The sequence below is a fragment of the Cervus elaphus genome, chromosome 23 (assembly GCF_910594005.1).
Source record: "Cervus elaphus chromosome 23, mCerEla1.1, whole genome shotgun sequence".
Taxonomy (NCBI): domain Eukaryota; kingdom Metazoa; phylum Chordata; class Mammalia; order Artiodactyla; family Cervidae; genus Cervus; species Cervus elaphus.
The window spans coordinates 15,680,600-16,741,694 of record NC_057837.1 but is presented as its reverse complement, the minus strand read 5'-3'; the positions used below and the strand labels follow the sequence as shown (position 1 = coordinate 16,741,694).

At 43.3% G+C, this 1,061,095-nt stretch overlaps 6 protein-coding genes, 5 long non-coding RNA genes, 3 other non-coding genes and 2 pseudogenes across 35 annotated transcripts; 8 read left to right on the top strand and 8 right to left on the bottom strand.

Moving 5' to 3' along the window:
- Positions 1-29,313: 29,313 nt before the first annotated feature.
- PROSER2 (proline and serine rich 2) lies at positions 29,314-73,459 on the bottom strand. Of its 3 annotated transcripts, XM_043883343.1 has the most exons (5): positions 73,040-73,115; positions 58,540-58,705; positions 52,113-52,331; positions 33,876-34,128; positions 29,314-32,245 (listed from the first exon to the last, which is right to left on the bottom strand). In XM_043883343.1, the coding sequence occupies exons 3-5, from the start codon at positions 52,248-52,250 to the stop codon at positions 31,284-31,286; spliced, it is 1,353 nt and encodes a 450-aa protein (XP_043739278.1). In that variant the 5' UTR covers positions 52,251-52,331; positions 58,540-58,705; positions 73,040-73,115; the 3' UTR covers positions 29,314-31,283. The 3 variants fall into 3 exon arrangements, with proteins under 3 accessions (XP_043739278.1, XP_043739279.1, XP_043739277.1); XM_043883344.1 differs by lacking the exon at positions 58,540-58,705 and having other exon boundaries at positions 73,040-73,173; XM_043883342.1 differs by lacking the exons at positions 52,113-52,331; positions 58,540-58,705 and having other exon boundaries at positions 73,040-73,459.
- LOC122681350 lies at positions 70,591-107,818 on the top strand. Of its 2 annotated transcripts, none has more exons than XR_006336946.1 (4): positions 70,591-70,725; positions 77,525-77,578; positions 81,590-81,702; positions 107,287-107,818. It is a non-coding gene; the product is annotated as an uncharacterized LOC122681350 (long non-coding RNA). The 2 variants fall into 2 exon arrangements; XR_006336945.1 differs by lacking the exon at positions 107,287-107,818 and adding an exon at positions 84,789-85,018.
- Positions 92,065-126,530, bottom strand: ECHDC3 (enoyl-CoA hydratase domain containing 3). Of its 2 annotated transcripts, XM_043883347.1 has the most exons (5): positions 126,133-126,530; positions 120,712-120,826; positions 115,479-115,679; positions 98,862-98,914; positions 92,065-92,407 (listed from the first exon to the last, which is right to left on the bottom strand). In XM_043883347.1, exons 1-5 carry the CDS (start codon positions 126,300-126,302, stop codon positions 92,302-92,304), a joined length of 645 nt encoding a protein of 214 aa, XP_043739282.1. In that variant the 5' UTR covers positions 126,303-126,530; the 3' UTR covers positions 92,065-92,301. The 2 variants fall into 2 exon arrangements, with proteins under 2 accessions (XP_043739282.1, XP_043739281.1); XM_043883346.1 differs by lacking the exons at positions 92,065-92,407; positions 98,862-98,914 and adding an exon at positions 108,495-112,139.
- A 54,038-nt stretch (positions 126,531-180,568) lies between these two features.
- On the top strand, positions 180,569-180,641 carry TRNAK-CUU. Its single transcript has one exon. It is a non-coding gene; the product is annotated as a tRNA-Lys (tRNA).
- Positions 180,642-220,647: 40,006 nt separating this feature from the next.
- On the bottom strand, positions 220,648-222,178 carry LOC122681823 (translation initiation factor IF-2-like). The gene is made up of 2 exons (XM_043884304.1): positions 222,078-222,178; positions 220,648-221,902 (listed from the first exon to the last, which is right to left on the bottom strand). The coding sequence occupies exons 1-2, from the start codon at positions 222,176-222,178 to the stop codon at positions 220,648-220,650; spliced, it is 1,356 nt and encodes a 451-aa protein (XP_043740239.1).
- On the top strand, positions 221,224-359,580 carry USP6NL (USP6 N-terminal like). Of its 3 annotated transcripts, none has more exons than XM_043882917.1 (15): positions 221,224-221,437; positions 236,591-236,677; positions 304,059-304,126; positions 305,942-306,024; positions 314,070-314,109; positions 328,094-328,174; positions 333,824-333,931; positions 337,810-337,919; positions 339,955-340,003; positions 341,597-341,717; positions 344,848-344,942; positions 345,638-345,703; positions 345,797-345,896; positions 348,369-348,521; positions 354,044-359,580. In XM_043882917.1, exons 2-15 carry the CDS (start codon positions 236,674-236,676, stop codon positions 355,402-355,404), a joined length of 2,439 nt encoding a protein of 812 aa, XP_043738852.1. In that variant the 5' UTR covers positions 221,224-221,437; positions 236,591-236,673; the 3' UTR covers positions 355,405-359,580. The 3 variants fall into 3 exon arrangements, with proteins under 3 accessions (XP_043738852.1, XP_043738853.1, XP_043738851.1); XM_043882918.1 differs by lacking the exon at positions 221,224-221,437 and adding an exon at positions 234,374-234,524; XM_043882916.1 differs by lacking the exons at positions 221,224-221,437; positions 236,591-236,677 and adding an exon at positions 299,954-300,273.
- LOC122681178 lies at positions 292,214-294,379 on the bottom strand (annotated as a pseudogene). The gene has a single exon (XR_006336892.1). The product of XR_006336892.1 is annotated as a nuclear nucleic acid-binding protein C1D-like (transcript).
- On the bottom strand, positions 316,499-316,593 carry LOC122682306. The gene has a single exon (XR_006337322.1). It is a non-coding gene; the product is annotated as a small nucleolar RNA SNORD116 (small nucleolar RNA).
- LOC122681179 (protein phosphatase 1 regulatory subunit 14A-like) lies at positions 320,782-321,306 on the bottom strand. Its single transcript, XM_043882919.1, has one exon. It carries the CDS (start codon positions 321,288-321,290, stop codon positions 320,862-320,864), a length of 429 nt encoding a protein of 142 aa, XP_043738854.1. The 5' UTR covers positions 321,291-321,306; the 3' UTR covers positions 320,782-320,861.
- An 11,639-nt stretch (positions 359,581-371,219) lies between the features above and the next one.
- On the top strand, positions 371,220-386,623 carry LOC122681665. The gene is made up of 4 exons (XR_006337066.1): positions 371,220-374,499; positions 378,498-378,583; positions 384,911-385,030; positions 385,611-386,623. It is a non-coding gene; the product is annotated as an uncharacterized LOC122681665 (long non-coding RNA).
- Positions 386,624-394,499: 7,876 nt separating this feature from the next.
- On the bottom strand, positions 394,500-395,151 carry LOC122681664 (annotated as a pseudogene).
- A 51,693-nt stretch (positions 395,152-446,844) lies between these two features.
- Positions 446,845-994,987, bottom strand: CELF2 (CUGBP Elav-like family member 2). Of its 15 annotated transcripts, none has more exons than XM_043883963.1 (14): positions 994,680-994,987; positions 864,189-864,224; positions 610,194-610,390; positions 551,917-551,999; positions 517,773-517,821; positions 508,700-508,834; positions 500,086-500,165; positions 495,815-495,973; positions 492,049-492,112; positions 482,403-482,537; positions 467,022-467,153; positions 462,055-462,252; positions 457,453-457,596; positions 446,845-454,436 (listed from the first exon to the last, which is right to left on the bottom strand). In XM_043883963.1, exons 1-14 carry the CDS (start codon positions 994,730-994,732, stop codon positions 454,309-454,311), a joined length of 1,593 nt encoding a protein of 530 aa, XP_043739898.1. In that variant the 5' UTR covers positions 994,733-994,987; the 3' UTR covers positions 446,845-454,308. The 15 variants fall into 15 exon arrangements, with proteins under 15 accessions (XP_043739898.1, XP_043739897.1, XP_043739891.1 ...); XM_043883962.1 differs by lacking the exons at positions 864,189-864,224; positions 994,680-994,987 and adding an exon at positions 771,188-771,245 and having other exon boundaries at positions 446,845-452,888; positions 454,265-454,436; positions 467,034-467,153; XM_043883956.1 differs by lacking the exons at positions 864,189-864,224; positions 994,680-994,987 and adding an exon at positions 763,264-763,655 and having other exon boundaries at positions 446,845-452,888; positions 454,265-454,436.
- LOC122681668 lies at positions 458,465-466,798 on the top strand. Its single transcript, XR_006337069.1, has 3 exons — positions 458,465-458,534; positions 465,778-465,879; positions 466,718-466,798. It is a non-coding gene; the product is annotated as an uncharacterized LOC122681668 (long non-coding RNA).
- Positions 477,046-478,996, top strand: LOC122681667. Its single transcript, XR_006337068.1, has 3 exons — positions 477,046-477,176; positions 478,386-478,464; positions 478,856-478,996. It is a non-coding gene; the product is annotated as an uncharacterized LOC122681667 (long non-coding RNA).
- On the top strand, positions 668,470-668,578 carry LOC122682273. The gene has a single exon (XR_006337292.1). It is a non-coding gene; the product is annotated as a U6 spliceosomal RNA (small nuclear RNA).
- Positions 792,952-804,922, top strand: LOC122681666. Its single transcript, XR_006337067.1, has 3 exons — positions 792,952-793,082; positions 794,219-794,385; positions 804,762-804,922. It is a non-coding gene; the product is annotated as an uncharacterized LOC122681666 (long non-coding RNA).
- Positions 994,988-1,061,095: the final 66,108 nt, after the last annotated feature.

Here is a 1,061,095-nt window from a genome sequence, read left to right as displayed (position 1 = left end):
GGAGAATCATTCTGCTTTTAACCACGTACTATAAGAACTACAGAGAGCACCATATACTGACCCAATACCAGGGTCCTGAGAAGGGGGGAGGGTTGGGTGAAGGCAACTGGAGCTCCTTCCCAACACGATGGGTTGGGAGGAAGACGAGCTTACCGAGGTCAGGAAATCTGTGAGTCTGTCCTGACATCCCAGTGTGGGAACTGACAGCTGGAGAAGACAGCCTCAGCACTGCTGATGCTATTGCAAGCGCAGCTGTCCTTCCTTGACAAGGTCGACCTCCTCTCCCTCCCCACCATACCCATGACTGAGACAGACAGCCTCGAGGGGTCCTGTACCCCACAGATGGTGTCTCATGCCCCATCACTCCAGAGTTGGGGGCTGGAGCGGGGCAGGCAAACTGAGAGGCTCCCAAGTATTCCAGGGAAGAAAGGCAGGACCAGGCATGTGAAACTCTTGCCCCAGGACCCCTGGGGCAGCTGCCATCAGTGAGGATCCTGTGGACCTTCCTCCCCTGTTAGGAACCTTTCCTCCATTGATCCATTCACTTATCTAATGCATTTGTCTGATACCTGTTAGGTGCAAGGCATCTTTTGAGACATGATGTGGGATGAAATAGACTAACGAGGTCCTTACTCACCAGACAATTGTAGTTTACAACAGGGGGATGCATCTTAAATGCTTATACCTTAAGAACAATGTGAGCCCTGGGACAAGAGAAGCATAAACTAAGTGCTGTGGTTGTTCTGAGAAAGGAAACAGACACGTGCGTGTCTGTGTAGGGGTGTATGTGAGGGGGGTGTTGTTAGGCCAAGTGGGATGGGGGCTGTGAACAGTGGCGGGGGCTGTAGGCAAGCTGAACCCTAAATGATGTACAAGATTTTAACTGACGACTGGCAGGAGCTTTGCAGACACCGTGACTCTCAAACTCTCATGAGCGTGACTCACATGAGGTCTTGTTAAAAGTGCAGATTCTCTTTCCATGTGTCTGGGGAAAGACTTGAGAGTTCTGACAAGCTCTCAGGTGGGGCAGATGCGCAGGTCAGAGGGTCACCCTGAGTAGCAGGAGTGCAGAGATTGCTTAATGTGATTTGGCTGCAGAACAGTGGGAAAGGAGGAGAGCAGAACGGGAGAAGGAGGTGGGGGCCAGATTCCAGGCAGAGGAGTTTGAACTGTATTTGGCAAGCAGTGCACAACCTCTGAAGGTATTTGGGTCATGCCATGAGCCAAGCTGGACGTTAGGAAGATTAGCCTGGAAATTACTTAATGGAGAGACAGAACAGGCGAAACTAAAGGGACATCCATCCATGTGTCCACCCATCCCTCCATCTATCCACACATCTGTGTACCTACCTAACGTCTGTCCGCCATCCACTAACATTTGTTAGACACATATTATGCTCCAGGGCCTGGGGAAGGATGGAGAAGACCCAGTTCCCCGCCTCCTCGACCCCAGCCCAGGGATCCCAGAGCCCAGAGGGGACTGAAAGATCTACGCTTAAAGAAGTCTGGAAGCAGAAACACACTGCCAGAGGTGACATCAGAGACAGAGCTCCTGTGAGAATTTCTGGACAGACAAGGGTTTCCTACTGGGGTTCCAACCATCTTACTGACTCCAGGATGGCAGAGACAGAAGGGCCTGTCTGCCTGGGCTGCCATAACCAAGTTTCGCAGACATTTGTTTCTCTGGAGACTGGAAGTCCAAGGTCAAAGTGTCAGCAGGGAGACTTCCCTGGTAGTCCAATGGCTAAGATTCTGTGCTCCCAATGCAAGGGGGCTAGGTTCCATCCCTGATTGGGGAACCAGATCTCATATGCCTCAACTAAGAGTTTGCATGCCACAACTAAAGATCCTGCATGCCTCAACAAAGATCGGAGATTATGAGTGCCACAACTAAGACCTGGTGCAGCCAAATGAATTGATAAATAAATGATAGCAATACAGTGTTGGCAGGGCTGGACCCTGGAGAGGCCTCTCTCCTTGACTTGCAGCTCACTGCCCTCTCACGGACTGTCCTCTGTGCACTGGTGGGAGTGAGAAGGATGCCCTGATGTCTCTTCCTCTTCTTCCAGGGACCCCAGCACTAACCACCTCATTCAATCTTGGTCACCTCCCAAAAGGCCCTGTCTTCAAATATGGTCCCATCCGGGTTATTTGGGCCTTCAACACATGAGTTTGGGTGGACACACGTCTAAGAGATCCTCTAGTCCAGCCCTGTGACTTTACTGGTGAAGACATGGAGGCTCAAAGACGTTAGGGGATTTGCTCAAGGTCACACAACTGGCTGGCAGCACATCCAGAACAGGAAGTCAGGCCCATCGTCTCCCAAATGTGCTGGGAAAAGGACAGTGTCTTCCAGCTGTTGAGGCTTGTGCTGAGGCCTGCGGCGGCGTGCCCTCCAGCACCAGCCCTGAGTTTATGTGAGAGACAGGGCCGGAGGGGGATAGGCCCACCCCGAAACCAGAAGGATTTAGCTCAGACCTCAGAAAGGCTTTCTGTCCCTGCCAAATATGACCAGTGGTGGTTATGGGGCTTCTTCCTCTGAAAATGGCAGAAAGCTGGCCAAAGGGCCAGCGGCAGGACTTTACAACTGCTTCAGGCTCCTCCTAGACTTGGGGTTCTCTGATGACAATTAAAGACCTACTCAACAGAAACCACTTGAATCCAGAAGTCCTGCCAGGAGGAAATAAGTCACCGAAAAAAATCACCCCGTGCATACCTTTGGCCCAGCAGCCCAACCTTGAGGGTGAGGGCAGGGCCTGGGCCCTCGAAGGGCTGTTTACCTTGGTTAGGCAATGCAGATAAGTGGCCTTGTTTGTGTTTACAGATGGGGTCAGCATTTGCGTGGGCACAGTCTGGAGCAGTGGGAAGCCAGCCTTAGGTCAGGGGCTGTGTTGGGGCCTGGGGAGGGGAGGAGCAGCTGCAGCCCAGCCCAGAGGCCCGTCTCCACGCCCGCCTCCCCTCCCTGTCCACCCTTGCTCTCCCGGGCTGCTCTGTCCCTGCAGTACCCCCATCTCTCCACAACCCACCCCTGATAACAAAGTTCTGTACTGATCCTCGCCCAGAAGAATTTTTCTTTTTGAGAAAATGTTTTCATTGAAAATGAATTCAGGCAATCCCTTTCAGACCCACAAATGCCATTTTTAGGAAATTAGGAGCTCCTGAGACCCACCCTGTTGGGTCATAAAGAGGGTTTGCCTTTCTGAGCGCTGTCCCTCCTGATTTGTGGTGGGAGAACCCACTCCAGAGAGGCCTGCTCTCAGTCCAGTGTTTCCTGGCTCTGTGTAATAAAGGCATCACCCCCTGGGAGGGGGTCAGGAAGAACACCTATGGTGGAGGTGGGGATGGGGAGGACGGGAGTGCTGTCTGCTGCTGAGAACCCCACTTGCCCCCAAGCCTGTGCGGCCACAGCTATCTAAGCCACAGCCTCCCTGTAAAGAGATTCCGAAAGAGTTCTAGAACACACACACCTCTTGGAACCTGTGACTGCTCTGGGAGAGAGCCGTGCTCCATGGGGTGCCACGCTTCGCCACACCTCATGCCTTCCGTGGACCCGCTGGCCAGTGGAGGAGTGACCCAGGCTGGCGGGGCTTGCTCAGTTTATTTTGGCCAGGCCCACCCTTGGGGGAGAGGGGGAGTGGAGGGAAGGAGAGTCACGCCCAGTGATGGCGGGACCCAGGATTTGGTTCAGTCCTGGCTTCCAACACTTGGCTCCACAGTCTGCAGAGGCAGCCCCTGGTGGAGACTGTTGATTTGGGAAGTGTGGTCAGTGGGCACAGAGCCTTCTCAGCGCCTGGTTTACTGAAGAAATGAGTACATGTGAGACCAGAGTGGCCTCTGTGGACAGAGGAAGGCCCTGCTTCCTGCTGACGTGGCAGAATCTGTGCCCATCCTGGGACACTCCTTTATCCGGGGTCCCAGTGCCCCCTCGAGCAGGGTGTGACTTCGCCTGGGCCCTCAGGTTCTGCCCCGCAAGGATGGAGGTTGTAACCCCTTCTCATGACCTCTTCTAAGCCCTCCATTTACCAGTACATCTTCCTACGTCCACCAGCTGGGGACAGGATGTTGGATGGTGCCCCAGGCCTGGCTGATCGACCTCAGACATGGGGACGCTGCCTCACCGGCCTGGGTGTCCCTGGAGCACCCTCCTCCCACCCACAGGGGCTGGTTGTGGGGTCAGCCGGTATCAGAAGACAGGTTTTTCGTCCAGTGTCGCCTCGTCACTTGCTGGCTCTGTGACCTTGACCTTGGCCTCTCTTTCAGTTTCCTCATCCTTCAGCGGAGATGGTAAAGGAATGACTGGCAAGTCTATCACGAGAAGAAATTAAGGTGACCCAAGTCCAGCCCCGAGCATGAGACCTGGCCCAGAAATGCTAAACCCTGGGAGCTCCCACCGGTTATGGGTCATGAGCACGCTCACCCGAGGTGGGATCACACCCGAGATGCCCACTGCTTACTCGGCAGTGAAGACAGTGAGTCCCCACATAGACGTGAGGGGTCCAGCCTCACCCCGAACGGCACAGTCTCACCTCCCAGGAGTCTCATTGGCCCTAAACAATAAACTGAGCTCGAATAATCAGACTCTGCTCCCTACCCCTATCACAAACTCAGGCTAGGGGCGTCAGGGAGACCCCCTCCCATCCCAGCAGGCCCCAAATCATCCTCAGTTGAAAGGACCCCTGGGGTCCCAGAGATACACGAGACAGGCTGCTTTAATCTCAGATGGGCCAGCTCGAACCCCTTCGAGACCCCTGAGACCTGGGAGTGCAGCTGGCAGCAGCCAGAAGTGAAGACAGCACAGGGAACCTTCCAGCAACCTATCCTCTGGGCCCTGCAGGAAAATTCTCAAGGCCCGGAGCCATGATATCATTTCTGGCCCGACCTGTAAGTCACCTTTTGGGTGGGTCTGGCCACCCCAGATCAGGGCCTTCTGCTCCCCAAGGGCGGGACGGGCAGCCTAAAATCTGAGACTATGTGGAGCCAGAGGTGCCTAGAGATTGAAAGGATCTCCTGGGCTGATCAATACTGTGGCCTGAACTCCCAGCCAGGTCCCAGTGGGGCTTGGTCTCCCTGGGGCTTCCATGCAGCCCTCCCATGACAGGGGGCCTCAGAATGGAATGTTCTGGGGCTAGCAGGTGTGTAACAAATACTACAAATGCTTGCTCACTGATGTCAGAGCATCAGGGCTGGCCCTGAGCCAGACGCAGAGGTGAAGACTGACTTTGTTAATCCCAGCTTCCCTCTCTCTTTGTACCTTCTGCTGCCCTTACCTGTTCTGGGCCTCTTCCTTGCTCCTCTCTCCTGACCTTGAAAAGTCTCCTCAGGAAAGGGGAGGAGAATTTAGACTATAGTGTAAATGACTGATTGCTTTAAGTGTCTGATCCCTTTAAAGCTCTGCAGCCCCCCTTTCTATTTTTTTAACAAGCTAGACATGTCCTCAGTCTTGGGCTTCTGAAACAGGGATCATGAATCCCTGGGGATATCTGCTGATGTTCCAGGGAGCAGACAAAGCCACAGGATAACCCAGATAACCTGCTATACCTTCCTGGAACATTTTATTCAGTGAAAAGGAAAAAGTTGCCTGGATTTTAAAGACAAAACAAAGAGTCTACTCACCATTTACAATAGTTAAATTTGTTTCCACAAAGCTCAGAGGAGCATAGTTCCCACCTGATTATTCCCACCATGGACTGTAGAAACATCTGGTGATGACAGGACATCCCCTTCTGGTCACAGTCATTTATCATCTTGGTTGGTAGTGACCTGCTCTGCAGGACTTAATGCTTTTCTATAATCAATAATATTTTTGAAACAAAAATTAGACTTTGTATAAGTGTAAACCCACGTTGCACCATCTGGACCTTACACAAAGCTAAAAAGGGCATCTAGCAGATTGACCTGTGTTTCTGAGCACATGTTTACTTAAAGGTTTAAGAGTCTTAAGAAATACAAACATGACTGTTCCAGATGTAAAACTCTGAGAAATCACAGGTGGAAACTGTTCATGGAACCTTAGTGGAGAGTGCAGGCTACAAGTACAGAACAAGGTACAAGGAGCACACATATGGACTTGAGAATATGAATGAAAAAGGAGAAAGCTTGGACACCAGGTGAGAGGGCCATCACGAGGAGATCACAGAAGACCTGGACAGGAGAGTCAGGAGCTCTGGGCTCTGCAGTGCCCCAGACCCTGTCCTCCTCCTCCACTTACATCTGTACATACGTCCTGCAACTCTAAAAGGAGAAAGTTCCCTAGAGTCTAGCCGTCTCCAAGTCAAAGTCATGGTGTCTGACTTTTGACAGAATCTGATTCTGTTTCCAAAGCTTCTATTTGCTCTCTGATGACTTTTGCTGCAATGAGATTTCTCTCAATATTCCCAGTGTTATCATTAGTCAGTGGATGCTGGAGAAATGAGATGAATCATGTTGGTGGTGTGATGGGTGAATAAGGAAGTAGATGAGTTCATGTTTTGTTTAGGACTGCCTCCTGGAACTGGGCAAGGATGGACCCCACCCTCGGGGCACTGGGGTCACTCCTCAAAGTCCTCCTGTTTCCTCCTGAAGTACCCTGATGTTCTCCTGGTGTGCCTCTGTCCAGCGCCCCTCAGCCCCCGTGGGCTCCAGGGCTGATGGTGATAATGTTCTTTGTGATGCTTGAGGGGCTTCCCGGGCCATTGTCCCCCACCCCACACCCTTTGTCTCTAGTGAGCACTAGGCACCCTGTTTGCCTTCTTCTGTCCCTTGGGTCATGATGGGCCAGAGCACAGAAAAACAGGGCCCTTGCAGACCCATCTCTGGATTGAGAGCTGGTGTGAATTCTCTGGGCTTCCCAGTGGCTCAGTGGTAAAGAATCTGCCTGGAGTGCAGGAGATGCAGGTTCAATCCCTGGGTCAGGAAGAACCCCTGGAGGAGGGCATGGCAACCCCCTCCAGTATTCTTGCCTGGAGAATCCCATGGACTGAGAAGTCTGGCGGGCTACAGTCCATGGGATCACAAAGAGTCGGACACGACTAAAGTGAGTGAGCACACACACATGCATGTGAATCCTCTGGGGGGCAGGTGGGGGTAGTCATCTGCCTCCCTCTGATCTGTAGAGAAGCCAGACCCGGGAAAGCAGAGAAGAAAAAAGAAGGGGAACACGCACACACAGAAAACCTGCTAGAGTTGCAAGACACTCAGCCTCAGTGTCCCTTGCTGGGTGTGGGAACAGTTTCCTCGCTTACATGCTTGAGGAGTGGAGGCCCCAAGATGCTGAGGAGTAGGGGTGACCGGTGTCACCCAGGGCCTCATGACTCACCCACCCCATCCCGTAGGCACGGTGATCGCCGTTTTATGGATGGGAAACTCAGACGTAGAGATACCAGGTAACCCACCCACAGGTCAAGCTCATAAATGCTGGAGCCAGGACTGCAGTCTCAGGGTTCTGACTTGAATTTGTGTGTTTCACCATGGTGTTGTTCTGCCCTCCAGGCCTCAGGGCTTTTAAACGCTAGACTCTGAGTTCCCTTGTCTCTGGCCTCAGCCAAAGGGGTCCTGAATGCCGAGCGTCTGAGGCTACCTGGCACCTCCCTCAGTGCAGAAGGATGCTCCGAGTGGCTCAGTGGAGAAAGAAAGGCAAGGATGCGGCTGCCAGCACATGTACAGCGGGCCCCTCAGCCTGGCTTGAGGGCAGGTATCCCCGATCTCCCCAGGCATCTGCCACTGACTCTGGCCCACAGGTGGGTGAGGGTGGTTTCCACCTTTCCCCATCTGCCCAGAGGACCAGCTCTGGCTCCCACCCACAGCCTCAGCTGTCCTGAGAGCTGGTTGAGAAGTCACCCTTGGCCAAGATAGAGGCTCGGTTCCCCCGGGGCCACACCTCTGTTGTCCCTTTCCATGACCAGATGAGTCAGGTAGAGTCTTGGTGTACAGATGGAGGTACCCCAGCAGCTCTTCCTCCGCCGCCTTCCCCACGACAGAGTAGGAGCCCAGGGGCTGAGCCCAAAGCAGAAAAAGATGTGGAGACAACAGGGAGAGTGTAGGATATTAGGACAGATTCCCGAGAGAGACTGGGGGGTGGGTGGGTGACACTGACCGCTGTCTAGTGTGGCTCAGATCCTGCGTGCACTTCTGAGTACGCAATTCTGAGAAAATTGGTTCCAGTTTAGACCTGAAAGTGTCAGTTCTTGAGAAAAAGACTTTCCTGTTAATTCTGACCAGCTAAAATGCTTCACTTGTGTGACAAAATTGCTAGTTGATGCTCCAGTATACATTTGTTACATAGTACCATTATTATTACACATCACTTAGTGCTCGAGTTGCTAGGTTCTTAGCCTGGTTCTTAGCTAGCTGTGACCAGGAGACAACATCCTGGCTAATGGAATACGCATGAAAGTGAGATGTGTGTAAATTCTGAGTCATATCCTCAAAGGAGGTGGTGTGCCCTTGCCTTTCATCATGTTGCCTTCCTCATGGCTGGAATGTAAACACGATGGCAGGAATTGGAGCAGCCATTCTGGGCCACAGTATGCAAGCACATATTGAGGATGGTAGAGCAAAGAGTTGCAGAGTCCTGGATCCCTGATGGTTGAGGAGCCACCCTGATACTTCCACCTGTGTGTTTGAACTTCTACATGACAGAGGTAGAGATTTCCATCTTGTTTAAGCCAATATGACGTGGGTCTCTTTGTTATAGCAAGCAACTTGATTACTCACCAGTGCAGCTCAAAGATCAGACTCTGTAATTACCCTTTGGTTGTGAGGTTCTGTAATTCCTCAGGTAGATGAAACACCATGCTATAAGGCCCTGCATATGCCTCATGGGTGTAAATCATTGGCTGAGTTTGTAGGGAAATGGGCAGCCTCCTTCTCTGCTAACCCATGACTGCTTTCAGGCAGGCTGACAGGTCACTGCTTCTAGAACAATGGGACCAGCCTTGGCTCCATTTCATTAGACTGAGGTTCCCTTGATGGCAACAGTTGGCAAGGGAAGAAAAGCCATGGGGACATATGGGGGGAAGGCTGTGTTCTGATCCTGATGCTGTGTTACCAGTCCCTGCTGTGGCCCTGGACCAGTTTCTCCAGATGTGAAAATGGAAATGACCCTGACCACCATCCACAGGGCCTCGTCCCCATGATCTTTCCCCCAGGAGCCTGGGGAAAGTCTTGTCAAGCTTAGGACAGCTTGTTTTTTCTAAAGATGACTGCCCTCTTTGATTTGATGTCTCAAGTAGCTTGACTTCAGGGTACAAAGCTGTAGGAATCTCCAGCCTGGAGTCACATCTGTGTTTCTCGAGCCGGTCCTTCTATGCAGTCACACCCCAGCCACGAGACTTAACAGCTTTTCTTATTCCTCCTTTTAAATGACAAGCCCGTCACTAAAGGAAATCAACCCTAAATATTCATTGGAAGGACTGATGCTGAAACTGAAGCTCCAATACTTTGGTTACTTGATGCGAAGACTTGACTCATTAGAAAAGACCCTGAGGCTGGGAAAGACTGAAGGCAGGAGGAGAAGGGGATGACAGAGGATGGGATGGTTGGATGGCATCGCTGAATCAATGGACATGAGTTTGAGCAAGCTCTGTGAGACAGTGAAGGACAGGGAGGCCTGGCGTGCTTCAGTCCATGGGATCACAAAGAATCACACAAGACTAAGCGACTGAAAAACATCAGCCATCACGCCAGCATCCCGCTCCATCTGGGTCATATGCAGTGAGGGGAAGCTGGTCTCCTGCGGGCTGACCCCTCCAGGCACAGACAGGACTTTCTCTCATGGCCAAGGGGAAGAACGGCCGGTGCAACCTCTCCCGTCTCCAGGTCTGCTTCTCCCAGAGACGCTCTCCCTGAAATAGATGTCTGTGACTCCTTGTCCTTCCATAGGTAATACCCACCTTTCTCCTGGAGCAGGCTCTTCTTGAGAAATTCCTTCTCCCTGACCCTATGGGCTGCAGGGGCCCTGAATGGGCTGCAGCAGGACCTTTTCTTGCTGGGAGGACTTGAAAACAGGCAGAAGGTTCTCAGCCATCTAGGTTGAGCCCTGACCATCCATTCCTATTATTTTTTCTTTACTGCTTTCAATGTGGCAGTTTCCTGGTCAGGAAGGACTCCAGGGCGCAGTGCAGGGTCAGGGCAGAAGTGGGGCTCCAGGGAAAGGTACCTGGGTGCCCTGCTTTTCGGTTTGTGGTTCCCACCATCTCTTCCTCCAGTCTCATCCACTCATGAAATGAGAGCGTGAAGGCCCATCACTGCCTGCTCGGTCTCAACTGTCTCTTCTGAGAAATGGGGGGCAAGAAAACCCTTTACCCCTTCAGACAGGGGGCCAGACTGTCTGGTCTCTTGGGTTTTCTGCCATCTCTGAGACCTGCAGTTCTGCAAAAGACTGAGTCACTAGAAACAACTGAAATTCCTAGTGAAACCTGGTGAAAAAATATATTTTTTCCAGAAGCATTAAGCAATAAACTGCTGACATGGTGGCCATACCCCAAATACTTTGGCGTGTATTTTCTACACAAAAGAACATTCTCCACCAACACGACCATCAGATGAAGTCAGTCTGCCCTGTTCTACCATCCAGTCTTCCTAGTAATGTCCATTGTAAAGTGAAAGGGACACGGATCCTGTGTCCCATTTAGTTGTCACATCTCTTTGGTCTCCTTGCCTGGGAGGCATTTCTCAGTCTTTTATTAAAAAAAAAAGTTTTATTTCCTTATTAATTAATTAGTTTGTTTGTTTTTGGTTGAGCTGCATCTTCATTGCCGCACAGGGCTGTCTCTTGCTGGGGTGAATGGGGGGCTACTCTCTAATTGTGGTGCGTGGGCTGCTCATTGCTGTGGCTTCTCTTTTTGCCGCACACGAAGCTCTAGGGCACGGGGGCTCGGTAGCTGTGGCTCACAGGCTCCAGGGCCGGCTAATTCGCTTTAGTCGTGTCCAACTCTTTGTGACCCTATGGACTATAGCCCACCAGGCTCCTCTGCCCAAGGGATTCTCCAGGGAAGAATATTGGAGTGGATTGCCATGCCTTCCTCCAGGGGATCTTCTCAGCCCAGGGATTGAACCCACACCTCTTAGGTCTCCTGCACTGGCAGGCAGGTCCTTTACCACTAGCGTCACCTGGGAAGCCCCCTGGGTTCTAGAGCACAGGCTCGATAGTTGAGGCATGTGGGCTTAGTTGCTCCATGGAATGTGGAATCTTCCTGGAGCAGGGATCAAACCTGTGTTCCCCGAATTGGCAGGTGGGGTCTTTACCACTGAGCCATCAGAGAAGCCCCTTAGTCTTTTGTTGGCTTACACGATCCCAATACTTCTGAGCATCACAGTCACGATTTTTTATAGCATGTCCCTCAATTTGAGTTTTCTGGTGTTGCCTCGTGCTTAGATTCAGGGTCTGGATCTTGGTAGGAACAGAAGTGGTACCTGTTCTCACGGCGGCACGATGTTCTGTTTTCTCTGTCACTGATGGAGCTAATTCCTGAGTAAGGTCTGTCTGCCAAGTTTCTCCACTGATGGGAGTTTTTGTTTCTAATTAGTAAGTGTTTTGTGGAGAAATACTTTGAAACTATGTAAGTAACCAATTACGCATCAGATAATTATGGTTAATAATTAATTCTAAATATCCGGGTAAATTAATGAACACAATTAATCAATTAATATATGTGTGGACTTGTGGTTTTCTGTTTCATCCAGTGGATTATGATTCATTATTACCATTGTTTATCCTGATGCTCAGATCATCCCAGATCTGGTCTCTGGGAGCCCATTAAGGCCAGCCTCTGTGTCTTTTTGACACGTCCCCACCATTCTTTGAGTACTTCCTCCCTTTCTAGCACAAGCATGTGTTCTGGGCTCATCTTGTGGTTTCTGGTCCCAAGCTCTGGAATCAGCTGTTCCTCCCCAGAGCTCTGACTCTTTTTAGTGGAGAATGAATGGTGACAAGACTCTCTTTGATCTAACTTTAACCAGGCTCCTCTGGTTAGGGTTCGCTGGTCCTCGTCTCCCTCTGTGTGTTAGGCCACATGCATGGCCTTGGACGGGTTACGTTTTAACGATCCCATCAGCTTCAGGCCTGGGCAGGAAATTTTCCATAGCTTTCCCCCAGCTATTCATGCTTTTTGAAAGCCTGCCCAGTGCCAGCAGCTTCCAAGCCTGCGTGGCTCAAAGCAGCCTGCACTCAGGGCCCTACCCAAGGGGCCCGGATTCCAGCACTTGTCTCAGAAGAGGGCTGAGGGGGCATCGGGTGATTTGGGGGCTTCCTGTGGACCCCAGTATGGTTTCCCCTCCCAGGATATCATTCATCTTCCTAGAGAAGAGATATACAAGGTGCCAGTGGACAGAAAAATCCCAGAATCCCTTGCACAGGTACTCAGAGACTGACAGCCCCAGAGATCACCAGGGCAGAGGCTTGTTTACACGAAGCCAGCAGAGCTGGAAAGCCGGGGCTGTTCCTGGCCCACTGCTTCCAAAACCTGTATAATTAGTCATCATCGTGTTGTAGTCTGTGTGCCTTAAAGAGGGGCTCCTAAATTGTCTAACCTGCGGGCCCCACTGCCTGGCCTGCCCTGGGTCCAAGGTCACATACACCATGACTCCTGGCTCCTGTGAGCCCTAGAGGGTAAGAAATGACCAGTACAGGACCCTGTGTGGGGAAGTGGTCAGTGTTGTGGAGAGCAAGACAGCCTGGGCTTGAACCTCAGCTCTGATGACTACCAGCTGCGAGATTCCAGAAGTTACCTAGGTATGCTGTCCTCAACTTCCTCCAGTGGTACCTGCCTCACCCCACAGGGCTGATATGAGGAGTAAATATGTTCATCCATATATACGGACTCTATATATCTGTCTGTCTGTCTATTAATGTATCAAATATGACTTCCTATCTGTCTATGAACTCTATCCACCAACTCTGGATCTACCTACCTATCAACTCTATCTATATCAACTCGTAACAACTCTATCAATTCTGTCTATCTATCTATCATCTGTCTGGAAAGTCTGTTTTCATTCCAATCCCAAAGAAGGGCAATGCCAAAGAATGTTCAACTACTGCATAATTGCACTCATTTCACATGCTAGCTAGGGTAATGCTCAAAATCCTTCAGGCTAGGCTTCAACATTCTGTGAACTGAGAACTTGCAGATGTACAAGCTGGATTTAGAAAAGGTAGAGGAACCAGAGATCAAATTGCCAACATCCATTGGATCATAGAAAAAACAAGAGAACTCCAGAAAAACATCTAATTCTGCTTCATTGACTACCCTAAAACCTTTGACTGTGTGGATCACAACAAACTGTGGAAAATTCTCAAAGAGATGGACATACCAGACCACCTTACCTGTCTCCTGAGAAACCTGTATGTGGGTCAAGAAGCAACAGTTAGAACCAGACATGGAACAATGGACTGGTTCCAAATTGGGAAAGGAGTATGTCAAAGCTGTATATTGTCACCCTGCTTATTTAACTTATATGCAGAGTACATCATACTCTGCTGATATATGGAATCATCAAGCTAGAATCAAGACTGCTGGGAGAGATATCAGTAAACTCGGATATGCAGATTACACCAACCTTATAGCAGAAAGTGAAAAGGAACTAATGAGCCTGTTGATAAAAGTGAAAGAAGAGAGTGAAAAAAGCTGGCTTAAAACTCAACATTAAAAAAAACCACGACATTCAAAGAACTAAGATCATGGCATCCAGTCCCATCACTTCATGGCAAATAGATGGGGAAATGATGGAAACGGTGACAGACTTTATTTTGGTGGGCTCCAAAATCACTGCAGATGATAACTGCAGCCATGAAATTAAAAGACGCTTACTCCTTGGAAGAAAAGTTATGACAAACCTAGACAGTGTATTAAAAAACAGAGACATTACTTTGCTGACAAACGTCCATCTAGTCAAAGCTATGGTTTTTCCAGTAGTCATTTATGGATGTGAGAGTTGGATCATAAAGAAGGCTGAGCGCCAAAGAATTGATGCTTTTGTACTGTGGTGTTGGAGAAAACTCTTGAGAGTCCCTTGGACTGCAAGGAAATCAAACCAGTCAATCCTAAAGGAAATCAGTCCTGAATATTCATATGACTGATGCTGAAGCTGAAACTCCAATACTTTGGCCACCTGATATGAAGAGCCAACTCATTGGAAAAGACCCTGATGCTGGGAAAGATAGAAGGCAGGAGGAGAAGGGGACAACAGAGGACGAGATGGTTGGATGGCATCCTGACTCAATGAACATGAGTTTGAACAGGCTCCTGGAGATGGTGAAGGACAGGGAAGCCTGGTGTGCTGCAGTCCATGGGGGTGCAAAGAGTCAGACATTACTGAGCAACTGAGCAACAACAATCATCCGTCTATCTACATGTCTGTCTATTTATCTATCAACTCTGTCTCCCTCCTTGTCTATCTACTCTGTGTATCTATCAACTCTATCATCTATGTACACAGAGAGAGTCACAGAAAGAGTCCCCAGACAGCACTTCAATTCTGTCATTGAAAAAGAAGTACTTTTTTAATAAAAAGCTGCCATGAAAGTCATAAGTCCCATGTCCCAAAGCCTGAAGAGCCCTGATCCTCCCCTGTTGCTTCAAGGCCAAAGACGGTTCCCTGACTTCTTGGCCTTATTTAGGGGTGGGTTGAAAGACTCTACGGTTTCAGAGCATTTTGATTCGGGACCATCTGTCCTGGGCTGCTCACCCAGAGCGGTTTGGCCTGCTTCTTCCACACCCGGTGCTCACTGGCGGTGCGGGAGCCTCAGCCTCATCCTGTGCTGCCTCCTGGCTCTGTCCCCAGAGGAGGGCCAGCCACCCCCTGGCTCCACATGGGGAGAAAATGAGAGCCCAGGAGGGCTTGGGAGGGGTGAGGGTTTGGACACTTGGGAGGGTTGGTAGCTGGGAAGAAAGTGAGGTGGATGTTAACTGGCTTGTGGGAGAAAACCACAAAGGCAGCCTCAGAGGTGCTGCCCTGGGGATTCCAAACCACCTACAGAGGAGTAGCCATGTGGGAAATTTTCTCCCCTTTTGCCCACCATCCTGCCCACCTCTCCCTTGTTTCAGAAAGCTGGGGGCTCAAACGCTTGAATTTCACCTGCTTTTCCTTTCTTCTTCCTCAGCCGGCATGGGTGAGGCCAAGCTTGAGGCGCAGGCGTGCCGGCTCAGGGTCCCCTTTGGGAGGTTTGGGTTCAGCTCTTCCCCATCAGAGACCCTCCCCGGGTGCCAGCCCCGTGCCTTCCCTTGTCATCCCGGCTCCCCAGAATGTGTCCTCCACCACCATCTCCTCCCTCCTGCTTCCTCCTCTAACCTGGTTCCTCTTCCACCTTCCACTCTGACTCTTGTTCCAATCCGAGGTTCTGGGCATCACAGAACCAAACTTAGGTCCGCTTGCCTGCACCCAGCATAGCTAGTCTACTGACACCACGGTGTGGTGAAGGGAAGGGCAGTGCTTATTGCAGGTACCAAGCAGGGAGTGCAGGCAGCTAATGTTCAGAAGGCCCAGACTCCCTGACAGTCTTCAGGGAGCAGATCTGAAGACGGGGTGAGGGACTGGGTCCCAGGGTGCACAGCCAGCCCGTGGACATTCTTCTGACTGGTCGGTGGTAAGGGAATCAGGGGTCACCATCATCAGCCTTTTAGCTCTGTTCAGTCTGGGGTCTACGTGCTTGTGGTCAGCATACACTTCACTTCTTCCACCTGTGGGGGTTTCAGTATCTGCCAAGCTGCTCACAGGCTATGGCCCAGGATATTATCTGTAGCCCTTGAGGAAGAACTAAAGGCCATTGACTTTTGCTCAACTGTTATTATTTTGTCTTCCTTTATTTCTGAATTTTCTCACTTCTCAGATTAAATTTATTCTTTGGAACTTGGAGAAGGCCTAGGAGGCTAAACTTTTCCTCCAAACAAGAGGCATGGTGGGGTGGGGGGAGAGTATCTGTCCTGGGAAGGCCCCAAAGGGTCCTGCTTAGTTACCTGGGGACCCAAAGGGCTGCAGTTCTTCACCTGTTATCATTTTCATTCCAAACGAGACACTTTTGAAAATCAAAAGGGACAGTCCTAGTGACTGAAGCTATGGGTCAGCCTGCTCCACCACCATCTTATGTCTGCATGCTCAGCTGACACCCTGGCCGGGCCTGCACCTTCCTCCTTCCTTTTTCTGCTGAAATAATGGCAACATTTGCTTTCACTCCACTCAGACCTGTCTCCCCTAACCAGCTCCCTGTTGTGGGCTCCAGCCAGCTTCTCCTGGTTTGCTGAACTGATTGTTAGATTTTCAGGAATTTTTCAGGTCAGCTGTCGTCACCTTAAACTGGAAAGTTATAAACTTACAATTTAAGTTTATAAATTTAGAACAATTTAAGTTCTAAATCCATCAGTTGCTCATTATATTACTGTTTCCTATGCTTTTGATGATATATATATCATAGCTCAGTTGGTAAAGAATCTGCCTGAAATGTAGGAGACAAGGGTTCAATTCCTAGTTTGGGAAGAGCCTCTGGAAAAGGAAATGGCAACCCACTCCAGTATTCTCACCTGGAGAATCCCATGGACAGAGGAACCTGGCAAACTACAGTCTGTTAGATCACAAGTCTGACACAACTTAGCAACTAAACCACCACATGTCCATTTTATTTGTTTCATGGGAATACCATGGGCTCATTGATTGCTGCATTTCTGTTTCCAACTGTGTCTTCAGTGACATCAGAGGGGTAGCTAGGGATTGTCTACTGTGGGAGTAATTACACCATCCATTTTGGCAAGCACTATAATACCAGGGCAGGATGTATTGTCTTGTTGGTTGTCAATATTTTAGAAGAGTATCATAACAGCATATGTAAGAGGGAAAGTGTTAATAATGTAGATTGAACTTAAACGCTTACTGTGTCCGTATCCATGACACTTTTGATTAAAACAGAAAAAGGAGGGACCATCTCCTAGCATTTGAGAACAGTTATCTGATTCATCCAAGAAGCTACTCAGGTCAAAAAATATTTCAGTAGGGGACTTCCCCAGCGGTCCACTGATAAAAGACTCCACCTTCCAAAGCAGGGAGTATGGGTTTGATCCCTGGTTGAGGAACTAAGATCCCACTTGCTGTGCGGTATAATTAATAAATGTATCTCATATGAAAGTGAGGAATTGTTTATCTGATCACATATCAGACTTGAGGGCCATAACTTTATTGGGGAAAGAGCTGATGGGGGTGCAACTCCATTTGTCAAATCATGGTTGAGTGGAAGGGCTTAGCAAAATCAGTGAGCGTGTCGTATGAGAACCATCTGGCTGTGTGGGCCTTACGGTGTGGAGTATATGAAGAACTTGTTTTGTTGTGCTTTGCAGATATTGCCTTTTTTTTTTTTTTTTTCAAAGAATAAAGATTTGGGGCAACCCTGCATCAAGCAAGTCTATCAGTGCTATTTTTCCAACAGCATTTGCTCACTTCCTGTCTCTATGTCACAGTTTGGTAATTCTCATGATGTTTCAAGCTTTTTCATTATTATTATTATAGTATCTATCAGTGATCAGTGATCTTTGATCTCACTATTGCAGAAAGACTAAGACTTGCTGAAGACTCAGATAATGGTAACACTTTCTAGCAATACAGTATTTTTCAATAAAGGTATACGCATTCCCTAGTGGTTCAGTGGGAAAGAATCTACCTGTGATGCAGGAGACCTGGGTTCAATCCCTGGGTTGAGAAGATCCCTTGGAGAAGGGTATGGCTACCTACTCCAATATTCTTGCTTGGAGATTTCCATGGACAGAAGAGCCCAGCAGGCTATAGTTCATGGGATGGCAAAGAGATGGACACAACTGAGCGACTAACACTTTCACTTTACTATTGTTTGTTAGACATAACACTGTTGCATATTTAATAGACTACAGTGTAGTGTAAGCATAACTTTTATATGTGCCAGGAAACCAAAAAATCTCGTGATTCACTTTATTGCCATATGTGCTTTATTTTGGGGTCTGGAACCAAGCTCTTGATATCCTTGAGGTGAGCCTGTACTGTGCATTTTTAACGATTGTTTGTAAATCGTGTGTAACCCATCCTTACATCAGTTACATTCGTAAAAAAGGTAACCATGTATATGTTGGCAAACATGGTTTTTCAGAGTCGGTGTGGATGGCTTGCTTGCTCAAGGCTGCCCGCCCCGGCCCAGGCTGGGCGCAGTGCCTCTCTGCTGCCCCCACAGGACTGTAACACTGCACCACTTTGTACGTCGTCACACATCTGAACTTCACGAGGACAGGGACGTCTCTGTAGCTCTACATTCAGCATAATGCCTGGCACACGTTAGGGGCCCCTCCCGAAATGTGATGACTGACTCCATGGATTTAATGGCTGAGCGGCAAAGGACGCACCTCTGTGCGCTTCCTCCTCCTGGGGAGGGGCTGCATTCCCGGCCTCCATGGTGGCGTGCGGCCCACGATGAGTCCAGGCGGTGATGTGGCGGGGTAATGTCAGCCACTTTCAGACAAGATAGTCCAGGTACCTCTTTCTTCCCCACTCGTGGCCCATGGCGACCAGATGTCCCTGACTTTGTAGCCACGTGACAAGGAGGGATGCCTGCCCCACAAAGTGACTCTGAGTAAAGGAACTTTTATTTTGGTAAACCACTGAGATTTGCAGGGTGTGTTTGTTACCGCAGCACAGCCTGATCTATCCTGACTAATGCAATGAGGAGATAGAACCGTGGGAGTGGACTTGGCGGGTTGAACAGTTGCTTAGTGGTGGGGCCTGGCCAGGTTCAAACTTCATGTTCACTGTACACTGTGCCCACCTCCCACACCCAAGGGGTTTCTCCCCTCCCAAAAGCTTTTTCAGAAATACTGTGAATCTGAGGAGGTTTTGTTCAAAACCCTATTTCCAAGGAAGACCAGTTGGGACCCCCTCACAGGGAGGCTCCCAGAGGCGGCCAGCTTGCAGGCACACCTGCCAGACCTGCTTGTTCGTTAGAGGATCAGCAAGTTCAGCTGGTGTCTGGGATCCAGTAGCTGTCATTAGCCTGGCTGACCTTTCACCCGAAGCCTCCCTCCTGGCCTGGGACTTACCCCTCCCCTCTGAGTTATCTGGATGGATCTGGCTCTTGGACAGAGAGAGAAGCAGCTTTACAGGTGACTTTCTCAGGGCATAGAACTTGGGCCCTGTACTGGGACAAGCCTCAGTTCTTTTTACCTGTGTCCCCCTGAATCTCACACTGTCACCACCCTCAGCACATCTGACTCCAGATGTGTGTGGGGTGTTCTCCCATCAAGTGATTCTCTGCAACCCCAGCTGGGTGTCCTACAAGTCAACTCAATCCTGACACTATCTACCTGGAGAGTGAATCAGAGCCCAAAGTGTGAGGGCTGAGTCCCATCCCCTCTGCAAATGCCAATCACGAGTCATAGGTCCCCAGGTTACCCATGGTTTCTCTCTGATTTGGCTACAGATTGGAGCTTCCCGTGACCTCTTCCCCTTGGATTAGAGTATTTGCTAGAATAGCTCCCAGAACTCAGAACACTTACTTTACCAACTTCTTATATGATAAAGGATACGGATGAACAAGCAGTTTGATAGACACAGAGGGCAAGGTCTGGGAGGGTCCTGCGTGCAGGAGCTTCCATCCCTGTGAAGGTGGGGGGTGTTACGCTCACAGTACGTGGCTGTGCTCACCTACTTGGCAGCTCACCAGCACCACAGTGGGGTTTTATGGAGGCTTCTCACATAGGTATGAACGATCATTAACTCCATTTCCAGCCCCTCTCCCCTCCCTGGAGAATGGGGGAGGTGGGTATAGGGAAGGTGGTGCTGAAAATGTCAAGCTTCTAGTCATGGCCTGATCTTTCTGGTGACTGGTCTTCATCCAGGAGCCCACCTAGAGTCTCCTCATTAGAACAAAAGACATCCAGGAAATTCCATGGGTTTTAGGAATCAATATGCATGCGTGGTAAGTCGCTGAGTTGTTCCTGACTCTTTGCAACCTCATGGACTGTAGCCTGTCAGGCTGCTCTGTATGTGGGATTCTGCAGGCAAGAATACGAGTGGGTTGCCATGCCCTTCTCCAGGGGATCTTCCTGACCCAAGGATCGAACCCATGTCTCTTACAGCTTCTGCATCGGCAGGCAGGTTCTTTACCACTAATGCCACCTGGGAAGCCCAGGAAGCAATATAGCAGAAATCAATATAGGTTTCTTCTTATCTCACAGTCCCCAAAGGCCAAGAAGAAGAAATAAAGTTCCCCATTGTCTGCTGGAGAGGCATTAGCTCCCAAAAACATTTATTTAGTGTGGATTGTGTGCCAGGCATTAGGCTGTTTAGATAGTAGAGCATGCATGGTATAGTATGTGTAGGGTAATGGAGAATGTTTGGTATTGGCATGGTATTAGTGTAGTACTTGCTTCTTCTTGTTCCTCCTGTAAGAGCTTGGCGACTTCCTCTTTCTTTTAGTGCAAAGCAGGACTCTGGGACCACCTGGTTGAAGCCGGAGCCCTGAGTGGCAGGGGTGACATGAGGGCCGGGCGTGTTCCTGGCTGGTGATGTCAGCGCCTTCACCGTCCTCAGCCCCACTCCTCCGTCAGGCATCCTGCCCATCCTTGTGCTTACCTCTCTCGCAAGCACCATCCCTGGCTTTGTGTGATTTCCGTCTTCCCTCGAGCGAGGTCTATGCTGTCCATTGTTTCTGATCTGCTCTGTCCCCAGTGTCCGGAAAGGTGCTGGCATGTCTGCTGAATGACTGCTAGTCCACAGAGTTGTGTGGGCAGGGGCTCTGCAGTTCCACCTCACTCGAGGTTTCATCCCAGTGGCTGTGGACACTGACGGCCCCTCACCGTGCCCTCCCCTCCTAACCACTTTAGTCCTGATCTGCCTCTGCATCTTTGCACCAGCCGTGCCCTCAGCCTAGAACACCAGTCCTCTTGCAGTCCCACGAGCTCCTGTGTATGCTGCAAGTCTCAGCTTGGCTGCCTACCCCATCACTGCCCCCTCTTCTCTCCCCGGCCCTGGATTTCCTCCTTATAATACTGCCTTCTCGTAGTTACCTTGCTTCCTTGTCTCTCTTCCCTGGGCTGCCCCCCTGGGAGGATGGCACTGGGCGTGCCTGGCTCACGGCTGTCTCCTCAGTCCCTGGGACAGCACATAGTAGGTGCTCAAATACTTGTCAGATGAATCAGTGCATGGTGATCATGGCCAACATGTGACCACTTGATCCACTCGTGGGAGACCCCAAGGCTGTGTGGCGAAGATGTAGGAAGTGTGGCCTGGCCCCTCATCTAGGTGAGGGTTCCCACAGACTCTCTCCCCCAGGGCTGCTCTGGGTGGGGCCAAGATGGTGACCCGAGTCTACTAATCTGTCTCTGTCTCCCTCCCTCAAACAGGATTATCTATGCTTTTGAAAATTTAAAAGTAACATCCTCACTGGAAGACTTCAGAGCTCCCCTTGTCTTTTCAGTTCACACACCCATTCTATGTAAGAGCTGCTCACTGAACACCTTCGATGAACCAGATGCCACCTCAGGCACTGGGACGGTCCCCACCCTCCAGGATATCACAGTCCTGCATCTCTTCTGCATCTTTGCTCACTTCCCCATCTGCACACCTTAGAAGTTGGGGCCTGTTCTTTGTTTCTAGCCCAGGCCTCTGAATCACGGGGAGGGCTTGCTCAAACCAAACTCCTGGGGTCCCACCTCCAGAGTTCTTCATTCACTAGATCTGAGATGACTGCTAATTTGCCTGTCAAAAACGTTTCCTGGTGATGGTGATTCTGTCGGTTAGGGAACCACACTTTGAGAACCACTGCTTTTGACTATACTGCTAGTACTGTCTTGGGATGTTTTGCACACCCATTATCTCATTTGTTCATTCAGAATCTCTCACCTGAGTACCTTAAGTGCATGGAGCTGGTGAGAGCTGAAGTCTAATGTAAACCCAGGTCTTCCTATGGAAGACTGCCCTAGGTTAGAGGTATCAGGTGGCATCTGAAAATCTTCACCGTGTTGTGATGTCCCTGGTTAAAGCTCTGCCTTCTAATGCAAGGGGCATGGGTTCGACCCCTGATCAGGGAACTAAGATCCCACATGCCACAGGGTGTGGCCAAAAATTAAAAGAAAAAAAAAAGGAAGAAAATTCCACCACCTTAGGGGTGCTGAGAAGGTAATGATGGGTCTGGAGGGAGGAAGCGGGTTCAAGTTGTAGAGGAAGGGGCCAGGAGGACATTTCTTGGAGGGAGGGTCTACCACTCCATCCTGGAAGGAGACTGGCTGGGACAATAGGGGCTGAAAAACAGCTGAAGAAGGACTAAGGGCCCCGTCCACCTAGAATGTGGAGGAGGGCGGGGGCGATGCTGCAGAGGAAGGGGCCGTCCAGGGATCTAACTGGGGCAGGCTTAACTGGGGCCCGGGTCATCCTTGCTGCTTCGTGGGGGCTGCTCTGGAAGCTCTGGTGGCGACACCCTCCTTGGGGAATGGCTGGGAGTGTGCCAGGCAGGACGGAAAGTCTGAGGGCCCAGCCCGGCCAGCCGGCATCTCAGAACAAGCACTTCCTCCCCGGCAGCCCCGTGGTGGCCAAGGGGCTGGGGCCGCACAATCCCCCAGTGTTCCCTGGAGCCTCGCGGCGCTGGGCTGGGCTGGGCACTTCCTCCTCTGGGAGGAGGCCCTGGGGGGAGTGGGGCTGCGGGGGAGCCCAGCCCCCAGAGGAGCTCTGCGGACAGAGGACAGAAGACGTGGAAAAGTGTGAGCCTGGATGGGGAGTCCTCCCATGTGTATCTAAGCAGGAAGCCAGACCTGCCCAGCCCTGGAGAAGGAAAATAAACTCTGGAGACCTATTTTTAGAAAGTGGCAAAGCCCTATTTCTCAGTAGGCAGTGGAATTTAAATCTAAAACTCGCTTTGCTGAAGTAACCACCGGACTGCGCGTGGGATGGGACCGTGGTGAATGGTAGAGTCTGAACCAGGCTGTGAGGCTGGCACCTGCTCACCCCTCCATACTGCTGGGCTTGAACAGAGCCATTCTGGAAGGCTCTATAGGAATTCCCCTTTGGCCTTTGTGGTGGTGCTCTTGGTGATGGTGATGATGGTGATGATGATGATGGAGATGCTGCTGCTGATGACAGTAATGATGGTGATGATGGTGTGTGCCAGGCATACACTTGATGTATGTGGTTCTTAACATATGTGATCTCATTCAGTCCTTACAACAACCCAATTAGGTGATTATGGTTCACCCCTATTTTCTCAGATGAAGAAAGTGAGGCAGAGAGAGGGAGTTTAAGTCACAGAGCAATTGCAGGGCTGGGTCAGGTAAGGATAATGACAACTCTTGCGCTATATGAGCCTGTCATGAAATCTCAGAATTGCAAGGGGTGCCGCTGAGTGCAATTCCGGTCACCTTCCTCTGCAGAGCACTTGCCTGGTGTCTGCACACCTCCACAGAGATGGGCACTGACACTCCTGTGAACCGCTGTTTCCGTTTTCAGTCGGCTCTCAGTGCTATGAATTCCCAGTGTTCGTGGAAATCTCTCATGGTGTGATCTCTGGGGCCATACAGAACTGTACTGTGACAGCTCTTTGCCTCTGGGGTCACTCTCACAGGCTCTTTAGTTCTCTTCTATTTGCAAGAAGCCTAGATAGCATATTAAAAAGCAGAGACATTATTTTGTCAACAAAGGTCCATTTAGTCAAAGCTATGGTTTTTCCAGTAGTCATGTATGGATGTGAGAGTTGGACCATAAAGAAAGCTGAGCACCAAAGAATTGATGCTTTTGAACTGTGGTGTTGGAGAAGACTCTTGAGAGTACCTTGGACTGCAAGGAGTTCCAACCAGTCCATCCTAAAGAAAATCAGTCCTGAATATTCACTGAAAGGACTGATGCTGAAGCTGAAGCTCCAATACTTTGGCCACCTGATGTGAAGAGCTGACTTATTGAAAAAGACCCTAATGCTGGGAAACATTGAAGGCAGGAGGAGAAGGGGACTTCAGAGGATGGGATGGTTGGATGGCATTACCGACTCAATAGACATGAGTTTGAGTAGACTCCGGGAGTTGGTGATGGATAGGGCAGCCTGGTGTCCTGCAGTCCATGGGGTCACAAAGAGTCGGACACAACTGAGTGACTGAGCTCACTGAACTGATATTGCAAGACATGCTCAGTCCTGTCAGCTGTTTTTCCTCCTTATAAAGGGTGGCCTGAGTCAGTGTCGAATCTGAATGATACACTTAGAGCAAAATACACCTTTGAAGGTGGATCTGATTTTTAGAAACAGCAAATGGTCTTCTGGAATTAAGATTTTGTGAGGTGGATGATTGCAATGAGAAAAAAAATTTGGTTTCAAAGATCAAATCGAGTAATTATAAAATAGGGCCCAAACTGTCCCTGAAAGTATTTATTCCTAGAAGAAATTTACAAAAAATAATTTAAACAGTAGCAAAATTATTAGGTGATGTGTAGACCCTCCCAAGGCAAGGAGACAGTTCAATTCTCTGAGAGCGGGACTTTTCCTTAGAATGCAGATAGAAACTTCAACAATGCCGCTTTTAAATGTCAGCAGAAGTGTAAAAACTTGAGACATGATTGGAGAGGGACCACCTGCTCAATCTGCACTGCAGCTCTGTCCCCACTGCAGTGTGGCTGGGAGTTTACGATGCTGAAATAGCCCCACCTCAGCACTGCGGGGTCAGGGGGTCCTGGCGGGGGCCAGCCCCAGCGCAGGTGTGAGCGGCTACCCTGCCTTGCCCTGCCCAAGCGCTCCAGCTCCGTGGAGCCAGCTCCTGGATTTTCCACTGAAGCCTGGTTGCCTTTCCAGTAACAACCATGACTTCAAAGGGCTGCCAGCGAGCAGACTGGGCAGTTTCCCCAGTGAACTCACTGGGCTGCGTGCGTGGGTGTCCTGAGCACAAGGGTGTTGGAAACCACCCCCTGGCAATTCCAGGCTCCAGAACTGAGTCTGGAGGGAGGGTGGGGGAGGGATGCAGCCAAAGGATCTGCTCTGAACTGGATCCCCCAAGGCAGGGGTCACGACTGGTGATTCAAGTCACCCCTGTAGAGCTGGCAGGGAGGCAGGGAGGCCGGGGCCACCCTCTGCCTTACTTTTTCCTTTCAAGTCCCCTGCAGCTCACTGGCTCACTCTTTCCCCCCAGCCTAGCTTCCAAAGGCTTTACCTGTCTCTCTTTTCATCCCCAAAGACAAGCCCTGGCACTGTTGGCAGAAACATGAGGACAGTACAAATCAGAGATGAGAGCTGGGCACAGGAGGCAGGCTGGGGGTGAGGGGAGAAGCCCTGTAAGAGGGAAGGAGGACAGAAAGAAGAGTGGACGACACTGGCTGGCACGGCTTTCATGGCTTCACAGAAGGTTCAGGAAGCAGGGGGTGTGCAGCCAGTGGCCTCCACAAGGCCCTGTGAAAAGGAGAGGAGGAGCCCAAGGTTGGGAGGGCTAAGTGACGATACTTAGCATCCCCTGCTGTGCCTGTCACATTCAGGACCCCCTGGGGCAGCTCCTAAGCTTCACAAACAAAGCAAGTTCCAGACAACTCTTCACATTCTAAACATCTTCATTCGGTTCATTTGGCCTTTAAGGTAGAATGACTAAGCAAAGAGCTTTACAGAGTCTCAGGGAGCTTCCTGGTGGCGCTAGTGATAAAGATCCTGCCCTCAATACAGGAGACTCTGGTTCGATCCCTGGATTGGGAAGATCCCTTGAAGAAGGAAATGGCCACCCACTCCAGTATTCTTGCCTGTAGAGCCCCATGGATAGAGAAGCCTGGCGGGCTACAGTTAATGGGTTCACAAGGAGTTGGACACAACTGACTAACACACACACACACAGTTTCACAAACAGAGGGACCGTGAGCTGAGAAGAGCTCAGTCATACACACCCCGAACTGTGGGTCTGGGAACCAAGGAAATCCAAGCACTTTTTCAGCTACAACGCGCCCTGCAGACAAGCCTCCTCTTACCTTCCTGCTCTTTGAAATTGTCTTCACGAGGCAGAGGTTATTTCCCCCAAATTTAAAGTGCTTAGACACTGAATAAACAGTCCCGGAAATGGGTGTACAATAGAACTAGTTAGAAGCTGAAGAGAAGCTTGTAGCAGAGCCATCTCTGTGACTTATCAGGGATGTGGCCCCATGAGGAATTATGTAATGTCTTTAAGGGCCCCTGAGACCTGAACGCATCTTTAGTAATAAGAGCAGTCCTCTTACGCACATCGCAATGCTCAAAGGGAGTCTAACCACACAAAAATGTCAGAGGATGCCAAGGGCGGAAGCCAGCCAACCACCGAGAAGCCCGCGGGCACACACGTGCTCAGAGCTCCTGGCTCCCTGGATTTGCGGAGTCCCTGTTGACTCAGCCCCACCCCTTAAAGGTATTTCTAGAACTTGGGTTACTACTGCCCTTGGCAGCTCTGCTTCACACACAAATACTCAGAGGTTGAAGTTTACGAAGTGTGACCTGTTTATCAATGACTAAGTTCCATTAACCTCAGCTTCCAAATGTGAATTCTTACCTCTGGCCAGAGTCAGACGGTCTCAACTGCTGCCTGTGCTGAGGACAGGCAGGGCAGTGTGGGGTGGGGGCAGTCATGGAACCCTGAGCCTATCCCACCAGGCTAGGGGCTCCCACACCCAGAAAGTAAACCTGGGGCTTCTTCAAAACTAGGGTGGGTTTTCAAAATGCTCCTTGAACCTCAGCAGTCCTGTTCAGCTGGGGAAGTAGCTGGCCTCAAGGGTCCCGAAGAAGCCGTGAGAATCAGGAAAGCCTCCCAGGAGGCAGGGTGAGTCTTCCTGACTCAGGCCTCAGTGCCCTCAAAGCACGTGGGCTCATGGGGGATTATGGCAGACACACCTAAGGGGCTGCCAAGGACTCTGGGGGCAGAGAGCATCCCAGGGTCACCAAATTCCCTAGACACCCTCTGCTCCTCAGAGAGACGTATGGTGTTCCCAACCAAGGTCAGAGAATACTGGGTTTGTTTGTCATTGAGGCTTTTCGGGTCATTTCTGGAAACCACCATGTCACCCTTCGTTTAGCTTGTTGAACAAAAGGTTTGTGCAGTCTTGATGATAAGAAGCAAGGCCAAAGAGCATCATTCAGAGCCAGGTTTTTAACTAGCGGGGCAGTCTCACCTGGGGTCGTCAGTGCCCCCACTAGAAGGACAACAAGCAGGAGGGAGAGTGAGCCTACTGGTGATGGCAGTGATCGGCATTTCTGGAGTCTTATGAATTTGAAATGTGTAGGAAAGAGTTCTGTTCTATTTTTTTGAGTCAAGAGACAGTTTGAAAGGACTGGGAGATTCTTATGCTGAAAAGTGCCCTTCAGCCATCATCCAGTTGCCCAAACTTTGCTCGTGGACAGGTAGGTTTGTTCACTGACACCGATTTTTCTCTTAGAGAAGAAGGTGCTTCTGGCAGAGGAGGGCCAGCAGGAGAGCTGTCCACGGTCGGAGGTCAGTGAGCAGGAGATGCAGGGGCCTCTCTTCTCTGCGGGGCCAAGCAGGGCTCCGGCTTTCCCAGGCCACGGCTGCTGACAGCCCTGCCTTCTCTTTTCTCAGATATCTGAAAGCCAGGCTTGTCCAGCGAGTAGATTAGGAAAGGATATGGGGACTTGTTCCCCATACTTTGAAGCAGGGAAAAAGAGCCTTCTTGTGAAGAGAAGAAACAAAACCTGTTTGGTGACTTGTCATTTCAATGAAAACATAGCCTCTCACAGGTGAGGGTTCCCTTGCGCCTCCCCTTCCTCCTGGTTCACAGGCAGGGAATAAAACCCCAAAGCTCGCTCGGCTCCTTCAGAGAACGTGGGGACTCGCGGACAAACGTTTCAGGAAAAGTTTCTTGATAAGAGTAAATCGTTTTTATATTTATCTTGTTTTTCTCCATTCCTCTGGAATAAACAGAAAGAACTGATTTCTTAGATCACCTGCATTAAAAAAACACCACTATCACATACTCTGAAAGGTTACATTCCTCATAGCCAGAGCTGTGGGAATTCAGCAAAGAGAATACAGTTTGTTTTCTTTTTTTCTTTTCCATTATGGTTTCTCACAGGATACTGAATATAGTCCCCTGTGTCGTACACTAGGATATTGGTGTTTATTCTTTCTGTATATACTAGTTTGCATCTGCTAATCCCAAACTCCCAGTCCATCTCTCCTCCACCGTACCTTCCCCTTGGCAACCACAAATCTGTTCTCTATGTCTGTGAGTCTGTTCCTGTTTCATAGACGAGTTCATTTGTGTTGTGTTTTAGATTCTACATGCAAGTGATATCATACAGTATTTGTCTTTGTCTGACTTACTTAGTATGATAATCTCTAGGTCCATCTATGTTGCTGCAAATGGCATTTTTCAGAGGACAGTTCTAATTTTGTTTTTAAAACAAATAAAACATTCAATCAGTCTTCAGGGTTCCTTCCATAAGACCTGACTTATCAATTCTATGAAACTCTTGGGGAGCCTACATTGGAGGCCACCCAATAACTCTGAGTGAAGAAACCTGTTGATGTCAGTTTGAAGTCAGCTTGTGGGGGAGAGGGACGGGGAGAGAAAGAACGAAGCAGCTCCAACTCAGCCCCCTGGTCTTGAGAGACCTGAGACATGGGAGGGATACCCCCACCTCTGCCTTTTCTCCTCCACAAGCCTTATAAGAGGGGAATGACCCTGGGCAGACAAAAGCAAAGATCAACATTTCCACCAAATTTGTGAAGATAAGCCATGCACACTAGCCAATAGAGCTGGAGGAGGTGGAGGACGCTGGACTCTTACCCTGGAAACTGCAGGGTATTACCCTTTGCAGATGACTCTGGTTTGCCAGTTTGAACGTACCTGCCTAAAAGCAGAGAATCCCCCCTTCCCCGACTCCCTGCTTTTGACTATTAACTTACAGAGTTTCATCTTTATCTTAATACTTAAAATCAGTTAAAAAAAAAAAAAAAGTTTCATCTTTATCTTAATGGGGACTAAAATGGGGGTTGATTTACAAGGATCACTTGAAAAAAAACTGAGCACTTAGGATTCATATTTCCTTTTTGTTATGAGTTTGCTTTGACATATGGTCCTTAAAATTCCCTTGAAGATGACCTTTTAAGGATGTCCTATCACAGAGCTATGGGAAGGAAACAAATGACCCTCAGAAAAGGAATTGTTTTTGTTAAGGTGATACATACAAATACAGGTTAGTTCATTAGTGGCTAAAATTTGAGCCTTGTACAAAATATACGGCTTTAATTGCTAGGCTTTTGGGCACAAAGTGGCCAGAGTAAGCCAGGATAATTATGAATAAGTAGGTAGAAAACATTATGAATAAATAGAAGGAAAGAATATTTAAAAAACCATTTAAAAGAAAATACCTGAGAATAAGGGTAAAATTCAAAAACAAAGTTGCTTATACTTGAGACATCTCTAAATTTATTTTTCAAAAATACCATTATAAGAACAAATACACTAACATATAGACAAGTTCTAATCACAATGAAGTCACAGGACAAGAAAAAAAGAATCCTCAAATACAAGAGATTTTAAAAATGTAAGCCATTTAAAAATACTGTGTAACATGGCATCTTGCTTTATAAAAAGGAAATAACAGCCCCCAAGAATCCATTCAACAAATCCAACATAAACAGAAGTAAAATAAAAACTATTTTTAAAAACCTGTAAAATCAAAGCACCTATTTAAATTAAGACCATCGAGAATCTATGAGATTATTTTGGGAGGACAAGAGCTAGGCAAGTCACTAAATACTGTCATTCTAAAGAAAACATTACAATCATTTTATGTAATTTACAAGGCAAATTGATACTATGAAAAACACCCTTCACAGCACATTTAGAAGTTTGAGTTTAAATAATACTCAACAGGAAAGAAAGATTCTGTGACAGTGGCTGAGACATACAACAAAAGGGTGTGACTTTCAAGTGTGTGCCTTCCTGGTCTATTTTTAGAGGTTTTAGACTCCAGCCCGAAATAGTTTTGATAATAAAGCTGGTGGTTACAACTCAGCATGGGAGACATGGTATGGGAGAAAACCAGTTTCATGCTGTGTAACCTAGTTAGCTGCTTTTTCCCTTTTAAATTACTCCTGAGATCTTGCCCATGGAACATGGGGGCTGTTAAGACCCTTGTTTCCTTGTTTACCAGCCACCTTGGAACATGCAAAACTAAAATATGGTGATAAAATTAGGTTAAAATTAGGTGATACATGACATCTTTAAAAGTGTACTTCATACACACACAAAAAGTATATTTCACTAAAAAAAAAAAACTTTCACTAAAAAAATGAACTCTCATGCTTAGTAGGAAGCTTATTTGGATTATTACTTTAACTGGGAACAGAACACATTGTTGAAGAAAAAGCACTTTGGTTCACCGAAATGTTATGGAGATGTGTCCTTAAAAGACTTCTTGATTAGGAAGTAACAATTTCTGTGGCATCATCTCAACACTGAGATGATTTGTGTATCAAAAGAATAGGAAGTGATTGAATCCTGCAGTTATGCAACAGGGTTTTAAGAAGTTAATATATATGTAATAATGTGTGTGCATACCACCTATATCTGTATATATGTCCCTATAAACATACATTATGTACATGTATATACACAGTACATGATCACACACATATCTCCCAGTAACAAAGACTCTGTAGTTTGATAAGACTTTCTTAAAATTACCCCTTTTCCCAAACTGAACCCTTACATTCCATTCCCATAGCTCAACATTATAGCAAATCATACTCTAAAGGCTTTAATTTTCAATTAAAAAAAAAAACCATCCTGGGCAAACCAAATTTTATCAAGAAACAAAGGCATATCTCAGGCTAACATACTGTCTTTCACCTTTAAAAAACTAACAAAAGACCAAAACAGTACTTTAAGACACTATGAAAATTGAACAAGCACTTCTTTATTTTCTTGAAAAGGAGGGGAAGTTCCCTTTCTTAGGGAAATGAGTATGAGATCTACACTGGCTTTCCTCTCATGCATTCGGGGATTAAAGGTTAGATCAGAGGCTCAATAACAGAAAAAAAAAAAAAATCAGACCCAAATCCCCTTCCTCCTAGATCCAAAAAACATATGGCATTTACAAATCATAGAAACCTGTAGGTTTTCAAGGTTATTCTCTGAGCTCTTGGAAAAGGGAAGACAAGATGTGATGCGGGCCCTCTTACACGGAAGGATGTCCCAGCTCGGATGCAGAATGGAGGGCGGTTCATCTACTGACTCCCAGGCCCTCATCTCTAGTCGTCAACCCGGTACCCAGTCGGGGCTTTGCAGCTGTGCGCATGTGCACATCCATTTTTGGCTCTGCGCAGCAGGCCACCCTGCCTTCCCCGCCGTCCGCTCACTCTCCATCATAAGTTCTCCTTCAGGAGGCCGAGCTTCCGCAGGGCCTCCCGGCGGGCCTCTTCCGTGGAGCCCCGGCCCGAGAACTGGACAGTGATACCCTGGGGTCTGAACCCCACAGCCCTGGGGAGCGAGCCCGACCGCTTCCTGGCCGCCTGGCCGCAGTCCGGCTGCTGGGGTGCAAGTCTGCTGGGGAGGGCCGGGTCCGGACGGAAGGTCACCGTCTTCCCGGTGGAGACGAAGGGCCCGGCCTGGCTCTTGAGGACGTCGTGGATGCTCTGGAAGCCGTTGGCCAGCGGCAGGGGCTGTTCTGTCTGCACGCCTCTGGACTGCTGGGCGCCGCGGGCCCCAGCCCGCGTGGGGACAGCCTCCTGGGCCGGGCCTGGCTGGCTCTGCTCGGGAGAGACGCTTCTCTGCTCGATGGGCTCGCCCCTCTGGGCCCGGTCCTCCGTCTCCCCCACAGAGAGGAAGGAGACGCCGTTGATGTTGGCCAGGACCTGGGCTTTGCGCTCCTGCACGTTGACTGCGGCCTTGGAGATGGTCTTATTGAAGTCCTTCCCCGCACTGTTGGTCACACTGATGTTGCTCGGGAAGCGGTGGATCTTGGGCGCCGGCTGTCGGTGCCACGGTGAGTGGTCTCCGTGTCGAGGGGCCAGAGAAGCCAGCGTCCTCCACTCTGCAGGCCTGCCCTCTTTGGACGGAGATGTGGGCGAAAGCCCTTCGTTCCCTGCCAGCTTCTCAGACATCTGGGCGATGACGAGCGGAGTGGGGACCGAGCGGGGCAGTTTGGGGTGCTCTGCGGGGGGAGCGGGGGGCTCTCTCCTGGGGTGGGCCGGAGCTGCTACAGGTGAGGCAGGTAGGGAAGATGGCAGGGCCTCAGGCCCTGGGGGGTCTGACGGAGGAGACTTCTCTGCATCCTCTTTCTTGTGATCAAGGTCAGGGGCGTCTTCCTTTCCAAAAGGGCCAGCCCCTGAAAAGTAGTGAGAATCCTCATAAGCTACGACCACATGCAGAAATAAATGCATCACCTTTCCTTTCCACTGACTTTACAAAGGTCTCAAGGGATATAATACCAATTTTAACAGTAACTCCTGTACTAAACTCCTTCTACAGCCCCAGAACTAGAGAAAGAGTAGGCAGTATGATTCTCAGAATCACGGGATGAAAGAAGTACAAGCCAGAAGCAGTCAGTACCTGGGAAGCACAGGAGCCATCATCCTGAGACATGTGCCGGGAGGATACACCTTACCTTATAGGGGATTTTTACAAAGGCAAAGGAGGCGGGCTAGTCTGTGGTACCCACCAACCCCTCCCTCAGATCCTCTAGGTAAAGGATAGTTGGATGTGTCCCTCTCCTCCAGAAATAGAAATGTTTCCTGACAGCCTCTGATAGAGGTTACTACACCAGCCCTGTGAACCTTTACTATTAATATAGTCTAACATACCTGATCATAGATCACCTAACACTTTTCTGCACTTACACTCATGTCAGCTGCAAAATTGGGAGCCATGTGTTTATCTTTGTATCCTCAGAATCTCACACAATGCCTGCCACCGAATGGGTACTTAAAATTAGGATGAAAACATCATATTAGAGAATTGATGGGCAAATGGCTAACTTTCAAAAAGTGTTTTCCTTAGCATAATTATACAGTCTGACATGTTTTAAAGATCAGCTGGTTCAAATTTATTTTACGAATTATTCTTCAGGGAAGTGTGATAAAAATGGGAAATTCATATTTAAGTCTCTTCTTTGAAAACTGAGCCCCATATTTGGAACATAAAACCAACAGTGTGTGAAATTCTGTGTGATACACAGCCTTGCTTGCAAAAAATAAAGGGGGGGGGGGATATATTTCTAGAGGCATGTGACAAGTGGCAATATTTGCAGACAGCAGGGTAAACATATTTCCCCTCCTATTTTTCCCTCATCTTTTTTCAATCCTTAACCCCCTGCCCACATTTCCAATATTATTTCCAATCAAGGAAAAAAAATAAAAACTAGAAGAAAGTTTTCTCCTTGCCCGTGCCCCTGTTTTTGTCACAGGACTCAAGGGACAAAAAAACATAGCTCTCCTCTAATGCCACCCCGAGTTAAGCAAAATTAACAAAATAGATGCTGAGCTGAATTTTTGTTCTGATAGATTTTGTTTTCCTGAACCAGCTGACTTTTCAGTTCAAATACTTCCACCTTGGGATAGGGGTATAATCTTACACAAGAGTGGAGATTAAACCTCAAGTGCTAAAGTACTAGTCTTTTGTATGTTTTCTTTGTAGAACAGAATTGTTACCTGAAGCCATTTCCAGTTCCCTTTCTTTCTTTTATCCACACATGCAATCTGCTTGTTTGACTCTGATTGGTCTCATTCTTTATTCTCACCCTGTTGGAATTTCCCTTCCTGTGTTGTCATCCTAATATGCCATGAAAACACCTATTTGCTTAGTCAATCAAACTACAGAGAGGATGCTTCCACCCTACAAAAAAATCTGATCAGCCCCACAAGCTCTGTACTGGCTAGAAACACAGAGACCATGAGAGGAAGGAGGGCCTCTTGTCTAGTACCACATGACGAGCCACGTCGGGGTGCTCCTGTGCTCACCTGTGGTCTCCTTCACCTCCTCAAGGCTCTCAGGCTCCCCGGCTCCAGGGCCCAGCTGCACCAAGGCCACGACATCCTCTGGCTCGGAGGGAGCGGACGTGCTGTCTTCCAGAGACCTCGAAGAGTGCCACTGGGCGTCACCGTCACACAGGACCTGCCCCTCAAAGTCATCTTCTAGGGAATCAATCGTCTCTTCAAAAAACAGGAGGACGTCCTTTTCCTCGTGTGTGAGGTACTTCAGGCTCTCATCATCCTGTACAAAAGGTTCAGGCGTGAGGAATGAGATAAAGCCCACAGTGGCTTCACAGAAGGGGAAAATCCCACAACAACACAGGGATCAATACAGAAATCAGGGTGGAAATCGTTTCCCACCTGGGAAGTGAACACTTCCCTACCTGGAGAGTGTACCACCCAGGGAACCGCACTGGCACACCCCTGCCTGCGTGTCCCTCACCATTAGACCTGCATGAAAAAGGAGGCTGTCCAAAAGGTGTGGCAAATTATGGATCTTAGACAATTTTGTTCCTCGTGAGTCAATGACAAGAAAGCAATTCTTCAGTACCTCCAGAAGGGGCCTTTTCAACTCACCGCTAACAGATACGCTTGGTTTCCCCACAGTAACAGTGGGGGGAATCTCTGGTTAAAGATGGTGGAGTGAACTTACATATTTATCTCATCTCCCTCCAGAAACATTACTAAAACAAAAATGGGCTTTATTTTTTTTAAAGACAAGTCACAAAGACAACTATGATAGGAAAAGACGTGACAGCAATATTTGGGAAGGTAGACAGCAGAAAGAAAGGTGGGAACTGACGCAAAAGACCCAAGAAAGGGGAATTTTAGTCAGCAGCTGGGGGCAGGGGCAGAAACCAACCTCCTGTGGTCTGGGGCTCAGACTTCACAGGGGTCAGCACAGTGTGGGGGTGCTGGGAGGCTCTGGAAGTCTGGCTAAGATGACGTTGAAAAGAGCAGACTGGACGAGAGGCTCTTTCAGAGGCAACTAGGTCACCCAGGCAGAAAACTAGACGTTTATTCTTAAAGAAGGGGTGGGGGCATCAAGCTGAGTTTACGGTGAAGAACCATACTGATAAAGGGAAGTCAAGGAATCAAACTGACCCCCTCTGGACAGAGGATCAGAAGAACCTTCTCTGGGGAGCTGAAGGGTCCAAGTGCCAAGAGGCTCTGAAAGATCACTCTACCAGTGAAGTCACAATCAACCACCCCAGCACAGAATATTTATAATCAGTTTAATATCTCACTCTTAAGTGCGTGCATATAGCTAATGACCACCAAGCAGGTGAGAAAAACCTTTAACAAGAAAGACACATCAAAACAAGAAGGAAAAAAAGGCAACTTACAAGAAATAAACCATGTGGAATGCTGAAAATTCCAAGATCATGAACATTCTCAGAGAGATCAGAGGAGAGATTGAATCCATAAATAAGAATCTGATGCTACTTGAAAAAACTAGAAGAAAAGAGCTCTTAGATATTAAAATGACAGGAAAAAAAAAAAGAAATAAAAGTCTAGAGATAAACTAGAGTAACTGGAAAAGCACAACAAAAAAGTAAAAAAAAAAAATTTTTTTTAGAGCAGAAAATTAGAGAAGGGAGGGCCAACAACTGAATAAGAATTCCAGAAAAAGGAATCAGGAAAAACAGAGGGGAGGAAATGATCAAAGTAAACAGGCAAGATAATTCAAGGAAATGCCCTTAAACAGAAGGATGCAAGTTTCCAGATCAAAGGGTTATGAGAATGACCTGATAAACAAGAACAAACCAGTCCTACACCAAGGCCCATCTCCTGAAGTTTCAGCCACGGAAGATCAGTTATAAAGTTATAATTAAAATGGTATTTTATCAGTGTACAAAGGGAGAAGTAGACAAATGAACAGAAGAGAGAACCTGGAAACAGCCTGACCCATGCCCTGTCACCTGACTTACAACCAAGGAACCTGCAGTGGGAAAACACTGATCGCTTCAAGCAGTTGTGCTGGAAACAGTGAATTGTGACCTCACACCATACACAAAAGTTCGTTCTGATGAATTGTAATGGGCCTTCAATCTGTTTTAACAGACCCTCCAGGTAATACTGACGCAATAACATTTGATGTGCATTGATCTGGTTAATTTTCTCTCAATATTATCTTGTAGTTTCCAGTACACAGATTTTACACAGTTTTTGTTATCTCTCTTCTTAGGTATTTGCTGTTTTGTGATGCTATTAAAAATGGCATCACTTTAAAATATTTTTATTTATTTATTTGGCTGCACTGGGTCTCAGTGGGATCTACTTCCCTGACCAGGGATCGAACCTGGGTGGGAGCGGGAATCTTAGCCACTGGACCACTGGATCACACTCAGATATGGCATCACTTTTTAATGTCTTCTAATTGTTGCTGGTCTGTAGAAATACAAGATATACTGACTGAAATAAGTAAATTTAACAAATTTGCTGCACAATACTAACAGTTTATCTGTAGGTTCTTTTCAGTATTCTGCATATACTGTATTCTGGTGTCTGTAAATGAAAGACTTTTATTTCCTTCTTTCCATTCCTCACGTCTTTCATTTTTTTCATTTTGCCTTATTGTACCACCAGGGTCCTCCAGTTAGCTGAACAGGAGTGGCATTTTTGTCTTTTGCCCAATATTAGGGAGAACGTTTTCCATATTTCACCATTAAGCATAGTATTTGTTGTAGGTTTTTCAAAAAAGTGATATTCATCAGATTAAGAAAGCTCTTCCATTCCTAGCTTGCTAAGTGTGTTTGTCTTTAAAATAATGAATGGGTTTTAAACTCTGTCAAAGGCTTTTTTTCCTTTGTTGCAGTGGTTCTAAGCTAGGAGTGATTTTACCCTGCATGGGGCACTGGCAATGTCCAGAGACAATTTTGGTGTCACAATTTTCTCCTTAATTCTGTTAATGCACTGAAGTACAATGATTGATTTTCAGCTATTAAACCAACCTTGCATTCTTGTAATAAGTCCAACTTGGTTGTGATTCTATCCTTTTTATACATCACTGAATGTGATTTGCTAGTATTTTGTTTAGAATTTTTGCATATATATTAACAAGACAGATTATAATTTTCATTGTCATCAGGTTTTGTATGTATTTCCTTTTTCAACTTTAAACTTAGAAAACAGTGTGCTCTAAGATTTTAGTTCACAGAATATGTTTTTGCTCCACTTCTTTTTAAAAAATATTTATTTATTTATTTATTTGGCTGCACCGGGTCTTAGTTGTGGCGCTCGGGATCTTCGATCTTCATTGCAGCATGCAGGATCTTTAGTTGCATCATGTGAGCTCTTAGTTGCGGCATGTGGGATCTGGTTTCCTGACTAGGGATCAAACCTAGGCAGCCTGCACTGGGAGTGTGGAGTCTTAGCCACTAGACCACGAAGGAAGTCCTTTTGCTCCAGTTCTTTTGAGGCTGCGTGGGGTTGGGGAAGGAACAGACTGATTTTAAGAGCAATTTTTTTCCAGTTGAAATTGTAACAGTTTCATATTAACTAGATCTAAGTTTGTCAGCTTAGATACCTAACAGTTGTGTAGCCCCTAAAAACTATTTTCCTTCTAATAAGAGGGTCAGTCTGAAGCACATTAGAAGAGTAGCAGGATACTACAGGGGAAAATAGGCACAACGCATTCCTTATTTAATACTTTTTATTGAGTACTGAGAAGGCAATGGTAACCCACTCCAGTACTCTTGCCTGAAAAATCCCATGGACGGAGAAGCCTGGTAGGCTGCAGTCCATGGGGTCGCACAGAGTCGGACATGACTGAGCGACTTCACTTTCACTTTTCACTTTCATGCATTGGAGAAGGAAATGGCAACCCACTCCAGTGTTCTAGCCTGGAGAATCCCAGGGACGGGGGAGCCTGATGGGCTGCCGCCTATGGGGTCACACAGAGTCAGACACGACTGAAGTGACTTAGCAGCAGCAGCAGCAGCAGCATTGACCACTGAACCAAAGAAGAGAGGAGCAGATTTTAAAAGAACCAGTGTAATATCTTAGAAGTCTTCTGTGTCTACAGAATATATGACTAATGGGTTCACACTTTATTCTGAGAACTCCAGGATCTGGCCCTACCTACCTTTTATTTTTTTATTTATTTATTTATTTTTTTTTCCTACCTACCTTTTAAATGTCACTCCTACTTCTTTCCCCTTTCTACTCTATAGCAGGACTGATAAACTTTTTTTCGGTAAAGTGCCAGATAATAAACATTTTGGGCTTTGCAGTCTTAATGGTGGCAACTATTCCATTCTGTCAATGTGGTGTGAAAGCTACACGAGATATGTAAATGAATGAGCTTAGCTTTGTTACAATAAAACTTTATTTACAAAAACAGGCTGGGGCCAGATTTAGTCCACAGGCTGGGGTTTGCTAATTCTTGCCCTATAATCAAATCAAATCACTTGCTATTTCCTACACCTGTTTCTCTGTCAGCAATGCCCATGTCTACACAGCCACATCTACCTGTCCTTCCTGATCCAATTTAAATGTCACCACACCTCCAGCCTACTCCCATAGCATCCGCTGAATCATGCATTCAAATATTTGAGCATCTAGTAAGCATTGGGCAATGTAAATACAAGGGTGTAAATGATGTTCTTGCTGTCTGGTTTAGTCCCTTTAATGAGGGCTTCAGACAAGAAAATAAACACTTACTTTAGCGGGTGGAAAAGACTATGACAAGGTGACTATGGGGTGTTGGAGAAACACAGAATGGGCATCAATCCACACTTTTGGCACAAGGAGTCTGATATGGAAAAATTCTGGAGAAGAAATGATTGTCACTAATGTTGAAGAATTGGGTGAAAAGTAAGCAAAAAGAATCCAGGGATATGTATTTTGGAGAGATCCTGTTGGCCACAGTGTGGAAAACAGGAAAGAGTTCGGACAACTGAACACGGAAACAATTCAGACAAAAGTTAAAAGTCATCTAAAGAAGAGCCGTGGTGATGGGAGAAGGAGAGAGGAGATGGATATGAGGGATGTTTAACAGGAAGAATCAACTCTTTGTATAAAATTCTGTTTTTTACTGTAGTCATTCATCACCCATGGATTTCCCCTTTGCTAGACTTTACAGGAAAGACCCACATCTGAGGTATCCATGAACTCTGCACAGAGCTGTCGCGTGTCCAGGAGGCAGGCACTGGAACCGTGTGTCAGCTGCCTCCTCACCATGTAGGTCTGTCCTGGTGCTTTGGCCACCAGACACACAGCTTTCATAACAAACCCAGCAATGCTACTCAATATGTGATTTTTTTTAGATTTAGTGCATGTTGGTGGGATCATCTAGAGGGTCACAATGTATGGCACAGAGCTTCCTGTCCCCTCTTTCCTGTCTGCCTTAGTCTTGCTGGATTATCGTGCGTCCATCATTCAGCACACGCCACCCCCACCCTGCTCCTCCCAGAGTCACTATAAGACATTTCTCATTTTTCTTCTCTCCATGCAAAGCCAACACATTGCCAACATCTGTTGGATCATAGAAAAAGCAAGAGAATTCCAGATAAACTTCTGCTTCATTCACAGCCTTTGACTGTGTAGATCACAACAAACTGTGGAAAATTCTTAGAGATGGAAATACTAGACCACCTTACCTGCCTCCTGAGAAACCTGTATGCAGGTCAAGAAGCAACAGTTAGAACATGGAACAATGGACTAGTTCAAAATTGGGAAAGGAGTACGTCAAGGCTGTATATTATCACCCTGCTTACTTAAATTATATGCAGAGTACATCATGCGGAATGTTGGGCTGGATGAAGCACAAACTGGAGTCAAGATTGCCAGGAGAAATATCAATAACTTCAGATATGCAGATGACATCACCCTTATAGCAGAAAGTGAAGAGGAATTAACAGCCTCTTGATGAAGGTGAAAGGGGAGAGTGAAAAAATCTGGCTTAAAACTCAACATTCAAAAAACAAAGATCATGGCATCTGGTACCATCACTTCATGGCAAATAGATGGGGAAACAATGGAAACAGTGACAGACTTTATTTTGGTGGGCTCCAAAATCACTGCAGATGGTGACTGCAGCCATGAAATTAAAAGACGCTTGCTCCTTGGAAGAAAAGTTATGACAAACCTGGACAGCACATTAAAAAGCAGAGACACTACTTTGCCGACAAAGGTCCATCTAGTCAAAGCTATGGTTTTTCCAGCAGTCATGTATGGATGTGAGAGTTGGACGGTAAAGACGGCTGAGCATTGAAGAATTGATGCTTTTGACCTGTGGTGTTGGAGAAGAGTCTTGAGAGTCCTGTGGGGTGCAAGGAGATCAAATCAGTCAATCCTAAAGGAAATCAGTCCTGAATATTCATTGGAAGGACTGATACTGCAGCTCCAATACTTTGGCCACCTGATGTGAAGAGCCGACTCATTGGAAAAGATCCTGATGCTGGGAAAGACTGAAGGCAGGAGGAGAAGGGATGACAGAGGGTAAGATGGTTGGGTGGCAGACTCCATGAACATGAGTTTGAGCAAGCTCCTGGAGATGGTGAAGAACAGGGAAGCCTGATGTGCTGCAGTCCATGGGGTTGCAAAGAGTTGCACATGACTGAGCGACTGAACATGCAAAGCAGCTCAGCTCAGTGATTCAACAACAACAGAAAATGCTGCAAGTCTGAAAGGATCAGGGTTTTCAGCATGATGAAGACGTCCCTGGTGGCTCTTTACCAGTTGGTAAAGAATCTGCCTGCAATGCAGGAGACCCAGGTTCAATCTCTGGGTTGGGGAAATCCCCTGGAGAAGGAAATGGCAACCCACTCCAGTATTCTTGCCTGGAGAATTCCATAGACAGAGGAGCCTGGTGGGCTATAGTCCATGGGGTTGCAAAGAATCAGACACAACTGAATCAGAGCGACTTTCACTTTTAGCATGACAAATATCCCTCTAGTTAATAATTACAACCACCACCGATGTTGTTAGGGTGACATGAAAATGGTAACAACCGCGAACAAAGATAAACGTTAAGCCCAACTTTTCACTGCATCAAATGTCTTGGGAAATAAAACTACTGCTCTCTACCCTCTTCCTCCTACTTTGACTTTCCCAACTCCGTGTTTCTATTCCCTGGACTTTGAGATAACCTACTTTGGGTGGTACCATGATTTCTGTTTGGTTGGACAGACAGTAGAATTAAATAGGCAGCTGGGTTGGAAGAAACCAGCAGCTTAAGACACATGCCCATTTCACACATTAAGTGAGGAGCAGATGTGAGAATGGGGGACTTCCCTGGTGGTCCAGTGGTTAAGACTCTAGGCTGCCAATGCATGGGACCTGGGTTCAATCCCTAGTCAGGCAAACTAGATCCCATTTGCTGTGAAGCACAGCCAAAGATTTAAAAGAAAAAAGAACAAAAGTAAGAATCGGTTATATAAACCTGGCACGTCTAATCCAACCTCAGAGCAAGGAGTCCCAACATCAGATTTCATTTGGAGAGTAAACTTAGTGGGGGGAAGCTCCCATTCAACCATTTGATGTTGTGTAACAAACTGTGGGACTCGGGGGCTGAGGGAAGCAACTCAGAGAGCATGCAACCCATCCAGCTCCCTCCCTGAGGTATGCAAACTGGCTGCAGAGGCAGCGCTGTGACTTCCTAAGTCGCTCAAGTATTTCCCAGAGTGAGTGGCCAAGGCCCGAACTAGTTTTCTGCTTGCTCTCTGTGATCTCTAGTCATTTCCCTTTCTAATCACAAATGAACCCACGACCTGTGCTTGGATGCCTGGTGTTCTTGTACGTCTGATCCCGGAGTTCCTCAAGCTGATTTTCTGCCTCAGTGTTATGTAAAACACAAGACATGGATCATTTTTAATGGGGCAGGTCGGCAGTCAGAGCCCCTGGTCCTGGCAGACTCTGGTTCTTGCATCCTCCTCTATCCAGCCTCTCTCGCTTGAGTTAGAGTGTGGAGGACGGGCTGGGTGACTTGTTCCTGATCAGCCTGGCCTTGAGCCTTGACCAAGGGCCAAACACGCCATGGACTCAGTCTGTTGACGAATTCCCCAAACAAGCCGCTGCCCTCCACATGACCCTGCAGTCTGTGTGTACCCAGGAGAGTCAAGGAAGCAGGAACAGAGGGAAGCCCCAGCGCTGAGGGCCGGGGGTTCAGGGCCAGGAAACGGGCAGATGGCAGGCGGCCGAGAGAGTTCACGTCTGCGTCTTTGTCCCCAGGAGATGCTGTTGCTGCCTCTCTCGGGCAGGGATGTTAAAGAGGAAGACCTCGGCCTGGGGGAAGCCTGACAGGCAAGGCGGCAAGCACAGGCGCGTCTATGGAGCCAGGAAGTGGATGGGAGGCTGGCCAGGGCGGGGGGCGGCTGCAGGGCCGGGCAGTGACGGCTAGTGGGTTTGGGCTTTGTTTGGGGTGATGGAGATGTTCTAAACTTGGCCGTGATGATGGCTGCACATCTCTGTGAACCTACTAAAAACCACTGGACGGCATACTGTAATGGGTGAGCCACAGGGTCTGTGAATTATATGTCAGTACAGCTGTCATAATATGTTTAAGAAAAAAATGCAAGGCAGTGGCCCAGGGGCCCCACGAGAGGAAGAGAGCTGGCGTCCTGGTGGGGTGGCCCCTGCTTGACCGCTGGTGCTACTGGACAGGAGACGTGCTAACTCAGTCCCTGGGAAACTAAGCGGAGAGGGAATGAGGATAAAACACACAGCAGCTTTCTTGGGAAGGGTGACTGGGAGAGAATGTACGTTTGCCCCTGTCATTTGGAAGGTGGTAGGCTGACAGCAGAATTTTTTTTTTTAAACTCCCCTTCTATCAATGGAGTTTTTATTTTTAAAATGTTTTCCCTCATAATATTCATTTCATTTTTTTAAAAACTGGAGTATAGTTGCTTACAATGTTGTGTTGGTTTTCATACAACAATGTGAATCAGCCATATGTATCCATATATCCCTTCCCTCTTGAGCCTCCCACCCACCGCCATCAATGAAGTTTTTAAAGTGCACATTTGGGTTGTGGAGTAAACGGAAGTTCTTTATGGCTACAAGTCTCCAGATGCTAAAAGAAACGCTAAAGAAACCATCTAGAAAACCATCCCTCACCTGTGCTACCCCCTCCCACCACACTGCCTGCGGGTGGGGTCTACAAACCTCCCAGGGAAACACCACTTTGCTTCAAGAACTTGGGAGTACAGACATTTCTACCCTAATCTGTGTACTGTGACAGTGAAGAAATAATTTCTAATGTATTCAAACCAGAAAATTCAAAACGCCAAATCTACTACTGTAACTGGAACGCACAAGCTCAAGTCTCCGAGGAGGAGAAGGAGGACAGACTCCCGGTCTCGGCGAGGTCTCCCCTCTCCAGCAGCGTGAGCGTCCCTCTGGTCCCGGTAGGGCTCCGAGAGGAACATGCTCCCGGCCGGATGACAAACCCTTCCAGTGAATCCGACCAGTAGTGATAACAGTCAGCAATCCTAGACATCCTTATGGGAATTTTGGGGTGGGACAGGAGATGTGTTTGTAGGGAAATGGCAGAGAGGATAAAACCTTTCTATCGTTGAACAAAAAAGTCAAGAAGGCTTAAAAACACTCATACTATTAGTAGTGTTAGTTGCTCAGTTGTGTCCGACTCTTTGCAACCCCATGGACTGTAGCCCCCGCCAGGCTCCTCTGTCCATGGAATTCTCCAGGCAGGAATACTGGAGTGGGTTGCCATTTCCTCCTCCAGGAGATCTTCCGGACCCAGGGACTGAGCCTGGGTCTTTAGCATTTCAGGGAGATTCTTTATCATTTGAGCCACCAGAGAAGCCCAAAAACCCCCACTTTAAAAGGTCCTGAATTAATTCAGTTTTGAGGCTTCTTTTCTACCTTCGACTTCTTTTATTTTTTTTTATCTTTTGGCCACAATGCACAGCATATGGGATCTTAGCTCCGCAACCAGGGAGCCATCCTGCACCCTCTGCGTTAGAAGGGTGGAGTCTTAACCACTAGACCATCTGGGAAGTCCCGGGGCTTTTTTTCTTTTGTTTTGCTTTTCTGTTAAACAAAGAAATTGGGTTTAACGGCAGATTAAGACACAATGGTGATAACTCCCTGTGAGGGAGGGGCAAAAAATGAACCAGCAGAAATCATCTGTATCTTAAACCAAAAAGAAAGGAGGAGGGGTGGGGAAATAATGAAAGATTGTTGTTGTTCAGTTGCTAAATCCTGTCCAACTCTTTGCGACCCCATGGACCACACCATGCCAGGCTTCCCTGACCTTCACTATCTCCCAGGGTTTGCTCAAACTCATGTCCATTGAGTCAGTGATGCCATCCAACCATCTTATCTTCTGTTGCCCCCTTCTCCTCCTGCCCTCAATCTTTCCCAGCATCAAGGTCTTTTCCATTGAGTTGGCTCATCACATCAGGTGGCCAAAGTATTGGAGCTTCAGCATCAGTCCTTCCAATGAATATTCAGGGTTTATTTCCTTTAGGATTGACTGGTTTGATCTCCTTGCTGTCCAAGGGACTCTCAAGAGTCTTCACCAGCACCACAACTACGAAAGATTATGATGGCTAAAAAAATTTCTTGAGATGAACCCAGGTCTCTTAACCCCTACTCTCCTGGGTTAGGCCACCTTGGGTGTTTGTTTTGGCAGAATCTGAGTTGATGCTCACATTTTCTTTCTACAGACACCAAAATGATCTCCCTGACACCTGAGTAAGGCTTTACTAATTTAAAAACCCTAGTTGATGAGAGCTCCCCCCACCAACATACCAACTAGGAGCTGAAACTCAACACAGGGGCAGCAAGAAGAGAATAGGAATCAGTCTCTTCTGTGAATGCCATGCTTACTTTGGCAACCTCATAAGAAAGCCCATAAGTACATGTGGCCTTTCCCACGGTTTCATCATAGGGGTGTAATTATGGTGATTTTTAACTAGTCTCCATTGTAATTTTTCACTATGGTTAACGTAAACCTGTACTTCTGGCCGGAAAGAGACACAAACAAGTCAGTGGGGGATGAGATATGTGTGCAGTTTTGATTACAGATCGAAAGAGTTATGGCTTTGAGGGCTGCCTTGAACTTCCCTGAACTGGCAATGTTATAAAGCGGTCCTGACCGATACGGGAACGCCTTAAGTCCATGGCATCACGTGTGAGACCCCACATAAGCTTGTCACACGTCCCAGAGCTCCACGCGGCTGTTGGGTCACCACACTGTGAGGTCCTGAAAAGATTAAAATCGAGTTTTATTCCATCGCCTATCTGATCTGGTGTGTATCAGGCATTTACTACATGTTTACTGAATGGACCACTCATCAAAGCTATTTAGCTTTGTCTTAAAATAGCCGTCCTGTCCAGGAAGTTTTGGATTCAGTGTGGGGAAGGAGCCAGAGCTGAAAGGACAGTGGGGTTGCTACTGACCAGTCTCATCTCCTTTCCACACCTCTGTACTGTGTCTTCTCCTTGAAACTGTCTGGCAACCAGCGTGTCAGATTCTTAGTGTCCTGTTTAGACCTCAGGGGAGCCAGTGTGGAGACAGCCTCACCTCCACTTGTTTTACCTTCTTCTTCCACAACTGATGGGTGAGGCCAAACGACCTCAGAGGTTTTGGAGAAGGAAGGGGTGGTCAGGAGCTGACAACCGCTATCTGATCACAGCTTCATTCTGTGACTTGAGGGCCACAGCATTTGTCCACTGAGGGACCAGGGAGGGTTTCAAGACAGCTTAAAGGAAAAGGAAAGTGAAGTCGCTCAGTCGTGTCCGATTCTTTGCGACCCCATGGACTGTAGCCTACCAGGCTCCTCTGTCCATGGGATTTTCCAGGCAAGGGTACTGGAGTGGGTTGTCATTTCCTTCTCCAGGGGATCTTCCCAACCCAGGTCTCCCGGATCGAACGCGGGTCTCCCACATCGCAGGCAGACACTTAACCGTCTGAACCACCAGGGAAGCAGCTTACTGAGTATCAAAACTTCAAAAATGTAGCAATGAATTTGGGTCATAATTTTTGCCCAAGCTAGAGGTAAAAATGAATAGGAAGTATGCTTGGGGACTTGGGATGTTTCCAATCCACTCTCAAAGTGTCACACAAATTATGAAATTCCTTCATTCCTATAGTATTCAGAGGGTCCCGCTCTTTCCGGCTAGCCAAATCATATTCTTTCCTGGGCGAAGCTCCAGGGTGCCTGCAGGGCAGAACAGACTTCAGACTGTGTTCAGTGGAAGAACGTAGGGATCCTGGCATGGGGCAGCACTGGTCCCTGGCAGTGAACCCCAGAAGTTTGATCAGATGCATGAGTGTCTGAGATACTCTCCTTAAGAGGTTAAGAATATAGGTCACCCACACCCAAAGCTTCCTTTGTCACCCTGAAGAGCTGTCATTTATGAATGTCTCCAAATCCTTCCTGAACCTTTTGTTTTGAATCCCATCACCTCTCGAGGTCGTAAGTTCCAGAACCACCAGCACAACTCTGTACTGTACTGAAGCTGTCCTTACATTTCAGAGGAAAAAAAGATCCTCTTAGTCAAGTATACAAAGATTTGGTCAACTTGTTCTAGTTCTAGCTAGGCATTCTGCTAGAAAATGTTCAGAGGAAGAATTCTTTACAAAGAAAACAATATATGGACAAACCACAACTAGCCACTTGTAGGGCTGACTTTTTTTTGGCTGGGCTGGGTCTCCGTTGCCGCACACAGGCTTTCTCTAGCTGTGGTGAGTGGGGGCTGCCCTCCAGTTGTGATGCTTGGCCTTCTCCCTGCGGTGGCGTCTCTTGTTGCAGAGCACAAGCTCTAGAGCATTTGGGCTTCAGCAGCTGCGGCTCCTGGGCCCCAGAGCACAGACTCAGTAGTTGTGGCTCATGGGCTTAGTTGCCCTGTGGCATGTGAAATCTTCTGAGACCAGGGGATCAAACCCGTGTCCCCTGCACTGGCAGGCAGACTCTTTACCACTGGACCACCAGGGAAGTTCAACACAACTAACCTCTTGGGTGATAAAGAGTTCATATACTTCACCTTCCTAGAATAGCCTAGGTCATAACGGCAGCCATGTGGATGGCCACAACAATCCTACCTAAGCAGCTCTTTCAATTTTTTACTTGTTCTGGCTCAGCAGAAAGGTTTCTAAAGAACAAAGACCTGTTCTCTTCCAGGCAACACTTCAACAAGAGTTTAAAAGCTTCACGATACTCTCCTTTAACATTAGGCATTAATGTTTATCCCCTTCTTAAAATAACCTTTGCTCAAAAGAAATACCCACTTCTATAAATTGGAACCAGACTGTCTTCTATAAAAATTATTTATTTATGGTGAAACAGATCACCAGCCCAGGTTGGATGCATGAGACAAGTGCTCGGGCCTGGTGCACTGGGAAGACCCAGAGGGATCGGGTAGAGAGGGAGGTGGGAGGGGGGATCGGGATGGGGAATACATGTAAATCCATGGCTGATTCATGTCAATGTATGACAAAACCCACTACAATATTGTAAAGTAATTAGCCTCCAACTAATAAAAATAAATGAAAAAAAATTATTTATTTAGCCTCCCTGGGTCTTAGTTGCAGCACATAGGTCTAGTTTCCCGACCAGGGATTGAACCTGGGCCCCCTGCATTGGGAGTGCAGAGTCTGAGCTTCAGGGAAGTACCAGAACTTGACTATCTTTTACTTAAAGAGTCTTACAAGGGGTGCATTTAATCCCATACAATCTGGAGGCCTAAAAACACTATTGCTGATGAATCTTTTATGAGGTCAGAGAATAAAGAACAGGGAGTGTAGAAACTACTATGGTTGATTCATAGATCCTCCCCAAATTTAGACTTTTAGAAAGCAGAGTATAAGGGTAACAGATTTTTTTAAAACTTAGAGATTCTGTAGTGGTGTAGATAACTCATTCGTTCAAGGGAACCTGGCTGCTAATATGGTGTTTTGTAAAAGTTGAATGTTCCACAGGCATTTAGAAAACTCTAGTTGCCATTTAAAATCAAATGCCAGATTTTCTCAGTGTATCAGTTCTATCTAAGCAAGATACACAACTGTGAAATAAAAAGAGATGACAACTAAAGTTGGCCCGATGATTTTTCCATGAAGCAAAATGCTTGAAGCTGAAAAAGAGTCCACGGGTCTAAGTAGAAAGTGCTGGAATGGGATGGGAACACATCCTCCATCAGACAGTGAGAAACAGGTAGGCGAGTGGGGTATGGGCTGAATCAAGCAAACATAATGTGTCATAAGAATATAATTGAATGACATGCTTCATAAAAGTATAGATTCCGTAATGCTGTTTCCACGACTATTCTCTCTTACATAGAAGGATGAACATACAGATGAATCAAATATGTCACAGTGTTACTGTAAGATTTTACTGCATAGAAAAGAACTGTAGAGGGCAGGCATTCTTTAATTTAAATTCAAGGTAATGCCCCACAGTAAGATTGGTGAAATTATAAAATGGGTAGATATTGGGTGGGAGGAGGGAGAGTTTTCCTTTTACCATCTTTTCTTTACTGGTCAAAGAAAGATGTTCAGAAGGCTACTGATGAGAGACGGATAGAAGAGAAAGCACAGGCGCAAACAAGATGAAGAGGCAAGATGAAGTGGTGCTATTCTCCACCTGGGGCTAATAGGGCACTTGGAGAAGCTGGTACCAGCAGTTAGGAAGCACTGATTAGACACTGGGCATTTTCATCTCTATAGTAACCAGCTTACTGTTCCAGCTTACTTAACTTGAACCCAGGTATGTCTCCAATATCCTGTGTTTATTACTATTCTGAGCTACTTTTCAGGATACTGAGTAGCATCAGTAAAGAAGAAAGAGACTGGAAAAATGCATACAGATTTCTGGGAGGGCTTAAGAGGAATTATAAACACCTTGGGGAACGGCCTTCTGACCTATGCTCGGCTCCACTGTGAAGCCTACGTGCCCCAGCACTGAGGCCCACAAACGCCTTCCAGCACAGGCAGCTCAGAGCTTTAAGACTGCTCACCCTGCTTACCGTGACCCCTGGGGTTTACAAATGCAAGAGATCTACAGTCTTTCTCGTCTTTGAACCGAAAGGTATGTCTAATATTTTACCATAAATACATCCATGATAAAAGTTTCACAATAAACCATTTCTCCCTGTGACTGTGGAGCTGAAACTTAACAGACTTCCTTTCAAAGAAGAGCTTTGGTCTCTGAAGATGACTTCTGGGTCTGACGTCCTGCCTAAGAGTCAGCATCACACACATTCTCCAAATCTGCCAGATGAGGGGATGAAAGCCCCACCTGCCTAGACGGACACCGCATGAAGAGCTTTACATGGTGGTCTCTTACAAACTCCCCAAGTTCATTTCACAGTTTTGCTTCTTCTGATTCAAATATCTCATAGCTGCTCTGGTGACTTTGGTCCCTCTGAAGGGCTCTGTCCCTTTTCTCCTACACCTTCGTGGCTGAGCGTGTGATGCACCCTGGGGTGAAGGACCCCCCACCTGTTGGGCATGCTGCTGGTAGGCGGCCCTCAGCTGGCAGTCCCCTTGGGAACTGTCCTGTCAAGGTCGTGCCTCCCTCTACGGGTGCCCCATCCCAGGGCTGATGGCTGAGTAGTGGGTGTCCAGGCTCCATGCTCGGCCCACTGCGAGACAGCTGGAGGGCCTCCCGGCACCAGGGCTTCCTGAGGATCAGCTGAGGCCTTCGCTGGGCCTGCATCACAGCTTCTCTCTCTGCCCAAGTCCCGCTTCCTCTTCCTTCCAGATGCTGAGCCCAGGAACAGGCCTAAGAAGCGTCCTGCACTGTAACCTCCATCTCAGAATCTGCTGCCCAGGGGAGCAAATCTGCAGCCTATTCTGTCAGGATGGACCACAGCCACCAGAGTGCAGGCTTCACTGGCATCCTCACCTCCGAGAACATGCTTCAGGGTCTGAGCAAAGGGAGAAATCACACATGGGCTCCCCAGGTGGCGCCAGGGGTAAAGAACCCGCCTGCCAGTGCAGGAGACGTAAGAGAAACGAGTTCGATCCCTGGGTCAGAAAGATGCTCTGGAGAAGGGCATGGCTACCCACTCCAGTGTTCTTGCCTGGAGAATCCCATGAGCAGAGGAGCCTGGTGGGCTACAGTCCATGGGGTTGCAAAGAACTGGACACAACTACAGCAACTTAGCACACATGCATGCAAAAAATCACACACATAGAAGAGACGGAAGGCATCCTCCATGGACAGGTTTGCAGAGCTCCCTCAAGTCCTGTCTGTCTTTGAGTGTATGAGTGTGAGCCACCACAGAGGATGTGGTGGGAAGGGGCGTTATGCCTCATGTGAAGAAGGGACCACACAGGACCACAACAGAGATGGAAAAGTAGCAACTTGCCTGCCCCAGGTTCAGAGCCCTTGACACAGCTGGGGTCATGGTCTCTCCCAGGAGGAGACGGAAGGGATTATTTTAACTTTCTAGCAAAAGAGGCTAGGGAACAAAGGATGCTGAGAGATCTGCCTCAAGTTCAACAAGACAATGAATGTGAAAGACACAAAAATAATCCAAACACTGACTCATAATATACACTACACCCGTTTCCTGGGAGACAGAGACCATCTGACGACCATTCACAACATTATTCCGCCCCCAGGCTCACAGGGCCGCCCTTCAGACTATGTTCCTCAGTTAGCCACACCACATTCACATCAGAGCAGGGCTGCTTCCGAGCTGTGCTTTGGAGAACAGATTCCACCAGTGGCTGGAGTATTAATCTGTATGTCTTCTCTACCTAGTCTTTCAACGTGTCTTTTTAAAAAACAAGTTGTCTGTTTTTGGTTGTGCTGGGTCTTCGTGGCTGCGTGGCCTTTCTCTGACTGTGGTGAGCAGAGGCTACTCTCCCTTTTGGTGCCCGGCCTTCTCACCGAGGTGGCTTCTCTTGTTCAGAAGCACAGGTCTAGGGTGCGTGGGCTTCACTACTTGCTTAGTTGCCCTGCGGCATGTGGGATCTTCCCAGACCAGGGATTGAACCTGTGTCCCCCGAATTGGCAGGGGAATTCTCTACCACTGAGCCACCACGGAAGTCTCAACATGTCTTTTAATATAAAGATTTTTTAAATTAAAAAATTAGTCCCAAATTCTCCATTCTTAAGGATTTATAGGTTCTCAGATATTCAGAGAGTAATTTGTAACACATTTTTCCTTTGGTGACTCAATCAAATAAAATTTATTACATACTTACCAGGGTGGTTGAAAAAAAGAAAATATGCAAGAAAGAGTCTATAAGATTCTACTATTACTATTAACTATCCTCTATCCATTTCTTTCTTTATGCTCAGCAGGAAAAGTGAAAGTATTAGTTGCTTAGTTGTGTCTGACTCTTTGTGAACCCATGAACTGTAGCCCACCAGCTCCTTAGTCCATAGGATTCTCCAAGGATTATCCAAGAATACTTGAGTGGGTAGCCATTCCCTTCTCCCATCCCTTCTCCTTGGGTATCTGCCCAACCCAGGGATCAAACCTAGGTCTCCTGCATTGCAGGCAGATTCTTTACCATCTGAACCACCAGGTAAGCCCCTATGTTCAGCATGAAAGTGAAAGTATTAGTCGCTCAGTTGTGTCCGACTCTTTGCGACCCCAAGGACTGTAGCCCACCAGGCTCCTCTGTCCATGGAATTTTCCAGGCAAGGATACCAGAGTGGGTGTGTTCAGCACAGCTGAGGTTAATTTCAGGTCCACATATCTGAAGGAAATTCATGCTCCCGTTAGAAGACAGGCTGAGAGGAACAATGGACCATTTTTAGTAAGATTTAAGATGAACTTTCTCCTGTCCTTCCCTCTATGAATATGAAGGTCTCCATCCCTAATCCTGAGGGGTGGGGAGGGCCAAAAGGCCATCTCTTAACTTTAAAGACTTTTTTCTTTTTTTTTTTCACTCAAGTGGCCAAAGCTTGTTGACGCTCATTTAAAGGTCTGGATGTTGACAGAAAGGGATATGGAAGCATGTATACTTGTAAAGGGCTTAAACATCTGTTTTAAAGTGAATTTGATTTATCTTGTGAGGGGTTTCCCATCTTCCAGTCACTGGACCGTAAAGGCAGGTATCTGGGCTGGACTGGTGGCCACCTTCAGGCACGGTGTGCTCTGGGTCTCAGCAGCCAATTCTCTGCTCTGCATGTGTGCAAAACTTAAGATGATTAACATCAAAATGCCACTACAGAGAGAAAATATTCCAAAACATCAGGCCAGTTACCCCAAGAGGATGCTGTAAGATACTCCTGAGCGGGGGGCGAAGCCAGCCAACATTCAAGCACATAGAGCACCAGAGAGACAGCCACTCACCAGAGTGAGGCTTCGGGAACGAGAGCTGCTGGTCCGACTCTCCAAACTGCTCCCTCTGCTCAGGTCACCGAGCCTGCAGCCAGGTGATGAATCAGGGTCCATCTCCCAGGAGTCTGACTTCCGGTGATGGACAGGCATCCCCACAGTAACCCCGGCCCCTGGCTCACTCACAGGAGGTGGGGAAGGGGCCAGTGTCCCATGCCCAGGTGGTGGTCACCCCTGGAGGAGCAAGCACAAGGTGACAAGGGTTAGTTAGCACAGATGGTGAAGGCCTCACCCCCGCAAGACACATGGGCTTTGAGAGTTAAAGTCAGCTGGTCTACAGCTTGCACCGTTAAGTCAAGTAGGACCCCCCAGTGTCAACTTGTTTGGCGATGCTCATTTCCAGTTCTCCTTTATCTCCTTCTTCATTATGAAGATGTAAGGATTATTTTTTTTTGAAGTATAGTTGGCTTACAATGTTGTAATTTCTGCTGTATAGCAAAGAGATTCAGTTTTACATATAAATACACACATGCTTGTTTACATTCTTTTCTATTACATTTTTATCACAGGATATTGAATATAGTTCCCCGTGCTAAACAGTATGATCTTATTATCCATCTTAGATAATAGTTTGCATTTGCTAATTCCAAACTCTCAGTTCTCCCCTCCCCTGCCCCCTCCCCTTAGGCAATCACAAATCTGTTCTCTGTGTCAGTGACTCTGTTTCTATTTTGTAGGTAAGTTCATATATAGATTCCACATATAGGTGATGTCATACGATATTTGTCTTTCCCTGCCTGACTTACTTTACTTAGTATGAAATCTTGAGGTCCATCCATGTTCCTGAAAATGGTATTATTTTATTCTTGCTTTATGGCTGAAATTTAGTAATAAGTTTCTTTTTTTTTTTTTGGCTGTACAGCATGTGGGATCTTAGTTTCCCCATGGGGGACTGAACCTGGGCCCATGGCAGTGAAAGCGCCGAGTTCTAACCACTGGACTGTCACAGAATTCTCATAGTAAGAATTATTTTTATGGAAAGATGGGTATACTAAAAATTATTTTGGTGCTGAAAATTTGATGAAATCATATTCTGGCACCGTCCTCTGCTCTCTGGGTCTACTTCCACGCTCTGCACGCTCCATCACATTCAGGGTCTGGCTTCCCTGTGCTGCTCATAAATTCTAGCCTTTTCTGCCTCAGACACCACAACATAATGGTTCCTTTTCAGCCTCATTACAGTTCAGAGTGTAGGGGGAGTAACAAGACCTAATGAATTGCTAACAGAAGACTGACACTTGCGAGATCCTAGACTCTTTGGAGGCCGTGATGCTACTGCAATTTCTACATAAGATGCTAAAGCCCCATCAGTTAGTTAATGCCGCTGGGAAGCTCACGTTTTCACTTTCAGGGACAAAGACGCTGACACTGTCCCCACCCCCCAACCCAAGCCCCCAGTCTCGTACAGTCCTCTGGCTGTTCCTGCAGGAAATTCAGTTCAGCCCCTGAACAACAGACAACCGAGTTAAACAAAACTGTCTAGAAGACCAAAGCAGCCGAGCGTGGAATACGGGAAGACGCCTCCTGTGTGTTACACGTGACCTACATTACAGCAAGTGAAGACACGGCAAGTTACAGCAAGTTCTCCCTTCCCGAGGCTGAAGGCGCCGCTGGGAGGCCTTACAAGCCCCTGAAGATTCCCGAGGGGGCCATGAGCTAAACAGCCCGAGGTACTATCTGGGCTGTGTACAGGCACTAGTGTGTACATTACTTCTATTATTTCTTTCTTTGGCTGCAGCGCTTGGGATCGTCTATCTTCAATGTGGCATCTTTAGCTGTGGCAGGGGAACTCTTAGTTGCATCATGTGGGATCCAGTTCCCCGACCAGGGATTGAACCCAGGCCCCCTGCGTTGGCAGCACAGTCTCAGCCACTGGACCACCAGGGAAGTCCCAATGCATGTATTATTCTTGGAGAAAACTTAATCAGTATTGAACACCGTTAGGTGGACCTTGTCATTTAAGACATCCAGAACTACTGCGCAATCTCAGAGAAATCCTGAGATGTTAGAACAGATTAAAAAAGAAATTATTCTTCACCCCAATTTCTCTTCATTTCCCAGATCAGCACTAGTCAAATGCAATTTAGGAACGAGGCTAGGGAACAGAAAATTCTGAGCATATATACCCTTTTGTAAGTTGCTATTATGCCAAATGGTTAAAAAAAAAGAGAGAGAGAGAGAAATGTTAAAAGCTTTGCAACTTAATAAGAAAGCCTAAACAAATAAGTTTTTAAAAAAGAAGAAAAAGCCTAAACAAGTAAGTAATAAGAAAGCCTGAACTGTCCACACAGCCAATAAAATGCGACTCAGAAGTTCAGGTATCAGTGGTGAAGCTCCCAAGAGTATCACTCCAATGAGTTAAGTGCTTGCAGTGAGTTGAGCACGCACGCACGCACACACACACACACACACACACAGCAGACACACTCAGGTGTGAATGGCAGTGGCCGGTGACAGAGCTAGGTGAAGGCACACAGAGGCATCTCAGCTGCATCCTGGGGCCGCGTGGGAAGTGGGACAGGGATTCTTAGATTCCTTCTGCCCTGCAGATTCCTACCCCCTGACTCAGCATTGCCTCATCCTGAACTAAGTCATCACGGCTCAGAGAAAGGGGGGGTGGGCAGTGAGGCATCCCCTCAACAGCAAGAGGAAAGGCAGGAAATGAGGTACTGATTCACCTCCAGTGAGGGACCTGGGGGACCGCGTGCTGGTGGGGACAGGACCTGGCTTGTCCTGCCAAGTCCCTCGGCAGACTTGGCTCGGGGTCTGCGCAGAGTGCAGCGTGTGGGGCGGGGGCAGTAACTGGCCACACCAGCCGAGAGCAGGCCTTTCTCCTGTGCTTCTCTGACGGCTCAGCGGTAAACAATCGGCCTGCCGATTGATGCAGGAGGCGTGGGTTTGATCCCTGGGTCGGGAAGATCCCATGGAGGAGGAAATGGCAACCCACTCCAGTATTATTGCCTGGAGAATTCCATGAACAGAGGAGCCAGGCAGGCTAGAGTCCATGGGGTTGCAAACAGTCGGATATGACTGATGCATGTACACCTGCAGTTTAAAAGTTATTCTGATACTGTAAAACTGCAGTGCTTAGGCTTCTACAAACGATTCCCTTGAAAGAAGATGAGGAAACTAATCAGAATTCTCCAGAAGTCAGAGGTTGTGGGGGAGAAAGTGGAGACCTTGGCTCAATACCCTTCACAAGCTCACACAGTCAATCTTCTTTCATCTCTTAAGGAATCAAGAACGAGGGGCTGCTCCTGGTCCTCATTCTCCAGGGGCCAAAAATATAGAATTTCCCAGGAAAGCCATGGAGAAGGCGTATTTCTGAGCGGGAGGAGGACGGGTCTGCCCTGGCAAGGGGACAGCCAGAGATAAGGAAGCAGGAGCAGACCCATCTGACAGAGTGGCCAGAAGCTGAGGGTCTGTGAGGTCACGACCACCTCACAATGTCTCATCTCCTTGCCCAATCAAGGGCTCACGTTTTATGGCTGCAAATGTGCGCGTCATACAAAGGGAGACCAGGGTTGGTAAGAGGGCCCCAGAGATGAAAACCGACTTCTCCCCGGGAAGCAGAGCAGGCTAACACCATGGAGGGAACCACGAGCTGTGTGTGCACGTTCTCTGTTTTATTCGTTAGGCTTCCTATGATTGTTTCTCGGCATTTACTAGGAATATCCTTTTCTGGTGAGGGCCCGTGTATCGGGACAAGGTTGCAAGTGATCCACAGTCGTGGTAAATCTCCATCTGCCGAGTGCGGCCAGTCGTGGCCCTCGGGGCTGACGGTGCTGGTGGAGCTGACGGGGCTGTGGCTGGTGAGGCCAGTGCACGTCCAGTGAGGGCGTGGGAGCCAGAGAGGAAGGTGGCTTCCCCACCTCCTCTGTACGTTCCAGAAAGACCAAGAATGGCCTGGATGGAAGGCAGCGGCCCTCCTTCCACCATCACCCCCGTCCATCAGAGTTCCAACTGGCCACAGTCAGGTCTGCAGAGCAATCCAAGGATCTGGGTCTTTCCATCATTCACCAAACCCTAGAGCTGAGTCATCTTGTCAAAGACCCATCTCAGGCACAGCGGCTTTCAGCCTCGGCACACAAACAGCCTGGGGACATCACTGGCTCCTCCCTGTCCCTGCCACTCACAGCCAGCCAGCTGCCGGCCCTGCTGATTCTTCCTGCGCCATGTCAGCTGGGTCCACTTCCTTTCTGGGCCCATTCCCGAGTACAGGACCACATTTTACCACATTTGACTCTTCTCTTCACCTTTTCCACTCTTGACCATCCTGCTGGATTCATCTTGAAGCACCACGGTGATGTCACCCTTCTCCTAAAAGCAATCACCCACCCCCACCACCAGGCTGCAGAATCAAAGTTCGTCCTACCCATTGGGCTTCCCTGGTGGCTCAGATAGTAAAGAATCTGCCTGCAATGCAGGAGACCTGGGTTCGATCCTTGGGTTGGGAAGATCCCTTGGAAAAGGGAATGGCAACCCACTCCAGTATTCTTGCCTGGAGAATTCCACGGACAGAGAAGCCTGGCGGACTTGGGCTTCCCAGGTGGCTCAATAGGAAAGAATGTGCCTGCTAATGCAGGAGACATAAGAGACGAGAGTTTGAACCCTAGGTCAGGAAGATCCCCTGGAGGAGGGCATGGCAACCCACTCCAGTATTCTTGCCTGGAGAATCCTATGGACAGAGGAGCCTGGTGGGCTACAGTCCATAAGGTCGCAAAGAGTCAGACACAACGGAATCGACTTAGCACGCGCGCCTACCCATCACTCCATGCTTCCCTTTGCAATCCAACTTCCTTTCTAATCTCAACACATTCTTCTGATGTTTACCATTCTCCTACTTCACAAGGAGCAGATTCCAGGTACTAGAAAAAGACAGGCAGATGAATAAGAAGCATCTCCTCCTCAGGGGAACTTGCTCAAGGTATTGGTCCTCAATCTAGCAACGGGTCAGACCCACACCTACTGAATACATCTTCAGGGGTAACACCTGAGTGTGTGCATTTTTATTAAGTTCCTCAAGTAATTCTGCCACGTGGTGCCAACTCTAACGGAGGACGGACGCATCACTGTGTTCAGTGCCATGACACGGCACACGGATCAAGGGGAAGGTGCCCACTCTCCCTGGTAGGGCTCAGGGACTTTCAGAAAGGCCAGCGCTAGATGTTTGAGATTTCAGGAGACTGCTATTTAAGCAAACCGTGCTGGGCATTCGAAACAGAGAGTAAGCAAAGCTATGGAAACACATGGCCTGTTTGAAAAGCGGTGAGTGGTTGAGGTGAAGTGCTGAACTGGGCTAAAGCAAGGGAGGAAGTGCAAATAGATGTATGAGGAGTAGACCTGAACAAAGCAGGGCATGAATTTTGTTTAATTTAAAAAATTGTTAAAAAAATTCTGGGGGGGGCGGTCTTCACTGCGGTGCTCGGGCTTTTGCCGCCGCACACAGGCTTCTCCAGTTGCGGCACTCGGGCTCAGCTGGCCGGTTTCATGTGGGATGTTAGTTCCTCGACCAGGTTTCCTAGAGATTTGCGCAATAATGACTTATCAGATAATTTTATTGCCTGGGAAACTCTGAAAGGCCCAGTGTCTCAGGAGGTGATACAGGACAGATGAGTTTGGATTTAATGAGAGAAGCAGAGGAGACACCCACAGTCAAGAAACCCGGGGAGAGTTTAGAAAGGAAACAGTGAAGACAGCTTGGCTTTACTTGGAGGGAGTAACCCTGAATTTAAACTTTTCTTGGATCACAACCTAGCTCGAAATTAGCCAGGCAAAGGCTGACCAGATCCAGTTTACTGAAGAATCTAAACTGGAACAAACAGATGAGTTCCCTTCCATTCAACTACTAGGCTTTGTCCCACTGGAGTGGGGGGAGGGGACCAACTTCTTCTGAGACTTGATTCCCTGCAGACAAGCTAAACGGAATCACAAGGGTGATTATTGTCTTTGCAGTTCCAAACATGAAGGGGAAAATGATCCTCCTTAACCAAGTGATGTGGAACTAATTTTGCTTAGCACGACTGTGTGACAACTCTAAAATAAGAACCGCTCCGACTCACTGCCAAGGCGAACTCTTGACAAAAGATCCGGGTTGGGTCTTGGGGCTCTGAACCCCGTGGACTGTGATCCAGGTTTAGAGACCCCAACTCCTGTCCAGACCCCACTGTGAACCGCCAGAGCCGAGGTACAGTCTCGGCTGGGAAAGGGGGAGAAACGAGCTCCTTAAAAACACCCCCGCTTCCCAGGGCAGGCCATCCACGAAGGCCAGATCTATGTGCAAACCCACATCCCACTCCTTCATCATCTCATTCTCCACTCACAGGAATGTTGGGAAGTTTTGTTCCCAAACCTAGAAAAACAATCTGAAGACAGAAATTACCTTGAAGGCTATATCCTGAGAAATCCCAATATAACGATTTAACAGCCAAGTCGCTTCCAAAAAGATAAGTTCTTCTTGACCATCAGGGACATTAAAAATGCAGGAGCTTCCCAGTGGAAACTGTTTCTGAGTCACCGTAGATCATTACCAGGTATGGGCTTTTCCTCTGGTTAAGCAGTGGGTGCAAGTAAAGATAAGAGTCATATTACATGGAAGGTATACACTCTGAGATAAAATAATCTGAATATACACAATGGACATTGTTAGCCTTAATGCTGGCAGGTTTTTTGTTTTTTTAATATTTTTATTTTGGCTGCACCAAGTCTGAGTTGCAGCACGTGGCATCTTTAGTTGTGGCATGTGGGATCTAGTTCCCTGACCAGGGATCAAACCCGGATGCCCTGCACTGGAAGCACAGAGTCTTAGCTTCTGGACCAGGGTCTTCCCAATGCTGGCAGTTCTTAACAATCTTCGTTTGTCCTAACATGCTCTGAGTTACTCAAACAAAGATGACAGGAGTCCTATTTTATAGTTTCCTATAGTTTCTGTTTCTCTGCTCATTCCTAGTTTTATGGCGGTGATGTGCAGTAACAAAAACGAGTTTTACAATGAGAAATTACCTAGAAGACGAAGCTGTGATTGATATCAAGACTCCTTTATATTGTTTTATTAGCCCAGTCCATAAATTAAAAGGAAACAGAGTCCTGATATTCTTTATTTTCTACTATTCAACTTAATTTGGGCTTTAATAGAATTCTTAGGCTATAATCATCTCATTTCTCCCCCTAATAATTTACAGACACACTCCACAGAAACGATCATGCTCTGGTTATCACAACACAACTTATGATGCAACACAGCTCCATCCTGTCTCCCAATTCACACATAAAGGACAGTCTCTGCATACCGCACTTCCCCGCCACCATCCTCCATGGTACCAAAACTTCACATTTAGACACAAACATACAGAACTGACCTGGCAGGTTGGCCAAAGTACTTTTGGGGTCCTGAAATTCATTTTCCTCCAAGTTTTATGCTCTCAAAAATGTTGTTAAAAATAAAACAAAGCCTCAACATTCACCAGTGAGTTGCAAGGACCTAATTAAACTTTCTGAAATCCTGGATTCCTTTTGGCACCACAGGCCTGTCAAAGTTGGCACAGTTTTTGTTTTCCTAACCAATCCTGCCAAAGAGCTGACCTGTAAGAACCAGGGCTTTCAAGTGTCTCTGGAATTGGCCTAACTTTATCTCTTCAAACCTATTTTCCACGATATGAACCCTTTTATCCAGCCTGGTCTCCCTAACGCTCTGAGCCACGTTTGGACTGCCTCCTATCACTCTCCTCCCCATCTTCAGAGCCTGGCTCAGAAATGACGGCAAGCCTTGTCCACCCTTCCTTCCTTCTGCAAGTTGCTCGTCACCCCTCTCTCCACCTGCTCTTCCCACTGACTGCTCACCTCCCACCTCTTGTTAACCATGCGATGCCACCTCTGTCCCTTGGATACAACTCACACATCAGATCTCATTATGCGTGTAATTCTTCTTCCTCAGTTAGACTAGACTTGCGGGCAAAGTTCTCTCTCTCTCTTTTTAAACTATAGCTCGGGATTTTGGAAATATTTGTCCCAAACTATTGACTTAGCATTCATTATATAAACAAAATTTATATTTTATTTTTAAATTTTTTATGGAAGTATAGTTGCTTTACAGTATTGTGTCAGCTTCAAGTGTACAGCATAGTGATGCAGTATTTTGTGCAAATTATATTCCATTATAGGTTATTAAGGGCTTCCTTGATAGCTCAGCTGGTAAAGAATCTGCCTGCAATTCGGGAGACTTGGGTTCAATCCCTGGGTTGGGAAGATCCCCTGGAGGAGGGAATGGCTACCCACTCCAGTATTCTGGCCTGGAGAATCCCATACAGGTTATTATAAAATAAAGGCTATAATTCCCTGTGCTATACAGTATATCCTATAATGGTCTGTATCTATTAATCTCATACCTCTAATTTGTCCCTGCCCCCACCTTTGATAAACATAAGTTTGTTTTCTATGTCTGTGAGTCTGTTTCTGTATTTACAGGCATTTGTATTATTTTTTAGATTCCATGTATAAGTGATATATAGTATTTGTCTTATTTCACTAGGCAAAACTCTCTATGCCCATATCAGTTCAGATCAGTTGCTCAGTCATGTCCGCCTCTTTGTGACCCCATGAATCGCAGCACGCCAGACCTCCCTGTCCATCACCAACTCCCGGAATTTACTCAAACTCATGCCCATCAAGTCGGTGATGCCATCCAGCCATCTCATCCTCTGTCGTCCCCTTCTCCTCCCGCCCCCAATCCCTCCCAGCATCAGGGTCTTTTCCAATGAGTCAACTCTTCGCATCAGGTGGCCAAAGTATTGGAGTTTCAGCTTCAGCATCAGTCCTTCCAATGAACACCCAGGACTGATCTCCTTCAGGATGGACTGGTTGGATCTCCTTGCAGTCCAAGGGACTCTCAAGAGTCTTCTCCAACACCATAGTTCAAAAGCATCAATTTTTCGGTGCTCAGCTTTCTTCACAGTCCAACTCTCACATCCATACAGGACCACTGGAAAAACCATAGCCTTGACCAGACAGACCTTTGTTGGCAAAGTAATGTCTCTGCTTTTTAATATGCTATCTAGGTTGGTCATAACTTTCCTTCCAAGGAGTAAACGTCTTAATTTCATGGCTGCAGTCACCATCTGCAGTGATTTTGGAGCCCAAAAAAATAAAGTCTGACACTGTTTCCACTGTCTCCCCATCTATTTCCCATGAGGTGATGGGACCAGATGCCATGATCTTAGTTTTCTGAATGTTAAGCTTTAAGCCAACTTTTTCACTCTCCTCTTTCACTTTCATCAAGAGGCTTTTTAGCTCCTCTTCACTTTCTGCCATAAGGGTGGTGTCATCTGCATATCTGAGGTTATTGATATTTCTCCCGGCAATCTTGATTCCAGCTTGTGCTTCTTCCAGCCAAGTGTTTCTCATGATGTACTCTGCATATAAGTTAAATAAGCAGGGTGACAGTATACAGCCTTGACGTACTCCTTTTCCTATTTGGAACCAGTCTGTTGTTCCATGTCCAGTTATAACTGTTGCTTCCTGACCTGCATACAGGTTTCTCAGCACGCAGGTCAGGTGGTCTGGTATTCCCATCTCCTTCAGAATTTTCCACAGTTTATTGTGATCCACACAGTTGAAGCCTTTGGCATAGTCAATAAAGCAGAAATAGATGTTTTTCTGGAACTCTCTTGCTTTTTCGATGATCCAGCGGATATTGGCAATTTGATCTCTGGTTCCTATGTCCATTGACATTGCTGCAAATGGCAGTATTTCATTCTTTTTTTGTGGCTGAGTAATATTACATTGTTTATACATCACATCTTCTTAATGCAGTCATTCCCTGATGAGTACCTGGGTTGCTTCCATGTCTTGGCTATTGTAAATAGTACTGATATGAACACAGAATTTATATTTTAAAACTCTAAAACCATTAGAGTATCCTTAAAACAGACCTTTGACCTAAAGGAAATGTTAAATGTGTAAGTCATTTTAGACACGTTAACCTCGTTGCAGTAATCACCCTTTATCCCTCTGTCATATTCAGAGACCAAAGGCTTGAAATTTAGGAGAAGTTACTTCCAGTCAACCTAGAGATTTCAATCAAGGACAAATGCGGAGCAGGAGGGGAGAACTTTAAGCACGAATGATGATCTGTTAAAAACTTGACACCAATAACACCAGACATGGTATTAACATGTGACAAGTTATCAGGATGCATGCACCCATGCGTACATCCACAGGTGTAACCAGGACCAACAGGAAATTTCCAAATGGGCTGCCACAGAAACAAACAGCTGAAGCAAAATACGTATGTAGTAACTATTCTTTAGTAAGGGCTCTTTCTCCATGTCAAGATAACAAAAGCCTTGAAAAGAAAAGAATGCTTCCAAAAATACTCACTATGCAAACCAGCAAACTAGGACTAGATCCTAGCACAGAACATCAAAGGAAAATGTTTTTCAGGGAGAGACTGGTAAAAGTTGCTGGGAGAGCTGAGGGCAGAGGCTTAGTTCTGTCTGGAGTTTTAAATCATTGACGTGGCCAGTGGTTTAGCATCCTTTTCCTACAGTTTTGCTTTTTCTCTGAGTTGGGTTTTTTCCTTACTTCTGAAAATGTCTTCTGTAAGAACTTAGGACCTTAAACTCTTAACTAGCACTCAAGGGTATTAAAGACAATTAAATACTTCAAAGCCTGGCAGTTTTACTTCTCCAGAAGAATCTCCATGCTTTCATTTAGAGGGTTTTTTTTTTTTTTTCCAAATTAAAAAAAAAAAGCTCTTACTGAAAAATGTAGAAGAACAAGGTTGGTTTCAGATCGTCTCAGTTGTGAATAGTTTCAACTATTAATAGGAGGCAGTAATTAATTTACTTAAGGCCATACACCACATGAAAGTAATTGATTCACCTACATGTAAGCAAACACTTTCACACCAGAGGCCTCACCCAGGTAGGCTGGTTAACCTGCCCCAAGGGGAGAAGTCTTTCCACCCCAGTGTACTACCACTGAACAGAGGAGGCAGAAATCAGACCTACCCAACACAAATCCTCACCAGAAAGCAAAGTTAACCAGATTTGAGGTTCGCTACTGATAACAAAAAGTAATGACCTAGGAAGAAGCAAACATAAAAGAATAATCAACAGGAGGAAAATCTAGCTTCATCTGATGAAATGTCCGCAAAGGTAGACACTTCAATTTTTGATATTTTTAGCTCATTTTTAAAAAATGGAAAGAATCCACCTGCAGTGCTAGAGACTCAGGTTCAATCCCTGGGTCGGGAAGATCCCCTGGAGAAGGGAATGGCAACCCACTCCAGGATTCTTGTCTGGGAAATCCCATGGGCAAGAGAAGCCTGGCAGGTTGACAGTCCAAGAGGTCACAAAGAGTCACACACGACTGAGCAACTAAACATATGCCTACTGCGTTTCTGGATTGTTCGACAAATTAAAAAAAAAAAAAAGATTGAAGGAAAAATCCCAGCTTAGGTTGTTCTTTTTTTGTTAAACAAGCTGTGTGCTTTCTGTTTATCCAGCAAATGTCACCAGAGCAGCCACTGTGTGCTACTCCAAGGTGCTAAAACGAAGAACTTCTTACTTGGACAAAATAAGTATGCCTTATTGTTTCATAATGCTTTTTCTTTCTCCTGAGAAAGCTCAAAAAAAATTCTTGGCTGAGTTTTTCATTCCTCCTTGCAGCAAAAATAAAGCTGACCGAGAGCACGTTCATCCAGCTCTGGTATTTACAACACCTGGTGAGACCGGAAGCCAAGACCTGGTTTACATGTCTTATCTCAGGTTGAACAGATTTAAATCCAAACCGGAGGGGAGCAGAACTCCCGCAGGACCTCCTGCTGGGTCCATCCACTGCGTCCAGCTTTGAAGCCCGTCTTCTCCAGTCTCTCTGCAAGCCCTGTGCCTGCGTCTCCAGAGGCTTCCCCCTGCCCGCACTCTTCCTGGACAGCCCCTGCAATCCTGGAACAGAGTACTCAACTCCCTCCCTGTAAATCCAGGCCTGTGGGCACAGGCTCCTACCCCAGTTTTAACAGAGCGGAAAAGATAAGGGGCTTTCAGGACTTTTTCAAGAAATGAGGATAACCAATATGAAATAGGCTTCCCTGATGGCTCAGTGGTAAAAAATCTGTCTGCAATGCAGGAGTCTGTGAAAGTTGCTCAGTTGTGTCTGACTCTTTGGGACCCCATGGACTCTTCAGCCCATGGAATTCTCCAGGCCAGAATACTGAAGTGGGTTGCCATTCCCTTCTCCAGGGGATCGTCCCAACCCAGAGATCCAACCCAGATCTCCCGCATTGTGGGTGGATTCTTTACCAGCTGAGCCACCAGGGAAGCCCAAGAATATTGGAGTGGGTAACCTATCCCTTCTCCAGCGGATCTTCCCAACCCAGGAATCGAACAGGGGTCTCCTGCATGGCAGGCAGATTCTTTACCAACTGAGCATCAGGGAAGCAAAGCAGGAGACCTGGGTTCAGTCCCTGGGTAGGGAAGATCCTCTGGAGACGGGAATGGCTATCCACTCCAGTATTCCTGCCTGGAGAATTCCATGGACAGAGAAGCCTGGCCGGCTACAGTCCATGGGGTTGCAAAGAGTCTGACATGATGGAGTGACTAAACAACAACAAGAAATATAAAACAGATAATCAGCAAGGACCTGCTGTATGGCACAGGGAACTATACTTAATATTTTGTAGTAACATAAGGGACAAGAATCTGAAAAGAATAGATATATGTGTATGTAGGTATAACTGAATCACTTTGCTGTCCACCTGGACCTAACACAATATTGTAAATCAACTATTCGTGTGTGTGCTCAGTCGTGCCTGACTCTTTGTAAACCCATGGACTGTGGCCTGCCAGGCTCCTCTGTCCATGGAACTCTGCAGGTAAGAATATTGGAGTGGGTTGCCATTTCCTTCTCCAGGAGATCTTCCCGAAGCAGGGATTGAACCCTTGTTTCCTCTGTCTTCTGCCTTGCCAGGCAGATTCCTTACCACCAGTGCCACCTGAGTGCTTCAGTTAAAAAAAAACAAATCTGAAGAGAAAAAAAGGAAAGAAAACAGAAATGTGGACAACCAAATGTTTGTTGAAAATACTGGAGGACTCTAATGAACAGTCAAGGTGATACTGATGTCAGCATTTCAAGGACTGCTTATCAAACTCTCTGGGAAAAAACTTGGCACCTTGAATGAATCAGCACTGGAATTTGATAATTACTCAAATTACTCAAAATTTGACAAAGGCCTCTTGGCTGCTGAAGCTGTCAGGTTCCCCACCACTTTGGAAAACAAGACTGACATGAGAATTAGTTAGGAAATACAGTATTAAACACACTGTATTTTTATGTGAATTTTCAAGTTCTCCGAAAACATTCTTCCAGAGCTTGAGAAGGGAAGGGTCAGACGTCTGGCCCAGTTAGTGGATCAAATCACTGACGTAGGTCAGAAATAGCTGGGGCTTCCCAGTTGGCTCAGTGGTTAAGAATCCTCCTTGCAATGCAGGAGACAGGAGTTCAGTCTCTGGTCTGGGAGGATCCCTGGTGCAGCGGAGCAGCTAACCCGGTGTGATGCAACTACTGAAGCCTATGTGCCCTGGAGCCTGAGCTCCTCAACAGAAATGGCCACTGCGATGAGAAACCCGAGCGCTGCAATGAAGAGAAGCCCCCACTTTCCGCAACTAGAGAGAATCCTGGGCAGCAAGGAAGCCCCGGCACAGCCATAAATAAATCAATAAGAAAACAACACCATCAGTGATAACAAAAATATAGGTGAATACCCATGGTTAACGTAACGATTTTGGATCTGAACTGATAATTAACACTGTAAAAAAAGCAAAGTGTTCTTGAGATGCCGTTCTCATTGTAGTATGGCTTTAGCACCTGTTGATGATAAAATATTTTTCCTTTTAATTAACTTATTTTTAATTGGAGGATAACTGCTTTACAATATTGTGTTGGTTTCAGCCTTACATCAACATGCATCAGTCGCAGGCATACACGTGTCTCCTCCCACTTGAATCTCCCCCCACCTCCCGGCCCATCCCACCCTTCTAGGTGGTCGCAGGGCACAGGGTTTGAGCTCCCTGCGTCATATAGCAAATTCCCCCCGGCTGTCTACTTTACATGTGGTAGTGTGTATGTTTCAGCGCTACTCTCTTCATCCTGCAAATTGTGTGGAAGGGACTTAAAACAGTTCTCTGGCTTATAAGAAAAATGAGCCCGCAATTCCTGGCTCCTCAGAGTTCCATGTGGGAGCCCTGGTGTAAAATGATCTTTTACATGCCTGGTTGGAACTATGAGTTGTTTTTTTTTTTTTTTAAATAAATCTTTCTCCTCAGACAATACCTCTGAAATCACAACATTCATTCACAGTAAGAATGAACCGGGAGGGAAAAAAATACACAACAGATTCATGTCGCACACACTTTACAACCTGATTGATGAAGTGAAGCTCAGCCGGAGCTCAGTCAACAAATTCACTGGTTCTTGATGCGTGTGGGGGACAAATTACATGAGGAAACCGAGGTCAGAGAGAGCTGGATTTAGGTTTTAGCTTTCCACTCTAGAGGAATGCCTTTTCAGACTTTTTCTGCACCAGAACTTCTGCTCAACATCAGACGTTTCCAGCGCCATCCCCTTCTCTGTACCATCTTATCTCTTTCATCTTTCTAGCCTCCCTTCCTCAACCCTTGGCCACCCCGCCCAACTTCAGGTGACTGCCTCGGCTTACGTACAAACCTCTCCTCCACGGCAGAACCCGGCCACTCATGACCTTTCATGGTTCGTGCCCCCAAGCTCAAGGCTAAACTCTTCGGCGTGATGAGTAAAGCCATGGCTCACCATTCGGACAACCTCCTGTCCTGCCCTGTTGGCCTGGCTCCAACATTACCTCCTGAAAGGTCAGGGTATCTCTGACTTCTGCTTCCAAAAGATGCGTGGGCCTCTGAGATCGGCTTCCACTTGACACCTGTATCACTCTCACTAGGTCACAAGTTTCTCGAAGGCTGGGACCATATTCACTGACATCTATCTGCGTTCCCAGGTATGCCCAGCACAGAAGGAGCTTGAGTGTTCATGAAAGCGCTTCGAACCCTGGGGATCTTCACAGAAAATGCCAAATGTGCCATTGTGGAAAACAGCCACTGACCAAGCTCACCTGTTGAGTATACAAGAACAGAGCCATCTTTTGTCTTTCCATATAAGACAATTCCTTGAAGTGAGCTATACAAAAAGAACGACTTTACATACACTCAGAAAATTAGGTTTGTAGGGGAGAGCTGTGGTGAAACATGAGTGTATCATCTCCAGTTTCCAGGTCTGAGAGGGCCAGAGAAGTCACTTAGTCCTGCCCCCTGGTTTACAGACCAGGAAACTGAGGTCCACAAAGGGAAAGTGGTGAACCTGATGGTTACACAGCTATTTGGTGTTGAAACCTGTGGTGGAGAGAGTTAAGTACTGTTCTTTTTCCCTGTGCCAGGCTCTATTAATTGGTTAATTAAAAAAAATTACAAAAAAAAAATTACAGCAGAAACTAACACAATGTTGCAAAGCAACTATACTCCAATAAAAATTAATTGAAACAGTTTTTGGAACAAATGAAAAAAAGAAAGTAAAATAAAATGTAATCTGCAAACATCTAAAACAGAAGTGTATGAGGAGTGGTAGGTTTGTATCTCCAGGGACAATTCAGTGACCAGAACATGGCAGGTGCCCCAACAGCCTACAAATACTGCTGAATGAACAGACCAGGCCTTCATATAACTAGAATAGGTAGAAAGTTAAATATTTCAAAGCACCAGCTGGACAACTAGTCTTCTGGGAGATGCAGCAGAAGCTGAAAAGAGAAAACGGAAAAAGAAACGAAGCCAAACAACAGAATGAGGGTTTGAGAAGGAACATACTATACAAACCAAGTTTTATAAAAGTAAGTACTCTTGGGACTTCCCTGGTGGTTCAGTGGTTAAGAATCTGCCTCCCAATTCTGGGAACTTGTGCTGGATCCCTGGTCAGGGAACTAAGATCCCACATACCACAGGGCAACTAAGCCCATGCACCACAACTAGAGAGCCTGTATGCTACAATTAAGACTGACACAGCCAAATAAATAAACAGATAAATAAATATTAAAAAAAAAACCTACTCTTACTCACTTCAAAGATGCTGGTGATAGAAAAGTTAATACAAAAGAGAATCAAGTCCTTGAACAGAGTTTTCTCCAGAGAAAATCTCGAAGTGGTCACTAAGTCCATGAAAAGATACTCATCATTATTAGTCATTAGTGAAATGCAAATCAACACCACAATCAGACACCACTTCATGACCATTGGAGTGGCAATAAAAACAAAAACGCAGAAAACAACAAGTGTTGGTGAGGATGTGGAGAAACTGGAATCCTCAAACATTGCTAGTGGGAATGTTAAATGGTGCAGCTACCATGGAAAACAGTTTGGAGGTTCCTTGTAACTTCACTACTCACAAACCAAAAGGTAGAAACTACTCAAATGTCCATATGCTGATAACGAATAAGTAAACTATGATATATCCACTCAATGGACTATTACTCAGCCACAAAAAGGAATGAAGTAATGATTCATGCTATAAATGGATGAATCCTGAGAGCACTGTAAGTAAAAGAAGACAGACATACATTGTTTAAGGCTACTGGTATGAAATATCCCAAAAGGCAAATAAATCCACAGAGGCAGAAAGCAGATTAGTGGCTGCCAGGGGCTGAAACAGGGGAGGAAATAGAGACTGACCGCTTAACGGGTATGGATTTTCCTTCTGTGGCGATGAAAAAGTTCTGGAACTGGATAGTGGTGATGGTTGCAAAACATTGTGAATGTGCTACAGTTTACTGAATGTCAATTATACTGCAGTAAAGAATCTGCCTATCAATGCAGGAGACACAAGAGACCCAGGTTTGATCCCTGGGTTGGGAAGATCCCCTGGAGTAGGAAATGGCAACCCACACCAGTATTCTTGCCTGGAAAATTCCATGGACAGCGGAGCCTGGAGGGCTATAGTCCATGGAGTCAGACATGACTGAGCAACTGAGCACAAAGATACCTGAAAGAAAAATTTTAAAACAGGGAGATATATCAAGGAAATGCTAACAACAGTAACAATGAAAAGATCACTCTGGCTGTACTGCATCAGGGACTTCTCTGGTGGCTCAGACGGTAAGGAGTCTGCCTGCAATGCCGGAGACCCAAGTTCGATCCCTGGGTTGGGAAGATCCCCTGGAGAAGGAAATGATAACCCACTCCAGTATTCTTGTCTGGGAAATCCCACTGATGGAGGAACCTGGCGGGCTACAGTCCACAGAGTCACAAAGAGTCAGACACAACTAAGTGACTTCACTTTTCTTTCTTCCTATACCACATCAGACAAAATAGACTTTAGGGCAAAAATCCTCACTCGTGATAAAAGTAACTGCATGATAATAAAAATTCAATTCCTGTTAGACAGTGTATGTCTAACAATATAAATTTACAGATGCATAGTTAGAAATGAAAATAGAAAGTTGTATGTACACATAGTCTCAGAATATTTTTAAGCTCAAATATAAGGAGATATCAACAAAGACCTCATTATACTGGGATCTTTCAATACACCTCTCTCAACTATTGACATGCTAAGCACACACAAAGTTAGTGAGAAATGATGAAATTAATAAAGTTCATTTACTGGAGTAGGAAATGGCAACCCGCTCCAGAACTCTTGTTTGGAAAATCCCATGGCCAGAGAAGCCTGGCGGGCTACAGTTCATGGGGTCACAGAGTCAGACACGACTGAGCACGGCATGGCATTCAGTCATCACAACTGGAGGTGTTAACTAATATGAAGAGAGATGTATAACAAAGAAACGAGCAACAACAGCAAAAACAGGATTTCAATGAAGTTCATTTAACGGATATCTGTAGACCTCTATAGAACAAAATGAAAGAAAACACGCTTCGCAAATACATCTTATGTAAATGTACTTAATGTCATTGTTTTGTACACTCTAAAATGATAAATTCACTGTTCTATGTTTTTTACTACCAAAGGGAGAGAAAGAACCAAGTCTTGAGTGGTAGGTATTCGGAAACATCCAGTCTGAAGATACAAGTTTGTATGGAACAATCACATCGCTATTCAATAAGGCAGCATGTTCTGCCCCGCACATTTCTTTACCTTGGATCCAGACTGCATGGATTATAAACCCAGGACCTACTACCTCAAAACACGATTCAAGATTAATGCTGCAGGTTTGGGAGGGGGACAACAGCATTGCTGAGAAGTGCAGCTTCAGGGTGGTTCTCTACAGAGGCTGCTTTGGGGACTGCACGGTCCTGACGCCACTGTGCTAACGTGAACGGGAGCTGACCCACCCAGATTCAAGAGGGGACGGCTGCAGGGCCCCAGGGGTAGAGCTGCCCAGCCTGTCGTCCTGAGAACACGCAGGCAGCGGTGAAGCCACCAACACTGCCAGAGAGGGCAGTGGAAACTGAAAGGAAAAGCCGCCCTCTACCAGCAAAGGCTTAGGTTCTGGGATGCTCCTAGGATGGCCCGGTACCACCGGCAGCCGTCCACAACCGAGTGGGTAAGATGCACCTGAACTTTTGTTCCAGAGGATGCCCTGTTCTCAGCTCTGCGCCTCCTAAGCCTTTCCCCTCTCTCCCCCAGGCTTCAAGGCTCAGCTCTGTCTCTTGTAGTTATTTGAGATGATCTTGACAATCAACACAGGGTGCCAACCACAGGCTCCTAAGGTGTCTGAGAACTTTGGAACCAGGGCCAGGTGTATCTTCAGCTCCCGATGAAGGCTTTACTTGATCTGGCTTTAATCAGTTTGGGTCGAGTGGCTCTTATCTAGGTGTGTTGGTGTGTTCCATGACTAGTTCAGCGCTCAGCACATTGCAAGCTGTCAGACAAGCTTGCAAATATTGCTGAATTAATTTATGATCACCCGCTGTGTTAGTCGCTCAGTCGTGTCCAACTCTGAGACTCTATGGACTGTAGCCCGCCAGGCTCCTCTGTCCATGGGATTTCCCAGGCAAGAATACTGGAGTGGGCAGCCATTTGCTTCTCCAGGGGATCTTCTCAACCCAGGGATCGAACTCCGGTCTCCTGCATTGCAGGCAGAGTTTCTTTACCCTCTGAGCCACCAGGGAAGCCCCACAAATGACCAGGGCCTGGCACTAAAACAGGAAAATCCTGCCTACCGCCTCAAAGAGAGTCAATGTGGAGCCAAACACACTCATATTTTCTTAAAATCATTGTTCTTCTTTCCAGACTTCTCTAAATAATCTGATTTTGGCTTTCTGATTTCTACTAAAAGACAAAATGTGTTACTTTTAAATTATCAGCATCCAATATCTTGCCCCCTCCCAAATGTAAAAAAACCTCTGAAGTGCTGTTAGGAAGGCATATACTCAGTCCCTTAAAAATGGCCATCACAGGTCTGAGCAAGAAAATACACAAGATTCCATACATACACTGTCAGGTTTGGCAAGAGAGATTTTTGACAACTTCCACCCTTCCCACCCAATCCCAAGTAAATAGGGCACTTGTTTGTATTTCCACATTGGTCTCATAAACCAAAATACCTCCTCCACCTAGAAAAACAATCTAACATTCAGACACTGAGCTTTGAGGGCAGACTTTTTTCAGTGCATGCTACAGCAGTAAGAATGTAGTGCTTAAAGAAAAGCATCTTTAATAAACTTAGGTTCTCCTGTGACCTTACACTTATATCTGATTTGGTGTTTCTATAACTTCCAGAAATACAGATTTAAAAAAAAAAGTAGTTCTCAATGAAAATTAGAGCCAGAGGAACCTTCTCCTACAGTCTCCAGCAACAGACCTGAATGTTCTACTGTATTTAGCAGGGGGAAAGGCACAAAAATCATTTTCCTTTCCTGTGAGTTTTCATTTTGCACCAAGTGGGTCCTGGCAAAGAGTTAAATGTTTTCTGAGGTTAGTTTCTGCGGTTTAAAAAAAAAAAAAAAAAAGGCTAGATGCTTAAATTTAGACTCCGTAAAACAATACTGGGAAACTTTCAAAGCCTTGGAGAAATACTGGAGTTTGTTTTATTGCCTTTTGTTAAATTGCACCACATTAGCCACAAAGTCTTCTCTTTTTTAATCCCTCGCGCCCCGGCTCACGGGCAGTTCCTACCCGTTTCCCGCGTGACTCAGTTACCTGTTGGGGGTCAGGGTCTGGGGAGCGGGGGTGGGGACGGAAATCCACTGGTCACTTTGAGCAGGACCCAAGTTTAACAGGTGGCTTCGGCCACCTCCTGCCAATATGAGACTCTCGCCCTCCTGCCTGCGGCGGAAGGGACACAGTGCCCCGGGAGTTGGACAGCCGCTGCGGCTACTCCGAGGAGGGCAGAGAGGCCAGGGCAGGAGTGTTGGGACAACCCCGGACCGCTCTGCGAGCAAAATAAGAAACATGCCGCTGACCACCATGCGACCCCCCGCCCCCGCCAGGGCAGCCTCGGAGTCAGAAAGCCACGCGTACTCCCCACCGACCCCGAGCCGGGCGCACGCCTACCCCTGGGATCCCGAGGGAGGTCCCGAGTTTCCTGGGTGAGAGGCCACCGGGCCGACGACAGCCCCTCGGACGGCGCCAGAGTCCTTCCTAACTTCCAAGGGACGAGATGCGAAAGAACCGAAGAACTCACTTTAGAAGAGATCCCTGCCAGGACCGCACCGGCAGCGACACTCGGGAAGCCCAAGCCGGTGGCTCACTAGGAAAGGGGGTCGCCCTTCCCCCTAGGACCCCATCCGAACCCCGACTTCCAGCGATCGGCTCCAAACGCCACCGGGTTCACTGTCGTGCGGGGCGAAGGGATCCGCTGCCAGGACGCCCTCCCGCTCTCCCACCCTGTCTGGGATAAAGAAGTCCGCACTCACCTGGCAGGAGCGCCCTCCTCCTGCGGGGACCGCAGGAGCCCACCCTGACTGCGGACCGGGAGCCGAGCGCCCGCGCCGCCCGCTCGCTTCTCTGCTCGCGCGTACCTCGCGGACCATCCCGGGCCGCCCCGCCGCGCGCCCGCTCTTGCGCGCCCCCTGCCGCGCGCTCCCGGCGGGGCGCTCGCTCCTGCGCACACCCGGCTGCGCGCTCTGCGCCGCGCCGCCACGCGTGCTCGTACGCGGGGTCTTGGCTGTCCCGCTCCCCAAACTCACAGGGCGCGTGCCCGGGACATTTAAAGGGACCAGTCCCCGCGCCGGTGCTGCCAGGCAGCGGCCTCCGGCACGGGTCGTTGGTGTCGGTGCCAGGTGTGAATTGGTCCGATCTGAGTGAATCCCCAGCCCCATCTCTGAATTACACAGAGGAAACATAGGGATTTGCATTTGAAAGTCTGAACGAAACGAAACATTTTTTTCCTCCTCCTATAGTCAGCTTTGAAAGGTTATTTTGTATTTAGCGATAATAACTATCACGAATCAAATTCTTATTAGCCTCCGACAAGGCGTTTAATAGACACACATAATTTCATTAAATCCTTAGAAGAGCTGCTTGATTTCTCATCCGCATTTTACAGAGGAGGAAAACGGAGGTTCAGAGAGGCGAAGAAACGCGTCCAAGAGGTTTTGACCCCATTGCTCGATGTCGTTTCTCCTTTATCACCGTGGAAATGTCCACTGAGGTTATTAGCTGGTTGTGGAAGGCTTTTGTAAGTTGGTGGAAGTGAAATTAATGTTGGTGGAAGTTAATGGGGTGGGACAACCCTGTACGAAGGGAGAAAGCAAGAGTTATGGGGTTTTATTGCAGGGTTTGAGATATACTCAAATGGCAGATATGATAAAAACCCGTATTGCAGAGTGCTGCTGTGCTTATCCCCATTTTACAGAAAGCTAAGGAAGGAAGTGGTTGATGGCAAAGCATGACTGAGTCACTGGCGACACTTAGGGTGAGCCTTAATTCCTTAGGCCTGATATCATTTCTTTGCCCTTCCCAGGAGGAGGTACCTGATTAAAGGGAAGAAAACTTTTTCACTAATAACACATTGGCCTCATCTAAATCCCTGCATCTTTAATTAATGTTTACAAACACTTTAATCTACCCCACTTACTACTTAATTAGGCAAGTATTATTACCCCCTCTTTCTGAACCAAATCCAGAAGAGACTTAAGTCCTTAATCCTCCTTAAATAATGCACCTAAACTTTCTGTCCATGTTCTTTTTATTTCCTCTTTTGTACCATATTGTTAAACATTAATATATTTATCATGAATTGGCTTGGTAAAAAAAATATTAAATAGCCACGGGTGGGAGGTAATATAGGCAACCTCTTTCATAAATTCAGATTTTAAAAAGACATTATGATAAGTGCTTCCCAGAATTTTTCTTTTCCTCTTTACTGGTTGTTGTTTTTCTTAGCTTGGTTAAACTTTTATGATGCATATGCATATGCTTAGCTTAGTTATTATGAAGTACACACTATGTTGTGCATACAAATTAAATTTTACATGGTATCTTCTTCCAGGTGAAGAGGAAATATAAGGAGAAAGAAATTGAAGGATGATAGGATTAGGAAGGAAGAAAGGGAAAAGAAAAAGGCAAGCAAAAAAGGTGGGAAGGGGACAAAAAATGAACAGGGAGAAAATGAGACTGAGGTTTCAACCAAGGCAGTAGGGGATGAAGCCAGCCCTGCTAACTGGGAACTGAGCTTTGTGGGAATTTCAAGCAGGCTGCCGTGTTTGGGGCTGGTGCAGAACTGGCCAGGGACCAGTGTGAGAACCTGAGTCCTCTGCACCCCTGTCCACGCACCTCTGTGCCAACTGAACATACCCAAAGGCGTTAGAAGGTGAGAAAGGACACAAAGTGAAATAAGAAAGCAAAACATGGGTTAGAGGGGGAATTAAAAGATTCTATTCTTAAAAGTACTTTTTTTTTAAATTTAAAAGTACTTGGGTAACATCAGTGGAGAAAAGAGCAAAGAAACACCTGGAGGGTTATGGACCTGCAATTTTTACTACTTTAAAATCCATGATACTGACAAAACTTTGCTTTCTGTTCACTTGACTTTTTACTGAATTCCTTTGAGGCTGGTCTTTGCTAAGAAAATACCGTGATACAGGGCCCCAAATATTAGATGATTGTTCTTATTACCTTTGTATAAGTTAAAAACTTTTAAGTAAACTTTTAAAATGTAAGCTAATGATTTTTCGTATTAAAATGAGTACTGTGCGAATTGGCTTGAGAAACTGCAAAATCTGTAATGACCACTAGAGGGAGGTAGACAGGAAATGGGAAAGAACAGAAAATAAATCTCAAGAGTTTTCTTTACTAAAAAATTATAGTATTTTAGAGCTAAAAAGGGAGATATCAAAAGACATGATTCTCCCTTTCTCTCTCTCTCTCTCTTTTTTGGCTGCACTGTGCGGCTTGCAAGGATCATGTTTCTCTGACCAGGGATTGAACTCGGGCCTGGCAGTGGGAACACCGATTCCTAACAACTGGACCACCAGGGAATTCTCCAAAAGACATGGTTTTGATTTATGCTTCTTCCATTTAGAATATGTGTAAACTTGAACTACGTATTCCTTTTGAGACTCAGTTTCTTACTCGTATGATGAAGCTATTAAACCTACCTTAGGAGGCTAAAACAAAATTATTTTGAAGTTTACTTGAACAAGTAGCAGATGAAAAATGTTAAGAAAATAATGAAAGTGAAGAAAAATACAGGAAATTTCCCCACTTGTTAGTTAAACATAGTATAAATAATAAAGTGAATGTTAGCATATACAAATAGAATGTTAGTATATATTTAATGATATAGATGATAAAATGGAGTAGATAACTCAGAAAAAGACACTGGGCCAATATAGTAAAAAAGTCAGTATAGTGTAGATTTTAATATGTGATGGAGTCATCTAAAATAAATGAAAAAGGGACAGATTCTCAGTAAATGGACTTAAGAAACTAGTAATTTGAAAAAAAAATCAAGTTGAGCTCATACCTTTCATTATGTGTTAAAAGAAATTTCAGCTACATTAAAGAACTTTAAAACTAGAAAATTTAGGCAAATATTTATGTAACCTCAAGATGAGGAAATAAAAGAAATGAAAAAATCATAAAGGAAACGACCAATAGACTACATTACATAAAAGTTTTAAAATTCTGACAACTAACTAAAAATATTGTAAGCAAAATTTGAAAAGAAAAAAAAACTTACAGAACTATAGAAAACAAATCTGGCAGTTCATTTCATCCTCAATACAAGAGTACACACACATTGTTAAGAAAACTCTAATAATTCAATGGAAAATTTTTCTTAAAGAGGAAATAAAAATGATTAGTGTGTATGTGTCGATATATTTTTAATTTTAAAATTTATTTATTGATTTCGACCACACCATGAGGCTTGTGGGATCTTAGTTCACCAAACAGGGATCACAGCTGTGCCCTCAGCAATAAGGGCGTGGGGTCTTAGACACTGGACCACCAGGGAATTCCCATGTAATTATATTTTAAAGTGTTTTGATTATCCAGTAATTTAAAATTAAAATAGTAAGCTATATTCACATCTATTATATTAGAAAAAAATTTAATTCTAACATTTAGTAGTGGCAGGAGTGCAATGAAATGGAAAGTTTTATATACTATTGGTGGGACATAAGTCGATATAACTTTTACTGGAAAAATATTTGTATACTTTGGCCCTATAGTTCCATATCGAGGGATTCTATAGAAATAATCAGAGATGAGTGCAAAAATTTGTGCACTGTCTCCTTTTTAATAATGTCAAAAAATTATAAACCAAAAAAGTCCAAAATTAGGGGAAAGTCTCAGTCGTGTCTGACTCTTTGCGAGTATGCACACATGCTCCTTAAGTAAACTATTAAGCAGCTCTTAAAAATGAAGTATTTTTCATGAACACAAGAAAATACCTAAAGGGGAAAAAAGAACTTTACAAAATTGTGTGAAATTACTGTTTCAGCTATGGAAAATGCATGTATAAATTTAAAAAACTGAGTGAATATATCAAAAGGATGACATTCTTTCTGGTGGTGAGCATGTCATTCTTATTTTTAGTATTGTATATGTCCCAAATTTTCTGTTCTGGTTCTGCATTACTTTTATAAATCAATACATCTTTTTGAGACAATAAATGCCAATGTGCACAGCATAGAGCCTGGCTTATATCAAACAGTCATTAAATATTTGGTAGATGATAGAAGGAAGGAATTAAAAAGAGATTGATGTACTTCAAGGATGACTTGCTAGTGAAATTTCTTGATTTATAAAAAGAAATTATTCTGTCAATGAGGAAATTACAACCTGGAGGGCTTTTGGTGATGATTTTAAGAAAAACTTTAAAAGATGATAATAAAGTGGTCCCATACTTCCTGAAAGCAAATAGATCATGTGTTACCTTGTTTGTTTTCCAGGTCGATATTCTGAAGGAGAAATACATGTGGAAGGAACAAATACGGAAGAAAATGGTAAATAAATTACATCTAAATTCAATAAGAGTCTGAAAGAGAAGCAAGGTTCTAAAAAGATTCATGGTGAAGAAGTGCCGTTCATTAGAGCTTCAGGACCCGCCAAGTGACCGAGGTCCAAACAGGAAGAGAGGATGTATGGAGCCCATTCATTCTTCCTCCAAAAATAATTTGTGGTTTCTTATGTGCCAAGTGTTATGAAGGGTAAAGTCCAGGAGGTGCAACAGAGAGCAGCATGGATGAGTTCCCTGTCCAAGGGGAATTTATGGTCCAGGAGGGTTTGGGGGATACAGATGAGACTCCAATGAGAAACAAGTTGGTCACCATCTGTCTATTAATCCCCAAATAGAGTAGAAGTGATTCTGTAAATAAAACAATGGTAAGGTGAATGGTATCCACCGCCCCAGAGATAAGCCTGAGGACTCATGGTTGGTCTAAATTTGGCCAAGGACAACTTTGTTTGCTTCTCCTGTTATCTGGCTAGCTTTCGGTTTGCAGATGGAGTATGCAAAGCCAACACGGTTTTGGAAATGACTCCAGGAACCCGTGGGTGTCTGGGGAGCCGGGGGATAGGAGAGCCTTATAGAAGTTTCCTATGCAGTGTCTTTTAATCCTCTCCATCTCCCCTCAAACTTCACTAATGCCTCCACTCCTCAGGAATGCTTTTGGAGTGAACCTTATTCTCAGGAGATTTGAATATGGCTGAAACTGGCCTCGGGTGGGTCTCTGAGCCAGGACCCAGTGAGACCCGATCCTGTTTGTGTCAGGGACATTTGGAAGGAGAGATAAGTACCAGTGCATTGGAATACTTAACATTTGTAGCTTGTGTTACCTTCTGCTAAGTTGAATTCTCCTAAAACAATTTCAGTGAAAGGATTTCATTGCACCCAGTTTCTAAGTTTGAGGGCTGATGTATTTTTATACAATTCCACTGTGACCAAGCCATAACTTCTTCTTTGAAGTGACCCTTAACTTAAGGATGTTGATTCTCTGATTTCAAGGGAGCAAGATGTGCCTAGTGTTACAGTCAGAGAGTTAGAGGAATCACCAAGCAGGGTCGTTGACCACTTAGCCGGACAGTGCGGTCCAGGTCTGTCCCCAGCTTTACAGATTCAATAACTCGATTCCTTCAGGACCATCTGGATGTGACCAGGCGCTCCGACACTGGGTCTCAATTGTATTCCCAAGTGGCGATATTGGTGGAGGAAAGGATGGGGAAAATCAAACTGGCAGTTCTTTGATAAGCTTAAAAATATTTTACTTCAATTTCAAAATTGTTAAATAGGATTTAAAGTATTCTCTCTACAGAGAGTCACAATAGGAAGAGAAAAAGGAAATTACACCAAATGCTCCCATTCACTGTGTGATAAAATGTGAGATTTTTTTCCCCCTTTTGTCCTAAAATTGCCCTGAGAGCCAGAATACTTATTATCTCTTACACTCCCAGTTGAAGTCACTAGGAACTAAGCCCCTCCTGAAGACTTATTGACAATTGACGCTGCTGAACTGGCCCTTCTGACATCCACACTCTCAACCCCATTTCCAAACCAAGGGGCTTGCGGGTCCTAAGCTTTGTGGAGGTGCAGTTAGTATTCACTGTGGGAAGCTGGTCCCTGTCCCCCATAGGGGACTGGAGGCAGGGGCGGAATATATTCCCTCTCTGTCCTCCCCAGACCATCTCCTTTCTAATTCTCTCCACGTTGACTGATGAGGGACTTTACATCCACAGAATCCCTTTTGCCATAAAATGTGGCATAATCACAGAGGTGACATCCCAGCATATCTACAGGCTCCACTCATGCTTCAAGGGGCTGGAATCTTGGGGGCCAGTTTAGAATTCTGCCTGCCACAGAGAGGATGAGGGATGAGGTACCTTTAATCCCTGAAGCCAAGTCTGGGGAGAGTCTTAAGACAGTCACTTATGAAGACTGGAGTACAGCAAAACAGGGAAACTGGACTCTTGCTGGGGTGACCCTGTAGCTGTCCCCGGGCCACAAGATGCTTAGCAGGGTAAGAAGGTCTTAGCAAGCATTCTAGGAGCCCAGGAGCAAGGCACAGTGTGTCCTCACCTCTGAAGTTTGGGAGCAGCCATAAAAGGCTTGTTACTTGCCCAGGTGGAGATTTCAGGGTGGTCCTTTCCATCGGGATTAAAGGGCTGCATGAACAGTAGGCCGGAGGGAAGATGGGGAGCTCTAACCACCCCACTCTTCAAGTCCATCCAGGTTTTTGAAGGGGACCCCTCAGTTCCTGGGGCTCCATAAGAGGGAATACATTTACTGACGGGGCAGAACCAGCAAGCTGCTGGTGGGAAAAGCGGGCAAAGGGCCAGCAACTGAATTTCAGATGGAATGCCTAGGACTGAATCTTTTTTAAAAAATTTAAAACATTGTGGTAAGATGCACATAAAATTTACCGTTTTGATTGTGGTGGTGTACAGTTCAGTGCCATTAAGTACACTCACAATGTTGTGCAACCATCACCATTGTCCGTCTGCAGGACTTTTCCATCATCCCAGACGGGACCTCTGTCCCCATTAATCTTTCCCTCTCATTCCCCAGTCCACACCCCAGGCACCCAACACTCTGCTTGCTGCCTCTATGATTGTGATGACTCTAGGGACCTCACATAAATGAAATCACATAGTACCTGTCTTTTTGTGTCTGGCTTCTTTCATTTAACACATTTTCAAGTTCACACATGTCATAGCATGGACTAGAATTTCCTTCCTTTTTATCAGTTCAGTTTAGTTGCTCAGTCGTGTCTGACTCTTTGCGACCCTGTGAATCGCAACACGCCAGGCCTCCCTGTCCATCACAAACTCCCGGAGTTTACTCAAACTCATGCCCATCAAGTCGGTAATGCCATCCAGCCATCTCATCCTCTGTCGTCCCCTTCTCCTCCTGCCCCCAATCCCTCCCAGCATCAGGGTCCTTTCCAACGAGTCAACTTTTCACATGAGGTGGCCAAAGTATTGGAGTTTCAGCTTCAGCATCAGTCCTTCCAATGAACACCCAGGACTTATCTCCTTTATGATGGACTGGTTGGATCTCCTTGCAGTCCAAGGGACTCTCAAGAGTCTTCTCCAACACCATAGTTCAAAAGCATCAATTTTTCGGCGCTCAGCTTTCTTCACAGTCCAACTCTCACATCCATCCTTTTTACAGTTTGGTAATAATCCATTGTATGTATGTGTCTGACTCTTTTTGACCCCATAGACTGAAGCCCGCCAGGCTTCTCTATCCATGAAATTTCCCAGGCAAGATGGTGTGAGTGCCATTTCCTTCTCCAGGGCATCTTCCTGACCCAGGGATCGAACCTGAGTCTCCTGCATTAGCAGGAGAATACTGCCACTGTGACACCTGAGAAGCCCCACTGTGTGTATAGACTACACTTTTTTAAAATCCATCCTTCTGTGGGACATTCTTCTAGGGACTTCCCTAGTGACTCAGATGGTAAAGAATCCGTCTACAATGCGGGAGACCTGAGTTCGGTCCCTGGGTTGGGAAGATCCCCTGGAGAAGGGAATGGCAACCCACTCCAGTATTCTTGCCTGGAAAATCCCATGGATAGAGGAGCCTGGCCGGCTACAGTCCCTGGGGTCGCAAAGAGTCAGATGCGACTGAATGACTCTCACTTCACTTCTGTGGATGGATGCTTAGGTTGTTTTCACATTTGGGCTATTGTGAATAATGCTGCAGTGAACTTGGGTGCAAAAAATTGAGTTCCTGCTTTCAATGATTTGGGGTGTATACCCAGGAGTGGAATTTCTGAATGGTATGGTGTGTCCATGTTTACTTTTTCCTGGAGCCACTATACTGTTTTCCACAGTGTCTGCACTATTGTAGATTCTGACCCGCGATGTCTGTCTGAGGGTTTTAGTTTCTCCACATCTTCATCAACACCTGCTATTTTCTTTGTTGTCAACATTGTTTAATAATTAGAATTGAATCTTAAATACAAAAATGAGACTGGTCTAATAATCAAAAACATTAGGCAACTTTTCCAATCTAGCCAATCTGATCACCGATGTCCTGCTACTCTGTGGGAAATGGGAACTCAGCGGAGAGCAGCTGGGGACGGATGCTGATAACGATGGAACCATTCCATGCTCACACCCTAACAAGGTGAGAATCTTCTGTAAACAAGTTACAGGCATAGAGTTCTTTTTCTTAAAATGCTTACTAGCTTTGAAAATGATTCATGTAAGAATGCAGCAGCCCAAACATATTTACTGCCTTGTCCATTTCACCTCCATTTGCTTCCTAAACCCTGGCTGTCCGGGTTCTGTTGCCACGAATGTTTGGAAGCTGTCTTTTTGAGTTCTTATCCCAGCTTACAAGCATCTAGCAGCTTGGACCATCCATTAAATAGAAGTATTTTTTCCCAGAGTTGAGTCTGTAGCAGAGTTCACTCTTTTCTCTTTGGGCAAAGACAGTCATCACCCTGGCCTCAAATATGACTTCTGAGACCATGACTTGAACAGTCTTCACCTCTGGGCATTATCCACTTTGTTGAACAAGCTGGTGCCTCCTCTGTGTAGTCAGGAGTCATGTTTTGAGTTGTCTGTCAGGCATCTCATTAAACTTAAATTCATTCATTCATCTGTCATCCCTACTGGGTTGTGAAAGGTAAGGCTCTCTCCTTAGGATGCTTGAGTTGGGAGAAATATAGACCAAAAAAAAAGTTAAATCATTCTGCATGGTACAGAAACAGGAGTAATTCACTGGTATCTCAAGAAGGGAGTAGGGGTCTTGAAGAAAGAAATGTAAGAGTCTAGAGGAATGGGGTTGAGGAGTGCTAGCTATAAACATGGGAGAAAACCAGAGAGATGTGTATGTAGACATTCTGTATGTGGGAGGTGATGGAACTTAGGGGAGCAACATCCAACATTGAATCTGAAGTGTTTGCACGTCATGTGGTAATTCTCTCTGCTGCTCCCAAGCTGTGTAACATCGGCAGTGCTTTAGGGAAACAGAAGGGGTCATATTCCATGATTTCAGGACAGCAAGGATGGCTAAAGCAGGGCTGGGAGTAGTGGTGTCAGAGGACAGCAGGGAAGTTGGTGACTAGGAGAAAGAAGACCCCTGTGCTCTCAGATATTTTAGAGAAAAAGACAAAAATGTTCTAGATTCAGCTGTTGTGACTGCATTTCATTTTGATATTAAGTGAAACAGTGACCTCAAGAAGTTGGAGGCCAGGGAGATGCTTAGATTATAGAATCTTCATGAACAAGAATTGACCTGGGGCACGAAGTGCCTGTTCTTCATAGAAGCTAGCATCTTCATAGGACCAGCAACGTGTGTTTATCATGCCAAATGTTTGGCCCTTGTCTTTTGGGCTCATCATCTCTCAGATCCTGACCTTCTTTCTTAAACACTTTAAAAGACCTGGAGGGAATTCCTTGGTGGTCCAGCGGTTAGAACTCTGAGTTTCCACTACCAGGAGACCCAGGGAGCTAAGATCCTGCAAGCCGTGTGGCACGGCCAAAAAAAAAAAAAAAAAGGTCTGGAGCCTCTCTTGCTCTCATTTCAGGAGTGTAAATAATAATAACCCTTACATCCTTATACCATTTCATGGTTAACAAAACTCATTCACTCACATTCAATCTTTTTAGAAGGTGTGATTATTCCCATTTTATAGATGGGAATAACTGAGGCTCAGAAGCGTTCGGTGACTTTGTTCAATCTCACTCGAGTAGTAAGTGGCAAAGTGGCCATTCTAATCCACTGCTCTCTGCTTTGCACCAGAGCTGCTGTTCCTGAGTCTGTGTTGACTGGGTATAGCAGTACTTTTTCCATGTATTTTCTCTCTATAAAGCCAATTAAGGGATTTGTGCTCATACTGTTGACGATTTTCAAGGTTATTAAATTACTGTTGGGGGAAAATATAAACTTTTTTTAATAAGAGTTTCAGGAATAGTCATAGACTTTAGAAATGGGGAAATCTCATTAGAAATATAGAAATCTCATCTTATTAAATATTCATCTGAGTGGAATCAGCTGAGGAAATACTATGGGAAGGCTATGGGGATGGCAAAAAATAGAAATTGTGTTTCAACTAAAGGTTGAGAACTACATAAAAATCCATTATTTCGATGGAATGCACCAAAACATTTTCCCAAAGCATTCCACAATTACTGAATGCCAAGTACAAAGTACTACTACAGACTTGTGAAAAGATTCTGTGCTTTCACAAATCAAATAAATCTAAAACAATAATTCCATGAGTAAGGATAATGTACTTAAAGCAGCATCTCCTCCAACACAGACCAAAGTCTTCATTCAAGCAAAACCGCAGAAGCTACAAGGAGTTAAGGCTACGGACTTACCTGTAGACTTACCCACAATGTGCCTAGACTTCATTGTTTCAGCCATCATCACATCTTCCTTTGGTTTTATTTGGAATCCCTTAGCCCGACTGACAGGGGTCACAGAAACAGACTCAAGACCCTGTAGGTGAGGGGCAGAGCTGGTCATAGAGGAGACTCAGTCTACTTCCTACTGACCACCCCCCGCCCCAACCTGGGCAGGACAGATGGTCCACCCTGCAAGACCTGTATTATGGTAGGAGAATAATTACTCCCAACAGGGAATCTAGACATCCCCATTTTCCAACAGCTGTTTGAGAGTAGCAGGGTTAATTGATAACACAAATGTCTCCGTGATAGGTTTTGAGTTTTGTCTTCCATCAGCTCATTTCCCACATTTACTAAAAATACAGCAAAATTAACTTAATTTTCATTGACTTTCCCTTCCCTTCATCTCCTGGGACAATGTACTTATGAGCTCTGAAGAGGAACAGGCCTGCCTAGATTCATAAATTGAATCGTTGAAGCAATTGAGGTCTGACTCTAGAGCTAAATGCAATATACTCGTAAGGCTGTCTGATTTCATCAGCAGAGAGCATGACAGATAACAAGCCACTCTGATTCATATTGTATTAAAGTGTCCTATTAAGAAATTCCAAATGTCTGAGACATTTCTAAGAGGGCCACATAATTTTTCCTTTCATAAATGCATTTACTAAAAGATGTACTTAAATTGTAAGCTCCTCTGGTGCATTAAGAATATTCAAGTTACATATAAGACTATGTCTGCAGCTTAAGCTATATCTGCAGCTCTGGTCTTATAGCAGTTTTTATACCTCAACCTCAAAATACTTTTCAGATACCAATTCATTAATTAGATGACATTTTATATTCCATTTTCAGAAGAAGAAACTGAGGCTTCCAGAAAACCTGCAGAAGGATATGGTTTCTGCTCCCCCATCTGTAGTTTTCTTCAATAAAAGACCTTTGCAAATTCAGGGACACTGCCCAGCAGGTAGAGTGATTATAAAAGCAGGGTGTTTTTACAATAGGGGTAGCTCAGTGGTAAAGAATCTGCCTGCAATGCAGGAGACTCAGGTTCCATCCCTGGGTTGGGAAGATCCCCTGGAGAAAGAAATGGCAACCCACTCCAGTATTCTTGCCTGGAAAATCCCATAGACAGAGGAGCCTGGTGGGCTACAGTTCATGGGGTCACAAAGAGTCAGACATGACTAAGTGACTATATAACAAATTATTACAATAAGGCAGTAGTAGAAAAACACACTATGATTTTTGGCAAAATTGCTTTCAGACAGTTGAAGAAAGCCATAAGCATTGGAATAGAGGGATAAAAGGCTATTTAAATGTATTTTAAAAAATAAAGCATTTGTCCTCTGGCCCAGTGAAGGGTGGGAGTGGCATTGCCTGGACATCTTTAAATAAGTAAAAAAGTATCTAGTAACTAGAACTGCAGGATCCATGCGTGCCAAGGCTGTGTGTCATTTCAGCGCCAGCCTGTGGGCCCACCACCCCCTGGGGTCTGATCACTATCTCCTGGGCACGGTTTGCTATCTGAAGCCCTTCCATTTCACCAGGGCTTGCCTCCAGGAGCAGCGTACGCTGTCCTGCGGGGACAGAGCCTTCTTGGCAGCCAATTCAAGAATGTGAAGTGATGACCCAGTTCCCTTAAGAAACAAACTGGGAGGAGACCATGGATGAGGGGTGGAGGCGGAAGGCCTGGGGCTCATCAAATACCCCCAAACATCAGAGACCCACCCTTCTCCCCTGGTTTGGCTCATGAGGCACATGTCCACACATTTTTTTCACGGGAGATCAGAATGGCACCTGCCGCTCATGTCAAGATGTTGAGATCAGGGGCTTCCTTGATGGCTAAGTGGTAAAGAATCCACTGGCCATTGCAGGAGACACAGGTTCAATCCCTGGTCCAGGAAGATCCCACATGCCGTGGTACAGCTAAACCCATGTGCCACAACTACCGAGCCTGTGCTCTAGAACCCAGGAGCCATAACTACTGAGCCCATGTGCCACAACCACTGAAGCCCGAACACTCTAGAGACTGTGCTCCACAACAAGAGAAGCTGCTGCAATGAGAAGCTCATGCGCCAAAACTAGAGAGTAGCCCTTACTCTCTGCAACTAGAGAAAAGCCCTCACAGCAACAAAGACCTAGCATAGTCAAATAAATAAAGTCGTATTAAAAAAAAATGCTGAAGTCACTTACTCATTATGAAGCCATTGAATGGTCTCCTTTTTTCTTTTTTCACAAGTGGAACTGAACCACCAAGCTTGATGCAACAGAACTTGGGGATCTACTGTAATAATGACTCAGTTCTTTTGTGGCTAATAAGCAGACAAGTCTGAGTGAAGCCCCAGTTGGTGAGGTGTGACTGTTGCCGATAAAGGTTCCTGCTCACACATGCCAAGCTTAGGACTGCCTTCTCAGCTGCATTCCCAAATTCATCATCATATGCTTCCCGCCCCCAAATTCCCTCTTCACTGGATCCTTGCTGCTTCTGTGGCCTGAATTCTTCCTGACCTGCACCCCCATCTGCCAGTTTGCTCTCATCCTGGCTCCTTAAAGATCTTGCTGGTCCTTGAAGCTCACAGCTTGAGTGCTGCTTCTTCATGGAGATTTCCTGTGTGTCCCCCCAAAACTCCCATCTCCTCCTCTCTTTTTTGTTTTTGCCTTAAATATATATATTTCTTTCTTTAAATTGAAGTATAGTTGATATACAATATTTTGTTAGTTTCTGGTGTATAGCAAACTGATTTGGAGATCTGTATATATAAAACTAGAGAGTAGGATTGCTATATATACATATATTGGATTGATATATATACCAATCCTAAGGGAAATCAACACTGAATATTCATTGGAAGGACTGATGCTGAAGCTGAAGCTCCAATACTGTGGCCACCTGGTGCAAAGAACCAACTCATTGGAAAAGACCCTGATGCTGGGAAAGAGTGAGGGCAGGAAGAGAAGGGGACAAAAGAGGATGAGATGATAGGATGGCATCACCAATTCAATGGACATGAATTTGAGCAAACTCAAAGAGATAGTGAAGGAGAGGGAAGCCTGATGTGCTAACAGTCCATGGGGTCACCAAGAGTCGGACACGACTGAGTGACTGAATAGCAACAACAATATTATTTTTCAGATCATTTTCCAGTATAGTTTATTATAAGATATTGAATATAATTCCCTGTGCTATACAGTTGGTCCTTGTTTGTTTATCTGTTTTATGTATAGTACTGTGTATCTGTTAATCCCATACTCCTAATTTATCACCCCCCCCAAATTTTTGTAACTGTAAGCTTGTTTTCTGTGTCTGTGAGTCTGTTTCTGTCCTGTAAATTAGTTCATTTGCATCACAGTTTAGACTCTACATATAAGTGCTATCATATGATATTTGTTTTTCTCTGAGTTACTTCACTTAGTATGATGATCTCTAGGTCCAAATGGAAAATGGCATTATTTCTTTCTTTTTTATGGCTGAATAATATTCTATGGGTATATATACACCACATTTTCTTGATCCATTCATCTCTGGATGGACATTTAGGTTTGTTTCCATGTCTTGGCTATTGTAAACAGTGCTGCTCTGATCACTGGGATGCATGTATCTTTTCAAGTTATAGTTTTTCTTTTTTTTGGCTACATACCTAGGAGTGGGATTATTGGATCATATGGTAATTCTATTTTTTCTCTTTTTTTAAACAACTGCCATCTCTCTTTCTCTTTTTATAGTGCTTGAAACATTTTGTCTGGCGGCGTAGTTGTCTCTACATCAGCCTAACTGAGCAGGCACAAGGCCCAGGAGAGGGAGGCCCAGCCTGGAGCCTGAAGGACTGCTCTGAAATGACAAGAGCTAAAGTGCACTGTTCTAGATTAGGGAGGAAGGCTCTGGGGCTCAGGGGGTGGAGGAGAAGTGCAGACAATTGTAGGTCAGGCTGGATTAAGATAGTAGTAAACAACCCATTCAACCTCTGCTCCCAGCTTCAGCTCCCTCGCTCACCCATCCCTTGCACAACTGCCTAACTTGTTTCTCATGACTCAGGCCTTGACCACCCAGGGTCTTATCATGTCTCCCAGGAATATGTGCAATGTAGTGGGGGACCCCTGAAGATGGCACAATATCTGTTCCTCCCCCAGTGATCTCCATTGGTAGAATTTCATGACAACGGTGGAGAAAGCATTTGGAGTAAAGGCCTTTCCTAGGTGGCCTTCAGATTATATCACTTCAGGGACCGCCAGCTATTTCTACTCTTAAGGCTTCCCTGGATAAAGAAGGAAAAAATCAAAAAGAAATAAAGATATGGACTGTGGGATACAGAACTGAGTTAAAAAATTGAACAAAATCCTCAATGTGGCATCCCCAAGTGGAGTCCTATGTCTTACTCATTCTCAAATATTGATTCCTCTCTTTTTTTTTTACTTTAGTCCCTTAAAACAATCAACAGAGACTTCCTTGTGGTCCAGTGGCTAAGACTTCAAACTCCCAGTGCAGGTGGCCCAGGTTCAATCCCTGGTCAGGGAACTAGATTCCTCATGCCACCTCTAAAGAGGTCGAATGCCACAATTAAAGACTTCCCATGCCACAACTAAGACCTGCCAAATTAACTAATTAATTAAAAAGAAAAAACAACCAACATCAAAACATAACTGAACATGGGCCAGTATTGGAGGTTTTCCTGTTGAGTGGGCTCAATTCTTTCCCCAAAAGTGAGTTATTTCACTACTTAGTGCCTTGATTTTCCATGTGCAGAACTGTTGGTCATGCTAGCCATTGCCTCCTTGCTCAAAACGCCATCAGGGACATTCAAGCTGAAAAAAAGACTTAGGTTCTCAGTAAATATTTGTTAAATCTCTTGCTCCAACCTACTTACTAGAAGCGAGAAATACAGTGACCTGAGACCTAAGTTCCCCTTTTTAATTTTTCAACTTGGAGGAAACTACTTATTGTTTTTTTATGGAAAAAAATTCACTTGGTTCATTAAATTGTTATAATTTTCTTTTTAATAATAGGTCTGTAAGAGATAGAAATTTCCCCAAATTGTGGAAAGTATGACTTCTCATCACACTATAATTCTGATAATTATAGCTAACAGCTGCTCATTTAGTTGGTATCATTTGGGAGACCTGAGACTTACCTCTTTATTGTCCTCACTATTATAGTTCATGTTTTGATAGAATCTCTTCAAAATCCATTAAATATCCTTTTATCTTCCTAAACATTGTCCACTGGATATGTAGTACAGTGCTACCTAGTCATCTGGGTCGCTCTGCACCATCTCCCCCAACCCATTACCAGACAACAGCTGGGCAGTTTGGAGGCAGGCTGGGGGCGGGGCAGGGACCATTAGTAGTCCTGTCATTGGTCTGGCACCAGAGTGGGCCCCTCCCCCAAGCAACCAACTGTCAATGAGCGACCGTTAGTGGTCTCGCTCAGCCATTGGTCAGCACCGTAATGGCCCCTCCCCCAAGCAAGCAACAGTCAGTGAGCTACCGTGAGCGGTCCAGCTCAGCAAAGGGTCATTGGAGTGGTGGTCGGGGAAGTGGTGGTCATCAGGCGGAAGAGTGAGGTAAGAGGCGGATCCTGGGCCTCTCCCAGGGGCCCTCCAGCTCATCTGGCCTCAGGTCGGCAGATGAACTGAGGGGCCCAGGAAACAGGTTGGGGGCCGTGTCCCGCAGGCTCCAGAGCCCTCATCAGCTGCCACCCACTGGCCAGGCCCAGGCCTTGAGGTGACCCTCTCCCCCACCTCTGACGGCAGCGGCCGTCTGCCTGGGTCACCGTCTGCGGAACCTGCCCTTCCTTCACCTGCCTTACAGGCAGCCTGAGGAGCCTGAGCACTGGTTGCATCCCGCATGCCTGTTTTTTCTCAGGGATGATGGCTGGACCGGGTCTGGAGACCTGGCCCTGAGGGAGCCACCAGCTGAGATCTGCGCCTCTCAGCCAGGATTGGACCTCAGAGGGTGACGGTTCTTCCTGGGGACTGTGTCCTTTCTTGTCAGAACAGAGAATAATATTCACTTGGTGGAGGTTTGTAGGAGCATCATTCCTTGACCATGACCTGACCTCAGGAACACAGGCTCTGCCACCAAAATGTTTGCAACAACTCACTCGCCCCTCACTCCCCTTCCCTAGAAAAGGGCTTTGCTGAGAGTTCCCAGGGACTTTGGGGTTTGGGGGGGCTTGAGCCATCCATCTCCTTGTGTGGCCCTACAGTAAACCTTTCTCTGCTCCAAACTCTGACGCTTTGGTGTCGTTTGACCTCACTGTGCATTGGGTACACAGACTGGTGTTTCGGTAACAGATAGTTTAGAAGTGTCATTCCTTCAGGTTGTCATCCATTCCTGTCACACTGAGGTATAATCGGAGCGTCATTGGTGAGCCACTGTGTTGGCTCTGACCTACATGGGTCGGGAGCACTTTGGTGAAAGGGTACAGTGGACATTTGTGAACACCATCCCAGCTTGCATCACTGCCTTTCCAGTCCCTGAGTTCTTTTTTAAAAAAAATTTATTTTATTGAAGTACAGTTGATTTACAATGTTGTGTCAACTTCTGCTGTACAGCACAGTGATTCAGCTGTGCAAATATATATATACACACACACACACGCATATATATTCTTTTTCATATTCTTTTCTGTTATGGTTTATCACAGTATATTGACTATAGTTCCCTGTGCTATACAAGTAGAACCTGTTGTTTATTCATTCCACATACAATAGTTTGCTTCTACAAACCCCAGAAACCCAATCCATCCCTCCCCTATCCTCCCCTTCCTTGCCGCCCACGAGTTTTGTTCTCTATGTCTGTGAGTTCGTTTCTGCTTCATAGATGGGTTCATTTGTGTTATATTTTAGATCCCACATATAAGTGATATATCATATGGTATTTGTCTTTCTCTTTCTGACTTACTTCACTTTGCATAATAATCTCTAGGTTCAGCCATATGGCTGCAAATGGTGGTATTAGTTCATTCTTTTTTATGGCTGAGTAATATTCCATTGTATATATGTACCACATTTTCTTCATCCATTCTCTGTGGATGGACATTTACATTGCTTTCATGTCTTGTCTATTGTGAATAGTGCTGCTATGAACATCGGGGTACATGTATCTGTCTATGAATTTTTAAAATTGGGACTTTATATGATAAATTTCCTTATTGTTTAAGTCACTCTGAGTCAGCCTTTCTGCTATTTATGTCAAAGAGAATTCTAACTGACTGATAATGGAAAAGAATTTAGTACTTAAACTTGACAGAAAATCTATGTTGTCACTTTAGAAGATATCACTGGTACACTTCGTGGAAGCACATGGATGTGCACTTATTCTTTAAATTGTACATATGCATTATGTGCATTTTTGTATATATGACATTTCACTATCAAAAAGAAAATAGTTGATATCATTATCCACCCAAGCAGGCAGAATAACCAATAGCATTCATTCAAAAAATATTTATTGAATGTCTATTATTTGTCAGATACATTCTAAGTCTTAGGGATATGATTAGGGAACAAGAGAAAAATCCCCATTCAAACCCAGAGGATCTATAGGAATGTCAGGGAATGATGTGTGCTATGAAGGAAAGTAAAGAAGGTTAAGGGAGGCACAAAGAAGTGCTGTTATTTTAGGCAGTGTGGCTGGGAAGTCCTCTCTGATGAGGTAACATGAACAGAGACCTGAAGAAGTGAGGGTGAGCCTTGCAGATACTGGGGGATTCAGAAAGAGCTCTCTATGCATGGGAGCAGTGTGTGCAAAGGTCCTGAGGTAGGAGTGAGCTCAGAGCACTCTGGACACAGCATGGAGGCAGGTGGGCTGGGGTGCAGGGAGTAGAGAAGTGGGCATCAGAAAGGAATCCAGGGACTTCCCTGGTGGGCTAGTGGTAGCTGCTACTGCTGCTGCTGCTAAGTCACGTCAGTCGTGTCTGACTCTGTGCGACCCCATAGACGGCAGCCCAACAGGCTCCTCTGTCCCTGGGATTCTCCAGGCAAGAACACTGGAGTGGGTTGCCATTTTCTTCTCCAATGAATGAAAGTGAAAAGTGAAAATGAAGTTGCTCAGTCGTGTCTGACTCTTAGTGACCCCATGGACTGTAGCCTACCAGACTCCTCCGTCCATGGGATTCTCCAGGCAAGAGTACTGGAGTGGGTTGCCATTGCCTTCTCCAGGTCTAGTGGTTAGGACTCTGCAATTCCACTTCAGGGGAAAGGGGCTCGATCCCTGGTCAGAGAAATAAGATCTCGCATGCCATGTGGTATGCCTCCGCCTCCGCAAAAACAAAAGGCAGTCAGGAAATCCAGCAATGACAAGGACTTTGATTACCTCAGAGAGAGATGTGGTCTGTTGGGAGGATTATGAAGGAATATTAGGACCCGAATCAGTATTCAAAAAAATCACTGTTGGGATTTGAGGCAAACAGTCTGCAGAGACTAAGGACATGGGGGCTCTGGTGCTGCTTGCAAACGCTTGCAAAAAGCACTGACCTGAAAGAGAAGAACACACAGGTTATTGCATTTCATGTTTTGTCCCCAGAGTCATTCTGCAGGATGCCCTTCCCACTGATGACTAGGGAGCCTGTAAACACAGCCGGAGTGGTGCCTGTGACTTTGCAGAATGTGGGAGTGCCTGCCCTGGGTGTTGGGTAACCTCTGACCTGGAGGCATCCCTGGGAAGCCAAAGCAGCAGTGAGCATGAACCTCATGATCCTGCTGGACCCCCAGGCACTGCTTCTTCTCTTCTGTCCAACACATCTGTACTTTAGCCCATGGGCTGGTTCTATGTAACATGATTTCAAAATGAATATTTAACATAATGTTCTAGGAGTTGAAATTTAAAATGCTCACTTAACCTAACCAGATTTCTTCTATGTTTTCCAAAAGGGAGAGGGTAAAGAGAAGAGGTTTGAAAGACCATTAATAACTCTCCAGATGATCTCTGAATACTCTTTCTATGGAAGGATTAAAGGTTTCTTTGAGGCCACAGGCCAAAATGCCCCCCTGCGGTGTTGCATTCAAATTAACTAATGAGATAAGCCTCCTGTTTTAGTTTCCTGTCTTGGGTTATAATTGCTGCTGCAGCCTCACTCATCATTTCCTGCAGGTTTTCCTTCTCTGGCTGTGATAAATATTAATGCCTTTAATTTTTCATTCCTCCCTTGGGCCTGGAATTCTGTGAAAAGTGAGATTTTCTTGTTCTTGAAGCTTTTTCAGTGATGAGCAATTTTCATTTTCTGTAAAAGATTCTCTTAGGTTAGTTTTAAATTTAGACCTGCACTTTGGTTTTCTTTGACTGTTTTAAAAAGACTGAGAAGCCTATAGCAGCCAGAGCTGAATTCAAAGATTTGAAGTTCATCATAATTTCTTTTTCATTCTTTTCTCTTGAGAGTCCTTCACCTGGGTTGTCAGTTCCCTGTGATTCTAGACAGCATTCGGTGTGTATAGGAGCATGTCCTTTACTTTGCTCAGATACAAATGTCATATCTTTCATCAGGTTTTCAAAATATTCTTACTAAAATAAACTTAAAACATTCAGAATCCCTGCTTAATTAACCATTCTGGGGAGTATTGCTTTGGGCAAATCTAGTGACTAATCCTTGAGATACGTGGAAGCAAACATAATCATATCTTCTAGAGACTGTAGGGAAAGGCTCTCTCCTCCCTTAGATCCACAGGGCATTTGAATTAAAGATGATTTCCACTTCCCCACTCCTGCACTGCACAGATGCAGAAATGGATTTCTCAGATCTCACAGCTCTAAAGCAGCAGAGCTGGGATGTGGGATTCAGTTTATCATCATAAGCAAGGTGACACCCTAGCACTCCGCCTCCCAGACTCTTCTCTCTCTATTAGGACACACTAGTTTATTCCCTCCAATGTCGGCAATTTCATTCCAAGTACCTAAGTAACATTTAGTAATGGACAAGAAACCTAACAAACCACACAAAGGGTCTGAATGTCATAAACCTGAGAAATTATTTCTTTAAAATTTTTTTTTTATTTGGTCACACCGGATCTTAGTTGCAGCACTCGGCATCCTCAATCTTCACTGTGGTGTCATGATCTTTAGTTGTGGCATGTGAACTCTTAATTGCAGCGTAGGGCATCTAGTTTCCTGACCAGGGATTGAACCTGTCTGTGCTCCCTACAAAGGAAGCACTGAGTCTTAACCACTGGATTGCCAGGGAAGTCCTAGAAATCATTTCTTGTCCTTTGCAGCCTACAGAAAATAGCCCTGTGCTTATCATGGGCTCCAGCCATTGCATTGTTGGTTATCTCTTTGTATCCATGTTCCCCATCTCCCCTGGGATTTTGGGGGCCCTGAAGATAAGGACCTTATTATGAACGCTTTTCTGTCCAAGAGTATGTGGCACACAGGCCTGAGCACTATTTGTACATTCCATTGCACATTTAAGGCCTTGTTTAGGTTTTCAGGATCATTATTCTTAAGCTCAGTGCCTTCAAGGGTGGGGCAGATAATGAAGCACAAGTGTAGAACCACCCGGACCCTGGAAACAACAGAAAACCAGGACATTCTTGCTGCATCACAAACATTTGAGAAAATACTTCTGAGGCCAGACTTCCAGCTATTATGGCATGTAAAGGTCAGTAAATCCTCTCCTCCGCAAACAGCATGAAACTGGACAAAAAACTGAGAAGCATTTACTCATGAAAAATAAATAGAGCTTCAGGCAAGAACAGCAGGGTCTGCAGCCTCTGTGTCTGCCTCCATCCCAGCCCTCTTCCCAGTTCTGGTCAAAATTTTATCAGCAAGGGACTGACCAGAAAAAAAGATCAAGTTCACTGCCAAAGGGTCAAATCAACATTGGGCAATGGGTAGAAACCTGCAGCATTGACAATAACAGGAGAAATTGGCAGGAGACAAATGGGGAAAACTCCCATCTCTGCAAGTTTGAGAATGTCTCCTGATTGGGGTAGGTGGTGAGCCAGCTACAAATTTAAGAGAAAATCTTGGAAGGGGAGTGCCAAAGGGTTGAAACGGACTCCCCACCCATCCCTGCCGGCTGGGAACCTGTGCGTATGTGCAGGAGGGACATAGGAAGTGCCCCGTGCATCTCGAATCCATGAGTGCTCATTGCCATATGCAGTATAGCTGTGAGTTGCTATAATCGCTTTTCAGAACAATACAGGGTGTAAATAAATATATTAATTAAAAGCTGTATTATTAAATAATATATGTTGGGAGAGGGCTCAGGAGAAAAGAGCCGTTAAAGACGTGGGAGCAAATCCAGGGAGAAGCGATGGACATGGTAACAGACAAAGCATTTGCTTACCTGGAAAAGCTCTTTTCCTGACACCCTAAATATACAGGCCTGACTCTTGGTGCTTTTCTCAGTGCAGGCTGGCTCCTTCATGTTGCTTAAATCTTGCTTGGGAGGAAAAAAAATTAATGTGATGTGCTTAACACAGTGTTGCAATGAGAAAATTCAGTATAAGTGTGTGTTGTTAGGAATGGTATAATAAGGTCTTTTTTTTTATAATAAGGTCTTAAAGACATTCCTGCCTTGATCCAGATTTCATGGCTCTATATCATTTTGCCAGGAATGATGAAGACCCAAATGTTAAGACGCCTCCTCCATTGCCAGCTCTTGATCTGTGACTTCCCTAGGGAACACAATAAAGCCCAGTAGACCAGAGGTTTGCTCAGAATTTGGGGCTGATTCAGCCTGGTTCTTGGGCAGAAGACTGGTTTCATGTGTGCTCTGCTGCTTGGGGCTTGTGAGACCAAGAAAGGCCTTTTCTTGAGACTGGAACAGGGCCCAGAAATATGTGAACATTTGGGGGTGTTGGGCTGGCATGAGTGACTGATGACCCCCAAAGACACCCCACTTCCTTCCTCAGGGTACAGTGGCTTCTATTTACAAGGAGGCAATGAACCCCTAGGAGAAGAGACACCCAGCAAATATTTGGTGGAAAACATCCAGCTAAGTTCCTAAAGTGCCGTCCTCCCAGGGCCTTGCAGATATTGGGTGCCTCATCCTACCATTCTCAGGTTCCCAAGAGGTACCCCAGGAGGCCAGCAACACTATATTTGTACCCCCAGCCCTTTCAGTGAACCACCAAGATGCTTCTTGGACCTGAGCGGCTAGCCCCTTCCTTCTGAGGAGTGAGGTAATGTGGCGGGTGGTTACAGAGTAGCAGGGGTGTGTACAACAGTAAACCACCACTTGTGCCTTTGGGGAAGGTCCTCTCCCTGGAGCTTTCGTTTTGATTTTCTTCCACTGCTCTTGAAGTCTAGCCAGGGTCCAACCTCATGCCTCTGTACACAATTCTGAGTTTCAGATATCTAAAGTCAGGGACCTACCTCCTACAATGTTGTGCTCAGAAAGTGGAAAGGAGGGACTTTGCTGGAGATCCAGTGGTTAGGACTTCACACTTTCATTGCAGGAGGTATGGGTTCAGACCTTGTCACGAAACTAACATCTCACATGCCACATGGTGAGGCCAAAAAAAAAATAAATAAATAAAAATAAACTCAAGTAAGGATCTAAGAAAAAAGTGGAAGGGATAAGTAAAGAGGTCAACAGACACATTTTCTCACTGGCAGTAAAATTCTCTGAGAGGATGCCAAGGGCAATATAAACCCAGCCCGAGCAAGAAATCAAAGCATCATTTAAAAAGCAAACAAGCTTCATGGGCAAGGATTTCTACTCCCTTGTTAAAGGCAACTTTAGGACTAGACAAAACAAACAGCAGTGGAGGAGGGTTATTAAATGTGAATTTGTGTGTGCTGTACAGAAATATTTTCTACTTGATCACTCGGTCTGTCTCTTTCTCTCCCCCTCTTGATATTCTGTATAAGGATCAACGGAGGAACTTGTTAAAATTGCAAATACCTGCATTCCTCCAAACCCTGAGGTTCTGCTTCAGCAGGTCTGGTATGAAACATTCCAGGTGATTCTAATATGCATGGCCCTAGGAGGAAATTCTGACAATCATTGATGATTGTTTCTGAGCTACCAAGAGGCTCAGACCTACCGTCTGGTAGCTCAAATGGTAAAGCGTCTGCCTACATTGTGGGTAGACCTGGGTTCTATCCCTGTGTCGGGAAGATCCCCTGGAGAAGGAAATGGCAACCCACTACAGTATTCATGCCTGGAAAATCCCATGGACTGAGGAGCCTGGTGGGCTACAGTCCATAGGGTTGCAAAGAGTCGGACACGACTGAGCGACTTCACTTCACTTCACTTCACTTCTGAGTTACCAAAGTGAAGACAGTTTTAGTCCACTCTTGAACACTCTAACGAGTAGGACCCTCATACTTCTTTTGATTTCTTGCAGTGCCTCTCTCTACAAAATTTTATTAGGTGCATAGTCGTTCTCTAATAAAAAAAATATTTTGTTATACAGCATCATGTTATATAATGCTGACTCTAAACATGTTGAATCCAATGCCTTTTGCATGTAGCAATCTAGTTTTCCCAATTAGGCTTCCCTGGTGGCTCAAATGGTAAAGAATCTGCCTGCAATGCAGGAGACCTGGGTTCAATCCCTGGGTTGGGAAGATCCCACGGAGAAGGGAATGGCAACCCGCTCCAGTATTCTTGCCTGTAGAATTCCATGAACAGAGAGCCTGATGGGCTACAGTCTTCAGAGTCTCAAAAAATCAGACACAACTGAAGCGACTTAGCAGCAGCAGCATGCCAATACTATCCTGTTTTGATAGCTGTTGCTTGTAGTATAGTTTGAAGTCAAGAAGCATGATGCCTCCAGCTTTGTTCTTCTTTGTCAAGCTTGCTTTGGCGATTTGGAATCTTTCTTGGTTCTATACAAATTTTAGGATTATTTGTTCTATTTCTGTGAAAAATGCCATTGGAATTTTGATAAGGATTGTATTAAATCTCAAGGTGGCTTTGGGTAGTATTAACAATATTAGTTAATATGGGCATATTAACAATATTAGTTTTTCTAATCCGTGAGCATGGAATATCCTTCCATTTATTTGTATCATCTTCAGTTTCTTTCATCAGTATCTTCTAGTTTTCAGGGTAGAGGTCTTTCACCATCAAGGGGAAATCTCGAGTTCCCATGCTTCATCCTTGCTTCTCCGCCTCTTCATTCTCTCTCTTTCCCTGTTAAGAATTCTTTCTCCTTGACCTTTCTTCCTTTTGTAATCCTTTCACTAATTGTAAAGAGCTTTCCAAGCAAAGCCAGAAACTGCTGAACCAAGATAAGAAGCCTTCTCCTCCTTGCCAAGAGCTCACTCATTCATTTGTTAATTCCATAAATAATGGTTGAGTGCCTACTTTATGCCAGACATGTCCTCAAAATGAGAGGTGAAGAAGACAGGCAAGGTGCCTGCTCTCATGAAACTGATAATTGTAGTGGAAGAAAATAGACAAGAGAGGAAGTAAGAGCAGAGGAAAGAAAGAAAATCAGGGTTGTAACTGCTGAGAAGAGAATTAAAGTGAGATGGCGGATGGTGTGACCAGAAGACTCTAGACTGGGTGGTTAGGGAAAAGTAATCTCAGATTAAACATCTGAGAATCATCTCAACATCAAGCAATCATTATGCTAATATCAGAAAGATGTGCATTCAGCCAAGAGGGACTATGTGCTCAGGCAGTTTAAGATCAGACCAAATGAAATACAATTAATGGTATAATTTTGTGCCCCCACTAAGTACATTTTCAAAAAATCTTATTTCTCTTTTTCATATCTTTATTAAAATGGACTATTCAGAATCATAGCCAACAGTGGAGAAATGGAGCTTAGCAAGTAAGAGAGCCTACTGAGAAATGTTAGCCACTGAACAGAATAATCAGTTCTGATAGATTTTCTTTCCACAGTAATTAATTTGCCACCCTTCCTAGGTGGGAATCCTGCCTTTTCTTATTCTCAGAGTAGAAAAGAAGAAAAAACCCAGCCCAACCCAAAACATCCCATCTCACCCCATACAGAAATAATTGCTATCACTCACCAGCTCCAGCTGTGAAAGAAGGGCTTACCATCAGGGTACGAGGTCATTAAATTCTGTAGTGATTGGAGCAAAGAAACAGAGAAGAGGTGAAGTTTTTGGAAAGAATGCTCCAGGAACTATACCCTTCCTCCTTTGTTGTTTAGAGCAAACTTGCAATAAAATACTAAAGATATATGTTATAAATTGTTTGACCAATACAGCTGTGGACTGGATTGTCACTCCCAAATTCATGTGAAGTCCCAAACCCCTCATGTGACTGAATTGGAGATGGGGGCCTTCAAGGTGGTGATTGAGGTTAAAGCGGGTCATAAGAGTGGAGCCCTGATTCCATGGGCCTGGTGCCCTTATAAGCAGAGGAAGAAACACCAGAGATCTCTCTCTGCCACGCGAGGACTCAAGGAGAAGGCAGCCATCTGTAAGTCAGGAAGAAAAGCACTCGCCAGGACCGGACTGTGCTTGCTCCTTGACCTTGGACTTCCAGCCTCTAGAACTCTAAGAAAATAAATTTCTGTTGTTTAAGCGCCCTAGTCCATGGTATTGGGTTGGCAAAAAAGTTTGTTCGGGTTTTTCCATTATGGAAATACTTTGTTATGCTGCCTGAGCAGACTAAGACATCACTCATCTCCACTGGTATGGAGATGGTGCAGTAAAAGAGTGGAGGAGCATGATTCCCCCACCCCGGTCCAGGGCTGGAAAAGTATCTAATGAGATCACACTGCCTCAAATTAAAAAAAAAAAGAATCTCATTTTCATAACTTGTAACTAATGTAGTATTTAAAGTGAAAGTTTAATAATTTAAAACTGCCATATGACCCAGCAATCCCACTCCTGGGCATACACACTGAGCAAACCAGATCTGAAAGAGACACGTGCACCCCAATGTTCATCGCGGCACTGTTTATAATAGCCAGAACATGGAAGCAACCTAGATGCCCATCAGCAGAGGATAAGAAAGCTATGGTACATATACACAATGGAATATTACTCAGCCATTAAAAAGAATACATTTGACTCAGTTCTAATGAGGTGGATGAAACTGGAGCCCATTATACAGAGTGAAGTAAGCCAGAAAGATAAACACCAATACAGTATACTAACACATATATATGGAATTTAGAAAGATGGTAACGATAACCCTATATGCAAGACAGAAAAAGAGACACAGATGTACAGAACAGACTTTTGGACACTATGGGAGAAGGCAAGGGTGGGATGTTTCAAGAGAACAGCATCGAAACATGTATATTATCAACTGTGAAACAGATTGCCAGTCCAGGTTGGATGCATGAGACAAGTGCTCGGGGCTGGTGCACTGGGAAGACCCAGAGGGATGGGGTGGGGAGGGAGGCGGGAGGGGGGTTCAGGATGGGGGACACATGTAAATCCATGGCTGATTCATGTCAATGTATGGCAAAAACCACTACAGTATTGTAAAGTAATTAGCCTCCAACTAATAAAAATAAATGAAAAAAATTTAAAAATTAAAAAAAGTAAAATTTTAATTTTTTTTCATTTACAGCAAGCTATTTGAAATGTTTGTTGAGTGAATAAATAAATCTATGAAAATGATACCATAATATGACCCCACAATAGGTAAGAGCTGTACGTTTACATTTTTCTGTAAGTATTAAGGTCAGCTTTATGTTGGACCAAGACTGGACCTGTATTAAGCAGGTGTATATCAAGAGCAGAGCCCAATGTCGGGGTGCAGGATGACTTTAGGGGACCCCAAGAACTTTTGACTTGATGGGTTCCTTCCTCCATGAAAAAAATTTAAAGTTATGTTTAATGATGACATTCTTCTGATTTTAGAAGAAATGAACATGAAAACATTTTTGTGAGCTGGTGAAAGTATCGTGCACCCCGACAGAGGTTCCTTCTCTGCATCTGGAGTCTGAGTACTGTTTCCATCACTTCTTAGCTGTGAGATTTGGGAACAAGCCCTTGACATCCTTATCTATAAAAATGAGATGAAGGAAGGTGTAACAATATGGAGAAAAATCTTTGTTAGAAAGAAACTTGTTTGATGAAGGGGTTCTTGGATAAGGGTCTCAGGATGGGGTGCCCTGGAAGAGTCATGCTGCCTCATGAGGAGTGCGGAGTGAGCTAGAGCCAAAGACAGAAGCATCTGCCCTTCCCTCACCAGGCCTGGCCAAGGAACTTTGGGGTCAAAGGACAGAAACGTCAAAGCCAGAGTCTTTGGAAGAGGCTTTTCTTCATCTGCTCAGGTCATCCTCAACAATATTCCCATTTCCCTTTAACGCTTTCTGAGCACTGAATCTTTGTTGGGGGAGAGAATGGTGCTGAGCTTTGCTCTGAGGGCCTGGGTCTAGCACAGAAGCAGCCTCCCCCTTCCCCTGCCCTGAGTTATGTGGGGAGATCTTGGCCCAGTGCCTGAGAGCTCTCAGTACACACTGCCCTCCGATGTGAGCAGCCCAAGGCAGGCGTGAAAACACGGTTCTGGCCTCATTCGCAGCATCAGCGCTGTTTAGCTAATAAACTAACCGGCCGGATGATTGTCCAGGGCAGAGCTTCTCAATTCAGTTGGTGGTGATCTTGTCCCTCCCTTCTCCCCAGAAGACATCTGGCAAAGTCTGGACACAATTTTGGTTGTCACAGCTGGCCGGGGAGGGTGCTATGGGCATCTAGCAGACAGAAGCTGCATCGCACAGACAGCTCCATGACAAAGCCTCATCTGGCCCTGAATGTCCACAGTGCCGAGCTTGAGAACTCTGATATGGAGCCTTTCCTCTGATGACCACCCAGAATGAAAAATCAGAGAGCAGTCTTTAAAGCACACTATGAGGTTGGTTTTTTCATACTGTTCATGGGGTTCTCAAGGCAAGAATACTGAAGTGGTTTGCCATTCCCTTTTCCAGTGGACCACATTCTAGCAGACCTCTCCACCATGACCTGGCCATCTTGCATGGCCCCACACGGCATGGCTTGGTTTCATTGAGTTAGACAAGGCTGTGGTCCATCTCAGCAATGGCCACAGGCCTGGAGAAGGTCAGTTTTCATTCCAATCCCAAAGAAAGGCAATGCCAAAGAATGCTCAAACTACCGCACAATTGCACTCATCTCACACACTAGTAACGAAATGCTCGAAATTCTCCAAGCCAGGCTTCAGCAATACGTGAACTGTGAACTTCCAGATGTTCAAGCTGGTTTTAGAAAAGGCAGAGGAACCAGAGATCAAATTGCTAACAGCTGCTGGATCATTAAAAGCAAGAGAGTTCCAGAACAACATCTATTTCTGTTTTATTGACTATGCCAAATCCTTTGACTGTGTGGATCACAATAAACTGTGGAAAATTCTGAAAGAGATGGGAATACCAGACCACCTGATCTGCCTCTTGAGAAATCTGTATGCAGGTCAGGAAGCAACAGTTATAACTGGACATGGAACAACAGACTGGTTCCAAATAGGAAAAGGAGTATGTCAAGGCTGTATATTGTCACCCTGCTTATTTAACTTATATGCAGAGTACATCATGAGAAACGCTGGGCTGGAAGAAGCACAAGCTGGAATCCAGATTGCCAGGAGAAATATCAATAACCTCAGATATGCAGATGACACCACCCCTATGGTAGAAAGTGAAGAGGAACTATAGAGCCTCTTGATGAAAGTGAAAGAGGAGAGTGAAAAAGTTGGCTTAAAGCTCAACATTCAGAAAACTAAGATCATGGCATCCGGTCACTTCATGGCAATTAGATGGGAAAACAGTGGAACCAGTGGCTGACTTTCTTTTTTTGGGCTCCAAAATCACTGCAGATGGTGACTGCAGCCATGAAATTAAAAGATGCTTACTCCTTGGAAGGAAAGTTATGAGCGACCTAGACAACATAGTAAAAAGTAGAGACATTACTTTGTCAACAAAGGTCCGTCTAGTCAAGGCTATGGTTTTTCCAGTGGTCATGTATGGATGTGAGAGTTGGACTATAAAGAAAGCTGAGTGCCGAAGAATTGATGCTTTTGAACTGTGGTGTTGGAGAAGACTCTTGAGAGTCCCTTGAACTGCAAGGAGATCCAACCAGTCCATCCTGAAGGAGGTAAGTCCTGGGTGTTCATTGGAAGGACTGATGAAGCTGAAACTCCAATAGTTTGGCCACCTGATGGGAAGAGCTGACTCATTTGAAAAGACCCTGATGCTGGGAAAGATTGAGGGCAGGAGGAGAAGGGGATGACAGAGGATGAGATGGTTGGATGGCATCACCCACTCAATGGACATGAGTTTGGGTAAACTCTGGGGGTTGATGATGGACAGGGAGGCCTGGAGGGCTGTGGTTCATGGGGTTGCAAAGAGTTGGACATGACTGAGTGACTGAACTGAACTGATGAGGTCAGTTATATTATTTTTTATTTATATTTATGAGCTTTTTCCCTCCCCAATGCCTCATAACATCCAACAAACTTACTAGTATTGAACCTGCTAAATATACTTTTTATTCTCGGGATTTGAAAGCATATGTGGTTTTTCAGTCCAGGTAACCTGGCCCTGGAGAAGGAAAGGGCAGTCCACTCCAGTATTCTTGTCTGGGAAATCCCATAAACAGAGGAGCCTGGCAAGCTACAGTCTATGGGGTCAAAAGAGTGAAACACAATTTAGCAACTAAACAACAAACCTAGCTGCATTTCAATTCAGTTCAGTTCAGTTCGGTTGCTCAGTCCTGCCTGACTCGTTGCAACCCCATGGACTGCAGTACGCCAGGAGGCGTGCTGTCCATCACCAATTCCTGGAGGTTGCTCAAACTCAAGTCCATCAAGTCGGTGATGCCATACAACCATCTCATCCTCTATCATCCCCTTCTCCTCCTGCCTTCAATCTTTCCCAGCATCGGGGTCTTTTCCAATGAGTCTGCTCTTCATATCAGGTGGCCAAAGCATTGGAGCTTCAGTTTCAGCATCAGTCTTTCCAATGAATATTCAGAACTGATTTCCTTTAGGATTGACCGGTTTGATCTCCCTGCAGCCCAAGGGACTCTCTAGAGTCTTCTCCACACCACAATTCAAAAGCATCAATTCTTCAGCCTTCTTTATGGTCCAACTCTCACAACCACACACGACTACTGGCAAAACGATAGCTTAGACTAGACAGACCTTTGTCGGCAAAGTAATATTGCTGCTTTTTAATATGTTATCTAGGCTTGTTATAGCTTTTCTTCCAAGGAGCAAGCGTCTTTTAATTTCATGGCTGCCGTCACCATCTGCAGTGATTTTGGAGCCCACCAAAATAAAGTTTGTCACTGTTTCCACTGTTTTCCCATCTATTTGCCATGAAGTGATGGGACCAGATGCCATGATCTTTTCTGAATGTTGAGTTTTAAGCCAGCTCTTTCACTGTCCTCTTTCACTTTCATCAAGAGGCTCTTTAGGTCTTCTTTGCTTTCTCTCATAAGGGTGGTGTCATCTGCATATTTGAGGTTATTAATATTTCTCCCAGCAATCTTGATTCTAGCTTGTGAGTCATCCAGCCTGGCATTTCACATCATGTACTCTGCATATAAGTTGAATAAGCAGGGTGACAATATACAGCCTTGACGTACTCCTTTCTGAATTTGGAATCTGTCCATTGTTCCATGTCTGGTTCTAACTGTTGTTTCTTGACCTGTATACAGATTTCTCAGGAGGCAAGTAAGGCTCTAGGTCTGGCTCTAGGTGAGTGATCACCCATTGTGGTCATCTAGGTCATTAAGATCTTTTCTGTATAGTTCTTCTGTGTATTCCTGCCACCTCTTAATATCTTCTGCTTCTGTTAGGTCCATACCATTTCTGCCCTTTATTGTGCCTGTCTTTGCATGAAATTTCCCCTTGGTATCTCTAATTTTCTTGAAGAGATCTCTAGTCTTTCCTGTTCTATAGTTTTCATCTATTTCTTTGTACTGATTACTTAAGAAGGCTTTCTTATTTCTCATTGCTATTCTTTGGAACTCTGCATTCAGATGGGTATATCTTTCCTTTTCTCCTTTGCTTTTCACTTCTCTTCTTTTCTCTCCTATTTGTAAGGCCTCCTCAGACAACCATTTTGCCTTTTTGCATTTCTTTTTCTTGGCGATGGTCTTGATCACTGCCTCCTGTAAATGTCATGAACCTCCGTCCATAGTTCTTCAGGCACTGTCTATCAGATAGATCTAATCCCTTGAATCTATTTGTCACTCCCACTGTATAATCATAAGGGATTTGATTTAGGTCATACCTGAATGGTCTAGTGGTTTTCCCTACTTTCTTCAATTTAAGTCTGAACTTTGCAATAAGGAGTTCATGATCTGAGCCACAGACAGGTCCTGGTCTTGCTTTTGCTGACTGTATAGAGCTTCTCCATCTTTGGCTGCAAAGAATATAATCAATCTTATTTTGGTATTGACCATCTGGTGGTGTCCACATGTAGAGTCATCTCTTGTGTTGTTGGAAGAGGGTGTTTGCTATGACCAGTGAGGCATTCTCCTGGCAAAACTCTGTTAGCCTTTGCCCTGCTTCATTCTGTACTTCAAGGCCAAACTTGTCTGTTACTCCAGGTATCTCTTGACTTTCTACTTTTGCATTCCAGTCCCCTATGACGAAAAAAAAATCTTTTTTTTTTGGGTGTTAAGTTTTAGAAGGTCTTGTAGGTCTCCATAGAACTTCATGGCTGCACTTAGTCCACTGAGATTTCTATCTAGAGCTAAGCTACCACTGCCCTCTGCTGGAGACGTTTGGAACTGCTGCTTTAAGTGCTGAGACTAAGAGAGTAACTCAACAGAGGTCTTGTGCCAGGTGATCACACCAGGACTCATCCCTTTACTGGATTCTTGGAACTCTCTTCACCCCTCTCTTGGGCTGGCACCTCAGCCTGGGTTTTCTCGGAAAGCAGAGCCTGAGCCCAGGTCTGCATGGAGCTAGTTATTTTGGAAAGTGATCCCTTGGAACCTGAGGGAAAGGCATCCAAGGGGGTTGTTCTGAGATGAGAGAACATGTGCTTGCTTGTCATTGCCCACCCTGGCCCTGGTGCAGGGCTCCTGAGATTCTTGGAATATCCTGGGTGACAGCAGCATTTTCTGTTCTGAGGAGGTGACTCTGGGATCCACTTCAGCATAGTCAGGGGTTGGCTGGGAGGAGCAGGGATAGGGTGGGCAGCACAAGATTGGCCATAACGGCTATGAAAGCTGGGCCATGAGTACCAGGGTAGTTTATTACTCATCCTCTTGATTTTTCCTTATGTTTGAAATTGTTCATAATAATTTAAAAAATCCTTTTTTGGGGAAAAATAGTCATCCAGGCTAGATTCATGTATCTGGTGGTAGGGAATATGGAGGAGGTGTATGAAGGTTGACATCAATACTGATGAATGACAAGAGCCTCAGACGACCCCAGACGCTTTCCTGAAGCATTGCTGTGTGCAGACAGTGCATGTCAGGGGCAAGATAAACAGTCCGTTAAGGAAACCAGACACCTTGCACCAATACCTGCTGGTTCCAGACTTTTCCAAGGCCAGACTTGTCATTCATGGTGAGATCTTGTTGTCTCTGAGAAGTGAATCCTAGTGATCGTTTCACCAGCAAGTTCTCTGTAGTTCATTTTAAAAAGAAACAGAATCAGACCTGAAATATGTCTTTAAAGGGATAGGGAGTGCCACGCTGGAAGCTGGCTGGTTGTCTGAAGTCAGTGCCAGAGTCCCAGGGTGGCTGGCAGCCCAGGGAGTGTTTAAGTGGGATTATCTGAGCTCCTTGCTGCTGCAGGGTTGGATGTTTTCTAAGTGGAACCTCTTCTCCTCACAGTGATCAGGCGAGTCACCGAGTAAAATCGTGGTCACAAAGAACATCACCAGGCCCCTAATGAGAAGCTGTTGACAGAAAAATCGCTCTGACATTCATCAAAACGCCAGTAAATGTCACGGGAGGGACTAGAGACACCGCAGCTCATAAATTCTTTCTCCAGGGGCCTCTAGAGCAGAGTTTGGGGACGAAACACTTGCTCTGCCTTTCTCCTGAATGGTGCTAAGGAAACTTCCGGAAAGCTTGGAGCATTTATTGGGCAGTTCACCCTGACGGTCTGGTGGGGATGTCATTAGGAGGGGCACCCCAACTTTCAGTCAGAGCATCTTGTATTGGGTACCAAGACTGGCTAGGTCTGTATCTCTTTAGTCACTTAGACCTCGTCTGTGTGATGTCACAGTTTTAAGGTAGCTGGGTGCTGAGATCCCTCCTGACTTGAAACGCTAAAGCTTCACATAGAAGGATCCATCTGCTCACGAATAAGTCAGAATTTATTTTTCCTCTTGGTTCCTATTGTACTTACTGCCTATGCTGTTCATTTGGCAACTGGCCCGGTGGCCTCATTGTAAGATGTGTTCCATGGCTAAATCCTGTTTCTACTTTTTTTGTGAGGGGAGGGGGTGTTCTTTACCTCTTGCCAACCAACCATAAATTTTTTCTGTTTTATCACCAGAAATGTAAGCATTTGGAGGCCAAAACATGTGTCAGCTGTGCTTTAAAGAAAGCAAATGGACTTTTCGGAACCCCCTGGGTCTGATTTCATCCAATGTGACTCCTGAATACTAACCTACACAGAAACTCTATAAACTTTCCTGGACATACAGAGAAAACATGGATTTAATTCACGTTCTGTTCAACTGCTTAACTTTGCAAAACTGATTTAGAAAATATGGTCTGAGAATTTTAAAGAAATTTCTCATGTCTGTATCTTGAGCTTGGATGGGGTTGGGGGGAACTGTGCCCTGGCTACACTGAACTGGACCCGGCAAATCTCATGGGAGATCTGCTCCATGCTGGGCAGCGTCCAGGCTCTGAGAAATAAACAAGACTGATGTGGCCTGCAGTGTTGGAACACGGGGGTCATGATACACTAGACTGTGAGTTAAAATAATAATTCAGCATGCTTCCTGCACAACGGAAGTATCTAGGAAGTGATGGGATGTCGCCTTCACCTAAAAGCCTGTACAAGGGGTGGAACCCCTGGATTTCAGACTCAACCCTGCCCCCTACTGACTGTGTGATGACAGGCACGTCACCTAGTACCTTTGTGTTTTAGTTTCTTTTCTGTAGAATAGGGTTCATAAAGCCTAGTGCACAGAGATTTTGTGAGGATTTATGTATTTACATCCATAAAATGCTTCAATGGTGCCTGGCACAGAGCAATCACTACATCAATCAAAGCACTGGTAAGCTTTAAATCACACGACATTTTTGACCCACACAATCCCCCCCTCTTTCTAAATTCCTAGAAATTTCTTAAAGTGGTAAGTACCACCTCAATACAAAATTTGGTAAGGTATATATTGAAAACATAGAACATAAAAGCGAGAGACTTCTTAAATGTGTAGACAAATAACTGCAAATTGTTTTTTGGGTCAAAGCTGAGACATCATTATAAAATCAATGAGGACGTCAGGGTACATCCATGGTGGGAACATAAACCCCACAACACTGGACTCACCCAGCCCCTAGTCTTCCTCCCTGCCTTGCCTGTGGCAACAGCCATCTCCCTCTCCCCCAGGGAGCCAGAGAGGGCCAGGTCATTCCACCAAGACACCCTACAGGTCCAGGATGGCCTGCCAGTTTCTCAGGGGGCCTCTGTTTGGAAACTGAAAGATACATTTGGGGCTCCAGACCATGAAATGAAAACCCTTGCATGACTGAAATTTCACAAATTTATTAATGGTAACAGGTCAATTTCAACCAACTCTGGCCTCTTGATGACTGCAAGGAAAGAATACTCATTCATTAATCAAATATTTTAAAACAATTTAAAAGCTTAGTCCAGTGGGTTTGCAGAAAACAGAGAGGAAAGGGGGGCCCCTAGACAAAACTAGGCTTCCCTGGTGGATTAGTCAGTAAAGAATCTGCCTGCAATGTAGGAGACCCAGGTTCAATCCCTGGGTTGGGAAGATCCCCTGGAGAAGGAAATGGCAATCCACTCCAGTACTTTTCCCTGGGGAAATCTCATGGATACAGGACAGAGGAGGCTGGTCCATGCGGTTACAAGAGTCAGACACGATTTAGTGACTAGACCGCCACCAGAAAGAACTAGGGTGAGTGCCAGTTTCGATAAAGCTCTGCCCACCGTGCTAATTGGACACCTTTAAAAGGCTCAGGTGTGGCTACCAAGAACCGAGTATCTGTGATGGAGCTCTTGTTCTCCAGGGTAATCAGGTGTTTTCACTCTTCACCACTTCCAGGGAAAAATCCATCTTCTCCATTTGTAGAAGAGCATTTTCTTTGGGCAAAGCTACCTGTTTTCGGGTCTTGTGGCAAGTTTCCAATCCAGTGCTGCAGAATCCACAATGTCACAACCAGGAGGACAAAAGGGTCCACGCAGCATTTTTACAGAAGGGGACCTGGGCACTGAAAGAGGCCCCATCACCCGCACCGACACACGGCTGGTTCCTGGCAAACCTGGGACTTGAACCTGGTGTTCTTCGAGGTCAAATCTGTGCTTTCCTCATAATTCCCTTGGTAAGCAAAGCCGTGTTGCTGCGGCTTGACAGTTTCTGATTGGTTTCCTTTGAGTGCGTCGGTCGTCTGTCTCTCTTGGCTGGAACAGCGATCTTTGCGGGGAGAAAAGAAACACGTATGGTGTCAGGGGCAGGGGATCCACAGTCAGCTAGATGCTGGTTCGGGGGTGGCCACTGCCTTCACTTCTCTGAGCCTCTCAACTACCAGGGCAGCAGAGAGAGCTCCTTCCTAGGCTAGCCTGGCTCAGCGTATCTGCTGGGTCTCCGCACAGTCGCTGCAGGGAAATTAATCACGTATCCGCGCTGTTTTCTCGAGGGCCCAGGCCGGGCGGGAGCAGATGCCCCTTTCACTGACTTTCCAGCCCCGTCCCCTCCGGGCGCGGGGACCACTGAGCTCAGAGAAGCTCCCTGAGCAGCGGACGGTGCAGAAGGAAAGGTGAACACACGCTTTCCAAAAGCGGTCGTCCTGTGTGTCGACCAGAGAGCTTTTATTCACTGTCCCAGTGGAAGGAAGTAGAGATGCAAATTAACCCCCAATTTATATCTGCCTTGGGGATGAATTATGTGACACCGGTGGTTGGGTAGCAGGTTTTATTCCAGGATTATTTTCCGCTCCGACGATTATTAGGATTTATAGCGCGTCCCCCGAGGGCACTTCAGCTCACAGGCTGGGAAGCCAGCCTGGAGGCCTGAGAATTTCCTGGTTGGGAGCTATGGTTCAGCGCGTACCGAAACTGGAAAGGCAACTTTTGGTTTTCACTGGGACGTGGGAGAAGGTTTTGCTGACTTTCAACAGAAGCCCGGAGAGCATAATACCCTCTCCTCACTGTGGGGTCTGAGGTGGCCGCACAATGACCCCCACGGCGGGCAACCCGAAAGGGCCCCGCCGGCGGCGTTATTAGTGAGCAGATCATCATGGCCAGTCCTTCACAGCCTGGTCTGGAATATCAGCCCGTTGTTTGTCAGATTCCTAGTAAAACAACAAAACTGCACTGGTGGTTTGCCAATAGTCAAATCCCACGTCGCCGGTGAGCTTGTAAAGTCCTCCAGCAGGGGGCGCGCTCGGCCCAGCTCTGGGTTCTGAAAGGCTGCCCGGTGGCGGTCAGGTCTGCAGGCCGGCCTCACTGCAGCCCAGGTTCCCCCACAAGGTGGGCAGGCTGGGGAGGGCACTCACGGCTTTATCAGCATACAGAGCCTGGGACACTCACTCTACCCCGTCTCCCCCACTCGTCCGCAAGCTGGAGGTGATGGTGGCCCTGCTCGGCGGGGTGCTGGTGGGCAATGAATGAGGACTATGGGGGTGCTGGCATGTACTGGTGGCGGCTCTGATGATCTCTCTTCTGAGGAACATTCTTAATAACAAGCTTCTCCTTTCCAAGAAAACACTCCTTGTCACCCTTCTAGACTCTGGCAAGGAAAAAAAACCCAATCTCAACAGAAAGAGACTGTTGAGGAGACTGCCCTTCCAGGGGCTGATTGCTCTACTGGCTTAGAATGAGAACCAGTTAGTGAAGCCTCAAGGTTCCGTCTTTGGTACTAATTACATTTACAGCCACTCAACTGGTAGGTTAAAAAAAAAAAATCAGCCCCAGGCGTGACCAGAGGTCTAGGACATTTCTGGAGCCTAAATGGGCCAGAAGCCAGAAAGTAAGATGTTCAGGTCCTAAACAATCTTTGGGGAACTTGAACACTTGAAGTTAATCTGGACTCTTTACCGGAAGCTGAGCAGAGCTTGGGAATGCTTCCGGAGTAGATGATTCTTCATGGGCATAATGTGTGTTCTGTGTCCCTCCTTTTCTTCTGCAATACTTGAATTCTCAGTCCAGGGTCCAGGTTCCCAGTACCTGGGACCTTCATTAGAGAAGCACCAGGCACCTGCTAGATGTCCATTAGCACAGGCATCAAAGAAAGAGCTAACTGATTTTCTTCTTTTAAGCAGCTTGGGAAGTTGGGAAGATAAAATGATCAGTCTCACTAAATAGGTAATCTTTCAAAGACCCCAAAGATTATCCCAAAGCCATAGGTGTGATTATTTTTCAAAAGAACCAAGATTTTCAGAGTGAAGAGTACCTTGTGGAGATCTGAAATGCTTCACCTGACGAAGGCAAACAGCACCACGTCCACCTTGGGGGTACTTTCTGATAAGAGTCAGGTTGAAATCCTTCCTTCCTGCCTCAGTTTACAGCACCTTCTCCCCTGTGGGGCGTCTTCTCACCTAAGGTTCCAGAAGGAGCATCACAGGTGGGCTTTCTCACACAGCTGGCTCAGCTGAGGTGCACACGGCCCTTCTGCTGACATTGGTGCCCGACTCTCCAGGTCGCCCCTTCCCCAAGGAGTTGTGGCTCCTAACACAGAACGTGTGCACTGAGACCATTACCAATGCTGGAAGAGCAGGCTGACAGCTGCAGTCACAGGCAGCGGCGGTGGTTGGGGGTTTGAAGGCTGGGCGTGGGGTGGTGGGGTCCTGAGCACTGCCCACTGGGCTCACGTCCCCCGGCTCCTCTGATGAGGCCGCTCAGTGTGACCAGACGGGCTTCCTCTTCTGGAGAAAGGCCTTGACCCCCTCCTGGCCATCCGTCAGGCCCAGGTTGTTCACCGTGGTCTGGGAGGTGGGGTGGTAGGCAGTCCTGAGGTCCTGGGCCAGCTGCCAATAGAAGGCGGCTTTGCCCAGCGACAGCATCGGTCGGCTCAGTGAGGCCACCTTCCTCGCAATCCTCATGGTCTCCTCCTCCCGCCACTCCTCTGGCACCACCCTGCTCAGCAGCCCATGGAGCAGGGCCTCTTGGGCAGAGATGGGCTCCCCAGTGAAGAGCATCTCCAAGGCCACCTGCGGGAGGAGATGGGGCTGTTACTAAGTCTTCCTGCAACCTGGGCCCCACCTGCTCCTGTTCACTCTCCTGACAGCCTCGGCCCAGTTACCTCTTCCTCAGACACTATGTCGCCCATCACCTCTAAGGTCCTCCGTCCCCAGACTCTGGCCGGGATGGCATCTGCAAGTGCCCAGGAGAGGGGGACCCTCCTCGTCTCCTTCCGGTCACATGTCACTGCAAATCATACCCCAGCACCATTCCTCTTTCAGGCTGCATTTTCCTTCTTTGCACTTTCACCACTTACTATAGATTTTACATTTGTTTATTGTATTATCTCCTTTGTTGGCATGTGAACCTCTCTAGGTCAGAGACTTCTTTTTTTTTACTGCTCTGTTTATTTCTGTATCACCAGCACCTGAAGATGTACCTTGTACATAGTAGGCAGCTTATAGGATATTTATTGATGAGTGTTGTCCCCGCCCCCGCACTGTGCCAGGTCTTAGTTGCGGCATACTGGCTTTGGTTCCCTGACCGGGAACCTAATCCGGGCCCCCTGTATTGGGAGCTTGAAGTCTTAACCACTGGACCACCAGGGAAGTCTCTTGGTGAGTGAATTAAGGAATAGATGGATAGAGGCAAACAGAGAGGCGATGCTACAGTCCTTCAGAGGCCAGGCCAGAAGCGGACACAGCTTCCGCTGAGGCCCCATTCCCCATACTCTCTGGTGATTTGCACAGGGGCTGGGTAGCTAGGCTGTCACTTAACGCTCTCCAGCTTGCAGGTTCTGATTAACCAGACGGTTAGAACTCAGATTCCCCAGATACACAGAGCTCCTGTGGATAAACAGGGGGAAGCGAGTGTTCCCGCAGGGAGACGTGGCTGGTCTGGGAAGCGGGAGCTCTGGTCTTTCACCTCTCGGGGCATACGGCACCCACTACTTGAGGGGCTGGGCGAGGCCAGCTCTGGGGGAGGGAGCAGCCGCACCAGGAAGGTTGTTTATAAGGTGCAATGAGGATGCGTGTGGAAGTCACCCCGGGGGCGGGGGCACTTTGCACGTGGGGGAAATGATTCGCGCTCAGGTTCAGCCTGTTCGGTTCAGTCTGGTTGGCACACGAGAGCTCCTCGCCATGGTTGCTGGTCCAGTGGAGCTGGGCAGTTCCCGACGATGACCAGCAGAGGGCACTGGCGACACACGCCTGCTGCTGCAGCCGGAGTGAAAGGGGCGGAGCTTCCGGGCGGGGCCGGTGTGCAAAGGCACCCTCTACGTTTGCGAAGGTTTTGCGGTTTTGCTTCCCGGCAGATGTGCACGGGGATGCGGCCCCGTCACCCGTACAGTCGGTGGCCACTGTCCCAATATGTCCCCGAGGGGTGCAGGCAAGCATCGACCAGGCAGGTGTGTTTTGGTCAGGTTTAGATTTCTGTGACTCCCTCGTTTTCCTCTTAGAGGGGCCACGCCTCAGGTGAGGTTTAAGTCGCTTGGTTCTGGGAACTGGGTTCCCTGGGAATTAAAGGCCTGTTTCTGTCACATTCCCCCCCCCCCCCCCCCCGCCTTCTTTCTTCTGAAAAACTAATTTAAAGGTTGACACATATGATCAACCTGTAAGTTTCTAGGACTCAATTGCAAGCCTTGATTTTAAAAGTTTGTTTTGAGAAAGAATAGATTTTTAGCTTGGAGAATGAAAGGGCAACCCACTCTAGTATTCTTGCCTTGAGAAGTCCCATGGACAGAGGAGCCTGGCAGGCTACAGCCCATGGGGTCGTCAAAAGAGTTTGTTATGACTGAATACCTAAACAGTAGCAGATTCTTATCTGGACAGTAAGGGCTGATCTAAAGGTTTCAAAGGCTTCAACACAGAATCTTCCAGAATGTCAGGGGTTGGAACTGAGCAGTGGCAGGTTGGCCAAGCAGACAGCCACCACCTTTAATGTGCAAAAGGCCTGGAGATGAGATTTGATTTGCAATTATAGCAATTATAAAATTGTTCATAAGCTCCGACAATATCTTTGTGATGTGTTTTAATTTAAGGTGCTGGCGCTGAATAGGGACTTAAGTATTTATTGAATATATAACATTTAAGGTAAATGTGTATCCTGGTGGGATCTAGACACCCCCTGACTGAGGACACTGGAGCAAGCTGTTGTGTTCTGAGGGTCACCTTCTCTCACCCGGAGCCCATGTCCAGCTGGTTTTCATGGTGTGGGTGTTTGTAGGTACCTGTGATCAGAATTTTCTCACAAACATATTTCTGTAAAAGCTAATGAGGAGGCACATGGAAGGCAGGCGTGCACCCCTGAACTTGGACCCTCTGCCCAATTTCCCTTGCGCCTCATTTCTTTTATGCCTCAGGCTACGAGCAACTGCTGATTTTCCTAGTTGGTGCTAAAATGGACAATATATTCTAGAAAGCAGTTTAGGTTCCCCACCTGCTATGAATCTGCATGTATGCATGCTAAGTCAATTCAGTCATGTCTGACTATGCAATCCTACGGACTGTAGCCCGCCAGGCTCCTCTGTCCATGGAATTCTTCAGGAAAGAATACTGGAGTGGGTTGCCGTGCCCTCCTCTAGGGGATTTTTCCTGACCCAAGGATCAAACCCACATCTCTTAGATCTCCTGCATTGGCAGGCAGATTCTTTACCACTAGTGCCACCTGGGAAGCCCTATGAATCTGACCCTCCTTTAAAAACAGATTTTCAATTGAGAATGAGGATGTATTTTTCTAGAATGAGGAAACCACCAGTTTTTACTTGAGATGTTCAGTAAACACTCTCTTACAATGTTATAGGAAGGAGGAAAACTTTGTGAAGTGGACTTCACTCAGGGCAACGATGGCAGAAGAGCTCTGGGCACGTTCAACACACCATGTGCAGGACGTCCCTGCAGCCACCGCGAAAGTGACACATTCAATGTATCAGCTCCTTTCCAAGCATTCTGGAGCAAGACAGACTGTCAGCAAACAGAAAGCCAGCGACACAGTGTCCTAGCCGCTTACACTGGCACATGTCACCATGCTGTTACGGCTCATGGGCAGCCTTTCTGTGCCGTGAAACTGTGTCTCAGCTGCATTTCACATGAGTGCAAAAGATGTTTGCCTTCATGAAGACAAAGCAAATCTGGAAACTTAGCCAGCTGTACTGAGGGGCAGGCAAGAGTGAAAAACAATGATTTACAAACAGACAGCTAGAGGGATAACGTCCTGACACAGGACGTGAGTACATTAGCCAGCGCTGCTTTGGGCAGAATGTCCTGACTCACACTGTACTTTCAACAAGAAAGTTCTGGAGCTGACCCTCACAGGCACTCAAGGGTCACAGCTGGGGAGGGGCGGGGGGGGGGGGCACCGGGAGTCGTTACCTTTCTGGGCACTGCTCTCCCCAAGGCCGCTGCGGGGGCGGAACGGAAGAGCCCTCTGTTCACACCCGGCGTGGCAAAGGAGGACCTGTCACTTGCCACGGCAGTGTCACAGCTGGCAACCAGCTGACACCCAGCCGCGGTGTCTAGGCCATTCACCATGGCGATGATGGGGACTGGATGGTTCTGGATCAGCATCATGACCTGAGGAGCAAACACACCTGTTTCACTTCCATCCAAGAGTGAGGTGGACGTCAAAGCTTGTTATTTTATGTGATTTTACTGTTCAGAGCTCTTTTCAAATCCATAAGTGTATCAGATTCTATGACCAAGGAGAATAAGTTGCATGAAATCTCAACTGTGAATCAGACTGTATGATTTGGTCTCCTTGAGATCCAGGAGGAAGGATCCAGGACTCCAAGGCTCACCAGGCAAGTGACTCCCTAAGGCCATCAGACCCAAGAGTGAGGCTGTGGGGTCTGAGCCGTCTCTGTCTGACTCCAGGCCCCTAGTCTGACCCTGAGCATGACTTCAGTGAGGGCGCTGTCCCCTGGACCACTCCGCTCACAACCCCCCTAGAGAAGAGGGTTGAGTGACTGTGGGAAACAAGCTGCTCTGTTCCAGCGATGGCGGTGTGGGGCTCTCATGTTAAAAGCTGGGACACAGCTTCCTTACTGATTACTTCTCCAGTTGCCACCGTGATTCTCTCACTTCTACTAAGATGGGGGGAACACCCTGCTGTCATCAGAGTAAAACTCCAAAGTGCACAGAGAGGGGAGCCAGAAACTGGCTTGCGTGAGACCTCTGCCCTCAAATCTCCCGAATTTTAACTTATTTTTGCAGCTTATGAAATAACTTGGCTAATTTCTCCATCTTTTCCCTGACATGCTTAACGATTGTGTTGCTATGATAACTTCAGTGTCAAAATGTTTGCCCTTAGACCCTGGCTGGAGGAAGAGGAGGAGGGACTCTGGGTTGGCTTCCCAGAAGCCACTCCAAGGAAAATGACCTTCACGGGTTCCCAGGTTTTGCCTAAGGAACTCACCTTTTGTGTTCGTGAACATTTGGCACTTGTCAACTTTATTCTAAAATGACCAATTGTGCATTTAGGGATATGATATCATATTCTTGACTTCAAGGGGGTCACCTTTTCAGATTCTGGTAAATGCTAATGGCCCTCCTTCAGAGGAATGCACATATATACCCCCACCCCAAACTGCTGGTGGGTTTAGGGGGTTTGTGCCTATAGGTGCGGGTGGAGATGGTGGGGGCTATGGTAGCCAGGAGGCTGTGTAAGCTTCTGAGGTCTGAGGTCTGAGGTCGGACTGCAAAGACAGAGAAGGCTATTTCAGCTCTGAGTGTCATCTGTTGCCTGATCAACTGAGGGTGTGAAAAGTCCATTGGCTGTAACTTGGGCAGCATAGTCTGTCACCTGCCTTTCATCTAAGAAGGCCTGAGATTTCACATGAGCTGGTTGGGTGATACTTAGGCAATCCAGTAGATCACTAACATTAAAAATATCCTACCCTGATCAAGTGTTTCTTCTCCTTCTCATTTTGCCCCATTCTTGATGTGTAAGTAATTAACCCTCATGAGGCACTTGTGTTCAGTGACAAATCTACTATAAAATTCAGATGCCAAGCCAGTCCATGGATCTTCCTTCCTTTCCACCATCCCCTCTTCTTGTGCGTGCTTAGTCACTCAGTCGTGTCTGACTCTTTGCGACCCCATGGACTGTAGCCCACCAGGCTCCTCTGTCCATGGGGATTCTCCAGGCAAGAACACTGCAGTGGGTTGCCATGCCCTCCTCCAGGGGATCTTCCCGACCCAGAGATTGAGCCCAGGACTCCCACATTGCAGGTGGTTTCTTTACCGTCTGAGCCACAAGGGAAGCCCTCATTTCTTCTCATGCAGGAACAAAATGAGGAAGTATTGGCCTCATTCTGCTCCAATCTGCCTGCTGGTTACACCTGCAAACTGAAATCTTGCACAAGTTCATGGTGCTCAGACTTATCAGGACGATTTGATTTTCTTGAACAAGGTCTTAAAGAAGTCAATACACTTAAACCTCTCTTTTACTATGTCAGGACAAGGTCCTATCTGTGTCTTTTTCAGTAATCTGGGGGCATCCATATAGAAGCTTCCGAGAAACCTGGCCTTTGTCCTCTGAAGAAGCTTGGCTCCCCTGTGGCCCTTTGCTGACTGTTTAAGATCTCAGTTCATGAAAGTATCACAGCAAAGTGACAAAAGCAGGCCATTTAGGGGAAGATGGAAGGGCTCTGCTGGTTCTCTTTACTGAGTTTCTATTTGGCCAAACATATCAGTAGGAAATAACTTTTAAAAGCACCAAGTCCTAGCAAACAAACGGCAGAATGTCCCATAAACATCATTAAAGTGAAACGAAAGACCAGGTCTTGTCTCTGACTTGCTTCCATCTCTATGAAGTCAAGTCAATCACTTTTCAGGTTTGTCCCTCCACAAAATGAAAACTATGATCTCCTTAGGGGGTTCTGGAAGGACGAGGAAAACAAGAACGTATCCCAATCACCTTCCCCTTCCCCTCTCTGATGCTCACTTCTGTCTGGTCTACATTGAAGGTCTCCTCAAGTATTTGTTGCATCATTAATGACCAAAGAAATGAATGAATAAGTCAATGTATGAAGGAGAAATTAGGTGAAGTAATCCTAGGGTTATGAAACTGCTTTATACATCTTCTTTCTCAAGTTGATTTCCAGTTTTCAGGTCGGCTGGAAATTCTCTGTTTCTTCTGTTCCCTCAGTATCTTGCAAGTATGCATATAGCAGGTGCTCCGGAGATGCTCATTAAAAGAACAGTGTGTTACTTAAGGTGGATTCTATATTTTTGATTATCCGGTTGATGATACATGTATAAGTCATCCCCAATTTTGTGCTTCCTCCTATAGGTTGTTGATGTTGTTTAGTCACTAAGTCGTGTCTGACTCTTTGTGACCCCGTGGACTGTAGCCTGTCAGGCTCCTCTATCCATGGGATTTTCCAGGCAAGACTACTGGAATGGGTTGCCATTTCCTTCTCCAGGGCATCTTCCCCACCCAGGGTTTGAACCTGCATCTCTTGCATTGGCAGGCAGATTCTTTACCACTGAGCCACCAGGGAACCCCCTTCTTCCTCTATATCTGTTGTCAATTTCCCTTCTTAATGTGGTTAAAGAGACAGAAAAGGGAGAAGAGGAAAAATGAAGAGGTTCATTTTCCTACTTGGAGGCAGTGATTATAAAGGTTAATTGAAAGAAGGGTTTGGAAATAATTTTTTAAATCATTATTGTTATGAATGCTCTCTTTCCCATTGACAGAGTTGTTTTAGTCTAAAACTTTAAACATTTTAATAATCTTAGGTCCTTCTTTTCTAAAAAGCTACAGTTCCACTCTTTACTTCTTACTTAAGATGTGGATACCAAGATGTACCCCGTAAGGCAGGAATGGCAAATCTTAGTAGCAGTGTGTGTTTTTCTCTCTTTGGCCCATTGCATGATCAAATGCTAACCACAGTCACTTCTGAAAAGTTGAAACCAAATATTTGCTTGGATGAAGGGTTCACCAGTGACCACAGAGCTTTCAGTAGTTCTGCAGTGGTGACATATCATAGCTTAAATACTTATCTGTACACTAGAAGCCTAATTCAATATTTAATACAGTTATCACTCTCAGGCTTGCAGTGTTGACCATCACCCTGGCTTACCTCAGAACAAGTTCAAAATACTTCTGCATGATAATCTGGGCCTTGTTCATCTGTCAGTCCCTTTAAATCATGTCCAGGAGAAAATACAGGCCCTTCAGCTGCAACGTTTCCAGTTGAGAAAAGAAAAGACAAAGATGTAAACAGCCAGAGCTGAGACAGTCACTTACTTGTCTACTGAATAACTTCAGGGAGTGATCGAATTGATGCTCTGGACACTTAGAGAAAGCTGTTTCTTTTCTTTTTTTCTATTTCTTTCACTATGGAAACAGCCTTAGAGAAAGTTAGTGGCCTGATTTTGATAAGAATAATTCCAGTTAGCTGGAAGAGCTATAGCCAGTATTTTATGATGACAGCACAGGGTGAGGCTCTAAAAAGGTCCCTGGTGGAGACCAGTGAAAATACGCATTATGAAAGGGAGAAGGCTCAGTAACCAACTGAACTCAGCAACCAACTATCTTCGGAGTTGTCCCCTGGGTCTCAGCTTTTTTTTGAGACTTGGCCTGGCCTGAGTGTATCAACTCACCCAGGGCCATGTAAATCCATCAGAGCCTTTGGCAGCATCCCTGTCTGTTAGTCTACCCCAAGGGCTGGAATTAGGAAGGTCAGGGCGTGAAGAGAATCCCTTTATTGTAAAAACAAGGGACCGGAGGAGGTGGTTTAATTGTCATTGTTGTCATTAACAACAACAGCAAAATGTGATCCCATGATGAGCTGGTAACATTTTACATTTCCTCTGATCACGGCAGTTGTGACAGGAAGTACTGTTCCCTTTAAGCAAGCCAAGGAACAGTGTCATTTGGAAGTGACCTGCCTTCGATGTATCCAGGTTACAGCAGTCAGAGGACTGCTGATCTCTACCAGCTGTATTTCTTTTGTCTTCACCACATAAAACAGTTGAAAATGTATATTCAACTACTGATAAAAGGTCACATTCTCCAGAAACACTGATCCTTAATTAAAGAAATACAAAAGCATCACAGAGCAGTTTCCATATTACTCGTCTGCAACTACTTTAAAATACTGATGTTGCTATTATTTATACCATCATCATCATCACCAGCTCATTGGTAAAAATTCTTACTGGAAAAAAGAGCAAGGAAAGAACTGGGCAATATCTGGTACGTGTTCTGGCACCACTGAAGAAGGCTGCACATCTCAGCCGAGAGCCTGGTAAGAGTTGGAAGAGAAGCCCATTGTACGTCCTAACAGCCTGGTCCTAGCCAACCAGGCACTCTATCAAAAGTTCTGGCGATTAAACCCATTGCATAGAGCCCACAAGGGCGTCAGTTCTCAGCATAGCCTCGTGTTTCCACCAAAAATGGAAACACATGCTTTTACTGCACAGTAGTGTTTGCTATAATTTCCATAGCAGGTAGTGTCAGGACCAAGGTTCCTGCCATGTACAATTTAAGGAACTTCAAAATAATGCCCTAGTTAACTAAAGAAATTTGAGACACCTCTTCTGGGTTCTGCAGAATGCTGAGGATGGACATGTCATCAATCCCTGAAATGATAATGACCTTCAGATCCTGGCTTTCAGCTTCAGGAAGGATGTCGCTCTGGAGAGATTTCAGCATGGCCAATGACAGCGCATTTCGCGCGTTTCTTCTCTTTTGATCACTCAAGATGATGGTCCTGCAAAGAACATTTTATAATTACTGGGTTGTGTGCCAGTCAAAACAAATGAGGACCCCTGCAATTCCTTTCTAATTTGGGAACTGTTTGTTTGTTTTTAACTTTGTACTATGTATTGAGGTAGAGCCAGTTAACAAAGTTGTGAGTTTCAGGTGAACAGGGAAAGGACTCAGCCATACATATAAACGTATTCATTCTCCCCCAATCCGCCTCCCATCCAGGCTGCCACATAACACTGAGCAGAGTTCCATGTGCTATACAGTAGGTCCTTGCTGGTCATCCATTTTAAATATAGCAGTGTGTACATGCTCATCCCAAACTCCCTAACTATCCCTTCCCCCTAACAACCATAAGTTCATTTTCTAAGTCTGTGAGACTCTTTCTGTTTTGTAATTAAATTCTTTTGTATCATTTCCTTTTAGATTCCACATATAAGAGATGTCATATGATATTTCACCTTCTCTGTCTGATTTACTTCACTCAGTGTGACACTTTCTAGGTCCATCCATGTTGCTGCAAATGGCATTATTTCGTTCTTTTTAATGGCTGAGTAATATTCCATTATGTATATATAATGTATATATATATATGTATATGCCCCACATCTTCTTTACCATTCTTCTGTTGATGGACACTTAGGTTGCTTCCATGTCTTGGCTATTGTAAACAGTGCTGCAATGAACATTGGAGTGCATGTAACCTTTCAAATCGTGTTTTTCTCCAATATATGCCCAGGAGTGGGAATGCAGGTCATATGGTAGTTCTATTTTTAGTTTTCTAAGGAACCTCCATACTGTTTTCCATAGTGACTGCACCAATTTACATTCCCACCAACAATGTAGGAGGGTTTGGGGACCTATTTTTAAAACCCTGGAAAAGAGAGCTGTGGGCACTCAGAGTACATTGAGAGGGTTTGTCAACTCTCTGGAGTGACAGCTCAGTCAAAACAAGGGGACTACCTGAAATGTGGGGGCTTTTCTCCCCTTGCTCTCGAGTTGTTTCCCTTTTTTCCCACGTCTGTCTCGGACTGTTACCGCCACCTCCACAGAAAGGGTAATCACCACCCAGGCTGAGTGGCTGCATGGAGCGTAAGACAGGTGGGGGCTGGAGGAGTCCAACATGCAGCGCCACCTTCAACCTGCTTCTTCTCATTGTTCTTCAGAAAGAATGGGTAGAAAAGGAGCCAGGAATGAAAATACGCCCCTGAATCTCCTCCCACCCACACCATGGAAGAGGCAGCTGAGGTGCAGACGCCAGCAGGCACATGCATCTCCCCACCTTTCCTGTAGTGACACTGTGTAAGCCAGCAAAATCACTCCTGCTGTTTGAGAATGGGGTGCTACGTGCAGAACTGTTGCAGCAAGAGGGTCTCCCGGCCATGTTGTCCCTCAAAAACCAGCGTTCAAAGGCTTGCTTGCTGTTTTAAGGTACTCCATGAGCTGGTGGTGATAACCTGGGTTGTCACCTTGCTGCCTGCATGCAGAAATGTCTTGTTTGTGCTCTTATAAGGAACAGTCAACAAGCTAGATGCCTGGTGATTGCTGTGTGTTTTCTGGTTCCCAGCCGTCTCCGGCTATGTTTTTTCTGCCTTCCTCATTCTGCATCTGGTATTTCCACTGCTGTGTGTATCACCTTGCGTCTTCCTTAAATAGCCTCTGTGCCTCTGTTTTCTGGGAAACCCATTGATGACTGAATTTATTTCGGAGCATTAAGAATAACCATTTTCTCTGGAATGCCACTTTGGTTTTGCTGCCATCTTTAGGTGGTTGTGATAGTCATCATAGTCATCATTTGGCTTCTCATACTCTCTCCTAAGCACAAAAATGACTCATGGCTGATATGCTGACAGCCCCAGAAACCTATATTCTGGCAGTGGTGGAGAGAGACTGCTGATAAACCTTCCAGTGAAATAATTAGTGTGCTCACTGTGACAAACCTAAAAAGCTGCCCTCCTATCAGTGACACAGGCTTAAATTAAATCCTAAGGCCTTGGGCAAAATTGTGTAAAAAGATGCCAGCCCTCAGATGCCCTTGATTTGTTGTGTGTCCCATTATTCCTTTGGCCTGAGCGTCACACACCCTGTCAGAGTGCTCTGAATTGCGAGTTTGCTCTTCAGCCCTGTATCACCAGGCTTCTGTTCCTGCCATTCCACTGATGCTGTTGCCACCGAGAATCCCGACTGCCAGAACTAAACCCAACGCCGCTGTGATCCCACCCGCCTTCTGGAAGCACGTCCCTCCTCTCTCGTTTTTTTGGTGCTTCTCCGGCTGCTCCTTCTTGACTTTGGGGATGGGTTCCTCGCCTTCTGTTCACCTCTAGATGCCATGATCCTCAGGGTTTTCTCTTCTTGTTCCATACACTCCTCCCAGGCACCTTCCCCGTGGCCTTGGCATCAGCTACACCTCTGTGCTGACCATGCCCAATCTTTGCCTCAGTTCAAACCTCTGAGCTCCAGACCCACAAATTCACTAGCATGGCTTCTGGACTCTCCTGCCAAGGTGCCCCTTGAGCCTCCTTTTCTCAGTGACCAAACAGACCCCCTGTCTTTGCTTATCTCAGAAAGCCATCCTGGATTCCTGTTCAATGGGTTATTGAGACCTGATTGCTCCGTTCCGTGTCAAAGGTCATCAAACCCGGTGGAGAACACCTCCTGAGAATCTTGCAGGTCTGAATTCCCCAGTGGCTACCTTGTCTTGCACCTGGAGCTTTAACACCACCCCTTCTGAAAGGGGATCTCTTTAAGAGTGAGGTCACCACCAGGGCACCACCAGCTGATAAAAATGTACTTTTTAAAAATTTTTTATTTTATCACCACCAGGTGATAAAAATGTAAACTTTCCATTTACGAGGCAAGAGATGGTCCCTGTAGATGCCACAGTGAGCTGCCTGGAGTCCATCCCATTGCCATAAACCACCCACAGGTTTGTGGGGCAAGACACTGCCAGGCTCCCATGCGGAGGAGACACTTGACATGTATCTGTTGATTGGATTCATGACTAAAAGCAGCACTTCTATTTTGCAAGGCCAGTTCCACCAACCGCCGTGGATTTTCCCCTCGTCTAGTTTCCTGGCATCTCTTTTAAACCCAAGTGGAGAGCACCCTGGAATGGCTCAGCAAGAGTGGGGGCAGCTTTGGAGGCAGATTTGCCTTTCTCTCTCAGCCCCTCTGCCTCCTAGCTGTGTGGCCTCCAACAGGCCGTCCTCTGAGCTCGTTTCCTCACTGTCAAGCAGGGATGACATGACCTATAACGCCTGGTGGCTGCAGGGAGGGTTGGGGGTGAGGAGGGCGCAGCACCGAGGCCAGTCCCATGCTCAGCACTGGCCCTCACAGGAGGCAGCACAGGGGCGGCTGTTGAAAGGGACACGTCAGTGAGTTGCTGCAGCTTGCCCCTCAGCGCCTGATGTCATTCTGCTTTAGTGCTGGCTTGCCTTCCTTCCTACTAAACCATTCCTGACACCCTCCTTTCTTATTTATGTTTGTTTTACCTCTGGAGAATCAGGGAGCCTCCCCAGTGATTCACTGGTAAAGAAACCACCTGCAGTGCAGGAGACATCGGAGATGTGGGTTTGCTCCCTGGGTTGGCAAGATCCTGTGGAGGAGGAAATGGCAACCCACTCCAGTATTCTTGCCCGGAGAATCCCATGGACAGGGGAGCCTGATGGCCTACAGCCCATGGGGTCACAAAGAGTCGGACACGACTGAGCGACTGAAAACACACACACACTGGAGAATCAACAACACCTTCTGTCATCTGGCTGCCATGCCAAATGGGCCAGATTTGAAGAAACAGAGTTTTTAAAGGGCCCTTCTTTGCCCTTAAAAATGGGCCAGTAGGGCCCCTGCACTTTGGAGAACTCTGCTCCGACGGGCCCCCTTCCAGCAGTACCCCTCCTGGCGAGCAAGGAGTCCAGTGGGATGTTGAGATGTGTGCACCTGGAAATCACCACACCCTTCCACACCCCACTGCAGTCACCTGAAACCCTGGAATTCCATGGCTCTGCAGTGGGCACCCTGAGGCCTATGGGGTGGCTGTGAGCAGCTGAGTGTAGGAGGTGAAGGAGTAGACAGACTGTGGGCATGCTGCACATGATGTCTGGGACCTGTGTGCCAAGACCCCAGCAAAGCAGCAGGATGGAGTGGGAGAGAGGTGAGGGGGGCCAGGGCAGGGTGGGAAGAACAGAACAAAGCTGCAGGCCAAGAGTGCACTCCACTGCTTTGGGGGAGCTCCTCAGAGCCTGAGGACTCAAACAGCCTTCCAACTCTTGGGCTTTCCTGTTGGCTCAGCTGGTGAAAAAACCTTGCCTGCTAATGCAGGAGACACAGAGATGTGGGTTTGATCCCTGGGTAGGGAGGATCCCCTGGAGAAGGAAGTGGCAACCCACTCCAGTATTCTTGCCTGGAAAATTCTATGGACAGAGGAGCCTGCTGGGCTACAGTCCATGGGGTGGCAAAAAATCGGACACAACTGAGCACTCACACACACCAGATGTTAGGACTGCCTACTTGTCAGGAGAGAAGGAAATATATTGACCTATCTTGCAGTTTGCTTGATTTGTAAGGTCTAAATACTCAAGACATGTCAGGTAGGCCTCCCTCTGCACTCTTGCTTGGGCCAGGGAAACGTCAATGTGAGGCCAGGTTGGAGCAGAAGGCCTTCTGCCTTTACCACTCCACCGTCCAGTTTCAAGTGTGTGCCCAGGCACGTTTTTGTAAAAGGGGTTTAGGTTTGTGGAGCCAAAGGGCAGAGCTCAGTAGGTGTGTCCTTCCTCCTACTTATTTACCGCCCTCACGTGGGCACTTCTGGCTGCGGGCCAAGGAGCAGCTCGGCTAAGCCTGACGGTGCTTTGGAGCCACGTCAAGTTTGTGAGGCCCAGAGCCCTCTACTGAAGGGTTTTCTCAAAGGCACAGCCGCGGAGGGGCCTCCTACAAGGCTGCCCATGCTGAATCCAAGTGCGAGGTCGACTCGGTCTGGGGTTTACGGGCAGTGCTGGCGCCGTCGCAGGCGGCCCCACTTAAATCCTCGGTGTGAATCCTGCAGGGTGCCAGAGGCCATTGAACCCAGGCAAGGGACCTCTGTAAACGCCGCATCCGCGGATTCCTTTCACGTCGGACACTTCCGCCAGACAGATGGACTGCGATGGATAAACTGGGATCTGCGGCGGGCGGAGCTGACCACCTACGGGGCCGCTCTGGACTCTGCGTGGGGTGGCACGGTTGGCAGCCGGCCTCCTGCGCCCCTCTCTCTCCCTGGGTCCCGCCGGCCACCCCCAGGGGAACAGCCCCGCACCCAGGCGGGCCGCTGACCTGATGCCGTCCCGCTGCCGCGCGATGGTGGGTCGCGGCCCCGGCTCCGGCTGCCCGATCCCGGCCGGCTCCCCGCTGCAGAAGCCGGTGGTGAGCGGAGCCCACGGATCGCGCCGGAGCCAGCCTGACCCCTTAGCTCCCAAGGCCCGCAGGCCCGCGGCCGCGGCCATGGCGGCTAGAGACGCGCCGGAGTCGAACGCCGCTGAGCTCGACGCCGGGGCCCGCGGGCTCTGGGCGCTCCGATGGGCGCGGGTGCGGGCCGGGCCGCTGCGCTCCGATCGCTCCCGGCCGCGGGCAAAACTGGATCGGGGACCCCGGGCACAGGGTGGGACCTGACTCTTTTCCACAGGTCGTTCCCCTCCGTCCCGCCCCGCCCCGCCCTCCGCGGGGCCGCGAGTCCTCCCTCTGAGCCCCGAGGCTCCGCCCCCGTAACCCCGCCCCTGGCGCCGTGTCCACCCTTGCCCCGCCCCTTGCCTTTGGCGCCCCGCCCCCGAAATCCCTACATCGCCTCTGACCCCGCCCCTCGTGGCGCCCCGCCCCTCGTGGCGCCCCGCCCCCGGAGGACTTGAGAGGTCGGGCCTGGGGTGAACAACTCAAAAACCTTGCAGGCGTGCTCTGAGGTTTGTTTGCTTTAGCAAGCCCAGATGAAAGGGTTTAAAGGAGGCGAGGCGTGGGTTGGTTTGTTCCCTTTTGTTACAACACCAAGAACATGGTGGTTTGCCTAGATCTGAAGGAAAATGAGAGCCATAGGGAGCGAATGATGTGAGCTACGGGACGCTGCTGTTTTTTTTTTTGTTTTTTTTTTTTTACAAATTGCTTCATCCTACTCATCCTATCCCAGGCCTTGCAGGTGGCCCCAGGTCACTACAGGACCTGTGTCCCACTCAGGCACTGGCTTTTGAATGCTCTGTGTCTTCTCTTATCGAGAACCTGTGGGATCTAATTTGTATTGTGCATTTTTTCAGTGCACCAAGGAGGGTGCATTTCAATGCTTCTAGGCCTTTGGCTAACATCACGAGTAGTATGGGGGCTTCCCAGGTGACACAGGGGTAAAGAATCCGCCTGCCAATGCAGGAGAGACAGTAGACAGGTTGGATCCCTGGGTTGGGAGGAACCCCTGGAGGAGGGCACGGCAACCCACTCCAGTATTTTTGCCTGGAGACTCCCATGGACAGAGGAGCCTGGCAGGCTACAGTCCATAGGGTCGCAAACAGTCAGACATAAGTGAGCGAGGGAGCACACACACAAGGAAGGAGAGGGAGGCCCTTCCCAGGCTCCAGGTGGCTGGCACCAGACACTGGTCCTGTGGCTGGAAGCTCAGGTGTGATAAGGGTCCTGGTGTCACTTGCTATTTAACAGCTTCCTGTATTCATTTAATTCACAGAGTCTGGAGATTTGCATGACCCTTGGAAGGGAAGGTCTGGCCCTCAAGGCTCCTCCCTAGTCTGTAGGACGACCCCCCCCCCCCTCGCCTGCCCACCACAGCAACACACACATAAGGAGTTTTCACACTGAAATTTTGCAAGGATCACAATTATACAAAGGCATCCTCAAGCAGGGCTACTGAACTTGCACAGAGACAGGCTGGGTTCCTTTGAGTGAGGTTCCCTTCAATTCTCAGCTTCATGATTGCTCAGAACACTTCTGTACAGAATAATATTTTGAAATATCAACTGAGATCTCTACCAACACCACCCCCACTCCATTTCTTAGGTCCTTGCCCCATTCAGGCAGAACTCAGACACACAAGGGCAATTCTTGGCTTTTGATTTGTAAAAACCCAGCCCTTGGAAGTCGGAAAGAACAGGCATAATATTGATTGATTTGGGAGGCCACTGATGAATCAAAACAAGTCTCCAATCTGAGACCAGATTAAGATCCCCTAGGTTTGAGGGCAAGGATAGGGCAAGTAGGACTTGTAGGAAAAACCGGAAGATGGTAACTGGCTTTCTGTGGGGTTCTGAAAAGGGGTACACAAAAGCCTCCTGGAGAAGTGGGAAAAAGACTTTGAGAACTGTAAAAAGAAAAAAAAAAGGAAAGATAAGTTGTTTAAACATAGTAAGTCAACCATACTTCAATAAAATATATATGTTAAGATAAAAATTTTTTAATTTAATAACAGTCGCTCGATAGAAAGCCCTGATTCTGGGCCAGTACGTGCACTTGGTCCTCTACTTATGGCATCTCAAGATCACTTATGAGACAGGTACCATTAACCTAGTTCAGAGGTTTTGCAGCCCTACTTGCACTCAGCAGAGCAGTTACAAAGTTGGGACTGGGAGCTGGAGGTCACCTGAAGGATGGGCTGTGAGGGAGGTCTCTGTGCTTATCTAAATTCCTATGTCTGCTCTCCCATCCCTTTCAAGTCTCCTTCCTCCCCTCAAGTCTTTTGGAGCCTCTAGCCCTGGTTTTTGGGAAGTGGTGCTAGACAGCCATTGTGTTATTCATGCAGGAGTCGATATCACTTGCAGAAACGCTCGTCCATCCTTAAGCAGTGCAAGAATCTTTTCTGTCAGGCTGTTTCTCCAGGCCTCCTCTGCCTCTCATTAATTTTAGTAGGGGCTGCCTGTCTTTCTTCTCTCTTGTTCAGTGCCCTTCTAATCTATTTTTCTGCCCGGGCCTTCTCCCTGACACAATTTGATTTCCAGGCTGCTAGCGGGCTTCTTTCTGGCTTTGATTTATGTGCGCCGTGCCTGTGCTACATGTCTTTGCCGAACGGATGTGTCTTCGTTACCTTTTTACAGTCCCTTTAAAGACCCACCGGTGCTTGGCAGAACGTCGCAGAAATAATACAGAATAAAAGACAGTTCTGGGGAGCCTGGCTTCTCTGGCTTGATGTTGGAATGAGGGAAGATTTAGAACTCCTCAGGGTACAGGCAAAGAAAAGTGAAGGGCAGATTTTCAGCTGCCTAAGGAGCAGTTTTTGAACTTCTTTTTTTTATTGATTTCGGGCCCTTCGAAGATAGGCATGAACTGACATGGTTCAGAGTACAATGTGAAAAATATGGGGGCTTAGTTTCAGTGGAGATTCCTCTGGCACCTGACTTATCCCCTGCTCTAGCTTTTCTCCCTCATCCTCCCCCCATCTGTCCATCTTCCCCACCCCCAAAAAAGTCATGGGAGGATTAAGCACCCGCAAACCAGACACGTTTCAGACGTTCATCATTTCACACAGCTGCAGATGGTTTTCAGTGCCCCAGCTTTATTTTATATTTTATTTATAATCCACCAGTCATTATCCAAATGCCTTTTGCAAACCTAAAACTTCTTCACAGAGATCCATGCCCCAAGCTGGGTGAAAATTAATTTAGAAACGAAGTGGGGTGGGGAGCATGGATGAAATGAGCTTCCTTTATCCCCATTTAATTTAGTACAAATTCTTGAGTTTGCTCTGATGCCTTAACCCAATGAACTCAGTAACTGCAGGTAAAAGTTATGGAAAAGTGGTACAAGCAGACGAAGAGGGTGTGTGGATGATGTTTTGAGTGAGCTTGCCAAGTTAAAGGGTTCTAGTAGTTGACTTGATAGAGACCTTTTGGATGGCTAAGATTCACTTAGGAGGGGTACGTTGAATGTTTGCTCCACTGAATAGTGCAACAGAAAGAGCCATGCAGCCCAACACTGTTCCGGTCCCTGAACAGAGCATTGCAGGGGCGGGAGCCCCTGGTTCCTGTCTTTCCCACCTTCTGCAGCTGCATCACACCTCCCAGCAATTACAGTCCTGCAACGGCAGAGGAGGTTAAGAGGAGTCAGTACTTTAAAAAGAAAGGAAGAGCAGTGGATATCCTGGCATGGAACAGGTTAACCTTCGATCAGATGGAACATTCCACCGTGCAGAGTGGTCTACTGCCGGAAGATCCCAGATCGCCTCAACAGCAGTGACTTAATCGGGTGTTTAAGGGGCGGGAGGATGAAGGCAGGTTTGCTTGGCTGGGAGCGGAGCATCTCATTGAACCCCTCTATTTCTCCGCCTACTGAGTGCTGATAATAGCACCACCTACCTCACAAGTGGGTGAATACATGTGAAAAACTTACACCCCTATCTGGCATCTAGTGCCCTATACCTGTTTGCAGTTGTTCCCTTCCATGATACACATGCAATGTATGCGTGTACATATATGTGTAATATGAGCTGGCGCACTCAATGCTTAGCTGCTATTTATTTATTTTCAACAAAAATTTACTGAGGTAAAAGGCCAAGGTTGTAAACGAAAAAGATTCTAGTTCAGTTGTCCAGATGCTCCTAAAGTAGGAGGACATGAACCTAGAGACAAAATTTGCATATGATAATAGTACAAACTTAAGTGGATACTTATACAAATATGAGGGAGCCTATAGAAAGATCTGCATTTGAGGTTGTTAACGAAGGGTTTCCTGGAGGAGGGAGCTAAGCCTTAAAGATGAAGAATTGGGACTTCCCTGGTGGTCCAGTGGTTAAAGAATCTGCCTTGCAATTCAGGGGTTGCAAATTTGATCTCTGGGCGGGGAAGTAAGATCCCACATACCTTGGAGCTACTGAGCTCTCCGTGCACATGCTGCACCTAAGACCCAATGCAGCCAAACCAATAAATAAAAAATAGATTAAAATAAATAAAGATGAAGAATCAAAGCCCCAGAGAAGTGACTATGAAGCCACATGATTGAATAGTAGAAGATGCAGAAAGAAAACATTAGGATTGCAGAGCTTACAAAAGGTGTGGGAAGGCCAGCAGGTATAGCTGATTCCTTTGGGGTTTTTGCAGGGAGATTGGGTCCTTACAGAGTGAAAATATCAAGAGGGTGGATGTGAGCCAGCCCCCCATTTGGCAGCCTACTGAGTCTGTGTGCCTCTGGTAAGCCCTGTGCAGAGCTGAGCAGCTCTAAGGCCCTTGGTCTCTTTTTTTAATTGACATGTAACAGTATATTCATTTTAGATGTACAAAATAATGGTTCAATGTTTGTATATACTGCAAAAGGATCACCACAATAAGTCTAGTTAACATCCATCACCGCAAATAGTTACAGTTTTTTCTTGTGATGAGAACTTGAAGATTTACTCTCTTAGCAACTTTCAAATATATATTACTGCTAACTATACTCACCATGTTGCAGATTACATCCTCATGACTTATTAAGTTTATAACTGGAAGTTTGTACAGTTTGATCACCTGCACCCATTTCACCCACCCTCCAATCCCTGCCTCTGTAACCATCAATCTGCTCTTTGTGAGTTTATTTTTTGTTTTTTAAGATTTCAAACGTGAGATCATACAGCACTTGTCTTTTCTGTTTGACTTATTTCACTTAGCAGAATGCCCTCAAGGTCCTTCCATGTTGTTGCAAATGGCAAGATTTCCTACTTTTTATGGCCAGGTAATATTCCATGACATGTATGCACTGTATTTTCTTTATCCACTTATCTGGTGATGGACACATAGGTTGTTTCCTTGTTTTGGCTATTGTCAGTAATGCCTGAAACGCATGTAGGGTGTGCAGATATCTTTTAGATTTAGTACTTTCATTTCTGTTGGATAAATGCCTAAAATACAATTGCTGGATCATATGGTAATTCTATTTTTAATTTTTTGAGGGGACACAATTCTGTTTTCCATAGTGGTCACACCAATTTATTCTTTCACCAGTAGTGCACAAGCATTCGTTTTTCTCCACATTCTTGCCAACACTTGTTATTTCTTGTCTTTTTGATAATAGCCTTTCTAACAAGTGTGAAGCTGTGGTTTTGATTTGCATCTCCCTGATGGTTAGTGATGTTGAGCATCTTCTTGTGTATCTGTTGGCCATCTGTATGTCTTCTTTGGAAAAATGTCTGTTCATATCCTCGAATCATTTTTTAATTGAGCTTTTGTTTTGCTATTGAGTTGTATGACCTTTATATTTCGCATATTATCCCCTTATCAGATATATGGTTTGCACATATTCCCTCTTATTCAGTAGGTTGCCTTTTCATTTTGTTGGTGGTTTCATTTGCTGTGCAGAAGTTTTTCAGTTTGATGTAGTCCCACTTGTTTATTTTTGCTTTCATTGCTTTTGCTTTTGGTGTTAAATCCCCCAAATCGTTTGCCAAGACTGATGTCAGGAAGCTTACTGACTGCATTTTCTTTTAGGAGTTTTATGGTTTCAGGTCTTATGTTCAAGTCTTTAATCCATTTTGAGTTGTGGTTATTTTTATAGGCCACATGTAATTCTGTTTCAAAGTAGGTGAGAGTGATTTTCGGTAACTTAACGTGCATCTATTTCACTTTTAGGCAGAGCTGCCTTGGGCAGCTTTCTCTTCTCAAACCCCTCACCCTGCCCACAGTGATACCCTCACTGGTCCTCCTGCACCCTACACCCCGTCTGCCTCCCCCTCCCACATAGGGGCATCATCCCATGCTCCAAGTGAGACAGTTTGGTCAGCGGCTAGAGAATCACAATCTATCGTGAACCCACAGCTTCCGGCCTTATTTCTCACTCCTTTCTGTTCATCTCCCCAAAGTTGAGAGGCCCCAATCCAAACTCATCCTCTGCCCCGACTCCATCACACTTCTTCCCTTTATTCCTGCACAGATTCAAAGCTTTCGTGTCTCCTTGAAGGCTTTGAGTGCCTCCTTGCTTCTTTTTGGGCAGCCTGTGGGATCCTTGTTTTCTGACCAGGGATGGAACCTGTGCTCTCTGCATTGGAAACATTTGTCACTTTTTACCTCTTTTTTTCAGGTTTCTGTCTGTGAGTCTGATTTTCTTTATGAACCACGAGTCTCTTGAGGGCACGATCTGTGTTCTGATCATCTGTGTATATGCCTCCATGATATTTCAGTCTAAGTAAAATAAAAAAAATATTATGGATTATGAATCAAAGTGATTACGATTTTTCAGACCGTAAATGTTAGTTCCCTCTAGAGACACGTGGGGGCGCCTTAACCAAGCAAAATGACATGAACTCTTAAAGATGGATTCCTTTCTAAACTGTTTTCTATTTCTTTTTATTCAAGTATAGTTGATTTACAATGTTGTGTTAATCTCTGCTATAGAGCAAAGTGATTCAGATATATATGCACATATATTCCATAATCATTGGAAAAGACCGTGATGCTGGGAAAGATTGAAGGCAGGAGGAGAAGGGGATGACAGAGGATGAGATGGTTGGATGGCATCACGGACTTGATGGATATGACTTTGAGTAAGCTCTGGGAGTTGGTGATGGACAGGGAAAACTGGCGTGCTGCAGTTCATGGGGTCGCAAAGAGCTGGACACGACTCAGTGACTGAACTGATATGTACATATTCTTTTTTAAAAATATTCTTTTTCATTATGGCTTCTCATAGGATATTGGATATAGTTTTCTGTGTTATACAGTAGGGCCCTATTTATTTTTTTATTATCCATTCTCTAAATAATAGTTTGCATCTGCTAATTCCAAGCTCCCGGTCCATCCCACCACCACTACGCCTTGGCGACCACAAGTCTGTTCTCTGTACCCATAATTCGGTGTTTCTAAACTATTTGATTAAGAAAGTTGACTGCCGAAGAATTGATGCTTTTGAACTGTGGTGTTGGAGAAGCCTCTTGAGAGTCCCTTGGACTGCAAGGAGATCAAATCAGTCAATCCTAAAGGAAGTCAGTCCTGAATATTCATTGGAAGGACTGATGCTGAAACTCCAATTCTTTGGCCATTTGATGCGAAGAACTGACTCCTTGGAAAAGACCCTGATGCTGGGAAAGATTGAAGGCGGGAGGAGAAGGGGACGACAGAGGATGAGATAGTTGGATGGTATCACTGACTTGATGGACATGAGTTTGAGCAAGCTCCGGGAGTTGGTGGATATATTGGTAGAGTTCAAAGGTACAACTTAAGGTGGTTTTCAAGCTGAAATGGGGCTTTCCCAATGGCTCAGCAGGCAAAGAGTCTGCCTGTGATGCAGGAGACACAGTAGATTCAGGTTCGATCCCTGGGACAGGGAGGCCTGGCGTGCTGCAGTCCGTGGGGTTGCAAAAAGTCGGACACGACTGAGCGACTGAATTGAACTGAAACTATTTGATAGATGATGGAGCCCCTTCTGAATTCTGTCTCACTGATCATCATATTGACTGAGTGTGGATGACAAGAAAGAAATGTAAGAAATGATTTAGTGGGTAAAGCCAGAGAGTTAATAAATCAAATCCAAAGGTTGCGTCTGGTCAGAAAGACAAGGCAAAACATAGCACCTGCTTCTCTGCATGAGGGGCCCTATGATCACAGACTATGGATATGACATTGATATCATGGACCTCCAAGTAAAGAACGGCTGGGGGTTGTGTTATGGAATGAATTGCGCCCTCTGGAAATTCCTATGTTGAAGCCCCAACTCCCAGCGGGGTGGTATTAGGAAATGGGGAACTTCGAAGGTCTTAGGTTCACATGAGGTCACGAGGGAGGGGCCCTGTGGTGGGACCTTCGCCCTTAAAAGTAGAGAGACCAGAGCTGTCTCTCTGCAGTGTGTGGAGACAGTGAGAAGGTGGCCGTCTGCAAGATAGCTGGCCATGCTGGCCCACTGATCTCCAGCGTCCAGCCTCCAGAACTGTAGGAAAATAAGTCTGCTGTTTAACCCCCTAGTCTACAGTGTTTTGTAGGGCATCCCAGGCTGATGCAGGCAGACTGTGTGAATGGGAGGGGCTGCCTTTCAAGCTCTTTTTCTTGTCAAGGAAAGCTCAATAGATAAGAAAGTGTTGAAACATAAGTCAGGATTAAACAATGGGATTTCAAGCTCCTATCAGACCCTCTGATTTTATTTCCTTAAAGTATATGTGGTGTTTTGAATACTTATCTTGCTTGTCATACAAAAACACTGTTAGCCTTTGCTTTCCTAACAGGCATATTGGTGTCAAATCTCTTTCGTTAGTTTGTTTAAACCAGAATTTTATTTTGATTAATATTTTTGAATGTAATCCATCCCATTCTTTTTTTTTTGGTGGTGCCATGCATCTTATGGGATATTAGTTCTCCTACCAGGGATCAGACCCAGGCCACCTGCAGTGGAAGCATGGAGTTCTAACAACTGGACCACCAGGGAACTCCCAATGCTTTCCATCCTTAATGTTGAGACCTTATGTGGGAAATGGGCTCTGAGAGCTTTGTTACCCGTTTTCTTTCTTTCCTTTATTGCTATTGGTCTAAATGTGCAAAGCGTTAATTATAATTGATCAAGAGTTGTCGTACAACAATAGCCATAGAAACTGCCATCCAGGGCACTCACTGGACAGGCCTGGCTTTACATGTGTCAGACCATTGCTTTCCTGATTCCCCCTCACTATCCTGTGCTACTGTAAGACTTCACATTTTTTATATTTACATGTTTGTTTATTTGAATAAACTGAATTTGAATTAGATGGATATATTGGTAGAGTTCAAAGGTACAACTTAAGGTGGTTTTCAAGCTGAAATGGGGCTTTCCCAATGGCTCAGCAGGCAAAGAGTCTGCCTGTGATGCAGGAGACACAGTAGATTCAGGTTCGATCCCTGGGTCAGGAAGATCCCTTGAATATGGAAATGGCATCCCAGTCCAGTATTCTTCCCTGGAAAATCCCGTGGACGGAGGAGCCTGGCAGGCTACAATTCAAAGGGTAGCAAAGAGTCAGACACGACTGAGCAACTGAGCAGGCATAAGCTGAAATAGAAACCCTTCCTTTCTGTCCTCCAGCCCTCCTCCCCACTCCTTCCACCCTCCCCAATGGGCTGGCTATTGAGTGCCTGTCTCTGTGTGTGGGTATCTGTGTATAATTACACTCTGCACGAAGACGGGGCTGAGTTTCACATCTTGATCAACTGGGTGTAGCCATGATAACATAAATGTCTTCTCCCTCATCCTTCTCCTTGGGAATCGCAGGAATCTCAGGGAAGGCTCTGAACTTCCATATGCATAGACCTGCTGAGGGGGTATTGAACCCATTATCTTCAGAAGAAGAGAGGTCTCAGTTTATAGCTTCGTCACAGATCTTTTCTTAAACGTGTGTATTCATAACATATCATATAAACTTAGAATAATACAGTGTAATGTTTTACAACCTGCTTTCCCCCCTAATAAATTGTAAATACTTACATGATGCTGAATATTCTACAAATGATTTGAATGGCAGCATCCTATTTTATTCTATTTTTTAAAAGTTGCTGCTATAAGCCCATCTATTTATTTATTTGCTTGTTTATTTTATCAGGGGTACAGTTGTTTCTACAATGTTGTGTTAGGTTTTGCTGTCCAGCAAAGTCAGTCAGGTATTTGTAGACATACATCCCCTTCCTCTTGGACCTCCCTCCCATCCCCTGCTATCCCACCCCTCTAGTTCATCACAGAGCACCGAGTTGAGCTCCCTGCACTATATAGCGGCTTCCCACTAGCTGTTTTATACAACAGCATGCTATTTTATAATACTGCCTTACCATAATTTATTTAACCATTCAGCTCTTAACCGACATTTAAATTGTTCCTAATTTTTAATATGATAAGTAATATCACAATAAGCGACCTTTTGCATAAGTTTTTCTGCACAACTCTGGTATTTCTCTAGGATGACTTCCTAGAAGCAGAGTTGCTGGACTGAAGGATAAGAACATATATGATGGCCTCTGGTACTTGTTGCAAAATTGTCCTCCAAAAGTGTGGTTCCTCTGGTCTCAAGTATTTTAAAGAGAAAAGGTCTAGGACCTAGGATCAGACTTAGTAATCATCTACCGATATGGTTTCCCGTGTAGCTCAGCTGATAAAGAATCCGCCTGCAATGGAGGAGACCCCAGTTTGATTCCTGGGTCAGGAAGATCCCCGGGAGAAGGGATAGGCTACCTACTCCAGTATTCTTGGGCTTCCCTGGTGGCTCAGCTGGTAAAGAGTCTGACTGCAATGCGGGAGAGATCCCTGGGTTGGGAAGATCCCTTGGAGAAAGAAACGACTACCCACTTCAGTATTCTGGCCTAGAGAATTCCATGGATTCGCAAAGAGTCGGACATGACTGAGTGACTTTCACTTTCATCAATATGGTTAATTTTCTTCAGGGAGATTAAAATCCCCATTGGATGTCTCACATGGTATGTGTACATGCAGCTGTATCTGTTGAACAGTTTTTTGGATAAAGACTTCCTTTGCATTCATGACAATGGAGGGAAATGTGGCCGAGATGGGGCTGGGCAGAGGGTGCACTAGGAAATCTTAGAATCACTGCAACTTTGCTATGCTTCTTAACAGTTCCAGGCAGTTCGCAGATTGATTAGCAAAAACTCCAGAGAAAGACCCAAATGTTAAAACTTTTGAGTTTAGATTACCATTGATTTAAGAATCAGAAATTTACAAAACGCCTATTTCCATAAGTAGGCTATCTCAGTAAATCATGCCCCTTTGGAGCAAAAGTGGGGTGGTCCTCCTGGCCCACCGAGCATCCTCTCCCCTGTCCTCAACTCATGAGAAAGGAATCTCCTTCTCCTTGTCTGCACTGCCTTAGACACAAAGGAAATGCCTCTGACATCCTGCAGTCAGATATTGTTGTTTAGTCGCTCAGTTGTGTCTGACTCTTTGCAACCGCATGAACTGTACAGCTCGCCAGGCTCCTCTGTCCATGGGATTCTCTAGCAAGAATACTGAAATGGGTTGCCATTTCCTCTTGCAGGGGATCTTCCCGACCCAGGGATCAAACCTGCATCTCCTGCTTAGCAGGCAGATTCTTTATCACTGAGTCACTGGGAAGCCCTGCAGTCAGATAAGCCCCCTTGGTTTTCTTCTGTTTTGTAAGAAAGTTGCTCACACCCATCTGTTGCCTTTTGTCCTTATCCTCCCCTCCCCTTGCTGACTTGGCCGCCATCACCACTTCCATCACCCCATTATTGACGGCTCCCATTGTTTGCAGCCTGGTGTAAAAGGAAAGAACTGAGTCAGAAATCAAGACATCCAGGTTCTACTGATCCTTATCTACTCATCTATCAAATAAAAGCCTGAAGCAAATTAGGATTGTTTAAGAAAACCCAGAGCTAGACTGACTCTGGTTAAAGCAGCAAAACCATATTTTATTGAGGGTTATTGCAACAGAGAAGAAAGACCTGAATGTAGAACCAGACAAATCCAGCATTAGCAGTGGGAGTGGGTGAGGTAAGTGGATGGAAGATTCCTAAGAAAAAACACCAGGGGAAGGGGGGATTCTGACTAACCTGCCCCAACAGGATTCTTGCTGAGGGCAGGCCAGGGTGATCAAATATCGCCAGGGAGTGGTAGAGGATGAGGAACCTGATCAAATATTGAGGGTCATCAGATATGGAGGGTTGGGAGTCTAGCTAAACCAAATTAGCAGTATTTTTGCTAAAATCAGACAACCCAGAGATGAAGATGGAAGTCCTAAAAGTGAGGCCTGAAAAAGCTCAGGGAGCCTGCGTAGGGTCTTATCAAGAAGAGATCTTTGTCAGGATGTTTTCAAACAGTCCTGAGAAGCCCCAGGGGTCCTGAGGAGGGGCCTTAGGATTGTGGGTTGCAAGAGGGTGGGGCTGAAGGCCGGAGCAGACAGACCAGCCTCACCGCCAGCCCAGCAGTTCCGCTCTTACCTTGCTGATCTGTTGGGCTCTAGCCAAAATTCCTCTGTTTGTGTTGTCAGTAGAACCCTTTCTCCAAACTTAGAAGAACATTAAACCAGAAGGTGTGTGAAGACCCTTCCAGATACACATTTATAGGATTTGAAGTCAGCCTCCAGCCATTTAAGCACTTTTCTTCCTAACAGACATCTCAGGGAACTTTGCATGAAAGGAAGGGAGGCTTTTTATGAGTTACAGAAACTCACAATGCTCAGAGTGCCCCTTCCTTCTGTCAGCAGCATCTCCTTCAAGGACACACCCTTCTTAAGCACATTAATACAACCAGACCCAAAACATCTGAGCACGTCTCTCCCGCTTCCCAGAGATGAGTATTCTTCGTTGCTCCTGACTTGCATTTTAGGGCATCTGTCCTCTGTGGGAGGCCCTGATTATTCATCCATTTCCACAACACATGCTGTAGTATGATTAGAGCCTGTTCTGCAGAAGAGGAAACTGGGGCACAGAAGGAGTGAACAACTGACCTCAAATAGCACGGATTTTCTCTCAGGGGGAGAGAATCAGGGCTGGCGCTTCCCCAAATCAGTTCCCTTCCTGCTAAAGGCCGCCCTGTTCATTTCTCTTTTCTGATCTCTTGATGGCACCCAGAGTGCTTCTCTCTTTTGATTTTACTCGTCTGGGAAGCCAGCCCATCACAGTTTGGCTGCAGTACACAAGGAGACAGCCTCTAGGCTTGGAGGGCAGGGCTCAGAGCTGAAAGACACACCTCCCTGGCACGCTTGGGAGGGTGACAACACCTTTCCTGTGCGGTTGGGTCATAGGAGATGGTCAGTGGGGTCTGACCACGTTGCTCCACCTTTACCCCTTGTTTTTATTGCCATGGGGACAGTCATGGGCTGTGGTAAGAAGATATCACAGAATATTCTGGAGGTAACCTAGATGTTGATTGCATCTCAAATAACATTTAAACTCATCATCATCAGTCATGACCTAAAAGTCCAGTCATTTGCAAGATTTTTTTTTTTTAAGATAATAGATTTTGCAGTTCCAAAAGTTTAACTTTCAATCAAGAGGGAAAGCCCAAAGAACTCAACAAAGGTTTTATCATAAGAGCACCCCCAAAGGTTTTCATTTTGTGGCACACAGAGAAAACACTAATACCGTATTTGTACAGTATACTGGCAAAGCCACCGGCCACCAACTCAGGGTGACCACCTCAAGGTAGATCAACTCAGTCTACTTTGCAGTCCAACTGACCACCTAGAGGCTGAAGGGATCCACATCTAATCCCACCTGTAAAGAAAAGAATGTTGCCCGTCATTCAAATTCTATAAGGATCAAGCCATCAGCCACTGCAGGGCACCCTGGGAGGAATTGAGGATGGAAAAGCCCAGGAAGCATTCTGTGCTTGGGAGACACGTCCCTAGATGGAAAAGATGCATATCCAAGGAAAAATTTCAGTAACCGCGGATTCTTGCATCTTCCCATATAGAGAAAAGCACTAGAATCATTAACTTGAGATATCTCTGTGTGTGTGTGTGTGTGTGTGTACACGCACACACACAAGCATGCAATTAGCAGTTATCTTTTACCAGGATGTATGCTTGACTACACGTATTTCCCAGCCAGAAAAAAATTGAATACATGCTGGCTCCTCACCTATCTCTACAGAGCAGTTCTTCAGAGCTGTCTGAGAGGCTTGTCTCCTGGGCTATCAGTTCAGTCCCTCAGTCATGTTCGACTCTTTGCAGCCCCATGAATCGCAGCATGCCAGGCCTCCCTGTCCATCACCAACTCCTGGAGTTTACTCAAACTCATGTCCATTGAGTTGGTGACGCCATCCAGCCATCTCATCCTCTGTTGTCCCCTTCTCCTCCTGCCCCCAATCCCTCCCAGCAGGGTCTTTTCCAATGAGTCAACTCTTCGCATCAGGTGGCCAAAGGATTGGAGTTTCAGCTTCAGCATCAGTCCTTCCAATGAACACCCAGGACTGATCTCCTTTAGGATGGACTGGTTGAATCTCCTTGCAGTCCAAGGGACTCTCAAGAGTCTTCTCCAACACTGGTTCAAAAGCATCAATTTTTCGGTGCTAAGCTTTCTTCACAGTCCAACTCTCACATCCATACATGACCACTGGAAAAACCATAGCCTTGACTAGATGGACCTTTGTTGACAAAGTAATGTCTCTGCTTTTTAATATGCTGTCTAGGTTGATCACTTTCCTTCCAAGGAGTAAGAGTCTTTAATTTCATGGCTGCACTCACCATCTGCAGTGATTTTGGAGCCCCCCAAAATAAAGTCTGGACTGTTTCCACTATTTCCCCATCTATTTGCCATGAAGTGATGGGACCGGATGCCATGATCTTAGTTTTCTGAATGTTGAGTTTTAAGCCAACTTTTTCACTCTCCTCTTTCACTTTCATCAAGAGGCTCTTTATTTCCTCTTCACTTTCTGCTATAAGGGTGGTGTCATCTGCATATCTGAGGTTATTGATATTTCTCCCTGCAATCTGGATTCCAGCTTGTGCTTCCTCCAGCCCAGCGTTTCTCATGATGTACTCTGCATATAAGTAGCAGGGTGACAATATACAGCCTTGACGTACTCCTTTTCCTATTTGGAACCAGTCTATTGTTCCATGTCCAGTTCTAACTGTTGCTTCTTGACCTGCATATAGGTTTCTCAAGAGGCAGGTCAGGTCGTCTGGTATTCCCACCCCTTTCAAAATTTTCCACAGTTTATTGTGATCCATACAGTCAAAGGCTTTGGCATAGTCAATAAAGCAGAAATAGATGCTTTTCTGGAACTCTCTTGCTTTTCTGATGATCCAGCGGATGTTGGCAATTTGATCTCTGGTTCCTCTGCCTTTTCTAAAACCAGCTTGAACATCTGGAAGTTCACGATTCAAGAACTGTTGAAGCCTGGCTTGGAGAATTTTTAGCATTACTTTACTAGCGTGTGAGATGAGTGCAATTGCGTGGTAGTTTGAGCATTCTTTGGGATTGGAATGAAAACTGACCTTTTCCAGTCCTGTGGCCACTGATGAGTTTTCCAAATTTGCTGGCATATTGAGTGCAGCACTTTCACAGCAACATCTGTCAGGATTTGAAATAACTCAACTGGAATTCCATCTAGCTTTGTTCGTAGTGATGCTTTCTAAGGCCCACTTGACTTCACATTCCAGGATGTCCAGCTCTAGCTGAGTGATTACACCATCGTGATTATCTGGTTCATGAAGGTCTGTTTTGTACAGTTCTTCTGTATATTCTTGCCACCTCTTCTTAATATCTTCTGCTTCCGTTAGGTCCATACCATTTCTGTTCTTTATCGAACTCATCTTTGCATGACATGTTCCCTTGGTATCTCTAATTTTCTTGAAGAGATCTCTGGTCTTTCCCATTCTGTTGTTTTCCTCTATTTCTTTGCATTGATCGCTGAGAAAGGCTTTCTTATCTCTCCTGGCTATTCTTTGGAACTCTGCATTCAAATGGGAATATCTTTCCTTTTCTCCTTTGCTTTTTGCTTCTGTCTTTTCACAGATATAGTCCTCAGTAAAGTCCCCAAACAAAACTTAACTCACGACCTCTACACTGTGCATTTTTCTCTCAGTTGATGCACCATCCTGGTTACTACTCAGCATAGGGAAGGTCTGCAGATAAACAAGAGTTGGGGAAAATCACAATAATGTGACAGTAAATATTTCCCATAAAAATAGACATAAAAATAACATTGAGACAGCAAAGATGGGAGAGAGACCCTGATGTGGATACCCTGAATGGGGCTTTCTCTTTGGAGGGGGAATGGTCTTGAAGGTACTGGAAATAAATTTTTAAATCTTCAAGGTAGGACCATGGAGGGATACCACCCCACACCCACTAAGATGGCTACTATATAAAATAAAATAACAAGTGTTGATGAGAATGTGGAGATATTGGAACCACTGTGCACTGTTGGTGGGAATGTAAAATGATGCAACCAGTATGGAAAACAGTATGGAAGTTCCTCAAGAAGTTAACCTAGAACTACCCTATGATCCAGCAATTGTATTTCTGGAAGTACACCCAGAAGAATTGTGAGCAGAGACTTGAAGAGTTATTTGTACACCACATTCATAGCAGCATTATTCATAATAGCCAAAAGGTGGTAACAAACCAAGTGTCCTTTGGCAGATGAATAGATGAGCAAAATGTCTTATTTACATTCAGTGCAATATTATTCAGCCTTAAAAAGGAAAAAAAAATTCTAGCACATGCTATAATATGGATGGACACAATGTCCTCAAAAGGGCATTATGCAAAGTGAAATCAGCCAGTCCCTAAAAGACAAATACTGCACAATTCCACTTATAAGAGACACAAAGAGTAGTCAGATTCATAGAGACAGCAACTAGCATGAGGGTTGCCAGGGCTGGGGGAAGAGGGTGAGAGAACAAGTTGTTTAAAGGGTGTTGAGTTTCAATTTTGCAACAGGACAAGAGTTCTGGGATGGATAGTTTCAAAACAATATGTGCTTAATTCCATTGAGCTGTACACTTAGAAATGCTTAATAACCTTTTTCAAGAATATTCTTTTTTAATTTTAATTTTTTGGTTGTGTGGTATGTGGGATCCTAGTTCCCCAATCAGGGATCAAACTCATGCCCCCTGCATTGGAAGCACAGAGTCTTAACCGCTAGACCTCCAGGGAAGTCCCTAAGATAGTCAATTTTATGTTACATGTATTTCAGGACAACTTAAGGAAAAATCAACAAGTGGGATTAACAAAAAGAAAATCAAGATAGATTTTGGGAGGATCTCAAAGAGAAAGGGCTTGTGTCTTAATTTTCTAGAAAAGCACCAGAAGGCTATAAGCCTTGGAGAGGAGTCACTTTGCTAAAGCAAGTGACATGTCTGCAGAAGCTCGTAGGACAGAAGGTGGCCTCTCTCTATCCCCCTACATCTTCTGGCCAAAGGAGAAGCCGGGGAAGGAAACTTGATCTTACTGACTCAGAGTGACGGGGGTGTCATTGAATTGTCTCAGGCTGCTCCGAATTGACTGGATCAATTTCTGCTAGCAAGGACAAATCAGGTTATAGAAATATAGAGAGCACATCCTTCCACATTTGAGGTCATGACCCTAAAACTCACAATCTGAACAAAGAACAACATACACCACGAGAAAACGAGACAGCGGCTGGATTCGCCCCAGAGCCCTCGGTCATCTGGCCTTGACTTTAATGGTAACCGTCACTTCCTCTCCTTCACGGGGTCCTTCCCACATGAACTTCCTTAGTAGATGTGACTGGAGGCCCAAGGCAAGTTATCATTTGGGTCCCCCACGGGTACAGAACCCTTGCCCATTTTACAGAGTCCAAGAGTTTTAGCTGTGTCTGTGGTTGGTCCTGATAGAAAACTTTAGCTTTTGTGAACTGTCAGACTGTAGTAGCAAATTTTTTAAAGATTATGTTTGAATGTTTTATTGTAATCCGTGTGCCCTAAACATCCCCAGTAGATCAGGCCTCATATACATTCATGTCTGTACTACCACATGGCTGTGCTTTTATCTTGCCTACCTAGAAGAACTTCTTTCCTAGGGTTTCCTGCTGAAGCATTTTTGGGGCTTTCCAAGGACACTGACATGTTCTGTGAATCCATGCTGCTGCTCTCTGCCCGGGGGCCCGTGCAGAACTCTGAGCTGGGACCACCGCCACCAGGGCTCCCTCCTCTTTCTGTGCGAGTTTCTGAAACAAGGAATTCCCTCCAGCTCCCACCCAAGGTGGGCATGAGCTCTTCTCACGCCCCTTTCCTACAAAGTGAAAGCTCAAATCAGGTTGTCACTTTGGCAAGACTTTTATTTTATAAATTAATTTTTATTGGAGTATAGTTGCTTTACAATGTTGTTAGAAGGCTATTTTTAAGAAAGTATAACACAGAGGTTAATATCAGGATGGTGACAGGCACAGGGCCCTGAATAGATACTGGCCGAATAAATGAATTATGCTCACAGTCTATGAGGGTTCTAGGAGGCAGAAACCGACTTACCCTTGAACCAGTCTCGACAATGAAGACTGGGCCCAGCTTTCTCCTCCAAAGAACCTAAGGGAGAAACCTGATTCTCTCGTGCTCCTTCCCTCCTTATGCGTGGCTTCTAGCATGACAGGCAGAGGGCACACCCACCCTTTACTCATGGGAGTGGGGTCTTGCCCAGCAACAGCCCAAACCCAGCCCATTCCACATCTTCAATCTTGGACAACCTGGTGGTTTTCACAGCCTCTCCTTTCCCCATGTCCTTGCCCCACTAAGAATAAACAACTCACAAACACAACAACAACCAGAACACCCCATATTCCAACCAAAGAATAAGCAATGTTTCCTGCAAAACATCCTCTCAACCTATGAGCATTGCTTTCCAGTCATCATTTGTTGATTCCAACCACCCGCTTCCAAAACAGTTGGAAAAAAAAAAGTTATTCTTAGTATGCTTTCCCTTTTCTGGCCATCCTTTCCCACCTCCTTCCTCTCTCTCTCAGAGGTTGGACGTCGCTGTATCAAGTGGAGGCCTTGATGCCTCTTTTGTGTTGAAAGGGAGAGAGGGGGCCTTCCCTGGTTAAGACTCCACACTTTCACTGCAGGGGGCACAAGTTCGATCCCTGGTTGGGGAACCAAGGTCCTGCAAGCCCCACAGTATGACCAAAACAGAACAAAAACAGTAAGGAGAGAGAGTGGGCATCTCTGATTTCTGCTGTGGTGGTGGTTGGGTCAAGGCCCCAAGAGTCTTCTCCTTCGTCTCCTACTGGGTCAGCCTTGCTCTGAAGGGAGACAGTGGGGAGGTCTGATACAGGGGTGGCCCCTCAGACGGCTCTTGGGGGTGCCTGGAGTGCAGACTTCTCCTCCTGTTTCCAGCGCCAGCTGGGCCTCCATCCCTAGCTGCTGACATCCGGCCAAGCCAGAGCAGAGTGTCTGAGCCTTGGGTCCACTGCAAGCTCCCGGAGAGAATCCTCTTAGTGGAACTTTCCGAGGCTTCCTGCGTGATCGCAGTGTTGCAGATCCTCCTCGGCGCGTGTGTGGATGTTAGTGTGTGTGAACGCATGGGCAGCCTCTTGTCTGTGCTGCCAGACCACCCAGGCCTTCCTCCCACTAGTGTTTATACACTCAGAGGGGTAGGAGGCCAAACAAACTCACTCCCGCCGAGGCTTCATGCAAATGTCTCGTGTGCTCCCTGAGATGTCACACAAGAGCAGTGCCTCATCTGGCTCTCTGTACTTCGAGTTCTGGAAACACAGACACCTACACCACAGCAGGCTTCCCAGCGAGGGCTGCCAAGGGGAAAGCCGGAGCCGCTGGGTGTCTGTGGATGCCCCAAATAGCAGCTGTTTCTCACACAAATATTGCAAGGATTGTGTGATTTTTCTCAGAGGCCTTTTCATCAGGAAAGAAAACATAAGTTGATATTTCTACTGCTTGCATGATGAAGATGCTTCTGTCAGTTCAGTTCAGTTCAGTTGCTCAGTTGTGTCTGACTCTGCGACCCCATGGACTGCAGCACAGCAGGCCTCCCTGTCCATCACCAACTCCCAGAGTTTACTCAAACTGATGGTTGATGCCATCCAACCATCTCATCCTCTGTTGTCCCCTTCTCCTCCAACCTTCAATCTTTCCCAGCATCAGGGTCTTTTCCAATGAGTCAGTTCTTCCCATCAGGTGGCCAAAGTATTGGCGTTTCAGCTTCAACATCAGTCCTTCCAATGAACATTCAGGACCGATTTCCTTTAGGATGGACTGGTTGAATCTCCTTGCTGTCCAAGGGACTCTCAAGAGTCTTCTCCAACACCATAGTTCAAAAGCATCAATTCTTCAGCACTCAGCTTTCTTTATAGTCCAACTCTCACATCCATACATGACTACTGGAAAAGCCATAGCCTTGACTAGACAGACCTTTGTTGACAAAGTAATGTCTCTGCTCTTTACTATGCTGTTTAGGTTGATCATAACTTTTCTTTTAAGGAGTAAGCGTCTTTTAATTTCGTGGCTACAGTCTCCATCTGCAGTGATTTTGGAGCCCCCAAAAATAAACTCTGCCACTGTTTCCACTGTTTCCCCATCTATTTGCCATGAAGTGATGGGACCGGATGCCATGATCTTAGTTTTCTGAATGTTGAGTTTTAAGCCAACTTTTTCACTCTCCTCTTTCACTTTCATCAAGAGGCTTTTTAGTTCTTCTTCACATTCTGCCATAAGGGTGGTGTCATCTGCATATCTGAGGTTGTTGATATTTCTCCTGGCAATCTTGATTCCAGCTTGTGCTTCATCCAGCCTAGCATTTCCCATGATGTACTCTGCATATTAGTTAAATAAGCAGGGTGACAATATACAGCCTTGACGTACTCCTTTTCCTATTTGGAACCAGTCTGTTGTTCCATGTCCAGTTCTAACTGTTGCTTCCTGACTTGCGTACAGATTTCTCAAGAGGCAGGTCAGGTGGTCTGGTATTCCCATCTCTTTCAGAATTTTCCACAGTTGGTTGTTATCCACACAGTCAAAGGCTTTGGCATAGTCAGTAAAACAGAAATAGATGTTTTTTTCTGGAACTCTCTTGGTTTTTCAGTGGTCCAACGGATGTTGGCAATTGGAACTCTGGTTCCTCTGCCTTTTCTAAAACCAGCTTGAACATCTGGAAGTTCATGGTTCACGTACTGTTGAAGCCTGGCTTGGAGAATTTTGAGCATTTCTTTACTAATGTGTGAGATGAGTGCAATTGTGTGGTAGTTTGAGCATTCTCTGGCATTGCCTTTCTTTGGGACAGAAGCTTCTGTGCAAGCTGGTCACCTGATCTCCGAGCTCTACTGCCCCCTGGATTCCAGGTAGGGGAGAGCAAGACGGCTGAGGTCAGTAGGCCTATTCCTCTCCCTGGCTCCCCTCCTGTGAAGTCCCTCTATGCTAGTGGAGAGTCAGGCCCTTCCCTGGACTAGAATTCACAGTGGATGCTGATTTCACTTGCTTCTGAAAACACTTCAGCTTCTTTGGAAAATCTGTAGATCAAGAGGCGCTTTTACCACTGTAGCAGTGGTGGCAATGGTGATGCTTCTGGTTTTCAAAAGTTCTACATACTGAAAGTCTGACTTAAGAATGAAGACTTGGGGATGATGGCAATGTATTTATTTTTTCTGATGGCAAAAGAGACTGTCGACTTCGAAAAACACACAACGTGAAAGTTTTATTTGTGGCAAAATGAGGATAGTGGCCCAGAAGACAGCACCTCAGATAGCTCTGAGAGACTGCTCCAGAGAGGCAGGGGGGAAAGGATAGTATATAAGTGATTTTGGTGAAGAGGCAATACATGGAATCAGGCACATATTTTTCTGGAAGGTTTCTACTAGTTTTGTGGAGCTTTTGCGAGTCATGAGGAACAGTCGTCACCATGAAGGATTTTGGTGCTTTTCTAGATATGGAGAGACATAAGAATTGGGCTCAAAAAACTGGCTCCTGAAAATATCTAACTCTTTGAAGACCTGTCCTGTCAGTTTCTCCCTAAGCACAGAGTGACTCATTTCTCTCTCTACCCTGAACTCCATTCAGGGGGTGTTGAAGGTCAGCACATGATTTAATCCTTGTAGAGGTAGATGGTAAATGCCAATTTGTAGTTGACACCACTGTGAGTCAAACTTGTTTTCATCTCTAATGAAGAAATCATGTTTTGTTCTCCCGGGGACGGGATACAGGAGGCGTCAGAACCTTGTACACTCAGGGCAGTCTGTGTAGAGCAGCAGGCACTGTTCTTTCCCTTTGTTTTCTGGATGGCCTGCTTCCTCAGGGGCCATTTCTCAAGAGGAGGATTCCTGACTCAAGTTAGGTCTGGGAAATGCAAAACAAAAGCAAAGTTACACGGGCAGGTTTATAACAGAACTTCTGAGTCCTTCATTTGCTAAATCAGCCATCAAGTCAGCGCCTACCTCTCTACACCCAGTCTGGGTGATGTTGTAGGAGGTGCTGCAAACATGGGGATGAGAAGCTTGGTATGAACTTTATGTGCCAGCAGCAGCCAGACAGGAAATAACTACTTCTCCACTGAGAATGCCCTTTTGACCATCAATAAGCACCACACAGGGGAAAGCCCGCTGCTGTGAGAACCTACCACTAGGTCCTGATCAGCTCAGGGAATCCTGGAATGCCTTTTCTGGGAAGATGAGGCTCAAGATAAGCTCTGAAGAAGAAAAGGCTGTGGACCTGGAGGAAGAGGTCTGGGTGTAAACACCTCAGGCACAGGGTGATTTATGCAAATGTCTTGAGTAGGAAAGGGCTGGGCATCCGTGCGTGTTTTGGAAATAGATCTGGTTTCTGATCAGAGGACTCCTTCTCTACAGCCCACCTACCCTCCCATGTGTGGGATCAGCATTTACCTGGCTTTGATTTTATAGAAAGATCCCTGGCGGGGGTTCGGGAGACTCTGGCTGTGGTTGCCACCTGTCAGAAGTTGTTGGGGAGACTGTGCCCTAACATCTTTGAGCCTTGTCTTTCTTACCAAGAAAGCCAGGGGCAGACAGTATGATTCTGAAGATCCTTTCCAGCTGCAGCTTGCTGCAAGTTCATGGGACTGAGTCTCAGTTTCTCAGGGTGGAGAGAAAGGGGCAGTCGAGTTCATATTAAACAGAACTCATGTTAAAAAGCTCTGAGGCTAGGAGGGCTTCCCTGGTGGCTCAAACGGTAAAGAATCTGCCTGCAATGCACAAGACTCGGGTTCGATCCCTGGATAGGGAAAATCCCCTGGAGAAGGGAGTAGCCACCCACTCTAGTATTCTTGTCCGGAGAATTCCACAGACAGAGGAGCCTGGTGGGTTACAGTCTACGGGGTCGCAGAGTCAGAAGCGACTGAGCAATTAACACTTGAGGCTAAGAGCGAAATGGTTCCGTACTTCAGAGGCTGAGATAGAAAAATGCAGCATGTTGACCATCCTTAGGCCTGAGACAGGACGTTCTGTACTCCCTGGGGCCCCGTGTCACCGCGCAGTTATCATTTATCAAAAAGCTGCTCTTTCCCAAGTGCCCTGGGGGATGCGGGGCCTTGCTGTGAGTTAGGAGGGCAACCTGGGAGGGTGGGGGGTATTCACCCTGCATACTTTCTCCTCTCAAAGGCAGGATTTTCAGGGACGTGACACCTAAGGGGCTCTGTTGGGGACAAAGGGCTCTGCTCTACACTGCGCAGGCCAGAGGGCTGCCCAGGAGGGGCTGGCATCTCTTCCTGCCATCTAACCCCCGTTCCAGGAGACCCTGGAGCGGGAATCCCAGGGAACCCAGCAGGAGACTTTTAGAGGAGCATTTCTTTGGCAAAGTAACAGGTGCACTCAGAATGCCAACCAGTCCTGTTTTTCAAACTCCTGCAGGTCAGAAAAGAAGACACCCCCAGCACCAGCCTACAAATAAGGACTGAAAACCATGATCTCCCAGGATCCCTGTTTCTCTGTTTTTCCACTTTTAATTTCTCTCTCTCTCACTTTTTTCAGCTCCTGAGGGTCAGACACTTTGTTCCATCTATTCCTCCCTGTCCCAGAAAACAGACCCTGGTTTTTCTGCTGCTCTCAGATTACTTTGCTGGAAGAACTTGGTGTGAAAGGTTTTCTCCCTGCTCAGAGGGAATGGAAGTCCTATCTTTGAGCTGTGGCTTGAAACATTCTGGGCCCTGCCCCCAGGCCCGTGGAAGATAAACGTCCTGCAAAGGCCCTTCTTGCTGTGGGGCTGGTGTCTTTGTTCACTTTGCAGCTTAAGCAGCAGGCATTTATGATCTCGCAGTTCTGGAGGCTGCCAACCTGAGACCAAGGGGCTGGCAGTGAGGGGCGGTGAGGAGGGTCTGTTTCAGGCTCTCTTCTTGGCTTGTTGACGATGTGTGTCTCCTTCCTGTGTCTTTTCCATCATTTTCCACCGATGCAGGTTTCTGTGTTCCCATTTCCTCTTATAAAGACACCAGTCATGCGGGATTAGGGCACACCCCAAGGCCCTTGTTTTGACCTGATTACCTCTTTGAAAACCTTATCTCCAAGTAAGGTCCCATTCTGAGATCCTGGGAGCTGCAACTCTGACATATGAATCTTGGGGAGATGCAGTTCAACCCATAAGAGCCAATAAGTCTTAAAAAAAAAAATTCATTGGCATATAGCTGCTTTACAATGTTGTGCTACTTTCTGCTGTATAGCAAAGTGAATCAGCTCTAAGTATACATATCTTCCCTCTTTCCTGGATTTCCTTCCCATTTAGGTCACCCCAGAGCGCTGAGCAGAATTCCCTGTGTTCCACAGCAGGTTCTCACTAGTTATCTGTTTTATACAAAGTCTGTATGTCGGTTCCAATCTCCCAAGTCACACCACCCTACCTCTCCCACATTGGTGTCCATACGTTTGTTCTCTACACCTGTGTCTCTATTTCTGCCTTGCAATCAGGTTTATCTGTACCATTTTCTAGATTCCACATATGTGCATTAGTACACAATATTTGTTTTTCTCTCTCTGATGTGCTTCACTATGTATGACAATCTCTAGGTCCATCCATATCTCTTCAAATGGCACAATTTCATTTCTTTTTATGGTTGAGTGATATTCCATTGTATTTGTATACCACATCTTCTTTATCCATCATCTGTTGATGAACAGCAGCAAGGTAAGTCTTAAATGTCAGTGTATTTATGGCTTCCATCGGGGCTTATTAAAAACGGAAGTGCCGGTGACACTCCCACAGATTCTGACTTGATGGATCTGGGGTGGAGTTCAGGACTTTGTATTCTCATAGCCCCCGCCTGGGGAAGTGTGATGTGTCCCCTCTCCCCATAAAACCCTCCTAGATTTCAGACAACAAACCCAGCACCTTGCTTACTGAGGGCCTATAAGGGCGTTGGTCCGATCACCTCAAACTGCAAAGAAATGACTTTCTCTTGTATCTAGCTTTTCCTAAGTCCCCACTGCAGGGCCAGGCCCTGCTCACATGTCACTGTACACCCTCTTGAATTTTCCGGTCAGACCCTTGTCATGTCTGGAGGCTGCCAGGCCCACTTTGATAGTCATTGTCCTCTCTGACTGACAGGTGTATGGTGTGACTTGAGCTTGGGACTTTGGGGCCCACTCTACTGCTTTACTTGCTGGTTGACCTTGGACATATCGCTGGGCCTCTCTGAGGGTGAGTTCATATGCCTCTGCATTGACAAGCTTCCTTGCCCATCTCAGAGGACCCCTGCCCGGATTGAAGGAGGCAGTGTTTTCAAAAGGTGGGTTACCTGGTGTGTAAAGAGGACAGAGTGGACATTGGTTACTATTATAATCCTCTACCTGCCTCAGATGGCAAAACCAGATTTAGCTCATTTCTTTGCAGTTTGAGTGACTGGCACAGCAGAAGGAGGTGGGTTGGCCCACGTGGGGCCCAGAGCCCCCTGTCTGACCACTGCCTCTGAAACCACAAAAGAATAATTTCTGTTGTTTGAAGCCACCCAGTTGGTGGTCATTTGCTATAGCCCTGGGAGAACTCACATTTGGGGTCCTCCAGGCTAGATTTAGTCCCGGGGGAGTGGCTGACCTCCCCTCTAAGGGCCCAGGCCTCCTGTACTCAGCTCTGGCTGGGGGTGGACAGCTATGGCTGGTGGGATCAAGGAGAAACAGTTTCCAGCAGCAGCGCTGGATGGCCTCCAGGAACAAAGACATTGTAGACTAGATGCTTTTCTCTGCTCAGGTGGTGTGGATCACTTGGGGTGAAGAGGGGGAGATCCCTGAAGCAAGTAAATGAAATTCCTGATAGTTACACAGGGTCTGAGTATTAATGGTAAAACAAATAAAAGGGATGTGACCCTATGTGCACGCCATGGGAGCAGTTTTTACTGGTCACACAGGGCTGGACCTGCCTGGGTAGGTCTGCTCCGGGCGCTGCCTTTGAACATGGAGATTCCTCACGTCTGTTTCTGCGATCACATCTCAAACAAAGGGTATCACAGTGCCAGCATTCAGAAGTTTGAAAGAAGACAGTTACTATTAATTAAACTAGAAACAGCGCTGGACTACTGTGGGTGCCCTGCCCCTCCCCCACCCCGTGCTCTGTCTGAGCCAAATACCAGACCAGATGGCTCCCTGGCGATGCCAGGGGGAACCACTGCTTGTTATGGGAGCGTCTGTGGCCAGGAATCAGGTGAGGAATTCCCAGCAACTCTGGCAGGCATAGGGGTGGGTTTGCCAGATAGCGGCTCTGCTTCCTGCCAGATTCTTCCTGCTGGCCAGGAGCTGCACCCAGCTCGAGGTGTCTGGCGCTTCTCTCTCCGTTCAGCAGATTCTTCCTTGGTTTTATCTGTGCCCAGGCCCACTTCATACACCATGTGAAGGAAATCAGGTAAATTAAGGACATAGGTGATCACGTCCAGCGGGGGTAGGGGAACCTGGTATCGGGAGAGCCTGGAGCCCCACCCAAGGGCTTGGAGTCGACCAGGAGCCTCCCTGGGACAATGTGAAGCCCAGGTCAGGGCAGAGAGGCTGGGCTAACACCGGATGCCAAATTGTATAGGGTGCAGATTTTTAAAATAATGGCTTTTTGTTTGTTTGTTTTTGCCACATGACAGTGTGTGCTTAGTCGCTCAGTCATGTCCAGCTCTCTGCAACCCCAAGGACTGTAGCCCACCCGTCTCCTCTGTCCACGGGATTTCCCAGACAAAGATACTGGCCTGGGCTGCCATTTCCTCCTCCAGGGGATCTTCCCAACCCAGGGATTGAACCTGTGTCTCTTGTGTCTCCGATACTGGCAGGTGGGTTGTTTATCACTAGCGCCACCTGGGAAGCCACACGACAGGTGGGATCTTAGTTCCCTGACCAGGGATGGAACCCATGCCCCCTGCAGTGGAAGGTGGAGTCTTAACCAATGGACCACCAGGGAAGTCCTGAACAGATGGTTTTAGAAGACTATAAAGTCCTAAGCTGGTAACTCTTAAGGAAATGCCCTACCACATTCCTTGCCTCTCCCATCCGCACCTGAGGGCAGCTTCACGCTGGAGTGGCCAGGTGACCCCTATCCCTGTTTCAGCCTCGGTGGGCACCAGGGTTCAGGGAGGGAACTTTGTCTACGTAGGAGTCAATCTCCCCTCGCCATCTGGTATATGGTTGTTCCCTTGGCCTCAGAGTATTTTTCACATTCCAAGCATCAAGAGCCAGAATTGCTAGTTACCACCTTGGTGAAAGATGCTCCCTGGGGGGAAGACGGACTCCTGTGCCCCTGGAGAAGGACTGGATGGGGGGATCGGAGAAGTGGGTCCTTGACAAGGGCCCACCGAGGTGCCAGCCACAGGCGCCGTCTGCACGGGTGGAGTAGACAGATTAACTGTGAGGGTAGAGGCTCCTAACAGAAATGAAAGGCTTCCTTTTTCTCCGATGTCAGCTCAGTTGAAAACAGGTCCCTATGTTTCTGGCTCTGGCTGAGGCCATGAGGACATCTGTCTCCGGCAGGGGGACTAAGGGCTGACAGAGATATTGTGGGGATGTCACCGAGGCCACTGTCCCAGAGCTGGGAGATGGCGACCCCACAGCCTGGGTGCCTATTCTGTTCTCTGCCGCCCACACCCTGCTGGGTGGAACCCTGATCTCCAGTTTTATGGATCTGCATTTCCCCAGAATAAATGAAGTCAGACCACAACTCTCTCACTCCCCAAAGCTGAATGAGATCAGAAGACGGTTGTGTCCAGCCTCAAATCCCACTGTCAAACAGGGAAAAGGGTATGATCCCATGCTGTAACCTTTGAAACGTGGTCACTGAGAGAAGAAATTTGATACTCTAAGTGGCTCCTCATTCCACCTGCACCCCCACCAAAGTCCTACAAAAGCAAAATGTAAAAAGGACAGTTAATCAGTAAAATTAGGAACATTCTCTAGTGAATGAGGCAGCTTGACAAGTATTGATAAGGAAACTGTTGTTCAGTCACTCTTTGGACATGCAACCCCATGGACTCCAGCATGCCAGGCTTCCCTGTTCATCACCGTCTCCCAGAGTTTTATCAAACTCATGTCTATTGAGTTGGTGATGCCATCCAACCATCTTATCCTCTGTTGCCCCCTTCTCCTCCTGCCTTCAATTTTCCCCAGCATCAGGGTCTTTTCCAATGAGTCAGCTGTTTGTATCAGGTGGCCAAAGTATTGCAGCCTCAGCTTCACCATCAGTCCTTCCAATGAATACTCAGGGTTGATTTCCTTTAGGATTGACTGGTTTGATCTCTTTGCTGTCCACGGGATTCTTAAGAGTCTTCTCCAGCACCACAGTTCAAAAGCATCAATTCTTTGGTGCTTAACCTTCTTCATCATCCAACTCTCACATCCATACATGAGTACTGGAAAAACCATAGTTTTGACTATATGGACCTTTGTGGGCAAAGTGATGTCTCTGCTTTTTAACACACTGTCTTACAAAAGCAAAATGTAAAAAGGAAGGTTAATCAGTAAAATCAGGAACATTCTCTAGTGAATGAAGCAGCCCAATGACCATCCATAAAGAAACTGCTTGAGGATAAAATCTCTTACCCAGCCCCCTGGGGGTAAGCCGCCCCCCCCCCCCCCCAGGCTCTCAGGATCTCAGGCCCTTTCCAGAACTCCACAAAATCTGGAGGAATGACCCAAAGATCCAAGGGATCCATACAGTAGTTAGAAATACTTTCAATGAGGTAGAGTGAAATCTAGGACATTTCACAGGATCTCAGGAGAGAAGGCCAGATGCAGCATTGCCAGCAAAGTTTGCTCAGAACTCCACATAAACGCCCCTGTTCCCATCCTTGCCAAATAACTGGGTATAGAAGAATGACTATGAGTGCAAAACCCTCGTCAGAACTGTAGCTTGGAAGGAGGAACATAAAAATGATCTGATAAGGACTGAAGTATGTCTCTGAATGGACATTCAGCCACACTCTAGGAGAGAGAAACGGAAGCCTAGAACACCAAACGTGCAAAAATAATCAAGGAAGCAAAGGTGGGAAGAAATAAACATCTGTACAGATGATGAACTAAGAAACCAGTCTGTGAAAAAACCTCATCAAAGTAATAGAAGTAGACTGGAAGCCATTTTTCCGGCCGGAATAGATCCGGGTGGTTCCCCAGATTGCCTCTAACCTAGCAGGCTGTGTTGGCCACTGACTGCCCTTGGCTGCCCTTCTGCATTGCAGCATCCCCCCACCCGCCCTTGAGTCCCAGGCAGCTGGAAGGCAAGGCTGCCTCAGGGTGAAAGTCTGGCCCCTCGCCTTAGGTGGACCAGCCCCATGTTCAGTGCTGGCTTGTGGGGCTCACAACTCTACCCATCAATTTGTGGGCAGAGCTGGAGGTGTATATGGGGGAGACACTTCACACCCACTGAGACTCACGGGTCACCTATTTCTCAACAAGCACAGAAAGTCTTGCTCTTTCCCAAGAAAAAATAGTTCAAGGCCCTTGATGTGGCTGTAAAGGGAGGCTTTTCTGCCTAGGAACTAGGTTTCGCTGACGCTCTTCCTAGACCTGGCATCCGAGCCCAGCATCAGCAGGCTGTGAGCAGAGAGGAGCCGGTGTAACTGGTTCTCTGGGCGATGGCAGTAATGAGGTCACTGACAAACCATCCCTCCTGTGTGTTTCAATGGCACAAGCCCAGAATACCTGTATTCTTCCTGGGGACATACCTGGGGCCAGTCTGACTCTGCCAATACCTTTTTCTTTCCAGATACTTCCCTCAACCGTGTGTATGAAGCCCTTTTACAGGGAAGGTCTGCTTTCCTGGCAGTCAGAGTTTCTACCCCCCAGCATGGAGCACTGCCAGGCTGTGGGTCACTCTTATCCTCTGGTTAATTAGCTGATCAAAGGTGGTTTCTCCTGAACAACTGGTCTACCCCGTAACACCTGGCCTGGTCCTATGTATGGTTCACGTTGGTGATACCTCCTCCGTGTGACTTCAGAGATCCTCTGTGGCTTTCTCCCTACCCCTTGCCTTGTCCCATAGCTCCTCCTTCTGACATCTGAAATCCAGTTAAACCATATTCCTCTTTGTATTAGTCAGCTTCTCCAGAGAAACAGAACAAATAGGATATATATATAGACAGACAGATATACAAAGGAGATTTGTTGTGAGGGATTGGCTCATGTGATGTTGGAGGCTGAGAAGTCCTACAATCTGCCATTTGCAAGCTGGAGGTCCAGGAAAGCCGGTACTATGGTTCTGGTCCAAACCTGAAGGCCTGAGAACCAGGGTTCTACTGGGGTGAGTCCCAGTTCTGGTCTGGGAACCAGGAGTGCTATTGTCTGAGGGCAGGAGAAGATGGACGCCCCAGTTCAAGAAGAGAGAGCAAATTCATCTTTCCTATGCCTTTTTGTTCTATTCAGGCACCCCATGGATTGGATGATGCCCCCACCTATCAGAGAGGGAAATCTTTACACTCTCTAGATAAAAGCTAGTGTCTTCCGAAAACATCCTCCTAGGCACACCCAAAAACATTATTTAACCAGCTATTTGGGCATCACCTGGCCCAGTCAAGTGGACAGTTAAATTACCCATCACTTCAAGTTTTGTCAAGAACGCAGATGCTGTTCAGAGAGGCAATAGCTCAGCTGCTGAAGAGCAGCCATGGACATCTTGATGAAAGACCATCACATTTTCCCTTAAAGCCTAAGCTTTAGGAGTGCATAGGGCAGGACTGGGGCCTACAGGAAGAAGGAAAGGAGTGAGATGGACATTCGGGTGGGCAGGTAGAGGAAGCTGAAGATTCCTTTATCTACTTTACGGTTTGTCTCTGGGCTGGGCTAGCTTTGGACCAGGTATGGCAGAGAGGGACACGGGTACAGAGGTCCGCTGGGACCCTAAGTGCTTCTTCCCAGACCTCTGCCAAAGCTAACATTGCCTGAAAAATAAGGTCAATGCATCAGTGAGCTGCGGTGAGCTCTGAGGGCTGTGGAGGAACCCAGCCTGGCTACCCCAACTTGTCCACTTAAATCAAGGGGGAACCCGGGAGTGCAGCTGCCATGGGCTTCATACTCTGTGGATCTGCCTAATGACTAAGGACACCTTCTCTGAGTCAGGTTTGTTGAGTTTGGCTCCTGGAGTGCATTGTTTTCTTTCCTTTTTAAGACATGTGAAGTCCTTTGATGAGCTGATGTTTATATTTCATGTTTTCTCATGCCAAATGAGCACTTATTATTATCTACAATTACAAAAGCATTTGGTGTTTTCTGAGCTTAGCTAGCTTCAGATTCCAAGAATATTTTGCTTTTTATACAATAGAGGGGTTCTGAAGCAGTTGTATGTAAATTAGATTTCTGACAATTTAGTAATGCTTAAAATTCACTGGTGACCAAAAGGAAACTTCTGGTGGATTTTTTGGGTGAGAAATAAAATTAGCATTCTGTAATGATAATAGCTGCCTCTGTGTTAGACAAAGTGTCATAAGTTGAGATTTCGGGTTGGCGTTTTTTTTCATTAATTAATTAATGAGTTAATTTGTGTGTGGGGGGGGTCTTTGTTGCTGCGCGTGGGCTTTCTCTAGTTTCGAGGAGTGGAGGCTGCTCTCTAGTTGTGGTGTGTGGGCTTCTCATTGTGGTGTCTTTTCTTACTGCAGAGCATGTGCTCTAGGGTCGCACTGGCTCAGTAGTCGAGGCACACGGGCTTAGTTGCCCTGTGGCATGTGGAATCTTCCCAGACCAGGGATTGAATCCATGTCTCCTGCATTGGCAGGCGGATTCTTAACCACTAGACCACCAGGGAAGTCCTGGGTTGGTGTTTTTAGAGGAAGGCGTCCTGTGACATACATGCTTACTGGTCTTGTATCCTCTATGGAGTTCTGTCTTTTCTTCAAATTTTTTTTCCTCCTCCACTTTTATTTTAATTGGACTATGACTCACAGAACAAGTCAAGCATATTAAAAGCCAGACTGAGACATTCAGGGATAGTCCCCAGAACCCCCAGGGCTGGCAAACACCTTGGCTGCAGGGGAAGCCATCCGTTTCCTCAACTGGTCCAACTGGCAAAATGTATTAATAATTATAGTTTGCAGTGCTTGTTAAAGCAGCTGGTGGAGGGAGAGCAGGTTGAGCTGCCTTTTTCCTTGGTCTCCAAACAAATGAAACACCTCTTGTTCACCGCCCCATCCTAGGCACTGGTGCAAAGGCCTTCTCTGGATCTTTAGAAGTCGACCTTGAACATGGGTCCCCGCTGCCTCTGAATGCTCATAGGTGAGTCCCACCAGGAGGCAGGGGTGCATAGAGCCTGGCCTTCTCTAGACCTGACACTGGGCTTCTCCTGCTTCCCCACCCTGAACCGGAGTCCCAGAGTCCTGGTAATTGGTCAGGCTAACTGTGGTTTTAAGGTGTGGGGAGTCAGCTCCCGGGCTCCCGTAAATGAAATGCAGCCTTCTCTTCTTCCTTCCGAGAGGGAGCAGCAAGAACCCTGGTTCAACACGGGTTAGACAGGTACCAGAAAGAACAAAGAACTCTGGGCCTGCTGATCTGGTTTGAACGCTGCTTGTGCAAGCGGCCAGTGCAGGGCCACCCCCGTATTTCTCTGCCCAGCCCTCCTGCAGCCCAGCTGTCCTGAGGTGGCCATGTGTTCTGGTGTGAGGCCATTGGCCAGTAAGGGCGCACTTATCTCCACGATCAAGAGCAGGCCTGGAATCTAAAGGGCAGAATCTTGTCCTTCTTGTTCCAAATGTGTGTGTGTGTGTGTGTGTAAGGAATTGAGAGCGGGGGTGGGGGTGAGATGTGATGAGGGGAAAGAACAGCTTCTCCCACCCACAATGGGAGTGTCTCTGTCCTGTCTGTTTCACTCACATTGGAGCTGGGCAGTGCACGAGTCTGAAGTCAGTGCTACTCCACTAACAGAAAGAAGCTTTTCTATTAGTGGCTTCTTGGCTCAGGCCTTGGTGATGGGAGGCAGAGGTGTTGTTAATAAAGGGAGTGAGATAGTAAAGTTGCCCTGTTTCACGGGGCCCAGGGACCCGGGTCCAAATGGAAGGAAGATGAACACTTGGGAGCCGGATGGAAAGTGGAGACAGGATGACAGCAGATGGGACTTTGCAGCCTTGTGCCTTTTTAGGAGGTCAAGCTCTATCTGCTCAGTGCCTTCTCCAAGAAGCAGGCTGGGGAGAGCCGCTCAGATGACTGGATTGAGCACAGGATGGGGCGTGGAACCCTGGCAGCCTTTTGGGAGAAAGTCAGAACAAAAGCCAAGGCCAGGCCAGTCAAATAACAAGGGTTGTTTCACCTTGTTAAATCAACTCTGACCCCAGGACGCTGTGTTGAGAAGGATTCCGAGTCTCTATCGTAGCAATCTTTCATGTTCCACCAAGACTGTCAGGGGCACAGGAGGTCCTTAAGCAGCAGACCGCCCAGCTCATGAAGCTGTGCATCTTTTTTCATCTCTGACATGCATGTGACCCTGGTCACACAGAACTCTGATTCCTGGGATGGGATAGCCATTTTGCTATAGGGCAGCCATACCTGGGCTGGGAAACAGGGGCAGGCCAGGGCCTGGGAGGTTGAATCCAGATCTCTTCCTCGTCAATGGACAAAGAGCTGGTAGTTAAAAGTGGGGCCCCATCTCCGGAAACTCTGGCAAGTTGGGGCAGTTTTCTGACCATTGCCCTGGGGGTTAAGGTGGATGTGAGAGTTGGACTATAAAGAAAGCTGAGCGCCAAAGAATTGATACTTTTGAACTGTGGTGTTGGAGAAGACTCTTGAGCGTCCCTAGGACTGCAAGGAGATCTAACCAGTCCATCCTAAAGGAGATCAGTCCTGGGTGTTCATTAGAAGGACTGATGTTGAAGCTGAAACTCAAATCCTTTGGCCACCTGATGGGAAGAGCTGACTCATTTGAAAAGACCCTGATGCTGGGAAAGATTGAGGGCAGGAGGAGAAGGGGACGACAGAGGATGAGATGGCTGGATGGCATCACCGACTCAATGGACATGGGTTTGGATAAACTCTGGGAGTTGGTGATGGACAGGGAGGCCTGGCATGCTGCAGTTCATGGGGTCACAAAGAGTCGGACACGACCGAACAACTGAACTGAACTGAACTGGGGGCAGGTGCTTACACTGTGGTGTGTGCACTCCTCCCAGAAAGGCCAGAAGTCTAGAATGGAGGGTGGTCTCTGGACACCTGACCAGGTGCGGTTGCTGACTGCCTTGCACAGAACCTGGAGGATTTTGTTTGGGATTAAATGAACTGAAGCACATCAGTTATGGTGGAGCTGATACATGTTAGGTGCTCTATGAATATTAATTCACTTTCCCTTTCTTTTTAAGAAAAATCTGGCAAAAATATGCACAATGCGAAATTTACCATTTTAAACATTTTAAGTCTACAGTTGAGTGGACTTAAGAACATTCACATTGTTGTACAACCATTACCACTGTCTGTCTCCAGAACTTTTTTATTTTCCCCGATAAAAACTCTGTCTACATTAAACACTGCCTCCCCAGCCCCTGGAAACCTCCATTCTACTTTCTGTCCCTATGATTCTGACTCTTCCAGGAACTTCATGTAAGTAGAATCACACTATATGTCCTTCTATGACTGGTTTATTTCACATAGCATAGCATGTGGGCTCAGGTGAGTCCCACTAGGCGTCCACGCCCTCCCTGGTTGGACAGTTCTGTAAAGCTGAGGGTTAAGAGAAACACTGAGGGCTCTCCGAAAGGGAGAAGCCACTAAAGGACATGGTATAATTGGAAGTTGTATATGGAGCATAGTGGGGTGATGTGGCTCTGTATGGGTTTTGCATACAAATTTACATGCACAGATCAATGTGTGAATCTATATGTGTAGACCGAGCTCTATAGGAGTCTTGGTGTTTTCTCAGTAGCCGTGAACAACACTGCCTTCCTGACTTGTCCCCTGGTCCCCAAGGTCCCATGGCAGGGAATGGGGGAGGGGTCGGAGAACAAGGTTAAGCTTTGCTCTGTCCTGGGAAATATTGCTTTTTCCATCTAGGTTGTGACTTACATATTAATAACTGTTTCTTGCTGTCCTCAATCTGGTAGGTTGGTCCTCCCCCATGGGGTGCTTGCCCTACATGTAAGCACATTCTTCCTTGTTCTCCGGTTCAGACTTAAATACCACCCTTTGCAGAGAATGTGAATGCTAGGATGAGAAAGCACAGAGTTGTTGGTTATAACTAGTGATTACACCACTTTCTCAGAAATACCTGCCAACATTCAGCACCGTGTACATGTTATACCCCACATATGGGGGCTGCTTAAATCTCCTTGGTAGAGACAGACTTCAATGCAGCTGCACTGGTTTTAAAATCAGATCAGTTTAGTGTGTGAGAGCACATTTTGTCACCGGAAGCCAAAGTCATTGTGACACAGCTTGAACCACTTAACCTTTGAGTCATTGCAACAGGGGTTGAACCACTGAAACTTGGGGTCATGGCAGCATTTGTCTGATGGGTATTTTTCTGTTTTCAGTATATTTAAAAAAAAAAAAAAAAAAGGAAAGGAAAAAAAAGCCACACAAAGCCTTGTGTGAGGAGGACAAACCTTCCTTTCGGTTCATCCCTCTGTCCGAGGCTGGGAAGAGATAAGACGGAGCTCTCCAGAAGAGGCTTCCATGCGCAGGCCAGCTCTGCTGACCCATCCTGGCTGGGATTCCATTCCCAAGTTGGGGTCATCCCTCAATCTGTGGGATGTTGCAAGAGAATTTCCCACCAGCCTATATACAACCACCGTTCCCACAGTATTTCTTCCCTCCACTCTTTATTCTCCCCGGTCTCTGCCCTTAGGAAGTTTGTAGACACACAGGAGATCATTATGGTAATGGAGGAGATGATTGCAGGAATGCAGGAGAGCCAGACGGAGAGCCCAGCCCAGGGGAGGGGAGCAAGGCAGGCACTTAAAGGAGGTGACTGCCCGGGGATGAGGGGCACAATCGAGAACACTTCTCAACTCCTGATGCTTCCTACCAGGTAGAGGAAGCTTTGGTAGTATAACACTCCCAGTCTCCTTCTGCCATGTAGCTTAGAGGAAGAGGAACTGCTTACGTTTGGAAAGAGATACTGGGTTTGCAGGGTTCAGATATGTCCTCTCCTCTTCTAGAGAATCAGACTGTCTGCAGAAAATGCAGGTCTCCTCTGCCCTTCCCTGCTGTCAATATCCCAGGGGCAAGACCCCCACACGGGGAGTGCTCTGACATAACACAGCCTGTTACTGGTAGGGGCAGGTCTATTTGAACCTGGTGATAGTGTTCAGAAGCCACTTATTTGCAGATAACATAAACTACATTCTCCGAAATCTGTTTTATCTGTTGTGTAAAGGCAATATTTGGGTTTCCATCTGCTTGGCTCCTTTGACTTATTTCTTAATGACTCAGAGATGAGATAGAGAAGAAGGGTGCCACTTGGGGGGCCATGCTGAATTCTAGTAGTAACAGTTCAGCCCCAAATCCTGATCATTTAAAGAAAAAGAAGTTGAGCGCACGCTCTATGGTCAAAGGGGCTGTCTGTGAAGTATGTGGGGGCGCACTGTGTGGACATAAGGAGAAGGATTGGCATGCAAAGACTGGAATGTACCATTGTGGCTGAAACATTGTGACTGAGGAGGGAATAATTGAGCAAATGCTCGAAAAACTACCCGACCAGAGCACGCAGGCTTTGCAGGCTAAGAAAGAAGAGTTTGAATTTTATTCTAAAAGTGATGGTAAGTCAGTGAAAAGTCTTAACAGAACAATGATACAGTCCTATTTACACGTCAAGTCATTCTTTTGAATGGTCTGTGGGCTTGGTAATGACAATAGGAGAGTTGAGATGAATCCTAAATCTGGCTTGATGGGTGGATGGATGTGCCATTTACAGAGCTGGTGAAGACCAAGAGAAAATTATCCAGGAGGAGTATGGGGAAGGTAATTAAATTTCAGTTGTTCTGAGACTTCTCAGGGGCAATGTCAGATTAGCAATTGGATATGGGCTCTGTAACTCAGAGGATCTGGAGGAACCCAATATTTAGCGGGGTGTGTGTGTGTGTGTGTGTGCGTGTGTGTGTGTGTATACCTCACAACAGAGACAAATGAAAACATCCCTAGCCAAGCCATGTCATCCTGCCTGGACACTCACTGACAAGGAACACTAGCAAAACACCATTTTTTTTTTTTTTTAATTTAAGTTTTTGTTTTTATTTAGCAAGGTTTGGAGCTGAATAATACAAACAACATCCCTTGGAAAATTCTGTATAGAAAACCTAGCATTATAAAGAACTATCACATGATTTTATTTGGGGGAAATTTTCATAACTTCCAGGATATTTTTTTCTTCTCCACACAATAACTAGTTGTCAATCATTTTCCTGTTGAGGGCAAAGAATTCAGAAGACTTTTTATGCATTACAATTGATGTCTTTTGCAAAAGGACCCCTTAATTAATGTTTATATGGGGCACATAGATTTTTCAAAGACATCTGGCCCTTCCTAACGCACACAGCTGTGTTTGAGAGCCTGATTTTTCACCCAGCCGAAGGACCCCACAGAGATCCCCTATTCATCTCCAGCTCTGCCTCTCCACATTTTTCATAATGGAGCCACTTTCCTGCAATGCTCCTGCTGGCTGAAACCCATTCATCTCCATGAAAGGGGCTGCCGATATTTAAAGTTCGTTTCAGGAAGGTTTCATAATAAGAGCTGGGGAAAATAACATAATCTCATTTTAAAACATTTCCTTCCTCTGTTCTGCTGATGGAATCAAACAATTCAGAGTTCCCTCTGTCCTGTAACAGGTCCAGATTGCCTGATGTGGTTTTGAAGTTGTTTGTTTGCTTTGTTTCAGGGCACCTCTGGTGGGATTCCCTCCCCTCCTTGCTGTATTCAGACTGTGCCATTTGATCCTCGGATTTGCAATTCCAGGAGCACAAATAATGAGCCAGCATTGTAGGAAAATGTCACTCACCCCCAACATGGTCAGAATGCAGGGCTGGTGAGGGATGTCAGACTCTAAAAGGCAGAGTGGATTTTTGCTTAAATGAGCACTTTTATTTTCTCAAATTTTATTTATTTACTTTTGGCTGTGCTGGGTCTTTATTGCCGCGAGGGCTTTTCTCTAGTTGGGAAGAGTGGGGGCTAATCTTTAGCTGTGCACGAGCTTCTCGTTGCAGTGGCTTCTCTCGTGTGGAGCACAGGCTCTTGGCATGCGGGCTTCAGCAGTTGCGGCTCTTGAGCTCTAGAGCGCATGCTCAGAAGTTGCGCTGCACGGGCTTCGTTGCCCTGCAGCATGTGGGATCTCCCCGGATCAGGGTTCAAAACTACATCTCCTGCGTTAGCAGACAGATTCTTTACCACTGAGCTACCAGGGAAGCCCAGGGAACATTTTTTAAGTTAGCATAAAAACACACAAGCATCAAATAAGACAACAGCAATAATAATCCAAATGTGAGTCTATATGTAACATGCTAACAGGCTGCACGGTATGTTCATCTTTTTCCCTTCCCTAGGCCTCTGAACTACCAAGGCATTGTAAGGTACTGCAAGCCTCACAGAGAGACCCTTTTCTGATGCGAGCTCAGTCCTGGATGAAGGTGGGATGGGACTACCTTCTACAGCTTTGCCTAACTCTTCCTTTCTTGAGTTTCTGATTTGTCCATTCCCTTTAACCTTGAGGGCTGGCAAACCTTTTCTGTAAAGGGCTATGTCTTATTGGTTTAGGCAACTATAACAAAAATACCATAGACTGGTGATTTGTAAACAGAAATTTGCTTCTTACAATTCTGGTTACCAGGACATTCAAGATCAGGGCACCAGCAGATTCAGTGTCTGGTGAAGGCCCACTTCCTAGTCTGTGCCTTCTATTGTAACTTCACATAGTATAACAGAGGGGCAAGGGAGCTCTCTGGGGTCCCTTTCATAAGGGCACTAATCCCATTCATGAGAGCTCCACCCTCATGACCTATTCACCCCCAAAGGCTTCACATCCTAATACGATCACATTGGGTGTCAGGTTTCAACATAAAAACTTTGGAGAGATACAAGTATTCAGACCAACACAGGCCAGATGCTAAATATTTTAGGCCTTGCAGATCACACGTCTCTTTCACAATGACCCAGTTCTGTCTCATAGCATGAGAGCACCCCCAGTGAAGGGTGATCCAACAGGATTATTTATGGATGTTGAAATTAAAATTTCAGATATATTTCACATGTCATGAAATAGTATTCTTTTGATTTTTAGAAAACCATTTAAAAATGTAAAAGGCGTTTTTGGCCCACGGGTTGTACAAAAAACATGTACAGGCTGTGGGCAGGACAGATTTGACCTGTAGGCTGTGGTTTGCCAACTCCTATTCAAGATTGTTGCTTTTCTGCTAATATTCCTCCTGGCCACTGGGGCACATGACTTTCTCTTCACATTGATCAAAATTCCTTCTCTACAAAAGTAAGGATGAGAGAGTTTCTATCAGATTGGAGTTGAAATGTGGAAGGATCCTTCTTATTTTAATTTTTAACCCTCCTTTTTTACTCATTGTCCTCGGTGATGTGGTGAGCCTCACCCTATCAGTTCAAGGCCCAAATAGAACAAAAGGTTGATTTCCCCTGAGCTTGGAGACTTCCTCCTGCCTGAAAGTCTTTGGACTAGGACATTTGCTTTTTTTCTCTCTTTAGACTCAAACTAAATCTTTGACTCTTCCTGGGTCTTAAGTCTATTGGGCTTGAGACTGGACTACATCATCAGCTCCCCTGGGTCTCAGGCCTTCAGGCTGGGATTGGAGTTATACTCTCAGTTCTCCTGGGTTTCCAGCTTGCTGTATCATCCTTCAGGTATTAGGACTTACATGCCCCCAGAAACACATGAACCTATTCCTTATAATAAATCTCTCTCCATATATACACATCCTACTTGTTCTGTTTCTTTGGAGAACTGTAACTAATACAATCCCTTCCCATTCTAATTATCTGTAGCAATCTGATCTTTCAGTTCCTTGAAAGCACTGAGTCCCTTCCCTCTGTGAGGACCCTCCCTCCCTCCTTCATGTCCTGGCTAAGGCCTAATTCACCTCAGGCCTCAGCTTAAGCATTATATCCTTAAGAAAGCCTGACTCCTTGGCATCTTCACTCCCACTGCTAGACCAGCTCTCTCTAAACTTCTTTCCTAATACTTACCATTGTGTGAAGTGTTACTTGCTAAGTTGTGTCCAACTCTTTGCAACCCCTTGGACTGTAAACTGGCCAGGTTTCTCTGTCCTTGAATTTTCAGCAAGAATACTGAAGTGGGTTGCTATTTCCTTCTCTAGGAGAGCCTCCTGATGCAGGGATCGAACCCGAGTCTCCTGCATTGCAAGCAGATTCTTTACCATCTGAGCCACTAGGGAAGCCCAGTTCTTACCATAACTGTAATTTAAATGTTTGTGAATTTTCTTGTTTAATGTCTTGTGCCTTCCAGGACAGGGTACTTCCTAAGGGCAGGGACCATGCCTATTTTGCTCAACACTGTGGTCCTAGCACATGGACGTCGCCATGCACGAATTGATGAAATGATTGTGTGAACTCCTGTCCCCATGGCTAGTAGTGTTCCGGAACTGATTATGTTCTGCAGAAGACAACAAATGTGTCAGGGCAAGGTAAAGAAATAAACAACCTGCCTGCCTTCATCTGTATCAAGAAGTCTAGATCCTGAAGAGAAAGATGTTTTTTTCTTCTAGTTAGAAATATCACTATTGCTCAGTCAAAGTTAAGATGAAAATCAATCTTATTAAGGCAACAAGGGTATTTTCCAGCTGGATAATTTTATTTGTTGTGGTTTTTAAAGTGTGTGTGTATAGCTAGGTGATATACATGACTAAGAGTCAGGATAGATGAAATTTTAATGTTTGCTTCTTCAGTTTTATCCATCTTCCACTTTCTATAATGACTTCCGTGTGGGGATAAACATGAGTCATAACTCATGTTCTTAAGTTAAAAATGTATAAATTGTAGCTCCTCAGTCTGCCTCATTTGTTTCAGTTTACAGGGACTTCCTCTGAAACCAGGTTGTCCTTGATTACTGAGGCCTCCCTGGACAGAGGGCAAAAGGGATCTGAACTCCCTGAAGCTGAGCTTCCCACAGAAAGGCCTTGCAGTTCCCTCCTTCCATCTTTTCTGCCTACCTTCTTCCTCTCACACACCGACTTGACTGGTTTCCATCAGAGATTTGGAGTGGGATATTTCTTTTATTCCCTTACCGTGTGCTAAGTTCTATTTACAGTTTTCCAAAGGACATGCCATGAAATCAAAGGAAGAAAAAGTTCCCAAAATAGTGGTGAAGAATTTAATAATATTAAAAGTATGTACATATTAGTCACTCAGTTATGTCCAGCTCTTTGCAGACTCCATAGACTGTAGCCTTCCAGGCTCCTCTGCCCACGGAATTCTCCAGGCAATAATAATGGAGTGGGTTGCCATTCCCTTTTCCAGGGGATCTTCCCAACCCAAGGATTGAATCCAGGTCTCCTGCATTGCGGGCAGATTCTTTACCATTTGAGCCATCAGAGATATTTTGATAATATGAAAGGCCATTAAATAATAAATCAGTTAACAGACTTGATTTTGAAAAAAATTTTATTGAAGTAAGGTTGATTTACAATGTTGTGTTAATTTCTGTGGTACAACAAAGTGATTCAGTTATATATATCCTTTTTCCTATCCTTTTCCATTATGGTTTATCACAGAATATTAAATACACTTCCCTGTGCTATACAGTAGGACCTTGTTGTTTATCCATCCTATATATTAATATAATAATTTGCATCTGCTCATCCCAAACTCCCAATCCTTCCCCTGACCCCCTTGGCACCCACAAGCCTGTTCTCTATGGACAGACGTGTTTTTGAGTGTCTTCTTTGAGATCTGTTCTGTAGTAGGCAATCAAGAGATACAGAAGTACACAGTTATCTATTTGCTCCCTACCTAATATAGTATGCATTGGACATTTGCCTTAAGCAATGTGGAAGCTTTTGTTGGAGTGGCAAAGCTCCATGTGCTGACGTGGGGTGTGTCTGGAGGAAAGGAAAAGAGAAAGCCAGTTAAGAATCGTGTCCTCTGGTGTGAGTTGCTGAGTGCCCGAGTGCCCACACCTGAGAGGTGATACAACCTCACCAGGCTCATCCCCTGCTGGGTACCCTCTGCACGGCTGCCCTGAATGCTGTTTCTTTAAGTGTTTCATGGCCGACTCCCTCATCTTCTTCAAGCCCTTATGCAAATATCACTGTCTCAATGAAACCTCATTATTTGCTATATTCTGACTTTTGTATTTGGTGTCTCCCCCCAAATTATGTGGTGAAACCCTAATCTACAACTATGATAGTTTTAGGAGATGGGGACTTTGAGAAGTGATGAGGTCATGAGGGTGGGGCCCTCATAAGTGGGATTGTTGTTTAGTTGGCCAGTCATGTCCGACTCTTTTGCGACCCCATGGATTATAGCCTACCTGGCTCCTCTGTCCATGGGATTTCCCAGGCAAGAACATCTGGGGTGGGTGGCCATTCCCTCCTCCAGGGGATCTTCCCAACCCAGAGACTGAACCTGAGTCTCCTGCAGGACAGGTTGATTCTTTACCACTGAGCCACTGGGGAAAGCCCTATGAGTGGGATTATCACCCTTATAAAAGAGATATATATTTCCCTGCTCCCCACAGAATATCTGCTCTTTGAGGGCTTATCTGTATTATTCATTGATGTATCTTAAGTGCCCAGAAAAAGCACCTGCATAGATACTCCATCAGTTTGTGTTGAACAAACACACGGCAGGGTCACGTACTCTTAGCTAATTTGCTTTTGTGTTCCTGTAGAACATCACTGCATTGAAAGTGGTAAATAATTTACCTTCCAACACCTGTTAGTTGATGCTTGTTCTTTTCATCTCCTGGTTTCTAAGTAGCTGAGAGGGAATCACGGAGGTGGTAACTTCATTGAGAATGCAAATGCTCCATTTGCATGCTAGGAGCAAGTGGGTACTCTTTCCGGATGTATATGGTTTGGACTCCAGGTGCTAAAGACAAGGGATGAGTGGGGGCAGCAAGACGTAGGCTGGACTTGAATAGCTGGACCTTAGATCAGTCATAGGAAGCACCTTCCTGGCACGATGCCCAGGGGCAGAGATGCATAAGACAGAGCATTGGTGAGCAGACCAGCTCCTGGATGATGGACCCCAAGGAGAAGCAGGAGGGAGGGCTGGATGCTGAGAACAGGGAAAGCTGGGCAAAGAGATTTGACATTTTGTGATGAGCCACAAGGAGACAGGGAGTGGTCCAAAGACAGCTTATTTTAGAAGAGACATGGAGCTTCGTTACACAAGCTGGCCTTCAAAGTAGAGTCAGAGAAGGTCAGAGCCATCTGCCTCTAAGTTATTACACAAGAGAAAGTCAGAAAAAGGTGTAGTAGTACTGGGGTCACCTCAAAGAGATTTTGAAAGAAGCAACTGAATTTCTTCCAATTTTTATTATGAAAAAATTTCAAACATACAGAAACATTTGAAATATAGTGTATTATACATATATATGTATACACACATTGCCTGGACTCAGCAACTGAAGCAACACAATTAAAAAAAAATTTTTTTTGTTTTATTTTTAATTGAAGGATAATTACTTTACAATATTGTGATGATTTCTGCCATATATCAACGTGAATCATCCACAGGCATACACATATCCCCTCCCTCATAGACCTCCTTCCCACCTCCCTCCCCATCCCACCCCTCTAGGAAACAACAGAATTTTAAGTGGGTTTTATTTCATTTACCAAGAGCCAACGAATGGGTTACAGTAGGGACACTGTATACACAGAATAATATTTTTCCAATTGTTGCAATAAGACCTTCGGTTCAATATACGATCACATTGCCTCATTATAATTTCAATGCGTCAAGACTATAATACCACTTTTAGGAAACTTAGTTCTTGAATATGAACCTCTATGTGAAATCACAATTCATTAAATTAATGAGGAAGGCAATGTGATGTTGTTTGGTTCAGCGCATCTGTGATTGTAATCTCTGCCAGCAAAATATTTTTTAAATGTTCCTGTTAGCTGGGTTGAGATGGAAAATATTGTTTTGTTCCCCTCTAAAGAAAATAAAAGCTTGTGCAGTTATTTTTTATGCCAAACATTCTCTGAGGATAAAGGGCTCATTCATGCTTCAGTATTTTCACCTGTCATGTAGGAAAATGAAAAAGTAAAAGAATAAAGTATGAAGGTGAAAATACTGAGGAAAATGAGACTTAGCAACTTAACCTGGAGGGTTTTTTTGTGTGTGTTTGTTTTAAAATCAGGTTTCTTCCTTTCCCTAGTCTTCTGGTTTAGGTTGTTTTTGTTGCTGTTTATCTGTTTTTTTGTTTTGTTTTTTCCCCAGTCTTTTCATCTGAAAGGGTTACTTTCTGGGCCCGTCAATTCATAGGTCACCTTCGTCACCAGTTCTCTTGTGGGTGACTTGTTAAAGAGCCAATTCAGTACATTCGAACTAGTCTGGTGTATTTGTTCTAAAACCACAGATACTGCAGACTCACTGAGACTGAGGTTCTTTGAATTCTCTGTGTAATAAATCAAACTCCCTTGGAGGTGAGTCAAGGAAAACGGTCTGACGGTGAGTTCTCAAACTATCGAGTTACAGTGAGGACCTAGCAAGGAAGTTCCCACAGTGGTGGTTCTTAGTCCAGTGTCTTCCTCATTCTGTGGAGGGTGGGTCAGTGGTTTGGGGTACCACTGCTTCAGAATAGATTGCTGGGGCCACCTGGCTAATAGCGATGGATGGGACCATGTGTCAAACATCCAGTCAGTGCTGAGGGAGAGGGTGTAGGGCGAGAAGGACGTGGGTAATTTTGCCTCATTCCCTGGGAAGAAGCTCCATCCTTCTCAGCGATCAGCTCTATTTATTTGTCTGGCTCATGAAGACAGATGCTCTGTTCATTCCCCTCATTCTTTTTCTGCTTTTATTTTTTTAAAAATTTTATTGAAATTTTAGTTGACTTACAATGTTGTGTTAGTTTTAGGCGCACAGCAAAGTGATTCAGATAAATATATATGGATATATATTCTTTTTAAGATTCTTTTCCATTATAGGATATTACAAGATATTGATCATAGTTCCCTGTGCTACCCAGCAGGTCCTTGCTGGTTATTTATTTTATATAGAGCAGTGTGAATATTTTAATAAAAACTCCTAATTTATCCCTCCCCACCCTCTTTCCCCTTTGGTAACAAGTTTCTTTTTTGTTTCTTTTTAAAAAAGTTAATTAATTTTTGGCTGCCCTGGATCTTCACTGCGGCACACCGGCTTCTCTCTAGCCGTGGTGAGCAGAGGCTTCTCTCTAATTGTGGCTCATGGGCTTCTCATCGAGGTGGCTTCTCTTGTGGAGCGCGGGCTCTAGGGCATTGGCTGACTAGTTGTGGCTCAATAGCTTAGATGCCCTGACGCATGAGAATCTTTCCAGACCAGGCATCAAACCCATGTCCCCTGCATTGGCAGGCGGATTCTTAACCTCTGGACCACCAGGGAAGTCTGGTAACCATAAGGTTTTTTTTTTTTTTCCTCTATATTTGTAAGTTTATTTTTGTTTTGTGAGTTCATTTGCATTCCTCATTCTTTTAAAATCCATGTTTAACTTGCACAAGTAACCCGTGAAGTTGTAAGAGAAAGAATAAGAACTCATTGTAAGAGAAAATTCTATACAGATAAAGACAAAAATCCCTCTGAATTCCCCACTCCCCAACCTACTTCCTCACCTAGACGTAATTGCTAGTATCAGTTATGGTTTGGTATAAATGTCCAGACTTTCTTGTTTTCATTTGAGTGATCATATTTACATAGAGAAATATATAATTTAGTGTATGTATTTGCATGAACAATGTCATGTAGCCTTCTGCAACCCCAGATTGCAGTCAGTGATATATCTTTGAAATCTTGACATAAGGCTGTTGATGTGGTCTTTTCCATATGAATTTACTTTGTTTATTTAATTTTTTGCTGCTACAGTGTATTGCATGGATGTGCAAAGATTTAACTAGTATCTCTCATGATAGCTTTTATTTATTTATTTATTTTTCTTTTTATTTTATTTTTTTTTCATTTATTTTTATTAGTTGGAGGCTAATTACTTCACAACATTGCAGTGGGTTTTGTCATACATTGACATGAATCAGCCATGGAGTTACATGTGTTCCCCATCCCGATCCCCCCTCCCACCTCCCTCTCCACCCGATTCCTCTGGGTCTTCCCAGTGCACCAGGCCGGAGCACTTGTCTCATGCATCCCACCTGGGCTGGTGATCTGTTTCACTATTCTCATGATAGCTTTTAAAATTATTTCCTTTTTTTCCCCCCAAATTTTAGACACTGCTGTAATAAACATTCATTGCTTCTTTTGTGCATACTCTTGAATAACTCTCTAGAACAGATGGAAACTGGGACAGACATCCAGAAGTGAATTGCTGGCTGAAAGGCATGGACATTTCATAAAGATAGATTCTGTCAAATTCCCACCCCTTAAAGTGTTATCAGTAGACTGCCAGTGTATGGAAGAGAATCTATTTCTCTACCTTAGCTATGGACAATCTTGAATTTTTACCACTCTGTTTTGCAAATATGTAGTATCTCACTGTCATAATTGGTGTTTCATGAGAATTAGTGGCCACTGAACACATTTATTGGCTATATGCTCTCCATCTTCTTGTTCCCTCATTTAGATGCCTTAGATGTTTCTTTTAACATACGTTCATAATTATGGGAAGACATGTGTTATTTGAAGGGGTTGAAATGAGATGCTTCAATCTGGGACCCAGCCCCTCTCCACAGGTGCATTATCTGTGTGTGGGGTCTGGACTGTGGTGGTGGGACCAGGCTTCTACCTGTGACTAAAAGGTCTAAAAAGGTTTGGAGAGCTTGCAGTTATTAACTAGCAAATCTGATGACTTTTAAAGACAAAATTCTCTTTTCCTCTGGGGGCTTCGTGACACCAAGTCGGGTTTGATACTCACCCCTATCCTTTTACAAGGCCTGATTGTAAACTACAGTCAAGGGGTCAGCTGAGATGTTCTGGCCCCTGTTCATCCCATTCTGAGTGGTTTTCACTCATCTACAGAAATACCAAGGGCTTTGCTGGGGTCTGCTCATCCCTGAGAGCAGATTTAAAGATTCTCCTGATACATTTGATCCTGTTGCTTGTCAGGACTCCCTGTTTGTGCCCTTCACTCCTTGACTGCAATCCACATGTGTTAACCTCACGGGGATCCTCCTCTTCCCCACCCCCACCCGTCACAACCATCCTAGGATCTACCTGAGGTCCCTTAGCCCAGTGGAAGGCTTCAGAAACACCTTGGACTTAAAGGCATGGGTGGGGCCGCCAGCGACAGCTGTTCTGTTGTGTTCCCCTCACCTGTCCCTCTCTCTCTGCTTCGCTGACCTCTGCTGGCCACACCCTCACTGCTTGCCCTCTGCCCCCGCCTCCTCCAGTCCAGCTGTTTATCCACTTCCTCCCTCCTGGCAGCAGTCTCATCCAAAAGCCTGCTCTGCCGATTTCTTCCAAGAGACATGGGCAGCGTCTGCGATTGAACCCGAGGTCCCTGGGAAACTGGACAGCCACTCACCCCCGCATGCTTTCTCCTGACTCCCCACCCCGAAAATGCTCTGACTCGGAGTGGCTGAATGCTTCAGCGGCCAGCCACTGGCGTGTTTTCAAGTTCCCACCTGCTGTCATTTCGTCCTGAACCTGTTTATCCAGGTGAATTCTGCTTCCCCTAGAAGGTGAGGTCTTGAAAACAAGAGAGAGACCAGTTCTAGGCAATTCCCTCTGCACAGAGCTTCGTCCAGAACCACAAGCACTTAGGTATTTCACAAATGCTTCCTGGTGGTAGACTACTACAGGAAGTCTTTTCTTTAATTGTGTATATCTCGGGCTTTCTTGGACTTATGAATTAGGTGGAAAGGAGGTGGAGTAAGGGTGAGATGGTGGTGATTATGTTTTAAAACTTTTCCCAGGACTCAAACTTCTAATTTGCATATACATGATTGCATAGACATACATAGAATGTCTGATTTGACAGACATTCTGATTGCCTGGTTCTGGAAGAGTGAAGTGTATTCACTTTATGTCTTACATTTCAAATGTGAAGCATATTCGTGGGCTTCCCTGGTGGCTCAGTGGTAAAGAATCCGACTGCCAATGTAGGAGATTCAGGTTCAGTCCCTGGGTCAGGAAGATCCCCTGCAGAAGGAAAGGCAACCCACTCCAGTATTTTTGCCTGGAGTATCCCATGGACAGAGGAGCCTGGCGGGCTACAGTCTGTGGGGTTGCAAAGAGTCGGACACAACTGAGCACATACACACAAAACGTATTCAAAAAGCCAAGTCACATTTAGTCCCCAGACGAGCTGCCGTACACAAATCTGAACAAATGTGAGTGAAGTCACCCCATTCTTGGCCTCGAGTGGGTGTACTTCTGCTTTGGAGACTTGTTGTACCAAAACAAATAAAACAGGAAGGGCAGGCTGAGGAGGGAGGAGATGTACTATACTTATATATGATTCATTTACTGTGCGGCAGAAACCAACACCACATGGTAAAGCGGTTATACTCCAATTAAAAATAAATAAATTTACAAAATACAGAAAAAAGCCCCACGAAGGGCGAAGAGCATGTCCCCATCTCCACCCCCACCCCCCACCCCCAGACTGTCTTAGGCAGGCAGGACACCTTCCTTTATGTCCGATTTTTCATTTTTAAATAATAAACTTCTACAATTTAAAGAATTTTAAAAAATTTACACAATCTAGTTTTAACTGTGACTCATTTGTTGGGGAGGGATGTGGGTGTGTCTATCGTATTATTTGAAGACTAGATAAATTCGAGGAGGAAGAAAGCTGAGTCCCGAAAAATTGATGCTTTTGAGCTATAGTGTTGGAGAAGACTCTTGAGAGTCCCTTGGACTGCAAGGAGATCCAACCAGTCCATCCTGAAGGAGATAAGTACTGGGTGTTCATTGGAAGGACTGATGCTGAAGCTGAAACTCCAATACTTTGGCCACCTCATGTGAAGAGTTGACTCGTTGGAAAAGACCCTGATGCTGGGAAGGATTGGGGGCAGGGGGAGAAGGGGATGGCAGAGGATGAGATGGCTGGATGGCATCACTGACTCGATGGGCATGGGTTTGAGTAAACTCCAGGAGTTGGTGATGGACAGGGAGGCCTGGCGTGCTGCGATTCATGGGGTTGCAAAGAGTAGACACGACTGAGCGACTGAACTGAACTGAACTGAACTGAACTGATAGGGCTTGTGTTGCCCAGGAGGTGCTAGTGGCAGAACCCACCTGCCAATGCAGGAGAATTAAGAGATGTGGGTTTGATCCCTGGGTCAAGAAGATCCCCTGAAGGACTGCATGGCAACCCACTCCAGTATTCTTGCCTGGAGAATTCCATGGACAGAGGGTTCATGGGGTCGCAAAGAGTCAGACACGACTGAAGTGATGTAGCATGCACCCATAGGATTTGGAATCAAGAAAGCTAAGAGTTTTTGTTGTTTGTCTGTTCTAGTTTAGGCAACTTAACTTTTCTAAGTTTTGACTCTCTTACAATAAAACAGGTGTAATGTTTTTTAAAAAGCCTATGAGCAGACTATTATAATAGCTCTCATAGCTTTAAGTTTAAGGCATCAACAGAGTGTCACCCCAACAATTAACCTGGGCCTGTTTGATAAGACCTAGATCTGGTGCCTGATGCATTCTGATCTTGGCCTATCCCAGTGATTCACTATGTGACAAAGAGATGGTTGGTTTCCCCATTCAACTTTTAGAATTGTGAGATGGCAACCCTAACAGCGACCAGGTTACTGTCTGCCACCCTGATCTACTCAGAATAAAAAGCTGCTACATGCATGCAGCATAGAAAACGAGCTCTGTGTTGAAAGGACTTGCCCCCCGACCACATGTCACAGCTAAAAACAAGTGCTCAGGACTTCCTGCCTCATGGTCTAGTGCCCAGGCCAGATGTTTGGTGAGAGAGGAAGTACAACTGACCCACTCCAGAACTGTCTGCTCTCACAAGCTGCCAGTTGGCCTGGCATCAGGGGACTTTCCCGGTTACTCAGTGAAGATAGTTTCTGCTTGGCTCTATCCAGCCTCCTGGTGAGGGCCAGGGACACGGCTTCCCTGGTAGCTGGATGCTTGAGGGAGCTCGTGCCAGCCCCATAACCCTGCTCAGCCCCTATGTGTGTTCCCGAGGCCCCTGCTTTCCTGGGCTTGTCATCAGAGCAAGGCACAGCGCCCTCCAGGAGGGACTTCTTTGGCGGATGGGAAGGGGCAGGGTCCCACTTGAGCCTGTTGTGAACAGAGCTGGGATAGGAAATCTGCCTGGAAGACAAGGAGCGGGAGCAGAGAAGGCGGAGGGAGAAGGGTCTGTGTTGCAGAGGCCAGGAGAAAGAAAGTGTGCTCTCCTGTCTCTTTCGACTTAATTTTTATCTCAAAATTCTTTTCCTGTCTCTCTGTCCTGGGCTGTATTTTCCACTCTGCTTTCTGATGTCCTGACTCTCCGCTTTGGTGCATATTATCTGCTGTCAGCCTTGCGCTCTGTCTGTTTCCCACATTTGCCACATGGATTTGGGCTTCTCTCTCTCTTTCTCTCTCTCTGTTTTTGCCTTCCTGCAGTTTCCAGAACACAACTTTAGACACAGCAGTCTTCTCAGGTATTAGGTGAAATCCCTTTTCTGATTTTTTGTAAGAACATACTTTTTCCTTCCTCCTAGGAACTCTCTTGATCCCCCTCTGATTTTTCCCAACCTCACAGTTCATTTCCTTCTATGTTGACTTCTTCCTTTTCCTGCCTTCTCCTCATTGTCAGCTGTGTTTTGGTAACAGCCTTATGGAGATACAACTCATGTATCATACCATTCTCCCACTTAAAATGCATCATTCAGGGACTTGCCTGGTCATCCAGTGGTTAAAACTTTGCCTTCCAGGGCAGGGGGTGCAGGGTCGATCCCTGGTTGGGGAGCGAAGATCCCACATGCCTCCCAAAATGCCAAAACATAAAACAGAAGCAATACTGTAACAAATCCAATACAGACTAAAAATGCTCTACATAGAAAAATAAAATCTTAAAAAACAATGTACGATTCAGTGGCTTTTCATATAGTCACAGAACTGCAAACCCCTCACATCCCAGAGAAACCCTGCACTCATCAGCAACCACTCCCCACACCCCCCACCCCCAGCCCCTGGCAACCAGTATTCTGCTTTCTGTCTCTATGAATTTGCCTGTTCTGGATACTTCATATAAATAGAATCACCATATAATATTTCATCTTTTGTGACTGGCTTCTTTTGCTTAGCCTGGTGTTTCCAAGGTTCATGCATATCATAGCACCTGTCAGTTCTTGTTCTTCATTATTGCTGATACCCAGAGATTTCGTGCATCTATGTAGCATGGATAAGGCTGGGGCAAGTGTCAGATGTGATAAGAACAACATGCATTATGAGGAAAAGAATGCAAAGTGATAAGTTATTGAAATACAGTGTGGAGCTTTTGCTTAAAATAGTGCTAAAATCATGTTAAGGATCATCAAATAATCCTGGCAGAAGATATGACATATATCTCCATAATTCAAGAAGGCCCAGTCTAGAAAATTCCTTCCATGCACATCTCAAGGCTCCCAAACTCCCTCCTCTTGTCCCTTTCTTCTTTTTTAACTCTGCTCTGTCTGTGCGAAGCAGCAGCACCATCCTACTTGGAACAGCATGTCCATGAGGTTGTCCCCATGCCTGGGAACTTCAGTTCAGTCTTGGTCAAGAAAGAGGGACATGCTTTCTTTACTGGGAATTTGGAAGGGCTTGCATGAGAAAGCATCAGTCAGTAGAGAGGTTGAGTTGGCTTCTTATGGTAACAAAAGATGTTATTGACTCAGGAGGAGATGAAAATGGCCAAAGATATTGATAGTCAACAACTTAGAGACTAATTGGCATTGAGGTATGATGTCATAGCTAGTCACTCAAGAGCCAGCAGGCTCAGGATCAGGGAGTAAATGTTGGTAGGTATGGGTGGAGGGAATCGAGGAAATGGTGTCTTGAATTTTCTTCATTTTCAGGGCAGAGGTCGGAAACCATCCTTGCAGCCTCCAGTGCAGCTGTTGTAATGGGAACAGCCTGCGGTGCAACTGTGGTAAACAGGAAGAGCTGGCCACGTTTAAGGTTGAGGAGTAGATCCATTGGTGTTAATATGAACCAGAAGCTGAGAAGCTGAGAAAAGGATAGAGGAGCAGGATGGAAAAGTGCTCCTCTTGCAAAAATATCTCAGAAATTATATTAATCATAACAAAATCCAATCACTTTAAATTTCATGAACTTGATCCATGAGGCTCTAAAACATTAATATAGAAAAAGAGAGAAAGACCATTTTGAAGCTCTGAGATGGCTGACGTTAGGATATTTTGAGGTTGGATTGGAAAGAAAGCAGAAAAGTCAAGGTGTGTTATGCCATTTTCCATTGGCAGGTGATACTGCTGCTGTGAGCTCTGAAATCCTGAGACTCAAGCCCATCCCATAGGTCCTCATCCACCTGCCATGTTCTCTAAAGAGCCCAAGTGGTGTTGCTCATGCCCCACAGTTTGACAGAGTTCACAGCAACAGTTCTTTTATTTGTAGTTTCCTGTAAGCCCAGGACCCACGTATGCATCCCCAGAACTGGGCAGGAACAGGGGTGCTCCCCACCACCACACAGTGTTCTGAATCCCTTCACTCCCTTAAAGAGGGAATGGGCAGGTGTTAGTACTACTAACAGTGGGAGTCAGCTGGGTGGTGGGGGGACAGAGCCATGAATAAAATAATCATGGTCCGGCCTGTGAACTGAATGTGCCTCCCCCTCCCCTCTGCATTTTACATGTTGAAATCTTGACCTTCAGGGTGATGGTGTAGCCTCTGGGAGGTGATTAGGACAATGGATTAGTGTCTTTATAAAGAGACCCCAGAGAACTCCCTTACCCCTTCCACCTTGTGAAGACATAGCAAGCAGACAGCTGTCTATAAATAAGACAGTGAGTCCTTACTTACCACTGCCTTAACATTTTTTAATTTTCTATACAATTTTTAAAAGTTACTTTCCATTTACATTTATTACAACATATTAGCTATATTTCCCATGTTGTAGAATACATCCTTGAGTCTATCTTACACTCAGTAGTTTGTCTGTCCTACTCTCTCACCCTCATATTGCCGCTCCCCACCTTCCCAGTGATAACTACTAGTTTGTTGTCTATATCTGTGAGTTTGCTTCTTTTTTGTTATGTTCACTAGGTTGGTTTTGTTGTTTTTTTTTTTTTTTTGGTTCCACATATAAGTGATAGTATATGGTGGTAGTCTTTCTCCATCTGGCTTATTTCACTCAGCATAATGCCCTCTAAGGCCATCCATGTTGCTGCAAATGGCAAAATTTCATTTTTTTTTTTTTAAAGGCCGAGTAGTATTCATTGTGTATATGTACATACACATCTTCTTTTGGAGAAGAAAATGACAACCCACTCCAGTATTTTTGCATGGGAAAGCCCATGGACAGAGGAGCCTGGCGGGCTACAGTCTATGGGGTTGCAAAGAGTTAGACACAACTTAGTGATTAAACAGCAACAACACAGACATACTCTTTAACCACTCATTTGTTGATGGACACTTAGATTACTTCTGTACCTTGGCAATTGTAAATAATGTTGCTGTGAACATTGGGTCCATGTCTTTTAAAATTACTTTTGTTGTTTTTTGTTGTTTTTTTCAGATATATACCCAGGAGTAAAATTGCTGGGTCATATGGTCATCTGCTAGGGCTTCTCTGGTGGTTCCACTGGTTAAGAATCTGCCTGCAATGCAGGAGACCTGGGTTCGATCCCTGGGTTGGGAAGATCCCCTGGAGGAGGGAAAGGCTATCCACTCTAGTATTCTGGCCTGGAGAATTCCATGGGCTGTATAGTCCATGGGGTCGTAAAGAGTTGGACACAACTGAATGAATTTCACCTTAGCAGCTGCCTGGCTAGCTCAGTCAGTAGAGCATGAGACTCTTAATCTCAGGGTCATGGGTTCAAATCCCATTTTGGGCTTCCCTGGTGGCTCAGATAGTAAAGAATCTGCCTGAAATGCAGGCAACCCAAGTTCAATCCCTGGGTCTGGAAGAACCCCTGAAAGAAGAAACGGCAACCCACTCCAGTATTCTTGCCCGAAGAATTCCATGGACAGAGGAGCCTGGTGGGCTACAGTCCATGGTGTTGCAAAGAGTCAGATGTGACTGAGTGACTAACACTACTACATATGGTAGTTCTATTTTTAGTTTTTAAAGAAGTCTTCTTACTGTTTTCCACAGTGGCTGCTCCAATTTACATTTCCATCAAAAGTGTATGAGGGTTCCCTTTTCTCGCCAATATTTGTTATTTGTGTCCTTTTTGATAATAGCCATTCTGACAGATACGGACTAACATCTCATGTCTCATTGTGGTTTTGATTTGCATTTTCCTGATGATTAGCCATGTTGAGCATCTTTTCATGCGTCTGTTGGCCATCTGCATTTCCTCTTTAGGAAAATGTCTATTCAGTTCTGCCCATTAAAAATTTTTTTTGTGCCCATTTTTAAATTAAATTGTTTGGGATTTTTTTTATGTTGATTTATATGAACTGTTTATATATGTTTGATGAAAGTGAAAAGTGAAAGTATAGTCGCTCAGTCGTGTCTGACTCTTTGCGAACCCATGGACTGTAGCCCACCAGGCTCCTATGTTTGATATTGAATCACTTATCATTTGCAAATGTTTTCTTCCATCCAGTAGGTTGTCTTTTTGTTTTGTCAGTGGTTTCCTTTGCTGGGCAAGAGCTTTTAAGTTTAACTGGGTCCCATTGGCTTATTTTTGCTTTTATTTTCTAAAGTTCAGGAGATAGATCTTAAAAGATGTTGCTGTGATTTGTGTCAAGGAGCGTTCTGTCTGTGTTTTCTTCTAGGAGTTTTATAGTATCCAGCCTTACATTTTAGGTCTTTAATCCATTTTGAGTTTATTTTTGTGTATGGTGTTAGAGAGTGTTCTAATTTCATTCCTTTACATGCAGCTGTCCAGTTTTCCCAGTACCACTTATTGAAGAGATTCTTTTTTGCATGGTGTATTCTTGCCTCCTCGGTCATAGATTAGTTGACCGCAAGTGCATGGATTCATTTCTGGGCTCTCTACTCTCCTCCACTGATCCACGTGTCTCTTTTGTGCCAGTATCATACTATTTTGATGACTGTGGCTTTTGATATTACTGAAGTCAGGGAGTTTGTGAATTTGCAGATGTCTTGACCTTGGATTTCCCAGCCTCTAGAACTGTGAGAAGTAAATACCTGTTGTTTATAAGATCCCAGTTTATGGTGTTCTGTTACAGCAGCTGGCGTGGACTAAGACAGGTATGCTCACGCAGTTTGGAGTGTGTGGCAGCAACAGGCATTAAACACATCTTTCGCTGTAATTGCAGGAAGGGCTATAAAGACACTAAAAGGAAGAGTGTACTCAAAGACACTGAAGGGGAGAGTGTGCTCTATGGGCCCCTCCCTGAATTGGAAAATTGCTCTTCCCCTGTTCGGAGCCAGACTTTGTTTCTGGATCAGCTCCCTGGTGCCTGGGTCTTTCTTCCTTTTCAATGAGTTCCCAGTCCTCTCACAAATAAAATTCTTTCAGGCCACCCCAACATTTCCCCAAATCTGCCCAGGTATATCGCACCACAGGACAAGGTTACAGTCTGAACTCCAGCGGAGGTCCCTATTGTGTGACAGGAATTTTAAACGTTTTCTGTTTCTTTTATTTTTAAATTATGGTTTAAAAAATACATAACATGAAAGTTGTCATCTTAAGCATTTTTATACACATGGCTCAGTAGCATTCCCTGGGCTTCCCTGGTGGCTCAGCTGGTAGAGAATCCACCTGCAATTTGGGACACTTGGGTTCAATCCCTGGATTGGGAAGATCCCCTGGAGAAGGGAAAGCTAACCCACTCTAGTGTTCTGGCCTGGAGAATTCCATGGGCTATAGAGTCCATGGGTTGGCAAAGAGTTGAACATGACTGAGCAACTTTCACTTTCAGTAGCGTTAAGTACATTCATATTGTTGTCCAACCATCACCACCGTTTATTTCCAGAATTTTTCCATCATTTCAAGTGGAAACTCTGTGCTCATTCAGTAAAACTCCATATTCCTCTTCCCCCAGCCCCTGGTAACACCATTCTACTGTCTATCTCTATGCATTTGGCTATTCTAAGAAACTTATATAGTAAAGTCATATATATTTATCTTCCTGTGTCTGGCTTATTTCACTTGCCATAGTGTTTTCAAGGTTCATCTATGTTGTAGCATGTGTCAGAAGTGTGTGTGTGCATGTGTGTTTAACCCATCATGCCAAGGTTTTATTGTTCTTTGTAGCCTCTATTGCAGGCATTAAGTCTCACTTCAGTCTTATTCGACATACAGACTCAGAAGACTCATGGTAGGAAGGCTCTCTGGTGATGACAAAGCCCATAGAATAAATCCTCCACTCTCAGGCACCTGCAACAGGTACGTTTCTTTATGTCAGTTTCCACAGAGAATTGAGTTACTTTCAGGCATTGCTGGCAAGAGTTCAAAGCAGCTTAACAACTGAGGAGGAGGACTTTGTAACCTTTAATAAACATCAATGGGTCTCACTAAACTGAAATGAAAGTGTCAGAAGGTCTGCATTCCCTTTGATTCAGCAATTCAGCGTAGACTAATTTATTCTGAAGAAACAACCTCCCAGATGCAAAATGCCAAATGAAAAATGTTATTGATTTTGGAATTTTTTATAATAGCATAACACTGGAAAGCACAACCAAAGTTCTTGTCCGTAAGAGACTGGTTGAATCCGTCATGGAGCAGTCATGTTATGGAGTATTATGGCTATGAAAAAGAGTGACTGAATCTGTATGAACTGAAGTGTAAGGATTTATAACCTATATCATTAAGTGAAAAAGCAATGTGGAAAAGAATGTATAAAGCATGTTACCATTTATGTAAAAAATAAAAAGTTTGTGGGCAGATGAGTATGTGTGTGGTTGCTTGTTTCCACCAGAATCACAGGACAGGTAAACCAGAAACAAATGAAGATGATCACCTATAGAGCATAGGTGTGAGTGGAGTGGAAGGAATACAGATGAGAGTAATAGTTTTCACTTCTTTGAGGTTATAAGTATTTAAAAAATGAAATTAAATCTAAGAGGAGTTTTTTAAAAACCCTGGAAGCTGAATGTGAACAGAAATAAAAGGATCTGTGTGGTTAGCAAATTGATGGCGTAACAACACAGATAAGAACTACATGTAACTTTTGAACCTTGTGTTCTGATTTGTGCTCCTGCTCAGTGGCTCAGTCCTGTCTGGCTCTTTCTGACCCCAAGGGCTGTACACGGAATTCCCCAGGCAAGAATACTGGAGTGGGTTGCCATTTCCTTCGCCAGGGGACCTTCCAGACCCAGGTATCAAACTCATGTCTCCTGCATCGGCAGGTGGTTTTTTACCGCAGAGCCGCCAGGGAAGCCCCATGCTCTGACTAGTGCAATATATTCTACGGGGAGAAGACCTGAAAGAAGTTTATGAATTAGGCTAGTGATTAATATCGGGGTCATCATGTGAACCTCTCTTGTGCATGTTGTAGGATACAGCAAATGAGTCAATGTATTAATTGTGTGTGGGTGACCTAAGGCTCTCACTGTAGTGGGGGAGAAGTAACATAGAATGGAGGTAAATATGGAATGGTAATATGATCCTGAATGAGAAATGGAGGTATCAGTAGGCATTCATGGTGTTCCAGTTCGATCCACAGTTAAAGACAAAGGGGAATATTAGTTAGAGCTGTGAAAATATATTTTATTCAGTAACTACTGACTGTAGAAAAAGAACTGAGACTGTTTTATTTATTTATTTCTTTTTGGCTGTGCTGGGTCTTTGTTGTTGCACACATGCTTTCTCTAGTTACGGTGAGTGGGAGCTACTCTTCACTGCAGTGCTTGGCATTCCGTTGTGGTTCAGGTCAGTTCAGTTCAGTTCAGTCGCTCACTCATGTCCGACTCTTTGCGACCCCATGAACTGCAGCACACCAGGCCTCCCTGTCCATCACCAGCTCCTGAGTTCACCCAAACCCATGTCCATTGAGTCAGTGATGCCATCCAACCATCTCATCCTCTGTCGTCCCCTTCTCCTCCTGTCCTCAATCTTTCCCAACATCAGGGTCTTTTCAAATGAGTCAGCTCTTCGCATCAGGTGGCCAAAGTATTGGAGTTTTGGCTTCAGCATCAGTCCTTCCAATGAATATTCAGGACTGATTTCCTTTAGGATTGACTGGTTGGATATCCTTGGAGACCAAGGGACTCTCAAGAGTCTTCTCCAACACCTCAGTTCAAAAGCATCAGTTCTTTGGTGCTCAGCTTTCTTTATAGTCCAACTCTCACACCCATACAGGCCCACTGGAAAAACCATAGCCTTGACTAGACGGACCTTTGTTGGCAAAGTAATGTCTCTGCTTTTTAATGTGCTATCTAGACTGGCTATAACTTTCCTTCCAAGGAGCAAGCGTCTTTTAATTTCATGGCTGCAGTCACCATCTGCAGTGATTTTGGAGCCCCCCCAAAATAAAGTCAGCCACTGTTTCCACTGTTTCCCCATCTATTTGCCATGAAGTGATGGGACCGGATGCCATGATCTTAGTTTTCTGAATGTTGAGCTGTAAGCCAACTTTTTCACTCTCCTCTTTCACCGGTGGCTTCTCTTATTGTGGAGCACAGGCTCCAGGGTGGCAGGCCTCAGTCACTGTGGCACACAGGCCTAGTTACCCTGCTGCAAGTGGAATCTTCCCAGACAAGGGATCGAACCCATGTCCCCTATATTGGCAGGTGGATTCTTAACCACTGGACCACCAAAGAAGTCCAATGTCTTTGTTTTTAGAAGATACTAACATTAAAGGGTGAAATGCCCCAATGTCTGCAACTTATTTTCAAATAAAAGAGAGAGAGAAAGGGAAAGGGGAAGAGGAAGGAGGAGGGAGAAGAGGGAGGAGAGGGGGAGGGGTGAGGCGAGAGGGAGAGGGCAAATGTGGCAAAATGTTAACAACTGTTTGAATCTGGTGACAAGTATACAGCTATTCTTTTTTTCTTTTCTTTTTTCTTTTTTTTTTTTTATTTTTTCATGATAATAATGTAATAGTGTTAGTCGCTCAGTCATGTCTCTTTGCGACCCCATGGACTGTTGCCCACCAGGCTCCTCTGTCCATGGCATTCTCCAGGCAAGAATACTGGAATGGGTTGCCATTTCCTTCTCTAGGGGATCTTTCTGACCCAGGGATTGAACCCAGGTCTTTTGCATTGCAGGCAGATTCTTTACTATCTGAGCCACCAGGGAAGCCCATATAAAAGGAAGGGAAGTTGCATGATAGGAGATTTATTAGAACAAATTCCATGATAAATCATATAAAATAGCCATTTTTGAAAGACATCTATAAAGACCACCTGAGGACAGACTCACAGAGGTGCCTCCAAGAAGCCAGACAAATAAGTTACCAATCCCAAGGTGAAGGCTGGAGGAGAAAGGGGCACAAAGGGGTGAATAAAAAATTGTACGGTGATCATCATGGGGTGTGGGGGGGTAGATGGAGGTGATGTGGATGGACAGCCACTGCTTGTTTCTGAGGGACAGCTAAGTGGGGCATGGTCAGGGGGCAAGCACCTCCTCCATGTGGACACAGCACTCGAGGGTGGGGCTGGGCATATATAGCTATTCTTGTACTATTCTTTCACTTTGCTGTAGGAGAGATATTTTTAAAATAAAAACTTGGGAGAAAAAGTTTTCCTAGCAGAAGTCACCTATCAATGAGAAACACGGTAATACATCAAGGGCAGAAAGCCTCTCTAGGTTGACTGGCAGGACCCCGGAAGCTGCAGACATGCCCCCCTGGCACTTCAGCATCGTTCAGATTGTCTTCCAATCTGTGTGCCCAGCACAATTAGTCATGGTGACAGAGCAGAGCTGACAGCAGACAGGGATGTGAGATGGGCCCTTTCCCTATTGTGGGCTAACAAGATGAGCTGAGGCCAGATTGGTAGACCAGCTGGCCAAGGGCAGAGGTTCCTTCTGTACAGTGAGAAAGGGGGAAGTCAGGTGCCAGTTCAAGCTTGGACAACTTATTTGGGTCTTATTTGAAAACTGGGGAAAATATAGTCTCTTTATTTATGCAACAGAGATCAAATAAGATCTTGTACAAGGCAAAACAGTCTTCACAGGTTTTTCTTATTATCTTGTTTTGCAGATTATTTCATTTCATTTTATAGATTTTTAATTCTGGAAATATGATAGCTTTTTTCATATCTGGGTTGTTACAGATGTACTTGCTCTTTGTAGTTCTTTGTTGTTCTATTATAGTTTCTAGTACAGAATTTATGATCATTCTATTTCACATGATTCCCATCAAAAAAAAAAGAAGCACTATGTCTAAAAGGGTGTTTGCCATGTTGTTGAATCCTGCTAACTCTTTAGGAGTCATAAGCAGAGGCCTTCTTTTTTGACTGGGCTTCACTGAGAACTGATTGCATATTTCAAACTTGTTTCTCTTTCACTATTGGTACGCTTTCAGGGGCTGGTGCAGTAGGACACTTTCATATTAAGACAGGCTTTCTGAGTGAATCAGCCTAATGTATAGTAAGAAATATTCCTGGAAGCTATTCCTACACTAGGGGGGCTGATAACAACCATACACCCAAGTGATTGTGAACCACATGGGATCCCAACAAACCCAATAAGATGTATCCCTAAGTCAACTAACTTCCCCTTAGCTGGAATCCAAAACGCCATAGGTTTCCAATGTATCTGTGCAAGGGGAAGGAGGATGGAGAGGAACCCAAGAGGAAAGACATGATCTTAATTAATTATAGTTAAAATATCTTACTTTAAAGAGAGAAGGGGAGAGGTGGTCAGGGAGAATTTCTTAGTGTTACATTTAACAGGAGGTAGAGAGGTCCATCAGGTAGTCAGAATGTGGGTCTGAAGAGAGTGAATGGTAGCACAGAAGTTAAGGATATCATTTCACAATCATAGCTGCATGAATGGATGAATTCCCCAAATGAAAGAAAAGAGAACTGAGGACAGAATATTGGGCAGTGCCTAAGTTTCGTTGTGAGGTATAAGGGAAGAGATGGCTATAAAATCTTAGTCTAAGACACTGATTATGGACAAGATATGAAGAATGAAGATTGGTTGGTTTGGGTTTTTGTCATTTATAACAGAAAGACTTTTGATAATACATAATTGAAATATTTAAGATGAGCTATAAACCTATATTTATAGCTCTTCTACAATTATAAAATCAAAACATATTAAGTACAAGCAGAACTACAAAACTCAAAAGATAGACATTGGCATTATGTATGACAGATGGTATTGTTTTGCTGAAATAAAATTGCTGCTATTGGCGTTAATAGTAGAAAATCTATTTATATGGTTTAGATTTCTCTTGTTTTGTTATTTTGATTTTGAGCATACTTCCCATCATTTGGGTAATTGTCATGATTTCTCTGGTGATATTTTCCTTTTTAACAGAGTTTATTTTGTATTCTCTATCCATTATTTAGAAGAGACCGTCTAATGCTGCATCTCAGATATGATGGCAAAAGTATCAGATAACAACATTTATTCACTGAGTGTTCACTGTACCCACTAGTGGCTTCTCAGGTGGCTGACTGGGTTAAGAATCCTCCTGTAATGCAGGAGGTGAAGGACACGTGGGTTCAGTCCCTGGGTCAGGAAGATTCCCTGGAGGAGGGCATGGCAACCCACTTCAGTATTCTCGCCTGGAGAATCCCATGGACCAAGAGGTGCTTATAGGGCTTATAGGACAGAGAGGACTATAGGGCTATATAGTCCATGGTGTCACAAAGAGTTGGACATGACTTAGCAACTGAACAACAACAACTGTCAAAAAAAATGCCTGTGTCAAGCTTTCCACATCAAAGCCCTTATGCGAGTCAGTGTACAAGGAGTGTGGGTGTGGAAGTCAGACAATTTAGAAGCTGGTGACGCTCTCACTAGCTTTAACGTTGGGAAGTTATTCAATAACTTGCTTTTCTCATCTGTAGAGAAGTGTTATGATGGTTAAATGAGGTTATGTAGCTAAAATGCCTCAAGCTACCTGACACATAGTTGGTGTTTGGTAATAGCTGCTATTATCAGTTTTAGACATTTAGTAGGGCTAGGATAAATGTGGAACTCAAACTGCTGGTAGATTAGGTAAATAAGCCTCAGAGGTCTGATAGGTCTGCACCAACCAAACTAAGGTTGGGCGTTGGCACTTAGGATGATTCAGAGTCTGTATCCAGGTTATTGCTTGTTCCAAATTTTTGCAATGTGATGCCCTGCTGTGTTTGTGTCTAGATAATGCACCTGCCCCCCAGCTGTTCAAAAACCCAAAGTCACTTACTCATCACATCTTTTTGTAAATTTCATTATCAATTTGGGGGAAAGGCTTTGGTACACAATCCATTCCTGGGGGGTAAAGTGATTATTTCCTTCATCTTTGAGGATGATGATCCTTTTGGGTTTCTCTGGATTTTCTTCTTTTAGTCTTTCTTAAAGATCTAATTTCTATTCTTTTGTTGTTGTTGTTGTTGTTGTTGTCATTGTTAGTCTGAAGAGTTCAGTCCTAATCATGCAGGAGCAGAGATTAAATTCATGCAGACCTGATTTCATCCTGGGTCTGTCACTTCACTGTTGCTTGATCTTTCTGAGCATGAGTTTCCCCTGCTGGCAAATAAGGAACAACAAAGCTCACCTCCTGAATTGTTAGGAGGATCAAAGGAGAAATGGTGGTGAAACCCTGGACCCTTCAGCACTGTTCACATCTTCCAAAGTTCTCCCACCCCACTTAAAGAACTCTTTTTAAGATCAGCAGTTCTTTGGCATACAAAAAAAGCATTTTTAATTCCTGTTTGGAAAATATGAAAAACGATAGCACCAAGCTGAATTTTAACCACATATGAAAAAATTGGAGAGGAGTTTTAAATTGGAAGCTTACTTTATTCAGGATGAAGAAATACTGAAATCAAGGGGGGAAAATCTGCTGTTAACTTAAATACATAATTATTACCATAATTTCTTTATTTTTTTTTAACACTGAGGAGTACAACTAAAACACAAATGATTTCCAAAGATTGTCTGCAAATGCATTTAGCATGAGGCGGTACAAGGCAGGGGCCCTGCCACTAATGAGCTCTAGAGTCTCAGCAGGTCCCCCCCTCCCTCTCTCCTCAGTTTCCCACCATAAAATGAGTTGTTTGTGCTTAACTGGGAAGAGGAGCATGGCTTGGGTGTGTGTGGGATGTTTCTGTTCTCACGTGGGTGATAGGTATATGGTAACCAGCTTCCCAGTTAGCCCCCACTGACCCCTAGCTCTCTAGGCACCTCCTCCCCAATATTGCAGCAAGATCTGTGTGACCATCTTCAAAAGTGAGGGCCATTCATCTATCGGTGGACACTTAGGTTGCTTCCGTGTCCTGGTTGTTGTAAATAGGGCTGCAGTGGGCATTGGGGTACATGTGCCTTTTTGAATTATGGTTTCCTCAGGGTATATGCCCAGGAAAGGGTTGCTGCATCATAAGGTAGCTCTATTTTTAGTTCTTTAAGGAACCTGCAAACTGTTCTCCATAGCGGCTGTATCAACTGAGGTGGGAGGGGGTTCCAAGAGGGCAAAGATATATATATATATATATATATATATATATATATATATAACTGATTCACTTTTTGTCCAGAAGAAATTAGCACAACATTGTAAAGCAATTGTACTCCAATTTAAAAAAAAGTGAGGGCCAGTCATTCTGAGATAAGCTTAGGAAATGTACCATGGCCTCTGTCTTGAGCTTCCTCTCTCCTTCCTCTCCCTACCTTTCTATCTCTCTGTCTCTCTCTCCACTTGATCTGTGGAAACCCTACAGAGAGCAGCTCAGGGGAGAGGTTCACAAGACGAGGGGCTGAAGCCTCCTGCAAACCGGCCATGTGCGTGAACTTGGAAGCTGGCCCTCCAGATCGGTCAGCTCACACCTTGACTGCAGGCTCATGAGAGACCCTGAGCCTGGAGCAGCCAGCCAAGCTGCGCCCAGGTTCCTGAGCTACAGAATCTGTGTGATAACATCAGTAAGTGGATATTTGTTTTAGGATGCAAAGTTTGGAGTGATTGGTTTTTCAGCAATTGGAAACTGATATAGGATGCTGACGATGATCCAGTTGCTAAGTTGTATCCAACCCTTGGGACCCCATGGTCCGTAGCCTGCCAGGCTCATCCATCCATGGGATTCTCCAGGCAAGAATACTGGAGTGGGTTGCCATTTCCTTCTCCAATATAGGATGCTACTGGCTTTTAATTAGCAGAGTCAGGAATACAAAGTGTCCTGTGGTCTGTGGGACAGTCCTGCTCCCCAAATTTCTATATTGGAATCTAATCCACAAAGGTGATGGTATTTGAAGGTGGGGACTTTGGGAGGTGATTAGGTCATGAGAGTGGAGCCTACATCAGTGGGGTTAATGCTCTTATAAAGGGACCTCAGAGAGCTCTCACTCCTCCTGCCGTGGGAGGACACAGGGGGAAGACAGCTGTCTATGAGCCAGGAAGTGGGCCCTCACCAGACACTGAACCTGTCAGTGTCTTGACCTTGGGCTTTCAGCCTCCATAGCTGTCAGATGTAATTGTTTATTGTTTAAGTTGCACAGTCTATGTCTATTTTTGTTAAAGAAACACGAATGGACTAAGACACACCACCCAGTGTGGAAACCAGGCTTCTCCCAACACTGGCACGACCTCTCCCAGCTTGAAATATGTATGATTATCTTTGGTGAGTATGCAATAGCCCAGTGATTCTTTTTTTTCATCTATTCTAAGAAATCCTGGCAGATGTGAACAAAATTATGTGCAAGGATATCTATTGTCCCTTTATTTGCAAAACTCACTGAAAATAACCTAAATGTCCACTGACAGAGGATTGTAAGTTGTAGTACATCTGAAATATTATGCAACTCCTAACAAAAATGAAGTCAATCTGTCTGTAATGTCATAAAATGATCTCAAATGCCAAAGAATGCTCAAACTACCACACAATTGCACTCATCTAACATGCTAGTAAAGTTATGCTCAAAATTCTCCAAGCCAGGCTTCAACAGTATGTGAACCGTGAACTTCCAGATGTTCAAGCTGGATTTAGAAAAGGCAGAGGAACCAGAGATCAAATTGCCAACATCCATTGGATCATCAAAAAAGCAAGAGAGTTCCAGAAAAATATCTATTTCTGCTTTATTAAAAGTAAAGCCTTTTACTGTGTGGATCACATCAAACTGTGGAAAATTCTGAAAGGGATGGGAATACCAGACCACCTGACCTGCCTCTTGAGAAATCTGTATGCAGGTCAAGAAGTAACAGTTAGAATTGGAAGTGGAACAATAGACTGTTTCCAAATCAGGAAAGGAGTATGTTAAGGCTGTATATTGTCACTCTGCTCATTTAACTTATGTACAGAGTACATCATGAGAAATGTTGGGCTGGATGAAGCACAATCTGGAATCAAGATTGCTGGGAGAAATATCAATATCCTCAGATATGCAGATGACACCACCCTTAATGGCAGAAAGCAAAGAAGAACTAAAGAACCTCTTGATGAAAGTGAAAGAGAAGAGTGAAAAAGTTGGCTTAAAGCTCAACATTCAGAAAACTAAGATCATGGCATCTGGTTCCATCACTTCATGGCAAATAGATGGGGAAACAGCGGAAACAGTGACAGACTTTATTTTGGGGGGCTCCAAAATCACTGCAGATGGTGACTGCAGCATGAAATTAAAAGATGCTTGCACCTTGGAAGAAAAGTTATAACCAACCTAAACAGCATATTAAAAAGCAGAGATATTACTTTGCCAACAAAGGTCTGTCTCGTCAAAGATGTGGTTTTTCCAGTAGTCATATATGGATGTGAGAGTTGGAATATAAAGAAAGCTGAGCACCGAAGAATTGATGCTTTTGAACTATGGTGTTGGAGAAGACTCTTGAGAGTCCCTTGGACTTCAAGGAGATCCAACCAGTCAATCCTAAAGGAAATCAGTCCTGAATTTTCACTGGAAGCTGAAACTCCAATATTTTGGCCTCCTGAAGCGAAGAACTGACTTATTTGAAAAGACCCTGATGCTGGGAAAGATTGAGGGCAGGAGGAGAAGGGGACGACAGAGGATGAGATGGTTGGATGGCATCACCGACTCAATGGACATGAGTTTAAGTAAAATCCAGGAGTTGGCAATAGACAGGGAGACCTGGTATGCTGCACTCCTGGGGGTTGCAAAGAGTTGGGCATGACTGAGCGACTGAACTGAACGGAAAGTGAATTATTAAATGAAAAATCTAAATCACAGAGCACTATAAATGGTATACCATTTAGGTTTTTAAAAGCAATAGGCTGGTGTGTGTGTGCACATGTATGTAAATGCACATAAATAGATAAGATATGTATGATTCCCCTCACACCCTTAACAGTAAACTGCTATGCAGGAAGGAGCTGTGTTAAGCAGAACCTTGTCTTTCATTCTCCAAACCACTGTTCTGTTTGAATTTTTTACAAAAAAGCATTGCTTTGTCATTATAAAATGTTTTAAGTCATTATATTCAGTGACATTGGTAATGTCCTGTGTACTTTGGGTGCCACTGAGGTCGGCAGGGCAACAGAATTGAGGACATTGGTGTGGAGCATATTTCACACTTTGGCCACAGCCCCTTCAGCCCTGTGAATTCCCAGGTCCCTAAAGGACCCATTACTAGCTGATCTGTAAGCATTAGAAGCAGCTCCGCATCCGGAGATGGAACTGGGAACTCTTGGACTCAGAATGTCCTGGAGACCCTCCGTTTCCTCTTGGCTCATTTAAAATTGAAGCTGTGTTTCCACCAACACTTCCAATTTAAAAGTGGAGTCAAAGATTTCTGAAGTATGAAGTAAGAAGTATGACTTTACATGGGTTGGACTGGAGTGCGTCTACTCTGCTCACAGCTAGCCTCCCCCTGCTCATTGGCTGGCTGCATTCTTACCTCTGCAGGTCCTTGCCAGATAAAACATACAGTGATAGAGGAGACCTCACTCATTATCAACCAACGGAAGCTTGGTGTTATATATCCAAAGTCCAAAAATGTACAAACAGTGAGATGAAAATGAGAGTAATAAATATGACTAAGGAAACGCCAAGATAGATTTATGTGTGAAGATAAAACAACAAGGGGCTAGGGCTTCCCTCATAGTTCAGTTGGTAAAGAATCTGACTGTGATGCAGGAGACCTGGGTTCAATTCTTGGGCTGGGAAGATCCCCCAGAGAAGGAAATGGCAACCCACTGCAATCTTCTTGCCTGGAGAGTCCCCTTGGGCAGAGGATCTCGGCACGCTACAGTCCATGGGGTCCCAAGAGTTGGACACGACTTAGCGACTAAACCACCACCACAATAAAACAATAAAGATAAGTAGTATAGACATCTCAGATAATGATAAATAAGATCCAAAGATGAGAGGGGAACAACTATAGAAAAAAAGTACATTTTTGAAGACCTGGTTGATTACTGCTTGACAGTCATCTCAGAATAATGAAATCGTGTTTTCTAGGTTGAACAAAAATTCAAAGAACTCCCCTGAGGCCCTTTGGTTTGTTACAAACAACACTTGTTCAAGATGTGTGGAGCTGAAGATGTTGTTTTTCTCCACAATCCACAAAACCCTTACTCAGGACAGGAAATGTACATTCAGCGAATGACTGTGTTGAAAACACAATAAAAGAATGGGAAAACCTTACTTTTTTCCTTTGTATGGAATTAAACTGTTGGAAGGAAGCCAAGGAAATGACACATCTCACCTCTGTTCTGGCTAAACAACCATTTAATCATTGATAGTTGTTAATCAAATTGTTTAGGGTCTTAGAGACTGTGGGCTAATTTACTTATTTTCCAGTCAACCAATTTTAGTTTTTTTGTATTTCCATGAGGAAATGAGATATGGTGCTTTTATGTAAATTATAAATCTGTACTACTTTAAAAATGAAAACTAGTGGAAAATTATCCTTTGTATCATCTACTTGAGTAGTTGTTTGGTTATTTGTGCTGATTTTTGATATCTTTATTTAAGTAACTTCTCTCCAACCAAGTCAGTGTAGAGAATAAATCTTTCTTTTCCTTTGTGTTTTTCTGAATATATGGGGTTGGCCAAAAAGTCTTTTGGGTTTTCTGTACGATGTTAGGGAAAAACCCAAACGAACTTTTTGGCCAACCCAATACTTGACTTTTCACTTTACCTCTCAGTCTTAGTTTCCTTATCTGTACAGTATAAGTATTTACTGTATGAGTCACAGGTGTTCTTTATTTACTTTATACTATACACAAATGTCTGTAGATGAAAGCACTTTGGTTTTTTTTTGTTGTTGTTGTTTTTGTTTTTTGGTTTAGAAATACATTCTTTGTTTTCAGAAAAGAATTGTTTATTTATGTTTTTTTTTTTTTTTTTATTAGTTGGAGGCTAATTACTTCACAACATTTCAGTGGGTTTTGTCATACATTGATATGAATCAGCCATAGATTTACATGTATTCCCCATCCCGATCCCCCCTCCCACCTCCCTCCCCACCCGATTCCTCTGGGTCTTCCCAGTGCACCAGGCCCGAGCACTTGTCTCATGCATCCCACCTGGGCTGGTGATCTGTTTCACCATAGATAGTATACATGCTGTTCTTTTGAAACATCCCACCCTCACCTTCTCCCACAGAGTTCAAAAGTCTGTTCTGTATTTCTGTGTCTCTTTTCCTGTTTTGCATATAGGGTTATCGTTACCATCTTTCTAGATTCCATATATATGTGTTAGTATGCTGTAATGTTCTTTATCTTTCTGGCTTACTTCACTCTGTATAAGGGGCTCCAGTTTCATCCATCTCATTAGGACTGGTTCAAATGAATTCTTTTTAACGGCTGAGTAATATTCCATGGTGTATATGTACCACAGCTTCCTTATCCATTCATCTGCTGATGGGCATCTAGGTTGCTTCCATGTCCTGGCTATTATAAACAGTGCTGCGATGAACACTGGGGTGCACGTGTCTCTTTCAGATCTGGTTTCCTCAGTGTGTATGCCCAGAAGTGGGATTGCTGGGTCATATGGCAGTTCTATTTCCAGTTTTTTAAGAAATCTCCACACTGTTTTCCATAGTGGCTGTACTAGTTTGCATTCCCACCAACAGTGTAAGAGGGTTCCCTTTTCTCCACACCCTCTCCAGCATTTATTGCTTGTAGACTTTTGGATAGCAGCCATCCTGACTGGCGTGTAATGGTACCTCATTGTGGTTTTGATTTGCATTTCTCTAATAATGAGTGATGTTGAGCATCTTTTCATGTGTTTGTTAGCCATCTGTAAGTCTTCTTTGGAGAAATGTCTGTTTATTTCTTTGGCCCATTTTTTGATTGGGTCATTTATTTTTCTGGAATTGAGCTGCAGGAGTTGCTTGTATATTTTTGAGATTAATCCTTTGTCCGTTTCTTCATTTGCTATTATTTTCTCCCAATCTGAGGGCTGTCTTTTCACCTTACTTATAGTTTCCTTTGTAGTGCAAAAGCTTTTAAGTTTCATTAGGTCCCATTTGTTTAGTTTTGCTTTTATTTCCAATATTCTGGGAGGTGGGTCATAGAGGATCTTGCTGTGATTTATGTCGGAGAGTGTTTTGCCTATGTTCTCCTCTAGGAGTTTTATAGTTTCTGGTCTTACATTTAGATCTTTAATCCATTTTGAGTTTATTTTTGTGTATGGTGTTAGAAAGTGTTCTAGTTTCATTCTTTTACAAGTGGTTGACCAGTTTTCCCAGCACCACTTGTTAAAGAGGTTGTCTTTTTTCCATTGTATATCCTTGCCTCCTTTGTCAAAGATAAGGTGTCCATAGGTTCGTGGATTTATCTCTGGGCTTTCTATTCTGTTCCATTGATCTATATTTCTGTCTTTATGCCAGTACCATACTGTCTTGATGACTGTGGCTTTGTAGTAGAGTCTGAAGTCAGGCAGGTTGATTCCTCCAGTTCCATTCTTCTTTCTCAAGGTTACTTTGGCTATTCGAGGTTTTTTGTATTTCCATACAAATTGTGAAATTCTTTGGTCTAGTTCTGTGAAAAATACCGTTGGTAGCTTGATAGGGATTGCATTGAATCTATAGATTGCTTTGGGTAGAATAGCCATTTTGACAATATTGATTCTTCCAATCCTTGAACACGGTATGTTTCTCCATCTGTTTGTGTCCTCTTTGATTTCTTTCATCAGTGTTTTATAATTTTCTATGTATAGGTCTTTTGTTTCTTTAGGTAGATATACTCCTAAGTATTTTATTCTTTTTGTTGCAATGGTGAATGGTATTGTTTCCTTAATTTCTCTTTCTGTTTTTTCATTGTTAGTGTATAGGAATGCAAGGGATTTCTGTGTGTTAATTTTATATCCTGCAACTTTACTATATTCATCGATTAGCTCTAGTAATTTTCTGGTAGAGTCTTTAGGGTTTTCTATGTAGAGGATCATGTCATCTGCAAACAGTGAGAGTTTCACTTCTTCTTCTCCTATCTGGATTCCTTTTACTTCTTTTTCTGCTCTGATTGCTGTGGCCAAAACTTCCAACACTATGTTGAATAGTAGTGGTGAGAGTGGGCACCCTTGTCTTGTTCCTGATTTCAGGGGAAATGCTGAAAGCACTTTGTAAACAGTAAAGTGATAGAAAAATACTAACTACTTTGTTTCCTGTTCAGTTTATGGAATTGAATATTTTTTCATAATTCTTGGATAGGATATGTCTAGAGCCAGACATCCTGGAATACGAAGTAAGTGGGCCTTAGGAAGCATCACTATGAACAAAGCTGGTGGAAGTGATGGAATTCCAGTTGAGCTATTTCAAATCCTGAAAGATGAAGTTGTGAAAGTGCTGCACTCAATATGCCAGCAAATTTGGAAAACTCAGCAGTGGCCACAGGACTGGAAAAGGTCTGTTTTCATTCCAATCCCAAAGAAAGGCAATGCCAAAGAATGCTCAAACTACCACACAATTGCACTCATCTCACACTCTAGCAAAGTAATGTTCAAAATTCTCCAAGCCAGGTTTCAACAGTATGTGAACCATGATCTTCCAGATGTTCAAGCTGGTTTTAGAAAGGGCAGAGGAACCAGAGATCAAATTGCCAACATCTGTTGGATCATCGAAAAAGCAAGAGAGTTCCAGAAAAATATCTACTTCTGCTTTATTGACTATGCCAAAGCCTTTTACTATGTGGATCACAACAAACTGTGGATTACAACAAACATCTTCAAGAGATGGGAATACCAGGCCACCTGGCCTGCCTCTTGAGAAACCTGTATGCAGGTCAAGAAGCAACAGTTAGAACTGGACATGGAACAACAGACTGGTTCCAAATTGAGAAAGGAGTACGTCAAGGCTGTATATTGTCACCCTGCTTGTTTAACTTATATGCAGAGTACATCATGAGAAATGCTGGGCTGGATGAAGCACAAGCTGGAATCAAGATTGTCAGATAGTGGAGAAATATCAATAACCTCACATATGCAGATGACACCACTCTTATGGTAGAAAGCGAAGAAGAACTAAAGAGCTTCTTAATGAAAGTGAGAGGAGAGTGAAAAAGTTGGCTTAAAGCTCAACATTCAGAAAACTAAGATAATGGCATCTGGTCCCATCACTTCATGGCAAATAGATGGAGAAACAATGGAAACAGTGGCAGACTTTATTTTCTTGGGCTCCAAAATCACTGCAGATGGTGACTGCAGCCATGAAATTAAAAGACGCTTACTCCTTGAAAGGAAAGTTATGACCAACCCAGACAGCATATTAAAAAGCAGAGATATTACTTTGCCAACAAAGGTCTGTCTAGTCAAAGATATGGTTTTTCCAGTAGTCATGTGTGGATATGAGAGTTGGACTATAAAGAAAGCTGAGTGCCAAAGAATTGATGCTTTTGAACTATGGTGTTGGAGAAGACTCTTGAGTCCTTTAGACTGCAAGGAGATCCAACCAGTCAATCCTAAAGGAAATCAGTCCTGAGTATTCATTGGAAGGACTGATGCTGAAGCTGAAACTCCAATACTTTGGCCACCTGATGCGAAGAACTGACTTCTTGGAAAAGACCCTGATGCTGGGAAAGATTGAAGGCAGGAGGTGAAGGGGACGACAGAGGATGAGATGGTTGGATGGCATCACCGACTTGATGGGCATGAGTTTGAGTAAGCTTTGGGAGTTGGTGATGGATAGGGAAGCCTGGCATGTAGCAGTCCATGGGGTCACAAAGAGTTGGTCATGACTGAGCAACTGAACTGAACTGATACATATAAGAAAGCTAATCAAACCTAGTTGAAAAGTGAAGATATTGAAGAGCCAATTGAATATATGGTTTTTAGATGAAGGATAGGAGTCTGAGCTGAGAGGAGGCATTTGGCAGTTTTCAGCCTCTCTATGGCAGCTGAAGCTAAAGATGTGGCTGAGGTCACATAAGGAGAGTATACAGTGTTAGAGGAGATGAAGATATGGCTTGAGTCTGAACCCAAACTAACACTAGCGGTTTATGGCAGAGGTTTTTGTGACGTGTTAGTTGCTCCGTCATGACTGACTCTTTGCAATCACATGGACAGTAGTCCTCTAGGCTCCTCTGTTCATGGAATTCTCCAGACAAGAATACTGGAATGGGTAACCATTTCCTTCTCCAGGGGATTTTCCCAACCCAGGAACCAAACCTGCGTCTCCTGCATTGCAGGCAGATTCTTTACCATCTGAGTCACTAGGGAAGCCCATATCTTTTTTTTACGTCAGAGGGCTTTAAACTGGGATAAATTCATCCTAGTGAGGACTTTGTAAGAGATGCAGGAGTATGGATGTTTTAAGAGGACTCCATTTACACATCCCAAGCTTCCATTCCTAAATCTGTAACAGTGGTGGGGGCGGGGGGAGTGGTTGGTGAATGGGGGAGAGGGTCTTCTTTCTTATTTTTTCACAATTGCCTTTCTTCCACTTTCCAAAAGAAAGGCACAGTCTTTACCGCACCATGTTACATTACCCTGGAGGGTGAAAAACCTCAGGGGTATCAAACAAAAAGGCAGTTGGAAATACTGTTGACACTATTTCTGAGGAAGTGAATGACTCTACTAAGTAACAAACCCTCTGCCAGAAAAGTGGCCTCCAACCTTGTGTGTTAGCAGAATTGAAGTTGTCAACCTTACTGAGTAGTTAGCTGTTAAGCCATCACAAGTGATTTGTGATTATAGATCACTCTGCAATTTGGGGTACAACGAAAAAAGAGTTCAAAGATTTGAGAGACATTGCTATTAAAAAAACCCAAAAAACAGCTTTTCTTTTCCCATCCATTTATTTATGTGAAAAAGGTTTCTCAAAGCTTCCATCTCTAAAAGTGAAAAATAGGGATGAAATTAATGCTGAACCCTATCTCATTCTGGTGACAAGTCATATTTACCAACAGATGACTAAGATGACTACATACTAGATTAGGGGAGCAGGGCACAGAAATATATATCTCTGGTCGCATAAATTAAGAGATGACTTTCTGTCGTATTCTGTTCAGGCTGCTATAACAAAATACCACAGACTGGGTGCTTTATTAATAACAACTTTATTTTTCACAGTGTTGGAGGATGGGAAGTCTAAGATCGAGGTGTCAGCAGATTCTGGTCTGCTAAGAGCATAGTTTCTGGTCCATAAATGGTATTTACTATGTCCTTACAGGGTGGAAGGGTCAAGAGAGCTCTCTGGGGTATATTTTATAAGGGCACTATCCCCATCATTAGGGTTCCATCCTCATGATATAATCACCTCCCAAAGACCCCACTTTTTTTTTTTTTTAAATATTATACCCTGAAAGAGATCAACGCTGAATATTCACGGGAAGCACTGATACTGAATCTGAACCTCCAGTATCAGTGGCTACCTGATGAGAAGAGCTGACTCACTGGAAAATCCCTGATGCTGGGAAAGAGTGAAGGCAAAAGGAGAAGAGGAGGGCAGAGGATGAGATGGTTAGAGAGCATTACCGACTCAATGAACATGAATTTGAGCAAACTCCCAAAGAGTGGACAGGGAAGCCCAACATGTTGGAGTCCATGGGGTCTCAGAGAATTGGACATGACTTAGTGACTGAACATCAACATACCCATAAATTAGTTGCTGAGGTCTCTTTTGTTTTGATTTTTTAAAAATTTATTTATTTATTTATTTTGGCTGCACTGGGTCTTCACTGCTGCCTGAGGGCTTTCTGTATTTGCGGCAAGCAGGGGCTACTCTCTAGCTGTGGGGCCCGGCCTTGTCATTGTGCTGTCTTCTCTTGTTATGTTGCATGGTCCCTAGAGCACCGGCTTGGTAGTTGTGGCTCATGGGCTTGGTTGCCCTCAGGCATCTGGGGTCTTCCCAGAGCAGGGACTGAACCCATGTCCCCTACACTGGCAGGCGGATTCTTAATCACTGGACCACTAGGAAAGTCCAAGGCCCCATCTTTCAATACCATTATATGGGCATCAGGATTTCAAATGTTATCTCTGGATTGGCAGAGATAACAGCATTCAGACCATAGCAACTGGCAAAAATAGTCACAGAGAGCAGATTAGTGGCTGCCTAGGGTTAGGGGCAAGAGTTGGAGATTGTCTGCAAAGAGGAAAGAGGGAAATTTTGGAATTAAGAAAATGTTTTAGATTTTGATTTTGATTGTGGTGTTGGTTACATAATTGAACACAATAGTCTAAACTCATCAAAATGTACACTTAAAATGGACGAATCATTTTTGGATGAAAATTATACTTCAGTGAAATTGTGGGAAAAGTTTACTTTTCTATTAAATATCTATCAAGTTTATAATATTTTTATTGTTTTGATCAATTATGTACCAATAATTATTGTAAGGACAACTCAGCAAAGAAGTCTTTTTTCTTTTTTGCCTTTTTGGTTCTATTTATTTTATATTCACTCTAGATCTTAGTAAAAAAATAATTACACAAATTGTACTGTAAGCCAATATAACTATGCTTTTCCGTATTTTATCAAAGAACAATATACATACAAAAAAGTATATATTTCATAAAGTATTCACAGTCATACAATGAACTTGGACATAAATAGTGAAATAGTCCAAAGTATTCTTCAGTGAATATTAACTATTCAAAAGATCACACCTAATCTTCTATATCATTTATGATAGTAAATGCTACATAAGGCTAACAGACCCATTGAAATTGAACTGAACCTTCAGAATAGTTTATAATTTCATCCATTAAATTTATTAATATTATTCTTGGAAATCACTGCAACAAAGTCAATGAAATCACAAAAGAAATCTTTAACACTTAGAGGCTTGTGGCTATGGGAAACAGCTCAAATTTTAATTTATACTTTTTTTTCCCAGAGAAGTAAGAAAGTGATCAGTAAAAAGCTGTAAAGTATAAACTGTATTAAGGAAAAATTCTTTGGGAAGGGAAATGTGATATCAAAGGGGGGAAAAAGATAAAATACCATCTGTTAAAAAAGAGATTGTTCAAATATTTAAAAATATGATGATAGTGGGTTGTAATAAATCACCATATTTTTTAGATTTCATTAGATTTATTTAGAAGAATGATTATAACAGCTTCATTTGAAAACACTTGTATTTATGCTATATTAGAAAACTCATTCTTGCAGCTATTTAGAGTTGTTGTCGTTGTTTAGTCGCTAAGTGAAGTGAAGTGAAAGTCACTCAGTAGTGTCCAACTCTTGGGACCCCATGGACTGTAGCCCACCAGGCTCCTCTGTCCATGGGATCCTCCAGGCAAGAATTCTGGAGTGGGTTGCCATTCCTTCTCCAGGGGATCTTCCTGACCCAGGGATCGAACCAGCATCTCCCACATTGCAGCCAATTTCTTTACCACTGAGCCACCAGGGAAGCCCATTTAGACTTGAGATAACATGTTTTTAAATGTCAGCCTCAAAAGGTACAGAGATAGTGTATAATCTTTCAAAGTACTTTAGGAGAAAAAAAGGAAAAAAAACCTATTTATTTAGGGGTCGGTAGAACAAAGAGGACTAAGAAAGAATAGCCAGGAGAAAGAAGGAAAACTCAGGAAGCATGTTCACAGAATTCAAAGGAGGAGAGGCTTTGGAGGAGGGGAGATTGTTCTGGGCCTCAGAGAGCAAGCAAGCAAGCTCTAAGAGCTCATCTACTGAGTGTATAGGTCAATGGGACGTAGTTCACCTTTCCCCTGCTCCAGGGGCATTTGAGTTTGGAGATCAAGGATATCCTTGTCCCCTTAGGGGCTCAAAAGGAGTTGGCTTGTTTTAGAGCAGAGGAAGGGCTCCAAGGAGGCTGCAAAATTGAGAGTGGACCTGTTAGCGAGAAGATGGTGTCTTGAGGGGTGGAGAAATGAACTGAGGCCCATGGGCTTGAGAGCGGTGGGGCCCAAGGTCTCCCCACTTAGGACGAGTGGGCACATCTTAGGTGCAGTGTCCACCGAGGGGAAAATCAGCTTGTCTAGTCTAGATAGCACCCCCACACCCAGCCTAGAACAGAAGCAGGAGGGCATTCATCCCTGATGGAAGCGTGTGGGGTGGACAAAAAGCAGATCACTCCAGACTCTAGGGAGCCAAAGACCCCACCTTCAGTGTTGTGTGCTGTCTAAAACCCTCTGGAATCTTGCTGACCCAGGTCCCAGGAAGAGAACCTCAATAATGGCAGAAATTGGATTTCCTCCCTATCTGGTGGGAAAGGGAGCTTAGGTTAATTTTTAGAAAGGGAAACATAAATAGAACATTTCTTAAAGTCTGCCTGTTGTTACATATTCAAAGCTGCTCCGTAAGGAATGAAAAGCATTTGGTTGTATCTGACAGCTAGAAGGTCATAGGTGCAGTTTCAGCAGAGTTTGGGGGTGAGATCTAGATTTTATGGAATGAGGAATGAGTGGGAGGTGAGGAAGCAGAGGAAACACACGCAGATGGCTATTCCTAGAAACTTGGCTGTGAACAGAAGGCGAGATGAAGGATGCAAGCTTGAGAGGACGCAGAGGAGAGGGTTCTCCCGTGAGGCCCCCACAGCAGTGTTGGAACCTCATTCTTGCTGACTGTGTTCCTCCCATCCTGCTTCCTTGGGCATCTTTTTATTGTTTCCTTGGTATTTATAGAGGAATGTATAACAATAATAAAGATACTTAACAACAAGGTCCTACTGGATAGCTCAAGGAATTATATTCACTATCCTGTGATATGCCATGTTGGAAAAGAATATGAGAAGGAAGATTCAGTTCAGTTCAGTTGCTCAGTCTTGTCCGACTCTTTGCTACCCCATGGGCTGCATTACGCCAGGCTTCCCTGTCCATCACCAACTCCCGGAGCTTGCTCAAACTCATGTCCATCGAATCAGTGATGTCATCCAACCATCTCATCCTCTGTCATCCTCTTTTCCTTCCACCTTCAATCTTTCCCAGCATCATGATCTTTTCCAGTGAGTCAGTTCTTCGCATCAGGTGACCAAAGTATTGGAGTTTCAGCTTCAGCATCAGTCCTTCCAATGAATATTCAGGACTGATTTCCTTTAGGATTGACATATAAAGAATGTATACATATGTACAACTGAATCACTTTGCTGTACAGAAGAAATTAACACAGTATTTGTAAATCAACTATACTTAAATAAATTTTTTAAAAATCTAAAGAAAATAGAGATATACCAAATTCAACAACACCAATAATAACAAAGGTATTTATTGTTAAGTGAGCTGCTTCAAAAAATGAACCTCCAAGTCTCAGTGGCTTAACACAGTAAGGTTTTCTTTCTCATAAAGACAAAACCCTTTTGGGTTTTCCTGGTGGGACCCAAGCTTATTCCATCCATATCATCTTCCATACTTGCTTCCAAAGTTGCTCTGGAAAGGAAAAAGAGCATAGAGAATTGCCTCTGGGAGGGTTCAGTGGGCCATGACTGGAGGGGATGAACATGACTTCTGCACACTTTGAGCAGAGCTCAGTCATGTGACCACAGATAATCACAAAGGGGCTGGAATGAGTCTATAAGGAGATGAGGCTGATGAATGTGAACATGTCTCCACTACATTACTTACTCACTTACCACTATGACCCACTTTGCCTATATCTTAGCCTCTCAGGACCCTCAGGATCTTGAGTAGGGTGCTGCTCAGATCCCTGCCCTAATATTTGCAGCCTGATACATTCAAAGTCTCAGAGTTTCTCATTGAGACAGTAAGGGAAGAAGTTAAATCACAAAGCTCCTACATTCTGGGCTTGGGAAGTACCAGAGGGGAAGGTTGAGGGAACTGGGCAGCAGGATCAAACACCCTGTCCTCGAAACATGGGTATTTCACTTTCTCCTGGGGTTCTCTACTGTGATGACTACTGACACCACCGTGGCACAGATACTTTCCCAACAAAGAGACTTTACTACATTCTACTGCCACCTAAGTGAAGAGGTGACTCTTTGGGAAAGACCTTTATGCTGGGAAAGATTGGATTTCCCAGGTGGCACTAGTGGTAAAGAGCCTGCCTGCCAATGCAAGAGATGTAAGAGAAGCGGGTTTGATCCCTGGGTCGGGAAGATCCCCTGGAGGAGGGTATGGCAACCCACTCCAGTATTCTTGCCTGGACAATCCCATGGACAGAGGAGCCTGGTGGGCTATGGTACATGGGGTCTCAAAGAATCAGACATGACTGAATCGACTTAGCACACATGCACCCTGGAAAAGGTTGAGGGCCAAAGGAGAATGGAGACTCAGAGAATGAGATGGTTAGATAGCATCACCGACTCAATGAACATGAATTTGAGCAAACTCCAGGAGATAGAGGAGGACAGAGGAACCTTCTGCAGTTCATGGGGTCGCAAAGAGTTGGACAAAACTGAGTGACTGAGCAATAGCAATAAGGGATGACAAATGAACAAAGCTCCACCAGCTTTTCCTTGTAAGCATCCTGGTTAGCCTATTGTTTGCCTCCAGCTATTATCCTCCGTGTCAGGTAGCTGAAACATTAAAGACTTTGCCTTGCTTTGTAATCCAGGCTGCTGGGCAGCCAGCATCTGGAGCCTTGCTTTGCTCGCTGTCATCGCTTGTTGTCATTGTGACAGAGAGCTTTGGAGGGTCGCGTGCCAGCAATCACGTGTTTCACACAGAAGTTATCCATGCCACATTCTCTTCATAACTCATTAGCCAGAAGGACCCCACCCAACCCAAAGGGGCTAGGAAGCAGTTCTACCGAATGTCTGAGAGGCAGAGAGCCAGCAATATTTGTTGAACATCGCTAAGGACTGTCACACCCACTGAGCAAACCCCAAGGGGAAATGAAACTCAGGTGCAGAGGCAAGTTCTCCATTGTCAGCATCTTGTCCTCCTGAGGAGAGTCTCTCTCAGAGATAAGGGAGACAGAAATTCCTTATATTTGTGGGGTTTTTTTTAAATGTATATTTAAAAAATTATATTCCATGGGTTTTGCTTACCATGCCTTTTCAGATTATTTTTACTATTACTAATTTTTTGAGGAAGGATTGCAAGGACTCCAAGATTAAATACACAAGTTTCTCTACTCCTGAAGTAAGTGATGACATTCTTTTTAACCTCAACATAGTTAGGTCTTATTAATAGTTTTATTTGTATATGCCCTGTTTACTCAAAGACACTCACAGCTTATACCCAGTTAAGTACACAGTGTAGAAGTGAATCACTGGCCATTATCTATAGCAACAACTGCCATCTTGAGTCTGCCTACCAGAGCAAATTTCACTGTATTTTGGTCCATTGGTGTAATGAAAATGAAAAGGTGGTTCCATATTGATTTGCTTCCTAGATTTTGCAACATCGGAAAAGGTGGATCTAAACTTTTTTTTTTTTTGGTCAAAAAGAGTGTATTTGGTATTCTTTGAGATATGTCTTGATGCTGGTATCACACATATGTCCGTCATTAGACATTCTTCCACTGAACTGCATCTTTTTAGCTTCTTGAGGATAAAGTCATGTCAGAATCTTTATTGAAGAAAGATGCTGTAGATTATAGTTATGACTCCTTATCGGCATAGCCTCCACTTCATCCTAGAAGGAAATGAAATTGCACTTGCACAGTTTGCTCTGTTCAGAGCTCTCTTCTATTGTACTCTTCTCTGCCCCTCAATACTTATTTTTGTTGCTGTCCTTCCTTTTATTTGGCAATGAATTATTTCATAGTTATCTTAGTATCTCCTGGTAGCAAAGATGTAAATGTGTGATTTGTAATTCCAGGGTTGTCTTTTATTTTTCCACTTTCAAAGGGCCTCCCCCCTCCAGTTGTATGTAATACGGGCCTTATTGTCATGACCACATAATATACTCTAGGGTTCCCCTTGTACTTCTTGGTGAAGAGTGAAAAATGAACAAATAACGTGTTAAAAAAAACTTGGGAAGGGCATTAATGTACAAAGGACATCTGTTTTGAGTCTTTGCCTGGAGACCAGCAGGGATTAGGTTAGCCTAAGAAAGGATTATTAGCCCAAAGTGATCCCAGATGAGGAAAAGATTGACAATCTTGATCTAAGAGCAGTCATTCCTTTATTCAGTCAGCCTGTCAATCATTTACTGAGTGTTCACATGCACTTTGCTTTGAAGCTCTGAACTAGCAGCTAAGTGACACGGTCAGATTTAAACAACAGGAAAATCATGCTGTTAACAGTGTGAGCCATAGTTGTGTAGGACAGAGGGAGGAATAGACGGGAGATAAAGAGATTTGTAGTAATCCAAATGCAAAGTGATGAGAGACTGAATCAAAAGAGCGATGGTGGTGAGAACAGATGAGGAGGAAATAGATTCAGAAATTATCTGAAGATGGAACCTGTTGACTTGTTGGAAATGGGGATGGATGAGAAGGAATGGGAGAGAGAATGCCCTGGTGGCTGGCTTGGGCACTTAGGTGGATGGTGGTGCTAGTTATTGAATGTGAACATGAAAGGAAGAATTGGTGTGTGTGTGATGAAATTAGTAGTAGAGGAGTTCCTGGGAGGGATATGATGAGTTAATTATGTAGGTCTGCAGATCAGCAGAAAGTTTCATTTATTTAATAAATCACAACGGGCCTGGGCCTGGGCTCCAGCTACAAGTGGGGTAATCGGATCATTCTCATATAAAGTAAAAAAGTGTTGGTCGCTTAGCTGTGTCCGACTCTTTGTGACCCAATGGACTGTAGCCCACCAGGCTCCTCTGTCTGCGGATTTCTCCAGGCGAGAATACTGGAGTGGGTAGGCATTTCCTTCTCCAGGAGGTCTTCCTGACCTAGGGATCAAACCTGCATCTCCTGCATTGCAGGCAGATTTATTGTTTGAGCTACCTGGGAAGCCCCATTCCCATACAATGTGGTAGTTAAAAGTATGGTGTGGATGAAATTGCGCTAGACTGTGAGTGCAGTTAGAAGAGCCCCTTCTCCCCTGGACCTTCAACCTCTTTCCTGCTCCTGGATGCTTTTATCAGCAGTGAAACATGCTCTCAGGTTTCCCACCTTGAAGATCCTCTCTGGACCCCTCCTCCCTTCACCTCTGGTTTCACCCTCTCCTGAACTTGCTCTTTCTAAGGCATCTTCAGAACACTCCATTTTCTGCAGTGTCGTTGGAGCAATATCATTGCTCCATTTCTAGCAACGTGAGGATGATCCCACAGATCCTCACTGTTCTCTGGCTGCTCTGAATGTAGGAGAATGGCTCTTTGTCTTCCTCTGGGTGACCTGCCATGTGCCCTATCTGGGCACTGAAGTTAACACTGTTTGTGCCTCTTTGTCTCACAGTGTCCCCTGGGAAAACATCCCTTTTGGTCCTTGCTTACAACCTGTTTTGCCGTTAGGCTTGACTCTAGTCTGGGGGCCTGGGCTGCAGGTTAGACTGTGGCTGTCCCATTTCTCCAGCTTCTCCATACCCCCCATCTCCTGCCCATAGAGGCATCCCCAAACTGCTTTAGACACTTCCTTCAATGAAAATTCCCACGCAAATAGGTGTAATATGTTCGGATGTTTATTTCACAAAATGCAGAGTTTTAGAGGAGAAGAGATGTTTATAGTAATACAAGCTCACTGTAGAAGTTATTCAGAACATGTGAAGATGTATAAATACAAAAAAATTTCTAGTTATTATTATCCAGAAATGACCACTCTTAACATTTTCAATGGGCTTCCTTCCCTTCGCACTTTTGTCTATGTGTTTTATACATATTTTACTCACAATAAGATTCTACTATATATGTAGTTTTTAAAAAGTCAGTTCAAGGTATATTTCCATTGTTAATAAATACAGATGGACACAATTTTTTTTAAAAAATTGTTTTATTGAAGTATGGTCGATTTAGAGTGTTGTGTTAATTTCTGGTGTATAGCACAGTGACTCAGTTATATATATGTGTATTCTTTTTCATATTCTTTTCCATCATGGTTTATTACTGGATATTGAATATAGCTTCCTGTGCTATATGGTAGGAACTTGTTGTTTATCCATTCTATACATAATTGTTGGCATCTGCTAACCCCAAATTCCTAATCCATTCCTTCCCAACTACCCCTTCAGCTTGGCAACCATAAGTTTGTAGATGGACATAGTTTTTTTGGACATAATTTTTAATGGAATTGCATTCTGTTAGATGGGTTGCTCTATTTTATTTTATTTATTTATTTATTTTTTGGGGGGTTGCTCTATTTTAATCAGTTCTTTATTGGCATGCAGGTGGCTTCTGACTTTTTCATATTATAAACAAGGCTGTGATAAATGGCCTTGTTATACATAGATTTTTGTGGGGCCTTTCTGTGTGTGAGTTAGTTCCTTTAAAAATATGGCTAGAAAGTAAATTACTGGATCAAGGCATTTACGTTATAAAATCTAATACATACTGCAACATGCTTTTTCGTTAAAACCTACCAGTTTACTCTTCGGCCAGCAAGATATTCTCAACATATTCTGGGTGTTTTAAAATCTTGGCCAATATGATAGATGAGTAATTAACATTCTATTGGCCTCAATTTAGGTTTGATTACTTGAGAAACAGAACAGGTGGTTATTAATCATCTGTTTCTATTTCTTATGAATTTGCTTGCCGTGGACGTTGGTGGTTGCCCAGTTTGCCACCGGCACATCCGTATTGACTCTCACTACATCTAAACAGGGTAACAACAATGATTACTGTCATTATTTAGAGTAAAATTGACTGAATCTGATGAACACATTCATATAAGTTCTGCGAGGGCAGGAACCATATGTGTCCTGTTCATTTTTGATGTTATAATGTGTTTCACAGTACTTGGCATATCTAGGGAATTAATAAATATTGGTTGAATTAATATAACCCCCTTTTTTTTAATTGGTTTTAAAAAATAGACTTTATGTTTTAGAGTAGTTTCAGTTCACAGCAAAATTGAATGGAGGGAACAAATATTTCTCATATGCCATATATCTCCTGCTCCACCCCAATAGCCTCCCCCAATATCAGCATCCCTCACCAGATGATACATTTGTCACATCTGATGAACCCGCACTGACACAGCATCACCACCAAGAGTCCATAGTTCACATTAGGGTTCATGCCAAGCTGCTTCAGTCATGTCCATCTCCTTCTGACCCATGGAATGTAGCCTCCAGGCTCCCCTGTCCACGGGATTCTCCAGGCAAGAATACTGGAGTGGGTAGCCATGCCCGCCAGGGAATCTTTCTGATCCAGGGACGGAACCCACGTCTCCTAGGGCCTCTACATTGCAGGCAGATTCTTTATTGCCGAGCCACTGGGGGAACCCACTCTGATTTTAACGTGATAATATTTAGGTCATCAATGAGGCAAAGCAAAATTGAGGTAAAGAACTTCTTTAAGTGTACCTCGTGTCCTTTTATCCAATTAGGGCTGAAGAATGACCTCTCTGTAGTGAAGTATTAACCAGACTCAGAAAACTCATGATAGGAATGGATAAACTTGGCAAGGAACATGGAGGTCTTGAGAACCTTCTTGGTCTCTGAACTAACCCTGATCAGGTTTGTTGACCATAATTTAAATGCTTTCTTACCTTGCTTTCCACTGGCTATGAGTGGTTCAGTGGCTGTAATTCTCTTCTGGCCCGGAATTTAACCAACACTTTCCAAAGGCAGATGAAACATTAGAATCTGATGACATGATGAGTTCTTCATTGACTAATACCCTACCCAAAGGTGATGACAGTTCTTTTGCCACTGAATCACCAGCTCTTGCCATTACAGTGCACAGCATATATTAGGGATTCAATGAATATCTGTTGATTGAATGAGTGAATGAATGATTTTCTTTTTTTAATGAATGATTTTCCATAAATGATTAATATCAAATACCAAGTCCTTGCATTAAAATGAATTTTCCTAAATTCTTTCTTTTTTGATTTCACCTCAAGTCATGATATTAATTTCTTGATCTGGGATCAAACCCACACCTGCTATGGTGGAAGCATGGAGTCTTAACCACTGGATCACCAGGGAATTCCCCTTTAAATTAAAAAAAAAATTATTTTTATATTTTTAATAAATTCTTTCATTTCTATACAGTTTTAATTAAAGAAACCTCCCTGCTTCTTTTTCTTTTCATAGTTTTTTTTTAAAACCCCACCACCATTTTTGCTGCTATTTAGTTAATTAAGTTTAGTGAATTAAGTCTAAACTCATTAGTCAAGCATTTGAAGTCCTCCATAATGCTATGCTCTCAAACTATCCTCCTAGGATTACTAATTTTCATATGGGCTTCCCTGGTGGCTCAGATGGTAAAGAATCTGCCTGCAATGCAGGAGACCTGGGTTTGACCCCTGGGTCGGGAAGATCCCTGGAGAAGGAACTGGTAACCCACTCCAGTTTTCTTGCCTGGAGAATTCCATGGACAGAGGAGCCTGGCGGGCTACTGTCCATGGGTCTCAAAGAGTTGGACGTCACTGAGCAACTAACACTACTCCTACTCAAACTCTTTTGCTATTTGGCTCCCACTGACCAGGTCAAATCCCATCTCCTCTGTTACAATGCCTGTAGGATTACCTGTGGTGAATACTATGACAACCTCCCCCATAGCCATTCCTCTTTTCTTTGTCATCAGCCTAATTTTGCTTGTGAGAACCATGCCTTCCCCATGTGGGAAGAAGCCTAACTCCATTTTTGGTGCTAAACGGAGTTGAAAGCAATTAACACAATCCTATATTCTGGCCATGAATATTGATTCAGAAATGGGTTGTGATTCAGTTCACACCAGAGCCTGAAACAGACTAGGTTTGCTGGGAGTTGTTGGTTTTCTCTGAGATAAGTAGGCATGAAATTGTGGAAATTGTTGGCAGCCGTCTTGCTTGGGTGGAGCTGACATAATGGGAAGCTGAGAAAGAAGCTGGTCCTTGACAATATCATTAAGTCCGACAAAGCCCATCTTCTAGTAGATTTTCAGTGATATGAGTGAAGTGAAAGTGGCTCAGTCATGTCCGACTCTGCGACCCCATGAACCGTGTAGTCCACCAGGCTCCTCTGTCCATGGAACTCTCATGGGAATACTGCAGTGGGTAGCCATTCCCTTTTCTGGGGGATCTTCCCAACCCAGGGATTGAACCCAGGTCTCCCACATTGCAGGTAAATTCTTTACCAACTGAGCCACCAGGGAAGCCCCCAGTGACATGAGATGAGCCAATAATTCAGCTTTATTATTTAGCCTATTTAGAGTTGGGTTTTTTGTTGTTATTTGCAACTGTTCTACCTGCCTTCTCCTTAGTTCAATCCAGTCTCTTTCCTAAGCACTTTCTTCTAGTATTTTTTATATACTTCCTATTATTTTATATATATATATATACATAATTGTGTGTATATATATATATATATACACACACATATTTGTTGTTGTTGTTCATTCACTAAGTCATGTCTGATTCTGTGACCCCTTGGACTGAGGCACACCAGGCCTCCCTGTCCCCCACCAACTCTTGGAGTTTGCCCAAGTCCATGTCCATTCAATTGGTGTGGCTCAGATAGTAAAGAATCTGACTGTAATGCAGGAGACCCAGATATCTGGGTCAATCCCTGGGTAGGGAAGATCCCCTGGAGAAAGGAATGACAACGCACTCCAGTATTCTTGCCTGGGGAACCTGGAGAATTCCATGGACAGAGGAGCCTGGTGGGCTACAGTCCATGGGGTCACAAAGAGTCAGACACGACTGAGCAGCTAACACTAACAGTTATTATATAGCAAAATGTGCTGTTCTAATAAATATACTAACAAATATACATAGATATATGTATGTGTGGATTGAGTTCTATTGATGGCAGGTAAGATGGACAAGCCTTTAAATAGCATAGCCTTTCCTAGTGAGAAATTTAATTTCTTTTCAGTGACTTCAGTCACCTTTTAGTCCTTGTGAATTTATCAATGACAATCTCCACCTATTGCCAGGATGTTTAGTACTTTTAACATCTCTCATACATGCTAATCTCCCTTTTCAACAAAAAGAACGGGCTTCAGGCTCAGAACCCTCTAGGCAATGCTATCTAAGTGGTTTTAATATCATTGTTTTCAGTGTATTCATTTTTACTTTATCTTCTGTTTATGTCACATGACATCTCTTTTCTACTTCAGTAATTTGCATACTACTTTAGATAGTGATGCAAAATTTCCTCTTTAGATTGATCTGAGAAATGTGAATCAATAATAATATAAATGGTATGAAGATTTAAGGGATAAAGTAGAACTCAGATGATTAAATAGGACACTCTGGTGTAAAGACACACTCTCTAGATCTGGAGTACAGGACCAGAGTCTCTCCTTCCCCATGCAACTCCAGACATATCACTTAGCCCCTTGTGCTACAATTCCTGCCTATCTCACGGTGCTTTACAAATATAAATTATCCTTATCAAATTACTGTCTGTGTTGGGTATTGCCTGTGGCGCTAGCGGTAAAGAACCCGCCTGCCAATGCAGGAGACAAAAGAAATGTGGGTTCAATCCCAGGTCAGGAAGATCCCCTGGAGGAGGGCATGGCAACCCACTCCAGTATTCTTGCCTGGAGAATCCCATGGACAGAGGAGCCTGGTGGGCTACAGTCCATGGGGTCCCAAAAGAGTCAGACATTGCCTGTATCTCAGAGCTGTATTTCCCAAAGTCCTTTGCCAGCAGGTTCTGATAAGGTTTAGATTCTGCCAGTGAGATGCACTTGGGATTTGAACAGCACAAGGATTGTGTCATTCTCCCTCCTGCAGACACTCACACGATATAAATTTGTGCAGTGAAGCTAGATGCCAAAGACTGCTCCTGACAAGCACTAGCTTCTAAACTGCAGGGTGGCTGTGACATTCGCCATGGTTTCCTGTCATTTCCTGCAATTTCTGATCTCTGGGTGCAGTGACTTCCTGACATCAGGTCCACAGCTGATGCGGAATGACCTGAAAGTTACAGGGGATCCCTCTCTACCTTCACCCATCCACTCCTTCCAAAGCCCTTGTGTGCATCTGATTTCATGGGTTCAATATCTTTCTTCTGATAATACCTTGAGTTGTTTCTTTTTCCCTCACTGAATCCTGAGATGTTATTTGTTTTACTGAATTTATTAAAAAAAAAAATAACCACTTATGTTTAATAATAATACAATAAGAGTGAACAAAAAGTTATTATTAATACTCGTCACTTGGGCTAAGCATTTTGCAGGCATAACCTCCTTCTGTCCTCTTAAGAACCCATGAGGTAGTTTTTATTACTATCCTCATTCTGCAGAGGAGGAAACTAAGGCAGAGGCTTGCACACTAACCCAGGTCTCAGAGGTGGCCAGCGGTGGAGTTGGAGTTTGACCTTCGTCTGTGTGAATTCAGAGTCCTCAATGACTCTGCAGTAGACTGCCCTTCCCCTCGCAAGAAAGAGTTTACTTTAGGTCACCTATAAAGTCAACTTCGGGTCTGAAACCAGAAGTGTTTTTGAATTCACAAGTTTCCATTTTTAGGAGGGTGACACAGTACACATAGTGCACGTTACTTGTGGGGACAGCACAAGTGGGGTCTGGGATAGGACGCTGCAATCAAACATACTAATTCTGCAATGAAATGAGTGTTCATTTAAATAAGATAAAGCCTGTAATAAATAGTCATAGGGCATTTCAGTTGCTACCCAGTGAGTTTAAGTGGCAAATTATTTACAAAAAAATCTTTTTGTGAAAAGAATCTTTTCAGAGCTTTGTTGATTTCAAAATTACAGATCAGGAATTATGGACCTGAATTTGTTTTTTAATTTTTGTTTTTTGCCACCCCACATGGCATATGGATCTTAGTTGCCCGACTAGGGATCGAATCTGGGCCCTTGGCAGTGAGAAAGCAGAGCCCAAACTACTGGGCTTCCAGGAAGTTCCTTGGACCTGCATTTTAAATTAAGTATTAGCAAATAGAAAAGATCAGCTGAATAGATTAAAAAAATTTTTTTTTTCCATCTATTGTCTTATTTTTATTTTTTTTTAGTTCTACCACTTTATTGCTACCAACCCATCTCCCTCCACCCTCGTGCACACATGCTCAGTCATGTGATCCCATGGACTTCAGCCTGCCAGGCTCCTCTGTCCATGGACTTTTCCAGGCAAGAATACTGGAGTGGGTCATCTATTGTCTTAATTTAAGTGTGTCTTTGGTCTAGCTTCTTGTAACCACTCCTTCTTTCCTCTTTTAGCCAAAGCATGCAGGCAAAGACTTATTTCATATCTATTTATGTCGAATGTACTTAGAAGTATATTTACTTTATAGACACCAAAGGGTTGTCTGTCATGTTGTTTCACAATGCCCAGCATATCACTCTGCGTCAAAGGAAAGAACCAGACAGAAAATCAGCAACTTAGTAGTGAAAAGCATGCTTGAAATATGTTAGGTTCATCTTCTTCTAATACAACTTGACCTTCTTATATGGCATTTCTGTTAATCTTAAGTTATTTCTTCATTAAGGTCTTAGCTAAAATATAAGTATAGCTTTAACACTATGTTAATCAATATATTCCAGTTACTTGTAAATGGATAACAAACTGTCCTAAACTCAATGGCTTAAAATAATTTATTATTGCTCTCATGGTTCTGTGGGTCCCATGGGTTGACTGAGATGGCCTCATTTGGGGTTTCTCATGGGGTTGCACAGTTGGGGCTAAAGGCACAGTGAAGGTTTGACTGTGTAGAATGTCCAAGATGGCGCACGCATCTGGCTAGCAGTTGATACAAAGGCTCAGCCAGGGTTATCATTCAAGCCACCTGTGTGTGGCCTCTCTGGCTTGGGCTTCCTACAGCATGATGGCTGAGTTCTGGGAGACAGCCCACTAAAAATAAATATTCCAGAGACCCAGGTGGAAGCAGAAAGATTTCTTATGATCCAGCCTTAGAAATCACCTAACATCACTTCTACCTGATTCTTTTCATCAAAAGTGAGTCACAGGCCCAGCCCAAATTCAAGAGGAGGATGATATGAAAGGATGTGGATGTTGGAGGCATGGCTCATTGAGGGGTGGGGTCATCTTTGAAAACAACTCTCAGACAACATATATAGAGTTTAAAAGTAAATTAAAAAATCATATACACAGAGACAAAAGTTTTATTGCTCTGTAATAGAGACAAAAATGCCTTGAAATTGTACTTCAATTTTTTTTTCAATATCTTAGAACTTTTGTACACAGGCAAAAAACAAATAAATAGAATGACTGACATCTAAGAGGTAGTCAAATGTAGAGCCGAAGTAAGGAAACTCTGAATTGAGCAGACAGGAGAAATTCTCTAAAGCTATAAAAATATAAGGACAGGCTTTTCAAATGCTGTGACATTATTATAGGTCTCTGGCAAACCACGATAACCCTTCTGGTATATAATCAGGATCAGGTTGGCTTACGAACAAAAGACGGGAGGAGATAATGAGGTGGCCTCTGTAGTTGTAAACCAATCATTCCTACCTTTTTTTTTTCTTTTGAGTCACACACCCTATTGAACATATGAGAAAAGTTAGGAAATTTTTTTCCAAGAAAAAAAAATGTATTTTTAAAATTCAAGTAGAGTTGATATACAGTATTATACAGAAAAAATGTATATTTGTTTACTTTTGTTCCCTCCTCCATTCTTTTTTCCCTTGTTTCCTTCTCTCTTCCCTCCTTCTCTTCCTTCATATTCCTTCTACGATTATTTATAAAGCACTGATTCTGTATTTCAGACATTGATTTGGACCAAGGGATAGAGTAGGGAAGACAGATCCCTTCTCTAGTCTCACAGCATGTCCATTCTTATGATACAGAGACAGAAAAAACCCAAGTATACTAATAAGGCAACCCCAGAATGTTGTAAGGAACAAACTGTACACAACATCTTGCATACAATTTTATTGGGGTTCACAGTCATGCCCTTGACCCTCCTTCCTTGCTGTGCAATCAGTAACTTCTCTTTTAAACCAAAGGGTAAGTTTTCAATACAAGCAGTGTGGATATGGTTGTTGATTATCCGTTGCTTTGTCACTTATACATGGAACAACGGTGTTGACTGGCCCAAGTTGTTTTCAACAATGAGTAACAATTATATGAGTTGTCATTTGAGCTGATTTTCCTAATCAATGGAAAAGCACTGATGGCTTCTGATGACATTTCAGAAAGTACTACTGCTGGTGAGCACAAAAATGTGCATTGCAAGGCTTTCCATAGCTTTCAGTTCAGTTCAGTCGCTCAGTTGTTTCCGACTCTGTGATCCCACGGACTAAAGCATGCCAGGCTTCCCTGTCCGTCACCAACTCTCAGAGCTTACTCAAACTCATGTCCATCAAGTTGGTGATGCCAACCATCTCATCCTCTGTCATCCCTTCTCCTCCTGCCTTCAATCTTTCCCAGCATCAGAGTCTTTTCCAAGGAGTCAGTTCTTCGCATCAGGTGGCCAAAGTACTGCAGTTTCAGCTTCAACATCAGTCCTTCCAATGAATATTAAGGACTGATTTCCTTTAGGATGGACTGGTTGGATCTCCTTGCAGCCCACAGGACTGTCCAGAGTCTTCTCCAACACCACAGTTCAAAAGCATAAATTCTTTGGTGCTCAGTTTTCTTTTTAATCCAACTCTCACATCCATACATGACTACTGGCAAAAACCATAGCTTTGACTAGACAGACCATTGTTGGTAAAGTAATGTCTCTGCTTTTTAATATGCTGTCTAGGTTGGTCATAGCTTTTCTTCCAAGGAGCAAGTGTCTTTTAATTTCATAGCTGCAGTCACCATCTGCAGTGATTTTGGAACCCAAGGAAATAAAGTCTGTTACTGTTTCCATTGTTTCCCCATCTATTTGCCAGGAAGTGATGGGACCGGATGCCATGATCTTAGTTTTCTTTTTTTTTTTTAATCTTAGTTTTCTGAAAGCTGAGTTTTAAGCCAACTTTTTTCACTCTTCTCTATCACTTTCATCAAGAAGCTCTTTAGTTCTTCACTTTCTGCCATAATGTTTCCATAGCTTTACTAAAAACAAAAAACTGCCCCCTCTAGGGAGCTATCTGCTTCCCTTTATTAAAAAAACTAAATGAATCCATTAGCCTTGGGTTCACATTTCAAATTCTCATTTTATAGGAGACTTTAGGAACCCACCCTTTCATCCATATTCTGAAGATGATAGTGAAGGGTGTATGATTTGCTTTGGAGATTTTTTTGCCTTTATGTCCTATGTTCTTCTGTTCTCACCACAAATTGTGCTTCTGGCCTTGGTTATTATGACATCCTGTGAGCATTTAAACATATACTTTTACCTCTGGCAACATTTAAGTTTTTTTCATTAGCGTAACTTTTGCAAAAATGAAATGCAAATATCCATCTATCTTATTCCATCATAATATGTGAGACATAACTCTAAACTTTTTGTTATTTGAGAAATATTTTAGTTGGTAACATAAAACTGTTACTCCATGTTTTTTTCTACTTTTTGGTGATTTATGAATATCAAGCTTTTATGCTTTCTTCAGTTAAAGGGTATTTTAATATCTGGCATTTCATTGGAATGAATGTAAAACTGGAGTGAGTGAGTATAGTCCAGATATAATTATTTAAGGGATTGGTAAAATACATCCCTATGGGTCAGATCCACCTATTTTCATAATAAATTTCTAGTGGAATACAGGCACACTCATTCTTTTATATATTGTGTATGGCTGTTCTCATGTTTGCTCTTTCCCCTTTAAAAACAAGTTTGCCCATACCTGATTTAGAGGAAAAATGATTCTATTTCCTTGCTAATGATTGACACAAATTCCATATATTTATCATATGCCATAGATAAGTCAATTTACATGACTACTATGTGTCAAACACTATGCTGGGGATATAAAGACAAAAATTGTGTTTACAGTTTAACAATAGCTCTAAGATGATTAATTCAAAAAAAAAAATTATGGTAAGTCCCTAAAGTTATACCTTCCTATCATAGCTCAGTTGGTAAAGAATCCACCTGCAATGCAGGAGACCCCTTGGGAAGATCCCCTGGAGAAGGGAAAGGCTACCCACTCCAGTATTCTGGCCTGGAAAATTCCATGGACTGTATAGTCCAGGGGGTCGCAAAGAGTTGGAAACCACTGAGCGACTTTCACTTTCACTTTTCAAGAATGAATACAGGTTTTATACCGAGATGACACAATTCATTGGTGATACTTTGACTTGGGAGAAAATGTGGGTTTTTCTGAACTTTAATCACGCTATAATCGCAGTGTAAAGTTGAGTCAATGCTGCCCAGAATTAGGTCTAAAGTTTAAAAAATATTACCCATATAAATTTATGGAAAAAAACATATCTGAAATTTCCATTTCATTTTGCCAAGTGAGCCTGGGGCTGGGGTTGTTCATCCAAAATCCTATTAACTCATTATCTGGTGACTCCAGGTCCTCGTTTATGAAGTTCTCAAGGAAGTCCCTTGAGTAACATCTCCTGTGAGTCTGTGGTCCCCAAGGCCGCCTGAAATGAGAGCTCAACCACAAAAATGGTGATTTAATTCAATAAACTTTTATTGAGGGCCTACCATGTGGGAAGCAATCTACTGGTGCAGTGGGGGCTCCTGCCTTTTATAGATTCAAAAGATCTCAGTCTGCAGGATCCTAATGAAAGCATTCTATAACTTTTGGAGAAGTTTAGGTGTTGAAAAAATTACCCATGTCCTGCCAACTCCTGATCTATTTTTACCCCAATTCATTTCATGTATCAGACTGTTCATGGTTTTTGGCTGTTCCTTGAAGGATGTGGGATCTAATTTCCCCAAGCAGGGATCAAACCTGTCCTCCCTGCAGTGGAAACACTGAGTCCTAACTACTGGACTACCAGGGAAGTCCTGCTCTTGTTGGATCAGAATCATTAAACATTAGTCTTCACAAATCTGGCTTAAATGTATGAAGGCAGACCCAAAGGGAAGTATACAATTGTATTTTCTTACAGAGTGTATAAACAAGGTCACAACACTTGTGAGCTATAGAGAGAAGCCTAAAGGCTGTTTGAGACCTAACCAACAGTAGGCTCCGTTCTTGAAAAAAGAATCCTTTGGAAGAGCCCAGTGACCCTGCCTCCTCCTCCACCCCTCCTCTCCCAGAGCACCCAGTTTCTTGGTGTCAGTTTTCAGCAGCTGGAAAGAGAGATAATCGCAGCCATGCAGAGTTGCCAGCTTTAGTAACTTTAGTTCCTGGAATGAAGGACAGGAAGCCTTTAGATATCAGCACAGCCTAACTCTGCTAGCTCCTATTGCATAAATCATTTAGCTGTCAGCTAATTACAGTATTGGAAAGTTTACATCATTCATCTTTTTATGGAACCTCTTGATGGAGGATTCTGGAGACGAAAACTCTTGACAATTTCCACGATCTTAAAAAAGGAAGAACGCTGACCTAGAGAAAGATGGGACGAAAGATGAGCATCTGATAAGTTTCAAGCAGCAATGGGATCTTACACAGTAGCCTATTTAAAGTGGTGCGGATGAGCACTTAGATTAAGTTCTTGGGAAAAGAAATGTGACTTTTGTCAGACGCAATGCCATTTTATTGAAAGCATGGTTATTTTGCACTTACCGAAGTATCAATACTATGCACTTGCTTCCAGCTAACAACCCTATGAAGCAAGTATTAAAATGCCACTTTACAGATAAAGAAACTGAGGCATACAGAAAATTAAAGTGTCCAAGCTCTGACAGCTGGTGGGTTGTAGAGCCAGAAACGAAACACGAGGCAATCTGGCTGCAGAGCCCATGGCTCTCGGCCACTGCTCTGCTGACCTCACCCCTGGTCTCAGCCATTCCTCGACCTGCCAGTGGACACCAGCTGAAGCCTGTCGTTTTCGTGCAATTACTCGAAGCCCCGCTCCAGGTCCTAGCTCTCCAGTCCCTTCTGGGCCCTCTCTGTCTCTCTCCCTCCCTCGGGGTCCCGGGGGCTGCTCCTTCCCGGGGAGCGGCGCCAGCACCCTGCGGCCCTGGCAGCGCGCCCCCGCGGCCGGCGGGAACACGCGGGAGCGGCGCGCACGTGCCGCCGGGAAGGGGCCGCCCGGGCCGCGCCAAGATGGCGGCGGCTGCGGCCGCAGCGGCGACGGTTGGCGGCGGCCCGTGAGGCGGGCGGGGCCGGCGGCTCGGAGGCGGGGTCCCGGGCGAGCCGCTCTGGGAGGCGGGGGGCCGTTTCCATAGCGGCGGCAGGAGGTGTCGCGCCGGGGAACTTCCTGGTTCCCGGGCTCGGCTTTGCCGGGATCCTCTCGGAAGGGAAACAATGGGGCGGAGGGCACTGCGGTAGCCGCCGCCGCTGCGCCGGGACCTGCTCGGCCCCCCGGGACCCCCCGCCCTCAGCCTCCGTCGACGGGACCGTTCGGAGGTAAGTTCATTTTCCCCTTTCCCACTGCGAGGGGCTGGTGGCGGCTGAGCTCGGCGGGCTTCCCCCGGGCACGGACACGGAGGTGGCCCCGGGGAGGCGGACGCCGCCATTCGCGGCCCCGGGGTAGGTGGACGAGCGGCGCTCCCGGCCCCCGCCCTCGAGGGGGCCGGCTCCGGAAACGCGCGCGGCCGCTCGGCCCCCGCCCCCTGGAGCCCCGACGGCTGGGTGCTGCGGGTGTGATTGGCAGGTCGGCGGGCGCCGGGCGAGGGGCGCCGGGGGGCGTGCGGGCAGGATCTGGCTGGGACGGCGCGGGAGGGGGACCTGTCGACCAGTGAAGGGGACTCGTGGAAGGAGCGGGGGCCGGCCAGATTCCGGGGGAGGGGAGACCCGCTGCCTCTCCCCCCTCCCCCCCGGCAAGTTTCGGTCCCCGGGAGACGTGTCTCCCTTGCAAGTTTCAGTTGCGTCCTCCAGAGTCCAAGTGGGCAGGACTGAGGCAAACTTCGTTCTCTTAAAATTATTGCCTTCCTGCCGCGGAACTTCGTTTAGACTAGGCAAGGGGAGGATGGGAATGAATGAGGGCTTTGGAGAACCTGGAAATCTGTGCGCCTTTGCAAAGTTTGCAAAATACTTAGGAGCTCACTGCCGGGTGGTGGTGGTGCGGCAGTTGTGATGCGGGCGAACGGTTACTCGTAGGTATTTTAATTGAAATTGTGAGGGATCTGTGGATCCACGGGTGAACATTTCAATACATTGAAATGCCGCCCCCCCTCCCCCCGCCGCCCTTCATTTTAATCCCCAGATGCTTTTTAGTCGGTAGATTTCAACATGAGTTAAATGAATCGCTTATGGGACTGGGAAGGAGTTTTGGATTGGGGCAATAACAAGTCATGGAAATAATGTGACATATAGAAAAAAAGTGGGGACTCGGTTTTAAGTACTTTGCTGGAAGAAAGTGATTTCAATCGTGTATTAATCCATTTATAAATAGAAGTAAGTCTTTCGGATACGTAATATTTCGTAGCGCAGAGAGGTCGGACAAAACTTTAGATACCACCCTGGCCAACTCTCTCATATATTGAATCTATGGGAAGTTCTGTTCAGGAAAGTCAGGGTGCTTTTTTCTTTTGTGAAGTCATCTTAATAAGAATCAGATTAGGCAGCATTACATGGACGGTGCTTTATTTGCTTATATTTCTCACTCTGTCAGATCCTAAAGTTAAGAAAAAACGATACTGATCTTGCCCTTTTTTTTTTTAATAATAAAGTTTGTAAACATCATCTAGTTTATTACTTAAAATGGGTGTTGTTACTATGTTATGTTCTATATAGCCAATTGAAATATGTAAAATGTAAGAGAAAAGAAGCTACACGAATAAAAGTATAGATTAAAAAACCAGAACCTTAATTACCAGAACAGGTATTCTGAGTTAATAGAAATTCCTTTGCTGATTATGTCTTTAAAGAATCACTCAGGTGTTACAGGGGCATCAGAGAAGCATCCTTTCCCAAACATTAAGAACCTGGGCCCTAAGTCTTGCTGTTGGTGCCTACTTAATGTTTTTAACTAGCAAACCTGGCTCTCTGGGGTTAGGGTTATGTTTCTGATAATAGCCCATTACCAGTTATAACATTGTTTTGATACGAAATAGCTCCTTGGAAGGACAGCTGCCATTGGTTAAACAAGCCAGTAAGTACAAGTGTTGGCTTTGGCACCATCTGTTAATTGGCTGGTCATCCTTGGGAACTGAGACAACTTCCTGGTATGGCAGATGCAAGCTGGGCCCCAGTGCAAGGCAGAGGTTGCATGGTCAGTTCAGTTTTTGGTCAGTTCAGTCTTTGACCATGGTGTTCCCATCTATCTCAAGTTACTGTTACATTTTGTAACTGAAGGTGAGTGAAAAAGAGGCCAGTAAATTTAAGCTAGTGGCAAATTGAAAAGAAACAAAATAATTTTGATTGTAAATGCTAGGAATGTTAAGGCAGTTTGAAGTCTGCCTTAAAAACTTAGACACAATACCAGAACTTTTAAGAATTGCTGCTTCAGTTAGAAAGTGGCAAGTGATTACATTTTCTGGTTTATGCTTGCAATTTCACTTCAACCATTTTTGTTTTGTTTAGTGAAATAGTACTGTTACCAATAATACTCTGATCATTTATTACTAGATAAAGGTAATAGTTTGTCCCTTCAGTGTGATTTTTGAAAGGTGTATTGCCTTGCTAGATATGATTTGTTTATATTTAGTGTCTCATTTTTTCCTTTAGGAAGTGTCTCAATTTTTACAGTAAAAGTCAATACCAAAATAATAATCATTTGACAGAAATCTGACTTCTACAACACTTCTTTATAGTACATGGACATTAGAGCCTGAGAATTAATCACAAACACTTGAAGTCTTAACTGGTCTCTGCCATTTCCAGGTTATGGCATTTCATGAAAATAACTTAGTTTTTAAAAAGTTGTTTCTTTGTAAAATTGGGGAGAATTATAAATTCACATGTTTAGTCAACAAATATTTCTTGGGTGCATTTTTGTACCCACAGCTTTGTGTCATGTACCTTGTTTTGAACAACTAGAGCGATCAGTCCTTTGAAGTACAGTGCATGGAACTATAAAACCTGTCACCAGGGAACCTGACTTGATTGGGAGGGGCAGGGCAGGCTGTCCTGAGGAAGTGGCTGGTAAGACCTGAAGGATGAGGAAGAGATGGCAGGTGGGAGGGCGGGACACTGCGTGTGAGGGAGCGCGTGTAGAGAAGTGCTTGTGGGTGGGTGAGTGCTCGCTGTGGCTCCTGTCCCACCACTGTTGCTTGTGGAGGGAAGGCAGGCTCTTGGCCTCATGAACTGTCATTGTCTGAACCAGGTGGCTCAGCCTTTGTAGAAAGAGTCCATCCAGATGACTCTGACCTCACTAGACTGGAGATGACTCTTTGCACACTTCGGTGTCCACTACTATACAACTCTGGCACTGATTACTTGATAATTTCTATATCTGTAAAACTGGAATTAATTATTAAAAGGTTCTTTGATTTCCTTAGACTGTATAATATTGGTGTTTTTAAATTTTGAGAATGTTTTCCTTGGAAGAGCTTAGACTGCCTTATTTAAAATGTCTACTCACAAAATGCAAGTAGAAATTCACTGTAAGCTCTGGATTTTTCACATCTTGTTTGGTTAAGTATTTGGGGCTGTAAAAGGATTACTTAATTATCCTCTGACAGGGGTATACATTGCACCTGTGTCTTGATGACATTGATACTAGTGTAGAAGTTTTCATTTTATCCTGGAATTTTCCTTCACTGAATTAACAAGGGAATTAAAAAATATTAGAGTAATGCTTTTCATGAAATAAGTGAAAGATTATAATTTTAAGCTTCTTAATATATTAATTTTGGTTGTCCTGTGTGCTCAGTCATGTCTGACTCTTTGCAATCCCATGGACTGTAGCCTGCCAGGCTTCTCTGTCCATGGCATTTTTCAGACAGGAATACTGGAGTGGGTTGCTATTTCCTTCTCCAATGAGTGTGAACTCAGTGCAGAGTATGGAATTTTGCAGACAAGAATACTGAAGCGGGTTGCCATTTCCTACTCCAGGGAATTTTCCCCATGCAGGGATTGAACCAGCGTCTCCTGCATTGGCAGACAGATTCTTTACCACTAGCGCCACCTTAGAAGCCCCCACATGCCCTCTAAAAGGGTGGAAAATGTGTGAGACATATAGTATAGTTAAAATCCTAACGTACACGTAATTGTAGTGCCAGAGGAGAGGGAGAAGAGTAAGACAGATTCAGTATTTGAAGAAATATTTCACATAGAAGTATTCTAACTCTTAGACTATTTCAAAATGAAGCCACAGACTGAAGAATATCCATAAAACAACCGTCTTCCCCCAAATCTAAATACATCACAGTAATCTGGAGAAAAGAAAGACAAAGAGAATATCTTAAAAGTGAAACCATTTACCTCAGATTGGGACTTGAACCCAGCCAAAACCCAGTTTGGGACTCAAACTCATGTGGGTGGGACTCGAACCTAGCCAAAACCCTGCTTGGGACTTGAACCCACGTGGCTGGGACTCGATCCCAGCCAAAATCTTGTTTGGGACTCAAACCCAGCCAAAACCGTGGCTGGGACACAAACCCAGCCAAACCCCATGGTACCTGATTTAAGGACCTAGTGAAGCTCAGCTTCTTGATGCCTCATCGCATAAAGAATTCAGTGAGAGAAAAAGTGATAGGTGAGAAGATTTATTCAGACTCCGAGAGCAGCACACTGTACAGAGTGTGGGCCATTGCAGAGGGCGAGTGTGCCCTTAGTGATATTACATAGATCAGTAACGGCAGAGTAATGTTTTATTGTGGAATTAATGCAGCATTTGTAAGCCAGTTCTCTGGGGTTTTTTCCCCCCTCTTGTTTCTTTTTGTTTGTTTTCTTTTTGAATCTTTTAATGCTTGTTAGCATATCTGTTGGAGAAGGAAATGGCAACCCACTCCAGTGTTCTTGCCTGGGGAATCCCAGGGACAGTGGAGCCTGGTGGGCTGCGATCTATGGGGTCGCACAGAGTCGGACACGACTGACGTGACTTGGCAGCAGCAGCAGCATATCTGTCGTTAGAAAAGAAAAGGTGAAATAAGGCTTTGAAAACTGAGTGACACTGGAAATAAATGTGGAAAGTAAAATTTATAAAGGTTAGGTATGTGAATGGGAGATAGATATTTCTGTGTATTTTGCTGATGCCTGTTATAAAAAATGAATTGGCAGATAATAACAATATGAATGTTTAAAAATTAAGAGTAATGTATTTGTCTCACTTGTTCCATGTTCCTTTTTTCTGGATTTGTTTTGGATTGATTTAAAAAAAAATAATTATTCCATTTCCTCCTTTTTTTTATTACCTTGGGATTATATATTCTTTTACTCTTCTTTAGTATTTGCCTAAGAAATTCTAATCTTTTCTCTACTTATTAAAGTCTAATATTGAGACTTTCACCCTTTTTCCAGATAATATGTCTTTTAAAAACATGTAAGTCAATTTCCTTCCTTTTTTTAGTATTTCATTGTTAGTATGTTTTAAAATGTTTATGTTTTATACTCCCAAAGACCTATTTTTATTGTGTTGTACCATAATTATTCAATTAGGCTTACTGCCCTTCTTTTCTTCTTTCTTATGTTACTGACTTTCTGTCTGGAAAAATTTTCCATCTGCCTGCAGAATACCCTTTAGTATTTTCTTCAGAGTGGATTTAGTATTGACAAAATCTAAAACTTTTAGTTTGAGAATGTTTTTATTTCACCTACATTTTGCTAGGTATAGAATTATAGATTGGCAATATGCACATACATATATTTGTATATTCTTTGGAGAAGAGATTATTCTATAATATTTGTCTTTGTTGCTCTTGAGAAGGCAGCTGCTGTTTATCACTTCTTTGTTGATAATTTGTTACTTCCTTGGGCTATTTTTAAGATTTGCTTTTTGTCTTTCAGATTTGATTTCAAGTGATCTCTCCCTCGCCCCCCTTTTCTTTTCACAGCTGTTTATGCTGTGACCTGATGTCTGTCTTGGATAGTTCTCAGCTGTCATCTCTTCGAATATTGCTTCTCCCCATTTCTCCTGCTTAATCTTTCTGAGACTTCAGTTACCCAGTGTTAGGTCTCAGTAACTCCACTATGTTTCACCTGCCTTCTAGGTTTTACTTTTTCTTTTCTGGTCGTTCAGTTTACCTCTGGCCTTTCAGTTTAGTCTTCATCTCTAATTTGCTCTTAAATGTATTCATTTTCTGGATTCTTAATTTTTGTTACTGTATTTTTCATTCTAGAATTTCAGTTTGGTTCTTTAAAAAAATCTGCTATGCCACTTTTATAGTTTATAATTCCCTGTCAAAATGTGCAAGCTCTTCACGTGTCTCTGTGAACAGAGTAAGCAGGTAACTCTGTTTCAGAGTCCTGCAGATTTTTTCTTGTGGTCTGTTACTCTTTGAGGAGTGTCAGCTCCATGTATGCATGCTCACTGTGTACTGTTCATTGTGTTTGAAAGATTATTTCTAGAAGTAAATGTAGATTTAGATGAGGCATTTTCTGTTGCTTTTGCCAGGCACTTAGGATCACCTTGATTCAAACTGAGATTTATTTTAGTGTCTGTGCAAAGTCTGGCTTAGTTTGCCTTTTGTGTTATCCTTCCTTCTGGGATTCAGCTTTTTGAGGTCTTATTCCACACGGGGGTGTCGCTCCCTGAGTGGCTCTTGTGCTCTGATCTGCTGTCTTCTGAGCCCTCAAGGCTGCTTAGGTATAAATTAGCCCCTCAGGCACCTTCTTTGATTGGGTAAACATTTCCGGGAGGAAAGAAGCTCCAGGCTTCTTTGTATTACAATTATTTCTCCATTCTACTTTTAACAGATATTTGCATTATTTCCAATTTTGGGCTGTTAAAGCTGCTTATGAACATTCTTATATACGTATTTTGTTGAACATATGGACTCCTTTCTTTTGGAAATATCCCTAGAAATAGAATTGTTGAGTAAATATTTAACTCTTGTAGTTATTATCAGTTTTTCAAAGTGGTTGTACCAGTTTTTAACCCTTTGATATTTTTAATAATTAAAAAATACACTTTACATATATATATATTTAAGTCTAGGTTTTTGTCTTTAAGAATGTTGTGCGTTATGTGGCCTAGCTTTGTTGGAAATGCAGGCCCCTTATCTTGTCTTTTATGTAACTCCCGTGTGTTTGTGTTTTATCTCCCAGCTGATGCTTAGTTATTGGTAAATAGAGGCTTAATAGGATAATCTGGTTGTGAAGTAGTAGACTCATTTTGAAAGCAGTGTCTTAGAATCTGTACTCAAGTTAGTACTGAGTGTGGTTACCATTAGTAGACCGTATCAATTGCTGAAAGAGAAATTTCTCAAACTTCTTTTTAAAAGTTGCTTTTTAGAAATGTTGAATCCTGTTTGTCATCAATTTATATCACATTTTATTGTTAGTTTGAATTCTAAGCTCCTTCACCAGGCTTGCTTGGGAATATTTTTCTTTTACAAACACTGTTTCCTCCAGAGTCAGTGATTTCTCATCACTGAGGATTGCCAAAAGAATATCTTCTGGATTCCCCCTTCAAATTTAGGATTACCTTTGATTACTTCACTGTTAGTAGTCTTTTTGACTTCTTTCCAAGTTGTCCTTTGAATCTGCCCTTCTGTCCCCCTTTTTAAACATAACCAGCATTTCAGATCAGTTTGTTTTAGATCATACTTGGTTTATTGCAATAATTTATTAATTGATTCTACTTATAATGGCGAGGGATTAGGATCTTGCTTAGTTACCCATTGAATTGAAATTGATTTTTAGGTCACAAACCTTTTAATGCTCAAAAGAGAACTTAAAAATGGTTTCAACTCCTTTATTTTATAAGACCAAAAATGGACCTGTGCTAATCCACGTGCCAAATACATGAGATATTTAGTTTATGAGAGCATTTTTTTTTTTTTCTTATGCGTAATCCCTCGACTCCCATCTTTATTAGGGCTTTTGTCCTAACTGAGTTCTGTTAGCTGGGACCAGGTTTGTCTCTATTGCTGTATCTTGAGCCCTTTGAAAAGTTTTTACATGTTGCAGAGATGAATTAGCATTTATTGAATGGATGGATACATACTTGTGTTCAGAATCCAACTAGATGTAAATCCTTAATGTAGGGCCTGGAATCTTGCCTACTTTTCTTTGTAGTTCTCATGGTATCTGCTGTAGGGCTTACTATTACAGTTAGTTGTCTGGACTTTTTAACTGACTTTAAAATTTTATTTTTATTTATCTATTTTGGGCTGTACTGGGTCTTCTTTGCTGTGCATGGGCTTTCTCTGGTTGTCGTGCGCAGGGGTTACTCTCTCTGTTGCTTTGTGGGGCTTCTCTTGTTGAAGAGCATGGGCTCTAGAACCTGTAGACTGAGTAGCTATGGTGCAGGGGCTTAATTGCCCCGCAGCACATGGAATCTTCCTGGACTAAGGATTGAATCCGGTGTCTTGTATTGGTAGTTCAGTTCAGTCGCTCAGTCGTGTCCGACTCTTTGCGACCCCATGGACTGCAGCACGCCAGGCACGTTAGTCCATCCCTAACTCCCAGAGCTTATTCAGACTCACGTGCATCGAGTCGGTGAGGCCATCCAGCTGTCTCCTCCTGCCCTCGATCTTTGCCAGCTCCGTGTGTGCTGTGCTTAGTCGCTCAGTCATGTCTGACCCTTGTGACCCCATAGACTGTAGCCCGCCAGGCTCCTCTGTCCATGGGATTCTCCAGGCCAGATACTGGAGCGGGTTGCCATTTCCTTCTCCAGGGGATCTTCCCGACCCAGGAATCGAACCCAGGTCTTCTGCATTGCAGGCAGACTCTTTACTGACTGAGCTATCAAGGTCTTTTCCTATGAGTCAGTTCTTCACATCAGGTGGCCAAAGTATTGGAGCTTCAGCATCAGTCCTTCCGATGAATATTCAGGACTGATTTCCTTTACGATTGACTGGTTGGCTCTCCTTGCAGTCTAAGGGACTCTCAAGAGTCTTCTCCAACACCACAGTTCAGAAGCATCAATTCTTAAGCTCTCGGCTTTCTTTGTAGTCCAACTCTCACATCCATACTTGACTACTGAAAAAACCATGTATTGCCAGGCAGATTTCTTAATCATTGGACCACCAGGGAAGTCCTTAACTGACTTTTAATTTTTTTCTTAACTGACTTTCAAAATGAAGCCAGACCCCTGAAAATCAGAGATACTGTAGCCTTCATTTTAGCTTTTATCTGTAGACCTCAGGCATTATATATAGTTCTGATAGGATATATTAAGTGCATTAGGCAAACATAAGCTCGTTTGGAAAGACCTCTCTGTAACTGAGATAGGAAAGGAAGCCTTGGGAAGGACATTTGTTTTTCCTAAATACCTAGAAGTTGCCCAGTGTAAAGCTACTAGAATTTGATAAGTCTTTCTGGAAACCTAACTTAAATTCTACCTGCAGAAGGGGAAATCAGACCTCATTCTTATCAGCTGTTTCATTAACATACATGTGTAAACAAACCTAGGAAATCAGATGATTTCTCATTTTGCCCATCTCCTTCTCTGATCTTATTAGTAGGAAGTACTTTGTTAATTTAGTGAATGGGCTAAATAAACCTCCTTTTACTCTAGCTGTAGTAGAAGATTGGCTTTACTTCTCTTGAGCAGGGAAAACACAGAAAGCCTTGAAAATTTAGAATTGTGTTTCGGGGGTGTAAATTGCAGAAAGAATGAATATTCTTTATAAAGAGCTCAAGAATTGTGAAAGTACAGTGGTGAGACCATCCATGTCAATGAATGACTTTAATAGTCATCATTCATTGGACTACAGCCCTTCAGGCTCCTCTGCCCATGGAATTTTCCAGGCAAGATGGAGTGGGTTGCCATTTCCTTCTCCAGGGGATCTTCCCGACCTAGGGATCAAACCTGTGAGACTGTTAATCTCCTGCATTGGCAGGCAGTTTCTTTACCACTAGCACCACCTGGGAAGCCCACTTTAATATTAACTGAAGTTATTTCTTTATCTGGAGTGAGAAGATATTACCCTGGAATGCCCTGACATATTTATTTCAACTCATGAACTGCGCACCTGACTTAAGGGGAGGTACTAGAATTGCTGGGATGTGAGTTCATGCAGAAGGGGTCTTTGTTTTGTTTATGGCTGTGTCTGCAGAGCCTAGGACACTCCCTGGCTTGTAATAGCTGCTCAGTAAATATTATTGAATGAATAGTAAATTTATATATTATCTGTCTGTTTTAAATTTAAAAATTGAACATTAATCATTTTAGATTTTGGCTTATAAGCCTTTGGGGTATTACATTTAAATTGGCTGAGACATCATTTCTGATATTTCTTGTTGGTTACAAGAAGGCTGCATGAAGCACATTGGAGAGCATTCATTCACTTGTCATTAAATCTTTTTGAGATATTTTTTACGTGGATGCAGGAAACCCCATTCCATGTAAATTAACAATCATTCATTTACTCAGTTCCTTACTATTGCACATTTAAGTTTATAATTTTTTTTTTTTGCTCTTACCAGTAATGCTTCAAATAAGAAAATTTTCTTAAGCTTTTTCTTGGGATGGCCGTTCAGTACATAGCAATTTAGCAAAACAGGGTCTAGGAGTTTCTACTAAAAAATGAACTTGGGTTATACAGCTGTGAAGCTGAGATCAGAATCTCCAGTGATCAGAGAGCTGAGCAACGCAGCTCATTGAGAAGGCCAGCTTCTTCTGCATCTAGATAAAGGGTGATCACCAGTCTCTTCAGTCAGTGCTATCTTGCATTTTGTTGTGAACCTGGTTATCACTTGTATTTGTCTCTTTCTCTTAAAGAATAAGTGAGTCACTATGACTCTTTCTGCCTCTTAATTATGGCTTAAAGATTATAAATACGTTTACCTCTTTTATACATGTGGCTATATAAATTTCTTTTATAATCATTTCTGAATTTTGTTGGAAATTTTGCCTTTCATATTAAAATATAAAACATTCTGTTCATACAAAGGACTATATGTAGTAAGTGTGTTATATAATTCTAATAGAATGATGTATATATGTCCCTTGTCTCAGCTTAAGTGGTACAGTGTTAGCCCTACCCTCTTATATCTCCCTACAACTCCTCTTGTCTTACTTCTGTCCTTAGAAAACCATTAGCCTCAACTCTGCTTTTTTCTTTTGCTTTTCGAAGCGACTTAGCAGCAGCAGCGGTATAGTTACATATGTTCATGTATTGTTAATTTTATTTTTGAACTTTATATAAATAGTATCACTTCGTGTGTATGTATACATATATGTATTTGTGTGTATATACATATATTTGCCAACTTAGTAAAATTTTTTAGTTAAACTAAAACCCATGAATGTAATTTGCATATAAAGTTAGTATCTTTGCCTTTTGTATTAGTCATCTTTTGCTGTCATAATGCTGTGTAACAAGTCACTGTGAAACTTCAGTGACGTACAGTGACAGACATTTATTTCTAGCTCATAGGTTTGGCAGTCTCTGCTGGGTGTGGCTGGGTTTGGTTATGTGCTAGGTGTCTCCTCATTCTGGGACCAGCAGAGACTGGGGTGCAGGGTAGGAGTACAGGAGAATGCAGCGCAGCTCAGAGCTCGTCAAGTCTTCAGTTAGAACTGGTGCAGTTCTGCTCACGTTCCTATCTGTCATGTCCCCAGGCCCTCAAATCCACGAGGTGGGGAGTATCCCAGGATGACAAGTGATAGAAAGCATATGAACAAAAGATAGTGTCTGCTTCGTCTTCCTCCTAAAAAGCAGTATAAGAGACTTGGAATAGTTCCATTCCTGTTATGGTACCTTCCTCCTAGATTACATGCTGTTTTTGTTCAGCACTTCAGGTTTGTTTGCTTTTATAACTCATCATTTCAAAATTATACCACTAATATTTGCATGTACCCATTTTTACAGTTCTCTTTTCTCACCATTCTTTTCTGTATTTCAGACCTCTTTTTTTGGCATCATCTTCCATCTTTATGAACTACAGTTTTGGAAGCATCCTTAATGATGATCTGCTTATAGTATATTTCCTCAGCTTCCGTCTGAATTTTCTTTATTTTGCCCCTTTTCTTGAAAAAATAGTTTAGCTGAGTTGGTACCTAATTACAGCTTAAAGCTTATTTTCTCTTGGAACTTTGGTGATGCTGTTCCAGTGTCTTCTGGCTTCCATGGTTGCAGTTGATTAGTCAGAGTCTGATTGTTGCTTTGTACAGTCTGCTTTTCTTTCTGGTTGGATTTAAGAACTCTTTGTCATCGATGATTTGCAGTTTCACTGTGATATCTCTAGGTGTCCATTTCTTTCTTTTCTGTTTTAAGTTTATACCTCTTGGAATTTGCTGAACTTGAATCTGTACATTCACATTAATGTGCAACCATCACCATTCATCTCCAGAACTTCTTTAATCTTCCCTAAATGAAACTTCACCCATCAAGTACTAACTCCTCATTTTCTGTTCCTCCAACCCCTGGCAGCCATGATTCTTCTTTCTGTCTCTGTGGATTAGACTTCTCTAGGTCCCTCATATAAGTGGAATTATAGAGTACTTGTCCTGTTCTCCATGGCTGCTGCTCAGTCATGTCCAACTCTTTGAGACCCCATAGACTGTAGCCTACCAGGCTCCTCTGTCCATGGAATTTTCCTGGCAGGAATACTGGAGTGGGTTGCCATTTCCTACCCAGGAAATCTTCCCAACCTGGGGATCAAACCTGTGTCTCTCGTGTCTCCTGCATTGGCAGGCAGATTCTTTACCAGTGTGCCACCTGGGAGACCACTTTTCCTACTGTGACTTGTTTATTTCACTTGGCACAATATCTTCAAGATTAAATCTGATTTTTAAAAAATTATACTTTGTGATGAGATTAAAAATGAAGATTACATCAGCTTTTAGTGGATATTGGGATTTTTTGTGTCTTCTCTTTTTTAAGAAAAGTTATTGTACAATGAAATATTAATATTAATTTGAAGTTAATATTAATTTGATCTCTGGGAAGAATACTGTTAGAGACAGTAGTATGTGATCCTGTATGTTGTGATTTATAATTCTGTTAAATTTAAGTTTTAAGTGACCAAGAGTGATGGGAATTATTTTTAGGTCATGTTTGGTGCCTACAGTAAAGAAATGGGTATGGTGGAATTTCTTTCCTTTAACTAGAACCTGAGGTCCCTGAATATGGTATTGTCACAAAAGTTGGAGGAGTCACTTGAAAGTACCCCTGGCTCAAGTTCCTGTAAAATGCGTTGAAAGGCCAGCTTTTGCAGAAGTACCCCAATAATGCCTTTTATGTGAAACTGTGGATTTGAAGCAAAGTACTCTTTCCCTCTTAGATGGTGTGAAAAACAAGTAAGATTCTTCTTTCTCCTTTGTATGTCCAGGCGATAGCATTTACAGGAGGAGAAAGGAAATCTGAAAATGTTATCTCTTGTGCTACTAAACTGCCTCATTGCTGAAAAGAATTGGTAGTCCACCTATTTGTGCACGAAGGGTTTGCATTTCAAAGCTGTGATTGGCATTAAGAGTCTTGAATACGTGACTTCAGTTGTAAGTAATTTAAAAATATGTTTTCTAAGAACTACTCCATGACATTAATTCCAACTCATGCATCGTTGCATATTTGTCAAGTACATTTATCACCTCAGATGATAAGGTTATATATTCAGTGTTTATAAGTTTTACCATCCTGTTTCTTTTGAGGTTACTATTTTTGGTGCTGAGAAAACTCCTAGTGTCTGAGGAACCTCAGTCCTTAAATAAGTATTTATTGACAGTTCATAACTATGGGTAGGAAGGGTGCATGGCTTAGTACAAAGTGCTTTGATGTTGCCATTTAGGAATTTTAAATTTAAGATAAGAAACTTCGATATAAATATGAACAAAGAGAGCAGTCCTGAGCAGAGAGAGCAGTCCCGACAGGTGTGAGTGAGCTGTGTGTGAGCTCCCAGGTCCTCTGAGTGTGTGGTCTACTCTGTGTCACAGGGCTGAGCCCCGGCCACCCTGTGACACCAGGAGGCCTGGCCCACCTCCTAGTCTCCTGGGTGGGCTTGGTGAAGCGCCAGGAAGACAGTGTTTTCATGGTGAGACCCTATTGTCATGTGGATTATTTTAGACTTTTCCATACAGCTTCTCATTTTGGGGAGAATAATTGGGTTATCTGGAAATGGAAATCATTTCATAATATCCAGTGCGAGATGCAGGCCAGGCCATGTGGGAAGGGGGCCAGGTGATCATGCAGCGCTCCCTGCAGTGATAGGCCATGGCTGATGAGAGCAAGTGGACCCTGCTGGCGTCTAGGATTGGGCATCCTTCTGTAGGTTTATACTGCTTTCATATATTATATGGCGTGAGTCAAGATGAGTTAGAGATGGGGTGAGCATTATTTCTTCAAAAAATGTTTCTCGAACTGTAATCTGTTTCAGAAGCAGAGGTCCTTACTATTATTGTGCTGTTTTCTTAATTGACTTAGAACGTCATCACCCCTTCTTGTGATGCTGAGAGGTAGCTGATCAGCTTATGAGGGCAGCTCCACATGACTGAGCACAGGTGTACATTTTGTATAGAATCTGATGTTATCTGGTTTGTGGAAATGCATACGTTAGGTTCAGGGAGACACTTGTGCATCCATGGTTCCTTTGTGCCTCATTTTCTTTAATATATTATCAAAAAGGAAAGTGAAGTTGCTCAGTCGTGTCCAACTCTTTGTGACCCCGTGGACTGTAGCAGACAAGGCTCCTCAGTCCATGGGATTTTCCAGGCAAGGGTACTGGGGTGGGTTGCCATTTCCTTCTCCAGAGGATCTTCCCGACCCAGGGATCGAACCCGGGTCTCCCACATTGCAGGTAGATGCTTTACGGTCTGAGCCACCAGAGAAGCCATATTTTCAAGAGGAAGATTTATGATTACATCCTAACAAAGGGTTAACTTTATATTTATAATAATACAGGGTGATGCATTAAGTTTTGCTCAACTAAAAAGAACCAGATACAGAATTTTGTATGTAGTATTTATAAAAGTACACTTTAAAAATATATACAGAAAATTCCTGGAAAGGAGACATGTGAAAAATGATTGGGTAGATGTAGTGACATTGTACTATTGAGATAATTTTTTCTTTCTACTTATCTGTTTCCAATTTTTTAAAACAATGAAGCCATATTACTTAGTAATGAAGAAAAGGCCCATTATTAGAGAAAGTATAGTAGTAACTGGTAATTTTTATTTGATGGTGTATATAACTCATTTATGTGCAGTCAAAATACATTCAGCAGGTGTGATGTGTTTAATTTACCCAAAATGGGGTGCTTTCTTCCTATGACTTATTTATGTGGCGATGGAGGAGGGAACTGAAGAAAAAGTTTCTGTGGTAACAACTTTATACATATTATTTGCTTTTGAGGTAACTTCTTACAGAAAAAGGAAAATATGAACAGAATCGTGATGTTCCAAAGGCTGATTGGTAATTTTTTACATTTAGATGATGTCAGGGTTTGTTTTTTTTTTTTTTTTTGAAAATAGAAAATTTTTGTAAGTAAATTATTTTTATTTCCCTTTAGAAAATTTTAAGTACTGACCTTTAGAAAGTATAGTTTCTTTCTCTGTTTTCTTCCCAGGACATGTATTCCTCTGAGAAACACTGGACAGCAGATTTAGGTGTAGTGCCTGATCGGGACCACATACAGAGACATCTCCAGTCATGGGTAAGTGTCCTAGGTAAAGTGGAATTATGTCACTTCATCAGTGATTGAATATTCTGGTGTGGCCCAATACCGTGCCTTTGTCTCTATTTAAAAGAAGGTGGTACTGTTTGGTGTTTGATTAATTCTAAGAAGTTAAATGTGAGGCTCTCTGTGTCATTAGCTTTTGGCTGACGTAGTTTACCATCTAAACTTTTCTATTGACTATTCATTGGAAAGTGACTCTTAGAAATATGAAGAGGGAAGATGGGAATTGACTGTAAGTAGCAGAGATTTTATTATGTGACGTTTAATCATTGGGTAGCATGGGTTAATATTATTTAATCAAAGATATATCAGTGTCTTTGGATCAAGGAACCAACTCTATCTTATAGACTTATCTTTTGAAATAGATTTTATCTTCTCAGTTGTAAGGGGATAGAATATATAATATTTTCTGTCATTCCTTTCTACGTCTGTTCATGAACAGGAGAACTAGACTTTACTATTTTAACTGTTTACTTCTAGAGAGTGAGGAAAGAATTAAAGACTTTATCCTGATTGGAATCCTATGACAGTTTTGGTGTACTTTTAGAGTACAGCCTTTTTGGTAAGGGAAACTGGGATGAAGTGAATATTTTATTAGAATATAATAGCACAGAGTTTAAAATTTTTCACATACTGATTATGTATTTACCTTGATAGGAATACAGTAGCTTTTCTCATCAATTTGAATAATCAGGCAAAAGTTGGTAAGTGAAAATGAAGCTGTTGTTGTGAGATCTTTGAGTACTTTCTATTGAAAGTAATATTGCAAGCTATGGTCTTGGGTTTTGGAGACTTTTCAGTGGGGTGCTTTGAATAAATAAGGATAGTTGCCAGATGAGTTCAAATACAGATTAAGAAAGAAGCAGCTTTTGTTATTTCAGCTCCAGTCATGTGAAATTTGGTGAGAATGTTTCTCTCTTGTAGAGTGCCAACTCTGTAAAGATGGTAGCATGAGTTCATGAACACTAAGAGCATTTTAAGAAATGCTTGCTTTTTTTGAAATTTAAATTTTGTTCTACTTTGTAATCTTAGTGGTCTAGTAGTGTCACTTACAGATGGCAAGTTCTTTGAGGACAAACGAATACCCAGGTGTCTCATTTTTGAATCTTGGAGTCTGACACAGCTGTCCCCCAAAACTGTGAGCCTGAAGGTCTCACAGTCGAGGGAGCCTGAAGGTCGAGGGAGGGGTGGCTTACTAGGCATCTAATGATGAGTACTGGAACCACAAACAAATTTTTATTTATAAATTACTATGGTTGTACTTCATCTGCAAGATTTTTAATCGGTTCTTTTTTATATCCACTAGTTCATTTCTCATTTCTGCTTGTTTGTGTTTAAAATGTTTTCAGTTCTCTTGTTATTTATCTCTTTGAGGGTCTTTTACATGTTTACTTTAAAGTCTTTTTCAGGTCATTCAATGATTTGTTTTGTCTGCAGTGAATTTATGTTCTGGTTGTTGATATTATTGGTGTTGACATCATGTTCTGTAATTTTGCAGGGACGGGAGTTTTCTTTTTCCTGTCTCTCTCTCTGATTTCCCCTGCTGGTCTGGCAGTTTTGCCCTTGTCTCTGCCTGGCTTTAGAGTTCCCAGATCAGAATTAGGTCTTGTGTTAGTGGACCAGGCCCCGGCCCCAGTGACATTGGAGATATCACAGATTCGGTCACTGGGTCAGCTGGCGTGAGGTCAGCTGTTTCCTAAGCTGTGGCCTCGGTGCAGTTAGCAGAAATCTTTTTCAGTCTAGTTCCCCAAACAAGGCAGACTGCCACCCCAGTGCCTGGTTTTCAGCAACGCGCCTGCTGCTGACCCTAGTTCCCGTGGAGCCCTTGTTACCCCATCCGATCAACTCATAGTAATCCCTGAGGACCCACGGCCTGCCTGCTGCCTTTTCCTGTCTGGGGCCCAGAGCCCAGCAGACCTTCTGGCCCCGCCTAGGCTCACACTTTGTGTTCCTGTGAGATTTCTGGTCCGTGGAGATGTTTGACTTGTTAGGGGCATAGGTAATGTCCTTTTGGTCGTTTGTCTTTATATTTTATCGGTGATTTCTCAGTGTTTGTTGTGAAAACAGGGAGCTGCAAAGCATGAACAATGCCATTGGGGGTTTAACCACTGGGATTATAATGAAGTCTCATATCCTTATGTCACATTAAAAAAAAAAATCAGTTTCTGTTCAGTTCCCTGGATTCTAAAGCTCCTTTCCACCATCCATGCACCCCTTCACTCGCTGGAGGAGCCCCGGGGTGCTGCTTCTCCAGAGCACGCTGCCTGCCTCACTCTTGCAGCTGACGTCCTCTGGGAAAATCACTGGCCTGTTCACTCCAATCTTCATCTAATCTCTAAACTCCTTCAGGGTGAAGACTTATTCCTAGGGCTAAGCATGGTTCCTGGCACTGAGTAGATGCTCAATAAATAGTGCATGGATTTGAGTGTTCCTGTGTGACACCTTTACTGTGTGATAACTGTTCCATGTGTTATTGTTCTTAGGTGAAGTTTGAGCTGCTCCCATGAAGTGTGTGTGTGTTAATAGGATAAAGCATTCCAAGTAGGGGAGCACTGTGAGAAAGGCGTGAAGGTTTGGCCACAGGAGGGTGTTACTGAGGGGTGAACATCCTGGAGTGTAGAGCTGGGGAGGAGCTGGTGAGAGGTAAAGCTGGTGTAGATGAAATCAGGGTCCAGGTTGTACACATTTCGGGAGGTTTGGATCTAGGTTATCGTGCCCAGCTTAGGAACTGTTGAGGGACCTCAGTGGGGGGGAGTACTTAAGAGTTCATTCTGGAAAAATTACTCTGACAAAGAGACATTTTTGTTAGATATAAATTAAAAAGATGGGTTACAGGCAGTGTTTGCATTTCCTAGTTTTGTTCTTAGTTTTCAGCTCTTTCCTTGCTCCCTTTGAAATAACACTTTGAGTCTCTTTTTCTTGCCAAATGGATTTTCTCTAGTTGGAAATCATTCTTGAGTGGATGATTGGAACCATAGGTTAGGGAATGTTGTCATGGTCTTTGCTGTGCTGCAGTTGCCAGGAGCTTATAAGTTTTCATAAAGGTGGGAGGGAACTGAGTAAATCAGAGTTCCTGTTTTTGAAAAAAATATTGGAGAAGATATGGTAAAATATGGTACAGGTTAAAAAATAGGAAGATATGTCATTAAAATCTAGGTAGAATTTCCAAACCTAGATTTGGGTGAGATTGTTGGGTAACTAGAAATTTTGTCTGATTCTCTAGAGATTACAAGAAAGACTGGGTACTTACACATACCTCTGTAGCATTTCCTGACCCTTCCCACGTCATGAACCGTGTAGGACATGGTAATGGTCGTACGGCTTGTGGGATAAACTGATGGAGATGTTGGGGTCTTGGAGGCGGCCGGCTCTGACACTTCAGGCCAGGCCCGGAGATCAGTTTCTCTGTACATCCTGACACATGAATTGGGATGCCCCAATGTAAGACCCAGAGAATTTGTCAAATGCTTTAAGATGTTTTTTGGCTTTTAGTCTAGATTTTTATATATTCTGTCAAGTTCTGAGGCTGAATATGTATCTTGTGAAATTTGTTGTGTTGCTATGATGTGCATTTCATTGTGAATTGTTAGCTTTGTTACAATCGACAAAAAGCCTTTTGATTTTTCATTACTTAAATTTTTCTTAATTTTCTATATTTGCCATGTTTAGCCATGTTTAGCATTTACCAGATTCATTAAACATTTTATCAGATAGTGCCAAAGATGAAATAAAGCTGTTATATTTAAAGTCTGGCTATAATTTAAAATGGATTTTTTAGATCTTTGATGGAGATTGTAACAGTAAGAGTAGTTTGTGTAAAGATCAGTGCTTAATAATTTTTAGATGATTATTTTGATTAAATGTTTTTTTAAAAAAGCCAAAAAAGCAACAAAAACCAAAAGTGGTAATTTAGGGTACTACTTGTTTTTCTTTTCCCAATTTTCAAGTTAAAAAGATAAAGTTTATCCAGTCTGTTTTAAATTTTTAAATCTTTACTTCACTTTATTTGGAAAAGTTTTGCTCTGTGAGTAATTACATGACATGTTTCCTAAGAGAGTCTTTTTAGATGTTGACTGGGCAGTCCAGGAGTGAATCTATTGTGTTGGAGTGTTTGATTCTGCCCTTTGGCCTAAATAGTGGAGTGAGTTTTTTGAGTCACTTCTGAATATGAAATATTTCTCTTTTATCTGAAGAAAAAATAATGGTGGTGAATAATTTGGGATGTAGTGTATTTGTGTCTTTCTAGTAAGAGGAACAAATATCATCATTCATTGGCGCGTAGACTAAGATACAATGCTGAGGTGAAGAACACTTATAGTGTAACATTCATTAGAGCAGATAATTCTATAACTGTTGAGTAGGTTACTAAACCCCTGAGCGGTAGCATAAAGATTCTTCTGAGTTCTATTAAATAGAAAAATCATGCAGCAAGTAAGATAAGACTTTTCTTAAGTATTATCTTCTCTCTACAACAATAGTCTATCTGGATATATGTCCTATCTTATGAAATAGCTGTGTACCACAGAAGATAAAGAAAAGAAAATTTAAATTGACTTGCATTTTAAATACTGACATATCTGCATTTAACAAAATCTTGAAAGAACTCTCTTTGAAAAGGATGCTAATTTCAGAAAATAGAATTTGATTTTTGCAGTTTCTTGAATCCACTTTATTAGAACTGATGTAGTGGTTTGAAAATTTCATACATAAACTTATCTAAAGTGAATTTCTATATGAAAATATTATAGCTGTGACTTTCAGTATTTTTCATTTATCAAAAGATAAGTCAAATAGACATTTTCTATTAAAGGAATTGGAGCCTGTGAATGTATATGATGGATGTCATTGTATAGTTGTTCTCTCATTTCCCAGATGTGTGAAATTCGTATTAAAATTTCTCTAGCCTCTGTCTTTTTCCCTCAAAACTGGTCTAAAGTGGTATGTTGGTGTTACCTTTTTTCCCCTTTTTTGGAGATTAGAAAAGCGATTATGAAATAATTCTTTCTAGCCTCTCTTTAAAACCTTGGGCTGAGAGGGTCAAGAATAGAGTGAAAAGATTTCCCCAGGTTCCCTTACCCCCATCCCCAATTCCCACTTTAAGCACTGAGCATAGTTAGCTTTTTAAAACAGGAAATGTTGCATATGTTTCTGTCATTATTGTGGGCCAGAAGTTAGGAAGCCAAATGGGATTGGATGCTTCTTTCTTTTTTTAAATTTTAATTAAATTAATTAAGCTATGGCTGTGCTTGTTCTTTGTCTTTGCACAGGGTTTTCTCTAGCGGCGGCTACTCTTGGTTGCAGTGTGCAGGCTTCTCACTGTGGCGGCTCCTCTTGTTGTGGAGCGCAGGCTCTAGGGCGCGTGGACTTCAGCAGTTGTGGTTCCCGGACTCGAGAGCACAGGCTCGGTAGTTGTGGCTCACAGGCTTAGTTGCTCTGCGACTTGTGGGATCTTCCTAGACCAGGGATCAAACGTGTGTCGCCTGCGTTGGCAGGCGCATTCTTTACCTCTGAGCCACCAGGGAAGCCTGTGAACACTTCTTAAATGAGTTATCTCTTATTCAGGTTGGAAGATGGCATCATTGTGTAGGCAGATGGTAGTAGAGTGCTGTTTCCTGCCACCGCCCCCCAAGTTCAGAAGCTGACTTCTGCTGGCATTACCCAGGTACCCCTGGAGCTACAACAGTTTTCTTTGCACTTACACATTTGGAGCGGTCAGGTGGTAAGCTTTAAACAGTGGAATGTAGAAACATTACAGTTAAACATTAGTGTGCACTCGTATACATCTTATATTAAATTGTGGGGCATTTGGAATTGCAGTGTCTTTTAAAAACTGCCGTTGCCTGTTTTGGATTCTAAACGGGATAGAATGGAGTTTATTGGATGCATGGTAAAAACTTTTAACCTTGTAAAGTACTGTGTTTGATCTCACTGGTTAACCTTGTTACGTTCTCTAGTAAATGCAAAGTAGAACAAAATATGTTTGCTTGACTATAACTTAAAAAAATTCAAAAAGCAAAAGTGTATTAAGTTTTTTGTAAATAGTTGGTCTTTTCTATTTTCCCTTAATGACTTTCTGCTATTTCCTTATGTGATATGTAGATGTAGCTCAAGTGGGAAGTGTTATGTATCAGGAAAGGAGGAGCTAGGTATTATCATTCTTGGAAGAACTCTGCAAACTTGTTTGTGACAATTGTGGCACAAAAAATTTGAATTTCCAACTTGCTTGAATTTACTGAGTTGCATTCTCATGGACAGTAATGACCTCTAGGTCTTCAGGGCTGTCCTTCTCAAGTTATTTTTTTCTGTTTAAGTGTGTATCTGTTCTCAGCAGGTGAAATTCTATCCCTCTTTCCCACCTGGTCCAACTTTATTTTTCCCATGGGATCAGTTCTGTATTTTAAGTATCTGAATGTGTATTATTAAAAAATACATGTTACTGATTTTGGAACCATGTGAGAATAGGTTGCATATTATCATGCTTCATTTTGTATTTCAGTAGGTAGTCCTGAAGAACAAGGCTCTCTTAACGTGACCACAGTAAAACTAATTTACTAGACTGTGTTTATCTGGTCTACAGACCGTACTTCATTGTTTACGGTTTCCCCAGTAGCGGCGGCACTTCTGTCCCTGAGTGCAGGGTCCCGCTGAGTGTCATTCACGCCTGCGCTTGGGGTCCGTGGTCTTCAGTCTGCTCTAAGCTGGAAGATTCCTCAGATATTCTTTATCTCACATGATGTTGTGTTCTAGAAGAATACAGGCCAGTTCTTTCAGAGTGTCCCTCAGGTTAAGACTGTCGGAGGCTCCTCTGCCCGGATCCACCCTGGCCTGTGTGACAGGTTTGGGGGCATTCCTTCAGGAAGCCTTCTGGAAGGGATAGGGGACTGTGTAGTGATCTCTCCATTTCCTTCCCATTTGGTTCTTTCACAGAAAATTTTCCCGTTTCTTCTTTAATTGAAATAGAGTTCAAATCTCTTTCATAAAAACAGGATTTATTGTTCTGCTTTGCAAGTTTCTGTTTCACTTAATTATGAAGGTTTAGAAAAATGGTGATAAAATATTTCCTAGAATGTGAGATGACCTTGAAAGGAGACAACATTTGGCTTTCAAGAGAAATTCCTTTCTGTATGATTTCTGTTTTGAATTCTTGAGACAGAAATCTCAAGATGCTCTTGAACAGGTACTGTGAAGATATAAGGTATAGCACTGTTGAATTTAGTGGTTTTTTTTTTAAATAATAGTAAACCAGCTGCAGCTCTTCATCTGTTAACTGAATTTGCTTCACTAAAGATTAGCCCTTCCCATAACCTGGTGCTTCTTTGTCCTAATAAATTTTCTTTAGCTAAAATAGAATAAATGAACATATCAAGGCTCTGATTCCCATTTGGTTTTAGAGATTTATGGGTTATATTAAATTTAATGTGAAATGTCAGAGAATACTTACCATCTATAGTTATAACTCTTAAACGTTTAATAATTGAAAGGTATATTGGAAGCTAGAAAATTGATGGACTTGCAAAAGTATAAGAGATGCAAAATTTGTTTTTAGACAACAGTGAGACAGGTGATATAAATTAATTTCTTAAAATATTTTAAGAGTTGTAGTGTTCGAGTCTGATTTTAAAACAGATTTTGAGGAAGAGAATCCATGACTTGGAGTAAATGTTAATAATGCTTTTATTGAGTACTAACAAGTATTTAGTGAGCACCTCCCCATGCACTGTTGCTGTGTTGATCTTCGGGGATTTATTAATAGACAAGGACAAGACCAGCATCTCATGGAGCCCTTAACTAGTGGGGAAGACAGACACCCAGTGCTGGGAGTGCGGACAGGAGCCAGGAGCCTCTCCCCGGGGAGCACAGGAAGCCCGCCCTGGGGAAATCATCTTCCAGCTGAGGCTGGTTAAGTGGACAGCAGGGGGGAGAGGGTTCTAAACTGAAGAAATGACAAGTGTAAAAGTCTGTATTGAGAGACTGAGATTAAGAAATGGAGGCGAATTCAGCATTGGTAGAAATAGGTGTTTGGAGGGGATTAAAGTTGACAACTTTAGTTTAGATGAACACCTTCCTGTTGCCTCCATTTTGTACTAATTTTACCTAATATCATCTAGACTAATCTGTTTTCTTCATCTTCACTAATCCCCTTTCATTGTTGCTGTTTTAAAGTATAACCATAACATTAAAATAAGTCCATTTGGGAATGGGGAGAAAGTCATTGGTAACCCCATTCATTTGCTTTTTTGCATATGACCCTCTGGTATTGTCTCGCTATATATATTTTGATATAATTGGGCTCATAGTGTATATGCACTTTTATATTTGGATTTCTAACATTGATTTTAGACAGTTACCATATTTCCATAATTGTTTTTATAATTAGAATTCATAATTTTATTCCTTAAAGGCAATGGTGCATAATAACAATTTCCCTATTTTTTTTTTGTTTTTTAAGATGGTTCATTTAAAAAAAGGCTTGCAAAATGAATATTATTGGTGATTTTGCCTTATTTCTTTAAAAAAAACAAAAACAAAAACCTATAATTCCTTAGGCTAGATTTATAGTACTGGAATGTTTTTGCCTATATCTTCCTGTCTTTCTTAAAAAACTATATCGATTTATAGTGACTCTGGTAATCAATATACAGAATATCAGTTTCACCATGACTAGTTTAGTAGGCTCAAAACAACATGAAGTTGCTTTCAGTTGCATATTTGATTTTTAGATAGGATAACTTAAAAAAAAAATTGTGGTAAAATATCCAAAATGCAAAATTGGCCATCTTAACCACTTTTAACAGGACAGTTCAGTTGTTGTTCAGTCATTCAGTCGTGTCTGATTCTTTGCCACCCCCGTGGACTGCAGCATGCCAGGCTTCCCTGTCCTTCACCATCTTCTGGAGTAGCTCAAACTCACGGCCATTGAATCAGTGGTGGCATCCAACCATCTTTCGCTCTCCTTGTCCTTCTCCTCTTGCGTTCAATCTTTCCCAGCATCAGGGTCTTTTCTAATGAGTTGGCTCTTCAAATCAGGTGGCCAAAGTATTGGAGCTTCAGCTTCAACATCAGTCCTTCCAATGAGTATTTGGGATTGATTTCCTTTAGGATTGACTGGTTTGATCTCCTTGCAGTTCAAGGGACTCTCAAGAGACTTCTCCAACCCCAGAGTATCAATTCTTTGACGCTCAACCTCCTTTATGGTTCAATTCTCACATCCATACATGACTACTGGAAAAAACATGGCTTTGACTTTGTTGGCAAAGTAATGTCTCTGCTTTTTTTTTTTTTTTTTTGTCTCTGCTTTTTAATAAGCTTTCTAGATTGGTCATAGCTTTTCTCCCAAGGAGCAAGCATCTTTTAATTTCATGGCTGTAGTCATCATCTGCAGTGATTTTGGAGCCCAAGAAATAAAGTCTGTCACTGTTTCCATTGTTTCCCCATCTATTTGCCATGAAGTGATAGGACTGGATGCCATGATCTTAGTTTTTTGAATGTTGGGTTTTAAGCCAGCTTTTTCACTCTCCCCTTTCACTTTCATCTAGAGGCTCTTTAGTTCCTCTTTGCTTTCTGCCATAAGGGTGGCGTCATCTGCATATCTGAGGTTACTGATATTTCTTTAATATCTGGCAATCTCGATTCCAGCTTGTGCTTCATCCAGCCCTGCATTTTGCATGATGTACTCTGCATAGAAGTTAAATAAGGAGGGTGACAATATACAGCTTTGACGTACTCCTTTCCCAATTTTGAACCAGTCCGCTGTTCCATGTTCTACCTGCATACAGCTTTCTCAAGAGGCAGGGTAAGGTGGTCTGGTATTCCTATCTCTTTAAGAATTTTCCAGTTTGTTGTAATCTACACAGCCAAAGGCTTTGACGTAGTCAGTAAAGCAGAAGTAGATGTTTTTCTGGAACTCTCTTCCTTGTTTGATGATCCAACGAATGTTGGCAATTTGATCTCTGGTTTCTCCACCTTTTCTAAATACAGCTTGAACATCTGGAAGTTCTTGATTCACATACTGTTGAAGTCTAGCTTGGAGAAATTTGAGCATTTCTTTGCTAGCATAGTGTTGAATATATTCACATTATAGTGCAGCCAGTCTCCAGAACTCTGTGTCTTGCAAAACTGAAACTCTGTTCATTAAACAGCTTCATGTTCCCCTCCCCCAATCCTTAGCAACCACCATTCTGTGTTCTGTCTCTATGAATATGACTGCTCTGGGTACCTCTTGTAAGAGGGAGCAAATAGTATTTGTCTTTTTGTGACTGGCTTATTTCAGTTATCATACTGTCCTCAAAGTTCATCCATGTTGTAGCATGTATCAGAATTTCTTTCCTTTTTAAGGCTGAATAATATTCCACTGTATGGATTACATTTTGTTTATCTGTTCATCTGTTGATGGATACTTGGTTTGCTTCCACCTTTTGGTTTCTGTGAATTAATACTGTTTGTTCTTTTGAGTACATACCCAGAAATGGAATTGATGGATAATACGGCAGTCCTATGTTTAATTTTTTGAGAAATTGCCATACTGTTTTTTGTAGTGGCCACACCATTTTGAATTGTACATAAATTCCACCTTCTCCACAGCCTTGCTAACACTTGTTATTTTCTGTTTTTTGTATAGCAGCCATCCTAATGGTGTTGAGGTGGTGTATCATGGTTAGGATATCTTTTTTCATGTGCTCACTATTTACACTTTCTGTTGTATCATATCCTTCTAAAATAGTTTTCCAGAATTCTTACTGAAAAATCACAGATTTTTAACCTTGGATAATGCTTTTATGTCTCCAAAAATTTATTATGGAACAATACAGTTTTTGTATGTTTATTGGAGCTTTATTTGTTTCTTGTGGGACACGCATCATTTTTCAGTGATCAGAGGAGAGAGAACTCACAGTATACAGAAAAGGCAGAGGAAGAAGGTTTCAGAAAGAGAGGAAGAGGAGAGAATGATAGGATCAGTTTTGCTTAATATATTGTTCTGTCAGGGATGCCCTTGGTGGTTAATGTGCTATGATGATTACAGACTTTACATTGAAGAAACTCTGGAAAGATCTTTTTAAATGTTGAAGGGACTGCTGTGTTTACATACACAAGCACTTTGGTGAACTCTCTAGAAATACCTATGTCTTTATGTTTGTATGTTATATATATGTATATGTATGTCCACATATGAATATTTGATACTGTGTGATGAATTATGATTTGTTCCAAATTGAGTTGTGATTTAAGGGATAAACATAGATGTAAATGATTTTTAATACGTGTTTTTTTAATGGTAATGAATTTTTTAAAACTGCTTATGTTACTTTATAGTTTTGTTATAAGTAGGAGTAGGTCAGACTGCCTGGATGTTGTGTTTTCTTTGAATTCTTGATTTTGAAAATAAAGTCATATTTAAATTTCCTTATGATTAGCAAGCCTCTTTTCTTTCCATATCTGCATTCATCTACATGTAGCTTGGGAAGGTCAGAAGAGAGGTCGTTTCTGCACAGAAGGAAGCTTACTTTAAAAATTTGATATGTGGTAACTCAGAAATTGGAATATGTTCAGTTATAATGTACTAGGTATGGCCTTTAATTCACACTTTTTCCACTTCAGGACTCATGCTCAGTCACCTAGTAATTATTGACAGTAGTCAATTCAGTTGTCATTCAGTGATGAATTGTGTTAATTACTTGTTTAATGCCAGTTTCTCTTGGAAGAAGGGAAGGGTAGAAGGTTGATCACCCCTGTAATAACCAGCAGTTGATGTTGTTATCCACTCGATGCCTGCTAGGTATTGTGCATACATACTCGGTGCTTAATATTTTGTATGGATTAATAAGATTTTATTGCCTTTAACATCACTTATGGTATACAGACAGTACATTAAGAATTTGTGAAGTTCTATTGGGATAATATGTCTGTATTTCCCTTGTTTGTAAAGCATATTTTGTGCATATTTATGACAGTTTCCACTGAGCTACAGAGTTGAAAAGTTTCTTGGTTGCTTTTTATAAGTAAAATGGTTTGCCCTTTGGTAAAATATTTCTAAAAACTAGTTTTGAAAGAATCGCTAGCTTGATTACATTAATACAGGTACTTCATTCATAAGCAGTTACTGTATCTAATATTCTTGGAGATTATATATAAGAAGGATAGTGTTATCATCCATAAACACATGTTCTGTGGCTCATTCCACATCCTACAGTTTTAGGACATTTACCTTTATACCTATGAAGAAAATCAGTCAAGACAGGAGCTTTTGACGATGTTAATTTTTAAATGCTCATTATGAATTGTTACGAATGCTGGACAGAAAACAGTATAGTTTTAGGTATAGAAAGAATGTGCAACTTTTATTTTTTATAAGCAATATATATTGTATTTTATATTGATAAGTTTGTAGAGATTGATTTTCAAAATTCTAGAACAAAGTGATTCTATCTCATCCTTAAGGTGGAATGACAAAGAAGTGAAGTATATTAACTGGTTTATTAACCCAAGAGGAGACCAGTCATAGGTGGGTTTATAGCTTAATATTCAGTAGTGTTTTTCTATCTGCAGGCCGACTGACATCTTGAATATTTACAGATTATTTTTGTCATGAGAAGAGTAGCCTCTCACATTTTTTCTTCTCATTTATCTACATGTTCTGAAAAAAGAATGACAGTAGTTTAATTCTGAAATATATTTCCAGGAAAACCAAAGAAGTTTTCTGAAAATTGTGGAGAAAAAGAATCTGAATCTTTGCCAAGAATGAAAAGATGCTGGGCTGTTGTTCATTTGATCAAAAAATTTAGTGGACACAGCACAGTGCAAATAGCCTTGTCTTTGTTTATTTTATGAAAAAGATGTCAATGAAATATTCAGAATTGTGAAAATATATATTAGTTCCAAAAGAGTATGCATACTGTTACCTCATTTTTGTTAAATCAGCAAGCAGAAAGTACATGAGAAGTCTAAAAGGTTGTTAGCAGTGCTTATCTCTATACAGTGGGCCTGAGCAAGATTTTTATTTTCTTTTGACTTATTTTTGGATAATTTTTTTCTACAATAAGCGTGTATTCTTTTTGTAATAAAAACTGTTAAAGATGTAAATTGAAAAAAAGCAGAGATTTTGTTAAATTAGTTTGTAGCTCTTTAAGATTCTGAGGAGTTGGTTTGAAGTATCTATAACATTATTTGTTATGGATAGTAGTACAATTCTGCTTTAGAATATATGGATTCTCTTGTATTTCTTTTCACTTAGGGCCAAGAAAGATACTTCAGTGAACTTGTTCATGTTTTATTAAATGAGTGTGAGAAAGAATACAAATGAGATCAAATTCAATCTTGTTCTTTCTCTCTTCCTGTTTCTCTTATTGTTGTTGAATGAGGTATGGTGGGAAAAGATTTCTTTCCTCTCCCAGACTGTTTTTTCTTCACATCATTTGCTACGCAGTTCCTGTTTTTGATCCCCTTTCATCTGAAAGAAGTTGGTTTTTGCCTTTCATTCTCCTTTGGAGAAAGGAAAGTGGCACAGTTGAAATGTCCGCATAGAAGCAGATCGAGAGTGCTGTCTCTCCAGCCTGCTGGGTTTCTCTCTCTGTTGTCATCTTTCTCATTTGCTCATGGGTTTTCTCCCTTGGTTCTGCTCTGGGAATGCTGGATTTGGAAGTGATGGGAAGGAAAAGTAGATAAGCAGTGTTGGGGCTTGGCCCAAAGTTAGTGGTTTTGGAGGTGGCCATATATAACAAAAATTCAAATGTAGAACCCAAGATTGAGGTAAGAGTTTTTCTGTTAAAAAAAGAAGTAGCTTACAAGTGTTTGCAGGCAGCCCATCTCAAGGGCGATTATAATGTTCCTTGTCCTCCAGGCCACGTAGATCTCTCCTGTATGTAGGCAGTTTAGATTTTTGTGTTAAGCAGTCTCTCTCCTGTTAAATTCTGTACTCTTTGGATTTATCTTTGTGTTAAAGTCTGAAGAGTAGGATGCAGATTAAATATATATTAAGCATAGATTAATTCCTTGTAATTTTTTATAAAGAGTTTTGTTTTGTTGTTTTTTCCAGAAAAGCTTTAGGCTTACAGAAAATTTGCGTGGAAAGTACCAAGAGTTCCATTATACTGCTGCTGTTAACATCTTACACCGGTGTGGTACATTTACTGCAATTGATGAGCCAATATTGAAGAATATTGTTAATTAAAGTCCATAGTTTACTTTAGGGTTCCCTCTTTGAGTCATTTATTCTATGCGTCTTGACAAATGTATGACATGTTTCTGTCATTATAGTAATATGCAGAGTGGGTGCACTGCCCTAAAAATCCACATATTGATTCTTCTTTCCTTCTTCCCACATTCTTGGCAACTGCTGATCATTTTATTGTCTCCATAGTTTTGCCTTTTCCAGAATGTCAGATGGTTGGGATCATGTACTGTGTGGCTTATTTGAGATTGACTTCTTTGACTTAACAATATGCGTTGAAGATTCCTCTATGTCTTTTTGTGCTTGATAGCTCATTTCCTTGATGAATAATATTCCATTGCATGGATGTATCACAGTTTGTTTATTCAGAATTCACCTACTGAAGAATGTTTTAGTTGCTTTCAGGTGTTTGGCAATTATAAAAGTTTTTATGTGAATATAAGTTTTCAACTCATTTGGGTAAATACTAAGGAGCACAATTGGTAGATCATATTAGTATAGTATATTAGCATATTTAGTCTTGTAAGAAACTGCCGAATTGTCTTCCAAAGTGACTGTACTATTTTGCATTCTCATCAGCAGTTTATGAGAGTTCCTGTTGCTCCACATCCTTGCCAGCGTTGATGTTGTTAGCGTGTTGGAGTTTAGCCATTCTGATAGATGTGTATTGATATCTTGTTGTCTTAATTTGAAATTCTCTAATGACCAGATGTTGAGCCTCTTTTCCGATAGTTACTTGTGTTCTATATATATCTCTTTTGGTGAGATGATGCAGATTATTAAAAAAAAAAAAAGGCAAAGTATAATTCCTTAAAAAAAGATAGTAAAATGTGTTCTCTGTGGAAAAGTCTAGCAAAAGAAGACTAAAAGTTTACTTATAATGCCACCAGAGGAAAAATCATTGGTGTCATTTTGATATTTTTCTTCATACATCCAACTCTCTCTCCCCTCATGTATGTATAAAAAATGGTAATAGGGTGTTCATGACATTTTGTACTTTTTGTGTTCACTTTTTCACATATAGTTAGCTTTTCCCGTGTCATTCTTCTAGAATAGTGCTTCTTAACCTTGACTGAATGTTAAGATCATTTGGGGGAACTATTAATGTTTATGGTGCCCAGGCTGCACCCCAGGATAGTGAAGTCAAAATCCCTGTGGATGGACCTAGACATCATACTTTAAAAAATTTCCCAGGTAATTACAGTGTGTATTGAAGATTGAGATTCACTGGTCTAGAATGTAATAGAATTAACTTTTAAGAAAAAAGTATCTAATTCCCAAAACATCACATAAAATATGATGCCCTTTTTATAAAGTTCAGAGCAACCAAATAGCAACACTAGGATTTTGTCTGTGTGTGTGTGTGTGTGTGTGTGTGTTTGTGTAGTAACATAAAAAGAAAATCAGTGGAACGATAGCTACTGGATTCAGGGTGATTCTTATTTGAGTTGAAAGCAGGGGCTGATGAATTGGTGGTTGGAGGGACCACAGGTTACATGTAGATTATTGAGGTCCTAGTTTTTGTTTTGGTGGTTGCTTTGTGGCATTAAGAGAATAAATAAAAGTGGGTTAAGCATGACCCAATGATTAGAGCTAAAGACTGTGAATAAACCAATTCTTTGTACTAGAGGGCGAATAAGGAAACATGCTAAGTAGTTGAAAACTGTTAGATTCCTCTTGTAAGTTTATCCAGCAGGGTTTAAATATCACAGGGGTTTGATACCCAATTTTACCCATCTAAAAAAATTGACAGGCTATTCCTTGGTTGCTAGAGATTCTAGGTACTATCCTTTTTTCCCCCTGAAATACACATTCATTCCTCTTTCCTCCCAGAGTTTTATTCTAATACAGTTGGCTGAAACAACAAACATGATAAATTTTGATAATTATTCACTATAACCTAATATTTTATTAAAAACTCATATCTTAATGAGTTGAATGGGCTCATGTTACCTGTGTCTTGATCAGAGGAGCTGTTGAATTTTCTTTGTCCCCACCTCTCACGTTTTACCCTTTGGGGCTCTGCACTGTAGTAAGATGGGTGACGGTTGGCCTTTTTCTTAAGATGGGAGGAAGGAGACATCCTTCCTGATGTAAAGGACATCAGAGTGGAGGACCACTGCTGAAGGCGTCTCCTCCAGATTAGCTTTAGTGGTAAAACTAATTCTTTTGAGACTACCTGTGCCAGAGTAAGCCCAGAGGGTTGTGGGCCTTCAAAATTTGTGATCCAGGAGGGTTCAAAATGATTTCTGGGGTGAAGAAAGCAAACATGAAATTGCCCATGTATGTATTCCCATGTGGTGCTGGTAAAGAGCCCTCCCACCAATGCAGGAGACATAAGAGACAGAGATTTGATCCCTTGGTTGGGAAGATCCCTGGGGAAGGGCATGGCAATCCACTCCAGTGTTCTTGCCTGAGAATCCCATCAACAGAGGAGCCTGGCAGGCTCTAGTCCATAGGGTCCCAAAGGACATGACTGGAGCTACTTAGCATGCACAGATGCACGCCCACGTATGTATGTAAACATGTATATACATATAGAGTTAACTGAAACACAGCATATATACAAATGTGTAGTTCTTTTTACATTATCTCATTTAAAATTACTGCCCTTTATGATTCAAACATATTATAAACATGAGTACATACTTATCTTTTTTAAACAAATACATTTATTGTTCAGAATCTATTTTAAAATAGCTTCAGTCTTTGGAAAATGTTGGAAGAGTAACAAACAATTCTCATATATTCTCTCATCTGGATTTCCCAAATGTTAGTTACCATTTTATCTCATTTACTTTCTCATTCTAATAAATACTTTTTGACCGATTAAAGAGTAAGTTAATGTATTTACCCTTAAGTACTTCAGGGTATATTTCCTAACATCCAAGATATTCTGTTACATAACTGCCCTTGGAGTGGTCATAGTCAGGAGATTAACATTGATAATCTATAGATTGTATTCAAATTTTGCTAGCTGTCTCAAAATGTCACACATTTTCCTTCATCCCTTTCTGGTCCAGTATCTGGTCTGGGATCATGTGTTCCATTTAGTTATCCCGACTCTTCATTCTTCCTCTAATCTGTAAGTGTTCCTCAGTCTGTCATTGTATCCTGTGATCTTGGTATTTTAGAGTACAGCTCAGCTCCATATATTAGAATGTATGCTCAGATATTTTAAGTGATGCAGTGTGTGATAAAAACACAAGCGAATGAGAGAAACAAGGAAAAACTGTGGCTTGGCAAAGGTTGACAGTGGCGAACCAGTATGTTCAAACTGATTGTTGTATGATTTTCATTTACAAAATCAATACTGATATCAGTGAGGATAGGGAGTGATGATAATCAAAATTTATGCAAACACAAATACAGGTGTCCTTCTCTTCACTGGTCAGATATGGAGGACAGAGTTGACTGAGAGGATGATGTCCTATATGATGGAAAGAGAAGCAAAGCTACCAGAAAGTACTTTTCACAAACATCCTTTCTTTCCTAGGAAAGGTACTTTTTCAGGAGCTGGACTTGCAAAGGACTGGAAAATAAAGCCAGTAGATATTTAACACCCATTTCATGTTGAGGCTTCCCTGGTAGCTCAGATGGTAGAGCATCTGCCTGAAATGCAGGCGACCCAGGTTTGATCCCTGGGTCTGGAAGGTCCCCTGGAGGAGGAAATGGCAACCCACTCCAGTATTCTTGCCTGGAGAATTCCATGGACAGAGGAGCCTGGTGGGCTACCATCCACAGGGTCATGAAGAGTCGGACACGACTGAGCGACGATCACTACTGATACTTCATGTTCAGAACTGCCCTGGGAAATGGGGCAAGGGATGGAAAGAATGAGGGGAACTTTGGAAGGATTTGGCTCAAATGTTGATTTGCCTGTTTCGGGTCTTCAAAGGGATGCATTGAAAAGCACAGTTTTGATTTGAGGTTTAGAATTTGCTCTTTGACCCATTTGAACTCTTCTCTTGATTTGGTTTGCAAGTCCAGACAAGCTCTTTAATCGTTAGGATAACTGCTGGGTTTTGTCCTCCATCTGCCAATGTTTTCTGACTACCATGGGTTTGTAGCACTTGTGGGCTTCCCAGGTGGCACAGTGGTAAAGAATCCGCCTGCCAATGCAGGACACACGAGAGACTCGGGTCCTATCCCTGGGTCAGGAAGACCCCCTGAAGGGAATGGCTGCTCACTCCAGTGTTTGCCTGGGAAATCCCATGGACAGAGGAGCCTGGCTGGCTACGGTCCATGGCGTCACAGAGAGTCGGACAGGCTGAGCAACTGAGCACACACGTCTTCCGTTAACACCCAGATAGAGAATACATTATGGGCAGATGTATATGCACGCACTCTAGCACTTCTCTGAAGAGCTGAAAATTTTACCCTGAATTTCAGAACTGTGCATTTTTTCACAAGAGGCTTGGTGCCGTGGAAGGCAGAAGCCTTTGGGTTGGAGCCTCTGTGCTATACTTCAGCCGTGGCTGATTCACCGGGTACCTCAGTTGTCCAATTGGAAAATGGGAAAGTAACAAGCAAGCCTTTAACTGTGTGGAGGTAAAGGAAACTGCCTTTGATTTGCTCCAGGATGTATTATTTTATGATACATTAAGAATATCAGTAAATGGGAAGCAAAGAAAACTAGGCAAGGCGACAGTACAGTAGGAGGAACAAATTGCTGGTGAAGAATCACTTTAGTAAATGTAACATTTGACCATATTAACTAACCTAAAGCTTGTTTTTCTCTTTTAATTAACTCTGTAGGTTTACTGTGAAAGGGGTGCTGCGTGATGAATGGAACACGTGACAAAAGTATTAAATACTAATTGAGCACAGTTGCAGCTTGACTGTTAAAAATCATATGGCAGAAACAGTGGTTATACTTGATTTGAAATTCCCTGGCCCACGCCTCAGATGGTGAACCCAGTGAATTTACAACCATTCTGGGGGTTTCCAGTGTGCACTGGGACCAAGACCTCGCTGCAAGGGCTGGACTGTCAGTGGGGCGTGTATGAGGGGGAGGGCAGCGGGTTCTTAGGGCATTTTTTGAGGTACCATATCTTCTTTGCAGATCTGAAAGCTTGGAGTTAGCAAGATAAGAGTTGTATTTTTATCCACATTTTATTTTGTGTATTTCAAATAAGAGATTTTTGAGAAAATTGAAAAAAAAAATATCAGGGCTTTGACAGTGCAGGGTATTTTGGTTGACTGCTTCTGCGTGTGTTTTTAAAAACTTGCACACAGCATCTGTGATCCACTATGTGAGGATTTATAGTGTAGCACTTTATTTTTCCTGTCGTGACTTTTGTCAGAAAATGTTTGCACTGTGCTCAGTGCTTCACAGATTACTTATATTTTGTTTTGTATATAACTTGTTAATGCTCTGCAAAGTTAACACATTTTGGACTCTGAGGATGGTGGTTTTCACATGTGGCAAAAATCACTTTGAAGCCTTCATTTCAAGGAGATGCAGCCCATCCTCTCGTGTATCTTACTGACTGCTTCAGAGCCTTCAGGGAGAGCTGAGCAGAGCATGTATTCCTCTGGAGTTGAACTGTGCTTGTTCCGAGCTTCCTGAAAGCAGAGATGCAGTGAGCTCGCGCTGGTGAAACTTGTTGGATTCCTGGGGAATGCAGCCGGAGCCTTTGGCTTGTTCACTAGCAATGATTCAGGTCTTGCAGATTGTAAAGGAGCTGGTGACACCATCCAGGCAGAGAGCAGCCAGAGCGAAGGCAGGTAGGAACCGCAGCAGGAGGCACAGTCGGAGCACTTTAAGGCACTTGGAGATTTTTATGGGTATCGACTTAAGGAGCAGAAGCTATCAAAGAGGAGTTTGAGTTAGACTCTGTGCTTTTGTTCTTCTGATGTATTTTGGTATCTGAAGAGGATCAGGTAATGGCATAATTGTTAATGCACCTCATTATTGCTGTTTTGAAATCGCAAATAAGAAGCATATCATTTTATTACGAGGCCTGAAGAGAGAGGAGAGGTTGTGACATATCTGTTGCAGCCGTACTTTCCTGCTGTCGGCATCCTCTCACAATATTTATTTTGGGGGTGAGAAGAGTAACTTATATAATCCTCTTCTAATTTTCAAATATAATGTTTATGGCAGAAATCAGAAGAGAACAAGCTCGAATTCCGCCTATAGCAGAGCAGAAGGACTACTTGGTTCTTATTTGTGTGAATAAGTGATAAATAATAGTAATAATTGAATTTAGCCAGTGAAAGGTAGATCTTATTGCCTTTTTCAGTGAATAGTTGCTTTTTTCTGTTTATGATATATGCTTAATTCTGTTAAAATAGTCCAATATTTATAGTCTGTGACAGTTTAAGATATGCTGGAATACATTTTCAAAATTTTTTTTAATTGCATGCCTGACTTACAGATCTTAAAATAAACTATGCAGATAGATCTTTGAAGAAATATTAATACTTCTGTGTTTTGATTTTTGAGCATTTAAAATAGTTTAGTTAATCTCTTAAGTGACAGTTAGGAATTAATTTAAAATATATTGGCCTTCAGCAAAGTTTGTAATACTGGCAATTTAACTAATTTAATCTAGAGCTTAAAATCAGCCAGTTGATAAATTTATATGCCAGCTTTTTCATATGAAGGATATATCATTCTGTTTTTATATTATTAGAATAGCATAAGCATACCTCAGATGATATATAGAATATTTTGGATTAAAAACTTGATATGATCTGTGTTTAAAGTTAAGTTTATGAGATTCCGTCAAGTCCTATGTAAAATGATTTAGGGTGATATTAAATAATATTGTAACATATAATTTAATTAGTAATATACAGAATATTAGAGGTGAAAGCAACTATAGAAATTTTCTTGTCTGTTCTCATTTCATGAGAATGAGATATTCAAATGGACAAAAATATCTCACAAATCAAAGAAACTATTTTCATTATGAAAATGTGAAAGTATTATCTAGGCTGCTTCACAGTTATTTACCTTCTGTTTTCTCCTTCACTTTCTTCTGAAACAGAAGATTGTTTTTTATTTCTGAATAGCAGGATTCTAACAATTAGGCATTTTTTAAAAAAGCTTATTGCTTTTACTATTTCAGGAGAATATAAATTAATTAAATCCCAATCTGTTTGAAAATGTCAGATTCATACAGTTTGACCTTTACAGACAGAATTTTTTATTAACTAGTTTCTTCTAGTTTATGTATTTTCAGGCACAATCATTGTTACTTGGGATATATGTGGGGAAAGAATAATATTCTTCTTGCCTTTCATAATGCGTACACACATATACTTATAAATAATGTTATAATATTGACAGGAAATACCATATGAATATAGGAAACATAGTACTAAAAGATACTAAATACTAAAGTAGTAGAATGGTTTTTGCTTTTAGATTTTTTTTCACCTATATTTTCTGATAGAATTTTCCATGAAGCAGCTTACATATATAGACATTTTTCTTAGAAGCTTGTTTTTATCAAACCTGTTCTAATGGTGTTTTTAATCATTTAGCTAATATGTTTACTGTTAGTTTTATCTTTTTGCAAAGTAATGTTGTATTTTACCAATTTTTAATATTGGTAACTGCTTGAGAAAGGTAAAGTCCTACAGACAAATATAAAACAGTGACTCTTTGGAAGAGAGTTTTAAACTCAATTCTTTAACAGGTAGCATGAATTTGGATAGCTGCAGGGATTGCAACATTTCAAAGTATTGTGTTCACATTAATATTAGTAAATACAATGGGAAAATCGATTTGTGAGTGGAAGTATAAAAATTGGGAATGAAATAATTATGATAGATGCTTTGAGAAGTTTTCATCAATTAGTTTTCCTTGATATGAGCCAGTAAACAAACTTAACACGTTTTAAGTAAGATCCAAGGGTATGGCTAAGAATTACTTTGGAGGAGAGAAATTACAGAATATTCATGAATATTTTCTCTCAAATTTTTCAGAATATTTGCCACATCACTGCTTTGTCACTTAGTAGAAAAGCTAATCAAGTATCCCAGACTACCAAAATTTAGTGAAGTGTGGTGCTTAGAGTTCATGCCAATATTCTTTCAGGGATTTGGATTTTGCAGCAGTTAGCACTCTAAGAAAGGGAGAGAACTGGTGCTAGTACTATCTGAAGGATGACTTTCATGGAGCCGCACTCTGTTCTAATGATGCTGGGGGAACTGCTGGAAGGGATTGACATTTGTAAGATAGTTGACGTAGATAGGAATAGATGTTTTGTAGTATAGCCTTGGAAGACTAGGCAAAGGACAACTGGTCTTGAGGAAAGTATCTCTGCTTTATGGGAAGGAGGGTCAAATATGCATGTGTTATGTATTCATTTGTTCATCATTCTCTCATTCATTCTCCTTATCAGGTGTCCACTATTTGGAATACACTTTGCTAATCAATCACTGGGGATACAAAATAAGATGTGATCCCTGCCCACACCTGGGACAGCTATTTATTGAGTAAAGGAATGAGTGGAAGAATATGTTTGTTCATACAGCCTACTTGACAGGTTTTTGTATAGTCAGGGCAGTATTGTGAATTGTTTGTTTTCCCAAGAGGTCATCATGGGCAGGATTCAAGCAGTTTAGTCTTGTGGACCAGGGAAGGGAATGGAATAAATGATTCTATTCTAAGAGGAAAAATAAAGTATCACAGTTTTCCTCTCGAATGACCTGGTTAGCCTGCATCTCCAGGGCCAAGCTTGACTAGATTGGGAAGGAACCATGTCATAGAGTAGGCTGGAGGTAAAACCCTACAACCTATTCAGATGTACATCAGGCACAAATGTGGTCATTGTAGCTGTGTATTAGTAAGGAGCCTGGTTTTATTCTTTAAAGGCATCATGTTTATTTGAACAAAAATATTTTGAGATTACATATTTATCTATCTGGCTAAACAGAAGTATGCTAAATATATATCTTTTCTTAATGATTCAAGTTTGTTATTAAAAAAATTTTTTTTGTAGTTAGCAAAACCAGATGACCATGTTTATCAAAATTACTCTTAAAATCTGTAGATTGAGAGTGAAGCCCTGAAAATATCTCCTGCTAGTAAAACATATGAGCTTTTGCTTCTGTCTTAACGTTTTCATTCCCACTTTCATGCCTTAGCACCTCTCCTCCAGATTACTAAAGTAGCTTCCTTCTCTTATTTGATAAACATGCATTTAACACTCATCGTGTCTTAGATGCAAGGGTTCAATTCAGTTCAGTTCAGTCGCTCAGTAGTGTCCCAACTCTCTGCGACCCCATGAACTGCAGCACGCCAGGCCTCCCTGTCCATCACCAACTCCCGGAGTCCACCCAAACCCATGTCCATTGAGTCGGTGATGCCATCCAACCATCTCATCCTCTGTCGTCCCCTTCTCCTCCTGCCCTCATCTTTCCCAGCATCCGGGTCTTTTCCAGTGAGTCAGCTCTTCACATCAGGTGGCCAAAGTATTGGAGTTTCAGCTTCAACATCAGTCCTTCCAATGAACACCCAGGACTGATCTCCTGTAGGATGGACTAGTTGGATCTCCTTGCAGTCCAAGGGACTCTCAAGAGTCTTCTCCAACACCACAGTTCAAAAGCATCAATTCTTCAACACTCAGCTTTCTTTATAGTCCAACTCTCACATCTATACATGACCACTGGAAAAACCATAGCCTTGACTAGATGGACCTTTGTTGGCAAAGTAATGTCTCTGCTTTTTAATATGCTGTCTAGGTTGGTTATAACTTTCCTTCCAAGGAGTAAGCGTCTTTTAATTTCATAGCTGCAATCACCATCTGCAGTGATTTTGGAGCCCAGAAAATAAAGTCAGCCACCGTTTCCCCTGTTTCCCCATCTATCTGCCATGAAGGGATGGGACCTGATGCTTGATCTTAGTTTTCTGAATGTTGAGCTTTAAGCCAACTTTTTCACTCTCCTCTTTCACTTTCATCAAGAGGCTCTTTAGTTCATCCCTTTCTGCCATACGGGTGGTGTCATCTACATATCTGAGGTTATTGATATTTCTCCTGGCAATCTTGATTCCAGTGGTGCTTCCTCAAGCCCAGCATTTCTCATGATGTACTCTGCATATAACTTAAATAAGCAGGGTGATAATATACAGCCTTGACGTACTCCTTTTCCTATTTGGAACCAGTCTGTTGTTCCATGTCCAGTTCTAACTGTTGCTTCCTGACCTGCATAGAGGTTTCTCAAGAGGCAGGTCAGGTGGTCTGGTATTCCCATCTCTTTCAGAATTTTCCCCAGTTTATTGTGATCCACACAGTCAAAGGCTACAGATTTGTAAACTCAAGGAATTCATGTGCAGTTGGTAAGAGATGAAAGACAGTGATTATAATATTATGAGGAGTATTGTAATAGATGAGATGTCATGGGAACCCCAGGGGGGAACTGGCCCTGGTTTGGTAATTACGAGAGTGAAGGGATTAAACTCTTTGATAAAGTGACAGATACTCTTACTTGAGCTAAGTAGCAAAGGATATTTCCAGAAAAACATCTACTTCTGCTTTATTGACTACATCAAAGCCTTTGACTGTGTGGATCACAACAAACTGTGGAACATTCTTCAAGAGATGGGAATACCAGATCCCCTTACCTGCCTCCTGAGAAATCTGTATCCAGGTCAAGAAGCAACAGTTAGAACCGGACATGAAACAACAGACTAGTTCCAAATCTGGAGGGAGTACGTCAAGGCTGTATATTGTCACCCTGCTTATTTAACTTATATGCAGAGTATATCATGGGAAATGCCTGGCTGGATAACTCACAAGCTGGAATCAGGATTGCTGGGAGAAATATCAATAACCTCAGATATGCAGATGATACCACCCTTATGGCAGAAAGCAAAGAAGAACTAAAGAGCCTCTGATGAAAATGAAAGAGGAGAGTGAGAAAGTTGGCTTAAAACTCAACATTCAAAAAACTAAGATCATGGCATCTGGTCCTATCAATTTCATGGCAAATAAATGGGGAAACAATGAAAACAGTGAGAGACTTTATTTTCTTGAGCTCTAAAATCACTGCAGATGGTGACTGTGGCCGTGAAATTAAAAGATGCTTGCTCCTTGGAAGAAAAACTATGACAAACCTAGACAGCATATTAAAAAACAGAGACATTACTTTGCTGACAAAGGTCCATGTAGTCAAAGATGTGGTTTTTCCAGGAGCTATGGTTTTTCTCACATCATGTATGGATGTGAGAGTTGTACTATAAAGAAAGCTGAGCACTGAAGAATTGATGCTTTTGAACTGTGGTGGTGTTGTTAATCCTAAAGGAAATCAGTCCTTAATATTCATTGGAAGGACTGATGCTGAAGCTGAAGCTCCAGTACTTTGGCCTCCTGATGTGAAGAACTGACTCATTGGAAAAGACCCTGATGCTGGGAAAATTGAAGGCAGGAGGAGAAGGGGACAACAGAGAATGAGATGGTTGGATGGCATCACCGATTCAATGGACATGAGTTTGAGCAAGCTCTGGGAGTTGGTGATGGAAGGGAAGCCTGGCTTGCTGCAGTCTATGGGGTTGCAAAGAATTGGACACAATTGAGCAACTGAACTGAGCAAAGGATGCATAAAAGCATGGGGGCGGGGAAGGAGAATAGGCATCTCAAGCAAAATAAATAGTGGAAGAGAGCTCAGTGCCAAACATGAGCTTCTATCCCCTGTGAAAAAGTTTGGAAATATTCCTAAGGTGACAGTGGAAGAAAGTGAGAAGACTGATAGGTGTGTCTGGTCACCGAGCTTGTATTCCATCCTCCCATTGCTGTCTGAGCTCATTTTGTGAATCTGCCATAAAACCTGAAGTTGGGAATTAAACTGTATTTCTAGCCGTGATGGTCACTAGCTCTCCCCATGCACCCTCTGTCCCAGCAGCACCAGAATGCTTGCTGTTGCCCAGGTGTGCTGCTCCATCAGGATGGGAAGTCCTTCCCTTTCTTCTCCAGCTGCTTACAGTCCTTATCAAATCAGCCTCCAAGGCGCAAACGACATCCTTACCAGAAAGTGCTCCCTGATTTTTTTTCTCCTCTTGTCTTTCTGTGTCAGAGTTAATCATTTCTTTCTTTGTAATCTCATAGCATTTTACTTTTGCCTGTATTACCAGATCTTTAAAATTCTACTGTACCTTACGATTATGTTTATTAAATCGACCAGTAAATGTTAATTGAAATAATGTTTTGGCTTACTGAACATTTTAGTTTCCATTCTGATTTTTAGCTGTGTTTTAGATAGTTGAGATTGTCATAAACTCATCATTAGAAATATTAAGTGAAATATTATAGCTAATAACATAACAATGGACAGAGAAATGTGTGAGTTTCCCTTAAGATATTTTGTAATGGTTTGATAGGTAATGGTTTTCAGCTTATGTATGTTTATTTGTTGCTTTTTCCCTCTTATTTTCTCTTTAGCTTATGTTTAAACTGTATCCATATTTTGCTACATGTTGACTGCTTTAAGTTTGAGAAACTGAAGTCATAGCATATAGTGTGCTTTATTTCTTTGAAGGTCTCTGTGACTTATGGAGAGTTTCATTCTCTTAACCAGGAAAGAAGATACCGTGATAATTATTTCACGGGAAGCTGAGAAACAGCTGCTTGTAGCAAACACTGTTCACTGTCTGCCTAGTCTCCCTTCAATCTTTACTAACAATAGGGTCTTGATTTTGTTTGTAATGAGATTGTGCTCAGTTAAAAAACAAACCAGCAAATAAACTGTTTCCTGAGATTTAAGCAAAGGCCTGCTGGAGACTTCTGGGAAAGTTTTGCTTTTTGAGACAGTTGTCACCTCTGCTTCCTTGTTACATCTTTCTTTCTACCTGTTATGGGAATGTAATTCCTGGAGTTACAGCAGCCATTATGTGACCATGAGGACAAAAGCAGTATGGTGGAAGAGAAACATAAAAGTCTGGTCTCCAGTGAGACCAGTGAGCATTTGTGTCAGCCTTGACTTACCTGTAGACTTTTTAGTTTATTACTTGTAGTCAAAGCGTTCCTCACTAGTGTGGTATCCAATGTGGTTAGAAAAGTTAAAAAGCAAGTTGCATCTTTTAAATGCATTTCAAGCACTATTACACTGTACTTTGTTCAGTGCGGGGTTGGTCAGTCTTAGCAAGGAGTAGCATATATCCCAAGTTAAAACATAGATGTGGCCATTTTAATATGATGGGAGGGACACTGATGATTTGGGCGTCAGAAGACCTATGATCTCGTCGTACCACTGTGTGAGTTTACACAAGTCAGTGAATGTCTTTGTGTCACGCGGTTTTCCATCTGTTATATGAGTTGTCCCCTAAGATCTCATAGAGACCTGTCATTCATATTCTACTTCTTAATGCCATTTTTGTTTTCTGTGATAGCCTCTTACATTAAAATATCAAATTTATAAGGCCTGCCTGCCTACATTTGCTCTTTTAAACACACACAAACACATATACACAGTACATTGGGTTGTGTAATTGACTTAATGATGGAGAGCTTTTAGAGACTTCTCACGGTTTACTGCTCATGAATGACGGCAGCCCAGGGGAGGCCGGTTGAGAACATGGACTATAATCAGGCAGATTGGATCTCAGTCTTGGATTTACTACTCACTTATTAGCTGTGTGACCTTTGGCAAGTTACTTAACCTCCCGGTACATCAGACTCTCTATCTGAAAAGTAGGGATAATAATATGTATTTCGCAGGAGTGTTGTGAGGATTGAGATAAGCCATATGAAGCACAGTGGCTGGCACATAGTAAGGGCTAAATGTAAGCTGCCATTAATATTTTTGTTTGTTTTGGTATTTTTATCTTTGTTATTACTGTTGATGCTACATTTCTGATCACTTAGATGGCTGATAGCTTGTTTATAGGAGTTTATATCTGAGACAGAGTATAGGGTTCTGTGGACAATGATCTGATTCAGTGTAGTGATATTTGTTACTATTGTAGTGTTGGTTCATTTGTAGTTGGAAAACTTGAAGCAGTGAATTTCTTCTTTAGATTTGTAGTATTGGAAGTTGCAGTTGTATGTGTATCTTGTGGGCAAAGTAATTGATAAAAGTTTATCAGAACTTTGTTTTAGGGAAATATACTCCTGTGTACACATCTTATAACCTTGTTTTACTTTTATTTTTTTAGACTTTTTTTATATTGGGGTATAGCTAATTAACAATGTTGTGATAGTTTCAGGTGAACAGCAAAAGGGATTCAGCTGTACATACACATGTATCCATTCGCCCTCAAATTCCCTTCCCATCCAGGCTGCCATAGAACATTGAACAGAGTTCTCTGTGCAACACAGTAGGTCCTTGTTAGTTACCCATTTTAAATACAGCAGTGTGTACGTGACCACCCCAAACTATCGCTACCCCCCCACCCCCCAACAAATGTAAGTTCATTCTCTAATTCTGTGAGTCTCTTTCTGTTTTGTAAGTTCATCATTTCTTTTTAGATTCACATATGAGATGTCATATGATATTCTTCCTTCTCTGACTTCCTTCATTTGTTGCTGCAAATGGCATTATTTCATTTTTAATGGCTGAGTAATATATATATATATATGTACCATGTCTTCTTTATCCATTCCTCTGTTGATGGACAGTTAGGTTGCTTCCCTGTTTTGGCTATTGTAAACATTGCTGCAGTAAACTTAATAACTTTGTTTTAAATGTTATTTTAAAGAAAAATAGGTCAATTTTATTTAGCTCATTGGCCCAGTGTATCTTTGTCTTATCTTTGGTGAAGAATTTCAAGAATAAAGAGTGAATTTTACAATCACTTACTGCTTGAAGCTCAGTTATCAGGTTTTCTTTGAATTGTTTAAACTTTAAAATCGGATGCAGTGGTCTGGCTGGCCAGGTTTCCTCTCTTGCTTGTCGCTAAGGCAGTGCTCAGGTGAAACGAAGAGCAGAGTCTGAGCTCTTTCCAGCATGCTACGCTAGCCACTAATACGGGATTATTTAAGCTTAAATAGCTAAAATTAAGTAAAATAAAACATTCAGTTCCTCGGTCATCCTAGCTGTACCCTAAGTGCTTGTTCTGTTGGGTCACACTGGATAGATTGTATGGGCTTCCCAGGTGGCGCTAATGGTAACGAACCCACCTGCCAATGCAGGAGATGTGAGAGACTCGGAGTTGATCCTGGGTCAGGAAGATCCCCCGGAGGAGGGCATGACAACCCACTCTAGTATTCTTACCTAGAGAATCCCAGCCTAGCAGGTTCCATCCAGTCCATGAAGTCGCAAAGAGTCGGACATGGCTGGAGTGACTGAGCACTCACGCCTCATGCACGGATAGATTGCATAGCCAGACTGCTTGGGTTCATTTCCTGTATTCGCTACTTAATAGTCATGTGACCTTGGGCAAGTTAGTTTATTTTCCTGTGCCTCAGTCTTCTCATATGTAAACTTGGACAAAAGTTCTCCTGAGGTTGTTAATGTGGATTATGTGACTCAACATTTTTAAAGTGCTTAGAACAGCACTAGGCACGTTGTATGTGTTTGTGAAATAAACAAATACACATTGTGTTCAGATTTACTACGCTTCATAACTTGTGTAGTGATTATCTTTTTGTCCTTAATGTATCTTTTATTGCTCTTTTGAGAAAAAAATTTATATATACTGACCTGCTTGGATAATTTTTTGTATTTGAATTTTTATATTTGACTGCAGTTTAGAGTAATGTTTCTGTCACTGGCTTGAAAACTGCTCTGGGAATCCTCACTGCTTTCAAGGTGAAGCACAGTTGCCTTTGTCAGGCATTTTGGGAGTTCCAGCCTACCCCTCCCGACTCATTTTCACTGCCTTCCAGTTCTATCCCCTTGTTCCACTTTTCCGTTAATCACTGCCTTTGTTATTAAAAATATTTAATGGTGCTGGTTTTATCTCTTCAAGTGGTATGTAAGCTCTTCTAGAATGTGTAGTGTTGTTATTATTATTTGTGCCTTTAGTAAATGCTCAGGGTATGCTTGTTGAGTAAAAGAATCTTCTGTTTTTGAAATGCAGTCAGTATTTCTATTAATATCAAAACCACAGCTATTTGTCATCTCTGAAGTAAAGGGAATTCAAAACCCCTTTCACCATCTGTGATGTCAGTACCAGGAATGTGCTCCATTTCTTAATACCCTGCTACTTGGCTGTGCTTGTCGCAGTGGGGAGGGATCTGGACCACGATTCTGACCACTGTAGTCCCTACCCTGCAGCATGCTCATGACACGTAAAGCACCAATTGGTGACAAGTTTGGTGTTCTTCTTGGTTATGCATTCTGAAAGCATGGTGATTTTATCTTGATTTACTCATTTCTTTAGGTTATTTCCCATATTCTTTGGTTTGCTTTTTGTTGCTTCTTTCTGTGTTTTTCCTGATTATTGTTGTTGTTTAGTCACTAAGTTGTACCTGACCCTTTTGCAACTCCATGAACTGTAGCCCTCCAGGCTCCTTTGCCAATGGGATTTCCAGGCAAGAATGCTGCAGTGGGTTGCCATTTCCTTCTCCGGGAGATCTTCCCAACCCAGAGACCAAACCTGTGTCTTTTGCATTGGCAGGCAGATTCTTTACCACTGAGCCACCTGGAAACAAACGCTTATCGCATGAATATAACAAAGGAAAAAAGTCATTCAAAAGGAAAAATGTACCATCTATTCTAATGAGCAAAACTTAGTTTTCATGTTTCTATAGTAATGATACCTAGGTATTTTTAAGTATTTTACACTTTGAAGAAGTTATTTTCTCCATATGAGGAAAAAAGTGTAAAACCTCTGAACCTCTACTATAGAATGGTGTATGCCTGTGGTCTAAGGTCATACAGAATTCCCATTTGTTATTAAAAGTTGCTTAATATATAACAACATCAGTGGCAAGTCCATGATTTTCTGTGGATAGCTGCATTTTGGACTGCATATACTGTATTGCAATATATTGCATCTGTGTTGTGCAGGTTGCCTTGAGTTATGCTGGTGGAGAAGAGAGTGGATATTATAAAACCTGAATAAATGTGAATAAAATTTGAGTAATGTGAATAATAAAAGTTATGTGAATAAAATTCAGATGTAAATTGTCTTGGGTTGTAACCGGGGGTACGCAGACCTCATCTCTGAGACTTTGACTCAGTGTTGTAGTGTTGGGTGTTTGGAGGTGGCCTGGGGGCAATTGTGAACTGGAAGACAGAGGCACCAGGTTCTGCTCAGGAGTTCTGTAGAGTTGCCCTCTGCATGTATCCCTGCTGGTTGCCCTGTGACGTGATATTTACGGTCACTTTTCAAAGTGCTCTGCCTTCATTACTCTGTGAGCTTCTTGAGGGCAAGGACCACAGTTCATTCATCATTTTGGAGAAAAGTCAGTTCTGAGAAATGCAGTGGTTTGTGAGCTTGTCTGGTATTTGTTTCTCTCTAGCTTATCATCAAAGTGATGAATGCACGTGTGGGTAATAGGTAATTGGTATATTTAATCAGTTACCTAATTACTGAGAGGACTTAATTCTCACTTTATATTATTTTATTACTGAAACAGACTGCCCAGTAGATGTTATAAACATTCTCTAGAGAACAATTAGGTTTACAGTGACTTATTGTGCTTAGAATGCTACTTGGAATTAAATGTTTGTTTGAACCGTTATCTTGGTATAATTTAAATGTAATTTAGAAGTGCTGCAGTGTCTTGATTCAGATAACTTGCTACCCTTTAAAAATTGGCTGCTTGAGTATTGTTTCTCTCCCATTTGGCAGACACCAGATGCAGTGATTAATAAAGGTCATTATGCTACTTACTCATGGAGAGCCTTTAATGACTGTTACCTGAACATCTGCTGGTTTCATTGCTATAGTTACCCAGAACATCCAACATAATATAGATGCTATACTTGGAAAATTTGACTTAGGCTAATCTAAATTACTACTTTAGAACATTTTAATATTCCTTTACATGTTAAATAATTGTCAGAAAACACTGATTTTTCTATAAAGTGAACAATAAAAAGTATCAAGAAAAGAGTTTTGGAATGGTTGTTTTGGGTACTCCTGGAGTCCCATAGGCCGAATTCTCAGTGTCCAGTTGTCTGTGCACAGAATTGAGTGGGAGAAGCGGTGACTTTCTCATGCATTCTGTTATGTGAAGTCTTGACTGAAAACATGGGCTTGGAGTGGAATTGAAAGGAAGGAAAATGGTTACCCAGAGTCTGCTGGAAGAACACTGAAAATTGATGATGGGATTTTCGGAAATAGGAACAAAGACTTTTCAAATTTTGAAACAGGTTCAGTGCTTGCTTTGGCAGCACATATACTAAAATGGAAATTACTACAGATTCCCAGAAAGTTGCAAAACATGATACTGAGAGGTCCCATGTATCCTTCCCCCAACTTCCCCCAATGGTAGCACGTTACAGAATGATAGTTGAATATCAAAACCAAGATATTGACATTGATGCAACTCACAGACTATATTCAGATTTTACCAATTTTACATGCACTTGTGTGTGTGTGGGGGGGGGTAGTGTATAATTTATGTAGTTTTATCACACATAGAGGATCCTTATAACCATCACCACTAAGATACAGAACTGTTCTATCACCTTCAAAGCTACCCTTTTATAGTAACACCTCCTCCTTTCACCCTGCCTGCCCTTCCCTAACCCCCTGCAACCACTAATTTGCTTCTCATCTCTCTAATTTTGTCATTTTGGGAATATTATATAAGTGGAATAATATAATGTTACTTCCAGGAATTGGTTCCCCTCACCCCCAGTATCCATGCAAACTGTTTCATACATGAATCGCTAATTTAGTTTTATTGCTGAGTAGTATCCCATAGTATGAATATACCAGAGTTTAACCATTTACCCATTGAAGGATATTTGGAATTTTTTCAAGATTTTGATCAATACAAGTAAAGCTGTTACGGACATTCGTATCATATACAGTTTTTTGGGTGGATATAAGTTTTCATTTCTCTGAGATAAATATCCAAGAATATGATTGGTAGATTGAATAGTAAATAGATGTCTTGTTTTCCAGGAAACTACCAAAAGACCAATACTTTTATTTATCCAAAACTTAATTACTAATGCCTGATAAAACTGGGACACTGAGAAATTAGTCAGTTCCCATATGATTGTGTTATATAAAATTCCATGTCTGCAGGTCAAGAGACAACCAAATGGACATTTAGCTGATATAACAGATAAATTACAGAAGAAGTACATACGGCTAGTAACACATGAAGGGATTTTGAATGTTACTGAAAATCAGACAACTGTTTATTGCTGGACTTGTATTTAAATGTAAGTAATTTAAAAGGAGACGGAATGGCTGGAACAGTCCAGTGTGGGTAGTATGGCAGGTACATTGGGCAAGAAATGCCTTGGGCAACCCAGATATTTTAATTTTTCTCCTCGGTCACACTCAGTGTTTGTCCTTATATTTGCATGGTGGCTGCTGCATCCCCATCCTTGGGTCCAAGAACCAGTCAGAAGAAAGGAAAAGGGGGAAATCTACAGTGAGTGTCACCTGTAGAAAGAAAGCAGAAACTTTGCTTAAACCATCAGCTAGAATTGTGTCGTGTGCTACCAGAAGCTGCAAGGGTACCTGGGAAGCAAGTGTTGTTTTGTTTTTTTTTTAACTTGAAGCATTCTTGCTGAAGAGATATGGGGTGTTCTTAGTAAGGAAGATGTGAGAATCTTGGATAGGCAACTAGCAAACTTTGTTGGATAATGCAGATACGAAATGTCATGTGTGCTTAAGATTGGCTGATATTTAAAAATATGAATAACATAACGGTGTTATGTAAGAGGTTCTAACACATTGTTCATAAGAGAATAAGGTTTATGATGGGTGATATATTCTTTATCAGCATTAAGGGTTGTATTTCATCCGGTCCATCAGTACAGATTTCTGACTGTCCTATAGAAATACTGTCCCTTGCCTGCTCATGTGCAGAGAGATCTCCTTTATGTAGTTTTCATAATATCAGACCACTAGGAAGTATCTGAATGTCAGTGAGAGAAAAACTCTTACATCATGGTATATCCATACAGTGGAGTACAGGAAAGCCCACCAGTAAAAATAATACACTTGATTTATGAGATTAGATCTGGAAAACATCCATGAAATATATGTGAGTAGGAAAAAAATTTTTGTAGATTATGCAAAGTTCTACCACCTGCCCTCTACACATACGCATGCGTTCTCGCGCATGTGTGCAGGTCTGTATGTGTGTGGTATGATTACATCTTTTATGGCCTATTCAGAAGAGAAGGACTCTATAGAAGAACATCAAGAACGGTTAACTCTGGAAAGTGGGTTTGGGAAGGGAGAATGTGGAAAGAGATCTCACTTTTCTTTATATACATCTGTATTGCTTGAATAGTTTACAAGCTTGTAATAATTGTTCAGTTAGCAAATGCAGTTTTGTATAATATAAATTTTTGGATGCTTAAAAAGCACATACTTATAAGTTATTCTGGATGAAACTATGTAGCATATCATTTCACTATTTTATGCCATAGAGTGTACTAGATATTTTTTCTTAGTAAGGCAAAGAAAGTGTGAAGGCGGGAGGAGAAGGGGACGACAGAGGAATGAGATGGTTGGATGGCATCACCGATTCAATGGACATGAGTTTGAGTAGGCTCTGGGAGTTGGTGACGGACAGGGAAGCCTGGCGTGCTGCAGACCAAGGGGTGGCAAAGAGTCGGACACGACTGAGCGACTGAACTGAACTGAAGACAAGGCCTAATGAGATACTCAGGGCTGCTTAAATATACTCAAAAAAGATTAGATTAAATGTTTTTTAACGCTTTCTTATACATCTTAGTTTTGACTTCTTAGGCAGCCGTACCTTTTGTATTTTATCAGTGTTTCTACCTCTAACAGTTCTTCCTATTTCTAATTTCCTGCTTCAGTGTTCTTTGACTGGAGAATGAAACAACCAGTAACCTGGTTTTAATTGTGTTTGAAAATAGTTCTAAATAAAAACAGGATAGATTTGTTCTGAATGAAGGTTTTGAGAGACTCTGGGTAAAGTATGTGAATTTTAACTGCTATTTGAACACCCCCCTCCCCACACCTGGTTCAGGGCTGGTTTTTTCTTATTTACCTTTGTTCTCAGCTGTATTTTAGTTATCTGAAATGGCTTGATACATAAACTTTATGTATCAAACTTTGCTAAATCCAGGGATGTTTAAAAAACAGGTATCCCGTCAGTGTTCCTCTTTTAGAGAATCTTATTAAAGCAAGGAGAATAGAGTGTTTTAGGGCAGAGTTATATAAGAAAAAAGCCCCTGAACCTTCAGGTATTTGCATTTTCTTTCTGTTCCTTAATAGTAAAATGATTCTTGTCTTTGTTGACAAGTTAATAATTAACCTCGGGTAAGGTAGTGTGTGTGTGGAGCACACAGATCAGGCTGGAGTTTGAATCCTGATTCTGTCGTGTCCTTAGCTAAATGACCTTCCTGATCCTCCATTTTCTTACATTTAAAAGCTTGTTTTGCTTAATATTAGACATAGTTTGTATAAATGCCTAGGTGACCCATTCAGAGATTACTGTGAGCCCTGAGCAAAGACAGTGTGTCTGTGCTTCTGTAATGTATCTGCACACAGTATCCAAACAGTGAGTGCTATTAGGAAGGGTTATGTGAAATTTGAGATTTGTGTAAGATGCTGTACTTTTTTCTATAATAAAACATTGTAGTTTTTCCTTTTATTTTTACAGAATTATTATCCTGGTGGAGAAAACTTATACAATGCAGAACATCCAAGGGGAATTAAAAAAAAATCCTCTAATTTCCTTACTCAGGAAAGATCTCTATTAATATTTTATAGGCTGTCTCTCAGTTTTTTCCCGTGTGCAAATACTACCTGCTTTACAGACTGTGTTAAATCCTGCAGACAACTGTACACGGTATGGGGCTGTCCCAGTCTTCTCTTACTGGAAATGAGGCTCAGAGGTTAAGATCAAGTCGCTGATCAGTGGTGGAGCTGGTGTTCAGGATCAGGAGTGAGAAAGGGGCTCTCCTCCCCAACCAGTTGGAAGCAGTCATCTCTCTCCAAAATCAGTTTGCAACAGTCTGTGTTTATAAGATGTTTGATCAAGATTTAGGTTGTACTTTGTTTAAGAAAGCAAAGTAGATTTGGACTTAATGCATTATATGTCCATATATTATTGCAGTATAGTGTTACTTAGGTGATACAAATGTTTGGCGCTCCATAAATGTTAAACTCTAATAATTGAGGGCAAAATGAGACTTTGTATTACTCCATTGTGATCTTTAAGCTGTACTCTTTAAGCTGTAACAAGTCTTAACTGTGGTGCTTGGAATACACATGTTCACTTTGGATGTTGAATTTCTGAGTGGTCTGGAAATTGATCTTAAAGTTGCTGTTTTATTGTACTCAGAAAATGATTAAATCAGCCATATCCTTATTTTTATGTTTTTGATGTTGTAATTTCCATGATCATGTATTTTTAGGGTAAGAAGTTGTTATTTGAGTCAGTAAATATTGCCTTTAATATAAACATCCTAAAGCGTTTACAGATTTATTTAAAATCTTCAGAAACTCCCTGAGAAACTAGTTTGTGTATTGTACTGTAGATACTGCCTATATAGTACCTTTAGGTACACATACACACACACATACACATACACACACACAAATCTTTTTCTTATGAGAATTTTCCTTTATTACACTATTATACATGGACCAACTTCAGTATGTTGTAACCTTCTTCTTGATTGGGGTTAAGTGGCTGTAGTTTTTATAAAGTTAATGAGGTGACTTTAGATACCTGTAGAGGTGTGCAGTTGTTAAAGAGCTGGGTGTGTCTGAGGAAGAAGTACAGTGTGTTTTGACTATGGAGGTGTGTTTGGAATTCCACAACCACAGACGGGGCCAGACTGTCGAGGGTTGTTTTAGATACATTGGGATTTAGCCTGTAGATACCTAGTGTAGACTTCCAGAAAGCGTCAGGTAGTACAGGGTAGACAGAGGGACATGGATGCAGGATTCATCATTTGGGGAAAGGATATGATCACTCGTGGGAGAACTTGATGACAGAGGGCACGAAGACAAGGAGAGAAACCTCAGGGAGCCCTGCTGGTACAGGATACCGAGGCGGTGGTGTTCCTCTGGGCATGGGCATTGGTGCTTCTCCCGGTGGAAGAGGAATTCAGTGGAGAGCAGAGGGACAGGGGAGGAAGAGGCCAGGGCCTCAGAGTCTCTTTGGTGACTCTTGTGACGTGTGACTTCCCGACAGGCTCTGGCCGAATTGACACCCACTTTGCCTAAACCAGTGCAGCTAGATGGGGCTGGAGAATACACCACCTCTGACTACTTGTCCTGAGTTTTATGCTCCCTGTCAGTCATACTATATTACACTACCTCATTCGTGTCAGTGACTGTCTCATTTCCCCCAGGTTTCTCAAACCTTCAACCTCTCTTTGACATATCAATTCTCAGCTGATTATCTTGTCTTCCTTTGTAACTGAGAAACTTGAAGCTAATTACTTCGGTGGACTAGCGACTAACCCTGTCAGTCACCTCCATCAGCTGAACCCATGGACTCTGCCTGTTCCTGCCCGTGTGAGCTTGCTGCTCCCACGTAGTAAGGTAGCCTCTGCTCGAGTGCTAAATTCTCTGTCCTCATCTGCTCATAAACCCTGCTCACTCAGCTGTCTGTCCTTTCTCTTGTCCTCAGTTTCTTCCTCCAATTCTTCATTCCCATCTTTACTCCATGTGCCATTATTTCTCTTATCAAATTTAAAAAATACTTCATTACACTCTACTCTTCTTGCCAGCAACTGTTCCACTTCTCTGTTCCCTTTTGCAGTAAATCTCCTCCAAGGAGTTGTCTGTACTCACTGTCTTCAATTTATCCTTTTCCATTTTTCTTTTAAATTCACTTTGGTCAGACTTTTAGCCCCGTGACTTCGATTTAACGTTGGCAGAAAGTCAATTTAAAATTTGCTTTTAAAATCATAAGTCTCATTTGAAGTGGGATGTTATTCACACCACTTTAATCTCCTTTGCTAAATGTACTATATTTTGAGAAATGTGTAGACTTTACCATCCATCCATAGTTGCTATGGTTATATCATAAAGAGGTATTAAAAATGGTAATAAAATTTAACTGCTGTTGTATTATATTGAGTATCATACTTGCTGGCTTTGTAGTACTGGTCTCCATATGTCTTTTTTTTGGTGACTATTCCTTAATCTTAACTACTGTTAAGAAGTTACCTAGTTTTGACCAAGAAGATGATTTCAAGTTTCTCTAACATGTTGAATGAAGTTGTGAATGAATAACTGAGCTGAGTGAGCATGAAGGAAGCATGCAGGAACTTTGGTATAGAAGGACAACAAAATATTCAGCAGTGTTAATGAAATGATATCCATAATTGATAATGAGTTGTATGCTTCAGCTTTAGTAATCCATTAAAAGTTCTTTTGAGTATATGGAGTTGCTCTAGAATTCTTTTAAAATTCTCTAATTATGACCCCTAAGGCCTTCTTTCATGCAAGGATTATAAAAAAATCTAGGCTGTCAATTGGTGGTACTTCTAAAATTGAGAGCCAGATCAATTTACTCAAAAATACTGAATATGTTCAGTTAGATAAGAGAGGTCTAGAGAAATCTAAGACTATCTGACTTTTCTCTATATTAAAATTTTCTACTATGAGTTTGAATTGAAGAACCTTAAAATACTTTACCTGGTCTGTTTTTCCTTTTAATTTTATTGGTTTTTGTTTTATGTATTTTGAAGCATACTTAAGTTTTCCACATGGATTGATTCTTCTGATGCTGTGAAATGTAACTTTTTATCTCTGCTAATGATTCTTGTCTAAATCTACTTTGTCTAATCTAAATACAGTGATAACTTTTTTAGGTTTGTGTTTGCATGGTATGCCTTTTCCCATGTTTTGTTTGTTTTTTACTTTTGTGTCCTTATATTTAAGATATGTTTATTTTGTTTTTTACTTTTGTGTCCTTATATTTAAGATATGTTTATTCTAAGTAGTATATATCTGTATGTTTACATTTATTCTGATTATTTTTATCTTTTAACTGGAGTGTTCAGTCTATTTACATATATTACTGTCATATATGAGTGTAAATCTGCTTTTCTGTCTTACCACCTATTTAAAATTTTTTTCTGTCATTGCTTGACATCTTTTAGATTATTCAAATTTTTATTATCCATTGTCACATTTATTAGCTTGTTATAAATTCTTTTGCTGTTTCTTAGTGTTACCCTGGATTGCATTTTTCATCCTTGAGTTATTTAACTATATGATAAATTAGTGCTGTTACCCATTTCCCAGAAAAATCTTAAACTTTAAGAACCTTAAAATGTTTTACCTGCATTTATATCTTCCTGCCTTTAGGTATTATTCATATATGTTTTGAGTCTAGGTACATTTTGAGTCCCATATATTTAATATCCTTATATTTACTTTTTATATTGCTCTTTATTCCTTCCTTCATGTTTGTTCTTTCATTAAGGCTCGTATTCTTCTGCTTGAAGAACTTTTATTATTTCAGTGTATGTATGTGACCATTACATATCTCAGTTGTTGGTCTAGGAAATATCTCTATTTTTGGATTCAATTTTAAAGGATATTTAAAGAATTTCTTGAAAATTTGAATTACTGATTATTTTCTTTCAGCAATTTAAAGGTATTGTTTCATTGTCTTCTAACTTTCATAGTTTCTGTTTAGAAGTTTGCCATTAGTCATCTTTATTGCTGCTGCTTTGAAGGTTATCTGTCTTTTCCTCTGGCTGCTTTTAGGTTTTCTTCTTTAGATTTCAGAAGTTTTACTCTGATGTGTCCAGGAGGTTTTTTCTTTGTATTTATCCTGCTTGAGGTTTATGTTACCTCTTGAATCTGTGAGTTACCATTCTTGCTTATTGGCTCCTTAAAACTGCTTCTACAGTATTATATTTATCTTCCCTTTCCGAGTCTCCAGTTATATGTGTGTTATACTATTTCTTATGTCTCATATGTGCTTCATGTATTTTCTGTGTGTTTTTTTCTTTTTTTTGTCTCTCATTTCAATCTGTGTATTTTCTACTGATTTGTCTTTCTAGATCAGGAATCTTCTCGTTAGTTATATCTAATCTGCTGTTAAGGCTGTCTGTTGAGTTTTTAATTTCAGTGATTATATTTTTTAGTCCTAGAGTTTTCATATGCTTCTTTAAAAAAGGATGGGGATTCCAAGTCTTTGGTGAAATTACCTTGTCATTGATTTTCCTGAACATCTTAATTACAGAATTTTAAAAAATGTCTGATACTGTAATATTTGACTTACCTTGTGGGTCTCTGCTTTCTGTTTTTTTTTTCTTCGTACTGTTTCTTCCTATGCCTGATTTTTTTTTTTTTTTTAATAGTAGCTATTATGTGAAATATTTGTAGAGGTTTTGGGTAAACTTTTGCTTCTGGCAGGCAGTTAGAGATGAGACATGGTAACTTAGTTCACTGGGTTTGAACTTGAGTTGCAAGTCTGAGTATTAGGCTTCCCTGGAGGCTCAGAGGTTAAAGTGTCTGCCTGCAATGTGGGAGAACTGGGTTCGATCCCTTGGTTGGGAAGATCCCCTGGAGAAGGAAATGGCAACCCACTTCAGTATTCTTGCCTGGAGAATCCCATGGACGGAGGAGCCTGGTGGGTCCACGGGGTCGCAAAGAGTTGGACACAACTTCACTTTCACTTTCACTTTGTTTATTTCCAGTTCTCTGTTAATCCTAGTGTATTGTCATTCAGCGACCTCACCTGAAAGTCTGGGGCACCTACCGGTTTCTTTTCTGGCGGTGGATGTTGAGCTGCAGCTTCCGTCATTTCAGGGCTGTGAGGTCACCACAGGCTCTGCAGCTCTTTAACTGCTGTGCTGCTCTCCACTTGGCTTCTCAGACTGTGCTGCTCAGGAATGGGCAGATGCGCCACAGAGTTAAGCCGCTGAGGTTCTGACTGACCAGCTGCTCTTTGCTTTCTTCTGTGGGGTCTTGGCTTTGTTGTCGATGCTGTGAGCACCAGCGTTTGTCTTCCCAGCCCTGTGAGACTGTTGGATTTTCTGCCTCTTCGCAGGTTTTATCTGGGGTAGGTAGTGTTGTTACTCTTTTCCTTCTGTACACTCCTGCTTTCTCTTGCCATTTATCTTCCTTCATTTCTACTGACTGTAACACAAAGTGATGGTTGAAGATCCAGCAACCATTTTGGTCCATGAGGTGACTTTGAGGATGGACGTCTTGAGGGAGATACTGGAGAAGAAAGATTCTGGAATCCTGTTGACTCTAGAGTCTTCGTATCAGACCTAGATGACTTAGATCTGGATTTCCTTGGCATCCAGAGGGAAGTCAATATTTTCTTTCATTTCAGTTTTGCTATTTTAAGTTTTACGTTGTACGCAGGGATATCTAACACTAATTAATGGAGTGAGGGGGTTCAGTGAACTAGTGTAAGTATACACTCACATAGCATAGTAAGGGTCATTGATTTTTAGCCTTTTATATGTTTATAACATACATAACAAGAAACAGTCACTGGAGTGAAGAGTCTCATGGACAGCTTGTCTGTTATCTCTACTGTAGTTGCCCAAGTGCCATCATTTTATTTTCTGCACAAGGCAAGATGGATATCCAGGTTAGAGGAACTTTACTCTAGGCAAAGACTCATTCAAATATTATTATGCTTGACAAGTTGCTTACAACATACCTACCAAATGATCCCAATAGACTGCAGTTAGGAATTATTGGACATTGTCTTGGAGCAACATTTTCTTCCCATTCAGCAAATATAATTCCATGAAACAAAATATGGTTGTAGACTAATGTGGTAGTGGGGGAAATGAGAAAAGCAAGGGATGATTGAAAAAAAAATCAGAAATTAGTGAAAAGTTACATGTAGAAGAGTGAAAGAAAAAAAAATGTTAAAAATGACACTAAGCTTTTGAACTTAAGGTCTGGCATGGTGATACAATTGGTGGAGATAGGTAAATTTGGAAGCGTTTCTTGCAAGAAAAAAAAGCCACATTACTTAAAGTTAAGAATATGTTTAATTGATGTGCTTCCTCTTGGTGTGTATGAATTCTCTTTGTAACATGCGCTGTATTACACCAAGATAAAAGGGTTTCTTTATTTCATCTCCCCCGCCACCCCAAGGATATTACTGAACTTTACCAGACCTTTGGTTGGTTTTGTACCCTTATATATTCCATTATATATTCCCTGGCTGCCCCTATCCATAGATGGTATTTCAGGAACTAATCTTAAAACCATTTGCAATTCTAATGTAGGTGGCAAAACTATAACCCCATTGAAAACAGGCATTCAGCACAAAGCTACATTATGCCCTTATTTTGACAATGATTATAATTAGCATCTTAGGACCTGCGGTAGTATCTGTTCACATTTTTGAGGTACACACTTAAGGATGACTCACTATCCTGACTCACTTGTTCAAGTTCACTGTCATTCAGAAGCTCTTTTATTCTGCTGTTCTTTTTTTGGCTTTTAGTTTTTTTTCCTGATGAATAGAATTATTGTAGTAAGTCTCACTTTGCTGAATATAACCTTTGTTTTTTTCTTAATTGGTGTGTACATGCCACACCTCTAGGCATATTTGAGCCTTTTACTTATGATGGCTGGCATTTTGTTGTTTGGTCTTGGCAGGAAGTACAGTAGAGTGAGAGCTGATAGTGATAGGAGCCGTGAGACTGCAAGCTCTGTGGTTAATAGGGTAAGCGTACTTTAGTGAAAATACACACCTATTGTTAGGAATGTTCTGTACGTTTAGTCATACCCAATTAAAGCCTTTTCCAGGAAGTACCATGAGGCCTAGTAAATATTTCTGCTTAATAATTGAGCTGGCTCAATTATTTCAAAGAATATTTGGTCAAACAAAATTCCAGGGAAATAACCTGAATAGTCCTTGAGTTTGTGATAGGGTCTGACCCGTAGTTTAAGACCAGATGAATAGACCTCAACAGTCCATTGTAGAACCACTTACGGGCATTGACACAGTGAGGCGCAGAGGATTTGGAGATGGAGAGGCCTCGGTATGGTTTGTGGCTCCCCCACTGTGTCATGGCCGGTGTCCCCCCTCCAGGCCTCCAGTGGTCCCTGCGTCACTAGTGCTGTGATGAGGGTTAGATCAGGAAGCTCTTGTCTGTTCACGCAGTCATGCAGTGAGTTTAGTGAGCATCAATTTTGTGCCAGACACTGTTCTGGCACTGGTTTACAGTGGAAAATAAAACGACACAGACTAACCTGTGGGCTCAGTGGAGAAGACGAAAGAAAACAAATCGTTGACAGTTGTGGTGCTTTCACCATAAAGAGAACCCCTGAAGATGGTCCTGAAGAGGTAGCTCTTCTACTGACAAGGGAAGAGAGTCTGGAGTCAGCCGGTCAGCATGGAGAGGAGAGCGCCAGCTGAAGGGAACGGAATATTCGCTGGCCCTGACTCAGAAAAGCAGAAGGGACGAAGGGAGGGGGAGGTGCTCCTCGAACTGAAGTGAAGTCTGTGTGGGTGGGAGTGTCGTGGGTGAAGAGTAGGGTAAATAACCATGCGTGATCTCTGTGGCGCCTGCCTGGGGCAGAGGGGCCTGGGTGCGATTACTGTTAGTTGCTATCATTGTTCTTATTATAATAATCCTTTACTTTATTTAAAGATTATTTTATGGGCTGAAGGAAGCTAATAGCTTCCGAAGTAGATGCTATGAAGTCAGTGAATTAAACTCATGCATGCTGTTTAGAGAGGGCTCAGGCCCTCAGTCAGAGCTTGTTGGTGATTATTTTTCATACTGTTTGCATTAATTTAGTTATTTGATTTTTCTAGCAACCTAGACGTACATATAAGGGCATGAATCTAGAGGTTCTCCAAAAGACAGCAAGAAGTATTACACTTTATTACAGTGTAATAAAGACAAAATTTAAAGTGATTAGTGACTATTAAAAGTGTGAGATGACGAAATCTTTTCCCTCCGGATTTACTGAAGTATCATTTATGTACAGTGAAATGAATCCATTTGAAGCATAACTTGATGAATTTTCATAATTATATATAGTCACATAGCCACTCCCATGTCCTTATGTAGACAATTTCTATCAAGAATCCTAAAAATTCCTGTTTTCTTGTGTCTCTCTCCCTTGGCCATCAGACTTAAGCAGCCTCTAATCTGCTGTCACTATAGTTCTGTGTTTTCTGGAATTTCATGTAAATGGAGTTGTACGAGGTCTTTTGGTTTGACTTCTTTTATTCATAGTATTGCATGTGTTAGTAATGTGTTCCTTTGTATCATTTCATTGACTGAAAAAAATTGCACAACCTAAAAGCTGAGAATTATGTTTTATTCAGTGGACATACTGAGGACTTCAGCCCAGGAGACAGGCTCTCAGGTTGCCTCAGGTAAGGGAGGAGCCAGGATATGTGGAGCTTTTGCAAAAACAAACCAGGTAGTTGAACATCAAAAGATTGCAGCTAATTAAAAAACACATCTCAAGTTAATGAATTTAGTGTGTCTGGGCTTACTGAAATAATTTCTTTGATATGTACCTTAACTACCTAGGAACAGTCTCCTATTTTTCTCCATCTTTAATTCCCTGGGGTGTACAATTGTGGGCAGCTGCCATGGCTGATGGCTGGATGGCCACAACGCCCTTTGTTTACTGATAAGTCAGGATCCATTCATTTGAGTTGTTTTGGACAGTTTATGGACATTTTAGTTGTTTCTCATCTTTGATTATGGACATTTGAGTTGTTTCTCATCTTTGATTATGTTGAATAATATTTGTATGTACATTCACATAAAAATTTTTTTGACTATATGGTTTTGCTTTGGGTAAATACCTTTTGGGTAAATACCCAGGAATTGTATTACTGGGTTTCGTGGTAGAGTTCATGTTTAACTTTGTAAACTACTGAATGGTGTACCATTCTGTGCTCTTCCTAGCCCTGTGTGAGTGTTCTAGGTGCTTCACACCCTTGGCAAGCTCAGTATTGTCCATCTTTTTATCTCTGGTGGCTCTCAGTGTGGTTTTAATCTGTGTTTCTCTGATAACTAGTGATATTGAGCATCTTTTTATGTTTATTGTATCTTCTTTGTGAAGATACCTGCTTTGTATTTTAAGTGTCTGTAAAATCATTTGCCCATTTTAAAAAAATCTTATCTTCTGGACACAATCTCTTTGGCAGGTATTTTACAAATATTTTCTCTGTGGCTTGTATTTCATTTTCTTAACTGTATTTCTTGAAGTTAAGTTTTTAATTTTGTTGTTCTATTTTAATTTTGATGAGATCTATTTTATAAATATTTCTTTTATAGTTTGTGCTTATTTTAGTTAAAATAAATCTGTGTTTAACCCAATGTCACAAAGATTTTCTCCTGTGTTTTCATCTAGAAGATCCATAGTTCTTTCTTATACATATAGATCTGTGATTTATTTCAAGTTAATATTTGTGTACTGTTTGGGGTAAGGGTCAAAGTTTATTCACTTCTCCCCATATAGATTTCTGATTATTTCAGCACCATTTATTGAAAAGACCGTTTTTTTCCCCATTAAATTATTTTGACATCTTTAAGACTGAGACTTTGCTATCATTTGTAACCATCTTCTTTCACCGAGAATTTAAGCCTGACAACAGTGCTTATTCAAATGTAAATAAATCCATCTTGTATTCTTACTGGTAAGTATATATCTTAGGATGTTACAGGAACAATGAAGGGAACTACTTTTCAGGGCTAATTGAAGCACTTTCAGGTCTAATTCAAGCAAAGGAGGGGGTATTTGTTGGTAACATAGAAATGAGGGTAAGAGTTTGTCAGATTCTAAGGAAAAAGTCAGTACTTAGTGATGTATGATTGTTTTCAGGAAAGTAAGTTAGAAAAACATATTAGTATGAAGGTGAGCTTGCTTATATTCACAGACTCTAAAAGGAGACCTGGATCAGTGAAAGAAAGATCTCCAGTGGCTACTGATTCTAATGAGAAAGAAAGGATAAAGGAATTTGCATAAAATGAAGTAGCTTCTTAAGGTACTCTTTGAATTCAAGGTAGAAGAATGAAAGATAGAAGAAAAGATTTGTAACCAGTAATGAATGAAAAAGATTAGTAGGTACTTAAAACACCAGTGTCAGAAGGATCAAGCACAAATGAACTGATGTCTGTGAGCAGTGTGTGGAGCATGTTAAAAACATCTGAAGAAGCATAATTTGGATCCTGGAGATCCGTAATGACCAGGTAGGCCTGCTGTTCAGGGCAGGTCATGTCGTGTAAATGTGAGAGAGTGCTTCTGAGTCTTGACTCTTACTTCACCTGCCTTTTTTAAAAAGTGAAAAACAAAAACCAAAATTATCTTCAAAAAAGAGAAGGGAATGGACAGAAGTGAGAGGGAATTGGAGCCCAAGGTAGTTTAGGACATGGTAAGACCCTTTAAGTGAGGTCTTTAGGATAGGTTGAATAATATAGTTTTAGACTATTTGGAATAACTGTAAATAGTCTTTTAAGAGTAATAGAACATGGAGACGGTACCTGAAGACTGGACTCAGAAGAGGAGCAAGGGTCAACTCTGGTAATTAGAAACCATTGGGTTTCATGATCATTTGACTCAGAATTCTAGCTTCGTTTTATTAAATAATGGCTTATGGATGGTTTTAAAAGGAAGCGATTTTTAGGAATTTTTTTGGATATAATAAGAATAAACTAATGTTGTTGTCATTAGAATGACACCCTGAGGAAATGTTAGATATATTGGTTTTATTGATATTTGGGTGTTAGAAAATTATGTGATATGAACTCTTCTATGATGCCACCATTGACTAGAACTCATGTAGGGATGTTATAATTAATTGATGAATCATGTTTAAAGTAATTATGTCAGAGTGAAGGTCTCTGCCAGTGTGTCCTATGGTGTTAACTTATTCACAGCTTTTCAGCAGCTTGGATAAAAATTTGGTTATGGTCATTGGAATTATGATGGAAGGAGGAGGGTACAGAGTTGGCAGAGCTCATAAGATTATGAAATGGAGATTTACAAAGGCCTTTACAGACCAGAATATTGGACCAAAATGAAAAAAATTTGAAAATTATAAAATGTCAACTTCTACACTGAGGTTGCGACAGCTCCTAAGAGAAAGTTGAGAGCTTAAGTGAATGCTGATGGAGCCCACTATGCTGCCTTAGCGGCTGGTCTGGTTGCAGATCAAGGGAGTAACAGAGCTGCTGTTCTCCTCATCTCAGACCTTTTCTGGGCTATCATGTTGGATTTAGGTGTCGAATTTCAAATGAGAACTTTAATAAAATGTCATGTGTCACACATTGCGAATATATCAGTGATTTGTATTTGTAGATTGTCAGGTGGAAAAGCTCAATTTTGTTTAGAGCTAAAAGGAAAGAAGACTTCTAATAATAAGTAGAACATTTTAAGATGGAAAAGGCTGACTTGTGAGATTTCATCTCTGAAAGCACTGAAGGGCACTGATTTCAGGGACCACTTCTTAAGAATGTTATAGAGGGTAGGTAGAGCTAGATAGACATTGAGGTTCCCTCAATTCCTTTAACTTTTCTTTTTCATTTTAATTTTTACTTAGGTACCTACACAAACTTAGGTACCTACTTAATTTCTTCAATCTTGTCTTATGTTTATGTGGACTTAAAAGTTCTAGAATGTTTTTTATGAGCCTAATTAAGTAGGATGTTTGCAAGAACTTCACAGGTTGGACAGGAGATGTTTTAGAATTTTTAGAAGCAGTATCTTAACGATTTAGAGTCTGGCTTCTGGATTCCAGATGTTTTTGGACTCTGGCACTTGCTGTGAGACCTTTGGAAATTTCTGAATGTCTTCATTTTCCTCATCTCTAATCTGGTGACAATAATAGTGACTCCACCATAAGGTTGCTTGCGTTTACATTTGATCATATGCTTGAGAATATATGGCTAGGATATTACGCTCTGCTTAGAGCCATACCTGACACAGAGTAGACGCTGAGTAAATGTCAGCTAGCATGCTTGTTCTTAGCACCAGGTACCTCTTGTCCAGGTAAGGAGACTGATGCTCACACAGGTTGTGGCCCAAGTTTGTATTATCACTTAGTGATAGAGCAGTTATTAAGAATTCTGTTGAATTGGATTCAAAAAAACGAGTAAGATGACTGTATATGGACTAATTTGTGAAACAATATTGATTTCACTTAATTAAGACTTGTGAAACTGTTGATTGTAGCCTCACATTCCAGACATAATTCAGTAGGAAGGCCTTTTCTAAAGCATATTATAAATAATCACATTTTCCAGAAGACTTTTGGTGCTTGATAGTGTTTGAAAGGAAGTAGGCACTTCACTTTAGTTTCTGTCGGCATTCTAGCATACTTGCAAAGCAGTTGAGCTTCTGATTTCTAGATGAGCTTAGATTTCTCAAGGATCATTAAGTCAAACTGAAGACATCTCCTAGAAGAAAAATCCAAGTAGGCTCTCATGTGTAACATTGCAGTAAATAAAAGTGATCTCACTCAAAGTCTGTTCTGTCTTCAGGTGATCACCTCTTAGAATGAGTTCATAAAATGCTGCATAGTTTTCTGGTCACCTTAGAAACAATTTGGGTTGTGTGGCAACCTCCTTGTCCCCTGTAGAGGGTGTGCTGTTCTTTAAGCATTGTTACTTTTGCCTTGCTTCATTGCTGGTGAACACGTCTCTTACAGTAAGGATCCTTTTATTCATTTACAAGGTGTAAACATCTTGAGAGCAGATACTGTTTTAATATTCTGTGTTTCTCAGTACTTGCAAAGAGCTTCACACATTGTGAGTTTGTGAAATTGTCAAAGCATTGATGGCTTTATAGGAAACCAAGGAACTCATTAATCTGGCTGTATTAAAAATGGTCAATTAAAGTAACTTGCCATTCACAACAGATTACAAATGTAATCTATTTGTCAGCAAGTTTATTAAAGTTATGTTCTTGAAAAGGACCGCTATTGGTAAAACAGCAGTTGGCAAAATCAGTGTCATAAGGAAAATACAAGTATAAAGGGGAAAAAAAAAACAAAACCATGCTCTAGATGGCATTAAAGGCATTTCAGAAACATTATAAACCTAAGTCCTGTAAGACATCCATTTCTAAACAACCCAGATTTGTCAGTAATAAAAATCTCCTTTGGTCAGTGAATTGATCAGGAAAGTAGTGTGACCGCTCAGGCAGATTCTCTGTCAGTTTTGTTGTTTGGTTTGGGCTTATTTTTTTTAAGTATTTGAACCAGCCTCTAACAGTGTAAAATGTAATGTACTATCCTTTGTTTAATTTTTACAGTTCTCAGTACAGCTGATCTTTTCACAGATTATTACGGCGGATAAGGATAAGTTTCTCTGGGCCTCGTTTTCTATTCATTTATCCAGAGGGTAGAATATAGATGCTTAATCTCTTCCTGCGCTGACACAGGTCCCCTGCCTGCTTGGGCTGCTGGAGGTGAAAGTATTAATTGGTTTTCTTTTGGTCATTGGAAAGAGATAGTCCCCATCTCTTAGAATTTCTGTTTTTCCTTTCCTTCCTTTAGAGCAGTAAAGACAACTGGAAGGTGAGGCCATTCCATCAGGAAAAGCTGAGGTGGCCTTGCACTTGAGAGGGGTCTCTGGAGGCTAAAACAAGGGTTCATCTGCTTGTGCAGAAGCAGCTATGTTGGATAAACAGTCAATCTCAGCCTTTTCCTGAGGAAGGATTTTTCTCCTGCTCATTATCTTGACAGTTGTTAACACTTTCATGTGTAGGTTTTGATAAGGTGGCACATGTACATGGTAAACAGTTCAAGGGTATTGAAGGTTATCCAGTGAAAGATAAGTGTCCTTTCCACTCGTCTTCCCCAGACAACTGCCGTTAACTTTGTGTATTAATGTTCATCTCTGACCCCTGTCGTGTGTTACACACACTGTTGTGAACCTTGACATTTTCCCCCTCTACTTACAGTATATCTTTGAGATGAATCCAAGTCAAATCAGTACAGAATATTGCTTCATGATTTTTAATAGCTGAATTGAGGGACATTTTACATCATTTCCTATCATTTTGCTGCTTTGGGAAGTTGGCCATGTTTATTTACTCATAAAAGAGGAATTGCATTACTGTCCTAAATGCATTTTGTAATTTCGGATCGTTTACTCATTGAGTGGTTAATAGTGCTTTCTAAGAAATACTTCCTGCAATGAGAAGGATGGCAGGTCTTTAATATGAAGTGTGTTTTTGTAGTTAGTCTTCTGGAGTATGGTAATCTTTTATGTGGAAGTTCTCATAACTCATCATGCTGGAAGAGGCTGTCTCCCACTTAGTGACTTAAAAGAGTTTTATTGCTTGGCTGCTGTGTACAAAAAAAAAAAAATTGTTTAGAATCTGATTGAGCCTGTGTATAAGTTTTGAGGTAAATTGAGAGTGAGGCATTGGGGTGGGAATGGAATTTATAGGTTACTGACAAGAATACTAAATGTGAATTTTCAGGGTCTCCAGGCAAGTTGTTACCTGGAGCCCAGTGGCATCCCTTTCCCCTTTTCTTTCATCAGTCAGTTGCATTTAAGATTTTTGTCTTGTTTTTAAACCTCGAATGTAGTGGTGCAAGTTTCTTTGGAAATCTATACGCTATGACTGCTTTTTTTCTCAGGTATGTTATATACATTATCTGGAAGGTAATGTATACAACATTATATAGGCATTTCATAATATTAAAGGAATATATCTTTGGATGTGTTTAGACTTGTTTTTAAACTTTGTGACGGCATCTGGTCTTTCTTTAAATTGTGCACATTTGTGTTCCAAGGTAATACTCAGATTGCACTGTTGGACTGCTTTAGTGAGTAAATACTGTGAGAAACAGCTCTGCCTCCATTGGAACAAAGGTGTGAGAAACTCACTTCTCATTCCTTTAGCTTTGGTGAACAGTGTCTGTTTCGTTTTATTAAGGTGTCTTTGTCAGGGAAACTCTGGAATCTTTGTACAGTATTATTTATTACAAATAACCAATAGTAGATGTGTTGGGAATTTTTTTTTTTTAAGTCTGATATACTTTCGAGCTGATGAATCTTTACTCTGAAGAGCGATATGTGTTGTATATAGAAAGAAACGTGTGGTTGAAAGGTTTGGAAAAGAAGAAGTGTTGGATTGGGTTATGATGAACGGACAGTATGTAAGATGCCCTTGGTGGGGAGCCCTGCTCTCCTGTTTTCCTGCCCAGGGTCTGGCAGTTGATAACTAGTAAAGCATTTTTTTTTTTTAAAGCTTACTTGTATCTAGTTGTGTATGAAAACAATATTTAGCTGCCTCAATTTAAACTTTGAAAAAATTTGCTTCCTTGTTTATGATGCTGTGAAAATGCATTTTATATCCATAAAACTATGGCAGCTTTATAGTATCAGTGGAGGAAACCTTGGACACTTGGGTATCTGAAAGTGTAAGGAATAAGTAACTCTGGACAGTAATCAGTTTCAGATGTAGGAAGACTTCTCTTTATTAGAATAGGACACTCGCTGTGGAAATACAACCAGAACAGTAGTTCTGAGCACACTGGAGTTAACTAGCCCACTTTCTGGTGGCCCTGCACCAGTTTCTTGGTAGCATATACCTTATTAATTTAGACACACACATACACTTTCTGTCTCTAGCATAGTGGGCAGGTGGACACAGACTTTGGAGCCTTTCAGATGTGGGTTTGAGTTGAGCTCTGGTGATAATTTAGACTTGGACAAATCGCTTGACCTCTGCATTTTATTTTTGTCATCTGTAAAATGTAAAAGATTATAGAGCTGTTTGAATGAGATTTTCTGTGTACCTAGCATAGTGCTTAATGAGCTGTAAAAGTTCAACAAACAAGTGTGAGCTGTTAACAGGCAGACTAAACTGTTCTTCCTTCCTACGTGTGTGATAAGTCGTTTCAGTCGTGCCCAGCTCCTTGAGACTCTGGACTGAGGCCCGCCAGACTCCTCCATCCATGCCCTCCTCCAGGGAATCTTCCCGACCCGGGGATCGAACCCGGGTCTAATTATGTCTCCTGCACTGGCAGCTGGTGGTTTACCACTAGCACTGCCTGGGAAGCCCCTTCCTTCCTGAGTGGCCTTCATTTTCTCCACAGCTTTTCTGCTCTCTCTTCTTTTCAGAAACATGTTGACTTCCTGTTGACTGGAGAGCATTTCCTTGGCCTCTTGCCCTTGTTTAACACTGCTCTGTGCATTCCTGTTGACAGATCCACTTGATAAACCTTTGTTCATTTTCCTTTTTTATTTATTCAGAGACCATGTGGAGTGGTTAAGAGCACTCTGGAGCCACATTGCCTTGGTGTGAATGCCAATTCTGCAACTTCAAAGCTGTGTAATCCTTGCAAGTTCATTTACCTAATAATTTTCTTGTCTCTTAAATGAATGATAATGATACCTACTTCATAGTTTTGATGTGAAGACATTAAATGAAATAATATACATAAGACTTTTAGATTGTGCAGAGTAAGTGATAGCTACTACTTATGAGCCTGGCTCTTTGTTGGCACTTAATTCATCAGGACTCCTGATCAGTGACAGACCCTATTTGTATAGCATTTTGAAGTTTGTTATGCAAAATAAATCTTATCCTATACTGGTCACTCAAATACAACATTGTTAACACAGTTACAGTAACCATGTAAAGAAACATTTCATATTAAACACACATACACATGAGATATGTATAGATCACATCCTTAGGATTTGTTAGGTGAAGTTTGCTGTATGTTGTGAGAATTTTGTGGTATTGTGTTGGACTTTAGGGCTCTCTATCTTTTTTAATGAGCGAATGAATGGCAGCTTCAATATGATGTGAGCACGTAAAACATTTATCGTATCCCAAATTTCTGACTTTTGATGGGCTTTATGTCCCAATTTGAACCTAAGGGCCAGTTGGGGACCAAATACTTGCATAGTTCATACTTTCGCTTATGTGTTAATGCAGTTCTTCCTGTCTGCTACTCAGTTGTTCTGGGTAATACCTAGTTCTTATTTTCGTGTGCCATTTTGAGCACAATTTGGTTTTTACATATTTGCATCTTTGATTTAAAGAGTGGAAAAGTGACCTTTGGGTTGAGAATAAAGCTTGCCAAACTACCTGTGGGATTAGTTATTTGCTATTAGGATGAGCAGTCTGTGAATTCTCTGTCCTATATCTGGCCTTCAAGAATTTGCTGTAATTGCATTATTTCTTATTAAAATCCATTGGGCTGAATTCAGCACAAAGTTTTATTGTAGTTAATAAAACTATACATGCTTACAATTCTGAATGAGCTGAAAAGAATTGTGAAAGTTAAGTAAATGAAGTGAATTCAACAGACTTCTTTCTGCAATCATAGACATTAATCATGAAGGCATTTGATTATGTGATACTATGCATAGCAAATGCGTGGCAAATGTCTGGTACCTATTAAACCCTCACTAAGCAGGTTATAAAGCATCCACAAACAGAGAGTTGCTGCAGACCAATCTTGTGTCATCTGCTAATACAGTCATGCTCTTGTGCCACTGGAAGAACTGCTAAGGTATAATCCTGAGTTTGCCAGCAACTGTAGGCGGGTTGAAGTGAGTAAAATGACTCATGTGCTTGTCTTGGTTCTAAGGATCTGTTGTTGCAATTTTGTCATTCAACCCTGCCGCCAAGTGTGAGAATTAAACTCACATTCAACAAGTAATAATTATGTTTCTCACTAGTAGTAATGGTATTTAAGCATTGTTACATCACTTCACATCCTTGTTCTCTGTGAATCACCTTACACATAAACGTTGGAGTTACTAGTCTGATTTTGGGAGTTCTAGGGAAGCAGTCGGAGAAGGCAATGGCACCCCACTCCAGTACTCTTGCCTGGAAAATCCCATGGATGGAGGAGCCTTGTAGGCTGCAGTCCATGGGGTCGCTAAGAGTCGGACACGACTGAGTGACTTCACTTTCACTTTTCACTTTCATGCATTGGAGAAGGAAATGGCAACCCGCTCCAGTGTTCTTGCCTGGAGAATCCCAGGGACGGGGGGAGCCTGGTGGGCTGCCGTCTATGGGGTCGCACAGAGTCAGACACGACTGATACGACTTAGCAGCAGCAGCAGGGAAGCAGTAGTGATGCTCTTTGTCTCTGAGAAGTAGGGCAGGAGAGATGGACAGATGGAGAGCAAAATGCCTCCTGTGTTGGCTGATGGAGGACATGACATTAGATCTGAAGTGGAAAGGACTTACTAGCCTCTCTTGATTTAGATTTACCCACCGGGTGACTAGCACAGCCAAGCCAACCCCCAGCTTCTGAGAGGAGTAAGGGGAGAGAAGGGGGGGAGTTGGGAACATTGCTCTAGTGAAGGCCCTTCATGAAGTATGATGTGGGTACACAGCCAAGTGAGCAAGACCTTCCCATAAAGCAAGCAAGACAGTAATGGTCTGTGAGTAGGCTGGGGAGCTAGAAGAGGGGAAAATGTGAGGGGTATAGATGGGAACACAGATATAACAAGTCTCTGGTTTCTTCATCTTCCAGGAGCCACACATGTACATACGCACACTTATTCATGTATGTCTTCATTCGTTCCTTAATGAATATGTCTTGTAAATAATCCTAAGTGCTACTTAGATTGTGACTTCTCATGTCTGAGTCTTAATAAAATTTCAAGTGCTCCCTTGAAATAGTACTTTAAAAAAAAAAAACAATAAAATACATGAGAAAGCAAAGAATCTTTAGCAAGTTCAGTTCAGTTGCTCAGTTGTGTCTGTCTCTTTGCAACCCCATGGACTGCACCACACCAGGCTTCCCTGTCCATCACCAGCTCCCGGAGCCTACTCAAGCTCATGTCCATCGAGTCCGTGATGCCATCCAACTCTCTCATCCTCTCATCCTCTTCTCCTCCCGCCTTCAATCTTTCCCAGCATCAAGGTCTTTTCCAGTGAATCGGTTCTTCGTATCAGGTGGCCAGAGTATTGGAGCTTCAGCTTCAGCATCAGTCCTTCCAATGAACACCCAGGACTGATCTCCTTTAGGATGGACTGGTTGGATCTCCTTGCAGTCCAAGGGACTCTCAAGAGTCCTTTCCAGCACCACAGTTCAAAAGCATCAATTCTTCGGCGCTCAGCTTTCTTTATAGTCCAACTCTCACATCCATACATGACTACTGGGAAAAATATAACTTTGACTAGATGGACCTTTGTTGGCAAAGTAATGTTTCTGCTTTTTAATATGCTGTCTAGGTTTGTCATAGCTTTTCTTCCAAGGCACAAGCGAGCGTCTTTTAATTTCATGGCTACAGTCACCATCTGCAGTGATTTTGAAGCCCCCCCAAATAAAGTCTGTCACAGTTTCCATTGTTTCCCCATCTATTTGCCATGAAGTGATGGGACCGGATGCCATGATCTTAGTTTTCTGAATGTTGAGGTGTTTTTGTTTTTTTATCTTAATAACATTTATTTCTCTCATGAAGTTACTTTAAAAAAAAAACTGGAATTTAGAAGAGATAAAGGTAAAACAAGGAGTGAAATAACTATAAATGTTCTTCTACTTCAAAAATTGCCTGACATCTGAGCCAGAAGACTTTCTGCATCTATCAGTGATTTCTTCTTCATGTGTCATAGAAAGAGTTCAACATGCTTTACAAAATCCATTATATTTTAAGACCATTTCCAATATCTGCTATCATAAATCAAGAAATCCATTTATTCAAGGTTACTTATGGGGAATTAATCACATAGAAAATTTTAACAACTTCTTTTTCAAAAATTAAAGTACAAGTACTTTACTGTATTTGGCATTCCTATACATAATGATGTGAATTCAAAGACTGAAAGCATTAAGGGTATATAATTAAAATTCATAGGCTTAGACATTTTAAAAGTTTTAATATTTAGAATTGTCAGTAACAAATATTACAGAAAAACAAATCAGAATATAAATACAATGTACTCTTCTTCCAATTTCTCCTCTGATTAAGTGGCATTATATAACATACAAAATTGTTCCAAAATACTGGTACATACTTGTTATACCCTCATAAATATTTTAAAAAATCTGAAAAAATCAAGGCCAAGTTAACCATGGGCACTGTGTGCAAGGAACAGAAACTCATGGACTCCTCCACTTCTGAGGACTTCTAAAACCGACCTCCCTAATTCCAAGGGAAAATTTGCTCAAAAGAGAAAATTAAAAACAGGTCAGCCATGCATTAATAGCATTGATAGGGTATAGCTATTATGTCAAATTCAGCCATCAATATACAACCTCATTTCCCATCTAAAGTTAATGAGAATGTATTTTACTTTAAATGGGACATAGTGGCAAAGTGCCAAGAATTAAAGAATAACCTTAAAGTCTTAATTTCATACTTCAAATATCACAAAAAGCAGTAATTCCCAAAATCATGAAAGCATAATGAAATAACTACACAGAAAAAATGGACATTTAAGTCATTTCATTCTTTCATAATATCATATAGTGAGAACAGATGTATTTATAACTTCAGCATACTTCATAAAATCATTACTTATCGAAATAGACAAATGTTTACGAGGAACATTTAACTTAAACTGCATAGTTGCTTATAAAATGGCACTTGAAAGACTAACCTAAGCAAATAAGAGTCTGGTCAAGAGACAGTAAAGTATAAATATAAAATATACTACCGTGTTGCTTGGGATTACATGTACACACTGCTGTAAATGTATGCATAAACGTAAAATGCATAGCCAACAAGGACATACTGTGGAGCAAGTGGAACTCCGTTCGGTGTTATGCGGCACCCTGGATGGGAGAGGAGTTTGGGGGAGAATCGATACATGCATGTGTAGGGCTGAGTCCTTTGGCTATTCACCTGAAACTATGACATTATTAATCAGCTATACTCCCATACAAAGTAAAACATTTAAATATATATACACTACAGTGTTAAAAACCTCATAGTGTTCTATAGGGAAACCAATAAAGATAACAGTCTTTCTGGGGGAAAAAGTTTTTACCATTACAAATTTCAAATGCAAGTTTTATACATGAATTCAATAAGGAATACATTTAAACCTTACAGTGATACACATAATCATCGTCCATTTTGTGGAAAACAAAAAAAATTATGTACTTTTAAAATATGTGTACATCAAAACTGAAAGGTTAATTTTTACTTTTTCCTTTATTGGCAACTTTGGATGCATTTTTAGGTTTTGGTTCCCAGAGGGCATTTTTTACAAATCTTGAAGCCGCACCCCTGTCCAGCTTGCCAGCCTTTTTCTTGTCTGTTATTTCCTTGACTCTGTTCATGTATACTCTGATTCTCTCCAATTCCTGCTTTACTGGATGTTCCTTGGGATTGACTCCCTGAGTTGCCAAATAAACCCAAAACATTTAATTTAATGTGTAAGCAGAAACTAAATCCACTTTTGCCTGTTCAAGTGGGTCCAACTTCTGCAACAACTCATTTCTAGAAACAGACATCATGGTCTTGAGCATTTCATCCACAGCACAGCACAGCACAGCACAGCACAGCACAGCAATGGAATTCTCAAATGTTGATAAATATTCATGAATTTCTACTGGAAAGTCTTCATTAATTCCTTCACCTGCCATTACGATCAACTCGCGGGCCTTCCATGTCTGCCTTCTGGAAAGCAGTCGGCAGTGGTTGAATGTTGAGTTTTAAGCCAACTTTTTCACTCTCCTCTTTCACTTTCGTCAAGAGGCTCTTTAGTAAAGGTGATTTTGTTTTGTTTTGTTTTGTTTTTTGCAGTGAAGCTATATAGAAGTATTTAGTGAGCAGCTACTGTGTGCCAGGCACTGTGTTAGACACAAAAGATGCCAAGATGAGTGAGGTACAGTCTTTTGTTCATGGAGATTACAGTTTAATAGGAGTGACTTGGAAATAAGTATGTTCAGTAGATTGTTGTAGGTAAATAGATGGTAAAAGTACAGTGGACCTAAAGGAGCCATGACCAGTTCTACCTAAGTCTGTAGTCATGATTAAATTTGAGGGGAAAATATTATCCTCTCTGTTACAATAATGAAAGCTTGTTAGTAATTGTAGGACTTTAAAATGATTTTGTTTCTCATCCTCTGGAAATCAAGAAGCAAATAATAGAAGCATGCCTTGGAATTATTTTTGAGATTATGATTTAAAATATTTTATTAGTAACAGAAGTACTATAAAGAAAGCTGAGTGCTGAAGAATTGATGCTTTTGACCTGTGGTGTTGGAGAAGACTCTTGAGAGTCCCTTGGACTGCAAGGGGATCCAACCAGTCCATCCTAAAGGAAATCAGTCCTGGGTGTTCATTGGAGGGACTGATGCTGAAGCTGAAACTCCAATACTTTGGCCACCTGATGCGAAGAGCTGACTCATTTGAAAAGACCTTGATGCTGGGAAAGATTGAGGGCAGGAGAAGAAGGGGACAACAGAAGATGAGATGGTTGGATGGCATCACCAACACAATGGACATGGGTTTGGGTGGACTCCAGGAGTTGGTGATGGACAGGGAGGCCTGGCGTGCTGCAGTTCATGGGGTTGCAAAGAGTCGGACACGACTTGAGTGACTGAACTGAACTGAACTGAAATATCTCTCTGATGCTGGGTGCTCCATTTTAAAATATTGGAGATGTGTCCTATTCTTACAGCTCTTAAAATGTATATGCTTACAACTGAAACAGAGCATACAAATGACCTACTAGTTATAAACTGTTGATCCTTTTGTTGGTAAAAGGACCTGGAGAAGTGAAGGGACCCTGTGAAAGGAGGTTGTGATGGCAGTTGGGAAACTGTTGGAAGGAACTCAGTTGAGCAACAAGGTACAGACCTGCTCACAAGGAGGACTTTTACATCTCTCCTCAACCCCACTCACCCTCCTTGTTGAAAACTGGGCTTCTGTATAAGAATTTGAAGAAACGTGTTCTGCATATTTAATGAAAAGTTTTTAAATGAAAGCATGACATCATAGAAAATGTTGACATCATGCTGCTAGTGAGATAATAGAAATATTTTGAATGGAAAGGTACAAATCTTATTTATGCTGACAAATAAAAGCTAAAATTGAGGATTTAGGTTTGTTGTTTTGAACACTTTTATCGTATCAGACAATGCATATTACCAGAGGAGGAGTATGAAGATGTATGTGGAAGCTTGTATGGCTCTTCTGAAGTGGCAGTTGGGGCATTTCTGAGGACCTTTGGGTTTATGGCCTTGGTTCTTTCCTGTATTTGGCTTTTAGTCTTTGGCTGCCCCTTTCCTTGATCATGATTAGTTCTGCTATTTTTGTAATTGCAGCTATGATGAGAATCTTGTTGTTATGTTGTTTCCAAGTTAACATGGAAAGAGGGAAGGAAGCCAAATGATTTTTCTAAGATTATTGCTCTAGTGGGAGAAGGAAGAAGGAGAGAAATGGGTTCTTGAGGTTGTACTTTTTTTTTTTTTGATGAGATACTTGTTTAGTGTGGAGTTAACCAAGTTGTGAGAGGCGGAGGTGGGACTGTGCTGGAGGGCTCACAAGCAGCAGATCAGAGTTCGTCCCAGTGGAGGGGTAAAAGGACTGGAGGTTCTGGATCGTTCCTCACAGGACCACCAGGGGGAGCATTTGGCTAAAGACGTCAAGGTCTCCTGGGATGCCGCTCCAGAATAAATTTGGTTGCAGAGCAGGCATATATCACTTGAAGTGCCGTATCTAATTTCGTCTCTCACAGAATGACCATTTAAAATAAGTGGTGTTTCAGGTTTTCATGTGACTGGTGTGCCTTCCTTTATTTTGTTTGTTTTTAGTTGTATTTTGATGTTTCTAGTACTTCTCCTCTGAGCATTCCTTCCACTCTTGGATCTAGAGCATGGCAAGATAAATGCTGAAATTTTTAGCAGTGGTGCCTATTAAGGTTTTATTATTTTAAAAAACTTTATTATTGAGGTATCTTAGTTCATAATCTGACTCAGTGGACATGAATTTGAGCAATCTCTGGGAGATAGGGGGGGACGGGGAAGCCTGGCGTGCTCTAGTCCATAGGGTCGCGAAGAGTCAGACGTAACTTAGTGACTGAACAACTACAACACCAAAGTCTATAATATACTAAGAAGGTGATCACAAATAACTGAAACATTGTTTAGGCACCATTGATATTCTGGGCCTCTTCTGTTTGAAAGATGAGATGGCATTAAGGAACTCATAGAGATGGATAACTTACTCAGAGAATTTCAGGAAAAAAGCTCTTGTTGTGTGCATGCATTGCAGGGGAGAGGAAAGCCAGCAGCAGCAACTCAGGGACAGGCTTGTCTGTCTTAGTTTTAGGCTGAAAGGTCTGTATGATAGTGACTCTGCCACGCCCTGCGTACTGGGAGAGAGTAAAACGTTCCTCTCTGCAGCATCTTTTTCTCAGCTTGCTTGTGGTTTCTGCTTCCTCATTTTTCTGCTTGCCTTTGGTCACCGTAGCTGGTTAAGCTCTTTACCTCATAATGTTTCATCTTTAGCTCTCATTACAAATTGACTCTCTGCTTTATCCTAGTCACGTTCATAAGAGAGGACTGATTGAATAACTTATGTTAGTGCATTAGGAAACTTTACAGCTGTGAAAAAGGGTTGAGGGAGATCCACTGACTTATTGGAACCAACCTGATCTCTCTGTTCAGTGACATCACGTTGGTACCTTGGGAATTGGCCACTACGGTGGGAATCTTCACAGCATGGAAATTGGCAGATGCCCCAAACCAGAGCTCACAGCCTGTACTTCTTCCCTCCGGGAACTGGTTGCTAAGCTTTTACTGGCACACCACTGGGTAGGTGTTGATATGCATAAGCTTGAAGATGCACTGTTAAGCAAGAAAAGAGTAAGATCTAGAATTATATATAGAATGGTTCTAGTTTTTAAATAGAAAAGGGACATTTAAATATATGTGCATGTGCATACATACATGCAGATTCTTGTACAGTGTGGAGAAGAGTTTTGGGAGAGAATGGTGGCTGCTTCTAGGAGGGGGACTTAGGCTTGAAGTGGAGTGTATGCAGCCGTTCAGATCAGAATTCAGTTTTAGACACTGTGTGTGTAGTTGATTCTGAACTTTAAAAGCCAATAAAATTCTTATATAATCATAATGTCAGTAGTCAGTATGGTTTACTTCAGTGTTAAACATAATGATGAGGTGTGTAGGAAGGAAATATAATCCTGACACTGACAGTGTCATGGTCAGATGGATTCACTTTTCCGATATGTATCACATCCATAGTCACACCCCTTTGTGTATACTTCATATCAACATTTGACCATGACTTTTCATCTCTCCCTGCTTTCTTTGTTCTGAGATTTCTAACAGTCCTCTTAGCTCTTTTTGGTGTCTTTTATATGTAAGTGTTTACCATATTGCAATAATGCCGCGGTCTGTATGTTGCCTAGCATCCACTTTCTTCTTGAAGAAACTTTGTATTCCCTCTTCTAATGCAGTCTAGTAACTCTCTAGGCAGCTACCCAGTTGGTATCTGGAAATGTCCCATTTTAGCCTCTGGAGATTTCACAGATCTAGTGTCTGCTCCTCATTTTGATTCTGTTAAAGAAAAAAATTATTCTAACACTTACTACAACAATAAACAAGACTTTATTCAGGATGTTGCAAGGAGTGTCAAGAATATCACAATAGGGGAGAAGGATAGGGCTCAACTCCAAGTACAGTAAGGGATTTATCATTAATTCGCTAAGTGAGGGCTTTGGTGGATGGAAAGTTACTAAGAGGAGACCTCAGGGATGGGGGAATTTTGCTAAACCTGTGTAACAGGATTTTAGGTAGAGACAGGCCAGGGTTACTAGATGTCAAGGATGGAGGAGGAGAAATCTGACCAGATCGCAAAGGTGATGAGGTATCAAGGGTGGGGGAATTCCCTGATTTAGCAGGATGCTTGCTACAGCTGGGTGAGGCAGGCTGAAGACAGGATGGAGGCCAAGGTCAAGGCCTAGTAAAGAAGATGACTGAAGTTTGGACAAGGAGAGAGTCTTTGTCAAAGAAACATTGTTGAGGCAGTAAACTTTGAATCATTGTATTAGTTTCCTCTTGCTGCCTGTCACAAACCTGGTGGCTTAAAGCAACAAAATTGATCCTCCTACTATTCTGGAGGATGGAAGTATACAAACAACTGATTTAAGTATGAAGAAAAAATAAAAACATTTACAGATAGTACAAGGTGTGTTGAGCTGAAGATTGACTCCCCACAACATCCTGATCTCTGTTCACATCCTAATCTCTGGGAGGTGTGGATGTACCTAATATGTCAAAAGGGATTTGTGGATGTAATTAAATAAGGGTTTTTCAAATGGGAAGGTGATCCTGAATCATGAAGGTGGACACAGTGTCATCACAGGAATCTTATGAGAAGAGGACAAGAAGGTCAGAGGAGGGAGGAGATTTGAGGATGGAGGCAAGAGGTTGGAGTGATGTGAAGGAAGGGGCCAGGAGCCAAGGAAAGCAGGCAGCCTCAGAAGCTCAAAGAGACAAGGGGACACCCGCCACCCCGCACCCCCACATCCCGGTTTATGATTTGAACTTTTAACCCTTTCTCTGAGTTTCTGAGATGTTTTGCCTATGTTGAATATTACAATTGGCTTAAGCTTAAGTGTAAGTTAAGTTTGATTGTAAACGTGATTCATTAGTGTCCAGTTAAGTGTAATTAATGTGCATTAGGCATGCCTTTAACATGGCTGTCATGTTTGCAAAGTTGTTCCCATATTGTAGGTCCCAACCCATTTTCAAAAAGAGGAAGGACACGATGAAGGGAAGAAGGCGAGACTCAACAGAATAGAGGAGAGCACTTCCCAGTGCTGCCCTGCAGCAGTTACGCATGTTGTATCATGAAACTTTATTTCACTTGTAAATGTGTGCTGTGTGAAATATTTCCCAAACCCTCCAGAATTTAGTATGTATTTGCTTAGTGTCTGAAAGGGGCTGAAGCTTTCACATTAAAAAGTATCATTAAAATTGTTATAAAATGTACTTGAGAAGAGTATTCATACTTAGGTTTAGTTTGTTTTAAATAAAAATTTTCTTTGTTGCTCCAAGACAAGTTTTGTTAAAAGTAGTAAGAATGTGGCTAATTTTTGAAGCGCAAGATTAAGGCTTACTCAAAGCCCCTGTTTGTTACTAGCTGGAATGCTGGGTGTAGGCTGGTGGCTCATACTTGGGATGGAGCCTGAGAGGCATGTTTTTACCCTCAACAAACATCATCTTTGTTTGAGTATCTGTAGTCTGTGTAACCACAGCAAGGTCTTTTTTCTCCCTTAGAATATATCTCAAACCTTTTCTTTCTTGTGTTTGTTTCACAAATAGTTTAAAGTAGAGCTGCCTTCCACACTTGTGTTTCAGTTTGTTGCAGAATATGTGAGGGACCGCCTAACACTGTTGGTGTGCTTGCAACTGGAAAGCAGTAATGGAGTCTTGGTGTAGATAAATTTACTCTATGAGGACTGAAGCTGTTGTTAATTCCCAGGGCCAGACTGGTTATCTAACAAAGGGTAAAGTACTTTTTATGTTAAAATATATATTTATTTAACATTCATCTGTCAAAATGTATAATAGGAAAAATGGTCTGTCAATTTTGTGTCATTGGATTGAATTTAAAATTTAAAACCTTTGAATGAATTGTTCATTACAGTCTGGGGCTATTACAGTTCAAGTGGATGCTTTATTCTTAAAAGTTCTTATGTTTACATGGAATTAGAGGTGTTTGTAAAATGCTGTCGCTATTTTCTTCTGTACATTTGTGCCTTGAGATGTTTTATATATACTTGAGTTTTTAATCCAAATGTCTTTTGATCCTTCACTGCTTAAAATGTGCCTCTTATACTTTGAGACATTCTAATATTAGATGGAAAATCAGTTAAAATAATTGGATTGAGTTTGAGTTGAATGTTGCGATAGGCTTCTTGTCTGATGAGGTGCGGTTAAGTGCCCAGGCCTGCACTGGTGTTTAACGGTTGCCTGGAAGCCGGTGCGCAGTTGCACACACAGGACAGCTGCGATGCCCTCCGTGGTCAGTGTTTTTAGGGCAGATGCTTTGTTCTGCAGTGGAATTTCTAAATAAGCAATCAGAACAAAGCCATAGGGATTATTCTACTATAATTCTTAATAAACTTCTCAGCCATAGATAAGACAGTGTGAAGCATAATTTAATTACAGTGAATTCTGCATAAGGACACTACTTACTGGAAAGATGATTGCCTTAAATGATGTCTCTAAACTCAGTGTCGGGAAAGATTGGCATTTCATTTAGTCTCTTCAAAGAAGCAGGTTTGGCTATATTTTATAAGAGAGGTTGACTTTAAATCTGTTCTTTCTTACATTTATTAATAACACAGATTTTTCTCCTCATGGGGAAATAACAAGAGCTTTCTAAAGGAATTTAAGACTAGCACTTACTTGATTCAGAGTCAACTACGCTAATCATTTTAATCATTTTTATCTCATAACATTAGAGCACAGTTTCATCCAGTTCCAGTACAGCCTCTATAATTGGCTAGGTTTTCCTTTCTAGAAATTTCTAGACTGGAGATGGATCCATGTAAAGCATAGTATCTTGCAGTTTGCCACAAAGATTTTTTTTTTTTTTTAAGATGTTTTCTGGGGATGTTTTATATCTTCATTTCCCAGCTCTATACTGTTTCCAGTTCTTATCTTAATACTTTTATTAAACTTTTCATTGTTAGAAATATAGTTGAGATTCCTAGGACTAGTAGCAGAACTAAAGGACTGGTATAAAATACTTCAAGAAAGCCCTCATTTATTGAATTTTGCCCAGTCACCATAGAAATTCATGCTTAGCTGTTCTGATACTGGAAATGGAATTTATTGTGTGGTCAGGGTTCCTGAGTTTAATTTCTGTTCATTTGCTTCCCCTGCCCTTTTGGTAGGTGTATGAATGCTATGTGTTAAAACTGGGTAAAGGAAGAGGGGGAAAGGAGTTGAGGAGGGTCCCTAAGTCTAAAATAAGATAATTCGTATGTGTAATTGAGCTGAGTATCCCAGACTGCTGACTGCATCACGTGTGTGCCAAGTTGCTTCAGTCATAGCTAACTCTTTGTGACCCTATGGGCTGTAGCCCGCCAGGCTCCTCTGTCCATAGGATGTTCCAGGGAAGAATACTGGAGTGGGTTGCCATGCCCTCCTTCAGGGGATCTTCTTGACCCAGGGATGGAACCTGCATCTCTCATGTCTCCTGCGTTGGCAGGTGGACTCTTTGCCACTAGTGCCACCTGGGATGCATTATTTTACTGAAAATCTGAACGACTGATCTATATTTTTTGTTATTTTATCGGACCATTGTGTTATTCACATTTCCCTCAAAGGTTTGCAACTGACACTTTGAGAAAAGCAGTGGCATAAACACTTTTTCCCCCAAATAAGCTTTAAGAAATTGACAGATTTCCGTTGTGCTATTTTTACTATTATAAACAACCTTGTTATCTCCTTGTCATAAATTCCTAGAGGTGGAACTGTTGGGTAAAGGAGATGCCTGTTTTGCAGATTTTTGATATGTTTTATCAAGATGCTTTCCAGAAAGAGTTGATACATTTGTGAGTCCACCGACTGTCAGTAAGGGCACATCTCCCCACACTGTATGGAGATTGAGTAATATCAGTGCATTTTGGGGTCAGTCTGAGATAGGTGCAAAGTGGTATTTTAAAACTTGCATTTCTTTAGTTTCTGATGACTTGATTCCCCCTGCCCTGCATGTCTTGGCTTTTAAAATTAGCTTTTATTTTTGTCAGAACTTTACTTGGTATAAAGATTTAGGATCTGTAAAACTTATTCTGAAAAATAAGTTCACTTCCACACCCCTCCCCACCCGGCTGCCCACCCATAGAAGTAACTGCTCTCCAGTCCCAGCTGATTGATTTTCTATTTACTTCCAAAGCACTAGATAACATGCCTATGTTGCCACTTCCTGTTCTGCAGATTTAGTCATTATCTCATGATTTCCTGCTTTGGAGGTTGAGGATCAGGTTTGCTTCCTTGCACTCAGCCTCTTACATACACACATGCCTCCCTTCAACTCCTGGGAACTTGACTTCTTTAGTCAACTGCTTGTCTTCAGCCCCACCCTCACCTCTTCCCTGGAACCTCCATTGCTTTGCCACTGAGGGCAAGGAGTTAAAAAATCCCCATGTTGTCAGTTTAGGGGGGTTTTAGGAAGAATGAATATAAAAGTGTGTGTTCCATCTGCCATTTTTCACTGGACATCCTTTTTTGCGTCTTTTAGTGATCATTTAATAAAGTAATGGTTAAAATTATGGTCTAAATCCTACCATTGCTGTTTACTAGCTGTATGACCTTAGACAAGTTGGTTAAAATCTTTAAACCTTGTTTTTTCTTTTCCCATCTGTGTAATAGAATTAACAGGATAAGGCCCGGAATTAAGTGTGATAAGGCATGTAAGATCGCTGCTGGCAGGATCTTACTATCTGCCGGGCACTTCCTGAGAACAGGTTGTCTCTGCTGTTACTCCTGTGAATTTCTTGCTCATGACCTTTGCCCAGTTTCCACTGGGATGCTTGTCTTCCTTCTTGACCAGAGGTGCCTTTTATACAGCCAGTCATTGATCTTTTAATTTATGGGATTTGGGTGTGTAATCATATCCATACTGTTTCATGTTTTTATCTCTACTCATCGTCAGACTTACGTTTTTGAAGATAACATGATGGATAATAAGAAAGAAGGGTGTGTGTTGTGTTAAAACTGCACATTATGATAATAGTTGAGACAGTTGATAAGGGGGACCTCAGAGGCTAAATGTAAAGAAATGATTATATTCATCATGTCAGAGAAATATTTTTTTAAACCCTTAAACTCTATCTTGCACTAGTTTATTTTGTGAGTAAATTACCTAAATTTTTAAAAGCCTTCTTGAATGCTCTTCTCATCACCTACCCAGGTGGATTTCATCTGAAAATTTAGAACTCTCATTTCCAGTTTCTACTTTAATTCTTATTTTTATGAAATTAGATCCAAATATAACTCTTGAGGGATAACATTTACATATCCCTAAGTGAATGCTGTGTTAACAGATTTGCTTTCTTTTGAGGGTGGTATGTAATATTGAAATAGTAGATATGTAAATATTTCAAAGTTGTAGTTATGGATACTTAACTCACCCTTGTAAGTTTATTTGTTTTTTGCTGGTTTGTCATTTTAGGCAGCATCAATTTATTGTTTTATTTTCATTCATTTTGTCTTAGTTTTATGATTAATTAACTTTATAAATCTTTAAAAAACAGTTCACTGAAATTTGATCTCTCCACAGATTCAAACCAGGATGTAGCACTTAAACTTGCCCAGGAGCGAGCTGAAATAGTTGCTAAATATGACAGAGTAAGTATTCATCATTACTCTTTAAGTAATTTTTATTTTCAAAAATATAAATAGAAGTGGATTTGCTTTTTGGAGGGCTTAAATTGCAGCGGCAGTTTGTTTATTTTGCATGACTGTTGAAGTCATCTAATTTCTCTGACTTTGTCTCCGTAGTTTCTCTCCCTCCTCCCCTCTTCTCCAGCCATGCTGGCCGCTTATTATTCTTCCAGGCTTGCTCCGGTCTCAGGGCCTTCGCACAGGCTGTTTCTTCTGCCTGGAACACTTGTGTGCTGGATACCCTCATGCCCTTTGGCCTCCTCTTTTTCTTTGCCCTGATGCTCCTAGTGAACTCTTCTCTGATCACACTGTTGAATATCCCCCTCCATCCTCTGGCTTTCTCTGTCCCCTTTCTCTTCTTTATTTTTCACCATAGCTTTTAAAATGTCAGCATGCTTTATTACATTTTGTTGCCTGCTCTCCTTCCTAGAGTGTAAACTCTCCGAGGGTTAGAATTTCTCTTGTTTGATTTGCTCTTGTATCCTAAATACCTACAACAGTTCTGGCTTATACTAGGTATTCAATAAATGTTTTAATTACATTAGTATATAGAGTTAAATACCCACTTTATTTTAATTGAATATGTGATACTGAAAATTGAAAACATGGATCTGAAATTTGAATTGGTACATGATGTATAATCTCTAGCTTTTTATCCTTAAGTTAGTTGTGGAATCTGGTTTTTGATGCCCCAGAATATCACAATTGCTGACGATTTACATATGTCCTTATTAGTACCTTTTATCTCTTGAGATCTATAATGAGTTGTAGCTGTGATCTATAAATGTCATGTTTTATATTTATATTGGTTGCATGTAGTTTTGTATCTGTTATTTTTGATGATTTGTGAGAATAACAGGAACATGAAATTAGAGAAGGCCATCTGGACTGTGCCCTACAGGAACATGCAGGCAGGGCTCAACTTAACAATCTGTTCCCAGAGTTTGTTTTTAAGTTGCTTGTTTGAAACATCAGACACAGTTTCCTATTATTATGACTAGGTTTTAGCATATTCTGCAAGAAACCTAATCAATTTATTTAATTGCTTAACTAATTTAAAACCAATACAACCATCATTTATTCATGCTTGCGTGCATTATTTTCCTGCAGTTAACACTCAGTGACCAGGTCAGGTGTCATGCTAGGCCTTAGGGAGTCAGTGTACAAATATGAGTTACAGGAGTGCTTTGCCCACAAGGCTCTCCTGGCCTTCGTGGGGTAGAACGCGTGAGCTGACTGACTTGTAAATACCCTCAGGTGGAGGCTCCATGAAACAGTCAGGTACAGAGTGTGAAGTGTGAGGGATGGAATAGACCCTTCTGGGGCTCCTGCTCTCAGCAGTGCTGGTTCACCGCTCAGGAGGCGGGTGTGATGGGCAGTGGGCTGAGGACAGAGCGCTGGGCCCACCGGCACTCAGAAGGACCCACGAGGAAGCCAGCGCGGAAGAGCCGGGCAGGGACGGGAGAACCAGGACCCTGTGGTGTCGTGAGGTTGCGTGAGCAACACTGAGGAGCGCACCGGAACAGTTCACTCAGTGAGGGTGCTGGAGTGTCCATGGATCTGATGCTGGGAGGCCGTTGTGACCTTGGCAAGGATAGTATTAGGGCCAGTGGAGCAGGGGAGTGGGGAAGAAGAGAGGCAAAGTAGGTGGTCTGCTCTTCTGAGAAGTTAGGATGAAAAGGCGACATAGTTTTTTCTTCCCCTTGTTTTTTGGTCTTTTTAAGAAATTATTCAGTTTTATACATTCCCAGTAACACTCTTCTTTGTCCCCTTCTATAGGGACGAGAAGGTGCAGAGATTGAACCTTGGGAAGATGCTGATTACCTTGTTTACAAAGTCACGGATAGATTTGGCTTCTTACAGTAAGTTGCATAGTTTGAAAGCTGACTTTTAAAATTATGTTTCTATGGTCACCTATTGCATTGATTTTCTTTGTTTTTAACAGCATTGCTGTGATTAAGATTCCAGGATTAGTCCTGCAGCCTGCTTTTCTTTTTTTTTTAAGTTAAATTCCTGGCATTTTTTTAACCTCTATGATTAAAATTGAACTATAGCTAAGAATATAATCTTTAATATTCATTGTGTTTTAAGAAGAACATTAAGTGCAGTAAATGAATTGTATTAATAATTTAGCAGAATTAAATGGAAATCAATAACAACTTGTATTTAAAAAATAATTATAAGGCATTTTATTTTATATAAATGCATTTAAAAAATAATTAGCAGTCAGAACGTCAGTGTTATGCAGCCTAAAAATGAGCAGTGGCAAGAAATGCCATTGATCTTCCTTACGGTTGGAAGTGTATTTGTGTTATTGCTTCTCAAAATTAATTCCATTTATCCTGAATATGTTGTACAAAGAGTTGAGAAAGGTCTGGAGCACTGTAAAGTAGTTAGAGTGGTTTTGACCCTTGTCCTGCCCTGATAGGAGTCTGCGGGTTCTTGTTCCAGCTTTGTTTAAACAGATGACCCAGGCTGGGGGACTCTGCTACATCTCTATAGTTCGTTTGGTTCCATACAATTTAGTAATTACCTTTGCCGCTTATTCACATTTTCCCCAGTCTCACTTATTATGAAGAGGAAAAAGCCAGGGATTTTTATTTTATGACACATGATTACACTTTGAAGAAAGAATAAAATTTCTTAGGGGGTTCCTAGCAGTAACTTTGTAGTACTCAGACCTTCTTTTTCCTTTCCGTTCCGTTTTCTTGCATTTAGAAAATATTTTGTTGTATCATGTTTTTCTCAAGGTCTCTCAAGCAAACAGAAACAGTTCTGGGAGTTAGAGAATGTGTGCTGTTCTCCTGGCTTTGCTGGTCTCAGTTAACTATTTCACGCCTTATCTGTGAAACAGAAATCATTAACTGCTCTGCCTACTTAGGGCTACTTGAAGCTTTGAAGAAATAAAGTGACAGAATACTACCTACAGGTCTAGACAAACCTCAGGTGTTATTATGATACCTAATCATATCAGCATATCTTAAATGTTCTCCTGAGTAGTTGTAATTAGAAGACTTTGAATTTCAACAGACCAACAAGGGCAGTCTTTAACTATGACGAAAGTACTATTCTTAAAGGAAACCCCCACTTCCACTTTTTTATAAGTAAATCAGACTTGGCCACAATGTGGCAGGAGGTGATGTTTACCTTTGTGTGGGTTCATGTGCAGATCTGAGGTATGTGAATGCTGTTTGAAGGACACTTTGAGCATTTGGCACCTTCAAGATCAGTGGGTCCCCAAATTTCCTGCATGTTAGAATTAGCAGGAGAATGTTTGTTTAAATAGATTTCTGGGTTCTATCTCAGATTTTGATTCACAAGGTAGGCTACAACTCAGCTGATTTTTTACCTATCCAAGTATTTGTGATGGGAGTGAACCACTCTAATAAAAGATGTTTTTATCAAAAAATGGTCTAATACAGTACAAGATAACATGAAAAGGGCTTCCCTGCTGGCTCAGAAGGTAGAAGAATCTGCCTGCAATGCGGAAGACCTGGGTTTGATCCCTGGGCGGGGAAGATCCCCAGGAGAAGGGAATGGCAACTGTCTTGCTGTATCTCACTGTGCACACTGTTCGCTGAACCCAGGATAGGCAAGGCACAAGCTAAGAGGCTGGAAGAAGACTCTATGGAAGGAGCCGTAGGAACTGCAGACACATTTATTCTCTCCTGGCTGATGCAACAGACATGGCATAACCTAACACAACACAACCTCTCTCCTGGATGACGCAGCAGCCGTAGCAGCAGACGTGCTCTATTCTGACCCAACGGACACAGCCATGACGCAGAACTAAATGCTGCTGCCTCCTAGCTCACATATGCACACAGTACCTCCTGACGTGCATGTTCAGTGCCGTAAATGATCTCAGCCGTTACATAGTCATTATTTACAAAACATGGGGCAAGAGAACCTGAACATGCCGTCTTGGCTAATTTGCTCTCTCCCCACAGCAACCCAGTCCAGTATTCTTACCTGGAGAATTCCATGGACAGAGGAGACTGGCAGGCTACAGTCCATGGGGTCCCAAAGAGTTGGACGTGACTGAGCAATTAACACTAACATATGTGAAAACCTCTTACATTCCAAAAGGGCCTGGGAGTTAGCTAAATTCTCTTTCCTCATTGCTTATAACAACTAGGTTCTGGCCCAGAAGCCTAACCTGTATTTGGCAATCTAAAAATCACACTCAGTTATTCCACATTTGTTTTCACCTCTGTGCTCAGGTCCATTTGTCTCTAGTGGGAAATAGACCAGTGATTTACCTTAATAACATTAGCTCATATTTATTGAGCACTTACTGTGTGCTGGGCACTGTTCTAAGCTGTTTACATGGATTATTCCTTTCTAAACCTCTTAAACATAGGTACCCTTTTCATCTTTCTTAAGATGAACGGACGCACAGAGAGGTCAAACAGCTTGCCCAGGTTCTGCTTGCAGTAAATGTAACTCCAAGGAACTGACCTTGGCAGCTCACGGCAGAGCCTGAGTTGGGAACTTCTGCGTTCTACTGCCTGTTACTATTACTCCTCTGTAGTTTTAATAAGAGAAACATCACTGAAGCTCTTTGAAATGCCTGGAGGAAAATTAAAGGGGAAAAGAAGAGTGCCTAAGAAGGGGGCCTGTTTGAAATGATTCCTCTCCTGAGATGGATGCTTAGATAGTGGTGAGCTCACCCAGTCTTTGGAAACAAGGCCGAACCAGTTCTCAGGCCAGCCCACTGAATTTTTTATGTACTCTGTGATGCAAACCTAAAGCAGGCCCCACGAAGGAAAATGATGAACATAGAAACGGGGTTGAGTGTGATGTTGTGCTTTATGGAATTTCACACAAGTATTGATTTTTGTTACAGTGCCTCATTTCAGTGAGACACTTTGTTCCAAGGTTGCTGCCGGTGCCTCTGATCACTGGTCACTGTAGACTGGGGTTTTCTACGCTATTGAATAAAGTCATCTGGCGCAGGCATTCAGACCTTGCTCCCTGTCATACCTCGATCAAAAGAGCATTTCTTGCTGCTGTCTTAGTTCTTTGTAATTTTTGTTTGGTTCTATGGTAAACATGGATTTTAAGTGTCAATGTCAATAAAATGGTACAAAGTAACTTTGTAGCCTTCTCTGAAGGCTGCTGACTTCATGACAGTTTTTGTAACTTAAGTTACTTGTTATGTGAGGAAGGATGACCATAATTAACACGGCACAGGACTAACTTGGTTTTATAGCAGATTTCACAATAAATATAAAAACTGTTGGCAAACCAGCCTGGCTTGCTGGTGGAACAGGATCATCTTTGTTTAGTATGCAGAAATGGGGAACTGTCCCCAGCTATGTGCCTGTGATGGACTTGCATCTGGAGATTGGAGAAGTCCAGCTTATTTAAGAACTTAGAGAACTTTCAGTATTTGAACTTTCAACTTTTTTTTTTTTTTTTTCAAAAATAGTCACTGCTCAACAAAGAATGCTTGGTATTTGGATAATGATAGATAATGCTTTTAGGCCACGAGTTATTAATAGAAGAATTACAAGGAAACTTTTTCAAAAAAAGATAAAATTAACACCAAGCCTCAGATTTTCAACCACTTCTTAAAAACGTGTATACATTGTCTGAAGTTTAGAATAACTATATAAATACTTGAAAGCCAGAATAATGGCGTTTTTGTTAAAGAGTATCTGTTTTAATGACAGGGTCTTGAGAACTCACTCCTTCTACCCATCCAGTAATTTTGACTAATTTTGACTAGTGTTAATCTAAGACAAAATTTGCTACAAAATCTGAAGTGAAATTTAGTCAGTATATTGAGCTAACTGATTTTAACAAGTTAGCTAACTTTCATGTTTCCAAATGAAACTTTATCTCATAGTTGCAGAAATACTCCACCTGAGCTATTGATTGAAGAACCACAAGTACATATGATCTAATTAGTAGTTCCTTTAAGCTTACTGGCAGATTGAAAAAACCAATAGATCCAGGTAAGGTCCCATATTTCCAGCTATGACTGTAGTTGTTTTTACTTGGTGTATTTCTACGAGGCGTAGCTTCTTGCTGTCAGCGTAGTGTTTTCTTTAAGCAGTCTCTAGGTGCCTCTTTTCGTTAGAGGACCGACCTTTGTTTTCTAAAGCAGGGGTAGGCAGACATTTCCATGAAGACTAGATCTTAAGTACTTCTTGGCTTTGTGAACCGTATGGTCATTGTTACAGCTATTGAACTCTACCACGGTAGCATGAAAAAAATCATAGACAGTACATAAATGAGCATGGTGGTGTTCCATAACATCTTATGGAAAAACCTGAATGAGCTTTTTGGGCAACCCAAAGTGGCTTAAAGACTTGAACATAAGACCTGAAACTACTAAAAGAAAACTTGCATGGTACGCACTGACTCAATGGACGTGAGTTTGAATAAGCTCCAGGAATTGGTGATGGATAGGGAAGCCTGGTGTGCAAAGAGTCAGACACAACTGAGCAACTGAACTGAACTGAAGCTCCTTGTCATTGGTCTTGGTGATGATTTTTTGGATTTGATGCAAAAAGCAAAGTCAAACAAACAAAAAGCAAGTAGAACTACATCAAGGTAAAAACTTTCTGCATAGCAAAGTGAAAGTGAAGTCGCTCAGTCGTGTTTGACTCTTTGCGACCCCATGGACTGTAGCCTACCAGGCTCCTCCCTCCATGGGATTCTCCAGGCAAGAATACTGGAGTGGGTTGCCATTTCCTTAAGGAAACCATGAACAAAATGAAAAGGCAGTCTATTGAATGGGAGAAAAGACTTGCAAATCATGTATCTGATAAGGATTAATACCCAAAATATATAAAGAACTTGTATAACTCTAGCCAAAAAAATCCTCCAAACAATCCAAGAATGAGCAGAGGATCTGAATAGATACTTTCTATTCAGTAGATACATACTTGATGTACAGATGATGAACAAGTCCATGAAAGTGTGTTCAACATCACTAATCATGAGGCAAATGCCAAGTCAAATCACAGTGCAATATCATGTTGCTCCTGTTAGAATGGCTATCATCAAAGAGACAAGAAGTAAGTTTTGGCAAAGATGTAGAGAAAAGAGAACCCTTGCACACTATTGGTGGAAGTGTAAATTGATGCAGTTGCTATGAAAAATAGTATGGAGTTTTCTCAAAGAAATTGAAAATAGTACTGCCATATGATTCAGCAACTTTACTTTTGAATATGTATCTGAAGGAAATGAAAGCACTAACTCAAAAATATATCTGCATCCACCATGTTCATTGCAGCATTATTCTCAGTAGCCAAGACACAGAAAGAACCTAAATGTCCATCAACTGATGGACATTTAGTGGTGTTTATCTACAGTGGAATATTACTCACATATAGAAAAGAAGGAAATTCTACCATTAGCATCAATAGAGATAAACCCTGATGGAACTCTACTAAGTGAAATAAGTCAGAGAAAGACAAATGCTCACTTGTATGTGAAATCTAAAAACAGAAAAACCCAAACTCATCCATATAGAAAACATATTGGTGGTTGCCAGAGGTGGATTCATTCTACAGGATCTGCCTGACGCAGACCATGTAGCCTGAGCAGATGATTCCCATCTTTCCACAGACACATGCAATGCTTGGTTCTGGTTCAGTGTTGATAACAGGCACAGTTAGGCCTGTTAGTCTTGTCTAGTGAATGGGAGGGCGCTGAAGAACTTGACCTGTGGTGGCAGCCAGAGATGGCACTTCATTTGCAGTTAGGAATGTTTAGTGTTAGGTCAGGATATGCTCACATTAGCTACACAGAAGGTTGCTCTTGCCCAGGCAGCCCACTCACCCCAGAGGTACCACTCTTGGTGCACCCAGAAGTTGCCAGATGTTCTTATTCTTTCGAGATGTCCCTGCTGACCTCATCACTTAGCAGGTATGTCCCAGTGATGTCCACAGGCCTTCTGCTGCTAGTCAGTGAAGAATGGATGCTTGCCATTCATATATCACTGACCCCAGTGATCAGATCACAAATTAGCAGGGAAAGTCAAGACTAAGAGCATAACAAAGTCTATTTTAAAAAGGAAAAGAAACAGATGAGTAGTCACTTATAAAAAAGCAACTTCAAAATCTTCAAAATTTCTTTTCTTCTTGAGAATTGATTTCTTAGCCTGTTTTTCATACACTATTGCACAATCTGAGGATAGATACATATCTAAGTTTGAACCCACTGGGTTAGATAATGCTGAACATCTCTGTATTAGGGTAAGTGATGGTGACTGAGTGAAAATGTTAGTTTTCTTATCTGTGAAATGAGGGATTGTACTAGCTCTCTGAGATCTCTTTCAGCTCTTAACACTTTGTGGTAAGTTTTGTTGCTATAGCTTTATGCTTCACCTAAGAACTCTTCAGAGTAGCAAAAGAATGCTTTTGGAAACTTTGGACTCTTGTATACTAATGTATTGTGTTCTTAAAAGTGTTATTATCTGGTATGAAGAGAAAGGCAAAAATATGTATAGATCTTGTCAAAACCAGACTTCCCTGGTGGCTCAGATGGTAAAGGATCCGCCTGCAATGCGGGAGACCTGGGTTTGATCCCTGGGTTGGGAAGATCCCCTGGAGAAGGGAACAGCTACCCACTCCAGTGTTCTGGCCTGGAGAATTCCATGGACAGAGGAGCCTGGCAGGCTACAGTCCATGGGGTCATAAACAGTCGGACATGACCGAGTGACTTCCACTCGCTTGTCAAAACATCAATACCACTTATAGAGCAACTCAAAGCACATAACACTGTTTATGGATAGTACAGATAGTTGTTTTTACATTACTGACAGTTAATACAAGAGTTTCTGAATGTTTTATATTGAAGGTGATATCACAAAATTACTGTATCAGAGAAATGGATTTGATCTTCCATTGTACATTAAAAAGTTATTCTTTTTGAAGTTTTGACAAACGAGGCTTTGCCTGTTTACAGAGTAAAAGTTTAAGTTTCCTTTTTAATTCTTAAATCTGTGGGAGGCAGTTTTGTTTCCTTATACTAGTTGTTTTGAACACTCATTTGTTACGGGCTAGTTTGAGACAAAGAGTGGAGGTGATGGTCTTGGATAGAGGTTGGCAAATGATGGCCTCTGGGCCAAATCCAGCTCTCCACCTGTTTTTGTAAACGTTTTATGGGGATTAAGCCACACCTGGTTTACATGCTGTCAGCATCTGCTTTCACAGTATGACATCAGAGTTGAGTAATTATGAAAAAGACAACACTGTATGGTCCACGAAGCCTAAAATATTTGCTGTTTCAATATTTACCTTTGCAGGAATGGGTTGTTGACCCCTGGACTAGAGCAGTCTTGTCCAGTGGAACTTTCTGCAGCGTTCGTGGAGGTGTTGTCCCCTGTGGCCATACTGTTCAGTGTGGTAGCTGAGTTATGGCTTGGGAGGCTGATGGCTGAACTTCTACTTTAACTTCATTTTATTTTACATTTAAAATTAAACAGCCACCTGTGGCTAAAGATGACGAGATTGGGCAGAGCGGGTCTAGAGATTTGAAGACAGGAGATGTGGTTTCAGAATGTTGTTGTTTAAGTCTCTCAGTTGTATCCGACTCTTTTGCAGCCCCATGGAATTGTAGCACTCCAGGCTCCTCTGTCCATGGGACTCGCCAGGCAAAAATACTGGAGTGGGGTTGCCATTCCCTTCTCTAGGGGATCTTCCTGACCCAGGGATCAAACCTACGTCTCCTGCATTGGCAAGCAGATTCCTTAACACTGAGCCACCTGGGAAACCTGTTTACAGAATAGCTCATTGTTTTATGCTGAATGTGGTGGAATGGAAGCTTACATAACTCTTGTGATGACAGGTAGATGTTTGGACATCGTGTGTACCTAGAGATTTATAAATTTTTTTAAAAAATTTGCCCTGATTTCAACTATTTCACACTCATTGTTTTTCCTCTGCAGTGAGGAGGAGCTCCCATATCACAATGCAGCTATGGAACGGGTAAGTCCAGTTCTCTGTTCATTTTTCATTACTGGGGAATTCCGCTCCTCAGAGGAAGAAAAGTTGCCACTTTTGTGATTGAGGGTGCCCTTATTATCTGTCAGTGCTGCTGTCAGCATTAAAATTTGACCCTCCGAATATCACTGTAAGAAAATAGTTAGATTAATGGTGAAACAACTTTAGATTTTATGGAACTTCTGTAGGTACTTGGAAAAAAGGAGGGGTGGCCGTTAGCAGAGCCTGCACGGGGATGGTGGTTCTCCGGCGAGGCCGCCTCGGGACGTGGGCCTGGTGAGAGCACACGCTCAGGAGCCCAGGCCCCTAAGGTGTCATGTTGCCTGGGCACCTCTCCAGCACCACATGGCCCCTTCAGCTCTGGTCCAGACCAGCCACTCTTGGCAATACAACTGTGTCACAAGATTTCCTCCGCATCTCCTGCAGATGACTGCAGAAAGAGTTTGCTGTAGTCAAATAAGTATGTTTGCATTTTAGACTTAAGTCTTATATATAGTAAACCTGTCTGGTTTTGGTAACTGAGTGGTTCCCCTTTCTCATCGTGCTTGGCTGGGGCTTGGCTCCACAGCTGGGTGTGCTGACATGTAGGGACTGATCGTTCCGAGTCCCATGGAGTCCCCTCCGCGCCTCCCCATTTTTCTCATCTACCAAAAAATGAACTGTAGGAATTCATGAATGGAGAGGGAGACTGTTGATCAGGGACACTAGTCTGTTCATTTATGTTTATTGGGTAAACGAGGCTGAGTTTCACAAAATGGAGGTAAACTTGGTGCTGGAATTTGAAAAGCATTTTAGGGAATCTAAAATCAAAATCTTCTGAAAATTAATACTGTTGTATAACACTGGATAAAATTGCTACTTTACATATGCCATGTAGAGAACCCTGTAGGTATTTCCTGAGGTTGAATTCTCCAGTGACTGCCTGATTCTCTTTGTGTCATAACCTTGATGTTTGGGCAAAGGAATTTCTTTTAATAAAGCTGTATTACTGCTTAGCAACAATGTGTCAAGCGGGGGTCTAGAATCAAGGCAGTGGCCTGGAATATCAGGAAAACATGACGTAGTTTCTGTTTCTGTAATGCTAGCTGCTCGGCGGTGACTGGAGGCAGGCCAGGGGAGACAGTTGAGGGACGTAAACGTGGCTTTCGGGACCTGGTATTCATGTCATGCGAGGGCAGTGCTGCTGGAGGAGAAGGCTGGTCCCTGTGGCCCTGGGTTGCTGGAGAAGGAAATGATGGTGCAGCACCTTCTACCAGCTCTGCTCCTGGGGAGCTCCTACCGCTCCACTTGGACGTGGACACACACACAGGGTTTAGCTGGTGTCTCCCCTCTGGCCATCCTCTTTCTGTTAGTGCCCTGACTTGGCTTATCCTTGGACCCCCTGGATCCCATCACTGTTAGATCTTCAACCCCGTCTCTTCCCACCACAGGGCGGGACCTCCCCTGTCCTGCTTCTTCTGAGCTAACCTTCCTGCCCCTGCAGCGCCGGAGTGGCTGTATGCAACCGGGGAAGACTCCCAACCGGGATGAACGGCTTTACTTTGCATCCAGGATCTCAAACCTCAGCTGCACGTTTATGCTGCCTGGACTTCACGCCATGCCTTCCTGGTGAATTTCTGCTCCCACTTGAACTAGCGCCCTTTCCTCTTCCCTCTCAAGCCCCCAGTGCCGCCGCCTCCGGCCTCGCTCAGCTGATGCCCTCGCTCGTGCTTCTCACTTCTCCTCTGTACTGTTGCCCCAGGTCCTCAGCTCCCAGCTCCCTCCCACTGTGATGTGGTTAGTTGGCCTCTCACTCTCACACGTTCTCTTTTTTTTGATTAATAATTTATTTTAATTGGTGGCTAATTACTCTACAGTATTGTAGTGGTTTTTGCCATACATTGACATGAATCAGCCATGGGTGTACATGTGTCCCCCATCTTGAACCCTGCTCCCACCTTTCTCCCCATCCCCTCCCTCAGGGTTGTCCCAGTGTCCTGGGACAACTGGTGTTGAGTGCCCTGTTTCATGCATTGAACTTGGACTGGTGATCTATTTCACATGTGGTAATATACGTGTTTCAATGCTATTCTCTCAAATCATCCCACCCTCGCCTTCTCCCACAGAGTCCAAAAATCTGTTCTTTATATCTGTGTCTCTTTTGCTGTCTCGCACATAGGGTCATCATTACCATCTTTCTAAATTCCATATATATGCATTAATATACTGTGTTGGTGTTTTTCTTTCTGACTTACTTCACTCTATATAATAGGCTCCAGTTTCATTCACCTCATCAGAACTGATTCAAATATATTCTTTTTATAGCTGAGTAATATTCCACTGTGTATATGTACCACAGCTTTCTTTCTTTATTTATTTATTTTTTTAACGTGCTGGACCTCATTTTCGATGAGGAGACGGTAGTGAGTTCTCACTCATTTTGTTCAGATTTTCCAAGGAATGCATGTGGGCTTTCTTATACATTTGTCTGCCGATGGACATCTAGGTTGCTTCCATGTCCTGGCTGTTGTAAACAGTGCTGCAGTGAACATTGAAGTGCACGTGTCTCTTTCAATTCTGGTTTCCGCAGTGTGTATGCCCAGCAGTGGGATTTCTGGGTCGTATGGCAGTTCTATTTCCAGCTTTTTAAGGAATCTCACACTGTTCTCCGTAGTGGCTGTATTAGTTTGCATTCCCACCAACAGTGTAAGAGGGTTCCCTTTTCTCCACACATTCTCCAGCATTTATTGTTTGTAGACTTTTGGATAGCAGCCATTCTGACCAGTGTGAGATGGTACCTCATTGTGGTTTTGATTTGCATTTCTCTGATAATGATGTTGAGCATCTTTTCATGTGTTTGTTAGCCATCTGTATGTCTTCTTTGGAGAAATGTCTGTTTAGTTCTTTGGCCCATTTTTGATTGGGTCATTTATTTTTCTGGTATTGAGCTGCAGGAGCTGTTTGTATATTTTTTAGATTAATTCTTTGTCAGTTGCTTCATTTGCTCTTATTTTCTTCCATTCTGAAGGCTGTCTTTTCACCTTGCTTATAGTTTCCTTCATTGTGCTAAAGCTTTTTAAGTTTAATTAGGTCCCATTTGTTTATTTTAGCATTTATTTCCATTACTCTGGGAGGTGGGTCATAGAGGATCCTGCTGTGATTTATGTTAGAGAGTTTTGCCAGTGTTTTCCTCTAGAAGTTTTATAGTTTCTGCTCTTACGTTTAGATCTTTAATCCATTTTGAGTTTATTTTTGTGTATGGTGTTAGAAAGTGTTCTAGTTTCATTCTTTTACAGGTGGTTGACCAGTTTTCCCAGCACTACTTGTTAAAGAGATTGTCTTTTCTCCATTGTATAGTCTTGCCTCCTTTGTTGCAGATAAGGTGTCCATAGGTGTGTGGATATATCTCTGGGTTTTCTGTTTTTGTGCCAGTACCATACTGTCTTGATGACTGTAGCTTTGTAGTATAAAGTCAGGCAGGTTGATTGCTCCAGTTCCATTCTTTCTCAAGATTGCTTTGGCTATTTGAGGTTTTTTGTATTTCCATACAAATTGTGAAATTATTTGTTCTGTGAAAAATACCATTGGTAGCTTGATAGGGATTGCATTGAATCTATAGATTGCTTTGTGTCGTATACTCATTTTCACTATATTGATTCTTCCAATCCATGAATATGGTATATTTCTCCATCTATTTGTGTCCTCTTTGATTTCTTTCATCAGTGTTTTATAGTTTTCTATATATAGGCCTTTTGTTTCTTTAGGTAGATATATTCCTAAGTATTTTATTCTGTTCATTGCAATGGTGAATGGAATTATTTCCTTAATTTCTCTTTCTGTTTTCTCAGTGTATAGGAATGCAAGGGATTTCTGTGTGTTAATTTTATATCCTGCAACTTTACTATATTCATTGATTAGCTCTAGTAATTTTCTGGTGGTATCTTTAGGGTTTTCTCTGTAGAGGATCATGTCATCTGCAGTGAGTTTTACTTCTTTTTCAATCTGGATTCCTTTTTTTTCTTTTTCTTCTGATTGCTGTGGCTAAAACTTCCAAAATTAGGTTGAATAGTAGTGGTGAGAGTGGGCACCCTTGTCTTGTTTCTAACTTTAAGGGAAATGCTTTCAATTTTTCACTGTTGAGGATAATGTTTGCTGTGGGTTTATCATATATGGCTTTTATTATGTTCAGGTATATTTCTCCTATGCCTGCTTTTTGGAGGGTTTTTATCATAAACGGATGTTGAATTTTGTCAAAGGCTTTCTCTGCATCTATTGAGATAATCCTGTGGTTTTTATCTTTCAATTTGTTAATGTGGTGTATTACATTGATTGATCTGTGGATATTAAAGAATCCTTGCATTCCTGGGATAAAGCCCACTTGGTCATGATGTATGATCTTTTTAATATGTTGTTGGATTCTGTTTGCTAGAATTTTGTTGAGGATTTTTGCATCTATGTTCATCAGTGATATTGTCCTGTAGTTTTCTTTTTTTGTGGTATCTTTGTCTGGTTTTGGTATCAGGGTGGTGGTGGCCTCATAGAATGAGTTTGGAAGTTTACCTTCCTCTGCAATTTTCTGGAAGAAAATTTTAGGTAGAATTCACCTGTGGGTAAGATGGGGGGTTGGCATCACACTGCCCTCAGAAGTGACACAATCCCTCTTACTCTTCCAGTGAGCACACAGGCTGTGGGAAGAAGGAGGGGCGCACTGCAGAAGCAGGGAGCTGGAAGCTCCAGAAGAGGCTCCAGAAGTCATCTGGTCCTGGGCTTTTGTTTGTTGGAAGATTTTTTATTACAGTTTCGATTTCTGTGCTTGTGATGGGTCTGTTAAGATTTTCTATTTCTTCCTGGTTCAGTTTTGGAAGGTTATACTTTTTTAAGACCTCATCCATTTCTTCCAAGTTGTCCATTTTATTGTCATATGGTTGCTGATAGTAGTCTCTTATGATCCTTTGTATTTCTTTGTTGTCTGCTGTGATTTCTCCATTTCTCATTTCTAATTTTTTTAATTTTATTCTTCTCCCTTTTTTTGTTGATGAGTCTGGCTAATGGTTTTTCTATTTTATTTATCTTCTCAAAGAACCAACTTTTGGCTTTGTTGATTTTTACTGTAGTCTCCTTTGTTTCTTTTTCATTTACTACTGCCCTAATTTTTATGATTTCTTTTCTTCTACTAACCCTGGGGTTCTTAATTTCTTCTTTTTCCAGTTGCTTTAGGTATAAAGTTAGGTTATTTATTTGATTTTTCTCTTGTTTCTTGAGGTAAGCGTGTATTGTCTTGTCCTTCAGAACCCCTTATTGTTTCCTCTCCTGCTCTTCTTTCTTGGTTTCCTATGCTTGTTCCTTCTCGTCTCCTCCATCTTTATTCTTTCTACTATGCCCCGGGGCTCAGGCCTGGAACTTCTCTCTCTTCAAGGACATCTGTGAGCAGGCCAGTGGCAGCTCCACCCATCCAGTTTGCTGTCTAAAATCTCCCCGAGTTGTCTCTGATGTCCTCTTTCACCGCACACCTCCTCTGTTAGCTCAGCTCACCGTGAGTCCAGTCTGCCGCCTTCCCAGCATCTCCTCTTATGCTCCTGGTTCCCTGGAGCCTCTTCTGGAGCTTCCAGCTCCCTGCTTCTGCAGTGCGCCCCTCCTTCTTCCCACAGCCTGTGTGCTCACTGGAAGAGTAAGAGGGATTGTGTCACTTCTGAGGGCAGTGTGATGCCAACCCCCCATCTTACCCACAGCAGAAGGGAGAGGGTCCTCAGGACAGCCTCAGAGCTGCACGTGCCTGGTTTCTGCCTCTCCCCTCCTCCTGGCTCTTACTCTCCTGCAGGCCTCCTTAGTGCTCCCTGACTTGCCTGTCAGGTCCCTCCCCACAACCCCCCCACCCCCAAGAACTACAAGACTGGGCGCTCCTCCCCCACACATGCTAGCTACCCTCTGCATCCTTTATTTCTCTCTTAGCGCTAACACTGTCCAAGTTACTCAACATTTTACTTACATCTGTATTTTGTCTGTTTCCACACTAGGATGTAATCTCTCTGGAGGGGGTTTCCTCTGCTTTGTTCACTGTTGCAGCCACAGAACCCAGAGCAGGGCAGGTAGTATGTGCTCAGTAAATGGTGGCTGAGTGAATGACCAGGTGAACAGAAGGATGTGTTGTGTCATGAAACGCGGAGTTAAAGGCTGGCGGAGCTTGTCATTTCGAATGTGACAGTGTGCTTTATTTGAGAAATTAGAGAGAAAAGAGTTGGAAGGTGTCTTTCAACAAAATATGTCTATATTTGGGAGAATAAAAATCTGGCAACCCATTACAATACTGACTTTTCTCTCCAATGCCTCTTCTCTTCCCCTTTCAAAACGATTTCCTGGTCTAAAAAATTCAGAAGTATGGGAATCACTAGTATAGATGATTCAAAACATGTGACAGTGAAGGAAAGAAGAAATAAGAGACAAAACATTGTAGAGGATACATACATGCTTGGGGGAGGTTGGTTGTTTTTAATTTTTTTTTAAGAGATTTGCCTGTACAGTAAAAGACCTGTTTACCCAATGGCATTCAAGGTACAATTAATGGATTGTTTATAAAGAGTTTAATATACAAGGAAACCACTAAGAAATGACATGCATACCTTAACAGTTTAACACAAGACAGGTTTTTTCGTGTGTGTTGTTTTTTTTATTGTTACGGAACCATTAAATACAACTTATAAACAACCCAGGGCAGCGTTGGGTGGCGGGGAGACGGAGCAGGTCACGGAGGCCAGAGAGGGTCAGGGTGGCGCGGTCCGGGCTCGGTCCTGGCGGGGGCTCAGGCTGCCGTCGCCGGAGGGGTTGGGCCGACGGAGGCCTGGCTGCTTGTGGAGGCCTCGCAGCTTCGCCAGCAGCTCCTGCACGAAGTCCTCTGTGGGGTTCGCGCACGACTTTAGGAGCCCCTGGATCTTCCGGCTTCTCTCTTCTTCACTCTCTAATTCCAACAATTCATCGATGTCGACCTCATCGGGCATGTCTGCCTCCCTGCCGCGGTACAGTTCCTCCAAGCGCCCGTCAATCCACTTCTCCACGTCCAGTAGCCGCTGCAGCTCCCGCCGGTCATACTTGACGGTGACGCGCGCCTGCCGCTTCTGCAGCCGCCCAGGGCTGCCCCCCGGCCCCCGGGCCCTTGATGGAGCCTCCAGCTTGCCCAGCCGCTGCGCTTCCATCGTGGTCCTGGCCCCGGCCCTGGCGCTGTGCTGTGCGCTTTCGCCGGGCGCCCAGGGGCCCTCTTATGGGCCGGGGCGGGACCGGCTGGGGGCGGGGGCTCGGACTCTCGGCAGAGGCGGGGGCGGCCCCGCCCCGACCGCCCCAGGCCTCAGTTTCCCCGCCTGCAGCGCGAGGACTGGCCCGCGGCTGTTGCTGGTTCCAACACAAGACAGTTTTATATTCCCTGTCAATATCTCACTGGGAGAGGGGGTTCTGAAGCTGCTGACTGAGATTCCGTTCTACCCTCGTCCATAAACTGAGCTCACATTGTGTGACTTCCCTTTCACAGCTTTGGTTTCTTCAAAGTGGGATGAGAACTCTAGACACATGAAAAGCAGTCTGAGGCTGGAAACTTTTTAGTTTATCCAGATTTCCCCCAATTTTTCAGGTTTCATCTTAGTCCACGTGTTCTTCAGTGACTGCCTAGACCAAATGTTCAAGGTCTGCCATTTCTAGGAAACTAATAAAAATTTCTGCATATATTGCTGCATTGAATAAATCAGTGGAAATGATAGCCTTGCGGAAGCTATAAGTGTTTATTAGTCTTCAGGAAGCATCCACTTGCAGTGTGAACTTCCTGCCTGCCATATGAGAAGAAATGTACACTGATGCAGGGTAGTCTCAGGGCTTTAGTTCCAGCTTTGTGGTGGTGGTTTTTTTGTTTGTTTTTTTAACATAAGGCAATTCTCTGTTGAAAATAGGGGTAGTAGAAATCAGGCCTTCATAAGAGGATTGGTGTTGGTATTTGCAGAGTGCTTTGGATTCCCCCAAACAGACACATTAACAAATAAACACACTGATTATATTTACTCTGCAGAGAACACTATTAATAATGGATGATATTGTTTCTTTGAGCTTATTGATGCTTTTAATAAGGAGGAAAGGATATGTAAAACTATGAATTTTCTTGGATTCAGCTATTCGTTTTTGCAGTGTGATATTTTGCATAGCTTAATGGAATATTGGAGCCTATTCAGATTTTTAAAATTATATCTTAATTTTATGTGCTGTGAAATCTTACTCATAATACATGACTTTTCAATGTCATTCTTCTGTCAAAACACGTGTCTACTTCTTGCACTCCTTATCCTCTCCTGACCTCTGCTGGTGAGGTCGAGGAGTGCATGGCGTGGCTCAGCTGTCTAAAGTCACACATTCTAATATTCAAAAAAACATCTGAAGACTTGAACTTCTGTAAAGTTCTAAGATTTCTTATTCTAGAAGAGAAGACTGCTTAATATTCATCCACGCACTGTATATGTGGTTAGCCTTTACTGTGTAGGTTATTGATCATGTTAGGAGCAGGAGGAGTGTTGGACCCAATACAGGGTTACTTCATACTGGGTGGGTGATACAGCATTTGTTAAGTACTTCCTATTTAACTAGTCCTGCATGGGCTTAAAGTATAGTATCACTAGAGATTGAGGCAACAAAGAAGATATTGGTCCCATTTTTCATCCTTAAACCCTGCTTGCCCCACTGTGAGGGGCCAGTCTTGATTCAGAGGGGATACCAATTTAAGATGATCAGGTATCAAACTGCAAACTTCAGATGGAAGCTTTTCCTTTTGATATGTGTTGGCCTGACATTCTCAGGGGCATAGAATTTTCTTGTGCTGGGGTCTCCTGTGTGATTTTAGAAAACTGCAATGATGAGCACATCTAATAGCCATTCCCCCTGAAAAAGTACCCCTGTTTCTTTAAAGAAAATGGATGATCTAGGTCTAGGATAGAAAAAGTATAACGTGAACCTGAATTAATTTGCATCAGATCGGGCATGTCTAAAGGATCCACTTGAAGAGGGGAAATCTACAACCAGGTAAGAGGCAGTCCAACCAAATTTGGGATGACTTGAGCCTCAAAAGGAATAATGATGATAATAATGTATTATAACACATTGAATGAATAAAATAGTTCTTTACACCATCAGTTAAGTTCAGTCGCTTAGTCATGTCTGACTCTTTGTGACCCCATGGAATGCAGCACGCCAGGCCTCCCTGTCCATCACCAACTCCCGGAGTTGACTCAAACTTGTGTCCATTGAGTCAGTGATGCCATCCAGCCATCTCATCCTCTGTCATCCCCTTTTCCTTCTGCCTTCAATTTTTCCCAGCATCAGGGTCTTTTCAGATGAGTCAGTTCTTCGCATCAGTTGGCCAAAGTATTGGAATTTCAGCTTCAACATCAGTCCTTCCAATGAATATTCAGGACTGATTTCCTTTAGGATGGACTGATTGGATCTCCTTGCAGTCCAAGGGACTCTTAAGAGTCTTCTCCAGCACCACAGTTCAAAAGCATGAATTCTGTGGCACTCAGCTTTCGTTATAGTCCAACTCACATCCATACATGACTACTGGAAAAACCATAGCCTTGACTAGACTATCTTTACACCACAGTGATATTAAAAATTGGGAAGGACTCAGGAGGAAAAACATTTTAATAGAAAAATATCAGTTAGTAATGTAGAAAGAATGAGAAGGAAAAAACCCCACAAAAATGGTAAAAAAAAAAAAAAATTACCACACACACATGAAAAAGGTAAAAAACCATTTTACCACCATCAGAATCAGAATTGATTCAGGCAGAAATTATAGTGGATGAGAAGATCACTGAGCAGAGTTGTTAAGGAGCAGGATGTCCACGTTATCTTAAAGTGCACCACCCAGATTATGTATTAGATGCAAAAGGGAATGTCTCTGTTAACAGAGAAGTTGGGCAAATACCACTTGACCAAGGCACCAAAAGTTACATCACAGATAATGATACAGATCAGCATGAGCTGTCAGTGGATGCCATAAGGACACAAAGTCTGTTATGTAGTATTCCCACCAAAATCTCAGGGAAACAATTAGATGAAGTCAGATGGTGCAGACTAGACCCTTCAAAAATCAACATCATGAAAGACAAAAGCCAAGAGACTGTTCTAGAGTAAAGGGAACTAAAGAGATGTCTTCTCTCCACCCCACCTAAAGAAAAACAGCTTCACAGACACTTCTGAGACTAGTGGGGAGTTTGGTATATGGATGGTTTGTTACCAAATAATGAACCAATTTTAAATTTCTTGAAGGAGTGTGATAGTGGTGCTATGATTATATAGGATAATGTGTCTTATTCTTAGGTAAATATTTGGAGTGTTCATGATGTCTGTGATTTTCTAATAGCTCAGCACACCCCCCAATAAAAAAGCACCCCAATATAAATAGATTAAATCTGGCAAAATGTTAGTGATGGATTTTGCTGAAGCATATATAAGTATATGGTGCATTGGTCTTCCAACTTTCTGCAGGTTTGAAATGTTTCAGTAAAAATTAGAGAAAGTAAGATGTCGGTGTAGAAAGTCAACAGAGTTATTTAATAGCAGTTTTGTATAGATTCCTAACAGAGGCATGAAAATACATTGTGTGCTGGGGATGACAGATAGTTCAAGATGACCAGGTCATCAAAGTAGCAGAAAACTAGAAGGTGAGTTTGTGTCATCCTGTGTTAGAGCATTGAACTTTAATTGTAGATAATGGGTAGTCGTTGAAGGATTTTTTAAACTGGGACTCACTTATAAGGTCATAGCAGTGTGGAGGCTGGCTTGAGGCCACTCAGGGCTGCCTGTGAGTTCTTGCCCTTGTCTAGGGATGAGCATTGTCCCCCACCCCCCACCCCCCAGAACCGGCGGAGGACGCGATGGAAGCTGGAAGCAGGAGACATGGGTGGGACCAGCAGAGTGCAGTTTGGGTCTGGAAGGAAGATAAATGGAAGACAGAAAAGCTAAGCTTTTAGGCTGATTGACTTAGTGGCTGGTGGTGCTGTTAATTTACAGTAGGGAAGGGAGGGATGGTAGCACCATGTTTAGGGAAGCCCTTTTGGATGTGTGGAGTTGGACGTGTCTGCTGAACTTCTAGGTGTGGTTCTACCTTGCTGCTCTTGTTCTAGTGTCTTGGTGTCAGTGAGTCCATGGCAAGCCTGTTTTTCTAGAGCATTTAAGTTCATATTTGTCACATGTGTTTTCTGAATAAATTCTGGAGTTGCTAAGCTGTAGCATCTTTGCTGATAAAGTATATTTTATCCGCTTATTACAGATTCATGAGTGCATTCAAATCTGGTGTAGTTGATCTGACAGCATTACAGTTAACACTTAAGCCCTATGGAATACCAATGTATAATTTTATACTGGTGTATAATTTTGAAATCTTACAGCCTGGGAGCTTTACCCAAAGTTTTTCCTTTTTTTGCTGTAGGGGAAAGAAAAGCAACTTTAATAGTTCTTAAAATTGTGCGTGTGTGTTTTATGCTTGCATGTAAGAACGTGAAGCATTTAAAATAATCTCTCTGTATATATGATGAGCGTTAGAACACAAAAATGTGCCTTTTAAAAAAAAGGATAGCTGTTTCTTAAAGTGAGTTATTGACAATTTAATAGTCATAAAAAGGAAAGATAGCAGGAGACCTGCTAGATCTCAGCAGGGTTTTTCCTGGCAAAGTATATGTTATTAGGCTCTTGGGTTGGCTTGAATTATTTGGTGCTTTCCTGTTGGTGGAGAAAGGGATTGAGCTTTGAGGAAGTCAGGGGAGGAAGTGCAGAACAGTGAAGTGACTGAATGGCTCCTTAGATCAGTCTTAATTTTTCACAGCTTGGCCTTCTCTGAAGTCACATTTAGCAGAAACATTAATTAGATTTCAGTGCCCTGCTGAGGTTTAAAATTAAACATATTTCTGGAACCATCTGTAGCATTTTATCACTAATAATATAATGAAGAATATGCTTAATCTTTTGAAAAATGAGAATCATAACAGTATCTTTTGCTCACAAGTGATCATCTTTGGTTATGAAAAACCCATCAAAATTTTTAGCAGAGTAAAGAAGTAATTAGAGAGTTTTAAGGATATAATCCTCCCCCCAAAATTGCATAAAAGTATTCTGATTGGTGAGAATCTTTTCCTAAATTCAGGATTTTCTTTGGGATTTTATGCTTCTTTTGCATCTAAAAATATTGATGGTGGGCCTGTGCCATCTGCCTATTTGGGGCTGAATTCGTCCAAGAGCTGAGATTTCCCCCGAGGAGAGCCAGGACTGGGTGGAGGCAAGGGCCTAGGACACAGCGGCCCAGCGCACAGGTCCTGGGGCCAGACAGCCTGGCTTTGATCTGACCAGCGGGGAACGTGGAGAAGTCGGTTGGCTCCTTTGGGCCTCATGGGGTGTAGTGAGCATACATTTTTGAGCATAAAATGTCCTTCAGAACTGTTCTTTCCTGTGTGGTCTTGTTTCCTTCGCTCTTTAGATGCACTTAATGCACTTACAGAAGCCTTCAGGGGAGAACATGCTGCCATCCAGGAGAATTAACAGAACAGCAGCAGCTCGCTTGCTCCTAGGAATTCTGTTGTTTTGTTCTCATGAAAGCTGATCACTAGGTGTGGACCCTGCGGCCCTTTCCCAGGCAGTGAGAGACCACAGGCACCTTGGCCTTAGTGGGGGGAGGTGTCGTTGGGGGAAGGAGGTCAGGCGCGCAGCAGCGGGGGGCCGCCTGGACTGAGAAGAGACTTGCTTCAGCCTACCCGCATGCGCTTTCTGAGTGTAGGCTGGGCCCGCAAAGGGAAGAACAGAGGGCTGTACACCCAGGTCTTTTTTTCTGAATGTACCGACCAGGTAAGTCACTCTACCACCAAGAGAGTTAATAAGAGCTTGGAGGGCAGGCTGGCGGACTTAGAGAAAAATCCCTTCTTCTGGAAACCAGAGGGAGGGAGAAGCCTTTTCTCTACCATCTCCCCCGCTCCCTTAGCCCCCTCCACCCCTTCCACCCTGTTCCCAGCTTTGCCCAGAATCTTAATTTAGTGACAGTCGAGACCGCCGACCGTGTGTTCAGCCTCAGCTCTGGAAGCGTCCTTTTTTAGCCCCTGTGGTGCTGCATTGTCTGAGAAGTGTATCTGTCCGCGCTTCTCAGAATTTTGCACTTGATGAAAACCCTGACGGTCTTCCAGCTCTTCGCTCAGGCGTGCCTCCTCTGCCGTCCGGGGTGGGTATCATTGCTCCCGCCACAGGACTTGAGTCGCCCTCTCTGCCTCTAGGCCCAGCACTGCATGTTCCTTGTCAGGTGCCCTTGAGGAGATGGTGAGCTTTCCCAAGGGCAGCAACAGTTGCTTTGTACAGTTTTCACTAGCATAATGCTAGTTATGTAATGATCTCCCAATAATATCCAGTTCTTCTTTACAAAAACCACCTTTGTCACTGAAAGAATTAAAATGCCACAATTCAGTAAAATGTTAAAGAAGAGAATGGAATTTTGAAGTTGTGTTTTTTGTTGCTTCATAAAGATATTTCAAAATATTTTAAAATTTCCTTTTGGCTTAACTTTGTAAAATCCCAAGTACCTAGTCGCTCAGTCATGTCCGATTCTTTGCGACCCTATGGACTATAGCCTGCCAGGCTCCTCTGTCCACGGGGATTCTCCAGGCAAGAATACTGGAGTGGGTTGCCATGCTCTTCTCCAGGGAAAATACCCAGAGACAGATTAATTTGAAGTGTTAGAAAATATGAGTGACTCCTCTCTCTTTACCTGTCTCTCCTGTGTGTTTTAACTTAAGCAAGAGAGTACTGTTGATACAGGAGTAATCATGTGTCCAACTGGTTTTTTTAAAAAGTTATTTGCTGTCCAATGTTGCATAACTTTTTTTTGTAGTTCTTTTTTCAGCAGCATTTTCCTTGACATTTTTTGGTAATTTGTAAGTAAAAGAAGTCTGAAACAAACAATAACAGTGAATTTCAATTTTATTTTTAGCAAAAGCACCTGGAAATTGAAAGAACTACTAAATGGTTGAAAATGCTAAAAGGATGGGAAAAATACAAGAACACTGAAAAGGTAATTAAAAATTACTTACTTATGAAACTGTGCAAATTCAATGTGGATTTTCCCAGTAAAATTTCCTCTCTCATTATAAGAATATTACATGCATATTCTTTAAAAAAAATTTTAATTTTAATTTAATTGAGTGAGTGAAGTGAAAGTCACTCAGTTGTGTCTGACTCTTTGCAACCCCATGGACTGTAAAGTCCATGGAATTCTCCAGGCCAGAATACTGGAGTGGGTAGCCTTTCCCTTCCCCAGGGGATCTTCTCAATCCAGGGATCAAAGCCAGGTCTCCCACATTGCAGGTGGATTCTTTACCAGCTGAGCCACAGGGAAGCCCCAGAATACCGGAGTGGGTATCCTATCCATTCTCCAGCGGATCTTCCTGACCCAGGAATCGAACCGTGGTCTCCTGCCTTGTAAGCGGATTTTTTACCAGCTGAGTTATTGGGGAAGCTCCTAAGTGGAATGCCTTAAATTAGGAGTATCTGTGCTGTCACAGAATACCCAGTTTAGACTGGTTGCTGGAATTGAGAGGACGCGGTGGACAGCCCAGAGGTCAGCAGGCTTTCAGGGGTGACGGAATTCTGCTGCTTGGTTACATTGATGCTTGTGGTTTTGTTTCTTTCCATCTCCATTCTCTGCCTGCTGTGGTGTCAGCTTCCCGCTGAACGTGGCTTCCCTTTGGGGTCAGGATTATTGCAGTCACTCCAGGTTTGGTATCCATCTGTCTTCCTGCTCAGAAGGAGAGAAGTTTTGTTTTGAAAAGTGTTCGTGAACAGGAGCACGTCTTTGTCCTAAAGCATCTAGCAGATCTGCCTCCTAAATCTTTTTGCCCTGCATTGAGTTTGGGCTGTTCTAAATCAGTTTTTTTTTAATGCATACATCTATTAATATTCCTACTAATCTCATCAGAAAAGTCTTTAAATATTGTTAAGTTGTGAAGTTCCTAGTAGTTGAAGTTTTCCAAAATTCTAACTTTTGCTTGAAAGGGCAAAAGTTATCAGTGGCAAAAATACTGTCAGGTATTTTCCTTAAGGGCTTCCCAGGTGGTTCAGTGGTAAAGAATCTGCCTGCCAATGCCAGAGACTTGAGTTTGTCCCCTGGGTTGGGAAAATCCCTTGGAGAAGGAAATGGTGACCCACTCCAATATTCTTGCCTGGGAAATCCCTTGGAAAGAGGAGCCTGGTGGGCTACAGTCCATGGGGTCACAAACAAGTTGGACATGACTTAGAGACTATACAACAACAACAAATTTTCCTTAAAGTAACAGGCTTATTACTTCATTTATTTATTTTTTAACTTCATTTATTTTTGAGCAACTGTCTGCTAAACACATGTCTCAACAACCATGGTTAGTCAGTCATTTTTTCAGATTACTGTCCTTGACAAAAGCAGTTGGTTCAGATCGCAGTTCAGTTTCATTAATGCTCTTACTTGAGGCTGGCACTGTGCTCTCTGTGTCCTGCCTCATGACCCAGAATATTAATAAGATGTGTGTTCAGGATTGAGATTGAGTGAAATTAATAGTTTCCACTGCTTCATTAAGGGCATTGCTAAGTGCACTGACCTCTGTTTTAAGCTGTGATCAAAGAACACAGTGACTGCCCGCACAGTGCTTCTCTTGCCTTAGTTTGTGCCGAGGTGTCAGGAGCTTTGGCTTTTATGAGGAGCCATGAACCTAAGGTTTTTCTGCTCCCAGTGCCAAAGTCAGTGCAGGGAAAGAGGCCAGTAATGTTTTAGTGTCATTAAGAAAATAGTTTGCATGGCCCATGCCTTGAGAACTGCTGACTTTAGCTAAACCTCTGTTTCCTCATCTTTGAAATGGAGATAATAATACCCATTTCAAAGAGATGAAGATTTCATGATTTTATGCATGTAAGCCATTAGGCATTGTACCTCACATGTAGTAAGCATTCACTAGCAGTTTTTTGAAGGGAGGTTAGACAATTAAAAAAAAATTTTTTTTTAGGATAAAAAAAGAGATCTTCCATAATCCTACAACAAAACACTGAGTTAACTGTTCTGATTTTTGTCTGTTTCCTCACATTTTTTTCTGTGCAATATATATACATTTTCCTATTTACATAGATATAAATTGTTGTGTGTCAGCCTTTGCCAACAAGATTTCCAGGGAGCATCAATTCCTTGGGTTCTAACAGGTATTTTTACATAGAAGCAGTATTGCCTGCTGATTAAACAATAGACCATCCCAGGTTCAAACCCCAGCTCTGCCACGTTATTAGCCATGTGACTTGGGGGAAGGTATTTAACCTTTTTTCTGCCTTAGTTTGCTTGTCTGTAAAATGAGGGAAACCACAATACCTTCTTCACCAAGTTGTTTTGAGGATTAAATAAGATAATTCATGTAAAGCACAAAGAATAATGCCTGATACTTAATATGCAGTCAGTAAGTGTTACTTATTATTACATGAGAGAGAGGCTCTTCGGTTAAGTCACGTTGGGAAAATTAAAACTGAACAGAGGTAAGCAGGTTTCTTTACTACAGGATTCCTCAGCATCTTTAATATGTGGTAGAAATTTTCAAGAGGGACATTAAATTGTGTAACATTTATTCAACCTTGAAAATCTCTTTGTCACGGGGTATCTCCCAGGAATGACATCACTTTTCTTTTGGAGCATCCTAAATATCCCCATTTAAATTCCGTTAGACTGTTACTATTTTATTTTCATCAGGAGTAAGTTCATTTCTGGGTTGCTAATTTTATTAAAATGTTTCAAGAAGTATCCGTTCAGAGTAGAATATTGGTCATGATCTCTGTGCTTTGGTTTAACAAACACTCTGCTTCTCAGACTGACCTAAAGCTGACAACTCCTTCACCTGATGTCATTGTGGAAAGATCTTTCAAGTGCTAATTACAGAATCAATCTTGATGCATTGTACCTATGCTTTAATCTCAGCTTCAGCCCAATAAAATACTTGTAGAATTACAGGACTTTATGTCCTTCTCTAATATACATATGTCTGTGAAAGTATGTAAGCCTTTGTTAAAATGAGCGTTCTGCTAGGCTGTTATCCTGACAGCACCTCTGCTAATGTACTTCTCAGTGAGAGATTTTAATGGAGCTTTCTTTGATGTATCATTTTAAAGCACTTTCCCACAACTATAATGAATGCTAGAATTATTTGGTGATATATATGGTCCAATCTGGTATGAGGCAGAATGCACCTTCTAAAAGAATTGCTGCTCTCAGTTTATACCCAGTTTTAAATTACATTGAAGTTAAAAAATACTGTATATTTTTTTTTCTCTTCCAAAGGAAAGTATATGTTTTCTCTCAACAGAATCCTTACTTATGTGGTAGTAGTATAAAGAAATATCTATCAATATCTTGAAATAAAAATATATAGGTCTGATAGAGAATATTTGTATTTTTAGAGTATAAGCTTTAATGAAAAAAATTGCCATTAAGGTTGCCTGTGTTTGCACAATGACTACTCCCTATGTACAGTCACACTGTATTTTTTAAATATAATCTATTAAATGAAGAGATGAAGTTATCTCTGCTGGCAGAGACCATTCTGATTTAGCTAGTCGTGATATTATTGTGTCTGAGCTCTGTCATAACAGAGTTCCTACAATGGATATATATATATGGTGGTTTTTTTTTGGTCAAATAACTGAATGAACCTTTGTTGGTCAGGTAACTGACAGACCTGTATTAACCAATATTAGATTCTACTGATGGGAAAAGGGAGGCACGATGTATAGAAATAAATTTCTGAAGGCCATTTTTAACAATAAGCAAGAGATGGTATGTCCAGATGCCAGGGCTTGCTTATTGTCTGTTTGCTTAGCAGTCCCTTTTGGTGTGTGTCAGTTAAAGGCCAGAAGGAAATAGAATGTGGTTGTTAAGAAGCAGGGGGCCTCATGGATGGTTTAAAACTCTCAGATCCAGACTCAGGAGACTTGTGCCTATTTGGAGTCAGTAATTTATATATAATTGTTTGAATACAGAATTGAACAAAAACAATAAATAATGTCTAAAGTCTTTGTGAGTGATGCAGTATAAGAAATGCATGTGGTTCTTATGTTACTTATGGAAAAACATCTGTCTAATGGACATGCAAGTATGTCCATCAGAGTTGATCTGTTTATTTGCCATCATTGCTTACAGTTTAACATCTTTACTCTGGAAATTCAGGAGAGAATTTGAAGTTGCTTTTAGTGTATTATATTCCTTTAAAAAGTGTATTATAAATTTGAAATGAATATAGGTGATAAACTTTCTTCGGAAAATAAATCTTAAAGTCACTTAAAAAAAAAACCACACACACTCAATTTGCAAATTTAATGGTGTTAAATGTTTAGCACACGGGAAATGCTAAAGCAGAATGGAATTTACACACAGCCTTTCTGTACATATTCTTCCAGTTACATCTACCACCTGAGTTAATGCTTTGGTGTTTGTAGTCACTGTCTGCCGAAATTTCAAATTTGAGACTGTACTGTGTTTTACCAAAGGAACAAAACTGAAATTATGTATGTGATTATTTAATTGAGTAACCTCACAGTATGCACTGTTTCACAGGAAAAGTCATTCTACAGTGATACTCATTTAAATTCACAGTGTCTTAAAGCTACATCATGATTTAGTAAAGGCTTCATTTTAAAAAATCTAAATAGTATAGTTGTAGAAGTTGAAGCTCTGCTTATTAGTTCATAGCTCATCAGCATTTTGGTTACTAGTTCTAATATCTTATTTTCTTAGCCATGCTATTGAAATAATATTATTTTGTTCATAATGGTAACTATGTACTTATTTTTACCTTGTTCCTGAAGTTTCTGCCATAATTTGTTTCATCACTTCCTTTTAAGTTTTAAAGTTTCCTTATGTATAACTTTATAATGAGCATAATAAGTATATGTTATTTTGAATATGTGATTAGCTTTAAGGAAAAAGGCAAATCACAAGAAGTTGGAGAGGTATGCTGAGTCTTAAGATCTTAGAGTGATAGCAGCATCAAGTACCCAAAGAGTTAATGATACTGATGATTTATACATAATTTCATTCAGAAGTGGCGGTCCTTCTTGATGGAAATTTATCACTATTTTTGTCTGGTCAGATAGGATCAGTGTCATTAGGAAAAGAACAAGTTTCCCTGAAGGAACTCTCCAGAGTTGAGAAGAGAGGGAAGAGGGAGTGTGTGTGTGTGTTGGAACCAGGGAGGTAGGGAAATGAATGAAGACTGGGAGTCACAATGAGTTGTGAGATAGAAGGTTCTGGAGAGCCTCCATAAAGATACTTTGACACAAGAGAACCATTTTGTTATTCTGGACCTTTTAGATGTATGAGGGGAAAGAAGGGAAGTGTGTAACTAGTTAGGCACATCAGCGGGGAATGTCGGATGTTCACGACTTTGGAAAGGGCACCAACTGTGCTCTCGTGTGTCTGAAGGCACACCTTTGCAGTGAATGAAAATGCTGATGTATGGACATACTTGACATCTTCCTTGTTTATTCTGTCCTGTCTGTGTGCATGTCTCCTGTTCAGATCTAAAGAGGAGAGGTGAGAGGGTCCAGGAGTGTTAAATTGTATCAGTTACCAGGAATCCTTTGAAAAGAGGAACAAAAGTGATTTAAGGGACTAGTCTGAGCTTTGTGTTTGTAACTTTCAATTTATGTTTCTTTCCATAAGTTTCATAGGAGAATTTACAAAGGAATCCCACTCCAACTCAGAGGTGAAGTCTGGGCACTGCTCCTGGAGATCCCAAAAATGAAGGAAGAGACCAGAGACCTGTACAGTGTGAGTACCAAGAGCCAGCCTGGCGTTTTGAAACCATCAGTCATGGTTGGGGCATATTTGTAAGGAAAATTAACACCTGGTTGCAGCTGTTCATTTGCAATGCAGTATTAATAATAGATATACAGTGTCACTTTTAGAGGTTTTAGGAAAATAATAGCAGAATTCAGTTTATCCAGCAGCTGCGTGTGTATGACTGACTGTTTTCTTCTTTCCCCCAAGATTGTTACAGCATTTCTAGGTTTTATTATTCGTTAATAAAAGTGACCAGCAAGACTTGTAAATTGGCCTGTGCATTAAATTTACCTCCTTGTCATCTCAGCTATAGCCTTTCTAAACCTACATTTTATATTAACCTTTGGAAGGAATAAGAAATGTATATCTAAAAATAAATGTTCCTCTGAAAGTATATATAAATAGAATAAGTTAGAATAACTGAAATGAAGAAAACTTATAATTTAAACCCAGTATTAATTATAAAAGGAACTTTGGAATGCTCTTTTAATACCTTCCTGCTTATGTATAAGTAAAATCTCATTAAAAATAAGGTACCCACGGTGCATGGGTTTATTTCTGGGCTTTCTATGTGGTTCCATTGGTCTAGGTTTCTGTTTTTGTGCCAGTACCATGCTGTCTTGATGACTGTAGCTTTCTAGTATAATCTGAAGTCAGGAGGGTTGATTCCTCCAGCTGCATTCTTCTTTCTCAAGACTGCTTTGGCTATTCGGTGTCTTTTGTGTTTCCATATGAATTGTTAATTTTTTTGTTCTAGTTCTGTGAAAAATGCCATTGGTAATTTGATAGGGATCACATTAAATCTATAGATTGCATTTGCTAGTATAGTCATTTTCACAATATTGATTCTTCCTACCCAGGAACATGAAATATCTCTCCATCTGTTGATGTTGTTTTTGATTTCTTTCATTAGTGTCTTATAATTTTCTGTGTACAGTCCTTTTGTCTCCTTAGGTAAGTTTATCCCTGGATATTTAATCCTTTTTGTTGCAATGGTGAATGGGATTGATTCCTTAATTTCTGATTTTTCATTGTTAGTATATAGAAGTGCAAGTGATTTCTGTATATTGATTTTGACTCCTGCAACTTTGCTAAATTCATTGACTAGCTCTAGTAGTTTTCTGATACTATCTTTAGGGTTTTCTATGTACGGTATCATGTCATCTGCAAACAGTGAAAGCTTTACTTCTTTTCTGATCTGGAATCCTTTTATTTCTTTTTCTTCTCTGATTGCTGTAGCTAGGACTTCCAGAACTATGTCAAATGATAGTGGCAAAAGGGGATATATATATACTTATGGCTGATTCATGTTGAGGTTTGACAGAAAAAGCAAAATTCTGTAAAGCAATTATCCGTCAATAAAATATAAATAAATTAAAAAAATTTTTTTCATCAAGATGTAAGGTTATGAATATTGGTTAATTTAAGCAGTTACTTTTTTTTGGACAAGACTTTTTAAATTAATTGTTTGGACCCTCCACAGATTATGAATTTATGTCCTGGGATTTTAGAGTTTCAAATTATTTTAAATGATTGATTAGATATTGATTTGGCCAGAAAGTTTGTTTGGGTTTTTCTGTTAGATATTATGGAAATTCAATGAGAATAAAACTACTTTTCCTTAATCTACTAAGATTTTTCTCAAACAGTGATAATGGTGGTGGCTCCTGAGCCGGTGCTCTTATCTACTGTTTCTCCCGTTCTTTTATCTGTATCTCATCGTTATCTGTCTCTCTGGGGTCTTGTGATCTGTGTCACAGATGGCAGGGGTCTGGCCACGGTGCTCAACAACCTCACCTGAAGCCTTAGCAAGGCTGAAGAATGTTGTCGGCCAGATCCACAATGAGGTGACTAGTTTTTCATCCAGGTGCATTCCACTGTACTTCTGCCCTCAGGTTTATAGGCTCATTGGATCCTATTTCTTTTAAGTAAGTGTTTATTCTTTATTATTGTGACATTCATGGACTCAGTCTCAGAGATTACCCGAGAAGTTGCTTACCTCCTTTTGTTAAGATAAATATGCTTAATTTCCTGTAGTCTGCCCTTAGCTTGTCACCATTCTAGGACATAAATAGTCTTTGTGTTCCCTTATTTTTTTACCTGCTTAACTGGGCTTTGCTTCTGTCATGAGGTCTTTTTTGTGTTAAGTGTTCTTGTCCTCTAGAATAATTCATATTATAGATGTGTTCGGGTGTTTTTCTCCTTTTCAACTAAATTGTATTTTAAAGCATATTTTATCATGTCTCATCAAGCATTTCCTTTCTGGGGAAGTGGGGGGGGGGTGAGAAACAGAGGGCCTGTGGGCTGGAGAGGACACAGACATGTGGAGGAAGATGCAGGGGAGTGGATGCCCTGAACTTGGGGCAGACCAGCCTTTCCCTCCACTTGACTCCCAGAACATCAGCAGTTGGGCACTTGTCCTCCTGATGGGGGATCGGAAGAGTGTTTCTTTAGGAATCTGACCAGCCCAAGAAAATAACCCCAAACTCCTGACTGTGGGGGAGGCCCAGTGAAAGCAGCTGGATCACCCTGCAGTAAAGACAGTTGTGAAGCCCGTCTGCACACAGAACTTTCCATCAGCTTTCCTGTGTCTTTCAAAATACAAGCAGACAGTGAGGAGAGGAGCTAGGAGCTAGCATGGAAAATAGGAACAAGTGGAAAAAGCAACTTATGAGAAACAGCCCATAGAGCAAGAAAAAAACAGAAGAGCTATTGCTGATGTCTTCAGAGGGATAAAAAGAGATATTGCATCCATAAAACAAGTATAGGATGCTATAAAAGGAACATTTGAGAACAACAGAGCCTATGAATATAAAAGATGATAATAGAAATGAAGAATTCTAGAGGAGGGTTTGAAAATGACAAGTGAAGAAGTTTCCTAGAAAATAGATTGTGAAGTCAAAACTCAACTCAATGAGTTTTTAAGATTGAAAAGATCCATCAAATGCCCAAACCTGTGGCTAAAAATAGATCCAAACCAAAAACAGAAATTACAAGTTTCAGAACTTAGAGATAGAAGCCCCTTTCTTATAAAGAAGGAAGTAGAATGGCAGCACTGCAAGCCAGAAGACAGTGAAGGTGATGCCTTTTGAGCAAAAATATTTTCTAACTTAGAATTCTAAAATAGCCAAATAGCTAAGAAAGAAGGTAGACTTAACAGACATTCAGAGGATCAAGAAATTGATCTTCCACACATCTTTTCACAAAAGCTACTGGAGGCCAAGCTCCTCAGAACAAGGAAGTAAACCAAGAAAGATGTGAGATGCAGGAGCCAGGAAACCTAAGCAGAGCAAGGCCTCGCAGGTGTTTGTGAAGGGGAGCCCCGAGCAGCCCCCGCAGCTGGTCAAAGCCCTAGGAGCCGGCTCTGCGGGGAGTGGAGGACAGGAGGCGCCTGCGCTCCTGGAACAGCCCGGAGAGGTGACGGCAGCCTAAGGTGAGCCTGGGTTGAACTAGCAACACTCTGTAGAAAACTAAGCCAACTGAGAAACGCGCAACCGGGCAGTGATAGGCTCCAAGGAGAACTAGAACATTATGTCGGAAAGAAGAAAGGAATCACCGTGAACTGCCTGGCTTGCCTGGGAAGAGTCTTAGCAACGCAAACTCCAAACGTTCTCCATCCAAATGAAAATCTAGCTGCCCTGGGAGGGTGGGAGGGGGAGGAGGTAAGGCAGGGTGGTGGCGTGTGGACAGAGGGGAACCTTTCACTGTGCACCTTTTTATGTTGTTTTTATTTTTGAACCATGGAAGTGGTTTTTCTAAATCAAAAAAAAGTTTTTTAATGATAACTATTTTACTGTTTGTCATAGACTTTTTGACATTTGATTTCCGTTAAAATGTGCTTTCTTCTCTTCTTTTTTCCTCTTCAGAAATTAAAACACAGAGCACGGGGTTGTTCGCCTGATATCAGACAGATAGACCTTGATGTCAACCGCACATTTAGGGACCATATCATGTTTAGAGACAGATACGGTGTGAAGTAAGTAAAGTTTAATATTATGGACTATGAATAGCATTTACAAATAGTCTTTATCAACTTGAAATGTGAGTGTTTGGAGTATCTTATATAGGTGATAATTTTGCTTCCACCTCTGAGGGTTTAAATTTTGGCAGATCCTTTGGTCCATATTATGTAAACTTTAGGATATAACTTAGCTTAAATTTTTAATCTTTGACATATCTGTGCTATACTATTTGCTATAAAATCATTTTATGATCTAGAAATTCTTAAATATATGGTAGATACTCTTATTAAAAATCTCAGAAAAGAAATGAGAGATTTTGTTACTTTTTGAGAACCATGTCAGTAATAAATGCATTCTTAGACCCTGGTTCCATGTACAGGTGAAACTAAAAAAATGGGAAATGGATGAATAAAATGACAGTGGCTGTTTAGGAATGGAATGTACAGTCTGTTGTCCTCCGTATCAGTTAAGGTTCAGCCAGAGAAATAGAAACCAGTAAGAGATGTAAACTAAGGGACTTGCTGTGAGGAGTTGGCTTACAGCGTGCTGGAACTAGCAAGTTCAAGGTCCATAGTGCAGGTGTCAGGAAGGGCCTTCAGAGCTCTAACGACCTTTTGACTGACTGTGTCAGGGCTTCCTAGATTATGGAGGGTAATCTCCCCAACTTTGAGCCAACTGATTGTGTGTTTTGGTTACATTTATAAAAGACCTGTTTCACAGCTGCACCTCCATTAGAGTTTGAATATCTGGGGATTGTAGCCCAGCCAAGTGCACATAAGAAGCTCACCATCACAGACCACACTCATCAACTTAATTTTTGAGTAAAGACAATAAAATTGTACTTCCTAATAATATTCTGTACTTCCACAGCTATTCTGCTTACAACTCAAAATATGCCAACCCCTCCCGACAAAATGATGCTGAGTCCTTAGGGATATGTACTCCTTTTGCTTTCATACGTATAACCTAAATGCTGTGATATAAAGTAAGCTATTATTAAATATCTTATGGTAGATGGGAACACAAGGGAAAAGAGAAGGAGCAAAGCACATTAAAAAAATATATGTATATACACAAACATATTGATACCAAAATAAGGAAAAAGTACTCAGATGTAGTCGTCATCTCCGTGACTGGGCATGTGGTCATTGCTGGTCACACTTACCTTCCACTTCCCATCCCATGTACCCTTTGCCCTCAGCAGGTCCCTTGGCTGCTGTGGGCCCTAAACCTTTATTCCTGAAGAGTCTGCCATTAGCAGTCCTGCCTGAATTTGATTGTGGTGGTGTTCCGTGGACTTGAATCACTGGGTTTGGTTGTACTCAGAGGCACCTTCAGTATTCTCTGTGTTCCAGACGTGCCTCTTGCTTACGTCCACCATGTCCTAACAGCTCCTCTTTCCCCTTAGCGACCAGGATCAGTCACTCCAGCCGGTACACTTGCCTCCTTTGCGTGCTGATTGAGAGGCATGAGGAGCCCATAGTGGTAGGGGTGGCCAACCTGGCTCCCAGTTCAGTGGAAGTGTTTGTCTCCTAGTGGGGACACTCCTGTCTTTGGAGCCAGGACCTCTAGAGCAGCAGAGCCTAAGGTTGATGGAGCAGAAAGCAAACAAGTTGTTAGTGGACAAGAGGTCACAGTGGGTGGAGCCTCTCCTGTTCCCACGCTTGGATCCTGGGCCCTGAATCCTGGCCAGGGGAGAGGTGATGCCAGTCTTGGGAGCCGATTTCCAGCAGACACAGCCCCCTACGGGACGTGCCCCCACCCTGTAAGGTGCTGCAGGATGCTGGCCCTGTGAGTGAGGCTTCAGGAGGCTGGTCCTCGGCTCCGTCCAGCCGGCCATTCTGTGGGGATGAGTCTGTAGTGAGAACAGGTCACTGAGAGAGGACAAGTTGAAGACGTGGTGAGGTGCTTTGTGCTTTTTGTTATAAGTCCTTTCTGTCAAAATGAATGTTAGCTAGCCTCAAGTTTAGGCTGTGTAGAGCACTAAGTTCCTAATTTTAAAAAGGTGAAAAAACTAAATTGTGTTACATGTAAATTTCTTTCCTCTAGGCAACAATCCCTGTTCCACGTTCTTGCTGCATATTCTATTTATAATACGGTAAGTCAGGCGCCTACCTGCCCACAGCTCTTTGAGCTGTGTTCTGAGCACCTGGAGGAAATCTTTGGGCCTCCTTCCTGAAAAAGCCCCCTTGGCCTGTGTTGCTTCATCTCAGGACTGGACGGTCTGTGTGGACCTTCCCAAGGCTCCCTCATCTGCCCCAGGGTATCAGAGCAGAGCTCTTGGAAAGTGGGAAGAACCACAGTATGAAAGCAAAGCTCACTTTTCCCCTCCTACCACAGGTTGCTTTTTTTGTCGTGGTGTTTTTCTTGTTTTTATTTTAAGCACTTAGGACTGGGAATCAGCAGGGCAAGAGGGGCAGGAAGTAGGGGCTAGATTAATTCTGCTTGACTCTTGGTGACTCTTCTTTCCCCTGGGAGGCTGCCTTTCAGAATCACATTTCATTTATTTGGTGAGGTCCGGATGGCAGACCGTAGATACCTAGTTGCTGTCTCCTGGAGTAAGCTGAAACTAAATGTTTTGGTATTAGAACATGTTATTCTTAAGGCATTGATTTCTCTTGAGGGAGAGAGATTTGGAGGAAGAGATCAACTATTGTTAGCACCAGTATAGGTGCCAAGTAAACACTTCGCTGACTGGATTCCAGGAAGGACACCTTGAACCTTGAGGTGTACCATTTCTATTGTAATCAAAACCTTTAAGTTACAAGAAACAGAAGTTCACTCAAACTAGGGCAAGTTAAAAAGGAATTGATTAAAGGGACATCTCATAGAAGTGAAGCTGGGGTGGCTGTTGCAGCTGGAAGGTGAGAAGCCTACAGGGAGAAGAGCTCCTCTTTCTGTCCCGCTCGGGGCCACGTGGTGACTCTGTCTCTGGAAACTTCATTGTACTGTTTCTCTCTTCAGGTGTGTCTCTCTGCCTGCTTATCTGTTTTTCTTAGGCTGCTGTTGCAGCCATAGCCTCAGTGTGGGCATTCTGTTCAACTACATACCACCATGTATGTAGTTGTGGCTTTATTCAGTTTTCCTGGAGAAATGAGTAAAATTGTCATGCATCTGATTTGATGATTCCCTGGGGTTAGGTGTCCTCGTCTCCACGAGCTGTGGTTCACATGTCACGACATGGATCCTTAAGGCCATGTGAAATTAGGTATAATTATGGGGAGAACAGGCAGTTCTCAGGGAAGGGGCTTAGACTGGAAGGGTACCCCAAAATGTGTCTCCATAAGGATCCAGAAATGTCGAGGAGAAAAGACAGCCAATTGGGAACTGTGCAAGGAGAGAAATTTGCCAACATCTGAGCAAAGAGGAGGAATGTTGAGCTGAGAATCACACATAAAACAGAAATATAAACAGTGCTCTTTACAGAAGGTGTAATAACAGTATTGAGCAGAGGTCAATAAAGACCTTTTAGGTTAGACTTCTCCACACTTCTGCATTTATTCTTCAACACAAACATAGTCTTTGGTAGCATGTGGCTCGGTACTGTGATGATTGTAATATTTCTTTGTAGAACTGCACATTAAGTAATGTATTTAGGCATTTTCTGTTTTCTGCATCAGTTTTTCATACCTGTATGTACATGTAATTTGATCTTAAGAGCGCCGGTTTCTCTGTTCTCGTTTCTCTTTAGGAGGTTGGATACTGTCAGGGGATGAGCCAGATCACAGCCTTGCTCCTCATGTACATGAACGAGGAAGATGCCTTCTGGGCCCTGGTCAAGCTGTTCTCAGGCCCCAAACACGCCATGCACGGTATGAGGGCCCTGAGGTTGATCATCAGCAACAAACCCGGGAGGGAGAGACAGGCAGGTTCGAACAGTCAGACTTGGGGTGATGCTTGGTGGAGTCAAGTATAGCAACTTGTCTAGGGGCGTGTTTAATTCATTAGTGTTTATTATTAATCTCTTATTTAATTCTTCTTCACTGAACTTTTCTAAGCTTTTCTGTTCACATTTATATTCCTTCGTCTTTACTACCACATACACTATTGACGTTTTAAAATTCTTTCCTTACTTGCCCTGGTTAGGAGAAACTAGGTTTGGAAGAATTTAGGAAAAACTGAATTATTGGAAGCTTTTGATTGAAACTGTTGGACAGTCATGCCTTCAGTGAAATGTCTACTGTTGATTGGATATTGTGATTTATACCAGTTTGTTAGAGAATATTAATTGATAAATGACACTCAGGTGTTTAAAGGAAAGGTCCACAGTAATTTGGTGTGTCAAATATGTGTTTTAATTCTTGCAGCCTTAAAACCGATTCCATCTTACAGTAAAAAAAAAAAGCTGATAACATATTCTGGGCACTTTGATATTTCAAAGCTTGTGTAATTTTTTTGTTTTCAAGATATTACACTGTTTTGAATAATATTTTCCTTATATTTGCCAAGCATGTGCAATAAACTTAACTTGAGAGAGTTTGGATTGAAACTTCTCTTGAAAATAAAAGTGGCATTTGTCCATGTCATGCAAAATTATTTTCTCAATGCCACTGAGTGTGATAATATCAAATTAAAAACAGTTTTAACACTAATCACTGCGAGAATGGACCATCATTCTCTTTGTGAACATTGAAGCTTCATGTGGTGGGGAACCTGCCACAGGTTAAAGTGATGTTTTAAATTTTCAAAACTATGACCTTCCATAGTATATTAAATCTCACATTCTTACCACGTGGTTATTGTTGAAGCACTGTGTTTACATGTATATGTTTGTGTTTAGCTATCTCCTTCAGTGTTTCCTGTGAATTTTTTAAAAAATAAGTACTGTCTGCATGATGAGTGTTTCTGGACACTTTGAATTCCATAAGTGGACTCCAGTCGTAAGACACATTACATCGAGCTGCCACTCATAGTATCATTGCAAAAGGCATCTTGAAGACACACAACTCTTCCTTAGTCTTTATTTTGCTTTAGCGTGAGATGGCATTGCTGATAATCTTGGAAGTACAGTGGAATATTAACAGCTTAAGTAGTGTGTAATTATGTGGAATACTGTCCAGGTTTAGAAAATCCATCTCTTTTAACAAGCCTGATAACTTGCTTTCAGGAATTATTGTCACCAGTCTAAGCTATGTGTGTGTGTACTCAGTCATGTCTGACTCTTTGTGACCCCATGGACTGTAGCCCACCAGGCTCCTCTGTCCATGGGATTTCCCAGGCAGGAATACTGGAGTGGGTTGCCATTTCCTTCTCCAGGGGATCTTTCCGATCCAGGGATCAAACCTACATCTCTTGTGCTTCCTGCATTGGCAGGTAGATTCTTTACCATTGCACCACCTTGGAAGCCCCAGTCTAGTATACAAAGCAGTATTTATTTTACTATTCTAACATTTACATTTACAAAGCAGTTCAGGTCATTATTATGGGTAAGTTTGTACCTAGAGATATTTGTTTCTAGATCTGCCTATGAAATTTTATAACTGAAGGTTATCTCAGTTCTTTGCATTTCCTATATGAAGCTGTTATCACTCACAAAAGTGTCAAGTGAGGGCTGAAGCATGAGACTTAAAATACAAAGTCTGGGACCCCACTGACAGGGAAGCGGTATCTTAGCATCCTTGAGCTCATGTTTATTATTGAAGGAATTGCCTTTTTCAAAATCAGACTTTTTCTTGAGTTTCTTCCAACTCCCATTCCTCTCAAATTGACCATGAAAGTGGCAGAGAAAGAGAGAGAGAGAGATTTTTTTTTTTTTAAATCATTTCACCAGAAAGTATTACTAGGGGAGGAATTTTCTATCTCTGGAAATTTTTACACACTCCTTAGAAAGCTGAGAATCAGTTAAGAAATAGCCCTTCCCCAAGGATCATAAAGCAGTGCTTCCCAGCAGTGTTCCTCAGTTTCTTGCAGGGACATAGTTTTACATTTTGGAAACATGCGTTCTGTGGGGAAAAACTGGACTCCAAGATCAGATAAGTCTGGGAGATGAGGTAAACCAAGAAAAACAAGTGTCTTTAGTCTGTAAAACAACTTAGAAACATTCAGAAGCTCATATGCCTGTGAACATAGGCAAAAAAGGGTATATGTGACATACAGTATTTCTCCTGGATTCTTTTAAAAACATAGAACACTTATTAACATCTTTTGAAGTTACCTAAAACTCAGGCTGAAAAACTTATATGGAGAAATCATAAATTCATTGTGTATGCGTCTTTTTTAATGGACTATTAGAATATCTGAAAGGAAACTTGTGAATAAAAATAGATGTAAATTTCCATGAGTTACATACACAAAGTTAATACTAACTTCCCATTTATAGTTAGTTCCTAGAAATCTTATAGATTGTATTGCATAATCATTTGGGATAGAATATGTTAACATTGATCATACAGTGCCCGCCCGCATGTTTTAGCTTATGTTAAATATCACTTATAAAAAGGATTAAAAACTGTTACTAACCTGGGAAGCATGGTTACTCTAATGATACTGTTAGAGTAAGCCTGAAAAAAGTAATACAATGTTTGTTTTATATAATGGGGAAGCAAAATAAGTAATCAAGATTAGAATAATTTATAGAAGAAGTGTGTGTTTAAGACATCACCCAGTACTTCAGGTAAACAGATAATCTTGATAAAAAGCTTCAGTTTCCATTTTTTCTTACTTTCTTAGTTTCCCTTTTAATTCAGAAATACTCTGTCCTCTTTTATACTTTTACAAGGTGATAGGCGATCCTTAGCAAACACATACTAGGCTATAAGTTTTCATTAATCAAAGCTTATACATAATTGTTTCCTTGGAGATAATTAAAAATATTTGGGTAACTACTAGGTTTGTTTTTCTTGTTGTTGACAGCTACAAGATAAAAGAAATATGTTGCATTTTTAAACTAGGCATTTCTGTTGTTCTTATTTATGAAGTATTGTTTTTATGTTTGTATTCTAGGATTTTTTGTCCATGGTTTTCCCAAACTCTTGAGGTTTCAAGAACATCATGAAAAAATACTGAATAAATTTTTGTCCAAGCTTAAGCAGCACTTGGTAGGTAGATATGACCTTGACTTACACCCACCTGTACCGAGAATAAAGCCAGAAGACGAGTGCAGCCGTTGGTCCCCATTGCTCTACTGGTGTACAGTCTCATCCATTTCATTGACTGAGCAGTTACAGTTCCCAGTTGCTCAAAGGACATTAGATTTGTGAAATGTAGTACCAATGAACTATCACAGCCCTAACTCATAGCATCAGTCTTCTTTGAAGCTGATATATAATAATACAAACAATATAGTTTTTAAGGATATGTGATTTCTCAGTGATTTAGGAGGAGTGCAATTTTTTAATTGCACTAAAGTATTTGCACTAAAATATTTTAAGGATCATACAGACTCGTCCTCAGTGAATGACATGCATACTCCTCTGAAAAAATATAGTAATTTAGTAAAGCAAGGATGCTTCCTTTTAGAATATATTAAAAGAGAATCAAAGTATTGTATAACAGTCTTATCTTATGAGGGGCTGGTTTATTCTCAGGGTGATTTTAAAAAGTACAACTGAGGAAGAAGAAGGAGTTGGAAGAGAAAAAGGGGAAATACTCCAGCACAGAGGAGATTTGTAATGAATGGTTTTGTTTAGCTGTGACAGCTACCTCCAACAACCTGCCTAACTTTTAGTATTTATTATATCGTCATATTTTGTGTGCAGCAATCCAGAAATTTTGAAACTTTTGTTTTTTCCAGGATTCTCAAGAAGTCTACACAAGTTTTTACACAATGAAGTGGTTTTTTCAATGTTTCCTTGATCGGGTGAGTATTTATTTAAAAAGTCCAATCATAAAATTAAAAATACCAGACGAGGACAAACTGTTCATCTTATTTCTGTTTTGTTTTTAATTATAGACGCCCTTTACACTAAACCTCAGAATATGGGACATCTATATCTTCGAAGGAGAACGAGTTCTTACTGCTATGTCTTACACAATCTTAAAATTACACAGAAGTAAGAAAGTGTTTAATTATAAAGATTTCACAAAAATCTAGCCTTGTTTTAAATCTTAACTTCTCATTACCCACCCAACCTCAAGATCATTTCCTTTTAGTAATGAGCTTAAAAATTCTCTAAAATCAGTGAGGAAATTATCTTCAGTTGGTAGTTTTCACTCATTGGTTCCTCCTCGTGACTAGAAGCTTACTCATTGCAAAGTCTTTCAATTCTTTTCTCTGTGTCAGTTTCATCTTCACATTTAAGTAGAATGCAGTATGTTGGTTTTACTAATAACATTCCTACTAGTTATTTGTTTCCATGGTGTGTGTGTGGGGATGTCCCTCATTTATTTTTTTCATCGATCTGATTCTTAAGTTTAATAGGAAAAGGGAGAGACCAAAGAAGCCAGGCCCTTTAGTTAACAGGTCTAGAGAGGGCGTTTTCTGTGCCTGCTTCACCAGGAAGACAGCATCCAGCCCCACGTCACAGACCAGAGTTGGGGACCCTCCCCCATCTCCCTGTCTGGCTGCTCTGTAGCCTCTGTAGCAAATACTCTCCAGGCCCACAGTTGTCCAAATTGCAAAAGACCTTCAGTTGCAATATTGCAAGGGCTCGGGAAATAGGACATGCTGTGCCTTACTCTGAAAGTCAAGAAGTGAGAGTAGATCTTTATGAATATGAGGGACCTTATTCATCTTAAAGTCTTAAATGACCCTTAAAATTTATGGTACTCCTTTTGTGACCATGCAGAGAAGGCACGAGAGGCTCCAGCACCTGCAGCCTACGGCACAGCCTGAGTTCACGTTCACTGTATACTCTGCCCTCTTGCCTTGTTGAACGGTCATCTCTTCAGTTTCCCAGCTCAGTGATACGTTAGCTGAGTGCTTGGGGTCATGTTCTGTAGTTTTCCTCCCTGCTGTGGCTGTGTTCTAAGAATGTCCTTTGTACTTTGATAGGAAATGGTTTGATTGCCTACTTGAAAAGCATGGTCTTCAGGAGCACCAGATTATTCAGATTCTAGATAAGACTGAAACTTTAAAATCACATCTGTGTTGTTTACTCTGAGAGAAGAGGATTCAGAAGTCTTGTGGTTCATTTCCCTGCCACCACAACACCAAACCACCGCCCCAAGATGAAACAGTTTGGCAGTGAACTGTCGCCCAAAACTCGGATCTGTGGTCATAACCACAGGAAGTCAGTCAGTCTCCGTTCCTCCCCTGTCCCCACCACGTCCTTCTTTTCTGTCTCTGGATTATGAACTGACCAAGATGTAGAGCAGAACCACACTCTGTGTTAATGTATACACCTACTAGTTTAACATTCCTTTAGCAGTGAGAAAGCCCCATAACTCTCTTCCTCTTAAATTGTGTTTTACTTATGACTCTTGATTAATTTTGACAAGTAAGAAGTTTCTCTACTCTTTGTAAATTAACCTTAAGCATAACAACCACTTTATATCCTACTATATCATTAGGTTAAACACTGGAAAACGTTTGCTGTTGTGTATTTTTTCATTAGGAAGACAGAGATCAAGGACTTCCATGAAGTTCCTTCATCATATAAAGCTTCAAAAACTGTGTCTGGGCCAATAGTTACCTGAGGCTCCTAAGATTTTTTCTTGTTTTTTTCCTAATTCCCTTCCCAATATTTAGAGGCACTGTTATTTTAAAAAAAAAAAAAAAAAAATCACACTGTGATTTTAAACAGTAAAAGAAAAAAAAAGAAGCAACCTAAATGCCCAGTATTGGAAGACTGATGATTAATAAATTTAGAGCATACACACAGTGGACTCTCATGCAATTGTTAATAATGACAGCATAAAATCATACTTGTTGAAGTGAGAGGTATCAGTGGTACACACCGTTGACTGGGGGAAAGCAAAGAGGTGAATAACATGTAAAGTATCGTTTGTTTCCTTGTTTTTTTCTGTAAATTGAACTGCACGTAGACACATCTGCTTGTAGGGCATTGGCATAAGTATCAATACAGATAAAATTAATAAGCCAGATTATCAAGAAATTTGGAGAGGGGCATTGGTGGTTTAGTGGTAGAATTCTTGCCTCCGAGATTTTTGAGAAATTCTGAGACAGTTAAAATACAGACCTGGAAGTGGCTGTGCGTGTGGCAGTCACAGCTCTGTATCAGGAAAACACATACCTCATCCGGGGTGGTCTTTGTCAGCCTACAGTCTCTAGGAACTCTTGCTCTGGGGAAATATTAATACCCAGGTATGGTTATCTTATACCTGTGAGAAGGTATTTAGCAGCGTTCACCTCTCCCCAGCCCCCCAAAGCTACCTGCTTTTCTCTATGACCTGCTTTTCTCTGTGCTTTAATATCAGGAAACAGTTTTGTCCTCACTGAGTTTTGCTGATATTCACAAGGCCGTTTGGAAGTTGTATGCAGTGCACTCTTAAAAATAGACCTCAGAATAAAATACGTTATCTTCTCAACCTAAAGTAGCCATTGTTTATTTTTCTCAACTTAGAACATCTTATGAGATTGTCCATGGAAGAACTTGTAGAATTTCTTCAGGAGACCTTGGCAAAGGATTTTTTCTTCGAAGATGACTTTGTAATAGAGCAGCTCCAGATTTCTATGGCAGAACTGAAGCGGGCAAAGCTCGACCTTCCAGAGCCTGGTAAGGAAATAGCCAGACGCTTTATGCTTAACTTACAGTTCAGATCAGGAGATACTGTGCAGTTAACACGGCTCATTGTGGTGTGAAAGCGTCTGCATGCTTGTGATGACATCATGTAAATCAGTGTTTACGGCTTCAGGATTTTAAGAAAGAGCAAATATTCATTAAATCTGCCTCTCCTCGTTGGAAAATTAGGAAGTTTAATAGATAATGTTGTTTCAACAGAAGTTAACCATGGCTTTAAGTTACCATAACAATAAGCACTCTTTACATCCATCATCACTTGTAGAACCACATGCAGTACTGGATCAAGTAAAAGTCCCATTTTATAGAAGAGGAAATTGATACTAAAACGCTAAAAATATGAAGCCTGCAGATCCTGCAGATAGCAGTGCTGCTCCCAGAGTCTGGGGTTCCTGACTGCTCATCCCGGGTTCTTTGCTGCAGTGTAGATAATATATTTTATTGACTTATTCCAAAACATCTTTCAGTGGGTCCTGTTAGGTTTTCTCCTAGGTGCTCTGTTGGGGATTTACCAACTAAAAAGAAAGACATTCTTCCTGTTCTCAGGGTGCAGGGGGAGACCCAGAATTTACGCAGTAACAGTAGAGTGTGAATAGAGTCATAGTAGAGCTAGAAACAGGGTAAATAGGGGAGGGTGGATGAAGGGTGGTGTCGGATGAGAGGGAAAGAAAAAAGAAAATGCAGAGACAGCACAGTAGAAAGAAGTTTTCAGAACACACTTTTGCTAAAAACCAAGATGCTTTGCTTTTAGTTACTTAAGTGCAAGGAGTCTAATGGGTGTTTCTCCGAGGTTTGTTTTGAGTCATCAGGGTTCACCAGAAGATGAGCCGTCACTGCAATGGTGGCGTGTGGGCCTGGGCCCTGTGAGGCCAGCACCTCTGCTCCGGGAGGTCCCTCCTCTCTCATATACTGTTGTGCCTTTCTGCTGATTCTTTCCTGTTACGGGGAATGCATTTGGAGTAGCAATTACTAACTATATTCTTGAGATTCCAACATTTATTTTTAAATGACTTACCTACTTTGAAAAAGAGTTTAAAACAAGTTTTAGTAAAAGACACATATATTAATAGAAAAAATATATATGTAATAGAATTGTTTAAACATGAGAATAAAATATCCAAACCTGTGTAATGGAATGGACTGATTCAGCATCTAACTAGCAGCTAGTGTTTATCAATAAACACTATTCAAATGTCTGCTCTGTGCCACATTCCACATACATTGTCTCATTTAATCCCTCAAATAACTTTTAGAAAATACTCAACCTCAGTCTACTCATGAGAAAACCTGGTAGCAGTAGTTGGTAAGATCTTTTTCCAGTAGAATGCAGATGGAGGGGGTGGGGGGCGGATAAAAGGAGAGGGTTGGATAAATAACCCCAGAGCTGGGTTATTCTCCGGGCTGATGTTCTCTGCCTAGACATAGAAAGCCACGGTGGTCTTCCAAGGCAGGCAGTTGCGTGTGGTGTCCACTGGGTGGTGACAGAGACCTGAGTAAGATGGAAGATGGAGCAGCCAGAAGGGACTAAAGATACTCCCTTTTCTTTTTTTTTTTTTTTAATGGATGCTAAGGCGTGTTCTTTTTGTTGGTTTTTTTTTTTTTTTTTTTTTTTTAGAAAAAAGTGTTATTCAAGAAAAATAAGAAACTTTCTGACATATATCAAGTTACACTTCCTTTTTTTTTTTTTTGAGCAGAGTAGTCTCATTCTTGGCAGTGGCATAAAGATATTTACCCTTTATGTGATGGAACCCTAGTGCAAAGTGTCATTAGCGTGGTATTTTCACAGAAGCGTCTGTGTTGTGTGTGATGGGAATCACACTGCTTTCCCACTTCTTCATTTAAACTCCTAGTTTTCAAGGGGAGGAAGTAAAGAATAGAATTTTAGGCAAGGAGCTAAAGTGAGGTGAGCAGAAAACAATGTCACGTCTATGGAAAAGAAGTCCAGAATGAAAGTATGGATGATAAATATTAATACTTATTGCCTAGTTATAACCATCTGTTTGACATCAGTTATGCTTGATTCTTTTAGTTATACCCCATTGCTTAGGGGTGAAAGGAGATATTTAAACCAAAGACCAAATGCAGCAGTGTGTGTATTGGGCACATTGGGAGGGGGGTTGTGCGTAGTTTGAATAGTTTGAGATGAATCTATGAAAGATATTGTCCAAGAATGTTTAATGCTTATAGGGATCTACTTGTGCAGGAAAAGGGCAGAGAATATTTAACAGCACATGAGACAATGGTATGTGTACTTCAGAAAGGAATCACTTTATAATGAAGTCGGAGAATAGTTTTCTTCGACCCCGTACTTAGACACGGAGGTCAGCTCTCCTGGGCGCAGGGCCCGTGGGTTTTGCTGCTGTGGTTGCCAGGCGAGGCCTGGGCCTCACTCAGTCCAGCAGCGGCCTCGGGGGGGCCAGTGCTCTGCTGTGGGTATCTCCCCGCCCCATCGCCCCCGTTATTCTCCCTGATTCTATCCCATCCTTCCCCTCCCCTCTTCCCCTTCCTTCTCCTCGGGTCCCTCCTCTCCACCCCTTCTCACTCCTCCTCTTGAGAAACAGGGCCCTTCCCACCGCCACGGAGGCCCTTAGAAATGTGAACAAGTGTACATTTGCTTGCCCTTGAACTGCTGAGGATTTGCGCTCTTCAGAGGGGTTGGGTCAGTCACAGGAATAAACTGAACGTGGCAGGATCCACATGTCATCCGTCAGCAGCTGCTGGTAGAAGACAGAAGTGGGTGCGGAGTCATGGCCCTACCCTGCTCCCCAGACACAGGTCACTGTGGACAGTAGTTGCTGTCTGATGCTGTTTTAAGTTATGCAGATCCCAGCACTGCAGTCCGGCCCTGGTGCCTGGGAATACACTTAGCCCTCCCGCGTAGGCCTCCTAACTTAACCTTCATTACTGTCCATAATATGGGGAGGAGTTAGGGTTTTTAAGCACTTAGGTTTTAGAAGGCTCTTTCTTATATGCTTGTCTATTGCATCTTTCAAAGTACTCTTCTTTTTTCCTACTTATCTTTATGGGAGCTAAGGAGCTGTATCCTCTAAATATCTTTGTTCAGTTGAGGTATTCATTGTCACCTTTTACAGAGTCCTCCTTCCTAGTGAGAGACTGACATTTAGCAGTTAATTATAGACACCATGTCCCTTTGTTTGCACTGGATTTTTTTTTTCTCCAAACCCTGCTATATGTAGTTTCTTAGCTATATAGATCTTGGGTGTTTATAATTGTTATGTTTCTGTACTGTTTATTTGAATGATACATCATTACTCTAATTAAGATTAATTACATATGAACAAGTGGACATTTTGTCAAAACCTTACTTGTGATTCTGTTACTATTTTAGACACTATAGGAAAGACTGCAAAATAAGTAGGACTGCACTTTGAGCCGGTTATCGACTCCTAAGGTGAAAAGGAGATGTATTATGGGTGACTGTGAAAGACCTTTAAGAAGCGACTTTTTGGATGTTTTAGAACAGTTGCAGATTTTTTCCCTCCCGGTGTGGATTTTGGCCTCTTGACCATTCAGTAAATGGAACATGCTAAAATTTTCTTTTAATTCTAATATGATGTGTAGATGCATAGAATGTTAATGTCTCTTCTTAGAGAAATGCGTATATTGGCTTGAATGTAAAGTAGTGTTAAGTGTAAGGTGAATACTTTTCTTACCCTTTATATTGAAAAATTAAAAATCCCTCATATGTATAACACATACCTTTCCATTTTGCTTCAGGCATGAAATTACCACCTCAGTCTATTACTTCCTCCTCATTTTTTCATTCCTTTTCCTGAGAAACACAGGCCTTATATTTGTAATTCCGCATTTTACCATGCATCCTATCAGTCTTTGCTGATGCTTTCCTTTTATGTATCCAGAAAATTTCACGATGGAAATCTCTGGATATGAGAACATAGGGCAGGATATGATGTGGTATTATTTTCCCCAAATGTTCAATTCTCTCTCTTAGTCTTCTTTCCTCCCTACTTCTTCTTTCCACTTAGAGCAGCTTTGTTTATATTTTTTTTTATTTATTGGAGTTTCATATGAGAGTTCATTTGAGAAAGAGAATTTCCTTTTAAAAAGTTAAAAAAACCACTGAATTAGGAAAACAGTTTATTTTTAGCTCAGTAACTCTGATTCTGACAGCTCATCTATTTAAAGGTTATTTACCATCATTCTCTGCTCCCTCCCAAAGAAAAGCTCATTGAACTTTTTAAAATCTTAAAATTATGATATGTGGGTAAATAATACAGTTATCACCTAAACCATGAGCTACATGAAAACAAGGTGGTATCTGCCTGCTTACAACTGTGGACCCATGGCTTCCTCCTAACTATTTGTTAGTTGGGGAGACATTTGAAGAGAGAAACGACTTATTTTTAAGTGAGAGTGTATGATTTTGTAGTGACAGGTAGAAAGCATATATCTTAAACTTTGGAATTTTTACAAGTGAAATCTCTCATCTTTTCAAGATGGTATTTATGGGTGTCCATATTATGGTGGATTGTTTTTAAACACTCTTTACTAAATGCACATTCCTTTAATTCCTCTTTAGTTTTCTGATGTTATTTGAAATGTAAAACTAAAAGTATCTAATATGATTTTCTCCTTTTTATTCTTTTTTCCTTTTTTTGCATTTAAAGTAGGACCTTGTTAGAATATTAATTTGGAAGTACAGAATATTGTTTCTTTTTATCCTGTGGAGTTACTTGAGAGAATAATAATGAGCTATTTGGGTACAACTTGGAGCCACAATTGGTCATCACTTGACCTTTAAATTTGGCAGACTTGCTTGAAGTTGATAGAAACTATTTTACTGAGATTCTAAACTCTTTTAGTTGAGGAATGCTTAAGTGGAAGGAATGTAATGGTAAGACATTGAACTACTGACCTGTAAGATTGTTTTAGGAATAGAAATGAGAATATCAGCTTTGCATTTTTGAAAAAGCAGGTAATGATACAGCTTAACAAAATTTAAGAACCATCTTACACAATTCTGTGACCCTTACTCATGGGGCTTCCCTGTTGGCTCAGATGGTAAAGAAACTGCCTGCAGTGCAGGAGAGCCAGCTTTGATCTGACGGTCCAAAAGATCCCCTGGAGAAGGGAATGGCTACCCACCCACTCTAGTATTCTTGCCTGGGAAATCCCATGGACAGAGGAACCTGGTGGGCTACAGTCCATTGAATCCCAAAGAGTGGGACACTACGGAGTCACTATCACTTTCACTTTTTCTTACTACTCATATAGGGTTATATAAAATCTTCTCATCTGCACATTGCCTAATAAGACTTCTGAGTTTTGGAATGTTTTCGTGTCGATCACTCTAAAAAATGCTTCTCCTAAGCTACTAAAATGCTGCATGTCTCTGTGCGGGTATGCATGTTGAGTGCGCATGTGAAGAGTAAGCAGTAATTCATTCATGCAGGTCTTAGGTTTGGTCCTGTTTGCTCATGCACATATGGCACTTATGAATGTGTCTTTCCCTTTAGGCAAAGAGGATGAATTTCCAAAAAAACCTTTGGGGCAGCTTCCCCCTGAAGGTCAGTCGGCTGGTGTCGCTCACCTGAGCAACGGACAGAGGAGCGTGGGCAGGTCGAGTCCTCACCCTGGCGGTCGGAGAGGCAGCGGCTCGCCCCTCAAGACCCACGACCCTTCCCCGCCCCACCCACGCCGCACCGGCACCCCGGAGAGGGCGAGGCAGCATCGGCGGAAGTCGTCGGACGAGGAGGGTAAGAGGCTTCGCGACGAGGCTGAGGCGCAGGCGCAGAGGAGACTCCCGCCGGCCGCCCAGGACGGCTCCGGGCAGTACAACCACGCGGCGGCCAATCAGAACAGCAACGCCACCTCGCGCGCCCGGAAGGAGTTCGCGCCCCGATGGCACAAGCCTTCCGAGGCCGCGGTTCTGGAGAAGACCGCCAAGTCCGCCGTGGAAGGCCGGAGCCGGGCCGCACCCCCCGCGCTCGCCGACCCCCGGGCCGCGCACGTGAGGCAGAAGACGAAGGTGCTGGACGCAGAGGAGGGCAAGCGCGGCTCCACCGCCTCGCAGTACGACAACGTGCCTGAGGACGGTCCGGGCGGCGCTGTGGAGGAGGCGCTGGAGCGCGCGCGGGCGCAGAGCCCCCGGAGGCCCTCCGAGCCCGGCGCCAGCCCGTCCAGGGCCCCGCCCAAGTTCGCCTTCAAAGTCCTGCCCACGAGTTACGCCCCGCACCCGTTCCTGCCAGACGGGGAAGATCGCGGGGCCGCGCACCCTCCTTTGTACAGTAACCCCCCCACCTACCAGGGCAGCTCTCCAAAACGGGTCCCCGCCGCCAACAGCAGCTTCCCGTTCCCCCCCGGGGCTCACACGAATCCTTCCTGGAGACCTTACGGCTCCGCGCTTCCAGTCAGCGCTTCTCCAGAGAAATCTCACAGCCGCCCGACTCCTCTGGTCCAGCCGTCGAGTCGAATAGAAGTTCTCCCTGCTGATTTTGGTGCCGGCGGATATTCGGGCAATTCAGGGTCCCCAAAGAATGGGAAATTCATCCTTCCTCCAGGGGATGGATTGCCAGATAACAGAAAATGGTCAGAAGTTGGTTACACGTGGAGACCAGAGATGCACGGACAGCCGTGGACAAGAGATGTCAACCGTGGCCACTTGAGCAGTTTCCCAAGACACCCCACGTTTCACCACACCCCCTATCAGGACCACGCCCTCCCCGCAGTCTCCGTAGATGGTCCAGTGCGGTATAGAACTTCCCCAGCTCTGGAAGACGCCACTTCACCCGGGTTTCAGTATTCAGGGCCCTCACCTCCAGCGTATCACTACAGAAATCGGGATGGACTCTCTATTCAGGAGTCAGTATTGCTGTAAGAATTCATCTGTACTTGCTGCAGACAAGAGACTAGAAACCGTATGAGACCTGAATTGCTACGTTTATAATTGCCAAAGCAGTATTTTATACAATTGTAAAGAACTCGCACAGTTCTCATGTATGTCAGTAATAAGAATATATGGAAGTGATTTCATCCCCACCTAGATGCCGCTTAACAATGAGCTTTTAACGTGCATCATCACTGAACCCATTAAAAGGAATTTAACCTGGAAATATAGCAATAGCATTTAGGGATGCACGCACAGTTTCATTTATATCTTTTTCCAAAATCTGAATATTTGTACTCTCTTAGCCCATTCTATTTTGAGTAATGTTACAGAGCACTGAAAAGCGGTAGAATAGGTATTTTTAAGGCTGTCCCTAGTGTATGGTGTTTTTTAATAGCTACTATATAGGCATCTACCCATATACAGTCAAACACAGAACTAAAAAAAGGTTTTGAAGAAAATAACTTTCAATGTAGATCCATGGAATAATTTATTCTTTTCCCTAACTTACCTTTTAGTCAAGTTTTGTCCGCAGCCCCCGCCCCCCCCCCCCCCCCTTGTATTTTTAACCCAGGTCCTAAACTGACTTGAGGGTTTGCCCTGATTTAATTTGGCGTCTCATGGAATGCTCAGCTTTCTCATTCAGTTTTCAATCTGAAAATTAAAGACATTGGAGAGGAAGGCTAACCAGTTAATGGTGCTTAAAAAATCAGCACAGTTTAAGTTTTGTTTTCAGAAGTGCAGCACGCAGTGTGTCCGTGTTCACAGAGAAATCAGCTTTCGTGTGTCTCTGCCTTTTTCTGGTCTGACTCCTGTAAAGCTCAGAGCAGAGTATGCTTGCCAGACGCCCAGAAAGTGCGCGCATAACTCTCCAGTGGATGCCAGCTGAAGTTGCAAGTTACCAATCATCAGTCACTCATAGCAGAACCAACTGCTTTGAAATTCATTTGAAAGCAGGATTAACAATATGGTCCTTTCTTACTTCTGTCCCTTAAATTCCTGTGAAACCTCCCTACAAAGGGCAGGGAGATACTTATATGGTCTTTTCCTGGCCCTCTTCCTTTAAAGAATGTAGTCAGTGGATATTGCTGCTCTTAGGCCATTAAATTATTGCTTTGTAAAATTGTAAAAAACGATCCTAATTATTACTAGGAATCTCAGATTTTGGTCCTTTTTTTTTTTTTAATAGCATGGCTATCATATTTTCAGAAATCTTTTTTTGGTTGGTTGTTTCAGTGAAAAAAGTTCAGTTTCATGGTAACAAATCAGCAGTATCTTTCAGAATGTTCTTTTACACTACAATGACCAGAACGGCAACCAAGTTTTGGGCACTCCAAGAAACTCTGTCTTTGGGTTTCACTGGAGAGCTGGTTTTCACCCTCACTTTGCTCTTGTTCAAACAGTAGAGAAGAGAAAACCTAACATTGATGGTTCTTCTTGTAAGTTGGGGCTTTTAAGCTTTCAAGGTACAGAAGTATATGTTTTAAAATGAGAGTAACATTTGTTTAGCTAGTGAATGTGACAATATTTTTTATGTATATAATGAGTCTAATGTAATTTTAATCAACTTGGTAATGATGTTATTAAAGGGCAAAACAAATGCAGTGTGTTAGCAGCTGAGCACTGCACAGAAACTCTGACAAAATCCCAATACCACAAGGCTCCTGATTCAGATCATGTGGAAGCTGAGAAATAAATGTATATAAAAATGTAGCTGGGGATGTGAACTCCAATTTTAAACCATGATTCTGTGACTTGTAATAATCCAAGCTGTACAATTTAGTTTATGATAGCAGCATCAGAGCTGCTTCAAAATATATATATATCAACAGTGGTAAATACTGTAGATTTATATATATATATATGCAAAAAATATATACACACACACTATTTTCTTATGTCATCTATGACATTTTTTATCTGTATACTTTTTTTGATGTGATTGTTTTTAACATGCTAAAGAAGTATATTTTGTTTGTGTCTTTTATGTGCTTTTTTCATATGGCATCTCTGATTTTTCTAAACCTTGTTCCCTTCTAACTGAGTAGATATGACCCATTATTTGCCTCCATGCCTATATATATTGCAGTTCTATGTTACATGCTTTACTAGTTTCCAGTAATTCTGTATTTAGAACCGTATCACCTGCCTTTATTTAATCAGCCATTTTTAATAGCTTACAAGTCTGTTAGTGTGTGAAATTCACTCAGTTGTGTCCAACTCATTGCTATCCCCATGGACATATAGTCATGGGATTCTCCAGGCCAGCATACTGGAGAGGGTAGCCTTTCCCTTTTCCAGGGGATCTTCCCAACCCAGGGATTGAACCAGGTCTCCCACATTGCAGGTGGATTCTTTACCAGCTGAGCCACAAGGGAAGCCCTTTTAATAGCAATAAGGTATTATTTTCAGTTTCCCCCCATTGTGAAATGTAGCTGTTGGCTTTTCAAGTAGGAAAATTTAATTTGAACTTATTTTGCCTCCATCCAGTTTTACTCTTTCAAATTTATCTTTTAATAAAAGATAAAGAATGAAATGTTAAAAGATGGAATAATATTCTTATAGGAGGTTAAGTATATTTAGAAAAAATCTGGTAAGGATCTTCATTGTTTTCTCTAGATATATACGAGGTAAATATTTTACCACCATTAAGTCTTTTCTTCATAGCAGTTTTGCTTAACACAGTAAGCACTTTGATATAGTTTATATATTTTTTTAATAGTTTGAAAAATTAAAGAAACTAGACCTAGTGTCTCAGAGAGTTTTAAAACTTCAACTCTTTCAGGTGCTTATGTTGTTTCCAGGATGTTTAAAACAGAAGACAGCTTTGGGAGCCGACAGATGTCTCTACTGTCAAACCAGACATACAGGGGAGGAACAGAATTACTCTTCCTCCTGCCCTCTAGGTTCTCCATCCAGACCTCGTAGGTTGGGCTGATAAAGGGCAGACGAGCAGGAGAAAGGCAACCAGAAGGTCATTATAACATGTGTGTCCCGCCTTCACGTGGTATCCAGTGATGAGTTGCTCCAAGGGAGGGTTAGCTTTCCCCAACTAAGCTTTCTCCACCCAGCTTAGTTGGGGAAAGGGATGGGGAAGAAAGGGCACTTAAAAGCAAATGACTTTCTAGAAAATAAATGGGCCTTTAGCAAAGCAGATAGGAGAAATGATCATTTGTCCTGGGGGGCTGAGTGGGGCGCCAGAAGAGGAGATTTGAAGTTGCCTGGGGAGGGGATTTACGACAATTGCATTCTTTGGGAAGGCTCTGCTTTCAGGCAGGTAAAGGATTTCAGGGCCTCCGGTAACCAGCCCAGCGGTCATTCGTACCCCCAAAGTGGCCTGCTTTGGGGTGGCAGGTCCTGATCCCCTGCACCATCAACGACAGAATGTTTCTCTAAAGAAGGAAAAGAGATTCAGTCAGTGGGACATCTCCAAAGAAGCAAAATAGACGTTTACAGGATGTGATATGATTGTTTTAACTTTTTTTTCATTTTAAGAAGATTCTGATACTAAGTTTTATGTCACTGTGAGTGTCACTTTATATTTAATCATTTCCGATCTTTGTCTCAGGGCTCGTTACACCATAAGCACAAAAATGATGCCTAGTCAATATTTCGCTAAGATCCCTTTTCTTTACTTTTTTTATGATTAGAGAAAAACATTCCAGGTCCACAAATAGGGCTTTATTCACACAGGATCTACAGCTTAATCTTTTGGAAATATTATTACTTCTCAGTTATCTTTTAGATTCACGCCTTTGTTTTCAGATGTTCTTGATTGTGGGTTATTTAAGATTGGTTTTGGCAGTCTGTTTCTTTGTTTTAATTGTCCTTTAATGGATTTTAAATTTCATTTCTAATACTAACATTAATACTTAGCGATCAGACAGTTTTAATAAGTCAGACTTAACTTTTACAATGACCTAAGGTGTTGAGAACAGGAAGAAAGGATTCCATTTAATATTTATTTGTGAATTGTACTCTCAGAAGGGTTTCTGTTACTGATAAATCTAAGCATAACTGCCACCATTTTATCAGTAAGAATCCTGAAAAATAGAGGAAAAAAATAACAGATTTCATAGGAGTGGATCTTCACCCCTGCTGCTCATTAAAACTAATTGGGGAATTTTTTTTTTTTTTTATCAATTGTATATTCCCGCTGTGAGCTGTCTCAAAAATTCTTAACAGACCCGTTTCAGAGTTTTGAAACTGATTTCGGGTAAGTTAGGAAAATTTCAACTGGACAGATGAACATCCCCAGCCATCTCGTGTTTCTGATGAGCTGCTGGCAGTGGTGGGAAGTGGCAGTGACTTCAGCCCAAGGCCAGACCCTGTGCTTCCTCTCATCATCTCTTACAACAGTTCTTCCAGATAGGTCGAGCCTTACGAGGATTTCCGTTTTCCTGGATAACTTCTGTCACTTTGCTTAAGTGACCTGCTGAAAAGAAGCCCAAGCCGTCAGGAAGCCCATGGAGAAGCCGAGAATGTGCTGCACACTGGTGTCCACACCTGACCAGGCAGCATTTCATTGAGCCCCTACGGTGTACTAGTTGCCTTGGGACTGTGCTGGGTTCATACTTCAAGATAGGAGGTGCATTTTATAGTCTGTGTCTCCGATCAATGTTGGCGATGGGACGTGTACAGGTGACCACTGGGTGCAGAAGAGCCCAGTGCTGGAGGGTCTGGGACGGCCTGTGCGGGAGAGTGCTCAGAGTAGACGGACTGAAGGGAAGGGGAGGGGCGTTTGGAGAGAAGGGATGGACGAGCAACCTCATGGCGTGTGTGGGGGGCGGGGGGAAGTTCTCGCTTTGGTGTGTGTGTCTGGGATAGGGTGGGAAAGTCTGCAGAGAGCTGTCCTGGGGACCTGTGTGCCCTATTGAGGCAGATGTAGGGGTACAGGCCTGGGGGAAGTTTGGACAGTTGCAACAGGTGTTATTTCTAAAAGGTAGTACAGATCTCAGCACCAGGGGAGAAATTAACAAGAAAAGGTGATGAACTTGAGAACTATTTACCAAGTAAAAATCGGCGAAACTTGATAATCGATTGAATGTAATCATAACAATTAGGGATAATAGCTAACATTACTGAATGCTCGCTGTGTGTCTGGCATTGTGCTAGGCATATTACCTGTATTAACTCAATTCTCACAATAACTGAAGTGTATGACCTTAATTCCCCGTTTACATGTGAGAAAACTAAGGCTCACAGAGTTGAAGTGATTTGCCCCAAGTTATGCAGCTGGTAGGAAAAGAGACCCAGGCAGGACTTGAATCTGAGTCTAGAACTTCCATTCCCTCACTGACAATTTTAAGAAAGTATTACTTAACCTACCATAAAATTCACCCATTTAAGTATACACATCAGTGATTTTTTTAGTAAGTTTACAGAGTTTTGCAACCATCACAGCAAACCAATCTTAGAACATTTCCATTACCTCAGAAACTCTCTTTTCCCCATTTGCAGGACCCATTCCCACCCACAGCTTCAGGCAGCTGTTAATCCACCATCTATCCTTCTGATTTGCCTTTTCTGGACCTTTAATAGAAATGGAATCAAACAATATTTGGGGTTTTTTGCATCTGGCTTCTTTTGCTTTTTGAGGTTCATCCATGGGTAGGAAGTGTCAGTATCCACTTTCTTAATTGCTGAATAGGATTCTGTTGTATGACTATCACATTTTGTTCCTCAAGTTACCAATTGATAGACATTTGGATTATTTTCACACGTTTGTGTCAAGTTTGCGTGGCCTTGTTTTCATTTTCCTTGGGTACGTATTTAGGCGTGCTGTTGCTAGCTTTTATGATGTTTGTGTTTAACTTTTAAGAAGCTGCCACACTTTTCCCATCATATCTATATCATTTACCTTCCCACCAGCAATGTATGAGGGGTCTGATTTCTCCACGTCCTCACCGATGCTTGTTGTTTTATATTTCTGGTTAAAGCCATTCTAGTCGGTGTGAAGTGATATCTCATTGTGGCGTTGATTTGCATTTCTCAAATGGCTAATGATGTTGAGCATTTCTTCATGTTTTTATGACTCATTTGTGTGTATTCTTTGGTGAAATCTCTAGTCATATCTTTTGCTCACTTGTTTAATTGGGTTTTCTTATTCTTTAAAAGTAAGCATTCTTAAAATACTCTGGGTACAAATCCTTTGTAAGACATAAGATTTGCAAATATTTTCTCCCAGTCTGTGACATGTCTTTTCAGTTTCTTAATGATGTCTTTTGAAGTATGAATGTTTTTAATTTTAATGAAGTCCAGTTTATTGTTTTTTTCTCTGTGGATCATGCTTTTAGTATTGTATCTCTCTGCCTAACCCAAAATGACAAATGATTTTTCTCCCGTGTCTTATTTCAGAAGTTTTACAGTTTAGCTCTTACATTTAGATCTATGAGCCATGTGAAATTATTACTGTATAAGGTGTGAGGGAAGGATCTAAGTTGATAATGCATGTTCAGTGGTCTCAGAACCAAGTTTAAAAGACAGTGCTTTCCAAAACTGAATTGCCTTAGTACCTCTATCAAAAAATCAATGAATCATATTATATAAGTGTTTAAGTTTCGAAAACAAGAAGTGTACATCCTCCAACTTTGTTCTTTCTCAACTTGTTTTGACTCTTCCGGGTCGAGTGTTACGCTTCTTTTGTTAAAGTTATTCCTGTTGTATTTTTCTTGCACTTGTGACTAGAATTGTGTTCTTCAGAACCTGTGTGTTTGCACACATCATTCTGTACTGCTGAGGGGAATGAAAGGCCGGAGGTTGATTTCTGCAGTTCCCTGGTTGGGCCCCGGGAGGGACAGTGAGGCCACCATCTGATGAATCCAAGAGAAGGAGCAGGTTTAGGGTTGGCGAGGAGACGGCTTCTATTTGGACACGTAGAATCTGAACAGTGGGGTACGGACACATCGTGCTGATGGACAGCTGGCGATTGCAGAAAGATTTGGACTTGCCGGCACGTAGGGGTCAGGTCATAGGAGAGCACCTGCCTGGGGAGGAGATGAGCTGGGGACGGGAGAGCAGGGCATCACTGACTGTTGAGAGGTGCCCCAGGGAGGGGAGTGTGAAGGACTCAGAGGGACCGGCCTGGACTGGGGTTCCACGGCACCCAGAGGCCTGGTGATTGAGGACAGAGCTTCCGAGTCAGACTGAGTCAAGTTTGAAGTCAGTGGCCCAGACATCCGCTGGCCTCCGTCCTGGGGAAGGAGGAGCAGGACCATAGCACCCATGTCCTTCTCTGGAGCATGCAGACCATAGTGCTCCTTTCCTGGAGGTGTGAGGATTCAACCAGCTTATTGGCGCAGTGTCCAGGACGGCATCACCACGTGACAGTAATGAGGAAGGTTAACTGTCCTCCCGGCCCCCACAGAGCTGGGCGTTAGTGACCAGGAGGGCCACAGTCCTGACTTCGTGGAGCTGAGAGTCTCATGAGCAACACAGCCGCACGCGTGTCATGACAATGGCACATGGGGGGAGGGTAACACAGGGCGATGGGAGAGGAGGGGCCCTGGGTGGGGGGGTGGGGGTCCCATGAAGGAGGAAAGGTCAGCAGCCTAAGTGCAGGAGAAAGATCCAGTGACTTGACTGAAGAGGTGATTGGAGTTTGCCAGGGCACTGGGGCTGTCATCTGCTGTGACTCCTAGAGCCACGGCCAGGTGGGCATGTGTGGGAAGCAATGCCACTCTCTCCAGAGAAGGGTGGGAGCATAGTGGGAGGGGTGGATCTACATGGGGAAAATTATGTCAGTCAGAGGGCAGTTCTGACTCTTCACACACTTGGGAACCGCTACCAGGCTGCTCTTGGTTTTATTCCAGTTTGTTACTTTCCATATTCCTGGAGATTAAAATGTCAATAATTAAAACTCCCTGAAGATCAAACTCTCCACTTTAATTTGGAGGAAAGGCAGCATAATTTGAAGATAAAGCCGGCTGCGTCAAGACAGCTCTCGCGCCCTTCCCTGGAACACCCTTGACTTTGGAGGGCACTTCTGTCAGTTCTGCTGCACCTGTGGTACGCTAAGGAGATTTGATGTGGGAGTCGCCGTGTGTGGACGCGGAGAGGCTCACTCCTCTGAAAGCCAAATATGAATCCACGACGAGCCACGGCTCCCAGAAAGCTCAGCCGGTCTTGACTGCATTCATCAGCTCCACGGAAATCCTGGTGTGACTCCAGGCAGGTCCCCGAGCCTCTTTGGGCCTGGGTTCTCTGATCTGCAAACTCTGGAGGTGGAGGGGAGAGTCTGAAAGGGTTCTGCCCCAAACTCTCTAAGGGGGGGTGCCCCCGCCCCAGGCCTGTGTCTGCTTTGGGCAGGTGCCACGTCACGTGGTCTGAAGACAGTGGTGAGCAAAGAACAGATGGCCTCGTGGCATCGTGGAGCAGGCGGACGTGTGGGGAAGGTTGGCACTCATGCTTTGTTACAAATGAAGACCCACATCTATGGCAGGGACCAGGAGGGTGGGGAACCCAGTGCGCTCAGCCCCTGTATGACAAGCACGAACATGATGCTTATGAGAAAAGACGCGGCTCAGGTTGGACCGGTGGGGAAGTCACCACGGAAACGCACGGAGGAAACCAGCTCACAGCCATGGGAAGTGAGCGACCCTCACAGGACAGCCAGGGAGCAGAGGACGGAAGCAAAGGCGCAAATAAGACCCAGACACTCAGGTTGCTATGTGAAGGCAGTCTTAAATCATCAACCATATCTGTACCCACAAATCACCATTAGCAGGACCACCTCTGAAAGGGCAGAGAGTGATGGCCCTGGCTGTCCACAGCTCGGTGGAGTGGACTGGAAGTCCTCATAGCTGTGAGCCAGTCTGAGCTGCCACTCACCAGCAGGGTGAGCTTGGGAAAGCCACATTCCCTTCCGGGCCTCAATTTCTCAGCTCTAAACTGTAGGCGTTGGAGCTGGACAGGCTGGTGGAGATGACCTCAGAGAGCAGGTCTCACCCAGGGTGGTGAACGAGAGTCACTTGGGAAGCTGCCCAGAATGCTGGTGGCGGGCCACCCCAGATGAATGAGGCAGATCTCTGGGGGTGGGGCTCAGGGATTAGGATTCTTAAAAATTAAGCCCACAGCAGCCCAACAGTTCACGACTCTGTAGTCTGTCCCTCAGACCCGAAACACGTGGTGCAGTTGGATAGGAATAAGCCACAAGCAGCCAGAGTCCTGGGGTCAAAACCTCCGCTGAGAAGCCGCGAGTGACGCCTGCCTGTGCTGCCAGGCAGACTGGTTTGACCATGAGGAAAGGAGGTGTCGCCCCACCTCCGCCACTACATCATTGTTGTTCTAGCTTCTATGGCCGCCTTCTGTTACTGTCTGCGAACACCTTACAATCACGTGAGGGCATTTCTATCTAGAGGGTGGAGTGGTGTCTGGAAAGAACTCAGGTTTGCAGCTTTTCCACTGCCTCTCCAATGCTGATGAGTCTCAGCTTTTCCACTAGCCTCTTTGAACCTTAGCCTCTTGAGTGAAACAGAGAAGATGAGGCGTTCTCCACAGGCCTGCTCTGAAGATGTACTGAGATGATGTACATATGTACATGATGTGCAATACAGTGCCTGGGACAAACGTGCTCAGTGAGGTTGAACGATGAGTAGAAATGTTTGTATAGGGAATGGACTAATATCACTTATATTTGAAGCTAGATTATCCCCCTTGAGACTTGTTAAGTACACCCGAGTGGTATATGAGCAAAGAACAGTAAGAGAAAATGTACGGATAGAGAAGTACAAAGCTATTAAACATATTCTCCATCCTGCCCGTAATTCAGTTCAGTCACTAGTTACCCACTCCAGTATTCTGGCCTGGAGAATTCCATGGACTGCATAGTCCACGGGATCGCAGAGTCGGACACGACTGAGCAACTTTCACTTCACTCTGCATATAAGTTAAATAAGCAAGGTGACAATACTTGTTACCTTGACATACTCCTTTCCTAAATTTGGAACCAGTCTGTTGTTGCATGTCCAGTTCTAACTGTTGCTTCTTGACCTGCATACAGATTTCTCAGAGGCAGATAACGTGGTCCGGTATTCACACCTCTTTAAGAATTTCTTGTGATCCACACAAAGTGTTTGGCATAGTCAATAAAGCAGAAGTAGGTGTTCTTCTGGAACTCTCTTGCTAAACAGAAGCAGTGACCGACAAGGCCAGATGGCAGAAAGGATGTCCATGCCTCCTCAATGTGCCGGGTCCCACACCACTGCGTGAGCAGAAGTACAAGCAGAAAAAAATGAGTGTAAAAGGATGTTTGTCTCAACACTGTTAGTCATAGAGAAAAAAATGGAAATAGCCTGGATTTCCAATAGCAGAGGATCGGTTAAATTGACGTTGAGTTCAGTTCAGTTGCTCAGTCATGTCTGACTCTGTGATCCCATGGACTGTAGCATGCCAGGCTTCCCTGTCTATCACCAACTCTCGGAGCTTACCCAAACTCATGTCCATCGAGTCAGTCCATCATCCAACCATCTCATCCTCTGTCATCCCCTTCTCCTCCCACCTTCAATCTTTTTCAGCATCAGGGTCTTTTCCAATGAATGAGTTCTTCACATCAGGTAGCCAAAGTGTTGGAGTTTCAGCTTCAGCATCAGTCCTTCAAATGAATATTCACAACTGATTTCCTTTAGGATTGACTGATTGGATCTCCTTGCCATCCAAGGGACTCTTAGGAGTCTTCTCCAACACCACAGTTCAAAAACATCAATTGGTGCTCAGCTTTCTTTATAGTCCAACTCTCACATCCATACATGACTACTGGAAAAACCATAGCTTTGATTAGATGGACCTTTGTTGGCAAAGTAATGTCTCTGCTTTTTAATATGCTGTCTAGGTTTGTCATAGCTTTTCTTCCAAGGAGCAAGTGTCTTTTAATTTCATGGCCGAAGTCACCATCTGCAGTGATTTTGGAGCCCCCCAAAAATAAAGTCTGTCACTGTTTCCATTGTTTTCCCATCTATTTGCCATGAAGTGATGGGACCAGATGCCATGATCTTAGTTTTCTGAATGTTGAATTTTAAGCCAACTTTTTCACTCTCCTCTTTCACGTTCATCAAGAGGCTCTTCAATACCTCTTCGCTTTCTGCCATAAGGGTGGTGTCATCTGCATATCTGAGGTTATTGATATTTCTCCCTGCAATCTTGATTCCAGCTTGTGCTTCCTCCAGCCTGGCATTTTGGATGATATATTCTGCATACAATTTAAATAAGCAGAGTGACAATATACAGCCTTGATGTACTCCTTTCCAGATTTGGAACCAGTCTGTTGTTCCATGCCCAGTTCTAACTGTTGCTTCGTGACCTGCATACAGATTTCTCAGGAGGCAGGTCAGGTGGTCTGGTATTCCCATCTGTTGAAGAATTTTCCACAGTTTTTTGTGATCTACACAGTAAAAGGCTTTGACATAGTCAATAAAGCAGAAGTAGATGTTTTCCTAGAACTCTTGCTTTTTCTACGATCCAACGGATGTTGGCAATTTGATCTCAAGTTCCTCTGCCTTTTCTAAATCCAGCTTGAACATCTGGAAGTTCATGGTTCATGTACTGTTGAAGCCTGGCTTGGAGAATTTTGAGCATTACTTTGCTAGGATGAGATGAGTGCAATTGTGTGGTAGTTTGAACATTCTTTGGCATTGCCCTTTGGGATTGCAATGAAAACTGATCTTTTCCAGTCCTGTGACCACTGCTGAGTTTTCCAAATTTGCTGGCATATTGAGTGCAGCACTTTCACAGCATCGTCTTTTAGGATTTGAAATAGCTCAGCTGGAATTCCATCACCTCCACTAGCTTTGTTTGTAGTGATGCTTCCTACATTGGGGTATAACCATGTAAAAGAACACTAATACTGTTCACCCTTTAAGAATAACAGAGATAGCCGGACACGTGCTGACATGCAAAGAGGTCTGACTTTTTGCTCAGTGAACAGAGCTACAAACAGCATTCACCTAGACCTTGGTTGGCTTTCCAACTTCTGCCTTTGTATCAGGCCATCCTTGAAGCTGATGGTGTTGTGGGGTTGAAGGCCATGCATCAGGTGGGGTCAGGGGTCACTTACTGTAGGTTTGGGAGGGCCAGGGAAGTTCTATGTACACAAGGATTCATGTCAATGTATGGCAAAAACCACAATATTGTAAAGTAAGTAGCCTCCAACTAATAAAAATAAATGGGAAAAAAAAAAAAAGTTTTCATCACCTGCAAAAAAAAAAAAGACTTCAAAGCCTTGAGGGCAGACACTAAAGAAGGTTTAGAACCAATGGGCAGGTGCCTAGGACGTTAGAAGGAGCCATGTTTAAATAAGAGGGAGGTGAGGAGGGCTTTGGACCCCTGAAGAGGAGAGGTGTCCCAGGCTTATAGGGATGAAAGCTAAGAGTGAGCCGAGACAGACAGGTCCCGTCTAGGGAAACATTTAAAGGTTTTAACCATGAATGAGCCTAACAGGGCTTGGGTGGAGCTCAAAGGAAATGGCAACCCACTCTAGTATTCTTGCCTGGAGAATCCCGTGGGCAGAGGAGCCTGGTGGGCTACCGTCCATGGGGTCACAGAGAGTCGGACACAACTGAGCAACTAAACAACAATGGCAGCAAGTGCCATCCTCAGTGAAGAGGTCTTCAGACTTCCATTCCCACCACCCCCGCTCCCAAACAGTCCTGCTGTTCTCTCAGCTCAGGGCGGCAGAAGGGTAGGAGATCAGAGGGGCCCCTGGGGCAGCCCTGAAAGGCAGCCGAGGTCACAGGCCTGTCACCCCGAGCCCAGGGCACTAGTGGAGGCCACATCCTGATACCCCAAGGACGGTGCGACCCGGGGCAGAATGACACTTGCTTGTTTTCATATCAAAGCTAAAGGTTAAGTGATGCCAGTGAGTGAAAGTTCGAAAGGCAGTAACAGTGTTTTTTGGGAAGTCAGACATCTCAGAAACATGGAGACCTTGAAGCAAGGGTAGTCCCATCCCTGCTGGTCTCTTCCTGCAAGTAAGTCGACTCTGGACTTGCTTCTGTTTCAAAGCTTGGGAGGCTGTCTTCTCCTCCCCTCTGGCCCCTCAGAAACAATGGCGGGTGTTTATCAGTTTGAGAAAGGGGTGGGGAGGTCTTAAGCCTGGACTTGTCCCATCTTTTTAAAAGTCACTGGATGTTTCATTAGCCTGGGATGGCCTATCTTTTGGAGTTCATGGATGAGTGAAATGATTTACAAAATTTGAGGCACATAGAACTGTCGTTTTTTCTTTGGTTGCTCCTTGTGGCATGTGGGATCTTATTTCCTCGAACCATGTGCCCTGCAGTGGAAACACAGAGTCTTAGCCACTCGACTGCTGGGCAAGTCCTGTCCATTTTTATTTTATCAAATATATTTGTTAAAAATATGTTAAAGAATGTTGTTACACATGTGAGAAAGGAGGAGCATAAACTCAGGAAAAATGGACAGTCCGTTAAACTGAATGTAGTTAGCCTTTTAAATAATCCACTGTATTGACCTTTTTTTCGTTGTTGTTGTTAGCACCCTCATTGTCAGGGCCGACTCGTGGAGACCGAGTGGAGTTCAGCCCTGGTGCAGTCATCAGCATTTAAAGGCCACTGAATTTGTGTTTGTTTGAGTACCAGATGATATGATTAGATTGTGGTTTGTAGAAAATTAAATTCTTCAGCTAAACCAGATGCTAAGCCTCTGCCCAGAATCGATATACTATTCGAAGGCCTGGAAACTAATAAACATACCATAACATTAATTTATGGATGGGTTGTTGGCAAATAACTTCAGAGAAGGAATCCAGGCTTGAAACAGCTTTTGTAATGCCAGATGGAGTGTGGATTTAATCAGTCCTGAGAAGGGGTATCTGTATAGTGTCTTCAAAAAAAAAAAAAAAAACCACCTTAATCTGAGTTAGGTCTGAGATAAGCTCTGAGAAAGCAGGGAGAACCAGAACCTAATTGCAAGCGTACAAGCAATTAAGCCCCATGCAAAGAAAACTGGAGGTTCTTTTATGATGAAACGCATTGGCGGGGGCGGGCAGGGACAACTTACCCACCCAAAGTCCAGTCACCTGGTAGCTTTACCCAAGGACAAGAGGCCACAAGGCACTGACCTCACTAACCAAGCAAACGTTCTGCATGCAGGGTGGCAGAGCTGGAGCATAGCACCCTTCGAGAAACTCTCAGGACCATGGACTACACACACCTCCTCAGCACCCCGTGTCTCTTCCTCCCATGTGTGTGCACACAGGCCAGACAGCTCGGCAGCAGTTCTTTATTTCTGTGTGTGTGGCTCGGGGGGGAGAAGACAGTGCAGTTCAGCTAAGGAAAGTGATAACCTACCTACTTCCTTAATGACGCTGTAATTAAGGCTGTGTCCCTGCCACGCGGTTGATGGCCACACTGACCACCCCGTCCATACAGAACCCAGAGGCCCTACTATGTTTGTTTCCAGCAAATCTGTAGACCCTGCCCTCCTGCTTGCCCCCACCCCTGCTTCCTCCTAAAGTGTGTTTTGAAGTCCACGCTGAGGCAGATCACCCAGCCCACTTGTCATGCGATGGGGGCTGCGGAGTGTGGCATCTACTACAGACTTCAGCTGGGCCTTCCGAGGCCAGTCACCTCCCCCGAGAGGACATCTGTGTTGACCATTTGGCACAGGAGTCAACACCTTTCTGGCCCAAGAGGTCCCTGGCTTCTCTCCAGGGAGGAGTATGATGATTAGAACTCAGGGATACGGAAAAAATGGAGACAGAGACCCAGGAAAGAGGCCCCCACTGAAGGTAAGAGCCTTTGTAAGTATGCCTTTGTTACCTGAGTGTATGTTCAATAAGCATTTGTTGAATGAATGAGTCAAAGCACATCAAAAAGGAAAAAGCTATTGCACATGAAGCTTGGGTGGCACCAACAAGTGTCCTCCCACTGGTTACTTGCCAGGCTCTCGTCTGAAACTCTCTGGGGCCTATGGGGACCTTGGTGATGGTGTCCTCCTGAGAAGGTGAGTGATGACTTTTCATGGGGTTGTGGCAGCTGCGAGTGGAGCTCCTGGACCTGGTTGATAGCAGAACCTGGACTAAAACCCGTGTCCCGTGACCCCCAGCTGAACATGCTGTCTAACCTGTCAGGCTGCTGACCCAGCCAGGAAGTGTGTACCATCCACGTGCACCCCGCTGCGGGAGAGTTTGGGAGTGATTAACTCGGGTCCTGCCACTGACCTCAGTAAAGCCAGGGGCCTCCTTAAGAACTTGCATTCCAGAAGGAAGGCTTGACCTTGAACCCTGCTCTCCTTTTCCCCTTGGGCAAACCTTTTTACTCAGAGAGTTCACCTCTGCCCCCTTGTACAGTGAAGATGATGCCTAAGCTTAGCAGACGAACGAACTCACAGTGACTCCTCTGTACCTGTGCTGAGTGACAAACGAAGGGACAAGTGCCCAAGTGGCCACAATATTCCTTTCCCTACCAAGGAAGTGCAGAGGGCTCTCCATTCTAGCCTAGAAGCCAGGTGAGGCTCCACACTCCATCAGCCTAGATTTTTTTTCTGGGTTGTTTGAAGCAAAGAAGTAGTGCATCCCCTTCCTTTTTTCCTTCCCTCCTTCTCTCCCTTGAACAATTACTGAGTATTTGCTGTGTATTGGGCACTGGGGATAGAGCAGTGAGGGGCTTCCCTGGCAGCTCAGATGGTAAAGAATCTCCCTGCAGTGTGGGAGACCTGGGTTTGATACCTGGGTCAGGAAGATGGCAACCCACTCCAGAATTCTTGCCTGGAGAATATCACAGACAGAGGAGCCTGGCGAGCTACAGTCCACGGGGTCCCAAAGGGTCGGACACGACTAAGTAACTAACACTTTCACTATGCCGTAGAGCAGTGAACAATGGCCCACACCTCATGGGGCTCACATTCCAATGGGGGAGACAATAAAGTCAACACATAGCAAGGCAGCCAGTGAGGCAACAAAGCACGGAGGGTGGGCTGGAAGGGGCTGTGGTTTTATTTAGGACGGTCGGTGAAGACCCCCCTCCCCTGGGGAGAAGTTGACCTTTGAGAATAGACTGTAAGGAGGGAGCAAGACATTTAGGTATTTGGAGGAGAGTCTTTCAGACTGAAGGGGTAGCTAGTGCAAATGTCCTGGGGCAGGAGTGGCCCATTTGCTTGAGGAAGAAGAGGAAGGTTCATGAAGCTGAAGCCAAGAGTGTGTAAGGGGCCGAGAAATCTATGAGAGAGAAGGTCTGGGGCCAGATCCTGAGATTATGAGGCCATTAGAAAGATGGGAAATCACTGGAGGATTATGAGCAAGAAATAGGTTGATGTGACTTTTGTTAAAACACTGTTCTCCCATCTGCTGGTTAAGGAACAGGTCAGGGTGTGCAGGTGGCAGCAGGCGGAGGAGTTGGCACATCTCAGCTGTAAACCAAGGGGAGGTGACGAGACCGTGGACAGGGCGGACCACTGAGGGGTGAGAAGTGGTGAATGTGTTTAAAATATATTTTAAAAATGGAACCAACACCCTTGCTGCTGGACTGGATGTGGGCCGTGAGCCAAGGAAAGGAGAGAGGACCATTGCAGATATTTGGAGTCTCTTTTTGGCTGAGTAGCTTGGAAGATGATGTGCCCTGGACTGGGATAGGGAAGATGTGGGAAGGGCAGAGGGAACGTGAGGGCACTTGTATCGGGCATATTAACCTTGAGTTAATGTGTGTACTGAGCTCTTCCTCTGCATCAGGCACTGGGCAAAGCATCTTACAGATAGCGTCCCGTTTAATCCTACAACAGTGCTATTGTCATCTCATTTTAGATCTAAGAAAATGGGCAGCTGTGGCCATTCACAGCCTGACAAGACCTCCTGCAACAGCAGCAAAAATAGATCTTTCCCGTCTAATTGTTCTGCCCTAACTGCACGGTCATGGTTGGTACTGGCTCGTCACACTGTTAATGAAGAGATGAGTTTTATCCTTGCTGTCACTGAACAGGGAGAGATTATCAGCTTTGTTCTGCTCCTGGAGCCCCGTCGATGCTCCATAGACACTCGAATGACTGAGTGAGTGAGCTTGCGGAACGTGTGGACACCGACCACAGGCTGGGCTGAGTACATTTCCTGCCTGCGAGTGGGGAGGCCCGGGAGCAGGGCGGAGGGTGGCGTCCGTCCATCTATTGGGCACATGACAGGTTCGGGGGCGAGTGAGCTTGAAAACCAAGGGCATGGATGGTTCACGGTGAGCAACTGGGCTTCATAACTAGAAGCATCAGAAATAGAAAATCTGAGTCAGCACCTGAATCAGGTGAGCAGCGTCAGGCAAAGTATGAGTCGTGGGGTGGGGGAGGAGGGGGCAGTTCATGGCTAATCTGTGGGACTGGGTGTGCTTTGCTGTTAGCAGTGGGGAGAGCCTTGCTAGCTGGGGGAGTCCTAAAGAGGTCAGCGGTGCGCGCTGAAAAACAGAGAGGTGGGAAGAGCCCCAGGTGTTCCGTTCAAGAAGTGTGTTCGTTACCTGTTGGCTGAGTAACGAATCACCCCAACCGGAGTGGCCCACGACCACCATGTTGATGTACGACGTCTCACAGTCCAGGAGCAGCCGGTGACATCTTGGAGGCTCGTCGCTGCAGTCCGACTGTCAGAAGCCTGTGCCCACGGCTGGCCCTGATTCAGGGGCAGAGAAGCAGGCTCACCTTTCTCTGGGAGGTGAATCCAAGAATGTGCTGGCATGTTTTACAACCGCACAGAGGCATGTGACGTGGTCTGGGGATCTCATAATTATCCCCTCCTGATTATCCAGGAGACTTGTCATCTATCCAGTGGAAAGTTTCTTGGTCCCTGTGATGGTTGGCGATTCGTGTTGGTTGGGCAGGGGGGATAATGTGACGTGCAGACAAGTTGGCTACGTAATTTCTGAGTCTAAATGCCGTGTCAGTGTTATTACCAGGAAACCCCAGGCCTGGAAACACTTTTTTTCTGGACTCAGGAGGATATATATGAGAGCAGAATGTAAAGTAGTCTGTATCCACAGGGATACAAAATGAGCTAGGAAGTCAGAAAAAGTAAGGAGATGGAGCTGGAGAGGAGAAAGTGGCCTTGACACTGTTGTGTTTTTGACTTGATACAGTAGCAGAAAATTCCGAGTCTTTGAGAGACAGCAATATTCTGGACCACTTACACTAATCAGCTGCCTCCGTGACTGTTAAAACCAAGAGTGACACCAGTCCTTGCAAAGTCAGACCACTCATGCTATTGACCCCGGTGTGAAGGCTCTTGGGGTTCTGTGTGTGGAAACTGGACTGTAGATAATTGTTTTGTTAGAGGGGAATTGGGAGTTTAGTGAATATGGTCACTAAATATAAGTGAATTAGTGAATTCAAGTGTATTTCCAAGTGGAGTTTGAAAGCCTCCTGTACGGACATTGATTGCACCATGGGATGTTTGCCTGATGCCAACTAATTAGAAAAGTCCATTCTGGGCTTGGCTTGAGTGAGCCCAGGGAAGCATAAAATGTGTCACTGTAGCTGGTACCCTGGATTCCCAGGATAACTCGTCATCTCCTTACACTTGGTTGAGTTTATTCCACACACAGACCTTCACTAAAGGCCACCATGTTCCACCATGTGAAGCAATTGCCAACATGTTGTGGCGCCAGCAACTGGAGTTCTTATCTGTGGAGGTTAAACAATTAAAGAGGAGCCTCAGTGTCACTGGAAGCAATTCCTTGGACCATTTGCCACTGTCTGCAAAGAAGTCCAGACACCACTGCTGCAGCGTCGACTGGCTAGCAAAGATTCGTTTAGGCTGGGGGACTTGCCATTTTGGGGTCCAGCATTATGACCGACTCCTCAGTGTCTCGGGCTGGGCAGATTCCCATGAGGGCAGACCCCAGACCCACATCTCTTAGTGTGTGATGGTGTTCAGTTGAAAAACTGGGCTCAATAAAAAAGTTTATTTTTTGAAACAAGATTTCTCAAAGCCTTTAATATGCCAGCATGCCTCGTGAAGGACAGGAAGCATTTTCACATCCTTTGTGACCATCGGAACCATTTTCCCTGAGATCACTTTGGATGACTGTTTTCCAGCAGCAACTTTGGAATACACAAGCCTAGACTAGAACTGCTTAGAGTGTGGCCCTTCACCTGGTGGTCTCCAATGGGGTAAGTACGGAAATTGGGAATAAGTCTTTAGAAACTTTTCTGGCACTAGGACAGAGTAATTTTATGTCTGTTGAAACTACCAAAGTAGTGGGGCTTATATTTTGTATTTCTTTGGTTAATTTCATGTTCTGAGTCATTAAGTTTTCAGTTCAGTTCAGTTCAGTCGCTCAGTCGTGTCCGACTCTTTGCAACCCCATGAATCACAGCACGCCAGGCCTCCCTGTCCATCACCAACTCCTGGAGTTTACTCAAACTCATGTCCATCGAGTCGGTGATGCCCTCCAGCCATCTCATCCTCTGTCATCCCCTTCTCCTCCTGCCCCCAATCCCTCCCAGCATCAGGGTCTTTTCCAATGAGTCAACTCTTTGCATGAGGTGCGAAGCATTAAGCATTAGGTTTAAGCATCAGCATTAAGTTTTAGGGTATTTCATAAAAAATATCCATCTGCAGCATACCAAAAGTGAAAAAAACAACAGTCCCTCTCATCATTTGAGAGCATCCCCACCAACAACAAACCCCAAATCAGATTTTTCTAGCATGAGGCCATGCGCACAAAGGTTACCCCCAGGTGGACTCTAGACACCCTTCCAGCATCCTCTAGCCCTGCATGGCAGGCAGCCCTGCCTGTTGTCACTTCTTCATTCACCCATGATTTTATAGTCTGCGTGTGGAATCTCAGACCCTCCCCATGGTCCATCCACTCCTTGCTCATGGACGAGAAGCCCCAGAGAGGGTTATGGAGCAGAAAGGAGGCAACAGCCATTACCCTGCCTGACCCACCCCCCACATTCAGCACCTCCCATTCAGGAATGGTGACTTCCCAACCAGGAACAGAGGCCTGGGAGGATTTAAGTAACTGGGTTGAAACAGTGCTTGCCTTTTGTCCTCCCAAACTGTGCTGGTCATGTAGGTTCCCCCCACCCCTTCATTCCTGCCAGCTTTCTGAAGTGTTCTCCAATACAGGACTTCAGTCTTTTAAAATAATAATGGTAATTGCCTTAACTGGTGTTCTTTAAAGGTAGATCCTTCTTGCCCACCTCCTCTGAAGATGTGAATAATGCTCTGATTTATTGCTTGGTGCTCAATCCACATAGTATTATTTCCTCTTTATACCTGTTAATGGGCATTTGTAGGAGGGGGGGGCAAAAAACTTCCAGAAGTCCCTATTTTTTCAGCCTAGATTAATTACAAGTAATTTTTCTTTGTTTCCAGGAAATGGTAGATAATCAGCTTTATGTAAAGAAAAATATGCACATGGCATATGGCTGCACATTCCTTTGGGGCCTTTCACAGAGAATTAGAACTCTTAACACCCCACTGGGATCCCCAGCAGAAGTGATTTGCTTGTCATGTTTCTGGAGACCCAGTCCTGTTATTAAGGGACAGTAGTTGGCCCTGCATAATTTTTATCCCAAACAGCTGCATTCTTTCAAATGGTTGTTCCATCTGCTTGACACACTCTCGGGAAGCAGGCAAAACATCATGACCTTCCGTCTGTGTATGAAGAACTTGAGGACGAGGCATCCACATGGAAGGATGCACACGGCTGGGTGGGGGAGCTTGGGACAAGTTTTCAGGAACCAGCCCTTGGGGCATCCAGACACCCTCCTCTGCTCCTTATGTTCTTTCGTATGTCAGAGGGGACAGAAACAGACCAGCTCTGGTTCTTAGAGTTCTATTTTATGTTGAGTTTTAATCTCCTGGTTGGTGTTGTGTGAAATTGCTGAGAAATGTATCCATCACAGGTAACCTATAAAAGGGGAAATTGGGAAGCATTGAGTTTTGCTTCTAAAATTCCTCTTGGAGTGTGATGAGCAAAAGCAAGTAATTTGTATTCTGGAGTTCTTGTTCACTTATGCTTGTGTGTCATTTCTTTGCCTTTGTCCACATTTTTGAAAAACAGTAAAAATAAATGTTTCCTCTGTAGTCTTCGATCTGTCATCTATCTATCTACTCATCCTATACCTGTATCTTTATTTGTCTATGTATCTATCCAATACGTTTATCTAACTGTCTAGCTATCTATCCAGCATTATCTATCCACTGTAGGGATAAATTCTTAAATTTGTAGGACAAATTCTCCTCTATCCTCTTTAGGTCTCCAGTTGGGTCTAAGAATTAAACAGACAAAAACAGATGAACAGGGGAAAAACATACACATTTTAGTAAATTGTTACACATTCATAGGAGCCTCCATAAGAGAATGAACTCAAGAAGCAACCAGAGCAGAGTCTTTTTATACATTTTGGAAAGAAAAAAATGCATTTGTGAAGAATGGACAGGACAGAGGGGTTAGGGCCAGAGTTAGTAAGTGGTGAAGGAGTAATGAGGAAGATGAGGGTTGGCAGAACGAGGTTTGCTTGTACACACTCAGGCATCTTTTCAATTTGTGCTGTCTGTCCATTTCAGCCCAAGCTGTCAATGCTTTTTCCAATATAATTCCCTTTAAAAATGTTGTGGATGCCCTATGAATCCTATTGGGGGCTCCCTCCATTAGGAAAAAAGCCTCACCTGCAAATAACTCCAGTATATGCTTTGTGGGGACAGGGTTGGTGAAGTGCCCAGTCTATGGCATTTGCTTCTATGGCAGCCCAAGCCGACTAAGACAGTCACACGCTTGGGTTCATCCATAAAACAGATTTTCCTGACAGTGCCCTGTAGTTAATTTTTCCTAGGAGCCCTTTAAGCTTAACATCATTTACTGTCTGGAGAAAGTGAGAGTTTTCAAATCCAGAAAGTTCTGCTTCTCTTTTGGTCGACAGTTCTGCCTTTAGCTCATTTCTCTTGTCTTTTTACTAAAAGCAGCAAGAAATCAAATGGCCCCTTCAACACTCTGCTTGAACCATCTCCTCTGCCACCTCACCCCAGAGAATAAAGTATATTTTCTACCTTCCTTATTACTTTGGAAACAGTGCTGGTAAAATTGCTGTCTCTACTAACATAACAATTTCCAGTAAGATTTTTCTGTTTCCTTTAATCCTCGGCCATCCACGCCTGATGAGGAAGAGGTGGGACCCTGACTAGTAGAAGTACAGGTGCATCCACATTTGTGAGCACGTCATACTGTTGTTTAGAGCCTTGTATCATTCGAGGTGCTGCTCCATCTCATTGCTTCAGACCCTTATGAAGTAGACTCACTGATGAGAACACAGAAAGTGTGTTCTGTGATTCTTTCAAGTTCACATCGCTTGTGGCAGACCAAGATTTGCAAACAAGTCTTTGTCAGAGCCCATGACATTTCTAGCTTGTCAAAGAGCAGGTTGTCTAAGGGGGCCCTCTGTGTTGGATGGACGGATGGATGGATAGGTTCCTCTAAGTTGGCTCTGCCACGGCCCCAGGTTTTGTGGTAGAAATAGCAGGGGGTTCTGTTAGATGGGGATGGGTGGAATGCATGCTGCTCTCCTTGGTAGGTGCTTGTGACTGAGGAGTTCAGCTCAACACCAAAGACTGATTAAGGCTCTTTGGGTTGACCAGATGGACCTGGGGGGAGGCACACAGGGATCAACTTGGGTGTCTCATTTCCATTCCCACCTGAACCTGAATCCAGTCATTCACGAGGAAACTATGCCATCCCAGGGTCTGCTGCTACCAGAGCCACTGACCCTCCATCCCAGGGTCCCTTGAGAGCCCCATGGCCTGAACCTCTTTGTGCACGGCAGCCGGGGGATGCTGGCAGCGCCCCATCACACCCCCTGCTGGAAGCTGTCCAGCCTCCCGTCTGCTGGAGGGAGTGGCACCTGCTCCCAGGCCCTGCCTCTGAGAGCAGCCTTGGCCAGAGAAAGGCTGGCTGAGTAGAATTCGTTCATCTGCTCCATCTGTTCCCATCAGCATGGAAGGAGTCAGGACAGCCCACTTGTGTGCAGCAAATTAATCAATGAGGGCTTTGCTGATATTGGAAGAGGCATATGTGGGCTTTGGAGTTGACTGGCTCATGACCAGCTATGTGGCTTTTGGCAGGTAAGTTCATTTCTCTGAGTCTCTGTGTCCTCATCCACAGGTTGGGGTGCCACCTCTGCGGAGTGTTGTGAGAATTCAGTATAAAGCACGTGGTACAGTGTTGGACAAGCGGGGACGTTCAAAGAGGTAAGTTTCCTTCTTTAGTAATAAGGAAAGAGGTTTTCATCTGGGGAAAAGTGAGGTGTGTATGTGTGGGAAAAAAGAAATTAGAGGGACTTCCCGGGTGGTCCAGTGGCTAAGACTCTGTGCTTCCAAGGCCGGGGGCCCTGGTTTGAACCCTGGTCAGGGAACTAGATCCCATGTGCTGCAACTAAGACCTGGTGAAGCTGAATAAATACATATTTTAAAAAATTAGATAGCTTATTAGCTTGATGCGGGAAAAGATGTTGCAGGACTCCAAACTCCTATGCTATACCTGTAAAGAACAAGGAGAGCCCCTTCTGTCTACCAGTGGGGGTCCTCAGACCACATTGCTTAGTCCATGTTATGGACTGAATTTTGTGTCCCCCAAGACTTGCTGAGATCCTGACTCCCCCGGTGATGGTATTAGGAGATGGGGCCTTTGGGAGGTGATGAGGTCTTGAGGGTGGAACTCCCCGGTGGCGTTGTTGTTGTTTAGTTGCTAGATCATGTCCAGTTTTTTTTGACCCCATGGACTGCAGCATGCTTAGGCTTCCCTGTCCTTCACTCTCTCCCAGAGTTTGCTCAAATTCATGTCCATTGAGTGGGTGATGCCATCCAACCATCTCATCCTCTGCCATCCACTTCTCCACCTGCCCTCAATATTTCCCAGCACCAAGGTCTTTTCCAATGAGTCGGTTCTTTGCATCAAGTGACCAAAGTATTGGAGTTTCAGCTTCGGCATCAGTCCTTCCAATAAATATTCAAGGTGGATTTTCTTTAGGATTGACTGGTTTGTTCTTGAGGTTGGAGGAACTCTCAAGAGTCCTTAGATTTAGTGTCCCAGAGAGCTTTCTAGTCCCTTTTGTAATGTGAGAACGCAGCAGGAAGGCTCCACCTGCAAACCAGGAAGTGGCCCTCACCAGGCACAGAGTCTGCAGCCTTCGCCCCTGGGAGAAATGAGTATCCACTGCTTAGGGCAGCCAGCCTGTGCTGTATTGGTTACAGCTGCCCTAGCCGACTGAGACAGCCCCATGGCTGATTCGAGTGAATGCAGACAGAGCGTTCTTGTGGTGCAGAAGCAGGCACAGACTTGATTATTTTTGGAAAATCGACATTTAACTATTTGTCTCTGTGCCTCAGACTTTTTGGAAGGGAAAGGATTTGACCGGTCCTCAGACAGGCATGGAGGATGATAGTTCATCATATCTAGGGCCCGACTGCCTTCAAATGGCCTCTCAGTCTTGGCTTTGCCCCAGCACAGCTCCCGCACATAATAAGTGCTCAGCAAACCTAGGCTGACTCTCCGGTAAGAACATTTCTCACTCTGCCTGACCTTTATTACATGTCTCCACCATCCGAGGCTTCTGGAACTGAAGCAGGAACTCCAGTTTGCCACACTCTGCCTCCTTCAGTGGCTTTAGCAGAGCCTCTGGGTGTCCAGCCTCCCATGAGTCCTGGTTTGTACGTCTTTTTTCAACCCTGAAGAAAATGTGTGTTTGGGCACTTAATTGGACAGGGCTTACAGGTGAAAAGAAGGTAGAAAAAGAACTGCCCCCCCACCACACCACCCGCCGCCACTCCTCATCTCTGATTCTATTGCAAATCCTCCTCCAAGACTGACCCAGCTCGCAGCCTTGACATGCGGTCCTGGGAAGGGAGTCACGTGACTGTGGCCTGTGTCGAGCATCCTGCTGAGACCCGGCGGGAGGACAAGTCATATTAATTCTGTCTGACTCCAAGGGTCTCCTTGCAATTCTGTGCAGACCCTGCTCAGAGGTCCTCAGGGAAAAGAATGTTTTTAAATCAAGGACAAAAGCTTGGTGCAGGCAGCCCTCCTGGGGTTGGTGGCCAGCGCTCCATAGAGAAATCGAGTGTCCAGAGTCAGGCTTTCCGCATGAAGGGCCCTGCCCACGTCCGTCGTGAACGTGGAGCCTGCTGGCCTGCTGCAGCGGTTCTCCCTGCCCTGGAGCTCTGTCTGGTGACTGGCTGTAAACTTGGTCACCCAGGGGGCTGTGGCTCTCCATCCCCGGACTGGGGAGGGTCCTCTCCCTCCTCAGAGGAGCAGGTCTGTGGCCTGAGAATCGTTTGATGGGGTTGCTGTCTGGTTGACCGGCCAGGGGCATTGATTCCATGCTGTTCTGTGAGCTCCCTGTTCACCCAGGTGGGAGCTGCCCACGTGGCTCAGGGCTGGGGGCCCTGGGGAGCCTGGTGGGTAGCTGTCCCCCAACCATGTGAAATGCTGTGGCCGTGTTTCTTTCCTCTAAGAGTCTGTTGATAAGTGTCATTCTGGACGTGGCTGCATCTCCGCAACAGCTTTGGGTTTTAATTTATTCATGTGTATGTTCTCAGAGCCCCCTGCCACTGCCAAAGGCTTTATGGCCTCTTAAAGTTTCAGCGCATTTGCTTTATGGCCAGTGTTTGTTGAAGGGAAGTGGTGTTCGGGGAAATGATCAGTCTGCCTTCCGACTGGATGATGGATGAAGGATTAGACTTTGCTCTTTCATTTAGAGCTTGAACACCACCTGGGCATATGCTGTCCAGCGCCGCCGGTTTCCTCAGGTTTTCATTAATTCGTGCGTATGTGCACCGGCCCGTGGGATCCTCTCTGTGCCAGACTCGGCCCTAGGTGTGTGCTAAGTTCTTGTGGCTCATCATACTGAATCCCGTGGGTCGCAGGTTCCTCTGAGTCCTGCTGCAGCACTCTGGGGATCTGGATGTAAGTCCCACATCCTCCAGGTGTCGTGCAAACCCTCTCCAGCCTGGCCTGCCCCCGGGGGTGCTGGACTCAAGGCTGGGTGTGTTGATAGCAGTCTACTGAATAGCTGTGGTGAGGAGCCAGGTGCCACGGTCAGCGTTACCAGGTGATGGGAGCACAGGGATGTGCAGACGCGTCTGGGCCCCATCCGGCCTGCCACTCATCAAGGGAATGAGACAGTTGTAAGGACCAGGAGCAACTGGGGACGCGGGTACCACTCACAGCAGTTGGGCGAATGCGGGTCTCACTTGCAGGCCTGTCCCGCTGAGTAGGGGTGGATTCAGCAGGAGCCTGTCTCCCTGCAGCCACAACCTTGGAACTGGATTTTATTACCTTCTACCCTGGTGCCTTGTGCAGGAGAGCCAGGTACAGCGGCAGGGAGGAGAGACGAGCATGGTGGGTGGGCTCAGCCAGCGACCCTGTCCCCCCAGAGCCAGAAGAGAAGTGAAGGGCCCTGAGCTGTCCAGATGAGCAGTGACCCCACCTCCAGTCTGCACGAAGCTAGGAGAGGAGTCCTCATCCCCTCCCTGCTAGCAGGGAGGTGGAAAGTGATAACTGATAGGCAAAGAAAGTCATGGGCTGGACGGACCCTCCCATCCTTGTGACAACGGCACCTGGTCGGGGTTGAGGGACATTCTGGCTCCTGGGAGGGTCCCTCCCCCCCCACCCCCGCAGGGGGCAGACATCTTGGCTTTGGAATGACCTGATCCTTTAACATCTTCCTTGACATAAAGTCCCATAACCTTCTTTCGATATCAGTTGTCAGTGACAAAAATTCCTGGGTCAAATTGGAGGATTTCACAGTCTCATCTGCCTAACTTGGGTTTTATGAGTTTGCCCTCCAAAGGAAAGATGGAGGAAGAAGGTGGGTGGAAGTGCTGCTCCTTTGGCTTTAGATTCCATCAGAGACAGCAGAGTCAATGGGAATTATGCCAAGCATGGTGTGTCTCACTTAGAATTGTATGAAGATGCAAGGAACAGAAAGCCAGCTAAAATGGCTTGAACACATATGGGTTTATTTTGCTCACATAAGCAAATGTTTAGAGGCAGGGCTTGCTGTCCCTGGTTCCCTTCATCCATGATGCTCACGCAAACTCCTCCTTTGCCTCATGGTAGCAAGATAGATGCTATGGCTCCAGACACTGTGTCTGAATACAAGGTGGAAAGAAGGGAATCAAGGAGTCAAACCAGCTATGTCTATCACTTTAATAGGAAAAGTAAAGTATCCCAGAAGTGGATAATCTACTTCCATTTGGGTCCAGAGTGGATCGTGAGGCCACCCCTGGTTGCAAGAGAAGTTGGGAAGCTGGGAAGTTGGGGAACAGGATGGTCACGATGATCTGGTCTGGGCATGTGGCCACCACAGATAAGAGGAAGAAGAAGGGAAAGAGGATGTGGAGGCTACAATAGGTGCTTTATCTGAACTGACTTTTGAGTCACATCTCCAAGTAGAGGACCAGCAATCCAGATTCATTTAGGATCCCATCTCGAGCAAACAGGGTCTTTTCACCCGCTGTCTTATGTAGAAAAATTGTTTCTACAAGTGACATTATTAACTTCCTGGCCGAGCAGCCCTGTGGGTTGACCTTCACTTGCCAGTTGAGAGGAAACTGCTGATTCCTGCATATTTACCAGCTGTTCTGTTCGAAAGGGTTGCCTAGTTGGAAGGAAAATGAAGCAGATGGGTCTGAGGTTTCAGGATGAAGTTGAAGGTAGAAAGGAGGGACATCTTTCTCGAACAACGAAAATCTTCAGTCTCAGTGAAACGCTGGTTTGTGACAAGATCTTTGAGAGTCAGGGCCAAGTGGCGGTTGCCCATGGAAACCAAGGGAACTTTTTTCCTGATTGGGTAGCTGGTCTCGAAGAGGATTATGGCAGCCTGGCCACCATGTTTATTTATTTTTTTAAAATTCTTTTTTAAATTGAAGTGTAGTTGATTTACAATGTTGTGTTTGTTTCTGATGTACAACAAAGAATGATTCATATACATATATATGGCTTTCCTGGTGGCTCAGATGGTAAAGAATCTGCCTGAAATGCAGGAGACCCGGGTTTGATCCCTGGAGAAAGGAATGGCTACCCACTCCAGTATTCTCGCCTGGAGAATTCCATGGACATAGGAGCCTGGCAAGCTTATAATCCATGGGGTCACAAAGAGTTGGATATGACTGAATGACTAACACTTTCATAAATATATTTCATATTATTTTACATTAGGAGCTTATTACAAGACATTGAATATTGTTCCCTGTGCTATACAATATGACCTTGTTCTTCTGGCTGCCATGGTTTCATGGAGGTTTTTTCTTAAAATTACATAAATGGAGAGAAAACACAGGATACGGGATACGAGCCCATGGCAGATGGACTGTTGGTTTTCTCTCAGAAAGAGACTTCAGGAACCTCCAGCAAAGCTCTGCTAGTTATTATTTAGGGATCCAAAGAGAGGTTTCTCTCCTTTAACGCTAATGAGAGATCTGATATGGAGTGTGGCTCCTGATATTTCTAATTCTAAAAAATATTCAGAGAGTTTTCAACCCCAGGCAAGGTTAGGAGCTGGCTTATGAGAGGTAGAGTTCTTAGTTGAGCCACATGGTTCTTACAAATGAAATTTATGCTTGTTTAAATAATATATATGTTTATTTATTTGTATTTACAAGAAGAACTCTGGACTGGCTCACAGGTTTCTGATTCCGCTTTCCTGGCTGGAAAGGAGCGGTCCCTCCGACCCCTCAGGCCACCTGGTGGCCACGATGGGCACTGCAGTGTCCCCCGGGGACAGTGTCCAGGGGTGTCCCTGCCAAATTCAGCTCCTTTCTGTGATAGAAAAGGCACACTGGCTGATCGGTGCTGATTGGATGGTGATTTCGGGGTCTTTTGGATTTCATTCTCCTGTCTTTTTTTACAAGTATCTTTTGCTATTATGCTTTTTACTGTAAAAAACACATAACAAAATTTGCCATTTTCATAACATCTTTACCGTTTCACCTGTACAGTTTATAGTAATATTGAGTATATTGCCATGATTGTGAAGCAGAGCTTCAGAACTTTTCATCTTGTTGAACTGAAACTCTGTATCCATTAGCCTATAACCCTCTCTGAGTTCCTCTCCCATCCTCATTCCGCGTGGCATGTTTAAGCCTGTCTGGTTGACCACAGCTGAGGACCTGGGCCTTCAGTGGAGAGCTGACAGCTTGCAGTCCATGAGGCCCCTTCTCCATCTCGGATGAGAACTGGGGGAGATGGAGCTGAAGAAAGTAAAGCAGTTTCCCAACTCAGGGCTTATGGATCAACATGGAAGGGGTGGTGGTGCAGTGGGAGCCTGTGAGGCGGCTGTGGGCGAATGAGCCAGGCTCCCTCTCATGGACCCTGCTTTCTGGAGGGGCCGGGGGCCTAATTGTGCGAGGTGTTTGCCATGGAAAGAAAAGCTGGTCACTCCAGTGAGTTGGTTCAAGGCAGTGGAGCTGAACTGAACCTGTGTCTCTCGTGTCAGATTTGCCTCATGTTGGTATGTGGAGGAGACTGTTTTCCTGCTGGTTAATGTGAATTACAGTAATACTTGCTTTCTTTGACAGAATCGTCCCAAAGTGACGGGAAGCAGTCCCTGGAGCTCACTGCAGCTCAGTCGGGCCCCTCATCTGCTGGGAGGAGGCTGGTTTTCCTCCTGTCTTCTCCCCAGTATCCCTGGCCGCAGGGTAGGACGTCTGTGTGTAGATGTGTGTGTGTGAAGATACAGTCTGTTTACCTGTAAAATGTGTGTCTGTTTATGAAATGGACAAACCAAAGACTGCGGGGATGCAGGACAGGAGATGCTGCCTGCAGGCCTGGGTGAGAGGAGTCCCTGCCCACACCTGGGGGGTGAGGACCCCAAGGGCTGAGTGACGGGGCGCTGACAGCCTCCTTTCTGGATCCTGAGACCCTTAACGTCATACCTGCATGGCCCCAAGCCCACTTTGAGGGCCCCATCTCAGGGCCCGTCCTCCTGAGAGCTGACTGGGGCTGGCACGTCCACGTGTGTGTGCAAGGCCCCCTGAGCCGTGGGAAGGTGTGCGGGACGGGACCCGAGGGGGCGTGAGGGGCAGGCGGCCCTGCACGGCCATGCTCAGTGTGGAGCTCTAGTTGTTGTTCAGTCGACTCTGCGACCCCGTGGGCTGTATCCTGCCAGGCTTTTCTGAATGGGATTGTCCAGGCAAGAATACTGGAGTGGGTTGCCATTTCCTTTTCCAGGGGATCTTCCCGATCCAGGGATCAGACCTGCGTTTCCTGTTTTGGCAGGTGGGTTCTTTGCCAGGGGAGTCGTGGAGCTCCAAGGAACCTGAGCTCTACCTTGGAAATTGGCCTCTGTGTCCACGTGAGGAAGTGCTTCTTCAAGAAACGGATGGCACATATTCTATTTAAGAATTTGTTGGCTCAATTTATTATTTTAAAATACATGTCCACATAGAATGTAGTCCTCTGTCTGTGACCTTGTGCCAGAGCCCACACATGTTCAGGGCGGTCTATTAAATTCCCCTTGTGTATTTACCTTTGAAATCATGAAAATGTTTTACATAATGATGACATGAAATTGTATTTTAATGTGTGCTTCCTAAACGTTGAAAGCAAAGAGAAACAGCTGAGCAGAACTGGGTCTTGGACCAGTGGCGTAACTATCCCAAAAGAGACTGTTTTAGGTGACTATAAAATGCAATTGTTTGACACTACGTCCCTGCTTGGGCTGTATTCTGAGGATAAAAAGAACTGCGAAACATTTTAAGAACTGTATCCAGTGACTCTGTGGTTTGCGGTGGCATTAGGCATTTTCATTCTGAAATGATCGTGTGTACGTTGTGTAATAAAGCGCAGGAGTGCTTCCATTTGCCTCCCGGAAGCTCCAACCCCAGCCTCGCGCTGCCTTTGTAGACAAGCCCCTGAGTCTCGTGTGCCGGGACCCAGATTCTCCCGATGAGAGCAGGGCCGGCAGACCCCATTGCGGAGGTTGTCCCAGTGCCGACCCCGGCGCTGTTGTGAAGGTGAATGACTTAGTTCTCGTGACAGGTGTTTAGTCATGTTAGCATCCCTGTTCCCTGCCTGTCTGTATCAGGACTGGTAGCCACATTAGGGCTCCGGGGTAAATGTTTGCTGTTTGATTAAATGTATCCTTTCCTGCTGCCCAACTTCAAATGAAAACACTTCAAAAATAATGTCTGAAAAGCACCATCCTTGCTGGGTGTTTACATCTGGGTCCAATCAGGAGGCAGAAACCGTACAATAATTTGAACAAGGGTCATTCACTATAAGAAATTATGAAACAGTGGTACGAAAGTGGCTATAAAGATGGAAAAAGAACTCGGGTGCCCTAGGTCAGGAAGACACCCAAGTAAAGGTAGACTTGGAAGGGGGTTCACCATGGATGAAGCAGGTATGGTGTGGGGTGGGGGGCGCGGACACTGGCTAGGGCAGAAGTCCACTGGTGGCCTTGGCCAGAGCTGACCCGTGTCCCCCGGCAGCAGGAACGTGTGTCCCGGAGCACAGGCCAACGGGGCTCATAGGTGGGCACACAGCGCCAGGGCGCTGCTGCCCGCATGAGGCTGGCAGCCCAGCGGTGTGCCCACTGGGGGTCTGCAGTCCGCAGCTGGGCAGTCACCAGCCTGGGCCAAGGCTCTGATGCTGGCTGCGCGCTCGGGCGGGGCGCCAGCGGGCATTCACACACAGATACACACGCATACACGCAACTGACAACGCAAGGGGGATGAAAAAGAGCAAACCCCGCTCCCTGAAATGAGGGCAAGGGACCTGGCCCTTTCCTGCGCGGGTCCTCTCTCGCCCTCTACTGGCAGACGTTTAGCATTGCACCCACGGTCAAGGAGCGCAGGTGAGTGCTCACAGCCCCTTATCACAGAGCCGGTGCTGCAGGCGAATTTGGGTCCCATAGGCGATAAACTGATAACTGGCTCGCTGGGTGAAAATCTGCAAGATAGACTTGTATGAAGTTATTGAGAGTTCTGTTTTATAAAACTATTTCATGCCCTGAGAAAATCCTCATGATATGCCGTGAAAAAGCAGATTACAGAAACAATCAATACAGTGTAATCCAAATTTTTTTTAAAAAGAGCTAAGATCTTTGTTTATAAGATTCCTGAATGTCTTCTCCTCTCCCGCTGCCTGTCAATCCCCATAATTTTGCGAGAGTGAGAAAGTGAGTCAAAGTTCGGGCATGTTAGAGGACTGATTATTTTAATTCCCTTCCTGTCATCTGCCTCACCCCTTGCCCAGGAGCAGCTGGGGGAATGTGCAGGGAAACGATTATGTTACTCAGATGATTGGACCCTGGTTTCAGGAAAGGGTGTGAGAAAAGATGGTTGCCTTTATCCCTCAGACCAGCAGAATCAGTGGTCACGTGAAGAAAGGTGGTCCGTGGCTGATGGTGCAAGGTAAGCCGTGCCTAATGGCTTTTATTGATACAGAGTTTCTCAGGGTCCCTGTGTGCCCTGGACTCTCTAGCTGGTCAACAGCAAGTCCCTGTTTTTATTTTAATTCATGTGTGTGTTTGTTTCATGGAACAATTTGGAAAATGCTACTATGGAAACATGTGAAAGATGTCTACAAACATTTTTAAAGCTATAATACCAAAATGCCTTTGACCTCATAGCATATCTTTTTATACTAGTGATTGAATTTTGTTACGAATAAAAGTCTGTCCTCATAAAAATATCACTGTCTTTATATACATTTACACACATATACATGCACATGATATGCACACATAAATGCACATAATATATACACAGCACACACATGTATATACATGCACCCAATATATATACATATACACACCTACACATGCATGGGCACATACACATAGTACACACATGTATAAACATAACACATACACATAATATAAAACATATACATATACCTGTGCCTATATATGCATATACATATAGACACACATATAGATACATCTATACACGTATGTACACATATACTATGCATACACGTACACGCACACACATATATCCTTACATACATACACTGTACATACATATGCCATCTAGGTTTGTCATAGCTTTTTTTCCAAGCAGCAAGTGTCTTTTAATTTCATGGCCGCAGTCACCATCTGCAGTGATTTTGAAGCCCAAGAAAATACTGTCACTGTTTCTATTGTTTCCCCATCTATTTGCTGTGAAGTGATGGGACAAAATGCCATGATCTTGGTTTTCTGAATGTTGAGCTTTAAGCCAACTTTCTCACTCTCTTCTTTCACTTTCATCAAGAGGTTCTTTAGTCCTCTTTGCTTTCTCCATAATGGTGGTATCGTCTGTACATCTGAGATTATTGATATTTCTCCTGGCCATCTTGATCCCAGCTTGTGAGTTATCCAGCCCGGCATTTCACATGATGTACTCTGCATATAAGTTAAATAAGCAAGGTGACCATTTACAGCCTTGACGTACTCCTTTCCCAACTTGGAACCAGTCCATTGTTCCATGTCTCATTCTATCTGCTGCTTCTTGACCTGCATACAGATTTCTCAAGAGGCAGGTCAGGTGGTTTGGTATTCCCATCTCTTGAAGAATTTTCCACAGGTTGTTGTGATCCACACAGTCAAAAATTTTTAGCGTAGTCAATGAAGCAGAATAGATTATTTCTGGAACTCTCTTGCTTTTTCTATGATCCAATGGATGTTGGCAATGTATAGACATATATACAAATAATATACAAACATATGCATGCATGCAATATATATTTATAGACATATAAACACACACACATGTAATGCATATACCTACACATATACACTACACATAATACTTATGCATGCATATAGCATACACATGCATATATATGCACACATAATACACACAATGTATGTGCACACACATGCACACAATATACACTCATATGCATGCATACACACACACACAGACACATATCTGCACACTGACAAAGATGGAGGTTTTCTATGCCACAGAGCCAGCAGCTCTCTCCTTGTAGGGATGAAATTATGGGCAATTTATCCCATCTGTGTGCTTTTGTGTAATCTCCCAAATTCCTGTGGTTGGTTGTTGGTTTTGTACTAGGGCAGAAACACCCGTGAACTGCCTTCTATTGTGTTTTCACTGTAGCGTTAACAGCCACTTGGAAGGAGGGCTCGACACACGCCCCGTCAAGGTGACTGCCCAGAGGCTGTCTCTGCCGTCACATCTCCTGTTGAGGCAGCCACATTGCAGATGTCAGCAGGGAAGCTTCTCTGACCTGCTAATGGGCTGCGTCCGAATCGGCAGGGTCTGCCTGCCTTTTCAGGGTCACGCTTGCGTTTTCTCAGCTGCTGGAGCCTGACCCTCTCTGACAATTATTACTTCATGTCAGAAGGCTGCCGGGCAAGCTGTCTGGAGCTGCTGGGAGAGACGGAGCTGCCCCCATCAAACTCCGGGCGTGAGGCTCTGGCGGAGGGTTAAAGGCACCAGAGTTTTCTGTGGAAAGACATCTCGGCCGGCTCCTGTGCCCCTCTCCCTCCTGGGCTCCCTCATACCCCTCACCAGCCTGCAGCTGGAACACAGGCCTTGGACGGAGGTGCCATCGTGGGGCCGGGTCTGTGTCGTGACGAGGAGACGATAGAGATGGCCCCGGGCTGCCCAGTGACCATCTTCAGGAGATGATCTGAGTCTCCTGGGATTTCTCCCAAGAGGAAGTGCAGAGGGCCTCTCTCTCCCTGTAATAACGACGACCACCCACTTGGACTCCAGGTTTCCTCCAGGCAGGAGGGAGCGAGGGGCAGTGTTTGCTGCCTCCATCGCTTCACCAGCTCTTACTTACAGATGCCGACTGGGGCCTTCCTGGAAGAGGAATTCATCTGAGAGGAAAGCGAGGGTCCCTGAGAAAGATGCGGGGTGGCGGAGGGCAGCCGCCAGGTGCTCCCACTTTTGTGTGTCCCAGCAGGAGGTCCCAAGATGGCAGGAGCCAGCCTGGCTCAGGCAGAAGCTGGTGGGTCTTCAGATCCTGACTCCCAAGCTTGCCAGCACTGGTGACATGTAGCTCCGACTTGTGACGCCTCCCACCTCACTCTGTGCACCGGCGGGGGGTGGGGGGGGCGGTGGGGTGGCCGGGGAAATGCCGCTGCTTCCTGGCAGCACGGAGAGTGGATGCCTCTGGAATGAAGCCGGCTAGTCACCACCACGATGGCTAATGCTCCTGGAGGGGAAAAAGTGCTTGCAATGGATTCTGTCATTTAAGATAGTCTTTCAACACATATGTCAACACATCCTGTGTGCTGGCAAGGTTATAGGCACTGAATTCAGTGGTGGACGAAAGAGACACAATCTCATGAGGGAATAACACGTGTCCTATACACGGGATGGAACAGTATTCAGCCTTAGAGTGAGGGGACACAGATGTGCTACAACATATGAACATGTGAATGTATGTGCTACAACATAGATGAACCTTAAGGGTGTTGTGAAGGAAATAAGCCAGAAAGGAAAGGACAAATACTGTGATTCCACTTACCTGGAGCAGTCAGGTGTGTAGGGATAGGAGCAGAAAAGTGGTTGCCAGGGGCTGATGGGAGAGGGGAGGATGCGGCGCTGTTGTTTAATGGTATTGATTTGAAACAAATAGATGGCTAGATATTTCTCTAGCAAAGAGGTTTATTCAGAATCAGCAGAGAACTGCAACTTGACAACGGTGAGCACATCTAAGCCCTTGCCTAGCAAGGGAAGGAGGAGCCTTTTACAGGGGGATCGCTGGGGCTTTAAGAACGTGGATGCACAATGCCTCTTCCCTGGGTTTTTACAGAAAGCTCCTCAGTTAGTTCTCTTGGGCAGCTGGAGCTGAGAATCCCTGCTTCACAATCTCGAATGCACCTTTAATCAACTGGGGAGCTTTAGAAATAATACCAATGTCTGTGTCCCATCCCAAAGTTTTGATGTTGTCTGAGTGCCCTTGAGCTATGGGGCTTCTGAAGCCTCCCAGGATGGCCCACTCTGCATCCTTGACCATGACTGGACTGGCAGCTCTGCATTGCTCTGCCAGGGCCCAAGCCTCCATCAAGCACAGTGCCTGGGAGTCATCATACTCTCAGGGGTCCACAGCATTTAGTTTTCATTTCTTTAAAAATCAGAAGCAAAAAAAAAAAATGAATGTTTATGTTGAAGAAAATGTTGTCATTTGTACTGTTAATACATTCACCTTTGTACCAACACTGCTATAATGTGGAATTTTTAAGACTTTTTTTGTGCAGGAAGAGCCCACACGGGTCATGGTGCTGCCCTAGTGTCTGCTTTGATCTCAGTGGTCCCCCAAGGTCCCATCCAGAGCTTTGAACCCAGTGGGCGCTGAGTGAATGAGGGAGGAGACTCAAAGGATTTAACAGCTACAAGGAAAAAAAATTGTGTTACGAGGGGGATGGATGAACATGGAACATTCCATGGAACTCGTCCATGGAATGAACTTGGCAGAGCTTGAAAGATGTAGAGAGATCAGGCTGGGAAGAAAAATATCAGGAAAGTGGATGTCTGCCCCCACCAGGCACCCAGTTCTTTTTTAGGGGAAGTGACACCACGCCTTTAATACCAGGACTTCCCTGATAGCTCAGGTGGTAAAGAATCTACCTGCAATGCAGGAGATCTGGGTTTGATCCCTGGGTCAGGAAGATCCCCTGGAGGAGGACATGGCAACCCACTCCAGTATTGTCGCCTGGAGAATTCCATGGACAGAGGAGCCTGGCGGGCTTTATCCATGTGGTTGCAGAGTCAGAGATGACTAACACACGCACACACAAGCAAACTGAGGCCCCATTTTCACTCCCTGTAGAAAGAACCCAGCCCCTCCCTGCTCAGCCCAAAAGCCACTTTCCTCTGGGATCACTGGGGCTGTCTCACCTGTTTTCTGCTGTCCCTGGACCCAGAGCCACTAGCCAGGAATGCTGCCTACTTCCTTCATCCCCTGCAGTACATCAGCCCAGGCCTCTTCCTGACAACTCGGGACAGCAGAGGTGAGTTCATGACAGAGCTGACAGGTGACCACTGAACTTGTGCCTGTGTCTGTCCCAAGGGACCCCCAGGCTTTCCAGGAACCTCCTCACCAGCCATCTTCTTCTTGGGGTGCTGCCCAGCCCCTCGGTTCCTCCCAGGGCTCCCCCTGCCCCTCTAGCCCTCCAAGGAAATTCCAGTTATAGGACTTAAATCACTGTTGCTTTTTTATGCTGAGCTTTGGACCCTTTTGAGGGAAGGGGCAGGCATTTCTTTTAAACCCCAAAGACCCAAGAAAGCCCACTCGGCTTCTGCACCTGCCCTGGTACTCCACTTTGTCTTGTACCAGAAACACAGTTTCTTCTTTCTTTCTTCACAGCAGGACTCCTTCCTGGGACAGACACTGACGTCCAGGGAGGGCTGGTAGGTGGACCCCGCAGGTCACCGCTTCCTCTCTGAGTTTTGCGATGCCTTGGCATGGTTGCCCAGGTCGCTGGGTGGGCGGGGTTTCCTGTCTTGGGTCTTGCCGAGTGTGCTTTCTCACTGATTCTTTGGGGGATGGTTCTTCCACGGAAAAGCTCTGTGCAGAGTTCATCTTTCATTCCAGATCCAGCTGGCAGATCTGGACAGGGACGCTTTCTCTAGTCCTTTACGGCCCTTCCTTCTCCAGATGGGGTCATATCTGGTTTGGGAAACTGAGATCACCGGGGAGACTATCACTAGGTCTCTGTCCAGGTCAGGATCCTCCCGCGTTCTGGCTGAAGTTTGAGGGTGGGGCCGGGCCTCAGGGACTTCCAGTGATTCTGGGTCAGAGAGGACAGCAGGGAGCCTGGCTTCCTGCAGGGTGTTGACCACATGTGCACACATGCACATCTGTGTGCTAACACAAGCACATGCAAGCATGTGCACATGTGCACACCCGTGTACACACTCATGAGCACACCCTTAAGTGGCCCGGCACACTCACGGCCGTACGTCTAGATGGGGTGCCCAGGGATCTGTGCACACAGCAGTCCTCAGCTTCAGAAAGTGTTTCTTGGGAGTGTATTCTGTCCTAACTTGCAGGCAGCAGAGGAAAATGGCTACAGAAGAGTCTAGCCCCCAACCTGCTTTTGTGGGCAGGCAGACAGGCTTTCGGGGGAAGAGAAAAGTATGAGGTCTGAAGGATTTGGGGAAATAGAAGGGCCTAAACTGGGTCTTCACAGATGGGTAGGATTTGGATAAACAAAAGTGTGGGGGGCATTCAAGACAGAGGGGGCTGGTGTAAATAAACGTTGGTGTGGGAGTTAGGAGCTTGGGTGAGAGCAGGCTGGTGGGACTGGAGTGGAGGTGGATGAAAAGAACAGACATTGTGGGTCAGAGGAAAGGGGGCTTGGAAGTTTGTACAATGCAAGGGGCACTAGGAACCACTCAAAAAGAACAAGAAGAAAGGGAATGGATGCGACATGTACTTACTATTCACAAGATTCTAAACCAGACGCTTTACATTTATTTAGTCTTTACCATAATGCTCTAAGGTAAGATATTATTATTCCTGTTTTTACAAACAAGGCATTTGAGGCTCAGAAGATGATGTAATCACATCTTGTAATTGATGTGGCCAACTTTCAAACCCAGTTCTCCCGAGTTCCAAAGGTCCTGTTTCTTTCTTGGATCACACTGTCTCCCAAGAAGAGAAACAGCTAAAATTAATTTGAGGAAAGATTAATCTAGCTGCAGTGAAGACACAGACAGATTGGAGGCGGGGGTCAGGGGACCTGCTATTGAAATAAACAAGACTGAGATGAATGTACAAGATGAGCCTGGACCATCTTGTCACCCCAGAAAGCAGAGACATGTCAGAGTGGACGCAGGAGCCAAAGTCCTACTGGCAAAAGAGGAGACGATTCAGACGCCACAATTCCCTTGATGACTGCAAGGGATTGACTGCAGTGGATTAAAGCACATCAGGTGTGTGGAAACCCGAGCCTTTATTATTATTTTTTAATATTTATTTTGCCGTGTCAGGTCTCAGTTGCGGGTATGTGGCCTCTAGTTGTGGCACATGGGCTCAGCGTGTGAGGTCTTAGTTCCCCAACCAGGGACTGAGCCAGCGTGCCCCACATTGCAAGGTGGATTCTTAGCCACTGGACCACCAGGGAAGTCCCAAAGTCCAAGCCTTTATAATGATGCTAAAAATCAGACCCTCTTTGGTTACTTTTGTTTTTTCTTCAACAGTATACGCCTTTATTAGATGAGCTAAGACAGGAGGGAAGAGGGTTTATTTGCCTTTCCGGGCCTTGATCTTCCTCAGATAGATCTTTTCCCTTAGCACATAGCCGTCTGCTCGGCCACACTGGCCTGGTCTTGAAGCGATGCATGCAAGAAGCTTGCCCTGCTGCAACTGCTCCTCTAGAAGACTGCTGATTTTTGCATTCTTTTTCCTCTCATCGTATTTCTTCTGAATTTTCTTTGATCGTTTCTTGTTTAACATCTCTCCCTCCTCAGGAGTCAGCTTGGTCCCCTTCTTGCGGCCCAGGGGCAGTGCAGAGTGGGACTGGTACCACTGTCGGTTCGGTGTGATACATTTCTTCACCAGGGTCTTGGTACGGACGAGTTCGTTGTTAGATGCATTATAGACAACATTGATTATTCTTGTCTTGCTTGTACAACACTCCGAGCCCCAGGAGAATTTCCCTGCGTCCAGCCTCAAGGCCCGGTACTTCTTGTTGCCTCCCCGCACACGGACCGTGTGTATGCGGCGGGGGCCAATCTTGGTGCTGGCAGCGGGGTGTCCCAGCTCATACTTCCGCTTCTTGTGGTAGGGCTTTCTCTTGCCCCCCGGTCTTACGGCACTTGTGCCAGTTGTCCCGAGAGATGCCCATCGCTCGGCGCTGGCTGGAAAGAGTCTTTGGTTACTTTTGAAGAATGCTAGGAAAGCAATTCAACCTTTGGGAAACTGGTATAAGAAGGGAAAGAAGCAAGTATTCATTCTGTCCTCCCTGGCCCCAATATGAAGTTTCTCTTTTTTTAGAAGCATTCTGGCCAATCAATGAAGGAGTTACAGAATTAGCGCATCACCTGTGACTGCCTCTAAGAAATGGATGGATCTGGCATCCATGTCTGTTAACATCTCAGAAGGAACTGACCAGACTTGCTGTACTTACTGATGGAAGGTACCACTGCCTTTGAAGTTTTTGCCAAAAATAATCACTGAGTCTCTAGATCTAAATATCCTTTTACAGAGAAGTCAAGGGACAAAGGAACGTATCAAATGACATCTTGAGGATGCAGTCTGAAAAATCCAGACTTGGGATCATTGACTGGATATTTGATAATATTCAGAAACTGATATTTTTTTAAAGGAACAGTCTTGTGGATGTGGGTTAAGAAAACCGATCTTTTTAAGATACTTTCTATAATAATTGCAGATGAAATGGTATGTTGTCTAGGGTGGAGGATGGGAAAAGCAAGCTGGATTATGCATGAAATGCAACTAGCTATGAGGTAAAAACTGTTGAATTTAGGTGATAGAGGTGCATTAATTTATCTTCTCCACTTTTATAAATGTTTAAAGAGGTGTTTCAAGTAGGATGGTAATGTTGGTGAGTTCACGGCAGTTGGTGCACGAACGGGGCATTTTTAGAAGGGAAAGGAGTGGATCAGAGCTGGATCAGGGCAGGAGGAGCACTGGGGGTGGGGGAGGCAAAGCCCTTGGCACCCCACCAGCATACAGCCAGGAACGTGGCCTGGCGTGACCCGGGCTCCCAGGGCCAGGCCCTGACTGCAGACAAACTCCTCCGCCTTGGGGAGCTGAGAAATGTTCCCAGCCCAGCTGGAAGTACTGTCTGCCAGTTCATAATGAGCTGCTCAATGTTCCAGCCCTGAGGTCACCTCCTCTGTGAGTCTCCTGGATCCCCGGGGGCAGGATCAGTCATGCCCTCCTCCAGGCGCCGCAGCTCCTCGGCCCTGATGGGCGTCTGACCTGCATTTCAGAGGCTGTGTTCAGTCTGTGGTCCCCAGTGCCCTGTGTCCCCTGGGGCAGAACCCAGAGCCCTCCACACAGGAGGCATTCAACACCTATATATTGGTTATGAAATGGACTGCCTCCTCATTCCCTGGCAGATGAGGACGCAGAAAGTGTGGGACTGGGTTGAGGGACTGGGACCAGAAGAAAGAAGGCCTTAGTTTCCTCTCGGTGAGCACACCCACTTTTTCCCTGCCTGGCAGATTGTAAGAATCTGCTGGGGGTGGCCCAAGAGGAGAGATCCTTGAGTCACAGGTGGTCCTTCTGGTTACCATGGTGATAGCTCACTCTTGCTCCCCCATCATGGGGGCTGGCCAAGGCCTTTGGGTTGTGAAACTTTGGTGTCCACATCCCTTTGTTGTTGTTGTTGTTGTTGTTGAGTCGTTAAGTCACGTCCAACTCTTTGTGAGTCCATGGGCTACAGACCTTCAGGCTCCTCTGTCCATGGGATTTTCCAGGCAGGAATACTGGGGTGGGTTGCCATTTCCATCTTCAGGGGATCTTCCCAACCCAGGCAGATTCTTCACCAATGAGTCACCTGAGAAGCCCACATCTCTTTCCTCTTCTGAGATTGCTGGGACACTCACAGAGCAGACCCTTGGGATTCTTAACAATTCCTTTGCAGGTTTCATGATGGGTGGGAAGCTGGGAGGGGACTCAGATGGGTCACTGCATTGCTTGGGGTGACCCCAAAGTTTCTTCCCAGCTAAGAACAACAACAGGGAGCACAGATCAGGGATGAGGTAGAATTTGGTTGAGGAATCCTAATTCTCTTTCCTGAGGTCACTTGCCTATAAGAAGTGATTCCCAGCCTGTTGGGCTAGGAAAACCCTGGAGCCATGAATCCCTTTGTTTCCATTCAGTTTAGTGGTGGGGGTGGGAAGGTGGTTTTAATAGGACCAGGTAGAACCTGTTTACCTTTTCATCTTCTGGGCACCGGGCGCTTGACAACACATCTCATTTGTGGAGGTAACCAAACCACTTCTGTCCTTTCTGGAACACTTGCTGGGTCCCCACACAATTAGGGGGCTGCTGTTAGCTTTCTTTTGCATAGAACCCCCAACTCCAAGTCCTCTTCCTTGTTAGGTATCACTTTCTGAAGGTTAGATGATTTCTAAGCAAGTGAATGTGATTGGAGGGCGGCTAGGGCTCAGCATCAGACCTCAGGGCGGTAAGGGGCACTCTCTGTTCTCGTGGCCCCTGGTGGAGGCGCCAGTGGAGTCCTGGCCCAGGGGATGCTGCAAGCCCAGAATGCTTCCTCTTTTTCCAGCAGCAGCGGACCTGTGCGGCTGAGCCCGGCACACATGGCTGATTGCTAGGAACATCTTGGTTGACTTCTCTATTTTCAGTTGTCCAGTTGCTATCATATTCTTCGTTGTCCCTGGAGAGCGCGTCCTACAGATCAACACAAGTCAGGCGGCTCCCAGCCAATGTCACTTCCCTGGCAGGCAGTCCTGCAGCCTCTGAAGACCTCCTCTGGCTCCAGGGATCTCTCACGCTTCCTGCCTATTGGTGAGATTAGCTGTGGAACCTTCTAGAGCACTGGACATTGGTCACTAGGATGCACGGATGAATGTCTGTTCTGCCTATAACCACTGCCTCCTGGTGAATCCATTCATCATGCTCCGGATCACTCATGGTAGGAAGTTCTTCCAAAACTCTTGAAAACTTTGGGGCTATAGTCAGTGACCATTTCCTCCCTGCTTCTCTTCAGAAAGTAGGAGACGGGATGATTTCCCGCCTTCACTTGCTCATGGGCCATTAGCAGGAGGAGCTGTTCCATTATCTGAGCTCTAATGAGCCCAGGAACTGGAGACGATGGGCCTGTGGGGGTGATTTGATTTGAAATTCAACAGCCCAGTTATTCCAGGGGGCTTTATTCCTGACCCTGGGGCCCTCTAGAATGGGGTGTCCTGTGCAGGCAGATCCAGTACCTACTGGGGTGTGGAGGGCATCCAGGCGGTGGTGGAGGAGAGGGACCCAGCCAGGGACGTCTGCCTATTGTTTTCACTCATAACAACAGCCCTTAAAATGATCTGGGCCCAGTTGTTGCACGCTCTGTGATTTGCAGCTGTAAGGGCTTAATCACACTCCTCCAGCTTTTATAGTTAATTTAAAATGTTTTAGAGAAGAAGTTTGGCTTGTCAGTGGGCAGCTGGATGGCCCACTTCCAGGGGGTAATGGGACGGTTCCTGTCTGCTAGTCCAGATACTGTACTGCCAAGGGGCATGGGTGGCAATTTGAGGACAAATCTTACTCAAAAAAGAGGGCAGGCCTGGTTTGTAGTCTCTCACCAGATGTATTGAGTATTCACTCATCAGCTCATTATTTATTAATTCATTCATTCAGGCCATATCCACTGTCTACACAGAGTGTCCCCCTACTTCCTTTTCCCTGCATGCTTGTGCATGTGTGAGCACACACACACACACACACACACACACACACACACACACACCCCACTTCGTTGGGATGCTTTGATTACAGGCTCTGACCTCTTTTTGTTTCCTGCTTAATTTCTGTTGAGATGGAAGAATTGTCCCCCCTCTTTCCCAAAGCCAGCATTTCCACCTACCTTCTTGGGATCCAATGTTCCTTCTCTACTGGCTCTTTTTAAAAAAAATTTTATTGGAGGATAATTGCTTTACAATATTGTGCTGGTTTCTGCCAGACATCAACGTGAATCAGCCATAGGAATACGCATGTCCCCTCCCTCTTGAACCTGTCTCCCATCTCCCGCCCTATGCCCTACAACCCCTGAAACTGTCCAGGGCACCACTGGCCTCCAGATAAATCCATCTGACTGCCACTGACTCCCCATCCACTCTCATTTTCCAGAGCCTTCCTCACCTGAGCTTTTGGGTCATCCCTCTTGCTCGGGAACCCCCCCAGCTTCGGCTCCGGAGCTGGGCTCTGGCCCATGTTTGCGTCATGTGACCCCTCCCTGCAGTATTGGGCTAAGCTGGGTGTGTAGGCCAATCAGATTCTCACTGCGGGGAGGTTGGACTTGGGATTCGGAGATGGCCAGCTGGCTGCTGCACGCAGCTGGGTGTGGGGACACACGTGTGTGATCCTAAGACCCCGTGTGTCTGCATGCACTTCTCTGAGGGCTGAGAAGTGAGGGTGATGGACTGGAATTAGGTGGTGGGAGGAGGAGGGCGGGGAGCTGAAAGAGCCTGGGGGTGGCCTGGGGGCCTGAAGATAGTCTAGGCCCTTGCTCTAGAACTTTCCCAAGGCCCACTTGAGTGGATTTCCACGAATCACCCCTTTGTCTTGAAAGCACATCTCTCTGTTTCTCGTAATCTGACTTGAACTGGTTTCTCTTACTGTGACCAAAGGCACTCTGAAATCTTTTCTTCCATCTCATCACTTTACTTTTCTCTCTCTCACCCAGGCCTCTCTCCCTCTCCTCCTGCTTCTCTCTTTTTCTTTCCCTTCCTTTCTTGCCACTGAGCCAAAAGGGAGGGGGCCGTGTTGGGAATAGCAGACTCCAGGCTGCCGCGGTCAGGGTCCTTCTCTTCTCTGAGACTCTGGGGTTCAGTTCTCCCAGGTTCAGTCATGGTGTGAGGGGCCTCTGGGCCCCGGTAAGTCACCTTCCCAAATTTAGATCTGTTTCTTTGATCTAATAGATATATTTTTCTTATGTTCTCAAGTTCAAAGCCACTACCCTGGTGATGGGAATAGGCACTTGTGTTTGTATGCTTATATATATATATATAACTATCTATGGGGCTATTTTCATTTATGCTTTTGTCTGTATGGCTTTTCCCCAACAGACCCTAAAAGAGATATTAGCTCCTGCAGAGGGTCCTATTGTCCTCATTGGGTAGAAGCAACACAGCAGGCGTATGTGTAGTTAGTTTATACACAGAATAGAATCACAGTAGTGCAATTTTAATGAACAGGGAGGAAATAGAAACCCTTTAAAACACTTTGCTTGATCAAAATTTCAAGGCCATGTACTTCCTATTTGCTAACCCTCCTGGAAGGGAAGTGCTGCTCCAGTAATGACTAAAGCATGCTGAGTTTGGCCTCTCTTTATTGAAAATGTTGTTGTTGTTGTTTAAAGGAGTTTAATTTGAGCGTCAGCACCAGCCAGTCTCCTTTTAATTACAGCCTTCCGTTTCTGTGGCTAGCTGCACCGCACTCCAGAGAGTCGTGGGGCGAAGTGATGGTGGGGTACAAGCCGGGGAAGCCTTCTTTCTGGGAGGGTTTCAAATGGCTTTCATGTGGTTTATTTTTACTTTCTTAGTAAATGTACACTTAGAACACAGGGTGAACAGCTGAATTCCCAGAGCAGTGCTTGGTGTGAAAGCCTATTATTATTTATTTTTTCCCCCTGAAAAAACTTCCTTTGAGTCTTTGTCCTCCTGGGGTCCTGCCCTCCCTGTGTTCCGCTCGCCTGCTAAGTTGTGAGAATCAAAGATCATCAAACAAACAGAGAGAACAGGGGCCCGAGCAGGTGCTGTGTTGGTGGTGGGCCGGTCAAGGAGCCATTGGATCTGTCCGCTGTCCCCAGGGATCTTCTCCTCCTCACATCGGCCGCCTGCCTCTCTCAGCCCTGTGTGCTCCTGGAGGCCGTCTTCAGGGCCCGTCCAGCGTCGATGACTCACGATCCATCCACCGGTGCCAGATGTCAGCTGTCCCTCATCCCGAGGTCCTAGCATTTATGGGAACAGCCTCTTTCTATCCTGCGCCAGCTTGGGAACAGAACTCAAAATGAATAATCCCCTAACCCAAGAGCCGAAGTCAGCCAAGTAGGATCCCTAGGGAGGGAGATGTGGGGGGTTACAGCAAATGACTTAAAGATCCGTTTCAGATGTCTGCTTCTTGAACATCCTTTCTCTGAGTGTCTTTCCATTTCCCTGTCCCCAGGAAATGCCTGATCTGGGTGACTGTCCTCTCTTCTTTCATGAGAAGCAGAGCAGCCATGCCCAGCCTCCACTCCCAGACTTGTAGAAAACTCCGTACAGATCATGGTGAAGTAGAGGGCGATGGGGTTAACTAGAGCCACTTTCCTTAAAGGCCGTTCTGTGATCATTTCTGATGATCATGTAACTTACCCTAAATGACTTACCAAAATATTTATTTCAGATAGATGTCTCTGCCTAAGAAAAATAATTGAATAATAATTTCTTTTTCACTGTTGAGTTTTTAAATGGTGGTTGTAAATGTGGTGTCATATTTAGTGTTCTTTACACTCCTTCCCTTTGGATTCCCATAGATGTCACACTATCCATTCACGCACTCAGAGAATCACGTTTAATAACCTCTCAGTGCCAAGCACTGACCTGGAAAGCTGGCCAGGGTGGGAGCTGGCACGGGTAAGAAGCATGGAAGAGGGAGGGGTCCTTTGCAGGGCATGAGCGGTGCTGCCAGCATACCTCTGTACACAAATTCTTCTTGCCTCTTGCCCCCTCAGCACCTTCCCCTTGCTTACAAGGAAAAGCCCACACCTCTTAGCCAGTGTGTGAACACCCATAGTCGGGCATTAATGGCGCTTTTAAACCTCACCTACCACTTCTCCATTAGGCTAGCTGGGTTTTTCTGTAAAATGCTATTCATTGGGTGTTCTCTTTTTTTTTTTTTTTTTTTAGATCTATTTATTTATTCTGTGGGCAGTGGTCTTTGTTGCTGCACGTGAGCTTTCTCTAGTTGTGGTGCTCGGGTTTCTCACTGCTATAGCTTCTGTTCTTGCGGAACTGGGGCTCTAGGTGCGCAGGCTTCCGTACCTGCAGCCTGTGGGCTCAGTAATTGTGGGGCACAGACTTAGGTGCTCTGCGGCATGTGGAGACTTCCTGGACCAGGGATTGAGTCAGTGCCCCTTGCATTTCAAGGCGGATTCTTAAGCACTGGGCCGCCAGGGAAGCCCTCACTGGGTGTTCTTAATGTGGTGCCTTACACGGTTGCTGTCTTAAGCCCTCTAGGTTCCTGTAGTATCTGAGGCCACACCCCATTCCTGCAACCCCTTCTCATCCATGGAGGGCAGACCCTTTAAGCTGAGGGAGGCTAGTCTCCTGGGCCCTGCTCCCCAAGGCTTCTTCACCTGTGCAGTTGCCTTGGAAAGCATGCAGCCCTGCCCCTCAGGCCCTTGGAGGTGGGGGTGAATGGCTGGGATCAGGAGCCATAATGTTGCTGGATATTGATTCAGCCATATTGCAGGGTAATGCATTAATACCTGGACTGGATGAGAATTTGTCCCAGTAACCTGGACTTTTGGGGTGCAGCGTGAGTTCTCTTACCCCCAGGTCATCCCTGGAATTCCTGGCTCATCACCACATACCTCACAAGGGCATTCTGTCCCGAACCAGCCTCAGAGGTCAAGCTCTGTTGCATCCCTCAGTGGAACCTGGGTGAGATGCTGCTGGAGAAGGACCAGGGAGTACCGCTGCGGGGCCTAACCTGTGAGATGGGCAGGTGGGTCTCCCCTGCTCTGATTTGCACCTGTATCACTTCCGGTTCTGCCGGCCAGGGGGCTGCTCACTGGAGCTGTGGGGGCTCTGAGCCTCCCCGAGGCCCGGTCCAGCTTGTTCTGACCTGTGATCTACATCTTCTCCAACACCAAAGACATTTCAGAGATGCTAAGCAGCTCATCTTAACCACCACCCCCCCATCCATATGGATTAAAAAAAAAAGCTCTGGCAAATCTAGACAGCATATTAAAAAGCAGAGACATCACTTTGCCGATAAAGGTCTGTATAGTCAAAGCTATAGTTTTTCCAGTAGTCATGTACAGATGTGAGAGTTGGATCATAAAGAAGGCTGAACACCAAGGAACTGATGCTTTCAAACTGTGGTGCTGGAGAAGACTCTTGAGAGTCCATTGGACTGCAAGGAGATCGAACCAGTCAATCTTAAATCAACCTTGAATATTCATTGGAAGGACTGATGCTGCAGCTGAAGTTCCAATACTTTGGCCACCTGATACGAAGAGCCAACTCACTGGAAAAGACCCTAATGCTGGGAAAGATTAAAGGCAAGAGGAGAAGAGGGTGACAGAGGATGGGAAAGATTGAGAGCAGGAGGAGAAGGGGGTGACAGAGGATGAGATGGTTGGATGGCATCATCGACTCAATGGACATTAGTTTGAGCAAACTCCAGGAAATAGTGAAGGACAGGGAAGCCTGCCATGCTGCAGTTCATGGGGTCACAAAGAATCGGACACAACCGAGCAACTGGACAATACCAATCCATATGGGGACCAAAAGTGGGAGGGTGGAACCATGAGTTAGACCTGGTTCCCTGTCCTGGGGGCATTTCTTTCTTTAAAATTGCTATGGCCTCACCTTCCTCTTCCCCACCGAGACTAATCATGAAGGTTCTGGAAGGTCCCCGGGTACTTGATGAAGCCTGAGGTTTTTGTTGAGGCTGTGACCGTCTCCAGCAGGTGCTTGGCTGAGTCACACTGAGGCTGTGGGTGAACCTCCCCTGCTTTGCTACCCCTTCCACTGCCTTGTCCATGGAACCCCCCAAACTCACCTCCTGCTCAGGGGTCTTTTTACCCCCTTTCTGCCAGGAGGTAAGAAATTTATCTTGGGTTTTCCCAGGACTCTTTCCTCCAACACACTTGCCTCCCCTTTCTGGAGGATATCTTTGCTTGAAAGCTCCGGGCCAGGAGAAGAGTGCTTACTCCCACCTTCCAAGCTGGTTCCAGAACCATTCCAAGTGCTAACTACCCATTCCAAGTGCTTCTCACTCTGCAAGGCTGTTCGCATTGCCATTACCCCATCACCACACCCCCTATCCCAGCCCTGGAACAGTTCTGCAACTTGGTACTTCTACCTCTGACTCTGAGGGACCCCACGTGGCATTGAGGTGCAGAGGGACCATGCAGCGGTCTGGAGATCCAAGATGCCAGATCCCCTGCTTTTCTCCTTGTCTTTCCAGCCAGGGTGTGAGGCAGACTGGCTAGGAGAGAGCCCGAAGGACCCATTGTCTTCTATTTTTCAGCCTCTGAAAGTGACTTATGCCCACAGTAAAGATGCTATTCTTGCCTGGGTTGACTGGAGCTGAGGGTTAGGACTTTCTCTATACACTTAGCTGGGGCCCCAACTTGTCCACCATCCCCTTAAAACCAACAAACATGAACTCAGGAGATGCCACGGATGTTCAGATTCGTCATAAGGTGTGTGTAAGAAATTTAAACTTCAGAGGTGGGACTAGAAGGAAACCCAGGCATGCAATGCTCCTTCCCACCCCACCCCTGGGCTCCCTCCAGGAGTTGGCTCAGACCTTTGGGAAGACCCTAAGTGGATGTCCCCCAGGCCAGCGTGAAGCATCCTCTCTTGCTTTACTAGCTGTTTCTTTTTTTCCTGCATGAGTTTCTCTGCCTGTTTACCTCTTCCTTCTTTCCTCAAGACCCCTCCCTTTCTTCTCCACCCCCACCCCCTGCCTCCACCAGAATCTGAGAAGTTTCTTCTGCTTTGTGAGCTTTCGCCGCCTCTGAATATGGTCGTGAACCAGTCACGCCATCCGTTCTGCTGCTTTGTGTAATGAAAGAGGCATTGGCCATTGGTGATTGACTTGGTCTCCGGCCCTGCCCGCTCCCCAGAGCTCAGGGGAGGGACTGGAAGTGACAGCCCTCCAGGCACTTCAGTCACATCACAAGGACACTTTTTCAGTTTCCTCCCCTAGGTGATGCCAAGGGTTGGGGAGCTCTGTGCTGGGATCAGGGGCTAAGGCCACATTTATTTCTCCTTTTGTGAATTGCAGCATCACAGTCCTTCATGGTGGGAAGCCTGGTGTCCAGGGTTCCCCTTCCCCATCCACGCGTTACATGAGCCCCTTGGCGCCCCTGGACCCCTGTGTGGTCTCCGACTGCCCCAGCACAGCCAAGCAGGAGAGGAAGCCTCTGTGCTTGCAGGCCCGGCTCCCGGAGCTGCCACCACCCTCCAGCACTACTTCTCCAGCTGTTCCCGTGCTCTGTGAGCCAGGGAGGAGCCAGCCAGGGACTGAGCCCAGGGCCGGCCAGGATCCAGGTCCTGGAAGTGCGGAGAGGAGCAGCGGCCAGCGCCTGGCATGGGGGAATAGCAGCTCCGCCAGCCCGGCTCCATGAGGAGCGTGCGGACGGCCCTGCTCCCGGCGGTGACAGATAAAGAGGCTGAGCCAGGGACCCTCTCTGCAGTAGTTAGCAGGCTGATTGGCGAGGGTGGCCGTTCCAATTGTGTGGCCAGGGCACTGGGCCATCCAGGGTTCGGGCTCCAGGGGTGGCCAGCAGCATGGTTCCTGCAAAAAGGATGAGCAGTTGGCAGTTTGGGTTGAAAAGCCAGCTTTTGAAGGGTGATTTCTTGGCTCCTCTAATTAACGAGAAACAGAGATTTCAGGTTGGTGAACAGGGCTCCCTCTGGCCACATACACGTTTTTGTGCTCTCTTGCTTTTCATGCCTTTATGTCTTTTAAAAAGACTGAAAAGAATAATAATAATAAGCTTTTGGGGGGGCTCCAATTTTCAGATTTGACAGGAATGCGCAAGGCTGAACAAAGAGCTCCAAGAATCCCAGCCTCAAGCCTTGTCTTTGGAAACTGCTGAGCCCAGACCCTCTGTGCTTGGGCTCAGATGGAATCCCCCTTCTGCTCAGGCTGTGTCCTCTCACTGTGTCAGAAGTCTGGAGGAGCCCCCAGTTCCCCCTGGGGGACACTCCAAACACCCCAGCCCTGGCATCCAGGTCCTCCATGGTAGTTTTTTCCCTCTTTCAGGCCAAAATAAGCCCAGCTTCCAAACGGACAGACACTTCCTGGAGGGTCTGTGATGTTCTTGTCCTCCCATCCTTTATGGGCTGGTGGGGGCCCTGGGTGGCTATCAGATTCCTCACTTATAAAATCAGGAGCCCCTCTAGAGTCAGTGGGTCCCCATGCCCATCCACTCGGCCCGTGTTCACAGTCCTGCGGGTAATTCGACAGCTGCAAACCACCGGCCCTGTAACTTCCAGGGTCCCCTCCAGCTACAGAGTTCTGTTTTTATAATTTATTGGGTGTTTGCAGTTGTTCCAGAGTCAAGTTAATTTGATACATGATCTGCCCTTGAATTAAAACCAAGTCCAGAGGGGGATAGGGGTGTGGGGGGAACTGGCCTATGGAGGCTGGAGCGTGGGACTGGGGGTTCCTAGTTTTCATCCTGGCCCTGGGCTAGTTGCTCTCTGTGAAAACAGAGACCCGTTTCCCTTTCTCACTCCATTTCATCTGTCGAGTAATGTGTCGCCGCCTCAGCACAACCTGGTGGAACACCCAGCCCTGATGTATCCAGCCTGCAAGTGGGGGGCTGCCTCCCTCCATGGAGCCTTCTTCTTCTCTCAGTTTCTTTAGCCCCTCATGGTACAGTTATTTTGGGTTAAAATGAATATAAATGCTGCTTGAGATTAAAAAAAAAAATCAATTTGTGACACCCCATGAAGAAACTGAAGTCCCTCTGGACCGTCACTAAGCTGGTCCCTTTATTTCGTCTCCAGTGGATCTTCCTGACCCAGGGATGGAACCTGCGTCTTCTGCATTGCAGGCGGATTCTTTACTGCTGAGCCACTGGTGAAGTCCACTGTCCCTTTATTTCCATCGAGAAGGCGGGGCTCCTGGCCATGTGCTGCCACCCGGGGCGGAAGCCGGTATTTCACGTGTAGGCAGAAGTGGCACCAGGGTTTTGGGGTCTCATAGACTCTGCCACTTCTCAGCCACGTAACTCTGGGAAGAAAATGAAATGGTGGAATATGCAAAGGTTCTGTGAGAAGATAAAATCCTGGAAGTCTAAGAAGCCCCTTTTCCCTCCTTTGGGAAAGCTTGAGAAGTGGTGTCTGGCTTCCTCGAGAGACTGCTCAGCTTCTTAAAACCAGACCCCAAAGCGAGAGATGCTTCTCGGGGGCCTGGCTTCCTGTGGGGGCTCCCTGCTGGCTGTTCTCTGCTGCTCAGGCCGCCCTCACACCCTCGCCGGCATCCCAGGGGTGTTCTCCAGGCTGCAGCCACTTGTGATTCTTCCTGCTCACCAGGCTCATCTTTGAAGTGAATCCTGGGAACGCAGACGAAGATCAGAGACACTTAACAGGTGGCCTGACGCCTACTACCAGATCCCAGGTCTTTTTATTCACCAACTCTGCTCATCTCTTTTGTCCTCAAGAGCTCATTCAAGGGGAGAGTTTGGGCCCAATTTCCTTTTTCTTCTGCATGGTCGCTGTGGGCTGTTCTCTGTCGGTTTCCTCATCAGCGTATCTGCCTCTGCATCGGGACCTGTGCCTTCTATTTCTCTGCAATTCTGTGCTTTCTGCATGGCAACCAGGTGACTGACCCCTCTTTAAAGCTCAAAGAGCTGTCGCGTTAAGCTTTCTCTGAAAAACAGCACCCTGCCCATGGTCAAGCTCCACGGTCATTCGAACCAAGGAGAACCTTTGAAGTTGCCTTCTCCTTGCCACCAGCCTCTACAAAGAAACAGACCTGCTGACCACAGCCTTTCCCCGGAGTCTGCCCTACTTAGCTAGCCAAGGACATCCGACTCTGAGCCTGCCTCTCTGTGGTCTCTGCCTCTCAGATGTCAGGGTTTATATGATATTCAGAGTTTGGGCTGTTAGCTAGTCACCCCCTTTCGGTCACAGACCTAGGAGTACAGGCAACAGATGGGGTCCGTGTCCAGCCATTTCCCCAGCTGTGCACGCTGTCCCGGGGAGGCCCCCTGTTTTAGCTGCAGCACAGCAGAGGGTGACAAGCAAGGACGCCAGTGGCTGCCGCTTAGTCCATTTCTTGAAGCCTCAGTTTCCTTATTGAGTGTGGGGATGAGAAGCATAGTTGATCAGGTAACGAGGTAAACATCTAGCCTTGTGTCCACATGTGGTGGGTGGAGTGGGTTGAACAGTGAGCCCCCCAAGTCCATGTCCATCCAGAATCTCAGAATGTGACCTCATTTGGAAACAGGGTCTCTGCAGGTACAGTGAAGGTAAGGATGGAGATGAGATGAGCCTGGATTAGGGTGGATCTGGAGTTCACCAAGAGCATCTGTATAGAGATGGAGACAGGGACATAGAGAAGGAGCTGTGTGAAGACAGAGGCAGAGATGGGAGTGATGTGGCCATGAGCCAAGGAATGCCAGGAGCTGCCAGAAGCTGGAAGAGGCCAGGAAGATGTCTTCCCCAGAGAGCATGGTTCTGCTGACACCTTGACTTTGGGCCTCTGGCCTCCAGACTGTGAAAGAGAAATTTCTATTGTTTCGAGTTTGTAGTGATTTGTTAGGGCAGCAGCAGGGAGCTAATACGGCGTGCTCTTTTTTTTCTTTGCCACACTGGGTCTTCGTTGCAGCCCATGTTGCTGAACATGGGCTTTCTCTAGTTGTGGTGCATGGGCTTCTCTTTGCCATGGAGTCTCATTGCAGAACTTGAGCTTCTGTAGTTGTGGCCTGTGGACTCTAGAGCTCGGGCTCAGTGGTTGGGTGCATGGACTTAGTTGCTCTGTGGCATGTGAAATCTTCCTGAACCAAGGATCGAACCCATGTTCACATGGGCAGGCAGATTCTTATCCACTCTGCCACCAGGAAGTCCCATAGTGTATTCTTGATAAGGGACAGTTGTTACCGTCTTTCTTTTTAAGTGGAAGAGTGGACCATTTGGAGGCTTGCTGGCAAAGGAGGACAGAAGGGCAATTGGAGGAGGATGCCCCTGGAACCGGAGGGGCAGGGCTTTGCAGAGCAGGTCAGGGTGTGTGGCCAGAGGTGCTGGGCATTAACACTCTGAGGAGCTGACGTGCCCCTTCCCATCTTTCCTGCTCCCATCCATGCTGACACGCTCCCCGGGGGTGGCAAGGGGGACACAGAATGCATTCCATAGACTCAGAAAGCCAGTGGACATCCTAGAGCCCCTGGCCTCCTGAGCCAGGAATAGACGATGCTCAGAGGTGGTGTGACTAAGCCTGGACCTGTGGTCTCCCCAGTGAGGGCTGAGCAGATGGGTGGGGATGGAAGACCTTTGGGAGAGGGGTCCCCGCTGGCCCCGACCTGTTCGGCTGCCCTGGGCACAGGTGCCCAAGCAGCAGAAGCTGACGGAGGTCCCAGTTCTCTTTGCTCAGTTATGAGGAGACAGAATGTAGGCACCCCTGGTATCTGGGGTGTGTTTAACCTTTGCAAGCTTCTGACCACAGACACGCAGCAGCACCTACCTGAGGGGTATCGGTGGTGCCCCGGGAAACAAAGCCTGCTGCCTCCAGATCGTCTCACTCCGTGGAGCCTGGGAGGCCTGGGCTCCTGAGTCTGACTTTGTTCTGGCAAGAAGTGAGGTGTGCTCCCCCTTCTCGTAGCGTGGGGGCAGTTACAGCAGCTCACTCATGTCGCGTTAACGGATCTCAGAAGCCAAGGGTGGCCCACCTGCTCCCTCGTCCTTGCTGCTCCCTCCATCGTCACGAATTTGGCTTGCAAACCCTGGACCAACTTGCAAGAGAGGAGGCTGCAAGGACTAAGTCTCCAGCCCCACTGGAGAGCTGCCTGCCGTAGCTTCCATGCCCACCAGGGAGAGAGACCTAGACCTTCCCTGTCCGGGGGTTGGGGGTGGGGGGCGCCTGCTCTGACCTCGACCTTCCTCCTCAGGGGTGCCACTCCCAGCACAGCGTCCCATGAAGCGGGAGGAGCAAGGCGTGAGGTGCGGCTGGAGCCGGGGCACCGCCAGGCCTCCTAGTGGTCCAGGCTAGAGCTCTGCGTGTTTTCCAGCAGGCAGCGGTAAGCCAGGGGATGCTGGGCTGGAAGGAAGGGTTTCAGCTGCATCTTTGTAAAAAGGTCGTTTAAGGGAGAACTGATGAACATGGGGACAGTGGAGGCAGGGGTGTGCGTGAGGACGGAGCAGAGAGCTGTTTTGAGAGGTGAACTCGGACCAGAATCCATCCATGTGGACAGAAGGGACAGTGAGGGGGAGAATTTCCCCATACAGACCCCGCGCACTCCCGGATAAACCGGGCCCAGCATGCAGTGGGCATTAAAGAAAGACTTGCTTGGTCCCCTTTCCTAGCACCCACCCAGCGCCTCACCTGCACCCAGTCCTACATTTCCTGCCCCTCCCCCTCCACGCCTGGATCTGCAGCTCCATCAACCAAGCTCTCCGACTTTTTTTTTTTTTAAATACTGCAGATGTCACTGACGGGCCACCCCAGAACTGCGACTCTGTAACTCCACGGAATGTGTAATTATAGCAACACAAGCATCAAATTACCAAGGACAAGTAGCTGCAAAGTAATTACATGATTCTTTGTTACTGGAAGGGTTTGGGGATTTCTCCCCCTCTTTTAAGCTTTAAAAGCACCCTTTGAGTGGGCGGGTGGGGAAGCAGGTGGCAGGTGGGCCAGAGGATGAGAGAGACTAGTGAGCGAGCTCCATTCGCTCCTCCCCTCAAGCTGAGAGGGGCTGCTGGGTAGAAGGGTCAGGGAGAAGGGGGAGCCAGCAGGGGGTGGGTGGTTATTCCTGGGGGGGCGGGCTCCAGAACCACCTTAAAGTGGTGGTCTCCCATGCTATAGTTTCAACATGCTCCCTCAGCCTTTCTCTCCCACCCCATCACACATTTCTCATGGACCCTTCAGCCTCTGCAAAAACCACAGGCTGCCCCCAGAAGGGGGCCTCAGTCTCGGTATGCATCCTGAGCAGCAGATGGGAGGCTGTGCAGCCCTGGCCCCGACCAGCACCCCGGTGGCCTGGAAGGTGGGGAGGGGTGGTTCTGAGTGCAGCCCTCCCGACCTGCATCTCCTGCCCACTGGCGCCCGATGATTGTTTGCGGTGTAATCATCCCTCCCTTGCTCCCTGGCCCCTGCCACTGCTTGGCCGGCCAGGGACAGCCCCAGCGTGGCCCCTGCTGGGCCCAGCCCCAGGCTGCCAGTGTTCCACAGGCCCGAGCTGGGCACGCAGCGGGTGGCCGGTGACTGTGGAGCAGCTGCAGGACTAGACTGAAGTGGGACTTGGCTCTAGAGGCAGGACCCCAGGCAGGAGAGGGATGTGTGGTCCGCTGTTCTCCAGTGGGTGCCAGGCTTCCCACAGCGACCTGGAGGCAGGTCCGCCTCTGAGACGCTGTGCAGGGGCCCGTCCTATGAGCCCTGTGCTTCCCTGGCAGGCCCTCGTGCCGTCTTTAAGATGAATCGTCTGCCCCCGCCTCTCATCCCCTGTGTGCACAGTTGCTAATCTGCCCTTACTTGACCTAATGTCTCAGAGAGGTTTGGTCAGCTCCCTGCACAAGTGTGTGCATGGATCCTATCTCTACCACTGGACCCTTTCGCGGTGTTCTCGCCACCGTGGGACCCCACACGGCCAGCTGGTGCTCTTTTCACAGGACACTGTGTCTTGTGAACGTCCTCAGACGTGCAGAGCCGCCACTCTCTCACACCCATTATGGTTTAGATTACAGAGCAATTATCCCGCTGAGCAGCTGTGTAATTCACAGGTCACATCCGCTCACCCTGCTAATGGCGTGCAGACCCACGGTGAGCAGAGCCCAGAAAGCCAAAAGCTGATGTCCCTGAACCCTTAGTGTGGTGGGGAAGTGATGGGGGCTCTTGATTCAGACTCCCAGGTCTGTGGAGTGGGAGGTAGGGCTGGGGTCCCTGGGGGAGCATGGGAATCAGGGGTTGCATGGGCCAGAATCACTTGAGCTGAGTGGGCAAGGGCATTTTGGCTGGATTTGGGATGTCATGCAACCAGCTCTTTGAATGGTCCAGTAACTTATTTGATCGGGGCACGAGAATTCCATTTCTAGGTCTCCAGGGGGCAGGTGGCCCAGCAGAAATGCCACCAACATGGCAGTCCTGCTGGACCCCCATCCACGCCGCCATCTCTCTCTCTCTGTGATGGGAGATTGATAGAAATATTTGGAATTCTAGAGTCAAAGACATCTAGAGGATGGTCATCCAAGACTCATCTGTTCAGCTTTAGTGAAGTCTAGAATTTAATTACTCAAAGGGAAGGGAGAAAATGAAATATACTTTTCATCTACTTTCTCCACAGAAGCATAGAAGGAAGAACAAAAGCTCCTTTTCACCCCAGCCCAAGCCTAGTTTCCCACAAGCCCAGGAATAGTCTTTGTTGACAGGCAGTGTATGTACTTCTTTTAGTTATACATTTATAGATAGGTCATGTACACCTATGATTTTAAAAATCACTTAAATGGGCCGATCTTGTTCTGTTAATTTGTTTGTTTTCCTTGACAATCTGCCGTGGAAATCTTTCCATGTCGCTATCTATGTGTGTGCTCATGTCATCCTTGTTATCCACTATCTAGTGTTCCATAGTGAGATGGCTTATAATTTATGTCACTGCTCCCAAAGCAACTGTTCCCATTTTATGATATCACAAATGATCCGCCAGTGTCTGGGAATGCATTCTCCTATAGGTTATAGATTATAAATATGAACGAAATATAAACATATATCTGATTAATAGTCTAAACAAGATTCTTTCCTCCTTCCTTCCTGTCTTGTTTCTTCCTTCTTTCCTTTTCTTAAATGTAACAGGAAGCTGGAGGGAGGCGGTCCAGGGCTGCTCAAGGATGCCTTCTGTCTTCGGGTTCTGCCATCCTCATACGTGGCTCTGGTCCTCTTAGTGACAGCTCCATTATCTTCTCCTGTATTTCAACAAGGTAGGAGGAAGAGTGAAAGTGAAGGGCAAGAGCCAAGGGCTTTCTGCTCCTGAGAACTCGTGTGTGTGTGTGGTGGGAGTGGGTGTGGAAGGCAACCCTTCCACAGGAGTGCACCACTGTGTAGATGGCCAGTGTGTGTCACATGGCCAATCTGAGCCTTAAAGATGGCTGGAAAGGGGTTTATTTTATACGCTCAGTTGTTGAGGAAGGCAAGGGAGGAGGTGTTTGAAACCGTGTGTGATCTGTCCTCGGAGTTCCTCTGCCCCAGGATATATGTGAAGAGAGCTGTAGGAGACCTTCCTTAGACTGGGTTTTGTTTCATTTCGAGCTGTTTGACCTGCTATTCAGGGTCTAAGGTCTGACCTTCTTTCCTTCACTGTCCCTCTGGCCCAGTTTCCTCATCTCTGAGCACTGAAGAATCGCATGCTCTGTGCACCCTGCCTTGGACCCCACCGTCTGGGGAGGCTGGCCACCTCTTTCCAGAGCCCACCCTTCTCCGAGGTTCAGTTACATCTGATGTCTTCTCTGAAGCATTCTCAAGCCTGCTCAGCTGGGCAAAGGCTTCTTTTTCCCCAAATGGAGAGTCTGCTTTTGCTTTCAGTTCCCCTCCCCATCTTTCCTAGAATTATTCCCAGGGGTCTGTTTGCCCCAGGAACTAAGGAGGGAAAAAATAAATCAGAGAGAAGGCCATGGCCTCAGGCTAGACTCAGAGACAAGGCCTGCCACATGGACTCAGGTAGGGTCTATATTCAGTTAAGGCCTTGTGGATCTGTGCTGAAATTCCGGAGCTTGGTGGCAGGGAGAAAGGAGGATGCAGGGAGAAAGTGAGGAAGCGATTTTGTTGAGTCTGGAGGGCCTCTGGGGCCAAGGTGGACACTGGGGCAGGGAGACATGGATTCCTCCTGGAGTTGATGTTGGAGGGTCTGGGGGGAGCTGCAGGTGGAGAATCAGGTCAAGAAATCGCCCACCCGAGCCTCTGGGTTCCAGCACCCGTGGAGTGACACGTGGAGGTCTGTGAGCAGCAGTGACCTTGGCACAAACATGGGAACCTTTGGCATAGCTGGTGCTGAAGGCTGAGAGGTGGAAGATGGCCATGGTGGCTGGAGGATGGCCCTGGTGAGCCCCCTTGAGGGGTCCTGGGGGTGGGCAAGGTGGGGGGCTGGAGTTGCGGAGTCCTTTATAGCAGGTGGGGCAGAGCCAAGACGTGGTGGTTTATAACCGGTATGTTGATGCCTGCCTTAAAGTGGGGAGCCTCAGATTACTTACGCAGAGGCTGTCTTCAGGTCTGGGTGGCAATCTCATGAAACCAGGCTCTGTCCAGTTCCTGCTCACCCCAGCTGCCTGCTCTCGGGGTGGGTCGCCTTCTGTTTTGCAGCTGCGCTTTGCTGCAAGGTGACTTTGGAGAGGACTCCAGGAAGCAGCGTTGTCCGAAGCCAGCCAGTTGATGGGCACTGGGTGCTGATCCTAGATGTGCCTCCAGGTTCTTCCAGGTAACGTTACTGTATTTTCTCTGCAGTGGAATTTTAAAGTTTCTGCCTTGTGCATGTGAGCTCCGTTGTACCTGACTCTTTGAGACCCCAGGGACTGTGCGGTAGCCCACCAGGCCTCTCTGACCTTGGGATTTCCCAGGCAAGAAAACTGGAGTGGCTTGTCATTTCCTCCCGACCAAGGGATCTTCCCGACCCAGGGATCGAACCTGCCTCTCCCTATGTCTCCTACATTGGCAGGTGGATTCTTTACTGTCTGAACCATTCTGCCTTATATCAGATTCCAAGTTATTTTCTAAGGAGAGTTGACCTTAATTTTTCTTCCCTTCTGCCTTCAGCCAAGCTGACTTTCCTCCACAGATATTTATTAAGCTCACAGTCATTGACAGGAACCATCTCAAACTCCATGTACAAGGCGGCCACGTTGAATGAATTACTTGCCTTCACTGTCCATGGTTGGTTTATCTATCAAGAGGAGGTTAACAGTAATATCTTGTTTGATGTTGGCAAGATTAAGTGGCTTCCTACAGGTTGTGAACCAGTGAAGTTGCTCAGTTGTATCTGACTCTTTGCGATTCCATGGACTGTAACCTACCAGGCTCCTCCATCCATGGAATTTTCCAGGCAAGAGTACTGGAGTGGGTTGCCATTTCCTTCTCCAGGGGATCTTCCCCACCCAGGGATTGAACCCAGGTTTCCCACATTGCAGGCTTTACTGTCTGAGCTACCAAGTGCTTATAATCTGTGATTGGCACATAGTAAGAGGTAAACAACAGCAACGGTAGCTATTATTATTGCATGTGACAGTAATGGTGGTCAGACCTCAGTGGACAAAACTGACCTGGTTCCTGTCTTCACGGAGCTCACAGCCCAATGCTTGAAGGTGCATGCTCAGCCCAGGACCACTGCTGATTGTCATGACGCAAGACTCCTGCTTCACTGGGTGCATCAAATGGGTCGGTCCTGGGAAGGGTAATGTGATCCGACCATCGCATTTCTTGCACTTACATGAACACTCAAAACTTTTCTGCCCATCTTTTTCTCCCTTTCACCCTGCCTTTGAATTTACTGTTTCTTCTACCTAAAAAATAAGTAGTAGCACACATTCATGTAGCTGTGACCACATGCCAGGCAGGCATTGTTCTGACTTATATACGTCAACATATTTAAGTCTCACGTCAGCCCTATGGGGTAAGTACTGTTGTTATACTGTTTTATATTTAAGGAAACTGAGCCACAGAGAGGTCAGATAACTTGCCCAGGGTCACACAGTAGTGAACTGGCAGACAAAGTAGGATTTGATTCCAGAAAGTCTCTTAAGCCCCAGGTTGTGCAGAACACTGGGCTCCCGCCCCCATCTCAGCACTGGATCCTTTCCTGTCACTCACGCATATTTCTTCAGAAAACCTCTAACTGTCAAATCTAAACCAGCATAATCTCTCATGTTGTCATATTTCTTTTTCTTTCTTCTGTGTGTGTGTGTTTTTAACATTACTACATATTTGTGGATCTATATACATTGTATGGTATTTTTTTTACAAGTTTTAAAATTTTCTGTAAATAACGTCGTACATATATATCATTCTGCAACTTGGGTTCTTGCTCAATAATGTTTCTGAAATTTGTAAATATTGAAGATATGGTTCTAGGTCATTTATTTGAACTAACAGAAGTGTAATCCATTTTATGACTACATACCTACAATTCACCTACTCTCTTGTTGATGGACATTTAGGTTGTTTCTGATGTTTTTCTGCTATAAACAATATTGGAATGAACAGTCTTGGGCATGTGTCCTTGGAGACATGGGAGAAAGCATTTATATAAAAAATTCTGTACTCAGAAGGGTCACGGGTCTTGAAAATATTAAACTTTACTAGATGTTGCCAAGTTTCTATCTGAGGGAGATGCTAGCAGTTCATTCCCCCAGCAGCAATTTATGAGACTTTCTTTTTCTCCATGTCAAACAATCTGATTTTGTTCAGAGAAGATCACTCTAGTGATGAGTAAAACGTGAGCTGGGTGAGGGTAGGAAGGAGTACATGGGGGTCCAGACATACGGAGAGCTAAGAACTGGGGTAGTCAAGGTTTCTCGCTCCAAACTGGTAGTGGAGAACTTCCTGCACGATCCTCTGCTGTCTGTTCCCATTTTCCCTTTTATCATTGGGCTGGTGAGGACAGAATTATCTGCTTGTCAAGTGTTATCAATCAATATCAAATTGTGCAGGCAACTGAACTACTCTTCTTTGTAGAAAATTATTATTTATTTTTTATTTAACAAAACTCAAGGCTGAGAGGGTGCTCCATTGTTGCCCTTCTGTGGTTTTAGCGTTTTCTCTGCTTTGGCTCAGCCCTGGGTTGTTTATCATGCATGTGTTGTACTGCAAATGCGGAACAAATGAAGCCGAGATATCAAATTAATACTGTGATCTGTTTTTCTGTTTTGTTGCCATAACAATCTGTGGCTCTTGAAGCAAAGAGAAAATTAGAATTGTATTAAAGGTGTTCACACCATGTACACTCCATCCTGCATTATTATTTATTGCTATAATAAGTATATTTAACATTTTGCTTAAGGAGGGCTCTCTGCTACTGCCTTTTGCCTTGTGGTTTTTCTGCTTGTCCTTCCAACCTGGCTTTGCTTTTGACCTTGATGTTTCCTGTAGTTCTGAGCAGAAAGGATGCTTCATGACCTCATGATTCCTTATATTTATTCCTCCCCTTCGCGCCTCCACCTCTCCCCAGTCCTGGGAGCTCCTTTGAGTCAGGAGTCTTGCTTAGAAACAAAACAGGACTTGGACTATGTTTTCCTCCTTTGTTTGCCTCATTCTTTCCTTGTAAACCTGAATTGGAGGTTCAGCATCCTTTGGGAGAGATGAGGAGAAGCTGGGTGGAAGAAAGGAGAATTAGAGCAATTTACGCCTCAGAAGAAGTACAGTGGAAATCAACATGGCACATAGAGGCTCAGGATGTGGGTACCCTAAGATCTCCCTCCATTCCACTCTGTTCCCATGGTCAAGTGGTCAGCTCCCCCAAGCCCTCTTTGACAGACGACCTTACTGTCCCAACCATCACAAGCTGCAATCTCCTGGGACAGTGTGGCTGAAATGGTGGGCTTGGGGTGATGGAAGCCCCTCTGCCCACTAACTAGATCAGTTTACCTGCATGGGTAAATTGGGACCATCCAGTGTTGTAAGCTCTTTGAAGGTAGATGCTATTCCCGCTCCATTTATCAGCCTACAATTCCTAGATAATGCTGGGCACACACAAGGAGCTCAAGAAGAGCTTCATCCCCTGATTGTTTGGGTTATCGATGAGGGAAGATGTGTGTAAATATGTTTATGAGTGATGCCCACTTCAGGGCATCTGTGGCCCCAGAGGCAATAGAATGAAAAGGAACATTGCTTTTCTTTTTTTTTTTGCTTTTCTTAAAAAAAATTAATTTATTTTTGGCTGTGCTGGGTCTTCATTGCTGTGTGAGTGCTTTCTCTGGTTTTGGCAGCAGGGACTACTCTCTAGTTGCAGTGTGCGGGCTTCTCATTGCAGTGGCTTCTCTTGTTGCGGAGCACAGGCTATAGACACGGGCTTCAACAGTTGTGGCACATAAGCTTTGTTGCCCCATGGCACATGGGATGTTCTCAGACCAGGTCTGGAACCTGTTTCTGCTGCATTAGAAAGTGGATTCCTAACCATGGCCCACCAGGGAAATCCTGGAAAGGAACATTTCTGACCCTTCTTGGAAGAGTCCTCCAGGTGACCTGTGTCTGCTTTCTTCTGTGGGGAAGAATGTGGGCAGAGAGGGAACGTGGGTCATCTCCATCTGGTGACTCTCTGTGCAAAAAGGTCAGAGCCAAAGAGGCCCTAGAGGATGACAGATTTTTAAAATGTCCTGTTGTTGTCCTTTACTGCCCAGCAGATCTCAAGTCAGGTCTAAAGCCCAGGGCATGATGAAGAACCTTTTTCTTGTGTGAGTCACTTTTTGAGACTCAAACCAAGGGTGGTCCCTGGTCACGTCAGTAATACAGGGAAAGAAAGCCCTTTGGGGCCAAGAAAAAAAAATCAACCTTTCTCTCAAGGCCAAGTTTTTTTCTTTCTCAGATTCTTGCACATGGGCACACACTTGAGTACACAAACAAACTTTTTTTTTTTTTTCCTGGCCAAGGCACATGGCATGCAGGGTCTTAGCTCCCTATCAGGGATGGAACCTGTACCCCCTGCAATAGAAGCGCAGAGTCCTAACCTCTAGACCACCTGGGGATTCCAACACACGTATTCCTAAAAAGAAAGGATCAAGAGGGTAAAGATGGGTTTGGAGTCCAGGTTAGCATGTGACTGGTCATAGTGTTATCACACAGGAGGCGGCTGCTTGTGACTATGACAACTTGGATCCGGAGGGAGGAGTGTGAAATGGAAGGAATATTAAGCAGGCTGGCGAAGGGAAGATGCAGGGAGTGACAGGAGGGTCTGAGATGATTGGGTAAGGTTGGTTCTGGGTGCATCTTTGAAAAAAGCACGTCCTGTCAGGTTGCCTGTCTCTTTCTTCAGAGCCCCCTTTTTTTCACCTGGATGCCCATCCCAAGTCCTAGGGCAGAGGCTCCTCTAAAACTAGGGTTGTGGTGGGCAAAATCAGACAGGAGGCACGGCCCAGTCATCCCCAAGCACCAACTCTTTGCATTTATGAATAATCTGTTAAAAATGCTCCTCTTGAGTCACCTTCTCTCGCTCAGTCATGTCTGACAAGGGTGAGTAAGCACAGTAAATTCTTTTGTATCAGTGGATTTAAATTGCTTAAACAGTGCCACATCCACTACTTCAGTCAGTGTTTCTGACCATAAGGGTTAATACTGTGGTGTGTTTATTTTTGTGTTGCGCTCTTAACTCAGGTATAGGGATGTGAAGTAACTTGTCCAGGTTCACCCAAAGAGGAAATGCATGACTTCAGAGTGGTCTGTGATTCTGCTTGCTTCAATGAGCACAGTGTGTATGTGTGAGACCAGGGAGCACTGGAACTTTGCTTTTATTTGGTTGAATTCCCTTGTGTCTACATGGTCTGAATATCAGTGACTGAAACAGGTACAAGGGAGCAGGCTGCAGCAACAGTACTTGCAGAAGTGAGCACTTCCTAACTTACGTGGGACATGACAGTTTTGTTTGTTCCAAATAAATGCTTTGCAGTATCCTACAGATAAAATGTGCCTATTATCCTTGCTTTAAAATCTTTTACGGAATGCGTGCACTTCTGTTTGTGTGGGAAGATGTATTGTGAAATATTAACATAATCTTTCTCCTGACAAAGACACACACGCAGTTGTTACCCCATGGTACTACACTGAAGGAGGGTAACAGAAAACAGGTCTTTCCCAAAATAGAATTGTCAGACTTAGCAAATAAATAAACAAGACGCAAAGTTCAATCTGATTCAGATAAATGACAAATACTTTTTAGTATATTCTATATACAACATATGGGATATACTTGTACTATTTGACATTTATCTGAAATTCAAATGAAATGTATGTCTTGTAATTTTCTCTGGCAACCTTATCCCAAAGAATGAAATCAAACAACGAGAGTCACATGCTTGGCTTTTAAGTTTAAAAACGGTGGCTTAGTGTAAAATAGAAACACCAGGAAGAGGAAAGCTCTGGGTTGAGGAAGGGACAGAGAATTGAAGCCAGGGAGGAAAGAGACAATGGTGACTGTAGCTATTTCCCGCACCTGTCTTCCACATTTAACTACAGTGTCTGCAGGTACCCTGGGGTACCCAGAATCAGCCAGGATACTGGAACCAGGACCCAGGCCGGCTCCGCCCCTCCGACCCCCGCACAGCCGTCCCAGAGTGCCTTGCCCCAGAGACCGGATGTCCCAGGATTCCTCGCAGTCCCTCAGGCCGGAAGGAGGTGTTTGCTGTCTCTGGGGTTCGCCCCAGGCTGCGGTGGACCTACGCCACCTCAGCCGTCGTCAAGGGTCACGGGCGAGGTCAAGGACCGGCTGCTGAGAAGCAGCACCAGGATACTGCGGATGCTGGAGGAGGCTGCTGCGCGGAGTTTATGCCAGGCCTACCGGCAGGTAAGCTGCCACGGCCTGTCGAGACTGGCCAGAGTGGGGCAAACACGGGGTGATATAGCGTTTACCCAGAGAACCTGAAACTGATGAGGTTCAAGTTGAAAACAAGGGCCAAGTGAGAGGTGATGAGCGGGAAGAACAATAATGGGCCTTGCGCACCCAGAATTCATGGTCGGAGACGTTTGCGCAGCCTGTGGGGCTGCTGCGGAAACCGTTCCAAGATGCCGAGGCCAGGATGCCTGGGGGTGTTTTCGGCTCCACCTTGTTGTCAGTGGTGAGGCTGCGGCCCAGTGGCCCTGAGGCCTGGCCAAGCACGACTGGGCGGGAGCGCATCCTCCCGCCCCCTGAATACAGGAGCGCATGCTTTCCGTTGCGCTTGACAGTGGCCCGTGCCCTCTGTAGCCACCAGCGAGCGTCTGGTGATCTGCCGTCCTTGCCCTCCTGATCTGGGCTTTTATCATCTGTGTGCCTTTAGGTTATTAGGGAAACCCCGGAACCGAACTATTGGCGCCGCTTGCTGGCTGGCCTTAAATGAACATTCAACAGCTGAAACTCATTTGCTTCCCTATAAAATGGAAACAATAATGCCCCCTTCCTTGGGTCCCTCTGAGGATTAAATAAGGTAATGAGCCAATATCGTGCAACATGTGGCACATGGCTGAGACGCCCAAGGTCAGCTTTTTCTGTAGAAGCGCTTTGATTGGGCTCCCCCCACCCCAGCCGACCACATCCTTGCTCCTCCTCCCTTCGGGCTCCCCGTGCTATCCATCCTGATAAGATCACCTCGCAGAGAAGGGCCATTCAGGCTTCCAGGTGGAACTGATGTTGTGTAATCTCTTCCCAAATTGTTGCCTTTTCGGCTTTTATTGAATTGTGGAGTGCAAGGCTTCAGGTTCTAAGTGGAGTTTGTTGGAGAGGAAGTGTTTGGACCAAGGAACCCTTTCCTGCTGGGGGCGGGGGCGGATCAGAGCAGATGGCAGGTGCAGCCTGAGAGGAGCAGGATGGCGCAGTGCTGAGCACTGGTCTGGGCCTGTTCCCAGCACACGGTGATGCTCTGGTGTCTCCAGCAGTTGGCCAGGAGATGCCTGGGTACTAGGAGCCGGCCGGCAAAATTACAAGCCCATGACCCTGTGGTCTTTTTCAGCGTTACACTGCCACAGATGTCTATTCTTGGCTGGGGTGATTAGCCTCAAAGTGGAAAGTTGGCAGGAAGAGAATGCGGCCTTCCTGCAGCGAGGAACATGATCATGTATATTTGGTACAGTTTTCAGCTGCCAGAGAGGAAAGGCAGCTAATCAGATGAGCTCATCCTACCTGGAGATTTCAGCTGGTCCAGGCGAGGGTAGAATCATAGCTCCAGGTCGGATGATTCCTTGTACTGATTTTGAGGCAGCCATTTTGACATAGGCATGGCAAAAAGGAAAAAAAAGGTTTTGTTTTTTTTTCTCCACACACTGTTGACTCTTAACCCTGAACCTCTTCCTTGCTCCTGAGTGAAGCTCAGGGGTGCACTTAAGCCAGGGATGCAGTGAGGGTGTGAAAGGGGTAGGATGAGGGTTTTGAGCATGTTTTTTTCTTGCAGTATAATTGCTTTACAACATTGTGTCAGAAACACTGCCTAACAAAGCGAATCAGCCACCTGTATTTATATATTCATTCCCTTTTGGGTTTCCCTCCCATTTAGGACATTGCAGTCTGTTAAGTAGAGTTCCCTATGCTGTACAGAATATTCCCATCAGTTGTCTATTTTATTCATCGTGTCAGTTGGGGTCCCTAACCTCTAGGATCTGATGCCTGATGATCTGAGGTGAAACTGATGTAATAAAGTGCACAGTAATTGTAAAGTGCTTGAATTATCTGAAAACCATCACCCACCTCTGGTCCATGGAAAAATTGTCTTCCACAAAACCCGTCCCTGGTGCCAGAAAGGTTGGGGGCCACTGATCTCTATACCATGTTTCTAGATTTCCACATGGATGCGTTAATATATGATACTTGTTTTTTCTCTTTCTGACTTCACTCTGTATGACACTCTCTGGATTCATCTGCCTCTCTACAAATGACCCAGGTTTGTTCCTTTTTATGGCTGCTTGCATGCATGCTAAGTCATTTCAGTCATGTCTGACTCTGTGTGACCCTATGAACTGTAGCCTGCCAGGCTCCTCTGTCCATGGGATTCTCCAGGCAAGAATAGTGGAGTGGGTTGCCATTTCCTCCTCCATTTTATGGCTGAGTAATATTCAACTATGTATATGTACCACATCTTTTTAATCCATGCCTTTGGTAATGGATATTTAGGTTGCTTACATATCCTGGTTGTTGTAAATAGTGCTGCTATGAACATTGAGGTGCATGTGTCTTTTTGATTTATAGTTTTCTTTGGTGAAGTCAAGTGGGCCTTAGGAATCATCACTGTAAACAAAACTAGTGGAGACAATGGAATTCCAGCTGAGCTATATCAAATCCTAAGAGATGATGCTGTGAAAGTGCTACGCTCAATATGCCAACAAATTTGGAAAACTCAGCAGTGGCCGCAGGATTGGAAAAAGGTCAGTTTTCATTCCAATCCCAAAGAAAGGCAATGCCAAAGAATGTTCAGACTACTGCACAATTGCACTCATCTCATGTGCTAGCAAAGAAATGCTCAAAATTCTTCAAGCGAGGCTTCAAACAGGACATGAATGAAGAACTCATAGATGTTCAAGCTGGATTTAGAAAAGGCAAAGGAACCAGAGATCAAATTGCCAACATCCGTTGGATCATAGAAAAGGCAGCAGAATTCCAGAAAAACATCTACTTCTGCTTTATTGACTACGCCAAAGCCTTTGACTGTGTGGATCACAACAAACTGTGAAACATTCTTCAAGAGATGGAAATACCAGACCACATTAACCGCCTCCTGAGAAATCTGTATGCAGGTCAAGAAGCAACAGTTGGAACCAGACATGGAACAACATTGACTGGTTCCAAATTGGGAAAGGGGTACGTCAAGGCTGTATATTGTCACTCTGCTTATTTAATCTATATGCAGAGTACATCATGCACAATGCTGGACTGTACAAAGCACAAGCTGGAATCAAGATTGCCAGGAGAAATATCGATAACCTCAGATATGCAGATGACACCACCCTTATGGCAGAAAACAAAGAGGAACTAAAGAGCATCCTGATTAAAGTGAAAGAGGAGAGTGAAAAGGCTGGCTTAAAACTCATCATTCAAAAAATGAAGATCATGGCATCTGGTCCCAATATTTCCTGGCAAATAGATGGGGAAACAATGGAAACAGGGAGAGATTTTATTTTCTTGGGCTCCAAAATCATTGCAGAGGGTGATTGCAGCCATGAAATTAAGACACTTGCTCCTTGGAAGAAAAGCTATGACAAACCTAGACAGCTGACAAAGGTCTGTATAATCAAAGCTGTGGTTTTTCCAGCAGTCATGCACGGATGTGAGAGTTGGACCATAAAAAAAGCTGAGCAAAGAATTGATGTTTTTGAACTGTGTGGTGTTGGAGGAGACTCTTGAGAGTCCCTTGGACTCCAAGGAGATCAAACCAGTCAATCCTAAAGACAATCAGTCCTGACTATTAATTGGAAGAACTGATGCTGTAGCTCCAATACTTTGGCCACCTGATGCAAAGAACTGACTCCATAGAAAAGACCCTAATGCTAGGAAAGATTGAAGGCAAGAGGAGAAGGGGATGACAGAGGATGAGATGGTTGGATGGCATCACCAACTCGATGGCTCAGGAAACTCAAATAGGGGCTCTATCAACCTAGAGGGGTGGGATGGGGAGGGGGATGGGAGGGGGTATATTTATATGTATATGTATACCTATGGCTGATTAATATTGAGGTTTGACAGAAAACAGCAAAATTCTATGAAGCAATATCCTTTAATTAAAAAAATAAATAACAATTCAGTGGACATGAATTTGAGCATGCTCTGGGAGTTGGTGATGGACAGGGATGCCTGGTGTGCTGCAGTTCCCTGGTGTCACAAAGAGTCAGACATGACTGAGTGACTGAACTGAACTGAACTTTCTCTGGTACTTGTCCAGTAGAGGGATTGCTGAGTCATCTGGTAGTTCTGATTTTAGGTTTTTAAGGAACCTCCATACTATTTTCTATAGTGGGCTGTATCCAAATAGCCATTAGCCATTTCAGTTGTAGGTTTCATGGATGTGGGTGGAGCTTGGCAGTCCCCTGGCCTATGTGGAAGAGGGGCAAGGGAACAGCCTCCACCTCATAGAAATCCCAGACTTTTGTCATCAAGTGGGCAGAGGAGGAAGGTGACTGGAACGCACAGGCTTTGGATGGAGTGTAGCCGCAAGATGTTACATCCCAACTTTCCCAGTCTGTGTGCTGATCTCCTTTTGGGAATAGGAGAAATAAAGCCCCTGCATCTTATTAGGTGTTGATGAAAAAACGCTGCCTGCCATATTAGTAAACAAAGTATCCTGTGGTCTTCAAACCATTACACTGCAGCCACCCCCAGCAGTGCACCTGTGGAGACTCAGGATGAGAAAACACAGGACACTGGCCCCAGAGAGCTGAGGTGCACATCAAAGGAATGATTCTAGTGAGCCCATCCTCTTGCATCTTCCTATACATAGAAAAGTGTTCACTTTCTTAATTTGAGGTATGTGGTTTTCTTTAAATAGCAGTAATCCTTTGATGTTCTGACTACCTGATCTTTGTTGCAAAAATTCTCACATATCCTGGCTCCCCCTTTACCTCTTTGGAGCAGTACCTCAGAACTATTTGAGAGGCTGTGTCCTGGACTTCCCAGGTGGCGCTGGTAGTAAAGAACCCTCCTGCCTATGCAGGAGTCGTGGGTTTGATCCCTGGGTGGGGAAGGTCCCCTGGAGGAGGGCATGGTAACTCACTCTAGTATTCCTGCTTGGAGAATCCCATGGACAGAGGAACCTGGTGGACTACAGTCCATAGGGTTGCAAAAACTGAAGTGACTTAGCACGCAAACATGCCTGTCGTGGGCTTAAGTCCTCAGTTTTGTCTGCCGAATAAAACAACTCTGAACTTTTAGGTTGTGCATTTTTTTCAGTTGACACAGGATAAGCCCCTTTCCTTCCTTTATTTTTCTTGCCTGTTTTATAATTAATTAAGCTGTGTCAGGTTCTTAGTTGCAAATCGCAGGATCTTTCGCTTCCATGCACAGACACTAGTTGTGGTGCACTACTAATAGTTGTGGCATGTGGGCTCTGCAGCATGTGGGATCTTAGTCCCCTGACCAGGGATTGAAGCTGTGTCTCTTGCATTACAAGGAAGATTCGTAACCGCTGGATCACCAGGGAAGTCCCTCCACCTTCCCTCCTTTTGATGCTCTTGTAAGGTGAGCCCAACCACCCCCCTAACTAGTGACCCCCCAGACTTCATGTCTCCCACATCTGTTTCTGGCCCTGCCTCCTGAGATCAAGATCAGGAGAGATATGAACATGACATAAACCTACTTGATAACCCACAACCCCCTCCCAGGATTTCCTTCCTCTCTTCCTCTTTCTCTGAATGTTACATTCAGTATTTTGCTATGTTTGAAGTACCTCTAAACCTGCTTTCCCATCTAGTCTGACTGCTCCTTTCTTCTCTGCTTACCTGAACTATTACATATCCTTGCATCTAGTCTTTTCCTCTTCAGTTCAGTTCCCACATTGATCTTCTGATCTTTGCTGGTCAATTGGTTGTTTTTAACATTTGTGCACCTCAGTCCCTATGGAAGAAATCTCAAAGTCCTTAGTTTGGAATACAGAACTGCTAAAAATCTAATGTCAATCTCATTTCCAGTGCATCCCCTGTCTTCAACTAAGCTGCACTCCAGTCAGATCAGGCTGCTTACTGCTTCCCAGTCAGGCCCAGTGTTTGTTGCTATCGTTCTCCACTTCTCTGCTTGGTGACATCCATATGCATTTGAGGATTTCTGTTGATTTGGCTATGAATTCTCTCCTGAAACCACCATCATCATGAGAGATACTGTTCCTTCTCTGCCTCCGGTTCCAGAGTCCTCATTTGCTCCTTGTTCAACACTTTCTATCAGTATCGGTTTGGTCGCTCAGTCATGTCTTACTCGTTGCAACCCCATGGACTGCAGCATGCCAGGCTTCCCTGTCCATCACCAGCACCTGGAGCTTTCTCAGACTCATGTCTATCGAGTTGGTGATGGCATCCAACCATCTCAGCCTCTGTCATCCCCTTCTCCTCCTGCCTTCAATTTTTCCTAGCGTCGGGGTCTTTTCCAATGAGTCAGTTCTTCACATCAGGTGGCCAAAGTATTGGAGCTTCAGCATCAGTCCTTTCAATATTCAGTCCTTCCAGTATTCAGTCAGAATAATCAGGACTGATTTCCTTTAGGATTGACTGGTTTGATCTCCTTGGAGTCCAAGGGACTCTCAAGAGTCTCCTCCAACACTACACAGTTCAAAAACATCAGTTCTTTGCTCAGCTTTTTTTATGGTCCAACTCTCACATCCATGCATGACTACTGGAAAAACCATAGCTTTGATTATACAGACCTTTGTCAGCAAAGTAATGTCTCTGCTTTTTAATATGCTGTCTAGGTTTGTCGTAGTTTTTCTTCCAAGGAGCAAGTGTCTTTTAATTTCATGGCTGCAGTCACCCTCTGCAGTGATTTTGGAGCCCAAGAAAATAAAATCTCTCCCTGTTTCCATTGTTTCCCCATCTATTTGCCAGGAAATATTGGGACCAGATGCCATGATCTTCATTTTTTGAATGATGAGTTTTAAGCCAGCCTTTTCACTCTCCTCTTTCACTTTCATCAAGAGGCTCTTTAGTTCTTTGCTTTCTGCCATAAGGGTGGTGTCATCTGCATATCTGAGGTTATCGATATTTCTCCTGGCAATCTTGATTCCAGCTTGTGCTTTGTACAGTCCAGCATTGTGCATGATGTACTCTGCATATAGATTAAATAAGCAGAGTGACAATATACAGCCTTGACGTACCCCTTTCCCAATTTGGAACCAGTCAATGTTGTTCCATGTCTGGTTCCAACTGTTGCTTCTTGACCTGCATACAGATTTCTCAGGAGGCGGTTAATGTGGTCTGGTATTCCCATCTCTTGAAGAATGTTTCACAGTTTGTTGTGATCCACACAGTCAAAGGCTTTGGCGTAGTCAATAAAGCAGAAGTAGATGTTTTTCTGGAATTCTGCTGCCTTTTCTATGATCCAACGGATGTTGGCAATTTGATCTCTGGTTCCTCTGCCTTTTCTAAATCCAGCTTGAACATCTATGAGTTCTTCATTCATGTCCTGTTTGAAGCCTCGCTTGAAGAATTTTGAGCATTTCTTTGCTAGCATGTTGAGATGAGTGCAATTGTGCAGTAGTCTGAACATTTGTTGGCATTGCCTTTCTTTGGAATTGTATTAAAAACTGACTTTTTCCAGTCCTATAGTCACTGCTGAGTTTTCCAAATTCATTGGCATATTGAGTGTAACACTTTCACAGCATCATCTTTTAGGATTTGAAATAACTCAACTGGAATTCCATCACCTCCACTAGCTTTGTTTGTAGTGATGCTTTCTAAGGCCCACTTGACTTTCCAGTCCAGGATGTTTGGCTTTAGGTGAGTGATCACACCATTGTGGTTATCTGGGTCATGAAGATCTTTTTTGTACAGTTCTTCTGTGTATTCCTGCCACCTCTTCTCAATATCTTCTGCTTCTGTTAGGTTCATACCATTTCTGTCCTTTATTGTGCCCATCTTTGCATGAAATGTTCCCTTGGTATCTCTTAATTTTCTTGAAAAGATCTCTAGTCTTTCCCATTCTGTTGTTTCCCTCTGTTTCTTTACGTTGATCGCTGAGGAAGACTTTCTTATCTCTCCTTGCTATTGTTTGGAACTCTGCGTTCAGATTGATATGTATTTTATTTTCCTTTTCCTTTTGCTTCTCTTCTTTTCTCAGCTATTTGTAAGGCTTCCTCTGACAACCATTTTGCCTTTTTGTGTTTCTTCTTCTTGGGGGTGCTTTTGATCACTACCTCCTGTATAATGTTACGAACCTCTGTCCATATTTCTTTAGGCACTCTATCTATCAGATCTAATCCCTTGAATCTATTTGTCACTTCCATTGTATAATTGTAAGGGATTTTATTTTGGTCATACCAGTGGTTTTCCCTACTTTCTTCAATTTAAGTCTGAATTTAGCAATAAGGAGTTCATAATCTGAGCCACAGTCAGCTCCTGGTCTTGTTTTGCTGGCTGTATGGAGCTTCTCCATCTTCGACTGTAAAGAATATAATCAGTCACTGTTGACCATCTGGTGATGTCCAGGTGTAGAGTCGTCTCTTGTGTTGTTGAAAGAGGGTGTTTTGTATGACCAGTGCTTTCTCTTGGCAAAATTCTGTTACATACTGTGTCACTTTACATACTGTGTCATAATTTTATATCCCTGGCTCTAACAAATTGGTAATCTTCCCATGGGGAGACAAGAGCCCTGAAAGGACTTGATTGTCTACCAGTATTTCTCAAAGTGTGTCTTAGAACATTGATTCTTTGGATGTTAGTCAGCATTATATAGTGCTTATATTGTTAGTGCTGCTGTAAATATTGAGTTGGCCAAAAATTTTGATCAGGATGTTCCATAACCTCTTATGGGAAAACCTGAATGAACTTTTTGGCCAACTGTATACTTTGCATGTAGGTAGGTATTATTATTATTATCCATTTTACAGATGAATAAACTAATAGCTAATAAGTGGGAGAGCTAATTAGGATTCAAGTGCAGCCAGTATTGTTCCAGATGCCATGCACTTAACCCAACATGATTTGAATCCATGACATCACACTATGCTGTCCCTCAGATTAATAGATATTATATGATACAGAGCTTTAAGAATGAATGCCCTATTTAATAAGCATTAGGTTAAGCAAAGTTAAATAGGTGGCTCTTTGCTTCTTGGAGCTTTTTGTATAAATTTTACTACACATTTTGGACTTTCCAAGAGCAGGCTATTTATTGTGTGTGCTCAGTTATGTCAACTCTTTGTGACCCCATGGGCTGTAGCCCGCCAGGCTTCTCTGTCCATGAAATTTTCCAGGCAAGAATACTGGAGTGGGTTGCCATTTCCTCCTCAGGGGATCCTCCCAACCCAGGGATCGAACCCTGGGTCTCCTGCCTTGGTGGGTGGATTCTTTACTGAGTCACCTGGGAAGTTAACAGCATTTCTCACACCTTCTTGGCTACCAAACCCTATTTTTTTTTTTTTTCTGTAAATTACTTGTCTTGCAGGTTAATGTCTGTGGAATGTAATTTGGAAAACATTGCTTTAGATCAGGGTTTTCAAATTCGTGCACACTGTAACTTCATAAATTATCTGAATTTTTAAACTGTGGACTATTGTATTTACGTATGTGAATATTATATATTTATGTTTATCACATTATTTTTTTCCCTCAGTTTTACTGAAATATAATTGACATACCTCACAGTAAAAGTTTTAGAGTAGGAAATGGCAGCCCACTCAGTATTCTTGCCTGGAGAATTCCATGGATGGAGGAACCTGATGGACTACAGTCCATGGGATCGCAAGGAGTTGGACACAACTGAGTGACTAACGCACACTGCATAAGTTTAAGTTGTATAGCATAATGGTTCAACTTCCATGTATTATGAAATGATTACTGTAGTAACATTAATTAGCATCCATCGTGTTATACAGGTACAATAAAAAGAGGCAGCAAAAAATTTTTTTTCTCATTGTGATGGGAACTCTTAGGATTTACTCTCTTAATAATTTTCATTTATTCCGTGCAACTATGTTAACTATAGTCATCATGTTGTATATTATATCCTTCATACTTATCTTTCTTATAACTGGAGTTTTGACTGTCATCTTCTACTTCTTCCACCTCTGTTAACCACAGATCTGATGTCTTTTATGAGTGGTGTTTTGTTCTTTCCTCCAAAGGGAGATCATATAGTATTTGTCTTTCTCTTTCTGAATTATTTCATTTAGCAAAATGCTTCAAGGTCATCCATGTTTTTGGAAATGGCAGGATTTCTTTTTTTTTAACGGCTGAATGATACTCTGTGGTGTATGTGTGTGTGTGTGTATCACAACTTCTTTATCCATTCAGCTGTTGATGTTTCCATGTCTTTTTATTGTAAATAAAGCTGCTATGGACATACTGGTATAGATATAATTTTGAATTAGTATTTTCATTTCCTTTGGATATATTCCTTGAGGTGAAATTGCTTTATCATATAGTAATTCTGTTTTTAATTTTTTTTAGTATTCTTTATACTGTTTTTCACAGTGGCTGTAAAGTTTACAGGGCACAAGGACTCCCTGTTTGTCCCACCTCTTCCTCATGCATTTCTTTCTTTCTTTCTTTTAATGGCCGTTTGAACAGGCAGGAGGTGTTATCTACCTCTGTGGTTTTGATTTGTGTTTCTCTGTTGACTAATGATGTGCATTTTTTTCATGTACCTGTTGACTGTTCATATATTGGATTTTCAAAATTGTCTGTTCAGGTCTTTTGCCCTTTTTAAAAAGTTGGTTTATTGGTTTTTGTGTTATGGAATTGTAGATGTTGTTTGTATATTTTGGATATTAACCCCTTATTAGATGTATGGTTCACAAATATTTTTTCCCATTTGTAGTTGTCTTTTCATTTTGTGGATTGTTTCTTTTGCTGAGCAGAGCCTTTTAGTTTGATGTAGTCCGTGTTGTTCAGTCGCTCAATCGTGTCCGACTCTCTGCGATCCCGTGGACTGCAGCACGCCAGACTTCACTGACCTTCACCATCTCCTGGAGCTTGCTCAAAGTCATGTTGAGTCGGTGATGCCATCCAGTCATCTCATCCTCTGTTGCTGTCTTCACCTCTAGCCTTCAATCTTTCCCAGCATCAGGGTCTTTTCTAATGATGTAGTCCATAGTCCCACTTACTTATTTTTGATTTTATTCCTTGTGTTTTAGGTGTCATATCTAAAAAATTGTGACCTATGGGTCCATGTTCTGTGTGAAGGAGCTTTTCCCCCTATGTTTTCTTCTAGGAGTTGCATGGTTTCAGGTTTTACTTTTAAGTCTTTAATCCATTTTGAGTTAATTTTGTGTATGGTGTAAGATGGGGCTTCCAAGGTGGCTAGTGGTAAAGAACCCGCCTGCCAATGCAGGAGACATAAAACAGTTTGATCCCTGGGTTGGAAAAATCCCCTGGAGAAGGAAATGGCAATCCACTCCAGTATTCTTGCCTGGAGAATCCCATGGACAGAGGAGCCTGGCAGGATACAGTCCATGGGGTCCCAAAGAGTCAGACATGACTGAAGCGACTTTGCATGCACGGTATGAAATAGGGGTCTAGTTTCATTTTTACTAAACTGGAGTATAATTGCTTTACAATCTTGTGTTAGTCTCTGCTGTAGAGTGAAGTGCACCAGCTACAGGTGTGTGTATAGCAGCTCCCTCCTCCCCCTCCCCCACCCCGCCCGTTTCTGTGTTATCTCAGAGCATCAGGCCGTGCTCGCTCTGCCGCACAGCACGTTCCCACCGTCTGTCTGTGTTACACATGGTGGTGTACATATGTCTGTCCTCATCTCCCAGTGTTCCCCACTGTCCCCTCCCCACACTGGGGTCACATAGCCAGGCTCTCTGTTTGCGTCTCTGCAGATAGGTTCATCTGTACCATTCCTTTAGATTCCACATATATGCATTAATATATGATACTTGTTTATCTCTTTCTAACTTCACTCTAGGTCCATCCACATCTCTACAAAGGACACAGTTAAAATTTTTCTTTTTTGAGATTTATTTATTTTTGGCTGCACTGGCTCTTCATTGCTGTGCTTGGGCTTTCTCTAGTTGTAGTGAGTGTGAGCTACTCTTCATAGTGTTGCTTGGGCTTCTTGTGGTTGCTTCTCTTGTTGCAGAGCACAGGCTCTAGGCATGCAGGCTTTAGTACTTGCGGCTCTTGGGCTCTAGAGAGTGGGCTTGGAAGTTGTGGCGCATGGGCTTAGTTGCTCCAAGACACATGTGAAATCTTCCTGGACCGGGGATTGAACCTGTGTCCCCTGCACTGGACCACCAGGACCACTGGACCACCAGGAAAGTCCTGCATTCCTTTTTATGGCTGAGTAACTTTCCATTGTTTATATGTACCACATCTTCTGTATCCATTCATCTATTGATGAACAGTTATGTTGCTTCCATATTCTGGCTATTGTAAATAGTGCTGCAGTGAACAGTGGGGTACGTGTGTCTTTCTGAATCATGGTTCTCTCAGGGTATGTGCCCAGGAGTGGGATTGCTGGGTTATATGGTAGTTCTATTTTTAGTTTTTAAAGGAACCTCCAGGTTGTTCTCCATAGTGAATGAAATCGATCAGTCGTGTCCAACTCTTTGTGACCCCATGGACTATACAGTCCATGGAATTCTCCTGGCCAGAATACTGGAGTGGGTAGCCTTTCCCTTCTCCAGGGAATCTTTCCCAACCCAGGGGTTGAACCCAGATCTCCCACATTGCGGATGGATTCTTTACCAGCTGAGCCACAAGGAAAGCCCAAGAATACTGGAGTGGGTAACCTATCCCTTCTCCAGCAGATCTTCCTGACCCAGGAATTGAACTGGGGTTTCCTACATTGCTTGCGGATTCTTTGCCAACTGAGTTACCAGGGAAGCCCATTCTCCAAGACTCTCTGATGCCCCTCCAGAGTTCTCCATAGTGGCTATATCAATTTACAGTCTTACTAGCAGTGCAGGAGGGTTCCCTTTTCTCCACACTCTTCAGCATTTATTGTTTTTGTGATGATGGCCATTTTGACAGGTGTGAGGTAATGTCTTATTGTAGTTTTGATTTGCATTTCTCTTAAAAATTAATGATATTGGGCGTCTTTTCATGTGCCTCTTGGTCATCTATATGTCTTCTTTGGATGTCTGTTTAGGTCTTGGGCCCATTTTTTGATTGAGTTGTTTGTTGTTTTGATATTTAGTGGCATGAGCTATTTTTGTACTTTGTAGATTAATCCTTTGTTGTTTCATTTGCAAATATTTTTTCCCATTCTTAGGGTTGACTTTTTATTTTGTTTATGGTTTCCTTTGTCATGTAGAAGCTTTTAAATTTAATTAGGTCCTGTTTATTTTTATTTTCATTATCCTAGGAGGTGGGTCAAAAGAGATCTTGCTGTGATTTGTGTCAAGGAGTGTTTTTCCTTTGTTTTTCCCTAAGAGTTTTATGGTGTCCAGTCTTACATTTAGGTCTTTAATTCATTTTGGGCTTATTTTTGTGTGTGATATTAGACAGTGTTTTATTTTTATTCTTTTACATGTAGCTGTCCAGTTTTTTCAGCACCACTTATAGAAGAGATTGTTTTTCCTCTATTGTGTATTCTCGTCTCCTTAATCATAGATTAGGTGATTGTCTGTGTGTGGGTTTATCTCGTTGCTGTCTATCCTTTCCGTTGGTCTGTGTTTCTGGTGTGTGTGTGCGTGCCAGGACTGTACTGTAGCTTTGTAGTGTAGTCTGAGGTCAGGGAGCCTGGCTACTCCAGCTCTGTTTTTCTTTCTCGAAATTGCACTGGCTGTTCAGGGGTTGCACTGGCTGTTTGGGGTCTTCTGTGTTTCCCTGCAAATTATAAAAATGTTTGTTCTAACTCTGTGAAAAGTGCCATTGGTAATTTGATAGGGATTGCATTGAATCTGTAGATTGCTTTGGGTAGTATAGTCATTTTGACAGTATTAATTCTTCCAGTTCAAGAATGTGGTATATCTTTCCATCTGTTTGCATCGTGTTTGGTTTCTTTCATTAGCATTTTATAGTTTTCTGAGTACAGGTTTTTTGCATTCTTAGGTAGGTTTATTTCTAGGCATTTAATTATTTTTGTTGCAATGCCGAATGGGATTGTTTCCTTAATTTCTCTGATCTTGTGTTGATTGTTATTGTATGGAAATGTAAGGTGCATTAATTTAGCGTCCTTTGCAACTATACCAAATTCATTGGTTAGGTCTAGTAGTTTTCTGGTGGCATCTTTAGGATTTTCTTTGTGTAGTATCATGTCATCTGCAAACAGTGATAGTTCTACTACGTCTTTTCCAATTTGTGTTCCTTTTATGTCTTTTTCTTCTCTCATTGCTGTGGCTAGGACTTCCAATACTATGTTGAATAAAAGTGGTGAGACATCTTGTCTTATTCCTAATTTTAGAGGAAATACTTTCAGTTTTTCACCATTGAGAATGAATGTTTGCTCTGGGTTTGTCATATTGGCCTTTATTATGTTGAGGTAGATTCCCTCTATAAGGCTTCCCTGGTGGCTCAGAGGTTAAAGCATCTGCCTGGAATGCAGGAGACCCAGGTTCGGTCCCTGAGTTGGGAAGATCCCCTGGAGAAGGAAATAGCAACCCACTCCAGTACTCTTGCCTGGAGAATCCCATGGAGGGAGGAGCCTGGTAGGCTACAGTCCATGGGGTCACAGAGAGTCGAACACGACTGAGCAACTTCACTATCTTATCTATCTAGGTTCCCTCTATGCCTACTTTCTGGAGGGTTTTTTTTTTTTTTAAATCATAAATGGGGATTCACTTTTGTCAAAAGCTTTTTCTGCATCAATGTTCATGTGGTTTTTATTCTTCAATTTATTAATACAGTGTGTCGCATTGATTAATTTTGCATATATTGAAGAATCAATGCATCCCTGGGATAAATTCCAGTTCATCATGGTATATGATCCTTTTAATGTATTGTTGGATTCTATTTGCTAGTATTTTGCTGAGAATTTTTGCATTTATGTTCATCAGTGATATTCTGTGATTTTTTGTGTGTGTGATATATTTGTCTGGTTTTGATATCAGGGTGATGGTTGCCTTGTAGAATGAGTTTGGGAGTGTTCCTCCTCCTGCAATTTTTGGGAAGAGTTTGAGAAGGATAGGTGTTACCTCTTTGCTAAATGTTGATAGAATTCACTTCTGAAGTTCTCTGGCCCTGGACTTTGTTGGAAGATTTTTAATTACAGTTTCAATTTCATTACTTATGATTGGTCTGTTTATATTTTCTATTTCTTCCTAGTTCAGTCTTGGAAGGTTGTACCTTTCTAAGAATTTGTCCATTTCTTCCAGGATGTCCATTTTATCTGCATATAGTTGATACAGTAGTATCATTATTTTTTTTGTAGTTAATTTATTTGGCTGCATTGGGTCTTGGTTGTGGCACTCAGGATCTTTGTTACTTCATGCGGGATCTTTTGTTGTGGCTTGCAGGCTCTCTAGTTGTGGTGTGCAGGCTTAGTTGCCCCATGGCATAAAGGATATTATTTTCCCGACCAGGGGTTGAACCCGTGTTCCCTTCACTGCAAGGCAGACTCTTAACCACTGGACCACCAAAGACGTTCTTGTTGTAGTCTCTTAATGATCTTTGTATTTCTGTGATGTCAGTTGTAATTTCTTCTTCTTCATTTCTAATTTTATTTATTTGAATCCTCCACCCCCCTTTTTTTTCTTTTTGAGTCTGGCTAAATGTTTATCAACTTTATTTTCTTCTCAAAGAACCAAGTTTTAGTTTTATTGATCTTTTCTATTGTTTTCTTCATTTCTATTTCACTTACTTCTGCTCTGATCTTATGATTTCTTTCCTCCTACTAACTTTCTAAATTCTTTCCATGTTTGGTTTAGGTGTATGGCTATATTGTTTATTTGAGATTTTTCTTGTTTCTTTAGGTGAGATTGAATTGCTATAAACTTGCTTCTTAGAACTGCTTTTACTGTGTCCCATAGGTTTTGGGTCATCATGTTTTTGTTGTAATTTGTTTCTGTGTATTTTTTTAATTCCCTCTTTGATTTCTTCAGTGATCTCTTGGTTATTTAGTAGTGTGTTATTTAACCTCCATTTGTTTGTGTTTTTTATAGTTTTTTATTTTTTGCCTGTAGTTGATTTCCAATCTCATAGTATTGTGGTTGGAAAAGATGATTGATGTGATTTCAGTTTTCTTAAATTTACCAAGGCTTTGATTTTTGACTCAAGATGTGATCTACCCTAGAGAATGTTCTATGTGTACCTGAAGGTGTATTCTGTCGCTCTTGGGTGGCGTGTCCTGTAAATATCAGTTAAGTTTAGCTTGCCTGTTGTGTCGTGTTTTCCTGTTTATTTTCTGTCTGGATGATCTGTCCATTGGTGTAAGTGGCATCTTAAAGACCCCCATTGTTATTGTGGTAGTGTTGATTTCCTATTATATGGTTGTTAGCATTTGCCTTGTATAGGTGCTCCTATGTTGGGTGCATACATATATATAATTATATCTTCTTTTTGGATTGATCCCTTGGTCATTATGTAGTGATTTTCCTTGTCTCTTGTAATAGTCTTCATAGTATCTGTTTTATCTGATTATGAGTATTGCTATTCCAACTTTCTTTTGATTTTCATTTGCATGAAATATCTTTTATCATCCTCTGTCAGTCTCTGTGTGTCTCTGGGTCTGAAGTGGGTCTCCTATAGACAGCATATATATGAGTCTTGTTTTTGTCTCTACAGGTAGTTATATGTGAATATCCAATTTTCCCAGCACCTTTTATTGACGAGATTGTCTTCTCTTCATTGAGTATTCTTGGCTCCCTTGTCAAGTATTAGTTGACTCCATAGGATTGGATTTATTTCTGGACTCTTGATTTTGTTCAGTTAGTCTGTTTTTCTGTTTATATGCAGTACCGTGCTGCTTTGATTACTGTAGATTTATAGTATAGCTTGGAATCAGAAAGTGTGATGCCTCCTGTTTTGTTTTGTTTCTTATGATAGCTTTAGCTATTCAGTCATTATAATTACATATAAATTTTAGAATTGTTTTTTCTACTTCTCTTAAAAAAATGCCATTAAAATCTTGATAAGAGATTAGTGAAGTCGCTCAGTTGTGTCCAACTCTTCACGACCCCATGGACTGTAGCCCGCCAGGCTCCTCTGTCTGTGGAATTTTCCAGGCAGAATACTGGAGTGGGTTGCCATTTCCTTCTCCAGGGGATCTTCCCAACCTAGGGATTGAACCCAGGTCTCCCGCATTGTGAGCAGACACTTTACCGTCTGACCCACCAGGGAAGCTGAGGTTACATTGATAAGAGATTACATTGATTTAAATGATGGCTTTTGGTAGTTTTGACATTTTAACAGTATTAATCTTTGCAGTCCAGGAGCATGAGATACATATCAATTTATTTGTGTCATCTTTGATTTCTTTCCTCAGTGTCTTGTGATTTTTGGATTTTTACATCTTTCATCTCCTTTTCAAAGTTTATTCCTACATATTTTATTGTTTCTGATACTATTGTAATTATTTCTTTTATAGATAATTCATTGTTTATATAAATGCTATATGATTTTTGCATGTTAATTTTGTATCCTGAAGCTTTACTGAATTTGTTAATTAGATTTTTTTTTTGGTGGAATCTTTAGGATTTTATAGATATAAAATTATGTTGTCTGCAAATAGTCTTACTACTTTTTTCTCCCCACTTTTGAGGCCTTGTATTTCTTTTTCTTGCCTAGTTACTCTGGCAAGGACTTCTAGTACTATGTTGAGAGTAGGAGTGGTAAAAGTGGGAACCCTTGTGTTGTTTCTGTTTTTAGAGGTAAAACTTCAGCTTTTCACCATTGAATATGATGTTAGCTGTGATATGGCCTTTATTATGTTGAGGTACATTTCTTCTATTTCTAATTTATTAATTTTTATCATGAATGGATGTTTAATTTTGTTAGATGCTTTTTCTGCATTTATTGAGATGATAATATGAGTTTTTTTTCTTTCTAGTAATGTAGTGTCACTTCAACTCATGTATTTGAACCATGCTTTCAGGTATAAATCCCTCTTGATTATGTACTAATATGTTATTGAGAATTTTTGTGTCTGTATTCATGAATATTGATGTGATAGTGTTCTTTCTGGCTTTGTAAAATGGATTTAGAAGTGTTCCTTCCTCTTTAGTTTTTTGAAATAGTTTGAGAAGGATTGGCTGAAGCCTTCTGTAAATATCTGGTATAATTCACCAGTGAAGCCATCTGGTTCTGGACTTCACTGGGATATTTTTGATTTCTGATTCAATCTCCTTATTAGTAATTGGCCTATTCAGACTTTCTATTTCTTCCTGAATCAAGCTCCTAGGTTATATGCTTATAAGAATTTTTCTATTTTTTTCTAGGTTGGTCAGTTTGCTGTTGTATAGTTGTTCATACTAGCCTGTTATGATTGCTTGCATTTTTATGGTATTATTTTTAGTGTTTCCTTTTTCACTTAGAATTTTCTTGAGTTGGGTCCTCCTTTTTTCCTTGATTGGTTTGGTTAAAAGTTTGTCAATTTTGTTTGTCTTTTCAAAGAACTAATTCTTGATTTGGTTAATGTTTTCTATTGTTTTCCTCTAATTTCACTTATTTTTGCCCCAGTCTTATTTATTTCCTTTCTTTTGCTAACTTTTGACTGAGTTTATTCTTTTTCTGTTTCCTTAAGACGTACAGTTAGGTTGTTTATTTGGGATCTTACTTCTTAATGTAGGCATTTATTGCTGTGAACTTCTATTTTAGAACTGCTTTTGCTGCATCCCATATGTTTTGCTATGTTGTGTTTCTATTTTTATCTTAAGATACTTTTAAGTTTACCCTTTAATTTCTTCTTTGTTCTGTTGGTTGTTTAGAAGAATGTTACTTAATTTCCATGTTTTTGTGAAATTTTCAGTTTTCCCCTCATTATTGATTTCTAGATTCATACCATTGTGAGCAGAGGGGACAACTTGATATGATTTCAGTCTTCTTGAATTTGCTAAGACTTGTTTTGTGGCCAAACATGTCATCTATCCTAGACTATGTGTTCTTGAGAAGGATGTTGTCTACTTTGTAGGATAGAATGTTCTATATATGTCTGTTAGATTCATTTGCACTATAGTGCTGCTCAAATTCACTGTTTTCTTATTGATTCTCTGTCTGGATAATCTATTCAAAGTTAAGAATAAGATGTTAAAAGTCTCCCAACTATTATTGTGTTGACAAATATTTTTCTTTTAGCTCTTTTATAGTATTTGCTTTATTTAAGTGCTCTGATGTTGGATGCATAAATATTTACAGTTGTTTTATCTTCTTGATGTATTGACTCCTTTATCATTATATAATGACCTTTTTTTTTTTTTTTTGCCATTTTCAAGTTAAAGTCTATTTTGTCTGATACAACTATAGTTAACCTTGGTTTTGGGGCTTCCCTGATAGCTCAGTTGGTTAAGAATCTGCATGCAATGCAGGAGACCCCGGTTCAATTCCTTGGTCAGGAAGATCTGCTGGAGAAGGGATAGGCTACCCACTCCCGTATTCTTGGGCTTCCCTTGTGGCTCAGCTGGTGAAGAATCTGCCTGCAGTGTGGGAGACCTGGGTTTGACCCCTGAGTTGGGAATATCCCCTGGAGAAGGGAAAGGCTACCCACACCAGTATTCTGGCCTGGAGAATTCCATGGACTGTATAGTCCATGAGGTCACAAAGAGTTGGACACCACTGAGCGACTTTCACTTTCATTTCAGCCTTAGTTTGGGGCTTCCCAGGTTATTCAGTGAGTAAAGAATCTGCCTGCAATGCAGGAGATGAAGGCAGATGTGATTTCAATCGCTGGGTCAGGAAGATCCCCTGGAGGAGGGCATGGCAACCCATTCCAGTAATCTTGCCTGGAGAATCCCATGGAAAGAGGAGCCTGGTGGGGAACAGTCCATAGAGTCACAAAGAGTCGGCCATGACTGAAGGACTGAGCACACATGTACCCTTGGTTTGATTTGCTTATGCTTTATTGGAAACAGCCTTTTCCTGTCCAGTCATCGCAGTCTGTGTGTCTTTAAGGCTGAAATGAGTCTCCTGTATCATTGGATTTTTCTATTTTTAAGCCATTCTGTATCTTTTCTGTCCTGAAAAGTATCTGCTGAGAATATCTGCTGATGGTCTTATGGGGTTCTGTCTTACACAACTTCTTTTTTCTTGCTGCTAGTAATGATCTTCTTTTGTCTTTGACTTTTGACAGTGTAATCATAGCATGTATTGGTGCAGCTCTCTTTGGATTCACCCTGTTTGGGATAGTTTGGACTTCTTGTATCTGGATGTTTAGCTTTCACCCCAGTTTTGGGAAGTGTTTTGTGTGTGTGTGTGTGTGTGTGTGTGTGTGTGTGTGTGTGTGCTTTACATGCAACTTTTTAAAGAAAATATATAGTTTTTTGCTTTCAACATACCTTTTGTCTCTTTCTCTTCTTGAATTCCCACAATGTGAATATTGTTTCTTTTCATTGTGTCCCATAGGCTTTCTTCACTCTTTTTCATTCTTTTTTCTCTGACTGGATAATTTCACATGTTCTGTCTTCCAGGTCATTGATTCTTTTTGATGCATGGTTGAGTCTGCTTTTGAAGCTGTTGTATGCCTCAGACAGTTTTTGTAGTTTTCATCTCTAGTATTTTTGTGTATTTCATCTTTTTAGATGGTTTCTATTTCTCTGTTGCATTTCTCATTTTGTTAACTTATTTTGTTCAGTATTGTTGTCCTAATGTCGTTTAGTTGTTTTTATTTTCTCGTATTTCACTAAACTTCTTGAGGGGGGTTATTCTGAACTCTTTGACAGTTCATAGGTCTTTATTTCTTTAGAATCAGTTATTTGAACTTTATTAATTACTTTAGATAGTGTCATATTTTCCTGATGTTTTGTAATCCTTGATTCCTTACATTGGTGTCTGTGCAGTTTGAGTAAGGGGTCTTCTCTTCCAGACTTTGCAGGTCTGCTTTGGTAGAGATAGTTTTTACTATTAGCTCATTTTGGGTTTCTGGGCATGTGTCTTTGGATGGGTGGCACCTGATACAAGGTCTGATTTTGTTGCAGTGACTCTTTAAGCTGTGAGGTAGGATGAGTGGTGTGTGCCACTGGCTGGGAGCAGCTGGATGGAAACACTCGCTTGTTCTCTGTCCAAGAGAGGCTGTAGGATGGGCTTTGTGGTGGCCTGGGCTCTCTGGTTAGGCTTACTAGATGGTCAGGGTTGGGTACTATACTCAGCTGTAGGTGGGGCTGAGAATTAGCTTCTCTGCAATTTGAGGACCTGAATCAGGCAAGAGGGTGCACTGAACATTCTGGTCAGATGACACCACAGGCTTTCCTCTGCATATAGGAAAAGCCACAGCTTTCTGAGCAAGTGTCACTGTAAGTAGGGCTGTTGGATGGCCTGTGAGCGTCTGTGTGCTCTGGTAAGACGCTCCTGTCTAGCAGGTTGCTGGCTGTATTAGTTATAAGTGGGGCTATGAATTAGTTTCTCTGCCTGGGCACAGAAGAAGCAGCTCCAGCACCACTCAGACTGTTTGGGGTCTCGGCTCAAGCTTCCCCCTGTCCCAGGTGGTCCCCTGACTGAACAGGGCCACTGGCTTTGCTTTAGGGGTGATCAGCTCTGCCTACCTGCCTCTTGGCTTGAGCGTTGCTGGGTTATACAGCAAGTTCCGGGTGTTCTCACAGCTCTTTCTGTCAGGTGGGGCTGGGGTTATGCACTGCAATAAATGGGCTATGACTCAGCTCTCTGGCCTGGGTGGAACTGAGTGGGCCCACTGTAGGCAACTCCCAAATTTTCCAAAACAGAGTTTCTGGTGTGGGGTTTGTGGGGGTGAGGGCCATGCTCTGAGCAGGCAGGGCAGACTCAGTTCTCCTGCCTGGGTGTGAACAGCCCAGGCCCCAGAGCCAGCCCAGCCTATTTGAGGCCCTGGATCAGGCAGACCAGCATCCTGCCGAATTCTCTGGTCACTCTACCCAACCCCACTCGTGGGGGCTACGACTTAGGCTCTGCAGGTGAGAACTCAGTTTGCCAAGGCTCAAGGGCTGGTTGTTGAAGCCTCTCCCCACTTCATCATGATCAGATTCCCAGTGATCGAGCCTCACAGACTCCCATGATTCCTGTGGAGTGGCACTAGGGTTGGGGCTCGCTGTGCTGGGGGGCTGGATGTCACCCTGGGCTCTCTCTTCCCACTGGAGGAGCTGGAGGCTCAGGGAAGACCTCTTGGCGTGGTGCTGAGCTGCTCTGGGGCAGTGTGGTCAGGGTGTGGCTGCCCCTCCTACCCTTCTGTGGCAGTCTGTCTTGTCTCTCTGGTGGTGGGGAGTGGGGTGCTTCAGCCCCACCACCCTGTTCCAGGATTCTCTCAGTGGTGTCTTGCCCACTGTAGTTGTTAGCTGTTCTTGTTAAGGGGAGTGAAGTCAGTAGACCTATGTCACCTTCCTGGTGATGACACTCCTATCATATACTTTAGTGACAGAGTCCTCAGTGTTTCCTTCTTGGTTTATTCTACACATGTGACTGGCTGAAACTGATACTAGGAATAGGGGTATACTTTGCCCTGTAGGAGAAAATGAATGGGGCAGCTGATTGGTGGAACACACTCACGGGAGGATGAGGAGGTGGGAACTGGGTGGAGAGCAAGCTTATGGGCTTGAGATCTGGAGCTCTAGGTGGATGGTGACTCCACCATCAGCTCTGCAGGAGCTTTTCTCAGGCCATAACTCCATCCCTCATTCCCTCCAGGGCCCTTCTCCCCTTACCAATCCCCTCCCCACCTCATTGTACTCCTTGATGGGAAGGTTCCCATTTGTTTCAGGTTATAGTTTTTAAAGAGGTGAAGTTATTGGATGGAACACATTTGGTAGACTAAGAATATGCCACAGGTGGCCAGTTTGGGAAATGACTCTTGAGCACATAAGACCACTTTGCTCAGCTCTGCCCTGGGTAGAGATATTGGTATTGAGCAGACCCTTCCAGCTCTTCCACCCCTATCACCTACTGTATTTCATTCTCCTCCAGGACAGACCTTTACGCTCTAGCCAGGAAGACATTGTGTCTGAATAGCACTGAGCTCAGTGAAGGACTCGTCTTTGGATCTTCAGTCTATAATAACCCTGCACTGTGGTGACACAGTGTCCCTTGTGGGGAGAGAGTGTTGTGTTTGGACATCTACTCTTGCTGCTTTGGAGTTTCTCTTTACTTGGCAGATATGCCAGTCAAGGCCGACTCCTGGAAGCAGGGCCATGGACTACTTCTCTGTACTGCCCGCCCTGGCCTGAGTACCTCACATGGGGTAGCTGCTTCATACCCGTCTTTTGAACAAGTGACTGATGAGTGGATTGTGCACTGTCTTTGTGGTAGCTGTTGACAAGTTGGGACACATCATGTGGATTCAGGTGCATTTCCTGGATGCCTGGAGCCACACAGCATCTGGGCAGCAGCATGGACTGCCTGCCTTGAGGGCTGTTCCTAGGAGTCAGTTGTGCTGTGCTGCTTGAGGGCTGGCGGGGCCCGCTCCAGCTCCAGGCCTACCCTGGCAGGTTGAAGAGTGGCTGCAGCTGAGAGGGTGAAAGGGTGCTGACCGCTTCTCAGGAGTGCCTTGGCTTTCAGTGTCTTTACTCACAGCTTTCTGTTGAATTGTACTTGGTTCAGTGGTCTGATCTCTTGAATATTAAACATCTAGGGATAGTCCCTAGATTGAAAAATGTTCCTGAGAGGGTTCAAAATTTAGCTTAGGAAAAGTTGACAGTACTACTCAAGGAGTTTGACCTAATTACAGAAACGTCCTTCCAGTCAGGACCGAGTAGCTGATGAGCTCTGTGGCAACAAGGCAGAACCTGTGTGTTTGGGACCCACAAGCAGATCAGTGTTCCTCGTCCCCATCTGTGCCCCAGGCCTCCCACAGTGGCTCCTGACTTCCACCACCAGATCCCATCATCCTCATCCCAGACTATAATCAGACTTCTCTCCACAAATATCTCCTGAGTTGTCCGCTTAACAAGGAATGCTTCTCCCAGCCCTAGCAAGACCACCTGCTGCATTCATCCGTCCACCTGGTGGTTCTGAACACTGACTGTATGGCAGGCACTGTGTTGAGGCACTGGGGATACAGAGATGAAGGAGACATAGTCACCGCCTTCACGGCTCACAGCCTAGCAACATGTAAACAGCACACAGTAAATAGTGAACGTCATGATATGTCAGACAGTGAACTATGGGAACACAGAAGCAGTAGAGAGATGAGGAAGGGAGAGGAAGGAGAGACTAATTCCGAAGACAATAAATACATGTCGCAGAGCTTAAGTAATAGTGACCCTCTCTTAGGACTACCCCCATCTAAAGCAGTGAGTTTTAATCTTTGTGCTTTTAGTAGCAAAACTGTGTCTCTAAATAAAATTCTACTTGGATCACCAGTAACCAAAACCAACAGAAGCAGTTAAGCTGGGGGTGGGGTGAAGTGGTCTAGAGAGCTCTGTGCTTGGCCTCATCCAGGCTTCTGAGCCCTGGCCCTGCTCCTCCTGAGGTGCTCAGAGACATACCTCTGGTGCCGCCCTGAGGACACACCTGTGCCTTGGAAGGCTTGTTACAGGCGTATCTCCAGGTGATTTTTGTCATTCCCACCTAGGACCTAAACTGGAAAGCTAGGCTTTTCTTTTGGGTAAGAGGTACGTAAGTATAATACTTAAAGATAGGAAGGGGTGGATTCGAATGAGGAATCAGTTTCCTTTTCTGAGAATGGAGTTAGTTGTTACCCAAGGCGTAGGGCAGCCTAGGGGAGGGCCTGCCTCTCGTGTACAATCTCTTACAGTGCACCTTATTAGTGCACAACCACTGTCAAGGTTGGCCTTACTGAGTAGTTACAACATGATGGACCCTTATCACAAGTGTTTTGTAAATATTGGCTTAGTTAATCCTTCTAACAGCCCTCTGCACTTGGTATTATTCTTGCATCAGTTTTGCCAGTGAGGAAATGAAAACATGTAGAGGCTACACAGGTGATGGGTGCTGGTGCTGGCATCCCCACGGAGGCACGTGGCTCCAGAGGGCACTTAGGCATGTTCTCCACCTTGCACGCCAGCTTCCAGACTGAGGGGCCACCTCACATCTCAGAGCTGGGGATTTTATTTGGGGCTTTAACTATAATTGATAAGTTGCAGATCACAGGCCATGTCTTTTATGTTTATGTATGTAATGTACATATTTATATATTTTTTATCCGTAAAAACATCCTTCAGATGTGGGCAGGCAGTTGGTGCCAGGTGGCTTTGCTGCCAGTAGAGAAAGTTTCAGAGAAACGGTGCCTTCCCCCTAAAGCAGCTCCCACCTCATGCCGTTGCTCTGAGCTGGTCCCTAGCACGTAGCTCTTGGCCGGTGAGTTCTGGCTCAGGGACGATGGAACTGGGGCTGCAGGCTCAAAAGGGGCATTTATTGGTGTTCATCCTTTCTTCCCTGAGGCTCAGAGCCTGTCTTCCCATTATTGCCTTGCATGTGTCCTTTTTCACAAGGAGGATGCTTTCTAGCTATGAGACTGATGCTGAACGCCACCCACTCTTCAACACCTGAGCCCAGTTCATGTAGACCAGTGGTTTTCAAAATGTTAACCTTTTAAAAACAGAATCTCTGCCTCAACCTTAAACTGCATGAGCTCCAGCAAGTGCATCAACTTTGGCCCTTGGACTTTGGTACCTTTGACTGTTTCTCTGATCTCTCACTTTTGCTGAAAATTTTGGTTTTGGTCACAAATATGAATTGGAGGTGTAGGGTGGGAGGAGGCAGAGACTGGAAGAAGAATTTTGGATTATCTGGGGATTTTCATTGACTGTGCTGTCTCTGTCCCTCATTATTGGGGATGAATAAGGTTGGTTTTATAAAGGATTAGCATGCCTGTGCCATTTTGCAGGTAGAAGTTTAGGACTTTTTCTTCGAATCAAACACTAAGCAAGAAAAACAAATCTAACATAAAACCTCAAAGCAAAAAAGAAAATCCAACAGAAAATGCCATTCTGTTCAGACTTATGGCCCATAGGAAAAATATCAAAAATATTCCTTCAAAGGGCTGAGCAGCAGGCCTCCCATTTAAGCTTTGCAACTGTTATAGGATGTCTCTCTCACATGTCACTTTGAAATTTTACCCTTCTCATCCTGAGTGATCAAACCCCTTCTCTTGCTTTCTTTCATTTTGCAGTCCTGAATAGACCCGCCATTGCTCTCCAGCAGGGTATGGTTTTAGCGTCATCTCATTTTGGAAAAGCATTGATGCCAACCAGCAGTATTCTTGGATCTGCCTTTCTTTTTCGTCCCCTTTCTTCTGAGCCTAAAGAGATCACATTCAGAAAGGCAGTGGGGTTTTCTAGGTCAGGGCAGATTCTGGATGCTTTCCAGGGGTCTCTTGGTGGTGAAGGGATTGCTTTCTTCTGCCGCCCCAGATTTGCCACGGCCACCAGTAAAGGAATGGTTTTCCAGATGTCTCTTGCTAAAATACACTCGGAAGAACTCCCCCCCGCCCCCACTCCACTTTGTTTCCAAAGTCAATTTATTAAGTCATAAAGCCACTGATTGTAATTTTAATGAAAAATATCCTGTATCACTCAAGACAGAAAAGAACAAAAATACCCCTTAGAAACACTGCTTTGAAAAATAGTTAACATTAACTTTACACACAACAGAATCCTTTCTTAAGCTTTATTTAAGAAATCGAGTACTATATAGTTCAATATATATAAGACACATCCAGTATTGTGTTCCTGATAGCAAGTGCATAGATTTTGTTAAGATATCATTTTCACTCGATATAAACGTTTCATGGTCACATGAAGATAATATTCCCAGTGATTTTGCCCAAGCATGAGAGGAGAAAACAGAACACAGCAGAAATAGTGAACTACAACAGAGATGAAAAACAAAAACAGCGAATCAGCAGAACAGTCGATTCCTGATAAGTGAATAAGCTGATTGTTCGGTCACAATGTTTTTATTCACTTATCAGGAATGATTCACAGTAATTAATGTTCACCGTGTTTCCTAGCCTGCCAGCTCAGAGTGCCCGCCCGAGACTGCTCAGAACTGCTGTGGGCTGTGCAGACGTGTGACTTCTGTCAGCAAAGTCAACGTTGACAGGCCTGTCATTTCCCAGTGCGGTCTGTGCATGGCAGGCAAAGATGCCTTGCTGACACTGCAGTGGTGTTTTACAGAATCAAGAGGGTAAGTGTGAATTTAAGCAGGGACCAGCTTTACATCATACGTGCTTAAGGGAGCTAGCATTTTTGTCCCCTTCTTTGGAGAATTATTGTTTTCGTTGTTTTTCCAAAACAACAACAAAAAATTCTGGTTTGTCTTTCCCTTCTTTTACTTAGCTTGAGTATTTTGTCTTGTGCCAGATGGTGGATGTAGATACTTGTATGACTTAAATATTGAAAAAGTAAACACTCACATCTTGGAAAGAGTTGATCACCCTCTTTACACCCTTCTCCCCTCCCTCACACCCTCCACCCCTGCAAAAGTATTTACGAGAAAGAAAGGAAATCACACCCTTAGCACTCTTTTCCCCACTAATGTAAGCAGTGGGTTTTCAGAGGCAAACTGATGAAGGCTCTGATGAGGTTTAAAGCAGAAGTATTGGCAGGAAGTCAGCTCCCATCTGTGCGGGTCTGGAGCTAGTAGAGGCTACTTCGCTGAGGTGTTCGGCCTATGTGGGAAACAGCCTCCGCCTCACCCAGCCCCTCTGTGCTGTGCCGCCAACTAGAAAAGAGAGTCTAGGGCTCAGAGGGGCTGCCGAAACCGGAGGGCGAGGGGCCTGAGCACCTGCGGGGAGGATCTCGTTGGCAGCCAGGGGATGGCTGCCGGTGCCGGGTGGCCTGAGTCAGACAGAGCTTGTGTGTCTGAAGAGTTGGAGGGAGAGAATGAGACAGGGAGCAGACGTCAGTGGAATCTTGTAAGAGCACTTGGAGAGCAATCAGATTCCTGAGCAGAAGAGATGGGCAGAAAGGGAGGAGGGCCTGTGGCTTCAGCTTTCGAGGGCGTACAAGGCTTTCTACAAAGTATACACTTTCAGGAGGGAGTGTGTGGATGTATATGGCATTCTTGGTTTTCATGTGGAAATGGATGATGTATTATGAAGACTTGGGCATGAGAAGCTTTACCTTCCCCCCTCCTACCCGACCGGACTGAGTAGAGCTTCCATTTGAGCCCTTACAAGTATTTTCTCTTCCATTAGTTTTAATAATTAAAGCTGCTCTTGGATTTAGTTAGCTCTTTAAAATAATTTACTTTTCTACACATATCTATTGATTGATGGCAATGCATGGGTTTAACGCCTTTCATATCTATTCACCAGGTAAGTAAAGTTTATTTTCTTCCCTTAAGGAGCTCACCTTTTTTAAAAAAATGTGACTGGCTTCTGAGAAGAGTTTGATGGTAATGATAGGCCTTTGGACTCATAGGTAGATAGAAGAAACCCCAGCTCTGCTGCCTCTCTCCTGACGTTTCTTAAGGTTATGCAGCAAAGTGGCAGCCGTTTTTATTGGGTGTTAAGAACTGCATACACATATCAAGAGAAGAAGAGAGGTGGACAGAGAGCAGAGGAGAAGAGAGAAAGTGCAACGTACCAGTGTGGTCAAAAGACCGGACAAGGTCTTGGCAAATCTGACTCTGTAGGCAGTTATGTAGGTGGACCATAGACATAAGTCTTGGAAGCAGTGGTTAAAATAGGCTGTTGTACATAAATCCGAGGTGGCTGGTGTGTAGTTCCCCCTTCCCCAAATCAGATATTCACTTAGGTGGAATCGACTGTATCTTTTTACACAACATATAGAAAAAAACAGATACGTGAAACAGTGAGGTGTGTAGATGTATCACCAACATACAATGACTACCAACAATACAACACTCAGAGAGAGAAACAAGTATTAGGAAAATGGTTTAATATTGGAGACAGAAGCAAAAAACTGCATCACACAATAACATACGTTACAAAAATAAGTTTGACTGTTTCAACTACACGGTTATGTTCACAATGAGGACAGAAGAATCAGAAAAAACTTTGATCTAAACAGCAAAAAAGCAAACCCCTAAAGTTTTAACTAATACATTTATCCACTTAAAGTGACTGAGTACTTCTAAATCTAATTACCTTATTGTGTAACTGCACAATACAGAATAAAAAGTGAAACTTACCGCTGTATTTTAAGACAAAATTCTAATGCTAGATATAAGCAAAGGGAAAAAAGAAATTAAGCCAAAGTTTTTAATTCTCAAAAGAAAAGCAACTTTCTTTCTATCAACCAGAAATCAAACTTGAAATCAGTCATTGTCAGGGGGCCCACTAGAGTAAGCCACAAAAATTTCCATTTTTTTTTAATCTCCAGTATAAAAAGTTCCACTGGTACAAAATGCAGAAGTACAATCAGTTGTAGAAATAGGAAAGCCTGCGTTATTTTTTTTTTTTTTGGCTCAAATTCCATCAAACAACAAAATCCAAATGCATCAATAAAACAAACAATACTCAAATGGTCTTACAGTTTTCCACTAGGTTGCATTAACTTTGGCTTTTCTCAGACAATATTTAAAAACTATTTTGTAATTCTAAACAAAATGATATTATTAATCTACAAACAACAATTCTCACAGCACAAAAAAACACATATTTTTTTTTGTATGACATTATTCAAAAAGGTAATGAAACTACAGGTTTTTTTAAAATTTTATTTCTTCTTAATTAGCACTTAAGATAATTAAAAACAAACAGTAAAATGAATCCAGAGTAGCACAAGCCAAAGAACTATAACCCCTATGGTGAAAGAAAGGTGAACTTGTTACGCCTTTGAGGACTGCCATTTGATTGCAAGTCTCTAATTCAGTTTAAAAATGACTATTCTCTACACTTGATTTTTAAAAAAGCAGTTTCCCTGTGTGTGTTCTTCTGGCACAGGCCCTTCGCACCCTTGCAGCTTTTTCCTTTTGATATTAAAAGAGAAAGTGAAGAAAAGGACAACTTGTCTTTGAGGAGGGTTAGCTTTTTAGCAATGAAACATGCCAAAAAAAAAAAAAAAGACCTTCCCCCTAACCGTACTGTCTTGGTTGCCTGTAGAATAAACACTTAGCTCTAAGTGCCCGCCCTGAGCCACTTGTCAAGTGCACTCAGCTCCTCTGGGGGACGGGGAGGAGGGGGGCACTGGAGCCCTCTGGCTTCAGCAGAGAAGTGGGAGAAGATGGCTTAAGGGTTATGTATAACTGGTGAGAGATTCTGAATGAAACAGTCTAGGAAATTCAGATGGTGTTGCCTTGTGTTCTTACACGTGTATCTGTTACCACCGTATCGTATAAACGAGAGAGACATGTGCGATAACCTTTATTATTCAGCTGCTTGCTGCAGGAAGTACAAAATAGCCCTCGAAGGATGAAGGAAGGCCCCAGCAGTAGTAAACACGTGTGAGGATAATACAGGTCATTTCATTGTTAAGTGCATGTGCTGTAAGAAGGAAACTTTTTTTTTTTTTTTGCATCATTAGAGGCTAGTCCTTTCCCTCCCAGGGCTATCACATCCACACACAATAAACCAAACAGGGTGGTCAGTGGGAAATGGAGGGAGGAAGTGGAGCCAGCAGTTTCTGAACTCCATTACGAAACAAAGAAGCTTCCAAAAAAGGTAGGAGTTTGAGTGGGTTGCAGGGATGACTTGGGGTTTGTCAGGACAGCAAGAGACCTGTTCACATGAAGTCAAAGAAATATGGCACTTTAGAAAATGGCAGCAGGAACTGGTGCTGGGTATTTGGTCAGTAACTGTGATGAAGAACTGAGTTTGCCTTGAATGGTCAGTCCCCTTTAGATGCATTCAGTTCAGAAGAAACAAAAAGGCAGGGAAAGGATGGTCAACGTCTAACTCCAGACACGTTGCTTATTCAGAGGTATCCACTGGGGTCGGAAAATCCCCAGCACAATGGCTGATAAGAAACATTACCTTGGGAATAAGTAAGAAACGAAAGCAAAATCCCTCCAAAGACTACCCCATCATCACAGAGTGGTTTACCTGGACAGGTGCATGATGTTACTGTAAACTGGAACATACTGCTCACCTGACCTCAAAAGCAGACTGAATTTAAGGTTTATTTAGGTGCTTGACCCTATCTACCGTTCCCGTTTATCTCGTAAACTCTCTTCCTTTTGAATGTCAACCAAAGGATAAAAAAGTAGGAAAGACAGAAACAACTGAAAGATATATGCAGAAAAAGAAATCCAAATTAGAAACACCCCAAAACAAACGGAAATGATGACAGTATCAAAAGTTATCAACATTCCAGACAGCTCTGGGTAGAAAGGGTTAAAAGTTCAAAACTTTCTCACCTTAGAGGTTTCCATATATCATGAAGAAAATACATTGTGAGGTTGCCGTCACAGCATTGATGTGCAGAGTGGTTAAAAAAGTGAGACATGGGCACTTATACAATGTCTTACAAAAAACATCATAGAGAAATAACAAACAATAACAATTTCAGGCAACAAGACCACAGGATAGCAAGTTAACAAACTTTTTAACCTTTTTTTTTGTTTTTTGTTTTTTAAATATTAGGGATTTATACAAAACACATAATAAAATACCCATGTTATCAAATTACTTCTCACAAGAAACACACTGAAGCTCTAGGAAGGAAGTACCTTTGGAATTTGGCACTATATATTTTCACTTTTTTTCTTTAAAAGAAAAAAAAATCACATTTTGCTGAACACAAACACATCTAAATAGTCCACAATTAAAAAAAAATGACATCAATGCTTTACAAGCCAACACAAAACTTATTCTGGAATAGGTTTTTTTTTTCCCCTCACATGAAATTTTTTTTTTTAAGCAAACAACTTTTTTTTTGAAATTCTTTTTTGTTTTAAGTAAACCAATTCTAAACTTGTCTTATCAACAAAGAACATTAAGACCATAAGACTCATGATGAAACCACAACTTAATTCACAGAAGCACCAACGTAACACAGTTTACAGTAACCTTTCTCCTGTACATTGAAACAGTATAAAATATAGGTAATTTCATGTGCATTAAACCATGGATTGTCTAACTGTGAGTCAGTTCAGCAAAAGGTGACACAAATAGGTAGCATTTGCCCCAAAACAGGGTAAATATTTTTCTTATACTAATCTACAAAAAGTGGTTCTATATATATATCTTAATGAGAAAGTGAGCCACCTAAAATGGCCTTATCAAAAAACTTTACACTGCCTGAAAAATGTAAAAACTATTACAGACCTCTAGAGACTTAAAATCAGACAGTTTTTTTCTCAAACTGTTTTTGGAAGTAGTCTGTTAGAAACCAACATTCTGTGTCCCTGGACACATATTGCTATTGTTACCAGTGACCGGGAAGAATGCCAATCCCTGTATAATACTTTCAAGTCTGTTTTATGAAAAGAAAAAAAAAAAAAAAGAAAGAAACATTTTTGCCACAGGTTTTTTCTATAATTAATTTGTCTAATAATAAATTTCAGTCTTGCATGAATGCAGCAATGTTTTTCACATTGACTTCCCAGAATTCATAGCTAGATGAGGTCACATGCAAATTTCAAAGGTCAAACTAGATCAAAGGTCAGTAGGAGAACCAAATATGATGTGAGGTCAGAAAGACATCAGAAACAATGACGGGACGATGAAACTTTTTTGAGACGCCACAGGGACATGCTAGGCAAACGGTGAACTAACGGGCATGAAGATGTCTAGGGAGAAAACAGGGAGAGTAAAAAGTTACACAGAATCTACGCAGCAGCAACAAAATCACTCTTCAGGGTGCAGGAAAGAAACTAATGCAAATCTTAGGTCATTAGGGAGTCTACGAGCCATCCACGTAATTTGCATTTCTTACACTCTTTATCCACAGCACAATGGAACCCAAGAGAATCCATCCAGAGAGGGAGAAGGGATGGATTCTGGGTGTTTTGGGGTGAGGGACTGGCAAGGGATGGGGAGAAGAGGGTCCAGTTTCAACGAATGTAACAGACGGGAAAGTCAGACGACCAAACTGTAAACTAGATAATGGAGGTTACGAACAAAATCATCAGACAGATACAAACACCGAGAGGATAAAGCATGAACTTTAGGCCCAGGGTTCAACGGTGAAAAAAAGCCCGTTCCTAGAATGATTCCTCTAGAGACTACTTCAGAAGAATCTAGCTAGCACAGAGAACTGCTCTTCAGGTACCCAATAAGTTAACAGTAGGCAATAAATAGCTTCCATTATTTCTGAGGCAGTAAAAATTTTGTACAAAAATAGAAATGCTTTTTTTACAAATAAAATTTACAGGCCTGTGGCTTTCTTTTTTATTTATGTATTTATGTATTATTTATTTATTATTAAATTTATCTTTCAAGAAACATCAAGTATTTTCACTCATTTTTAATTTTTAAACCCTGTAGCTTTAAGAAACAGATCTCTAAATCTTTTTTTACATTAATCCTTTCTAAAAACTAAAATAAAACAATAACAAAATAGACAACCAGTGTAATAATCTGACCAATAAATGTCATGTTTCTTTGAACCCTAAAATAAAATCCTACTTATTAAAACAAACCAAATGTAGTGGAAAGACATTTTGTGTTGTTACTTTTAAGTGCTTCTCCTGGCTTTTCTCTGGCGCTATGCCACCACCTTACCCTCTATAAACAGCTGGTGCCCCCTGTGGGGTGGGCGTGGGCAGGGGGGCGCATTCTCCAGGCAGTGCTCTGGGGCACAGGGGTCTCAGAGTTAGAATTGCACGTTAGCCTTTGTTTGCCTTGTAAATTCTCAAGATGTCATTTATTGTTTACGTGTTTTTCTTTAAAAAAAAAAAAAAAAAAGGCAAAAAACCCCCAAAACAAAACAAAAAAGGTTAAAGGAGATTCAAATTGCAAAACAAAGGAGAATACAGTGGCACAAGTGGAGGAGGATTTACTTGATAGAAACAAGGTAGCCGAGTTTAGTTATGGCGAACTGGGTGAGGGGAGGGGGGGGAAATGGAGGCCTTATTGTAAAAATAACCGTCTCTCTTGGTAAAAGTTGGCAATGTGGTCCTCCTCTGCCTTTCCTGTAGAGCCCAGGCTGGCTCGTGGGACTTACCCTAAGAAAGCTAAAATAAGAGCAGGGAGCCTCTGGGGGGAGGATCAGTAAGGTTTGCTGTCGTTTTTGGAGCGCTTCAGCTGGACCTTCAAGCGTTTCATGCCAATCTGAAAGCCATTCATAGCCTGGATAGCAGCTTGCGCAGACACGGGATTGTCGTAGCTAACAAAACCTGGAAGACACGAGGGGAAGAAGGGCGGGAATCAGGATGGAGAGGCAGAGGTGCAGGGCAGGGTGGCTGGAGAAGGTTTCTGCAGGTGGGAGTGACGGGGCCCAAACTGGGGTCTCGGGTCAGCTCTACTCAGTTCGCGGTCGTGGTTTAGGGGCAGCACGGGAAACATCCACGGTGAAGCAGTGGAGGTGACTGGCTGTCATGAGAACAAAACCCCTCCGCAGAAAGCTAGAACCTCACACAGCATTGTCGTGAGTCAGTTTAGTCTGTTGACTAATTCCAGTCAAATCTGTTTGTGTCAGAGTCCCTCAGAATCCTCCTCCAAGAGTCTCCAGCATTATCAGTGCATGCAGGGCCCTCGAAGGGCCCCAGAGGCTCCAGGCTCCAGCCAGGTGAGGTTTAGCGGCATGATAATTAAGGAAAGGCAACTGATGTGCTGCCAAAGACCCGGACTGTTTTCATTCCAGTTCTCCATGGATACAGGATGGGGTCAGCGGATTAACTCTAGAATAATTTGTACTTGATTTCTACCAATTGGAGCTATTACTGAGAGGAACCTAGGGGCCCAGGGGAAATGTTGGGCCATTCTTTCTATCTTAACTTCCATTTTCAAAGCTCCACTGAATTCACTAGAATGGAAATTGCTACCTTGTATCCCCAAGTGTTTCTTGGAGAATAGTTTAAACAGCTCAGGGCTTAACAGCCATCCTAGCACATACTTCCCACAGTTTTTCTCTGTACCAACACTCAGATGCCTCTGACAACCATCTAAGCTCTGCCAAGACCTAGAAACAGAATTCTGACCACATGGTTTGTGTTAGCTCTGGGGGCAGGGGTCACACGCCAAGGCTTCTTCAGTTAATGCTAGTGCAAAAGTGTTGCCCCTACTTACTTTTGTTGTTGGAAGGAAGTGATACTGATTGGATTTCAATTCTGACCATCCACTGTTCAGGAGGTTTTATACCAAGTTTCTCCATCTACTAAGGAGAACATTCCTTTACGAGTTAGACGAAGAAAGGGACATAAATATACCTTTAGCAGAGTTCTTAGCTGATAATAAGAGGCGTATAGTATAAGGCAGAATAGCTTCTCATAGGCTGGCTGTATGCAAAAAGATGGTTTAAGTTTTTATTAAATTTAAATTCCCAATAAGTGTGATCTTGGATCTAAGACTTTTGCTGATATTCTTCTACATCTTAATCCAGAGGTAGCAAGATGATTAAAGAATGGAAGTGTGTCAAGGGTGAAATGGATAATGAAACCTGGCCAAGAGCTTAGGGTAAAAAACGGGGTATGACTTACGGCTGGCAGGCCTGGGGCCCCAAGCAGCTGTGCTGCCTCACTGAGGCACCCACATATAGGTGCTGCAGCCTTTTAATCAGGGCTGAGAGCACAGTGCCGAATGCTAAGTGTAATCAGCTGCTACATTACTGTGTCTTCTTATACACACAGTGGTTAAGTAAGCTGTAGACTGATACTCTTCTCAAGACAGTAAATATTTTCTCAAAATCACACTGCAAAGTACAACCCTTTCCTATCGCCAGATAAGCTCAGACACTGTTTAGTGATGAGGACTATAAATGTCTGGCTGGAAGCCTGGGGCAGGGAAGCTTCCGGTGGTGAGCTCTTATAAGACACACGCGCACACCCTCTGTAACAACTTACTGTCCATTTCATTCTCTCATGAGCCATCACAAGGGCGTTTATACACTTGTAATGGGTTCAGGCTAACAGCCTTTCCACTTGGATAAAAACACCGATTCCCCTTAACAACAGAGGCTTCAGCCCTTCCTGGGTGACGGCACAGAAATTAGAAGGATGTCATGATAATGGAATTTTAGAAGCCAAAGCACTCTCTTTAGACGGGCTGCCCCATTACCCATCAGCCAAATACCAAGTCTGAGGTTCTGCCTCTTTGAGAACCACCCCCACCTGCTTTTCTTTATACCATAGACTTCTTTTCCTTTTCCTCTGGCCCGTATCTGTTCTACTTAATCTTCTTTTGTGCTGCTGTTAGTACCTACGGCCAATGTGACTCATTAAAGGAGTGAGTAAAGCAACTGTTACACCTCAGACTGGGCCAGGACTTGCCACATGAGGCACATATACCCTAGACATTTGAGCCTCTAAACTACTGTGGGAAACACAAGGGTTCAAAACATAAAACGAGAACTAGATTTAATAAATGCTCACCTCCTTTGTAAAACATTAGGGCATGCAGGGAGCCTGCCCTCCTCTCTCTGGGAGGCAGAGTCCAGGCTGCATGGAGGAGGCTGTGACAGCTCAGGCCACCACGGGTCGGGGCTGTCCACTGTCCTGAGAAGACCAGTGTCTCTGGGGCCCTCTGCCTGCCCAGGCCGCCACTGCAGATCCCATCCGCCGCCAGACCGCAGCTTCTCACGTCACCATGAGCTAAAGCCGCCACCGTCCCCGTGCCCGTGCGCTGTGGCGGTGGGAGTGGCGTGAGCACGTCTCTGCCATGAAGGCACGTGCACTCAAGTGTGTGCACGTTTATGTACCACCAGATGCTGGACCATAAGCACCCCCCAGTGTGCTGCCCACACCCACAGCACCTGAGTCACAGTGAAGGGGACGGGATTCGTGCCAAGCGTCTAGTGCCCCTCTGGGTCATGACAGCCTTGACCACACCACAGTCTCTCAAGCGTATTTCCGTCTGGGAAAGCTCGTCATTTAGACTATGGGGCCCGGAGACCGACGCTGCTCTACAGTGAGGACATTAGTTCCCAGTAGTGAGATCCCTGCACAGTACAATATAAAGCATCACCTGCTCTGTGGGCATTCAGTTTCCCAGATCGTTCCTTTTTATATAGCCCCTTTTCCTCTTCCAGTTGAGATGACTTTGCCTAGTCTGCTTACTGGATCTAGAGGGCCAGGAACCACCACACACACTGGAGGCCCTGTCCTGGCGTCTGGAATACTGGCCATCATACTTTCCCTCCCAGGACTCCTTACTGGGAGCACCCTGTAATGTTCTAACTGGGTTTCTTTTGCATACCAAAGCACTTGCTCAGATTGGTCTGTTTGTCAATGAAGACTTTAGCAGAGATAACATTTCCAAAAGGCATGAACATCTGCAGGATGTCCTGGTCTCCAAACTCCTGTGGAAGGTGGTAAATAAAGAGGTTTGCACCCTCTGGACCTAAAGAGGGGGAAGAAAAAAAAAAATCAGAGTAAGGTATTCTTCACTTCTTAGTTTCCAAAGCTGCTGCTTAGGAATGTTTTAACAACAGACAGGCTAAGCATGTGGCTTCCTCTCTTGCTGAGTGAGATTGGAGACAGACAGATGTCCCGTGCTGGTGTGTCCTTTAGGACGGGAGTCATCCTTCATATCTTTCTGATTTCCAAAGAGACACCAGTGAAGAATGGCATCCGTTTCATCTATAATCTGTGGGTCACATTTGCTTACTGTGCGTGAGCGCATACTTTGTCTTCCTGGGTGTGAAGGTAGCAGTCATGGGGTGGAGTGGAGGGCAGAATTAAGGTGTGGGTTTTTCCTGAGTGGCGGCTGTGTTTTGTAGCACATAGTATATACTGTCTCTTGGAGAGAGTATCCTGTGTATTCTACACAAATTGCAGCAATTTAGACATAATGGATATAGCAGTAATGCTGCTTGGATTTCTCAATCATTTACCTAATTATCCATCCAGTTTTGATCTGGCAAATCGCTTAACACACAGTCTAATAATCATCTTTACTAGAAGTGACTGGCAGTGAGTCAAGGCAGGGAAAAATAGGTAGCCAGAGTTGCACAACTGTGATCGGAAGGATGTCCCTGGGAGTTAGCCTTGCACAGAGTGTACGAGGTACAGAAGCTGCTCAAACACTAAGTGAGCTTCACTCTTAACCATCTCTTCCAGAAATATGAGGAGGAAGGGCAGAACAGGGGAGAGCTCAGCTGCACCAGAGGGGAGAGCTCAGCTGCACCAGAGAGGAAAGCTCTCAAATGAACTTTATTTCCATTCCATTCTCCCATCTCTCTAACTCCCCGCATAAGAAGTATCTGCAGCTTAGAGAAAGCAAAAAGGAGGGACTCCCAGTGACCTGATGGCAGACAGTCACCTTCTCATACGTAACAGGTAAGCATGCTTTCCAGGTCAGAGGGTGTTTGAGGGCATGGCAGATCCTCCTGCAGAGGTTCTGGGGAGGCCCCGCGGCTGGACGCCTCTGGGATGTTCTGGGCATGGTGTCTGGGAGGAGGGGAGCTCATCCAGCTGGTGAAATAGCCAAGCCACTGGTTCCTGGGACCTGAACTGACCTTCACAGGAGAAGAGCCAGGACTGCCTGTGTCCCTGGGAAGCCCCAGGGGACATGGTGCAGTGGGTCCCCAGGGGCAGTGGGGAGCATGTCTATCTGAATGGGTCGAAGAAAAACAAAACTGGGGTAGAAAGAACTTTGTAAAAATAAAAGGATAAACATCTTTGCAAAGAAAACTCAAAACAAGTTTCTTTCCACACACACAATCATAGAAGAAAAAAGTATCGTAATGAATGGAACTTTTCACAAGGAGATGTTCTTGGAGCAAATTTCTGAAGCCACAGAGATGAAGCATTTCCTTGTTACTTAAGTGTTAACGAGGCTACTTTAATTTTATGTGTTGCTCACAATTTCCAAGGACATAGCCAGTGTAAGAGATGCAGTTTGTATCTAAAGGGACACAATTACAGGGTTTATGTCCCCAGATGTTTCCTGGTTAAAAAAAAAAAAAAAGACTCCTAAAAGAAGTCAACACTTAACATAAATAGATGCAAAAGCAGAACCCAGGAGATGGATGTTCTCAGAGCCGCCATGCAGTGTGTGGAGCAGGAGACCTGGTACTGCCCAAACTGGTCGTGCTTCTAAAGAAAAACTCCAGATGCACAGTTAGAACTAACGGGGCCCAATCTGAATTGTGAAGTGATCTCCCCTCCTCAAGCCCAGGGAGAAAACGCAGCTTTAATGCACTCTGACAGATCACTGGCAACACGCGGGCAGCCCTGGCCTTCTCGGACACATGTGCCTTCTGAACGTGTCCGGGCCGGACAGGGGACCAAGAACATAGGAAGAAAGTAAATAAACCCAGGGAGGCACTGTCTTCTCCCTCATCACCAAGAAATACTTGGATTTTGCCAAAGTCGTTAACACAAAAATGAGAGAGAGGTGACTTGGTATGGAAAATCTCTTAACATTCAGTGAAGGCGGCTACTGCCAGATGCCAAGGGCAAAGAAACAGTTTTTAGAGGGTCACCCTCTGTATCTTCCTTCCATCTCCCTTCAGTAAGAAACCTGCTGACCAACCATGCACTTCGTGGGCTTCCGCTACACCTGACTGACTTGCCAGAGCTCATCGAGTTGTGTCATTGGTCCAGCTGGCTGGCACCGAGTTCTTATTTCTCACAGGGCCCCAGGGCCCCTGATGCAGCAGGAAGCACTGTGGGTCACGGGAAGGTGCAAAATAGGTCAGAGACTATTTAGGAATGGCAGGAAAGGTGATCAGGTTGCCTGAATTCAGATCTGTAGGGATGCCTAATGCTTCAAAGTCTTAGCTGGGAGAAATATTAAAACCATTTCTTTACAAGCCCAGACTGGTTCACTTTCCTGTGGGAATCCGATTGACTGTGCTTCTTGATTAGAGAACTATGGAACAGGAAATCTAAAACTCCCTTTAGCAGTGGAATTCATTGTGGTGTTTTTCTTTCCTTCTCAGTATTACTTGCCTTTTAAATTATGCTTTAGTTATGCTAATGTCGTGCTGGGCTTTGTCGCTCAGTTGTGTCTGACTCTGCGACCCCATGGGCTACAGCCCACCAGGCCCCTCTGTCCATGGGCAAGAATACTGGAGTTTGTAGCCATGCCCTGCTTCTCAGGATCTTCCCAAGCGAGGGACTGAATCCAGGTCTCCCTCATTGCAGGTGGATTCTTTACTGTCTGAGCTACCAGGAAAAGATGGTTTAAATTTGCTGAGTACACGTTAACAGGGTGAGAAGATGGTGACCAGAAGAGACATACGAAAAGATGGGAGATTAGAAAAACCTGACCTGAACAATCCTGAAACACCAACAAAGACTGAGCACTAACCCATGCTACTGGTAGCCTGCACGCCTAAATATACATAATCCGGACAGGCAGCATGTATTCTGAGTTATTTTACATTAATCCCAGAGGGTTAATTATTGCACAAGCAGTGCCTGAAACTCAAGCACAGAAATTTAGGGCTCTGAGCTGGGGTGAAGCAACTTCGGGGCCCAGACTCTCCTAAGCCACTAACTTTCTAGTCTGCTGGTGCCTAATGTGATCCAGGTTACATGTTTTGCCTCAAGGCGATCCCTGCTGGGTGACGGGGAAGTGACCAGCACTCAGATGCACGTGGGGGAACTGGCTTTCATGGTCTCTCCAGAGGACATGATTATCTCACAAGATATTTCCTACCACCCTCATCTGTTACTGTGGAAGTCAGACCTCAGAAAGAGGGACTGCCCACAGGCTTTCCTTGGGGAAGCTGAGGCATTTATGGCACGGGGTCTCCACACACCTGGGAAATGCAGCTGTCTGGGCAGTCGTGCGAGCTTTAAAATAAACTACAATAACATCATAACTGAGAGGAAAGAGATTGGAGAGAGAAAAACTCAGATATTCAAGTTCCTTCCACTTTGGATGCTGTTACAGATAAACAGAAAAAAACCCTTAAAAAAACAAAACAAAATGACACGATCTTTAAAGTTGTGTCCCTGTTACAGTTCCCAACTTGACAAAGTAAAACCATTCTACTGCTTATTGGACACCATGTTTAAAGTCAAAGTCTTCAGACAAAAACCAGTTTGGAACTATGGGGTGAGGATCAGAATGAAAAGGAATTTAAAAAATGTCTTCAGCACTTTCTTATCCTTGCTTCTTGTATGCGAACCAAGTCAGAAAGAGAATAAATATCTCAGTGCAGATTTTGCTTTAAAAGCAACTTCAGTCAGGAAGAAGGAACCAAAAGGAGGAAAGAGAGAGAGAGAAGCCCTCCCTATTCGGGCCAGTTCATTAACTGCTTTATAATTAGCCTTCATGTATTCTTAGCATTCACTTCCTGATGTTTATTTTGCCTTACTGGCAGAGAAGCAAGGCAATCAATGACTTATTTGCTTCCCCAGAAGACCCTGACTAAACAAAGACCGGGTCGATCCTAAGAGTGGATTTTGTCATTAACCTGGACACCATCGCCAACTGCAAGGCCAGCTTCCCCATCACGGGGGACGTGGACCCTGCAATAGCCAGGTGAGCCCACAGGACACTGCACTGACGACTCGGCCTTCTAAGGAGGAGTCTACGTGGAGGGGGAGAAAGGAGATGGCCCTTCTGATTCGGGAGAGAGGGCTCCTGGCAACGGTTTGGCGGCAGCAGCTACTAGGTGACTGCAGCATGGCACGCGGAGGGTGGGAGGTCCACGTGACCAGGGAGCGGGAGAGGAAACGAAAAGACAGCTAGCAGGTTGCAGCAGAGTGCTCAGGCCTGTCAGATGTCTTAAACCGTGAGCAGGAGGCATGGAACAGCCACTCTTCTTCTCAGGACAGCGGCTCATCACCACTTCCTCAGGGCTCTGCTCCAGGCCGGACGCGGACCGGGTGGGGCACCCACCTTCCTTCTGGCTGCCGGCGGCGCTCTGCTGCTGCAGCAGGCTCTGGCTGTAGAGCGTGGGCAGCGCCGCGGCCGCGTACTGCTGGATCCCTGAGTAGGCCTGGGTGAGGGCGTCCATGGTGCCCGCCGTGCCATTCGTCAAGCCCGTGGCGCCAAGTCCTCCGTTCAGAGCCGCCATACCTGAGAGCATTTGAGCAACTTTACAAAAAACCCAACAATAGAGAAGAGAAACAGCACTTTTCATTAGTGCTTTCCAAAGGAAGTCAGAGAATCATTTGACACAAGTACGACAGCAAGTGCATGCAGTGAGCACACCAGTTACACCAACGTGAACTTAAAGACAGAACCATGAAGGAACGCGTCGTCAATAATGGCAGACACACAGACAACCACCACAACCCCCTGAGCGATGGCGAGCCTCACCCCCTAGGCACTACAGGTGGGCAATACCTCCCAACTGCATGCAGGGTGCTACTGGCAAGACTGGGGCTCTCCCTTTGAAGTAAGAGCCTTCTGCTTCTTACAGCTGGGCAGCACATAAGAAAAAACAGTAGTGGCAGAGGCCTGTGACATCTGTACCCTTACCTCTAATTACAGGGTTCTTGAGGAGCCATGGGATGACCCAGGGGTTGAGAAAGGAAAGGACAGGCTGAACCTTCTCACCCTAAGCTGCCTGACGTGGAAATGGCTGGTAGGATGTGTGGTGTACTCAGTGAATTGCCAGTTCCACTGACTGCCTTCCTGATCAGCTGAAGGATGCTGTTGGGGATGAGGACCTTAGGGAGAATTGTGCTGATGAAGAATTAAGGTGCAGGAAAAAATGCAGCTTCCTTCCCTCATTGAGGAGGACTGAAGCTGCTTATTCAGTGTGAAAGGCTAGAAAGGGGATGGGACCATTCTCAGAAGCAAACACACACACACACGCACATGTCCAAATACTAATTAGTGCCCGTGGAACTGGGATTTCCAGCAAGGAGAGCATTCCACGCCATGTTTTCCAGTTAACTGAAGTGACCCTGCATCTGGAGTGATCTTGGCTATTAACCCATGTGAACTGGGTGGCGGCCAGGACACTTTAAATTTTTTTCCTTGTATCCTGGCTGCTCTTTTGCTCTGTTATGGTTGCTGACTGTGTCACTTTTTCCTGAATACTGAGTCAATTCAAGTATACTTTAATAGAGTGTGAACTTTTCAATGAACTCAGGACATGGAAGAGGTGACATCATAATTGCTTTGAGTTCCCTTTACGATGAAGACTTTTTTTTTTTTTTTTGGTAAAGATCTGTTTCTGCAAAGAACTCAGTGAAAACATTAATGAAAATCGAAGGAATTAGGGCTATTAAGGATGTTAAAATAGCAAAGATGATTAACTGCGAAAAAATGGTAATCAAGCAGTGTAGTGAAAATAGAGAACAAGAAAATAAGATGCTTAGATGTCATACAGAGGAGTCAAATGTCAGTCACCTCAAACCTCCATGCACATTTCTGCTTGCCATCCACAGGACACAGGGGAGAGGGGACACGTACTTACTCCATCATGCTCTGTTCTTCTGACACCTTCACCTCTTAGGTCAGAGGATTACACACGACAGGAATGAGAGCATGGCTTAACAGGAGAGGAATCTCACGGCACCTCAGGGCTGGTATTCTCCCTGGGGGGCTTGCGGGGACAGTGCTGCCCCTGGGTGATGTTTGGGGGGAGGGTGGCCTGCCCAGGAAAGCCTAGAGGTCATGAGCATGGAAAGCCAGCTTCCTGAAAAAGGAAGTGATTTCAAGCCGATTTAGCTGATCCCAACTAAGCTCAGGAGGTGCTGGCCAGCAGAGGCCTGCTGACTCTGCTTCAGGTTTCTTTCCATGAAGGAGTTTATTCTGATTGTTTCTGAGGTGTGTGTGCCAGTGCCAAGGTGGAATGGGTAACTGATCACCCGGCAGAATTCAAAGAACCATCAGAGAAGGATTTCAACTCCTGAGAGTTATTCCTGTTGATGATTTAATATTATTCTATATTAAATAATCATTATATGACATTAACACTTGTCAGTTCAGCTGCTGGTATTTGATTCCACCTACGCACTTTGGACAACAGAAATAGAGGTTTGAAGGTTAATTGCATGAAATGCTTCCCCTTAAAAGAACAGGGCTTTCTTGGAAAAAGCCAAATGGATTGATCATTTCATCCTAATTTAATTGAGATTCCCACAGATGCTATTTGTGTGATGAAGGCTGGAACAAAAGGACAGGTGTGGCAAACCTCAATGAGGGCAGGAAGGCCTCTGCAAATTGTCTAGCGATAAAGTTAGTGCACTTAGTTCAGCTGTTAGTATATGACACCTGCCTCACATAATCCAGGAGGGAAAGCTCTTGTCAGTGAACTGCCCATGTTCCTTCCTTCTCATCTTGCCATTCTGCTTTTAGCTTTAGAGTAGTGTCCTTCTTTTTAGTCCCTCCATCCATGCATGAACTTACAAAGGAAGAACAAGGATATGGAGCTCAAATAGTGTAGCTACTTGTTTACTAACCAAAACTTGTTTTGTGGGGAGATGAGGAACCCTCTGGGGGGGAAGAGGTAAAGTTTGGTAATTAACTGGATCCATCTACCACCACCTTTCTCCCTGGCTCCTCTGTCCGTGGAGAAGAGTTGGTTCTGCTCAGAACCCCAGAAACCTGTCCTTATGATGGCAGGTAATGGTTCCTGGGTGGAGTGGGGGAGCAAACGGCAATGACACGGAAACTGGCCTGGTGGCCTCTGCCCAGGTTCTTGTTTCTTGACTTCCTTTTCTGAGGACTGTCCAGTGGGACAGGTGGCATCGCTACGTCTGTTAAGGAAGAACGGTCTGAAGGAGGACCCTGCCTCTACATTAGGTTTTCTCTTGCTGTCTCAGAAGCAAGTATAAGCTCCGAGACAGTGCTGGGGTTGTGAAACAGCTCTGAGGGTGATTCACCCCAGCAGGCAGAACGTGGTTTTCTCTGTGCATGACTCTGGGTTTAATTAAACGTTTTCCTAGTTCATACTGTTTAGCAGGGGTTATTTGAGACTAGAAATGGTCTTAATTTCCCATGAACTATACTTATAGTTATCCAGGGGCAAAGTATTAAAAAAACACAACAATAAGGCCGTTGTTCTTGCCAGAAGCAAAACTGAATAACACAGACCCCACACAAGAACTAATCATGGTCTCTCTGCCATACAACAGAGTCCCTCTCTAGCCGCTCACGATAACAATGGGAAAACCCCAGCAAAGGACAGCAGGACAGGCTGAAGAGGCAGGAGCACACGGACAGGACGACACACAGCAGTCATGAGCACGTGCTGAGGAGGACAGCCACTCCCACTGGCCTGGTACTGTGCAGACCAAGGACAGGCAGGCGGTCAAATCAAATTCCTTGTTTTAGGGGAACTAGGTCCTGGGGCATAGAAGCAGCATGGAGGGGTGTGTGCAAACACTCGTCTGCAACCGAGGGGAAGGACAAGTGAGTTGGAGCGTCTGCAGAACAAGGTCAGAAACAGGAGTCAAGGCTGTGAGGGCTGCTGGCAAGAGGGGCGCTGGAGGCAGCTTTACTGGAATACAGTACTCTGCTGTCCTGTGGTTACCACTTCATTTACTGTTTGCTCGCTAATCAAGAGCCATCCAGTCTGGAAAGAAAGAAAATCTTTTTCCTTTCTGCTTTCTTTGGCCTCTGGTCAGATAACACTCAGTCCAAGTTCATCTCTGTTTTCCCCAGGGCATCTGCATAAAAGGATTCCATAAAGCCTGAAAGAATTCCCTACCTCTAAATGTGACTTATATCTTCTTATCTGGGTGATAACAGCTAGTCTTCATTTGGGTGAGTTCTAGGTTCTTCTTTACAAAATAAATTACAAGGTATTCTTTTGGGATTTTTGTTTTTCTCTTTTAAATAAACTGTACTTCTTGATCACCCTTTAGAAACTGTTCACTGAGTGAATCGTGGCTAAAAATAGGGCAACTTGCCAAAACTCTTCTCTTAATACTTTAAAATGGGCAGAGGTTGGGTGGCCTGCTAGGTAATTAGGTCCCCAGGTCAGATCTCCCTAGGCTGTCGTGTGGCTGTTGTCAGGAAAGGCAGACCCGGGGTCCCCTCGGTGGCCTGAGGACCATTCCCTCTAGTGGAGGAGCCGAGGCTGAGCTCAAGCGTCAGCTGTGACTCATCCTCTGGCCGGGAGCCATTCTCCCCACAAATCTAAAGCACCTGAAGTGGGCAGGCTGCATAGACAGAATTTGAGTTCTTCGGTCAGTCTGCGTATTTCAGAGCTGAGGAATTCTGTAAACGATTTGCCTCACTCTGCTTCAACCTGCCGTAGGGGAATAGGGCCCTCCACGAGACTCGCTGCTGTAGGGTGACCCTGGCCTCTGGGGGCTTAAGAAAGACCCCGGATTTTTGCTCCAGGGGCAACTCCTCCCCATTCAGCCTTATTTCCTGCTTCCCAGGGCCTCTTCTCTCCTCCTGTATGACTGTCATAAACCTCTGGATTTCAGACCTGGAGGGGACCTTTAAGGCCACCTGATCCAGGACGTCCCATTTTCAGATGGGACCCTGAAGTCCAGAATGGGGACAGTGACTGGCTCAGATTCCTGCAGACTGGAGCTGGCCCCGTGGTCCTGACTTCCAACTCATCGATTTCTCTTTTGTAACTTATTCACAGCTTCTTAGAAGGGCACCAAGCCAGAACCCAATCAGAGTCCCGGGAATCTGCGGATACCTGTCAACCACAGACACCTGTGACCAAGTACACAACCTACACCCCTGAAGACTCAGGATGGTGAGGGGGCTGTCTGTGGAGACTCAGAGTGGACACAGGCGGCACACACCTGTCTAAGCGTGTGCTCCTGCCCCTCCTCCCAAGTGTTAGTTCTCCCTGTGATGCAGCCTTTGCAGGTTGTCTCTGGCTGAGCACTATCTGTGGAGAATTTGGGGGAAGGCTGTCCACCAGAGCAGCAAATACTCACTGTTGATGGTACCTGCGAGTGCATTAATGTTATTCAGTCCGACAGTGGCTCCTGCCAGTCCTTGCAGAGTCCCGAGAGAGGTCAGAGAATTCATGGCTGCACCAGCAGTGGAGTTGGGGGTTGAAGCAGCCACTGCAAGACAAAAGGCAGACAAGGGAAGGGGAGAGAAAGACACGGTGAGTGAGAGCCGGCTGGCCCAGGAGGCAGTCTGTCCCGTCCTTGCGGACAGAGCCGGGGGGCCATCAGTCACAGGACGACCAGGAGCCTCGCTTAGGCTTTAGTGTGAGAGATGTGGGCTGGGCTTGTAGCAACTGTGACAGTGACATTTAGGGAAAAAAAATCACCATGGCTCTGCTGTGCCAGCCAGCGAACACGCGCTCTGCTGGCTAGTGGGGGGCAAGCCACGAGAAGAGGGCCCTTCCTCCTGAGTGGTGGGTCCTTCATCAGCCCCACTTCAGGAACCTCTGAACAAATGACCAGCACAAGGTGGGAGTGAAATGGCAATTCTTGGCTTTCTTATTCTTTATGCTTCGGACATGGCATTTTAAGTTTAAAAAAAAAAAGTCATACATATTCCTCGGTTTGACAGAAGACTTCAAGACCCAAGTAGTGATGCTTATAGAAGGGGAGATAAAACAATCCCCCGGGTTTGACAGAAGACTTCAAGACCCAAGTAGTGGTGCTTATAGAAGGGGAGATAAAACAATCACCCACCTTTAACTAACATTTTATGCAATTCCCTGATCAGTACATTCAGAGAGTTGTACAACCGGCACCATAGTCTAATTTTGGAACATTTTTATTACCCTCTAAAGAAACCCGTACTCATTAGCGCTCATTCTACATTCTCTCCCCTCTCCTTGGACACTGGCAACCACTGATCTACTTTCTGTCTCTGTGGACTTGCTTAGTCTGGATATTTCATATAAACGGAATCATAAAATATGTCATCTTTTGTGACTGGCTTCTTTCACTGAGCAAAATGTTTTCAAGGTTCATCCATGTTGCAGCACGTGTCAGTGCTCTATCCCTTTTTATTACTGAATAATAGCCCGCTGTATGGAAACAGTCCACTTTGTCTGCCCATTCATCAGCTGTGGACATGCTGATTGTTCCCACTCTGGGGCTGTTATGAGTAATGCTGTTGTGAACATCTGTACTCAAGTTTCTGGGCAGACATATGTCTTCGGTTCTCTTGAATACGTAGTTAGGAGTGGGACTGCTGGTCGTATGATAAAGCTCTGTCTTCCATTTTGAGGAAATGCTAAAATATTCCCCAAAGTGGCTGTCCTCCCTATTCATTTTTTAATAATTTTCATTAGTTATGAGTGTTTCCCTGGGAAAAAGTCCCCAGATGTCCTCATACTGAAGACCGCTCTGGAAGCTCTTCTCTGGTGTCACCTGAAATCATGTGAAAGCTCTTCAGGCCTTTACCTTTTCATTTTATTCCCCCCAGGCCTTTATTACTGGCTGAGAATCTGAACATGCCCCAGGGATACTTTTTCTCCCATACTCGCTGGCACATTAGTGTGTAAGAGCTGTCACATGTAGGCTGATGTCAGACTAAAATGCATTTCTCCATGGGAAATGCAGGGGGCTTCTGTTTCTAGTGGTTAGGTGGTCTAGGTACTAGAGAGACTCTCCCACTGAAACTAAAATGCTCAATAAGATATTTTAAAAGAATACTTTAAATTGCATCAATAACTGACCATTCAGTAAGAAATATTCAGAATCAACGGTATAAGTGAAAGTGGGAACCCAGGAAAATAAGTAGCACACTTAAGGTAGCTTTTGCCTTAAGGGTATTTGGTGAACCAGATAAATTTAAACTTCAGTTCTCAAAGCCTTCCCATGCATGACATATACAAGAAGTCTAGGGTCCACCTGAGGTAAAGTGCATAAGAGACTTCCCCAGCAGGAAGTCTGGAACCCTCGAAGGCTAAACTAGCAGTGTAAGGATGAACAAGATACACTTCCTGCTTCAGAAACTATAAGGACAACTGCCTGTATCAAAACAGTGCTGAGCAGGGGGAGAGGATTCCCTCTGATAGTATATGGCCCTCACATAAGTCTGCAAAACAACTTTCTTTTACCTGACTGGTCAAAACCCATCCAACCATCAATTTAAAGTGGTCCCCAGCTTGTACTCTCTTCTAGCACCTTGTAGAATCAACTGTAAGTCAACCTTGAAAGGGCCCATTTTCAACAAAGAACTCTCAGAAATAAGGCTCCAAAGACACTTAAGCTCACAATAAAAAAACAAAAACACAAAAAGACAAAATATACAAGAAAACCAAGTACCAAGAGTAAGAATCAGCAGAGACAGTTAGACACTATATTTAGATCCACCAAAACTTCAGATACTGGAATTATTAGTGTGCAATAGGAAGGAAGTGTCTTTAATATGTCTGCACAATATGAGAGGGTGAAAAATGAAAAAATGAAAAAAAAAAAGATTATAAGAAATAACAGGTGCTGAAAAGTGAGCTACAGCTGTAAATTACATACTATCACCATTTCATTGCCCTCTTAAAAAAAAACAGAAAACTGGAAGCAAGTGGGGCTGCAGTTAAGAGTGAGAGCTTCACAGCAGTTATTTATAACACTGAAGATATGGGAGCAACCTAATCTGTCCGTCTTGGCAGGTGAATGGATAAAGTGGACGTGGTGTGTGTGTGTGTGTGTGTGTGTGTGTATGCATGTACACACACACACACACATATAAAATGGAATACTATTCAGCCATAAAAGAATGAAATATTACCATCTGTGGCAACATGAATGGACCTACAGACTGTTATATTAAGTGAACTAAGTCAGACAGAGGAAGGCAAATATGTACCACCTATATGTGGAATCTAAAAAAAAAACCCAAAAGCCACAAATAAATTTATTTATTAAAAAAATAGACTCACAGACATAGAAAACAAATTTAGGTTACCAGAGGGGGAAAGTGGTGCAGGGGTAAATGAGGATTTGGGGGTTCACACACACACGCTGCCATATGTAAAACAGATCATCAGTAAGGACCTCTGTAGAGCAGAGGGAAGTACTCAGTACTCTGTAACGACCTAGATGCGAAGAGAATCTGAAAAAGAATGGACGTGTGTATAACTGAATCACTTTGCTATATACCTGAAACTAACACAACACTGTAAGTCAGCCACACGCCAGTACAGAACAAAAATTAAAAAAAATATGCAAGTCAGAGGTCTCTATTCTGCTTTTCTATTTATTTAGGACCCCCGAAGACTGGCTGCAGTGCACTGTAGTCTTCTGACCTCTTGTTGTGCTGTTGTTGGGTAAGTAGACAGATGGGAAGAGGGTGAAAAACAGCGGGGAGAGGAATCAGACATGAGATGAACTGAACTAAACAACGTGCCTTAACATGAGAGGACTCCGTGTGCTCCAGTGCTCTGGACAGTGCTCTGAAAATTTACCCCAGTTTAAGTCTAAATTGGAAAAGATATCTCAGTTGTGTATCTGGCTGCCTTTAAGAACCTTCTGGGTTCTAGAAAATAATCTCTTTAAAGCAAAAGGAAAACTTAAATTTGTCACACAACCAGTCTCAATCAAGTACTTCAGATATTCAGGAGAAGCACAGCAGAGAAGCCCCTCAACACAGAAGACAGAGATGTATTAAATGCCACCAACGTGCCTGTTTTCCTTACTTCTGTGCTGGCAGCCTGGCAGGAGGCTGCCTGCGTCCTGCCCACCTAAAATTAGAATTCCCTCTGTCTCCACTAAGAACCGTATCCTCTGCTTTCTCAATTAAACTGTTTACAAGATGGCACAGGAACATTTCAAGAGAAGGTGGTAAATAAACATTGGTCCGTCTTTGCCCACGGCATCTCTTTTAGTTAAAGGGTACTCCATGCAGGGGAGAGGCTGTACCTCAAAGCCCAGAGGAACGTGGGGCGTGGGGGGGAAGTGGGGGCAGAGCTGCCTCACCTTCTAGGCAATGATGGAGAGACCTGGTCACATATCATGTTTCACGCCTGCAGTACCGTCGGCTCTAGATCACCAAGCAAGCCACCAAAGAGGTGGTGAGCAGCTGACCAGCGAGGAGCTGAAACAGCCATGCGACCCACCAGAGCCATGTGTATGTGACCCCACACGGCAGCTCGGTTCCGGGCCTTCTGATGACAAGCTGGGAGGGGTGAGGGTGCTGGAGAGGGAGGGGGACCGGTACCAAACCAGCTGCTGCCCGGTCGCCAGGACAGGAGCAGAAACACAGAGGTGCAGCTTCCTTCTTATTCTCTGCATAAGGTGGGGTGACAGGCATCTCTGCATAAGGTGGGGTGACAGGCAATCTGGGGGGAGGCCGATGGCTGAATGGAGGGAATGAGGCTCTCCCCCTTTCACAGATTGCAGACCTAGCCAGAAAAGTAGAAAAGTGGCCGTTTGGGGCACCAGCCTCTGACCCTGACCACGTCTGCACCATCCTTCCTACATGAAGGGGAACCTTCTCTCCTCTGTTTTATGGGCGCCCTGGCAAGTCCTGTCTCCAGTACTGGGTCCCAGAGATGATCATGCTTCCCAGGAACCCAGCGCCTCCATCTCCACCTGTGAAACCGTCTCCCCACTTTCCCTGGACTGCAAGATTTTTTTTTAACTTTTAATTTTGTATTGGGGTACAGCCAATTAGCAAACAATGCTGTGAACAGAGAAGGGACTCAAGTGTACATATACATGTATCCATTCTCCCCACAGACCCCTGCCCACCCAGGCTGCCACCTAACACTGGGCAGACTTTCACGGTGGACCGCAAGAGTTTCGCAAAGCTACAGTGAAACGACATCAACAGAAGATGCCAAGAGTCTGCCTTCAGAGTATCCGCAGGACCCTGAGAGCATAGGAGCTCTGGGGTCTAGGAAACACAACAGCGGCACACACAAGGGAACACTGCCCACCCTGACCAGGCGCGCTCAGGATGGCGGAGCCTGCCGTCGCCGCTCTGCATCACATGAGCGCTGATGCTCCAAAGGGGGCAGAGTGGTGGAACGCTGACACGGGGGCCTCTGTCGTTAGCACGTCACAACCTGAGGGTGTGGGGTCTATTTTTCAGGGGGAGGGGTGGGGAGAGGAGAGAGGACAGGGTGGGAGGAGGCTGTTCGGGTTAGAAAAGGACATTGAGAGCCTCTGCGGTGTTCTATCTCAGTGCCCAGCCATCCGTAATGCGCATGTCCACTACCCCACACACACCCGCATCACCTTTTTCCTTCGCTAACCCACTTCCAACTCACAAGGAGCTCAGTCAGCAACCCAGCTTGTGCCATGCTGGGACAGACAGGTTCTGCAGATGGGCCAGAGGAAGCCTCCGAGCCTGAAGGGCTGACTAGAGGAAGCAGCTCCTTGCAGGGACTCTGAGCCCCTTTTGAGGTGTTACTCTACGACAGGGGACGTCTCCAAAGATGAGAGAGTGGTATGGAAACGGACGCGGGCAGTATCATCCCCTCTGTGTCCACCATGGTCCCACCATTTTCTTCTCTTTAGTTTCATCTCCAAGTGCTCCCTGGAGCCGTCACTGGGGGGTGCTACTAAGAAAGAATCTACCTCAGCGTTGTCAACAACCTGCGCACCTCCTCACCTCACCTTGTTTCCAGGATACTCCCCGGTCTGTAAAGAGGGGCACAAGGGCGATGGTGTCATGTGGGGCCAGAAACTTATTTTAAACAGTTTATATAAACTCAGTCTACCTGGGTCAAACAAGAATGGAGCAAAGGAAAGGACAAATTGGACCTGCTTTCTCATCTAGTGATATTTTGCTTATGAATCACCAAACTAAAAGCACACCCTTCCTGTAGCTGGCCCCAGGTATCTGCCTTTTTTACAGATGGTAGATAGATGGGGAAACAGTGGAAACAGCAGCTCACTTTATTTTCTTGGGCTCCAAAATCACTGCAGATGGTGACTGCAGCCATGAAATTAAAAGATGCTTGCTCCTCGCAAGGAAAGTTATGACCAACCTAGACAGCATATTAAAAAGCAGAGACATTACTTTGCCAACAAAGGTCCGTCTAGTCAAGGCTATGGTTTTTCCAGTAGTCATGTATGGATATGAGAGTTGGACTATAAAGAAAACTGAGCACCGAAGAATTGATGCTTTTGAACTGTGGTGTTGGAGAAGACTCTTGAGGGTCCCTTGGACTGCAAGGAGATCCAACCAGTCCATCCTAAAGGAGATCAGTCCTGGGTGTTCATTGAAAGGACTGATGTTGAAACTGAAACTCCAATACTTTGGCCACCTGATGCAAAGAGCTGACTCATTGGAAAAGACCCTGATACTGGGAAAGACTGAAGGCTGGAGGAGAAGGGGACGACAGAGGATGAGATGGTTGGATGGCATCACCGACTCAATGGACATGAGTTTGGGTGGACTCTGGGAGTTGGTGATGGACAGGGAGGCCTGGTGTGCTGCGGTTCATGGGGTCAGAGAGTCGGACACGACTGAGCGACTGAACTGAACTGAGCAGAACTAAACAGATGGTCATGGACACAGCTTGAAAAAAATCATAATGATTTCAACCTGATATATAATTCTAGGTGCCCAGGAGCTCCTGCTTTCGAATGTTTCCTGGGGTGGCAGGAGCGGTGATCCCTCAGCTGCGGTTAACAGCCAGTGTTTCCTCCGCAGGTCACTTGACCTCGCAGGCTTCCGTTTCCTCATGTGGATCACAGAGGGAGGCGCCTGCATGAATGAATGATCTTAAAGATTCCTGTTGCTTATGAAATGGGTCAGATTACTATTTGACCAGGCTCTAGAGAGGAAAAATGAGGAACACGGATTTCTGTAGAAAGCAAGTCCCTGGGAGAGTCCTGGAAAACCTTTCTGGATCCTGGTCTCAGGATGTCCTGGAAAGAGGCAGCTTTCCCTGAGGATAACAGGACCACACGGCTGGCAAGAGGTTACCTGCACAGCCCAAGGTCTGACATGCTCTGAATCATCCTTCAGCTACTTGCATGGTTTCCTTTAGAAATGATCGACCACAGAGCACACACTCCGTATGCTGTCTGGAAAAAAAAAAACAAACCACTCTCCAAGGGCTTTACCCTCAGTGATGACAGCTATAAGGAAATGGGTCTGGCCAAAGTTACTGTGTTCTCTTTAATCCCACAGTGGCCATTCTATCTTTGATAAGCAGGGTGTGTTGATTCTGTGACTTCAAATCAAGAAGTTCGCTGCCAACTTCAGCGAACTCCCAGAGTAGAAAGAAGGAAGGAAAGGCTCTGTTCCCTGCATTTATAGTCTAATATTTTTTGGAACAGTGGGGAAGTATTTGCTTTCCAAAGTCAAATGTTCAGAGAAAAAAATATCACTGGGCCTAATTCCAAGTTTAACCGACCTCTTATTGTCCAGAGAAGCAGAATTTAGTGTCATTCCAAAATAATCATCTTCCCCATATGAAACTTTAATGCTGTCTTAAAAAAAGCAATAGCATACATTATATACACATTCCCTTGATAATTCAGTAAATGTAAAAATGGACAAGTCGTTTTCACAACGGAGAAATAAGCAAAGAAAGATGAAATGACTTGCTCTAAGTCACAGCCGTCCAGCTCTTGGTCAAGATGTCCATGTATTCTAAATGAAAGTGAAACTGCAGTTCCTCTATTACATTCTTTAGATTAACTATTTTTTTAAACCTCTGCACCAGGTATGAACTTTTTTTGGTTTCTAGCCTTAGACATTTATAGTCTTGCCCTACGGTGATGTGAATACTTCCCTGTCTCAAATCCTTTACAGCCTCCCCAGTCCTGTGTGTCTCAGTGGTGAAGGTGTTCCCTCTCTTAAGGGTACCCAGTCCACTCACTGAGCATCCTCTCGGCTCTGTGCCACGTCCTGTATGTTAGCGTCCAACCCAATGCTGGGCGACAGCTTGGCAGGTGGGGTGGGGGGCTTGGGGGGATGGAGGTGGGGTCAGAGCCTCACACACGCCGCTATTGCGGGCGCCACAGAGGAGGATTTGAGTCCTTCCCCCTTCAGGCCGTCAGTTTTTGCCTCTTGTCGGCCTCTCCTCACCTCTGTTCCACCTCCTCTTAAGTCTAGAAATATGTCTTTCTCCATCGTAACATTTCTCCTTCTATTGACCCTTCTAGACTTAAAAAAAATCACTACACTGCACGAAGATGTCATCTATAAATACACAGCTCCTGCCTCCTGTCTCAGGCCCCCTCTCACGGCCTCCAGAACTGTGAAATCCCTTCCACCATCACAGCGAACCCACCACTGGCGGGTGTGTGTGTGAACTGCCTGCCCGTGGTCGAACTCAAACACCTCTTCTCCGCCCTCACCTCTATCGCTTCCTGCTTGAAACTCCCGCGCTTGGCTCCCTGAAGCCAGGCTTCCTCAGGGCTCCCTTCCCACCACGTGGCTCCTCCCCTCTGCCCCGCACACAGTCATCCGTCAAGGCTTCACCTCCCCAGCCCGCTGCTCTGCCGTGTTCCCAGCTCGATGGTCCCCCTGGGGACCACACTGACCCTGCCCATCTCTGCAGCTGCTATGGCACAAAGGCAAGGGTCAGGACCCATTTGCTCGCGGGATGTATTCACACGATGTACCAGTTCACGTGTGCCGTGGCTCAGCGTGCGCGGGTACGGAGCACCTTCCGCCTGCCCCCCACCGCCCTGTCTCTGCTGATGAAGGTGCTGCGTTACTGGCCCCCACACTTGGCACACTTCCGTTGGCAGCTCTTTCCCTCTGCTCCCTCACATCCCGTCAGCACCTGAGACCCGCCGACACCCCTCTGCTCAGAGTCCTCACCTGGCTCTTCCCCGCAAGAGGAAGTTCCAGCTTCTCAGCCATGGCTTCCAGGGCCCTCCCTCCCTCCCTGGTTCCTATTTCCCGTCTATCTCACGCTGGTGAAAAGGGAGATGGATTTCCATTTGCTGACCGAATGCCTTTTCTGTATTTTCTCACACCTGACACATCTGATAAATCTTCCATTTCTACCTCAGAAACCTTAACTCATCTTAAAGTTCTGGCTCCAGTGCCGACTCTCCTGTTAAAAGTCACCCACTAAGTCAGGATCTCTCCTGTCACTCACACCCGCAGACCTGATCTGATTCACGCTCTTCCACCAGAAGAGTCCAAGTTGGGGCATCCTGCTTGTTTTGTGCATGTGGCCACTGCACCCAGTTTATGGGACTAAGCCACGTACGAAAGTAGCATTTATATTTTGCTGCTTTTAAGTCTTAAAGCAGAGACCTTAGGTCATAAACTTCTGAGAAGTTGTGACTAAAAGTGTTGTTGCTTTTCCATCTAATACAAAACACAAGCAATCCATACCCGCTTTTACCAGTGGCAGCGGTGATACCAAGAGAGAGTCTGGGGTCGGGCGGGGGAAGGGTCTCACTGAGTGCTTGTGTTGTGCTTGTGTGAGCTCACACACGCCTCACAAGGGCCCTGCACACAACACCTGGGACCATGCAAGGCAACATTTATGCTGAATCATGGACACAGCATGGTCTACAGAGCCGCTAGAGCAGGGAACGAAAGCCCCTATCTCAAATACTGAGAACGTGCACCCCAAATAAAGCAAGAGCAAGTCGAGTGAAGCCACAGCTCCACGAATACATGACAGGGTGCGTCTGCGCACCCAGGGTCAGACGTGCAGAAAGTCAAGCTCTGCAGCAAAGGGGAGGACCGGAACTACCGCCACCCCCTGGGCCGGGCAGCTTTCCCAAGTGTCAGCTCAGCGCTATGAAGAGACTGCGCGGGGACGAGGGAGCTTCACCCAGCGGGGCTGTGTGGGTGTTGGAGGAAAACAGAGAGAACTGACTGGACACGGTGACTGACTAAGGACAGTGGGCCACAGGCTGGCTGAGAAGGGCCCTGCAGGGGCTGAGGATGGGTCAGCGAGAGGAAGAGGATGTCTCCATGCGGCAAGAACAGACAGGTTTGTGGAAGAACGGCTGGCTTTAGTCATCCCAAGGTTGTGGCATCACCGCAGCTGCCTGAGGGACAGCCTCTCCCAGAGCCTGCTGTCTGTCTGTCCCTCTCTTCTGTCCCTCCAGGCTTCACCGACTGTCCCTTGCATGCGATGGACCGGAGGTGCGATGCAGGTCCAACCCCTTCTCACGGACTTGCCTGGCCAAGCAGAAGGCTCGGGAATTCATGTTAAATCAGCCTGGGAATCCACCTCTTCGCCCAAGGTGAGCTCTCGTGTGACACATGTGCGGGGACCTTGCGGGAAGGAGGGGAGGAAGCCTCTCGTGACACGGAAGGGCTCCGGATGACTCAGAGGATGACTTCTGAGCCCCCACCACTCAGCCAGCCTGGTGACGCTGGCGGATGACACACCACTCTGGCCCTTCTTACGTGAGGAGCCAGGGCAGGTCTGAATCTCATGGGAACATGAGATTTGTTTCCCTCGACGAATCCGCAAGGAAGCGTCCCCCTGTCCCCGGGACGTGGTGTCTGTTGCGGCCTCCGAGGAGGAGGCCACATCTCCAAGGTGGGAAAAGACGCTGCCTAGACTTCACAGCAACAACTCAGGGGAAAGCCAATGGTGGGAATGGGAGAATGTGCCCAAGTATTTTAAAATGCCCTTCACCCTTGAAAGAAATGATCTGTTATCCTGAAGTGTGTCCCTGACTGAGTGCACTTACAGAAGCATTAGAGAATTTTAAAACAGTTTTTTAAAAGAAAGAGAGAAAATAGGAGGTCAGTAGGATAATGTACACAGACACAATGTTACGTTTTGGACAGAAAACGCCAGAGAAGTGCTTGTGAGTGGTAATGCTGACGCTTGTGCCCACACGCTCAAAACCGCCAGGCCAAGGCAACAGATCCACAAGCTGGGCAGATACTCATATCTTTCTTTAAGGCCCGGCCACACGCCTTACAGACAATTTATCCCTTTCTACCAACACCGAGGCTCACGCCTTAACAACAGGTTCAAAATGGGGTAAGAAGAAATGACCCAAGAATTAATTAACTAAATAGGAGACTGTAGTAAACAAAGGAAAAATTATCATACCAAAATAAAAGACAAGAAACACGATTAAATCAGGCTTCAAAAGACCCATAAGAAACTCATAAAAGGCATAATAATGCATTTACCTGGCTTTTATTCTTTCCTGATTTAATTTCTAATTTTATTCCTTACCATCTGATAATTGCATGAAACACTTATTCTAACCATGGGCAACTGAGACTATTTTCATGTTTATTGCAAGGCCAGGAGACAAACCTGTATTTATTGCCTAAGGGGATTTTTCTTTTCTTTTTTTACAAAAAATAATGCTTAATCTTTCATGTTTAAAAGCATAGACTGTTTAAAATCATTTATAATAATGCTGTAGGGAGTTTGTTCCTGGGTGTGCAGAACTGAAATGATAAATTTATAATTTTTAAAAAAGGAAAAGTTTGGAGGTGCTGAGCTGACCCTGTACTTCCGGGATGGATTTGTCTGAAGCACAAGAGCTGTCTCAAGAACAGGTAAACCAAGACCTGGGCAGGCTGGTATGGTGAAGCTCTGCTTTCAGTTTGAATGGACTGGCTGGTTATGCATGGTTCAACAGGAAGCCGTGCGTTTGTTTTTTTTTAATTATTAAAAAACAACAACAAAAAATGCACTGGCCTTGGGACTAGCATCCCATCCCTTTTATTTCCTGGGAAATTGCTCTGATGAAGCGGAGAGTCATGAATTGTTACTAACCACATTTTCTGTGACTTTGAAGAGTCCCTGATGGAAATTAGACAAATAATTTACTTTCACTTAAACACCAGATTTTTTTAGTTACACTTAAGATAAATAATCGAAATGTAGATTTAAATCGCTTCTGCTGCCCACATTTCAGGACTCTAATGAAACATTTTCGGCTCTTAGGCAAAGCTCTGCTCAACAGAGAAGAGAGAAACCCGTCTCCCTGACACAGTGGTTGCCAGGATTTCTGGTCAGGCTGGACGCCATGTGAAGAGCAAAGGGAAGGATGCCTGGCTGGGGTTGGAAGAAAGAAAATACGTCTCAGGACACATTTTCCCTTTCATTCAGGTCTCAGGAAAAAGCTGAAAATGGCCAAGTATGTTTCAAGTTTCCTTACATACTCTGGCCACCTTCCTAGGCTGTTCGAGTGCTCTGCATTTTAAGAAGGTCACTACGTCCTCACAGTCCTGACCGTACTGGATGGAATGAATGTAGATCTGCAGACATGGACCTCACCTCTCACCCTTCCTCAGGATGGCGTCATGCCAGTCCTCCTCCTCCTCGCAGCCTGTTCCTGCTCCGTCCTCTGCCTGGACACCCTTGCCCCGGATCATCTCCATGCTCCCATCACCTTCCTCAGGTTTCCCCCTTCAGAAGGGGAAAGCCTCCTTCCATCTCCTCGCTCCATCTTATTCTGCCTGGGCCCTCTTCGCAGCGCTTGCCTGGCATACACACGGCACCTGCGACTGCTCCCTGTCTGAATTCCCCTGACAGACAGGAGACCCCTGGGGGCGGGAGTGTGTCCTGCTCCTGGCTGTGTCCCCGGCACCCAGGCCAGCGCCTAAGGCTACACAGTCACTGGAAAGCACTAGCTATCAATTGCAATATCAACACTGATCAGCTGACAGATGCTTCTGCACTTGGCTTCTTAAACCCACGAGCCTTCTACTAACGGAGAACAAAATGTTGGAATATTCATTCCGATTCCCTGGAACCAAGGCATATTCCCACCCAGCTGTCACAATGGAAGAATGTATTTTCATAAAGTTGAATGAAGCTTCCCAAGCAACCAACAGGCCACATACCCTCACCAAAATGTCCATGTATGATAATGGTCACTTCTGGAACAGGAGAATAATTTCAATGTAGTGACAATGTTAAACTTTTTAAAGCCTGGTGAACCAAATAGCAGACTGCCTCCTTGCCATGTAAGGAAGAGTCTTTATGGGAAAAAGAATGTTCTTTTTTCCCTACCTTGTTACGAATGATGTGGTCAGTTTCTTCTTTTTACTTGCAATAAAAGGGAGTCAGCCATGCTTGGAAAAATTACAATCATCTGCTTCTGCCAAATTAAAGTTAATAGTGTTTTCTCTTAAAAAAAAAAAAGACCTAATCCTTTTCCTTTTTATATAAACAAATAAAACACCCCTCAGATCTTGAGAAGTGTTTAGTTTTTTCACTCCAAACAAAATATAGTTAAAAATATCAGTTAAAAATGCTGACAGATGGTCGATGTGTATAAAACCATATACAGTGTTTTTTTAAAAAAAATTGTATTGGAGTAAAAATTTTTATAGTTTATTTACAATATTGTATCAGTTTCAGGTTCGGACTGCTGTTTTAATGTAATCTTTTCACAGTCCTCACAGGGAGATGTTTCTTTTTTTTTTTTTGGCCTCACAGCATGCAGGGTCTTAGTTCCCTGACCAGGGGTCAAACCTGCACCCCTTGCAGTGGAAGCACAGAGTCTTAACCACTGGACTGTCGGGGAAGTCCCAAAATGGTTAATTCTTATTTTTCTAGCAAAACATTCTTCAGTCTAATTTCTAAAACAGGGGCACGAGTGGGGTCAAATACTTGTGTTTTTAAGAAAAAAAAAATCACTATTATTTTCATAAGGGGGAATAAACTATGTCAAAAACGCATATTTCTTTAAAAGGATATATTTAAATAACCAGCTTATGTTTTGCATTAGTTATAACTTAATCTCTTGAAAAAAATTACAAAGTTGATTTTTCAGGAGTATTATCTGTTGAGTGGAATGAGGCCCACATGTTGTCCCGGTATGTTTTTGAAGACATCTCAAGAATGAAGGCAACGACCCACATGCTGTTGCCCTGAGATGAGGTGATGGATATATTGTCCAGCCTTTCCTCAACGTCTCTTCAGTCTCTCCCTCAACACTGAACTCAGAGGGAAATGAGTTAGAAACGTGGTGTTCAGTAAACAAATCAAGGGCTGTGGGGCTTCTCTGCTCCCTGAAGCCGGTTGCCTGCAGAAGGCTGGTCTGCCGGGCACTGCAGCGTTCCTTCTCTATTTTTCTAGAAGATAACCCTGCATTGTTAGAGAAGTGTGGGGGCCAGTTGGCTCATCTTTTGGGAGTGGCCGATAGAGGGCTGTGGGGTTGTTAGTTAGAAAGGGGCCTGGAGGTTGTCCAGGCCAGCGCCTCCGCGTACCAGAGCAGAAGGTGAGATCATCCATCAAGGCCCAGAAAACCCAGAGAGGAAGGCAAGCCAGCAAAACACTTTTTAAAAAACAAATCCTGGTGTCTAAGCAACCACATTTGGTCTGGCTCATATGAAAAAGAAAACAGCATCTGCCTTTGAATAAGGCAACAGAATTTCTAAGGAGGGGGAAAGAAAACCTCACTTTAAATGACACAGCCCAGAAGGGGACCACAGAGGAGCAAGAAAGACGGCCCCCTCTGGACCTCCAGCTGAAAACCACAAGTGAAGGATGTAGCTGGTGTGAAACATCACAGATGATGATTCGGGGTTTTGAGACTTAACAGGGAATTCTTAAATTGCTAACAACAAACCACCACCACCAAACCAGGAGAAAAGCGCATTCCTGAGGGACTGAGGCGCCTCGTCACTGGGCAACTTCACCAGGACGGAAGGGAGGGCACAATTTTCAAACAAAAGGAACGTGTGAGAATTCCTTCACGGAGCTTTTCTTCTCATCTTACCCTTGGAAGATAAAAATGCACATGCTCAAACTTTTGTTTCTTTAAAGGGTAACTGCACGCCTGTGTGTGCAACAGCACCGTTCACAGTCGCCAGACACAGAAGCAGCCTAAACGCCGGCTGACAGCGGGATGGATAGACAAGGTGCGGTACCTCGTGCGGCAGAGCGGCACTCAGCCACTACAAGAGCGCCGTCTGCAGCGATGCCGCCTAGAGAGTGTCGTACCAAGTGCAGCAGTCAGACAAGATGCAGCCAGAGGCTGTCATACCAAGGGAAGTAAGTCAGGCAAAGACAAATACCACATAATGTCACGTGGGATCTAAATTATGGCATAAACGAACTTACCTGTGAAACAGACACAGACCACGACATAGAGAACAGGCTTGTGGCTGCCAGGTGGGGAGTAGACGGGGAATGAACTGAGTTTGGAATTAGCCGATGCAAACTGTTTTGTATACAATGGGTAAACAATGCAGTCCTAACTGGACAGCACAGGGATATATTCAAAATCCAGGCATAATCCGTTAACGGAAAAGAATATAAAAAAGAATGGCGATATACGTGTAACTGAGTTACTCTGCTGTGCTGAAGAAATGAACACAACATTGTAAATCAACTCTGTCTCAATAAAGATACATTAAAAGGACAAATTAGACATTACAGAGGTAACTCAGCCTGATGCCTAGCGGGGTCTGGGCGTGTCCACCCTGCACCTGGCACTGCCCCCCGCGTCCTGTCTCCCAGCAGCAGGACGACGCCTTACCGGGACTGGTGAGAGCCCCCAGGGCGCTGCTCGTGGTGGACAGAGGGTTTGCATTGGTGGTGGTGGCTGAGGTCTGGGCTGCGGCTGCAGCCGCCGCCAGCGTGGCCAGGTTCTGTAACTGTAAAGCATTCATGCCTGCAGAGGGAGAGAGAGAAGGCACGTCAGCAGCAGGCCCACTTCGCCCCTTTCCCAAAAGAGAGGGCAGGTGATGAGCACAGAGGCCCCGGGGCGGGCACTCTCACCCAGCTGCCCCGAGGACTCGTGCGGTACCATATGTCCCGTCCCAGCCTGGCACCCTCTGCCCAACTGCCCCCTCCTGGGCGGCACAGCTCAGCACAATAGACAGGCCAGAGGGTTCCGTGTGGACCACACATGGCAGGGCCTTCCACCTCGAGGCTGTCATCTGCAGCGAGGGCTTCAGGGTACACTCTCCATCCTTAAACTGGACAGGTGTGCATTCGGGGTGTGATAGAAGAGATGATGCTTTATTGCTCTGAAGTTACACTGATCTGTCTTCCTGGATCTGTAAGCTATGTGACTCTGGACAGATTTCTCAACCTATCTGATCCTTCCTTCCTGAATGAGTAGTAACTGTTACTTACCTCCTCCCTCATGTGGTTGTTGTGCAGATTAAATAACTCAGTGAATGAAAAGTGACTCAGCACAGTAACTGGTATGACACAAGCCCCCATAATTATCAGCGACTACTGTGACTGTCACTATCATTATAGACCCCCATACTTCTCTCTCTAGGTTTATTCAGGAACTGATAGTATTTGCGGAGGAAAAGAATGAAGAAAAAAAGGCAGTGCCGTAATATTTTTATTTGCATTTTAAGTATATTTGTATCTCAAAGAGGAACTACTTTTAACTAGAATGAATTGCGGGCTAATGAAAATCAAGAAAAGAAGAGTGGAGAGAAACAAAACTCTGCTGACAGGTCTGGGGGGGGCCAGGCACAGATTCCATGCCTGAGTCCCCAGAGGTTCAAAGGTTCTCCGAACTAAGTCTTTTTCCATGAGTCATTTCACCCCCGTGTATGTTTGAGAAGCAGGCAACAGTGGTTCTTTCCTCATACAGTGGAATTTTGCACAGAAAGATTATGAACTTATCAGCCTAATTTTACCACTTTCTCATGTCTGAAATTCAGGCATTCGAACATGTCTACAAAGTAAATCCAACCTGCTTTTGAGAAAGTGGCCTGACGACAGGGCTGGGGCATGGGAGATGGAGGAGGGGCAAAAGAACATTCTAGGAGCTCGCCTGCTGGAAGCCCGCAGCCACCGTGTGGAGCCGGCGGCCTCAGCTGGACTCAGAGCCCAGATGCCAGGCTCACTTACCTACGCTGCTCCTCCACCCCAGGTGCCTTTGTGAGGACTTAACTCTACTCAGAAAACAGTTCCCCAGGTCCATGCTGCGATCTGGATTCTCATTTTGCTCACAGTGATACCCAGGAGGCACCCAGCCCTGGTGGCTTAGGGAGAAAGCCAGCACCTGTTCTGCAAACCCACATAGGTCCTGGGGATGCTGGGAACAGGACAAGGCACTGGTGGCATCCTGCAACCGTGGCAACCCTGCTCCATCGCGCACGTGCCACGGGGGACAAAGCTCTGTCCCCACCTCGGGTCGGGGTCACGCAGGGTGGTGCTGACGGGACCCTGTGAAGGGAAGCGCAGGGCCTATTGTTTCAGGTTTGCCCGAGGAAAACCGAGCTGGGGCAACATGAACTGAGCACAGATGTCCCTGGGGTCCCCCGGGTGAGGCTCTTGAAAGCAGCTGACCACACTCTGGCCTGTGTGCCCAGGGGCTGGGATTGGGGGGATGCTGAGGGGTGGGATGAGGCGCTCCAGCACGGACCCGCCTGGTCCCCGTGGCCCCTCTAACGTGCTCAGGATGTAACGCGGAGGACCAGACACCGGCACGATAGACGGCTATGCGCTCAAGAGAAGAGTTTAGCACCAATGTTACAGTCTGCACATCTGGCCCCAGTGAACCATCAGTCGAGCACCCTCCTCAGCCTGCGTTTCCCAGGACACCTGCTCTGACTGTGGCCTGGTGCTGGAGTGGAGGAGCTCAGCCTGTTCCTCCGGGTCAGAGCCTTGCGGGCCCTCCCGACCTTGAGGCTCTTCCCCTCGGAGGGTGACTGACAGGCTGTGTCCAATGGCACCTTTACTCGTTACCTGTCATCCTCCGGCTCGTTATCTAACTCCTAGCGCATTCATCGCAGCCTGCTTCTGCATCATACACACGGACTGCTGACCTCCATGACTAGACGCTAAGCTCCTTGAGGACAAAGCTGTTGTCTTATATGCTTTCAAGTCCACCTACACACACACACACACACACACACACACACACACACACACACACACACACACACACACACACACACACACACACACACACAGCCACGTTCGTTCACAGTAGGTGATACATGGGGCCACGGAAGATGCATGAACAGGGCAACTAACAGCATGAAATGGTCCCACGCTGCTATGAAGAGCATTGTCTACAGACCCAAACAAGGTTTTTCTTGTTCGTTCTTCATTCTGCAGTATTTACAACAGCTTCAAATATTGACTATTTCCCGCAATCGTTAATTAATCCATTCTGCAAATATTTATTAGGTCTGTGCGTTTTCTTTCTCTCACCCACCAACGCTCGGCGTTGCCCTGGAGTCCAGCCGACCACCCTCGAGTTCTGTGTCCCCCTGTCCCCTCCCCGAGTGTCCCCTTCCCCCCTCACCCCGAGGGGCTGCCCTGCCTTCACTGTGAAGGCCAGGTTCTGGGGCGCCACACGGGGAGCGGCCAGCTCAGTTCAGCCACCGACCACTATGGAGCAGGAGAACATGGACCCAGCAAGCAGAGAGGAAGGTGGGGACGAGAGGCGTCGACCTCAGCATCAGAGGGTTTGGGGCGAGGAGGTGGGGGTTAGGTGGGGAGAAGCAGAGGCAGGAGGACCTGCAGATGCTGCCCAGCTTGCCGGCTGTCAGCACGCGGCCACGACAGGCCAGGCCCCGGGCCCCGGGCCGAGCACTAAGCCTCCCATCCGAGCGGAGGGGAGCCAGGGACTGGGGGAAATTCTATCTGTTTTTGGAAATAAGACTCGGACCCAGAAGCCATTCTCACGAAATGTCCTAAAAGGGCTGCGAGTCCTGGTAGAAAACCATCGAATGACAGCCCTGGGCTTGGCGACAGCGATTGGGAGGAATCAAGAAATCCGAGCTCAGGAGTGACAACGCAGAGAATGGATCAAAGAACACAGCTTCCCCCACCCCAGCACCCCACCCAGAACCACGATGTACATACAGTCAAGCCAACGAAAGAAAACAAAACCTGCCAGATTCTCCGAGGACATCGGAGCTGCCGGCTGACGCAGGGCAGGGGCCACGCCGAGGCCGGACGTAGGAACCTGGGGGCAGCGGGCACGGGGGGTGTGACGGGCGCTCCTGTCCACCTCCCGGGGGGCAGCAGAGGCACCTGTTCCCTGCACAGTGTCCTTTTGTCTGGCCAGGCGGAGGCCTGAGGTCTGTTCACCAGGCCATCCCTACAGCAAGAAAGCCTCCCAGAGAGGACACCCCGGCCCCACGCCCGGGGCCTTCTGAGGCACGGCTGGCATCGGCACGTCGCAGGGACACGTGTGGGGTGCGGCGAGAGCCCTGGACACCTGTGGGGCAGGATCCCGGTGTCTCCACAGCAGACGTGCAGGGCCCCGGGGACGGACGCTTTGGCTCTGCTTGCCCCTGGCGCTCCCGTAACCAGAGAGTCTCACCTGCAGTGTGGACATCTGCCCTCCCCTCCAGCTCAGGGCGGAGCTTGGGGGCCCCCCCGCTGCTGCTGGGAAAGGCGTCGGACCCCAGCTAGGAAGGCAGCTCAGGAGGCCCCGAGCGGACACACCCCGAGCTCCGTCCTCTGCCTGGTGAACGGGCACAGACTTCCCGGTACCAGCATCTTTTTAGACCTCCAGCTGCCGCAGGCTCAGCCCCTGACGGACAGTCAGTCCAGGCCACCCCGTCCCAGCTCCGGCTGTCTGACAGGGGGTGTTGCTTCTGCTGACGTTGAACTCACATGTCTGGTTCTTTCTCCACCGTTTTGTGTGTGTGTGTATGTAAGCACACCCTGTCCTGTCCTTCTCAGCTCCTTTCTCCACCCCCTGGGGCCCCGTCTCATCTCTGCTCCCCCGACACAAAAATCCTCAAAGGGCACCGGATGTGGGAGGGGTGGCCGGGGTGCGGGGTGGTGGGGGAGGCGATGCTGGTTCTGATTGGCAAACAGTTCTTCCCTGAGAAGAGAACCACCCCCTTTTAACCTCACAAAGTGCTCTACTCGGGTGGGCATCCCTCAAACCAGGGGCAAATAATCTGAGTGACAAGAAATGCAAAACATTGAGATGAGTTTTAGGAAATCCAACAATGTGCCAAGATCAAAATGGCCAGGAAAAAAAAAAAAAAAAGTTGGGCATGCAGGGGTTCAACTTTTCCCTCATTACTCTGGAAAAGACAACCCTTCTCCAAATGAGGAAAGTATGTACTGAAGAGATGCACACGGTGCCTACTTAAAACTGAAGGTTTTTTAAAAAAAATTATTTATAAGGAGAAGGGCATGAAAATTTAATTGAATGTTCACCTTAGGTAATTCTGTGTCTTATTGTTCAGAGCAATTACCATAAATCTGCATTTCAATAAGCGAGAACAGATGTCAGTTGTTACCGGCGCTTGCCAATCAGGTCTGTTAGAAAAGTGACAGATGGGTGGTTATGGCGCATTCTCCTAAGGACTATTAGCTCGGATTGCGGGGTGTGGAGGAGGGGAGGCTGGGCTCTGGGAAGAACCTGGGGCCTTTGTGGGTCCACTCTGCAGACCTCCCAAGTGTGTCCCCAATGCAAGGTCCAATTTTGGCCAAAGTCTTCCCTCTTCTCTGCTCGTCACAGACACGCTGAGCCCGTCTTCGCTCTGAGCCGAATCTCCGACCAGTACAGCAGTCTCTGTGCGGTTCTTTCAGGCAGACACTTGCCCACTATGATTTCCCTCTGACTTTGGAAACTCGGGCCAGAGATTCTGAAGGCGAACTACTACCCGCTTCTGAACGTCGGAAGTCAAGTGAAGCAGTTTTCCCTTTGTCTATCATCAGATCCTCTTCTTTGGCCACTGCTTCATAACCTCTGTGATTTCTTACTAACAAGCCCCCTCCACCCTAGAAAAATACTTCCCCGAGCAGAAAACCACCCCCTACTAAATTTGAGATGCTGTCCAGAATGACAGGAGGAGGTTTTCCTGCGGCCGACACGGAATCGCTTCTCTTGGAGCAGTTTTGGGGATCTCCTGTGTTGTTCACTGACGGCTCAGATTTGCTCCGTAGCTGGTCTCTTCACTCGTCTGAGTGATAACATACCTCGATTTGTGGACGGGCAGTGCAGAGTGACAGCAGGGTGGGGCGACAGGGAGCTCAGGCCAGTTTGAAATGTGGATCCGCCAGTTCTTACCTTGGTGACTCTGGGCAATTGTTCATTAACTTCTCTCCTCTTCAGTGGCCCCACCTGTAGGACGGGATGCTAAGAGTCCCTGTGTCATAAAGCTGCTGCAGTATGTGGGAGTGCGGTACCCTAATGCATGTGACAGCACTGCCTGGTCCTGTTCGTACCTTGGTTTTTCCGACTGTTAGGTGCTAACAGGCGGTGGTTTTCTCCTTGGTGTGCTGTGACATGTGAGGATGCACCCCAGGATTATTTCAGGGTGCTCTGTGAAAAACACCGGTGTAACACTACCCCCATTTTTCTAACACGGTGCCTTTTTCAGATGATCGTTGCTATAAAGAAATGAAAGACCAAAAAACCAGTTTTCCCTTATTCTTTCTTCTTCTGGGAAAATCCAGCCTTTTGGCCTGAACTCAGACCCCAAGTTACAGAGATTTCAGAAACTCACGGGAAAAGTACCACAGTATGAGTGGGAAATGGACAAATTTTTATCACAAGTGATAAGAAGGAAAGTAAAATCAATCAACTTGAAGGATGCACAAAAAATAAAAAGGATGCACATAAAAGCAGTCAGCTTATAAAGATTTCAGTCTTATTGTTATATTCTCTGCTTTTTAAATTTCAGATTTAGGAAAGGTTCCCTTTCATAAAATCATAAAACACTTCTGAAGTTACTTTTAATTTGAAAGGAAAAAAAAATTTTTTTTAGAACAAAGAAGTATATAGTTGATGTCTTATTTGATTTTATCGATGCAACTACTTTAGAAACTTTTCACCTAATTTTTGTTTTGTTTTTCTGTTCTTTTTTTTTTTCTTTTCTGACTTTCTTTTATTTTCTCCTCAACCAGAAAATGTTTACTCATTCAGACGAGACATTCTAGACTGTGGTGAGACACCTCAGTTTCCTGTCGGACAGACTATTCTGTGTTCAGAGCTGTTGACAACATAGTGTCACTGCTTTCTGAGATGATATTCACTGTCTGTGGATGGTGTTTGCAGCTGCAGTACTCGAGTCTCCCTCGTGAAGTCAGCTCTCTGGACCTGGAGGACACGAAAAAGAACCCACCTACCGATGCAGGAGACATAAGAGATGCAAGTTTGATCCCTGGGTCGGGAAGATCCCCGGAGGAGGAAGTGGCAACCCATTCCAGTATTCTCGCCTAGAGAATCCCATGGCCAGACGAGCCTGGCGGGCTACAGTCCATGGGGTCGCAAAAGAGTTGGACACGGCTGAAGCGACTGAGCACTGCTCTCGGCCCTCCGCAGCCTCACCCGCTTACAGGTGCTGCGGCCCCAGCAGGGGTCTGGGATGAGACAGCGAGCCCAGGAGGGGTCTGGGATGAGACAGTCCTTGGTTTCTTCATGTTGTTGCCCCCGTGTACGTCAGTACCATACACAAGTGTCACATGAAGGACACTGGACCCACTCGCTGACCCCACACCTTCCACAGCTCATTCTTCTTTTTTTGTTTTGTTTCTCATCTCATCTTTTTTTTTTTTTACAAGTCATTCTTAAAGATACTGCTGTTAGTTTATGGAACAGTTTGTGGCTTAGATGTCCAGCTAAAGTCAAATTTCTTAATTCAAAAACTAGGCATTTCACTTAAGTTTCATTGGGACTGTATGCAGAATGTAAATTTGCACCTGCCAATTTGTAAATTTACTCACTTGTCAGCAGACCCAAAATAGTCCACGAATGCCACTTAGAGGAGGTCATACCCTCTCAGAGCGCCGATGATTCAGGAGAATTCACAGGTGAGGAAGGAGGGGAGGAAGTGAAGGTTTTAGGGAAACAGGGAAGAGGGAGCCCCCTCCCACAATTCAGTGCGTGGGGGAAACTTCTTCCACGAAGGGACCCCTATGACCCCTCCACTTTCCAGGATGGGTTTAGGTGACTGATGGTGAGAAAAGCCCTACTTTTGGGAGATGATGAAAGAGCCTGGGGCCACAGAACTTGCTTGAAAAAAAAATATCATAATGCTTCCTGATTTTCCATAGGAACGAAGGGCACTCGTTACAGAAATGGCGAAGCAGAAGAACCCTGACACCCCCATCCTCGGTCCTCACTTCTCAAGATGACGGCAGAAAACGGGACAACCGGCCTTTGACTGCACAGCCTGGGCAGCCCTGGTGCTGAATTTCACACTGAATGCTCGAGAAAGGGGTATTTTGGAAGGCCGAGAGCATTTACAGACTGACTTTAAATTAGCCATCTGCTCCACACACCTTCTAAGGTGACTCCCAGATACCCTCCATTGATAAATGCGTGCGCGGCGCACAGATGCCAACAACATCCTGACCTGAGCTGCTGAGCCGTGGGCTCAGAGCCTAATGGAGACTGACAGGGCGCCCTGTCCACCCGGGAAGACACGCCCGGCAGCAGCCTCGGGACCCGTGACCTTCTCTGCATAATTTAACCACGGCAATGGGAGAGCCTCAGGCTTCCTCTAAGGGAAGACTCTAACTCTGAATTTGGGGGCGGGGTGTTCCAACTGATTAGAAGAAAAATCCTGCTTTGGTGGAGAAAACAACGCATCTTGACATTTCTTTCAGAGTGTGCAATCCGGAGGTTTTCTCTTTTTTAAAAACATAGAAAACTCCCTGAATATTTAAGTTCTCTCTCTCCAGCCCCCTTCACAGAACTAAAAATAAATCAACCGTTCAAGGAGATGCTTAGCTCCGAGGCCAGCTTTCTTAACTGTGTTCATTAACATTCTGCCGAATGATTTCACTACTTATTATTTTAACATCTATTTTTTCTAATAATCCCAAAGCTGTATTATGACAGAATAGGTGGGCAGTGCCCGCAGATTTCAAGGGCCACCAGTAACCGAGCATTGCTCTTACTGCAGGCCAGTCCATCCCGTCAGACAGGTCACAGTTTAGCCCCAGGGGCCACCATGGAAGGCGGGGCTGGCCGCCACAGGACGCACAGGAGGAGGGTCTGTGTGTGTGTGTTCATGCCAAGTCTCTCCAGAGCCATTCAAAGTGAAACAAGGAGAGGAAAAATAACAATACAAGGCTATGTATTCAGGAGAAAAAGAGCAAAAAGGAGTTTTCACAGTGACAGATAAAGAAATCAGGTTTAGTCTTTGCATATCCTGGGTTCACCTCATTGACTCAGGGTGTCACTGATGGAAGCAAACTGTGCTTGCCTCTAATATGCCAACAATCTGCTCTCCGCGCCCACTCTCCTGGACGTTTTTGGAACTGAAGAGGAAGCTTCCTGGCTGTTCCTCGCGGCAGGTTACTGGCCCCTATGTCCTGATTCACTGCGTGGGTCAGGGTATCAGCCTGGAAGGTGACTCAGCGGGACCCACCTTTCACTAATCACTGCCCCTAGGTCACTACCAACACAGCTCATCATCAAAAGGAACTCTTCACGGGTTGACTTTCACATTCAGTCCTACTGTGATTTTTTTTTTCCGACAATGAAGATTTCCACTTTCCCATAAAAGCTTCTGATGCACAATTCTGTCAACTGGGATTCTTTTAAATTAAAAAAGAAAAAAGGCACCCCTGTTAATTGTGGTTATCAAGGGACTGAAATGGTATCAGTCACAGATAGGTCTGCAAGCCTGGCTTTCATTATGGAGGACAAAGCATTTTTATTGGCTGCCTGTTATTAAAATTTTAGTGGGATGTCAATCATGGTGGCTGCGCTGGATTCATGACCCTTGCTGGAAATCTGCCCCCCTCCCCCCTCCCCACCTCCCAGCGTTCAAACCCATTAAAAAAAAAATAAACACAACTCTGGAGGGTAAAAGAATCTGCCTGCAATGCGGGAGACCTGGGTTCGATCCCAGGGTTGGGAAGATTCCCTGGAGGAGGAAATGGCAACCCACTCCAGTATTCTTGCCTGGAGAACCCCATGCACAGAGGTGCGTGGGGGGCTACAGTCCATGGGGTAGCAAATGGACGCAACTGAGCAACTAACACTTTCCACTTTTTGGAGGGTACTATGTAGGAATTATCAGCTCCCAATATTCTCATTATATAACTGGAGATGCCAGAGAGAGAAAAGCAACTTCTGAGCAGCTTACTCTAAGGTTTAACACCTAAGCCAACAGGACAGGTTTGTGGTTCTTTCCCCTTACTGTCTTCTTCAACCTCTGAACCAATCCCAAATTCAGACAACAGCACAGTCCAAAGGCCAGGCGGGCCTCATGACTTACCCGCCATCTGCTGAATGCCACTGAATGCACCCAGGTTGCTGGAGGAGGTGGCCTGCTGCAGAAGCTGAAAAAAAAAACAAAAACATCAAAAACAGAGAAATGTGCTGTCAAAAAGAAACACAGTTGAGGACAAAGGAACTTCCCACGTCCACAGGGGCACATCCAGTTCCCTTTACATTCACACAGTCAGCTACTGCTGCCTCGTAATGGCTAAAGGTTCCCAGCGTTGGAGCCATAAATCCACATTAATGTCTAATCTCTATTAAGAAACACAGACACCGGGGAGACTCAATAACGTCACTGCCTTAAACAATTCATCAATTTACAATTTTTAACAACCAGGTGTTAAATCTATGGAAACCAACATGGCGTGACTAATGCTATCTCTCTGGAGCTTAGTAGTTCTCGTAACTCATCTCTGTCTATCAGGGTCCAACCCTGGGTCTCCTCCGCTTTCCTTCACAGCTGCCTGTCCTACAACCTTCATTAGGAACGCACAGATTCGCTGACTCCTGGACTAACAGAGAAGCCGCTGAGATACCTACAGAGATAAATGTGTCTATTCCCAGCTCCACAGCTGCAGTCATAACTATAGGATAAAGACAATGGTCAGCCATTTCAAGGTGGTCTTTGTGGGCACAGAGGAACACACTATTTGTCAAAACTTAGAACTATCTGGTGCTATATACATTGATGCTATTATTATAAATGTATCAGCGTCTTCTAAAGAGAAATGAAGACAGCTGTGAAAAGGTCTGTGCATTTTGTCTCTGGAGCTTCCAGAAGTAGGTTTATCCCGCACGGAGAAGCAGTGGGCAGCACAAGGTAAGGCATGTGATTACCATTGGGCAGCACTCCTTCATTTGTTCAAATAAGCTGAATAACAGGCTAACTTAGGGTTCCCCTGGTGGCTCGGAGGGTCAAAGACCTGACTGCAGGGCGGGGAAACCGGGTTCAATCCCTGGGTCGGGAAGATCCCCCGGAGAAGGAAATATCAATCCACTCCAGTATTCTTGCCTGGAGAATGCCATGAACAGAGGAGCCTGGTGGGCTACAGTCCATGGGGTCGCAAAGAGTCAGACACGGCTGAGCGACTTTCACTTAGGTGCTGTCCTAAGTGTGTGACTAGACTTACTGATGGCCTCCTTCTGGTGGATCAGTACAGCTACAGTCTGTACCCTGGAGCGAGTGTGGAGCTGCCTCCTATACTCAGAAGTCCACGGATGTCAAGAGCATAGATTCACCACATCTATTATTAAAAAACTGCCACGGTTCTGTGAGCTGAGGAGGAACCAGAAGAATTCACTATTCACAAAATGGGCTCTCATCGTTCAGCTGGAGCTCTGCAGACACTAACGGACGTGCTGCCACTCCTGTGGGTAAGCGTCGGTCTCCTCAGCTCTAGGAGGAGACTCCACAACGGTGTGGGACTCACAGACCCGCACCCAGCAGCTGACTTGATTCTACCCAAGTCCTAGTTGCAACGATACTATGGGGATTAATGTGAACAGTTATCAGAAAGAGGTCTACACCTTTCACTCATCCTTCTGGATTCAGTGTAATAGACTACTAGGTATTATACCCAGACATACAGACTCTCACATGCAGAGTGAGGAAGTGGAGGAAGCCAGGGATGATCCATTTTGACCGAGAGAAATCCCTTCTCTTGGTTTGATTTCTCAGGTTTCCCATTCTCTTGTGGTTGTGACAGAATGGAGCTCTGCACAATTTTTTAAAAATTGAAGCTTAGTCAAATTAAATTCGCTTTGAAGACACTTTGAGGGATTAATAATTTCTACTGGAGGAAGCTGCAATACCTGGAGGGTCATTAACCTGAGGATTCTTTCCACTGACAACCACACTGGTGAGCCAGAGTCAGAATCTACCCTCAACACAAAGAAACAGGTGCTGGGGGTGGGGCCAGAAGACTGGGACAGGCACGGGGGTCCTGGCTGGGAACAGTGGAACACGAAGCTGGATCCTTAGAAACTCTGAAAAGGTGGGCTTGCCACCAATCTATGATAGAAATCCTAGTTTTTATTTTTATTTCAGCAATAAAAATCTTTTATATTTTATTTCATATTTAATATATAAAATATATAAATTTATAATTGATATATAACTATATAAATTATATATAATTTATTTTATATTTTATTTCAGCAAGACATGAGGAAATTTCACACCAGGTCCTTGTGGATAAGATGGAAAAATGGCTAGAAGGTGACAGCAAACTTGGTTACCTGCTTCTATCAATGACTCAGGGGAAGGCAGGAGAGGCATGCATCTCCCAAAAGACATGCAGACGTGTCACGAGTAGCTACGGCTCGTCAGACCCCGACAGGCGTGAGGGTGGATAAAGGAGGACTACCAGGGACTTCCCTGGTGGTCCAGTGGTTGAGAGTCCGCCTTGCAATGCAGGAGATGTGGGTGTGATCCCTGATCTGGAAACTACGATCCCACCTGCATGGGGCAACTAAGCCTGTGCATCGCAACTGGGAAGCCTGTGCACTGCGACGAAAAGTACTGCGTGATGACAGTGAAGACCCCACAAACCTCGACTGAGACCCGACGCGGCCAAACAAGTAAATGTTAACATAAAAGGGGAACGTGAGTCACGTCTCCTTGGAGAAGCAGCCAGGCTGGATGGAGAGGGCACATGGAGGGTGGAAATACTGCCTGACCACCAGCGCCACGACCTTGGGTGAAGTAACAAAACCTCTTCAAGCCGCTCCCTTCCCTCACCTGCAGGAGCAGGGGGATCACCTTTCAAGGTTACAGGGAGGGCTGTTTTGCAGAACAGTGCTGGTTCTGCTGCAAAGTACAGCTCATGGGTCATACTATCCTGAGGGCAACAGTTCAAAGGTCAGAACAGAATTAGGACACACATATCCAGACAGAGGCTAGAATTAAAGGCCCAAATGCACAATATAAAATTAATTAATGTGTAGTCGGCAGAAAAGTGGGGTAGACAAGCATGGTTCGGCACTAGCTCAAGTGAAAATAAGCAAAACCTTAGAGGAGTATGAGCTGCCTTCCACCACTCTCAAGCTACATGAAGATGCTTTGAAGTTCACACTAGGGCTTGCTCCTCATGCTGTTTAGATCTTACCAGGGGAATGGTGTTACATTTTGACTCTGGCATTTTAATAAAGACAGCGGCAAAGTGAAATGAGGGAAAAAAAAACGGAAAAGGGGAGAAAAAAAAAGGAGGTGAAAGTTTAGGAACAATGAACTGTAAGGGATGGTTGAAAAGAACAGGGTCTATTTGTCCTGAAACAGGATCTGAGTTTCGGGTTTCCAACAGATAAAGAAACATTTGAACTGAATCAATATCCCTCCTCTGGGAAGACCCAGTGAAGGACGGTTCCACGAGGCCTCCCTCCTAGGTCCTGCTGAGGAACGCCCTGCCCTGGGCATAGAGAGTGGGCTGGCCACGGCTGCTTGGGAACCTTAAATCACGGTGTGGGAAGCGTGCCGCATCCCTCCTGATGCAGGAGCTGATGCTGGAACACTGGTTAACACCCAGCCTTGTGGAGCTCAGCTCAGCCTCCATCGAAATAGACAGAACAGTCCATTCTTGTGCTCATCAATTTCACCTGGAAAAACTCTGCACCAATGCCAAGAATTTCCTGGCACTCACAGCGTCCCGAGGCTGAGCTTTTGGTGTACTGAGGGAACAAGGAGTCTGGAAGAGCTCCAGGGGCAGGGCTCTCTCTCCCCCTGGGGACCCCACGTCCCCCCACCCCCATCCGCAGGAACTTACCGCCAGGTACTGCGGGGTGAGGCCGCCCAGACCCGTCAGGTTCCCCCAGGTGGCAGTGTTGAGCTGCTGCATCTGCTGCGCCAGTTGCTGCTGGAGGCGCCTTTGCTCCTTGTCCTTCTGGGTATCCGCGAACTTCACCACGATCGGTGAAGAGCAGCCCTGTGGTCAGACACAGCGGAAAGTGAAGAGGAGGGGGTTACAGCCTGGTCCACTGGGCTCGGGACACTCAGTCAGCGTGGGGCCTAGCTTTCTGAGCGACTGTGCAGCAGAGGGGACGGGCTGGGTGGGTTTTTAAGTGGAGTGATGGTCCTTCGTCTTCTCTGAATAGCACCATCAACAGAACATTCCAGGGTCTGTCACTGGGGTCTGCGGGGCTCTGGTGCTTGAAGAAGCCATTTTGCTCTCGTGATCTGCTTATGACAGTGCCTCGCCTTCTCTCTTCAGGGGTCTTCCTTCCACCATCCCAGGACCTCCTCAAGGACAAGAGACCTGATCACTGGCCCTTAATCAAGCTTCACGGTTCGTTTGTCTGAAAGATGGACTCGTCGCGGAGTCTCTGTCTGTCGCTGTGTGTGACCAGGGCACAGAGGGGGGAGACAGAGTGGTGGGAGTGAGAGTGCCTCTCATTCACGTCTTTTTTTTTAACTCTTTCCAGTGCTCAGTTAAGCATTTTTTAACTTCAGAATGGTGGGAATTACATCGACCCGGTAATATAATTGGGAGACGTGGGTTTCGTTTTTAGGAACTTGGATGAAGGAAGGAGATATCCAGGGAACGCAGGCATGAACCCATGTCACTGTCCCCATGTTTTTAGAAAATCTCCTCCTTCTCTGTCACATCTAAGCTATCACTAATCCCAGGCTACTGCAAATCAAAAATGAAATATCAGGACCGTGTTCTAGTCCAGGGAGATATATGTCAAACGGGAGGTGGAGATTTCTACTTGGCTTCTTTTCCTAATCAATCTTGCTGTTCTAGGAGCTTCTTTCCATGTCCACTTCCTTTAAAAGGCAGGATCGGGGGTAGTGAGTGAGAAATGGACATAGGTTATGTAACAGGACCAGCATCTTTGAGATGGAGACGGTCCTTAGGGAAAGTGAGGGCCTAACACCCCAGGCAGGAGGACTTCCTTTTAAAAGCACTTTTCAACATTCGCCACTTGGTAAACACTCAGTGGAAACCAATTGGTTTCCCTCTTCAAACAGCTTACTACACATTCCATCACAATTAAAGCTGTGAAATTTTGCTGAGAAAAAAGAAGTTAATTCTACCCAAGTGATTAAAAAAAAACAACACACTTTTATTGAAACTCAGCATGATAACAGACCTCTCTCTTCTGTCAGAAATTTAATATTTCTATTTAACTGAGCTTTCCCCTTCCCTTTGGGTTCATTTTTCTTTCTGTTAGAGAACAAAGTTGCATTTTTTTTTTCTTGTCACCTTGGGTAGTTCCTGGGGATGGTGCTATGCACAGATGAGGCAATCATGCCTGTTGTTAACCCCCAAAATGTGGGAAAAGTGGGGTGACTGGCTGATGGACCTCCAGTGGATTGATCTTCAGCTCTGGGGGTCACAGTCACAACCCAGGATGTTAAGAGTCAATAAACTGCATAAAAGTAACATTTCCACCATTAAAAAAAAAAAAATCTATACTTCATTTTTCTTTGTCTGCTCTGTATTTTAGTGCTTCATCATTTTAAAGAGAGCAAAACCACTCTGAAGATGGAAATTACAGACAGCAAGGGTTTTGCATGGTAAGGATTGTTATTCTATCAAATTCATTCTGGAACAAATTATAGCATCTCCTCCTAACAGTTCACTTATGGTTGACTTTTTTTCCTTCCTTAAATACCAGAAAATGATACAAAGGCAGAAAATCAGGCCCATGATTATAGCTCAAAAAATGACTTGTATAAACTATGAAAGGGAAAAAACAGGGTAGGCAGAGATTGGAGGAAGGTGGGAAAAATCAAGGTACCATATAAAATTAATGACTTCTTTAAAGAATGTGTTCATTTAAACTTTAACAGTCACATCATTTTGAATTCGTATCTCTTAGATCATACATCTTGGTTGAAGATGTAAGCCAGAGTCCTAAAAATAATGTGATTAATTAAAAAAGAAAAGAAAACAAACTTCAGTTATACAACTCTAATGAGACTGCATAATAATCTTCCATTTAAATGTCAATATTTTTGAATTAAACAATAAATTTAAGTGTCTAAGGGCCCCTCTGAATAAGCATGGATGTCCATATTTAAAAACAAGTGCATCAGATCTGATTTCTGATAAGAGCGATATTAACAAAGGATAAATGACTTCTGAAGAAGGAATACGCCCCATTCTCTATAGCAAATTCTTTTCCTTCTGAGAGCCTGTTATTTTCTTGGTTTGGCCTCATACCCAGTTCTGCTGTATTTTCTCGTGTTCTCTGTCTGTAGGGATGTAGAGAACACAATCCTCCCATTCGGGTGGGGGGCCCTGGGTGAGGGCACTGGGGTGGCAATGTTTCCAACAGGGCTGAAATAGCTGGGGTGAAAAAAATAATCTAAGGTGAGACCAATCAGGTGCAGATCACTCCATCACAGGAAATAAAAATATTTAAGAGTGAAACACACATGTATATCAAGACTTTCTTTTTCTTAATAGTCCTTTCACTTTCATTTCCAGGCTGATCTGCAGCTGGAAACCAGGTCGATCCACCACAGTGGAGCCGTCCAAGGTTAAGAGAAAGGGCGGGGAACACACACATGATCACATGTGTAACTGCATGTTGTTCGAGACTGGATTCCTAAGGTATTTCAAATCCCGCTAATTCTCTCTTATTGTGGCCGACTTTCACCTGAGCTTGCCTTCACGTAGTGGGGGGTGTGAGTGCCTTAAAAATGCATTGCACTGAAAGGAAAACACAGTGATTATATAAGGTATGTTAGGAATACTGAGGTCAAAAGGAAGTCTGAAAAAGACAACAGGCTTTGCAATGCTGTCAAAACTCAGAAAAGTACAGTAAACATTGACTGACAAGGCCATGCACACTCTCGTCCCCACACGTCCACCCACCCTGCTGCTCCCTAGAAAGTCTGCCCGCAGAGCAAGACCCAGAAAGATCACTGAGCTCCCGGCATGCTTCGGGAGATGCAGCATGGCCAAAAAAAAAAAAAAAACCAAACAGAAAAACCGAACAACAAAAAAATTAAAACCCCCCGCAAAAGTGGAGGCAAAAAAGCAGCTCAAACAATAGAGAACTTTTGGCACATTAAATAAAACTGAAAAAAAAAATCTTTTTTTCTTTCAAAAGATGAAAAACATAACTTGAGGTAATAGTACAAAGCCACCTCCAGAAAAGATCACCCGTACACAAAGATACAGTTTACATGATACAGCAGAACATGCACTCCCAAAGGATTCGATCAGACAATACAGAGTAAGGAACTGCAGATCACTCTTGGAATGCTTTTGTGCAAAACCCTGAAAGGCCATGACCCAAATCACAGACTCAGAGGACAGAGCCGTCGTCTACATTTCTGGGCCCATGCCAGCGTATTTCTCTTTCCCCAAAGCCACTGTGTCTCTCGTTAGGAGACCACATTGGAGCCTTCAAGTTTCTTGGTTATTGTGGGTTTTTTTTTTTTTTTTTTAGTAAGGAGGCAAATCTAATTTTCGGCAGGGGGGAAGCTCTCATACATGAACATTTGTGCTGGTTCCATCTTGTAGGAGAAGTCTTAACTTTCTCCGACACTGCTGATGCAAAAACAATTCTGTTTGTCTTGATTAAAGGTCACTTGACCTCACATTGAAAAAGAAGACAAAAAAGAAATGAAAGAGCCCTGTGACTGAGCACGGGGCCCACTGCAATTCGGAATGGGGGCTGTTAGCCGTTCAACCCATCCCACCCCGGGGGCTGGGGCATGTACTTGGTCCTTGAGCGGGGCACAAAGATGCCAGGGTTAAATGGCATCGTGAACTTTACACGGCAGGACCTGGGCCACTGCAACAAAAGGCTCAGAAAAGAATGCAGAGCGAGTGGAAGGTTTTACTAGGTGCGTTTCCAGTCATTAGGGGAAAAACTCAGAGAGGAGAGAGCGCGGGAGGGAGAAGAAAGTGGGGCGGGGGGAGAGAGGTTAAGGGAGGAGGAGTATGGATGGATGGAGAGAAGGATGGTGAAGGTTTACATCTGTGATTGCCATGTGAACAATCCACACAGGAGAGAGTCGCTTTCCATTCCCCACCACTTGCACGAAGGAACAAAGAAAGGGCAGATGATACAGTACCTCCATGGTCTGAGACTGATGCATGGCTTTGATTGCATTCTGTGCCATTGCCCTTGTAGAAAACGTGACAAACGCACAGCCTGTGGGAAACAAGGGGACAGGGAGCAGGAAAGACAAAAACAACAAGACAAAAGGTTTGGACGCTTGTTAAACCAACACAGTCTACGAGAACTGCCACAGGACGCCACTGTTCTCTGTAGTACATGAAACCAACACCTTCTCTCTCTGGTTTCAGTCTCATGTTGCTTTTCTACTTACAGTGCTGACTTGCTAATCTGACCAAAGCAGAGAGAGTCACTGATGGATTCGTTTATTTATTTTTAGAATGGAGTCCAGGGAAAGGAGGCTGGGTACTCTTTTTTTTTTTTTTAATTTTAAAGTTTTTTTTAGCCACAGGTTTGAAATGCGCAAGACCTAGTTTGCATTTTCTAAAATAAAGAGTTGCAATTTTACATTTTCTCCTTGGCTGACTATCATGACTGAGGGCATCCACCCATTCTGGTTCTATATTTCAAATGGGAGCCTTGCTTTTTAAGCAGCCAATAACAAAATCCTCACACCCAGGGCAAATTAGCAAAGAGATTCCAATAGCTTGAAATGTCAGCAAATAAATATACCTCATCTTTTCTGGGGGGTTTAAAAATTAGATATATGTATAAATACACATTCATGTTACGTAAATGCAAATAAATATACTCAAATCCTGTACAAACTACTTAGTAACTGTTAATGATGAACAAAAACAAACCCCTTATTAACAAATGCGCCATTACTCTGGGAATATTCAACAGTGCATATAAAGTAAAATGTAAACAGTTGCATTGGATTTGTTATTTGCAGCAAATCTCCATGACTTCTGAAAGTTGCGACTTGTGGTTTCTATCAGAGACTGGACCTCAAGTGGAACATACACAAGACAATGCACATTTCTCTGAATGTCTCCCCTGAGGCCCATTGAACCCTCCACGGCTACTTTTTTTCCCCGGCTGTAAAATAACTAGCATCCATAGGACTCCTTGTAGCAGTGTCAGCTACCATGCAGGTCACCGCTCCAACTACATGGCTCACTGCCCTTTCCACTAATAAAAACACTGCCTTCTAAAATTTACATTTTATTTATCATGCACCCTTGGGCTTCTCAGAGAAGACGACTGTGAAATTAATGCAGATTCAGGCTGATTTTATAATAATACCACGGCACACTAAAAGCTTAGCTAAAGCAATGCAGACTATTTCACTTATGATCTCTAATGACTTTAAAAGTGCATTGATTTTCAGCTTCTTTAGCCTTGCACAGTTTGAACTTAGGTATCAGAGAATAATTTAGTGTTCCACTCAATTGCCTCAAAACATTATTATTATTGCTACTTAAAAAGATTTCCAAATGAAGCAGATCTAAACACTGAGGGGCCAAAGCTTGTCATCTCAGAGTGAGTGCACAGAAGTGGAATTCTGGCACCCATCACGTGAGACGGGTGCCTCTACGGCCAGGAAGCCAAGCAGAAAAACTCCACATCTAAACAACCAGCGCCTGGCTCGCTGCGTGGGAGTCTCTGTGGGGAACATGGAGTACATTTTCTCTGTTTGCTCTGCATGTGTACCTGGGGAGATTATCAAGTCAATACTGTATTAGCACTTTTTCATCAAACAGCAATAAGAGAAAGCAATGCCTGCCCACACCCCCAAAGCACAACAACATCCAGTCATGAAAAAAAGTCAATGCATTTTTTTTTTTTTGCATCATGCTGTAAGTTTTAATACACAAAAACTCTCAGTACATGGGAGGTTCATCTCATTCACCTCTATGTTAAGCTGTCCTAATGAAGCCTGCAGTCTAGCTCACTAAGAATGCCAAGCCATTTCTTAGTTTTTCCGACGTCACAGCAGCTGATGAAGCTGTTTGAGCATGGTGCCTATATCTATACTGGCTGTGGTTTCTGTCATCAACAGAAGCAGCTGGGCGGCCTCCTCTAAGGCATCGAGATGAGATGATGTGTGTAATGCTGTGAGAGACCTACAACAGGACCTCTGCTGGCTCCATACGGAAATGTACTCAGCTCCAAGATGAGAGAGTCCCAAATTTACCATCCGTTTCAAAGTAATATCTCTTGAAGACTGTGATTATCACTGACACTATTAACAGGGGAAATAAGACCGGGAGATTTTTCTTTCTTATTTCTTATCTGGAGATTGCAGGAGAGGCAGAGGAGATCATCTAATGGAGGCAGATCTGAAACCATGGGCTAACTCTGTTTCATTCACTTTGCTCTTGTTATTTGGGGGCATGTGCCAAACTGAGTGTCCAAGCGGAGATTCAGGATGCATAAAAAAACATGTAAAATGTCAACAAAAATCAATAAGGCACAGTATATGCATTTACTACAATTTCAGAGCAAGCAGAACTTTTGTTAACTTCAGGAGAAAGATCTAGCAATTAACAGGTCTCAAAAGAAAAGTCTAGCAAGAGAACAATGAAGTGATCTCTCTATAAACTCAAAGCACTCATTGCCCTTTGCTCTATGAAACCTGCAATTAAAAGCTTGACTGATGCTTCTAATTATACAGTCCTCATCCCCTCCCAAAAAATGATCTGACAAATCTGATGACTTCTTTAACCTTTTAATTCTGTCGGCAGCAGTGCAGTGAGAGAAAACCTGTCTCCTAGGGGCTCTGTCAAGTTCCACGCTCTGTGCTGTGTTCAGTTACTTAAGGGAGAAAAACGACTGTGTCATTTAGAAAGGGGGAGCACATGTCTGTCTGCCGCTCTCGATAAAGTCAAGCAACTTCAGAACCAGATGTTCCATGGGCTGGTAGCTTGCTAACCTTTGCGACGTCTCTAAAACAGGAGGGCGTGGGGAGTCCTACGACTAGGTTCATGTTGTTTTCAGCACCACTGAAAACACTGGCTTTGGAGTGAGCCCTCAAATCTGTGGCTTTTCACTAACATAGGGTCACTTGAGTGCCTATGGTCAAAATGGGCTGGTGCCTTCTTCCACAAGCCAATCAGATGACTTTCCACTGGACAGAAATGTCTTAGGTCCACTGTCCCCCTTCGCTTTCTACAAGTGAGCTTCTGGGTACAGTGCAGTCCACTGGGTCTCAGCAGGACAAGTGCTCTGATTTTATAGGGTCAGCCCTCAACTGTTCTAGGCTGTCATACATGCTGGCAAAATGCAGGAGAACTTAGATTTGGGGGAAAAAAATACAGGTACCAAGATAATGAGGCTACTTTTGGTGGTAGTGGTAGGGCGGGTAAGACAGCCTATATATCTTAAAGATTCCAAATACATAATAGCAAAAAAAAAAAAAAGGCAAAAATTCCATCTGTAAATGTATCCAACCTGTAATTTAGCTTGCCACTATTTATTGTCTCCACTTTCAGAGTGTCAGAGATTGCTAATAGAAATGAAAGGAGTTGAATTTCTCTTATTACGGTGAGGCTGTCTTCCTGCCGTTGGAATAGATAAATGATTGACTGGGGAAAGGTTTCTCAAAGTAATTTCCTCCTACAGACAGGATCTAAGGAAAGCACAGAGCCCTGTCACCGAGCAGATTTTGGTACCCATTTATTACACTTGTCATTTCGATTGAAAGGATATCTTAACTCAGGTGTTCTACCTTTTCTCTAGGGTGCAAGGGAATTTTGAGAGAACTAGACGAATTCTTGCTGTGCACCAAAAAGACAGCGAGAGAGAAGAAAGGAAGGAAAAAAGCAGAGGCACTAGCACTTTTAAAAGCACATGCAATGATGCCAAGGCCTCTTGTTTTCTGCTGCTTCTTTGAAAGAGCAGCAACGGCCACTTTATTTCAACTGAAGGAAGCATAATTTAAGATAACTTGTGTGGCACGAGAAGATGTCAGCTTATGGAAAACCTGTTTATAAATTCCTCTTCAGCTGTAGGAAGATCTTAGTGCAGCCAGTTTTCTTCTCTGTATCTTATAAGCAGGATTTAAACTACTCCATGAGTAAAACTCTGGAGCATCAGAATTAATACGATGATGCACAACCCCCAAGGTCGGGTTCATTTATTTAAAACTGGCATGGAGAGATCGTTCATTCAAGGCTCCCGAGGTTGAGGGAAGGCTAGGACTTCAGAGTTGGCAAAATCTCACTCCTGAGATGAGACCGGAAGAGTACCCAGAGCAGGATGTCACTCAGTCACGTCTGACTCTGCGACCCTGTGGACTGGACCTGCCAGGCTCCTCTGTCCATGGGATTCTCCAGGCAAGAACACTGGAGTGGGTTGCCATTTCCTACTCCAGCAGATCTTCCTGACCCAGGGATCGAACCTGCATCTCTTGTGTCTTCTGCACTGGCAGGTGGATTCTTTACCACTGAGCCACCTGGGGAGGATGATAAGATGCAGCTAATAACCCAGGAGGCCTCTGGCACAGGTTCCCATATATCTGAGCGTTTGGGCACCACGTGGACATGACTGAAATATCACGATCAAAACTCAGTCCTCTCCCTGCACATGTTTTAAAAGTCAAGAGCCCACCCCCATATTTCAGATCAGATACAATGAAAACAAATGAGGATATAATGGCTACATCCAGACTGTGCTCACCAACATCCCTGAAAATATGGCCAATTCCTTTGTCAAGGGTTTTGGCAGGAGCATGTTGGAACATCATAAACACAGCTGGAATATTCTTAAACAAGCAGAAAGTTACCTTAAATGGCAGTGAAGATCTGACTGCAGTTCATGGGAAAGAAGAATGAAATCAACCCCTTCATTGTCTCTGAGTTACAGATATAGTGTTGCCACGGTGTAGCAAACCTGGCAGACCATACCCAAGTCATTCAATCTGACCGTGGGATTGCGGGTGAGAACGTGTGTATTTTAGGAAACGGACATGCTCAGGTCTCACTGTCCAGTAGATGTGTTGGTGTAGGAGTCTGAGGCTTTGCTTCTGAGAGCAGATGTCTTGTTTTACCTGCCACGGGTGGGCTCGTGGAATCCGGCCTGCTTCTCGGGGAAGGCTCACGTGGGGGGCCTGAGAGGCAGATCTGCCATTGCAGAAAGATCTGAATCTCACGAAGGGCTGAAAAGCATTTCAAACCAGGCTTTCCAAAATGGCAGAATGGGTTACTGCCCCCAAAGGAGAAGATGCATGTTTAGGTGTGGGCAAATGGAGTAAAGTGGGCAAAGTCTTGATGTCTGTTGAGTCATTTCAACAGGCCTAGCAGGTGCTGTCCATGTATAGACATGACAGTTTCCCTGGGGGTGAGGGCAGGATGGGCGGTCCTGTCTTAAAACACGGCACAGATCTGGGTGCTGGTGAATAACTACGGGGCTTTTAAAACAGTCTTTCTTGCCTATATGGAGATCATGTTTTTTTTTTTTTTTTTAAAACAGTGATTCTAACTGAAAGTATAGTAGGACCTGATAAGTGTGAGTTCTGGCAGCTACTCTCATTTGGGGCAGGGTTACTGAATCAACAAGCCTGGAGGAACCGCAGCGTAACACCTGCCAGGTAGGAATGTCAACTACTGACATGGCAGAGAAGGAAAGACATCAGATGCCTGTTAGAGACCCAGGGCTGCTAACTGGAAGTGTGCACAACTCAAGGGCATCTCTCCCCCATCATAATCATGTGGTTCGATTTAAATCCTTTCCTACTGACTAGTTTATACCCTGGTCTAGTATTAAAAGGTGCTTTTCAGAGCAGCCAATCTCTCATTTCACTTCATTTTTATTTATTCTGTAAACAGCTGAGCCAGCAACAGGCATGGAGACCAAAAATGCTGAGTGTTCCTGCTTGGGAGTGCCACTGATGGGAGATACTTATTAATATTTGATTGAAAACTGCAATTCTTTAATGAAAGCAAAATAGTAGCATGAAAGAGAATTGTTCTTTCAACAAATACACTGATTCAGGAGCAGTCCCCAGTACCCAGGAGTCCCTGGATACTGCTAATTGAAAAATGCACCACGGTCTGTCTTTATATTTCGGAACAAATGACTATAAATGAGTATTTTCTTTTTGCCATAGGGGATTCTCATCAGTTTGCTAGAAATTCAGAAATTACTTTTCTGTTGGAAAAAAAGGGGGCAAGGAAGAGGATTCTACTCTTTATATTAAACCAGCGTTTGCATAAAATACTGAAGAAAGTGTAACTTGTTTCAGAAATAGGCTGCTTCCGGTGTCAAGTGCTGGTTCATCAACCGAATGGCAGGCTGAACTGGCCAATTTTTCTCATCAAGTACGGTGTCCTGATGCTCTTTTCTGTGAAAGTTTTGGCTGCTTTAAAATCTCAACTGCAGAAGTATCTAATATATGCTTGAGGATCTCTAGACACCAGTGCTGTTCGCATCACTGCCCCCACTGGAGAGGTGGAGAAACTGAGTCAGAGACTCAAGTTTGTAAATCAGTAGAGGGAGAACAGAAGTCCAGCATGCCTACTTCATAGTCAAGGCCTCCATCACACCCTATGAATGGTCTGCTTCCTCAAAAATGTAGAAGCATTCCCTGGTCATCCAGTAGTTAGGGCCCTGCGCTTTCACTGCCAAGGGACCGGGTTTGATTCCTGATCGGGGAACTAAGATCCTGCACGCTGCAGTGCAGCCAAAAAAAAAAGAAGAAGAAGATAATAAAAATGCAGAAGCTAACTATGCCCTATTAGAGGAGAAGGGCACATATTTTGACTGCTGCCATCTTCATGGGGGAAACTGAGGACAAAGATAGGAAAAGGAGTGGACAGCACCCCATGAGTTACTCTGGAGAAGTTCTAGGTCTGGGCCCCAGGGTCATCGGCCTCCAAGGCACTATACAGTTCACTGTGACTGTCTGTTCCTTGCCCATGCTGTACGCCTGAGCAAATGAAAAATGCAAAGGTAACACGGAAACGTGAGTGAGAGTTGTAATGGGGGAGAATGGTGGTTCTTAAGACTAAACTGGCAGCAGAAAAGGGTTCACGAAAATACTCTCGTCTTTCTTGCCTATTTAATTCAGCCATGCCGTATTTCCCCCAGGCGTTCGCTCTCCTGGACTGTGTGCCTATCTGCATCTCCCGGCTGCAGCAGGACTGGATGATCCGATGTGATGGCCAGCTCTCCTGGCGTGGGGCTGCTGGGGTGCTGCAGAGGGATCCGGACGCAAACCCTGGCAGCCTTCTGCTTGCGAGGCTGTCCGGGTCCCCAGCACAAGGAGCCAGCTGGGGTGATGCTGGTGGAGGCACATGTGCTAAGTGCCGGATTAGCTCAAGGCATTGGGTCTGCTACACAGGGACCCACTTGACATGATGTCTTGCTCAGCTTTTACACGCCCATCTTTTCAGGGAGTGTTAAGCATCGTTTCCAGGCCGCCGCCTCCTCTCTCTCTCTCTCTCTTTTAAAGCCACTTTCAGAAGGAAATGTAGGGATCACAAGCTCGGAGTTATTCCTCCTCCTCTCCTAGTTTTCCTCGACACTCTCTTTGTTTTGGGGCTCTGGGGGTGGAGGCAGGTGGAAAGCTTTTGTTCCCTGTGCCATTCAGCAGCTGACATCGGGAAGTTTTATGTCTAAAAGTCAAAGGAACACATGTTCTTCCTCCCAGGGTGCAGAGTTTAGGGAAGACTAGGGAGATGAGTGAACACTAGTGCCTTGATGCTCAAGGCCCAAACTCTTCTTTCAACATGGGGCTCAGGACAGGGGCAGGCAGTGTAGTCCTAGAACCAGAGGTGGGGGGCCGAGAGACATTTCTAATTATTCCTGTGGAACTTGCCTTGGAAACTTCATTAATTGAATGAAATCCTCTCTGTGTTGCCAAAACAGCTTTCTTATGAGAATGGACAAATGTGTTTTACACGTATGGCTTCCTCTGGGCCTCGCTGAGCCGACTTAGGGAACTTAGTCAGAGGACCGGGGACCCGGTGACAAGCCTTATGAGTGGTTTAAGGAAGGAAGTGTATGGCCTTGTCAAAGGGGGAGGTAAGTGTGGAAACAGAACAGTCATCTCCAACCACCTTGCATCGCTGTTGGTGAAAATGCTGGTTTTCATCAGTGCTGGAAAGCCCAGTCTTTGCCTCTATCCTGGTGACAAAGAAGAACCTGCAATCTGCTGGATGAAGTCATTTCTCTGTCATTTAATGGACTCCCTATGTTTAAGACTCCAGGAGGTTTGCTCTTTGCTCTAAAACCCTAACACAGGCTGGGTTACTCTGAGTCTGTATCTGCTCTATGCTATGCAGGATATTTTTTTTTTTCTTCTTGGTTTATTTCTCTGTGAAGAGGCCCAAACCCTCAACACCTCTTCCAGGAACAGGCAGAAAGTCAGAAAACTAAGATGCAAGCGGCACACATTCTCTCTTGCCCGCCAAGTGTCTCCCCCACCCGTTCCCAATCTCCTCTAATCTGAGACTGAAAAGCGATGTGTAATGCCAGGGCAGCCTGTAGGCCTCCTGTCTGACAGTGATAACCTGAGCTAATATGCTGGCACCAGGACCTTCTCAACTCGAGAAATAAGAGGTGATCATTCCCGCCACGGTGAAAAGTTCGGGCTGGCTAAGTTCATCCCGTGGGGCGTGTCTGGGGGCGACCTCCAGCCATGCGCGGGGCTGCGTCTACCTTGGCTGGGACGCGGGGCTCCAATTAGCGCGGAAGGGCAGAGACGCTGCAGACAGCACGCTCACCTCGGCTCAGCCCGTCGGGCCCCCGGAGGATCCGGCATTCTTCTATCTGGCCAAACGGAGAAAACATCACCCGGATATCATTCTCGTTACATTTCTTCGAAACCATTCCTATGAACAATTTTCTGTCTTCCACGGCTAGGAGATAGAAATAATGAATGAGCTGAGGCCATTTCATCTTACCCCTTGCAGGCGACGCTTCATCACCACCTCCGACTGCCCCAAGGCTAACTCTTCAGACGCCCAGGCCACGCCTAGGCCACCTCTGTCCTCCCACCCGGCCCTTCCTCAGCGTCTCAGTTCCTATTCCGATGCCAGGAGTTTGTACACTAACAAAACATCTCCAAGGGACATGGAACACTGTTTTTAAGTCCTTTCCCTCCATTTTTAAGCAAACAGTAGTATGTTCACTAAAACGGTAAAGTTCTGGGTAACTGCTAAGTGATACCCTTACATAGAGGTATTTAGGGATACAAATGTTGTTTTGTGGTTGGGGGTGGTGGGGGATAGATATTCTCTTAACTTGAGTGACAGGGAAAGAGAATGGTCAGCAGAGGAAAAACAACAGAAACCGAGTGAAAAAGTGGGCAACAAAGCTTTTAACAAAGCGCTGACAGAAGAAAACATTCTCCTTCCCTGATTTCAAGCAGCTTCGTCCTCAGGGGTCCAGACGAGAACGGGAGAGAAGCGATGAGAATTTCTCCAGGGAGCTGGCTTCTGTTGGTAGCACTGGCTACCCAGCCCCAGCCAGGGCAGCACACGTGGTCTGCACCCTATGATTAAAGATGAAGGCAGCTGCAGCCAGGAGAATGTGGCTGCAGTTATTTAAGAATCTCGTGTGTCTGTGGGGCGGTCCATCTCAGAGTGAAATCCATCAACAGCAAAAGAAGTACAAGGAAGGAACAATACTATTCTGTCCATTTGGAGATACAATTTTTTTTGGGGGGGGGGTTGCTGCACACAGCATGTGGGATCTTACAGGAGACCTTAGTTCCCCAGCCAGGGATTGAACCCGTGCCCCTTGAAGTGGAAGTGCAGAGTTACCACTAACTTAACCAGGGAAGACCAGGAGGTAGGATTCACGATGAACGGAAATGCATTTGGGTGTCAGGGCAACAACGCGCAAATTCTAACCTTGGAAGCTGACAGTGGGTAGAGATTAGGGAAGGTTTATTCCTGATGACCTGGGAAATTTTCCGCCTAAACCAATGTGCTTGAGCTCAGGATAACAGCGTATGCTCAGTCTCAAAGGCAGGACTATCATGGACTTCAACACAGCCTGCTGCAGGAGAGCGCAAAAGATAGTCCTAGAAGCCCTCAGGGAGAAGGCTTGCTTATTTCCCGTGTTTCACTTCATTTCTTAGAATAATAATAATAAAAATAATAATAAAAGATAGCCAGCTACAGCAGCACTTCAGAAAGTCCTAGCTTAAGGGATCCTTTTATATCTGTATTATAATCTCGTCATTGCTATTTAATTGGCTTTCATTCCTGTTTCTCTTACTCTTTCCCTGGACAGTAAGTATCTCATTATCCTCTAACTGGCAAGAGTGTATTTGAGACTTGCCAGGGCCAATTGCTTCAGGTACCGAAGTCAGACTCTGTGGTCTGTGTCTTCCGGGAGCTGGAACGGACGATCTGTTGATGTAATGGAGAGAGACTGGTTTCCTCTGAAGCTACGCCACCCCGGAGAGCGCGGCAGGAAGGGGGAAGTCTGGTCTGTGACGTCCACCCCAGTAGCTAAGGCCGCCTGTGGCCACTGAGCACTCTGAAAGCTGGCCAGTATGTGCGAGAAGGTGAATTCTTCCTGTGACATGATTTTCACTAACTTAAAAGCCCCATGTGACTGCTACATTGGACAGGGTGGCGCTGAGGGGCTAGGAGCTCACAGTCCTAGAATCCCAGGCTGGAAGTAACAGCCTTGAAAAACCATGTTGGGTGACTCTAAAGAGATGCGCGAGGCCCAGCAGAGGGAAGGGTCTGGCCAGGGGTCCTTCCACAAGGAGGCAGCCTGACCTGGACCAGGATCTGGTACCCTCCCTAGCCCAGGGTTCTGCTCTCTCCACCGTGTTTCTGGCGAGTCTGGAGGAGTCAGACAAGGCCAGGAGAGGAGGCCAGACTTGGGGACCCTGGTCCTCACTCCAGCACTGCCAGGAAGGCGATGGGTGACCTTGGGGGCTAAGCAGACCTCTCTGGAACTTAGTCTTATAGTCCACAGAATGAAGGTTTCAACTTGATTCTTTCTCTTTTTTTCTTTCCTTTCTCTCTCAAGTGATGGAGAGAAGGTAGCCCAGTTATATGGTTCACTGACTGAAGCACTTGGGTTTGGAGGCTCATAAACTTCAGAATCCCCTTCTGCCACCCCCTCTCCACACTGGGTGCAGCTCCCAAGACAATGCAGAGAAAAGAGGGTTCCAAGGAATTCAGGCTGAAAAAACCACAAGTCCATAATCCCTGTGAATTATGAAATGTGCTCCAGGGTTTGAGAAAAGCTTGATATTAGATGTGGAATTGAAGTTGGACTTTAAGAAGCACCGGCAGGGTCTGGATGGACTGGTAGTAGGCTGGGGACATCACATATTAACTGGACAAGGCGCAGAGTCAGGGAAGAACAAGGGCGGCCCTTGGGGTACCCAGAGGCAGGCAGCCTTCCTGGAGCACTGTATGTATGATTTTCTGCTTCGCCAGCAGAGAAGGGGCTCAGTGCGGAAGGAAGGTCATCGGTGGTCCAGGGCCCCTGACCCTGTTGAGCCTTGTCGAGGAAGCAATGGGCATCACGGGCTCTGATTCTCGGGCTGAGGTCATGGAGAACCCCAGTTGCTTTGTGCAGATGAAGATTTTTTCATTTAAGAAATCCTTTTTTCTCCTGTCAGAGTAAGTGGACCCCCAGTCATCTAGTAGGAGCTGGTGAAGCACAGTAAGTCAAGGGCTGGGTTGGCCCAAGGATCCAAGCATTTCTAGAAGCATCAGAGAGGAGATGGTGTCTTGCCAATGGGAGCCTCTGAGCTCCAGTGTGAGGACCCCAGGGCCCCGTCAGCATGAGGCATTCCCCTGAACTGGAAGGGGAACAGACGGGACTGACGGAAATGGGACCAAGGAGGGAGGGACACTTAGGGAAGGAGGGAAACCGTCCCGACCCCTTCCCACCCTCACCTCTGGGACTCCCACCCTCAGGAAGCTGTGGCTGACATCTCGATGAGTAAAAAACTAATTTCTCTTTTATTTCTTCTTATCCAGAAGAATCCAGTTTTGGTTCTTTCAAACAAAAGCAAAGGATAAGTCCCAGTTGGTCCTTGGTTTCCCTGGTAGACCTATAATTATGGTATTTAACCAAACTACTTTTCAGGGTTTGAGTTCTGTTGGGGTGGGAGAATGCTAGAGTCACCTAAACGTGCAGCTCCTGAGGAAGTTCAAAAATGATTTCTTTCTATAAAAATATTAAAAAAAAAAAAAAAGAAAACCACTTAAGAAATCCTGACTTCCTAGGCTCAATGGAAGGGTAAACTCTGACAAGCAGAGGGAGGAAACATAACTGTCACTTTTTTCAGTAATAAGTATTAGCTTAAAAGAAAATCTACACCATCCACATGCTACCAAAAGTGCTAACTTCCTTCCCCGTGCATGGATGTATGTGTACACATGTGGATGTGTGTGTAACATATGTGTGAGTGTGTGGTCATGTGTGTGTGCAAAAGTGTTAGTGGACATATGTGAGGACACGTGTGTACATACATGTGTGAGTGGACATGTGGGTGCATGCATGTGTGAGTGGACATGTGTGTGTGGACACGTGTGTGCATGCATATAGGAATCTGAATGGCAGCAATCTCTTGAGCCAAAGCTGCTCTGTGGTTTTAACAGTTGGACCTTGTTTACTTTAGTGGCAAAATGGGAATAACTACAAATACCGAGCTTTCCTCTCCTTGAGTTCTCCTGGATCTTCCAGTGAAAATTTATTCCTGAAATTTACTCCTCAGATTCCCATTCTAGGGATTGCCGAACAGCTCTGTTAACACGTTAAATAAACATAATCATCCTGAATTCACTTAATTTTTTCATCAATGTTGGATGCATTTTCTGGTGGGCCTTGCCTAAGTATTCCCGAGCAGTTATGTAGGTCACTAATTTTTTTCCATTCACAAGAATGCCTGGTGCTTAAATAAACCTACCACATCCATAATGTTCTGCTAAGTGCTTTAAGGGAAACTAAAAAAAAAAAAAAAAAAAAGATTTAAAAAATAAGGCCTTTGCCCTCAGGAGGAAAAGTCCATCTTCCTTTAGGATAACCAATGAATGAATGAGGGTAAACGCTTCATACGCCAGGGGCTGCACAGACAGAGTGGCCACGAATGTCGGCAGCCGCACTGAAAGTGGATTCACAGCAGCGACCACTGTCAGCTCCCCTTCCACAGTATAAATGAGAAGGGTTAGTATTACAGGTACGTGGGGACTTTTTTAAGTTCAGGGACTAGAAACTTTATTTTTAATGCACCCCCCACCCCCAATTGTAAGTATATGCTAACACCCTGGTGTACAACCTGTGAAAGTCACACCTGTATTCGGGGCGGCCTGAATTCATTAACAACTTTCCAATGTGTTGGTGCTAACATATGGCATTTAATTATGGCCTCTGAATCCCAGAATCTACTTTGAATTTCAAAATGATTTCTGCCTTTTCCAGTGCATCAGCAAGTGACTGCAGGGGGACACCCAGATCCCCATCTCTACAGGCCCCACCCTCCCCAGACGACAGCGTCCCCTCATACTGGCTCTCGTGAGCCTGGAACTGGATGCCCAGTCACTGGGGGTTTCAGAGGCCTTGAGGAAAGAGATGGGGGCTTAAGTGGCATTTCTGGATGCGAGACTCGGGGGACCCTTGATAGGCCGTGAGGCTGGAAGTTAAAGCAGAATGAACCAGACATTCTGTTCACAGAGTCAAAAAAGAATCCTTGAAGCTAGGAGCGTGACCTCACAAGTGCACACGGCTCCAGCCCTTGGCACCCCAAGCCCAGAACCAAAGGCAAGCACCACGACTTCCTCATTACCCACTGCTGGACTGACTTCAGACCCAGCAGCTGCCTTTAACTTTCAAGCCTGCACAGTTGGTTGCTCTTTCTGCATAGTGATGGAGGATTAAAAGCTGCAAACAGGCCCTCTGATGGGAGAGAAAATGAAAAAGAGTGTGTGGGTGTGTGAGTGTGGCTGGTCCCTGCAATAATCCATGCCTCCTCAAATGCTCTTCCGGTACCGTCCACTCAACTAGGTGCAAGGGAAAATCCACCACAAAAGGTGGATGCTGTTGAGACCCGGGCCTATGTCCAGTGTGTTCTCAAAATCCCTGATGTTTTATTACTGTTCCAGAGTAGGATCTTTTTTTTGGATGCCTGGTGCAGTAGAAGTGCAAGAACGTGAAGTACTGATGAAAATGCTGGGAGTCTGCATATATGTGTTGGAGGCTGCGGCTCACGCCAGAGCCATTGGAAGCAAAGGTTCCAGAAGGGTGGAGATCTCACAGGTTTGTTCCAGAAAACACTCAAGGGCAGGGAACACCCAAGAGCAGACTCACATTTCAAGGAGGGGTTTCCCTGGTGGCTCAGTGGTAAAGAAGCTGCCTGCAATGCAGGAGACCTGGGTTCGATCCCTGGGTCGGGAGGATCCCTGGACAATGAAAGGTCAACCCACTCCAGTCTTCTTGCCTGGGAAATCCCATGGACAGAGGAGCCTGGCGGGCTACAGTCCATGGGGTCATAAAGAGTCGGACACGACCTAGTGACTGAACAACAAACAACATGTCTGGGCTCACCACAGAGGTTCCCTTTGTCAAAATCCCTGAGTGGACAAAAGCTTAAAGGAGTGATTGCTTTTCTGGAATTCATTTGTCCATCACTAATGAATCTGTGATGAATCCTGCTCAGCAAATATGAAGTTGGAGAAATCTGAACACACTGCTAATGAAGACAGTAACTGTCTCACTATGATGAGTCCTTTGTGCCATCCATAAATGTCAGCAAACTCAGAAAAAAAAGTGCAATTAGAGCTCGTTATACTTCTTTCACAGCCACAGGAGCTATTTTGAGCATCTGAGCCCAAGAAATCTTGGTGCTCTCTGAGCTGCAGAAACTATGAAAAAGTGAAAGTGAAAGTCTCTCAGTCGTGTCTGACTCTGTGACCCCATGGACTGTAGCCTGCCAGGCTCCTCTGTCCATGGAATTCTCCAGGCAAGAGTATTGGAGTGGGTAGCCATTCCCTTCTCCAGGGGATCTTCCTAACCCAGGAATTGAACTGGGGTCTCCAGCATTGCAGGCGGATTCTCTACCAGCTGAGCTACCAGGGAAGCCCTGCAGAAACTACGCTTACCTGTCAAAAATGCCACGTGACATCAGAAAAGGCCTGCAGCTTGTAGCCCTGGCTTCGGGACATAATACCTTTCTCCTTCTTCCACTCAGGTCCAAGGAGAACCCTGAAGTCTGCTCATGACTATGCAAGGCGGGGGTCCACCCGAGCCTCTACGAAGAGCGCTTTAAAAGCCACCTTCGGTCCCTTTATACTATCTGACTTTTTGTTTCTTAACTGAAAATTCAGAAAATGAAGTTCAGTCTGCAAGCCAAGGGACCAACGGCCCAGAAAGGTTTGGGGGTTTTCCTTTGTGTGTTCAGACCCAAGCTTTGGCAGGAAGAGTCCAAGGCTGGAAGGGCCGGCCTCTGCTCTCCAGAGGCACCAGAGAAGCTGCCCCCAAGGGCTGGAGATATGTTGTCAGCGGAGCAGAGTGGATGCTCACCTCGCACCAGGTGTGACGCTAAGTTCTGCAGGTGACAACTGCGGGACGACAGTGTGAGGTGGGCCTTACGGGCGCAGCACAGACTAGAAGACCACAGCCCCTCTTACAGCTGGAGACTGGGAGGCTGGGTGAGGTGAGAGGAACTTGCCCAAGGTCACAGCCAACAAGTGCAGGGACAGGGGTCAGGTCCGGGCTCCCTGAAAGAGGGTGCTTCTTGAGACATGGCATTTCTGGGTATTTGTTCCTCTTGGTAAAACAGCACCCAGTCCTGCTTGGCTTTTGAGACTCTGCAAAACAGGGTGTGCCCCCAAAAGTTGTATCCTGTTGCTGTGGTTCCAGACCCCAAGCAGACACCACCCTCAGTGTCCAGAGGAGTCAGAGGGCGGCGGGCTGTTCTGAACCTCCCCGCAGCACCCCACGGACAGTCAGGGTTTGCGCCTGCCCAGCAGAAAATGCAGAAGACACCTTCTCTCGTTCAATTCTTCAGGTATTTTGAGTCACACGTTTCCAACTCGGTTCTCTCTTTTGTCACGTTTATCACGACGGCCTAAGGCTCAAATGAAGCCTCTTCTGCAGACTTTGATCCCATGACCGGTGTCCTGACAGTCTGGATGATTATGGAGCCAAAGGACAGGGAGCATCTCCTGGTGGCTGGACATACCAGCATGACCTTCGCTGACGGAGTTCACCCCACAAATACCAGCTCCATCCCTCCCCTCTCCCAGGAGGAAGAGAACGGACTGCAGACATGCCCACCTGGAGCACGTGGGCTCGGGGAGCCCGCCTTCTGCCTGGGCAGACGCACTTGGCTCAGGGCCCAAGGGCCAGGGAAGAATCGGGTGGAGACACCAGGCAACCTTTCATACAAGCGCTCAGTCACTTACAGCACTATCCCAAATATCTAGGAAAAACGCTCAGCTCTGAGAGGCAGTTACCTTTATTCCTATTCTATGAATGAGATTAAAGTCCAGTCTCTCCATGACTGTTAAGATACTGAAACTAGAGACAACAAACATTGAGTTCCAGGAGGGAATGGACAGTGTCTTTTGCGTCCTTTTCTGCTTTGAAAAATTCACTGCTGCAGCCCCAGCCCCTGGCAACCTGCCCGGCACAGAGTAACTGATGAAGAATTGTCAAACAAAGGACGAAGCGACTGGACTAAGATCCCACAAGAAAGCAGTGGCGGGTTTTAGACCCTCTGACATCCAACGCCACGACTGCGATAAAGAACTGTAGGGAAAAGGGAATCAGGCCCGCAGAGAAGGGTGCGGCTGGTCAGGATGGTGGTGAAGCACCAGTGTTTACTCCCCGCCAGGCGAACCAGTGCCAGCAGCAACCCCATACGGCAGGGAACTTCCTTCAAAACTTTCCAGTCGATGGGGCCAGAAAATGGGATGCGCTACAATCAGCAAAAACACACCTCTTGGAGAGGCAGAGCCTCATCATAATTTACACATACGGATATGCAGATCTCCGAGTGCGTGGCTTCTGCCCCATGACTAATTAATGAGGTGCAGAGCTGCCTGGAGGCCGGAAACCACGCTGATTCTGTCAGTCTTGTGGGATGGGGGTGCTGGGCTCCAGGAAGGCAGGAGATTCCTCTAACATACGTTCAGTCAATCCCAAGAACAAAACCGGGAGAGACGGTCTGCACAAGTGGAAGCAGAAACTCTAGAGAGAAATGTGCCCGTCAACCCTCTGGTGTCACGGAGAGGCAAGTCAATTATTCCATGGACCTCACCAAATGCATACATTTTTTTTTTTTTTTTGTACTTAAGTGTGTGTTTATTAACCAGCAGACTGAATTCTGAATGAATATAGATGCAAATGCATGGGTACAACCTAGAGAAAAGTGCAATGAGACACTCTCAAAGCCAGAGGACCAAAGGAAAGGGGGAACAAAAGTCAGCCTAAGTCCTGGTGGGTGAGGCCCTCCTCACCTGGCTTCTCTGCCTGGTGTAAGGTCATCCCTCCCCCTCGGGCGCCTGTGCGGCTGTCAGAGGAGGTAGACAAGAGCCAAAGGCCACAGGGTCACCATACCGATCACATCCCAAACAGAGGGACACGGAAAACCGCTTCTTGTAGCATCTTCACAGGTCTTTACACCAGATACAGGAGGGACGGGACTGAAGCTCACGTTTATCCAGAGGTGCCCACCCCGATGGAAGCTCCTGGAACACATCTCTCCGCCTTCCCCAGAGAAACAGCTAGCTCCTCCCTGCACCCTCTCCCGCCGCCAGCCTCACTTCTGTGCTTAAGAAAACAGACATTAATAGGAGACAATCGGTCACCACCTACCGTTTGATTTTTCACTATCTGCAGGTTTCATCTGAATGGGATGATGCATCTAAAAACAGAAAAGTGAGAAGGTAAGGCAGACTGAACAAGAGTTCAACAGTCTCAGAAACCCCATGCTGTTCAACAAGACGACGGATACTGCTATAAGGGCATTTAAATCATAACGAGACCTCTCTCAGTTAACAGGAACTATTATATATTACATGCAAGCATGTATTTGATGTTCAGCAACAGGACGCTTTTAAGCCCCAAGGCTCTGTGACGTGGTACCTTAACACGTGAGCTTTGCAGTCAGGCTCAAGTTCATAACCTGGTCCTACCAGTCAGTGTGGTTTCTGCCTGGATCTGACAGGGGGCTCTGGCTCTGCCGTTCACTACAGCGGCGTGACCCTGGGCAGGCGTCTTCTCTGAGCCTTAGTCTCCTCATCTGTAAGATGGAGGTGACATCTATACAGTAGGGCCGGAGAGAATTACCAAGAGAAGATGCATGTGATGTGCTTAACAAATGAGGCATAGGAAAAAACAGCTATCATTACTTTGTATTATTACAAATGATTACAGATGGTCCATTTTTCTCCTGGTCATTCTACATCTGCTGCATGGCTGTTTCTTGGGTTTTAGAGTTCTGAGTAATTTGCAGGTTGACCCACTGATTGATTTAGGTGTCATAATCTCATTTTTATTAAGCATGAAGTATGAGACAGGAATGCAGAGGCAGTGAACGAATGGACAGAAGGCGAGAGGGAGGGAGGAAAGAATGAGGGAGGGGCTGACAATCACATTTAGTGAGCACGTAGGTGGAGAAAGCACCTGGGACGACATGGTACCAAGATCCTGCATCTTGGAGGAACAAGATGCTCCGTGCTCTTTAAATGATGCCAATCACACTCCTGTGCGTGATCTGCAGAGTTGACTCCAAGCACAGAAAGCTGCCACCACTTCCAATTAAAATAAATTCCTCAAATGACTTTCACGGGTTCTCTCGCTTCATATTTCATCCTACCCCAAGGACTGTCGACGCCACGGGGTAGATGGAATCAGTGGCTGTGCAAATGCTTTTATTATAATGGGTCCCATTCTCTCTGAACCTTTAATTTCCCCAGTGGACTTCCCTCACTTGCCAGCCACAGCTCTGGGTTTTATCTAATTTAAATGAAAGGGGAATGCTACTTGGCTCTGGCACCGAAATGATGGGAAGTGATTATCGGGCGGTCGAGACCACGTGCACCTAATGCCTGCCAGGGTCTTCCAGACACTAGAGGAAGAGGACGAGAGAGCAGTACTGGGGGACGAGAAGCTAAATAATTCAGAGCTGCTTCGTTTACGCTCCAAGGCAAGATGCTCTTACACACAGAACACAGGCCTTGAGGTGTGGCGTCTACTTGTATTCCCACTCCACTCATTAATACATTCAATTTGTAGAGAAGAGACCAGCATGAGAGTAGAATGCTTAGGGGTCAGTAAGCAGACTTGTCTTTTCAGAAAAGGGGCTGAAAGTGGGAGTCCAGGGGAGCAGGCACTTCACTCTGCCTGGTGAGGGCGGTGGGGGTGTCGTGGCAAAGGGCCCATCTGCTTTGAGTCCTAAAGGCTGGCGGACTTGCCAGCAGAGGAGGGGGCAGTCTGAAACCAGCGGACTGTCCCACACAAAGACGTGGTGGTGGTGAGGAGGCGCCCGGCCCTCCTGGAGGCAGTATACAGTGTGAGTGCGTGTGTCGGGGGTGCCCGGGCAGCCGGTGTCCAGGCTGTTGACGATCTCGCAGATGAAGGAGTTCCAATTTCACCTAAAAGTCAGCGATCAGGTGTAGAATGTTTAAGCAGCAAAGCCATGAGTTCTCATTTGCTTTCTCGAAAAGTCACCTTTGGCTGCAGCGTTGGAGGGAGGAGACTCAGGGAGGCAAGGGGGACAGTTCAGAGGCGACTGACTACTAAGAGCCCCCGGGAGCTGGTGAAGGTCTGAACCTCAGAGGTAACTGGCTGGTGGTGGCAGAACCCCAGGCCTGGACAACTGAACGTACAGCGGGGCCCCGGCCCGTTCACCTCACTTCTGTGTCCTGCATATAAGGCTGTGCCCTACAAGTAACGGCCTAAACAGGGAAAGCTCGAGAAAGCAGTCCGGGGAGCGGGTGGCAGAGGCTGAGGGGCACAGGTCAGGACGCCCTGCGTTTGGTGTGAAGCTGGAAACGCGGGTCTCAGGCTACCAGGACAGCTCTGGGAGCGGGCTGATGCCACAGGTGTGGCTGAAACTGTCCAGAGAAGGAACTCAGTGAAGGGAGACGACAGCCAAGGGCAGAACCACGGAACAGCCCGGAAGAGGAGTCAGTCAGAGGGACAGAGCAAGGGCCAACCCAGAGAAGCAGGAACAGAACCGCGGGCCCCACAGGCGTCATGCAGGGAGAGTTTCAAGAACAAGCTGGTGGTCAGAGCAAGTGCTGTTAGATGCTACGATGAAAGTGCCCCATGGTCCTTCTGCATCTGGCAATACAGATTTTAAAAAAAAAATTATCAAAACAGCTTCTGTGGGGGTACTGGGGGCCAGAATGCCAACCTGCAGGTAGTGGGAGGGTAACAGGAAAGGTAATTGTTGATATGACAGACACAGATAATTACTTTGAGATTTGTTCTAAGAGGCGGCAGGGAGGAAGACAGGAGGCTTGGTGGATGATGAGGGTGGAGTCTTTCCAGATAGGAAACACATGTACAAGTCAATGAGCTGAAAAGACTCAAGATGAATTTCACAGGTTAAAAGTAAGAGTACCACCATTATATACAGGACGCAAAAATTCTATGAATAGGACTCTTGCCTTCAAGACACTGTCAACCCATCATGGTTGGCATGACATGTACATGGTTGACTGACATGCACATAAGTAAAGGAGAAAGCTGGTGATGAGGATCAGAAAAGTATTACAGAGAGAGTGCTGTGAGTCCTCAGATCCATCAGCGACATGCAGAGGTCTGGATGAGGAAATCTAGGAGCTGCAAGGACAGAATCATTTGACTAAAGCTGCCAAGGGCCCTGGGAATCATCTCGTCCAATGCTCTCAATGTCTGAAGGGAACAAGGGACTCCACTAAGGACACACAGCTGGTTAATGACACAGTTGGGATCAGAAATCAGAGTTCCCTACTCTTCAACCAGGGCTGATTCCCACAAACTGCATGACTGCCCCCACAAATGCCCAACATGGTGTTTGGACTCCTGAGCCTACGAGGAGGAACCGCAGGTGCCAGAGAGATGCTCACTTGGAGGCGCCAGCAATAGCCCCTTGGGGGAAAGGAGTCCTCCTCTGTCTTCCCACCACACTTTATCAACAGAACTTCACCATGGGTATTGTGCAAAGACTTGACTCTGGGTTTTTCTGCTGTTGCTGAGAACTGACTCTGATTCTGATCTAAAACTATCCAGAAGACTCAGGAATGTATCAGTGGGAGCAATAAAACAGCTGTGGCCACTCTGGCCTTGAATTTGGTTTTTTTGAACTTGAACTCCTGGATCCAGAGAGGAGAAGGAGAGATCTCCTCATGGAGATCTGGATTGTCAGACCAAGGTGATTCTGAACGGCTGGTCACCCTACTCCAGGGATGTTCTGAAACCAACCGTGATAATGTATGTAAAGCACCTTGGCCTTCTTGGAGAGAGGTGTTCAACCAGGACTGTATTAGGAATGGCTCATTATCACGAACAGTTCATTTGAGTTACAAATTCCTGATCAGATACAGGATGTAAATGTCAAGGAAGACAAAAAAAAAAAATGGTTAGGAGGAGTCATTCTCATAATGTTATGTCACTTCCTCAAAGTCTTATGATTCCAAGCACTTTGCGAGAACTTGTTGAGTGGAGCAGGGAAGTTCCTGGAAAGGAGGGGACATTCCAGTTTAAGTTTCAATATAATATAATATTATAATATAGGGAGATTCCTCCCCTCTAACAGGAAATGGTGTCAAAGATTCACCTCAGTAGGGTGCTGAGACAACTCACACATTCTCTTCACTCCGCCCTGTTACATGGTGGGAATAATGGGTAAACAAGCGTTCTCATCACAACAGTGTCTAACGTAAGGGTAGAGAGAGACACACCAGGCGTTTTCCTCACGCGGCATGGGGACTCAGACACACACCCGCCAGAAAGGAAGGGCACGCGCAGAACACGTCTCAGCTGGAGCGATGGTCAGGCTCACTCCTGAAGGGACCCTGATGCTCACCGGGACTTGAGTGAAGGGCATTTCAGGGAAGGAGCAACCTACTTGAAGGAAGAGAGTCAGAGAAACGAAGTCACACTGCTCCTAATGAGTGACGATGACGCATCCTAACCAACGGAGGGAGCGACGGATGTCACCAGAGACCATGCACCAAACCCTAAATAACAAAGTACTTCACGGCCCACCGTCAGGGATAAGTTCACGGATCAGAGAAGTTCAGGCACAGGGAAAACAGCGCGCATCTCAGCCCTGAAATACAACGGCCCTGGGATGGCAGCCAGAGGCCACACCCTCACTGCCCTCCTCGAGGACTGAAGGCGACGCCCGTGGCATCACACCTGAAGCGTGGCAACACAGCTTTTGCCACGATGGGGACACTGGCCACCTCCACCACCCAAGCTGGAGGGCGGGGGTATATGCACCTTCCCGGGAGGAAGGCCCAAGAGCTCGGCCGTCACTGTTCCAGTCTCCTTCCTGGATCAGTTACACACGTCCACCCTTTTTTAGATCCTTTTCCCACACAGGCCATTACAGAGTATTGAGTAGGGTTCCTTGTGCTACATAGCAGGTTATCTTATATATACTCGTGTGTACATGTCAAGCCCCATCTCTCAGTTTATCTCGCCTCCTTCCCCCCTTGGTAGCCATTCGTTTGTTCTCTACATCTGTGACCCTATTTCTGTTTTATAAGGAAGTCCGTTTGTTCTTTTTTTTTTTTAGATTCCACATACAAGCGATTTCATGATATTTGTCTTTCTGTCTTACTTCAGTCAGTGTGCTAGGTCCATCTATGTCACTGCAAATGGCATCACTTTGTTCTTTTCAATGGCCGGATAATATTCCATTGTATGTATGTTAAGAGGCATGTTCATTACTCCGAGGCTGCATCTCCATCATTACACAGGATCGGCTGGGTCTGAAGAAACCTTCGCTGGTCTGTATTGTTATGATCTGTCTACATGGTTAGAGGAGCCTAGGGATTTATAACCTCTAGCCTGTGGCACTGACAGGGTAGCTTCCTTGAGGCCTGGGGGAACGGCAGCAGTGAATCTAAGCATGCGTGGTGCTAAGTCACTAAGGTGTGTCCAACTCTTTGCAACCCTATGGGCCGTAGCCTGCCAGGCTCCTCTGTCCATGAGATTCATTCTCCAGGCAAGAATACTGGACTGGGTAGCCATTTCCTTCTCCAGGGGATTTTCCCGACCCAGGGATTGAACCCTCATCTCTTTATGTCTCCTGCATTGGCAGGCGGGTTCTTTACCACTAGCGCCACCTGGGAAGCCCAGTGAGTCTAAGACTTGAGTCCACCTCAGCTGCCCTTGGAGCAGAGACTGCAGCAGGGCTCTGGCTGTCCTACTCCAGGTTCCCCACAGCAGAGGGTCTGTCCCAGGGAAATGGCAAAATCAAGTATTTTGGAAACAGATCTGCTTCATGGCAGCGCATTTAACTTAACAGAGTTCATCAAGCTTACGTTTCTATGAAGAACGCCTTCTAAACCCATTCCTTTGAAGATTGATTTGCATGTGAATTTGTTTTGTATTTGAATTTGTGTTACATTTTATTACAGAACAGTGACATCATACCTCACGTTCCACAGTAAGGTATTGGGTAACTTGTTGGTTTCTATTTAGTCCTACTTACTTAAAGGCAAATGAAATCTATAGATAAACAACTAGGATTTACTGTATATTACAGGGCATTATGTTCAATGTCTTGGAATAAACTATAATGGAAAAGAATAAAGGAATATATATGTACATACATATATATGTATATATGAACCACTTTGCTATATACCTGAAACAATGTAATATTGTAAATCAATGATATTTCAATGAAACAAATGCAAATGAAGTCTGATGAAAGGGGGACTAGTCAAACAGATTCCAGAGAAACTGGTTGTTACTTTCAGTTACATCTGAGTGTTCAGTATTGATCATAAAAGCAAAGGGCACTGTGACCGCAGCGCCCTGAGCTGCTGTTTCTCAGGGGGCCGATAGGGCCCCTCCTCTCTGACGTGGGCTAGTTTTCATCCCACAGCTCCTCTCTCTCAGGAAGCTGTCAGCTTCACAGGGCACCAGCCTCCAGGAGCAAGCCTCACCCCGTATCCTGCCTCCTAATGGTGCGTGCGTGACCCCTGGCCCTCCCTCGGCTTCTCCCCCACATGCACAGGGGCCCTAGATCCGAGGCCCTTATTGCTGGCAGGACCTGTGGTTCTCACTCTGGAACGTGTCAACCTTGGATGCGTCACCAGGAGCCTGGCTGTGGCTCACAGAAATGAAGATGAGGACGTACTACTAGGGCAAAGGCGCCCCTCAAAGGCTGTGGAGGTGACGGCAGGGGGAGGGGGCCACAGACGACCCTGGCAGCAGCCGTCACCACCCTCGTTATGAGTCCCATCACATCCCAGCGACAAAGACAAGCCTGGACCACAGCCGCCAGCACCCACGAACCGCACTCTATGAAGTCTGAGTTATTTCCCCAGATCTTTCTGCCTTGATCCTGGGATGGCTAAGGAGGTGATTCTGAGCGGAAACGGCCAGTGCTAACCCAGATGGAGGCTGGAAGACACAGGACCCTGTTTCTCACACCTTGAAACTTGTTTAACCTCAGCCATCACCAAAGGATGAATGAACCACCTTTAACACCAGACTCAATATAAAACATGCCATTTTTTAACCTGAAATGGGTTTTACAGAGTCACCACCACGCATCTTACTATTAACCCCATTGTGACCCCTAGAAAGAGCAGCCGTGATAGCACATGTTATAAGCTTACTGCTCACAAAGTATTTAAAAGGAGAAAGACAGGGGAGGGAAGAAGTGAATGCATGAAAATTAACGGACTCCACTCAGGACAGATGAACTGGAATTTTTCTTCTGTTCCCTGACAACACAAACCTGACTCATGGGGAATATACTTCATATCTTGTTGGACAGCAGACTCTGAGATACCAAAGGCATCTACACTTCCTGAATTTTTCTCCAAAACGTTTTGCAAATGGGCAAAAATAAATTTCCGAAGAAGTGCCACCAGCTGGACGCATGCCATCACCCAAAGGCAGATGCATCGTCAAGGGATCTTCTACGACCATAAGGAACTCCCAGAGCCATAGAGGCTTCCCCATCTCTCTAGGTAGGAAATTCTGCCATTTCTGTCACTGCTTTTTATACTCTGCATAGAGCAGACTGGGAAGAAACAAACTGAGTTTTAGGAATGTTGACCTATCAGTATTGAATAAGGACCTCTGAATTTCTCTGATTTTTGAAAATGGTGATGTATCGTTAAACTTCCCGAAACATCTTTAACTGAGTGCTGCCTCTGCAAGAATACAGCTGACCAAAGTCACATGTGGGATCTGTCTCCATCAGGATGAAGCTGGGCTTGGCGCTCACTGTTGTGTTTGCTACGTAAGGAGAGAATTTAGGCAATTTTGGTGAAAACTGTTTTCCTGTTTAATTCTCACAACAACCCTGAGATAGACGTGAATAAGGAACTAAAGGGACAGGGCTGGGGGAGGGCTGGAAGGAGAAGAACAAAGAGAGATGAAAGAACTTGGCTGAGGCCCACACAGCACGTCGGCAGTGGGGCAGGGATTTGAACTGGGACCGTCTCAGGCTGGAGCACAGACTCTCAACCCCTCCGGCATACTGAGCCTCCCCTTAGCATATCCAGACAGCTATGCTGCGAGACGGTGGTTTCTAAGAACCGAGAGCATTACCGAAATCTCTTCCATGCTAGACATAAAGGCTGTCTCAGTCTGTAGGGTACCTCCCAATTAGAAACTTATGAATGTGTGTATGTGTATATATGTATACATCATATGTATTTCACATGCACATATGAAATATATATTTTAAAGACTTATTTAAACAACAAAAAAAATCCCAGTTCAGCAATTTTTCCCACCTCTCACTCCTAGCCTCTGGCAATCACCTATCCTCTGTATCTGTGAGCTTTTTTTTAAAAATTAATTTTTAGATTCCACATAAAAAGGAGATCATAAAATATCTGTTTTTCTGTGACTTATTTAAATTTTGTGTAATACCTTCAGGGTCCGTCATTTGTCCAAAGGCAAGATTTCATTTTTTAAACAGCTAAATGATATTTCATTATGAATGTATATATGTATATATACACAAATATATACATATACATACATATTTATATATGAAACAATTTCTTTATCCATTCATCCAACACTTTGGTAGCTTTCATATCTTGGCTCTTGCAAATAATGCTGCAAGGGACATGGGAGTACTGGCTATCTTTTTCAAGTTAATGTCTTTGTTTCTTTCAGATAAATATCTAGAAGGAGAACTGAGGTATCATATGATAGTTCTGATTTTTAATTTTTTGAGGAAATTCCACACTGTTTTTCATAGTGGCTGCATCAATTCATATTCCTACCAACAGTGGACAAAGAGTTCCCTTTTCTCCACATCCTCAGCAACACTTTTTACTTTTTACCTTTTTGAAAACAGCTTTTCTGACAGGTGTGAAGTTAGAGCTCACTGTGGTTCTGATTTGCAATTCCCTGAAGAATAATGATGCTGAGCATCTTCTCGTGTGCCTATTGGCCATCAAGATGTCTTCTTAGGAAAAATGTCTATTCAGATCTTCTGCCCATTTTTTAAATCACATTGATTTTTTGCTACTGAGCTTATGAGTTCCTTATATACTTTGAATATTAATCCCTTGAATATATGATTTGCAAATAATTTTCTCCCATTCACTAGATTGTCTTTTCATTTTGTCAAGTTTGCTTTACTGTGCAGAAGTTTTTTAGTGTGATGTAGTATCACTCATTTATTTTTGCTTTTCTTGCCTTTGCTTTGGTGACAGTTTAAAAAAAAATCATCATCAAGAGCTATGTCAAGAAGCTTGTCACCTATGTTTTCTTCTAGGAGTCTTATGATTTCAGTCTTATATTAAAATCTTTAATCCATTTTCTTAATTTTTGTGTATTGTGTGAGACAGTCATCCAGTTTACCCAACATCATTTATTTGAGACTGTTCTTTGCCCATTGTATATTCTTGGCTCTTCTGTCATGAATTAATTGACCATATATATGTGAGTTTAATTCCTGGGTCTATTCTGTTCTATGCATCCGTTTTTAATGTCCATACCATACTCTCTTGATTTCTACAGCTTTGTAATACACTTTGAAATCAGGGGCATGCTGCTTTTAGCTTTGTTCTTTTTCAAGACTGCTTTGCCTATTCAGGGTCTTCTGTTGTTCCATACAAATTTTACAACTATTTATTTTGTTTCTGTGAAGCATATCAGTGGAATTTTGACAGGGATGGCACCAAATCTGTAGCTTGCCTTGGATAGTATAGCAACTATCACAATATTAATTCTTCCAATCATGAACACCGAATATCTTTACATTTATTTGTGCCTTCTTCTGTGCCTTTCATTAAGGTCCTGTAGTTTTCTATACACAATCCTTGGTTAAATTTATTATTTTAGATGCAAATTGTAAATGGAACTGTTTTCTTAATTTCTCTTTCTGATATTTCATTATTAGTGAATAGAAACACAGCAGTTTTTTGTGTGTATTCACTTTGAATCCTGTGACTTTACTAAATCTGCTTATGAGTTCAAACAGTTTTTTGATGGAGTCTAAGGTTTTCTCTATATAATATCATATATCATCTTCAAATAGTGAGAATTTTTATGAGAAAAAGACAGCTTAAGAGACAACACCAAAAAGGATGGGCATTCATATTCCAGGGATCCCACAAGGAAAATAGACAAATGTGAAGAATAATTATTTAAGGAAATAATGGCTGAAAGCTTACTTAACCTGGGGAAGGAAACAGACATTCAGATCCAGGAGCCCAGAGTGTTTCAAATAACTCAAAGAGATCCACACAAAAACAGATTATAATTAAAATGTCAGAAGTTAAAGACAAGGAAAGACTATTAAAAGCAGCAAGAGAAAAACAACTTATTATGTACAAAGAAGCCCCCATAAGATTACGAGCAGATTTTCCAACAGAAACAATGACGGCCACAGGGAATGGCATAATACATTCAAAGTGCTGAGAAAACAAAACAAAAAACTCCCAACCAAGACTACGTTACCCAACGGATTCATCATTCAGAATTGAGACAGTTTTCCAGACAAGCAGAAACCAAGGGAATTCAGTAATACACCAAAAGAGTCATATGCCATGATCAAATAGGATTTATTCCAGGGATACAAGGATGGTTCAACATCCACAAATCAGTCACTGTGATACACTGTTTTAAAATAAAGCGCAACAATCATATGATCAGCAACAGATGCAGAAAAAGTGTTTGACAAAATTCAACATGTATTTGTGAGAGAAAAAAAAAACCTCTCAACAAAGGGGGTACAGAGGGAATGCACCTCAATCTAATAAAGGGCACGTATGACAAGCTCACAGATAACACACTAAACCATGAAAAAATGGAAAGCTTTGCCTTCAAGCTCAGCAACAAGCCAAGGATGCCCACTTCTGCCACTTTCATTCAACATAATACTGGAAGTCTGAGCCACAGCAATGAGGCAAGAGAAAGAAATAAAAGACATACAGACTGGAAAGGAGGAAGTAAAATATTTTAGTCTCAGAACAAAAATGATTGTCTAGGTTTTCTCTATGGAAAAGGTAGGAAAGCAAACTTAAAATGCTGTCATGAGTCAAAGAAAAACAGCCTTACAGCCATACTAGGAAAATATAGCTCTGATCTGTGTGCCATCTGACCACAAGGGAATTGTGTGCTCTAATTCAGAGAGATTAAATGTTAGTTCTTCTACAGTTCCTTCAGGTCATTTAAAATACATGCAAAATGGAACTAGACTGTGAAGTTTATATTATGGGCCAAGTTATCCAAAATGTTCTATATCTGTGATGACGAGACACAATTGATAACAAGCAAAATGAGCTCTCAGTCTACAAGAGAATAATAGCTTTGAATTACTGACAACTGATCCCGCATTTTGTGGTTTCTTCACAAACTGTTAGTGGGAAAAGTACACTGGAATCTATAAAATGAATCAAGCACAGACCACTTATTAGAAAAGTCAGCATTGATACAGGCAGGCACTGGTATTTGGCTTTATGATAGCTGACTGAATTGTGCAATGCCTGTTTCTATTTGAATGTGTGTGTGTGTGTGGTCACGCTCTGTCATGTCCGTCTCTTTGTAACCCCATGGACTACAGGCCGCCAGGCTCCTCTGTCCATGAAGTTTCCCAAGCAAGAATACTGGAGTGGGTTCCTATTTACAACTTCAGGGCATCTTCCTGACCCAAGGATCAAATCCACATCTCTTGTGTCTCCTGCACAGGCAGGGGGATTCACTGCACCACCTGGGAAACCACGTAATCATCTGAACACTGCTTTGGAAGGCAGCTATCCTCACCACTACACCACCAATGCTGAATACTGCTTTGGAAATTCTGGAGGACACTGAGTAGACAGTGGCCCTTTGGAGATGCAGATTCGCTGGTGGAAGCAGAGTGTATGGGATTCATTTATGCTTTGAGTCACAGTACTATTCCAAACGGTTCTTTGGTGCATCTCTACCAACAAGTTAATAGAGAAGGTACACAGAAAACTTTAAATGAATATTTGCCAACGTATATCTTTACAAAAGTGATCAAAGCCAAGAATAAAAGAGGGTGTGAATATGACAATAACAAAGAAACCTGTTACCCTTTCTCTTCCCATGGCAAATCACAACCAGAGGAAAAAACTTACAGTGGAAATGAATGACTATTTCTTCCTAATAGCCACTGATACATGTGAAGTGCTTAAAGCACTGCCTGCATAATATGTGCCCAATAAAGTTATCGTTATCATTGTCATTACCATTTGACAAAGCCAAAGGAGATCGCTGAGGGAAAAGGCCCTATTCAAAACATGCTGGAAGGAACAGCCTTTCTTGGTCACATGGGAAGTATACAGCTAATACTGCTCCCAGCTTTTTCCACATATAATAACAACCCAGTGAGAGGAAACAACCTACAGAACCCAGAATTATGTATCTGCTTTTGGCTTCTTGGGCTCCAAAGGCAGCCTTTTTTTTGCTGTAATGTTACTAGCTATTTACATTTCTGTTACAATCGTGTGGTACACTAGAGGGGAAAAGTCAAGTGCATAACCATTTAGTCCTGGCAAAAAATAAATAAAATATCGCAGGAAAATTAGATTACTCTGGGTGGAATTATAGGAGGGGAGCTAGAGTCTGCTACGGTGATTAAGCCATCATTTCTGACAGATGACTCTAATCGCCTGTCAAATAGCATTCCTCAACCCCATCTGTAACTTGGCGTCCTTGTTACTCAGCCCATGTTACCTTCTGTATAGAAAACACACACAAACAGGGGAGGTGCAGCCCAGCATTTATTACACTCATTAGCTATAATTAGGTTCTGTGTTTTCATACTAAGTAATAACATGAGCTTCCATTTTGCTTTATTTATTCTTAAAATTAGAAGAAAAATGAATAGGCTCAAAACAGGAGGCACACAACGTGAATGAAAAAATAATTGTTACAACAAAGTGCGAGCGTAATGCTTTTCGAAGCATCCCTATTGAAGAAAGATGTTAATCCTTTCTTAATTTTTCATGGAACTGTTCTAAGTATATTACTTAGAGAGGTAAATCTATGACACTTTTTAACCCTCTAGTCAGATGCGGGGCCTAATTAGCTGTGATTTCAGTAGAAGGTATTATTACTATGTTTAGTCTTATTTTTACAAACAGAAAGCAATTTCTTTGATAAGATTTTGGTTCTTCCCTCTGTCACTGAATCTCTGGGATAGAGTATAAACAAATGATCCAATTAGTTGCGCTCCCAAATAAATACAATGAAAAGCAAAGCAGAACCAGTTAAAATTGAGTGACTGTACTTAGGTTTTCTGGAATCCTCTGTTTAGAGCTTCATGTTTTAATGATGCAAGACTGGAGGGTCTAGAACGATGCTAGAAATGGAGGTGAGTGGAAAGACAATGTAAGAAGAGGCATGTAGGATCAAAGAGCTGCTCAGGCAATAGGACAACAACCATAAGCACAGCAGAAGTCCACACAAGTCACACACACACAAGACAGAGTCTAACAGCCACTCCTGATTAACAAGCCCAAAAGACAGATATGCTTTCTAACCATGATTTCCTTCTGACAGTGGAACTGTCTTCCCAAACCCAGTGATGAATGTGCCAAGAGTCACTCTTCCAGATGTTACCCAGATGCTCCATTAGATACGCTCCCTGACTGAGCCAGGCAAAACACAGATGGAAATAACAGGGCCTGACCTGGCCGTGGAGGAGTGACTTAATCATCTGGTCGCTCCCCTACATTGCCAGTATGATGGTTCTACAGGCCACAAACTTAGTGTCCTCTCGTATTTTAAGACAGATGAGTCTGGTTTAAAAATAAATTGTCCTCTTGACATTAGCCTTGACCCGTCACGGCTACCTTCAGGCTTGCCTCTCACATAGCCGGGGCCTAACTCAGAAGCCAGCCCGCTGGGCTCGTGGTGGCCCCTTCCCCAACAGCTGTCCTCCAGGTGGTCGCGGCTACCCAGGCCTCAGCTCCCTGGACTGGGGGCAGCGAGGCCTGTGGGCTGGTGAGCAGAGGGTGGTCCACCTCCCTCACTGGCGTGTCCTCTGCGGGGAGATGCCCGTGTTGCTTAACTGGCCCTTCTGCTGGGTCCGCGTGGCTGGCGGACTCCTCATCCTGTTGGGAAGCTTGGTCAGACTGGGAGCGTGTTCCCTCCCTGATCTCTTGGCCCCCTTCCCAGGACCCAGCTCAGCTCCTGACACTCCCTGGTACAGTCGTCTCTCTACTCAACTTCAGCCACACTCCTGCCTCACTCTTGTAGGAAACGGCCCTTTGCACAGTGAAAGCTGCCCACACTGCCCTGGGTTTCGGTCGGTCCCGGGAAACACCAGCGCGGGGCTGAGCCCGGGGCTGAAGCAGCATCAGCTCAGGACTGGGAGCAGCTGTCTGGTCTGTTCCCAGACCCCTCGCGGGACCGGTACCCGGGCCGCACTGGCTCACTCTTCTGCTTCTTGGAATTCTTGCTCTAGATCTGTCTCTGCTAAGTTTTTTTCCCACTCCTGCTCACACAGATGCCTGTAACGGACTCCTTGCATGCTGGTCCTTGTCTCCCAGAGCATTGTACACACTGCTGCCTTTTTAATCCATTGAAAATGCAGGTGTAACGATGTCTGTGCCCAGCTCAAACACTTTCAATGATCTATCAGATTACACTCTGGCTCCTTGGCCCATCTTTCAGGGAACTCCACGCTTTGTTTCCAAATTACCTTTGCAGGCTGACTTTCCACAATCGCGCTCCATTTCCCATCTCTTCTAGTCAAACTGAAGAACAACTTCTTCCTGGTTCTTCGGCCACAGGCTCACCCATAGAAAGGCATCATGACCCTTCCTGTGCATCTACAGAGCATGTTCTTTGTCAATAATAACCTCTGTATATTTGTTACTCAGAAATGCCTCTATGTCAAGTTACAGGTCAATCATGTGACATTGCCATTTCTGTAGATTAACCGTGGTTGAATGGTGAGAGTTTCATACAGTGTGACCTCCTATCCTGCACAGCAAGGAATGGGATCATCTTCTTTTCGGATGACTCATAAGAGGCCCTAAACATTCACTTCATGCAGGCTACCTCCTTTGCTAGGCTTGAATATCTTTCCAGTAATCCACCTGCATATTTACAAGCTGTATCAGTTCAATTAAACATCAACTTGATAACATAAAATAACATGACCCTCTAAACCAACCTTGGACTTGATGGGTATTTGGTGTGCAACCCAAGACACGTTTTATCTGCTCTCAGTAGCCGCCATGCTCTCTCAAGATCAGTGATGCTTTATCCAGTAATCTCCAGTTTCCTTTCAACTCTAAGGCAAACCAAAGCCACCACACCACAATGCCCCTCTAACAAGCAAATCTTTAAAACCTCTGGTTCAAAACTAACTGGGAAGATTTAAGCCAACCGTATCTTATCTTGAACCTTCTGACAGGGAGAGGCGTTTCATCTGATCAACAGAAAAGCATCACTGAAGTCTGTATTCTAATGACCCTGCCAGAGCTTAGCTTCTCAGTTCTGAGTGTTTGAGTTGCTCTGCCAGCCACGTTTATTAATTAGTGTATAACATTTCCATCTCTCTGCAAGTTGCAACCTCTCATAAAAAATGCATGATTTGATTGGCTTAGGAATGACAACTTCATTTACAACAGTCAAATAAATACCATACCTCACTCAGCAGTCTCTTCCCATTTATTTATTTAACTACCTCCATGGCCGTTGGGATTTGTACTGACTTAGTGAATGAAAGGAGATAACTAGTGTAATTTTCTTTTCTTAATCATGTTAAAGCAAAAATGATTACATCTCTTTTTTTTTTAAAGAAACGAGGACTGGCTAAAAAAATTTCCCCACTAAAAATAGATGGCGAGTTTGGAAAAACGCCTTAAGGGCTATTTCATACTACCCATGTTTAAAATGCAAATCCATTAAACATCTGAGCAAGACATCTGATATTGTTTTTAGCAGCTATATTTATTCATCTCATCTTCCGCCATGGTACTAAACTTCAGTTGATATTTTGCCAAATGAGGATCTCTCTTCCAGCGCTGCTAATTCTTTATGAGTTTGAGCTTAATTTCATGGTCTCGTTTTGATCTCCACCTTCTATTCTAATGTGCAAGATCGTTTACCAACTTTGGAAGCGACTTGTTGGCAGAGCTTAGGGAAATTATGACGGTTCGATTGTTCTATAAATACCTGCCCCTGAAGCTCAGTCTTCTAGAGATCAAATTCAAGGCTTGGGCCTTTCAATATATGGCATGTGACCAAAGTTTAAATGGCAAAGGGAAACTAAGAAAGTGGATCCATGAGATAAGACTTTGCTAAGAAATTTATTCTAAGGAAATAAAGGGAGAACCCTTCACTGACATTCAATCTGCAGGGGCAAACCTACTCTGATGGTTTCTTACTTCTCTGGATGTGCTGTACTGAATGTGGGTCTGGGAAACCGTGGTTGCTTTACGTTTGCTTTGTAATGGAAAGAACACCTCAGTCAGAATCCTGAGGTTTGGGTTTGCATGTTGGCTTTGCCGATGCTAAGTACCTAGAGTCAAGCCACTCGGCTTCGTTAAGCTTCAGGAAACTCATGTTTGAAGCAAGGATCTTATCATCAAATTCACTGTCTGGTTTTGAGTCCATGTTTCATCTTGTGCTTCTAGTTTGTAGGGTAGGAGTCTATGTGACCCAAAGGAGTGTGAAAGACCATGAAAGAGCTGAGACTACACACACTCCTCTTACTTTTACCCCACCAGTGTGTAAAGAACTCTCGTGATTATCTGATACTGTGAGAGTGTCTACGAATGAAAGCTATCTCCTTAGGAGTCTGTTTACTCAACAAACATTTGGGGAGCCAGAGCCGAAGGTACAAGGCACCACCGTGGCCTCCGAGAACGTTCCTTCTGAAGCAGGAGCTCCGTGTGAGAGATGCTGATACATAATTGTGAGGGAACAGAACACAGCGGTGGGGAGGGTGAATTCCTGCACAGGCGACAGGGGGACACAAAGCAAGAATGTTCACTCGTCCCTTCTGGAAGCATGATGAGGCTGTGTTTTCACGGCGGGAACACTGTGTGAGCAAGGACATTGAAGAAACTGAAGACACAGTAGAGACATGAGTCAGAGTTCCCACCTCACCCTCAAGAGTCGACAGTTGTGTTCACTTTTTTTCAGCCATAAGACACAGCACAACAATGTTCACACACTCCCAAGAGCAGCTAAGGAAACGTGAAGCCCCCAGCATCTGGTGATAATTCCACCATCCGCTCCCCCTCCAGGAAAGTGCTTAAAAGACTAACGAGTTTAGCTCTAGGTAGGATAACTCCAAAAATTCCCCTAAGCCATCTGTGCTTTTATTAGCTGTGATGACAACTGATGAGACCCAAGTGATGAAGAGGCTGAAGTTGCAGAGCTGCTTCTCATGGAGAACATAGACCTCCTCACTGATAAGAAATGGGGCCCAGGAAGGGGGAAGATACAGGATGAGGAGAACCTGAGGATGACTTCAGCCTCTTATCCTGGTTGGCCCTCACATCCACATAGGTGATACACGAGGAGGGCTGGGCGTGTAGGCGGAGATGACTTCAGTTTTGGAATTTCCTGTGGGCCATCTGGATGGAACTTCCCAAGAACAGATGCTGAATATCGAGGTTTGGGGCTTGACAGAAAGGTCTGATGTCAAGGTCAAGTGTGGGAATCCAAAAGCCTACAGGAGGTGGAGGAAAGCCGTGAGAATGAGTGACAGACATAGTGAAGTCGCCCAGTGTGAGAAAGTGACCCTAGGGCGCAGAGGGGTTTAAGGCGTAGTCCTTTGCTTGCCATCTTGAGGAGAAATATACGTTTTCATAAGAATGTTGTTGATCATTTCTCTTCACTGTGTGTGGGAGGCACTGGGAAGACACAGCTTGAGACGCCTTTCCGTTCTCGTCTGCACTCAGCTCTGTTCTGCTCCAGCTTCGTCCGTGTTCCAAGCTTTAGGCCAGACCCAGCCTCCCCTTTCATAAATCAGTATCAGGGCGGCCAGCTGGTATATTTTTTTCTTCCCTTTCATTTCTTAGAATTTTGTTAAAGTCTCAGCTACATTTTCTCGTTCCCAATAAAGCTTTTAAAAGATACAATGGAAATGTTGATATTCTGCATTTCCATAAAACTCATCTTTGAGCCTATCATGTTTAGAGAAGAGAATCAAGTTAAAGTGCTAACGAAAACACCCCAAGAATCCAACTACCACATCTGTCCAACCAAATGCTGCCAGAGACTGAAGGTCATGCTCAAATGAGACTCTGAGATGTTATTCTGGGAGCCGGGCACTTGGCACAGTTGCGGTGGAAAGACCTGCCCTGTTGGAGCCCTAACCTGTTTGCAAAGGGCTCTTCATTTTCCTTTTCTCATCGGTGACTCTAAGTGACTTTCACCTGAGAAGCAAATGACACAGAAACACGAGGGTGTATCTTTAAAATCAATACAGAAAGAATACTTCTTTTTGATCTGCGTCATCGGGGTACCTCTCAGGAGGTGTCCCAAGGATTGAAACCGCCTTAGCCTTTTGTTCTCTCCTCCTTCCTAAAGCATAAGAGGGGTTCATGGTTAGTGAGCTGCGTTACTGGCTTCTGATTGTTTCCAAGACAAAAGGTGAGGGGGTTCAACTCATGGCACTCAGAAGGCAGGGAGCAGCACCAGTGAGAAAACAGTCAGGGTATGAACCTCCAAACTGCCTGAGGAAGAAGCAGAAGCTCCCCCCACCCCCCCGCTCCCAAAGCTCAGATCCCGCTCAAATTAGAGACTGACATAAAAAAACAGGCAGAGGAAGGTGAGCATGAAAGAGCAGGTATCAACCGTACACAAACCCAGCTGATGCAAGTTCTTCCTCAAGGGCTAGTCATCTGCTTGCGCTAAAAATGAGCAGCACAACGTGTGTGTGGCTGGTCCAGAGGAAGCCTGGTGGTCACTCTCTTGCATAGCCTGCTCTCCTTCTGGGTCCCCTTTTCTCCTGGGGTCTAATACACTGTCAGCAGGTGCGACACCAAACTCTTCTTCCTCTGGGCACCTCCTGTCCTGTCCACTGCCTGCCCTCCTGCTGCTGCTTTGGTCCATCAGCCACGATTCATGCTTTGATGCTGACCTGACAAGCGACAGCTGTGACTTTGGGAAACGCTGGCTGTGGATTCCAATTTTTGTGGCGACAAGTGACCCTGTGCAAACAGACTGCTACCCAGGACGTTTGAGGATTAGAAGTAAGCTGAAATGCGAAAAACGTCTCTAGATTCACAGGAAGAATGGATGGAAAACGAGAACCCAGTCAAGGTGAAGTCTCACAATGACTCTTTAGGGCAGGTGACCTTCCTTTCAAGCCTTCCAAACTGCAGAAACGCAGGGACCTAAAGCATCTCTTGCCAGGAGACAGTCTATACCCTACCCTAGTGTTCGGGTGGTGGTTACAGCTTCTTGCCTCTGAAGCTGTGGATTCCAAGAGAAACAGGAGAGTAAGCCCTCTGCTTTCCTCTGAAGGTGTTTCAAGTCCACGAAGGACGAAGCAGCAGGGATTCTAGAAGTTCATGCAAGGTGGGGCTGAGTATTACGGGTTAACTCTTGGTGGCAGAAAATCGCTCTTCTTGCTTCAGAATAAAACTGGGCTGAAAACAGCACCCACTCCACTCATCCCCTTCCAGTCTGGGACCCGCGAACTCTGCATCAGTCTCATCTAACTCATCTGTGGGTCTTTTGAGTGTTGATAGGATGGAAAAACACAAGTGCCCAGAAACAAGGATGCTGGAGAAGGAAGGGTCCCTTCCAGGCCCAGTGGAGCTGCCTCCTCCTTCACCCGTCCTGGATGGTCAGGTCACCCCGATGCACCACTAAAGAGTGTCCACAAGGGCACCAGGGAAGGTGGCCGTGTCTCTGCCTTCTCCAGGACTCAGATGAGTGGAGAGACAGATTGAGTGGTGGCAAGAGGCATGTAAGCATGCACATTCCGAGCATCTTAAAGGGAACTGTGGTGGATTCCCAGGACAGCAGCACTGATGAGACCTGCTTCTACCAGTGCATAAGCATCAAACTTCACACACTAGGTGTACACATCATGCAGGGATCTAGTTTAAATGCAGGTCTGGGGCGGGGCCAGAGGACATTTCTAACAAGTTCCCAGATGATGGCCATGCCACTGGTCCATAGACCACAGTCTGAGTAGCAAGACTATGCTGTACTTGTGGGAGGACAGCCAGCAGGTAAGGTACTCGCGGGCATCCGGACGGGCAGCGAAGCAGCAAACTGTTCACCACCACAACCACCACCTCTGGGTTGAGGACAATCCTCCCAGCTGCCGTTCTCAAATCTGCCCAAACATGGGGCTCGCTGGGGGGACTTTAAAAACATTGAAGCTAAGCTCCCACCCAGAGAAATTCTTACCTAATTTGCCCAAGGTGTGGCGTGGGCATGTGCAGTTTCAAAAATTCCCGGGTGAGACTGGTTATTAGTGAGGATTACTAATCACTGCCCCAGCTGTAGATGCAAATGGACTTCATGATTAAGGACTTTCCTTTTTCTCCTTCCATTCTTCATAAATTCATCTCATTCATCTGTCATTTTAGGTAAGGGGCCAGGAAGAATATTATCGTTCTCTCTCTGGGTCTTGCTCAGAGAAGGGAAATGAGAAAAGGAATCGCCACATTCGCTTGGCTCACACCACAGAGTGTAATCCAGGGACAGACTGGTAATCTGGGCTCTGAATTTCTGATTCCTTAAAATGATGTTTCAGCGTCACTGCAAAGAGAGGTCTTAGGGACCTGAGAAAAAAACAACAGGTGCCGAACCGGGAGCCCTGAGTTGTCCCACCTCCACCGCCAGGGGGCTGTGTGACCTTCCGCACATCACCTAACCTCTCTGGGCGTCTGTTTCCTCGACCATAAAGTGGGGACATTGGACAGTGTTGTTTCTAAGCACACTTATGATCAGATCTGGTCTGTTTTCCTCCACGTGCCCTGTGTTCCTCTGTTGACCCAGAGAACAATATTCAAATAAGCAGAAATCTGCTCATATTAGCCATGGATTTCCTAAGTCTGCGACTCTTACTTTTCTTTTCCTTACTGATGATGGTTAGTTTTTGACAATGACCTCCAGGGGTTTATCTGGACAACTTTGACTTAGGAGTGACTTCAGTAACTCAGAAGTGATTTGAGTGAGGAAGATTCTCTGATCAATGACTCACTGGTACCTGTGAGATTTTGATTTTTTAGGAGTTGTGATTATAGTTAATGCCTCCATAGGCAGAAGAATTCTGGGCTAATGCTCTTTCTCTTTAAATGATATCTTATAAATATTAGGCTATCATAAAGCAGGTACTACCGATGGATGAAGGTGACAAGGAGAAGTGAGGCTGAAATTAGCTCATAGCTGTCTTTCCCATCCAACTTGTATCTAGTACAGGAGGGAAATTATTAGCCGTAGAGGTCAATAAGCATTCACTATCACTATGATTGTTATTAACTGAACATTGATTATCTAAATCCTGAAAGTCAGTGGAAAAATATCAGGTTTATTGAACCAAAACTTGCTAGAAACCTAATCCTCCCAGGGTTCCACCACTATGGGTCTGCCTTCACACCCAGGACACAAGATGGAATGAGGAGATACCAACAGATTTTCTCTTTCCTAAACCACATGACTTGTTGACAGTTCATCAACGGTACCCTGGACCCCATACATCACTTAACACAAAATATCTGGCACAGTTTCCTTGTATATACTTAAATATATGCTCTCCTGAAGAAATGACGATTACAGTCTCCACATGGGAAGGGCGTGATGCGCGGAACTGAATATCCCAGAACACACTCCATGGACCTTCCAGAGAAGAAGGCGAGTTTTCCGGGGAGCCTGCTCTTTGCTCTTTTGTGGTCCTTCCAGGCCCTGAGGGAGGACGGTAACATAGGAAGGGGGTGCCCAGAGAGCACAGGACTTTGGGTCTCATAACCTCACATGGCCAGGGTCACGTGTTTCCATGACCAAGACAGTGGGAGAGGTGACACGTGTCTAAGCCTGCACAATAACCCACTTACCCTCCCTTCTTAGCCAGGGAGAAATCACAGCACAGGATTTCCCACATCCCCTGCCCTCGTATCTTCATCGATCCTCCAGCCTTTGATCTGAACTCGAAGGGGGAGGACAGAGCCAATGGTGGGGGGCGGCACGGGGCACAGAGAGCAGGATAGCTGAGCTCCCGAATCCAGGGCAGAGCATCCGCTGGCCTGGGCTCCCTGCCCGTGACGTGCTGTAGCCACAAGGACACAGTGCCTGCTGGTGTGGCTGCCTGGGGAGGCTGTCCCACCCGCCCCGGTGGTTGCTGCAGATTTAAGTGCCCTCGTCTGGGGGGAGTCTGGTCCCTCGTTTTCAGAAGCAGAGGATGCAGATGCCTAGATGGTTTTGCAGACTTCACCCCCCAGACCCTGGTTCCTCAACCACGAAGTAAGAGGGTGGATGGGTCTGATTGTTCTGTAAAGGCCCTCAGGTCTTGTCGGGGCCACAGGGTGGGTGAGGGCGGCAGGCCTGGAGCTCCTCCGAGTTGCCTCCCGGGGCCACAGCTTTGGGTGGCATGTGACAGGGTTTATGCTTCATCTTCGGAGATGAGCCCTGTCCCCATCTGCCCTCACCCCTTGGACAAAGAGCCCAGAGATAGAAGAGGGCAGGGAGGCCAGCTGGACAGAGACAGGACATTAGAATGCAGATTGTGGAGTCGGAGCTGAGAGCCTGGGGTTGCAGATAAAGAAAAGAACCCTAATAACCTGAATGTTAATGAGCCGACGTTGGTGAAGCTACGCTCCTCTGAAGAGAGGTGCTGCATTTATAATTATGTCTGCAAAGCAGATCCTCTTACAGTCAGGACTGCCTCTGATATCTGGCTCTGTCTTAGTGAGCCTGGTGTCAGTCATCTTGGACCCAAGTGGCCAGGAAATCCTGTCTCTTGCACCTGCTGTTTGTGGGGATCTCAGTCTGGGCCCGAGAGCATGGTTTCATGTCTTGGGCAAGGTAAGAGGCTGAGGCCTCATGCCTCAACTCATGGGGTGTCAGGACTGATCATGGGGGCAGGGGTGCTTGGCTGGCTGTGAGGAGGGCAGTCCTGGGTCCAGGAGCTCTGGCCCTCGGGTGGGACCCCCATGCAGCACCATGAGAAGAGGTGATGGGAGTGCTGAGGCTTCAAACTAGCTTTGGGAGGGCTGTGCAGGGAGCCAGGATGGTTATCGGGAGCTGTCGGTGAAGCAAGGGACTGGCTGGGGACACATTTCCTGCTGCAGGAATGGGCGTGCCCAATGGGTCTTAGGACCTGTAAGCCTCTGGCCTGTAGAGCGGGGCACAAACCTGACAGGTGCCAGAGGCGCTGGTCTGAAGCCGACTGTCCACTCCCTATTATGGGCTGTGCCGCCCTGGACAAGTCACTCCCTTTCTGAGGTTCAGCTTCCTTACTAGCAAAGGGGCTGGGTGACACCCGCCTCGTGCAACAGCTGTGACAATGCCAAGGGCTACATCCCGAAAGCCTCCATTCATCGGGGGCCTGACACCTGGGCCACTGACGGTTGTTACTTCGTAGTGATGTTCACTGTTGTGCTGTGTTGGCCTCCTGAGTCTGACTCCCGAGCCCCTCCGAGGGGGCAGGCATCAGACCAAAATCTCCTGTCAGGAGGCCAGGCTATCGGGGAGGCTGAGGGAATTCGACTTGACTTCTGGTTCCATCCAGGCGAAGGCAGAGAAGCTAATTTAATCTTCCAGAGCCTCTGTGTCCTCAACACAACAAGGTGAACGCTACCACTTCATCCCGGGATGTTTTTAGGATGGGCAGCAAATAAACGGTATCAGAAAGCCGTCTACAAACAGAGGCAACTCACTATGCATGTGGACCAGGGACAGAGACCAAACAGGCAAAGGAAAGCCGCCTCCATCCTGGAGCCTCGTTAGGTTAAACACCCCCGTCAGACCAAGACAGGAAGCAGGGAAATGGACCGACCTGCTGGTGTTCACTGCCTTCCCTTTCCTTTCTCTGTTCCCTGGCAGAAGAATCGTGAGCGCTGAGCCCCCACTGGTCCTTAACCAGAGGGAAGCAGATGGGCTGGGAACCTCAGAGTGGAGCATCACACGTTGGATGGCCCGCTGCGTCTGCACTAACTCCTCTGCCATCACCACCCCACACCCGAAGCAAATCACTCAGAGACGTTTACCTCCCTCCTACCTATGCACCTATGTTCCTACCTAGATAGGTTTCCTTAAATCCAACGAGACACTAGTGTAATCGATGCACAGGTGACTGAGAAGGGCTCTAAGGGTCATTTCAGCCTGACCACTTCCCTCTTTGGATGAAGAAAGGACGGACTCACGAGTGTTTCTGGAGTACTCGAGGGGAGGGGGTTGCAGTGCAGACATGCATTTTGAGTACTGGTGGGAAGCGAGGACGTCAGGAACGGCAAAGGAGACAGAAGGGGACATGGGTCACAGCGCCCCGCCTTAGCGTCCCACAGCCGCTGCCCTTTGTCCCGTCTCCGTGACTCGTGGGTGGTGAGAGCAGGATGATCTGGTCCTGAAATACTGCGCTGTTACCAAGACAACTTCACTAGCCCATGTCGTAAGACGCTTCCTGAGCACCCGTGCACCGAGTCCACGGCCACCACGAGCGGAGGGCACGGGAGGCCCCCCACCGGCCCCAGGCGCTGGGCTCCTGCCCTTGCTCCCAAGCAGACTGGCTCCAGCCAGCGGGGGAGCTCCGAGGCTCCCTCTCCCGGCCTCCCTGGCCTCAGCTCAGCAACGCCCTGCTTCTTGGTGGCTGGGGAAGACCTCAGGGCTCCTGGAGAGCTCTCCTCACAGCTCCAGAGTTGGAGGCCCTGAACTGGCCGTCCCACCTCCCCCCGACGTCTCCCGAGTTGGGCTCAGCCCACCCGTGAAAGAGTAGAGGTCTGCCCAGCTTAATGGCCCTGTTTCGGGGGATGCATTCGCACACAGACCACTCACTCTAAAGACGGAATCTGGACTCTTTCCCAACTTTTAAAAATTTCCCCTTTCATCTGTCATAATCCCTTCCTCCACAACTCCATCCAGACCTTTAGTCAAATTAATGGGTTTCCCCTCTCAATCTTCTCTTGAATGAAATCTTATCAGCTTCATGGGAACTGAGATTTGTGTAACTGAACCGAATACAGTAAGTCCCTGACACACGAGGGGCTTGCTGGTGGCTCAGCGGTAAAGAATGCCTGCAATTCAGTAGATGTGGGTTTGATCCTTGGGTCGGGGAAGATGTCCTAAAGAAGGAAAGGGGCAACCCACTCCAGTATTCTTGCCTGGGAAATCCCATGCACAGAGGAGCCAAGGCAGGCTACAGCCCATGGGACTGCAAAAGAGTCGGACATGACTGAGCGACTACACCACCACCTACATGTGAACCTTCATGGTGCAGACTTTCAAAGCTCCAAATGTGGCTGACATGTTCAGTCGCGTGAGTTAGTTTACGTGTCTGGGGTACATTGTTGCACGCGAGCATTCTCTACAAGTGGTTATGCTTCTGTGTACCTTACTGTGAAGTACTGCATAGAGTACAGTAGTATAGTATCTTTATTTCAAGCCCAGGATGCCTGGAAGCAAGTGCAAAAGCAGTAGTGGACAGTCAATTGTGTTAGTTGGGTACCTAGGCTAACTTTCTTGGACTTACGTACAAATCAGGCTTACGCAAGTGCTCCTGAAATGGAATGTGGTCTTGGAACAGAACTCGTTCGTATGTAGGGGACTTGCTGTATTCCCAAATGATAACCTCTGAAATCTAACTATGACTTCATTTTGCCATCCATTCCCTTCAGACACCAACATTTCTCCAACAATGACATAGCTGGCAGTGCAGATGTGGCCAAACATCTGTGCCAGGTGACAGGCATGCACACTTGGGTAAGCCATTTCCTTCTCCAGAGGATCTTCCCAGACCAGGGATCAAACCTGTGTCTCCTGCATTGGCAGGTGGGTTCTTCACCACTGAGCCACGTGGGAGGTTGCTAAGCTCTCAGAACAGTCCTATTAATTAGGTCAGTGTTTGAGATGGTGCTGTTTGCAAAACAAAATGGGAAGGCCTCCCACTGAATTCTGTTACCAAAACAGTGGTGTAGCTGTTTCCTGTTTTAACCCTGGGCTTTGCACCTCAGCCACCCTCAACTTGCCACCACTAAGGATCCCTCATGAATCACCTCCCACAGCCTTCCTTGTCTTATGGAGGCCATATTTTTTTTTAAAAAACTGGTTTTTCATTTAAGGTAATCAAATCCAAACACCAGGAAATGCCCAAGTTACTGAATGGATTGTTGGCCTATCCAAAGCAGAAGCACCCACTGTACAGGTAGCTTGTAAAACCTTATGGTGGGTAAATGGGCAGTTTCCAACAGCCTTAAATTTTGTTTTTTATTGGAGAATAGTTGGTTTAAAATGTATTAGTTTTTGCTGTGCAGCAAAGTGAATTAGTTACACACACACATCTATCCACCATCCCTCTTTTATTAAAGATTCTTATCCCACATGGGTCATTACAGAGTACTGAGAAGAGTTCCCCGTGGTATACAGTAGATCCTTATTAGTTATCTATTTTATATACACTAATGGACTTTTGTCTGTTAGTTGCTCAGTTGCATCTAACTCTTTGCGACCCCATTGACTGTAGCCCATCAGGCTCCTCTGTCCATGGAATTCTCCAGGCAAGAATACTGGAGTGGGTTGTCATTCCCTTCTCCAGGGAATCTTCCTGACCAAGGGGCCCCTGCATTGCAGGCAGATTCCTTCTCATCTGAGCCACCATGGAAGCCGAACAGCTTTTTAAAAAGTATTAAAATATACCTTCCCGGATCCCCTGGGATTGGCCTGAAGCCTGCGAAGAACCAGGTCAAGGATTTCTTCCTCCAACTTTCTTAGGTCTAAGCCAATAAGATGGCCAGCAATCCTGCCACACCAGGCTGAGATCCCTCCGGGGCTGGTTCTATACCCTGGACCTGTCTTCACACTGGCTTGGCTCCGGACATACAGGTGGTGGGGTGGGGGCTTCTGCACCCACCCCTCCCAGGAGCTCCCCCACAGCCACACGGCGGTGCTCTCCATCACAGGCCTTTTAAAGTCATTTTATTGATAACAAGGACTTCCCTGGTGGCTCAACCAGTAAAAGAATCCACCTGCAATGCAGGAGACACAGAAGACACGGGTTTGATCCCTGAGTTGGGAAGATCCCTGGAGGAAAGGAATGGCTACCCACTCCAGTATTTTTGCCTGGGAAATCTCACGGACAGAGGAGCCTGGTGGGCTGCAGTTCCCAGTAAGAGAGCGCAGGCACAGTAGGGAAAACAGCCGCTCAGGGCTGGAAAGACCAAACATCTTGGCCCTGACCAAATTCTGCAAAGGTTAAGTCTGAAGAATGTACACTCAATGGGTGTCCTGACATTGTCCCCAGAAAATACATTTTATCGTTGGGTTGCTCCCCCAAAAAACTTCACACCTACAGAAACTGTCAAGTAGAAACAACATCTTATAAGTCCATTTCTTCAGGGCCTCAGAAAGCTTTACATACATTATCTCATTCAGTGCCTCGTCTCCGCTTAAGGAGGTGGAGGGCAGGGATTATCATCATTAAATGGCAGTTGTCAATGCCATTGTACTTGTGCTATGAATCAGTGATGATCTTAAGCTGAAACAAAACCTAACCGAACAACAAATGTGAAGAATTACACAGCTCGTGAAGTCTAAGTTAAGAAAAGTGACTACCAGGTAAGGAACAATATGTGGGCAGGCCAAACAGAAAATGAAATTTTCTGCTATTTCTTCCTGTGTTTATTTGAACTGATAACCACATGGGGATGTCTGTGAATGTTTTTCCTGTAGGAATACAGAGATATACATAAATATATAGATCTTTATATGTGAACCAAACTGTCATTATATACACAGTTCAATTCAGTCACTCAGTTGTATACGACTCTTTGCGACCCCATGGACTGCAGCATGCCAGGCTTTCCTGTCCATCACCAATTCCTGGGGCCTACTAACACCCACGTCCATCGGGTAGGTGATGCCATCCAACCATCTCATCCTCCGTCGTCCCCTTCTCCTACTGCCTTCAATCTTTCCCAGCATCATGGTCTTTTCAAATGAGTCACTTCTTTGCATCATGTGGCAAAAGGACTGGAGTTTCAGCTTCAGCATCAGTCCTTCAAATGAACATCCAGGACTGATCTCATCTCCTTGCAGTCCAAGGGACTCTCAAGAGTCTTCTCCAACACCACAGTTCAAAAGCACCAATTCTTTGGTGATCAGCTTTCTTTATAGTCCAACTCTCACATCCATACATGACCACTGGAAAAACCATAGCCTTGACTAGATGGATCTTTTCTGACAAAGTAGTCTCTGCATTTTAATATGCTGTCTAGGTTGGTAATAGGTTTTCTTTCAAGGAGCAAGTGTCTTTTAATTTCATGGCTGCAGTCACCAGCTGCAGTGATTTTGGAACTCCCCAAAATAAAGTTTCTCACTGTTTCCATTATTTCCCCATCTATTTGCCATGAAGTGATGGGACCAGATGCCATGATCTTAGTTTTCTGAATGTTGAGTTTTAAGCCAACTTTTTCACTTTCCTCTTTCACTTTCATCAAGAGGCTTTTTAGTTCTTCTTTGCTTTCTGCCATAAGGGTGGTGTCATTTGCATATCTGAAGTTATTGATATTTCTCCCAGCAATCTTGATTCCAGCTTGTGCTTCATCCAGCCCAGCATTTCTCATGATGTACCTTGCATATAAGTCAAATAAGCAGGGTGACAATATACAGCCTTGACACACTCCTTTCCTGATTTGGAACCAGTCTGTTGTTCCATGTCCAGTTGGAACTGTTGCTTCTTGACCTGCATACAGGTTTCTCAAGAGGGAGGTTAGGTGGTCTGGTGTTCCCATCTCTTTAATACAGAGATATACATAATATAGAGATATACATAATACATAAATACATAGCTCTCTATATATGAAACAAGCTATCATTATATACACATGGAATCACAAATCCACAGGCATCTTACTTTTTGGAGTGTTTGGGCAAAATAATTTTTTTGAATAAAACTCAACTCCTCTACCGGTATTTTTCTTTAACTCATTTGGGCATTAAATATCCAAGATCAATTTATTAAACACTAACTATACATAAGCACATTGGCTGGTTTTGTTTCTTAAAGATTTAGTTATAAACATCACAGTAGCTACTATAGATTTCTGGAACCTAGAATGGTGCCTGACCAACCATAAAAATTTAGTAAATATTTGTTGAATGAAGGCATGAATATTTTGTGTGTCCTCTGTGGCACAGGAGTTTGAGGACTCAAATCTCTTCATATGATCTTTTGCCCTTTTTTTTCCTAACCATTTTCAATAAAAGGTGCCCAAGGGGAAAAAAACACTTTGAGCACAACCTCGTCAGGCTTTGACTCAAACGGGATGGTTTAGGGGGAAATTTCCATGATAGGAAGAGATGGAGTTTGAGATATTTTTATGACAGAAATAACGATGATGATGATGATGATAAAATAATCACCACGGCTCTGAGAACAAAGACATTAAGTGCATATTAATAACCAGAAGAGGTGGTGGCAGAGTGAGCGAGTCCCTGGAAAAGCATCACAGTGGGCAAAGTGAATTCGGTCCCGGTGACAGCCACTGCTGCTCTGCCGGGAGAAACAAAGCCCCAGCACTGCTCTCTGAGAGGACACTGGGGCACAATGCTAGGGAGGGTTGTGTTCCAGGCCACCGGGGAGGGCTGCCCGCCCACACAGGGCCAGCCGGGAAGCGGGGCATTCACGCCATGCGGGCGAGCACATGTGGCCCAAGAGGGCACTTCATTTACAGCTTCCTCCTGGCGGATCAAGCCCATTGGTTTTTATCTCTCAGCTCTACGTGTCATTCCCGTCTGCCACGGCTAACGTGCAGCACTCTAAACAAATGTGCTCTTAGGGCAGTAACTCCTTAATATAAACTGCATTTAATAAAACTGGTAAGGACTCTTGGAAAGGAGGGAGGCAGTCTTGGAGAAAGTGGCTGGAAGAAATTTGCAATTAATATTCCAATTTCTCCTTGCCGTTCAAATTTAAGAGCTTTTTCAAAACTGTATTCGTCTCTGTTATTACATCCTTAATTAAATTAATTTATACGGTGAATGCTCTAACGATGCTGCTGGAGATTTTCAATCAAAAAGCCTTATTGCAAGAGACAATGTGTGTGAAGACCTTGAAAAAAGAGTGGCACTAGGCCTGGAGCAGGGGGATATTTGGCCCTGACACCTGATTATTGAAGGGGTTGTGGCAGTTTTCCTGGGCCTCCACTGAGGTCGTTACTTTATTTTTTAATTAAGCTAAATTAGGTCAGGGAAAACAAAATGAATCTCGAGAGCTGCCTTCACAGGGTTTTTCTCTCTGGGAAGCACCATGGCAGACAATGACATTTCTATTGAGCCATTCTACCAGTGAGATTGTGCCTGCCCGAAACCCTAAGCAAAGACAATACCTCTCAGCCTGATCGGCTGTATCATCAAAGGAGAGGCAATCAGGATTTGCCCAAGAACACAAATGGCTCAGCTATGGAAAAGGTCAGGCTCAGAAGTTAATTCCAAGGCCAGTGACTCATCCAGCGGCCCTTTCTGCACAGACATGGTCATAGACTCACTAGGGGCTTCAAGGGCATGTGCGTGGTCACTGTAAAGCTTTGCTGCCTGGCACACCAGAAGCACCCGATACTCATGAGTGGTTTGTTAACCTAACGAGCCTGTGTGCTCAGTTGTGTCTGACTCTTGGCGACCTTTTGGACGGTAGCCCGCCAGGCTCCTCTGTCCATGGGATTCCCCAGGCAAGAATATTGGAGTGGGTTGCCATTTCCTCCTCCAGGGGATCGTCCCTATCTGGGGATCGAACCAGTGTCTCCTGTGTCTCCTGCATTGCAGGCGGATTCTTTACCTGCTGGGCCATCAGGGAAGCTCTAACCTAAAGAAATGTTAGTAATAAATCATGCCCTGTGCCTAAGATTTTATCTCTTCCTTAAGTGTCAAACCACTGGTCTCTAGAGCAGAGTGTCACCAAACCAGGAGAAGGACCTCCCAACCCTGTGAAGCTCATTTCCTGCTCCCTATGCAGAGGTGCTGAATTTGCTCCCTTATCTTCTAAGTGTATTTCTAGGATTTATTTTGAGCATTTCAGAGGATGTAAGACCCAGTGTCTTTCTCAGTCACACAGTAAGAGACAGGCTTAAGAGATGTATCCGTGATGACTTTGCGCAGCTAAGTAATGCCCTGATGCTTCGCCTACACCTCACCAAGGAAAGGGTCTCTATAATCCATACATTACATAGGAGGAAGGGTGCATAAAAGACTTTTCAACTGCATAAAAGAATGGCCCATCAGCTTTTCTTTCTCTTCCATATGAACCAAGTTCTTTGTTTCTCTCAAGAATGAAAATTCCTCGACATTCACCAAGTTTGGTTGCATGATGAAAAGTTCCATATGACAAAACACATCAACTGCAAGAGAAAATTAAACAGGGGAAAAAAAAAAAAAAGGCAAACCAAACACCCAGCACTATTTGATCTTGTTTTAAATGGAAAGTTTTGGACACTTTAGAAAAAGAAAAAAAGACAGCAAGTGCCTTTTTAATGGATTTTATCTGCAGGAGAAATGATTACAACCAGAAAAGCTTTAAAGTGTCAGCTGGTGATGCATTTTTCTTTATCCTTTTTATTTTTATTCAGAAAGAAACTGAAGGCATATGGCAAAGTACATCATTAATTTCTTATTAATTTCATAATAGGAAGGCAACCAGTTAAAATAGTAGTGCTACAACTTTAAATTACTGAACTTGCTTGGTATTTAATGAGAGATTTAGCACAGCAGGGATTCTATTAAATTAAGTTGTGCCTTCACATCACAGTGGGAAAACAGGTGTATATTGGTTTAGAATTATGGAAATGTTGACTAATTCCAAGGCTTGTAATCAAACAGCAAGGCACCCTGTAATATTTTTTCCCCAAGAATATGCATTAATCTTTTATGTGTGGTCCCATTTCTTCCCGTCCACCAAAGCTCCCAGCTGATAGGAAACCACTTTCATGTTCTTGCTGGAGCTGTTAAGGGTGATGCTGATCAGATAAAGCAATACATAAATGCGAGATGTGGAACTCTGCTCCCATTCACCTAATTTGAAATGGCAGATGTAGCAACAGTGTGTGTGCTGTGAAGCCTCGGAGCTTACAAATCAGACCTGACTTCTCAGAATTTTCACTTAACCTGCCTCAAGTAATTGGGCAGAGGAAATTGAACCGGATGAAAAGAAAGCCGAAAACAATCCACAAACCGTATTTTCCAGCCTCAGAATTCTTGTCCTTAATAATGGGTTTCCAAAATCAGCAGCCCTGACTTCAGCACGCAGAAATTTTTAAAGCAAAAAAGAGACATGGGTAAAAAAAAATTTTTTTTTTTTTTTTAATACAGAAGATACTATTTGTTTGCTGAGAAAGAGGTCAGAGTAAGATGTCCGATGTCCCCAACAGAAGCAAGCTCATCAGTCATTTGTACAAGTTTCAGCGCAGCCCATTCGTTAACTCTGGGTTTTGAGGAGCATCTCTTCACGCATGAAAATGGCATGTTAGGAGCTGTGCTCCTTCCAGTGTAGGGGAAGAACTCAAATGAACCAAGCTTCACATTAATTTAAAATAGGATGAGATTTGGCACCGATAGACCCTAAATGCTATAATAACAATTCATCATCTCAAGTAATTTGTTTAAACACAAAGAAGGGATTTTGCACATTAATTACTGTAAAGTATTTCATTCTAAAAGAAGGAATACCAAGTGGTCTCCGGGTTGGATTAGGAGCCTGGGAAATAAAAATTATTTTTTTTTCCTACCATAGACAGTAAATATTTACCTTGGTTGATTCATTCAGTAATGTAACCTAACACTACAACCTCCCAGCACTTACACTGGAAAAATTCCATTTATACAGGGAATGAAGCTGAAACAATATTTAAAAAAATCATCAGGCAAAGCACTTAGACCCAGTAAAATCTTCCCTACTAAAAAAGTACCTAAGACGTTTCAGAGAGAAGTAGTTAAATTAAATTAGGAGGGAGAATTCTGGTATCACACTTGCTTTTCTGAATCCCACTCTATCTGATTTGCTCACACAAAAAGGGGAAAACCAAAGTGGAGTGGTTTGAGACCACAGTTCATAATTTACTTCTTTTTTGTTATTACCAAGTTAAATGTTTTGAAAACCTTTTACTGAGTATCTTGCCACTAAAATATATGATTTTCAATGGAGCTAAGGTGAATTAAACAAATGCTATCTTCTCTGAGGGTGACAGGGTATCAAATGACTTGTATACATAGGTTTGCATGACAGATAAATGATAAGATGTTACAATTATACCCTGAAAACATTAGGGACATCCTGTTATTTTTCTTTTACTCTTATCAAACCATGTTGCAATAAAATCATTAACATAGCACTGCTTACCAGAGGTTCTTCATTATCAGCAACACACATCATTCTGCCATTAAATAAACTCATCCCTGATATCTGAATCAACAGGGAAAATATCCCAACTAGCAGAGAAATTTACACCAGCATGCACTAGATAAAACGGTCACAAACCCCCAGAAATCATGTATTCTGATGCAGCAGCTACAGCCAACATTAGTTCATTTCTAGTGAATGGTACCAAATGTCCAATATGACTGGGAAGGAAATGGAAACAAAAAATTGTAAGCTTTGAATTTTCTGTTCTCTGTCGACATGAAGCCGCAAATTGGGCATTAAAACATTGACTTTGTTAACCACCACTGACTGTTTAGAAGCCATTAGGAGGTTGAATATTACGGCTGTGCAGAGTACATTTTGTCCTTTCAAAAGAAAAATCTAAGGACTAAATTTGAAGAGAGGCTCCTGGTGAGTAAAAGCTTTTCCTTTTCCATTTGCTCCTCTCGTGTGTTGCATGCATGTGTACGTGAGTTCTTTTTTTTCTCTTTACAATCGCTGCCCACCCAATCCTCTGTAGCAGCCACTGCGACCCAGTGGGGTCATTCTGATTTTCTGACCAGGGGACACACTCTCGGAGAGGTCTTTCTGTCAGCATTAATGCCAGCGCTTCTTGAAGGGCTGGCCAGCCGCTCTGGCTGCTGCAACGGGGACCGGGGGCCGGGTGAGGGGGTAGTCAGCACACCCGCCTCAAAAGCCCAAAGTCATTTCTGGCACTAAGAGCCCATCACTAGAACCGTCAGTTGAAAGGACCATTTTCAAGCAATAAAGTGATTTTGGTACAAAAGTAAACCGACTCACCCCAGGTAAAGTTTTAATATTGTGCAGTGCATTCTGGGCCTCAAGTGCAGCTTTTCTTGTATAAAATGTTACGAAACAACAACCTACAGAGAGAAATGAAAAGGTTTTAGAAATTTCTGTGAATGCTTTGCTTAGATATAATGGAGACTGGGGCGAACGAGTCAACTACTTAAAAGGATGCACAATTTAAAAATAAGGTGCGCGGCAACAGTAATAACAACAGCTCGAGCATTTTACCCAGCGCCTTTCATCCTAAATCATATTTATTAGCTTTTCCCCACGTTGGGGAATCAATTCATAACTGTGTACCAACTACCGGGAACCCGGGTCTTCAGGAACGGGGGTGGGAGGCCGTGGGTGAGTTGTTAATGGAACTTGTGGTGCAGTCACAGCATCAAGTGAAATGGTTAATCACAACCACAAGAGCAGACACTTATATTAACTATAATTGTCTTAAAGGACATCTCTAGAACATCACCCTTTTAAAATACTTGCTCAACTCCGAGGCTTAGACAACCGGGTGATAAGCTGCCTAGGAGCTGAGACCATGCCCTCTTCTTTCCTCCTTTCCAATTTCCACCGCAGCACATACTGCACAGTTCCACACACAAAACATGCAGTATTTGTTTGCTGAAATGAAAGACTCTATTTTAGCCAGTTGAGAAAGTGGGCTATATGTGGTGGGCAGATGCTGAAACAGATGTTTGCACTCTCTGTGCTGAGAATGAAACATGGCCGTGGGACATCAACCACTAATCTCTTGATTCCTCATTTCTAAGAGGTGATGGGAGTCCAGGCTGAAGGCTCCTCCAAGGGAGACCAGCCTATACTCTTCTCCAAACCACCTCCCCTCCACCAAAGAAAACAGTCTTGAAACCTCTCATTCCTTCTGTATTCTAAAGCAAGGCTCACCCCTTCTTCAACCTGTGCCCAAAGATGCTGGTTAACATGGTTAAGTCAGATGAAGACATTGGTTAATAATCTGTTAATTAGCATAGCGTTTCTTAGCACAACCAAGTGTTGATAAAAGGGATAAAAAACTTCGGAAATTAGAAGAAAAAGATGCTCCCTCTGACCTGCCTGTCTTGGATGAGTTGGGTTGAGAAAAAGAAGCAGAGAGATGCAGTCGCACTCAATTAGCTCTGATTCTTATCCTCATGCTTAGAGAGATGGGGACAGCCTTGAGAGGTCCTCAAATGCCAAGTACAGCAAGTGGCTAGAGAGAAATTCACGGCACTAAGGCATCGACTTGGGCTCTATTTAGAGGAACGATGTAAGACCATGGACAGAAAAAAGTGGCACATTTGGAGAGTAGGAAGTTGGCACCACAAACCATCAAAGGTTCCAAATCACACATTAGCAACTACTTTTCAAAACAAAAAACTCATTTGAACGAGTAGGAGAAGATGAAGTACTATACCACCCCTATAGCATTCTGAAATACATATAAGATGCTTCCCCCTTATTTGGAAAAAACAACAAAACTTGGAACCTTGTTGTCATATACTATTTCACTGGGGTCTACTGAGATTAAATATGCAAATCCTTCACCTTCTGGATAAAGGAGAGTATGATCCTAGCTTTTTGGCATTTAAAAACCTCCATGTCTCCAAGGATGGGAGACTCTTCAAGTGTTTAATTTGCATGATGGGAGGAGTATGAAAATTATGAAGGGTCTTTAAAAATCACAGATGGACAGAGTGGGCCTTTATATATGAGCTTTCCACTTCAGCTATTTGACTTCTTAGACCAGAGTGCATTTGGCCATACTGCCTAGTGGTAGATTATTTTTCCTAAACTGATCAAATTAATGTGTGATTTTCAGCTCCACTGGCATAACCTAAGCCCAGAAAAGCTATAGCAATTGCTTTAAATCAAGGAATGATTTTAAACAGCAAAGTCCAGTTCCAGCTTCTATTATCCATTGTAATCACTTAAGAGGAGGAAAAATACCAATTTTCTTCTATTAGACTTGATACAGAAAGAAAAACATGGAGAAAAAAATCATAAAGGAAAAGAACACATAAAAAAATAATGTATAACTGAATTGCTATGTAGTACAGTAAAAATTCCAAAGTCTTTGACTGTGTGGATCACAATAAACTGTTGAAAATTCTGAAAGAGATGGGAATACCAGACCACCTGACCTGCCTCCTGAGAAATCTGTATGCAGGTCAGGAAGCAGCAGTTAGAACTGGACATGGAACAACAGACTGGTTCAAATCGGGAAAGGAGTACGTCAAGGTTGTATATTATCACCCTGCTTATTTAACTTATATGAGGAGTACATCATGAGAAATGCTGGGCTGGAGGAAGCATAAGCTGGAATCAAGATTGCCGGGAGAAATATCAATAACCTCAGATATGCAGATGACACCACCCTTATGGCAGAAAGTGAAGAAGAACTAAAGAGCCTCTTGTTGAAAGTGAAAGAGGAGAGTGAAAAAGTTGGCTTAAAGCTCAACATTCAGAAAACTAAGATCATGGCATCCAGTCCAATCACTTCACGGCAAATAGAGGGGGAAACAGTGGAAACAGTGGCTGACTTTATTTTTCTGGGCTCTGAAATCACTGCAGATGGTGATTGCAGCCATGAAATTAAAAGACGCTTACTCCTTGGAGGGAAAGTTATGACCAACCTAGAAAGCATATTAAAAGGCAGAGACATTACTTTGCCAACAAAGGTCCGTCTAGTCAAGGCTATGATTTTTCCAGTGGTCATGTATAGATGTGAGAGTTGGACTATAAAGAAAGCTGAGCACTGAAGAACTGATGCTTTTGAACTGTGGTGTTGGAGAAGACTCTTGAGAGTCCCTTGGACTGCAAGGAGATCCAACCAGTCCATCCTAAGGGAAATCAGTTCTGGATGTTCATTTGAAGGACTGATGTTGAAGCTGAAACTCCAATATTTTGGCCACCTGATGCAAAGAGCTGACTAATTTGAAAAGACCCTGATGCTGGGAAAGATTGAGGGCAGGAGGAGAAGGGGACAACACAGGATGAGATGGTTGGATGGCATCACCGACTCAATGGACATGGGTTTGGGTGGACTCCGGGAGTTGGTGATAAACAGGGAGACCTGGCATGCTGTGGTTCATGGGGTTGCAGAGTCAGACATGATTGAGTGACTGAACTGACAGTAAAAATTAACACAACATTGTAAATCACCTATATTTCAATAAAACTGAAAAGAAAAACAGAAAAAGACATCATCTCTGTCTTCTAAAAGCTTCTAACAAACAGACTCTCAGGAAGTTCTCCTTTCTCTATTTTGGGCTTGTGGGCTTGGCTTCTGGATAAGCAAGCAATGGGGATGCTCTGAACTTTGACTTCAAAACTGAAGCCTCAGAAAGGGGCAGAATCTGATGCTTTTAAGCAGGTAGATTTTAGGGGTGTGATAGTTAAAAGAGAGAAGCTTTCAGATGCAGTAGAAGTCACAGAGCAGCTTGCTTGCCTGGAAAGAAGGCAATTAAGGAAGAATTTCCTAAGCAGAAGGAAAACAAATGCTAGTCCAGCCAAGTTCAGAGGTAAGACGAAAAGCCAAGGTCAACCTAAAAGAACAGTGGAATGACAAGGGAGCTGAAAACGGTGACCGACATACACAGTAAGACAAAAGCAACGAGGAACAAAGACGTAAACTGAGGAAGACTTGTTATGGGGCCACCCCGGGCCCGACGCAGGGGGTCTCAGGAATAGAGTGGTCTCCACTCTTGCCTTAAACACCCAAACAAAATTCCAACCACTTTCCATGGCCTGGAAGTCCACTAGGAAGGTGTAGTTCACCTGCTATTGAAGCATTAAAACACTACCCTTGAGGAAGGTGATATTTAATTGTTTCTAGCTATTTACACCTTAGTATGAATTTGGCAACTCCAAGTGCTTCAGTCTTGAACAAGGTTACTGGTGAACAGACAGTGGTTTTTGTGTTTGTTTTGCTTTGACAAAGTTTGAAACTGATGTCTGAGCAGCATGGGATGGGGGTGAGGAGTGGCAAGAAAGCAGAGAGGAGTCTAAGGAGCGAATCTAGAGTTCAAATCTCGAATTCTCTCCAATTTCATGCAGGCTCCACACTGCCTGTGCATCTGAGAGGATGACCTCAGGGATCTGCCATGACAGACCTCTCTGTGAACGGTGCAAGCCGCTTAACTCTTCTACTGGGTTAGCCAACAAGTCGGTTTGGGTTTTTCTGTAACATCTTAGGGAAAAACCCAAATGAACTTTTTGGTCAACCCAATACTTTAGTCCCACTGAAACAAAGACTCTGGCAGAACATGCCCCCCAAAGCTCTAGTTCTAGCTGTAATACAAAGAAGAGTATCCTGGACACCACGGGTGACACGTCTCCCATTCACTGCTCGCTGACTCCCAACCCGACAGCTCATCCCTGGGCCCCAAGCACTTAAGACCTTTGAAAGAGGCAGCCTGTCCCCATGTGGGCATGGCCCCCGTGGCTTGGTGATTTAGAGCTCGTGCTGAATTTCTGCCCCAGTGTGTAGCCTCAGCTGGATGCCTTCACGCAATGAACAACTTGCACCAATGTGGGGGCTCTGGGGGAAATCTCACCCCAAGACTCTTCCTTTGGTTTTGTACTTTCAGTTCCTGAATGCCTTGGTGGAAAACACCTTCCTCTATACCTCAGTTACTTATGCTGCATCACCTTGAAATCAATGCACAAAAACCAGGACTGCCTACCACTACTTCCTCCCTGAAAAAAAAAAACCCTATCTGGACACATAGCCAAAAGGTTTCATTCAGAATAAATTTAACAGTCAAAACTATTCCTTCCCTTCTTGGGCTAAAAAATGTCTTGCACTTCACTCCACATGCATACTAATTGATTTAATAAAAATAGCATTTGATTAAGTTATCAGAAAATCTGCGGTAGAAATAGAGAACTCCCAATTTCAATATTCATCTTTGAGGCAGCCATTTGTGGTTTTCCCCCGATGGGACTTGAGTCTGGATGCTTCCAGAATAAGAATGTGTTTCAGAGACTCTTGCTTCTCTGAGTGCTCTCCTAGCTAAACAACCAGACTTTTCTAGCAACCAGTCACTTGATATGCTCATTAAAATCTTAAGATTCATTGACCTGGGGAAATCATTTCAACACAGGAAGGGAGAAATATCGTTAGTATCTGCCCTGAGGTGGTGGTGATCACCATGGCAAAAGGTCGGGGGGAAGACTCCAGGTCCTAGAAAACTCATGGCGGTGTAACAGGGTGGGAATTTTCTTTCCTGCCCACCCCAACTGGATGGACAGCTGCTAAGGGAGCCACGTGGCATGTGGACTTGCCCGTGCCAGCTGTAACTCAGGTGTGAAGTTCACTGGATTCGTCTGCAGGTCAGCTGTAACACCAGATGGCCCTGCAGTCTGATTCCGGGACAGACCTTTTTCCTCTACCAGGTTCTGCTTCCAACATCCTTGAAGGCGGGTGGTTAAACACCGACCACAGCCCTGGGCGCCCTTCAGCGGTCAGCAGCTGCGCTGTGCGCCCGAGGGGACCACCCTTCCCGCGTCAGCATCTCTCCTGGCACCTGCCCACAAGTGCAGAGCAAGGCTTGCTCTGCATCACAGAGGGGAGGTGACCTGCCAGGGAACTCGGGGATGGGCAGGGGCGGAGGCTTCAGCCAGGCTCAGCCCTCCTGTCTCTGCTCTGGGCAGCTTCGCATTTCTCTGCTCTGCCTGTCTGACCCAGTCTCGTAAGCACTCACACTTTATGATTCTTGCCACCTTTATCCTCTAGCTCCGGAGTTTCTGCCAGTGGCAGCAGCCGGCTTAGAAAAGGTAAACCTGTTGTCCCACGCCCAGGTGATTTCAAGGCATCCCACTTTCCAAGAATTTCAACAATTCATTGTGTTAATAAGAGCTCTGGATTCTGGAGTAAAAAATTAAAAAATTCCATCTTTTACAGGTCTATTTATTGGCCCTACCCCCTAACTCTGCACTGAAAGTGGAAAAGTGAAAGTTGCTCAGTCTTGTCCAACTCTTTGTAACCGCATAGACTATACAGTCCATGGAATTCTCCAGGCCAGAATACTAGAGTGGGCAGACTTTCCCTTCTCCAGCGGATCTTCCCAACCCAGGGATTGAACCCAGCCCAGGGATTGAACCCAGGTCTCCCACATGGCAGGCGAATTCTTTACCAGCTGAGCTACAAGGGAAGCCCTTACTCCTCACTGCTGCTGCTGCTAAGTCGCTTCAGTCGTGTCCGACTCTTCGAGACCCCATGGACTGTAGCCCACGAGGCTCCTCTGCCCATGGGATTTTCCAGGCAAGAGTACTGGAGTGGGTTGCCATTGCCTTCTCTGTACTCCTCACCAGGACACTTTAAATTCACAGGTGAAATGGGTTTGGGGGTAAAACCTGAGAGGTGACCCCAGAACCAAGTACTGGTGTTTCCAGTTTGTAGACAGTCCACCAGTGACGACTCCTCACCGACCCTCACGTGCTGCTGGGTCTCTACATACCGCTGGGGGGTCACATGAGAGCTCACTGGCCATTCCTGTCTCCCGTGAATTCATTTTGCGGCTCAACTGTGAGTACCTGGCTAACCCCTCAGATGGCCACTTAAGCCAGATCCATTTGGATGGGAAAGAAGGTCCAGACAGAAAGGTCCTGGGGTGAAAGCGACCAGCGTGAGGCCTCGCTGCAGGCATCTCTGGATGATCAGGAGGCGGCCAGGGGGTGCTGGGCCCCGCGGGAATGAGTCGGGGTGGGGCTGGGAGCTTTAGAGGGCCCCAATTCCCAGCGGTCGGCAGGTTCAGCAATGTGGCTACATATGCTCAGCTTGTTAAAGCCGTGTGTCATCATATCATAACGGTGAGGTATGATTAGACCATCTCGCACCACAAGTTGGGAATGGTAATTCCCAGAGACGCCATGAGCCACGTACTCCAGATAGGGATGTTGGTGTCTGACTGACTGCCTCTCCTCACAAACAATTTCTGCTGCCATTAAAGGTTCCCTCAGGTATTCTGCCAGCTTCACTGCTGAATAACCCGAGACACGGTGATGAGGTTTTTGCTGTTTCCAAAGATAAAGCCTCAGATGAGATGGGCCAATGGTATCCATACACACACACACGCATACGCACACAGACACATACATACACATACACACACCGCAGTAGTGTATTTAAAGCCATCAAGAAGACACTCAACTTTACTGAAAGACTTTAATTTTAAATGATCAAGTAGACTTATCCTCAAAGAAACCATCTGGATTATCACCAATCTTTTCAAAATCACAGCTGTTTATCTTGGGAAGCTTGACTTGGAGACTTGGTAAAAATATGCTCAGGGGAAAAAAAAATGCACTGCTTATGTAGAGATAATCAGTCTATATCACGGCCTGTCCAGAGCCAAACAGCACTGAATTCACATTCTTCTGTGTGGAGGGCTGTGTAGACACTGCCCGAGAGAATGATCCTGAGATCGGATTTTTAAATTAGTTCTGCCCTGAAGAAAACTGACCCCACGCTTGTTAAGGAAACTTTCTCTGAGGCTACCAAATTGGGGAGGAAGGAAACTGAGGTCTGATGCTCTGAAGACACCATTTTACTAAAAGGCAGTTTCCTTCAAGTAAATTAGCTCTAAAACATGGACAAGGTAGTCTTTTACTCTGTGTGTTTGTTTTAAAGTATCCAGGTATAGAGATGGGAAGTCAGTGAGTTGGATGGTTTGCAATTATTCAAAGAGTCACTTGTCAGCTGTAGGGTAGAAATTTCAGATCACACGCCAACAGCTCAAGACTCTCAGTGACCCAGGAAGCTGGTCACTCCCCACGATTCTCCTCGAGCCACCAGCCTGGACAGACGATAAATTCTCCTTGAAAGGCTGTTTCCATAAACACGAGGAACGGCCTTTTAGGAACATCCCAGGCCTGCTGATAATTCTTCACTAATATCTTAATATGGGAAATCCTGGGATGTTTTCTGAAATACAAACAGTAACTTGAGGATGGAGGTGAGTAGGTGTGGCCACGCTGGTAAATAAATAAAGAGTGCGGAGCTTCCGGTTCTGTGCAAGTGGACATCTGACCCTCCAAGTCAGCTCCATCCCCAGTGTAAAAGAGGGGGTCACCCACATCCTTAAGGTCATTCTGCATCTCAGTCCAGAAACCTCCATCACGGTCCAAACTCACGCAAATAAACACCTGAAAACGACCACAGAAAGATCACGTGCAGACTGAACCTTATACTTATTTAAAAAAAAAAAAAAAGGGGGGGGGACTAGTCCTGGCAGACAGATTCAACTCAAGCTATATTTGAATTCAAGACGGCAACAGAGTCATCATGTAGTGAATTGAAAATTCCCTTCAAGTCTGCCTTTGAATTCTAACAGGCCGACAGATCAAGAGACCGAGGCCCTGCAAGGCTAAATTAGTGAACCCTCTATGGTGTTTTGTTTTTTTTTTTCTTTCTGTGAATGAAGCTCTCTTTTGTCTACACATTTGCAAGCCAAGCAGGCGCCTCCTTTACACAACTGAATTGCTTACTGGGATCTTAGCTTCTTGGCGAGTCAGTTGCCAGGTTAAGTCAGAAGAGGACAGGCTCCTCCTCCTGTCATTGGTTTTCTCCCTCCATCTCAGCGACTTATGTAGAGAATTTCATGCTTCTTTCAAAGTCCAAAGGTTTTCAGACTTTGTGGGGGCATCCTGTGATCTAATGAAGCTCTCTCAGCCATGGGCCTTAACCCTCCCAAGACGCTTGACTTTCAGTTTATACAAAGCAGTTAAAGGCTCAAAAACCCCATAAAAAATCCCCTGAATTAAAATTTTAAAGTCAACGTAGCTTTGACCTTAAAGAAAGTAGTTTTCCAGTGGTCTGGCAGGTAGCCCTCAGCATCATGAGGAAAAGGACAATGACGAAACCCCATTCTTCCAGAAGACACGGGCACTTCAGGAGGCCAACTGGTCCCTGGGAAGTGCAGAGGGCGCGCCTTCCTCAGCCAAAATCCACCCACCAGGCACTGCAGGGTAAAAACCACACCCAATGCACTGTTATTAACTTAGGGCCCCCACGGCCCTTGGTCTTTATTCTTTCTACTTTGTCCTCCAAACATGCTTGATTTACGTGCAAGATGGGGCACGTAATGCTACTGAGGTCACAGCAGTATTTAAAATTCAGTGCCCTGGAACCCTCCTCCACTGTTGGTGGAAATGTAAGCTGGTGTAGCCAGCATGGAAAACAGTATGGAGGTTCCTTAAAAAACTAAGAGTAAAGTTATCATATGGTCCATCTATCTCACCCCTGGGCATGTACCTGGAAAACACTGGAAACTCTAATTCAAAACGATACATGAACTCCAATGTTCACAGCAGCACTGGTTACAGTGGCCAAGCCATGGACGTAACCTGTGTCCATCAAAGATGAATGAATGAAGAAGACGCGGTACATACACACAGTGGAATACTACTCAGCCGTAAGAAAGAATGAAATGTAGCCATGTGCAGCAACATGCGTGGACCTAAAGATGATCATACTGAGTGAAGTTAAGTCAGACAAAGACAAATATTACATGACACCATTTATGTGTGAACTCTAAAAAATAATGGAAATGAATTTATTTACAAAAACAGAAATAGACTCACAGACAGAGAAAACAAATTGATGGTTACCAAAGGGGAAAGGTGTAGGGGAGATATAAATTAGGAGTATAGGACTAACAGATACACACCAATACAGACTTAAACACACATATAATAGATAAAGAGGATCTACTGTATAGTATAGGGAACTACATCCAACATCTTGCATTAATAACCTATAATGGAAAAGAATCTGAAAAAGAATCTATGAACTCTGTCAGTCTATCTACCTGTCTGTCCATCCCATCCATCCATCCATCACCCACCGCATGATCTATGCATCTATATATGTATCTGTCTATCCGGATCACTTTGCTGTATACCTGAAACTAACAAAGTACTGTATAGCTCAATAAAAGAATTACAAAATCAGTCCTCTGGCTGGTATACACATTTATGTATTTCAGAGTATGATTTCCTCAAGGTGGCTCATCTGAACTGCTGCACCAAGGTGGCTGTAATAACATCAACTAAGATACAAAGGAAAAGAATTTTAAAGAGAGCAAAGCAGAAATTCCTTATGGGAAGCACCTGCAAGAAGATCAAAGAGTTTTGTATCCTATTTTCTTTTTTTTTTGCTTTAAACGCAAAAGTAAGAAAAATAAAACTAGAGGAAGTCAGTGCATCATCTTTCTGATTCCAAGGAATCACAGAATTTTACAGCTATTAATAGTTAACTCGAGTCACCCAACTCTCTAGCTCCCTTCCATCTCAGGTGAGCCAACTGCCCACAATCACGCAGGAGGCTCAGAACAAAGCCTAAGTCACCCACATCATTAGTGGTAGACAACAGCCTTCAAAGCCAATGCCGTCACAGGGGCACCCTCCACGAAGCAGTCCTGGTAGGTTCCGCTTTCCTCTGAAAGATCCCAGAACTGCTTCAGCCTCCTCCCATGTCACCGAAAATGTCTTTTGATACCTGAAATCTCTCTTGTTTTAAACTAGTGGTCTCCTAGGACAAGCCACTGTCTCCCCTCTCTATCTAAAAGTGAGACTCCAGAGCAAGAATAACGGCTCCCCCCAACACAAATGTCACATCCTGCAGAAGTCAACTTTTAGTGAAACTGTGTCCAATTAGCTCAGTTTTATAGAATTTGACATAACAGGCACCCTGATGTAAAGAGTGATGCCATCTGGCCACCACCTAGGGAGCAGAGACGGAGCCATCATTCTGCTTTCAGGACTTGAATTACGTGGACACCACTGTCTGGCTCACCAACTGCAATCCCAGGGAATCCCCTGGGAATTTCTCTGACACAGCAAGAGCTGTGCCTGTGACTCGTGGCTGCCTGGGGCAGGGATCTAACGTTCCCTCCAAGAACCCTGGCTCCTGTACCCAGCAGGAGGACTCCGAGACAGTACATCAGAGCCAACTTTTCAACCAAGGAGACACTGATGATCTCACCAGGCTGCGTGCAACCCCCACCCTGAGAGTCTGCACCTGACACCTGGGGCCACACTCACTTAACTGGCCACAGGATCAAGGCTACACCAGCCTCCCTCAGCTGGGGGACTTTTCTTGGAGGAACCATCTGCTGAGTCCCCCATGGCTCTGTTAAGTCAGGCAGCCTTTCTAAATCTTCTGCCAGGAAAATGGAGGTTTTTTGTTTGTTTGTTTTTTTAATCTAGGTTAAATCTAGCACATTTTTAAGCCTCTTGGGAAAGCAAGGAGGGATGTGCCTGGCTCTGCACATACTGCAACCATTCCTCACCCATTATGATGTAAAGCCCAACAACTGCAGGACACATGGAAAAGATACCAAGGGCAAAACTGAGATCTGCTGTTTCTGCCTTCCCCAGGCCTCTGAAATAAACCACTGAGGTTAAAGCATTTCAGTGTCATAGCTGTAAACGTATCTGGAGAACTTTAATGTCACCCCTTTTCCTGGATGGGACAATCACTGCAAATCGTGTTCCTTAAAGGCTTGCATTCTGCTCTAAGCATCGGGGGGTGAGTTTATGGTGACCTGCGTCTTTGTCAGGCTTCCCAGGTGGTGCTAGTGGTAAAGAATCCACCTGCCAATGCAGGAGATGTAAGACACACAGGTTCAACCCCTGAGTCGGGAAGATCCCCTAGAGGAGGAAATGACAACCCACTCCAGTATTCTTGCCTGGAGAATTCCACGGACAGAGGAACCTGGAGGGCTACAGTCCATGGGGTTGCAAAGAGTCAGACACAACTGAGTGTGTACACACACGTGTTTGTCCAGGAGCCGTGGGGACAGAATGGAGAAAGCAAGCAGTCTCCTTTGTTAAGAAATACAAGAGAATAAGCAACCTGTGAATTTGATTAATTTGTGTTTTTTAAATGTTAATTCTAGAGTGTGGAAGTGGCCTATGTATTCTTCCCTCAAGATAAGAAAAATAACTTTAGGATGAACATGACAAGACAACAAGAAGGCCATATAGTGGTCCAGCCCCAATTCCTGGGCTGGTCAGTCCCTTACAAGTCTGGGTGGCTGAGAGGGTCCCAGGGGGCCATGGCAACAAATGCTTCTTCTCCAAGGGGCCAGAGGACGGAGCAAGGCCTCAGGCTCAGTTAACCAAGATACCCTCGCATCGATTAATCTGGAAGGTGTTCCAGGGTTAAGTGTGGTAGGAGGTAGTTCCATCTTGAATCCAATTAAAAAAAGGATTTTAGTTTCAAAAGTACTGAGGGACCTCATTAAAAAGTTTTTAATATAAGGTTATTGGGTACATACATTCTCTTGGGGACAGGACGGCATTATAATTAGTCTGGTTGTGATGAGAGTAGGTTACAATCACATCCATCTTCCTGTGATTCCCAGTTCAGCACACTAGGCCATACGATGCAGGCCCGACCACTGTCTTAAGTCTCAATTTCATGATCCTGCTTGGATGGTGGGGCAACCTGTATCTGCCAAGGGCTCTACACATATTGAGCCCTTATGTCACCTGGAATAAAATACAGTTCGGCACTTATTAGCAGCATCACTGATGAAAACTTATGGCCCTGTTTTAGGTGGGGCTGGCTCTTAGAAGAGCTTTTTAATCCAGAGGAGAAGCAAGGTACTTTTTCTCTTATGGAGGGGGTGAGGGAAGTCATATTGACTTCCTCATTCTGGTCTTTGGGGGTCATGTTGACTTAGGGAAAGATCTGACCTTACTTCAGATTTTCTTCCTGTGGTAGATGGCTCCGGAGAGCTGATATTTATTGGCCACTGTAACCGCTTAGCCCACTCCCACAATAACGAAGGCATCTTTCATGTGCATGCAGATCAGGGAGGGAGACATTTTTATGAATTGCCTGGGGCAGTGGAAATCATATACGCAATGCACTTTTGTAGCCAACTGTATAAATTGATGTTCTACCAATAACAAGCAAGCAGCCCTGATCCCAGAGTTCTCAGGGCAGAGACTACGACAGGTTCCAAAAGTGGCTCTGGATACTCCCCTTCGCTCTGCTCATAGAGCTTCGCTGAGTAACAAAATCATCCTTTACCAGCGCTTCAGACAGACTGGGGGTTGAACACATTTCTCTAAGTCTCTTTTCTTTACTTATAAAATGGCCTGAGTAACAGCAGCTCTGTCCCAGGGTTATTATATTAAAAAAGGTAATTTATGAAAATGTATATATAACACAGATCCTGGTATATACAACTGATGTGGTTAAATAAATGTCAGAGATGACTGCCCACTGTAAATTGGTTATGTTCCACCATAGAGCCCCTGGCCCACACGGACCCTGTGCAGGTTTCCCACGAGGCAGATGAGGGACACTCAGCATCGCCCTGATGATTTAATACGCACCCCCCAACCCTGAGGCACAGAAAGCAGCATTCCCACACCAGCCATGCCGACACGTGGCTCTCCACCAGCCTCCAGATGGAAGGGGAGCAAGCCAGCCTCTTTGGTAAGTGGTGACCCCACACCCTGTAACAAGGCTTGGAATTGATTTTGTTGTCTTGCTTTCTGGAGTAATTACTTGGAACTGGCCAAGAGCACCCATTTGCATGGCCCTTGAGGAACCTGGACATCTATTTACATGGCTTCTGAGCAAGTCGATCCATTTTAATAGAATCATTTTGAGGACTTTTCCTATACAGGGTACCAAAGAATTTCCTCCAATGCTATGGTTGGCGGTGCTCCCCCAAGAGGCAAAAATTCCCTAAGACAGTGAGCTTTTAGAAACGAGCCCCCTGGCTGTCTAATGAGCACGCCTGGGTTTCCTTCCTTAAAAAGGAGCCAAAGCACAGACCTGCCCTTTCTCTGTATTTTACAACAACAAGGGAGGGAAAATAATAAGAAAAAAAAAAGAAGCAGTGACACTGGGCTCTGCAGGAAGAAGTGGGGTTCTAAACGTCACAGTCAGGAGAGCAGAGAGGGGGACCATGTCAGGAGGACTGCAGGTACATTAGGTACCCCCTGAGAAAAGGGGTTCCCGGCGGCGGGATTTCATTTTGAGAGTCACCATCACACAATGGTGAAACACAAGAAAAAAGAAAATCACTGCCTGCTTGATGAACCGCTGTCTCCTACAGTGGTTCAGCTGTTACTTACATCTGCCATCTAAGGACCATCTTGAAGGGCAAGGAGCCACGTCTGAAGGCTCCCTGGTCCCCTTCACAAGGCTCAACAGGAAGTTGGGCTTGTAGGTGCTTCTGAAATACTGATGGATCGGCTGTCCTCAGGGCCTTTCCCCGTCTGCTCACCCCACAGCCATACGGTTACTTTCAGACGTCATCTGCCAGGAGTCTTTCTGATACAGGCTACTGGTGATTAAAGACGGTCCATGCGGTACTCCTGAATCCATTTTCTGACAAATGACCCTGTATACCTGGCCAGTTTCTGATCTAAGATGGGTCTGATGGTCAGGTGAAACAGATTTCACTGGGTTCGTTTAGCAAGTTCATGTATACACAATACTAAGCTCCAAACTGGGCACTCAGAAAACACAAAGGAACAGTCTCAGCTTGCTTTCTTCCTTCTGCTTCCTGATAACATTCTGGGGGTACCGTGAGGGCTTCTTCCACACCTAGAGTAATCAAGAATTCATCATCCAAGTAGGGACACTCTGGAAAGTGGAAGGGGAGCTGTCAGTTATTATTCTGGGACAACAGATGAAAATCGGGCTGCTGCAGACAAACCCTAAGCACCCTCTCCACCAGGCTGTCTCCCAACTCTGCCCCTTCTCCTTCAAGCTGCATCCTTATGACTTGAAGCTCAGATCTGTATTAAAACAAAATTCCCTTAGAAGAAACAACACTGCGATCTATTAAACCAATCTCTGAATACAAGCTTTGATAAGAGTTTATGCTGTGAGAATGTCGTGATTGGGGCGTGAATTAAGTGTCATGGAAAATACACGGTGACCAGGGGAAAGAAACTTCACTTATGTTGTAATTTTGACAAGGGTTGGTCCAGATCTGACTGTGATCCAGTTTAAGTCCTGGACTGGAGAGCAGAAAGGGGTCTTAGGAATCATCTAAGTCCCTACTGCCAGCACCGGGTCTGGCAAAAGAAACCGGGGCACAGAGAGAAAGTATTTGGATTGGCACAGCCTGAATCCCAATCTCACTCTTGACAAAGACCTAGAGATGATCATACCAAGTGAAGTAAGGCAGACAAAAACAAATGCATGTATTATATTACTTATATGTGGACTCTAAAATATGATACAAATGAACTTATTTACAAAATAGAAACAGATTCACAGACATAGAAAGCAAAGGACTAACTACCAAAGGGGAAAGGTGGGGAAGAGGGATAAATTAGGAGTTTGGGATTAACAGATACATACTATTACATACAAAATAGATGAGCAACAAGGACCTGTTATATAGCACAGGGAGCTATGCTCAGTATTTTGTAGTAACCTATAATGGAAGAAGAATCTGAAAGTGTGTGTGTGTGTGTGTGTGTGTGTGTGTGTGTATAACTGAATCACTTTGCTATACACCTGAAACCAACGCAACGCTGTAAGTCAACTCTACTTCAATAAGAGTGTTATGAAAAGAAAAAAAAGACCATCATGCTTCCTTATTGCTCTAAATCTCAACCTAGATAAATACTGAGCATGGCTTTCCATTTGTCAGGAAATTAAATAAGTATAACTGATGATGGATACAAGAAAAATATAATACACGGTTCCTGGACTTGATGTGTTTAATATTTAGCTACAGAGTTAACTGCTCATTCCTGAGCAGGTAGAGAGAAGATTCATCTTCTTTGCCAGAGAATCTCTCCCTAGAAAACCTCAGAGGGAAAAGTGAAATATTGCCTTGATTTCAAGATGATGGAAAACTCTACATACTGCACGCTGATCAGCAGCCACTGGGCTTCACTCAAGAACAACACACCAGCTACTTGCCTTCCCCATGCTGCATGGATGCTGAAGCAATATTTGATCTAAGAACTTTCATTTTTCTCAATCACTGCCCAATGATACTTATTCTTCTTTTAAACCTTTAGAAAAAGGAGAAAGGAAATAATACCCCGCAGGCTCCCATTCCAGTCTCCGATGACTGGATGAAGACGAATTTCCAAGTCTTTAGTCCCTTTTGAACGGAAGGGCTTCTGCTCATCTGGATTTCAGACAAACACAAATGATATTTAAGATGGGGGTGGGAAGAAAGGCAGGTTGTGAAACACTCTGCAAGGAGCTAAAAGGCTCTAGGCAACAAAGATCACTGTACAGAGAAGCCTCTCCTCCCTAATCGTGCAGATAACAAATGATAATAACACTGCTTTGTAGTTATAAGAGAGATGTTCTTCCACCACTAAGGGTCTCATAGTCAGCTCTCAATTTTATTGTATCATGACCAGATCAATAACTCAAGCGATCTGAAACAGTGGCTGTCACAAATATCTTTTCATTATTGTCCTGGAATACTTTTTATGTTAGTGAGAGGACAAGTTGTTGTCTTTCAGTTGCTAAGTTTGACTCTCTGCGACTCCATGGACTGCAGCATGCCAGGCTCCTCTGTCCTTCACTATCTCCAGGAGTTTGCTCAGATTCATGTCCATTGAATCGGTGATGCTATCTAACACCTCATCCTCTGTCGCTCCCTTCTCCTCTTGCCCCCCATCCTTCCCAGCATCAGGGTCTTTTCCAGTGGGCTGGCTCTTCGTGTTGGTGGCCAAAGTATTGGAGCTTCAGCATCAGTCCTTCCAATGAATATTCAGGGCTGATCTCCTTTAGGATGGACTGGTTTGATCTCCCTGCAGTCCAAGGGACTCTCAAGAGTCTTCTCCAGCACCACAATTTGAAAGGACAAGCTACCTTCCTGGATATAACTGTCTTAGGCTAATCTTACAGTTGGTTTCAACTTGCCAAAAGGGACATGATCCACATCAGTGCTGCGGAGCGTGAAGAAGGCAGTTTAGGGTTCAAATGCACCATGGAAAGTACTCAGTGGAACTCCCCACACCTGTGGCATTCTCCTGGAACATTCAGAAGGCTGAGTGGAGCAGGTTTCCAGCCTTCATTTCTGGACTGAGGTCACTGATAAATAATTCAACCACTACCTGTCAAATATATTTATACTTTTAATTTCCATGATGGCAGGTTTCTATAAAGGATTCAACATTATCACAAGAGGGGCAAAATCCTAGGAGTTCTTTCCTTGTCAATCTTACACACTGAATTATGTGTTAAAGACCTGTCATAAACAGATATATTCCAAGTATCTATATAAACCATAGAATAAGTGTGTCCAAACGACTGGTGAACTTGATCAACTAAGGGAGTGTTAGTCACTCAGTCGTGTCTCACTCCTTGCGACCCCATGGACTGTAGCCCGTCAGGCTCCTCTGCCCATGGAATTCTCCAGGCCAGAATACTGGAGTGGGTTGCCATTTCCTTCTTGCAACTACGGGAAGCAGTCAGCTAATTCAAAGAAAAATTCAGGTTTGGACAGGTGTGTAAGTAGTACACAGAAGAATCACTGAATAATCTAGTCTACACAGCAAGGCCTGTGGCTAAACCTGAAGACTAAAGACATTTAGACCAGGGTACCAGGGACTGGGTTTAGCACCACTCCTGGGTAGCTCAAACGGTAAAGAATCTGCTGCAGTGAGGGAGCCCTGGGTTTGATCCCTGGGTTGGGAGGATCCCCTGGAAAAGGGCATGGCTACCTACCTCCAGTATTCCTGCCTGCAGGATTCTGTGGACAGAGGAGCCTGGCGGGCTACAGTCCATGGGGTCTCAAAGAGTGGGACACGACTGAGCGACTGACACTTTCACTTTCACATAACATAGCATTCTCAAGCCTAAGACTGCAACAGGGACTTCGCTGGTGGTCCAGGGTTAAGACTCTGACTTCCAATGCAGCGGGTGTGGGTTTGATTCCTGGTTTGGCAGCTAAGATCCCAAGTGCCTCAAGGCCAAAAAACCAGAACATAAAAAACAGAAACCATGTTGTAACAAATTCAATTAGAGACCTTAAAAATAGTCCACTTCAAAATAATCTTAAAAAGAAAAAGACTGCAACAAACATTCAAAGTACCTTTCCCACTATCCAATTACATCTTAAAACAGTGTTTCTCAAGCCTTCCTGAAGATAATAATCACTTGCTTATAAACTCCTTGGAACTAACCCAGGTCCTGGGATCAGTTTTTTCAGGGCCAAGGCCTGGTCAGCTGTAAAGTGTCCCCAGTGATTCTTATCCTCTAGGAAGCCTGGACAGAGATCACCAGATGCCACCCAAATCCATCCTCTCCTCCCGTGGGGACAGGACTGCAGTGGAGGGCATGGTGAGCCCAGGTGGGCTGGCTTCTTGCCACGTGACGAAGCACAGAGTCTAAAGGCATGTGAGTGGAGTGTTACTTGCTGCTCCAGGGCTTTTAACAGAGCAGATGGAGGTCTTCCGCATTTTCCTCCTTTACTTCTGGATGGAGGCACATGGCCAAAAAAAAAATAAAAATAAAGAGAGTATTCTCACCACAAAACCATTAGTTACAGGTTGAGAGGCACCGTCACTTTATTTACCTGCTTTTTCAATAACAGTGGCAGCAACAGCAAACCCAAACCACGGGAAAGGCCAGCGCACGACGTGAAGGTGCTGGTTCCCTGTGTCACCACCAACCCAGAACCCCCAGAAAGGGTTCCTGACACGGGCAAGAAAGAAAACTGCCTATAGAGTCTGAAGTCCCAATACCGTTTCAGGCCTGTGATAGCAGTTCAGCCTCTTCTAATGGTAGAAAAATACATGCGTGGAAAGATAACTGACACGTGGACAATCACGTTACTGCTCTTTGTCCAGCAGCTTTCACACATTCTCGAGGTCCTGACCAACGTGGCCGTGTTAAAAACACACCAGAAGGACTGAAATGAATATAGGTTAGAATTTGGTTCCAGAAAATGAGAAGATGGTGGATGGCTACAGAAAAATCAGATAGACACAGTGAATGATGCATTTAAACTCATATCTAATAGTTTTGTGGTGAGACTACCCTTTTTTTTTTTTTAATTTAAATCAAATCACTTACTAAAATTGACTAGACTGAATGGAGAATGCAACTCTTGATAAGCAAGTCTATCTGCATTTCAACCCACATCAGTAAACAATTTCTAAGTTCATCTGCTTCTATGGTGAGATTTAGTTCATAAATACAAGTTTTTTGGTTTTTTTTTTTTTTGGTCTTCTCTTTCCATCTTTGCTCTTTTTTCTTTTTGTTACTGCTTTTCAAAGCACTGATCCCACAACACAGGTTTGTGCCCTACTCCCTCCTTTAGATGCTAGTGGTAAAGAACCTACCTGCCAATGCAGGAGACATAAGAGACATGGGTTCAATCCCTGGGTTGGGACACTCCCCTGGAGGAGGGCGTGGCAACCCACTCCAGTATTCTGGCCTGGAGAATTCCACGGACAGAGGAGCCTGGAGGGCTACAGTCCATGGGGTCACAAAGAGTCAGAAACTACTAAAGCGACTTGGCATGCAGCCTTCCTCAACTGCTTCTCGAACCTAATAGCATCTCAAGTGGGTCTGGGGCCCAGGAAGGGCCCGCTGTGCAGATGGGTACAGAAATCTGACCTGGAAAGGTCTCGAGGAGTCTGGACCAAGTTGGCAGAAGAAAAAGACAATCTCCTGTAACCGTTTTCCTGTGTTAGTTACAGGAGGGCAAGCAGTGTCTCCAAGTCCTTTCAGCGCCTAGGCAGATCTGCAATTACTTTATATGCCTCCAAAAAACCCATGAAAATAAGCACATGCCCAAGTAAAACTGAACATACAATATCAAGGTGTAGGTTATGAAAATCTAGGGGTATTTCAAAAATTTAATAAAATCACCTTTTTATCCCCGTTGGTTGAGAGTTCATATAAATCTAAATCAGGATATAGAATACTAAGTATCTGCCTAAGAAGATGCTTTGATGCCTAAGTCTTAACATTGTGATACAGGAACAAAGAAAAATTAACACTTGGAATGGAGGTGAGGGTGATGCTGACTGTGAGAGATACACCTACATATGAATATGACTACTGAACAGTTCGTGGGTAGCATGACAATCACACAGGCTAACTGGTTCTTGCAAACTATTTGCAAAACTTCTAGAGTGGCCCTAAAGAGTTCATGTGCTCCCTTAAAACTCTCATAGGACTGCCAAGGTGAGAGCTGGAAAGTACTGATGTTATTTGAACATCATTCATTGTCTCCCACCATAGCGAGAAACCTGGAGGGTCCCTCAAAACCTGTCCCTGGAAGACCTGCCCTAAACTACATTCTCTAGAACGTACCTCTCATGACCCAGTTTCCAGACATTTACGCCAGGGTACCTCTGGGTGAGACTGTGCTGGAACGCTCCCAGGTGGGAAATGCAGGCCATCCAATCAGCACGCATCTGGGTTACCTGGAGCCTGAGGACTCTGGCTTTATCTCACCCGAGTTCATCATATCCCTTATTCTATGCCTTCCTCAGAACTGCTTCAGGGAAGCCATGCATAGATTGTAGAGAGAGTTAAAAAAATTCTGAATCCCCAGCCATCAAGGCTAACTTCTTGCCTGTCATCAGCTTTTCAATTATTGATGGCTTCTTCCCCTAACAGACAAGCTATGGTTTTTCCAGTAGTCATGTACGGTTGTGAGAGTTGGACCATAAAGAAGGCTGAGCGCTGAAGAATTGATGCTTTCAAATTGTGGAGCTGGAGAAGACTCTTGAGAGTCCCAAGGAGGTCAAATCAGTCAATCCTGAAGGAAATCAACCCTGAATATTCATTGGAAGGACTGATGCTAAAGCTCCAATACTTTGGCCACCTGATGTGAAGGGCTGACTCACTGGAAAAGACCCTGATGCTGGGAAAGAATGAAGGCAAAATGAGAAGGGGGCAATAGAGGAAGAAATGGTTACATATCATCACCAAATCAATGGACATGAATCTGAGCAAACGCCAGGAGACAGTGGAGAACAAGGGGGCCTGGTGTTCTACAGTTCATGGGGTTGCAAAGAGTTGAATACAACTTGATGACTGAATAACAACAGGCAAGCTGAGTGGAGTCTAGAGGGCCTGCTCTTAACTGTGATTAGAAGTGGACTCAGTGTAATTAGATATATGTTTCAAGAGAAGACGTACTCAGGAGAGGAGGGGAGCAGGGATCATCAACCTTCTTTCTAGGTCCGATCTGTCCAATGCAGACTCTAGACGATGCAGTAGTATATAGGCTGGTTCTGTTCACAAGCCTGTCATGTACTTTTTTTAAAAAAAATTTCTGGCTGCATTATGTGGCATGTGGACTGTTAGTTCCCTGACCGGGGATTGAACCTGTGCCCCCCTGCACTGGAAGCGGGGAGTTTTCCTTGACACGTGCTTCTGATGTGTTTAAACAGGGAGCAATGAACTGTGGGACTGAGTCGAAGCAATGATGGAAGTAGTGTTTGGCTGGAGGGACTGGAGTCTGCTTGGGAGTGACTTACTCTATATTAAAGAGGGAGAGAAGAGGCAAACAGGTGATGAGCAACTGTATCAGGAAGTGTAAATCATCATAGAAACAAACAGGAAGCATCTCGTACTGCTATCTTAGCCAAACAGCTTCTCACTGTCCCCAGTTGAAGAGGCTGGTGCCAGAGAGAATATTCTGGGGCTCTAAGACAACTAAAATTTCTTCCTTGATCATCTTTCACCTATGAAAAACAACCCCGTGACCGTACATCACACTACACCCACCACAACAAATCCCTCTCTACGAGGCATTCCTCCTCAGCCAACAGAAAACCTTCTTGGGCCACAAGATGAGAAGTGCCCTCAAATACAATTAATTCACTGTATCCTTTTCTCTCCACAAACTGAAAAACGTAAATTCTACTTTCGGTTCCAGACAGGTTGTGTAATTTCATCAGCAGACCTTTATATAAAAGATTTTATTCTCAGTCTTGGGTCTTCCTTGAAACATCAATAAAATGTCTATGGATTTCTTTTAAAAACATCTTTATAATGAGCAATTATCCCTGGAGACTACATAGTTTATGGGGGGAAGAAAAAATACTATGACGTTTTGCTAGGTCTGAAGCTGACCAAATGACCTCTCCCTTTCAGGTCTTTTTCAATATATGGTGATGAAAGGAGAATGCTAAAAAGTGGATACTGGTCTGGATTTTTTTTTTTTTTCAAAATCCCCTTAATTTTAAGAATCTTCTGATTACTTTCAGGACAAAAGAAAACTCTAAGAATCAGTATCCTTACTTCCCAGGGGCCTACCTACATCCAGATGAGCAAATTAAAGTCAAGTCTAATCAAGTTCATCTAAAAAGAAAAGGTCAAAGGTAGAAAGAGTCACTGACAGTAGATTAAGTGTTCCTACTTCCAGGCCTTGCCCTAAGCTTTCAGGCTCCCAGGAGGTCTGACCATCACAACCCATGTTCTCCCTCTAAGAAGATAACAAAATAGAACTATTCAGTTTGTGAAAGGACTTGCTGAATGCAGTTTTATATCAGGGGCTGCATTTGGCTCCCACGTTTTAACTACAGCAGAATAATTATTTTGGAGATTGTACACTGCCAAGCGGAATAAGCTGTAACACTGGGAGATAACTGACTGATTACACAGCCATCTTTTAAACATTTCATCAGTCTTAGAACAGCAGATAAAACAACTATTTCATGTGTACCAGCAGGCTCCAGATTAACCCTGCAGAGTTCAAAACTGTGGAACCAAACATCAGCTGATTCCAATTTAAAGCCATAAATCACTGGTGAATGTTGACACAGTTCTATGGGGTCTGGTTACCAGGTGACGGTTACTGTACATCTTAATCCAGCTTGTGCATTAAAAAAAAAAAAAAGTATTTTCCAACTGCCTCAAAGCTGCCACAACAATACATTTTTAAAGGAGTAACAACAACCAAATCCAAAGAAATAGCCTTAATAAAATTGTCAACATCAAAAAAAGATACAGAAGAATCCTCGTAAAGATGTGAATTAAAATCAGCAGTAAATATCTACCCATAAAGCAGGCAGGAACAGATTTTGTCCACATGCACTGAAATATCAGATACCCGCTTGGGAATAAAAGTTTTAAGAGTTGTCCCCACCCTACCCTGCCAATGACCATGTCAGTCAAAGAGAAGTGAGCTTCCATTCAGCGCAGTGAGCGCGGTGGTCCAAAGGCCAGTCTGTGTATCTTCCACCATGCACTGTTTAAAAGCAAAGTGGCTCTCTGGGAGGCAGCAGCTAAATGCTACACTGCCTTCCTTGGAGGTATCATGCAACCTGGGCCCCGAGCTGGGTTCCGGAGAGCACAGAGAGCGAGTTGTGTTTCTTTTTCTTCCCTGTGACATTTGATAAGGGACGCTTTGCCACCCACTGTCCTTTTCATGGGAACTAGAACGCGAGATGACAATGGATGCCTCTGAAACCACAGAGCCTTTCTGAGTCCTTTGTGGAGAAGGGCGGTGTCCCACATGATGACGGGAGGCCCCAGGATGAAGCTGTCCCCCTGGTGGGACCGCAGGAGCGCTGGCCTGAGTCCAGGGTGCTGGCACTGGTCCCCAGGCTCCCATCTGACCGCCTCTGACCACAGAGCCCCATTCGGTGCAACACCCGGACGCTAAGCCCACCGCGTGCACTCACAGGATCCTGACGGGGGTAACTGCGGTGATGACAGGCAAACGGGGCCTCTACAGATGGAAGCGGTTATCAAACAGGGGGTCAACTTGCTGGTTTGTAAACCTGGACTGGCGGCTGCAGAGGTGGAGCAGGTCCTGGGAAATCGCTTTCCATCCCTTCTTGTTGCCTACACAGCGGTCCCCAGCCTTTCTGGCATGAGGGACCAGTTTTATGGAAGACAATGTTTCTACCGACGGGGGTCAGGTGGTGGGGGATGGTTTCGGGACGATGCAAGCGCAGTACATTTATGGTGCACTTTATTTCTATTATTATTACATCAGCTCCAGCTCAGGTCATCCGGCATTAGATCCCAGAGGCTGGGGACCCCTGCTCTACAAGAGGCCAACCACAATCATGGGCTTCCCAGGTTCGCTCTGGGAAGACAGGTCCAAATCACTCTAGATGACATCCTTCTGGGTATGTATGGTCACATGCTGCTGACCCCGAGAAATAGCCCACTTAGAGATTCGAACCGTACGAAACGGGAAGGATAAAGCCATTTTCGAGGGGCTAATTTCCTCCCCAAGGTGCGGGTGCCCCACAGACGTGGACAGAGCAGGTTTACATGAAGACTCTGACCTGCCATGGTGAAGGAAGAGCATTAACAGGTGCGGACTATGTCTGTGAATGAAGATGTCCAAGCAGCCATTATGCTTTCAACGCAGGTTAATAACAAGGCTATTTTTCCACCCACCCTTTGGCACGGCCATACTGTTTCTGGCCTCAAGTTGCAGGCGATGTGAAATGAGGGTTTGGAAGATAAATGATACACAGTTACCGGTGCCAGTTTATATAAAATATTACCAGACTGGAAACAGGCTGTTTATCGTCTTAAGAGATCACAGCTCCCTTTTTCTCCTCTTTCTGAGCAAATGCAGAGTTGTGATGCCAAGGCCCACCAACAGAGCCTAGTTTGCAGTATCGAGGTAATGGTGAATTATTTGTGTCCTAATTCCGACCTGATGCCAGCCAAAACCTCAAACATGATTTAGCTCCCATCCTCTTCTCCTTGGTGACACTGCTTTCGTAAGCTCTGCTGTTGGCCTGCAAGGGTGTGGTGGGGGCAGAACCAAGTCTGATGATTAGGAGAAAGGAAGGGATAAAAAGAAACGATACTCAAGCAAGGCTATCAGGCCTTGTGGCCCAGTGCAGGGAAAGCACAGAAGCAGGGGTCAGGAGATGCTGAGTTTTACTGGCTGCTGTTCGGAACCTCCTATTGATCGCACACTAAATCTCCCGGTGCCTGCTGCATTTCTGCTCCCTCCGGTGCAGAAAAAGAGAAGCAAATAGCAGTTAACACTCTCGGAGAGCACTTTGGGGATATTTGAGGAAAAGGACAGTAAAAGTGCCAAGTGTGACATTACTCGGTTGTAATAGAAAGAGAAATATTATCACACCTAGAGGTGTGATAGGAGGTGACTTGAAGTTCGGAGTGGAACACGGACAATAAATATCATAGATTTCTATGGCTTCCAAAAGGACACTTCAAAAGCTCCTTCTGAACTGTGCAGGGGAAGGCGCTGATGTCACCGTTAAACTCAGATGAGACGAAGGAAACAGCAGGCCTAAATGTGACCTGCTGAAAATCACAGCTCAGTGCAGAGACCACCACGATCAAAGCTCACCCCCATCCCTTCCTGAGATTACAGCTCATCCAGCTAAGAGCCATCGCACCGTAAAAAATGATGGTGTATTGTTTGCTGGGAAACAGACAGCAAATAAAAACTGGGTTGAACTCCTTGCGGTAAAGAATACCTAGGAAAGGAAGTCAAAGTGTTAGCTGCTCAGTTGTGTCCGACTTCGCGACCTCCCGGACTGTAGCCCACCAGGCTCCTCTGTCCTTGGAATTCTCCAGGCAAGGATACTGGAGTTTGCCCTTCCCTCCTCCAGGGGATCTTCCAACCCAGAGATCAAACCTGGGTCTCCTGCACTGCAGGCAGACTCTTTACCATCTGAGCCGCCTGGTGAGCCCAGAAATAATACGTATGAGTTTCTGCAACCATGCCACTTTCTTCTGGGTTCAGACACTGCTATTTGACTCGATGAGAATTAAAATTCAACACTATACTCCTAGTAAAACAATGTAATATAGTGTCACTGACCTTTGCTAATAATTACAAAAAGGTGGGGGGCGGGGTTAGAAAGTTTATATCAAGGATCCAGGCATTTAATGCAGCCTGCTTTTCTTTTCTTCTGACCTGTCTACAATCAGTTACTTAAACCATGAATGCTGCAGGAAACCCTTTGCAGAAAAAGGACTTTGATGATTCTCAAGGGCCAGATGAAGGTAAAGGTAGACATTTTTCGGTTACCGGGCAAAGGAAGGCTGCTTTTCTTTCTCGAAAATTTCAATTTCCTCATTCTTTTACTTCAAAATGAGAACTTGACTTAAAAATCTCAACTTTTTAAAGCACAAAGTAAAACCATAGGAACATGTATAAGACAGAAAAATCACCAAAACGAGAGTCAAGATGAGTCCAATGCATGGAGGACCTAACTTCCCGCCTGGTGTTGTTCAGTTGCCCAGTCATCTCCAACTCTTTGTGACCCCATGGACTGCAGCACGCCTGGCCTCCCTGTCCTTCACCATCTTCCAAAGTTTGCCCAAGTTCATGTCCAATTTCCAGATATGTGACCCTTATTTCAACAGTAAATCTCAGTTTTCTCATCTGCAAAATGAGGATGACTGGATGTCTCACAGCCTCTTCCCAGGATACCAGGAATTAATAGTTTATAACTCTGTAAACATGAAGCCCCATAGAAGCACATGTATTGCAGCATTTCTTGGAAAAGTGATTCCATCAACAAAGTGATGCAAACACACATGAAATCAAACAGTGCCTTAAAAGATCATATTCTTTCTGTTAAACCTGCATTTTTCCCCCTCACAGCACAAACTGTATTAGACCCTCATTAGGTGTTACGTCTTCTGATGAAAATCCACCCCCTTAGATGGGTTTGATCCACACACCCACCCCAATCCTTGAGTGGAACCAATCGGAATGCTCTGCTGGAGGCTGCACTAGCTTTAATGTTAATTCAATTATACCCCATTGTGGAAAACCTTTTTTAGTTAATGCAGTTTGTGGTGAAATTTTCTACTGAGCTCATTTAAATACAATTACGGCACTTATCTTGTCACTGTGAAACTCTTCAGTTTTTCTTTTCAGATTCACATAAACCTGTGATTTCCTGCAGACCCTTCCTTGTAAGGTTTCTAGGCTGAAATTAACTACCTTATCCATCAAAACCGTTCTCTCCCTTACCCTCCTGTTTGGCTTCTGTCTCCCTGAAGATGCCCCAGTGGTTTCCAACCAGGAAGCAACTTCCTGGAGTCCCAAGCCTGGAGAGGCAGCGTGGTCTTTCCCGGTTCACAGTAAAGCCACTGTCTCCTAGGGAAGGGCTGTTATGATGTTCTATGAAAAGTCACTGCAAGACTGGTGAGACGTTCAACACTGGGGGTGTTTGTGTTTCAGACAGCGAACTACCTAATCCTCACTTGAAAATGGTCTACTTGGGTGCTGGAAGGGATATTAAGAAAAACAAAACCAAGCCAGGTCATGAATGATTATAATGGCATTGTATCAATTGGGTTAAGTTTCTCAGTCATCACAAAAACAAGCAGAAACTGTAACAGTAACACCAAATAGGTTTGCTGTAAGAAACCTAGATAGCATATCAAAAAGCAGAGACATCACTTTGCCAACAAAAGTTCCGTACAGTCAAAGCTGTGATTTTTCCAGTAGTCATGTATGGATATGAGAGTTGGACTATAAAGAAGGCTAAGAGTTGAAGAATTGTGGTGCTGGAAAAGACTCTTGAGAGCCCCTTGGACTGCAAGGAGACCAAACCAGTCCATCCTAAAGGAAATCAACCCTGAATATTCATTGGAAGGACTGATGCTGATGCTCCTATACTTTGGCCACCTGATGTGAAGAGCTGACTCATTAGAAAAGACCCTGATGCTGGGAAAGACTGAAGGCAGGAGAAGGGGGCAACAGAGGATGAGATGGTTGGATGGCATCACTGACTCAATGGATGTGAATGTGAGCAAACTCAGGGAGATTAGTGAAGGACAGGGAAGCCTGGCGTGCTGCAGTCCATGGGGTGGTAAGGAGTCAGACACGACTTAGGGACTGAATAATACCACCACCAGCAAATAAGTTAATGGAGTGCCTTTCCTTTTCTCAAAGCACCCTTGTCCCATCTAACCTGGTCCTCTGAACTTCAGGGCACATGCCAATCCCTGAGCATCCTTAGTTGCTGCCCGGGCCCTTCTGGAGAGGAATGAAGTACGCATCCCTGAGGGTGGAGGGCAGGCATTGGTGCTTCGGCTTCTTAGTCTCTCCAGGTGATTCTAACAGGCATGTGTGGATGTGCACATGCATGCGTGCACACACACACGCACGTGCGCACACACACACACACACACACACACGCACGCAGATCACTGCATCTCCTTTGACCTTCCTATCGACTTTGTGAAAAGGGCACTGAGAGGGCAGGCGACTTACTCCAGGCCACACAGGAGCCTCATTCTGAGTCTTGATCAGAACTCAAGAGTCCCTGACACCTTTCCAAAATAGCAGGGCTCACTTGTCAGGGTTATAGGAGGCTGTGAAGTGGGTGTTGTGAGGTTCAAGAGCAGAGTGGCTGGTTCCATGGAATCCCAGCTCCCCCAAAATCTAGTCTGTGGGTGTCAGCGGGTGACACAGCCTCCCTTCCAACAGTCAGGCCCCTGGCAGCAGGGGCGGCAGGACTGCGGGACAGACATATTCTGCCCCCAGGCTCCTCGGCAACACCAGCTGGGACCCTATACCACTGCCAGAGTAACCCAGCAGCCGGCCGGGCTTCTAACCAACCGCAGTGTGCTCTCTCGCCTCCAACCCGGCCTGGACAAAGGGGTCCTCACTCGGGGGGTGGCTCTTCCTCCGTGTTCGGAGCTGGGCATCTGGGGATGCGCTGGAGCCCCACGTAAATCATCATCAGTGGCCTACTTCGTGCAAGCGAGTTAGACAAGATCACAGCCCGAGGGGCGCACAGCTGTACGCCGGGGACAGCTGCTGCTTACAGGTGATGGACGAGCTTGTACGAAGGCCTGTGCGGCCGGAGAGGCGCAGACGGCAATCCCTCACCACTAACTGGCTCTTTCAGGCAAACGGCCACCAATCAAGTGACACTGACTCCGCCCTCCCCCAGAAAATGCCCGGACTGTCGATTTTGTGAGAGACTGAAGACACTCAAGAGTCAAGACACTTGCATGTGAGGGGGAGGGCGGGAGACTAGAAACCAGAGAAACAGAAAGACAGTCCTCCTCCCCTCTTACTGGAGACCCATTTCCCCATATTCAGACTTTGGATAATTGCTTTGATCAGACATCTGAACACTAACATAACAACCATTCACTACTTCTTATTTACAAAAGAAGCCAAGTCTGATGACTTGGGAATGATCTAAGCTTTGAAAATGAGGATGCTTGGGGGTATACAACGTGGGCAGCCCACGCTGACATGAGAAACCAGGAAGGCAGAGGGGTACCCAGCAGGGGCTCCTATTTCCCCCAGATGTTCAGTGACTTGAGATGGCGTGTCCCCTGACAGGTAACTTTCCTGAGACTGCCCTTTGGGAGCTGTTCCCATGGCGAGTCCTGGACCAGAGTCCACAGTGACACCTGGAGCCCAGGGACACTTCCTAAGACCCTAGTCTCAGGGCTCTGTGGTGTGGTTCAGCCTCTCACAGACATGTAGACAGGTGAGCAAAACCAATCATTGCCTTTCCCAAAGTCTCGCCCCCTGCATCCTCCAAGCCCACGACCAGGGCAGGAATTTCAGAGTCAGAAGACATTCATTAGAACGCTGAAAAGGGAAGAACAAGTAGACGTCTGTGAGTGCCCACTATGTTACAGGCTGGCTTGGTGCTTCTAAATACCTTAGGCCCCATTTACAGATGAGAAAACAGATTCAGAGAGGGCGAACTGCTGACCCAACATCACAAAGCTATCAGAAATGAAATTTAAACTTTACTTATGATCTTTCTATAAATATGCCCAAGACCTCAAATTCTTTTTTTTCTTTTTAAATTTGAGATTGTGGCATACTATCAGTATAGAATCCACCTGCAATGTGGTAGACCTTGGTTCGATCCCTGAGTCAGGAAAATCCCCTGGAGTAGGGAATTGCAACCCATTCCAGTATTCTTGCCTGGAGAATTCCATGGACTGAGGAGCCCAGGGGGTTATATAGTCCATGGGGTTGCAAAGAGTCAGACGCAACTGAGTGACTAACACTTTTACTTTATGATCTTTCCATAAATATGCCCAAGACTTCAAAAAAAATTTTTTTCTTTGAGATTGGGACAAACTATCCGTAACTTAAATTGTACCATTATAACCAATTTTAAGTATATGGCGAGGCATTAAGCATGGTTACACTGCTGTGTGGCCATCCCCACCATCCACCTTCAGAACTTTTTCATCCTCCCAAACTGAAAGTCTGCACCCACAAACAACAACTTCCCATTTACCCTTCCCCCAGCTCCTGACAACCTCCAACTCCACTTCTGGTCTCTCTAGGCGCCTCGTGCAAGTGTAATCATTTCAGTGGGTTTTTATGAAGGGACAGAAAAACCGGGGTGTCAGAATCTAGTTTTGTGCCTTCTCCTTCCTTGAATGCTTTCAGTATTTCAGACAGATTTTGGAAGAAGACAAAAGCTCTCTGTACCACATCCAGGGTCTAGCCTGCTTTGTGGAAATTAAAAAAAAAAAAAAAATTCTCTTAAGAGGACCTCCTGTTGGGAGTTCCTGCTGTGATTAAACAGCTATTTGTTAAGCCAGGTATAGTACTGGGTTGCAGGGGGACAAAGACATTGATATAAAAATCCCTGCCTTCAGAATCCTTATTTCAAAGGGACGAGGGCATCTCTTGTTGGCAGGCCGACACAAAGAGGAGAAACAGGAGGCTATATCAGCTCAGGGAGGAGTGGACTGCAGCATTCTGCAGACGTTAAACATCCCCAGTTACTTTTACTGAGGATATTCTTTATCATTGGGTTAGAATTTCATCAGCCCAGTGTTCATTCCTCATTCCCCATAAATGGGTACTGAATAGCCATTTACAGAGTGCCTTAATGTGTACACATTGCATTATTTCTAAAAGCATCTGTAGATGACAGATAACCTCAAGGGATTTAGACAGAAGAAGAGATAAGACATGTGTCTACAGAAGCTAATACACATTAGAAGGTGATAGGTTGAATAAAAGAGAGGCACATAAAAGTTTTTATAGGAGTCTGGAGAGAGAAGAGATTATTTTCAATCTGGAAATTTGATAAAATTTTGTAGGAAATGGTAGGTCAGGAAGTCAAGCTGCTATGAGAAAGAGATGCAGTATCGGAATTCTACCTTATAAAGGAGAGTTCTCTAGGAATGAAAATTAAGAAGAGAATTAGAAAATACAGAATTGTTTATATAAGTCCTGAAAAATATGGCCAAGGCATCTGAGCTTTATTTACTAGGCTACATGAAGCTAAAGCTCCAATACTCTGGCCATCTGATGTGAAGAGCCGACTCACTGGAAAAGACCCTGATGCTGGGAAAGACTGAGGGCAGGAAGAGAAGGGGGTGACAGAGGATGAGATGGTTGGATGAAATCATTGACTCCGTGGACAGGAGCTTGAGCAAACTCCTGGAGACAGTGAAGGACAGGGAAGCCTGGCGCGCTGCAGTCCATGCGGTTGTAAAGAGTCAGACACAACTTAGCAACTGAGCAACAACAAAGTGCAATTAAGCATTCATGTACCATAACTGGTGTTCTGTCTCCTCTGGACATACAGGAGGGCATTTTGGGGGGAAAAAAAAATCAGGGATAAAAAGTATAACCTAGAAGAGCAGACATCTGCTTCTGGCTCGAGATGGTAACCTTCCAGCCTGAAACAGCTGACCTCCCTAAAGAGTTTCTGGACTACAGGACAAGGAGAGGGAGGCCAGGTAGAATATGTTAGCCATTCTGAACTGATTTAAGCTGAGAGTGCAGGGGAGACAAACCAGTTAGAATTCACAGGAAAGAGGAATGGAGAGGGAGGAGCTGCACAGAGAGAACCCAGATATCTGCAGGGGGTCCCTGGAGTATTCAGCAGAGAACTGATCAGTCCACTCGGGAAAAGAAACTACCAAATTCTAAACAAAATCAACCCTGAATACTCATTGGAAGGGCTGATGCTGAAGCTCCAAAATTCTGGCCACCTGCTGTGAAGAGCCGACTCACTGGAAAAGATCTTGATCCTGGAAAAGATTGAAGGCAAGGGAGAAGGGGGCAGCAGAGGATGAGATGGTTAGACAGCATCACGAACTCAATGGCTGTGAATCTGGGCAATCTCCAAGAGATAGTGGAGGACAGGGGAACCTGATGTGCTGCAGTCCATGGGGTCACTAAGAGTCAGGCATGACTTAGTGACTAAACAACAACAAAGACCAGGAGTGAAAACATTATCCAAAGGATTAAGAGCTAAGAGTAGTGCCATTTCCAGCAGCTGGACTCCTAATTCACGGCACACTGGTGAGGGAAATCAGGAAAGCCTGACCTGCAAAGTGTGAAATAATTAGCCTGAGGCTGAGTGTTGTCTCAGACCTGCCTAATACATCAGAAAGGCAAAACTCAAAAGGACTGTGTTGCTTTCAAGTAACTTAACTGCACTGCAGAACAAACCTCAAAAATGTTAAAGGAAGGCAAAAGTATCTAGTACCGAACAAGATGGATTTCAGAAGGTATGGGTATCTTGGTAATTAGAGATTTCTAGCCATGCAAAGAGTAAGGTAACCACAGTCTGTAGACAGAAAAATCAACTAATTTAAACCAACCTAGAGCTAATACAGATGTTAGGATTAGCAGACAAGGACATTAAAATAGTTATTATCCCTGTATTTGGTTATGTTTCAAAACACAGGCAGAGATTTGAAAGATATAAAAAAGACCCAAATGGACTTACAGAGATTTAAAACTATAATATCTGAGATGAGAGAGGCTGGATGGGATTAATGGCTGATTAAACATTTTAGAAGAAAAGATTAGTGAGCTGTGTTCAAAGTGAAACACAGCAAGAAGCAAGAATTTTAAAAGAAGTGGGAAAGCACATTAGTGAGCCACTGAACAACTTCACATGGCCAAATATGTGACTAACTGGAGCCTCCGAAGGACAGAGAAAAGGGGGACAGAAAAAATATCTCAACAAAAGGAGGGCTGAAAAAGTTGCAATTTGTTGAAAACTACATAGTTCATAGATACAAGAAGTTCAATGAGGCTCAAGTGCAAAAAACAGAAGAAAATGAAATCAAGATGCACTTTATAATCAAGCTGCTCAAAACCAGTAATAAAGCTGCTGCTAAGTCGCTTCAGTCGTGTCCGGCTCTGTGCGACGCCACAGACGGCAGCCCACCAGGCTCCCCCGTCCCTGGGATTCTCCAGGCAAGAACACTGGAGTGGGTTGCCATTTCCTTCTCTAATGCATGAAAGTGAAAAGTGAAAGTGAAGTCGCTCAGCCGTGTCCGACTCTTCATGACCGCATGGACTGCAGCCCACCAGGCTCCTCCGTCCATGGGATTTTCCAGGCAAGTACTGGAGTGGGTTGCCATTGTCTTCTCGGAGTAGTAAAGAGATAGTCTTAAAAGCACACCGAGAAAAAAAAGACTCACATATCTATGGAGAAACAAAGGAAAGGATCTTCTTATCAGGAAACACACACGTTGAGAAGACAGTGGATCTTTAATGAAAGAAATGAACTCTAACTACAAAGAACAGATTGGTGGTGGATAGAGACAGGAGCTGGAGGGCAGGTGAAATGGGTGAAGGGGGTCAAAAGTAAACTTCCATTTATAAGTAAGTTCTGGGGATGAAACATACAGCATGGTGGCCATGGTTAGTAATGCTGTATTGTATACCTGAAAGTTGCTAAAAGTAAATCTTTAAAGTTCTCGTTATAAGAGAAAAAACTAACTATATGAAGAGACGGGTGTTAAGTAAACTTATTGTGGTAATCATTTCGTGAAGTATACATACGTCAAAATACCATGAAGTACACGAAAACTAATACAATGTTTTATGTCAATTTAAATCTCAATAGAACTGAAAAACATAATTTTAAAATATTCAAAGGAAAAAAAATACATGGAAATCTATATCCAGTGGGAATATATTTCAAGAACAAAGGCAAAATAAATGTTTTAGGCATACAACAGATGACCTACTCTGTAAGAAATGCTAATGAAGTCCTTCAGTAGAAAGAAAGTGTTACCAGAGGAAAACAGGGGTCTACACAGATGTATGGAGAACCCCAGAAATAGTAACTACATGGGTAAACAAGTAGTTTTTTTTTTTTTTTTAATTTACATCTCTTTAAAAGAAATCTCACCACCTAAGCAAAAAATTATAACTATGTATTGTGGGCTTTACCACATATGTAAAAACAAAATTATGGCAATAATGGCATAAACTGTGGGAGGGGAAAAATGGAAGCATACTGTTGTATAATCAAACTATAGTAAAATTCTCAAACTATATGGAAGTTGTACACTATTACTTGAAGGCAAATTCTAACAGTAAAAATACTATAAACCCTAAAACAACCCTTAAAATAACAAAACAATTTGATAGTTAATAAGTCAATAAAAGAGATAAAATGGTATAAAAATAATCCTGGGAGACAGAAAAAGAGGAAAAAGAGAAGAACAGATGAGAGAAATAAAAAGTGAACATTGGACAGATCTACACTCAACTTTATCAGCAATCACATGAAATGTTAATTATGTAAGTACTTCCATTAAAAGACAGAACTTGCCACAGTGATTTAAAAAGAAGTCTGCTATCTGTAAGAAACGCACTTTAAATTACACTAACACAAATAAGTTAAAAGTGAAAGAATGGAAAAAAATATAACATCATAACACTAGTTAAAAGAAAACATGATCGGCTTCATTAACATCAGTCAGAGCAGACAGAAAGCAAACGGTACTATAAAAAATAAAGAACATAATTTCAAAATGATAAAGGAGAAATTCATCAAGAGGACAAAAAGATTCTAAACATTTATGTACCAAATAACAGAACTTCAAAACACAAAAAGTAAAAGCTGATAGAACTGTAGTCATAAACTTCACCATAATATCTTGAGAGTCCAATAGCCTGCCTGATAGAATATACAGAAACTCAGTAAGGGCAGAGAAGATGTGCATATCATCATCAACCAAACTGACATTTGTAGAACACTCAGCCCCAAAACAACAGGATATGTATCATTTTCAAACACAAATTGAACACTCACCAAGATAGGCCGTATTACAGAGCATCAAACAAGTCTCAATAAATCCAAAAGTCTGCAAGTCATTCAAGGTATGTTATTTTCCCTTAACCACAATACAATTAAATTAGAAATCAATAATAGAACAATCTCTGTAAAATCTTTGAATACTTAGAACCATATAACACACTTTGAATAACCATGGGTCAAAGAAAAAATCAAAAGAAATTAGAAAGTATTTTGAATGGAATCAAAGTGAAACCACAACATATCAAAACTTGTGGATGTAGCTAAGGCAGAACGTAGTTCAAATGTGTACCAGTAGATGTGATCATTAGAAAAGAAGAGAGATTTCAAATCAAAGACCTCCACTTCTACCTTTAAATATAGAAAAATGAGAGTGAATTAAACCCAAAGTAGGTAAAAGAAGAAAAGTAATAAAAATCAAAGTGAAAATCAATAAAATAGAGAAAACAATAGCAATGAAGAAAGTCAATAAAACCAAAGGCTAGTTATTGGAGGAGACAAATAAAATTGAGACACTTTCAGGCATATGAAGAAAAAGGAGAGATAAAGCACAAATTATCAATATCAAGAATGAGAGCGATATCAAGAATGATATCACTATAGAATCTATAGATAAAATAAAAAATACTACATACAGCTTTGTGCAAATAACTTGACAATTTAGATTAAACAGATATTCTCTAAAGGAGAGAAACTCAAGAATATATAAACTAAATAGACCTATAAGTACATATATATTATTTAGTACATATAGGTTTATAAATACAAATGAATTGGTGCTTAAAAATTTTCTCTTTCTCACAGTGAAAACTTGATTGAGGTGATGAATTCTACCAAACACTTAAGAAAATAATAATACAAGTTAAGAAACTTTTCCAGGAAATTGAAGAGGGAGTATTTTCTAACTCACTCACGAGTCCAGATTACATTACACCAAAATCAGCTAAAGAAATTAGAAGAAAACTACAAAACAATATTTCTCCTGAATAGAGGAGCACACGTTCTGAATAAACAGAATCCAATAACACAAGGGCTGTATCTTACAATAAAGTCGAGTTTATCTCTCAGCAGTGCAAGGCTGATTTAATGTTAAAAATCGACGTGTTGTAAACTGGCTAGCCAGGAGTGCTGTTTGTTCTACCCGAGGTCTTCACTCAGGTCCTCGGCTCTTCCTTTGTTCTATTTTCGTGGGCTTTTCCCTTTCTTGTCTTTTAGCCACTGCCATTCTGGACTCCTTTTTCCTGTCCTAACTACCTAACAAACCAATGCAATTCACCATACTTAAAATCTAAAAAATAAAACCATGTGATCATCTCAATAGATGTGGGAAAAGCAAATGACAAAGCCCAACATCCATTCTTGATAATACTTTCCAGCAACATGAGAAGGGAATGTTCTCAACTTGATAAAGGGCATCTGTGAAAAACCTACAGCTTATATCATACTTAATGATAAAAGACAGATGATTTTCTTCTAAGATCATCACATGATAGTGATGTCCATTCTCACTTCTATTCAACTCTGACCTGGAGATTTCAGCCAGGAGGAGGCAGCAAGGAAGTAAAACTCTTTTTTTGTGCCTGTGGGTTAGGTTTTCCTTGATACAAAACCAAAAGCACAATCAGTAAAGGAACAAATTAATAACACTCCATCAAAATGGAAAACTTTGGCTTTTAAAAAGACATGATTAAGAGAATGAAAAGACAGGACACAGACTGACAGCAAATATATACAAAACACTGATCTGATAAAAGGACTTGTATTGTCAAAGTTCAACAATGAGGAAACCACCCAATTAAAGATAGGCATAAGATTTAAACAGTTCAAAGAAGATACACAGGTGTCAAATAAGCTCATAAAAATATGCTTAGCATCTTTAGCTATATGAAAATTAAAACCACAATGACATACCCCACTACACCTTTTAGAATGGTTAAAAGTAGAAACAGTGATTATACCCAGTGTTGGTGAGGATGTGTAGGAACTGAAACTCCTAAACTGCCAGCGGGACTGTAAAATGGTACAATCATGGTAGAAAACAGTTTCTTAAAAAGTTAAATATACCCCCACCATCTGATTCAGCCATTCCACTCCTGGATGTTTGGTCAAGAGAAACAAAAGCAAACTTGTATATGAATGTTCATAACAACTTCATTTCTTAATCATCAAAAACTGGAAAGTACCCAAATGCCCATAAATGGGAGAACTGAAAAACTGCAGTATACAGTATATTTGTTCAGAGGAGCACTACTTAGTAATTAATAGGAGTGCATCACTGATATAAGTGAACCACTAATATTAAACCTTGAAATAATTACATGGAGTGCAAGAAGCCACGCCGAAAAAATTTTAAAAAGCCTACACTGTATGGCTGCAGTTACATAAAATTCTAGAAAACGGAAATGTATACTGACTGAAGGCAGATCAGTGATGGTGGGCAGGGCAGGGAGGAAAGGATTTCTATGGAAGATGAGTAAGTTTTTCGGGGTGATGGATATGTTTGCCATTTTGATTCTGGTGATGGTTTCAGAAGTGTAAACCTATGTTAAAAAGGATCAGATTTTAGGCATTCAATATATGAAATTTGTTGTATACTACTTGTGGCTCAACAAAGCTGTGAAGCAGACATTTGAAAGGTTACTTGCAACGTCCTAAGGAAGCAGGAGAAATAGTAGCGGTTGTAGGAAGGAGAGAATAGCAAGAAAGACAAAAGACTCAAATTCATAAGATGTGGACGTGAAGGCGAAGATTTGGAAACTAGTTGAGAGGAAGGACGATGGCACCATGAACAGAATACAGATGGCCGAAGAAGAGCAGGAGAATCCACGTGTGGACATGCTGTATGCAATTTAAAAACCTGGGAGTAGAAATGAGGCAAGAAACCCGGCCTGTGGACCCTCCACCCTTTCTTCAGCTTCCTCCCTCATCCCTCTTGGGTGGGATATAATTTCTTCTATGTCATAATCCTGAAGGAAGAAAACCCAAGTCTGGAAGATTTCCATTCACCTACGTGTGACCTCTGGGGAATTTCTAGGATCACAATCACAGGTCCTCACCTCACGGAGTTCCAAAACGCGCTCAGCTAAGTAGAGCTTTCACAACCTCATAAAAAGGTTGTGTATGTGTTGGCACCAAGTGAATAAAGTGATGTATGAACACTCGACGGGGAAAGGGAGTGCACACCACAGGATCTGAGAAACTCGGAATGGAGGAGACCTATGAGGTCATTCCTCTGCGCGCTGCCCCATCCCTGTTACATCGCTCCCTGCCAGAGTGGAGCTGTTCCTGAGAACTGCGCTGTCGCTTGTCGCGCCAGAGCCAAAGGAAACATTTGTAAGTCTGGCGGGGTTTCAGGTGAGCGTGCTGCTGCAAGGGCGCAGAGCCTCTGCTGGCAAAAGATTCCAACCGCACAGTGAACTGTTTTTCTCCTTCCCTATTTTACTTCAAATGTCAAAGCTCTTCACACTACAGTGACACCCTAAAATGATTCTCTTACTTCCGTGGCTCCAGTTGAAACAGTATTTTTTCATGCTCCATAGACTGCCCACCAGCTGATTCTAAATTAGGAACGTGACGGGGCACTCTATCTCAACGTGCCATGAAAAGAAAAACAAGGAAAAAAGGTAGAGTCAGCTGGCGGGGAAAATATTCCTTTCTCTTGAGCCTTTGGCACTCACTCACTCAACCGGTGTTCATTACAGTGTTACGTACTCTATTAAGTCCTATACTATATGCACATGAATTTGAGTAAACTCTGGGAGATAGTGGAGGACAGAGGAGCCTAGCGTGCTGCAGTCCATGGGGTCTCGAAGAGCTGGATGTAACTTAGTGACTGAACAACAAAAATTAAGTTCTGTGAGGTTCTATGAGGTATACCAGTTGACTAGAATAGCCCCTCACTTCCAGAAGCTTCAAGTTCACTTAAGACCACTGCAAACCCAACTGCAGCATGACAGAGAAAGCAAGGCTCACGGGGAGTGGGGGCCACAGTGTCACACAACTTTCAATGGAGTGGACATTACTCTTTGAAGGGGTGTCCAGAAGGAGAAGTCATGAATGGAATGGCATTTGCACTAGACTCTGAAAGGCCAGGACATAAGCATTGGAACTGGCAAAAAGAAGAAATAATATGTCCGGGTAGAGAAAATAGATACGAATACACAGAAGAACTACACACAAAATAAGGTCTTAATGACTCGGATAACCACAATGGTATGACCATTCACCTAGAGCCAGACATCCTGGGGTGCGAAGTCAAATAGGCCCTAGGAAGCATCACTACGAACAAAGCTAGTGGAGGTGATGGAATTCCAGCTGATCTTACTTAAAATCCTAAAAGATGGTGCTGTTAAAGTGCTGCACTCAATATGCCAACAAATTTGGAAAACTCATCAATGGCCACAGGACTGGAAAAAGTCAGTTTTCATTTGAATCCCAAAGAAGGGCAATGCCAAAGAATGTTCAAACTACTGTACAACTGCACTCATTTCACATGCCAGCAAGGTAATGCTCAAAATCCTTCAAGCTAGGTGTCAACAGTACATTGAATCAAGAACATCCAGATGTACAAGCTGGATTTAGAAAAGACAGAGGAACCAGAAACTGAGGTGCCAACATCCAGAAAAACATCTACTTCTGCTTCATTGACTATGCTAAAGCTTTTGATTGTGTCAATCACAACATACAGGAAAATTCTTCAAGAGATGGGAATACCAGACCACCTGACCTGCCTCCTGAGAAACCTGTATGCAGGTCAAGAAGCGACAGTTAGAACTGGACATGGAACAACGGACTGGTTCCAAATTGGGAAAGGAATATGTCAAGGCTGTATATTGTCACCCTGCTTATTTAACTTATATGCAGAGTACATTATGTAAAATGCTGGGCTGGATGAAGAAAAGCTAGAATCAAGATTGCAGGGAGAAATATAAAAAACCTCAGATATACAGATGACATCACCCTTATGGCAGAAAGCGAAGAAGAACTAGAGAGCCTCTTAATGAAAGTGAAAGAGGAGAGTGAAAAAGTTGGCTTAAAACTCAACATTCAGAAAACTAAGATCATGGCATCTGGTCCCATCACTTCATGGCAAATAGATGGGGAAACAGTGTAAACAGTGAGAGACTTTATTTTTTTGGGCTCCAAAATTACTGTGGACAGTGACTGCAGCAATGAAATTAAAAGGTAGTGAAATTAAAAGATGACTGCTCCTTAGAAGGAAAGTTATGACAAACCTAGACAGTGTATTAAAAAGCAGAGATATCACTTTGCGGACAAAGGTCCATATGGTCAAAGCAATGGTTTTTCCAGTGGTCATGTACAGATGTGAGAGTTGCACCATAAAGAAGGCTGAGCACTGAAGAATTGATGCTTTTGAACTGTGGTGCTGGAGAAGACTCTTGAGAGTCCCGTGGACAGCAAGATGATCAAAGCAGTCAATCCTAAAGGAAATCAACCCTGAAGATTCACTGGAAGGATAGATGCTGCAGCTGAAGCTCCAATCCTTTGGTCACCTGATGTGAAGAGCTGACTCCCTGGAAAAGACCCTGATGCTGGGAAAGACTGAGGGCAGGAGGAGAAGGAGAAGGGAGAGAATGAGACGGCTGGATGGCATCACCAATTCAATGGACATGAGTTTGAGCAACCTCTGGGAAATGGTGAGGGACAGGGAAGCCTAGTGTGTTGCAGTCCATGGGCTGCAAAGAGTAGGACGTGACTTAGTGAGAAGAAGAACAACAGAGGAAATGGGAAAGACACAAGGCATGGAAGCTGAAATCCAAGGAGTGTTTGGGGAATAACTGGTATACCATTTAACATTATTAAGCATCTACTGGATACAACACACTTCGCCAAGTGGTAGGCATACAGAACTGTCAAACACAACTCACACTCCAGAGGAGCATGCAGTCTGAGGAAAAAAACCAGGTAACTGTAATTAGTAATTTCAATTATAATTTATAATTAGTAATTGTAAGTACAAAGAATAGAGGCATGCCCAGAGTGCTGGAGGAACTCAGGAGTCACGGCAGTGATGGTTAGGAGCATGGACTCTAAACACAAACTACTTAGGTGTGAATCCCCTGCCACTTATTTGTTTGTTTTTCAAATTTCAGTTTTCTTTGGTATAAAATGGGCTCAATAAATGGTACTTGCATCAAAAGATTGTGGAAGGGTGTTAAGTTAAAATAAGATGTTGTATGGTGTCAGTATAAGCCCCTGGTGTAGGAGCTGGCACGTGTCAAATACTCTGCACAGATATTAGCTGTTGTTATTATCATTGGCAATACTACTCAGAAGTGATCCTGCTTTTACTGAAAGGTCAGTTTATTCTGAATGCAGGCTGCATGCGGAGGTGCTGCTGGGAGGCTATGCTGAATTGTGATGCTCATCTAACTTCTCTGCACTTTAGTTTCCTCACCTAGAGTTGCCAGGTGTTGTTCTGAGTGTTTTATTTGTACGATCTCATTGCATCTGTGTAACAGCCCTATGCATCTTGCAGATGAGGAAACTGAGGCATCAGGCAACACACAGAAAAGGTGAGGGGTGGTCAAAATGAAGGCACTTAATGGCCAAAGCCTGTTCTTCTTCACCCCTGCACCTCACTGTCTTTCAGTTCTACCGCCATCCAATCCCAGAGCGTTTGACTGCAAGCTGGCATTTTATTTTTGCATGTAAAGAGTACACAAGAGCTAAACATGCCACGGTGATCAGCCAAAACCAGGAAAAGGACACCTAATACACACACCTATGCATCACACCTCCCATCTGTGTGGAGTTTGACAATTTATAAAACGTTTTCCCTTACTTGATCTACTTTTCTTTCTTTCTGGCCCCAAATAACTGAGCACCAAAAATGGACTAATAAACACGGCCTCACATAAGAGACACTTGAGTCCTGTGGATTTGTGGGTATGGATAGATACTGACTTGGGGATGAGTTAGGACAGAGTGGGGGACTTCCCTGGTGGCAAAGACGATAAAGAATCTGCCTGCAATGCAGGAAACCTAGATTTGATCCCTGGGTCAGGAAGATCCCCTGGAGAAGGGAATGGCAACCCACTTCAGTATTCTTGCCTGGAGAATCCCATGGACAGAGGAGCCTGGTGGGCTACAGTCCATGGGGTCACAAAGAGTTGGATGTGACTGAGCAATGAACACTTAAGAGAGACAGAGTGGAAATTTGTTTTGGAACAGTGCTGAGGGCTGATGGTGGGCTCAGTTCTTCCCAACACCTGAAAAGCTTTCCCAGCTGAAGGCTTGGTTCTGAGCACCTATAAGATGCGATACAAGTTGGACAACTAAGAAGTCCCTCCTCCTATTTGCACATTGCTGTTTTTCTGAAATTTTACTGGCTCAGAGAGTTTATAAGAGAAAAGTATTATAGATTGTTTTTCCACTACACACACACACGCACACACCCTTGTGCTCCCACCCCACTGTCGTATAGACATGGGCCACGTCTTCTGTCTTTGTAACTCTAGTACAGTAAGCCCCCTAGATATGAAAAAGTTCCATTCTAAGAGCATGTTCGTAAGTCCCACAAAGTTAGCCCAGGTACCCAACTAACACAATCGATTGTATAACACTGTACTGCAGTAAGTTTATACTTTTCACACAAATAACACATAAAAAACAAAAAATAAAGAAACCATTTTAAATCTTACAGTACCAAAGTTTGAAAAGTAGTAGTCCAGTATAAGAGCTGGCATACAGGGGCTGGCATCGAGTGAACAGGCAAGAAGAGTTACTGATGGGAGGAGGGAAGGATGGTGGGAGATGGTGGAGCTGAAGGATCGTCAGCAACAGGAGATGGAGGGCAAGCTGCAGTTTCACTCACAAGTCAACTGACGCTGATGGAACACATGTTCACATCTTTGAAAGTTCTCAACCTGAAGGTTGGTATGTAAGGGATTCACTATACACTGCACACTGCCTGGCACATAAGGCTCTCAAACAATGTTCCAAGAATGGATGAAAGCCTCCCTGCTTACCAGCAGAAATTCTGTAAAAAAAAAAAAATGGGTACGTCAGTGTCGAGCCCAAGACAGGTAGTAGTCACTTCAGTCACTAATCCTGATCGCCTGGTCCATGTCAGGCCCTGGGCTAGGCACAGGAATTCGAGACACAAAAGATACAGCCGGCTAACAAGCCGTCTTCAGCAAGTTGCATGAAAGACACTTATGAAAATAAGTGTTAGAAATTCTAAAAGATTTTCAAAGTGTGCCTGGAGCTTTGATTTTTACAAGACAGTATTATGTGCCTGTTATTATTTGAATGAATGCCACGAAAGAAAATGGGAGACTGAGTTGTCTTTTGAACTCCACATGCAATATTCAGGCTTAGATTCAAGGTCATATGGAACCCACATGGCGTAGGTAAAAAGGAGTGGGAGCCTTAGAAAAACCACCTCGAAGCGTGTGTTGGATTTTTAAGACGAGATCAGCAATTTCCCCCTGGCATTATCAGCTTTGCTCAAAATATCACTTAATCTTTGTCTCCGGCTCCTCTTCCAGAAGATGGGGGCGATGTTCCTGGGGGGCGCAGAGGAAGCAGCCGGAGGGCAAGGGAGGATGTGATAGGGCTTTAACGGTTTCCTCACTTTGAAGTGTTCTAAAAATACAGCATTTTTCATCGCAAACATGTGATGGGCTATGTGTCAACACAGCATTTTGTGTTGCTAGGGCCGTCTGGCCAATAGTTGTACGAGTCCTCATGCAGCTATTCAGCTAATGCAGGGGGAGAGAAAGCCGTGGAGAGGCAGGCCCCGCTCCGATCCATGGGGCAGTCCCGGTGGGGCATGCTGAAGCCACGGGCAGGCCTTCCGACTACTGATGAGTCCAGGCTCCACAATCAGTCACTGCCAGTGGCCAGAGACTCTCTCCTGCCTCTTAAACTGTCAGTTTTATTTGCCTTGGAGTTTTATCTGTGATGTAAAAGCCTGACACATCCCACTTCAACACTGTGCTCCAAAGTACAGATTAGAGAACAATTAGGAAGAGAGGAAAACCCAGAGACCTAATTAAGAAAAATTGTGTCTTTAATTTATTCATTACCTTTTTGTACTTGCTGGAAAAGACCCTGATGCTGGGAAAGACTGAAGGCAAGAGGAGAAAGGGGCGACAGAGGATGAGATGGCTGGATGGCATCACTGACTCAACGGATGTGAGTTTGAGCAAAGTCGGGAGACAGTGAAGGACAGGGAAGTCGGGTGTGCTGCAGTCCACGGGGTCACGAAGAGTCAGACACGACTTGGTGACTGAACAACAAACCTTTTAAGTCTTTCTCTGCCTTCAAGGAGATCAGAGCAGAACCTCGGCTCTTGGAAGCCTGGCCTTTTGCAAGGACGTGGGCTGGGTGGAAGGACCCACCCATTTTCTACCTCCAGAGGGAAACACGACCCGCACTGGACTTGCAAAACAGCTAAGGACCGTCACCATCTGGCAGCTGTGTGGCGGCCTCCGTCCAATGAACGGGTGGTCACAATCCAGCTCCCATTAGGCAGGTGGCCCCTGCACAAAGAGAGCATCATGCTCAGCAGCCTGCTTGGCCAAGAGGAGAGTGGATGGGGCATGGGAATTGTATCCACTTGTTCTGCTGAACCAGGGTGCTTCCTGGGTGAGGTGGAAGGGGAGCCTGGTGGGAGGGGGAGGGAGGAGGCCAGTGGCTCTAGAGGCACATTTGTGCCTCCTTTCCAAAACACCTCGCCCCACTCCTCAGGTGCATCTCATTTACCCCACTGGGTTTTGCCTTATGCAACCACCCAGTGGCTGTTTTCTGAGATCAGCCCCAGACATGCTGACCTCATTTGGGGGTAGGGGGAGTTGGTGGAGATGCAATGCCCGCCACACTCTCTCATTAGCCTCCCTTATGCTATGAATCGGGGACCACGTGTGAGGCAGAGGCTGCTGAGAAAGGTCCTCTCTCAACCTTTCCAGGGTTGACTAGCATTCTCACCCCAAAGGAACAAGTTACGGCTGATGCTAAAGAGAGAGGGAGTGCTGTCTACTGGACAACTCATGGGCATCTTGTAGCATTAAAGCGATGAAAGCCCAGCTTGCGGCTCTGCTGGTGAGCAATCTGATTCCATCTAGATAGTGAAAAAGTCAGCCTACATCCTCCCAGCCTAACGGAAGTGCCCCTCCCCCCAGCACAGGGGAAGGGCCCTCCACCCAGCACGGCCGCAGTGAATAAATTAAGCCATGTTTTTTCATAACTCATGCAAACAGTTCTGCTTACATCCTCCTTTTAACAACCTGAAATTCTTTTTAAAATCTAAAATTCATGCACATAAACAGACAAAAACCAAACACCCAACTCTACAAACACCAATCAACCTGACCATGGAGAATCTTTAAGCAGTGACACAGAAAGTGACAAATAAGAATCTTGGGTCTTATCTTGACATCCTGGATTAGGTTGCAGGAACTCTATAACGTGCTAGGAAAACCTGTTCAAAATTGGTATCCATGACTACACTACTTCCTGACTCAACAGAATGTAGGTCCCACCTAAGGGATGCCTCAGGAACATAAGTTTTGTAGGGAGAAATGTTAATGTACGTGAAAGCTCATGTTAGCCAACATGCTTATCTCCTTCTCAAAGTGGTGGCTCTTCCAATAATTACATTAATGGTAACTAAGGGTCACATCCAAAATGAACTACCCTGCATAGGCTTCTGAAAGCAGCAGTGATGCCGGGCAGGGTGCAGCAGTGGGTTAAGAACTAGCTTCTGTGTGAAATGATCTTCTTGAGGATGGTCAGTCTACTATGCCTAGGGGTTCCTGCCATGAAAATCAGGAAACTCTACTTCACTCATGGTCACAAAATGAGCCTCTAATGCCAATCAACCATCTTCCAAACTGAGTGCCGCTCGTAACAAGACAGTCTGCATACAAGAGGATGAAGGCACTGGGACAAATGTTTGAAAATAACTCAGAAGTAACATCATATGGGATGGTAGTTTAGCTGCAATGTCAGCTCTGAACTGATTGTACAGAAACGTCTGAGTGCCAACAAACAGAAAACAAACCTGAAAAGCCCCAAATGAAAAGCCTAGTACAATATTAAACATGGTCCAATGTGTTGAGCAATTATGACGTAAGGCCTACAGTCATTATAGAATGTCCACAGGAATCAGGACCAGAGCAAAAATAATCAGACATAGAATTATTCTGAAGAACTATTCTGAAAGAATCTGTTGCCCTCCAGACTGGGCATGTTAGGATCCAGAATTCTGAACAACTACTTAGGTATGGAATCTATAGGAGATCCTCTAAAAAAATCTCTGAGTTGCAAATACTTGTTTTACTGAATTTTACCCCCTTTCCTCAGAGATCACTGGTTTTTACTGCCTACCCCTCCCCTGGCTCATGCTACCACATCCGTCTCTTTCCCTACACAATGCAGATTTAAATTGCGTATAATATTTTCCAGCACACTTGTTGAGAAAGAAGCATTAGGTTTACAAAAGCCCTTCCCGTACACGTGGATTGTACAAGATCTTCCACACGGGTAAGAACCCACTACTGTTGTCTTTTCTCATCTGTCTTCTTCTCCCACACCTACCCTGCACAGCCCACATCGTTCCCTCAGTTCCCACCCTAGAGCAGGCACCCATCAGGCAATTTACAGCCAATATTTTATGAACACTTTGCTTCTCCGAGGTCTACCGTGCATGCAATAATGCATACAGTAGAAGAAACCGTGTTCAAAGAGGTGAATTTCCAGTTACCAGAAAGTTCAAAACACAGGGGTGTGTGTGTGAGTGTTGTACACGGGACACATATACACGCACACCTCCCCTGTTAACTGGACGCAGCTCCATCAGGTAGGGGCCAGCCCTGTCTTCAGGACCTGGCACCAAACAGGGTGACTCTGGGGGGATGGCAAGGACCAGCTGCCACACGGCCACAGACTCGGCCACGCCCACAGCGGGCTGCAAGCTGTGTGCCCTTGGGTTTCACGGAGAACCCTCAGAAAAACTGACGGAGTAAAACTGAGGCTGATCTCGTCCTCAAGCCCCCATGGGGAGGAGAAAGAAGAAGGAAAAATAAGGCTGAGGAACAAGGGGAGAGGGCGCACTGGGGGGTGCGTTGCTGAAAAGAGAAACCTCAGACTCCCACCATCGTACAACGTCGGGGCCCCCAACCCTCACTCTACCACCGTTGTACACACAGTACAGGCTGCTCGGCTCACGAGGCCTCCTGAGTGTCTGCTCTGGAAGAGTCAACACACACACACACCCCCCAAGCGGTTGGGGACGACCCCAAGAGGCCTGGATGTTTCTAAAGGACTCACGTAGTCCTCCCTTTACTGCCATTCAATGCTTACTCTCCTGGTGGGGCCAAGAACATGGCCTGTTCATCTCTATGTTTCAGCAATTAAGTACAATGCCTGGCACACAGTAGGTGCGTGTCTGACTCTGTGATCCCGTGGACTGTAGCCTGCCAGACCCCAGTGTCCATGGGATTTTCCGGGCAAGAATAGTGGAGGGGGTTGTGATGCCCTCCTCCAGCAGATCTTCCCGACCTGGGGATCAAACCTGCGTCTCCTGTGGCTTCTGCACCGCTGAGCCACCTGCGAAGTCCACACAGGAGGTGCTGATGGACACTTATTGCCGTGTGGTGGGGCCACGGGTAAACGCGTGGCCAGTTTCCTGGGCCACAGCTTTTCTCTCTTCTATTGGACATTAAAATTCCACATTAAATGGGACCGGGGGCTTTCAAGGTTACCCTAAGCTCCAGATCCTTCTTACAAAAGAGGGAGGCACAAGGCCGCAGAGGGGAGCGCCGATCTGAGGACCACTCCTGGGGGTGCTGGAAGCAGCTGCCCCCACCCTCGGCCTAACTTTCATCCTTTTCTCTAAGTTCATCACCTCCTCTGTGTAAAAGTTTGCTCCAACTCTACACCTGGCCTGTTGCACCAACATTTTAAGTCTAAGCCCCAGAATCCTGGGGTTTAGGGTTAATGGAAAGAGCTTATCTATACACAGCCTCACTCTGTACCTTAGCATCTCCCAAACTTCAATCACATTCTCTTCTTTTTATTTTGGAGAGCACAGTCCATCTTTTTATGTTTGGCTGCAGCCTTTCTCTCATTTCATTCTCATGACTCCATGCTCTCAGGCCTTTTAAGTTCACCTCTGGGACCTCTCCAGACGGGAGCACCTTCCTGTCCCTTTGTGATTCATGCTGCTTTGCCTCTGGAGCATGTCCATCTCCTTGACGGAACTTCAATAACACTTCCTCCTATGAGGCACCATGGCCTATATACGCGTGAAAAGCTCTGTGTTAAGGGGTGAGTTACTTGTTCCTTAACACTTGGCGTCTGGCATCTTCCTTTGGAACATTTAGCCTTTGGGGAACCATTCTGGACCATTCACTCGTCAGAAGCCTTCTCTCTAATGCCTCTCCCCCTCTCCACTGATCTGATTGCTCTATACAACTGATGTGGTTTCCATTAAATTACAGGGAGTTTGGGAGGCACTTTTTTCACCTAAAACTGAAAAGAAGGCAACAAGAACTGGCTGGCAAGAGACTACAAACAACAGAGAGGACCCCGAAGACAACTTTGAAGAGACAGGTCTCCACCCACATGTGGGTTCTGAACTTGTTCTACAAACATCTACATCACCCCAAGACATCTTACAGTGACTCAGATTTTGGGTCACTTAAAGAGTCTGATGGGTGGATATTCTCTTTCAATCTCTTGATTCACTTCTCTAATTCCAATTTATGATTCTCTGATAGAAATGAGAAAATTATATTTCTTTATTCTTCCAACTGATCGCTGCCCCAAGTATGTTTCTCCAGTTGGGTTTCTCCAATTTGAATTAATGGAAGAACATGGATACTATATTGGGGACATCTTTCTCAGTCATTTACATAGAGAGTGAAAAAGTATTGATCCTAATATCAATTCCTGTGGCGTTTAGATTGCCATCCCCATTCTCCTGGAACCACTAGTTTTTTTTTTTTTTTACCATTATAACCTGTCCCTCTTCAGCCAAATAACTCCCTTTTCCATTTAGAGCAAACCTACTTCTTTGCTCGCTGTTTGTCTATGTGACTCAGTGAAAAACGGGCTTGTGAAATCATAATCCATCATTTCACACATGCCTTTTTTTTCTGTACTCCTTTCTCTAGCACATGTACTCATCAAAGCAGATTTGAAAATATCTTTGGACATCTGAAGTCCCTGATTCTTTACTATATTTAATTGGTCTAGTTCATCACAAATTTCTCTAGTGAGATACCTAATTTCTAACTAATTTTCCCCCGCATTTCAGAGGATGGGTCAGAACATACTCAATTCTCTTGACCAACACTGTCATCTATCATTGCTGCTACCAGAGCCTATAAAAAACTCATATCAATCATTTGGTAACTCATTATTTTAGCATTCTACTTTTCCCCACTTGATGAACTCTATTTTCATCCTTATTTGGTTTCCATTGGTTTTGAAGGTCACAATGATTGCATTTATTCATGATGGGTAATCCTGGACATAATCACTATGTCCAATGGGAAGGAGGATTGTTCTAGCAAGAGGTTTGGACTAGCCAATATCAGATAACAAAATGTAAGAATGGACTGTCTCAGGATCAGTGAAACCGGACAAGGAATAAAAATCTCACGTCTAAATTATCTAAATTATGGAAGCATTTGGGATCACAGGTCCAAGAGTGAAAATTCAGTCTTTTAAGAAAAAGACAAGATTGTAAAACAAACACAAGATTATAAAAAAGGGGGGAGCTAATTGTGCTAACAGCATGGTATATTTTTTATCATGGTTGGGATGATTAAAGATAATATATTATCTATAAAGCTAATGCTTCATAAAGTATGTAATGATTTTATTTATATTTTTAATGCTAGCATTTCTAAACACTTTTAAAACAGGACATAACCATGGCTGACTGGAAATTTTAATTAGAAGCCAAGATGGAAAGAGGAGGAAAGTCGACCTTTCAACCCGATGGCCTGACTATCTGGGGTCCTTGGAGTGAAAGAGAGAAGAGCCAAGGTCATGCTAAGGCCATTCCCAGGCAGTGCCTGCGTCGTGCAGAGTAACCAGCAGCATTACCCAGGGAGAGCACTTCTCTTTCTGGCTAGGACACTGGACTTCCCATTTCCAAAGACTGGTTTCATAACAACCCACAGCATGGTGACCCAGGGTGGTACAACTGCATGACAGATGGTGGAGCATCTCCGATGTGGAGAAATCTCCTTGGGTGCAAATAAAAAGGCAAGTCAGACTTCCAGGCAGGAAAATTATCTATGTATCCATGGGAATTATGAGTTGCGAGACCTCCTAAACTTGGCTTTTTCAGTCAACCTCTAATATGTGCTGGAGGGATTCAAACAGAAGCCAGGAAACCCTAGGTTTACAGTTTATGGCAAATTTCTATGGCAAATTTCCAAGAGCCCATTCTCCTTTAGTTTAGAGCCTGTTTTCTTTATTCTTTTGACACTTTAATTCCAGAAATACAGATCTACAGAGGACAAGATGACTGGGGACCAGCTGATGTCTCAGACAGAGGAGAAGATGACAAAATGGTGAGAAGCAGCCTTAGGTTAATTTCATTTCTTCTTTGATCCTGGCCCGGTCTCTGCGCGTCCTCTGGATCTCTCTCCTGCCCCTTCTTTCTCTTTTTTCCCTCCAGAGATGTAAGGATCAAAATGTACCCAGGACAGACTATTATCTGCCAGGGTAGACATGGCCCTTCTGACATAAATAATGGAAATTCAGGCTGAGGTAGACAAGCATAGCCCAATCTCTGGGCATGGAGTATGGGGTTATTTAAAAGGATTCCTTCTCACTATGATTTCATCAAGGCTCACTTAACATTTCTAATTTATCTCAATCAGTTCCTTGGGTGTGGTCTACGTAAACTACAATAATTTAAGACACTCCATTTTTGAAGACTGAATTGTTAATTTTTAAAAAAAAAATATAACCATATGCTAAAACTGATGAATCTACCTCTCCCAAGGACGTGATAAAGGTTCCTGCAGGCTTGAATATAAAGCCTCTGACTGTATCTCATATTTATCCTACAGGACCTCGGTCAGACAACAATGAAAGGATGTCATGATATGTTACACAGCAATTTCTGTTAATATAAAGTTAATTCAGAGTGAAAGCACCCTTCCTGTGGGCCACTGGGGCAGCACTACCTAACTGGGACTGTCCCAGACAATCTAGGGCAGCCTGCCATCCTCGTTTGAAAGAAATTCAGGGCAGAAATCCTATCCCCATGTCCATTAAAAATGTAAAACAGGTTCATCTTCCTGCGTTCTGAATTCTTTCTCAATTACCGATTTTGAGAGGAAAGCGTTGAAATAAACTGGCTCCAAGGACATTTCTACTACTCAAGGGAAGTTTCTGAGAATCTTTGGGAAAGAAAGCAAAGGCAAGGGAAGATGAAAACGAGCCTTCCTGCTCCCACCCCAGCCCCTCGATATTCTTCATCAAATAACAAGGTGGAAGGTGCTCTTCACAAGCCTTGCACATTCTGAAGAAGAATTAAGGTTAGAAGATGATCAACTCCCTTTGGACTCTACCAGCCGCAACCCACTGCTTTGTCCTCCCACTGAATATATACAACGGCTTGGAGGTAGGCATTAACACTCCTGAAAAGGTACAGAGATTGAGGCTGGTTCTCTAGACTAGTCCATGATAATAAACACCAGTTTGAAGTCCCATGGCTCCAGGGCCTGCTCTCATTCGAGCCCAGAAGGAATATTCTAGACTCCAGGCTGTCTCACCAGATTCTGAAATAAAGACAATTAGCTTTGGTGCTTTCCACCCTTCTCTTCCTCCTCTTCACCTACCCTGTTCATTCCTTGACATCTCGTTCTCCAGGACAACTTTTCCATCATATTTAACAGGGAAGAGAGGAGGATGAATGTAGATTTTATGAATGAATTCCTGAAGAATGAAATAAGGGCATTAAGAAGGAAAAAAACGACTCATATTCTATCACCTAAGATCAGGGGAGGGAAAAGACAAGGATGAAATCACCCAAAGCGAGCCCTGGAACCTCTCCAATTGCAGCCTGAACAACCAGGAGATGAAAGGGCAAAAGCTGCTCTTTTGAAGCTTAAAGGTAATCCCCCTTCCCTGAAGAGCTGTGAATGTGCCTTTTATTCCACCCACCCTGGACTCGCAGTGATGGAAGGGCTGCAGCTGCATGGTGGTTACGCCATGGCCCCCTGAGCACATTTCAAGAAAAAAGGAAGTTCTGTTTTTCAGGCCTCTGGCACGGAGCACTAGTCAACGCAAGCCACTTCCCCTTCCTAGTTCTCTTTTAGCTGAGAAGCCAAAGAGAGACAGTAAAAATGCGATGGGCGAGGCACTGGTCAGGGCCAAGGGTCTGCCTCTGCCTCCCCATCTCAAACATCAAATGACTATTCTGGTCACTCAGCACAGGATCCGAAGAGTTCGTTCCAGTAAAATCAGAATAATAATACCTAACTGGTGGAGCTCAGAGAAACACAACTTAGTATTCATTAGAGAGTAGGTTTTTCCAGGGTGCTGGGATCCTGGGGTATAATTTTGATTAAAATGGAAACCACAAGAGTGATGGTCCAAGGCACACAAATTTATGCACCACTTACAGGTTCTGAGTTGGGTGTCACTGGACAGCATCCCCACAACCTGCCGCCCCCTCCACTGTATGTCACTCACCACCTCCACCCCCCAGCTCTTCCTTCTCTCAGACCAGAGCTACCCTCTGTTTTCACCAGCTTCCCCACCTGAGATGTCAGTGAATATCCTAATGCAACAAGGACCCTTCCTGACCTCCAGCTGCATCTCTCTGGCTCACTCACTGATGGACAGAGAACCACAACTGCCAGGGCCCGCTGTAAGCAGACGCAACCTGAGGGTGACTGCATTCTCCTCCAAGCTCAATAATCCCCTTATTCTTTCCCCTACCGGACTTTCCAAAGCAGTCATTTTACACCTTTTCTTCTTAAGTCTTTGATTCCACCCGGACGTCTCAGAAACGTACTACCTCTTGAGAAGTCCAAGGGCATGTGCACCGGGCCTCATCTCCCTCCACTAGACCAACATTTGCTCCGGTGTTACTTCGTCCCAAAAGCCCCACCGTCTCGACTGAAGCATCTCTCCACCTGCTGACATGTGCTCTTCAGCCACTCCTTGCGTCCCTTCCAGGACCCTGAGCCCCATCTACCTTGCACTAACTTTTTTCATTCTATCTTCTTACCTTTGGCTCAAAAAAAAAAAAAAAAAAAAAAGTGCTGCATCTGAGCTTTCTTTCCTTTCATTCTCTGACTCCCAGAAAAGGTAGTCTCCACTCACAGACCCACATGGAAACCTACACGATCCCTCTCCCAACCTCCCCCATCCTTCTGAAATGCTCCCAGGTCCTCCAATCACCAAACACGATCACTTTCCTTGGCCCACATTCTGCTCGACTCTTCTGAGCCACCTCAGACTCGATGTGATCAAGACTAAACTGACCACCTGGCTCCCTGTCAGCACCCACCTGCTGACTCCTTCCCCAGTCAGGCCACAATCTCCCAACTGTGACTGCCCCGAAAGAGTTCTCAAGTCCACTTCCTCCCTCATGATCACATCGGGGTCACTTGCTTTCTCCCTCTCCGTTGCCATGACAGTGTCCTGTCCAGGCTCCACAGGCTCCCTGACAGAGGCCACCAGGGTCCTGGCCACCCTCCCTGTTGCTGAAATACCTTCCCAGTCCCTTGGCTAAGAAATAAAATGCACATATTTTAGCTTGAGATATAAGCTCTATAGGAACTGACCCCAGCCTTCATTTCTAAGCCTCCTCATCATCCCTTCTTCCTTCATTTTCTATATTTCACATTTTCTCTGAACTCTGGGAGAATGCACAATTCCCAGAACCCGACCTGCATGTTCTCCTCTCCACGCCAGAATCAGGCCAGTCCATCTACCTGTATGTTCAATATTGTCTTTATTTGTTTGTTCAGTCACTAAGTTGTGTCTGACTCTTTGCGACCCCATGGACTATAGCACACCAGGCTTCCTTGTCCTTTGTTATCTCCTAGAGTTTGCTCAAATTCATGTCCATTGAATTGGTGATGTCTTTACTTACTCAAATCTTAGTATTTTTTTTTCAAGACTTGGTAAAGATGCCATTTTGTCCTATTTCCTTAGCTGCAAGTTATTCATGGCTCCTCTGAACCCCTACAATTCAAATATGCTCATTTCTTTCTTGTTTATTCTTATCTCACATTCTCTTGCATCACAGCGACCTGTATATTTATTTGCCTCACTGTCCCCATTAGATCTCAGGGACAGTGATGATACTAATAACTGTCATAACAACCAGCACCGTAGTGAGCTCCTACCACAGTCCAGTTCTGTGCAAAGCACGTGATTTCTCCATCTCAGCAACCCACTGAGGACTGTCTCCATTTTCAGCTGAGATTAACTAACGTGCTCAAGGCCAGCATGTAGTAAGTGATGGAACTAGAAACTGAATTGAGGTCTGCTGAGGTCAAAAGCCATGCTCTTAACTACTATATAGTATTCCTATCTTTACTCGACCAATAACTGCTCAATAAAGCACGCTCTTCCTAGGACCTCAGAAGTGCGATGGTTTACTGAGCCAGGTTCCTCAGAATTGCTGAGGCTGCTCAATGAACACATACATTTATGTGAGAGAAGAAACAGTTTAGGTTCCCTTAAAGGATATTTTCAAAAATAGAGAAAAGTTTTTATGCCTCCAAGATTAAATAGCAAATCACCTACAAAATGAGAGGAAAAACCTAATTCACCTGTATTAGGTAAATGCCTGATTCTGTCTCCTTCCTTGGAACCACTGATGTCCGTAATGCAATGCATCAAGGCTACCCTAAAAGCCTTCAATAATTTAAACCATGTTTAGAGAGAGCCTCCAAATATCTAATTTCTGAAGCTCTGATATCAGCCCCAGGGAAGCAGGACAATTTTACTGTGTTAATAGAGTCAGAACCAGTGTAAATGTGGGCTCATTGTTTTACTTACGAACACAAAGGTAACGAATGACACACTTGGGTCTCTGTTTAAGGAAAAGTGGTGATGGTTGATCTCTATGCGTAAGCGGCTAAGGGTTGTAATCCTCCAAGAGGAATGTCATTATACAGCTCAAATCCCACCACAACAAACACCGTTACAACAGAGATGTCTGTATAACAAAAACCCTTCCAAGCTTTGGCTGACAGCCCATGTACTTCAAGCAATATTTGATGTGAGACCTGGAGTTCACAGTACTGGGAACTGACCTATATTTGCAAAGGTAAGACCTGAATGATTTCAGCTGTGACTTCTATCCCATGACGCCACGAGTTGCAGTGATGTATAATCTCAACCCAGGAGTACAAAAACTAAGGACAAATACAGAAGCAAAATCAACCCTGTTCTTGAAGGGCAAAATTCCTGCCTTTCACTTGGGGAACCCTTAGAGAAAGGACCTCTGACCCAGTCCTGAAATAAAGCAGACCAAGGGCTTCCCCAGTGGCTCAAGCAGTGAAGAATCTGCCTGCAAAGCAGGAGACCTGGGTTTGATCTCTGGGTCAGGAATATACTGGAGAAGGGAATGGCAACCCACTCCAGTATTCTTGCCTGGGAAATCCCATGGACAGAGGAGCCTGGCAGGCTATAGTCCATGGGGTTCCAAAGAGTCGGACATGACTGAGAGGCTAACACACTTTCACTTTCAAGGCTGGATGCGGCCTCATCTCATTGAGAAGTGAGATGGAGTGGCCCGTGAAGACAGATGAACTGGGCTCAAATTTCTACTCTGATGCTTACTAACTGGGTAAACTAGGCTACATCTCTTAGTTTTTTGTGATCCTCATTTTTCTCATCTGTAAAATGTGACTAGGACCATCTGCTTTCAGGATTCCAGTAAGAATTAAATGAGATAACTATACAAAGCTCTTGGAGAAGGAAATGGCAACACACTCCATTATTCTTGCCTGGAGAATTCCATGGATAGAGGAACCTGGTGGGCTACAGTCCATGGGGTCACAAAGAGTCAGACACGACTGAGTGACTCACACACACACAGACAAAGCTCCTAACATAGAGCCTGGTACACAGCATGGGCTGAAAGGAAGTCAGTACCCTTACCAAGTCTCCCTTTCTCTCCAAGACTGTGGGTTGATGCAAACTATTTTAATGAAGTTAGTTATAAGACTGAGTGAATTAAGTTAAAATATAAAGTCACAAATATAGCCTGACAAAGATACTGCTCAGAGGAACACAGGAGAAAAGAGAGCAAAGAGTGTAAGAACTAGGCCAGGCACAGACACTTACTTGACTTAGAGAAAGGTCTTCTTGGCTAAAGTAGGACACGTGTATTCAAAAGCTAAAATGCACGTAACCAGGTGTTGTAACAATAAAGCTTTGATCATTGTGTCAGAAGTCATTTTGAAAAATGCTGAATAAACTAAATTTTCCTAGTCAAGGATGAACTGTGGTTACTGACTCCTAAGTACCGGTTTACTGCCTACAGCCTAGTTTTCTGTGGGGGCTATTCTAGAAGGTGGGAGGGCCCTTCTTAGCTAAGTCCTCAGCTTCAGCCCATTCATTATACTGTCTTTGGATACTGTAAAAATATTAAAACACATTCTAGTTTTCTTCATTTGGGAAATATGTCAGTAAAGAGTTTAGAAATATGATCAATATTAGGGACATGCCCTATTTGTGATATTTTAACCCTTTTGACTTTGAGATACCTAATTTATATTTTTCAAATTATGGGACAATCAAGTATGTGGTGACAAAATTCTTATGCACATTCTTTTGAAAATACTCTTGGTGTCATGTGCCAGTTTTTAAGATAGAAAAGTGATCTAGGAGTTTTACTTTGGTTCCCTGATGCAAAGAGCCAACTCACTGGAAAAGACCCTGATGCTGGGAAAGATTGAAATCAGGAGGTGAAGGGGACAAAAGAAGACAAGATGGTTGGATGTCATCACCCACTCAATGGATATGAGTTTGAGCAATCTCTGGGAGATGGTGATGCTGGGAAGCCTGGCATGCTGCAGTCCACGAGGTCACAGAGTCAGACATGACTGAGCGACTGAATAGCAACAAGAAGGGGTTTCAAAATTTCTCGAACGTTTCCAAAAAGTCCTGTCAGACCTCAGCAACTGGAGGGAAAGAGATGGCCCAATGTTTCTCGGAGTCAGAAGGTCAGAGTTTCAACAATGACTTAGTAGCCCTTTGCCTTAACAGTAAGGAAGAGGCTCAGAGACGAGAATGGGCTGCAAGTTCATGTGTTCAACTAAAGTGTGTGCTCAAGCCATACACTGAGCTTACAGGAGCTCTTATAAGAGGAAGCAGGGAAAAAAAGGTACCAAGCCAGACAGAAGTACCGAAGTGCAGGGAAACAGCAACTGTGAGACTCACCAAGAGATAGAGGAGCCCTGGGTGGGAAGACCAAGAGATCCAGAAGAGAGAAACAATTATCGAAGCAGGGTGAAAACATGGACAGAGAACAGATGGGCAGCAGAGGAGATACTGTAAATTCCTTTCTACACAGAGCTCACAATGGGTAACTCCAATATCCAGAAGCTTCCACCTGGACAGACGTTTCCAGCCTGTTTAAGAAGGGTGCCTCCCTCCCCATCACCCTCACCTTAAAATGGAGGCAGTGACAGCCTCCAGATTGCACACGTGAATCTTACCACTGCTAAGGGCCTAAACCACAAGCATTTCTGAAGGTGCGCTAACTATTTCAGGCCACTAGGGTGCTACTTCCCTCCCCAAAGGCACACTTCATTTAATGATCTCCATCTAGACCCCAAGAATTAATGTCCCTCCTAGAAGTGTACCCTTTATTCCTTACGCCAGTGCTTATTGCTGTTTATAGGGTACTTCAAGATCCCCAAAGGCTACAGAAGAGTGAAATGCAATTGTAATTACATGGGCAGTAACAGAAAAGTGGGGGGGGGGGGTGGTTAGAAAGAGCTCCTGAAATGCAAGGCTAAGAAACACTATTCCTCTGGGAGGCCAGCCACTCTGCCCAGAAGAGCCTGCGCTGCCTAGAAAGTGACCTCAGGGAGGAATCACGCGCCTGGAGAGAGGCGCGGCCGCCCCCTGCTCCTCCCTCCCTGCATCCCAGGCCAGCTGGTCCACCTGTCCGGGAGGCAGGCGGGGGCGCTGGGAGGAGCCCCATTGGCCACGGGGCACAGGGGCAGCGGGGCGGGTCTTTCTCACCCTCCTCCCTTCCCGTGAATAACCAGGACCCCCACCCCAACCCCCGCAGGCCTGGACTGCACGCCCCTGACCCCGCGCGCGCGCCCTGCTGCCTGTACCTTTACTCTGGGGAGGGTTCTGACTCCGGTCCCGGAGGACGTTGATCTGGTAGACGGCTCCGTAAGGCTCAAAAAGTTCTTTCAGCTCCTTTTCTGACCAGGACCGGGGGATCTGTCCGACAAACATCTTAATGGCATCTGGGTCTGGTTGGTCTGAGTGATCCAAAGCGCCGTTCATCTTGTTGGCCGTGCCGTTACTGTCAAAAAGGGAAGCGGGAGCCAGAGTTAGGGCTGCAGAGCGAGGGACAGGAAGACAAAAAATCGGGGGTGGGTTGGGGGCGGGGAGGCGGAAGGAGGAGGAAGAGGAGCACGGGGCAAAGTGCCTAATGAGTCGTGGAAATGTGATGAACTACAACAAAGCACAGGCACCATTAGGTTGCTCCTCGGCGGCCGCGGCGCGGGCGCTCACTGCAGGCTGCTGTTCGGCACCGCCGCCCGAGCCTGGGGCAGCGCCCCGCCGGCTGTCACCCGGGGCGTGGACATCTTGAAACCCGGCTCGGGAGGCAGCTGCAAGTTAAGTGCAGGTCTCGCTCCGCGAGGCTGCCATCAACGCATCCGCAGCGTTATCAGTCCCACACTGGCTCTCATGTGGAAAGAAAGGCAAGGTTGGATTTCTGCTGCCTTCCCCCACCCCCCCCAATCCCTTTTGGGAGGTTTTTGGAAGACAGGAGAGAGGTGGTAATAATAAAGTCACATGAAAAGAAAATGAAACACTTGGCAGTCCGTCAGATGACTAATGCAAGATGCTGGTGATGAATTTGCAGAGCGCGCGAGGCATCCATGTGTGCATCAAATTAGTACGTTGTTGCTGCTCAGAAGAGAAAGTGCTCCAGCAATGCGGCTGGGTGCACCCGATTGGCTGCCCACGCTGGAGAAAAGGGCCCTGGCGGGGAGGGGGGCTCCTGTTTAAAAAGCATATTGTTTATGGGACCCGGGCACAAAGGCTTTAATTCAGAGAGGCAAAGGCGATCTCAGAATTGCCTGCTTTGTAATAGGAGGGGGGAAAAAAAAGCAGTCCCAGAAAGTTGAGTTCCCGCTAAAGGACACTGAATATTTCAAATCTTTCACACTCCATAAATTGCTCTCTGTATATCTGACATCCAGATGTTGCACTTGAGTTCTAAACAATCACACGTTTGGGAGAGAAAAGAGGAAAGTCTGCCTTTCCTTCTCCCAGCTTCAATAAATATTTGGGGCTGATACAAACAGCAAAGACGATAAGCTTTTACATATCAATCTTCCTTAATGCTGTTTTCCAAAACCCTCATTTGAAAGAGAGAATGCTTATTTCGAACCTGCAATTCTAGTCACCAACACGTAAAAGGATGATGAAGGCATTCATATTTTACTTGTATCCCCCCAACCATTTAAGCTGCAGTAAATAATAAAGCAAAGCCACATACTCTTTTCACCTCCCCCCACCCCCACCCCTTCAATGCTCCCTAAAGCCACCTACTCTGCCAATGACAAGGCTGAATGCCCCAAGCAGCATTGATTTGCAGTACTAATCCTCAGTCTGTGAAAACATATAAAATGCACTTAAATTCAGCAAACACAGAACCTACAGAGCCATGTTCATGACTGCCCCCCAACCCCAGCCCCTAGCCCAGGAGGCAGAAAGGTCAAGAAATGGCCACATGGACTAAAGCGTCACTGAAAATGGTCTCTTCACTGTAGCCTAGGGTAAGAGTGAGAAGGTTTTCAAAGATCTTAAGTAGGTTTCTTTATTTCAGTAAAAAACCCTTAGAGCACCTTAAATTTGCTGCAAAACTAGGCTAGTCCTGAGCCCTTGGGGGAGAAAAAAAGACACTGATGGCTAACAAACAACTGCAGTAAAACTTATGGAAAGGAGAAATTCTGAATTCAATTTAATCCAGAGAGGAACACAATGGTAAATACTCTTCAACTAGGTCCTGGCTCCAATTTCTATTTCTCCTTATCCCCCAATTTACCACTCTATTTTTTTTTTTTTTTTAATCCTTGAGATAAACAATCAGACTAACTTGAAAGCACTTTCAGAGCTTTCTCTAATCAACCTTATTGTTATATAAAAAAATGTTCTACTGAATACAATATTGAGCACAAAACCTTCCTTCAACAATTTAGGTGTAATGTAACACTTGTTTATATTAGAGCTGGAGCGTTTATCTTCTTCCCATGCACCTCGACTGCTTTTCAAATTGCCCTCTGGGAATTCAATAAACACTTTTAACCCCACAGGGTTGACTCTGGCAAGGAGGAGGTGGCAGAGCCCCACGCAGAACAGAATGTAGTGCTCACAGCTCGTTGAGAGCTGAGAGTGTGGCAAGACTTATTTCTGGGACAGGAAGGGCCTGTGGTTACCGCTGTTGACAATCAGCTAGAATGAAAAGAGGAAGGCGTTGCCACACGTCCCAGCTAACAGAGAACGGAAGTTCAGAAAATGGGGCTCTGCACCTCCTCTGAACAGAGTTAATGCAACAGACAGATCAGGTGGCAGCACACTGGTCCCCATACCTCAACTTAGAATTCTAGAGCAAGCATTCTTTCATGGGTCTCCAAAGGAGGGGCCATTTCTACTTTCTCAAAAGAAGTACACACTTCCTGGGGTGCATAGGGAGGGACACTGTGAAGAGGGGCTTATGCTTCATCTTTTGGTCTTTATGTTGGTGAGTGTGTATTTAAAATCCCTTCCCCTCAGTCATCCTTCACAGGTGCCTTTAGACCTCTTGTATCCTGATGCAGGCGGGACTTGGCACTTGGGGCCTGAATCCTGGCACTATCATTTCCTAACTGTGCCGCTCTGGGCCTCAGACTCTTCATCTGTAAGATGGGAACAACAGATTTCACCTCTGTTGAGTCATGTGCTAACTACAGGATGTGGGCCCAAGTTACAAGTGTCTAATAGGTGTCAGCTGTTGCCACTGTTAATCTTTTCTGTGCACCTGTGATGCATTAGAAATGAGTGATCACCACGAGTCTACTACTTTTCAATCCAAAGTTTTTCATACTGTGGACTCAAACACAACTCATATCCTAAGTAATAATAATAGGCATCTTTCAGTGAGCAATTCTAGGCCAGAGACCATGCTAGGTGCTTTACATATATTATCTAATCCTTTTACCATTTCTATGAGAAATTTTTCAGATGCAGATATCTAAGAAATAATTTCCTTTTCTAACATTACCAGTTTATACATTGTAGAAGTAGAATTTGAACCTAGGCCCAATGGGCTCCAAAGCACAGAGTATTTTTAAACCATCATGTGGCCAAGTATTGTATAAGGTCTGTTTTGGGCCGTGAGTGAACAGCTTGTAGAAAATCTATGAGAAGACAAGGCCAAGAGCAAGACCTACCGGTTCCCTGGAATCACGCTGCCAGATAAAAGGCAGCACTAACAAATATATACACACATTTTTCCTCTTTTGGTGTGTGAGAATCAGGGTGCAAAGCATAGAACCTGAGATTATATTAAGACTATTATAACCCATACTTTCTCCATAATCATACAAAGCGTCTCCAAGTCCGGAGACTGCCTCCCTTTCTATTCCCACAGGATCCCATGAATGAGCACCTCTCCTCCATACCTGAATCCTTCCCAACTATCTGCCCATTTTGCAAACAAATATTTCAAAGGTCTGCATCAAATGCTAAGAGCATGACTATCCATTAACTAAGTCCAACAATGTCTAGCTGTTACACAAACTCACAGCAAAGGCACATCTTCCTGATCGAAGCATCAGTCGTCCTATCCCATCGATGACCCCCGTGTTGCTGAATCCCATGCCCTGGATCCCGATGGTATGTTATCAGGAGCCTGGGTAACTTAGTTCTAACACACGAGTTCCTCCTTCTTTGGACTTCTTTCTTCCTGGCTGATATTTATCTCTATAGGAGACTTACTGACTTCTTTTGTCCTCATGGGGCTATAAGCGCTGACACTTCTAAGGAAGCCAGAAATCATGTGTGCGACAGTTAAACCTTTTGGGGTACTTGCCAGAGGCCACAGGGAAATCAATTCGATCTACAAAGAAGGGTAATTATGGGAACAGATACCCCAACTCTCACTAAGACTCTCAGTAACACCTTCTATTTATTGCAATCTGATCTCCGACTTAGGAAATTAGACTAGCTCCCCTTCCGCCCTCACTAGTGATCCTCAGCCCCCACCACAGGGCAGGAATGAGACTCAAATTCAAAGATTTATTGACAGCCTACTCTTTGCCAAACAACTTTTCCAGGTATAGGACACAAGAGCACCACAACAGCTCCACAAAGATGAAATTATTATCCTTGTTTTGGAAATGAAGCAACTGAGAGTCATAGAGGTAAAGTGACTTTTCCAACATCACACCCCTAAGAAGAGGTGTCTGCAGAATCTGAACGAAGTACACAGAATCCGGACACAGTAACAAAGGCCAACACTTACTGCTTAATAGTCTGTGCACTGGGTTTCTTGAGGGTGATGTTTCCTGTGGACTCAGTGGCCGCTCGCAGGCCTGAGACACAAGCCCATACATCTCTGCTACCTACAAAATATGATACTATCCTGGGTGTCAATTCTACTTTTGCTCTTGGCAAAGGGCCACATAAGGTTCCTCCAGGCCAGAAGCCACATGGAATCGGACCGTGAGTTGGAAAGCACTAAGCCAGCAGGCGCTGATGGTATTGATCTCAGAGCCAACATGAAAATATGATGATGTTGGGGGGAAAAATATAGTGCTTATTCTTTGCTTTGAGCGCTGGCACCAACCTACTTCCCTACTCTATTTTCGAGTAGAGAGAACTAGATCAACAGAAGATATGCAAATCTTCTGAGGTTCCTCTAAGTAGCAAAACATTACAGAAATTATAATCACTGATTCAATGCATTCTTATTATTGTTATTAACTCCAGGATGTAAGCTTTTATGAAGCCCAGGGAATGCAGGCTTCTTTTTGGAGAATGCAAAAAAATAAATGATATTTCTATTATTTTATCTTGTTCCTTGGACAGCAACTTTCTGTATTATATCTCCTTTATCTATAAAAAGAAAGAACAAACTTACAAAATGGGTATGAGAAATCCCAAGTGGCTATAAATAATTTTATAAAAGTTGAAAAAAAGGAGATAAAATGCCACTGTCAGAAGATATACCAACCCGAAAACAACACAAAAGGATGCCTTGTGTTGGAAAAATTTTGGATAAAATTAGCTAATCTCTTTGGTGGTTGTTGTTTAGTCACTGTCATGTCTAACTCTTTTGCGACCCCATGGACCGTTGCCCGCCAAGCTCCTCTGTCCATGAGATTTCCCAGGCAAAAATACTGCAGTGGGTTGCTATTTCCTTCTCCAGGGGATCTTCCCGACCCAGGGATGGAACTTGCATCTCCTGCTTGGCAGGCAGATTCTTAACCACTGATCCACGTGGGAAGCCCAATCTCTGTGGTAGTTACTAATAGTTTTATTACTCCATATCTTTTTATCCATCTTACTTTTTTTTTGTTCCTTGGGATTTCCTGTATCAGTGCTGCCAACTGTGTGCAATGATGGGAATGGAGCCTACAGAATCCAATATGGTAACCACGGGTTACATGAGGCTACTACACACTTGAAGTTACTGCAACTGAGAAAACAAATTTCAAAATTTTACTTTAATGAACTTAAATAGATCTAAATGTAAATGGTTTATTTTTTAAAGACAAATAGTTGAGATTCACCAAAACATTTCATCAGGAAGTTGTCTCAGGTAAACAGAAATGAGGGGCCAGGAATATGACACCAATGCTTGAGTCACCCAGAAGTTATTAAGTCAGTTGGCAGTGGACTGGACAGCCTGGGTTCTTGTCTTGGCTCAGCATTAAATTAACGGTGAGATCCCAAGGTAATCATGTAACCACTCAGTTTCCTTATGTGTAAAACAAAGAGGCACCACGGTCCCCATATGGCTCTTAGTTTCTCTGATTCTGCAAGTGTCTGAGTGGCTGGTGGCTCGGGGCTGTCACCAGAGCATCCTCTCTCTCAACTTGTGCCAGGTCTTCCTGGTATCCCAACTGCAGCCCCATCCTTGCAATCAGTGGACAGGCTGCTCCTTTAAAGGGCCGAGGGACCACTTTTTAATATCCTCATACTTAAGTAATAGCCCATGAAGAAACAGGCTTTGTGTGGTGACAGCAGGAAACTGTCCAAGGCTGAGCTGTGTGAGGCACAAGCAGGAAGAACTTGGCAATGGGCCTGGGGCTTTCTGGCGGGCAACGGGATAGCGTGAAACTCGGTCACATTAGCAGCCTCCTACACTGTCCCTGTTGCTGTGGCTTATTATTTAAGAACAGAATTCCCTCCTTGATGGATTGGCAACATGGTGCGTGGGGCACAGCATCAGTTCTTTCTCATGCCACTTTCTAGGGAACACATCAGAGACTGGTCCTGCACTAACATCATGACCCTCTGCTCTAAACCTAACCTCTCCGTTTGGGAAGAGGCATCAGCCGTCATCCGGCCTCGAGTTCTGCCAACTGCAGCTCCCTTTGAAAGCACACCACTCTGGGGTTACATGAAGAACACCTCCATCTTCTGTGACTGCCTTTCAACAGAGCACCTCTGCCAGTGGACCAACACAGGTGCATCTCAATCAGGGAGATGCTGGACAGCTGGAAGATTCTGGTAGACCTAACAAAACTCTCTGGGTATCAGTTTTCTCAGCATCGGACGATGAAACCAAGGCTGTTCCCATATTTACTTGGAAGGCACTGATATCATCTCTCACGTGCAGCTGAAGCTTTGTGAGTCTCATGTCCACCAGTTACAGGACGGGGCCCCACATCGGCCTCTCCAGTAACAGGACGGGGCCCTCAGTCTTGGAGGTGAGACTTCTGCAGACAGGATTGGCGAATTTACAGAAGATCAAATGGATCAAATAATACCCAGCATCGTCGAAGAAGGCAAAGCCTTTCTTCAAATTGTAAATAAATCAGTTTGTGCTCCTCTGAAGAAAAGTCCAAGTTTCTTACAAGTATAACCACATGTACAATGTTCACCCCTGGGCTTTGACAAAATTTGAAAAGAAACAGAATTTATTAGGAGTGGACAGGACACTGATTTCATTCACAGGGAAGGCACGCACTTGTGACGGGTGTTCCACTGGACGGCTGGAGTGAGTGCAGGGCTGCATGTGGATGCAGGTCTAAAAGCTATGCATTCAATTACTAGGATGAAGCGCAATGCTGACTGGCAGGAAACCATTCCGGCAGAAAACTGCACAACACGGGCATGTGGACTCACCAAGGAAAAGGGAGACCTTACTAGCTTATCGCAACTAGACTGCTGGTAAAAAGCAGAAAGCTGGAAAAGCCCCACAAAGAAGCAAATGTGGCGACATCCAGGGGGTCCCTGGAGTCTGAACATACGACTGCCCTCGCCGGGAAGGCAGTCAGGTATCAGCGCTGGACAGTCCTGGCCCAGGGAGCTCACTTCCCTCAGGGATTTACCAGAAAGAGTTCTGTGGACTGCAGAGCAGAAGGCATTTGTACAGGGAGTTTGTAGATGAACCTTTAGAAATGGCAACAGGGAAATAATCATCACGCAGAAGATTTATATCGGGCTTCACCTTTTCCAAGTGCTGCTGGAGCTCACATTAATTAATCCTCCCCCTCCAGGGGCGGAGGTCAATGTTCCAGATGAGCCAACAGAGGCGAGGGAGGGGATGCGGTGGCTTGGGCCGCTCACGCCTTCTGGGTACCCTTCCAGGCTGATTCACCTGCCCATGGCTAGATGCTGAGAAAGCCACCTGTGAGCATGGTCAACTGCGTGCAAGTGGCCCTTCTGGATGACGGAGAAGACATCGGCTTGGCCCCACATCAATTAACTGAAACATGAATCATTACGAAATGAAGACAAGAGGTGGGGGACAACTCAATACTGGTCTCAACTTCCCAGACCGAACACTAATTTTTACCTAAAATGTCTCCCATATTCACATCCTGGCAGCAAATGATGGAAAACACAGGCTGTATTATGTTAAGAGTGACAACACAGAATAGACCCGGGGCCTGGTACCTGAACCTGGGATTCAGGGACTGTGCTTTCCAAGGTAAGTAACTCCTGCTTCCACCACTGGCTACAATATTTCACCTCAACTGACTTGTGTGAGAGAAAGAACACCATCAGGGCAGGTTTACAACACCCTCCATCCACTGAGGAAATACTGGTGGGAGACGTGGAGGGTTCAACCTCGGTGGGATTTTGCCCCCCTCCCCTCCGCTGAGAGTTATTCACACACAAAGCCCTTTTCTTCCCTTTTATTACATAGGTGTTGACATACAGAGGTGCCGTGTAGGTCAGGAACGGTGCTGGGTCTGGAGAGAGAATGGAAACGTGTAACTTATGCCTTTAAGCCACCAGTAGCCACTGAGAAGAATCAGCCATATGTACAATACAGAATCAAGCCACAGAGCCTGAGGCCCAGAGGAGAGCGGTACATAAGGGTTCATGGTCAGCCAGCCACAGGGACTCATCTGGCCACGGGGCCTGGCATTCAGCATCGTGACCACATTGCACCCTCGTGGTCCAGTTTGCCGGGGGAGCCTGCAATAATGAGAGCCACAGCGTGACAAGCTGTACCGTTCCCTGAGTTGGCAATGAAACGGAAAGAAAACCGCCGCAGCAAGGAAGCTGGGCCTGGAGAGAACGTGGCTCAGGGGCCCCCTCCCCTCCCCCTGCATCTGGGACGAGGGACCGGAGCCTGGAGATGGTGCCAGGCGGACCCATAACTGGATGGTCATCACCTGCTCTGCTGACCCACAGCTGGGGCAGACAGTCCAGGTCCCACCTCTGCTCCAAGGAAATGGGAGCCCGTTCTGTCCACGAGGCCCTTCCAGCTCCACTCCAGTCTGGCCTAACTCCTCTGGGGGTCACCCCTCCAGCCGTCCTGTCACTCGCTATCACTCTCCCTGGGCTCGTCCGTTCAACCCTGCCAGCTGACCCTCTCTAGCGACAGTCAGCAGAAGGGCCGGCACTACCTTGAGCTCAGGGCCTCTACAAATAACCTCTTCCCATCTTCCTTTCCTCCAGCTGGGTTTCACATTCAACTTCCCTGTTTTCTTACTGCCTCAATCTGCCCCCTGCCCCACCCCAAATCTGAGACCAGGAATAGTGTCTTAGAACATGCATGTGACACAGGGTGACCGCCAGCCCAAACCTGCCCATTCTCTGACTGTCCATCCTACGGAAACCATCATTAACTGAGCCCCTAGTCAGGCACAGTGAGATTCCTGATGACATGGATGTCTTAATCATTCCCTCAATATACAACCCTGAAGTGACCTGCTATTCAGGCCTTATTCAACGTGCAGGGGATAAAACACTGAATCAGATCAGGTACAACTGCCTTTATGGAGCTTCTAGTCTAGAGCAGGGCGTAAAACAAGCTAACTAAGTAAATCTTCTAAGCAAGCATTTCAATGGAGAAAAGATAAAGCAGGAACGGGAGATGGAGAGGGCTGGGTGCCAGGGAGCAGTTCTAAATAAAAGTGCTCAGAGAAGGCCAGCACAGAGCCCTCATTCAGTCTCAGTACAACGGGTATCTTTTGAATGAACAGATTCAATACAGTGAGAAGTCTTAAAAGTTGTCAGTGTTAAGTCACACACTATACAATTCATCACCACCATCATCAAGAACCATGTTATCCCATCTGGAACTGTTGTACTGAATCTGGGGGTCACTACACCTATTACCACTGAGTTACGAGTCAGGCCTGTTTTCCTCGAAGTGCCCGCCAGGTGCACTTGTCCTGGTGCAGCCACTGACCTAATTCTGACTACTCTGATGATAAAATCGTTTCAAAACCACTCAGGGGGCTCTCCTACTCTGGACTAAAGGACAAAGATTTCAGTGACCTTTGAGTTTGCCTGGCACTCAGAACTCTATCTATCCTTCTGTTAAATATTGATGATCTGTCCATTCATTATTCATTTCACCATTTATCAATGGCAAAATTTAATCTCAGGCTCCTCTTTCCTCAACCTGCTTCTGGACTACCTTCCTTGGTCATAAACGATGTGTGATCAAGGAATACAACTTAATTCCTGAATGCCTGCCTCAGGGATGCAGCCAGCAGTAGAAACTGGAGGATCAACATGGAGATCAGCAATGCTGCTTTTCCTTCCACTGATCTGGAAAATCAAAAGCTGACGGTTAATAAGAACTAATTACGTCATACTAATGACTGTAGTTTAGATCAGAAAACAGAATCCATTTGTGTATTTCTGTGCATTTGCCGTTTATGAGGTTCAGATGTATTTTTTTCTGATAATGCCTTCAACTCACATGATTGTGAAATGTCAAAAACAGAATACTGAAAAACACAAACCAATCAACCCCAGGACATCAGGACTTCCCTGGGAGACTTCACGCTTCCAATGCTTGGGTTCGAGCCCTAGTCAGGAAAACTAAGAGCCCACAAGTTGTGCGGCACAAAAAGAAAAATAAAAGTTTATTTTTTTTAAACAAAGAACATCAGAGCAGTCAAAAACATATTTCACAGTTTCCAGCCTGATGCTTGTGCCCCTTAAGCTCTCTGGGGAGCTTCCTAATCCATTCCTCAAAGATTTCCTGTTTTATGTTGGTAGGTAGCTGGGCTGACTTACATTCTCCAGGAGTTCCCAAGGACAGCTGCCCAGCAGAATAATTAATCTGCATAATGACTATCCTTGTCTCATCTAAAGGGTCACCTTATGCTCAATAAATTTTCTTTAAGAATGCAAGAAAATATATAATTTATTGTTAAGAAGAATTCCTTCACAAATAAGACAACAAAGAGAACTACTGCCCTCAAGGGTAAGCTTTCAACTCAACTACAAACTCAGCTGATCAGACTGACTCCCTCCCTGGGGGGTCTCTGGGAAGCTGAGATTTTACTTCTTCGTTCTAACAAGGCTGTGAGCATCAGAAGTCAAGATCTGTGGACCACCTAATTTGCGGTCGTCACATGCAGCGTCCTATTTTGCTGAGATGCTTTGGCTCTGGAAGGGGTTTAACTTTACATTTTCTGCTCGATTTTTACCTGCCTTTTTGGTTGGGAGAAGTGAGAGTCGTGGGTGGGGACTGAAGCAAAGATGAGTTGTTTCCCTTGTGGGAGGTGGTTTCTCCAAAGTAAATTGTTTGTTCCCTAATCAAGCAGCCAACTTTAAGTGTTTCTCTTTAAGATAATCACAAAACATGATGTTTGAGGTTTGAGAATTGGAAAAGAGGGCCCATATGAGAGAGGGCTGTGACACCATTCACGAGACTAACCATGAATTTTCTGGCATCTTTCTATCCCAACATAAGAAAAGGCGATGAGAGGTTTTAGAGGGATCGCACTAAGTTCCTAGAGAGCGATCCAAAATACTTGCCTCTCTGATAGTCTGCTTAAAGCAATGGAAAAAGAATGTTGCCAAGTTTGTGTAATTACTCGAAGACGACCTCCAGAATTGTACGCATGTCAGCTCTTTGCGTACGGCTCCCTATGAGACAAACATGTTGGCATGTCATGCTGCAAAACTCCATTTCAAAAGACAAGGTCCAAATGACATTCTACTTCGCTAGCTTTTAAAACTCTAAATCACATCTAAGATGAAATCAATACCAAACACCACATTCTGATTTGGAAATCTATAGGTCTTCTCTCTCTCTCTCCACATGTCATAAATTTCATTTATCATCTTAAATCACCAATTAAAATAGGCTTTGACATTTAATTTGCCTTTTTCTTTAAAAAAAAAAAAAAACCATCAGCTCTAACCTCCTAAACAAATAAGAATAGAAAAAGGATTATGTGCAAAATTATAAAAGCTGTTATTCCATGAGGCTGAATATCATCATATCAAAATTCCCCATCGTTGATTTTTTTTAAAGCCATTTCTTCATTTTTTGACACTACATCTGGCACAATGAATACAGATGATCATTTGTTTATATATCTGTCTAACTGCCTTTCCCAAACACAGCCAGATGGAGTCTTTCAGAATCAAATTAATTTCAGATTAATTCACTCTGGACCCACTCCAGTTCCATGACTCCTTGCTTTGAGGCACCAACCAAACTGATGGGAAGTCGTGAATTGAAAAGAGCGCAGGTTCCTCAGTACTGAGGGGGGACACATGACCCAAGGCTGTGGCTGCTCCCCTTACCCAGCAAGTGATCCATTCGGGTACCGCAAGTTGCTGAGAGAAGGCCCGGCCAACATTTCAGAGACAAAAGCATCCAGCAAGAATTTCCTCTTCGATTTCAAAGAGTAACATGGTCAGTTTTATAGCCACTATTCGTAACGCCTCAGGAGGATGCCAGTCAAAATAAGCGACCTAATTACTAATACAGGAACTAGGCAGGTCACAGTAAAACCTGCCGTCTATTCATAGCCAGGGTGGACACAGGATGCGGAAGTGAATTCTCAATGCCCCTGAGCATAGACTCTCTATCTTGAGCTGTAGGATGGAACCATCAACAGACGTAACCAGGCTCTGCTCCCTGTCAATCTCGGCGGATGCCTTTATTATCGCACTTGTTTCAATTGCAATTTGGGTTTCCATGGAGACACAACAGTTAGCTCCAGAAAATTATAAGATAAATGTCAGGCGGTGATAACGGTGTTAATGAAGCTTCGGTGACGAGCAGCTCGGCGCTTCAAATAATAAGCTTATTTCTATTAGCATATGTATAACCTGTCAGAAAACCTGGGGAAGAATATTAAAAATTAAATATCGATCTATCTACATTTAAGAGAGAGTGGGAAGAGACCCCTGTGGAGTGGCTTAAGTTTGGTGGGTCAAGTTGAACAAGAATAAAAAAGATAAAGTAAGTACTGCTTTTCGGGGAAAATGAGGTATCAGTCACAGCCCACAATGATGCTTTAGCTGACGTTCAAAAATACCTTATTTCATCCAGTAATGGAGAGAATTTCTTTTTATAATATGGTTAAAGCAATCCCTTTTGTTTCTGGAAGCTAACAGCTCAACTCCCTAAGTCTGACCGTGAAAGACATAGGCTCCAGAGATATAAATGCTACATCCAACCTCATGGTGACTGGATAGAAGGCAGGCCTCCCCGCCCCCGACTCTAGCTGCTGAGAAACTATAACTGGATTACTAGAATTCAGGATTCAGAACCATCCTTGCCTAGTCTACAGCCAAACATGAACGACCTGAAATTTTATGAGGAAGTATGTCAGATTAAAAAAAACAAAAGACAACTTTGGATTTATGTAAGTTGGATGCATTCTGAAAACACAAGTTGATATAGTGAAATGGCAAACAGCAGCACAGTTTAAGGTTAAGATTCTAACGGGAGAAAGCCAGCAGGAACTGAAGAGCCTCTCAATGAGGGTGAAAGAGGAGAGTGAAAAAGCTGGCTTAAAACTTAACATGAAGAAAACTAAGATCATGACATCTGATCCCATTACTTCATAGGTGGGAAAACAGGGAAATAGTGACAGATTTTCTTTTCCAGGGCTCCAAAATCAATTGCAGATGATGACTGCAGCCATGAAATTAAAAGATGCTTGTTCCTTGGAAGGAAAGCTATGACAAACCTAGCAAGTGCATTAAAAAACAGAGACATTACTTTGCTAACAAAGGTCCATATAGTCAGAGCTATGGTCTTCCCAGCAGTCATGTACAGATGTGAGAGTGGACCATAAAGAAGGCTGAGTGCCAAAGAATTGATGCTTTCATGTTGTGGTGTTGGAAAAGACTCTTGAGAGTCTCTTGAACTGAAAAGAGATCAAACCAGTCACTCCTAAAGGAAGTCAAACCTGAATATTCACTGGAAGGACTGATGCTGAAGCTCCAATACTTTGGCCACCTGATGTGAAGAGCCAACTCATCGGAAAAGACCCTGATGCTGGGAAAGATTGAGGGCAGGAGGAAAAGAGGGTGACAGGATGAGATGGTTGAATGGCATCACCAACTCAATAGACATGAATCTCAGGAAAGTCTGGAAGACAGTGAAGGACAGGGAAATCTGGCATGCTGCAGTCCATGGGGTCACAAAGAGTTGGACATGACTTAGCGACTGAACAACAACCATGAAAAAAAATGGAAAGAAAATTACGTTTCCTTTTATTTGAAAAAGATGATTTAAGAACAGAACAAAAGTTTTATGTCTTCTTCATGGACATCCTTGAAGACCTTGAAAAGTCAAAAGGCTGACAATTTTGCAAATCAGAGTCTTTACAGGAAGACATAAGGAAGACCTGTACGATACACCCTTCTTCACAGTTCACACTCTCTGAATGATCCCTGCCACAGTACCCAATATTATTTCACTCCTTCCACCATATTTTCTCTTCACTTACTTAACCACTATTTGTTGAGTGCTAGGCACTGTGCTCAGTATATACAGCGATGAGTAACAGTCTCTGTTTCTTCCCCAAAATTCTTACATTCCGCACACAGCACACTCCCCCTGTTCCACTCTTCAGGAGGAAAGTTAATGGGGTCAAACCCAAGCTCAAGGCTTTTACTGGACCATGGTGCTAGGGTAGCAACTTTCAGTGCTGCTTTTGAAGAATCTACTAGTTCTTGTTTCCCCATAAAAGGTTTCTTTTTTCTCTTTGGAAAGCTCTCGTAACTCCATATGGATGGTGCCAAATGCACCAGGGCTGCCTCCCACTCCAAGGGGTGGGAGCCTCTCCCATCTCTGCAAGGTCCAGCAAGGCAGGGACACAAATGGCTCAAGCCAGATGCTCTGATTTGGCGGAGAGAGGCGACGCTGATTTCCCTAAGAGCCTTCCTCCCTGACTGAATTCATCATGAGGACGTGAAGAACCAGGGATTCCAATTAGGGTCTGGTCCAGAAGAAACAGCCTCAGGCCTCTTTTTGGTGAAGGCTTTAACTCACGAGGCACTAAGATCTTCCAGCTCTCCTGCAGCCAAGCTGGTTCTCAGAGCCAGAGTTCCCACACGATGGCTCGTGGCCATACACTGTCCCCTGGGCATAAGAAACGGAAATCTGCAGGAATGATAAACCTGATAGAGGATTCCAGAGCTTGAAAGCCTCTCGACCTCACTCCACTGTAAGGAATTAATGTATCCTTACCTCAAGGCACAATAATACAAAACAAACCAGAAACTATCAACTACAACAACAGAAGTCTATAACATTATGATGAACGCTCATTCTCCTGGTTTCTTTTCCTGCTATCCCGCCCATGCAAAAGATATGAAAGGAAAAAACCATTCAAGAGCACACAATGCCCAAGACACTAGCAATAGGATTCCTTAACAAGCCAAAGTAGTCCTCTGAATCCAGGGGATATATGGGAAGAGTCATGAGGTTTAAATTTAATAACTCAATGTGGATCCTGGGACTTGAGATTGAAACTTTTTGGTTGTAAATCAAGCACAATACTATGTTACTAAGAACTGGGTGAAGAAACATCTGTGGTCATGGAAACAAATTACAAACAGCATGCCTTTCTCTCATCAGTTAAAATACTCTCATCCTGTTAGGGTTCATGATTAGGGCTCCTCATTTACTCTTTCCATTGTTAAAACTTTTCAACACTTCACATCGCTCTTGCAAAGTCCTGGGGAGTCAAACAGAGAAGTTGAAACGTCACCTGCAATGGACATGAGTTTGAGCAAGCTCCGGGAGATGGTGAAGGACAGGGAAGCCTAGTGTGTTGTAGTCCATGGGGTTGCAAAGAGTCGGACATGACTGGGTGACTGAACAAAAACAATGATTATTGTGGGTATTTTTTAATTGCTGAAATAATTACTGTTATCTTTAATAACAACAACATGGAGCATATTACAATAGTTCTTCAATTTTAAAACGACAGCTCTAAACTGGGGCAACCAAAATTACAACCATAATTTCCCAGAATTGACAATATTTGCTAAATAGACTCCTTGAGGAGGAGGAGGTTTTACATGCGGGAAATGAATAGGAGATGATAATTCGAGTGTGGCACAGGTTTAAAAGTGACTTCAAAATTGAAAATCGAAAACAAATCGCTATGGAGGTTTTTGTTTTGTTTTCTTCTTCTTGTTGAATGTTAACAGGTTTGACTACATTTTGGCAGCTCAGCTTTAACTGATCTGAAGCTGACCATGATTGGGAAGGTGTTACAAGTATCTGTTAGATTCTAGGGCTGTATTATTATTTTTTTAATAGACAATGGCATCAGTTCAGTTCAGTCGCTCAGTCGTGTCTGAGTCAACTCTTCGCATGAGGTGGCCAAAGTATTGGAGTTTCAGCTTCAGCAAGACAATGGCATAAGGGCAATAAAATCCAATAAAGTGAAGAGGAATTCCCGTATCAATGGAGTCATTAAAACACAACCATGAAAGAAGCCTTTCCAACAATGCAGAATGGACAGTAAGTTCCTCCAGGACGTGGGTGGACAGGGTTCATGTTCATATGACAATGGACACAGTGACTATGCTGGAAACACACGGAGTGAGGACCCGGGCCACAGCCACAACGGTGACAACCACGGAAGGTGTGATACCTAGGACCCTGCTTTAGCTCCAGGTTCACTTTCAAAATCACGATCTGTTGGTCGGTGTGTTTCTCGAAGATGGATTGACAGAAAGCACAACTACTCGGAAAGATTTGTTTCTCATGTTAGTGAAACTGACAATAAAACAGAAACACTACGGATTCTGAAACCCCAAAATGCATCCAGTGCAAAAAGATCCAGAAACATGACAAACCGCCACCCAGACAGCTCTGAAAACGATTTCCGCTCTCCTCCCCGAACCATATGGTACCAATTCTGGAAACCACATTTCCCCTGGGAAACAGAACTGTATAACATTTTGTGTGTCCATAATATTATGAATATACTGAATGGCAGAAAGGCTATCACAGTTGTGGAAATCAGCTGACCAGACAGTATACACCTGGGTGAATGAATACCTTAGGATGGAGGATATTCACACGGTGGTGGTGTTGGGGGAGCCAAGATGAGAAGGAAAGGTCCTAAGTATGTACCTACAATTCTACATATGATCTGACATCAACCTGTTTTAGAGGCTTCCACACTGAGGTTTCATCAGCAACCCAAAGCATCATGAAGTCAGTGGACAGCTTGGCAACACTCCACCTCTGCACCAAAGGACCGTGAGTGCAGGGCAGGGATGGAGCCCGGAGTAACAGGAATGCCAGAGGTGTCCCGAAGCTACATTCAGAAAGCGCAAAGCCTCCATGTTCGTTTCAGACGCTGCATCTGGAAATCCCACCTCCTCTGGCCATCGGGCTCATCTTCATGTGCAATGTGTTTATAGAAAGGACTTGTTCAGGGGGATTTTCACCTAGATGCCCTAAAACCTCAAGGTCTGTGGGTTCAGTTGTGTGGGAAAGTCAAACTGTACCAGCTGATGAAGGCATAGGGCGTCTCCTGAATATGCAGGTTAATAATTTAGATGTGGGTGGGAGGGACTGGAAATCAATAGAAGGTTCTCTCTGGTCAATGGGTCACCCAAGATAAATGGGTTCCAGATAGGGATCAGCTCACCTGTGAACCTAGAATGATGAGATTTACTAAGTCAGTTTTTAATTCACTAACTGGTCATTATTGACAGGGTACTAGAGCTGTTTAGGGGGTTGTTTTTAAGACAACCGCTAACAATGAGGGCAACTGGCTTCATTGGCTGAAGGGAGAGAATGCCTTTTTTCCTCTTTTTAATTAACAATAACATTCAAAACCCTGACAGAGAATAATGGTGAAATAAATTATGGAATCACTTATGTATGAAACCATACATTATTAAAACTACTCTAAATGGGTCCTTAATCTAAATAAAGATGGCCATTTTAAGAAGCAAAGCATCTCAGAAATGAGAAAGGACAAAACGTTATTCTGACCCAAGATACCAAAGATGTATTGTTTTGCCAATGGGCCAAGTATCAACCATCCTTGACTCTTATTAAGATCCACACAGGTCTCTTCTGCTGAGTCTCGGCTTCAATTATTCACAGCCCTATGTTTCGGTTGGTTAAGACAGGATAAGGCAGCAGATAGGGCAAAATTCACCTCTAAAATTTACACTTTGCCTATCCTAACCAGTCAGCAAAAGCCACTCCATCTGTTCTATGCTGTGTACATGAGTTTCAGGACTACTTTTGGCAAAATCTGAATAAAGCATCAAGCTATAGGCCTCTCTTAGTTACTAAACATATTGACTTGGGGATGGTGGGAACACCTTTCACTCTATTAGTTTTAATACACGGGATCACAATGTACACTTAGGAAAAGCACAGAGTCCCTCAATAAACCAAGCCACACCAGTTCCAGGCTCACTCCTACTTCAATTTATGTAAGTAAACAAGAACAGGTGTTTTTCTGGCAGCTCTGGTGGTGCTAAGCTCTTGTCCCCCTTTAATGTAAAATTGATCTGAATCTAACATCTGCATACTATTTCAAACAACATCAGGCCCATCTCCTTCTGATGTGTGACTACTGATGGGAAAAGCAACCTCTTGGTTGCAAATACAACCACCTCCCCAGCTGGAGAAAGATACCTCCACTTGTGATACCTGGGCATGGTTCTGCATGGCAGTTTCTGCATGACACAGTCACCATGCACGGTGGTCATATGCTCAAAAACACAAATTTTCAAGTGATGCAGAATGAACTCTCCATTCTCTGCCTGGGAGACAAGGACAATCAGAGCAGTTTCCTCCTAATAAAGCCAGCAAACAGTGATTATATATGTTTCTATAACTTAAGAGTCTACACAATCTTAAGAGAAGTGCACTCACTTGCATCTCTTGCCATGTGATTATAAAACACTGAGCTCAATTGTTCTAACAGGCTCACTCTACTTAATTAACAAAGACATCCTGGTTTGTATGCGCGGGGGCCACGCTCAAAAAAGGCTTATGAGGACAAGTTCTGCACAAGCATTTTATTTTTTAATGACTACAGAAGCTCTTGGGGCCCATCGTATTAAAAGAAACAGAAGAAGAGGGAAGTAGCACTGGTCCTTAATTACTTTTAACTCTGAAGCTAGGGGCTTCCCTGGTGGCCCAGTGCTAAAGAATCTGCCTGCAATGCAGGAGACCTGGGTTTGATCCCTGGGTTGGGAAGATCCCCTGGAGGAGGGAATGACTACTCACTCCATTGTTCTTGCCTGGAAAATCCCACGGACAGAGGAGCCTAACGGGCTACAGTCCACGGGGTCACAAAGAGTTGGATACGACTGAGCAACTAACTCTTTCCCTTCTTCTGAAGCTAACAATTTCAAAACGGGAGCTCTTTAAACATTCAGCAACCAACTAAACTGTGACCTTTCTGACTTGGACAGACACTAGTTTTCTGTCGGGCCCACTAATGCCAGCACCATAACGATTCCTCACTAAGAGCTGGAAGACCAGAGCAAATGAGAAGTCGTGATTCTTCTCCCTGAGGTTTCATCCTTCACAAAGGCAAGAACCTCAAAGTCCCAAGTGCTAGTTTCACTTGACTCCATCACCTCCTGTTCATCCCTATGTTACCATCCTACAGTATCTAAGTGATTACCTTGGTGTACATAAGGAATCTGCAGGTTGGGGGAGGAAAGGAGGAAGAGATGGATGAGGGGAGGGATGGGATAAACAACTAGAATACAAAAATCTCTTAGTTCGTGTCTGACTCTTTGAGACCCCATGGACTATAGCCCACCAGGCTCCTCTGTCCATGGGATTCTCCAGGCAAGAATACTGGAGTGGGTTGCCATGCCTTCCTCCAGGGGATCTTCCCGACCCAGGGATTGAACCTGGGTCTTCTTCATCTCCTGCACTGGCAGGCAGATTCTTTATCACCGAGCCATCTGGGAAGCCTCTTAATTCAGGTGCTGACCTCAAATTCTAATGACTCCTCGTAAATTTATTAAGGCACCATTCAATCCTAAATACCACTTTGCAAAGCTACATTTATCATCTTGGGTCCACCTTTTTCCTTCAAATAAACACATTCGGTCTGGTTTCTGACTTCATGTTTGGCTGCTGAACTGCCTTATTTTTTTCACCTAAGCCATGTCAGGGAAATCAGGACAGGATAACACTACATGGATCAACACACTGGGCTGTGGCTGTGGATTGTAAGAAGAGAGATGAGCTATCACTGACATGGAGAATCAGGTGCCTCTGGCCTCAGGAGGAAAGAATCCTGAAAAGACCTCTTCAATGACAGGAAAGATTCCATCATTCAGGAACGTGAAGAGCAACCACCCCGAGACACAGCACGTGAGCACACTGCTGGCAGGGAATCACGAAATGTGGTTCACAAAGCCAGACGTTCTTCTCCACTTCACTCTGTGTACCTTCCCTCGGCCAGCTAAGGAGATGCATTCGTGGCCTGGGAGATACACAGGTCACACAGGGATAATAAAATGGAAAGGGAACACAAACCAAGATTTTTGTTTATAGATTGTAACAAAAATGTTTCCTCCCTATGAATGCATGGAAAACACTACTTAATAAGGTACTGTTATCTGAACCACTCATTCATTCATAACTGACTGTTTTACTGAGTGCCTTTAAAATACTACAAAACACCTCTAGGAAGTAAAAGCAATGGGAAAGATGGAGGGTTTAATGCGAGGCACATTCAAGTTCAAATCCCAGCCCTACAGCCTTCTTGTTACATGATCCTGGGTAAGTCAGCCAAGTCCCAAGCCCTTTAGCTGGAGAAGGAACACAACAAGGCCCATCCTTGTGCTGTTGTGAGGATTAAATGAGCTGTTTTGAATGTTAAACTGCACATGGAAAGAATGGAAGTGCTTTCCCATGGTTCTTTAATTTTTAAGTAATATCTGAGAACTGGAAGAGTGCTTAAATAAGGAATAACTGTTTCTCATACAAGGTGGTGGGTGTTTTTCACTAAGTTGTATCCAATTTTTTGTGACCCTATGGACTGCAGCATTCCAGCCTTTCCTGTCCTTCACCATCTTCCAGAGTTTGCTCAAACTCATGTTCATTGAGTCAGTGATACCATCCAACCATCTCATCCTCTGTCATTTCCTTCTCCTCCTGCCCACAATCTTTCCCAGCATCAGGGGCTTTTCCAATAGAGTTGGCTCTTGCATCAGGTGGCCAAAGGATGGAGCTTCGGCATCAGTCCTTCCAATGAATATTCAGGGTTAATTTCCTTTAGGATTGACTGGTTTGATCTCCCTGCTGTCCAAGGGACTCTCAAGAGTCTTCTCCAGCATCACAATTTGAAAGCATCATTTTTCAGTGCTCAGCCTTCTTTACACAGGGTGAATAGCAGGATATAAAAGTCACGACACCTCAAGCACCACCCAGAAAGCTCTATACAACTTTAATATCGACAATGATGCTAAATGAAGAAAAATCAATTAAACAACTTCCTGTACTCTACAGAGGCCTGTCTGGATCATCCACTTGGTTTAGCTGTGGTTATTCCACTTTCAGATTAAAGGGAGTTCACTGTTTACCAGCCTCTCTCTGTAGTCACCATGCATCTCCCCACAGCTCACTTCCTCTATTTCCACTTCCTCAGCATCTCCACCCTTCTCCAGTAACTGATTTGAGAATAGAGATTTCCCCAAGCAATTCTAGCCTTTAATATCTCCACCCCACCAATCGGTTCTGGGCGAACAACTCTACCTGATTCTCATATTAAATGTAATCACTCACCAGGCAATCGCGCTTCCGAACGTGGGAGTCCTACGTGTAACCTGCCACTTTTTGCTTGGTCAGCAGAAAATGCCTCGTACCGCGGCTTAGGCGTCCTGATGCCCTCGCAGACCTATCTGAAATGCAGCCAGTGCTTTCAGTGACACATAAAAGTATCTCTGCCTCACAGATGCTGGAGACTCATTTATGGGCCAATTACAGGACTGGGGCGGCAGCGATGTTTCACATTTGTTCTGTTTTGTATTTTTAGCCCGGGCTTTTTTTCCTTTCGTGGATTATGGTAAATACAACATTTGCTTCCAGAATGTGGGACTTGCTGGGATCAGAAAGGAAAGTGCCTGACAAGCAGATTACCTTGGGCTACTGCATTACGGGGATGCAGACAGTTACGCTACGGGGCTGGATTTAGTCATTCTCAAGTTGTATTAAGCCGCCCTGGCTTCAACACAGAAATAAACAAGACAGCCTTGGTGTGTAGTATATTTTCAGCTTCCTGGTCCTCCAATCAGCACATCCCTATGAAGGCTCCATGGGGAGGGAGGGCCAAGAAGCCTCTACGGAAAAAAAAAATCTTTCAATGTTTCTTTAAATTTGTTCCTGAAGTTTCTTTCCTTTGTAAGTGGCTTGCTCAAGATCAAACTAACAAAGGAGTTGGGAGAGAAAGCAAAATAAGCATGATTCCACCGGAAACGACACAGTGCCCATTTGTGGAGCCAGATAGTAAACATTCTGACAGCACACGGTGCCCGGTCCTGGGCAGACGGCACCCCGCAGCCATACCGATTAACGCAACATCAGACTACAAGTTGGGTATTTTGCCTCCTTGCCCCGGTAACAGATCAGTCTGAGCCTGGGGGACAGATGCGTTTTCCTTCTCTTGACTCACACGCCTGCTGCTTTTCCGACCTTGCCTTAAATGAGTGAGATACTGAGCTGCAATTGCAGTGCTGAAAATGTCTTTCAGAGGCAATTATGCTGAAACTTTGTTGCAACATCAGGAAATGTGGCATTTTCACAAGATAATGTCCATATGAAACACATCCACCAGAGGCCCAGAGTGAAAATGAAAATGTAACCAGTGGCCGGGCATTAACCTGGAGATGTGGTCTGGACATGAGCCCACTGGCCCAGGGCTGTACCGTGACTACACTGTTTTAGCTGAAGAACTGACTTATGCACATCTGTGCGTTTTATTTCACAGTTTCCCTTGTGTGAGGAGTAAAGATACTCGACCCCCACTGTTATTTTGAGTCAAGGGTAGCCTTCGAAGAGAAATATAGTTGAAGAAAAGAGATGACCATAAATACAGAGCTATTTCTAGAAACTTCCAAATATAAGAAGATGCTCATGGAGCACCAAAAAGGTGAAGGTAACCTGGATGGGTGCCTTAGGTAGGGATTCTGAACTGGGAAAAAACAACATGAAATACTGCAGGGTTTGCATGGGGCTAAAGTAACCAATGCGAGGGATATAAGACATTACAAATAAGGGAAAAAGACAAAAAGTGGTGCACGTATTAGAAGACTTTCAACCAATTCATCCTGCGTGAACATCATTTCCAACACAGAATCCTAAGTGCTGATGAAGGGAGCAACATAGTAAGAGCAAGAATTATTCCAGATGGAGGGTAAGTGGGCCAGGACAACAGGGCATGTGAAGTGGAAGGAAAAAATAGTGAGATCTTTAGCTGCAGTATGTCCTCAGGACGTGGAAAGCAGTGAATGTGTTTTTCTGGAAGCTGCTAGCATTTCAATGTTTGAAAAATTTCAGTAGAGAGGCTCACCTCGAAGATACTATGGGTTGTGTTCCAGACCCCTTCAATAAAGTGAATAATGCAATAAAGTGAGTTGCACACATTTTTCGATTCTCTGGTGCATACAGAAGTTACATATATATATTCTTTTACTATATCTGGGCTTCCTTGGTGGCTCAGATAGTAAAGAATCTGCCTGCAGTGCAGGAGACCCAGGTTCAGTCCCTGGTCAGGAAGATCCCTGGACAAGGAAATGGCTACCTACTCCAGTATTCCTGACTGGAGAATTCCAGGGACTGAGGAGCCTGGTGGGCTACCGTCCATAGGGTCGCAAAGAGTCAGACATGACTGTGTGACTAACACTTTCACTTTCATACTGTAACTATTAGTCTATTCCATGTTTAATACCATTATGTCTTAAAAAGCAATGGACATACTTTACAATGCTATACACTGTCACAACAAGGACAAACATAGACAGCATATTAAAAAGCAGAGACATTACTTTGCCAACAAAGGTTTTTCCAGTAGTCATGTATGGATGTGAGAGTTGGACCATAAAGAAGACTGAGCACCAAAGAACTGATGCTTATGAACCGTGATGTTGGAGAAGACTCTTGAGAGTCCCCTGGACCGCAAGGAGATCAAACCAGTCAATCCTGAAGGAAATCAACTCTGAATATTCACCGGAAGGACTGATGCTGAAGCTGAAGCTCCAACACTTTGGCCACCTGATGTGAAGGGCCAACTCATTGGGAAAGACCCTGATGCTGGGAAAGATTGAAAGCAGGAGGAGAAGGGGATGGAAGAGGATGAGGTGGCTGGGTGGCATCACCGACTCAATGAACATGAATTTGAGCAAGCTCTACAGGGAAGCCTGGTGTGCTGCAGTCAGTGGGGTGGCAAAGAATTGGACACGACTGAGCAACTGAACAACGACGGCCTCCTGGGTAGCACATGGACCTCTACTCAACGTGATATGGCAGCCTGGATGGGAGGGGAGTTTGGGAAAGAATGGATACATGTGTGTGTATGGCTGAGTCCCTTAACTGCTCACCTGAAACTATCACCACAATGTGAACTGGCTATATCCCAATACAAAATAAGAAGTTTAAAAAAAGAATGAGACATTCCTTTGCTTGGACCATATATTAACGTTTGTTTATTAAAAAAACAATATACATACCTTAATTAAAAAATGATGTATTGCTAGAAAAAAATGCTAACCATCATCTGACCACATGGCATTGCCCCAAAACTTCAATTGGTTAAAAATGCATTATCTATAAAGTCCAGTACAGTGAAGTGCAATAAAACTAGGTAAGCCTGTATGGGAATCATAATTATGAAAAAGCAGCAAAAACAGTTTATTGAACTGGATGTCAGGATTATGAAAAAGTGACAAAGAATCACCTTAGGAATCAGTAGCTGTGGGGAATTATCTTTATCATCTCAAATATGAAAGAAATGCGGACTGCATGAGTGACAATGATAGGCTCAAGAGACAGAAGAAATGAAGACAGAGGTGGGTGGAAGTTCTCCCAGGGGAGGGAACACATGCTTTGGCTTTACTGTATCTCTTCCTAAACCACCTGACTTTACATCTCACCTGCTCATTAATTCCACGCATCACTGCCAAGTTCTTTTTTCCAACTTATATATTTCTAAGTCTCCTGCAGTCACCACACACTCCAGGAGAGTCCGTATACTTTTAACCTTGACATCTGAATTCTTCACCATTGGATCCAACTGAAAATTCCAGTTCTTTCCCTGTTTCTCCTATGAGAACCCCTGGGCACAGGCTATTCTATCCTATTAGACAGTAGGTGCCCTGCACCCTTCTTCATTCACATGTGCACACAAAATTAGCTTCCTACTCCATCAAGAAGCAAATTAACCATTCAAGACAGAGTAATTAATTCTTCTCCAAACTCCCCACATAGTTCTTGTCTACATAAGACATCTGATGAATAACTGCATTTTATTCAGCCTATGTAATTTCATCTTATATAGTTATCTATTATTGGGAGTCCCTTGGGTTGCAAGGAGATCAAACCAGTCAATCCCAAAGGAAATCAACCCTAACATTCACTGGAAGGACTGATGCTGAAGCTCCAGTACTTTGGCCACCTGATGCTTAGAGCTGATTCATTGGAAAAGACCCTGACACTGGGAAAGAGTGATGGCAAAAGAAGGGGGAAGCAGATGATGAAATGGTTAGATAGCATCACGACTCAACTGACATGAATTTAAGCAAACTCTGGGAGAGAGTGGAGGACAGAGGGGCCTGGCATGCAATAACAACAAAAAATTACTGGATTATTATTTATTATTTAAACAGTGCAGAGAAGACCTTGGTTGGAGCTCCACAGCTTTCAAACAGGGCCACAAAAGATGGCTAAGTCTGCGGTATCGACTTTCACTAATAAAATGTTGGCTGTAATCACATGCTAGATCACAGCTGTTTCCAGGCTCAGAAGACACTGGATCAGAGAGACCTCTGAAAGCAATTAAAACACTATATATATTATGTGATCATCTTTCTTTCTGATTTGACTCTAAATGTCTTCAGGGCAGGAACTAGGGCCAACAGATCTTTGGATTCTCATCTATCAAGGCACATCGGTATCTAAATAAATGCATCAAGAACTAAATAAATATGCAGCTATTGACTACTCCACACTCCAAAGTCAACAGCAAAGGGCCCGAGGAAGCAAGGCCCGTTGCTTCTGTACCCCCCCCCCTCACTCTATGGCCGTCGAGTCTGGACCACAGTCATTGGTTCTCCACTTGGCTCTCAGCAGGGTCTTTTAAGGATGTGAAACTGCCTCTGCTGCTCCAGCTCCTTTAGAGAATTCAAACTCTTCAGGATGATCAAGGCTATTTAGGAGCTAATTCCAGAGCCTTGCTTTCAGCACTCTACCCCTCAAAGTCTGCTCCAGACCTGGGGGTCCCACGTGAACCAAACTCAGCCTTCCACAGTCCTCCAGCTCCATGTGTTTGGCCAATCCTATTTGCCTTGGACACACTCCTCAGGGAGCCCTTCTCTCCCTCGACAGGTTAGGGGGTACTCTGTGCCACACACCACACACAGGATGCTGATGGTCAGGCCCTTGGGTGTGCATTCCCAGAGCTCAGCACAGTGCCTGGCACAGGGTGAGGACTGACAGTTTTGTACCGAACAAATGACTCTGCGGATGAATTTAAAAACAAAATCAGCAATTCCATTTTTAATGGAAATAAACTATGGGCATTATTCCAGAAAACTGCCATGAAATTAAAAGACGCTTACTCCTTGGAAGGAAAGTTAAGACCAACCTAGACAGTATATTAAAAAGCAGAGACATTACTTTGCCAACAAAGGTCCGACTAGTCAAGGCTATGGTTTTTCCAGTGGTCATGTATGGATGTGAGAGCTGGACTATAAAGGAAGCTGAGCACCAAAGAACTGATGCTTTTGAACTGTGGTGTTGGAGAAGACTCTTGAGAATCTCTTGTACTGCAAGGAGATCCAACCAGTCCATCCTAAAGGAGATCAGTCCTGGGTGTTCATTGGAAGGACTGATGTTGAAGCTGAAGCTCCAATACTTTGGCCACCTGATGCGAAGAGCTGACTCATTGGAAAAGACCCTGATGTTGGGAAAGATTGAGGGCAGGAGGAGAAGGGGACGACAGAGGATGAGATGGTTGGATGGCATCATCGACTCGACGGACATGGGTTTGGGTGGACTCCGGGAGTTGGTGATGGGACAAGGAGGCCTGGTGTGCTGCGGTTCATGGGGTCGCAAAGAGTTGGGACACGACTGAGCGACTGAACTGAACTGGACTGAACGGAATACACACAAAGGCATTACATGTCAAAGCTATATTTATGAGACTAAGGAACTTAGTATTTTGTACACTTTTGCAACATATCAAAATGTTTTCTTAAGATTAAAAATTGCTGTTGCTGTCGTTTGGTCTTTAAGTTGTGTCCGACTACTTGCGACCCCGTGGAAAGCAGCACGCCAGGCTTCCCTGTCTTTTCACTATTTCCCGGAATCTGCTCAAACTCATGAGCATTGAGTTGGTGATGCCACCCAACTATCTCATCCTCTCTTGCCCCCTTCTCGTCCTGCCCTCAACTGTTTCCAGCATCAGGGTCTTTTCCAATGAGTCACCTCTTTGCATCAGGTGGCCAAAGGTTAAAAACAGGTTTCCATAAAGTGAAATGCATCTTGTTAAAGTGGATATAACCACTGAAGAAGAGACTTGCTTGAGGCTAAAGGCAGACCAGGGCAGAAGGGAAGACAATGCCACAACTGCAGTATTTCATGGAGATGCCTACTAGGTAGCAGAAAGAGGCCCTTATCAGAAGAATTCTAAAATATATCTCCTCCTTTGGGTTTCCTATAACTGGGGAAGAGTGACAACCTACCAGCTAGATTTCCCTTAAGCCAAGTTTAGTTACTGTTAGCATTTCTGATTGATTGATTAAGCAGTGAGGCTGTTTTCCAAAATACGTTAGGCTTGTGAGTGCTTGCTAAGTTGGTTGATCGTGTCCGATTCTTTTGAGACTACCTGGACTGTAGCCCACCAGGCTCCTCTGTCCATGGAATTTTCCAGGCAAGAATACTGGAGTGGGTTGCCATTTCCTACTCCAGGGGATCTTCCCAACCCAGGGTCAAACCTGAGAATCCTGTGGCTCCTGCAGAGGCAGGCGGATTCTTTACCACTGAGCCACCTGGGAAGCCTATGTTAGGTTCATCATTCTATAAAAACTAGGAATGTCTATTTATCTTTTTATACTAAGCTAAATCCCAAGAAACTACACCTGACTTAAACCTCTTAAAAAAGAATGCAGATGAGAAACTGAACGTGGTGAGGAAGAGACATTAAAGGGGCAGAATGGAAGGATTTTTGAGTGATTGGTATGTATGACTTGAAAGGGAGTTTGTTGAATAAAACATAATTGAATCATAAGGGCTAATTTGGGAGGCTGGGGATGAAAAGGGGGGATCAAGAATAGGCATTTGAATGGAATTTCCAGGAAAACAAACCTGATGTGAGGGGTGGGAAGAAAAGAGAAGAGGAAAGACAAAAAAGGTAAAGGTTTGATAGGTTTTATAACTAAGCTATGGTTTTTCCAGTGGTCATGTATGGATGTGAGAGTGTGACTATCAAGAAAGCCGAGTGCCAAAGAATTGATGCTTTTGAACTGTGGTGTTGGAGGAGACTCTTGAGAGTCCCTTGGACTGCAAGGAGACCCAACCAGTCCATCCTAAAGGAGATCAGTCCTGGGTGTTCATTGGAAGGACTGATGCTGAAGCTGAAACTCCAATACTTTGGCCACCTGATGTGAAGAATGACTCACTGGAAAAGATCCTGATGCTGGGAAAGATTGAGGGGGGAGAAGGGGATGACAGAGCATGACATGGTTGGATGGACATGAGTTTGAGCAAGCTCTGGGAGTTGATGATGGACAGGGAAGCCTGGCGTGCTGCAGTCCATGGGGTTGCAAAGAGTTGGACACAACTGAGCGACTGAACTAATAATAAAATAAATTAGAAGACTCAGTTCCTGGGTTGGGAAGATCCCTTGGAGAAGGAAATGGCAACTCAACCCAGTATTCCTGCCTGGAAAATACCATGGACAGAGGAGCCTGGTGGGCTATAGTTCATGGGGTCACAGAGTCAGATATGACTGAGCGACTAACATTGTCATAACCTAGATGACTCAGAATTCCTCTGAGCGCTCCAACGGCATCAGTGCACCCTAAAGAAGCTACTAGAATAATCATGGGAAAATATATGTATTAACTGCACTGAAATACCTTACAAACTTTGGTGATCACAAGTTCTTCTCTGTAGGTTTTCCTTTTACGTAAAATACACATAATACACATAATTTGCATGAAAGTTTCATCCTTAAAAAGTAACTGAAATACTTATAAGGAAACATAAGTATGGTTCCTTTTAGCATATAATGCCATTAATATTACGCAATATTTTTTGTCATTTAAAAAAATTAAAAATATTCCTCAAAAAGTTGATTAATGGTTCAAAAATAATCCTGAATTTTAACAGGATTTCTTATCTCCCTCTTTTTAAACTATATATATACATTTTTCCCCAAAATAACATTTCTGGAAATTAATTTCTATAATTTAAAAACTTACCATTAAAACTAAAGGGTGAAGATTCATAAAGTATATGAGAATTTAAAGATAACAGCAAGCTACACAATTCTGGTATTTTTTTCCATTGTTTAACACTGTACAGATTTCTGTTTCTTTACAAGTAATATTCTCAGAAGCATTATTATTTTTGGAGATGGTCTATATGGGTTGGTTGAAAAATTCTTAATGTGATGATGGTAATTCGTTTTCATGACTTAAGTAATTGAGCCTAGTTTTAGTGTTATTAATTATAATTACATTATACTGTATTTCCAAAGGAAAACAGAATAAATATATCATAATCACTATAACCATAGTGTAAAAAAACAGTAATTACATATTAATTCCCATCAGTTCAGTCACATACCACTGCACTTAATGCCTTCAATATGTTTCAGGCTTATTATACAATAAGCACTGACTGTCACTTAGACTTGATAATTCATGGACTTTCTCAACCACAGTACCCCAGGTTCCATCTTAAATCATTATAGATGAGATTCGGGTTCGATCCCTGTCAGGAGAATCCCCTGGAGCAGGAAATGGCAGCCCACTCCAGTATTCTTGCCTGGAAAATTCTATGGACAGAGCAGCCTGGGGGCCTGCAGTCCACGGGGTCCCAAAGAGTCAGACATGACGGAGAGCACACACACACAGAAATCGTGCAGGGGGAAAAACACAGCTCTGCTTAAACACTCGAGAGATGGCCTGAACGCATTTTAGTATCCTGGTGTCTCAAACCACACGGTTCTAATATATATTCAACAAAGGCAGTTCATGACACCTGCTCACATCTTTAAAAAACAGAAATCTGGGAGCAGGTATTAAGGCTACCCATTTTCTGTTAGATTACAAATTCCTTGAGGGTCAGGCTCATTTTCATAACCACCATGCACCCAGCACAACCCTGAACACACTATGCTCTTGGAATGCGTCTAAGTAGAGTGAATGAAGTCTCTCCAGGAAGAAACATGGGACAAGTATGTAAGAGTTATATGGCTTACAACAGCTCTATGTTCAGAAGTTCCCTGTGCTTCAGCTCAAAATTGGGCCCAACTGGCCGAAAGCTCCAGGTGGCCCACCTAGGAAGTGTCATTCGTGATGGCCAGGTACCCTCTGGGTCCCAGGCCTGAGCTTCAGGACAAAGCTGAGTCCATCCTGTGTCTGAGTTTAGTTTAGCAATGTTCTAATGCTGAATATGTAAAACAGCTTCAAGAAACCCAGCTGCTGGGAGGAGAAAATTCCATCATCGTTACTGTCAATATTGCCAGGCCTCCGTTATAGGAATTGCTACATTCTGCTTCAGGACAGCTTCACATTGTGCTAATTTTGTTCCAATTATTTTTATCATCCTAAATTGAGCATTCATTGGTGGGTATATGCACTATGAGTACTAAATAACGCATCTGTAAATTCACACCCTCCTTTGCGTACAGATCACAAGCAAATACATTTGAAGCTTGTCTCCAAAATTTCAAGATTCTGAATAACTGGAAGAATATGGATGATCCTATTTTTAAAAGTTTTCCCATCTGCTGAAATACAGGTAGAACTACTTGCTGAAAAAGGCCAATAGGTTATTTTGTAGATCCTATTTTGTCTTACTTTTTAGACAAAGTCAGAGGAATACACAGTGGATTCTCCTAACAAACAGGAAATAACGATGATAAAAATCAGAGCTCATACTTCTTGAGACTCGATGTCAGGCCTGTGGATAAGGGCTTAACCTGTTAACTTACCTAACAGTGATATGCTACAGATCACTAAGAATTAAGTATCTAAGAATTAAGTCCCACGGCCACACAGAAAAGGGAGAGAACTTGATCTGAACACAGACCCGTCCAACTCTGAAACCAAAATACTAAACCACTGCACTGATACAACCTCTGTCTGCTGGGATTTATAAGCATCCAACTCTCTAAAATGTGCCTTAAATTCAGGGTACTCAAACCACAGAGAGGCCAACCCAGGAGAGCTAACTGGTGAGTATTACACGGAACATTTATAACTCGCTCCGATCTACAGGCCTCTTCAAAATTCTCGAGAGAGGACATTCTTTCCTCTGTAAAGCGAACCTGCAGCAATCTCTAGTATCTCAAATGATCAAAAGAGTTCTTATAACTTTCCGTTGAGTTACTGTACTCTGGAATCATGTATTTTCCAAGGCTGTCTTCTTTCTCCTTGGATTTTTCCTCTGTGTGTATGTGTATACATACATATACATAGGTACACATATATATATACATACACACATACATACTCGTACAAATATGCCATGCATTGTCTCATTTTTGTTTAGTTGCTCAGTTATCTCCAATTCTTTGCAACCCCATGAGCCCACTAGGCTTCTCTGTCCATGAGATTCTCCAGGAAATACCGGAGTGGGTTGCCATGCCCTTCTCCAAGGGATCTTCCTGACCCAGGGATTGAACCCTTGTCTCCTGCATTGACAGGTGGATTCTTTACCACTGAGCCACCAGGGAAGCATGATGCCATGCATACACACACTCACTCACTCACTCAAACTAGGTGCCATTTCGAGAACCAAAAAGTGCCTACTTTATCTGAGTATGTGTGTGCGTGCTCAGTCGCGTCTGCCTCTTTGCGACCCTAGGGACCGTAGCCTGCCAGGCTTCTCAAACCTGGGGCCCCCTGAGCCTTTGCGTGGCAGGAGGACTCTTTACCACTGAGCCACTGGGGAAGCCTTATCTGAGTATGTCTCCACATAATTAGGTGACTAACCTTTGCTTCATAGTTGGATAATGTTAAGTCAGCAGCATGATCTGAAGGGGAACCTTCTGTCTCAAAAATTCCCAATCGTCTATGGTGCAACATCAAATACTTTAAGAGTGACACTGGATATTATATAATTTTTAAAAAGAATTCTAGAAATAGGATGGACTCAGGATGAAGAAAAAGCCAGATGGAAGGAAATGCAGAGGAAAGAAAGAGTGACACTTAAGACATTAACAGTTATTGTTAGCACCACTCAGCAATCAACCATGAACTAGATGATAGGTTCTTCGTGGTAGTGAATGAATCGACTTCTCTCCTATTTAACTTTTCATATAGTGTTCTCTCAACCAGACTAGAAGCTCCTCGAAGTCTAGGAACTATGTTATACTCCCCATCACCTCATGCGCTTAGCACAGTGCCTCTCCCCCTAGGAACTGGATAAATATTGGCTAATTGGTTGATGGATTAAACATGTCAGCTCCAGGTTTTCGGGTATCTCTCTGAACCTCACCATCCAAGGCCGCATCACATTCCTAAACAAATGTAAAGCAGCACGCTAGAGTGTCACATCCATTTCTGTGCATCCTTCTATTCCCAGGATTTAGGGAAGTGACTGGTATATTTCAGACCATAATGAGTATTTGGCTCAATGGATCTAATGGTTCTTAAAGGGCCAAGAAGCACCTGAGAGCTTGGCAGAAGTGCAAAATCTCAGGCTCCACAACCCCAAGAATCTGATTCCATAGATTTGGGGAGAGATCCTTGAATCTGCATACCCCCGCCCCAAGCTGGCACTTAGAAACGAGACCTAATTTAGACAAGTCCACCTGTTTCCAGGACTTCTGGGAAAGGTCTTTGGTCAGGGGAGTCTATGCTATTTGATCAAAATCCAGGGGAGTGGTGTAACAGTGAATTTTCCAAAGGAAAGACAAATAAGAACATTTATAAGTACAAAGCCACTTATAGCACCCTCACTCTGTGGCATAAAGTTTTATTACACTTTAACAAGGAGGGAAAAAGGACTGTGCATGTTTAGGATATTTCTTGGAAAGGGAAGGGTCTTTCTTGTAGTGTATTTCTTGGGCATTGACAAAATTAATTTTCCTTTTAGAAAATCTGTTTGCTAAGTTGTAAGCTATAGTGGAGTCATGTTGGAAGAGATGTCTTTTTAATACATAAGAGTCCAAGATTTCCGACAAACCAAAAGAAACATAATGTACAAGCCACGCACTTGGTCTCAGCCCCGACCGCCACCATTTCATGTCATGTACCTAAAAAAGACATGTCAGGGAAGGGAGAAATTGCTTTTTTTTAAAAAAAAAGAGGTGTACAGGTTAATACAGAAGCTGTATATAAATTATTTTGAAACAGGAACAAAGACAGCAAGGGCACTGTGGGAGAAAAATTCAGGCAGCATTTCCTGAAGAGAAGGTGCCCAATCATGTCAGAGCACATTATGTCACAGCTGGTTGGTGTAGGAAAGTGCACTGGAGTCAGGACCCGGGATCAAATCTCACCCAGGGTGTCAGCCACCCCCAAAGCAGGCTTTCATACAAAGGCCTCGCCTATTAGAATTCTTCTGAAGCCACAGAGCACTTGAGGATCACACGGAGAATGTCAGATTCCTGACAGCAGACACTAGGCATTGAGATTTAGGTTATGTCCTCTGGAGTCACTGGCCAAAGCTGCTTCAATTACTTGAAAAGGAGAGTGTTTCAATGCAATTACGGACACGCAGCCCTCCTAGGTTTGTCAGATTTCCCCGGCCCCTCCCACCAGGCGGACGCGCTCTGCACGGGCTGGGGCTCTTAGGGAGGACGTGGCAGCCGTGCCTTCCCCATTTTCACGTCCCGAGCTCCTTTTTCCTATCCCGGTGCCAAAGGAAACGCAGAAGCTGAGAAACAAGTGTTGACTCGGTCAGCCCTCAGCAGCAGGCATCGATGTGAAGGTCTGGCTCACCCATGGGGGGCTCTGAGGACGAGAGATGCTGGAAGGGAGAAGCACAAGATGTCGCAGGTGACCCACAGGGACCCAAGCAGACCAATGGTCTCGTAAGAACCAGTCCTGTTGAGAGGCTTCCTTGTGGCCATGTCCAATCCCAAGGGGATGCTTTTTCATTTTTTTTTTTTTTTTTTGAGGCAGCACTTGACTACTTTCTCTTTTGGCATTGGTGGGCCCAGAGCACCCAGCAGCTAACCCACCATACCCCCCCCTTTTTTTTTTTTTAACCATGAATAAGCAGGTCTGTGGGATCCACAGGAAAATCTCGTGACAGTACCTACACACAACACACAGGGAAAGGACAGAGGCAAAGACCGTCCTGCAGGGGGCGCCTTTTCATTTGGTTTCAACACTGGGCTTGACTGCAACACTCCCTTCTTTCAGGCAGGGGAGAAGGAAGCATAGGTATTCATCTCTCTTTAGATGGGTAACTGACTTTCTTTGCCAAATATATGCAAGCATCGTTATGCTAATTAATGCTAAGCTCTTTGGAAAATATCCAATAACACACAATTGTAACCAGAAAAAAACACAAGAGAATCTATTTGTGACAGGCAACTGAAAATACAAGGTTTGCTGCACAAATAGTGGATTTTTCAGCCTCTGTGCAACACTTGTTAACCTGGGGAGGGGGCAGTCTTTAAAGATTTCAGAGTCCTCTGCAGAGTCAGCCCTAAGGAATTACTCCTCCTGTGAGAAGCTTTTTTTTTTTTTTTTTTTTTTTTTTACTGGATCCCCAGGGAAAAAACACAGTGTGTGAAGTCAAAGGTGAAGGACAGGGCAGATGTTATAGCTGAGACAAGTGCTACAGGTGGGAAACTCACATAGAAGCTACCTGGCCCTTCTGAGGTTCAGATTTCCTTTATGAAGCAGGGTTAATGCTACTCACCGGATTATAGTGATACAAAAGTCTCTTAGGACAGCCTAGCAAACTTATTTCCCTTTTGTTTTTTAAGAAATATAATGCTTGCTTCTTTTGTTCAGACATTTAAAACATTCCATATCTTGTATGAACAGGTACAAGAGTTCCCTTTCACAATGATCATTATTGTTACCTTTAACTGTGAAATGTGAAGAATCACTTTTATTGTTCTTCCTGGTCCCAAAGCAGAAGCTGTTGGTCCAAAAAATCAGTATTTCAATGGTGAGAAAGGTCAATACTTGAATCATGGGTCATTATTTGAATGAGGAGATTGATATCTGAATGAAGGGCACTTAATGGCTCCAACTTTCTAGATTCTGATAATTTAAAGAAATCTAGATCCTTGACCTTGATCCTTAAGGAAATCAGTCCTGAATATGCATTGGGAGGACTGATGTTGAAGCTGAAACTCCAATACTTTGGCCACCTGATGCGAAGAGCTGACTCAATTGAAAAGACCCCGATGTTAAGAAAGATTGAAGGCAGGAGAAGGGGACGACAGAGGATGAGATGGTTGAATGGCATCACCGACTCGACGGACATGGGTTTGAGTAAACTCCGGGAGTTGGTGATGGACAGGGAGGCCTGGCGTGCTGCAGTCCATGGGGTCACAAAGAGTTGGACAAGACTGAGCGACTGAACTGAACTGAACTGAGTCAATTCAAGGCTCCAAACATCTGTTATTTCACCTGCCTGCCCTTCTCCTTCCATGGTTCCTTGTGCACTCAAGGGTTTCCTTAGGGGAAATGAGATGTGTTCATCTTCTTCCCTAGACTTTCACATTTTCTTCTTTCCTACTCGACAATGGAAAGCTCACTGGAATTCTAGAAGAGAGCACACATGTAACCCAGCTGTCTTTAAGCTCCTTCTAGTATTATACTTTCAAACAAAACACCGTTATTTAGTCAACGGCATTTTCATCACTCACATTTGACCCAACATTTCTGCCACCACCTTCATTATACTGAGTGCTGGATACCAGGAACCTCCAGCACCACCCCTGAGATTATTCAGAATCCTCATCTGTCCTGCTGTGAGGCTGAGAAACTGCTGGTGCCTGAGCAAAGCACATGTTACTGCACAGATGACCAATATCTGGGACGCATGATTCACCAAGACCCTGGTTCTGCGTGCTCTGACACCCCTGGACACGGGACTCGCCGAGACTGTCATGTGTCCTCCCAGGCAGGCAGTTAGCAGTCCTTCTCATCTCAGGCTTTTGCTGGCAGAGTGACTTTGCTGCTGTCAGACTGCATTATGGATATTAGCTCCTGAATGAGCTGTAACTTACTGAAATTGAAAATTTATAACACAAAGACAATTTCATTGGGCCCTGTCAACTGTTTAATACACACTCCCATGAGTTTTCAGGATCCTGTGGGTTTTTGAGACACTACACCTGGACTGCCCACAACTGCTGAGTGATGAAAGAGGTTTATTTTCATTCATTGGCCGTGCTCTTAAGCCAATCCAGCCTCACTGTGATGAAAGCATGTCCCTACTTCCTTCCCTTGATATTCTACTTTCTTGTGTACAAGGTCTTTGCCCTCTTAACAGCATAACCTGCTTATAAAAACTGGTACAAGTAGAGAAATAAGATAACAATCATTAACATCTACCTACAGGCTTATTTTAAATATTAGATCTTCAGCAAGAAATACATGTTTTGTGAGAAGTAACACGGATCATCTTCCCTTTTTCTTCCTTGTTCTTGACTGCACAGTGATGGACGTGTCTAACTGGCAGTGAAGTTCTTAAAATCCAAGCAAGAAGGAAGGAAGCAAGGAACCTGGATAAAATAGGATAGCCTGAGGATAACCAACTTGGACACCTATTTGCACTCAGATATAAATGGTACGTTTTATAAAAATTTTTTGAATAGTAAGTCTTCCACTTTTTTTTTTTTTTAATTAAGAGTTTTGTCTGCAAACACAAGACTTAAAACTCAACATCCATCCAAAATATTGCTTGGAATCTGCTCTGAGTTTTATCTATGAATTAGTAGAAAGCCAGTTCTTTTCTTTGAAGTGCTGGCTATTACGACTAACCAGCTACAAAACTACATCTCTGGGCCAACCCTTTAAATCTTGCTTTCACCATGGAGCCTCCTGTTTCCCTGAAAAACAAACCAACCAACCAACCCCTAAGGTCAACTGATTATTGAGCTACAACTAGCTGCCAAGTGTAACTCATGTATAACAGTTTATGCTACATTAACATAGCTGAGGGTGTCTCATCCTGCTTCATGGTCCATATTAAACCAGGACAAAGAGGATGTTGGGAGGAGGTCTGAGCCTCAAGAATGGGGAGAGATTCTTGGTCCACAGACCTGCACTGGTTGTTATTTGATATTTTCACTTTACAAACCAAAATGAATGCAGAGGGGGCATCAAAGTCACCTTTCAGAACAGGTCTGTTAGGTGCAGGATAAGCCCCAGTAATTAAGAGGAATGTTTCTCCAGCTGCGATGATGAGAACTCAGAATTGGGCAGAAGTCCTGCAAAAGTGTCATGATACTCTTCCTTCAGAGACTGAGTATACAGTGTCCATAAGGGGCCCCAGGGGTTCTCATGCTTCTTGGTACAACGTGTTCTCCACAAACCTCAACAAATGAGAGCTGGCTTCCTTCAGGACACGCTTCAAAGGCATCGTGAGCTTCAAAATTGTCTTTTTGTCCTTGGGCTTCTAAGGCATCGTGTCAACATTATACCCAACTCAATTACTGTCCTGCCAAGTCTTCAAAGAAGTCAAATATCCAAACTTTCAAGCTGTTATATTATGAACCTTTTTCAGTGGAATTGCAATTTGATGGCAAGTTGTTTTAATAGACTTTACATTATTTTTTGGTTTAATACCACCACACACAGATAACAATGGTCAAGTTCATCTCGGGTGTTCAATGCATATCTCCCAGTTAATAAGCAGATGCACTAAAATGCAGCTTTAGGGGTTTGTCATATTTCTAACATTGGATGTTATCCTAAGCATGTTCTGAGTTTCAGTATCCAGTTTGTATAAACTAGTAGTGGGGGCTTCCCTGGTGGCTCAGTGGTAAAGAATTCACTTGCTAATGCTGGAGACATAAGCTGGATCCCTGGTCTGGGAAGATCCCACAAGCCACGGGGCAACTAAGGCCAGGCATCACGACTACCAAGCCTGTGCTCGAGAGCCTGAGGGTTGCAACTACTGAGCCCATGTGCCGTGACTACTGAAGCCCATGCACCCTAGAGCCCATGCTCCGCAAAGAGAGAAGCCTGTGCAATGCAACTAGAGAGTAGCCCCCCCTTTCCACAACTAGAGAAAAGCCCACACAGCAACGAAGACCCAGCACAGCCATAAATAAATAAAATTATATTTAAAAAACCAATAGTGAAAGGGTAGAGCAGAAAAAAGAAACTGACATTTAGTGAACTAATAACAGAATAGGTTTCAGTAATATTCATGTACCCCCAAACTATTCAATCAGCATTTATAAATGCAAATGCCAACATGCAAGTATGCACACATGTGCAAATTCATATACCTATACAAAAACACTCCTTACTGCAAATAAATGTATTGCATACACCTATACAAAAACACTTCTTAATGCAAATAACAAAAAAATATACCTCACTGCAAAATTCAGATTTAAATTGAACCAAGTAGGGAAAACCACTAGACCCTTCAGGTATGAACTAAGCTTAATTATACAGTGGAAGTGACAAAAAAGATTCAAGGAATTAGATCTGATAGACAGAGTGCCTGAAGAACTATGGATGGAGGTTTGTGACATCGTACAGAAGACAGTAATCAAGACCATCCCCAAGAAAAAGATGTAAAGGCAAAATGGTTGTCTGAGGACGCCTTACAAATAGCTGAGAAAAGAAGAAAAGTGAAAGGCAAAGGAAAAAAGGAAAGATATACCCATTTGAATGCAGAGTTCCAAAGAATAGCAAGGAGAGATAAGAAAGCCTTCCTCAGTGATCAATGCAAAGAAATAGAGGAAAACAATAGAATGGGAAAAACTAGAGCTCTCTTCAAGAAAATTAGAGATATCAAGGGAACATTTCATGTAAAAACAGGCATAATAAAGGACAGAAATGGTATGGACCTAACAGAAGCAGAAGATAGTAAGAAGAGGTGGCAAGAATACACAGAAGAACTGTACAAAAAAGATCGTCACAACCCAGATAATGATGATGCTGTGATCACACACCTAGAGCCAGACATCCTGGAATGCAAAGTCAAGTGGGCCTTAGGAAGCATCACTATGAACAAAGCTAGTGGAGGTGATGGAATTCCAGTTGAGCTATTTTAAATCCTAAAAGATGATGATGCTAAGATGTTGCACTCAATATGTCAGCAAATTTGGAAAACTCAGCAGTGGCCACAGGACTGGAAAAGGTCCATTTTAATTCCAATCCCGAAGAAAGGTAATGCTAAAGAATGTTCAAACTACTGCACAATTGCACTCATCACTGGATCATCAAAAAAGCAAGAAGAGTTCAGAAAAACATCTACTTCTGCTTTACTGACTATGCCAAAGCCTTTGACAGTGGGGATCACAACAAACTGTGAAAACTCTTCAAGAGATGGGGAATACAAGACCACCTTACCTGCCTCCTGAGAAATCTGTATGCAGGTCAAGAAGCAACAGTTAGAACTGGACATGAAATAACAGACTGTTTCCAAACGGGGAAAGGAGTACATCAACGCTGTATATTGTCACCCTGCTTATTTAACTTATATGCAGAAGACATCATGTGAAATACCAGGCTGGATGAAGCACAAGATGGAATCAAGACTGCCAGGAGAAACAGCAATATCCTCAGATACACAGATGATACCACCATTATGGTAGAAAGCGAAGAACTAAAGAGCCTCTTGATGCAAGTGAAAGAGGAGAGTGAAAAAGTTGGCTTAAAACTCTACATTCAGAAAACTAAGAACATGGCATCTGGTCCCATCACTTCATGGCAAATAGATGGGGAAACACTGCAAACAGTGAGAGACTTTATTTTCTTGGGCTCCAAAATCACCGCAGATGGTGACTGCAGCCATGAAATTAAAAGATGTTTGCTTCTTGGAAGAAAAGTTACGACCAACCTAGAGAGCATATTAAAAAGCAGAGACATTACTTTACCAACAAAGGTCCATCTAGTCAAAGCTATGGTTTTTCCAGTGGTCATGTATGGATGTGAGAGTTGGACTATAAAGAAAGCTGAGCACTGAAGAATTGATGCATTTGAACTATGGTGTTGGAGGAGACTCTTGAGAGTCCCTTGGACTGCAAGGAGATCCAACCAGTCAATCCTAAATCCTAAAGGAAATCAGTTCTGAATAGTGGTGGGAAGAACTGATGCTGAAGCTCAAAACTCCAATACTCTGGCCATCTGGCCAACTGACTCACTGAAAAAGACTCTGATGCTGGGAAAGTCTGAAGGCAGGAGGAGAAGGGGACAACAGAGGATGAGATGTTTGAATGGCTTCATCTACTCGATGGACATGAGTTTGAGTAAGCTCTGGGAGTTGGTGATGGACAGGGAAGCCTGGCGTGCTGCAGTCCATGGGGTAGCAAAGAGTTGGACACAACTGAGCGACTGAACTGATATAAAAACACATAGGCATGTGCATAGTGTTAGTCACTCAGTCTTGTCCAACTATTTGTGACCCCATGGACTGTAGCCAGACAGGATCCTCCATCCACGGGATTCTCCAGGCAAGAATACTGTAGTGGGTTGCCATGCCTTCCTCCAGGGGAGTCTTCCCGACCCAGGGATCAAACCCAGGTCTCTTGCACCACAGACAGATTCTTCACCATCTTCTTCAGCATCAGTCTGCTTTAGCATTAGATCTGCTTCAGCATCAGTCCTTCCCATGAATACTCACGAAAGCCCAGGCATATGCATATACAAACATATAAGATTATGCTAGTAGTGCTGTAGAATAAAAATGAAAAACTATATTGTATTCTCAAAAATCCATCATTTCGTTAGAAATATGAAAATTATTTACACTTTAGAATGCAAGAGCATTCATATAAAATACATTTGTTGCATACACATATCTTCATATACCTATGAAGATATATATATATACACACACACATACAGGTATGTATATACAGGTACATACAGGTATGTATATACACTTCAGATCTCCCCACTTATGATGCAAAGTAGTGATCAATGCCTTAGAAGAATAACGTGCCGATGGGGCATCAGAAGAAGAAAACACAACTTCAGCTCCTACCTCCTGCTCACCTCATGAGACAGCATTGTTCCCCTAAAGGTTTAAGCATTAGGAAAACTCTGAGCCGTAGTAATGCTGGCATAAAGTGCTTGTGGAAAGATGGGTGAAAGTATGAATGAGCTCCAATTCTGAAGAGAAAGTTCCCTGGGATATGAAATAAACTGTGACGGCAAAGGCCCAGAAGATTAGAAGGCCACAGGAGATGCTAACTGCCAGCAGCATGTACATCAAGAAATCTGCCAAACCTCAAAGACCCACCCTGCACCCACAGACAGTAAAAGAACGGAAGAAAATGGTCCTAACACATTTCATTTTGTGTATCAGCATTTCATTTTATGTATCACTGATCGTCACACAATCCTGTGCAAAGAATATTAATCAACTGGAACCAAAATTAACCAAGAGAAAGACAATTTTTTTTAATACACATCACCAATGTTTCTTTTTATTTTCAGACAATAGCTGAAAAGAAGATCCATGGATATAACTATTTACAAATATATGTACACATGTTCACATATCTACTTTCCTGGCGATTTCTGGAGATGTGCCAAACTCCTCTCAGACTCCTAGTCTGCCTAACATTATAACCCACTTCTGTAGGGGCTGAATTGATAATTTTCTAAATGTGCTATTTCTAAGTCTACTGCTGACATCTTGAAATGTATGAATAGTTAAGAGAGAGAAGAAGTAAGTAAGGGGGTTACATTCAGAGATGTAAGGGGGACCCTGGGCTCTGGGAAGATTCCTAAGTTACCACAGAAAAAGCTGTGAGTGATGATGGATATAAATACAGAAGAAGAACTGGGAGTTCAGGTACAGGTATTCTTTCCTTTGAGACATGGGTCATCCCCACTGAATAGTCTTTCCATCCCCCCTGTTCACGACAGTACATTCTGGTTACTCGGAGGCCGTGTGAAGCGGCTCAAGTTACCAGAGCCCTAGGATTTCCCATGTTCTGTCCGCTGGACAGAAAGACCGTATTCTGAGTGATGGGAGGAAAATCTGAGGAAATATACTGAAAATGATAGGCGAGGGTTGACAGAAGATTGAGATGAACGGTCTGCACTGGTTAGAAGCTGCAGGGACCCAGCAAAGGCTGTGAAGTTAAAAACAGGAAATTAGAGTCAGTGTTGGGGGGTGACTCTGTTCCAAGAAGAGCAGACGTATAAATTAAGCTGCCAAGGCAGACGTCAGAAACAAACAGTACAGGTGAGTTTTAGGGGCCAAGTCAACACGTTAATGGGGGCAGCAGGGATTTAAGGCTATGGTGACAAAGCAAGGAGGCGGGGCGGCAAAACCGAGAGCTGACAGGCAGGGTGACAGAACGCGGCCGCTGCTGACTTACCAGCGTCCACTCTGGACCACTGTGCCACCTCAGAGCAACTTGAAATGAACAAGGTGCATTATTAGATAATAGATCACTGGTTTATTAAAAAAGGGAGTGAGTGGAGGAACTTGATCTCTCACTGGAAGTCTTCAAAGTTATGCTGTGAAGGCTGAGCTACTCTTTCCCAGCTGCTCGTTTCCGTGCGTGAAACTTGCATTTTCTTCACCAAATGAATCCATCCTAAACCTGCCTCTCTGTCTCCATTATCTCCTACTCAAGGGCTTTCTCCTATGGCCACATGATAAATAACAAAGGTCATGAAATCATCCCAATTCCTGGCTCACAGAAGTTTGGATGTGTGTCCAAGCAGATTAATTTTACAGCCAGCAAGAGGCAGACTCTCCCTCCTACCCAAGCCTCTCTGCTCAGAGGTGGGTTTGCTCAGAACCTGCTGTTTCATGGTCTATGCTCGGCTGGGGCCCGAGGTCCTCATCCCACATTTGCATAAGTTCTTGACCGTTTCCACCACCCACCAGGTCAATTTCAAGAGAGAGACCGCTGAACCTGAAATGATCATCATTTAATGGTCCAGCTAAGTGGTTCCTATTAGAAAGGAAGCCATTTAGATGGAAGTAACTTATAAAACAGGGCTTCCCAAGTGGCTCAGTGGTAAAGAATCAGCCTACCAATGTAGGAGACGAAGGTTCGATCCCTGGGTTGGGAAGATCTCTTGCAGAAGGAAATGGCAACCCACTCCAGTATTCCTGCCTGGAAAATTCCATGGACAGAGGGGCCTGGTGGGCTACAGTCCACGGGGCTGTAAAGAGTTGAACACGACTGAGTGACTGAACACACACATGCAACTTGTAGAACAATCTCATGCAGCATGTGGGGAAATTCTACCCTGTGCCTCTTTGGGATCTCCTGTTTTTCCAAGAAAGTGAAGGTTTGTCAGTGTTTTCTTCCTCCATACTGTTTTGAAGAAACCACTCAAACTTTTCTTTAAAATGCATGTATGTGAGTCCAAGGGAAATATAATGTTGTCCAAAGCTACAGAAAGTTAATTAGTAGAGGAATTTATGAAGAGGAATCAGAGGGATTTTCATTCTGTTGAACATCTTTTGAAATTTCACATACAGTTACAGGCTATAAGCTCTCTCAGAGCAAGGACTGAGTATGTCATAGGAACCACTATGTACCCAGAACTTAAGAGCGTCTGGATGCCAGAGCAGGCATCCTCAAATATGTGTTGTATAAACAGGTGGGAAAAAGTGACAATGCTTTATGATATTTCCTATCAGCCTGACATAAATGATCACTAAATTTTGGGAAAATTTTAAACATTTTATCTTAAGATAACACTTCTAAATGCAGAATCACTATCTGTTCTAGATACGAAACACCTGAAGTGAATTATATGCATATTTGTACTGCAATGTATTTTCAATGGAGCAACCTTTGTCCCAACCCATTTCCATCTTTATTAGGAATAAAGAAGCTAAGTGATACCATCCTTTTCTCAAACAGGCAGAAAAACAGTTGGAACTGATCGCATTTCACAGCAAAGTCATGAAGAGCAAGCATGACCACATTAGGTGTGTGTAGGTGTACACGTACATAGAAATCTCTCATTTTTCAGCACTGGGAGTGCGAAGTGGCGAGAAGGAGGGTGGGAAGAGGAAGGGAGAGACTACACCGTCCTCCGGTTTCTCTGTATATTAGCTTCCTAATTTTTCCCACGTCTTTTAGCTTCATCAGAGTTACTTCTCCAGATTAAGATCTGGCAGAAGTACACCCAGATTGAGATCCATCACTGTCCTCATCACTGGAGAAGGCTGGCCTTCAAGTCCCATGACAGAAGTGGCTGGTTCTTCTCCACAAAGAGCAAGGATCCCGCGCCTATTCAGGAACTGGCCCGATTCGGTTTTCAGCACCAGAGGTGTCACGCAGTGTCATGACCAAATTCTCAGCCTTCACCCTCTGTCATAACCCGGTCTCAGACCTGGGCTCCCCAACCTGCCACGTCCGTCTTAGAGTCAAGGCTCTGTTTTCTCAGGACTCTGTCTCTCAACTCCACATTTACTTCTGATGGAGGATGGACGTTAGAACTGCTGCACAAGGGGAGCAGGAATAGTGTGTGGAATGATGATCAGGAAGGGCTGATGGGAAGTGCTTGAAGATGGAAAGCATGGTGCACAAGGCCTTGGAGACCTGTATGGAGGTGTGGGGCCTTGAAACTGCCCATTTCATGCACCCGAGGGTGGCCTTGTAGCGTGTCCTTATGGACAAGGACACTGTGGGGACTCTGGATCCTCCTGGTTGTGGAAGATGCCTCTTTCCTTCACATCTATGACTTCTATTCCACTATCGAGAACTGGAGATTCAGGGAGCAGGGAAAACAGGAAACTCCAGGGGCCAAATTTATCTGCCCTTGTTTTTCTTCTTTTTTTTTGGCCACTGGAGGAAGAGTGACGCTCAAAGTTGTATGCTGCAGACCCAGAACTTACAACTGTGCTACTGGGTCCTAGGGAGGATGCTCCAATGTCCACCCCCCACTGGCTCAGGAGTCCTGCTCCCAGCGCCCACATATCAGTTATTTACTTCCACGCCAGCGACTTCAGACTCTAAAATAATTTCCTGCATTTGTGTCCAGGACTCTATGCTTCCAGGGGACAAAAATTACATTTTGCAGGCTGCTGAGCTTGGCTAATGTCCATACTTGATCTATACAAAGAAAGCTCTAACACTTTGCACGAGACAACTTTTCCCCCCAAATGGCATGATTTTCAGGGGCCCATTCCTTGGAGTTTCAAAGGAACACATCTAAGAGGATGGGAAAAGGGGGCCCTGATCTCACCCACAAGTTGTTGAGTTAGGAAGCTTCTGGAACAGAACTACTTTCTGAAGACATTCTGCATCACCACACCTGGGTGGCTTTCTGCAGTCGCTGTTTGGAGGGGACAGCTGGCTGCAAACTAGCAAAGAGTCAATTGATTTTACCATTTGGTTTTTTGACTTTGTCTAACAGGCAATTTCTGAACATCATAAAAGCCTTCTTAATTTGGCTCCGTATTGTGTAAAGCAGCTGTCCTTGGTTACTAAACTGATTAGTAAGTGCTTTATATTATTCTAATGGTTGCCATCGTAATTGCAAAAAAAAAAAAAAAAGAAGAAAAATAGTTGAGCAAATAAGTCTGCGAAACAAGGTTCTGCCTAGTACTGGGGGCAGCAGGATGTCGCCTTCAGGAAGGAATCGGGTCTACAGCCTGGGCATTGCTGCAAAGACCCACCTTCCAAAGACACTGCTCCAAACACCGATCAATGCTATGCTGTAAAAAATGAATGTTCCCTGTTCAGCGGCTTTCTTAAGAAAGATGATGGAAGGCAGGGTGGAAACCAAAGGCAGGTCCCAGAGATGCTAAAATCACCTGGACTCCTCACCGGATCTGAAATGCACCAGACCTTTTAAATTGGGTCCACGTTCTGCCATGATGCTCAGCCATCCGGTGATCTGGCAAGTATGGACAAAAACATGCCCCACCTGCTTCAGTGTGCGTGAGCTGAGCTCTTCCTTGAGAAGTCAATTTCCTCAGTAAGAGGCATAGTAATTTCCATGAAAGACATCCCTGTCATCAGAGCTTCTCTCAGCCTGCTGGGTCCTACACACTCAGAATAAGACCTCCTAAAAGACAGTACTGGAAAGGCCCTTCATTCAGAGACAGACAGCACCACCATTCTTACCCAAATGAAAAGCTCAAGGCAGCAAGGAAAGACGCACCTCTCAGCACTGGGCACATTTTCTTCATCGCATTCACTGAAGTTTGTAATTTATATGGATTTTTGTGCCTATTTGGCTAATGCCTGCCTGCCTCCTTGCTTTGACCATCAGCTGCTTGAGAACACAAACCAGCTTTGCTTTTGCTGATTCCTGTTCCCCGGCAAAGCATGGAGTCTGGCACTTAGTAGGACTTCAAATATTTAACAAGGGAGGGAGGGAAGAGAGAATTGGAGGGGAGCCAAAGAAGGAAGGAATAGGCCCCAAAGTAGAAAATGCTGCCTCCTGGCTGGCATTCTTCTAGAATTTGCCTAATTCCTTTCACATGAACAGCCCAGACCTACAAACATGCAAACATTTTACATGCGTTTAGATTCAGAAGCCCACAGAGAGGGGCCAGGCTCAGAAAATACTAAGATAGGTCTTAAAATTTTATTTCAACCATGTAATTGGACCCATCAAGGGAGAAATTGGTTTTCTATGCCTGGAAATTGGTGGGAATTTTATTATTTCTGAATTTGCAAAAATAGCATTGAATTGAAAAGTCCAATTGTGTCGACTTCACGACTTCCCCAGCCAGGTCTGGGTCTACAGTGGTGATTTCTGTCCCCAGTAGCAACATGCCTTGGCAGCTAAGCCACATAAGCCGTACAGACTCTGAGCTCATTTACAGGCGGCATGGTTACCTGCAAGCTCACGGCGATTCTGCAGATGGACACGCTTTAAAAGCTGTTGATTCGAGAGGCACTGGTCGGCTGATCTGTGCAGTTTTTGAATTGCACCTGCAGTAATTTTGCATTTCAAGGACTGCAGGCTTCAGACAGTAGCGCCAGTGAAGGATCTGTAAGAGCCTCAGCACTCTCTCTAAAGCTGCTCCGGGGCTGGCTACAGCCCTTGTCCTTTCCCAGAGGGTAATCTAGGAAATCAAGAGCCCACCCACCAGAGTGGATGGGGGCACTGGATGGGGAAGACAGGGGTGGGGACGCTGGAGGATGAATCTAGAGGCCCCAGATGCAGGAAGAGAGAAAACACAGCCTCTTCCCATCTCCCCGCTGAATGAAGCTTTCCCATTTGCTTTCGGCTTTTTGAACAGTGGAAGCTGGTTCTTGAAGGTGGGTCTTTGGCGAGGCTTAATATTTGCAGGAACATCAATCTCAAAGACTGTGGGGCTGAGAGTGTTTTTGAACATGGTGAAGGATGTCTGAAGCCTGACTTTCTCCTGGTAAATCTCCTCTTATTCAAAATGATGAAATCCTGTCAGGACACCGAGCATCTAGAGCAAAACTCAGCAAAGCTTTTCTTCTCGAAGGGAGGAGCACAGGGAATGGGGACAGCCTGGCCCATTGAGAAATCTCGCTCCCCGGCACTGATAATCAGGCATCCTTCCCTTCATCAGAGTGTGCATGAACAGCTAAGTACACAAACATTCTCTCTGCAACGGCTTACACTTTTAGGTACAGAAACTTCATGAACTCAGTATTCCCTGCACCTGGCAACAGTGCCTGACATACACAGGCTCAAAGCGTGTCTGCTGACTTGCACCAACCTCTCCCTCGGCCCGTACATTCAGCACCACACCTGGTCCTACCAAAGCCGGCACGATCAGGAAAATGTGCTGCTGGTGGAATCGCAGCATAAAAAAGGGAAGGAAATGGACTGGGGAGTAGCCCATGACTACAGACAACTATCAAAGCGCATTAAATTTCACTGTATGTAAGTAATACCTTAATAAACAGAAGGAGAGGGCGGACTTCCCTGGGAGCCCAGTGGTCGGGAACCCGCCCGCCAGTGCAGCGGCCGCGGGTTGGATCTCTGGTCCAGGAAGGTCTCACACGCCGTGAAGCAACTAGGCCTGTGAGCCACAGCTACTGAGCCTGCGCTCTAGGGTCTGGGAGCCGCAACTACTGAAGCCCGTGAGCTCTTGAGCCCCTGCTCTGCAACAAGAGACCAGGCCCCACTCGCCGCAACTAGAGAAAGCCCACGTGCTGCAGCAAAGACCCAGCCAAAAATAAAAGCAATGTTTCAAAAAAAAATTAAAATGGAGGAGAAAAATCCAACAGCCCAAATAAGTAGCACTGTCAGGATGTGAACCCAGATATCCTGTTTGATCTTTACCGAGTGAGGCAGAAAGCAGTTTTCATGCCCCTCTCAGCCACCGGCATTTCTTCTTCTGTGAAGAGCCAACTTGAATCCCTTGCCTGTTTTCTTACTGGGGTTTTGGATTTTTCAGATATAACTTATGGGAGATTTTAAAATATTAAAATATATTAACTTTGTCAATAAAAAGAATCCCCAAATTTATAATACAAACATGACATTTCTGACTGCAACATTTCTCTTGAAATTGATAGAATAAGTTATTAATGGTTAGACTATGTGAGTGGGAACCATAAATTTGATTGGTGTTATAATAGAATTTTTTTCTCTTAAACAATTTTTTAAAAGCGTTATGAAAGGGTCCACGAAGAAAGTGCTTGTCACCAGCTTTCACAAGAAATTATGGATGCTGTTCTGAATCAAAAGAAATTTCTTAGCTTGCTCGGAGGGAGCTGGTTGACAGCAACGGTTCCTCAAGAAAGACGGAAGGAGGTCAAGTAAAACCTGACTTTTAGGAAGCATGTCTATTAAATTTTTCTAACTCAGATTACTGCCCTATTTTATCAGACCCTCCTAAATATACCTGTTCAACTTTACTCAAGGTATCTAAAATTTCAGGGTTACCAAAAACAAAACAAACAAACAAAAAAACAGACCTCTGGACTCTCAAACCTTCGTTAATCCAGTGAGATGGAAGGTGTCAAGGCTGCAATGCTGCTGCTCTGGCGCATCTTTTTATTGAAGAATCACGAGTCCCTGTCTAGCATCAGCCTCATTTATGTATCTGGTCAACTGGAGGGTGGCCTGGGCACGAGTCTTGAGATGCTCTGTCTGAGCATCTCCACTCACCTTTCCTGATAAAGTCACCCTTGGAGACAGGCAGGGGACAGGCTCCTCCATCCTCATTTCACAGAGAGTGACAGAGCAGTTAAACGACTTGGGAAAGGTCAAACAACCAGTCGCTGGTCAGGACCGAAATAGAATCAGGTTTGCTGACCTCCCTGTATCCTGCTCAAGTGATGCAAGGACAAGAGAAGTGACTCCTGAGCTACACACCAACACAACAGGCTTTTAATCATCTCATCCTTGGACAGATGGAGCTGAGGCATGGAGCTGGTTTAACACTGTTCTTGGTACATACACATGAGAGGTTGTGGAATTAATGGGGGAAACTCAGGGCCAAGAATCCCAAAGTGGGTAACTTCAGCTTTCCCACTGGCTAGCTTTAACCTTATGCAAAAATCAGGGGCTGCTAGGCCTCAGTTTTTCTCTCTGTGAAATGGGGGACACTGCAGACTCCTTCTCGAATATACCAATCTTGTAACAGAAGTATGTTATTCGGGAGTGCTGTGACACAAAGCTTTGGGGATGGAAGAGATGAATACGGTTTGGGGGCAGGCATGACAGAGATAATGAGAGAAGGCAAATCGTGAAAACACTACACTGCACCTTCGATTAAGACTGAGAACAGGAATAGGGAAGCAGCACACATTTAAATGGGGTTCACTTTTACAACTGGGCTCAGTTTGGGCACTGCTAAAAAACAGCCCCTTTGCTGGGCACATCGGGCTTGACATGGGGCTTAATTTCATTCACTAACATTTTTACACTTCTGCAAAACCACACACACAAGAGCTTTTAATTACTATTTGTACAGCATTGAAGACAATTAAATGCTTATGATTACCCTTTTGTTTTTTAAAAACACAGAACCGGAGTAGTAAACATTTCTTCAAAGCCATTAGAGCAAAATGGCTTTTGAAGCAGAATACTCTGAATACATTCTGCCTTATAAAAAATGTATAAAAGGATAGCACAGAAAAAGGCTGTGAGGCGTGACACGGCCTGATCATGTTGTGCATGCATGAGTTAGCTGGGACAAGATCAGAACCAAAGCTGAGATTAAGCCTATCCACCCAGAGCCCAGGGCTGGGAGCTCCAGCATCACACAGCTTGGGGTCAATGGTGAGGCCGCTCCAAGGTACCCTTCTCTGGAGAGTCATCCGGTCTAAAAGTTATGTATCACCTAGAATGGAGACTTTGTTCCCCCTTTTAATGTGAACAGGGATCATGTTCCTGTCATGATCCCATCACATCCACAGTCTTTGTTTTGATCATGAATATTAAAGAGTTAAACATAAACCCCCAATAGGCCATATGGCATGACCTCAAACGACACCCACGTCTCGAGGCGGTCTCCAGAGAACTCACAGGCAGTAACACGAAATCCAGGGAAAGGCCAAGACCCCCTTGGGCACTGCTGTCCCTGGAGAACCACTGATCTCTGGGAAGGATGCCTGGCCCATTTCCACAGTACTTTGCACTCTTAGAACATTTTGACTTCTGTGACATCATCATACCCACTTGGCAAATGAAAGCAACTCGGGCAACTCTTCTCAAGCCATATGGCTAGTAGATGTCAGCATTCAAAGGAAGGTCTTTTAAACCAGCACACTTCACATTCAGTAAAAATCTCTAAATGGTCTTAATATAAAGGGGTGAATGGAGAGAGATGATATAAAGGAATAAAATTCATTGGGTTACAGGGACTTTATCACCAGTTGTAGGGCTTCCCAGGTGGCGCGGCGGTAAAGAATCTGTCTGCCAATGCAGGAGACCCGGGTTCAATCCCTAAGTCAGGAAGATCCCCTGGAGAAGGGCATGGCAACCCATTCCAGTATTCTTGCCTGGAGAATTCCACGGACAGAGGAGCCTGGGGCAGGAAAGGGGTGGGGGCTATAGTCCACGGGGTTGCAAAGAGTTAGACAGGACTGACTGACTAAGCACAGACACATCACTGTTTGTCAAAATGGTTCAGAAATCACACCTCACAGAATGTGGGGGACGGAACATGGCTTAGTGGGTTCAGCCTGGAGTCTTGAGCCAGACCACCCAGGTTCAAGGCCAAGTTCTGCCATTACTAGCTGTGTGATCCCGGACAAGTTCCTCATTTCTCTGGGTCTGTGTTTCCTTATCTTTAAAATGACAGTGATAAAAGAACCTTACCAGATCAAATAAATTAACTTTTTGTAAAGCATTTAGAATAACATCTGCCATATAATAAGTGCTGTATATGTGTTTGTTCAATTAATCAATCGTTCTACTACGATGTTGCATGTTCTCCAACCGGCACAAACAACTCACTGAGGAAATTTTAATACAGAAACATCGCCTCCCTGGTATCCTGTTAAAAGTTTCCTTGGACTCATCCCAACACCTTTCTGGATCATGTGACCGACAGGAACATGGGGCCTCTCTCCTCATCGATTTTCAAAAGCAAATCCACCAGGACTCAGCATTCAACCTGTTCCCCAGACTTGCCGGGGTCGCTCTTCTTCCCAGGCAGCTCAGAAAACCACTGACAAATTTTATCAAATAATGACATAGGTGGATCCAAGAAGGACACTTGTTTCACCAGAATGGGCACCACACCCCCCTGCCAGGCTGGTGCATCGTGGTTCAAAATCTGCAAACCCTGCTCGTCAGAGTCTGGCTATGAACCCTTGAGCCTCAGAGGCCTCATGCATACGGTATGTATGTGAATAAACAGAGGCTCCTCACTGACAAGCCTAACAGACTCATCAGAGGAACTGCTGCCTCTTAAAAACCATCAGGCCTTGAAAAGTCAGTCAAAGAACACAGCACTGAAGAGCATCTGCTACGGAGGAGACTGGCGGTTTACTGCCAGTTAAATTTGCATCCAGCCTGATCCTTTGATCTTCTGAAGGATGATCTGTAAATTTCTGTGGTCTCCAGTTCTTGTAGAGAAGCAATTCAAACACATTAACGTAGAGCCTTCAATTAAAAGGACTTTACCTGAGAAATGACTAACACCATCCCGTAGGATCATGGACATTTTAAACATACTCACTTTTTTCCCCCTGCATTTATCTTTTGGAAACTAGGATATACAAGCACTGTGCCGGCTTCTATGGGGAAAAAGTTCCTTCCTACTGTCTTCACACACCAACTGTCAGAGCACAAATGTCAGGTATATTTCAAAGGAGGGTGGTCTAAGAAGTGGAAATTCAACCTATTTTTCACTCCATGAGGGTGAAGAGACTTACATAAAACCACTCCCTATGAAAATTCTATTTTTAATTCCACTGACAGCACCAAACTGGATAAATGGTGCTGAGGCGCTAACTTGAATCTACCTATATTTTCATCATGCGTTTCGGGATTTTTCTTTCTTACGTCTATTGTTTTTCCTCTGGAGCTCAGTCGAGTGTCAGCTCTGACTTTCTGAGTAGCTTTGAGTAATGGGATCAGCTAACATTCTGTACATGAAGAAATTCCGTATCATTCGCTTCTCTAAAAATACTGCTGCCTGCCACCGGAGCCAATCAACAGTGATGAATAGCTGAAGGGACAAGCAGGTCTCTAAATGTACTTCCTATCTGACAGCCCTTCAGCAGATATGGAGAATGGATCCCTGTAACTCACACACCCAGCTCCCTCCTCCGGCAAGCCAGCCCTTTCTCTCCCTAGTGAGAAGGAGCATGAATTCTTAACAACCCAATACGTCCCCCACCCCCCTTTACAACAACCCAACGGAAAGGTGTTCAGCGCCTAGTGTCTGGTTCTTGGCAACTGCTGGGCTGGAAATAAAAAGCTGAATAAGGCACACGTCCTTTTTTTTTCTTAGTCATGCCATGGGGCATGCGGGATCTTAGTTTTCAGACCAGGGATCGAACGCACACCTCCTGCAGTGGAAGCCTGGCGTCTCTTAACCACTGGACGGCCAGGGAAGTTCCAATAGATCCTTTTAACCCATTAAAACTCGGTTAAGAGGTGGCTTCTGACTCTCTCTGAATTAATGTTACCGTCTGAAAAAACTGAGTTTGTGTGCTCTAGACACATCTCACTGCTGAAGTTCACTGACCTCCAGAACAATCTGTGACACAGATCTCCATACACTGACACAGGGCCACAGGTGTGTTTAATTACTCTTCACTCCAAAATATTTTTGAAGCCTCTACTCCATGCCAGAAGCTACAGGCTATCTGATGGGAACCTAGCGGTGAAACAAAATGGGCAACAATATATAAGGTCATTTACCCAGTAATCTGATGACCTTAAATCAAAAACCAAATGGAATTTCGATGTAGCTGGCTATACATTTTGGCTAAGCAGAACTGACAAGTTCTACCAAGATGACTGCATTTTCTGCTGTGGGTGTTCAGACTGGGAAATGATCTTTTCAGAGAATAAACATCTTGTGAGATCTAAGACCTCAGGATGCGTTTACATTTTTTAAGTCACAAGAAGGAAAGGGCCTTTGCTCACCTGTGACAACTAGACAGTCCCTTAATGGGGGCCTTTGCTTTCTCAAAACCCACCACCATCATCCACTCGCTCGACTTCACACACAGGGCAGGGCTTGGCTACACTGACATGCCATCCGTGTGTCTGACCTGCAAGGCCTCTTCTGATGATTGGTCAGTAACATGATCAAGCTCTCAAAGTCTCCCTGGGAACCTCGCTTACCAACTTCTCTTCTACTCCTGCATTTCTAGCTGCTAGAATGCTTCTGAGCTCAGTCCATGCACCTCGTCTCTTCTCCATCTCTGCTCATCCTCAGATGCTCCCATTCATTCTCAGCACTTTAAATATCACTCCAGAAATGATTTTTTTTTTTTTGCAGGTGCCAATCTAGAAAGTCTCTCATATGGTTTATGCTATTTTGCACTGACTCAACCTGTTGCAATTTAATCTTTATGACACTCACTCCATCCCCTGAAAAATAAATTTTTTAAGTCCAATATGATGAAACCTAAATTTGTATCTTTTGCCTTCACCTCTCTCCTGAGGTCCTGAGTTCCTGATTCATATATCTAAGTGCCTACTTAATATTTGGGTGGCTGTTAGGCATTTCAAATTTATGGTGATTAAACATACTATTTTATTTTAATGGCAAATGGGGAAACTGATAAGTTTTTAAAGTCAACAAACCATAGGGAATGAGGAGAATTTAAATGGTCTCCGTTCTTGGGAAGGCACAAGATATTACATGATAGGTAGAATGTCAACTCATCTTTATTTATGGGCAATTCCAAAGGTATTCTATTCTGTCCCCTCATGAAAAAAAGAGTAGCAGTAAATCATTTTCTTAAACAGAGCCAATGACATAGAGGGCTTTCCTTGGTGGCTCAGTTGTGAAGATATGGGTGGGATCCCTGAGTTGGGACGATCCCCTGGAGAAGGAAACAGCAACCACTCCAGTATTCTTGCCTGGGAAATCCCATGGACAGAGGAGCCTGGTGGGCTACAGTCCATGAGGTCGCAAAGAGTCAGACACGACTCTGACTAGACAACAAGAGTGTAGCTAATAGAGTGTCAGTTTCCAGTAGCCACTGAGTGACTTGTGGCAAATACAAATCTGGCGTTATTGAAAGATTTGATACAATATCAAAAACTGTCAAATTCTCTTCAACATGCTACAGATTTACTGATAGTATTACGTTTTTTCATTAACTTCGCTTCCTGTCCATTTTATCCTGATATTTTACATCAGTATCACTGGCCTACACAATGCTTGTGGACACTAAGAAACCAGGATTTTTTGTATTCAACGCATTTTTAAAGGTCGTTTTAAAGGTTGTATACTTGTGCTAAGTCACTTCAGTCGTGTCCAACTCTTTGCGACTCCATGGATCGTAGCCCCACAGGCTCCTCTGTCCACGGGCTTCTCCAGGCAAGATTACTGGAGGGGGTTGCCGTGTGCTCCCACCAGGTTTTGATCATTAATCACTCTCATCTGATTAATTCTTTTTACTCTCAATATTTTCTGTGCACCAGGCCCCTCACTAGGCACTAGGACTAGAAAGACAAATGAGAAATGGGGAATCCTTAATTGAGCTATTACATCACATTTTAAAAAAATAAGCGGGAGCAATAGGGAGGAACATGATAATCAGAGCACAGAGGCACTTCCCAGAACTGGATTTGTTATGAGCCATTTTTGGCCAATTACTGTTTCAATTGAGCCATCTATAATTCTTTCCACTTATATTTTCAGTCTAAAGGAAACCAGACACAAGATGTTATACATGGAGCCAGAAGCTGACATTGTTTTCTGACAGCAGAGATTCCCTGATGACCACCAGATCACAAAAAGAAAGAAGAAATCAAGAAGTGATGCCCCTGGAAGATGACACCTGTCAAATCCAGAACCTGACTTCAGCTCTAATGTTCCTGGGTTGGCTGCATGGAGGGGACACACCAGGACCCTGATGTGGGCGATTCTGCACAAGGGGAGTTGGCTGGGGATCCAGGCAGACCATCATGTTTAAAAGGGGATTCTCAAGACTCCAGCTCCATCCTTTGTTTCTGGTTTAAAGAATCCCTGCTTCTAACCATCATATATAAGATGAATTAAACAATGTCGACACACACAGAGTCAGACACAACTGAATGACTAACACTTTCCAACAAGGTCCTACTTTACACCACAGGGAACTAGATCCAATATCCTGTGACAAGTCATAATGGAAAAGATTATGAAAAAGAAAAAAACACACACATGTGTGTCTGTGTATATATGTATAACTGAGTCACTTCGCTGTACAGAAAAAACCAACATATCACTGTAGATCAACTGTGTGTGTGTGTGTGATCCATTGCTAAGTCTGATCAACTCTTTGTGACCCTATGTAGCCTGCCAGGCTCCTCCGTCCATGTGATTTTTCCAGGCAAGGGTACTGGAATGGGTTGCCATTTCCTTCTCCCGGGATCTTCTGGACCCAGGGATCAAACCTGTGTCTCTTGTGTCTCCTGCATTGGCAGGTGGATTCTTTACCACTGTGCCCCCACTGGGGAAGCCCAGATCAACTATACTTCAATAAAGTTTAAAAAAAACCTTTTTTTTTAATTTAAAATAAAAAAAAGGATTTCCTGCTTCTTATACAGAACACTTACAATACATAAACACATTACCCCGCTTCTGTCTTTCACGTCTATATACAGACCCACATATGGAAGGCCGTGTCTCCTGCCGTGGCTTCCTCCACCCTCCATCCCCAGCATAAATCTAATTACTGAGGAAAGTGCACTGGAGGCTACCATGACCTTTCTGTCTGATACACGTCGGTATTCCCTTAACAGCCAATTAGTGACAGCATCAGGAGCATGGATCCCATCATCGTCGTTGCCTCCAATTCCCCACGCACCACCTAGTGGTGATAATTATATTAATAGTCATGATGATGCTGATGACGCTCTTCTCACTGAATTTAAAACACAAAAAGGCCACTGTAACACTGAGTGGAACAGAACCCTCCTTTTCCTTCTGGAAACATTTCTCAAAACATACAGCGCAGTGCTACTATTACCTTGACGAGAATCATCAGGGCCTAAATTTAGGTTCCAATGCAAGTGAAAACCATCTATATTTTGAAATAGGAAGGTATTGATTTACTGAGCAACTGAAAATTGCATTTCCCTGTTCACTGGCTTTCTAAATATGGGTGCTAAGAAAATAAAGTGTTTCTGTGGTTGCAGCAGAGGCTTCAGATACGGGCCACACACGTGGAAATGCATTGCTTTTATTGTTGTGACCCAGGCAAATACCTTCCGTCATTATTTCATATTTACTCCTCTTATTTTTGTCTATACGCCACTTTTGTTGTTCGAACTTTGCTTGTCTCTAAGATGCCGACAGAAGAATTGATTATTGCCATTGCTTTCCCCCCAATAAATACTGCTGTCTGTAGTGACTGCCACTTGAATCCTTTCTCCTTAAATAAACATACAGGCATCTCTCTGGCTATCCACCATAGCTACTTCTTCCTTGGCTTTTACACAGTAAAAAACAAAAAGGCAGTAAGTACAGCCCATTTTAAAACCTTCACTTCTGTTACCCATTAGAAAATTGATAAACAATTGCTTCAACTAACAGCTCTAGTCCTAATTCAAATGTGTGTGTAGATAAAGTTAGGGAGACAAACACAATGTGTATTATATGTGTATATACACACACTTCACAAGAGGTATCAATTTGGACTCATCTTTCTTCACCTCCTGTAGTCTCTGAGTCTCTTTCTCTGGTTCATGATTGAATGCTTTCCACTTCCTGCAATACATCTTCAAGAAACGAAAAAGCTTACTATCCCCATGGCTGAGATGAAGAAGAATATGCAAGAGCCTACAAAGCGAGATTTTCTTCAAAGGACATTAATACTTAATAAAAATGTGGTTTGAAGAAGAGTGTAAGCTCAGAATTTGCATGGATATGGGACATTTCTAAAATTTTTGCTATGATGTTTCATGTGCATTTAAAGGAGCAAACATGAAGGAGGCCCTTTTGAAAGCCAAAAATGGATACAAGAAACAAACAGGTAGGCAAACTTTTAACTGTGGAAAATTCTTAGAGAGATGGGAATACCAGAACACCTGACCTGCCTCCTGAGAAATCTGTATGCAGGTCAGGAAGCAGCAGTTAGAACTGGACATGGAACAACAGACTGGTTCCAAATCAGGAAAGGAGTACATCAAGGCTGTATATTGTCACCCTGCTTATTTAACATATGCAGAGGACATCATGAGAAATGCTGGGCTGGATGAAGCACAAGCTAGAATCAAGATTGCCGGGAAAAATATTAATAACCTCAGTTATGCAGATGACACCATCCTTATGGCAGAAAGTGAAGAGGAACTAAAGAACCTCTTGATAAAAGTGAAAGAGGAGTGCTCGCTTTGGCAGCACATATACTAAAATTGGAACGATACAGAGAATAGATTAGCATGGCCCCTGCGCAAGGACGGCATGCAAATTCGTGAAGCGTTCCATATTTTTTTAGATGAAGAAAAAAAAAAAAAAGTGAAAGAGGAGAGTGAAAAAGCTGGCTTAAAACTCAACATTCAGAAAACTAAGATCATGGCATCTGGTCCCATCACTTCATGGCAAATAGATGGGGAAACAGTGGAAACAGTGAGAGACTATTTTCTTGGGCTCCAAAATCACTGCAGATGGTGACTGCAGCCATGAAATTAAAAGATGCTTGCTCCTTGCAAGAAAAGCTATGACCAACCTAGACAGCATATTAAAATGCAGAGACATCACTTTACCAACAAAGGTCCGTCTAGTCAAAGCTATGGTTTTTCCAGTAGTCATATATGGATGTGAGAGTTGGACATAAAGAAAGCTGAGTGCTGAAGAATTGATGCTTTTGAACTGTGGTGTTGGAGAAGACTCTTGAGAGTCCCTTGGACTGCAAGGAGATCCAACTAGTCCATCCTAAAGGAGATCAGTCCTGAATATTTAATGGAAGGACTGATGCTGAAGCTGAAACCCCAATACTTTGGCCACCTGATGCTAAGAGCCAACTCACTGGGAAAACATCCTGATGCTGGGAAAGACTGAAGGCGGGAGGAGAAGGGGACGACAGAGGATGAGATAGTTGGATGGCACTGCCAACATGAGTTTGAGTAAGCTCTGGGAGTCGGTGATGGACAGGGAGGCCTGGAGAGCTGCAGTCCATATCGTAGCAGAGAGTCAGACACGACTGAGCGACTGAACTGAGCTGACTGAGGCTTCTAACAAAGCTGCTCTGGGGGTAGACCCCACATTCTTTGCGTGTTTGCTTTTCAAAAACCAAGCTTACCACACAAGTTGCACAGACTCTTCCTGTCACAGCACAGGTATGTCCTACTCCAAATGTCAGATTAATGTTGTTATTGTTCAGTTGCTAAGTAGTGTCTGACTCTGCGACCCCACAGACTGCAGCATGCCAGGCTCCCCTGTCCGTCACTCCATCCCTGAGCTCGCTGAAACTCATGTCCGTTGAGTTGATGATGCCATCCAACCATCTCATCCTGTGTCGACCCCTTCTCCTCTTGCCTTCCCAATCTTTCCGAGCATCAGGGTCTTTTCCAATGAGTTGGCTCTTTGAGGTGGCCGACAAAGGGCCATTTGATTATTCAAGCTCACCAAATTCATAAGATGCAAATTCTACTGCTTTGTATGAGAAATGGTTTCCTAAAATGTATCACTGTCCGAGGTATTGATTTGTTCTCAAAGTGCTTGTGGAAACACACTGAGTCCCGCTGTCTCCACCAGAAATCCAGGGCATTTTGCCTGCATTACGGACACAGCCCAGGAAGATTTATTCCTACCATCTCCATCATTTTTCATCTGTAACCTCTATGACATAAGGCTAGTGAAAGAGAGCACGCTTTCACATCAGGAAGACAAGCATTTAGATCCTCTCCAGGCCATAAACCAAGAACAGTTTCCCATTTAAAGGAAAATAAATCCTCTTTATAATTGAAAATAGCTTTCCTTTACAACTCTGTTCAGCTTTGCTGGGAAGAAAAAACTTTATTTTATGAAGCAGATTTCACTGAATATGGAGAAAAGGGAAACTAAGCTGCTGCTTCTTACGAATCAGCCTTAACTACACTGATGAATGTCCATCATTTACAAAAGCATTGTCTGTGGCTACTATCCTTTTGGAGAAGGGAATGACTACCCGCTCCAGTATTCTTGCCTGGAGAATTCCATGGAAAGAGGAGCCTGGTGGGCTATACTGGAATCGCAGAGAGTCACACATGACTTAGTGACTAACACACACTATCATTTTAGATATCAGAAGACAGCCCAGTTAGTAAATAGGTAAGTTGTGCAGTCGGGCTTCCCCAGTGGCTTTGCAGCAAAGAATCCTCCTGCTGGTGCAGGAAACACGGGTTTGATCACTGGGTGGGGAAGATTCCCTGGAGAAGGAAACGACAATCCACTCCAGGATTATTGCCTGGGAAATTCTATGGACAGAGGAGCCTGGTGGGCTATAGTCCATGGGTTCGCAAAGGGTCGGACATGACTTAGGACTGAAAACCAAGTTGTATAACAGTTCTGGTGGGTCATCTTGCCCATCTTTAACATGGATATTTACGAAGTCAGTAAAACACTTAGCAGAAAGATGAAGATCATCATTAAGAGGTCCAGAAGATTTCCGTGCCCCTGAGGGGAAAATACTCATCCTGTGAATAAATGCTACATGTTATTTTTTCATCCAAGGATTGCAAATCCCTTCTAGATGACAGCTCCCACTTCAGGGACAGACCAGATCATGGAGACGATCGGGAGCTGGGGAGATGTTGGATGTGTTGTCTTCCAGTCTGCCAGCCCTGCTCCTGATACATTTGGCTTCACACCCACCGGGATGTGCCACATTTCAATGCGCCTCTCTGCCCGGTTCATAGGGATCAGGGCGTCCAAGTGCTCGGGGGTTACAAGAGCAGGCTTACAGATCCTGGACGTGAGGACAAACGGCACCGGATGGGACTCTGCCTTGGCACGTCTGAGTCTTCGTGTTCTTCAGGGAAGTGGCCCTTTGCCGGTGTTCTTGCTGAGAATGGTCCTGACCTCCGAAGTCATCCTCAGGACCACCCTGCCTGCCTTCCTGCCTTCTTCCCTCATCCAACAGCAAAGTCCCCAAGCCTCTCTCTTCCCACCGACTCTCTGCCTCCAGATGTTATCTCCCATTCAAGTCCTTCGGTTTCTGTTTCATGAAGTAACATTGTTATACACCTAGCCCTGCTGGGACTGGAAACAAAATGATAGTCGATAACAATACAGGAGCCTGAGCAGGGTCTGCCCCAGACTTAGGGCTTCCTGGTGGCTCAGGGGTAAATAATTCGTCTGCAATGCAAGAGACGCAGGTTCGATCCCTGGGTCAGGAAGATCCCCTGGAGAAGGGAACGGCTACTCTGGTATTCCTGCCTGAGAGACCCATGGACAGAGGAGCCTGGTGGGCTACAGTCCATGGGGTCAGAAAGAGTAGTACATGGCTGAGCGACTAACACTTTCACTTCAGGGAGAAAAAGGGGAAACACACAAGAGACTGAATGGTTTCTGACAATACTTTCTGTTTCATAACATGTTTTTCTGTTCTACTCAATAAGAGAGAAAGAAAAGAAACTTCTCACACAAAGAACCACACTCTTGTAATGCATCTGAAGACACCGTGTGTCTAGGAAGGAATGGCGGTCAGATTAATTTTTCTGAGTCATTTATTAAAATGCAGAGCATCAAAAGGCGATTCCCGTCATCTCTGTGCTCCAGCCTGCCTTGCTGTCTAGACTGGCACCAAGAAATTCCCTCTTGCTACAGAAAGGAAAGAAGGGAGGGAGGGAGGAAGTTAGAAAAGGAGAGGAAAATATAAACTACTACACCTGGTAGTTACAGGTAGTTACCAGCCTACATAGCAAAACTTCTGGTCACTTAACGAGGTCACTCGAAACCCACAAAACTGTGACAGGCAGGAGCAGGAATGTGGGGCCGAAAATCAACCTGCTTTGCCCCCAGAGAGGTGGGAGGCAGCCGGAGCCGAGTCAGAGAACATGGGGGCGTGCTGGAGGAAACACGGTCACAGCCCAGCGTCTGCCCCTGGCACGGGACTCTGAGGATTCTGACCCCGACATTTCAGACTCTTCATGTAAAAATGAAAGCATGCAGTAGATTACATATACAGGCCCTTCCAGCTTAAGAATTCTACATGGAAACTCCAAGTCCAACTCCCAGGTGCAATGAGGCATAGGGGTTCCTGGTATCCAAGATGCTCAGGTCTGTTTGCTGTTCTAGAAATGGAATCAGGGTCTCCAAACTGTTCCTGTGTATATGTGGTAACCTATTACACGATACAGGTAGCAACACAAATTAGGGGGAAATAAATGGATTATTTAAGGGATAGGATTATAGAAACTAGCTTGTCATGGAGATAAAGTGTTGGATCCATATCTCCTCACTATAAAACAAAACAAATCCCCCAAACCTCCTCCCGGAATATGGTCAAGGTCTAGATATAAAGCGCTGTCAAGACTCTTGGGAGTCCCTTGGACAACGAGGAGATCAAACCAGTCAATGCTAAAGGAAACCCTGAATATTCACTGGGAGGGCTGATGCTGAAGCTAAAGCTCCAATACTTTGGCCAAAGAGCTGATTCACAGGAAAAGGCCCTGGTGCTGGCAAAGACTGAGGGCAGGAGTGACAGAGGATGAGATGGTTGAATGGCATCATCAGCTCAATGAACGTGAGTCTGAGCAAGCTCTGGGACGTAGAGAAGGACAGGGAAGCCTGGTGTGCTGCCATTCATGGGGCTGCAAAAGTTGGACATGACTGACTGACTGCACAACAGCATGAAGCAAGCAGAAACAGCTACAGGAAAATATTCTTGACTGCTTGAGGAAAGACTTCTTAAACACAATTCATTTTTAACTCATAAAAGAAAAGAATGGATCTGCCTACCACACATGATGACATAGAAGAAACTGACAGAAGACACCTTCATGTCTAAAGAGGAACACGAGATTAATATCCAGACTACACAAGAGATCAAGGAGGAAAAAAGAGAAGAAACCCAACGGGAAAACGTGCATAAAATACGAACAGGTAATTCACAGAAGGAAAAATCCAAATGGCTAAGAGGAATATAAAAAGAAGCTTGGTCTCATTAGTCATCAGAGAAATGCAAGTTTAATGGCCACTGATCCAGCTACCGGACTAGAGCCAGCAAGTCACACAGTTCCTTGTGTGTGGGGGGCCGGGGCGCGGGGGGCGGTGACAGCTTCGGGAGGAGGGACTGGATCCGTCCTTCTGACAAACAATCTCCTGCCGCTGGGGAAGTGAAGTGGGCTCCTGCCCCACCACCCTGAGAAAACAGTCCACAGCCACACACCCACAAAGCACCATACAAGGACACGTACGTTCATTAGAGCAGGATTTGGAATATCTGGGAGCTGTGGGTGACCGGTACTAAGCGAGTGAATGAATGAAACTGTAGAAAGTTGACAGGATGGTATATACCATGTGAGGGCTTCCTTGGTGGCTCAGTATTAAAGAGTCCACCTGTCAACGCAAGAGATGCGGGTTCAACCCCTGGGTGGGGAAGATCCCTTGGAGGACATGGCAACCCACTCCAGTATTCTTGCCTGGGAAATCCCATGGACAGAGGAGACTGGTGGGCTACAGTTCATGGGGTCGCCAAGAGTTGGACATGACTTAGTGAGCAGACAACAACATATACCATGCAGCAGCCAGAAATGAGAATACAATGCAAACCCACCATCTATGTAGCTCTAAAAGCAGCACCAACTGAAAAAAAAAAAAAAAAAAGGAACTGCAGCGTATGCTCCAGAGATGTGTATTATAAAATTCATTCACACAAATAAATACGTTTCAGGGACAAATATACACCTAAAGAAATGCTGAATTCATTACAATGGTGACCTCTGAAGGGGATGGGGGCGAAGGGGGCAGAAAGAATGAAACAAGAGGGTCCTGGAATGGCCTGACGATGATGGCGATGAGCCATTAAAGGCAAGGAATGATGGTATGAACCACCTCTCGGCACTTGAATGGGGGGTGGTGGGGAGACAGGGGCTGATGATGTCATCAGAAGTCACTGGTGTTTTGGAAGTAAATGAAATCGCCAAATCCGGGCCAACCCATCCTGAAGGGTAACAGCAACAGCGGCTGCTCCCACGTCTTCTTTTGAGTCAGAAAATGTGCTACAGTTTTACAAACACGTGATCTCACTTAAGCTCCACAACGGCTCTTTTAGATGGGCACTTAGTTATTCCATTTTACCGAGGAAGAACCTGAGCCCCAAGAGGTGAACCAATTCAAGCTCACAACTAGGAAGCTGAAAAGTTAAAGATGTTTGTTGCTCGGTCGTGTCCAACTCTTTTGTGACCCCATGGACTGTAGCCCACTTAGGCTCCTCTGTGCATGGAATTCTCCAGGCAAGAATACTGGAGTGGGTTGTCATCTCCTTCTTCAGGCAATCTTCCCAACCCAGGGATCGAACCTGGGTCTCCTGCATTGCAGGAGGATTCTTTACCGTCTGAGCCCACAGGGGACGCCGAGGAAGCTGCAAAGTCATATTGAAACCCAGAACCTGGCTCCAGATTCTGTGCTCTTAGTCACCACTGTAGATGGAAAAGAGGACTATATTTTTCACCCACCATAAATCAGGAGATACCGTGATTCATCCGGACTTAAAAGTTTTCACTCCCCATCACAAAGCCCAGATGGATATGGATTTGGATCCCTGTTTTAATTTTGCTCATCATGAAATCCGAGGGTTCCAAAGAAAAGGCTTGGCCCCAACGACATGTCAGCTGAACCCGGATTTTTATTCTTTATTCATAGATCTTCAGAGGAGGTGATTACAAGGCTGTAACCAGGATCTGGTTCAGTGGCTCAGAGTTCACGGTCCTAAGTGATCTGTGTCGGCCATGTGCCACGCAGCCGGTCTAGACGGAGAACACACTGATGCTAAGGTTCTGAACATCCCTTTGCTTCTCTAGGAGACTCCCATACGTATCAACCCCCATGAGCAGTATTAGAAAACGCAGTCACTTGTGTTTAATGACTTTTTTCCCTCTTAGTACACTGGTGTGGAGAAGGAAATGGCAACCCACTCCAGTACTCTTGCCTGGAAAATCCCATGGACAGAGGAGCATGGTAGGCTACAGTCCATGGGGTCGAAAAGAGTCGGACACGACTGAGCAACTTCACTTACTTACTTACACTGGTGAAGTTTTTTCTTAGCTCAAGGTTATTTCTTGTAACTTATATTCCTGGTAAACATGTTAAGTTCATGAAGTCAACCTCATCAAAATATGTTGTATGTTGCTTCCTCGAAGCTGAAACGCAGATTTTTAAAAGTTTATCTGACGAATAGGAGGGCAGTTTGAGGGAGAATGGATACAAGTACGCATTTGTACTGCTGAGCCCCACTGCTGCTCACCTGAAACTATTACAATGTTGTCAGTCGGCTATACCCCAAAACCAAATAAAAAGGTCAAAAGAAAAAAAAATCTGAAGAGTCTAATGTTTCATCAACCAAAAAAAGGATTATAGTAATTTATAGCATGAGGCAAAAGATAAGCAAATGAGTTAGAAATACTAGAAGAATAAACACTTTAAAAATTTTTTCCTCCAAATATAAGAATTGTATATAACTTGACATGATTCACAGCATTCTAAACAAGGTATGATATGAAGAGCAGTCAAGATCTGTGATAATGAAATTAATGCCGCAGACCAAACTGTAAGAGGAAAGGGGTGACATGGTCCACGTTTACTTATTTAAATACTTGTAACGCTTTCCTGAACAAAAGCAGACTGACTATAATAGCACAACTCTAACTTCTTACATTTCAGGAGAGCATGAATTTAGGGGTTACTAAATTTCACTCACCCACGTTTTAAAATATTGATTTTTCAGCCTTCTAATCTCAATAACAATATCACATCTTAGGTGAGTTTTTAGTCATTGGGATTACCCAAGTACATTCACGTGTGGATTTCGCACTTGTTATCTACTCATTGACTATTTATTGGAGTTCTACTAAGGACCAGCTAATGGAACCCACAATCTGGAAAGAATGACCACCACCACCACCAACACAAGTAATCACACACCAGGGACAGCCCTTAGATTAATGTGTCAAGTGCTTTATGTTGCTTAGGTAATTATGATGACGCTTTGAAAAAGGTACTACTGGGATCCTCCTTTTACAAATGAGCAAAGCGAGGTTCAGAGAAAATGCATAATGTCAATTCAAGGTGAAGTCAGGTTTCAAGCTCAGGTTAACCTGATCCAAAAGCCTGTGCTTTAAAAAGGACTAGGCTCTAAAGCCTCTTGTGAAATGTTACTAAAAATAATCCCCCCCAAATGTATTCACTAGATGCTTATACAACTTCATGGGAACAGAAAAAAAGGAAACATTTAGCTCTGGAAATACAGGAAGTCATTAGGGGGACATTACACTGAATTGAATCTTGAATGATGAGCAGACGCTCAAAGATGGAGGCATGGTGCGGGGCTGGCTGTGACAAGATGTGGATTTTTTTCAGATACTGATAAATGGTTTCATGTAGCTGAGTGAAGAGTTTATTCAAGTCGCCAACTATGAGGTTGGAAAAAGGCAGGTTGGCGCTTCACTGTGAGCTACCCTTCAGACATGCTAAGAAGCTGAAACTTCACCCAGTCCACAAAGGGGAAAGTGAAAGCGAAAGTCACTCAGTTGTGTCTGACTCTTTGTGACCCCACAGATTATATACACAGTCCATGGAATTGTCCAGGCCAGAATACTGGAGTGGGTAGCCTTTCCCTTCTCCAGGGGATCCTCCCAACCCAGGGATCAAACCCATGTCTCCCACATTGCAGGCAGATTCTTCACCAGCTGAGCCACAAGGGAATCCCAACATACCCTGAGAAAACCATGATTCAAAAAGACACATGTACCCCAATGTAGTGTTTGTATTAGCTAGGACATGGAAGCAATCTAAATGTCTAACGATAGATGAGTGGATAAAGACGACTGGTACATATACACAATGGAATATTACTCAGCCATAAAAGGAGCAAAACTGGGTCATTTGTAGAGATATGGATGGACCTGGATGGAGTATGTTGTACACAGTGAAATGAGACAGAAAGAGAAAAACAAATATTATGTATTAACGCGTATATGTGGAATCTAGAAGAACAGTACAGATGAACTTATTTGCAGGGCAGGAACAGGGTCACAGATGGAGAGAACAGACGTGTGGACACAGCGTGGGAGGGGAGGGTGGGATGAACCGAGAGACTGGGATCAACATATATACACTACCACATGGAAAACCAACAGCCAGTGGGAAGACAGCTTACTCGGTGCTCTGTGATGACCTGCAGGGGTGTGGGAAGGAGCTCCAAAAGGGGGCAGATATGTGTGTACATAGAGCTGATTCATCTCCTTATACAGGGGAAATAAATGCAACCCTGTAATGCAATTATAACCACCCCACCCCCCAAAAAAAGCCACATGCATGGCTGAAGTTGAGACTGGATGGGTAAATGGGCCCAGAGTTTCAGGGACAGGGAGAAAACATCCACCACAGAAGTTACAGGCGACTGTCTGCTTCTAAGACTAGAAGGGAAATCTGTGTGTTTTAAAATCTGAAGCCTCTTAAGTTATAAAATAAGGTTCGAGGATGCGTGCTACAGTCCATGGGGTCACCAAGAGTCAGACACGACTTAGTGATTGAACAAGTTTCAAGGAAGGAGTCCAAGAAAGTTTAACTTGTCAAAAATAATCAGTAGCCCATGCCTTTGTTTATCCTCAAGGAGGGCATTGTTTATACAGGGAAAGTCAAGTTACTTGAGGAACCAAGACTTGCTGAGATATTTAGAATTTTTTTCTTATCTCATATCCCTCAAAAAAGCACCAGTTAACTGCCTCTTCTTCACAATCGATAATTTAAAAACTGGCATATTGGGGGAGATATCTTGCCATCTACTGAGGGTCTATTTTGGTCCTGGACTGGAAAAGCTTTTTGTAAACAACCATGGCTATTTTTGTGAATTTATTTCTGCTTCTGCAGTGGAGTCACCGGATCACAGTCTAATCTAATAACAAGCATCAAACCTTCAAACTCGGAAACGTCAGTGCGATAAATAAAGTTGGGGGGTGGGCAGTTCTCTCTGCATTTCCACTCAAAACCAGGGCAGCGCTATCAATAGTCCTGACATTATAATTAGTTCAATAAAGGGCCCCCCTGCTTCTATATGGAAGCGAAAACACTTTGGAAAATACATTTATTAAATCTGGACTATCATGTTATTAGGGGCATCTGATGCCTACTCCCAGGAAACTGCTATAAAATCAGGACAACTCAGCAATGAGGATACTTTCCTGTCATTATCCAAATTGTCGACAAAAGGAAAGATCATTAGGATCCCACATACGATAGAAAGAACAGAGCAATAAACTGGATTCATTTCCCACAGGATGATATTAAAGCAAAATGATTCCAGGCCAGGGAGACACGAGGCTTGGTACGCAGAGGCTGGAAGTTTTTCTGTGTCACAGTGGTAAGAACATACCAGTCAGCAACCAGAAGGGCTGAGTCCTTGCTCTGTACATGGCACAGCCAATCTTTCTACAAAGCAGTTCAGATTACGATGCCGCCAACAACCGCTGAGGCCTGAATTAGGGGAGAAAGCCACGCACCCCATTACCGAGGATGTCACTTTCTCTGACCCGGAAATGCTCTCCTGTCTTGGGTTCTGTGACGTCCACCATCCCTGGAACCCCAGCCCCCTAGCCCCGACCTCCTGGGCTCCTCCTCTGACTCTTCCCAGCTGCTGAGTCGTTGGGTGACCTGATCCACAGTCACATCCGGAACGATTCCTATGTACTCACGGCCACAATCCGCATCTTCACACCCAGGTTTTTCCTGCACCGTCCAGGTCTGCACATCCAGCCTTCCACCCGCCATCTCCACTTGGACGTCTCCAAGTACTGCAACTTCCTCCTAAAACCTGACCCTCCTTATTTTTTCCCCAAAGCAATTAACTCTCCAACTGGCTGCCACAATCTTTCCTTCAAGTACACAAGAAACCCTGGGACCACCACCGATGCCTCCCTTCCTCAGCCTCCACCCACAAGCCCCAGCCTCCATGTTTAATCCATGTTGATTTCCCCTAATAAATCTCTCTCAAATGTCCAATGAAAAGAAATGCCCACAGACATAGAGAACAGACGTGTGGACACAGCACGGTGAGGAGGGTGGTGGGAGGAACTGAGAAAGCAGCACTAGCATACGTACACTGCCCTGTGTAAGACAGCTAGCTCGTGGGAAGCGGCTACGTAACACACAGAGTCCAGCCTGATGCTCCGTGACGACCCAGGGGGGCAGGATGGGGGATGAAGTGTGGGAAGGAGGCTTTAGAGGGAGGGGACACACGTATACTCATGGCTGATTCACACTGTCGTTGTATGGCCGAAACCAACACAAGGCCGTAAAGTGATTATCCTCCAATTTAAAAAAAGTTTACTAAAAATAAAAGAAATGGAGGATTCAGACATAAAGATGGGCTTCCCTAGTGGCTTAGATGGCAAAGAATCTGCCTGCAGTGTGGGAGACCTGGGTTCGATCCCTGGGTGGGGAAGATAGTGGCAAAGGTTATTTAGGGGCACACATGCCTTCTTTGCCCGGTTTTGTTTCATTGAATGCAATGTTCCATTTCATAGAAGGAAGAGAAGAAAACCAGACAGCTGGTACCTGAGACCTCCCATTTCAGCCAACACAGCAGGGGAGTTGGCGGCTCCTGCTCTCCGCCAGGGTGCTGGTCACTGGGTCTGCATGCTTCTGTGTGCTGGCTACTTCTCCCTGCTCCAAGAGGTCTCATGTTATAAAATGCTACGGGACCTCTTTCTGGCCTGGAAGGCTCTGCAACATCATTCCATTTGTGGATTCAGAATTAATGTTTCGGGAGTTCCCTGGCGGTCCAGTGGTCAGGACTCGGCACTTTCGCGGTCAAGGGCTTAGGTTTGGTTCCTGGTCAGGGAACTGCTGCTGCTGCCGCTGCCGAGTAGCTTCAGTCGTGTCCGGCTCTGTGTGACCCCAAAGACGGCAGCCCACCAGGCTCCCCGTCCATGGGATTTTCCAGACAAGAACACTGGAGTGGGTTGCCATTGCCTTCTCTGGGTCAGGGAACTAAGATTCCACAAACTTCAGGCTACGGCCAAAAATACATAAAAATACAAAATTTAAAAATAATTTAAGTGAAAAACTATAGATGTAACATTTAACTGGTGGTGGGATGTGACGAATGGAAAGTGAGTGGGGTTGAGTATCACCTTTTCCTGCCAGCGTTAAGAATGCATTTCACAGATTTTGGCAAGTTCTCTTTTCCTGGACAGTATAATCCACCTTGATTTATTAGGAACTCCCATCTGGCCCTGCACAAAGAAAGCCCCATGTCACTTAGGAATAATGTGTTGACATCGCAGGAATGGAAAAGGAGAGGGAAGAGTTTCTACAATTAGCATCACCCTCATCCAAGGGCCTACAGCATCAACTTTTTGACCCTGGGCCATTTTGCATTATAAATATAAACTATGTGTTGAAGAAAGTAGGAATGCAGAGTTCCCATCAACAGGGGTAACTATGTAATATGTTAACAAATTCAGAATTCTACCACTGAAAATGATGGCAACCTACCATTTATAAGACAGACTGTAATTTACACAGCAGTGGAGATAAATTAGATATTTCACAAAGAAAAGTCAAATATATAGGGGTAATAACACAGGACTGTGTTGAGAAATAATTTTCTCTGATCGTAAACAGCAACTGCAAAATTTCAGTAGAATTTGAGTACATTGGTGTTAACATGCTCACTACCACCCAAAAACAGAAACAGAAGGAAATTGAGAATCCCACACCCAGAAGCTAGTCCTTTTTTAAAAAAAATCTGTCTCGGAAATGTATTTGTCTTAGGCAGAAACCTAGTAAAAAGCCAATGAACAGAAGAAAAAAAGTCGACCCTAAGATAATTTTAAGTGAGTAATACAATCTGGAGGGAAGCCATGTCAGAATTTACTGAAAAACAGATTTCTCTCCTTCAAAAGCATTATTAAAAAATACGACTGTTTTTGTGACTTATTGCCGAGTATATTGTGTAAGCTCTCTGCTCCTCGGATGTACCACGCTGTCCAACATGATGGATGGGGGCTCTGCATCTCTTACACTCAAGGGCAGAGCTCTTCTGGGCTCCATCGGAAGGTGAGGGGACCCCAGGAGTACACGGCTTCCTCATCAGGGCATCCCTCACACGGTGCCCGGTTGTTCAAACAACGCCTCCCGACTGACTCGCAGACCCGCAGGTCCTCGGAGATGGGATGGCTGGTGGCCAAGGGCTGTCAGTTACACCGTCCCCAGGACGACAGGCCTCATCCTCTGGCCACATCTTCACCTGAAGCCATCCTGGTGTTTCCCATAATACATCCCGATCTACAGTTCTGTCCGTTATCTGCGTTTTAAACCAAACCCAGCTTCACACAGTCCTTCCTGGACAGTGCTCTAACCGAGAGGATGGAAAGAAGTACGGGGAACCTGTCTGTCCTCACCCCCGGCCAACGGCACAGCGAGTATCTATCTCCGTGAAATCAGCTGCCTGTCAGTCCAAGGGAATTAACCACTGATGAGTAGATAAAGGCCCCCAACCACAGAAGAGAAAGATGCAAGAGGTGACTCTAAGTGGGGCCTTTCCTATTTCACAGAGAAAACAACTTACTCATTACATGTATCCGGGAAAGTTGCTCAGTCGTGTCTGACTCCTTGTGACCCCAGGGACTGCTGCCCACCAGGCTCCTCTGTCCAAGGAATTCTCCAGGCAAGAATACTGGAGTGGGCTGCCATTTCCTCCTCCAGGGGACCTTTCCGACCCAAGGACAGAACCTGTGCTACTTCCATTGGCAGGTGGATTCTTTACTGTCTGAGCCAGAGGGAAGTCCGTGTGTATTTGTACCTGTTACGAATTTTCTTAAATAGGAAAAAACCAGATGAGACGGAGTCATTTGAACAGTCTCCTTTCTAAAGGGACAGAGGAGGCTTTCAGTGTTTGTCATCTCATTTTCTCCTCTTTTCCTTACCTATTTTTTTTTCTCTCTTCTCTCCTGAGTCCTCCCTTGCTCTGTAATTCCTTTTTCAAAACTTGCTTCTTCATTTCCCTCTAGGACCCTGGGGCCTGAGCTGAAGTCCGACTCCCACTGACCCCGAGGGTGAAGGGGACAGACCAGAAGGAAGAACCAGACACATCTCTTGACTTGCTAAGTGGAGCCAGAGCCCCGAGCACACTGCACCCTGACCCTTCACATTAAGAAAAGGTGATGCTTTCTGAAGGCCCGTCTCTATCCATGGCAAAGGCCATTCTGCTCACCAGCTTCTTTATCCCAGTCTTATTGGGTGCTCCATTCAATCTAAAACCTAGACATGTATCTACCGTACAGCACAGGGAACCATATTCAATATCCCATGATAAACCACAATGGAAAAAAAATATGAAAAAGAATGTATATATGTATAACCAAATCACTGTGCCAAATGGCAGAAATTAACACAACATTGTAAATCATACTCCAATTAAAAAAAAGAAGGAAAAATCTAGGCATGTAAAACAGACTTCACCTTTCGAACAGATAAATCTTGAAACCTCCATGAACTCTCAGACTTCCTTCGAATAATAATTCTGAATTGGCTTTTCCGGCTAATACACGGGGGACACTGTGGTTTGCTGTCAAGATCTTGTGGCCTCTGGCGAGTGCTCACTTGGACAACTGAAGCCCAATGACTGAAGGACAACACCCAGCTTTATGTGACTTGGTGGGTTTGAATCTCATGGTCGGTGGTGGAAGCAGGGATACCCCAGAGCCTGGAGAAGAGACCCACCTGTGGTTCGCTGGGGGAGACCCAGCACAGGTGATCACAACAGCCTAGCTGATCAGAAAGAGAACCACTGTGAGCAGGTGTCCCTGGCAGGGAACACAGTGTCAGAGAAACCCCCGAGAAACCGAGGGACCCAGCAGGACCCTAAAAGCAGGAACGGGAAGAGCAGGACATGCCTTCGCGTGGGCACCTGGTCACAAGGCAGACAGGGTGGGGAAGATTTCAGAACTAAAGACTCAAGTCAGTCAGTCAGGGTGATGTGAGATTTAGTGACTGAACCAAAAGACTTGACTCCTTCCAATCTCCAGTCCTGGGGTTCAGAGTCAGGCAGAACTTACTACAGTGGGAATCAAGAGTTTCCAGATAAAGGACTAGAATCAAGTAGGTCATTCTGTTAGGAAATGGAAATCTGAAAAAATGAAAACACCTATCTACCCCTCTTCTCCTAAACCCACCCAACTCAGAAATTAAAATCTTCTGTCCTTTCTTCATCTCTTTCAAGATGAGCACTTGAAAAGCAAAAGGAACTTCTTTATGAATATCCATCGAGCGAAAAAGATGACATGAAACATTTTTAAAGGCAAGTTTCTTATATTAATGGTTCAATGAAATAATTCTCCTTTCTCTTGCTTTTTATGACAATACCCACAGGCACATGACGAAAATGAAAGGAAAGACCAGCCCTGCCTTTGTTGGGATATTTATAGGGGGATATTCTAAATCACTAAATGGCATAGGATAGAAAAATACAGAAATCACAGAGTTCAAACAGGATCAGGAGAATTGTGTGTGGAATGACAAATATTCCTCGGACCACGTTGTTTTGGAACCAGTGATTAAAAACTTCATTTCACTGTTGGCTTTAAACTCCACTAGACTGGAATGCATGTGAAGACACCAGCTACTAGGACTAAAGATAGTCAAGCAGGAGATGAAAGATCTGGTTAGTAATAAGCTTATTTCAGACCTCTTCAGATTAAGGTCGAGTATGAAATTCTCATTAGTTTCCAGTTTATTTAAAGTAGGGTGGGCGGGAGTTGAAAGTCACCTCCATTATCCTGGGCTAAAGGAGGAAAAGAGGGTGAGCAGGTCCCACAGGACCCAACAGAAAGGGCTACCTGTGGCTTCCTCATTTACAGGAAACCCTCAGAACTGCTCGCACCTGAAGCTGTTTTTGAATTATTTTGGCCTCATTCTTTGCAAAGGGGTTCCACGGAGCAAAGCTTTGCCAACCCGTTTGATCAGTCCTCAAACCCAGCTGCTTTCAATGAGCTGGGGAACCAGACTTGCAAGATGGCAAGCGTTTCCCCTCTTTGACTGTTAACTGCTTTTATTTTCCGTTTTATTTAAGATGCTTAATTTGTTTTTAGTGATTTACTCCTCTTTTTAATTAGATGGAGCGATTAGTGAGCATCTTTTCCCTGGCAAGGCAGTTTTCCTTGAACAGAAATGAGCTTAAGTCAACAGTCCAGGGGCTGCTCCTAAGTAGGAGGATTTGCAAAGGGGGAACCACCAGCCAGACTCCCTCTCTCTGGTGCTTCAGGGATGCAAATAAGAGGTAAGACAAAGAAAGACGTAATTAGGAGAAGGAAGGCAAGGAAATGGATATTTTAAATGCAGCATCCATTCCTAACACAGCACTTCTCAAGAGGGCTGTTCTAACAGATCACCTTGCTGGAATGCATTATTTAAGATTTGGTTATTTAGAGCTAGAAGTAAATGTATGTCCTCTGCATTTGGTGCATTAATGCCTTTTGCATAAATGCAGGTCAATATGAGGCTACTTCTCTGTAAAATCAGATCTGATATCAGCACAAAGGCAAGAGAAAATAAAAGGGGCTGTTAATATCCACGAGTGTGAGGGAGATGCCCAGACATACTTTCATGACAGTGTAGACTAAATATGGAAAAAGCGAAAGCATATTGTGACTACCAAGGACATTTAAAAAAAAAATAGTTTTACTCTGCAAATCAGTTAAAATATATGCATCCTTTTTCACCAGGAAATTTCACAACGGATTTTATCACTTTTCTCCTGATTCTAAGTGTTGGTCTCCTGTTTCGCAGGAATTTCATTTCGAAGTGTCTCCCGGGGAGACGACGAACACCCACAGCCCAGCTTCTCCTGCTGGGGAGGATCGCACGCCTGCCTCTGTCACTTGCTTTTTCTGGTCTCCAAACAAAAATTCCAGCACCACCTCTTTCAAGCTGAAAGGGAAGGAGGCCTTTCCCCCAGCTGGGAGGCTGTTTCCGAGTGACAAGGCCTTGTCACACTTAAAACGTGAGCGGAAGACAGGGAGGTTTACACGCCTCTGCTAAACCTTGGCAACATGGATTAAAACATCCCTGGGCTGCATCCTGGTTACAGGTAAACCAGCACAGGCGAAAGGAGACAATGAGTGGACACCAGGGAGCTGAGATGCGGGCAAGACCATCACGGACGGCAACTCGGGTGGTGCCAGGGGATTTCAGTCCAAATGACACCCTCTGGCTGCAGACAACCAGGCGGTTTGCAGCTCCCCGCCCCATCCCAGCCTCCCAAGGCAAGGGTTCTCATTTAAATTAAGTCACAAACTCTGGTTAATTGTGTGGGTGTGTGTCCCTGTGTGCAAGTGCTTGCTTCTCTTGGGGCCGTAACTCAAAGCATCTGGCCCACAAGCAAAGGAAGAAACTCCGTTTTGCAAACACCCTGCGCCCAAAACGACAGGGCCGTGCGTCAGGGCCAGTGCCCATCTCTGCAGAACTAAGAAGAGAAACAGAAAAGGAACGTGAGTACGGTGGTTGACAGGAATAATAAATCACTGCCCAAGATCAACAGCAAATCCAATCCGGTTCTGACTCTACCCCAAAATATCAAAACGTAATTATACTGTTTTTACACATCCTTATTTGCCATGTGGGGAAATGAGAACGGACACATTAATTAATGTCCAAAATGATATTCAATTAAAACAAGCACAGTGTATCCTTCAAGGTCTGGCTCAAGGATCTTTTCAGCGTCCGCCGCTCGAGCAGTTCAGACCAGTAAGTCTCACCATGTTTATCTGGTGGGTAAGGTTTATCTGCCAGCGACAGAGGCTGCCTTGTGAAGCTTCAGAAACCGAAAGACAGACACCCTGGCAGGAGCACACCGCAGGCAGCGCTTTCTCCCAGAGCTTGACATGCCCCCTTTGTACTGTCAAAAGCCCGTCAGCAGATGCTTTTAATACGGAGACGCGGCTCCTGCTTTGCTGATGCCTTCCCCCCACCTCCCAGAGAAGATGTTTTCAGGAAAAGACTGGTTGCTATGGAAGCTTTATCGTCGCCCACTTCGGTATTAGGTTGGAAAACATTCAACCAGTCACCTGATCTGCTCAGCATCCCCAAGTTCATTAAAATAAGAATCAGGAGGAGACAGACAAGGTGATTTCAAAAAACAAAGTGGTTCTTTGCCCATAAATGGACTACATGGCTTAGTAACCAGACTCTCCACAACCACGGCTGACTCTGACACACTTTTCTTCCAAAGCTACTCTTACAAATGGCAGCATTTGAGGAGAAGAACACAGGATCCCAGATTTCTAGAATAACAGGCGGTCTCTGTCATTGTTATGTACTTAACATAAAGTGAATGCTCTGGAATTCAATTCAGTCCGGCTGCTAGGTCTCCAGAAAGTTAATGCGCCATAAAGACACGTTTTCATAAACAGAAGTACAAATAAAGAATTGGAATCCACAGAAAGCAGTTCTCCAAACTGGCCTGAAAAAATGGAATGGCCTGCAATCCACCACCTGGACATCCAGTCTGAGAACTGCTGGACTATCATGTGGTCAATAGGCTCTCATCCTAATACCATTAGCAGAAATGAACTGGAACCAATTGTAAGTGGCTACTAATTGCCCATGACAGTGATGGAAAATACTGACTCGACCTCAGAAGAGTTCATTTAGTCCGAGTGGCAGAGATGGAGGCTGAGGCTGCCATACTTCTATCACGGGTTGACCTTATTAATTCGCCATTCTGGGGTTCTAGCTGAAAACAGGGATCAAGAAATGAATGATAAGCTGTGACCACACTGACAGTTTGGGCCAAGCGACCTGAACTGACGGGCAAGAAAAAGGGGGCCTGGATAATATTTGTAAAAAAGAGGTTGTTCCCTAGTAAAATCAAAACTGCTTGTTTTATATGTGGAGATTACTATTAGCATCAACACCTGAGTGTTTAGCCACGTCTGACGCTTTGCAACTCCATGAATTATGTAGCCCTCCAGGCTCCTCTGAGCATGGGATTTTCCAGGCAAGAATCCTGGAGTGGATGGCCATTTCCTTCCCCAGGGGATCTTTCCCACCCAGGGATCGAACCTGCATCTCCTGCACTGGCAGGCAGATGCTTTACCACCAAGCGACCTGGGAAGCCCTTATTAGCATCAGGTTTTGTTTAAAAGTTTGCTGACCCATCAAAACAGTTTCACCAGAATACCCTGATTTGATGATACTAAGGTAGTGATGTGTTAACAATATAAAGCTGGGATATGCCTTAGGCTGTTAGTGTGACTCTGTAACATCTCAGATACTCTTCTTTCTTCTCTTTCCCTCACTCTTTCTCTACATGCCTGGTTTGCGCAGCAGGTGTGCATTTAAACACTCAAATAACGATTTGTGCATGTATTTCATGGCACTTTCTGTCAGGACAGAGGAACCTGGAGGTTCAAACAAATGTTGGTTGTTGTGACTTTTAAGACTAGGCTCCAATCCCAGGAACAGTTCCAAGGAATCTGTACACTAATTCCCTAACTCCAGACTCCTGCCTCATTGGAAAAGACCCTGATGCTGGGAAAGACAGAGGGCAAGAGGAGAAGGGGGAGACAGAGGAAGACAGGGAAGCTAGGCATGCTGTGGTCCATGGGATCGCAAAGAGTTGGACAAGACTTAGCAACGGAACAACGACAACGAAACTCCTGCCATCTCAGAAGCACCCTCTGAAGAGGAAACAGGACAAGTGTCCTGCTAAATGACTGACAGCAGCATTAACTCCTCCTGCAGGCGAGGAAATGAACATACCAACAGATGCAAAAAAAAAAAAAAGCTAGGAGACAATTACAAGTGACCACGTGATGCTGCATCTATTGGCAAGCGAAATCCATGACAGAACAGAAAATGAAGACTGATGCCAACCAGGAAGCACGGCCTCCGGTCACACACACTGAAAGACACAGTCACACTGAGGCTTTCACAGCACCCAAATGCCAGGAACTGCATCTGCTCTTTCAGTGAGAAGTGCAAAGTGAGGCTGCAAGTTCAGAGATGGCTGCAAAATAAGATACGTTGTGTCCCACATGCACGCACGTGTGTGCAACTGGCTATCTGTTCAGCTGTGAAGTTAAGTCTATTTACCAGTCTGAGATGACATGGCCTGAAATCAGAGTGCAAAAGGCTGAGGGGCATCCACAAGACCCCCTGGCAAGAGTCTGACTCTGTTTTGATCACGACCACCACTCTAATGAGGATAGCTGTATGTTGTGTTACATGCCTTAAAACATTTTGCAAAGGTGAGGAAAAAAAGGTAAATTGAGTGGTTAAGAAAGCTTACCTAAAACTTACAAGGTGGGGAGAGGGGGAATGTATAGCATGTCCTCATATTGTCACACTGAGGCACTGCCTAATGGGTCAAATATTGTTTAATTCTCTAGAAAATACCTGTGTCTGATTTTGCTATTTGGTATTTGATCGAGAGTTACAGGTTAATTTCTAGATTTACCTCCAGTTGAAAAGAGTACCCCAAAGCATGAGGTCTCATTGCTATCTAGGAAATTAATCAGTTCAATATATAATCAAGAAATTCTAATGTAATATTCTTTCTTAAATGCCTTATAAACACCTGGTTCCTCAAATGCTCTTTAAATCCTTGTGACCACCTTATAGGAGTCCTCACTGATGAGATCAGTCAGTCAAAGACCCACATTAATTCTTTATCTGACGAAGAATTTCAGTTTTCACTCTGAGATAGTTCAATGGTCAGAAGCTCACTTTTAGTGATTCAGGAGAAATTCTACTGCTAACCTTTCTCCATTTTCCTATGGGTTCTATTTTCCTGAAGGTTAACGTCTACAAAACGACTTCAGAAACTACTATGCCAGTGCTGGGCGGGGCTAAGGGGAGAACTGTTTTTTTTGGGGGGTGGGTGTCTCCTCCACGTTTGGCTTAATTTTTCCTCATATTACTCCCAAATCAGTAGAGAACGCCTTAGGCACCATCTCCCCGGAGAAAAGTGATGTCACTTATCTCTAAGCACCCTGACTATACAGCACCTTGTTCAAAACATGACCTGAATTTGGGGGGTGCTGGTAAGGTTGTCCTAGAGTCATGTTATTTGGGGAAGCCAGTGGGACAAAACATAGTGAACGCTCACGCGTTCTTACAGCTTGATATCTTTTGGCTTGAAAACATCTTCTTTGAAAGGTTTCCAAAGGTAATGCCAATCACTGATACTTACAGGTCTACATGTGACCTTGCCCACACTCCCCAAGGGCTGCCAAACTAAGAATGGTGTTGAAGGTGACAATCACATCTTTTTAAAAAACATGATCAAGTTATAGAAAATTGAGGAAACTGAAGAAAACATAACCTTGTTCCTCTAACAAAACTACCATTGGTGTTTTGATATATTTCCAGCCTGTACCTTTTAAAAAGTGTTTTACATACCCAAGTACACACATGATTTTTCACTTAGACCACATCAATTATCTATAAATTGGTGCAAGTAAAGCCTAAGCCTTGTAATATTGTTTTGAAACTCTGTTCCATCACTTATGTTTTCTCCAAGTTTTGGCAAATAGAAGACAGTCAATAAACATCAGCCATTTTTCACAGCTACTCTTCTGATTTTAAGTAGCTATAAAACTTTCAATTAAGTGGCAATACCATAAACTCTGTATCTATTCCATCACTGAGTGACCACATCCTACCTGTCTGATGACCAAGAATCTCTCCTTGACCACACTCGCACCAGGCTCCTGAGTCCTTCAGCTATGTCTGACCCCAGCTGATAAAGACTTGAATAAACTCTATGGAGTGTTTCCAACAGCTCAAGTCCGCCTCCCTAAGAAGATCCTTCCCTCCCCCACCACTTAGAGTGTCCATGAGAGAAAGGTCACAGCAGCTGTTTGTTCCAGCCCAGATCTGGCCTCTGAGGAAACCCCAGCCTCTGTGGTGAGGGTTGGGTGGGGGGTGAGTAGGAGCCTGACTTCCCTAAGAGGCACTTAGAAAACCCACGTGAATTTCACGTGGACCAAAAGCCTCCTTCCTTTCCATTGTAACTGTCACATTCCTAATTCTGCCGACCCCGCACCCGACCCCTCTCCAATCCCTCACCTTCCCTAACATCCAAGTGAGAGTGAAAGTGTGAGTCGCTCAGTCATGTCTGACTCTTTGCAACCTTATGGATGTAGCCCACCAGGCTCCTCTGTCCATGGGCTTCTCCAGGCAAGTATACTGGAGTGGGGTGCCATACCATTCTCCAGGGGATCTTTCTGACCCAGGGATCAAACCCGGGTCTCCCGCACTGCAGGCGGATTCCTTCCGGTCTGAGCCACCAGGGAAACCCAAAGCTCTGTAGAAATCCAAGTGGAATTCCTCTCTTGCTGGACTCTTTCCTGTTGCAACAGCGTGTCACTGACAGAACACGGTCCTCGCTACTGTGTATGCGTGTGACTCTGTGACCCTATGGACGGTAGCTCACCAGGCTCCTCTGTCCATGGGATTCTCCAGGCAACTCTCTTGTCCAGAGTTGTTTATCTTGACACAGACACGTAACTGAAAACACTGGGGACAATGCTCATTCTCAAAGACACCGCCAGTCCTCTGAGTCTTTCCAGCTGAGGCCCCAGATGCCACAGAACAGAGACAAGCCATCATCACTATGTCCTGTCCAAATTCCCCACCCACAGATTCCAGTGATGTGGTTGCTCTACATCATGAAGTTTGGGCTGATTTGTTATGCGGCAGTAGGTAACTGCTACACCCCAACAGAACCACCAATTCAGCCCAGGGCATTTGTCTTCTCAGCTTTACCCATCCACATAACTTAATTGCATAATCATTTCAAGAGTCTAGACAAGCAGCAATACACACGTGGGCTCTGCTTCCAGGCTTGTTTTTTTCTCTAATCGATTCTGACTATTGCTGAAATAACATTAATCTTTTTAAACTGCAGGCCCAACCATGTCATTTCCCTGCTTCACACCCTTTAATAGAGTGCCAGTGTGTACTGAGAAAAGTCCAAACTCCTCAGCACAATGTGCCAAGTCCGTTCTAATTTGGTCTCAATCAATGCTCTCCGTCTTAATCTCCCATTCTTCACTGCCTTCTCCAGCCCAACTGGATTCGTCACTCTTCTCCAGAAATGCCCAGCATCTTCCACGACTGCTTCCACAGCCCTGCTCACGCTCCTCACTCAGCCTCAGTGCGTTTTCCTCTCGTGGGTATAAGTTGATGCCCTTTTTACCCCCCTCTTTTCCAGTTTTACTGAGATATGACATACAGTACTAGGTAAGTTTAAGGTGCACAGCAGAGTACAGAGCAATGATTTCACTAACATACATCATGGAATGTTATACATTCCCTATTAAGTCAATATTCACTGTTAATCATACCGACTACCAATTTAAAATATGAAAAGTGAAAGTCACTCAGTCGCGTCTGACTCTTTGACCCCATGGACTGTAGCCCACCAGGCTCCTCTGTCCATGGAATTCTCCAGGCCAGAATATACTGGAGTGGGTAGCCATTCCCTTCTCCAGGGGATTTTCCCAACCCAAGGATTGAACCCAGGTCTCTTGCATTGCAGGTGGATTATACCACATTCTATTTCATATATAGCTGACAAACAATTTATGTATTTCCAATTAAGAGTTTTTTTTTAAAAATTATTTTTCATTGAAGGATAATTACAATATTGTGTTGGTTTCTGTTATACATAAACATGAATCATAGGCATCCATATGTCCCCTTCCTCTCAAGACTCCCTCTCATCTCCAACCCGAAATGCCCTTCTTTAATGAACCACTTTGCTTCCCCTGAATGTCCTCAGCATCGGAATACCATCTTCACCCTGGCACACCTTTCATCTTGTACAAATCTTTGTTTTTTGCATCCTGTCTCCTCTACTGCACTGCCTCATTCACCTAGAGTACAGATAATGTCTGGGACACCTCTCTGTCCCTGGGCCTAACACTCCGCCTCGCACATTAAGGGGTATTCAGTTTCTCTGTCTTTGCTGCGATTGTATCAGAAAGACAGACTGTGTTGGCAGGAAAATGTTGAATCACTGGTCCTGGAAATTCTTCTGCCTTAATGTTTAATAAATACGAATGAGGCGGAAGAAGGTGGCTGTAGGAATGACCACCTCCAGATCCTCCCAGGAAGATCAGGGACAGCAGAATGGCTTGGCTTCAGGTAGAAACAGAAGCTGAGAGTGAAATTTTAACTTCAGGTGCCCGGAGAAGAACAGACTCTGGCCAGCACTCTCCAGCATCCATGAGCCCCTGATTCCATGGGCACATACTGTTGCGATAGGTCAATTATTCCTGCTGACTGAATACTGTGGAATCAAATCTCATCATAAATGTGATGTATCTCATTCCAGGCCCTGCTGCAGTGCACTGGCATTTTGATAACAAAATGATGGACAGGTGCAGCTTGTCATTACACGATGATAAAGCCGTTGCCCACATCAACTGCGATGCCATCAGAAATACATTGTGTAGGAGGGGGAACTAGTAATTTCCTTCACCAGGGTGACTTTAGGGAGCCCTCTTTCCAACACTCAATTAGATACATGTTTTTGCTCCTTGCCAAAGACCTGAGAGTTTTTAAGTTTAAGGTAACTTGGTATCACATATTCAAAAAATGTCACCACCTATACACCACTCCAGCATGTAGGAGACCCATCTCTCATCATCCACATACTCTTCTGCTCCCATTCATTCTGCTTGGTTCCTGGTATCTGGTGAGCACTCTGGAGAAAATAAACACAGTCTGGGAATGTGAAGCAATTTCTCCAACTCAGCAAAAATCCTGAACCCGAAATGTCAACTTCACAGAAAAAAGATATCATCCCCTTGCCTTCTATTTTTTTCCCCTGCGTATTCTTCTCCAAGAGACTGGAACTACACAATTCTCTGTCTCTCATGGCCCAATCTCTCTCCAAACTACCTCCCAGCACACACACTGACCACACACTCGGCCAGTGTCCCCGAGAAAATCAAACACACCTAATTCTTTTTAAAAACCCAATCCGCAATGTTAAATTTCTTTCTCCATGGTTCTCTCCACCCACCCCCCCCCCCCATCTCCTCCTGCCCCTTTAAGGAGGAAAGCACCTTTCCCGGGAATGTGCAGAAACACATTTTTAGATAAAATTTTATTTTGGTCTCGCCAGGCAGGAAGCTATTACCCCTCCGTTGTTATCTTTATGTGCATGATTAGGAATAATAGCTGATTTGTGAAGTTATCTATTACGGGAAATAATCAAGATTAATGAGCCCCGTGGCACTTGCTGAATGCCTCCGGAGATTTATTGCTCAGGCTGGGCGTTTCTCTTGTGTTGTTGGTACTGTCAGTTTCTTTTTTTTTTTCCCTAACACGTGCAAATGGAGACATGGATTAATTGTGGAAGAGGAGAAAAGCTCTTTCACTGTTATCAAATACTGGGCACTGCTCAGCCCCGCCTTGCCCAATGAGACCCTTTTGTGACATATAATGGTGCTGGAGTCTAGTCCCCACCCCGCTTTAGATCCAGGCAGGGAGTATTTATCAGCTTGTACCCGCCAGGGTGTGTGGACTGTCCACTAGAAGTCCTGTCCTGAAGTCAAGATTTGGCCGAGGGCTTCCTTGGTGGCTCAGTGGTAAAGAATCTGCCTGCCAATGCAGGAGACACAGGCTCGATCCCTGATCTGGGAAGATCTCACACACCACGGGACAGCTAAGCCTGTGCACCACAACTACGGAAACTTACTCCAGGAGCTGCAAACACTGAGGTCTGCGTGCCCTGGAGTCCACGCTCCACAGCAGAAGCCACTGTAACGAGCAGCCTTCACACTGCAACAAGGAGCGGCCCTTGCCAGCCCCGACTTCAGAAAAGCCTGTGGAGCAACAAAGACCCAGTGCAGCCAAGACTAAATATGCAAATATGTTTCTTAAAAAAAAAAAAAAGATTTTCCCTAGATGGAGAGAAATTTATGGTGCTGGGGCTGCCAACGCTCAGGGAGTTTCAACCACCTGCTCAAACAGGGAGATACGATCTCCTCCTCCGTGGATCCGCCCTGCAGCCACGGGGCTGCTGTGGATGGCAAAACCCCGGCTGCGGAGCCAACGTGCCTTTGTTCTGAATGTCGGGATGGATGCCGGACGTTCTGTACACCGTGCCTCTTTGGAAATGGAAGTGATCCAGGATCCAAATGAAACTCTGGTGGTGCAGCCTCTGTCTGGTAGCAACTTCACAGTCAAAGCGTGGGCTCGGACGCTTCAGTTGTGCCCCACTCGACTCTCTGTGACCCCGTGGACTGTAGCCCGCCAGGCTCCTCTGTCCATGGGATTTCCCAGGCGAGCATACTGGAGTGGGTTGCCATGCCCTCCCCCAGGGAATCTTCCCCACCCAGGGGCTGAGCTCCTTCCTATTGCAGGCAGATTCTGTCCACACTGAGCCGCCTGGGAAGCCAATAGGAACAGTCAATAAGGAATTACAAAGACCGCTTCCTGACACAAGGCAGGTGGGAGGTAGGGACAAAGAGCTCTCCATGACCAGACCACGGTTAGTGGAAGCAGACAGAGGTGCTGAATCTCTGCCTGCCAGGGTCAGGATCCCAGCTCTGCAATGTGCATCCACACCCCTGCTGCGAAATGTAAACTTTACACACTTCCATGGCCCATCTGGAAACTGGGGGGAATAACAGCATCAATACCACAAGGTGACTGTGATGAATAAAATGAATGAATACATGTACCAGTACTTAGGAGAACTTTATAGTATCGTTGTTATTTTTAAACCACAATTTGTCAGTCAAAATGTACCTGAAATATCCTGGGCTAGAGACTCTTGGTGTTCTATTACATTGCTTTAAAACCTGTTAAGTTCCCAGCTTGTTTTTTCCCAGTGGGCAGAATGAGGGTGTAACAGATGAACCCCCAATCCTACAGTTAAAAAGTCTGGCTTCCAGAACCAGATCAGTCATCACCAACAGTATGATGTTGGGTCAGTGCACTTTATATTTTTGGGTCTAGTTTCCCTATGGATTATATATAGATTTGGAAAATGATCTCGAATGTCTTCAGTGATGGTATCATATAAACCTTTAGATCACCCGCATGTTCTTTTTTGTTAACTTAGGTGGAGAAACAGTCCCAGGAGTGAATGTAAAACCAATGTAACATATACTTGAAATTTTATATAAACAGGATACCCTAACAAAGGTACCTTTGAATATTTAGAAATCCACTGTTTTACCAACTAATAAAACCACAGGGTATTTATTTGTAGATTTTTAAGAAGGCAAAGCCTCTAAAAACACAACTGGCAAAATACAGGAATAGCCAAGTGTCCCAACAGAATACTTTTTAATGTGCTGGAGCTTGCATTTCCATAAGATATTAAGAGGATCATTGGGTTTATTTAAAAGCATATATACTGATGACCTCAGCAGACAGACGATAATGGCCTTTCTCTGAAGGGGTTTATACTCTCTAGACCATGATTTTCATATTCTCTTGGCAGGAAGGTAGAAAACACTTTTTTCATTTTATCCTTTTTCCAGGGATTCGTTAATTCATGATCAGGTAGGGCCTGAGATTTCTACACCAAAACCGAATTGACTGGTTTTTTGAGCAATATGTTGACTTTTCCATTTAAAAGCAGGAATTACTGCGTGTGACCTCTATCACTTACACATTCAAGAGGATGGATGATTTCTTCACTCCCCTTTCCCAACCCCGCCCTTGACTCTTCTATCAACATCCTGTCTTTTTTAGGCCCAAGTCAGATTCACAGACTTCATCTTTAACCTGTCCAAAAGACATTCATTTCTGCTTTATCAGGGCCCCCAAGCCTTTCACATTTCTAATGGAATACCTGCACATCACATTTAACTGTGGGCTGCTACATCTGTTCATTCAACCCAGTAAGACCTTCAGCATGGAGACCATCTCCAGTTCACACTTACTCAAAGGTGAAATCAGTCAGGTGTCTGCATATTACTCTATCTGTCCAACAAGATAAAAAATACAACAATTATGTCTTAATTGGTGTTTATTCCCACCACATTTGCTAGCACATACCATGAATAAAGCTGCAGATCAATTTACATACTTTCTCTTCTTGGACTTAACATCTAACTAGAGAACAAGAAAGTAGGTTCTCCTGGATTCTTCCTTTTCCTAGAGGGAAATGAATTATCCACAGGATAGTTTCTTTTCTCTGCCCAAAATTATTAGTTCAGACCACAGACAATCAGCCTAGACTGGCTCTTCACAGTGGGTTGGTAACTGCTCTGCATCTTTGATCCTAGAGTTCAGCCTGCTGGACTGAGAGAATTTAAATAAATTCTAAAGCAGCTCATATTTTGGTTGTTGAGACTGGCCACGGGAGACAACCAACAAAGATGCCGTTACTCTACGGCAGGCCGTGTTAAAGTCCTCTCCACCTAGTGCGATTTAATCCTACCTACAGCTAAATGCTGACAAAGGTCTATATAGTCAAAGGTATGGTTTTTCCAGTAGTCACGTATGGATGTGAGAGCTGGATCATAAAAAAGGCTAAGTGCCGAAGAATTGATGCTTTTGAACTGTGGTGTTGGAGAAGACTCTTGAGAGTCCCTTGGACTGCAAGGAGATCAAACCAGTCAATTATAAAGGAAATCAACTCTGAATATTCACTGGAAGGACTGATGCTGAAGCACCAATACTTGGCCACCTGATGTGACGAGCCGGATCATTGGAAAAGCTTCTGATGCTGGGTAAGACTGAGAGCGGGAGGGCAGGGGGAAACAGAGGATGAGATGGCTAGATGGTATCACCGACTCAATGGACATGAGTTTGAGAAAACTATGGGAGATAGCGAAGGACAGAGGAGCTTGGCACGCTGCAGGCCATGGGTCGCAAAGACTGAGACATGACTTAGCAACTGAACAACAGCAACAGGACTAAACAAGAAAAGCATTATTCACCTTCTTTGTAAGGATGGAGAAACTGAGTACGGAGACATTGAGAGGCTTGTCCAATCCGGTGATGGAATCAAGATTCCAATTCAAGCTGTCTGAAGCCAGAGTCCTGGCTCTTAAACCATGAAACTGTTCTGGGTCGGGAGGAGAGGGAGGAGGGGACCAACGCATTTCTCACCCACCGCAGGACAAGGGGAAGCAGGCATATGGGAAGCGGAAGATACATGGTGCTACCTTAGTAAAAGCTTTTGTGTAAAACTTGAGTTGGGCTTACCCGGTGGTTCAGTGGTAAAGAATTCCACCTGCAGTGCAGGAGACCCGGGTACCATTCCTGGGTCGGGAAGATCCCCTGGAGGCAGAAAGGGCAACCCACTCCAGTATTCTTGCCTGGCAAATCTCATGGCCAGAGGAGCCTGGCAGGCTATAGTCCATGGGGTTGGAAAGAGTAGGACATGACTTAGTGATTAAACAACAACAAAACTTGAGTTATCTTTCATCATCCATAGGTTGGTTATTCTCACTCATGGAGAGGACAGAAATAACATAAAACAGTCACCAAACTACCCTCTGCATCAGTCTCCACTTCTTTCTTATTTAAATTTAATCACATTTTAAGTTCAAGAAGTGGAAATACACATTTGTTTCCTATCATTAGGAACATGCCAATTGGCACAGCCCTGATCAAGGCATGTCAAGGTAAGTCTTTCACCAGCTCATTTTTATTTCCCCAACAGAGGTGTCAACCATCAACAGAGCCTGTGATATGAACAGAAGGGTCATTATGACCTCTGACCTCACTGCCAGTCAAGACAGAATAAAAACCGTGACCATAGGAAACAATGCATGTAGGGATGGGGCCTGGGGTTGGGATCTGTCTGCATAGGTGACTCCTTTGAAGGGAGAAAGACAACATGTTTTCTTGCTTTAGTGGAATTCTTCATCTGGCATCTACTTGGAGTTATTAGTATAAGGTAGAAAACCTCAGCCTATTTTAAGCAGTATTAAGACACCAGTGATTTCATAACTGCCAGTTATTACATACAAAAGGGTATACAACATGTACTATTCAAAAGACGGCAAAGCTCTGATGTGTCTGTTTGGAAGTCCGGCTTCCCTGGCCATCTACACTAAGCATCTTCAGTAGGTTTACTGTGTCCAAGGTGAGACAACCAAGTACCTCCAACCATGGACCTCTTCATAGGCTACCATGTGCTGCAGGCTGAGAGTGGAAAGAACTGAGTTTTCAGCCTAAACTTGGAATCATGAATTCCTGGCTCAAGAGATTTGCAATCAGAAAATCACAGAAGTGTTAGAACTGGAAGGGCTCTCAGAGCTCAAAGTAATCCCTTCATTTTACAGATGAGAGAGGAGCAAGCCAAGCAGGAGGGGCAATTTACGTACAGGGATGGCTCAGACAGAAAGGGTCTGCCCGCAATGCAGCAGACCAGGTCCAATCCCTGGGTCAGAAAGAGGACTGAGAAGGGAAAGGCTACCCCTTCCAGTACTCTTGCCTGGAGAATTCCATGGACAAAGGAGCCTGGCGGGCTACAGTCCACGGGGTCACAAAGAGTTGGACGCGACTGAGCAACTAACTGTTTTCTTTTCACTCAAGGCACTCACAGCGCAGTGGAACCTGGAACCCAGGCTTCAAGGCTCTTAGGCCACCATGTCCTCTGCTCTGCAGGGAAACCCAGCACATTGCCTTGCCCGGGGCAGCCACCAATATTCTGTAGTAGAATAAACAGCTGAATGACCCAGAAATCCAGAAAACCTGAGAGGAATGTCATCACCTGGGCCAGCTCACTGAGTTGATCCCTCCTGTAATTTCAACAAAAGATAGGAGTTTACCTACTGGACAGGTTTTCTTTAGGGTCTTCTGCTGGGAGGAGCTAAAGGCTGGGTATCAGTTTTGGGTGTGTCTTTTGGGGAGTAATTAAGAGTTTTGAACTCTTGAGAAAAAACAATGGGGCTTAAGTGAGGGATTAACATGGGGGTGGATGGGGACTGGAGTATGAATTTTCTTTTAAATTTTTAATTGTACTGTTGATTTACAATGTGGTGCTAGCTTCAGGGACACAGTAAGGTGAAGCAGCCACACATATGCATATAATCCATTTTTTTGGAGATTCTTTCCCCATGCAGGCTGTTACAGAGTGGTGAGTTCCCTGCGATATACAGCAGGTTGTTATTAGTTATCTATTTCATATATAGCGATGTGTATATGTCAGTCCCAATCTCCCAATTTATCCCTCCCCCACCCCTTATCCCCTGGTACACATAAGTTTGTTTTCTCTATCCATGTGGAGTCTCACATTTATGTTCCCTTCCTTATTCCTCTTGTCCACGGAACCCTGGCTCCAACCACAAAGGAGGAATCCAGGGCTCCAGGCTCTGTTCACTGCAATATTTACCATTCTGTGATCAACTGGCCAAAGTCACAGGAAAATCTGAAAGTCCCTCCAGGGAAAGAAAAGCAGGCGAGAGCGGCATGCCATTGGCCCCAGAACAAAGCTTGATGTGTTTTTCTTTTCCATGAGTTAAAAATGTACAAAAGAAAGCACCAATATTATGAGGAAATTAGGATCTAGGGAAAGTAGGTCAATAAATGACCAATGCACCCTGCAAAAATCTTTGTTTTATAAGAGATGCACATGGGAAACCCTTTAGCAAACCATTTACCAGAAAGGTGAGTAATGAGTTAAATACTTCAGGCAAAAAAAAAAAAAAAAATCTATCTATCTATCTATATATGTTCAAATTTTCATCTATTTCTAAATGAGTACTCCATGAGAACCTTTTTAGAGGTTCCAACATGTCAGTTTAACGAACTTTCCCCGCCCCCACCCCATCTCAACTCTCCTGGGTTCTGGCTAGTATTTGAATCAGTAGTGCCAAAACAGTGAAACAGGGCCCTGATGTATAATTTCCATCTTTTCTGGGAACAAATTCTACTGGGAACAGAAATGCTCTTGTCCTGATATTCTTTAGTCAGGCCCCACTATATAAAAAATTACAAGAACAGAACGGAAACTAGTAATTCTTCACTGTGCTAAGAACTGATTACAAGATTGAGCCTGTCCCCTCCTCTAAAATAATCCCTCTTACATTTACAGAATTTCAGTTTTTGAAAGTTTGATTTCTCGGACATAGATGCTCAAGCAACTGTGAGAAGTTCAACACACACAGATATTTTTTTTTTTCAAACAAATACCAGACTAACTTATCTAACAAAGCCAATGAGAAACGGAAAACAGGCAGATGCGGAGACAGAAAGCTACAGCCACCTGCCTCTAGGAACCGGCAGCTGGTTAGACTTAATTCTAATAGCAGCAGATGTGGATCAAAATCTTCTTTTCATTAAATGAGTATTAGGACTTTGATTCCAATCAAAGGTCGTCCCAGAAAACAGTGGCCACCAATCTCCTCCACCTCCGAATGCCTTCTCCTTACTGCATGCTTCAAATTAAGCACAGGGATGAGGTTCCCTCTACAAGACACAATGAAAGGTCCTCCAATATCGGACTCCGCGCCATGCAGAAATTATATTTTCACAAAACGAAGTGTTTGATGGAGAAGAAGGCAATGGTTAATACATACAAGAACTAATACTGGGTTTGCCTGAAATTTACAAGAGTTGCACAGTACATTTCTACATGTCTGTGTAGGCAGTGATTCCATCTTCTGGGTTATCTTGGGGAAAACTACCAACTCTATGTTCCTTGTCTAATAGAGGGAAAAAATGGCCACACCCCACTAAATATATGTAACCATCCACTCATTCCATGAAAATTTTAGTGAGCAATCATGATGGGTCAGAAACTGGACACTTACTAAGAAATAATCCATTAAAGATGCTAGCACAAAGACTTGTAAACATACAAATTTGTTCAAAGAAAAAGCACAGGGAACTAACATGAAGGAGGTCCCTACTTGGACCATTTACACATGACCCCACTTAATTCTCATAATGTGAGCCTATGTAATTTCCATTTTTTTAGATGGCTATATAACTTTAGTGGTTAAAGAACTCATTAAGATGACACTCAGTAGCAAAGCCAGTCTTTGAACTGGTGTCTGACAAGGGCAAACCCTTTTCATCCTACCTTACCAGCTCTTACAAATACAGCCAAGACATTTCTGAACCTGGGAGCACTTCACAGTGGTTTACACTCTCGATTATTCAGCCAGGTTCATTTTTTCAGTTATGAGTCATACAAATGATGAGCAACTAACTGATCCCACAGCGATCTGGTTCTTATTACTAAATGCTCCTGTCATCTGTGCTGTGTCCTGGGAATTCTGACCATACACCAGGATGCGGCCAGGTGACAGCAAAAGCCGACCCAAGAGAGGGCTAAGTGACCACTTCTCTATTTTGAATAGCCAGACTCCATGGACCTGCAGTTTCCCCACATTTTTGTGGAGGAGACAGCTGTCCATCAACCCCCAAAGCTGGGCATGTACTAAAACCAAAGTCCACATGTGGAATATAAAGAAATTATGGAATAAGAAATCACTTAGGTGATAGGACTTTGAGTAGATCCTTAAAAAATGAATGAAATCTACACTTTTTTTTTTTCCAGATGCCTTCCTCTGTACCCAATCATTCTGAAGAAGTTTAAGAATGCTTTTGTTTAATAATTTCACAATTTGTATGGAAATACAAAAAACCTTGAATAGCCAAAGTAATCTTGAGAAAGAAGAATGGAACTGGAGGAATCAACCTGCCTGACTTCAGACTCTACTACAAAGCCACAGTCATCAAGACAGTATGGTACTGGCACAAAGACAGAAATATAGACCAATGGAACAGAATAGAAAGCCCAGAGATAAATCCACGAACCTATGGACACCTTATCTTTGACAAAGGAGGCAAGGATATTCAATGGAAAAAAGACAATCTCTTTAACAAGTGGTGCTGGGAAAACTGGTCAAACACTTGTAAAAAAATGAAACTAGAACACTTTCTAACACCACACACAAAAATAAACTCAAAATGGATTAAAGATCTAAATGTAAGACCAGAAACTATAAAACTCCTAGAGGAGAACATAGGCAAAACACTCTCCGACATAAATCACAGCAGGATCCTCTATGACCCACCTCCCAGAATATTGGAAATAAAAGCAAAACTAAACAAATGGGACCTAATGAAACTTAAAAGCTTTTGCACTACAAAGGAAACTATAAGCAAGGTGAAAAGACAGCCCTCAAATTGGGAGAAAATAATAGCAAATGAAGAAACAAAGGATTAATCTCAAAAATATACAAGCAACTCCTGCAGCTCAATTCCAGAAAAATAAATGACCCAATCAAAACATGGGCCAAAGAACTAAACAGACATTTCTCCAAAGAAGACATACAGATGGCTAACAAACACATGAAAAGATGCTCAACATCACTCATTATCAGAGAAATGCAAATCAAAACCACAATGAGGTACCATTACACGCCAGTCAGGATGGCTGCTATCCAAAAGTCTACAAGCAATAAATGCTGGAGAGGGTGTGGAGAAAAGGGAACCCTCTTACACTGTTGGTGGGAATGCAAACTAGTACAGCCACTATGGAGAACAGTGTGGAGATTTCTTAAAAAACTGGAAATAGAACTGCCTTATGACCCAGCAATCCCACTTCTGGGCATACACACTGAGGAAACCAGATCTGAAAGAGACACGTGCACCCCAATGTTCATCGCAGCACTGTTTATAATAGCCAGGACATGGAAGCAACCTAGATGCCCATCAGCAGATGAATGGATAAGGAAGCTGTGGTACATATACACCACGGAATATTACTCAGCCATTAAAAAGAATTCATTTGAATCAGTTCTAATGAGATGGATGAAACTGGAGCCCATTATACAGAGTGAAGTAAGCCAGAAAGATAAAGAACATTACAGCATACTAACACATATATATGGAATTTAGAAAGATGGTAACAATAACCCTATATGCAAAACAGAAAAGGAGACACAGAAATACAGAACAGACTTTTGAACTCTGTGGGAGAAGGTGAGGGTGGGATGTTTCGAAAGAACAGCATGTATACTATCTATGGTGAAACAGATCACCAGCCCAGGTGGGATGCATGAGACAAGTGCTCGGGCCTGGTGCACTGGGAAGACCCAGAGGGATCGGGTGGAGAGGGAGGTGGGACGGGGGATCGGGATGGGGAATACGTGTAACTCTATGGCTGATTCATATCAATGTATGACAAAACCCACTGCAATGTTGTGAAGTAATTAGCCTCCAACTAATAAAAATTAAAAAAAAAAAAAAGAAAAAAAAAAAAGAATGCTTTTGTTTTTACTTCTATGCCAATAAATACAGAGAGTATCCTGAACACCACAGAGAGGGCACGGAGGTAAAACAGGAGGCAGGGTAGTTTTGTATAGTCAGTTCATGAAGGGGTGCAAGGCTCTCGCACCTCAGCGGCACTCTCAGAACACAAACAGTTCAAAGGAGGTGGCGAATTCTGCTCGAGGGCATTAATCGACTGCAAAACAACTATCTCCGGTCCAAAAGTGTTTGCTTATTTAATTCTTTAATCACACCACATCTACACTAAAGACGGGAGCAGCATGACTTTCAAACACATGCCTAGAAACAAAATTCCTCCCAGATTCTCTCTATGGAGCGTCCCTAGGTTTACAGTCTTTCCCATGGTGTTCAAGAGTACATCACAGGGACAAGAATACAGAATTGCTGGTGTTCTTTTTGCACTTTTTGTAGGCAGTGCATGAAGAGACAAAACGACCCCCACTTTGCTGATCTGATATCCCTAGCATTCATCAAGGTTTTGATGGGTACAGGACACTGTCCCGCTATATTTTTACACAGCCTTCCTGAATGGTCAGTGTGTATGGGGTAGGGCTCGGTGTTGGAAGATGGTGTTTTCAGGGAGGAAGAAGGTTTGCAATAAACGAGGCCAGTGACTCTAGAAATGGGCCAAGAACTGGAATGAGGCCAGCGAAAAAATACATTCAGGCAACCTCTCTCCTCCAGGACTCAGGCTCCAGCTAGTCTCTGTGGGCACCTTTATTACAGGCAGAACTTGTTCAACTCTGGAAAAGCAGTGAATTCATTCCCTTTGTAGTCATTTTCTGTGAGCAAAGCATAAGTTTATGAAAGGTGAAATTTGTAGCACCCCAGAGGAAAAAACTGAACACTCCTTCCCACTGCACATGTTCCTCACAAACTCCTTTTAGGATAATACAAGAAAGAGCAATTACAGAGACACTGGAAGAGGAAATTAAAAGAAAATTTAGGCTGAATGTCTTAAAGAAGCTTTCAAATATCTCAAGCCATTAGACTGTGGAAGTGCCCTCCAAGGGAATGTGTTCAAAACTCACATGGATGAGACATCAAGGCCTGTCAGAGGGAATGACCTTGAACTAGCAGAAAACAGCTTGCTCTAGTCAATCTAAGCAGGTCATTTCCCAAACTAATTTGTATCTTTCCATTCCCTTTGGTACTTGTTTCTCAAGGATTATTTTGGGCTTTCGTTGCAAAACTCCTCATATATATAATTTATGTCTCAATCCTGATGTAGCCGTTTGTGTATCAGACAATTGTCTTCCTCCTACAAATTTTTTCTTCTATTCACACACAACTTTTAGAGCTATGGGACTGGAATTCATAAAAGTGAAATTAGCTTTATGTTTATGTGTGCCGGATGGTAAAGATTATGGGGGAATTGTTCATAATTCATCTGTCAAGAGGCTCACTTGGCCTTTCCATTCTGAGAGTGTCAGGGTGTTGAACACACTTAGCAATAAATGGCTAACACTGAAAGTAATGACCTTCCAGTTTCAACTTTAAGTTTTGCTAACAGAACTAATAACATGTATTTTTATAGGGCTCAGAGGACTTGCATCATTTTCCAGGAGGCAGAAGAACACATACTCACAACCACATATTTGGAGGACAGAAGCTTCTAACACCAACAGGCTGACCTAATTACTTTTGATATTTTGCTCCCAGTTATGGTGTCAAGTCTCTAGTTACAAAAGACTTAAAAGAACACCTTAAATATTGGACTAAATCAGACCTGACCCACTTGGGATGATTTACGGTTTTTTTTTTCCAGTGTAGTATTTGCTCACTTAACTAAGTTTGCCTTTAAAAAGAAAGAAGAAAACAGTAGCAGTTATCATCATTATAGAAATGTCAATCAAAACAAAACTAACCAAGGAGAAGCCTTTTCCAATTCTAGGTTCACACATCACTTCCATCTTTTCACAGTTTCTAGAGCCATTCTATAGGTAGACAATCCGATTTTTCTAATGCTAACCCTAAGTTCTGTCTGAACTACCACCCCGCCAGGAGACACTGACCACATGTCTCAGGTTTAATGGTTTTTAAAACCACAATGGATCTGGGAAATTACCATTTTGAACATGAGGAAATTCAGGTCCAGAAAAAAATACAGCAACTCTCCTAAGGTGACGGAGCCTTGAATGGCAGAGCGAGAATGACAAGGCAGATCTGATCTCCAAGCCCAAGACCCATCACTCAGACTCTGTCTACTGTAATCTGCTTTCTGGAAGGCTCCATGATACCAATAACCCAAATTAGATTTCCAAGGCAAGCTCTCCTCTTGTCAATCCCCTTTAAGCCTGAAAATCCACTACTGATGACCAATGCCTTGATTTGTGGAGCTCAAACCAGGTAACTTAAAATTTCCTCAGGCTTTAGGAAGCTGAAAACAAGATAATGCCCCGGATCCATGCAATGCTTCCTCTCTCATCTACTCTTAAGAATTTTGTTGTTGTTGTTGTTTTTTAATCTATCAGCAATCTAACTAGACTTCTTAAAAGCAAGGTATCATGACTTTTCCTTTTTAATAACTTCAGAGTTTTTTTTCTAAACCAATGTTCTGAAATAATCAGGGTCCCTCACACTAAAAAAAAGTACGCTGATGCATTATTGTAAAGAAAGCTTTTGACAAAAATCTGGAAAAAAAGAAGAGATTTTTGCTTTGATCCTTCTGAGATGTTAATGTTAGCAGTAAATTAAAGATGTCAATCAAGTTAGATTTTGCTCTCACACCAGTATCTTTTTTCTTGCCCAGGAAGTTGCTAGGCATCATTTCACAGTATCTGCTAGCCTGGGTTCTTCATCAGTATTACTCTTCATTTCATTCCTAAGAATTTTCAACAGTTTCTCCCTTCATTTTATCCTTGCCAATGGTGTCACCTGCTCTGCTGCAAGTATTTTATCCCCAAAAGACAGGTCTCTTAAATGCGAAACCAAACGGAAACAAAGGCGAGAGAACATATATTCACATTTAGAGTCTGGACATCGGAATCAATACGTATTGCTCAGAGCATTAACCCACTTTATTGTCACAGCAGCCTTCTTCTGAGCTTCTTAAACGTCTTGACAGATAGAACAAAAGAGATCTTAATGACCCAGATAACCACGATGGTGTGATCACTCACCTAGAGCAGACATCCTGGAGTGTGAAGTCAAGTGGGCCTTAGGAAGCATCACTACAAACAAAACAAGTGGAGGTGATGGAATTCCAACTGAGCTATTTCAAATCCTAAAAGATGAAGCTGTGAAAGTTCTGCACTCAACATGCCAGGAAATTTGGAAAACTCAGCAGTGGCTATAGGACTGGAAAAGGTCAGTTTTCATTTCATCCAAAGAAAAGCAATGCCAAAGAATGTTCAAACTACCACACAATTGCACTCATTCCACCCGCTAGCAAAGTAATGCTCAAAATTCTCCAAGCCGGGCTTCAACAGTCCATGAACCGAGAACTTCCAGATGTTCAAGCTGGATTTAGAAAAGGCAGAGGAACCAGAGATCAAATTGCCAACATCCACTGGATCATAGAAAAAGCAAGTGAATTCTAGAAAAACATCTACTTCTGATTCACTGACTATGCTAAAGCCTTTGACTGTATAGATCACAACAAATTGGAAAATTCTTCAAGAGATGGGAATACCAGACCACTTTGCCTGCCTCATTGAAACCTGTATGCAGGTAAAGAAGCAACAGTTAGAAACAGAAATGAAACAACAGACTGGTTCCAAATTGGGAAAGGAGTACGTCAAGGTTGTATATTGTCACCCTGCTTATTTAACTTATATGCACAGTACATCATGCGAAATGCCAGGCTGGATGAAACACAAGATGGAATCAAGACTGCCAGGAGAAACAGCAATAACCTCAGACAGGCAGATAACACTAACCTTATGGTGGAAAGTGAAGAGGAAATAAAGAGCCTCTTGATGGAGGTGAAAGAGAAGAGTGAAAAAGTTGGCTTAAAACTCAACATTCAGAAAACTAAGATCATGGCATCTGGTCCCAACACTTCATGGCAAATAGATGGGAAAACAAAGGAAACAGTGAGAGACTTTATTTTCTTGGGCTCCAAAATCACTGCAGATGGGGACTGCAGCCATGAAATTAAAAGATGCTTGCTCCTTGGAAGAAAAGCTATGACAAACCTAAACAATGTATTAAACAGCAGAGACATTACTTTGCTGACAAAGGTCCATCTAGTCAAAGCTGTGGCTTTTCCAGTAGTCATATATGGGTCTGAGAACTGGGCCATAAAGAAAGCTGAGCGCTGAAGAATTGACACTTTTGAACTGTGGTGTTGGAGAAGACTCCTGAGAGTCCCTTGGACTGCAAGGAGATCAAACCAATCAATCCTAAGGGAAATCAGTCCTGAGTATTCATTGGAAGCACTGATGTTGAAGCTCCAATACTTTGGCTGCTTGATGAGAAGAGCAGACTCATTAGAAAAGATCCTGACATTGGGAAAGACTGAAGGCAGGAGGAGAAGGGGATGACAGAGGAGGAGATGGTTGGATGGCATCATGGACTCAATGGACATGAGTTTGAGCAAACTCTGGGAGATGGTGAAGGGCAGGGAAGCCTGGAGTGCTGTAGTCCACGGGGTTGCAAAGCGTTGGACATGACTGAGCGACTGAACAACAAAATAGAATAAAACACTCCATCAGACTAGTCTTGATGATCAAACTACCATCTCTCTCCAACTTTCCTGATCATGTCCTTCTTATACACGGAGACTCCACCCTAGTCAATCTTTACTCCTTAATGAGGTATTGTTGCACAGAACAATCTTTCTATTGACCCACTCTCACACTAACCTGAGTCTACTTTGTTCTATTTAAAAAGTGCACATGTGTGTATATGATATGCTAATGGAATAAGGTGCTGTGGCATGACAGTTTCTTTCAGTATTTTGTACACGAATTAGACACACGTCCTCAGATAATAAGCACGCTTTCCAAAAGCAGAGGCCGCTGTGCGGCTCCCCACGCCTCTGCCACTCAGACGTAGTCATCAAGGAAGGAGGAGACAGTCATGCGGCAAGGGCCAAGGTGGTTCACTTCTCAGGCCCAGGGACCCAGACAGGCATCTTCCCATAGTAACAGCAGCAAACTAGAATGCCATCAAAAACAGCTCTTGGCTAGTTCCCTTTTGAGTTCAAGAGGGTTTCTTTCCGTACCCCAACTGAGAACCTATCTGTATACTGTTTTCTAGGAGAAAATAAGCTCTAAAATTTAAATATGCAGCTTAACATGGCCCCTAAATGGCATCAGCCAGTAGTTCAGACTGTTCTGCTTTAGGTATCTGAACGTAAGAAGGACACACAGTTCCCACTGCTGGACAAGGTCACAGTGGGTCTTTACTAAGGAATAGGTGTCTTCCTACGCAGAGGTTCAAGCAAGGCCATGCCCAGGTGATCACTCTGATTTGCGTCCGCTTACACATGTGCTGCCAGTAACACTGGGTCACAGAGGGGCTGCAGGAAATGGATGGCATCTGTTCACCCATTTTTCAGTCGTGTCCAGCTCTGTGACCCCATGGATGTTGCCCACCAGGCTCCTCTGTCCACGGGATTCTCCGGGCAAGGATACTGGAATGGGTAGCCATTCCTTTCTCCAGGGGATCTTCCCAACCAAGGGATAGAACCTGGGTCTCCTGCATTTCAGAAAGATTCTTTACCATCTGAACCACTAGGGAAGGTACCGTTTCAAAGGATAATGGGTCCCATTTCCATGCCAAATATTAGTTAGGGAACCCAAATAACACCAACCAGACCTCGGGTGGACTCTCTCCCTTTAATTCCACGTTGCTCCTAAGGCAGTGCCAAGATATTTTGAGAATGGAGGTATTCATTTCAATGATGACATCTGACTTCAGAATAGAGCTGAGATACTTTCCAAGAATGGAGAACTAGGCTAGAAGCCAAAGTCACTAAGCAACTTCCAATCTTTGGCCATTTTTTTCAAACTCCCTTGAACAGTAATTCCTACCTCTTTTGAACGTATTTCAAAACGATTTTTTGCTCCCTCATGCGATAATAGTTGAACTTTTTCGATACCTGATGACTGAGGATATACAGAAGGATGTGTAAAGTATTTGAGTTTAGCAATATGGTTCAAAACTTTTCACTTTACTGATCAAAACAGCAGCAAAATGGATCACGCAAAAGTTGTGATGCACACATGTGCACATAGACCTCTACAGATAATGCTTGATGTACTCAAAGATTTTAGAATTTCTGCTCATTAACTCTGCAGTCCTCTCAGAGGCTTAGAGGCACAGAGGCTGGAAATGATTTCTCTAAAATAGTCTTTCAAATCCCAAGCTTCCAAGTTCTATGACTCAAATATACAAAAATATTTTCACTTGGTGGACATTTGCTTTGTACAAGCCCCTGGCTGGGACAGGCACTGATTCTTGTCATCACGCTGTGAAGGGCGTGATGTTTGGTTAGAACAGGTGCCTAACATGCTCTGTGCGTGCTAAGTCGCTTAGTCATGTCTGACTTTTTGCGACACTATGGACCATAGCCCGCCAGGCTCCTCTGCCCAGGGGAATCTCCAGGCAGGAATACTGGAGTGGGTTGCCATGCCTTCCTCTTGGGGATCTTCCCGACCCAGGGACAGAGCCCAGGTCTCCCACATCTCCTGCACTGGCAGATGGGTTCTTCACCTCTAGTGCCACGTGGGAGGCCCGACGGGCTTTATCTCAATTTTAATCCTCAACAAAGCCCCCTGAGGAGTTGATCCATTACCTCCACATTACAGACAACAAATCCAAGGTTCAGAGAGGGCCACAGTTAAACATCCAGGAAGGGGAAGAGCAGGATTCAAACTGTCTAGTCCAGCTGCCACCTCATGCTTCATATCTCCTGATTTGCTGTCTATGCTGTGTATCACCTCACCTAAAATAAACTGCCTTTCCATCTGGCTCAGTTCCAACATATCACTGACTGTTTACTTATCTATTTATTTGGCTATGCTGGGTCTTCGCTGCAGCATGGGGGATCTAGTTCCCCAACCAGGGATCAAACCTGGGCCCCCTGCCTTGGGGTGTGGAGTCTTAGCCACTGGACCACCAGGGAAGTCCCCATGTGAGTGTTTAATCAATGTGTGCTAATCCACAAAACCATGAAGATTATGAGGGTAAAGCCTATGTATGATTTTGATTCCCAGCACCTGGAATCAAGCAGGGCGCACAATAGGTTCTCAGTAGGGACCTTAGGAAAGTGGATCCCGACTCAGTTCTGTTTTTCTCACCACGTTCTGTGAAATAAGTGAAACTGCCCATTATCGCTTCATCATTTTTCTCTATGATTATATATTTTCATACTTTCCTTCACCTCTCCAGCCTTGACAGCAAGATACTTGACAACAATGAAGGCAAGAAGTATTTACCAGGTACTTACTGGGGGCAGATGGTTTACCTGTTTGGCTTTGAAATTCCCAACATTGTGCAAAGTGAATGAGTGTTCTCATTTTACACATAGGAAACCGGGATTCAGAAGGTGAATTAGCTTGCCTGAGACCACAGAACCAATAAAGAGAAAAAGAGAGGCTCAGACTCCTGCCTGATCTGACTCTAAATAACCTGTGATCTAGTCCATCCCCTGAAACGTACACCAGGGAACCATGTTCTCTCTCTGTTACAACCACCCAGAACAACAAGCTTCCTGCCTTAGAAACAACACTGACTTAAGTGGTATTGTCCAAAGAGCTATGACTCAATTTAAATCAATATTCAGATTTAACAAGTTTTGTTTTGTTGTTTTTTTCCCTGTAAAGCTGGTACTCTCCCTACCGTGTGTGTAGAATCTTAAGTAAAAGTGGAATATATGCCACACAGGACTGAGCAGCACTTTCAGTTTCCTTAGAAAACATAAAGTCGGCTCCAATACATTAATCCCGGCAACGGGTTACGCATCTCACACATCTCAGACCTTCAGAAAGTTAGTTCCCCGGCGAGGGATCTGCCTTTTACCAGCACCTGAAAAATATATTTCCACTGGCTCTCATAATGCTTGTTCCCATAAAATCGAATGGCGTCAAGTTAAGCCCCGTGATTTTAAATCTGTCAAACACGCACATGTGTACGTGCTCTTGAAAAGAGGTTACGACGACTTCTCCCTCAGAACATTTTGGCCTCAAATGTTTCTGTTAGATGCTTGGGCTCCTCCTTTCCAAATGCAGAAGGGAGTTCATGAGATGACGTTGTTAACAGCCATTAAGAGGTTAGTGCGACATTAAGTGAGGATCAACGGGGAGGTAGGAGGGAATTGGGAGTGCATGGCACAAATTCAACTCCCTCTCACTGCAGCATCTACCTCTTGGTAAGAGTATCTTGTCACGTCACATGACATTGCTGCTGCAGACCCAGGAAGAGGGTTTGGCCCAGCAACATCCATGCCAGTGGTCTTGGGGGAGGGGGTGAGTGTGTGTGTGGGTGGGGTGGTGGTGGTTATAAACCTCAGCATCACCAGGGATCCCATACTCACTAGACGGGCTCTCTGTCCCCAGCAGCCCCACTAGCTGGTTACATGGGAAACGATATTATAATATAAGGGCAGACTAATTTGATTAAGGGCTTCCTTGGTGGGTTGGATGGTTAAGAATCTGCCTGCAATGCAGGAAACCTGGGTTTGTTCCCTGGGTTGGGTAGATTCCCTGGAGAAGGGAATGGCAATTCACTCCTGTATTCCGGAGAATCCCATGGACAGAGCAAACTCCACAGATGACTCCTCCCCAAACCTCCACAGACACACAGGCAGTGCTACCCAGGAGTGGACTGCATGCGTGGACTGGTTGGGGAAGGGGACTGTATTTCTTTTTCACTGCTGCTCCATAGACATTTACTGAATGAATAAGGCCTGACCTTAGTATTTTACATTTTCTCTAAGTTTTTCCCTACTGGTTTGAAGAGGAAAACCTCTTTCTTGCCATCTTCCCATTTTGACATGAATTTGTCAAAAACAACTACTGCAGCCCTTTATGAATGATCCAGGACACCATCACATGTGTTGTTTACTGGGTGGAAAACTAGCAGATGTGTTGTTGCTGTGTAGTAGCTAAGCTATGTCTGACTTTTTGCGACCCCAGGGACCACAGCCCACCAGGCTCCTCCGTCCGTGGGATTCTCCAGGCAAGAACACTGGAGTGCACTGCAATTTCCTTCTTCAGGGGATCTTCCCGACTCAGGGACAGAACCCGTGTCCCCTGTGTTGGCAGGCAGATTCTTTACCACTGGACCACAAGGGAAGCCCGAAACTAATTGGCCTACTAACTTTATTTTTCCATATTTCCTTCCAAAAATCATCTGAGACAGCTCCAGTGCTAAGGCCCTTCCCTTCAGCAATACAGACACTTACTGTCAGAGAAGAAGGCTGAAGGGAACAAAAAGAACCTCACACTTTTGCAAAAGGCATCATCAAGATTAAGAAATGCACACTTGGATACACAATGCAGAGTACTGACTCCCAGGACAGGTAAAGATGCTCTGGTGACGACGATGCCTATCCAACGTGTGAATACCCCAAAACCCTAGCATACATCGACCGTCTCCAAAGGGAAAACCTTTTTTAACAGAAGGTGTGATTCCCAAATTATGAACAGAAAACCTTAAAATACATAAATCGCTTAATTGCTCAAATCCTTTGATACCAAGGCACTTCACACTAATAAAAGACAAGCTTTAAAGGATTAGCAGGAATAGTCCAGCTGACAAATGATACCCAAGTCTAGAGAAAGAAATATTCCTGGAATCAAGATGAGGTCTGCACAGCTTTTGCCATATTTTCCTGCCTGGGCTTATTTCCACGGATTCTCTGATCACTGCAGAGTCTGTTCTATGCCAGGCTTACCCCGGCACAATCAACAGATTCCATCCCCGTGACTGCAGGTCACATTATCTCATGAATGAACTGCTATTTGGGTCAGTTAAGACTCTCTGCCTAGTTGAACGTGTATTTTATCTCTGGTGTTCACGCTCTATATATCAAGATTTCAGATAGTTATTGGGGGGTGGGGAAGAGACAAAATATTGGTATCAGGATACACAAGGGGCTGTGTTAATCACACTCAGTTTGAAGCAGAACAATTCACATCCTGAATAATTTAAAGTCTTTCACTCTTGAATGATGGGTTTACTTTTAAATTGAATCATTATTTTATATTCAATTACTTGCTTACCTACTACTTCCACAGTATTAAACTTTCTTTTTTTTTTTAACCAAGAAATGTTGTTTGATTTTAACTTTAAAGCTTAGGATTCTAGGAAAATAAAAGCAAGGTACTATTTGTCTTTCTATAACAGGCAAACAAAAACAATTCTGTGGTTACATGGCCAGTCCTGGGTAGAGTGTGGCAGAGAATAACTTGCTGAAAATCGTGAATTAATCCAACATCATGCATGTGGCGGGGGAGAAACAAAACCCACAAGTCAGAACAAGCGTCAAGACTCAGGAACTGATTCTGATCACCTTGCCCAGGCCCAAGAATTAGGTTAAACCGACCGACGAAAGGACCCCGCCAGTGGTATGCTCAGACAGTGACAAGGCCATAAGTCATCTTTTGCCAAAACCTAAACTCCAGAAGGAGGGGACCAAGTCATTCCAGCAGGTGCTGGAATAAAGCCTGGGAGGAGACCCTTAAAGGATGTGCTGAGCAGATTCATGAATAAAGGGTCTTCGGGGCTTCAACCGAGTGGACAGAACTAGTGGGATGAGCACGACCCCAGGAGCGGCATGAGATGATCCACACGGAACTGGGGAGGCCCAGACTGCCCCACCCCACTCAGAACAAGCACACAAACAATATTCAGGTTCCCCCTTTCAGAAAGGCTAATTTAACTGGTCAAGATGGGACCTGAGTATCAGCATGCTCAAAGAATGATCCAGGGGATTCTAACTTGGTAGCCAAAAAGGAAAACCACCTACCTACACAACACAGAGCTCTTAAATCTATACTTTTTTTATGTAATAATGTTTTTTCTATCTTGATAAGCAAAAAAACAAAAGTCGTGTCCCTTCTTAAAGATACCTGCCGTACTGGCGTAACACATCAAAATGCATCAGAATGTTCCAATTTAAAATCGGTTGAGTATATTCTAAGAACATTTTACTTACTACCAAGTCAAAAAAATAAACTGTAAGAGACACAGAGGTAGAGAACAAACATACGGATACGAAGGGAGGAAGGGGAGGTGGGATGAAATCGGAGATTGAGAGGGACACATTAAAACGACGTACGAAAGAGGTAACTAATGAGAACCGACTGTAGCACGGGGGCTCTCCTCAGCGCTCTGTGGGGACCTGAATGGGAGAGAAGTCCAAGAAAGAGGGGCTAGATACATATGCACAGCTGACTCACTAGGCTACACGGCAGAAACTCACATAGCAGGGTAAAGCAGCTGTGTGCTACGCGCTAAGTCACTTCAGTCCTGTCCGACTCTGTGAGACCCCACGGACTGCAGCCCGCCAGGCTCCTCTGTCCGTGGGAGTTTTCCAGCCAAGAATACTGCAGTGAGTTGCCATTTCCCTCCCCAGGGGATCTTCCCAACCCAGAGACTGAACCTGCATCTCTCTAAGTCTCCTGCAGTGGCAGGCGGGTTCTTTACCACGAGTGCCACGTGGGAATACCAAAAGCAAAACAAATAAACAACACATCTATGAGGCTTTAACCTAAATGTGATCCCAAGAGACTTTAAAAGTAGAAATTCTCCACACAGTGCCTGGCACACAGCAATGCTTTCAAATGAAAAACTCAAATAAAAACTGAGAGATAAAAATCCTACAGGTTAAATATTGAGGTTTACACGTTTCTGTGCCTAGGTTTTAAAGAGAGACCACAAGTGTTATGGTGGCTGCCGGGCCATCTCAAATCAGCATTTCTTACTGAACGATTTCCAACCACTTCACAGATAATCAAATGGGAGTAAACTTGGAAAAGGCAGCCCCTCCTCTTACATGGAGCACGTCCCTGATTATTCTACATCAAGGTACATCCAAGTAGGATGACACCCCACCTCCAGGCAAAGGAGAGATCTCAAAGCAGAAGAACCAAGGCTGTGAAATGCAGAGGATAGTAGGAGAAAAGAAACCCCACCGTTTACCCACATGATGCTTTTCCTGAAATGATGAGATTGGGATGACCAAATCTGGCATGCGGGAGGGGGGCTCCTCATGTCTCCTGAGAGGGGGGTGTGTGTGTGTGTGTGTGTGTGTGTGAGAGCGCGCTCAGCTGTGTCCGACTCTGTGAGACCCCATGGACTGCAGTCCACCAGGCTCCTCTGTCCATGGGATTTCCCAGGTAAGAATACTGGAGTGGGTTGCCATTTCCTTCTCCAGGGGATCTTCCCGATCCAGGGATCAAACCTGCATCTCTCACACCTCCTGCACTGGCAGGAGGATTCTTTACCACTGCACCACGGGGAGGTGCAAAATGCCCTTCGGATCCCAAGGACACCGCTCATCCTGTTTGGAAAGCGGCTTCATGGGCCGGCTAATCCTGGAAGCCTTGTGGGGAGGTTCCCTTTGCACCCAGGGGCTGGATTCAGTCACAAGGAGGACTCCATTGTGTCTAACGTATCAGAAGAAAGGCAAGCCACCGGGCACACCTCTGAGATCCTGAGGCTGTTCAGACACTCGACGAGACAAAGTGAAATGTGAGTCCCCCAGCCCGTGCTGGCCCCTCCACACAGTCAAGGGCCCCCTCCACCCCGAAACAGTCTACATCTCTCTCCTCTTCCTCTTTGAGCACAAGCATCTAATGTCAACGGTGAGCACTTCAGATAAGCTTTTTAAGGGAAAAAATCCGAAAAAAAGAACCACGGCCAAGTCCACCAGTTTCTGAGTACTTGCGCCAAGCTTCTGAAGGCTGAAACTGGTACTTAATCAGATAAATGCAAATAATTTAAATGCAAGGTTCTCCATCCTCCTTTAGGCAAGCGGTAAGGAAACAGAAACTCCACATGTTGGAGGGATGTCGCATATTCAATAAACAGGCTGGGGAGGCCTTGAAGGGTTCAGTTACCTTAAGAGAAAACACCACTCAGAGACTCTGGCTGCACCCTGGGCCAGGCTTCCCTGGGCTGATGGACATCACGCACCGGCCTACCTCTGTGCTGACAGTTTTACCTGGAAAAGCTTACCGCAGGGGCTCAACTCTTTTCTTTGGGCTCCATGCCCTCCTTTCAAGGTTTAAAATCCGTGATGCACAGAAACGAGAGTGCTCACGTGGGATGCTCTCACCCCAGGCTTTCCCTCCAACAGGCTCAGCCTGGAGAAGCCACAGCAGCAGACACTTCCCCACATTCCTGTGCACCAGCTTAGTGGGGGCCCATAACAGTCGGTTTTCACTTTAGTAAAAGGGCTCCAACCTCCCCCAGTTCTTAACAGTCAGGCCATCCATGTTATTAAGCCCGCTATGAACACCAAAAAACTCAAGCACAGGATCATCCATCCTGAAACAGAAATGAGATTCAGATCAAATCGTCAGGGATTAAGGATCAGAATACACATTATTTTAGCTGATTCACTAAAACCGCATTATCTGTCGTGTGGCCAAGCTGCGAGACGGAATGAAGCAGCGGTGGATGAGGGTCAGGACACCTGGACGGGCAGACCAAAGCTTACTGTGCTTCATGATACCGAGCTTTTTGTTTTCCTTCTAACACACTGAAGGTTAGTGGCAACCCTGCGCTGAGCAAGTCTTTCAGGGACGTTTTCCCAAAAGCATTTGCTCACATCATGTCTCTTTGTCACATTTTGGTAATTACTGCAATATTTCAAGCCTTTTCATTATCATTCTATCTGTTCTGGTGATCTGTGATCAGTGATCTTTGATGTTCCAAGGCAAAAAGATTGACTAGCTAATGGTTCAGATGATGGTTATTATTTTTCTAGTAAGAAAGTATTTTTAAATTAAGATACGTACTTTCTTTTAGACATAATGTGATGATGAACTTAACAGACTTTGGCATAAATGTAACTTTTCTATGTACTAGAAAACAAAATATTCACATGACTCACTTTATTGCAGGGGTCTAGAACTGAGCCCCTGATAGCTCTGAGGCAGCTTTATTCCTTGGTGTCAGGCCCTGAAGGCATCATTTCACCTGCCCGTGGCTTTATTTTCTTACATGTGGAATACAGGAAGCAATGCCTCAGCTGCTGGCTTACTGGATGGTTGAAAAATAGTGCTTTACCCTCTAATAGCTCTTACAACCAACAGAAGTGGGACGCAGACATGATGTAACTCACTGCAATGCAGCCTTTAAAACTTTTCACCAAAGAAACACACATGAGACCTAGACAGATTCCACCTGTAGGACAATTTGCAGACAGTACATACAATGTGACTACGTGGCTGAGTTCAGGATAACCTGGTCTTGTGTTTTATTCATCTTCTTTTGCATTCATAGAAATACTAAAACCGAAACGGGGCACGCTGAATTCTCCAGGAGTTACAGGTGAGAGGGTTTTAACATCAGATCTGTTATTTTTTTTTCCTTCAGATAATATATTCTCATTTGGTTGGGAATAAAAGAGTTTCCTTTTGGGCAGTTTCAGTTGATTTCCAGGCAATCTAATGACACCACCCAAAAAAGAGAAGAAAAAAAATTCTACTTAACTTGCAAACTTGGCTAACTTGGTTACAGACAAAAGCAGAACTAGTTTTGCTAAATATATTTATTCCTTGTGGGGGACTGCCAGCCAATAACAGGATCTCACTGGAAGTCACATCTTAAGATATATCTTTGTGATAACAGGGGTTAGAGGAATGAGGCTGGGTTTTGGGAAACAGGCAAGAATACAGGCTTCTGGATCAGCACGGAGGTTCCTTAAAAAACTAAAACTAGAACCACTACCATATGACCCAGTCATCCCACTCCTGGGCATATATCTGGAGAAAAACACAGTTCAAAAGGAGATAAGCTCCCCAATGTTCACTGTAGCACTGTATACAACAGTCAGGACATGGAAGCAACTAAAAGTCCATCGAAGGATGAATGGATAAAGAAGACGTGGCACACATATGCAATGGAATATTTCTCAGCCATAAACAGAATGAAATAATGTCATTTGGAGTAACATGAACTGACCTGGAGGTTATCATACTAAGTGAAATAAGCCAGACAAAGATAACTATCCTGAGATAAAAGGAGAAGGGGGCATCAGAGGATGAGCTGGCTTGACAGCATCACCTACTCAATAGGCACGAACTTGACCAAACTCTGGGAGACAGTGGAGGACAGGGGAGCCTGGCAGGCTGCAGTCTATGGGGTCGCAAAGAGTCAGACATGACTTACCGACTGAACAACAGCAACAAATCACTTACATGCGGAATCTAAAAAAAACATGATACAGATGAATTTATTTACAAAACAGAAACACCCGCACAGACTTAGAGAAGGAATTTAAGGTTACCTGGGAAGAAGGGTATGGGGGATGGATAGATTGGGAATTTGGGATCAACATGGACAAACTATTAAAACAGATAATCAACAAGGACCTACTGTAGTACATAGGGAAGTCTGCTCAATATTTTGAATAACCTAAATGGGAAAAGAAATTGAAAAAGAATAGATACATGTATTACTGAATCACTTTGCTACATACCTGAAACTAACAACACTGTTAATTGACTATGCTCCAATATAAAATAAAAATTAAAAAAAAAAGAAAACAGGCTCCTGTATTTCCCAAGTAACACCTTGACAATCATCACCCCTAGTTAAGACCTCACAGCTAGAGGCCAGCTTCTAGGACTTCATTAGGAAAAAGAAAAAAAAAAAAAAAGAATAATATTTCAATGACTTTGAGCACAAAATTAGCATTTGTATCCATAGAGGCCAAGCACTGGTAGATTAACACTTATTCAAATGAAATCCTCCCCGTCAAGGCCCTGCCTGGGGCTTCTTTCTAAGAGTTCCATGGTGAGCAATTGTTTATTATGCCATTAACTTGTTTTTTCCTTTTTCTCTTTCTCTAGATTAACATTTAGCAAAATGAAAACCTCCTCCAGCTACTTACCTGCCTGTACATAAGACATTCACAGAAGCTGCTGCTCCCTGGGGCTCAGAATTCCACTCCCGGAGCACCCAACAGGGGTGGTGGGGAGGGTGCCCCCTGCAGGCAGCCCCCTCCCATCGCCTCCCGGAGCCCAGCCCGCGGGCATCATCCTCAAAGTCGGCACTGGGACCTCAGGTTCTTTCCGGGCCTGGACCAACTGCCTCTGGAGGTCACTGGTTCATCAGGGCAGCCCGATTCCTTGTTACATAGCTGGCACCGGAGCCTACTGGCGCGGCTGCTTGCTAACTGTCCTAGCACGACCTCCCTTGGGCCCATCTTTGGGACTCAAGTGAGAGCAGCTGACTGAATCCTCACCCAGCTGGTGAAGACCCTCTGCTCCTCCCAGGGAAAGGCCCCTCCAGAAAAGTGTGGTTGGGAGCCTGGCCGTGGGACCCAAGGCCCCATAGAAGGGCCCTTCCCTTCTATGTATGTAAAATTCCTCCAGTATCAGGACTTCTGGATTTCTTTCTTTGTGATCTAAGTTTACCATCATTTCTAATGATTGTGGCCTGTCTGATGCTTCGTCTTGCTTCTCTGATTGGACTGCTGCTCTGCTTAACCAGAATGATGATGTTCTAGCACTAGCTCTGAGAGTCTTCTTCACGTCACCTCTTTGGAGATAAGAGGTCTACAATGTTAACGAAGCTAAAGCTTCCCACACTGGTTCCTCAGAGACATTCTGTGATGCTTCTGTCTAGAAGTCAATCAGCACACTGGGCAAACATTTCATTCTGCCTCTTACCATGTAAAACCCTTGACTCCCTTCCCGTACAACTCAAATACCTTCCAGACCTACATAAGGGTTCCTCAAAGATCCAACCGTGTTCCTCCAATCTCTCATTTTGTATCAAAATTCATTTTGTGGAATTTATGCTTACATCATCACCCAACAGCTCTCTTTACCTTGTACAGAGACTGTCACAGTATTGAGAAGTTTGAACACATGTAATAAAAACCACGATGGGCTTCCCAGGTGGCTCAGTGGTAAAGAATCCACCTGCCAATGCAGAATATGCATGCTCAGTCCCTGGGTTGGGAAGATCCCCTGGAGGAGGAAATGGCAACCCACTCCAGTATTCTTGCCTGGAAAATCCCATGGACAGAGGAGCCTGGTGGCAAGAGTCCAGGGGGTCACAAAGAGTGGAACACGATTGAACATGCACGTACAAATAAACCATTATACCCTGATGGATTACAAAATACAGAGCATGTTACTAGCCACTCATCCCCAGATCTGCATTTTAGAAAAGGCAGAAGGCAGAAGATCTAACCATTAATTCTAACAATTCATATCCCATAGGAACAACAAAGCCCCATTTATAGAATAACCATAAAATAAAATGGAGTGTGAAAGGGCATATTCTATATGCAGAATAATTTGTTCCTGTGACTATAAAGTGCACTTTAAGTAGTTTTATAGAAGTGTGGAATATAAAGTATCATGGTGCACATATATTTCTACCTCTAACAAAAATCTCCAGTTTCCTACAGAGATTAAAAAAAAAAAAAATCTATACATGAGTTCAGTATTCTCCATTTTCATTGGACAAACATGCTGAAACCAATTGTGCCTAAAACAAACAAAAACTCCTTCTAAATGCATTTCTTGGATTTAGGCCCTTGTCACAAAATCACTACTCTCCAGTGTGGCTCCCCTGGCTGCTTTTAAAGCTTTGTTTTCAAGTACAAAAGCAGATTTGAGCCTTGCTTGCCGAGAGTGCTGTAGATGGGATTTAAATAATACAGCAGTTGGGACTTAAAAGGAACCTTTAGAAGTGCTTGGACAGGGCATACACCAGATGGGGAAGAGGGGAGGAAGCAAACACTCACAGGCCAGAGCTTTCAAGAGGGCGCCTGGTCTCTGGTGGGTTTATGGAGTCCGCCTCGCTTCCTAACGCTATCCAGAGTTTGGGGGAGCAACTGGGATCAAAACTAGGTCAGGTTTATCAAAAAACCTTTGTTTTTCCTCTTCAGAACCCATTCCCCAGTGTCAAGGTTAGAACAGATCATAAAGACCTTCTAAGACCAGTACATCTATTCTACTCACCTACTCAGCTCTCACAGAGGAAAAGGAATATTCTGAAAGGAAGAAAATGCACCGAGGTGAGCTGCCCATATCTGTACCTTTGTTAAAACTATGCTGGATAAAATGATTATGTTCTGTTTGCCAAGTCCCTCCCTTTACTGTTCTTCTTTCAGTTATTCCAATTCAGAAACTTGGTATAAACAAGAATTTGTCCTATTTATAAAGTGCCCTGATGACGATTTTATTAATTGTAGTACTAAATATAGGATAATAATGGGCCAACATGGACTTTAAAGGCATTCTACACACTGTAGAATCTACCTCTTTCTTTTGTGTGAATGTATATCTTTCAGCTATATTCACCCTGTGCCAATCAAAAATCCTGGGAGGAAAGACAGATAAAACAAGACTTAACACCTTTCCCATCAATACCTTTTTCAATTACCCTGGGCAATAGGAAATTTGTATAAATGATATATATATATAAACACATGGTACACAGGTTATGACCATTATAGTAATAGCAATAATTCAATGAATTTCATTATCTGCTATAGCCAGATTACGGATTTAGATCTCATATGCTAGAAAAGGAGTTTACAATATTCTGTCAACAGCATCTTAACTCTTGTTCAGTCCTTCATTTGACCTTCATGGTTCACCCAAGCACTGTCAGCTGAGTTCCCTCTAATCCATGGTGAAATGAGATCAATAGGACAATGTAAAGACTTTTCATAAACTGAAATTATGATAAAAGCCAGTCCTATTAATACCCACAAAGACTGTCTACTTCTTTTGAAAATTACAATGAAAGTTGATGACAGATTTTCTAATGTCTTTCCCTATCATAATAAAATCTTAGCAATCTTATGTTCTGAAGCTGAAGCTCCAATACTTTGGCCACCTGATGCGAAGGGTTGACTCGCTGGAAAAGACCCTGAGTCTGGGAAAGACTGAGGGCAGGAGGAGAAGGGGGCACCAGAGGATGAGATGTTGGATGGCATCACTGACTCAGTGGACTTGAGTTTGAGCAAATTCTGGAAGATAGTGAAGGACAGGGAAGCCTGGCGTGCTGCAGTTCACAGACTTGCAAAGAGTTGGACACGACTTAGCAACTGAACAACAACAACGAAACCTTATGCTTCTTCCTCTTGGTCTAAGAACCACAGCCCTAAACATCAACCTCTTCCTAATGACACCTCAGTAACTACGGGATGGTGAAATAAGAAAGTGAAAGCGTTAGTCACTCAGTCGCGCACTACTCTTTGTGATCCCATGGACTGTAGGCCACCAGCTTCTTCTGTCCATGAGATTCTCCAGACAAGAATACTGGAGTGGGTAGCCATTTCCTTCTCCAGGGGATCTTCCTGACTCAGGGATAAACTAGGGTCTCCTGCATCACAGGCAGATTCTTTACTGTCTGAGCTCCCAGGGAAGCAGGAAAGATGGAAGATTAAAACTTTGATGAAGAAATGCATAAAGGAAGAAAAGGTATGGCCATGGTCCCCAGGGACCATGACTGTATAAATACACTCCAGTTTTGCAAGAATCACCATAAGAAGCATCACCTGTACACGTCTGCGTGCCAGGCGCTGCACTGCTGTGAATCTCATCACACCACACAACTGAAGGAGTCAGTCCAAGAATGTGTTGCTTTCTAAAGAGACTAGCATCGAAATTCACAGCGGCTTTGTTTAAGCTATATCAAAACGGGATGGTTACTTGTCTTTATTTTTCAGATTATCCAAACAGTTCCACTATTTATAATACTATCAAAAACTATAAACAAAACTGCCAAAAGTAAATTCAAGATGAGCTGATAGAGAGATTAGAGTCTGAATCTGCAAATAAACTGGTTCAGTCTTTTTTAAATATGTATTTACTGGAACAAAAACAAATGATGAAAATTTGTTGATGCCAAAGAAAAACAATTATGTCAGCCTACAAGTGAAGAAGGAAAAGAAAGAGAGAACACCATGGGATACCTCCTCCTAATCCAGCCACCACACATAGTTCAAATTGCTCTTGAATGTGTTTACATGCATTTTATGTCCTTGGATGTTTCTCAGGTGAAACACAAGACCAGTGTGGTTGAAAGGAAAGGATCTGTGAAAATCCTGAACAAGATCGGAACATCTACCTACTTAACCGAAGAGATGGCCCAGTGAGGAAAAACTAATTAACAGTTGATCCAAGGGAAAAAAGAAAGCCCTTGTGTGACATTTTGTTAGTAAAGTGACTGTAACAATAATAACAATAAACGTCCAGAGAATATGTCCATAATTACAAGGCTTGTGGCTAACAATTTGGACACTAAGTGGATTCTTCTGAAGGACTCCTCCAACCTGTGAGACTACAACTTACTGTGCTGTGACCTTGGTTTTCTATTAAATAAAAATCTCTGAAGCAATAAACCCAATACTACAAGATTACACTGAAAAAGAAAAAAATAAATTTTTTTTTTTGCTTGTTTTTGGCCACACTGTGGGGCATATAGGCTTTTAGTCCCCTGACCAGGGACTGAACTGGCACCCTCTGCAGCAGAAGCAGAGTCTTAATCACTAGACTGCCAGGGAAGTCACGAGAAGAAAATATTTTTAACAAAATAATGCAGGATCCAGTCAAGAGAGAAGTGAAATAGGATCATGTGGAATTTCACTCTAAGGAAAGTAACCAGCTCTGAAGAGTCAATATGGAGCAGCTATGTGTCACCATGAGGAAAACGCTAGATTGTGACATTAGAAGACTTCAGCTCCATGCCTCTGCTAGCTGGACCACCTGCATCCACTTACTGCATCTTCCCAGGCTGCAATTTGTTCCTGTGAATTTCACTATTATAACAGGACTAGTTGTTTCATGGAGTTAACTCTTGGTTGGATCAAACAAGACTCTGGTTGTGAAAGAGCTTCCTTTGTAAAGGATCCTACAATGTAATTGCCAGAGAAGTTTATAAGGATCCAGAGAAAGACCAACCACCAACAAGACCAGTAAATTATGGTAAGTGAATTACACTCTGTGCTATGCTTCGTCGCTCAGTCAAGTCAGACTCTTTGCAACCCTCCTCTGTCCATGTGGATTCTCCAGGCAAGAATACTGGAGTGGGTTGCCATGCCCTCCTCCAGATCTTCCACAGGGATTGAACCCAGATCTCCCACATTGCAGGCAGACTCTTCACCAACTGAGCCACCAGGAAAGCCCAAGGATACTGGAGTGCATAGACTATCCCTTCTCCAGAGGATCTTCCCTACCCAGGAATTGAACTGGCATCGCCTACATTGCAGGCAGATTCTTTACCAGATGAGCTACCAGGGAAGCCTGAATTATACTCTATCTGAAGTTAATTTTTTAAACATGGCAGCTCTTGGTTCTGGGTGGGGCAGAGGTCCTATCTGATAAAGCTACAGAGCAGGACCCAAGACCATTGCAACAGTGATCATCTCCTGAACAAAGTGCCTCAGTACTTGGCAATCGGGCGATTTTTCAGGCCAAACAACCCAGACTTTGCTAACAGGATAAAGGAAAAGTCTCTCCTAGGTGTCTGGATCAAACAAGGTGGGATCATAGTAACTCAAAGCTAGACTATCTCAATTAGATTTTGCAATGTCTTTGAAAAAAGGTAATGATCTCTACTGCTACATCTTCTCCAAATTCCCCCAAATGGTCTAAAGATCCAATTTAGCAAAGCAAAAAGTATTAACAGCAGCAACACATACACAAATGAGAACAGAAATCCCAAAGTCCAGGAAGCAGTTAAGGTCATGAAACTGTAGGGGAATCCTGCGCAGCAGCAAACGGGAAGATGTTTCACCTGAAGCTCAAACCTTTCATCCAAGTGAAGCCTGGACCAGTTCCACCCCCAATTAAATCAGAATTATCTAATTGTGTGATTGTTTGATTAGTATCTGCCTTCCTCTCGAGTGTAAGTGCCAGAAAAAGCAGTCGGCGTATCTACCCTGAAACATCAGCCCGCAGTGCAGCGCTGGCACTTACTAGGTACTTAATATACACTGAATAAAGAAGTCAAAGGCAGTATCTGATCGGGAAGGCATCAGACTGACTTCCGTAAGCACGCCCTGCTAGGGTTATTATTATGTTTCATCTAAGCCAGCTAAGCCAAAGAGGCAAACCCAGAAGAATATAAGCTAGGACCCGCTGGATTTAAATATTTTCCATAAATAATACATAAATGGATAATTGAGAGAGAACTGAATATGTTTCAGTTGTTTTCAATATTCCAAATGTAAGTAGGCATTTTGTGTCAAATGAAGGAGAAGGGATGTGTTTAAGACAGCATCCTCCTCACTGCATGGCCCCTGTGCAATCCATCACAGGTTTTAAGAAGGCTCTTAAAGGGTAAGCTTTTCAAGAAGAGTTCTCTTTTTTTAGGAAACTAGAAACCAAAGCTCACAGAGATTTCAGCTCGGAATCCTTACCCCTCCCAGGCACCAGGTCTTTCTCTTTTAAGAAAATCCACCTGCAAAGCAGGAAATCTGGGTTGGATCCCTGGGATGGGAAGATCCCCTGGTGAAGGGAATGGCTACCCACTCCAGTATTCTTGCCTGGAAAATCCTATGGAGAAGAGGAGCCTGGCAGGTGATCGTCCACTGGGTCACAAAGAATTGGACACTAACTTTCCCTTTGCTTTCACTGTGCGTTAAAGAAGGGGACAGTGAATCACAGCGTGTTTATTCAGTTTCCATGTGTCCAGGTCTGGCTGCTGAAAGCAGACGCAGTCCCGGCGAATATGTGAGGTTCTGTGAGGATGTCCGTGTCGGGCGCAGGATGTTGGGCTCTTGTGTTGATCCAGTCTCAGCAGAACCAAATTAGACCTTGCTTCTGGTTCGAGAAAGGCTACAAAAGTCTCCTACTTGCCATAGTTGCTGCCTCTTTGTCCTGTCAAGCATCTCATTCTCCAAACTGTGGGGAGACAATGTGAAGGCTGTCACATTGACCATCCCTCCCCCTCATACTCAAATGCATACAAAAAAAAAAAAAAAGCAAAAACAACAAAAACACCAGCTGAAGGAGGCAGGCAAGACCTCACAAAGAACCATTTCTTTAAGGACCTTTTCTACTCTAAATTCTGAGTCCAGAGATGTACTAGAAGCATGGGATAGTGGGAGGAAAGGAGAGATGCAGAAACGAGATGATTGAGTAAGTTTTATTGTTTTGGAAATGAAAAAGGAAGAAGGTCAGAATGAAAGAAAAGGACAGGAGGGAGACCCAGAAATATCCAACTGGAAGGAAAAAAAGAAAAGGGCAAATGAGAAGCACCAAATAAAGGCAGTTTATTGAGTGACGCAGGCTTCCCAGGTGGCGCTAGTGGTAAAGAATCCACCTGCCAATGCAGGAGACACAGGAGACGCGAGTTTGATCTCTGGGTTCGGAAGATCTCCTGGAAAAGGAAATGGCAACCCACTCCAGTGTTCTAGCCTGGGAAACTCCATGGACAGAGGAGCCTGGCGGGACCACAGTCTATGGGGTCGCAAAGAGTTGGACACGACTGAGCGCACACGCATACACAGGCTGGGGAAAACCGGAGGTCCAGGCATACAGTTTCCACAGGCTGCATCCTTAACTTCCCCTCATCTGTTTCGCCATAAAATGATTATAGATACGAGCAAGGCGTGCAGACGTGCACAACCCTGTTGACATCAGAACACGGCAGTGAAGAGATGATGAAATCCAGTATGCTGTCATGTTCCAAATAATTAAAATGCCATCGAAAGTCAAGCCACTGGCCTCTCCGCCCAGGCTCACATCTGCAACCCGGCATTTGGGAAGCTGGGAGCGGGGGTAGGAGGGAGCACACACAGAGATGCAGTTTCAAAAACAATTTTTAAAAACACACAAACAAGTTGAGCTCTCAAAAATAAGGCTCAAGTCTGATTTTTTTTTTCCCCCAGCAAGGGAAGAAGTAAACTTTTCAACAGAACAGTGTGTTCAAGGTTACGTAAGAACACGCAGAAAACAAGAAGTGATTTGCTCCCTGCCAATTTTTCATGGTAAGAGGTTACACCCAAGTTCCCACTCAATCCTGCACATATTTTGCAGCTCCTCTGGCTTCTGATACAGGAAGACGGCATGCAGAGACAAAAAAAGAGCTGTAAAAGACCTAATTTCTGTTTTCCTGACAACTTCCACGATGTTGTTCTCCTTGTCTTCTTTAAATGAGGTGTCCTGTACTTAGAACTTTTACATGCAATGCATTCATGTGTGTGTGTGTCTGGGGGCTTTTAACCAACTAATCCATAACACCTACACTCATAATTAGACTCAGTCAATGAGAACCAGATTGGCTGCAACAGAAAAAGCCAGTGCTCTGTAATGGATTGTGTTAGAAAGTTCGGATGGCCCCTGGAAGGGAGAGGAAGATGACCATGTTCTTAAATTCTACCTTCCATGTCTTAAGGATGAGTTTTTCACAGCTCGGTGGATCCTAACACGCGTCACACTGCCGTCAAAGGGGGGTGACCCCAGCTCTTCCCAATGCCAACACTGGGTGCATGGGCGGGGGACTGGAAGTGGGGATAAGACAGCCGACAAGGACAGGCGGCGCCAAGACATTTGCTGACACAAGGAGCCACCCTGGAAACGAAAAGCTGAATGGCATGGAATATCAGGCTGGCCACAAAGTTCACTTGGGGTTTTCCATGCCATCCTATGGGAAAACCCAAACTCACTCTTTGGCTAACCCAGTATCTAAGACCACCCTAACTTCCAGAAAGTGAACCATCTGCTTATTAAGTCCCTGCTGTTTCACCTCTCACCACTTGTCTACATGGGCTCTCCCAACAGCTAAAAATGCACCTCCTGTTCTTTGTCAACATTTAAACTGGCAACAGCCCAACTGCAAAGGGGCTTTTCTAGTGTCAGCAGTGCTAATAACCTAGAGCTGTAACTCCACTCTTCACTCCTCCCTCTGACAGCGTCTCAGAGAGGAAGAGCCTCCAAAGCCCCAACTGTGCTCCTTGGTACTTCCTAGTGACTGAGAGCATGGGTGACACGCGGTGTACTGCTACCGGGAACACAGCCTTGGGGTGTAGGGGGGAGGCGAAGAGGGAGAAAGACCGACGAACCTGGAAGGGTATGAGGCGGCAAGCCACGATCCTTACGCATGAACTTCTGGCTTTGTGGGCTTGTTTAAACTATGAATGATGGGAGTTTCAAGCAGAGTGACGTCAGTCAGAAAGAGAAAAACAAGTGTCATGTATTAAAGCATGTATGTCCAATCTGGAAAAATGGAACAGATGAACCTATTTGCCAGGCAGGAATTGAGACGCAGACAACAGACATGTGGACACTAGGGGTGAGGGGTAAGGGGAGGTGGGATGAAGCCAGAGACTCAGAGTGACGTTTGCGCTCTGCTACGTGTGAAACAGCTAGCTGGTGGGAACCTACGGCAGAGCAGTGAGGTGAGTGACCTAGATGGATGGGGTGGGGGGAGTTCAAGGCCGAAGGGATGTATGTATGCATACAGCTGAGTCACTTCATCATATAGCAGAAACCAATACAACATTGTAAAGCGATCACACCCCAGTAAAAAAAAAAATTACTAGTAACTTAATTTTTCCATGATTTTGAAAGTTGACATCTGGGAGGAGAGGAAAAAAACTTATGACCTCTCTGCATGATCTCACCCTAGAAGTACATGTAACAATAGAATGCTGGGTGAATTGGGCAGTGGCATTTTGTCTAAATCCAACAACAGAAAATGAAAATTTCTATATTCAAGAAGAATTTAACCAGAAATCAGCATTCAGGGTAGGCACTGGGCCTTAAGTGTGACAGAATAACTAACATACTACCATACATTTTTTGAAAAGAAATTTTTCCTACTTCTGAAAGGAACCAAAATTATGTCTCTTGTATCTGTACAGAAAGAGAGTAGCTTTCTCTATCCTATATCCCTGAGTCTTCTTTAGGAATCAAAAATTATGATACCACACAAGAATTTGTACACAGTACTCCTCCAAAGTCTGTACTAAATGCCACGAACACCATAAGAAGCTCTACCAAAAGTTCCTAAGCCAGAGCGTCTAGAAACACCTCTCTCGCTTACCCACAAGGCCTCAAACCCATATTAAAGATTAGTCTTGAATAAGAAATTAAAGATACTTGTTAACTTTATTTAAACCTGTGATTGCTAAGCTTTATTTCTGTCACTGAATGCTTTCCCTCCATAAAACATCCTCCTAGTGTTCCATGGGATCTACTTTGCAAAACACTAAAACCTGAACTCGAGTGCTGGCTGGAAGCAAGGAGTGAAAATTATACTCAGAAATTCAATGAAAAAGCTATTTAAAGGTCTTTATTATCTTTGCATAGAAGGTTCCGTTGTAAGTGGTAATGGGTCCATGGAAATGGAAACTGATTTTTTTTTCCTATTTTTGTGAAGGAAAACACTACTTTCCTCTAAAATTTGTTGATGCTCAAATAGGAGGACTTTAAGGGACATGCAAAACCACCCCTTAAAATTCTTTTCTGGTGAAGGAATACCCAAGTGCTCACACTCAGAAAAATGAGAGAGAAATAAGCAATGACTTTGGCAATACAGTAATTCCAGACAATCCCTCCTCTAGTCCAGTTTGTTTTGTACTGCTTTCCTACAAACCCTTCCCCTCTCCCCAGGGATTCAATTCAATGTCAGCTGAGCACAGGCACACTTTTGATCAAATTTGAAGTTTTAGAAAATGAAGCCACAAGCCAAAGGCTCCAGCTTTTAGGAGGGACCAGAAATGAGATGGACAACAAGGGGCTTATAGAGATGTTCTTTGGGAGGTAAGAGAATTCTCACACACATACTGGTCCAGAGGGTCCCCAGGGCTACGATGAGTGTTCTGTCTAGAGATTCGAGAACGGAAAGGGTGAACGAGGAGAAGCTTGGACTAGATGAAAACAACAGAACAACAGGGACGCAGAAGCCATGGAAATTAGCCCTGAGCCCACATGCCCAGGACATAAAAGAAATCAGGACAGTCTCAATGAGGATTAGGCAGGGCGCCCAATGAGAACCTTAATATACTTCATCTTCCTTTCATATTTCATCTCGGTGACCTCAGACACAGCACAGCAGCAAGTGTATATCCTGAGCGATACCCCGCGCCCGGCTCCGGGCCTGGGTGCTGGGGAGACCCCCAGGGGCTTGCAGCCGGCTCCTCTCCTGACCAGCACCGGAGCACCACCTGGGGGCTCCTTAGAGAGGCAGAGTCTCAGCCCCCCGGGGACCCACGGATCAGGAAGTCTGGGGTGGGCCAGATTTCAGGGTTTCCAACAAGCCTGCCGTGCCGCCCTGCGAACCTCTGTGCAGATGGTCCGGCCGAGGAGGCGTGATTTCGCTCAATGGTGGCGGACACCAGGGCGGGAGCTGGCGGCGAGGAGAGCCGGGCAGCCTTCCTGCTCACACGGGCTTGGGTGACCGCGTCCTTGCTTTTGCCTTTAAAAACAAACTGGGGGCATTTTCAGTACTGGGTTTGTTCTCTCACTACCACCCCCAGAGGCTCAGATTAAGAGGAGGAAGAGAATGTGAACTGCCATTATAGCAGCTAAATGAGCACAAGAGCTAATGGGTATCCTGAGCGTCTCGGCCAGAGTCGGTGCTACGGAAAGATCCATTTTTGTTCCCTAAATAGGCTATAAACATGTATGGTACCTTAAGGGGGTCTCTTTCTGTATTATTTTGTTACGCTGTGTTTAGCGGCGGCCCGGTTCTTTTTTTCCAGGAGCTGAATGAGATACAGTTCTGGAGTGGGGTGGGGCGGGGGGGGAGCAAAGGGAATACATCTGAATTTTACTGCTCTATTTAAAGCCAGTTTACTACTCTCCCTGATATCTCTCAGCAAAACGATGCTAAAATGACTATTTCTTCAGCCAGAGTGCGCAAATGTTTTAAGATAGTAATAGTACTAATAAGTGCAGTTAACATTTATTGCACATTTTATTACCAGCCGGGTACTTGAAATGAATCATCTCAATTCTCACACAACCTCAGGAAGAGGCTTACTGTTTTTCATCCCATTCCTACAGGTGAGGTTAATGCTGATGAGAAAGAGACAGTCTTATGGGTACACACAGCACCTTCAAGACGAAAGACTGACACTCAGGGAAACCTGACTGTAAGAGCAAGTCTCTTCTCCTGAATTACTTATCTACTGGAAGGCACTTGGACAATGTGGAATTTTAGGGAACAATGTGCAACACAGCAAGATGACTAAATTAAACTCTGCATGTTCAGCTTATATACATGGATACATACTGTCAACATCCTCTTTGGTAGCTTATGTTTTAGACAAGATTCTCAACAAATTCTTCCCCCTGAATGTTTATTAAAAAAAAAAAAAAAAAACTACCAGGGCTCTGTGCATATGTAAGTGAGATCCTTATTAGCAGGAGCACGACAATAAGATATTATTACATTGCAATATTATATCCTAGGGTATTATAACGCAAGGCCATTATCACATACTTGGCTAACAGGGTCCATACTGTTGTAATGTATTAAAACCAGACGAATAAAAATGACAACAATATAATCATCATCTTTGCTACTTGGTGGGGGCATTTTTCAGATGAGGTCTCAGAGCACCTGCCAAGCACACTTGCAAATTTATCTATGAAGGAACTGTGCTATGGAAAGGCTCGCACAGATTTATACACAACTATAGGGGAAGACCTTTTGCAAAATGGAAGAAAGATTAAAAGCTCACTCAACACAGGTTGACAGCAAAACGATTCTGAGTGATGCCAGGAAGAAGAATAAAATAGCCTGCTCATTCAAGGGTAATTGATTGAGTGCCTAGCACGTGTTAAGTCTGATCTCAACCTACGATGATAGAGCAGTAAAACCAAGACAGGAAGTGTCTGCTGTCTCAGGGCTTAAATCCTGAAAGGTAGGCAGAAAATAAGCAAATAAACATATCCGAGCATCTTCGGAGGAAAGCTAAGAGTTAGAAACTGGGAGGGCTAGAATAAGCAGAACACGGCAGGAACTGAGGGGCATGGGGCAGTCAAGGGCTTTAGAACGGTACAAGGATTTTACATTTCTTTCTAGGCTTGAAAAGCTGCCATGGAAGTGGGGTGGCCACGGGATATGCAAGGTTTGAAGTCCAGTAAGAGGACTCTAGAGATGACAGTGCCTTGGTCAGTTCAGTTCAGTCGCTCAGTCATGTCCGACTCTTTGCAACCCCATGAAATGCAGCACGCCAGGCCTCCCTGTCTATCACAAACTCCAGAGTTTACTCAAACACATGTCCATTGAGTCAGTGATGCCATCCAGCCATCTCATCCTCTGTCGTCCCCTTCTCCTCCTGCCCCCAATCCCTCCCAGCATCAGGGTCTTTTCCAATGAGTCAACTCTTTGCATCAGGTGGCTAAAGTACTGGAGTTTCAGCTTTAGCATCAGTCCTTCCAATGAACAGTCAGGACTGATCTGCTTTAGGATGGACTGGTTGGATCTCCTTGCAGTCCAAGGGACTCTCAAGAGTCTTCTCCAACACCACAGTTCAAAAGTATCAATTCTTCAGCGCTCAGCTTTCTTCACAGTCCAACTCACATCCATACATGACCACTGGAAAAACCATAGCCTTGACTAGACGGACCTTTGTTGGCAAAGTAATGTCTCTGCTTTTTAATATGCCTTGGTCAGGGGAGTGATAATGAAGTAGCTTGAACTGATGTGACTATGGGATGAACTGTTAGGATTTAGTGATGGGCTGGATCTGGAGGATGAAAGAATGAGAAGTTTGGAAGTATCTCAGGTTTTCGTCCTGAGCAGCTGGGTACCACTCAGGGAGATTGGAATGGAAGGGGGAGGGGACAAGAGTCTGGTCTGGGACAAGTCTGAGATACCAAGTCCACACCAGGTGGAGACAGGCAAGGAAGCAGTTGGCTACTCAAGTTCCATGTTCAGAAAAAAGGTTGAGGTTGGAGATACACAACCAGATAATGAAGAAACAAAACATCTATTTTTCTGATGGGGATATAAAAATAGATCAATTCCAGAATAATGACTTTTTTCACATCTGGTTTTCCTAAAACAAAATCTGACAGGAAAATAGTGACTATGGTCAGGAAACACAAATTTTATCCCTGATCCTACCTATGACCCTCTGATGGTTTGACTCTTACCTTCTATACCCTAAACTTCTCATCGACAAAATAAACATAAATAAGAATACTGTGACAGATGGCAACAAAAGTTGACAAGGATGTAGAGAAATTAGAATGTCACATGCTACTAGGCGCAAAGTAAGATGGTGCATTCACTCTGGAAGACAGGCTGTCAATTTCTCAAAAAGTTAAACACAGAATTACCATATGACCTAGCAATTTTACTCCTTTTAGCCCAAGAGGACTAAAAATATACGTTTGCACAAACACTTGTATGTGAATGTTCACTGCAGCCCTAATTATGTCAATCAAAACAATCTAAATGTCCATCAACTGATGAACAAACAAACTGCAGTCTATCTATACAATGGAATACTATCCAGCCATAAAAGGAACGAAATACTGATGAAGGCTATGATACGGTGACCCCTGGAAAACGTTGTATAGTCACTAAGTCGTGTCCGACTCTCTGTGACCCCACGGACTGCAGCACGCCAGGCTCCCCTGTCCTTCACTACCTCCTGGAGTTTGCTCAAACTCATGTCCAATGAGTTGGTGATGCCAACCACCTAACTCATCCTCTGCCGGGGCCTTCTCCTCCTGCCCTCATCTTTCCCAGAAAACATTACACTGAGTCAGAGAAGCCAGACACGGAAGTTTACGTGTGGCATGAACACATTTATGTCACATGTACAGAAGAGGCACATCCACAGAAGCAGACAGGTGACTGCCCAGGGCTCACAGGTTGGCAGGGGAGTGCTAGGTGGTGATGAGCAAAGGTGAGGCATGGGGTTTCTTTCTGGAGGTGCTGAAAATTCTGAAAATAGACAGTGATGATGGTTGCACAACTGTGAATATATTAAAAGCCACTGAATTGCACACTTTAGAAGGGTGACTATCTCAATAAAACCAAACCAACCAACCAAACAAGAATGATGCTGGGGGACGCAGGATGGGGGTGTTGACAGCCAATCACAATTTCTCAGATAAAAAGGAAGGAAAACCAGGTTAACATCTATTGTCAGGAGAAACATCAGTGTGACTCTCTGAAGTCCCCAGGGACTGTCAGATCATTTGTATGCTGGGGTGGCCTTGATGCCTGCCAACTGTGTCCTCATTTCCATCTTGACTATGACCCTTGCTTCCAAAGAACATGGACCTTTGCTATCCCAGTTAAAAGTCATTCAATCTACTGCAATGTTTTCATTTGCTCTGAATTAAATACAGTGTCTCTACTGTGAAAAGTAACAGAAATATGAAAGGAAAGGTCATAAATATAAAATCTCCCTCTCCCCCACAACAGAAATCTAACCTCTTGGCGATTTCCTGAAATATCAACCCCGTGCTAAGCCCTCAGCTTTCCTTTTCATTTCATTTTCCTAATAAGATTCTGATCATATTTCTGATGAAAACAGTTCATCACAAATGTTCTAGTCTGTCCTGCTAACCATGGGTCCATAACTGTGTCCCCAAGGAGTAGATCATAATATAATTTTAGTGAAAACCACAAAGAAATGGAATTAATCTCAGAAAAGTAGAGCTAGGTATGCACCAAATATCTGAAAATCCAAATAACCCTGACAGAATTCTTTTTATATATAGAAACCGGGCTGTGAACATCCAAAAATATCCACTTACATACGGTAACATCTCCAGGATGCATTCAATTCCAAAGGGATTCCTGGCAGAAGGGTTACAGAGATCCTGCTGGGTAAACATCACGGAAAAGGGCCCAGAGAGATCTCTTTACAAAAGGCAATTTTCTCAAGAAAATGATCTGGAAAACCGGATGAGAAAAGTTCCTGTAACTTGACTGAGCAGAAATTAAACACATGTAGAGAGAACTAAAATATGAGGAGTATTTCTAATATGAAGTCTTACAATCTCAGTGCCATCGATCCTCACCATGTTCATTTTCTCAGCCTCAAAAAATGAGAGGGTTTGGGAACTTTCTCTGGTACGTCTTTCTGAGTGCTCAGGCTCCAAGTTTGAAAGGGAAATCCCAAAGAATGTGTGTTAATAGTGAACCACCCTTCGTAGCTAACAGCCGTGGTGTTATAGTCACCTTCCAAACTCTACCCCACTCAGCAGGGTAGACTGTGGCTGTTCCACTTCTCTTTCGGGATCTGCTTCTATGACTTGGTGGTATCACTATCTGTCACAGACAGAATGTTTATATCCCTCCAAAATTCATATGCTGAAACCCCAACACCCAAAGTATTTGGAGGTGGAGCTTCAGTGAGCTAATTAGGTTGAAATGAGGTTAGAGGATGGGGTCCTCATGATGGGATTAGTGCCCTTAGAAGAGGCAGAGACTGCAGAACTTCTTTCTGCCAAAAAGGCAATTGTGTGCAAACCAGGAGAGCCCTCATCAAGAATCAGAACTGCCAGTGCCTTGATCTGGATTTTCCAATGTTCAGAACTCTGAGAAATAAATATCTGCTGTTTAAGCACCCAGTCTGTGGTAATTTGTTATAGCAGCCATGAATTAAGACACTATTATGGGCAGGAGGCTGGAAGAATAGCAACTAAACAACCTACCACAGAGATGGAGGTAAACAGCAGGTACAACATAGCTGGATCAGGGAAAAGTCTACAAGGTATAAGGTGAAATGGCTGGAAAAAGGGAACTCACAAGGCAGAAGGCAAGTAAAAAAAGTATCTTTTCTATAAATGGGGCTACAACATTGATGGTGCATCTAGAATAGTCACTGGCACATATGAAGGCATTTAATAAGTATTTGTTAAACCAAGAAATAATTACCAAAGTCATGGTATAGGGAAGAGGGAGAGATCAACAGGACCAGAATGATAAAAAGATGCAACACAAGTTACTACATTGGAAATACAGTATAAAATAGGTTTTCCTGGTGGCTTAGAGCTCTGCTGCTCCATAATTAAAATTCCATACAAATTATACCTCTAAAGTTTCTATAAACTATTGTTACTTTGATTATATGATGCAATTTATCAGATGTGAAAATGTTATTATAGCAGATTAAGATCTTATCAGGCACTAACCATCAGTTGGTATGTTTATATAACAGAGAACCTATTTTATTTCTTCTCTAAAACACGATGTCTGAGTCTTGTGTATACTTTTGTTGAATTATCTCCTTATTGTTGGAGGCAATTCTCACAGAGAACGCAGTGAAGATGCGGTTAAGTACAGGAGTGCCACCCTTTCCTTCTGGTTTGTGCTGGCGTGGGATTTCTTTCACTTCTCCCGTCCCCATTTCCCTTAGAATACCTGGTCCCCCTGCCTATGATATGGAAATGACACTTTTTATTTTATTTTTTTCAAAATTTACAGTTTCCAAAGAGACCCTGAATATAAAGGAAATCAACCCTGAATATTCATCTGAAGGACTGATGCTAAAAAGCTGAAGTTCCAATACTGTGACCACCTGATGAGAACAGCAGACTCATTGGAAGAGACCCTGCTGCTGGGAAAGACTGAAGGCAGGGGGAGAAGGGGACGGCAGAGGATGAGATGGTTGGATGGCATCACCAATTCAATGGACACAAACCTGGGCAAACTCTGGGAGATGGTGATGGACAGGGAAGCCTGGCTTGCTGCAGTCCCTGGGGTCGCGAAGTCGGACATGACTTGATGACTGAGCAATAACAAAGTCATTGGACTCTCGGAAAATAGGGAATCTTCAATTAAAAATCAGTTTCTAGTAACCCAGATACACACCATCAACACATTCTGTTCTTCTCAATCCCTAGAGTGTCTTTGAGATCCTTTCTGTAGAGATGACATGGTAACATTAGCATGACAAAAGAATAGAAAAGATAACACTGCTGTCTTCTCCACCCCAGCGCACCTCCCCGCTATGCATACTATGTTCTGAAGTTATAGTGGATGTTAAAAAATCTCTGTCTACATATTTGCATTGCTTGGGCCCATGGTCACCCCCAGCAGCACTGACATAAAAGTGTAAAATATAAGAAATAAATAATTGTCCTTTAGCCTGTAATGAAACTAGCCCAAAAAACTGGTATGCAAGTTCCTACTTCAATGACCACAGTTATTACACACACTTAACACTGATCTTCCACTGAGCGGCTTTCAATAAAGCTTTAAAAACAAACTTGTGACTCTCCAATTGTTTTTGTTCAATAATGTGCATTTAGAAGCTCCTAACGCTTACACAAGGAAACCAAATGTACGCTTGGACAAATACAGCAAAGTGGCGTCTCCAGAAGTAGATAACTAAGTCCACAGCCAAAGATTTGAAGTCCAGGTTTAAGGCACTCAGAGTCTGAACTCAAGGATTTCAGAAAGTGCTGCTGTCAGCTCCAATGACATGTTCTTTGCCTGTGTGTCCTACATCCCCAGCCTACGGCAGGAACTCCAGGAAAATTTGCTCAGCTCACTTCCACCCCAGCAACGTTGGGTCTTGAGTTTTCTTCCTTTTCCATGCCATGTGACACACCCTCACCTCCTCTGGGCTGGAAGGAATGCCGGGTGCTGTGGTCATCAGCTCACTGAATTTTGGCTTCTGATTTCAGGGTACTGCGGTCTAATGGAAGAGATGTAACTCAGAGGCTGCTCTTGGCTCCCAGGATGCCATGGGAGCACAGGGTCAGCTTGGAGGGCAGTGGGGGGTGGGGATGGAATGAGAAGGCAAGGCAGCAGGCTTCCCACACAAAGTGCTTATTCAGTTGCTAAGCCTCGTCTGACTCTTTGTGACCTATGGATTGTAGCCCAGACAGGCTTCTCTGTCCATGGGATTCTCCAGGCAAGAATATTGCAGTGGGTTGCCATGTGCTTCTCCAGGTCATTTCTTCTTCCTGACCCAAGGATCAAGCCCACATCTCTGACATCTCCTGCATCGGCAGGTGGATTCTTTACCACTGAGACACCAGGGAAGCCCTTACAGAAGGCCCCTCTCCTCCATTTCCATGATTTTGTAAAGCTTTCCATTTTTAATTCCAAAATCAAATTTTATAATAAGTGAGATTCATTGCTGCCAGAAGTATTTTAATAAAAATGAACCCAACCCATATAATTTATACTGTCTGATTTTAAGCCCATAGCTGGGGTTCCAAATACTAAGAGTTTGACATGTGACATTTATACAAAAGGTTATAGCACATTTTGAAACCATAATCCTTAGGAGGCTGGGATTAGCAGATGATGGATAAACAAGATCCTACTGTACAGCACAGGGAACTATATTCAATATACTGTGATAAACCATAACGGAAAAGAATATGGGAAAATATGTATATGTTATATATATATGCATGACTAAATCACTTGGCTCTACAGCAGAAATTAACACATTGTAAATTAAATCTACTTCTATACAATTAAAAAAATATAACCCTGAAGAAAGAGCATGGAACCCCACCTCTGCCTGTAATTTACATATCATCTCTATATGGATGAGCATAATATACACGAGATCCCCAGTGTGGCCATGGACATTCTAAGCGTCATTGCAGAATTCGTTTTGATGACTGTGTACTGCATAATACTAAACTGATCCCAGAAATTCTGTCAGAATTCCTGCTGTCCCAGCATCGCATCTTTTTTAATGACTTTGTGGTAGAAGAGTAATTACTTTCTAATAGGATTATCTCCACACCTTGCCTAAGTTGACAGCTATCCTGTATCAATAACTTAATAAGCCCCACACTTTGAAAGACCGTTCAATTTCACATACCACATACCTCCACCAGCACAACCTGGTGGCATAATGCAGTGCAAACCACCTTAGATGCATTCTTTATAAGAGAAGCATTCCCCCTGCCTAAGAACAAAGGCCAGTTCCAAGAGGACCTCACAAAGAGGAGCCAGGATGCAGGTGGGGTCGAGGGAAGTCATTTCTCTGGTGAGGCTGGAGTGGGGTGATCCCTGCCCACCCCCCAACCTGACCCAGGTTCATCCTTGCTGGCGTGCCTCGGTCCTTCCAGAGGCAGCCATCCCAGCAGCTGGGGACACACGGCACGGTGCATGCCTACCTTCAGCATCTCTTACTATTAGAGATGGCAGATTTCTACTGTTGAATGACTATCTACCTGGAGGTCTAGGCACTGTCAAGCAGGGTTTTTTTCTTTTTCTATTTTTACAAACTTCACTAAAAACCACAGGCTACCATTGCTTTGGTTTTGCTATAAACCTAACCTCCCTGATAACAAAGGATTTAATGCTTTTCACTTTGCCCTGCTTGTTAATTCAACCTGTAGCTTGATTCTTTCTTGCTCTCTACCTTTATGATTCTTTTTTCTTTTTTAATTAAAAGTTTTGGGGCTATGGAACAGAAGCACATCATCACACGAAAGCCAAGTATTACGGCAGATCCACTTCAAAGAGGAGATGGAGATGTCAGTAAGAAATGAAACAGTCCAAGCTGGGCGGGGAAGTTACTTGAGCTTGTGAAACATCAAGTCTAATAAATAAATGAACAAACAACTCTTCTTTTTTTCAGTAAATTACCAAACCCTTCCTGAGATTTATAATGCTCTTAATAAACTGCTGAAAAGGAATTGCAGCCAACTCAAGGTTCTCAGGAAGTAGCCATCACTGAGCAGACAGGCTCCACTTGACTCAAAGCACGGCCACTAGGGCAGAAATGCCACTCTCCAAAAGACATCCAGATGGAAAACCAGATCAAACGTTGAGACATATCTTCCCCCTCCCCCTCTCAGGCTAGACAGGTTAGTTGAGGATATAAGCTTTCTAGGAAAGGAAGCTTGAGAACGGCAAACTGAGAATCAAAGACTGAATAATGCAAGATGCCAAATAACCAGAAGACACGCAATGCATACTTAATGACACAAAAAACAGTCACAGTGATGCTTCCCTCAGTCACCAGTGGGGAGGAAGGCCAGTTTCAAATCCCCAGACAGGCTGTGGGGTAAAACTAAGAAGGGAACAGACCCTGGGTACCATCTTCTCATCAGAAACTGGTCTAAGGAGGCTATGAAAGATCAAGACACCACCAGATGGCAACACAGAGCCAAGTATGAGTCCCACATATTCCTCTGAGATATGTAACAACACTGGATCATAGGAATGGCCAATTTATCACTGGAATGTCTACTTTTATGTTTAATAAAAGATAAGATTAGAGAAATAAAAATCAGACCCCACAGAAAGGTAAATACTGAGACGGAAGAAGTCACTTGTCATTGTACAGAACAAACCCTCAATTAGAAACCACTTTTGCTGTGTAAATGGCAAGGGAATGTAATTAACAATTAATAGACGCTGCCCTCAATTTAAAGCCTCCAAGGGAAGTAATTAAATTTGGTAGAAGCTATAGCCTCTAAACAAAGATACATCATACAAATACAAAAGGAGACACAGATTTGAATAATAAGTGCAAATCAGAAACAAGGTTTGACTACAGAAGGTGGAGAAATGATCCTAAAGTTAGTTTTCCTAAGAAATGTTTTCTTCAAGAGACTAGTTTACAAACTTATTTTAATCTGGGCCAAGGTTGGCTATGAATCCTGGCCAATGTTTCTCGAGTACAACCTTGCTTGCGGAGTGCTTATGCATGCAGATCAGACAGCTAGCTTCCTGCCATCTGAATTAGCCGAACAAGCACCTTTCATACCAGTGTGGACGTACTTGATACATACAGTGTCAACCCTGCTACCAGGGATGGAGATCACAAACACCACTCGGCTTGCTGGTCGTGAAATAAAATTGCCAGGCAGAATTTGTGTAGCTCCTGAGGGTAAATTAATGCCAGCAACCTGGTTATCAGCAGTTGTGAGCCTGCCTCTCTAAGCTTCTAACGGAAACATTTAGAGAGCAGAAGCGTTACATCTGGCTACAGCTGCACATTACATGGTCCATTGAGACTCAGATGCTGATGGCTGCATTGAATAACAAACAGCTGGGTATAAATGTAAAAAAAAATAAAAATCAGGAAATCGATTTTAAACACACAGATTGCACAAATCTTCTGAAGTTCCAGCATGGAAGGAGAAAGACAAATTAGCATGGGTGAGGGCAAAAACGCAACCCAGAGACTGAAATTCAAAACCATCAGTGGACACCCTGGGGTCGTCATACCTTCACTGGGCTCTTCCGTTCCCATCTCACCATGCAGAGCATGAAGACAAAGAAAGACTGCACCATCAGATCATTCTCTGGCTCTGCTCATCCACCAGCTGAACTTTAACAGAACTAATGGAGCCACCAAGTTGGCTTTCCAGAATGGGGCAGTTATTTCATGAATTTAACAAAGCTGAATGGAAAAGCAGCCCTGTAAATATGGTGTCCACATCCTCAAACGCTGAATCCATGTGCTGAGGGAATGGTGATCAGACAAAGTTGTGGATGAGAATTTCCCAGAACAAGAGGTTTCAGTCAGAAAGAAACAATCTAATGAGCTAGTCCATTCCAAAAGTGCCCAGCAAGGTACTAATGCATTAGAAACAGCAAACAAACTTCTGTTTAATTCTGAAGAACTTTTCTAAGGATTTAGGCAAGGGAACAGGGCAGAGAAAATAAGGATAGAAGTTGCTTTTTTTCTGAATGTTTCAAAGCATGGATAACCCTTTTTTGTGGCAAGGTTTGGGTTAGTCCTATGTATAGACTTTAAAAGCTGGCAAACATGTTCATATTTAAGAAAGCTAGTGAGACAGGACCAAACATGAGAAGGGGGACCACATAATTTATCATCAAATATGGGACACTTTTTAGAGTGAAAGGCAGATGCTATTGATGATGACGCCAGCATGACAGGTGCAAACTGGGAGAATCTTCAGAAACCAGGGCACATACTCATTGTGTCTTGAGTTCCAACTGGAGGTCATATCTCGAGCTACTGGTAAGTGGCTGCTAGGACACTGGCTTATTTTCACACTACATGCCTGCTTGGTCTCCAGATTCTAGGTCAAGCATAAATTCTAGAGTCTGTCTAAAGGAAGCTGAAGGTGCAAATAGTTGGACAGGATAAAAATGTAGATTTCTCTGCTTGCACAATTAATTCTGTGGATCACACCTGATCCAACTGGACCTAACGGAGTGCACAGAGCACTGTTACTCTTGAAGCTTTTTTTTTTAATGGCAAAGAACTGCAATACTATGTGTTTCGGTTAACGTGTCCCCCTCTCTCTCAAGCGGTCTGGCTTCTCCAGTCCAAGGGGCCAAGACCATAAACGTACATGCATATCACCAAGAGACCACGCTTCCTCCACTTAACGTCCTTAGTGATGGTATTTTTAAGAACTCTAGGAAAGATGTATGCATAGCAAAAAAAATTGAGGCAATATCATATTCCCCTCACCTGATCCACAGGATGATGAACGAAGGTCTTTAGAAAGACGTAGCAGTTATACTTTTATTTTCCAACAAGAAAGACCTTTACTAAGCTTGGCAGAACACAAAACAAACAGTGCAGAGCCTTCTTCATCTTAAACCAGCATCTCCTCGAAAAAGAAAGAAACTGGTGGACAAAATCTCAGAGCAACCAAATGTTTAACCTAAAATATGAACTACTGTTAACACTCCATAAAATTCTGTAACACCTAGAACGGGCAGCAACCAGCCAATACGATAAAGGCTGACACTTAACACAAGCCGCAACTCTTGTTCACGGGCAGGAAATTTAGAACTAAAGAAACACATACGGATTTCAGTTGAGAAAATGTTTAGAACTGATTGATTCAGCCGATGAATAGGTCAGTGGTGACTCACAAATCCTTAACTCCTCAGCTGTCCAACTTAATTTTAACTATTCCGTGTGCAGCACAGACTGTACAACGGCCGCGTACTTTCTGACTCGCGCTTGAGTGACTAGACCACAACGGAATCAATTTGCGACTGCGGCAGCAAACAAGAAACTCCGAGAATTAGATAACTTTAAAAGCTAATTTACTTTGGTTCCAGGCTAATTAAATTTCTTAAAGTAAGTTTTGCTGATTGGTTAAGAACCCAAGCTATCGGAAGCCCAGGCACTTAGAGACATAAACACATAACCTGTCAAAAAAGCACGCTGAATGTGGGAGAGTGTAATTCACAGAGGGAACTGATGAAATACACAAACTGAGTTGCCTTCACTTACACCTCACAATCTGGCAATTACATTCTATCAAAGAGAATGGCCAGGTCTCAGGATTTCCACTGCCACAAAAGTGTCAACAGCCGCAACGACCCCTTTACGTTTTTTAAAATGAAAAAAAAAAAGTCACACACACACACAATCTTGTTGATTCACTGTATTACACATAGAAAGCATTTTACTTGGACTCCCAAATTATCTAATTTCATCTCTATGAATGTTAAAAACATGATAAATTTCATGTTACAGTATAAAGCAGTCTGTCCATATCTCAACTGTACACATATTTGAGTTTATAATTTATGTCAGAAAAGGTAACACAATATGTGTGTGTTACAATACACTATGACAGACATGTGTTCTCACCTTCTAGAATCTTTACTTACACACACACACACGAGCATCCAGTTCACCAAGTATACACTAGAACTAAGTGGCTTCCAACTGCCCACATTTTAATTATAACCTGAAAAATGCCTCTTTGATGACACTGGGGTCCTACCTGTCAGGGCAGAACTCGACAGAATCAGGAAAGGTCTGTGGGTTTCCTGGGAAGCCTGACTCAAGTGTTTGCCCAGCCTCTTCTCTGAATTAAAGCACCCAATGGTTTTTTTTTTTTTTCTTTTCAATTTTGCAGAGAGTCTGAACCCTATTAGGGCTGAGACAGTGAGTTGTGGTTTTGTGAACCATCATGTCAGTGACAAGTTTAATATCCTAGAAACAAATTAACAATAACAACATCACTATAATTTCTTACTCCCATTTGCCTTCCACCCAAAACCAAGGAATGCTTTCTATTTCATGGGTTCCCTGAATTTTTGGACGCTAATCAACAATGAATGAAGTACTATGGTCTCACATGTCAGATTCTCTTTTGTTTAAAATTCCATGTGGTTTAAGTTCTCAGTGAAAAAAGATATGGGGGTCTTATCTTGAGTCTAGAAGAATGAGGTTGGCCAGGACATTTTTCTTGTCCCATCGCCAGGTTCTAAGGCCAAGGCAAAGGTCTACCTTGCAGTAGGTCCCCATGGAGGCAATTTTATTTTTTAAATCGCACCCTAGGTGGGAAGCAAAGCAGCCTGAAGACAATGTGTCATAAGGATGTAACAATATCTACCCCAGGAAAGCAAAAGTGTCTTTATCTCAACCAACTCCCTCAAAGTGGCCCACCATTCCTTGGATCTAAATCCAATCGTGGCTTCTGGATATTACATCCTGGAAACAGAGGATTTGTGAGTGGATTCTGCCACTGTGACAGAGTTGACAATGGAACCGGCAGAGCACTAGATGAGTAATAGCATTTTCCTCCAATTTTATGATCATCGTTGGGAACCCAGCACTTTGACAAAGTGTTCAAACATCAGAGAATGGAGCTGGTATCATGTCGTTTGAGAGCCACAGTATTGGGCCTTATGGTCTGACTTCTGAAAGCCTTATAATGAGGGTGGAGTGGATATACATTCCATTCTTTGGCTGTATTTTTGTTCAACAAAGCCTGCAATTTTCAGTCGCTTGAAAATGTAATTATAGATAATGTTTGCATCAGTAGCAAGAATACAATAACCACACGGGGCATGAAAACTCCACTCCAATCACGTCCTCTTAGGTTACAACGCGCCTCCTGCCAAGAATAGAGGCATTTCGACAAGCTGATATCTGGTATGAAACGATGTGTGGGTTAGACAGACCAAGGCCTGAATTCTACTCTCAACTTTTCTGTTACTGGTTCTTCTACTCTGGGTATCTATGGAAGAAACACAAATCTCGGATGTGCTGAAAACCCAGAGTCCCATCAAACGTGTATCATTGTTGTTGCTAAGACATGTCCAACTCTTTGCGACCCCACGGATTGGAGCCCACCAGGCTCCTCTGTCCATCAGATTTCCTAGGCGACAATCCTGGAGTAGGTTGCCATTTCCTTCTCCAGGAGATCTTCCCGATCCAGGGATTGAACCTGCGTCTCCTGCATGGCAGGCGGGCTCTTTACTGCTGAGCCGTCAAGGAAGCCCTCTGATGTTTATACACTTGAGCAAAATACTATGAAAAGGTCAAAGGAGTACTGACACTTAAAAGGGACCAGGGACCATGCTCGAGTTGGTCACGACTGTCAGTCACCTAAAATCCCTGTTACCTTGTACAGAGACACTAATTCTATTGCAGACTTCTCTGGCCCATTTGTGAAGAGGGGGTAAAACCGCAAGTTAACTGCCCGGGTTGGTGGCAGCCATTTCTCATCTAACCCTAATTGAGACGGGCATAGGCGCTGTGCTTTTGCTTACCGCGCGCTGTTTTTCTCACTGACTTTCAGCGGGCGGAAAAGCCTCGGCCTACCGCCAGAAACATGAGGGGGACATCAGGGACTGAATGCCACGCAGGAGTCTCTTTCTAATTCACAAGACAACATACTATGGGCTGGAAGCACCCTGAGAAAGGCCAGGCATTCCTCTAAATCAGGTGCAAAAATCAGGAAAAAGAAATTAAATGGGGGTGGGATGCCAAGTGTCTAATGAAATCCCCCAAACAAATCTCTTCCTGGAAGACCCAGTTCCTTCAGCGAAGAGCAAGGAGCTACCTTGGCTCCCTGGTGTCTCAGATGGTAAAAAATCTGCCTGCGATGCAGGAGACCTGGGTTTGATCCCTGGGTCAGGAAGACCCCCAAAGAAGGGAATGGCTACCCACTCCAGTATTCTTGCCTGGAGAATTCCACAGACAGAGAGGAGCCTGGAGGGCTATGGTCCATGGGGTTGCAAAGAGTCCAACAGGACTGAGTGACTAACACTTAACGTTCAATGTTAACTGCTTCCTTATCTCAGCTTTAAGAATGCCTCTGGCATTAAGAGATTTCAGTTCTGCTATGGTGACCCTTTCTTCTAACACTTGCCTTCTGGACTCAGAAATTGGTCTCACGATGAAACAAAAATCAACAGCAAGCAATTTATGTGAAAGAGTATCAAAAAAGAGGGTTATTATTATTTTTGTTGTTAAGTCACTAAGTCACATCTGACTGTTTGCAGCCTCGTGGACTGCAGCATGCCAGCATCCTCTGTCCCTCACTATCTCCCAGAGTTTGCCCAAGTTCATGTTCACTGAGTTGGTGATGCTATATAACTCATCTCATCCTCTGCTGCCTCCTCCTCCTTTTGTCTTCAGCCTTTATTAGGTCACAGCTAAGAAACTATTTCATACTCAGAATCCACATATTCAGCAGCCAATTCGCCAATGTGTCTGAAATTCAACCTGATACATGCCTTCATTTTCTAGAACCTTCCTTTCCTCGTCTGCAAAACAAGAACAATAGAACTTACGTTGCCAAAGTTTTCTGAAGATTACTGATAGTTTACACAAGTCCTAGTTTCATGGCTGGGCTGTTAGCACATCCTAAATCAAGAACAGTGAATGTCACAAAATATTTTGGAAAGCACATCCACAAGAAGGCAATACTCTTTAAAGCATCAGGAGTCAGAATTAAGAGAAACATACTAAAAAGAAGCATTCTGTTGTCAAAGAATTGTAGTTTTGTTGATACCAGGAAACTTTTGGCTTCTGGGAGGACATCATTATTTTACTGAACAGAAAATACAAAATCAATTTGGATCAAAGTATCACGTTCTGAGTAGATCTGAAAAAGACACAGAGGCCAGAGCAAGGCCATTCAATGGCTCCTAAGGCTGACAAGAGTCCAATTTTGAAAACTACCATATGACCCAGCACTCTCACTACTGTGCATAAATACTTGAGAAACCATAATCAAAAAAGACACACAGAAAAGACAGACGTACCCCAATGTTCACTGCAGCACTATTTACAGCAGCTAGGACACGGAAGCAACCTAGATGCCCGCTGGCAGATAAATGGATAATTAAGTTGTGGTACATATATACAATGGAATATTACTCAGCCCATCCAAAGGAATGCATCTGAGTCAGTTCTAATGAGGTGGATGAACCCAGAGACTTTTATACAGGGTGAAGTTAAATCAGAAAGAGAAAAATATCCTATATTAATGGATATGTATGGAATCTACATATAGCACTGAAACATATACGTTACCATATGTAACACAGACAGCCAGTGGGAATTTGCCATATGACAGAGGCAGCTCAAGTCTGTCTGCTCTGTGACAACCTATAGGCGTGGGAGGTGGGAGGGAGGGGACATATGGATACCTATGGCTGATTCACGCTGATGTATGGCAGAAACCAACACAAAGTTGTAAAGCAATTATCCTCCAATCAAAAATAAATTTTAAAGAGAGTCCAATTTTGGTCACTTTTTATGATAGCTGGACACTAAGTCTTGGCCCAATTGAAAGGCTGCCTACAAAGTGAATTAGGTGTCTTAGATGCTGAGAAGATAAAACATGCCAACTGCAAAGAACTCATCAATTTGTAAAGAAACAGTTGTAGAATCTGTAAGGCAGCCCCTTTTCAAAAGATTCTGCCAACTTTCACCCACAGACCCCATGTTCCTCAATGGGGTTCCTCAATATCCCAGTGATCTCAGAATCAACTGTCATCTCTGATAGTGCCTGAGTTCACCCTCATGCAAAGTGGTCTGCGACGGGAGGCAATGGATTTTTGGTTTGGGAGGTTACGTTCATGACCTGGGGGTGTCTCACCAGCAACATCACTCCCCTGACCAGAAAGGGTGCCGCGTGGCCCCTGACCCACCAAGGAGGACATCCCTCAGTCAATGGACTCAGACGAGGTGCCAGGCTTCCCAACTGAATCTGATCATAATCCATCAACTGATCTATACCCGTGGGAGCAAACCTTCAACTGGCTGCAGCAACTTTGGCTTCTTAGGACTTCAAGGACCCTATCCACTGTGTCAGGAGAAGTAAGGGCTTATGTAATTAGAGTAGAAAAGCAGGGAGAACCGTGTGCCAGCTGCTCACCTCCACCCACTGAGCCAACTCCTAAAAAATCACTGATTCCAAGTCCTTTCCTCCTTCAGAGACTCATGGCATTTTGTGGCCTGAGCCCCTCAGGAGGCCAGCAGGCAACGGGGGCCTACAATACTCACCTCCATGTTCACATCAGCTGAGGCTCCTCCCATAAGAAAATCAAGATCTATTCCAGCTGGTGTACAGATTGGCTTTTCCAAATATACCTATGGGGATGCTGGAGGGAGGTACTGCTTTTTGCTTCACCCCATTCCAGAATGCAAGGTCTGACCACAAATTCACAGCTGGAACACAAACTGTATTTTATTTTTCAATCATTGAGCAGAAAGAAAGAGGGGAAAAAACCAAAATCAGTCTTCTTAATGTGGTCCTGGGGATGAAGCATTTTCTGAAAGTTTATATGGGAGCAATACTGCTTTATGGGTCTTTGGCCAAGACGTTAGAGCATGAACGTTCTGAGGGAGAGGGCATTAACAGGTCAGTTGTAATGAAGTTTCCCTGTGTTTGCTTCCCCCAAGAAAGGCAGGTGAACTTTGGTCAGTCTTAAGTAACACAAAGCTGTAAAATATTTAGGTTGAAATCCCTCTCTGGACATGAGCTTCACAACAATCCTGGGGCACAGGTAAGGGAGTGTACCTGATTCTCCGTACGTTCTACATGAGGAATCTTGACAAGTCACAGGCCGGGAGAAGGCAGGAGACCCTTGTTTAGGAAAAGATGCTCATCCTTCAAGGATGACCTTCCAGCCATTGGTGGAGAGATCCTAAAGCCACATCCCTGGTGGTGTCATTCTGCTGCACACAGCAGCTTCTGATGCAGGGCAAGCGTCCTCAACAAGCAGAAATGATCCAAGAGGAAATTCTAACTCAAGATTAAGACCCACACACAGACAAATGAAGTTACGTGGTTTCTATATGAAGACCAACCTTTACTAAAATCTTGAGAGAAAAGAAAGTTCTGTGGGAGGGGCTCAACTAACGGGAAAAAAAATGCTCTAAGTCTCCTCTGCAATGAGGTGCTTTGTGAGGGGCCTGAAAATACCAGAAGTAAAAACCTGCTCTGTCCTGATTCTATCCATTGTCAGATGAGTGGGTAACTATGTGATACATACATACATACACATATATACACACACATGATGGAATATTACTCAGCCATAAAAAGGAACAAAACTGGGTCATTTGCAGAGACATGGATGGACCGAGAGTCTGTCATACAGACTGAAGCAAGTCAGAAAGAGAAACACATCACTCTAGGGTTGCTATGTTCCACGTATGTTACTAATGCATATGTGTGGAATCTAAAAAAAAATGGGACAGATGAACCTATTTTCAGGGCAGGAATAGAGAAGCAGATGCAGAGAACAGACAGAGGGCCACAGAGGGGAGGGATGAGTTAGGATACTGGGATTGACACGGTAGACTACCATGTGTTAAATAGAGAGCTGGCGGGAAGCTGCTGGGGCTCAGTGATGACCTAGAGGGGTCGGGTGAGGGATCTGGGGTGGGAGGGATGTCCAAGAGGGAGGGGATATATGTATACAGACAGCTGATTCACCTTGCTGTACAGCGGAAAATACAACACTATAAAGCAGTTATACTCAAAACCAAAATAAAACCTGTTCCAAACTGCTCTAGTAATACAGACAAGGAAGAAATACTGTCCATCAGTAGATGCTGGCATCAACTCTTTGCCACTGAAGAGCAATAGAGAAGTAAGAGAAAAAAAGAGGAAAATATGGGCTTTTTGTGAAGAGAAAGCAGCACCCTGACAGGTCTCAGCAGAATGTAAAATGAAGAGGACTTTACTGCTACTGTTGAGACGGAGTTGCCAGTTGTGTTAACCAGCCATCAGGTTTTCCTGGAGGAACTCGTGTGTCGCCTTTGACTCCTGACACTGAGGCAAGATGGCAGGCTGGACCACAAGGAGTCACAAGGAAGAATGCTACCAGCACAAACTGAAGGGAATAATTGCAGCTGGAGGCCTCCTGGTGACAATTTTGAGAAGGCAAACACAGCTGCAGCAGTGCCAAATATAGCAGGCCAAGACAATGACATCCATAAAGTTAATCATTCCGAAATATGCTGCCCTTCTGCCCAACCAGAAAACTCAACACCCCTTCTATAGTCTAGGAAGTCAAAATACAGTGCTATGCACAGAAACACCAGCTGTGCCGTGGAATCTACTGCAAGTGACCGCCAAGGTGTTCAGGCGTTGCCCTTCTCGAGGCTGCAGTTCTGAGAACGGTGTTATGGACGGACGTGGCCCCTTCTCTTGAAATTCAGGTAACTCCTCAGAAGAGGGACAATAAATTGGGCTTAGAGAAGTCACTGGAAGACTCACAGAAAAGAATGCAAAAGATATACAAAAGGAAGACCTAAGAAAAGCAGGCAGAAAACTTTAGGAAGAGCTATTCTGTTAATGACCTAGAGAAGTCTGGGTTAGGGTGCAAAGATTCAGGAGAGCTGAGTAAGAGCATAATGGAACGACTAACCATTAGTCCAAGACCAAAAGTTTTCCTTCCTATGCTTTTTCCTAGCATCTTTCTCTTTTATTGTTCCCCTAAGGTGTATTTTTCCCCCAAGGAGAATATTAAATGTCAGATTTCAGCCTGCATTGGCTTCATTTGTGTGACACCCAATATCTTACTCTGGAGATGTACAGAGAAAACAATTGGGTGTCAAGGTGTGCATGTGTGCTGAAGAAGGTTTATACCAATTTATCCCCTTATAGGTCCATAAATCTCCTGTAGCTTTAGCCTTTTTAAGATGTTCAGTTGATGTGCTGGAATTCCACTAGATGTGGGATTTCAAATTCCCCTTTCAGCATCAACAGGAAGCTATGGGATAATAGCTATGGGATTGCAGCCCCAGCCACGTCTACCCAAGAAAATACTGATGGAGGGTCTACTGTCATGCTTCTGTGAAGACCCTTTCTTCCTACGCTAAACCTGTAAGGTCTTGATATGAGCAACATCTCAATGGCAACTGAAAAACAGAAGCAGTCCCCAGCTCTGAGGACTTAGCAGCAAGGAAACAAAAGTCACTCAACTGGGTGGGAAGGGTCTCTCAGCTTTTTCCCCAGAAGGTGTGACAGGTCCATCACAGTGACACTTTCTTCACCTTTAACAGAAGCTGCTCTGAGCTTCTGGGCCAAAGAGTCAAAACAACATTCGAAGAACTATTTCCAACTGGGTCCCTAATATTTCATAATTTTTAGAGACAAAGACCATTAAATAGAAGGTATTTTAAGAAAGTGAAGAATTAAAAAAAAAAAAAAGTGAAGAATTATGTCAAAGATAGTTTTCCATATAGATGTGTGTATATATATGCATACATTTATTTATATGTGCATATACTTAATATATGTGTGCATTTTTATATATGCAATTTATATATAATTTATATTATAGTTACATGATATTGAGCCTATGTAATTATAAATATATAAATTATGTATTTATATATATGTATGTGTGTGTGTGCACTTGAAGGCAAAAGGAGAAATGGGGGGCAGAGGATGAGATGGTTAGATAGCTCACCAACTCAATGAACATGAATCTGAGCAAAGTCCAGGAGATAGTGGAAGACAGAGGAGCCCTGCATACTGCAGTCCACGGGGTCACAAAGAGTTGGACATGACTTGGCAACTGAGCAACAACAAATACACCTATATCTACATACACATACATATATACACACACACATATATACATATATATACACACACATATATACATATGTACGTATCTATATACATATGCGCACATTTTTATACACATTTACAACCAGGTGAACAACAAAATATTTTGCTCTTTTAGCCTGAAGGATGAGCTGATTTTGTCACATAAATGTGGTACAAATTTCCTGCTATAGGAGGAGACCAGGAGACAGGAAGACATCATTCATGGAAAAGGATCTAAAATACCATCTTAAAATTTAATGAGTCCAAGTCTGGCTATGAACTTTTTTGTGAAATGGCATGAAAATGAAGCCCTTCAGCATAAAAACATTGAATTTTCGATCCTAGTATGGAAGCTGAAGAACTATTCTGTTCCATGAAACTCAAAAACAAATTTTTTCAAAAGCTGTCCACAAGTGATGTCAAAATGTCAGAGAAATCAGCTGAAATTAAATGCATTCTCTGAGGAGTGAGTCAGCACCATCATCTGCGAACCCTGGACATCTTCAGTCCTGTTTGAGTGTATAAATGTCAGGCAAATGGGCTGGGGGAACGTGATTTCTACGATCATGACAGAAAAATAAACAATCTCACAGAGAAAACAAACCACCGATTTCTTTAATTATTAAGACTTAAAATTCACAACTGCCCGTACCCCATTGTTAAAGCACTATCACTATTAAAGGAACCCTGTTTCTATCTGTTTAACTTCTACTAATGGAAAGGGAGCACACATCATTTAAACTGAGGTCTCCTTCAAACAGATTTCTTTATTTAAAAATCTGACCTTAAGAAGAAGGCCAGATGAATCTGGCAGAAAAGTTGAGAATAAAAAACTAAAATGATATTTTAGTCTAAATGTAGCCTAAACTTGATTTACATATATCTTTAGGAGGGGAAATTAAAAAAAATATGGGCCTAATAATTTGCCAGCAGGTTGGCCGAGGCATTCATTCAAATGGAGGAATTAAAATTTAACCAAAAACCGAATTTGTACTCATCTGTCATTTTGAGAGCCATATGATTACATATTTATTAGCATTTCATTTTAAATCATCAGCTGATTTTAAAGCATCACTCTCAGGATCTGAACATAATATACAATCTGCAGTTCATAAAACAGACTGCTCATAAAACTCCATGGGTAACAATGTGAACATGCACATCTCAAATATGCTCACAAGGTATTTCAACCACATAAGTGGAATTGGTATTTCTATAAAACTAGTTGGAGTAATCCCTTTCCATCACGGTTTAGAACAAACGGGAAGAGTGAAGCTGCTGAAAATCCCCTGTACGTTTCCCCCCATTCTTCTTAACAGTCCTTTCAGAAGAGTCTGAAGCTTACAGTAAATGAAAAAGACATTCCCAGGAGGAGATGGGGGGTTTCCATCCCTTCACATCTAGATTCAGAGCATGAGAATATTGGATGGCACAATTAAACACTGATGATGCTAAAGGGGAATAATTATTTTACAATTACCTGCGAGCATCACATTTACCGCGCTAATTAGTTTTTGTTTCCCACCAAGGTTTTTCCAGGAATGTGCAGCTCTGTTTCCCTTCAAGTTCAGCAAGAGCTTTTTCTTGAGGAAAAATAAAAATGCATTTTCTGCACCGCTGCCCAAGTAGCACAGCGCGGAGGCTGGCTTCCTTACATCACCTGCCCCACCCGGACAGTGGGGATACGCACACGGGCACGAGGCAGGGAGGGGCTCACGAGCTGGAAATCATTTGGACTTTACAAAGCCTCTCTTCTGCGGTCTTGTAGAACAAACATGACACTGAGAAATAGCTAACTCTTCATGATGGCCTAATCTGCCAACACAAAGCAAAAACCGAAGCCTCCTCTGAAAGGGGAAAAAAAAATACTTCCAGTATTAATACTCTAAAATAAAGATCTTTTTAAGTTTGGAGGTTCAGCATGGCAAGTGAAAAAAGACATCAGTGACTTACTGATTTCTCACTGGGCTCCTTGCCACGTACTGACAATCCCGAGGTTTCCCAGTGAAATGCAAATCAGGTAAGAGATTCTGATAGAATTGACAACTGTGAGGTCTGTCTACAATTTACTACAGTGACATCAGACCCCCATCATCCATGATTGTATATAAAAGCCTCAATGAGGAGAGTGGGTGCTGAGCATGTAAGAAAGCAAGCCACGAGAAAGGAGTGAGGAGGAATGAAAAATCTGGGGATTTATGTAAAAAAGGGAAGGAGACTGCAGTTTTTTATCAGAAGGCAAATATGCTATTATGATAGTGTTGGGGGGGAGGGGCCACTGGGATGGAAAACATTCTTAATGAGGCTATGAAATCTTAATCACTGGGTTCATATCTGAAAATCTTATCTTCTTTTCATCTTATCTTGCAAGGTTCTTATTCTTCCCAGCTGACCGCATCTCATCAACAGATGCCAGAGTAATCTCAATCCAGCAAATTACAATTAAACAGCAACACTCAGCTAAAATAATACCTCTACCCCAGATCAAAGATAACATTAGTGTTCTAAATGCCAACATGGGAGGAATTTTCGGTTTCAGGAAGCAGTTGATACTGAGATAGGCACTCAGAAATCCCATCTGAAAATACTTCTTTAAAAATTTCCTTAAAGTACCATACACACCATCCTTCTTTTAGCGTCTTCACGTTTTAATTTCCTCTTATGTCTAACAAGGAATTGGGTGACAAATCTCAGCATTGTATTTTATTATTATTGGTAATGGCATTTTCCAAAAAACTTTAAATGCCATCTGGAAAAAAAAAAAGAACTCAAGGCTTTTGACTTTCATCTTGCTGGTACTTGGTAAACGAAAAGAAAAGTTTTAAATTAAAATATATTTTCTTTAGTTCATGAGCTCATGGAATAATTGTGAATTTGAATCAAACAAGAGTGATCAATTCACTAATTTGAATCAAATTAGAGAGTCAATCCTAAATAAGTGACAGGCATGTATCTCCTATAATTCTCCACCATTCCCAACAAAAATTCTGTCCTCTCTTCTCCCTGTATCAACACATAAACATGCATTTATATAATACACACATACGCATACATATACATACACACACACAAGTGAACCACAGCTTCACCATTCACTGCCTGTATAGCATGCACAAGAATGTAATCTATTCAAACATCATCTGTGAAATGGGTGCAACACCCACCACCCTTATAGCTACTATGAAAGCATAAGTACAGTGTCTTGGTACACAGTAGGCATTCAGTGAATGACTCTGCATTTGTCCTTTTAGTGGGGAGGGGGAAGCAGTGATAACAGGCCTTCTTGGACTGGTCCCATTGCTCCTCTAATGGTTTCTTTATCTCTAAAACAATGAGGTCTGGTTTAACAGCTTGAACAATGGTGTCCCTAGAACTGCCTTCCAGTTTAATCAGACCCGGATAGACATCTTTCAGGTTATCCCGACGTGGGAGCACTCAACAAAAAAAAGGTTAATGCACCAAGTTGACTCAGGGTAACTTTTCCTCTTTGTCAGTAAGGTTACTCACCAAATGTGTGTGTCGGGGAGAAAGATTTCATTTTAATTTACTGGTGGCTTCTCCTCAGCATCTTACTCTTAACATCACAAATCTGAACTAATACTTTAAGGGTGCATTCATAGATTTTTCCACCTCTAATTTCTCAGTTCCAAGATAGCATCTCTTAGATTTTGTTTAAAATTTGTTTAAAAATTCAAACACATTAAAAACAAAAAACCTAATGCATACATACAATCAGTCAAAAGGTGAAACAAAGAAAAAATCCCCATCTCCAACTATAATCCAAAACCAATTGCCCCAGTTTAAAAAAGGATTTAAAATATCAGTTCTGGTGTTGTTTTCATTATGCTCTGTTGCGAATGACATTCTACAGTAACACAAGAACAACAAAAGTTTGATAGTTAAGATCATTTAAAGATCTATTTCCATGTACAGTTTTGATGTCGAACATTGAAAACCCCAGGACTTTGAAGGCCATGTCACAACAATTCTATACCCACTGCAGAGCCTTAAACAATCCGGCTCTTTAAACACACCTGATGGCTTGTGGGGCCATCAAGAGTAATCATTTACCTCAAAAGCTATCTGTTCATCTGCCTTGAGGACTCAAACGTATTACATCTTGCAAACTTATCTAATAGATTCTTGCGGGAAAACGCCATTGAAAATATGTGCCACAGATTTAGAAAATCAACACCAGAAAAGCCCTGTGTTTTATACAAGTTCTTTTTAGGAACCGGCCAATATCTAGCTGACAGCACTTTAAGTCCAAACGGCAACAGACCATGAAAGACGATGGGTCCAGAAAACAATAAACCCACACCACTACCCTCTCAACTGTCTGAATGTGGCGATAAGATACACTTGGAGGTGAGTTTCAAGCATTTTCAACTTGTCATATTCCTTCCCACGCACCCCTATTCCCCAAAGACTGACTCTAATGTGAGTTAATTACAAACTCTTAAGGAAAACATGCTACAGTACTCTTAGGGCTAAGGAGACATAAAATCGATATCTTGGAAACAATAACATTATTTACAAATCCTCTACTTTTTCTTTTTTTTTTTAAGCTTCAATTAAGCTAGAGTTGAAAAAGACTTTGAAAACAACTTGAGTTTAACTCAATAATCTAACACATGGAATAACTAACACATGAAGAGAAATGGGTTGAAGTTATATTAGGATCTTCAGAGCTGACTCCATCCTTAAGACAAAAACACTCTATTCAGAGCAGTAGTTTGTGCCAGTCACATTCATCCACTAAATGAAAAGGACAAGTTAAATTTTTATAATTAACAATTTAACTGAAAAGAGAGAGCATCTTTCAGAGGCCATTAACACTTTACACTCAGAGTATTCTTAGCAGGTGACCACCAATTGCACAATCATGACCAAGAAAATCTTTGGTTCGGCCCTGACACAGTAAGCAGCAGAGGAGAAAACACACAGAACTTTCAAATTAGCTAACTGTGCAAACTTGTGTTGAACGCCGACAAAGGTAGCTATTTTAAGGGGTGGTGGGGAGAAGCCAGCGGTCTCTCAAAACAAATATCATGGGAACGGTACTAATCAAGATTAACTTCATAGAGAAAACTGCCAAAGGGAAATTCAATATTTTAATTTACATTATCTGATTATCTTAGTTGGACAATGAACCTGACCACGTGTAAAAGCAAGTTAACATTCTTAATATCGACAAGAAGGACAATTCACATTTAACAGATTTTCATCCCTCTCCCCACCTTTTTTTTTTTCTTCTCCTAAATCCTAGGGGCTCAAATAATTGGCCACTGTGGAGTTTCTCAAGAATCTCTCAGCTCATAACATTTAACATCCTAGAAAAAGAATCTAGCACCGTAGGGGAAAGTTAGTTGCCAGGGAAATGGATCATAAAGCTCGGAATGGCCTGAAAATTGCAACGGCTACAGCAAAGTGCCAGAGAGAATATGAATGTTATCTCGGGGTGCGTACAATAGGAAACATTTTATACGTACTCTTACCAAGGAGAGCAGTCCCTTTTTCGCTCGATTAATTGCAGCTTAGATTCACTATCACATTTCTGGCCTGATAAGAGACAACTGTGTATATTCCAAGCCTGAAATGGACACAGACCTTTCATCTCCACTCCTGGCAACCTTCTAGGCTGTCTTTTCAAACATGCTTGAAATACAAGCAGATCCTATTGCCTCCAGAGTGCCCCAGCTGATAAGAGTAACTTTCCTATCAAGACTAACGAGCCCCGAAAAAATGAGGCATACTTTCCTTTCCTAAGGAATCCCAGCTCCCGACTTCTCCCAATAAACTCTCTACTCTAGTTTGACGACGTGTAAAACAACCACAATCACATTAATTATTAAATTATAGGCTGCATATGAGACAAACCACCGTGATTACGTAAAAATTAACTCTAATTTCTGCAGAGTACACCTGGCTATTTTAACGTTTTATAATTATCTTCTCCTCCCCCTCTTTTCCTCCCCCCGCTCCCCCCCACCCCACCCCAGAAAAAGGATTTTTGCAAAGGGTAAGACAAGAAGAGCAGGCAATTTGGCAAGAAGAGATCTGTAAACGGGCCATGAGAGCTCCAGCAGCCCCGAATTTCCAATGACACGAGCGTGCACGCGCCCACCCCACCCTGGGACGCCGCGCCCCGCTCGCCGATCCCCGCGGGCCGGACCCCACGCCCAGACCCCGGGACCCCGCGTCCGGCTCTCTGGTCCCGGCTCTCCGCCCCACCCCGGGTTCCGCCGCCTCTCCGGACGCGCTCCCACCTCTCCCCGCATCCAGCGCCGGCTCCGAACCCCAGGGCGCGGCCGAACCGGAGCCGCCCCCCGCGTCCCCGGGGCGCAGGAGCGCCGCCGCCCGCCCTCTCCCTCCGCGGAGCTCCGGCCCAGCGTCCCGGCGGCGGTCGGGCGGCCACACTCACATTCTGTCGGGAACTAGCAGGCGGCCCTCGACCATCATGTCCGGGAGGAAATCCAGCTTGAAGGCAGAAGTCATGTTCGCGGCGCGCGCTCTGCGCTCGGGCGCGGGGGGCGGCGGTGCGCGCGGCCGAGCGGCGGCGGGCGGCGCAGACGGGCAGGGACAGGTGCGCGCGGCCTCCCCGCGGCGGCCGCCCGAGCCGGCACTTGTCACATTCTCTCCACGCCGCTCTCCGCCAATCCCCGCCGACACCCAGCGCCCGGGCCGCGGGCCGCCGAGCGCCAGGTGCGGCGAGCGGGGGCGGAGCGCCGCGCCCGCCGCGCAGCCGCTTAACCCCTGCGGGCCCGCGCGGCCGGCCCCTGGGGGGAGGAGGGCGCGGCGGGACCGCCCCCTGGACAGATCGCCGCCTGGCCTGCGGTCCTTGGCGTCCAGACTTGCACACCCGTCCCCCGCGCCGGCTGTGTCCGGTCCCGTTTCCAGGCGCTTGGCACGAGGCCCGAATGACCGCTTGTCGTGGGTTGAATGCCACCGTATTGCCCAAGCCCCGTGCACGCCACGAGCGCACCCGAACTCCCCAACGGAAGCCACGAGAGACGAATCATCCCCCGGGTTAGTTTAAATGCTCGTCGGTGGGCTGTGTCGCCCGTGTATGAACTCACCACAATAACTGAAATAGCACTAGTGGTTGAGCCAAAGTAAATACCAGAGAAACGGCCCAAGTTGACATTTGGGGACTTTTCAGTGCTTCAAGGAGAAAGATGCACGAATCCCTGCACGATTATACTTCCTTTTGTATCATCCTGAAAACATTGAGACGTATACGGGACTGAAACTAAGAGTGATAAATCACCTTTTCTTTTAAAACGATACATCACGAAATGGTCATTTCCAAGTATTTAACACAGTGATTAAAAACCAAGAGTGGCTTAATGAAAGAGTGTTGGGTCTGTAATGGCCATGAAGCTTAAATACTCATTTAAGATCTGTGACCAATTTACTAATAGGAATTGGGAAACAGGACAGAACTCTCAGGAAGACAAGAAGGGAGTTCAATTTTCCCAAGTGATTTGTGAAAATTTTTAAAAGTATAAGGAGATGTTCTAATTTGGCGTCCTCATGACTGTTTTGTTGCTGTGTTTTTTAGATGAAACATTTTCACAAGGTCAGAAGCCTGTAAAACTTCCGTGTGGCCTATTTCACATTCTAAAGTAACCTCATAAATTGCATACTAGAAGTTCCATAGTTTGCCTCTTTTGGTAATCACTTTAAATTTTATTTTGAAATGATGTTTCACACCTCGGGGTGTAGTCAGGCAGCAGAGGGTTAAACAGGTCATGTGGCATTGTATCACGTGGTTTAAATTTATCTGACACCATTATCTGGAGAAATTGTTTTTCTCCCCAATTTCTTGTGTTATAATGAGATAGGATCATCTTTAGAGGTTATGAAGAAATATGGATATTTATATACCAATATGAAATCCACATGTCAATTGTAAATCCTGCCTTGAGCAATTTGGAATAACAGGCCTGGTGTACTCAGTTAGGTCCATACATACTTAATTGACTTGATTTTCTTCAGCTGAGCAATGGATCTGGCTTTTGACGGAGAGCGTTTTAAGATACGTGGAGGGCTAAGACCAACCTTCCTCTTAAAATATTGCCTTTCTGTGGAACCAGGTCTAGACTCATAACGAACTGAAAAACAGATGCAGTAAAATGAATTCTTATACCCAAATGTCCCAACTTTTCCTAGTAAATTACATTTTCTCCCTACCCTCGCTACTGCAGACTGTCTTTGAAATTGTAAGAATTTTCTTGGTCTTTCAATAACCTTGATAAAGTAATTAGCCAGATAAATGAGACAAACCTCAACAGTTACTGATTTTGAAGATATGATTTATATAACTCCCAAATGTAGATAAGCAGCTGACTCTATAATAAAATTATCTGAAGAACAAACGAACAGAACCGGCCTCCAGAACACAACTGCATTCATCAAAAAGGAAAATATTTTCTAGGCTGCTATGGAATGAAGCTCCATGCACATCTACATCCTAGAAGGTAGAAAAAGCTTCATTAACACTACACTTCTGAAATATTTATTTTCTCTTTAATTGCATGTGAATTAGTTGGGAGATGCTGTAGGGGAAGGCCTCTTACTGACTTAAGCCTTCTCAGCAGTTTGTTAAATTCTAGGCTCCAATCCCTTGAGGCAATAGTGGATTCAAAGCAGCTTTTAATCATACTATAAGGAGGGTGAGGAAGTATGTAAGTAGGTCATAGAGAAAGAACCACGAGTGCATAGGTTACTGCCTTATTTAACAACTACAGTGTGTCCCAGAGTTTTCAAAGCACATTTGCTTTGGCCATGTAAAGTCAGAAGCAAACCCGGGGTCAGATATAAAAGAAGACTGGCTCGTACATGAAATACAGTGACAATGGGAATGAAGGAAAGCTTCGGATGTAGCTGAGCTGAAACAGTTTGGTTGCCAAATACATAAATAATAGAGTGATTGCATAGGCTCTTAATGTAGGTGCTGGAGAGAAACAAAGTCCACACACACATACATACACCCCATAGAGTTTTATTTCTATGATCACAGCACCTCCACAATAGCCATTTTAAAAAAATACAAAAATTCAAAAGCTCTTGAGCTTAAAGACAAAAACAAAACAAAAACATCCAAACAAATACCACTTGATGAAAATCTTCAATCTATCGTTTCTCTGCTTTGGCAGAAGAAGAAAAAAAAACCTAAAACAACTCGACGCCACCCCCCCCCCCCCGCCCCGCCTTTTTTTAATTTTCACTCTGTAACGAGCCATCAGGTATTATGATTTGGTAGTTGGAATTATTTTGCAGAAAGCTCAACTGAGCCGCTGCTAAACACACGGGCTTCAGAGACGCTATTTTATTGCCAAGGTTCTTACCAACAGCACTGAAAGGGGGTGAGGCCATGGTGAGCCCCCCATCCTGGGCCCAACCTGGTGGGTGGACACCTCTGTGTGCTGACCACCCTGGGGACCAGGCAGTGGGGAACCACGCAATTTCCTCACCATTTTTGCTTCCCTGTGGAAAAACCTTAAGCTGGTCCCTGAGCCCATCCCCCTACCTTCCCTAATTGTCTATTTTTTTTAATCAACTTGCTATTCATTTCCCAAACAAAAGGCAATTCAAGAATTGGAAGCACTTCAAGGGAAAGTTTCTGAATGACCTCATTTCATACGAGGCCTTCCAAGGCAGTCGGGTGAACCCGGCTGTTTCAGCACTGCCCCTCTTCGTTGCCCGCCTCCCCCCCCAAGCCTCATCGCAAACTGAGTTTTCTCCCATGGTCATTGTTTGAGCACTGAATTATCACTGACAGTAAAACACACACAACCTCTCAAAAGAAACAGAGTGCTAATACATGCATTTTTACGTGGAGGACACACTGCTCCGGTGCAAAGTATTCTATTTCCGTCACCCACCTTCATCAATGCACCAGGATAGAGTCCCTGACTATAAACATTCCAACAGTTTTGCGCAAAGTTTATACCGTAACTTGAGAGACCGGGGCCCGACAGTGATAGATGCTTATAACCCAACAGCTAATCTTCTTATCCTGCAGACATTCCTGTATATTTTATGACAAATTTCCATGTTTTAATTATTCCCACATATAACAACATGGGTCACAGTCTCTTTAAAGCAGCAGACGGTCGGCCACGCAACTATAGATGTACGACACATCCTATTCCATCTCAAACAGGCACCATCACTAAAGGGTTTTTCTCCCCTCACTTCTGGCTCTTTATTACGAAGGAGAACCCAAAACATCTTTCCCCATCACCTTTTCAAAGTCAAATTTTATTAACATAGCTGTTCCAGTTTTAAAAAAGCCCAGTGTGCTGAGAGTCATTTGGAGCAAGAAAGGCCCTAGAAGGGACGCGGGGAGTGGGATTCCCATCACTGGGGGTTTTCCAGCCAACAAATGTGAAATTCACATGAATTTTAAGTACCTGGGAAAGTTTCTTCATGGCCATGTGTTTGTTCTTGGCTTACCCCAGTTTCATCAGCAACTTGCAAAAATAAACAACAGTGTCTTTTTCCATGTGCTTAAAAACCCCCAAATAGATCCTTAAGTGATACATTATAAAGGTATATTTTCTTAGCTCCATAAAGGTACCCCTTAAATACTTCTATCACCAATCATAAGCTTAAGATGCTCTTATCCGCTCCGCCCGACCCCCATTTTGAAAGGTTCTGAAACAGTGACTTTATCACATTCCTAAAAGGACTTCAGTAAAATCACACTACAGTAAAGATGACATTGTAATCAAACTCTTATTTTACATTTTTTTTAAGGGAATTTTCAGCCATCGCTCTACCTCGAGAGCAGCTGCTACTGGCTTTTTGCAATCTTGTGTTTTTCTGAATCTGTTTTCCACAGAGCCGAAGACAGAATGGTGAACTTCCCTCCCATCTGAAGAGACCCTCCAACGGCAGATGGGTTGTTTGTGTACATACCTTCGCGCTTGGAAGTGAGGTGCCCTTCTAGGGTTTCCAGAAGCTTCCACTCCAAGGGGATGAAATGCTAACACTGTGGGCCTGGCAGACCTCGAGCCCAGCCAGCTCATCACTTCCCTCTCGGCCTTAGATTTCCCTTTTCCTTTCTTCATTATCCTTGCTGCGGCCTTCTTTCTCTCCCTCCCCCCTCAGCTTTCTCTTTCTTTCTCCCTCCTTCTCTCTCCAACAGAAGCCAGACAGTGCCAGACAGCTTTCCTCCACAGCTGCGGCGCTGAGGAGGCAGGTGACCACCAAAGTGACCAATCTTGGGGGCTCATCTGTCAGGGAAATCAAGTTTGCCTGGACCAAGGCTGCGTTCTCAGCTAGGAACAGCTGTCTCTGGGGTGCCCCCTCTCCAGACATCATCATAGGGTGGAGGGGGGAGGATGTAAGACCGTGTCCCGCAGAGTGAATAAACAGGATTTGAAAACTGGGGAGGAGAAGACTGGAGAAGGGGTGGGGAGGAGAAGAAGGCTGGCCTGGTGATGTGTACACGGAGGCACTCAGAAAACACAGCCTCCGAAGGAATGTCCCAGCGGCCTCTCAGAGATGCTGAGATTTGTCGAGACTGTATCTGGTACTTTTACCTGGTGCCAGCCTGGCGGCAGGAACAAAATTTATAGCTATCAGGATGGGGTTTTGAGTTCCCTGGCAATCGGCCCTTGATCCACCCCCTCCCCCAAATGTTTTCCCCAATCGGCCAGAAGTTCTCCTTTTACTGTCACGTGCTATAAATTTCAAAAAGAGAAACTACCGTTTGACAAAACACAACAGCTGAGTGGCGACAGCTGGGTGGATATAGCAATAGGCATAACATTAGGTCCAGAGAGAAAGCTCCAACAGGTGGGGGTGGATAAAAAGAGAAAGGAAGTTTTAAGCTTTCCTGGAGGGATTGGGGGAGTAGTCTGAAGCTGATCTTGGCAAGAATCAAAATCTGGAACTGAGAGGGACTCTTCAGAGGTCTGAGAGCCCCAGTGGCCTCAGTGTCTCTCCTTTTTCTGAACAAATACATCTTGAAGAAGAGGAAGGATTAAAGAGACCAAATGCTTGGACCGCATGTAAAACAAAACACATTTACCCATGTGATGATGGATTTCCCCATCAAAGAGCTTTTCCTTCCGAGGATCAGAAGGCATCTGATATGGTGTGTGCAGATCCGACTCTCTAAGACAAATGCTACTTGCAAGTGGAGTGAAATAGATAAGATGTAAGAACCAAACCTGTTGGATTCTACATCTGACTCTGTCAGAGCAGACAGACACTGGGAACACGTCACTGAACTTTCTGATTCATGGTCTGGATCTTTGCGTGTGCTTGGCCATCATTTCCTCCTAGGGATGGATGGCTGATAAAATAAAAATCTACCATGATCCTCAGATGAGAGGTACAATGTGTTAACCTAATTATTACAACAGCAATTATATAACCAATCTATTAAAGTGACATGTAGGTTGAAAATACATTAAGGTTTTGAGCACAGGAAATTTATTTTTTCTCTATAATATAGTTCAAATCTCTAACTATTTTTAGCTTTATGATAGAGGTTTTTGAAAATCCCAAATGACTTTTTCTTTAAATTTGCTTCTGATGCTAATTCTTAGGAAGTCCATTAGGGGAAAATATTTTTTTTTCTTCCTCTTAAAAGAAGTACCCAAAACCTTCATGAAAAAGTTGTGTAGTGATCTACCCAAGCTGAGTGGAAATGTGTTATCTTGTCTCATCTCTATGGGTGAGTGTAAACCTTTATGTGACCTAATCAGTTAGTCTCTCAACACTCCCTGGTGGAGGCTAACAACTGCATTTGCACCATATACGGTGCAAGGAATAAGGTGAAGTGATAGCAGAGGAGCAATGTGAATGACCCTCTGGTCTGAGGAAGAAAGGAGATGAAGTGAAGGATTTTTGTTTGGCTTTGTTTTAATAACAAAGATGAATCCAAGGTGTTCCAAGGACGACAACTCCCTCCTGCTCCCTCCTCTGTCCTTCAAGACCCCCTCCCTTGCAATACACACCGCTTGATGCCTTCATGCCCACTGTTCCCACTCTGTTTCAAGACTGTTGTAAGCTTCCTAACTGCTGAGATTATTGTCACATAGTGTGTCTGTTGCTTGGTTGGTTCTGATTACAGTATGACAGATTTTGGTCCCTATGGAGGTTAAAAGACACATTTTAATTTCATCATGCTTCAGATTGCCCTATTATTCCTTCCAACATGTGTTCCCATTATACAGATTAAAGCATGAGAAAAGTGAGGCATGGGTGCTTTAATTCAAAGGCCTCAAGGGAGTTGTAAGAACTCAGAAGCAAAAATGACTATGGTTTTCCCTTTCTTATTGCACAGCTTCCCTGGTATGATACTAGGTACGGACAGACGGGAGTGCACTGTGAAAATGTGGCAACCCAGGAAAACATGACTTTCAAGTGTCAAATATCCAACAGTTGTACTTTCAGGTTGGCCACGGAGGAGTTTGCCGGAGTCCTCACTTAGAATCCCTCCCACCATGAGTTATGTGTCTAGGGGCCTGTTACTTTCCCCCCTCTTAGTGTGAAGAGTGTTAGTCATTCAGTCGTGTCCTACTCTTTGCCACCCCATGGACCGCGGCATGCCAGGCTCCTCTGTCCATGGAATTCTCCAGGCAAGAATACTGGAGTGGGTAGCCATGCCCTTCTCCAGGGGATCTTCCCAACTCCAGGATTGAATATGGGTCTCTCTCTTGGTCTCAGTTTTTTTCATCTTTGAAATGGGAATAACACAACTACCATTATCTCTTAGATAGCTGGGAGGATAAAATTATATAAAGTAAAAGAGATTCCCTAGTGTAGCGTCAGGTACAGAGTCAATAAGTTTTGGATTTATTCTCAATTTTAATTATAATACTCCCACCTCCCAATCTTTATTTAAACCTGGAACTGGCAGATGGGCAAGAAAACAGAAAGGCAGTGCTAATCCTTTTGTTCTTGCAGCATTAAAGTTTTCACTGATACTTCTAAGGCCAGCAGCCCTAACCCGGCAGGGGAAGAAGGGTACAGTTTATACAGGACAGGTCCTGAGCAGGTGGCAGGTGACAAGGGCTCCATCCCTTTTGACCAAGTCAGTTTCCAAAGAGAAAGTCAAAATGAACCCTAACTGCCACCACCAGGAGTTCTCACCGTCCATCACCAGCTCAGTGCATTTCCATTCACAGAGATGCTTCCAAAGTCATCTCTGAATGAACGGGGAAGCCATCTCACAGAACCCGAAAGAGCTGAGGTCCCAGACCAAGATATTCAAAAAGCAAGGCGTGACGATGAGGACACCTGCAAGCGCCCGTACCGCTGAGACGGCAGTTTTACGGGGGGGATGACAAGTGTCTTCTTCGCTCCTGCCGCAGGTACCATGGTGTCCCTTCGCGTCAGTTCACACACCAGCTGGGAGCCAGCAATGCCGTCCATACGTTTCCACACAGTTTCTACCGATTGCAGCTGCAACCCTTCTCAGCCAGGGATTTGAAAAGCCACGGCTATCGATAACTTCAAACCTCATGCTTTTCGTGTTCATGACAACAAAGTTTGCTGAACTGAATGATTATGGAGGAAAATTCTGGTTTTTGTTGTTCTCCCAGGGCACACTGGCAGATCCTGCTGCCTAAACTGCAGTGATTCATCACGACCCTAGGCAGCCAATCACGGGTGGGTCACCGTGGAAGGGGGTGAGGGAGCAGCTGAGCTGTCCTGGTAATACATGTCACTCTGGGCTGCTGTCACCCTCCCCCACAGATGCCGTTCTCCATTAGCTATGACGGTCTTGACATACAAGAAAATGTGATGGGATAAGTCACAGTCAGAAGCAAGCTCTGGATCAGATAAACATACCTACACAGAACAACCCCTGATGACACTGCATGAAGCAGAAGACTGCATCTGGGGACAAAGGGTCCCTCATCTGAAATCAGGGTTAACCAGCACATTTCTGAGTGGAGTGGAGGTTCAGACACACACACACACACACACACATTGTCTATCTCTCTTACGTGTACATCTAGCTTCCATCTCAGTCTGACCTCTGGAGATGAGTACTGTGGGATCAGAAAGGTGTTTCAGCTCCAGGACACTTCATTTCAATTCTTAATGGGCTACAGCCCTGAAACCTCACATACGCGTTCCTTCCTCTGACACCCTCTTCCCCATGTCAGTTAAACGAAATGCCACGTATCTTAATCCTCTCCAAAAACCACTGCCTCATCTTTTCTACAGAATAAAAGTCACTGCGAGTTCAGAAAAATTCCCAAAGCCAGTAATAACCAAGAAGGAAGCAATCAATAGTGTGATGAAAGGAGAACCCACCTCCCCACCCTCAACATATCCCCCAGGAATTACCAAAATGTAGAAAGAAATTCAATGAAGGCTAATCAAGATGATCTAAGATGTTACTGCCACAGAGTGAAATATACTTGTTACCGTTGGAAGAAGGGCAGATAAATGCTGTGGGAGCCGCAGGAGATGCTTCTTAACAAACTGCTTTCTGTTAATGACTTTTTATAGAAACCTCTACAACAGAAACTGAGTCTGATGTTTCTGGTTTTCTCACCGTCACGATTATACCAAATCGAGGTATGTTTTGTGTGGACAGATTCTGACCCCCTAAACATGGAGAGATCATTCCCAGGTATCACACTTGCTTTTGGATTTTACCTTCTTTTCATCAACCTAGGTGTTTCCAGGGCTGCGAGCAATGAACTTTCTATCAGCCACATTTTCACTTAATTAACCACCCTGATTACAATAATTAGTATTGATTCAGTCTTCCAATGACTTCCTAGGTATTCCAGCACAATCTGCACTTGCTCTAAAGTTCTAGATATGAATATTAATCAAAGGCCTTTCTTTGTTTTTCAGCCCCAAAGGGATATTATGCAATTGTATGCACTCATATTTTGAAAAGGAAAAACTGTGAGGTTTCATTTTCACAAATAAAAGAACTCTTCGGACGTTGAGGTCACAGATCTCGCAGCCTGTGGCCTGCTGAACACAGCTGCATATTCCCGAGGCTCCTGTGTGCAAGGACTCGGCTGCAACCGTGACTCTGTTGAAAGAAGCCATTTTCCCAGTTTGACTCTTCTGTTCCTTTTCTGCAAGTCTGGATTTAGGATTAAAGTTCACTTTGACATTTGTTTAGGTCACCTTGGAAGGGAATCATCCCTACATAGAAGTTGAGGGCAGGATACAGATTACATATCTTGTTACTGTTGTGGAAATAGATATAGACAAGTTGGCCAACTTCCGCCATCTCCCACTCCCCCGTCAGGCTAGAGGACAAGATAGCTGTGTGTCGGATGCTGGAATGGGGGCCGCAGAATTCTGGAAGCTGGTAATGATTGGGTCAAAGCACAAGTGGGTAGGGGGTTCCCTTGTTCTTGGACCTAATATGATCACCCAGGGATTAAAGTGAATAGATCACAGATGAATGATTATAATTTAGTCAAAAATTTAACATGGAGTTTTCTAAGGTATTTTTTTATTTCAGTGTGCTTCTGACAGGCAGCTGGGAAACACAGGACACTACTTTTTTCCCCCCAAATCACACAAAAAAATTGCTTTGTGACCTTTGTTTTAGGAAAAAAAATTTCCCATGAAATCAGAATCTAGGTGTGCTGGTAACAGTGGGCCAGTTTCAGATAGAAAGCTTCACCAATTACCTTTTATAAGCTCATCCAAAAGCAATTATTGGCATACCCAATGGAATGAGCTGTTCATATCCCTTTGGAAGTAAGAGAACATAATCATAAAATCCACTCTACTTACAATGGATAACTTTAAAAATATAATTATTCTACAGATACGTTATGGGTTCAGCCAGGCTCTGAAAATATTATCAATAGAAAATTTATGTTTGAGAAGGCAATTTATTGAGCTTGCAACATGAATTTTCACAACTTTGTATTAAATATAACATTTCAGCCTAAGTTTGAAAAACTGAAATGCACGTCCAAACTCTGAAAAATAGTTAATGTTTCATAGCTGGTTTTATAAGGACTACATCTTGCTCCTATTTACTGGGAACATCACTAATCTGAACACAATATAATCCAAGAAGAAATATTTGTAATATATCTATCTTTTAAAATGTGCCCTTTAAAATAATTTCCCTCCTGTTTTTAAGAATTAGGTTCTAAACCTCGATGAATTTACGAATATTTTTCAATCTACTGCTCTGGCACAAACAGCTAATTAAAGCAAAACATTAAAATGTTAGAAAAGATATATTCTTTATAGAAACAAATGTCAGTGACATGATTTTCATGTATATCAATTACCATTTAATCTTCTAGCATCGGTTCCTTTATATCTAATGTGAGAATAAAAATGTTTTTAATGTTGGAGAAGTTTGAAACTGATTTTTCTATTTTCTCTTTTTGAAGTCTCACTGTTTTCACCTGAGAAACCAGTGCCCATGTTATAAAGGGAAAGATTTTTGAAGATGTGAGACATGTTTGCCCTGCATATAAATGCATTTTATAAGCACATAATCATATATCAAAAATCAATATATTCTGTAGAGACCTTTAACTTAACAATTTAACAGGCTGGCTAGTGATAGTTTGTGACCAAAATTAGGAGGGCAAAAGTTCTCACTTGTCCTTGAATTTCTAAACTGTTTATCTACCTGGATGCCAAAAGAGGAGGCAGACACCAAAAATCATAATTAAACATTAGAAATATTCCTCTTAACTTTGTTTTAGTGCTATGTTCCGTAAGTCCACCGAACAGGCATATTTTAAATCCCCAAGCATTAAATACTGTAGAGGCATGTCTGATAACAAGGTATTTGCTAGAATGATAATGGTATTACAAGCGGTCTCAATCAATGAGTTTCTTTCTGTAGTTTAACAGAGAGGTAAGTAATAAATCTCTAACTTAATCCAACCAACATAGCTGCAAAATGCAAAAAGCCCTACGAACGGCAGATATTAAATTTTTTAAACGCACAAAACCACAAACAAGCAGTCCTAAAAGCTCTTCAATCTGGATAGTCTATACAAACAAGATTAAAACAGATAAAAAGGGTGTTGAGAAAGAAGAAGAGAAAAAAAAAAAAAACCCAGACATGCATTAAGCTAGTTTGACAGCTCCATTGTTCAACGGGTCCCATTGTCAGACCCATAGATGTATTCAGTGCTACAATGTCTGCTAGCAAATAAACAAAAGACTACATTTTTCAAAGCAGGATGCCAATTCTATCATAATTCTTTCTCTGCTTCCCAAAAGGTGGCTCATTCTTGGTAAGCGGTAGGACCCTTACACAGATGCAGGAAACAAATATTTGCTTTCAATACAGAGGGACCCAGGACGCCATGCATGAATAGAGGTCTTTAAACAGGTACACATTTTGGCAAACAGGATAAAGCGATCCAAACCTGGTAACACAGAAGGACTATTTAGGTAGGCTAAGTCCAGATTAGAGCGGTATCTGGAACGCAAGTCTAATATGGAGTCTCCTTAGCTCCTTTCTCGCTGAGTATTCCATGCAGAGTGCATAATAATGAAAGAGGCTTAGACATTGCAAAGGAAAAGACAAACCCAGAGCCAGATTCGGAGCCTTTAAAATTATCCACTGGCCGCGCACAAATAGCAGCAAGCAAATACATGATATGCTTGCAAAAGGCAACTCCTGCAAATATAACTCGTCCACAGGAGTCCTTCTCCTTTCTCTCGCTTGCTCTCTCTTTCTCCCAATCTCTTGGTCTCGATTTCATTTCCCTCTTTCCCCTCTCGCTCTCTCTCTAGATTCTTTTTTGTTTCTTTCTTCTAAGATAAGGAAGCTACTTGATTCTGACCGTGATGACAGTCTCGGCCAGCTCTGGAAACTAGCAAGACATACATTAAAACAAAGAACACAGCAACATACCTTAAAAGCAGCTCTTCATTTCTCATAGTAACAGCGGATTTGGGACAGCGCATGCTTTCTGCACAGATACACTGATAGTCTCAACAAAAGCCAGTTCAGAAGTGCGCTCCAACATCAATGCCACAGTAGCTGCCACTAAAGCGCGCTCCCCCCTCTCTCTTTCCCTCTCTCTCTCTCCCTCCCTCTCTTTCTCTCTCTCTTTCCTCACTCTCTTCTCTAGTCAAATTCTGAATGGTAGAGCAAAGGGGCTCCTGCAGATCCACTAAGTAGAAATAATCCTCTCTGACAAGTTATGTTGTCTAAGCATATTTTTACATTAATACACTGTGCTGCCTATAGGGGTCTTGCTTGCATTCGCTTGAGCCTGGCTGGTGTGAGTTCTCCTAATTACCATCTTCAGAAATTGGAAAGAAAAATAAGTCACTCATTTACCTCTTTGTCTTATACATTTCATAGCAAAAGCAAGTACATGTTTTCCCTTTGCCATCCACTGTCAGCAAGCCTCACAGATGACTCACAGAAGATGTGGGTGGGTCAGGGTGCTAAAAAGGAATTTTTGCTTCTCTTTTTTGGGATGCTGAATTCACAGCTGGATTCATCTCTTCCTCGCCCCTTGTCCTCAGAAAGAGTGACAAGGTCAAGACCCTTAGCCCCACTCTGGATTGAGGATGGGGAAGACAGAGGTTAAAGAAACTTGGAAAGATTTTAACTCTGTGAGCACCAGAGTTCTTGGAGGTCAGGGCATAACCCACCTGAAGCAGGACTTCTGAAAGAGGTAGGCGATGCCAAGATTGTTTGGTCATACTGAAATTGTAATAATCAGTGGAGCATCTGCCCCAAAAGACCAATTAGAATGCTCTTTTCCAAAATAAGAAAAAAACGCCTGCTTCCGTACTTCATTATCCTCACTGGGCTTAGCATATACAGTTAGCCAAGGAAATACATACTGTACTTCTGTTTATTGGAATTATAAGAATTCCAGGCATATTAATCAAGTAAAACCGTAAGTTAAACACACACAGGAAAGACAAGATGCTATGGATGGAATAGTCAGTTGTCCAAAACTGCAAATGAAGGCTTTGCTCCAGAACGTGTGTGCTGATTGGAAGCCAAGAATGCGCTCAGCTTGGATGGAGTGACACAGAACACAGCCTGAAACAGAGCTGACTCTCTGAATACTGGTTTCTTCACTCCCGGGATCCAACACCTCACCTGTTCTCATCAGCACAATCGTGCATCTCAGTAATAATCTGGAGTCAAAGTATTTATGGGAACAATAGTGGGGTGGGGAAAATCATGGTGTGCCCCATTATCCTCTCTTTTGGAGATCTGGAATGCACCCAATATCTTTTTTAAAACATTTTTTAAAATGTGGGCCATTTTTTAAAGTCTTTACTGAACCTGTTATAATATTGCTTCTGCTTTTTATGTTTTTTGTTTTACTGGGGGGTCACTGAGTGTGGGGGATCTTAGCTCTCCCACTAGCGATTGAGCCTGTACCCCCTGTGCTGGAAGGTGACGTCTTAACCGCTGGACCACCAAGGAAGTACCACACCCCCAGTATCCTCCTAGATCTCTGACCTCTGAACTTAGTCTTGGCCCACAGATAAGGAAACAGAGATGTTCTAGAGGGTGAGGATGATGCTTTCAGGGTTACTGCCCAGTAATCACCCTTAGTTTATCAGGGCTGATGATAACAAGCAACAGTGACTGAAAGCAGTCCCCATTCCCATTTCTAGATGGCAAGAAGATCCCACGATGAATCACTGGACTGGGGTCAGAGAATGAAGCCACAGCTCTGTCCTTAAAACAAGCGTATTTTCACATCGCCTTCCTTCATCATCATGTCTCAGAGTTAGAGAGTGAATGTATAAAAATGAAGGACATTGCCAGGGAGACATACTATGTACAATCTAAGGTACTCTTTTGGAGCAAGATCAACATCACATAAATGATTTAGAACCAGAGGCCCTGCAGAGAGAGGGTTTTGAGCTATCTCCCTAGTCACCTGTGTTGAGAGCTGAGGCAGGGGTCACCTCCCCTCTCTAAAGCTCTCTTTGCCCTGCAGATAAACAGGGGCAACAAATGCTCATTTGTTTTATATTTTTAATTAATTTGTTTTCATTGATCATTAATCATTTATTATTAATAAATGATATATTTATTATTTAGTGTATATCACTCATATCACCCCGCTGTGCTGGGTCTTTGTTGCTGCCCGTAGGTCTTCTCCAGTTTCAGCGAGTGGAACCCACTCTTGGTTGCAGTGAACGGGCTTCTCATTTTGGTGGCTTCTCCTGTTGAGGCGCATAGGCTCTGCGCGGGCGGGCTTCGTGGTTGTGGCACATGGGCTCAGTTGCCCTGTGGCATGTGGAATCTTCCCAGACCAGGGATCAAACCCATGTCCCCTGCATTGGCAGGCAGATTCTTAACCCTTGGACCACCAGGAAGTCCTGCTCAGTTATTTTAAAGCCCTGGAAGTGTGTATAATGAAGCAATGGGTTCTGTTAGTGCAATTATTAACAAAAAGTGGAATGAGAGGCCTGACACAGGCCACGGTTTTGTCCATCAGGGCCAAGTAAAAATACCCTGCTCTGACACAAAACCCTATTTTAATACTTCCACCCAATTTCTGACAGGGCTAAACTCCGAGGCAAGTACTAACACGTCGCACTAATGCATTTGCTAATCCATAAATAGATTCTTAGCACTGGAAGCCAGGGCTGCTGTGCATGGAGCTATTCCTCTAGTGAAATGAATTATGGATCCGGAGTAGCAAGGACTGGGATGGAATCAAACCATTAAATATTTTATATTCCCTCCACTTCCATTTGAGTTTAGGGACCTAAATAATGAGAAAGCTACTGAGGTAAGAGTTTAGTGCTTGTCCAAACACCAGTAAGGTGACACATTGGGGTGTCTTACACTTGCCAGTTGCCTGAGCTGAACTTGGGGATAGAAATATGAGTGAATATAAGGCAGGTGTGTCATACTGATAGGCAATCTTTGTATTCTTAATCCACCCAACAGAATAAACTCCATTTAGTTGATTCTTTTTTTTTTTCATTTAGTTGATTCTTAATAAGAGTTTGTGAAATAAAGGAATGAATTGTTTTTAACACTTGAGAAGACTTTTATTTTCCATATTCCTTTATGTGCTCACGTGCTCAGTCATTTGCAACCCCATGGAATTCAGCCTGCCAGGCTCCTCCTTCCATGGAATTTTCCAGACAAGGATACTGGAGTGGTAGCCATTTCATTCTCCAGGGTATCTTCCTGACCCAGTGATCGAACCTGAGTCTCCTGTATCTCTTGTATTGGCAGGTGGATTCTTTACCACTGTGCCACCTGTAGTTGCCTTAACAATTCTGGGGTGGGGCAACACTTATTCCTCTAATTCAAGCACTCCACCGGCACAGCTCACAGCCCTGAGAAGGCCTTCCCTGACACTTTGCGAGTTTCCCTGATGAATCCCTACAACACTGCGGGGGGGGGGGGGGGGTGCAGGCTGGTCTGGTTACCTGCTCTGCTGAAAAAGTTCAGGCGCAGAAACAATGCCCACAGAAGGTGGAAAATGACAGAGCGTGGGAGCCCTGTCTGGGCCCCTGTTCTTTCTGCTGGGTTGCAGTGCGACTCAGCAACCCCACTGTGCCCAGGGGTAACAGACACACCTGGGAAGGCATGCCTTTTGAGTGGTATTGTAATGAAGAACTTCACACTTCTCTAATGTGATATGAATAACCTTAGAGCAGCAGTCTAGCCTTCTTGGCACCAGGGACCAGTTTCATGAAAGACAATTTTTCCAAGGACTGGGGGCGGGAGTGGGGTGGGGGAGTGGTTTCCAGATGATTCAAATGCATTACATTTATTGTGCAGTTTATTTCTATCATTATTACATCTGCTCCACCTCAGATCACTAGACATTAGATCCTCAAGGTTACCTATCTTAGAGGACAGATAGTAAATGAATAAAAAATTGATTCGAAGGTTGTGTCTGGGCTACTAGTATTTATCAGTTTCTTTCAAAACTTTATTTCAAATACAGTTTGAGTTGAAACTAGACAGACTAAGCACTTTTGGAGACCAATTTTTTGAGGTCATCTACTATAGGAATTAATTTTTAACAACCCTGATGATTATTAAATTTGGTTTGTAGGTGAAGGTTTTTAAGGGGATAAGGATTATAGCAGTAATTAGCAAAGAACAACAACAAAAACTATTTCAATGCTCTCTATATCCAAAAAGTTTGTTATTAACTGTAGAAATTAATTGTGGAGCTAATAATGCAAGCTTGGTGAGGGAAAAACTGGAGAGGTACAGCAGTTGAGAAGTATGGAGTTCAGCTGAGAATCAGCTAGATTTCATGACCTTTCTAGATATGCGCTTCCTAAAAAAAATGTTTAAAGCTGTATTATGTGTGAGTTTCTTTATATTGTAGGTAATTTCTGGGATTAAAAAGCCAAATTTCCAAATCCAACAAAGACGAATTCAACTTTTTTCTGCCTTCTATGCCTGTCTTTGCATTTTGATATGAACATTGCAAAAGTAATGGAAAATACCATTTCAATAGAAGTATTCAATATCAAGTATTCAAGATGTAGGACCTGGCTGTATAAAATCCTTTGATAAAACAGATGGGACACTAGAGACTTCCCTGCTGGTCCAGTGGTTAAGAATCTGCCTTTAAAAGCAGGGGATGTGGGTTCAGTCCCTGATTGAGGAACTAAGATCCCACAGGCCGTGGGGCAGCTAAGCCCATGTATTGCAACTACTGAACCTTCACGCCACAACTACAGTGAGTCCGTCGCCTACAATGGAAGATCTGCATGATACAATGAGGATCCTGTGTGCCACAACTAAGACCCAATAACAACCAAATATAAATAAATAGGTATTTAAAAAAAAAATAAAAGGATGGGACTCTAAAAAACATCTAGTCTGCTCCTCAGATTCCCGCCAAAATAGAACCATCTAGGAATGTGGAGGCACTGAAGATGTTAAATCTATTTAGTTGCTAGTTTTAGATACTGCCGTAGGCCATTCAGGCTGCTAAAGCAAAATACCACAGACCTGGGGCCTTGAAGCAGCAGACGTTTATTTCTCACGGCTCTGGAGGCTGTGAAGTCCTAGATCAAGGCACCAGCCCAGTCAAGTTCTGATGAAGGTCCTCCTCCTGATTCATAGTGGGCATCTCGTTGCTCTGCCCTCAGGTGGTAGAGGGGTGAGGGGTCTCCGTGGGGTTTCCTTTATGAGAACACTAATCCCATGCATGAAGATTCCACCCTCATGACTTAATCAGGAGACCCCACCTCCTAATGCATTGGGCATTGAGCTTTCAACATATGAAATTTGTGGGGGTGGGGGTTTGTCACAAACATTCAGACCATAGCAGACATCAAGAATTGCCAGGCTGAACTAAGAAACATACCGTATTGTTATGAAAGGTGGAAAGAACACACAAAGTCTGTGAAGCAAATACGAAGCGACAACCAAGGTCTACGAGAAATGGATTTGCTGCAAACACTGTCCATGACCCTTAGGAGGTGCTCAGTAAAGTGTTAAGTGTGTGTGTGAGGGGGTGGATTTCCATCTAGAGCTGATGTCAAGCAGAAGACACAAAGTTCCCCTGACCAGCTCTAAGCCTCTGAGGAAGGGTGTCCATGGACAGAATGAGGCAAAGCAGTGAAATCTGCATGCAGGAGCCAGAATGAATGGAACACGGGAACCATCCTGTGCTTTCAGACCCCATGCTCCCTCCTGCCTTGAGAGGAAAGACCTCCAAAGCCCCAAGAATACAAGGATCACAAATCACTACTTGACACATAAAATTGACAGTTGGTTTAATGTAAGACCTTGGCAGCCTTAGCAAAGAAAGGATTTGATGGTAATCTGAAGATCTATGTAACTGGAGTTCCTCTCACTTGAAGACTCAAAAAGCACCTCCAAGTCATGCTTAAGAAGCAGCTGTCACTGTGAGCAACCCAGGGGCCCCACGTTCCACACGGATATTCCTTCTCCAAGAGGTGGGATGACGTACTCGTTTGCAAAATGGAGATGTTTTGCTAGAAGTGGGGCATGGGGATGAGTGATTAGAAAGAATCATTGTAAAGCCCCTTCAAAAGATCAAGTGTCATATTTATCAATGAGTAGGTGTAAATAATAAACCACGAAATACTTAGAGCTCCGAGAAACCACTTGAAAACAGGCCCTAGATAAATTTAAGAGGTTTTATTATTACAAAGAGTAATAATAACTTGCTTTCTATAGACAAGCAGGGCTGTGAAAAGACACCACGAAATGAGTTTGGAGATCTATTTCCACGTAGGTAGGTCTGTGAAAGACAAAGAGAAGAAAGTCAAAGATTTCCCATGAAAATGGTTACCATAAGTAACCCTGCTGATAAAATAACTAACGTTGGCTTGTGAATTCATTGTTTAGTTACTAAGTCATGTCCAACTCTTTTGTGACCCCATGGATTGTAGTCCACCAGGCTTCTCAGTCCATGGGATTTCCTAAGCCAGAGTACTGGAGTAGGTTACAATTTCCTTCTCCAGTGGATCTTCCTGACCCAGGGATCAAACCTATGTCTCCTGCATTGACAGGTGGGTTCCTTAATAGTGAGCCACCATGGCTTGTGAACTCATATGACATCATAAATAACACATTCACAATTAAGTGGTCATTTTAGGCCTAAAGTTTTGCCAAGGGCCACCCTAGGGCATATGGGAAATCTTGAGAAAACCACAGGTGAATGAATACATGTAAGTTAGGCATTAACATTTGCATGGAAAATGAGCCACTTTTATTATTGCAGTTACAATTGGATGGCATCATCGACTCAATGGACATGACTTTGAGCTAACTCTGGGAGACAGTGAAGGACAGGGAAGCCTGGCATGCTGTAACCCATTGGGTCACAAATAGTCAGACATGACTTAGCAACTAAAGCACAACAACAAAGACAGACACATGCACACACCATCACCTTCTGCTCAGGCTGGCACACCCCAGAAATTTTGTAACTTGACTACTATCCCATCTGAATGCAGAATTCAGAATAGCAATGAGAGATAAAAAAGCCTTCCTAAGCAATCAATGCAAAGAAATAGAGGAAAACAACAGAATGGGAAAGTCTAGAGATCTCTGCAAGGAAACTAGGGATACCAAGGGAACATTTCATGCAAAGATGGGCACAATAAAGGACAGAAATGGTAGGGACCTAAGAAGCAGAAGATATTAAGAAGAGGTGGCAAGAATACACAGAAGAACTATACAAAAAAGATCTTCATGACCCAGATAATAAGGATGGTATGATCACCAACCTAGAGCCAGACATCCTGGAATGCGAAGTCAAGTGGGCCTTAGGAAGCATCACTACGAACCAAGTGGAGGTGGTAGAATTCCAGTTGAAGTATTTCAAATCCTAAAAGATGATGCTGTGAAAGTTCTACACTCAGTATGCCAGCAAATTTGGAAAACTCAGCAGTGGCCACAGGACTGGAAAAGGTCACTTTTCATTCCAATCTCAAAGAGAGGCAATGCCAAAGAATGCTCAAACTACCACACAATTGCACTCATCTCACATGCTAGCAAAGTAATGCTCAAAATTCTCCAAGCCAGGCTTCAACAGTACATGAATCACGAACTTCCAGATGTTCAAGCTGGATTTAGAAAAGGCAGAGGAACCAGAGATGAAATTGCCAACATCTGTTGGATCATTAAAACAGCAAGAGAGTTCCAGAAAAATATCTACTTCTGCTTTATTGACTATGCCAAAGCCTTTGACAATGTGGACTACAACAAACTCTGGAAAATTCTTAAAGAGATGGGAATACCATACCACCTGACCTGCCTCTTGAGAAATCTGTATGCAGGTCAGGAGGCAACAGTTAGAACTGGACATGGAACAACAGATTGGTTCCAAATAGGGAAAGGAGTGCCTTAAGGCTTTATATTGCCACCCTGCTTATTTAACTTGTATGCAGAGTACATCATGAGAAATGCCAGACTGAATGAAGCACAAGCTGGAATCAAGATTGCTGGGAGAAATATCAATAACCTCAGATATGCAGATAACACCACCCTTATGGTAGAAAGTGAAGAAGGACTAAAGAACCTCTTGATGAAAGTGAAAGAAGAGAGTGAAAAAGTTGGCTTAAAACTCAATATTCAGAAAACTAAGATCATGGCATCTGGTCCCATCACTTCATGGCAGATAGATGGGAAAACAGTGGAAACAGTGTCAGACTTTATTTTGGGGGGCTCCAAAATGACTGCAGATGATGACTGCAGCCATGAAATTAAGATGCTTACTCCTTGGAAGAAAAGCTACAACCAACCTAGGCAGCATATTAAAAAGCAGTGACATTACTTTGCCAACAAAGGTCCATCTAGTCAAAGCTATGGTTTTTCCAGTAGTCATGTACGGATGTGAGAATTGGACTATAAAGAAAGCTGAGTGTGGAAGAACTGATGCTTTTGAACTGCGGTGTTGGAGGAGACTTTTGAGAGTCCATTGGACTGCAAGGAGATCCAATCAGTCCATCCTAAAGGAAATCAGCCTGAATATTCATTGGAAGGACTGATGCTGAAGCTGAAACTCCACTACTTTGGCCACCTGATGCAAAGAACTGACTCATCAGAAAAGACCCTGATGCTGGGAAAGATTGAAGGCAGGAGGAGAAGAGGACGACAGAGGATGAGATGGTTGGATGGCATCACCGGTTCAGTGGACATGAGTTTGAGTATACTCTGGGAGTTGGCGATGGACAGGGAGGCCTGGCGTGTTGCAGTCCATGGGGTCGCAAAGAGGCGGACACGACTGAGCTACTGAACTGACTGAACTGACTGACTACTATCTATAGTGTTCTATGGCCATGCAGAGTTTGGTGCACTTGGGCATCTGTCTTTCTCAGTGGTTTTGATTCTAGGAATTATAAGACTTGAACGGCACAAGCATGTTGAAGATCAGGGTGCAGCAGGTAGATTTCCTGATGGGCAAGTGAGACCAAGGTGGGGATTCACGTGATTACATGACAGAGATGAAACAGAAACCCAGATGGGCTGGAAAAGATGGTTTTGAAACGACCACGACAGCTCTTTTAGAATACGCAGGTGCTTTAAATGTTACCTTTCTTTATAAATATCACTCTCTGAAATGAGATTATCTACTTATTTTCTTGATTATGATCTCTTCCCTCTGTCTGAACTGAAGCTGCATTAAAGCAGGAACTCACTCCATTTTTATCATCACTTTAGGCCAATGTGTGGCATATGCTGGACCCTTAATAAATATTCGTTCAAGAGCTAAATTTCTTTGTGAAACCCACTTCTTATTAAGTGACCCAAACTCAGTGGCTTACAGTTACATGACATGACTTGTGAAATAAGTACCATATTCAACTGGGAGCAGTATCTCTGTTAGACCTGGAAAGGAACAGAAAGATGCATAAGGCCCTGCTCTGACTCTAAGAACTTGATCAATTCATTGAGATGGAATGATCAGCTTGATGTTTTACTATTTTTTTAAACTTTGTTGCTGTTGTTGTTTAATTGCTAAGTTGTGTCTGATTCTTTGTGACCCCATCAACAGTTGCCAGCCACACTCTTCTGTCCATGGGATTCTCCAGGCAAGAACACTGGAGTGGGTAGCCATTTCCTTCTCCAGGGGATCTTGCCAACCCAGGAACTGAACCCATGTCTCCTGCTTGGCAGGTGGATTCTTTACCGCTGAGCCACCAGGGAAACCTTTTCTAACTTTAAGGCACCATTTATATGGGTGAATAGAAAATAAAGTGATAATACATTTCCCTCATTACTTTCCATCAGTGCTGAAGTTTGGGAGTTGACAAATTGCAAGCAGGTAGGACCAGGCTCAAAATTCTCCAAGCCAGGCTTCAGCAGTACGTGAACCATGAACTTCCAGATGTTCAAGCTGGATTTAGAAAAGGCAGAGGAACCAGAGATCAAATTGCCAACATCCACTGGATCATCAAAAAATCAAGAGAGTTCCAGAAAAACATCTACTTCTGCTTTATTGACTATGCCAAAGCCTTTGACTGTGTAGATCACAACGAACTGTGGAAAATTCTTAAAGAGGGGAATACCAGACCACCTGACCTGCCTCTTAAGAAATCTGTATGCAGGTCAAGAAGTAACTGTTAAAAGTGGACATGGAACAACAGACTGATTCCAATAGGGAAAGGAGTACGTCAAGGCTGTATATTGTCACCCTGCTTATTTAACTTATATGCAGAGTACATCAAGAGAAATGCCGGGTTGGATGAAACACAAGCTGGAATCAAAATTGCCAGGAGAAATATCAATAACCTCAGAAATGCAGATGACACCACCCTTATGCCAGAAAGCAAAGAAGAACTAAAGAGTCTCTTGATGAAAGTGAAAGAGGAGAGTGAAAAAGTTGGCTTAAAACTCAACATTCAGAAAACTAAGATCATGGCATCTGGTCCCATTACTTCATGGCATATAGATGGGAAAACAGTGGAAACAGTGTCAGACTTTATTTTTTGGGGCTTCAAAATGACTGCAGATGGTGACTGAAGCCACGAAATTGCCCCTTGGAAGAAAAGCTATGACAAACCTAGACAGCATATTAAAATTTGAGACATTACTTTGCCAACAAAGGTCCGTCTAGTCAAAGCTATGGTTTTTCCCGTAGTCATGTATGGATGTGAAAGTTGGATATAAAGAAAGCTTAGCGCCGAAGAATTGATGCTTTTGAACTGTAGTGTTGGAGAAGACTCTTGAGAGTCCCTTGGACTGCAAGGAGATCCAACCTGTCAATCTTAAAGAAAATCAGTCCTGAATTTTCTGGAAGGACTGATGCTGAAGCTGAAACTCCAGTACTTTGGCTACCTGAGGTGAAGAACCGACTTATTTGAAAAGACCCTGATACTGCGAAAGATTGAAGGCAGGAGAAGGGGATGACAGAGAATGAGATGGTTGGATGGCATCTCTGCCTCAGTGGACATGAGTGAGTAAAGTCTGGGAGTTGGTGATGGACAGAGAAGCCTGGCGTGCTGTAGTCCATGGGGTCGCAAAGAGTCGGACACAGTGAGCGACTAAACTGAATTGAGGACCAGGCACTGAGGATGAAATGAGTTGACAAAACTTTCAGAATTAAGAGCATTGGGAGTTGGAGGGTGATTTGTGGGGTATCTTGGAAAAAGCAAATGTCTTTATGGGCAGGGAACCGACATCAGAATCAGTCTAATTTTTGCTTCATTCATTTTCAGTCAACCTGTTTCCCATATTTAACTCTTTATACATATTGGTAGGTCACCCCTTTCACCATGTGTAGTCCTGTCCTCCTTCCCTGTCAGTTCCCATGATCCCCAGGGATTTACAGCAAGCTATTCCCTTATTGGGAAGATCCCCTGGAGAAGGGCATGGCAACCCACTCCAGTATTCTTGCCTGGAGAGTCCCATGGAGAGAGGGCACTGGTGGGTGACAGTCCACAGGGTCACAAAGAATCGGACACGACTAAAGTGACTTAGCACAGCATGCACATTCCCTTATTAAGTGGCTCAGTGGTAAAAATCTGCCTACCAAGCAGGAGACACAGGCTTGATCTGCGGATTGGGAAGATCCCCTGGCAAAAGAAATGGCAACCCATTCTAGTATTCTTGCCTGGGAAATCCCATGGACAGAGGAGCCTGGTGGGCTACAGTCCATGGGATTGCAAAAGAGTCAGACAGAACTTAGCGACTAAAATAACAACATCCCCTTATAAAGCTTCATCCTCCACCTGCTGTTAAAAACAAAACAGTAAATGCTATTAAAGACCATAGACATATTCTCAAGGCAATTCCTAATGAGATGTCTCCTCACTTTCAAAAGTGAATTAGCTTGATTTTGTTCTTTATTGCAGGGATTGACACAAAACTTGACATTGACCTCTCTATTCCCGTCACGATTAAATACTGTTACGGTGGGTACCAGAAATGCACAGAGAACATGGCTAGGTCGTGATCATCAAAGGAAAGTTCCTAGAGGCCAAAGGAGGACGAGGCAGAGAGTGGCCCCAAGTCGAGGGAGGAGGGACACTGCACCCTGGACTGAAACCTGGCTGTCTGAAGCCGTGAAAGATTTTAAGTGGCTCTGGCTCTGGAAAAATGACCCTGGTTTCAGCATGACCCCGAAACAGAGAAGAGCGTGGAGTCAGGGAGATGGCAGGGGAGCCGCTGTATAGCTATGAGGCCACGTGGCCGGCAAGATGGGTCTCCTACTCACGGACCACTGCCTACTGGCTGGGATTGAGGGCCTCCACGTAAGATCAAATCACTCAATTACTAGAGCAATTCAGTAAATTGCTATTATCATCCACATAACACAGATGAGGACATGGGTGCCTGGGAGGTCAAGAGAGGCCCAAGCCGACAAGTACAGTGAAACTGGCAAAGATGGGGGGGTGGGACTCAGCTCTTTTCACTGTCTTACATGGTCCAGGTGGTAAGGACTGGGGGAGAAGAGGGGGTCAAGCCACTATAAGAATAACTGAATGGATGGAATGAAGAAAAGGGCTGAGTCAAAGAAAATCCTGATTTTTTTAACCTGGAAAATCTAGCAAATGACAACACTGCTAAGTGAATGGAAACCCCAAAGAGCAGAACAGGGTGGATGGGGAAGATGGTCAGTTTCACTGGGGATGAGCTGAGCTGGAGACCCCTGCAGCTGGGTCTTCCAAGCAGAGGGAACAGTTAGAACCACTGCAGGAGTATCAAGGGCAAGGAATGAGAACGGGACCAAGACCAGAATCCCAGGCAGACCAGAATTGGAGGAGAGAGGCAAAGAAAGATGCTCCTCTGAAAGACAGGGTTGACCCCATCACTAAGGAGCTTAAATCTGGAAGGAGAGAGAAAACACATGTATATGAGGTTTTGAGTTACCTTTCCTGCCGTAAATGAAATCATGAGTTATATGTTTAGATACTAAGTGAGAAAAGCAGGGCAGTGCAAATCCGATGTAGGAAGATTCAGAAAGTTTCAGGAATCAGTTGAGAACTGGGGCAGTAACTCTAGCAGGCAGCCTGATTTTAAATGGAGGAAGTAGGCTGCTTTCACACCTGTATACTCACTGGAGATGCAGGTAGGGGCGAGGTCGGGGGGGAAGTGATCCAATTCAAGAGGTTTTGGATCAAATCCTTGCTTGCTCCAGCCTGACCCTAGCCCAACATTCAGCTACTTGTCCTGAATTTGAGATGGCAGTGACAAGTGCCCTGCTCTTGGTCACCATCTCCTTGAAGGCACAACTAAAATACCAAGAAGGGAGGGGCGGGGGCTGGGGGTCTGCAGTTAGCTTGCAGAACAGGAAAGCAGTTATGCAGAGCAAACTCGCATGCTCCCATAGGCTGGCTGGGTCCACCAGTTCAAAAAGGCAACAGCAAAAGCAGTTTTTGAATATGGCTGTGCATTTCGCCAGACTGGGATTCCAAAAGTTATAAGGAATTATAAACTCAGGACTTGGGGAGCATATTCCGGGGTCAAGGGTTTTAAACTTTTGAGTGGAGTATCACACACTTAGAAAAAATGACCCATAAATGCTCCCTGAGAATTCACAGAGTGAACAGACGCGATGCAAATAGACCCATTCAACTAAACCTTGCATCCGCTTTTAATTCCATAGCCAAAGTGTGATTGAGTGAATATAAACATACAGGAATTAGAATGTTTGTGAGTAAAACCTGCCAGGGAGACAGTGAGTCAACTGAACCAGACTTTCTCTAGAACCCATCTACTGCTCATCAACTCAGTCAGTTCACTTCAGTCGCTCAGTCATGTCCGACTCTGCGACCCCATGGACTGCAGCATGCCAGGCCTCCCTGTCCATTACCAACTCCCGGAGTTTACTCAAACTCATGTCCATCGCGTCAGTGATGGCATCCAACCATCTCATCCTCTGTCGTCCCCTTTGGCTCCCACCTTCAATCTTTCCCAGCATCAGGGTCTTTTCAAATGAGTAGGTTCTTCACATCAGGTGGCCAGAGTATTGGAGTTTCAGCTTCAGCATCAGTCCTTCCAAAGAAAATTCAGGGCTGATTTTCTTTAGGACGGACTGGTTGGATCTCCTTGCAGTCCAAGGGACTCTCAAGAGTCTTCTCCAACACCACAGTTCAAAAGCATCAATTCTTTGGCACTCAGCTTCCTTTACAGTCCAACTCTCACATCCATACATGACCACTGGAAAAACCATAGCTTTTACTAGATGGACCTTTGTTGCCAAAGTAATGTCTCTGCTTCTTAATATGCTGCCTAGATTGGTCATAACTTTCCTTCCAAGGAGTAAGTGTCTTTTAATTTCATGGCTGCAGTCACCATCTTCAGTGATTTTGGAGCCCAAAAACACAAAGTCTGACACGGTTTCCACTGTTTTCCCATCTATTTGCCATGAAGTGATGGGACCAGATGCCATGATCTTAGTTTTCTGAATATTGAGTTTTAAGCTGACTTTTTCACTCTCCTCTTTCACTTTCATCAAGAGGCTCTTTAGGTAGTTTTTGGTTTCTGCCATAAGGGTGGTGTCACCTGAAAATCTGAGGTTATTGATATTTCTCCCAGCAATCTTGATTCCAGTTTGTGCTTCATTCAGTCTGGCATTTCTCATGATGTACCCTGCATATAAGTTAAATAAGCAGGGTGACAATATACAGCCTTGACGTACTCCTTCTCCTACTGGAACCAGTCTGTTGTTCTATGTCCAGTTCTAACTGTTGCCTCCTGACCTGGATACAGATTTCTCAAGAGGCAGGTCAGGTGGTCTGGTATTCCGATCTCTTAAAGATTTTTCCAGAGTTTGCTGTGGTCCACACAGTGAAAGGTTTTGGCATAGTCAATAAAGCAGAAATAGATATTTTTCTGGAACCCTGTTGCTTTTTTGATGATCCAACAGATGTTGGCAATTTCATCTCTGGTTCCTCTGCCTTTTCTAAATCCAGCTTGAACATCTGGAAGTTCATGGTTCACGTACTGTTGAAGCCTGGCTTGGAGAATTTTGAGCATTACTTTACTAGCGTGTGAGATGAGTGCAATTGTGCAGTAGTTTGAGCATTCTTTGGCATTGCCTTTCTTTGGGATTGGAATGAAAAGTGACCTTTTCCAGTCCTGTGGCCACTGCTGAGTTTTCCAAATTTGCTGGCATACTGAGTGTAGAACTTTCACAGCATCATCTTTTAGGATTTGAAATAGCTCAACTGGAATTCCATCACCTCCACTAGCTTTGTTCATAGTGATGCTTCCTAAGGTCCACTTGATTTCACATTCTAGGATGTCTGGCTCTAGGTTGGTGATCATACCATCCTTATTATCTGGGTCATGAAGATCTTTTTTGTATAGTTCTTCTGTGTATTCTTGCCACCTCTTCTTAATATCTTCTGCTTCTTAGGTCCCTACCATTTCTGTCCTTTATTGTGCCCATCTTTGCAAGAAATGTTCCCTTGGTATCTCTGATTTTCTTCAGGAGATCTCTGGTCTTTCCCATTCTATTGTTTTCGTCTATTTCTTTGCACTGATCGCTGAGGAAGGCTTTCTTATCTCCTTGCTATTCTTTGGAACTCTGCATTCAAATGGATATATCTTTCCTTTTCTCCTTTGCTTTTCACTTCTTTTCACAGCTATTTGTAAGCCCTCCTCAGATAGCCATTTTGCTTTTTTACATTTCTTTTTCTTGGGGATGATCTTGATTCCTGTCTTCTGTACAGTGTCACGAACCTCCATGCATAGTTCTTCTGGCACTGTCTATCAGATCTAATCACTTGAATCTATTTGTCATTTCCACTGTATAATCGTAAGGGATTTGATTTAGGTCATACCTGAATGGTCTAGAGGTTTTCCCTACTTTCTTCAATTTAAGTCTGAATTTATCAATAAGGAGTTCATGATTTGAGCCACAGTCAGCTCCCAGTTTTTTTTTTTTTTGCTGACTGTATAGAGTGTTTCCATCTTTGGCTGCAAAGTATATAATCAATCTGATTTTGGTATTGACCATCTGGTGATGTCCATGTGTAGAGTCTTCTCTTGTGTTGTTGCAAGAGGGTGTTTGCTATGACCAGTGCGTTCTCTTGGCAAAACTCTATTAGCCTTTGCCCTGCTTCATTCTGTACTCCATGGCCAAATTGGCCTCTTACTCCAGGTATCTCTTGACTTCCTACTTCTGCATTCCAGTCCCCTATAATGAAAAGGACATCATTTTGGGTTGTTAGTTCTAGAGGTCTTGTAGGTCTTCATAGAATCGTTCAACTTCAGCTTCTTCAGCATTACTGGTCGGGGCACAGACTTGGATTCCTGTGATACTGAGTGGTTTATCACCATCTATGATCTCCTAATCCAGGCTCTCCCAGTCCTTAGGAATCCTCCATCTCTACTCTCTGATTCATGCCATACATTTCAGCAGAGTTAAGTCTCTAATGGGCTTCCCAGGTGGCACTGGTGGTAAAGAACACACCTGCAACGCAGGAGACATAAGAGATATGGGTTTGATCCCTGGCTTGGGAAGATCCCCTGGAGGAGGGCACAGCAACCCACTCTAGTATTCCTGCCTGGAGAATCCCATGGAGAGAGGAGCCTGGTGGGCTATGGTCCATAGAGTCACAGAGTCAGACGTAACTAAAGCAATTTAGCACAAATGCACACAAGTCTCTAATATCAAAACGTGGTCACTAGTTGCCACAACTTAAAGCTCATCAGAGCTTTCCCCTTGTCCCTACGATGAAGTCTAAGCCACAAAATATGGTTCATAAAACCCAGCCACACCTTCAACCTCATCTCGCAGGTTGTCTCAGCGGACACACTACACTCTCTGCACCATGAACTTCTTTCAAGTCCTCGTGTATATATGATTTCTCTTGCCTCTGTGCTATTGTCCATGTTGTTTCTGACACGTGTAAAACTCTCCCAGTTCTCTCCATCCCCTCACCAGATTTATTTCTGCATATCCTCCAGGACCTGACTTTAACAACTGCTGAGCACAAAAATAGGGACTCAAAAAATACTTGCTGGCCGTCTGGCTGAATCCATGAATAAGGCGAGGACATCATCTCAGTAGCAAAGGAAATACACAGATGTCATAATAAGTCCCACTTTTGTTTTCTGGTTTTTTTAAAGCACAACATTGTGATGACATAAACCAAGCAGATTTTTTGTTTTTGAGGGACTAACATGCTACTTGGGGCTTCTCTGGTGACTCAGTGGTAATGAATCTGCTTTCAATGCAGGAGACACAGGTTCAATCCCTGGGTTGGCAAGATCCCTTGGAGAAGGAAATGGCAACGTGCTCCAGTATTCTTGCCTGGGAAATCTGATGGACAGAGGAGCTTGGCAGGCTGCAGTCCATGGGGTTGCAAAGAGTAGGACCTGACTTTGGAACTAACCAATATGCTAGTTATCTAAAACTGAATTCAAGAGAGGTACCAGTCATGGCCCCTGTCCTCAGTGAATGTATAATCGTGTTAGAAAGACAGAACTATGTGAAACAAAGAACAATATCGTGTCTACTGAGGGCATGTTTCATTATCCCTAAGAGTTCCAAGAAAGAGAGGTTAGAGTGGCTGGAATGATCTGAGAGCCTTTCCTGGAGGAATAGAGTTGAGGGCATCTTGAAGAATCCACTTGCATTTGGGCAGGACATGGAGTCAAAGGGTGAGGACACCCCTAGTGGCGGGAACCAGCGTGCGGAGAGTTCACGTAGGAGTCAGTGAAGAGAAAGTCTGAATAGAAAAACACAGATACTGACAAATGTGGGGAAAGAAAAGAAATGAGGAAGAGGGAGGCCAGATTATGAATGTCACCAATGGAGCAAGGGGTCTGGATTCCACAGATCAGAAGAAATGAAGATTCAATGTACTTTCTGGATCAGGAAATGAGCATCCTTTTTGAACATGTCGATGGGAAACTGAAAAACTAGTCTGGCAGCTGGTAGCTGATAGGTATGCCATGATGTGTCCAACAGAATATAAAAATAATCAGACTGAAATTTCAGTGGAACAAGAGAAAGACAAAAACACTGCAACTACAAAAATAACTTTCTTTTAATAAACTGTTGGAGTGAGCCACAGGGATAGTCCTGGGAGATATGTGGGCCAGAAGAGAAACAGCATTTTGCAGCTTGCACACATGCATGCTGATATGCTGACTGGCCTCCTTGTGACAAGCGGCAGCTCTGCCTTCCCAGTCTTCTGGAAGGCCCCTGACTCCTGGGCCAGGTATGTGTGTTGACCTCTGTCCCCAAGGCTCCCAGGCAGAGGCAACAAGAACTGACCTATGTTTTAGTCTCTCCTTGAAAACAACATGCGGTGTTTGAGGTTCTAGCTTGCCCTGGGTTGCTCCAACTGTACATATATTTTCCCTTCTTTAGCTGTTTGGCTTGTGGACATCAAGTTCCATATCTGATGCAAAAAAGCCTTACAGAGACTGCTTAACCTACTGCCACAATTACTAAAGTCAAATCCTTGTAAGAACTATATATCTATGCATCTAACTACCATCCATGTATCATCTATTTATGTAGTCCTCAATCAATCTATCCACTTTCTTTTTCTTTTCTTTCCTTTTCTTCCTTCCCTCCATCCATCCATTTATTATCCACCTTATATCAACTATTTTCTATTATCTAAACTCTATCTATAATCTAATATCTTCTATCTTTCCATCCATACATCACCTATCTATGTATCTTTCCATCCATCTATCCATGTATCTCTCTTTCCACCCATCCATCCATCATCTACCTGTCTGTCTGTCTATCTGTCTGTCTTTTGTCTCTCTAATCATCCATCACCTATCTATCTATCCTACTGGATCTGCTTCTCTGGTTGAATCCTGACTGATGCACCTAGCCCTCCCAGAGATATGTCCCTATCCTTCCTCTATATCTTCAATACATTTCTCTTGTACCATTTAACATACTTTAATGCCACAGTTGTTATTGTAAATTAACTACCTTGCAAATTCTTCATGCCTTCCCTCTATCATGTGACCTTGTCACGCACTAGAATGGCTAAAATACCTTTCTCCACTCCATTGACATTGGACTTGACAATATGACTTGCCTCAGCTATTGAAACATTAGCAGGCGTTATATTGAACGTGCTTGTGTGGTATAATGGGGTGTTGACACTCTGGGACCTGCCATGAGAGAAGCATGCCCCAGGGAACTGCTGCCCCTTCCACCTGAGCCTCAGGACAAATATACACGGAGAAGATCTGAGCCCAAAAAACATTGTGGAGCCAAGCACAGCTGAATCACAGCCTGAAAGAGAGCCACCCAGCCAACCTCCGCCAAACTAACATTGACCTGCAGCCTCATTGTGCATGAATAAATGTGTACTGTTGCAAACCACTGTACTGCAGAAGCATTTGCATGCAACCTTATCGCAGCAACTGACTAGTAAATTACTATTCATTGGTTCCTTGAGACGAGGGACCGTGATGATAATTGCTATTTCTCCAGTGCCTACTAAGATGCCCTATAGATAGGAGGTGCTCAATGAAGGTTCTTTGTATCCTAGAAGAAACAAACAAATGACTAAATAATCAAAGAACCAGAATGAAGAGAGGCATGGCACAGGGGTGTCCCGTGGAAGGAGAAACTAAGAGGTGGACAGAATGGAAAGGAGGGAGTGAGTGTGGTAAGTGAGTAGGTGTCAGCCTACTGTGGTCTAAGCACAATCACGCGATACAAACTTAGCTGCCTTTTATTTTCAGATGATCAAATGTTCAACTAGCCACAGAGGTTCCATGTGACTCAGTATCTTTGAAGAGCATTTTCTCCTACTCTGAACTCTCCTGAGTCTCTGAGGGCGGCTGACAATAAAAGCCACAGCGCCTGTCTGTAGCCACACATAGTAAGGGAATTGACAAAAGATGAAGAGCCAGAACCGCCTCCAAAAAAGAGAAAATCAAGGAAACAAAATTACTGGGAAGTAAAACTTTCCTACTCTTCCTTCAGGTAACCTTGTCCCCGTGTAATTATCTAGTCTGATGTAGTCAGTTTATAGACCCCATGGATCGTTACCGTTTGCTATTACTGTTGAGAGGCTGGTGTGATGCCATATGTGAAGCTCGCAGCCTGGTCACCGGAGGTCTGTGCAGCCTGGGCCAACACACTGGGGAGATGAAAGCAGGTCTCCACAGCAGCAGTCCTCCCAACAGAGACTTCTGTCACCTTCTCTGTGACATCAGAACTGCTCCTCATGAGTCACAGCTTGAGGGATGCCAAATGCACTAGTCTGCCATTCAACTTTTCAAATCCATAGATGTGCACACAAATACACACACGGGCATGCACACACGTGTGCACAGCCAACACCGACACATGTGCACACACTCCACTGTGTCTTGGAGAACAAAGAACTAGTCTGCATTTTGTTTGGTGTCAATCAGAACGTGAGATTAAAGCTGCTATTTTATGCATTTGAAAGCCACACCCGCCAAACTCAGGCTTGTCTGCTTGAGCTCTGAACTTCAAAAGGAATATTTCATAGGAAAACACACACACACCAAAACAACACACACCCACAAGAAAACAACACATACAAACCTCAGAAAGATGCCATAAGCACCAAAAGCATTCCTATAAAGGAAGGCTCAATGTTGGAAGACCTGTAAGCCCACCAAGGTTATACAAACCATTGGGAACGCACACTGCCCCAAATAATACCCAAACCATGTTGATAATATAGATACTACAAGCCTGTCAGTCTCATTATTTGTGAGTAACTTATTGAATCCTACTTCTAGGCTGTTCAGGCTGAAACCAAACATTTTTGGTAACAATTATTTATCTATTTCTGGGAAATAATCGCCTTTTTTAGCCTATATTTAGCATAATACTCCAAATGATACTTATCAATATAACATACTGAATTCCCACTGAGCATGTAACATTATACTATTAAAAACTCTACTATTAAAATGTTCTTAATTTAGATGCCATTAACTCAGATTTAGGAAAAATTTGAGCATTGAACATGATTCTTTTAAAAAATAACATTTACTGTTTTTAATGATTATGAAAGCAATTCATGTTCACAATATTGCCTGGAAATAGAAAAAAGTATAAAAAAGAAAAATTATCACCTAAATATGACTAGAGAAAAATAATTGTTTAACTTTTGGTACATTTCCTTTTATTTTCAACACGTACTTCATCTTTTTGTATACAAGCAGGGGTATACTGGGGCTTCTCAGGTGGCCCTAGTGGTAAAGAATCTGCCTGCCAATGCAGGAGATGCAAGAATCATGGATTCGATCCTATCCAGGTTCTATCCCCGGGTAGGGAAGATCCCCTGGAGGAGGGCATGGCAACCCACTCCAGTATTCTTGCCTGGAGAATCCCATGGACAGAGGAGCCTGGCGGGCTACAGTCAACCGGGTCACAAAGAATTGGACATGACTGAAGTGACTCAGCATGCACGTGTGGAGGTGTACTGAACATATAATTTTTAATCTTTGTTTTAAAACATGAGCTATTTTTCTCCCATTAGTAGCTCTTTTTTTTTTTTTTTTTAAAGCCACTCTGTGGAGGCTATGGGGTCCTAGTTCCTCAACCAGGGATCGAACCCTGGCCCCCGGCATTGAGTGGGCCAAGTCCTAATCAGCGGACCTCCAGGGAATTTCCCAATAATTTTGAGAAAAATGTTTTCCAAGTATTGCATGTTATTTCATTTTACTGCTGTCTCATAATTTAGTTTTGCAAGACTAGATATTAGCAGTGTTTCTACATTTTCACTTTTATACATAACACTGAGATGAAAATTCTGAAACATGAATGTTTGTGGTCTTTTCTGACTTTCTTCTGAGCGATGAGTACTAAGTTAAGATTTAATACAAATCACTAAATTATTTTGCAGAAGATGTGCAACAGTTGATACCTGCCCACAAGGTAAGAAGAGTTCTTGGTTTACCAGTCTCTCCCTGACTTTCAATTTTAAATCTGCAAAAGTGTTGAGTGAAGCAGATTATGTCATGGTTTGATTTGTGTTTCTTTCTAATGAAGATAAATATTTTCCCCAAAGCTTATCGTCCTTTGTCTTCTTTTCTGACAGATCAGTTTCTGTGCCTCAGTCAAAAACTGGTGATTTTTTAGGATAGCTGTAGCACGTCTCTATATATTTCTGTATTTCAATTCTTTTTAAAAAAAGGTTTATAAATATGTCCCAGATTCATCATTTACTTTGCTTTCAATTAAAATAATTGGGGTATTGAATTAAAAATTTTTATATAATTATTTCAATAATTTCCCTTATATTTTTATTACATAAAAGGTCTTCCTTGTTCTGAAAGTAAACTAAACTTTGTTGCCTTTATATCTTGTTGGTTTTAATTTTTACTCTTTTATTCATATAGAATTTTGTTGGAGAGTTAACTCCAACCTGAGTTTCCCCTCTTTTACAAAAAGGCAGCTTTACCTTTATCATTTGTTTCATGATTCATTCTTTTTTCCAGTGGTTTCGGGGGTATGATGCATGTATTGATGTATTAGATTAAGTTCTACTTAATCTCTCATTTATTACATTGATATCTCTTTGTATTAAGTTGGAACACTTGGTAGCTTTATTTTATAACAGCTAGAATGCCCATTACTCTAATTATTACTCTTTTCTTGCAAAGATAAATTCAAGTTAAAGTTTAAAATAATCTTGTTCATGAAAAAACATGTTCTACTGAGACTCTGAATCATATTTGAATTGGACACTTAAATTTCTTTGGGAAAACTTAACATCTATACAGAACTTGCTCCTTTCACTTGGAAACATGGGTAAATTCTAAATTTACTAAAATCTTAATTTCTTGCTCTCTCAGGGAGAACTTAATGTCTTCTTTAAATAGTTTCCACATGTGTTACTACTGATTTGGGTAAAGTTATAGATTTGAAACATTTATTATTACCTTCTCAAACTCAGAGATCTTTAGTTGATGACCTTGTTTTTTCATGATCATAGTCATAGACATGCATGTCACGTGCAAACGACATACTTTTTTATCTTTGTGTTTCTAATTGTCACGTCAATATTTCAGTTCCATGGACTTCCCTGGTAGTCCAGTGGCCAAGACTCCATGTTCCTAATGCAGGGGGCTGAAATTTGGTCCCTGATCAGGGAACTAGATGCCACGTGCCACAGCTAAGAATTCACATGCCGTAACTAAAGATTCTGCATGTCGCAGCAAAGACCCGGTGAAGCCAAGTAAGTAAATAAATATTCAAAAAATATTTCAGTTCCATGTCTTACTGCTATGATCCAAACTTCCAAACCATTATTTAATGAATGTTGATAATCTGCATGCTTGCTCATCTCTCGTTCAAGGACTGGTTTAAGATAGCTGTCTTTTATTAAGTTTTAAAAGTTTCTTTTCATTCCTGGTTTTCTCAGAGTCCCCCCACTCCACCTCCGCCTGAGGAATAAGAGTTTAATTTTACTGACTATCTTTTGAGATCTTTTTTTTTTTTCTTGCTGACCTACGGAGATGATGTATTATATTAACAGATTTTCCTAAAGCAAAAACATCTTTTTATTCTTGGCATAAAACCATAATTGCCTGTGGAGGATTTTCTTTTTTTCGTGTACTCTCTCTTTGAATCATGTCAAGGGCATAAGTCAAAACACCATCTTAACTAGAAATCCCAAAGAATACGTAATTCTTTTGGATACAATTTTTAAAAGTAAGTGATGTAACTAGATACGTTAAAGTTTAGAAAATACACATCCTCTAGCCCTTTTGTGACATATTTGTTTTCATTTAACATATTTAATTCCACTAAGTAGTATAAGTATGCCTTAGTATAATATTTACAAAAATAGTTTGTTTGGGAAGTTTTCCAATTTTAGGAGAGACTGTTTTGAATTAGTGAGGTTTTAGCACATTACCAGAAATGGAAAAAAATCTCTCTGAAGATCGGTTAGTTTTTCACTACTGAATGACCAGACATTTTAAAGTTAACAGCCATTTTGCAGCCTGCTTTTTGCAATCAAGTGTCATTATGGTCTTGCCAATCTTAATTTCTTTCATTAATACCTTGAAACATGTTTCAAATAGCAGAATCAGATTGAGGTGGCGGGATTTGAAAATTAAAGATCACTACTGCCAAGAAGGCTGTCCATGGGTGACCTTCAGAAAATCTCTTCCTGACTTTTAGCTTCTTCCCGTAAAGTAAACAATTTATACACTTCTACAGCATTCTCCTAACATTTTCACCAATTACCCTCTGGGTTTGTGCTGTGTGGAAACCACAGGGCAGGGGGTCTTATCTGAACGCAGGGTTCTCTCTTCCACACGCTCATGCTTGGCCTGCCTGCTAAGTGCTCCAGGTGTGTCTGATTTTTTGCGACCCTATGGACTGTAGCTCCTCTGTTTGTTGCATTCTACAGGCAAGAATTCTGGAGTGGGTTGTCATGCCCTCCTTCAGGGGATCTTCCCGACCCAGGGATCGAACCCATGTCTCTCATGTCTCCTGCATTGGCAGGCAGATTCTTTAACATAATGCCACCTGGGAAGCCCTCAATACACTCATATAGACCCATTATATTTAGCAGTAGGAGAGCATGGCCATTATGACTCTGATGCTAACACTTCCCACATATCCTCCTAGCGAGGCTGGCCACGTGGCAGAGAGGTTGGCGTTATATTACCCACAACAGGTGTGCATGGTCACTTCCGGTGTGGTTGGAACTCCTCGAATTCATTAATTTTAAAACATCACTGAGTATCAGGGCTTCTCTGGTGGCTCAGTAGTAAAGAATCCCCCTGTGAATGCAGGTGACATGGGTTCAAACCCTGATCTGGGAAGATCCCACATGCCATGGAGCAAATAAGCCCGTGTGCCCCAACCACTGAGTCTGTGATCTAGAGCCCCAACGCTGCAACTACCGAAGCCCTCGTGCCCGACAGCCTGAGCTCCCCAACAAGGGAAGCCACCACGAAGAGAAGCCCGAGCACCGCAACCAGAGAGTAGCACCCACTTGCCACCACTAGAGAAAGCCCTCCTGAAGCAATAAAGACCAGAAACAAACACATAAATAAAATTTAAAAAAAAATCACTGAGTACCTGTAGTGTGCATGGAACTATTCTACAGTATAAGGGTACTCAGTCTGATTATATGAGACTCTTTTCTCCTTCCTAGTTATATAAAATTTTTAATTTCTACCATCTGAGTACCAACATATAACTAGTTTCAATCATTTGAAAATTACTTAGACATCATCCATCATCCCCATTCACTTCTAATGTGATGCATTTACCTCCTCAAACTGAAATCCTATAAAATCTATGAATTAAATAATACTGCAAAGCAGATGGGGTTTCCCCCGTGGCTCAGTGGTAAAGAATCTGCTTGCCAACGCAGGAGACACAGGAGATGCAGGTTCCATCCCTCAGTCGGGAAGATCTCCTGCAGGAGGGCATGGCAACCTATGCCAGGATTCTTGCCTGGAGAATCCCATGGACAGAGGAGCCTGGTGGGCTACAGTCCATGGGATCGCGAAGCGTTAGACATGACTGAAATGACTGAGCACACACGCAGGAAGCAGATAAATCTTTATGAGATTAGTGGGACTCACAAAGAACTTGACTATCTCCATATTATAAAATACCTTTCTTAGATATTATAGGGAAAAAAACTGTATTGGTATTTGACCTATTTCAGAGTCTAGCAAATTATATAGAGAGAGAGCCTTTGATTTCTTTGACTTTTTCATCGTTTAAAATACAGAGAACACATTCTGCTTTTTAAAGGTTTACACTAAATGGATAAACTTCATTGTTACTATATGTTGTAAAGAGATGAAGAAAAGTATGAATTAATCAATTATCTATGAAATTTTTACATGTTCCATCTGAGAAAAACTATATCAGTGATTAGAATTCCCTCTCAAATGGAGTTTATGTTTTTGCGTTTTAACCTAAACATAGAAATTCTTTTAACCAAAATTTCTGGATGCCCCACAAATTTCCTAGGAATAAGTCCACAAATTTCCTGGGGTGGGGTAGTACAAATTTTACACAAACATAGCCTACATGCTTCTTCTATGGTTTGAAAGGGTAAGGTCAATGCCCGCCCCCCACCCCACCCCGCATCTGTGTGGCTATCATCATGGCAACATGAAGACCCAGACTTGTGACCACACATTCATCATTCTTTAGAGAAATGAAGGAAGAGGAGAAGGAAACAGAAAGTGAGGAATCTGGACTCTCAAAGTGGAATGCTTCTAACTCTTTATCTTACTTATTATGAAGGTTTAAAGGTCGCTGTGAATTCTAAATCTCACCAAGGACACTGCTTCTCCCATGAACCACACTCCCACACACAGCCTAGAAATCCTCACAAAAGGAAACTTGTAAAAGATGATTACCAAGCACATATATGGAGACAATGTGTTCTTTGTGATCAATTAAAATGCAAGAATAGTCTGTAGTAGGATGTCTTACAAAGGAGCCCTTTCTTCTTAGTTCTTTAAAACAGGCAGATCTATCAAACTTATGATAATGCCTTGCCATGCTGATTTAATTGTCAATTACAAATTACTTAAGTGTACTTTAATGATCTATATAAAGCCTTATTTTTTTCTTAGCCTCTAATAGCTATTAATGGTTGTTAAAGAAAATGAAACCACTTTACTGAAATGTAATGTGAGGGTCTATTAAGAATAAGTTTTCAAAATGATAAAATATTATCACAAAAGTGTGAACCTCAGTACATTTTAATATTCCTGAGCAGGTCGATTTTCACTCCACTGAAAGAATATTTCCTTCAAATTGCACACAATTACAGTTTAAACATCTTCACTTATATGTAGAATAAATTCCACCTAATTCCCAGTCAAAATGCTTCTTTGGAAGTTGGGAAAGGAGTTGGGGGAGCATATTATCGTATTTCCTCCCAAAGTGGTAGAAGATTTGAAATACTGGCCTTTGGATAAACCTCAGTGAACTCATTCAAACCCATGTCTCTCTTCATCTCTGTACTGGTCCCTATTTGCTTTTAAAATTATTAAAAGAATGCTTGAGATCACATAAGAGAAGTGTTTTGTGCTTTAATAAGGACAAATATTTGATCAATTCAAGACACAAATGTGCCTCACTTAGCATAAAAGATACATTTCTAAAAAGAAGTGCAATTCAAATTCCTATATTAAAATCTAAAAATTTTTTAGATTTTTAAAAATTGAAGTACAGTTGATTTACAGTGTTCTGTTTCTGCTGTACAGAAAAGTGAGTCACTTAAAAATATATATATATACACACATATACACATTCTTGTTTGTGTTCTTTTCTATTATGGTTTATTGCAGGATATTGAATATAGGTCCCTTTGCTATACAGTAGGACCTTGTTTTTTATAAAATAATATTTTAAATATACCTACTAATTAAATTAAATTAAATTTGTGGTGAATTCCTTTAAGAGAGAAGACTTGTTTTGTATCTGTAAGCCTGACTTTTCTGTAAGGAATTTCTTTAAAGGGGGTCATACCTGTCTTGCTCTAAGGACTACCAAACATCACAATGGAAGACATCCTCAAAATGTACCTTTCCCTCTCCTCCAGGATTGCCACAGACAAAGAGCTATTAGGGATATGAAATTAAATATAATTAGAGTCAGAATAAGACCGTGTCAGGCTTATGTCCACATAACCTAAAGTAATTTAGAGACTTAACAATTATCCATTTAACTCGTAACTGTAGACAGTTAAATAAGCCAAATAGTCAAAGCAAAATAGCTATTTTAGACTCTGAATTATTCTATTTGGCCTCCTGCATTGAGCATATTAAAAAGCTATCAAAACTTTATTTAATTTTATATTTTATGATTGGATATGAAAAGTACCAGTAAGAAGACAGGTTTTAGAGTAAGACAAAGCTTGAATCAAACTCAGACTCAGTGACCATCTTTCTGTTTCCTTGAGCAAGTTTCTTATCTGGAGCTATTTCCTCATCTGTAAATTGGGGATAATGAATGCTGCAAAGATAAAATGATTGAACAAATGTTAAGAACCTATCACATAATATACTCTATATAAGTGTTACTGTTTCTTACCATGATTTCTTCTACCCTGAGTTCTTAAAAAGAATCAAACTCCCATGAGCGAGTCTTCCATTCTCCACTTGAGTTCAGTAATTGAGCCCAGAGCTTGTATGCAAACTGAAATGATGGTTTTTAAAGCATAAAGGGCAAGATTCAAAGGTTACATTAAAACATATTTGTCCTCACGGCTTCCCTGGTGGTCCAGTGGCTAAGACTCCATACTCCTAATGCATGGGCCCTGGGTTCTATAACCGCTTGGGGAATGAGATTCCACATGCCCCAGCTAAGACTTCGCATGCCACAGGGAAGACCTAGCACAGCCAAAATGAATAAACAAATTAAATAACAAAATATTTAAAAACACACATCTTCAATAATACCTACCACAGCACAGGGTTTCTATAGACATTCTGCAAAAATTGTAGATTGAATTAGCAAGTCCAGTAGAAAAACCGTGTCTGTTCTTTTGTTCTAAAGGCTAATTTCATTTTTCCTCAGTCCCTAATCCACTCAGCCACATAAACCATTAGGTTAGAGAGGATGTGTCAATTTAGGAACAAGTTACCTACTGAATACTGCCCCCAAACACCCTTTGTTTATTTTACTATGATGTGTGTATATAATGCTGCATGGGACTGAATGATATTTAAGTAAAAAGTACATCAGTCAAATGTATCTCCAATTTTATTTAATGATTTCATTTTGTACAAGTGGTCCATGGGTCTGAATATGCCTCCTGAAAAAACTGGAAGAAAAATAATTTAAAAGAGGTTTAAATCACTGAAAAAATTAATCCCTGAGCTAAAGTGAAAAGTGAAAGTGCTCAGTTATATCTGACTCTTTGTGACCCCCGTGGACTGTACAGTCCATGGAATTCTCTAGGTCAGAATACTGGAGTGGGTAGCCTTTCCCTTCTCCGGGGATCTTCCCAACCCAGGGATCCAACTCAGGTCACCCTCATTGCGGGTGGATTCTTTACCAGCTGAGTCACAAGGGAAGCCTAAGAATACTGGAGTGGGTAGCCTATCCCTTCTCCAGGGGATCTTCCTGACCCAGGAACCGAACCGGGGTCTCCTGCACTGCAGGCAGATTCTTTACCTACTGAGCTCTCAGGGAAGCCCTGAGCTAAACTGCTGGATTAAGATGCAGTCCTCAAGCCAGTTAAGGGTTAATAACCCCATCAATACAGCAAAACTGGAAGGGACTTCTTCAGCATATGACAACATGCCTTCTGACAATTTAAATGAATAAATCCAGAAGCACAGTATTCCCATAAAATTTCAAACATGAAAATAAGTGAGGAAAGCTCTAGTGGACCAAGAGAAATGAAAGTCACTTCAAAACCAAAAGCATTTTAGAAATTAAAGATTACGGGTAGTTCTGAACAAGAATTTGAAAAGTGGCAAGTGCTTGATAAATTAATTAGCTTTCAAGTAGTGGTCGGAAAATGTAATCCTTGAGTTGCCTGGATGAATATGCCTCAGGTCATAAAATGAATCTGGTCTGGACACAGAACCGACTTTTTCCCTTCAGATCAAAGCTGAAAGCACGGGGCAGTAAGAAGGTGTTAGATAAGTTTTCTTATCCTCCGAGCTGAAGAGAAGCTCTTGCTTGGCCCTCATTCCTTCTTGCTCTGGCCTCACCCCCCTTCCTCCTGGACCTCTAGCCTGGCAGGGCTGGGTTCTGTCCTCCCATCTCTTCTACAAAGGACCCACAAGCTGATTAACCTCAGCTATGCTCCCAGGATGGCTAGGTTCATACATTTCTGTAGCAGCTAATGACTCATTTCCCAAGTGAGTTTGACGGCTAGTTTTCTTTTGTCGGTTTAGAAATATAACGTCAGGCACATGCATGAGAAATGGGGGTTCTGGGTCACTGTAAGACCTCCTACACCTCCACCTATGACTTCTGTGTGATCCCAGGTGCCAGAGAATCCTGTTGGTCTAAATGCCAGGAAGTGGAGGAGGTCACCTACCAAGCAGTTAGGAGCAGAGGCTTAGAGATGTGACAGATCACAGTGTAAATCCTGAGTGGTCCCTCTAAATCTCAATTTTCTCAATTCTCAGCTGAGAAGAGTACAATTTTACCTGCCTAATAGAATTAAATGAGGAAATTCCTGAAAAAGACCTTGGCACAATGGCTGGCACATAGAATGTGCACAAAAATGTTAGCTATTCTTGTCATTTCTATAATCTCTCAGTGGGAAAGGGTTAGTGTAAAATATAATAAAATCATTGATGTCTTAGAAAGGGGAGTAGCTCTGGCCACCACTGTTCAAAATACCTGCTTTTCAGTGAAAATAACGCATGCATGAACAACAGACAACTTTGCACGTATCTTTGCTATTTGTAAAACAGGTAGAGAAACCTGGGATTTAAAAAAGGCAGATGGTAACCTCTGAGGCATTCATGAACTTGTGAAAATTATTGTAGGTGTTGATTCTCCAATCTTGACTACATGCATCCTATTTTTTCCAGCTATTGCTTTTCAGTGCTCTCAAAATGCAGCATCAATAGAGGATTGCTAAGTGCAAGGTACAAGCCAATAAATGTTTTGACAGGTGGGTGAAGTTTAGGAAGTTTATTCCCCACTCAGCCTTCAAACAGATCCCATCTCTCCAACAGCCACAAAGACTACAGAGAAAAAAGACCTCTGATGAGAGGCATTTTATAGAAGTCTTTATCATAAAGTGGAATCCCAGACGAGAAGAAGGGAATAAAACATGTGCAAAGCATTCATTCATTCATTCAACAATACTTACTGGACATTTGATCTATATCAGCTCTGAGAATTTGGCTGATGTATTATGAGGGCCCTGGTGTTCCACTAACCCACAGTCCTTGTGCACTAGTAGTTCAGGGTTTTTGTGACCATCTTTGTTGGAAAAGATGAACGACAGAGAGAGAGAAAGAGGCATATGAGAGAGAGAACATGAGCCCTGAGAAGAGCAAGTGCAGATTTCTGAGTCTATTGGCAGTTTTTAAGAACCATCCAGATGGCCAGCACAGCTGAGCAGAGGAAGTTAAGTGATAAGTACGAGAACAAGGCCACAAAGAATGTGGACTTTGCAGGAAAGTCCAAACAGAGACACACCAGAGCGAAGGTTCAAGAAGGCCTTTGAAGATAACATTCCTTGTAAAACAAGATGGATACTGTCTTGGGAGCAAAGGAAAAAAAAGACACAGCTTCTTTTAAATGAACAGGCACATCTGTAAAGAAAAAAACTCAATAATTGGGACTAGAAGCTCAAAAGTGCAACAAAGCAGAGTCACCAGCAGAGACACTGGAAAAATAGAAAATAAAATGGAAACCAGGCTCAATGTGGTCCTGTGTGTTGATTTTTGCTTTTGTTGCCTGTGCTTTTGGTGTCATTTCTGTGAAATCATTGCAAAGACCGATATCATGAAGTTTTTCTCCTATGTTTTCTTCCAGGAGTCTTTCCATTTCAGGTCTCATGTTTAAGTCTATAATCCATTTTGAGCTGGCTTTTGTGTGTGTAAGATAAAAGCCCCCAAACTTCTGCACAGCTAAGGACACAATCAACAGAGTGAAAAAGCAACCTACACAACAGGAGAAAATATTTGCAGACCCTGTATCTGATAAGGAGTTAGTTTCCAAAATTTAGAAGGAATGCCTATAATTCAGTAGCAAAACAAAAACTAATAATTGGATTAAAACATGGGCTAAGGAGTTGAATAGACATTTTTCCAAAGAAGACATAGAACAAATGGTCAACAGGTACATGAAAAGATGCTCACCAGCACTAAACATCAGAGAAATGCAAATCAGAAACTGAGATATCACCTAACCCTTCTAAGGAGGCTATTATAAAAAAAAAAGATAACAAATAATGGTAAGGATGTGGAGAAACTGGAATCCTGTACACGATAGCTGGGAATGGAAAAAGGCACAGTGTCTATTAAAAATAGGGGTTCCCAAAGAAATTAAAAATAGAACCACCATGTGATCCAACAAGGGCTTCCCTGGTGGCTCAGTGGTAAACAATCTGCCTGCCAATGCAGGAGACATGGGTTCGATCACTGTTTAGGGAAGATCCTCTGGAGAAGGAAATGGCAACCCACTCCAATATTCTTGCCTGGGAAATCCCATGAACAGACAGATGAGCCAGGCAGGCTACAGTTTACAGAGTCACAAAGAGTCGGACATGACTTAACAACAAAACAACAGCAACAGTGATCCAACAAGCCCACTTCTGGGTAGCCAAAAGAAAACTGAAACCAGAACTTCAATGAAATATCCATACTCTTACATTTATGCATGCATGAGTGTAAATTGCTTCAGTCATGTCCAACTCTTTGCAGCCCTAGGGGCTGTAGCCTGACAGGCTCCTCTGTCCATGGGATTCTCCAGGCTAGAATACTGGAGTGGGTTGCCATGCCCTTTTCCAGGGGATCTTCCGACCCAGGGATTGAATCTGTGTCTCTTACATCTCCTACACTGGTAGGTACGTTCTTTACCACTAGGGTCATGTTCATTGCAGCATTATTCACAGTAGCCAAGATGTGGAAACAACCTAAATGTCCATTAATGGATGAATGGGGAAAGAAAATGTGTACACACACACACACACCCCTACACAATGGAATATTACTCAGCCTAAAAAGAATCCTGCAATACGTGACAACAAGGATGAATCTTGAGGATGTTATGGAGTGAAATAAGCCAGTCACAGAAGGACAAGTTCTGTGTGATTGCACTTATAGATAGAAATGTCTAAAACAGTCAGACTCATGGAAGGAGAGAGGAGAATGGTGGTTGTCAGGGACTCAGGAGGACGAAATGGCGAGTTGCTCATGGAAGAGTAGAGTTTCAGTCATGCAAGATGAATACCTGGAATTCTAAAGATCTGCTGTGCAATGCAGTGCCTACAGTTATCAATACTGCACATACATGTAACAATCTGTCACGTGTAACCTGGACGGCTCCATTGCTTTACTGTTCTTTGACACTTAAAGCTATTACAACTTTTCTCTCTCTTTCCTTGTATTCTTCTCCCTTTCCTCTGTTTTCAGCAACTTATCAGGAAAAAAGTCAGATGTCTCTTTGTTGAATTATGAACCCAGGGTCCTGGTTTCCTGAGTGCCTTCTTATTTATCACCTTTAGCTTTGCCTCTACCAGTGCTTTCCATGTTCTCCCTAAAAATACTGCCCTTCCACTTTCTCAAAACAACCATGCCATTGAAAAATAATCTCTTTTGATCAAAAAGGGGCCAAAACATTGTTACTAAAATCTTTGCCATTATAGAATTTTTTTCTTTCTATTATTATTAATCCTCCACCCTCTCTCCCCCTACCCCCGACCCCCACCATTTCAGTAGTTTTACCAAATATGTTCTGATGTAGCTGTGCTTCTCCAGGAATCACAAAGTCTGATTTGCTCTTTAGCTGAGAACTTGGCAAATTGTATAGCTATAATCCCACCTGATTTCTATGATAATTGTTATTTACTATCATCGAAGATTATTTAAGCAATTCCCGTGACTCTCCCCTAAAACGCTTTCTTGGATTTACAATTTGCAGTTTGCTGATCAGTGACTCTCTGGGCCTCATCTTATCTGGACAGTTGGAAGATGCCTGCCCGGAGCCAAGAGAAGAGAATCACTGCAGCAAAACACGGGTGTGGAGGCGGGACCCCAAGTACATGCTCTGTCTCGGTCTTTCCTTGCTCAGAGGCAGCTGTGTTTCAGCCATTTTTTTTTTTCTCCTGGAAAATGGTGGCCAAACCTCAGGCCAGAAAGTGGACGGGAAAATTTCTAAGGCAGAGAACTGGCTAGAACATGGAAGTTGAAGGACAGTTTCTAGATTTGGAAAACAAGAAGCTTGGACTCCTGGATACAGGCTGCTCGGTAATCAGGAGCTGTGTCCTGCCAAGGAGCCAAAATTGTTTTGTTCCTGACTTCTCAAAAGGCATGAAATATACTTACATAAGGCTCTCTTTGTGCATGAATATTTCTGTTAATTTTCCTCATATGCATCAGCAATACTGACATTGTTTGGATACAGGGTTTTTAATACTGCCCCTTTCTCTTTTCATAAGTTTTTTTCTCCTCCTTTCATATTCAGTGTCCAGGCTTAGGGCAACAGCTTCCAGCTTCAGTTCAGTTCAGTTCAGTTGCTCAGTGGTGTCCGACTCTTTGCGACCCCATGGCCTGCAGCACGCCAGGCTTCCCTGTCCATCAGCAACTCCCTGAGTGTACCCAAAGTCATATCCATTGAGTCGGTGATGCCATCCAACCATCTCATCCTCTGTCGTCCCCCTCTCCTCCCACCTTCAATCTTTCCCAGCATCAGGCTCTTTTCCAATGAGTTGGCTCTTCGCATCAGGTGGCCAAAGGATTGGAGTTTCAGCTTTAACATCAATCCTTCCAATGAACACTCAGGACTGATCTCCTTTAGCCTGGACTGGTTGGATCTCCTTGCAGTCCAAGGGACTCTCAAGAGTCTTCTCCAACACCGCAGTTCAAAAGCATCAATTCTTCGGTGCTCAGCTTTCTTTACAGTCCACCTCTCACATCCATACATGACTATTGGAAAAACCATAGCTTTAACTAGATGGACCTTTGTTGGGAAAGTGATGTCTCTGCATTTTAATATGCTGTCTAGGTTGGTCATAACTTTTCATATGGTCATAAATTTTCAACCAAGGAGTAACTGTCTTTTAATTTCATGGCTGCAGTTACCATCTGCAGTGATTTTCGAGCCCCCCAAAATAGTCTCTCATTGTTTCCACTGTTTCCCCATCTATTTACCATGAAGTGATAGGACCAGATGCCATGATCTTAGTTTTCTGAATGTTGAGTTTTAAGCCAACCTTTTCACTCTCCTCTTTCACTTTCATCAAGAGACTCTTCAGTTCTTCTTCGCTTTCTGCCATAAGGGTGGTGTCATCTGCATTTCTGAGGTTATTGATATTTCTCCCAGCAATTTTGACTCCAGCTTGTGTTTCATCCAACCCGGCATTTCTCATGATGTACTCTGCACATAAGTTAAATAAGCAGGGTGACAATATACAACCTTGATGCACTCCTTTCCTGATTTGGAACCAGTCTGTTGTTCCATGTCCAGTTCTAACTGTTGCCTCCTGATCTGCATACAGATTTCTTAAGAGGCAGGTCAGGTGGTCTGGTATTCCCCTCTTTAAGAATTTTGCATAGTTCATTGTGATCTACACAGTCAAAGGCTTTGGCATAGTCAAGAAAGCAGAAATAGATGTTTTTCTGGAACTCTCTTGCTTTTTTGATGATACAGCGGATGTTGGCAATTTGATCTCTGGTTCCTCTGGTTTTTCTAAATCCAGATTGAACATCTGGAAGTTCACGGTTCATGTACTGTTGAAGCCTGGCTTGGAGAATTTTAAGCATTACTTTACTAGTGTGTGAGGTAATTGCAATTGTGTGGTAGTTTGAGCATTCTTTGGCATTGCCTTTCTTTGGGATTGGAATGAAAAGTGACCTTTTCCAGTCCTGTGGCCACTGCTGAGTTTTCCAAATTTGCTGGCATAAATCCTCCAGCATCACTGGTGGCTTCTGAACCTTGCCAGTTTCTCCCGGCTCCCTCTTCCTAGGTAATTGCTAGATAAGCCTCTCGTCTTCCCATTCACAAGCTACTATAATATTTGCAGTAGTTTTTATTGCATTCTTGGCATATAGGACACAACTTTTGAGCTCAAATTCAATCATTTTGGATGCTAATTAAACTGTACTGCCAGTCACCCATCACCTTTATGTCTTAAAAACACACAAACCACCTCAGAGATCCAGAAGGAAAATTACCAGGAATGCTTCAGTGCTTGCCTTCCTAATTTGCCACCAATTGAGGTCATTGATAAAAAACATAAATATAAACAAAAAAATCTTGAGCTAGACTACTTTTTTAACACAACTTTCTAAAAAGAAGCCAATTTTGTCTGCTTGTCATTTGATCGATATCCCCACAAGACCTACATTATCAGAACTGCAAGAAGGTGGTAAAATAGTTAAACTATGACAAAGACTGACTTTGCAAAGCGTTAGGATCCTATTGGATCTCCATTTTCTGAATAACTCAACAATGGGGTCAAACTGAAAGCCTGGACCTATTTTAAGAACTGTTCTTTTGTTTTGATTTTTGAGTCATATAATTTCAAGAGGAGTCAAGTATGGTGATTTCATAGGAACATTTTCTATAAATCTCTTATCAACCTCAAAAAAGTCTCATTTAATGTTAACCACTTTTCTTTGGGGAAAAAAACCTGGAAGAAAAACTGCTTATACCTTCTTTGGTACATCTACTTCCATGTAACAGCAAAATAGCAGCTGACATTTATTGAGCATTTATTGCACAGGCACTGGGTTTAACTCTTTGTAGGCAAGATATTTATTCCTATGACACTTCCAGGAGATGTGGAGCTACTGATACCTCAGTTTTACAGAGGAAGACTCTGAGCCCTGATGAGTTAGATACAACATTCAAGATCATACAGCTATGAGGCAGTGGGTGCAGTTCAAAGTGAACCCAGCCTAATTCCAGGGCACACAACAGTGAACTGTCAAGTAGGCAACAAGGCACCTGAAGAAACTGAACAAATACAGTGTACAAAATTCTTCCATTTCCCTTTTTAAAAACTGTGCAATTCCTCCTCCCTCCATAATTTCAGAAGAGGATGACATTCAGAATAAGGCTTTCTTTCCATTTTTGGGCTTCAGAGTATCCAAATTGACTCCCTCCTAAATCTTTAAAATTTCTGCATTTCACACCAGGAAAGACAGTCAGAGAAGGGAACGTTTTATTCCCAAGTGACATTCTGGGTTTAAATATCCTTTGCAACAGTTTTGTTTTGAAAGATTTCAGTGGTTACATATGAACCAGCCAGATGTCAATGATGAGTCTACCATGTACAATATTCCCCAGAGACTAAAAATAGTCCTTGCCAATAAAGAGTATTTGGAAATACCACACACGCCATTGGACCTGTCGCATCCCTAAGCGTCCGTGTCAGCGCGTTTGAAACAACAGATGTTCTAGGCTCTCACTGTTCCTTTCGAATAACAAAATGACTCGTGAAGAGCTTCCCCTCACTTTTCCACAGCAGTTTCCAGAAGAATCAGCTCATTTCAACTTCCAAAAGGAGAGCCAGACACCGTGCAGGTTCTGGACTCCACCTGCGGCTCCAGGCAGGTTTCTGCAGGTGTTTGCCCAGGATGCTGTCAAGAGCTGTTCCCAATCAGGGCAGTGCTCCTGACAGAGGGGGATTACCAGGGGGAACCTTCTAGGGGCAGGAATACCTCTCCGAGACACAGACAGGTAGGTGGGATCTGTGCTCAAAAATAACTCAGTGATGGGGACAGCAGAAAACACAATGGCCAAGCAGAGCAGACAGAAGAACATTTTCCTAGAAAATGCACAGCAATTGATAAGAATTGACACGTACATGGTGGGGGTCCAGAGAGAGACCCAGGGTTGCATTTTGAATTCCCTTAAGGGAGGAGAGGGGACATTTCTAGAAGCCAGATCCTATAAGACAAGGGAAGATGACATTCAACATAAATGAATGTGGAACTGTGGTTTGAATTGCAAGGTCAGCCACCATGCTGATGATCACAAATTCCTTGTGTCTACAAGTGCTCTGCAATTTCCAAAGCCTCACAAAGGGCATTGTGTCATGTGACTGATTAGAAACTTGGGACTAGAAAGTAGAATCAGGTCTTGAGCCCTGAAAAGGGAATAGAAGGAAAAGGGAACAAAATGAAAGGCAATTTCAAGTCCTTCTCCCCAAAACTAAAGGCATGGGAAAGGAAAGGGTAAAACAGCTTAAAGTAAAAAGAATCCCCAAGCCTGACAAGAGACAAGACATCATGAAGATAAACACAGACACTAGTTACTCTGTCTGCTGCATTGTCTCACAATCCTGAGAAGCATCAGATAGTTCTAATGTTTCTCAGGCAGAAGAACCACATTCTAGACTTGGTTCAATCAGTGAGCAACTGGGAGCCTTTGGACATGTTATTTACCACCAGGAGCCCATGATTCCTTATCTACAAAACAGGAGTATGGGATCTGCTTTCTGCCACATACTCAAATGCATGTATGGTATTGCTTGGCATTTAGGAAGCATGCAAAAATGTTAGCTTAAAATGACATCAGGTTCCTTTCAGGCAATCACCTATGAATGTTTCTCCACACAACAAATTCATGTCCAAGATCTCCATGAGTTAGATGGTGTTCCAACTCTACGGTGAGAAAAAAAAAAATTGAAATTGAAAGCTCAGTTTATGGACCTGTCATTAGAGAACAAGTTTTCAAACTTCTGATCCCTGGATCTTTTCATTGGGGAAAATAAATCCCTTGAACAATGTGTCCCATGTCACACAGTGAGAGAGGAGGTGAGAGACACCATTGAGCTTTATTACCTGTGAAAACGAAAAACTTCTGGCTTTCTTCCACCGTCTATCCACTGTTGATAACAATGACTATTACTCATTTTCAGATGAATATGTAAACAGAGTTCTGCCAATATGGAAAGGTAAATCTTTGAGTCAGAGCACGGGAAAATCACTGCTTTACCTTCATGGTAAAAACAGAAGTTTGACTCTACATAATGATCTGGAAACTAATTTCGGTTTTGGTTTACGAGCACTTGACTAGGCAGGTCACGCTGTTCATTTACACTCAACTTAGTTATCATAGTTGAGAGGTGGGACCAGGGAAAAGAGCAATTCAGCAAGCATTTCTTCTCCTTTCACTGATAGGAAATTGCTATATATAATCACATAGCCAGAGGGCAGAGCTTAGTACACTAAGCTTCCTGTTTGCTTTGCCTAGGCTGCTTTAAGCCTCAAGTTCAAATCCCAGTGGAGACTATATGACTCTTCATCTCCTTGAGTTTGATCAATTACATTTCATAGATTTTTTTTATTATGTGAGAGTCTCAAATAAGGCTTAATAACCCAAATCCAGTTTATCTTAGGGAGACTCTAAACATCTTGGACTTTTTATTTATCTAAGTATTGAATTTCAGGCTTACTCTCTCTAACACCTTCCCAGGACTTAGGAAATTATGTGAAAACTTTTAATGAAGATGAGAATATTTTAGTGGAGTCATGAGTTACAATATTTATATAAGTGATCTCCCAGTACTGGTGAAGGAAGGGGTGCAGAAGAAATGCAGTCAGGGAAAATAAAGATGATTTCAACATACGAAGTGAGAGTAACCACCATTAGTAGTATGCTGTCATTTACCACAGTAAACGACTGCTATGTGCGTGACACTTAATATGAATGATCTCATTTAAACCTCATGGCTCCTCTAGAAGGTATCTTTATCCCCAGTTGACAGAGAATTCTCAATGTGCAAAGTCACATGAGCTAAAATAGGAGAGCTGGAATTTAGACACAGGTGTGTCTGATTCCAAGTCTGTGAAGTTCCATTTATCTAGCCTGCCACAGAATCACTGTGTGCCTCATTAGAAAATAAGGATGACATGCATGAAAGGTACCAGAAATGGAGTTGAAAAGTGAAAGCCCAAATCAGGAAGGCAGCCAGATCCAGGAACTCAAGAAGAAAACTTGGGTCAAACTGTCCTCATTTTATATCAAGATTGTCCTTAAAGAGCTGGTGGTGGATCTTCCCACTCATGCCGGGCCTCTTCCACATGGTGAGTAGGCAGGCTCACAGGCACGGTCTCCAGAAGAGCCCAGCGTGGGTGGGTGCCAGGATTTAATACCCTTTCAAAATGTCACAGATAAAGTTCTTCCACCTAGTAGAATGACACACTGCTGCGATGCATGGCCTGGGGGGTTGGGGCCCCAGAAGTCATATTCCCATCTGGGAGGATATTCTGTTGTCTTCTGCTTTGTCCAGCCAACTCCCTAGGTTTCTGTATTCTTTGCTCTTGAAGAAACATTTCATCCTCTGTTTGACATTCTTGTTGGGAGTCTTGTAGTGTAGACTGAGTTGGGAGAAAGTCATGGGCAAGATCAACTCTGGTCCCATGTTTGCCAGCAAAGGGGATCTCTGGGTGCCATTCACTAATACCATTCACTAATAGTCAGGGACAGAAACAGTGCAAAACTGAAGGGTGGAAGTGGAAATAATCGTATCAATTACAGACAAGCTGGGTTTGAATTGCCTGGACAGCATCAAGGTGAAGAAAGTATCTAAAAACATCCAAGTGGAGAAATAGGGTAGAAATTTGGATATGTGGGTCTGAAGCGGATGAGAGGTTCAGAACTGGAGACCTATATTGGGACTCATCAATATCTAGGAGGTACTTAAAACCATAGAGAGGACAAGCTCTCCAAGGAGAGAATATAAGCAAAGAAAAGCAGTTGGTCCAAGCAGAATGCTAGGAAATACCCAAGCGGGGAGGGGAAGAGAGAGAGAATTGAGAGCCTCAGAGGCTCCAGGAACCAAAAGAAAACAGCAATGGTGGGTTCAAGTTTGAGGGGCAGCATTTCCTAAACGGTATTCCTGGTATTTTAATAAGATGAGTTTTACAGATTAACACTGGCTTGCTAATTTGCAGTGCAAGTCCTTAAAGAAGATAATATTATGTAAAGCTTTCTAAAATTATTTGACCACGGATCTCATTTTATATAAAACCTATTCATATTCCCCAAGACTAATGTTTCTCGGAGCATACTTTGAGAAAACCTGGGGTGAGTTTCCCCACACAAGAAATTGCCTGTGATATCAGTACCACAGGGAGATTCAGTGTATGAAAACTCAATAAAGGCTACATTTTGACAAACAGCAAGTCATTGATCACCTTTATCAGAGCAATTTTAGTGGAGCAGTAAGGACGGGACAAGACAGGATTAACTAATAAATAAGATGTGAGGATGTAAAAAACACTACATGTTGATGACTCTTTCAAGAGACTTGGGTTTCAAAGGAAAGACACACAGGCCAGGAACATTTCAGGATGCCAGAGCTTTGTACAAATTTATAGGCTGAAAGCGAAAACCAAAGAGAGAGAAGCCAAAAATACATGGGGGTGTGAGAATGGGGCACAACAGACAAGCCGGAGCAAGGGACTGAAGATCTGGAAAGAAACCAGACTTAAGATAGAATATGGGATAAGGAGTCCATATAAAAGTAACCATCTCAGAGAAGACACAGGAGGAAGAGCTCGGTACTCACTGTGAGGACCAAGCAGGACTCCTTGTAAGAGGTAGCCTTTGATTTGGAAGAGGTAGCTGCTTCTTCGAAGAAGCAGAGACAAAAAAAGGCATGCAGGAAATGAAAGCCATTACAAAGACCAGAGTCAGAAGGAAAGGTGTGGAGGCACCAACGGGGCAGAGTGAACCCAAGGGAGGACACCTGGGGCTGGAATCCTGACCCTTCATTTTCAGCTAACTCTCTTCTTATTGGATGTCACTGGTTCCACAGAATGGGATGGCTAATGGAATACAGGATCCTAAATGACTACTCTCTCCATCCCTCTGTTCGTCTGTAAGTTGGGGCCCTATATTATTGCTTGATTCCCAAGCTCCAAAGAGACACACCTCAGATTTTCTATGAAAAAGAAAAGGAGAGTGAAGAAACACATAGTTGACTTGGTGAACTGAAGAATATAGGTAGACAAAACCAACTAAAACCTCGGGGGTGAAAAAGCTGCACGTGGTTCACTTTGCTAATGCAGAGCTAGGAGTTGAGTCAAATGTCTGATACAAGAACAGAATCTGGAAAGAGAAGAGTCACAGACCAAACAAGATGACAGCTTCCACCCTGTTGGAATGATATCTTTTTCTAAATGAGAAAGTGGGTGCGTTCTTCATGATCACTGTTTACCACCTAAAAGTATGAAATAATCAGTATTTTGGGTCACAGTTTGAAAAACAATGATTTTAAGAGGATTTCTTGTCTGTGCAGTTTGAACCAAGGACTTGCTAGTTATCTCCTGTTTTTAAAGAAGACATGAATACTGGGGTTTGGATGTATTCAGAAGACATTTCAGCAAAACATTTCTGTTCTAAGCAGATGGCATAAACAGAACCTTCTCAGCTGTTTTCTTCTAAACATTACATTTCAATCCTTTAGCTAAAGCCATATTAAAAATAATAGCAGAAATGGAAATTATTCTGTCCTAAAGATGTTGCTTTAATTAGAAGCCTGCCTCACTGAGTTGCTTGATGAAGTTTCATTGTTAGTCTGTGTTAGCAGCTGGGGAAAGTTGTTTCCCACCCCAAACAAGTATTTAAACAATAATTATTAATTAGGTGGCAAATTGGTAATCTATGACACAAGCATCAACCAACACCCTATTGAAAACAGGCCATTAAATGTGTATATCTTTCATTGGGAGGACAGGGTGGCAGAGGATGAGATGGTTAGATAGCATCATTGACTCAATGGACATGAATCTGAGCAAACTCCAGGAGATAGTGAAGGACAAGGAGACCTGGTGTGCTGCGGTTCATAGCGTTGCAAAGAGTTGGACATGACTTAGTGACTGAACAACAACAAAGGATAAACATCTCCATTTATGTGGGAAAATCTTATATAAATAGACCTCAAATAACTACACATTACTTCAGATGTATAACTGAAGGGAATGCATTTCTACTTGATATATGTTCTGAGGCAAAGAACTACAGAGAGCATCTTTCCTTTTTGGGCACAGTGAAGGAAAGAGTGTGCCTATAAGTGAATGTGTGAGTGAGAGACAGACAGAAAGACATAGCATGGAATACTGTGTGTGTTTCAGTACATGTAGCAAAACAGGAATGTCTGTAGTTTGTTTCTTATTATTACAAAAACCAAGGGCATAGACTGGTTCATCTACAGGCTATGATTTTGCTCATCTTTTTTTCTTTCCTTTTTAAAAAATTTGGTGTAGACCATTTTAAAAGTCTTTATTGAATTTGTTACAATATTGTTTCTGCTTCACATTTTGATTTTTTGGCCACGAGGCACGCGGGACCTTAGCTCTCCAACCAGGCATCAAAGCCGTTAACCCCTGCATCGGAAGGCAAAATCTTAACCACTGGACAGCCTGTGTTGCACATCTTAACAGCGAAATTTCCACTTCACATAAGACAACGCACCTTCCTGACACACTGGAGGCCCTGCGAGTCACGGGTCTTAGAAACGCCTCCCTGTTTCTATTCCCTGGAACGCCCACCCCTGGCCGGCAACTTACTGCATTTTGTTTCACGCCTTTTGGGGTTCACCCAAGCCTCACATTTTGAAACTGTCTCTGAATCCATCTGTCATCGTAGTCATAATTTTAGCCGTTTTTCCTCTCAGAAAAAACAAGTTCTTTGTTCATCTCCTTTGTGTATTATTAGAACTGTCTAATGTATTTTCATTCTGAAAAAGGACCCCCCCCCAAAAAAAAATGGCCTTTCATTCTTAGAGTCATTATCTTGCTCTTAATTTGAACTCCAGTCATTAGAAGTGTATCTCCTTAGCCACACAATTAGCAACTTCATCAGTTACCATAAGGGCCTGACCTTCAATCTATGTGTTCTTTACCAAGAAAAGTAATACTGAACAGTCAGCAACTGCCCCACTCTGATGCCTGAATGGCTTTTATCACATTTTAAGCAAAAGCCATGGATAGGTTGTCATTTTGTGACACATTATTTTCAGCCTAAAGGAACAGGGTGTGAAGAGCCCTACAATTATAATACAATACGCCTGCACCATCACGGGAACTTCTGCATTAGTTAAGCTTTTCAAAAGTCATCTAAAAGAACTCCTGGGCCCCAGTGCACCCACACCTCCCACAAACAGCCTCAAAAATACAAGAGTCATTGGGTTTTGAAAACTGTAAACTCTCATTTCTCCAATTCAACATCAGAAATCAGAAAGCAAATTATTTACATAATTTAAAATACAGCATGATACATGTATATTTAACTTTGGGAACATCGCTAGGTGGCAGCTGGTATTCTAAACATCATCGGGCGTTCCAGCCAGTGGAATGGAACACATTTATTTATAAAATGAAAAATTAGGTGCTCCACATTTAAAGGCCAAGACTTTTTTTCTAGGTCAAAAGAATGAAAATTTTAGCCATCAAAAAATAAATAAATAAATAAAAAGATGCATTTCCAATTCTTGACTATGAAGTAGCAATTATTCAGTTGGTGCTTTTTCCAGCCTTCCCCTCCCCCGTCCTCCCCCCTCCCTCTGGCAGCAGGCTCCGTGGCATTTTGTTGCCCTTTCATTAAGCACTGAGAGAAAAATGAGGCCAAGGCAGATCATTTTGCTCCTCTTCCCAGCTCTTAAGACCAGTCCGGAGGGACAGACAGGCTGAAACTGTAGGCTTAAAGTAAAAATTTCAGATCATGGCAGATTTTAATGGTCTCTGCTCTCTACTTTCAAAGTATTGAAGATAATGAAGCATTTTTCTTTCTTTTTTTTTTTGGTTTTAATAACCATTCTCATCTCAAAGCCCAACTTTTCATTGACCCAGGACACTCTGGCTATTGGTGTATGTGAAGGAAACACACCGGGCAGAAAGCCCAGGACAGGGGCCGCCAGTGACCAAGGGTCCCCAGGGGCCAGGCTCTGAAGTCCATCTGCACGTGTGTGCTCCAGACGACACTTCACCCTGTCTGTTCCCAGCCACACGCTGAGCACAGGAGGAGTGTCAAGGCAGGTCTGTTCCCGGGAGACACAGGACAGCTCTGGGAGTCAAGTTCACTCAAAGACCACCCAGAGCCTCCACGTGGGTCTGGGACGCTTTCACCAAACTTGCCTTCCCTCAGGGTCGGGCATGCACTGCAGTTGGGCCACTCTCTCAGCCTTTTCTGGCTCCTTCCCATTTTCTCCTGAGGAAATCCTACTAGCAACGTGTCTCCTACGTCTCCTGCATTGGCAGGCAGGTTCTTTACCCCGAGTGCCACGTGGGAAGCCTGTCCCCACCCCCACCCCACCCCCTGCCGCCCCGACACACACACACACACAATGGACAGGCAGCTCTCTCCAGACTCAACAGCCCCAATGGGCTGTGCTATCGACCCTGTTATGGAAGAAAGGCACCTTGAGTTCCCCTTATCACTGGCTGACAAACGGACAGGGCACGTGGGATTTGTGAGTCGGCTATAGTGGAGCTGTGGATATACCCATAATGCTGTGCACAGTGATCACCGCCTGAATGGGCCGAAGAACTCAACATGTCCAAAACAGAAGGCCCACCCCTTCCCCGCTGCTATCTGGGCACCCTCTTCAGTTGGCAGTGATACAAAGCTGTACCCCTAAACTTGTCCCCTTAGAAACCCAGGGTTAGGACCCATGGTTCTGTTAGAACTATCTTCGGGAAAATTATGAGTGAGACATTTACTAGGATTGCTTCTCACAATTCTTCTGTGGCGAAACACATTCTGGGTTCCAGATACAACAGACTTCAAATAAACGGTGGAATATGATCCATTCATAAGTTGGGTAATAGCTGTGCTAATGATGTGGGATATATCCTCATTTAGAAAATTATCATTATCATTAATCAGTTAGAGTTATTCACTCATATAGCTTGATATATTTGCAGCTCAGCTGGATTTCTTTTAGGTCTTTTGTGGGTTTAGCAGTAAGTTCTTGATGATATTTGTTTCTATGAATAATGTTGTTTTGTGCTCTTAAAAGGCTTCCCAACTAGACGTTGGTAGAAATCTTAAATATCATCAAACAAAATTTGGAGGCAACTTTACATCTGAATCTAATGCAATGATCCTCAAAGTCTGGTCTCAGGACCTGTAGCATCAGCATCATCTGAGAATTATTAGAAATGCAAATTATCAGCCTGACTCTATACCTCCTAAATCAGAATCTCTTGGGATGGAGCCTAGAATTGTGTTTCCAGGTGATTCTGATCCAGGCTCAAGTTTAGAAACCACTGATCTCCTCTATCTACTGTCTTTAGGCTGGGATCATATTAGATAGGTTAAAAAGTTCGCTTGTGTTTTTCTGTAACGTCTTATGGAAAAACCCAAATGAACTTTTTAGCCAACCCAATATCAATCATGGGTCAATTAAACTGTTTTAAATGTCCTATATGTAATAATCCCTGTGGAGAGTACAAAAGTGACTCCAAGAATGAGTTTCATTAAAAGTTTTCAATCAAGTTGGGGAAACTCACACACATGCCATTAACAGAAAACTAATACAATAATAAAAAATGAAATGTGTGCAAATCAAATGAGAGTGAAAGTCACTCAGTTGTGTCTGACTCTTTGCAACCCCATGGACTATACAGTTCATGGAATTCTCCAGGCCAGAATACTGGAGTGGGCAGCCATTCCCTTCTCCAGGAGATCTTCCCAACCCAGGGATTGAACCCAGGTCTCCTGCATTGTAGGAGGATTCTTTATCAGTTGAGCCACGAGGGAAGCCCAATCAAATGATACCAAAGAGAGGAGAACCAGAAATTAACACAACATTGTAAATCAACTCTACATCAATAAAATAAAGAAAAAACAAACTTGTGGTTACCAGGGGGGAGGATGGGAAGGGGAGGAATGGATTGGGAATTTGAGATTATGAGATGAGAACTACAATATTATATAGGCAATGGATAAACAATAAGGTCCTGGGAACTTCCCTGTGGCTAAGACTCCGCACTCCTAATGCAGGGGCCACGGGTTCAGTCCTTGGTCAGGGAACCAGAGCTCACATGCATGGCTAAGAGTTCACATGCTGCAAGAAAGACTGAAGATACTGAATGCCTCAACTAGGACCCAGCCAAATAAATAAATATTTGAAAAAATATTAAAAAGAAAACAAAGTCCTACTCTATTATAGCACAGAAAACTATATTCAACGTCCTGTGATAAACAATAATTGAAAAGACTATGAAAAGGTATATACACTTGTACCTGAATCACTTTGCTATACAGCAGAAATTAACAGTATTATAAATCAACTATACTTCAGTAAAATAAATTTAAAAAAGAGAGGGGGACCATATTTATTGTACTTTATCTATTTTGGATATGATTCAATATTTGCCAATGAATATATAATTTATTGATGGAAAGGTAGGACATTCTTCTAGTAAAAAGAGAAAAGTAGCAACAACCTCTTTTCCTGGACCCCAAGAATCGGGTTAGAGGCAAATTTAATTGTGTCTTTAAATATACTTTGCTTTCATCATTAAAGATGACGGCTCCATAGTCTTTCTCAGTAAACCGTGCCAGCATCTTACCACTGTGAAAGCTGAAAGTTTTTTCATGCCCAGCTAAAATCTTTCCATATCGACCAGAAAAATAAAAAAAGTTCTTCATAGCTAATTCATAATTGACACTGCGAGACAGTGGGATGGAAAAGCATTTTGTAAAGTCTGAAATGTTATACAAAAGGTATATATCTGTTATTATTGTAATTATTTTTATTGTTTGATGTAAAGAGTTGCATTGCTTCTGCATGAGAGTCTTAATGATTTTGTTGATGCTCAAATGACAATATGAGAAGGGAAGGTTCACATTCAGCTTAAAATTTTAAAAAATCTATTTTCTTATTCCTTCTGTAGATGTGTCTGAAAACGTACAACAGACAAATCAAAAGCCCCAGGCTTTCTTTTGCTCTTCAGATGATATTTTTTTAAGTCGCTGAAATGACATAAAATCAAAGCCCTTTGAAAGGTGGATGGCCTCACATATAATTTTATTAGACCTGATTCTAAAACTGAAAAAGGAATAACTCACTTTTTTTTTTTGCTCACTTTCAATAATCATTAATTCTCTTAAGTTACAAAAGTACCATTTAGTAAATTACCTTTTCTGGGGCATCAAACGACATCATAAAGGGTTGAAATGTTAAATCACCTTCAAAAGTGGTCAGTTAACCCCCTAATCAGTGATAAGATCCATCCAAATAACTTTTTTTTTCAGTGCTTGAGTCTGATATACATAGAGCACTATTATAGACACTGTTAAATTCATCCTGAACACCGTAGTCAGGGTGGAGGAAGGGGAGCCCTGAGGAAAGATTTTAGAATTTCCCTAGTAACTAAGTAAAGGAATGCTACAGTTTTCAAATTTTTGAATCATAAAATTGTTCAATAAATGCAAAGTCATATTATCCAAATGCTGCTATTTCTCTTTTGTTGGCCAGGCTTTACGATGCTAAGAAAGACATCTAGTCTCATATCTCCTTGATTCTAATTTATGCTTTCAGGCTGAGTGGGAGCACATGGTTTTAGATTTTAGAGTTTGGTCTAGGGGAGAATCTGCTGATCTTTTTTTTTTTTTTGACAACTGTGAACTTGGTAGGAAGTCAATAGCCTTGTTCACGAAGAGTCTGCAGTGGGTAGGTATGTATACTAGAACTGGAAAGGTTGAGAATTCGCTGCTACATTGAGATTGGGCTCTCTGTGCTCAGGGTGACAACATTAGGAAGATAAATTCCCTCCTTCACCTTCAATGGACACTTTTACCTCTTCCTGCAACCTTCACTCTGATGTCAATTTAGCACTCTTACCCAAAAGTCATAAATTAAATCCTGGTCATGAGCTACCTTATCATTTTCCAACAAACCAATGACAAAAAGCTCCCCCAAGAGTAATAATTCATCAGTAAAAACACACATACAGGACTTCTCTAGTGGTTCAGTGGTTGAGAATCAGCCTACCAATGCCAGGGACATGGGTTCGATCCCTGGTCCAGGAAGATCCTACATTCTGAGGGGCAACTAAGCCCATGTACCACTGAGCCTGTCCTCTAAAATCCTCGAGCTGCAACTCCTGAGCCCTCGTGCCACAGCTACTGAAGCCCGAGGTATAGAACCTGTGCTCTGCAACAAGACACCCACCGCATTGAAAAGCCTATGCACCACAACTAGAGAGTAGCCCCCACTTGCCACAACTAGAGAAAGCCCACATGCAGCAAGGAAGACCCAGCACAGCCAAAAATAAATAATAATTTAAAATAAACACATATCGGATATAATGGACCTGTAATTAGGTCCATATGTAGAGGAACAAGGCAGAGATTTCACGCTGTCAGGTAGAAGCTAGCCAGGGTGGGTCCTGCTCCCATCCTTCACATAAGTTTCTCCAGTTTTCAGCTTGTATGTACATATCTGATAAATCTCAAGGAAAAGTTCTAATCCTTGGTGGCAAGAAATGTTAAAGACTCCCATTAAGGGGACAAAATTAAAGATGACAACTTTAAGTATGGAAGGGAAGGGACTTTTTTTTTCCAGCGTAGACTAAAATAGAATTTACTCACTGAAAAGGTGGGGATCAGAAGGCTGGGCAACTGCATGGAGCTGCCCATGGAAGGAGCCAAGGGTCTGCATGACCTCTGGAGGGCTTAGAAGAAATATCCAATTTTGTCTCCTCCTCTTCCCCTATCTTCTCCCTCCTCCCTCCCCCGCCTTCCTCAGTCTGAGAAGTGAAAGACTCTTCACGAACCCACGGACTGTAGCCCGCCGAGCTCCTCTGTCTATGGAATTCTCCAGGCAAGAATACTGGAGTGGGTTGCCACGCCTTGCCCCAGGGGATCTTCCTGACCCAGTGACTGAACCTGGCTCTCCTGCCTTGCAGGCAGATTCTTTAACGTCTGAGCCACCGGGGGAACCCCCTCCTCATTCTAAGTTGTTGAAAAAGAGATTTCTTGTGAAGGTATATTTTCTCTGTTACTTCAAGCATGGCAGCCTCTTTGGGGAGAACGATGAGTCTGTCCTATAGCAACCAGTGGTTCTGAGAACCCTTCAAAGCCACTGTGTGATGACAGAAAGAGGAGCCAGAGGCGGGCAGAGAGAGTGGTAATGAGCATCCCTCTTGTTTCTCCTGAAACCTTCATCATGTGGATCCCTGGGGCCTGTGGATTGAGAAGGGGGGAGAAGAAGAGCCTTTTCTAATTTTAGATTAAATTTTTGTTTTTCATCCATGAAGTGAACTGAAGTTGCTCAGTCGTGTCCAATTCTTTGCGACCCCATGGACTGTAGCCTACCAGGCTCCTCCGTCCTTGGGATTTTCCAGGCAAGAGTACTAGAGTGGGTTGCCATTTCCTTCTCCAGGGGATCTTCCCAACCCAGGGATTGAACCCAGGTCTCCTGCATTGCAGGCAGACGCTTTACCGTCTGAGCCACCAGGGAAGCACATATTTGATTGGGAAAAAAAAAAAAAAGATCTGAGGGGGAAGAAAAGAAAAGAAAGTATACCCAGGAAGGCAGTGAAATATTCACTTAAAAGTCCCAAGTTGAATAACGTGCAAAACATTTTTCAAACACCTTAAAAAAAATAACCCTAAAACCAAAACTAAATCTTTGGTGTTGCTGGCACCATTGTTTAATTAGTCACATGAAGAAATTTACCTGAATGGGAATGTCACACATTCCTTCTTTAACACGATAACATTCCCTAATGTATTTTTAGTTTTTCTCTTCAAGAAGTCAATATCACAAACTATAAATACACAGTGTAATCTGCCAATAAAACGAGGTCAGCTTTCCTTTGGGTCTCTTTTAAACCTTGAGATCATTAACTCCAAATCCTCTCACCTACTTGAAGAACTTACCTCTTCTCTATTTTGGGGGTGGGATGGGGGCGGGGGGGAACAGAGGAATTTCAGTTTCAAATGAAACTCTTTGGCCTTCCTCAGGCCTAAAAGTATTCCTTATAAGAGGGATCGTTTTGGAATTCAAATTCCATTGAGGAGCTGGGGGTTGTGCTCAAGAAACAGGAAGAGATATTAGAGCAAAAGATTCCTTTCATCCCATTAGCCAAAGAGAGTGCCAAACTTTGAGGAACAGGAGCAGCTAGTTGTCTGGCTGAGGGCACAACTAGTTACAAAACCTCCCTCTGTATTTCAGTTACAAAACCTGCCTTCTGTATTTCAGTCTATAAAGTTAATGCCCAATTATAAAAAAAAAGGAGGCAGATTCTAACGCACGCCTATTAAGTTCCCCATAAAAAATAAGAAACACCTAACTTTGCCTTGAGCAAAAACAACGAGCCAGATGTAACAAGAAGTCTCTGCTAGGAAATGGGATATTGTGTCAAATCAAACACTCAGTTTAATAGAGTACCACCAAAAATACTAGGTATGTATTACCAATTTGCAAGAAATGGAATACAATAAAATACTATTAATGCTAAAACAACATATTTTAATCTTTCTCTGATGATTCAAGGTGTTTCAAAATATTTCATTGCCTCTAGGTCACCATTCTGAATTTCAATTTCCACTGCACCCAGTGAAGCATGGTTGTATCAATTAAACAGAGGTTTCCATTTGACAGGATGTTCTACCTTTAAGAACACAGGCATATTTCGACAATATTGTGGGTTTGGTTCCAGACGACTGTGATAAAGTGAATGTTGCAATAATGTGAGTCCTACAAAATTTTTGGCTTCCTAGTGCATATAAAAGTTATGTTTGCACTACACTGATCTATTAAGCGTATAATGTGTGCTTAGTCGCTCAGTCATGTCCGACTCTTGCGACTCCGTAGACTGTAGCCGGCTGGGCTCCTCTGTTCATGGGATTCTCCAGGCAAGAATACTGGAGTGGGTTGCCATTCCCTTCTCCAAGTATATAAAACAGTGTAAAACAGTGCACATACCTTTAGCTTTAAAATATATTATTGCTAAAAAAAAACCACCACAATCTTACAAATTGCAGTAAATCTGTTAAAAATTGCAGAATAAAGCAACACTAGGTCTGCCTGCATACTGCTTCTACTGGGTGGGTACTAACATGAATTCTAATCAGTTGGATTTTTTGCATTGCATAGTGGTTCACTGGTTCAATGCCTCAAAGGGTATTGGCTTCAAGTGGTTTGAACGATAAAGTTTTGGGGAAAGAAGATTCAGACACTACACATTAGGAGGAATGGAGAGAGAAGGAAAAGTTCCTTGTGTTCATTCTTCCACCACTGTTCTTGCAGCCCTTTTATCAGAAAGGTTTCCAGTTGCCAACATCTCATGCTTCTAGAGCCCCATGATCCCTAAGGAGGAGTGTGCCACTGGCCGAAAAATCTGCTAAGAAGTTCACTATCTGGCTATGAAATCCGATTGCAGTTTAAAGCCATCCTGAGTGGCTGGAGAGTTTTGGAGCCTGTAACTGGAATCCTGACAGCTTCATGTGTATGCTGATAACCACAGCCTTGGAATAAAGGCGTGCTGATGCTAATCCTTTTTCAGTTTGGGTCACATGAGGTGACAGTTCCTGGTGCTAATTGAAAAGGAAAACGATAATTCAATGCTACAATAGTTTGCACCAACTTCATGCTTTTTCATCCAGGAAACATTTGTTTTTACAGAGGAAAATAATCTAAGGCAACTTCCCCTGGGGCTTGGGGTCAATCTCTATCTCTGAAAAGGCCAGACAATACCTATGTGATGATAGCACCTTCTGCGGATGGATCAGAAATACCCAAGGAGGAAAAATGTAATATTCAACCTTAGGAAGATGGTAGAACTGCCCTGAAATAACACAGGCTGGAGATTCAAGAATATTCTTATAACCAAGAATATTCTTGGTTCTCCATGTTGGACAAATCACCTAGTTGGAACCTTATCTGTCTCCCATGTAAAATGCAGGTAATAATTTACTGTGAACATTTGTTTTCTTCTGAGGAAAACTCAAAGTATTGTAAATGCTCAGTAAATATTTATGGAAGATGAACATGGTCTCACAACTCTGATAAGGAGTACAATGTCAAACAGAAACCAGCGGGCCGTGATGGACTGGGTGACTTGGATGATTGATATATAGAAGGCCATAGTTGTGACGTGCATCTGTCTTAGTCTGCTTGGGCTGCTATAGCAAAAACACCATGACTGCAGACTGGGTGGCTTAAAAACTAAGCACTTATCTCTTATAGTCTGGATGCCAGGAGTCTGAGACCAGCCTGCCCACAGGGCTTGGTTCATGGTGGGGGCCTTCCTCCTGGTTTGCAGATGGCTATCTCTGACTGTGTTTCACAAGGCTGAGCAAGATCCTCTCTCTCCTGTCTCTTCTTATAAGGACACTAATCTCATTCACGAGGGCTCCACCCTCATGACCTAATCACCTCCCAAAGGTCTCACCCCCAAGCACCATCACACTGGTGCTTATGGCTTAAATATATGAATTTTGGAGGGAGACACATTCAGTCCATGGCAGTATTAAACTGAATTTGGGGCTTTTCTGTATTGGAAAGATGTGTTGGCTGAGTTTTGGTATGTCAACCAAGCATACATAGTACATTCATACACAGGAGTGATATGGTGGCTCTCTTCTTCTTCTTCTTTTTTTTTTTAATAGTTATTTGTTTTGGTTGCATCAGCTCTTAGTTGCAGCACATAGGATCTTTCATTGCAGGGTACAGACTCTTGTGGCGTATGGGCTCAGTAGTTGAGGTACATGGGCTTAGTTGCTCCGCGGCATGTAGAATCTTAGTTCCCCAACCAGGGATCAAACCCGTGTCCCCTACATTGCAAGGCAGATTCTTAACCACTGGACCACTAGCGAAGTCCCCCTATTCTTTGTTTTCTAATATATCTGAAAGGCAGAGCAGTGAAATGACACTTCAAAGTGGCAGACAGGGCAGTTCCGAATCAGAGGGTCTTCGCCACAGTTTTGCCAGGATGTTCTGTGTTCCATGTGCTTGCTCCAGAGAGCCTCAGGATGGGCTGCAAAATATCTCAGCAGATGGCTGGGTTTCTCACTTCCATCATCCTGGCTCCACTGTTTGTTCTGTGTTCCCCCTTAAAAATGTGGTTCCTTCCAGAGGCAGACGCATCGGTACACATGGTACTCCTGAGGATAAATCCCTGAGAACTCAGCTGCAAAGTCCAGAAGAAGCATCATCTCCGGGAAGAAGCCAAGCGCAGATTTCAGGGCAACATTTCCCTCATGCCTGAACAAGTTTTCCTTTTCTCTCGAATCTGTTCAATTCCCTCTGCACACCCTCCTCTCTAGACAGATGTACGAAGAGGCAGACACATGCTTCTTCTGGTCTAAACATTTCTTTGATGAAGGAGAGCTTTCAGGCAGGCTCAATTACTGACTCCTAAATAATCACTCACATTTCATCTGTCTACTTCATCCAAGCCTACGAACACTCCATAAAGATTCCTGAAGTCCTACACTCCTCTGAAACAGAAAACCAAAGCAAAAACTCAAACTATACAATGGACCCTCCAACGCCATCCTCCATATTCTTAGGTTCCTCATCCGCAGATGTGACCAACCATGAATAGAAAATACTATGGAAAAACATTTCCAGAACGTTCCACAAAGCAAAACTTGAATTTTCATAAGCCAGCAACTATTTACACAGCATTTACGTTGCACTAGGTATTTTTAAGGACTTCCCTGGTGGCTCAGACAGTAAAAAATCTGCCTGCAATTCAGGAGACCCTGGTTCTACCCCTGAGTTGGGAAGATCCCCTGGAGAAAGAAATGGCAACCCACTCCAGTATTCTTGCCTGGAGAATCCCATGGACAGAGGAGCCTGGTGGGCTACAGTCCATGGGGGTCTTAAAGAGTCAGGCATGAGCAACTAACACTTTCACTCTTTTCACGTGTTATAAGCAACCTAGAAATGATTTGAACTATACAGGAGGGCTGTATACATTATATGCAAATACTTTTTCTATAAGGGACTTGAGCATCTGTGGATTTCGGTACATGCAGGGGAGGGGGCAGTCCTCGAACCAATCCCCAGAGAATACTGAAGGAGGGCTGTGATGAAATGACCTTCTTCTGAACAATGTGAGGTGATTCTAGTGTTTTATTAAGATTCTTTTGGATGTGGACCACTTTATTATTGAATTTGTTACACTGTCGCTTCTGTTTTATGTTTTATTTTTTTGGCCTTGAGGCATGTGGGGTCTTAGCTCCCTGACCAGGAATTGAACCTAAATTGCCTGCATTGGTCCATGGGGTCGCAAAGAGTCGGACACGACTGAGCGACTGAACTGAGCTGAACTGCATTGGAAGGCAAGATGTTAACCATCAGCTTACCAGGGAAGTCTTGTTATTCTAGTATTTAGCCTCAGATAGTATCACCAGCAGGGTGTGAAGAACATGATCCCAAAGAGGAAAATGGGGAAGGCTAAAGTAAAACATAGTTTGTTTGTGGGTAAAGAGCTTATTTTTGTCTGTTCTGACCTCCAAACCAGTTTCTATCCACAACTACCAACTCTTTGCTTAATCATAGGGACTATTCTACAATCCAGTAAGCCTGAGCTGTTGTTGAAAGCATGACCTGGTTAATTCCAGCGGGTGTCTTCTGGCCTTAACTCACATTGCCTCATAGGGGAATCAATCCGTTCTTATACATTCAAACAGAAGGCATTCTGGGATAATCTTTAGTGAGTGAGTGAGTGAGTGAGTGAGTGCATCCCTGAGGATTGTTATTGTTGTTGTTCAGTCACTAAGTTGAGCCTGACTCTTTGCCACCCCATGGACGGCAGCACGCCAGGCTTCTCTCTCCTTCATTATCTCCCACAGTTTGCTCAAATTCATGTCCATTGAGTCGGTGATGCCTTCCAACAGTCTCATCCTCTGCTGCCCCCCTTCTCCTTTGGCCTTCTTTCCCAGCATTAGGGTCTTTTCCAGTGAGTCAGCTCTTTGCATCAGGTGGCCAAAGTACTGGAGCTTCAGCGTTAGTCCTTGCAATGAATATTCACGGTTGATTTCCTTTAGGATTGCCTAGTTTGATCTCCTTGAAGTCCAAGGGACTCTCAAGAGTCTTATCCAGATTTAGATTAGAAACCACAATTAGAAAGCATCAACTCTTTTGTGCTCAGCTTTCTTTATGGTCCAACTCGCACATCTGTATATGACTACTGGAAATACCATAACTTTGACTGTATAGATCTTTGCTGGCAAAGTGATGTCTCTGCTTTTTAATAATCTGTCTAGGTTTCTCATAGGTTTCCTTCCAAGGAGCAATGCTAATTCTATCTTGGCACTAATGTACCATTACTACTAGTATTCTTCTTTCAATAAATTAACCAGGACCTTCTATCACAGCTAAACACATAAACCAGTTTGAATGAATTGGTGGAAAAATTGGTTAAATGACAGAGAGACCAAAACTTATCATATGAGGAGAAGTCAAAACTCCAGAGTGCTGAAGCAAGGGGAGGATTTGGGAGAGAAAGTTGTTGCTTTTAAAAGTTTGGGGAGCTGCCCTGTGGGGGATTTTACCCTTGATCCTGAGAGCTCAGATATCAGAGCTGGGGCCAGTTGTCAAGTTACAAGGAGGCAGTTTATTTCATTATTAGAGAATCTGAGATGTAAGCGGCATTGAGTACGTGAGGGCCACTCTGGTGAGCACTTTCACAATGGCGTTCACTGAACCTTCTGCCTCACAGTCGTGTCCAGTGGATATTATTTAACGTTGTACAGAAGTGTAACAACCAAGGTTCAGAGAGGTTAAGACACTTGCATCAAGTCACATCATGTAAAAGAGGCAGAAATGGGATTTGATCCAAGTATGGGCTCCTCCCAAGGTTGTACTCAGTTGATGGATGCCATGGGGTGGGGGGTGGGGACTGCTAAAAAGGGAAAGAAATATGCAAGTAAAAAGAGCACCTGAAGCATTTTCTTTTGGTGACAGGAAAGCATTTTCTCTAAAAAGAATTTTAAACCCTAACATTTTGATGATGGGCTTCTCTTGAAGAAATAGAGTGGAGAGACCATAAGCTTTCATTCTTCTTTCTTTCACTTTTTATTAAGGGCAGTATTGTGGCAGCAATAAAGTAAAATAACTCAGTATCGATGTTCGGTAAGCTCCCCATCAAACACGGAGATAAAAAAAAGAAGAAGAAGGATGTTGCTATAAAAATATCTGTAAACTGATGCATCCACGAAAGACAACCTTAAAAACCAGAGCAAATGGATTCTCAGTTGCCCTTTCTTCCCATCTCTTTCTAACAAGTACAATCTTTTCTAACTTAGGTCTGGGCAATTCCAAATAATGACTTGATGTGATGGACAAAAAAGGAAGATGGACACAGAAGGAAGCAGGGAGTTCTGTTGAGCAATTATTTAAACTATTGGGATCCTTCACGTCTCTGAGTTTCAGTTTCCTGATGAGTAACAGAAGGAAGCCCCGTACTCCCTTTCAACTGATCCCGCGCATCCACCATCATGGCCCCAAGACAATATCCTGTTGTCTTACCTTATGATGGCAAATCACTCAATATGAGCACTACATGACTGAGAATGTGGCCCGATGGATCAGAGCCCAGGAGCCAGACTATCAGCCTTAAATCTCAGCTCCCACCTTATCATTAGCCCTGTGACTGGGGCAGATTCTTTAACTTCTCGCTCAAAGCCTGAGTGTCCATATCTGTGAAATGGGGACACTGACAGTACCTACTTCAAGTGGTTGTCTGACGATAAATCAAGTGAATGTGGGTGGGTGCTATGAGTCTTACTTATTAGAGTGGCATTGGTTCTGAAGCTCCATGTTTCAGGCTCATCCAAGGAGCTTTGAAAAGGCCTTGTGTAAAGGTTCTATTCCAGTGGGTTGGATCAACAGAGTTAGGATGGAGCCTGTGTGTGTGTGTTACTTGCTTAGTTGTGTCCGACTCTTTTGACCCTATAGATTGTAGCTTTCCAGGCTCCTCTGTCCATGGGATTCTCCAGGCAAGAATACTGGAGTGGGTTGCCATTTCCTTCTCCAGGGCATCTTCCCGACCCAGGGATTGAACCTGGGTCTCCTGCTTTACAGGTAGATTCTTTACCAACTGAGCTACTAGGGAAGCCCTAGGATGGGGCCTAGGAAGCTGCAAAGTCCGTGGGCCACCCTCATGCTCAGCTAGAATTTCATCAGTTCACGTGAAATGAGAAAGGTGAGGCATGCTTGGCTGAGCAAGAAGCACAAAAGCTTTAGGCCCAGAGAGACTTGGGCCTGGCTTTGCAACTTCTTGGGCCTCCCTTGTGGCTCTGCTGGTAAAGAATCTGCCTGCAATGCGGGAGACCTGGGTTCGACCCCTGGGTTGGGAAGATCCCCTGGAGAAGGGAACGGCTACCCACTCCAGTATTCTGGCCTAGAGAATTTCATGGACTGTACAGTCCATGGGGTCGCAAAGAGTCGGACATGACTGAGTGACTCTCACTTCACTTGCAACTTCTTAGCCACGTGGCCTTGAGTGAGTTCCGTGCCATCTCTGAGTCTTAGTTTTCTCATCCATAAAACAGACACATCACCATCTTTCTGAAAATGTTGTTCTGAGGTTTAAAGAGAGATCTATGGAAGCTCTAGGAAGCAATCAGTAAATGATGCTTTAAAAAAATGCAGAGTTATCCTTATAGAGATTGCTCAAACCAGAAGGAAAGATAATAGAAAGATAATAGAAGTGCTGAATATCTGGAGCCTTTGGAAGAGCAGTTAATCTTCTAAGAACCAAAGATGATGATTTATCTTTTTAAAACAATGAATGCACCTGCCTGTTTTTTCCCTTTTGAACAAAACATATTTATATACTCTGTGCTACATATTTCTGCCTTTAAAAAAAAAAAACACAAAACTTCACAATATAACTTGGGGATTTTCCTAAATCAGTGCATAAAGAACATCCGTATTTTTATTCCACAGAAACATAAGTGTTCCACTAGACTGTTGTCTTGTAATTTAACTGGTTTCCCACTGAGGGGCATTTAGGTTGTTTTCTTGCATTTTCTTTTACAAACAATGTAGGAATGGGTAACTTTTAAATAAATCTCTTCACATAAATGTATCTGTAGGACAAATTGCTAGCAGTGGAATTGCTGGATTGGAAGGTTTGTACATTTGTCATTTTGTTTGAAGTTGCCAAACTGTCCTCCACAGAATCTGTACCAATTTCTACTCCAATCAGCAATGGGAAAGAACCTACTTTTAATGCTCTCATCAACAAAACCTCTTGTACAACTTTCTGATCTTGCTGGTCTGATCATCAAAAACTGCTATCTCATTACAGTTTAATTGGCATTTACCTTTTGAGTGGAGCTGGGCATATTTTCATATGTTTTAGGAAAATGTGAATACTCTATTCTGGGAAATGATTATTCATATCCTTGCCTATTTCTCTATTGGTTTTCTGGACTTTGTCATTTTGATTTATAGCAGCTCTTTACATATTTGAGATAGCAGGCCTCAGTCTGTGATATGAAATGCAAATATTTTTTTTCCTAGCTTGTCATTTATTTTTTGACTTGGCTTATGGCTGTTTTGGTCTGTTTTTGTCAGTTTGCCATGCAGAATTTTTTTTTTTTTTGGAGTTGAATTTATCTAATATTTCTTTGATAGCTTTTGGATTTTGTATCATGGCTTTTAAAAAGGCTTCCTTGCTCTGATGTTATCAAAGAAGTCTCCCATGATTTCTTCTGATACATTTATTGTTTCATATTTTGTATTTAAATCTTGGATCCCTTTGAAATCTATCCCAGTGTAAGGTATGGACCCAACTCTTCTTTAATTGGCTGAACTTTATTTCTTACATTGAGAGAAGAACAATTTATAAGACATGATATGTAGGGCAAGAAAAATAAATAGACTTGAAGATTTCAATCAAAGAGAAAATGAACAATTATTCTTGTTCGATAACTTCAGCAGCTTGACTTTCTCCCAGTTTTTCTGGTGTGAAAGCATATTCAATATTCTTCTCCCTCTTTTCAACAGTTGTCACTCACTCACTAAAAATATTAATCTTCACAGTGAATTGAGTTAAAAATTACAGATGGTAACAGTGAGTGAAAATCTCTGATTATGACTCGAGCGATGGGGCTGAAATTTCCCCCCTTTCAGAGGAGTCTTCTTTTGTGGGCATCGAATCTCCTTTATCGCCAATGCTTTAAATGCCTCCATGCAATAACAGTATAATCATAAAAGCTAATTAGTAAAGATTTTGTGTCTTGTTAATGATGTACAATTGATTATGGCTGGAGGACAGAATGAGCCTAACCAGTCATCCGTGATGAGCACTGCATTTGTCTTCCCACAATATGGAGGTGATGGCATTTTTATTACTGTTTTTCTATTATGGAGGCAATCTGAACCCACTCACCCATCTGTTTTTCTCCAGCATCATCTTTTACGACCACTGAACCCCAGCCCTTTAAAAATGTAGGGATCTCTCTGGATGTCTGATTACAGGAAGAATGAGCGAACTTAATTACACGTGGACCAAATGGGGGACCAGCATCAGAGAGCATTCCTTCTCCACACTATCTTGGCTTAATTTCTTAAACTATAGTTTTCTCCCATAAAGCCATGGGCCATAATTACATGATACAAATGTCTGATTAAAACTAACTTTAAAGTAGCCACTTAAATAACTGCAATCCTTTTTCTGGACCATCTCATACTCATTAATTCTTTATAAGGAGAGGTAGCTAGATAGAGATAAGTGTTCAAATATTTACGTAGAAAGAGGAACAAGCTGTAGAGACTCTGGGGCCCCACTGTCAAGGCCTCCTCCCAGGGTTTCATGTCCTGCCGCTTTCTCGCCAAAGTCCAACTCGTATTTTTTTTCTTTTTCTTCCCTCACTGTCTTTCTTTCCTATTAATGCCTGACATTTCCATGAAGCCATGTGCAACGATAGCTCTTTTTTTGAGTGGGGGTGTACAGAGTGAAGTGAACACAGTGAAAGTTGCTCAGTCGTGTCCGACTCTTTGCAACCCCATGGACTATACAGTCCATGGAATTCTCCAGGCCAGAATACTGGAGTGGGTAGCCATTCCCTTCTCCAGGGGATCTTCCCAATCCAGGAATCAAACAGGGGTCTCCTGCATTGCAGGCAGATTCTTTGATAACTGAGTTATCAGGGAAGCCCCTGATACAGAAGCAAAACTTACACCCCCAAATGTCTCTTAAGCATGTGAAAACAATAAAGGCTCAAAAGACTCAGGAAGAACCTGTGACCATCCCCACAAACCCCTCAAACAATGTAGGGGACCTCCCTGGTGGTACACTGGGTAAGAATCTGCTTGCTAATGCAGGGGACATGGGTTCAATCACTGATCTGGGAGGATCCCAAATGCCGAGGAGCAACTAAACCACGACCACTGAGCCCATGCTCCAGAGCCTGGGAGCTGCAACTCCTGAGTCCGTGTGCTGCAAGTACTGAAGCCCGAGTATCGGTAGAGCCTGTGGTCTGCAAAAAAGAGAAGCTACAGCAACGAGAAGCCCCGTGCACTGCAAGCAGAGAAAGCCCACACAGCAACGAAGACCCCATGCAGCCAAAAATAAAATAAATAAAACAAACAAACAAACAAAATACAATAATGTAGATGGAGGACTCGGTCCAGGAAGGGAGTGATCAATATAAATTATCAGAGTATGAACTAGGTGTGTATACAGGGAGCAACTCTGCTTGTTAGGATTCCTGTCTATGTCCCATTGTCTCCACATGGCCCAGCAAACATTTCTTTACTTAACAACTGCTTTTCCAATTTCATGTGAACAACCTTCCTTCCCTTTGAAGTCCCAAGCCCCACCTCCAACATCCTCTTTTGTTTTTCAGCTGAAGATGGTGTTGAAGGCGAGGGTGTCAGCCATTTTGGTGAGTGACTCAGTTTCCCCGAGTCTCTTTCACATACACATGTTCTTAAACTTTTGCTTGACTTTCTGTGTTTATTTGTCTCATGTCAGTTTAATTTTCAGACCAGCTAGAAGAACCTAGAAAGGGAGAGGAAATCTCCTTTCTCAACAGTGGGCACGGTCCAACAGCCAAGTTTTCAAAAGGATGGGGGTTTGGCTCTTTTTCGAGCTGGTCCGGAGCACATAGCTGTGATAAGAAAAGTACATAATAGCTGCAGAACTTCAGCAGGTGAGGACTAAGAGTTTGTTATGACACAGCTCTTCCCTTAGAAGGTACAACCAAGACAGTAATTCTGGCAGAGTAATTCCCCGTTGCTATTTCCTGACATTTGAAAATGTCCAAAGACACTCTCCTTGGCTGCGTAGAGCAGCCCTGGGGCCCCCACTCCTGAGGCTGAGGGCAGCCACGCTCCCCTCTCCGGCTTGGGGCCACCAGCCATGTTTGCCATCCACTCGCCCTCCTGTCCTTGGACAACGGGCTGAAAGGGCCCCGTGGCCGGTGGGACAGCCCCATAAGTCCCAAGCACAGAAGACCGAGGGGGAGTCTGTCACTGGAAGAAGTCCTGGGCACTGGAGACTGGCCCCAGACACCTGTGTGTGCACAATGCCCTTCCCCTCTGGGGCTCGTCTCTTGGCTAAGCCATGGCTTTACATCTGGGCTGCTGCATCAAAGGGAAAGGTATGGGGTTTGAGGGATAGGCGATAGAATGGGGGATGACCTCTTCACCTCTACCCCACCTTTGGTGACTAGTGAGTAAGTGAAAGTCGTTCAGTCATGTCCTACTCTTTGCGACACCATTGACTGTAGGCCACCAGGCTCCTCTATCCATAGGATTCTCCAGGCAAGAATACTGGAGTGGGTCGCCATTCCCTTCTCCAGGGAATCTTCCCGACCCTGGATCAAACCAGGGTCTCCTGTGTTGCAGGCAGATTCTTTCTGGTCTGAGCCACCAGGGAAGCCCCTTAGGTAAATGGAAAAGCAAGAGCTGTCTTCTTTCCTCTTTGTTCAAGGGATAAAATGAACAGGCTGGTGTTAATCAGGGAATACTAGCTGAATGGAAACACTGAACAGTCTGCCAATGACGGACTCCCCCCTGGTCTTCTGCACTTTGGGCTTCTGGAGTTGTCCCGCCAGCTATAGGGTGCCTTCAGCCCCACTGTCCCAAGAAAGGAGGGAGAGTGGACGGCCAGGGGTTGGGGGTCGGGGGATACAGTCTTCATCCTTCAAAGCTGGTGTCCTTGGAGGAATGAAACACATGGAGCCATGCTCACCCACCCCATCCCTCTTCTCTTTAAGTGGTGGCTGTTCACTGAACAGAAACAGTAACGTGAGGGCTTGAATATTTGGAACTGCAGGAAAGAAGAATAGTACTAAAGATGAGTTCCCAGTCAGCTCCTTCTGGTGGCTTTGGTAACTGGCTTTTAGAGACTCCAAGTGTCTCGCTAAATAGTAGATCAGGAAACACAGGCTCGCCAATCAGACACAGTGACGTTCTCAAGTTACCAGGATACCATCGCAAAAGTAACTGCTGCGACGCACACATCTCACACCAAGCTACAACCCGACTGTTCTCAAAGGTGACCTTCGAAGTGTTTCTCGTGGAAATTCCGCTGTAGTGTAGCTCAGGCCTGGACGTGTGACCTACCTTCCTAAGAAGCACTGAACAGGAGAGATTTTAATGCGTGCTGATGGCTGCTGCTGTTCTGCCTTGTAGACGTTAACGGAATTTTATGTTCTGTGCCCGTGCCCTGAGGCAACATAATTGTGAGAATTACAATTTTACATGCAAAGATGATAAATAAGTAAATGGTCTCCAATTTCCAAAAGAGGGTGGCAGCAGTGGAAAATCATACGTAGAAGTGGTCATTCTTCACACCTCTCTTCTGAGACCCCTGCAATCCCTCCTTTCTTCCCCAAGCAGGAAGCCCATAGTCGCATCCTATTATTAAAGGAATCATACATCTACCCCTCCCCCCTCAAAAGGAAGAGAATATTAAAGACCATTCCCATCTCTACTTGTGGTGGCTATGGTTTAAGGGAACACTGCCTGGTTCCTTTGGCCCTTTGGCCAGGCCGCCATCTGAAATCCTGCTGAGTTAAAGACACTCACTCCATCGGCTCAGATGCAGTGTTTGCGGAGATTCCAGTCAACAGCTGATCCTACAGGGCTAAGCTCACCGTTCTCCCCGTGACCTCTTCCCTCTGTGTGCCCTAGTTAAGCTCAGGTCACGGCCCTTGCCTGCTCCAGCTTCCACCCCGCTTGAGAACACACAACGCAGGCAGAGGCACACAGTCTGCAAACCAGTGAAGAGGCACAAGTGTGGCCAGAGACCCACCCCGGGCCCTCCCCAAACCCCTCCTGGAGCCCTGGGAGGAAGCGAGGGAGGCAATCAGAGAAGACCCTCAAGCCAGCCAGGCTCAGAAAGGAGACAGATGCTCTCTGGGCACTAAAAAGTGTCAAAGATGGGTCAGTCTGAAGAAGGGGTCTCTCTTCCTTGGGCTAAGCAAGGGTTTTCAGCCAGAAATGGATCCTTGCGGCATGAACTGAGTCTGAATTTCTAGGTGGGACTTTAAAAACATAATAAACAGTCTGCAACTCCGAGAGAAGATCCCCCTGCCATCCCCTCACCCACATCATGCTGTCCTCCACTTTGTCCCCCAGTGCTCCCACCACCACCATCCACACAGTGAAATGAGGCTGGGGAGAGACAGTGGGGAGTCACAGCCCCCTGCGGACACAGGCAGGGTTGGGGGACTGATAGGCTTTTCCAGAAAATGCAGGGGCTTTGGGAGCGGGGCAGAGCTTGAAGGAGAGAGGGAGAGAGAATATGGGAGGAGCTGAAGTTGGAGCAGGCTGGATGGGGCAGGCTACGGGGCAGGCTTCTAGAAGGAGGGAGCAGCCTGGGCACCCTCAAATGCTGGGGCAGGGTTGTCTCATGCTTAGCCTCAGTCTTCCTGGGCTGCTGTAACAGAAATCCACAGTCAGAAGGGCTTTCAAGCAACAGAAACTTGTATCTCACTGTTCCGGAGCTGAGTCCAAGGTGAAGGTGCCAGCAGTTCTTTTCTCATGAAGGGCCTCCTGCTGGCTCAGAGCCAGCACCTTGTCCCTCTGTTTTCATAAGGGGAAAGGGGACAGCTTGGGAGAGGGGAAGGAAATCATGCTGAAAAGTATTTGGCCTATGCTACATGGTCAGAGAGCCTGTGTCCCTCAGGTCGGCACCTTCACAATCAAGCAGCTCCTGGCACCCTCCTCCCCTCCAACACCATCACCTCTGGGGGTTAGGATTTCACATTCAGGGGACACAGGCATTCTGCCCACATAGCACAGGCCAAATACTTCAGCCCAGATTTCCTTCTCCTCCTCCCAGCTGTCCCCTTTCCCCCTCTTATTCTCTGGATAGATGGCAGTTCCACTTCCTGCGTGTCTGTTCATTCTGGGGCACGCAGATCAAGGCAGTATCCGGGGTACACAAAGGACTTGCTCCCCCTTCGCTCTGTCCAGAAGCAGGCTCTGCATCTTTAAGGTGAGTTCAGAGGTGCCTAAGGATATCTGCTGGCTTCTGGTTAATTTCCAATCTGTGTCCCCTGGGTCTTTACCCCATACTGGGTCCCCAGTATAGGCTGGCCATAGAGAGAACTAGCACCTGCATTGGCCACTTAGACCGTGAAGAATCAGGGGTCTTCTGTGATGTGTGAAGGCGGCGGGGGGGGGGGGGCGGGTAAAGAAGAATAAGGAAAAGGGAAGCTAGAGAAGCTTTTTCTTCATGAGAACTGTCTTCAGTTTGAGAGGAGGCCACTAAGGATTCCATGTCCCATCAACGGTCCGCATCTAATGAAGAAGGTAGCTGGGAAAATGAACTATTAAGAGATACCACTGTCTCTGACAAAACATTAAGAGTAGAGGGACTTTCATGGAGCATGAATAATGGTTCCTTAATCAGGCACGGAACTACCCTGCGGGGGGTATTCTTGAGGCTGCCTTTTGATGTATGTCAACTTTGTGGCCCTTGGTGAAGGATGCAGGACACAGACTATACTCACAAAGGGATCATGGATCAGAAACCTACTTCTGCCCTGAACACTGCCTGTCCCACCAACCATGGGGAACTAATCTACATCTGAGGGCTCAGTGAGTGTTGTCCAAGACAACTGCTAACAACTGCTAACTGGTTCAGCGACCTGACCCAGGGCCCGAGGCAGTCCCACGAACGGACAAATGAATGGACAGCTCCATTTCCACCCTGAATCACTGGGCAGACTGGGAACAGAGACATGGCCTTTGGGAAGTTTGTGGACCAGATACTCCAAGGCCGGAACTTAAACCAAAGGTCCTTTGTATCACATACAGAATCCTGTTCTGAGAAGTGGGAGAGGATCCAGGGCCGAGAGGACCCCCAAGAAGGAGCTGCATGGAGGCAGAGCTTCCTGGCAGAGGGCTTGAGATGCTTGTGGCTGTTAGCATGGAGAGTCTGAGGGGAGGAGGGGCAGGGTCTGAATTTCATATTAGAAACATCATTCTCACTGATGTGTTGGGGAGAGGCTAAAACGTTCTAGGCTGGAAGAAGGGAAACCAGCTAGAGGATTGTTGAGTTCCAAACAACTGAGTCTACTATCACCAGGCAGTGGGGATGGGCTGGTACCCCTGGCCCAGTAGAAGGCATTCTGAAGTCTGCCTGAACATGTGCCCCAGGCCGCAGAAACTGGAGAGGGTTGGGGTGGACTCTGGTCAGCTCAGTTCAGCTCAGTGCATGCTCAGTCGTGTCTGACTCTGCTACCCCCATGGACTGTAGCTCGCCAGGCTCCTCTGTCCATGGGATTTCCCAGGCAAGAATACTGGAGTGGGTTGCCATTTTTTTCTCCAGGGGATCTTCCCCATCCAGGGATCAAACCTGTGTCTTCTGCATTTGCAAGCGGGTTCTTTACCACTGAGCCACCTGGGAATCCTGATCCTGGTCACCTATGGGGAAATACGAGTTTCCACTCTTGGCCACTCTGTGCTTATGAAACACGAATGACGGATCTTCTTGTTGACCTGACTGTGTCTGAGCCATCCTGGAGTACCTCATGTTACTCATTTCCCTCAGGGCTCTGGTTCATCATCACCTCTTCCACCATCACTTCCATGGAGATGCTCCTGGGCTTGGCCACTCCCTCCCACACATCTCCAACCACCAAGTATATAATCTACGATCCTCCACGTCCCACCACAGGAAACCTAACTGGGCATCTTCTCTCCTACACTTGCTCTTCCTCCTGACCCCTAGAACTCGTGGTTCAGACTTTTTAGTTGTAACTCAAACTTCCCCTGGTTTTTGTTCCCCTCCCAACAACTCTGATTCCTCTAAATTACACCTGAGAGACATCTTTTCTCTCCAGTCCCACTGCCACCATCTTGGTTCCAGCTCCCCTTCCTCTAGATAACTCTCATATCCTCCCAGCAGCTCTCTCTGCTCCCAGGTTCATCCCTCACCACAGACCCTTGGAGCTCAACCCTTCCAAAGGCGAGCTGTGAGCTTTGCTTCAAAATCTTCCACTGTCCTTCACTGCCTGGGCTACCATACACATATGCCCCAGCTTGGCAGTCACACTCCTCACCATATGCCAAAACCTAGCTCAGCTTTATTATTTCCTTTATAACCTGTACATGCCTAACACTCTTGTGAACTTTCTACCAGATCTTCCTCATCCCTTAAGAGTCCACCTAGCCTCTGCCAGCTTTTTTCAATACCCTCTTCACAAAGATTTTCCTATTTCCCCAAGCATTTTCTCTCTCCTCTAAATGCCCTTTTTCTTGTATGCATCTGTGTGACAGATATGTATATTTGCCCCATTATATTACTTATGGGGCTTCCCAGGTGGTGTAGTGGTAAAGAATCCACCTGCCAAGCAGGAGATGCAAGAGATGAGGGTTTGATCCCTTGCCTGGAGAATCCCATGGACAGAGGTGCGTGGCAGGCTACAGTCCATGGGGCTGCAAAGAATCAGACATGACCGAACAAGCATAAGCTATGTATTACTTAGGACCCTGAAAGCAGAAGGCCAAAGGCCCTCTTGAATGACTCCAGCTATCTAGCAGGGAGTCTTCTGAATGCTAGGTGCTCCACAAACACTGAAAGCCAGCCACTGTTTTAGGCATTTAGGACACAAAAGTAGTAAGATACCATTCCCCTCTTCAATATGCTGCTTAGGTACGCCATGCGGCATGAAATAATTTACAAATTACAGGCGTGGTAATCTGACCATCCTCACTGAACAATTACGTTTGCTGCTTCCTTCTACTCCTGCCCTCATAAATCACGGTAATTGCTTGGCAATCTGGCTAAGCCTTGTAAGGCGAAAGAGCTGTTCATGTCTTGTGTCTAATGGTGAACAGGGAGGGGGAGGAAGAGGGTAAATTACTCTGCCTCCCATTTGTGCTCCATCAGTTCTAAATCTCCAGGAAAATTTATGCTCAGTGTGGCCAAAGAGCACCCCACAGTAGGGTTTTAAACCACACATCAGTGTGTGCGCATATCGGAAACTTCCTGCTGGTCTGTGCTTGAGAGAGTGTGCACTCCTAGTAGGTTTCAACAGGTACCGTACCTCCCCGACTGTGCACAGAGCAGGCAGCGCAGGGCTCTGAAGCTCTGACGGGGACCCATGCCGCACTTTTTAAAGATGCCTTGTGAAACGGAAAACACCACTACCTGCTCAAGTTCAAGTGCCATTCTGATATCCACCCACCGTCAATGCAGCATTGTCTAACACGCTGAGATTTCAAAATGTACTCTCCCCCAGAAAGAGGGGACAAGTAATTTAAAGGCCCCTTGAGAGCGAAAACGAGCAAAACGGGTGCAGGGCAGCCAGTGGACAGCAGTGGTCAGGAGCCTGCTGGTGTGGGAGCCGCAACTCCACCACCGCCTGGTTGTGTGACCTTGGATGAGTCCCTCACCCCCTTCATGCTTCACCTCCCAAGATACTGACCTCCTTTAAAGTGTTCTTGTGAATATGGAAAGAGTGAATATTTATAAGATGCTTAAAAACAGTGCCGGGCAATAATTAGCACCAAGTAAGTTTAAATGGTGCTATCATATTAAATGGAAAAAATTTAGATTTTGTCTTTAAAAAAAAAAAACACTTCATCTTTTTAAGAAAAAAAAGAACACATAGGCATGTCAGTTACCTCGCACAGCACCCCTGTATGGCCTCATTATTTGGAGCCCACTCTGGATTTCCCATCATCTACTGGGCAGCCACCATGATTGGTAGGAAAAGGCACGGGGTACATTTTGTCATATACAGTACATTTTTACGAACTTCCCAAGTAGCTCAGCTGGTAAAGAATCCACCTGCAATGCAGGAGACTCTGGTTCGATTCCGGGGTTGGGAAGATCCCCTGGAGAAGGGATAGGCTACCCACCCCAGCATTCCTGGTCTTCCCTGGGGGCTCAGACAGTAAAGAATCTGCCTGCAATGTGGGAGACCTGGGTTCATTCCCTGGGTTGGGAAGATCCCCTGGAGGAGGGCATGGCAACCCACTCCAGTATTCTTGCTTGGAGAATCCCCACGGACAGAGAAGCCTGGTGGGCTCCAGTCCAGGGGGTCACAAAGAATCGGACATGACTGAGTGACTAAGTACAGCACAGTACAGGCGGCGCGGGGGTAAAGGATCCGCCGGCCATGCAGGAGACTCAAGAGACGTGGGTTTGACCCCAGGGTCTGGAAGATCCAGGCAATCCACTCGAGTATTCTTGCCTGAAAGAGCCCATAGACAGAGGAGCCTGGTGAGCTACAATCCACGGGGTTGCAAAGAGTCAGACACAACTGAGCACACACACAGTACGTTTTTATACGTACTACTCTCTTAAATGGAAGAAAAACATACACAGAGGAAAAACAAAATCTTTTCCAAATGAAATTTGAATAACCCCCCCAAAATGAAAGCGATGTAGGTAGCATAACCCTCTGGATAGAGTGACAGAAACGCTGCACCATTAATGAGAATCACGTGCTGTCCTGTGGGGCGAGACGGCCCTGTGTCCCAGTCGGCCCTGTTTAAGCTTTGTTTCCTCCTTCATGTGCAATTTCCTCTTTCTGGGGCCGGTATAAACCTCTCTCCCCCCGTATTATCTTCCCATTAGGAGCGCACGGCCATAATGACAGCCACCTGTTTTAGTGACAGAGCCAGGATGCCATCATTTTCCGCCGAATGTCGTTAATCTGAGTAACCGACCCCTCCGGGAGCGCGGTCCCCGCCCTCACGCAGTTACGAGCCATTTCCAGAGCACCTGTTCCCCCTCTGGTTTCAAAAGGTAAATTCTTCCCAAGGGGACCCCCCCTACCTGCTCACATCCCAAACCCCTGCTACGCTCTCTCGATAAATCTTGCACTTTCAGTGGCTATGATTTTCTCAATCAAACCAGCAGGGGAAAAAAAAAAAAGCAGTGCTGGAAACATATTGTTGGAAAATGCACATTAACATATTGTCGCGGCCCTGTCAGAAATCTGTCAGCAGTTAACTGCCACCTTGCCAGACTCGCGTCCCGGAGCAGCTGCTGACAGGTCCCTGCACGGCCTCCTCCCGGTCAGGTGTGTGGCGCCCACGGACATCCCCGTGGGGTGGAGCTCCACCAACACCATTTGCCACTCAGATCCGCCCAGCCGCCCCTCTGATCAGGCTCACCCAGGCTCAGCGGTGCTGCCAGCCCACGTTGGCCCCCGTTTCTCCGGTGCCAAAGCTGCTCTGCCCAGCCCAGCCACGCTCTCGACTTGGCCACCCAGCCCTCAGGATGCACTGTGGTATGAACTGGAGACACACAGCCTGAGGTCAGGGCCCGGCTGCTCGCCTACCAGTCCAGGGATGTCGGGCAGGCCTTGTCCCTTCTCTGACAAAAGGCTGCGGGAAAGCGGGTGACAGGTGCCAGCATCATACAGGGAGCAGGTTCTCAGCACACATGGTTACCTGCTTTCCTCCTTCCCCGGAACACCTGAGTTTCCTGACCATCCTCCAAGATTCAGGCCCCCTAGTCACACCTCCTCCAGGAAGCCTTCCCTGACTTGACAGCTTGCCGGGCTCCCTTCTGGCTACCCGAGGCGCTCCCTGCCCTACAAACAACTCCTCCTCCCTCTGCCTAAATGTAGGTGGCAGGGCTGGAGGGAGGGAGAAGCTGTCAGATGTCTCCACCCACCGGCCTCCAGCCTTGCTCTTCCTGTCCCATATCAGGCTCAGTAACAGCCACCCCTGCTCCTGGGCCATTGGCCACATCCCTGCTGCTCCCGTCTACTCTTTGGTTGAATGTCTAGGAGACCCGTTGAAGCTGCTAGTCCCACAGGGTGATCTAAGGCCACACACATCTTTCTTTCTTCCTCTGTCCATGGACTTCTCCAGACAAGAATACCGGAGTGGGTTGCCATTCCCTTCTCCAGGATATATTCCCAACCCAGCGATCGAACCCAGATCTCCTGCATGGCAGGCAGATTCTGTACCATCTGAGCCACCAGGAAAGCCCTTTTCCCTCCCATCCTATTTAAATAGAGGCGTTGGCCGTCTTCTCTTAGGCTAACCCCTCTTGCCTCCCCAGAAACTGCACCCCCATCCTCACCCTCTCTACTGATGTCTTCTATGCATTTAAACGTGCATAGAAACACGTTTATTTGGGTGCAAGAAACAACCCACCTCAAGTTCATTACTTCCCACCAGCTCCCAGCACTTCTCTGTGATCCCTTTCAAAGCTGAGCTTCTTTAATGAATCTTCTGGATTTTCCCCCTTCCAGCTCACTGCTTTTTTAAAACCACTTCAATTTCAACCTTCTTACCCCTTAGGTATACCTGCTGGATGCGTCTTCTTCTCCTGTTCCCTGGTGCCTGCAATTACTGAGGTGCTTGTCCAGCCCTCCACTCTCTGCGTGCAGAATGCCTCCCCTGGGTCAAATACACCCTCACATTTCAAAGAGAAACTGTTTGGTAATGACATCCGAAATGATATCAACATAATGGAAGAAGTGTTTCGAGGAGAAGGTCAATGTATTGAATACTACAGAGAGAGTATGTGCTATGTGGCACAGAAGTGTCTACACGTGGGATTGGATGGAGCTACTCATGGGTCTCTGGCAACCTCTTTAAGGTACTGTCATTCCATGGATCAGCTTCCTAAACCCAAAGAGGCAAAGTGACTAAAGAGACTTAAAGATACACACTTAGATCTAGTAACACTTCCATAGATCCAGGGACACCTGCCTAGACCCAGCACTAGAACAGGGCCTCCTGACATCCAGATCAGGGTGTGCTAAAGGCACGCTGACTATGGCATTCTATGGTGAGCAGAGACCAGGCTCCATATGGATGGAACACCACCCTTTGGACCACGGCCAGCCCACCATCAGGTGGTCAGGCTGCAGACTGAACCCAGCCAGGAGCCATCCTACATAGGTGATAGAATTAGTGTTTTAAGAACAGTGTTTTTGCCAGGTCTCCAAAGTTCTTCTAGAGCATCCTGATCTTTCCACATGCGGTCCTAGAAGAGGGACTCTTTTATTTCCTATCACAATCTGCTTGTTCTAGTAGGAGGTGGACAGTCAGGGTCCTCATCCCACCATCTCTCTAGGTCTCAGATCCACAGGTCCTTCTGCTGTCAGAGCTCAAACAACTTGTCTTTCAGCCCTCACAGAACATACTCTTGGCTGGAACTCTGGTTTCTTCTTAGCCATAGTGGGACAAATTTCAATTACCAAGTAGCTAACTATCACATTTTTCTTGGCCCTATGATTTCTCTCTTCTGTATCTGCAAGGCATCAATCCACATTACCACCAATAATGAGTTTGTCTCAGAACATATCATGTAACTGCAGCAAAGACAACTCTCCATTACATTAAGATTTGGAATCATATCTGTGTAAGCAGCTTCTACAATGGCCTGCAATGATCTCCACCTCTTGCTATTTGTGTCCATGTGTAACCCCTCTTTTGAGCAGGGGCTGGGTCTTGTGACTCATTTACAATGAAGAGAACACTATAACAGTGATAGGATGTCACTTACGACATTAGGTTATGAAAAGATGGCAACTTCCATCTTGCTGGCCGTATTTTATTCTTGCTCTTGTTTGCTGCCATGGAAGTCAACCCCCGTCAACAGAAAGCCAGGAACTGAAGCCCTCAGTCCAACAGCCCATGAAGAACTGAATCTTTCCAACAACCACAAGAAACTATGAGAAAAAGCTTGAAGGTGGGTCATTCCCCAGTTGGATTTTCAAATGAGATTGCAGCTCCAGCTAAAAATCATGACTGAAGCTTCGTGAGAAAATCTTAAAATGTGAGCCCTCGGCTAAGTCAGGCCCAGATTCCTGACCCAGAGAAACTGAGATAACAAACATTTGTCTCTTTAAGCTGCTAGGTTTTAGGGTAATTTGTTACACTAAGACATGTTTAAGAGTAGCGAAGAATCCAAGACAATTTCTTTTTTTCTGATTCCTAAATCAAAATGAAGATAGAGAAATACATTGCTGGAATTCAAACACAATGACACATGTGGTGTTAGTGATGGTCACTTGACTTTTGATTTCTAAGGTTAACAATTAAGAGGAAAACAGCCTTCAATACCCTTCAATTCCCACCATCCCAGCAGAATAAACGGAGGAGATAATTAGTTGTCACTTGCTTGGTGTCACTTCCTTGTTTTATTTGGCTGTTTTGGGCAGATGGGAAGTGAATCTAGCATCCAAGTGCAGAGTTAGCATTAATGAATTCCCAAAATACCCTTTTTTTCTGGGGTGAATTTACTTTGTAACTACCACCACTGCCAACCAAAAATTAAATCAATAAATCAGTATGAGGAAATTGTCAGGCAGAGCTAGGCGTCCTGCTAGAAAGAAGAGAGTGTTTATGGGTTGAATTCCCACACCACTCATGGCTAATTGGCCCGCCACCCAGTTCCAGGGCCATGGAGGGGCCTCGGGGGAGGGAGACCGTGTCCGGCTCCTGAGGACAGGAAGACACTTTAGTACTCTGAGTCCACGTTGGCCCCAGTGTCTCTGTACCCCATTTTGCCTTCACTCCAGGAAAAAAGGAAGGAATCATTGCCAAATGCTTTCTGCTCCTGTTTCTGGCAACAAATGAGTATGTCTAGCTTATTAACCCTTTGCTCATACTCTTAAGCTCTGCCTGCTTGATGCCACTTCCCTATGGGTCCCTTTTCCCTTTAATGTGATTTATCTAGAACAATATCACTCAGGGTTCATAAAAAGGGATAAAGAGTATAAGTTTGCACACCTGTCAGTGTTAGAGGGGTTGTCTAGTAGAGAATATGGCCTTTGGAGGTTTCTGCATTCACTGAATTAAGGAACAACTGTGTTACAATACAAGAGTTACAAATGATTAAAACCAGCAAATAAGAAGAAAAAAAAAAAAAGTCAAGACCCTCCACTTATTTTGGGGAGGAGTTCCTCCTTCCAACCTTCCTCCCAACATACCACACAGACATATATAAACACATTCAGGTCCATGCTTGGCTAAAGAGAAACACTCTCAGGGGAAAACTATCTATTTACATAATGAAAACCATCAGAATAATAAATGCAAGTAATCACACGCTATTTCTAGAAATTCCTATGCTTAGGGTCATCTATCTGAGATATCTATGTGATTTACTGACTGTTGTACTCTTCGCTCAAATATGTTAGCAGAATGTAAACAAAGTCACTGCCCATCTGCAAACATCCAGGTGACCAAGGTAGTTTTTCCATTTTTGTCTCTGCTGCCCTTACCTCGAAGCCGGGCTCCCCAGGTCACCCCACAAACAAGAAGTTAAGTCCATTAACCTAATTCCTCATCTAGAACTTGGCATGGATAATCCATGCAGCTCTTCAGTAGTTCACAGATAAGCACGAACATATATATGCTGAATAATCAAAGATAAACACACAGTTAATCTTTTGAAAAGTTAAGTGGATATAATATAACTATTGATGCTAAAAGTCAAGTCCCCAAGCGCCAGACTTTAGAATTGAGATTGCTGATACACAGAACTGTCTGCTCTCTCACGCCTATCTTTTCTTGTCCCATCTCCTCATGCATAATAAAACTGGCAAGCATAAAATTTCAATGTGAGCTTGAGGACTTAAGTCTGAAGTGAGATACCATTTTTAAAAATTACCTCTAATCTTCAATCTATTACTGTTGTTGGCTGGCAGGTAGCCAATGCCAGCTTTTCCCATTTTATTTGAGTCAAGTGTTTTCCTCTCTCCCTGCCTTCCTTCCCTGAATAAATATTTAAGGCTGATTGCTGAAGAATTGATGCTTTCAAATTGTGGTACTAGAGAAGACTCTTGAGAGTTCCGTGGACTGTAAGGAGATCAAACCAGTCAATCCTAAAGGAAATCATCCCTGAATATTCATTGGACACACTGATACTGAAGCTGACGCTCCAATACTTTGGCCACCTGATGCGAAGAGCTGACTCATTGGAAAAGACCCTGATGCTGGGAAAGATTGAACACATAATGAGAAGAGGGCAACAGAGGATGAGATGGTTAGATAGCATCACCAACTCAATGGGCATGAATTTGAGCAAACTCCTAGAGACAGTGAAGAACAGGGAAGGCTGGTGTGTTGCAGTCTATGGGGTTGGACACAAATTATAGCGACTGAACAAAAACAAGAAGCATCTGCTAGGTACTAGGCACTGTAACGGGTGCTTGGGGATACAATGGTGACCACATCAGTAACATAGATATTGTTAATGCCCTGCTTTTAATTTGCCCTGAGGGTCGCCTGCAGATGTTATGCAGAAGCCTACAGATGCCTCCTATTGCTGCCTTTCAGAGTGTGTCTTCTCTGGCCTTAGAAGTGCTTGGCCTGAGCATGGGGAAGAGAGAAGTGCCCGTGAATGAATTCTCCCTGAGGGACATCCACCACTGAAGGACAAAGTATTATGGAACACACAGCAGCGTGCTCGCCCTTCAGAGGACAGTGTCCCACGGGGGCCCAGGCGGCCTGAATCCCCATTGCCCGGGCAGTAACCCACTCCTGAGCACATGTCCGCTGGCCGGCCTCCCCGCCCACCTCCCTTCCCCACTCCCTCATGACCTTGGACTCCAATATATGTCTCAAGGGTCTTCTTTGTGCAAACCCATTGGGGGAGACACAGAAAGGAAACTCCAAATTGTCACAAAACTGCTATTTTTTTTTCCAAATAGGATAACAGCAGCATGCTATAATCATTCAAATCGAGAATTATCTATACCTGAGTTCCCTGGTATGTTTGCAATGGTATTTTAACATGTCCCCAAGCGTCACAGAAATCCATAAAGCATCCATTCAAATGAAATTTGAAGGACATAGAAAACACAGGCAGAATATTCTCTAAAAGAATTATCATGCATTGCCTTACACATAATGCACCAGCATTTTTCATTATCTAAAGATAATCCTTCAGTATTTGGGTCTTTTGGACTGGCTGGACTGTTCGGCTTTTTGTTCAACCTAAATAACATTTCCTATTCTGCAGAATAATATAATACCCTGAATCAAACCAGTCCTACTTGGTAAACTTTACTTGAATGCTATTTTTCATCAACATCACATGCCTATTAGGAAAGAAAGAACAGCTGGCTTTTCACTAAAGTAATTATTTTTCATTATTGAATTCTGAGTATTCAATGTTACCTATCTTTTTCTGTATCTCTCGTGAGTCATTCCAAATTAGATTGCTATATCCAGATACCTCAGTTTACTTTAGTAAAGGGGATAGGATGAATGGGAATAGAGGGGAAAGAAGAGAAGTAATATTGCTTCTAGAATACTTTGCAGGCTCATATGGAATAAATAAAACAAAGACAATTTTATCATCTGCACAGTCAATAAACGCCAGTTTCCAGGAATGAGCAAGATAACCTGTGAATTGACTGTAGTGTTGAGGCTGACTCCTGAATATGAATGTGAATACATATATATTCATTGTGTCATATTACCAAGGCTGACACTGTTTACAGTCACTGATACAGAATGAGAACATCTGGGAACTCAATTACTTGACATAAATAAGTCTTTGTATTTGTAAAATAAAAACTTTCTAATAGCCAAAGTTCTGGTTTCTTCTTCAGTGGGAGCTGCTCATCGTAAACCCAGAATTGAAAGTCAAATCTTGATTGATATTGAATCCTAAACTCACATGGGCTCGATAACCTAAGATTGCCTTTATATAATTCAATCCACAGGCTGCTACAGTGGGTTTATAGTATCTCAGACTTTGAAAAGAAATTACTTCTGCAGTGGCAGTTTGCAGAACATTCTGTAGCATCTTCTCAAACAGGAAACAAGCCAACCAGAGATAAGAGATAATAAAAGCATCGTATTCCTAAAGATATGGATGCAGAACTTGGAAAGTGATGGGGACTTCTTTCAAACAAGATGTGGCTGGTGGGTCTGCAGTTCCTTGATGCTCATGGGGTGGTCAGAATCAGCTTGTTTGCAATGCAGAATTTCGGGCCTCATCTCAGACTAACTAGATCTGACTATGCATTTAAATAAAAACCCCCTGGTAATTTACAAGCACATTAAAATCTGAGAAGCATGACTTTTAAAAAAAATATTTATTTGGCTGTGCCGGGTCTTATTCGCAGCATGCAGGATCTTTGCTCTTCACTGAGGCCTGTGAAATATTTAGTTGTGGCATGCGAACTCTTAGTTGTGGCATGTGGGATCTAGTTCCCTGGCCAAGGATGGAACCCTGGCCCCCTGCATCAGGAATTCAGGGTCTTAGCCACTGGACTCAGATGTCCCCTCTGAAGCATTACTGTACATGATGATATACCCAGCATCAACTGAATCTCTATACCTGGCTTTCATTTAGTTGAAACAAGGCTTCCGTGAAAATACTGAAAATGAAGATTTTGTCCCCAGGGGAAGGTAGGGAAGGCAGATAGAAGAAAACTGAGAGGAAAAAGATCTCAGAAAGTAGATAACAGGCTTCCAGATCTATGATTCCAAGAACAGACCCTGAAATGAACACAGACTCCATCCACACCATGCAAATATCAACTTGTCCAGCAAGCACAAAGAGTATGGTCACTAAAGCTGGCTTCTGACTTTCTGATACTCAGCTTATTCATCTATAAAACCAGGAGGTGATGCAAGATAAGTTCCATCTAACTCAAAAGTCCTCCCACTGGACTTATGAAAAATAACAGGCCAGGTGGTGGTGGGGGGGAGAATATTCACATAAGAATATTTGCACAATTCTTATGCAGATTGCTTTGTGATCTTGAACAAATTTTATGTCAAAATTTGATTACTGCTGCACTGAGAGTAACCATTTCTTCTTTTTTAAGGAAAAATATCTATTTATTAAAAATTTTTTTTTGAAAACTGAATCATTCTTTGCTTGAGTGAGAGGAACCATTTCTTGTCCTTTGTTCATTCTAAAGATCTTATTGCTGCTTTCTACTTCACCAAAGTCAACTACAATGCACATAAACATTAGAGAGGGAAGGGATCCACTGAAAGCCTGGAACAGGAAGAGAGAAGAATAAAATATATAAGAAATCTTTGTGTTCTCAGGGTTAGAATTCACAATTGCTCTGACTTCATCTGACTCTGTCTTTAGTTCCTTTCAGAGTTTCATTTACCAATTTTCTAAAGTACTATTGTCCTTCACTTGAGCTCAAAACAGAAACATAACTTTTTCACCCTCACAGGCATCTCTGCAGGATGCTTGAATGGCCATACACGCTCATAAACAAAACTTAAAATCTACAAGATTCAACAACCCCTGGGCTGATCTGGGGAACCAGCTCCCAGTGGCTTTTATGACCTGTTTTCCCTTAACGGTAATTCTTCAAGTTGTCCCAAAGCATTCCTAAATGAAGCCCTGCTCCTTTATAGAAAATATTTTAATTTGTAACATTTCGGCAATGCTGCAAATGGGTTACAAAATGAACGGATAAAATGTGGCATTGAACGTGGGTTTCCATTCCCCCTGGTATTAAAGAGACTCTTGCATCTTGGAACTTGAACTTGAATAGGACTTTCTCAACTGAACACAGTCAACTGCCAGAGCTTCAGGCATGAACCCAGAAAAGATGAAACTCCAGACATGATGGAATGAGCCCAGAAGCACCAGGCCAAGATGAGAAAGGCCAAATGGGAGCAGGCAGCATATAGGATTCAGCTGCCAACCCAGCCCCTCCGGGAGCGCCGGGTACCGAGTTCTCCCAGTGAGTGTCAGAACCAAGATGGCAATTGAGGTGGACATTTAAGGGGAGGGCACTGTCTATTAAGTCACCCTAAAGAACTTCCTTTATTCATTCTCTTGAGAAATTGGCAGAATGAACTAGAAACCACTTGAGTATTACGCTTATCTCTGCTTCAACATCATTTGTCCTCATGGACTCAGTATCAAATTTGCATCTTGCTTAATTTGGCAAAGGATGTCACTCTGACAAGGAAGTGTGCACAAGATGATTTCAGCTAAATTTTCATGCAAGCAATTCCCAAGATGCTTTATTACTTAATGCTCAAATCTGCAGTTCCAAATCCACAAGTGTCCTTCACCCTCCACCAGAAATGTTCATCAAAATATCTGGCCTTTATCTCAAATTTGTGTGTGTGTGTGTGTGTGTGCTAAGTCACTTCGGTCATGTCCAACTCTTTGCAATCCCATGGAGTGTAGCCCGCCAAGCTCCTCTGTCCATGGGGTTCTCCAGGCAAGAACAATGGAATGGGTTGTCACTTCCTATTCTCGGGTATCTTCCTGACCCAGAGATTGAGTCTGCGTCTCTTATGTCTCCTGCATTGGCAGACGGGTTCTTCACCACTAAAGCCACCGGGGAACCTGATGAAGCAATCCTTTTTCTAGCTTCACATCTCCCAGCAAGCCATCTCCAGGCCTCCCTCACTGGGTTTGGTGGGTGACACCTATGATATGCCCAAAGTGGGAACTGTTTCTCCACCGCCTGCGTTTCAGCAAAGCAATATTGATTTGTGTTTTCCAATATTATCTGTAATCAGTCACTGCTTTTTTTTTCCTTTCTACAAGACCAGTCTAGTTCATGCATTGATTAACCTCATTTGAACTATTTGGAAAAACCCTCATCTCCATTTACCTTTAATTCACTTGGCAGATATATGAGCACCTGCTGTGCCCTGTAGGCACTTTTCTATGTGCTGAGGTAAAAAAAGAGATGAACAAAATGGAACTTGGTCCTAGCCCTCTTGGAGTTTATGGTTTGTGCTGCTCTTGCCAGCATAATACATTTTGCAGGACACCATCAGAGTCACCTTGCTCACACACTTTTTGAATCACATATTCATCCAACTCAAACACCTCCAATGGCCCACTGAAAATAAAGCGAGGCAAAATGAAAACTCTTCCATCCCTTTAAAGAGTGCAAGCCGGCTTCTACCTACACCTCTAAACTCATATTTCATTATTCTCTCAACCATCTGGTTGAAACCAGCTGGCTGCAATCCCCATTTCCGAACTCCATATTTCTCACTCTGCCTTGTTACTGCTGTGTCTTTTCCTAGAAGATCTACATCCTCCATGGTGAGATTTTTCTAATCACCTTACTGAAAAAGGTTCTCTCTCTCCTCTGAACTTAAATACTTGCTCAATTTAAATGATACTTAATGTATGCAATAGAAATGTTTTCATCTCATCATTGGACAGACTTTGTCCTAGGCATGCAGAGTTAGTGAAGAACATAGTTTCTCCTACTATAAACCAGATTTCCACTTTTAGACAGTCTGGTTCTTAAAAGCAGGGTTCATCATACCTTATACCTCCACAGGATCTCATGAATTTCTCTGCTTACATGGGTGCTTGGTGATGCAACTAGTAATAACAATATTATTAAATGTCAACAGATTAGTCGTAAAGTTTCATTGTTTATTATGTCTATAAGCATCTTCATTATTCATTACATATATTTTTAAATTGTGAGCTATTCACTGAAATCTATTTCACTGAAAGCCTAGTTTGGGAATGATTTCCCTTTGCTTCAAGGAGTTCAAGGGGAACCTGGTGCATTATAATGAGTTACAGGTGACCAAGTGTCACTTTTGGAGATGCTCACCTGAGTTCCATAGGTCTGAACTGGCCAAGTGTGTGTGTGTGTTCCCAGTCACATAGTTGTGTCCAACTCTTGGCAACCCAATGGACTACTGCCTGCCAGGCTCCTCTGTCCATGGGATTTCCCGGGCAAGAACACTGGAGTGGGTTGCCATGTTCTCCTCCAGAGGATCTTCCTGACCCAGGGACTGAACCCAGGTCTCTGGTGTCTCCTGCAGATGGATTCTTTACCACGGCACCACCTAGGAAGCGTGAAACTGTCCAGGAGATGGTCTCAAATGTCGCGTTGTGGTAGTGAAGCAGAATTTCCACTTCCTCACTGGATAATCCTGCTCTGGATATGAACTCCTCTTTAGCATCCTTTATGTAGCTCAGCGTCACTCCTTGAAGTTCCATCCTTCCTCCCTGACCCAAAGTGTGACAGGCAGAGGGTTAAGGATGAGCAGTCAGGCTAAATGGTGAATTTACTTTCTCTGTTGGCCTGTGCCACTGCCGCAGTTTGGCTTTATATAGTGGCATGTGAGTTTAATATGGCTTATTTGAAAAATGAAACCAGCATCGGATGCTTGAGTGGTTTGAGCCCAATAGGAAACCTGTGTATTTGCCAGAAAGAAGGCAAAGGGAAATACATAATAGAAACATTTACAAAACCTAATCTGAAAAGAAAGGTTTCTAATACTTAAAAGTGTGTATGTACAAATGAGTTTTGTTAATTTACATGATCTTGGTAGCCCGAACATTCCAAACACTGACGGAGGCAAATGTTTGAGAAGGCATAATAAAAAACAAGCCAATCCCGCACGGGAAGAGAAACGCTTCCACCTGGCGTTTCGTCAAAGCTCAGTGGACAGCAAATCTGAAATCCTTCAGGGGAGACCGAGAAGCCTTTCTCCTAATATGTTTTATATGACAAAGCAGTATCAGGCAAATATGAGGAAAATGGTATTTAACATAGTTTTATCTTGGCAGCATCCCTTTAAATACAAAAGAAAATGAACAATGGAAGGTGATGAAACAGAATTCTTTACCCAAGAGGCTCCAATAGCTCTTAGGAGGCTCAATCCAAGAATTCTCCTGTCGTCTGCATTAACCCTTCTCCCAGCAGGCTGTGTGTGTGTGTTTCCTTCAACCCCCTCAAGACATGCAACTTATCCATTGCAACTAAGGAGTTTTAATTGCAAAATTACATCTTCCCTGGAATCCATTTTCTACTCCTTTGCTCTAGAAGCGCTGAAGATATGAACGCTTCCACAAACAGAATGAATAAAGCCCCAATTCTCTATGGTGACAAATTCAGGAAATGGCAGGTTTTATCTTCAAGGAGTTCAACGGCTCCACAAAAACTCTCATGCGCAAATAATGGAATTCTCAAATTGGGATAAATGTGCTTTTAAGAATTTTTATTTTGATCATTTATTTCAGGTAACACTTGTGGATAATATAACACAGCTTTGGATTCCTGAACAGATAAAGAAAATCTAAAAGGGAAAAAAAAAATTAGGGCAGGCCTTTATTAAATTTTAAAGTATGCCTTTGCTACACTTTTATAAAGAGCCAAATAGGGTATCGAAATCTCTGGAGATCACCAGTATAATTTCTTTATCATGTTCCATTTAAAATTTAATTATGCAGTCTACAACAAGAAGAATCTGAGCCGTTTAAATAGGTCATGCAGTGAGTAACTTAACAATATTCTAAAGTTTTCCTTGTAAAGATGGTTCCTTTGATAGTCTGTTACACATCAGAACACTATATTATAAAACAAGTGTAATTTAATTCAGTCACCACGGACTCTTATACACATCCATAAAGAAATGTTTTGATTTAGGTTATCTGGAGAATCAATGAAAACCATGTTCCTGGTAGAGCTGCCCAAGATATATAGGCAATATGTGCATATATACTTTCTTTGGGTAATTGTTATTTTCATGTGTCATAGCAAGGTCAAGGGAATTTTATATTTAATAATTGGGGCATTTTGTTTTAGATCAATACTCATCCATAGCAAGGCAAGAGATCTAGCCACAGAATAATTAATATCTGAACTAGAGGTTTCTGTGGCCTTTGGCTTAACATTCCTTCATTCCCCATCACAAATTTCAATTAGCGTGCAACTCTAACTTCCTTACAATAAAGTAAAGTAGGCATTATTCTGAGCACTTTACACCTATCACTTTATTTCATTCTCTGAACAACTGTTCCTATAAAGGCTTCCAATTTACAGATAAAGAAAACGAGGCACAGAGAGGTAAAGAAATTTACCCAAGATCACGGAGCAAGTAAGGAGCTGAACAGGGATTTGAACATATGTTGAAGTTTGTCTATGCTGAACCACTTCACCAGAGTGCTTCTTGTAAGGCAACAAGGCATCTTGTCTCGATAGGGGCACAACCCAAATAATGGGCATAAAGCTACCTCTGAATCCACCACTTTAAAAGCTACCATCTACTGATTACTCCCTGGGTGCCAGGCTAAACACTCTATATAGATTATCTTCTCTCAGTGACATGATGAGTTGGGTAGCATAATGTTTCCAAATTTTCAAATAAAAACTGAGACAGAGATATTAACTCACTCACTCAAGGTCACATGATTAAGAAAGTACAAACACGAGATTAAAGCATGTCTGAGCCCAAAGCCCAGGCTCTTAACCTCTGTGCTAACAGACTCAACAGCAACAGCTCTGAGCAGCCTGTTTAACAGTCAAATTTAAGTTTTTACGTTTCCCGCCAACAAGATGAATTTTCCTGGTTGCCAAGAGCAGAGTGAGAAGGGTGATCGAACACAGAAATCATATCTGGTCTAAGACTGGTACTCTGTGAAGTTTCTCCAATGCTTCCTCCCTCCTTTCCTCTTAGGAACTGAATGTGTCCCCCCACCCCCAGTGGGGTGACAATGTGACCCCAGTTGTTGTTTAGTCACTAAAGTTGTGTCTGACTCTTTGCAACCCCATGGACTCCAGCCCGCCAGGTTCCTCTGCCCATGGGATTTCCCAGGCAAGAATACTGGAGTGGGTTGCCATTTCCTTTTCCAGGAGATCCTCTTGATCCAGGGATCAAACTTGAGTCTCCTGCATTGGCAGGCAGGTTCTTTACCACTGAGCCTCCAGGGAAGTCCACAAAATTCATATGTTGAAATCCTAAAGCCCAGTGTGATGGGGCTAGGAGGTGATCAGGTTTAGATGAGGTCACTAGGGTGGGGATTAGAAGAGACCAGTGAGATGGCTCTTTTTCTTTCTCCTCTTCTTTACCCGCTCCCTGACCCCAACCTGGTGAGGATACAGAAAGATGGCAGCAGACAGTAGACCAGAAAGCTGGTTCTCACTCAGATGCTGAATCTGCCAGCATGTTGGTCTTGGACCTCCCAGTTTCCAGAACTGTGAGTAACAGGTTTAAGTCACCCAGGCTCTGGTACTTTGTTATAGCAGCACCAGCAGACCAGGATACTTCCCAATTCAAACTGTTATTCATTCATTCAAACATCTATTCACTCAAAGACTTATGTAAAGACTATGTTCCAGGCACTGTTAGACATTGAGGAAAAAACGATGAATAATAGTGGGATCTCAATGCATTTCCTAATTAGTGGAGATCTAAAAGTCCTCTACTGAACGCTATTATCAATGATATGGATGCCAGCCTAGGGGTTAGCACTCGGGCCTTTGGAAACTACAGGAGAGGCACGGAACCCTCCCGGACACAGACGACTTCAGAGCAGAAACTGCACAGAAGAGTATGGGTTGGTCAACTTTTTCTATAAAAGTAAATAATGGGTATTTTTGGCTTGTTGGGTCATACAGTCTTTGCCGCAACCACTCAGCTCTGACTTGGTAGCACAAAACCAGACATTGGCAATATGTAAATATATGGGCTTGGCTGTGTCCCAATAAAAACATATTTATAAAAACAGGAAACAGACTGGATTTGGTCTACGGGCTATAATTTGCCACCCTGTATAGGGGATGTGTAAGGGATAGGTTGGGGAAGGAGAAAAAGAACAGGGAGATGATAAGAGACTTTCAAATAGACAGAGAAAGAAATGAAGACAGAGAGACAGGTCCTCAGTTTTCTTCTCTCTAAAATGGGGGCTCACACGGTCATTCAACAAACATTGATTGGCTGCCATCTCTGTTGGGGGGCCTGGGAACGGAGGAATAAGCAAGGAAGCCAAAGGAGGCTCTGTTCTGGGGGTGAAGGGAAGGGAACAGACAATAGATAAATGGACAAATAAACGAACACGTAATGACAGTTACTCTGTGGGCAATATAATATGGCAGTGTGACAGTAATTTCGCTAGAGGGGACTACTTAGAGTGGTCAGAGGCAGGACCTCTGTGGAAGTAAGAGGGAAGAAAGGCCAGTGAGTCAGGAACAAAGAGAAGGAGAGGGTGTGCAGGAGGCCATGAGGTCGCAGAGGCAGCCCATGGAGGCTTCTGGATGCCAAGGTATGCTGTGTGGACTTTATTCCCAGCAAGAACAAACTTGCTTAGTTTGAAACCAAAAGCAATGTGGTTTGATTGATGACTTCTCAAAGATCTCTTCGGCTGCCATGTGAAGAATGATTTGCAAAAGAGGAAATGGAATACCAGTTAGGGGCCATTTTAATAGTACAAGTGGGAGTCTACGATGACTTAGAAAAAGATGGAGAAAGTGGCCAAATTAAAGATGAAATTTGAGACTGAGTCAGTAGACTTGGCTGATGGATGGTCTATTAAGTGTGAGAAAAAGAAAGGCAATATAAATGACTCAAGGATTCTCCTTTAAACAGTTGAGTGCCTAAAGTTAAGGTGGTTGGGGGTAGATTTGAAAGTTCTTTTTGAGGGACTTGCTTGGTGGTCCAGTGGTTAAGAATCCACCTTGCAAGGCAGTGGATACATATTCGATCCCTGGTTGGGGAATGGGCAACTAAGGCCATGTGCCATAAGTATTGAGCCTGTGTGCTGCAACTAGAGAGAAGCGCCATGCTGCAACAAAGAGCCAGAGCACCGCAACTAGGACCTGATACAGCCAAATAAACAAATATTTTTTAAAACAGGGTTCTTTTCAATCACATCAACTTGAAGATCATATATCTAAGAAGAGATGTTAAACTGATGATTGGGTATTCAGATTTGAAACTCAAGGGAGAAGTTGAGGCTGGAGATAGGAAAATGGGAACTATCCTTCTTAAGATGAACTTGATGACATCTCTCTCCACATCCTCTCTATGAATGAAGAGAGAAATGGACAAGGGAAGCCCTGGGAAGCTCAGCACATAGAGTCCAGCAGAGGAGGAAGAACAGGCAGGCAGACTGGGAAAGACCAGCCAGTGAGAGAGGGAGAAAGCTGGGAAAGACTGTTGTTCTGGAAACTCAGAAGGCGTTTGTTTCATCAAGAATGGAGGCCCTACTTTGAGTGCAGCTGAGAGACCAAATAAGAAAACAGATAAATGGCCACTGGACTTTGCTGGAACAGAGGTGCTGTTGACCTTGACCAGGTCAGTATAGTGGAATGAAAGGGTTAGAAACCCAGCTGGAATAGGCTAAGGATTGAGGAAGAAAAAAGTTCTTGTGGCAGATACCACTTCCTAAGTATGTAAAGCCATTTTCCCCCTACCTTGACTTCTTCCTTTCTTCTTAATGGCAGAATATGTCTCCTAATATAAAGACTGCAAATACCAGAAACCCAACATCCCCTCCCTAAGAACTCAGACATGGACAAGAAAGTCTTCCCTAAAATAGAACACATGATAAAAAATGCCCTTCTTCACTGGATGTAATCATGTCTCAGTGTGATGGCTGGAGCTGTGGCAGTCACATTGTGAACATGAGGCACATCATAACCAAGAGATGCTGAGAATGGCAGAGGAAAAAGAGAGGATACATAAGGGCACCATATTAACTATGGGTCTTCTCAGATTTCTTTAACTATAGCTACAAACTCAATCTGCATTTTCTACCCTGATATAGCTATAATGTTTTTTATTAAATGGCTTCAACCTGGGATAGATAATAAAAATATTATAAGAGAAAGATTCAAGCAGGAAAAAACTTAGTCATAGGCTATGAGTGGTGGGGGGATGCACTGTAGAAGATAAGGAGGTGGGGTTTGGGGCAAAGAAAAAGAATACTTCTTACCAACTGCAACTGTGGCCACAGAGTCAGTGTGCAGTATAATGGTGGGTGCTACAAGCAGGAAACTGGGTAGTGTAAGGTTTGGAAAACAATCACTTAAACCAGAGGGCTTGTTTTCTGTTGTTAGCCAAACAGCGACTCTGTGAGAGCGTAGCTCTAGGGATTATAAGGTCTGAGAGTCCCGTGGGGTCCCCTGTGGAGAATATTCAACTTTTTTTTTTTCTTTCCCCAAATCCATTCTGTCAATTTGCCCAGAGGACTCTTCTTAAACAATAGTTTAGAACTCTTCTTGGAGGAATAATAATCAAAGAGAAGAACAACTCCTCAGACTGGTGTCTAAACCCTTTGCATCAAGTGATCTCCAAGTGCCTCTTCTTGTCTCTGCACTCCCTCCAACAAGATGGCACCACTTCCTGTTCCCTGCACACCTCCTCTGGGTGACGATGTTCCCTCTGTGTGGAGCACACAGCCCCCTGCGCCGCCATGTGGTCAGACCTGAGCAATCCGTCCAAGCCCTGCCCAGAAGGTTGACTCACAAGGCTGTCCTTGCTTCCTCCAATTAGAGGTGGCCCATTTCACTTCTGAAATTCCCTGGTACCTTTTGCTTGCTTACATGTCTTTCTACCTTTCTTATGGCATTAAACACTTTCCACCCAGCACCATGATTATCTGTACCTGCTATCCTAGGCTATATTACTTAGGAGAAGAGACAGTGATCAGTTTGTTCTCCACCACAGAACCTATAACCATTCTTGGCATAGAGGTAGTGTTCAATGCACCTTTGTTGAATTAATTAATAAATGGTGGATTTGTAAATATCAAACTGCAACAGACCTGGGCCCCAGGAAGCTGGGAAAACTGTTCTTTCTTAGGGATAATACAGGAAATAAGAAATATTCATCAGCTCTAGATTAATTAGTATGAGATTGGTCTGGAACTAGCAGCATTTTTTTCCCCATATTTCCTAACCCTGTCCCCACCAGGTCCTGGCAACCAGTTTTCTACTTTCTATGTGTTTGATTTTTTTATTTTTTATTGTGACCTTTTAAAAGATTCCACATAAAAGTGATATCATGCAGTGTTTGTCTTAGTCTGTCTGGCTTATTTTGCTTAGCATAATGCCCTCGAAGTCTACCCATGCTGTCACAAATGGCAGAATTCCTACTTTCTCATGGTCAAATAATATTCCAGTGAATGTACACACTATGACTTCTTTATCCGTTCATCTACGGATAGACACTTGGGTTGTTTCCATGTCTTGGCTGTTGTGAACCCTGCTGCAACGAACATGGGAGTACAGATACCTTTTTGAAATTCTGTTTTCCTTTCCTTTGGATACTCAGAAGCAGTAATACTGGATTACGTCGTAGTTCTATTTTTAATTTTTTGAGGACTCTCCATACTATTTTCCATAGTAGCTACACCAATTTACATTCCCATCAACAGTGCATGAGGATTCCCTTCCTTCACATCCTCACCAATGCTTGTTATCGTGTCTTTTGATGAAAGGCATTCTAACCAGTGTGAGGTGATAGCTCATTGTGGTTTTGATTTGCATTTCCCTGATGATTTGTGATGTTGACCATCTTTTCGTGTACCTGTTGGCCATCTGTATGTTTTCTTTGGAAAAATGGCTATTCAGGTCCTCTGCCCATTTTTAAAAGCAGACTGTTGAATTTTTTTGCTACTGAGTTGTTTGAGTTCTTTAAGTGTTTTGGATAGTAAACCTTAGAAGACACAATTTGCAATTATTTTCTCTCATTCTACAGTTTGTCTTTTCATTTTGTTGATGGTTTCCTTTGTTTTGCAGAAGCTCCTCAGTAAGATGTAGACCCACTTTTGTCTACTTTTGCTTTTGTTGCCTTTGCTTCTCATGTCACCAACATTCTTATCTTCTAATTGCTAAAGGTCTTTCAGAAGACAGCAACTTAATTGAGGACTAAGAGAAATATGAGATTTTCTTACCTATCAAAGCCTCTACAGGGAAATGAACATCTAACTGAAAACCCACGGTGCAAACATGGTGAGCTGAGCCACCAGATCTTTCTTTAATTCTCTTTGTCTCAAATTTTTCCCTTTGCTGCTACTTGATCAGTGACACCCATGACTGAGAAATCTGGTCAGTCAGAGAGTTCCATCTTGCCCTTCCACTACATGAAATCTGCTGAGTTCAAATTTCAGATAACAAGGGCATAAAACAATATCAAAATTTCACAAGTGAAACTGCCATGCCATGACTTTTCTCTAACTTCTTTGTAGAGAAGCTCAAACAATAATCTGATGGTATATACTGATATTAGCCTTGGGTGTTAAAAGGCTAAAAAAAAAAATTTTGCTCCCACTGAATGCTTATGTTTCCTAACCTCCTCTGAGAAAGCATAGAAAAAGATTAAGTTACAGGATTAAAGTAGAAGAAACGGGACTTCCCTGGTGATCAATGGCTAAGACTCTGTGCTCCCAGTGCAGGGAGCCTAGGTTTGATCCCTGGCCAGGGAACAGATTTCACATGCTGCAACTAAGAGATCCCATAGGCTGCAATGAAGATCGAAGATTCCATGTGCCCCAACTAAGACCCGCTGCAGCCAAATAAATAGATAAACATTAAATAAATAAGTGAACTGTGGTGTTGGAGAAGGTTCTTGAGAGTCCCTTGGACTGCAAGGAGATCCAACCAGTCCATCCTAAAGGAGATCAGTCCTGGGTGTTCATTGGAAGGACTGATGTTGAAGCTGAAACTCCAATACTTTGGCCACCTGATGCGAAGAGCTGACTCATTGGAAAAGACCCTGATGTTGGGAAAGATTGAGGGGAGGAGGAGAAGGGGATGACAGAAGATGAGATGGTTGGATGGCATCACCGACTCAACGGACATGGGTTTGGGTGGACCCTGGGAGTTGGTGATCGACAGGGGGGCCTGGTGTGCTTCAGTTCATGGGGTCGCAAAGAGTCGGACATGACTGAGCGACTGAACTGAACTGAACTGAACTAAGTAAAATAGAAGAAAAAAGACTGTGTATCCTTTATAGCTTTAATCTTTGGCCCCTGCCTCCATTGTTTTCTTCTAAAATCCATTAAAAATAGTATCTTATTTATGTATTTAATTATTGTAAGCTTCATTTACCAATCCTTCATGTTTTTCAAAGAGCATCCTGACTTCTGGGTGTTGAGCTTTAAAAACTGCTCATGAATCTCTATTGGCATCTTTAAGATGCTCCTATTAAGGTCTATTAAATAGCTTTATTTTCTATTCTGTTTAGTTTATGTTGAGAAACAGTAGATTATGCCTCAAGGAATTAAAAGTCTCTCTCTTTTCCAAAAAAACAGCCACTAATATTGCAAGATTATAGTAAAAGCTCTAATAAACACCTTGTTGACACCTTCACTCTGCTATCCATAATAAAGTTATTCCTCTGTATAGGCATCCTTTATACTAACATCCCAGTTTATCATAACTAAGTTAGTACCTCCAATCCGCCAGAACTACTGGGGTTTTACCATGATTTAATTAAAATGCATCTACTGAAACTAAACACCCTGCACCATTAAAAAGATCTTGAAAGACATGCTTGCAATGGAGAAAAACAATTGTTCCGATTGCTAAATTGATTTTTGCTACAGCAAAATAAAAGCATGAAGTCTTATGTAAGATTAGAAATGATCCTTTTCACAGCTCAGGAAATGGACTCATACATTCCTTTTCCAGAATACTTCAAGATTAAGAGGATAGCATGAGTAGAACATGTAGCCAGCTTAAATATTTGTTTTAATAGTGACAAGAACATTGGTTTTAATATTTATAATATGATTACAATGCTTAGCGCATGTTGTTCATATAGTCTAATTTTTTCTGGTGACATATTTTAACTAGGCTTTAATTTCAGCAATGGTAAGAATCCCCAAAACACATTTAGGTTATCATTAGTGATGAAACACAAAACCAGGTGTCTATTCAAGTACCTTGTGCATATATCTCATCTCAACCCCAACCCATTTTTAACAGCCAAGAGAGGATCCACTGCTGTGTGATTGGTACATTTCACAGAATAGTATCAGTCAGTGGCCAGCTGTGTAAAGCAATTAAAGTTGAAATATCTCATCTTTGTGCAATATTTGTAAATGGTATTCCCCAAAATTTCAAGATAGTCAAAGCCAAGGAAAACCAAAATATAAATCTGCTATAAAACGCCACTGTCTTTCTTTCCAGCCACATATCACAAGGTAGCAGTTGCCTGAATTACAATTTTCCATTTTTCCTAGATGTCACCACATAAGCACACTTTTATTACTAAAAGGATAAAACCTCCAAAGTGTCATGTTCCACTAATCATTAACCGACAAACAGAGTAATGACAGGTGTCTTGTTCTAAATGCACTAAGGTTTTCCAGGGCTCATTTGCACTTTCCCAGTGACAAGCTGAAGAAATTTGAAAAAAAAGGCTAAAAAAGGCTGAGAGATGAACACCTGATTGAATTCTATAAGATGGTACAAATAAGCAAATGCTAGCAACAGGAAGAGTGAAGGCCAAGAGAAGTTTTCATCATCAAATAGTCACATTATTTCATGTTAATGTGAAGAAGGGAAATAATTGCCAGTGGATAATGTCCTAAACTGCCCCCAAGAGAGAGTCAAAAGAATGCCTGGGGCTACATTAGAAGAATAATTGAGAAATAACTGACATATTATTTCTCACGCCCTTGCCGCCATACGTTACAATTACTGCATGCTGCAGTTGGAATGGGATTGGTGTTGTGTTTGTTCTCAACACGGTGCAGTATTAAAGTAACAGAAATTCATGGAAAGAAACAATAAGTAGGCTCATTACTAAAATACCTCCTACAAAACTCAAGAAGTGAGCAGACTCCCTCCAGTAATAAACCAGCGACAACCAAAGGTCATTCTCGGTGAATGTGGGAAATGCCACTTGGTATTCACAACAGGATGCTACTTAATAGAATTCAGGGTGTGCACCAGATTTTGCAGACATCTGAGTAATTTTTATCTTCATGATTACAGTTCTGCATGGGTCTTATCTGACAATACAGAGGTGGCCCACCCCTTAGCTGTTCTAGAAAAGTTTAAAAGTCACCCTTCATTCCATTATTTGGGGATTAACTTCTGCACCACAAACACAAGTAGATACACAACTCTCTGTCTCCCAGAAAATGACGAGATGCCGGGTCTTCACACTGGACTCTTTCCAGACTGAAAGCACAGGACGAACACACCCGGTGGAGATAGCCGCACCAGAACACACAAACGCTTTTAACCCTGTAAGCTAGCTTTGAGAGGGTATCCAAAGAATTAAGACAAACAGTAATTTAAATATTTGGATCACAGAAAACAGTTTTCTGGCCATATTAGTTATGATCCTATAAGCAAAGATTTTCTTTGTGTTAAAAAAAAGCAACCACATGAGCTTATGTCCTGGAACAGATGGTGACGGTTCAGAACTCCCCCGGCTCCCTAGTGTTGTTCATCATCACATTCTGTAAGCTCCTCTATCACTCCTTCTTGAGATTCTCTACATTTCCCTTTCCAACACTTCCCAGGCAAAACCCCACGCCCTATTCATTCATTCACCAAAGGATACCAAGCAACTTCAAGGACTCAGGCGTGATGCTAGGTGCACTGTGTGATGCCCAGAAAATATCTCTTAGAACATTCCTGCCTCCTTTCTTTTCTCCCTTTTTCTAATAGATAGTGATAATCATTTCTGATGGCTAGCTGTCTATAACTGGCGCACTGTTAGCCATGTCTTCTGTCATATAGTGACATATCCAAAATACATTAAAGACATCATTCAATTTATATACTGATTTCTTTCCCAGGTGAGATAGTAACTAGTTATTCAAATGATGATGTGAATTACACATGCATTTATGCTATCATCAAAACCATGATGCAAGTTCTTTAGGGGAAGCTCAAAATTTTTACAAATCTATAAATCCTTGAAGACCATACCACTAATGGATATCATGGAAAAAAAAACTATTCAGTATGTCTTTAGATTGCCAATACCCATGAATATAACGCAGGAAGTAGCATGTTCATGATGTCTGGAGGAAATAGCTCCAATGGACCCATGTGTGTACATGATATAATTTCCATGGGACAAGAATGACTTCACTAAGTCATGTATGGACACCACCTTCACTACCTCTTGGTTATACCACTTATACCCAGTTTTTGGCATTTACATGGTGAAGCAGAGGTCCTGAAATCTAACATGAGGAAGAGAAAACGAAGAATACCTCTGCTTCATTCTGCTACAACTCTTCTGTCAGGGGGTGTATCAGAACTCACGTACAGAAATAAGCAAAGCTCACTGCTCACCTTGGGAGACTTCCAGCTAATTCTGTGGTTGTCTCTCTGGAAGAAAAAGAAGATAAGCATGATTAGCTTATTTTGGCAAATTATAAATATGTGTTTAATAAAGCCATAACCTAATGTGCCAAGGCATTCCAGTATCATATGGGTGCAGAGGATACTGTATTTGCAGTTGTTTAGAAACTTAAAATCAATGCGTCACATTTCTGATTAATTCCCCTAAGCTGAAAGTTTCAATGGTTACTTTGCAAGGAAATTCTACACACATGCAAAATATCTGCCTCTGCTTTCTGGTGGTTAAGCTTAACTGATTTTAAAACATTCAACTTAAAAATGTACAACATATGGATGGAAAATAAGAGGGAAAATAATCCCAAACTGAGTTTTGGATGTTTTCCATTTGAACAAAGCACCTGTTTCTCTCTCCGAGAATCATTTAGGAACAAATTCCTTTGAGGGTGTGTCTTTGTACTGGTCTTGGTCACCTGAGGTTTATGAAGTAACATGGCCAGCACAGAATCCAGTATTTCAGCAGCAAATTACTGGGTAGCTCAGTGGTAAAGAATCTGCGTACAATGCAGGAGACCCAGCTTCAATCCCTGGGTTGGAAAGATCCCTTGGAGAAGGAAACAGCAACCCACTCCAGTATTCTTGCCTGGAGAATCCCATGGACAGAGGACCAAGGCTATGGTCCATGGGATCACAAGAGTCAGACACGACTTAGCCACTAAACCACCACCACCACTGTTTTTCATTTCTTTGTTATAATGTCCTACCAGGTCAAAGGATTAATCACAGATGCTATGACAATTAAGATGGCACAAATGACACGTCACGGATGGAAGTTCTGTAGCACATGAGTAAGAATGACCAGAAACACATTTCAGAGCTAACCTTTTTCAATTACACATCTTATCTTTTGATTACAGATGTGTTCTTGGAAGAAATGGGTGCAAGGAGAAGGAGGAGATGGAGGCTTACTGCTGAGATATTCTAAAAGCAGAAGTGGGCTTAACTTGAGACAGAGGGATCAAAATATAATTCTTATAACAGTGGTACATAATCCTCTTCATGTCATATAATCCCTTTAAGACTCGCATAAGAAGAGCTAGTATATACATATGCGATGGAATACTACTCAGCCATAAAAAGAATGAAATTATGCCATTTGCAGCAACATGGATGCAACCAGAGATTATCATACTAAGTGGGTAAGTTGGACAGAGAGAGACAAATACTACATGATGTCACTTATAAATGGAATCTAAAATATGACACAAGTGAAATTATTTCCAAAACAAAAACAAACTCAAAGACATAGAAAAAAACTTATGATTACCAAAGGGAAAGGGGTGAGGGGAAATAAATTAGGAGCTTGGTATTAGCAGGTACATACTACTCTGTATAAAATAGATAAACAACAAGGTCCTACTGTATAGCACAGGGAACTATATTCAATGTCTTGTAATACACTATAATAGAAAAGAAAAAAGAATCTCATTAAAGATATAAACACCTGGGGTGGGAGGTGGGAGGGAGGTTCAAGGTGGGGGGCCAAGTGTATACCTATGACTGATTCATGTTGATGTATGGCAGAAACCAACACAACATTGTAAAGCAATTATCCTCCAATTAAAACTAAATTTAGAAAAGATAAAAACACTTTATGCAGGAAAAAATAATGATATACACATGACATGCCCATATACACAAAACGTGGTACAATATTATAATGCTTCATGGACCTCAGAAAGCCAATATGTCAATCCTGGGTTAAGAATCTCACCTTGAAACATTCATTGTCTTTATATACTCATTTTAATCCAAATAGAGGGCTTCGTCCTAGTTTCTAGAACTCCCTCCCACCTATTGTCTGTGATAGCACCCGGGCACTTTAGGGACAGGCTGGTTCCCATAGAGCCTTGCTGCTTTAAAAATATAAGTGATTATAATTTCAGCTCCTATAGAAATGCTCTTTCCCAAATAACCACATAGTATTAAAGCTTTGGCCTTCATTGCTACAGAAATTGGCTTTTGAGAGAATGCTCCAATCCTTCAACAAAACCGCAGTTGAAAGCCTTGTCCACTACATTGTAGAAGGCCTCACATGTATTCATCTCATTTAAGAATTTCATGCCTGACTAAGAAATTTTTCTTTCAAAACAGAATCTGGAATTGTGGACCCCAACACCCCACTCCCCAGCTAAGAAGCACCCCTTCCTCATTCTTCCTTTATAACATGGTATCACAATAGATGTATCTTTTAAATTCTATTTTTTATTTATCATTCCCTTACTTGAGACCAAAATATATGAACACTCAGTCAATGCTTATTCAATTTGTAAGGAAGGAATTAAGGAACTTTTCTGACCTACTTGTTGACCTTGAGGGTTAATTCTATATTTAGAACTTGATCATAGTAACAGCAGCACCCCAGGGTTAAGGTACAATTCCCTTTCCTTCTTTCTAATCTTTTAACTGCGGATTTTTGCTCCAAGACTATACATGTTTTAATATAATAATTCCCCCTGTGTGCGCTCAGTCATTCAGTTGTGTCCAACTCTTTGCGACCCCATGGACTGTCATGTAGCCTGCCAGGCTCCTCTGTCCATGGGATTTCTCAGCAAAAATACTGGAGCGGGTTGTCTTCTCCAGGAAATCCCCGTGGTATCTAATATAACTACATTGGATCGATAATACCATAAATCCATTTAAACCACAGTAGCGGTACTTCTCAGTCTGGACGCTATCATGACACTTCGGGCTAAATGATCCTTCCGTGTGAGGGACTGTCCTGCGCTTTGCAGATGTTCAGCAACATCCCTGCCCTCTAGCCACTGGATGCCCGTGGTATCCCCCCTCCCAGACTGTGACCAGCAAAACGTCTCCAGACATTGCCAAATGTCCCCTGGGGGCAAAACTGCCCTCAGTGGGGAACTGCTGCAACAGAGCAGCAGAATCCAAACATCTGCAGCTGAAACCTGAAACCTCTGTTTCAAAACCTTCCTGGATCAACCAACAATCTGCATTCTCTTGGAAGAACACGGTGCCTGAGCCCTCTCAGGAGGGCCTGTTGCACTTTGCACCATCGCGTAAGTTTGCACGCTGACCAAGAGTACACTGTGTTTGTTCCCCACCTGTTTATGTTGAGTGAGTGAGTGAGTGAAGTTGCTCAGTCATGTCCAACTCTTCACAACCCCATAGACTGTAGCCTACCAGGCTTCTCCATTCATGGGATTTTCCAGGCAAGAGTACTGGAGTGGGTTGCCATTTCCTTCTCCAGGAGATCTTCCCGACCCAGGGATTGAACCTGGGTCTCCCGTATTGTAGGCAGACCCTTTACAGTCTGAACCACCAGGGAAGTCCAGAGAGTGGGACTCATTTTAATCTCCAACTGAACATGATGTAAGGGCTTCCTAGGTGGTGCAGTGGTGAAGAATCTGTCTGCCAATGCAGGAGGTGCAAGAGACCTGGGTTCGATCCCTAGGTCAGGAAGATCCCCTGGAGTGGGAAATGGCACTCCCGCTGTCGTATTCTTGCCTGGAAAATTCCATGGACAGCGGAGCCTGGCGGGATACAGTCCATGGGGTCCCAAAGAATCGGACATGACAGAGCAACTGAGCACACACAAACATGATGTAGAAACTGATGAAATACAAGTGCTGAAGAGTTCTTGTTTCTAGGAAAGCTGAGTTGGGTTCTTTGGAAAGATTAAAAATGACAAGCAGCTTATCAATGAAAAAATGTTGCCTTCCCTATCACTTAACAAAGGATGCTACAGCCATCAAGCCACCACATTACAGCTGCTCTGACCGAACTTAGGAAACAAACAGGATGCCTACCATCCAGCAGTCAGCTGCTAGAGTTGCCTCCATCCGTGTACCCAGAGGAGACTCACGATGAGGAAGGAAGGACACTGGCCAGATAGCTGAGGTGCACATCAAAGGAATGATTTCAGGGAGCCCAGACTCCTGCATCTTTCCAAACATAGAGAAGAACTGAATTCCTTAACTTGAGATATCTGGTTTTCTTTAATAGAAACCTTTCAATGTTTTGACTACCTGGTCTTTGTTGCAAAAACTCTGATATATCCTGGCTTCTCTTTGGAGCAGTTCCTCAAAGCTATCTGAGAGGCTGCATCCTGGGCTTAAGTCTTCAGTTTCATCTGCCAAATGAAACATAAGTCTCAACTTTTAGGTTGTACCTTTTTTTTCAGTCAACAAGGTTAAGAAAAATTGATGGTAAGTTAGGTCTAGGGGCAAGACAACTATAAATACTGCGGAGAAAAAAGACATGGTTGTCACAAGTTTCTCCAAGTTCTTATTCCTCTTAAGTAAACTAGAAATTCCTAGATTGTGAATTATAGGTGTGATTTACGCACAGAAGACAAAGCAGAATTCCATTCAGTACATCCACAGACTCAAGGTGTTTGCCTTGCCTTTACAGCAAAAGACAAATGCTAGAAAAAAGTTATGCTTTCCACACACTTAGCACTAGCAGGGGAAAATTTATCTTTTATATAGCCATGTAGTCACATTAGAATTACAGACGTTACTTCATAAGAAATGTAATTTTTGATGAACATAAATGAATGGGTGAACACAGTTTAATTTATGTTACTGAAAAAACCTGATGATTCCTCTGGAGCATAAAGCTCCACGATTTAAAAAAAAAAAAAAAAGAAAGAACCACTGTATCTGATGGCAGAAGGTGTCAAGGACTCACCAACCAATGGCCATTTTTTGAGATCATCAGAACACCAGAGCTTTTAAAATAATAATTTGTTCACTTTTATTCTTTCTTTATTGCTAACAAATCATCTGAATTATTCACATTTCATGAATTTATATCTTTTGTAAAGAAACCCTTGAGGAAAATAAATGTAGCATAATATGCTAAGCATCTTTTAATATAATTTTCCTTTATAACCCAATTGAGAGAACCTAAAGAAGATGCCATATGGAAAAATTTTAGGGCAGTAAAGCTCCTCTTATGACACCATAATGGTAGACACGTTAACACACATTTGTCCAAGTCCATAGAATGTACAAGACTGAACCCTAATGCAAACTATGGACTCTGGTTTCGACATAAGTCCATTAGTTGTAACAAATGCACCACTGTGGGGAGGGATGTTGATAGTGGAGGGGGCTATGCGGGAGTAGGGGTGGGGGCATAAGAAAAATCTCTGTACCTTCCCCTCAATTTTGCTATAAACTTAAACTGCTCTAAAAAATTAAGCCTTTTGAAAATAAGATGCCATAAAGATGATGCTTTTTCAATAAACTTATATAGATCACAATGTCCACCAACAACATTCCTTTCTAAGCATAAATCATCTTCATCACTAATGTTTACTCACCCAGCACACTCACTGAGCACTGATGCTATGTCCAGCACAACCGTGCTGGGTGCTTGCAGGGGCACCAAGAGGAAATAAATCCTGATTCTTCTTTCCAAGTGTTTACACTCCAGTAAAGGACATTATGTAAAGTATTAAGTGGTGGACACTTCTGAGTTTTCCACTAGTGAAAGCTCCTTAAAGTCAAAGATCGCATCTTGTTCAAGGTTTTGGATACTCAGAGCCTGGCACCTACGCGACAATAAATATGTGTGCAAGAGAACCATCCAACATTGTCTGCTGGCAGGTAATTCTAGTCTCTTAGTTTTCTAAAATGCCCGCTTTAGTTATAGCAATATTTGGAGTTTAATTGCACTAATTTTCTTTCCTTAGTTGTCATGACCAAGATAATCTCATTTCAAGAAGAGGGTGGAACGCTAAAAATTGAACGAAAACAATGAAAAAGATGACAACGAAAAAGATGACAAAGTGAAGTCATATGTTCCGAGAAACAGAGTTGTCCTAGGGGCTAAGAAATAGACCAAAATGATGGAGGGCGTTCACTTCTGATAGGTTGCATATCCTTGGGCGATTCTTTCTGCCTCATGGGGTTGCTAAGTCCCAGAATGGAATAATAATGCTGCTCTTTGATCTAGAGTTGCTGGATCAATCATCAATGTGAACAAACAGGAAAGCTTTCTGCAAATTTGAAGTTGGGCTATAAATTCCATTTTACCAAAGCTGGGGGGGGGGGGGATCAACTAGAAGAGATAAGTATTTTCAAAAGCAGACAAGTGTCTCATGTGTATTATACAGTTTTTGCAGATTACTTAGCAATTCTTGAAAATGATTTTAATTTTAAATGTGTAGAACATTTGCCAGGGCCCGCAGACTGATGCCAGCTCTTCTTAGCTGTTTGAAATAGCGGTCTTCCTCATCCTCTCCTATCCCATCCCATTCTTGAACTATGCAAACAGTTCTTTTTTTAGGACGTGTTGAAGCAAGAGCTATCTATTTCTGTGCAGCTTGCCAGTTTCCAAAATTAGCTGACAACTATAAAACAGAGGACATGAGAACCCCCCTGTTAATTGTGTGTCAGCATGATAAATATTTTTAAGACTTTGACTGTTTCTCTCCATTGGCACCTCTGATTCTTCCAAAAGCACAAAGACTAAAAAAAAAAAAAAAAGTTTAAATACCTTTTATTTTTATTGCCTGGCCCTGTAAATGATTTAATGTTCTGGTCATAAGAGGTAAGGGTGAAAGAATTACAATAAGCCAAATTTTGTTCTTTCCCTTGTCTTTTTTTTTTTTTTTTTGGTCACCCAGTGCTTGGGGCAAACTGTGGGCCTTTAAAGCTGGATCTATTTCCAAATAATACATAGATAAAAAAGATTAGCTTCAAGGCATCATTACAAATTCATATATCAATTTAAAACAGTTCAGTTTTTTCCTACATGGTGAACCTCAAGTCTGGGAAATCTAAAACACCTTAGAGATTAAAGTGTCTTCTCTGATAAAGTCAAAGACACTTCGCCTTCCACTCATTCCAACTTTCTTTCTTTCTGATCATTTCCTCTGAATTTATAATCTCTTTATTTTGGCCCTTCATTTCTTTTCCTTCACTTTATCCTTCCTCAATTTTCACTCCCATAATTAAAATGTGTGTATGCTTCTGTGTGCGTTTGTGTATAAATGCAAGCAATTACTCTTACATGGCGAAACCTACACACATACACACACCACACACTCACACAGCATAACTCACATTAACTGGGCTCTTATTTAATACCAGCCACTATTCTAGGCCATTTACATGCATTCACTCACTTAACTCCTCTAAAAGCCTCATGACGTTGTTACTATGATTCAACTACAATAGAGATGAGGAAAATGAGACAGAAAAATGTTAAATAGATTCCCAAGGTCAAACAGCTAGTGATGGACAGAGGTATTCTGGCCCCAAAGCCCATGCTTGTGGTCACTATGCTACCTTGCTTGTTGCTCAGTATCTACCAGATCTGATGTATACCTATTTTGCATCCATTCATTTATTCTGGGTTCTGTGCTAGAACAGAGAACAACCACAAAAAATGGCCCCGTTGTTGGAAATTGTACCATCTAGAAGCAGGAGATAGACAAAAAATAAATAAGCAGATGGATATATATGACTACCTTATGTAGGCTTCCCCGATGGCTCAGTGGATAAAGAATCTGCCTACAACGCAGGAAACACAGGAGTAGTGGGTTCGATCCCCGAGCCAGGAAAATCCCCTGGAGTAGGAAATGGCAACCCACTCCAGTATTCTTGCCTGGAAAATTCCATGGACAGAGGAAGCTTGCAGGCTACAGTCCATGAGGTCACAAAGACTCAGATATGACAGTGCGTGGCACTGCGTAGCCTATGTCATGAAGAAGAGGGAGGCAAGGTAGGAGAGAGTATCAATACATAACAGTAGGAGTCATGGGGGGCGATTATTTCCATAGGAGGGCTATTTCTATAGAAAGGGGACTGGATATGTAAAGGCATGAAATGCAACGACTTCTACCCCCACCTTCATTTCTTATGTCTATTTCTTTCCTTTGCACTACTGCATTTCTTTTTTTTTCCAGCAACTATTCACTGGTACCCAGTGAATGTAGTAGGCAATATGAGGTGATGCTGTAACTTAAAGAAATGATAGTCTGGACCTGTACTTTATAAATACTGATAAACTAAAAGGGGAGACGAGATCCTCAGAGAAACTCACCCAGTCACTTAGAAAACTGCAGATTTCGACAAGAGACACTTCATATCGCTAAGAGGCCGGCCAGCCTCTCAAGTCCACTCCGGCGTGGAAGTGAATGAGATATCAGCCGGCAGCATCCGCAGAAGTGGTCCCGCCTGCGGACCTGCTTCACAAGAGCTATCGCTTCACGCTCCTTCTGCCTCGGCTGTGCTTGCACGGGTTAAACCCACCATGCCTGAGTTTACAGTCCACCAGGTGGAGTCTCTCTTTACACCACTTAGGTATTTAACTCAGGCTGAGGGCAGCCACCAACGGGAGATGGCACTTCTGCCCACCAGATCCTCAGGAAACAGAGTCATACAGGGGCTTACTGGGAACCAGCATGTGGGAGCAGGCAGACGTGCGATGTGGGTTGCCAGAAGACTGGCTGCATGAAGATTAATTTAATCTAGTCGCTGATGTAGCCAGCCTCCTTCTGAATTCTCACTGTTGTTTAGTTGCTCAGTCATGTCTGACTCTTTGTGACTCCATGGACTGTAGCCCGCCAGGCTCCTCTGTCCATGGGATCTCCCAGACAAGAATACAGGAGCGGGTTGCCATTTCCTCCTCCAGGAGATCTTCCAGACCCAGGGATCGAACCCAAGTCTCCTGCATTAGCAGGCAGGTTCTCTACTGTTGAGCCACCACGGAAGCCCTTTTCTTCTGAATAGGCCAGTCCGACTCAGAGTCCTTGCTAAGATTTGCTGGGGCTCCAGGTTTCTTCAGATTATTTTAGTACTCTTCCTATAAAACGGCCACAAATGTGTGCCTCTGGCTCTGCTCTTGTGCTCATGGGCCTTAAGAACAAAATCACCCCAGGTTTCTCTTAATCAAATCTGCCTCAGGTACCGTGGCACCCGGGCTGTCATCTGTGAGCTGGGCCACTGTTCAAACAACACTGTGGCTGTCCCTTCAGTCAGTGGGAGATGGTGTTAAGGGCTTTTGTTTTCTTTTCTTTCAAAAATGTCACCTTGACACTTAGCTCAGGAATGCACTTGAGAGATGGCTGTCCTGGACTTCGTTGGTGGAATCAGAAGAAGGAGAAGGATGTCTCCACACTCATGGGTTTACCTCTTAATCATTTATGCTCTTTCTGCTCTGTAAATCCAGCACGGTTACATGATATGATCCAGTAAGTACCTGAATCAAGCATCCTTCAAACACTCGGCTCCTGCCATGGGGAAGGGTGTTAGCTTACAACACCCTCTAGGTAGTTACTAGGTTACTATAAGACCTTGGCATTTACTTATTTTTTAAATCATTGAGCTGGAAGCTGTACTGCAGTTCATAAGTGAGCTTCATAAGGGAAAATATGCCCCCCCATGTTATTAATTGAAAATAATTTTTTCTTTGATAAGTCAGTTTAAAATGAGGCCCATTGTGCAAAAATAAAAGCCTAATTTTTCTCTCCTAGCTCCCAGAGACATAATATCACCAATAAGTCCTCTTAATGAGAGAAAATCATCCCCACTCCTGATAATTTCTGGATCAAAGAGGGATTTGCAAACACCAGCCTGCATTGTAATGTTTGACTAATGGCCTAATCCATCAACTGACGTGTATGGGTGTTGAGTTCATTAGCATTTGTCATTAGCATTTACTTATTAATTTGCTCAACAAATATTTCTACAGCTCCTACTGTGTGCTGGTTTCTATGTGCTGGGGATGGAGCAGGAAACGAATACACGTGGACCCCCTCTCTCACAAGGCTGACCACCCAGTAGGGGAGTCATCCACCAAGACCAAGGCCCACACACAGGGATGCCCACGTGTCAGGAGCAGGGTGAGATTTTATCCATGCCAGCACATGATGATCCCCTCCTGTGGAGGTTTCTGGAAAACAAATCCAGAGATACTTCATCAGTGTAACTGCTCCAAAGTCCTGCCTGATGAAAAGACTTTAGCAAGAGGAAAGATATTTTGCCTTATAGATGCCGCTCTTCCCAAGAATATAAAATACAAAAGCCAAGGACTTCTCTGGCAGTCCAGTGGTTAAGACTCCATGCTTCTAATGCAGGGGTGCGGGTTCAATCCCTGGTCGGGGAACTAAGATCCCACATGCTGTGGCCAAAAATAATAAAATGAAATACAAAAGTCACTAGCCAGTGTGAGGTGGATGTGAGAGCTTGCAGGACATTGTGGGCATTCCCGGAAAGGGCTCTGGCCTGGGGGAAGGCAGCAGGGGACCAAAGACACAGGGAGGATGGTCGGGGGAGACAAAGGAGAAGGCGGAGGAGGCTTCTGATAGCCACAGTCAAACTCCACGGGGGATGGAGCTACTTAATGAGAAAGACGGAGAGATGGTTACACCAGCTCTTGAACCCCTGGCTGGAGACTGGCTAGAAGTCCAGCTCCTTCCTCCCCTCTTTACAGACTGGCCCTGCAGGCCCTGCCAGGCATTGGGGGCTGTCAGGCTTCAAGGAGCACAAGCTGGATGGAGCTCAAGCCTCTTGTCCTTGTTTGTTTCCACCCAACATCCCGAGTGAGGAATAGATATGCTTCTGTTCAGGGTGCAGAGTGGCCAAAAGGACAGGACCTCAGGGGGCTTCTCTCCGTGGACCTGGTGACAACCGGTTGTCAGGAATGGGGCTCAGGCCAAGGCATTAAATGTGTTTTTTAATTAATAAATTTAAAATTTTTAATTAAATTAGAATAAGTAATTTTTTAATGAAAAAAATACTCCAGAAATTCTGTCAAAGCTTATCCAGCTATAGGGTGAACGCTTATAGTAGCCATCCATGGACACTGAAAAGTAATAAGGGTTGTTCCGATGTGATTCAGGGGAATCTTGTTTTTTTGTTGGTTTTCTATTTTTTCACTTTTCAGAACAGTGGACATATAATGCATAATAAAATGCCCCTTTCTCTGGAAGCTAAAGAACCTACTTCTTTTCTCCCCTAGTGTCCAAGGGTGGGTTCATTTCATTTTTCAATCTGCCCTGGTACGGTCCCGGAGGGGGAAGTGGATTCCCCGTCCTTACCCCTCATTTTGCAGACCAGTGAAGTGAGGCTCTAAGAAGTTCAGGGCTTCCCAGGCAGCTCAGCAGTAAAGAATCTACCTGCCAATGTGAAAGACGTGGGTTCAGTCCCTGGGTCTGGAAGGTCCCCCGGAGGAGGAAATGGCAACCCACTCCAGTACTCTTGCCTGGGAAACGCCATGGTCAGAAGAGCTCGGGCTGTAGTCCGTGGAGCTGCAAAGGGTCAGACATGACTGAGCACACACGTGCTGCACTGCTAAGAGGTTCCAGGGTCTGTGAGCAGTCAACTCAGGGACTCCTGCCCGGCCCTTCTGACTATAAAGGCGGGCAGGGAGGTCTGGTCAGACACAGAACTCCATCTGAGTTCTGAACACAAAGGGAGGAGGGAGAGGAAGATTCTCCCATTCATGGATGCGCTCCCCCTTCTGTAATTTACCCATCTGAAAGGACTCTGAGAGCAGAGGGGCAGTTAGGGTGTTCTAGATGTGCTAGATGTGCTCCCTCGCATCTTCCAGGTCACTTCTTGGATCCTGCTGGGCAAATTAAACTCGGTATTCATCACTACCTCTGGAAATTCAAATCTGTGTATTCAATCAGTGGGTCACGTCCAGTTCTCTCCTTCAACAATTGCCATAATGTCTTTTCTGTGGCAATGGAGGTTTTGAACCAACCCCAGATGAAATCTCCAACCTTCAACACATTCACAGATGACAATTATATCTCTACAATTGCTAAAAAATAAAATAAAATAAAACCAACAGAAATGAAATCAGCAGTAAAAGAGCTAAATTACAGATAACAGAATATTCAGAATCTGCACCTCATCTCTTGAATGTGGGTGCACTGTCTGCATGCCAGAATTTCTTTAGCCACTGGTGATATTCAGTGTATTGCAATCGAGTGCAATTACAGTTAGCTATAATTAAGAACAATTACAGCTTTTATTTCTCTACTTGTTCTTTAAAAGCACATTTGTAATAAAACTTTTTTTTAAAGGTGAAGAATATAATTATATATCCTTATAACGTCTCAAATAATTAGTCTGACTAAAGTTTCTTCTGGAACAATTTTCATTTTAACTGTCAGATCTGCCATTTATAGTCAATGAAACATACTTAAAAAAAAATTCCATCATTAACCTTTTTCACCCCATCTAGCTGTATATGAATTATTGGTACAAATAGAAGGTTTCAGTATTTAAATCTCCAGGGCCTGCTGCAACCTAGAAAACAATTTTCCCTTTTAGTTGTGTATGTGTGTGTGTCATTTAATTGGAAAAAAAAAAAAAAAAAGAAAATGCTTGATTTGTAAAGTATGTTTTCCTGCTCAAGATTTTTGGGAAAAAAAATTGCTTGTGTTCAAAAGACTCATTCATTTGTTCTATATGACAGACCATTGTCATTTTGTTAATTTATGGCATACTTATGCAGTGCCTAAACTATACAGTGCTTAAACTATGCAATGCCAAAACTAAGACATCCCTAGATTGTGCCAAATCTCTCTCTTGGTTTAGTATGTCATGGAGCACAAGGTCAGTATCAGCCTAATAGAAACAGTCCCTAATTACTATCAGTGAAACGTTACCTTCTCGTAAATCTAGATTCCACCTCATATGCACTTTATCGCTGCCTCTCCTGCTAGACTGTAAAGTCGCACAGGGTACTGTTTGTCTCTATCATCAGCACCCAGAATGGACAGTGGTCCTTGTGAAGTGCTCAATAAATTGAATATGTTGAATCAATGAAGATTCAGTTCCTTCCCATTTATGTAGAGAATAATTGAAAATTAATCACCTGAATGACTTTGATGATAGAAGACAATTAGGTAATACCACTTTGGGAATTAGGGAATATTTTCACCACTTATCTGGTCGAATTAGCTGTCCTGGGAAATAAATTGTTAGACCAGGTCTGTACACCTGGGAATGACGAGAAGGGAGTTAGAACAGATCATCTTTTAAGGTCCTCTACAACCTTGAGATCCTCTAATAGCTCACCAAACTTAGACCAAACATGAGGGCAATGAACATAAGCCTAAAACGGGCACGTGCAGTTGTGTGAGGGTAAATGCATAGCAATCACATCCACAGGATAGACTACTAGTATCAAAGATGCTAATCACTGAGCCATGGCTCTTGTTAACAATTCCCTCAAGGGACTTCCCTGGTGGTCCAGTGGTTAAGAATCTACATTGCAATTCAGGGGACATGGGTTTGATCCCTGGTTGGGGAAGGAAGATCCCACATGCTGCGGAGCAACTCAGTCCATGTGCTGCAACTACTGAGTCCTTGTACCACAACCAGGGAGATGCAACAAAAGATCCCACATGACACAACTAAGACCTGATATAGCCAAACAAACAAACAAATATTTTAAAAGTCCCCTCAATATTAAAAATACTGAAATAGATTTACACTGCAGAGTTTATCATTTTCTCTACAACAGCCAGCAACCATACACTTATTATGGTTTGATCACTTAGCACTTTACAGAAATTCCATCTTCTATTTTCCACAAGTGTGAGATACTTATATGATGCCCATTTTTCAGATAAGAGAACTGAAGCTCAGAGAAGTCAATTTGAACCCAGGCCTGTCCAACTCTACAATAAATGATTTACAGAAGAAAATCACACAACACATGGCTAATCATGGTCAAAAGACACCAAAAATAAGATGATAATCTGGGTGGATCTCTATAGAAATCTAGTGGCCAGAGTGAGAGAAATGGATCTAAGAAAAAAGTTTCACTTGCCAGTTTTACTAAATCTATAAGCTTTTATCTTATTGGTTCTGAGATAGAGATACTTTCTGTGGAAACGGCTTGAATGTACTGGAGGTTCTGAGAGGAGATAAGACATCAAATAGTACTTCTCAGGGTCAGGTTTAGGGTTGAAGGTTAAACTACCTGTAGGCATCACAGCAGGCTTCCCTGGTGATTTAGTGGTAAAGGATCCCCCTGTGAGGCAGAAGACGCAGGAGATGCAGGTTTGATCCCTTGTTGGGGAAGATCCCCTGGAGGAGGGCATGGCAAGTCACTCCAGGATTCTTGCCTGGAGAATCCCATGGACAGAGGAGCCTGGCAGGCTACAGTCCATAGCGTCACAAAGAGTAGGACATGACTGAAACGAATGACCACGCATGCACACAGGCATTACAGTGCTGTGTGTAACTGAAACAATCTACACGCCCACAAATAAGGCTATGGGATAAACTTCCATGTCCACATTGTGGAGTGAATATGCAGCCTTTAGAAAGGATGAGGTAGCCGTGTAAGTTCTAAAATGGACAGAACTCCAAGGCATACTGAATAAAAAGAATAAGCTGCAGAATACACTGAGTTTTAATGCGGCTGATGTTGGAGGTGATGACTTCCAGTTGAGCTATTTCAAATCCTAAAAGATGATGCTGTGAAAGTGCTGCACTCAATATGACAGCAAATTTGGAAAACTGAGCAGTGGCCACAGGACTGGAAAAGGTCACTTTTCATTCCAATCCCAAAGAAAGGCAATGCCAAAAAATGCTCAAAGTACTACACAATTGCACTCATCTCACACACTAGCAAAGTAATGCTCAAAATTCTCCAAGCCAGGCTTCAACTGTATGTGAACTGTGAGCTTCCAGATGTTCAAGCTAGATTTAGAAAAGACAGAGGAACCAGAGATCAAATTGCCAATACCCATTGGATCGTCAAAAAAGCAAGAGAATTTCAGAAAAACATCTATTTCTGCTTTATTGACTACGCCAAAGACTTTGACTGTGTGGATCACAACAAACTGGAAAATTCTGAAAGAGGTGGGAATAGCAGACTATCTTACCTGTCTCCTGAGAAATCTGTATGCAGATCAAGAAGCAACAGTTAGAACCGGACATGGAACAGCAGATTGTTTCCAAACTGGGAAAGGAGTACGTCAAGGCTGTATATTGTCACCCTGCTTAATTAACTTATATGCAGAGTACATCATGCAAAATGCCTGGCTGGATAAAGCACAAGCCAGAATTAAGACTGCAGGGAGAATTATCAATAACCTCAGATATGTAGATGACATCACCCTTATGGCAGAAAGTGAAGAAGAACTAAAGAGCCTCTTGATGAAAGTGAAAGAGAAGAGTGAAAAAGCTGGCTTAAAACTCAACATTCAAAAAACTGAGACCATGGCATTCAGTCCCGTCACATCATGGCAAATAGACGGGAAAACAATGGAAACAGTGACAGACTTTATTTTCTTGGGCTCCAAAATCACTGCAGATGGTGACTGTAGCCTTGAAACTAAAAGACACTTGTTCCTTGGAAGAAAAGCTATGACCAACCTAGACAGCATATTAAAAAGTGGAGACATTGCTTTACCAACAAAGGTCAGTCTAGTCAAAGCTATGGTTTTTCCAGTAGTCATGGATGGATATGAGATTTGGACTTTAAAGAAAGCTGAGAGCCGAAGAATTGATGCTTTTGAACTGTGGTATTGGAGAAGACTCTTGAGAGTCCCTTGGATTGCAAGAAGAACCAACCAGTCCATCCTAAAGGAGATCAGTCCTGGGGGTTCATTGGAAGGACTGATGCTAAAGCTGAAATTCCAATATTTTAGCTAGCTGATGAGAAGAACTGACTCATTGGAAAAGACCCTGATGCTGGGAAAGATTGAAAGCAGGAGAAGGGGATGACAGAGGATGAGATGGTTGGATGGCATCACCAACTTGATGGACATGAGTTTGAGCAAGTTCTGAGAGCTGGTGATGGACTGGGAAGCCTGGCATGCTACAGTTCATGGGTCACAAACATGACTGAGGGACTGAACTGAAATGAACTGATGTTAAAAGCAAACAGAGAGAGACATTCCATGGGTCCACTGGAGGATGAAAAAGCAGAGAAACAGGCCTGGGAGGATGCACAGGAGGCAGATAAGTGTTAGCCTCTGCAGAGAGAGGAGAGTTGGGCATAGAAAAGTTCAGTTCTACACACAAAACATTTTGTTTAAAAGGGTCGTGCAGCCAACTCGAGGGCCTGATGGTGGAGGTTCCTTTTCTGGGCAGTAGTTCTCTGGGGAGCCAGGGTACAGGGTCCTCCCAGGTGCACAAGCTGATCCAAGCATCTCCAGATAGGCAGCAAGAGGTGAGCACCATCTGTGCCCAGGTCCTGGGGAGGGCTGCAGGCCGGTCCGGGAGGGGACAGGTTTGGGTGCGGATTGGTCTGGGGTGAGGAGCAGGCTTGCACATACGACCTGCTCCCACTTGCAACACCTGCCTGTCTGAGAGGGGACACTTACCATTCCCATCACCACCAGGCCAGGTCCAGCCACACCACCATGGAGTCACGCATGGCAGAGGGCGAGCACAGGCCTGGGGATCTGCCCTGGAGAAGGGAGTCAAAGAACCCAGGTCACCCCCACCACAGCTGAGCAGAGGGCCTCCTGCTAGGGGCATCCGGGAGGTCCCTGAGGTCCCTGCGAAGTACGCAGATGCAGTTCGGTGGGTCCTGTGGATGCTTCACTGCCAGCTTCCGGGGGACCTTGGGGTGATGAGGGGGGTCACGGAGGACCTGAGGGGCTCATTCACAGAAAGAGTTGCTTATGCAAAACCTCCTTTCACTCAGTCAGGCTGGCTTAAAGCATGTAGATAGATTCCTGAAGTGCATGCAAAGCCATTTTTATACATATATATTACATTAATTTTATATGTCCTCAGAAAGCTTTCTTATTTAAAAGAGCCTGTTGGGGACTTTGGGTAAAGAATATGATCCATCTCTTGCTTGTTTTACAACTTGTATCTTCCTCAATCGCGCTTGCTTATTGGAGTATTTTGTAATGAACAGAATCCTCTGCGGTAAGGGTTAAGTAGAGAGTGAGGAGGTTTTTCTACTAATAAAAAAATAAGTCCTGGATGATACCTGTGGCCTGGGTTCTATGTGGAGCCCTTCGCTTTTTCAGCTGACATCCTGGGAGAAGAAAGGTTTTAGATTTTTCTGAGATGGTGGACTGCTGCAACCTTGATGTTCCACAGATGTCACAGGGAAGCTGCAAAAAGTTAATGTGACTAGAACTACACAGACAAACATCCCAGTGGGACAGGCCTGGGAGCTCATATACCGAGTTAAGACCAATCAAATTAGGAAACACTGGGGAGCTTTAAAGAAATTCTTTCCTTTCACTCACCTAGCCTCCCAGATAGCTTCCTAGAGAGCTGAAATTTCCCTCTCTCCCTTCTTCTCTTCCTTCTTTCCTTTCTTCTCCTCTCCTCCTTCTCCTTTAGGAAGAGTCCATCTCTGCTTTACTAAGGTATAATTACATATAATAAATGGAGTATACTTAAAGTGTAGGATTTGATTAATATTTGACATATGTATACACCCCTGAAACTATTGCCACAATCAGGATAATGAACATACCATCTACCCCAAGAGTTGCCTTCTGCCTCATTGTAATCCCTTCCATCCCTCCCTCCATCCCCAAGTAACTGCTGATTTGCCCTGTCACTCTGTATCAGTTTGCATTTCCTAGAATTTTCTATAAATAGAATCATACAGTATTACTTTTTTAGTCTGGCTTCTTTTACTCAGCGTAATCACTCTGAGATTCAGACATGTTTGTAGCCTGTATCAATAGTTCCTGCTTCCTTATTACTGGGCACATTCTGAGAATGTGCCATGGTTTGTTTATCCATTCTTTTCTTGATGGACATGTGGGTCATTTCCATCTTTTGACTATTACAGATAAAGCTGCTGTAAACATTCATGCAAATGTCTTTGTATGGACATTGTATGATTTTCTTTCTTTTGGGTAAACATCCAGGAATGGGATGACTATATCATATGGTAGGTGTATATTTAATCTTTTTAGGAAACTGTTAAGTGGTTTTCTAGGGTAACTGTATCATTTTACATACCTACCAGGAGTACAAGAGAGTATAAGGAAGTTTCGTGATTTGGTATGATCCGTCTTCAGTTTTAGCCTAGAAATTCTAACAGGTGTAGAGTGGTAGCTCATTGTAGATTTAATCTGGGTTTCCCTAGAAACTAACAATGTTGACCATCTTTTCATGTACTTATTTGACATCTTTATACCTTCTTTGGAGAAATGCCTGTTCAAATATTTTGCCCAATTTTTAAAAAAATTCAGTCATTTGTTTTTGTGTTTCATCTTCAGGATTTCTAAAATCAGATCCACAATTTACAAATTTTTCCTCCTAGGCTGTGACTTTTCTTTCTATTCATGATTTCTCTCAAAAACAAGGATATTTTAAAATAAAGTCCAATCACTAACTTTTGAATTATTACTTTTAGAATTGTATTTAAGAACTCTTTGCCTATCCAAAGTCATCATGAAGATTTTTCTCTAATGTTTTCTTTTAGAAGATTTATAGTTTTAAATTTCGTATTTAGACTTATGGCAATTTTCATTTATTTTTATATGATGTAAGAATCAAAGTTTATTTATTAATTTTTTTTGTATGTGGCTATCTAGTTGGTCTAGCATGATGTGGTTACAAAACCTATCATTTTCTTACTAAACTGTCCTTGCACTTTGTTGAAAACCAGTTGTTTGTATATGTATAGATCTCTTTCTGAGTTATTTTGTTCTATCTTTTTGTCAATATCACACTGTTTTGATTACTGCAGCTTGGTCATAAGTCTTGAAATCATGCAATATTAACCTTCCAAGCTTATTCTTTATTTTCCACAGTTATTTTGATTATTGTAGGCCTTTTACATTTCCACATAAATTTTAGTCAATCTCTAAGTTTTAAAAGCCTGTTGGAATTTTTATTGGTATTGCATTAAAACTATAGATCCATTTGGAGAGAATTGACATCTTAACAATATTGAATCTTCTGACACATAAATTGGTATTACTTCTCTCCATTTACTTAGGTATTCTATAATTTCTCTCTGCATGACTAGTGGTTTTCACTGTATAGATTTTCACCTCTTCTGTCAGATTTACTCAAAAGTACTTAATATTTTTGATGGTATCATAAATGGCAGTATATACAAACAACTCATGCAACTCAATATTAAAGAAACAAACAATCCAATCAAAAAGTGAGGAGAAGACCTAAGTTGACGTTTCTCTAAAGAAGATATACAGATGGCCAACAGGTACATGGAAAGATGCTCAATGTGGCTAATTATTAGAGAAATGCAAATCAAAACAACAGTGAGGTACCACCTCACACTCATTAGAATGGCAATCATTAAAACGTCTACAGATAACAAATGCTGAAGAGGGCACGGAGAAAAGTGAGCCCTACTACACTGTTGGTAGGAATGTAAATTGACACAGCCACTCTGGAAAACAGTATGGACATTCCTTACAAAACTAAAAATAAAGTTGCCATATGATCTAGCAATCCCACTCTGGGGCATATGTCTGGAAAAGAGAAAAACTCTAATTTGAAAAGATACATGCACCCCAGTGTTCACAGCAACACTATTTTCAGTAGCCAAGACATTCATGAATGGATAAAGAAGGCGTAATATATATACACCATGGAACATTACTCAGCCATAAAAAGGAATGAAACATTGCCATTTGCAGCAACATGGATGGACCTAGAAAATGTCATACTAAGTGAAGTCCAACAGAGGAAGACAGTTATCAAATGATATCACTTCCACGTGGAATCTAAAATATAATACAAATGAGTCAGTTTATAAAACAGAAGCAAATTTACAGACACTGAAAACAAACTGACAGTTACAAAGGGAAGGTGGAAGATAAATTAGAAGTATGGGGTTAACAGGTAGACACTACTGTATATAAAATAGATAAGCGACAAAGGTTTACTGTGTAACACGGGGAACAATATTCAAAATCTATGTCATAACTTATAATGGAAAATAATCTGGAAACAAAATACATAACTGAATCACTGTGCTATACACCTGAAACTAATACAGTTTTGTAAATCAAACTGTATTATACTTCAACAAAACTATACTTCAATAAAAAATAAATGCTAACAAGTATAAATAAATTAGGCTTGCTAGTACAGATCTCATATCCTGTCAATTTGCTAAGCTTATTCATTAGTTCTAGTAGCTTTATGTAAATTCCACAGATTTTCCTACAAAGACAACAATAACATTTCCTTCTTCATGATATAGTTGTCTTTTATGCTGCACTTTTATATGTTTTCCTGATGGTATTGGCTAGAACCTCCAGTATAATGTTGAATAAAATCAAAGAGGCAGACACCATTGTCCTGATTCTGAGCTTAGATGAAAATCATTCTTTCCCTATGAAGTATGATAATAGCAGTTAATTTTTCATATCAGATTGGTTGATATCATTGATGTGATCAGATTGAAGCAGTTTCTGTCCAGTCCTGCTTTGTGGAAACATTTTATGCAGGAATGGATGTTGAATTTGGTCAAATCCCTTTCCGTGACTATTGGATGGTTTAAGTTTGTTAATTTGGAGAATTATACTAATTGATTTTCAAGTGATGCCACAAGTTTGCATTCCTGACATAAAAGCCACATGGTTATCATGAATTTTCCTTTTTATATATTGCTGGATTCACTACATTAAAATTTTGTCTGTTGTTGCTGCTCAGTCGCTAGGTCGTGTCCAACTCTTTGCGACCCCATGGACTGCAGCACACCAGGCTTCCCTGTCCTTTACTATCTCCCAGGGTTTGCTCAAGCTCATGTCCAATGAGTAGGTGATGTCATCCAACCATCTTTTTCTCTGTCACCCCCTTCTCCTCCTGCATTTGTATATCTATGTTCACACTGGGTACTGATCTGGAGCTTTCCTGTAGTGTCTTTGTCTGGTTTTGATAATAGGTGATGCTAGTCTATAGAATGAGCTGGAAAGTATCCTTTTTACTTTTCCTAGGAGAGTTTGGGTAGGATTGTATTATTTCTTCCTCGAATATTTGGTAGAATTTACCAGTAAGCCCCTCTGGATCTGGAGTTTTCTTTGTGAGAAATTTTTTAACTACAAATTCAATTCCTTACTATATATAGGACTATTCAGGTTACATTGTCCACTGATGTCTATGAAGCATTGGTTCCAGTGTCCCCCACCCCAAGTACCAAAATCTGTGGATTCTCAAGTTCCTTATATAAAATGACATGATAGAGTTGGCCCTCCATATCCACAGGTTCTAAAACTCTGGATATGCAGGGCCCACTGTATTTATTTTTCCTTCAGTAAGCTTAATAACTGTGTGTGTTTCAAGGAATATGTCTATTTCACTCAAGTCAGCAGTTGGCCCATAGCCTGCAAACTAATTTTTTTTTTTTTTTACATTTTTAAAGATTAAAAAAAAGTGACATCGACCATATGTGGTCCTCAAAGCCTAATGATTTTACTCACCAGTGCTTTATAGAAAAAGTCTGCTGATACCTAATCTAAGTTTCAAATTTGTTGGCATAATGTTGTTCATAATAATTTGCTTTTGTTCCTTTAAATATTTTTGTAGAATCTCTAATCATGTCACATCTTTTGTTTTTGATATTAGTTAATTAAGTTTTCTTTTTTTCCCTAATCCATCTATTTAGATGTTTAGCAGTTTTATTAATGTTCTGAAAGAACCAGCATTTGGTTTCATTAATTTTTTTTTTTTTGTTTTTCTGCTTTCTATTCCATTCTCATCTTTATTATTTCTTTTATTTTAAATTCAGTTCAGTTCAGTTCAGTCGCTCAGTCATGTCTGACTCTTGCAACCCCATGGACTGCAGCACACCAGGCCTCCCTGTCCATCACCAACTCCTAGAGTTTACCCAAACTCATGTCCATTGAGTCGGTGATGCCATCCAAACATTTCATCCTCTGTAATCCCCTTCTTCTCCCACCTTCAATCTTTCCCAGCATCAGGGTTTTTCAAATGAGTCAGTCCTTAAATATTTTATGCTAAATTAGCTCTTTTTGTAGTTTCTAACTGTAGAAATTGAAGTCAGCAATTTGAGACTTTCCTTTAAGCCTTTTATCCTTATCCATCAGAGGAGAGACAGAATGAAAACCAGAATCACAAAAAACTAACCAAACTGATCACATGGATCACAGTCTTATCTAACTCAATGAAACTATGAGCAGTGCCATGTAGGGCCACCTAAGACAGATGGGTCATAGTGGAGAATTCTGACAAAACGTGGTCCACTGGAGAAGGGAATGGCAAGCCACTTCAGTATTATTGTCTTGAGAACACCATGAACAGTATGAAAAGGCAAAAAGATATGACAGTGAAAGATGAACTCCCCAGGTCAGTAGATGCCCAATACGCTACTGGAGAACAATGGAGAAATAACTCCAGAAAGAATGAAGAGACAGAGCCAAAGTGAAAACAACGCCCAGTTGTGGATAGAACTGGTGATGGAAGTGAAGTCCGATGCTGTAAAGAGCAACACTGCAATAGGAACCTGGAATGTTAGGTCCGTGAGTCAAGGTAAATTGAAAGTGGTCAGACAGGAGATGGCAGGAGTGAACACTGACATTTTATGAATCAATGAACTAAAATGGACCATCAGTTCAGTTCAGTTCAGTTCAGTTGCTCAGTCGTGTCCGACTCTTTGTGACCCCATGAATTGCAGCATGCCAGGCCTCCCTGTCCATCACCAACACCCGGGGTCCACTCAAACTCATGTCCAGCGAGTCGGTGATGCCATCCAGCCATCTCATCCTCTGTCGTCCCCTTCTCCTCCTGCCCCCAATCCCTCCCAGCATCAGGGTCTTTTCCAGTGAGTCAGCTCTTTGCATGAGGTGGCCAAAGTATTGGAGTTTCAGCTTCAGCATCAGTCCTTCCAATGAACACCCAGGACTGATCTCCTTTAGGATGGACTGGTTGGATCTCCTTGAAGTCCAAGGGACTCTCAAGAGTCTTCTCCAACACCACAGTTCAAAAGCATCAATTCTTTGGTGCTCAGCTTTCTTTATAGTCCAACTCTCACATCCATACATGACTACTGGAAAAACCATAGCCTTGACTAGATGGACCTTTGTTGGCAAATAATGGGAAAATTTAATTCAGATGACCATTATATCTATTACTGTGGGCAAGAATCCCTTAGAAGAAATGGAATAACACTCATGGTCAATAAAAGAGTCTGAAATGCAGTATTGGATGCAGTCTCAAAAATGACAGAATGATCTCTGTTTATTTCCAAGGCAAACCATTCAATGTCACAGTAATCCAAGTCTATGCCCCAATCACTAATGCCAAAGAAGCTGAAGTTGAATGGCTTTATGAAGACCTACAGGAACTTCTAGAACTAACACCAAAAAAATGATGTCTTTTTCATCATAGGGGACTGGAATGCAAAAGTAGGAAGTCAAGAGATACCTGGAGTAACAGGCAAGTTTGGCCTTGGGGTACAAAATAAAGCAGGTCAAAAGCTAATGGAGTTTTGCCAAGAGAATGGATTGGTCATAGCAAACACCCTCTTCCAACAACATAAGAGACAACTCTACACATGGACATCACCAGATGGTCAATACTGAAATCAGATTGATTATATTTTTTGCAGCCAAAGATGGAGAAGCTCTATACAGTCAGCAAAAACAAGACTGGGGGCTGACTGTGGCTCAGATCATGAGCTCCTTATTGCCAAATTCAGACTTAAATTGAAAAAAGTAGGGAAAACCACTAGACCATTCAGGAATGATCTAAATCAAATCTTTTATGATTATACAGTGGAAGTGACAAATAGATTCAAGAGAATAGATCTGATAAAGAGAGTGCCTGAAAAACTATGGATAGAAGTTCGTGACACTGTACAGGAGGCAGTGATCAAAATTGTACCCAAAAAAAAGAAATGCAAAGAGGCAAAATGATTGTCTGAGGAGGCCTCACAAATAGCTGAGAAAAGAAGAGAAGCGAAAAGGAAAGGAGAAAAGGAAAGATATTCCCATTTGAATGCAGAGTTCCAAAGAATATCAAAGCGAGATAAGGAAGCCTTCCTCAGTGATCAATTCAAAGAAATAGAGGAAAACAATAGAATGGGAAAGACTAGAGATCTCTTCAAGAAAATTAGAGACACCAAGGGCCCATTTCATGCAAAGATGGGCACGATAAAGGACAGAAACAATATGGACCTAACAGAAGCAGAAGATAGTAGAAGAGGTGGCAAGAATACACAGAAGAACTATACAAAAAAGATCTTAATGACCCAAATAACCACAGTGGTGTGATCACTCACCTAGAGCCAGACATCGTGGAGTACAAAGTCAAGTGGGCCTTAGGAAGCATCACTACAAACCAAGTGGAGGTGGTAGAATTCCAGATGAACTATTTCAAATCCTAAAAGATGATGCTGTGAAAGTTCTACACTCAGTATGCCAGCAAATTTGGAAAACTCAGCAGTGGCCACAGGACTGGAAAAGGTCACTTTTCATTCCAATCCCAAAGAAAGGCAGTAACAAAGAATGTTCAAACTATTGCACAATTGCACTCATCTCATCTCACATGCTAGCAAAGTAATGCTCAAAATTCTCCAAGCCAGGCTTTAGCAATACATGAACCATGAACTTCCAGATGTTCAAGCTGGATTTAGAAAAGGCAGAGGACCAGAGATCAAATTGCCAACATCTACTGGATCATTGAAAGTGCAAGAAAATTCCAGAAAAACATCTACTTCTGTTTTATTGACTACGCCAAAGCCTTTGACTGTGTGAATCACAACAAACTGTGGAAAATTCTTAAAGAGATAGGAATAGCAGACCACTTTACCTGCCTCTTGAGAAATCTATATGCAGGTCAAGAAGCAAAAACTAGAACCAGACAAGGAACAACAAACTGGTTCCAAATTGGGAAAGGAGTACATCAAGGCTGTATATTGTTACCCTGCTTATTTAACTTACATGCAGAGTACATCATGAGAAACGCTGGGCTGGACGAAGCACAAGCTGGAATCAAGATTGCCGGGAGAAGTTTCAATAACCTCAGATATGCAGATGACATCACCCTTATGGCAGAAAATGAAGAGGAACTAAAGAGCCTTTTGATGAAAGTGAAAGAGGAGTGAAAAAGCCAGCTTAAAACTGAACATTCAAAAAACTATGATCATGTCATCTGGTCCCATCACTTCTTGGCAAATGGATGGGGAAACAATGGAAACAGTGACAGACTTCATACCCAAAATCACTGCAGATGGTGACTGCAGCCATAAAATTAAAAGACGCTTCCTCCTTGGAAGAAAAGCTACAATCGACCTAGACAGCATATTAAAAAGTGGAGACATTACTTTATCAACAAAGGTCCGTCTAGTCAAAGCTATGATTTTTCCAGTAGTCATGTACGGATGTGAGAGTTGGACTATAAAGAAAGCTGAGCACTAAAGAATTGATGTTTTTGAACTGTGGTGTTGGAGAGGACTCTTGAGAGTCCCTTGGACTGCAAGGAGATCCAACCAGTCAATCCTAAAGGAAATCACTCCTGAATATTCTTTGGAAGGACTGATGTTGAAGCTGAAGCTCCAATACTTTGGCCACCTGATGCGAAGAACTGACTCATTGGAATAGACCCTGATGCTGGTGAAGACTGAAGGCAGGAGGAGAAGCAGATGACAGAGAATATCATTGGATGCTACTGCCAACTCAGTGGACATGAGTTTGAGCAAGCTCTGGGAGTTGGTGATGAACAAGGAAACCTGGTTTGCTGCGGTCCATGGGGATCACAATGTTTTGAACATGACTGAGTGACTGAACTGAACTGAACTGACTTTGTTTCTAATATAAGAGTTTAGTGCTGAAAAGTCTTCAATATACTGCTTTGGTGGCATCCCAGAAATATTGATATGCTGTGTTTCTCATTTTACTGAGTTCAAAATACCTTCTGATTTTCTATTTGATTTACACAACACATGGATTCTCTAAAAGTATGTTATTTTCATTTCAAATATTTAAAGATTTTCTGTTATAGATTTCTAATTCAATTGTACTTAGTCAAAGTGTACTTTGTATCACTTGAATACTTTTAAACTCATTGAGACTTGTTTCCTGGCCCAGAGTGTGGTCTATTTTATAAATGTCCCATAGGCACTTGAAAAGAATATGAATGTTGTTGCTGGGTGTAATGTTCTATAGATGTCAATTAGGCCAAGTTGGTTCAAGTGTTCAAATCTTCTATACTCTTATTGATTTTTTGTTTATTTGTTCTATCATTTCTTAAGAGAGGAGTGTTGAAATGTCTGACTATTGCGAATTTGTCGATTTTTTCTATGTTTTCACTTCATGTATTTTGAACCTCTGTTATTATACATAAAAGTTTAGGATTTCTATATTCTCTTGATGAATCTATAATTGACCCTTTATCATTATCAAATGACCCTATTCATCTCTACTAATAGCCTTACTATTAATAAAGCCACTCCAACTTTCTTTTGATTAGTGTTACCATGGTGTATTAGTTTATTAGGGGTGCTGTAACAAAATACAGAAAATGGGGGGATTAAAAATCAGCATATTATCTCACAATTCTGGAGGCGAGTAGTCCAAAATCAAGATGTCAGCAGGGCAAAGCCATCTCTGAACTCTCTAGCAAAGGACGCTCCTTGCCTCGTCCATGCTTCTAGTAGTTGCCAATCATCCCTGGTGACCTTGGCTTATTGCTACATGCCTTCTGTCTCCGTCTCTATTGTCACATGCCCATCTTTCCCATTTGTGTCTGTGTCTGAGTCATATTTGATTTAGTGTCCACACTAATCCAGTATGCTCCCACCTGAACTAGTTATACCTGCAAAGACCCTATTTCCAAGTAAGTCCCATTCTGAAGCTCTAGGCAGACATACTCTGGGGGGGGGGGGGCGCACTATTAAACCCATTACAGTTTGCTCTCTGGACACCCCAGTTCACACCCATTCACATCCATCAATGTAAAATATAGTCATCTCATCTCAACATTGCTCCCAGTTCCTTTTTCCCTTAAATTATCCAATTATAAAAAGCTGTATATCCAGAGAAAACCCTAATTTGAAAAGATACATGCACCCCAATGCTCACAGCAGCACTGTTTACAATAGCCAAGGCATGGAAAATACCTAAATATCCATCAATGGATGAATGGATAAAGAAGATGTGGTACATATACACAATGGAATTCTACTCAGTCAAAAAGAGAATGAAATAATGTCATTTGCAGCAACACAGATGCACCTAGAGATTATCATACTAAGTGAGGTATGTCCAACAAAGAAAGACAAATATTATATGATATCAGTTATATGTAGAATCTAAAATATGACAAATGAACCTATCTATGAAACAGAAACAGAATCAGGGACATTGAGAATAGACTGCCGATTGCCATGGCGGGTGGGGAAGGGTGGGAGTCTGGGGTTAGCAGATGCAAACTATTATTATACAGAATGGATAAACAACAAGGTCCTACTGTATAGCATGGGGAACTATATTCAATATCCATGATAAACCATACTGGAAAAGAATATGAAAAAGAATGTGTGTGTGTGTGTATATATATATGTGTGTGTGTGTGTGTAAACATGTATGTATAACTGAATCATTTTGCTGAACAGTAAAAATTAACACAACATTGTAAGTCAACTATACTTCAAATAATAATAAAAGATTGTGTGTCAGAAGTTTGACCACCGTTCCAATCTTGGTTCTGTCCCCTATCTGCATGTGACTTTGGCAAGTTACCCCAACTTGGCAACTCAATGTCCTCATCTGAAACATGTCAATAAATCTGGAGTCTTACATGGATTAAATTTGATATCAGATGTTAATACTCAGCATAGTGCCAGGCATACAGCAACTAGTGTTCACTTCTCAATAAATGTTAGCTATTTAGTTAGTTGTTTTCACTTCCATTTCAGCATATTGCCTAGGTGAGCAATGTAAGAGACATTCATTAAACATAGAGTTTTAGCTTTCTCAATGGACAAACTTTTCCAGCTTATAACTTGTATGCATGCAGCATGCTAAGTCGCTTCAGTTGTGTCCAACTCTTTGCAACCCTATGGACTGTAGCCCACCAGGCTCCTCTGTCCATGGAATTTTCCAGGTAAGAATCCTGGAGTGTGTTGCCATGCTCTCCTCCAGGGGATCTTCCCAACTCAGGGATGGAACCTACGTCTCTTATGTCTCCTGCATTGGCAGGCGGATTCTTTATCACCAAGCCACCTAGGAAGTCTGCATACTTGAGAGAATAGGAAATCATATTAGATTTCCAGTGGATTCATCCTCCAAGCTGATTCACCACAGGGTTGGGAAGGGGACTCACCTTGGGGCAGCATGCGGATTAACTTTGGGAACTGAGTTAGTGTCATTTAAAACATTGTACCTGATAGACTGCCTGCTTTTAATACAGATTTTTTTTTCAGGTGGTATATTTTATAGGTGAACACAGTAGATTACACCTTCTAGTTAATCATCCCCTTTTCAAGTTCAGTTCAGTTCAGTCACTCAGTCGTGTCCGACTCTTTGCAAGCCCATGAATTGCAACATGCCAGGCTTCCCTGTCCATCACCAACTCCCAGAGTACACCCAAACCCATGTCCATCAAGTCAGTGATGCCATCCAACCATCTCATCCTGTTGTCCCCTTCTTCTCTTGCCCTCAATCTTTCGCAGCATCAGGGTCTTTTCAAATGAGTCAGCTCTTTGCATGAGGTGGCCAGAGTATTGGAGTTTCAGCTTCAACATCAGTCCTTCCAATGAACACCCAGGACTGATCTCCTTTAGGATGGACTGGTTGGATCTCCTTGCAGTCCAAGGGACTCTCAAGAGTCTTCTCCAACACCACAGTTCAAAAGCATCAATTCTTTGGTGCTCAGCTTTCTTTATAGTCCAACTCTCACATCCATACATGACCACTGGAAAAACCATAGCCTTGACTAGACAGACCTTTGTTGGCAAAGTATTGTCTCTGCTTTTTAATATGCTGTCTAGGTTGGTCATAACTTTCCTTCCAAGGAGTAAGCGTCTTTTAATTTCATGGCTGCAGTCACCATCTGCAGTGATTTTGGAGATCAGAAAAATAAAGTCAGCCACTGTTTCCCCATCTATCTGCCATGAAGTGATGGGACTGGATGCCATGATCTTAGTTTTCTGAATGTTGAGCTGTAAGCCAACTTTTTCACTCTCCTCTTTCACTTTCATCAAGAGGCTCTTTAGTTCTTCTTCACTTTCTGCCCTAAGGGTGGTATCATTTTTATATCTGAGGTTATTGATATTTCTCCCGGCAATCTTGATTCCAGCTTGTGCTTCCTCCAGCCCAGTGTTTCTTATGATGTACTCTGCATATAAGTTAAATAAGCAGGGTGACAATATACAGCCTTGACGTACTCCTTTTCTTATTTGGAACCAGTCTGTCGTTCCATGTCCAGTTCTAACTGTTACTTCCTGACCTGCATACAGGTTTCTCAAGTTCAGACAAGCTTTTATAACCAACTGCTTATACCAGACATATTGGTATGATTGAAAATTGATAATATAAACTAGTAACTATGAAAAGGAATTTTCATATTATCTTTGAAATAGCCCTAAGTATCTATAACTTTGATAAAGAGGATCTGCTTTAGAACAATACCAGGAAAATCAAGTTACTCTTAGCATCACACTATGTGGTCAGGTTACTTACAATATCAAAGCTTAGCAATTTTAGATGTTACATTAAAACCACCATATTGGCGTTATTAAACTGGTCAGAAGATTCATCTAGGAAATCCACTAACACGTTACCAACTCATCTACTTAGATCCCAATTTTATTCTATTTGGCTCTTTATAATCCATTTTAAAGCTCACATTATACTTCTTCTTTAAGTTGCAAGTTTTGGCCTCTGGGCTTAAAGAGGAACACTTCTGAGATTACCTCCAATTCTTTTTGGCCCCAAATGAAAAATCTATCCCATGGACTTTCTCTGCCCTGTGTGAATCATGTTAAAAACGTTTATTGTTCAAATTATCTTGGAGGTTCTGCCCCACATTCATTACTGTTGTGGTGAACACAGCCATTCTGGTCTAAGAACTTTGAGTCTAGAAATCATAGAGTACATCCAGTGCTCACCTTCCCAAACAACGTTTGCTCTGGGAACCCTGCATAGAAGACCCAGGCCACGGTTTTAGGTCCTGCAGCCGTGTATAAAAATGTAGAGGCAGCTTTCTACTCAAACACAGACGCTTGCATTCTGCTCCTTGCTAACTCTGGGGTTTAAGCTGATTGCTCCTCACCTCCAACCCACTCCAGTATTCTTGCCTGGAAAATTCCATGGACAGAGTTGCCTGGCAGGGGCTACAGTCCATGGGGTCTCAAAGAGTCAGACATGACTGAGCATGCACTGGTTGGCTGGCTCCCCACATCGTGGCAGTTGATATGGCAACCACTTGGACTGCAGAGGAACTGCTGGATGCCTCAAACATCAGGAGTTTCCTATCATCTTAGGCCTCCAACAGTTAAGATCTTTCTATATGTGTCATTGCTTCCAAGTCACTCAGAAACTTGCTATGTGGCCTTGGGCAAGTACTTTACCCTCTCTTGTGTCTGTGTGAATACCGACCGCCCCCCTGCCTCCCTGCCAACCTTGATCTGTGAAGTGAAAAGAACTGGATTGACCCTCTCATTGGGATTCGGGCTGGATTCATTTGCTGCTGTATTTGAAGGGCAGTTAATTCTAATCCTCGTTTCAAAGCAAGAAGTTTGAATGTTCTGTCCTCCTGCTCTTCCCAAAGCCCCAGAGGAGCCACTGCTAGGAATGAAACAATCAAGAGGAAACAGTCCTAAGGAAATCACGACCATGAAAAATGATATCCACATTTCACTTTTGGGCACATTCTCGTTTCCTTTCAAGTACGATTACCTCCATCTGAGACTAAGGAATGACCAGTCCTGACCCTCCACCAACACAACATCTTCCTGTGTTTGCTTTCGATTGTAACAACACGTCATCTTTCTGTGCTTTTAATCTTCCATATTGCAACACAATGCCTTCCTCCCTGACGGCCAGGTAAAACTCAGGAGTCAGACTGGCAATTTTCGGGTGAATTGGAGCAATCTGCAGAGCCCAATGGTGCCTCAAGGGAATGGTTAGCTCAAGCTGACGATGTGTCGGAGCTAGTTCAAGTTTCCCTGTGAACTTCGTCTGCCATTATGAGAGAAGACAAATAACAACAGTAAAAACAAAAAACAACAACCAAAAAACCCCATGAATGAGACAGTTTGGGGAACAAGATGTTTTGAAACAATCTGAAATTTCTATTTCCAGTCGGTGTCTTTTAAAAATGAATCCATCCACTCTATGTGTGTGCGTGTGATCAGTCGTGTCTGATTCTTTGCAACCCCATGAACTGTAGCCCTCCAGGCTCCTGTCTGTGGAATCTTCCAGGCAAGAATACTGAGTGGGTTGCCATTTCCTTCTCCAGGGGATCCTCCAGACCCAGGGATCAAACCTGCATCTCTTGAATTTCCTGCATTGGCAGGCGGGTTCCTTAATACTGCGCCACCTGGGAAGCCCCTATCCACAGGAACAGAAAAGTGTACCTTCCCATGTGGATGGAGAAGATGTAAAATGCTCTGGCTCTGAGAGTGTGTGCTCAACAAGATGCCATGGTGATGATGGGGTTCAGAAAGAAACACAGGAAGATATGACAGAAAGAGCTACATGGGTTCAAGGCTTCTAGTAGGAGAGGCAACCTTGGACTAGCAACTTGAAGTCTATGGCCCCCAGGGAAGAATCCTGCTCTAACAGCCTCTGATGGCGACCCTAGAAATGAACATCTTAGAAGCTGTTTGGATTTTTAGCAAATCTAGGCTGTTCACTTGTTTTCTTACTGACGTCTTGCTCTCAAAAGTGAAGTTCAAGATAACATCAAAAAAGCAATGTACATTATAGAGTTTATAAATATTTGGGCTCTAATTAAATAAAGGTTTTATTGCCTGTCATGGCTTAAGCTACTTGATAAATGTCCATGTCTTAGAATGATATAACACCTTTAGCACAAACACATCTTTAAGGACAAGTTTTGCAAATGATACCATTCAAGAGGCAAGAGTTGTAAGAAGCCCCGATGTCTGTGTAACACTCAGAACGCATTGTCATTTGGTTCCCCCAGTTATCCTATGAGGATTGAAGGCCCAATATTAACAGCACTTCACAGATGAAACAACAGGCTTAGTGTGATTAACAGACTCTTGCAAGACCTCCAGGGTGATAAGTGACAGGATAGAGACACGAAGCCAGAGGTTATTTGACCTTAAGGTCTGGAGCTCTGTAAATCCATCCATACGGCTCATCTAGCTAATAGTAAAGCAGCAGCATGGAGGAGTGAAGGGAACTAAGGCCTGAAGTCGGATGTGGGTTGGAGTCCCAGCTTTGCCTCTTAAAAGCTTTCCAAGTTATGCCAACCATGTGAGCTGATGTTGAGTCATATGAAAAATGGGAAGTATGACACATACCTTTCAGGGCTCTTGTAAGGATGAAATTACATGAGTTGAAGTATGTCAGTACCCAGTACAGCATCTGACACATAGAAGAAATTCAATAAAAGTTGCCTATCATTATTATTGCTATTAATGATAAAGGTAAAGCTTCTGGATTTCGTCATTTCCAGTTTTCAATTTCCAACACTATCAGCTATGCTTTTTATCTTTTTTGCAGTCAAAACAGATTTATTAAGAACAAAGTATTCCCATTTCATTGAGCTTGTTTTCTAATTTCTTCATCTCTTCTTTTTTTTTTTTTAATATTCTTTCTCAAGCCTTTATCAAGCAGAGTAGAAAAGCTTTTGTGTATATATATATATATAATAGTATTCATAATATATATATTTTAGAAAACTTATGAACTTTTGCCTAACTAAAAAATTTATGACATTTTGATTCTACTTGTTTGACTTAGTATCAACAGATGCTAGATTTCTAATTTTTTAAAAAAGATATGCAACAAATGTTTACTGTATAGCACAAGGAACTGCAGTCAATATACTGTCAAATAACCTATAATGGAAAATAATCTGAAAAATAACATACATGTATATGTATAACTGAATCACCTTGCTATGTACCTGAAACATAGTAAGTCAACTGTACTTCAATAAAATAAATATATTAAGAAAAAGAAGAACAAAAGAGCATAACTAATTTAACTTTAAACTTATCATTCTCTGCTACACTAGCAGAGAGGGTAGAGAAAGGAATAGAAATTTTAGAGGAAGGAATAGAAATTATTCCATGGAGTCTGACACTCGGGGTTGAGGTTGCAGGCTCCTCACCCCAGGGGCCTGCTTTGGCCAAGGATTTACATCAGAAGAGGGTTAACAGCACAGTTGTTATCGTTGTTCAGTCACTAAGTCATATCTGACTCTTTGTGATCCCATGAACTGCAGCACACCGTGGTTGAGTCAGTGATGCCATCCAACAATTTCATCATAGGGAAAGCAGTATGAATAATCTCAAACAGATCATCCTCAAGTTATTTACATTTGTTCAGACTTAAAGCATGTAGTTCTAATCTCTTGGAAATAATTTTAAACAAAAGAGAAAAATCAGTCTGAGTCCTGAGCTTCCCCATGATGCTCTTTTCTTCAATCACTTTCCTCTTTCACTTCCATCATGGAAACGGAAGATACTGCCTTGCACAGTGACGACGGGCAGAGCAACTGAAACCAAAGCCTGCTGCTGCCTGTCAACATCCAGGTGAGAGGTCCCTGGGGCTTCAGAAGGCATTTTCTTTCCACAAATAGAGTAAATGAAATTGCATGTGTGTGAATCAGATTGGGAGGAAACATCTGTAATTTTTAAAGCAATAATCTCAAGGATTGTGATAAGAAACAACTGAGTGTCATATTGTGCCTTTCAGTTTTTGAAGCGCTTTCTCTGTGTCATTCCACGGAGCTCAGCCAGTCTTGTGAGCTGACCTTGTAGAATGCGGCTGATGAGAGGCAGAGGGGATGGGCACTTCCACAGCCTCAGACTGGGGGTCTGTGGTCCTTCTACCCTCCCTCACTCTCTGTGATGAGGACCATGCGTCCTTTGGCACTCCAGACCCAGCCATAAAGCTCCCTAAACACCAGTGATTTCTAGAAATTCGGACAATAGTGGCTTGGATCCTCTTCCACCTTGGTATGTCATTATCTCACTCTCTTTGGCTATTAATTGTATTCTCATTTTGAAATGAGAGAAGAAAACAGTGATGAGAACTAAAGCACATCCAAAAGTCACTAAAATTCTCTAAGTTGAGACTTAGGGGGGAAAAAAAAACCCTCTTCATTACTTTGACCCCATTTTTTACATCTCATTAATCTGTGTACTTTTGAGTTTTGATTAGAAGATGAAGTTCAAGGTTGATCAACATTTGTGTAGGATTCTCTTAGCTGTCACTGTCCCAAATTTATCAAGCACAGGAAAGAATCTAGTCTCTCTAAGTCAGTCATCACTGAGGATGGGCTGTTTATTTCTCTCAGAATCAGAGCCAGTCCCTTTGAAACTTTCTGTTATTCTACTGTGTTGCAGACTCAGAAGGGAGGGTAATTTCCTGCCCAGCAGGTCCATGGCTGGAGGTGGCAGAACTGAGTTTCTTTCTTTGGCTGTATCAGGTCTCAGTTGTGGCCCTCAAACTCTCGAGTTGCGGTACGCAGGCTTATTTGCTCCTAGGCATGTGGGTTCTTAATTCCCCGATCAGGGATCAAACCGGAGTTCCCGGAATTGCAAGGCAGATTCTTATCCACTGGATTACCAAGGAAGTCCCAAGAACTGAGTTCCTCATATCAGTGCTCAGTGCAGACTAGATCTGAACCATCACTTGTATCAGAAAGCCAAGGTCAGATGGACATGGGCCTGCGACCAGAGGAGGTCTTTTGAAATAAAACTGATCACCTGGATCTTGCATGGGTCTGGTTTCCAGAGATTCTCCAGTTATGCTAGAGTATGCACAAAGCCTGATTTTTTTAATGAAAAAAATCACTCATAATAATGCACACTTGCTTTGGGGATGACAGAAAGACAGAGAAAGGAAGAAAGAAAAGGAAAAAAAAAAGTATTATCTACAGTGATAAGCATCAGCTTATTTATCACTGTTTTGTACCATGCTGTCTAGAAAAGAAAGACTCCAGGATCCCGCAAGTAGACTACAGTATATGATTTCTTTGAAACTTCATTACGTGTAGATTAACCCCTGCAAAATGCCTCCATCACATGGAATTACTGGGAAGAGGCGAAAACAACAAGAGAGCAAATCCATGGATTTCAGAGTGAAAATCCCTGAGGCTTAGTTTCTTCTCTGTTGGATCTGCCCACGTGAACATTTTATATTAGAGGATTTTAAATTCTACAACCACCCTCTGCTTTCTTCATCAGAGAAGATTTTTACATTAAGAGTTTCACGTTCTTGGACTTGATAAGAAATAGGGTGATGGATGGGCTGTTCCTGGGACTCACCGGTGTTTCTTCTGTGGGCACAAAATCATTTGATCATGAGTCAGCACTCGCTGAGAGGTTCTGATCTTCTGGGACAGGGCAGGCATACAGCGGTCAAGGTCACATGGTCGTGACTCACAATCTAGGGGGCTGCTGGAAGACCCTGCCAATGGGCAGGCATACAGCGGTCAAGGTCACATGGTCATGACTCACAATCTAGGGGGCTGCTGGAAGACCCTGCCAATGCAGGGGATGCAGGTTTGGTCCCTGATCTGGGAAGATCCCAGGTATTGGGGGCAACTAAGCCCATGCACCCCAACACTGAGCCCTGTGCCTAGAGCCTGTGCTCCACAACAATAGAAGCCCAGTTACTGCAAACAAGAGTAGATCTGCTCACCACACAACTAGAGAAAAGCCTGCGTGCAATGAAGACCCACTGCGGTCAAAAATACATAAAGAAAAGAAGTGTGTACAATGTGCTCATGGACTTCGGAAAAGAGATACCAGTTCTGATGAGAGGTGGTGATGACTCTCTGACCTAGGCCTTAGCAAACAGGTAAGACAGCATTTCAGGTCGAGGGAACAGCTCGAGCAAAGGCGTTGGCTATGAAAAAGATCGAGTTTGAGGGTTGCAAGCTTTGCACTGTGGCTGGACTCAAGTCATGTGTTCACGGAACACGGGTATGAAAGCAGCTGAAGGAGGGTGGTCAAGGTGAGCTTTGCTTCTCTCTTTACTTGGGAAAAATTTTTTCTTTAAAATGAAAAGCTCTGCTCATCACTTGTTACCCTTATAAAGACCAATTCATTTATTTATCTGGACCTTATGATTGCATGTCGCTCTATAAACAAATGACAATTTTTAGCTTTGCTGGAAGTTATGCTTTGAATTGAAATGGCTTCCCTCAATTCTTTCCCAACAGACTTCAATTCAAAGGAAAGCTTTGTCTGTCCCTCTTAATACCCTGGGTGCACAATTAAATGTCCTTCGGAATGTTTCCAGTAAACAACTCTTTAGGAATGTTCTTTAAGCTCCCATCAAACCCAAGATGCTTTTTTTTTCTTTTTTTTAACCACTTAACTCTTTTGCCATTTATAAATTGAATAACTCAAACAATTTGCCCTTTCATCCACAAGTCTCATGCACATACACACCTTAACAACAGTCCCCCATATGCATACTGGGGCATTACAAATTGAAACAGAACTGTACTTTTTTGTCTTTGCTTCAAGACTGTTCCTAGACCATTTTTAATTGCTCAGCTTCATATTCCACCAGAAACATTGATGTATTAATTTCTGAGGGAAAAAACACCGAAAGACACCTAGAGAAACCTTTTCAAAGTATGTATAATAGTCTGGAAATGCCTCCCCAAATGCACGAGCAGCCACATAGGCTCGTCTCTACCAGTTCTGTAAGAATTTGTTTTGTGTACTCTGCGGAAGCCGAGTAAAATCAATGGGACAAGAGGCCCTGTCGATTCAATTGAACTCTGCAGACTACCAGGCGGTCATAATAATATGCAGTGAAATGCTTGCCTTACATAACACAGCTCTTATCACGTGAGATTTATCAGCAGCCACATTTTTCTTGGGAGGCTGGAGCCCAGTGAAGTCAATGGTGAGAGCGCCCTATTAATCACAGCTGAACCTGGCGTGCTATCTGTGATACCTTGTAAAGAGGAGGGTGATAAAAAAAGATGCACAGTGACACTGGCTGTCAGAAATGCTTATGGGATGATGTGCTCATATCAGATGGCTTTGCAAGTTGGATTGGCATTAAACATTCCACAAGTGGAGTTTAGAAAAAAATAACAATGCTACAAACCTGGAAAGGAATAGCTCTAGGCTTCTGCCAGTCCCCGGTTATTTTAGACCTGGTGAGAGGGAGCTTAAAGGCTTAAGGGAAGCCGCTGAGGCATTCATTCTCAACAGCAAACTGAGGAAGCTGTGGCACCGGGACAAAACTCTGTGCCCTCCCCACCCCACCTTCCACCTGCTATAATCCCACCCTGTGTAGAAATGCAGCCGTTGTGACAGCTCCTTGTTTGGCCACAAACAACTTATAAATAATGCCCACACACTGCTCACTTCGTGTTTTAATGCACAGAGATGTTCCACGCTTGCTTAGTTGTCAGACTCTAACTTGGGTATCTGTGTACAACAGTCTCATCTGTCAGAAAGTGTAAGAATCAGGTGGGCAGGCCCTCTGTGAGCAGTTTGCCAGCATTCAGGAATTTGAATGTTCAGTGAGTGTTCTGCCATCAGGATGCCCCAACTTGTTGACGGAAGGCTCGTCGAAGGAATAGCAAGTGGGGTGACAGCCACGTTCTCACAGCTCTGTCTTAAAGGATAAGTCAAAGGGGAGATGGGAGGTCCAGTGACTTCTCTTGTGATCACTAGTCTGGGCTAAAACAGGTACCTGACACTTACAGGTACCTACAGAAAGAAGGGAAGACAGGAAAATGATCTTGGATAGAATGCTGATTTAAAAATATAAAAAACCATCTGTCCAGATCATTAGGCTATCTGGAAAGACTTGAGTTCTTTCCAGTGTCATAAGAAATGGAAGGTAGAATGATAACTCTTCAAGGATCTCCAGATTCTGATCCCTGTGAATATGCTACTTTATGTGACAAAAGGACCTTGCCAACGTGGTTAATTTAAGGGTTTTTAGTAGGAGAACATCCTGGATTATCCAGGTAGGTCCACTGCCATCACAAGGGTCCTTGTAAGAGACAGAGGGAGGAAGGACATTCACAGTGAGAGAAGGCAGTGTTAGCACCGGCAGCGGTTCGGTACAGAGCATCCCTTGTCACTTTCTGGGTGGCCACAATCCCTTCTGCCCATGGCAGGCATGCACAGGTCCCGCCCAAAGCCAGCCACTGGGAAATACACAGCTCCAGCTCTCAGTAAAATCCAGCTTAGTTACAGTTATTCTTCATGGAGTCACTGTTACAGAGTTTTAAAGCTTTGAGATGATTTGTTTTTTAAAAATGTAATGGAAAGAAAAAGGAGAGAAAGATTGGGATTTCTTGCTGATTCCTAAATCACAATCCCAAATGACTCTGGATAGGGAGGAAAGGATGAAGAGGAAGAAGATGGGGAGGAGGAGTAAGGGGAGGGGAGAGAGAATGGGAGGTTGGGAAGAAGGGGGGGATATTACAAGAGCACCTCGCCCATGTCACCTCTAACATCAGCAGTATCAGAGGAATGTATTAGGTTAAGACACATGAAATAGTCATTTTCATGGGTAAAAAATGGTCAAACAGAAGCAATTAGATATGGTTAAATCTGTCCATCATCCACTCCCCAGCTCCCCCCAGTGCATCTTCCTAAATGCTTCTGGGCTTATGTCCCCTGGACCACAGCAGCCCAGATCCAGCGGTGGGACCCCACCACCTTGGAGGCAGGCAGGACATGGGCTCCGATCACAGTGTTGCTAGCCTACCAGGGACTCCTGAGAATGATGCAAGACAAGGAGTATGTGGTTCATCTCAGCAGCATCTAAAAGGGCTATTCCCAGCAGCAGCCTCCATGGTGACCAATGGTAACACAGAGGGAAGAACAAAGAAGGCCAGTTTGTATATAGAACGCACATTTAAAACTGAAATCCCCTCAGAGAGGCCCCAAATCTCAACATTACTGCTTGAAGAAAACATTTTTGTTTTCCTTATAACGGAGGATATAAAACCTTAGATCATGAAAAATGCAGCACTTCTCAAATTTTACTTCTTAAGTGCTCAATTTCTAGGGGAAATGTTAAAGCTAGAGAATTCCCTGGTGGTCCGGTGGTTAAGACTCAGTGTTTCCAATACAGGAGGCACAGGTTCTGGATTCCTGGTGAACTAAGATCCCACTCACCCTGTGGCAAAACCAAAAATTAATCAATAGAATAGAATAAGATAAAGCTAGAAACAAGTAGAACGCAGCTCGGTTAACATACAGTCTCATTTGTTGTTAGTACTTGTTTTTTTTTTTTTTTTTTTAAATATACGTTTGCTCCTCTAGTCAATATTCAGGTTTGCAAAGCTTTCTGAAGGCATTTCTCCTGAAAGTAACAGACATGCATGCCACACCCGAAAAAGGTGACTGGGTCTGTTACTAGGCTAACAAAATGACAGTATCTTATGATGGCCTATTAAAATATCATAAAAATGAAAGCAAACTATTTTTCACTCGCAGCACTATCTTATCTTAATTAAAAAGTATAAAACTAACAATTCGAGAGTCAGGGAGAATGACAGTAAGCACTTCTGCCACCCTCCAGTACCCAGAGCTCATAAACTAGTGGGGAGAACGAGCTTTACTCTAAAGTCAAGACAAGATCATAGATCGGAATATACTTGGCCTCTGCTTGCATTGAGGGGACAAGCCAAAGGTCCAGAGCTGAATCCGGAATCCAGAACATGATGGGTATTGTTCAGTGTTTCACATTTTGGAATAACAGAATAATAAAATAAGAACAACAGCATAGTAAATGCATTTTATTTATTTATTAGGAGCCCAAATCACAAGGAAACCTTTGGGGAGAGAATTCACATGGGATATCCTTGTTATTAAGTATTATTTTTTTCCCTTTTAGTAATATAGTTTCTGTTGTCAATGAACGAATTGCTTTTTAGAGCAATAAAACCCAATGGAATAATTCAATTTGTTCATGTTAGCAGTGGGATTTTCCAATAATGAATTGAATTTCATGAGAAAGAGAGGGCACATTTTCCTAGAGATGAATGAGGATTAAGCCAATATAAACTTCCTTCCTTCTTCAGGCAAGTAATTTAGTGACAATGGAACACTTTTCCTTTGCGGTCAAGTAATGAGAGTGGCGATGAATTTAAGAAAACAAACTGTGAGGGAAACCACATCTCAGCTCTGCTCTTCTACAGCAATTTAAACAGCGGTGGGCTCACTCCACAGATGCTCTGCCTTCTTGCTTGCTTTCTTCTTTCTCTTCTCTTCTTCATTTAGTTTTTCAACTTCCCTCTTCTTGCTAATGGTTTCAGTTTTTGAGAAGAGACTGAAAGCGTGAGTAAGAAGATGCAACTCAACAGTCCTCTATGTTGATGAATATTCTGGAGCAATTGGGCAATCCAGCCAAATAAATGGAAATGGTGTCAGTGACTGTACCCTTCAGAAGTATGATGGCGTTCTGCCACCTGTGCTGATTCACTTTACACGTTTCTTCTGCAGCGTCCTTCAAGATACACTGAAAGAGGCAAATATGCAGTAGGACTAGCAAAGAAAACTATCAACTGAAAATACCACTAAGCTTTGGGAGAAAATTGCCCCCAATTGAAAAATAGACAAATCATATCGAATTAGGAATCATATCATTGTGCCTAGACTTCTTTTTCAAAATTATTATTATTATTTTACTTTTTGGCTGTACCACATGGCATGTAGTTTCTTAGTTCTCAACCAGGGACCAGACTCACACTCCCTGAATTACAGAGTGTTAACGTTACACTGGACCACCAGGGAAGTCCCGTGCCGAGACTTCTGAAACTCAGTAAGGTAGAATCGTACTGGATAAATGACTGTCAGGCAGCAGAAGGGTTATGCGGCATATACCCAACAACGTGCTTTCAAGCTTCAGATCTGAGAAAGGGATTGTCGCAGCACCAGGGAGATTCTTAAAGATGAATTTGCCAGCAAGCGAGCGCTGGGTATAGAAAATCTTTTCTCTGTTTGAGAATCAGTATGAAAAACTGAACAAATGTGTAATTGGGAGGAGTCTGTGCAAAGAAGCACTAGCATAAAAGAAAGAATCCATTTTCCTGTAGATGCGGTGGAAGTGTACCTTACGCAGCATGGTGCCTATAGAACTATTTCATGACTGAGAATGGGGATTTAGAAGCCAAACTTCTGGCCTAAAATCGGAGCTTTCCCATCTATTAGTTATTAGTCAGGTGGGACTCAGACCCCTCAACTATGAAATGAGAATAACAGTACCAAGTGGTGTGAAGATGAAATGGATTTATGCACACAACACCCTTGATGAGTAGATATCCACTGTTGGCTGTCACTGTCATCATCACCGTCATCATCACTACGTGAAACTAGAAACTATGGACCTCTGCGCTTGGTCTTAGAATATCAAGGAAACATGGATTTTTATGAATCAGCAGGTTAAAATTAGAGGGGAGCAGATCTGGGCGAGGTGTGAAAAGACAACTGACGGAAAAGAAATTCATGTCAGAAAATAAACACAGGGATGCATGAGACAAGTGCTCGGGCCTGGTGCACTGGGAAGACCCAGAGGGATCGGGTAGAGAGGGAGGTGGGAGGGGGGATCGGGACGGGGAATACATGTAACTCCATGGCTGATTCATGTCAATGTATGACAAAACCCACTACAATATTGTAAAGTAATTAGCCTCCAACTAATAAAAATATATGAAAAAAAAGAGAAAGAAAGAAAATAAACACAGGACTTCCCTGGTGGTCCAGGAGAGGAGCGCCTACCTGGCATTGCAGGGGACATGGGTTCAATTCCTGGCCCCAGAAGGTTCCACGTGTTGCAGGGCAACTAAGCCCCTCCATGTGCCACAGCCATCGAGCCTGCACCCGAGAGCCTGTGCTTCACGAGAGAACCCCGGGCACCTAGACAGTAGCCCCTGCTCACTGCAACCAGAAAAAGCCCGAATGCAACAACAAAGACCCAGGGCAGCCAAGAGTAGATAAATACAATTTAAAATAAAGAAAATGAATACAAATGCCAGAATAAAAGAAAATGTGTATTCCAAGCAACAAACAGCATTGACATTGTATAGGAAACATACAATTGACACTGAGAAAAACTGACACTCACACTGACACTGAGAAAAAATACAGACCATTTATAGGAAAACAAGCACTAAGTAAAAAAGATCAAATAAAAAACACTGATAATCCTATATCTAGAAAATCCACATTCCCAAGAAAGAATTCACAAAAAAGATATATAATGTCACATCTCCATGATGTAAAGATAGCATCCCCTCTTCCACCTAGACTTTTTAGCAGCTGTAAAAGCAGGAGGTTATCATTTTACTGATGTGTAACATTGATACAAGCATATGCATAAACATGGGCTTCCCAGGTGACACTAGTGGTAAACAACCTGCCTGTGAATACAGGAGATGTAAGAGATGCGGGTTCGATCCCTGGGTTGGGAAGATCCCTTGGAGAAGGGCACAGCAACCCACTCCAGTATTCTTGCCTGGAAAATCTCATGGACAGAGGAACCTAGCAGGCTATAACCCACAGGGTCGCAGAGAGTTGGACATGATTAAAACAACTTAGCATGCATATATATATATGCATATACGTATATATGTGTATGCATGTATGTATATATCTATATAAATATAAATGTATATTTGTATACAAATTTATGTATATACATGCACATATAATTAAATCAGCAACGTATATTAAAATTTTTGTATGTTGTCGTTCAGTCGCTAAGTCATCTCTGACTCTTTGTGACCCCATGGACTGCAGCCTGCCAGGCTTCTCTGTCCTCTACTATCTCCCAGAGTTTGCTCAAATTCATATCCATTGAGTTGGTGATGCTATCTAATATTACATCTTAATATAGCAGCATCTTAATATAGACACTAAAATTCAGTAAACACATTTCTGAACTAAGAAAAATGAGTCAATAGGAAAAGATTTACCTGAATTCCAGAAAAGAATAATAAATGTAAAGAGACACATACCTATACATACACCAATACTGTTAAAAATGTCAAGACTAAAGAAAAGGAATGCCCTAGTGGTCCAGTGGTCAAGAATCTGCCTGCTAGTTCAGGGAACACGGGTTCCACCCCTGGTCTCAGGAGACCCCCTATGCCCTGGGCAACTGAGCTTGTGCTCCGTAACAAGAGAAGTCACTGCAATGAGAAGCTTATGCAACTAGAGAAAAGCCTGTGCAGCAGTGAAGACCCAGCACAGCCAAAAATAAATGAATAAAAAAATTTTAAAAGAAGATTAAAGAAAAATACTCTAATCAGAGGTCAGATTGGGAATTCAGCTGACTCTTAATATTTTTGTTCTTTAACAAAAGAAAATAGATTTGAAGTATATATGAAAAAATATTTCATTATATTAAATCTGAATGGTAGATTTACCTTTGTCTAGTTTTACTAACCTTTGGACACTGGTTTAAAATATTTGATAGTTTAATAAAAGTAGGCCTCTCTTGCTCAGACTTCTCTTTCTAAACTGCAAATTGCAGGAAAAAAATGAAGTCAAACTTTTTTCTGAAGAAAATAAGTGATTACTCGCGCATTCCGTACATAGCCAGATGGTTTTCAGATTTTAAGGCAACAGGCAGTCTTGCTTGGATATGCAAGGTCTCTGAAAATATATAATCCACATACCAGTTTTACAAATTTATGTAAATCTTTTCCAGTTATAAATGAGGTGAATCAAAGGCTGAACTTAAGCACGGGAAAGTCAAGGTGTAAAAGGACTCTGGTGGTAATTAAACAAGTGAAACCTACAGATTTACACTCAAGTAACAGCTAAAAATAAAGCTACAGAATTAAACATGAATGTTGGAAATAATTTTTGAAAGAAAATATTTGTTGCGACAATTTACAATTTAGCAATAAATATGATTAAGTAGTAATAACCAGGGTCTGGAATCTTATATCACTTACTATTAGCCAAAAGGTGATGGGGAGAAGTAAAATCATTCTAAATTTCACATTATATAGAAGGACAAATTAAAATAATGATTCTTGAATCAGTAAACAAAGCTTTTCTATCTTTTAGAAATGGGCCTTTCTCACCACCAGGGGAAAAAAAAAGTGCAAAAGACAGATACTTATAGAAAGATTAAGGCATATAAGCATGAAATATTTAAAATAATATGACAGAAGTTTGTTTAACCATTTTGGTTAAGACAGAAAATCATTGTTTGAACAAAGTTTAAAATCCCCTCTAAGAATTTGTTAAAACCAAAATCCAACTATAAGCTATTTTAAGGGGAAACAAAAGGACAGCAAACTACTAAAAAAGAAAAAAAAATTTTTTTTAAAGATGAGCTCAAACGTACCAGGTAACCACAAATATAAAGAAAAGTGTGGTGGCAATAATAATTGAAAGTAAATCTGAATTCAGTACAAAAAACTTTAAATGAGAAAGAGTATCATTTTTATTACTGGATCAATTTTCTTAAGGAAATTCTCAAACATGTAGGTGACAATTCAGATAGCATTTCAACAAATCAAAATAGAATATTAGAAATAAATATTAGAAATAAAAGAAATGAACAAAAACAAAATTCTGTGAGAATTATCTCAGTCTTTCAAAGGAGAAAAATTTGAAAAATTTGAAAAACAAGGAGATTAAAGATTTGACTATCATAAAACAGATAAAATTGAACAGATATATCTCTATCCAGCTTTATACTGCACAAAGCAGCCAAAATCTTGATCCAATAATAGGCTATCAAAACATTTAAAAAATTCCTTTAAAAAGGAATCATAAATGCCATAGATTCTGATCATAATACAATAAAATCAGAAATATGAAAATTTAAGGAAACATACCAAATCACTTGGAAATCTAAAACAAAATAAAATAAAGCTAAACAAAGTCTGCTAGATAACACTTAAAGAGAAAAAAAAATTTTAAGCTTTACAAACTATTAGAGAATTAAAAATATTAAAATTTAAAATAAAAATTTATAATTGGGGTAGATTTATTCAACAATGAGTGAAAATAAATTATACTTATGAGAGTAAGCAAAAGATAAGAAAAACAGAAGGATAGAAAAGATATTAGTAGAAATTATAGAAAGCAAAAGCAAAAATAAACTCAGAAATCAGTTAATGAACCAGCTGTTTGGGAGAGGAAAGTATATCGAGAAAATTAAAACCACAAAGGCAACAAGAACAAAAATATACAAATAAAGAATAAACAACTAAAAAACAAAAGTAAACATCAAAAGCATCTGCAGAGCAAATGAAACCATCAACAGTTGCCTATAGAGGAATGAAACTGGACTCCTATCTCACACCATACACAAGAACTAACTGAAAAATGGATTAATACTTAAGTTGAAGATCTAATATCATAAAACTCTAGAAGGAAACACAGGGGTAAGATCCTTGATGTTGATCTTGGCAATGATTTTTTCAGATTTGATGCCAAAAGTGAATGCAAGAAAAGCAAAAAATAAAGAAGTGGGACTACATCAAACTAGAAAGCTTCTGCACAGTAACACAAACAATCCACAAAGTAAAAAGGTGACCTACTGAGTGAGAGAAAGTATTTGCAAACCATATATCTGATAAGGGTTAATATTCAAACACACAAGGAAGACATACAATTCAATTGCCAACAGACAAATAACTCCACTTAAAAATGGGCGAAAGTACTTAAATAGACGTTTTCCCAGAAAAGACATACAAATGGCCAAAGTGTATATGAAAAGTTGCTCAATATCACTATTTATCAGAGAAATGCAAAACAAAATCACAATGAGATATCACCTCACACTTGTGAAAAAGATAAGAGATGCCAAGGTGGAGAAAAAGGAACCCTAGTACACTGTTGTTGGGATGTAAATTCGTGAGGCCATCATGGGAAATAGTATGAAGTTTCCTCAAGAAAGTAGAAGTACTGTATGATCCAGCAATTCTAAGTATTTATCTGAAGAAAATGAAAACACTACTTTGAAGAGATATATGTACCACTACGTTCACGGCAGCATATCTACAATAACCAAGCTTCCCTGGTGGTTCAGACGGTAAAGAATCCGCCCATAACTCGGAAGACCTGGGTTCGATCCCTGGGTTGAGCAGGTCCCCTGGAGGCAGGCATGGCAACCCACTCCAGTATTGCCTGGAGAATCCCATGGACAGAGGGGCCTGGCGGGCTACAGTCCGTGGGGTCACAAAGAGTCGGACACGACTGAGAGGCTGGGCACAGCACATACAAATATAGAAGCACCCTAAGTCGTGTTCACTGATGGATGAACGGATAAAGACGAGGTTACCACACTCTCTCACACACAGAGGAATATCAGTCAGTCTTTAAAAGGAGGGACATTTTTATCATTTGCAGCAATATGCATGAACCTTGAGGGTGTTAAAGTGAAATAAGCTAGAGAGAGAAAGACAAATACTGCACGTGTGCCCAATCGCTTCAGTCGTGTCCGACTCTGCAACCCCAAGGACTGGAGCCTGCCAGGCTTCTCTGTCCATGGAATTTTCCAGACAAGAATACTGGAGTGGGTTGCCATTTCCTCCTCCAGGGGCTCTTCCCAACCCGGGAATCGAACCCTTGTCTCCTGCATTGGCAGGTGGACTTTACCACTGAGCTGCCAGGGAAGCCCGTAGATTGCATAAACAGGTGGAAAAATGCTTCAGGTAAAATGGGATCAAAAGTAATCTTCCTTAACACGACAAAAACCATCTATCTGTATATTTTAAACCAACAATCACCATTCGGGTAATCAAACACTGGATAAACTAGGTTAAAACATCAGAAGTATTGTGATTGAAATGTGTTGCGGGAGAAATCTCAGTCCTGAAAAGCCATCCAAGCTTCTGAGGCCCCAAAGACACACTGCTTTGCCCGAGTTTCTCCCCTGACTGTCACCCTTTGGAGGAGTGTTATTCAGATTTGTGTGAGGTGGGGAGGGAGCAAGTGTCCTCACCTCCTTTTCCAAGGCATTTGTTTCCTCAGTGCCCTTGTGATACAGACACTTATTGCTACTCCTATTGGCTTTGAACTGTTCCCAGCTCCTCCGAATAATAATGACCTTGCATAATATTGTAGGTCTTCCTTTATTCCTCCCTCTGATTGCTCTTCATGCCTCAGAAATCGTGCCCCTCTGTACCCAGATGCCCCACATATTTCAGGAGTAGAGAGTACAACGTGCCTTTATAACCCCAGATCCCATTTGAAGGATCTTTCAGGTTAGTGCCATAGTTTCCTAAAAGGATGTGGGTCAGAGATGTGTTCCCCAGCATCCTTCTTTTATTGATTTATCTATTTATTTATTTTTGGCTGTGCCGGCTTTCTCTAGTCGCGGCGAGCAGAGGGTTCCATTCGTTGTGGTACACGGGCTTCTCACCGTGGTTTCTTTTGCTGGGGCTCAAGGGCTCTGCCGCGCACGCACAGTAGTTGCAGCTCATGGGCTTAGTGGCTCTTCTGTGTGTGGAATCCTCCCAGACTCGGGATCAGACCCACATACACGGCACTGGCAGGCGGATTCTGAACCACTGGACCACCAGGGAAGAATGCCAGCATCCTTCTTTATTTGATCACAGTAAGCAATGAGGCCAGAGAATTTCCAGACTGCCTTTCTCACCCCGTGGTCCCTCTGCTCTGAATATTCAGGCCTACAATGTTAGTGCATTTATCTTTTCAGACACTTGTAAAGACAGCACAGATCACAACATATGCCCCATTAACAGGAGCTATGGGAGAAAATCTGACTCTTTCCAAACCCAGATTCCAGGCTGATCCTTCCTCCCTGATCAGCCCAACATCTGACAGTGTCCATTATGATTAGTAACCAACCCAAGAAACTGCCTTGCCTTGTACCATCCCTTCATTCGTTGCTGCGTTCTTTTACTTGGCTGTTCACAGATTTCAGATTTATGGTCCTTGAAGATAGGAGCCTTATCTTACCCTTCCTGACTCCCACTAGATTGAATGCGTTTTTTTTTTTTCCCCCCTATTTAGCAGGCTGAATAAATATTTGCTAAATGGATTTAAAAAGGAAAATTGAACTGCTCACATTCACCTCGTGTGAGATTTCTCGGGAGGTTAGATGGCAGGTTTTCTAATTAGGGAGCTGTCCTCTCTGATGCCATTACTGTCAGACTCGACAAGAAAGTCCACAAAATGTGCACATGGTGAGGTGGCAGGTGGGGTTGGGGAGGGTGGACACAACTATGTTAAAACACCAGAACTATTCTCCGGGTGAAGAGGAGGCTTAGGGATAGGATTACCAGTTATGAAGGAGAGTTGGAGAGAGACAGCGTTCACTCTCATGTTGAAGGCAGAATGGACACCAGACAAAGGGATTACAGTTGAGTGGAAAGAACTCAGATCATGATGAAGGAGAGATTTCCTGAATTCAGTCGCAAAAGATTTAGACAGTCATCCTGTAGACGCTTCCTAGAGAGCTTTTCAAATGTAATTGCCACCTACTCATTCAGAGTACTTGGGTTTCCCTGGTGGCTCAGATGGTAAAGAATCTATCTGCCTGCAATGCGGGAGACCCTGGTTCAATGTCCTGGGTCATGAAAATCTCCTGGAGAAGGAAATGGCTACCCACTCCAGTATTCTTGCCTGGAAAATTCCACGGTCAGAGGACCCTGGTGGGCTACAGTCCATGGGGTCACAAAGAGTCGGACATGAATGAGCGACTAACATTTTCACTTTCATTCAGAATACTTAAAATGCAGGAGAGTATTGGTCAATTTAACCACCATATTTTATTTACTATCCTGAGAATCTATGACACGAACAGCGTCAAGAATGCGGTTTTTCAAAAATTTTTATTTATTTATTTTTGCCCGTGCTGGGTCTTTGATGCTGCACGCTGTTGTCCTCTAGTTGCGGGAACTGGGGTTTTCTCTCTAGTTTTGGCTTCTCATTGTGGTGGCTTCTCTCGCTTTGGAGTGTTGGCTTCAGAGCGTGCAGGCTCCAGTAGCTGTGGCTCACAGGCTTAACTGCCCCATGGCACATGGGATCTTAGTCCCCAGACCAGGGATCCAACCCGTGTCCCCTGCATTGGCAGGTTCTTAACCACTGGACCACCAGGGAAGTCCCAAGAATGAGTTCTGCGACAACCCAGCTCTAGAGAATTAAACTTCCCTTTTAAATGCATGGGCCAAATTGAAGTTCTAAATCCGAGTCCTAGTCTGGGTGTAATCAGGTTGCATTTAAAAATATCAGCCAGAGTGTGGCACTGCTTCTGCTACACACTGGAGAAGTGTTGAGGAGTGGGCGCAGAGACACAGTGAGGAGCTGCCAGCATCATTTTTCTGTCTTTGCTAGATGCATGGACTTGGATTCCCCAGGCCTCTTCTTCAGATGTTCAGCTGCTTAGAAAAGTGACACCCTGTTTACTTTCCATTATGAGAAAGTCCATTGCTGTGCAGGCTTGGAATGAACTGTTTTCATTTGATTATCTAAAGGATAGCTACCTGTGGGTACAATCTTTCCAGTTATTCCCCTAGATATAAAGAGACAAGTAATTAATGGCTCCGTGTGCATCTTTGCCAAAGCGAAAAGGAATGTGGGAAAGCCCTGAGAGTTAGGCATGTGAGAAGTAAAGATAAAATCTTCAGTGGTTTTTCCAGACCACGTATTGGAGGGCAGTCAGAGCTCTTCACCTCCCCTGACCTTGATCTCCACCCGGAGCTCGACAGAAACCAGGAGATGGTGGGATGCAGCTGTAATCAGTACAGTGGCTTTCATTTGTGTATTTATGAAAAAGAAAAAATAGTGTTTCTGTCATAAATGATGGTGTGATCTCCATCCTAATTGGAAACAAACACTCTCTCCTTCAGAAGTGGCTGGATACTGTTACTCAGAAAGCTCTCCCCTCTCCCAAGATGGGGAGGGCCTGGTAGTATGCACCACAGTCTTGAGAGCACTCGGGCGGGGCTGAGGGCATCCGTATAGCCATGGGAAGTGCTGTCAAGGCCAGAGCTGGGACTTCCCTGGTGGTCCAGTGGCTAAGACTTTGCACTCCCAATGCAGGCAGCCCAGGTTCCATCCCTGCTCAGGGAACTAGATTCCACAACTAAGAATCTGCAGGCTACAACTGAAAAAAAAAAAAAATCTCATATGCTGTGAGAAGAAGATCAAAGATCCTGCGTGCCACAACCGAAACTCTATACATGTAAACAAATAAATATTTAAAAAAAAAAACAAACAGGTTAAGCAAAGATGCAAGCTATCAACTAGGAGAGGCGGCCAGAGGTTGTGTCAGGCCTGTTGAATATAATATGCATGAGGCAGAACTGGTCACACCATCTTGAAGGTTGGGATGAAGGAAGGTTGAATTATCGCTTACCTAGATCACCCACATGGCCTCTTCTTGACCTATTCATAGTTTACATTAATTGCTCACCTTTATGGAGCCATATCTGAGACGTTCTAGACATATACTAGTTTAGAACTCTTCTAAAAGGATGTGAACCTGCTCTAGATAAGAGTAGTGGAAAACAACTTTTCAGATACCTTTCAGCTGAGGAACTGTGAGTTCAGGAAGTTCAGGTAAGGACTTCAATCTCTGTCCGACATGCATGTAACCACACATGCACAAATAAACACCCACACACAGTGACCAAGCATTGCTGTTTTTAAAAGTGTCTCTTAATTTACAACTGAAATTTCACCTTCATGTGAAGGACTGTAGGATGCTGATTCTTTCCTGGTAGTATGTTTTAGCAGCAAGAAAGAAACACAGGAGAATGTAAGAGAATGAATCCTTTAAGTGGAGGAGCATTCCGTGAGGGAAACCCAACACACATAGGGAGGGCTGGGGTCTGTGAAGAGCCATGTATATATCTCACAAGTTTGTCTTGCCACCATCAGAAAATCAGAGTGGTCAAACTGCATTAAAACTGACCAGCCTCACCAGATGCAGCACCTTTCACCACATCCTATTAGTGGTAGACATGCCTGTCCACACACATGAGAGTCTACTCTATGTAAGAGGAAGCGTCAAAGAGGATTCTTACTACGCACCTAAGTTCTAATCAGTGGTGGGACTCTTTCAGGCAAGGTGGGGACCCTGTCTCCAAACATTTAACTCTAAGGTTGAATAAAATCTCCCCAGACTGGCCCATTGTGAGAGTTCTCTTCCAGAGCATTACCCCACTTCTTACCACTTGGCATTTCCCCTGCCCTATTCTAGGAGAAGACATTTCTCCAGTTGGTAATCAAATGGAAACTGACATTAGGTTCCCTTCTAAGAGTCTGATGTATGTGAAGCTTTTTTATATGGCCCTCTGATCAAATCTAGAGATTAAAATGAGCCTCAACATAAACCATAGGGAAGAAGGATAAAAATGATTGTGAACCACACTGATGCCCAGCTGATACCTGTAAAGCGCAATTGTGTTTTAATGATAACACTTTGAAACGGCTCAGGTAAATAGAATGTTGTATGCAAAGCTTTCAGATCCCCACAAATACCACCAGTACTTATGATTCCCCACAGGTAGGTTTGCTCTTGCTGTGTTCAAGTTTGAATGGAATATAAATGCACCATTAAACCTGCCCCAGAAGTACAGAGAGCGGCTATTGCATAGTTAAGTCAAAAAGGCAGCATTTTATGTCTGATAGAGCAGTCATCTTGTAAAGAGCAAATTGGTAGAGAGAGGTAGGGGGAAGAGATATATGGAGAGTGGCCTCCACAGGAAAGGCAAATGGAAGTCTAAATTCTTTTATAAATTCCTTTTAAGTAACGTATTTTATTGAGCTTTTAGAAGAAAAATGCTGATTCTTTCCAAGGCTTAGAAATAAGGTGCCTATCCCCAAACTCCCATTCAACATACACATCAAAGCCACTCTGCTCACCACCACCATTGTTAGTAAGAAGGGGAGAAAAATAGAAACAAGAAGAAAAGTCATCTTTCACTACAGTAAACAAAGTGAGTTTAGCCTGTCACTGTGAATGATGGATATCTACCTATCACTTACCCAAGGAGAGAGAACCCAAAGATTGTGTATCAATTTCTATAATTTTAGGGCTGGAAGATAATAACTCTGCAGAAATGGAGCAGACTATATAAAAATCCTCTCTGAAAATGTGATTACACATAAAAATCCATAAAAATGTACAAAGTGATAGATGAACCAAAACTAAGCAAATGTAGTTTTTTATCCTTTTGGAACCGAGCAGAAATAGCATATGTAGAAACAATGATTTTATTTTGTGTTTTTAAAAGAAATATTTGGAGCTTAATTGAATTATACTTGTGGTGGGAATTGAAATTTTCAGATGGAATATCGGGTTTTATTTTAAATTGAATACTCTATTGAAGAAATAAAGAATAAACCATCAGTGAAATATTAGCAATAAAGATGACAAATTTCAAAAAACAACTTAAAAAGCTAAGGATAATATAAGCTAGCATATTGTCTTTCTATACTTCCTTACCTCAAAGGGTCTCCCTCAATTATTCTTGATAATTCTAATAAGGAAATCATCTTTGATCTACTCTAATTAAATCCAATTTACATCTGATATTTATTCTTGAGATTCTTAAAACAAATCAAAGTTAAAATCTTTTTAGGTGGCTTCCCTACTAAATTTACTATGTCCCTCATACCTTCAATTTATTTTTATGAATAAATCTGGAACATGCATCAAGATGCATGTCTCATTCAGCTTTTTCCTTATAAGTTATTAAATTAACCCCAAATTCAATACCTTACATTTTACCAAGTTATATTGTTTTTTATTTATTTTTAGTTATTTTATTTATGTCAGATTTTGTGATGTCCCTGATATACTTAACCAGTAGTCATGTAAATACTGTGTAATTCAATTTTTTGCATTTAGAAACTACACTGATAATTTATTTAATTATTACAATCAATGGGGGGGGGAAATGCCCTTTTCTGGTATAAATTGCAAAAAGCTGGTCTCACAAGTCCTTAGAGGTCCACTTGTATGTTTCAACTTATGATTAACAAGTAAGGACAACGTCATATAAGATAGGTGAGGTGTTTTCTCTGTAGTGTGGGTAAAGGGTATTATAAACACAGGGTATAGTTTTTAATATGCAATTTCAGTATATTATTGATACCAACTAGATTTAAAGGATGTATGGAGGCTAGGCTAACACCATGCTACTCAAGCAGTACTTTAAACAGCCATAAGGAGGAACAGCATGCACAGAACTTGGCTTCTAGCAACCTGTTTCCTCTATGCCCTCAGAGGAGTGCAGACCAAGGAGCAAGATCTGACGATCAATGATGAGGGCTCGGGGAAAGGAGACCGAGACAGATGACAGATGAGAAAAATGAATTCCTGAGCAAGACAGAGGAGATGGAATTCTTAAGCCTTGGGTTTACTGCTAATTTCTTCAACATCTGATGACTTTTAAAACCTTGGGTAAAAACCCATTCAGGTTGTTTAAACTTTCACCCCTCAGCTGCCCCAATTCTTAACAAAAGAGACCTGGTGAGAATTGACAATAGTCTAGGAGCAGGCAGGTACCTGTTATAAACACTCTGAACTGCAATTCATCTTACGAAACGTCTTGGACAGGATCCAGCCTGAGAACTGTAAAACGCTGTGGAATACAAGATGCTGTCCCCAAAGAAACCTTGTTTGCTTACCAAAGAAAAGGCAACCAATTAATAGTTTTATTACTAATACCACTGCCCCCAAGGGCTCAAATAAAGTTTATTTATTTATTTTAAGTTCAACCTGCTAAATTCCATGTTAACACCCAACAAGGTACAGCTTGTATTACAAATGAATAACTTAATTAAAAAACATTGATTTTGCTCATTGACTGCTGCAAATTTTATTAAATATTCATGATAACATTTTGTATTTTTTATACAAGTCATGAAAGTTTTATGTGCTCTCTCCCCTACAGCAGCCTTAGGTTTTATGACAAAATCTTAGGCAGCAAAAAAAAAAAAAAAAAAAAATCTTAGGCAGCTCAAAGTACAAATATAAATATTGCATTGACCACCTTGGTACAATCTATGTGTGTACATAAGCCAATGAGTTGATGTGTGCACATTTACCCAAATACTGAATTACAAAAGCCAACTCAATGCGAGCAAGGGAGAAACTTGAAAGGTTTGTGTTTTATTTTAACCAAGAAGAAGGGTCACCCAGAAACTCTTGAAACAGGCACTCTGTGAGATGGGACTTCAGAATCCTTATAACTGAGGGTGTTGTCTCCCCAAATTCTGTGTGTATGTGTGTTCCTAAGCACATTGGTCTAGAAATAACATAATTTCACAGGTTACAAATTCTCCATGGCAAGAGGCTTCACCAAAAGGACAAAATTCTCCTCTTTTCTCAACCCCTGTGCCCCCAAAGCCAAGAAAAAGTCCACCAAGCTATGGAAGAGCCTTTAAAATTTTGTTAGAAGTTTTCGTGGTTGTTTCTGTGGGTTTATTTCCCATGTTTATAGTAGAGTCAGTACAGCTTTAGGCGTTTACACGTAGATGGAGCAGAAGTAACCCTTATCTGTTCCTCTAAGCTCTTAATGGGAACCATAAATGTTTGGAGTCAGCAGACAGCTGTGTGAAGTGAATCAGAGGACACACTATTTGGAATGTTTTTATCAGTATTTGGAAAATTTCACTTAAAATTTTGCAAAGCGTTCAGCAGAACATCACTGCGACTTTGAACTTCTGCAGTCTTTCTTCTCTGTCTCAGACATTTAGAAACAATTGAGAAGTTAAGTCACTTCCTCAAATCACGTCTTAGGTCAGAGGGTCTCTGACTTGTACCGTCTTCCCCAAACTTAACACACTTCCTTAGGAATACAATCATAGCAACCTAGGCTTGAAAAACAAACCTTGAGTATTACTAAGTACTTGTCAAAAACGTTCCAGCCGTACTTGGCATACTTTGCAAATGCTCTCATCGTAAAAAGGTAAGGGAAGGAGAAGGGGCAGAAACATGCTTTTCAAAAGGACATACTTCATGGGAAAAACAAGAGGCATTTCTTAAAATGTGGAACTAAAAGGCAAGTCAGAAGATCTTTGAAATATACACTATCATATGATATCACTGATATGTGGAATCTAATTTTTAAAAATGATACAAATGAACTTATTTATAAAACAGAAGCAGATGCACAGATATAAAAACGAACTTATGTTTACCAAAGGGGAAACGTTTTGGAGGGGTAAATCAGGAATCTGGGATAACACACACATATCCAAGTGGCACAGTGGTCAAATAATCCACCTGCCAATGCAGGAGATGCAAGAGATGCGGGTTCAATCCCTGGGTTGTGAAGATCCCCTGAAGAAGGAAATGGCAACTTGCTCCAGTATTCTTGCCTGAAAAATTTCATGGACAGAGGAGTCTGGTGGGCTATATAGTCCATGAAGTCGTAAAAATGTCGGACACAACTGAGCAACTGAGCCCACATGCACATACTACTGTATGTAAGACAGATAAGCAACAAGGACCTACTGTATCGCACAGGGAATTCTATACCATATTCTGTGATAACCTATATAGGAAAAGAATATGAAAGAGAATGAATATACATATAAATGTATGACTGAGTCACTTTGCTGTATGCCTGAAACTAACACAGCATTATAAATCAACTATACGCTAATAACATAAACAAAAATACAAACACATTTCTCTGAAAAGCAAAATATATTTTTGTAAGACATTCACCAACGGTCGTGTGTGGAAATCCTTTAATTCAATTTTGTGGTTAACTAGTGACCCCAGTATGTTTCAGCTGTGTATGGCCCTCTTCTCTGACCCCCCATCACAATGGTCCCTGTGGGCTCTGGTAGGTCGAATCCAAAGATTGTACCTCACCCTGGGACCCTTGGCAGCTGCTTCCTGTTGGGTTGGGCCAATGAGACAGCAGATATAAGGATGGAAGCAGAGAGATAAAGGGATTGCCTCCCTGCTGCTCCCAGCCTTGGGCTGAGTTATCAAGTTTTCTGCCGTGTTTGTCTTCTCTGCAAAGACTCTTTTCTCTCCTTGTTCCTAGAGCCTCCTTCTGCTTCTGGTTCTTGGGTTCCTCTTGCTGGCTTTGGGTCTTTGGTCCCTTGGTGGCTATATACCCAACAGTCTTTCATAAGAAATCCTTTGAGCCATCTGAGTTGGGATTTCTTTGTGTCTTTCTTTTCCTGCTAGAATTAAGACTAGCAAAAGCCAAGAAGTTGTAGCTCCTACTAAGCGTTCTTCACAGGTTGTGCTACTGCAGTCCCCAAATTTTTTGGCACCAAAGACCTGTTTTGAGGAAGGTACTTTTTCCATGAACCAGGCTGGGGGAGGGATGGTTCGGGGATGATTGAAGTGCATTACATTTATTGTGCATTTTATTTCTTTATTTATTTTAAAATTTCTGGCTGCACTGGGTCTTAGTTACTGCACATGGGCTTCTCTAGTTGTGGTAAGAGGGGGTTATTCTTCATTGCAGTGCTCAGGTTTCTCATTGTGATTGCTTTTCTTATTGAAGAGCTTGGGTTCTAGGAGTGAAGGCTTCAGCAGTTGTGGCTTGTGGGCTCTAGTGGGCTAGCTCAGTAGTCGTGATGCATGGGGCACAGTAGCTCTGAGGCACATGGGGTTTCTTCCTAGACTAGGGATTGAACCCATGTCCCCTGCATTGGCAGGCAGATTCTTAACCACTAGACCACCAGGCAAGCCCTTATTTCTATTATTATTACATCAGCTCCACCTCAGATCATCAGGCATTAGATCCTGGAAGTTGAGGATCCCTGACGTAAAATGACTCTAGAAGTCAGATCACAGGTAGGTTTCAAAAAAGAAACTTTCTAAGGAAAATCAAAAGCTGATCACCAATCAACATGTGAGAGTCTGTGTCTACAGATTCCTGTGAACTGACAGATATGCAAAATGCCATGCATTTACATCAGCATTATTTCCCTTTCTGTTGTGGTGAGTAACCAGGAAAAAGAAAACAAAGCAAAAAAATATATATAATCAGCCCAACAACCCAACCATTCCTTGCAAGGAGTCCAGTGAGAGGCCCCAGGGCATGTGCTCTGTAAGTGTGACACATTTTGAAAGGAACTCATGTCCCTAGCTCAGCTGGACTGTGAACCAGGTCTATAGAGCCACCTTTAGTCCTCCCAGGGAATAAATTAAATCTGCATCTTGACTGTGTTGCCTGGAAGAGCTTCTTAAATTATTTATGGCGCAGTAGCAGGGAGCTGCTCTTCCCTGCAAGCTGGGGGTGGGGTGGCATGTCTACTGCCTTTTGTCGGTTGCGGGGCCACTGCGCTCCTAAGTTTAGTAATGCCTAGAGAACAATAACCGGGCTGCAGGCAATCGAGACACATGAACAGAAAAGTGGCAGTAAATCACTTTTTAGTTGGGAGAGTGCTTTCAGACTGGCACGGCTGCCACTTTGCTCTGGCTCTTACCTGACAGGGTTGATGTCTGCTGATGCCTGGCTGGGGAAGGATGGGCAGGTGACGGGCCGAGGACCCCACAGATTCAGGGTTGAAGTTTTCAAAATGGAAATAAGAAGAAACTCAACAATGTGTAGAAGAGATTTTGCTCACTAGACTTCTGCTTTTTTTGTTGTTGTTGTCGTGTTGAACTCTGCTACCCCATGGACTGTAGCCCGCCAGGCTCCTCTGCTTCCGCTTAGTTTTATGTATATAAACTAAGAGTTTTGGTCTCAGTTTATATACATACTCAATGTTCCAATAGCTTTACCTTGAGAATCAGAGGACCTGACCAGTTCCTACAGCGGTGGTTCAGAGGAGTTCCTTAAAGCTTCTCAAGGATTTATCGCTAACTTGGAGATCGTGAAAGCATAGGGCCATGTGGAGAGCTTCAGTGGTTTTCCATTAGGTGAGCCTTTCCTGGTTTTTCCAGTGGTCATGTATGGATGTGAGAGTTGGATATAAAGAAAGCTGAGCACCGAAGAATTGATGCTTTTGAACTGTGGTGTTGGAGAAGACTCTTGAGAGTCCCTTGGATTGCAAGGAGATCCAACCAGTCCATTCTAAAGGAAATCAGTCCTGAATATTCACTGGAAAGACTGATGTTGAAGCTGAAGCTCCAATACTTTGGCTACCTGATGCGAAGAACTGACTCATTTGAAAAGACCCTGATGCTGGGAAAGACTGAAGGCAAGAGGAGAAAGAGATAACAGAGGATGAGATGGCTGGATGGCATCACCAACTCAATGGACATGAGTTTGAGTCAACTCCAGGAGTTGGCAATGGACAGGGAGGCCTGGCATGCTGCAGTCCATGGGGTCGCAAAGAGTCTGACATGACTGAGCGACTGAACTGAACTGAACTGAGTCTTTCCTATGGACCCGGATTCCTTGTGCCTTGATGTCCGAATTGCTTTAACATGAATTTAAAAACCTACTGTAGAGTTACAGAGAAAATTTAAGTTCACACATATCCTGGGACAACAAATACATTAGGCATCAAGGTCAAGTTATCTCAATGACTAATAGTTGCTTTTTAAAAAAGATCCATCATGGAATAAGGCCTAGTGGGATAATGCAGTGTGGAGGAGAGGTCAGAGAGTGGACACTACACAGGAAGAAAAATGGGGGGTGCCAAGGACTATCTGGTCTGTCATTTTCCTAAAAATAAGGCTTAGTAAGTGATTTGTCATACTTATCTGGACAGAGGGGAATTCTATCCTAAAATGCATATTCAGGACCATCCTTATTTCAACTTGTAAGGGACATTAGTAGCTAATTTCATTGGAACTAAAATAGAAACTGAGTACCTGACATTTATATGAACTTTCTTCCTAGACCATAAAATCTCTTCTACACTTTGTCTGATCTCTCCATATCCAAGTTAAGAGACCACCTTATTATCTCATTTTACTATTAAAGAAAGTAAGGCATGGAAAATGGAAAATTTTGCTTTCCTTGATAAATAGATGGGGTAGATAGATAGATGGGTTGACGCTATAGCAATACAGATAGAGATAGATGGATATACGAACTAGTTTCATTTATTCTAATATTAGCATGTGTTGCTGCAACATCCTGACTTTTATGTATGCAGTAAACATTAATAAATTCTCTAGTCTAGAAGGAAAAGTGCTAAACTTGAAGCAATACCTATCATTGGAGGTAATATCCAAAATACATACAATGAATTTAGTACCAAAAATGCATATTACACATTTGCCAGCAGGGAACCACAAATTCTTACCATTTTCTAAATGCATTATTTAAGTATAATGTACACAGAGTAAAGTAACCATATCATTAAGTGATTAATCCATTAATCTGTATGTGTGTGTGTGTGTGTATGTATTAATCTCAACATAGAGATATGAGTTGCAGAGTTGGACCATAAAGAAGGCTGGGCGCCAAATAATTTATTCTTTCAAACTGTGGTGCTGGAGAAGACTCTTGAGAGTCTCTTGAATAGCCAGGAGATCAAACCAGTCAATCCTAAAGGAAATCAATTCTGAATATTCATTGGAAGGACTGATGCTGAATACTTTGGCCACCTGATGCTAAGAGTTGACTCATTAGAAACCCTGATCCTGGGAAAGATTGAAGGCAGGAGGAGAAGGTGACGACAGAGGATGAGACTGTTGGATGGCATCACCAACTCAATGGACATGAGTTTGAGTAAGCTCCGGAAGTTGGTGATGGACAGGGAAGCCTGGTGTGCTGCAGTCTGTGGGGTCGCAAAGAGTCAGACACGACTGAGTGACTGAATGGAACTGATAGGTCAGGCAGTATAAGAGCCAGCAGGAAGGAGCCAGGTAAAAACTAAGAGCTTTAGCAGCACAGCAGACTGTAGGCTCCAGAGATGACAGCAGTCACACCTCCATCCCCTAAGCTCTTCTGCGGTGTGACCTTTCTATTCCTTTATCAGGAGGTAGAGCTTATTTCTCTCCTCCCTTGCATCTGGTTGGTTCTGCAACCACTCTGACCAACACAACACAGCAGACAAGACGCTGTGTCCTTTCCGGGCACAGACTTATATTGGTTTGGTAGCTTTAACTTCGCACCTCCTGGAATACCTGCTCTAGGTATGTGCTATCTCAGAAGCTAAGGTTGGGCTCAAGTCACATGGAGGGGCCCCACGGAGGTGCCTCAGCCACTCCCCAGCTGAGCGCGCAGCCAGCAACCAACATCAACTCCCATCCACACAAGTGTGCCATCTTGGATATCTCACTCCATCAGGACCGCAGATGACAGTTGCTGCAGTCAATACCTGGCATCAGTTACATGAGATGGTCCAGTGACAAGAGCCCAGCTGAGGCCAGTCAACCCACAGACGCATGAGAGATAGTGTTACACAGTTTTAAAGCCCCTGCTTTTGGAGCTGGTGTGCTAAGAACAGATAGCTGGGATATGTACCAAAACCACCCATACTGGAATTTGACTTTGATGGAAAGAAGGCAGAAAAGAGGCCAAAAAATAAGTGAGATTATAGATACGTTTCCAGATTGGGTAAGAAATGAGAGGTGAGATTTGGAAGCATATCATTTGGTAAGAAAGAGAAAAATATGGAGTCTCAGATTTTTAAAAAGGGATACATATTTGAAATATCAGATATGTGTAACTTAAGACAGAATCCAGCAAAAATTCACTTACATGCTGATGTTGTAAGCTATAAACGTGAAGAATACCATTTGCCAGGAGGCTGGGATTTTCCCATCTGTGCTCAGCTGTCCAGTTAAGAGAAGAAAAATCCAATGACAGGATTGATCTTGGATTGCAATTTTAAAGAATGTGTGAGGAAGGAAGAGAAAGCAAGATAGCTGCAGGTTTGGGTAGGTATCATTTGAAGCAGTGGACCATGGATTTTAGCCTGTGCAGAGAAAAGAAATTAAATGGGGAGATACCTCATAATAGGAGTGAAAGAAAAAAGATGCAGAAATTTGAGGTCTAAAAGACTACTATGCAAAAAAGGGATTCAGGAAGTTGGAGAGGTTCAGTTTTGACCCCCCAGAATAGAATATTATTGAATTTTTTGCTGTTTTTTATAACCTTAAAAACAGAAAAAAAAGGAATTTTGTAATAACTTTACTAGAAATAAAAGGTTATGCCTATGAAATATTAAGGACTGTGCATGTGTGGTCAGTCGCTCAGTCACGTCCAACTCTTTGTGACTCCATGGACTGCAGCCCACGAGGCTCCTCTGTCCATGAGATCTTCAGGCAAGAACACTGGAGTAGGTTGTCATGCCCTCCTCCAGGGGATCTTCCTGACCCAGGGATCGAATCCACGTCTCCTGCATTGACAGGTGGACTCTTTACCACTGAGCCACCTGGGAAGCCCCTAAAGCTTAAGTAGCATTTAAGGACTAACATATGTACTAATAAAAGTCCAAACCAATTAATATTTCCACTTGGCAGTCATCTGTAAGCAACCCTAGATGGGAAGCTGATTCAGAGGGGAAGTGTAATTTGACTACACCCAGGTGTGGGAAACCCACTCACATCCACTCATGAGAGCTGACTGTGTACACCTCTATATTTCTGTTCAGGGACATCACACTGTAGCTTGACATTGGCTACAGTGAAACATTTACAAACTATAGAAAATCGCAGACACCACACATCAGGGCTTTTGTTTCCCAGAAAGTGGGTGTTAAATATTTTCCCACACACTACCACCTATTCTGTCCCTGTGACTTGTTTCCACAGAAAGAGAAGTTACTTTAGTACATTCTTGTCAATGTCTAGTAGTTTACGCCTTATTCTGCAAAGGGTATAAGTGGAAGGTTAGTCCCCTTACTTTTATTATCTGCATGAAGCACAACTGTTGGATTCAAGATAAGTGATTTACCACATAGGAAGACACACATCTCCCCCTTTCCGATGCCAGAACATTCCAAGACTGAAGGAAAAGGGCAACAAACAAGCAGAAGTAAGCAAAGTTCAGCCATGTGAAGATGTAGGTCCTATAACAGCTATGGAATTGGAAAAGGGATTAACTGTGAAAAGATTATTTTAAGAGGAGAAAACTGGCATACTTTAATCTTCCTTCTTAGTGAGCTTGTGGTGGAGATGAACTGAAGTCAGAAGTATTCCTTGTGATCCCCAAGAATACGCCCACCCACCCTGCTACTCGGCAGAAACCCATCCCCAAATGTACACATTCTTATTGCCTTTAGCTTGCAAACATTATAATATAGACACTGAAAGGAACACTAAATAAACTAACCGTTAATAAAAAAAGTTACTGACCAACCCTATTTGCCCACTGCAGCAGCTGATATATTATAATCTAGGGCCAAAATAGGGTGAGAACTTCCTACTTCACTTTTAGGAAATTTTTTTTCAGTTTAATTTTCAAATACTGTCTGCATCTTTCTTTCTCCCTCATTTTTCTTTATAGTAACAAAAAGTAATAAATTAGCTCAAGAATAAAAGGTTCCTGGGAATATAAATGAAAACATAATCCTCAGAGGATTTCAACCTAGCAAGTTTGAAACAAGGCACAAAAATTGTATCTGCTAGGCAAAGCAAACCCGGGAATTTTGAGCTGTTCTCTAGTATACTAAACTAGATTAATATTTTTTCCATTCATGCAATAAAAACTTACTGAGAATGACTTAGATGTGAATATAAGGGTAATAAAATTCTTTGTGACTCACTCTCAGAATTGTAATATAGACTTGAAAGGTTTCATTAAAATTAGAAGCATGTTAGCTTATTCTGTCTCTATTAGATGCACTTTATTTTGGGGAGAATTAGAAGAGATGAATATGTAATAACTAGTGTTAAAATGCAGATTGATGTTTTCGAGACAGAAGAACACTAACAAAACATTCTACTTGAACTCTGGTTGGCGCGACATTCTTTTCTTTTTTAAAAATTATTTATCTGTTTGGCTGTGCTGGGTTCTCACTGCTGCATGGACTTTCCTCTATCTTTTCTTTAGCAAGTGGTTCTCCTCTCTAACTGCCGTGTGTGGACTTCCCATTGCAGTGGCTTCTCCTGTTGCAGCCCCTGGGCTTGAGAGCTCAGGAGTTGCGGCACACCGGCTTGCTTGCTCTGCGGCACGCTGGATCTTCCCAGAACAGGGATCGAACCTGTGTCTCCTGCACTGGCAAGCGGGTTCTTTGCCACTGAGTCACCAGGGGAGACCTGGTGACATTCTTTATGCAAATGGCTTCAGTGATAATCCCATTAGGCTTTTGCAGGCGTTATGCTAGTCACTAGATGGCCTCCTTCCATATTTTCCCTTGAATACAGTAGGAAACAGCCCATATTTCCTTCTGAGACCAAATGATAAGTAAGGCACGTGGTAAATTCTGTTTACTGGTTACTCTGTTGAGTGAATGAGAATTATCTAGCAGGGAAAAATAATTTTCCTTACTGTTCCCTCCAAGGACACTTATTAAAATGGATTTTTAAAATGAATATGCCATGATACAGCAAATTAAGCTCATTATATCAAAACAACAACACACTATGAGATTTTGAAGATATGCAAGTTGTAAAATTTTTATATAAGGGGAAACTACTATATTGTGGATATGCATTTTTTTTTTTTTCATTTTTTTCATCACTCCTACATGACAGAATTTGGGGACAAGAAGAGGCTTTAAAATTTCAACAAGCAAGGAAAAATGACGTGGAAAGTGCTATGGCTTTGCAGATGAAAGCTAGTCTGTGATGAATTGAATGTTTGTTTCTTCCCCAAATCCATATGTGGACGTTCTAACCCCCCAAGTGATGGTATTTTTGAGATGGGGCCTTTGGAGGGTGATCAGGTTTAGATGAGGTCATGAGGATGGGGCCCCTGTGGTGGGACTAGTTCCGTTAGAGGAAGAGATAGCAGAGGGTTTGCTCACTCTCTTTCTCTCTGCCATGCATGGGCACCATGAGAAGACAGTCTTCTGCAAACAGGAGGAAAGCTTTCACCATGAATTGTGAGAGAAGCTCTCACCAAATTGGCTAGAACCTTGATCCTGCACTTCCCAGCCTCCAAGTCTGTGATAAATTTCTGTTGTTTAAGCTCCCGGTTTACGGTATATAATTATGGCAGCCTGAGCTAACTAAAAGATAGTCTATGCTCTCAAAGAACTCAGTCTAGAGGAGACAAGAAGCACACAAATTAATTTAATAAGTACTGTGGCCACAGTATGCATGAGGTGTTAATAAACTATACTGAGAAATGACTTTGTTCTCCTCTGAGATATAATAGGTGACAAGGTAAAGAAACTGCCCAGATATTTTACTTTTTTTTTTTCTGGCCATACCACACAGCATGTGGGATCTTAGTTCCCCAACCAGAAGTTGAACCTGTACCCCCTGTAGTTGAAGCACTGAGTCTTCACAACTGGACTGCCAGGGAAGTCCCAGAAACTGCCCACATGTTAAAGTGACTTGCCCAGGTTTAAAAAATTGTTGGTGGCAGAGGCAGAATACTGAAACTTTTTTTGTGTATGCATATATTTGGGCTTCCCAGGTGGCTCAGTAGTAAAGAATCTGTCTGCCAACGGAGGTGATGCAAGAGACACAGGTTTGATTCCCAGGTGGGGGAGATCCCCTGGAGTAGGAAATGGCAACCAGTTCCAGTATTCTTGCCTGGAAATTACCATGAACAGAGGAGCCTCATGGGCTACAGTCCATGGGGTTGCAAAGAGACAGAAACAACTGAGCACAATGTGCATATATTTAGATTAATAAATACAGTTTATACCCATTCACTTGGTGAGTTTTTACTGTGTGTTAACTCCTATAATACATGTTTACATGAATATCTAATTCTGTACTCGTAATCACCCTGGTACCATTTGACAGATGAGAAATCTGAGGTTGAGAGAGATTTACTAACTTGCCCAAGGTCACCTCGCTAGTAAAAATCAGAGCTTGACTTTGAATCAAGACACTGGAAACATCAAAGTTTTTGGAAGGTAAGAAATGTAAAATAACTTGAAAGAAATGAAATCGTATATGAATGCTGATTAGTAGATGCCTAACACTCGAAAAGAGTCGGACACGACTGAGCGACTGAACTGAACTGAACAGAACACTTTCTCACTTTCTATTAACACACATGAAAATAACACAAATTATATCATTTTCTCTTCACTAAAATTGGGATAATACCTTCTTCAGATGGTAATGGGACTCTAAGGAGGCTTCTCTCTCACTACCTGGGAGACTGTATGGAGTGCTCCTTGCTCACCCACACTCTCTCCAGACCATTGCAAAACCACTGTCACTTCGAAGCTCAGGGCATCTGGTCTAACCAGCCTCTCACCATAGCTGGGGCCAACATTCCTAAGTGCGCTAACTGTGGCCATGATCACAGGGAACTCCAAAGTCTATGCAGATGATACCTCCAACACTCTGGCTCTTGGGTCTGTTCTGACCATCTCCCGTGTACCCTGCAGCCACCCAGCCATCACATCCTTGAGGTTGCTGTCACGTCTGCAATCACAAGTTCATGCCTCTCACTCTCCAATTACAGCCTCCTCTCCCTCCAGCTTGCTCGATTAAAGAGCTCCATTGAAACTGCCCTTCAAGTGAATGAAGAAATACTTTCCAACACATCGGATGTGTGCCCTTTCCTTCTCTTTCATTCCCTGTTTACCCTGCTTGGATCTCATGTGCCCCATTGGTGTCATTCTTTTTGATTTTCCCTCCTTCCTTCTCATCTTCACGGCACAAAGGGAAATTATTCTACTTACAGAAGCCTTGCCTAAGGGCTATCAAAATGGAATGTTGTGTTTTATCACAACTGGTTCTAACATCAGAAGCTTGATAACAAATTTTGAGTGGCCTGGAATACCAGACTTTTACTGGACCTACTTGAAATCTCTTTTCTGACTAACAGAGCAACAAAACTTTAAATAATTAACTCTATACAGGCTTATGGACTCATTCCTTTCTATCTAGAGTGCTGCTTTTTAATCCTTTAATTAGCATAATAACTATAAATCATCTCACTATCAATATTTAATGACCTCTTTTTTTTTTTTTTCCTACCTAACTACTCAGAGCATTTCTCCACTGATGTATTTTTCTTGCCTGGAAGGCAATAAAATTGGCTTTGTAACTTTTTAAAGCCTTGGTATTATTTGTTTTGTTCTTTGACAAGAAAATCCCAACTCTAGATAGGTTTAATCTCTCTGCTTCTTTACGTCTTGATCCAAAAAGTTGAAACACACTCAGGAAAAAGAGTGCTCACTCACATATTATTATCATTAGATTGTGTATAAACAACATCCCAATTGGATGGTCTTGGTAGCTGGCTCTAGTGAAATTTTCTCAAACCCCAGGGATTACTCATATACAAATCAATGGCATATTCTTCATCTTCCTCCATTTAAGCAAAGAAAAACTTGACACTGTTGCCCAGTCACTACTGTTTTATAATATTGTATTCCTTTGACTGACATAATTCTCTCATTTCTTCTTATCTCTTCTTATACTGTTTCTTTTTTTCTACCCACCCCTTAAACCAGAGCTCCTCCTCAGGGTTCTATTCTTACAGTTTTTCTAATGATATCTTCTGTCCATGAATCGCTACTTTTATGAAAGCAGTTCTCACAATTTCCAAGTCTAGATCTCCATTTAAGAACAGTCCTTTGGTTTTTGGACCTAAATGTTCAACAGTCTGTTGGACAAACTTGTGATAGCATTCTCTGGAGGAAGGAAGGAAAAGAGTATTCCAGGGGGGGTGGGATGGGGGTGGTGGGAGGGAGGCTTAAGAAGGAGGGTGTAATGTATGCATATAGCTGATTCACACTGTTGTACGGCAGAAACTAACTCAGCATTGTAAAGCAATTATACTTCAATTTTAAAAAGTATAAATAAATAAGTGATTAGTCTGTACTTCAAAAAAAAAAGAATATTCCAGGAGGCCTGTGCAGGAGAGAGGCTAAGCAGGTGGGCGAGCAGGTCAAGAGACAGGTCGGGGGAGGGGTGGCAGGACCCATGGACCTGTACAGCCTCAGGGATCATCAGAAGGCCTTTGCTTTCTACCTGGAGATTTTTGAGGCTGACTTAGGCTTTAAAAGAATAGTTTTTCTGCTAAGGGTAAAAGGATGGAGCATAGATAGAAGACAGATAAGCCAGGCAAAAGGGAAAGAGAGACTTTTAATCTAAAATTCATATAGGACTTTGTTTTCAAGCTTTTTCTTAGGACATAAAATTGTTGCATCCAAAATAAGAGAGAGGCATCATATTGTCTCCATAAATTACTACGAAATTCAACTTAATTTAACTTTGTTCTAATTCTCAGTCCTAAATTAGAATGTTCCATTTTAATGCATCCTAAATTCTATCTTAGCAGATAAACTATGCTGAATCTGGTTCAACTCTTGCCATTAGGCCAAGCAAGTATCCAAAGTCCTTACAGGTGATGGACATTTTTAGCTTTGGGAATCAGGCTTTTGCCTCCCTCATTTATTGCCCACTGCTTATAATTCTGTGCATATTTCTTTTTGGTTTTCTTCTCTGTCCCTTTTTTACTTCCATATAGAATGTATGTTTACATTTGTCAATGCTTTGTTGATAATATACAAATCATTCCTTTATGATCACATTTTCATCAACCAGAATAGTGAAACCATCCTTCTCTCAATAGTTTCTAAACTCAGAGCTTATTCAAACAATTTTTAATATTAATACAATATCTAATTTAACATTAATTCTATCAACAGTTTAGCAATTTGCAACTTTTTAACAAATTAACTTCAGAACAAAAGAATTACTTAGAATCTGCTTTCTGAAAAAGGTTGCTTCCTTTACACACACTATAGCAATTTTAACAGAATTAAAATGAGAATTCTGAACATAAGTTGTTTGCAAGTGATCATGAATATTTTTAATTACAGAAAGATACAATGCATTTTACCAGTATTACATTGTTTTCATGGGAGATGTTTTTCTTCATTTGAAAATATTAACGCAGGCCCTCTCAACCTTATGTGGTGTGCTGATTTTAAAGCATGTCTAAAACTGTTGAACACATCGCCCATTGAAAGGTAGGGTGCACATCCCCTACTCTTGAATCTGAGCTGACCCTAATGACTTCCCTGTAATCATCAGACAACTGAGTGAGAAACTTCTGCCTGGTTCTCTTAAGATGTTTGTTCTTGGGTAAACCAGCCAGGTTCTGCATGAGAAGTTTGAAACTGTCTTGTAGAAAGTCCATGTCAGTTTTGATTGGCAGCCCAGCTGAGTCCCAGTTAACCACCTATATCAACTCTCAGGCAGATGACGGAGCCGAATTGGAAATACACCCCTGTCGAGCCTTCAGGTCATGTTACAGCCTAGCCAACACGAGAGACCTTAAATGAAAAGTGCATTGCCAAGTCTTTCTTGAATTCCTGGCCTACAAAACTGTGAGAAAAAAATAAAACAATTGTTTTAAGTTGCTAAGCTTTGTGATAATTTTTTCACAGCTAGTAACCAGAATACATGAATATTAGAGCCACTACATGGAGTCCCTGGTGGCTCAGACTGTAAAAAATCTGCGTGCAATGCAGGGAATGTGGGTTCAATCCCTGGGTCAGGAAGATCCCCTGGAGAAGGGAATGGCAACCTACTCCAATATTCTGGAATGGACAAAGGATCCTGGCAGGCTACAGTCCATAGGGTTGCAAAGAGTCTGATATGACTGAGTGCCTAACTTTTTCATTTTCACACGTTTAAAAGTCCCCTATTGGGTGTTCATTGGAAGGACTGATGCTGAAGCTGAAACTCCAATACTTTGGCCACCTCATGCGAAGAGTTAACTCACTGGAAAAGACCCTGATGCTGGGAGGGACTGGGGGCAGGAGGAGAAGGGGACGACAGAGGATGAGATGGCTGGATGGCATCACCAACTTAATGGACATGAGTTTGAGTAAACTACGGGAGTTGGTGATGGACAGGGAGGCCTGGCGTGCTGTAATTCATGGGGTCGCAAAGAGTCTGACACGACTGAGTGACTGAACTGAACTGATTGTCATCTGATCTTACAACCTTGCAAGCTACATACAAATATTGCCAAAGAAGTATACTTTCACAGATAGAAGTCATGTGTTAATTCAAAGAACTAGTTTTATTTTTATTAAAATATCTCAAGAACCCTCATTGTAAGCATTTTGGAGGGCTGGGAAAAATGAGAATAAAAAAGAAAATAGGTTCAGGCTGCCAATTCCTTTTATTAGACCTATTGTGTTTTAAAGATTACGTCTAATTACTTAATGGTTATGGAGTCAAGGGCCTTTGTCTACCTTTGAGCATATTAATTATCTTCTGTCTTAGTTTCATAAACTCAAGGATGTAAGTAATTTTTATCTTCCTGGATCATGTCTTCTAGGAAACATTGAACACTTTTCACTTTAAAACAAAAAATTTAGAAAGTAATTTTGAAAGTAGGAAGTTCCAATTCTTGAGAGATATTAGGATGACAGGTAAGGAGGAGGATTGGGAGAGCAGAGTTGTTACTCTGTGGATCAAGTGGCTGGAGGCTAACTTTTTGGATGGATTTATCTATGGCATCTTTCAAAGTTAAGAAACATTCTAAGGATCATTTATTTTTATAAGACCATGCAAATATATATGTATATATACATATATATATAACAAAATATACTATGCCTCATCATATAAAATTTATCAACTGAATTAAAATCAAATTTTGCCAAAGGAATGGTTGCCAAAGAGACCAAAGGAATAAAATTTACTTCTTTCTCTTATACTTTTGATCACTTTTCATTTCTTTTTTATGAGTCATACAATTGCCATCAGGAGACACTGGTCAGAGAGAGAAGCTCTTTGAACTGGTTAGGGCAGACATACTCAAAGTGCGGCCTGGGGATGCCAGTGGCTTCCAGAGGCCCAATCAGGAGGTCTGTGAAGTCAAACTATTTTTATAAGGATGTTGAAACTTTATTTACTGTTTTCATCTAACTCTCTCATGAGTGCACTGTGGTATTTTCTGGAGGCTGCATGGTGTGTGATATTGCAACAGACTGAACGCAGAGCTCTATACATGAGAACTCATTTGTCTTATTCTATAGGATATTAAAAAGATTACAAAACTATAAAATAATGCCACTTTAGAACTATTTATTGAAAAAAATTATCTTATAAAATTATTCACAAAAATATTTTTCTTTAAAAGTATTAGCATGTAATGGATTTATTATTATACTGAATAAATTAATAATTTAAAAACTTCTCAGCTTTAATTTCTAATGTAAATATTGGCTAGACACAACACATGCAAATAAATACTCTTTGAGATCCTCAAAATTTTTTTAAAAGGTAAAGAAGAATGGGGACCAAAATGTTTGAGAATTTTAGGAATTTATCTGAGGAAACAAACATTATTTTACTGAAAACAAATAACATATTTACTTCTAGGTAAATCAAAACTGTAAATCTCTAAGGTTTGTTAAAGATGTTATGCTGCAAGTTTTAAAAATTCTTATAAGAATCAGAAACATCAGAGTGTAACATATGGTCTAACTAATAGCACTAGGTTAGGCCAGGCAGGTATTTGAAGCTCTCTGAATCAAGGATTCTGGCTAGTACAAAAAAGTGTGTGTATATGTGTGTGTGTGAGATTATTTGACAGAATGACAGGTTAACCAGAAAAAATGTTCTGTGTGAAATGCTATTATTTGAGGAATTGGCTTATCTTCTCTCTAAACTTCTCTCTTCTTCTCTTTTCAGACCAGATAACAGGTCAGACCATGAAGGCTACTCATCATTTCCTTGTTTACTTAGCAAAATATGAAAAATGGTCAGATCCTTTGGTTCCAAAGGAGTCTTAACACTCCCTCCATTTAGCCTCTTGACCAAAAAAAAAATGAGGATATTGAATCCCTTTTGTTTAAGAAATCCTGAAATTAGATTCTAATTAGGATAATAAGAACTAGCCACCCTGACCAACCCGAGCCTTCAACCAAGACTTAGTCTGAGGATTACGTTTTAAGGAAATGTGCAATTTGTTTTTTATTGTTTAATGACTTGTGTTCATGTCTTTAAAATCCCACTTGTAGTCAAAACCAAGTGAATAAATGAATAACTATGCCCCTCCCCAATAAAAAAGGGAAAAGAGGTGGAAAGTAGCATAATTTTCACAACTTCCTGGAAAGTCCAGTTCTAATAGTATCTTCTTATGGTTTTGAATTTGCTGTGTGAAAGTTGGTTCTTCAAAGAAAAATAAATATTTACTTATTATCTGCTAGTTATTAAGCACCTTGCAGCTATCACAGAAGATAAAGAAACCAGTTATTCAACTCTAATATTAAATTATACCTATATACATAGTGCTTTATAAAGGTTGTGAGACAAAATACATTTCTTCTTAGTCTATAAACTCCTTGAGTTTCTGAATCTTTTAACTGAATTAAAGAGACAGTGCTATTTAAATGTGCTACTGAAAAGCAGAGATGGTATATCCTACAACTTTTCAGAAAATATATATATCCATCCCTGCGTTTTTCCATTAATTCAACTACTATTTATTGACCAAGTACTAAAGACTAGAAAAGAGAAGATGTCAGAGTACTCCATTATAATGGAGTAGCTAAATTAATATTTAATATGATTTTGATTACTTGTAAGTGCCAGGCAGAAAAATAAGAATACAGAGTGTGATAAATGTGGAAGGAAACACGGCTGCAAATGACCATTCTATCCGTCTATGCCTGTCTTTTTTGAAATGCAGCTTATCAAAATATAGAGTACATTTCTCTAGCCTATGAATCTGGCCCAGGTCATGTGACTGGATGTGCAATGGGCCATTAGAAAATCAAATATAAGTCGAGTCCTTTTTTCTTCCCCACTTGGAGTATAATTGCTTTAGTGCTTCCTACGTGGTACAGTGGTAAAGAATCCACCTGCCAATTGCAGGAGGCTCAAGAGACGTGGGTTTGATCCCTGTGTTGGGAAGACTCCCCGAAGTAGGAAATGGCAACCCATTCCAGCATTCTCACCTGGGAAGTTCCATGGACAGAGGAGCCTGGATGGCTATCGTCCATAGGGCTGTGAAGAGTCAGACACGACTGAGCACACACGCGCACACACACACGGTCACTTTATAATGTTCACTGTGCTCATTTCTGCTGCATAGTGAAGGGAATCAGCTCTATGTATACACAAGTGCTCTCCCTCTTGGACCTCCATCCCATATTGCCCCCCATCCCAGCGGGTCATCAGGGTCATCATGAAGCGCCAAGCTGAGCTTCCTGTACTTTATAGCAGGTTCCCACTAGCTATTTTACACATGGTACGAAAAGTAGTTTTACATTGGGGTTTCCCTCTCTTGTTATTCCTTCTACTATTGAGACAAGCCAGGTGTATCGTACTGCATGCTGTGAGACCTCACACATACCTCCCAACCCTGCTTGGTACTTGTGAAATGTTTGGATCTGTGGGTTTGCAGTTTTCATCATGTTTTGAACAATTTCGATTATTATTTCACCAACTATTTATTCTGCCTGCATTCCCTCCTGGAACTCCAAATTATGTTTAAGCCCACTTAAAATCCATCCATCCATAGCTCAGTGGGGCTCTGTTTTTTTGTTTTTTGTTTTTCAGTATTTCTTCTCTGAGTTTCTTTCTAATTGGATCATTTCTGTTGCTATGTCTTTAAGTTCCTTAATATTTCTTTTATAGTTTCTAATTTGCTGATGAGTCCATTTAATGACTTTTTAAAAATTTAGAAAGTGTACTTTTCAATTTTAGAAATTTCCTTCATGTGGTTTATATATTCTGTTTCTCTATTCATCATATTCCTGCTTCCCTTTAAATCCTTGAGAATATTTATAATAGCTGTCTTAAAGTCCTTCTCTGATAATTTCATCATCACTGTTATTTCTAAGTCTTTTTTTTTATTGATTGATTTTTCTTTTGGCTACATTTTCCTGCCTCTTTGTAATCTCATAATTTTTGATGGGATGTTCGGCATTTTTAATATTGCACTGTTGTCTTCCATTAAATGTGTTTTGGAAGGCAGCTGAGTTATTTGTGGGGCAGCTTAATCCTCTTGAGATTTGTTTAGCTTTATTAGGGTGAATCTGCAGTAGTTTTTACTCCAGGGCTAGTTTAGTCCTACTATAAAGAAGTAATCCTTCTAGGGTCTCTTTTGAATGGTTTCATTGTCAACATTTGATCTCTCCATTTGATCTGGTTGAAATTCAAACATCTCCCACCCTCTGAGAGCTCCGTCAAGTTTCTAGTTTGTAGAATCCCTGGTTGTTCTTATCCCAGCCTTGTGGAGATTCACTCAGCACATGAATTCAGTCAAAGACTCAAGTCAATTTCATGGATTTCTGGAGCTTTCATTCTGCAAAAATCCTTCTTTTCTGGGTCTCTTCGCTGAAAACTTCAGCTTCCCAAGCCTCTCCAAACGTGAATCTTTTTACTCTCCATTCATTGATACTGCTCTTCTTTTCATGGGTATTCCTTCCTGTGCTGCAGTTCAGAAAGTGCCTCCAGGCAGAAAGCTGGGGACTCACTTGTTTCCCTTCTCTAAGTGATTAACATCCTATGGTGCCTGTTTTCCAGTATCCAAAACAAATTTATCTTATAGCTTTTTACTCCAATATTCTAATTGTTTATGATGGAGGTCAACTCCAATAATGATTTCCCAGTCAAGTGTGAAAACAAAAGTCCAAAAGACTGCTACTTATTTGTTCATTTGTTTGAAGATGGATGATAGTATAGCAATATATGTCAATAGGAACGATCCAATTAAGAAGGGAAATCTGGTGATGCTTCAGAGAAAGGATATTTCAGAGGCAAATCTGTTTGGGGCATAGACTTGAATTACTGTGATATTGAACTGTTTGCCACACAATTGCACTCATCTCACATGCTAGCAAAGTAATGCTCAAAATTCTCCAAGCCAGGCTTCAACAGTACGTGAACCGTGAACTTCCAGATGTTCAAGCTGGATTTAGAAAAGGCAGAAGAACCAGAGATCAAATTGCCAACATCTGTTAGATCATCAAAAAAGCAAGAGAGTTCCAGAAAAACATCTACTTCTGCTTTATTGACTACACCAAAGCCTTTGACTGTGTGGATCACAACAAACTGTGGAAAATTCTTAAAGAGGTGGGAACACCATACCACCTTACATGCCTCCTGAGAAATCTGTATGCAGGTCAAGAAGCAACAGTTAGAACTGGACACGGAACAACAAACTGGTTCCAAATTGGGAAGGGAGTACATCAAGGCTGTATATTGTCACCCTGCTTATTTAACTGATATGCAGAGTATACCATGAGAAATGCTGGATTGGATGAGGCACAAGCTGGAATCAAGATTGCTGGGAGAAATATCAATAACCTCAGAAACACAGATGACACCACCCTTATGGTAAAAAGTGAAGAAGAACAAAAGAGCCTCTTGTTGAAAGTGAAAGAGGAGAGTGAAAAAGTTGGCTTAAAATTTAACATTCAGAAAACTAAGATCATGGCATCCGGTCCCATCACTTCATGGCAAACAGATGGGGAAACAATGGAAACAGTGAGAGACTTTATTTTCTTGGGCTCCAAAATCACTGCAGATGGTGTCTGCAGCCATGAAATTAAAAGATGATTGCTCCTTGGAAGACAAGCTATGACCAACCTAGACAGCATATTAAAAATCAGGGACATTACTTTGCCAACAAAGGTCCATCTAATCAAAGCTATGATTTTTCCAGTAGTCATGTATGGATGTGAGAGCTGGACTATAAAGAAAGCTGAGCAGGGAAGAATTGATGCTTTTGAACTGTGGTGTTGGGGAAGATTCTTGAGAGTTCCTTGGACTGCAAGGAGATCCAACCAGTCCATCCTAAAGGAAATCAATCCTGAATATTCATTGGAAGGACTGATGCTGAAGCTGAAACTCCAATACTTTGGCCATCTGATGCGAAGAACTGACTAATTGGAAAAGACCCTGATGCTGAGAAAGATTGAAGGCAGGAGGAGAAGGGAATGACAAAGGATGAGATGGTTGGATGGCATCACTGACTCTATGGACATGAATTTTAGTAAGCTCCGGGAGCTGGTGATGGACAGGGAAGCCTGGCGTGCTGCAGTCCATGGGGTCACAAAGAGTTGGACATGACTGAACGACTGAACTGAACTGAATTTAATACAGTAATTAAAAATCAGTCAATGTAAGAAAAGAAAAGAAAAAACAAACAAACAAACATGGACTTCCTTGGTCCTGTGGTTAAGAATCTGCCTAAAATGCAGGCAACAGGGGTTTGATCCCTGGCTCAGAAGATTCCACATGCCACAGGGCAACTAAGCCCACTCACCACAACTACCAAGCCCAAGGGTCAAACTCCTTTGCTCCGCAACAAGAGACACCACCTTGGTCTTCCTGTAGTGAGAAGCCCACAGACCACAACCAAGAGTAGCCCCCCGCTTGCTGCAACTAGAGAAAGCCAGCATAGCTCAACAAAGACCCAACACAGCCAGATAAGTAAGAAAATGTTACAATTCTGGTTTTTTCTTAGTTAGAAAAGCCAATACAATTTTGTATATAAATGGGATTAATATTCACATAACAGAGCTAACAGGGTTAGTGTTAGGATTAAAATAAAATACAATTAATGTGCTAACCTTATTTGTCACTGAAATACTAACTTCTCTCTCTTCTCCTTCCTAGATGGTAGGAATCCTGGCTCATATAGTTCTGCCTTGAAATTAAAAATGTTAAGTTCTCTAGAAGATTAACTCACTAGGAAGGCAACATTAGATACCAGCCACCAAAGATGTCTGATAATTCAGTTCCCTTTTCCTCTAAATGCTCTTAATAGAATTACTCTTAGATCTAGTGTTTTCAAACTGAGATCTCCTCATCACTTTTCCTGACTTTTGTCTCTTATGTTCATTGATGGATCTCCTGGGCTAGAATCATGCCTGGCACATGGCAGAACTCACTAAATACAAAGTTGGAAATTAACGCTGAATATTAGTGCCTTTGAATACCTCCAGGGATCCCAGTATTCTATGCAACAAACTTCAGAAACTGCTGTCATGGAGAATCATTCAGTTTAAATTAATCACCCTGATTCTCTTCTATTGAGACTTTCTGTAGCACAATGAATGGGCAGCTAGCTTTCTTGGTATATGTCTGGCGGCTAAACCTTTCAAAGTCCCAATCTGTATAGGGTTTGTGTGCCAGAGATCTTGAAGGGATTAAGGCTCCCTCTGCTCTGCGGGCCCTTGGTGACAGGGCACTGCATTTTGCTGTTACCAGCCCCTGTCCTCTGTTCTCCCCTCAGTGTCGGGGGCTTGGACGAGCAGGCTGTGCACTGCGTTTCCGTGTACACGTGTCAGTTGCAGGAAGTCCATCCTAGGAGACAGCAGTGTCACTTTGGTATCACATCCTCTTTTACACCTGATCACACTTGCAGATGGGAATGCCAAAAGCACCTCGGCGTTACAAGGCTGGAGGAAGCAATTGGAACACTGGCTGCCAAATGGACATCTTGACATGCAGAGGGGGCCCAAAGACCCTCCCTGTACGTGCTGGGAAAGGAGACAAAGCTTGTGCATCACACACAGTCTCTCGCTGGGACTGGAATGGAGGTGCACAGTGGGGGTGACACTTCAGGAACCGGAGAGAGGCATGTGGACCTACATGTGGACCCAAGAATACACTTTCCAGACAGGCGAAGATGGCCTTTTGTCTGTTTGGTAGTTACACACTTGTTGTGTCGGGGACATGAACTTACTCATCCATGCCTAACAGTTGGACTTTGTCTGTAATTCTTCACCTGGAATCCACTTCCTGCCCACCCATGTGTGATTAAATCCTCGTGTAACAGGGCCAAACATTCGTTGTTCAGTCACTCCGACTCTTTGTGACCCCAGGGACTGTAGCAAGTCAGGCTTCCCTGTCCTTTACTATCTCCCAGCTTTTGCTCAAACTCACGTCCTTTGAGTCAATGATGTTATTCAACCATCTTGTCCTCTGCCACCAAATGTTATTCTGAGTGAAAAAGGCATTTTATTCTTCTAGTCCTTCAAGCACCTTCAGCCGTTCAAGGCAATCATGTAGATTCAGTGGGAGTGACAAGAGGGGTGATGTTATTTGATTCACATCTAGATATCTTTCTATTTATATATAAGATGGTGAGGGTGGGTTTTGGACTGAGAGTTGAAAGAGGACGAGAGATCCTCAGGTTTGGTGTGTAGTACAGAAGGAGAATCCAGAGCAATGTGGAGAGAGGTTTTGGGAACTGTGGCTTCTGAACTCAACACAATTCATTTAATACTTTTGAAAATTGCTAGTCACTCAGTTGTGTCCGACTCTGCGACCCCGCACCAGGCTCCTCTGTCTGTGGAATTCTCCAGGCTGGAGTGGTAGCCATTTGCTTCTCCAGGGGATCTTCCTGACCCAGGGATTGAACCTGGGTCTCCTGCACTGCAGGCAGATTCTTTACGGTCTGAGCCACCAGAGAAGCCCTAATACTTTTGAGGGAAATGCATATAAAATTGGAATCATTTTTGCCAGTAAATAGTTTTGGTCCTTGGACTATAATTTTCTAATGAATTATTGGGCTGAGAATAGGCCATGCGGACCCTGGGATTTACGGGGGTTAATTTTTGAATTGAATCCATTTCTTACTTGTGACCTCTCAGCTGACTGATCCCTGTACATCCATTTCTAGAGTAAATGACCATTCAGGTAGAGCCCTTTGCAGGTTTGGCTCCAATGTTTTATCAGAAGTCATGGCATGTTTATTTACTTGATTCCCAATTCTGCCTTGCTTTGCAGTTTTTCATAGTTTGGGCCTCATACACCTAAAATAGGTACTTACCCCTAAATTGTTCCTTAGGCAGGGACAGCTCTGGACAAAACCTGAGCAGGCCTAAGCCTCATTTTTAGCTTCCTTATTCCAGGTCCTCCCCCTTTCTGACACAGAACTCTTCTAAATGTCCACAGACAATCTATACTAATATTTCGGTGACGTGGCATTTTTGTTCTACCAGGGGAAAGAATAAACTTAAATGAGCTATCAAGTGAGGGTTAATGCTTAACATGAAAATACCCCCAAATGATGGGATTTTAGAAACTTCATGAAGAAGGAATTGTGAGGGTAGAAAAGGTGCCTTCCAGGTCCTTTGGAAATACCACCCCCAACCCTTGACTTTTGCACAGGTCTAAGTCTCGTTCTCCCTTGTAACACCCTTGTTGAGACAGATGTTCATCACCGTCGGGTCACATGGCATCATTTCTCCTCCCCAACGGCTTCCTGGTTTCCCCCAGTGGAGCCCTGCCTCCTACATTGTGGGGAATTGAGTGCATTGTTAGGTTCAGATGTCTGTGCCTCCCTAAGGAGACCACAAAGGCCAGGTCATTGCTCTCATTGTCTCTATATGGCCAGGAGGAAGGAATGTTAAGTCCTTCAGTGAGAGGCCTTTGTAAGCTGGACTGTGGCCACGAGCAAGTGATCTTATAACTAAAAAATGCTTGGCGTGCATTATTCCCAGCCTCGGTGCCTCCCAACCGCCTGTTCCTACCATGAGACGACTCTATTTATGTGGTTTCCTTTCCTAGACCTCCAGAGCTGCTTCTCTTTCTGCTCATTTCCAAAACTGGTTCTGCAGCCTTCTAGTATACTCTCTGAGCTCCTCAGATCCTTCCACCAAGTATCCATTTTCTTTCTTATAGTAGCTTGATAATTAAGCCTGTTCTTGTAACTGCAACTAAGAATTCAGGACTGATAAACAGGGAAAAGACAAAGTTAAAATGATGATGAACAGCTGCATTGTATGTGCACAAACCCTCTTGTGCCCAAGTAAAATGGCAATGTTAATCCTGTGTCCTAAAAAAGGATCCATAAAAATAAATTGCACATCTCCTGTCCTGTCTCCAATGTCAGCTTTTGGAAACTGAAGACCTGAATAAGGGGATTTCGTCTCATGCTGTTGTCTTGAGATACGTGTGTATGTTTTAATTTAATTAAACTTTTCATTTTGAAATAATATAGATATATCTAGTTATAAGAACTAATAAAGAGATGTTTTACCCTTTAATTATTTTTCCACAGGGGTAACATCTTGCAAAACTTATAGTATGATATCACAAACATGGACAGAACTCATGGATCTTATTCAGATACAATCCATGGATCTTATTCAGATGTCCTCATTTTTTAATGCACTCACTTATGTATGGATACTTGCGTGCATGCTCAGTCGCTCAGTCATGTCCAGCTCTTTGCAACTCATGGACTATAGCCTGCCAGGCTCTGTCCATGGAATTTCCCAGGCAAGAATACAGGAGTGAGGTGCCATTTCGTTCTTCAGGGGATCTTCCTGACTCAGGGATCAAACCCGCGTCTCCTGCATCGAGGTGGATTCTTTGCCAGTGAGCCGCCTGGGAAGCTCATCTGTATATTTAGTTTTATGCAATTTTATCACATGTGTCCAGGGCTGTGTACCCATCACCACAGTCAAGATACAAAGAATTAAATCACCATAAGGGTTTCTCTTGTTCTCCTTTCATAACCATAAAATTCTCTTGTTGCCCCTTCCCTTCTGATCCCTAGCTCTGGCAACCCTAATCTGTCCTCCATTTATATAATTTTGTCACCTAACAGTGTTATATTTATGAAATCATGTAGCTTGTAACCTCTAAGAACTGACATTTTTCACTCAGTATAATTTCCTAGAGATTTACCCAAGTTGTGTAAATCAGTTTGTTTCCTTTGTTATTGGGTAGTACTCCATGAAATTTATGTACCCCAGTTGGTTTAAACATTCACCTGTTGAAGGACATCCAGCTTGTTTCCAGTTTGGGGCATCACAGATAAAGCTAGCATAAACATTCATGTACACATTTTTGTACAGAAATTCAAATTTCTTTTGTTTGAGTAAACACCCAGGAGTAAAATGATTGCATTGGACAGTAGCTATGCATTTAACTTTTTAAGAGACTACCAGACTGTTTTCTAAAGTGACTGTATTATTTTGCATTCCCACCAGCAGTATATGAGCATTCCAGTTGCTCCATATCCTCACTGACACTTTCTACACTCAGTTGTTTAACTGTAGCCATTCTAATTGATGCACAGGTGTAGCTCATTCTAGTTTTAATTTTGCTAATGACTAATGATGTTGGAAATATTTTCCGCACCTGTTGGTCATCCATATGTCTTCCCTGGGGATGTGCCTATTTGAATCTTTTGGTTATTTTAAAAAATTAGCTTGTTTTCTTACTGTTGCATTTTAAGAGGTCTGTACATAGTCTGGACATAATTTATTTACCAAAGATATGATTTGTAAATATTTTCTCCCAGTCTGTGGCTTATCTTTTCGGGCTCATTGACATCTTTCAAAGAGAAGAATTCTTGCTTTACTGTGCTGTTTTGTTTTGTTGTTGTTATTGTTCAGTTGCTAAGCCATGCCCGACTCTTTGCGACCCCATGGACTGCAGCACACCTGACTTTCCTTCCTTCACTATCTCCCGGATCCTGCTCAAACTTGTGTCCATTGAGTCAGTGATGCCATCCAACCATCTCATTCTCTGCCGCTCCCTTCTCCTCTTGCCCTCAATCTTTCCCAGCATCAGGGTCTTTTCCAATGAGTCATTTCTTCACATCAGATGGCCAAAGTACCGGAGCTTCAGCTTCAGCATCAGTCCTTCCAATGAATATTCAGGGTTGATTTCCTTTAGCATTGCCTGGTTTGATCTCCTTGCAGTTCAAGTGACTGTCAAGAATCTTCTCCAGCACCACAGTTCAAAAGCATCAATTCTTCTTCAGTGCTCAGCCTTCTTCATGGTCCAATTAGCACATCCATTGTGACTACCAGAAAAATCAGCTCTGTTGGCAAAGTGATGTCTCTGTTTTATTTTAATGAGTTCCAATTTACCAACTTTTGGATCAGGGTTTGAGGCTTACACCTAAGACATCTTTGCCTACACAGGGACACAAAGACTTTCTCTGCCACCCTTACTGGAAGTTTTATAGCTTTTAGTCTTATATTTAGACCTGCGATTATTTTGAGTTAATTTTCAAATGACAGCATGAGGATCAAAGTTCACTTTTGGCATGCAGACTTCTAATTGTTCTATCATCATTTGTTGTTTATGGTGGGAGTGCAAGTCTGATACCTAAAAGCTGCTATGAGCATTTGTTGTGTGAACTTCAGTTTTCATTTCTCTGGGACAGATGCCCAAGAATGCAATTGCTGAATTTTATTAACATCTGCCAAACTATTTTCTAGTATGTATCTGAAAAAGGAAGATGTAAAGGTTAAGAATGGAATGAATTTGGCTTCTGCTTCTTCCCTGTTAGTAATCCTTGGCAACTTACTAAATATCTCTGTGCCTTAGTTCCCTTATTTATCAGCAGGTACAATAATACTGCCCACCTCCCTGGCTTACTATGAGGATCAGATCATTAAACAGCAAAGAATTTAAAAGAATGCCTAGGGCTTTCCTGGTGGCTCAGTGGCAGGGATTCTGCCTGCCAATACAGAAGACGTGGGTTTGATCCCTGGTCCGAGAAGATCGCACACACCACGGAGCCACGGAGTCACAACTACTGAGCTGGCACTCTGGAGCCCAGGAGCCACAACTACTGAACCCACATGCTGCAACCACTGAAGCCGGTGTGCCTGCGAGTCTGTGCTCTGCTCCAGGAGAAGCCACAGCAATGAGAAGCCTGCACCGCAACTAGAGAGTAGCCCCTGCTCACCACAGCTAGAGAAAGCCCCACTCAGCAACAAAGACACAGCACAGCCTACAGTAAATTAGTAAAGAAAATTTAAAAGAACGTCTAAATTGTATTTTCTTTTTTACATTTGTACGTTTTTTTCAATGTACGGATTCTATGGTGTCGAGTAAACCTTTTGTGCCATTTAAAGGCTTTGCCACCTTCTGTACATGTGTAAACCTTCTCCATAGAACGAATTTCCGATGCTGAGTAAGGTATGCATGCTTGTTAAGGCTTTGCCACATTCTTTATATATATATATAAAAAAGAATGCCGAGCATGTAAAAAGCATGATCAGTAAAGTTAGCTGTTATCGTTTGCAGCTGATGTCGCTACTGTCATCTCCATCATCTTTTGTGACTGTCCAGCACTCTTCTGTAATGCAAGAGACCTGGGTTCCATCCTTGAGTCAGGAAGATCCCCTGGAGAAGGAAATGGCGACCCACTCCAGTATTCTTGCCTGGGAAATCCCATGGACAGAGGAGCCTGGTGGGCTACAGTCCATGAGGTCGCAAAGAGTCAGACACGACTGAGTGACTAACCCTTTCACTTCACTTTCAGCACTCTCAAACACCCTTCTTACATTTCAATAATTTTCCAAGTTATGAAATCCCCAGAAAGAACCAGAAGGATGCAGTCCCCTCGTTTCCTGTAAAGGCGTGTGACCCAGGCTCTATCAATCAGACGTGGCCCTGGCGGCCTTGGTTTCAGAGGTGGACAATAAAAGCAGATGGTCGTGTACCAGCAATTCACTTTTCAAGAACTTCCAGGGGCAGCCAGAGCAGTGTTCTAGATCAGCTCCAAATAGTATAGGTACTGAGCAGTGCCATAGGTCTGGGTGTTTTTTTTTTTTTTTTCTGGAGAGAGCACTGTCTTTTGTTTGGGCTTTTTTTTTTTTTTTTTAAACTAGTTGTGTAGCTTCAGAGCACAGCTGTCTGGCCTTTTTGGAGATTACCATACTATCTAAAACTAATAATTTCCCTTGCCACTTAAATTATTCAATTACTTTAAATTATTCAATTTTATTTATTTATTTTTAATTATTAAATTTTAAAAGCCATATATCCAGAGAAAATCACAATTCAAAAAGATACATCCCAATATTCACCGCAGTTCTATTCACAAAAGCTAGGACATGGAAGCAACCTAGATGTCCATCTACAGAGGAATGGCTAAGAAAGATGTGGTATATATATACAATGGAATACAACTCAGCCACAGTTAAGCCTACTGGCCTCCTTAAAGACCCACTGCCAAATCTCATCACACTGGAGACAAGAGCTTCAACATATGAACTGGGTGGGGGACACAAACATTCAGTCTAGAGCAGAGAAGTTGTTTTCAGGCTTTTTCCCCTTCATGCCCCTTGCCAGGCAGTCACTTCTTGAGACTATGTGAGGGAGTCCACAGTCATGAACTGCAGAGGGAGGTTTTAGATGCTACCTAAAACATGGTGGAATTCCCTCTCTGGCTCCCCCCTCCAATCTCAGGCTATAATCACCATTTTCTAGATAACTAAAGAAACTCAACAGAGACAAATGAAATGCCCTTTTCAATTTACTTGACTGGAAGAAACAGGAATAGGAACCTCTTCTTTTGATGGCCCTTCTCTGGCTCCCCACCTGGCTTGAGAAGATGACCCTGAGCACACAAAAGCCAAAGCAAACCCTTCTCCTTCTACCTTACAGGGAATAGACTGGCAAAACCCTACTACATCACGGGAGCCTTCCCGGGAGCAGAGAAAACACAACTCTTGCCATAGCTTGCCTTCTGTTATGCCTGACTCTGAAGTGCTTTAATTAAAGACTTCTGTCTTAATCCCATTCATAAACTTAAGCCAAACTTTAATTCCCCATGAAGTGTCTTCTGGTGAAAAGCAACCTTCCTAATCTTTACCAGTTTTTTCAGTTTCACGTGTCATGCTTTCAAAGAGGGTGCTGCTTCAAATGATCCCACCTCAAGATTCAAGGCAATGTTGCTAATTTTAAAGCTTGCAGTCCACAGAGAGGAAAGGCATATTGGCATGAACATGAGATGCATAAAATGGTTTCACTCCCTATAACTCAAGAGCATTCAAACGTATTCAGGACCAGGCTAGCTTTGTTGCAATAAAGAAGTACTGAACAGATCAAATAGAAAAGCTTTTACCTAAAATGCACTTGTTTAAAAGGGCAATTTCATATAGGAGAGGGAAATGAAATTTCTTCCAAAGGATTTAATCTGAACTGATATGCACACTATAGCAGGAAATTGTAATCTCCAGTTATCTGATGGACTCGTATACTTTGAGAGCAAGAGAAAGGAGAGGGGGAGACAGTGGGAGAAATAAAGAGGGTGGGAGGGAAAGAGATGGTCCTCAATATGTTCTGTGATAGTTGCCTTTGGGTTAAAATTCAATACTTACTAACTTGACTGTATTCACTTTTCACAGAATTACTTTTTCCTGAATGTATGTTAAATATTGTATCTTCAAATTCAGAAATCACCATGTGAAACTTGGCTGTTCATTAAAATCCCAAAGATGCATAGAACTACACCAGGTCTTAGCTGAGATCAAGCAAATCAGAATCTCCAGGGGTGGGGCTGCATCATGAGGGGAGAACCAGTGCTTGTTGTGAAGTAATTAGCCTCCAACTAATAAAAAAAATTTAAAAAAAATAAATAAACTATATACTCTACTGTCTACTATCAACACGCTCCCCAGAATTGAAACGTTTTCACATTCACTTGAACTTGATATTGAAAGTCATTCTATAATGATGCTTTTTCAGCATGAAAGCCATTCTCCCTTTCATAAAGGTGAACCTAATATTTTTACATCGTATTAACATTTGCTTCAAATCATGTGACTGTTTACACAGAGAGGTGCCTGTATAGAACAAAAGTGTTTCTTCAGACACGTGATTCACAGGGATACACCTGGACTTCACATTTGCATTTTTCTCCTAGAACAGTTTCTCATTTGAGCTTGAAAAGTAAGTAGGTCAGATGGAATCATTGCTATTTTACAGACTGATGAGAAGTCAGGGAGAATTGAAATGACTTTTTAAAATTATCTTTGTGAAAGGACTAGCATACGGTTTTCTTGGCAGTTCATGCAATGCTCTTCTTACACTTTTATGTCCTTATTTATATAGATATAAATATAAATATAGACAGTGGAAGATATAGTATATCTACATATATGTGCTGTGTGTGTGTGCTCAGGCACTCAATCGTGCCCAACTCTTTGCAACCCCTTGGACTGCAGCCCACCAGACTCCTCTTTCCATGGGATTTCCCAGGCAAGAATACTGGAGTGGATTACCATTTCCTACTCCAGGGTATCTTCCTGACCCAGGGATCGAACTCGCATCTCTTGCAACTCCTGCATTGGCAGGCGTGTTCTCTACCACTGGGCCACCTGGCAAGCCCCTATAACTACATATAGATGAATACATCTCTATCATCCACATAGTGGAAGACACAGTAATGTGTGATTAAAAGCCATGTGTGTGTGAAGTCGCTTCAGTCATGTCCAACTTTGTGACCCTGTGGACTGTAGCCAGCCAGGCTCCTCTGTCCATGGGATTCTCCAGGCAAGAATACTGCAGTGGGTTTCCATGCCCTCCTCCAGAGGATCTTCCCAACCCAGAGGTCAAACCAGCATCTCTTATGTCTCCTGCATTTTCAGGTGGGTTACCACTACTAGTACCACCGGAAAGCTCCAATAATAAATACATAATATTATAAAATTTATAAATATATAATATGCCATATGTAATTATATATTTTTATGTAGGAGTATATGTTATATAAATTTATTTAAATATAAATTTACTTATGCATATCTATATGTATTAAGTATTTCTTTATTTATCTATACACATATATTTATTCTTAGGTATATAAATAAATTTATATGTAAGTAAATTTATACAATATGCATTTCTATATAATAACATACAATTATATTTTTACATGTAACAGATTATTCCATATTACTATGTCTCTCACTCTTGTTAATATATGTATATTTACATATATAATGTACATACCTCTCCTGTAAATAAAAATACTAAAGTATGCTTAGTTTTTTTAGATCATCTTCTTCAAGGTTAATAATGGACTCAGCTATCAAAATTGTACATCAAATATGTACGTAATAAAAGAAATCACATCAGATGTATCTTTCTTAACCTTAGGCAAGCAGGTATGGGGAAATTGAAAGAGGGAATTACAAAGAGAAAACCAAAACCTGCAATCACTTGGAAATGCTCAAATCTCATTTAAACAGCGTGTACAATAGTTTGGTGCCCAAACTCAATTTTTACTTTAGGAAAACATAACTTTTCCTTAGACTGTTTTCAAAACTCATTTCAGCAAAATAGAACCTGATCTTGAGATTCATAATATACCGCGCTCTGCTTGCAGGCACACCTACGAGGGAGTCTTTCTGCTCTGTGTTAAGTGTAAACTCAGGGGCTAAAGCTTCCGTTACAGATCTGGACCATTCAGGGTTTCACACTGCCTTCCCAGGTTACACTCAACTCAGAAGGCAATTACTGCTTTCTCTTGCAATTTATGGATTCCTTCTAAATCTTTATTCCCGGTGATAAAAACATCAAAATGAAGACATGTTCTTGAAAAGAAAGTGACAGGGAAACTATCACATACATAGATTCTTCTGGGATTTTTGGAAAGTTATTTGCTTATCTGAATGATATTTGCCAAGATGAAAAGACACCAGCAAATTCCTTAGACTCTCACTGACCAGGCACCAGCTGCTGCTGTTCTGTTGATATAGAGAACATCTGTGAAAAAATCTGGGCAGCGAGTGGAAAGAGTTCACTGTCAGCAAAAAACCTCCAGGAACAACCGCATCCTGGAAAGCATGAGGAAGCCAGGAAACAACACTGAAACATGGGGAAAGGAAAGAGCTCTGTTATGGATAATTAATCATGAGAATGTTGGGGCTGCATACAAGAGGATAAGCAGTCCCCATGATTGTTCAGGGAAATGTCTGCTCTTGCTTGAACTCAGGGACCATGGAAGGATCCGTCAAATCACAAATGCCTACAATAAAAGGGGCCTCACAGGTCAGTGACCCATTTTACAGATGGGTAAACAGATACATATGGATGCCATGACATCCTGACTTAACTCTGAATTAGTGATTTGCTCATCACTAAACCAAATGGGTAGATGCTATCTAGTTGTATTTCTGCTTTTAGAATCCCTCTTTGACCTGTATTTCACAGCAGACTTTTAGCTACAACTCGTGTGTGTGTGTGTGTGTGTGTGTGCATGTGTGTTGTGTTTTGTTATTTTCTTTTGTTTTAAAATTTTAGGGAGTTTCCACAGATATCATGATAATACCGGGTTATTTACAAAAACAGCTCCCATCTTCTCAGAGCAATGAGCTGAAGCCTAGTGGACAGGAAACTGGGGCTATGTTTTCCCTCTTCCTCCCCTCACAAAAGCCAATTTGCACTTGGAAACATGTATAAAACAGATTTCTCATTTGAGCCTTCTAAGAATGAGTCTACCCTCTCAGAGACTCCGGTTATTCAAGCAAGAAAATAGCCAAAGCTATTTCCTATCTATGATGGCAAAAGCGACTTATCATTAAATAAAACATTTAAGCAGTAATTTAAATATTACAGACTATGAAACTGCTTAGGCAGTGAACAGGAACTGGCACGAGAAGACCCAATCCTGTCCTTGAGAAAATAATTAAAACCTTGCTGTTTCTCACTCTTGTCTACAAAAATGGAATGAAAATTCTAGTCATTCATCCATCTAACATGAAGCTCTGAGAACTAATGAATAGTTACAAGGCTCTTTCTCAAAGGGAAGTCCTTGTGGGAGAGGTGAGCAATAAATAGCAGCTGTACTTTCCTGAGTTTCCAAGACAATTCTGATTGCAAATTTTCTGTCCCTTTGTCAGGTCATAGATCAGGCTTTGGGCCAGATTTTTCTGCTAAACATAACCAAACTGCCCTTTGTGGACCTAAAACAGTTAAAATCCTCTAAAGTCAGGGAATCCCAAGAAAGCCCAACAAAGAATACCTAGAGAGGAGACGCTTAGGAAATTTCTCTAATATTAGGTATAAGACATATCCTAATTTGCACAGCTGGCTTACAGACATCATAAAAGAGCCATCTGTCAAAGTTTCCACAGGCTCATCACTTTTCTGGGGATATGAGTGCAAAGAGCAGCAGAGCAGGTCTTCCCTGCACTCTTTGTCCCCACTTAGCACAATCTTCCCTACTATCTAAGTTCAGGTATCCCTAAGTTCAGGTGTTTTAAAGAGCTTTTTCTTTTAAGCAATTTTATTTCAGGAGAAGGTAGCAAGGGATAGCAAGAGAATCACTATTTTGGCTAGAAATATTGATAAAGACTCCTTATATTTCCTCAGTTTTTTCAGAATCATCACTTTATCTGGCTCACAGGGAGGTATATATTGTTTTACCCTTTGCTTGAATATTTTAAGACAAGTCCTTCTTATTAAAGAATGATCCTGGGGTAAAAAACAGAAAGATATCTGACCCACTTAGGTCCCTCAATGAATATACTCATATATTGGTCAGAAGTCACAGATCTTGTTTTGTTTAACCAAGAACTTCTATTACTGAGGATAAAAATAGCAGGACTGTGAGGCAGAAGCGAGAATGGGAGCAAAGAAGTGAAAAAGTCAAAGTAAAAAGCATCACTAAGAGAATCCAGAATCCCAGAGTAGAACGGATCTTAGAAATCTTCTAATTCAAAGTTGTCCTGATTCATGATTCCCTTCCACAGTATCCTCTTCAAGTGGTTGTTAGCCTATTGTTTCATAGATCTAGTGCCAAGAATACTCATGCTCATAATTCATGGAAAGACAACTGGGTTAGACCATTTTTTAGTATATGTGCTGCCGAAGCGAGCACCTGGGTTAGATCAGAGAGAACTTGGATCTGTGCTGCTGGGCAGTGGTTTTGTTTCAACAATCAAGTCATAGTTAAGTGCCTTATACCCCTGTCCATGACAACCCACTCCAGCATTCTTGCCTGGAGAATCCCCATGGACAGAGGAGCCTGGCGGGCTGCAGTCCATGGGGTCGCAGAGAGTCAGACACGACTGAGCGACTCGGCACAGCACAGCACACCCCTGTCAATAACTGATGGATCAGGCAGGCAGAAGACAATACAGACGGAGATAATGTGAGCAGTACAATCAATGAACTCGACCTAATTGGCACTGATGGAATTCTTCATCCAACAACAGCAGAAGACACTTTCTTCCCAAGTTTCAGTGGAACATTCACCAAAATAGACCACATTCTGGGCCATAAAATACCCCTCAACAAACTTAGATGAACAAAATTCATATAAGTATATTCTTGGATCACAACAGAATTAAACTAAATCAGCAACTGAAAGATAGCCATAAAATTCTCAAATATTTGGAAATAAAACTCTGCAGTTCTAAATAAGCTATGAGTTGAGCAGAAGTCTCAAGGGTACTTTAAAATAATCTGATCTGAAGGAAAATAAAAATACAATATAACACAATTTGTGGTATGCAGCAAAAGCAGTGCTGAGAGGGAGATTTATAGCACTAAAAAAGCATAATAGAAAAAAAAAGAAAAATCTAAAAATCAATAGCTGGTTTATTCCTTATGACACTAAATAAGGAAGAACAATGTACTCTTATAGCAAGAAGAAAAGAAGCAATAAAAAATTAGGGCAGAAATCAATGATTGAAAATAGGAAAACAATAAGGAAAATCAATGAAACCAAAACTAGTTCTTGGAAAAGGTCAACAAAATTCATAAACCTCAAGCCAGGTAAGAATTAAATGAGAGAGGATTAAACAAATTGCCAATATCAGAAGTTGAAGATGGATCATCATTAGTGATTCGATAGACATTAAAAGGATAATAAAGGAATATGACTAAAATCTAAAGAACTGACGATTCCAATTCTGGTGGGATGTGAAGCAACAGAAATTCTCCTTTGTTGCTGATGGGAATACAAAATGGTACAGCAACTTTGTAAGATAGTTTGGCAGTTTCTTACAAAGCTGACTAGCTTATGACCTAACAATCATGTTCCTAGGTATTTATACAACTGACATGAAAATTTATGCCCAACAAAAACCTGCACATGAATATTTATAGCAGCTTTATTTGTAACTGTCTCAAACTGAGGGCAACCAAGATATCCTTCAATAGGTGAATGAATAAACAAATAGTGGTACATCTATATATTGGAATACGATTCAGTGATAGTGAGGAATGAGCTACCAAGTTAGCATGGAAATACATAGATGAATCTTAAATATATATCTGGAAGTGAAGGAAGCCAGTCTAGAAAGTCTACATACTGTATGATTCTATGTATACAGAAAAGTCAAAACCATAGAGATATTGAACACATCAGTAGTTGCCCAGCAGCTGGAGTGGGGAGGTTGAATAGATGACCCACAATGAAATATTAGGGTTGTTAAACTGGTCTGCATGATACTGTGATGGTACATACATGATACTGCACTTGTCAAAACCCTTAGAATGTCACAGCACAAAGGGTGAACCTAAATTTAAGCAAAGTTCTTTTTTTTTTTTTTTAACTGGTTTTATTTTTTTTATTTTTTATTTTTTTTATTAGTTGGAGGCTAATTACTTCACAACATTTCAGTGGGTTTTGTCATACATTGATATGAATCAGCCATAGAGTTACACGTATTCCCCATCCCGATCCCCCCTCCCACCTCCCTCTCCACCCGATTCCTCTGGGTCTTCCCAGTGCACCAGGCCCGAGCACTTGTCTCATGCATCCCACCTGGGCTGGTGATCTGTTTCACCATAGATAGTATACATGCTGTTCTCTCGAAACATCCCACCCTCACCTTCTCCCACAGAGTTCAAAAGTCTGTTCTGTATTTCTGTGTCTCTTTTTCTGTTTTGCATATAGGGTTATCATTACCATCTTTCTAAATTCCATATATATGTGTTAGTATGCTGTAATGTTCTTTATCTTTCTGGCTTACTTCACTCTGTATAATGGGCTCCAGTTTCATCCATCTCATTAGAACTGATTCAAATGAATTCTTTTTAACGGCTGAGTAATATTCCATGGTGTATATGTACCACAGCTTCCTTATCCATTCATCTGCTGATGGGCATCTAGGTTGCTTCCATGTCCTGGCTATTATAAACAGTGCTGCGATGAACACTGGGGTGCATGTGTCTCTTTCAGATCTGGTTTCCTCAGTGTGTATGCCCAGAAGTGGTATTGCTGGGTCATATGTCAGTTCTAATTCCAGTTTTTTAAGAAATCTCCACACTGTTCTCCATAGTGGCTGTACTAGTTTGCATTCCCACCAAGAGTGTAAGAGGGTTCCCTTTTCTCCACACCCTCTCTAGCATTTATTGCTTGTAGACTTTTGGATAGCAGCCATCCTGACTGGCGTGTAATGGTACCTCATTGTGGTTTTGATTTGCATTTCTCTAATAATGAGTGATGTTGAGCATCTTTTCATGTGTTTGTTAGCCATCTGTATGTCTTCTTTGGAGAAATGTCTGTTTAGTTCTTTGGCCCATTTTTTGATTGGGTCATTTATTTTTCTGGAATTGAGCTGCAGGAGTTGCTTGTATATTTTTGAGATTAATCCTTTGTCTGTTTCTTCATTTGCTATTATTTTCTCCCAATCTGAGGGCTGTCTTTTCACCTTGCTTATAGTTTCCTTTGTAGTGCAAAAGCTTTTAAGTTTCATTAGGTCCCATTTGTTTAGTTTTGCTTTTATTTCCAATATTCTGGGAGGTGGGTCATAGAGGATCTTGCTGTGATTTATGTCGGAGAGTGTTTTGCCTATGTTCTCCTCTAGGAGTTTTATAGTTTCTGGTCTTACATTTAGATCTTTAATCCATTTTGAGTTTATTTTTGTGTGTGGAGAAAGCCTTTGACAAAATTCAACACTCATTTATGATTAAAACTCTCCAGAAAGCAGGAATAGAAGGAACATACCTCAACATAATAAAAGCTATATATGACAAACCCACAGCAAGCATCACCCTCAATGGTGAAAAATTGAAAGCATTTCCCCTGAAATCAGGAACAAGACAAGGGTGCCCACTCTCACCACTACTATTCAACATAGTGTTGGAAGTTTTGGCCACAGCAATCAGAGCAGAAAAAGAAGTAAAAGGAATCCAGATAGGAAAAGAAGAAGTGAAACTCTCACTGTTTGCAGATGACATGATCCTCTACATAGAAAACCCTAAAGACTCTACCAGAAAATTACTAGAGCTAATCAATGAATATAGTAAAGTTGCAGGATATAAAATTAACACACAGAAATCCCTTGCATTCCTATATACTAACAATGAAAAAACAGAAAGAGAAATTAAGGAAACAATACCATTCACCACTGCAACAAAAAGAATAAAATACTTAGGAGTATATCTACCTAAAGAAACAAAAGACCTATACATAGAAAACTATAAAACACTGATGAAAGAAATCAAAGAGGACACAAACAGATGGAGAAACATACCGTGTTCATGGATTGGAAGAATCAATATTGTCAAAATGGCTATTCTACCCAAAGCAATCTATAGATTCAATGCAATCCATATCAAGCTACCAATGGTATTTTTCACAGAACTAGACAAAAGAATTTCACAATTTGTATGGAAATACAAAAAGCCTCGAATAGCCAAAATAATCTTGAGAAAGAAGAATGGAACTGGAGGAATCAACCTGCCTGACTTCAGACTCTACTACAAAGCCACAGTCATCAAGACAGTATGGTACTGGCACAAAGACAGAAATATAGATCAATGGAACAGAATAGAAAGCCCAGAGATAAATCCACGAACCTATGGACACCTTATCTTTGACAAAGGAGGCAAGGATATACAATGGAAAAAAGACAACCTCTTTAACAAGTGGTGCTGGGAAAACTGGTCAAACACTTGTAAAAGAATGAAATTCTAAGCAAAGTTCTAAAGAGCTCATTTAAGATCCCAGGATGGAGTTCAGAATGTGTCAAAAATAATCTAACTATATTCAAATATATGAAACAGCTTTACCAAAGGTGATAAAGGGGGAAAGATTTTGATCCAAGTAACTCTGGAAATGAGCAGAGTCTATAAGACTAGAGGCAAAAGGAACTATCCATGAGCACTGTAGTCTAGCTGATAGTTGTTCCCCAAAGGGGTGTGAGTATGGATGAACACTCTGAAATCACGGGACCTGTGAAACTGAACACCTTAGATGGACGGTATAAGCTGAGACCTAGGTATCTCATTGCTAGAGGGAGAGTTTGCAGATAAACAAAGGGAGAAGGTAATGGATAAAAGTGGGAGACATTGTTATGAACTTACGTTTAGCTTACTATTTTTTATATTTTTAAAATAATTTTATGTATTTATTTAGTTTTGGCTGTGCTGGGCCTTCATTGCTATGTGGGCTCTTCTCTAGTTGCAGTGAGTGAGGCTTACTGTCTAGCTGCTGTGTGGAAGCCGCTCATTGTGGTGGCTTCTCTTGCTGCAGAGCACTGGCTCCAGGGCGCGCCGGCTTCTGTGGCTGTGATGCACAGACTTAGTTACTCCAAGGCATGTGGGATCTTCCTGGGCCAGGAATTGAACTCATGTCTCCTGCATTGGCAGGCAGATTCTTTACCACTGAGCCCCCAGAGAAAGCCCCTAGCTTATTATTGATATTGATAGTTTATATATAAATATTTGGAGATTAATATACATGTACATATTTCCTTGCTCTGTCACCTGAGAGGGCCTAGGGGCAATGGCAACTCAGTAGGAATAAGCACACCTAGTACCCTCATCTTGCTTTCATATATGTATTTTTTGGCCACGCCATGCAGCTTGTGAGATCTTAGTTCCTCAACCAGGGATTGAATATCTTCTGCAGTGAAAGTGCAGAGTGCTAACCACTGGACTTACAGGAAATTCCCCTGATCTTGCTTTCTAATGCCATTCTCCAATAAGTGGAACTGGGGTTCCTTCAAGAAAAGGGTGATTCTAGGACTCAGGTAGAAAATATACAAGATGCACATAGAGCATCCTGTTTTTGAGCAAAAAAAAAAAAAACAAAAAATACTCAAAATATAACAAACCAAAAGCCCCCAAGGATGGGGGTATGTCAAAGAGATACAAGAGCCAAATAGAAGAACTCCCAATGGTGAAAACTGGAAACAATTTGAGCAACAGAACAAAGAAGTTCCTATTGGATTATAATCCGAAGTATAAAACAAATATCCATGGGTCCATCCTGATGTAAATAAGTAGTTTAAGAGCTAATTAAATGGGGGAACAAGAGATAAATCTGCTATCAAATAATTTTTGTAGCTACTCTGCCCTCTGGTAGGAGGAACAGGGATCGCCTCCACTTCTTAAGTGTGGGATACACATTGTAATTTTCTTCCAAGGAGCACAAGTGTGGGGAAATAACCAACTTGGCAGTGGAGAAACATGTCAGACACTAGGAGATTAAGGTCAACATCAACAGTGACAGACCATGTGGATATGCATGTTTGATATGATATGATGAGACTGGTGGCAATTTATCTCTCTGGTCAACCCTCATCGCCCCCCCCCCCAAACCCAGAAGCCCAGTCATGAGAAAAATACCAGACAAATTCAAATTGAGGGAATTCTGTAAAATATCTGACCAGTACCCCTCAACACTATCAAGATATTCAAAAAAACAAGAAAATCTGAGAAACTTTCATAGCCAAGAGGAGACTCCTAATTCTCCTCGGGTATGATGATTGAATGTAATATGACATCCTGAGGGGGTCCCTGGACTAGAAAAAGAACACTAGGTAAACATTAAGAAAATCTGAATGAGCTATGAACATTAGGCTATAATAGTAATAATATGTGTTGATATTGATCATGAATTGTAACAAATGTGCCTAATATAAGATAATAATAGGGGAAACTAGAGGTGGTGTACCCTGTACTATCTTTGTAATTTTTCTGTAAATCTAAAACCATACTCAGGTTTAAAAAAAGGTTACTAATAGCAAAACAAAACATAGTCATTGGATCAGGGTCTGGTCACTTGGCAGCAGTTTTCCTCTAGAAGGCATCTAGGCAGTTGTGTGGCTAAGTTTGTTCTTCCTTGATGCCAACTCCAAAGTTAGGAGGAAATGAATGGAAAATGTCACACGGGTCAGACAATACTATGCACTAATATAGGTGATATTTTGTGTTGGGAAAATGTTTAATGCAAAGTCCACTGTAATCCTGACCCTTCGGTAAGAGATGACATGAAAGGTAACATGAATAACAGCAGTCTTTGATAAATGTCATTCTAGGGGCCACAGACAGAAGGTGCCTTGGAAAATTCAGAGGAAAAGATCAGGGCAATTGTGAAAGCCTCCACGCAGGAGTGGGGACACAAAGAAGCTCGCGAGCAGGGAATTCTCGGCCTAGGAATGTATGTGGGCAGAGGTGCAGAGGAAAGGAAGTAACAGGATGAGTTCAGTTTGGCCAGAATGGAGTATTCAGATGGAAGACAAGCTGACAGTGAGGCTAGAAAATTTGGGGTTTATGTTACAGGCTGTACACAGCGAGCCATGCAGTTTCTCAGTAAAGAAGTGACAGAATTAAATAAGGATTTTAGGCAGAGCGTTGCCAGCACACATTGTGTTCCTGTCTTCTTTTCCCAGTTCAGTCCAGCCCCGAATGGCTCCTCCCTGCTGGGCTCACTGCCTCAGGACTGTCACATCTAATGGTCACATCGCTAGTTTTAGCTCCAGTTTCTCAGCAGTATTTACCTCTGCTATTGAGCACTCCCCCCTGAAACAATGTTTTCTATTAGTTTCTGGAGCATCACCCGTTCCTGATTTTCTCCCTATCTCTCCAGCTGCTTTTCTCTGCTGGTACTTCTTTCTCTGTGCTGTGCTGTGCTTAATTGCTCAGTCTTGTCCGGCTCTTTGCGACCCCACGGACTGTAGCCTGCCAGGCTCCTCTGTCCATGGGGATTCTCCAGGCAAGAATACTGGAGTGGGTTACCATGCTTTCCTCCAGGGTATCCTTCCAACCCGGGGATCAAACCTAGGTCTCCCGCATCGAACCCAGTAATCCCACTCCTGGACAGGAGGATTCTTTACTGTCTGAGCCTTCGTTCTCTATCCAATCTCTAAGTGATGGGATTCTTCCAGTTCTCTGTCCATTTTCTTCTTTCTCTGTAGACTCATTCATTTCCATGGCTTGGTTTATTTCCTTCTGCTTGATTTTCCTCTCACAATCTATTATCTCTAGCCCAGAATTCTTCTCTGAGTTCTACTATTATGGATACAGCTGTATAGAGGACACCTCTATGTGGACACTTGAGTTATTTCAGAGTTACCTGAAATTTAACATGTCCAAAGTTGTTCTCTTGATCTTCCAAGCATTGTCCTCAAATCATGCCCCAATTTCCCACATCTTCATAAACAGCACTACTGTCTTCCTAATTCTGTACAAAGCATCCTTGATTCTCCCCGTAGCCTCATCTCGCTTGGTCCTTGCCTCATCCAAATCCATTAACCGGTTCTATCAGTTTTACTTTTTAAAATTACCTTAAAGAAAATGTGGTATATGCATACAACAGAACATTATTCAGTCTTAAAAAGAAGGAAGTCCTAATAGATATTTCTTCAGGGAAGACATATAGGTGGTCAAAAGATACATGAAAAGATGCTCAACATCACTAACTGAGAAATGCAAATCAAGATAATGATGGTGATGTATTACCTCACACTGGTCAGGACGGTCATATCATCAAAGAATCTACAAACAATAAATGCTGGAGAGGGTGTGGAGAAAAGGGAACCCTACTACATGGTTAGTGGAAATGTAAATTAGTACAGCCACTATGAAGAACAATACAGAGTTTCCTTAAAAAACTAAAAACTGAGTTTCCATTTGTCCCAGTAATGCCAGTTCTGGGCATATATCTGGAAAAGATGAGAACTCTACTTTGTAAAGATACATGCACACATGCATCTTTATAATACATGTTCACAGCAGCACTATTTACAATAGACTAAACATGGAAGAAACCTAAATGTCCATCAACAGATGAATGGATAAAGGAGATGTGGTACATATATACTATGGAATACCAGTCAGCCATGGAAAAGAACTAGATGATGCCATTCGCAGAGACATGGGTGGACCTTAGAGATGGTCATACTGAGTGAAATAAGTCAGGCAGAGAAAGAAAATATCCTATGATATTACTTATACGTGGACTCTAAAAGAACAATACAAATGAATTTATTTACAAAACAGAAATAGGCTTACAGGCATAGAAAACAAACTTCTGGTTACCGAAGGGGAAAGGGTAGGGGAGGAAGGAGAGGGTAGTGGGGGGGACAAAGGAGGAGCTTTGGAGTAACAGAGGCACACTACTATATATAAAATAGATAAACAACAGAGTCCTGCTGAGTGGCACAGGGAATTATATTCAATATCTAGTAATAATCTATAATTAAAAACATCTGAAAAAAAAACCGGAATCACTTTGCTGTACATCTGAAGCCAACACAACATTGTAAATCAACTATACTTCAATTATAACAAAAAGGAAGGGGATCCTGCCATTTGTTGCACAATCAGGATGGACCCAGAAGATATTATGGTAAGTGAAATAAACCAGACACAGAAAGAGAAATGCTACATGATCCCACTTATATGTGGAATCTAAAATAGTTAAAATAATAGAACAGAGAGTAGAATGATGGCTACCAGGTACCTGGGGTTGGGGTGGGGGTGTAGAGATATCAGTCGAAAGGTACAAAGTTTCAGTTATGCAAGATGAACAAACTATGGAGGTTTACAATATAGGGACTATAGTGAAGGACAGGGAAGCCTGGTCTGGGGCAGTCCACGGGGTTGCAAAGAGTCAGACACAACTTAGCAACTGAACAACAATAATAATCCTATCTGGTTATAAGATGAGTAAGTTCTGGGGATCTAATGTACAGTGTGGTGATTATAGTTAAAAATATTGTACTATGTGCTTGAAAGTTGCTAAGAAGTATATCTTAAATGTTCTCACCACAAAAAAGAGATGGTAATTATGGGATGAGATGCAGGTGCTAGCTAGCTACAGTAGTAATCATTTTGCAGTATAAAACTGTATCAGATCAACACGAGGTGCATTTTAAAATTATACAATGTTATATGACAAATACATCTCAATAAAGTTGGAACAATTTTGCTAAGAGGGTAGATATTACCTTAAGGTCTCTGACTACAAAAGAAAAAAAATTAAAAATAAGTAAATTTTAAAAAATTTAATTACCTTAAATTTGTTCCCCTTTCTCCATTGCCTTAGTCTAAGCCATTGTTATCTCTTGCATGAACACCTGAAGCAGCCTCATAACTGGCCTTTCTAGCTCCTTTCTTGTCTACTTCTGTCCTTTTTCTCTGTCATAGCAAATCTTTTCAAGTCACCTTCTATTTAAAACACTTTTGTGGCTTCCTGTGGCTCTGAGGATAAAAGTCCAAAAATTTAATGCACCCTGCATGGTCTGACCTCATCTCCACCTCTGGCCTCACCTTGATTCACATTTTTCCTTGCTCTTTACACTTCAATCATACCTGTTTCCTTTCAGAACCTAAAATATAAATCTCATCAGGCAACCACCTTTTTGTCAGTGGCCTCCATCTCACGAGGAAGAAAACACAAACTCTTTGACCTGAACTAGAAGACCTCGAATGACTGGGTATGCATACTCACTTTTTCTACCTCATGTCATTTTGCAGCCAGACAAGTTCATTTACATCCTGAGACTTTTCACCTGTTGTTGCCTTTCCTGGCAATTTCACTCTTGACCTTTTATAAGCTCCATCTCAGCTTAAATATCACCTCTTAAGAGAAGTCATCCCAGGCCACCTTATTTAAGCAGGTTCCTCACTGTTCTCTACCCCAGCACCTTATTTATATCTTTTAAAGCTCTACAGTCTTATAATTAGGAATGTCTTTGCATGTTTTTGTCTATTTCCCCTGGTAGATTATAAGCTCCAAAAGGACAGGGCTACACCTGTTTTTTGCCTACTCTGGCATAGAAACTCAAGGTCTGATGCATGCTAAGGACTCAAACATATAAAAATGAACCTTGTCACAAAGTACAGGTAGTTTCAAGATGCAAAGAAAAGTTGGGGGGATAAAGCAAAAGTCCAGGTATCACATCTTTGACTTACATTCGAACTTCCCATATAAGGGAAAAAAGGGTGTTAGTCACTCAGTCATGTCCAACTCTTTGTGACCCTAAGGACTGTACCCCACCAGGCTCCTCTGTCCATAGGATTCTCCAGGGAAGAATTCTGGAGTGGGTAGCCATTCCCTTCTCCAGGGTATCTTCCAGGGATCCAACTCAGCTCTCCTGCATTGCAGGCAGATTCTTTACCGCCTGAGCCACCAGAGAAGCCTCCTATATAAGGGAAGAAAGGGTGGGGAAGCACAAATGTGAGAGACATTAACAAAGCAAGAGAGACAGAACTTTGTTACTGGTTTGATACAGTTGTAGACAAGAGAGGAAAAAGAATAAAGATGATTCTAAGGCATGGCATCTGGTCAGATGTATTGGCTGATCACTGAGACAAGACTTCTGGAGAGGAAGCAGAACAGAAATATTGTGTCTGCCTATTAGGAATCTGCCCCATACATAAACCAGGTTTCCTTTTGTACTGCTAGTGAATTCTGTACTTTTATTAGATTCCACATAAAGCTAAACTTCTCTCTTACGTGTGATGTGAGGAGGTTTAGTGAGCTTCTTGATTCTTATGGAAAGGGAAGAGGCTTTAGGGTCAAGTAAAAAAAGTCCCTGCCCTGCCACTCCCTAGGTGTATGTGTGCGTGGCATGTTCATCAGCTTCTCTGGTATGGGGAATCCTCTGCAGAATGAGGATAACTTCACACTGTTATGAGAGTTAAAATTAGGTGACATACTTGCCCCGGCACGGGCATGGCCCCTCTTGGGTGGCCCTGTACACCCCAGCCTCCCCCTCCCCCTTTCTAATACAGCTCTGTTCCTATGTGTCCCTGGATCTTCCCGATTCAAAATCCGTGACTATATCCCTACCTTGTCTCAAGGGACAGAGTGAGAATAAATGAGATAATGCTTCCTTCTCCCTGTTACCCACTTTGCCGCTTGTTTAGAGAGAGTTCTTTCTCTTGGTTTGGCCTCATCCTGGCCCTAGGAGATATCTTAGCAGTTTCTTTATACTCTCAGCTGCTGGGTGCTCTGGGAAATGAGCCCTAATCTAACATTAGCCTAATGGACACAGTTGGTAAGGGAAAATATCATTTACATCCCCAAATCAAGCACAAATGCCCTTTGAAATCATTGGTGGTTTTGAATTATGCCTGCCATTGCTTCATTTACATTAACCAGGTTGATCAGAGTGGGCTACGCTGTGCTGTGTGTAGTTGCTCAGTTGTGTCCAACTCTTTGTGACCTCATAGACTGTAGCCCGCCAGGCTCCTCTGTCCATGGGGATTCTCCAGGTAAGAATACTGGAGTGGGATGTCATGCCCTCCTCCAGGGGATTTTCCTAAGCCAGGGACTGAACCCAGGTCTCCTGCATTGCAGGCGGATTCTTAACCATCCGTGCTACCAGTGAAGCCCATGAATACTGTAGTGGGTCAAAGTGAAATCTCTCAGCGGTGTCCAACTCTTTGCAGCCACATAGACTATACAGTCCATGGAATTCTCCAGTCCAGAGTACTGGAGTGGGTAGCCTTTCCCTTCTCCAGGGGATCTTCCCAACCCAGGGATTGAACCCAGGTCTCCTGCATTGCAGGTGGATTTTTTACCAGCTGAGCCATAAGGGAAGCCCAAGAATACTGGAATGGGTAGCCTATCCCTTCTCCAGTGGATCTTCCCGACCCAGGAATCGAACCAGGGTCTCCTGCATTGCAGGTGGATTCTTTACCAACTGAGCTATCAGGGAAGCCCACCGTAGTGGGTAGCCTATCCCTTCTCCAGGTGATCTCCCCGACCCAGAATTGAACCAGGGTATCCTGGATTGCAGGCAGATTCTCTACCAGTGGAGCTACCAGGGAAACTCCTAGAGTGGGCTACATACCATAACTCTGAAAAAGACATAATGCTTTTTGGAGAGAAAAACCATAAAGTTCTATCACAAAAGTTTTATGCATGAGGACAGACCCTCAAAAGCATGAAAGGGAAGAAATGGCTTCATTTTATTCTCCTTGCTGAAATCTTTGCCTCACAAAATTCACATTTTAAAATACCTATTTATGCCCCTCTCTGTGTGTATTAGGCTCAAGAACTTGGAAAATTGCCAGCTGATACACCTGGCCTGGAGAACTCCAAAATGATGTTCTTGGGTGAGTCCTAGATAGTTGAGAGAGCTGGTTTTTCTAACCGAGGCATCTCACTCTTTACTGTTTTTAGTGACAGGCTAAATTTGTTTCATTTTTTTGTTTGTTTAAAACATGTATATTTTGTCATGCTGGGTCTTAGTTGCAGCAGGAGGGCTCTAGCTCCTTGACCAGGGATTGACTGAACCAGGGCCCCCTGCTTTGGGAACACGGAGCCTTAGCCACTGGACCACTAGAGAAGTTCTCAGGGAAGGCTAAATCTGAATTGTGCCTGCTCTTCCCTCCAATTCTAGTGCAATGAATGCATGTTTTCAGAGGTTGTTTATTTGTGGTATTTCCATATTAGAAATAAGGAAGCGGGGAGGAGACAAGTAACTTTGAGACTATAATCAAGGAAACTAGGTAGAAGATGTAGAAATTAGGTAGAGTCCCTGACCCAAATCATGCTATGCTTAGTCACCTCATTGGTCATGAATGTTTTATTGGACGGATCCTCATGTCCTTCTCAGAGCTATAATCATCCTAGAAAGGTTTACCCTCTCCTTTGTTCTGTTAGAATAGCATTCGTCAAGAAGTTGAGGTCCAGCGTGAAACTGCAAAAGTTTCACTATTTTCTTGCTTTTTAAATGATTCTTGTGCTAGGAGTTGGTCGCACTTGTCTTCATGCCTGGGATTTTACAAGAGGTCCCAAGTATATTCAAATCTCTCTGCCAGTAGCTCTAGAATCCCTATGTTGGACCCATTTGTGAAAAATGCTTGCTCTTTGGAAGAAAAGCTGTGGTAAACCTAGATAGTGTATTAAAAAGCAGACACATCACTTTGCTGACAAAGATCCATATAGTTAAACCTATGACTTTTCCAGTAGTCATGTATGGATGACTATGTATTCCAGGATCTGAGAGCTGGACCATAAAGACGGTTGAGCACCGAAGAATTGATACTTTGGAATCGTGGTGCTAGAGAAGACTCTTGAGAGTCTCTTGGGCTGCAAGGAGATCAAACCAGTACATCCTAAAGGAAATCAACCCCGAGTATTCATTGGAAGGACTGATGCTGAAGCTGAAGCTCCAATACTTTGGCCACCTGACGGGAAGAGCCACCTCATTGGAAATGACCTTGATGCTGGGAAAGACTGAGGGCAGGAGGAGAAGGGGGCGACAGAGGATGAGATGGTTGGATGGCATCACTGACTCAATGGACATGAGTTTGAGCAAACTCCAGGAGATGGTGAAGCCTGGCATGCTGCAGTCCATGGGATCACAAAGAGTCTGACACAACTGAGTGACTGAACAAGAACCTCACATGTTGTTCACTCAGCAAATATTCATTAAACACCAACCATATGCCAGGCACTGAGCTAGTTTTTCTTGGGGTGACTGACACAGGACAGGTTGCCCACATAGACATCAGGCTTCAAGTGCAACATCAGGGGTCCCCTTGTACATGGTGGTATGAAGAGCTGCCCCATATCCCTACCCTGTGGATGAAACGTCCAAGAAAACTGAGCTTATCCCATTCTCACTCTCTTTCAACACCTCGCTTTAGGAGGTATTGCATCACCTCTTCGGCTCAGGCACTCTGTAGGGAGATGGTGCACATTGGTCTGTGCCAACCTCATGGCACGGGAAGACAGAAGGGGCTCTGTAAACCCTATTCCAGAAGTGCCTTTGCTATGCTTTATAGCAGCCATGACCCTTAGCCAACCCTGAGGAGGTAAACACCAGGGAATCTGGGATCACATTCAAGTATCTCAGAATACTCATTACACCATCAGAAGTCAACACTGGAGCAATTTGTTCTAGAATAATGCTAACATACTTGAAATTTGCAATGGGGAATTTAATGCATCTCTGCACAAAACAACATTTCCTTCTTTGTTCTACTGGCTTCAGGAAAAAAGAAAAAAAAAAATTCTTCCAGTGAGTCAACACTGTCCACTTCTAGCCCTTTTAGTTAGCTTTAGGCCATTCTCTCTGAAGCAGCCTCAGACAATCTCAACACTGAAGCAAGATCGGGGATCACATGAAGAGTTAAACAATGTTGGAGTCATCAGAAATTTGGAATTTTATATGGTGACGTCTATTGTTTTTAACACGCTGAAAAACAAATTAAGGGAGTAGATTCGTTGACAGATGTGGACGATTGAGATGAAAAAAATAGTTTTGCAATACATTTGTGTTTTGCAGCTAGGCAACCCCAACTGACTAACACACAGGAAATATGTACTTGTATGCTTCTTCTAGCCAAATTATGGGAATTATAAATCTCTTATTTTCTTTATTTGAATATTCTCTATGTAAAAGAAAAGAAAAATGAAAAGAAATAAAGCCTCTCAAGTTTAGAGGGCTTGTTTTCCACCAACTTCTCTCCCACAGTCCTTTTCTTTTCATAGCTTTTCCCACAGGGCATCAGGAGTGGGAAGTTGTGTAAAAAGGAAAAAAGGAGTGGATTGTAAGTCATTACACTTTAAAAAAATCCTTCAAGGACCCAAGGAAGAATACCATAAAAGGAGGAGTCAGTCTTGGCTTCATTGTGGAGTGACAGATTACGTGAACTATGTTATACATATCTTTTAAGCTTTCAGCAAACAGACTGGCATTGAAGTAAAGACTATAGATATAAGTAGCTATGATTACATTGTAATTCAGACTCTAATGCTCTGCTATAAATATTGCTTGTATTATTACTGTAGTTCTACAATAACTTCCTGTTGATCTTTTTTTTAATCCATGGCATTTAATGCCCACAATTTGTGCCGCCCTCTGGAAATCTTTTCACAGCCTAGGCTAAACAATTGCATTTATTATCCAAATGCAGAAATGTTCATTACTGTACATCATCCATGCGTTGTTGAGAAAGGGGTCTTATAAAACTTCTCAGCAGAAATTTCTGTACCTTGACCATGGACTGGCTTTACTTCAATAATCTTTTTACACTGAAGCTAGGCAGTTAAAGAAGTAACTAAGATATGATACCACATAAATGATGCTGGGGAGAAACAAACCTAACCTGGCCAATAGATTACAGGTTGTTTCTGCTGGATTTTAGAAAACGCAGTTGTATGTTAAAAATGATCTTATGGCTAACAAACACGTGAAAAGATGCTCAACATCACTCATTATTAGAGAAATGCAAATCAAAACCACAATGAGGTACCATTACACGCCAGTCAGGATGGCTGCTATCCAAAAGTCTACAAGCAATAAATGCTAGAGAGGGTGTGGAGAAAAGGGAACCCTCTTACACTGTTGGTGGGAATGCAAACTAGTACAGCCACTATGGAGAACAGTGTGGAGATTTCTTAAAAAACTGGAATTAGAACTGACATGTGACCCAGCAATCCCATTTCTGGGCATACACACCGAAGAAACCAGATCTGAAAGAGACACATGCACCCCAATGTTCATCACAGCACTATTTATAATAGCCAGGACATGGAAGCAACCTAGATGCCCATCAGCAGACGAATGGATAAGGAAGCTGTGGTACATATACACCATGGAATATTACTCAGCCGTTAAAAAGAATTCATTTGAATCAGTTCTAATGAGATGGATGAAACTGGAGCCCATTATACAGAGTGAAGTAAGCCAGAAAAATAAAGACCAATACAGTATACTAACGCACATATATGGAATTTAGAAAGATGGTAATGATAACCCTATATGCAAAACAGAAAAAGAGACACAGATGTACAGAACAGACTTTTGGACTCTGTGGGAGAAGGTGAGGGTGGGATGTTTCGAGAGAACAGCATCAAAACATGTATATTATCTAGGGTGAAACAGATCACCAGCCCAGGCTGGATGCATGAGACAAGTGCTCGGGCCTGGTGCACTGGGAAGACCCAGAGGAATCGGGTGGAGAGGGAGGTGGGAGGGGGGATTGGGATGGGGAACACATGTAAATCCACAGCTGATTCATGTCAATGTATGACAAAAACCACTACAATATTGTAAAGTAATTAGCCTCCAACTAATAAAAATAAATGGAAAAAAAATAGTTAATTAAAAATAAATAAATAAAAATGATCTTACATCATTTCCAAAGATTAGCCAACTACAGAAAATGTTGGGGAATTTGATTACAACATTTGCATCACATCCACAGAAATGAGCCTCTGCAGGACCAATGGTCAACTACCTAGGCTCTGCAGGGTCACTCTGTGCCCTCACCTGTGTCCCTGTCCCCTCAGGGTCTCCCTTTTGCTTATCATCTCTGGGGACATTGGCTGCCTGAAGGCTGAGATGCAGAAGTACATTTTAAAAGCTTTCCTTAGAAAGGTGCCCAGAAGAAATCCTTCTACCTTACACCCCAAAGCCTGCTGTACCTACAAATCTGACAGAGCAATTTCCTTGGATTAACTTCTGGTAAATTAATCTGGAAGATATTTAAATCCAGATTCCATAAATGATTAAGGATTAAAAATTACGTATCTCTATCGATCGACCTACTGATCTATCTACCTATCTCTCTAGTATACAAGTTGATTACAATCATTCAAAATTTCAAAACCATTAACCCATAGAAGGGCTTCCCAGGTGGCACAGTGGGAAAGAATCTGTCTGCCAATTCAGGTGATGAAAGAGACGCAGGTTTGATCCTTGGGTCAGGACAATTCCCTAGAGTAGGAAATGGCAACCTGCTTCAGTATTCTTGCCTGGAGAATCCCATGGACAGAGAAGTCCGGGGGGCTACAGTCCATGGGGTCACAAAGAGTCAGACAGGAGTAAAGAGACTTAGCACACACATACGTGTGCTCATCCCCAATACATCTATCAAAGCACAGAGATCCAGATCCTGTCATGGAATTTTGTCTGCAGGTAGAGTTGCCCAACCAAAATACAGGATGACCAGTTAAAATAGAAATTCAGATGAATGACTAATAATTTTTTCTGTATAAGTGTATCTCATGCAAAGTTTGAGACATACTTACAATAAAAAATTATTTGCTGCTCTCTGGAGTTCAAATTTAACTGAACGTTGTATGTTTTTATTTGCTAAATCTTGCAACACTGAGAACATGAGTCCTGTGGCTGTGAAGTCCATCTTGGCCACTGGTGGATGAATAACCAAGAAAGTTATACCACCTCCATGCTCTCTGGTCTCCTTATCTGTTGATAAGGAATAATAACTTATCCTCCTCAAGGGAGGAGAAACTCAGGATAATTGGTTACTTGGGAAAGACTATTGATTTTTTCCCCTATTGAATTAATATTAGTGAAATACTTGCATAAAATTTATTCAGTGAAAGTAGGAGTAAGCTGTTTTATTTTAATAATAAAGGAATGCTCGAATGAGAGGCTTAACTTATTCAAAACCAAACCTCTTATGGTTTGATGACCCTGGCATTTGTGCATGCGTGTGTGTGTGTGTGTGTGTTAGTCGCTCAGTCGTGTCCAACTCTGCGGCCCCATGGACTACAGCTTCCCAGGCTATTCTGTCCATGAAATTCTCCAGACAAAAACACAGGAGTGGGTAGCCATTCCCTTCTTCAGGGGATCTTCCTAACCCAGGGATCAAACCCAGGTCTCCTACCTTGCAGGCAGATTCTTTACCATCTGAGGCACTGTGAAAGCCCCTATCTGTGCCTATGTAGCCCCTTAATCTGAATTTGTAAGGATTAACATTAGAGACTGTACTTCAAGCTCTGAGTATGGCTTCTTGTGCTGAGCATGGCTCTTTCAAGGTAGATTATATGATTGTTATTAAAATATCTCTGTATGAATAACATGTCCCATAACCTGAATATGGAGTCACAAGCATCATATAATCAGAGCTTCAGATATGAGGGATGATCTGATCTAAGTTTATTATCTTACAGATAAGGAAACTGAAGCTTAGTGAGTCTGAGTGATGAACAAGAAACCTCCTAGTTAGAGAAATGTCCTCTGCACTCTTAGCAGAGGGACAGTGCAGAGGGACACACATGTTCTCGATATCTAAATAGGTGATATAATTCATAAAGGATTTACCCCCACAAAGCAAAAGTACCAGGCATATTTAAACATGTGTGCAAATATTAACTGTACCATTATGAGACTTTATAGGAATTCAGACATCTTACTATCACCGTTGGAAACTTCAAACCTTGGCACTTTCTGGAAAAAGACCCACTGAAATCACATAGGCGGAGCCCCAGGGAGGTTGAAGCAAATGATCCTATTTGCGCCATCTCCAAAGAAACGCCAATTTCCAATCGTAAAACAGCTCAAATGAGTACCCGAGTCTCTTTGGAAACTATAAAGATGCCGGTGCAGATGAAAATTACAAACGCTTATTAAAACAGTATGCCCAAGACAGTGGAGAGGACAAACAATGACACATGGAAAGGTCACTGTCTGATGCAAAGTTTCCACCAGGTGGCCCAGCCCAGGCTCTTCCTCTGATTCTTCTCTCTTAATTGGAGGCTAACAGAGGTGGGGATGAGAGCCGGAGAGTTAACTTCTCGTGAGCGCTAAAACTTTCAGCTTACAATTCATTATTCTCAACCTTTTCTTAGGGCTTCTGGCAGCCTGACTGTGCAGGCACAGATTGAGCTGACCTCCTCTGGCTGAGGTTCCCTGCTAGAGACTAAATATTTCTGACACTGGCTCAAGAAAGGAGTTATTTTAAGTGGGTTTACACTTGGCATTATTATGAAAAGTACAGCTTAACATTAAGAGCGTTAATGCTCTAGTTAGAGGCTGTGTATAATTATGATCCCAAAGGCATGTGGGGTTAAGGAAATAGGACTGTCTGAGGTGTGTGCTCCAGGCTGGTTTGACGGGAATTTCAAACACCCTCCAGTTCATTTCACTTTTATTCTTTATCAGAGTTTTGGGGGACTATCGCAGGTTCCAGATATGCATTTGAACTTTGGGGGAGAGGGCTGGGTTGTGGATATGACTGAGTGGTCACTGATACTGTGAAATGAGGCAAATGGAAAATTCTAGGAAACTCTGTCTTGGCTGGCCAAATACATACATACATAAATAATGAGCATCACACACTATTAATAGCATTCCTGAGTGTGCTTAACCCGTAGAACACAGCTCATTATTTAGATTATAAAACAGAGGGTTTCATAAAGTTCTTACATGGATTTAATATGCTAGACTTTCTACTTTTAAACTTTAATAACTACAATTATGCATATAACAGGAAAAAGCTCAAAGTGAGTGGTATTTGAAGGGAAAATGAACTTTTATCTCTTAGTTGTGGTGAACTTCAGTGCTATCAGTCTCGCTATAGATAGACCTCTATCTAGACCCAGAGTATGTCTATTAACCCTCTATATCTATCTGGCTATCTAATTGCATATAATTTAATACAAAATATATATGAATCTATAAAATTATATATAATTTAATTTATATTAAAACACGTGGTTCTTTCTTAATGCAATTATTGTAATTTTTCAAAAGATCTGAAATAAGGGTGGACAACTAACAGTATGAATTTGGGCAAGTTTTATGCCTTGGTTTTCTTATCTGTAAAATGGGGTTGTGACCTGCTTCATCGGATTGTTGCAAGGATGAAAGGAGATAATAGATGTTAAATGTTTAGGACAGGGCTTGGTATACGATTATTATTCAAATGGAAGCTGATACCATACTTAGAAAGCATTTATTATTAATTCTATTATCCCCACTACACTTCAGTGTTTTTAAATGAATAAAATTGTTTGACAGTTTTTTCACATATTAAAGGGCTTCCCAGGTGGCTCAGTGGTAAAGAATCTGCCTGCCAGTGCAGGGGACACAGGAGACTAGGGTTCAATCCCTGGGTCAGGAAGATCATTTAGAGGAGAAAATGGCAACCCACTCCAGTATTGCTGCCTGGGAAATCCCATAGACAGAGGGGCCTGGTGGGTTACAGTCCATGGGGTCACAAAGAGTTGACACAACTGAGCACACAGGCACACATATACATTTAACATAACTCGGCCATTCCACTCTTTTGTCTGCAGGGAAACATATACAGACACACACACACACACACATACACACACACATATACATACGTAGCTCTGTTAACTAAGTCCCTCACTTTCTTTTGCCTGTAGATTAGGTATGGACTTAAAAGAAGCAGAAGATATTAAGAAGTGGCAAGAATACACAAAAAAACTATACAGAAAATATCTTAATGACCCAGATAACCATGATGGTGTGATCATTCACCTAGAGCCAGACATCCTGGAGTACGAAGTCAAGTGGGCCTTAAGAAGCATCACTCCGAACAAAGCTGGTGGAGATGATGGAATTTCAGTTGAGCTATTTCAATTCCTAAAAGATGATGCTGTGGAAGTGCTGCACTCAATAGGACAGCAAATTTGGAAAACTCAGCAGTGGCCACAGGACTGGAAAAGGTGAGTTTTCATTCCAATCCCAAAGAAGGGCAATGCCAAAGAATGTTCAAACTATCACACAGTTGCACTCATCTCACACGCTAGCAAAGTAATGCTCAAAATTCTCCAAGCCAGGCTTCAGCAATATGTGAACCATGACCTTCCAGATGTTCAAGCTGGTTTTAGAAAAGGCAGAGGAACCAGAGATCAAATTGCCAACATCCATTGGATCATAGAAAAAAACAAGAGAATTCAAGAAAAATTTCTACTTCTGCTTTATTGACTACAAAAAAGCCTTTGACTGTATGGATCACAACAAACTGTAGAAAATTCTTAAAGAGATGGGAATAGCAGACCACCTTACCTGCCTCTTGAGAAATCTGTATGCAGGTCAAGAAACAATAGTTAGAACTGGACATGGAACAACAGACTGGTTCCAAATTGGGAAGGGAGTACATCAAGGCTGTATATATTGTCACCCTGCTTATTTAACTGATATGCAGAGTATACCATGAGAAATGCTGGGCTGGATGAAGCACAAGCTAGAATCAAGACTTCAGGGAGAAATACCAGTAACCTCAGATATGCAAATGACACCACCCTTACAGCAGAAAGTGAAGAGGAACTAAAGAGCCTCTTGATTAAAGTGAAAGAAGAGAGTGAAAAAACTGGCTTAAAACTCAACATTCAGAAAACCAAGATAATGGCACCTGGTCCCATCACTTCATGGCAAACAGATGGGGAAACAATGGAAACAGTGACAAACTCTATTTTTTTGGGCTCCAAAATCACTGCAGATGGTGACTGCAGCCATGAAATTAAAAGATGCTTGCTCCTTGGAAGAAAAGCTATGACCAACCTAGACAGCATATTAGAAAGCAGACACATTACTTTGCCTACAAAGGTCCGTCTAATCAAAGCTATGGTTTTTCCAGTAGTCACGTATGGATATGAGTTGAACCATAACGAAAACTGAGAGCCAAAGAATTGATGTTTTTGAACTGTGGTGTTGGAGAAGACTCTTGAGAGTCCCTTGGACTGCAAGGAGATCCAACCAGTCCATCCTAAAGGAGATCAGTCCTGAATATTCATTGCAAGGAATGATGCTGAAGCTGAAGCTCCAATAATTTGGCCTCCTGATGCAAAGAACTGACTCACTGGAAAAGACCCTGATGCTGGGAAAGATTGAAGGCAGGAGGAGAAGGGGACAACAGAGGATGAGATGCTTGGATGGCATCACTGACTCGATGGACATGAGTTTGAGCAAGCTCCGGGGGTTGCTGATGGACGGGGAAGCCTGGCGTGCTGCAGTCCATGGGGTTGCAGAGTCGAGTATGACTGAGTGACTGAACTGAACTGACAGATTAAAAAGCATGAGGTGCAGAGAAGAGAGATCGAAATGTGAACAGCCAAAGCATGAGATGGATCACGACTCCCCATTCCTAATTACCCAAATTGAGTTACAGTCCTGTAACCAATTTACATCCCGGCAACAGCTCTGATCCTCACTCTTCCCCACTCATCCCATAAGACTGTGCAAAGGAAGTCTATAAATGCAGAGCTAGTGCAGCTGAAATGTTTGGAGACAGGGCTCAGATACCGGATTTTGACTTAATCTGTGATTTCAACTACAGGCTCATCATACATTTATTTTTACCTGGAACTCTAAAGGGTACTAGTATTACCTGTACATTTTTTCTTTCTGTCTCTACTCACAAAAAAAAAAGAAAGAAAAGCTTTAAGAAGTGCTTTCTGGGTTGTGGTATTTTTTCCCCCAAGGAAACAACAGAAGAATAGAATTACATATGGTATTTTTCAGAGCCTTTTTACTCCATCTCAAGAAAACATCCTGTTTTTAAGAGCTCAGAGAATCCAGACTCTTATCAAAAGAAGTAAATAATTGCTAAAAATTTCATTTTGGATTTATCAGCATTCATCATTGCCCTACAAGTGAAAAATCTTAGAAATGTACAAAAATGTTCATTATATGTAGATTTTTTGGAATGTATCAATCCTAGGCAAGCTACTAGGACCAGCTGCTTTCCAAACAAGGTGAAAAATAAAAATATGTAATAAGTAAATATCTAATTTCCTTAACTCCAAAGGACAAGGTTTCCATACTTATTCAAAAACATGCTCTCTCTCTCTTTCATATGAAAAGAGTAGGAAAAGAAACTTCATTGCAAGAAACCAGTAAAATAGTAAATCAGGTCTATATATAAGAAATATAGGTAGTTACTTTCTTTACAAGACATCTTTTCCCCCAGAGATTCTTCAAATGGAAGTTTGAAATTTTTCTCACTGAATACATATAATTAACCTTTGGAATTTAATCTGGTGGAGAGGGGTGCTTTGAGTGCATTTTATTTGGAGTAAAAATAAGGTCATGCCTAAACCAGTAAAGCCACTTTGCCGGCTAAGTTCAAAACACATGATTGCATATGTGTTCCTAGCACTCCTTTTAAGCATTATTTATATAACTCCTTTCTTTAAGCTAAGGAGATTCCTTCCCTTGCAGGAAAATGTGCCTCTGAGGTAGGCAGGCAGCAAAGAGCTGTGTCCACATTTGTACAGAAGGAACGGAAGGTCAAATGGCAGCAGGGTTCACATCACTGCACACTTCCTAGATGCCAAATGCTTTCCCAGGCTTTGAAGATGCAAAGGTGGGTGAAGTTTGGTCCCCTCTACCAGCAAGTCTATTGCAGAGAGAAACCAACTTTGGAATAAGCAGTGGCAGTACAACGTGATTCTTGCTCAGTAAACATAGAAACAGGAGAAAACAGGGAGACCCAAGGCTTCTAAGTAGGGGAGAAATAAGATCACACTTGTCTAAGAAGATAACCACAGCAGCTCTATGAGAAGCCCGGTGTCAGGAAGGAAAGTGGCAGTGAAACTTGTTAGAATCTAACCAAATTAGAGAGAAAGACAGAAGACCTCACTTATGGCCAAAGCACTAAGGAAGATGAGACGGACCTTAACTCAGGAGGTGCTTCCGAGGAGAAAGTGAAATTAATTTAATGATAACTAAGATGTGTGGCGAACATCAGGAGCTAAGCCATTGACCACTGGTATTTTTTTAAGCTTCAGTCCTAGGGCCTCTTTCCTTTCCATGCCAATGTTACTTACATGCATTCAACCACCACAGATACATTCAATCACCCCCTCACTCCCCACACACAAGTGAACTATATGTAGATCTCTCCACTCATCTCTTTGGAATTTGAGTTCCATAGGGTCAACTTATTCCTTGAGGTGTCTTCTGAGGTATCTTAGAGACAACGCTGGATTCAAGATGTCCAAAACCAACCTTAAATCTGGTTCTCTAGCAAGATTCAACCTCAGTAAATGATACACCCACCACGCCACAAATCTACAAGTCATCCTTGGTATTTTTCTTCTCTCACCCTCATCTCTAAGATCACCCCAAACCCTTAGATTTTATTTCCTAAATCTCATTTGTTATTGTTTATTCACTAAGTCATATCTGACTTCTTTGCAACCCCATGGACTGTAGCCCACCAGGCTTCTCTGTCCATGGGATTATCCTGGCAAGAATAACTGTAGCAGGTTGCCATTTCCTTCTCTAGGGGATCTTCGCAGCTCAGGATTGAACCCACGTCTCCTACTTCCCTGTGTATTGGCAGGCAGATTTTTTTTTTAAACCATTGAGCCACCTGGGAAGCCTCTGAATCTGACTTGAGTCTGTCCGCTTATCTCCCTCCCTACTGCTATTCCCCTAGTTCAAGCTACTGTCATCTCTGGACTGGACATCTCCACCAGCTTCAGAAATGCTCTTTGCACACCCATACTTGCTCTCCTTATGAACCTTTGGAAATGGAAGTCTTCTTGGCACACTGCTGTTGAAAAATCTGAGTAGTTTCCATTGTCCTTAGGATGAAAGAACAAGATCCTCAACATGGCTTAGAAGGCATCTTAGCACCTTTTCCTACTAGTTAAACCCTACATCATGTTCTGATCTCACTTTAACTAATTACTCCACAGGAGTACCTTTCCTGATGTCCCTACCGAGGTCAGAGGCCCATGTATAATTCCCATAGCTCTACCTACTTCTGTATCTACACAGATGCCATTCTGTGATCTCATTCATGTTTTCCTCTCTGAACAACAGTGCAGTCATAGGGCAAGGTCCTGGTTCCTTCTCAAGGAATATATTTAATGATATCTTTGAGTTCTTCTGTAGCACTAAAACCTCCATTGAGGTGGAGGACAGCAACTTCAAGCTAAGCATAAGATTCCTGGAACACCTCCCTGGTAACTCACCACTAACCAATCAGAAGAAAGTCACACACTATAGCCCTCACCCCAAATTTTGCCTATAAACACTCTTTCCCTTGAACCATCAAAGAGTTTGGGGGTTCTGAGCATGAGCCACCTGTTCCCCTTGCTTAGCCTTGCAATAAACTTTCTCTGCTCTAAACTGCGATGTTTCAGTTTATTTGGCCTCACTCTGTGTGAGGCATACAACCTTTGCTCAGAGAGTCTACCTAGCTAAAGTCACATAGCTATTAAATGGCAGACTGGACCTGAATTCAGGCCTGTGTTGTTCTGAAGCTCTCTCTCCTGCTACATGTTAGGCTTCAGGAACAAATTAGAAAAAGAAATGTTGAGGAAGGGAGTGAGCTCACCAACCTCACTGGCGGTGGTGGTTGGTGGTGGTTTGGTCACTAAGTCATGCCCGGCTCTGTGTGACCCAGTGGGCTGTAGCCACTAGGCTCCTCTGTCCACTGGGATTTCCCAGGCAGAAATACTGGAGTAGGTAGCCATTCACTTCTCCAGATCGTCCCGACCCAGGGAAGACCCTGTCTTCTGCATTGCAGGTGGATTCTTTACCAACTGAACCACCAGGAAGGTCTCCACCAATCTCATTATCTTACTTCATGCCCCAAATTCAGGACAAAGAAAGCCTGATATAGACAGATGTGTCTCTTCCTTCTCTTCAACTCTGACCCCACCAAGCATCCACTTACTTCAAGCAGCCGAGGGGAGACCCCTTGACCACCTGCCATATTTGCTGTGTACCATCCAGAGATCTCTGGAACCAGTTTCCAATAACTATAACCTACAGACTTTCAAAGCTCCAATATGTTGGCCACCTGATGCAAAGAGCTGACTCACTGGAAGAGATCCTGATGCTGGGAAAGGTTGAGGGCAGGAGGAGAAGGGAACAATAGAGGATGAGATGGTTAGATGGCTTCAGCGACTCAATGGACATGAATTTGAGCAAGATCCAGGAGATAGTGAAGGTCAGGGAAGCCTGGCATGCTGTAGTGCATGGGGTTGCAAAAAGTCAGACACAAGAACAACAATCGACTTCCAATTTCCTTTTCCAATGCTCGGTTTTCTTTCTTAAGTAAGGGGCAGAAGAATTCCTGTTAACATAGTTTATCTTTCCTCTACTAGAGGTTTTCATGTTGAAAACTCAAGTACAGACTTTGGTTACATGCTGTCTTTAAAAGAATATCTGCTTAACATTAATCCATTACCTGAATCTGGAATCTACTAAACCCAACTGTCATATGGAGTCACCTGGAGAGAGTTTAATGGAAAAGCAAGGCAGTAAATTAATGCCACATGATTAGCTTGAGTAATACTAAGTTTGTTTATCCAAGACCCCTCAGAAGAATGGACTGTATTTTTAAGATATGACTTGTTTTCCATATCTGCTCAAGGCTTGTTGCTACTTAACTGGACATTTAATTTTCCACTTATTCATTTTCCCCCTTACAGACAGTTTGATGGCTATTCAATATGTGCATAATGCAGAGAAAAATAATCATAGGAAAGGGACACAGAGAATGTCATAATTAAACTGTGCATTTGCAAAATACACTCAATAAACCTAAAACATCTTGATTGCTATAATCAGGTAGATTAGGTTTTCAGCAAATACTTCTTAAAACAGAGGTTTATCTAGAGTCAGAAGCAGACAGGCAGCTCCCTGTATCACATTACAACACAAAATTAACTACATTTACCTCCGATTATTTTTTTAAAAATCAAATATAAAGAGAAATCAAAATGTAAATCAATAGATTTGTGAAACATGAGGGCATTTTCCACAACCTTCTAGAACAGGTTTATTTTTTCCTCATCTGAACTCTCATTAACAAAAGCCACTGTGCCTACCAATTAAAAACACAGAAATTTATTGCCTCAAAGATGTGGTTCAAACTTTTACAGTTTGGCGGTTGGAGTTCACAGCAAATTCAGTTGCAGGGAGTCACTGAAGGTAAAAGATCAAGGTGGGAGAAGGGCGTTCGGACGAGTTAAAAAACATTTACAGTCTTTATAAAGAGAAAAATATTGCCAAAATATAAGAAATGATGATCAAAAGGGATTCAAACCAATTACTGGGACAAAATATCCATGCTATAAAATAGAGAGTCAGTGAATCCAAATCCTCTTATTCTTTCTCTACTGTATGGTGTTTGAAGTTTATATGCAAAATATTTCTCTCTGATCCCCATCTAACTAATGGGCTCATTGAGAGGACTGGTGATTCTGCTGATTTACTGAACAGTGACCTGCAGAGAAAAAGCAAAAGACAAGGAAAGCAATTTTATGGAAACAAACAAAAAAATTAACTAGAGATTTAAAGCTTAATATAGCTTTATCCTCCAGAGAGCTCTGCCTGATTGCAGACAGAGCTTAAAAGCAGGATTCAAAAGCACAACACGCTAGTTCCGTTATGAGAGCTCTGCCCAAGATATGTTCAATAAATGGAAAACTGCCTTTGCAGCCTGCCTTTCGTAATGAGAGAAGACAGCAAGGCAAATACTAGTTTGGGAAGCAGGGAACAGCTTTACTCTCCAACTCAGTCACTGGTTTTTTAATTTTAAACAAAAATCCAAGTCCTCAGGAGCTGTTTTCCTCCAACACACTCACCCCTCTTTCAAAGATGAAAACAACGACACTTCCCTTCCTTTCCTTCAGAAATACGAATGGAGCAAACGATGTATTACATAGCACTCTTCCTTCCTGGTCCTCCCTGTCTGTCGTCACCAGTGCCAGGGGCCCAGGGGTAAAATCTGCGTCCTGCTCCAGGAGGGGACAGTTGGGGGCTGGGGAGGAGAACAAAGCCAGGGAGCTGGGAGGGAGCCTGATTAGATCTGGAGCAGGGCAGGCACCAGAGGGTTTCCTAGCAATTGGGAAGAAGTCATAAATGAAATTAAAGTCTTTAAGAAAGAAATTCTGCTTCAAACCACGTCTCTCTCCAGTGGTCTTCTCTTGTATAATTCCAGCTCTTTGACAAGAGGAACTGACACTTTCGATTGAATGGTTTAAGGGCAATTTATTGTGAAGTGGTAATTTATTAAGTAAGGTTCAACGGTGGAGAGTGCTCCCTGCACCAGGAAGGGACTCAGCTCACCCTCAAGTGCTCCCGACACTGGTCTTCTGGGCAGAAACTCTGGGGCACAGAAATCCTCACCAAACTCCTAATTCCTGGACACTTGTGCCCCCATCCCCTCAGCCCCACTCCAGATGCATAAGTGGAAGTAAGTCTTTAAAACGTAAATTCCCAGACATCATATCATGGTAATCTAGATTCCGAGTAAGCTGTAACTGACTGATCTCTCTGAAGAGCTTTACAACGCTGGAGAAGCCAGGAAAGCTGTGGTCCTTCATTTGGCCTGGTGCCCGTTCTTAATCCCAAATCTCTTCAAAAATGCTATTTGTGTTCTGCAATGATGGTGATGAATGACCCGTCACAGTGGGGGCAAAGAGGTACCCATCAGGCAGGAATTGTGGGCTTCTGTGAGATACTAAATCTCTCTGCTTGGCACGATCATGCACATGTTCAACTTAGCCTTCAACCTGTGAGTGAGCTTTATTTTTGTTTAATGATAAAATGCGTATGTGTGCTGTGTGCTCGGTGGTGTTTGACTCTGTGACCCCATGCACTGTGTAGCCCACTAGGCTCCTCTGTCCGTGGAATTTTCCAGGCATGCGTATTGGAGGGGGTTGCCATCTCCTACTCCAGGGGATCTTCCTGAGCCAGGGATTGAACTCACAAATCTTACATCTCTTGCATTGGCAGGTGGATTCTTTACTACAATGCCACCTGGCCACATCCTAAAGAAGAGGGCGATTTTTTTTTTTTTGGAGGAGTTTTTGAGTCTTCATTGAATTTGTTACAACACTGCTTCTGTTTTATGTTTTTTGGCCACGAGGTATGTGGGATCTCATCTCCTTGAACAGAGAGCGAACCCATACCCTCTTTGCACTGGAAGGCAGAGTCTTAACCACTGGACTATCAGGGAAGTTCCAGGACAATTTTGCGGTGATAAAGACAGCAACAGTGGAGTCAAAGGGTCAGGCTATATTTCTCCATAAGTCACTTTGTGACTATCTCGGGCTTTGGGCAATCAATGACCCGGGCTGCCTTCTTTCCTCAGATCCCTATAATCCTTATAGGGTAGGTTTTTCAAGATCCTCTTTTCTTTCCCTCCCTTGTTCTCAATTCCTCATCTGGGCCCATGCTCCAAAGAGATGAGTTCCGGCAACGGATGGGTGAGCTTCCGGGTCATCATAAAGGTCAGGTGGGTACGAGTGCTGGGTCTTCCTTGAAAGGTGAAGGACGCTCTGCTTCTTGCCTCCATGTAGCCAAAGTAAAAGGTGATCCTGGGTCTCAGACAGCCCAGCTGTCCCTCCCTTACTCCTCGTACCCTTTCTCTTCTTCCCTGCGATGAAAGCCAAGTACAGCTGAGGCCAGCTCAGTGCACGGCATCTGGGAAAACACATTCTCTCTTGCTGTTCCCTCTGGTTCCATTTCCCTGCTGCTGGCCAGGCTGCCTTGGCTCTGGAAGATCCAGAACTCAGCGGAGCAGACATGGGCCACTGACTGACGATGGCCTGTGGGCCACATCCAGCCCACTCTCTGTTTTTGTAAGTAGAGTTTTATTGGAATACCGCCATGCCCATTCATTTCTATATTGTCTCTGGCTGCTTTTGTGTTACCATGGCAGAGCTGAACAGTTGTGACAGAGACCATATGGTTTGTCAGCAAAGCCAAAAATATTGACTAACTGGCCCATCGCAAAAAAAAAAAAAAGTTTACCAACACTTGGTTTATACCACTGTAAAATGGAGATGAAACAGTTAGTGTTTGATTACCTGCAGCAGGAGCATTCTAACCAAAGCTGCGGTTTCAACGAGAAACAGAGCAGAAGTTACTTGGAAGAAACTAGATTATATCAGGGGAAAACTGAGTATTCTGTACAGTCCAAACCAGCTCATTAGATTTTTACAGATATATATTTATATAGAGGTTTTGAGCCAATGCTACATTTAATTATAAACTATTGTTTTTGCTTCAATTTGTCATTATTTCTCTCAGGTCACGAGGGTCTGAATTTGGCAGAATTGGCAGTAGGGGAGGCTGACTAAGTATTATAGAATGTTCCAGCTCCTGGCTCTCACCTCCAGGATTCCCAAACAAACAGCTTTTAAAATCCTTGGTTGGGAAACGGCGGGGCCCCCATCTTGGCCTCCCCACCCTCAGTCCCTGTGGAAACTTGCCCGTGAGAGGAAGCTGTCATCTACATCAGGATCCAAATTCCCCTCCATTCCCTGAGCACGGTGCCATTTAACAGTGCCCAATCTTACTTCCCATCTGTGTGTAAAAGAACCACAATTGTCATGTCATTGAAACGTACAGAGTTCATACATACCCATCATGGTGGGCCTCAGTGTTGAAGTTCACCTAATTTAAAATTAGGCAGAGAATCTGAAAAGACATTTTTTTCCAAAGAAGACATACAGATGGCCAACAGGCATATAAAAAGGTGCTCAGTGTCACTATTTATCAGGGAAATGCCCATCAAAACCACAATGCAGTATCACCTCCCATCTATTAGAATGGCTGTTATCAGAGAGACAATAAATAAAAAGTGTTGGCAAGGATGTGGAGAAAAGGAAATCCTTGTACACTATGGGTGTAAATGAAAATAATGTTGGTGGCCATCATGAAGAACAGTACGGAGGTTCTTCAGAATATAAAAAAAAGAACTACCACATAATCCAGCAATTCCACTCCTGGGTATTTATCTGGAGAAAATAAAAACACTTAACTCAGAAGGGTATATGCACCCCCATATCATGGCAACTTTATTTAAAACAGCCAAGATATGGTAACTATCTAAGCACGCATCAGTAGATGGATGGGTAAGAAGATGTGGTATATATGTACAACAGAATATTTTCAGCCATAAAGAAGAATAAAATCTTGCCACATGCAATGACATGAATGGAACCTGAAGACGTTACACTAAGTGAAATAAGTCAGACAGAGAAAGACAAATACTGTATTATCTTACTTATATGTAGAATCTTCAAAAAAAAAAAAAAAAAAAAACCAAAACACCCCCTCCCTCAACTCAAATTGGCTCACAGATGCAGAGACGAGAGTGGTGGTTGTCAGAGGTGGGGAGTTAGGGGTTGGGCCAAATAGATGAAGGTCGAAAAATACAAACTTCTACTTATAAAATGAGTAAGTCATGAGGATGAAATGTACAGCATGGTGACTATAGCTAATAATACTATATTGCCTAGCTGAAAGTTGCTAAGAAAGTAAATCTTAAAAATTCTCATCATAGGAAAAAAAATTTGGTAACTATGTATGGTGATACATGTTAGCTAGATTTACTGTGGTGATCATTTTGCAGTCTTTACAAACAGTGAATCATTATGTTGTACACCAAAAACTAACATAAGGTTATATGTCAATTATATCTGCCCCCCAAAAGCCCCCACATTCCAAATAGTCATTTAAACTATGTCTCTATAGAGTGATGACTAAATGTTAAGGAAGTTCTAATGAGGCAAGTGGACAGAGTGAGCAGGGTTATCAGGTAAAGTTACCTTCAGAAGCTCAGGTTAGAACAAACTTTTTAAGCATATGTGTTTTCATAGAGAAGGTGGAAAGAATATTCCAGCTTTGGGGTACTCAATAATGGTTGTTATGGTCAATAATGATGATAATGATGGTGGGAAAAAATGTCATGTGTAAAGGCTCAGAAGCAGCATTGTGTTCCATTTGTAAATACCAAACTTAAATGAGGGCAACATTTTTCTGTTTACAAAATCTTTCACTTACCCACCAGGAAACATGATAAAATATAGAAAATTGCTGTTTCTAGGGGCCTCTTACAATTCTTTCTGGCTTAGACATTTGTGTCTCTATAAGAATGAAAAACTAGTGCAATGAAAAGCAAAATGGTGTGCCAAAGCCATGGGTAACCGAAACACCTGCAACCTGGACTGATTGTAATACTGAGCCCTGTAGGACTGGTCCTATGATTGCTAATGTCAATACGTGTCAGCAAAACTCATTCCTGGAACAGCTGATTTACATTATTGCCCTAGTTCAAGACAGAACATCTGAAACCAGGTTTGTAGTTTAGTCCATCAAATCTACAGAAGGACTGGGAATAAAAGAGGCTTGAAAGAAAATGAGGATCAATAGCAAGAGAATTGCTTCGCTGAGAGAAAAACTCATCAGTGTAGGGAAAGGATGCATCATGTGGCTCAGAGATGGGACTCAGGGTCCTGGGGGAGGGTGCTTCTTTGTTCTCACACTGATCGTGCAATTTTATAAACGGGATCCCTGGATATAATCTGGTTCAACCTCTCATCTTACAAATGAGGAATGTGCAGATGTCTGTTCAAATCCTGGCTGGGCGAAATGCCATGTCGGATGATGCTAGGGATGCAAGTGGATGCAAAGATGAATGGGGCGTGGACCTTATCTATCTTTTGAGAGTTTACAGTCTAGGAATTAAACTAAGATATACATAAACCTTACAAAGCAGGAAATTTGGACTTGCACTGGAGCATGTAAGGCTTAGATTCAGTGCTATGAGCATTTAGGGGAAGAAAACCTTCTTTCCTGATGGCTACCTTCTTTCCTGTGGGATGTAAAGGCAAGGAGAGATGGTTACTGAGCTGTCCTTCGAGGAAACTGGTGTTTTGTCACTAAGCCAAGTCTGACTCTTTTGCAACCCCATGGACTGTAGCCCCCACTCCATGGGATTTTCCAGACAAGAATACTGGAGTGGGTTGCCATTTTCTGGCCCAGGGATCAAACCTGTGTCTCCTACAATGAGAGGCAGATTCTTCACCACTGAGCCAGCTGGAAAGCCTTTGGAGGAAATGGGGAAGAATCAGATCTGGGTCAGGGAGATTTTATAACACAAAGTTGCACAAAGGGGAGTAATCAGTTATCTCTTGAGGTGACTTCTGTTGCAGGAAAACAGAGAGGGGGCAGTAGACACAGGGACTCCATGTGGGAACAGACATGACACCCTCACACTGAGTCCTCTCCTGACGCCATGACCTACAGCACCAGTCCCCAGCCTGTTTGGCACGAGGGACCACTTTCATGGAAGACAATTCTCCCAAGGACTGGTGGTGGTGGTGCAGGGGGCGAGTTGGTTTCAGGATAATTCAAGTGCATTACATTTGTTGTGCACTTTATTTCTATTTATCATTACACTGTGATATACAATGAAATAATTATACAACTCATCATGATGCTGCCGCTGACCTGACAGGAGACAGAGCTCAGGCAGTAACGTGAGGTTGGGAAGTGGCTGTAAATACAGATGAAGCTTCCGTCGCTGGCCTGCCACTCACCTTCTGCTGTGCGGCCCAGTTCCTAACAGGCCATGGTCCCTGGTACTGGTTCATTGCTCAGGGGTTGAGGACCCCTGATCTACAGCATATGATGCTAGTATTCAGGAACTCTTGAGTCTGAACACATATTTGGGGAGTGTAGAGAGGTCACTAGCAGATCCTCTTCTGAAATAGTGGAATAAAAGCGGCAGGTGATCCTCTTCCATTTAGGGAAAATAACTTCTCTGTGGGGGTTTCCTGGTGGCTCAGATGGTAAAGAGTTCGCCTGCAGTGCAAGAGACCCGGGTTTGATTCCTAGGTTGGGAAGATCCCTTGGAGAAGGAAATGGCAACCCACTCCAGTATTCTTCTCTGTGGTCTCTGACCTTAGAGAGACATTGCCCCATGGTGGGGGAGTTTTTCTTTTGCTTCTCCTAACAGAGATTTCACAGGATTGGGATGTGTTGGGTTTGTCCTTGATACTCTGCTGGTCCAACCCACTGGAGAAACAGACCCACTCAGGAGGAGGAATAAAGTAATTGTCAAGTGAATATTTTTCTGCCAATTATTGGAGTCAATGGACCAGAAACAATACCTGAGGGTGACTTAGCATCTGGGATTTTTGAGGGCTGGAATGAGAGGTAAAAACGATGACAGTAACATTCCAACCTATGGATAACAGGATTTTTCTACATTTTTATGTGATCTTATAATACCCTTTGTCGTTATTAGTTATGTTATGTGCTACATTAGTCATGTTTTGTGAAAAATAGTAGATTATTCTCTGATATAATAAATTATTTAAAAGGCCTGGATCTTGTGTTCACTTTTATAAACATGTAATTCATTCCATCTAGAGAATTATTACTGGATATAACTCTTGCTTTTCATAGCCTACTCTCCCCCTCCTCTGCAAAGATTTTTTTAAAGTACCCAGTAGTAAGTGGGTCATGATTCTTCAAACTTTCCAGTGGGAAAAAAGAACGACGGGGTGCAAATTTTTCCCTTGGAGGGCACAGTGAAGGCAACATGCTTCATCAAGTTGCCAGTGCAACAAGAAAAGGTGCCAGACAGCACATGGAATCATTTTTCAAGTGCTCTGGCGCAGAGTTACCAAAACCTGGAGTCCACAGCGCAGCAAATAGGAGCAGCAGTACCGCCACCGATTTCATAGAGTTGTTGCAAAGATTAAGTGAGATATTAAACAAGGAGCTCTTAGCATAAAGCCTGGCACACAGAAACTATCAATAATTCTTCTGTCATCCTGGAAGAAGACTAATAATGCCTGATCTTTGGGTGGCCAACCTGCTCTCACTGGACACCAAGAGAGTTCCCCATAATGTCTCCCCAATCCAAGCATCTCCAAGATGTCATGTAATATGAGCTGAAGAGTATCTACACATGGCATTCATTCAAAATCACACTGCATGCTTTCCTCTTGAGTTTGGAATTCATCTTGGGAGATTTATCAGGCATGTGAAAGAGAAATATCTCCTAAATGAGCTGGAGAAAGCAACGAAACAGAAAGAAACGAGGCCAAGCAGTGACTTAAAACATGTCAGGATTTGGTCTATTTTTTTTCCATCAACATGTGCTGTTCTCATTAATGGGAGTTTCTCACACACTCAGTAAGGGAACAGGCAACAGTGTCTTTTGTTATAGCCTGAAGGCTCGTCCAAACATTTAAGGGATGTGCGAGCCATAAATTTCCTCCAGACTGTAATCATCTTTGCAAGATCAAGTGCTCATGACTGAAAACATCGCTGACCTGTGAAATATCACCAAGGCTCTTCATTTTTTTCCCCAATAATGAGGTTAGTTTATGGTATGTACTTTGTCATATGAGATTTGAAAACATCCTTCCAACTATCTATCAAAACCGCTTGTATTTTTGTTGCTGTTGTTGTTGTTGGTCAAGTCATTAGCCTAGATGATAGATGAAAAGGTAAGCTATGGCCCTTGGGCCAAATACTGCCTACTTCCTGTTTTTATAAATAAAGTTTTATTGGTTCACATTCAAGCCTAGTCATTTACATACTTCCTTTGGCTACTTTCATGTTATGACGGCAGAACTAAGTAGCTGCAACAGAGATTATGTGGCCACCAAAACCTGACCCTTGTACTATCTGGCCCTTTATAAAAGTTTGCCAACCCTTGATCTAGATCATTGTTTTGTGTAGAAAAAATTTTGGTTGAATCTATCTGGTTCTCAGAGAAGTTAAGAATTTTCCATATTATTAAATCCAGACACTTGGCTGATTGCAACAGAAGGGAGGAAGTGAAGAGAGAATTACTAAACTCTGAGTTAGAAGACACTCATCCATTTATTCATTCCACATTAGACACTACCATCACCATCCCAAGGAAACCCTGGAGTGTGAGCAAAATACATAAAGCCTCTGGCCTCAGAGTATAAAGTTAATGAGGGAGATAAACAGAGACCACGTCATTCATTCATTCATTCATTTCATAAAACAATACTTATTTATTTATTTGGCTGTGCTGGGTCATAGTTATAGCACTTGGGATCTTCAATTTTCATTGCAGCATGCCAGATCTTTAGTATGTGGGATCTAGTTCGCTGACCAGGAATTGAACCCGGGGTCCCTGCATAGGGAGGGTAGAGTCTTAGCCACTGGACCACCAGGAAAGTCCCCATTCATTCATTCTTCACTCATTCATTCTCTGTAATGTGCCTGGAAATATTTTAGGCATCAGTTAACCATACCAAAGACAGATTCTAGCAGTGGAGAGAAATAATAAATAAGCACATATGAAAATAGCAGGTACCGAAAAGTGCCATAGTGAGAGTATTTGTTTAACCATACAAAACTGAAAGTTTTATAGGTCTACAGTGGCTGAATGTTGGCAGTTCTCTATGGTTCAGCCTACCAGTGAGAAATGCTGAAGAGTCATTTTCAGATGGCTTTAAATTAAGGGGTCTGGGAGGGAGAGATAAGTTAGGAGTTTGGGATTAATATATATACACTATGATATATAAAACAGATAAACAACAAGGTCCTACTGTATACCACAGGGAACTATACTCAACATATTGTAAAAACTTATAATGGAAAAGAACCTGGAAAAGAATATACACACCCACACCCACACATACACACACACACACACACACAACTGAATCACTTTGCTGTACAATTGAAACTAACACTAATTGTAAATTAACTATATTTCAATTTAAAAAAATTGAGGAATCAAGGAAGGCTTCACTGAGGAGGTGACATCTGAGCTAAGACTTGAATGAATCCTGCCCAGGGAACAATGAGGGAGATTTCCAGGCAAGGAGCGGGAGAGCTCCTTGCAAATACCCTACAGCCAAAATAAGCTTAGTTCATTGTAGGTAAAGAAAGAAGACCAGAGGGGCTGGAGTAAGGTGGGGTCTGGGGAAAGACAGAGGAGCTATGGTTGAAGAGATAGTCAAGGGTAAGGTCAGATGAGGTCTTGTGGGTTAGGATAAGGATCTTGGCTTTTATTTGAAGAATAACCAGGAGGCTTTTAAAAGGAAAGTCATGTGATCTGATTAATGGCTTTCAAGTGTTTTCATTCCTCTTCTGTGAAAAGTAGCCTACGATAGCAAGAACTGAAGCAGGGAGATTTAGGAGGTAGTATGGAGTTCTGAGCACAGTAAGATCACAGCAAGGATAGGTGGGGCCAGAAAAGTGGGGAGGCAGGAGATGTTTAGGAGCTGAGATCCGTGGAGCTGGTGATAGTTTGGATGTAATTAGGCGGGAAAATGAGGGATGAGGGAGCCTGCCAACTTTCCAATTTGAGTACCTGGCTGGATACCTACTTGCTGTGATTCATAAGCCTGAGAACACCAGAAAAGAACCAGGATGTGGGGGAGATTATAGGTACTGATTTCAACCTGTTGAACTTGAGTCATCTTTATGACTTGTTTTCCCTCAGGTGGTATCGATGACCATGAAATCTTATATGAATCAAATTGGCAGGATTGCTTTATTCTTTTAATCATACGTCTACTACTTTGCCATTATCTTTTTCTTCTTCTATGTTTTTTTTTTTTTTTTGACTTAGCTGATTTTGAGTCTCTTGAGTGAAGCCTTTGTGTTTGTGCTTTCCCAGTGGTCAAGAGGGGAGTGTTACAGTTACAAATTGTTGGCATGCATGTTGGTGGAAGTCGTTTCTTTTACGCCCCCTGAGGTAGTCAGGAATTAAAACAGCCAACAGCAAGATTCCCACCCTGGATATTTTTTTTTTTTCCATTTGACAAAACGAACCTAGGAGGGAGTGATGCCAAATATACAGTGCCTGAAAAAGGTTTATGACCTGAACTGGTATCCCACCCGCAGATCGTATCTTGTAACACTAAACTGGGGTGTAAGCAGATTCAAAAAACGTGCCTTGCAATCACTTTTCAAGAGCAGCAGGTTTGGCAGAACTCCAAGCTGCATACCTGGAGCAAACACGGAAAATATTCCAGGTTAGGCAGGTCTGAGAGTCTTTCCATGTTATAGACCAAGCATTCTGCTCACCTATTAATCAGACCAGGGCACTAGCAGTATTGTAATAGGATCCCTCACCTCTGGATTTGTAAAGCATTTTATTGACGTAAATCATGTCACGTATAACCCTGTATGCCGTTAGCATGCACCTCCTCAGTCTCCTGCTAGATTATCCCATTTATAAGGTCATGTCATATCTCTGCTTCTCCTGTATACACAGACTCATCTCAGAGATATTATGGGTTTGATTCCAGACCCCTGCAGTAAAGTGAAAATCGCAATAAAGTGAGTCACACACATTTTTTGGTTTCCCAGTGCAAATAAAAGTTATATTTAAACTATAGTCTATCAAGTGTGAAATAGCATTGTCTGAAAATGGTATGTGTCTGTATGTGCTCAGTTACTCAGTTGTGTCTGACTCTTTATGACCCCATGGACTGTAGCCCACCAGGCTCCTCTGTCCATGAGATTCTCCAGGCAAGAACACTGGAGAGGGTTGCCACTTCTTTCTCCAGGAGATCTTCCCGACCCAGGGATCGAACTCAGGCCGCTTGTGTCTCCTGCACTGGCAGGAGGATTCTTTACCACTGAGCCACCTGGGAAGCCCCTTAATTTAAAAATATTTTACTGCTAAAAATTGCTCACCATCATCCGAGCCTTCAGCGAGTCATGCATGATCTTTTTGCAAAAGTGACAGTAAAGACCACAGATCACCAGAAGAAGTATAATAATGATGAAAAAATTGAAATATTCAGAGAACTACCAAAATGGGACACTGAGACAAGAAGTGGGCAAATGTTGCTAGAAAAATGGTGCCAAAAGACTTGCTCATTGCAGGGTTGCTTCAAACCATCAGTTTGTAATAAAGACAATATCTGCGAAGCACAATAAACTGGAGTATTAAAACAAGGCATGCCTGTAATGGACGGAGCCTTAGTGTTGGTGAGTGAATGACTCTATGAATCAGAATTAGCCAAGATGATGCCTGATTATAAACAATTAAGGAATTTCAAATGTGACTCTTAAATACTACCTAGTTTATAATGACTTATCATGGGAAAGAATTACACACAGCTGAAAGGAGAATGAAATAACATTTGCCAAGGAGAGGTGCGGACAGAATGAACTTGTTGCACCAGAGGTCAATGCAAAGATCCTTCTCTTTCCCAGGTCTTCTCAGTCCAAGTTTGTGGAGCTTCACTTACTCTAGCCATAAATAAACTTCACTTATGTTAGAGACACACTGAGGGGAAAGACAACATTACCTCTGGTTTTCAAGTGCATTAAGACTAGGGATCACCATCTAAAAAGGCCTTTGGCATCACTGACTCAATGGAGATGAGTTCATTTTTACATGAGTAAAACTCTTTTTTTTACATGAGTAAACTCTGGGAGTTGGTGATGGACAGGGAGGCCTTGTATGCTGCAGTCCATGCGGTTGCAAAGAGTTGGACACGACTGAGCGACTGAACTGAACTGAACTGAATCTTACATATGCTCAGAGCTAGGGCCCGTCTTATTCATTTGTGCAATAATATTAATAAGTTAATCACCCAGAACAATTTTTTAAAAAGCACCCTTAAGAAATACTTCAATATTAGAAGTAGGTTACTAATTCAATTGAAGAAAAGGAGAATGAAATTTATTGTAATAGCTGCATCATGAGGACATTTACAGAAGTCCTTTAGCATCTCTCAATTAAAACTAAAAGTTAAATCTACAAATAGAAGAAAATATCACTGACAGACCCATAAAACACTCATGTTTTTTCATCTAGAAATCCTGGGAATTATTCAATGAAAACAGAAAGGTATATGCACAAAGATGCCACTGAATCATTCATATAAATCAAGGACTGGAAACAGTCTAAACTTTATATCAACAGGGTAATTTAGTAAAAACAGTGTACAAATCAGCATCATTCATACCCATTAAAATTTTGATTATGAAGGGAAGGAAGAAACTTGGAAATGCGTTTGATATTTAACTGCAAAGAGAGCAGATTATAAAATGACACATTCTATATGATATGTATATACAGCACCTGATGCAAAGAACTGACTCACTTGAAAAGATCCTGACGCTGGGAAAGACTGAAGGCAGGAGGAGAAGGGGACGACAGAGGATGAGATGGTTGGATGGCATCACCAATGGACATGAGTTTGAGCAAGCTCCGGGAGTTTCTTTTTTTAAAAAAGAAAATTATTGAGATAGATAATAGCCAATTTTTTGTTTATTTGCTCTTTTGTATCATGTGGTTGCTTTTGTTTATTTTTAAAATATTTACTTATTTATTTGGCTGGAACAGGTCTTAGTTGCATCACACGGAATCCTTAGTTGCAGCACTCAGAATCTTTAGTTGCCATACTCAGGATCTCTTTAGTTGCAACATGTGAACTCTTAGTTGCATCATGTGGGATCTAATTCCCCCACCAGGGAGCAAACTCAGGCCCCCTGCATTGGGAGTTGAGAGTCTTCACCACTGGACCACCAGCGAAGTCCCTCATCTGGTTGCTTTTAAAAATAATAAAATTAGTTTATTGCACCACTATTTACAATAGCCAAGACAGGGAAACAACCCAAATGTCCGTCAACAGTTGAATGGATAAAGAAGCTGTGGCACAAATATACCACGGAACACTCAGCCATCAAAAACAACGGAATAATGCCATGTTCAGCAACAGGAATGGACCTAGAGATTATTATACTAAGTGAAGTCAGAAAGAGAAAGACAAATACCATATGTGGAATCTAGAATATGACACAAATGAACTGATCTATAAAATAGAAACAAACTCACATAGAGAACAGGCTTGTGGTTGCCAAGTAGGAAGACAGGGATTGGGAGTTTGGGATTAGTACTGTAGATGCAACCTATATAGGATGGTTAAACAAGGTCCTACTGTATAACACAGGGAACTATATTCTGTATCCTGTGATAAACCATAATGGAAAAGAATATGAAAAAGAATGTATATATACATAACTGAATTACTCTGCTATACAATAGAAATTAACACAACATTGTAAATCAACTACACTTCAATAAAATAAATTTTAAAAAAATAATAAAATTAGGCAGAGCTTATGAGAGAGAACTAAGTAAAAGCCAGTTAATACAAGATGTCAGGAAAAAGAGGTGCCTTATTTGGGACTTGATATAGTTCCAATGGAATCCTGTTTGGGAGTAGATACCAGGGACAACACGTCATTGTGTTGAAGCACTTTTCATAAAAACTCATCCATTTAACATTTTTTTTTTAACTGCCCAAAGTTCTTTTGGCTGAGAAATACCCTTTAGTGGTTAAGTTAAACTAGAAAGGAATTGTGAGCTCTAACGAAGGAGTCAGTTTAGACTCAAGCGGAGGAAATGCATGAACTTTTGCCACTTTGAAGTCCTTGGGTTCTCATTTTTCTGGGTCTCTGAATCATGAAGTGGTCAGAGTTCATCTTTTCAGGAGCATTCAGAGAAAGAGCTCCTTTCAGAAACTCCACTCATTCGGTTCAAAGGTGAGCCGAGTTTTCATAGCACTGGCTTTTCCAAATTAGACCTGGGGCTGGGGAGGAGGTCACAGGAGGAAACCGCATTTCCATGGGCTCTCTTCCTAGAGGAGCAGCAATAGTTTTCTGGAAAGTTCGCTTTTTAATCTGAAGTCCCAGAAAGTTTGCCACTTCTTTGATGGATTCAGTGCCCCATGAAACGCAATGGCAAGGATAACTGGTTAAGACTCAGCCAACGTCAAGAATCATTTCACGAAGACAAACTGTCATTAAAATACACCGCCTTCCCCTCGGGGGTGAAACTGAGGACTTCTCACGCCCCTCTTTCCGCGTCTGCTGGAAGCGGCTGCCGAATCACCCCGGAGGAGCCCAGCCCCGAGCAGATCCGGCGGCCCCCGCCTCCCACCGCAGGCGGGGCGCGCAGCGACCCGAGCGCCTTAACTGGGGTGGGGGGGCGGGGGAGGAACTTGGCCGTGAACGGAAACAGCGACGCGAGAGAAAGGAAAGCAGGCCTACCTTAAAACTTTCCAGTCTTTGAGCGGATCCAAATCAGAGATTAAAGAGACCATTGTCTAGAGGGTGGCCGAAGGCAGGTCCAGTCCGGAGCGGAGGGGGCGCGGGGAGGGAAGGGGAAAGGAGGCGGCCGCCAGCTGCTCGGCTCAGGCCCGGAGCCACTGGGCGCCCGCGCGGCTCTTCCTCCTTCTAGGATTGATAAGCACTTGTCCTGGCTTTTCTCCACCTCCCCCCCACCCCCCCAAATCAATCTTGCGCTATATTACTTCCCACCCCGGCTCATTTCTCCACACCACCTTTTAAAGCCCTTGTAATCTGCTCCGACTGATCACATTTGACCTTTTTGTAGCCCACTTTATTCCAAGCACAGCTCTCAGTTAAATCTCTCTTTATTAACACCGTCCTTCTTGGCTTGCTTTTGGAACAAACACAGATCAAGCCTGAAGCCTCCAGACTTTACCAGCAATCATTTACAGATTACTGCAAGCTGCAGCTTTCTCCTCCTCTGGGGCATCCTCCTGCCTCTGAGATTTTGCTTTCATATTTCTGTCAGAAAACCGGTTAGGTTTCTTTCTTTCTTTCTTTTTCTTCTTTTTTTGGTGGCTTTGGTTCTGGGACACCAGCGTCGGGCTTACAGCTTCCCTCAGAGGCTGTAACTACATGACTGTTAGGATTTGTTTTTTAGAAATAATTTGGAACCAGGCTGCTTAACAAGCTAGAATTTACTGTGTGTTTTCTGGCAGAGAATTTGCTACACTGCCTTTTTTCCCCCCACCTCCTTTCTTTCTTTTTCGTGTTTTAAAATAACATGAAGAGGGGGAAACATAGAATCTTTCTAAGCATTAAGAGAAAAGGGCATGGGCTTTTCTCCCTCAACTTGTATATCTTTTGTCCTTTATTTAAAACTGAACATCCTTTCAATAATCATCTGAAACTGTGCATAGCAGATGTTTAAAAAAAAAAAATCCGGAGCAGAAATGTTTTCCTCTAGACCGGTCTGTGTACTGATGTGGGTTGTTTGTGAGCATGCGGGTTTCTAATATTCGTCAGCACTGTCTCTTCGCATGTTTTCTGCTTTCCTGGGTTCTAGCCAAGGTTCCACTTCTGAAGCCCCTCCCCCACCCTGTCCTCCCAGGATCCTGGCATTGACCTTGAAATCCCCTGGCATAGTGGTCTCCATGACTTCTCTGGTTATTCAGATTTTCCTGTACCTGCATGCCATGTGAGCTTTACTTGATTCTTGATCCTCTCTCTTTCTATCCAATTCCTCCTTTCCCTACCCTTATTTTAAAAGGTAATTTTAAGATCAGCACCAGACATGGAAGATCAGCCTCCCTGGTCTAACAAAACAATGATTATTGCGCCTGGACACATGGCCAGTTCTAGGTCTTTTTGTCTTGGTTGAAAAAAGTGTGGAGAGTGTTAAGGGGTGTTAAGGACGCACTGGCATCAACCAAGAGTTTCCCCACAAGAAGAGTTCAGACTTAAAAAGAATGCCGTGCCATTCAATGTTCTGCATTGACCTTACTACCTAAAATGGTCAGCCAGGAGGATGGGTTCCAGTTTCTTGCCTTTAGGCTAAACTTACCAAGAAAAAGAATCTCTGTAGGGAAAGATGTGACAGCTGTTGGCAGTGTTCTGCTTTTATTGTCAGGAAGTTCTTCCAGTTAACTCAAAATGCCCCTCACAGCATTTTCAATCCTTTCCCTGCTAGCTTTTTCTCTAAGGACCCCCTTCTATCCGAAAATATACAGCAAACCCTCAGATTTCCCATTTACAGTCATACACACTTTCCTTAATGGCTGTAAATGACTCTCTTTAGAAGTATGACTATCTTTATGCTAAACTGAAAGAGAATTTCATACCTTTTATAAAAACCCCTGCCTCTCTGGAATTTCATGCTTCTTCCTGGGCTGTCTTTGCTGTCCCACTGTGGATCTTGGGTCACAGCAGAGTAATGTGTAAACATTTACAGAACACTCGTAATCCTCAAGTACTTCACCAAATGTGGGTGATAATAATAGCATTTGTGGGGCGTGTACCTCCAAAGGGTTCCAAATGCTTAGGTAATTAATGTTTCTCCCTTTAGAAAGCTAGCAGGAGAAAACAAAAGATTATAATGAAATCGCTTCTGTGACTACAATGACATCATCCTTATATATTAATCCATCTCTCTGCCACGGAGATTCAGGTCTGGGGGAGAAGGGGGAACGGGTCCTTAACCCTTGGAGTTCAGGGTTAACGGGTGACAGGCAGAGGGACTTGGTTTTTGGCCAAAGGACGAAAGGACAAGAACATGTTCCTCGATTATGAAATCATGTTTTAAAGCAGTCGTCCTTCCAAAAAACTTTTAAAGGCAGTTCCTTTGGATGAAACCCTGCCCCAAGTTCAAGTGCAGAAAACAGATTCTAGTGAAAGTTTATTACTGGGAACTGTTCTAATTTCCTTAGGTATGTTAGCTCATTTAGTCCTCATGACTAACTTGCTTATGAGGTAAGTTACCAGAAGCACCCCCATTTTGTTAATGTAGGTGAGGACATTCTGGCATGAAAATTTGGGCTCCCAGGGCTAGTCCTCAGCAGGGGGAGGGGTGGTACAAAGAAGCCACTCCCACTGGACCCCACGGGATTGGCCACACCAGGCATTCCCTCCCTCCCTCAGGGAGGAATACAAAAGCAGGGTGCATTGGTATTGGGGTGGGACTAGGGTTGGGGTCAGGTTAGGGGTGGATAAGATGCTTTCCATGAGGTTCCTGTTTCCTCTCCTAAGGCGCCCTAGGAAACCCTAGTGTTTAGAACAGGCTTTTAAATCCACTTCCTGAAAGTGTTTGGTGATAGACCATCTTTGAAGGGCTGAATTGAGTCCAAAATGGGCTGAAGATTTTGCTCTTTTCTTTATTAATTTTGAGGAACAAGTATTTTCTTATATATACTGGAGATTAATTCCATGCTTTATATGTGCAGATTTCCCTTTTTCCTCTCTCCCCTCCCCTAAGTATTCCATTCGTGATTCTGAACAGCTTCACATCAAATAGATCCATTTCCTACTAAGAAAAAGGCCATCAGAAAAATTCACTCACCTTCAGCTATTAGGGAACCCAGTAAGAATGAAGAAAAAAACACAATACTGCCCTGTTCAAAACTTGGCCAACTATTCATCTTTAGCTCAGGAAAACCAACGATAAACTTTTTACATGTAAAACTCAGAGGTTAAATTTAGTGTAGAGTAATCTGGCCCCCAAATATAATTTTCTTCCATGTCACTGAATGAATGACAGGGTTTAATTCTGTGTTCTTTTTCTCATATTTTGATTAATTGATATCTTTGAAAATAAAATTGTTTTATTATGGCTTATAATGACTTCAATAGTTGGCTCTTCTGAATTGTCCCTGAACTGTTAAAAAACAATGTCATCCATTTAATTTCCAAAAACATGTTTTTTTTAAAAAGTATCTTTGATATTAATTTCTCATTTTGATATTAATTTCTCATTTAAATGCTTTCTACTCTGCGATCACCCTCTGTGTTTTTCAGTCTTCTAACTTTATTGAGGCTTTCGGTGGCTAAGTCAAAGATGTCTCTTGGTATATGTCATGTTGCACTTGAAAATATGTGGGTTATTTTCAAATATCTTTTGATATTTATTTCTAACATAATTCCACAGGGATTAGAGAACATACTCTATGATTTTAATATCTTTAGACCATGAAATTTTTGCATCTTGATTTATGTCCCTGGATATGTTCCAGTATCTCCTAGTTTATATTCTATGGGAACTTGAATAGAATTTGTATCCTACTGTTGTGTGAAAATTGTATGGATTGTAATTATGTTGAATTGGTTCAGGTGCTTTTCAGGTCTACTATATCCTACTTTTCTGTATATTCATTCTATTAATTTTTGAGAGTTTGATATTGAAACTCCAGCTAAAAATCTTAATTTATCTGCTTAAAAATAATTATAATACATAGTGGGACTATATGTAACTTTGTTCTGTATTTTCCAAGTGTCCTGTAAATGTGTTGTCATATTTTCATAATTTAAAAAATAAAAAGGAAAGAGAAAATCAAGAGACCTCAGTTTACTTTTGTGTAAAATGATGATAATAAAACTCATCTTAATTATCTCAGGACATTATTTAAGGATAATGTATCTGAAAGTGCTTCAAAGAGGTTGAAGTGAAGTGAAGTTGCTCAGTCGTGTCCGACTCTTGCAACCCCATGGACTGTAGCCTACCAGGCTCTTCCATCCATGGGATTTTCCAGGCAAGAGTACTGGAGTGGGTTGCTATTTCCTTCTCCAGGGGATCTTCCCGACCCAGGGATTGAACCCGGGTCTCCTGCATTGCAGGCAGATGCTTTACCATCTGAGCCACTAGGGAAGACCAAAGAGGTTAGGAGGCTATAAATACTGTATTCTAAACTTTCAGAATAAAGTAAATCATGTCATAAAAATGTACCTTTCCGAAAAAAGGGAATGGTCATCCATATAAAGCAACATTCATGAATTGTCCCACTATTACCAGTGACAAGACTCGTAATTCTCCTTTTCATATAACTAAACTTTCTACATCTTTCCCTCTTCCCAGGGACAGAAACCAAAACCAAAATCCAAATGCCAACAAAAAAAAAACCCCCTCTTTGGACCTCTTGCATCCAAACAAACAAAACCTCAGGCCCCAAACCTTATGAGCCTGTGGTTTTCACAAGTATGGGGGCTAGAGTCACCTGGGAAGCAAATGGAAACACAGAATCTCAGTGAAGAGACAAGAGCAGGCGCCAAGGAAACCGCATTTCATACCAGACTTAGACAGGGAATGCTGATGGAGGGTCAGCAAGTAGAAAATTTGGCAGCCAGTGGTAAAGCATCTGCCTGCCAATGCAGGAGATGCAGGAGACATGCGTTTGATCCCTGAATTGGAAAGATCCCCTAGAGGAGGAAATGACACCCCACTCCACAACTGATAGACTCAGCATGCACTCAAGTAGAAAATTTGCCCTGGTCCTTTAGCATCCTGGGTGTCTTTTCATGTGTTGAGAACCATGCCATTGAAGCCAAAGGTGAAGATCTATGGAAGCTCGTCTTATAGAGAAACAAGAAGCCCTTGGGTGTGAAGTAGCCAAAGAAAGAAAACAAGCCTTCTCCATCAGCTAGAAGTTAGACCAAGCTCTAAACAAAGCTTTAGAAAGACAGATATGATGTCTTGGAAAATTCATCTCCCAACAAAATGTCCTGATAGTTAAGAATTAAAACAAAACAAAACAAAACAAAAAAAAGCCTTAGCCTTGCTAAGGGGAAAAAATAACATTTTATGTCCTTTTTTTTCATTCTGTGTTTGTCTCTAATTTCTGATTCCTAGGAATCTGGTTATTCTAATTTTTAAAATTGTAGTTTAGAAAATCTCGCTTGAAGCTTAATCAGTCCTAATTCTGTTACTTCCCGATAAAGGTTCTTTCCCCTTCTGCTTGTTTCAGATTTTTCTTTTTCTTATTTGCCAGCTCTTTTCTTTTCCTCAAGTGGGTACGTTTTCTCTCTCCCTTTAAGAAACTGAAATGACTGATTGGAAATACATTCTACTTCTGCAGAAGAAGCTTCCCTGGTCTTGGTGATGGGACAGAGTTGTAAAGCTGGCAGATGGAATGAACTCAGAAACTCCAGCTCTTGTTCCTGACCCTGGAAATCGGATCCAGCTCTGCACTGTTTTCATAGCAGTGATGACGGACAAGGGTCGCCAGATAAATTCAGCCCGCTTTGTTGAAGCCGGATTTCAGAGACACGAGGAGGAAATTTTTGTATAAGTATGACCCCTCCAAATATCACATGGGACACACATATACTAAAAAATTATTTGCTATCTGTACTGACACTTTAAGTCCTGTATTTTTATTTGCTAAATCTGACACGCCTATGCCAGAGTGACTTTTAAATAAAACGAGCATTATCACTGTGATGATTATTTTTCATTTATGGAGATATGTAAAAGCATCTTGATGTTACTGGTTGTGTTGGGGATCAGAATAGGCCTCCCCAAAATAGGCCACTTCAGCGTGTGGATTATTTTGAGTTACAGGGAATCAAGAACCCCCCCAGCCCCCCGCAAGGACTAGAAAGACACTAACGGTTTAGTCACTAGGTCGTGTCCAACTCTTTCGACCCCATGGACTGTACCCCACCAGGATCCCCTATCCATGGGATTCTCCAGGCAAGAATCCTGTGTTTACTGGGTTGCTATTTCCTTCTCCAGGGAATCTTTCCGACTCAGGGATCGAACCCAGGTCTCTTGCATTGCAGGCAGATTCTTTATTGCTGAGCCACCTGCTGCTGCTGCTAAGTCGCTTCAGTCGTGTCCGACTCTGTGCGACCCCATAGACGGCAGCCCACCAGGCTCCACTGTCCCTGGGATTCTCCAGGCAAGAACACTGGAGTGGGGTGCCATTTCCTTCTCCAATGCATGAAAGTGAAAAGTGAAAGTGAAGTTGCTCAGTCATGTCAGACTCTGAACAACCTCATGGACTGCAGCCTACCAGGATCCTCTGTCCATGGGATTTTCCAGGCAAGAGTACTGGAGTGGGGTGCCATTGCCTTCTCCACAGGGAAGCCCAAAGAGACACTACTGCCCCTCCTTCAACTTCATAGAAGAACTTAAATTAGCTTTTTCCTAGAAAAGTACTTATTAGCAGAGAGACATTTTCTCTAAGTGGCCTCATCTACATGACAGGACGAACATCTCATTACCAGACACATGCTCTTGTCATCATCCTGTGAATGGCCCTCCCATCTTTGGTCCTTGAAAGCCCCAAGGCCCATCCCATTCCTCAGATCAGGATGGCACATATGCCTCAATTTACCTTTCTGTCTCTGACCCTCTCATGTACGTGTGATTCCCGTATATATGAAATTAAATTCTATCTTCTCCTGTTAACCTGTTTCACATTAATTTAATTCTTGGACCAAGCGGAAGAACCTGGCAGGGTAGAGGAAACTTTCTCCTTCCCTGACAATCAGGCATCAAAATGCATTTACTGAAATGTTCTTAAATCATCTTTACTGTCTTAGGTGTTATAAGCCAAACATAGAAAGCCTCACTTGAACTTTCTTTTTCAACAAAGCAGTGATATGATGAAAGAATGCCTGTATCTTGTAATATTGGAAATTAAAAAACGCCAGGCAGCCTTCTTAAGACTGGCAAGTTGAATGCATTTTTAAGTGTTGGTAACATTGATATGTTCAGAAGCACCAAAGCTGACATTTTGTAAAATTTGGGAGCATCTCTGTATTGAATTTATCTTACACAGAGTGACTTCACAGATAACACAGCTGCTGAGTCCTCTTGTTTTTGCACCAAATAAGCATCACCTCCTGTTGTATAAAGTCTGAACCTGAAACAGTTAACCATTAATCTTCAGTTACGTAAAATGTGTCTCGTACATATCCTCACACATCCTTAACAAGATCTACAGAGACCAACTTCCAAAGATGGCAGGATTTCTCTCTCTCTCTTTTTTTAAACAAACGAATATAACTTTAATGGAATTTCAAGTGCTTTCCTGTTTGGCTCCCAACACCTGATACAATGAAAAGCCTATGAACAAAGATATGTATTTTGGTGCTTCGTCAGTGGTTGGAGAATTGCTATTATGGAATACGCACAAAAAATTGTTATTATGGCAACTAAAAAAATTCTAAAGTGTCTCTGAAGAGACAGCTACAAAACCTGCTAAGGAGAGGGGAAGACAGAATGTGTTATTCAGGGTCTACATATGTACAGAATATTTCTAACGATGCAAAAACCCTCTTAACAATTGGGAAGGAATGCTTTTTCTCATTTGGAGTCTTAGTCAGCTGAACAGGAGGGCAAAATGGATTAAAGCAGGAGGAGAGGAGGGTTGAGTCTTTGCCAGGCATATTTTAAAAGTGAGAAAGGAAGAGAGGAGAGGAAACCAACACCCAGCCAGCAGCTTTTCATGCCATTCAAAGGAATCACAGGCCAAATTTGGTACATACAGAGGGAAAAAAAATTCGAGCTTTAACTCCTGTCCTGCCACAGAAGATGCGATTTTTAAAGCTGTATAATGTCCTTCTTTTAATTTCCAGTCTGCTTTGTTAACACTCACAGCTCCCAGCAAGAGGGACAAAGGGATGCCCAGAAAAAAGATGTATTGTTCAGATGGTCCCTGTAGCCCAGGCCAGGAAATAAAACCTGCACCGCTGATCCTAGTTTTTTTGTTTGTTTGTTTGCTTTTGTTTTTTCTTTCAGTGGCAATTTCAGATTTCTCTGGTGTTTGTGTGCTTTAGGACAGGACTCCTCACTGCTTTTTAAGGGGGAAAACTGAATTTTAGACGAAAGTCAAACATAATTGTCAAGTTTCCGGTCAATGAAACAATGTCAACATCTGCTTATGAAAGACTGCCTGACCAGGAATTCTGCCCAGGAATCACTCAGAGAAAAGGATAAGCTCCCTCTTATTATCCTCAAAGACAAAACCAGCAGATCTAAGTGGAATTACATTGTGCAATGAATTTACTTGAAGTCACAGATTTAAATACCTAATAACTTGTTAATTTAATTCAAAGTAGTAAATGCAAACAAACAAAAATATTGGTTAATAATTGATTGTATAAAGTGTTTCCCAGGTGGTGCTAGTGGTAAAGAATCCACCTGCCAGTGCAGGAGATGCAAGAACACAGGTTCAATCTCTTAGTTGAGGCGATCCCCTGGAGGAGAAAATGGCAACTCACTCCAGTACTCTTGCCTGAGAAATCCCATGCACAGAGGAGACTAGTGATGTATCGTCCATGGGGTCCCTTAGAATCAGACACGACTGAGCTACTGAGCATGCACAGCACATAAAGTGTTTATTTGGCAATCAAATGATCCATTAGGCAGTGCTTTTCACCATGTTGGAGGACCGTGTTTCTTTTTCTTTTTAAAATTTTCAATATGTTGTAGACCAATATTTTTGTAAGACACAATAAAATTGAGTTACTAGAAAAACTAAAGTACATTCAAAATATGAACCAAACTTTAAAAATTATTGGATTAATAGATATAAAATTACTCTGTAAAATTGCTGAACATGTCCCAACTATTCCTAACATGTCTCAACTAAAGATCCCACACTAGGCAATGAAGATCCCTGGTGCTACAACTAAGACTTGGTGCAGCCCTCGCACCCCACCCCAAACAACAAAAAACTTTCACATGATCATAATTAATTTATAGATCAAGGCAGAAGGCAGAAACCATAGGTTAATTCTTCGATCACTGAAGAGTCACTGAATATCCATTCACTTCCCTTTTGAAAACATTCTTTCAGAGTCCTTGCTGAACAAGACAACTAGCGTAACAAATGACCACTCAGTTCCCTTTGTATTTCCTTTATAAACATCCACTCCAAATTGTTCCTTTATGGGAGAAAACAACTCCAGCTCTAACCCTCATCAATGGATCCTTTATGCATACCCTACAAGAGCTTACAAAAGATCAAAGGTTTCTGAGTGTGCAGGTAACAAGAACCATAAAAGCATTTCCTGAGTCCAGAGGGGAATTACTATTTGCCATATAAAGATCAAAACCTACATGCATATAAGTACAATTAGGAAGGAGATATTCCCAAAGGGATGTTTGGATGAGATGGTTGGATGGCATCACTGACTTGATGGACATGAGTTTGAGCAAGCTCCAGGAGTTTATGATGGACAGGAAAGCCTGGTGTGCTGCAGTCCATGGGGTCACAAAGAGTTGGACATGACTGAGCAACTGAACTGAACTGATTCCCAAAGGAGCAAAAGTAGGAAGGAAAGAAAATGTATCTAGATAGCATCAATGATAGTAGAAGCCTCAGTTCAGCCACTCAGTCGTGTCCAACTCTTTGCGACCCCATGAACTGCAGCACACCAGGCCTCCCTGTTCATCACCAACTTCTGGAGTTCACCCAAACACATGTCCATTGAGTCAGTGATGCCATCCAACCATCTCATCCTCTGTTGTCCCCTTCTCCTCCTGCCTTCAATCTTTCCCAGACCCCAATCAGGGTCTTTTCCAATGAGTCAACTCTTCACATGAGGTGGCCAAAGTATTGGAGTTTCAGCTTCAGCATCAGTTCTTCCAATGAATATTCAGAACTGATTTCCTTTAGGGTGGACTGGTTGGATCTCCTTGCCATCCAAGGGACTCTCAAGAGTCTTCTCCAACAGCACAGTTCAAAAGCATCAATTCTTCTGTGCTCAGCTTTCTTTATAGTCCAACTCTCACATCCATACATGACCACTAGAAAAACCATAGCCTTGACTAGACGGACCTTTGTTGGCAAAGTAATGTCTCTGCTTTTCAATATGCTGTCTAAGTCAGTCATAACTTTCCTTCCAAGGAGTAAGCGTCTTTTAATTTCATGGCTGCAGTCACCATCTGCAGCGATTTTGGAACCCAGAAAAATAAAGTCAGCCACTGTTTCCACTGTTTCCCCATCTATTTGCCATGAAGTGATAGGACCAGATGCCATGATCTTAGCCTACTGGTATAAAATTTAACAGAGCATCACTGAAACAGAATATGGTCCTCACAGTCTTTACACTATTCCTTTAATAAAAAACACTAATAGATGACGATGAAAATGTAATAGATGAACTGGAATAGTTACTCAATTGACATCATGTGAAAATCTGTGGGAATTTTATGGAAGTAAAAACATTAGACCCTCAATTCATATCAGAAACAAAATAAATACCAGACAGATGAAAGAACTAAATGTAAAAAGTAAAACCATAGAGAATCATAGAAAATGGGGAGGCAAATCTTTATCTTGATAATTTCTCTGCTTTCAAGTAAAACCAATTATAAAGGAAAATTTTAAGTAAAAGCAGTTATAAAAAATGAAAAGTTTTACATTTGAATCCATAGAAATCTGTTTATCAAAAACATCATACATTAGAATATGAAAACAAATTTTAAAACATATATGTGCCTATAACAGCAACATTTTTGGATATAGTAGAAAAAAATGTGGGCAAATACTAAACACAGAAAATGTACAGGAGAAAGAATGCAAATGAAAGTATACATATAAAATCTCTGAAAGAATAAAAGAAATGTCAGTTAAAATGAGGAACTTCCCTGGTGATTTAGTGGCTGTGTGTGTGTGTGCTCACTTGTGTCCAACTCTTTGTGACCCCTTGGACCGTAGCCAGCCAGGCTCCTCTGTCCATGGGATTTCCCAGACAAGAATACTGGAGTCGGGTGACATCTCCTTCTGTGGGGGAATCTTCCCGACGGAGGGATCGAACCCAAGTCTCTTGAATCTTCTGTGTTGGCAGGTGGATTCTTTACCACTATTGCCTCCTGGTCTGGTGGCTAAGACTCCACAATCCCAATGCAGGGCCCTCAAGTTCCATCAGGGAACTAGATTTTGTGTACCACAACTAGGAGTTCAAATTCTTAGACTCAAATTTCCGCATGCTGCAACTAAGAGTCAGCCCAGCCAAATAAATATATAAATAAATATCTTTTAAAAATGAAGTACAGTGTTTTACCCATCCACTTGGTAAACACCTTTAAACGACTATATGTAATGGCCAAATGAGGTACAATTAAACGGACCCACTCATATGTAGCTAGCTATATGGCAGGTGAATGTTTAAACTGTCCAGAAGGCAATTTGGAATTATGTGTCAAAATTTTTAAAAATATTCCTATTATTTGACTCAGGAATTTCATTTCTAATTTTTTTGTTTTTAAGATTTATGCAGAAGGATATTTATTGCCATACTGATTATATTAATAAGCTATTAGTAGCAACCTAATAGTCCAGCAATTTAAGGTACATTAAAAATACATATGCATATGATGTTATACTATAAGATGGTATATTATGAAGCCATGGAAACCGTGTTTTGGCGGAATAACTTTCAAAAGACTTTCAAACTATCAGTTCAGTTCAGTCGCTTAGTCGTGTCCGACTCTTTGCAACCCCATGGACTGCAGCATGCCAGGCCTCCATGTCCATCACCAACTCCCAGAGTTTACTCAAACTCATGTCCATTGAGTTGGTGATGCCATAATAAGAGATAAAATCAGGGCATAACATGTTCTCTATCATGTATTATTAATATTTTGTCTTGCTACCAGGGATTGTAAACTTAATTGCCAGTAGGTCAGAGATATCCTAGTGAGTAAAGCTAGCAAAGCTAGCTAAAGCCCACTCGGGGCTTCCCAGGTGGCACTAGTGGTAAAGAGCCTGCCTGCCAATGTAGGAGATGCAAGAGATGAGGATTCAATCCCAGGGTTGGGACGATCCCCTGAAGTAGGAAATGGCAATCCACTCCAGTATTCTTGCTTGGAAAATTCCATGAGCAGAGGACCCAGGTGGGCTACAATCTATGGGGCAGCCAAGTGTCAGACACTACTGAGCACACACACACAAAGCTAGCAAGGAAGACACCTATGAAAATGCAACACTCTTTCTTTCTCCACATTTTCCAGAAATACTCAGCCTTCTTAGCCTAGCTTTTTCTTTAGCAATTATCTTTCCTTCTGTCATCACCCATCATTCTTTTTTCCTTCTTACTGAAGATTCAGTCAGATCAGTTCAGTTCAGTTGCTCAGGCGTATCCGACTCCTTGCAACCCCATGAATCGCAGCACGCCAGGCCTCCCTGTCCATCACCAACTCCCGGAGTTCACTCAAACTCATGCCCATCGAGTTGGTGATGCCATCCAGCCATCCCATCCTCTGTTGTCCCCTTCTCCTCCTGCCCTCAATCCCTCCCAGCATCAGGGTCTTTTCCAATGAGTCAACTCTTCACATGAGGTGGCCAAAGTATTGGAGTTTCAGCTTCAGCATCAGTCCTTCCAATGAACACCCAGGACTGATCTCCTTTAGTATGGACTGGTTGGATCTCCTTGCAGTCCAAGGGACTCTCAAGAGTCTTCTCCAACACCACAGTTCAAGTGTGGTGAGATTAGTCTCAGAAAAATATATCTCCACGGTAAGAATGTGTAAGTACAGGTGATGGAAATTCAGCATCACATTAAGGAAAAGTGTGTGGAGGGGTGAGTGTGGCTCGCTGGAGAGGGGAGCCCTCTGAGGTCAGGGGCCCCACCCAATTTATTCTTGCCACAGCACAGTGGAGACTAAATGTCAATTCTTACACTTTGACTTAAGATTATACACACACACAGTTTATAAGATTTTATGTATGTTTCATACACACACCATGAGGATCAGACAAAACATATTGAGAAGCTTCAAGTTTGTGACTACTAACAATCCCATTTATGTACAAGAATGCAAAAGGTGGAAAAAAATACATTAAAAATGCAGTTAGCATAATTTCAGTCATTTTAATTTTATTTTCATCATACCCTTTCAATTTTATAAGTTCTCTCCGTGTATTTCTTTTCATAATCAGTAAACTATGACATTCCCTTGTTATTTTATCCATTTAGTAATCCTTTTAGGAGATACAGATTTTTTAAAAAATGAAGTATACTATTTTGAAGTTTGTCTCTGACTTTTTTTTAGATAAAAAAGTTTTTTATTTTATATTGGAGTATAGCTGATGAACACTTCCCAGGTGGTGCTAGTAGTAAAGAACCCACTTGCCAATGCAGGAGACATAAGAGACAAGGGTTTGATTCCTGGATCAAGAAGATCCCCTGTAGAGAAGGAAATGGCAACCCACTCCAGTATTCTTGCCTGGAAAAATCCATGGACAGAGGAGTCTGGCGGGCTAAGTCCATGGGATTACATGACTGATCGTGTGTGCACGAGGGTGGAGGGAGATGGGTTGGTAGCAAGAAACTGGTAGAACTAAAAAATAAATAAATAAAATAAATAAATAAAGACTCGGAAAAAAAAAAAAAAGAAGATCCCCTGGAGGAGGGCATGGCCACCCACTTCAATATTCTTGCCTGGAGAATTCCATGAACAGAGAAGCCTGGCGGGCTGCAATCCATAGGATTGCAAAGAATAGGACATGACTGAAGTGACTTAGCATGCTCGCATGCATAGCTGATTAAAATTTTGTGATAGTTTCACGTGGACAGCTAAGGGACTTAGCCATACATATACATGTAGCCATTCTCTCCCGACTCCTCTGCCATCCACACTGCCACATAGCACTGAGCAGAGTCCCCTGTGCTATATACAGTAGGGCCTTGTTAGTTATCCATTTTAAATATAGCAGTGTGCAGATGTCCATCCCAAGACTATCCCGCCCCCCAACTCTTGCCCACTGGTAACCACAAGTTTGTTCTCTAAGTCTGTGAGTCTCTGATCTTATATGTCTAAATGCATCTACCTGTCTACAGGGTTAGAGATTATGTCTTCATTGATGAAATCATCATTTCTTTTTTTGAAATCATTATTTTTAAAGAATATTTTAACATATGGACCATTTTTAAAGTCTTTATTGAATTTTTGGTCCAACATGGCTTTTATCTTTAGGCTTTTTGGTCACTTGGCATGCAGGGATATAGCTTCCAGACCAGGGATCAGTCCCTCACCCCCTGCATTGGAAGGTGAAGTCTGAACCACTGGACCACCAGCGAAGTCCCAAAATCATTATTTCTAAGCTGCTGGAAAATTCTTTCAAAAACAGGGGTCTAAGAATTTGTCTCATTTCTTGCTCCCGAATTACTTTTGGCATAATTTCATTGCATTTTCCTCCAGCCTTTTCAGTTATAGTTAGGTGATGTTAAGCAATTTTCTAATCTAGTGGCAGAGGTTCAATTTTGGTAGCTTCCTGGCCAAAGTGTCTTATTATTTTAAAAATTAGGACACTCCATAACTGTTTGGAAAGGCCTGGCTTTAGAAAGAGAACAGAAAGCTTTAAGGTTTGTGAGCATTGCTGTGCCATCTCTCAGCACGTGCTTCTCTGGATAGCCATCTTACAAAAGGGAATTAAAAAAAGCAAAAAGAATGTAGCCACTAAGTACAGTACTCAATATAGGAAAAAGAATGTTACAGGCTCAGACGATTGAGAGTTATGATAAAATAACTGGCGACAACCACAAAGCCCTCTCTTTATGGAAGGAAAAAGAATGTCCTTTCACAAAGCGCAAAACAAATTAATTACAGAATTACTGCTACACACACACAGTCATCTTTATACACCTCCCTGTCTGGGTATCATGTTTAAAGGGTGAGGCTTCTTGGAAACAAACTGGTTTGACCATTTGTCTTGTTTGTAAAGCTTAAATTTTGTGAGAATTGGGAAAACAGAAAAATCTGGATTTCATTTTTAACCAGCTATTGTTTTTTTTCCCCTAATTCTTCTGTTTTATTGGAAGCACGTTGTGTTTTTTACAGTAATAAATTTAAAAAAAAAGAAAATTGTTTGAATTAGTACAGCATAAAGACAAGTGTATCCTAGCTATTAGGCTGACATTATTGGACTAGGAAATAGTGTAGTTCATTTCCAAAGAAGGGCTTGCTATAACCTTTAAAATAATACTTTTTTTTTTAACATGTGATATCAAACCTTAAGGGCTTTCTTCTTGCTGAAGGATTAAAAAGTGAGAGTTCTGATTTCTCGTTGACAATGTTTAAATGAATATGTCAGTTTATAATTACAAATGCAAAGGGGAACTTTTTATAGCTGAATATTTAACACATATTAACACAAATCGCATAGTGTATTTCTTGCCTCATTTTGTCCATGCTTTCACTCTACAACACAGGTGTCACAAAATCATTCACTTGAAAACTTGAAAGTAGTTTGCTGAGATGATGATTTGCTATGAAAATGGGGGTAGAGTACTCTATAACCTTTCTTTAAATGTATGTGTGTTTAACATACATAATCCTTAGTAACATAATCCTTACAGGTAAATAAAAACCAAAAGGAGTAGGAAGTAAGTATTTCCTATAAAGGTTGAGGGTGTAGAGGGGTTAAATTCACTATGCTTATGATTTGATTTTACTTAATTTAGAATGCTTCCTGTTCCTATAAGATCTTTCCAGTGAGCTGGCAGACCCCCTGCTCAGTATGGAAACTCCCCAATTCTCTCCTTACTTTCCTGTGACCTCCTGAAAGTAAGGTTAGGCCATTTATTTCCTGCTAACTTGATTTCCATTCTTTGAGTTGAATCACGAGTATAGAAAACTTGTCATAGCAGATTCAGAAATGCAGAAATAGTTTAAGGGTGTCTGCACTATAACTTCTTTTTAGAAGAAGTAACTCTTTAAACGGATTTTTTTGTCCCTCCCAGAAGAATCACAAGGTGTGATTAAAGACCTCTCATCATGAAGACCTAAGTTTTATATTGGCCAATGGTGTGCTTTTGTTATGTGGTAGCTTAGGGTCATTTTTTTTGCCTTTTCTATATACTCAACATGACCAGAGATCCCTAAGTGCACAGTCCAAAGGAAATTTTTTTTTTAAATTGAAGTATAGTTGATTTATAATGTTGCATTAGTTTCAAGTGTATACAAAAGTTATTCACTTATATATATACAAATATATATATACATGCATATGTATATACATACACACATATATGTGCATATATGTATAGATATGCATGTATATATTCTTTTTCAGATTATTTTCCATTAAAGGTCATTACAAGATATTTAATATGGTTCCCTATGCTACACATTAGGTCCTTGTTCAAAGGACATTTTTATTCCTGGTAACAGTAATATGGTACAAACATTTTACGTGCATTTATCTCTTTTAATGTTCCCAGAAAATACTATGAGGTTTGTAGCATCATTCCTTTTGCTTTACAAAAGAGGAAATAAATTCAAGCCTAACGTAGCACCACCATTAAATGGTGGAGCAGTGGTTTCAGGTCACCTGTGGCTGACTTCAGAACCTACACTTTTCCAGTGGTCCTCAGTCTTAGCCGGGAGTTTTAAAATCCCAACATTGAGGCCACACTTCAGACAAAATGAAAATCGTATCCCTGAGGGTCGTACCACTCAAGCACTGATATTTTAAGGACTTCCAGGCAATGCTAACCTGTGTGATGGGTTGATACCCCTGAACTACACAGGTGTCTTGATCACCATAAAGAGTTCAAGACAAGGACTGGTTACAATTCAAAGTCCAAGTACATAAGGGACGTTTTACAAAACTTTATTTAATATTTGACAATAATCTTTCACAAAAACTTCAGCAGGCAGATGCAGTGGAATTTGACTTGGAAAACCTAAAACTATATAACTAAGCACTTTCAATTTCAATTGTAAGCAGTGAAGGATCCAAGCCTGCCTACAGGAAATCTGTAGGAGAGGTGAGGGTCTGTGGAGGGCAGATAGCGTTCAGCAGCCTCCCATACAGATGAAATGGGTCCAATCTGTGTTTAGCTAAGTCTCTCAAGCCATCTCAACCCCAGCAACATTGACCCAAAGGCAGCAAGTCTGAGATCATAACCTCTGGTTCTTATTTTCGCTTGAGAACAACCCCTGCTGCAGACTGAAAAGATTTTCGCTTAGAGCTTCAGCTTCAGGGCACTTCAAGTCTTCCGGAAATAATAAAGTATTAGCTTCCCGGGGCTGCCATAACCAAATACCACAAACGGAGTAGCTTAAACAACAGACATTTATTGTCTCACAGCTCTGGAGGCTGGAAGTCTGAGATCAAAGTGTTGGCGAGGTTGGCTCCCCCAGAGGGCTGAGAGAGCTTCGGACGGCCTCAGGCATTTCTTGACTTGTAAGTGGCTTTCGTCTCCCTGTGTCTTCGTGTTGTCCTTTCTCTTATGTCTTATCTCTGTGTCCAAGTTTCCCTCTTTTATAAGAACACAGTCCTTTTGGATGTGGGTTCACCCAAATGTCCTCCTCTTAATATGATCACTTACAAAGACCCTATTTCTACAGACACTGGGGGTGGGGGGAGTTTGCCACTTTAGTATTTTTTAGAGGGACAAGACTCTTTGTGACCCCATGGACTCCTCAGTCCATAAGATTATCCAGGCAAGAATACTGGAGTGAGATGCTGTGCCCAGCTCCAGGGGATCTTTCCTACCCAGGGATCAAATTCACGTCTCTTACGTCTCCTGCATTGGCAGGTGGGTTCTTTACCGTGAGCACCACCTGGGAAGCCATAACATGTACCTTCTGCCAAGTGAAAGAAGTTCTGACTAACCAGAAATTGTGAAAACCCTTCAAGAGATGAGATCTCTCAGTTTTTCAGATAAAAGGTAAGAACTGTACCTTACACATGTATGGGATATTAAAGTTGATAAAACATATTCAGACACATTCTAAGTCATGATCCTCACATGGCCCTTTAGATTTACTAAATTATTTTAAAATCAGAGAATTTAATGAAACACTTTGTGGCCACACAACTAATACGGGGGTGTTGTGGCTGGAGTTCTATCATCCATCTTTACCCATGACTGCTGCTCTCCCCAAATAAATTAGGGGTCTGGCTTGACTTATCACAGATGACAAGGCCTGATGGCTGGGAAACAGATTTACTGAGTGGACACGTCACGAAGAACCTGAATGGTCTGGCTGCAAAAAGGCAAAGAAAGGTGAATACATTCCCTGGTAGAAAGTAGAGCATTCAGGATGAGATATGAGTAAAGAGGAAAACATAACGTTATTGCTTTGTGGGCTTCCCATCAGTGCCATTTATAGGGAGAAGGACAAGGAAGACTGGCTTTTTTGGTAAGTGGGTCAATTTTCCCCAAAATGCCTTTTTGATGGATTCGCTTGATTCCACCTAGTGTTTTTGTCTTGACTCGGGAAGAATAGAATGTAGGATCAAGAAGGCGTGTTGTGGGGTTTCCCTGGTGTTTCAGTGGTTAGGACTCCATGCTTTTACTGCAGGGGGCATGGGTTTGATCCCTGGAACAGGAACTAAGATCCCACATGCTGCATGGCAGGGCCAAAATAAAAAAAGACAAGAAGAAGCCTTGTTGCTCCTTGAAACATGCAGACCCTCCATGCGGAACAGTTACTCCAAGTCTGTAATAATCCCAACTTCATGACCATTGACAAGTGAAACTACTTAGAGCTGGGTTGATGTGTAGGGTTCTAGTTAACAGTGTCAGGCATAGAAACTCTTGTAAATACTGGAGCCCTTAGAGGCTTGAGTTCCTTGGCTTTTGAAGTGTTTCCCTCGGTTTGCAAAACACATTCTTAGATCAGGAAGCAAAGAGGTCTGTGGAGTAACTGAGCTGTACTGCCAATCCAGCGACACCAAGAAGAACCTGGGGTCTGTCTTCATATTAAAAATGCTCAGAGTAAGTGCCTCCAAGAATCTTATTTTAATTCTTGCCAAATATTCACATGCATAGAATTACGGTAGGCTTGGGAAGCACCACAAAATGACTGTTTGATTCTGGACTCAATATTAAGACAAAACAAACAATAAGCAAAGGGTCCAGAGTTTTTCAGTCATATCAGATGTCCAAATATATAACTTAAAAGGCCCTTTCCTCAAAGGAAGTGTGAGTTAACCCCTCTCGAGAAAAACAAAGTAAAACAGAGGCACAGCGAACTCTACTCAACAGCCTGTAACAACCTATGTGGGAAAAGAATCTGAAAATAAAAAACAGATATGTGTTGGTTTGTGTGTGTGTGCTCAGTCGTGTTTGACTCTTTGTGATCCCATGGACTGTAGCCTGCCAGGCTCCTCTGTACATGGGGTTTCCCAGGCAAGAATATTGGAGTGGGCTGCCGTTTTCTTCTCCAGAGGATCTTCCCGATTCTGGGATCGAACCTGTATCTCCTACCTCTCCTGCATTGGCAGGTGGATTCTTTACCATGAGTCACCTGCGTAAGTATATGTGTAACTAAATCACTTTGCTGTACATTTGAAACTAACATAACATTGTAAATGAACTATGCTTCAGTATAAAATAAAAAGAAGAAAAAGAAAACACATACTTTGGAACCAAAAAAACAAAACCCACAAAAAAAACCCCAAAGCAAAACAAAAACACAAAACTCTACCGTCAGAAATATCAGGCCTAAAGTTGGACACAGAAATTGTCAGAATCCACCCGTCCTCCCCTTCCCATCTTACCTACAACCAGCTTCACCCTCTCATCCTCCATAACTGCCACTTCTGACCAAGCCTCCCTCTGGGATTCACCTTATGAACCTTTGAAGGGGACATCATACACTGGGAAATTGACTGTTTCCTTAAATGTCATTCAGGCCAATGACTTCATTTTACAGAGAAAGAAAAATTAAGATAGGAAGGGAAAGTTGAGATCAGTGATTCTCAGGCTTGATTGCACTTTAGAATCTCTTGGGGAAGTATTTAAAAATGCCAGTGCCTGAATCCTACCCCCAGATATTTGAACTTAACACCCTGGAGATAAAGCCATGAGCACTGACTTTAAAAAAAAAAAAAAGAAAAGAAAAAAAGGATCTCAGATGAATGTGATGAATACTGAAGTGTGAGAACCACTGGGCTGGGTAGTGCTGATAATTCACTTTGGACCAGCAGAGCATGGAGACAGGACTGCTAGTAGAAAGTGAAAGTAGAAAGCATGTAGAAAGTAGCTAGTAGAAAGCATGAAGAAAACTTCACGATACATTGGGGCAGGAGGAAGGATGGAAGAAGAGGAAAGAAAGCAAAACCAAAGAGTAGACAGACAGGCCCTGAGTAGTGTAAGAATTGAACATTTTCAAAATGCTCAGCCCCGTTTCTTTCTTCACTGCATGCTAACTATATGTTGTATTTGCTTAATAGACTGTGTAGGAAAAGACAATGGCAGAGAAAGGGCAAAGCTAGCCTAAATACTTCTGGCTGTTGAGTAGCTAACTCATTCCTTCAGCTTCACAATATTCTGTGATGTGGGAATCATCATAAGAACACTGTTTGTGAACTGTCACCCATACAAATGCAGGTTTTAAAGAGATGACCCAGTGGAGGTAGGCAAAAAAAAAAAGGTGAAGGAAGAAAGAGTGACTCATAATCAAATGCACACTGTCTTGTTAGGCTCTTTCCGATTGTCTCCTCCTGGGACCCACACTCACTGCCCTTCTCCATCCATCTTGGTTATTTCACATTAATCCTCAGCAGAGATGGTGTCTATCCAAACTACAACTGGGCAATTTCATTAGCTAAGCCAGATGTAAGACCCCATTGGTTATCGAGGTGTATTTTCTACCTTCACATCTAAGCTCCACGTCTTCTCCTCTATGAAGCCTTCCTGGATTCCCAGCCAGAATTTTACTTGTTCCCTCTGGTGTTCCCATTGCCCCACATGTGAGTCTCCACTAGAACCCACTGCTCCACAGTGGCTTTAATCTTTGCCTCTATCCGCAGCTGACTGAAATTCTTAGAGTTCTAATGATGACTCATTTTTGGTTCGAAAACATGCATTCATTTATTTGTTCTTTTCCCATAAATTTATCAATCACTCATTATTAGCTAGATCCTATGCTCTGGTCAAAGTACTTATAATCTAGTTAGATAAACAAGGGAATAGGTGATTTCTATTCAGAGGAATAAGTGGGACAATATAAGTTTCAGTTCATAACTTAGGTGTGAAAGAAATATGACTTTATTTTTCTTCAACATGCTTTATTTTTAAGCTCCCAGTTTGCCAGGGCAAGCTCAGTTAATTCATAATTTCTTCCCCTGTTCTAAGTTCTGGGAGCTTTTAATTGACTAAGGTTTTGGAGGCAGGGTGGTCCCTTAATGCTGGAGCTATCTGTGAACATACTGTGAGCTTGGATGAGGACTGAGACAGCTCACGTTCTTACCTCCCTGGGACTCCCAGGTGGGATGGTTTTCTCTGTCGGGTCACTGTATTTACTTAGGATTCCTGTTGAATTTTCCTTGGGAATTTGACCTGCACCTATCACTAGGGCTTCCCAGGTGGTGCCAGTGGCAGAACTCACCTGCCAATGCAAGAGCTGCAAGAGAAGCGGGTTTGATCCCTGGATCGGGAAGATCCCCTGGAGTAGGAAGTGGCAACCTACTTCAGTATTCTTGCCTGGGAAATCCCATGGACAAGAGGAGCCTGGTGGGCTTCAGTCCACGGGGTCACAAAGAGTTGGACACAACTGAGCGACTGAGTACGCACACATATCACTGTGCCCAAGCAAGTGAGGTACATTCTCCATGCTCCAAACCCCTTGACTCTTCTTTAGTTTTGCTGCTACTATTCTGGGCTCTATCCCCAAAATGGGGTACAAGGGAAAAGAATCTGAAAAATTATATGGGCTTCCCTGGTGGCTCAGAGGGTAAAGCGTCTGCCTGCAATTCTAGAGACTTGGGTTCAATCCCTGGGTCAGGAAGATCCCCTGGAGAAGGAAATGGCAACCCACTCCAGTATTCTTGCCTGGAGAATCCCATGGACGGAGAAGCCTGGTAGGCTATATATAGGTTATATACATATAAACCAACACAATATTGTAAGTCAACTATACTACAATTTAAAAACAATTTTTTTAAGAATAGCGTAACTCAAAAAAAAGAAGAGACTTCTCTGGTGTCCAGGGGCTAAGACTCCGTGCTCCCAATGCAAGGCACATGCGTTTGATGCCTGGTCGGGGAATTAGATCCCTCAGCCACAGCTAAGAGGTCACGTGCCACAGTTAAAGATCCTGCAAGCTGCGACTGAGACCAGGCACAGCCAAATAAATAAATACAAATATTTTTTAAAAGAAAATGTTACAGGAGAAATTCTCACTATCACATTTTATGCCTTTAGTTGCTACATATTAATGCCTCAAGTGACCTGCCTGGAGAGACTTGCCGCAAAACAAGCCTCCACTGAGAATGGTCTTAAAAGGTGGCTGACTATAAAAAATGCGGGGTTATTTTTCTCTCCTTTGTTTCATATTCATTTGAAATCTACATTATTTTTGTGTTTAAAGAGATGTTCTCTATATTTTTACAGTCAGTAGTGGATCCTGTTTACTGAATAAATGCTAAATCAGCGTGTCTCAGACAGTTTAAACTACCCTGTGCTGTCTCCCCTATTCCAATTTGATAATATAAATCTTTAAAGGTATACCTCTTAATGAAATGTGATTTATGCGCTAAATTTTCTTCTACCGTATAGAAATTAAAAGCAACATTTCTCTGGCCTAGAGCTAACTTTTTATGACTCCCCTGGCACTCTCTTTTTTATCTTGATTTTTTAAGATGTTCAAATATGCGAGTTTTCTTTTTTGCTTGACACATTTTCACATATGTTGCCTTGATCTTTCACATCTTTTACCCATATGGGAGACTTCCTAGGAAATAAAAGATCTGTGTTTAATTATCTCATGGGGACAATTTAAAGGGAAATCCAGAGTGTCTCCTCTATAGCTCTGCCTTAAGGAAGAATAAGAAACAATGGTGAGTTTACAGCTTTCGGCTGTTGATAGAGATTTCTCCCAGTTCCCCTGTGATAGTACTAACTCCACCCATTCACTGGGTCCATCCGAAGCTCACTGATTCAGAGTCTAACTGATGAACATTCAGATTAACCAGCTTGAAGTGTATGACATGTATATCACAAAGGTTTGCTTAGCAAATTAATAAAATATGAAAAGATAAAGAGGCAGTATTCACATGGAGACCAAACTGACATTATGCAACTTTAAACACTGGAAAATCATTTAATGTTTATGTAATTTGTATTTAATAATTTAGAGCTGATTTTTTAAAAACTAGAATCAAAGAATATTTTTTTTTAAATTAGAGGATGATTACTTTACTATATTGTGATGACTTCTGCCATGCATCAGTATGAATCAGCCATAGGTAAACATACGTCCCCATTCTCTGGAACCTCCTCCCACCTCCCTCCCTGTCCTACTCCTGTAGGTTGTCACAGAGCACTGGCTTTGGGTTCCCTGCCTCATACATCAAACTCCTGGCTATCTGTTTTACATATGGTAATATATATATTTCAAAGCTATTCTCTCAAGTCATCCTACCCTCTCCTTCCCTCACTGTGTCCAAAAGTCTAGTCTTTATATCTGTGTCTCCTTTGCTGCCCTGCATATAGGATCATCATTATTATCTTTCTAGACAAAATCACAGAATTTGTATTTTACAGCTGATACTAAATATAGAGAATTCAAAATATTTACCCAAGATCATGTATCTGGATAGTGGCAAAACCAAGATTAGAAGGCAAGTTTCTAGACTCACTATGAAGCCACACTACCTTCCTATTTATTCACTTAAAACAGGTCCACAGGACACCCTTATGTTAACTCCAGTGGCTTTTGTTCTTGAACATAAGAATACTTCTCATAAAATGCATCCTACAAATCTGGAACTTCTCCCTAATTTCCCTGTTGTTGGCCAATCACATTAATGAGGGGCTACTCCATTCTGCTCTTGTTGAAGCTATGTAGTTGTAAAAATCTTCCCTACCAATGCAGGTAAATGAACCCAAAGAAATGAATGACAAGTTGATGGATTAGGAAGAATTTCCCTTTCACATGTGCATCAATAAGAGCTTTTTCAGTTGTAAGTGACTGAAATCGATATTTTTGGATTCCATAGCTGGGAAAGATTCTGGGCAGCACATAGGATTCAGGGAAGAATTTCAGGAGCCAAAACCAAGGACAGATATAGGGACTAAAATCTCATTTTTGCTTAACTCTGCTTGACTACATTCTGTAGATAAAGTCCTACCAACACCTGGGAAGACTACCATCAGTGACCTGAGATTTATACCAAATTAGCAACACCACTGTAAACAATGTTTTCCAAATCTATTTCTAAATCTTAAAAAGATGTCTTTGATTGGCTCTGCTTAGTTCATGTTTCATTGTGTTCAGAGGAAACAAACACCCAGTGTACCTAGGTTACTGCAAATTGGGTGAGCGTGTGTGTGTGCTCAGTCATGTCCAAATCTTTGCGATCCCATGGTCTATAGCCTGCCAGGCTCCTCTGTTTATGGAATTCTCAGGCAGGAACACTGGAGTGTTTCCTACTCCAGGGGATCTTTCCGACCCAGGGATTGAACCTGCATCTTTGCATCTCCTGCACTGGCAGGCGATTCTCTACCACCTTATCAAAAATTGGGTGAGGGATGGATACAAAACTGGGGCATGGCCAAGCCTCATGGAGAGACAGAAAGAGTAACTCCCAAAGTTAACTGCAGATAGAACAAGTTATCAATTTGAAGAGCTAGAGGAAGACTCATCTATTCCTCAGTTGCTCTTCCACTGACCTCCCTCTTTAACGGAGGTGTTTGCAAAAATTCAGATTCCCCTGTTCGTTCTCCTGACAGTGCAGCTGAATCAGAATCTCTTAGGATGGAGCCCAGAGGGCACTTATTATTGAAACATCATGATGGGGAACTCTGCTACATCCCTAGTTAAGACCCACTGTTTTAAGTCATTATCATCAGAAGTCTATTTTCTGGGATGGATAATGTATCAAGCATTCATCATCCATCAATACCTTACCATGAATTAGTTCAACAGATTAGCCTAATTCATTTAGCTGGGTTTCAGAAGTATGAAATATCAGATGAATATAATTTCTTGAAGAGGCAAAGAGGAACTTGAGCTGACACAAATAGGGCTGGGAGGTGGTAAGGGAAGAGGGGTGGGGCATTACAATGGGGCCAAGTCCAGTTAAGAATGATCTTAAACTCATTCCGTTTTCTGACCACCATCTATGATCGAAACTCTCTCAATTCTCATTCCTACTACATCTTCTCTTTGGTCTTGTACTTCTAGTTCATGGTTTCTTAGTTTTTTCCTAAATTCACACTGGCCTCAGTCTCCTCCCTTACTAGCCTGGACCAACTGCTTCAACTGCTTTGTAACCTTATTCTCTAGTGCTCCTCGCTGCCATATCTCTGCTTATGTTTTGATTTCACCCCTCCTGTTTACCAGCTGCTGTACATCATTGAGGAAGTTGTATAATGACACCCCAAATCAGATTGACCTGGAGACTGTCCATCAACCTTGGATTTACCATGCAACCTCTCTGCCCTATTAACACAGAGACTAAAGCTTACCTGCCCTGCTCTCACCAAACCACCCACTCAACCTTCATGTCCATCATAACCTTTACTACTCCACACTTCAGTGAGAAAATTGGGTCCGTCCAGTCCACTAACCTCAACATCCAATTTGTCTACATTGGGACTTGGGCCCCACTTACCTTTCTCTTTCTTCTCAGAGAACGAAGCATTTCTCTTCTTGCTCATGATCAGTATCCCTCCTCTCTCCTGACCTTTAAAGCTCCTCCTTGGGTCCTGTTTTTATCTCTCTCTGCTTTTCATTTCTTTCTCTTTGTGGGTTACTTTTTGTCTGCTCATTCCTTATACATTTGACTTAGTTAAGAATATATTTGCGATCCATTCACCACCTTGATTCAGATAATTATCTTAGGTGATCTCTTGTATCCTTACATTTTTAACCATCAAATCCATATGGAGGATTCCCAAATATTCCCAGCCCTAGCTTCCTTCTAGACATTCACACCATGGGCATGTCAATCTTACTCTATCTAGAACTAAGTCCATCACCTTTTCTGCCAAATCTATATCTGTACTTATATTCTCAACCCCAGCTCATTGCACCACATCCTCTGGGGAACCCAAGTCTGAAACCTTCAAGTTATCCAGCATAACTGTGCTTACTTCTATCTCTGTAATTGATTATAAAATCTTGCTGATGTTACCACTTAAGTATATTCTAATCTAATTCTTTCTTTCTAACCCTCTGTAACTGCACTACTGATTTAGACCTGCATCATCCTTTGCTTGCTCAACTGTAGTAACACTACCATTAATCTCCCTGCTGCTATAAATTGATCCTCTAATTTTCAGCCAGAATAATGTATTTAAGAAGTAATCACTTTTCCCTTCATCTTGCTTCCCTTGCATCCTGAGTCCTCACATGCACCGTTCCCCAAGGAGCCCCATTGGACACTGGTACAGTCACATATATCAGACCCTCTCCATCTGCTTCCGATGTCCTCCACGGAATCTAAGTGTGCTCCATCTATGGTTCACCTTCTCTTTTCTCAAGGCCTCCACCTGTCAGTCTATCCCATACAATCCTCTCAGATACATTTTATGACAAAAGAAGTGCAATAAGCAATGCACTGCAAGACAATCCTCCCATTTTTCCACGTGACTCATCATCCAGAAAAGCTGGCCCTGTGGAGCAACGGACTGGCCTGGTCGAGGCTCAGCTAAGGCACCAGCTCAAAGAGGACACCCTGCAGGTCAGTGTGTGGTCCTGTATGTTAACGTATGTGCCGTTCATGACAACGGTCTAACACAGTCTCAACAGGTCATTACACTAGCAATTCATGAGCCTGGGAACCAAAGAATTGAAAAGTGGCTGGCCCCTCTCACCATCACCCAGTGACCAAACTACTGAATTTGTGTTTGCTGTCTCTGCACTTTTCGTTTCCACCAGGTTAGAAGTTCTGGTTTCTGGGACTGGTGGGTAGGACTCCTCTGCAGGGGGGCTTGGTTTCCCAAGTCTGTGGACCAGAGGCCAGTAAAGCAGCTCTTGCCATCTGGCAGCTCGATCCTCCCACGAGGAGGCAGGGTCGGGAGCGGGGTGCTGGTACACCATCAGGCAGGGAGAGCACGTCTGGGATCGCGGGGATTCTCTGGAGTCTCTTGGTGCTTTATTGTTCAATGATGACAATGGGAAATGGACAACAAGGAGAAGCCAAGCAGCCCCTCAGGGATGCAGGTCTGGTCAGCCCTCCAGGTGAGCAGCACAGGTGAGCCCCAGAGCTGGCTGAGCAGAAGGGCAATCTGGAAGGGGTGGTGGAGGATGAGTAGAGACCATGGCTTCAAGGCCAACTGAAGGAAGGGAGCTGTACTTTGTTTTATCTCCCTTTTTAACTTTTTAAAAAAGATTTATTCATTTATTTTTGGCTGTTTCGGGTCTTTGATGTTGTACATGGGCTTTCTCTAGTTGCGGTGAGTGGGGGCTACTCTTTGTTACAGCATGCCGGCTTCTCAATGCAGTGACTTCTCTTGTTGAGGAGCACAGGATCTAGGCACACAGGCTCAGTAGTTACAGCACATGGGCTTCCTTGCTCTGTAGCATATGGGATCTTCCCTGCCCAGGGATCGAACCCATGTCTCTTGCATTGGCAGGCAGATTCTTAACCAGTGGAACACCAGGTAAGCCTCTGCCTTTCTAACTTTAGGTCCTCAGAGAGTGAGTCTGGTTTTATATCTGTACTCAGGGCATCTTGTTCTTAGAACAGTGAAGCCCCAGTTGTATGGAGGAGTCAGCACAGCACCAGGGCCTGGATGAGTCTGACAGTTACTCTTTCCAGGACCTGGGCCACTGGCTCTGACCTTCCTGCTGCTGCGTAACCAGCCTTGTCTGGGTTCTGGCCAATTTCATGCAGGCACAACCCAAATCCACCTGCCGCCACTGCACTGAGCACTGCTGCCTGCTGCCCTTGGCCTTCTATTTTTCTAAGGATGGAAACAACAGAGGCTTTGAGACCCGCCCAGTGCTACGTTTGTGCATCTCAGAAGTGCGGGGCGGCTATCTCATAAACTTCCACTGTGGGAGGTGGGAGCTGGTAGATGAATCCCTCCTCTGCCCTCCCTCAGACACATGGTCTGAGGTTTGTACAAGCTCCCTGGATGTCAGTCCCATGAGATCAAGCCCTCAGTGACACTGGATCCCAGGGGTGGCCAGCTTGGTAATAATAAGCTGTCCTTGGATGGAATCTCATTTCTCCTCCTTGTCACTCTTTTCCCCCTTAGTCCTGCTTTCCTGGAATTGTACTCCCTAATGAAATACTACATGTAAGTTTTTGCCTTAGGGCTTGCTTTCTTGGAAGCCTAGCCAAGGCAGAATTTATTATTTTCTCTCTTTTTTAAATGTAAATATATTAAAATTTTTTTTAACAAAATTGTATTGTCTTCTGCTATACAACAATGCAAATCAGCCATCACTATACATGCTTCCCCTCCCTCCCCCGCCCCACCCCATCCCTCCGGGTCATCGCTCCAGACGGGGCTCCCGTGCTGCACACAACTTCTCTCCAGCTATCCAACCTACACCCAATAGTGTATACATGTTGATGCTACTCTTCCCATTCATCCCACTCTCTCTCTCCCACACTATGTCTACAAATCCATTCTCTACATCTCCAAGGCAGAATTTAAATAAGAACTCAGAGATTTGAGACAGTTAGTGTGTACAAAGATCTGGAAACAAATGTTTAGGACGCAGTAGCAGTGGGTTAGATATGCCCAGAAAGGTGAGGAGATGCTTTTTCTTCTTCACTGTAATATCCAACTCAAGAATTGTTTAAGTAGGGACTTCCCTGATGGTCCAGTGGCTTAGACTTCACTCCCAATGCAGGGGACCCAGGTTCGATCCTTTGTCAGGGAACTAGACCCCATGTGCTGCAACTAACAGTTTGGGTGCCACAACCAAAGATCCTGCATGCCGCAACAAAGAACCAGTGCAGCAAAATAAATAAATAAAATTTTTTTGGTTGGCATTTTATTTATTTATTTTTTTAGTAGCAACCTAATTTTTATTTATTTATTTTTTATTTATTTTTTTCCATTTATTTTTATTAGTTGGAGGCTGATTACTTTATAATATTGTAGTGGTTTTTGCCATACATTGACATGAATCAGCCATGGACTTACATGTGTTCCCCATCCCGATCCCCCCTCCCGCCTCCCTCCCCATCCCATCCCTCTGGGTCTTCCCAGTGCACCAGCCCTGAGCACTTGTCTCATGCATCCAACCTGGGCTGGTGATCTGTTTCACCCTTGATAGTATACTTGCTTCAATGCTGTTCTCTCTGAACATCCCACCCTCGCCTTCTCCCACAGAGTCTAAAAGTCTGTTCTGTACATCTGTGTCTCTTTTTCTGTTTTGCATATAGGATTATCGTTTCCATCTTTTTAAATTCCATATATATGCGTTAGTATACTGTATTGGTCTTTATGTTTCTGGCTTACTTCACTCTGTATAATGGGCTCCAGTTTCATCCATCTCATTAGAACTGATTCAAATGAATTCTTTTTAACGGCTGAGTAATATTCCATAGTGTGTGTGTACCACAGCTTCCTTATCCATTCATCTGCTGATGGGCATCTAGGTTGCTTCCATGTCCTGGCTATTATAAACAGTGCTGTGATGAACATTGGGGTGCACGTGTCTCTTTCAGATCTGGTTTCCTTGGTGTGTATGCCCAGGAGTGGGATTGCTGGGTCATATGGCAGTTCTGTTTTCAGTTTTTTAAGGAATCTCCACACTGTTCTCCATAGTGGCTGCAAGTAATAAATGCTGGAGAGGGTGTGGAGAAAAGGGAGCCCTCTTACACTGTTGATGGAAGTTTTTTTTAAAAAAGAAATTTTCAAGTAAAGTATTGCCATGATAATTTACAATATTGTTAAAAAGAGATTAGAAGGATTGGAAAAGTAAGATTTTGAGACATGTGAAAAAGGGGGCTGGTTGACATGGGTTTTTTCCTGACTGACTCCTGGCCTGGTGCTTTTCCCTTCAGAGACTGCTCTCCAGACTCATTCCTCTTGTTGGACAACTTGGCTTTGCCTCTTCTCAGAGGATACATCATGCATCATATGGTGCCCCGCCTGTTGGATTAGCTTTTCGTGAACAGTCGTGTTGGAACTTTCAAATGTTTGCCATGATTGTGTTGGTTTGTACCACTTATGTATGTGGGACTGTATTATCAAAGTATGAAGGCACCAGATGAGATCCCTGTCAATTTGCCAAGTGGAGCTTTTGTGGAAACTACACCTTTAAAAAAAAATCCCATTCAAAGCAGCTTTGATTGGAATTTTTGAAGGACACATGATTTCCCTTTCAGATGTGAGCTAGTGGGGGTGTATTGTCAATGTGTACCAAAAAAGGGTATCACAAACAGCCTCCCGGCAAACAGGTTCCTCTTCCCAAAGCATCCCACTGACAGCCACTTCCTTTTCTTCCTTTCTGAATTTTTACATGACCCCAGAGTTGCTGTGTTACTAATAGGAAAGAATGGCTGAATGAACTCTAAAAGCATGGGGCGCTGCTCGTCTGTGGGTTACCATTTAGAACTCTTTCAGGCAGCTGCGCAGCGTGAAATACTAATTCATTACATCCACAATACCAGATCCATTAGAGCCTTCTCTTGCTGCAATTTAAATAGTCCAAAGCTCAGAGAGTCACTAAGGAGAGTAATTAATACAATAGCACAATTCTCCGTGGTTCAGGTGGTATGATGGACTGACTCACCTGCCACAAATAAATATCATAGGAGACAGTCTCCTTCTGTTTGGCATTTTTAATCATCCTCCTCCTTCTCCCTTCCAGCTGGATCCTATACTTCTGCCCAGTGAAGACACGCTGCCCCTCTGTTCGCAGCCTCCTGCCTATTTCTATTCAAAATAGCTGCACAGTTTGACTAAGCACACAATTGCAGAAACCACGCACAGAAGGGAAATGGTTTCTGTGCTTCACTTCGTCCTGCCTTTAGCTGTCTTTCCACCTCCTCTTCCTTGAAGGCGAGCAGAATCTGTTATCCCAGAAAACGACTTTTTGGCATGAGGATTATTTTAGGCTGATGACTATCTTTTATACTTTTAATTAATTTATTTTTGGCTGTGCTGGGTCTTTGTTGCTATGCAGGCTTTTCTCTAGTTGAGGCGAGCCAGGGTCACTCTCTCGCTGGGGCGCATGGGCTTCTAACTGCAGTGGCTTCCCTTATTTCAGAGCACAGGCTCTAAGCACATGGGCTTCAGTGTGGAGGTACAGGGGTGCACTCGCTGAGGCTCGTGGGCCCTACAGCATGCAGGCTCCAACTGTTGTGGTGCATGCGCTCAATTTCAGCATGCAGGCTCTAGAGCGTGGGTTGAGGAGTGTGGCACACAGGTTTAGCTGCTCCGAGCCATGTGGAATCCTTCCAGACCAGGGATCGAACCCATGTCCCCTGCATTGGCAGGAGGATTCTTATCCAGGAAATCCCTAGGCTGACTCTTAACCAGAAAAATTCCTAGGCTGATTAAAGAAACAGCAGAAATAAGGAAGGCTCTGAAAAGTGAGTAGAAGTTTTCCTTTTGTGGGAGATATCTACATTTATAAGGGAAATCTCAGTTTCTAAGGGTGTCTCACTCTCTATACCAGGAAGAGAAAGATGATCAAATCTCTAGAAACTCTTGTTGCTTTTGTTGATAGAGAAGGCAAAGACCTAGATCTGCTCTTCTTATCCATTACTGTGCTTTTCCTGGTTGCCTCCCTTTAACAGGCCCCTCTACCTTCCAACAGCTTTCCTTTGTCATTACCTAAAGATAGTATTTAAGATGATGGCTTGGGCCATTTTGCAGACTGACTCAGTTTCTCTGGGTCTCTCCCTTGCATACAGGAGGTAGACACATCATTAAATTTCTGTTTCCTCTTGTTAATCTGTTTCATTGTTGTTGTTGTTTGTTACAAAGGCCCAGCCAGGAACCTAGAAAGGTAGAGGGAAAATTATATTTCTTCCTTTACAGTTCTCTACCTCTTTTTTCAAATTCAGGCATGCATGCTCAATCTCTTAGTCATGTCTGACTCTTTGTGATCCCATGGACTGTAGCCTGACAGACTCTTTCTGTCCATGGGATTTTCCAGGCAAGAATACTGGAGTGGGTTGCCATTTATTTCAGGGCAGTTCTACAAAGAGTACATGACTCCTTAGAAAAGGGCTCATCAGTCGTAAGACCATCCAAAGAGGGTTTCTTGACCTTGGAAACCTGTATATGTTGTTTGAGTTCAAGGGCTTCCATCTCATAAGCACAGACTCTAAGGCTTTTTGGGAATCTCTGCTTCTAAGACTATTCAAAATATCTCAAGAAACATCATAAGGTTCACTCCAAGAGATGTGGTTTGCATTTGTGTACAGTATATGGGGAGTTAAAAATCTTTTGCAAAATGTTGAAATTGCTCAAATGACTTCTTTTTCACAGGAGAGAAGCCATTGCACCATAGCTACAAATTTGGCCAATATTTCATACTTAGAAACATAACTTCCCATGCATGATATCATTTGATGCCTATAACTACTCTCCATATTTGACAGGGCAAGTATCATCACATGTATTTTTTCAATGGACAAATTGAAATAGGGTAAGAAGAGACTTGTGTATGGTAAATCTTAGATTAAAACCTAGGGCTTCTAACATATGTACTAATCTCATCCAAAAAGGCATCCTCACTGACATATTCAGGATCATATTTAACCAAATATCTGGGCACCCTGTGGCCCAGTGAAACTGACGCATAAATTAACCGTCACAATTTTTCGGAAACATACACCTTTGACTACCTATTAGTCAGCTTCCCAGGTGGCTCAGTGGTAAAGAATCCGCCTGTCAATACAGGAGACACAGGTTCGATCCCTGGGTCAGGAAGATCCGCTGGAGAAGGGAATGGCAACCCATTCCAGTATTCTTGCTTGGAGAATCCCATGGACATAGGAGCCTGGCAAGCTACAGTCCATGCAGTCACAAAGAGTCAGACATGACTTAGAGACTAAAGAACAACAACAACCTACTAGGTCCACTTTCTCTTCACACAGGTCCTTCAAGTTTAACCTGCTAAAACATTAATGCATAGTGTTTTTCTTCAAATTCATACCACCTCATGTATTCCTCAAAACTATAAAATGGTACCACCACCACTTCAACTGTTTACGTTAGAACATGAGAGCCATCTTTTATACCTTTTTGCCTCTATTCCCCCAAATCATCAATTTCAGCCAAGTTCAGTTCTTGCAGATGTCAAAGCCATCAACTTCTTTCCATTTCTATTGTCACTTACTTCAGGCCATCAACATATTAACACTACAGACCAAACTGGTTTGCAGACTTCTAATTCCCACCACCCCAACTCATGTGCCATAAGGCATTGAGCAATCTTTTAAAATGCTCATTATATCATGTTACACCCAGCTTAAAGTTCCTCTATGGCTTCCCATGGCTGTTACGATAAATCCAAACTCCTTAACAAGCCCTACAAAGCCTTGCACGATGTGACCTTTGCCAACATCATTAGCCTTATTTTGTCATTCTTACTCACGATGCCTTGCCGGGAATTTTTTCCTCTTCCTCCCACACACAGAGCCCTTCCCCTCCTCAACACTGTTACAGACACTGTTCTTTCTGCTAGAAACACTTGTGGCCTTTTACTGCCTTTGCCTGGACAAGTTCTATAGAGCCTCCAGACTCAGCTTACAAGTCATTTCCCCTGGGAACTCTTCCTGAGTCCCATGATGTGGTGACTGTGTGCTCATGGTACCCATGCTTCTCTGTTACAGCTCTAATCCCAGGCATCATTAATTCACTGCTTTTGTAATTCCATTTAATGACCATCTCCCATATCAGACTGTATATTTTATCCCCCTGAATTACTTGCATCTTATAAGTTAAGCGGGGCTTATATAAGGTACAAGCTGTCTAGTGAATAATGATCTAGTGAACAAATGCATGGATGCAATGAAGGAACCAATGAAACGGCTGGCTCGTTCTACACAATCAGATACCAAACCAAGTAACAGTCACAGAATCTCTTCCCACTCCAAGTGTCAGTCTGGAATCTGTGGAGAATCCAAAGGACAGTAGTAGCAGATGATTCCTAGATAGATTCTTTATTCCATGTTTGCAGGAATAAAGAGAAGGTCTGGAGGTTCCAGGTGCAGAAGGCTAAGAGTCAGAAGAACAATGGTAAAGATGATAAAAAACCTGGCTATTCCTAATAAAAACAGTACTTCCTTTTCAAGAATATAATTTGTCCTCTCTGTGTGGTTTTCCAAAAGGGATCAATAGCTAGGAAAAAACTTGGCATCTGATATTGATATTCTTATTTTCAGTGAGGAAAGGAAGATACGCATTGAGACTCGTGCAACCACTGAAAGAACCTTCTATGGCAATGATGATTCTTCTGTGTGTTGCGGGGCCCTGTGGCTGAACTGGGGGTGAGGTCCAGGGTGAGCCATGTTTGGCTGCCCGGTGAGGTGCCCGAGTTCGGCCGACACACACGATACCTGTTTTATTGCAGGCTGGGTGTGGTGGGCTTGGCACGGTCATCTGTGTATTCTTCTTTCATCTGGTTTCAGGGAGTATTATGCCTTTGGGATTTGGCTTCAATGATGAATTTGGATGCTATGCTCAGACTCAGACAAAGGATGGCAGGAACTGTGTTATGAAGCAATCCAAGATTAGATAGCTCATATCACTGTGAAGCAAAGATAGCGCCAACCGAAGAGAACTGCAGCTTCTCGCTAGTTTATAAGCATTCAGAGGGCTGTCTGCAAATCAGGAGACAGAGACAGCTATCTGAGTAGCATTGTTCAAGGAAGGCAGTTTTAAGTAAAAGACAAATGAAGTTAGAAGACACATTGTACTGATCTTAGGGAAACAGTGAGGCATATGTCAGGGGAACAAGAAATATATGAAATAAAGAAAGGAAAAGGGGAGGCATGTTTCGGATGGGGTGGCTTATTCCACTCCACACTATGCAGATGCACTGAAGTTTGTCAAGTATGCAATGAATGCTATGTTATAGTTGTTTACAGCCATGCAATAGCTGAGCTCTCTTTCCCATTAAGGCACCAAGGTCAATGATACAGATAATTAACCAACTGATTTAGTGCATTAATTTTCCTGGAAGCTGTAACAAGTGTCTTACCATCTAGCCTCGAGATTCCTACTCCACGTGGACACTGGGACAAAGGCAGCTCTCTAAGGGACACTGATGTAATCCAGGGCTGAGGTTTTGTCTAGCAGCATCATGTGTCTACTTAAATGATGATGAATGTTATCTTTGGTCCAGGCAGGAAGATGACACTGTAATCACTGGCTCAGATTGCCAACCTCCCAGGGCTTCCTACTAAGTGTTGCCAAAGGGTTGTAATGCTGATAATTCCTCCTAGAGCTCTGAAGAGAATAAAGCAGATAGGCAAACCTGATGAAAAGTAAAGTGCCTACGGTGAATTGAAGCTTAATACACCAAAGCAGCATAGAACACGGCTGGTTTCTCATCCTTCCTCTTGTCTTTCCTTTCCACAATTTCAGGCAGCAGTCCACTGGTTATTTCTGCCCTCTCAAAACATCCTTCAGTCACTCATCTCTAGTCCTGTACTTCACCTATCAATAAAAGGAATTTGAAATCTTTCAACACAGAGATATTATTTCTGCTTCAACTTATTTCAGGATGCCACAGTTCAAAATGAAAATCTGCAGATTGCTGATGGCTCTGTCAATATCAGTCAGCTGCTAACAACACTTTATTGGAGGTGCTTCAAGGTAGAGTGTAGGCATCTGAAACCATCAATAAATAGAGAGAAAGTCCTGGGGCTCATGCAATTCCATTCTACAAGAGGCCAAGTTTACAAATTTCGCTTCTTCATTACGGAAGAATTCTTTACAAGTTCTCAACTATATAAGCTGTAACTACCTTGTAATGGGCTCGATGGTGTGGGAAAATAAGGACAAGAACTGTTCCTTCTTTTTCTCTTCGTGCTGCTTTCATTTTCCACTGAAAGAAAAAGGAGTATTTGCCAAAATGTGTTATTGCTTCATGCCACAGACATGCAGTCAGTTTCTTCATACTATATATTTAAAGACAGCTTATTCTTGTATTTTTAGAAAATAGTTTACAGTTGATTTAATTGTTATTTTAATTGTTAGACGGTTGAATATCTTTTCAGATGTTTTCTTAACCATTCCTTTCTCTTTTTCAGTCATTTGTACGTTTGGTTTTGTGGGCTTTCATATACATGCATATGCATATACACTACACATGCATGTTTGCATGTGCGTGCTCAGTTGCTACGTCGTGTCCAACTCTTTGTGACCCCATGGACGATAGCCTTCCGGGCTCCTCCGTCTATGGGATTTCCCAGGCAAGAATACTGGTATGGGTTACCATTTCTTTCTCCATGTTTGCATGTCTGTGTGTGTTTGTCGTTGCCATTGTTGAATTCAGTGAATTCACAGAAGTTTTTTATTATAAATATTGAGCTTTTGCCTAGTGATTATCAAAAACTATTGATTCTTTAAGTCAATCTGATTTATAGGATTTTGATATTCACACTGTTCTAGGCCAATGAATCCTAGAAAATTACTGCTCACAAATGAATTTTAATAAAGTGATATTTCAAGAAAAGAAAAATAAAGGGATCAATAGAAATATCATTATTGTCACCAGTTAGTTTAATTGAATCAATATAAACTAAGCCATTAAAAGTCAACATATCTGAGAGAATACTCAATACGAATCTACTTCTGCCTCTAATGTTCAGGGAAAAATTACTAATCAAATATGGAATAAATCTATGTAATATAGGATAGATTTTATAAGTCAAGATTTAATATAGTATTATTCTAGGAGAAGTAAATATAAAATATCTAGCTGAAAACTGAGTGCGTTTATTTTCAGGAGAAAAAATAAACTCTACCCAAACGTAATACTTCTAACTCAAATGTCAAATAATGGGAATATTAGATATTTAATATTTAAGCCAATGCTTATAAGCAAAGGTATTTTATTTTTGTATTTCTTATGAATAAAATGACAGAAATGAAGTTTTCTTACTACCAAAAGTCATGATGGGAATAGAGAGAAATAACATCACCCTTAGTAATCAGTGAGCTACATTTTCTTAAACACCGTTAAGTATAGACTGAGGAACTTTGAAAGGTCTGCTGCATCAGATATTAAGTGACCTGCAAAGTATAGCCTTTTTCTAAAAGAAAATCTATAGAAATGGAAAGAATCAGCATCAGTATTCTTGGTGAATCACTATGTTCCTGAATTTTTTCAGGTATGCAGAATAGAAAGGAAAAATTATTCTTAATGTCATATGAAATGAATTCTTCCAAAATAATCAAATATTTACTAGTTAGTTTTTCCTATTAATATATCTGTTAACTTACTGTGGAAAAAATAGACACTTCCCAGGGATAAATTTGTGTTTAACAGAAGCAGTATATAGTCATACTGAACAATAGAGTTGGTCATTGGAAAGGTACGCTTTGGGTTTACATGGGAAGAAGAGATTTTTTTTTTAAGGCAAGTTGAAGTCATGGCTATTGGTTTTTTATTTAGCATCTTTTCTCTCATTTCTTTTTCCCAAAGAACTCTAGTTTTGCTGAGGTCCCTTCTTATTTCCTACTCAGCTCAGATGTCTCAAGTGACTTTGAACACACCCGCAGTTCTGAGTGTTCGTGGCTCAGTCATGTCCAATTCTTCATGACCCCATGGACTGTAGTCCACCAGGCTCCTCTATCCATGAAATTTTCCAGGAAAGAATACTGGAGTGTGTAGCCATTCCCTTCTCCAGGGTATCGTCTCAGCCCAGGGATTGAACCTGGGTCTCCTGCATTGCAGGCAGCTTCTTTACAGTTTGAGCCACCAGCTCCAAGGGGTTTCCCATGTGGCTCAGTGGGAAAGGATATGACTGCCAAAGCAGGAGATGTTGGAGATGTGGGTCAGGAAGGATGATGCCTGGGTCAGGAAGATCCCTCGGAGGAGGAAATGGCAACCCACTCCAGTATTCTTGCCTGGAAAATTTCAAGGACAGAGGAGCCTGGTGGGCTACTGTCCATGGTGTTATGAAGAGTTGGAGGTGACTGAGCATGCACACAGGTACAGCTCCAAGAGTGACTGGTCCTTCTGTGCTTGCAGGAAGGGTCACCTGATATAACTTGGCAAAATGGCACATGGACTTCACTAAAGAATCATTTTAGGAGAGGTCTTCCCTGCTGTTTTGGAAAAGGTTATGAAAATGCCCCTTTCTCTTTTGCCTTTGGATAATTTGTCCTGTGCAAACACTGGATGTGAAGCTATTGCTGGTCTATCAAGACCAACCCAAGGAAGCCAACAGACCTGGGAGGGCAGAACCAAATGAACTGCAGGCAAGGAGAAGAGCCAGATTAAGAGAAATATAATGCTTGTCCAGCCTCTGGATTTCCAGTGTTTTAAGCCAATAAGTGTCCTTACTGTTGATGCCAATTTCAGCTGGGTTTTCTGTTACTTGCAGCTACAGCCATCCTAAATAATACCGAAATAATTGGAATATCAGTATGCTATGAACAAGAGGCAATAGGAGATAAATATGAGAATAGAAAAAAGTGCATGTTCTAACTCCAAACATCTGGTGTAAAATTTTATTTTATTAGTTATATTAATAAAAATTTATTAATTATTTTTATTAATTAATTTTTATTAATCTTTATTAATTATATTAATCATTCATACACCTTAATATGAGGACTTTTATGATATTTTGGGATTATAAGCCTACAGTTAATTATGCCTTATTTTTTCCTTGTTTTTCTTTAAGTTTTCATCTCATTATTGTTTTTTGTAGACATGACCTTGGAATTTATTCAAAGTTCCTGATTAGTATCATCCTTGAACACAGTGACAATGGTCTCTACTCACAGGAAGCAAATAATCTATTTTCTAAACCCTCCAAATTTTAAATAGCGGTAACAACTAAGAGAATACACAAAGTATATTCTTATTGTCAGTTGATTGAAGCAGATAGCTTGTGGCTTAGTAATTCAAGAGGGTGTTATTTCAGGCATTGGTAGCCAGGAGAGGCTTTGGAGTCACAGTGAGACTCGTTTGGGACTTCAGAGAACCAGTAGAACTCAGATCTGTAAGGAGAGCTTGGCTTCAAAGCAGTAGGAGACTGAGTTTGGCAAAAATGATCAATGCCCAAGAAAACACAGCTAAAGAATCTGGATGGAGGGACTTCCCTGGTGGTCCAGTGGTTAAGAATCCACCTTGCAATACAGAGGATGCAGGTCCTTGGTCAGGGAACTAAGATCTCAATGCCACGGAGCAACTACGCCTGCGTACTACAACTATTGTGCCCATGCACAACTAAAGAGTCCACATGATGCAACAATGATCCTGCATGCCACAACTAAAACCTGACGCAGCCAGATAAAGAAATAGTGAAAGTGAAAGTGAAAAAATGTCAGTCACTCAGTCATGTCCAACTCCTGATGACCCCATGGACTGTTGCCCACCAGTCTCCTCTGCCCATGGCATTTTCCCAGGGAAGAATATTAGAGTAGGTAGCCATTCCCTTCTTCAGGGGATCTTCCCGACCCAGGGATCAAACCTGAGTCTCCTGCATTGGCAGGTGGGTTCTTTCCTGGGGAAGCCCATATAAATAAATAACTATTTTTGAAAAAGGATCTGGACATAAACACCATTAATCATTAAATTCTAAGACAGCAGAGGCTGTTCTGAAGACATTTTTAAAAATTACCACGCTTATTTGTATGTTTCACCTGAAACTGGTCTAGTGTCTTCATTTCTCCTCTAGCATCTCAAAGAACAGAAAAAGAGTGCTTCTGCTTCATCATTGAAATGGTTAACTTCCTGTGCTTCTCTAGTTAAATGCTAAAAAGGCATAAATCTCCAAACAAGCTATATTTATATTTACTTTTAATAAGAGCTGCAAAGCAAGTCTCAACAAGCAGAAATTTAATTACATCCATGCATTTGATCTGATGAACATCCTGTCCACAATACAGCTTTACCTATAAATACACATTGAAGATACAAACTCAGCATCCATGTAAAGCCACATGGCCTGTTTTCTAGATGTCATAAATTTTGCTTTGGATTTATCTGTATAGCCTCAGAAAGGGCCTATCTTCTTTGTGTAAACTTTAGCTTTAATTTGGAAAGTCAGAAACCTGGGACTGTATACCCTAGGAAGGGATAACACAAGAAATGTTATGGTTTCAAAAGTCAGCTCTTCACCCTAGGAGTTCTCCCAAAGACTTGGGGATTTCTTTATATAAGAAACAGAAACACTACTCTGGTTTTGCCACCCAGGAGTAAAAGCTGTAATTACTCAATAACATGGTCTTTTATTTCCCAATCCTTGACAGTGTTTCTTTTTTCAGAGTGTGTTTACTTTTCATAAGATACTGTTCATTAATGAATTTCCATAATGTTATGGGTGAGCAAGAGAAAAGAATGTTCTACTACTTCTAAGTAGATAAGATTGGAAATAGCTGTGGGGACTATTGGAACTCTGCAGTAAAATATTAATTCTTTTAGGGATTTCCTTGGTGGTCCTGTGGTTAAAAATCTGTGTTTCCACTACAAGGAACATGGGTTCCATCCCTGGTTGGGGAACTACCCCTCATGCCACATGGTGTGGCAAAAAAAAAAAATAGATGTTTAAAAATTAATTTTTAAGTCAGTTACTGTTTATGATGTAGAATCACACACAAGCACACATACATACAAGTGTGTAAGTAAAAGCCCACACACGTTCTTGTTTTGCATATATCTATGCATGCACACACACAGAGCTTTGAAAATTAGAATTCATTTTTAGAGAAGAATTTTCAAAAAACATGACCCTTTATTATCAAAAGGACATAAACTTCCTATGATATTGGCTTTAAATTTTACTTCATATTGTAACATAATATACAACTCACCAAATACACACAAACTGAAACAAACATTTCACTAAGCCATACTTACCTCTTAATGTAAGACAGGCTCAGAGGAGTTTTATTCTATAGTATCACGAGGTGCCAGTGGTAAAGATCTGGCCTGACAATGCAGGAGACACAAGAGACGCATGTTCGATCCGTGGGTCAGGAGGACCCCTGGAGTATGAAATGGCAAACCACTCCACTATTCTTGCCTGGAAAATTCCAAGGACAGAAGAGCCTGGCGGGCTACAGTCTATGGGGTCGCGTAGAGTGGGACACAACTGAGCATGCACATACACATGTTTCATTTAAAAATGAAAGAGAAAGTTGCAACCCACAGCACTGGTTTCACAACACTAATGGGACAGGTCAGTTGAAAAACTTTATCTAATGTCTTTAGTTACATTAGGTAATGTTCATAGACAACTCCAATATATGGGCTTCCCAGGTGGCTCAGTGGATAAAGAAACCTCCTGCAGTGCAGGAGATGCAGCAGATATGGGTTTAATCCTTGGATCAGAAAGATCCCCTGGATAGGGCACGACAACCCATGCCTGGCGAATCCCATGGACAGAGGAACCTGGCAGGCTATGGTCTGTAGGGTAGCAAAGCGACAGACATGACTGAAGTGACTGAGCACACACACATGTATAATATATGTAGACATACTTACATATGTAAATTTGCACATATTTGCTTTTTCTATTTTTCTTTTTTTTTTTTTATTGGTCTTGCTTAATCTCACAAGACCTCCAAAAATTGTTGGGTGGTGTAAGGTTCCCTTTCTTGCGCCTACATGAGTTAGTCTGCACGGCAATGCCGGAGACTAAGCTCAAGCAGGCGCAAGAAAGGAGGCACAGATATATTTGCTTTTTATTATGTGAACTAGGACACTCTTGAACCAGGGATTGCCAATAGAATAATCCTGAAACTTAGTATTTCATTTTTAATGTCTATAGTGGAAATATTTTTATTATCAGCTCTTTTGACTGGGTAAGATCAGTAAATGATCTTGAGCTCTTTCAGATCTTCAGAAATACCTTGAAACATAAAGAAACATCAAAGCAGTTCATTCCTTCCATGTCATATTTATAGACCAACTTTATATAACAGCTTCTGCTATTCACATGCTCTTAGTTGCATCTTTGAGCACGAGGAGGATTCCACAGTGATGGTTGATAGCCAAGGTTGATAATGACAGAAAACATCCTGGGAGTATCGCTGGGCTGAATTATAAGCCAGATTCTCTTCCAGGAGGAGCAAAAGTCAATGGGAACCAGGATTTGAATTTGGCACATGTTCTGTTGCTATATGGAGAAGGATATGGCAACCCACTCCAGTATTCTTGCCTGGAGAATCCCATGGACAGAGGAGCCTGGTGGGTTGCTGTCTATGGGGTCGCACAGAGTCAGACACGACTAAAGAGACTTAGCAGCAGCACAGCTATTGCTGGAAATGCTGAAAAGCAACACTTCTCTGCATCCACTTCAATGTTTTCAGTTACAACATCAGAGGATGAGGTAAAAGCTCATCTTTGTTAATTCAATGACCTAGACATCTTTTTTCAGCAATAATATTGGTCCAGCTCATTTGGGAAGGTATACCTTTTAAACTTTAGTCAAAGAAGATGAGGTCAGGAGAGCTGGGCAACAAAAGAATGTATTAGCACCAGAAACCATGCGTGAGTATTTAATTTCTCACCCAGTTTTTTAAAACTTCCCACTTGCAAATTGGAAATATGATATATTTCACAAACACATCTAAACTCATTAAAACATAAAGTTAAGCTTATTTATCCAAAACCAGCACAAGATTTGCACTGATCTATCTCCATTTTCACCTTACTACTCTGTGAGCACAGGGATTAGACTCAATCATGTCCAACTCTTTTGTTACCCCAAGGACTCTAGCCCGCCAGGTTCCTCTATCCATGGGATTTTCCAGGCAAGATTACTGGAATGGGTTGCTATTTCCTCCTCCAGGGGATCTTCCTGACCCAGGGATCAAATCAACAATTAATAAAGCTTGGTAGTCACAAAATTTACAGCCCTAAAAGGAAGGTCATTTGACAGGTCACTATTGAAACTGAATGCTTCATCAGCATGAAGAGCTATTTGAAGGGAATAAAGAAGAAAAAGGCAAAAGGTACCATCAACATGGAGTTACAAAGTGACTGTCACAAATAATGGCTCCTCTCTGGTGTCTACTTTGCCCCTACTCACCCCTAAGGAGTTGTATTATAATTCTGATCCTCTCAGATGCAGACTAGATTCTATCTCATGGATTTATATCTGATTTGGAATTATGTTCTTTTACTCTAGAACGTTCACTCCTTCACCACTGGACTAGAGTCGCTGACCTAGCTTTAAAGCAAACATCCTCATAAAACACAGTGGACAGTCTCTCCATTTGGTGCAATTGCTTGTAGGGCAGTGAGACTTATTTTTAAGTAAAAGGACAGCATGGGAGATGGGGGGTGGGCTACCAGAAAATATGATTTATTAACGTAGTTTCCCAACCAAGATTCCAGAAAGATTTGTCACAAGCTGAATTCTCCAATATTTCTCCAAGAAGGAGAGATATGGTTAGTGCAATGAGATTTTAAGCCTGCTGAATTTTATAAAGAACACAAAGAATATTCAGGGATTTCTAGATAGCTCTGAAATGTCTTTGAAATCCTGGAACAATTATTTTGAGAAGTGATGTTTGTTACAATACATTTGTGGGTCTTTCTATCTGCTTTAATAAAGGGATTTGGGCTGTACAGATGCTAGCATCAAGGTTGGAATAAGAATGGAATGGATTTAGTGACTCTAGGGACCTCACTCTCTGCACCCATGGCAACTGCAGCAGTGGAGCTCACCACTTTGGCTTCAAGGACGCCTTGCCAGCTGGGCTTTAATTAATGATAAATCAACAGACAGACAGGTGACAACCGTTATATTCTTCCACCTTATCACTGGGGCTAGAATTAGCGACAAAAGTTTTAATTAAATTTTAACTTTATCTCAATTAACTTTATATGAAGATGGAACACACACACACACACACTTATATGTGTATGTATGTATTTGTTTGTTTAGTAATTAAATCTTTCTAAATCCTTGTTTTACATCAGAGCATTTAAAGAGAAAGGGATAGTATTTAATCCAAATTAATCCAGCATATGTTTAAGATTCTCCACTTGTCTTTCTTTGAGAACGTAAAATACTTAGAAGAGCGCCTGACACACAGTCAGGGCACCATAGATATTAATTAACAGTGACAATTTCACACTCTATCTTATTTGTCTTGCCTTATTGAGACCATCTCAGATCTCTGGCACGTTTTCCCCATGAATTCTCTCCGTATGATATGCTGGCTATAAATAACAGAATTACTGATCTTTTCAGTGGCTTAAGAGGAAGTAACCAGCCTGTTTCTCGTATATTAATATTTATTCCATACATTTTACTTAAGGGTAGGGATCATATCTACTCATTCCTGCTATTTCCCCAAAGTGCCTCCTATCACAGTCCTCTTTCTTGCAAATAATTGATGGTAGATTAATTATAAAAACACTTGAGAAATGCTTGAGAGCATAGGAAAAACATGATAACCACTTTAAATCTTACCATCTATTGATAACCGTAATTGACGTTTTTACTAATTGTCTTTCTATTTCTTCTATGCATATATTTCAATCCTTAAAGAAAGCTTATACACTCTACATGTGTTCCAGTAGTCTACTTTTCACTATACATTTTAAATATTATCTCAAACCATTAAATATTTTTCAAAACTATTATATACAATGGCTGCTTTACATTACTTTTTAAAAATGTATGCTATTTATTCTTCCTTCTTTACTAGACATTTAGGTTGTCTAACTGTTTTGCTATTATAAATAAATGGTAATATTCTTTGCATATTGATTATTTTTTTTTTAAAAGTGAACTGATTCCTGTCATTCAGGTGCCATTTAATCTACAATTTGTAGAATGGATAGGATATAAAGTTCTTTCTTTAGGAGCACTTGCTAACTCTTGGCTTGCCATTACGTGTCTCGGGACATGGTCTGTTAAGGAAACAGACAGGGCGACACAACGTCTGTAATGAAGCTAGTGCTTATAGCAGCTCTAGGTTGATTTTATACCTAGCCCAAACTTCCTCTAATCCAGAATCACTTTTCTTCTGTCATAATAGAACAGTGTAAGACACATAGTAGGTATTGAATGAAAAACTGTTAACTGAATATCCAAATGTCTACTTGATGCTTCACTTGGTAGTCTACAAGCATTTCAAACTTAACACGCCCACATGCTGAACTCTTTATAACTTATGAACTGCTCAGAAAACAGATAAAAAAAAAATCATCCATCTCTCTCTCTCTCCTCCCCATCACAGCAAATTGGATCACAATTTACATGTTTTGTCAAACCAGAAAGCTGGGAATCACCCTTGACACTCTTATCTCCCTCTTTCCACTCAACAAGTCCTGATGCTTCCTTGACAGAACCACTCTTCCAGTCCATCCACTTCCCTTCATTGCTACAGCCATGGTGGTCCAACCCTGAGTCCTTCTTCCTGGTCTTCCCACCTCCACTATTGACTGTTTCCAGACAGACTTTTTTTCTATAATACATTTAAGGATTTTGCTACTGCTTTTTGGAAAAAAACACTACTTTTGCATTTAGAACTTTTATAAATAGAAACTCAGGCTCCATACTTTGGCTTGCAAGACTCTACCTGATTTGTCTCCTGTCACAGGTCCTCTGTAAGTTCTGTGGCTAAAGCAATGTCTCCTGTTCTCTGAGAACCCACCAAAGCTATCCTCTTCTGTTCTGTACCCCTCAACCTCTTCTCTGTTGCCTTTCACAAAGCTGGATCCCTCTCAGACTTCAGGTCTAACCATTTGCCATCTCCTACAAGACCTGTCACTCTCTCTCAATGTGCCTCTTTCATTTTCTTCCCTGCACTTACCATAATTTGCAAATACATTTATTAATTGGCTTACTTATTTATTCTTTGTCTCCATCACTACACTGAAAACTATAAGAAAGCAGGGTCCATCCCACATACTTTACTTACAATGCTCTATTCAATGCTCAGCACAGTACATGGCACATAGTGGACCCTTCAGGAATATTTGTTGAAAGAGACAAGGCTTTAGGCTCCATCACCCCAGGGTGGTGTAGGGATAACTTACAATAATCTCCATCTATAGGTGCACAAGCTTACAGGTTCCCAAAGGATGGATCTTTTTCTAGTTGGGCAACATCAGAAATGGTTGCAGTTTTTTTTTTTTTTTTTTTTAAGTTTCCTGAAAGAATTCTACTTCTGAAAAAATTGTGCTGGATAAATCCAAATAGTTTTTAAGCAAGCCTACTTTGAGGTAGCCAAAGGCTCTAGCAGTGCTAAACTCTGATGCTACCCAATCCAGATTTTGCTTGGAAATTACCACAACCATTTAGTTCTCTCACACTTTTGTTTCACACATGGTGATGCTTTGTAAGACTGCTAAGAATTATGTATGATTCAGTGGTGACATGGCAGTCATCTATTTTGGGTGCATTTGAGATATTTAAATTATTATTTGAATAATGTAATAATATAATTATTTTATTTAATTATTATTAAGAATAGCAACTCTAAAGCCAATGCCACCCACATTTTCAATTTTGAGGTCTAAAAGATCTAGTAACAAGTTTTAAAACATCAAGACACTGTTTCACTGTGATTGTTGGCTTCTGTTCAGTTTTAGGCAGAGAGATACCAGAAGGATAATGAGAATTCCCTCTTTAACAATATGCATTGAAACTTACTTTTTGAGTTTGGCCTTATTCAGAAGTTAAAATGATTCATATAACTTCTAAAATTTTTGAACTAGCACTCTGTATCCAATGGCTAATCAATACCCGATCCAGGTCTCATTTTTCCTTATTTGACACAGAATCTTTCCAAGAGGCTGCCAGCGTTAGTCAAATTCTTATATTCTCCATCCACCAAAATAATGATGACAGCATACTTTGATAATAAATGCATAATTAATAGTAACCATCTGATTTTTAAAAAGTCTGGATCAATATTGTCCAGCACTATTATCTATTGTCTAAATTTTCTGCAGATTTGCCTGTTACTCTCAAAGAACCCCAACTATTAAGTTTTCCTAATAAAGAATTCTGCTACAAGACTCAAAAGTAAGACAATGAAAGAAAGCATGAATGATAAGGCTGCTGATTTGCCTTAGATGGATGGGTAAGATTTAGGTGCAGCAGGATTCATACCCTGGATGGGCCATCAAATTAAAATGAGAAATGGCATGGGTGGAAGTTAAGCGGTTGGGAGAATTAATAATCAGCCACAAATGCAAAATAAGGACACTATTTTTTAGAGTGCTCATTTCCATCCCTATGTCCTCCAATCCAAACGACAGGCAGGAGATAATATCAACATGATGCAGACAACATTAAAAAATGTTTTACCCTCTGACAGCACAAAATAGATGGGCAGAGCAGGAGATCATCCCTGGTCAAGTCCAGAAGGAATGAGAAATTACCAGGCGTTATGCTACTTACCCAAAGATCCCTACATCAAAGTCAAAGATAATGAGTACTGATGGTCAGCTAGTTCCATGGTCCTTTTAGAGGGATCATCCACTATCAGACAGAGGCCGACAGAAAGTAATCCATAAATAGTGAAGCAGAACAAAGATGGGTGGTCTTTGTGGAGTTAGATATACCCGCTGGAGGGAAATGGAACTGGTTTAAAATTATACTAACTATTGGCAGGCAGGCCAGTTAGGAGGAGGTTAAACACAACACACATCTCCACCCCCCAGGAGGAAGCTCGCTGCTCTGCTAGGAAGGATCTGCCAAGTTCTCCACTTCAAAGAGAGCTCCGAAGGGGTGCCGGCGAAAGGAAGAATTTGGATGAACATGTGAAAATGTTTACATGGATCTAGGAGAAAAGATTGAACAAATTCACATGGACTAGAAAATTGCCTTGAGTACTATAAAAAAATATGAGTCAAAAAAAAAGGAAAATAATTTATTAAGAAATCAAGGTGATGAAGGCATGGCTTTGACCACTAGAGTGTTACTTGGCATTAGTTCTAACCCCCCATTCTGTAAATTTTCTGTGCTTGCTGAGTGATGATGGGAAAAAAAAAATCACAAGTAGGCCATGCCCATAAAATAGGTCTCTTTGCAAATATCTCTTCGGTTTTTCTCAGAGTTTTCTTTTTTTTTTTCCTCTATAGCTTTACATGGCATAGTTTTGACGGATTTGACAGCAAGCACATTCTGCCTATCTTTTATGGAAGAAGCTTTTCCCACAGGAATAAACTCATATTCATGTCTCTGAGTTGGCTTTTCTGAGCCTCCCTGCTCTGGTTATCTTCCCGGAAGTCTGGCAATGAGTGGGCTGTTTTAGGAACACCACGTATGAATCCTGTGTAGCAGAAAAGGTTGGTAGAATATGAACAGGATATGTTGCTAATTGGCTTCCAATTTAGTTAGAGAGTTCATTCAGGTAAGAAAAGATCTCTCCTCTTGGTAGAGAGCCTGTCTTTGACTTACAAATCTTGATCCTGTAGTCAGAGCATGAAGAAAAAAGAAAATCAATGGCAGTGTTGGCCAATTAAATGTCAAACTAGAAAGGGTCCAACTCCAAGTAGGTACTCAATGAATTATTAAAAAAAAAAAGTGGAATCATTTTTACTAGCATAATAGATATAAATGCATATTTTGAAGTTAAAAAATGTATATTTTGAAGTAAAAAAAATGCAGTGTCTTCTCATTGCATAGGCTTTTGAGAATTGACATGGAACACAGACATCATGGTGGGTTGAATGAGGTACATGTGCCTTCCACACAGGTGGTCCATGGCTAGAGGTGGCTGGTATGGCATAGGGTCAAAAATACCACTTGTGCCAACTTCTCCTTAATTGGGAACAAGCAGATGATCCTAGGGAATTGCTCTGAAAAGAATTCTTTAAACATTTTGGAAATGCACTAATATGAATAAGTACTGAATTACATGTACTATTACTGCTAATCTATGACCAAAAGATGTCTTTTCGTTTCTTGCAAATGTGAATAATTACACCTAACATCTCCAGGCACTAAAAATGATATGCATTTGAATGATTTACGGTGCAAAACAATATTGATCTTTTTTAAATTCAGAGAGAAGAAAAATATGTGTTTACAAGAGGGTATGGTTTCTGAAGTTGTTTCCAATATATAGTTGGTGGAGTGAGCTGATGACATTTATACTTATTTATTCTCCCTTGAGATTTTAGAGTTTCTTTGAGCAGCATGGGCTCATTCTCTTTTTTTTTTTGCCTCAGATATTTTTAATATAGTCTTATCCAAACTATTTGGAGAAAAGATCCTCTTACAAAGAAATACATTTTAAAAACTTGTATTGAAAAAAATTAATGTAAAGAAGGAAAATGAGTTACTAAGAAAAATTTTTCCTCTTCATATTCTGGAATTACTAGAGATGACCAAGTTTGCTGAACTGGAATCACTCCTCTTATATCACTATGTTTATGCTTCCAGAAATCTATTTTCTCTCTAATTTCTCATTGAAACATTTGCCTTAAATAATGTCTTTTAAGAGTTTATATGGTCTGAATGGCACCAAACCAAAGGTAATAATCCTTTTGTGTGTGACATTCTAGTCATTTCCATAGCAACCATATGGGTTAAGATGTCACAACAAGGATTATGGCTTTAGGTAAGGAATAAACAATAGGAACAAAATATCACTAAGACAAAGATGCTGCTTAGGCATTAAGTACATGAGTGGGAAATAGACAAAATGGAACAACAGTGTTTTCCAATCAAAAAAATTCACTGTACTTGTAAGTTGCCTGTAAGAAAGTGAAAGTCGCTCAGTTGTGTCTGACTCTTTGCAACCCCTTGGACTATATAGTCCATGGAATTCTCCAGGCCAGAATACTGGAGTGGGTAGCCTTTCCCTTACTCCAGGGGATCTTCCTAACCCAGGGATTGAACCCAGGTTTCCTGCATTGCAGGTGGACAGAGGGAATACTCAAATGTGAGTTTGGGCAGATAGTGTCTTCTCATCAGGGGTGATAATGGTCCAACTCTCTGTCGCCATTTAGGTATTAGAACTATCCTTATGTTCTCAAAGGGCAGTCCTTGAGCTGGCTGCAGAGAATGAAATACTTTGTGGAAAAACTATATTATTGTGGGTACCCATAACTTGCCATTTTTTTGGTCTTCATCAGAAATGCTCCCATTTCTTCCAGTCCATTTAGAGGCTTACATTGCCTCTAAAGATCATCTCTCATTCATTGGAGACTTCTAGCACCCTAAGTCATAGGGTGTCCTTAGAAACTTTCCAAGTTTGGAGGGAGTTTTTTGGGTAAAGACTAGCAACAGTATTTGGAATCAGAAGAATCTGTGAACTGTGGACATAAATTCTACAGTGGAAGGTAAACTTTCTGGGAGGCAAGATTATTTTCTTCACCATTTACCCAGAAATGGTAATAGTCATGGGCACAAAAAAGTATGTAAGTCAAACATAGCAATGGATACCTTGAGAGCAAAGGTGGAAATGCCTATTATGTAACTTAGAACGTTTCACCCTGAAGTTAAGAATACAAACTTAATCCATCCTTTGCCAGAAGAAGCTGCCATTCTCAATTGTTGCTAATAGAGATCATGGATCTTGCCTTTATGTACATTTCCAGGGAAGTATTGATACAAGAGCCTGGCTCCTGTGGAGAAGATTGTCCTGGTCATGGAGAGCTGAAGCGAGGGAGGCAGGTAGAGACCAAGCCATCCTGTAAGCCATTATAAGCACTGGCATTGCCTCTAGCCATTTCAAGTTAAAGCTTTGCTCTTTCTTCACAGCTAACTTAATTGCTACAACTTTCTCTTAACCTATTTCTTCCAAGGTAATTTCACTCAAGTGAAAATGTTCTTGTAAAGAGATGATGGAGAGAGGAGTGTGTGACCATACACTGGAATAAACCTAAACTTGACTGAGTTATACATCTAAGAATGAAACCATACAGGCATCGGAAGAAAATATGAGTGAATTCCTCTTTAAATTTGGGTAGGAAAAGGCTTTTTAACTATGTCTTAAAATCTAGAGGTAATGAAATATTGATAAATTTGATGACATAATTAAAATATTTCACATGGCAAAAATATCTCATAAACAACATCAAAAGACAACTGATAAACTGTTGTTTATGGGAGATGATATTTCAACATGTATCATAGACAAAGGAAGAATATTCCTAATACATAAGGAACCCTTAAAAACTTAGAGACACAGGATCAAAAACACAATAGAAACATGGGGAAAGAGTCAAAGAAAAACTTCATAAAATAGATATAAAAAGGCTCTTAAACATATGAAAAAACATTAATATGTTTAGAGTTTAATTTGGTTATTAAATTTGTTATAGGTATGGGTTAGCAAGTCTGAAACTGCTTTATGTGTTTATTAGGATTGAATAAATAAGTACAAGCAATACAGATAATGAGGACCGGTTTTTTCAATATTAGAGAAAAATTATAAACAAGGAAGACACAATGAATCTACGGTGGTGGATTGGAATTTATCAATCATCTGCCTATATATCATCTAGGCAGACAGATGGATGTAGAAATGTAGGTGTTTGTGTTTATGTGTGGGTTGATGCACATCCATATATTTCCTAGGTCACTCTGGCTAGAGGTCCTAGAAGAAATGGTTTTCCAGTATTAATAGCATACCTTGGGTCTAGATTTTGTTTCTAAATATCATTTTCCAACAAAAGAGAACAGGGTTCCTTGGAGACATAGCTGACTCCAGACTTGCCCCAGAGAAATACAAAAGGAGCTGGTGTGTGTGTGTATGAACGACCACCACCACCACCATCGCCAGCACCAGAATGATTAAATCAACATGTTGATATCAACATTAATCACCTGGCTATGTGTCGTTTATCAGGTTTCTCCACTGTAAAAGTGATTCTTCTAGCAATTTTTCCATACTATACTCTTCAGAAGGAAATTACAATGCATATCCCACATTTAAGGAGACAATAAAATTTTAATGGGTTCAGAAGTATGAACGAATTTCTGTATATTTAATCAGCTTCTTTTTTGGTTGATATAAAGAGGCTTTTCAAGTTTTAACTTCTACAAAGAACTCTGCAATGCATTCTAAACTAGTATATTGATCTCTTCACATGTCCTGATTTTTTCTTTAGGGTAAAAAGCAAGAAGTGAAATTGGGTCAAAGAATATGTACAGCAAGTCTTTTGACATATAGTGCAAAACAGATCGCCAGAATATCTGTGGCAGCTCCTAGTGCCACCAGCCTATAACAGTGAGAGTGTGCCGTTCCCTTGTACTACTTGCGCATCGCCAAGGTGAGGGAGTGTGGTCCAAGATGATGTTGGAATGGTGGGCAGAGGACCAGCTGGGCAGGGTGTGCAGAATTCACCTTTTATTCCTGGTGTCATGGAGGCCCTGAAGCTGGTTCACAGGGGAGAGGCTGATCAGTTTCATGTGATGGGAACCATGTTGGAGTTCTCAAAATGGTCCATGAGATTATGGCTGACAGTGTCTCTTTCAACCTTGACTCAAGGTCTTCTGCATAAAAAGATGACATGACAGATGACCTGTCATTCTTTCTTATGCCAATCTAACTTGCCATTGGGTGAGGAAACGCAGAATTTGGAACTAGAATGAGAAGAGGGAATGCCAGATGATTTATTGGGGGTCGGGGGGGGGGGGTGCCGGCTGGCAGAATGGGGAGGGCAGAGAATGGGGAGAACCGCCCCCCTGCTGACGACTTTCTGCACAACTCTGCTCTTGAACTTGGCCTTGCCTGCTGCCCACAATGTGCTGCAGTGTGTGCGACGAAGGGCAACGGACAGGTGGAAGTAATGACTCCCTGACAGCTCTGCCGGCTTTGAATCCTGGCAGCAAATACATTACCCAGGATAAGGTGGGAATGAGGAAACACCGGAGAGAGCTAGCTGTTCAGAGATGGCTCTTTGGGAGGGACTTGGCTCAGTTCAGTTGTTCAGTCATGTCCAACTCTTTGAGACTCCATGGACTGCAGCACACCAGGCCTCCCTGTCCATCACTGACTCCCGGAGCTTACTCAAACTCATGTCCATAGAGTAGGTGATGCTCTACAACCACCTCACCCTCTGTCTTCCCTTTCTTCTCCCTCCCTCAATCTTTCTCAGCATCAGGGTCTTTTCCAATGAGTCAGTTCTTCACATCAGATGGCCAAATTATTGGAGTTTCAGCTTCAGCATCAGTCTTTCCAAGGAATATTCAGGACTGATCTCCTTTGGGATGGACTGGTTGGATCTCCTTGCAGTCCAAGGGACTCTCAAGAGCCTTCTCCAGCACCACAGTTCAAAAGCATCAATTCTTTGGCACTCAACTTTCTTTATAGTCTAACTCTCACATCCATACATGACTACTAGAAAAACCACAGCTTTGACTAGACAGACCTTTGTTGGCAAAGTAACATCTCTGCTTTTTAAAATGCTGTCTAGGTTGGTCATAGCTTTTCTTCCAAGGAGCAAGCGTCTTTTAATTTCATGGCTGCAGTCACCATCTGCAGTGATTTTGGAGACCTCCAAAATAAAATCTCTCACTGTTCCCCCATCTATTTGTCATGAAGTAATGGGGCCGGATGCCATGATTTTTGTTTTTTGAATGTTGAGTTTTAAGCAAGCTTTTTCACTCTTCTCTTTCACTTTCATCAAGAGGCTCTTTACTTCTTTGCTTTCTTCCATAAGGGTGCTGTCATCTGCATATATGAGGTTATTGATATTTCTCCTGGCAATCTTGATCTGTCTTTTGGTGTGACTTAGTAATTCTTCATACAAAGATGGTTATAAACTTGGGATGACAAAGGGCTGATATAAAGTCACAGAATCTCCTAAATCTTTATAGCTTTTCAAAAAGTGAGGATTAATGAGAATTATAGGAACAGTATGAAAAAGAAAAGTGAAAGTGAAGTCACTGAGCCGTGTCTGACTCTTTGTGACCCTGTAGACTGTAGCCCACCAGGCTCCTCCGTTCATGGGATTCTCCAGACAAGAATACTGGAGTGGGTTGCCATTTCCTTCTCCAGGGGATCTTCCTGACCCAGGATTTGAACCTAGGTCTCCTGCATTGCAGGCAGACTCTTCACCATCTGAGCCACCAGGGAATTCCTAGGAACAGTATATGAGCTACTAAACAGACCCACCAGAAAAATTTTACATGTTTAGGGAAGAGTTAGATGGGACCAATAAATGAATAAATTCAAGAACAAAACACTGAGGCTTCTTGCATTTTTTTTTTTCTCTCTAAAAGGTCTTACCATTGATTGGGACATATGAGCATCAATGCTCTTTAAGCATCTCAGGAATAACCAGATGGCCCATCTATCTTAGGGCCTACTGAGATTTAGAATTAATCTTTAATTACTTATTTATAATTTATAATTACACAGATAGGGGCCTCTCATCCCACTTGAGTCATTTTCTCTGTGGGATTAAGCTGTGCCATTTGGAAGGCACAGTGATTCTTTCAGTTCTTAGAGTATTTTAAACTGGTATACCAGGGTACCACATCCTCATGATCAAAATTATTAGCCAACATTCACATGAAACCACTGAACAGATTGGTCTTGGTGATCTCCTGTTTTAAAAATGATTAAATCATCTTACTAACTGAATCCGGCAAAATTGATGGTCAGCATCTTTTGGCTACTAAGAGTGCTGACAAGACTGTATCAGAAGTTTTTTTTTTTTTTCTTCTTTTTTCCAACCTCCTCCCAACTCAATCATCTCACCATATAGGTATGGCTTCATGAACTAAAACAAGCATACAAGCAAACAAAACCCTCAATATATTTCTCTTCAGTTGTATTATTTGTAACCGGAGTATTTTATCAGGTATTGATCTACAGGAACTCAAATTTGATGTGCTTGATACATCTCTGTAAGAAGGCATGCAAAAACAGTTAAGAGATGGGTAAAAAATGAGTAGAAATGATCTTAGTAGCAAAAAACTCTGGGCTAGAGCATGGACTACCTTCCCAACACCTTTGTTTCAAAAGCAAGCGGGTTTAATGAACATTTACAGGAAAATAGCCAAAGAGGCAAGGATAAAGTCTTCCCAGTATGTTGAGTTAGGTCCTTTCTCAGGGTTTTGTATCCTTCTCTGGTTACTCAGAAAGAGTCCAGGATGAAGAATAAAACAATAGATTCTAAGATGGCAGAATTTCAGGGCTGGACTGAGTGCTCAAGACAATCTAATTTCCTTATTTTAAAGATGAGAATGATCAAGTCCATTGACATTTGTAACTTCTCTCAATTCACACATTGAGCTATTGGCTTACTCATTTAGCAGGTGTTTTTTGCCCATTAGTTGAGTTTATATTGAGTATTGCTGAATTTTAGGCACAGAAAAGATATTGTCAAGTAAGCTATCCTGCTTCCCTTATAGCTCAGTTGGTAAAGAATCCACCTGCAATGCAGGAGACCCCAGTTTGATTCCTGGGTCAGGAAGATCTGCGTGAGAAGAGATAGGCTACCCACTCCAGTATTCCTGGGCTTCCCCTGATAGCTCAGCTGGTACAGAATCCACCTGCAATGTGGGAGACATGGGTTCAATCCTTACGTTGGGAAGATCCGCTGGAGAAGGGATAGGCTACCCACTCCAGTATTTTGGCCTGGAGAATTCCATAAACTGTGTAGTCCATGGGGTCGCAAAGAGTCAGACATAACTGAGTGACTTTCACTTTCTTTTCTATACAAGCTATCCTGTGGCTGACACACTGCTTCTCTCTTAAAGGCTATAAAGACACAATGTTGTTTAATTTTGGCTAGGAAAGGCTATGTGACAATAATCATCCACAAACATGGAAATATTCTGAGGAAAATGTTGACCATTTGTTTTTATCACCATAGGGATGCAAATAAGACAAATGGGTCCATGTTACAGTAGAATAAAGTTTAGTTAAAAATAAGAAACAGCTTCTCAGATGCTATGGTGATTAAACCCTGAAATTATCAAGGGAGTATGTTGATAGTACAGAATGAAATAGATATTCCTCTTCTTCAACTCTAGTTTTCTTCTAAATAATTCTTTTTGTTTCTTGTGAGGTCTTGTTTCAAACTATTAATTCCAACGGTTTGGGCTGCAAAGTTGTTTTTGGTATAAAGTGCATCACTGCTGTTCTCTCTGAGATACTAAGTTCATAAAAAATTAATTGTGACTTTTTTCCACAACATACGGCTGCATAGAAATAGTTCATAAAACATGACAGGGATGGGAGTCTGTAAAGTTGGCTTAAATAAATTCAGAATTTAACTTTTAATTTTTTATCACTGATTTTACATTAAAATATGGAAGACAAGTAACCATGGAAATCACTTGGTTTCTGCAGTTAATAATAGCCTATAACAATAACTTCCAAGGGCCAATTTCCCACTTTGCACAGGATGCTTATAATTTCATGCAATCATCTCAAGAAACCATATTTTACAACTGTTAAAAGAGAAAGAAACTCAGAAGATAATGAATATGGCCCAGTGTCACAAGGTAATAATTCTCAGGATACAGTCTGCAACTGGAGAGAGATTGACCACAAGGCTGAGTTCCACAGCCGCTCACTCACCTGGCCCCGGCAAGGCCCTGGGAGGTGCCCCAGAAATGTGTCTATAAGATAGAGTGACTGAGTGTTCTGGTTGTTGGAGACTAATGGGTTGTTGGGGAGGCTGGGCTTTTGGTGGTAAACCTGGGACTGTCCTAGGCAAGCTGCGATGGTTGGTTGGACCCTATTATAAACTGTCCTAGGTTTGTGAAAACATTTAAAAGTGAGATGTTGTGATTCCAATGGATTAAGACAGATGCTTTTTTCCACTCATATTACCTTCTCATCTGTGATAGCTCCCCTCCTGTTAGTGGTATTCCATTGTATTTTGGGGGTCTAGCTAAGGGGACATTATGTTGTGATTCATATATTTATGTGGATGGTTGGTTCTGTGATCAGTTAAAAGTTTGCCAGAATTTCTGGATTACGAATGGCTGCCAGGGTTGCTCCTATGCCCACCTGGTCAACCTACTTAGCACTGTAACATGATATTGCTGAGGTGGAGATCCAATGGTGACATAAATATGCCCTAATAGCATCCTGCACAGAAGTGTGTGGGAAGTGGAGAGAAAACAAAATGTGAAATGTACAATTGTGAAGCTCTCCTACAGAAAATTCTTCCAAATCTCACAGTTCTTATAGGAAAGAAACTTGAAGAGCTTCTCCCAAATTTAGCTCCAATCCTAAATGTGTATATGCTACTACCAATGACAAGTTATGAAGTTGGAAGCTCTCATAACAATAGTAACAATCACCACCAGCTTCTGGTCAGTCATTCTGGAAGATGGAGTCACCTTTCCACTCTCTTCATTAAAAAATAAAAAAGATTATTTATCATATCAAAAGGTGATCAAAGACTTTGTAACCAAAATGCTTATTGGAGAAGGAGTAATACTGAGGTATTTTTGTGGTTTTTTTTTTTCAGTTGCTAAGTTGTGTCCAACTCTTTGCAATCCCATGGACTGCAGCACGCCAGGCGCCCCTTTCCTTCACTATCTCCTAGAGTTGACTCATAGTCATATGCACTGAGTCATTAATGCTATCTAACCATCTCATCCTCTGCGGCCCCCTTCTCCTTTTGCCTTCAATCTTTCCCAGCATCAGGGTATTTTCCAGTGGGTCGGCTCTTTGCATCAGTTGGCCAAAGTACTGGAGCTTCAGCTTCAGCATCAGCTCCTCCAGTGAAAATTCAGGGTTCATTTCCTTTAGGAATGACTGGTTTGATCTCCTTGCAGTCCAAAGGACTCTCAAGAGTCTTCTCCAGCACCAGAATTCAAAAGCATTGATTATTCCACGCTCAGTCTTCTTTATGGTCCAACTCTCACATCCATACATGACTACTGGAAAAACCATAGCTTTGACTATACAGACCTTTGTCAGCAAAATGATGTCTCTGCTTAATATGCCATCTAGGTTTGTTGCAGATTTCCTTCTAAGGAGCAAGCGTCTTCTAAATAATTTCATGGCTACAGCCACCATCTGCAGTGATTTTGGAGCCCAAGAAAATAAAATCTGTCACTGCTTCCACATTTTCCCTTTCTACTTGCCATGAAGTGATGGGACTGGATGCCATGATCTTAGTTTTAATGTTGAGTTTTAAGCCTGCCTTTTCACAGCTATTAATAAATATACATATGTTATTTTTCTGGATTTTTTGTTTTGTAAAATTTGTTATTTCCTATGATTTCTCATGTTCAAAAGAGGCTTTCTTTTAAGTAGACTTTGTTTTTGTAATTTTGTATCATTCTTATAAAGGGTCTACCAAATTTAAGTTTTAGGCCCCACAAAATTTGCAGCCAATCCTGGATGAATGTAAAGTCTCAGGTATTATGGATTCTGCAGGCTGTCCCCTTTCTGCTGCCTCTCCTGGGCATACTCTCTTTACATGCTTAAAATTTGTCTCTCTGATGACTGTTGTTGGAATATATATCTCTACGGCAAGGCAGAGGGAGGGAAAGTTTGAAGAAAAATATAAATTATGGATGTGATTATGGACATGCTACATGCAATCCAAACAAGAATAGCAAATCTCTTATAGAAATTGACAGGTGGAATAAGCCTGGGCATAGACTGAGCTTGTGGGCAAGTTGCATGCTGGTGCTGAAGCATCCTTTAGGCCCTCTCCTTCTCCCTGAGGAGTGTGGTCTTCATCGCTTGATAAACTGTTAGCAGGTTGTATTATGATACTACTTAAAAGAAAAATTTAGCAGTGTTGTACGGCTTGCAGGATGTCAATTCCCCTACCAGGAACTGAACCCCAGTCACAGCAGTCAAAGTGCTGAATCCTAACCACTAGACTGTCCGGGAAGTCTTGTTACTTTTTAAAATAGAGAAAATGGTGCCAGAGTTTCCTCCCAGGAGACAGCTACTCCATGGAACATTGAAACTGAGCAGGACACTGTGGTCTTTATCCCTTGCCATGTCCTCTGCCTCTTGTCTATGGAAAAAACTTTAGCCAAAGAAGAAGTGTAATCAGAGAAGTGAGAAAATGCAGAAACCAAGGGAGACAGTCAACGGAGACCAAATAATAATAGTTAAGTGATTAAGCAAAGTCGAGGACCTCTGCAAAGGCAATAGGTAATACTGTGAGCCATAGCCTCTGAGCTGTCTTATGGATACTGAAACCCCCAGGGCGTGGAGAGGTTGACTGTGTGACGACCAGACTGCAGTCCTGACATAAACTCCCACAACGCCAAGAACTGGCCTCAAGAAATGGAACATCAGACCACTGATGACAGTTATCAAGATGACTCTCAGAATTGACTGTGCTTTTTTCTACACGTGGCCCCCTCCCTCCATCTATAAAAGCTCTTGCCCACTGATTGTCAGTTGCAGGAGCTGGCCTCTGGACAGGCATCCACCCTCGGCCCCATCCCTGCCCCCACAGTTGCCGGCATCCAAAAGGGCAGTGAGTAGCCCAACCCCACTTTCAGTTACAACATCACACTCCTTATCGCTTGATGCTTCTTTCTTAATTTTCATTGCCAGCTAATTGATCCCATCATAACTTCTTTCTCTCTTTGGCTAGTTTGAGGTTGGGCTTCCCAATCCCAACCTGCCTGCCAAAATTTGTCTCCTTTCACACAGTCTGGAGGTTACCTATTGTACTGGTATGCTTCTTTTTCTTTTCCTCTTGGGGTTATGAGTTGGTAGGGTTGAATATTGTATAGATATACCAAACATACAAATTATTGAAAGTAGCACTGTTGGTGGCAATATTCCGAGGGGTAACCTTTCTAAATGATTTTTTTTTGAAAGTGTTATTTTGACAAGCATGGATCTTCAAATATGGACTCACCACATTTTATCTCTTATTTTACATTTCACACTGCATTTAAAAATATAAGTTTCCATATTTCCATAACAGATGCTGGGGAAGTTTTCGATCCACAACTTTCAGAAGAGAATGTCATTTATGTTAGATCCTCATTTCTTCCTACTTTATAAAACTGCCATTTTTTCCTATTAATTATATTGTGTGCAATATAATGGAAACATCCATTCAGTAACATTAGACATGGGAATTCCATCCATTCAATAACATTAGAAATGAAAATAATATCTGCTTGAATGATCATGGTAATCTACCTATTTATATCAAGTCTTTTTCTATATTGACTAAGAAGACAGTGAATGAAGTTGCTGAGATGTATGTATGTGTGTGTGTGTGTGTGTGTGTGTGTAATGTTCTGCAGAGTCATCCTTGTCACCTTAGTATATAAGCCCACTCTGAAAAGAGTTTTTCCACTGGAGGAAAATCTTCAGATATGTACTACTGCAATATTTGAAAGTTTAATCAAACTGGTCCCTTTGGGAATGGGATGGAGTTTGGGAGTGAGGTTGAGATGATCGGGAAGATGTATATCATATGGTGTAGGCCTCCCAGATGGCACTAGTGGTAAAGAACCCACCTGCCAATGCAGGAGACATAAGAGACTGGGTTTGATCGCTGGGTTGGAAAGATCCCCTGGGGGATGAACTGGCAACCCATCCCAGTATTCTTGCCTGGAGAATCCCTAGACAGAGGAGCCTGGCAGTATAGCTATAGTCCACAGGGTCACAAAGAGTTGTATACAACTGAAACAATTTAGCATGCACACATGCATACCATATGGCATTTAAATAGGAGAAGGAATGTTTCCTGGGAGATAATAGCAGCCACTTTATCTTTGCCTACTGTACCATCCAGCATCATCTCAGGGACTTAGAACCACAAAAGGTGATTTCTAACTCTTACATTGTGTCCATAGGTTAGTTTGGGACTCTGCTCATTATAATTAACCTGGGATTATAATTCAGGCTGATGCAGAAGTGGGCATGAGCACTGAGAGAGTGAAAGTACACTCTACAAAGTCTCATACTAGCAACCAGACTGGCCAGCCTGGACGTGACCATGGCCACTTCTTCTTACAACTGATTGCTGGAATTACCATTCATGTGAACCCCCACTTAACTACCCAAGGGTCAGATTACAATATTCCTACATGCAGAAACGGAACTATTTTATGGAAAGAATGAGTGGTTTTCACTTGGGAAATATTTTAACCTTTCTTCTTTTAATTTCTGCCTCTATCCATCTGAACATCATTTTAACATCTGTTTATTTAGTTACTACTAAGCTGAGTGCCGAAGAATTGATGGTTTTGAACTGTGGTGTTGGAGAAGACTCTTGAGGGTCCCTTGGACTGCAAGGAGATCCAACCAGTCCATCCTAAAGGAGAGATTAGTCCAGGGTGTTCATTGGAGGGACTGATGTTGAAGCTGAAACTCCAATACTTGGGCCAACTGATGTGGAGAGCTGACTCATTTGAAAAGACCCTGATGTTGGAAAAGATTCAGGGCAGGAGGAGAAGGGGACGACAGAGGATGAGATGGTTGGATGACATCACCGACTCAATGGACACGGGTTTGGGTGGACACTGTGAGTTGGTGATGGACAGGGAGGCCTGGCGTGCTGCGGTTCCTGGGGTTGCAAACAGTTGGACATGACTGAACGACTGAACTGAACTGAACTGAACGTGCCCGTTACTGTACTAAATGCTAGGAGACGGGATATGAACCAATTCTTGATTTCCAAGTTTGAGGGCACAGTGAGGGAAAAAGTAGAAGATTTATAAAAGATTGGAGAAGTCCCTTAGAAAATTTCATAGACGTTGAAATGTTCTAACATTTATATAATCTTGGTATATGTCGTGTTTCCTATCTTAATCTATAGGGGTTGTTGAAGATTTGAAAAGACCATCATCAGGTGTTTTCTACTGCTTATATGCCATTACTCTGTCCTGGGCTTCAATGCTGAGAAAAGTTTGGGTCTATCTATTTTTCTAGCTATAGACATTGAAAGTCTGAAACCCGCTAGGAATAGCCAATGTACGAAAATTCTCTGGAATACAAAAGATGATTAATTTTCACTTATTTTGCTATTATTACTACTGTAATACATCCCACAACTTTATTAGTGATAACAATACACTTATTATCAATAATTGTGCTGATTATTTTTCATACTTATCTTTAAGATTCTATGGAATTCTATGATGCTGTTATTGTTAGGAATAATTAACTGCAACTAGAAATACATTGCAAACTGTGGGGTTTTTTTGTCATGTTACTTTCTAAGGAAAGAAACACAGGACAAATTCCACTTGAAGAAGCCCAGGTTCAGAGAATGTGGCTTGACCAAAGTAACCTAATCTATTATATCTTTCAAATCAGGCTTCCCTGATAGCTCAGTTGGTAAAGAATCCACCTGCAATGCAGGAGACCCAGTTTGATTCCTGGGTCAGGAAGATCCGCTGGAGAATGGATAGGCTACCCACTCCAATATTCCTGGGCTTCCCTTGTGGCTCAGCTAGTAAAGAATACACCTACAATGCGGGAGACCTGGGTTTGACCCCTGGGTTAGGAAAATCCCCTGGAGAAGGCAAAGGCTACCCACTCCAGTATTCTGGCCTGGAGAATTCCATGGACTAGAGTCAGAGACATGAATTAAATATTTGATTAGCTTTATTTCTTTTATCATCTACTAACTAACCTACTTTATTTGGATTTAGAAAAGTTAGGAACTTGTCTGTAGACTCATCCATTAAATAAAGGGCACAGCTAAGGTTTTAGAACATCTGGTCAAAAGACTGAAACTTCTTCTCTCATGAAGACTCGTATTTTTATCTGGTACCCTCAGTTTGTCTGCATAATTTTTTCCCCACAAATTGGTATTTAAACCTCAAAACCTTTAGCTAACTACATCTGTCATTGATATTTTATTGTTTAATTTTCTTTTTATGGAGCCAAATTACATCTCTCCCACATACAGCCGGCGCTTTACATGTCTAATTTGTCGACATGTTCTATAATGATAATTTCATTGATTTAGAAAGTGACATTATGAGCAACATATGTTCAGTTTAGCAGTAGACCTTGTTATGGCAATCAATTTTTTTCCCCTCCAGAACTCAACTAGATTCCACATTTAGAGGCGGCAAAGTAATTTAACCAGTTCATGTTCTTATGATTTTTTTAAAAAGAGAAAGAAGCCTACTTGTGGCAAGTTTTCCTGAAAGTGGCAGTTCTCACATTGTGCAGTTTGCCATGTGCACATATTATCACTGTACACCAGAGGCAGGCAAGAAGAAATAAAGGAGCGAGAGCACCTAATAAAATAGAAAATAACAGAGAAGAAATGTCTTGCATAAGTCCTTTAACTTTCTCCTCTCTCTCTGACTCACCATGCAAGCTTAAATCAACAGCTCTGCAAGTATCAGCTGAGAATCCCCAGCACATCAGGCACCATGCCAAGCTCTGGACTTTTCCAGGTGTTTTCTAGCCCCCATGATCATGCTTGTATTTTTTTTCTCTCTCCCTTTACTTAAACAAAAACATTCCTCTCATACTTCAAAATCCAACTCAAAGGTCACCTCTATGCAGAGGCTGTCCTCAACCCTCTTCTCTCAATCCATCAGCATTATGCCATTGCTGAAAGTGAAAGTGACTCAGTCACGTCCGGCTCTTTGCGACTCCATGGACTATACAGTCCATGGGATTCTCCAGGCCAGAATACCAAAGTGGGCAGCCTTTCGCTTCTCCAGGGGATCTCCCCAAGCCAGGGATCGAACCCAGGTCTCCCAGATTGTGCGTGGACTCTTTAGCAGCTGAGCCACCAGGGAAACCCGAGTATACTGGGGTCTTTAGCGCTGCAGGCCGATTCTTTACCAACTGAGCTCTGCCATCAGTACCTGTCCTTAGTGTGTGGGACCTCCGCCTCCTCCCTCTACTGTAAACAACTTGGGGAGGGAGGATCTTTCTCATATTTGTGTCTCCGAGCAGCTCAGTGCCTGGCTTATCATAGTGCTTGATAAAAATGAATTGGATTAAACAGAAGATATTTTCTATTTGACCAGGTTATTGTATGCCATAAAGGAATCTTTAAGATGGCACCCTGTTTTTCTTCATCAAGCCTTCAAGGGCAGGTATTCTGTGTTGTTGCTAATGAGGATTTATAGAGTCACCTTGGACTTTAGTTCACTATCAGTAAGGAGTGGTTTAGAAACAATGTGAGGAATATTAGGAAGAAGGTACAAAAGTCTCTGAGAATGTTAGGATACGTAGTTGCATAAAAAAAGAAAAGTAACACAGGATGATGGAAGCAAACTGATTTAACCATTACAGGGGCCTTAGTTTTGCCTGAAAGTAATATTTAGGATTTAGCTTATAATGGAGGTAAATCCCCTATAGCATCTGTGTCTACAATACTATGCAGTTATGATAGTGAACATACCATTATTCTTAAAAAAATTTTTTTAACATAGTGCTATCTTAATGATAAAAGGTTAAATCGTGTTTTGTATAGGATGCTTAGGAAGGTAGGAAGATAGGGACATACTTTAGAGATGTATTTTCAAAAATAAACATTAATGCAGAAAATCTGTGTTTCACGTTCATGACCAAGACGGAGTACATGCTAAGTAAGTACAGCCAAACACTCGGTCACTGTGTCTGTGAAACAGACATAAGAAGACTGAGACAAGTGGAGAAAGCAGTCCAGCTAAACTCGATGGGACTTGATCCACAATATGGCAGTGAGTCCCCGGGGTTTTCTTCATGCCTCAAATATCCCCAACTGGGGACTGTAGAAAGTGACAACCCCGAAACTACAATGGGAGTAGACAAAAAATGTCAGAAGAAAAGCAGAAGAAAGCTCTCTTCTCTAACCAAAAGACCAAGAAAGGGACCAATTAGCAAGAGAGAAAATGTGTAGACAAGGACCAGTCAAACAAAGTGGGAAAAAACCCCACTGTCCCACTCTCAGCCCTGGATACCAATTCTGTACTTTCCTCCTTGAGGAATTATCGCATGTGGAGTACTGAGGCATACACTAGGCAACTGGAATATTTTATATCATTTAATGGTTATAACATCCTGCCAGGGGAGCCATCATCACATCCTGCATTGACCACACAGGGATGGCAAACACTGCTCACAGAAGCTGTGTGATTGGCCCACGCTGGGAAGTTCATAAGTGGAAGAAATGGAACCAGGGAACAGGCCCATCTGTCTCTAATCCCACACTTGCCCCATTTCAACGCTCTGTCTTAATGCTGTACCCGAGTGGGAACACGAACGACTGGAGGTGAAATTCATTACAAGCACATTGGGATTTTCTCTGGCAGTCTGAGAAGGACCACCAACAGTGGAGATATATCCCATAAGATGATAGAGAAAGAAATCTGTTTTTGTGTTCACCCTTCACTCCTGTATTGCTGTGGACTATTTAATAGCTGCAACATTTCACCCCTGGTGATGGAATCGATCACTTTGATTCAGTTTGTTTATCACCCTGTCAAACAGGATAAGGCCTCTATCCTCCTTTGATAGAAAGAATATCCTATATAAATGTAAGCACCTACACATATATTATTATTATTATTCTTGTTAGTGTCAGTTCATTAGAATCACTTTTCAGTTCATATCCAGAAACAAACAAAAAAAAAACAAACAGATTTTCCAGTAATATAGAAAGAAAGATACCCTTAGGGAAATGATAGTCAATAATTGAGCTAGGAATTGGTATTCTGGTAAAAACAGAAAGAAATCTAAGATTATTCTATACAAGTTAGTCCTGAAGTTGAACATGTTTCCAAAACAGCAGAAAACAGAGGTTGACAACTAGTTCTACTAATCAGGATTAAATGTTTTAAGTAGAACTGCCATCTTGTACATTTTAGAATTAAATAAAAAATCATACTCCTTTCAGAGCTTTCTGAATGTATATCAAGATCATTATCACTTATAAATATCCCAACAGATTCAATGATTAAGTCAACTCTATGTGGCCATTTGGAGTCATTTATATAGAAACTTATGGGCTAGAAATATTTACAGGAGGCAAGGATTTGAGAGAAAGATATGAACAATTAGTACGTTTTCAGTATGAACACCATGCTGACAAC

Bases quoted from the DNA above. Each gene is read 5' to 3' on its own strand.
- PROSER2 (XM_043883342.1), bottom strand. From the start codon at position 73,444: ATGGGGCTGGGGATTCACTCAGATCGGACCAATTCACACCTGGCACCG. The intron at 34,129-73,039 runs GTGAGTGCGGAC...CCTTTTGTACAG, and splicing joins GAGGAGGGCGCTCCTGCCAG to GATGATGAGAGCCTGAAGTA. The intron at 32,246-33,875 runs GTGAGCACAGGA...ACTACTTTTCAG, and splicing joins GGAGGTGAAGGAGACCACAG to GGGCTGGCCCTTTTGGAAAG.
- ECHDC3 (XM_043883346.1), bottom strand. From the start codon at position 126,302: ATGGCCGCGGCCGCGGGCCTGCGGGCCTTGGGAGCTAAGGGGTCAGGC. The intron at 120,827-126,132 runs GTCAGCGGCCCG...TGTTCTTTGCAG, and splicing joins CGGCAGCGGGACGGCATCAG to GACCATCATCTTGAGTGATC. The intron at 112,140-115,478 runs GTAACGACTCCC...CTCCTCCCGCAG, and splicing joins GGAGAGCAGTGCCCAGAAAG to GTGGCCTTGGAGATGCTCTT.
- LOC122681823 (XM_043884304.1), bottom strand. From the start codon at position 222,178: ATGTTCACCCGTGGATCCACAGATCCCTCACAATTTCAATTAAAATAC. The intron at 221,903-222,077 runs GTGAGCTCCTAA...TGGACTCTGGAG, and splicing joins CGCACCACCACCACCCGGCA to GACGCAACTGAAACTTGCAA.
- USP6NL (XM_043882916.1), top strand. From the start codon at position 300,219: ATGAGGACTGAAGCTGTTGTTAATTCCCAGGGCCAGACTGGTTATCTA. The intron at 314,110-328,093 runs GTAAGTCCAGTT...TTTTATTTTTAG, and splicing joins ACAATGCAGCTATGGAACGG to CAAAAGCACCTGGAAATTGA. The intron at 333,932-337,809 runs GTGAGTACCAAG...TTTCCTCTTCAG, and splicing joins AGACCAGAGACCTGTACAGT to AAATTAAAACACAGAGCACG.
- LOC122681179 (XM_043882919.1), bottom strand. From the start codon at position 321,290: ATGGAAGCGCAGCGGCTGGGCAAGCTGGAGGCTCCATCAAGGGCCCGG.
- CELF2 (XM_043883955.1), bottom strand. From the start codon at position 763,415: ATGAAGAAAGGAAAAGGGAAATCTAAGGCCGAGAGGGAAGTGATGAGC. The intron at 495,974-500,085 runs GTACTGTATCAT...GTCTGACCACAG, and splicing joins ATCAGTCTCAGACCATGGAG to GGCTGCTCTTCACCGATCGT. The intron at 457,597-462,054 runs GTGGGTGCCCCA...CCCCCTCTTTAG, and splicing joins CGCCGGCAGCCAGAAGGAAG to GTCCAGAGGGTGCAAACCTC.